This window comes from Amblyomma mixtum, chromosome 3 (assembly GCF_055824585.1).
Source record: "Amblyomma mixtum isolate Tamu chromosome 3, ASM5582458v1, whole genome shotgun sequence".
NCBI lineage: Eukaryota > Metazoa > Arthropoda > Arachnida > Ixodida > Ixodidae > Amblyomma > Amblyomma mixtum.
In genome coordinates this window covers 38,412,900-39,494,454 of record NC_143014.1, presented here as the reverse complement: position 1 = coordinate 39,494,454, position 1,081,555 = coordinate 38,412,900, and the positions used below count along the sequence as shown (strand labels likewise).

Sequence of the window (1,081,555 nt, the reverse complement as noted above, 5' to 3'; positions counted from 1 at the left end):
GGTCGGTTCGGTCGGTCGGTCGGTCGGTCGGTCGGTCGGTCGGTCGGTCGGTCGGTCGGTCGGTCGGTCGGTCGGTCGGTCGGTCGGTCGGTCGGTCGGTCGGTCGGTCGGTCGGTCGGTCGGTCGGTCGGTCGGTCGGTCGGTCGGTCGGTCGGTCGGTCTGAAGAAATGCGAATTGATCTGGTACTAAAATTAGCACGAAAAAATGGCCTTGGCCAAGCCACGTAATACACACAAAAAAAAGAACCCGTGGTCTCTAGCGTGACGACGCAGAAACCAACGGAACCAAAGTATAGTCGATGGCAGCAGAGGTTTAAGTGGAATAATCAGGTTTTAATTTTGACGCAGGGCAGTCGCGGCGTGCGCAACGCAGGAGTAATTAGAAGCCATTTTCAGAACTACGCATCTTTTTCCTGCCGTGCATGTAACCTGGATGATGATCACTATAATAACGACGACGATGAACATCACGCGACAACTTCTAAACCAATGCCCAAAAAATTGGTTGGATTATAAATATGTCGCAGCAACATTTAAGTGCACTATCTCCCGCGCGAAGGAGGAGTATATTACAAGTCATTATGATTTTCTTTCTCAGTCAGGAAATAAACGGGCCTTGTTTAATTTTATGAGGAGAAGGAAAGTGATTCCACCGGCTGTCAATATTGAATCCATCGTTCAATCCCCTCCTGACATCGCTAAGGCCTTAGAGGGAATTGCGAGTGGCCTAGAACGTCGATTTACATCTGCACTTCGTTCTCCACCTACATTCACATGCATCTCAAGTGATTTCATTGAGGTCACTATGCCTGACCTTTCGCAAATTGTTCTGCGCCTATCACCAGCGGTTCCTGGCCCCGATAAGGTCACTACATCTATGATTAAAATTTTGTTTACCGAATCTCCTGAAGACCTATTGGCTCTGGTCAACCATTCCCTTAAAGGTCCATGGATACCCCATGAGTGGCGTCTTGCGGAAATAGTTCCACTACTTAAAAAACAAGGGGAGGGTTGCACTTCTGGCAACATACGCCCGATTTCATTAACATCGAATTTAGTGTAATTGGTGGAACGGGTCCTGCTTCGTCGTATCATGTATTTCATTTCTACAAATGATATCTTGAATCCTTGTCAAATTGGTTTCAGGCCGGGCTGTTCGATTTGGTGTGCTCATACTGACCTTGAGAGCCGTATTAAATTGGCTCGCAGCACTAAATAGTTTGCCGCGCTTGTAACTCTGGATATCAGTAAAGCCTGCGACAGCGTCGAGTACTCGACGCTGTTACACAGACTACAGGACCTTAATTTCCCAAACTATTTCGTAGCCTGGAACTTTGCTTTCCTGGAAAACAGAGAATTTTATTGCTGCCGAAATGGTGTTTCTTCTAGGAAATTTCGACAGACAAGAGGTGTACCGCAAGGCTCAGTTCTTTTTCCTGTTCTTTTTAACATCTTTCTAAGCTCCATTCCATGCATCCATAATGTGACATCTTACGTGTACGCTGACGACATCGCATTTTTTGCTTCTGCAAAAGATATTCACTCTCTGTATCAAATATTGCAGGATTAACCTCAATATTCTTGACAACTGGTTAGGAAGTATTCATCTGTCCCTCAATGTGAACAAATGCGCCTTGTTGGTCTTCCTGGTTTCTCACCCTGTAAATATCTGCGTTGCTTATAGAAATCATATAATTCCTCAGGTTCAAACAGTGAAGTATCTTGGAGTGATATACGACTCTACTCTTTCCTGGCGGGCTCACATTGAGCAAGTTTCTGTAAAAGGAGTTCGGGCCATTGGCATCCTGCGTCGGCTTTGCAGCGCTAGGTCAGGGATGAGAAGGCACACACTTCTGCTGATCTATAAAATGTATGTCCGCCCAATTTTGGAGTTCGGATGTGTTTTATTCTGAGGAGCTCCTGCCTATAAACTCCGCCCGCTTGTGCTTTTGGAGCGTGAGGCGTTGCGCCTCTGTTTGGGACATCCAAATTATGTAGCTAATGTTGTCCTGCACCTTGAGGCGCGAATTCCATCTTTATTAGCCAGATTTCGCCTTTTAACAGTTCAAACCTTTTTAAATTTGTGCGACTCTCCTCTCCACACATCCAATGTAATATTTCTTAGTCAACCCGCAGTCTTTTTAAATGCCACCTGGTCTCGTTTGCATACTCCGCAGATATGTTTCGTGCAGTCTCTCCTCGATCCCTTAAACATTAAGCTCACAGATATCCACTGTATAACATCTCACCTTCAGTCAAGATTGCATTTGATGACATTTTCCCATCGCATGCCAAGCTCCAGCCCTTTCCCTCCTTCACGGTTTGTTGCAGGACCACCTAAGGTCCTTTCCTTGTCATATTCTCATTGCTACCGATGCCTCGCAGGATCGTGAAAAGGCAGGTGTGGGCATTTTTTCACCTGCATTGGGATGGTCCTTTTGTCTCCGTCTCCCTGACTTCCCTCCAATTTATCTGGCCGAATTATTAGCTGTAATTCTAGCCTTACGTAAATTAGATCCTGCCGTTTCCCAAGTCATGGTTATGACGGACTCTCTATCTATTTGCTCTTCATTATCATCACCCACTGAGTCTCGGGTATTACGCCTCTTTAAGCAGCTGATCCCGCTCCATCTAAATTCGTTGCGGTTGCTTTGGGTACCGGGTCACGTGGGTATTCAGTTAAATGAGGTTGCTGATTCATTAGCCAGGGCCTCTCTCTGTGGCCCAATAATTGCTGTCCTGCCAACCTGCGCATATACAGCTGTGGTGAGGTTTCGCAGTTACACAATATTTCAGGAATTTTCAGCCTCGGCGCTTACTTCATGTGCCGAATATCAGCACCTTCTGCACCCTTGGAGTAGCAAAGACTGGCGCTCGCGCAGACTGGAGGTCTCTTTCACGCGTTTGCGATGCTGAGTTCCTCTGCTGAATTTTTACCTTCACAAATCTGCGCTGGCGGTTTCTCCACTGTGCCCATTTTGTGCCGAGCCTGAGACAGTGAATCACTACCTGCTGTTCTGCCGCCGATTTGCTTCTTTGAGGAGGCGCCTATTAGAAATTCCGTTTCACCAGCTGGGTCTGCCTGTGTCCATTGAGGTTGTTCTTTCCTTTGGCGCTACTTCGCTTGGACGAAGTAACAGGAGTGCGCGCCGTGGAGTTCAAAAATTTCTTCTAGACACACAGCGACTCCCATGCTAATATTAATTTTATTTATTTATTTTTCTATTTGTTTTCATTTTTCTGATTATCAAACAGTTCATTTATGATTTATTTTTATTTTTTACTGTCTCTCTTTCTGTCAATACAAAATTGAACCATTCCATGTGTTGCATTCGAATTTGCACATAAAGCCGCCGTCCCAGCTTCGATCTCCCAGCTAACAGGACCCCTAGCGTTGCGTCGTCCAATCTGTCAGCCTATACCCTATTATTATTCCTTTTCCTCTAAAACTGCTAATCTTTCCAACAGTTAACCGCCTGGGTCTTGGCCACACCCCCGTAGTAGGTATGTGCCATTTTACTTGAGGCCAACCAACCAACCAACTTCTGGCTCACGGTGTCAAGCACACAATAAAGAAGAACTCACACTCTTCCAAGCAAAGCTAGCTGACATTTTACCGTATCTATGCATTATTTTTGCGCTCGGACACAAAGCTGTGGATGTAACGGACACCGAGGTCCACGAATAGACGCATTGAATGCGTTATAAGGCGTTATACATTATAAGGCGTATCTTGCTTCTCCCGATGCAACTCGCTCTGTGAAATGGCGAGCTCTGCCTCCTTGGATCTCGCGATATTGAACCTAAAGGCACACGCAATAGAAAAGAGAACAAGTGGCTTGTCACTTTTGCGTTTTGCAATCGGCATCGGCATACAGAAAAATGGGTGTGTCGATCCAATCAGCGAAACGTTCACGCCCTGCTCCACGGTGCAAAAGTGGTCCCGACATCCATCTCAGAAAGTGTGCACTCAAAGTACGAGCCAAGCCCGCCTGCATCACGTGACCTTACCGTCTCGAGAGCGCAAGCTTTTCGGATCGCCTATAGGCAAGTCTTCTCGGCCGGCAGGTCAGCGCGCGAATGTTTGGCTATGAATGTCCATCGTAGAGATACCATTCAAGAACGAAGCGGTGAATGCCCCTCAAAGCTGGCCCTCAAGTCGATGGCGTCGGCCGATCGTCGCGGCATCGTGCTTAATCCCCTTGCAGCTGTTTGCGAGACATCCCGGGAGCTTTCATAAGGAAGTTCTAGAAGTAGATGGTGTATACATATACATATAAAGCTTCACGAATCACACAAACACACAGGCGTAGGGGGGCAAACGCCGGCAGCAGAAATAACTCAGAACACGAAGGCACATAAAACTGAGCACGTGTGGGTCTCTCAACCGCATAACGAGCGTCGAAGTGAATGGCTCTGAAGGCAAAACATTTGGAAGACAAGTTTATCAAAGCTATGAGTGTATTGTGATCTTAGACACCTAAACTGGCAATGCCGTACTGCAGAGCACTGCAGAATCAACCGTAGATAGTGTCAGCAAGCGACAGTGCAGTAGTCATGTGAAAGTTAGGAACGTCCTTCCTCCACCTTCTCCGTTGTTCAGTTGTTGGTAGGAAATCGGTATCACAATCTTGAGCATGCGCAGTGGCGCCGTGGGCGCCACCACAGCGGCCGGAGTTCGAGAACATGGCAGGTCCATTTAGTCGGTCCAACCAGCCGCTTGTCGAACCACGACTCCGTGGTCAAGCAGGAGAGTGGGGGCCTTCTCTGCACGGAAAAAATGTCACCGGAACATGAGGGCGCGCAAGGAAAGGCGGAACGATAAAAGAGGTACAGTAAACAGAAGAAAAATGAAGCAAGATAAGAAAAAACGACATAAGCAAAGAATACACTCACGCTGGTACATATCGTGTGACCCACAGAAGGGTGGTGCGCCACCAGAGCTGGACGATGGGGGCACCGTCTGGTTCTGGAACACGTATCCACCACTCTTCTCGATCCGGCTCGACTCTGCAGCGGCCTTCCTCTGGTCGGCCAGCACGTTGACTTCCTGTGTGGACCACTGCTGCACGACGGACAGCGGGCCCGACGTCAGCGCACCAAACCACATAGGGTCCGTGTTCTGGATGCCTCGCATGACCTCCTTGGAGACCTGGTATTCGTTGACAGGGCGCTCCTCTTCGTCGAGGGACGTCGTGGTTGACTCCATACCATGCTCTGAATCCTTGATAGAGGTTGAGGATGACGGAAACGGCGCGCCACGAAATTCTCGCTGGACACTGCTGGCCCTGGTCGTCAGTGTCATCTTGGTCCGCATCGAACACATCTAACAGCCCGGCCTTCGTCTTCTACGCTCGCCTTCGCTCCGGCTGACGATGATGATGATGATGTCTTCATTTCGACGGTCGTCGTCTTCTTCCTCTCTCAGCCTGTGTCTCCGAATCCCCGAGGCGCGGCAAAATAAAGGCGCTCTCAGCTTGACCGCACAGCTACGTTCCTCGGCCTCGATAACCGAATTTCAGCAGGGATCGCACTTTTTCTTCGGCGGGGCGACGCGAGCGTGTTTTATGCGAAGCATATTACTAGAGGTACACTACAGCCCTTCGCCGTGGTTACGCGCCGTGCACACCACGTGGTACAGTGACGTAACACCACGTGACACATGACGTCACGACAGAGGAAGACGGAGGTACACTACAGCCCTTCGCCGTGGTTACGCGCCGTGCACACCACGTGGTACAGTGACGTCACACAACGTGACACATGACGTCACCACAGAGGAAGACGGAGGTACACTACAGCCCTTCGCCGTGGTTACACGCCGTGCACACCACGTGGTACAGTGACGTCACACCACGTGACACATGACGTCACGACAGAGGAAGACGGAGGTACACTACAGCCCTTCGCCGTGGTTACACGCCGTGCACACCACGTGGTACAGTGACGTCTCACCACGTGACATACCACGTGACACATGACGTCTCGACAGAGGAAGATAGGGGTCCACCTCGCGCCGTCGCTGTGGTTGCACGCCGTGCAGACCACGTGGTACAGTGACGGCACACCACGTGACATACCACGTGACACATGACGTCACGACAGATCGCCGTCACGCGCTGGGAGAGGGAGAACGATGCCATCGCACAGACACCGGAATGTCCTCGAGCGGCATTCCCGCGCATTTCGAACGCGCGTTCACACTCGGTGTAGGTGAAACGCTCGCTCCACCGGGCAGGCGGACGCGGCTTCCGTGGCAATCCAGGCGCCCACCCAACGCGCGTCTCGGGGTTAGTCGGCGTTCCGCTGTAGCCATGCCGTTGTCTTTCCCCACGACGAAGGCTTCTAGTGGTTGTATTAAAATGACCAAGTATTCAACCAAGGAAAGCCAAGTATTACCAAGCCTAGCCATCAATATGCTTCGCATGTGACCAGGGTTAACCAAGTTAAGCCTCAGCCATTTTTTTTATCCGTCTTTTTAGTAACGAATTTGACCTCTGAGGACGACAGATACGCGCGAGATGTTTGCTATCTTCCAAAGGTCACCTCAATCACAGTGTGCATGACTGTCCCTTGGACATCGCCGATGGATCTGCAGCGCTCAGAGCGGTGAACCGAGCCCAAGGGATCGCCGTGCAGTCAGGGCTCGGAGCCACCTGGCAAGCCTATAGACCCCCCCCCCCCCGCCCCCCTTATTACATGTTCCCTGAAACTTACTATGTCAAGCGACTGTATACAAAAGAATTTTACACCACGCGGTCACTGGCGAGTCATGGCCAGAAAACAAAACTATCCTTTAGCCGTTAACCTATTAAAAAAAAAGCTAAGCAGAATTAAATTCATTTAGCAGCAATCCACGGCAGTCTCTGCGTCAGAATTGGAGGACGGGGTAACGTTATAGAGCAATAGCCCAACTAATAGTGCAGTCGCAGAGTGCAATCTACACGCTAACGCAGCAGACACTGCATTCATGGTAAGTACAGCCCTGCAACGCAAAAATTACGCACGCACTGATGCAACTTTTGCCCAGTTCTATCGAACTTAGCACTCTTGCTGACTAGTTCAATGCGGCCCATTGCTTAGTGCAGAATACTGAAATGAGCTGTAGGTGGGCTGTTTCGTCCAAGGAACTTAAATGCTGCAAAGAAAAAACTGTGTGTTCCTAAAACATAAAGCTGCGTCGCATTCAAATACTCAAAGAGTGTCTCTTTGGTCATCTCGTGAGGATATTATGCATTCATAAGTGGATACAATTTACCTCTCGTAGGGTGTATTTTATATCAGTCTTTACTTCAACGCTGCGGTGCGTACGACCTTAACGTCAGAGTCCAGCAACGCTGTTATTGCTATTGTCACACTTATTCCGCGCTATTACATGAGCAAGTGCCTGGTCGGATAAGCTTCTATAACCTGAATACCCGTTGACATGGGGGGCATTGGGTGTATCTGTTGCTGTAGCACTCACTTGGGCTGACGTGGTTACTGCGACAAGACTATTTTTTTCAATATTTTATTTCGCACTTATTTCTTTCAACGGCCTTCCATCTGCACGCGGCAGTGATATTGACGTAGTTGGAGGTAGTCATTAGACATTTTTAATATACCCGAGACGAGTTAGCGAAGACGTATACCAATTTTACCGGACGCCTCCTGCGCGCGCACAGTGGCCCCGCCGAGCCCCATCCATGTGACTGCGCGTGCGTCCGGTAAAACTGCTATACGTCTACGCTAATACGTCTCAGGTATGGACTGACGAAGGCACAAAAATCTGTGGACAAAGAGATGTGAAAATGTAGCGCTAAAAACATTCCTGCATTAATAAAAGTACGCAATCACAAGGGAGCGGTGACATCGTTTTCATCGCTTTCCATGCGTTAAATTTCCCAGGGCCGCGGCGTCGAAAAGAATTTTGCGCGTGCGCAGATCGCTCCCATGAAACGCTTCTCGGTTACTTAAAGGGACCATGAAATGTTTTTGGTGGGCATATTCTAGTGCAACAGATCTGTACAGGTGGTCTTTGTGAGTACTTGAGTCAAATCTGAAAGCTCTCTGTTAATCCTACAATTTAGAATGAATTTTTAAAAATCGCAGCTCGCAGTAGCTCGCAACCGATTACGGCGACACACCTCACCGTCCATCCCCTACCCCGAAGACGTCAGTGGGCAGACGGAGCGAGCTTGAAGGCTTGCTCTTCTGACCACTGACGTCATCCGGGTGAGGTGTGTCGTCCTAATCGGTGGTGAGCTACTGCGAGCTGCGATTTTTAGAAATTCATTCTAAATTGTAGGATTAACAGAGAGCTTTCAGATTTGACTCAAGTACTCACAAAGACCACCTCTGCTGATGTGTTGAACTAGAATATGAACACCGAAATCATTTCAGGGTCCCTTTAAGCTCGGTCGCGCTCAGCGTTGTGACGACGAGGCTGCAGACAGAGGACAAGCGGATACATTCCTGTAGTGCAAAATATAACCTCACCAAGTATGTGAAAACTGACCTTAACAGGTACATGTACGCATATACACTTGCACAGACTGAATATATAGTCATAAAAACCGCCAATCAGTGGTCAGGATGGCCGAGCGGTCTAAGGCGCCAGATTTAAGCTCTGGTCCTCGAAAGAGGGCGTGGGTTCGAACCCCACTTCTGACAATGTATTTTTTTAGCATTTGCTTCTTTTGGCCCTACTGCGAACCCTGTACGTGTGCAAGGCTAATACACATTTTTATTAAGCAGCACAGTAGTGTTTATTTTTTTCTTCCCTCTGACTTTGCTGTTCGGCTCCTGATGCCATGGTCGCCAGTTTCCTTCGGGCCGCGCCGGCCCTGTTTCGACGGGGGCGGTACACAGGAACGCCCGCATGCCGTGCGATGTCAGCGCACATCAATGACACCCAGTTGGTGTAAATTAATCCGGACCCCTCCGCCATACGGTGTCCCTCACAGTCCACATGTGTCGCTTTGGGAAGTTAAACTACAAACTTTTACTCCTTCTCGCTCTCACCCACTCAATGGCGAGGGCAGACCATCGCTTTGGTGCCATTAGGAAACTCGCTCAGGGCGTCAGCACAAGCGACTACGGATATTTGAGCTCAGGTGAAAGGAACGACAAAAATGGAGGCCGCTTAACACTGCTTGCGTGCTTTGAATGCGTAAGCATTGTCTCATCATGAGCTCTGTAGCGAGGTTCAATAAAGATTCCCTCCTGAATAATGACACGGCTGCTAATTAGCTTGTCTCTGCTGTCTATGGCAGGGTAAGGGTCCTAATAAACAGTACAGTGTTAAAGGCACTTGAGTGAGTGATTCCATAAGATGTCCATAATGTGCACGCTCCTCAGCGTACGCTGGGTATTCGGACAAAATATGTTCCACTGTATCTGCTAAGCCGCAGTTGTCGCAACACGGACAGTTCGCTTGAACTAAACGGAAAGATCTGTCAGGCGTTTGTAAAAGCACTGTTTAGACGAAGTCGATGATAAAGATCTTCCAGATGGCGTGGACGTTTGAATGACAATCTTGATGTGAGGCATGGGTCGATGCAGTGCAGAAATTGGTGCAGCATTTTGAAGGCGGCAAAATGCAAAAGCGCCCGTACGCAGAGATTTATGTGCTTGTTAATGAAGGTCACGTGGTCGAAATTGATTCCGAGCTCTCCGTTGCAGCGTGTTCTATATCTCAGTGTTGCTGTGCCATGTAAAAGTCAGTCAGTCAGTAAGACAGACAGACAGACGGACGGACGGACGGAGACAGTCCGTCAGTCAGTCTGCAAATTCCAGTTGACCTGGTAAAGGTCAGTGCGCGACTGTTTGGCTATGAATGGCGCTCGTAGAGATACAATTCAAGAACGAAGCGACGAACGCCTTTAAAAGGTTGCCCTCAAGCAGATGGCGTCGGCCGATGGTCGCGCCGTCGTCCTTAATCCCCTTGCAGCTGTTTTCGAGACATCCCGGGAGCTTTCATAAGGAAGTTCTAGAAGTAGATGGGTATACATATGCATATAAAGCTTCACGAATCACAAACACACAAGCGTATGTGGGCAACCGCGGGCAGCAGAAATAACTCAGAACACGAAGGCACATAAAACTGAGCACGTGTGTTTCTCTCCACCGCATAACGTGCGTCGAAGTGAATGGCTCTGAAGGCAAAACATTTGGAGGACAAGTTTATCAAAGCTATGAGTGTATTGTGATTTTGGCAACTAAACTGTCAATGCCGTACTGCAGAGCACTGCAGAATCAACCGGAGATAGTGACAGCAAGAGACAGTGCAGTAGTCATATGACAGTTAGGAACGTTCTTCCTCTATCTTCTATGTTCTTCAGTTGTTGGAGGGAAATCGGTGCTACAATCTTGAGCATGCGCAGTGGCGCCGTGGGCGCCACCACATGGGCCGGAGTCCGCGAATGCGGCAGTTCCATTCAGTCAGTCCCGCTAGCCGCTTCTCAAACCGCGACTCGATGGTCAAGCATGAGTCCGGAGGCCTTATCTGCACGGAAAAAATGTCACGGGAACATGAGCGCGCGCAAGGAAAGGCGGTACGATAAAAGAGGTACAGTGAACAGAAGAATAATGAAGCAAGACAAGAAAAAGCGATATAAGCAAAGAATACACTCACGCTGGTAGATATCGTGTGACCCACAGAAGAGTGGTGCGCCACCAGAACTGGACGATGGGGGCACCGTCTGGTTCTGGAACACGTATCCACCACTCTTCTCGATCCGGCTCCACTCTGCAGCGGCCTTCCTCTGGTCGGCCAGCACGCTGACCTCCTGTGTGGACCACTGCTGCACGACGGACTGCGGGCCCGACATCAGCGCACCAAACCACATCGGGTCCGTGTTCTGGATGCCTCGCATGACCTCCGTGGAGACCTGGTATTCGTCGACAGGGCGCTCCTCTTCGTCGAGGGACGTCGTGATCGGCTCCATGCCTTGCTCTGACTTCTTAGTAGAGTTTAAGGATGACGGAAACGGCATGCCACGCAATTCTCGCCAGGTACTGCTGGCCCTGGTCGTCAGTCTCATCCTGGTGATGATGATGATGATGATGTCCTCGGGCTGAATGGCACATACCCACGGCGGGGGATTGGCCAGGGTGCATAGCGGATACAAACGCACTCATGTACAGGAAATGGAGTATAATTAAATCTAAAATTTGGGACACAGAGCTAGAATTTGTACAATACAAAAAATACTGAGAAAGAAAAGTTGTGAATTCACATTCTAGCAGAGGAATCTACCAGATGAAATTATCCTAACCGAACACATCTAACAGCCCGGCCGTCTTCTTCTATCGCTCGCCTACGGCTCCGGCCTTCGACGCTCGTCGTCGTCTTCCTCTACCGGCCTCTGTCTTCGGATCACCGAGGAGCGGAATAATAAAGGCGAGGCGAGAAATAAAGACGGGTTCCTGCTCTCAGCTTGACCGCACAGCTACGTTCCTCGGCCTCGATAAAGAGATTTCCGCAGGGGTCGCACTTTTTCCCTCGGTGGGGCGACGTGAGCGTGTTTTTGATCAGTCTCTTTAGAAACAAGTTTGACCTCTGAGAACGACACATACGCACGAGATGTTTTCTATCTTCCCAAGGTCACCTCAATCACATTCTTCATGCCTGTCCCTCGGACATTCTCCGGAGGAATCTGCAGCTCTCTGAGCGGTGCACCGAGCCCAAGGGGTCGCCGTGCGCCAAGGGCTCGTGGCCACCCCCCCCCCCCCCCCCCCCCTCCCTTTTATTCCACCAGAATTGATGAATAAAAATTGTTTCAATCTCTCTCTTCCCGTCTTGCTCGAAAGATCTTGTGTTTCTTGGCCGATTTCGCTCCTGATTTGCTGTCCCTTTCCCTACATGTCACCTTTTCGACTGCTTACATTTCCCGGGTTAAGCGAAATGAGATTTCACAGTAGGTCAGCGCTTGCCCTGCGTACCTTTTTTTTTTTTTTTTCATTCCTGTCATGTCGTTCGCGAAGCTCGTCACGGGATCAGGGTGGAAATTAAAATATCTTGCCTTCTATTGATAGAATCAGTATCCTGGTATGGCCAGTATAAACTGATAATTTTAACTTGATACTGAAACTCGCGTAAAACGGGATAAAACGATGCTCGGCAGTGGAACTCGATCGATGCCCTCGTACCCACCATGACCACATAGGGGTATGCATAGTCTAGCTATTGTTAAATGCATCAAGATTCTTAGAGTGGAAGAAAGGCAGCACTCTTAGCATGCCGGCGCGTTACGCATACGTGCGTAAAAGAGCGCAGAAGCGCGTAAACATTAGCACACAAGTAAGGTAACAGTCCTGCAACAACACTGGAAGAGTACAAGTGTCTCCGTTGATTAAGTTTTTATTTTATTTTTCTTGCAGTGTTTCTAACGCAGCCGCGCAGGATTTGGACACCAAGCTTCCTGTTTGTTGCAAACAAAAAAGTAGGTCCCTTAAAATCAGCTTTTGGTATGTTCAAGAACAGCTCCATTAGTTATAAAACCGGCATTGCTTGCCCCAGTACGAACAGAAAAATTCCGAGCGGCACAACCCACTCCCCGAAACGACTGATGTAATCTTTGAAAGGTGGGCATGCGCCTCAATAAACAAGCACAGTGATCGAGATCAAAACGTGCGGAGTAAATAAAGACCCTTCGTAAAGTCGTCAATGCGGCAAATCAACACTCCGTCTATGCGTACAGTGGCAAAAATGCTGTGGCAGAACAGCTCAGCTTCTTCGTAAGAGGACCTCCCTCAAGTGGATAGCGGTGAAAGTCTGCAGCTTCTCCGTCTCTAATGTTAGGCAATCCAGAAACACCTGCTACAAAAGGTGCGATTCCTAAGTTATGTTTACTTTACTAGTTTGAGAAGCATATAACGCCGACTCCCTTGCCAAGCGCCTCTCAAGCAACGCTCCTAGCTTTTCGTCAGAGGCCCATTTTATAGGCGCGTGTCAATACGCGAGATTTTTTAATAGCGAATCAAATACCCTTCTATTCGATTTGTCTAACGAATCAAATAACCATGGTCAACACTATTGAGAACGAATACAATTTGTTCTCATGTTTTGAAATGCTGTTCGGATAATCGGTGAATCGAAAGAGAAACAGTTTTTTCCGAAGACTGGTTTTAAAAAATGATACCCGATTTGCGTAGTTAGGCCAAGTGCGAATTAGGTTCGCTAGCAGCTCAGTTTTCACTTCGGTTCCGTTCACGGATGGTAGTTGTTCGGATATCGATGATGGGTTATTACCCATATATGCAGAATAGGTCATCCTCTACATTCATGGATCCCTATAGGAGTCTTCCTACCACTCCTGGCGCTGCGGTGCAGCAGTCAACCGATGCGCCCCTGCCCTTCTATTACAGGTGCTGTCATCGGTGGGACTTGGGTTGCTTGGGTTGGGTTACTATCCAGGTGGCTCTTCCCGAATAGCCTCTCACTATTTATTAATTGACCTGCTTACCCTCGCTGGGCAGGTGAGCAGCACAGGAATTTCCTCTTACTTTCGCAGGTGAACCCACGCCAGTGCCGCATTTCTGCCACAACGTTTTCAATACCGACGTAAACGGCGCACATCACTCTGTCACTGCCGCCACGCAGCTCAAAGCGCGACTGAGGTTCCCGCTGACCCAGAAAGCCAGTTATTCGCCTTCCCTTTCGCCACTCTCTCAGAGGCTTCGCGTAAGAATTGGTTTTTGAGGAAATGAAATGGCGCTGTAACTGTCTCCCATCTCGGTGGACAACCGCGCCGTAAGGGAAGGCATAAAGAAGGGAGTGAAAGAAGTCGGGAAGAAAGAGCTGCTGTACTGGAGAGCTCCGGAAAAATTTCGACAAACTGGGGATCTTTAACGTGCACTCGCATCGCACAGCACACGGTCGCCTTTTGCGTTTCGCCTCCATCGAAACGCGGCCGCCGCGGTCGGTCCCACTTTTGATTTTGCCCGGTAGGATGCTAACAGTGCTTTCCCACCAATAAAAACCAGAATAGCCGCATCTGCTCCTCTCCCTCGCCTTTCCTTCACGCCGTCGTTTAACTGTCCAGCCGGGGAGGTACCGCACGCCTTTCTTCGTAATTTAGCCTAACCTAACCTAACCTACATGGATTTAACACGAGTTTGGTGCCAAATGCGAAGGATAACGCCAACGGCGAGAACGAGTTATTACGATTTCCCGTGTAAGCATCCTAAGCTTAGTGCAGGAACTCGCCGTTCATGAATTTTTTTTTTTTTTTTTTTTTTTGGGGGGGATGAAATTTATGAGGGCTGTGGACGCGAAACTAGGCTGTAAGTCAGTCTATTAACCGATTAGATCATTAATTACCGATTACGTTCACTTGACCGCACGCAAAAAATCCGTATTCCATTGGCTGCCGGTTCTGCGATTAATGACCGATCCGAGGACTTCGCAAAGCGCCGCGCTAAGCGTTCCCTGTAACTTAATATGTCATGCGACTGTGCACAAAAGAATTTTACACCACGCAGTCACTGGCGAATCATGGCCAGGAAACAAAAGTATCCTTAAGCCTCTGGCCTACTTAAAACGAAAAGTTAAGCAGAATTAAATTCATTTAGCAGCACACCACGCCAGTCTCTGTGTCTGAATTGGAGGACGGGGGAACGTTATGGAGAAAGAGCCCAACTGATAGTGCAGTCACACAGTGCAATCTATGAATATAACGCAGCAAACACTGCATTCATGCTCAGTACAGCCCTGCAACGCAAAAATTTCGGACGCACTGATGCAACTTTTGCCCATTCGCATCGAACTTAGCACAACTGCTCCCTAGTTCAATGTTGAACATTGTTTAGGTACAGAATACTGAAATGAGCTGTAGGTGAGCTGTTTCGTCCAAGGAACTTAAATGCTACAAAGGAAAAAGTCGAACGTAGTTTTCCCAATAGAAAAATGGCACGAAAAATTTTGCACCGCATCACTGCTAGACACACGAGTGAGTGACAGCCTCTGTGCTCACTACTTTCAGCAGTGCAGTGACGGAAAAAAGTGTTTTTTCGGGAACTCCTGCTGAGGCGAAGTGCTTCGAGGTCCCATAGAAGCCCGAGTATTTCATATATCATTTTTACCAAGTAAAATTTACCTACAAAGGGATATACCGCAACCGGAAGCAAACCTCCTTGGCCATTTGGCGTTGGGTGTATCGATTTGTAATCACGCTCAACACTTCCGTAGCAATTCGACGCGGGGCACGCACCTATCTTCGCCGAAACTTATGCACGCGACCCGCTGAACAATGGAAATAGACTTTTTAGAATAGGAGACGCATATCGGTTAGGGGAATAGCGGTGCACCAGTGCGCATGCGCAAGACCATAACTCCAAAATTGGAGGAGATACTTGAGCTCCGCCTTTAGGGTATATACGGAATTGGTTACTCCCTACTTTAAATTCATATATATCCCTGGGAGTCCTCATTCCACTGCTGGTGCCGTGGTGCAGCGGTTAATTGCGATGCGCGACAGCCCTGCGATGACAGGTGTTGCCACCGGTGGGGCTTGTGCGACCGGGAAGAGCAACCTGTCTATTTATTTATTTATTCAAGTTACTCACAGGCTCCTTTACATTGGAGCATTGTGTGAGCGGGGCAGTACATAGAAGTTAGAGAACAGCGCAAAAAAAAACAACGACTGAAGAGAAACGTTATACAGTAGTTAGCAAGAGGCACTGAGTAGAATACAAATAAAGTAATACAATACGCAATAATTAGATAAGTTTCAAAATGTGGCAACATGGAAATGGAACACGATTTGACAGTGAGGCTAAAAAGTGCACAAGTTAGTTCACACTAAGCAGCAATAAAAGAGATTTTTCGCAAGAACATAGAGAAGTGAGACACTAGACGAGGATTGCGGTTATCTTATCACGAAAGGTAGCAGGATTTCTGGTATTAGTAGCATCGTCAGGAAGGCTGTTCCAATGGTTTATAGCACGTGGGAGAGCAGACATGTTGAATGCTTTTGTATGACCGCCCCACCGCGGTGGCTCAGTGGTTACGGCGCTCGGCTGCTGATTCGAAAGACGCGGGTTCGATCCCGGCTGCGGCGGCTGAATTTCGATGAAGGCGAAATTCTAGATGCCCGTGTACTGTGCGATGTCAGTGCACGTTAAACAACCCCAGGTGGTCGAAATTTCCGGAGCCTTTCACTACGGCGTCCCTCATAGCCTGAGCTGCTTTGGGACGTTAAACCCCAATAAACCAAACCTAAACCAAGCTTTTGTATGACCAAAAATACGCGTAACGCTGCTATGATTATGGAGGCGATGAGATGTGCGACAAGGCCGTGACAAAGGTAATGTGTGACTGTGAAGACTGAAAACTATTTTATGAAATAAGCAAAGAAGTGCTACTGTACGACGTGATTCTAAAGACTCAAGTGATAGCGATAACTTGATCTTAGTGACGCTGGAATGCCGGTTATAATCGCGAGCGATGAAGCGTGCAGCACGGTTCTGTATAGATTCGAGATTACGTGTTGCATACGCTTGGTCGCGACCAGTCAGGAATTTAACTGCCACCTGGTTGCCCAGGTGCCCACCGAATCCCGGCCCATATGTCGCTCACAGCGGCGACGCCATCGACGACGATGTCAGATTTTCTACAGAACGGGAGGTGTCGCGTTAAATAACACCCAAAGTGACCTGATCGCCCGGGCCAGCCAAACAGCTTCGGCAAACGGGGCCCTGGACTAATGGCTCCACCCTTTGGAAGCCTTCCTCCCTACCTTAGCTCATAAAAGTTTTTTTTTTCTCTTTCTCACCCTCGGGGGTTGCCTCGGCGCCCCTGTTCAACCTCCTCGCTGCACACGGTCCGCTGCGAGCATGCTACAACGCTCGGCAACGAAGACGCAATCACTAACGCCGACACCCGAGGTGTGAAATTTGGAACCAGAAAAAATATCTTTGTATTCGAACTACGTGAAAGACATTTTCGAATAGTTTTAATTTTGTTACCCATAAGTCAAAATTCTGACTGCCGGCCCGACACCGGCAGAACTAATTAACCTTGTTTGGACTCCGGCCCACGAGGGCCTCCGGGGAAACGAGACAGCGCACGCATTGGCCCGAGGACTCACACACCGGAACCCCAATGCGGTCTCGTCGAGCAGAGAGCCCCTTCAGACGAGCGAGGAGCTGAACACGTACCAAGATATTCTTAGCCATTACAGATTAGGAATACAGACATTACCTGGAGCATGCAAGGGCCTCAGCAAAAAGGAAGAGGTCATATGGAGAAAGTTACAGGCGGGAGTTTTTCCGAACCCACTAGCACTAAGCAGATGGCATCCGGCGATCCAAGACCCCAGGTGTAAACAGTGTAATGAAATAGCAGACATGATCCACATGGTGTGGACATGCCCTAGCCACAACGAACCAGACAGGAATATAGAGTCCTGGGAGGCTTTAATGGTCAGCCAGAAAGAAGAAGAACAAAAAGAAGTCATCCGTCTGGCCCTGGACACCGCTGAATCCCAAGGGATCCCAGCCTGCTGAAAGGGGAGGAAGATGACGGCGGTCAAGACTCGTCTTTTTCGCCCTCTGATTCCTTGACGGGTGCAAATAAAGTTATTTCATCATCATCATACCCATCAGTCTGACGAGCCCGTTTTTTACAAGACACTGCTGTCATGCAGTAAAGTAATACGGGTGGCGTGCTCGTGTGTCTTGTGGGGAAATTACTCGCGACGACATGCCTTCCTTCACAGTAGCTCTTATGCTTATCGGCTTCACCGTCCAGAAAACGGAGCTAAATATTGCGAATGGGCCTCTCCATGTCATCGACGACATTGCTCCAAGGCTCTTCTGGGCACTGAAAACGCCAGGCACGGAAAAAAAGGCCGTGCGCTAGCGAAGCTGCCATGCCATGCCCTGCGTTGCGACGCCGCCAGCCGCCATGCTTGGAGTGCACGTAGCAGACGAACTCCTGCTCCGAAGGCATGTCTTTCCCGCGTGTAGCATTGATACTGCCGCTTGGAATCCCCGTGCTTCGGAGATACGGCCGGTAGTCGTCGGGAGCGATAGCTGCACGAAACTACGTCGTAAACGAACGCCGCTCCGGATGGGCAGCTGCGCTGGTTAGCGCTGCTAAAGCCGACCTAGAAACGGGCGCAGCAACGAATGTTGGTGGTGGGTTGGGTTCCCCTCAACTCCAGGATCGAAGCTCAGACAGTGGTCAGTGACAGCAGCTTCTTCCGTGAAACTGGAGAGCCGCATGTGGTTCAGGGACATTCACGGGGACGACAGCGGCGACCCGACCACTTCATCGCGGCGGTGTTTTTTCATAACTGTAGACGGCGTATCTGCGCGGAACATTCGATTCCTGAGGTTTGGTTTGTATTGGTTCGGGTTTAGGAGGAGGATAAACTTTATTTCCGCCGACAAATGTAGCAGACGGTGTGGCGTTATAGCCCCATCAAGTGGCCATGAGCCCGTGGCGTTCGGCGACTTCTAAGGCTCTTGTCACAACCCGGATCTGTGTGTCCGAGTCGGAACTGAGCAATGCGGCCTCCCACTGGTCTGGATTCGAGAGCTGCAAGCCTCGAGGGGGGGGGGGGGGGGGGGGGGAGTCCCAAGGGCAAGCCCAGAGTATGTGGGATAGAGTGGCATGTTGGCCACATAGTTGACAGGAAGGTGAGTATAGACCCCAGAGTATATGCGGGCATACATCGCGGGGTTGGGCAAGGTGTTCGTTTGGAGTTGCCTCCACGCAACCTCTTGGGGTTTGGTGAGAGAATATGTGCGGGGGGGGGGGGGGGGGATATAGAAGTCTACCTAAGCGGTATTGCATGGTTATGTCATGAAATGTAACCATACGATTTCACGCCGTCCGCAGGACGGGCGACACCACATCCCGGTCGACGAATCCTCGGGCATAATCGTGGGCCGCCAGATCAATTGATCGGGCGGAGTTGGAGTTTGGTCGAGTGGAGGAGAGAGAGGGTGATAGGAGAGACCCGGCCTTTGGCGAAATTACGAATCGCAGATTTATAGTCGCTGAATATGGTTTCTGCAGAGGTGGAGACCATCGCCGAGGCTATGGCCGCCTCCTCGGCCTCTTCAGGCGATCTGAAGGGAATGGAGCACGAAACCAGCGGCCGTCCACAGTAGTTTACAACCGCGAGCGAAAAAGCTTCGCGGTCGGGGTATTCGGCGGCGTCGACATAGACTGCTGTCCGATCTGTTAAATATTTTTGTGCAGAGACTTCGCCCTGTCCTTGCGGCGAGCGACATGATACTCTGGGTGCATGTTTTTAGGAAGAGGGGTAACGAGATAAGGTTACTGTGGATATGTTGCGGAAGCTGGGTCTTGTCGGCGACAGTTGTTTCGAAGCGCATTCCGGTGGGGGAGATGAAGAGCCGCCTTGTATGCCTGTCTAATAAGGCAGTCAACGCGGTCCCGTTCCTGGCAGCTAAGGTAGAGGTAAGGGAGGGTATATGTGAGGCGACTGATAAACGCCTGAATGAGACGTCGGAGGTCAGCCTCTCGCATGCCTCTATGTTTATTAGCAATGCGACGAATTAGACGAATGGTCTGCGAGATAGTGACTGTAAGTTTAACCTCAGCATCGGTGTTTTTCCGATTGCTCTGGATGAGGAGGCCCAATACCCTAATGGTGGATACTTCGCGTATGGGCTGGCCACTAGCAGTATGCAGATGGGAGGATGGCGTGGAGGCCGGGTTGACCTCGGATGAGCAGCAGCTCGGACTTCTGAGGGGAGCACGAGAGGTCGGCTCCGGCTACATGGCGCTCAATGACATCGACTGCTTGTTGAAGTGCGGATTCAACCTCAGCATCGTTGCCTGTTGAAACCCAGAGGGTAACGTCGTCTGCGTATAAGGTATGGGATAGCCGGGGGATAGCGTCTAATTTATAAGGCAACTTGAGCAAGGCGACATTGAAAAGAAATGGGGAGAGAACGAATCCCTGGGGGGTTCCATTGCTACCGAGGGTTATAGGGTCTGAGAGGAGAGAGCCAAAGCTAAGTTCAGCTGTACGACCACAGAGGAAAGCGCGTATATACTCGTAGGTACGATGACCAAGATTTAGTAGGGAGAGGTTAGCGAGAATGACTCCGTGCGAGACGCTGTCAAATGCCATAGAATAGCCTTTGTCTTGCGTAGAGAGATTTGAGCGGAAGCCAATCATGGTGCGAGGTAGGAGATGGTTATGTTCAACGTAATGATTGAGACGGTTGAGAATGACGTGCTCCATCAGTTTCCCAGCGCAGGAAGTGAGGGAGATGAGCGGAGGTTTTCGAGAGCTAGTCGTTTGCCTGGCTTCAGTATGAAAATCACGCATGCATGTTACCATGCTGCGGGGATTTCACCCTCTTTCCAGCAATCATTCATAACGGCAGTGAGGGCCTAATGGATGGGTCATCTAAATTACGGAGAGTTTTGCTGGAAATGCCGTCCGGTCCCGGGACAGAGTTAGGGCGGAGCTGAGTGAGAGCGAATCTTACCTCAGCCTCCGAAATCTCCGCTCCGAGGGCGGGGTTGGCACCGCCCATGTAGTGGCGGAGAGGGTCCGGGGAGTAGTAGTATTGAGATAGCGGACGCGAAGTTCATCGAGAAGATCCTGGTCTGAGCCGGGGTGTTGATGGACTATGCGGGAAATACTGTCTCGTTGGGATGTTTTGCAACCCTCTGGGTCTAAAAGGTACCGGGAAGGTGCCAGGTGCGGGTTTAACGTCCCAAAGACCGTAGTGACCCGTAGTGAAGCGCTCCGTAGTGAAGTGACCCGTTTGCACCGTAGTGAAGGGCTCCGGAAATTTCGACCAAGTGGGGCTATTTAACATGCACTGACATCGCACATGGGCTTGTAGAATTTCGCCACCGTCGAAATTCGACAGCAGCGGCCGGGATCGAGCCCGCGTCTTTCGGGTCAGCGATTCCCGAGGTATACTACATATGTAACCTATAGATATGGTGCTTCAGACTTTAAACTTAGGATGACCTGCGAACGTTATGGACAAGGCGCATATACCGAATAAGCGCATGTTAATGAAAGGATGTGGCCTCGTCTTGGATCTGAAAATGAGTTCTTGCGCTCCGTTTTTCGGTGGAGTAGTGGCAACCCAGGTGGCGTTACACATGCACGCCCCCCTTGCTTCGACTTTGAGACTGCTGGCGTTTAAAAATTGCGGCACCTGCACGCGACCGAAAGTAAAGGTAGCCAATAAAAAGCGCCGGTTTTGCCACGTGATACCAAGCAGCCAATCACGAAGACGCGTCATTTTTTTTCTCGTCTTTGCAACGGCACATAGGGTACCGCTTGGGCGCTAAAGACAACCAGGGGCCGGATTCTTGCGTGGTTTGCTTCTCCCAACCAGTTGGCCTCTGCTCGCGCTTTTGGCCGCCGCGCCGGCCAAACGCGCAAGCAGAGGCCAACTGGTTGGGGAAAAGCCAACCACGCGAGAATCTGGCCCCAGATCTGCACTTTCAAACTACACTACACGGAACGCATTACCATACCTGGAATGACAAAAATAATGACCCGTCGGCAATTACATAGCAGATTTTTGTGCCTCATGTGACCTAAACACCAACTACGCGTCAGTCATCGTTCAACTGATGAAACCGAAACAGCATCAAGAGGAAATTCAATTTAAATTATTTAGCGGTCGTACACGAATACCACAGGTTGCTCCATGTATATGAATGTAATGCATCGTTCTGACATGCAAACAAAAATTTAGCATTGCTGCTGCCAGGTACTGGAAAGAACACAGCTGAACACAGAGTGCGTAGTTTTGAAAGCTTATGCGGTAGAAATATGGACGTTTTGAGACTAAACACATCAACACATGGGTACATTTGCATACAATTCTGGGCTTCGATGACGTTCCCCCCCTCCCCCAATGGTTTGGCTTATGGGGTTTAATGCCCCAAAGCAACTCTGGCTATGAGGGACACTGCAGTGGAGGGCTACAGATAATTTCAACTACCCCGGGTTCTTTAACGTGCATCAACATCACACAGTACACGAGTCTAACATTTCCCCTCCATCAAAATGCAACCACCGTGGCAGAGATCAAACCCGAGTCTTTTGGGTCAGCAGCTGAGCACCATAACCACTGAGCCACAGTGGTGGCTTCATCTACCCCAAATGTCTTAAAATTGTACACTTGAAGCCAATGCACAATCCAGAAATTCAAAACATTCGGAGCCACACAAGAGCCCAACCTTCACAAATGGAACAGTCATGCAGTGACAAAAATCTATTTGACTCTGCATATGTAATCATTGCTCAGCCCCCCCCACACTCCACAAAGCTGGCAAGGTATAAACAGCCTCACAAGTCCACTATCAGTAATGACTGAGGATAAGTACAGGATAAGAGCTTCAAGGAATATTACCTGTGAAAATAGCAGTCCTTTGCTCCAGCACTTCTGACAACAGCCGCACACCCCTAATGCACATTTCAAGCAGCGGTAACGCCATCAATGGCAGCAATGGTGTTACGATTCCAGAACGTAATGCAAAATCCACTCAGACTTTGAAGCCTACAATAGATACTCTTTCTGTATGGACAAAATTCCTTGAAATGCGAGAACACTTCAAAGAATGGCACAGCTGATGTAGAGAACTGACACTATTGTCAACATAAACAGAAGGCCAAAGCAAATACTATTCCCCCATTTTTATTGGCAAGGTAACCTGCATATTTTAAAAGTTAACAAAATACAGACAGTATTCCTCAAAATGTTGCGTAAAAAGAAGAGCATGAACCATTTTCACAATGCTTGTTGATCTTGATCCCATCATTCATGCCACAATAAATATTGGACAACTTTACTGCATGTGACACACAACCTTCATGGACTTGCACTTGGTGACTACAATGCATTTTACAACAAAGAAGAGAGTACGATTGCGGCAAGGCATCCTCTTTTAAGGCTCTGTGCAAGGCATGTGGCCATTGAATAAAATTGACATTGGCAGGTTATACACCAAAACAGAGTAAACAAAAGAAAAAGCTATTTGGCAAGAAAACAAGACTGTGCATAAAGTGACAGACTTGAATAAAACACGCAATTACAACAAGAGTCCATTAGCAACATCCACAAGAGTTTCCTTCTTCTAACTCTGCTTCAGTACCAAAGAAGTTGCACCAACTTCACTGTACGTGTTAGTCCAAACATAGCGATCAGTTCACACCTGTTACAGGCACATGGGCACTACAATCCTACGTCACACTGCCACTTCAAAGTAACACTGAAGCCCACCATTTTCTTTTCGCTCTGTAATGGTAAGAAGGCCCCCAACATTATCCCGTAATCAATAATTTATGTTGCACCACACCTGTGGTACGCTACCTTTAACATGAAAACAAAGTAAGCGAACTTGGATACATAGCCACCGCCTGCAAAACAAAAATGATCGCGAACCACATCTGATTACACGCAAAAACAATAATCAAATTGCCAAAGAACCAATGCGCAAAAGTGGTGGAGCCCAGGTCCAAAAGGAAATGCTCCAAGGTAAGGGGAAAACAAAATAGAAGCCAAGCAAGAACCCAGCTCCAAGGCAGGCAGACATGTGCAGTGGCAGTGTCAAAAGGAAGCCCACTTCAGGAGAAAGTCACTTCCCAAATCTTCACGTTACTGTCCTGGCCAGCCGACACAATTGTTGAATTGTCCAACCATGCTAGCCTGGTAATTTGGCTCTGGGGATGAGCCTCTGCAACAAATAAATGAGCAAGTCAGTATCAGGGCGAGAATGGTACAGAAGGGCAAGAAAAATTCACGTGGAAAAAAAGAATGGTGTGTAGGAAGCTACTCATTTTCAGATTCCCCCGACTACTCCTTTTCCCTGCATATTTCAGTCAAAACTCCCCGACTGCTGAAGATGCGGGAAAAACAGTGGCTGATAACAGTGTACATGATCTATTCAGAGCAAAAAATAATTTACTGAAACCACGAAAGCTGCACTGAAAACAGATTTGCTTTTCCTGTTTGAGGAGGCCAATTTCTCCTAACGAAAGCCAAGCTTCAAACTGACTTATAAAGCAATCATTGCTTCTTCACTTTCAGCTGTTTATTATGGGGCGGCTACCATTTTTCTCGTTCTTCCAAATTTCTGTTTCCACAAAGTGTGTGTGAATGCAAATTTTTCATTTTGAAATGGACAAGAGTAATAAAAATTCGCTGCACATACAACTGAATATTTTTGCACAGTTCAAATATCAAAACCCATAGTTGAAACCGATAGTTTCCACAAAATTCAAACGATGAAGAAACATAGTATTTCACAAAAATATTTCACTCCTCCTCACAATTTATCATATCCATATGACTATTGGGCATCACACAATGAATGAGGGGAAACCAAGCAAAATGGGTGCAGTTCATTCAATGCATAACTGTGTTCCGGGGGAAAAAGTCATGACAGCTTGACTTTGTAAGGCGTACTTCTTGCTAGTGGGACAAGTGAGGTCAACTTACAAGAGAAATGATGTGGCACATTGCTGAGAAACATACGATGAGGCACAAAATCAAAGAGCAGCAGCTTCAGCTACAACGAGAGTGAGACCTTTAGCGAGACAACCCCTTCCCTTGTGACACCTAACGGCACAGCTCCAATTGTGCAACGGCGCCCCAAACGTAGCATTCTTAATGGGGAATGGCTTGCTTAACCCTTGTGTATTGGTTTTGCCACACTGCGATGTCCGGCCGTAACAGGCCCATAAATGCTTTCATATTTCAAATAGGAATCAGCACATTGAAATTGCTTAACTGATCTGAGTTCTAAGATTTGGCAGTTTGTTAAAATTATCCTCACAAGTTTTTATGCTGCTTTAATGGTTCACAAAGACGGTTGATGGGGGTTTAATGCCCCAAAGCGACTCAGGCTATGAGGTACGCCGTAGTGAAGGGCTCCGGAAATTTCGACCACCTGGGGTTCTTTAACATGCACTGACATTGTACAGTACACGGGCCTCTAGAATTTCACCTCCAACAAAACTTGACTGCCGCAGTCGGGTCAGCAGCCGAGCACTATAACCACTGAGCCACCGCAACGGCGGGTCACAAGAGTGGAGGTCATATGCGATGGGTTTGGTTTGGTTTATTGGGGTTTAATGTGTCAAAGCAGCCTGGGCTATGAGGAATGCCGTAGTGGAGGGCTCCGGAAAATTTCGACCACCTGGGGTTCTTTAATGCGTACTGACATCGCACAGCAGATGGGCCTCTAGAATTTCACCTCTATCGAAATTCAACCACCGCGTACGGCGTACCTCTTTCGGGTCAGCAGCCGAGTGCCGTAACCACTGAGCCACTGTGGCAATGCCCGTATGTGATGGGGTTAAGCGTGCTTTGACAAGAGAAACAGACAGCTCCACTTTGAGAAACTTCTGGGAAATTATCTAAATGACACATGTATAGTGTGCTTAAAAGGGCTTCATATTCATCATACTGCCAGAGATTATTTCAGGCTTTCAACAAGGAACCCTTGAAGAAGAGGGCCCACAAAGGCTAGTTGGTTCATCATCAGCGAAAAAGCAGTTTTTCCCCGCCTTTACACTGAAGGCACCCTTTGCACACTCTGGCGCCCCTCTCGACAGCAGCAATGCCACGGGACAAGTGCAAGGTGATTTTCCCAAGTTTTTTTATGACCTCACACAGTCAACACAGCTCAAACCACAGAGCAACTGCCTATTTGTTTCTGCATGACCTACGAGGTCGACGCAGTCCAAACGTAAGCTTTCCAAACCTAGGCCGGCAAGTTTTCCAACGCTAGGACGGCGTGGTGCCTTGTATGAGAACACTGAAAGTGCATAGATTCCACACATTACTGGCTACGGTTTAGTCCACAAAAAAAGAATTCTGAACGTAGCTACATCTGTTAATCTGCACCAGCCAAAATTTACTGAGGAGTGTGGCAACCAGTACACGACCAACCGGTATATGCAGTATTCACTTCTTGGACTACAAGAAAAAGGCAGCGAAAACGGACAGGCTACCATGCCTTATACATGTTAGAAGCATAAAGATATCATGCCAGTTGGACTGGACCACGTGCTGGGCACTCACAGTACAGTAAAAATTCACAGCACATCATTGTGTTCTCTTCAGTCTGTCTTTTTCCCAGATTTGGCCACTTTTTTGGTGGCATTCCTGACAATTCCCCGATTTTTCCAGCAACACAAAACAGCCCTGACAATTCCCCGTTCTCCAGGTTTCCCATGTCACTAGACAAGAAACGGCTACAACAAAAGTATGCAGAGCTGACTACCACACACACCGATATCCGTCCATCAGCCTTTAGAAAACTGTTTCCTGGGGCATAAACTTCAAAATTATCCTTCTAATACTAAGGCTCTTAGCTATGTCTCTCTGATAAAAACAAAAATCAAATATGCACGCATAATTTTGGATAAATATATTAAATCACAAACAAAAAAAGCTTGAAAAATAAAAGAAAGCTGTCTGGTTTGTATACCCAAAGTGATTCCCTGCCCAAATTAATGCAAGCACACAATATTACCCTTTACTACTCAACCACATGCAGCGTCTTGGCCCGTCAATATATTCATTCCCACAGTCTGCAAGAAACACCTGACACTAACATACCTGTTTATTAGCATCCTACTTTACTCATACAGATTTGTGCAAGCTCTTGTTTTTCGTTCTCTCCACACCGTAACAGACGAACTGTTTCCTTAGGCCAAAACATCCTTTCACAAACCTACACCAATTTGCCTGATATGTATGTGCCATGCTTTATATGGCAACTGTATTTTTTTCGTTACTTTGCAAAGTGCCTTGCCTGCTTGGATCTAACCATGGTCTGCAGTATGCACAAAAAAAAATATATGTCATCACACTTAGTTAATATGCTCAACACATGAAATGCCAACCCTAACTGATAAAAAAAAAAACAATTCCGCACACAATTTCAGCACTGCTCCTCTGAAAGTGACTCAACAATGAATCTGTCTTCTACACTAACATCGGCAATTTTGATCAACAACACACAGGCAAAAAGAAAGATCAGCCCAAACCCCACACCCCCTTTTACAACCAATTAAAGTTTACACTTACTGTTTACAGCTAGATTAACGGCAGCAGAGAGCAGGCACTTGACGACAGACTACTAAACAGGATTCCCCAAAAACATGCCAAACATGCTCACTCTTGATGTTGATATGCTTTGTTGGCTGCTCAGTGCTCCAAACAATCACACCAGTGTCCAAACTACCAGTAGCAAGAAACTTTGAGTCGGGCGACCAGCCAACACAGTTCACTCGAGCCGTATGGAAGCACCAGTCCAGCTTGTGGGCCAGCTGAAAGCAAACAGCAGAGCATTAAATTGTTCGTTTGGTTGCAGCAGATGTCACTGCATATGGAAACAAGCTTGTACTGATGCAGAAATCCTAGCCTATTTATACCATGGAGGGCATGAGATATTTAGAGGTATTTCCAGGACAGAGTGAATAACTGTGTTTACATTGTGCTTGGTCACACAGCTGGTCCATGCCCCAAGCTTTCAGGATTGTGCTCGCTGCTACAGCGACAATACAGGTCAACAAAGTGACAAGTTGACACCTTTCCACTCTTCGTTCTTTCATCAAGTATTGTATTTGAAAATGGCTGAGGCTCAGATGAGAATCAGCTTCCTAAGTATGAGTTTAGCTTACCTGTCTTTTTACAATGGACGAAAACATAATGCAGCATATACTTTACAGCTTCTCTACAAAAATTCAATGTTTTAATCTGCCTAAAACAAAAACTCAATGCAAACACTGCAGGCAAAATGCTCTTAACTAAAGCCAGCATGGATGCCTAGTAAGAAAGTCAAGAACACTCCAGTCAATACTTGTCCCATACCTCATAGCTTGAGCTGAGGTAAAGACGAACCATCCTGTTTGCATCAGAGGCAGCCAAGTATTGGCCATCCGGTGAGTATCTGACATCTGTGATTGCTCCACTGTGGTCCATCACTTTCTTCTCAGTTAGGCTATGGCCTTTCAAGACGTACACATGAACCTTGTGATCCTAGACATGCACATAAAAACAATGTTACAAGAAACATACCACTCTCCAAAATGAAGGATAGCCTTAAAGGGGCCTGAGCCCCCCTTGGAGCTTGGCGAGTTGCCACATGCAATGACACACCGTGCCTCTGAACATTTCAGGCTTTCAGCCTATTGACATAGTCCTGTAGCACTCACAAAAACAGACAGCAAAAGAAAGGTTTTGTTCCCCTCCTGCAGCTTCTCCATTGTGTGGTCATGGTAGAACACTGCTGCCAACATTAAAGAGCAGTCTGCCTCCTAATTAAGTGGTGCTAGCACTCAAGATATTAGTCGGAGCTGAGCTGTCGGTCAATGGCAATAGCCACAGCCTTGGTAAATGGGGTGATGTGTGAAAGGCACATACTGAGAGAAAATGGAGCCCAGAGGAAACAGCCAAAGCCTAAAATTTAATTCTGCTGCTACTGTAGTGTGCTTCGAGAAAATTCTTCTGGGATAACACTGCTCATACAATATCCAAGGAACTTCTTGCGAGTGACAGATGAGTGGCTCAGAGCTCCTTTAAAGCGGCAGAACAATGAACCCAATAAAAACAACTGAACGATAAAGTTTTTTTTTAGTCTCCCATGTGGCTACCATAAACACTAGGCACAAGGTAAAATAGAACCTTGTTAATACGTTCATGGTTGCTGCACTTCTCTGGCAGCTATGTTGTGCGTGTGTGTAGACCTGAAACAAAGCCCACACTTCGCACTACTGTATTGTCACAACAGGTTGCCAATCTGAGGTGTTCTTGCATCTTACGTCGCCACATTTTCACTACATATGTTGTTGAGAAATACATATGGTGTTGAGAGAATACCCAGCATACTGCGAGAATGCTAACACAGTGAGTGTACACATTTCATTTACAAGAAAGCTAGCCTTTGAGCAGCACGACATGAAGGCATGGGCAAGTTGGTAGCTCCAAATAGGAATCCCGTAGCGTGTGCATGAAGTCAAAGGAAAAGCTACTCAACGTTAACTGCTGCCTGTTTACATTGGGGGCAGAAAGAAACATTGTCATTCTGGGCGTTGTTTATGCCTTGAACAGCAGGTTTGATGAGAAGCAGTTACGACAAAAATACAATGTACAATGAAAAGGACCAGACGGTGATGCATAGTGCTAGGTATGCACTATGAAACACCATGCATTACAGGAACACACTTCACCAGACAGAGTGCCTTCAGCAAGCGTAAAATGTAGCCAATGTGCCATATTTCTAAAGGTGTCAGCTAGAGTCCAAAAAAAACACTGCCTAGATCTTGCCCCATGTCCTGCCTAGAATACTGATATTACACATCAAAAGTTCATACTGTCCTGGCCTACACTGACGACGCTGGACAGAGAAGAGAGCACTGACTACCTCCTGAACAAATTTACCAAAAAACAGTAAGAAAGCGCAGGCATGTGCAGACCAAAACCAATTCATGTAGGAAAAACCAAACAGAAAACGAAAAACCATCAGCGAAACCATCTACACATGTATACAGAGAGATCTATCAGTAACACATCACATGTTACTGTCACAAAAAGCAAATTCTGCATCAAGCAAGGCCAGGAAAAGACTTGCTTGATGCTTGCTTGAGGCCCCAGAAAGCCTTTGCTGAGCACCGCGTCTGGTCACTATACACTGACCACCAATGGCATTGCAGTTAACATGTGCAGTTCTAATCTGTGAAAGCCCTGCTACCACCAGGTTGAAAGAGCCTTTGCAGAACAAGGGGTCAGACTCAAAAAAAGAAGCGGAAATGCTTGAGCATGTGTTAGCCACGGCTTCATGGAATATTCTAAAGAAAGCAAAACAAGCAGTGTTAAGTGCAATGCCATCGCCAAAGGAATGAGAACAGTCAAAGAAAAAGCTTTACATTCACTACCTCACTGCCTAAACAAAACGGTTGCAAAATGTATGTTAATGTGCTTTCTGCAAAGGGCATGTTGGGCAGGTTATGTAGTCATTGAAAGAGCTGGAGCAGTGCACAGCAAAGCTAACAGCTGCAGGGTGATGAAGTCCACTAATTACGTGCATTGTGTTTACAAGGTAGTGCACTGAACAAGTATAGTGTTTTTTCTAGCATCCCTCTACCAGATATGCACGTTGCTAAAAGAGATGTCAGCAGTATTTGGAAGATTAATGACCTGGCTAATGTGTGCACACCAGTGGCACAAGATAGCTTGAGCTCTACCTGTGCCATGAACCCGAAGTTGAGTTCCGGTTAAAAGAATCAAATAAATTGGCTGCAGTAATTACCCCCATTTTCTTTCATGTGCACAAAGATGCCTTTTTTTAACACTTTAAGGGGGGACACTGGTCTTGAAAAAAAATTTTTATTAATGAAGTCACAGTTACGAAATCTTCAGGGAATGTGTACTTTTGTGTGCTAATTCTAAATATGTCATTTAATTTCATGACAAACAGTTCCTCGAGCACTTATGCACTTTTTAAGCTAGTATTTTGCTGAGAGTTTTGAAGAAAATTTGCTGCGGGAAACTCGCTGAAATGTATGCCATTGGGTTCTCTTGACACCAAGGAATACAATAAGGTGAAATTGTCTTCCTGCCTATCATAGAATTTAAGTTATAGAGTTTTGAAGTTGTCGCTTCAGAAAAGAGAAGGAAAGTGTGTATTCCCGTTTCTGAAGTGGCAGCTTCAGTACCCTATAGCTCGAGTTCTATGAGAGCCAGGATGATAATTTTACCCTTATTGTATTCCTTGGTGTCAAGAGAACCCAATGGCATACATTTCAGAGAGTTTCCTGCAGCAAATTTTCTTCAAAACTCTCCGCAAAATACTAGCATAAAAAGTGCATAAGTCCTCAAGGAATTGTTTTACATGAAGTTAAATGACATATCTAGAACCAGCGCACAAAAATACATGTGCCCTGAAAATTTCATAACTGACTAAATTAATAAAATTTTCTTTTCAAGACCAGTGTCCCCCCTTAAATGAAATTACTACCTAATTCATTTACTTGACTTTACTTGAGCATGACTGCACCGAAAAACATTTCAGCTGGCCTCTGTTGTTTCACATGCTCTTCACTAAGTAAAATGAAGTAAACAAAAAATGTCGACAACTATATTGAAAATTTTACAAGCCTGAGCTGAAGCAGTAAAACAAATAACCAAATCAAAGTAGCAAACTAATTACTTCAGCACCGCGCACTTTAATTATGTACAGGTGCGAGTAAAAAAAGGTGAGCACAAGTGACATTACCAGAGCAGCAAAATCGCAACGCGCGGCTGGCACAGCGCCGTGGCTAGCGAACACAGATCGGGCCCGCTCGAGTGTCTGCAGCAGGGGAGGCGGCAGGACTTTTGTGACATGCACTGTGCCACTTTCCCAGCATTAGAGTGCCGTTACCGCGCCTCAGCACTGACCAGCCATTCGTAATTGAGCACACGGCCTTCTTGAATGCTCGCCTGCAATAGCAGCCTTATTTTAAAAAAAAAAAAGGAAGCAAGAGAGCAGGAGAAAATCTTTGCAAGACAATAATTGTCTGCAGAACCCCCCTAATAATGAAGAGAGGAAATGGACTGGCGCTTGTTATCTGCGTATTCATCGACCACAGTGCCGCGCGTCATCATCTGCTGCTCTTGTAGCCCGTCACTTGTGCTAATCTTTTTTGCTCGCACCTGTACTCATGTGCAAATATTTTTTCACACCAAAACCCGTCTTCAGCACACTTTTTGTTCAAGTGAAGCCCAGCATCCTCATCACATGCATCTTGTACAAGGCAATGATCTAGTCTCACATCTAAGACTGCTGTGAGAAATGGCTGGCTGTATTGGCAGAACCAAGGCACGAGACCTGTACTCACCCTGGCTCCCCCGACAGCAAGGTCCGGCTCTTGTGGGTGCACAGTGACACAGCTTGGCTCATAGTCCACAGGATGTGAAGCAACCTTCAGGTCATTCTCCACCAGAGAGATCTGGATTAGAAGCAACAGACGAGCATGAATGGTCATGCTGCCTAAGTGGGAGCAACAGCCAAGGAAGAATACACCATATAAAAAAAAACATTTACATCGCCAATGTCTGCCACAATGACCAGATTTCCATCCGCTGTGGCCATGCCACGCGGCTGGGAGTCCATCTTGACGCACAGGTTCCTTGAAAAAGAAGAATAGCACAGTATGAAAACAACGCTGTTGCCAATTAGCAACACACAAAGAATTTATGCAAAACATAAAACTTCCACTCAACACATTTAATCATTCCATGTTCAATTTTAATTTACAAAAATCTCGGAACACTACCGTATTTACTCACATAATTTGTGCCCCCCCCCCCCCCCCCCCACTTTTTACCCAAATTTTTGAAGAAAAAAAAAAAAGAAACATTCACTAGCATATTTTGTGCTCTCTGCTGTGCCAGACCACCAGCATGAAGGCGGGTGCACGCAAGGCAGGCTTGAGAAGATCGGTGCGGCCGCGTTGATGTGTGATGTTGCGAAAGGTGCGAGTGGCGAGGGCACAAACTGTCAAACTGTGCGCCGTATACCCAGCTCGCTCGTGCTGGCAGTTGCTTTCCCGGATGAACAGTTGCGTGCGCCCGAATTCGAAACTACTGAACCATTTACTGTTCGGTTTGCAGCTAGTAAGCCAGGCTGCATGCAGGCGCGCTGTTAATCACCTGTTACCTCTTTTGCCTCCCACTGCTGGCTTCCGAGATTGTATCCTTGCGTGTTTATTGCTTTGAGCTGCGCACGTGTCATCATGCCACCCCACGGGGAACTACCATACTGTAAGGCGGGGCAGTAGGGGGTATGAGTCTTATATTTGGAGTCAATTTTTTTTTTTTTTTAGCCCAGCGAGGGGTGAGACTTGGGGGGTCGAAGTATAGGCGGCAGTATACAGAAAATATCGCGTGTTATGACCTTTGTAGAGTATTTTTAGGACGCGTTCAGAAAATCTGCACCAATTTGCTCACCTACTTTTTGAAGCTTTAATTAAGAAAAAAAAAGTTCACAGATTGCGCGAGTATATACGGTATTTCACAAAAGCATTTGGCCCAAGGCAGGCCTCGAAGCAAACAACGTAACAAAGTTCATCTAATGACTTACGAGTATTGATTGGACAGCAAGCTTATGGACCGCACAGTGTCATCTAGGCCACAAGTGTAGATGGAGTCTGTGCCTGTGCACATGTCCTGAACTTGATTGCTGTGGCTGTTGCCAGCCACACGGTCCTGGTCTCCCGAAGCGGCATCCCAGAAACATGCACCGCTGTCAAGGAACATTGCTATGATGAGCATAACTGAAATAAGCTACCAGGAGACTGCCCAGACCCACGAACTGCAATCACTTATAAGGATACTGATGCAACCGTCGTGACTGCCAGTGTAAATCGTCTCCCTATTTGGGCTGACAGCAAGTGCTGTGATGGACTTGTGGTGGCCCTGCAAAACAAAGTCATTGGCTTCAAAAAACCATTTTTGCCTCTACACATATAAGTCTACACAAAGTACTTTCCCTGGAGGCTAAGAAAGGAGCACACACATCTACTGCATGCATGATAGCAGAATAGTCAGAACACTGCACAGCCTGTCTTCTTTCTCCCTGCCAAACAATCACTATCTAATTTCATCGTCCGAAGTTTTTCAGTGAATTTCACTTCACAATGAGAATCCCTTGCTAGTCTGAGCAAACAGGGCACTGAACACGACACCTCAAGAGAAAACCTATTTTGCATCTGTCTTCCAACATAAAAGCTGGATGTCTTGCTCCAAATAAGTGTGCTCAATCTTATGGCCTTAGCATGGGCTCGCCCAGTCTGTTTCGACAACTATGCTGTCTTCCGCTTCCTTGGACACAAGCGGCAATGACAGGGGAAGTACCCCACTTGTTCAGCTGCTGTGCACTACAGTAAATATGCCAGGCATTGCATCACACGCAGTCCAAAGCCTTATTTCGGTGCATCTATCCACAGTACCTCTGTTAAGGCCTGGAAGAGCACAGAGTGGCATGAGCAGCTTCAGTACTTGAGCACACTCACTTGAGCACACTCAATGCTGAAAGGATTCAAGCCCACCAGAATATGCTGCTCACATCTTAAATGAGTCCAATCACAGCACCTTAGGTACGATGCCCTCACCTTGATTACTCTTAGTGGCTTCTCAGGGTTGTTGATATCCAAGTAGTTGATGAAGCCAGAGAGGGACACTGAGAGCAAGTAGTCTCCTTGCCAGAGGCAGCTCACTTGCTGATCCATGACGTCTGATCCCATCACGAACTCACTGAACGAAAAAGGCACTTTTTACTTCCCGTCACAGAAGACTGAAGTAAATGTGTTCCGAGCTGTTCTTCTACACCTCACAATACGCACCATCTAGCTGAACATGTCACCTTAGCTTCACCAAGATTCCGGATTAAATTAGATAACACAAGCAGTGAGGCTTAGAAGCACTGTAATTTATGCAAATATTTGTTTCAATATAAGTTTCGACCATTTGTTCAAAAAGATTTTGGTTTATGTGGGTAACGTCCCGAAGCGACTCAAGGCTATGAGAGACGCCGTAGTGAAGGGCTCCGGAAATTTCAACCACCTGGGGTTCTTTAATGAGCACTGACATCGCACAGTACACGGGACTCTAGAATTTCGCCTCCATCGAAATTCGACCGCCCCGGTCGGGATCGAACCCGCGTATTTCGGGTCAGCAGCCAAACACCATAACCACTAGGCCACTGCGGCGGACTCATTTGTTCAAAATGAAAATTAAAAAGAAATGTGCAGAGATGTGTGGGATCAGCAAGCCATACGAAGAATAATAGTCAAGCCCACAATTAGATCTTCTTGAAACAAACTACAGGTCACGTCAGAGTGAGTTTTGCAAGATATTTTGAAGGAACAAAAAAAAAGCATAATGGTTACAAGCAGCCACATCTCACACTGGGGTTAGCAGCTTTCTGTAATGTTGACTATCACTAAAGAAAATAAATCCAGTCAACGCTGTCGATTCTACGCAAAGAAAACACTCACGTGACAACAGATAACGTGCTTGCATCCCAAATCTTGCAGGTTTTGTCCCCAGACGCAGTCAAAATCTTAGTGTTGTCAGGGCTCCAAGCAACCTTGAAAACCATGAACCACAAACATAAACACATCTGCTGAAAGGTAGATGTACAGGTATCTCCAATATGAAAGGGAACCACCAATTTGCACAAAAAATTTTTTGGTTACTTCTCTACAAAAGCTGAAAATAACTTTTGAATATTATAAGCCAACAGGAAAACTAGAAGACAGGAAAGAGTGTGGTGATCACAACATTGTGTAGTAATCATTATTTGAATGATAGAACTTAGTTCCCTTTCATACAGGAGGGACCTGTATATGCTTAGTTCTATAAATAAAAACACCAAGTGCTGCTTACAGCATAGATGCCACCACTATGCGCTGGAGACCCAAATTCACCGACTTTTTCATATGTGCTGGCATTGTAGAGGAACATCTGACAGAAAAACATGAAGTCATCAGCTCAAGTTGACACTCAGGGAAGCTTCTCAAAAACTATGAGTGCACTGCACCACATTAGAGAAACAAGACTGACCTTTCCATCAAAGCCTCCACTTGCAAAGAGTTCGCCATTCGGAGAGTAACGAACAGACTGGACAAAACGAGTGTGGTCCTGGAACAGAAAAAAAATTGATTGGACAAAGCCTCACGTAACTCTCTGGAAAAAAAAAAAAACTTTCAGCCAACTATCTAGCTATTCAAACCAATTCCTAATATAAATGCAAAGCCTCTTCACTGACCCGAAAGACACGGGTTCGACTGTGTGATGTCAGTGCACATCAAAGAACCCCAGGTGATCGATATTTCCGGAGCCCTTCACTAGGAGTCTATCATAGCCTGAGTCACTTTGGGATGTTAAACCTCATAAAACAACCAACCAAAACTTCTTCAATCTGCTTGATGTTCACCAAAGGAAGCTCAAAACATACAAGCTGCACTTACGCTTATTGTTAGCTTGTACTTGAAAGGAGGTCCCTCGTAGATGCCAACAGTGTTGTCTTCACTGCCAGTGATAATGCGAAAGGGTCGTGTGGGCCGGAAGTCGCAGGAATTGATCTGTTTGCTGTGGCCGCCAATCTCGCCAACCGAGGTGCCTGTCTCGGCCATGAACACATGGCCAAACCTGTGAAGATCCCAATTATTACGCACTTGTCAACCACTACCACACAAGGTGCACAAGTGCCACTGGTCACCTTTCACGACCTTCTCCCACAACCATGATCCTCTGACTATCTGGCGACCACGACACATCCTTGACGATGCCAACAAATGGCTGGAACTCATTCTTAAGGATGTGCTCCTTCTGGACTGTGTCCCAAATCCTGATTTTCCCAGTCTGATCTAGGGGAGAAAGAGAAAGTTGCAAAAATAAAGTGCCATATTTACAGTGAAGTTCGGCAGTAAAAATGTGACCGTATCAAATTCACAGACATACCAGCAGAGGCAATGTAAAATCCACTAGGTGAGTACTTGGCAACAGTTGTCATTTGGGAATGCTCCGTGTAAATATCGCATAATGAAGGGTTCTGAAAAGGCAAATGCAATGAGTACTATGACTTATTTGGCATTTATAAGATTTTAGACAGGCACAATATGGCCTTTTTCTTGAAAGACTTGAGAAAAGGTAGCTCAGTAAACGTTCGGACATGTGTTAGCACGGGCTAAATCATTTGGACCTATTGATGCAAACAGTGCCAGAGAAAGACTGGAAGCAGATGTGAGTACCAACTCCCTACGATTACCAGCAGCAGCCGAGCGGAATCTTCTCCAGAACTAAGTTTTTAGTGTTCCGTATTGGCAATAAATAAGCACGGTATAATGATGTTACGTATGCTCCTGATATTAGCCCCTACTTATGTAATCCACCCCTCACACAGTGCTCGGATCCTTGGAGCCTTTGAGGCAACTTGAATAAGTAAACCTCAAAAAAGAACTCTACTAGTGACTTTCCAACAATTCACGTTTAGCGCATGCTGCAGCCATGTTATTACTGCATATTACCTGCGCTCGTCACTCTACCTGAATTTTGCCTGCCTTTGGTCACATTTCCTATCTCTTAGTGCCCGCTCTAGTGCTCTAACAGACCAAAGCTTGTCAGTTCTGCACATTCTAGGTCCTGCACAGGTCCATTCTTTGAGATAAAATGCCTAGCAACTGAGAACTTTTTCTGGATATGCAATGTACAGGAAAGTGAGAAAAATTACGAAAATAAGCTAAAAAAAACCATACACTGCAAAAGTAATTGATACCCCAATAACCCTTTATGGCACCGTTGATCATTTCAATTCAAAATTAATATTTCTCTGCCTAAATAGTGTATCAAACGCTCAAGAAAACCATTTTGTAAGTTTTCCAATGCAGACCACAAGAATGATTAATTTTTTATACACATACAAAATTTTGTACAAAATCATAATGGCTGGAAATTGTAACATCTAAACGCTAGAAGTTGTGAAATAAATACACAAGGGACCTTGGAATCACTCTCTGTTGCAAAGATGCACACGACACTTAGAACTTGGGAGGAAAAAAAAAGATCACTGGAGGTGTAATCTGTCCGAATGACAAAAGTGACGACATGCTACCAAGCTCAATTTTTTTAGGAACATTATTTACTGCCTTTGGCAGTGGGTATTAAAGAACACCCTATTTGCAATATGAAGCATGCCAAAGAATAAAACAAGGAAATTCCTATTGGGTGTATGACACTCAGAAAAGGCTGAGAGTAGAAAAAGGCACTATGTACAAACTGTGTACATAGCGCCTTTGTGTACATAGCTCTTGTGTATGCAGCACCTGAAGGGTTGAGAGAGACATGGCAACGGTAGGCTACCTTGAAGGTACTGCTTTTGTTGGGCACGACAGAAGGCTTGAAGACACATAATGCAACCTCTTTTCAACATGAAAAGTCGAAACCTTTAGCTCTTCGTGTTCTTTTTTTAATTTTCCTGTGTTCATCCTTTTTGCAGTTAGCCCATGATGAGTTTTTTACCACTCATTCCAATATACTAAACGGTTCCCTAAATTATAAATTTGGAGCCCCCTTCCCCCCTATGGCCTCCCACATAGCCAATGTGTTGCTTCTGGATGTTAAACCCCACAATTTACAATTCACACACCAAATAAATTGCTAGCCAGTGATGCTGCCTTATCCTCTGTACTTGTTTCTCACACTGTTTACATTACCGACCAGCTCTAGTTAGCAGCTACTGCAACAAGAACAGATCACATTTCATACATCATACACTTCAAGGTGACTTACAACTGCATTTTCTAGGCTAAAGCAAGTTTTAACAACAGAAACAAATTCTACATACAAGACTCACAGGTTCAGGGGTGCCTAAAAAAATATGGCGAATTTAAGTCAGCTCACTTTATTCAATGTTGCAATTTATTCACTCCCCAAATTTATTAACTGCACTTAGGCAGACTGACTACCCACAGAGGTGACAAAGATGCGAAAGCCGAGCTTAGCGCACTAAAGCATGACTGCTTAAGCTGTTTCCAAAGACAACTCACCGCAATATCTCTAATGATCACACTGTTGCCATTGGTATAAAGAAAGTTCTTTCCTTTTGGGTCTCCGCCTAAGACCAGAGGCATGCCACGCTGAGTGCGTGGCAGTGTGGCAAACGTGCTCCCTGTAAATAAGCAGCCATTAGAAATGAATATTGTGAAGCATTCACAAACCCTAGTATAACACTGTCTGCAGGCTGCATTAACAGCGTCACTGTGGAAATTACGCATAGAATGCAGCTGATGGCTCCATGAGGATGAAGCCTTTGTCTGTAGTTTTGCATTTTTTACTACTGCTGAATGTTTATTTTTGTAGTTTTTATTTTTACAAAAATATGATGGAAAATAGAATAGGGTACTTCAAGATAAAAAAACGCCTATCACGCGCCACTCGGCTGAATGCGTCCCACACAAATGTAAGTGAAAACAGCAACGACAGCAAACTGTCGTCCTTCACTGGACGACAGTTTTCAAATCTAACCATTCTTGAGCATAACAACATGGGTGATAAAACTAAACTTCGGAGCACTTGGTCCGTGCCCTCATTTCACAGCTAACGGGTTCTAGACCACTCGCATAGCTTAGGTAGCATATACGAGTGCGGAAGCTAGCACAAAAAATACACCGCCATGCACCAGTGACACCACTGAAGGCCATGCTATGTGCCGATATAGTTCCCGATCGCTGGCCTACACGACATCACGGAGGTTGCAAACGGTTTGCACTCAAGGTACAATTCGTCGTGTGATAGAATGGCACGCAGTTCCTGCTTATTCGTTACAAGAAGTGCGCATTATAGCGCGAACGACACACAACTAAGTCGGCTTCCTCCCAAAGTAAGCAAGCGGATGCCGGCACGGTTCAATGATGATTCATAGCCTTGGTGTGGCAGGTATCACGGTCCGCTCTCATTCAGACTTCCCTCTTAAAGCAAAAAAACAAAAACGTTCAATGCTGCAACGCAGCTTTGCAACACATAATGTCCAAATAAAGACGGAAGCGCGACAGCCCCTTTACTAGTTGACCGCCTTCTGCTGACAATAACTCCGCGGCTGAACGGGAAAGCAAATATATAAACAAGCTATCTGCCATTGAAGGGCGTTCGTAACGAAGTGCACCAAGACAAAGTACGGACGCCGTAAAACACACGCCGAACTTAATGCTGCAGGTCTGGGAAGGCTCCGCTACAGCATAAACGGAAACACAGCTCTCAAATATCTGGTGCCGTTTTTGGCACTTCAGGACGCGCCGGCTCACGAAGGTGCCGGGACGACATAACTTTCTGGAGCGTCGTGGGCGGGATTCACTACGCCCCATCGTCTAGCAGCAGCCAGCCATACCATGTGCAACGTACCAAACACTCGTTTGAGAAGTTCGAAAAAACATGCACGTAAAACTTACTGTTTTTGTACGACATACTTCCACCCTGGAGCACTGTGTATGCAACACCTCCCCAAGCCGCTACAGCGGAACCGGAAATGCTGCACTCCACCTACTCCCGCGTCACTTCGCCTCTGGGGGAGGCAAGACGGTCTGCGGGGCGGTTTCGATTTCGCTGCCAACCCGAGTCCGCTTCACAGCGGCGCCTAAAATAGTTCCCACTCCGACCCCGAAGTCCAAAATTTCGCTACAAGTCAAGGTGTCTTCGCTTAAAAAGCCCTTGACACCCGCAGCACCCCCCCCCTCCCCCCTCTCTCTCTTTTTTTTTTGTGGGCAGGAATTAAGGCGCGTTGCCGAGTTTTTGTACGACTGACTTTGTTTTTATTCGCTTCTCGAAGGGAAGGGAGCACTTCAAAACCGAAGGGACGTTGCATGTCGAGTTTCCCTTATTTTTTCTCAACTCTGATGTCACTTTCCTTCCTCAAATGAGCGGCTGCACTAAGCTCCAGCACTATTATGAAGTTAGAATACATGGCACTCACAGCTCCAACCCATTTATTAGCATATCAAAATTCCAACAACTACTTCTGTACAATAACGGTAAACTTTAATTATTAACAAAATTTCTCAAAATTTTGGGTATCACGCCAATCGGTAAGTGCTCTCGGCACCGCTTTTGACAACTTTCCCATCCTTGATAAGTTTTTCCAGGTGATGTTCCACATTTCGTGCAGCAGCCGCATGAAGATGCTCAGGCGTCCCTTTGTACACTTCTTTGACAATGTCCATAGCTGACTTGTACTCTGTGATCGTATTCGACAGGCACTCAATAATCTGTTTTTCTCTTTGAAGTCGGTGCTCAATGTATTCCCTTATCTTCGGCTCCGGATCCGATATCACAGGTCCATGCCCTGGATATATGACTGACGGTTTGACCGCTAGAATGGTGTTCAGAGAACCCATATAAGAATAGAAATCTTCAAACACAGCTGACCCTTCGCCTAAAATGCAGTCTCCACTAAACAGTGCATTCTCTTCGTCCAGATAGAGCACGATGTGGTCCTGCGTATGGCCCGGAGTGGCGATTACCTTGAGCGACGCTCCTTCTGTCCGGATCCATTCACCATCTTTCAAGTACTCGAAAGAATGTTCTGTCCTGTCCCCATGAAAAGCGTACTTCTTCACCGTGCACCCAGGTTGGATCTGTCGAAGTATTTCGTCCACACCACCCACGTGATCCAAGTGCCAGTGGCTGACGATTATCTGCTGCAGAGATATTCCCCGTTCCAACAGGACGTCTTTTAACGTTGCAATGTACTCCGGGACATCAGGATTTCCAGTATCGAGTAAAATTCGCTCTTTTCCAGTTCCTATAATGTACGTATTTGTTCCCTGCAATGTCATCGGTCCTGGATTGCATCCCAAAACACGAATAATCCGGGACGTCAGCGTAGACACTTTCGGAATGAACGTCGCCATCGCTGGATAGGATTGGAGTGGATTAGGGCTTTCTCGTTTTGAACTATGCACACAACGTTGTCCATGCGCTTCCGTGACAGAACCGTCTGCCTGCTACATTTAGCAGCAGACAGTAACCAGCTCCACGAGCTCTCTTCAATGCCTCGATCGTGAGGCAGAAGGGGACTACGATGTTTCAAAAGAAAAGGCAAAGAAACGTTGTCACTACCACGGTCCACATCACGAAATAAAAAGAAAATGGCGCGGTACGTGTACAACGTTGAAGTTGCGGTGCTGAAGAGTGCAACGTGCAGCACGCGCTAGTGCCGCGCGACCTTTCATCGAGCTTCGTGGTATCTGCATCACGGTCCCAGTGTAGAACGAAGACGTGACTGCACGTCTTTGAGAAGACTCCTAGAATCAGGTAGGCCAAACATCTTACCGCGTCCTCTTGGTAATATCCGGCAGGTCAGCGACAGTGTGTTCTAAAGGTCGAGAAGGAGACGCGAAGGCGCCCGCAGCCTTCGAGCACGGGTGCTTTATATTTGTCTTTATTTCAGGGAAACCTCCGCAGCCCTATTACAGTCGGCCAACCCGCTACTGTCCACTCGCATTAGCACCACTTGCTCGCGTAAGCATCTCATTTCGTTTGGTCCTAGAAGACGAAATATCAAAGGCATGCATGCGCCAGCCGGCCTACTAATATACTAGCTTATGCTAACGGGTCAGTGAAACCGCGACACAGTACGTCTGCGTCAACTGCATGCGCCTTTTCACAACTGCTGTTAACTACTCGCAATGCGAAGCTCAACTTCTTAACTGGTCGACGCCACCTCGACGCGAGTAAAAAAAAAAATGCTCTGGACCGCACGCGCGGCACGTGCCTGCGGTCGCCTTCGCGACGAACGCTTCGCGAGGCCTCTGCACATGATACACGTGAAACCGAGCAGAGTTAATTCTGCCGAGCAGTGAAAGGTGCTAGGTTCATCTTCTATATATATATGTCATGCTGCTATCAGCCGTCAACTGGGACATGAAATGTCGGTCGACCAGCGTAGAAATTTACATATAGGCCGCTGCCGCGGTCCAAACAGGCCAAATGCCAGTCTGAAGAAAATTGGTTTTGAGGTAAGGAAATGCGCATTAAGTTTCTCGCTTCTCGGGCGGGCACCTCAACTGCGCCGCGAGGTAAGAGCGTTACTCTGGTAAAAATCTGCCGCCGCGGTGGCTCAATGGCTATGGTGCTCGGCTGCTGACCCAAAAGACGCGGGTTCGATCCCGGCCGCGGCGGCTAGAATTTCTTTGGAGGAGAAATTCTAGAGGCCCGTGTACTGTGCGATGTCAGTGCACGTTAAAGAACCCCAGGTGGTCGAAATTTCCGGAGCCCTCCACTACGGCGTCTCTCATAGCCTTAGTCGCTTTGGGACGTTAAACCCCACAAACCAAACCAATCTGGTAAAAATCTAACAGTCCAAATGCTTTATGGAATAATTCCCAGCAATTGGCTTCAGATGGAATCAGATGGCAATTAAATTGCTCCTAGATGGAACCAACTGGGTAATGTTTCATAAAACAGACCGGAGCCCTCCACTGCAGCATGCTAGTAGGCGCCGCAGTGGAGGGCTCCGGAATAATTTCGACCATCTGGGAATATTGAAATGACATCGCACAGCACATGAGCCCCATTTACGTTTCAGAAACGCGGCCACCGTAGCCGGGATTTGAACTCGGGTCCTCCGGCTCCAAGCCGCCGAGTGCTCAGCCACTGGGCCTAGCTCCGCCATACACCGTTCACGAATCTAGAAGTGCCGGAAGGTGCGACCGAGAATTGCAGCTAGTAACGGCAACAGTAACCAAACTGCAAAGCAGAATGCTATGGCGCGCGTCGCAGTGCGCACTCAGCCGCACGAACGTCGTTGATCGTAATAGTTAATTGGTTCCATCTCGCCTCCTTAGCGCATTACACGTTATACACACGTTGCACAGTACCGTCCCTCATAGCCTGAGTCGCTTTGGGACGTTAAACACCAATAAACCAAACCTTTCAACCGAACATTTTCATTCCATTACAGATTCCGGAGAACGAGTACCATCCTCAGACATGGTGGGCAAACCCTCATGCAACTTATCTGAGAGTTCTGATTGGCGTTTAGAAAAAGTCTTAACGCTGCCCCTAGCATATGTGTAAATACCGCGTTATTTGCCTTTTAACTTTCTTTTCTCTATTTTGTTTGTGTACCCTTCTGGCCTACAGATCTCAGCAAGTCACCTGAACAACAAAGCTGCAGAGGTTCATGCCAAAAAGTCGTGGCTAACCGACTGTGTACCACAAGTGTACAGAAACATGCGCAAGGATGAGGAGCAATGGCGGCCGTTTAGGGCTCTCTCACCTCTGCTCTCTTACAGGCGAAGCCTAGTCAGTTTCGTGATTGATGTTTGTGAGCACATGAATTTTGGTGTCCTTACACAGCATCTGGCGGTTCACCTTGTGGACCGTTTCATGGAAAGCCACGACATGAATGTTCACCAACTGGAGGAGATTGCGCTGGGCTGTATCATAATTGCGGGTAAGCATTTGTCCCCTGTACAGTTGCACCGCAATCTTGCAAAACCTAGATTTCTTAGCCAAATGAACAATGACTTTCTCGTGTATAATCAAGCATAAGGCTTGTTCTTTGTAATTTATAAATGAACAGAATGATTTAAGCTCCTGATTTAACCACGCTCCCTCCACCACATAACAGTGCCTCCTCTAAGGCCCGCATACATCACATGACCATGCTGGGCACACAGAGTTCCGATACATAGCTCACAACATTCCCGCTAGTCAGCTAATGGATGGAAAAAAAATTCCCATATAGGAATTTTGTAGCAGTGCGCTGCTACAAAAGTTACTGCAAAGCTGAATAGTTTAGAATGTCAGCAAATTTGTTATAGTTGCATACCAGAAAATACACTGACACTGAAGCATTTCCAATTTTGTTGCAAAATGTTAATTACAGAAAGTGCTCCATGCATCAGCCTACATGTGCGGGCATCCACAAAGGAGCCAACTATGCGTTGCAAGCATTCACATATTATGTGCATATGGAAGCTGCTGCTAAAACCTCCTGTACAGGTTTTCAGTTCTTTTTTTCCCACGTTACATGAAAATGCATGCATTTACTAAGCTGTTTTGAGTGTTTGACTTAAAGAAGATATTTTCAGTGCCTGTTTACTTCACAAAATCGGGGCAGAACAACAGTCTTCTCAACAACACACATAAAAAGTATATTTCCACTCCCTGAAGTTTTTTTTTCGCTACAGAAAAGTGCGACATTATGCAAATATTGACTTAGTTACTAAAGTTTTACTTGCATGAAGTGTGCCACGGCCACAGTATAAGAATATGTCTAGGTGCTGACACTGCACCCGGCGCTACCAGATCTTGTTCGCTACTCCTTGCGCTTCTCTCAAACACAGACAGATGGCACCATACGATGGGGGCTTGTCTAGTCGCCGAGCTGCAGCGGCCATAATGCAGCAGTTGCACGATCGTTCGGTACTGCTGCGTGTAGTATGTGCGCTTTAAGTGCGGCAAGGCACAGGAGGATTGAAACTGCTGTCGACAGCAAATTATTTTGGGTGACTTCGTGTTTTACTTGCTGGGACTGCATGAATGGGTGGAACAGCAGCGAGGACGCTGCACTGCAATCCTTCCGCACTCGTTATCAAAATACGTTCACTGCAAAGTTTTTTTTCATTCATCCGCACGAATGCTGGGAGCATAGTTAACTATACCACCGACTCTTAAATATAAAAGGTCAACCGCAACGCGCATGCTCCCGCATTTGGGCCAAAGAGCCTACGCATACATTCAGACATTGCTTGAGCACTGTAATGCACCGACGCTGTGAGATGATGCCTGTTGTGCAGAAAACATGGTTTACTTCGGCCAACTACGAATGCCGATGAAGACGGAGCTTCTAATTAAGTGAGGAGGTGCCTCCAAGTTTCATGGTGGTAGAAGGGCATGTTCCTTGGTCAGCCGACACGCATGATGCACTCCAGCCACGTGTGCCCAGTTTCTTTTGAGGGCTCCATGATGGATCGGCGTCTTTGTTTTTCAAAGCCCGTCGAGTGCAGTGCGGCAGCGGTGGGTGCGGACTGCTTGCTTGCCTGCTTGCCACGCATGGTTGCAGACTGTTGTTTTCTAGCAGGCTTTCTTGAAATTGCCCGATTGTGAGATATTTGCGACATCTGAGAAAAATACTGGGCACAGTATTCGTCAACAGCACCGGTTCCTTTGGTGCATCTAAAAGTGTGCTGCCACTGAACTTGCCGTAGTACGATTTTATATTGTACGCTCGGGAAAGTCCTTCACGCAGACGTGGTCGCTTGGATGCAATATCCTATCTACTCTGGGGATTGCCTTTCGCCAGAGTTTTAGGCGAGCAGGCTCCAACGCAGCTTTAAAAAGTGAAACTTGGTCCAGACAACTCTGGTAGCTTGATCTGCAGTTAAGTACGAAGCATAATCGCGTCTAGTCTGCTTTTGGGCCTGCATGGACCCCTCAGGTGTGTGCCACAGCAACAACCAACACATCACAGCCACTATGTACATAGGCCACGACGGCCGTCCACGGCGTCGGCCCGCACCACCACTTGCATTTGCACTACAATCACTGCGGCTGGTCCCAAACCGCGACACAAGAAGCTAGTTCTAGCAAACATTCTTTGTGCACGGTGCCTATCACAACGTGGAAGCCGAGGACCTAGCGTCCACACCTTGTGATGCACTCTGGCAGCGCAAAACACTGACAAACACAGCCTAAAACTACACCGAAAGCCCTGCCGGCGTCCGCCGCTTCGCAAGCGAGTGACCACTACTCCGAAACGGCGCGGGGCGCTGCGGTCGCCGCATGTGCTAGAGGGCGAACATGATCTGTGACGCTCTCCACCGCGGCAGGCGGTCAGTGTCGACATCTAAAATATTCTTACACCGTGGCCATGGCACAAGCCCATGCAAGAGCTCTTTATGAGGCTAGCACAATTTACCACCAAACTTCGTGAATTGTGATGAACTTTGCACATTTTATATATATATATAAAAAAAAAATTGGTTCAATATTCAAAGGAACCTTCTCAGTCAGTGTAGGTTTCAATTTAGGTGGTAATTACTCATTAGCTTTACTAATTACAGAAAGTAAATACTAGTTAGCAAGTAATCAATTACCTTGAAGCCATTGGCTGCACTCAGGGGATGCTGAGCAATTAATCCCAGAGTTAAACTCCAATATGACTATTTCTTCAAAGTTTTTAGATTAGGGAGTGATTTGCACGAGGTGACAGCCCTTGCTACTACTATACACTACCATACAAAAAGTTTCAGTATTTCAATATAATCTGTAATTTCCTGTTCTCCCGAACATAAGCTGTTAGTGACAGCTAGGTACACTCAGGAACTGCTTACAGCAGAGATATTGGTGAAAATGGCTGATCACTAGACGTCTTTGGTGCTTAGTCTTTCCTTTTCACCAAAAAGGATAACAATAAATAATAAAAGCCTAGTTACAGGTTGGCCTATACGCTAAAAAAAGCACAGTAAAAATGAAACTGCTTGTTTATCTTGTGCAGCTGTGACTGAAGCGTACCGTTTATTTGTCTACTTCCTCCCAGCTGACATAAGTCTGAAATGCTGCATTGCTGCTTTTGATACTGTATCTGGAGGTAAACACGAAGTCTGGTTCTATATAACCTGAAATTCTTGGCTGAATGAGAGCAGCTGGCAGAATGTAACCAAAATGCACATGTAAAAAATAAAATTAATTGGCTACAACCATGCCAGGGGCTGTCACTGCATGTACAACAAAAAAGTTCACCAAGGAATTAAATAGAGCCATTGTCATCTGAACTCCCCTTTCCATTGCTTTGGCCACAAGGGTAAAAAATTGGTAGGGTTTTAACGTAGTTAAACCGAGTAGATGTGCGAAAGCATGCGTTTAACCTGGTCGGCTCAAGGTTTTGCTTTGATGGGTCATGGGCACGTTTGGTGACAATATTAGATTCAGGTTATGCTCCGACTGAGGTTAAGCTGATCTGATCTGTTCGTGCCGCAGATGGCAGTTGATGAAGACTACGATGCACAGCGCGAGTGTGTGCTGCAGTTTCACACGAGGCGTGATCGACTGCGTCGCTAACCTAGTGCACTCGCGTAGCAGCCTGCAAAGATGATCTGTTCGCATCGCCACGAGTACGACTCGCAGTTGTGGATATTTATTTGATTTCTTTTTAACTTAACATGGCATCGCTGTTGCTAGGCAATGGCACAAGATTGAGACAAGATTCAAGGTCGGTGTTGGCGAGCGTACGAGCACTTTTGCACTAATAAACAAACAATTATTTTACAGGCAAGGTGGAAGAGAGTAGATCCGGTACTCCATTCGTATACGACATCTTGAAGCTACTGAAGAACCGCTACACTGACGAATACCTGGGGAGAGTAGAGCAAAAACTGCTGGTCTCTTTTGACTGGGATATTTTATACCCAACAGTAGCACACTTTTTGGACTTCTTTGGTGTCTTGGCTGTATTCCCAAGTGACCTCCATCCTGCATTAGGTGGACAACAAAGGGACCACCTCTACAAACAAATGCAGGACTACCTGAAGTATTTTCTTTCAACAACTCTCAAAGGTAAATGATTTTTCAGAAGTAACATTCTACCATGTAGCATGAATGCTTTATTATTAATCTGCTTGCAGCAAACTTGCTACAATTGTCTTTCAAATAGCTTACACACCAGATGTTGCTTTCAGCGTGTCAGTATGATCACTGCATTGCACACGAGGTAGCTGCCAGCTTGGCAGTTTTTGTAGATAGCAGCAGGAGTAAAATGTGTTTTACAACCACTGGATGAGATGTTTCAGAAGTCTAAGCATGTCTGCATTAGAACAAGGCTACTGCTGTGCAGGACAGCTATTTTGTTTACACGAGCTTGCATGTGCTACGTCTGGAAAATTTCTTCTTGTGACTGACAGTGGAATGGCATGGTTGTTTCCCCAGACTACACGTTCAAGTACACGCGGCCTTCTATGGTGGCAGCTGCCTGCGTTGTGGTGTCACGTGCATGCCTGAACCTTACCCCAGTCTGGTCACCAACTATGCAGATGATCACAAAGTACAGTTTGGAGGAGCTCTACTACTGTACTAACCACTTGCTAACGTGAGTCTCTCACTGCTTGCTGAAACAGGATACATTAATTAAGAGAAGTCACAAAGCACAGCTGAAAATAATTCATCTGCAACAAATACTCATTAAGGTGTTGCAAAAGTTTTTCACTGCTGTTCCTGCCCCTTAAACCATTTTGACAATCATAATCAAATGCATGAAATCAGTAGGTCCTTGTGAAAACTTGTGAATCACATTTAAGTGCTCTGTGTAGAGCCAATAATTTTTGAAGACAGCTGACCAAGGCACCACGACAATGCATGTTTTCACTTGTCCCTGCTGAACCGATGTCAGTCATGAGAGCAATAGAAATAGAGGGAAAAACAGAAATGAGAACCAAACTAATATCCAGACCAACACTACACTTGTGGCTCAGGGAGAGTGCTGTCTTGCTCCCATTACTACATGGGTTGCTTCAGGAATTCGCACATGACTGAGTAGTTCTATTCTTCCAATCTGTTCTTTGAAGAGCAAGTTATCTAAGCTATGTTGTGTGGACAGGAGTGCCGCTCTGAGGAGAAACTGGCCAGCTGGCAGGCTAAAACCTTCATGTCTTCATGTCACCTACACAACAAAATCTGCATGCTCTCACAGATGGGTCAGTCAACTGCAGGGACCATTCGATAAATGTGACAGTACAGACAACCTTCTCCTGGAACTGACCTGTGGCACTAATATTCTAGAACCCCTCTGCCTGCCTCATCTGGTGGGATCACCCTCGACAATTCGCCCAGACATTGCTAGATATGAAGGAACCCGCGTCCATACAGCCCTTCCTAAGAAGAAACTTATTACTGACAGGATTGTTTGAAACTGCAAGCATGGCAAAAGATTCAGGAAGACACACAGCTACAGCCAGCTCGAAAACTTGCACACCAGATGGTGCCACAGGGCCTACAGTGTGGAGTTGAGGAGAAAGGCTGGGTATAGAGAGCATGGTAAAATTTAATCACTAGTAGTTTCCTTGAAATAAGACACATAGGGAAAAAATTCACTGCATGAATGTCGCTTCCACTGTGCTTTTTGTTCTTACATCAGACCCCATGTTTGGACAAACACCACTTCAGGGCCCTTTTAAGTTATGCATGTGCCTGTCGCACAAGTATTCCAGGTTGGATGAATACAGTTTCAGGAACCCTTCAAGGTACTGCACACCTAAAACTGCTACAACCAATTTCTACTTGTTTCACATGTATAAGTTACTAGGCCGCAAGAGACAGAAGTAGTACGAGCACAATCTTTTATTACATTGCAAGTTTTGAAATCAATAACGTTCACCAGCTTCCAATGCCAAGCAGAGTCTTTAATAGTGACACTGTTTCTGCTTCCTCTTCAGGGCTAAAGACAGGGAAAAGGCTGGAACTGGAGTTTCATTGACGCCAGCTGAAACCATTGAAAATTGTGAAGCCATTGGATTTAGTGACCACCAGGCTATCATGGCTGCTGATGATGAAGCATTACGGAATGCCTGCAAAAAACGCTACTGATGCAGCCACACATACTTGTGCTGAACTGAACTGGGCTGTTCAACCTGACATAGCCAACACGCGATCTTGTGCTCTGCGCATGCGCGACGTACAGGGTCTGTCCTGAAAGTAATAAGACTAGTCGCAGTGTAGCGCGTGCGTGCTCTAGATCGGGAAACCGCTTTTGGGGGAAGGAGCGGGAACCTTCAGCTTCACAGTGCAAAGACCTCAGTTGGCTTTGAGCAGGTCAAGCGGGTGGACGTGCTCAAACGTGTACCCCTGTTTCGTCGCTGCGTCGAGGAAACCATGGAACAGCGCGATGCGGTGAAGCTTTGCAGTAAACTGAATAAATCACCGACCGAGACATTTGACAGCATGTGGTAATGATGCAATATCCGGATCGCAAGGGTTCCAATGGCACAGAGCATTTACAAATGGCCGTGAAGACGTTCAGGACCACACAGTCAATGTTACCGTCCGTAACCGTCATCGACAGGCACCTGGACCGCTGCTTGTTGTGAACGTCGTCACGACCGTTTTTAAATGCCTTGTGCCATTAGAACACACGACGCGGACATTGCATCGTTCCCAGTTGCTGTCTTGATCACGTTGATTGACTCGGTAGGTGACGCAGCGACGAAATATGGGTACACGCTCAAAGATGTCCACTTGCTTCGCCTGCTCGCAGCCAACTAAGTTCGTCGCACTGTGAAGCTGAAGGTTCCCACTCCTTCCCCCAAAACCGGTTTCCTGATCTAGCGCGAGCACGCGCCACGCCGCGACTAGTCTCATTACTTTCAGGACAGACCCTGTATAGTACACCTGTAATGGCTCCAAGCTCAAGAACAGACTTCAGCATCGCTCATGAAATCGTCTGAGAAAAATTCAAGTCATCAACGGCAGTACTACAAAACTGTAAAGACTGTGAATGTGCTTGTCTAGGCTTCACCTCAACAATGATACCTAAGTGTGGGACACCCAGTCTGTTTCACGGTGCTCCACTGAATGACGCTCATCTGTCATTTTGACTCAGGGTCCAGTTTCCCATCTTTCACAAAGCTCACAATGTAGTACTGGTAAAAAAAACCATTTCTCTCCTGTAAATAAAAATCGTGTTGTGTCAAAGGGTGTTTAACTATCTTCGCTCATCTACTCATGCTCTGCATCATTATAAGCACTAACTGAAACATGGTTCAGTGATGTTATTCCCACTAATACCACAGCAGGCGTAGTCCTGGTATGTAATTATTGGTTACCTACATATTAATTATTCTTTTCCTTCCAAATTTCATAGAATTCTTTGCAAAATATGTACCAGTTTTCCAAACTCTACTGTGCTCATATTTGGAGGCTTCAACTTCCCTAGCATAAACTGGTTCACACAACCCATCACAGCAAGTGAAACAACACGTTTCTTCAATCGTGCCTAGAATTTTCACTGTCACAGCTTATTAAATGACTGCATTTCAGATCATGACGTAATAACAGGTCACATTACCCACCTCTTTATTGAAAATTCAGGACCATTGCACCATGGTTTAATCATTAATTGCAATAAGAGAAAGTGATTGTACTACAGGCAGTAATAAATTGTCTTTTAAGCATGTGGGAAAAGTATAATAAATGCGACAAGGAATACCAGTCACTGCTCAAATTCTTTCGACATCACTTCAACCATGACTTGAGATTTCTGCTAACCAACAGCCCTCATAAACCTTGGCAAATTATAAATACCACCTTTCATCCAGATGTTTTGCTTGCTAACACTAACAGTGTCATAATGAATCTGAATGTGCTCAGATTTTTAATGACACCACCTCATCAGCATTTACCAACAAAAATAATGGCTTGTCATCTAGCTTAAAGGGGGACATGGCAGCTAAACTATTTTCGTTATTTATGCTTGAAATGCAACCACAATTGGTGCAAATATGTAGTACTGTATCAGATTTCATTATTTCATTTTATTTTCAGCAAGCTGTTACTGAGTAATAACAATTAACACTCTTGAAAAGTCATTCCTGGGGTGTCAAATCGTTCAGAAACTGCAGAAGTTTTTTTTTTCAACATGTTCACAAAGCCCTGTTCTGTGCAATAAAGCTACTGAGCTTTTGCTAGATTCCCACTGCTCATGAAAGTAAATAACTCCAGCATGAACATTTAAATGAAAACGTTTCTTATGAACACTACCAAATACTATAGCTCGTATCTACAGAAAAATCTAGAGCCTTACTGCACTTTTCAATGTCACAGGATTCATTCACAAAACCAGTCATTCTACAGTAATTTTTTATGTAATGACGAAGGGGTGAGTGATGGCAATTTCAGAAAATGTGAAAAAACAGAAAATCAACCTTAGTTATTCCCTCACTGATCACCTCAATTGCTTTCGCTTTTGGCCAGAGAAATGCAACGGATGGAAGCTGATTTCTCCTCCATAGGGACATTAAGACTGAGGTGCTAATGTACTAGGACCATCGGATGCATGGTTCACTCAGAATTTTCTATGAAATTGAATGAATTTCTGAAATTCCAACATATTCTGCAATAATTTTTGGTTGCAAATTGAGAAGTAAATTCTGACCAAATTGAACGTTTTATTTCCCAGTTTTTTAATATTTGAAATGTACTTAAATACATTCAATGACATTTGCATGCCTGAAATAATTTTTAATGAAGCAGGTATTTTAGACCTACAAACAATATTAACACTACTGGTAGTTTGGATCATGTCCGCTTTATAAATAATATACTTAAAATACACCACAATGCACAGTCTTGTCCCATTTGTTCTCACAGTCATTATCAAACAGACTAATTTTTAATGACTGGTGGATAGCCAATCTAACACCTCTATTCAAATCAGGTGATTATTCCTCCCCATTTAACAATCGACCCATATCATTAACCAGCACCATTTGCAAACTTCTTGAGTATTTAATTCATAGCAAAGTTATAAACTTTATTGATGATAACATTATTTTTAAATATCAGCTAGACTTCTGCAAGGGTTTTTCATGAGACACTCAACTTGCCGGCTTTACTAACGACTTGCACTGACCGCTTGATGCAGGCTTTCAGATTAACGTAGTATTTAATTTTTCAAAAGCATTCAACTGGGTCCCTCATCACAGATTTCTACTAAAGCTAGCACAGCTCAACAGCTCAATAATTACACTCTTTCTCTCATCCAAAATTCAGTTCACCTCAGTTAATTAACTCTTCAGTTCATGTCATATGTGACGCACCAAGGAAGCATACTTGATCCTTTGCTTTTTCTAATCTACATTAATGATTTACCGACCTGTGTAACACCTCGAGTTCCGACTTTTTGTTGATCACATAATTTATCGCAGCATTACTAGCGACACTGACCACCAGTCAGTACAATCAGACCTGGATGCAGCAAGTTCATGGTGCTCATCCTGGTTAATAACCTCAAACATATCTAAAACGAAACAAGTCTTTCACTCATCGTTAATCTCTTATTCCAACCATTTACATTCTTAATAACCATACTTCAGAACTAACGACTACATACAAGTACCTTGGGGTGCACCTTCAGTTTGACATAACATTGCCTCACCTTACTAGCCCCACCCTAGCATCTGCTAACCACTCACTTTGTCTTCTCAAATTTAACCTGAAACACACCACTATTCACATAAAAAAAACTTGCCTAAAATTGAATATGCCGTAGCCATTTGGGGTCCTGTTCAAACCTACGTCATCAGTAGCATCGAATCCTTGCAAAGCCATGCTGTTCGATTTATCTTTTCAAATTGCTCATCTTTTACACACATCTCAGCATTAAAAGAAAAGGCGGTCAACGCGACTGATGCAGCAGAAATGCATCATTAGCATTAAGCATATTCTCTTTGGATTCTGTTATATATGTTCTCTGGGTCGCAAACGAGTGAGGCAGAGATATTTATTAAAGGTCTCCCCCACAAACCACTCACTGCCCTCCCCCTTCTTGTTTTCCCTCTCCCCTGAAATAGGAAAAAGGGATTTCCCCATGTTACCACTTGTTGCCTCCCACCCTCTGTCTTCCATCCCCACTTCCCCTCTCCTCTGAAAGCAGAGATATTTCCCCTCTCCATTTTTCCACCTGCCAACCATGGCAAGTGGAGGGCTCAGAGAATACTGCCAACGAACACTTTTAATGCAATAGCATTAAAGGCCACATTCACCAGAAAATCCAGTGTCGGCGTTGAGAGTGAAAAATCATGGGCGTGGCTTTGGCTGGTGGTCCCCAGAGAGCAACCTAGGAGGCGAGTGGGCCTCCTAGGTCACGAGACCTTGCGACGTCATCACAACCTGCCCATCGGACAGTGAGCAAACTGCCCACAGTGACAGGTGATGGTTAAATTAATGATTAGTCACTTGGAAGAGCAAAATGGGCCACACAAGACCCACCACTGGGACCACCTGCCATCTCAAAGCAGTGGCGCATCGCTTAACCACTGCACCACTGCGCCAAAAGGGGTATGAGGATCCCGAATGATCAATGCATGTGAAGTAGAAAATGACCAATTCCTCATATATGAGCATTAACCCATTAACGCTCTCGCGTCATACCTTTAAAGTAGAGCTTAATTGTCCCCACCAACATTTTTTTTTTTTTTCTGAACTGCAGCTTCTAATGCAAACACATAAAAATCATGCCAAATTGAAAGACTTATCACACTGCTGAAAAGTTCCTTATTTAACACTTTTTCATAACCTCTTCACCATCTATCCTTTTGTGACGATTTTCAGTCACCTGAGGTCATCTTTCTTTCAACGTGTAAAGTGCCACTCATCATCTTATCCTAACATATTCATTCCTCATACCGTGATTAAGTGGAACAGCTTGTGATTGGACATCACTACTGAAATTGACATAAAAAAATTCCAAGTTCTCATTCACTCTGATGGAATGTGCAGTACTCATTTCTTTGCTGTTGTCATGTCATGTTTTAAATATGCATGGATATTTTTCATAGTTGAACTTGCTCTTGTATTGCGTTTATTAATGCAACTGTATTGCCCCCTCCTCTCCTTCCCTCCCCGTCTTCTGCAACACCCTCCCTGTGAGGGCTTTTAAGGGTATCATGAATAAATAAATAAATAAACTTCCAGTTTCGTCTCTGGGCTTATCTCAAAACCTTAATGGTGAATTTGTCTAGAAAACTCTCAAAATGCAACCGAAAAAGGTAATGCGCATCCCGAGGTGAATGGTAAATGATTTAATGGTAAATGGTAAATGAATGGCAAATGATGACCAGAAGACACGACCACTTGATGACACCGCCACAGCTAGAACCTACGGCCCCACCGACCTGACAAGCCGCCAACGTGTTTGAACACAGCCCCCTGCCCATGCTGTTCGGTGCGTTCATGGGCCTCGGCCATTGGCTCAAGGTGACCTATGGCTTGGAAGCTTCCTGGACCAGTGCTCACCTGATCATCATCTACTCAACTTTTATCGTGACAGCAAGTCCTACGTCTTCTCTTCTGTGTTCGTCCCTCCTGTCATGCCCATCGTCACGTCCTGCGTTTCACAGTCACTGCCCTTCTTCTAGTTATCGTTCAGTGGCCCCATTAGTGTCACAGACTAGAAAACGACAAAGTGGGCAGTGGCACGGCACGGAGCGCTCGCCCGCCTCCACTAAAATCATGCCATCGCCATCTGTCATGTCGTCCTTTTTTGATCGGCTTGCCATCACGTAACAATGTATAGCATTTATTAATAACTGCTTTGCCCCACCTCTCTCTACGGCTTCTGTAACACCCTCCCTGTACGGGGTAACGCAAATAAATAAGCTGGCAATTATGCCTCCCGGCTCATCTCAAAACACCTAAAAAATGTAACCTAAAAGATGATGCACATCCCAACGGAAATGGTAAATGATGTGTGTGCAGGCAATTGTTGAGAGTAAAAGATAAAAAAAAGGGCAGTGAAAAACTGATCCCAAGTGAGTGCTTTACATGGAGAGTTTGGCCCGAAAGCAACCTAGGAGGAATATGGTTACTAATTTACATGCCGTTAATGCTTCATTACAAAAAAAAAAAAGACAAGAAAAAAGTAGATTTGAACTTCTGCCTTTCCAAAGCAAAACGCCAATTCATTGCATCACAGGAGCAACTGAAATCGCAAGTTCTAATTGTGCTCTTACCCGTTCTCATGGATATGTTCCTATATTTTCGTGCATGCACAGAACAGAAGGTCGCGTGCTGGTGAACGTCTGGCAGCAGTTCGTGTCTACCACCACCTTTCAAGCTCCATCTCCACAAAGCTTTTTTTTTTTTTTTTCTAATAGTGCGTCAGTGCACAACAGTGTGTCAACACTGAGGTGTCAAAGCCAAAACATGCACACTAATTTTGGTAGTGATGGGAATAGCCACAATGGTTTTGGAGCATATTCTGTGGCAGGCAAACAGTAGCTATGCAGGAGCTTCCCCACAGAAGAAGGGCAGGTGCCCAATACTGAATATTGGCATACAACATAAAGATTCTTTCAAACATCAGCAAATTAGAATCACAACAGCCTTTGACAATAATGCTTAACCATTCTGCTACTGTTACTGAAGTTTTTCAGTATTTCGACCATTTTAAACAGACTGGTATTGTTTGCGGCAACCAGAGCAACATAGTTGGATGTATGTTAAAGGCTGGCGCTTTCCTGCCACCAGGGGTCATCCGATCCTTTCACTGTTGCAAATGTGATGTTAAGCTGGGTGAAACAACTCCTTGCTGCACCTGCGATACTGGGGTGTTAAAAGTCAACAAATGCATCCCCATCACAAACGTCAGCGAGGGAAGGCACCATGACAGCCCAGGCATCTCTGCATAGTGTAATTTGTCCCCTCAAAGATCTAGAACCACAACTTCTAGCTCCATATTTCGCATATGCAGCTGGCACAGATGGGCTGACTTGAGTCTTTCCAAATGGCGACAAGCTCGTAAACATTCCTCCCAACAGGCAAGCCAGCAGATGCACTAGTGCATGAGCACTCATGTTGTTCTCTAAGATGACTATACCTCACCCAAAAAGTAGAACCCCATACAAAACAACAAAAAAAGTGGTTAATTACAGCAAGGGGATTTCAACTGCCATCTGAAGAGCACAAAATGCAGTGCTAATTCACTACACCACAGCATACTGTCATAGAATGCTTTTTAGTCACTGGATGGTGCTGCTCAGCTAGAAGGGCCTCAAGCGCACATGAATCGAGGCGTCTAGGAAGTTAAGTGCAGTGCCTCTGAGAGCAGCACAACCACGTGTTCTGGCCTGGATTCAAAATTCAAGAACAATGAATTGCCTAGATGCCTTTACCAGGTCACTAAAAGCAAAGCTCACAGACCCATTAACACCAACATAGTAATGGATGCGGGGAACAGTCTGCAACCTGGCGGACATCAGATAAAGAGCTGCTAGGTCTGCCCGTTTGAAGAACTCTGCCACTGCAAACTTTTAACCTTCTCCATTTTGTATCAATTCGTCTCCCTCTTTCCTGGTGCACCACTTTGCCCAGAAAACATCCACACAAATCAGAATTACAACAGCACATGCTCTGCCATGCCAACAAACAACATGGCAGGACACATAACTGAACATACTGACATGCACAGTTGAACTTTACATGTGCTCAGTTTGACACATTGGTATCAACAAAATGTGACCATTAACTGAGACACGAAAAAGTTGAGAGGAAAGTGCAACAGGTCATAGCTGTACCTGAGCCACCAATGTGGGACAGTGAGTTGGCAACACACTTGGCAGTGCATATTGGGAAGATTAGCAGTGCGTTCAACATGGAGACATAGGAGTTACAAAAAACCTGAAACTGGCGTGTCCAAAGCATGACCCAGCAGCCAAAACACAACACTAAACAAAAAAAAGCTGAAATACAGAAGCAAGCAGACAAGGATTTAGCACAACGGCTGGCGGAATGAAATAGCAGCACAGAAATTGTGATGCTTGACAAAAAGCAGTGTTTAGAACAGGGAGCAACAAAATTATCAAAACCTCAGGGCAAAGCAGCACGAACAGGAAGCAGGAGTGGAAATTCAGCACACTCAAAAAGGCTGACGACTGGCCCCATTTTGTATCATTTCATTTTATTTTCGTTTCATTCGGTTTATGGTTTTAAGGGGTTTAACGTCCCAAAGTGACTCAGGCTATGAGGAACACCATAGTGGAGGGCTCCAGATAATTTCAACCACCTGGGGATCTTTAATGTGCACTGACATCGCACAGCATACGGGCCTCTAGCATTTCGCCTCCATTGAAATGCGACCGCCACGGCCGGGATTGAACCCGTGTCATTCGGGTCAGCAACCAAGCACCATAACCATTGACCCCACCGCAGCGGCTGTTAATTCATTTGGGTCGCTGCCCCCGGTGATATACGCCACGGGGACGACATCCCGCTGTCAGAAACAGTACCATGATTCAACTCGCATAAAGGCACCTCATGCCCGTGCCACAGTGGTGGACAAACGCCGACGAATGACTGAGCACGATGAGTCTGCTTGACATGCCTGGCAAGCTTCTTCAGTACAGTGATTGTGCAACAAACTGATGGAGCATGGTCCTGAAGACGTGGTCTTAGAGGATGCAGCAGGAGTATGGTGGCTTGCAGTGGCAATGCACCTGTACTGCTTGTCTGCCTCCCCATTTCCTGTATTTTTTCTCACAACTGACGTCTCAGCCAAATGAAAAAAGAATGAAATGAAATGTTACAAAATACGGCCCCTGGAGTGCAGAGCAGCAATACGGCCGTGCAATACAGCGAGAGGAGTTGTGTGAAGACAGCAGCCATATTACTGCAGTGTTTACATCGGCCCTTTAGCAAATGTTATTTCCTTCTTGCCTGCACATGTTATGTCCATTTTGGCTAATGTTGGCTCCATTAACGACCCAACATTAAGGCGACGCTGCAAAACCCATACACATCACATGATGGCCTCTAGTGTATATGGAGGTGTGCGCAAAATAGGTTCAATTCTGCTGCTTATCCTCCTCACTCTTTCCTTTAGTGATGAGGGTAACGTTTTCCTTTTTTTTTTTTTGCTACAGTAGGTTAAGCTCATCAGGCAAGGCAATGAACCAAGACTCCTGCTCATCAAACTAAGCCACGTTCACCAAAAACATACACCATGTACATATGGAGTCCGACTGAAACCAAACACGCCATGGACATACTAAGTCTTACTGAAACCAAAACCGGCAGCCATATGAACAGCACCATTACAAGATGCTCCACTGAATGTACAGGCTATTTGACAAGAAAAAAAAAAAAGCAGTTGGTCACATAAAATATCACATGCAATGCTTTAAGGTGGGTTTCCACATGCATCAAGTGAAAGACTGATATCCATTTTTTTCTTCGTTGTTTGGATACATGGTACTGGTTCCACACACCATGTGGTCGCCCAGTGCACAGTTCCAGTGACACCAATCAGATCAACCTTCCAGATGAACTCCCTGATGGTTGGTGAGCTAGGCTTCAACGATGCAGACGTCCAGCATGCAGAAGACAGACCTGCAGAGAACGAGAAGGTGAGAGGCATAACTAATAGACCTATACGGTGCGCAGTACCCCTCATTATACATGACTATATGCAATTACCCCATAATTTTACCTGCAAGTGACTGCAAATTGAAGAACAACAAAAACATCAATGAAAGAAAAAACAAAAATAAAACCTGATCCTGTGCAGTACACAAAAGCAGATGCTATTTTGGCACCACTTACTTTCCTTTGCGTAGGAATATTACAGTGGATAGAATTCATGCTGTTCGTTTGCACTTAAAAATAATTTTGAAAATGGCTTTCATTCATGTTCAAAAGCAAGTGTACATAGTGCAATGGATTCGGTTTACAGCAGCAGCTTACGCACAAATACAGCGGTGCTTGAGAGTTGCCTGATGGCCACTCTGACATTTAAATGACCATGTCCTCCTAAAACAGTTGTAAGCTACAGCTCACACCACAATCATGGACGCTATAAAATGAGAAGCGCTCAACATTTTTCTAGAGTGCTAGCACTTATCGTGGCCATCCTCCCACATTTAGTCGTCGTGTGTTTGTCTGTCTGTCTGAAGCCAGTTTTGTGAGAGGGTGCTCAACTGCTCAGGTATACTTATATATATACCTGGACAGGGTGCCCCAAGCTCAGTGGGCAGGTGAGCAGCCTGCCCAATATGTCAGGTGGCAGCTAATTAATAGTGAGAAGCTGCTCAGGAAGACCAAGCTGGATCACAACGCAACCCAAGCAACCCAAGTCCATGAATGTAGAGAATGACCAATTTTGTATAAGTGGACATTATCGCTACCTGAACAACTGCCATCCGTGAACACTGGATCTGAACACCGGAACCGAAGTGGAAACCGAGCTGCTAGCGCACCTAATTCGCACTTGACCTAACTACGAAAATCAACCATCATTTTCTTTTTATACTCCTTCTGCAACACAACCACGCTCACTGCTTCAGTTGATTTAGTTGTTACCACCTGAGAATGACTGTCATAGGGAAATACCAAGAACAAATTTTGTGCATATAATCAACAAACCAAACGAAACGGAAATTTTGAATAGTAAAATGGCAGCATGTTTCTGTTTGAAGTGATGTCAATGATGCCTCTTAGAGATGAACACCTATGGGCCACTCAAAAGGCAAAAGTAAGTACAAACAGGTAGTCAGCTTCTAGAAAATTCAAACTCAGTGGTTCCAGACACAGAGCTACAAGAAACCCAAAATGTTGCTGGATCTTTAATCTCTTTTTTGAACACAGCCTTACTTTGAGTACTTTTTGCAGCACCCTGAACAAAAAAAAAAAAAAAAAATCATGCCACTTGAGCACCTGCTTGCCTGCTTTGAATTGGCCACAAATGGCACAAACACTTGAAAATTGCCACTACCATGCTGCACCCAAGCTGACACAACCACAACCTATTAGCACGCACAAGCTGCGATAATTACTGCAAACACAAGCCACATACTTGAAATAAACTGGCTGTTTTGACGAGGCAACCAAGACGATGAGTTGCTGCATGGATGTACTAACCTTCATTAAATGAGACAGTGTGCACTTTCCAAAAAGCATTTGCGCATGTCGCAGCGTCTGAAGCTGAGCCACTAATTATGCAGTAAATGGGTCTGCACATCTCCTGCGCCCACTCACTCCAGTAGAGCAGCAGCACGTGTGCAGGGTGCATTAGAAATTCCCAAGCCACAAGACCTGCTTTTGAGCCATGTAGTGGGGCATTTACAACACCCCTTAACTTCAAAATCTATGCATGGGGTAGAATAAGTATCATCCTCATCTCCGAGAACCTCGTAGCTTCATAGGCTTCTCATATACCAAAATATACATTGCTCACAAGCAGACCCTGCGGCCTTGGAGCTTTTGACGCACCTTGTACATGGCAATGAACAATTTTTTCTTTTTTTTTGAACAAAACTGAAATTTTTGGCTACAATAATGTGAAGAAAAAAAAAACAGGAAAAAAAACTACGCTACTCCAGAGTTTTAACTCATTCCTTTTCTCAATACTCAAACATTTCAAATGAGTTTTGAGCAACACGCCACAAAGAGGCATATGCTTCTTAGCCTTCATATTTTACTAGACTGCCCTGCTGCAGAGTTACTGAGTGGCCTGTAGTGTCTTATGAAACCCAGCATCTGGTTAAAAATGTCTGATCCACACCATTGTCTGTTTCCAGATTACACAGCTCCTAACACATCAGAGGAATGCGTCTCTTAGCTATGCCTAGCAGCATTTGTCTCTGCTATGCAAGAAAGAGTTCTCATTTCAGATTTTACGAACACTATGTTGGAAATGAGGCAACTGGCAATTCACAAACTTGCTGAACTTGTATTTTGCAACAACAACTATCTGATAACAATCATGACCCAAAACCCATTTTGATCAATGAAGAAAAAAACAAGTCAGACCGGTAACCGTGTTTTGGCATTTCGCTTCCAAAGCACACTGTTCAAACTTGGCCTCAAATTAAGCACCTTCATAAATTAAAAGCATCAGAAGAGTATAAAATGATTAGTTACTGAAAACACCCCTCCGTAATAAGAACAAGCTGTCCACTAATTTTAGTGTGGTGGCTTCAGCTTTCTCATAAGAAAAACTATGTTCTTTGATAAAGACATTTTTGGGTATAAATTGGGTTATATCCAATTTTTAAGAAATCTGTTCAGAGTACAAGAATCCGGTAAAATTAGGTTTTACCTGAAAATGAAGGTTTAGCTACATATAACCATACAGCACTCTCACAGTAATGTGGCTAGGACACCTACATTTTGGCCATCATAGCCATACTGTGTTGCAAGTTCTTGTAAGCTATGTCCAAACTTAGGTGTGCACCTCTGGCCCTGCACATGCTCATTAGAAATACACAATGAAGCAAAATAATTGAGGAAACACACGTGGCAGTATGATCCCAATTTCCCGAAAGCTGCCACACTGAAAGTTTCTCCCTGCAAAGCATGACAGCTTGGCCGCAATGCAGACACTTTAGCGGCAACAGGGTCAAATAAAAATTGGCAGTGCAGCACTTTGGCTGAGCTGACCTGCAGGTGGGGCAGAAGCAGCGACTCCCCAGCCATGTCTCGGGGCGCGCCTGATCCTGGCGGCTGGCAAACCAGCGACCCATGCAGTCCAGGCACCACATTGGTCGACACAGGCAGCCCTGGCACTGTCCCACTAAAGCTTCATCACACAGCTTTTGCAGTTTCACATTGGCCGTTGTCTGCATGCAGCCAATGCATGGCTCCAGTTCCTGCACCAGGCAGACAGCAGGCATGTTCCCATCTTCTACCTAGGAAACCTACTCGACACTGAGCCAGGAGTGGTGCAAAGTTCCTTTGAGAGTGCGAGCAAGTATGAGAACACAACCTCACAAGACCATGCAGCAGAGGCTAGCTACAAGGAACCATTCATACACTGTCAAGTCTCATTACAGTGAACACTGCTTAGTCAAGTTTTATTTCAGTGGGTCTTGTAGTGCTACAATAGAGCACACATGATCCGGTTCTGTGTTCGTTACTGCAAGATGAAGTACTAACTACCGTATAATCTCGTGTAAGGGCTGTACCCATGCATGGGCCGCACACCGTTTTGGGCTAGATAATTCAGAAATAAATAAGGTTTTAATTCCTGTATGGGCTGCATCTTTGAAATTCACACCCGAATTTAAAACAAAAAAAAAATTTTGCTCTTAAATGAGTTTATACGGCAGTCCCTGTCTTTGCTCTTTGACTGCAAAACAGTTTGTTCACGTGCGGTCAGTATAGCACAACTAATAAAAACCGCCTTCCCAACGTTTCTTTTTTTCCCCTCCATTTTATTGATTATGTTTAACCCACTTTGCAGTTGTTTTGGTTTGGGAACTATAATGTGAATTTCAGATATCATGAGGGAACCCACTACTCTGTGTGCATGCATCTGTTTACTGGTTTTATTGGAGTTTAACGTCCTAAAGCGACTAAGGCTATGAGGGACACCGTAGTGAAGGGCTCCGGAAATTTAGTCCACCCGGGGTTCTTTAATGTGCACTGACATCGCACAGTAAACGGGCCTCTAGAATTTTGCCTCCATCGAAATGCGACTGCCACAGTCGGGATCGAACATCACACTCGTGTCTGCTAGTCGTTTTATGATAATTTCTGTGATATGCTGCACGGAAGCACTCAAAGTCTCTAGTGTAGAGTCCATGGTTTCATACATATCTTGCAAGCAAAGAATGTATGTCTCTTTTCTGCCCCATTTAGCTTTGATAAACCATCAGAACTCCTCCCTGTGTATGTATTGTGATGGAGGAACATAGAAATTGTCAATTCCATAAGGTTCAAATTCTGAAAATGTTGTCATGAAAGGCCGTGGTGCTCAAGTTAACTAGCGCACTGTGTGCTTCTCTCTTGGGGACGAGAAAAAGCAAATTGTGGGGTTTTATGCCCAAAAGCGACACATGGGCTCTGAGTGACGCTATAGTGGAGGGCTCCGGATTATTTTAGACTACCTGGGGCTCTTTGAAGAACAGCACACGCCTACACATTGCACTCCACCTACATTAAAACAATACGTCTACATAAACACATTGGTTGGAGCAGCCTCCACGAGATGGTGCCTACTGTCCAGGAAGGAGGAACTGGGAGTTCTGATACTGAATGAATACAAAATAACTTGGTGGATGCTGCCAGACACAGACTGGAGTGGCATGATCTCCAATGCTGGGTGGGGCCCAACTATTGACCACAAAGGGGTAATGGTCACTTGCCATCAAAAACAACTCACTCTGCAGGGAGGAAGCAGAAAGATCATGTCAAAATCATTGTTAAGACACATACCTATATGGCTATCACAAAAGATGGCTCAGAGTCATCGGACTATGACCTTTTCTTACAAGCTTGTGCAGAATCAAGAATGTGCAGGTAGCCTTCTGGTTGAACGAGAGAGCCTGCACACACTGAAACACTTAAAGGTCTGGCTTCACCCTTTGCTAAGCATAAAGGGCCACCAATCAGGCATCTTTTGCATGGGCCCGATTAGATACTTGGTCTGGATCAATTTTTGTACCTGTTATCACATCATATGTTGATAAGGGTATCCAAATATTGAAATTCTCTAATATGAATCAAATACGAAAAAATGCCTTCAAATATTGAAATGAATACCTAATATTTCTTCAGTATGAGAAACAGAAAAAAAAAAAGAAATAGGCAAGCGTTGTTCTCCTTACTTTTTTTTCAAAATAGTGCATGGTTTTGGGAAAAAAATTAAACAAACTAGGATCAATCAGCGTTAGACAAGAAAAAAAAGCTGACACGCACAGAAATATATACTGCTTGATTAGACAGTGTAACAGTATGCTGTAAAGTGGTCATGCAAAATGAGTAACAAAATGAAATCCATGAACTGACACAACTGCCAACTAAAAATAACATGAGAGGTAATAAAACGCCATTACTTTGGATTTCAATTGGGACCGAAAGAAATGCCACCATTTATCAAATGTCCCCTCCCGAAAAAAAAAAAAAAAAAATAAGATTGGTGAAAATGCGGAGCCTTGGGAGGAGGTTGCACAAACAGCGAACAACCCGTGAGAAGTGCAGTTTCGGCGTGCTCCATGAACAACGCGGACATTTCACCTGTGCTTGGTTTCTGATCCACATATACTGAAAAATGCAATCATGAAGTGAGGAAACACAGGCAATGGTTAGTGGAAAGTGAACAGTCCAGATCAAAACTGGGCATTGCCAGCCTGAGCCTGGCTATGGTGATACAAGGCCATGGAATCTTGATAGTGGCATTAGTATCATGCCCAACAAGACAAAGCGCAAGGCCAATACATATACTGCAACAAAAGCTTGAGAGAGTAGCTGAAATATAATGACTGGACCTTGAGGCTTGGAAAGAAGATGAAAGTGCACTGCCATTAATGAATCACAGTGGCAGCAGTGCAAGGCCCAGATAATGCAGGAACATAAGAGTAGCACAAGTGGAGGTCAAACAGGGGGAGCATGAAGTCCAGAAAAAGGTTCAATGGAATGCCACAGAATAAACAAACACAAAGCAGGTCAGCGAAAACAGCAGGCAAGAGCAAAAAGTTGTCACGCCCCAAAAAGCAGACCAGGTGTGGCATACATGACAGTGAGAGAAGCGACACAAATGAGAAAGCTACTGCATTATGCCTACTTGGAAAGTGGGTCTCTTAGGTAGCTGTTCATTATTTTTTGCTAGGGCATTAATTGGATGTTAAATGAACACACACCATATTGAAATGAGATTCTAGCTACAGTAATGGCTACACCATGGAGGCAAGAAGGCAAAACACACACATGCACCCTATCACTGTGTGCACTATCAGCATGTGGAAAGGTGCCCAAAAGTTAAGAGGGAGTGGATATTGTCGGTCATCTTAATCACCGTTTTCATAACATAGGGCATATTTTCAGCCTTGCGAAATGCCATTGACCTAGTATCTTGGCTTCCACCCCTTCCTACCTAACGTGCACGCAAAAAAGAGCATGAAGATGCATAACCCCTCAAAAAATGGCCAAATAAAATTAATACTGGCCTGCTGTACAGCAACACAGTCGGCTATAAGCAAATGCAGTTTGATTAGCCTTTAAATAAAGTGAGTAAAGGAAAGGCTGGACTTGAACGCGTGGATTAAGGTGTTTGGGGAACCCTCAAGAGAGCTAAAGAAAACCATGGGTTATGAACCCAGTTTGAGAACCGCTACCAATGGGCAAATTACCGCGTGCGTTACGCTCCTTGCATCAGGCAGTAGCCCTTGCTACTAAATGCAGTCTGGCTCACATCAATTGTTGCAACTCATTTTGACACACCATTTGTGCAATTTCACAAAAAGTGTCAAACTTGTGACAATACACGACATAGTACAAACTTGTGACATAGTGCAGTTTCAAGCAACTTGTGTACTATTTCTACCTCTATAACAGACTGGCTCAACTGTACTTGTATATTCTGCAGATTCAAAGCACACTTATCAAATAACAGCAATCTCTAAGAAAGAAAAACCAGGTTATACTCACCATGCCTGCTGGCAGCCTGTACTTGGCGTTCTGTTCAACATGGCTCCTGAAAGCATCAGTGAACCTGTCGCTTAGACTTCGGTGTATTACAATATTGCGAACATTGTCCAATGGAGCCTGCAGTTTTTCTTTCAGGTCATTGTACTCCATTGAGTTCACCCTGGAACCAATAGTCAAAAACTAAAGGGGTGTTGCATTACAGGAAACGACAATAAAGGTTTACAATATGAATGCTTGCACAGCTTATTATATCCCATTTTAGCAACTGGAGGGAATCCTGTTCTTAGTACCTCCCACAGCACCAGGAAAGGGTCCTCTGGGTATGCAAACATTACACCCGACACTTCACAACCACTGCAATTTTTGCAGCAAGCTCAACGCATGTGACCGGTATGTAGTCGAGGAAAAGTGTCAACAAACTGTGGTGTATTTGCAGCCAATTTATGCAGCAACCTCGCGATTTTCGGCGCACTGGCAAAAACTGCTCTAGTTTGGCTGTGAGCAAAAAAGGAAAAAGAAAAAGCACTTGAACTTTCGTGAAAACTAAAAAATTTCTGTTTCAAATTGCTTTGTAGGACCCATCTGCAACATAACAATGACTAAGGCCCCTGGTTTCCCGTGATTCCGGGAAAACTGCTAATTCGACCAATTTTCATGGAATGTGTGTTAGCAGCCACATTCTCTTTTTCTGGTGTTATTGGTTGCGAACATCAGTAGAAACAACAGATTGAATGGCATGCAATTAATTTAACCACTTAAACTGACTTGAACACCAGAATTTGGTAATGAACAAAGTTCTGCTGATGCCTTTGCTTGCTCCCTCATCTACTTGAGCAGGCAGGCAAGCAGACACGAACAAGTTCACACTCTTCTTTGGGAAGAGTGTCAAATGAACCCTTTGAAAGGAATAATAATAGCAGTGGCAAAAAATGTTCCTACAGTAGAACCTTTCTATGGCAAAGTAACTTGGACCAGCAAAAATCTTTACTATATCTGGATTTTACTATATATCAGTTGGTGATGTTATGGCCCTGAGGAAGCTCTCTGGTAATATTGGTAGAGTGTTGGTGTATAAAAAAAAACACTCAGAAATACCTTCCATACTGCTCTTATCATCGCTGTTTGCGATAATGATTTATTTTCAGTTATCATATTACATTTTATCATCTTTTCGATTTCATTTAAGTCTTGTGGAAGTACTGCATTTTGCACGAACACAAGACTGATTCCATATGAAAACCAAAGTTTTGCATGAACACGACATCGTCTTGCACAGCCTCAGCGTCACTGACGAGGCAATGGTTAAGAAATGCGCGCGACACAGTCAAGCGTGGTAAAACCATCCACGTAGTGCCGCCGCGTTTCCACTTCTTGTCGCTGCTTCCTCCGTGCTTTGCGCTGCCACGCTGCGAATGTTCGCCCTTTTCTTCCCTTCCCTATTTTACTGGCTTTCCTTTCTAAGTGGCCGGCGCCACCTTCTTTCTACGTTCAAAGCCGGCTTTAGCTTTTTTATCATGCTGCGCGCTTTTCCTCACAGCCCTAGAGCCCTCAAAAACTTGGTTTCTTCTCGCGGCTCTACAGCTTTGCGGTGAAGCCATCTTAAAGAGTGCCATTTTATTGTCTTCAGTATTCATTTGCCTCCAGATGTTGGCCTCGTGATCCTAGACTTCGCATGCGCCGCAACGCCATCACTCCGTAACGCCAACATGGCCAGCCGCTCTTTATAAACTATACCTGTTTCTTTGAAAAAAAAAAAATTGTACAGTTGACTATGGAAGGCGGAATGGCACCGCAGTTTCACTTTACTATATCCGAGTTAACTATAGCAATGTTCTAATGTAGTTTCGAATAATGCTTAGCATTCATTCTGGGAGCTTCTTGTTTTTGTACTAGCAGGCTATCAGAGAACGAAAAACGGGTGTCAGACGGGTGCCAAACTTTGGTACGGCTGCATCCCACTTGTGGGCCTGGTCAACACAGTTGGTGCGGAACTGTGAAGCCGGGCATCACCAGAGAGATCATTCAGTCACTTGGGGCACTGCACTAAAGAATCACCAATTTCCAAGTGAAGAGAATACCAAGCACTACCTGGTGACTGCTACAGCCACATTCGATGATGACTTATTTTCAGTTATCACATTTCATTTTATCACATTTTCGACTTCATTGACATCTTGTGGAAGTATTGCATTTTGCAAGAATACATGTCTGCCTTGTATTTGTAAGGTACATTTGGAGTATGTGAGGCATGCTTCAAAAATATAGATATGTGTTCATTTTATGCATGTTGTGTTTCTGCATAATATTGTAGGCTTTTTGTAATAGATTCCTGGAACTTAAAATAAATTAGGGGCTTTAACAATGACATCTATGCAACATGAAAGCCAAGCTACAACAAAGTCTCACAATAGAAGAAGCATTATTTTCTGCACATGAACTGCTACAAAAGCCTGCTTTCACATAAAGTGAGGGTAAAAATACCCACAAACATACAAAAAATTGTGCTCAGAGGGACACTGAGCACAAAGTGAAGTTGGTTTGGTTTATGGGGTTTAACGTCCCAAATCGACTCAGGCTATGAGAGACACCGTACTGAAGGGCTCCAGAAATGTCTTGTATCAATAGTCTCCCGCATTCTAATGACAAAGATGCTACTTTCACTGAAAATGGAGCTTTTATAACTTAGATAAGTCAAAAACGAAGTCAAAGGAAGGCTATCAGATTCATCTTTAGTAAATATAAAAGAGAGGATTCTCCGTCTTTAATAATGCTTGCAAATAAAATCAGTACGCTGGAAAACAGGCGGAAGATAAGTCGCCTCCAATTTTTACATAACATTATAAATGGAAAAAGCGCACTTCAGCGGCCTCACTGCGTAAAACCTCTAAGTTCACGCCAGACAAGACACAGACATAACCTTTCACTTACGCCAATATTTTCTAAAACAAAATCCCATATGAATAGTTTCTTTCCGCGTACTATACATGAATGGAATTCTATACCTGTCGAGGTATTGCAGTCACAAAACTTTGCAGAAGAGCTGGAAAAACATCTTTCTTCCATAAACTAACTGAAACAAAACCAGTGTTCACAATCTGTTATGTTTTCCTAACTCCTTCACTCTGTGATGCCTTTTTTTTTTTTCCCCAGAAACAGTTCTGTTGTTTTGAGTAAAAATTGCCCGCCTGTTTGTTATTTCACATGTGCCACTCTTCATGTTTTGTTAGTTATTGTGCTGGTGCCAGAATGTAGTCATTGAGTAACACTGCTACACCCAGCATTATTTTTCGTTAGTGTTTGTTGTTGTTTTGCATTGTCACACTTTTTACTGTATTTCCCCTCCTGCTAGGGCCAGTTTGTTGGCCTGCAGTATCAATAAAATAAAAAAAAAACGAAACACAGGAGTCGCCACTCTTGCTTGGTTTCACAAGCAAACTGCAGTGCATTGAGGCAGATTTATAGGTGCAGATACCTGAGGCTATGCAACACTGCTATTCACCTTCAAATTATGATCACGGAGTCCTTTTCACAGTATCGACATCCTGAGTTTAAATCAAGCTATGGGAAAATTTTTAAACCCAATTTTCCTGGCAATAAATGAATCTTTTGCTGCTGGACTAATGCCAACATAGCCAGTAAGAGCCATGAAATAGATATTTATGAAGAATGAAAGTTGGACAGAGTTGTCCTCTACGTCCTTTGAAAACAAACGTTGCGAAAACTGCCTAATACACTGGCAGCTTAAGGCACTGAACGAATCCTGTTACAAAAAGTTTTCTCCCTCTCTCTTTTTTTCTTTGATGCCCATCAGTATTAACTAGGCTAAAGGAGTTAGAAATTCACATACTTTTCATTTTCTTCCTCTGGACAGCACTCTCCCGTGTTGGTGTTTTCTAACTACCCCCAAAAGCAAAGCCATGATGCTGCTTTTCTGTGGCAGTTTTTACTGGCTCACAGCACCAACATGTGCGAAAATGCATGGGCACCAGAAAACTTAGCACCTTTTGTGAACTATTACTTCTCCAAACTAAATTAAAGGCAAACTAAAGACAACAAAAGGCTACAGAAGTCAATTTGATACATTGTCAATTACTTTCAAAAACAGGAGCTCAAAGCCTCTTAGACCCCAGTTACTACTTGTCACGCATGTTTAGACACAATTTTTCCTGAGAAACCATTTAATGAAACCATGCTTTCAGTAAATTCTAACCCTCTTCAGCAGAAATAAACACTTGACAACAGTGTGTAGTTGGGCTATTTGACGGAGATTCTAGAAGAAATGGTTGGTTTGTTTATGGGGTTTAACGTCCCAAAGCGACTAAGGCTATGAGAGACGCCGTAGTGGAGGGCTCCGGAAATTTCGACCACCTGGGGTTCTTTAACGTGCACTGACATCGCACAGTATGCGGGCCTCTAGAATTTCTCCTCCAAAGAAATTCAACCGCCGCGTGAGAAAGCGGTATGTTGACATACGACGCAAGATGAGGCAATACATCACAACAGCATCTGGTGTTGAGTCACCTATTTCAGTGTTCTGCATCACTGTGCTGTTTTCTCATTAGGAAATACAGCGCGAAATAGACTAAAGGTTATGCACTCCATTTAATTCCTTGACAATTGTACTTCAAGGAAATGCACAATTTGATATCTGGCAGAAACCAGCGACATGCACAATTAGTACTTAATAAGAGCAGTTGCTAAAATAACAAGTACTCTTGGCTGATGAGAGTTTCAAATTTCCAAAATATTGAGGAGAAGAAAATAATGAAGTGTACAGTGCAAATAAGTGCTGCTTCAGTCACTCTTAAGTGCAAGGTCACATTAGTAACCCATTTAAGTAGAAAAAAAAAGGATAATAATACTAATAATATGAAAGAAGAACAAGGAAGAAGAAGCAGTGCAAGAGATATGCACAGCACTCTCATGGCGCACTACCAAGTTTCCTTTGTGCCAGACAGGAGCTGGGAGACATACCTGATGGTGAAAGACGGGATTCCAGGCCTGCGACTCTTGACGAGAATGTCCAGATACTGTATGCCCATGCCGCTGACATGCGATACCGAGTGCTCAGCACTGCTCACCAGCTCCAATACTGCGTCTGTCTGCTGAATTAGGTGCAAGTTGTATGGTGTAGCCTTGATGATCCATGAATTTGTCACCACCGTACGTGTCAGTGATCCTGCACCACTAATGAACTTGTCTACCTGCTTGAAAAAACAAAACCACCAATGAAACACACGAAACATGCATCACCTTTATTTCTCTACAGACTACAGGCTTCTAAAAATAGACTCATGCTACAGTATGCTATTCCCAAAAGGGTGGTGCCAAAGTTAAACCACAATGCATCAGGTGCATATTAGAGCCTCACCCTCAGTTGCATGCACTCCTTGCATGGAGGGTGAGGATGGGGTCTAAAGAAACTGACTGAAGCCTCTGTCTCCCATGGCTATGCCTACTTATCAGGTAAAGATGGCTGAGAGATGCTATTCCAGCCAAATACAAGACGCTCTAGGTCAATAAAAATCTGCTTATCGGCCAAAAGCTGACTACATCACCTCTTTGTAGAACAGTCAGGGAGCAACTACAAGAGCCAAGCACCTGCCTGACAGACATGGTTGCAAGATGCAGCAAGGCGTCATGTTTACTGTTACCTCAGAATTGGTATGCCTGTGATTACCACACACGATGCACTGTAGTAGAATGCCAGACCTCAGCCCACCTGAGAAAACTCTACATTGATGCGCATGGCAATGAGGCGCCAGGGGCTGCCGTACTGGAGTAGCCGCTGGGTCACAGGGTGCCGGGACCAGTCGGCCATGGACCATGTGAAAGCCAGTACAATGCCAGCCGTGAATATCAGACAAGAGACAGCCAGGCCTGTTTGCCACAACAGCTTTGACTGCCACAGTTCCACAAGATTGTCATCCTCAATCAGGTTCGTGAAGCCAACGAAGTAACCTGGAACATACGGTACGAGGTCAGGTATGATTAAACCAGATCACACCAGGGTTTTCCAACATACACAAATTCTTTACACATCAATCCTCTTATTCATGAAAGAATGCTTCAGCCACTACACCATGGCTGTGCCATAAGAAACTGGATATGCAAGACAGTGTTTTCTTAACCGACAGGATGATTGGTTTATTGGGGTTTAACGTCCCAAAGCAACCCAGACTATGAGGAACGCCGTAGTGAAGGGCTCCGGAAATTTCGACCACCTGGGGTTTTTTAACGTGCACTGACATCGCACAGCACATGGGCCTCTAAAATTTCGCCTTCATCGAAATTCAGCCGCTGCAGCCAGGATCGAACCCGCGTCATTCGGGTCAGCAGCCGAGCGCCGTAACCACTGAGCCACCGCGGCAGGGCTAACTGACAGGATGAAGCTGAGGGCCCAGCAAACTATGCATGTCACCTATGAAGCATTAGAAGTGGTTTATTTTTTTTATTATTTTTTTTTTGCAGTGAAGTGGCAGGCTCACCAAGTCCACCCAGTTTTGCTAAAGCCCATTTTGGGCAGAAGCAGCAAAGTGGTCTATGTATGTTTTAGGATCTGCACATTTTGCTACACAATGCCACAGAAAAACAATAATTCAGGGTTACTTTTTTACACATATTCCCTTCATTTATGTTCAAAGGCAGCAGAATAATTTGAGGAAAATGAATCTGACAGTGCATAACAAGACACATTGAAGCACCAATGAATTGACCGAGAGGATTCCTTTTGTTTGTAACTTGTACACAATGATGTCCCATAAGTACTGAAAACTAGTACATATGTGGTGCTGTACTAGCACAGGCACCTCTGTAGACCACAAAATTGGTACATGGTGCTCCTAAATGCAGTCACAAATATGAGGGGGCAAGTTAAGCCAGCTAGCAGAGCAACAAAAGGGGGCTAGTTGGTGCTTTATGACCGGACTGAATTTAGCACGTAGTTTTTACAAAGAATACAAATGGACAAATAAAAAGGTCACTATCAGATGAAGCGGTTCATCTAATGTCATTCTTCATGTTGTTCATTTGTGAAATTAATTCCATCAAGTTAATCAGGAACTGTTTTTCACACTAATGCATACATGCTAAAGGATAAGACACTTTACTACACGTACGCCAACAGTGTTCCAATATGAATGCTGGACTCCGCGTCTAAAAGGTTCACATAAGCCAGTTATACTGTTGACACCCTTTAGAAAGACTGCAACGCATATTGGTATCCCATTAGAAACAAATGACGGCTGCTCCGAATACTCCATATCCATGATATATCACTCATACAAAACAGAAAATGGCCGCTTGCACTTCTCGTATGGATAATATGGCACGCAGAGCTTCGAAAAATATGTTGACGGCGATTTTCTAGAAGTCATTATGAAAACCGGGAGCACAGGATGCTACGCGCTTTGTTAAGCAGCGCTTCAAGCAGTACGCCGCAACTGCACGGTCAAAACCTGGCCTCTCTAACTGCAGTTTCGCTCACTGTCGTACCTCGCGAAAGCCCTCCTTGCACAGCCAGGCAGCTGGACAAATACCGCGCTATGCGCGACGCGACAACCGTTCGTGGAACAACGGTCACCGCACCCCTCGCCTGCATTCCATCTGACTTTTTTTACATGTTGCTCCCTGTGCGAAAAGTCAGCGGACTGCGCTAATGGAAAGAACCTGTTAGCTGAATGCACACGGCCTACCTGCGCAATTGCTTCGGCGTACTGATGACCACAGAATGTCGCGGAAGGGACACGTCACTTCTACGCAGGGACCACAACATTGGTTTGAAACGACACGAGAAATATGCGCCAGCAGGCGCTTTACGTTGGAAAGCTATATGCACGCGAAACAAAGCCGCGGCACTCGCTGCGAAACATATTAAGACACAAACATTACCTAGCGGCAGAAAGGTATGAACGATAACTGTCAAGAGAGTCCTTTGAATATGGTGCTCAACAAACTTCACGTCCTCTTTGTCGATGAACCTTCCGAAGAGATGTGTCAGCGTCAAGCCTGCTGTCACAAATTCAGTTGGCGGCGTAAGTATATAAACACATATCATAGCGTACACTACGCTAAACCAAACAGCCTCCGTCGCCATGTTTATTTACAGTCAGGCCTTGAAACCGGCTTGGCTAAGCTAGCCACCCTCGCTCAGCGCTAAGCCGTCCGTGCACAGATCGACCAACAACAACTGATAAAAAAAGGTTAACAATCACAGCAAAGGCAATAAGCGACGCACTGACAAAAATACAATTCATGCTTAATTGCCGTGTTAAAAATTAATTTATTAGCATTAGATAATTTTTGAGTACTAAAAAAATTTTTTATGTCATTTTCAAATTCTGCGGCGGTAAAAGCACATGCTCTTAGCAACTATGATCCACTAGTTGCAGCCAGAGCCGGATAATTTTTTTGCGCATTTTGGTCCATTGATAACGCAGCGTCGGACGTGTATGTAATTTAAGTTGATATTTGTGACAAACTGTCTGCGCAACACTGCTTGATCGGTAAGCTCTAACTTTCTGGCTGCACTTTGATATCGCTAGCGGAGCCTAATTTATTTCTGCTTTGCGCCTTGAGCTGGCTTGCGCATAATTTGACAGAATGCTCGGTTGCGATTTAATAAAAATGTAAATATTGCGAAAGAAAACAAAGTTAGCACCACGTTTAATCTCGCTGTACTGATGTTTGCGTACTTTGCGGAAAAGTCCGGGGCCTGTGATTTTAGGGACAAATGAGTTCTAATGGGTGGTTGCAGGCAGGCATGCCTCCCCTCTTGACAGTCAGGTTGTTTAGATATCGCATGACAGATGATCATCTAGTAAACCTTAGTTGTCGTTGTTTTTTCAGCCGTCTGCGCGTGTAACCATGGCATCAAGTCCGGAAAGTGAATATGCAGACGACATCAAGACTTGTACGTCAGCTGTGGAAGGTATGGCCGTGACAGAGGATTCCACTGAAATCTCCAAAGAAAAACTGCAGAGCACGGAACATCCGACAGACTCCGAGAACGTCGAGGATGACGAGGAAGAGGACTTGTATATTATCGACGAAGAGGAGCTCGAGAAACTTGACAAGTCAATGAACGATGAACAAAGAAAGGTATGACAATGTTCCTGCTTGTTTAATGTGAAGTGCTAGATAATGCTTCGATTCAAGCAGGGTTGACATAAGGGTTGCTTTGGCATTCGCTTTCACAGGACCGTCGCATGCTATTTCGGACATTTTAATAGCAGTGTAAAAATCATCACTGATGAATCGTCAGAAGTGCAGGTTAAAATCTTGTTGCGATGTGTGCATGATGTGGACTGAAGTTGCTGCTCTTTCTTGTAATATAGCAATATGCATAGCACTGCCTTCCAGGCCTGCTAGTAATGTGTAATGCAATTTTAATTGATTCAAGAAATGTAAGAGTACCATAGTTGGGCTCTTAATTATTATTTTCATCTGGCATTACCATAGGTTGTTACTCAGAAGCCACTCTAAAAACTTGAACTGTGTGTCTGTTTTCACAGTCCTGCAAAGAGCGTGCATTGAAGTTGAAAGCAGAGGGCAATGCTAGCTTCAAGACTGGCCAGTATGCTGATGCAGTGGAGTCCTACACAGAAGCCTTGAGGATATGCCCTCTCTCATCATCAGCAGAGCGCTCTATTCTGTACTCAAATCGAGGTGCTACATGGGCGAGGCTGGTGAGTAGCTCCTTTTAATGCGAAAGCATTAATGGCTCATAAAGCAGAAAAATCTGGTGTTGTCGTTGACCCCACAAGGTGGTCTGAAAACCCACATGACCTCATGATGTCATCTGCAGTGCCTGCATCATCAGGATAGAAAGAAAAATAAAATTTCTCCTGAAGTGGGTTTCAAACCGAGGCCGATGCGAACAGGTCAGCTTCGCTGACTTCTTCCTGAGAGCACTGCTCCATCACTGCAGCACAGCACCCCACACGCTAAGCTGCCAGTCTCTCATGCTGGGTTTGGGTATCGTCATCTTCATCAACTTCCATTGGAGCAGTCGGATCAGATTCGCTGGCCACTGCATTAGAGTAGTACACCACTACTGCAGCACAACACCCCACATGCTAAACTGCAAGCCTATCGTGCTGGGTTTGGGTATCGTCATTTTCATCAACTTCCATTTGGGCGGCGCAAACAGGGCAGCTTCGCTGGCCGCTGCATTTTGGTAGTACGCCATCGCCTCACTGCGTGCATGCTTTCACATTCAAAGCACATAAGTAGCCTTGAGTGCCCTCCGGAATTTTGTTACTGGGCATCGTAGTCACAGAAGAGGAGTTGGAACACTTGTCTTTGGATAGGATTCTCCCAAGTGTGTTGCAGTGCTTCGGGAAAGCTAATTATTCATGCTTTGCCCGATGCATCCAACTGATATCAAAGTTCCTGTGGCTGCCAAAGACCAGAAGTTTTCATCTGTGGACACCATGCTGAGTTGTTGAGATTCCGTATATTTGGCTACAGTAATAGTGGTGCGGCTCTTGACCAACTACAAGTTGTGCAAAGAAGTATGCAGGCTGGACAGGTTTCTGTCTACGTCCATCATTAACCTTCCAAGGTCTAAACTATTTTGAGAAGTATTGTGTCTGAGTTTTTATTTCTCTGTATTGTAATGCTGTGCCATCCAACTGTATGTACTAATTGTCCAAATTCTCTTAATTCACAAAAACTTCCTTGCTCTGAATGCCTCAATGAAGGCTGATTGGTAATAAAGTGCCAAATTTTTAATGTGTTGCTTTTCGTCTGCTAGCTGTGTGATCCTTTCTGCTGCCTTGTTTCTTATTTGGAAACTGATGTTGCTGCCAGTATGAAGCCCAGCTTGAGTAACGAAGCTTAGTGTGCTATAACAGTATCTTATGCAACAGGTATACCAATTGCCAAGACACAAATGCAACCTGCAAAAAAATTTTAGTGTCTTAAGCTGTTTGCGTTGTCATAATTTTTATTCATTTGGTGCTTGTTCAGGGCATGTAATTGTCTAAAAAAATTTAAAAATTTCATAAATCTTTACATGGTGTTTAATGGTGTTTACATGGTGTTTAACCATGTAAAAGAGCACTTGATAGCCTTGGAAAGGATGAGCTCTCGGTATTTGTGTGCAGTTAGAGGTATGATAAACTATTGTGAATTGCTCTGAATGATATAGATATGATCATAAGTGGCTGTTTGCTTTCTTCTTCTGTTGAATTTACTTTGCAGATTTATTGTCTGGCTTGTTTGTAATGTGGTAGATGTGTTGCAAAGTTACATACAGCTCTCACACCAAAACAGTACAAGGATACATGCACAATTGCTCAGCTGGTTGTTATAGAATATGTCCCAACAAAGAAAAGTGTGCTGTTTGCATGTGGTCCACTTTAAAAGGAAGCCATGCTGAATTATTTGTGGGCTGGATGTCTTGGCATACTAAAAAATTTTAATGTCAGCTTGTGTTTTTGTGTGTGTGACAGAAAAACGCTAATGTACAGGTGTGACATTTCACTCCTCGAATGGTATACGATTATCACCTTATAAATGCAGTGCTCTGTGAATCCATTTTGGCTGCTGAGCTAATGTGTTGTCCAGAAATTGTAACGTTGGCTTACTGTGCTTTTTTCATGGAGGTGGCACGCATACACTGCCACTACACCGCTGCGAAAATGTATTGTTATCAGTTGGTTGTGATTATTATTTTTTTTTCTGTCTGGTTCAAGTCTTCTGCCTCACTTTTTTTTTTAGGAAAAGAAGAAAGTAGCAATAAAGGATTGCACGAAAGGTGAGTAGTGGCTTCACGAATACATAGTAGTTAATAGAATAATTTGGTGTGCATTTGTCAAGAGCATGATGTGGCAGTCATTGTTAGCTTTATTAGTAGTGTTACAAAGGCACTGTGCAATTTGATTACTTTGCATCAGTCTACAGAGTTAGTCAGAATTAGTCAGATATGCTGTTCTAAAGCTGTGTCTGTCATGTAGGGGCTTAATTTTGATTCTTTTGCCTTCAGCCATAGAGCTGAACCCCGTCTATCTAAAGCCCGTTCTGAAGAGAGCACAGCTCTACAAGGAGGCAGAGAATCTGGATGAAGCACTAAAGGACTACCAGCGTGTCCTGGAACTAGACCCCAGTATTGGAGAGGCTCGGCATGCGTGCATGGTAAGTTTTGGTGAAATTTAATTTTGTCATAACCCCTGCCATCTGTGATGGTAGGATGGTAAACTGTGTGAAGTCATGTTAAATGCATATTCGCTCCATGGCCTCCATGCCTTCCTTTTTTTTTTTTTGTCAGCATACATTAGAGCCCATTTGTAACTGCCGCAGTTGTAATGAATCCTTGCTTATTACAAAAGAAGGCAGTGCTGTTGTCAATATATGTATTAGAGCATTGGCATACTATCTCTTTATCTCAACCTCTTCTGTGAGGCCGGCTGTGAGCTAGAGACCGCGATCTCCCAACCTTCTAGGTCTGTGAGGTTCCAGCGAGATGGTGGTTGGAGTTCTTGGCATATGAATAGTATGGGTTCGAAGTTTGCTCTCGGAGCCCCACAAACAGAGCATTCGGGTTTGTATTGACCCGGGTGTATTAGTGCCACATAGGCTGGTGAACGAAACATTCTTGAAAGGAGTTGCCTCCATATAGTCTGTTGTTCCTTCGTGAGGGTGTGGTGTGGTGGCGGATATGTGAGCCTTTCCTCTCTATAGTGTGGCGTGATTTCATTGTAGGTGATTAGTTTGTCCCTCGCGCAATCCCTCTTGACTGTTTGGCCTGCTTGGTTGACGTACGCTCAAGCAATAGAGTGCGCCTCCACGTTTCCAGGGTTGCCTGCATGGGCTGTCACCCAAACTAGTTGAATTGGTCTGGGGTCATGGGGGCTTGATTGGAGAATATTGTAGGTGACAGAATGGATCTCATTATGAGTGTGGCAGTGGAAGGTGCTATGGCTAATGCTATGGCCGTCGCTTCGGCTTCAAGGGAGGTGGTTGCCTTTATCGAGCGCGAGGCCTTGTGTTTGAGGTCGCGTTACACCACGCTTAGCGCATAGGCTGGGTTGCATTTATATTCTGCCGCATCTACGTAGACTGCGTCTTCGTTGTCCGCATGTTTTTTATACAGGGCTTTGGCACGTGCTTCGCGTCTTTCCCGGTTGTGGGTTGGGTGTACGTTCTTGGGTAGTGGGTGGACGATTAGTTTTTTTCTTGATTTGTTTAGGAATGTTGTGGATGTTGTCCAGAGGGAGACCTGTTGGTTGAATCTTTAATGCGGCTAGGATGTGTCTGCCCGTGTTTGCGGAGGATAGTCTGTCCAACTGTGATGTGCGGTGGGCTTCAGTCAGTTCTTGCAGAGTGTTGTGGACCCCCATGCGGAGTACAAAACTCCAGGAACCTGCTCCAAATCGGGTCTTCGCCTGCTACAAAGCCTGCTCTAAAATCCTCTTGGCTGTCCCCAACGCTGGCTATTTCATTACTCACAGTTATGAAACAGTGATAACACAGTCTGTAATTTGAGGTTGACCTAACCTTTTGTAAATGGTTTGTTATACTTTTACTGTTGTAATCTTGATGTGTTTGTTATTGCTCAGGTGATGTGATGTTGCAAAGTGGGTGTTCCTTATAGGAATTTTATCTGATTTGAAAGCCTCAGTAACAATTCTCATTTAAATGGCCACTAACTGGTATTTCCTTTTTGTGTTTAGTATGGAACAAATCTCATTCGTATGCTGCAGTCTCCACATTAGGGCATTTGCAGTTATGTGCTGAGATAAGTGGTGTGGTCATGAAACTGTGTGCATTTAAACTTCTTTCCTTCCTCCATGGCTAAGAAGTGGCACTGATAGCTTTACTTTCGACTTCACCACTTGGCTCATGTAATGAGAGCTGGCATACTCTCATTGACCAGCATTCTTATTTTACAGCTTGTAGGCCTGTATCACACCCATGGGTCAGGGGTGACTAATGGGGAATCGATGCTCTTTGTTACATCCATCTCATAATGCTGTGAACCCCTGGAGCGTTCCTCATACAGCTGTGCTGAAATGAGGCTCTGTAGTTTTTTCAGATTGCTAGGCATATCATTTGCGAGGCTGGCTGAACACATGATTCTTTGGAGCTTGATTTCAAGCATTTTTGGATTAAAAAATTAATGTTTCTTGCTTTCAACAGACACTACCTGATGAGATCAAAGAGAGAAATGAGAAATTGCAAGCTGAAATGTTAGGTAAGTGCCGTGTCTTTTTTTCTTTCTTTAAACCATGTTCCTACAATGGCACTTTGTTTACATTTTGAATGTCTGATGTTTTGGTTTGTTTCCCATAGGTAAACTGAAGGAGCTTGGAAACCTTGTTCTAAAACCATTTGGTATGTCGACTGATAACTTCAAGCTTGTTAAAGAGGGGGAAGGGGGTGGATATAAAATACAGTTTCAAAAGTGATTGTAAACTTGTGGTCGTAACAAATTAAATAAATTTTAGCTGTTACAGTTGGTTTCTGTTGTGCCTTTTTTGTTTTATCTTGGAGGGACCAATGCTTGCTGCAACTCTTAGTTTGTTCAGCTCTGCATTCACAAAGAGTGCACTGGTATACTGGAGGTTTGCAATGGCTGGTTTAAAGCAGAGTGAGGCTCTGCACAGATGCAGTATTTTTTTTATGCTGAGTGCCTCTTCAGACCTTAATTCATGCATAGAGTTCCACAGATTATAAAGAGAGCAAAAAAGTATCTTTTAATTACTTTTTTGATCCCTAATTCAGACTTTTATATGGCTGCCGTACTGTTTGTTCTTTTTGAAAGTAGCAGCATTGGCTGTTATATTTCTAATGGGCAATTAGTATTATTAATGCTGTCTTGAAATCCATTTCCTAGTATGAGCCATGCTTTGAAGCCTCGTATTAAAAAGAAAATCAGAAGCTGGTGGTACAAAGTTGTTATTAGTGGCTCTTTATTAATGAAATAAACACAAAGGTGCGATCTTGGGTTTTTTGAACATGGAAGTCTGTGCTTGCTGTGACCAGTGTCAGAGAAACTCTGTTGCAAATCACGATAGCACCCTCTTTTTGTTCCGAACTACATTTCAGCAGTATTCACTTGTTCCATTAAAGAGTTGCTTGGTAGCAGTGGCAGCGAGAAAGTGAGGAAGATAGCCTCATAACCGTGACTTGCTGAGAAGTCTTTCATCTTGCTGCTATCTTCATACTGATTGAATGTTTTGAGGTATATATTAGTGTAGCCTTCTGACTCCTGAGACCTGGAACTGGAAAATTTATTCAATATTTGCTGACTGAAAATTCGAACCTCTGTTCTTTGTCACACTGCAACAAGTTCTGTAGAGCCTATGTATAAGAGCACCTGAATTTTCGACACATTGCAACTGATTGCTCGATTTCTCAGAACTCATTGGCACTCGCCGCAGCACTGCCGCTAGTAGCCATGCCGCCATGTAATTAGTATGTTAGTGGAACGTCGTTAATTCTCACTTCAAGGAGGATCAAAAAGCTTGCAGACCTTCTTAAGCACATTCTTAAAAAAAGAAAATGCAATAGCATTTCGGTTGCCTGCTATGGTGTCTACAATTAGTGTCTAATGTTCTTGTGATTTTCCCACCAAAAGTCCGGTTGGAGCCGGTTCCAGTTCCCTTGTATGGTATACATGACTCACCACTTTCTAGAATGTTCAAGTACCTTCCATTGGATTATGATATGGGATTATACTAATCTGACTCACTAATCTACCCTAATTCATTTTCTGGGGCGGGCCTAATTCCAAAATTTTTGGGGTCCTTTGGAATTTTTTGAGTTGGGCCAACTTCTGAATTTTGGGGTTTCCCAGATTTGCAAATTTGGCGGTGCCCTATGATCTGTCCACTGGTGGTCATGTGGAATTGGTGATGTCACAATCCTCTCATTTGCATTCATAGATCTCGGGGAGTCTTCAATCCGCTACTGGTGCAGTGGTGCAGTGGTTAAGTAATGTGCCACTGCCCTGGGAAGTAGCTGTTTGGAACACAGCCACTGGTGGGGCTTGTGAGACCCAGGTTGCTCTTCCCAATCTCTCTTAAAGGGACACTGAGGAGAAATTGAAGTTGGCTTGTATCGACAGAATACCAGCTCATGATTACAAAAACGCCACTCATACTGACAACAGAGCTCTTGTAACGTAGAAAAGAGCAAGAACCAAAATACAGGTATCGCCGCCACAGGCCAAACTCGCAAGTACAAGCGTGTTGGCGTCATAGGACAAAGCAGTGTTGCTAGAACCAATGGTTCTAGCAACTCTAGGACCCGAGAAGCCACAAATCACTGAGGCGCAGCCAATGCATGCGCAAACCTCCTTGACGTCGCCAGATGGCGCCACGTACCCGGCAGCTATGCATGCGCCTGCAGCATCGGGACCAATCAGTGCCTGCTTTCCTTCGGTAGGCGGGCTCCCGGTATTCCGCTAGCGGTAACAAGGTGCACGGTATGCTAAAGGTGTCTATTTGCGAGAACTTCGTTGACGACTTTGAGAACTGGATCCATCGTAACACTGGCAAAACGCCAGCGCAAACGTAATCGAAGCAACTGTAGCGACAGCCGCAATAGCCGATAAATGCCTTCAACGTGCGGCCGGCGGTAGCTTTCTTTTCGGCTGCTGCTAGGCCGCACTGCTGGCCGCCAGAAATCACAGAGTCTGCATTACGTCATGTGCACGTCATGTTTCACGTCACTTAGTCCTGTGTCGTCATAGGAGAATCCCAAGTTTGAATCAGAGCGGCGGGAAAAACTTTTTCAACTTCGAATCCAAATTTCTTAGAAATAAGTGCATCTTTCGCTGCCGGCCAAGTGGCAACAAAGCCATGACATGCCGAACTATCGGATTTTGCTATAAAAAAAATATTAATAGTGCTCTCCTCACTGTCCCTTTAAGGCTTATGCACAGCTCCACAATGGGCAGGTTGTCACGCACCATGGTGGCCAGGTTGGGATGATGTCACAAGACCACATGACCCCTCTCGACCAATCAGGGAATTTCGTGGCAGAGAAGCTGGAAATTTGTTAGCTTGTTAGACAACAGCCTAAATGGTATGGCATCAATAAAGCAGAGTTCTAGTTTAAAAGAAGGGGAGCCTCTTAAATAGCGGGCTGATGTTCTCCACAGGTTGCCGCATTGGGCATGTATGGTATGAGCTCGTACCGTTTAACGTTGTCCACTGCACAAACTTGAATAGTGGCCACATAACTCACCTGTGCCAAGTCCTTTCATCCTGTCATCCTGAATATGTGAAGAGGCAGCAGAAAGCATGTGGGAGGCATACGGCTTCACAGAGATGGTTTCGCAGACTAAATGTATGTACTTTTCAGAGTGCATACCTGCATCTGCACCGCAGTGCTGACTGTTTTATCACAACGTGATGACAGGTGAAACGCCTCATTATATGCAAGCTATCACAAAGTGCATACAAAAACGTACGTCCGGTTCCGTGGTTGGTTTTTGGAAGGCCAGTGCTGATGGAGCGCTTGCTGTGCCTGTTTGTCGGTTATTTCTTATTTTTATCACCATCTTATCCTTTTCATTTTCGGCCCACCATACAGCGGGCGCAATGCAGTCCCCGCAGCGGAGGGTTCACTTTCACATCTGAACTTTGTCCTGACGTGTGCGTGTGTCTAAGTCATGCTGACAGCAGTAGTACAGCCATCGAACACCGAGCTCATAAGAGTGGTCATCACTTGTCATCTGTGTATACAACATGCAGCGAGATTGCAGTGGTGGAACTGCTGCGCCAATTGCGCCAAACTGCGCCAAATGGGAAATCCTGCTACATGCTGCTACAAAATCGGTTTTTTGCCTACTTTTGCGCCACGCCTGCGCCGAAATATCTCTGAATAACTCCAATAACTCTGCCGAGAACGAAACCGAAACTCATTTCCGTGAAACCAAAACTGATGTCTGCCGGCAACACTTCCGGCAACGTATCTGCCGGCAGCCACATCGCCATCGCTGCTTTGCAACCGAACACAACCGAAGGTGAACAAAGGGACCACTGTCAGCGCACTGCCTGTGTGAATGGACACTTCACGTCTTCGATGTCTTTGTCAAAGCTGAAAGGCAACAAAACTTATGACTAACTTATATCGGGCAGAAAATCCAGCTGCCATTCCTGTGACACAAGGATTAATCAGAGCGGTGAAAGGGTCGCGGAAGCGTCAGCTGCAACGGTTGGAGGCGGATGCAGGAGAAGAGACCCGTGCAAAACAAGCGAAACAAGACTGTGATGTACAGGACAAAGACACCCAGAAGAGAGGTCAGAATGAAGAGAAGGTACAAGGAGAGATCAGACTGGCCAGGAATATGATCACCAATGCTGAGCTGCTTTTCACAAAAGGTGTCAAGTCTAAACATTTTGCAGTCGTTGAGAGTGGACAAGCCCTTCTGAAGAATGGACAGGAAAAGCTCGCAGCGGCACTGTCTAAGCTGGAGTGATCAAGAAAAGGGAAGAAATAGTACCTGAAAGTTTGTTTTATGAACGGTATCATTTTTTATAGTTCTGTTGAGCATCTCGTTATGTCGCTCTTCTGAATAAAAACGGCAGTTTTTTTAGGAGAACCTCCTGTTTTGTTTATTTTCGGCTATATTTAAGGAACCAAGCACTTTAAGCTGCATTTGGGATTGAAGCTTGCTCTTGCATGGCTGTGGTTGCTAAAAACGTCTGAGCAAATGCCTGTTCCAGAAATACAACAAAGCTTCTTTATTTAAAATGACATTTTTTGGCATGAAATTTTGGTACGAAGCTTTTTTTTTTTTGTGCTACAAAAGCTCGAATTCTGCTACAAAATGCCATTTTTCCTGCTACAAAACTTAAAATTGCTGCTACAAACTGCGATTTCTTCTGCTACAAAAGCTGCTACAAGAAGCCAGTTGCCAGTTCCACCACTGAGATTGTCATATGAAGCTTTAGAATGTGCGCCAAACTTCTGACCCCTTCCTCCACCATGCTGGTGATCAAAAGTGAAGTGATTTTTAGTGCAAAAGCACTGCTTCACGGGTTCAAACCCAACCAAGAATCTTGTGGCATTCGTGACCTTGAGGGTGCAGAAATAGGTAAAATAAATATTGCCTCGACTGGGTTTCGAACCCACGGCGGCGCGTGCAGATCAGCTTCGCTGGCCACTGCGCGAGAGCACTATGCTATTACTGTAACCGGTCACGCCTCGTATTAAACTAAAACACTTGCCTGCACTGTGCATTGCAAATCATCATCATCAGCTTTCATCTGTGGCACGAACAGATCAGATCAGCTTAACCTCGATCAGGGCTTAACCTGAGTCTTATATCGTTGCCAGACGTGCTGGTGAGCCAGCAAAGCAATACCATGAGCCAGCCAATTTAAACACATGCTTTCGCATGTCAGCTCGGTTTTACTATGATAAAACCTTACCACTTTGTGAAATTAGATTTTTTAGACATTTTCAGGGTCCTTAGATAATCAAAAAAATCAGTCAACTGTATAATGGGCAACAGAATCCTAGGCGTGGCAGCCATGGAAAGAGGTCTAGTATTGTGAAAATAAATGTTTTATATCAAAAAACATTTTAATTTTTTCAAATTTCCGAAGTTTAAGCATGTATGGGTGAAAGAATTTTCTGTTCACCGTAGCATGCTTTTTTTTTTCATGGTGAGAAAATTGGCTCTACTTTTACTTGAGTGACCCTCATGGATGATCACCATAAAGTATTCATTTTCCAAGCATGTCAAGCTGCAGTGTACTTAAAAAAAAATGTAGGATGCCATGGATTTGGTGCAAGAAACTGGCAACATGAATTTTTTACACATTTCCCCCCAACCCCCCATTTATTTTTTTACTGCTAATTCTGCACTTTTTTTGTTACTTGTACTCTTATTTATGCCCATGGTGTTTTTATGGTAGGCATTTCATGGGCAGAATATGTTTCCTAAAAAAGTCCCATTCGGTCAATATCTGTCACAGCGCACGCTGTCATTTACGTTTACAGCTGCATTTTACAGCAATTTGGCAAATTTAATTGCTTCCTATGAAGTTTTAGATCCTACTAAAACTGAGGGCCTATCCACATTTTCCATGAAGTGGCGTACGCTGTGATGCAGTTTTGATGCGTTTTTTTTTCTCACCTAGCAGTACGTACCAATTGCTGTCGGGCTATGCAGCTTGCATTTTGCGCGTTAGGGTGTCGTGTGCAGGATGAGTAATTTGCAAGACAGGAACAGTCAAGATGCACTTTTATTTTTTTTTATTTTGTCCAAACGTGCATATACTGCATTCAAATGTGGGTTCTGCAAAAATAGTTTACCTTCACACATTATAGTTGGGTTAACCTTTATCACATTACTTTGGGTAACTTTCAGAAAAACCATTGCTGACAAATTGCCACAATTCTGAGTGCCATTTTAAAATTCGGCTTCAGTGATGTTTTTTTTTTTAACTAGTTACAATCATTTAAAAAGTACATAATGGTGCATTTCAAATGCACGTATGAGGTTTACTAAAAATCTGCTGCAAGAAAGAAGCTTTTTGTAATGTTATATTCGTGTTTCTGGTGTCCAAACAAGGTGCAGCTATGTGTGCATTTGTTGCAGGCTTCTGTTGCAGGACTCCCATACCCTGAGCCTTTTATTCTAACTCTTACAGAAAGAGCCATTGAATAAAACCAAACTGCTCACATCAATTGTGCTTGTCTGACAGACTGTGAATAACTTTTTGTGCCTACTTTTCACACATGTAAGTTTAGTTTTTTCTGGTAGGTGGCGTGGTCACAGCATTGTGCTATGTAATGTTATTTTGCCAAAATACGCAGTGATGTGCAATTTTAAAATATATCTTATTTAGAACACAAGCTTTTGTGAAGCTAAAAATCAATACATTTCAATCACAACAGTTTAACCCAAGTCAGCTTAGGTTAGCCAGATTCCAGGATATTGTTCAGGTTTAATTAGCCGCATACCGTTTCCTTCATGAGGTATTCTCCTTCTGCTTGCGGCTAGCAAGGCGCCGTGACCTGTAAAGTAGCTATTACTCGGTGTCAATGACTCGGCAAAGGTGCCCTCTGGTAATGGTGATTATTTTTCTGAGGCTTCTAGTGTTTGATAGAATCTTTGATGGAATCCTTGCCGGAGTACTCTTTGACAGCAACAACCTTGCTGTTGGGCTTGCGGTTTTTGTAGTAGCAGTACTCGATGGCCAGTGTGATGCAAGCCATGACAACTCCAATGAAGATGACAATGAACACGCCACCTGTTGGAGGAAGTAATGGGCATTTTCGTCATCAGTGGGTTATTGAATCGTGTTTAGTTGACCACAAGTCCAATGGTACTGACAGATTTCATGTTGGCTCACATAATCATTTGCTGCAGTTTTATTGAATTGGATAATGGTTGGCTAACTAAAAAAAATTCAGGGGGCACTTTAGCTCTCTAAAGTGCTGCAAGGCGAAAGCATTTCTTGGTGCACTGATTGTTTTTTTTTATCTTTTTACTTTCATTATTTATTTTTAATTTTATTTTTTATTTTTGTTTCTTTTCTTTTTTATTTTTCTTGTTTTATTTATGAAACCCATGCATTCACTAGATGCGCCTTTATTCATGCTGAAACCCTGAGCCTTCATGGCGGAGTGGTAGCGTCTCCACTTTAAATGCCAAAGGCCCTGGTTCGATTCCCAGCAACGACGCAGTTCTTTTTAGTAGTGACGCCAAAACGCGGACACATCTGCCGACATGGCTGCTAATGACAGTATAAGGCATTAAAGGCTTTCGCCTTAAAATTCATCCTGTGGACAGGGGAGCTGCTTTGGTTTTCCACAATCTCTGTGGAACTGAAAAAATTATTTAGCCATAGCGAAGGGTGGATGAAGAAGCTACAAGTAAGTAGCTAGAAAGTGTCTGGAGCCCTACGGACAAAAGGTACATCGGACAACAAAACAGAACAAAACGGGGACAGCACAAATCATGCAAACAGCAGAACATGTGGACGAGAAATTTCCATCGCTCTTTGGAAACATCTCATAAAAAGTGTGCACAGACACAAAGCAAAACTTCAGTGTAGCAAAAATTTCAACTAAAAAGGTGAAAATTAGCATCAAGGAAAGCCACTAAACTGACCACACAAAAGACCTTGAGAGAGAGCACAAATTTTACGGTTCAGCATGGCTAAGCACTGTGTATCGTGCTGTGGTAGTAGTTACGATGGGCACTTAAGGTCCTTACGGGCTAAAGGCATTTGACCTAAAGACCTTTACCCGGAAGGTGTTTACTATGAAGGCCTTCACCCTACAGGCCTGCCAGATGTACACACCTGGCAGGTTGCCCATAACTGACAGGGCAGGTGGGCTGCCTGCCACAAAGCGGGCTTAAAAAATGTACATACGCCGGAAATTGGAAAATGCGCCGTAAGTCGGATACAGCTTAAGTCTTGTTGTTCCTGTTACCTAAACAAGAAGCTACCCGCCGCGGTGGCTCAGTGGTTAAGGCGCTCGGCTGCTGACCCGAAAGACGCGGGTTCGATCCCGGCTGCGGCGGGTGAATTTCGGTGAAGGCGAAATTCTAGAGGCCCGTGTACTGTGCGATGTCAGTGCACGTTAAAGATCCCCAGGTGGTCGAAATTTCCGGAGCCCTTCACTACGGCGTCCCTCATAGCCTGAGTTGCTTCGGGACGTTAAACTCCAATAAACCAAACCTAAACAAGAAGCTAATCGCAGGAAAAAATTGCCAGCTATAAAATTTTGATGCCTCTGGCTTGTTTGACATAGTCGAACATTAAAAGTGAAGGGCTCCGGAAATTTCGACCACCTGGGTTCTTTAACGTGCGGTGACATCGCACAGTACACGGGCCTCTAGAATTTCGCCTCCATAGAAATTAGACCGCCGCGGCCGGGATCGAGCCCGCGTCTTTCGAGCACCATAACCACTGAGCTACCGCGGCGGCTGTTGCAAAGGCACGCCCAATTAGCGCCACAGTGGCTATCGCGCGCGCTAGCGGCCGTAACCTAGTGCACCCACGGCATTTTCGCACGAAAAAAAAATATATATGACAGAAGCCAACAGCCACAGAAACCAAGGGGCACAGGGGATTTTTTTTAATTAATTTATTTATTTTGTGGTGTTGATCAGTTTAGAATATTACTGAATATGTTATCGCTTAAAGCTAATTGATTAGAAAAGCAGAAGAAAAAACAACCACATGCCGCCGGTGGGATCCGAACCCACGACCTCCGAATTACGCGTCCGGTGCTCTACCTCTGAGCTACTGCGACGGCTGTCAATTCTGCTTTCGGGAGTATTTATGTTTACAAGTAACCTAACCTTGAGAATAGTCATCAGCGCCACCCAAGTTCATAAGCGGCGGACGTATAAATATATATATATATATATATATATATATATATATATATATATATATATATATATATATATATAAGCTGCCTTTTCAATAAATGCGCTTGGGTTTCTCTTGACGCTAGGCAAGTTTCGAAGCGCAAGTTATCTCATACGAGGAGTGGTTTACTTATTAACCTTAATTGATTGATGTGGCACTGGTTTATCACGACTTCCATTCCTCAGTGTGTTGTACATACCAATGTTCCGGATGCTGATGCCGTCGCTTTGCCGCTCGCTGTCGTCGCATGTCACTCGCGCGGGGTTCTTGTTCCACCAGGTTTCCTTGAGGCCTTCCAGGCGTCGTTGATTCAGCAACTTGAGGATTCTGTTGGTGTCCGCAAAAAAAAAAGGGAAGAGCAACAAAATAGAAAAAGAACCCGGAATCACAAATTACGAACAGCGGTTGCGCTGAGTCTGAAAGTGCGATATAGACCCCCGTGGAAGTGTGAGTGCAGGCCGACAGAAGTCTGCCTTTTCCACGGCTGCACAGAGCGCGGATATTTCTTGGTCTGGTCGACAAGAAGGGGCACAGTTCAGAAATCCTAACGTTACTTAGGGGCAGTGTGTGCTAAAGACGTGCGCGTTTTTGCAACTGTCTGCGCCTATACCCTTCCTCGCGGGACTACTGCTACTTCTTAGAAGCCCCAGTGTGTTACTGCACTAGTCTTTAATTGCGCTTTTCTTGCTTTGTGAATGGCATTTTACAAAGTCGAGTAGCTAAACAAGCGAAATATTAAATCCGATTGTTTTCTCTTATATGCGGTGTTGTTGTGGCAGCTATTGTCTAGGATTCTTTACAGCGAAGAGGTCTACTAATGTGCTTCGAGTCGCAGACATAAAATTAAGCCGAGTGATAAACATATATGCGAGCGACGATGCATACTCACGCGCTGGAAAGCTGGTCCTTCAGGGGCGAGTTCTGCTGAACTGCCAGTGCCAAGGGTTTTCTGCTGAATTCGCTGCCCACGGAGACGAGGTCACAGTTGGTCATGGTGGCATATTTCACTCGGGTCGAATCCGCTGCAATACAAACGCAGCCGCAAGTGAGAATGAAACTTCTTCCAACCTCTTTGCGCAGGCAAAAGGGAAATTCGACGAAGGGGGGAAGGTCGTAGGCGCGACCCGAGGCGTTTGACTCTTTACCGTATATACTAGCATCATGTGGGCATACTTGTCATGTGTATGTGGGCATACTTGTATGTATGCCCACATACACAAGGCCTTCCGGTCGGTAGGGTAACGTATCGTCTTTAAATACATATAAACGCTATTAATTCGCAACGTAATGCATGAAAAGTATACTTTTGTTGGTGGCTTTGTTTTGGAAACCGATCATTGAGAGGCAGTCCGCGAATGCCCGCTGCAGCAGCCTCATCGCGGCGAACTCACCGATGAATGCGAACCCTTCTTGCGAGCCTTTGGACTCCTTTACTCTCTGGACGCCCTCCTCGAACTCCGTAGGCATGTTGGCCTCTTGCATGGTCCACCAGATCTTGGTGTACTTATCGCTAACGGGGTAGTCCCACACCGCTAGCTTTGCGCGCTCCTCGTCGCTCAGGGTGTCGTCCAGCGACATGTTCTTCCAGATACTGAAAACAAAGGAGTTTGTTGTTAAGCCTATACATAGACATGTAAAGTTACGATCGCTACATGGTTCCTCATGTTTTATCTCTGCCTTGACATAGACATGGTCACCTGTGTTAGTCTCCTGATCAATGTATTCGTTAGCACTGGAAAATATGTGAAGCATATGCTTGGTATTCCTTTAAAGAGCGACCTCTCGTCGAGAACTATAAATCTGCTCAATTAGCCTCGTTTACTAGAGTGTTGTCTCTGCGACACTGGAGATGTCGGTCAGACAGTTCGCGTTCCATTACCGACTGCAGCCAATAAAACGGCGCGCAAACGCGCCGCTGATTTGCGTCTATCCTGTACAGTTCGTATCCAGCGGCTGTCGATTCGCATCCTGTTCTCTACCGCTATTTCCTCTTCCATTAACCAGCGCACGAGTCGCGCAAAGTGGTGAGGGCTCACTCGTAGAACTTGGACTCGATGTAGGCCATGCGCTCGAAGTAGGTCATGGACGAGGTGTCCTTCTGGGGCGCGTACTTGATCTTGTACTGCTTGGCGAGGTCGTCGAGCGACTCAATGGGCGAGTCGAGTCGCGACACGGTCAGGAAGGCGGCCAAGTTGGCCGTGTACGAGGCGATGATGATGAAGCCGAACAGCCACCAAGTGGCCGCCACCAGGCGCCCAGACAGGTTGCGCGGGGCCTCGCCGCCGCCTGCGCACACGAACGCGAGCTTTGAACGGCACCTCGAAGGAACAACCTCTTTCTGCGACGGTTTCTGTGGAGGCTGTATAGCTTTTTTTTTTTTGTGGCCGTATGGCTGAGCTCTGGTGGATGCTGATGAGTAGGACCCTCCCTTACTGGAGGTGACAGATAAGACGCCAGCTAATCATGCAGCGTTTCTTAAGTGCGAACAGCCAGGTCGGCCCCTGGTTATCTCATGGCAGCTTCGGAGCCCACAATGCTTGCGCGATTTCGCTGAAGCAGACCCCTTTTTAAAGAGACGAACAACGGACACAAAAGCTGGGATAGCCTTCCCCGCTGCCTGGGAGCAAGATGCCACCCCTGAGGAGGCTCTTGTGGGGCGATCAACTGCCGTATTGAAGAAAAGGCGACCGCTCAAGTGAACAAAAGGGCAAAACAAAAAGGCCATTCCACGCGTCCGTTTAAAAGCCGTGTTACAAACAGGACACCACGCCGTTTGAACTGTGGCAAGCGGCGTCGCACGTGCACCTATATGCTTCCAGGAAAATCAGTCCGCACGCACTACGGAAGTGGAAAGCGGAGCGCCGAAAGTCTATTGTGCCGTTTCCACAATGCGGCGCCAGGCATCGAGAGACTCCGCGTACTGAAACAGTGCAGTGACAGCCTGTGCTTCACTTGTGTCTTGTCCGATTGGCTACCGTCCTGTAGGAAGGAGCAGGACCCGAGGGGTTGTACTGTACGGACCATGCTGTGTGAGAGAAGATGTTCTGGGCCCTGTAGCCATACTCTCTTCGCAATCAACTCTTCGCTCTTCACTCTTAACATTTAAATATGTTCTCGTAACTGTTTTTTATTAAACCTTTCTGTTCCGTTTTCGAAATCAATCTTGCGTATTTACTCAGCCCGAAGACTCGGCCACGCTATCAAATGGAGCCTTGGTTCGAGCTAGCCTGAGCGTTAGCAAACTAGCGCTCAGGAAACTTGATTGCAGGGGATATGATTACTGAGGGGATATGATTGCTGCCATCTTTCATATCTGCCCTTTCTTACTGTGTCTTTCACTGGTTATTCAGATGCGATGAAGTAAACTCGCTTTCATGTATGCAAAATTTCGCGAAAGTGCAGTGTGCTCGCTGGAAAGAATTGGCGAACCTATTTTTGAGGCACTGAGTCAACCTAGGGCTTCAGCTCTTCTCTGACGAGAACGCGACGAAGAAAAAGCGGGGATTAACATGGTCAAGCTAAGGAGTGAATAAACTGATTGCTCTTGAGATCGAATCTTTAATGTACGCATTTCTAATTGACAATGGAAATAAGCCGTTAATTATTCTGTGATCAGCCGACTGCTCGAGGGCTGAGCAACGAGCGAAATGCATGGATAGACGCGGCGTCCGGAAGTCGACGCACGTGTAATCCTCTTCGGTCGGTCGGTTTTCTACTCGACTGCTAAATTACAGAACCAATACGATGAGCAAATGTGCTGTCACGTGATATGTATACGCTTGGCAACGGGAGTTGTACTGCATACTGACCCTGCGGTGTGAGCGATGTCATGCAGAACCAGAGGCATTCCTTCAGGTTGAAGTCTCGCTTCTCCTCGTCGTCTTTGTACTTCTCCTTGTTGTTTCGGTAGCTGTACGGGCTCAGCCGGTCGAAAAGGTACATGAGAAAGCTGCAAGCAAAGCATGTGGAGCGGTTGACTTGGGTAACTAGCATCCTTCTGCTTAATTCGGAGTATTGTAACTTTACGCCTTAGTGCTTCTTGTGCTTCTTGTCAATCACTTTTCACCTAGCTTAATGAGAAAATATTTCTCTGCTAGAATACACGCAAGCACCTAATTTTGGTGAAAAAAAAAATTGCAACGCAGTGCCGGAAAGTCTGGAGAGGACTGATGCCTGTATTTAATATATTATACGCCAGTGAAGGCGAATACACTTTTAAAGGGTAAACCTAGAATACTGCAGCAAGTGCGGGCACATTTACTTAGAAGAAACTAAATAAGTTCCAGTGCAGTGGATTCCTAATTAACGCGGTATTTTCCGTGTAATCCGGTGCTCGCTCGTGAGGTGTAACCGGCTGGAATTAGTCTTCGCAGTGTGCTTGTGCGACTACGAGGCTGCCGTGTGGAAAGTGCGGAAGTGTCACTATTGGCGGAGGACCTTGTGAAGAAGTATGCGGCGAGAATGCATCCCCAGACGTTCCCCTCGAGCACGGTGAGGAACTTGAAGAGCGACGACTTGACTTCGGGCTTCTTCATGAGGATCGAGATGCCCACCAGATCGTAGTAGGGCACCGTAAAGTCGACCACTGTCTCGCGCTCGGCCATGACCGATATTGGCCCCAGCGCGATGTCCGCGTTCTGCAAGGCACACAATCGGCCAAATAATTTGGCTGCTTCCTTGCGTAGAAAAACTAGCACAACTCTTTCGCTGTATTCACACGACGGAGAAATCTCTGAGAACGAAAAAAAAAAAAAAGTCAAGGCGCCACGACAATGTTTTGGTCAGGCAGTGCCCACTTGATCCAACAACGATCGTGAAAGAAATTAGTTTCATGGAGCATGTTTCTAGGCATACAGATTACGGATAACCTTTGGTCACACGACAGCCCATATGGCGTGTTTGATCGTTCGTATGCAAGTGCGTGCGTATAAGACCGTAGTGTCGGGCTTACCGTGAGCTCAGCTTTGTAAAGTGGCCTAGTGCGGAGGATGAAAGGTCACAAGGACCGAAAGGTATGAACTCAACTTTTCTACAGATTTATCTGCCGTATGAGCAGAAGTTTGGCTGCATGCATTTACTTAACAGTTCGCGCGCTGCCCTGTCCTACCGTGGGAGTAATCTCTTGGTGATAGCATCTTGGATGTTTCTGTCTACTAATCATCACTTGTTTGGCATCATTTCCCATGCCCAACTGTACGCGATATGCTTTGTCTAGTCAACGAGGGCTTACGCTTTACTCAGACCGCCTGAAATCGACTAACGGGATCTGAGTGGCACCGACATTTCTTAGTGTAGTTCTATCAGAAAAGCTTATCTGTGGAAGTAAACGAAACCGGTGAGCTTGAAATAGGCAGTGGGCTTTTTAAGCTGCTGGAAGCGCTTGTAGCCAGACACTGAATTAATTTCGCATTACCTGCCATGCCAACCGCACTGACTGCGACGCATCTGCGCCACACTTGCGCGTTAGGTTTCACGAGAAACTGCGGACGTATTTTCGTTCCTCGGCATTTCACGCCACATAAGTACACAGACACACGCACAAGAAATCATACTATTTATTTCTGTAGTGTTATTGTTAACAATTTTTGCACTGTTAGTTCCGAGGTTGCGATTAACAAGTCACTTGATAATAACTCACAGTGGACCTCCTGGAGCATCGGTTAGGATATAAAAACTAATGAGCTCCACTCATTTCCAGCGCCTATTACGGTAGCGTGAAAGAGTACGTTTTGCTAAGTTTATGGTATATAGCCTCTTTACTGAACGCTGGCGGACCAGGGTAAGCTTTGCTTTTTGGTGGAAATCGAAGCTTGTTATAGCTGCTTCACCGCATTGTTAGGCTATATGTGGAGGTGCACTCTTCACAGGCAGAGTATAAGGAAAGTTTTATCGGCACGCTCTTGCAAGTCGATAACGGCATGCCGTAGCTTTGACCGCATGGAGAACTCATTAACGTTGAATATATCAAAGATCCGTGCAAACAAGATGGTTTCGTTATGCGGTAAACCTATCATCTGTCCTTTTGAAGCGGAATGTAGCTGAAATATCCAGCAGCCATATCACTTTATTACTCTTATACTTCCAATTAAAGCTAATCCGTGAAATTCGTCCCGCACTTGCGCTGTTCGCTATTTTCCAAACATTAGATGCCACTTTGTTTTCGGCACATTTGTGCGCCATTCGCAGTTAGCATGACCAGTTCCCAAGCCACATTTTGAGGCAAGGTTTTATTAAGACAAGTTTAAATTATATATATATATATATATATATATATATATACGAGGGGGTACCCAAAACCCAAAAGAAACCGGACTTATTTTTGTTTGAACTTATTTTTTCACATTTTCAGCACAGACCTTCAATATCCTTCAAAGTACTCTCCACTTACAATGATACGTTTGTCGAATCTTTCATTACATTTTTCAAAACATTGTTTAAATTCATCTTTTGTGGTGCTTGACAGTCCCTCCGTCGTTTTTTTCTTCACCTCAGCAACATCAGCGAAACGCTTTCCATTCACCTGTCTTTTCATTCTACGAAACAAAGAAAGTAGCACGTGGCAAGGTCGGGTGAGTATGAGGGTTGAGGAACAGAGGTCATGCCATTTTGGTCCGAATTTGTCGTAGAGACAGGGCTGTGTGAGCAGGGGCATTGCCGTGGTGGAAAAACCAGTCACCCGTCTGCCACAAATCAGGCCGCTTCCACCGAACACTGTTGCCCAATCTTTTCAAAACATACAAGCAGAAAGCCTGGTTAACTGTCTGACCCTGCGGAAAAAATTCTGAATGGACGACTCCTCTTACGTCGAAAAAACAAATCAGCATTGTTTTGAGGTTTGATTTCACCTGACGAGCTTTCTTGAGGCGAGGTGAATTTGAAGTTTTGCATTGGCATGACTGTTGCTTTGATTCAGGATTTAATTCAGGAACACTTGAGTTGCCCCCATAGCATCGTCCTTGAACGTCTTTCTGAATATTTCAAGAGTTTCCGTTCCACTTTTGTCGAGAAAAAATCAGAATTTCACCGGCGCACGCTGTTCGCGAAAATCAGCCATTACAAAAACGACGCTCACACAAAACAGTCGTCACTCTAAAACTCTGCCTGAACTAGTCTGACCTCCTTCAGAGACGGAACTCGGCTTACCGACTCTGAAATGTTCGTTCTATGCACTCCTGGCGGAAAAACACGGTACCACAGAAGCTGTGCCGATTCAAAAAATTATTCCGGTTTCTTTTGGGTACCCCCTCGTATATATATATATATATATATATATATATATATATATATATATATATATATATATATATATATATATATATATTATTTCTTGGCAGCTGATTGATTAATATAAGATAAAGTCACCAGAAATTGAACAACATAAGATTTAATTCACGACATTTCGGCTGAAGGACCAGCCTTTTTCTCGAAAAAGGCTGGTCCTCCAGCCGAAACGTCGTGAATTAAATCTTGTTATGTTTTTCAATATCTGGTGACGTTATCTTTTATATATATATATATATATATATATATATATATATATATATATATATATATATATATATATATATATATATATATATATATATATATATATATATATATATATATATATATATATATATATATATATATATATATATATATATATATATATATATATATATATATATATATAGCGAAGTATACGCTTCGTTAAAGGAAACATATTTATTCAACTCGACGTTTCGATCGGAAGACCGATCTTCTTCAGGAGTGATTTTACATTGTGAATGCATCCCCTTTTATAGGGGCGGGCGCAGAACAGGTAAGTGGGAAACACAAAGCACATAGCAGAAAAATACGCAGAAAAATTATTAGAGGCAGTGCGACCCACACACACATACACACAAAAAAAAAAGAGTGCGAGGAACAGGTACTCAGTCAGAAAATACAACGTCCAGATGCGGCCTCTGCTTTGTTAAGCACCACAGGCTTGCTTATTGACAGTCTTGTCCAGCTGGGAGGTGCTCGACAGGTGCGTGGCTGTGCAACAACTTTCGTAGAAAAATGCGAAAACTTGTTCCTTCTCCTGGCCGCGAGAGCAAAAAAATAAAATATGACCCTCCAACAGAGGGAGCAGACAACAGAAAAAAAAAGGAAAATGAACAGAGCAAGGAAGAAACCTCGAAAAAAAAGTGAAATAGGTAAAAGAAAACCTTTAAAGTAGTGCTTTTTCTTCGCACCCAGCTATAGTGCACCCACCCCTGGTTGAGGGGAAGTATTGGAAGGAATGTAAAAAAAAAGAAAAAAATATAAGAAAAAAAAATGCGAGCTTACATAGTAAAATTAAAAAGGAAAAAATAAAAAAAAATAAAAAAAAGAAATTGTGCGGCATTCGCGTGACCAAAAGGTGAGCACACCCGGGGGGGGAAACGGCACAGGTGTGGCACAGGTGTGGCATGCAGAAAGGGGTATGACCTCAGACGACTTAGTCAGTGTTGCTTTGTTTAATTTCGTAGGCCCCTGACCTCGGAAGAGAGGTGAGGGTGCCGTAAGTTTCATTAATGCCATTTTGCACTGTGTTAAATTTAAAAATAAAATATGATTCTCGTTGGTCGCGCTCACGAGTGTTTTTGAAGCCACTCTGTAGTATTGTTACTTTAAGTTTGTCAAACTCGTGACTTTTCTCGCGGAGGTGTTTCGAAAGAGGGAGGTTGGGGAGGGATTGGGTATGTGAGCGGTGGTTATTAAATCTGAAACGGAAGGAATTGTCTGTTTGGCCTATGTATTGCATTCGACAGTCGCCACACTCGAGCATGTAAACCACGTTGCTGGAATCGCAATTCAGGTCTTCCCGGATAGAATGCTTGAAATTTGAATGGGTGCTTTTAAAGCCAGTGCCGTGGTTTCCATGTGTTTGCAGACTTGACATCGGCTTTTTTTGCATGGTGTGCAACCTACAGCTCTCGGTTTATTGACTGTCGAATGGACAACATGGTTTTGCAGATTTTTTGGTCTCCTATATGTTACTTGGGGGACCGTTGTGAAAATATTTGAAAGACGGTCACTCTGTTCTATGATATTAAAGTGTTTTTTTAGGATGTTGTTAATATTCGGGAGATTATTTGTGAAGGTTAGTATCAGATTACAGCGCTGTGATGATGGCTGAGATTCCTTAATGACATGATTAATATTAGTTGCTTCTGCCTTTTTAAGGGGATGCATTCACAATGTAAAATCACTCCTGAAGAAGATCGGTCTTCCGATCGAAACGTCGAGTTTAATAAATATGTTTCCTTTAACGAAGCGTATACTTCGCTATATATTCTTATAAGCAGTCTAGTACTTCACGCTTTCGCAACCTATATATATATATATATATATATATAAGCCAACAGCCACAGAAACCAAGAGACAGAGGGGATATTTAATTTATTTATTTTGTGGTGTTGATCAATTTAGGATATTACTATGTTATCGCTTAACCTAATTGATTAGAAAAGCAGAAGAAAAAACAACCACATGCCGCCGGTGGGATCCGAACTCACGACCTTTTCTAATCAATTAGCTTTAAGCGATAACATATTCAGTAATATTCTAAATTGATCAACACCACAAAATAAATAAATTAAAAATCCCCTCTGTCTCTTGGTTTCTGTGGCTGTTGGCTTCTCTCATACTTAAACGAGCCCCTCAATCCTCTTCCCTTGCTTGCTTATTGCTTAGCGAGGGCCTCGGTTCTGGCAGCCTCAATTGACGTCATAGGAGACATAAAAGGGTTCTCACAGCTTCCACCCTCGTCGTTCGATGACGTGCCACGTCACACCAGCGGTAACTAAGGACGTACTACGTCCGCCGCTTATGAACGTGGGTGGCGCTGATGAACACTCTCATGGTTAGGTCACATGTAAACATAAATACCCCCGAAAGCAGAAGATCGGACAGCCGTCGCCGTAGCTCAGTTGGTAGAGCACCGGACGCGTAATTCGGAGGTCGTGGGTTCGGATCCCACCGGCGGCATGTGGTTTTTCTTCTGCTTTCTAATCAATTAGCTTTAAGCGATAACATATTCAGTAATATTCTAAATTGATGAACACCACAAAATAAATAAATTAAATATCTCCTCTGTCTCTTGGTTTCTGTGGCTGTTGGCTTCTCTCATACTTAAACGAGCCCCTCAATCCCCTTCCCATATATATATATATATATATATATATATATATATATATATATATATGTATATATATATATATAAGGTTGATTAGTTAATTTTACTTAATGCTGTAATAAACATGTTTCATCACGTACATATTGCCCGCCTTCCTATAGAACTATACAATCTACCTGCACAGATCGACGTATCTCTCGGATGTTTAAAATTAAAATGTGATGAAATGTGGTCCCAAGTCGAAACGTCAGTAAACCATTATATATACGTATAAAGTACACCGACAAGCGCTTAATAGCATAACGAGGGTTTACTGGCGTTTAGAGTGGGGGCCAATCTTCATTAGAATTTTATTAACACAGGGGATTTTATGTACATTTATTTATTTTGTGGTGTTGATCAATGGTGAATATTACTGAATATGTTACCGCTTAAATATAATTGATTAGAAAAGCAGAAGAAAAAACAACCACATGCCGCCGGTGGGAACCGAACCCACGACCAGATTTTTATTATAAAGCCAGTGAGAGATACGACTGTGTGGTCTGTGCAGGTAGATTGTACAGCAAGGCGGACATTATTTACCATCGGGGGCAAAAGTAACAGACCCCCCTTCAAGTTCCGGCCCGTGCCACTCTTTGTGGGGATGCCACCTGACAAAACACTTCTGGTGTCAAGACCGGGGCACTGGGCCCGTTTCGACACCAGAAGTGCTTTGTAAGGTGGTGCCCCTACGCAGAGTGGCACGGGTCGGAACTTGTAGGTGGGGGGTGGGGGGGGGGGGGGGGGGTATGTTACCTTTGTTCTCGATGGTACGTGATGGAACATAAAGATTAGATTAGTAATTAACTAGGATTAACTAATCAACTTTTTATTCCTGATTTTAGGAGCATGACTATATTGGGAAATTTAAGGCCGTCAACTTCGAAGTTGAGTCTAGTTCCTTAATTTTCTTTATCGGAATGTAGTTCAAAATATTGAACGCCAGAAATGCGCATTTGAAAGCTCGTTGATTGGGCTTTCCCGCATTGCTTTACAAAATGATGCCGCTGCGCGTGGTATTGTCGCCAGATTCATGTTAATATTCTTCTATATAATCAAATACACAAACGGCGTATTTGGTGCATAAGAAATGCGAGCGACGCCATTTTATAAATATGCAAAGCGAGAAAATCAACGAGCTTTCATATGCGCATTTTTGACGTTCAAAACTACGAACCCCATTGCCGATTAAGAAAATTAAAAAAAGAGGCTCACCTTTGATGTTGCCGGCCTTCAATTTCGCAATATAATATTTCTGTTAAAATAAAAATAAACAAGCTGATTAGTTAATTAATTGTCTAGTCATTAAGCTATATCACGTACATTATGTCCGCCGTGCTGCACAACACACCTGCACAGGCGACGCAGATGTATCTCAGTTTCTAAGCGCGGGCGCGCGCGTGTGTGTGTGCGTGTGTGTGTGTGTGTGTGTGTGTGTGTGCGTGCGTGTGTGCGTGCGTGCGTGCGTGTGTGTGTGTGTGTGTGTGTGTGTGTGTGTGTGTGTGTGTGTGTGTGTGTGTGTGTGTGTGTGTGTGTGTGTGTGTGTGTGTGTGTGTGTGTGTGTGTGTGTGTGTGTGTGTGCGTGCGTGTGTGGGGGGGGGTGCGTGCGTGCGTGTGTATACACACTGTCTCTTCTCTCGTTTGAACTATTGTTGTGTATAATATCGCTAACCGAGCCCAAGCAAGACTTTTATTCACACATACACACGCACGCGCGCACGCACACATGCGCATACCCACACGCGCGCACACAAGCATGCATATTGCTATGGTGTTCTGAACGTTCCGGATATTCGTGAGGATTATGACCAAATTACTTTTCGTTTATAATAAGGGAGTAATTGCTTATTAGCGTACATCCAATCGCAGCCATACGGCTACAAGGGAAAGCTACGAGACTAACACCGTTCCCACTTGGAGTTATTAATTCGCTCTCGCCTTACCATCTTCTGGCCTTCCGAATTAGCTGTGTTGGTAGAGCGACTGTCTCGGACAGGCGGTGGTCTCGTGCTCGAACCTCGGACCAGGACGAGTTCTTTAACTACGGAGTCTGTGTAAAAGCTGGGTAGTTTTTTTTTTTTTGTAGGCGTATGGCTTCACTTGGGTGGACGTTAATGAGCATATACTCTCTTATTACAAATCTACTCCAACGGGGGGGGGGGGGGGGGGGGGGTGATTTCCCTAAAAACAATGGACTTTTCATATGATCCTAACGCCATGTGCCCTTTTTTTGCGTCTACGATGCAAAGGAAACAAATCGTCGAATATCTCACCTTGTCTACGAGTTCCCGGATCATTCCATTCCACTGCTTGGTGGTAGTGTTGATGGAGCCGAACATCTTGTCTTGCACTTCGTAGATCGTGTACTCGAACTTGAGTATCTTCTTAATCTCGTCGATCAGGTCAATGCAGTAGCCTTCGAACTGGTCCTCTCCGCCGCTTGTATTCTTCTTGACGATGAACGGGGGTTGCTGGACGCAGCGGTGGTGACACGAATGAATGGGACGCACCTGCTGCGACCTAGTCGACTAAGTGTAGCCTGTGTCATTGAGCCGTTGGGGTTAACTGCTGCATAACATTGCTTATTGATCCATTACGCGTGATGTAAAATAAGATGGCGAATGATAAAAACAGGCACTGTAACAGTGCCCATCTTGGCCGCTCTGCTGTTTTCTTGCTGTAGGTGACGTGCCACAGCCAATGCGAACAGTCAAGATCATCATCATCACACCAGATGATGATGATGATCTTTACCGTTCGCGTTGGTTGTGGCACGTCACCTAAAATAACAAAGCGGAGAATACTGCTGAAACCACTGCGTTCATTCTCGTTGAAGTGCGATAAAATTAATGGGCCCATCGGCGAGCTAACATTATAGCTGCACGGAGACGCAAGGGCTAGGCGCGCTGTGGCTCACCGAGAATACGGGTAGCGTTTTACAGTCCGCACTTTATAAAAAGACGCAGACCAAGCTGCCACTTTTTCATGCGTTTCGTGAGGCGTCTTGCATACTCCCTTTTTTTTGGCCCATGAAGCCATTGTCATTACGAGTATCCATATACCTTGGCCACCTTAAGACGCACCATTACGTCGTTGCGCACCACATCCTTATTGGTAAGCGTCAAAGAAACGTGTGCCAGACGTCGGCGTTGACCGTCTGCTGAAAGATTGTAACGCAAAACTAGGTCATGTGGAGAGAGCGGGTAGAGACAAGGTAAGGGAAATAAGAGGCCTCCTAGTGGCCATGTGACCTCAGAGTTTATCTGAGGACACGCTTAATTTTTTTGCGGAAGATTTCAAGCAATGGCATGGCGTTTATAAGTCGAGCGTTTCTAGTATAACTAAAGATTCAGAATGCTAAGCAAAAATTAAGTCCCTGGCATAGTGTGTCTATTTCACCTGTCCAACCGACGTTTTTGTGTTGAACGGAGATGAACGAGGACGGCATTTTACAGTGGTGCGTGGTTGTTTTTGTTGTCGAGTGCCGAAACATAGGACTACAGAGAGTAATAATCTGTGATTCACTTGGGCACGATAGAACTGAAAGAAATGAAATCGAACTCCTTAGTTGAACAATGAAATTCACGCAGGACGGGCTAGAGTTTCGCGTTTCTGCTGCCAAGCTTATTCGAATAACTCATTAACTGGTCGCATGCCCCCTACTCATCAAAAGTTATGTCAATACGCCTGACGAGAACAGAGGCACAAATTCAGGGCTGTGGGATGGGGATCCTGTTGCACCCTTTAACCTTGGAGACACTTGACCTAAACGGAGATTCTTCCTAGTGCGCAGAGCGACTGGAAACCAAAGGACGCTCTCCACTTGAACGGGCGACAACCCCGGTCATGCACGCGTGGGCTTTTAATAATGTTGGGACATACAGGGGCATACAAGACTTCTTGAACTGCTCATTTGTTTGCTAGAAAAGATGAGAGAAATTATCTCGTGGAAGCAAGAAATTAGGAGAATATTCGCAGTGGCTCCAGATCGTAATATGTTTATTCTCGCTTACTGATTCGGTGGGATAATGATAAAATGCGGGGATGTCCAAAATTTGCTAGTGTATGACTGCCGATAAAGACAATGTCAGGTGTAGTACGTGCCCTCTGAGCCAGTGGGGATGGCCAGAATGGATGGTTTATCACGCTACGCAGAAGGCTGCCTTGGACATTAGTGGAAGGTTTTGGCTGTTTTGTGCAGTTCTTTATTGCATCTATAGGGCACACAAAATTGTGTTGCTGGATAAAAGAAAACAACCCTTGCTTTCGCGGTTATGACCTGTGGTAGTGCAGGAAACCATATTCGCTTGTTTGAGGTGTTATTGCTAATACTACGTTAATAATACGTTAATAAGAATAGTTAATAATACGTGATATGTATTATTAACTTATCAATTAAACGGCCCTCAAGCATTTTTGATCGCCTCAATTTCACAAACTTAGTTTCTATGGTGTTTAGTCGTGAACACAACGGCCAAACGTCACGGTCATGACTGGGTGAATTGTCCAGAGATTAAAGTTTCGATGTTCTACTTGCGGCCGCAGTTCAATATTAAAACAGCTTCCTGACATCTCAAAACTCACTGCTGTGTTGGTCAGTTGTGTTTATGCCGTGAAGGTACGATATGGACGAGTGCTTTTTAAACTGGTTCGCCTACTCCGTTTTGCTTAATGTGTTCGTACGTCAAGGAGGCGCGTTGCCCAAGTGAATGCGCACATTTTCGGTGTGTAGAGGGTGTTAACGTGCATCTTCTCCATCCGCTCATGTGCGGTCGTTAGCCAGCGCAAAAAAAAAAAAAAAGGAAGGCGCTATGGGCATGCATGGAGCATATCTTGGCCCAATTCGTACGCGTTTTGCCGTCAGATCATCGCTCCTTCAGCCGACGGCCTGCGGTGTGTTGCAAGAGGATTCGCAAGCCATGTCTTGCGGTGGTCATTCTACAAGGCCAATTCTACGAAGGCTTCTCTGGACCCGTTTCTACTTACGACGATGGTGGTCACCCGAAACACCGTGACAGCCGCGTATTTTTTGAGATCTTCTCCAGTAGACACTGAAAGCGCACCATCGGGGTCCTTGTACGTCCAGTTCGCGACCTGTAACGGAGCGACATTCAAGGCGAATTCCCCGCGCACTCGTCTGCTTTTATGTCCCGTTTCCCGGTCATAGGAAACGAGACCATGCATTGGCAAGGAAAAAAAGAAATAAATCACTATCTTTCGTCACTTCTCTCCTGTAGCAATGCAAGTTTCTACAAATGTCTAATGACATGGCGTGAAAAGAGCGCGCTATAAGTGATATACATGGCGGAGGTGCCTTTTCAGGAGCTACTGATACAGCTTACTGCAAAATTTCAGTTTGTTTCGTATTGACCATTGGATGACAAATATTCGGTGCTGAAAATTCAAGCGCCCTCAGACATGTCTTATTTGCTCCAACTTTTTACGACCTATATGTTAGACTTCCACGCTGTTTCACGAGATAGGATTAAATATGCGGACTATTTAACTTGGGTACTCCTACCCTCGTGATATCTCTTTTCTGCTTCCGGATGTTGACTCGCTCCACGGCCATCCTTATCTCCTGATAGCCATTCTCCTTCTCCCGTATCACCACGGGCCCGAACGGCCCCTCATGCTCCATCTGAAATGAGACAGGAACATATCTGTTAGGAGGCTGCTTTTCTCTCTCTCTCCCTCTCTGCTACGCTGGTCACAGCTGTGTAGCCTTTGCAAGCAGGAGACAGGGAATAGCATCAAAGAAAAGTTGAGAAGTTTACGGCAGAGGACGACTTTAGGCTTGCTACTTCACAGTGAGTAGGGTGATAGCAGGTGATTTTTATGAGATGTGCATAGTCACCTATTCTGACAGCGCTGCATTTGCGGTGCGCAGGCACCGCAAATTTAGTTTTTTTCCTCGTGTTATTGAACGATGGAATTCTTTACCTGGTGATATACGCTCCCTGGAACCAAACCTATTTTTCAATGTTGTTGCAAATCTGTAATTAGCCTTTTGAATTACTTTTCTGTATTTTAATGGTGTTCACTTCTGAATATGTTGTCTCCCTCTGCCTTTTCTTTTCTTTTTTTCCTCCCACTCCTGCAATAGCCCCATCGGGCCTGCAGTATATGTAAATAAATAAAAATAAAATAAATAAATAAAGTATAAGATGGCGTGGGACTTCGGCGAACTGTAAACACGCAGTGGGCTTAAGGAATAGCACGGTGTTGTTACCGGTTCTTAGTCGTTGACGTGAGCAAGCGCATTGACGAAAAGCGCTCGGTCCTGAACTTTTAATGCTGCTGGAACGTAGCCAACGATGGGGTAGTCCTACACAAAAAACTCTGCTGTCTTGGGTGCAGCATGTCTACGCCGTCAACTAAGAACCGAATGTTGTTCAGCACGTTTGTGCACCTTCAACTTTCACTGACGTAGTCTCACGAGCGAGTCTACAGCATTCTTGACGCTGCAGCATTTAGTCTTCGGTGAAGTGAGCCTAATAGTTCCTTGTGGCAGGGTCGTTTTACGAACCACAATGTGGATGTTGCACTACGGTAATCACTCCTGCTGTCTGCTGTTCCGTTAGAGGCGCCGTGTTCAGCCGCACCGTATCTGAGTATGCCGCCAGTACCATGTCGTGAGCGTCATCTCTAACGCTGCACAAAAGCTGCTGCCGGCGTCCGAAGGGTCCAGTTCACTACTGCTCTTTTTTTTTCATTCGTGGATCTTTTTTTTTGTTATTTCTGTCGCGTCTTTTTGAACCTATCTTCTGCTCTTTCCAATTCGTTTTTCTTGCCTATTGAATGTTCTCAAACTCGTGTGACACTATTTTCTGCGGATTTATTTAATGGCGATATTATGAACTAATTTATTGAAACTTAACTAATGGCCAATAACCTATCTGGCGAGAAAACCACAATAGCTAGGATTACGAACCAGTTGAGGCTGCTACAGAGCACGCAGGATTTAGGCGTCAGAATACGTAAACAGATATTTCTCTATATGCCTCGTTTAGTGTGAGCCTGAAAGCTAGTGGGCTAAAAGGACAACGCGTAAAATAATTCATCACCAAGCACCAAAGGTCAGGATGAACTGCAGCACCGGCTGGACGAAACAAGCTTGGCGCTCACCTGCATCAGCGTCGTTCTCAGCGTGATGTTTCGGCGTGTCATGAGCATGGCGCTGGTGAGGTTCATGTTGGAGCACGACGGGTACTCCAGGTCGACGGGCAGCTTCCTGCTGGCCCTCTCCTCCGCCGCGGCTCTGATGATCATCCTCGTGACTTCAATGTAGAAGGACGCGTCCATCTGCGACGCGCAGCAGAGGCCGCGTGCGTGCGAGTGTCTGACATGTGCTTAAGACTTTCCTACATAATGCGGAATGCAAAGAAGGGACTGGAATAATGGCAACGCTGTTAATAGCGCTCGTCCTGTGTCTCTCTCATGTCCTTGCTTCTCTCGCGCTAAGACCCCCTGCAAAACCATGCCGTACCAACTAGCCCAAACTTCCACTTTGCTCAATAACAACGGCAGAAACGCTGGAAGTCGGCAATTGACTAGGTAAGCGAAGCTCGTTTATCCTGTTGGTAACGACTGTGTACTTCTTCGCCTGTAGTTAGGCAGCTGAAAACAGGACGAATCTAGGTCTGGCAGGTCCTTTCTTCAGTTGCCTGAGATTATTTTTGGAGGCGGCCGTCAAGGCTTAAACTGTTCAGTTTCTGTCAATTAAAAGCGAAAAATCTCCAAGAGAGGTAGAAATTCACTTCCGTACTTTGCGCGCAAAGTTCTAAAAAAAAACACGCTACTCGCGAAAACAAACGGTTGTTTTTGTGCTTGCTTGCGCGCGAAGAGAACAAAGCTCGAACGGAAATACCTGTAGTGACGTGCACAAAACGCTGCGGCAAAGATTTGGCATGGCGTCAGCAAACACCTGATGGCGACGAATGAATACGGCACAAAATCGGAAGGCAGCATCCCTTCCCTTACGGCGCGGTTCGGGTGTCCACCGAGACTGTTACTGGGTCGTTTCCTTTCCCCAAAACCAATTTTATTTTTTTTTAAGCTCTAGTGGACTTTTATGTCTTCATTCGCACCACTTCGGCAATGACATTTCAAAGCTACGTCTGGAACAGCAGCCCCCTGAAAGCAGAGCGCAAAGTTCCTCATTCATAGCTTGAATATATCTATAACTAGTTCACCAGCCTAGTAGCGATTCTTTCTGGGCTAGAATGGCTATCGAAATAGCATCAAGTCTGCCTTGCGTGGGCTTCATCAACCAGCCTTCCAGGAAAAAAGGATGAGAGCGGTTCCGGTTTGGTTTGGTTTATGGGGTTTAACGTCCCAAAGCGACTAAGGCTATGAGAGATGCCGTAGTGGAGGGCTCCGGAAATTTCGACCACCTGAGGTTCTTTAACGTGCACTGATATCGCACAGTACACGGGTCTCTAGAATTTCTCCTCCAAAGAAATTCAGCCGCCGCGGCCGGGATCGAACCCGCGTCTTTCGGGTCAGCAGCCGAGCACCATAACCACTGAGCCACCGCGGCGGCAGAGCGGTTCCTTTCGGTTGTATATTCCGGTCAGCATTGCTAGCGGATGCATTCGCAGGCTTTGTGCTGTTGTTTGACTTAGAAACGGAGACAAAAGTTGACATTTATCGATCCTGCCCGGCGTATAACTGCGGCTTTCTGTCCCTCCCTTTCTGAACTGCGTTACGAATAGCTACCCAACTGAAGGCAGTAACAACAACGAAAAGAGGGACGAGTGGTCTTCGGGAAGGGTCTGGCACGCACCTGTTCCCTGTGTTTGTCGAAGTCCTTGTCCTTCTTGGCCTCTGCCAGCTTATCGGGGTTGGCCGCCATGGGCGTGGTCATAATGGCCGTCACGTTGTTGCAGTCCGTGCACCTGGGATTGTAGTTCTCCTGCCGGAGAGACGAGCGTGAGAGAGAGGCCGTCAGTCTGCGCTTTACAAGCTTCGTCAGTCAAGATCTGTGCCATGCTGCTCCTCATTTTATCCGCCTGCTCCCGTTGGCACGCATACGGCTCACGCGGTGGCACGTATAAGTGCCGTGCTAACAGAGCTGCAATGCCTATTAATCTGCTGCACATTCGTCGACTGATGGCTGGACGCTGTGGCCCTCCTAATTAGGAGGGCCCTAAAGGCGAAGTGTCCGTCGGCGTCGGGGCCTGTGTGAGGCCTGCACTTGCTAGGTGGTGAATATGACTGAGAAGAAAATGACTCAGACAACAGCAGGACTTCATACAAAATATACAGCTTCCCCGAAGGACTGCCTATTGAAGCTTTCCGAAGCTACTCCTTCTAGCATTGCTTGGGACCTGCGTCTCAGAAACCCTACCGGTGGCTGTGGTAGAAACAGCCACCTGCCAGTGCAGTGGCACATCGCTTAACCGCTGCGCCACTGCGCCGGTAGGGCTATGAGGACTCGTCGCGATCTATGAATGTGGCCCATTTTTCGTAATTGCGGGGTCAGAATTGGAATAGATTGGGGTGTGAGAGATAGTGAACTCAGAATTGGAATACAATCAGAACTGGAATAGAATGCCGAGTGAAAGAAGGATGCTATCGCATTTCCTCGACATAAATCTAATTGATCGCCCCTAAATGTTTTGTGCGTATACGTGGTTTCAGATAACGCAACCGCTTAACATCGCGAGTGTGCAAGCCGACCTAAGTACTGCACATGCAAGGAGAGAAAAGGGGAGTGGGGGAGGGGGCGACGGCATTGAAATGAAGCGCGAAAAAGTGGGTGCCTTTTCCGGCAGGTCACCTGCTAAGCATCGTGGTAATCACCAGCCGTGGTTAAGCCCATGGACTGCAGGCCTCTCCCATTGATTTCGAATTGATCCTGTCACCTAATTTCGTCTACTCACGTGATTCTCTTCCGCCCCATGCCTACGTTTGCTTTCCACACTATAGGGGGGCCATCTGTTATCTGCTGCCTTCATTAAATGTTGAGCCTATTTCCTTTGATTCACCCACGCTGTCACCATGGAACTCGTGTTTGTTCCTTAACCTATATATCCCTCGTGCTGTCCCATGGCGTTGCCCTTGTTATTTTTTCTTTCTGTAGCACATTGCGCTCTCCTGAATTTCGCTGACCTTCAAGTTTAGGCCTCATCTGAGCACAGGCAGGGTAGAGCTATTATCTACTTTCCTCTTGAAGAATATTGGTGAACTGCGGTTGGTGACTGGGAGCGCACCAAATGCACTTCATCCCACTCTTATTCTCCGCTTATTTATCTCCCCTAGTCTGTGTTCATGGTCACTACTTGACCTAGATAGGTGTACAACCTTACCACTTACATAAATCACTGCCTAACGCTACTGTAGTTTCTTTCGTAATAATTTTTAATTCTTCCGATGTGCTTTGGTCGTTCAGGTCATAAGTCATGCGCAGCATGGCAGAGCACGAACTGGTAAACTTGAAGGAAATAAGCCATGAGCTTTCTCACCCTTGAGATCAGGAACCAGGCGAACTGCCAGTTGTTCCACTTGTTTCGGTGAGCCTGTTACAAAAGCACGAACAAGAAATCAACAAGGAACAAAGCGAATCCAGAAGCTTGGCGAGATGGAGAATCTCCTGTAACAGTGTTTGCTGGCATTACTGGCGTGCCTACGAGCTGAGGTAATTACATGCCTGCCTGCTCAAATAGCTCACAAAAGAGCCAGAAGTTTGTCTTGAGGTCGCTGTTTAGATTCTCAAGGCTGAGGCAGGCACAGTACCTTATTTTGACTAGTGCGCGGAGTGGCACCAGCATGTGGGCTCGTGGCGAATAGCCGTTCCACGCCGACTGCGTGGACGTAGTTCCTGTTTTTTTCTTTATTTCCTTATATGTTGCGCAAAACTTACAGCTTCTACGAAGAAATATATAGCTATTCATTGGCAAAAATGAACTAAAGCTTTTTTTTTCTTTCCTGCGTCTAGGTCAAATGTTTAGGGGAATCCCCCAAGGTGGAGTAGATTTGTAATAAGGGAGTAATTACTCATTGGCATCCACCCGAGCGCAGCCATACGGCTAGATAGGAAAGCTATACAGCTTTCTCAGAAACTTCGTAGTTAAAGAAAAATTCGTCCTCGTCCGGGGTTCGAACCCGGGACCACCGCTTCACTGGAGCAGTCGCTCTACCAATTGAGCTAACCGGGACGGCAAGCTTGCCGTATGGCTGCGTTCGGGTGGATGCCAATGAGTAATTACTCCCTCATTACAAATCTATTCCACCTTGGGGGATTCCCCTAAACATTTGACCAAAACTGTTCCCACTTCGAGTTATTGATCAATTCGCTCTCGCCCTACCATAAGCTTGCCGTCCCGGTTAGCTCAATTGGTAGAGCGACTGCTCCGGTGAAGCTGTGGTCCCGGGTTCGAACCCCGGACCAGGACGAATTTTTCTTTAACTACGAAGTTTCTGAGAAAGCTGTATATCTTTCCTTTTTAGCCGTATGGCTGCGCTCGGGTGGATGCCAATGAGGAATTACTCCCTTATTTCCTGCGTCTAGCACGTTAGTTAAGGATGGCCCCTAAATAACAAAACGCATGAAAGCTTTGTAATCTTTTTTAAAATTTTCTGGCGCGGTGCAAACCACATTGCCCATTACCAGTGGAGGCAAGCGGATGGACTGAAAAACAAGCTGTTTCTTTGGGAAAAGTGACTACAATTTATCCATTGGGTCGAAACGTGTGCCTTAAAATCTGGGCTCATCTGTTCGAAATAATGGTGATAATGGTTTAGTGTTTTGTAAAATTCGGTCAGCGTTGTATTTTTAGTAATCCGCAACAAATGTACAGCTCCAAAATTATAAACCTTTCGACGCCTAGGACAACAGTGTCTCCTTTCCAACTGCTGTGCCCTTGGCAGTCGTGGCAAGCCAGTGAGCTGCCGCTGGCTAGTTGCGAGTAAAACACTTAGCGAGGCGTGTCGTTACATAGCTTCTAGAATTCAAGTGCAACAAAGCACACAGAGTAGGAGAACGTTCTCCTATTTTGTGTGCTGTCTTCGTTGAACTTGAATTCTAGAAGCTAGTTGTGAGCCCGTCTCAAATACTGGAATTGCACATCAATTGTGCGTAGGTGGGATGAAAGCATAGTAGCACTTGCTTATATGTGGATACAACAAAAACATGTGTGTATAGGTCCCGTATTCTTCGCGAGTGCGTTCTCGGCTTCCACTAACTCAGCTGTTACTTTTGATCCAGGGCATGGGCCTTTGTAGGCCGTTTTTAAGACTCGGACGAAATATTTGTTTTTTTTTTCCTTTTAGGTTTGAAATTTGTCTTTTTTTATGTGTGGAAAACTTTCCAACAACTTGTCGTTGCTTTCGAACGCATATATTTAGTTACTGGCAATGAACGTGGGCCGTGCTAATCACTGGAAGCACTCTTTTGGTTGTACTGGTGAGCAACGAAGCTTTCTTGTACTTAGTTAGCCTAGCCATTACAGAAGTGTTTCCAGGACTGGTGTTTGCCTCTCGTCGTGGGTGTGCGACACATCGGGGGACCTCACCAGCCTCAAAGCTTCATTGAGCGTCTCTGCTCGACCGAGGATGAAGAAGTTGGAGACGTCCGTCGAGTGGATGAGCTCTGCTTTCTTCCTGAAGTCGTCCTCGGTGCCGTCCACCTCCCGCATGATGTGGCGCGTCGGTATGTTCTCCAGGAGTCGGGCGTACTTGTGGTCGATGACTGGTGTGAGAGAAGCGCAGTGTCGGCGTTATTCTCGGACAGCTTTGAATGCATCGGCGTAGGCCCTACTACACCACACACCATCTTGTCAGCGCGCAGCCATAGGGCGGAACGCATGGTAAGCAAAGTGGGAAGACGATGAGGAACACAAAACACGTGTTCGTCAAAAGGCACTGAGGTTGGCTCCAGTGCAGAGAGCCGACACTTACACACGAGTGTCTATATATTCATTAGGAGTATATCAATGTGCGGAAAAAATTCTGAATGCGCAGATTTTATGTTTTGGGGCAGAATTTCTTTGATTTAATGTTGCCAAAAGCAGGGGCTGCATTCTTCTTTCTCCAACCTGTGTAGAACAGCGCGAACACAGACAAGCACAAGTTACGAGGAAACAGGCGCACACACAGTGTTCGCCTGGATGCTTGACCAACTAGCCCGCCAAAACGTTCTAGCCCAATTTCTTTCTTCAAGCTTTGCAAGAATAAGGTGGTTGCTGGCCCCCATTCGGCAGCCGACTACATCTAGCTTCATTTATCTAGATGCAACCCAAGACAGAACGCGGAGTGAGGCTGGTAAAGAAAGAACATGGCCTCTTCCTGCACCACCACTGTACCGCAGAAGGTATACCCATGCCAATAGGAACTTCCGTCGACCAACCGCTCCTCCTGCTAGAAACTTACAATGGCAGTCGATGGCTCGTCCTATACTGTTTTGTGCCTGCTGACGACAGTGGCGGCTAGCCACTCTCATGGGAAATATATTCGCTTGTTAGAAACGTACTGCGCCTTCCAGAATTCCGCTAAAAACGTGGCATTCTTTTTTTTCCTCTCCCTCAAGAGAAATTTCCGCTGTAAGACACTTCAAGGTGGAGCTATTACTGATGACTGAATTTCACTTGCGAGCAGTATATGCTTGGATACGCCTGAGAACAAATGTACAGGAGAAATCATGCATAATTAGATTAGATCGGTACATAGCTCTACGTAATGAAAATCTAATTCGGCGAACTAATAAGGCCACAGTAGGTCAGGGAATTGTGCGCTTCGCCCTACTACTGCCTGCGTATTCTTCGTCATTGAGCGGCACATGTAGTCCGTATACACACAGAGATATGTGTCGAAATCGGTTGTGCTCTGCAGTGCTCGATTTCTTTAGAGTTCACACCTCTGTTTCGGTGTGCAGCCATACTCACTGACGCTGCTGTCGTAGATGATGCCGGCCGTGTTCAGGTCCATCACTTTGCAGAGGTCGCGGATCACCTGCGTGTAGATGTCCCCCGGCGGCGTGATGTGCACGAGGTACTCTCGCTCGAGCGCCGTGAGCCGGTCCCAGCCGCTGAGCGTGTAGTCGTTGTGCACGCCGTACGTGAGGCTCAGCGTGGGCAGCCCCATGCGGCGCGCCGTGTCGCGCACCGCCGTCGACAGCTTGTCCACCGTGCTGCCCGGGGTGCGCACCGCGTCGATGAGCACGTCGGGCCGCGGGTCGGCGAAGATGGCGTTGCACACTGCGTCCGCGCACACGCATATTAGCGTTTTCGTGGTATAGGGACAACACCGGCGTGTAATCTGGGTTTGTGAAGGCCGTGTAAACTCAGCTGGAAACCGAACGAGAAATGAGTGGATCATGTTCCCGCCTTTGCAACGGCGCCTGACGGCACTTCAGCCGCTCGAAAACATATTTACGCATTGATTTTCGCACAAAAATTTGCACATGAGGCTTAGATGGTGACGTGTACGCAGTATCAAGAAGAATGGTTTGGTTTGGTTTGGTTTGGTTTACTGGGGTTTAACGTCCCAAAGCAACTCAGGCTATGAGAGATGCCGTAGTGAAGGGCTCCGGAAATGTCGACCACCTGGGGTTCATCAACGTGCACTGACATCGCACAGTACACGGGCCTCTAGAATTTCGCCTTCATCGAAATTCAGCCGCCGCGGCCGGGATCGAACCCGCGTCTTTCGAGACAGCAGCCGAGCGCCGTAACCACTGAGCCACCGCGGCGGGGCTGAGAAGAATGATCATCTGCTTAGACAAGGGGACAAGTATTTATTGTGGCTCTGTCCAAGTGGTGCAATTCGGTCGTGGTTCGAATGCAGCTATGCGCGAGAGCTGTTAAAAGTAAAGGTTATAAACTGTCTCAATAGCTTCGGTGCGCTCATAACGACCACATCAAATGAGGGTCTACATAGTAAGACTAGAGAACGAGCGCCTCGTTCTACACCTTGTTAACATTCGTTTTGCATGAGCATTATAAGTACGTTGTATCGAGATACCCTGTTTGTTGCACTGCTTACATTTGGAAAATGATTTGGTTATTTGCTCATACATGTGAGGATTTGCATAGCCGAAAATTGCGCTACAGGTAGAATGGAATATTATACTGACACCTAATTTTCTGTGTGCGACAAAAATTTAAAAAGAAAATGTTGCAAAGTGTGGGGTTTAACGTCCCGAAGCGACACATGGGCAATGAGGGACGCCGGCCGTGGTGGAGGGCTCCGGATTCATTTTGGCCACCTGGGGTTCTCTCGGAGTTCTTTAATGGAGCATTGTTAAAAATTAATTAACCAGTTTACTACTTAAAACGAAAGTTAGGTGGGCGTATGAGATTAAGAAGTTTGTGGGATTACGATGGCTGCAGCTCGCAAATGAGAGGGTTAATGGAGAGACATAGGTGAGACCTTTGCCGTGCAGTGGGCGTAGACAGACTGATGATGATGATGATGATGACTTAAAACGATCCGCAGGTTTTCTGGTGTCCATCAACGCTGGTACTACTAAACTGAAAATACCATATTTTTACCCCAAAAAGCTTATTTTTGAGAATTTCTTAAAGTGTTCCCTGAAACATCAGGTATAGCCTTCATAAAATCATTTTATTCAATCGAAGCATCGGCAGTCATGCAAGTATTACGTAACCAGAGTGTGGAAGAAGGATATGTAAAGGTATTGGAGAATAGCTCCGTGGACTGCACAGCAGCCATATCCCTCCACAGTAAAAGTGATCAATACCAATCAGGAAGGCTACTCAGAGGGTTGCGATGGGAAGAAGAGGGTTGAAGAAATTCAGAACACCTCAGTAATCTTCGATTTGCTGATGACATTTCCTTGCTAAGCAACTCAGGCGACAAAATGCAGTACATGATTGATTAAGCACTGAAAGCTTAACGTGGGCACTAAAAACCAAAATGAAGAAAACCAAAGTGATGTTCAACAGTCTAGGAAAGGGTCAACCGTTTGCGATAGGTGGTGAAGTATTCGATGTGGTAAGGGAATATATCTAGGGCAAGTATATAGTGACCGCAGATCAGGACCATGGGAGGGAAATAGCAGAATAAGAATGGGGTAGAGTGGAGGTGCTCCGGAGTGGCTCCGGATAATATCGACCACCTTGGGTTCCTTAACGTGCACTGACATCGCACAGTACACGGGAATCTAGCATTTCGCCTCTATCGAAATGCGATCGCCGCAGCCGGGATTGAATCTGCGTATTTCGGGTTAGCAGCCGAGCGCTATAACCACTGCGCCAACGGGGCGGCTGGAATTCACGGTGATGCAACATAAGAGGCCAGTTTAGCATCAAGGACTGTAGCAATCCTCAGAATTTTAATTTCCCTTTTTTTTCTAATGCCGTTAATATTACGAGAACCGTTTCGGCCAGCAACACGTCGAGGTTGACACGAACGACGTACGCCAATCCCCGAAATCCTCCAGCATGGAAAAACTCGTACCGTCGGCAACGGTAGCTTCATCCGGGTCCAGCTCGACCAGGGCGTAAGTGACGGTCGCATCAGTGGCCTTCTTTAGCGTCTCAGTGATGAAGATCTTGGCCACGTCGTTCCTCTTCTCCACCACCACGACTGCGAACGAGGAACAAGCGGTTAGTGCAGAGTCCACTAATTGTTACTTGTTGACGCCTCTCCCTTCAGAGTTGGTCCTGACGTTAGCTTAATGACGGGCTCCAGGAAAATTATTGCCAAGGCGACACTGCAGTGAATGGTGTTTTAACTTTCTCCGCTTACCGGGGCCTTGCAGTGAAGATGACAGCTGTTGGCACGAAATAAAGTCGTGCCCCATTATTACGACCTCCGTTAATATGTTAAACTCGAATTATGGACAATTTTTCTGGGAACCAAACTTTTCCAATACATTTACGCCTCGTTATTGCAGAAACTCGCAGTCCGGACTACGTACAGAGAGAAAATGCAAAGAGCCCATTCGGGCCCATGTATTTTTGTCGCGTTACTACGGAACGAAATTTGAATAAACCTCGAATTCCCCAATCAGACATTTTTTTTCCTGTAAGTTGAGTCTAGGACATCAGCGGCAGGCAGTGAGAAAGCGCAGACGCCTGAGTGATAGCCTTTGTGTGTGTGTGCGTGTGTGTGTACGTGTGCGTGTGTGTGCGTGTGGGTGTGTGTGTGTGTGTGTACGTGTGCGTGTGTGTGTGTGTGTGTCTGTGTGTGTGCGTGTGTGTGCGTGTGTGTGTGTGTACGTGTGCGTATGTGTGCGCGTGTGTGTGCGTGTGTGTGTGTGTGTGTCTTTGTGTGCGTGTGGGTGTGTGTCTGTGTGTGTGTGTGTGTGTGTGTGTGTGTGTGTGTGTGTGTGTGTGTGTGTGTGTGTGTGTGTGTGTGTGTGCGCGCGCGCGTCGTGTGTGTGTGTGTGTGTGTGTGTGTGTGTGTGTGTGTGTGTGTGTGTGTGTGTGTGTGTGTGTGTGTGTGTGTGTGTGTGTGTGTGTGTGTGTGTGTGTGTGTGTGTGTGTGCGCGCGCGTCGTGTGTGTGTGCGTGCGCGCGCGTCGTGTGTGTGTGTGTGTGGTTTCATGCTTTACGCTGCCAAGGTGGCCAGTCAACACGCATCACCATTTGCCGTATTACACGAATGGTTGTGAAGAAAACGCTCGCAGCAGCTTGCGCTACCATTGATGGCGTGGGATGTGGATTGATGTTCGTGGGATGTGGAATATCGTGGTAGGTACGTCATCATGACATCAGACGCCATCACACGTTTCATGGACCACTAGATGATCCAGGCTGCACCACATTGTTTGGAAGTTAATGGTTACTAGGATAATACACTTGCTTGGAGCTACGAAGAATTTGTCTGATTTCAACTTCACTGCCGACTAGTACGCAGTCCTGCATACCTCAGTCATAATGCGCTTTTTCATCACATTTTTTCTTCACGATTCCTTATTACGGGTGACTCGCTTTATGAACAGTTCTGCACGGGAACCAAAGTGTCAGTATTAACGAGGCACATTTGCCCTGGCTGCGGGCGAAAAAAAAAATCACTGCCGGAAACAAAAGTTGGTCTTTCCAGCCGCGTTTGCACTCCAATCACGCTGTAGATGTTCTCTTTAAGATATAGTATTTCCTCAGTCCACATACAGCTCTAAGCAAGGAGCAACGATTGAGATTGTTACTCCTAAGGATAAAATTAGCAGTACAAGACCACATGGTGCTTCTATGCTCTCACTCTGTAGACGTACAGTTGCTCACATCTTTCGGAACCGGAATACATTGGAAGACTCAACTTCGTCAAGGCCTGGCGGCGCAGCGTATCGACGGGTTGCGCTGTCGTCATAGCCACCGTCATGTTGAAGACCAAGATTACAGCGTAAAGCTGCGCTTTCATCTAATCATGTTTCGGCAACCTCCTTTGACGTACGCCTATGCGTGGACCACCATCATAGCGCCTGCGACGTCGCGTGCTATGCATCTATAGATTAGAGGGAGTGATTGCAATAGGCTGCGCGCTCAAGTGCAGAGCTTCGCTCTATGCCTAAGCTGCGAGGAGGCTCCGAATGATTTTTTCTGTGAACTTTGGTGTTGGAGACACTTTTCTAAGGAGCTGCATACTTGCCGCACTGTGCTCCGCCCGACACGAAGCAGCGAATCACTTTTACCTGTTTTGCATGTCCACAAACACGCGTGTGAACGGGATACATAAGCCACTGCCCTTGCACGTCTTGACAACTGTCCGCTATGGACGTTACGTTAGTCCCGAGACCTAATTCTAAATCTGCTTGCTAAGTCAGCCGGGCTTTCCTCAGCTTATTCATGTAGCGTGGATCTTCACTATCAGTTGTGTATAGGCTCACGAGTAGCCAACCTTTGTTACAGACTCACACCCGTCTATTATGACCCTTTCTCTTCCCCTTTCCCAACCTCTCGTTTACGTGTATCAGGCTATAGTAGGATACAACTCAAGAACGAAGCGGTAAATGCCCTCAAAGGAGGCCCTCAAGCCAGTGAGGTTGGTCGACTGTGATAACGTCGTTGGTTGTCCGGTCAATCGGGTAATCCCCTTTTACCTACCAGCCCCCTACAATATCAGGCTAGCAGGTGCAAGGGGATTCACCACGACGTCTTAGCAGCCGGTCGACGCCTTTGGCTGGAGGGACTTTTTTGAGGAGCGTTCGCCGTTTCCCTCTTGAAATGTTTTTGACTATAGGGCAGTCTGCCTCCCGATAACCTCACTGTTTTTCCTGTCACAGAGTTCTCCATCTCAGACATGTTCTCCGTTACAGACAAACACCTTTCCCAACCTCCATTTCTACCACAAAATACATCCCACTCTATATGGAAGACCTGCTGCAGCTGACTGACCGGGCCTGCGCTCTGACCACGGCAACTGGACTCCTGCGCTGAGGAGTCTCCTCCCACTATGCTCGTCACCTTTCCAGTCAATAAATGTTTTTCCTCCTCCTCCTTCATCTCACATTTCCCTCTGCTCACACGTCATTGCTTGGTCAGGGACGCATGCCATTCAAGCGTTTTGTATATATTTTCGACCTGGCGCTGAAGTCATGGCATGTACTGTGCTGCTCTTTGCTGCTAACTGCTCTCGACGTTCGCACTATTGGCTGGCCGTGAAACGAGAGAACTGGTTCGCTTGCGAGCGAATTTTACGCAGATCGGGTTCAGTGCGCTTGCAACTAGCGACCTCGTTTGACCCGTTCGGTCCACTCTGTGATAGCCGCAACCCATGCGATTTGCTCCTTGTGATCAGCTCTACGAAGGAATCGTGACGCAATATCACGCCTGCTGATTTGGTTTGGTTTGGTTTGGTTTATGAGGTTTAACGTCCCAAAGCGACGTAGGCCCTGAGGTACGCCGTATTGGAGGGCTCCGGATTTTTAAAATTTTAGAAATTTGATTTTAACCGAAAAAGGCCAGCATCCATGGCATAGACACCACAGATGGCTTGATATTAAGTAGGAATTACCCAATAAAACGATGAAATTAATCATGTATTCCAGCCAGGGGCGTGCTGAGATGGTGGCACCTTTGAATTAAGCAGCGCAATCTTGCGTTTTGAGGTATGGTGCGCAATTTTGCACGTCCGTGCGTACAAAGAGGCTCAACGTACGTCCTCGCCAAGCATCGAATGCTAGAGTAGCGCTGTTCGCTGTCATTACCGTCCTAGGCCAGCTGCTTCATTAGGTAGGCTCCTCCACTGCATATAAGAACACTGACCCGAAACCGCGCATACATGTCACGGAAAGGTCTCATGTTCTGTATACCGTGACTGTTAAGCAACATTTCCATCTCTGTGCAATCAGCACACACACTAAGTGATGCCCCATTGTCCTACTGCTCAACCTAGTGCAACATTTCAACGCCAACATGACATCTCGCCTTTAGGAAGTGAAAATGCACTTAAGGTCTTGTCTGACGGTTGACTCATTTCATTATACCTTTACTTTCGACAATGGCGATAACATATCCCTGAACAAGCACAGCTTTAAACACAAACATTTATGTGTTAATTAATTCTAAATCGAATGCTCCAACTGGCAGAAAAGCTGAGATAAGCAAATAGGTGAATTTTGACTGTACTGGGATGCCGCATTATATCGCCGAAAAAAGCCAGTAATTCATCTGCAGGAAAATATAATCGTAAAAAAAAACGCATATTGCGTTCTGAAATAAAAAAAAAATGTCCGCCGATTTTTCCAAAAATAAAAACCGAAGACTCTAGCCCCTGCACCGCAGCGCCGCCGCTAGCGCTTCGCTGTATTCGCACGCTGTTTCGTTTTGTAGCAATATTCGCACAAGTAGCGAATATTCGTAAAAAGTCTCCATGCGTATTGAATTCGGTTCAATCACTATTATGTTCGTATTCGATTCGGTTTCTAGCTACACTATTCGATTTGGCCGCGAAGCTATACTAGTCGTATTGGGCGAATTCGATTTGGTTTTTAAAAAAGTACTATTCAGCCATTTCGGCGATTTCGGCCATTCTAGTTAGGCCTAATTATTTTTATTTTGTCTCAGCGTGCTTCAATGGGAAGTTTTAAACCATCCAAAGCCTCATTAACCTTAACATAATTCGAAGAAGCGTAAAAAATGACACATTCACGAAAGACGGGACAAGAGCTCGCTCACAACTGGATTTTTTTATTCACGATATGCGACATTTACATGTTCCGATAAGGCAGAATCAAAAGCTAAAGTTTTCGAGCTAAGAAGTGAAATGCATAGGCATCAGTGGGCACGCCCGCACAAACCCGTAAATCCAGTTCATACGGATATCATTCCACCTCTGTATAAGAGAGATTGACAGAAGGCTGGCTCACGCAGCATTTACTTCGGGGATCCGTTTTACCAAATAAAGTTTCACACCGGCACGTCTGTCAGTACCATGTAGGCATACCATGTAGGCATACAGACGTCTACTTGTTAGCTCGTTTTTTTTTTCGTTGCCATTAGCGTTTCCTGAGCGATTTCAAATGTATAACCTCTTCTGTCCAACTTTACATTGCACGAATAAAAAAAAAAAAAGAAGCTATCGTGAGTGAGCGCTTGTCCTTTCTTTCCTGACTGTGTCTTTTTCGCGCTCCTTTCTCATCTAGATTTCCAAGGCTGAGACGGCGCTTAATAAAAAAAAAGCTAATTGCTGAAGAACCCTGCATTGAGACATTGCAGCCCTTTAGTGGTCGAACGTTCCATAGATTACACGTGTCTCTCTCCTCTCAAAGGGTCACAGAGCACAAAATGGTGTGTGCAGGCAGTGAAAGTGCAATTTAATGTCTGACAATCAGATAAACGTTTTATTTGGACCGGTAATCAGTTTGATCAAACTCATATCCTTGGAACATCAACACTATGTCGCCATGGCAACCGGCAACACTGAGTCCGCAACACTTTTGCTCAGCCTATTGTGTCCCAGTGAAAGAACTTAACGCTAAGGACACCTCTTATTTCTTTCGCTAGCTGGCACATTTTCGAGGTCCTCTCCGTTTTTGCAGCTTCATTCATGGTTGTAAGTCCACAACAGACACAATGGCTTAACGGAATGAGTAATGTTGTAACCAGGGCTAGCTGGCTGACCATTTGTCAATGAAGAACAGTACACCGGAAACACGGGGCACTCTTTCATGTCCCTGTGTTTCCGGTGCGCTGTTCTTCTTTGACAAATTGGTTAACAGAACGTCCCAATCTTTAGACTGTTTGCTTTCGGTATGTGTCTTTCCGTATGCTTCGGTATGTTTATATGGAAAGAGTAGAAAGTCCCGTGGAGCTGAAATTCAGATTTTTTTTTTGTCTTACCGAAATGCACGGCGTCCTGAGCCGACACAAGCGTCAACGTGGCAGCCAAAAAGGCAGCAATCATTGCTGTTTGTCGGTTTGCCGCCAAGGTCATTTTGGCAGCGAGTCTGGCAACACCTGATGTCCTCCCAAGTCTGCCGGCGAAGGTGCCTGCATGGAACACAGAAATGATGTTAGAGGGCACGATCACGGGGTTGGTACTTTTCACCTGTTTCCTCTTTATTGAGTGTACCAAAGCTCTCATGTTCTTGTTTGTTTCTTTTTGCTCTTTGTCTTAACTGTATTCAGTAGCGCGTCACAAAACGTACATATCCTCTGGGACATACAGCGACGTACTACGTCTATAACCAAATTAAGTCAGTTTCGGTTAGAAAATTACGGCTATTTTGAACGAGCCCTTGGTAATAAGCTTCGAGTGCAGACGCTGCAAATGCTTGGTATACGTACCCCACGAGAGCAAAGGAGTCCTGCGTGCGGCTTAGTGTAGGCTTTAAATGCATTGTGCAGTCGTTAATGCGACTCCGGCTTCACATTCGAGTCCAGAAGTGGCACCTAATGCACTTCTCGAGCGTTCTCGATCCATTGCCACTCTCTTATGACGCATATACGCAGTGCGCGCCCATGCGAGGACAAGAGTGTAGTACGACGAGACGCAACGCTGCCCTCATTGCGTCTGCGTGTGCGCATTTTGAATCTTATGTCGCATCAACTAGCCCAAAGAAATGTGTTATCAACCCATGCTATGATAGCAGAAAGCGTTCTGCGCACAATAAGACTCTGAGGCCGCAGCCTTACTGTGAGCACTAGCCGTTACTTTTGATGATGGTTTTCCAGACATGAGCGCGGTGGCGGACATGTGTGCGGGCAAAAAAAGTGAACTCCAAAGCCACAAATTTGGCACATTTTCTTCGCATTTGAGATCAGACTTCTCCGCAGTAGTGACATCGGTTGAACCGCTAGCTTCAGTATATTTGTCGGCTCACAGGACAGACTTGCTTCTTCTCTTTTTCTTCGCTGCGTGTATTGTGGCAGTAGAGAAGCTTGTTTAAAGTGACAGTGCTCAGTCTTGCATGACAGTGCTGACTCTTCCACTTAATTTCCCAATACATTCACATAAAGAGGTAAACTCTTCACAACTGGTGAGTAAGACGAACGCGGTGCCTGTTTTTCAGCTCTACGGCGGCAGTCAAAGCTACGCATTGGGTCACTCAGAATAAGCGCACAAACTTTTTTCCTGCCGCAGTAAGAATCTTTTCCAGCGCGTGCAACTCATGAGCGAACTACTGCGCGCATTGCCATGCGGAAACTTCGGTTTGTTCCGGCTCTAAAAATTTCAGGTCACTCTGCTTAACTATGAGACACGGCCAGTTTTGTCTACAGTCATCTTACACTAACGCGCCTTCTTCCCTTCATTTTCTAGCTTCACAGTGCAGCTGCTCACCTGGCGGTTCGCACGGTGTTCCTGCCGCAGCGTCTTGCGCTGAGCGCTGAAAAGCTTGCTTGAAGACGTGTGCGCGACCGGCTGGCGCGGGCGGTTCGCCTCGCAGCCAATCAGCGGCAAGAGACAAAACGCGCTTTGTATGCGCCTGAATCGATGCGTGGGACAGAAGCGCGCCTTTCTTCCCCTCCTCCTTCTCTGCCCGCAATTTTTCCTTCCTTACCTTTCAGATATTCTTTCTCTCGGGGGCTGGCTTTTTGAAAGTCGCAGGTCTTTCCGCGGGGCACTCGAAAGTCAATCAATTGCTCTTCACTTCTTCTTGACCTCTTCTCCAGATGGCGCCCCCGTGCAGGCCGAGAAGCCATTGCTGTGCCGCGAATGGCTGCACAAAATGACAATTTTATGTAGACTTTGGGAGTTGCTGCTGCTTAAAGCGCAACGGAACCGCTGTGCTCAGGAAGACTGCCTTAGGAAACTGCACAGGCTGGGGTATACCTGAAAGCCCGGGCCCGGACTAGCCCGGCCCGGCACGATGAGATGTTTCGCCTGGCATGGGTCCGGTTTTGAAGCTGTAGTATCGGGCCTTGTTCGGGCTGCACATAGACATGCCTTTGTCGGGGCTTTTATTCCTTACTGTCTTGCGAAATACACTTGGTGTTCTAGCAGCAAAGGAAGCGACAAAGATGAAACAGTGCTCATGATGTGGACTATTAAAAAAAAAGTTGTGGCAGTTTACATATTTATTTCTTAGGTCTGATGGACGCTATACTTGCGGTACTTTATAGGGGAGCTGGGGGGAGCCCGAAAATATGCGTAATTTTTTTTTTTTTAGCCTGCCACTAGGAACGCTTTGGGACATGACAGAATACTCATCGAACCTGAAACTCGTCATGGGTTCTCTGTCGAAGCGAAAAGCTTTCGCATTTGTAAACTGAGTTTGTGCAGCGTCACTAGAAGTACAAAGTGTAAGTGTAGCCTGGATGCGCATGCTTGGCCGTGTTGAACGATAAAAAGGAACAAGTTTAACGGCGCTTATCAGTGCTTGAAGAGAAGCAGCCAAAAACCGGTCTCGTAGGTTCTAAAGCGCGAAATTAAACAGCTCATCTTGCGCTCTTGGGGCTGTCGGCATTTGGCATTACAGGAAGTTAGGCTTTTAGAGTGAATTTTGTTCTTCTCTCTGCCCTTCTTCTCTCTAACGAAGGCCGTTATAGTCATAACATCTTCGTTTTGTCAGTGGGCATTTCATCTAACTGCTCCCGCTAGTTTCATAAAAAATGGCGCCTTCTGCCGGCCTGCTTTGCGTTTAGTGATTTCTGCTCGCCTCCCTTTCCCCTTAAATTCGTCCATAGGTTTACTCCCTAAAGTTTTACGGCACCTAAACTAACCTGGTCTAGCCTAGCTAACTCACGCTGACCTAGGTAAATACCTAACCTTAGGTGGCATATCTTCGGTATCTACTCACACGTCATCTATCCTGTTACACATCAATTACCAGCTTGTGGGCGGGGAATATTCATTAGTAGCGACCTGCAGAAGAAACTGACGCTGAAGGTTTCACATTTCTTCAAAGAAAGCGATGCGGGATATCCGGATGACGTGCTGACTGCAGTTGGTGAGTCGATGCTGCAGAAGATTAAAAACCAGAACGCACGGGGGTCCGGAAGAGCTAGATTGGATGGGAGGAAAGCTGAAGTGGTGCCTTATCTTCACGGTGTGTCGCAAAACCTGAAGAAAGTGGCACAACGGCACGGCGGGACGGTAGTGTTCTCGGCACCTTGTAAGATGTCTGGTTTGTGTTCACGAATTACGAAGGCCAGTGAGGGGAAGAAGTCCAAGAACTGCACTATTAAGCATGCTAACAAGTTCGTTGCTTGTTCGACTCGGGTCGTTTACAAGATACCCCTGTCATGTGGTAGGGTGTACGCGGGCCAAACTGGCAGATGTGTTAATGACCGGGCACACGAACATAATAATTCCTTGAAAAATTCGTCAGATCAAAATACTCTCCCACGTCACTGCAGGAGTTGTAAAAAATGTGTTCCAGGTTTTAACAACATTTCTGTTATCGGAAAAGGGAAAAACAGGGAGGAGAAGGAAATCCTTGAGGCCTTTCATATTAGTCTGCAAGGCAGTGACACATGCGTGAGTGCACCGTCCTTGCATCTCACTAGCAAGGAAGTTAATTTCCTAAGCAAAAGTGTGCGTGTGCAAGATTGATAGACAAATTATCTGTATTTTGTTGTTTGCCAGTGTTGGAGCGTGTATCCACTCCTCGGTGATCTGTCACTTATGTATTTGTCTGTTTTGTTTAGTGTGTCGGATACGCATGCGTCTTCTGGTGACCTAGGTTGGCCGTTTCTCGATTAAACTTCAGTTGTTAGTCCAGCGTTGTCCTGTGTTCTTCTTCTCCTCGTGTCTCGTTCTTTCGCTGGTGAAGTTATGTCTTCAAAGAAACGTTAGGCGAAATTGTTTCGGTGACACAGCCTTCATTGCGAAATAAACTTCCTGGACTTGCGGCTCGATGGTCGACAATTAGAACTGCTGCCAGTGAGCTACACTGGCCCGGATGGCTTTTCCTCGCATGTAACACGATGTGCCAGGGGTGCTAGAAGCGAGCGCGCTTCTAGTTAGAAATCATACTTCTTGGACCAAGCCTTCTTGTCCTGCATCCATGCCGAACAAAAGAAGGGAGTTATTTGTTGAATGGTTTCCATGTTCTTCAAGGGTAGTGGGTATAGAGAAAACGGGGTGTGTAGCAGAGGTGCAGAGAGGTATTTAGAAATTGAGCAAAAATAAATTGCTGAAGTGAAGTCATGCTGAGAATTCAGCAAAATGCAACTTAAAAACAAGCCCATCAGATAGAAAGGACTGAGCATGGCTTTTATAAACTATGCTTACTTAAAGCTATATCGTTTTAATTAACTATCCGTTAGAAACTATAGTCGGATACAACTTAAAAAGGCAGCGACTTTTCCCCGTCAAAGGAACCCCCTCCTTCCAATGGCGTCGGCCGATTCTCATGACCCTGCTAGAGTGACAATGCAGGGAGCAGTGCCACAATGGAGAGAGGGGCCTATCCCCGACTATGGAGGGGGGAAACTATCCCTTTTCATCTGCCACTCCTTGCCTTGTCACGCTAGCACGACACTGAGAATCGGCCGACGCCATTGACTGGAGGGGTCCTTTGAGGGGGAGAAGCTTAGAGTAGATCTAGTAATGCTAAAAAATTAGGCATTTTCGAAAGCATATTGCTAGGACTATCAATTTCACAGTGTCCGACTTATGTGCTGCTTAAAAACCTTAAAGAGACACTGCCGGCAGACTGAAGTCGACCTGTATCGATATATTATCGGATTCTAAGGACCAAGACACTACTTTCACTGAAAATTGAGCTTTCATAAGCCAGGAAGAGCCAAAAAAATATACAGGAGTTGCCATCACCGTCCGATTACATAAATAAACTGCTTGCGTGTGCAAAATTTTTATGGTGCTGATCCCAGAGTAAGATACACCGCCGTGCACTTTAAAAGGGGCGGGAAAACATTTAACTCCAATTTTCTCGGCAATAAACGCGTCTTTTGCTACTGTCCTTTGCTACACTGTATACAAATTCAGTGGCACATATACTGCCTGTTTTTTACAACAAAAAGAAAAGAAAAGAAAAATTTGGAGCACACAACCTTCAACCACGACAATCAGAATTTGGTTGGTTGGTTGGTTGGTTTATGGGGTTTAACGTCCCAAAGCGACTGAGGCTATGAGAGACGCCGTAGTGGAGGGCTCCGGAAATTTCGACCACCTGGGGTTCTTTAACGTGCACTGGCATCGCACAGTACACGGGCCTCTAGAATTTCTCCTCCAAAGAAATTCTAGCCGCCGCGGCCGGGATCGAACTCGTGTCTTTCGAGACAGCAGCCGGGCACCATAACCACTGAGCCACCGCGGCGGCAATCAGAATTTCAGGCGTAGTGTATTTCAACAAAAAGAAAATATTATTTTATTTCACATCGAAATTACATGTAGAGGTTACGAATTGAAGATAGTGACCTAGAGGTATGTTGATCAGACAACGATGTATTTAAAAACGGAAGCAAAATTAACCTGTGCATCATGAACCCATAGTTAGTTCTCTTTTGGGGGATTGCTTGAGTCAAAGCTTCTAACCTCATAAGGCGATCGGCGGGGAATCTTTGTTAGAATATTATAAAAGTAGGTGCCATCTTTGGATATGGTTCGTTTAAGAAAATATGGAAACCTATATTCAAATGAATGTCTCAGGGGCACAATCCTGTTACCAGATAACATAGGCCCGGTTTGTGAGTCATATGGTACATTGGCAACAGCTGTTGATGCAAACAGCATGTCAAGATATTTTAAAATATTTACACATTTGGTCGGATCACAACCTAAATAAATTTAAGACGGATTCTTCAGCATGTGATTTCCGTTCGGGAAGAAATTAAGCATACAAGGGAAGGGACAAGAAGTGCTTCGGAAAGAAAAATAAGGCAGCAGCTTTTTCTGATTTAATTTTAAAGAATTATTGAGTGCCCATGTTTATAAGGCAGACGGGACCTGGTTAGCAGTGTGACTGAGCGATGGGATGCTTTCGGAGCTGAAGAGAACACTGGTAGGATCCGCATATGAAATGTATGTGGCTTTGTTTTTTTTTTTGCGTTAGGGATCTCGTTTGCATATATGTTAAAGAGCAAGGGTCCCAAGATACTCCCCTGAGGTACGCCTTTTGTTATAAGTAGTATGCCGGAGCAATAGCAGTCAATTTGTGCGCACTGAGATATCGAGCCTAGAAATAATAAGGTTTAGGGGTCGTCGGCGAATGCTGTAATCTTAAAGTTTTGCGAAGAGGATACGGTGGTTAATGTTATCAAACGCTTTGCTAAAACCGACAAGACTGCCGAAAGTCAACAGCTTTTTTTTTTTTAACAGCTGAATCTGTATTCCTTCTGCGCAAGCAGGGCGTTGTCGATCTAATGGGTATGAATCGATATCGATCATGTGTTATTAATGAATTCTTGTAAAGAAATTTTCGAAGCCTGTGAAGAATTATTTTAAATCTTTTGCAAAAACCGGAGAACCGTACAGGCCTGCAATTATCCAAGATGGTCGTACCGCCTTTCTTATAAATTGCCACTACTTTTCCTAATCGTATGTCTGCATGAAAGACGCCTGTCTGAAGGGTAGGTTATAATAATGCGTCAAACAGTGCACAATTTAGGAAAGATAAACACAATAGGCCTGCTTTGTACGTCATTAGCCTTGTGTATGTGTGCGTTTGGTAAAATATTATAAACGCAATAGATCTCAGGTTCGAATGCTTATGAGGAAACATCGGAACTGTCAATATCATCTGATTCAGAAAAATATTCATTGAAAGCATTAGCCAAACTTAGTCTTAAAATATCACAACCGTCAATTTCTAGACCTTTTGCGGCTTGGTGACGTGACACTTTATTTAAAAATGTATTTAGTGGCCTCTATTTTTCTTTGGAATCTTTAGTAATAGGATGACTGAAAAGGTTCGCACAGTGTTTATTTCTCGCAGACCTAATTTCTGTATTCACTTTATTGCGAAATGATTTGTGTCGTGCCAGTAAATAGTACACTTTTGGTTGAGATGAAATCTGCGTAAAGTTTGTATTTATCAGTAACAAGGCGAATATGACGCGCATTTGAGCTTGGTGTGACGTCAGTGCCGTTTGCACCCCGTGGGCTCATTACTACATGGGGCTTCCATACTAAGTTTCATATCAACGTATTCTCATTAGTCAGCGTTTTCTGGTCAAAATGTCTGGCGTCACTTTGAGCAAGTTGCATGAAGAAAAATTGGGCGCGAATTTGCGACTGCCAGCCGGCGTCCAATTCCTTGCCTGTCATTTTCTGAGCGATGTTGAGTGGAAAAAAGGAAGACATTTGTTGGATAAAGAAATTGTTTACTTTCTCGGGGCTTTCCAGTCGGTATGAGGCCTTCGATTCGCTCTTACACACGGCTCGGACAAACTGCACAAAATTAACCAAATTCTAAATGTTGTTAGTTGGCGACATGCCGTGTTCTCGAATACTAGCGACGCTAACAAAATTTTTATTTTGGCTTTTCAATCTGGGTACATTACCTAGCATAAAAAAATGCGGATAGCGCGGCCTTGAATCCAACCTGCAAAACCATTTTTTATTAAAGAAAGACATACTATTGGCACGGTGACAGAGAAATTTTATTTAGACATCGTGGGCCCAAAGAACAGTGCTGGTTTATAACTCGAAGGTAACGGAAAGGTGTTTATTACTGGTGCATGCAGCCCTTTTCATTTAGCTTTTGGAGCTTCGTAGCTACAGACTTTCCAGATAATTGTTAAAAAAAAAAAAAAAAACAAGCGAACTCGCCTCGTATTTGGTTGCTTCTGCGTTTCCAAAATAATTTGTTCAATCGTTACTACGATTTGAACTCCTTTCCCGGTCACTTATTTACTTGAGTAGTATGTCTCTGTACCTGCATACAGTTAGCCGTTTATCTCTTGCGCTGTTGCTGGGAACGGGCCCGGTCCGGGCCCTGGGCTAGGCCTCACATTATGCTTGGCGTACCGAGCCGGACACAGTAAAGTAGTAATTTAGCGGGCCCGGGCCAAGTCCGAGACTGAAGCCGCGGGCAGGAGCCGGGCTCGGGTTTGGAGCCTCGGGCATGGTCTGGGCCTCAGATTAAGTCCCACACCGTGCTCTGGATTGCCTTCAGGCTGTGCTGTCCTTTTTCAGTCATCATTTGTAGCCCCTGTTGCATTATTTGTTACGTTTTGTTTTCAGAATAGTGATGCCATCTAGTAACCAAAAATAAATGCGATCAAATGTCGCAACGCTACAATGTTGCCAAGAGGTAGATGAAAGCACCGACACCGATGGACACGGAACGCAGCACGACTTGTTTTCCAGCACCCCGTATGCTTCCTGGCTACCGCTACGGAGGCGGCATCCGCTTGTCCTCACCACGCAGGGACGTCGGGGGCGTGAGCAATCGAAGAGGATTCGGCGCCTCCGAGCCAGTCATTAGAGCAAATGTGCGGACCGCAAGGGGCCTTGTTGTGGATGCGGTTCTCGTCACGAAGCGAAAGACGCCCGTGACTCGTTGTCTTGCACGCACCTCTTGGATCGATGCGAGCCACCGTTCGCTCGCCTCGCATGAAGCCTGCGTGCTTCCTCGGCGAACCCCCCCTCGTCCGCGGCGGCTGATTAGTTTGGCGGCTTGCATCTCCTCGCCTCCCCCACTTGTGGGCGCCTTGCGGCCGTGTTTGTGCGTGCAGGCGGCTTTTGGTAACCGGTGACCGAGTGACACGCGAAAGGAAGATTGATGCGGCTCCTTTTTTATTTATTTACTTTGCCTTACATTCTAAAGGAGGAAGGTAATATATTAAATGCATGCAATACAGTAAATAATTAAATGCAATACATCAAATGCGTTTAATGCATGCGACACTTCCAGAGCTGAGAAAAAATAGAAACCTAATAATTGGTTGCTATTCAAAAGAAATTTATTAACACTTATCGATATATACGTTCCCCTTGTATGTATTCGAGGTGACGCAGGCAGACCATGGTTTTCTAATGCACTCAGAAAACTTTCAAGGAAAAAGAAACGCCTCTTCCGTGCAGCAAAGCACTCGGGCTGCCCACAACAGTGGAAAATGTATTTATCGTGTCTTCGCGAATACACTGAACTTCTTCGACAATCAAAAAAGAAATTTTATCATCGAGATCTGCTAAGCATAATTAACTCCAACCCCCCAAAATTCTGGAAACTTCTAACTCAAGATGACAGGTCATCCCGTTACTGTCACTGCCAACGGTACTGCAAATGTCATAGATAAGCTTAAGGTTTCAAGCGCCCCAGGACCTGATAATATACCTTCAAAGATACTGAAATGCACTAAGGATATCTCAAGCCAGTTTTTGCAAATAATATTCGAGCAATCGATTCCTACAGGTTCAATTCCAGATGACTGGAAGATGAGTAGACTACTTTCGGTTTTTAAAGCAGGTAAGCAGTCCGATCCTTCTAACTACCATCCCATTTCTTTAGCAAGCATTGCCTGCAAGCTACTAGAACACATTAAATATTCGCACATGGCCTCTCATCTAGATCACAGCTGCTTCTTCCCCCCCCCCCCCCCTCCTCAGCATGTTTTCAGATCCGGTTATTCACGCGAAACCCACCTTTTTCATTTCACTACCGATCTCAGCCTAAATTTAGATTTGTCATTTCAGACTGATGTCATATACCTGGACTTCTCGAACGCTTCTGATCGTGTACCCCATCAGCGCCTTCTAGCCAAACTTTCATGCTGATGCCTCGATCCTCTGGTTTTAGCATGGCTGCGTTGTTTTCTAACTGCTCGTTGTCAATACACTATTATCGATAATGATCAGTCGCCTGCAACTAAGGTTTTGTCCGGTGTCTCACAGGGCTCAGTGCTCGGTCCACTTCTATTTTTAGTTTTCATAAATGACCTTCCTGCAGGCATCTCATCGACCATTCGTCTTTTCGCAGACAACTGCGTCTGTACCGTCGCATAACCGCTAAAAAAACACCAGCTAATCCTTCAAAATGACTTAAGCAGAATTGAAGATTGGTGTTCCACATGGCTAATGCAGCTCAACGTTTCCAAGTGTAAGTACATGCAGGTAACACGCAAGCGTACCAATGTCAACTACGCATATTCATTGAACCAAACCACCCTTTCCAAGCTCGTTTCATACCGGTAACTCGGAATTCATATCCCCAACAACCTCACGTGGTCCGAGCACATTACGAAGCTGGCAGCTGGTGCTTCGAAATCACTCGGGTTTATCAGACGCACCTTGGTTCTTCCCCACCTTCTATCTGAAAACTAGCCTAGAATACTTTCGTCCGCACTAAACTAGAATATGCCTCCCCTATTTGGAACCCACACCAAGCTTACTTAATTGACACCATAGAAGCTATTCAAAACCGTGGAGCCCGCTTTATTTCATCCGACTATCACAGCCACTCTAGCGTTACAAATATAAAATATTCTCTCGACATAGAGCCTCTGGTGCACAGGCGGAAAATTGCCCGTTTGTCTTTGTTCCACAAACTATACCATTGTTTTACGTCACTTCGGGACTCCATTTTGCTTCTGCCTCTCAGAACTTCGCGTCGTCTCTTCAACTCCATGAGCATTCTGCTCGTGCACGGCTCCACTAACGAATTTAACAAGTGTTTTCTACCTGTTGCCATCGAAGAATGAAATTCATTACCCGAGTCCATTGTCATCGAACTTGATCGATGTAAGTTCCGCCAATTGCTGCTGTCACACTTAAAAACATGGTGTTGATTATTCTTCTCTTTGTGTTTGGCTATATATGTTTGGCCACTCTCTGTGGTGGGTTCATGCACATTTTTCTTTATATCCTACCAGTATATGTATATGGCACTGATTGTGACCTGGTGTATTATTGTGATGTAACCCCCCCCCCCCTCCCCTTATGTAATGGCCCACCACCCAGGGGTCTTTAAGGGTCAATAAATAATGATGATGAACCTTGATTAATACAAAGAAAATTTGTGCAATGAGAGAATAGTGCTACTAAGTGTATTGCTGAAATTTTAAACACTTTTTATGCGTCGTGTTCTTGCGTAGAAATCGTCCACATCATCACTGCAGTAGAAAGTCGTCTCCCAACTGATCTCCAATGAGCACTGTCCTGCAGCAATCATGCTATCCGAGCGAATTCGCTTATCTCGTCCGCCCACCTCACTCTCAGCCGCCCCCCCCCCCCCCCCCCCCCCCAACATGGCCTTCCACAGGAACCACTCTGTCACCATGAGAGGCCATAGGTCGTCTGTTATCTGCGTAAGCTCCATGTGCGCGAAAAAGAGAGCGAAGTGAGGAGACTACGCTGCGAGGACCGGCATCTTTCGCTCTGTCGCTTGGTGAGAAAACCTCGAACAAGCGAAGACGGCAGGCGACGTGCTCTAGCGGATATGTGCTTTCGTTCGGTGCCCGCGCACTACGGCTCAGTAAACACGCCCGTAACCTACCACCTCGGTCGCTTGTATCACCTCGGTCGCTCGGATGCCACGTGGTAGCGTGCTGTGATATCTAGCCCCGCTGCGTAAGCGCTCCCTCCTCAGTTTTTTTTCCCTCCATGCCCCCCCCCCCCCCCCCCCCCCCCATTCAAGTAGACCGGGTAGCAAAAAGCAAGAAAAAGATTCTTTTCAAGGCGGGGCCATGACGTAGACATGTGGCGCGCTCCACCAGAACCGCTAACATCAGAGGAAGAAGGGCGATTTTTCCTTGCGGGACCCTACTCGACGAGGCGCGCGAGAGAAAAATCTCGAGGAAGGAATGGAATGAGAGGAGCATGGAGAAGTAGCTTGATTGCGACGGCTGTACCTACGCTACTAATGAGTCTTTTCAAAAACTATTTGCAGCCGCACCTTCCGGGGACGATGCCTCGCTACCAGAGTGGTAGAAAATATTTTCGAGCAGAGGATGTTCCGTGGCCCTTTAAGCGCTCTCCGTTTTTGTCGTTCCCTTCACTTCGGCTCGAATGTCCGTGGTCGCTTGTGCTGACGCCCTCAGCGAGATTCCTAATGGTGCCAAAGCAATGGTCTACCGGCGTCATTGAGTGCGTGAGAACGTGAAGAAGTGAAAATTTGTGGTTTAACGTCCCAAAGGGACACATGTGGACTGTGAGGGACACCGTATAGCGGAGGGCTCCGGATTAATTTAGACCAACTGGGGTTCATTGATGTGCGCTCACATCGCACGGTACGCGGGCGTTTCTGCATTTCGCCCCTATCGAAATACGGCCGGCGCCGCCGGGATCGAGCCCGCGACCTTGGCATCAATAGCTGAACACCAAAGTCACTGAGCCACCGCTGCGGGCATGAAGTGTTTTTTCACCAGACGCCAAACCTAGGTGAAATCCAACGGCGGCATCACTGGAATCTGTCATGGTTGAAAGAAATGGGAAGATTTCACACCGTGCTCGCGAATTATTTTTGGTGGCAGTTGAGTCAGTGTGTTTGTGACGTATGACGGTATTACCAACGCGCGAAAAACAAACTATATAGTAGGCTACAACTCAAGAACGAAGCGGCAGATGCCCTTCAAAGGAGGCCCTCCAGCCAGTGGCGTCCACTGATTTTCATGACGTCGCGTTTAATCCCTGGTCACGCTTTAGCATGACAGGGGAGGGACAACAGATTATTTGCGACTTCGTGACAATCGGTCAGCGCCATTTGCTGGAGTAGAGCACCGCACAGGCCTAATCCTGAGGCGCCCGAGCCCAGCCCGGGTCCGCGACTTGAAGCCAGGGCCCGCTAAGTTATCACGTTACTGAACAGCCGACGCCGAGGGAATCACGAGCCCATTTTCCATGCCCGAGTTGCTTGCAGCAATAGATGAGGCCCGTCGGAAGACTGCACCCGGCCCGGACTCCATTCCGTACGAGGTGTACAAGATTATGAGTTCCGCTCTACTGCCTCAACTCCTCGCCACCATCAACATGGTATGGATAGAAGGCGTCGTACCAGAAACTTGGAAATCGGCTATTGTGATCCCCATCCAAAGCCAGGGAAGCCGCCGACAGACCTTGGTAATTTCCGGCCTATATCGCTTACGCCCACTTTGTGCAAGCTTACTGAAAAGATGCTTGCCACACGCCTGTCGTGGTGGCTTGAGCACCACGGTTTCTATCATCCCGCCCAAATCGGCTTTCGAACGTCCATAGGTACAGAAGATGGGTTGGCTGTCTTGGAGTCATCAGTTCTAGCATCAACACGCAGCCACAATGTGCGTACCGTACTGGCCATGGACGTTGAAAAGGCGTACGACAATATCAGTCATGCTGCTATCCTGGAATCACTTAACAGGCTGCATTTCCCCGTTAGAGTGCGCAATTTTGTAAAATCCTTTCTGGAAGGCCGACATTTTGCCATACGCCTCAGTGGTGAGGCTGTCGGATCCTTTGTGCCTCTTCGCGGCGTGCCCCAGGGATCGGTACTATCGCCAACATTATTTAATATTACTTTTATCCCCCTTCCTTGGCGCTTACATGAAGTGACTGATATTAAGTTTTTATTGTACGCTGATGACATCACTGTGTGGAGCACCCACCACGACCTGTTGACTCAAGCCTCCGCCCTACAGACAGCCCTAGATATAACGTCTACTTATGCCTCTTCAATTGGTCTTCAGCTTTCAGTGAGCAAAACTACGTATGTGTCTGTTGCCAACCGCTGGGGACGCCGTAAACTCGCTGCGACACCAATTCGTCTCCATCTATCCGGAACTCCACTTCAAGAAAGTTCGATAGTCAGAATATTGGGCTTGACGATTCACGAGTCAGGAACAGGGACTGCTTGGCTTTCTCGAGCTAGAAAGCAAGCGATTCAGGCGTTAGGTCTGATTAGACGAATTGCTCCTAAAACAGGCGGCGCCAGCTCTCATGTTGCAAGGCAGTTGGTGCGGGCGGTTGTGCAACCGCGCCTCGTGTACCAATCCCAATTCCAGCATTTGACGAGGGCTCAGTGGGATGGCCTTGAAGCCGTTAATCGAGAGGCAATGAGGGTCATCACTTGCCTTCCCCGCATCACCCCGATCGTGGCGCTCCAAGAACATGCGCAGCTGAATACTCTGGATGAGCTGGTGCAGCAAAGACGTGATGCTCGCCGGCTTAAGTCTAACCTTACACACGCAACGTGTGCACTCAGGGCGTATGCTTCCTCGCACTCCATTCGACAGCCGCCTCCGCCAGTTCTCCCTCCCTGGCATTTTGTGCAGCTAAGCGATAACAAACCAACTGATGTACGTCGGCCATCATCTACCCTCGCGGCGGCGTCGTATCGCGAACGAATTACACAAGAAGACGCCCATCTGCCGCATGGCTCCATCGTTTTATACGTTGACGCAGGCATCCAGGCTTGCGAAACCACTACTGCAATTTACTGCTCTTGCAAGCCGGCCCTCAACAAAACGTCCAGGTTTCGCTTCCCAGAACCTCTTTCCTCCTTCTGTGTGGAGTTGCTTGCCGTTCAAGAGGCACTCTGCTCAGTGGCCGCCGTTCCCCTACTACCTACGGCTCGCATTGTCATCCGCACCGACGCTCTTCAAGTCATACGCCTACTACGATGCGTCAGTCGCACCCCAGGCATTTGCCAGGACATCCATCGTCTCGCGGCACGCATCCCGCAGCCAATCCGAATTCAGTGGGTCCCACGAGACCTCCTGAGTTCGCAAAGCCGTGCAGATTCTGCGACCCACCTTGTGACCCCAACTTCGTCTTCGCCTCGAGTCCTAACACTGGATGACACCACCCTCCTTTTAACAAAAAAGGAACACCTCCGGCGCCGCACACGTGCTCTAATCCCTCCGTGTGCGGTAACCCTCCCCCGTGGTCTTACCCGTGCAGAGGAGGTTGCGCTTCGGAGGATCCGGGTCGGGGTTGCCCTAACTCCGGCCGTTACACGAAAGTGGCCGCAATTCGAAGGTGTATCTCCCCGCCCCGGGTGTCCAGTCTGCAAGAACAGAAATCTTGAGCCCGACATTCACCACCTGCTGTGGGTTTGCCCGGCGCTGAAGCCTACAAGAATTCGGCACCTGGCGGCAGCGGGTCTTTCGCCCGATAACAGTGCTTCATACACCGCTTGGACACATGGACCTCATCATCGTTCACTGCTCGATTTCATTAGATCAGCGAACCTCTACTCATTTATTTAGGCATCCTCATTTATCATTACATGCCGTTTTATGCCCTGAGGCAATCAACATCGCATTTAAAGAAAAAAAAAACTTGTGGTCCGGTCTACCAAGCTCAGAGTGGGCTCGGGCCCTTTGCCGCAGTAGCGCAAGAGGTAAATTGCTCACTGTATGGAAAGACGTTCGTATTATACGAAAGTTATAAAGTGGCCAGAAAAAGCGGTGAAATCGCTAAAACGCTTGCAGAAATTTCTTTGCTAATTATAAAAAGAAGTGAGGATGAGGCGGGTCCGCCCTTGCGGCTTTTTGAACAGTGATGTCACCTGTGAGTAGCTCGGGAATCCCGAGAGTTAAATGGAAAGGGTGGCATGCACGCGTAAAAATTAATTCGAGTTACCTTTGGGCTTTTTATCTGCAGTCATGTTTTACGGCGCGCGGTGTGTAAATATTAAAACGTCTTTGCTGCCGCGGTAACAACTTTTCTTTTCCTTTAATGAACAGGATTTCACAGGTAGAATTCATGGCCGTTTTTCAGTAGAGACGGAAAGCAAAACACCTGTTTAGTGCCCAGTATATGTTAAAAGACACGACGTGGGCTAAACCAGTATGCATTTCCTCAGTGGAGTTTCTCAAAGCCTGCAGGTGGTATTTTGGGAACACACATAACGATCTTGGGACAGACAACTGCAGAAGAATCGAACGAAGCTCCTTCCGAACCCGCCACTTCGAGCCCGACCAAGCCCTAGGCGCGACGGGTCAGCGAATTTTCCGTCCTGACACCGTGCTGTGCTCTGGGGTGCTTCATCTGAGGGGCATTTGCTGCTCAATTATTAAGTTGTATCCGACTGCAGGGAAAGAAAAAGAAAACATGACAGTGCTGCATAATAAAAATGTATATTAGCGTTGTGCACGTACAGCGTTCGCAGTAGGTCCAAAAGCAAAAAACTAAAAGAGTGACATTGTCAGAAGTGGGGTTCGAACCCACGCCCTCTTTCGAGGACCAGAGCTTAAATCTGGCGCCTTAGACCGCTCGGCCATCCTGACCACGATGTAGCGACTTTTATGACCATATATTCACTCTGTGCAGGTGTGCGTGCGTACATGTACCTGGCCAGCTGAGATTTCGCATACTTGGTGAGTTACATTGTGCACTGCAGGAATGAATCCGCCTGTCCTCTCCCTGTGGCCTCCTCCTCGTCGCAGCGCTGAGCGCGACCGAGCTTAAATGGACCCTGAAATTATTTCGAAGGGCATATTATAGTGCAACAGATCTTCAGAGATGGTCTTTGTGGGTATTTTCCCGCCGATGGAAAAAGCGCGAGCCCTGCGGAAATTTGGTTATCGAGGCCGAGGAACGCAGCTGTGTTGTCAAGCAGAGAGCAGGAACCCAGCTTAATTATTCGCCGCGCCTTTATTATTCCACGCCTCGGGGATTCGGAGACAGAGGCTGAAAGAGGAAGACGACTACCGTCGAAGCCCGGAGCCCAAGGCGAGCGTAGAAGAGGACGAAGGCCGGGCTGTTAGTTCTATGCGGACCAGGATGACACTGACGACCAGGGCCAGCAGTGTCCGGCGAGAATTGCGTGGCGTGCTGTTTCCGCCATCCTCTATGAAGGAGTCAGAGCATGGCATGGAGTGGACCACGACGTCCCCCGACGAAGAGGAGCGCCCTGTCGACGAATACCAGGTCTCCAAGGACGTCATGCGAGGCATCCAGAACACGGACCCGACGTGGTTTGGTGCGCTGTCGTCGGGCCCGCAGTCCGTCGTGCAGCAGACGTCCACACAGGAGGTCACCGTGCTGGCCGGCCCGAGGAAAGCCGCTGTAGAGTCGAGCCGTATCGAGAACTGTGGTGGAAACGTGTTCCAGAACCAGACGGTGCCCCCCTCGTACCGCTCTGGTGGCACATTCTTCTGTGGGCCATATGATATTTACCAGCGTGCGTATATTCTTTATTTATATCGTTTTTCTTTGTCTTGCTTCATTTTTATTCTGTTCGCTGAAGCTTTTTTAGCGTTCCGCCTTTCCTTGCGCGGGCTCATGTTCCGGTGCCATTTTTTCCATGCAGAGGAGGCCTCCACACTCCCGCTGGATCATGGAGTCCCGGTTCGACAAGCGGCTGGCGGGACGGACTAAATGGAACTGCAGCGTTCACGGACTCCGGCCCCTGTGGTGGCGTTCACGGCGCCACTGCGCATGCTCATTCAATGTAATATCGTTTGGAAATCGATTGATCGATTGACTAATGAAAACAATCTCCACGACGCTGACAATTATTTGTATGCTCTCTTTTTAATTTAGGAATTGCGTTCAGCGCTACATTTCACCTTTCTTTGCCTACAGACTTCTGTTCGTTCGTCAGTCCATACCTGAGACGTATTAGCGGAGACGTATACCGGTTTTACTGGAGGTGTTCTACGCACGCGGAGTGACTGGGCGGGGCCGCTGCATGTGCACAGGAGGCGTCCGGTAAAACTGGTATCATCATCATCATCATCATCATCAGCCTGACTACACCCACTGCAGGGCAAAGGCCTCTCCCATGTCTCTCCAATTAACCCTGTCCTTTGTCAGTTGCCGCCACTGTATCGCCGCAAACTTCTTAATCTCATCCGCACACCTAACTTTCTGCCGTCCCCTGCTACGTTTGCTTTCTCTTGGAATCCACTCCGTTACCCTTAAGGACCAGCGGTTATCTTGCCTTCGCATTGCATGCCCTGCCCAAGCCCATTTCTTCCTCTTGATTTCAACTAAGATGTCATTAACCCGCATTTGTTCCCTCACCCACTCCGCCCTCTTCCGATCTCTTAACGTTACACCTATCATTTTCCTTTCCATAGCTCGCTGCGTTGTTCTTAACTTAAGCTTAACCCTCTGTGTTAGCCTCCACGTTTCTGCCCCATAGGTGAGTACCGGTAGGATACAGCTGTTGTATACTTTTCTCTTCAGGGATATTGGTAAGCTACCATTCATGATCTGAGAGAACCTGCCATATGCGCTCCACCACATTCTTCTAGTTATTTCCCTCTCATGATCAGGATCTGCGGTCACTACCTGCCCTAAGTAAACATATTCTCTTACTACTTCCAGCACCTCGCTACCAATTGCGAACTGCTGTTCCCTTGCTAGGCTGTTGAACATTACTTTGGTTTTCTGCATGTTAATTCTTAGCCCCACCGTTCTGCTCTGCCTGTCTAACTGACTGATCATGCTTTGAAGTTCTTGTCCTGAGTGGCTTAGCAAGGCAATGTCATCAGCGAATCGCAAATTACTCAGGTATTCTCCATTAACTCTTATCCCCAACTGTTCCCATTCCAGTCCCCGTTATACCTCCTGTAAGCAGGCAGTGAAGAGCATTGGCGAGATCGTGTCTCCCTGCCTGACACCTTTCGGTATTGGAATTTTATTGCTGACTTTATGGAGAACTATAGTAGCTGTGCAATCGTTATAAATATCTTCGAATATTTTCACATAACACTCTTCTACACCCTGATTCCGCAATGCCTGCATGACAGCTGAGGTTTCCACTAGAGATGTAAAATTTCAAGAAATTTTGAATGGCGTGAAAAAAAAACATTTCTTTCGGGTTTTTTTCATGAAAAATTGGAAATTTTGCAAAACGTATCAAAAACAGATTTATTTGCAACAGCACGACGATCAATAATAATTCTCCGAAGTTCAGTCGAGTATGCAGTTATAGATGTCATATTGTTAAACGAACTTCTTCTTCTATTGCACCGAGAAGATAAATAATGATTTGCACTTCAGGCGAACATGGAGATATAGACGCTTTACAGCGGCGTATCATGGGAGCTGCCACCTTTGATCACGTGATCATGCCGCCATTACTCGCCTCCTGACCGCTCGGCGCGCGCCTCGTCGCGACGGCTGCTGCGTCTGATGGTTCGGTCCCGACAGGCAGTGTTTCGGCTGATACGGTTGTAAAGTAGCGGGAAGACGACACTGTGTTTGGTCCGAAGCTTAGAAGGACATGTGAGAACTCCAATATGATCACTTGAGGCGTGAAAACGTGATCGGGCTTCATGTCGCAAAGAGCCACTGAGCTCTCCGCCTGTTCGAGGCAACGGGTGGATGGCCTGAATGCCGCTGAAGGCTTTGCTTAATATTTTTGTATTGTTATTAACTAAAACGGCAAGGTTTATTGCTCCTTCGGCAGCACCGGCCGTTGTCGTATTGTGTACATCCATGCAGACACCGGTCTAAAACGCTCACATGCACTTCGTACTCATTTGTTCACAACCTGTTAAAGGTGCTTAGGAAGCCTGAAATATTTTCTGTTGGTTTGCTAAACAAAGGAAGGCGACAAAAATAAATAAACAAACAAATGTTACCAATCATGTAAGCAGTACCATGCATCAAGCAGCCTTCACAAGCTTGCATGCAATCGTTTACAAGGATTCCGCGATATAATTGTTATAACGCGCGCATGGCAGAGCGTTCACTACAAGAAGTTCACAATTATGTCAGCCTCACATAGTATAAAATTGTGGTACGCTCCATGCTCGATATGCGGACATGAAAATGCTCGAGGTCTCGTTGCTTGTAAGTAATCAGCCGGAGTCACTTCTAGTGACTGTCTCGCATGGATCGCGAGTGAGTGACAACCGCAGAGCACAGCAGCCGTAACACAAATGCTTTATTCCGATTGTGGTCCACGAAAACCGCGCTACTTGGAGCGAAGTTCAACAGTAGCACCAAGACGGTGTGTAACACACGAACTGACGGTAAGCGTTGTCCGCTCGCACGGCTGTGCAGTGTATAATAAATGGTAGCGGTATGTAAGAACGCGAGTCTTTTTTTTGTGTGACGTTTCGGTGGCAGGACAGCTTGTTCATGCGGCTATGTTGCGCACTTACCCTCGCAGATTTTCCAAGATCGAGACCTTTCTTTCTATATTCGCTGTCTTGCGCTGGCGAACATGTGTGTTGCGTTCGCCCATTCGGAAAGGGTGGATGCCCAACGGGCGCGAACAGGAGCAGTACGTCCTTGTGCAGTTCGGTTCCGTGAAGCTCACAAACGATCGCATCCCGCCCCTTTAACTGTTTGTCGCAATTCTTGCAATCCACAACAGAGCATGTATTTTTTCTTTCCACATTTCCACTGCTGCGTCGAGGCATACACGCCGGCGACTTACGAGGCAAGTAATGACGCCGTGTTCCGAGCGCACCTCTCGCGCCATCTGGTCTCAAACGGAAGAACTGCGCGCTTTAAACGGTCTATAACGGTGTAAACGGCCATGCGTAGCACGTGACAATATCATACTTGTGGAACGAACTTCTTGTTCTATTGCACCGAGAAAGGGAACATGAAAACTGATCTATAAGTCACTCCATATCGGACTCAAGAGTCACTGTGGCTGGATGCGGCGCTACGCACAGCAGCATGGCCTGAAGTTGTGTCCACAGCTAGGTTCGACTGCACGTACACAAGCTTTCGAACGCGTTCCCCTGAAAGCCTGTTGCGAATCCTTGTTGGCACGTTTCCGAAACGTGACCAGTTTCGTTCGCAGCTGGCGGTTGATTGTGGTATCTGCAGCAGTCGGCAAACCAGACGAGTTAGCGGCTCGTTGGTGCAAACGTCTTGCCACCAGCTAGATGGGGCCACGTGCATCGCTGTGTCCCAGACCCCTGTCCTGGATCAAATTCCTGCGGATGTCCTCCACTCGGCTACGTTGGAAATCAAGAAGCTAGGCTTGTATTTGGCTAAAACCGCTTACGCGCACAGCAGCCTATGTTATTTATGCCGTGTGTGCCGCGCTGTAGAATTTGCAGCCATTTTGTTCTGCTTGAGCCGTGAGCTCAAGTATTAGTGTGTTTTTAAGTCAAGCCTGGATCTTATATGTGACCTGGCCTTCAACCCGCGCTCTAGCAGCACGAACGTTTTAAAAGCCCTACCTGGCACCGGCGATGACGACTGCTCTCCAATCGTTCAACTATGCATACTGTAATAGTTTTCAAAGCAAAATCAAAAGCCTAAACTAAAAGCAAGCAATTATAAAACTTTAAATAAAATTGTGAAATTTTCAATGTTTTTTTTTTTTTCATTTTTCCTCCTCTGAAAAAAACGAAAAAAAAACGTTTTTTTTTCCAAAATTGCAGTGTTTCTTTCAGGCCTTCACATCTCTAGTTTCCACTGAGTCAAATGCTTTCTCGTAATCAATGAAGGCTATATATAGGGGTTGGTTATATTCTGCGCTATTCTCTATCACCTGATTGATAGTGTGAATGTGATCTACTGGTATACGTGTATGATAATACCTATCCGGCATGCTAAAAAATTCAGGGGGCACATTGACTGTCTAAAGTGCGTAAAGGAGAAAGCGTTTTCCGCACCACTTTGACTGCCTCTGTGGCACTGGTGACATCACCACTGGATGACGTCACACTCAGTGGATGACTAATTACTAAGCAATGACAAATTATTAATCAATGGCTAATTACTGAGCAGAATTGAAGATTGGTGTTCCACATAGCTAATGCAGCTCAACGTGTCCGTGTAAGTATGCAGATAACACGCAAGCGCACCAATATCAACTACGCATATTCATTGAACTCAACCACCCATTCCAAAGTCGTTTCATACCGGTATCTCGGAATTCATATTACCAACAACCTCACGTGGTCCGAGCGCATTACGAAGCTGGCAGCTGATGCTTCGAAATCACTGGGGTTTATCAGACGCACCTTGGTTCTCCCCACCCTCTATCTGAAAACTACCCTAGAATACTTTCGTCCGCACTAAACAAGAATATGCCTCCCCTGTTTGCAACCCACACCAAGCTTACTTAATTGACACCATAGAAGCTATTCAAAACCGTGCAGCCCGCTTTATTTCATCCGACTATCACATCCACTTTAGCGTTACAAATATAAAATTGTCTCTCGACATAGAGCCTCTGGTGCACAGCCCGTTTGTCTTTGTTCCACAAACTATACCATTGTTTTCCGTCATTTCTGGACTCCATTTTGCTTCCGCCCCTTAGAACTTCGCGCCGTCTCTTCAACTCCGCGAGCATTCTACGCGTGCACGGCTCCACTAACGCATTTAACAAGTCTCTTCTACCTGTTGCCATCGAAGGATGGAATTCATTACCCGAGTCCATTGTCATCGAACGCCATCGATGTAAGTTCCGCCAAATGCTGCTGTCACACTTAAAAACCTGATGTTGATTATTCTTCTCTTTGTGTTTTACTACCGTTTCATATATGTTTGGCCACTCTCTGTGATGTGTTCATGCACATTTTTTCTTTATATCCTGCCTGTATATGTATATGGCACTGATTGTGACCTGGTGTATTATTGTGATGCGACCCCCCCCCCCCCCCCCTTATGTAATGCCCCACCATCCAGGGGTCTTTAAGGGTCAATAAATGATTATGGTGAACCTTAATTAATACAAAGAAAAATTGCCGAATGAGAGAATAGTGCTACTAAGTGTGTTGATGAAATTTTTAACACTTTTTATGCGTCGTGTTCTTGCTCAGAAATCGTCCACATCATCACTGCAGTAGAAAGTCGTCTCCCAACTGATCTCCAATGAGCACTGTCCTGCAGCAATCATGCTATCCGAGCGAATTCGCTTATCTCGTCCGCCCACCTCACTCTCAGCCGCCCCCCCCCCCCCCCCCCCCCAATATGGCCTTCCACATGAACCACTCTGTCACCATGAGAGGCCATAGGTCGTCTGTTCTCTGCGTAAGCTACATGTGCGCGAAAAAGAGAGAGAAGTGAGGAGACTACGCGGGGAGGACCGGCATCTTTCACTCTGTCGCTTGTTGAGAAAACCTCGAACAAGCGAAGACGGCAGGCGACGTGCTCTAGCGGATATGTGCTTTCGTTCGGTGCCCGCGCACTCCGGCTCAGTAAACACGCCCGTAACCTATCACCTCGGTCGCTTGTATCACCTCGGTCGCTCGGATGCCACGTGCTAGCGTGCTGTGATATCTAGCCTCGCTGCGTACGCACTCCCCCCTCAGTTTTTTTTTTCCCTCCATGCCCCCCCCCCCCCCCCGCCCCCCATTCAAGTAGACCGGGTAGCAAAGAGCAAGAAAAAGATTCTTTTTCAAGGCGGGTCCATGACGTATACATGTGACGCGCTCCACCAGAACCGCTTACATTAGAGAAAGAAGGGCGATTTTCCCTTGCGGACCCTACTCGACGAGGCGCGCGAGAGAAAAATCTCGAGGAAGGAATGGAAGGAGAGGAGCATGGAGAAGTAGCTTGATTGCGGCGGCTGTAACTACGCTGCTAATGAGTCTTTTCAAAAAAAATTGTAGCCGCACCTTCCGGGGACGATGCCTCGCTACCAGAGAGGTAGGAAATGTTTTAGAACAGAGGGTGTTCCGTGGCCCTTTAAGCGCTCTCCGTTTTTGTCGTTCCCTTCACTTCGGCTCAAATGTCCGTGGTCGCTTGTGCTGACGCCCTCAGCGAGATTCCTAATGGTGCCAAAGCAATGGTTTTCCGGCGCCATTAAGTGGGTGAGAACGTGAAGGAGTGAAAATTTGTGGTTTATCGTTCCAAAGGGACACATGTGGACTGTGAGGGACACTGTATAGCGGAGGGCTCCGGATTAATTTAGACCAACTGGGGTTCATTGATGTGCGTTGACATCGAACGGTACGCGGGCGTTTTTGCATTTCGCCCCAATTGAAATACGGCCGGCGCGAGCTGGGATCGAGCCCGCGACCTTGGCATCAACAGCCGAACACTAAAGCCACTGAGCCACCGCTGCGGGCATAAAGTGTGGGAGGCGTGACGTACTTTCACCAGACGCCAAACCTAGTTGGAATCCAACGGCGGCATCACTGGAATCTGTCATGGTTGAAAGAAATGTGAAGATTCCACGCCGTGCTTGCGAATTATATTTGCCGACAGTTGAGCCAGTGTGTTCTTGACGTATGACGGTATCACCAACGCGCGAAAAACGGAAACTATACAGTAGGATACAACTCAAGAACGAAGCGGCAGATGCCCTTCAAGGGAGGCCCTCCAGCCAATGGCGTCGACTGATTTTCATGGCGTCGCAGTTAATCCCTGGTCACGCTTTATCATGACAGGGGATGGACAACAGATTAATTGCGACTTCGTGACAATCGCTCAGCGCCAATTGCTGGAGTAGAGCACCGCACAGGCCTAATCCTGAGGCCCGAGCCCGGCCCGGGTCCGCGACTTGAAGCCAGGGCCCGCTAAGTTATCACTTTACTGTACTTGTGGTCTGGTCCACCAAGCTCGGAGTGGGCTCGAGCCCGTTGCCGCAGTAGTGCAAGCGGTAAATTGCTCATTGTATGTTTAGGAGGTTAGGAGGTATGTATAAGGAGGTTCGTATTATACGAAAGTAATAAAGTGGCCAGAAAAAGGGGTAAAATCGCTAAAACGCTTGCAGAAATTTTTTTGCTAATTATGAAAAGAAGTGAGGATGAGGCGGGTCCGCCCTTACGACTTTTTGAACAATGATGTTGCCTGTGAGTAGCTCGGGAGTCCCGAGAGTTAAATGAAAAGGGTAGCATGCACGCGTAAAAATTACATCGAGTTACCTTTAGGCTTTTAATCTGCAGTCATATTTTACGGTGCGCGGTGTGTAAATATTAAAACGTCCATGCTGCTGCAGTAATCACTTTTGTTTTCTTTTAATGAACAGGATTTCACAGGTAGAATTCATGGCCGGTTTTCACTGGAGACGGAAAGCAAAACACCTGTTTAGTGCATAGTATATGTTAAAAGACACGACGTCGGCTAAACCAATATGCATGCTTTTCCTCAGTGGCGTTTCTCAAAGCCTGCAGGTGTGATTTTGGGAACACACACAACGATCTTGGAATCGACAATTGCCGAACAATCGAATGAAGCTCCTTCCGGACCCGCAACTTCAAGCCCGGCGCAGGCCTAGGCACGACGGGTCAGCGAATGTTTCGTCCTGATCCCGTGCTGTGCTCTGGGGTGCCTCATGTGAGGGGCATTTGGCGCTTTAGTTGTATCCGACTGCACGAAAAAAAAAAAAACAGGACTGTGCTGCTTAATACAAATGCGTATTAGCGCTGCGCAAGTAGAGCGTTCGCCTAAAAAGCAAAAACTAAAAAGAAACTTTGTCAGCAGTGGGGTTCGAACCCACGCCCTCTTGCGAGGACCAGAGCTTAAATCTGGCGCCTTAGACCGCTCGGCCATACTGACCACGATGTAGCGACTTTTATGACCATATATTCACTGTGTGCAGGTGTACGTGCGTACATGTACCTGTCCAGCTGAGATTTCACATACTTGGTGAGTTACATTGTGCACTGCAGGAATGAATCCGCCTGTCCTCTCCCTGTGGCCTCCTCCTCGTCGCAGCGCTGAGCGCGACCGAGCTTAAATGGACCCTGAAATTATTTCGAAGGGCATATCATAGTGCAACAGATCTTCAGAGATGGTCATTGTGGGTATTTTCCCGCCGAGGGAAAAAGTGCGATCCTTGCGGAAATTTGGTTATCGAGGCAGAGGAACGCAGCTGTGCTGTCAGGCAGAGAGCAGGAACCCAGCTTAATTATTCGCCTCGCCTTTATTATTCCACGCCTCGGGATTCCCGAGACAGAGGCTGAAAGAGGAAGACGACTACCGTCGAAGCCCAGAGCCCAAGGCGAGCGTAGAAGACGAAGGCCGGGCGGTTGGATGTGTTCGGTTAGGACCAGGATGAGACTGACGACCAGGGCCAGCAGTGTGAGGCGAGAATTGCGTGGCGCGCCGTTTACGCCATCCTCAACCTCTACGAAGGAGTCAGAGCGTGGCATGGAGTGGACCACGACGTCCCCCGACGAAGAGGAGCGCCCTGTGGACGAACACCAGGCCTCCAAGGAGGTCATGCGAGGCATCCAGGACACGGACCCGATGTGGTTTGGTGCGCTGACGTCGGGCCCGCAGTCCGTCGTGCAGGAGAGGTCCACACACGAGGTCAACTTGCTGGCCGACCAGAGGAAGGCCGCTGCAGAGTCGAGCCGGATCGAGAAGAGTGGCCGATACGTGTTCCAGAACCAGACGGTGCCCCCATCGTTCAGCTCTGGTCGCACATTCTTCTGTGGGCCACATGATATCTACCAGCGTGAGTGTATTCTTTATTTATATCGTTTTTCTTTGTCTTGCTTCATTTTTATTCTGTTCGCTGTAGCTTTTTTAGCTTTCCGCCTTTCCTTGCGCGGGCTCATGTTCCGATGACATTTTTTCCATGCAGAGAAGGCCTCCACACTCCCGCTGGACCATGGAGTAGCGGTTCCACAAGCGGCTGGCGGGACGGACTGAATGGAAATGCCGCGTTCACGGACTCCGGCCCTTGTAGTGGCGTTCACGGCGCCACTGCGCATGCTCATTCATTGTCGATTAAAAATCGATTGATCGATTGACTAATGCAAACAATCTGCACGACGCTTCCAAGTATTTGTCTGCTCTCTTTTTAATTTAGGAATTGCGTTCAGCGCAGCATTTCACTTTTCTTTGCCTACAGACTTCTCTCCGTTCGTCAGTCCATACCTGAGACGTATTAGCGGAGACGTATACCGGTTTTACTGGAGGTCTCCTACGCACGCGGAGTAACTGCGCGGGGCCGCTGCGCGTGCGCAGGAGGCATCCGGTAAAACTGGTATACGATAATGCCTATCCGGCATGCTAAAAAATTCAGGGGGCACTTTGACTGTCTAGAGTTTGTGGAGGCGAAAGCGTTTTCCGCACCACTTTGACTGCCTCTGTGGCACTGGTGACATCACCACTGGATGACGTCACGCTCAATAGATGATTAATTACTAATCAATGGCTAATTACTGAGCAGAATTGAAGATTGGTGTTCCACATGGCTAATGCAGCTCAACGTTTCCAAGTGTAAGTACATGCAGGTAACACGCAAGCGCACCAATGTCAACTACGCATATTCATTGAACTCAACCACCCTTTCCAAAGTCGTTTCATACCGGTATCTCGGAATTCATATCACCAACAACCTCACCTGGCCCGAGCGCATTACGAAGCTGGCAGCTGATGCTTCGAAATCACTCGGGTTTATCAGACGCACCTTGGCTCTTCCCCACCTTCTATCTGAAAACTAGCCTACAATACTTTCGTCCGCACTAAACTAGAATATGCCTCCCCTATTTGGAACCCACACCTAGCTTACTTAATTGACACCCTAGAAACTATTCAAAACCGTGCAGCCCACTTTATTTCATCCGACTGTCACACCAACGTTACAAATATAAAATTGTCTCTCGACATAGAGCCTCTGGTGCACAGGCGGAAAATTGCCCGTTTGTCTTTGTTCCACAAACTATACCATTGTTTTCCGTCACTTCGGGACTCCAGTTTGCTTCCGTTCCTCAGAACTTCGCGCCGTCGCTTCAACTCCATGAGCATTCTACGCGTGCACGGCCCCACTAACGAATTTAACAAGTATTTTCTACCTGTTGCCATCGAAGAATGGAATTCATTACCCGAGTGCATTGTCATCGAACGCGATCCATGTAAGTTCCGCCAATTGCTGCTGTCACACTTAAAAACCTGATGTTGATTATTCTTCTCTTTGTGTTTTACTACCGTTTCATATATGTTTGGCCACTCTCTGTGATGTGTTCATGCACATTTTTCTTTATATCCTGCCTGTATATGTATATGGCACTGATTGTGACCTGGTGTATTATTGTGATGCGACCCCCCCTCCCCTTATGTAATGGCCCACCACCCAGGGGTCTTTAAGGGTAAATAAATAATGATGATGAACCTTAATTAATACAAAGAAAATTTGTGCAATGAGAGAATAGTGCTACTAAGTGTGTTGCTGAAATTTTAAACACTTTTTATGCGTCGTGTTCTTGCGCAGAAATCATCCACATCATCACTGCAGTAGAAAGTCGTCTCCCAACTGATCTCCAATGAGCACTGTCCTGCAGCAATCATGCTATCCGAGCGAATTCACTTATCTCGTCCACCCACCTCACTCTCAGCCCCCCCCCACTCCCCCCCCCCCCCCCCCCCCCCCCCCCTAACTTGGCCTTCCACAGGAACCGCTCTTACCCCGAGAGGCTATCGGTCGTCTGTTCCCCGCGTGAGCTCCGTGAGCGCGCAAAAGAGAACGACGCGACGAGGCTGCGCGGCGAGGATCGCCGTCTTTCGCGGTGGGCAAACCTCGGGCAAGCGACGGCGGCAGGCGACGTGCACCACCGGATATGCGATTTCGTGTGGCGCCCGCGCACTCCGGCTTAGTAAACACGCCCGTAACCTATAACCTCGGTTGCTTGTAGATGGGCAATTTATGCAAGTGAACAGTTGCATTGCGAGTGATTCTGCGCCTGTGCCGACCGCTGAAGAGTAGCCGGCGTAGCGCCATTGGGGATCGAGCGCTCAACATGCATGTGACCCTGCAGTGCGCACGCCCGTAGCCCGCTGGAAATGTTGTTAGTATTTTATATGTTATTTGTATTTTGTATGTTACTATTTTGTTTGCTTTTTTTTTAATTTTGCGGGTCTGACTTCCAGCCAGGGCAAAAAGAAAATTTTATCTACAGCGTCAGTGAGGATAAGCTTCACCGCGGATCCCTGATGATAAACTACACCGGCATTCACTTCCTGACAGTGATCACAGAGTCTTTTCGGTGTACCTTTCCATGCTCACGCTCGGAACATTACTTCGCAACCTTACAATAACTCAGTTGAACATTTACCGTTCCCTGCTGCGCAGATCGAAGCTGTAATCAAGTCAATAGATCTGACGTCTTCTCCTGGCCCTGATCTTATTTCGTCTCGTTTTGTTGTTGCCTTGTTCAATGCTCATTCATTGTTTTTTTTTTAATTCTGCCTCGCATTTCGGTTACTTTCCTCGGACATGGAGAATTGGCAGGATTATTTTTATTCCCAAACCAAATAGACCAAAGCACCTTCTGAGTTCTTATCGATCGATATTCATTAATTCGTCTTTCGCTAAACTGCTCGAGCGTTTACTATATGGTAGGCTGTATTACTTCCTGTTCCAAAATAACCTCCTTCACAGAAATCAGTATAGCTTAACGCACGGCCGCAGTTCTGTTCAGGCTCTCTATAACTTGCCGGAGTTGTTACATAGTTATAAACAACAAATAATTCCTATTGTTCTAATTTCTCTGTACTTCAGAGGTGCATTTGATAGTGTTTGGCGCCCTTTGGTTTTATGTTTTTTTTTTTAAAGAAAACATCATTGTCCGCAAAATCTATATTCCCTTTTGGCCTCTCTCCTGCATAACCGCCATTTGACCTATCAATCGCCTTCGCGTATTCTTTCTGCGCCTTCTCTCCTCGGCAGTCCGCAAGGTCCGCCACTTTCACCACTACTATGGAACATTTTATTTTATGATCTCTTAAACCTTCCTGTCCCATCACCTATCCACATTCAGGCATACGCAGATGACACTATTCTACTTGTACCTTGTAAGACTAGCCGCGAGTTGTCAACGCCGGGTTCAAATGTTTTAACTTTAATCCAAAACTGGTAAGCCACGTATCGGGTTAAGTTAAACCCAGAAAGGTGTTCTTATGATTTATTTTTTAATGGAGTCCCGGCTTCACACAAACCTAGGCCAACTATTCGACTACACACAGTCTCAAATGTGAACTGAGTATTAAATTATTAGTTGTTTTTGACTCTCACCTAAGCTTTACTCCCACTGTTAATTATTTGCAAACGAAAATACTTGCGTCTACCACCAAGCTCCTTTATTAGCTCTATTTTCATGTTTCTCCTTCTCATACGGACTAAATTTATCATCAGGTTATTCTTCCCACAATCTTGCCACCCCTTCTTGGTGGTTTCACTGCCCCCTTTCCCGACGACGAGATCACGTCTGATCGCTTCAACGACTTCCACTTTTTTCTCTTACTGGTGCCTACAATGCTACGAGAATCGCTGCTCTTCATGTTCTTGCAAGCGTTCTTCTATTGCCTATTTATCTAGACCAGTTATGTGCAGAGTTCATGTTTTTCGCATTACGTCAATTCATAGTATAAGGTAATACATTTTACAACCCATCTGAAATTCAACCTTTACTTAATCCCTTGTCCAACCATCCCTCATTGAAATTTAAATTTTCTTTTGTTCAACTTAGCTTTCAGGCAACCTTATCCTTTTCTTGTCAGTGTGCACTGCATATTTACACTGATGGGTCTTTCACTCATCACTCAGCTTGTGCTGCTTTTGTTGTTCTTAGCTTAACACAAAATACTGTATACGTCCATCGGCTTTCTTTAGAACCACCCCCTTGTGCCTATGCCGCTGAGCTTGTAGCCTTTCATTCTGCTGTTGTTTACGCTAGTAATAACCCTCCCTCTACGCCCTTTCATTTTTACACTGATTCTCTATCTCTGACTTCTGCCCTCTCTTCAGTTACGTCTTATAACCCGACTATTATTGCCATTAAGAAAGGTCTCTATCGTTTGTCTTCTTTCGCCCCATTTCTTTTATTTCATATGCGGGGTCACTCCCGAATTTTCGGTAATGAGTTAGCCTACCAAGCTGCTGGTAGTGCCGCGCAATATGCCAGTTTACAGACTTCTACCCTTTCACGTCGTTGCGTGCGTTACCGTTTACATCGTTCTTCACTTCTTTTATGGCGCATTTTTTGGCACAAGAACAATGGCGGCACTGAATTATTCAACTGGATCCCTGATACACTTAATATTCCCCCCATTTGTCTACCTAGGAATTCTCTTATTTACTTACTGGACATGGTAGATTTCCTTTCTATTTAAAGAAAATTGGCCTGTCTTCATCCTCAACTTGTTCCTGTGGAATGTTATATGAAGACCTCCGTCGCTACTTCCGGGATTGTTCCCTTACTGCTCCTTTAGTTTCCCGCTTAAAATCTCTTTGCTCTTCAGACATTACACCATCTACTTGCCCCTCCATTCAGAGAGACCCTGCTGCTTGGGCTCTTCTTTTTCAAATGGTTCACCTCATAAGAAACCCAATTCTTAATTATACTCGTTGATTTCTTTCTTTCCTCTCATTTCTCTTCCACAAGCCCTGCACAGAGGAGGCCTCCGTGCTCCTTTGTTGGGCATGGGTGCCTTTAGTCGTGGCCTGCATACTGTGCTTTGACTGTGCGGATGTGACTAACTTTGGCTGTGTTGTGGCTTTGGATTTGTCTTATTTTGTTTTATGTTTTTACTTCCCTGATTTCCGTCATGGCCTGCACTCTGTGCGTTGTCTGTGATTGTTGCTGAGGCCTTGACTATACTGCGACTTTGGTTTTCTCATGTTTTTCCTTTTGGTCGTGCACTACACTCTGTGCATTATCTGCCTGCCTGTGACTTTGACATGGCCTGCACTCTGTGCGTTGTCTGTGATTGTTGCTGAGGCCTTGACTATACTGCGACTTTGGTTTTCTCATGTTTTTCCTTTTGGTCGTGCACTACACTCTGTACATTATCTGCCTGCCTGTGACTTTGACTGTGATGTGCCTTTTGTTTCCTTTTCTTTTCAGTTTTGTTTTTGTATTTTATGCTATGACTTTCTCTTTAAATATTTTTGTAGCATTTAACTCTTTTTCATTAATCTTGAACTGGCGTTAAGCTTGGCAAAGCGTTGCTGGTCCGGGGTCCCTCTCTCTTTCTCGTATGTTGTTTTTTTACATTTTCTGAGAGGAACAATAAAAGGATAAAAGGATGTACACATCACAAGTTTGAATCGAGTGGCGGGGGAAAAAAATTGAGAAACCCACCGTCAACATAGCCAGAAAGAGAAATTAATCAATTTTTACTCAGAAAAAAATTAGGTGGAGTTGTCCTCGCTGCCCCTTCAATCTATAGCTACGAAAGAAACCCGTTATATGTAAGGATAGAAAACAGTTAATTATGTAGGGGTTAATATTCAATACTCCGAGAATGTATAAAAGTACGGTGGTATCAGCTTTAACGAAATATGGAGAAGTTGGAAAAGTGCCATCAGAAACAAACCGAGAGCTCAGATGGCTATGAGTCTTTTACACAGAACAGCAGCTTGGGCTTGTTGGTTGTTCATCTTCACGATGAATAAGAACACACAACATACAAGAACACGCAACGAGCACTCGTTGTGTGTTCTTGTTCTATGTACTTAAAAATTAGACTTTTGTAGAATTGGGGGGGGGGGGGGGGGGGGTTCTGCCTTATATGAGAAAAGATATTGCGAAACCTACGCTGAAGAGTTCTGAAAAAATTGCTGGCTTGAAGATAACTCATTAAAAATGAAAAAAAAAAATACGACCCGTTATTTTTCAGTGCGGAGGTGTGAGTTATGTAGAGGTGAGAGTTGTGTAGGCGCCATTGATAATAATTATCAATGACGCCTTCTTTTTTAATTGGTATGAATGCACATGATTTTATTCGCGTGGGAATACTTTGTAGCTATGGGATAGGAAATGAATTCAGTTATGATAAAAGAGCATTCATGAAGTTATTTTGCAAGACCATATAGTCGACGCCAGCCATTTGGCAGAAAATTTTAAAGCGAAAGCTTTATTGGCCTAGTCAACCCAAGGTCATCGGCGCCGCTATCCTACCTTCAAGTAGAGGAACGGTGGAGGTGTGGCAGCCACGTGACATTTCTTCTCTCATTACCTCCTTTATCCCTTCTCATAAGGCGCGGTTCAGGTGTCCACCGAGATGTGAGACAGATACTGCACCATTTCCTTTCCTCAAAAACAAATTTTCAGTTTCCTCCTTCTTCCTTTCTTTTTTTCACGTCCTTCTTTATCTCTTCTCTTACGGCGTGGTTCGCGTGTGCCCACCAAGATGTGACAGCTACTGCGCCATTTTCTTTCCTCGAAAACCAAATGAAACAAAACAAGCAGGCCGCCGGCGTTATTGTGTTAATTGGTGTTGGCGTTAGCAACGTTGTAGAGTCCGTTGATTTTGACGAAAGGAAGGGCACACAACAGTCAGTGGACACCTCAATCTCGATTTCATGTACGTGGCGTTGGCGTCCACCTGCAAAAACTTGCTTTCGCTCAACATTCCGTGCTTAGCAATGCTAAACCACCAGCAATTTTTAATTTCGCTTCAAGTCTCTGGTAGTAGCTTTTGTGCTATTATCAGAAACACGAATTCAGAAAGAAGTGGCGGGTGCTTATTAGAAACAGCGACCAGAACAGACAAATATTGGATAGGCTGAAGAAAGACGAAGAAGATAATGACTTTTACGCTTGTGGATTCAAATATCAGGGAATTCCTACCGCTGTGCTAAGTGAGTTAAAGGTGCAGAAGCGAAAGGAATATGTCGAAGATGAGGAATGCTTCCAGAACGGATTGTTGATTGCAGTACTTTTTTTTTATTTGAAAACAGAAATGAATACAGCAAACTATGTACAATGGTACTGGACCCATAGCCAAGGCTAGTGTCGGGTCCAACACAATGATAAATTGCAAAAATGCAATTTATCATTGTGTATCAATACCGCGGGCAACGAGCACGGCCTCTCTAGTTGGTACTCTAAGTGACATGCTTTGATATTTCCCTTGAGCGGTTCTTTTAAGGAGCTCAGGATTCGTTTCTAGTGCTTTTTAAAAGGAGGAGCGAAACAACAGGAATTTCATTGTATTTGGAGCGATAATTGCTTTTTTTTAGATGATACGTGCACGCGCAAAGGAGTGGAACACAAGAAATATATTTTCCTTGTCACATAGACAGCCTAGGTGACGGTTGTACCAACGGATTTTACTATCCGATAGGGTCTGAAATTTTGTGTTTGTACGTGCTCCAGTTTTCATTAAGAAGTTTTTTCGTGGTATAATTCTGGGAAGGTGTTTTCAAGAAACCTAGTGTTGTCAGTCGCGAATAGTCGCCGTCATTGTAGTGCTTTATTGTCTTAGAAAGTTCCCGTGACTGCGACTGTATTAGATCAAGAGTAAAATAGAAGCCATTAGGTCATACTAACTCGACAAATGTGTTACCGGGGGTACGATATCGTCCTACGAATTTAGTACACGATCTGCTAGGGATGACTCGTTTGACGTATTATGGGTCATTATGGAAACACTGCGTGTGGTTGAGAGAGAAAGCAAAACACTGCAAATTGATTCTAATCGATGGGCGAGGGATTTTAAAAAGATACAGAGGGCACTTTAGTATATACTTACGCGCTTTGAATGCGAAATCACTGTTATTTTTTTATTTTGTTTGTTCTCTTCCTTTCTAATGATACACCTACTGATTAGCATACAGACGTTGGCAACGCATATACTAGGTTCATCCTTGTTCGCCAAGAAGCAAGGCGGTTTTGTGGCCTATACATGGGTTCCAGAACCCATAGGCCACAATGGCCTCGCAATGTCGGAGTACTGGGCTTAACTCCGCGCACCTTCGAAAACCATTTTATTTGTCTTTGCCAGCTAGGTCATATGGATTTTGGGACGCCACTTTTCCTGGACATTCCGTTCCGTTGCCATTGCCGATCAGCCACATAACGCTCTCGCATCATAATAACGTACGACACCAAATAGTATCAAGATAAATGAAGTAGTTGATTGGAATTATGGCAGTTCTTAGGCATCGAAGGATTATTTGGCTGGGGCAGTCGGCCAGGCGATCAGTAAATGACTCTGAGCATGAGCGTGTCCTGTAGCTAACGCCCACATCATTTTTTTTTGTTTATTGGGAACGAACCAAACTGGCTACTTTGGTTTCAGCAGCAATACGTAAGCACTGCGAACTCTCACGGTTATGAATAATACGCCTGCCCTAGTTTGTTTATTTCTCGCCCTGGAAAACAGTTTATTGGCATGAAACAGGCCAGTACTCGGCACTTCGTCTGTCAACCAAATATACCGGGAACTGCTGTGGCGTCTAAGCTGCAATCGTTATTTGACCAATTCATTTCGTGCAGGGTAGATACAAGGAATGTTAGAAAAAGAATCGATATATATATATATTTTTTTTTTTGCATTGGAGCCACCACTCCTCGCGTATTCTCGTTGAAATGGAGTCCTGACCATGGGACCGAAACTCACGGAATGAGGAATTGTCATTTCGATTTCACTGCAACATCATCTTAGCTACACAAATAGCCTTTACGATCGACTGTCATTTTTTATTTGTGTTGCGCAGCTTGAAAAGTTCCTCGAGTATTTTTTTTTTCTGCCTTGCATAAATTTCTTTCTGATTTTATTCGCTTACGTTTTGAAATTTTCGCTCATGTTTGCGTAGCCTTTCTTATTTCTGTGCGCTAAAACAGAACTAACCCCTGGTGTTTTATGCATCGCATGCGAATGAGATTCTCTGCGGTGTAATGGCTCATTCTGTGAGTGAATAAGTTTCAATACTAAAGGGCCTGCTTAAGTGAAATTCTTGATTCCGTGCCCTCATTTTGCCGTGCCTCCAGACCACATTGCACTGGAATTTGGCATGGAGCCTTGAGAATTCCAAACCATCTGTCGTGCCATTCATTGCAGGCGGCCGGCTTTCCGAAACGCTTGGGTAAAGCGAATACGCTGCACCAGAATGAATCGTGTGCTTTCTAGGGCCAACCCAGCATTCGCTGATGCTTTCATGTGTGGGCCGCGTTGTTGAGTCACGGCTAAGAGCAGCTGACGATTCATTAAAGTCGCGATCTCTCGGGTGCGGGTCTCCGGGGAAGGTTAGATTACTCTGTGTCCGCCAGTAGTGGACAGAAAGGAGCAAGCGTTAGGCAATGCGCTGTACGCGTTCGCACGCGTACAGGCTTAGGTAAGAGCTTCGGATATGCATTTTCGTCGTTCGCGCAGCAGCTATCGTTTCGACAAAGTCAATCTTGCCGTTCAACGAGTGAGATTAATTACGTGATTTACCGTGTCTCATCAATAATTTAACGCAGCTTCGAGAAAAAAACAATCGAAGAGGGTCGTTTACTCGCTATCGGTAAGGTGAGAAATGGCGTACGCCAGTCATATATACTGGCCGAAGAAACGTCGTTAGTCGTCATGGCGACAGCGACCGTCGATGTCTCGACGACCGAAAAGCGGCGACTTTTCCGTCCGCTTAGCTTCTGATAGCGATCGCGAGTCGATACACAGCGAAACGAAGCGTCGCTTTTTTGCGGGCCCGCTCTGAAATTGCGCGGGTGCCTCCTTTCTCCCCGCGGGAAGGGAAGGGAGAGGGGGCGCGCGGAGTCGTCTGTCGCGAGCGGATTTATGTGGGTCATTCCGATTGCATCTCGCGCCGCTGGTGGCGGGGGACGCTCGCGAGCCACCGTTTTGATTTTGTCCTCCACGGTCGAGCCGCTTGGTCGATGAGAGGTTTATTTTGATGAGCCGCCCAGCTGCAAGAAAACAAGCCGCGACGTCTCTCGGCGCCGTGCCCCTGAGCCCCGGAACAAGGTCGCCAAGCCTGGCACTGTCCGGTACCCGATGGCACCTGGCGGCGCGCGGACTCATTTGACGTGGCGCACAAATGCCGTCTCCTGTTATGCTCGTACGAACGCTCGATTTTCGGACGACTCGGCCGTTCAGGCGCCGAAAGCGGAGACAGCGCGAATAAAATTTTGTAGCACTCCTCATAATAGAACTGCGAACTATGCTGTACCGCTATATTTTGAAGTGGGCCGATTAGAATGTGGAGTTTCTCCTTCGCCCGCATACTCCTGCTTCGTCATTCGTAACCGTCGTCCGCGGCGAAAAAAGCAAACCGAAAGCTAATTGCTCTGCAGCAGGCCTTAAACTGACTGAACGCTTTGCACCTCAGATATTGGCTGTGGGTGCAGTGAATGCCGGTATTACCCAAAACAGGCGTTTCCCGTGGTAGGTCCTGAAACATGCAAATGATAGCTTTCACTCCTCGTACTCTCTTATAGCACCGATGACAATACAGGGTTTCAGCATAACGGATACGTAATAGTGTAGACGTACCATCGGGGACAAAATTTTGCGGGACGCCGGAGCGGCGTTTTCAAGCTGCCTCTGCGCCACTAGGCGGCGCAGTGGCCGCGTCGAGGCTGTGATGGCCGATGATTAGGCGCATGCGCGTCCTATATTGCCTGTCTGATAGCTCGTTTCGCGTGAGTAGCTGGTTTTTCTGGGCTTGGCCGCGGGCGGCCGCTTTTCGCCGCTTGCGCTCGCCAGCCGCCAATGGCCGCCGTACTCGGCGCGCTGCCCGGCGACACGATGACGGTGCACATTCACGGCGCCTGTCGCATTTATGTAACTTTTTTTTATCAGAATGCAGTTCTAGAGCAAGACAAACTGTCCGTCCTAACGACCGCTTCCTCCATACTACCCTCAACCGCCGCGGCAGCTGCCGAGATCTGTTATACCTGCGAAAGGACGATCTTTTCACCGTATACGTAACAAAATGAGACCCTCTCACTCAATAAAAGCCGGTGTGCTTAGCACGGGAATGTTCCTGGAAGAAATCTGATAAACGCTTTGGCGTTATAATGAGGAAAACTTTTGTTTGAACGGAAGAAGGAAGGGAGTTTGACTTCACAAAGCATCCTCCTAGCAGAGCGATTATGCATAATTTTTTTCTGTCTCTTTTGCTCACCTCTAGGCTTTGTTTGTTTCCGTTCTTTTGAATTTTAAGTTTTGTATTGCCGCTGCGTCAGCGGTCGAAAGTGTTTTAAAATACTATTGGCAAGAACTGAAACAGCTCACGCCATGGTTCGCAAGAAATGGCTGCTTCAAAATTCCTTTTACTTCTTGCTTTTTTGTACTCGAAGCACGCAAATAAATTCACGCTGGTCAAGCACTCTGCCAAGCCGGCCTGCCAAGAATGCCACGTTCTCTTAACAAATCAGACCCCCTGTGGTGTCTCAGTGGCTACGGCGTTCAGCTGAAGAGCCCCATGGATGCGATATATCGAATCCCGGCCCATTTCGATGGAGCGGAAAGGAAAAACGGCCGTGTGGTGTGCGTTGTCGGCGCACTTTGGAGAACCTCAGGGGGTCTAAATTAATCTGGAGGCCTCCACCCAGTGTCCCTCTATAGCCCGCATGGGCAGCTTTGGGACGTTAAACTCCATCTCAACTACCCAGATTGCGGAATAGGGGTGTTAAGCTATTTTCGAGAACTTCGTATTGTGCTCAGCTGTAATTGGCTCTACTGAATTCTCTATTGAAATGTGTTTCGGCACTTGCTCATTTCTGCGTTCCTTTGGCGACGATGATATTGGCTAGACATAAATATAGATCATACGCCGCTGACTTGGAGCTCCACATTAGGCGCAAATTGAAAAAAAAAAAAATGGGTGTTTCCTTAATGACTCTGGCAAAACGGTACCATGATTACTCAAATTTAATATGCTTAGTTTTTAACTGAACGGTAATTCCTGCCTTTAGAGAAGACTTTTATAGACTTTTTTTAGCATTCTTACCAAGCAAGAAGTATGTGTTGACATAAGAAACGTCATGCATTACTTTTTTTAAAATTAACTTTAACGTTGAATACTTACAGCTCCCTCCAATATGAAAGGGAACAAGGCGTGAGCATTCAGTTAGTGATTACTACATATACTTGAATCTTACAATCGCCTTTTTTTCTGTTTTCCAAGTAATTTTCCCTTCGCTTATAACATCCTAACTCGTTTTCAACTTTAATAGAGAAATAACCAAAAATTCGTCTTTTTGTCAAACAGCTTGTTCCCTTTCATACTGGAGGGAGAGACCTGCACACGTAATCGTAACAGGGAAAAAATTTTGGTAGTGAGCATTATCGATCTTTAATGGCAAAATTTCGCCGGTGACCTTGGGCCGTTTAAAGCCTGGCCCGCATGGAGCGCTTTTTGCGAAAACGCGGTCGTGCAACCAAACTTGCACAATCACGTTCGCAAAAAGCGGGCTCGATAAACGTCTCTTTTTTTATCGTCTAAACGTCGAAGTTTGGTTTTAATGTTTTGCTCTTTTTGTTTCATTCTGCTGCCTTGATGTACGTTTTAAATGTCGCAATTACGCTCTTTATTTTTGGTTTGTGCCGCAATCATTTGCAGCCTCTGAGAAGCTTCTCCTGCGGTAGAGGAGCAAGTGCGTTTTCCGCCAGTGGAGTAATAAAAATTCGCTACTGAAGGTTGGCAGATATGTGAAAAAAAATTTTGATTTTTTGCTTGAGAAATTTTTATAAATGCCTCGACGCCCCAAGCTAGCGCTGAGCACCCTATTTTCATCTTGGAATTCAAAAATTTCTACTTCGACTTGATGTTCTTGAAATGAATAAATCTGCCAACATTACCAGAAATTCGGGGCAACGCCCAGCCAGTGCTGCTACGCCTAGTGGCCTACAGCGCTTCAGTGGCAGCCACTCGGTCATTCTCTTTCTTTCTTAGCCCCGCCGCGGTGGCTCAGTGGCTACGGCACTCGGCTGCTGGCCCGAAAGACGCGGGTTCGATCCCGGCCGCGGCGGCTGAATTTCGATGAAGGCGAAATTCTAGAGGCCCGTGTGCTGTACGATGTCAGTGCACGTCAAAGAACCCCAGGTGGTCGAAATTTCCGGAGCCCTTCACTACGGCGTCCCTCATAGCCTCAGTTGCTTTGGGACGTTAAACCCCAATAAACCAAACCAAACCAAATCTTTCTTTCTTACGTCACGGATGACGTCAACGCGCCATTTTTTAACGTTCAAAGCCATGCCCCACGTGCTTGCAACCAAGGGAACTAGAGGCGCTTGCCCCCAATTCCTGGTAATCCTACGGGTCAATTTCTACTTGAACCCTGTTGCGCTTCTTTCAAGTGTGAATGTCGTTGAGCCAGACATATTAAAGAAAAAAAAAAGCTTGAACAAGCTCGCAAGGTTATTTGCCAGCAATGCAGACTCTGAGACACATTTTCAGATTTTATTTTGGTTTTATTGTCAACAACGCCAAAAACGCTTGCGCCACGCAACACATGTTGGATGTCGTATGTCACTGTTTATGTCGCAAAATCTAGGTAAAAAACCGATTCAAGATGGTGCCGAAGGCTGGAAATGGATTGGAGTAAGGGAAAACAGTCAAATGTAGCTGATTAAGGGGTAATAAAATAAAGCAACGTTTTAACAGTTATGCACGTGTGAAGCGTAACTCGCCCATTGGCAGTCTCTCTTTAAGAAAGCTGCTGAAATGCGATTTAAAACTACTTAATTAAGTCCAAAATTTTGAGCAATAGTGAAGCTTTGTTCTTTTTGAAAACGCAAAAGCAAGTTGTGTCTGTTCCTTTTTCGAAAGTCAGTGCATTAACAGTATGTAGCGCGAGCGCAATGCATTTCTACAGTAGGTAACTTTTCTCAGGAATGCAAGAGTTGACAGACGTGTCAACTCAACAAAAACGTGCTGATTGTCAAAGTGAGGCTCCCGAAATATCACACGTTCGCACGCGGCTTAACATGATTGTCTTTTTTTTTTTTTGTGGTAGTGGCCAGCGTACTCTCGACTAAGCTAGAATCAATTATTTACGTGCTTCAAACGTCAGGAAAACAGTGTGTTCTAACGCCTCCCGTGCTTCTCAATCGTTCTCTTTTTTTTTTGCGCTTCAGTGGTCAATTCTCACAAAACCGTGACCGGGAGACCAGCTGTGGTGCCAAATGTTCGCACTGCATTTTTGTGCTCACTGGAAGCAAGCAATCAAAGAAACAAACGCGAAGTGCAGTAACTCCACACATTACACTCAAAACTTCAACAAGCCAGCGAATTGCTCAGACAGCCTTTACAAAGCCGTATGTGTCTGGCATTCACCTTTATCACAGCTCTATCCTTTCGACTGAGAACAGCTTTTCTTCTCTCAAGTTATAGATGTAGCTGTAGATTTCTAAAAATATATATTTTTATCTTTTTTGCAGTACTGCCTAAATAGCACACCAGTTGAATCACCCATGCCAGACGTTGGGAGCTCTTTAGCTACCGGTTTTTTGGTGCATTTCAGAAATCTAATTTTGCTAGCCGGCGACATCACTACAAAATACGTCACGGCTGGTTCGAACTGTCGAGCTCTTCACAAACCGACGAAAGCGTAATGAGAAACTGGATGCTTGAAAGCTTGTGCATGCATGACTGTATGTGAACCGCGTGACTTCGTCATCTTGGCTTGCGAATTCGTCATTAGCGGAGGTGACGGGGCCTTGTCCGGATGCTTGCCAACACTGAAGCTGCTAATCAACGTGTAGCTATCAGCTAGCGAGGTCCCTACGCCGCGCATTCTTCAACCCGTACAAACAGCGCTTCATAGTCTAGCACAGCAGTCGGTTTGCTTATCAAGCTGCCTACACCGTGTCTCCGATGGACAAACACGCAAACAACGCAATTGTGCCTAATGATACAAAAAAGTGGTTACAAATTTTTGTCATTCCTTCATTCTTGAGACACACAAGAGTGGTTATAAGATTACTAGAGTTCAGTTGTTCAATTTGGTATTTGAACTGCTAGATTACCCCATCGAATAAGTTTCCGACCTTGAGAATTTGATGGTATCGAAACTGCAAATAGTACAGAAAAGAAAGGCGCTTCATGCGGCGGCTGATTTTCTCAGAGGCAATTTGACGTTACCACAGTTCAGACGAAGCGCTTTTATTTATTTGCCAAAACACCCATCGTCTAGCAGAGTGCATCCCGCATCCAGTTCGCATTGAGTGGATACCACGTGACCTCCTGAGCTGCCAAAACTGTGCAGATTCAGCGACACGCCAGGCCACACTAACCACGTCATTGCTTCGGCTCCTAAATCTGGATGATGCCACCCTCCTGCTAACGAGAAAGGAGCACCTTCGGCGCCGCACACGTGCTCTAACCTATCCGCGTGAGATAGCCCTCCCCCTCGGTCTTACCCGTGCAGAGGAGGTTGCGCTTCGGAGGATCCGGGTCGGGATAGCCCTCACTCGTGGCGTAACTCGAAAGTGGCTTCAATTTCGAAACTTTTATCCCCGCCCCGGGTGTCCAATCTGCAATTGCCGGAATACTGAGGCCGATATCCACCACCTGCTGAGGGTTTGCGCGGCGCTGAAGACGACAAGAACTCGGCACCTGGCTACAGCGGATCTCAATCCTTCGTCATATACCGCTTGGACGCAGGGACCGCATCATCACTCACTCCTCCACTTTATTTGAGCGGCCAACCTTTCTTTTAAATCATTTACCCATAATTTTTTTTAACCATCAATACATGTCCTTTACGCCCTGAGACAATAAATATCGCTTTAAAAAAGTGTTTTGATTCTTCAGCGCTTCATTTAATTTGCTTCGTTTTACGGCAGATTAGCGAAGAGCACGATGTGAAGACATATCCCCCATGCCCCCCGCCCCATCTTCGCAGCATGAAAGCGAGAACAACCGTCACCAAAGGTAGTGACTACTTCTGAATGCTGTTCCTCTTCGTCTTTCGTCATTGCAGGATGATAACAAAGGAGTAGAACTGGAAGCATACCGCTGAATTGTATTACGCCTGCCCATGAGACGGATTATAACTGCCAACATAACATGGTACCTTCCATGCCTAGCTCGTTTGAGCAAGATTCATTCAAGCGGCAGGGTGGCTGCATAAGTGTGCGACGCATTCCGAAGAGGAAAACGGGGGCTCCGAATCATTCAGGGCGGTGCGTGCGCCCTCGGTAAATGGGCAGTCCGCTTTTTATGATGGCGCGCTTTCTCTTCGCATGGGGGAGCTGGTAGGACGTGAAACAACTGCAAGAGGCTCACAAATGAGTCTTCAGGACCTAATGTTTGTTTGCGCCGATGTGTCTCGGCTGCTTCGACTTGCCTCATCGTTATCACGGCATAAAAACACATAACTAGTGCCTAGCAGTTTCGACGCAGACTTTGCCCGGTGTGTTTTCACCGCAAGCTAGCGAAACATACGATGCTGACGCGCCGTGTATTGTCGAGTGTTTTCTAAAAATAAGGGCATAAATTAGTTGTTGCAAGGAGGTGAGCGCCAACCGTTTGCGCGTGCGTTCTTAACCCTTACTGGAAACGCAACAGAGTGAATTTTCTGAAATATGTACATGCAGAAAAAAGGCATAACATAACGGGGACTTCAACGAAGGAAGCGGCTGTGATTGTCTATGCGTGCGCTAAGGGTGAGTGTCTCGAACGAAACGCGCTATTAGGTCTTCATTACATCGAAACGGACCAGCCTAGCGACAAGTCATGATAAACTGCATTTCACTCGTAATTTATCGACCATGCTGTCGCCCAAAACAGACAAACAGTGCCAGCAAGAAGCGGCGGAGCGGACTTAGTAGCGCCTGGCTGGGTAGTTGTAAGGGATGAGGTCGCTGCGGTTGTTGGGCTGCCCGTTGTAGCGGAACGGGCTGTTGGGCGGGCTGAAGGCGAATCCCGAGCTGTCGCGTATGCCGCGGCCCCCGTAGTCGGTGGCGAACCGGTCTCCCAGTCCGTCCTTGCCGCCGCCGCCACCGTACTCGGTGCGCGTGAAGAAGGGGCTCTTGGTGTGGATCACGGTGGGCGGCTTGTGGCCCGGCGGCGCCGTCAGCTCGCGCTTGCGGCGCACGAACTCGACGAAGAGCGCCGTGAAGGAGGAGGCGAAGCCGACTCCCAGCACCCAGAACGAGCCGGTCATGTGGTACAGCGTGATCTTTCGGATGTCGCCCGCCTGCGGCTTCGACTCGACCGTGCACTCGTTGTCCCGTGGCCAGTGCTTGCGCTTCCAGTGCATCACCAGGCCGGACTCGACCAGACGCCGGAGCCTGCGTGGCGCGGAGTGAAAGATGGCCCGGATCACTGTAGGGTTGCACTGGAGGGAGACACTTAGGCTCCGCCTTAAGGATATGACGCGATAGCTTAGTCGGATAATACCCACATATGCAGATTGTCATTCTCTACATTCATAGATCCCTGGGAATCCGTTACCCCTCCCGGCGCGGTGGTGCAGTGGTCAAGTGATGCGCCACTACCCTGCGATGACAGGTGCTGCCACCGGCGGGGCTTGTAAGACTCAGGTTGGTCTTCCGCAGCAACCTCTCGCGGCCAATCATTAATTTAACTGCCACCTGCCACGGTGCGCAGTTTGATCACAATCCGCTAGGCAGGTTGCGTGACGTCATAAGGTCACGTAACCAAGGTGGCCCAACTGCCACCTAGGTTGCTTCTCTGGGGATTCTTCGTGCATTTGTCGGTTCACAGCCAACGACACCGAAGCGGGCTTTTTTGCGGCACGAGACCCTTAATGCTATCGCGTTAAAAATTAAGGCGCGAGTTCTAGCTAAACAATCGTTGAGGTTTTTAATGAAGTTCCCTGTGCAAGTTGCACTGAGCACATCTGGAAGGTTTTCTTGAAAACCTGGCTACGTTTTGGTGTCAGTTATGCCACCATCGCGAAGGAACATTACTATACGAAAAGAGCCTACTAGATGTGTATACAATACTATATTACAGTGGAGAAGTATGCAAAAGTGGCATTAATGACGAACATGCAGTAAGCGTAACAGGAGCTCGAAGACAACGCAAGCTTGAACAGAGGTCGGGTGGGAAGCCTCAATTCACCGACAAACGTTTCAGCAAGAGGACTTGTTTTCGTCTCTGCAAGTCCTCCAGTCGAAACTTTGTTCAGCGCATTGAAGGTTTCCTCCCGCCTCTAGTTACAGTTTCTGCTGACAAGAATTCCTTCTTTTCTGCTCTCTATCTACCATAAGCTGGAAGATGAGTACAGCTTCACGGTCATGGGAGTACAGCTCACGCAACAGAAACAAGAACCATGCAGATAGATGGTACGGGACGAGCAACACGAAGCGCAGCGTGCTCACTCGTTGTTAAGACGGTCGAGGAACGGGAAGCCGACGCGCACGGCGAGAGATTTGACGTCCCGGATGACCTCGCCGCGGGCCACGGCGAAGTCGCACTTTCCAGTGCGGTTCAACTCGCGGCCCAGATAGTGGAACATGGTGACTTCGCTGCCAATGAGGGCCATGTATCCCATGCGCACTTGGTCCAGCACCCACATCTCGTGGTTTGGCTCGAACGTCATCATCCGGTCGGAGAGGACCTTCAGCGGCCCCCGCTCCTGGGTCTGCGAAAAGCAGGCAGCACCGGTCGAACCTCAGCGGGGAATTCTGCAGTGCTCTTCTGCTGGACAAACTACAGATGAGCATTAATCGAGCCATATATATAATTAGCAGATATACCGCTGACTGGATGCGGCATTAAACTATGCCACATCTCATTCTTTCAATGTAGCTTTCCGGGTCGTCAGGTGGACCAGATGAAGCTTAATAGCAGTGAGGCCACCTAATGCTACAAGCGGGGAAAACTTTATAAAAATAGGAAAAAAGCTTGTTCACTGGAGCGTTTGTGCTTACAGCAGGGAAGGTACCTAACAAAGGGGGCGGGGGAAGTTCTGTAGATAATACACGCTATCGATTCAGAAACATTTCATTAGAATGTGCGTAGACTAAACGAACGCTCGCACGAATCCTAACCGTCGTTCAACCTTGTTCTGCTTAGTGCATTCTTCAACGACAGTATTTATTTCCCTGAAAGCAAGCTTGCAGTTCGACAGGCTCGTCTCTGGCTGTGAGTTCTCAAACTGTTTTCTCCGCCTTCAACGCTCAAAAGATGCAGCACCAGCCGTCCCATACATGCGTTCTTGTGCCACTGACATTATACAGCACGCAACGGTCTCAAGTGGTAGTAAAACTCCTCCATGATAATATCGCTTGAAGAGACTATAAGCCCCACCCACCATTTCTTGAGTGCAGTCGAACATTGAAGGCCCTTGCAACTGCGTCCCCGTTCGTTCGGCGTGTAAAACTGGTTTTGCAATCCCAGAAACTCGCGACACATGAACAAATTCGTCTTTTGAGCCGCAACGGTTAAACTCGTGACACGAGAAGTGGTAACTATACGGCTTGGGCGGGGGTGATGTGAGAGATTACTAAGCCGACTTTTTGTGGCCGCACACAGCCTAGTTTTTTCAGGCTTTTCAGTGTTTTCAGGCTTTTGAGCTTTCTAATTCGTTGTCTAAACACTACTCTACGAATATCGCTCTAAGCAACAAAGTGTCTCATTTTGTAACTCTCTCAATTCTGTACAATTTCCAAGGCTCAGACAGTCAGCTTTCTCTTCGCAGAATGATGGTCATACTCTGATCAGAATAGTGATTGCTGAGCCTTCTCAAGTACGTGACATTTACAGCACGGAACTGCGTAAACCGTACGGAGGACAGAGGGAAGGAGATACACAAACAGCGTAGTGTATGTGCGTCTGTCGCTTTGTCCTGCATCCCTTTTGCACCGTGCATGCATATTATGAGCAGCTGCCAACTCGCCCAACTGTATGTTCGTTTTAATATTCACCATGTCTTCTGCTGTTTTTTTTTTTTTTCAAACCAGTCTCCGTTTTTGGTGTAACCTACGCATTTGAACCGCTCACTTCATATTTGGTATAAAGTCTATTCAGGGACATTTTGCAGAACAATAACACCCCTCGGGTTATTGTTCTGCGCCTGCGCACAGGCGCCCCACCATTCGCCTGTCCCCCAAACCGACAGGGTCCCCCTATTCTAAAACTTCCTTTTAAGTGTTGGCTGTATCGCCAGCCGAAGGCTATATAGAGGCATCGTACACGTGTGAGCTTTCAGGGCGGCGTCACCTTGAGCAGGTCGAAGACGGCCTGCCCCTTAAAGGCGCCCCAGCGCATGTACCCACGGTGGGCCACCAGGTTATCCACATTGTCCACGGGATTCCGGATCTTGGGGAAGGTCAGGTCGGCCACCAGGTTGCCGCTGTACGTGGTCAGCGTGACGATGACAAAGAGCCACCAGAAGCCCACCAGGATGCGGCCCGATATGGCGTCCGGCAGGTGGATGCCGCCTGCACGTGGCAAGCAGCGACCGCCGCAGGTCTACGCACCGGACAGGCTGCGAATGCAACCGTCTCCCACCGAATACGCTCCCTGTCTATCTTTGAACAGAGCAAGCCTTCGCTGGTGACAGAAAGGAGTTAAGGTGAGTACTCCTGATGGTCTTAACGTGCACCAGACACTCAGCAATGGGGAGGAATTTCAATTAAGTGGGATTGATTGACCCAGAACATCAACTTCTTCGTTAAACACTAAGCTAAGAAGGTATATGACAAGGGCGCAGAAAGAAGAAAAGCAAGCTGTGCGTCTCACGGCAATGAGCCAACCAACCTGTTATAAGATTTGGCGCTGAGTTGTGCACTAAACACAATTCAAAGCACGATATCAGTGGTACTTAGGCATTGGTTCAAGGTTTAAGCACTGACCGATAAGGAAAGTCTCCTGCGCACCTCACACTTGCCAAAAGACTGGACAACACACATCAAATCACCTCCCCCCCCCCCCCCTCTCAAAAACGCGCCCCTGCGAGCTTAAATGAAAAACGCACGCTGTTAACTGCGTTGTCCCACGCAACAGCGAGCGATGACAGCAAGCTTAGTCGCTCGCAATTCAATGAGCGCGTCCGCTGCGTACCTTGTTGGATGATGGCTCCGAAACAGTACCACTCGCAGTTTTGCAGTAGGAAAAGTCCTTTGTTGTTGCGGAGGCCATAGTAGTCGTAATAAGGGCTGGCGCAGTGGATCCCCCACAGGACGGGCCCAATCAGCAGGAGCGAAAACAGCACGGCCACCCACGTCTGCAAAATGACGCCACGCTCTAGGAGTAAACGCAACAGTACGGCGTATCTTAAACACTCCATCTCGCGTCATGCGGCAGCACGAACCCCGAATTCCTTGTGCCAATAACTCCTGCGCGTTTTTCAAACGTTCAGCCGCGGGGAATAATGTGAAAGGATGCTTTCCTTCTGAAACCCGACAGCACTGCTAAATCCAGAAACTAGCAACGAGTACTTGTGGACAGTATTTTTCTGGCGAAAAAAAAAAGAGACAATCTGGCACTCGTCGTATGTGATGAATCGACCCTTCTGGAAGGGAACATATCCACTCCAGTGTCAATGCGCTGTGCATGAACAACTGTTGACACACTTTTCGGACACACTTCATGCACAACTAAAGGAGAATGAGGTCCTACATATATATAACAGTCTTCTTAGTGTCCTTTACAGTGTCCTTTCGATCATTCATTTTCTTTTTTCTTTCGCACAAAAGGAGCACGTCAGTACGCAAGCGGGGTACTTACGTCCCAGGTGAACGGATCAAGAAATAGGTACTTGTAGTTTGCCCTCGGTTTTGGTACGAGGAACTTGTACGGTGCTTCGTCATACGCGGACGTGAAGTTCACCACTTCTGATCGTTCTTTCGTCACCGAAAACCCGTAAGCTCCGATATCAGCTTGCTGAAAAGGAAGAAAGTAAATAATGATAATCTTGTTCTTTGTTTTACAAAGCCCGCCCGCAGCAACCTTTCACCCCCAATCCCCTTCCCGTTCTCTCGTCCTCTTCGCCTCAAATTGCTAAATCCATTTTCAATACAAAATCCCTTTTTTTTTTTTTTAACTTGGAAAAATGACCGCGAAGAGACTCACTTGTATCATGGTGTGAATGCTGACCCCCTACGAGAATTCCACTGATGACTCGGTTAACCTTTTTTTTTTCTCATATCTTCGTTCGCTATGCGCCTTTTAAAGAGCAGGAGTGTGATACCCCGACAGCGAAGGACGGAAATTTTTGTGTGAGCAAGTAACTCGGGACTTCATGAGGCCGTACCTGTCTGTGAAGCATCCCAATCAAACCATTCCATGCGCCATTTTCGAACGACCCGGGAACTGCTTCTCTTGGCACCCGCCACTCGTACCTGAAATGAGGTAGCACAGAAAGTATGCCACTTGAATGCAAACAGAAAGAAAGTACGACTAAACCACTCCATCTGTAATTCCAAGCCCTGACTCTTTCTCTAAATGCCGCCCTATTTTGGAAGCTTATTTGCGAAATTACTTGTTTCCTCTAGTGATCTCGAATATACGTAGGCTGCCATATATACGTAGGCTGCTACTAGAAGTAGCAATCCTGATGTTTGTGACTATTTATAATTGCTGCGATAGCAGCCGTTAGAAATAAATCTGCTCCCAAGTTGCTCACTTTGCGTTTTTGTGCATTATCGCTATCTTTAGTGGCGTCGTAGTAATTCATACTAAAATAATTCAATCTACGAGTATATAAAGCAAAACTTGAGAACAAGACGCGAAGAGACAGATAACGTAAATTACAAAATGAAGCGGCACTGTGACGTCAGCACTATTTCACTAGCTCACAATTTTTTTTATCGTTATACAAGGCCCAGACAATCGTGCGCAAAGAGCTAGCAAAAATAGCTAAATACATTGCAGAAGAATAGAGAATTTTTATCTATCATCACTCACGTAAAGTTGAGTCCTCTGGCGAGTGCTTCCACCATTTCGGCCATCGTACCGGTGACGTTTCTTACAGTCTTTCCATCTGGAGACATTTCAACTACAGACATTGGTGGGTCCTGTCAAGAAAAATAGCAAGAAGCAGAAGAGAAAACTACTTTAACCGCCAACAAGGAAGGCCACTGAGTTATTCACAAGCGGCTGTTGCTAACCAACTTCTAACATTGAGCACGCAAGCAGAGGAGGAGGAGAGTGAAATCGGTGGTCAGTTTGGGTGCCGCGAAAAGCACTAGGCACGAAATGATTGAGAGAACCGCCATTGCTTGGTCAAGACGGAATGCTGAACTCTGTGTTGTGTGAATGTTCTCATTGTAGTTACCACTTCTTCACCGCTGCCTATTCGCGGGCGTACGCTAGTGTTTGTCCACCGTTATTTTCCTATTTCGACTGTATTATAAAAAGAAATAAATCAGCTAGCCGCGGCCAACACGTTATTTTTTTCCGCGTCCTTAGGGGAATATTGAAAATCCCCCGTCTGCATCGTTGAGTCAATGAGACCGAATTTTTCCATCTGCCGGCGTCGGCCCGTCGACAAAATGATTCCCGGGCTATATACCTGGTGATGCTAAGCACTGTGTTTTCCTCGGTGTCCTTTTCGTCGTGGCCGGTGTAATGGTTCGCGGGTTCATTAGATCACTGCGGTGGAGAAGGTTGCTGCAAAAAGATTTTTTCTGTATGTCCGTGGCGTGTTGTCGGATGCATGACGTCGGATGTATGACGTCGGATGTGAATTTGTCGTGTTCGAGCGGTTTCCGTTAGACTGTGGATTACACCGCTAGATCCGCTCGAAATGGCAACTTCGCAAAAGCGGCTGTGAGGAAGCTGCGCCCGACGGGAGACGCCGCAAGGTCTACTCTGTGTGCAGCTGTGTCGTGTCCCAGCCTGAAGGAGACGACGGCAAACATTTGTGCATCGTTGGCGCACAGCGAGATAACGATGAGGAAAAGTGCAGCGAAACCTACTAAACCCTCTGGTCTTTGCATTAAGGTGGGTTGTGCAAGCGTTCCACAAGTCATCGTTAACATGCCCAAGCGTTCAACTTTCGTGCTTACGTTTGCCGTCTTGACAGCACTGCCTTTTGATGTAGTGGCGCCAGCTCTTCGCAGAAGCTGGCGCACATTTGCGCGGCGACTTTACGCAGACTTCTGGGAAGTATTCTATTAAACAAGTTAGTTTGATCGTGCACGGCTGCAGCCCCTTCGCAACCTGGCATGCTGCGTGCAGGATGTTCTGGCGCAGCCAGAGGGTCGACGCTTTATTTCATATGGAGGGGTGCTGAAGTTTTCTCCGGCACTTTGTTTCATCTTCTGTAATAAGGCAGTATAACTCATTATCATCCACCTAAGCGCAGGCAACGGCTACAACGGAAAGCTACAGAGCTTTCACAGCAGCTTCGCTGAAGAAAAATGCGTCCTGGTCCGGAGTCTGGTCTAATCCGGGGTCCGGGGTCCTGGTCTACTCAACCTGGGGGATTCCCCTAAACATTGGACTAACACTGCCTCACTTTTTTCTTTTTTCAACCTCTTTTTTTTTCTTATCAGTCCCTTCAGAGCAGCCCGTTTTGCCGGCTGGGATGTTTTGGGCAGTGTTATTTGCTGTGGCATCAACCATACCGGTAACACTACCCGGTTGGTCCTCGAAAGTGTCACGCTTCGTACACAGCGTCAGTTCAGAAGGAGGAAGAAAAACTAAGGAATGCGCATTCTGAGGCGATTTGTGCGTTAAAAGTGCCTGAAAGTATTGAATTTGAGCTTATGCAGCACTGACAGCACTGATAATAACTTGAGAATTTAGCGGCTGAAGAAGGAAAGGAGTGAAAGTGGCCGACTGTCACAGGCTTAGTTCCTCTGTGAACTTAATTATATCCCTCGAGAGCACGTACTGGAGAGTCACTGATGGTAAGGGATTACAGCCCGGCGTTATCCGCGCCGACCTACCAGAGTGCCGTACAGACTGCTTCGGCGGCACAGCACTAACTGGGTGCACTGAGGCGGTAGGCACAAAGCACGCAGACGCGTGGCGAGAGGATGTGACATACATTGATGACGGCGATGATGAGCTTGATGCCGCCCAGGTCGCCGATGATTCCGGGGAAGAAGTCCTTGCGCTCCATGCGAATGCCGGTCACCAGCGTCCAGTGGCCGACGTCCAGCAGCACTTGCTCGCCGCGCAGCTTGGCCACCGTTTTTAGCGTGAAGCGCGAGCACTGGCCGCATTGGCTGCTTTCCAGCAGCAACGACTGCGCGCCACGCGTTAGGATGCAGTCAGGAGAGGCCTTGAAACGAGAAACTCAGCGCGGGCAGTCAGTCAGCTAACTGTCGCCTAAAAAGAGCTCATTTTTCGGTTCAACTAAAGAAGCGGCAGCAAGAAAATGAATATCGAAAATTAATATAGAACTGTAGAGCAATAATTGTTAAATAACGGGAAAGCGAAAAGGAGCGAACGTGCTTTGTATTTCACTTTTACTGTGATTTAGGTGGATCGCACTTGATGCACTGTTGTGCATGGACTACTATTAATTTTATGTGCAAGGTGCAGTACCTGACGTGAGCAAAAATTTAAAAAAATACACTGGTTTGTTATTACTCTTAGAGAGCACCCTGTTCACCCAGAATTTTTATTTCTTACTGAGATATCCATTCCTAAATTTAGAGAGACGAAAAAGTATTAAGCAGTTTTGTGCTGGTATGCACTATGATGGAAATAGCATTATTTCTACCTGAAATACAAAGTGCGGCCAGTTGAGTGTGGCTTTCACCCTCGGGCAGATCTTTGGCTTTCGCCGTGCTTAGGTACTTTGGACAAAGCGATGAGTGATGGTGTTCACCCACCTTTGACGTGTTCGCGAAAATGAACTTTGTGAACATGAACTCCGAGGTCCTGTAGGTACCCTTGGCAAGCTTGTCTCCGATGGTTTTGGCCACAGTTTCTACTGCTATTGGCAGCTGACAGTGATTCTCGACCTGCAGTAATATTAATTCGGAAACATCACTCCTGAGGCGGCATTCATGCAGGTCTGTGATCTATGAAACGAAGCAAGAAAAAAATCCGTAGAAATTGTGTTTTACAATGAACGGCAAGCTTACAGGGCAGTCCGTTTCTTCGACTTCAGCATAGGCAATGAGGACGTTGGCACCATCCGGGAATGTCTTCGTAAAAGTTTCGAATTCCTCACTAATTCTTTCCGTGATAATGCAGACGAAATCGCGGTGGAATGTCATCATATTAGCTTCCCTTATCTGCAAAAAAGTTTTTGTGAAGCTTTCCGCCACCTGATGCCAAAAAAAAATGTAAAAATAAACGGCCATCTTCTCACCCTTGTGAGTGTCTCTCGTACAAGCGTCAAGTTTCCAACGATGATGTAGTGGCGAACGTGAATCTCCTCGCTAAATTTGCCAATGATGCTGTTTATCGACGCGGTTCCGTGTTCACAAGGGTTTCCCAGGCAAACGCGGAATGTTGTCACCGCTGCGGGCTTTACTTTTGGCGACAATCCTCGGGCAGCCTTTACCATGTCTTCCACGTACACGGGATCTGTAAAATTAGACAAAGAAGAAATTATTTATGCTGTTCTGCGTGTTTACCAGCACTATGACTTCAGTAGAAGTCTGCTATTCCACTTCCGCCTTTCTTACTTCCTATCTCCAGCGGCGTTTTTTTGTGGTTGTCCTCTTGACTTTTATTCTCTCGCTGTAAACAGTCTTTGTAAAACAATGCGTTTTGGAAGTGTACGAAAATTGTGTGCTAGAAGAGCCAAGGAACATCGTATATGAGTAGTACAGAAGGCAAAAGAGCTTGACTCTGCGGCCGCACCTGAGGAATTTCGCCACCTACGACGACAGTGCGAGAGATCGCATCCTCTACTGCCTACTCCCGAGCACGGCATTTGAATTAACGGGGCAACTGATGCGTATTTGTCCTCTCCTTCCTCATTGTGCTGAATACACTGTTCCCACTTACTGTAGTCCGGGTCGTGTAGCATGATGATGCTCTTCCATTTGCTGAGGTCATGTGAGCTCCGCAGATCGGACAGCAGCGGTACGACGTCCAGCGGTCCGGAGGTGACGGGAAAGCCGAGCGCGAAGTTGTCTTCGAGGCGCGGACAGAAGCGGTCCATGATGGAAACCAAGAACGTCTTGGGCATGCGTTCCTTGACAATTTCGAAAGCATGCTGCGTCGCTGTGCAGTTCACCACAGTGAACGCCGCGTCCAGAAGGCTGCCTGCGAGAACCAGACACTTCCGTGGGCACATCCGGACGCCCTGTGGGCTGTGTGGGATCGCCTGCCGTCTAATCCACCCTTTTCTTTTCTTCCTCGAAAATGAATACTTTCGCCTCGAATGCGCTATGTGATGCAAGGCGCAATTCATCAAGCAGCAGAGAGAGGGAAAACAAGAGAATACGTTTCCTAGACGCTACGTGCACGGTAGAATTTAAGAGGAGCTCCTGTTCGCCTGTAGAAGACCTGGTCATCATGGCTCAGGCAGTTATCGTTTTAAAGTTTCTATAATATACTAACTCTCCCAATCCCACTTGAAAAATAAAATGTATGACTCGTGAAGGCGCCACAGTGCCGGCACTAGCATAATTTTTTTTTATGTTTCACATGAGGTTGAAAAATCTATTTCTGCAACTGGGAAAACGTGGTAGATTTTTAAGATTCAGACCTTTTACTTCAAAAGGGTATAGATGCTTAAATTCACCAGCTCGACTATGCGTCCACTTAAAAGGCTGCGTACTTAATACAGAAGGGTGCTGACCTTTGTAGGAAATTATGCGACCACGGCCAGCAAGTACTCCGCGGAAGAGCGCAGTACGTGGGTTAAAATAACTGGGTGTGTACAGATAGGGAAGGCCTGCTAGGTGCCATGGCCGTATATGCTCGAAATTAAATTTCATATGTCATGCGCAAATGTGTCAGCGCAAAGTAATAAGCCTTAGTTTTGAAAGAAACGTTGTAGTTTTCTAGAAAAGAATCGTTTATCAGAAATGGTGCAAAACGTAATTTTTGCGACTTCGCAGAATTGAAAATTTGGAGCCGTGCAAGACAAAACACATATAGTTTTTGTCCGTTCTAAATGTTTCTTCAGCAACTGTATGCAGACTTTTCTCTTGGAATCACCGGAAAAAATCTTACTCGTAGCGAAAAAATCCCAAACATTGCTCCAAAAGCTATCCTTTCTAAAAAAAGGCACTTTTCAGCCCAATCATGGGCAAGATAGAGGGTCAAACCGATGCGAATACTTTTTCTAGACGGGTAAGTTTTTTTTTAGGTGGGTCTTGAGAGCTACAGGATTCAAAAATTGCAAAAAAAAATGGCCGACTCTGCAAACTTTGATTCGCATTAAAAATAAAAACTATCATTGTCGATTTTCTTTAAAATTTCCATGAAACACGTGGCTTGTAATTCTAGGCATATTAATGTATTGTATTATTTTGTTTTAAGGACTCAATTCAAAAGCATAATGAAAGCGATAGTTCGTTCTCTTGTGGCTAGTAGATACTGTCCGTTAAAAAAGCAACGGCAGGGAGTTGAACTTCGAATTTGAACTTCGCACTGGCTCAGTGTGCTGGAATTTTATATCGGACAATGACAGAATGTGAGAAAATAATTTAGAAGCTTGTTTCCGCTTATTAGTATCAAGTTCGCTACTTCGCGTAGCTTCTAGAGGCCTGGCTAGCACAAGTCAGATTTTTGCCGCACTAGGAACCTCAAGATCTTGGGACGATTTTTTATAAAACGCTTAGATCCTGCTTTCGCAGTCTTTTGATCATATATAGCCGCTTTGATGAAACTTCGATTAAAATGTACGTAAGCTTTCAGTGTTTTGTGGTTGTGGTGTTCCAGAATGCGACAGAAATGCCCCTTAATTTTGGAAATACGCAGATTCTCAGAGTATAACAGGAAGCGCTGCCGAGCAGACAGAATTTTCATAACAAATAAAATTTAAGTTAGCGGCGAGCAGGAGGAGCGAATGACATCTAGGCAGTCGGATGAGATGGTCAGAATGGTGCGATGTCTTCATCATTACTAAGAGAACTTTGAAGGAGGTCAATAGGTACTCCCGACAACTACACAAGATTTGGATGAGCCAGATCTATACATAAAACGGCAAAAAAAACATAGACAAGAATATTAATTTGCAATTTCATTTCGCCGAGTATTGAATAGTTGGGTTTCTAGATGCACTAAAGCCCGCCATTGGCAGAAAAGAAGCATATCGATTTCACATGAAACCGCAGCGGTGGCCTAGTGGTCTGAGCAACCGCCCCGCATGCAGGAGATGCGGGGTTCGATCTCCAGTCTCGCCGGGTACCCATCAGTGATACAAGGGGCACAAGCTTTCTACTGGCCTGGGGCTCGGCTTACCTGGGGTGAAATGCTCGGAAAACGGTTCTTTGACCCCACCTTGTGTGGATCTTGTTTCACGCGAATTCGTAAGTGCGATAAGTTCCAGTGTAGGGAGAACTGCGCATTTGCTGAAGTTTGCGTTGCCTCTGCGCTTGCAACCGCTCTTTGGCAAGGCAGGACGTCAAGTGTTGCTCGCCCGTGTGGTGCGATACTAGTACGTGTTTGAGGAGGCTTTACGAGGTGAAGGGCACGACAGGCTAGAGGATGCTTGTAAAACATGCCTTCGGGTGAGACATCAAGGAAGGCTGGGAAACGTATTCAAGTGAGGAGAAGGCACTCTGCTGCGCAGCCTAGAGGGAGGCGGCAGCGGTATACTCACGGCCCATGATGGCCGGCAGCTGCTCGGCGTCCTCGGCATGGTCGGCCAGCACGCGGAACCTGTGGTCCTGTCCCAGCAGCTCGCTGTAGTTGGCCTGCAGCTCGAGGAATCGATCCTTGGCGCCTTCGCCCAGCAGCTGGATGCTGGGCGTGCTCACCATGGCTGCGAACAGAGAAGCAACGGCAAGGTGTTCCTCGCGCGGATACCAATTGTGACCCGCAGGGCAGCGCCGCAGATCAGGGCCATGCCACTATGCCGCGAGTGAAGCGCAATAGTATCACCCAATGTAGAAGAAATATGGCTAAGAAGTACTTGAAACTGGGCTTGTTGGTGCATATTCGTTGGTGCATATTGCGCTCTCATGACTTTCACGAATAGTATCACCCGTCGGGCTCCGGACCAAGATATCCTGCCTCGATCCATACTTGGGCCGCTGCACCTTGCTTTCATTATACACTGTACAACAAAGCCCAGCAGGTCTGCATATGGTCAACACACGCAGCGTTGCATGTGTGTGACCCCGGGACAGCAGTGCAGTCGGGTGGTACATTCGCCGTGGGTGCGGAAGTAGTGAAGCCCTGCTGCTGATTAAGCAAAAAAAAAATGCCCGTACATGAGCAAATACGTAGTAAAAGTTGTATTTGGAAAATCAGAACTAACGTTCGTGACAACAAATACGATAGCAATTCAGGGCTTAATGCCCTTCGTGAGAGCGTGCTTCCTGCCGTCGACAAATTACTATTTGGGCGCAGTACAAGCAAGTATGAATTTGATGCTTGCGTGTAGCATCACCCTGGCCTCACAGCATGCGATGACGCGCAGTACACGCATCGAGACGAGCTGTGAGTGCGTCTTGCAAGTTTTCGAAAACGTAGTCCCAGCTCATCTCGACGAATCGTCGCCAATGGCCACAGACGCCTGTTGTTTCCATCTGCCTGTGTGATAGCGCAGGATCGTCGTGCTTGCTTTAGAAAGCGGCAGCGGTGCACGAAGACTTTTTCCGGGGTCAAAGCCAGCGCTGCCCGCCTTCCACCCCCGGTCAAGGGAAATGCTATCTAACCTAAACCGTTCCAAGTTTGCTTCTGAGCTGCACATTGGAGCACTTACGGGAAGCACTCAAGACGAAAGGTCCCGAAAGGGGAGTGAGTGCTCCACTACGCGGCCCAGAAGCAGAGGATCGAAGGGGAAGAAGGCTGAATGGGAGTTCCCGATCCCTGGCTATGCGATCCGGTGGGGGGCGCTGCGGTACAGCCATCACCGTCATTTCTTCGGAAGCAGCAGAACAGTCCAGGAGCTGCGCTGTTTCGATAAGTGGCTGGCATAAGCCGCCGACAAATGAAGCTAGTCTTATTTTGGTTACATACGCTGCCTGCCACGCCTATTTAACACGTATAGCTTCTACCAAGGAATAAAAGCACAACGATATTTTCGGAAACACCGTAACTCGCAGAAACGTGATGCACTGGTCGGCTTCCAACAAGATCAATCGCCTTTTGCGCTAGAGTAGCTGCCGAAAGAAGGCTAACCCCACCTGTAGCTAACAACTGCCTCAACCTGTTAGGTGCTATACCATTCCCAACTTCTTCTGGCTTCTTCTCAGCAATGGAGCGAACTAGCATACAAAAAGGAGTGATGAGGTAGGTGTTGCATTCTTGAGTATATCGTGTGTTTCCGGGAAGACTAAGCAATTCTCAAAAATAGGTTTTTTGAGGTAAAAATATGGCCTTTTCACCATAGTTGTACCGGTGTTGGCGGACACCAGAAAACCGGTGAATCAATTTAATTAGTACGCTGGTTGACTCATTTTTGATAATTAACTTTTTAACTATTAGAGTTAGGCGCCTAGTTGCAATTAGAGATTTGCAGCCAGTCGTTAGTAATAGCCATATCAGTTTTTAGAATCTAGAAAACGTGATTACCCTTGGCGCTCTGGCTCGCAAAAATTTTTGCTTTTTTGACTAGTTACGTTTGCTGGAAAGGTTGTTTTGCCTGCATGCTTTTCGATAGCGCATGTATTTTGGCATGATGGAACCAAATTCTGTCGCGCCACAGCACCGAGAATAATCGGGTTTTCGAAATTCTAAAAACTGAAATGGCTGATACTAACGACCAGCTACAAATCTCTAAGTGCAACGAGCCGCCTAACTCTAATAGTTAAAAAGTTCATTATTAAAAATTATTTAACCAGCTTACTACTTAAGATGATTCACCAGTTTTCTGGCGCCCACCAAAACTAAAAACACTATGCCTCAAAAGACACAAAAAGCCTATTTCTGAGAATTACCTAAAATCTTCCCTGAAACACCCTCTATACTAGCGTAACATAAATAATGAGAGAGAATAGGGCTCTGTCACTGTGTATGTGCACAAGCCCGCGAAGCCAAAATTCTGTTTTGTTGGTGTCACATAATTTAAAAAGGAAAAGCGCCCAGGTATACTTATGCTCGCCAAAATACGTATAGGCTTTCTATAAAGACAGCGCATTAAGGTTTTTCTAACACTGCAAAAATTTTGGTGGCAGTTCTATACTCCGCAAGATCCTGACCACAGGCCACATTTGATCGAAAGCCTGATAGCAAAATAAACGCATCGGCCACAAGTAACCGCATTTCTGTGGCGTTGTGCACAGTGCGCGCGCGTTCCCGAGCCTCCTCTTTGTGATGTCTTGTAACATAGCGAATAGTTGTCCTACCCTAAGTTCTGAGAGCGGCAGTAGTGCGGGTATCATGGCTCAAAACCGCTATAAACTACGAGAATCATTATGTTTCTACACTCTTCGAAGACATCTTATCAATTAACTAATTTATGAATAGGAATTCCAGGAAAAATTTGTGAGGGAAACGGTATGGAGCATAGGGAAGTGGTTTCCGGTCATGCGAGATCTTGGCCGTGATGTAGAGCTTGCATTCGTTTCCAAGGAGCATCAACGTGTTCTTTTCCATTCCAACTCACAGCAAATTAAGTAAACGCCCCATAGTATAGACTGTTTAAAATTGCTGCTGCGTTCCAGAGCCTTGCGACACAAGCTCAGCGTATTCTTCGCCTCCCACTAAAACATGAACAGGCCAGGTGACAGTCAACCCCGTAAATATGTGTTGTCAGCAGCCGGTGTAGTACAAAATCTCACGTCTTTCAAGGTTTGACAAAATGCTACACTGTGATGGATGGGATTGCTGTATGCACGGAGACGCGTGGAAGTGGAGCCACAGCTGTCTGCTTACAAAGCATAAAACTGAGCAGAGGACGAGCTAGTTGCTTTTCCCCTGTGTCCTGTCGGCTGCTCAGTTTTAAGTTTTGTAACCATATCATACCAACTAGCTCCTCATAGCTCACTCTTGGAGTTGTCTGCTCACTCGACCATACATGCGTTCGCAAATGTTACGCACGCAACTTCACGTCTCATCCCCCCCTTCCCTCACAGTCACCTTCTCACTCACTCACTCACTCACTCACTCACTCACTCACTCACTCACTCACTCACTCACTCACTCAAGGTGGCAGGCTGTAACAACACGCGGAAAGGTAATATCAGGAGTGTGAAAGTGAAACATGGTGGTTCGACCAAAAAAGTTCCTCCTGTATGCAAGTATATCGTACCTTGCATGACATGCAGCAAGAGTGATTAAAAAAAATTCACAGACTATCTCATTGTCAAGGGTAGATGTAAGCATGAAATAATTCTTGTAAGAAAAGAACAGTAGCGCAACCAAGACGAACACAAGAGAGGACCACACAGGACTAGCGCTAAATGAAATAATTCACTGCAGGAAAGGCGTATCGTAATCTTGAGCAGCTCGTATATACTGATCGCCGCACACGAGTCTCTGGGAGCTTCCCTCATCAGCCACATTTCCTTTGTTTAGCTTTTCCTCACAAGCGACAGCGCGCCCGGCTTTCTTCGCCGCATTTAATGCAAAAACATTTCTTGTCCCATGAGTGGCGTGTACAGGGCCTGTTGGCAGAGCGTGTCTACAGATTGTGTCTGTAGCGATTGTGCACAGATTGTACAGATTGTGTTCTGTTGCGTGGAAATAGTGCCGAAAAGAAACACCTGAGTATGCATCACAGCGCGTCCACTTCGTTCCTCTAACATTCTCGAACCAACGACCCTTCGTGGCGCATGCTGGTGTTAGCATACGCCACGAAGGGTATTAGGTTTGAGCGTGTTGGTGGGGCACGAAGTGACCGCGTTGCGGTGTGTATGACGGTAGATTGTTTTGGGGATGTGTATTGATATTAGGCAACGATGACTTGCAAAAAAAGTTGCTGACTTCATCTGAGGGTCACATGATAAGTTCCCTGTGACAACGATGGCTTGCAAAAAAGCTGCTGACTTCATCCGAGCGTCACGTGATAAGTTCCGCGTGACAACGATGACTTCCAAAAAATTGCTGACTTCATCTGAGGGTCACGTGATAAGTGCCCCGTGACAACGATGACTTGCAAAAAAAGTTGCTGACTTCATCCGAGCGTCAGGTGATAAGTTCCGCGTGACAACGATGACTTGCAAAAAAAGTTACTGACTTCATCCGAGCGTCACGTGGTAAGTTCCGCGTGACAACGATGACTTGCAAAAAAGTTGCTGACTTCATCCGAGCGTCACGTGATAAGTTCCGCGCGACAACGATGACTTCCAAAAAATTGCTGACTTCATCTGAGGGTCACATGATAAGTTCCCTGTGACAACGATGGCTTGCAAAAAAAGCTGCTGACTTCATCCGAGCGTCACGTGATAAGTTCCGCGTGACAACGATGACTTCCAAAAAATTGCTGACTTCATCTGAGGGTCACATGATAAGTTCCCTGTGACAACGATGGCTTGCAAAAAAAGCTGCTGACTTCATCCGAGCGTCACGTGATAAGTTCCGCGTGACAACGATGACTTGCAAAAAAAGTTGCTGACTTCATCTGAGGGTCACGTGATAAGTTCCGCGTGACAACGATGACTTGCAAAAAAGTTGCTAACTTCATCTGAGGGTCACGTGATAAGTGCCCCGTGACAATGATGACTTGCAAAAAAAGCTGCTAACTTCATCCGAGCGTCACGTGATAAGTTCAGCGTGACAACGATGACTTGCAAAAAAAAGTTCCTGACTTCATCCGAGCATTACGTGATAAGTTCAGCGTGACAACGATGACTTGCAAAAAAAGTTGCTGACTTCATCCAAGCGTCAGGTGATAAGTTCCGCGTGACAACGATGACTTGCAAAAAAAGTTGCTAACTTCATCTGAGGGTCACGTGATAAGTTCCGCGTGACAACGATGACTTGCAAAAAAGTTGCTAACTTCACCTGAGGGTCACGTGATAAGTGCCCCGTGACAATGATGACTTGCAAAAAATTCTGCTAACTTCATCTGAGGGTCACGTGATAAGTGCCCCGTGACAATGATGACTTGCAAAAAAAGCTGCTAACTTCATCCGAGCGTCACGTGATAAGTTCAGCGTGACAACGATGACTTGCAAAAAAAGTTGCTGACTTCATCCGAGCGTCACGTGATAAGTTCAGCGTGACAACGATGACTTGCAAAAAAAAGGTTCCTGACTTCATCCGAGCATTACGTGACAAGTTCAGCGTGACAACGATGACTTGCAAAAAAAGTTGCTGACTTCATCCAAGCGTCAGGTGATAAGTTCCGCGTGACAACGATGACTTGCAAAAAAAGTTGCTGACTTCATCTGAGGGTCACGTGATATGTTCCGCGTGACAACGATGACTTGCAAAAAAGTTGCTAACTTCACCTGAGGGTCACGTGATAAGTGCCCCGTGACAATGATGACTTGCAAAAAATTCTGCTAACTTCATCTGAGGGTCACGTGATAAGTGCCCCGTGACAATGATGACTTGCAAAAAAAGCTGCTAACTTCATCCGAGCGTCACGTGATAAGTTCAGCGTGACAACGATGACTTGCAAAAAAAGTTGCTGACTTCATCCGAGCGTCACGTGATAAGTTCAGCGTGACAACGATGACTTGCAAAAAAAAGTTGCTGACTTCATCCGAGCATCACGTGATAAGTTCCGCGTGACAACGATGACTTGCAAAAAAAGTTGCTGACTTCATCTGAGGGTCACGTGATAAGTGCCCCGTGACAACGATGACTTGCAAAAAAAAGCTGCTAACTTCATCCGAGCGTCACGTGATGAGTTCCGCGTGACAACGATGACTTGCAAAAAAGTTGCTGACTTTATCTGAGTGTCCTGTGATAAGTGCCGCGTAACAACGATGACTTGCAAAAAAAGTGCTGACTTCATCCGAGCGTCACGTGATAAGTTCAGCGTGACAACGATGACTTGCAAAAAAAGTTGCTGACTTCATCCGAGCGTCAGGTGATAAGTTCCGCGTGACAACGATGACTTGCAAAAAAAGTTACTGACTTCATCCGAGCGTCACGTGATAAGTTCCGCGTGACAACGATGACTTGCAAAAAAAAATTGCTGACTTCATCTGAGGGTCACATGATAAGTTCCGCGTGACAACGATGACTTGCAAAAAAAGTTGCTGACTTCATCCGAGCGTCACGTGATAAGTTCAGCGTGACAACGATGACTTGCAAAAAAGTTGCTGACTTCATTCGAGCGTCACGTGATAAGTTCAGCGTGACAACGATGACTTGCAAAAAAAAGTTCCTGACTTCATCCGAGCATCACGTGATAAGTTCAGCGTGACAACGATGACTTGCAAGAAAAGTTGCTGACTTCATCCAAGCGTCAGGTGATAAGTTCCGCGTGACAACGATGACTTGCAAAAAAATTTGTTGACTTCATCTGAGGGTCACATGATAAGTTCCGCGTGACAACGATGACTTGCAAAAAAAGTTGCTGACTTCATCCAAGCGTCAGGTGATAAGTTCCGCGTGACAACAATGACTTGCAAAAAAAGTTGCTGACTTCATCTGAGGGTCACGTGATAAGTTCCGCGTGACAACGATGACTTGCAAAAAAGTTGCTAACTTCATCTGAGGGTCACGTGATAAGTGCCCCGTGACAATGATGACTTGCAAAAAAAGCTGCTAACTTCATCCGAGCGTCACGTGATAAGTTCAGCGTGACAACGATGATTTGCAAAAAAAGTAGCTGACTTCATCCGAGCGTCACGTGATAAGTTCAGCGTGACAACGATGACTTGCAAAAAAAGTTCCTGACTTCATCCGAGCATTACGTGATAAGTTCAGCGTGACAACGATGACTTGCAAAAAAAGTTGCTGACTTCATCCAAGCGTCACGTGATAAGTTCAGCGTGACAACGATGACTTGCAAAAAAAAGTTGCTGACTTCATCCGAGCATCACGTGATAAGTTCCGCGTGACAACGATGACTTGCAAAAAAAGTTGCTGACTTCATCTGAGGGTCACGTGATAAGTGCCCCGTGACAACGATGACTTGCAAAAAAGCTGCTAACTTCATCCGAGCGTCACGTGATGAGTTCCGCGTGACAACGATGACTTGCAAAAAAGTTGCTGACTTTATCTGAGTGTCCTGTGATAAGTGCCGCGTAACAACGATGACTTGCAAAAAAAGTGCTGACTTCATCCGAGCGTCACGTGATAAGTTCCGCGTTACAACGATGACTTGCAAAAAAAGTTGCTGACGTTCAAACTCAAATGCTTTCGTGTTTTTCCAATGCAGCAGACTGCAGTGCTCTCAAATTTTTATGTATGGCGATCGACGCTCGCCACGTGCCGAAGAAGAGGAGATGGTGCCGGCACGTGCTACAGAGAACGCTGGGACAATGGACGCCGCCGTCGCCGCCGACCACCTCGACTAAGAACAACAAATCAGTCTGGTTATTGGCCGTGCTGATAGCTGGCGCCAAGTGACCTGTGTTCTAGGGTTTGCGTGCATTACCTAATGACGGCAACTCACGCAGCGATGTTACCGAGCTTATCAAGTGCCACCAGGACTGCGCTTGAACCTCTCGGGCTGCAGGGCAAACCTTAGGCACTTCCGCGCCGCGCGATAGGTTCGCCCACCACGGGACCACGAAGGCGCTGTTACTGACGCGTGCGCAGCTCCGGCGGCAGCGCAGCCGTAGGTTCGCCGTAGGTTCGCTTCCGTATTTTCCTCCGTTCTGACGCCAAGGTCACCTTTCGGCGCGCCCACAACGAGAGCAAAAAGCATTTCATGCTTAAAACTTTGTTTCACCGCGCGTCTGCCACACTTGAGCAGCGTCCTACTTTACGACTTATTGCTGTCGGCGAAGGAGCATACATAAAATATCGCAAGTGAAATGGCTGATCCGTGTCTCTACAGCATAATGTAACAAAAATTTGCGAACCAAGTTCCTCCGCCAGTTGTAAAAACCGTGTTTAGCGTGACTCACACAGTGCTCCACCGTGTTTATTTAAAACGAACTGTCGCCTATCTACGAACATCACCAGCCGCCTCTCACTCTCCTGGCTTTGAAGGCGTCATCAGTGATGTACCACCGGACGCGTTTTCCTCGTTCAAAACCCGTAATATAACGGCTTTCTGCCATTTAAAAAAGAAGCAAGGAGTGCATCTCTTTTAGAAATTTAGTAACGACCAGGCGTTTTACTACGAAACAGGAACAGCGAAAATAAAAAGCTCTGGAATTCTAAAACTGAATCACAAGTGATTCGTAATCGCTCGCCGGCGCTTAATGGCACCTCCACGAGCACGTCCGCATCAGGATTTTAACTACGCCACCTGTAAATTTTCTAACTTTAAGAAATACTGAGAGCGGGTGCACATGCGAAATGTGGTACAGCATGGTGAGGGTGAAACTACTCAACGCATTTATTCCTCAAGAACAGTGCCGCGTACCCGAAAACACCGCGCAAACCGTGGCGAGCAAAACCGTGAAGCTGGTGGGGACCATCGATTGGAAATCCTACCGGCGCGCGTCTCGCGACGGCACCGCAAGAGACGAGGCAGAGATCGAAGACGGGGGCTGGGCGGAACGGACGCTCGCGCACTTCTTTGTGACCGTGGCTTTTGAAAGCGTCTCCACGTCGATGACGTGACAGGGTGGGAAAACAATTTTCGCCCTCTTCTATTCTGCCGTTCTGGGATATTTCATTATTTTTCTTTCTTCCCGTCCCCTTATTGTTTCGTGCCATTCCTTCGACGTTTCATGGACTTTCGGTCAGCCAATGCGCGGTTTATTTTTATTTTTTATTTGCCACCTGCGGCTCGAACACAAAAAGGTACACGCACACAAGGGTGAGCGCAGGCGTCTTTTCAGTATTTTGGTGTCGAGATACAAAGTGCGCCATGCCCGAAATGTGGCCGACACGTATTCCCGATATAGGCAGAATAATGATGATAAAAATAAAAACCACGTCATTTACGCCGTATTCAAGAGACCAACAATGAAACAACCGCAAAAAGGCGATGTAGTGAAACGACCTTCATAACTTGACCGAGAGCTAATAAAAAATGTGGCACATGTAGATGAGTCGAACCAACGGCATATTGTTTGTCGTCGTGTGGCGCAACTGAGAGTATTCTTTTTGTTCTAATTGATTAGCTAAGGTGAATTGTGCAAATTTGTAATATTCACTTTAGGCCTCGGAGCGTCTCGTCAGTATTGTAGACGGGGTTGAGGGAAAAGAGGATTCAGTCTTTTGTAGCGACTTACCTTCTGAGTGATCCTTTTTTTTTTGTTGGGGGGGGGGGGGGGGGGGGCTTTTAAACAGACCCCACGAAATATAAAAACAACCACATGACTGCACTCTTGCTTGTAAAGTATTGTAGTGGTCTCAACCGTGTTTTGAACGTACGGAGGGTGCGCGGTGAACCCATAGGTGAACGCGTCGAAGTGAGCGGCCGACGTTGCTGTCGCATCGGACTGAAAGTACGTCACCTCCTTCGTTGTGAACGTGGAAGGTGCGCCGCTGTTTCCGGTAAGTGATATATATATATATATATATATATATATAGCAGACAAGTGAAGGGGATGAGGGGCTCGTTATACATTGTAAGAGAAGCCAACAGCCACAGACACCAAGGAACACAGGGGATTTTTATTTATATTTATTTTATTTTGTGGTGTTGATCAATGAAGAATATTACTGAATATGTTATCGCTTAAAGATGACTAGAAAAGCAGTAGAAAAAACAACCCCATGCCGCCGGTGGGAACCGAACCCACGACATATATATATAGGGAGCCGCGGCCGTTCACTCACGCACGGTCAGCGTGTGCGCGCTTTCGTTCCCTTAAAACACTGTTGAGAGCACTACAATATCCATAATGTAAAAGCGCAGTCATGGTTTTTTTCCTCATATTTCGGAGCTTTCTTTGCATGCCGAAAAAAAAAAGGCCGCGCAGGAAGTACGTTAATACAAAAAGGCTGAATAGGCTGCTTTCAGACTCTCTCGACAACTTACTGAAACACTTTTGGGCGTAAAATTGATATTATGAAACCTGCATAATTAATATAATTTAATAAACTTATGAGATGGAATTTAAAAATATCGTGAGTTGCGCCACACGGCAGCAAACATTGCCGGTTGTACCCGTGTGCCGCGCACAACTTTTTCTACAGCTTCGCTCAAGTTACATGCAACGCCCTTTATAGGCTATGGCAGGGGAGTTGGACTTTTAGGTTTTTATTTTTAGGAAATTCGGCGGACTATTTTCAATGTTTATTTCAGAATACAGTTTTAGGGGGGGGGGGGGGGGTTGGAGGGGGTCGGCAAATATTATTTTACACGGATAAATTACAGGCGTTTTGCGGTGTGATACAACGTGAAATTTCTGTGCTGTTAAAAACTACTATTTAACGCTTATCTTATTTTGTATTTTTTTGTCTTCTTTTTTGCCGCCCTGAGCATTCGATTTACCTGTAATTAAAGCAGAAATGGTCGTTAAGTGGTAAAGCACTTAAAGCTTTGCTTGCAGAAGGAACTGCTACCGCCAATAAAAAAAAGTAGCGGAATTTCAATGACAGAACAGTTCAACAAAAAATTAGTGGTCTAATACGAGCTACGCCTAGATTACCCAATACAGGTATCATGCTTGCTAACACGCGTTTCCGCTTCCGAAGGCCCTCTTGCTCTCGCTCCTCTTCTGTGGTCAAAGATCTCGCCTGGCGCTTCCTTAGGCGATCGTGCTGTCGGTCCTCTTCCGCGTCGTTAAAGGTCTCGCGCGCCACTTCCGAAGGCGATCGCGTTCTCGGCGACTGGCAGCAGTACTTGTCCAAAGTTTCGCCGATGTCGACGCCATTGTGTTAGGTCATAGGAACCCAGTTAGCGTGCGAAATTTTCAAAGGTGAGCCAAATTTCGAGCGCCGGGTTATAGAGACTTTGGCGCCACCAATGCGCACCCGCTGATTTGTCCCCACGCAGCTGGCGTACGCCTACCTCGATAGGTTGCCTCGACGCGCGCGCCCTGCACCGGAGGGAGGGGGGAGGGGGGGGGGGCAGTTTTCAAAGCCCAGAGGCTTTGGCATAGCCTCCTATATTATCCATGCTGCGGTCATCCGCTGCAAATCCACTGTTCCACTTTTCTTATCTACCATTCTGTCAGTGCTTAAAATCAGGGGGGTCTCAGACCCCCCGCCAGTATTGACATGGGATCTGAGACCCCCTTAGCAGAATATAGTGACCGCATGAATTCGAAGCAGACAACCATTTGCTATGCTTCATGTTCGTGGTGATCTGAACATTTTTTCTCTATCGTTTCGAAAATGTCACTGTGATTTTTAGTGAACCATTGACATGTTTTCTAAAATCTCAGACAATACAAGAGCTCGGCGACGTTACGCAAAGGTTGGAAGAAAAGAGGAAGCCCGTCCGATACCACCGCATCCTTTAGGAGGGATCCCAAGCCTCCCCTTTCGCTGCAGACGTACGTCCGCTGTCGCGAGACCCAGCGGATCTCATGCATGCCAGTGGCCTACGCCATAGGAAGGACCACTAGCCCGCATTGAAAGCGTCAGTTTTCGTGTCCCTTACGCTCACGCGAGCTGTGTTCGCATACGTACACGTGAAGGAGACTAGCAGGGGTATTTATTTCCTTGGATCAAGCCAATGCTTTCGACAAGGTGGACCATCAGTACTTGTTTTCGGCCGTGTGCTGCTTCGGACTGCCTTCGAACTTTATCGAGCGCATCGCTCTTACGTATCGCGATCTCACTGCAGAGCCCAGTGATACGCGGCGTACGCCACAGATGCCCTCTCTCTCCGGCGTTGTTCGTCATTGGAGCAACTTTGTCGGCGCGCTGCCTCCAACTTAGCGCATCCGCTGCTTTCCAATGCCAGGGCAAGAAACGCTCGTTGTCTCGGCTTACGCCGATGACATTTCGATCTTCGTCCGGGACACCCGAGTATCAGAGTGTTCCTGTCCACGCTCGGTAATTATGCTGCACTGTCTGGTGCCCAGCTGAAGGCAGACAAAAGCCACCCCCTACGCTTCGGCTCTTTCGGCGATCCCTTTCCAATCCCTATTCCTTTCGTAGACTTCGATCGACTGTTGGGCGTCTTGTTTCACCAGAGCAGCGTGCCCTAACGGACAAGGGATGGATGGTCTCTGTGGGCGGCGACCGACACGGAAGCGCCTTGCCTCGTGGCATGTTATCCGGAATGGCCTCTGTCTTAACTGCGGTGAAACGGAAATTTAGCGCCATTATTATTTGATTGCTCTGTTGCACACGTTATGTGGCGTCTGGCTTATAGAATGTTATCTGTTCGCGTCGGACGGTGTGTCCGATGCTCGCGTGGTCTGTTCGTGAAATTGGTTTTTGCCTGTTCGATGTATACGTGTTGTGGCGCTGCCGCTGCCTGGCTCAAGCACGTAGCTGTGACGTTCCCGCCTGTCGGGGGTCAGTCACAATGCAACACAATATTTGTTGCTATCTGCGGGTTCTGCTGAAGCGAGGAGAAATGAGCCAACACACAACGCCTCCGAATCAACCTAATTTATTCTCACTCTGCCTGAAGGTGAAACTGGGAGTTCCGCTCACCGCTGTCTTCCGCTCATCGCTGTCACCGCTGCCTCACTCTCGGCTGCTCTGGCGGGGGTGGCGCTCTGCCTGGTGGCGGTCCCACGTTTCGGTGACTGTGACGGGTTGTGGCGTCAGGCTTCTTGGGCGTCTCGGCTGGCGGTACTCTGACGGGTTGTGGCGTCCGGCTTCTTGGGCGTCTCGGCTGGCGGTACTCTGACGGGTTGTGGCGTCCGGCTTCTTGGGCGTCTCGGCTGGCGGTCAGTTTGCAGCGGATGCCCTCGGGTCCGGCCTCACCGACTACAGACCAGCGCGATCTCCGTCCGTTTACTTCGCCGTCTCTGCTCGTTCTCTCCTTTGTCTCATCTGTCTCCAACGCCTCTCTCTGAGGACTCCCTTTCTTTCCTTCGGTGTCCTCCTCGCCTCCTCTGCTGGGAGCCCTCTTGGTGCTAACTTTCCGGCCTCCCCCGCCACCTCGAGCCATTAGTAAGGCCGTCGCGCTGCAAGACAATGCAGGCCAGTGGGCCCGCGAACTCCGGGAAGCTGTTTGTGCCGCGAGCGTTCCGGCCTACCCTCCGCGCCGCAGGGTGCCGGCCTCTTCGCGAACGCGGAGCTCATGTTCAGCCGAAGACGCACTCCTCTCGAAGTTGACATATTTATGAGGGTCACGGCTGTCCTCTCTCTTCTCGCATCGGAACCCGGGGTGGTCTCTTCCAAGAACCGCGGCTTGGACACGCGACCACGGCATTCGAAAACTTGGCCGTCAACGGACAAAGGGAGTCCTCCCTTAGCAGCGGAAGAGAGCAGCTGCCCGGGGAGACAGTCTGTTTTCCAAGGGCATGGGGCCCTCTTTTCTTTTGGGTTAACTTCCCTTAATAAAGACCCAACTCCTAGCCTTCTCCGAGTCCACAGCCCGTACCTCGCAACAAGGCCGTCTGCAGGCGTGCATGCGCGCACACCCAAACGCACAAACGTGCCTGTCTCTGCGCCAAAGGGAGGGGGGGGGGGGGGGGGGGGGGAGTTGGGGACGCGCTGCAAAACGGGCCGCAGGGATGCGTGTGGTCGCGCTGGGCGCCCCGCGCGGCCTCTCCTCTTTTGCCCTCTGGCTATTTCGCACGTCTCTGTGTTGCGCCCGCTGCATTCCACACAACCGCCTTCGCTGACGGGACAGGGCGATAATTTTGAGCCAGACACAGTGTCTCTGGTGTTAGTCGATGGAGAGAGTTCTTTTGGGCCATGCCTAGGCCTCCCGTACACAGTCCTTCACATAGCCAACCGGCGCGAGCAACGCATCCGGCGTTGCAGAACCTGCGGCTTCTCCTCTGCCAATACTTGTCTGGCCGACCTGATGCTGATGGGGAGGCGCAGTTTCTGCGACGCTGGAGCACCCGTTTCTATCTCGCAAGAGAGGGCAGACTAGCGATGCCGGCTCTGCACTACTAGAATGTCACCTCCCCCCCCCCCCCCCTTTTTTTTCTAACTGTACTGATGTGCCTGCTGCAAGAGGTATGTTTCCCTCTTGTTTCCTCCAGTTATAAGTGCTTTAAGGCCTCTCGCCGGCCCGAAGGTGTTAGCGACGCTATGGTCTCAGTTGTATAGCCCTGTCATGTATTTGCTGAGCTGTTTATTTTTTGTTATTGTTGTACTGGTCAGCACATTTAGGCTGCTTGATGTCGTTGGCCCATTAGTTTTTGGGCATTGAAGTGCCTTGTGTTTTTCTCTGTATTCGTTGTCATTGATTGAACTGAATGTGAATTAAATGTTTGCCCGGACACAATAAAGTTCTCTTCGTTCGTTAAATGCATTGCTGCATTAAAAACTCACAGTGAAAGTTAATTTCGAAAAGGTTGGTTGCCATGTTATCGCTGAGCAAGAGGGTAGGGCATCCGTTGTCTGAGTGTCGACGACAGCGACGGAGCTTCCGCTCTACCGTCGCGGTAGCCAGAACACGACTTCTTTCGTGACACTTATGCATGGTTTCGAGTGTCCTTACATGCAATGAAGAAACCTGCCTAACCGAGTAACTGCCACAAGCGAATGATCATAGTGAAGAGCGCTACGCTAGCGGACGACGTTTGGAGATGAGGCGGAGCCTCCCAGTGTGCAGAGACGTGTAAGAATGTTGAGCGATGAAACGCATCACCGTACCACTCAATCAAACGCACATCGCCTCACCACACCCTTGACTACCCTTGCTTGATCATCACCCTTGATTCAGTGCTTCTCCTGCTCGATAGCCAGCTATCTGCGACGCACATGCCAAGAATGCTGACCTTTTTTTGGTTAAAACAGAATTTCTAAAATTGAATAGGGCGTACTTTTGGCGTTTTTTTTTATGCGAAGCATACTACTTTAGTTACCACTTCAGCCCTTCACCGTGGTTATGCGCCTCCAAATCACGTGATACATGACGTCACACCACGTGACACGATGACGTCACGACAGTAGAGAAACGGGGGCCCACCTCGCGCCGTCGCTGTGGTTGTGCGCCTCCAAATCACGTGATACATGACGTCACACCACGTGACACGATGACGTCACGACAGTGGAGAAACGGGGGCCCACCTCGCGCCGTCGCTGTGGTTGTGCGCCTCAAAATCACGTGATACATGACGTCACACCACGTGACACGATGACGTCACGACAGTGGAGAAACGGGGGTCCACCTCGCGCCGTCGCTGTGGTTGTGCGCCTCCAAATTACGCGACACGATGATGCTTCGCCTTCTCCAGGCTTAGCCAAGTTAAGCCTCAGCCTTTTTTTCTGTTGAAACCGAAGAGTTCAACTCCTAGGAATAGCGTCCGCGGTGAACGGGCGTGAAAATTGGCTGTGTGCGCTTAGGTTAGCTAACCCCCAACGTTATGCTCCTTCAGCTGACGCCACAAATGTTGCGAGACGCAGTAACTACGAATAAGAAACGGGGGCATCAGTACACACTGCTAGAATCAGAAGTGAAACGTCACCTTTCGGCACTGACAATAGCACTGCCTTGAGTGGGCAAGGCAGCACCCGTGGGATGCAGTCGCAGCTAAACCCATTCGTCATTTTTATGCAGGTCCTTGCTTCGTGCATCGACCCTGTTTCTGTTCAGCTCGGCGGCGGCGAATGTGCTGCTTCTTGGAACGAACGATACCAGCATGTGCCAGTGACAGTCCTTTTCCCCGCCAACACCGGAATTTGCAACGACACCGACGGCCTTTGTTCTCAACTTTTGCGATGTCCGCACCGACTATCCCAAGGAACAGCGGCATCATCGGGTCCCTCGGGAACCGCCCCTGAGGTTTTCTTCGCCAGTGGGCAAGGCAGCACCCGTGGGATGCAGTCGCAGCTAAACCCGTTCGTCTTTTTTTATGCAGGTTAGTAGATATCGCTGCTCCTATGGATTTAAAAGTGATTCTCTTTGTTTGGTCGTGCTGCCTTGCCCAGGCATCTTGCTTAAAACATTTGCAGAGTGTTTTGACTCATTTTGTTTACTTGCACTTTTGCTTAGCGGTGACGTCGAGCTTAATCCAGGCCCAGAGGTAGCAAAGAAACTCGATGAAATTATCGAAAATCAAAAGGTTTCTTCGTGCGAACTACGGTCTCTAGGGTCAAAACTTGACTTGCATATATCGGAGACAAATCAGAGAGTTGCTTCAATTGAAAGCAAACTGGAAGTACTATCACAAACAGCTCAAAGGGTGGAAGCATGCGAGCACTCGTTGGCAGGATTGAACAGAGAAATAGTTTCGCTGAGAACAAAGGTGGGCTATCTTGAAAACTACTCTCGTCGAAACAACCTGCTTATTTACGGCATTAAAGAGTCAGAAACTGAAACAATAGACGACCTTAAGAAGCACGTTCTGGCGGAAATATTTGAAAGCAAACTTGAAATCAAAGTAGGGAGTTTGGTGAGGGTACAGCGCTTGGGGAAGAAAGCTGAAGACAAAAAGCGTCCCGTGGTTATGAGGTTTTTTTTATTTCAGTGAAAAGGAAGAGGCTCACCGGAATGCTTCAAAATTTAAGGGTTCCCAAACGTCCATTTCAGAGGACTTTTCGCCTAGGCTACGGAAAACGAGAAAGCTACTCTGGGCTACTGTTGAGGATGTTAAGAAGCCTGAGGATAAAGTGTGCCTAGAGTATGACAAATTAGTTGTTAATAAAGAGGTGTACGCGTGGGACGAAAAGAAGAACCAAAGGTATAAAGAAAGTGGTGCAGTTTCAGGTGACATCGGTCAAAACACTCCGAGTAATGAAGCAACCACCTCTGAATCAGTGAAAAATGCCGGGCGTCCGCGAAGGAAATGTGCTCACGCTTCTTCTACTTGACAAGCCAACCAGTTCAATTCGGTCTTCCTTCAACGCCCTCAGTACTGATCATCAAATTAAACAGATACCGTCATCTGCAGAGAATATCGTTAGAAATTCTTTTGGCAGTCGGACGAAACCACCACGTGAAAGTAGCCAACTACGTGTCATATCTTTGAACGCCAGAAGCATTGTGAATAAAATAGACAGCCTTGAGATACTGCTCTTTTCTTATGGTCCCCATCTATTGGTGATAACCGAGACATGGTTACACAGTGGTACTTCGACGAAGAAATTGTGCCACCGGGCTACGTCATATACACGCGTGATCGCGGTTCACGTGGCGAAGGGGTTGCTGCGATTGATCCTTCTTGATCAAACTGATCACCATGAAATCTTGTTCTTGCGCCTAATAACGCATGGCTTCACCTTTTACCTTTGTACTGTGTATCGTCCACCTGATGCAACGGATTATTTTATGTCTAGTATTTTCGATCGTTTAATACATTACCAGAATCGGAATTTATTCCTTACCGGTAATTTCAATCTCCCTGCCATCGATTGGGACAAACCGTCGTATGGCCTATGTGCCTCATGTGATGTTATTTTAGATCTGATGATTTCGTTAAACCTTAAGCAAGCTGTTCGTGAATACACCAGAGAGTCATCTGTTCTAGACTTATTCTTTGTTAGCCAAACCTTTTTCGATGGAGTGCTTGACGTTGAACCGGGAATCTCAGATCATTGTCTTTTATAATTTTGTTGTGCTTCGCCTGCTGCTTCCGGGATGCGTCCAGTTAAAATGATAAAGGACAATGCTCGTGTTGATGATAATACAGTTATCGACGCCTTACAATCGCTGTTAAGCAGCTCTTGCAAGAATGACGTTTATAGTTTATGGCATCACTTTAAGAATGCAGTGCAGTACTGTACCGAACATTTTATTCCACTTAGAAAAGTTCACATCAACCGTCGCAATCCTTGGATAAGTCGTGAAATTCAACTGAAACGCAAACTGAAGCGATGTAGGAAGAAAAAGGTATCTTCCTTACAACAGTTCCAACTACTGAAACAAAAACTTGCCTTAAAGCTAAAATCAGAGAAGTTTCATTATTTTAACACGACGCTCCCCAAATTCATCAGAATTAATCCCCAAAAATTTTGGAATTTTTTAGGTCGAAAGAATGAGCAGTTGAGTAGGAAGCAGGTTTTAAGTTGTACTTTCAGATAGTGTTTCTGACGGAGAGGGCAACCACAGCTATAATTCGAAGTGAAGATCCTGGTAACGTACCGGCTATTTCTGTGAATGGTGTTCTGTCCGTGTTGCGTAAACTTAATGATAAGAAATGTTCTGGTCCTGTTGGGCTTGCAAATGCTTTTCTTAAACGTTTTTCAACACAATTATCCGAGTTTTTAACGAAGATATTTCAAGTTTCTGTACTTTCTGGTGATGTGCCGGAGGACTGGAAAATGGCCCACGTTGTACCAATCCATAAAAAAGGAGATAAGCTAAGTACTTATAACTACAGACCAATTTCAACTTAGTAAACTTAAAAAGGTTACTACTCAATATTAGTTAACCATCCTATTAGTCAGCACGTCTTAGCTGCATTCTGGTGCGCTACACCGCTGACAATGCTATGCCAATAAAAGCGCTCTTCTAACTCAACAAGCCTATTTTTTTTTAAATTACAGGTCTTAGGTGAAACACCCGGTAAACAGGGTGATATTTTTTTTTTTACTTTTACAGATTTTTATTGCAAAAACTGTGAGAGGCGCGTCTGTGTGGTCTGTTGAGCTGGATTGTGCAGCATAGCGCACATAATGTACCTAACATGTATCAATAATTAAACGAATAATTAACTTAAAGTAACTAATAATCTTTCTTATTTTTAATTTTAGGGGGCAAGGTTATATTGCAAAATTGATTACGTCAGTATCGAAGTTGAGCCCAGTGTTTAAACTTTCTGAATCGGCAATATGTTTGGAAATACTGAACGTGAAAAATACACATTTGAAAGCTCGCTGAGGTGGCTTTCTCGGATTACAGATTTAAAAATGGCGTCTCTCGCACTTCTTATGCGTCAAATACAGGCGCAGTTGCTGTATTGGATGCTGTAGATGAAGTTAATTTGATTTAGGCGGCGATAGCACGCGCAGCGACGTCATTTTATCATTAGGTAATGCGAAAAAGCCGACTTCAAGGGCTTTCAGAAACTTATTTTTCGCGTTCGATATTTCGGATCACATTTCCGATAAAGAGAATTAAAAACATGGCTCACCTTTGATTCTGAAGGCCGTCAGTTTCGCAATACAACCTTGCCCCCTAAAATCACAATTTAAAAGGTTCATCAGTTAATTTAAGTCAATCAACAGTATAATTGTTGATTCATATGAGATGCATGAAGTCCGCTTTGCTGTACAATCCAGCTGAAAAGACTGCACCGATGTATCTTTCGCAGTTTTATTTAAATAAAAATCTGTAAAAGTTAAAAATCACCTTGTATATATGTACAGTCGGGGACAAAAGTCTCTGGGCCATGTGTTTCGTAAGCGAAGCCGAGAGCTCAATTATAAGCCGGCGGCCTAAGACCACACTTGTGGAGGTGAAAAGTCAAAATCATGTTCTGTCACCTCCACAACTGTAGTCGTCAGCCGGCGGCTAATACCAGAGATATCATCTTCCTTGGCGGAACACACGGTCCAGAGACTTTTGTTCCCGGTTGTACAGGTGCGGACATAAGTAAAAGGAGCACGCGACTCCGTTCTAAGTGCAATCACGCCTTCCCTATCGGAAATGAAGAAACATTGTTTTTCCATAAGAAAACTCGGTGGCGTCCCCTATACCCGCGTGCACACACCATGGCTGGTAATTTCAATCAGGCAACGCGTGAAAAATGCTAGATGGAAATAGCGTTCTCCGTTCACTTTTGTCCGCACCTGTACTTTTAGAATAACGCAGCAGCTTGCACAGTGATGTGGTTTCGGGTCAAAGATTGTGACTCCCCAAACTGTCGCACAAGTACGGGGTTGGTTGCGTTCGAATCTACATGGGATAGCACAGAATTGCTATTCGTAACGTGAGTGAGCCGTCAAACGGGAGTCGAAGCGTCGACCAACAAATGCCAGGGGGTCTATGGGAGCGGGTCAGCCCCATATCGCAAGCTCGTTGGCGGACGCAAAACGATGCTATCGCATTATCGCACGTAATCAGCGATTAAGTGTCCGCCTAAAATTTGCTTTGCTTGGGCCGGCGCATTGGATCTTCTCCGGCGGAAACTGGACGCTGTTCGGCCCAGGTCGAGACGCGAGACAAGTGCGTGACGCAATGGCGATAGAGAAGTACTTAATCGTCTTAGCTGTTGCTCGTGGACCCGCTGTACATCTTCGCCCAGCACATGACTCCTCCGTCCTCCCAAAGTACTGCACAGACTACCCTTTCTTTTACTTCTGGTGGATATATGATAAAAACAAGTGGTATCATGATATCTCCATGGGCTAAAGTAATAATCCAAAGAAAGATATACTCTTGATTCAGACTGGCGGCCGCCGTACTGCCGTGCTGAATGGACACAGGAGTGACGTTCATTCAGCGAACACTACTGATGAATGGAATGGTTCTCCTCATTTTCTCGCGGTGAAATCCGCGTTCTTATAGTTGATTAAACATTGTTCACCCCCGCGTGTGTGTTTATTGCTCTGTAATTTGAACAGGACGTTACCAACTTGCCACATTCACCGTTTCACTACATGATCGTCACAAAAAGCGTAAGTATCTTTTTCTTTTAAACACAATACAGACGCTCTTTAAATTGCAGGAAGACACTCGCCCGCGGTACAGCTGGCGCACATTGGCGGGTAAGCGAACTACGCGGAGAAAAACGGATGAAAAAGTAAGCGTGCATGACGGGCACATGCAGAGAAGTGACTTAATTTAAAAGAAAGCCAGAACGACATATGAATGCAACATTTACCGGCGGAGGACACAACACGTAATGAGGCAACAAAAAAGCATCACAGCACCACCCTTGTTGCCGCTGCTTCTTTGAACGCTGCTCTTGCTTCCCTTTTCGTTTTTTAGGCATCACTGGCCCTTTCCCTTTTTTTTGTTTGTTCGTTGGTTTTATATTAAATGTTGTTATTCCTGACTTTAAGCTTTCAATCAACTCTTCCTTTTGACACTGCGTTTGCCTTGCTGTGACTATGATTTTGCTTCCACATCTCCGTCTGCACCTGTCCTTGTTAGATTTTATCTTGTTTTCTCACTTTCAGCAATTCAAGCAAATTTTTATGCCCTGGCTGTCGTGCTTTTATTTTTTTTTTTTCATATCCTGTTTTGTCCTTCACCGGTGATAGCTGAATGTACATTTTAATTTGGCTTTTTTGAACAATTAAGCTTGTAGTTATGCTCATGTATTCGTTATGTATAAAGGTATTCTATTATGAAAGGGAACAAAGTTCGAGCAGTCAGTTAATGATTACACTATAATGACGTTTGACAAACACATCCTTCCTTGTTTTATACCTAGTTTTCTTCTTGTCGTATAATATACAAAATTCATCTTCAACTTTAGTGGAGAAATAATCAAAAAAGTTGTCTTTTTGTGCAAACTGGTTGTTCCCTTTCATATCGGAAGGCCCTGTACGTTTACTTCTTTGTTACTGCTCATTTCGCCTTGTTTCCTTGTCTGGCAAGACGTTATAGCAAAACCATTTTTGCAGTTCGATGTCAACTAAGGTTACAGCCAGGTAGCCATCTCTTGGAAGCATGTCACTGACGCCCTTCACGCTGCGCGCAAAGTACTGTGTCACTAATTAGCTTCAGTTCAACGACATGTTTCGACGTCGGGACATTTCAGAACAAGCGTTTGGACCTGTTTCATAATTGAAGAGCAGAAGAAAGACTAACGGACTCAGCCTAGACATGGGTCACAAACGGAAGGCACTTTTTGTCTTTTGTAGATGGTACAGCTCACTTCACCATTAAGATGGTCGAAATCTTGCCATAGCGTTGCGCAATATACCGACAACGTAGCGTTAAACAACGTAACAAGTGTTGTTGCAGTCAAAACACACTGTTTTAACATGTACACCTAGGACCTTCAAGGGCCAGCGCTTCTTCATCTTTAATTTCTAATTTCCTGCTCTGCATCGCAAAGTTAAAACCAACGAAAAAGGATGTCATAACCCGATTCACTGATATAAGGTCACTTTTCCGCATCTGAACGAATTGTGGTACGTGTTGTTTTGAATAGATGAGAATCTAACTAGCCTAGTCTGCGTAACCTCCCACAAAACTATTTCAAACTAATATTTGGTAAACAGGCTTTCCTAAGTTCTTGTGCATTTTGCAGTGTGTGGATTCTCTTTTGCCTTTTTTTATTCTTATTTGCTTCCGAATGTCTGAGAGTTTACCCGATACAGAACTCGAATTTTGTGCTCGTTTGCGCGCTGCCTCCACGCTGTCTCTTTCTTCCTTTTCTTGGTTTCTGAAGGACACACGTACCCTTTTCTTTAGCGTTTAGCATATGGCCTATTATGAGTGTGTATGCAATCAGAATAATAATATTCTTTATTTCCATTGAGATGATGGAGGAGGCTGTGGGTAAAAGCTGCTCGGAAACGGCAGCTTGACAAGGGCCCACAGCCCTTGCGAAGCTGCCACACGAAAGACTGTCACAACAACAACAAAAAGAAACAAGAAGCAATATGTCTACAATATGGTGTTTGGAATCTAAAGTCACGTTTTTCAGACAAAACACAATGTAACTCGGACATGGCGCGTTACATAACATAAAACAATACACAATGTTCCCTTTGTAACAGTATATATGGACTCTGGAGCTCCATAAGGAGAAGTTTGGGCTAGTTTGTGATGGCTCATGCGAAGTAACGTTCCGTCAGTCCTCTACTCTGCCTCGGCAGCGGCGCTACCAAAGTAGTGGTGGGAGCGCCGATGCCGTCGTTGGCGAGAAGAGTGATCCCTCGCACTGAAGTGTCTCCAATTCAGAGAAGCATCATCACTTACCGATGTTGATGTCCACGGCATTCGCCGGCCACACGAGGCCCAGGAACAAGAGGGGCAGCGCTAACGCCGCCATCCTTGCCGTGGGTCCCGGCTCGGGAATGACAGCAGCGGCCGCCAGTATCGACATCCGCGGCTCTCCTTCTCGCGACTGCTTCTTTTGCCCCTCCCCCACTCTTGCCGGTGACCGACACCCGCGGGAGAACTTGAAGGGGAAAAAAGAGTTGGACTAATTTTGATGTACCTTAAAAGTGGAGCAAAAGTCGCCAGCAATTCGATGAGAGTGGCAGAGGGTGGCGGGAGGGGGAAGGGCAAACTGACGCGCTCGTTTGCATCCGTCCTTTCAGGGACGATTTTTAAGGAGTGACGTCAACTAGACCACCGCCGACGAGCCAATAGCCGCGAGACAGCCCGTCAGTGGACGAGGAATGGGCGCCTCGGCTGCACCAATCAATAGGGAACATTCACTCGCTCACGTCCCCGTCGTCTTGCTTTCCTTTTTTCCCTTGCTTTCTTCGCCAGACACATGACAAACACGCGCTGGGCTGAATGAGAAAGCGCTGCGCAGAACGCTGCGATATCTTTTGTTGAGGGCACGAACAGTGTTCTGCCCTCTTTCTTTCGCACATGCGGTCCTTCGTGCCAGTCGCGCTCTTGACCAACTTTCCTTTCGCCAGCTCCTTTCCCCCTGAGAAGCGTGCTTCACGACATAACGACGTTGTTTGCGAGAAAGCCTAACGTTTGAGCAGAGCAGCGAGGAAGAAGCAAAGCGTTGTAAAACCGATATCGCCTTGCCCCACCAGACGGGCGTCCGAGATAAATGGTGTCCCTGCAGGTCACGTCTTTTCTGTAGCTACGCTCCTGACGTCCACGTTTGGAGCGCTTTGAAAAACACGCAAGTTTCGGAGCAACGTTTGCTCTTCGGAACCTAAGCGATACTGCTTTTAGGTGGCTCGTGACGCTACGTACCTGTTTGTCTCGTCGATTTCACTGCTATGCGTGGCGGCAGCTTTACGTTCAATCTTATTCGGACAGCTTGGACACCAACAAAGAATCTCAACTACTACACGAGCGATCAACCTCCGTCCTTAACAGCGGAGGCAATAAAAAAAAAAAACCACTCGAAACATCCTGGCTAGGCAAAGCCCCTCAAAGGCCCATCGAATCCTTGTGGTAAAAAGAGATACCTCGGTTCGCGGCACACTAGTGTCCCCATTCTCGAATCCATATGTGAAGGTAGATCGTTCACACGTACTTGCGCCAGTTTATTACACGGCCAGCAGAGGAAGTCGTTTGTTTCATCAAGCACCATCAGGAAAACGTCGACAGGACATGCAGCTATTTATCGGCCGAGGGAGCTGCAGTTTTCAATAGCATGCGTCGTGGGCTGGTGTTCTGTTTTTCTTTAGTTAAATGCGGCGACCTGTACCGATCTAGTAATGCAGAATATCATTCATATTCCCTCTACGCTCTTGCATTAACCAGTATGTACGGTGAACGCAAGATATAATCTAGAATCGAAGCCAGATTTTTTTTCTTGAAAGTCTGCCTCCCTCCAGGGTATGGAGCTGACAAGGGAAGGGAAAAGAGGGCGCGTTATGACATACATGACGAAAGCTAGCAGTAACCGAAACCAGGGAACAATCAATGGGAGGTTAATAGGGCAAATATTTTAAAGATAATTGATTAGAAAGCAGAAGAAAAAACAACCACATGCCGCTGGTGGGATACGAACCCACGACCTTCAATGAACACCACAAATTCTCCTAGCTCTTAGGTTTCGGTGACTGTTGACTTCCTTCATGTATGTCATCACGAGCCTCCTTTTTCCCTTCCCTTGTCTGCTCAAGAGCTAACGGGGGCCTCGATTAAGGCACTCTTGATTCCACAGGCAGCCTAACAGGGTTCTCGCACAGCATCCACCCTCACCGCTCGATCACGTTCTTACGTGGCACTCGCGGTAATACAGGACGCACTACGTCCGCCGCTATGGACGACGGCGGCGCTGGTGAACACTCTCAAGGTTCGATTACGCTGCATATAAATACCTCCGAAAGCAAAACATTGGACAGCCGTCACCTTAGCTGAGTTGGTAGAGCACCGGACGCGAATTTAGGAGGTCATCGGTTCGTATCCCCCAGCGGCATGTGGTTTTTTTTTCTTCTGCATTCTAATCAATTATTTTTTAAAAATTCGAGATCACTGCGGTAACCCGCATTGGAGTAATGTGAAAGCAATGACACCTCCTCATTTCAAGCTGCTTTCTTTAATTGGTTCCTATATTACCCATTTAATTCAAAAAACAAATTCATTTTAATTCACCTTAATTCACAGTTAATTTGCGATTAATTTGTAGTTAATTCACTTTAATTTACTCTTAATTCACCTTAATGTACCATTAATCCACATTTAAATCACACTAATTCTCCTTAATTCACTCTTGACACTTTCTATCATTAATTATTGGATATCGATTAACTGCACATTTCCCTCATTTTATGAATGAGTGAATGAACTTTATTTCCGCCATCGTGGGGCCTCACGGTCGGGGCGCAGCAATTAGGAGGGGGTGCCTCCCAGCCGGCTCTCAGCACCGGTCCCTCGTTTCACCTCAGTATTCATTCTGCACTTTCAAATTTGGCGCCACGCGTTGGCTCCGCCCACGCTTCCGGTCACGTGGTCCCACACTTCCGGCATTTTCAAATTTGGCGCCATTTTTGCTCTGGCCCCGCCCACTTTTTGAACATTTTTGGCTCTAATTAACTATTCATTCGATTTTAAAAATGTTTTCTTGCGCAGCATCCTCACATCAGCCTATTTCGATTACAACCATTCGTTTAAGGCTACCTCTTCTGAGTTGCCCACAACTGCTGCCGACACATTTTGCGGACATGACCCCGCCTACATAGCCTAGTAATGCTTTCTCATTAATAATTACCGCATTAATCTCCCATAGATAAACACCAGAATTTTTTTTTAAATCCCCTATGCTCTGTGGTTTCGGTGATTGTTGGCTTTCCGTCATGCTCCTCCAGGTTAGTAAATTTGTACACAAATCGGTCACTGCATCAAGGATGCACACACATAATCATGGTGCAGTCGCGTATTTTCACCAAGGTCACGACCCCTTCGGGAGCGTCATCGTGCCCGGGCCTGAGAACCGGGGAAACAGCACCAACGCCTACCAGTATTTCGCGCATGTAGCCCGTCACATTCTGCGGGCAAAGTAAAGGAAATTTTATTTATCGTCTTCCAACAGCGGGCTAAATTAGGTTAGTCAGGCAAAAATTACGGAGGACGCTTAAGGCTACTTGCATGTTTTGAAGGCGAAAGGATTTGTATTTTAACTTATATTTCTCCCTCCCTTTATGATCACTCATCTACTCATTACTATACAGTCGTAAGGCAACGCATGCACTAGGGTCACCTTTAATCGCAAGAGGCAGCGCGGGTCTGTGGATGATTGTTCATTGTATGCTCAGAATGCGTTCGAAACGGAGTGGCACTCTCTCTTAGTGCCGTGCTCTTCATTGCCTTTTTTCTAATGCTGGGTTGCTTAGGTGTGTCGTATTATGTATCTTGTTCATTTGCCACTGTTTTCCTCATGGTTAGTACATAGTTCATGTGCTTACATAGAACACTGCATCACTGTAATAAATACCATGTTGAAACAAAAAGTTTTGTGGCCTTAGGGTTGCGTGCTCTCCTCTCATTGTGAAGGCCCTTGGTTCAATTCCCCGCACCTTCGGAAAAAAAATTTAAAGCGGCAGCGTTAAAGGCGCCGTTCCCCAAAAAATCCGGCGTAGGCGCCGGCGCTGTGAGCGAAAAATCACTGGCATGGCTCTGGCAAGTGGTCCCCAAAGAGCAACCTAGGAGGCAGGTGGGCCACCTATAGGTCACGCGACCTTGGACGTCATCACAACCTTCCCAACCGGATAGTGAGCAAACTGCCCACCGTGGCAGGTGGCAGTTAAATTAACGATTTGTCTCTCGGGAAGAGCAACCTGGCCGCACAAAACCCACCGCTGGAAGCATCTGCCATCGCAAGGCAGTGGCGCATCCCTTAACCACTGCACCACTGCGCTAGGAATGGTAAGAGGGTAAGAGGACTTCTAGGGATCTATGAATGTAAAGTAGAGAATGACATTTTGCATATGTAGGAATTAACCCATTGCGTTATCATGTCGTACTCTTAAGGCGCAATTTTTTTTATTTGCTGGTGATGTCATCCGGGGTTTTCTGGACCATTTTGCTTGGAAGCCGACAACGACTCCGGCTTTCGTTGCTAATGGGCACTTTGCATTTTGACCTCATTATGGCATCATTTTACAGCTGCGAAGGTTTTTCTTAATTGAGGGAGTCATGGTCTTAGGCTGGCTCAGCAAACTGACACCGCACTTACACCCCTCGGCGACTACCAAGGAAGCAGGAGCATAGGAAGAGGGTACAAATACCATCTACGTATAGTCAGCCTCTTTCCTTGCAAGGTACCGAAAAGTGTTCCAGAAATCTGCATCCTGAGCTGGCGCGACGGCCAAGTTAACACGCGTCCTAAAATAGACTCGAACTAAGGAGAATCCAATAGGGGGAGCCACACTTGGCGCGGCGCAAAAAGCTTTCGCGCGGCTTGCCCCACGCCGGCAGTTTCTGATGTGTGCCGCGCGAGCGAGTAGTTAGCGACATGACGCTACGTGCGCGTAGCTTTGTATATACAGTGTATTTTCATGTTCTGTATATATGGGCAGTGGTCAATCGCGCGCGGTTATACTTCAGACAGTGCCTGGACATTCGCGCGCGAGCGACGCAAACTTGTTTAGCTTTAGTATTTCGTAAATAGTGTGCACATCCCTCCCCTGTCATTTGTCGCTATCGCTCTCCTGTACTTCTCCTCGCTATCTTATCCCTGTCCCTTTTATCTCCGCCGGCCGCAGCTCCGGTGCTTAAATATTAGATAGCAGTTGCCGCGGCCAGTAATATATTTTCCTTCTTTTTGCATTTTTGTTTTCAATCAACCACCACCACCCCTACTACTCATGGTGCCAAAGTCCCCGCGCAACTTAAGAAAAAGGGTATGGGGGGAGCCAGAGTTTTCGCGACGCCCAACCACACCACGGCCGATGTTTGAGATATGGTTCGGTACGGTGCTGTGGCGAGGCTGCGATGGTATAGTTATATAAGAAAAGCAGGTGGTTTCGCAGCGCGCCAACTGCATTTCCGTTAGTGCTATGGCCGAAGAGAAGCTCTCGACCGTCACCGCGCACAGCAGCGTGAAAGTCGTCGTCGTCACAGAGGAGGTGGCTTGCGTTTACTTCTCGCCAACTGCATCCGTCAAAGAGCCTGTGTGCTTCATCCGAGGCTATCTGCAGCAGTAAGTGAACGCCCCACTAGTGCCTGTGGGAGACTTTAACATACAAGCGACGCACGAGCGCTTCGTAGAAGAGATGCGTGACTTCGGCCTGCAGCTCGTTTCGGAGGCAGCGATATGCCAACGACAAACAAGAGATGTGTGTTTACTTAGTCTTTCAAACTCAGTGTTGTACGAGACATGGAGCTGATCAGTATACGCACTTTAGCGACCGCAAGGCTGCACTTGTGAGCTGTGAAAAGCAATAAAGAATAGGAAGAAGTTTCAAAATACGGAGTACTTGCCACAGCATAGCGCGCTGTCTTTACTACAGCTGTTCTGGGCTGTGAAAGCAAAAAGCCAAAGCAGCACAGCACGAGTAGCGCGCAGCAAACCAGGTCCAGCCTGAAATTTATGCGCTAAGCAACGAAGCTTAGCACTGCCTGTTTTTTGGTCTCTTTACATTTTGCTCGATTATGAACTACCATGTACGACGGCACGAGGCCGTAGTTGCTGGGGGCAACTTGAAGTTATGAAGAGAGTTTTTTTTCTTCAACCTAATAGATAGGCCGATGTAGACGTCCGCCAACCTTAAAGGGGCACTTTATTAGACTTTCCCATTGCAAATTAACAAGCGCAACGCAGTTCAGATCTTTTCAAAACACTAGAACCGTGCGTGCTGCGAAAGACAGCAGAAATTCAAGCCAAAGCCCGCTCGCTCCCTTCCTTTCGTTTTGTACTAGCTAAGATACGCCCAGGCACTTCAAGGCTAATGGCCGAAACCCCTCTAGAGTTGATCCCGCCGAATTTGAATCGTTTCTTAGCAGCATTCAACCCGGATGCGGTTTCACTTGTTTCTAAAAACGCGAGACACCCATCTGAATGGAGCACTCGTGACTGCAAGATGAACGCGCAGGAGTTTCGCCGTCGCCAAAGACTCAGTCTTCCGCTTCAATGCTCGAAAGCAGCGTCAATGTTGCCCGCCGCGCTCCCGCTTCTCCCCTTTTCTTTCAAGAATCTCCACCTCTTCTCAAGTCTTGAAGCCGCCAAAAAATTGTTGCGTAATGAATGAATGCCTAAAAATGGCGCAGCTAACGCTCAGTGGTTTAAAGCTTGTTGAAACCACTTTTAAAATTACGCGACATCATGTTCATCTCTGCAATTTCCTGCTTCTCAATAAAGTCACTAAACCGTATCGCGATATTCTGCACCTCAGTTTCGTAGGAACGGTAGGTAAATAAAAGGTCGTCAATCCGAACATCTGTCATGCACACTGATGAAGATGGGCAGGTTAGGACAAGGAACAAGACTGCAGCTGCGTGTATTCAAGCGCTTCACTTAATTCGTCGCTTCACCGGACGGATGAAAGCATCTGAGAGGCGAAAAGTCACAAAACTGCTTTAGTCATTTTCATTTTACGTCTCCTCTACGCTCTCTCGTATATGCGGCTCACTAGCAGTGAAATTTTGCTACTCGATAGCCGAAATGGAGTGAAGTGACGATGCAGCTAGTAGATTACGTACCTCTGCAAATGCACTTGCAATGGCCCGGCTGAGCTACAGTCGGGGACCTACCGGGTATGCTTAGTCTCCTTTAGCGGTGGGAGCGCGAACCTCGCAGCGTTAGGTTAATTCTTGTTTTCACCCTCCGCCGATGACACAGATCATACTTAGTAATGAGCCCTTTGACCTCAGTGGAGAATCAGCCCTGATTTTAAGTATGAACCCAATTCAAATTCTAAACGCTCAGAGGCCCGTTCCCCCGCAAGTTGAATTTCGGGACATCAAACAGAAGGCGTAGAGAGACATAGACGCTGCCACCGCTATGGCCTCTATATGGCACTGAAACCGAAGGGGTGCTGGTACGGCACGTCTCATGTGACGTATTGGTCGCCAGCCTAGAACTTCTGCAACGAACGGAAGAAATTAGCAGGTAACTAGAAAGGCAAACTACAAAACATGTGATCAGCACAAACTTGCCAGATGCCGGCAGGGCCTGCAAAGGTGACAGAGCCGCCTATTCTGCCCTTCTCCTAAATTGTTAAGTGCCGCTGGGCCTTTAGCAGCGCGGAACCCGGGAGCAATTCATGCTGAGATCACGCGCGATGAGACAGTACACGGTGCAGCGCGCGCTTTCTCCCGCATCTTGGTTCCGCAACCGTATAACCCTACTCTGTTGCTATATCCAACACTACCCAGCAAACCACAAACCTCCCATAGATGTCCAGATTAAGTCTGAACGTCTATGTACCAAAGCAAAATCTCTCAGACGTCTTATCTACCAACCTTTTTTCGTGGAAAAGCTGGAGACGTACCCACGACATTATATCTGCCTTAACCTAGACTCCTCGTAGATATTACTTGTCACGTCCTGGGTATGTAAGTGAGATATATAATTTAAGAATTCCATATTTTTCAATCGTTCGATATTTCGTGTTGCCTTACTGCATTTAAAGTTGGAAATCGCAGTTGACTACAAATTGGAGGCATAACCAGCGCTGCCTGTGTTTTTGTGTTTTTTCGTGCTCGCTTCACGGCAACATTATCCTACCTAGAAAGAAGAAAAATACGGGAAGTAGTAAAGACAAATCTGAATGCACACGCATCAGGTTTCTGACTCAACTGTACGCAGTTGGTTTTGAAATGCCAGTCACTTTGGTCAGGATTCGCATTGTTATTTCATTACTACTCTTACATTCAATTTATACCTTGTGCTACAGCCTGCAAGCTATCTCAACCACACTGAAAAGTGAGGACACACTAAAAAACTTTTTTATTATTTAGCAGCCAGGACTATATAATAACCATTTTTTCTGATTAAGCATGTTTTATTCAACTTATCCAACTATTTAAAGTACAAAAATTGGTTCAGTTCATTTTTTGGGAGTTATTTTTTCTCAAAAATGTGTTAAATCTGCTAATCGCGCTAGCAATGATAACTAACTATTGGAATGTTGAACTGAGGAAAGCTTAGGCATTTGTGTAACTGAATGTGTGACCTCATATTTCTTGAGAATAAACTTCTTGAGCGCTTTTTATCATCATGTCCACTGCAGGTCAAAAATTTCTCCAGTTAACCCTGTGCCAGCGGCGGCCCCCTTATCCCAGCAAACTTCCGAACCTCATCTGCCCACCTGCCCTGATCCTCTCTGCTGTGCTTGCATTCTCTCTGAATCCAGCCCGTTACCCTAATGATAACTGGTTATCTTGCCTTCATGCCACATGCGCTGCCCATATGCCTGTTCTGTGCCGCGGACAGGCGGCGGCGGGGAAAGCGCGGTGAATTGTCTACGCCGCCATCGCGTTGTAGTTCGTATCGTATTTTATCAATAATAGCGCAAACTGCGCATGGCGATTGCAGCTGTGAAAAAAGTAATATGCTACAATTTAAAAATTATTAACTTATTTTTCTTGCCACAGCAAGCCTGCTACTAAGTACAAAAAAGAGACGATACAAAATATGTCAGTTTCGCACACTCCGCACAAGGCTAGGTTCAGCCATGGCGGCAGTGGTAAAGCGCACGGCGTGTGCAATTTCTCATCGTGTTCCGTGGGAACGTTGTGTTTGAAGAACCTCGACACAGAATTAATTATTCCCTTATTATTGCTGGCGAGTTTGTTCAACCGTTCTTTCCTTGATGGAGCTGAAGGAAGACAGTTTGCTTGCTTTTACTACTCGGCGAAGTGGACCCGTCAGTACTAATTAGGACTACAAGTCGTTTTCACCGGCTGGAATCGTGAGCTTTCCTGGTGCGTACTCAGTCTCAGTTTGCTCATTGAAGTGTATTTTATGCTATTTTTGCGTTCGTAATGAAAAAATTCTAACGCATTTATCGGCACGTTATATTTTTACGCTCACTCGTTTGGCTGTTTTGCCAAACTCGCTGTGTATTGAAACAAAGGCTGGTGATGTATGCAACTGGCCTCTACTACCGAAATGTGGGCATGCGTTCGGATGGTGTGCCGAAGCGCGTGTGCAAGCACACTCCGCTCAGCACGACTGCCTTTTAGTGCTGCAAGGGCAACCTTTGACGCTTCATAAACTTACGTCGGTAAAAGTGGCGTAAATTACTGGGTTTGTTTGTTGTGGTTGCTGTGCTATTATCTTGTCACCTATAAAAGTGAACAATTATGCTTTCTTTTGCAGCAACCCTGACTTATTGGGCTCGGCAGAAGATTATTGATGCCACCGCAGCTGTAAACCTGACGATTATGCTCAACGAGAAGATTCAGTGAAAGCGCCGAGCGCAATAAAACACTGACGCACTCGGAAGTCATCTGCAGTATTTTGGGCTCCCGTGATGGCTATGTACTCGCTTACTCAACTGTATTTGAGCTAGCTGGAGTGCTTGGACGTCCCGACGACTCCATAGGGAAGTCTCTGGCTGGGATGCAGTAGGTCTCCGTTCCATCTGGAATTGTAACAGGTGTCAGCTGCATCTCGTATTGCAGCTGGTTCCAGTCGCAACTGGTTTAAGGAACAAATTTCCAGTTGCAACAACTGGAAAATTTTCACCTGGGTATTGATCTATGTATAGTCATATTCTCTTTATATAGACGTCTAGACTACGTAGACTGGGCGTACTTACATGTTCACAAATATCTGATAAATGTCGAGCGTGATGTCTGCAGTACGTACTTACAACGTGAACTGGACCCCAATTTTCATGTTGTAGGTACGTAGATTTTTCGTAAACGGTACTAAAATGGATGTCTAATGGAGGTGTCTAATGTCCAGCGCAAAAATCTCGCCGATGTCTATGTGACGTTTTATGGTTTACTGGGCATTCCTGCAATATATCCTTATATACAATATTTCACACTATCCCCAAGCGCTGACGACCCCGCACTTAGACACCTGACTGACTTTCAGTCGCGCAAAGGTTGCCGGCGCCCAAGACTCGCTACAGTCTGGCACAAACTGCTGGCGAATATTCCAAGCAGGGGCCGAACAAGACAATGTACCGTCTACTCTGCGACTGCCCATCCATTAGCCTAGTGCGGGTTCGGTGGGATAGACTTCTTGCGGCAATTTTAAATGCTGTGTTTTCAAGTACCCTCTTTGTTTAGTTTTTAAAGTTCTTGAATTCTTTCTGCCGCCTCTCATTGCGAATAAGCAAAACCGTTACGTTTTCTTTGTAGACTACTGAGCTATAGAAAGAGGAGAAAAGAAAACAGGTCTTCGTGTAGGGTGAGTATACAGGGCGGCACTCCTTTCTAGAACAAAGCACACAGCTGGCTAGAACAAGCCAGAAAGCGCACAGCTTTCGCACTCCCGAATGGCGACAGCAGGCTGCGAAAATAAAACGTACTTCTTTTTCCCTTTTTCGCACTCAGCCTGAGCACGTGTGTTCGTCCACATCACGACAAATGTTGCTGGAGAACCAGACTCTTCTGAGGCGAGCAGTGCTTGTGAATTAATAACGCGACGCCAGCTTAGGTGTATCCTCTAACGCCCCGCCGCCCAAGATTACTGGTTGCAAGCAAGCGGCCTCAAACGAAGCGAGTGTTATTTCTTTCAGCACTGCGTTTCTCCCCGATGGCGATCTTTTCGAAGGCGTGATTGCGGATGCGCCATCTGAGCGATACGGGCGTGCCACGGGGACCTCAGTTTCGAACAATCGAAATGGGAGTTGCGCGCTTTCATATCCTTTTAGGGTCACTTTTTGTACGTTTCTTGCAGCGGCGGTTTCGATTTGAACTTACTCGCGTTGTTTATAGCTGCTTCACTCAAATGAAAGCTTCATTGCTTACATTTTTCTGCATAATTCGAAATAAGAAGAAAAAAATGGCTGAGGCTTAACTTGGTTAAGCCTGGAGAATGCGAAGCATCATCGTGTCGCGTAATTTGGAGGCGCACAACCACAGCGACGGCGCGAGGTGGGCCCCCGTTTCTCCACTGTCGTGACGTCATCGTGTCACGTGGTGTGAAGTCATGTATCACGTGATTTGGAGGCGCACAACCACAGCGACGGCGCGAGGTGGGCCCCCGTTTCTCTACTGTCGTGACGTCATCGTGTCGCGTGGTGTGACGTCATGTATCACGTGATTTGGAGGTGCATAACCACGGTGAAGGGCTGAAGTGGTAGCTAAAGTAGTATGCTTCGCATAAAAAGAAAACATTTGGCGGCATCTATGACCGCTTGGCTTGGACGACTTCGAAATGGCAACAGTACTGATAGAATTAAAACATGCAGTGCCTTCAAACACTGGTGATATCTGTCCGCACCCGCTGGCTTCAGACCGCACTGCCTACGCAACTACTTTATATACCTCACCTGAAAAATGCATGATTTGTGCATGAATCCATGATAATAATTCAATTTTTTTAGAAATTCGCAACTCGCCTGCAGCGCCTTACAGAATTCTTTTCGTTTGTATATCATTCCGCGGTGGTGAATGCGATCACCATAGAACACAGCTTTTTTTTTTTTTAATAAAGGAGGGTGGTCGGCCTCACTTATGATTCTCTGGCATGCTATTCTGCACTTGGGAACAGGGGAGGAGAATAAAGAGCTAGGGTATGATGGGTGATGATGGGGACAGAAAGATTTGATAATATATGCAAGCCCGATCATCACCACATTGTCAGATCACAGCCGTCTACAAAATTGCCGTTCCATATGGTCACTGAGAATCAGTATCTCCCCCCCCCCCCCCCCCCCCCCTTTGACTTCGTCTCCATACAAATGCCGTTCCATGTGGTTGCAGAGAACAGAGAGTATGTATGCCTATCTCCTCGCACTGTCGGTGCCCTCTCCAAACGCCGTACGTCCTCGGAAAGCGGAGGTGTATTTTTTATAAATGCGACGTGCAAAAGGATCAAAGGTAGGCCTAGGTGATACGTGCTCACACTGGACACGACAGCTATATGTATACACACACAGACGGAAGGCGAAGCATCGTGGATGAAGTGAGAGAGCATTCACGATACTCACGACCAAGGGCGTCCGCAGAATTTTTTGCAGGGGGGGGCCCCGTTGGTGCCCCGGGGGGGGGGGGGGGGGGGGGGGGTATGTTCGTAGCAGAAAGGCGCTATTTGCGGAGTAAATTTATTTATTTATATATAAATAAAAATTAAACAAAATGCACACATGAAAGAAAAATTACAAACAGCAAATTAAAGCGCGGCTAGGAGAGGTACATTGGAGTTTATCAACGAAGAAACAACTAAAATTAATAAAAATGCAAAAAGATGCTATATCACTTCGTGGAGAAGAGTGCTCAGTCTTGCTGCATACGGGTTCTCGACTCACCCGGATTGATGACCAGCACACAGCACAATATGTTCACAAACACGCAACTACAGTCACTCAGTCAGTCTTCCTTGAACAGCAACTGTAGGCGCCTCGGATTTTTCTGGGCGAATTGCGTAATTACACGTGTGATAAATTCACTTCTGTGCTTCATTACACGCTCTCGGTGCACACTCATCATACACATTGATTGGAAAAACTGTTGAACGCGTACGTTGAAAACAAAAGATGACTATATATACAACGAAAACTTATTTACAAGATAAATGCACGCTCGCAGCTTCATACACCTCGCTCCATCTTGCTTGCGCATCCGCACAGTCGAGCAACCGCACACACACTGCTCTCCGCTCGTCGTTTTCTCGTCCGCTGTCCTGGTTGTTCTCAGCTTCGCTGACAACCGGCCACTAAAAACACCCAAGCACAAGCACAGAGGCGCGCACACGTGCAAGGGCTTACTTGCCGCAGTATCCCCGAATGCGCACTTTGGGGGTGAAAGGAACGCCGCGCAACTTCCGAGGGGAAGGGACACTCGCCACTCCAGTCGGAAAATTTGTTTTTGTGTTTTTATGGGGTTCAGAGCCCCAAAACGACTCAGGCTATGAGGGATGGAGTAGTACAGAGTTCCGGGTAATGTCGACCACCTGGGTCTCTTTACCATGCACTGACACGCACAGTACATGGGCGCTGTTGTGATTTGAGGCCCAGCCAGAGGTGACAGGCGAGCCAGGCAGGCGCCATCGGGCTGCGTTGACCAAAGGCGCTGGTTTTCGCAGAAGACGCAAAGAACGCTGGTGTGGGGGCGCCTCGGGAGACTGCGTCGCCGTGAACAAAAGCAGCTAATCCCCTTTGCCGGAGATTCTGAAAGCGGCGCTTCTACCGAACTGCGCTACCCGTGGATCGGAGGAGACAGCGAGCGGCGGCGGCGCCAACTCATCGCCCGCTTGCCCCTGAGCAGCCCGACAAAGCGGGAGTGGACACGGCTGATTTTACCTTCCCTCCTTAAGAATTCATCGGTGACCGGCGTAACGATAGGCGAAAACAAGATGCCCCGTGCACTGTCTGCCTCCGTGTCGCTATCTCTCTAGAGATCAAAGAAACAGACACCCATCTCAAGGCGGCTCGAAACACATGCTCGCCGGTGCCGCTGTATGTCTGGAACAGGTCGCCCTTCAGTAGAGCTAACGATGGCGTGGTTTGAAAACGGCGGAACGACGCACGCCCGGACGCGGCATTTCGCAGATGTGACCATGCGGGGCTGCTTTTACCCTTTTGACTGAGCGCACCACCGCCCCTGGCGTGCGGCCATCACTCACGGTTCGAGTGAGTGATTTTCCAGGGGGGTGCAGCCGCCCCCCCTTGCCCCCCCTCCGGACGCCCATGCTCACGACGCAACTCACTATGAGTACAACTGCGCAGTTATTTGATTTTGGGTAAACTTAATTCATGCATACTCTCGACATTGTTGTCCTCGTGGTTTGTTGAGACTAACGGTCTGTGTAAAGTGAAGTAGGAGACGCATTCGGAAGTCGTCGAGTCGACTTGCCTAGTCAAGACGTGGTCGATGACACTACCATGTCGTGTTGTCGGCACTAAGTATGTTGTGTTTAGTGTCACATTCAAGGCCTGTTTCATGACTGTAGGCACACCTCGGCACAACGAGAGGTGGCTCACTCCCACTCACGTTCACTCACACTCTTACGCTCACGTCCACTCACACTCACAACTATCCGCTCACACGCAGTCATTCCCTTCGCACTCACAGCCACTCACTGACACTTATAATCGCTCACTGGCACTCACACTCATATCCACTCGCACTCACAACCGCTCACTCACGCTCATGTCCTCAAATCCACTCACCCAGTGACAACACTGACGTCCTGTGGACATCCGTGCGATGTCGCAACAGGAGATGCGGATATCCCCAGCAGATCCCAAAATCATCTGGGGACATCCCTTACACATCACTTTGGCCACCTTTTCTGTATCCCACGGAGGTCCACAAAATATCCTTGGGGATATACAGGGGACTCGGCAGGGTCGTCGTGGCTATGGTTCATTTTGCTCTTTAACAGGTATTTCAAAGCGCTAAAACAGCACAGGTCAGTGTACAAATGAACACGTCCATGCAACATGACACTCACAGCGAAGCTTTCTGCTACCTGAAGTGTTTAGGGTGTTTGAAGTGTTATAATAGCAGCAAAATTGTCACATTTTTCTTGTTATATAGGCCCAACTCAATCAAAACTGAGACAAAAACACGAGAATGTGTCGTGCACTTCCATCTCAGTCTTTGTCATCTGCATTAGACCCAGCGTGACTTTAAACTGGCTAGCCCAACTTTCTTTGTTTTGTCAGCATTTAGACACTCACAGTATGCTTGAAGGGATGCACTGGAAGCCCATGGGAGGTGTCCAATAAATATGCAGCTGTATGTACCGACATAAACTGCACAGAGTAGCTCCAACATCAAGAAATTTATTTCACTGAATATAGCAATACAATAATGAGTACCTCCTCAGTTAATGCACCAAAAAGAACATTTTTAGAAAGAAACCGTACACAAACTATCTGCCACAAAACGAGTTACAGAAAACTACTGAACACTACTGCTGTTAAAATGAAGACAACACGCAAACTGCAACCCATCAAAACTTGTTACCAGTATGTTCAATGTGCAGAAGTGGAACATTCCACAGATTTCGTAAAACTTTTCATAGCAGTTTACAGTGTTTTACAATTTACGCTCTACACATTGAGAGAATTATGTTAAATGTTATAAATAGAGAAAGAAAATACTAAACACAACCGCATGGTCGAGCTGACCAGCAGTAGCCTTTGGCTGAATGCTAAAAATGTGTGAAATTAACCATACAGAAAAAAAAACCAGTCACACAAGACGACGGACGAGAAGAGTGTGTACACTCTTCTTGTCCATCGTCTTGTGTGACTGGTTTTTTCCGTTTACAATGTACCAACTGGCCCACATTTCAACCCTTCCGTAACCATACAGAAGCAGAACAAAGTATTTGGAAAATCTTGTTTGTACCTTACACCTACTAGAAATTGCATAATATGCACATGTTATAACCTAGACACCAGAAGTCACAGAAAAATAAAGAGTAAGGAAATATCAACTTGAAAAAGCTTGTACCATGTTCAGCATACACAAACCTTGCTTGTGCCCTGCAGTATACAAAACACATAATACGCCCACATTATACGCTATACAGGCTAGAGATCACAGAATAATACACTAAGGAAATTTCAAACTGCAAGAGCTTGCAGCATGTTCAATATACAGAAGTGGAACAAAGTTTATGCAAACCTTCCTTAAGCCTTGCACACAACACATTGCATAATATGAACACGTTATAATAGAGACTAGAGTTCACAAAAAAAATACGCACTGCAAGGAAATTTTTACTGAATGCTAGAAAAGCTTGTAGCATGTTCTGCCTACAGAAGTGAAACATATTTGCAAACCTTGCTTATGCGTTGCAGACTAGAACACATAATAGAATGCACACATTATAATACACAGACCAGGGAACCCAAAAAATACACACTGTAAGGAAATTTTGACTGAATGCTATAAAAGCTTGTAGCATATTCAGCATACTGACTTGGAACAGTTTTTTTCAAACAATGCTTGTGCTTCGCGGACTAGAAATGACGTAAGTGCACTTCATAACCTAACGAGAATACTGCACTCAACCTACCATGAATGGAACAATGATGATGAAAACAGAGCACGTGTCACTGGCATGGAGCTCTGGCAAATCCACCAGGCACAGCAAGAAAGCGCCCCAAAAGAGTACTGAGAGCGCATCTGATGTGTTACCCCAGAAGCAAGCCCATAGATAGCATGCCTGCTCTGACTACAAAGACCTTCAAAGGAAAGTTTTCATTCATAAAGTCCCTATTATGAAATTTTCACAAAGCATTTTGGTGTGCAGACTCCAAATACGTCATTTAATTTCATGTAAAAGTTCCTGTGCGCTTGTCTAAATTTAAATGCTATGCAAGTTCTTATCAAATTTTCAAGAAATTTTGCAGCAGGAAACTTGCTCAAATGCAGGCTATTTGTTTTTTCTTGACATCAGGGATTGAAATAAGGGTACAATTATCATCCTGCTTATCTATCACAAAAACCCTAAAATTCAAGTGCTGAAGGCAGGATGATGATGTTACCCTAACTGCTTTTCGTGCTGTCAAGAAAAATAAATGACAAGCATTTCAGCAAGTTCCTTACAGCAATATTTCTTGAAAACGCTCGACAAAAACCAGCACAACATATTACAGAAGTGCACAAGCACATTTTTCATGAGATTAACTGACATATTTAGGGCAGACACACAAAATTACGTTTCCTGAAGACTCCAGAATTGAAACTTCGTCAATAATAAATTTTGGTTGAAGGCTACCCCCCTCTTAAGCAAGTACCACAAACTTAAGTGCTACACGTCAGACTCATCTCCAGAATGGCAGAATGCAGGGGCTGCTGCCATAACTCTCGAGGCTGCCACCACAGTTTCAGAGGCTGCCGGATCAGCAGGCAGTGCCGATGTCTGTAGTTTCGTCCTGGAGTTGAATATCAGCTTTGTAACTGAAAGCCGAAAAAAAAACAGCTGTTGCAGTAAAGATTTTATGAAAACCGGGACAAGGCCACTTAATTTTGCATTCCGGTATGATACCTGACCTGAGTGCGCAATGTGAGAATCTGACATGACACCCGACCACTGCATTAATGCCGTTATATTTTAAATGGGATTAATACACCTGTCACATGGGCACTGCAAAGGCCTTAGAGAATCGGGGCCCTTCTGCTCAAAGGCACACGGTGCGCGTCTATGCAGCATGCGTAATGTGCCATCGCCTCAACGGGTCTTAGAAGCAAAGCTGGCCATCTGAGACCTTTGAAGCCAGCAGCATTCAAGAAGCTGCGATTGCAGCACCACCACGCTAGAAAACTAACCGCAAAGAGAAAACCTAAGCAGTTCAACAACTTTGAAAACATATCAGATATAAAAAAAGTGCCTAAATCTAGTTTTTGGATGCGTCCTATGTTATGCTAAGATCTCAAGACAGTAAAGATGCAGCAGCAACACCGAGTAAATGGTGCCCAGAGCGATAAACAAACCCTGCTGCTGCTGACGAGAGAAGCTATCACTATTTTTCATGAAGGAAATATCATGAAATAAATTTGTAATTTCTAAGCTCAAAGAATGAATAAAATGCTCCACTCCAGCTTTAAAGATATGCTTCTGCCGCTTTATGCAACTGCAACCGTAGGAGCACAAGTGCAGCTGTTCAACATTTTGAGGTGAATGATTACTTGCAGCGTCACTGCTCCTTTGGGGAAACGAGAAACTTTGGCTGGAAAGGCCTTTAAGGACTAACGTGTGACGGAGGTATAAGCATGCTTGCTTTTACTTGAAACCACCGCGATAGTCATCGCTCTCAACCGAACCACACGCCGGGGAAGAAGCATTGTCTGGTAGAGTATGACACAGCCTCGCCTCATCATCTGACGGCTCCGCAACAGTTTCAGAAACTGAGATTAGGTCTGCTTCTAATGATGCTGGGCATGGTTCACGGGACGCGGTAGCCGCTGCAATACTGCCCGAGACTGCCTCTTTTAACCGGCGCCGAAAAGTCCGCTTCGAGAGAGCAACGCCATACCCTGCGTATTAGCAAGGAACGTCAGCGCTTATAATAGCAAAGAAAACACGCTTACCTGAAGGCACACTCCTGTCCATGCTTGCTGAGAACACGGACAAAGGAAGTCCGAAATTGGCGCGAACAAACAACGCAACGGCGCTAAGGTCTCAACGGCAGCAACAGCGCATAACAGACACGCAAACGGCGCGAAAGGCGAAATAAACAAAGGCTCTATGGACCCAGGCAATGGACAAGCCGTGGCCGTGGCAGTGCAAGCAGCACAAAAAGTGAGAGGGCGCGACCAGCAGGCTAACTTTAGCGAGCTACTACAGCCAACGGCTACACGTCCGTGGCAGATGTGAAACAAATTTGCTCACATTTGAGTAGTGCATAGGCAAGTAACTACTTTTTTTGTACAATTTTTAAGAATCTGAATTTGATTTTGGACATTGCTCGAACACGGCGTAGTTTGAAGCCAAGGCAGAAGCCTTACAGAGCCAAAATGTGGCGACTGGCCGTGGGACTGGCGCTGTGCTTGCACTCAAAAGGGTACCAGACAGTTGTTGCAATCACGAAATTGTGCAGCATATTAATGTTCTGCTGCCTTCAGCTAATGTTGTTTCGGTAGAGCGATGCGGTACTCACGTTGAGTGCTTCGAGGTCGACACTGGAACGATATTTTGTTAATGCAGCCGTCTCCAGCGCGATACATACGTAGTTGATGCGCGCGGAGCCACGATATTTTATGAAACTGGATGCGACGCTAGAAGCTAGCGCATAATCCTGCCGAATAAACTGCAGTGTGAACCAGTGTTTTGTACCGCACGAACTATTGCGGCGATTTTTGCAAGTGGCTGCAAAGTATGTCTACTTGGTAGAATGAAGTGGTCTATTTAAAAGCGAACAAATCTGAAGGCCGTTGGTATGTATACCAAGCAGCTTAACTGCGCAATAAATGTTTGTTTAAAATGTGCTCTAGATAAGTCCAAATGCGGTGTCCAGCGGACGTCATCTGCGGGACATATAAAGCGAGGACATCCGACGTATATCCCAAGGAGGTACGACCAGGGACTAGGATATTCGGTCCTAATTCGGATATCCCTGGGATATGGTGTTTCACTGGGCACCCACAAAGCTCGCATTAACTAACTCACATTCACGTTCACTCACTGTGGAGTTTGCAGCGCATGTTTGTGTGTGGACGGCGCCCTTCTAGAGTTTTCTTTTTTCTTGTATGCTAACAACGGTGGGCATTGAAGGTTTACTGTCGCGACCGACGACGCTCGTACCCGCCCCCTCTCCCCCCCATCACAGATGGGGTGATGAGCCGCCCAGAGCTTTGTCGAGCTTTCTGGTCAATTTTAAGTTTCGCTGCTCGAAGGAAGTGGTCGCTTATCACGAGGCTTGCATTGCCAGAACCAATGTTCCGCACGTGTGCTCTCATCGATGAGTGTCTGTTTAGCGCAACAATAATGAGTTTGCCTTGACAGTGACGTACCCGCAAGTCTGCATGAACACATAGGGGGGCACGTGGCGACTACGAATACTTTTCGCGGCGTGGGGAACCGATAGTGTTTTTGAAAAGGAAGAGTGCGCTCTTCCATGGGAAGGGAAATGGCTGCAATGGGCCGCAAGTATAGATTTACCCCGTGGAAAAAGGGTGCAAGGGGGAGTGACCATTATCAATCCCTCTACAACACTATAGGGCTGGCTTCGTCTAGCCAGAGCAGGTATGCGTGACCGATCTGTTGACATGCCTACCATCCAGTACGCTCTGAAGGTGGCTTGAGAAACCATAGGAGCATAGGAGGTGATCATAGGAGGTGGGCATAGGAGGTGCTAACATCGCAACTAATTATTGTACTGTAGTCCGTCGCGTCGTTGGTCGAGGAAACGTCGTTCGTGGAAGAACGCGAGTGCAGCTAACTTGACAGCCATTTGGCAGTGTATGCCCTTAGGAAAAGATAGCGAAGAGGCTATGCGCTAGCGCAGGAGTTTACTGGATAAAGCCCATTCCAAAGTTGGAGGAAATTGTAGTTTCCAGTTCAAAGGTTTCCTTATGCTGTCCAGATATTAGTGCGGAAAGAATTGCTAAAGCAGGAGCATGCAAACAAAAGAATACGAGGGTCAAACCAAATCGCGTTTCAGCCCCGCCGCGGTGGCTCAGTGGTTATGGCACTCGGCTGCTGACCCGAAAGACGCTGGTTCGATCCCGGCCGCGGCGGCTGAATTTCGATGGAGGCAAAATTCTAGAGGCCCGTGTACTGTGCGATGTACGTGCACGTTAAAGAACCCCAGGTGGTCGAAATTTCCGGAGCCCTTCACTACGGCGCCCCTTATAGCCTGAGTCGCTTTGGGACGTTAAACCCTAATAAACTAAACCAAATCGCGTTTCACGCGCCAATTTCACTGGCCCGGTGCCGAAAATGGGGCGCCACAAATCATAACCGCGTTTTGCACACATGCAGCGGAAGCTTGCATGCAGTTGTTGATTTGCCAGGGGCGTCGTTCCGCATGCATGTTGTAAACAGGCGGGGTGCGACTGAAAGGTGGGACCATGCACAATAGGGGGAGTTTCCCTATTCCACCCCCGCCATGCACACCCCACCCTCAGTCTCCCGTTCTCTTCTCGCCACATTTTTTCGGTATGGTGTCCGTCGTACAGTTTTTCTTCGCTGCCTTCTCGGTATCGGCGGTTTAGCAGCAGCGCTCGCTTCCCCGATACGTTTAAAAGCGAAACGTAAATTGTCGCCCCTAGCTTGAATCTGATCAGATTTCAATTGGGGCCATTTCCCGAGTATAGAAGAATTCAGTTCAAACTGTACGCTCAACGAACCAGAAAGGGAGAAGCCAGTTTTGTCGCCACCTAATTTCCACTACCGAAAATCGCCACTGCATTTCGGCACCATTGGCTCGAAGCAAGCGTTTCTGGAGCAGACTAAAATATTAAATATTACCATTTCGGCAACCTCCTTGGGCGTCAAAACAATCACCATGCATGCTATGCATAAAAAAAGTAAACACCACGTGCTTGATTAGTGCGCAGGGCTCCTTCAAATGCATGATAGAAACAAGAACCTCTGGTGTTACCCAAAAGCGAGCTTGGTTTTCGCGCAGTTTCCGGGCTCAGTGATCCGAGCCTGTGTTGTCGGAGGCCAGGCCAAGTAGGTCAGTTTCCAAGGGCGGCCAATGGATGGCCCTGCCGGCTTCAGGCCCGGTTCAATCAAATGATTACGGCCAGTGTAAAGCTCTACTATGCACACAACTGGGCACAGAAAAAGCTAAGTGTTCACTGCAATACTATATAGATCCACCTTACGATAATTATAGTGCTGGTAAGTGGACAGTCGTTTCTGCAGCAAGCATTGGACCTCTGCGTACATGAGCTAGTGTAGGAGGCATAACAAGAGACAACCATCCTTCTGGCAGTGCAATGAGAAATTCGATCAAAGGCCCGACACAGCCCGTACCGGCTCATTGCGCCCGCGAAAGTAGCATACGCCTATGGCGAACAGGAACGAAAGGCTGCCGTTCCCGCGCTAGCGAAATCCTTTGCTTCGGTCGTCCGGAGACATCGTCATGATACCTTGCCCTCGCGCGCCCTCGGCAGTGAATATTTGCTCCCCTCAGCTGTCAACAATATAAAAAGAGCTAAGCAGGATCCAGTCGTCGCAAAACACATGCGACCAACTTCGCTGTCGCGCCTACCCACCGCTCACATACACTCACCCCTCATGTCCACCCACGCCCACTCACAACCACTCACGTGCACTCATCACTCATGTTCGTTCACATCCACTCACCACTCCTCTCTACTCACACTCACATATCCACTCTCACACGCAAGCATGTACTCATCTCCTCTCACACTCGTGACTACTCGCACTCAGACACACTCACTCGCAAACACACAGACGTGAGTGTGAGTGAGGCGATATGAGTGTACTCATGAGTGAGTGTGCCGACCTATGTATGACCTTTTCTGTGTTTGAAATATCCACATTGAAATCCCCCGTTATGATCACTGGCATCTCTCTATCCTTTGAGTCGTCGTAGACGGGCGTTACAGCATCAATACGGTTTCGGGAGGCTTTCCGTCGGTTCCCCGACAAAAAATGTTCTGATATCGTCCGAACTTCGTGCCATAGACGGCGGACAGCAGAGCCGGCTTTTGTGCTAATGGGACATCACTTTCGCATTAGAAAAAAAAAAGTGTTGCCCAGGCGAGTTCTCCAGCGCCAGGGCACTCGGGCATTTGGGGGCGTCCTGGGAATTGTAAAGGAAAAGTGGAATCCAGATATTACGAGGCACTCGCTTCATCGTGCGTAGATCACTTTTGCAATATGTTGTAAAGGTACATGTACAGAAAAAACGGTAAAAAAATTGCAGCCAGAAACCCGCAGCGCTGGTTCAGAGGTTACAGCATTCGGCTGCCGAGCACGAGGTCGAAGGTTCGAATCCCGGCAGCGGCGGCCGCACTTCGGAGGCGAAATGCAAAAGGTGCCCGTGTACTTTGCAATGTTCAGTGGACGTTAAAGCACCCTAGGTGATCAAAATTAATCCGGAGCCCTCCACTGCGGCGTCTCTTAACGCGTTACACTACGCCGTACCGCGCGCACGCGCGGCATGGCGACGTCACGTTGGCCAAAGCGCGACTTTCTACACTGAAGAGGCGCTCGACCGCCAAACACGGCAGACGTGGTACAGGCAAGGGGGCGAAGTGCACCATGCAGCACTAACAGCTCTTCGCCGCCTATGATCAGCTGTTGTTTATTCCATGCTGCTCTCGGGCAGTAAGTAATACGCAGGGCAGACTGACCGCTGTCATAGTAAAAGAATAACACAACACTGTTACAAAGTCTCAGATGTTATGCCTGGTCACCTCGGCATCAGCTGCAGAGAATGTGGACAAAAAGGAGAAATAACTGTGTGCCACGCTATAGCGATTTCGTAGTGGTTGCAAGGAATCGTGACAGATACGCGCGAGAAATAACTGCTGTCGGGAATCTCGGGATGGCATCGAAACGCCAGAACAAGAGCATTAGCTCAGGAGGCGCCTGGAATGAGACTGCCCGTGCCATGCTTGCACACACAGCACGCGACGCTCATATTTGTTTTTCTCATCTTTCAGAAGTCTCCGCCGGCACCAAGGCACCATTTGTGAGCGCCAGCCTTAGCGTCTTCGCGGTGTGGCGTAGGCGGGCGCTACAAAGCTTCGAAAATTACCCAGTGACAACACTAGGTCCCAGGGATTCTAAATAATAGCTAGATATTCGAACATACTTGCGAAGGGATGTCCGTGGCAAGTCCTTGTTTTAGATGTCCTGGCACGTTAACTGGTGGACATAGCCGGTGGATATCCCATTTGGTGGATTTTTACTTGAATCACGTCCCATTACGTGTGTATAATGTTCGCGACAAAGATGGCAGAGTTGACTCATGTGGACCCCAATGGAAAACACCTCATAAAAAAATGCACTTTCTCTCGTGGTCGAGAGTAGATGTGAGCATTGCAGTAATGACGTAGAGCAGCAATGGTGTAGAGGGAGCATCCACCTTGCGTACAAGAGGACCGAGGTTCGAATCACGGCGCCGCGCAATTCTTCACCGGATTAAAAGAAATACTCTGCGTGTCGATAAAATTGCATAACAATTGAGGCCTGAGGTGCGGCCTTACATCGGTGTCCAGAACCGGCAAAGTACTCACCAGAACAGGATTTGGCCACTCTGGTGTAGTACTTGGCCACAACCTCCTATATGAATAAACCAATTGAAAGAGGAAAGCCTTAGGAGCAATGTGAAAAGGGAAAGCAGCTGGTGAGGATCAGGTAACTGCAGATCTATTGAAAAACGGTGAGGAGACTGTGCAAGAAAGACTAGCCACTCTGTATACGCAATGCCTTGAGCGTGTTGGAATCTGGGCAGAACGCTATCATCATCTTAATCCACAAATCCATAGGAGAGGGGACGTCAAGGACTTAAAAAAATACAGATCCATTAGCTATACACTGTCCGCTGCTTACAAGATATTTACTAAAGTAATCGCTAATAAAATTAGGGCAACCACTTCAATCTACCAAATGACCAGGCAGACTTTCGTCAAGGCTACTCGACAATAGACAATATTCACACTATCAATCAAGTGATAGAAATAATGCGCAGAATCAGAATATAACCAACCCCTATAAACAGCCTCCATAGATTACGAGAAATCATTTGACTCAGTCGAAACCTCAGCAGTCATGCAAGTATTACGGAATCAGAGTAGAAAAGCCTTATATAGAACTACTGGAAGGTATCTATAACGGCTGCACAGCTATAAAGTCAGTAATAAAATTTCAATAAGAAAAGGTGTCAGCGTAGGGAGACGCGATCTCGCTAATGCTGTTCACTGCCTGTTTACAGGAGGTATTCGGAGGCCTGGATTGGGAGCAGTTGGGGATAACAGTTAATGGAGAATAACTGTCATCTTCGATTCGCTGATGACATTGCCTTGCCAAGTCACTCAGGAGATTAACTAAAAAGCATGATCAATGAGTTATACAGCAGAGCAGAATGGTAGGCCTAAGAATGAATATGCAGAAAACCAAAGTAATGTTCAGCAGTCTCGGAACGGAACAGTTTATAATTGGTAGCGAGGTGCTGGAAGTGGTAAGGGAATACGTCTACTTGGGGCAGGTATAGTGACCGCAGATCCGGGTCACTATAGAGAAATAACTAGAATAAGAATGGGGTACATACAGCCCATTTGGCAGGTTCTCTCAAATCATGAAGGGCAGCAGTATCCCTCAAGAGAAAAGTATATAAAAGTTGTACCTTACTGGCACTCACCTAAAGGGCAGAAACATGGAGGCTAACGATAAGGGGTTCAACCATGGAGGAAGGTTCAACCTAAATTGAAGATAACGCAGCGAGCTATTAAAGAAAAATTTCAAGTGACAGGAAGAGGGAAGAGTAGGTCAGGGATCAACGTGGGTTAACGACATCCTAGCCGAAGTCAAGAAGAAGTGGGCTTGAGCAGGGCATGTAATGTGAAGGTTTATTTATTGGGTTATTGGGGTTTTTAACGTCCCGAAGCAACTCAGGCTATGAGGGACGCCGTAGTGAAGGGCTCCGGAAATTTCGACCACCTGGGGTTCTTTAACGTGCACGGACATCGCACAGTACACGGGCCTCTAGAATTTCGCCTTCATCGAAATTCGGCCGCCACGGCAGGTATCGAACCCGCGTCTTTCGGGTCAGCAGCCGAGCGCCGTAGCCACTGAGCCACCGTGGCGGGGAGTAATGCAAAATATTAAGAGTAACGGAACGTCAAGAGAAGGCAAGCGTAGCAGGGGGCGACGGAAAGTTAGGTGGGCGGATGAGATTAAGAAGTTTGCGGGGATAGGGTGGTCTCAGCTAGCGCAGGACAATGTTAATTGGAGAGATATGAGAGGCCTTCGTACTGCAGTAGGCGTAGTTAGGCCCGTAGCATAGCACATTAGAGAGACAACCTCGTTGCAAGGTGTCTCCTCCAATACCAACCATCTGTCCACACCATTGCTCCGAAGCCCGCCACGCTCTCGCTTCGTTCACACAGTCACGAAGAGCTCGGAATGCAGGAGAGAGTCCCAGTGTCACTCTGGCGGCTCTGTGCAACGTCCAGGAACACTACGTTCTGCCGCCCTCACTGTTTACAACGGGCTCCGCGCCGAAGGATGGCGCCATAGCAGACGGAAAGTTTCGCCAAAGCTCGTTTAGGTTCGATTCTTCTGTTCTCCTTCCGTTCTGGCGCCAGTCACCGGCGGCGCGCTGACGACAGCTAAAAGCACTTCATGCTTTTAAAAATTGCGCGAGACGCTAAGTTGCACCTTCCGTAACTGAGGGCAGAAAAAGCCCTATAACACATTTCTCGCGCCTTTTTCGCGGCGCCATAGTTAAGAGTTAGGCACCAAATTCTACTAATTCATTCTGAGCGTTCTTTACTGTAGACCAACCGAGGCCAACGAAGATTTGTGCTCAGAGAGAACTCAGGACTGCAATGCAGACACCACATGCATTGCTACATTATAATTAAGACTAAATTATAATGTAGCAATGCATTTCGCATTTGCATTTGCATGTCAGTGAATGCTGGACGAGACTGCTACAGAAACAAGGCCCCTAACTAGAGGCTCAAATTAGCATTCAATAAAGTTTATTACTATACTGTATGTGCATTACTTCTCAAAACCTCCTTTTCGCAACGCTAAGCGCGACCAACCTCGAGTGCCCAAGTATGCAGTTAGCGCTTGAAAAGAACATGACCGTGTGCGTTGCTTATCAACCGGCCATGGCAAGACAGTTACCCTGCCTTTCCTTCTGTAATAACCGCCACCTCCTCACAATGCCTGTTACTCTGTGCCGAGGGACGGGGAAGACTGCAAGAAAGAGGTCTTTGGTGCATGGCAGCACGGGAGGAGGTTCGAATGTATACAAACACACCGTTGATGCGCCTGATCGGAGCCGAAGGCTAAGATCGATCCATGCTGCTTAGAAAGCAAACGAACGCCCTAACTGCCTACAGAGCTTTCCAAGCCTCTGAAAAAGCGCCTGGAATGAAGTCCTCCGATAAAAAAAAGAAATGCTGGCAGTTTAGCATATATTGCTAAGCAAGAAATATATTGCGCAAAAGTGCGGTTTTTGCAGGTGTACACCACCGCCACGTACCTCAAAGTGTGACTGAGGTGTCCACTTTCCCAGAGAGCCAGTTTTGCACGTTTCCTTTCCTCAATCTCAATGGTGTCTACAACGTTTCTAATGCCAATGAACCCAATGAACGCCAGTGGCCTATTGCTCCAGTGCCGTGTTTCTGCAATAACACTGTCAACGCCAATTCATGCAGCACACATCTCTCCGTCACCATCGCAACGTAGCTCGAAGTGCGATTGAGGTGTCCACTAACCCAGGGAGCCAGTTATGCGCCTTTACTCTTCACGTCCAGCTTTTGATTTTGCGAGGTAGGAGGCTAATACTACTTTCGCACCAAAAAAAAACCTGTCGTCAAAATGCACCACTGAAGTGATTACCACTCGTTCCCGCGCATACGTGGGGCACATCAAGATTGAGTGGCCCACAGTTTCATAGACAAGACAAGCAGAACAGTTGTTGGAGTCCCCTTGTCCACTAGAGGAACAGACTTGTGAAAGCCATGCCCAAAACCAGTATTTGTATCAGGTTTGTGCGGTCCCACTAAAGGTAATGCGCAATCTTAAACGTCATGTTTGGTTCCATCCTTTTAAAGCGGCAGTGCCAACATCCTGGTTGTGGCTACTGTCTCGCAGTAGCACTGAAAATAAATAAAAAAGGTAGGTGGCATATGGTCTTGAAAACTAAACTACGGTTTGCACACCATCACTATGGGCGCGGTCTTTGCTTGTGTGCCCGCACATTCGCACCCACGGAGTTCACATTGTCGCTAGGTCCATTGAAACACCGATATGGTGACACTCCTCTTGCTCAGCCCAGAGGTACTCAGAGACGTCCAGAGCCAAAAAATGGCAGGAGCCGTTTTGAACCCCACATTCCACGATCTGCAGCGCTGGCTTGGAGTTGCAAGAGACACACACTTGCAGTAATTCTCCGCAGATGCAGTGAATGGCTCCCCAGATTGCAACTGTTGAGGTGGTTTTGTGATCTTAAGTGCAGTGACAACTATTTGGTGAGTGAGTATACAAACCAACTGTTGACGAGATTGACGCTGCAGCCCTGTCTATATGAACATACATGTGGTTTCTGTACAGCAGGCCAGTTCTTTAACAGTATCACCTGAGTGTCAAACAAGTGGCCGTACAGCGCTCTGTGACAAAGCGGAGCAGCAAAATGGGACAAAAACGGCAAGGCACTTTGCGCGCATGTGCATATTCCCAGCTATTTCACTGCCTCACTTCATCACAGCTAGCCTACTGTATGGCCATCTGTCCAATACTTGGGTGATACCATTAAAGAATTGTACGGGTAAACTCGTATCAAATGTAGGTAAGAGCACTCTTTAGCTGATGCCTCACAATTCCGGAGTTTAATAGTCTGTTACAAGACAAGGGTTCACATGCAACTGATAAACATGATGAAAGTGGTATACAGACTACTAGTTCAATATGACGCACCAGTTAGCTTTGAAAGAGGACCAGTTTCAATTCATTGATTACTTGAAATTTACCTTGCAGTTATGTTATAGAGCAGGCTTTGTGGCTATTAGTTAGATGCAGAAGCAAGGATGCATTTAGTACTTTACAGCTGTGCACACCCTGACCTTATTTGTGCGCTGTGCACGTGCTGGGGTTGCGCATCTCTTTGATGAAAGTGCTTTGAATCAGGTAGCCTTGCAAACAACATTGCAAGAGTGATTTCACATACTCCTTTGGGTCATCTAAGGTATTGTCGTAGTGTTCCAAGTACACAAGCCATTCATGATTTGCCCAACAGCTTGCCAATACCTACCTCTCTGCACCTTGAGCTCAGCTACAGCACTGCTGCGAATGGATGCAAACTGTGAGTCCTCTAAGCAAAACAAGGCATGGTAAAATTGAAGAAGTGGCGTCTAGTCATGGCTATCACACATTGTATGCCGCGACAGTCACTGGTTTTCCTCAGTTCAACTGTCGCCCATGAGATGTAGCTGGTTCAGTGCTAGATTCAAAGTTAGTTCAACTCCACTCAATTCTGGTTTAACTGCATTTCACTTCAGCAGCAACTCTGAATAGCGACTACACCATTCACGATGATGGCTGCTTTGGAAAGTAAGCTGCATCAGAGTGGGCCAGACAAGAACAAAAGCCTTACCTAACGTTTAACTCTGACAGCTAATTTTACCACACAACAAATATTTGAAACTGCAAAAGCCTACAGAAAACTTGGACATATAGAACAAAATAACATGCATTTGCAAGATAGTGAAGTTTTAGTCCCCACTAAATTACTCAGGCAACTGGCTCTATAGAGCATTACTGGATGCTATGTATGTACACAATGTCGCACTCCTGGATGCCTTGTATATGAGCATCTACCTCCGGGAGGTGAAGCCGAAAAAAGTGAAAGCAAACTGTGATCAAAAGCAGCAGCCATTATACCATACATACAGAGAAATCATCCCTCCACACCAGACTACAAACTACAATAAATTTTATTAATAAACCAAATCTTAAGAGCACCTAACAAGATTGCAAAAAATGTTCAGTACAAAAGAAAATAACATCAGCGACAAGCCTAATAGAGGCAAAAATGTGCAACATGGGAAAATAAATAAAACTGTCTTCACCAAACTATCCAAAATATAGTCGCCACATTGAGGTTATACCCCATGGTATCCAACATGCCATTGTGCCACAAAAAATATGTCTTACTGCTTGTTGCCCAACTGTAATGCCACACTAAAAACACGGTCTGCCAACAGTTTAAACAATTAACTTCAATGCTCACAGTACATAATTTTTGCTCTTCTGCTCAATGTTGCATGTTTATGACCTCACAGAACTAAGTTTCCAATTCAATCAATATGCCATTGCAACACAAGCCACCACAAAAGTCAACCTAAAGAACAAACAAATAAGCTCCAATAAAAGATTGCTCCCTGCTAGCCCTGAGATTGGAGTCCACCACTCTAGGGTAGGTGCTGCTGAATACAATCCACAAATGCTCGGGACTACTGAATCACAAAGCCAGAAGAATTGCAGAACTCTAGTGGCTTCAACCCAGGCCGCAAACACAAGAAACAAAATTGGCACAAAAGACGCCTGCCAAGGGCCACCACAAAGCACTATCACAGAGAAGAAACGCAGGAGAAAACAGGCTGTAACAAACAACTCTTAAGTATTCATTTTAACCACCTATCCCATTAAATATATAACTATATACATATCCATCTTGCTAACTGCCAAAGCTGACTGACAAAAAAAAAAAAGCAGTACATATTGCTGAGGCAACATGAACATACAGGAAATGTGTTATTCAGGACGCTTACAACTAAACACCGAGAGGTTCTCAAAGCAACACCACAGACTGCTATAGCCTATGAGAACCACCAAGGGCATCTTGTGCGAAAGTATAAAAAAAGAAATGTGCGCATCAGATAGGACGGCCTCACATCACAATATGTATGCAATTGCAACCAGCACTTAAAAAAAGAGGCAACCAGAACAAAAAAAAAAAAAAGACAATTGCTTCAGCTTTGCCTCATGGCAAATGAGTGACGCTCAGTCTCACAACTACAGAGCTAGAAATTGTGCCAACGCAATAAGCCAGAAAAGGCTGACCTATGACGCCGTTGACAGTGACAGTTCTAACACTCTGCTTCAGGTTTTATGGATTGTCACCTCAATACATCTGTTGTGGAGCACATGTTCAGAGTAATGCAAAATGCATGTACTATCGTGCTCAGCATGAGCTAGCGCAGTGTAGCTCATACTGAGCATGACGTTACACACCTGCCACAGCTACGTGCCATGGGTAAAGCTGAGTATACTGGCAGGCATAGCGAACTACTCTGAAAGTGCGAACTGAAGTATCCGAACATTGTGCTTAAGCTTGTTATCAGTAAGTAATCCTGCAAGCTTCTACCAACATGTAAGTTTTTTAAGCTTTACTCTAGTAGCAGTATGAAATTAAATGAAAAAAAAAAAACATCAGCTGCACAAGTTTCTAATAATAGCTCAGAATCACGTCAATCAGGTGTGAACAGCTGAAGAGGTACCATTTCAAGAAATTAAGAATAAACTGCACAAGTATACAACCGAACATTTAAAATACTAAAACTCCATCATCTAGTGGTGCTTCTATTCAAGTTTCTGAACTGAAAGATTAAAAACATCGGTTCAGTTCGTGCATTCAGCTCAACATTTTTCAGCACTCTAAATGCAGAAAAAGAGTGAATGTTGAGTAAATTTAAAGTTTCTCAAATATGTTAACAATAAACCATGGCTTTTAAAAACAGCCTTCCTGGCTACATAAAATGCGACTGTGACAGCAGAAGACTCAAGGCTAAACTACGGACAAACATTATTTTTGCCAGGAGGAAAGATTCTAATGTATACCTAGTTAAATGCATTGTCTATGTTAACACATATTAAAACAAAAATCGACCCTTATTCTGAGTAAAGTTATTCAAACCCATGATGTTCTCCGATAAACGCAGCTTATAACAAGCCATCACCAATTTTTTTTTCCTTTCTGTGCTGTTCCTGTGTTTTACAATGAAGCTGGACTGCTTCTTGCAGTTTAATGATGCAGTTAAAAATATAAAATGAGGTCCGACTGATCCACATGATTTGTCATGACATAATTTACAACTGGATAATGAAACTGGATAAGTTTCATTGCTTCGGTACTGATTTCAGTACAAATTTTAAACATAATAGGGCTAAGGCCACCAGAACCATGATAGAAGATAATTGTAAGGAGGCACACCATCATTATCCAGTAGACCTTCCATGAGGAACAATAAGTGAACCAATAAGAATTTTTTCAGGACAGCCGGGCCCATAATAAAGCTGAGTGAAGCTAATAAAGGTATCTCATACTTCTAGTTGGCAGCATGACATATTTCCAGAAAGCAACACTTGACACAAGATGCCACAATTTGGAGAGAGAAAGGATTGTTCTCTGATCCCAATGCTTCAAAAAATTTAGCTTCAAGATAAAAGATGTGCTAAGCAAAAGACAACCAAGTTGGAAGATGGAAATAATATGGAACTGATAGAGCAAGGCAAGGCAGACTGTCCACTGAAGTTACATACTAACATGATCTTGCTGGATGTATTGAAAAATGATGTACAACCTTCACATTACACTCACATTCTGAAGCTGTTACTTGCCCAACAGTCAGTCTGGAGAACACCAACCTTCACAATTAGTCACCAAACACAATGTGACTGAGCGTTCCAAAAGACAAAGTTAAAAAACAAAATTGATTGGTGCTCTGCAAATGCAACACTTGGAATAAAAATGACAAGATTGTGCTTAGCCAAGGAAGGGGACCTGCCTTTCAGTTAGGCAGGCAAGGTATGTCGGAACATTTATGTAGATAAAAGTACAAAAGGCACGCTTCAAGTACAGACGTGCAATAGTTCCATCCTACAGGGTTGCAGAGTAAGATAAGTTATGTTAAGCACACTGAGTAAAAACTACTCACTGAGCTACTTTCAACATAATTTCAACAGCCACTTCTTGCGCGGTCACACTAAGCTAAGAGCACCTATAACAGGAAAAATGGAAAACCAAAACCAAAGTAATAAAGGTACACCGAGTGCCCAGGCCCCCAGCACAAGTGCAATGTCTCTGCCACAATGCACAAAACACAAGCAGGGTGGTTGTATTGCCTCACCAAAACAATCGCATGAAAAGGTGCAAACAACTACTTGGGCCAGCTTTCCAAGCTAATACAGAGGGTAATTTCCTACCACCTAGTACAGGCTGTGACTTTTGGGAATACTGCAATGCATTTCTTGACACACACTCACACATACATACACTTTCTAACTTTTGCTGTGGCGACAAACCAGCTTGGAAACATTCAGAAGAAAAGTGGAATATCACAAAAGCCAACAGCAAAGTGTTATCAAACTTGAAATGCTGAGTGGAAGTTCAGAGTAGGGTGACAGATGGTTCCAAAAACTTGGCTGACCTCATGAGTCGTTTCTGGCACATTGGCAGAAACAAACAAGATCTATGGTCCCTTGGGGACAACAACTGTTACCACAAGCCGCATATAAACCGTCTCAAACCAAGCCTGCCTGAACCTAGAGGACATCATGGAGGACATCAGTTTACTTAAAGCCCACATTAGGAACAGCACATTACCACAGAGTAGAAAGGCAGTAAAATTGGATGTCCAAGCCAGATTACACAATGCTGTCATGGTCCAATTTTTTTTTTTGTCCTTGTAAAAAAGAAATGAGCAAGAACATTGATCTCTTAGAAATTTTAGGCAAAGTGTAAACATGTACACCTTGATAGGAAGGCTGAGCTTGGCCGGAGTGCTGCTGTCAGTATGGCTTCAGAAGTCCAAGAGTGAGTCCTTTTTAAGCTTCCAAGTCCAATGGTTCTGGCCACCACACTTCAGGCCAACAGCTTGGGCTTTTCACCAATTCCACCAGCAAGTTCATACACCTTCATGCCAACTTCATAGGCAAGCTTGTTGGCTGCATCCTGAAACATTCCAAACAAAGTGACTCCTCAAATCCAAACATAAGTGCATCCTACATTGATCTGCAAAGCCCATATAACAAGTGCACACAAGCAAAAGAAACAAAGCAAGAAAAATGTGCAACACTTTGATCTTATTCATCTGTGATGCTTCTTGTGTTGCTCCTTCAGTGCTTACCTCGTAACTAGTTGATGCTATTAACATGCTAAAACCCGCATATAATACGAGGTTTTTTTCCCATAATTGGCGTCCTAAATTTCCGCCTCGTACTATTTACGGACCCGAAAAACATTTTCTAAGGTGCTCGAAGTTTTGGTTTCGTTATTGCGGCGTGGCTATGGCTTGGCTTTACTATTGGCGCGTGGCTACGGCTTGGCTCCGTTACTCCCGACAAACGACGTCACGATGTCGTTTCTTTGTTGTTGATCCGCTGGGTGTGCCGGGGTCGTTCATCCTTGTCCGTCCGTCCATCCATGCTTGTGCTGGATGTGTTTCATTGCCATTTGGCCGACTCGGTGAAGAGGCTGCTACGCGACTGCGGCACAGAGCTCGTGATGCCGGGTGGGATGACACCACAACTACAGCCCCTTGATGTTTGTGTAAACAAACCCTTCAAGGACGCAGTCAAGCGGGGCTACGCAGAGTGGATACGCTCAGGTGAGCCTGCAGTGACGCCAACCGGGCGGCTGAAGCAGGCTTCGCCAGCCATGCTGTGCAAATGGATCGTGGACGCGTGGGCGGCCATCCAAGATCTTCTGCGTCGTCTTTTAAGAAGTGTGGCATCTCGAACGCCCTCAAAGGCACAGAAGATGAGTACATTTGGAATGATCTGTCGGACAAAGAAATGTCCGAAGAAAGCACTGCTTGAAGAAGAAAGTGATTGAAGTGAAATGCGGGATGCGATTTCAATAAATGTCTTCTCTAAGCTTTCGTCACTCATATTATACGCGGGTAAAACTTTTTTTGTCCATTTCGCGTCTCTAAAACTTTATCCTCGTGTTATATTCGGGTTCGTATTATATGCGGGTTTTTACGGTATTATCCCACGTTTCAGGCCCTGGGTAATATATTTTTATGAGCCACAATCAAGGGAGTGCCAATTTGGTATACCACAGTGGAAGGTTCTGGATTAATTTCGACCAACTGGAATCTTTTAACAAGCACCAAAATCTCAAAACATAAGTGCTTTTGCACTTCACTCTCACTGAAATGTAGCCACCATGGCTGCAAATCAAGCTTGCAGCCTCATGATCAGCAGCAGGACGCCAGAGCCACCACAGTTGGCAAAACGCTAAAGCTGAAAGTTATATGTTCAAGGCTGCCTTCACAACCTCATCTGTGTTCACTCAAGTCAGACTACAGTGTAATTCCTTTCCACAAATGAAGCGTCATTCATTCATTCACTCATTCAATCACTTATTCAAACATTCATTAATTCACTCACCAATTCGTTTACAAGTACCACTAATATTCCGGACCCAGTTGAAAAATAAGGTCAGTAATCTGAGCGGGCCCCTGGAATTAATATCCAAAAACAGTTCAAACCTACCTGTGAGCTGGCCTCGGCATAAACACGAACAATGTCTTCGGTTCCAGATGGCCTACAGAGAGATAACATTCAGTACAGAAAAATGCAAATGTTGAAACCAAGGCTGTCTCTGTCACTTACAACACAGCTAGCAATACTGTCATAGCTACATGTCATATACAGGTTTATATGCACACCAGTAAGCAAAAGGAGAGCCTTTGTCTGCCATTTTGAACTCAATTACCATGCCGCATGATCATGCACCATGTGTTGATTGTTGTTCAGAAAGCCACTAGCACCACGGAATGTAAATGATATCATCCATATTCTTAGGTGGTGTTTATGAAATAAAGGAGGGATCTCTTACTACCGCTCACAGGTGTTCGGCTCTCCAAATCTTTAGCAATATCACATGAATGTCGAATAAGCGGTTATAAAGCACGGTACAACAAAGTTAAAAGCAGCAAAAAATGCAAGAATATGCGTATGTTGCTTACAGCTTGTTTCACCACTCTGCTCAGTCATAGGGCACTGTATGACCTAGACTCATGCAATATTGTTGAAAAAATAGAGAGCAGTACTTGAAAAAAAAAAATAATAAAAAATAACGGATGTCCTGGGTTTCTCTAGGGTGCAAAGCATGAAATTTATTGAATGTTTCAGCAGTGAGAGAATAGCAAAGTGCAGTCAGCACTACACATACTAGATTAACACCCTAGATGTTGGGAAACGTGACTGTCCACAATTTACACAATGCTGCCAAAGAGGCTTCTTTTCAAAGAGCTTGCATGCTGTCATGACCAGTGCCTGTAAAAACTACTTTCATGCATGATGCAAGGCTGAGCTTGCCAAAGAGTGATGGTTCCAGCAAGTTAAAAAAAGAAAAGGACATAATGCTTTCAGGGGAGCCCTTACCTTACAAAGGCCCTCCCATTGTGGCAGCCCTGAACTAGCTGATCTATCGCTGGCTGCAAGTCACTAGGTGACAGGCACCGGCGCTCAGCATTGGTGGTCGTAATTATGTTGCGGTTGGCAACCTGAAGGTAAGTGTGTCATGTTATTTCAAGGTGAGAGGCCATGGCAAAAGCTAGTAAGTGCACAACTTACATGAACTTTGAGTTGCCTGTTTGGAAGGTCAGTGTAAAGTGAGTTCCACTCAGGACCACAGATGCCCTTTGCATGAAGAACAGTCTCCACCAGAAGCATGTCCGAGATGGCATCACCCACAGTCTGCACAAGAAAATAAACCAAGCACCAACTTCCGTGTGTTTTACTGAACCCCATATCATGCGAGCATACATGCAGAAGGCAAAGTCTGGAGGCTAATGCAGTATAACAATGCACCTGTAATAGTTAAAACCTCAATTTAACAAAGCTGGTAAAATCCGTAGTTTACTTCGTAACACTGAAATTTCGCCGCATTGAAATTCGTCCCCTAGCATGGTAAGAACCCAACAAAAACATATTGTGGATCCCTCACAGGAAATACCCTTATTTGCTATGAGAGTGATCCTTTACTTTTGCCCTTTCTTCGCCATCGACACCAACACTACGCATCTTGCTCATGTGAGCTGCCTTGGCCCGTCTATCACACCGAGCACCTCATGGGTGATGAGCATGACCATATGCTCCATCACTGCCGCTGCCACAGTTGCAACCTCACGGGAAAGAGGTGGGGAAACGAAGAAAGAAAGGCCATTGACAGCGAGCCATTGACAGCGGGCCATGCTGTCTCCTCACCCCCTCCCCTTTTTCTTCGCCATGTTGGCGAGAGCAAGCGGAGTGTCCTCCAAACAACAACCAATGAAACGAAGTCAGGACCGTCCTACACCTTATGTTTTCCACAGCAAGCGCGAGTATTGTGCCTCTGTACCCATGCACGCATTGTCCAAGTGGGAAGTGAGGTTGTCAGGTGTGAAGCGCGACACAGACTTCAAAGCTGCGGGTGTGCCGACAGCACTACCTTGAGAATCTGTAAACGCAATAAATGCAGCATGCTGCCTTTAAAGGCGCCTGGAACACCCTCTGAGGAGAGTATTTAAACTTGCCCAATCACTACATTGTGCTGCCATGAACACTTGAGCCAAGTAATACACTCATACTAGCAGTAGAGAACCCACAATCGCACACAAAAGTTTGCGAGCCCTTCCAGGTGATTTTTCCATACTCATGCCTTCATCCGTTTCTCACTCCTGCATACATCAGTTAAGAGATGGCTACTAGTTAAGATTCTTTCAGACATCACGTAGGTACCATGGCTGTGGCCAGTCAGCAGCGTCGCTCCGGTGCCTCAGGAAGCTCCACCCCAAGGGGGGAGAGAGTAAACTTTGTATGCTCTAAAAAGTCTTGCAGAACTCCCGTGGTTAGATCCACATCCCAGGCCTCCCACGGCCTTTGCTGCCCAGCTAGCAAGCCAAAACTGGCCTTCCGATTCCCAGCTGGACGGCACAGCCTTCCACTGCTCCGGCGTGGCATCGTGGGTTATGGGTACTGCATCTATTTTCTGACAGGCCCATGTGGTGTCATAAAGTGTGGGTCTCTCTCCGCACAAGGGACACGTCCCTGTGTATGGTCGGGTGTATCTTGTTGTATAGAAAGAGACATAGATATGAATTTGTTTGTAGCTGCTGCCATGACAATGACTGCTCCCTGTTTAATGTCTTCTGGGGTAGGAGATACGGTCTTGTGGTCCCCCAGAAGTGCTCCAAAATGTCTCCGCAGGTACAGGTCACCACCTTGGTCTCTCTGGCTTCTGACCTCGCTTGGCTAGTGTAACCTCGAGCTATGAGATCAGCCTGGAGAATCCCGGTGATACCGCCGTGCCCCGTAGCCCAAAGTATGTGGTGTTTTTCTTCACTTTTGCCACCGGCCTTTAAAATGCCAGAAGCTTGTTTGACAATCCTACAGTTGGTGAACCCCCGGCAAGCGTCTTGAGAATCCGTGACAATTACTAGCGAATGCCCAGACCTGTTGCCCTCGGCAACTACTAGAGCAATGGCGGCCACCTTGGCGGCAGACACGGTGCAGTTCCTTGCCTTTAGCTGAGAGTCAATCACAGTCACCACTGCATCTCTTCTGCTTTCGTACATTGCCGTATCTATCTACATAGACGGTGTTTTTCTTGTTCTGGTGAGTCTTGGTCAAGGCTTCCACCATGGCCCTACACTTGCCTTGATGAACGACAGGACGCATGTGCTTGGGTAAGGACGCTACCATAAACGTAGATCTGATCTTGTCCAGTATGTCTGCCATCAGTTCAATCTCCTGTATGCTTTAACTTCCCAGGCATGCCGCAACTTTATTGAGAGCCTCTTTGAAAGCCCCTTTAAGCATAGGCACCCCACTGAGCACCACATTCAGCGTTGATTTTCGGCCAGATACCAAGAGCTGTGGGCTGGCCTGGCAGGCTGCCAAGGCTGTGCCGACGCTCATGCAAGCCTCGCCTTACAACCCTAAGTGGCGCGGCCAGCAATGCCCTCACCCCAGTCATCGTTATTGTACTTCGGTCTGCCTATTCGCTCCATATCTGAAAGCATGTCGACACCCACTCTCACCTACACCTTCGCTGAACCACTCGCGCCTGTGGTACAATTTTTCCTCAGGTTCGTCACCAGCCAGCAATGAAATTTTGTTACATTGAAAGTGGGGCAAAACCTACTTCATTATACAGAAGTAAAAATAAGCTCGTTAAGTAAGATCATTAAATTGAGGTTTAACTTAAAGGGGGAGCCTGGTCTTGAAAAGAAAATTTTGTCAATCTAGTCATAGTTATAAAATTTTCAGGGCACATGTATTTTTGTGTGCCGATTCTAAATATGTCATTTAATTTCATGTAAAACAGTTCCTGAGCACTTATGTAATTTTTATGCATGTATTTTGTGAAGTGCTTTTAAAAAAATTTCTTGCGGGGAAACTTGCTGAAATGTATGCCATTGGGTTCTCTTGATACCAAGGAATGCAATAAAGGTAAAATTGTCTTCCTGTCTATCATAGAACTTAAGCTATAGGGTTTTTAAGTTGTCGCTTCAGAAATGTGAAGAAAAGTGTGTATTCCTGTTCCTGAATCGGCAGCTTTGGTACCCTATAACTCATGTTCTGTGATAGCCTGGATGATAATTTTACCCTTATTGCCTTCCTTGGTATCAAGAAAACCCAATGGCATGCATTTCAGCGAGTTTCCAACAGCAAATTTTCTTCAAAACTCTTCGCAAAATACTTGCATGAAAATTGCATAAAGTGCCAAGGAATTGTTTTACATATTCTCTGAAGATTTCTTTACTGTGACTTCATTAATAAAATTTTCTTTTTCAAGACCAGGCTCCCCACTTAATGCACTAAAAAGAACAAAGCATGCTAAGTCACCAATCGCCCTCTTTCTCCAACACTGAGAGCTCAATATAAGAAAAATTCATCAGCCTTTCTTGATAATAGCAGATTTTTGAGCAGCCCTTCCTCATCCACACAAGTGGGACTCACTACACTCTGCTACTGTAACGGTGAGCTATACACAATGATGTCAACAAAACTTAAAAAGGGAACATCTTTTGGAGGTAACCAAACACGTTGGGTCCGCTTACGGATGAGTCCATGACAAAGTGTGACTGAAGGGATGAAAAAGTGTTTGTTTCTAACACCTCTTGCTTACGGTTTAACAGTAACTGAACAAGTAAATGATTATGCCTAGCCAGAAGCTCAGAACATGACTAGTGCACTCAGGGCTAAAAGCATTACATAGAGAAGAGGGTTACATAAAATGAAATGAAGAAAATGCAACAATACTGTCACAAAGTTAATACTGATTAATATTATTAATAATTTATAAAACGGAACTTACCTGGTTAATAAGGTCCATTGTGCAAAGAAGCTTCTTAGCAGCCTGCTGTCTCTCAGAGTATTGGCTGAAATTGATTACAAATTGCAGTATAACGACAATCCAAAAACACAATTACGAAATTGAAGCAAATAGCAACAAGTCTTACTTGCTGTCATTGGCCAAGTCGTGAATAGCCTGTTGTGCCTTCTCACTGAAAAGTACCTGTTTCAGAGGAAGCATATTTATCACAGGATGTCAAAAACACACAAGCTTACAACCATAAATTTGAAGAAAGATCTTGAAACAGTATGCTTGCGTACAGTGCCATGACCATTGGCTTCAAAGTAGATACCAATATCTGCCTTCTGGGCCTCCCTGTGCAGATGCTTAACGCCTGTAGGTACACACTTAACCGGTAGCTTCTGCAAAAAATCAGAGAGAGAGAGAGCAGAAGTTGCGGGACTCAAAGGCAGGGTACTTCGATTTGTGGACGAAACTGGTTCATATGCAATACTGATGGACTCAAGTTAACAACATCAATGACACACATTAAACAAAATTATGCTTTGCATGCTTCCAAAAGAATCATAAATTCACATTAAAAAAATGTCAATACAGCTTAAATCGACAATGAGTGCAGAAATCAACAACATCTATCCAAAAAACTGCCCGAAGCACATGGAGTAATGTGAGCAGCTTTTCCAGCTTCAGCTCTGTTTACAGTCGATGCCAGCAGTACAGCGATTAGCCTCGAGAGAGGGAGAGAGAAATTTTTATTTCTTTATAACTTTAAAATTTTAGGAAAACTTCAAACAACTTGGCTTAGTTAAATAACTGTCATATGAAGCTGCCAGCATTGCAGTGATACTACTTGTGTGCAACTTTGTACTCTTCTGTTCTTCTGAAGTGACAAACATAAAATGCACCAAAAAATGACCAAAGCTTAACTAAAACTGAATATTGAGGACTGTACCCTTTTGCACTAGGCAGGTTTTCAGAAATGCACCTGCATCTGCTTCGCAGCTTACTTTACTTACATAATGTTGCACGCTTATGCAGTAGAGCCTATGAGTGTTAAAGCTAGCACCTGGCTCTGCCAAGCTGATTTGCCCATGTGGGGGAAAGCATCTGCAGCCACTGCCAACACCCACTGCTCACTCAAAATCACAACTACTACATAAATTGGTAGGCAACCAAGTTCCCTATCCCTTCCTGAATTACCTTTCACACTACACAGCTCATGGCAATATTCCTACAACACCTACAAATGTATGATGATAACAATGTGAAGTTGGTCAAGTGCAAGCAAATTGGACAGGCACTGCATCCTTTATAACTGTTACATGGGCCTGGAACAGCCTTTACTGCCTCTGGGAATTTTCCTCCTCTCCTACTGGCACAGTGCCAGCATGCTGGAAGCTACACATGACAAGCTCTATGCAGCGCATGGAATGCACGCTAAGATTTGCTAATCATGTGCCAATGTGCATTACCATCCTCTTGAAGATAAAGTACAAATGCCATGCACAAAGTTGAGGCTTGCGCACAATGCCTGTGCTCTGCAGAAGCAGCAAACCTGCAAACTTTTGACCCACAGAGGCCACATACGTAACGCATGGAGTTTCCCAAGATAGAAAATTAAAACAAAAGAAAACAAATATCAAGAGTCGGTGTGCAGGTCACATGCTGGCAAATGCTATCTGTGAGGTGAACAAGCACATGTAGCCTGGCAGGAGGAACCTCAGATATTGCTGTGACCATATACCCTGGCTGGCCTCGAGAAGGTGTACTCAAAACTCCCACGCAGCAATAAAAGTGAATGGCAATGGAATTTAAATAGGCAACAGTAATAGCATTGTAAAATGGCGAACTGAATTCCTTGAGAACTCTCACCTCCTAAATCAACAAATCTGATTAACTACTTAATACTATACAAGTTCAAGCTTGAACATTTAGATTTACTGGGTGAAACTGTTAAACTGTTGCAAACATTTTCATGCCGGGCTCTGCAAGTTATCCTGGATCAAGTTCCAACTGAAACCGAGATATATTCAACATATTCAATTATCACAAACTATGTCATGTTCAAGACCTGACACTCACCACGAAAAGCAGTCGAAGTGATGTAAAGATCAGACTACCCTAAAAGACAATCACAATGCACAGCGGCTTACCAGCACATTGGTGATATAGTTTGTAGAGCTTCCATTGGCATATGCTGTCTGAACTATAACCACATTCAGTGAAAGCATGGCTGCATCAAGTAGCTCTTTCAGGTAGCTGGCCACCTGGAATAATGAAATGATTTAGTTGGTTCCACTAGAGCAGAAAAAAGGGCAGAGTATAATGACATACCAAAGTGGCAATTTTGTCGCCATCTAGAAGATGGAAGACGAAGTTCTCATCGTGATAAAAATAAATGACTCTGTCGGCATCACCATCAAACGACACACACCTCACTCCTACATCAAGTGGGATTCCTAAAAAATAATGTGAGAGAAGAGCAATCAGCTAAATGAACAATAAAAAGCCCAGATCGACAGCTCACCTTCAGGAGCTTTCTGGTAGACCTTCACAAAGTCTGCTCCACACTATAAGTAAGGAAAACTATTAGAACAGTGACAGGAAAAGCAAGCTCTATACGTCTAAAACAAACAAAAAAGCAAAATACCATATGGTTTAACCGCCCTTCAGTTCCATCATTGAATAATTCAACCTTCAGGAGATTAGCCAAGTGGGGAACAAGCATCTTGATCTTCATAGCCCCAACTCCGTTTGCACCATCGAGGCGAATGAAGGGGACATAGTTCCTCACAGCAGACCCCTGAAGTGACAAGTGTGCACACATTACACATTAGCAGAAAAAGGCTTCGTATCATCTGACATTGCATTATCTGACATGCAGCAAGACACTGCATAACACAGAGCTAGTAACAAAGTTTTCATAAAACAAACTCCTCTGCATAAAAGGATGCTGGCAGCCAAAGACATTTCTACAAACAACCAGGCTAGTGTAGTTGATATCTTGTCATACAGAAGACCTAGTATAAATTACAGGAGGTGCCAATGTCACTTCCACTATTCAGAGCTGCATAGGACAAGGAAGAGCTTCCCATATACTATGCAATGATATGCTACATTTAATCACGAGTCTGTCATTAAAGCATTTACTGTATCATGGATCTCCTGTATGCAAACTCTGTGGCAACAAATGCCGAGTCACACAATGAAGCCGTGGAATAGCTCTGGAAAGTTCAAAGAGCTCGAGAAAAACACCCATGCAAGGTCGCTATTGCCATCTGTTGGCGGCTAAAAGAAGCTCGTTTTACCAGTGGCTCATGGGTGGGTCATGTCATGCACAAGAAAATTTAAGGGTGGTCCACAAGTGGGCCATGATACACAGTGATTAAGACTTCAAATATTGTTCCTGCAGTGAGCCCATTAAACTAGTAAAAAAACAACAAAAACAATTGTTCAAAATGTTATTTCCAATAAAAACACCCAAATAAGATTACTTGAGCTTCTAACGACAGTTAACATAATGATATTGTTACGAAGAAGACGACGCTGGCAGTGGCGCGGGTCGGAGAGCTCGCGCTAGGCCAGCGGCCATTAAAATCATCTCTTATCCATCGTTCACCACACCTCATTCTTCGGCTGGCCGCCACGTTACAATATATTTACAGTAGTGAGGTATGGTTTGACCAATTAATAGTTGACCTAGATATGTTCATAAAATATTTTCAAGTAGTAACATAATCACTGCACATTTTACGATGTGCACGGGGCATAATGAACTGCAGTCGATACCTACTGTCTTTTCATATTTTTCCTATTCAATCAGTAATATTGCTTCTAAAGCTTCAAGAATGGTCGCATGCCAGACAGAATCAATAGGTCTATATGGGCCTAGCTTGAGTTAAAAGGTTTGCAGCTGCAAAAACCACTTCACAAATCATTTCACCATGCCAGGAGGAGGGAGCAATTTCTAACGTCTGTAATTAATTTTATTACTTTTCATTAAAAATAGGACAACAAATGCAGATTGTACAGCCCACCCTTCCCACAAACCTGGCCAATGAAATACAGTGTTTTGAAAAAAGTTACATCCAATTAGTTTCAGACTCAGTGTAACGATCTCTCCATCCTGCCCTGCGAGCTCCAGGGCCACTATATACTCAACTCAACCAACTAGGCCACTTCCTCTGCCAGGTGTATGGCGCCTACCCTAACGATATACACACACAATCCTGACAAAGTGCTGGTCAAATCACCATGCCACCTTCCTGCAACCTCCTCTCACAACATATTTCCTACTCTCAGAAGAGCTAGGTTGCTCCAGCTGCCGTGCTCCACCCAACATCATGGTTAAGGCCCTGAAGTTTCTGTGGCAGAAAATTAAAATTCCACAAACTGAGAACAAAGAATCCATGAAATTACATAGAAGACATCAAATATTGCTTCAGAATTCATTTCACGTTATATTCAGAACCAAGGTATAATACGAAAACTTTTTTTCCGAGCTTATCAAGGTAGCTAAAGTGACCTTCACCATCAGCCTGGAGAGCTGCTAGGAGAAGCATGCTCTTTAATGAGCTTGGGGCAAAGAGCAAGGCGTCCAAGTGCAAAGAAGAAAGTGGCTATGGATATGGAAAGATGGGCTGTGCAGGTCTTTGAGAAAGAGAAGGCACTGAAAGAGTTGAGTTGAGTATGGAAAGCAAAGTTTGTACCGTATTGTTCACTGCTACATAGAAAAACATGAATGGGTGCTACCATTACCTTGCTCTCCCCTTCCCCCTGACCATGTATACTGCAGAGCACGCTCGGCCATGGATGCAGGCGGCGTAGCAAATCCAAGAGCAAAGCGTGATGGCTGTCGTGCCAGCTAAGTGACTGATGCGTTCCGTTTTGCTCGCGCTCACCTAGCTTCTTCATCTTAGCTCGTGCTGGAAAGGTGGCACTACAAGGTGATGCAGGTGCTAACACACAATTCCGCAAAAAATACCTAAATCAGCTACTTTTCATGCAATCACAGGAAACTATGGGCTTAATCATGGCTCTTGGTGGCCCACATCAACTACATGCTCGACTTTCCCTCCTTAAAAAGTGCCAGCTGTGAAAAACATCTTAAACACAAAGCTGCCTGCACATCGCCAATCACATAGCACGTGCCACCAGCAGTGTGCGGCGGCACACGACCTGGATATTGGCGAAGTCGCAATCTCCAGTCGTGTGGTGTACGCACCGTGAGTAATAAGCGGTGGCGTGTGGCTTGCACATCGCTGACGTTGCGATCGACAGTCGCACGGTACGCACTGTGAGCAGCGAGCAGAGGTGCGCGACCGTAAATAAATCCTATCTGCCAAAAACAGATCTGCATCAATGCGTTTCCCATGCTTCTGCACACTGATTTTGTTCGTAGATGACATGAATTTCAGGTGATACGAATATTTTATACAAACCTATGGCATTCATATCATTGAGATTCTACTGTAGTAATATACTGAACTGTGGAACGCATCTATAGTGCAGCAAAGCTTTGTTGTTCATTTTTGGTTATACAGTACAACCCCGCTATAGTAAACTCAGATATGGTAAAAACTCATATAGTAAAGTGAAACTGCGGTCCCATTTTGCCTTCCATAGATGACTGTACATTTTTTTTTTTCCGTTTATAGTAAAGATTTTTTTAGAAAAAACGGCTATAGTAAAGAGACATACTTCACACAGAATGACGACATCACAGCACGTGCGACATCAAGGATCGCGAGGCCAACGTTCGGAGGCAAATATATACCGATGAGGATAAAACCGCACTTTTCTTGAGATGGCTTTACCACTAAGCTCAAGAGCACGAGGAGAAGCCATCTTTTCGAAGGCCTTGGGGCTGTGAGGAAAAGCGCGCGGCGCGCACGGAAAAAAAAATATATATAAAGCTGGCTATGAACGTAGAAAGAATGCGGCGCGGTTCGCTGAGAAAGGAACGCTAGTAAAAGTGCAGTGATGAGTAGAGAAGGGAAGAAAAGGGCGAAAGTTTGCAGCATGGCAGCGACGGAACTGCATGGATGTTTTTGCCGCGTAACTACTGCCTCTTGAATGGTGCTGAAGCTGTACTTTGCTAATCACCGCTTGTATGCGACTCATTACTTTGTTTGCTTTGCAAAGGCAATCCATCAATTGTATGCATGTTACATGGGAGCAGACCACTCTGGAAAGATTGTGACCAAACGCAACAGCTTCTACAATGTTCAGGACCATTCATGATATTGTGGACATGCTACCTGAAATGCTACAGTCATCTTTAAATTAAGCATGGCAAAGAGCAATGGTCATTCTGATCCCGACAACTAGGGACTGCACATCTTGCTATCACCACCACTGAGCTCGGTTTCATATTAAGGCCTAAGTACGCCCAAATAACTAATCTGTTTTTCACTACATTCGCATCCCTTATATTCAAGTGATTGCCATCACCATGACATCTGGTGGAGGTGCTACGGATCTGCTATGCCCTCGAGGATGAAGCCTGCCTCTCAGCCACTGACTTTTTTTTGTTCAGCCTTATCAGCCACCCCTTTCCAAGAAGATGCAGGAGAATGGCAAGACATTTTTAACCCCATGGCAACATTCAACTTAGGGATGACTCGGCGAAACTGAGGCACGCCTCCTTCGAACTGCAAGGATCAGCATGGACGTGGTACAATGATCACAAGACTCTCCTGTCGACCTGGGATGTATTTAAGACAGCTTCTGACAACATTTACCAGCATCATCGTCATGGACAGGGCAGAGCTAACTCTACAGTTAAGGTCACAAGGCTTGATGTCTCGATTCAAATCCTGTAGAGCAAAAGCGAAATTTGTTTACTTATTTGATGATTTCTCAGCTTAAAAAGAGTTTCCACACCAAACAGGCCAGGATGTTATTGTGAGGGACAAGACTATTCAGCTGCACTAAGGAAACTTATTTCCAAGAGATGCAGAGATAAATGAGTAGATTAAAAGCAGCTTCTTATTAGGAATTAAGTCCTGAAATTTTAAGAAGACTATCTTTGCCACGTTTCTAACATCAACCACACTCCAACTGTGCAAGATTTTCAAGATGACCTTGTGAAAACTCTTTCCATGTTCAGATTGAAAATATAATAAGAGAAATTAACACTGAGCTCATATAGACATCCTGAACTCACATTGGCTCTAATCTGCATAAAAGCTTTTGTTAGCTTCTTGAAGTAACCCTCTTCTGTGGGCTCCCCATAGGCAGGATCATTGCTGCAGCGCACAATGTAGTGCAGTTGTGGGGTGGTCAAGTGGCCTGCAAGAGAAGGATAACAAAACAGTCAGCTCATGTTCAGAGATAACTATAAAATGAGAAACTTGGGAAAGTTCCTTAATATGCAGTAGCAGAGAGCAGTAAACAAGACAAATGCACAAGCTGCCAAATAAGCTCCAGAAATAAATTACTATTTAGTAACATACCTTTCAATAGGCAATAAGAGGGCATTCACACAGGGGACGAACACTCCCTTTACTGCAGAAGGTGCACATCATGAATGTCGCACCTATGAGTGGCAGCACGGCTATGGCACCTTCTAGAGGGAAGTGAGGAGGTTTTGCTTGGCCAGCATAAACTGCAATGTCCCCATCTTAAGGGGGGTCCTTTAGCTGTTAGCAGCATTTCCTTTAGATGTGTGGCAACACTGCTGATAGTGCTCTGCAGGATGCAAGCAGCAGCATGAGAATAGCCTCTTTCTCTTTAGCTAGCAGTTCACCTGGTAACAATGCAATCCCCTTCAGCTCTCAACCACTGCCAGAGCAGAGGGGTTCCGCCACATGGTAACATCATCCACATCCATCCTTGATGGTTTCCTCCATGTGAATACCCCTTCAGAATTCCTCATGTATTTCATTTTAATACTATACTACTATAAGTAAAAGCTCTCAAATAGGCAGTCTGCCACCACCTGACAAAGAAAAAGTGATAAGAGTGTGAAGAGCTTTTGTCTAGTTTATCCTAGTTTGGTTCATTCAATTCAGTTTCAGTTCAATTAGTGTTCCAGTTCATTCTAGTTCAGAGCATTTAATCACAAAGTTAGTTAGTTCATGGAGCTTTAACGCCCCAAAACAACTCGGGCCATGAGGGACGCCGTAGTAAAGGGCTCCGGAAATTTCGACCGCCTGGAATTCTTTAACGTGCACTGACATTGCACAGTACATGGGCCTCTAGAATTTCGCCTCCATCGAAATTCGACCGCTGCGGCCGGGATCGAACCCGCATCTTTCGGGTCAGCAGTCGAGCGCCGTAACCACAGAGCCACCGCGGCGGCTACTTAATTACTAAGATATGGGCATACAAACAGTGAAGCTTGAGCTTGAATCAAATAGCACTGTGCAGCTACAAAAACAGTACATCTTGAAAAGCAAAAGTTTTACTTGTAAAATACTAAGAGTGAAAAAAAGGCATGTTACACTCTCAGAAATGCTCCCTTTTTCTTTTCCCAGTAGACGTGTGAGACAATCATCAAAACCAAAGTTTCACAGCTATCAAGTGGCCAGGTGGAAGACGGTGCATCTCAAAAACAAGATAAAAAAATTGCAGCACGCATGGCATTTCATTTCCTAGTTGCTACCATAGGTGCCTTCATTCAAATATTCTTCTGTGCTGTGCATACACCTACGCTTACACTGCACAGCCTGTTTGTTATGAACCACACACGCAGGAAGTAAATGCCTGTCCTGTCTTGTAAGCTACTCATGTTTTTGTCTGTCTTTTTCAAGCTGTGATTGCTCAAACCATAATGGACCATAACCAACTGGCCCAAACAACCGTACTATAAGTAAAATACTGCAGTATACACAAATTCGTGCCAAGGTTCCAACATGAAAGCATGACAAAACTGAGAAAGCATGAACAATGCATAGCTCCAGCATCTACAAGCAGCCACATTTGAAGTGGCAAGCGCATGGAGCACACTTTGCCCATGACCTTGATACAGTAAAAGTGGAACATCATGATAGGTATCTATGGCCCCGAAATTCCAGCAGAAGTTCAACTCCAAGTTTGCAAATACAGCAGTGTCTTTCAAAGTGTCACTTGCTTTAGGCCAATGTTCAGGTTTTCACCTTCCCTATTCCCACTGATTCACAAGATATACCAGATAACTGTAACCTGCCTATGTTTTTGAGTGTTTCCTGATCTTGCCACCCTTAAGCCAAGGAAGAATGCAACCTAGCTTCACTGCCATGATGGGAACAACTGTCAGAACTGGCTCTTTGTGCTGTATCCCTCCTGTGTGCATGCCAGCGGGGTATTTGTGATGAACCAACACAATGAAGCCACGCAAGTGTGACCTGGTTTTAAACAAATCATGTATGCCAATGCAAGGCATTGACTATGCTCAAATCTAGGGTGAAACATACTTTATGTGGTGGTGTTGCGGCCTTCAAATTTAGTGGAGAAAGCAGCACTGCTGATCACAAGGCCATGTTGGCATTATTAAGTGCTCAGTAAGTCAAACTGTTTAGATTTTATCCGTATCGTTCTGCATCAATAAAATAAAATTATTATTAATTTACATAGCTTTCGTACTGGCGTCTGATTTTTTATGTGACACTGCTGTGATGCAAGGAAGGCCCACTAGCTGGCATTTGCCCTGCCACCGGCGCATGCAGCAGTGCTTTGCGGGGAAGCCAACCTAACCCGCATTTGCCATTCAGTTTTTTGCAGCCCCTGCATTCCATTCGAGCAGCTTGGAAACAGTGCTAAGTAACGGAAAAGCTGTCTCCCAGTTGCCGTTCTTTCAGTGATAAAATTTTGCTTCTCCAGCGTGAGTTCTTGGTGAAATTTTATACTTCAAATTTTGGCTATATCTAACTATTTCACAATTTTTTACGTATTCGCTATAACGAGGTTTCACTATTACCTTTTTTTATCTCCATGTGAGTACATCATCATAAATGGTACGGCGGATATACTTTTTTCCACTTCTTCAAAAATGTTCTCAGCTCAAACTGTCGAAAAGTACATTTATCAAGCTATATTTTGAAACATCACATTTTACTTTGAAAGTTTTTTCCTCCAAGTGAAAAATTTACATCAAGGACCCTACATCTAATAACTTCCAGCATGAGACATTGCACATTCAATTGACTGAAACTAATGCATCAAGCCATCACCTGCTTCAAGGGTGCTCATCTTACAGAATACCTTGGAGGCTGAGTTCGTAAAGGTGACAGTTGAAATGCACTCCTCACGACAGCCAATGCTGAACTTATTTGCACATTTTCACCACAACACCAGGTATTTTCACACATTTGCACAAAAAGCATTTTAAATATCGCACACACAGCCAGAATTTAAAGTTTCGTTACGCTTACTACCCAGCACAGGCTTATAGCAGTTTATTAACGTCATTCAACAGCAACAAAAAAAAATAATGCTGAGTTTGTTAGCTTCACCTTGCGTCAAAGGCGAGGACATAAATGTGTTCATTTTCAAGAAGTGCAGAAATGCATGTCACAGGTTGACAGTGACAAAATAACAGGGCACTAGGAAGAGTGCAAGAAGTCTTGTTTAGGGCAACAAAAGTAATATGTTTCATTCTGAACACAAATTTACTTCCTTATAGTTTTAGAGCAAAAGTTCCCGCACCTATTCAATTCACTAAGCAAAAAAAAAAAAAAGTTGCATGCTGCTCACCAAATGTCCTGACGACTCCACCAATGGACTTGACACCATCACTCACAGCCTCTGCAAGTTGGGGGCTGCTCACTCGTGTGTCATGGGCTAGGTACACATTGGAGGGCTCCTGAAGATTGATGTTTGTCGCTGCCACTATTCGATCCAGCACTGATTCCAGAGAGCTGTCCCTGGTGGCACAAACCATAAGCAGCATCACACAGAGTGCAGCTGCCATTCAGAACCATTAAAAACACTGTACAACAAAGAGAGAAAAAATAAACTTCAGGCACTTTAAGAATATATGAAAGTTCCCTGGAACCTAATCTGAGGTTTCCTTTATCACAAGACTCGCTTTGAAATAGGTAGGGCATATCACACACACACACAGTGCAGTCCAGGAAGTATTTTTTTCAAGCATGTATAAACAAAAGTGGAAAATAAAAAGTGCAAGATTGAGCTTTTGCTAATTAGTTTCTGCAGTTCTTCTCAACTTGAATTCTGTCCCGTTTTTCAGCAATTTCCCATTCCAGAAACAATGCTCAGCCAATGCCATAGCTACAACAGGTTGCTAATGCCAATGGCAATGCAACCATCAGCACTACGTGCCACTGGAAGGGTTTTTTGTGGCGCGACACAACATGGAGCCAGTGTTTGTCTATAATGTATCATCTCTTCAGTCCTTACTGATCAGCCAGGTAGCCCAGTTAACCTGCCATGCAAGGTTCCTTGGATACTGCCTCAGGAAAGGCCTCACTCTATGTGAAGTAAATGCCTTGTTTGACACTGTCAAGACATAATTTGGCCATGCTAAGAGCATCAGCAGAACTTTTCTTGCGATCTGAGCTATGGCATACAGCTCTAGCAGGACGGGCTCCGGGTTGTGTGTGTAGCACTGTCCTGTATTCTGCCCTGTGTTGGCTCATTGTGCTACGAAGGACCCTTTTAGGAACATGAACTAACAAGCTCAACTAGTTAGTTTTGCTACCACATGCAAACTGCTCCATGGCAACATAATGGCAACTACAGACCAGCAACAGCACACTGTAAAAAGTGAAGAAGAGTTTACTTTGCGCTCCATTTGTGAGTGCTATGCATTACAGAGGACCATGCAACTTGGCTGAAATGTCTGTGCTAACATAATGTGCCTACTGAATGTGTTAACTCCCCATCACCAAGGGATGGTTTAAGGCCATTTCAAACAGGAAACTCAGTCCTTCAATGAGCTCACACGTGAGCTCAGAAAAGGCAAGCCATAGAAGGCATACCAATACAAAATGGACACTTCTCGACCACAACACAAACTTCCCTTATTGAGCTAGCTGCAAGGAGAGCCACCCATTATCCCCCAACCTTCTACACTGTCCAAGGCACTAATACTACAGGGGGACAAAAAACCTAACAACATCATGGATGTAACAAAACAGCACCGACAAATCATTCAACGCATGAACAATCAGATGCTCAATTTCCAAACCATAATGGTCAGTCAGATAGCCCAAATAAAGGAGCAAATGGAGACCAAAGACAAATAGCAGAGCTAACAAACTTGTGAAGCAACTTCAAGAAAGCGCATCTAACTAAGCAAATTAAACAGAAGCTTACAATAGGCCTGCCTTTAGCAGTAGCCGCAGCGATAGTGAAAGTTCCATCAGCACTAATCCAGATCTGCATAATGGCTGGACAATACCAGAAAACCAATAACACGGAAAAATTGGATATATGGCAGTGGAACTGCCGCAACTATAAACAAAAACGGAATAATCTACTACAGCACATAACAGGGAATTTCATCCCACCAGACATACACGCTCTCCAGGAGACTGGCTGCCTTTTTAAATTAAGGGGATATGAGCGGTATGCTAGTCAAACTGAGGGCAAGGTAGAAACCCTGATGAGCAAAAAGTTCACGGCCTTACAACACCACGTGGCTCACATATAAGTGGAGCATGTGTTCCTGGAAATACTCCCGCTCAAGAGGGAGTCTGTCTACAGTACACCCAGACTGAAGCACATAAATTTCCATGATCAATTTTGCCAAATCTCCCAGAAAGTCTAGCAACATGGTCTCCTGATTCTAGGAGACTTCAACCCCCCCCCCCCCCCCCCCCCCCCCCCCCCATAAGAGCCAGGGGTACGTAAAGAAAACAAAGGGCCTTGGCACAAGCTACAGCTGCCGTGGACTTGGAACTAATCACTGATCATACCAAAACCCGCACGTTTGGCAACAGCGTACCGAGAGAGAGCTGCCCCAACCTCGGTAAAAACATAACGGATATGAACTGGATATAACAGATATGAACATAATGGACATAAACTGACCTTATATCATACTACATGAGGCTACCAAAATATAACGGCAGCTCCCAAAACACATAATGCTACAACGAAGCAGTGGAAGGCAGTGTTGTCCAGCGAGAGCCTGGAAGAGCAGCGAAAGCTGATTGACTGGGGCAAGGATACCTCAGGAGCCGCAGGGGACCCTGGACTAAGGGCTCTGTGACTAAAATTGCCTTCTCACACTCTTAGTTCTTCCTACTTACTCATGATATATCACTCTTTTAGCAAGAGTCCAAGTGTATTTTGTCGTCAACCTGATTTTCCAATTATCACAGACCAAGCAGTCGCAACTGGTCCACTTCACAATTCCAGAATGAAAACTCTGGCACATGCCTCAGCTAGCAGTGCCTACAAAATTATGACCACCATATGGTAAATTTTTTTTTTTTTTTCCATCAGCAAACTTCATTTCTCCACCTTGATTCAGCAACATAAATGTCCCCGCAAATATCACATTCCCTCCTTTCTTAATCTCATCTTTCCACATACTGCCACGTCTGTCAATAAAGAGTTTTAGCATAATGCAGACATACTAGCATTACCGGACGCCAGCAGCGCACGTCCAGTGGCCCAACCCCTGCATGAGCACAAGTCCAGTATACATCTATGCTAGCATGTCCCCCTATGCAAAAACTCTCTATTGTTGAGTAAATGTACGCTGATGGCAGCAGCTTGTCCTTAAAATGAACAGCAAAACAATGAAACAATACAACAAAATAAATGACGCCTAAAGCAGAACACAATGCCTAGCTGACAGAGCACTGCTAAAACCAAAGGCCATGTAAATATCTCACAGTCTGATAAGATAGTATGTGAGCAATTATCCACTAGGAGCCAGACAGAGGCTTTTGAGTTCCTTGAGCATGCCCAAGCAGCACTGTCAGGACCTCTGTCCATGTCACTTGTAGTGAAGACAGATATAGTTTCTATGGGGAGGTTTGCCCACTATACATGTTGGCCCTCTGATTGTTAGGCAGCCTGCTCTGCTTTCCCCAAAGCAGACTTTTGGATTAATTTTTATATTTATACACTATAAGCAAGCCATGCACCACTCCAACAAAAAAAAAAAACATTGCAATTATATATGCTGCACAACAATTATCCCATTGCACGATGTATTTATCATCATAAGGCTAGCTGTACAAGATGGTTTATGTCTATCAGAATTACAGCGCGTTTCCTTGGTTAAAATGCAGTGTAGAGCAAGACAATAAATAAACTCTGCCACCTAACAACAAAAAATATGGTAACTTGTTTCATGATTGCATAAAATATCAGCGCAAGTAAACGGAACACAAGTGCTGTCTAATCTTTTTTGCATCCAGTTTACTTGTGCTGATATTTCCCATAAACACTGAATAATTTAAAAGAAAGCAAGACAGAGATATCAAACAACAAAAATATTGCAGCTCACGCAGCATTGGCCAATTCTGTTGCCAAAATTTCCCAGTCGGTCTCCATCATTTCACCCATTGGGTCGATAAGCTTGACACCATTGTCATCTTCTGGATTGTGGGATGCAGTTATCATGACACCAACTATGGCTGAAACAACATGCAAAAATGCACTGACAACCACTGCTGGATGCAATATGGCCAAAAATGAAAAACAGCACTCGTGCACTATTGTACTATCACGATCAAAAGTCCACAGGATGCGACTGTGCTGAAAACTTTTTACAGCGCAGCCACGTAATCCAGTCGCATGAAATGTGTCAAGGTATGAGTGGATGTGCATGCTCTATCTACTGGTAACACCACATGACCGGATCACGAGGTAGAGATGCAATAAACTTTTCTCTGAGAACATATGTCCCGTAATAGTACAATAACACAACTGCCCCCAAAGCCTCATCCCTAATGAGCTGTTTTTCTAATCAGATGTGGCTCACATTTTTTCCCGCTTGCCACAGAACAAGCCAGTAAATTACAGCAGCATACCAACAAGCTTTCAAATGATGATCAAGCGCCTGAAACTGACAGGCACAAGACAGCTGCACAAGATCTTCTCCTACGCAAGTTCAGATCATGCAATGAGCACTCCAACTGAGCAGTGGGTAAGGCAATAGCCAAATGTAAGTGCTGGTTTTATCAGGCTGTACATCATGATAAACAGGATACAATATCTGTTATCGGCTTTGCCAAGCAGATAAGATGTGGGCTTTGTATCACTCAGGATTGGAAGAGAATATATTTAGCAGACTGCACAAAAGGAATACTTGTGCAACTTCCACAAAAACAATAAATAGCACATAGCAGCCTTATTCTTCCAACAATCAAAGTTTAAAACTAGTCCAGCTTTCCTCCCTGCTTCAATTTAAAGAAATGAACTTTCATAAAATCACTTGCTTTCCTGTCCACTGGTTCTTGGTAGCACAGAAAGCAAATTGAGCAGGCAAGCACATATGAATGACTCCTCCAGCACTGACAATAACATAATACCTGAAGGCAGAGCTTAAAAAAAATGAGCTGCATACCTTTCTTGTATTTTGAGCGTAAAGCAGCAAGGATGCCCATGCGAAACATACATGATCCCAAAATTTCTCCCCTGCAAGAAGAAACAAGCACTTCAACAGAGTGCCCTCGTTTATATCTAAAAAAATATACATTATGGAGAGCACTGTCAAATTTTAAACACCGTTAGAGAAAATCACGACCGGCTTTTTAAAAGTGTTTGTTTTGTTTATGGGGTTTAACGTGCCAAAGCGACTCAGGCTATGAGGGCTCTGGAAATTTCGACCACCTAGGGTTCTTTAACGTGCACTGACATCGCACAGTACATACGCCTCATGAATTTAACCGCCATCGAAATGCGACCGGGATCGAACCCGCGTCTTTCGGATCAGCAGCTGAGTACCATATCTGCAAAGCCACCGCGGAGACTATTCTGAAACCGATCACACGGCGACTAACAAAAATGTAGCAAAAATCTCAAGAATATAACATTCACCCCTCAACTTTCCCGCGTATTAAGTGCCAACCATTCCAGTACCTTCCCACTGAGCTGTGTACGTCAGCTCCGCCATGCCAACCGAAAGCTAAATGTCCAGAAACCGTGCGACGAATAAAGCCTCAAATATCATGTCTGACATAATGTAAGATGATTACAAAATATGGTTCCTTGCATGCGCAATGAAATAATAGAAATCCAAAAAATCGAAATGATATGTCGGCTGACTTATCGGCCCCCGACCATGGCCCCGACTATAGTGCCTAGAGTATATTCTAAGCACTACACCCCGACTCTGACATCGCGCGCAGTGTGGCAGGATCGTCACTGTACTATTTTTATTTTAATGCTGAAGCTAGGAGGAACGACGGCAATGTAAGACACCAGTTTAGGCGTAAACCCACGAGTAAAAATCCAAACGAGATACCAATTCGCCCGCCTTTACAATGTTTACTGGCTAGTGACAGCACAATGACATCGGCGTTCGCAAACCAATGTAGGTCTAAAATACGGTCTAAACGAAAGCAACCTGAAAATTGTGCTAGCAAGTGACTTCCCTAGATACTGTTATCCTGGGGATATGGAACACGCTTACAAGATTAACCCAAGTAGGACAAATTTTTTCACAACGATGTATTACACCAACATTTTAGGGGCCAGAACATTTATTTGCACTTAAATTTATGCTTTGGCCGTTCCAGGCGCATATATTGCGGTGAAATCACCCACCGACGACAGAGCACTGCCACGTCTTTAAAGGGACCGGTTCTCAAGATCCACGACAGCATCTCTGCGCGGAACCCTCCTTTCACGAAGTTCCTGAAACGCCGAGCCCGGCGCCAGCACTTACTTGTCACGGATCCCGGCTGTTCCATAGTGAAGAGGCTTTACAGTGGATTTGGGGTAATTTTGGAAAGCAGTTTTGACAGCTTGCTCGAAGAAGAGCGCCATCTTGACGTCAACGTGATTCCCTAGCGGGAGAACGGGGAGAACCTCCGGGAGAACGAAACGAAACCGCCCGAGCATAGAGAGATGGGTGTCGCGGGCGCCGCGGATGGCGATATACAACAGATAATTAATTGCACTATTTGTCAACTAAAAATTTAAAACTGATTAAATCATTGAGATAAATGTTTAGCGTCTAAAATTGTGGAAGAGACGTCTCAAAATTAAGGGTTCATTGCATCCCAATGGGACGGCACTAGCAGACGACAGGACGAGCCTCGTCTGCTCTGCTCTGTGTCGTCCCGTTGCGCTAACGTCGCCAACTCTGCTCTTTACTGTTCCCGCGCTCAAGCCCAAGTTATGTTATCAATGAGGGATAAATTTAAGGAAGAATAAGTGGAAACCTTTACCAGGTAGCCGACTTTGCAGTGACCGCTTTACCGGATTATGTTTAGACCGAACTGGAGCGTGGGCGAGGGAGATGCCGGCGGTGTTCAGTTGGTTCACATTAGCGCTTCCAAAAGGTATGGTACTGCTTTTTCGATGGAATGTGTCGTGTACTGTTTCGTACTGTAGCAAGTTATGCCTCAATGGGCTTTTATACGTGATGCTTGGTGTACCGACCCACATGGAGCGATTTTCTCGCGAAAAACCTGCGAACGGCCGCCCTGCGGCGGCCACTTGGCCGCCGGCGGCCGTTCGCCGCCGACCACGGTGGAAGCTGCTGTTTCCTCCACCGTGCCGCCGACCAAGCCATGCTAGATATGTTCGCCTGGCGGCGGCATGCCTGGCGGTCAGCCGCTCACCGAAAGCGGCGAATGCGAGCTCTCCTCCCGCATCTAGCTTCCGCCCGCCGCTTTTGATTGCACGACCAACCGCAGTAAGCATGGCGTCCAAACAAGAGCTTTAGAATAATTTTAAACATCTTTTTTTGTTGCACTTTACTATGATTAAGGCCATGCCGTTGTTAGAAACTCTGAAATCAAGAAGGCTGCGGTCTGGCTACAGTGCTCTGGCGGCGGTCGCCTGTTTTTCGCCGTATGTGGTGCAGCACGGCGACCGCGCGTCGGCGTCCGCCGCGCCGCATGAAATTCGCAGCGTCTGTTTCGATGGAGGCGAAACGCAAGAGGCGCCCGTGTGCTGTGCGATGTCAGTGCACGTTAAAGATCCCCAGGTGGTCGAAATTATTCCGGAGACCTCCACTACGGCACCTCTTTCTCTCTTTCTTCTTTCACTCCCACCTTCCTCCCTTCCCTTACGGCGCGGTTCAGGTGTCCGCCGATATATGTGAGACAGTTACTGCGTTATTTCCTTTCCTCAAAAACCAATTTACATTTACATTTACCCACGGCAACAGCGCACGCGCGCTGCAGCATTCGTCTTTCTCGTCAGTCGTTTCTCTCGCGCTGAGCAGCAGAAACGTGGCAGCAGTGCTATGTAGTTAGGTTAAAAGTACGTCTGGAAAGTGATAGACACCCTAAATATTGCCCTAAAGCGATAAACCTCACCTGACATCGGTGAGAAGAGTCATCGTCCGCCACCAACTCGAAACTGAAACTGCGGGCTCTTCAAGTGTTAGGATTTCCGCGCCATCATGCGCCTTTTCTTTGCTACATGAAAATTCCGACCAGGTCGGAACAGTCGAGCAAGGCTGCCTCCCAGTCCTCCCGGGTGGGGTTGGGGTTTGGGGCGAGGTTCGGGGTTGACTGACGTGCACGCGCACCATGTGGAAGATGCCCAAAGACTTCTGCGCACAGTACGGGCACTTTCCCGCACACGCAGGATCAAATTTAAGTGCTTTAAAACTGCCGGGCACAGCAGTGTTTTCGCGAGTAACTGCCGCGTTCCTGTCACAACGTTGTCAATGCCAATGCATGCAGCGCACATCTGTCACTCTATACCGCCTTAAAGCACGACTGAGGTGTCTACTGTTCCGGGGGTCCAGGGGTGCGTTCCAATTCTCTAGACATCTGACAAGACGTCTAGTGTGACGTCTAGGAAGCCGTCTACATGTCTACATATTGGAACGTGTTAGAGTCACTGGAAAAAATTTCAGAGTACCGCATTTCTTTTCCCCGCGCCGCCGACGCGGTCATTGGCCCAACCGTACCACGTGGTCTTGGGGTGCCATATACCTTCCAAGCGCCGGTCGGGCCGGCTGAGAAGAGCGCAGGTTACCGACGTTTCTCGTGTTTGATACTGAAGAAATCATGCCTGGCTGCTGCGCCTTCGGATGCAGCAACCGAACCGAGTCCGGAAAGACTTTTTTTCTCGATTCCGACCGGGAAAAATGACCGAGAGCGTCGTTCTGCGTAGTTTCCCAGAATCGGCCGGGAGAACTTCCAAGTTTTCAAAAAAACACACGCTTGTGCGAGGTAAGTGCACCTTGCTTGTGCTTTTTGGTGCTGTTTTAGAAGGTATGTAAGCGCAGTGCACGCGGTGTTAGCGATAGGATACTAAGAAAATAGGTGTTCACAGCAAGACCGTCGCGCATGTCGTGCAGCGATCGTTCGCAGCTTGCCCGCTTGACGCGGGTACACGTGTACGCGCTTGTTACTCAACACACGCGGCTCTTCCGACTATTCCGTGCTTGTGGCACGCGAAGGCACATTTGTCGCGCGAGAATTCCACGTCCTAACGTGCACCAAGCACTCGCACGATCTTTCCGCGCCTCGAGTCATTCGAGCCATGGCACTTGTTTTTCGCGGACCGTGACGATCGCAGTCAATAAAAGCATGGTCGGGCATGTCTTACGTTGACGTAACGGCCGCTTTCTGTTCAGTTGTGTTGGGACTGGTAGAAAAATAGAAATGGGTCAAATGTTAGCAATCCTTGAAGCTGCGTGTTTGCGGCGACATGCGTGTTTACATCCCAAATAAGCTATTTTAAGTGTCACTGCGTAAACTTAGAAACCTTTAAAACGTATTCTTATTCTTCGCCTCTTTATTTGGCTGTTTCAGCTTATTATTACAGCTATATTCCATGTTTTTCTTGTTCCACATATTTGAAACAGGGCTTCACTCGAAAAAGCCCTGGGAGCCTCCTTGGGCAGCCCAGCGTTCGGGTGACCAGCATCACTCTTCTAACTGTACAATAAACATTTGCAGGACCACTTTTGCGCTGGACTTCGAGAAGCCTAGAGTGGATGGGAAGAAGAAGCTAATGTCAAGTAGTTTCGTCCTGCTTGAACGAGACGGCGCTCCCATGGCGGTCCACGATGCTCACTGCCCAAAAGCACGAGCTTGTCTCTTTGCTGCTCGGAGCGGCGAAATGTTTCCTTCGTAGCTTGCTCCGCGGAAGGGGAAAAAGAGGCGTACACAAGCTCCCGATAGCAGCGCTAAGATGCTGCTCACAATCATAGTACAGTTCCTGCAGTAAACGCAACCGCGGAGTAAAATAACCGCACGCTGCATTACTTCGCGCAAAATAACAATATTTTTTTCTCTTCTGAGTAACCATTGTCTCCGAGCACGAAGTATTTGCGCTTCAGTGAACACTCAACCCGATATGTCACCGAATATCAAGCTCTTTCAACACGACGACCTTCCTTCGACGCAGTCGGCTTGGAAGGTAAATGGCAGTGGCCGCTCAGTGTTGCCAGTCAAATTCCGACCTTTGCGGTACTCTGAAATTTTTTCCAGTGACTCTAGAACGTGTCTACTTCACGCGCCGCCTTGCGCATATAAACTGAACTAACATTTGCGAATAGTTGCACTCCTATGTTCTTAAAAAATCTTAATAAAACAAGTTAAAAACGCGCTGTTAGTAGTTTGCTAGTTCTTATTTTATTTTTTTTTCTGCAATAATGGTGCGTTCATCGCTACCGCCTCAGCAGACGATCTCACCCGCACGATTTCCTCTCGCGCGATTCACAAATATAATCGTAGGTCCACAAAGACGGCTTTATTTGCCGCTAGTTCCTATAAAAATCAACTTAACGGAATGACTGACACTTGAAAGATGGTGCGTCTCCGGGCTCCAGTGCCCGCGAAGATCACGGCTCACTCAGCTCTGACCAAAGTAACGTTGGCTCTGACTGCACCAACTGCTCCGCCATCTTTAGACAGGAAGTTAGCCTGCATCGATGTGGACTTCGGCGAAGCAGTCTTGTTGGACGGCTTCGTGAAAATTGGAACGCGTCTAAAAATGGCGGCTGTCCGGCAAGACGTCTAAGTAGACGTCTACTCGGGAGTATTGGAACGCAGCCCAGTTATGATCCTTTATTGCTTTCGAAGCTCCCGCTCTTCATCGGTTTCGTAGCGCGACTAAGTTGTCCACTGTCCCAGCTCCAGACAACACTGAAATATCCTGAGGACGTACTGAGGATATTTTTGAGGACATTCTTTATCCTCAGGATGTCCTCAAATGTTCCTCAAAATGTATTTAAAAGCTGGTGTGGGGCTGCTTCACCATTTTCGAGAATGTTGCATTTATGTTGTTTACATGTTTCATGAATGTTTGGGGAAGGTTATTCGAACGTTTATATGTAACATTACAAAAACATTAGAAGAAAAGGACACATTAAGGACATTGAAATAACATTTGAGCGTAACAAAAATGTAACATTATCGCAATGTTTCGGTGCTACCTGGGAGGCTTGCTGTCGTTAAGAAGAAAAAAAACTTTTGTATACATGTGAAAGGAAGAGGGACTGAGGGGTATTAGTTCAGACTCGAGAAGAGCGCCGCGCAGTACCTAGAACTTCATAGAACAATATATAGAATGCAAATTGCATGCATTATTTTACGGACGATTTTCATGCATGCGTACGTGTTCGCAGATATGTCCTCGAAGTGACAGGGCGTTCGGACGTTTGGGACATTTTCCTTTATGCAGTATCCTTTCTTTTGCTTTTTTTTTATAGCGATGGCCTAGCGTAGCGAAGCTTTCGCTTCAAAAAGGTAGGGTGGAAAAAACGGGAGAGGGAGCGGCTTCACGAGCCACGGCCTGTCTCGTGGGGGCGCGTGCTCCCACCTCGAGACCGGCTGGCCCTCCATGTAGAGTTACTGTATATGCCCTCCATGTAGCTGCACCTGACGCATTTTGTTTTCGTTTAGATTGTGCGACTGGGCATAGTCTGGACTATTGAGGTTCGCGCTCCAGTTACGTATGGCCTGAGTATTGCCCCGCACAAGCTGCGGTAAAGCGCTGAAGTTTCATCTGCAAAAGCGTTTCTCGCGCTAAAATTATTTTGCTGTACCATGGGCCGAAGTCGATCACGTTCACCGCTGAGGAGAGGTGAGCAAGTATGACGGTGAAATTTCAGTGAATTTGCCCGCCTAGCTTAATGCGGTCGGTGAATACCTGCTTTTCAGTAAAGCTGCGAATGCATCTAGTTGGTTTTCTCGTATTTGACTTCCTTAATACGGTGCTCTGGTAACGATAGCTGCGAGGGACAAAAAAAAAAAAAAATCGCACGGACAGGCAGAAGAGCGCAATGCCTGTCGTGTGGGTTCTTGCGTGCCTTTGTTGTGGCCGCAACCGAATGATATTGTTGTTTAGTGGGGTCGGCGACGGCTACGGTTTGTTTTTCAAACGGAAGCCTGCGTTACCTTGTGACATCAGCCTTTTTAGATTTACTTACTACGGCAGGTGAACGATGAAAGGCTGTTTTGCAGCTTCCTACTGAGCGGCAGTCCGCGCTTATGTTTATCACTGGAACGGTGCACTGAGGCTTGTATTCAAAGGAGTGCTAAGCGTGGTTGTGATGTTGTCATATGTGTTGGAATATCTGGAGCATGTTTCACCTGAAAACTTGAGTTCGACTTCAGGTAGCTGATCAATGCCATTCTTGACTGAAGTGGCCGATTTAATCTGTGCCTGTTTGCTTTCTACCTCTGTGCCCAGCAGATCGTGATAGGGGTAGGTCCAGGTCCCGTGAGCGAGATGCCCTTCGTGACCCGCAGCGCGATCGTGACCCACAGCGCGATCGTGATCTTGATCGAGACCGCAGGCTACCAAGAGGTATGTTTTATGGTGTTTCACATTGCAAGCCTCAAAATATTCTGGTGAAATTGTACATGGTTGGGCTGGTTGGTGTAGTGCTTTTTTGTTTACATCAATTAGCAGCATGCATCTCACGAACATAGGATGTCCGAAACACAGACACTAAGCTCCCTGTAATGTTGGTTCCGTTACTTCGCTGGTCAGGCTGTTATCATAACATGCGGCATGCGTACCATTTCAGCATCTTGCTCAAGTAAAACCTGATTGTGTGTCATCTAGGTCAAGGTGAAGATGGCTGCGACTTTCACAAAAAAACTGGCTGTTACGTACATACCTTGGCTGTTTTTTTTTTGTGTGCTGAAAGTCATTTGCTTTTAAACCCTTTTTTTTTTCCTTTCTTTTACTGACCATTGCGGCTTTAATTAATCAACATGGTACATTAGATGCTGCTCATTAGTGTCTGTCAGGCTCTGATGTCCTAACCCCTGCCTCTTGTTATTGATAAATGCAGCATGCTGCTCCTTCAAAATTTTTAACCTGCTTTTCAAGCCGCTTCGTCAATTCTTCCGTGTCTGTCTGCACTGCTGCTGTCAGGCACAACACAAGCATGCGAGAACGACTCATGCAGCTGCCAGTGTCATGATGTGTTAGCAGCAGTGTTGTAGGCGTTACCGAAAAAAAGTAACTAAATACGTTACTCGTTACCCTATAAAAAAAAGAACACGTTACCGCCCTACGTTACCTACAAAAAAAGGTAACGCATTACCGTTACCGTTACCGAAAAAAAAGTGTCGCACGTTACTTTGCCGTTACTCCATGCCCATAAATTTTAATCAGTGCGTCTTCGCTGTAACTGTAACCGGTAACTCGTCTTCTCTGCAAGGCTTGTTTTCCAGCCAAAAGATCTGAAACCCAGGCGACACGCTCATATTCTTCAAGCGAATGAAACCTCCGGATGGTCGCACTCTGCTTGCATGCAACAGAGTCTAGGCAGGAAAAGGAGGGAGACCGTCCTTTGTCACAGTGCTGTGGGGAGCGGGTTGTTCCTTGTTCTGGCTAGGGGAAAAGGGGGGGTATTACTTTGAAAGGGGAAGTTGGAGCGACAGTGTTGTTGAGCAGAAAATTTCTAGAAAGTTTAGTATGAGGTAGCTCACTACTGCCGGCACGGGAACAAAGGTCCTTTGCCTTCTTTTTTCCTCTACTTCGGTGCTACAGCCGGTTGACTGCAATCCCCTTTTCTGTGCTGTACCACCGTGCTCTTTCAACGTCTTTCTTGGGGTCATCTTGAAGTAAACTGGCGACATTCCCGAGTTCGCTCAGAAGAGGGAACTGCTTCCACAAAGAATGCGAGAGTGTCGCCTGGGACCGAGGCCTTTTGGTTCGAAAACAAGCTCACGGAGAAACTGACTTACAGATTTCTGCAAATGGTCCATTGGTGGCTCGGCATGCGTCCACTCTTTAGAGAGTTGTGTGAGTGGTTTGGGGGCGAAGACAAGTGTGTGAATGCGTGTTCGTGCTTTTTTTTTTAGTTGAGTGCGTCGTTAAGGAAAGGTGTTTTCTCGCATGCGAGCCGCAGCAAGGGTTGTCGAGAGCACCTGTAGATTTTGTTTATTTGCAACATCATTTTCGGCGGGTTTTTTTTCTGAAAAAGAGGCGAAGGGGGACAATTGGAATTAAAAGTAACTAGTAACGTGACACCTCATGTTCCCGGAAAATGTTAACATAAGTATGTTACCCGTTACAGTTCCGAAATGGTAACGAGTACGTTACTAAGTTACCAAAAAAAGTAACGCATTACCGGTAACGCAGTTACTTGTAACGCGTTACTGACAACACTGGTTAGCAGTGTAGTTTGAGATAGTAACACAGACTGGAATGTGGCACCTCTTGAAAGTTGGTGTCATTGCCACAACTGTGACATTGCTGTCCGTAGTTGGTTGGCAGTTGATTGGTAGTTACTGAATATGCTGCGGACAGGTGCCACATAGCTGGCCACGCTGCTGTCTGGAACCCAATGGCCTATACTTGTGGCACTGGCTACAGTGCAAGTCTTGAAACTTGCATGCCTCTTTCAGGGGCAGATTTATGGGTCACCCTTGGAGGAGGTGGTTGTGTGTGTGTGTGTGTGGGGGGGGGGGGGGGGGGTCCATTTGAAGCATTTTTTTTTTTTACTTTTTTGGTCCATAAAAATGGGCTTCAGCATAGTTTTCCCATGTCAGATTTTTCGCTTGTGGGGTGGCAGGGGAAGGCCCCTCTCTTAAATGAATTGGTGAATTGGTTTTTGAGGAAGGGAAATGGCGCAGTATCTGTCTCACATATACCGCGCCGTAAGGGAAGGAAGGTAGGAGTGAAAGAAGAAAGAGAGAAAGAGGTGCCGTAGTGGGGGTCTCCGGAATAATTTTGACCACCTGGGGATCTTTAACGTACACTGACATTGCACAGCACAGGCACATCTTGCTTTTCGCCTCCATCGAAACGCAGCCACCGTGGTCGGGTTCGAACCTGGGTACTCCGTCTCGGTAGACGGGCGCCTTACCACTGTTGGCGCTGCCACCAGTTGTTGGCACTGCCACCAGTTGTTGGCGATGATGGGTCGTTCGGTTCGGGGTCGTTGCCAGCTCGCTGCTGCTGCTCGCTGCTTGACGGGACCGCGGTCAAGCTTCGACACCCGTTCCCACCACCACCAGGACAGGAGTGCCGCCAAGTCAAAGAGTTAAGGTGATGGGAGGAAGATTACAAGAGGGTTTATTTACATCTTTTTACAACATGGTTAGAGACTGAAGTGAGGCTCCAAAAGAGGGTTGAAGTGAGCTTAAAATGAGGCGAAGTGAGCTGCTCTGCCGCATTCGTTCTCGACATTTATACTGTTCGCCTTCCCTAAATTCCCTAGGTTGAGGACGCCCACGCCGGGGTGGGAGGGGCCCAGATCACAAACAACACAAACTTGTGCGCACAAACACACCACTGTACTTAGGCCCACGCCCCCGTCACATGTGGAGTCTGAGGGAAAGAAGGTTGTCGTCGAGGTAGCGTTGACTGCGGTATGGCCTCCGGCCAGTCGAAGGTTTCTGCGGGTCACCGACATCTGCTCATAATCAAAGACACCCGCCGCTCGAGGCCGGAACAAAGAGGTCACGAAAAGGCCAGAAAGTGGTTCCTCGTGCTTGGGTCGGAGATGATGCCCGCCAGCTTGTCGCGGTGCTTGGCACAACAAAGAGCAGCCGGAGACAAGGCCCCTTGTTCCCTGGCACGGTCACGGCAAATGGGGAAGATAACGTTCGTCTCCCCGAGGCGGCGGCGGCGTTCTACACGTGCAGGCACTTAGGAAGGGGGTCTGGTTTTGGTCCTGTACTCCAATCGGGCAAACTCCGTAATTGAAGTCAGCTTTCACCTGGGTCCTCTCCGTGCGTGCGGTCCAAGGCGGCAGGCCCGAAAGTAATCACGCTGAAGTTGCCCGCAGCTATGCACAGTAGAAACAGGTGTGCTGGCGGCCACCCGGCGAGACTTGTTGACGTCGATCTTAATAGCTCCTCCGCGGCCCGGAAAATCTCGAATGGCCAGCGGTCCCCACCGCTGGGCAGGAAGAGATGGGCTCGCGTCCACGATGATATCTTGGCTTGCAACATCAACTTCCAAGGCAAACCCAAAACACCAAACCACCAACAAAGGAAAGCACAGATGGGACGTTCCAAACAACAAAGCACCGCTCCACGCGCAAGCGCTTGGAATTCACTCAAGACCCACCAGGCTTCCTTTTAGTGCCAAACAAAACCCTGCTCCAGAATACTGACCCCTCAATTTTGCCCGAATTTAGGGTTAAAGCGAGCGTCCGCGTCACATCTGAGGTCGCCAAAGACAGACTGCCACGTTGTACGATAAGCGGTGGTGTGTCAAAGCCTACAAATTTTGAATAGAAACTCCATTCCTTATCAATAAAGCTCTGATCCCCAATACCACCCGAATATAGAAAGTCTGCTTAAAATTTGGCCCACGCTCAGTTTAATTCCCTGGCTCTTCTCAAAGAACCTTGATCGCTCGAGACTGAGAATCAACTGCTCCAGTTAACCTCACAAAGATACGACTGCTCATCAGAATCCGTACTCATTCCAGTACTGGCGCAATACTTCTCTTATACTCATTGTGTCAGGCACCATAACCTGTACACAAGCTGCTACAAGCGTTCTCCACAAAATTCTTCAGCCACTTCATTTGGTTAATCTCCGAATACCGCAATCGGATAACTAACCACGCGCCAGGAAACACGAGTACGCAAATGAGCACAAATACACGCACTTTCTTTGCCTTCGCAAGGCATTAGCTACACTGCCGTTAATGTAGCAACAACCGCCAGGTACCTCAACCAAGTCTGACACGTGTGAGTCTACTATCGATACAAAAGAAACCTGTGCCAACCTTCAAACACAGCAAAACTTGAATGCTCTGAACGGTTCCAGCTATGCAAACAGCACATCGTCTACTCGGGAATCTTCGCTGCACTCGTGTAAGTGCCCCTATCACTTGGTAGCACGGCAAACTGCCACTAATTTCTAATTGACTTTAATCTTTTCAATTTTAAGAGAAAATACAGTAACGTCCGATCACTCTAAATCTTTAGCTCAAAACAAAGTAGCCTTTCCCCTCTCGATTTAGCCCACAAAAAAAAAGGAACAAAAAACCAGCTACTTCGAATGGCTACGCGGGGGGTGAAAGCTGACTCGCCTCCGCCGTGTCGAAGTGATTAGCCCTTCAGACGCGCCCGCTGGGGTCGCGCTCTGACTGATGACACTGTTGTCATTTCGCTACAAAAGGCCTCTGAAAAAAGCCATCTACGAGTCCATCTGTCGTCTCCGCGCCCCCTCGACACGCTCAGAAAGCCTTGGTAGCACCTGCAAAGTCGAGAACCGGCTCTTGGCGCCGCACAGCGACCAGCGCGGGAAGCTGTTCTTTGTTGTCGCCCCCAGCACGAAGCTCGGCTACCCTTTCGCCCTGCGCGCTTCCGGGAATCCAGTGCCGAAAGTGAAGGACGCATCCTTTTTTTCAACTGCGCGCGGTGAACATGCCTGCGTGCTGGGTCTCTGTTTCTCAATCCCTGTGCTCGCATGCGCTGACGGTCGCGCAACCTAGCGCTTCCCGGTCTCTCGGGCCGCTTTGCCTTTTCCCTTTCCGCCTTCTTGTCAGGTCGGAGTGGTCTGAGCTTTCTCGCAGGCCGATGCCCTTTGAAAAACCCCCCTCCTGCTCTGCTTGGAAGATGCGGTCTTCCCTTTCTGTTACTGCGGTCAGGTTTACAACAATCCACGCGTGTCGCCTGACCAGTAACTTTAGCCGCAAGCTTGCGAGCTCTAATGCGGGAAGGCTTCTCTTTCCCTTCTGCCGCATTTTCATCTGTGCTAACACTAGCACCTGTCCGCACACGTGAATTTAGGGCCTGACATTTCATCCGTTTCCTTTTTGTCCTCGCCCTCTTCCTTTTTCGCTTTGGACTTTCCGCGTGCACCGCATGAGCCAAGACTGTTTCCTCCAGCCCTTGACATGCATCGCGTGATCCTTCCTTAGTCACAAAATCGACCTCTTTGCCTTCGCAACAGATGGTCATCTCCACAGAGCTGACAGACGGACCTTCAGCTGCCCCGGAAATGAGCAGTTCGCTCCCCTGAAGGTAGTCCTCTGCAGCTGGCTTACCGCTCTCAGTGCTTTCCTCTGAAACGCACTGCTCATCTATAATCGGGCTCTCGTCCTTTGTCTCAGCATGGCGTTCAATACTGCGTTCTAACCCGACAGCAGCTTCACACTCTTTATACGCCAGCTTCGCCGAGGTAGCCATAACTTGTTAAACCTGGAAAGCGCATAAAAACAACGGACAACAGAAAGAGACAGACACACGAGCGCTTCCTTCCAACTGATCAGTTGGAAGGAAGCGCTCGTGTGTCTGTCTCTTTCTGTCATCAGTTGGAAGGAAGCGCTCGTGTGTCTGTCTCTTTCTGTTGTCCGTTGTTTTTATGCGCTTTCCAGGTTTAACATGTCTAACCAACTCGCCCAAACGCAGCCATTATTGTAGCCATAACACTGGCTTGTTCACTGGCACCGCAGTGACGCCTCAAATCGGAGTTGCCACGATTCACAATTCCTAAAGGGCTCCCCTTTGTTTCCCTTTTGAAACCTCTGCCTTTGGGGAAATTATCCCTTTCACACCCGTGCCGGTTAGTCGCCTGTACAGGCCCCTTTCTAGCGTCCTCGCGCTTAACCAAATCGGCCACGGTTCCTACTCTCACTGCACAGCCTCTCTTCGGAGCTCTCTCTTTTCTAAACCGCGGGTGCCGGTTAGACTCCGTTTCTTGGCCCTTAATCGCAGGTTTGCGACTATCTGACTGGGCAACGGTCTCGCTAGCTAGCCTCGGAGGTCTCTCTTGGCTCGGCTTTGTCCGACGCCATCCATGTCCTCTCCACACGTTTTCTGAACGAGATCTAGCGGAGTTACTCCTAGCTAACTCTGAAACCGTCTCTGTAGCCTCTCTACTTTGGCCGTGCTCTGTCTTGTACCATCCATGCCGATTGTGCGCCATTTCACAATCCACTCTTACGGCGTCGCGTCTCTCCAGCTCGGCGATGGACCGGAACGTTAAGGGCTCTGTCTGAACGGAGATAGCGTCACTCATTGCTACTTCGTTCCCATTAAGACCACTGAGCCTTGCGAGCCGCCTTTTCTCAGCTTCGAGTTTAAGCTCCTTTAGCTCCGCTGCTAGTTTCTCCATAGCCTCGTCCCGAGCTCTTTTACTCTCCTGTAGCTGCGCCTCTAGTTTCACTCTTTCCGCTTCCTCAGCTCTTTTACGCTCCTGAATTTCCATTTCTTCAGCTCTTTCACGCTCCTGTTCTTTTGCCCACCTGTGCGTATTATCCCAAGCAATTTCAAAATCATCTTCTTCTTCCGTTTCAAAACTTTTGATTGCCTGGATAATATCCGCATCTTTCGCTCTTTCCTCCACATCCACACTTAACTCGTCGCACAAGAACAACAGTTCTGTCCTCGACAACCTCGTCAGGTCCACGGTCGCTGCTTTTAAATATTGGTTTTGCTCGCTCATGGTGATTCTGTGCAACTACCTCTGTGCTACAGACACACAAACACCGATCAACCAGCAGTTCAAATTGTTAACCCAGAATTTGAAGCCTGGAGGACCCAAAGCAAAAACCAAACACTCACCCGCAGATGCAGCACCATGTCACCAGGTTCATCACACCGCTGCCAACCAGTTGTTGGCGCTGCCACCAGTTGTTGGCGCTGCCACCAGTTGTTGGCGATGATGGGTCGTTCGGTTCGGGGTCGTTGCCAGCGCGCTGCTGCTGCTCGCTGCTTGACGGGACCGCGGTCAAGCTTCGACACCCGTTCCCACCACCACCAGGACAGGAGTGCCGCCAAGTCAAAGAGTTAAGGTGATGGGAGGAAGATTACAAGAGGGTTTATTTACATCTTTTTACAACATGGTTAGAGACTGAAGTGAGGCTCCAAAAGAGGGTTGAAGTGAGCTTAAAATGAGGCGAAGTGAGCTGCTCTGCCGCATTCGTTCTCGACATTTATACTGTTCGCCTTCCCTAAATTCCCTAGGTTGAGGACGCCCACGCCGGGGTGGGAGGGGCCCAGATCACAAACAACACAAACTTGTGCGCACAAACACACCACTGCACTTATGCCCACGCCCCCGTCACATGTGGAGTCTGAGGGAAAGAAGGTTGTCGTCGAGGTAGCGTTGACTGCGGTATGGCCTCCGGCCAGTCGAAGGTTTCTGCGGGTCACCGACATCTGCTCATAATCAAAGACACCCGCCGCTCGAGGCCGGAACAAAGAGGTCACGAAAAGGCCAGAAAGTGGTTCCTCGTGCTTGGGTCGGAGATGATGCCCGCCAGCTTGTCGCGGTGCTTGGCACAACAAAGAGCAGCCGGAGACGAGGCCCCTTGTTCCCTGGCACGGTCATGGCAAATGGGGAAGATAACGTTCGTCTCCCCGAGGCGGCGGCGGCGTTCTACACGTGCAGGCACTTAGGAAGGGGGTCTGGTTTTGGTCCTGTACTCCAACCGGGCAAACTCCGTAATTGAAGTCAGCTTTCACCTGGGTCCTCTCCGTGCGTGCGGTCCAAGGCGGCAGGCCCGAAAGTAATCACGCTGAAGTTGCCCGCAGCTATGCACAGTAGAAACAGGTGTGCTGGCGGCCACCCGGCGAGACTTGTTGACGTCGATCTTAATACCACTGAGCCACCCAATCCATCCCTGGTTTGGTGCAGGTTAGACAATGGCAGCACAGCAGCCGAGCTGCTATTCTGACAGATCTTGGGATTTTTTATTTACAGGATACTGCCGGCCTCAGTTTGAGGCCTTAGGCAGGAGTGGGCATATCAATAATACATCAGAAAACTAACATAACAAAAAAAAAAAATCTTGGGACTAAAGTGCCTTGGGACACTTGATTTCTTGCTAACCATGCCTGTTAGCTTCCTTGTGGTATTCACATCATCTATAAGTCAATGATGGAACTGCTGCACCAGTTGTGCCAAACTCCTCCTAATCTCAAATCGTGTTGCATGCTGGTACAGAATCAAGTTTTGTGCCACACCTGTGCCTAAAGGTCGTTGAAAACGATGTAAAGAATGAAACCAAAACTGAAGCCGGCGCTTTCAAATGTTGGCTGCGCTCACCTTGTATGGAAATATTAGAAATTTTCAAATAGCTAGTGAATAGATTTTGCTGATCAATTTTAATTGTACCACATATTTCTGTTGGAAGTATTGAACGAATATCTGAAAAATCATGGGTTTTCCTGTTCTTCTGAACTGGTGATCAAAAACTCACTCATGTCACACAATAATGAACCTGTGTTTACCTTGTGTAGCCTATCACCAGGACGCGGCAAAAGCGCACGCACGATAGTGCCAGGCCTTGCTTGAAAGAAATTCGTTGATGGTCATCGCGAGAGCCGCCGCAGCCGCTCAGCGCTCGTGGATCAGAAAACGGAAGTGCAGCATCACGCGACACGTCAGTGCATAGTTGGCGTAGTGCCACGACCTGATAGTTGACCGTGAGCACAGTGACAAAGAATGTGAACAGGCACCAGTGCTCTTACCGTTTTCAATCCCAACCCTGTGCGGTGCGCTTTGATGCAGAGCTTAAAAGGACAGTGAGGAGAGCTCTATTAATATTTTTTTTTTATAGCAAAATCCGATAGTTCGGCATTTCATGGCTTTGTTGCCACTTGGCCGGAAGCGAAAGATTCATTTATTTCTAAGAAATTTTGATTCGAAGTTGAAAAGTTTTTCCTGCCGCTCTGAATCAAACTTGGGATTCTCCTATGACGACACAGGACTAAGTGACGTGAAACACGACGTGCACATGACGTAACGCAGACTCCGTGATTTCTGACGGCCAGCAGAGCAGCCTAGCAGCAGCCAAAAAGAAAGCTACCGCCGGCCGCACGTTGAAAGCATCTATCGGCTATTGCGGCCGTCCCTACCGTCGCTTCGTTTACGTTTGCAACGGCGTTTTGCCAGCGTTACGATGAATCCCGTTCTCGAAGTCGTCAACGAAGTTCACGCATACCGCATACCGTGTACCTTGTTACCGTTAGCGGAATACCAGGAGCCCGCCTAGCGTCGGTGAGCCGGCGCTGATTGGTCCCGATGCTGCAGGCGCGCGGGTAGCTGCCGGGCACGTGGCGCCATCTGACGTCGTCAAGGAGATTTGCGCATGCATTGGCTGCGCCTCAGTGATTCGTGGCTTCTCGTGTCCCAGTGTTACTAGAAGCCTTGGTTCTAGCAACACTGTTTTGTCCTATGACGTCATCACGCTTGTACTTGCGAGTTTGGCCTGTGGCGGCGATACCTGTATTTTGGTTCTTGCTCTTTTCTACGTTACAAGAGCTTTGTTTTCAGTATGAGTGGTGTTTTTGTAATCAGGATCTGGTATTCTGTCGACACAAGCGAACTTCAATTTCTCCTCAGTGTCCCTTTAAAGAGGATAGAGGGGCGGTCAAAGCTGTGGCATACGAGCACTCCAGTGGTGTATTCACGGTAACCACTTTCACACTGCACAAGTTTCATCAGTTAGAATGGTCTTTTAGGTATATGGAAAAGGAAAAAGGAGAAGACAAAAAAAAAATCCGCACAGCCAGCCCATGTAGGTGCATTTCGTAGAGCGCTGCTCGTACGCTCTCTCTCTCTCTCAGTATAGTTTCGTTTTTGTGCTTTCGGTTGCGGGCGCTCGCATCACTGCGGTGATGGAACATCAGCAGCAGCAGTAAAATTCACGTTGCGTGCAAGCATGGGGATCGTCATTTGAGAAATTATCTGAAGGTTTCTGAAACTGGCTGAGACTGCCATATCACATTTATTACAAACAGTGCATTGAGTAAACTACACTGGCGAGTTTTATAATGGGGGACCCTCTCAGTTATGGGGATAGGGAAATTGTGGGGCACCAGTAGGCATGCGCAGGACAATAACTCAGCCGCCGCGGTGGCTCAGTGGTTATGCTGCTTACTTGCCGACCCAGAAGACGCGAGTCAATCCCGGCAGCGGCGGTTGCATTTTGACGGAGGCGAAATGCTAGAGGCCTGTGTTCTGTGCACTGTCAGTGCATGTTAAAGAACCCCAGGTGGTCGAAATTATCTAGAGCCCTCCACTACAACGTCCCTCACAGCCAGAGTCACTTTGAGGCACTATTGTTTTGCGCATGCAAACTGGCACCCCGCTATTCCCGTATCCCTCTAACTGATAGGGACCCCCTATTCTTAAAGGAGCCCTAATATAGTTGCAGTATGTCTGTGATGTTGAAGGACAGCATTTCACGAATATCCTTCAGCAAGAATTTTTTTTACGTCCGCCACCCTCGCCCACAGCGGCGGACATAGCACATCTTGTATTACCACGAGCGTCATGTGATCAAACGGTTAGCGCGGAAGCTGTGCAAAAACCCTCTTATGCTACCTATACGGCATCAAGAATGTCAGAACCGAGGCTTTTGTTAAGCTATCGAGCAGGCAAGGGATTTGAAATTAGGGGCTTGTTTTGACACTCATATGAAAGAAGCCAACAATCAACGAAACCAGAGCATAGGGGGGATTTTTTTTATTTGTGGTATTTGTCGGATTAATATTTTAATTATCTTATTGCTGAAGAATAATTGATGAGAAAACAGCGGGAAAAACAACCGCATGCTGTCGTGGACAAGGGTGGCGGTGGTGGTGACTCTCGAGGTTAGGTTACATGCAACATAAATATCCCCGAAAGCAGAAGGATGGACTGCCGCCGCCGTAGCTTAGTTGGGTGAGCACCAGACTTGAAATTCGGAGGTCGTGGGTTCGGATCCCACCGGTGGCATGTGGCTGTTTTTTCGTCTGCTTTCTAATCAGTTATCTTGATTACACTATTACACAAATAATTATGCTAATAATCTCCCACTGATCAAAACCACAAATAAAAAATAAAACATTCCCCTATGCTTCTTGGTTTCATTGACTGTTATCTTCCCTTATGTGTGTCATAGTGAACCCCTAACTTCCGTTCCCTTGCCTGTTGAATTAAATGTTCCAGTATGACAGGGGTATAAGTTTTATTTTTTATCAGTATGGGGTTGCGTATGTTTCCAACCTAGTTCAGAAAGCAAGGCTTGTATCCATTTGAGAAATATGTGCGTGCGTGCATGCATGTGTGTGTGTGTGAAATTCAGAAACGCTTCATTTAGGTAAATATTTATATATCACTTGTGTTTCTTATGAAAAATAATAAAGGGTCGCTCTAGGGGGGGTACAGGGCTAATATCACAATTTTCACCAAAAAAAACTTTTGAAATTTGTGTTGTTTTGGATTCCTAATTTAATATAGAAACTTCTCACCAGGTTTGGTTGTTGTGTGCGCTATAGAAAAGAAGCAAATGAATTCTTTTTGCGAGACGGTGGTGCACGTTCGCCGTTGATGGCACTTATGAACGCTTTTTTCCAGACGTGGCCGCAGAGCAGGCAAGAAACCAATCGCGGAGTGAATGCCCTCTTTGGAAAGTTTGTTTTCGTGCTTTGTAGTCATGGAAAATCTGTCGAGAGGACACCCCACCACTAAGGAAATCTAAAAGAGAAAAGCATATTTTTGGCCATGGCAATTGTGGATTGGATCAAAACAGAAGCTTGGATTGGTAGAAACAGAGCACATGAACTTCCAGTGCTGTTTTTACGCCACTCGGGGTCTCGCTAAGCCAGGCCTCGTTTCGGCTGTGTTTGATGCTGGTTATTTATCTGTCCAACTGACCAAGCAACCAAATACTAAACCATTTCATGAGTGCAGACAAGGGCGCTGGACAGTTCTAAAGCTGTTAAAAAGAGAAAACTTGAAGCAGTTGGCACACGGCAGTGTCATGTTGAAAGAAGAGGGCCTAGCCTATGTAGCAGGGCAGTTTGATTAACTATTTTCAGCCATAAAACTAAATAGCGAGTACTGAAATCTTTGAACCTTTTTCTCTCAGTTTTTCTCTCTTATGTCATAATGTTGTCACTTTTTAGCATGATTGTTCCCATTTGCTTCTTCCTGTTTATTTTTATTCTTTAGTTATGTAATGGTGTAAATTTCATTTAGGGAGTTAGCAGTACTGTAAATAAACTGAAGCTGTCCTGCATTCTTTTGAAAGACTGCCACTCTTGCGAATGATCTAAGCATCGTGAAATTTTTCATGAGGAACTTTAGCTAACTGTCAAAGCAAAGTGCTGAGTTCAGTTGAGCATTGTTTATGGGCTGAGAAAAAAATATTATTGCTGCAGTCACTGCGATGATAATCGTTCGAAAGCAACAACGTTTATGAGCCCATCAGAGAGAGGGCTGAGCGCATGGGAACAGACACACGAACACTGAGCGAGTTACATATCGTCAAAAGAGCGACGTTTGGGCAGAATTCCTCTGCCAGCACTGCTTTCTAGGCATTGCAAGGGAACGTAGAAAGGATTGTGCTGCTCCCATTGATGCTTGAGCTGTCACTTCTCATTTGTTCAGCGAGCTGTCTCGTTGATTTCACCAGCAATGCATAACTTCCTGCCTCTTTAATAGCCACCTCTGATGTCATTTCGCCAGTGGCATTGTCGAAGCTAGAATCATTGAAAAAAGTCAAAATAATTTTGTGTAGTTTTTTATTATGTCTCGTTATTTTTCATCCTGAATAAAATTACACTGTTCAGCAAGATCTTTCATCCATTTACCCATTGTAGGGTTTTCCTTTCAAGAAGGAGCGCTTACAATGATGAAATTTGGGCGTAGAGCTTATGCTTTTTTTTTATTGTATGTACGCAATATTTTTTTTTACGAAAGCTAGAGCTTCTGCTACAAAATGTCATTTTGCCTGCTGCAAAAGCTGAAATTGCTGATACAAATGGCAAGTTATTCTGCTTCAAAAGCTGCTACAGGAAACCTGTTGTCAGTTCCACCACTGCTAACTAGTATTTTCTTGTGATGATTGTGAAATGTTCTCCTTCATTGTCTTTTCAGAACGACATAGGAGCCGGTCCCGCTCTTTGTCTCCGAGACTTCGCAATCGTTCACCACGCCGGCGGCGAAGCAGGTGCTGTGTTTCTACCATTAAGGGTTTTTGTTAATTAACTTGATTGATATCACTTAATTAGAACTTCTTCCTCTTTATTTGAACTGATGCTTTGGTCCCATCTGCATCCAGTGCAATTCATTAAAAAGGCTTCCCTTAATGTGAACTTAGTGTAATTTGAACAAATTTTCAGTCTCTTTCAAATTTCAATTGCCAACAGTTGGTTTAAATGCTGCAGACAGAAGGTAAGGGCAGCACTTAGTGCTCGCAGGTGCGATTGTGGCCCCTGCATTCGTATCAGCTGTAGTGGCACGGGATAGCTTTTGGAACATCCCGAGTTCCGCCCATTGTACATGGTCTGTCCCAAAAGTTTCCGGAATTTCTTGTTATAAATCATTTATTCAGTATCAGTTTACAATTTTTTTATAACTTTTCAAAGTATTCTCCCCCTGCTTCGATGCCCTGTTGCCAACGCTTCACCCAATCATTGAAGGCGCCATGGAAGTTGTCAGCGAGAGCCTTCTTCAGTGAGGTCGTCGCAGCTGCTTTTACCGCCTCCAGGATCCCATGCCTTGTTCTTTTCAGGGTTCTTTTGATCCTTGGGAACAAAAAGAAGTCCGGTGGTGCCAGATCGAGGCTGTACGGCGGCTGGGGTAGTGTTGCCACACCCATTTTGGCCAGCAACTCGGAGGCAATGAGCGCGGTGTGGCTTGACGCGTTGTCGTGGTGCATGATCCAATTCCCGCGAATTTCTTTTCAGACGCGTCGAACCCTGTTGTGCAACCGTTTGAGCACTTCACAGTAAAACTCCTTGTTGACTGTTTGTCCCTGTGGCACGAATTCACCGTGAACCACACCTTTTCTGTCAAAAAACTCAATGAGCATTACCTTGATTTGTGATTTACTCATCCTTGCTTTTTTCGGGCGAGGAGACTCCGTGGTTTACCACTCGCTGCCCGGACGCTTTGATTCGGGATCGTACTCAGCAATCCACGTCTCGTCCCCTGGGATCACTCTGTCCAAAAATTCTGGGTCTGTTTCGTTGCGTTCATGCAATTCCTGGCACCTCAAAAAACGCTCTTCCTTCATCTCACTCATCAGGACTTTTGGCACCATTTTCGCGCAGACTTTCCTCATTTAAAGATCCTCCGTTAAAAAGTGATGAACGATTGTTTTGGGTATTCCACACTCCTCTGCAATCATCCTAACACTTAATCACCAGTGCTTGTTCAAAACTTGACACACTTTTTGCACCGAGTCGTTCGTTTGTGATGTCGACGGGCGTATCGAGCGGTCGTTGTCGTTGACAGACTCCTGACCTTCCCGGAACCTCTTGTGCCACATGAAAGTTTGTCTTTGTTTCATCGCGTCGTCACCACAGGCTTTCCGAAGCATTTAGAGCGTCTCCGCCCCGTTTTTACCCAGTTTCACACAAAACTTGATTGCATAACGCTGCTCCAAAAATTGGTCCTTTTTTTTTTTTTTCGCCGAGGGTGCAGTAGATAGCTCTGCGTGGAGCGTGACCTGCCTCAACAACTGCCCGCAGGCAACTGAGGCCGGTCTCATTTCGAAGCTTAGATTCCCCACTAACCTCCCCGCCCGAAGCGCCGCCGCTGCCAGGCGGCGTAGCCGACTGCAAAACATTCTGGGAAGTTTTGGGACAGACTTGTACACAGTGCACTTTGGCCTATTTGGCCTGAGAATTTAACAAATTCATATCATCCGTGATTGTATCATTGAGATTCTACTGTAATATGTTTTTTTTTATACCTTTTGTGTTCTGTGGTTTCTCTATGATAAGTTGGAGTACAATTCAGTTATTTATCTAGTTGTGAACTGAACAATTAAATGACACTTAGATAGGTAATAGCACTACAGGAGTTTTAATTTATGAAATAATTTCCTTTGTGCAATTTTCTGGTCACTCCTTTTTTTTTTTTTCCGTGGCATTTTTGTGCCCCACATTGGTTGGCTGTGCATCATATGGGAAAATTGGGGTCGTGCAAGTGTTGAAAACTTTCAAAAGCATAAAAGAGTAATTGACTGTTGTCTACATGCTTGTTTGTGCACATTCTTCGCATATTGTTTAGCCCTGAGTTTGCTACCAAAGCGGCCACAGCAGTACAAGCAGGGATAGGCATGGTGAAGTTTCGGAAGGGTGCAATTCTGTCCATACAGAGGGAGCCTCCAAGATGCAGATTTTTTTTTCTCGAACATGCAGTTTTAAAGAACATGCTGAATTCAGTGAGAAATGCATTTTTGCTACCCATCTTGTCTTCTGCTTGAGTAATGCAAATATTTTGTTGTAAGGCAGATAAAAGGGGGAGGTGAGAAGGGATGTATTGCTCACATTTGTAGCAGGTGCTTTTTGAAAGCTTGGTTACTTGATGGCAAAATTGGACAGCTCGTGGACATGGTATATCTGTTTTCTAGTTTTCTAGCAATGACACGATCACATTGAACTGTTACAAGTGTTCTGTACCTTGTGGGGATTGAGCTTCTTGAGCTACCCGAGTGTGCGCCCGCTGCTGCCGTTTCGTTCGTTAGAGAGACCCCCCGTGGGGCGTCCGCGAGTGGAATGCGGGCGCCCGCACTGCTTGTCCTCTTGCAAGGGAAGCTCTTTTGAGAACCGCAGTAAATCACCCTCTCTGCCGTTCCTCCCGCTTCGACCTCGTGTCCCCATTGGGTCACTCCGAGTGACAGTAGGGGGGCGTTGTTTTGGCGAAAGGCCCCAAGCGGGAAATGAACGGGGAGATTGCCACCGACTCGGGCAGCAGAATGGTGCGTAGAGTTTGGCTCCTTGGTGCCCCGGCCTTTGCCGGGGGTCCAAGAGCGCGGGTGTCTTAACATGCGCACCTAGTATGTAGGCTTGAGTCCAGGCCCGAACCTCCGGAGTTGTGTTGCCCGCCTGTGCGGCATCGATGCGCTCCAGATTCGGGAGGGCCTGTCTGGCTGGTTCTCCGTCATCACCGGCCATTGCCAGGTGAAGACGTGCAATGAGCCATCGACATGCGACCTGTGTCGTCAAGATGTGCTCCGCGTATACCCCACCCTCCCTCATATTGCGTTGCGTGTGATTTAACCCTTTGGTTGGCTGCGCGGCATGCGATAGCCCTTAGCTGTGCCGTCACGCTCATAGGTAGTCTTTGCTTTGCGCGCGTGGCTCCGTGGGCCCACTTTCGGGTGCTGCGGCTGTGCTATGGGCTGTACTGGGTTCTAGGGATTAGTGCAGTGTTCTGTAATGGTATAATAAACACTTGTGCTCTTAAATAACTGCGCCGTCCTTCCTTCGGAGCAAGAGCGCAGGTGCGCAGGAAACGCTGGCAGTGCCCTCAGCTTGCTCTGGCCCGAACCTGCATTATTTGGGCGAAGTGCACCTAATAACACACTGTTACTGGGTTTTGGTGATCCCACATAATTGGCGCCCAACGTGGGGCAGTTCCTGCCTTTGTAGTTACTGCATTCAATTGTAAGCTTGAGGGCTAGTTAAGCCAGGTGGTACGCGCATGGGACTCCTTTCTATCCTCCGTTGCAGGTAGTTAGGATCTGTCAGCAAACTTTCGGATTTGTAACTTCGGGTCGATGGGTGCATGAGAGAGGAACCTTTATTCGGAAGTGAAGCAAGATGAATGCAGCCAGCTGTCTTTTGCGTAGATGCAATCGCTGACGCCGAAGGGGACTGCACGTTTGAGCATCCTCGCGCTGCGTCGAGGAGTGGCAGAGCAGAGGCCTGGCTTGGTAGGACGCTGTGTAAGGGCAGCAAAACTGGCCGGACTTCTTGGGAGCAGCTAGGATAATTTTCCAGCCTGAAGAGGTTTTCAGGGCCCAGCGTGGCAACTCCTATCGTGTTTAGAATTCGCGGTAGTGTCACGGAGACAATGCATTGGATTGTCGCTGGTATTGCGTTGCGCGCATGAGGCCGTGGGATTCTGTCTCTTGAGAGAGGCCTGGCGCCGTAGCACTAGCCTATATTGCAGCGTGCGCCGAGGGGCTGAAGCCAGACTGAACTGGCGTCCCCGGGGCTTGCCCTGATGGGTCACGACAGCTCATGCTGGAATATCGAGTCCACCCAACTGCATCGCAGCATCTCTTTCTAAATTAATCAAGTTCCTTCACGACCCACGGCTGTTGACGACGGTCAGTAAAGCAGATTGACCGCGAGAAGGCACTCGCTTTCGAGGTATCGAGAGCCGATCCACAGAGTCCTGCCCTAGCGATACCCGCTAACCTTTGTTCCACAGCAAGAGACAGGGTCGAAATGGCTCGAAAGGATCTTTCCTTTCTACGCGCAGTTTTTCTCTCATCTTGTTCGTGCCCTCTATAGCGCACAGAGAAGTCGGGCTATGCTGCCAACTTGATCGTTTACTCTTGTGAGCGAGATAGTGATATCACCTTTTGGCTAGCGGGCACGACTGAAACAAACGACCTCATGACACGACAAACGACCGGCAGCCATATTGCTTTTTTGCGTCATGGGCACCTGCCATTACATCACGGATAAGGCAGAAGTGATGACGTTGCACACCTAATTATGCACGCTCAAATTGACGTTTTTTTTGTGATCGCCTCGAGGCCGCTTGCGGACACCCCACGGGGGGGGTCTCTCTAACGAACGAAACAACAGCAGCGGGCGCGCACTCGGGTAGCTCAAGAAGCTCAATCCCCACATCCCCCTCTTCTTAAATGCCCCCGTCCCTCTGAAAGCAGAGTGCAGAGTGACGGTCATTATACACAGCACAAAACTGCTTGCGCTAGCATGAATGAGCTACCAGCCTTTCGCCATACCTCCGGCCCTTAAACACACCCACACAAGAAGATTACTGAGAATGCTTACTACAAAACATTACACTTGCGGCACTGTGAAAGAAGTGCTCAACCTCCAGGTCAACGGTCCTGATAAAAGCAGATGGCAGGCATTGTTGGCCAAACGCTGTCAAGCAACTGCTGGCAAGCAGTTGCATGGCTGGTGTGAAAGCCCGTCTTGTGCGTGGAAGGTGTTAAGAAAGCGTTCAAACATAGTAAAGGTTACATATGCTGAAGAAAAAAAATGGAGAGGTAGGAACACATTTGGAGAACTGATGTGCCAGCCCACACCCACAGATGTCTCACTGTAGTGATCCTTTGGCAGCTAAATGAAGTTGGGTTCTTTTTACAGCACATGTACCTCGGCTCTTGGAGCATTGTAGTAGCAAGCTAGTGTGTGGGTGCTTCCCTCTGCTCACGGGGTCAGTACATAGCCCAGGAGTGAGCTTCCTTGCATGTCCCAGGGCATGCGAAGAGAGAGACCCACTGCGTGGTTCGAGCACCAAGCCAAAAGGGGTCCGGTCTGCTCTTGCCGTGCTCATGCGCTCTCGGTTCAAGAGAAGTAGGACGTTTGCAGTACACATATTTATTGTGCTGGCAACTGCACTACAAATGCAAGCACTGTACTGCACTCCTTCAACTCGTGCGCACCTGGCGCCACCTGACAGCGGGCCGCAGCAGATGTGTGCACAGACACGGGTTGGCACGCACAGACCGGTATGGCGGGCAAACTCCAGTGAGAGCTGCGGTTGACTCAGGTCAGCGGCGGCGGTTACTCGGGTTTCGCCGGGCGCTCGCAGGTTCTGCGAGGGTGGGGCACGAGGCTCTTGGCTTGCAATGTTGGGGACCTGTAGGTACGCGAATGCCGTCGGCAAAGGCCTCGGGGACAGCAAATAACGGTCGCTCACGTATCTTGCCGCTTGCTGTGTTCCGCCCTCGTCGCACGCCTGTCTCTCACTTTTCCCTGCTCCCGCGACTGGTCCCGGAGCAAGCACAACTTTACGCCTACGACACACCCCCCCGCAGCCCAATCAGCAGACCACGTAGCACGATGCCATGGAGTGCAGCCGGGATCCCCGCGAGACCGGAGGGCCCAGTGGGTGGTCAGGCAGCGTCCAGAGCCGAACCATACCTCCGTTAGCACACAGGGTTTCACAGCAGTCGAAAAGGAGCGGCGCAGGCTGCCCTCAAGACAGCGCGAATCCCCACACACTAAGCAGGCCGTCTTTGTTTTCCTGTGCAGATCTCCCAGAAGACGGTCTCGCTCCCCAAGGCGGAGGTCTAGGAGCAGGTAAGATGTATTAAATTTTGCACTAGGGATTGGTGGGGGGAGGGGGCATATTATACGCCTCAGTCTTATCTCTCACTTGCTTCACTGTGCTAGAGTCTCTGTCAGTGCATGTTGGTAGGCAAAAGTAATATACACAGAAGTCAGTCTGGATCTAAGTGCAGGAATAAGGCTCCCTGTGAGGTAAGTTGCTTGTCACATTTAATAAATACACTCTGCATTCCATATTCAATTTATCCAATGCCTGCTGTCATGGCTCAGTGGCTTTGGCTTCACTTCAATTCACTTAGAACCGAAAAACCCCTATTGGCACAAGCCTGTTTTTTAAAAGCATCTTGGGTTTGGTAGCAGTATCATTAGAGCTGGAAGAAATCCTATAAGCGCTGATTTGAAATATTCTAGCTTACAGTTGTGCTAATAACACTTAAACAGGTGAGGCTCTCTGCCTGAATGTTTGATCATGCATACTGTTGAAATTGCCTCATATTGTTAATGTTTTGAGCGATCAAGGTTAAGTTCTGTTCCCTTTCTTGTTATAAAGCTCTTTGCATTAGGCCAATAATTTATAGCATGCACCCATCTTTCACTTCTCATTGCACTTTTACAGTTTCATATGGCATTCATATTTATTCAGTGAATTGAAAACAAGGATATTCGATTCGCTATTTGAAAATTCCGAATAGTTGCACACTCCTTTAAAAAGCCCTTTACTGACCATTGTGGTGCATTCAGGACGTACTGTATGCACACTGTACTCATTGCTACATGCAGCTTTGATAGAAAGTTTGATGTTGACATGTTTTCAGTCAGTAGCCAGTGATTTTCAAAATGTTTGATATCACTGTGAGCAAACTATGTGAAGAAAAAGGGGGTGCAAATTGTGGCTTCCAGCCAGCGTCCAACATTTCCTCGTCTCTCATTTTCTGTCAAAGGTTGCTGAAAAAAAGGGAAGACACTTATTGAATAAAACATTGTTTACTCTCTTTGGGCCTTCGAGTTGGCTCAAGGCCTTTGATTTGGTCTTCTGCACAACTTGGACTAACTGCATAAAGTGGATCCAATGCCAATTGTTGCTTACAGGCAAGGTGCAAATTTCTGAAATTTTAGTGGCGCTAACAAAGTTTTGATATCAGCTTTTTGAATGTGGGTACATTAGCTAGCATAATGTAGAGATGATTGTTTTATTTGATTCCTTCATAATTTGGGCATTAAAGGATTACACTGGGATGTATCCATGCCTACCAATGTCACATAGAGAATGAGTTTTGGCATGTTGATGGTTCATACTTAAAAAAATAATAGCACACAAAAGAAGATAGGACGAACGAGAAGACACGGACAAGTGTGAACTTTCAACTGGGGATTTATTGCATGATCAGGAGCATAGATATATATATACATGTCCATTAAATGCAAAAGAAAGAGAACGTTGACAACGTCATCGGAACACAGTACCCCTGCCAGCGCCAGCCGTTCACACCAAAAATTCAAGTTCCTTCCTAGATAAAGTTATCGATGGCCCACTGGCACACTCAATTTCAGTTTGCACAATCTCGGACCTTCAGCGATCTCTCTTGTTAGTTGGGCACGGTGATAATACAGAGCAACTGTACCCTTAAAAAGTGGTCGGTACGGTCGGTCACTGTCACAAGTTTTGCAGTGCAATGCCAAATGCCCCTCCACACCACCGCAGACTTTGTTCTTGTGCTCTTTTAGGTGTATATTTATACATCTGCCCGTTTACCTGATGTAGAACTTTCCACATGACAATGGAATCTTGTGTACCACTTCCTGCCGACTAGGGACATGGGTCTTCCTGTGTCTGATAGTAAAGCCGGGGTTTCGCCTCTTGACCGGGCAACTCATCCTGCAGAAGGTCACCAATCTTCCAGATGCAGTGAATTAAATTTTAATGGTGTGCACTGGGAAAACGGGCAGATGTATAAATGCACGCCTGAAAGAGCACAAGAACAAAGTCCACGGTGGCGTGGACGGGAATTTGGCGATGCATTGCAAAACATATGACAGTGACCCACCTTGCCAACTACTTTTTAAGGGCACATTTGTTATGTATTATCACTGTGATCAACTAATAAGAGAGATCATTGAAGCTTCAAAGATAGCGGGAACTAAAACTGGATGTGCCAGCGGGCCGTCGATGACTTTATCTACGAAGAAACTTGAATTTTTGGCATGAGCGGCTGGTGCAGGCACGGGTATATTGTGTTCTGATGACGTTGCCTTTGTTCTCTTTTTTTTTTGCATTTGTCGGACATGTATATATCTATGCGACCATGCAGTAAATCTCCCGTTGAAAGTTAGCACTTGTCTGTGTCTTCTCATTCGTCCTGTCTTCTTTTGTGCGCTATTATTTCTTCTTAGGAATGTCATGTAGGTGGTTCACTGCTTTTGTGATCACCGTTTTTATGGAGCACGAATGGTGATAGGTTTTTGTCTTTCATACACTAAGGGAACGCAAAGAAAAGGTGGAAACTCCTGGAGCACTCCCCAAATTCCTGTTGGAACGGCCACCTATCACAGGTAGCACTTGAGTTTTTTTTTCAGGTTCTGGTTGATTCTTAAAATGTGGGCACATTCTGTTCATGACCATGTTTCTGTTGAACTGTTCTGTAGCTAAGGACCTGGAGGGAAAAACCGAAGAGGAAAAAGAAATGATAAAGATGATGGGCTTCGCCACCTTCGACTCATCTAAGGTGTGTCTGTTTACTCTTGTGAATGGATTTAGCCCTGCAACTGTGTACGTCATTTTCCAAAAAATATGCAGGCCATTTTGTAGTAGCGGTATAGCAGCCATATATGCTTTGCGACTCCTGTGGTGGTCCAAAATTTTGGGTTGTGGGAAGATGTCGCCACTTTCTACATTTTTAAAAGTGTCACTGACATATCGGGAACTTGTTAGTTGGGTGTGAGAACTACTTGGGCAAGTCCTGAAATGGACCTGCTGCAATGGCCGAGTGGCTGTGGTGTGTAGCCGCTAAGACCAGGTTTGCAGGATCAGTCCTGGCTGCAGATGGAACTCTTCTACAGCGTGCTCCATAGCCAGCAGTGTTTCTTCAGCATGCAAAATACATCAAAATACAATCTGAAATGGCCTGCATATTTTGAAAAGGGTTTACAGTCTGCGTCACCTTTCAGAAAGAACTCAAGTGGCACACTGCCCTGCAAACAAAGCGACACATCGCCGCAGCTGCTAGGTTCTAAACACAATGCTTGCTCAGGGGTAGAATCATATAGATGTGCAAGCTAGGGGCCACAAGCAGTCTACCCAAAAATCATAGTCCGTCACGTATTCTTGGCTTCTGTTGTCTGGAGCGCTCTGATCTAGCATTCTACATAAGCGTGGTGCAGACTGTACATACCTCAAGTAATATGTTATGTGACATGGATTGTTTCGTGAGGTCCATAGAGCCACTGCTGTTGCCACTGTTTTTCTGTGTAGGCCACAGACTATTTTAGGTAAATAATTATCCTTTTATTACTTTGTGCTCGGTTTTTGAACTTTTATTGCTTAATTAAAAACACAAAAAAAGCAGTTGTTATTGTGTAATGTGTGGCACTTGCGGCACGCACATTTTTATCTTGGGTGAAACCAACTGTTGCACATTTGAAGTTGGTACGTGACATCAGTTAAAATCGAGAAGAAATGGGCTTGGGCAGGGCATGTAATGTGAAGGCAAGATAACCGATTGTCTTTAAAGGTGCACTGAAGAGGAATCTGAACTTGTCTTTTTGCCGCGGGAACTCGATCTGCACGCTCTGAGCATTCTTAGAAACTTCAATTTATTAACCTGTGTGGCCGATTTTCCTAATTAAATCGAATTAATGTCCGGCTCCCGCCTTTTTTTTTTTAATTCTTTCTCGTACGGTGGGCGGAGTCAACCAACGCGCAGAGTGCCTTTCACCCAGTCCCGTGGCGGCTTGCCGCTCTGCCATTGGCGGAGTAATACGTAGTAATCCGCAGAAGCAAATAGTCCGCGCGTATTTTTATTTCTGCGGGCTTATTTTGCGGCTATATTATCAGCGAATGAAACTATTTATTCACGGAAACCTAAAAAACAACATAAAGCGAAAGCAAAGTCTCCACGGAGCTGGCTGAAAGGCACTCCACGCGTTGGTCGACTCCGCCCACCATACGAGGGAGAATTCAAAAATAAAGGCGGGAGCCGGACGTTAATTCGATTTAATTAGAGAAATCGGCTACACAGGGCAATAAGTCGAAGTTTCTAAGAATGCTCGGAACGTGTAGATCGAGTTCCCGCGGCAAAAGGCAAGTTCAGATTCCTTTTCAGTGCACCTTTAAGGTTAACGAACTGGATTCCAATAAAAGGCAAGCATAGCAGGGGGCGGCAGGAAGTTAGGCGGGCAGATGAGATTAAAAAGTTTGCGGGGATAATGTGGCTGCGGCTGGCACAGGACAGGGTTAAATGGGGAGGTGTGGGAGAGGCCTTTGTCCTGCAGTGGGCGTTGTCAGGCTGATGATGATGATTGTGATGTGCTTATAAATAACTGGTTAGAAACATGGAGAGGAGAGAGACTTTAATGAATAATGGAGAGACATGATTACCTCATCATTCAATATGCAGGTAGCAAAGTGCAGCCCACTTACATTTACTAAAACTTCTAGCATTAATTCTCATAATGCAGAGCTGTGCTTGTTGGCTTTCATGCAATGGTTAACTTGGTAGCAGTCACAGCAACTCTTCAGGTGCTTCATTATTTTTAACTTTACTATTATTTTCTTGCTCGTCTTGGGCATTAGTAAACAAAAATGATTGAGTAGAAGTAACTTGCATGTGTTTTACAAGTAGTAGTGTGTACTGAGTCTATATGCATGCAATACAGATGTTCATTCATGAATGTTAGAAACCATGAGGTCACTGCCAAAGACATTGCACAGTAGCTGTGTCCTATCACTGGGCTTTTATATAAAGTCTTCAAGAAAGAGACCAATGAAGCATTTTGGGCACACCGGAGTGATGCACATATTGAGAGACCTTGGTACAATTGTTGCTGGATGTTCACATTTTCTTAAGCAGCCATGAGGGCATCTTCCCTTGTCAAGTCCAGGTAGCATCACCAAGGTGTCCTGTTAAAGAAAGGATTGTATTTTCACTTGGCATATAAAGCTCTAGAAAGATAACAGCAACTGTTTTCTGAGCGAACTTGTGTTTATAAGTAAAAAAAATGAGCAGTGTAGCTCTCAAGCACACTTCTTGATCTTATGGTTAAATTACACAGTGGTTTTGCCAAGCTCAGTATTAATTAATTTGTACCTGTTTCCAGGTAATTTACCGCCGCGGTGGCTCAGTGGTTATGGCACTTGGCTGCTAACCCGAAAGACGCGGGTTCGATCCCGGCCGCGGCGGTTGAATTTTGACGAAGGCGAAATTCTAGAGGCCCATGTACTGTGCGATGTCAGTGCACGTTAAAGAACCCCAGGTGGTCGAAATTTCCGGAGCTATTCACTGCGGCGTCCCTCATAGCCTTAGTCACTTCGGGACGTTAAACCCCAATAAACCAAACTAAACCAATCCAAGTAATCTAAATTAACTTATACATCACTGCCATTTTGGCATGTGCTCTGCAGTTATGATGGTTGAACAGTACGGTGGCATTTTGGGGAAGTCTGAAACAAAAGTATATTTATAGCAAGCGTCAGCAGTAACATGACTGTTTTTATCCCTCTTGCTTGAGTTGTCAAAAGCGCTGGCTCTTTTGATGGGCTAGGCATGTACGATTCATCAATGCATAATGCCATATTCAACTGCGTGCTGCCAATAGGCTCAATACAGCTTCCAAATTTTGTACAGCATTCTGTCACATTGCTTTCAGTGTTAAACTGTAGGGTAAACTATGCTAACCTGATGCATTGAAAAGGCAAAAATGGGAATGCATAAGTATTACTCATTCAGTGCAACTTTTTGCCGCTGAAAGAGGAAAAGCTCACCCTCACTTTTTGTTAAACATTTTCACTAACAAATGCCTGCATTATGATGATGGCTGTTTCATTTCACTTTTGCAATAATTCATTAATCTTTCAGTTTATTCCAGCCGAGGCGTTTTGTTAGTGTGTGTGGAGCCTCACAATAAATGCACTTGACGACACTGGCAGACATGTTGCCAGTTTTTTTAGTTGAAAGCAGCCGGATAAGTGAAATGTCATTTCATTATTTCTTACATTTTGAAGTGTAATTAACACATTCTTTTTCTGCACATTTTTTGGAACAAGTTTTTGTGTGCATAACATAGTGCTAAATGTTGTATGCATTTCCAGGGCAAGCATATACCTGGCAACAATGTAGGTGCTGTGCATGTCATTCACAAGCGGAAGTATCGGTGAGTGTTGCTGAGCTTTTGCTTTTTACTGTTATGGTTAATTTCTGATGTTTTTCTTTGTGTTCTTTTTCCTTGCAGTCAATATATGAACCGGAAAGGAGGTTTCAATCGTCCACTGGACTATGTCGTCTAGCCTGCCTCTCGCTCACATCTGTAATGTGTGAAGCACATACAATGCTGATTATGATCTGTGGTGATTTTTATACCTTCATTTTGATTTTGCATTTTTCAGTTCTGTGCCTGTACCTGATATCTTCATTTGTGCATGAACCTGCCACTGTGAGAAATAAACCTTTGCATGGCGTCTGAATTGCAAAGAAGGCGAAATGCAAAAACGGCCATTTTCCGTGAAGTCTGTGTGCATTAAAAAACCTAAGATGATCGAAATTAATCCGGAGCTCCTCACTACGGCAGCTATATCGGCCACATGGAGTTTCAGTATGTTAAGACCCAAATACCATATCATAATATGTGCTTGTTGACAAGTACCGTGAAAACCTCCGTATAATACGGACCTGCATATAATACGAGGTGTAATTTGGGGATAGGAAAAACGGAAAAAATAGCTGCGGTGCAACTACTGCTCAACCTGGTTAGAGAGTGAAAGCTGTGGCGTATTGGGCAACTGTACGTGGCTTGGCGTCTGTAACGTTGAGTGCGTTCTGGACACTGGATAGGCAGCGCACCCATCAGGTGGCAGTTAATGGTTGATCGCCAGAGTTTACTCGCCCAGTGAACACTGCGGCCTATTGCTGCAGTGCCGCATGCCTGCCACAATGTTGTCAGCGCTAACGCATGCAGCCCGCATCTCTCTTTCATCACCCCACGTACCTATAAGCGCGATTCAGGAGTCCACTGACCCAGGGAGCCAGTTATGCGCACTTCCTTTCCTTAAAATCATCTGAGTGTAAACGGCGACGGCCTATGGCTTCGGTGCTGCGTTTCTGCCACAACGTTGTCAATGCCAACGCATGCAGCGCACATCTGTCACTACCGCCACGTAGCTTAAAGCAAAACTGAAGTGTCCACTGTCCCAGGGGACCAGTTATGCGCCTTTCTTTTGCTTTCGAAGCTCCTGCTCTTCATTTTGTAGCTTAAAGCACGACTAAGGTGTCCACTGTCCCAGGGGGCCAGTTACATGCCTTTCCTTTCCTTTACTTTATCTGAAGGTCAAATGAAGGTGAAACCTCCAGACACGGTGACCCTGGCTTTACGTAGCATATGAAGCTTTCGCTTCAAAAAAGTTTTGATCCCCATACAATGCGAGTAAGCCAGTCAGCTCGAAGACGTTCCAGAAGTCACGAAAGCTCCGGTCATTTGTGTACGCCGGCACACTGGATACGACGCGTGTAGCGCGGGCGCCAAATATCTGGCAGATACAGATCAGGCGACACGCTCGCGCCTACTGGTGTCCTTTGCCGCGAGCATGCGCAGACCACCTTTGGCATATGCACGCGGGCGCGCGCTTCGCAAGTTGTCCGCAGTTGGTGGTTTAGTGATTATCGTCATCGGGTGTACTGTCTTTCGAAAAGCCTTGTCAGAGATATCTTTCCACTGAAAACCTCTTCGGTACCGTCGAGCATGTTTGATATCCCACAATTCTTAAAATTGCAACTGGTGAGTTCCTCGGGAATGCTAGCCCAAGCGTCAGCCATCAAACTGCACAGCGTGGCTGGAGAGGCCAGTGTCTGGCGGCAGTAACTGCAGGCTCTCCCTACCTCATCCAGACCATGTAGCAGTGCTTGATGCGGTACGGATGCTTTCGGCAGCTATGATTACTTTTCTTTTAAAAGCAGCGAGGGAGTGCTTTCGCGGTCCCGATACCATGGGAGGTGCAATCATCCTCGATGGCAAAGTCAGGTCAGCGCAGTGGCCTGGCACCGAAATCTAAACTACCAACCTACGCCACCACTAGATAGCACCTCCTCTCGCTTGAAGCGGGGTGATAACGGCGCTAGATAATAACGAAACCTGTACTAAGGATTTTGGCTGAAAATTCAGCACGCCAAAGTCTGGAAGAAAACCTTGCATTATATGCGAGTTTTTACGGTATATTTGCTTGTGATTGGTGTTGTAGTTGGCAATGTCTGCTGCTTGTCCTTGAGCACGATGATTGTGCACTTGCTGTGCTTTTTATTCCATGTTCTTAAATTAATAAATGATTCCTGTGCTTACTTAAATGAAATCAAAGGCAGAAACAAGCCTAAACTTTGTACTGTAAGTACGCCAGAGGGCAGCGCACTTCAGTTGTGTACAATTGTGCAAGTAAAACTCTGCTCCCATCTATGTGATCTGCGCAGCATGTTCTCGTCCCACATAGTTAAAAAATGGCGTTCTTCTGTGTGCTGTGTTCATTTTTCTGTCGGAGCATCTCGCCACTTATACTTTGCTGATAGCACAACAGTAAGCTGCCACAGAGTGCATAAAGCAGCACAAGCTCTGTCTGTCCCAGCACTTGCTAATTTGTTAACTCCAGCATGTTGCCAGAAGTCTTGTCTTGTGCATAGTCCGACTTTAGCTGAATGATGTATCTGTTGCCTATGCTACATAAACTTTCCTTAATAACTACACCTGCCACCTGGCACCCATCGCTGCCATGACTTAGCTGTAGCTGAGAGTTTCCTTCATGAATGTTTGTGTACAGTGGGCAGTAAAAGTTGCCAGGATGCTGGTTTGCGTAAAAGAAACTGTTAATGGTTGTGTTAGTTCGGGGCGTGGGAGCCCCGCATGCGAGGAACCTCTCAACACAGTTGCTGCGACTGGAGGTTTATTTCATTGAGGGGTAGAGAGAGGGGAGAGTGGGAATGCAGACGGTCATGGTAAGGGAATGGGGAATGCGTCAGTCGTCGGGGGAGACGCCTGCTGGCTTTTGTGGGAGTGACCGGCCCGCGCTTGTTTCTTGGCAGCGGCCGGCGAGTGTGCGCGGAGGAGGCAAGGGCTGCTGGAGTGGCCTTGCGTCGCAAAGGTCGACGAACATGACAGAAACTATTTCAGCGCAATCTCTCAAGTGAATCGCCTGAAATGACTGCATATATTAGGGGACGTGCGTGTCCCATCCAAACATGCACGTTCGGACCACGTGCAAATTGCACCATAGCGGACAGTTTAATGGTGGCAGCAAAGATCCTGTGGCTGTAGCACCATGATGGTGAGCACTGAAGTGACCTTGATGTCTACGGTTTGTAGAGGCAGGGGGGTAGCAAAGTATTCAGATTGCTTAAAAATAAGGGACGAAATGCGTGCTGCCCTCATTAATCTACCTTTGCTGTCATCTTTGTCGTCTTGGCCTTTCCTTTTGTGGTCTGTCGCAGATGCGCATGCGCTCACGGTCGTCTTATATGTTCTACGAAAAACGTGTTCAATAAACATAGTAGTTGGAGTCAGCGCCCGTCCTGTCATGTCCTATGTGTATTCGTCCTAAAAGTTAGCGCTGCTTAAATTTGAACGAAAGAAAATAGCAAAGTATAGATATGCTTTAAAAAAAAATGGTGAGGGTGAAAATCTTATTAATTAGGGAAAACTTGAACCTCTTGGATTTGTTGATGCATTTGTCACCCAGCAGTTTCAATCACCAAGGCCAGGTTTTTGGACTAACTTGCCAAGCTTTAGTACTGTTGCATTCTTCGCTATCTCTACAGAAATCCAGGTGAAGCAGGCCAATGGCAAGCAGGGTATACACAAATATTACTTTTATTCAGGCACACTGTGGCTGTGTCATATTTACATCATCAGCTTTTCTCTTGAGCTGTACAAGTACGGCAGAGCCTGAGCCGTAGCAAGTTCCCACATCTTGCAAGTCAGCAGTTTTTCCCAGAGACCAGCATCATCATCACACTCTGCAAATAAAATATACAGTCGACTGCTTCAGCTAAATACACACACAAATGGAATGAGCAACGCTTGAAGACTTACACGCAATATGTACACAATTTGTCAAAAGTAAAGAACCCAGGGGGCTGCATTCTGGGCCATGCTGTGCAGCTCGTGCATCGCCAAGCATTCCAAATTTCTTCTGTGTGAAAGGAACTCTCGTCGCCTTTAGAAAGCTTAGGACTTCCATGCGTGCTACTAGAGCTCCACTACACAGCTTAGAAGCATGTCCCTTGGGCTCTTAACTTTTGACAAATTCTGTACTTGGTCAAGTGGTGAGTACACAGAACCTGTGCTCTGAAAAAAAAAAAAAAGTATGACAGAATTTCGCACACTGCTGAGATGAGATAGAACATACACAGCTACAAATAAATGTTATGCTGCAGCACTGCTTCTGAAACTTGTGTAAACATGTCAACACATTGACAAAATTTTGGTGCTACAATTATGTGCTGACGCGGTGAAAACCCATCGCACAATACACAAATTAACTGCGCTCCCAAAACTGCACGCAATTGTTTCTGTATTTCTGCATGTGTCCACTATGAGGACAGAAGTGCCCAGGCTATGCGAGTGCCCACACAAAATGTATCGCTGGCAGCGCTATATTTTTGTACCACCATTTCCATTCCTGCTAGAAGGGGCGGTCATCCAAGAATGTCCCTGGAACAGTGTTCCAATCCTTTGGCTTGATACACAAAGCAGCCATCTGGCAACCCGCAGCAGCATACGCCAGGAAGGGCGCCAGCTGGTGTGGGCTGCTTATTGCACCAAGCCCAAGGGAAGCAAAGCAGACGCTTCCAGAGAGTGCCCCTTGGTGCGTGAAATGGGCGCGTCGTTCTCGGACCACTGACTGACTCTGGTGATGCAATGATGCATTTGAGCCAGCGGCCAAGCGTCCTGGGCACTTCTGCCCCAATAGTACTGCTCATATAAGGAGAACTTTAAAATGATCTATGGCAACATTCAAATAGAAGCACTTCTATAGAGTGCCTTTTCTTGTACTGCTTTCCTTGTTAGTATTTTACACTGAAATACAATCTTGAGAATGTGTAAACCAGTCATTTCCAATTCAGGCCAGGGAGAGACACTTTCACAAGGATGACGCCAAACTGTGTACTTTAGGCACTCTTAAATAAAAGTTCAAAATTCGAAAAAAAATTATCTACAAGCAGCTTGCAGAACAATCGAAAACAAGCTACCCTTACCTTTTTACCACTTGGACAACATCTTCATCATTTAGAACATGTTCCTTTCCCACTTTCTGTGGGTTGTGTTTCACCGAGGAACCCCACACCAAAGCACTATGGCACATAAAAAGGAAGGGGGAGCACAGTAAAGCTTCAATAAAAATAAGCTCTTTTCAAAATTGAAAGCAAGTAAGTAATCCTGCTCCTAGTTATTTAAACATATAAAAAAACAAAAAAAAAGCCTTGAACCCACCAACAGCCCAGTGGTCCTTTGCTGCAATTGCGCTGTTGGAAGCCACTTTATAGCAGCACTAAAGATCACTTAAGACCACAGGAAAGGTGTGCAAAAGTAAGGCAACCAAGAATATGTTTTACATCTTCAGCTGTGCACCGCATGTGCTTCATAGATGCACCGAAAATAATTTATGAAATAATCCACCCAATCACTTTGCCAGCTTATCCGTACCCCTTCTGCATTCAAAAAGTGGACTTATGAACACACTCCCTCCCATTGCACCTCTGCGTGCAGCCTATGCTTGTGAACAATTGCTTTTTGAATATGCAAGTCCCTTAATAGCCACAACTGAATTCATAAAACAGGCTTCAACAAATAGGCTTGACTCTGCAGAGTATTGTATTTAACCCCCCCCCCCCCCCCCCCTTTAGTGAAATAAGACATCTAAAAGTCACCATTTGAACTCCTTCATAATAGTGCGATGCAGCTTGTTGCAGAAGTCTTCCACCGTCCTCCTATCCTGGCTGAGAATAACTGGTGCCTCATAGTCTGGCAGCTGCCCCTTTGGCTTGGTGTATCTGCAAAGCAACACAGTTAGTGCAATTGTAACAGTCACAATTGCAAAGAGCATCAAAAAAGTTCTTGAAGCATGTCAGGTGGGACCAAGTTTTCGAAACTTCTCAGGCTTGGAAAAATACGAGAAGCCTTCAGAACTCTCAGGCAGCTAACATTTTTGATCAAACTGCATGCCAATACCATGGTTTGCTGAAATTGTACAGCACTACAGAAACCGCACAAGCTATCTGCTCATCAAGGGCTAAATCAAAATGGCATGAGTATGATGAACAGCTAATGACTGGCTGGCACATCATGACCACTGTTCGATTGTCTACTGAGATTTGTGAATGCATGGGCACCTGCTGATCACACATGCTCTTTACCAGTGTACAGCTCTGTGAATTGGGCCTCTGATTAGCTGTTGCCAGCTACAGCTTGGCTACAGCACTTAGCTTCCGTGAGGCAAAGTACAAATGTGATATGCAAGCAAGCATAAACCCTATGCTCTGGCTACTAACTTAGGCCTCTAATCTTAATGTCAGACCAGCCCATGGCAAGCTACTAATCTTGTATTCTTCTTCAAAGAACATGAGTTAGCTCAAAGGGAATTAAACTGTGTTGCGGGGCTACTTTCTACTCGTGATTCCATAAACAACGTGAAAAGGAGCACTGCGGGAAAAAAATAATAAAAAGTCTTGGTGTTCAAGTGTAGCCATATGAACAGCAGGTAGCTACACTAGAACCCAGTTAATATATCCCAGTTCACACAAATTCCTGGACAGCTAAAGCAGAATCTCATTTCTACAGTATTCCCGGTTCATATAATTTTCCAGTTTATATGCTCAAAACTGTGAGCAATAAAAATATCCCACACAGTAACACTGTCTTTCTTCGGGTTACTGCGGTCCCTGATTATGATTTCCCAGCAGAGGGTCAGGTAGGCAGCAGCTGGTGCTGGATAGGGTTTAATTTAAACCATAATGGTACGATGCAGCTCGTCACAGAAGTCTTCCACCATCCTCCTATCCAGGCTGAGAATAGTGCCTCATGTACAGGGATAATCCTGTACTGCACAACTGGGTTGAAGATGATGCCGAAGATCATAATGTCATCAAATTCTGATTGAACGATACATTTACTGACCAACAGGTGGTGCGCTAACATGCAAGCAGGCCGAGCCTGGGGGGCACAGAACGCAAAACATGCAGCAGTGGCAGTCGACTGCTAGAGTAACTTTTCCATAGCCCATGAGTGCAATGTGATCAAGCATTCAAAAATGACGATGGTGACAGCTTGCCTTTTCGTCGACAAAATCATGCAACACATCAGCTTTGAGACAAAATAAAGGCCCTCCTCCGTCCATGTTGGCCACCCTTTGGGTTCTTTCTACGGCAGCCTCCTTCCAACCTCTCCCTACTTTGCCACCTGCCAACCACTAGGGATGCCATCACCCCTTTGTCACACATGCAGAGCTTTGAGCACAGCTGCACATTCAAGGATTGCTTTTGAGTTATCACAGCTGATAAACAGAAGGGCAATGCTTTTTCCATTGCTCTCCCAAGCTGGCTGCCACACCGATATCTTAGTAGAGACAAAGAACAGGAGTATAATAAAAATAGAGCACACAAGACGTGCTACTCTACCTCCTGAAACTGGAAATCAGCAGATAATGCCATTGATGAACAGCCTGCACATTGTGCTGTGCACACATACTACTTGCAAACCAAACACATTACAAAATTATTTTTTTGCAACTCTGCCATGAACTGCTTAAATAGGTTTTCCATGACCACATTTGTTGTATGAATACATATCGTAATTTGGTTTAGTTCTTAGCTGCGACTGCATGACACTCTTAATCACCCCACAATCCAGTTTCATCAAGTACTGAGTACCTACCTATCAAGTGGCTAATTGATCCAGTAATCATGGCCTCAATAACTACAGTGCATGATAAATAATTAAATCTACTGTAATATGCTCGCTTGGTGGCCTGTGTGCTATGCCCTGGTCATCCTTGTGCCTTCCGCCATGAAACAATATGTCTATTATGGCCATTTGGGTTTCACAATGAGCAGCGCAAAGTAAACCATGATAATACCGGATGCCTGAGCTAACCAGCTATTGATCATATGGCTCACAAACCTAACCTAGCGTGAAAGAACTAGCTTCTCAAACAAGTGGCCAGGACTGAGTGTATCATACCAACACCAGTTGTTATCATCATCGGCCAGGTAAGTTCACAGCAAGAAAAAGGTCGCTCCCAATTATTTCTGATCAACCACCCAAGCCTAGCCACAGCCACTTTTTTCCACCAAACGTCTTGACGACATCACCCAATGAGTTCTCTGCTTCCCACGGCTGTATTTCCATCCACTTAGAACCTTGTTCACTATCCCAACAAACCACCAGTTACCTGATCTGCGAATTTTGCATCCAGCCTAACCTCATCTCCTCTCTTGATTTCAGATATATCATAAGCTTGACTGTATCATTTGCCTTTTATTTCCTTTCTGTGCTGTCTTTGGCCTCATTCAAAGCTTTTTCATTAGCCTCGCAACTTTCAGCCCATGGCGAGTAGACCAATTTTTTGGACTCCCAATAATTCGGACTAGCACGTTATTTCAGGCTTCGCTGAGGAACTGTTGCGCATCTCATAGGAATGTGTACATTTTCACGACCGATATTTCGGACTCTGTGGAATCCAAAAGTTCCAATTTTTGGACTAAAATAGATGCCGGCAATTCTATGTTAGCTGTGACAGCGAGTACGCATCGCTGCCACAACTAACTGGTTCTCCGCTGCCGTGGAAGGCGCCATCAATTGGAGGAGTCGTTTGTATAGGCTTGGCTATTGCGGCTTGGACGGCGCACATGTGCGTGTGTGTGTGTCTCTCTCTCTCTCTCCTTTCTGTCTTTCACACTGTGCTCCCCCAGATTCCACGATACCAACTGGCCCAGTTGTCTTTAATTCACAATTCTTACTTTCGCACTAATTTCTGATGGTCAGAATATGCCATGATTATTTGGCACAACCAGGCAGTGCAATTTGCTTCTCAGTCGTATAGTGCAGCACTTATGCCGCACCCCCAAGCTCTAAATCTGAGTAAGGTAAGGAAACCTTTCAACATCTTCTGATCTTTGGGGAAGCTCTAAAGAGTGGTAAGAAAACCATGCTGCCTGATAACTTCTGGCAAAGGAGGTACTTCCTCATTACTTCCAATACCTCAGTAACCTACTGTTACTTCGCCAGTTTACTTAACATTAGTTTCTCTCTCATTAATTCTGCTCCTGCCATTGTATTCTGCTTCTTCACGTCCTCAATCATACTGTTTCAAAGTCCAATCTGTAGCACTATGCCCACGTTGTGAGGTAGAATACTCTTGAATTAATCACATAATCACTCAAACTCTAAGATATAAACCATGTTCCAGGCTAATGCTTCGTAGAAAAAGTCATACACACACAAAGCAAGCCACACAGATATCTTGACCCCTGGAGAGTCGTCTGATGCAATGAACACAAGTTCCAGGCACTGGCATGTGGTTGTGTGCGAGTGCACCACCAACGTAAAATGCTCTCCTGCTGGTTACAAAATATGTGCAGTAACCACCTATTGCAGACTTCATCACAAAATTCTTTCTACAAGACACTACTATTAGAAAAATTTTTTAAAGGGATACTGAGGCGGTTTTCGAATCAGCTAATTTTTTAGGGTTTTGAAGTAGTGTCATTGCTGATCACATCTGTGAAATTATTTTTTCGATTTTGGCTAAAACAGTGGCGCAATCACCAATTAAAAACGCGATGTTCAAATCTCCCGCGCCCCGCGCGAGTGTAGGAGAGGAGAACAGCGGAGAGGGAAACCTCGTCCATGTCGGCCAACGTGACGTCACGTTGAGGAGCCGGGGATACTTCGGCGCACCCGAGCGAGCTTTCAGCGCGCGTTGTTTCTCGTGCTGCGTGCGTTGTGACGTACAAAGCGTGTCAGCCGACCTTGAGAATCAGATTCAACACGAGGTACTACTCTGCGTTCGTGTCCATGAACAAATACGGCCGAGGCTGTGTCGCCTTCCACTGTTTTTAGCAAGATCAAAAGCTCGCAGCCCAAGCGCTCGCTGCTGTGACGAAGAATTCAAGCTGACCAAAGCAAACCTACTCTGCTCGAAGCACTTTCGTAAGAGCAGCTACATGCAGAGCTTGTCCCTAATGTGACCTCTGGAGATTTCTGTCGAAAAGGCGCGGCTGAACCATGACACAGTTCCTTCGATTTTCTCGCGCACGAGAGGTGTGTCACCATTCCGAAGAAGCGCCTCTTTTAAAAGTAGAAATATGCTCACTTAGCCCCTGAAGAAACCTTATAGAGGCTCAAGCATGTGTCGCTCTCCTCAGCTTAAGTGCGGCCAGACCACCTGAGACGTGCTCAGCAAGGTTCGGTTAGTGATTTTATACTCGGTTCGACCTGTCCAAGCAAGCAAGCAAGCAAGCAAGCAAGCAAGCAAGCAGAACAAAGCACAATAAAGCAAAGCAAGCAAGCAAGCATCGAAGCTCTTCATATGCAGGCATCTCGTTTAATCGTAGCTAAGCAATTAAAATGAAAGCGTTCGACGTTGATTTCGGATGCAAATTTATGAGAGAAATGAATGCCAACCGAGTTTTTGCAAAAAAAACACCGCAACCTTACTCGGTTTCTTCAACAAGTTGTGGCAGCGGGCGAGTTGCAGCTAGCTTGGCTTTTAGACACAAACTACTTCACTGAACCTAAACTGCAAATCTAGGAAGTAGGAACGTTTCCGTGGCAGTGATTAATATTTTCTGGCATCTGCTGAACGCGCCACGAGTGAAGCAGCAGCCTTGTGCACGTATTTGGCTTGGTTTCCAGCGCACACTGATTGCGTCACTATGTTGTGGTCACGTGCCTCGCAGTGCTTGGCCATTGCGCTTCGCTAATTTTGACACCAACTTTGTGCTCCTTCATCGTTTCCTTGAAATACTTTCTTGCTCCAACCTGCAACGCCGGGTACTGAGAACAGGATTTTTTGTACACAGTGCTTTGGGCCTTTTCTTTAGGATGACGCTCTTCCGGGCGAGCCAGGAGGCGTCCGGTGGTGGCAATTGACTTGAGTATTGTTCGCACCCCTTCCTTTCCGAGAATACAAGCCGAGGTTGTGCTGGCACCTTTTATGCATGGTCTGCATCGCGTCTTTGACGCTGGCGCATGCTTGTGCTAGGGGTAGAAATTTTTGCTTGTCTTTTTTGGTTTCAGGCGATACGTGGAATGAGCAAACTATAGTATCCTTTTCTTCGGAGGTCAGTAAAAAAAATAGTCGCCATATTCGCTTTTACAACGACACGGAAAGCTGCGATCTTCACTCAACGCAGCGCCGGATCCGCATCGGCAGCTTCTCCAGTCCTCAAAGTGACATCACGACCTCTCTTGACCAATCACAGGCGGCGGCGCGCCGCGCGAAGTGCCCCGCGGCACAGGCCGCATATTTCGGCTAAAAAAGGCAATTCGCGCTTCTTTTTGCCTTAATTGGATGCGATATTCCAGTATACAGCATGAAAAACTATAGGATGCCGCTGCTAGCACGATTTTCAAAAAAAGTGCTTCAGTCTCCCTTTAAAGGCACTCAGTATTTTCGGAGTTAGCAGTGATGAAAAATTATCCCTGAGCCCTTTCAAGGCCTGCCCTCGCCTTTTTTCAATCCTACTTTCCTGCAGGCTGCACACTGTTGCTGGCACTGCAAGGTGCTTGTGATCTGCCGGTGACTGCACTTAATATCCTTTTTTTTTTTTGTCACACATGCAATTCAATTTCAGCCTGCTTGGGGCCATGGCTCAAAAGGCTCTCCCAGTCTGCCTCTGCCCCTCCACTCCCATCGTCACCCTATGATCCATGATGCCAAGAGTGCATCTAGCTAAGAGCTGCTATCTCTCAGTTGTGACATGGCAACAACGGATATGGCATCACACCAGGGTAAAAATGGCAGAAGCAGCAGGAAATGGACAAAAAGTTTTGGAGAAAGATTCGAGATTCTCCACTGCATGTAGAGCAGCTATATTTGGCTCAGATGTTTGTCAGCACACAACCTAACGATTGAGACAGTTTACTTATTATGTTATATGAGAGCTTCAGGACTTCCTTAAATTAACTGTTGGCAGCCCACAGTGGTTTAACACTAAGTGCACTAAACACAAAATTTTACATGGGGTAAAATATTAAGCCAAGGGTTTTCAGCCTAACACTATTTTACTCACATGCGTATTAGCTTGAGGTATGACCAAGCCTTTTCCAAAAGATCATCAAAATTCCACTTGTGATGAGCTGAGATTGGAACACAGTGTGGGATCTTGTAGATGATGTCCAGCTCCTGAAACATAATTCGACGTGGCATGAAAAAAAAGAAAATTTTTTTTTAAAAACGCTGCGTTTGCAGGCAGACTATTTTTACAAACATAAATACACAATCTAAGCACAAGCTCTTGCAAAGAATACAAAAGTGTGGTATATGAATAGGATAATTTTTCTTTCTTTGGGGAAGGGGGGGGGGGGGGGAGTATGTTACTAATTTTATACTTCATGCTTTCACCCATAATATCTACGTGAGTTTATTCTGTAATCATATCATAAAGTAATAATCTCCTGATAAATTATGCAGATTCCATGTGCATGGCAAACAAATTAATCTAAAAGTTCACTAAGCTCCTTGCAACTCATCCTGGTCGAAGTCTTCCACGATGCCATGTTATCCAGAATTTTAGGGGACCAAAAACTACCTAAAACTCCTAGTTAAGTCAGTCTAATTTTTTACAAACACTTGAATTTAAGCATTTTTATTTGGGGTAACAATCAGATTCACCACATCAGTTACATACACAGGAGAAATATATTCTCATGCTTATCATCAAAAGGCGACAATTTCTAGATGATTATGTTTTGGACAAAAAAGGGTGTTCAGCGCAAACTAAAGTAAGAAATTTTGTGTTGTGCTGCGTTGGGTTTTATGGCACATAGGCAACTAAGGCCATCATGCGCCAAATGCAAGGTAGAAATACGTCTTCTTGTGGAAGGGAGCTGACAGCTTTTTAAAACACTACAACTGGTTTATGAGCATTGCTTCTTTCAAGAAACCAAAAGCACAGGAGATTTCGACAAATGATTGTTCTCCTAGGAGCAAGCTTAGGTGCAAAGGGATCTGTTCACTGTAAAACTGAGTAAAATATTTTTTCTTTCACTCCTACAGTTTTACGCATGAGAGTAAGATGTGGTTTATTGTGAGCTCATCTACACACCCTACACATACATCTTGGGTGATCTTATTTCATGAGAAAGAAGTTGCGCATCATATATGTGCGTCCGATGCGAAGGCGGCATAAAAATGAAGCATTCTTGGTGACTACATGGTTTCCATTCTTCAACGATCAGCTTCACTAAGTGTAGTTGTAGAAGTGTAGAAGCCTGCCATTTTGCTTTCAGTTTTCTCTGTACAGATTTCAAACAATCCTTATGCGGCACATTAACTCGCCGCATTTTTGCATTACAGGCTGCAGCGGCACATGTATCGGCTCTCTCGTTGATACTTCACGGTGGTTGCAGCAGAAAGATTATGACGAGGACACAGAAAGGAATGAGCACACAGACATGGATGAAGCTGCGCTGTAAGCTGAATTCTTTATTGGAAAACCCAAGCTTTTTATGCCCCTGGAAGATAAAGGAAGCGATACTGGCAACGGAATAAAAAGCGGGGGTTTTCCAATAACGAATTCAGTTGACAGTGTAGCTTCGTCCACGTCTGTTCACTCGTTCCTTTCTGTGTCCTCATCATAGCTCTCCTGCATCAACCACCATGAAGTATGAACCAACTAGCTCAGTTGAACACCTTTTTAACTCTCTCGTTGTCAATGATTCCGAGGTGATTAGGTACCCGTACCCAGCAGAACTTTATTGTGTCTACTTCAGCTGTTACTACAGTACGTATGATATCTCCTATGAAGGGTACTATATTGCATTTCTGGAGTATAGTTCTGTGATTATACATTTTTAAATGTTCTTTATTATTTTTTCTACAGCCGCAGAAATGGGTAGCCTTCAGCAGTGAAAATTGACGTACACTGCGGCGACTTTATCATTTTCTCTCATTTGTCTTCTGACGTAATGTGCTGTTTTAGAAGCAGCTGTATAAAAAGCTGAGTAATCTTGATATTTTTTGTTTATCGCTAAGAACTCCTGTAATATGTGTTCATGTGATGTTTGCTTTTTGTGAAAGCGAGTTAGTGTATAATCACGTACACAGGGGAGGCTGTCCCAAGGTGGGAGATGATCAGGTCTCTGGGCAATATTGGGCAGTGTGTCTAATATTCCATACTCTTGGCATTTTTCTTCAAAGCAGAGCTGCAAAGGCCTAATCGATTGGGGTTTATTCCTGAACAGTGTTTTGGAACTGCACTTTGTAACTATGCGGTGACATAGATGTTTCGGTAGGATCTTATTTTCAGTATGTATGCACTTATGAGCATTGTTCTTCTGTCTGCTAAGGGTGGTTCATTTGTTTCTACATAAAGACTGTTTATGGGAGATGTTCAGTAGGTGCCAGTTGAGAGACACAAACTTGGTTATGCACTGGGTCCAGTCGTTTTAGGTAGGACAGTCTCGCAGACCCATACAGTATGCACCTATAACCTAGGCAAGAGCGTACATTAGAGTGATAAATTAAAGTATGGGGTGATTACATGCAATTTTAAAAAGATATTTTTTTGAATCACCTATTTACGAAGCATTCAAGGATGCACAAACATAAAATGGCTTGGTCCAAGAGATCAGACAGCACTTTTTTCAAGCATTTTGCCCCTGGGGAAGCAAAGCACAAGGCTAAGGGAACCTTCAGAAAAAGTGGTAGGCTCTTAGCAGCACAGGAGTTTTAACTATAGGTGCTCCCCATTTCAGGCAGGTGCTGTGCCACTCAGCTATCACTGTGGTTGCAAAAGTGGGGGCTCAGAAGATGGGACTTCATCGCAAAGAGTGGTCAGCAGTGTATGCATAGCATGATTTCACTTCACCTTAAACTCTATACCAAAGCCCAGGACTTGTGTTAGTCTACCCCCCTCACTGCCATAAAAACAGGTCTCGTCCCAATGTACACTGCAAATTAAATTTGAAAATGGCAATTACACAGTGCATGTCTGATGAAGGCATAACTGCAAAAAGGATCCAACTTACTTCAATAGAAATCTGGTCAATCTTGTTCAGCACATAGATGCATGGGATGTAAATGCGGTTCCCTTCAATCACGTCAATTAGGTCGTCTGAAGTGGCATCACACCGTAATGTGATATCAGCATTGTGTATCTTGTATTCAGACAGAATAGTCTTGACGGTGTCGAAGTCCAGCTCTGACTGAGGCACCTTTTTTGACATGATCGAAAAAATAAATGAGTGAGTGTGTTTCACAAAAGAGAAAAAATAATGCAGATGCTCTGTGAATTAATCTACACAAGAAACGTGCATTTGCGCTTTTTACAACCTACACAGTTTAGATGCAATATACACCTAGAATGACAGTTCAAAGAATGTTGATGTCCACACAAGCTCATATATAGCCAGTTAACATGCTTTGCTACATGCTCCTTTGCTGTTACGCGTCTGCATGTGAGATTCTGCATTTGACAGATTACTCTGAATGCAGTCTCACAAGCAGCAAGGACAGTGAACTAGACAGTAGCGGGCACCAAAAAGCATTCCCTATGGGAGACAAAACTATGACTAACTTCATTTCATAGCACTGAGAGTGTCTTGAGAGGTTCTCAAAAGTCCGAAGTGTTCAAAATGCAGTACCTGCCCTAACATTATCCGCACCTAGTGGAACTTCCAGCTATACAATGAGAAAAGAAACAGCTTTAAAAAATATGCACCCATCTCATCTGCCAACCAACACCAACTAAAATAGAGGTAATGCCCCTGGTAAAATCACTGAAGCAAAGCTACAGCAGACCTGGCTGACTTCAAGAAGGGAGTCCATGAGAAAGACATCAAAATACACCAAGTTATAGACCTTGGCATAACAGACATGTTAATTCTCTCATGCTCCCTTTCTAAGGGCCTTCTCAAACCTGCCAACCACCCATTTCTACGAACAAGCAAAACACACAGAAGCTTGAGCCCTTGTCTCACTGCTGGGCCAAAGAACGCAAGCAATTAACATGAATCGGTAGACACGTCCATTTTTCTATGTTTGGCCATGCCAGCAAATAGTATGAACCATGCTTTTTGAATGGGAGAACCACACTCACTGTGCATTGCATAACTATTTACATATCACTGTTACATTACACACCCAGGCAATAGTACATAACATATATTCCTATTCCATTTCATTTATTTGTATTCAAATCCAGAGCAACGGTACATGTGCCTTGCAAACATGACTATAAGCTCATTAACAGGAATCATCCCTTTGTAAACCCTGCCTAGTTTACACCGCATAGCTCTACAGCTGTGGGTACTACTATAATTCCACAGATATAATGAAAACTTTTACGGACCATCATCTGCAGATTGATGCCACCTTTGTCCTTCCTGCGAAGCGTGATGGCCGGGGGCTCTTTGTTTAGCCGGATGCCAAATCCTTCTACTTCTCGCTCTAAAATCCGCTTGTGCTGGAGTGGCTTCAGAACATCCAGCACAATGAAGATAAGGCTGCAAGTACGAGCCACTGCACGAGCATAGCCACAGAGAAATGTGGTCAGCATTACTAACCTTCATTTCATGTCACTTAAATACTAAGTTGTCAAAGCTATGCTTGAAACAACAGAGATGAGGCTTGAAATAACGCTGCATATATGCAGTAATCGCAGCTTGATTTATCTTTATAAAATCTGTCAAACACACCCAAGGCTCAATCCATGTAAATACCATAAAGAGTGGGCACATTTATTACACATTCATACAAGCACTAGATGAATGCTCGCCTCAAGCCATAATGTTCACATAACGATTTCAAGAGAACTTGCATGTAAATTCAAAATTATTGCTCCTGCCACACACAATTGCAAAATTGCAAAATTCGTGCAAATACGCTCCGGATATTTTTTTCACTATGCGTGTTGCTATATATGGCTAGACTGCAACAAGAACAGCCACTAAAAAATCGTTTTACGACCTCAGTACAGTGCAAATGAACACAGGTATGAGCATGTGTTATGCATACGACACTGAGTGCAAAAGTAAGAACCACAAAAAACAGGTGCTTGTAAGCAGGTGGACTGCACTTTTCTTCATTCTGACGTTCGATGTTCGACGTTCGTTCTGTATTGTCATGGTGCGTTCACCACGAGCTCTTTTCTTTCTTTGTTCAGCGGAGGGAGCTAATCTTCAACAACATCCTCATGAACCTTATGTAAAATTCTGCTACTGAGTTACCTTCCACAGCAAAAACCCCTTCATCTTTGTAGCCTGGCTTATTTTGAGGCAGGAAATAGGTGTAGCCCTGAAAAAGTGTACTGCAATCACGTCCAACACTCTTGGATAAAAATTTTGAATATTGAAAAATTGTAAGGTACTCTTATGGAAATGTTTAAAAGTAATCGTCCATTCTTCCTATGTGTAGCAAGCTCTTTCTTTTAAATTTTTTCCATTTCTCGCATCGAGCAGTTAAAACTACCACGGAAAACCAATGGGGAACGCTTTTGACGATAGCAAAAATGCACACCTGTCAATGGGAGACCTGCAGATGTAATGACTGTTATAGCGAAATCTTTCAATATATGAAAAAACTGCATTCATAAACTCTTTCCCGTACAAAAATGCTGTTGTCTTGAATTGTTGGGTATGACAGCCACAACAGTGGGATGAAGAGAAATGAGGACTTGTATGCAGGCTTTCTTACTCGCACAAAGAAAAGACGGAAGTAAAGGCAAAAGGAACCACCCCCCCATCCCCACCAATGTCCAACTTCCCCCTTCACCCCTCCGCACCCCTAGCTCGAACAAACAACCCCTGCCCCACAGTACACGGACAAAGGGCCGTCTCCTTCCCTTTCCTGCCTAGCCTCTGCTGCAGTGCCACAGAAAGTTGAAAGTGAGTACAAAAGATGACTGGCTTGAACGGTCTGAAGGAATTAAGTCAAGCACACTGCTACTGGCAGTTTAATGAACTCACAATTTAGTTGGTTTTGCCCTTTTCGCTTAGGTGACGCAAGCAGCAAAAACGTGCTAAGGAGTGTTTATGGGTGCAAATACTAATGAACACCATCATTTATGCCAATTATTTCCATTTTTTTTTTGCGCTATTACAATATTAGAAGGTAGAGGACTCAGACAGAGCTCACATCATTGGATATGAACGCGTGTTGACAGAGCATGGTGGCCATCTCCAGCAAATATCATATAGAAAAAAGATTGCCTTTAATATAGAAAAAAGATTGACTTTAAAGGCTCACTAATATTGTGCTGATTGTTAGGCCTGATTTAACTCCCATTGGGTTCTAGAACTACCATTCTAGTTTAGCCATGCGCAATTTCTAGGCTGTAGAATGAGCAGTTTACTAGTTCTGTGCACTAAATGTGAGGCAGTATTACGAAAATCTTCAAATTGGAAAGGCAATTAAAAACAAACTATTGAAGATAAGTAGATGAAACTTCACACACTGCATTAGTACATTGTCCGCCCCAAGTGGTGAAAATATTGCTACTTTGCACCCCGATACACAGCAGATATTCGTGTCCAAAATAGCCAAACTTTAATATACTTAAAAGGCCTCCGATCAAATAACATTCAGCAAATGCACATTGTGAGACCATTGGGTACTGTACTCCGTTTCACACATCAGGTGCAACACTGTGAAAGGAACAGAAGTAGTCCGCAATGAAAAAACAAAGGGAGGCGTGTTACTCCACTCTTGTTTCACGGCCAAATGGTCTAAGGTGCGAAAAAGCGACAGCGTGTCATCACCAATAAGAGCGCATTTAATCAAGCTCACAACAGGTGCATCTTGTAGTTAGCCTACAGGAAAAGCATTCATTATTTTTCGCTCAGCACAAGCAACTCACTACTTTTCGATTGTTGATGTAGCCAGCGCAAACAAGAGCACTAGCTTTGACAGTGTTGCACCTGATGTATGAAACGGTGTATAGATAAGCATTCATTCTACATGCAGGCCAAACAAAACTGTCCTAAGTGAAGTACTTTCTTCAAATTAGTTCTCTGAAGTAGGTCGTATCGACAAGGCTACCAATTTTATCATCTGCAATAGCACCTCTTATGGAGTTCCTAATGCAGCTACCTATAGTGGTATGCACTGATTAACAGTGTGTACATTAAACTTTCGATTGATGTATACATTGTGATGTTTGAACTAGAATAATGCGAAGAATGCTCGCGTGAACACAGCCTGAAACGAAGCATTCGTACTGCCACAGTGGTACACCCCGCCTTAAAATGGCAGCTATTTCTGCTTGGCTTGAGTGGTCAGGAGGTGCAGCACCCTAAGCTGCCTCTATAACTCCAAAACGCGTATCACATCCCACGAGACTTGTTCCAGAGCTTCATCTACAGCTGCATTAATTACTGTCCCCACCACATGAAAGCATGCAAAAACACATAACATCTATAGAAGTGAAGCCTAGGTTGTTTCAAGAGGGTGCCAGCAGTTATATTTTAGTCCTGATGATCAATTTTTTTCAGGAGCATGCAGCAGGTATAACCAAACTACAGCAAAGAGGCACTCCTGCCCTCAATTCATTAAACTCACAACTGTTACAGCCAACAGTAACTTCAATGAGCAATGATGTGCTCTTCTGCCCACTGTATCACACTACGAGCTTATGTAACTGGACATACATTTCCAGAGTACCTGACCTGCATCCAATTAACCACAGGTCCTATCATAAATCTAAAGATTAGAAATAAAGAAGTTGCTCTTTACATACCACACAGCTTTCTCCAATATTGAAGACAATGGGGTTACAAAACGCATGCTCCCTAAAAAGGGCAGCAAAAGAGGCACCACTAACCAGCAATGACCTGTCGCCCTCGACCTTTTCCATCCTTGGCTCCTTCAATAATTCCTGGCAGATCAAGCAGCTGGATCTTGGCCCCCTTGTACTTGATGACGCCAGGCACAGTGGTCAGCGTGGTGAACTCGTAAGCAGCCACCTCAGAGAAAACACCCGCCAGTGTGTTCATGAGTGTAGACTTGCCCACCGACGGAAATCCTGGGAGTGACAACAAGGGCGGCTAGCCTTGTAGTCGATGTGACTTTCCATGAATTTGGGAGTTTAATACTCGAAGGCTTTTTCGCTGAACGCAGTGATGTGCAGGAGTGGGGACTCCAGCTCTGGAATGCCTTTCTAGCATCACAAATGCCTCATGCAGCTTGAAGACAGCTACATATGGCCAGCATCTAGTGGCCAGAAAGAGTAAGCATACACACTTGTCAGATCTTTTTGTAAGCAATTAATGGTGCATGTAGCTAATGTCCCCAGGTACATGTAGAGGCAGTTTAGCAAATGCAAGTTTTTGCTATCACTTCTACAGCAAAGCACAGTGCCGGAAGTTAACATTCAGGGTCACTATGAGCTGCTGGTGCATAACATTTTTGGAGTCCGGATCAACCACGTAGAATTTTGAAGCTATCACGAAATGTTATAAACTTGATAAACTGTCATTCTTGACAAAAACTTGGAAAATGAAACACCAAGGCATGCTATTTCCAACAGGAAAGATAAAACAGTGTGCACTGTTTGTGGCTTTATGCAGCAAGATCCCAGATATTTACCTGCGACAGCTTAACCTGAAATTAACCTTCCACTACCTTAACCCTTTAAGGTACTCTGTACACGATTGTGTGCATTGCAAACTCGGGGCTTTTTTCTGGCAGTGTGCAACAACTAGAAACGATTCCTTAGCTTCAGATGAATTTAGCACGCTTTATGTCATCACAAGTGTTCTTTCTTGTGTGCAAAGTAAATAATATTGCACTAAACAATAAGCCTGCTGGCGTATCTATTTCTGAGCATACGTTTTGTCACCCATAATAACTCCATACTTTTCTGCATTTCGAGTTTTATGTTAGGACAGAAGCTTGGGCATGTTGGTTATTCATTTGTGACGGAACAGCGCAAAACATCGCTTGTCTCTTGTCCCGATGTTTTGCGCTGTTCCGTCACAAACGAGTTTTATGTGTACCTTCAAAATAAACAATATAAATCCCCCCCCCCGAATCCACCTCGAGTACTCATTAGACAAATACTGCTGTATCGATGTTACAATTCACAGCAATTATGACACTTTGTATTAAAATTTGTACATGTCCATGAAACAATTACTGTTTATGCAAACCAGACTGTCTTTCTTGAGGTCCACATAAGCTGTTTAAACGGAAAAATTAAAGTTCTGAAGAGAAATAGCAAGCTACATCTGTAAAGGCTAAGCAATACCCATAGTAGTATCAAATTTATTAGTCACTCTTTTCTCCTCACTGCCAACATCGCTAATAAAATCCAACAAAAAGCCAACATGCAACCTGCTGCCATGCAGAACACCCTCTGCTGTCTTGTGCAAATAACTGGGGCTAGAATCAAGGTTATAAGCAAGGCATTTCAACAGTCCTCTGTGAGATGCATTTGTAATCACCTAGCAAAATGAGGTCATCACTAACTACATGCCGCAGCGGTGGCTCAGTGGTTATGGCGCTTGGCTGCTGACCCGAAAGACGCGGGTTCGATTCTGGCCTCGGCGGTCTCATTTCGATGGAGGAGAGACGCTAGAGGCCCGTGTGCTGTGTGATTTCAGTGTACGCTGAAGAACCCCAGGTGTTCGAAATTTCCGGAGCCCTTCGCTACGGAGTCCCTCACAGCCCAAGTCACTTTGGGACGTTAAACCCCCATAAACCAAACCAAACCAAACTAACTATATGCAGAACTTGCCCATAGTAGTAACAAAATAAAGGACATAAGCTGTCCCTGACAGCCATGCATGTTCCAGTAAACAACACAAAACTGTTTCCAAAACTCACGAAGGTAGTTACAGAATCTCAACCTATACTTTACCTACAAATCCTATCCTGGCATCACCAGTCTTCGCAACATCAAAACCTTCACCAGGACCACCACCTCCACCCTTTGGTGTGATTAGCTCCCGCCGAAGCTTTGCCAGTCGAGCTTTAAGCAGACCCAGGTGGCCCATAGTTGCCTTGTTTCGTTGGGTCCTGGCCATCTGTAAAGGGAGGAGTGCATGATCTATTAGATGTCTTCTATTTTCAGCATTCCAAAGATGAATTTAATATGAAACCTGAAATCAAGGAGAAACTCTGTTTCATAGAATAAATGAATGAACACGCAAAATAATGTGATTAAAGTCTGGCTGTGCACTTACTACTACTGTGCCAACTCGGTGAAAGCAATGCAGAGGGACTGCCCATCCATGCCAATGAGGTGCCAACAGTTACACTCATGTCACAGAATGCAAGTTGGATTTGATTTCAATTGAACGAGTCTCATTCGAACAGAGCTCAAAGGCACCAAGGGTCGCAGGAGTACCAACCATGCATATGTCACCAGCCTCATGCCTCAATAACCGCATGTTGGAAATAAATTACAAATCTAAAGACATCATTCCAGACATCTTGTTAACCTACAATTCACTACCATCATAAGCTGAATGTGCTAAGTCCACTGCTGGACAACCACCTTTGCCCCTGTGAAGCACATGCGCAGTAGCACACTGTGTGTTTGGCCAAGTACGCGCATCTAAACTTCTGAGAAAAGGCTGTTCACCTTTCTAAGTTGAGAAATGTGCATGTTATTTTTTTTCTCCTTTTAGGTGATTTGCTGTTAATGATAGCTCTTTGAACATAGCAGGATGCGCTATGTGCACAATTGAAAAAAAAAGAGGTAAACTGCCAGTAGGGATTGCTAGCTTCATGCAGAGCCATTCAAACTGTAAGTACTTCATCAAGGTTTTTAACAAGCGTGTAGCGGCTGCGGCTTTGTTAGATGGTTAATATAGTATATGTCTGTTGTGTTGCATGTCTGCAGCAATGAGCAGTAAAGGTGAATCCAAGTTGGATATCTGCAACACAAGCAATTTTTCTGGAGTGGAAATGATACTTGACAGTGTGTGTGGCAGGTTCGATTGCACATGTTTGTGTGCCTTGGGTGATGTATGTTCTTTTTTCCTCGTCCTGCTTGTCATGTCACCTTGAGATCTACTCATTCTAATGAATCCATGTGAGGCAGGATGGAAAGTAGGGCTTGTTGGTACAAATTTATGACTGAAACATTACTGTAACATAACAAACGACTGGGAAAAAGAACAGAGGACGAGCACTGGTCATGTGTCCTCTTTCTTGGTCTTCATTTCACACTGCTGCTTCAATTATGAATGCATGCAAGGGTATGTAAGCAAATTGAGGAATTGAGGCGCCCAAGATAATCCAGTGCGCCTGAAGATCTAATCTAAACATATAATGTTATGACACAGTTTCAAAAGCAGACACCTACCACAGCAAGGTTAACGGGAGGAAGCCATGGTCCTCACGGCTTCCACCCAATGCCAAGGTGCCTCCAACAGCTACTACTATACTTCAACCACTAACAGCAAGGGGCACTAGCCTATTACTCACACCTATTCCACACTGCTGCACCATGAAAGTGACATCTCTCCAAATTTACTTTACATTTCAGGGACCTTAGCTGTTCACCTTCTGGGAATTGTTTCTCATAGCTTTGAAGTTCACATTTGGTAGTTGTTTTGCCCATCCATATTATTTTTCCATATGAAAGTGTGTGCAAGGCTCCCTGTTTCAAGAACCACAGGCTATAGTGCTTCAATGTGGCATCCACATTTCAGAATCATTTGTGTGAACCTCACTGTCTCTGAGAAGAGTAAAGAGGCAGGACCCAAAGCATCAGTTTTTTGTGCCGAGCCATGGCATGAGAACATGATGAGGGAGGAAGGGGGAGGAGGTGTACGCATTTTTTTTTAATGATCACTTTTCTGTCATGTCTTAGCAGTGAATATGCATATATTTCCTGTCTAACTGCTAGAACGGTGCCCTTGAGCATACCGTCTTCACATAACTTAAGTGCTGAGCAGGAAAGGCACTCGGGAACTTTTCAATGCCAGCGTGATGCCCTAGCAGAAATATCCAACAAAAAGACAATGTGTAGACAACATTCCACCACCCAAATACGAAATATTTGCGACAGTTGATCAACGCCACAGAGCAGGCCTGGAACATGAAGCACAATCATTCCTTTGGAAAGAAACATTAGCTTCACAGTATTTATATCTCTGAAGCATCCCATTAAGCTTTGTGTAAACAAGCAATAGCCAATAGCAATAGCTTGAAGTTTCATCAGAAAACAGCAATTTTTTTTTTTGTGCCCCTTAGGTATCAGCCTGCACCACAACGTAAAAATTACTTTAAAGAAATACAGCGTCTACTACTCATTCAAGTACGCATTTTCGAGACGTGGGAAATACCGAGCTACGTCTATGCAAATGGCGCTCTAGCCACAACTCGCATCTATGCGGCTCTAATGAGGTGAAGATACGTTAGTTATGAAAGCTTAGCACCTGTCAGTGAGTTACTGCACATACTTTCTCCCTCAGTTTGAATCTTACCGGCGACCACTGAGCGCGTGACCGCGAGTCAATCTATTCTCGCGCAAATACAGCAATAAAATATGCCACAACACGGCATGCATAATTTAAGGCGGTGGTATTTTGCTACCACGGCGCTCAACCGCGTGGTTACCCGAAACGCATGGACGCTTCTTACCCCCACCCACCCAGGCGACAAAAGCGAAAACCTGGCTATAACACCGTTCCTTATAGTCACAGTTTCTTCGTTCTGCGTACTTCCCCAACGTTTATTGTCCCGTTCATGCTAACAGCCAAAGTCCTGACAGACGTGACAACGCACGTCTACCAACAGTGAAGCACACAAACGCAACGCTCAGTACGAGGACTGTTCGAAACTCAACACATGGCGCACACAACAGCAACTAATGAGTGGAATGCACAGAGGCGTGCTTTATTAAAAGAATGCTTTTTTATCACGTTTAATATATGGAAGAACTTGACGGTGGTCCATCTAGTATGTCGCCAGCCCACTGTTGGTAGAGCTGTCGGGAGCGAAAAACAGCTTACCTCAGCCTCGATGGCCGCTATTTTTTCAAGTACTGTGCTCATCTTGAACGGTTAACTTGAATACACGCAACAAAGGTTCGAAATTCACACTACACACTCCACGGACCCTCCAGACAGGAACGAACGCCGTTGATGAGTGTGACCATGTGGCTGCTGAGGCCATGTGGCTCGCCTCGCACGGCCTGGCTCGACCGCCGCCGTCGCGTTAAGCTCGAGACGCCACAAGCTAAAAAATAATAGGTTTTTAAAAAGTTAATTTATGTCCTCTGAAGTTTTGTCACTGTACGAGGCGCGCTTTCGAAGTGAACGCAAAGGACCGTGGGGAAAATCGTCTGCCAGCTACTTCCGGTTTCAAATTTGAAATGAAAATGAAAATCACCGTAAGATCAGCGCGTACTGCGTATGAACGCGTCCCGAGCACAGCAATTGACAATAACGAAAGGTAAGAGTGTTTTGTCGTGGTTGTAATACATGCCAGGGTAGGCTGGCTATCACCAACCCAATAAAAAAAAAAAAACCATTGGAACCATTTCGATTTCCAACTGGTTCCAATTGGAATGGTGGTCCAAATGTACTAAGCAATTGGACAAGTTGGGTTTCCAATTGGTGAACCCAATTGGTCTTATATCCATTGCATCCAATTGATCCGCCCAACTGCACCTAATTTATCCAATGAATGTTTGCATATTCCACAAACAAGGTAGAACTAATGTGGTTCTTATAATAAGAGCTATCAGCAGCTTAACGTACTAAAATGTATTCATCATTTCTACCACCACTGCAGCTGAAATTAAAATAAATAACTGTGCTCAGTGGGCAAGCGCCACTGGCCCCAGCATGAGAGCCTCATAAATTGGGTATAAGTTGGTGCATAATTAAGTGTGTTCTCTGGATGTACAGTCTTTGTCAAAAGTAACAGATGCACGTTTTTCTTCTCAGTCGTGTACCGACTGTTGCGTAAATCAGAGAAAATCGAAAAAAAAAATTCTCTCGGCCTAATCGCACGTTTGTTCGGGCTCAAATTTCGCACAGGGGTTGCATTTGGCGGTCAGTTTTGTTTTATGCCAATTTAGGTGGGGTACTTGCCTGATTCGGTCAGAATTATTTGGAAATCCCCATTGTCTGCGGCGACGGAAAACCAGAACAGAACGGCTTCGCAGCACTGGTACCCGTGGCGCCATCTCGTACCAACCGGAGAAACGAGCCCTCTACCGGCACGGCCGTACTACCGGGGAGGGCGGCGTAGGAGGACTTGGACTCGCATCCAAATCACGGCCATGGCCTTCTCTTGATCGCTGTACGACTGCATTTTCGGTGATGTCTTGCGCTGCTTCGCAGCAGACAGCACCAAGTAAAGATGATTTGCTCACCAATTTAGGGCAGCTGGGTTTCTCCGGTTGGTACGAGATGGCGCTACGGGTACCACTGCTGAGAAGCCTTTCGGTTTTGGTTCCCCGTCGCCGCAGAAGATGGGGATTTCCAAATAATTCTGACTGAGTCAGGCCAGTACCCCACCTAAATGTGGTATAAAACAAAACTGACCGCCAAATGCAACCTCTGTGCGAAATTTGAGCCCGAACAACCGTGCGGTTAGGCCGAGAGAATTTTTTTTCGATTTTCTCTGATTTACGCAACACGCGATATTAAAGCTATTATGCCAGCCCTCAAGCTCTAAATACATGTATGGTAAGAAGAACCCCTGTTCTCACCTTCAAAGAACTTATTGATTTTAGGGAAGCCGTGAGGGCTCTGTTATACGAATGAGAAGCAAACCATACAGCATGGTTACTTTTGACAGACTGTACATTGAGCTACTAATGTGCAGTGTTGCTGTGAAATGTATGTGCGTCTGTTGGCTTTGATTTCCATAAAAGTATGTTAATTTGAATTCCGTAGAAAAATGTTGATTGGCACTAGCCACAGTGTGTCTCCCCGCAGTGCTCATAAATCAGTTTTCCTTCTGCACATTATAATATGTTAAGTTGTAGAAATATTTATCCAAGACCCTAGAGCATTAAACATTTAGCTACCTTTCTCAGAGAGCAGAACATGTTTTGTGAATATTTTTTGGGTGAAATAACTGCACGCCTGGTCCAATATTAGTTCCAATTGTAATGTTCAAATGGTTCCAGTATTCTTTTTTGTTTTTTTTTTACTGGGAAGTGTCAGCTACCAGGTACTCTCGTGTAGAATTTTGTCAACACGGCACACTGACTGCAAAAGTATCCAGCCTTATGAGTGGCCGTTGCGACATTCTACGACATGCATGTCCTAGCTTCTTTCCTCCATGTTCTACGACCAGCTTAGCGTGAAAAAAAAAAAAAAAAACGACTGCTCCAATTTGGTAACAAAGCTTTCGCTTTCAAAGTCTGGTGCTGTGCACGCGTTGTTTGTAGTGGACTCCCGCAGAATCGGCGCCTTTTCTCCGCGGAATTTACCCGGTGTCCTCATGCACCGCACACGCCGTAGATATACCCTCTCTTCCCCGTGAATGTACCTGAACTACATGAGGCTCTCCGGTTTGACGGAAGCCCTGCTGTCGCTGACCGCTATCCGAGCTTCGATTCCAGAATCTAAGGAAACCAAACCCGCGACCAACTTGTCGCTGCACCTGTTTCATCGCGGCTCGAGCAGCGCGCTAACAAAGCGCAAATGCCCAATCGAAGTGACGTTCATTTACGGCGTAGTGACATGCGGCCCGGCGACTACAGGCTGTATCTCCGATGCACATGGATTCCAGGCGGCAGTGAGCATGGCAGTGAGGCACACGAAGAGATATGCTGGCAGAGCAAGAGTTTGCTACATGGAGGAAGTTCTTTCCTTCCTCCTTGGTCTGCTACGTACACTTCAAGCATGGCGGCCAGCTGCGGCGCACAGCGCCGCGGCGCGGCTGTGCGCCAGTGCACATAACCTAAATCACGACCAATATAGTACAGTAGGTCGTGCCTAAAATGCTTCTCTCGGCTAAATCGCTTCCCCACAAACGAAACGACGTCGCTGCGCCATTGAACTGCAGCCAAATCGAAGAGACGTGTATAGCGACCTATATTCGCGCTGGAATTTGACGCAGAGACGACAGTCTTGCCTTTTTTAATACCAAGTTTGGATGATGCACTTTCCTGATTTGATCAGAATTAATTATTAATCTGCGTCGTCTACAGCATGCTCAAGCCCCAAAAGACCACGCAATTTTCCCAGAAGGCTATGTACCACATGGTGTGGGCCTGCCAAAACAACTCAGAAAGGAAATGCTGACCAGCTCAAACCCGAAAGTTCAGCAGGAGCTGGCCGAAAGGGCTAGAGCGGCTGAAAGATGCAATGGACTCTTGGAATGGGGGACCAGAGGAACCTACCCCCAATTTTAGTCCAAATTCGGATGTTTTCTTCAGCATCATCGTCTAATAGCCGCGCGAACAAGCGAACGACAAAAAAAAAAAAAATAGAACGTCTTATATGTCGACCTCTTGCTTATTTAATGCGCCTAGAGCGATATTGTTTATGACAGCTGGGCGTGGGTATAAAGGAGCCTAATTCAAATATGTGCTTGCAGGAGCCAGCCTAATTCAAATGTGTGCTTGCAGGAGCCCGAGGTGAAAACAAAAACAAAGTTCGCAGCAGCGGGAGCAGCAGCGGGAGCGGCTCGCGCCTCGCGCCTCGCGCTGCACGGTTATCTGGCTGGCGGGGCTGTGTTCTGCGACAGAGCCCTTCTCGTCTCTTCATTGCGGCAGCGAACGGTAGTTCAAAGCCTTAGTTGAGATGTTTGGTACCCAAACATTCCGTGCCACTTGTTTACTACTTTGAGCCGCTATCTATCCAAGTGAGTACAACCGTTTTTAAATAGCTTGGGCCTGCAACGTAACGTGCCTCCGCGCACGCGCTGCAAGCTTCAGCTGTAAACGCCATTAACATTTCCCGTTTAACGCAGAGAGCCAGCGCCACAGCGTTATATCGAAACTGCCTTTATTTCGCTTCCTTCGGTGCCGTTGTAATGCACCAGGGGCTGAATTCGCAGGACTGCCGTCTGCACTCGTACTTACCCTTGTGCAGGGATGGAAACCGGACGAACAAAAAAGGCGCCCGGTTCAGACGGCGTAGTTCGGAGCAATCTCCCTGGCAATAACGTAATTACGCAGCTTTTTTGTTACCTCGGCGCCCGGCTGCAGCAGATAGCGTAGGCCGTCGCAGTATCCTGGCTCGATCGCTGCAGTAATCGTCCGCGCTGTCTCGTTTCAGGATAACGGGATGGAAGTTGATAGCGGCACCACAGGTAAGATATTTTCTGGCTTCCTCAAGTTCGCGTGTGTATATGGTTTTCGCCGAAGAACAAAATCAGGATTGCTTGTTTTAGGCGCCCTTTAGGAGGGGTCTTATCGGTGTGGGCTGCACCGAGCGCAAGCGAACGTAAACTAACTTTAAACTTTCTTGTTTCAGTTCACAAGGTGCACTTTCAGGAGTCCTTGGACACGTTCGGTCATGACTCTGGCATCGTGGTCCAACCGATAAATGACGTTCTCATCAACGTTCACCTCGGATTTATCCAGGTACGGATGACAGGCCTTCGCGAATAAGAGGGTGGTTCTCTTAGCTTGCAGAAGAATGGTAAAACAGCACGGACTAGATAGCGCGAACGCGTATGCAAAGTGCCGAGGTACCCGCCAGTCTACGCGGTGTCAATTCCTGCAGTATGATGAATCGACCAGCCTAAGGAAGCACGCGCTTTTGGTGATCACTTGTATGGCTGGGTTTCGTGAGACGTACCCGCCGTCTGCTATCCCAGTGTTGCCATACTATAGTGTTGCCAGACTTGCACGACTCCCAGTGTTGCCAGTTTATAAGGTTGCCAGATTGTGAACTAAAACCCAGTGTGGCCAGACTATTTGTTCCCTCTCCCTTTTACATTCTCCTCCGCCTACAGCTACGCTGTCGCGCCGCAACCGCCCAGCTCGTTAGAGCAGCCTTGCCCGGAGTGGCCGCCGCCTGTTCGCCAAGCGAAAGAGCACGTCCGCGGCGGTTGTGAAATTGTTTTTTTAGTGACTTGTCGAGCAGACGGGTACCACAGACGAAATCTGCCGATGCGTGGCCCCAGTGAGCGTATTAAGAGGAGAGAAACGCGTGATTTTGTTGAAATAAGCGTGCTATGCTCAAATTCGCTTGTCGAGCAGACGGGTACGACAGACGAAATCTGCCGATGCGTGGCCCCGGTGAGCGTATTAAGACGAGAGAAACGCGTGATTTTGTTGAAATAAGCGTGCTGTGCTCAAATTCACTTGTCGAGCAGACGGGTACGACAGACGAAATCTGCCGATGCGTGGCCCCAGTGAGCGTATTAAGACGAGAGAAACGCGTGATTTTGTTGAAGTAAGCGTGCTGTGCTCAAATTCACTTGTCGAGCAGACGGGTACACCAGACGAAATCTGCCGATGCGTGGCCCCAGTGAGCGTATTAAGACGAGAGAAACGCGTGATTTTGTTGAAATAAGCGTGCTGTGCTCAAATTCACTTGTGGAGCAGACGGGTACGACAGACGAAATCTGCCGATGCGTGGCCCCAGTGAGCGTATAAAGACAAGAGAACCCCGTGATTTTGTTGGAATAAGCGTGCTGTGCTCAAATTCACTTGTGGAGCAGACGGGTACGACAGACGAAATCTGCCGATGCGTGGCCCCAGTGAGCGTATAAAGACAAGAGAACCCCGTGATTTTGTTGGAATAAGCGTGCTGTGCTCAAATTCACTTGTCGAGCAGACGGGTACACCAGACGAAATCTGCCGATGCGTGGCCCCAGTGAGCGTATTAAGACGAGAGAAACGCGTGATTTTGTTGAAATAAGCGTGCTGTGCTCAAATTCACTTGTGGAGCAGACGGGTACGACAGACGAAATCTGCCGATGCGTGGCCCCAGTGAGCGTATTAGGACGAGAGAAACGCGTCTTAATATCTGGGACATCATATTATCACTGCCTCCGAATCCGTTACATTTCTCGGCATCACGCTTGACTGCCATCTAAAATTTCATCTACACACGAAATCTATCAGTAAAAAAATTTCGTTTGGAATAAGGGTGTTAATAAAAACTAGACATTTCTTTCAACTCCATGTTCTCTTATCCCTGTTCTATGATTTCATTAACAGTCACCTTAATTATTGCCTGTCATCATGGGGAAATACCTATTCATGCCATGTGTCATGTATTTCTCATCTTCAAAGTCAAGCGCTTCGCATTTTATCTTTCAGCCCATACACAGCCTCTGCTTCACCTCTTTACTCTGACGTAAACATTCTGCCGTTGAAATGCCTCCTTAATCTTAGGTTGGGCCTTCTAATCTACCGCGCTCGCAATGATAATAATCAACTTCTCTGTTTTTCCGCATCTTTCCTTGCTAATAGCAATAACACTAGATTCTCTGAACAAAACAATATTCTTCTACCAAAAGTGAGTACAAATTATGGAAAACAAACTGCTTTTTTCTCCGCCATCAAAACCTGGAATTCATTACCACTAGCAATCAAATCCGCACGTTCGCAGCCCGCTTTCTACACTTTACTAAAAAAACATCTCTCATCAACCCATTAAGCCTCATTCCATGCTTAAGGTTGCCTTAATCTAATTTTCTGTTCCCCACTCTGACAGCAAACGGTCATTTGTTACTCATCTGGAACCTCTTGGTTTTTCCTCCGCCTATGTTTTATATCTGCATTTATTCAATGCCCATTGCTATCCGATGTCTTTTTGTGTTCTTTCTCTTGCTCTTATGCTTTGCTGTTTTATGCCTTTTTTGTTAAATTATGCCCGCTAACTATTGTCTGACTTATTCATTGGCGCAAATTACACCAATCGGTTTTAACTTAACTGTATACTTTTGTTCCAGCTCCCCTGCCAAACTTGTGCACTTTTCTTATGTATTCCTGATGGGAGGTCCCCCAGACAGTTTCCACTTTGGGACCTCCTACTGTACTAACTTTTTTATGAAACTTACAGCTCATTTATATTTCGTTTTAATATACCTTTTAAATCTGCGCAAAAAAAAAAAAACGTTCAAGAGGCGACATGTGGAGTCATGACACATCCGGTTCACAAAGGCGGCGATGAATAGGACTCCAGGAACGCTTCCCTCCTCGTGCGTTAGTGCACTGCGCCACGGGCTAACAAAGGCAGAGCGAAGGCAGCACCCACCCCTGAAGAAGGGACCAAGTTGGTCCCGAAACGGTGGGCAAAAAAATGAAAATATTGGTTGGCGTCAGTTTCCTCTCAACTATCTCAAAAACCCATAAAGACGGATTTCGGTCGAAGATGTTTTCGTTCCTACAATTACTGCTCTGAATGCGGCTTTCAACGCAGCACGAGCTCCAGAGCATTCTTAACTGCCAGAAGAAAAAAATATCCAGCCACTACGAAGTGCCTGGGCAATAATTGGATGCACGCACATGAAGTAATTATTTCTGCAAGGCTGCTTCTGAAGACGCCCGAATTTCGCACTTTTTTCGAAGCTCACCAAGCACAGCCTACAATTTCGTTGTTATCAGTTATTCAGTTCAACACTGCCTACCCCAATTAAAAGTGCCAATGTTGCGTGAATCTGAGCACGCGTCGTTGGTACCTGTAAGCTAGACGCCTACGGCGCCAGTAGGTTCCTTCCCCCTCTCGACGGTAACTACCGTGTCCATCGGAAGTCTAGAGGGGTTAGGAATGGTGACAGCGCGTCGCGCGCTTCGGACGCTCTCCAAGGCCGCGGGAAACGGGGACCAAGGGGCCGACGACCGTTTCCTATTAAAAAGAGATTAGCTCTCAAGTGGGTGGGGGTCAGTAAGGTCGGCGACTTCTGAAAACCCGGACTGTCTAGCTAAGCAGCGTACATTACTGGCGCCTCTAGAGTCGGGTTCTGGCGAGCACTGGGCGCCGCCCACTTGTGCCTACAGTGCCACTGCAGCAGTATTGATTGAAATTGCGCGAGAGCAGATTTAATAAAGCTCCGCCCAATTATCGAAGGTATTAAAACCAGCTGCAAACAAAGAAGAGGAGCGCGCCGAGTCCCAATCTCGGCCGCTTTTCTACAGACCTTTTTCAAACCGCCTTTTTTTTTAACCACCTTTTTCTCCTGTTGCCTTTATTTTTGTTTCCGTCTTCAAGAAAATAGTTTTGCTTCTCAAGAAGTTTGGAGTTGCTGCCCCAACCGGCAATGTGTCGCCGGACGAGTGGACGAAAGCAGTGTGCCACGCGCGAGATTAGTTCGAGACAGGACGCTACGTACAATTTGTCGTTTTCTGTAAATGATTGTGCACAGTGGCCGCTCGCGCGCTCTTGCTTTCGGACAGAGCCCGGACATTTGCGCGCGAGCGGCGCGAACTTGATTACTTTTTGTATTTTATAAATAGCATACAAAGCTCTTCCCTGTCCATTCTTGCCATCGCTCCCCGCTATACTTCTCCTCGCTATATTTTCCCTTTCACCTCCGCCGGCTGCAGCTCGCGTGCTACAGATGGCAATTGACGCGGCCGGCAACATTCCTTTCGTTCGCCTTTTTTTATTTTTTCTTTAAAATAAACCGCTACCACCTATCCCACCATGAGACGCAGCGACGCCAGCGTGGGGATCATCCCTTAGCATAGCATAGCACGCTTATTTCAACAAAATCACGCGTTTCTCTCGTCTTAATACGCTCACTGGGGCCACGCATCGGCAGATTTCGTCTGTCGTACCCGTCTGCTCGACAAGTGAATTTGAGCACAGCACGCTTATTTCAACAAAATCACGCGTTTCTCTCGTCTTAATACGCTCACTGGGGCCACGCATCGGCAGATTTCGTCTGTCGTACCCGTCTGCTCGACAAGTGAATTTGAGCACAGCACGCTTATTTCAACAAAATCACGCGTTTCTCTCGTCTTAATACGCTCACTGGGGCCACGCATCGGCAGATTTCGTCTGTCGTACCCGTCTGCTCGACAAGTGAATTTGAGCACAGCACGCTTACTTCAACAAAATCACGCGTTTCTCTCGTCTTAATACGCTCACTGGGGCCACGCATCGGCAGATTTCGTCTGTCGTACCCGTCTGCTCGACAAGTGAATTTGAGCACAGCACGCTTATTTCAACAAAATCACGCGTTTCTCTCGTCTTAATACGCTCACTGGGGCCACGCATCGGCAGATTTCGTCTGTCGTACCCGTCTGCTCGACAAGTGAATTTGAGCACAGCACGCTTATTTCAACAAAATCACGCGTTTCTCTCGTCTTAATACGCTCACTGGGGCCACGCATCGGCAGATTTCGTCTGTCGTACCCGTCTGCTCGACAAGTGAATTTGAGCACAGCACGCTTATTTCAACAAAATCACGCGTTTCTCTCGTCTTAATACGCTCACTGGGGCCACGCATCGGCAGATTTCGTCTGTCGTACCCGTCTGCTCGACAAGTGAATTTGAGCACAGCACGCTTATTTCAACAAAATCACGCGTTTCTCTCGTCTTAATACGCTCACTGGGGCCACGCATCGGCAGATTTCGTCTGTCGTACCCGTCTGCTCCACAAATGAATTTGAGCATAGCACGCTTATTTCAACAAAATCACGCGTTTCTCTCGTCTTAATACGCTCACTGGGGCCACGCATCGGCAGATTTCGTCTGTCGTACCCGTCTGCTCCACAAGTGAATTTGAGCATAGCACGCTTATTTCAACAAAATCACGCGTTTCTCTCGTCTTAATACGCTCACTGGGGCCACGCATCGGCAGATTTCGTCTGTCGTACCCGTCTGCTCCACAAGTGAATTTGAGCATAGCACGCTTATTTCAACAAAATCACGCGTTTCTCTCGTCTTAATACGCTCACTGGGGCCACGCATCGGCAGATTTCGTCTGTCGTACCCGTCTGCTCCACAAGTGAATTTGAGCATAGCACGCTTATTTCAACAAAATCACGCGTTTCTCTCGTCTTAATACGCTCACTGGGGCCACGCATCGGCAGATTTCGTCTGTCGTACCCGTCTGCTCCACAAGTGAATTTGAGCATAGCACGCTTATTTCAACAAAATCACGCGTTTCTCTCCTCTTAATACGCTCACTGGGGCCACGCATCGGCAGATTTCGTCTGTGGTACCCGTCTGCTCGACAAGTCACTAAAAAAACAATTTCACAACCGCCGCGGACGTGCTCTTTCGCTTGGCGAACAGGCGGCGGCCACTCCGGGCAAGGCTGCTCTAACGAGCTGGGCGGTTGCGGCGCGACAGCGTAGCTGTAGGCGGAGGAGAATGTAAAAGGGAGAGGGAACAAATAGTCTGGCCACACTGGGTTTTAGTTTACAATCTGGCAACCTTATAGCCTGGCAACACTGGAAGTCGCGCAAGTCTGGCAACACTATAGTATGGCAACACTGGGATAGCAGACGGCGGGTACGTCTCACGAAACTCTGCCCACTTGTATTTTCTGTGTCATGCTGTAGTAATATCAGTTTCTACTCTTTGCAGTGTAGGCTTTGCGTCGCATTTAACGATCTTGGAATACCCAGAATTGGATAAAATATTCCCCTCACTTCTGTTCTTATATATATACCAGTCGTCAGTGTTTATGACAGCAATTAGTGTGAAAGTCTGGATACGGCAGGCACTAGTCCACAGCCAGTGCATGGAGTTTTAAGCAAGGAATGAATTATTTCACAAATGGATGCGAACTGCTAACAAATTGCTCAACAAAAGAAGGAACCTAATAAGTGCAAGAAAATGTGCGTAAAAAAAAAAAATCCTAGCTCCTACCCAGACAATGCGAAACATAGCGAGGACATCTTCAGATGGTCCAAACGCCCTCATTCCAAATAGGATAGCCTCAGTATATTTTGAGTGCAGCATGACCCAACATCCCTCATAAGGATGCCTCCAGCTTTTATGTTCTCCGACACTGTGAAGATGAAAGTTACTCAAACATCCTACAAATTCGCATTTGAAGGACAGTATAGTGGCATTGAACTGATATCAAGTCAGCTAACATCTGCTAGTCTAAGTGCTCGTTTTTCCTTAATTTTTTTTAGGTTCTAGTGAATAGGAATTGTGGGAGGCTTGGTGAGAGCGTATTGTGGGCAGTGCAAGGAACAGAAAAGCCGCTGTCCGTGCATGCAGGAATTTTTGGTTCTATCGGAAGCCTATATATTTCGGTGTTCTGCAAATAAAAATTTCAGCTGATAGTCTGCAGTTGTGGTGTGTACATCTCTCTGCCTGTGTTTTTTATGCTGCTGAACATGAACTAGAACAAGTGTAGCCCTTTTACAGGTGTCAGGTCAGCTGTCTGTACTAGGCATACAAAGGAGTAAGGGAATCATTGCCATCGTGCTAGCAGCACTTGGCACATGTATCGAACCATTTTCTGTTGCTTTGGGCAAGGAGGAACTTGTCTTAAACAGTGGAGCATAGATTCCCTGTTTCTGTATGCAATAAATTTGCATGTTCAGTTATGCGCAGAAGTTGGTGCATTTGTTTCTACAACGTGTTTCTTGCATAACTGGCTTAAATGGCTCATAGTCTTGCTTGTGGCTCTTAGTTTGGCAGTTTTGATACTCATAACTGTTGGAGCAATGAAAATCACAAGTCCTTCAACTTTTCAGATCAATCACAGGTATGAGGTGCGCTTCGAGTTTGACAGCCCTCCCCATCTAGGCAGCCTTTCAGTACGAACTCAAGATCCTCCAAACCTGAACCTTAGGGTGCTGGAACTGAAGCCAGTGATTTCTACAGGTGAGGTGGTTTGGCAGCTGATCTACTCATCTAGCAGTGTGCTGTTAATGCATTTGCTATCCCCTGTGTACCTTTACTTGGAGCACCACATTTCTTGTGAATGCTGTCAGCAGGAGCTTAGAGCTTGTGGCAAGCGTGAGTTGATCACACATGCTTTCTATATCTAATGAGTCGCTGGCTCAGAAGTTCTGGACGCAGATACTGCTCAAAAACTGGTACTTGTGTGAACCTGCCCATTGTTGTAATGCTGTTTTAAACATGCTGTTGCTGCAATTCAGAGGTCACAAGATGAAATTACTGTTGTTTTTGTATCATGGCTATAACCATTCAGGTTTAGAGCAAGTTTTGGTTTTTACTGCAGAGAGTGATGTTAAAAAATGCTTTAATTTTTAGGATTTAAATGTAATGCAGTGCATACCTTATTTGGATGATAATTCATGTGGGTGGTAGAAATGTTTTCTTGGTTGTGCAATACGTGTGTGCATACAATGGGATGTGCATTTTTATTCTTTAGCAGGGGTGCTAAAGGGCACTTTTTCTATGAAAACCTGGTGTCGCCCAAAAGGTGGCACCACTACAAAACTCTGTTGTTCAAAACCGTGTAACGTCATCAAAGGCGGGAAAAGACGAAATGTTAATCAGCAATAGTCGGTACTAGTACTTACAACTGCACCAACTACAGAGGGATAGCATAGAATTATAATAGAATTGGACAGAATAGAATTGAATTGGAATTGAATTGGAATAGAATTGAATAGAATTGGAATAGAATTACAATGCTTTCACATTACCTGCACGTAAGTTCCTTAAGTGCACCGGGTAATTTTTTTTCCTTATCTAAAGGAAGGCCTTAAGTTTGAAATTCAGCAAAAATTTGTCATTTCTGCTCTGATTCAGCCATAAAAACTTAATATTAACCTGAACCGTTAATTTGACCAGATTTTGTAAAAATTGTGAAAACTTGTTTTCCACCGACGAGAATGTTCAGAAGCAGGTTGATTGAATTAAACATTCAGTGACGTCTGTTGTGCTAGTGGTAAAATGGCATCTTGGTAAGGATAGTGCAAATGCGGTGTGTATATGGATTTGTAGAATTTACTAATTGCACGGCCCTGAATTTCAGCTGCAGCTGAAATTCTTGTGTGACATAGTATAAGGAGATGGTAGTCATGCCACCCTAACATAACTGCAAGAGTGCTTCTCCTAAGCAGGTTGCAGCCAAGTTATTGCTTTAATAGCTTTGTACTGTTTCTGAAAAAAAGAATGTCAGTGTGTGTTAAAGCTGTGGCTGATAATTCCAAATTAGTTTGTACAAAATTCCGTTCAACTAGAACATTTTTGACGGTACCACCCCTTCAGAATTTACCAGATAATTCATAGGCATGGTTTTCCTACGTAGTGGAATGTTGCAGCAGTTCTGCACTGCCGCTGTTCTAATGCTGGGTTCGCAGGCTTGCACTGACGTTTCTGTTTCTGGTTTGCTCACTTGTGTTTACGTGCGTAGTGGATTTTTCTGGTTCAGATGCATCCATATCCCCACTTCATGAAGCCAGTTTTGCTCGCTTCCTTGTCTGCAGTGCAAGCACTCGTGTGCATGTTCTTTCTCTTAATGAAGGCTTTAAAAGCCTTGTGTGCTACGCTACAAAGAATGGTGCAGCACAGAAATCTTAACTTTGCATTCAAGGGCAGATTTAAAGGTGTGTTTAACTAGGAAGCCAAGCGGTGTTTTGAAATGCAAAAATTCCGAGTCCACGTTCTTCATTAAACTCTTCCCAGACGGCCGCATGGACTTGAGAAGGAGCGTTGCCAGTCATTGAGCTATATTGAGGGAGATGCACGAATATGTTGTGCAGACACTGAAACCAGTGTGACTGATATTCCGGTGATCAGTGATGATGGTGACCGTAATGAGTCTGCCTGAGCTCTCGCTTTAGCAACTGTTAATCACGAACATCGGCAGCAGTGGAGGCAGCTCCCAAGTGCTGTGTGCAGTGTAGGAACTTTTTGTGCTTGTTTCTTCTATTCTGTTTCCTTTTTGGGTAATTAGAAAATTATCTTATGATTTTTTCTGTGGTCTGGAAGAATTTGAATAAATGAGGTTCTTCTGGATGCTAGTTTGTTGCACAGCACAAAATGCAAACGTTAAATAATGTTGTGATTTGTCAAACCAACATCTTGTTTTTCATGCATAGATTCGAGCTAGTCTAGAATTGAAGCCTATGCAAAATGTTAGCAGCATAGAAATCCTGTCAGGAGCATACTTATATTTTTCCTTCTTTTCGAGTTTTGTTGCAGTATTGTTACTATTTCATATGTTAGATATTGTAATATTCATCTCAGAATTTTCACATCAGTCACTTGCTTAGATGCAGTGAAAATCTGATTTGGGCCACTTGTTCAGTAATCAGGTCGAAGAACAAGCAGCGTTCAGAGTGACCATTACCCAAACTAACTATGTCTAAGAGGGACATAATGTGGCTGTAATTGGGTTGCTAAAGCAGTACATACAGAGCTCTACAGGAGCGAGATAAGAGACCATACTCGCCATGATAGCTGAGTGGCTTTGGCGTTTAGCAGCTTATCCCTGGACCGCAGGTTTGATCCTGGTCGCAGCAGTGCCATTTTTATTGAAGTGAAATACAAAAATGCTTGTGTGCGGTGCGATATCAGCGCATATTAAGGCAGAAGCCTTTAATGCCTCATCGTTGTAAGCAGGAGTTGTTGACAGAAATGTCAAGCTTTTCAATTGGTCGAAACGGTCGTGACGTCACAGTGCGCGAATTTCAAACGGGGCCAATTCTACTTTGGCTAGTAACCATGCAACCAATTAAAGGGATCGTATAGTGATGCTCCAAGTAAGTGGAATGAGTTTAGTTAACTGCTTAATTACCCGATTAGCCTAATTAACATTTCTAGTCGAGTTCGGGGATCGAACCCCGGTCTCCGGAGTGCGAGACGAGCATGCTAACCACTCCGCCATGCCAGCTCGATGGTTTGGAATGAACAGAGGCGCGTCTAGTGAATACGGTGTCTTCGTTCACTCCCACCTTCCTCCCTTCCCGTTATGGCGAGGTTCAGGTGTCCACCGAGGTTTGCGAAACATATACATTTCCTTTCCTCAAAAACCAATTTACCGACGAGCAAGGCGTAGAACCCAACGGGCAATGGCGTTCTGTGGACTCCCTGGCAGCGTTGCAAGACGCTGTCGCGTTTCACTCTTATAGGCGAAGCTTAATATCTTAACAACACATCAGTGACACAAGCAGCAAGACCGCGCTTAAGGCTTTCACCTCACCGCACTTTAGGTCAACAAAGTGCCCCTGTGAATTTTTTTAACAACCCAGGTAGTATAAATTCAGAGCCCTTTACTACGGCATCCCTCATGGCTCATGTGTCGCTTCAGGACATTAAACCCCACAATTTGCTTTTTAGACGAAGATGATTAGAGGCAGAAGCAGGGGAAGATTTATGGGCAACTCTTGGATTTGGAAGGTGCACTGAAGAGGAATCTGAACTCATGTTTTTACCACGGGAACTCGATCTACGCATTCTGAGCATTCTTAGAAACTTCAAATTATTGTCCTGTGCGGCCGATTTTCCTAATTTAAATCGGATTAAACGTCCTGGCTCCTGCTTTTTTTTTAACTCACCGCTTACGGTAGGAGGAGTCAACTAACGCGCGGAGTGCCTTTCACGGAGTCGCGTGGCGGCTCTGCTTTCGCTTTTATTTTGTTTTTTAGGTTTATGTGAATAAATAGATTCAGTCAGAGACTACATAGCTGCGAATTAGGCTCATGGAAATAAAAATAAGCGTGGACCCTCTGCTTTCGTCGATCGCTATGTATCACTCCGCCGATGGCAGAGCGGCAAGCCGCAACGGGACTGGCTGAAAGGTGGGTTGACTCCTCCTACCATCAGCGGTGAGTTCAAAAAAGGTGGGAGCCAGGACAGTAATTCAGAGTTTCTAAGAATGCTTGGAAAGTGTAGATAGTGTTCTCGCGGTAAAAAGGCGAGTTGAGATTCTTCTTTAGTGCAACTTTAAATCAGTAACAATAAAATGGAGATGCACATTTTAGTCCCTAAAGCTTATTTTAAGGTTAGTAATATCATTTTAATTTTATGCCTAGTCTCTAAGTAGCTGTTTGGATGCAGGTGGCCTGTAATTGTGAACTTTGTTGGGCCAAACTTTCCATAAGGTCATGAATGTTTGTGCTCGTTCACTGCCACGTTGAGAAAGCCATCTTGAGAAGCATTTGCGAATGTAGTGCTTAATAAAATTTATCATAGCATTCTTTAGAAAGCTGTTTTGTTTTGTATGCTTACATTTTGCATTAAGCCTACTAACAGCAGTAGAGGAGTTAACTTTTCCAGGACTACTTTTCTCATCATGGTTGAACATCTTAATTTATTTAGAATTGCTGCTATTTATCTCAATGAGGACTGTGAATAAAGCAATTGTAATATTAACAAACCTTGGTCAATTTAAGAGAGTCGGTGGCTCTGTGGTAAGGCGCTCGTCTACCGAGCCGGAGTATCCGGGTTCGAACCTGACCGCGGTGGCCGGGTTTCGATGGAGGCGAAACGCAAGAGGCGCCCATGTGCTGTGCGATGTCGGTGCACGTTAAAGATCCCCAGATGGTCGAAATTATTCCGGAGACCTCCATTACAGCACCTCTTTCTCTGTTCTTTCTTTCACTCCTACCTTCCTCCCTTCCCTTACGGCGCGGTTCAAGTGTCCACCGATATATGTGAAACAGATACTGCACCATTTCCTTTCCTCAAAAACCAATTTACAATTTACGATGAGTGGCTAGTTGGTATGGCACGACCTGAAACATAAAATGTAAAAACCATCCTGTCTACGCTAGTCCTGTCTACTTCTGTCTCATCTCGTGGTTCAGCTTTATATTTTTACGTTTTAGATCTTGGCTGATTGTACAATGTAGAATGAGCATGATTAAAGCTGCTGCTAACCAATGTTCCTGGTGCGAATGCTAAAATTTGGAGACTTGCATATGTGTTAAAGAGTGTGAGTGGGAAAGCATCACAGACAAAGTATACTATTTTATTGCAAGTGTGGATAAATGGCATATCTTGCTGAATTTTACACTTCATGACATTTTTCTGGTTTAAAAGGACGGGTGGTTGTTGCCTAGCCGCCATGAAGCTTCCTGTCCTGGGACTTACTGGGAAAAAAAAAAAAAGGCCTTGTATGGCAGCGAATTCCAGCTGACTACGCAATTAATTTTTTTCTCTTTTTGCAGGACTGAAGTATGAAGTCGTTCTGGAATTGCTTGCCTACAAAGAGAAAATACTTCGGGAACAGCTTCTGCTGCAGTCCTGCAACAACCCTCTGCTCACTCTGACACTTGTGCTCAATGCCAGGGTCCTTGGTAAGGCGTTTTTATGTTAAAAAATATAGAATTGTGCTGAAAAAAGGCATAAGCATATAAGAAAATACTCGTCAGGCTATTGCTTAAAAAGGAAATACAATAGCCTATAGCACTTGAAGGAAAATTAGTGATGAGAAATCTTGTGTTCTAATTTATGTGCCACTGCGTTTTACTTCATCAGTACACCTTCTACTTGGTGTGCAATGCCTTCCTTTGTGAATGCCTTGTTTCTTTTTTTTGTTTTCTTTCTATCTTGGGTGTGTCATCAGTATAAATGCCTAGTTGAAAACCGGCATGTTGTCATCTTGTTCCTGTGTCCATGACAGTTCCCATGCCATTTAGAAATGGTTCTGTGCTGGTCCATTGTGGTAGTTGTTGTGGTCTTACTGCCTCACTGTATTACAACTTCTCTGCTGCTTCAGCTAGCATATGACAGAATATGTAATGTCTGTTTTTTACTGTGTATCTGAACTGTCTTCAACTTGTGCTACTGCTTTGTGCTGTCGTACATAAGAAAAAAGATCGTAGCGTGTCTCTCCAAGAGAAAACATGTCACCTGTAAAAAGAAAAAAAATAGCTAGCACATTTATGGGGTCATCTTTTGTATGCAATGCCTGGAACATGTGACCCACTATACTGAGTCCTGTGCACGACTTGCTCCCCTTGAATCGCCCGACCTTTGGTGGTTCAACTGGTAGGCTAATGTGAGTGACAAGGAGAATGAAAACCACGCATGGAACTGTATGGGGGTGTGCAGAAAGATAAAGGAAGTTTAGCAAAAAGAGGCAGTTATAACTTGTCAGAGTTTAGGATCCTTATTTCATTGCTGCTGCCAGGAACCTAAGCTATTCACTGATATATTTCTTTCAAGTGTAAAGTGCAAGCCGGGAGTGAACGTGGATAGTAATAAACCTTCTGGTAGTTCTCTGGTGAAACGTTCAATGCTGAGTGTACACAATTCAGGTTCAGTTAGATTTTTATCAGTGACTGATCCTGACCAATACATCCTGGCCCTTAGGGGTCAGGTTACCATGGTTTTACTAGCTGTGCAGCCTGACCTGCTCACCTCTTTAGTGGTGACTCTGCTGCACAGTGATGTGGTTGTGCTTCTCCTTCACTGCCATCTAGGAAAGGGAAAAGGCACACCATTTCTCAAAACTGGCATCCATTGCATCGGCGTCGAAATGGAGGAAGAATCGGACCAGAGTGACTGGCAAGGCTTTGACTAAGCCAGTGCCGGAGGTCCTCAACGCACATGAGCAGCTGCAAGACTCTTTCAAGCTGCTGACGTGATGTGACTGTGCAGTGAGCAAGACAGTGACTCACATGTCTGGTGATGTGACATTGCTCAGGCATTGGATGGCATTTGCACGTGTTGCTGAAAAAAATTGTGGCTAGTTGGCATTTGCAGGTTAGCTTAGCAAGCCACGCCACCATTTGTTCAAGTAATAACATGGCTGTAAATTCTGCTGGGCTTGAACAAGAACTGGCTGCTCTGTACTTGTCGTATGTGCGTTTCCTCTCATGCTCGTGTCTGCCCAGTCTGCACAGCAGCTACTGAAGAGATGGCTGGCCAGCAGCTTGCAGGGCTGTCCTCGTATGTAAAACTTTACCTCTGATATTACTACACCAGTGAATTGGCAATGTGTGCCGATTCTTATCCCAAGGAAAATGATGCTAGAAAAAAAGAAATGCAGAGGTTTTTCTTTGTTTTCTGGGGTTGCAGCTTTGCTTCTTCAGCTTAGTTTTTTATAACAGTGAATATAATTGCAACATGCTTTTTCCCGGTCGTACGGCTATTGCTTCAATAAGAAAGCAACGCAGTGACTGAAAAACGTGAGAATTGGCATGTTGCTAGGCATAATTGAGGAGCTCCTGCACTTTTCTGCTTGTCCAGTTGCTCAAAGATTTACGGTGCTTTGCAGCAAGTATTATAAAAATGCTGCTATAGCTAAGGTGTCTAAGCGCATGCAAAGATGCAGCTGGGTAGACTTATAGTTGATTGTGAGCCAAATGAAGCAGTTTGTAAAATATGCAGGAGAATTTTTGTTGGATGTAAATATGGGAGACAAGGAGAAGGTGGTGGTTATGAGGAAAGGAAAGGCGCAGTAACTGTTCTGCTCCCGAGTGCACACCTCAGTCATGCCGCATGCGAAGGGGTGAAAGGGGAAGAAAGTCGTATGAGAGAGAGCAGTGGGCTAGTTCCCCGATACTTAACGAAGCCCAAAAATGTTTACCTACTTTTTTATGTTGCCTTAACCGTACATCATTTGTGCCCAAACACGTACAATACCCTCTGCATTAATTCTGACACCTTTCAAAAATTTCTCAAATACTGCTGGTTTGTTTGCACTAGACTATTGTGTGGATATTGCATTTAGAGGTCTGCTTTGTATAGTGACACAGTTGGCGCTGGCAGTTGTATGGCCTGTGCTGGAGATATGGTAAACTGCTGTCACCTGCTAGACCAGCCCTCGAAAGAGTGTTTAGCTCCTTTAGGCACTGCGTGTACCGTATTTTCTGGACTGTAGTGGGCGGGCTATACATGCTTAAAAGCTGAAATTTCGCGTGGTGTGGACCATACATGACTGAATTTTTTAGATCATTTGTCATGCGCGAAGAAGCTTAGCGTGGCTGCCGCAGTACAGTCAAAACACGATATAACAAAACCCGATTTTACGAAGTTCCCGATCTGAAGAACAAATTTTGATTCCCCGGCAAGTAGCCATAGGGTTCATTGTTGTCAACCTGAAATAACGAAACACACATCCACTAAATCCGATTTAACAAAGTTTTTCTGGGAAGAAATTAGTAAGAAAAGAGGTGAGTTCTCTCTTATTTCGCCCACAATTTATAGCAGCTTGTTGACAGTGTGCTAGCAGTAACATCTAGGTGCCCAAGTTGCGGCCCTGGTTTAGTTTTGAAGGGACTGCAAGCTGCACCGCTGAACGGAACAATGGACTCTGCAGGTGGCACTTCCCAACTCGGCATGGAATCCATTTTACCAGATGGCGCTTTCATGCACAAGTGATTCGGGCTGCCTTCGCAGACTAATCATATGCGCAAGTGCAGGTCATCGCAGCTACGGTGCAGTTTGAAGTTAACTTCAACTTAACTTCAACACTAAAAACAAAACAGGGCTCGACTGTAGCTGTGACATTTTGCTGTGCTAAATCACACACTAAAATCCACCCCAATATGCAGTCAGCTTCAATATGCAAGCAAATGCTGCTGGCGGTACTCATAGTGGCTGCTTTTCAGTGCTTGGATTTGTGAGCGCACACGAAAAACCTCGATGAATAACACCAGATGCATCATAGTCCCCCTTGAAGAACAGTTGCGGTGGCTATGGAAAGAGGAAGAGCCTTCCTGGCAGCATTCGAGCTCAGTGAAGTGGAGCACGTGCAAGCAAGCCAAGTCTAACGGAGCAGGAGAGAAAATTTGACGTCGATCAAAAAATGCACAGATGTCCGCTGTTTCCCTGAAACACCTAAAGAACTGGCTTGCTTCCCTGAAGCATAAGCGACAATCTAAAACTTATTTTCAGCTGAAATTTGTCCCTGTGTGGACTAAGCAAAAACTTGTTTTAGGCCAAAATTTGCCCCTGAATACTATGCACTAGGTGCGGACTATAGTGCGAAAATTACGGTACATTTGCACATGTCCTGAATACTGTTAAATCCCCTATAGAAGACTCGTGCAGAAATGTGGGTACTGTAATAAAGTACCAAAATGTGCGAAATCAACTGTAGAAACATTTCAAGCAAGGTGTGCAAAAAGAACACACACACAAAAAAAATTGTTTTCAATGCGGCATCATTAGAGTTGTCACACCAAAACCCCAAAATCAGACATGCTGATTGGTGGAGAGAGGTCACATGCAACCTGCCTACCGCAGTGGGTGGAAATTAATATAGTCAATAGTGGTCACGTGACGTTACAGGTTGTGAGCAAAACCTAAATAATCAAAATCACTAAATGTCTGCACTACCACAGCATAGCGGGTGCAGTGAAAACTCGTCAATTCAAACCTCATTAATTTGAATTTCTGGATAATTCGAACTGTAGGACATGGTCCGTCCATGCTCCAGGAGTCTATGTAAAATGTAGCCCTCTAATTAGAACTATGCACCGCCCCGCATGAGCAAGCGGTGAACCCAGCAACACTACCGTGAGGCTGCGCCACCTCTTTGGAGGAGATGTGTAGAGGGCAAAATACGTATGCCAGGTGCAAGGCCAGTAAATGGGGAGAGGGGCTCTCTCTCCATAGAGCTTTAAGCATGAAATGCTTTTAGCCCCCGTTGTCAGCAGCACCGCGGGTAGCCCTAGCGCCAGAACGGAGCACACAGAGGCGAACCTAAACAAACTTAAATTGGTTTTAGAGCGCAGCTCTTTGGCACCCATTTCTGTGTTTCGCGGCATCGCCGTTGTCCCGCCGTAACCAGCAGTGGACACCTTAGTGGCGCAACAATGGAGCAGGAGCTTGGAAAGCAGAGGGAAGGCGCATAACTGCCCTTTTGGAACAGTGGACACCTCAGTTGTGCTTTAAGCTAAGTGGCAGTAGTGACAGATGTGCGCTGCATGCATTGGCATTGACAACGTTGTGCCAGAAACATGGCGCTGAAGCCATAGGCCATTGCTGTTCATTGGCATTGGCAAAGTTTTACTCCGATCATTTTAAGAAAAGGAAGTGCACATAACTGGCTCCCTGGGTCAGTGGACGCCTGAATCGCACTTATAGGTGTGTGGGGTGATGAGAGAGAAATGTTGGCTGCAGGTATTGACAACATTGTGCCAGAAACGTGGTGCTGAAGCCATAGGCCGTCGGCGTTCATTGTGCTCATTGCCATTGACGTTTTACACTCCGATCATTTTAAGGAAGGGAAGTGCATATAACTGACTCCCTGGCCCAGTGGATGCCTGAATCGCACTTGTAGGTGTGTGGGGTGATGAGAGAGAGATGTGGCGCTTTGCATCAAGCGGCCGTGGATGTGGGCTACAGGCATTGACAACACTGTGCCAGAAGGCGGCGCTGAAGCCATAGGCCGTTGGCGTTGACGTTTTAAGGAAAGGAAGTGCGCATAACTGACAACTGTGAGCGAACTCTCACAATTAACCGTTAGCTGCTACCTGCCAGGGTGGGCTGGGACTTCAATGTAGATATGAAGACAAACAGGAATTCCTTACCACTTATGCAGGAGAACATCCTGTTCCTCTTGCTCATAACACCTCCCACGGCTGTGAAAACCTCGTGAAATACTTGCATAGATCTCGTCTTTGAGTACCAGGCATTAGTGCAGCAAGTCGAGCATATATCCATCTATTTCACTGACCACAAAGCTTCCTTCATGACAATCAAGAACTGTTAGTGGAGTTTCTTGAAGAAGGAATATGTGTGAAAAATAACAAGTCTAATTGTACATACATGTCTTGCTTGAATTCTTTGCCTCAATCTATCAAAAAGCTGAAACAGCTGATTAGCTGCTCTCGAATTTCGCATTAGGAAGTAACGTAATCGTCGGCAATTTTTGAGGAACGGAAATATATCGGTGGACACCTGAACCGCGCTGTAAGGGAAGGGAGGAAGGTGGGAGTGAAAGAGAAAGAGGTGCCGTATTGGAGGTCTCCAGAATAATTTTGCCCACCGAGGGATCTTTAACGTGCACTGACATCGCACGTCACACGTGTGCCTTTTACGTTAAGCCACCATCGAAACGCGGCCGCCGCGGTCGGGTTCGAACCCGGGTACTCCGGCTCGGTAGACGAACGCCCGCGGCTTTGGCGAAGATTTCAGTCCGCCTGGTGCTACGTGCTGCGCTGCTGCCGGTGCAGCAGCATCGTGGTCACGTGATGGGCGAGCCTATCGCGCGGCGTGAAGGAGCCTAAGTTCTGCCCTGAAGCACGAAAGGCGCAAGCGCAGTCGGGGTGGCGCTTGCGCACTTGCTAGGCGACAGCGTCACGCGAGTTGACGTCATTGCGTAATGCACGCTAACCCTAGAACAGGGGTTGCATGGCGCCAGCCATCTGCACGGCCACTAACCAGCTCTAATTTGTTGGACGTGGTCGGCGGTACGTGCTGGCACCATCCCCTCTTCTTCGGCACGTGGCGAGCGCGGGTCGCCATTCATAAAAAGCGGCTAAGAAAGCCGATAGTGTAGTTGCTTGTGAAGAAAAGCTTAAGGAAGTAAAAGGGACCGTGAGGGACGCTCACCAAGACTGCAGCAATCAGTTAAGGTATGCCTTTCCTGCTATGCATTTCATGCTTGCTTCTACTCTACGACGAGATAGGCTGTGAATTGTTTTTTCCTTCTTGTCTCTGACTAAAGGCCCCCCCCCCCCCCCCCCTTTTTTTTGTTTTAGAGGAAGGCACAAGGCCACTGTGGGGGGATCGCATTAGCGGCGGCATGGCACATGACCTCCGAGATTTGTACAGGGCTGTTGCTTATGGCGCCGATCTCAAAGGCTTCAATAGCTGGCTGCGAGCAGCGGCGAGACACACAATCGCGAGCGATCGCCTGTTTTCCGAACTCGAAACCACGACACCAACGATTCGGAGCCTTCGCTGATAGTTTCTGCGTGTTTTTGTCGCAGTTTTCCGGTGCCCTTTGCGTCACATTCCGTGCGATTGGTTACACGATTGGTCGCACCCACAGCGGTCAAAGTATGCGGTGTGCCACGGCGTTGCAGTTCAGAAATGTCTGTTCGTGGTCATTGTCGTGCCAAAATGCTTTGACTGGTTCGGTTTGTTGGGGTTTAACGTCCCAAAGCGACTCGGGCTATGAGAGACGCCGTAGTGCAGGGCTCCGGAAATTTCGACCACCTGGGATTCTTTAACGTGCACTGACATACCACAGTACACGGGCCTCTAGAATTTCACCTCCATCGAAATTGAACGCCGCGGCCAGGATCGAACCCGCGTCTTTCGGGCGAGCAGCCGAGTGCCATAACCACTGAGCCACCGCGGCGGACTGAAGATTTAAACCATGCGTGAAGTCGACGCCGGTGCGTTATCGGAACAGGATATCACCAAGCATGCACATTGGTTTGACAGTTCGCGACCGGGTTGGACGGCTGGAAAATCGGTGCGGCCGTCTTGGAGACTTCCGCTTTTAGGCCTGAACGGTCTCGCAACCTCCGCGACTCGCAAGTGCGCATTTACGATTCGCGGAAGCTTCGCTATCGTTTTGGTCTAAAATCGGCAGTCGCGTGACGGTCGCATGCCCTTAGGGACTAAGGTGCGGCCCTATGCAGCGAGCTCGGACGCGCTGAACGCTGCCCGCCTCTTGTTCAGTTTTGAAGGTCCTTCCGCTAAGTTAGGGGTTAAGTTGCCTTCCAAAAAAAAAAAAAAAAGCAAAAGATGATGACTAAATATTTTAGAACAACAAAATATGGTAATCTTGCTACCTGACTGCTTCCTGGTCGCAGTGTGCCGCATATTCTGCTAACTTTTGTTACCTCTAATGAACTGCGTAGGAGTCCTTCCAATTAACAAGCATTTACTGTACCTGTTACTGCGGTTGATGGAGCGAAAATTGCAAAGACACCTACGCAAACACACACAAGTTGCAACAGAAGCTGCAACAATGTATCTCATTCAACTCTGAAGGTGACCTAAGCGTCCCCACAGTTATTTTTTTAAGATGGGCGCTTCTGCATTTTACAGTAGTTCTGGTATGGCAGCCGTCAGTGGAAATTTTCTTGTTTGTTTTGCAAGGATGAGTGCTTTAAAATACATAAAAGTACTTGTTTGTTTACATAAGTTCTTATGACAGGAATGAGTGAAAAGCAGCATAATTGAGACCCTGAAAGCAGTGTTGAGTGACAGTGTAGTTATGCATCTGGGAGGATGGAAATATTTTCGTACAGCATTGGCATGCTCCTCAAGGTATCTCAAAATTTTAACCCCCTCCCCCTGCCTTCCCTCTTGAATACTTTGCACTTGAAGGGGTTAGACAGGGGGCTGTATGGTGTTGTCATCTGCAGAAACAAAACAAATTGAGCAAATTTGTCTTCTTGAGACAGATGGCAACACGACTGCTCCCTCTTCCAGGTGATGGTGAAGTTTCCATTTCTACCTTACAAATCAGGCCAGTACCAGTGCCAAAGCAGTGCTGTGGCAAACAGACAACAAACAATAAAGAACCTCTGTGTGAAATTTTAGTAACGATAAACCAGAAGTATAGAATTCTTGAAAGGTGTCAAATCTGCAGCCCACTGTATTTTGCTGTAACCATGGTGGAAGTGTGCTACCATGTCCAACACGATAGCTAGGCGGGCGAGTTGCGATACATTTTTCAAGAAATAACCACGAAAAACGGGGACGAAAGGTAGAAAAACACACGACAGCGCTTGTCCTGTGTTTTTCTACCCTTCGTACCAGTTTTTCGTGCTGTTATTTCTTGGAAAATACCATGTCCAGAATGACGTAAGCATGCAGGTGTGTGCTAAGCCATGCATCGTGCTTTGCAGCGGTTGCAACAAGGCTTCACTGATAATGCAGAGCTCAGCACCCCATCTGTTACTGTTGCCCTTGCAGTGTTTTATGTTCAGCTGCAAAATGCTGTGTGCAAATAAGCGGTGCTCATGAGTGCACTGCTCTGCTACTGCTTCCGCATAACACGCAAAAGGAAGGAGGACAAAGGCAATATATGAACATGGGGAGTGCCATGCAAAGCAAGAATGGTAAAGCCTTCTCCTCATTACTGCTAAGTGTAGTGCGCTTTTATGCCCCAATACAGCTCGCCAGCACGATTAGCCTGACATATTGTACACAAATAAGTACCCCCTTTGCCAAAAGTGACCAAGCAACGAGGTTTGCTTCTCAGCCATATTTTGGAGCCCTTATGGCACTCCTACGAACCAAAAGGTGCCGAAAGGTGAGGACAGGGGGTTCCCCTTGCCTTACGCTGACTTAGAGCTTAAGGGCTGGCATAAGTGTCCTGCTACATGCCTGAGAAGCAAAACCCATTGATCAATGACTTTTGGCAAAGACTGTACATAGCTAGTAGTAAGAGAATATGTTCTTTGCTGAAAGGAGTTCAGATTCTGGGCTAATCTAGCCTGACCTCACTCTTGTGCCTAACATTTAATGCCTTGAACATGTGCTGTTGTAAGGGCCCAATAACTGTTTTGCATAAGCCCCCTTCAGAAAGTAGTTAAGATCTTTACATTCAAGACTTGGGCAATGCTGAAACTTGAGTGCAATGGTGCCATAAAAAATTCCATGAAATGAGAAGACACGTCAGTTCTGTTTTTCTTCAGTGTTGTTTTATATGCAAAGCATATATTGGCAAACCCTCTCTTATGCCTAGTTTCTGTGGCGCCCCTTTTTGAAGCCAAATGCTTGGTCATATGACTGGAAGAGACCTTTGGCATCATTTGTGAATTGGTGAGTCCACAGCCACTTCAGTAGTAGCCGACCGATATTTTGGACTCCAATAATGCGGACTTGCGTGATATTTCGGATTTCGGCAAAGAACCGTCACATACCTCATAGGACCCTGTACATTTTCACGACCAATATTTCGGACTCTGTTGAATCCAAAAGTTCAATTTTTCAGACTAAAATAGATGCCAACAATACTGTGGAGATCGCTTTTAAACCGCAAGTTCATTTTCTAGCCCTAATATAGATGCGAGCAGGCATCGCTGTCACAACCAACCCATTCCCCGCTGCCGTGTGAAAGGTGCTGTCTTGGTGCTGGCTTGTCTTGGATCGGACGGACTGGCTTGGGGAAAGAAGGGGGTGGGGGGGGGGGGGGGGTGCATTCAGAGGCGCTTGCATCTCCCCTTGGGTTACTTCTGTCTTCGTGAGCACGTCACACCATCTGGTATTGTGATATGGTGCAGACATGACGTAAGCATGGCTGGGGCTCCATTGAGGTTAGGTCCCGTATTTCTAGCAGGACATAGGGAGCAGCGAATTTTGCTATTTTTAAATCAGTTTTTCCGTGGAAAAGTTCTTTACCGATTTTTTGGACTGCTCGATTATTTGGACCATTTTCCAGGTCCCGCCAAGTCCGAAAAATTGGTCGGTGACTTTACTACTGCTTTTGCCTCCGTTTTCATATGAGCGAATGACAAATAGGCATAAGTTGAACGAATCAGGCATATGCGTCTTGCCCTTTAGAATGCTGTACTGTTTCCATCAGGCCACTAACAGGAGTTATTACAAACACAATGTACAGAGTTAGGGGGTTTATAAGGGATGCTGTAGCGAAGGGCTCCAGATTAAATATGACCACCTGGGATTCTTTAACTTGCGATGGCATCGCACAGCACACAGGCATTTTTGTATTCTGCATTCATCAAAATGCGGCCGCCGCGGCTGGGACCAACCACAGCAGCCCCTACATTCACGCAGTGTTAGTAATAAGACAGAGGATTACTTGGGCTGAATACTCTTTTTGAACTTGAGCCAATATATGCTTCGCATGCCCTGAGCAAACCAGACGGATCTTACATTTTTTTGCGTGTTGTATTGAACAAGTGTTGCGTCTATGAGCTGAGTGCTTTTGTGCAAGATATGTACAGGACATTACAGAAAAAAAGCCTGAGTTGCTTTCATGCACAAACAGCAATAAATTTTGCACTGCAAGTGCATAGCACATCTCAATGAAAAGTCAGGTGCTTTGAAATCTGCACCTGACAGTGTCATGTCCATCTTGACCATAGATTTAATGTCTCAAAAGGTACACCGGCGTAATGTCTAAGAGTTTTGTGCCGTATGCTTTACTAGACGCCTCCTAACTTGGATACTGCATGATGCTCACCTGCAGCCAGTGAACTGAAGTGCAGAAACTCACACCAACACTGCGTACACGGCACAATCATTGTGTGTGCTCCATACTGGATACATTTTATTACACATAAAGTAGTCATCACAGTTAAGTAAACTTGAATGAAATATAATGAGAAGTGACACTTAAATGCCAGCAATTACTGCACAGAGCCATTGTTCCTATCAGCATAACTTAAAATAAAAACAGCCTGCGCAAAAAAAGAATTGGAATGGTAGAAAAATAATCTGGACTAATTATGTTTCACTACTAGCTGCCTGCATTCATAATTAATAGCTAAATCTGGGTGCAAAGTTGAACCGTACATGGCTTGTGCATGTGTGACCAGAACACAACATGATCATCTGAAGCTGTTTCATTTGTACTCTAGTAAAGGATCACATTCTGGGCAGCAGCCCGATCCTGGTGTGCATTTCTCCAGCTTGTGAAGCTAAGCACAGATGATGTAGGCGACATTCAGCCGTTCTGGTCTAATCGTGCTGTGCGCTCTGCCACCAATAAGCGAGAATAAGTTAAACTAACTAGGCTAGACAGATTGTGCAATGCTTCAAAGTGCCAAAATAGGGCTACAGCCATGTGACAGTTGAAGAATTCTGCGTTTCGCTTCAGCTACAGTGCTTTGGCAGCTAGTGTCGGAAGGCATCTGCAAAGGCAGGATGTGAACATTGAAGTTGAGTTGTTTCAACTCATCCAAGCCAAGTGTAGCTGATATGTCCTCCACGGGTTTTGCTCCTGGCAGATCCTGAAAACCACAGTCAGAGGTTTAGATTCAGAGATACCTTTGGTTAAAAATGTTGAAACCAGCATGCTATCAACAACATGATATGGATACATGATGCAATTTACGCATCTGTGTTAAAAATGATCAGTAACAGTCAAGGCTGTTCTCAAACCTGTTATTTTTGTCGTCTGTTTTTCTTGACAAAGTGGCTGACAGTGAATTGCTGCAGTGCTCATAAAGTACAATGTACACCTGCAGTCATATCTTTTGTTTTTGGAAGGCAATATTAGCAAAACAAAAATTTAATTTCATCGCACTCTTTCGATGCATCATGGTGTAGATACCTGCAGCCCAATTTTAATTCCGTGACTTACACAGTGCACCATTAAATCTTAACCAGTACACTTTGGATGCAAAGAAAAATCTTGGCAGAGTCGCCTTCCATACACTTTTTATGGCACGTATACATGAGGCTGTACTTACCTGCTTATTGGCAAGCACAAGAATTGGAACATCCTTTAGGCGTTCGTCTTGTAGGATTCTTCGGAACTCGTGAGCAGCAGAACGAAGCCGTTCAGTATCGGCAGAGTTCACCATGTACACAAGGACACTGGTGTCATGAAGAAAGTTGGGCCAGTAAGGTCGCACAGTTTCAGAGCCACCCACTGAGGAAAGAGCAGGCAAATGGGCAAGTATTGGCAGTGCTTCTGATGGGAGGTTACTGAAATAACAGAGCTATTCATTCACCATTTGTGAGGCATAAATTTTATTACGTCTCATAAGCGCACAAATGGTAAAATTGCACTTAAAATGACTCTACAAATTGAATGACATCACTTGCATGCCATTTCAACCTTTGGTTTAGTAGAAAAAAAGTGGTACACATTTGTACTGCTGTCCTTTCGATGCATAGAAAATCTACATTAGAAGTGAAAATTACTTCAAGAGCTGTTATCAGGCAGCTGATTGATGGAAAAGCTAAAATTCACCGCATCAAACTGTACACGTGCTTGTAAAAAAACACTAAGGATGCTTTTTTTGCGAAAGATAAAAACACCCTGAATGGTTTGTGTGATAGTTCAGTAGCATTCAGTATACAAAAATAAGGTACATATGTGCACTGTTAGCCAGCATTTGAAGCAAGTGGTACACATGTACCTGTCCTCTGATCACAGATAAGTGTTCTAATCACAATGACGCTACTTTTAATGAAGACAGCTTTTACAAGCTTGAAAAAGACAAGCTAAGAAATACAAGTGTCATCACCGGCCGATTTCACCAGTAAACTGTGGTATGCTGACAGTTTTTTTTTTTTCCGTGGCTAGGCTACACCATCAATCACCTTGGCGCAGACTTCTCAAATTTCAACAGAGTGGTGGGAAAATTTTCAAGGCATAAGGCCACTTTGAGAACTCAATATCTTTGAAAAAAATATTACAAAATTTTGTCCAATCAAAATACCCATTCATTCCTGAAAGAACTGCAACAAAACTTGTTTCTCATTAGCACTGTTCCAAAGCTACAGCCGAAGTTGCAACCCTGTGCACATCTTGTGAAACCAAAACAAAGTTTTACATCAATATAATAACCAGAGTTTTGCAACACTTACAAAAATGATGCAAAGCATTTGTAATACATATGATGGCTTGAATTTTGGTTTGTATGATGCGTTTCAACAATGGCAACTCTGGCGACACTAGACATGCTGACGGGATCAAACCTGGTCTGCACACACTGAAAGCTTGCCTGACAGGTGACCAACAGTGCATCTCGAAATCTCCTGTTGGTCTACTGATGCTGCAAAAGACTCAAGAAAAAAAAGAGTGCGCGGCCACATGCGCAAAACCAAGAGAAACCAAGGAGCTGAGCTGCAATAATGGATTTTATCCCTTCTGCACATTGCTTTATGGAATTTGCAGTTATTCCAAATAATCTTTGTCATTCTTCTCGAAACTCACTTTTTTGCCATTCCTGCTTATATGAGCAATCCCAACTTAAAGATGCCTGTATGAAAACCGTTACTTTTGGTCATTCTACTATTATACAATGACATTTGATTTTATAATTATTTAGGTTCACTGCACAACTCATGTGTTTATGTGCATAACTGTGAAAGCAATTTGCCTCGCGATGAACTAATTTAAAGTTATGACTGCTGGCATGGGGTGCATACTGAGTACATTTTTCAAACAGATTTTTTTTCTTTTTGAGATAAAACATTATGGCTTTTAAGACTGAGCACTAATTCGCTGTTTGTGTCTAAAATTTTTTCCACAAAGTGGCCTCATACCTTAAATGCAACTTTCTCAGAAACGAGCCTTGCTGCAAGACAAACATGCCCAGAAAGATGGTTTATGGGGTTTAACATTCATTATTGGGGTTTAACGTCCCAAAGCTACTCAGGCTATGAGCGATGCCGTAGTGGAGGGCTCCAGGTAATTTCGACCGCCCGGGGTTCTTTAAAGTGCACTGACATCGCACAGTACACGGGCCTCTAGAATTTCACCTCCATCGAAATGCGACTGCCATGGCCAGGATCGAACCCGCATCTTTTGGGTCAGCAGCTGAGCACCATAGCCACTGAGCCACCACAGCGGCGCACATGCCTAGAAAGACCCACAGAATCAATGTTAATGTAGTTTCCGCGATGTATGTTTAAACCATAGCTTTTTCACTAGTAATAAAGCCTCGCATCCAAATGCAGCACCATATGTTACGAAGGCCATCCATGGAAGGACTCTGCATTAACTTGGGGTAGGAACCTAAATTGGAAGCAAACTGCCTGCAGTAGTTGAAAGACAACGTAGGAAGAAGAAGAAATGAGCCCAAACTTACATTCCCAAAAGTTTAACGATGAACCATTCTCGGAGTTGATGCAGACCACATTAAAGCCCTCAGTGGGAGAAGTGTGGGTCAATGCAGCGTCTGGTCTTGACAGGTGCAACAAGAGGCTGCTTTTTCCAGCATCGTCCAGTCCCAGGACAAGGATTCTTTTCCCTCCATCTGCACACTGTATATGTTTATTTGATGATGCATATTTTAACCTGAATTTACCGAGGAAAAAATATGCAGCTGCGATCTAGCTGGTGCCACCTGTTTTGTGCAGAAACCAGTAAGACTCACGCTAGGACCAGCAAAGCCTGAGCTGAGGTCCAATGAATTTTAGCTGTAGCAACATTGCAATAATTGCCCCAGACAAAAATGCAGAGATGAGGCACATATTGACAGAAAAAGTGCATGACTCAATGCAGTACATGTAAAGGAAAGCCAGTGCAAGGCACTCCTGTCATTCCTGCAGCAGACTCTCTAATAAGGAATATCTCGTGAGACCACACGGCTGTTTAATATGCAGTAATTGGCACTGATAGCAAACATATCTAGATGTGTTTACTCTTCAAACCTTTGTATATCAGAATTGTTGCGAGAAGTATTCATTTGTCACTATGTCGCACATTTGCAATGCATTCACAATGCAAGCTGCAGAGTGAACAAGTGGTTCTTTGAATACATATTTGAAACTTCATGCGTAAACCTTCAAATTTCTGCTGCTACAGGCTCAGAAATTACACTAGCTCTTACAGCGTAGTCAAATATATGGAGCATATGTACCCTCTCTGCGAAGTGCAATAATGTGATCTTATCTGGCAGATCGTGTTATGTAGCTTTGACTGCTTTAGCTGCTGCTTAAAAGCTTTGTAGTACAAACACGCCTGCTTGAGCAAGCTTGCTTGACGAATACATGCAGTGCAAGTGGACACAGCAAGTGCAGCCCAACTGCAAGCACTACAGTAAATTTAGGTAACATTTATGAGGTATGCATATTTACTTGATACCACGAGGAAACTTGGCACCGGCACCTAGCTACAGACAGTGTCATTTTTTTTCTTTTAAGATACTGTTAACCCTTGCGTGAGGGTTTTTACAGGGAGGGAATACAACACAACACAATTAAACTTGATATTTCATAGTGTCAGGTTAGATGCCCGCTACAGAATCTATCAATCGAGCATTCGAATTTCTGCGAATCTGCTTGATCAACATCAGGAAAAAAAATACCGAGGTACTACAGCTGGTGACAGTGCTGTTTACTAGCTTTAATTAGTAACCGCCACAACTATTATTTTTATTGGCTGCAGCTACAATTCCATCCAGACGGAACAGGAATTGCTGCTAGCGTTCTGTCCAGGCATAACAAAAATTGCTGTCATGTCCACAAGGAATAGTGACAGTCTCCTAATAACAGCGAAGCTAACCTGAAATAACAAAGCCACACAGTAGCAAATGCTGGTGTGCTCTGCGATGCTGCACATTGGTACACCTGGACAGAATTTTAGCACCAGTTACATTGATGTCACAGAAGACTGCAGAGTAGCAAACCTAACCTAAGATAGGTTTGAAACAAAGCCACGCAGCAGTATATCATCGTACATGTAGCGATGGTATGTATTGATGTTAGTCTGATCGAAATCTGACGGGACATTCAGCCCCGGAGGTTGGCCCTAGAGGGAGAATTAGGGGTCTGGTATGGATGGGTCTGTAGTGCCAGTAAATGCTTAGTTTGGATGAAACCCTAGCAGCAGCGACGTCGTTACGGAACGTTAGACATACTGATTTTATTTACGGTTACAAATATCCTAGAAACCAAAAAGGGGCTTGGAATTCGACAATAAACCAGCTTAGCTGGTTTCAACTTGAAGCCAACTGCGTGTGCACATGCAATGCTGAGCCTTCCACCTAAAAGCTATTTTTCAATGGCACAACCAAAGGTTTCGCAACCAACAGTTGCAATTTGAACGTTGCTAGGAAATGGAGACCAATTTAGTGGCAGTGTAGATATACACGAGATATTTTTCTTTTCGGAGACTGCGGGGTAAAAAATTTTCGCCCGCTGCATTCGTCAACAAGCAGCGAAAAAAAATGGGACAGCGAAAAAAATTGGGACGCAAGACCGGCCTGCAGAAAACAGTTCTCGCTTAGCAGTTGTAGCACTCGTTCCTAAAAGCCCCACTGGACAAAAAGTGAAAGTACAACAAAATTCATTCATTGGCACAGTTTTTGGGATGCACGCCTTTCGCTTACCGTTTCTTCCACGCTGCTGTAATACTTCCGAGACCTTCGTTTCCAATAGTAGCGCAACGTAAAGCACGTCGCTACACCTACAATAACGCAACTTCCTATGAGAAAAGATTTCCGCGGCACGCTTATGCTGCCAAGTTTGAATAAAACACTCATGATAACAGCTCGCGCGCAGTTACCGCTATCACAAAGCGTGCAATTACGCGCCGACTTTGGCAGAGCGGCCGAGCTTCAGCGGCAGTAGCAGCTCCTCAAGAAACCCAAAGGTGCCGCTGGCATCAATCTCGAGGGTGCCAAAATACTGCGGCTGCTTAAGCGCGCTAACAAAACTTTTTTTTTTATTTCCTGATAATTATTGCATCGTTTTGTTTGTAAAAATGTCCCAGTTTATTTACGTACATAAATGTGCGCTGTCGTTTATTTTTCTTAACACGGAAATAGATAAAAAGGTTGGTGCGCTTGGGTGCGCTTGCGTTCTTGGCGCATCATAAATTGCCATCGACAATCAAGAACATCTCTGAGTACTTCCTGGCTATGCTCTTCATAAAATTAATAAGAAGTCCTCGTCAAATCATGAAACCTTATCGGTAGTTAAGCATGCATTACTTCAATAACATCTCGGTAAGTACACGTAAAGTGTTGTTTGTTCCGCTGTTCGGTTGTGTGTGGTTGCAGGCGATATTTAATGTTCGCGTCGCGTAACCCTAATCTTCATATCGTTCATCCATTGATGTGAAAAGGGGTTTCCTGAATTCACCGATTCTCCTATTCATTCCATTGCTTGTCGTTGTGCGGGAAAGTATAGACATTTTCTCAGCAAGTGTAATGACAGCATGCGGTAGTGGCACACGTCATTGGAACAATAGCTTCAGCGATGTAGACGTATAGATGGTCAAATGACCGACATGGTTATATTACATCCGTTACCGACCCAAGGTATTCTACCTGTACGCTGTATTCACCAGTGCAGTCTAGCGCGTGCACTGGAGAGGACGTCTTTCGTCGCAGGGCAGTGTTAGGCTTCCTCAGTTAATTCCAAGGTGCGTAGTTTAGCGTCTGCATGTTGGCTACTTGTTCGCATTGCAAAGCGCGCCCCAAAGCGCGTCCCAAAAGCGTCTGCGCTTTCTAGAAGCAGTGTCAGCGTTCCGCCATCGGCGTAATAGTGGCAGGTGGCAGGCGGTTACCCTTAAACGTGTAGCACTACGCTTAAAGCTGACACGGAAGTTTGTAGGGAGTTTGCTTAGCTATTGGCTTAACCTTGCTCAAGGGCACGTTGACACCTGAGACGCTGGTGAACTGCATATTGTGCGTCCCCTGCTTGTAATATCTAGCGTCGCGTGCGTGCGCGCGCGGCGTTTGTTCGCTTGTCAATTCCTTGCAAAGCCTCTCCGGCGCAGGCGTCAGTTTTAACTGGCGTACATCGTGGCATTTCTTGGTCGCAGCTTTAACGGCACTACAAAGATGAGCACCGAGGCTGGCCAGCAGATTCCGGGCCGCAGGGCCCTGATGCCCGGCTGGATGAAGAGCCACATGGACAGGCTCAACACGGTGGCCAATCTGGACGACTTGTGCAGCTCTCCCCCTGAGACGGAGTCTGGCTTTCTTCGTGACATGCCACTTTCCCGCCTGACATCTGCGCATCCTTCGCAGGCCCCTTCCGGTGTGTACTGTGCATTGCCCCAATGGGCTACCTTTCGCTGTAAAGTTTGCCTCTTCAGTGAAGAGTGAAAGTGCTTTTGGCGCCTTTAGTGAGAAGCTGAAGCAAGGCAGTGCCATCGAGGCTTGCATTGACATGTATTTATTGGCCTGTTAAAGCAAGCTTTGTTGCCACTCATTTTCATCTGAGTCTCTTGAGTAAGGTTGGGCAAGTGGGTGTTCAGGGCAGTTAAGTTAGCATGAATTGATACACATGAAAAGTTGTTTTGCTCAGTTCTTTTACCGCAGCAGCTGTACAGCCGGCCAAAAACGTTTGCAAAGTTTTTTATGCTTCACTCAAACACTGATGTACAGTCATGAAATTTATGAGCGTGAACACGGCAGCGCGTGCCAGATAATCTTGAACACCACTCGTGGCGATACGCGGCGGCCGCCTTCATAAACAAAGTGGAAAGGGAAGTGTGTCTTTCGGCTTCCTGGAAGCTGGCAAAGCGGCATTACCCTTTCCACCACGTTGCTAAAAGCAGCCGCCGCGTATCGCCACAAGTAGGGCTTGAGGCTATCTGCCACGCGCTCTCGTGTTCACGCTCATAAATTTCATGACTGTACCGGTAGCCAACCTATCTGCATTTGTCATCGCCAGCACCCTAAAAAGTTGTGTAGGCAAAGACTACAAAGCAAAAAAGCAACGAACCGGAGATCTCCTTGTAGAAATAAACACAAAAGAACAGAGCACCAAACTGATGTCATTACAGAATCCTGGAGAAATGAGTGTACAGGTAACCCCGCACCGCACCCTGAACCACTCAAAGGGCGTCATATCTGAATATGAACTCCTACAGAGTACCGATGCGGAAATGGAAGAAGAACTAGCCGAACAAGGAGTAATAGCAGCCCGACGAATAACCATCCGGAGAAACAATGCTGAAATCAAGACCAAACACATTGTCCTAACTTTCAATAGCACAACTCTGCCTGACTCCATCCACTCCGCATACCTGCATTGTAAAGTCCGCCCATACATACCGAATCCGAGACGATGTTTCAAGTGCCAGCGCTTTGGACACAGCATGTTGGCTTGCCGGGGTAAACCGACTTGTGTCACATGCGCAGAAGACGCACATACAGAAGAAAGATTTTAACGCACACCAAAATGCATCAACTGCAATGGCGCACATGGCGCGTACTCCAGGTCGTGCCCAGTCTGGAAAACAGAAAAACAAATTATAACTTTGAAAACCACAGAAAACCTGTCGTACCTTGAGGCAAAAAAACGCGTCTCTTTCCAACAGAAAGGGACATACTCTGAAGCGGTGACGCGGGGACCGCAGCTGCCTTCAGCTTCTGTCGGCACACAGGTCTATCCGGTGGACCTGGTGTCGACACCCAAGTCCCCACCACAGAAGTCGGTGGTACAGTTCACAGGGCTGAAAATTTCGCGAGAAGACCACGCGATCCTCGCCGGAGGCCCTCAGGCCCCACTTTCAGCAGCGGCATCCTCGGCGACAGACACCCAGAACAGCTCTGCTGAACTGGACCTGTCGCCCCACCCCTCTAAGAAGGCACCTGCTGGCCCAAGAGACTCTGCCGCTGGAGCAGGGTCTGGTTCAGCGGTGCCAACAAAAAAGACGAATGCGAAGGCCACGGGCCATCGCAACCAAGAAGCATCCTCCACGTCCACCGTGGAGGATATGTATGTCAGCGAAAGTCCGCCGACATCTAAAACACACGCACCCGCGGCGTCTCCGCGCAAATCCAGCGCCACGAAAGTGGCGATGGATTCAACTCTTGGGTCGCCACCGCTGCAGCGGCGGCGAGACTCCCTAGAGAAGAAAGGGAAACCACGAATCACTGCTCCTGAGAATAAATAACTTTCCCCAATCCCCAGCTTATCACAATGGCGTATATAATACAATGGAACTGTAGAGGTCTACACAGAAACTACACAGACATAACCGAAATGCTGAAAACAATGGCACCTACAGCTGTGTGCCTGTAGGAAACAAACCTTGGGCCACAGCACACAAACATCTTTAAAAAATATAATATTTTCCGGAAAGACCGAGTGCAAGCTAGCCGATTAACCCGCCGCGGTGGCTGAGTGGTTATGGTGCTCGGCTGCTGGCCTGAAAGACGCGGGTTCGATCCCGGCCGCGGCGGCTGAATTTCTTTGGAGGAGAAATTCTAGAGGCCCATGTACTGTGCGATGCCAGTGCACGTTAAAGAACCCCAGGTGGTCGAAATTTCCGCAGCCCTTCACTACGGCGTCTCATAGCCTTAGTCGCTTTGGGACGTTAAACCACATAAACCAACCAACCAACCAAGCTAGCCGACTCTCGGGAGGCGTCGCTATCATTACGCAAAGCGATGTCCCTGCAAGAGAGATATCATTAAAGACAAACTTAGAAGCGGTCGCAGTAAACATCATTAGCCGTAAAACGATAACAATATGCTCTGTGTACACACCACCACACAACACAATTGCCATGCATGATCTAGAAGAACTTCCATACGTGATAATTGGGGATTTTAACGCACACTCCTCATTCTAGGGAATTGAGCATACTGATTCCAGGGGTCAGCTCATCAAGGATTTTATTCTTTTGAATAACATATGTTTAATCAATACGGGAAAAGCCACGTACTGTTGCCCCAGCTCTGGAAAAATGACCTGCCTCGATTTAGCATTTGCATCTCCATCGGTTTTTAATGATTTTATTTGGGATGTTTTAGACGACCCTCGGGGAAGTGATCACTTACCTACGGTTTTAAAGCTAACATCAGCTACAGTCATCCTCTCTACGAAGCCACGGCGATGGAAAATTCACCTCGCCGATTGGGCACTTTTCAGAACGAAGGCCACACTAGAAAAAGAATGCCGAAACCTTTACTGTAGAAGAAATAAATGAAAAATTTGTCACATGCTTAATATCTGCAGCAATAGAAGCCATCCCACAAACGTCTGAAATTGCACGAAAAACACAGTTTGGTGGTCAAATGAATGCTCATTGGCTAAAAAGCAGCAAAACAAGGCTTGGGGCAACCTTCGCAGATATCCCACTGCAGGAAACTTGCTCATCTTCAAAAGGGCTAGAGCCAAAGCACGATACATTAGATGCAACGCAGAAAGGGCATCATGGCAACAGTACATATCCTCCATAAACAGCTCAATATCATCAAAGAAAATGTGGGAGCAGGTGCGGAAATTCACAGGAAATTTTACTCCATTCACATTTCCAATGCTGACAACACCCGGAACTCAAACAACATTAGAAGAGCAGACCAACATATTGGTTGAGCGTTTTTCCACAGTTTCAAGCTCATCCAACTACACACACACATTTCAAAAGCACAAAACAATAGTAGAAAAACAAACTGCCCTTTGGAACATGCATACATGAAGACTACAATCAGCTTATTACATTGCAGGAACTAACCACAGTACTAACATCCGGTAAAATGACAGCACCAGGCCCAGACAATATACATTATGCCATGCTTGCTCACCTCTCTGAGGCTGCCATAGAGGCTCTCCTAAGATTTTTCAATAAAATATGGATGAGTGGAGAAATCCCCCAAGCATGGAAAGAAGCAATCATAGTACCCTTCCTAAAACCTGGGAAACCACCAACTAGTCCCACCAGTTACAGGCCAATAGCACTCAGTAACTGTATAGCAAAATCATTTGAAAGCATTCTAAACATCAGACTAACCTTCATACTTCAGTCCCAGCAACTTTTAGATATACACCAGTGCGGTTTTAAAAAGACATGTTCCACAACCGATCACCTCGTTCGCTTTGAGAACACAGTTCGGGAAGCGTTCATCCACAACCAACACTGTATCGGGGTCTTCTTCGACCTGGAGAAGGCTTACGATACCACGTGGAGGTTTGGTATCCTCCGTGACCTAGCGGACCTAGGTATCCGCGGCAGGATGCTGGGCTGTTTGAGCGACTTCCTAAGCAACCGTACATTCAGAGTCCGCCTAGGTGCAACCTTCTCCAACACTTTTATTCAAGAAACTGGCGTACCCCAGGGGTGCATCCTCAGCACGACCTTATTCATCATCAAAATGAACTCTATGGGAAAAGTAATCCCAAAATCCATAATGTACTCAGTTTACGTAGACGACCTCCAAATAGCATGCACGTCTTCCAACATACCTACCTGTGAGCAACAGATACAAATAACAATAAACTGGCTACCTGGGCAGATAGAAACGGATTTAGATTTTCCCCTCAGAAAACAGTAGCGGTTCTGTTCTCTTTGAGACGAGGTCTACAGGCCGACCCCACACTATATCTAAATCAAACCCCATTACCTGTCAAACAAGAGCATAAATTTCTAGGGATAACTTTCGTTAAAAAGCTCACTTTCTTGCCACATATAAACAGCTTAAAGAAAAAAGCTTCCCAGGCCCTCAATGTGCTAAAACTGTCAAGAAAACGCTGGGGGTCTGATAGGGCATGCCTATTATATATATATCGTTCTCTGGTTTGCTCTAAGTTAGACTATGGGTGCATAGTATATGGCTCAGCAAGACCGTCCTACATAAAACGACTGGATCCTATCCACAATCTTGGTTTAAGGTTGTCTTCCGGTGCTTACAGAACTTCACCAATAGCAAGTCTGTATGTGGAAACGAATGAACCTTCCTTAGAAGATCGAAGAACTGCACTAACTTGTACATACATCCTCAAAATCCTTCCTCAGCCCAAACATCTCTGTTACCCAATTGTCACGAAATGCCCATCCCGAATACTCTTCAACAATAAGTCTCACGCAGTTAAGCCGTTGCTCTTGCACTTCGAAGAAAAATGCCAAGCTCTGAACATACTAAATGAAATTAAAAATATTGCCCCAAGACACGAAGCGCTACCACCGTGGTACACTCTCCCCACAGTGTGTGACGTCACACTAACACGCCTCAGGAAAACCTGTACACCACATGACCATATAATGCAAGAATATCTAGCACTACAAGAAAAATAAAGAAATTATACTGCATTTTATACTGATGGGTCAAAAACTCGTGCTCATGTAGGAAGCGCAGTAATACAAGGAAAAAATAAAAATGCAGTACGACTGCCCTCGTGTGCTACAGTTTTCACCGCTGAGTGTTATGCCATTTGTGTTGCGGTACAGAAAATAACAAATGAAAACATCAAACAGCATCATTTATACAGATTCACTGAGCGTCCTTACAGCATTAAACTCCAAAAAATGCCACGGAGCCACTGATAGGAAGCATCATACACAATACAGTAAAGGTCACAACAAAAACATGTTATAAAATTCTGCTGGGTTCCCAGTCACGTTGGCATTAGGGATAATGAGAGAGCCAACATGTGTGCTGCACAAGCCAGAACCATGGAAATAAAACATGTGAATTTGCCTCCTTACATGGAGTTAGTGCATAGCAAACTAAGAGCCAAATGGCAAGCTCTTGGGAAAATGAAGGAAACAACAAGCTGCATACTGTAAAGCCCATTTTGAAAGAATGGAAATCATGCCGCCATAAAGAACGTTTTATCGAAGTAATTTTATGTCGTTTACGCATAGGCCACATACATATCACCCATAACTTCTTATTAACAAAAAAAGACAAACCTGTGTGTGAAATGTGTGGTGAGGAGCTCACAGTAAATCACTTTAATTTCTTGTTCGCATCTCGAAGAACTTCGAAAAAAATTTTTTTACGGTATTTTACAATGAACACATTCCATTTCATCCCGCATTGCTTTTAGGCGAGCAAACACTTGTCGAGTTTTCACTTATTTGTAAGTTTCTAAAGAAAGCCAATGTTTTAAATTTAATATAATGTAACCTCTATACACTTGACATAACATCATCTAACCTTGTGTTTGGCGTATGATAGCCATAGTTGCTTATGCGCCATAAAACCCCATATAACTAACTGAAGAGGAATGTGAACTCTTCTTTTTGATGCGGGAACTGAATCTACACGTTCCGAGCATTCTTAGAAACTTCGATTTATTGCCCTGTGTGGCAGATTTCCCTAATTAAATCAAATTAACATCCGGCTCCCGCCTTTTTTTTTTTAATTCTCCCTGTACGGTGGGCGGAGTCAACTAACGCATGGACTAACACGTCGACTAACTCTGGTCCCCCAACACCTAACTGATGAATGCTCAGTTGAGCACGTGTCTCTCATAGTTTAAAATGTAGTCTTTTTCATTGCAGCCCGGATGGTTGGTGACAGTAGCTTTCAAACTCAAAGTATTCTTTATTTTTAAACATACAAGGGAGTACATGAAAAAAAAAAAGTGCACAATGAAAAATTTCATTGCTACTAGCAGTTGAGGTGCATACTCTTCTTGGAATGTCTTAATACACATGTCTCAGTTGCCAGAATGTGGAACAGTGGTGTGTGGCCACGATACTGTTTATGTTATCATTTGACAGAGTGGGTCTGTTGGTGTTTTTGGAACATTTGGAGTCGCTTGACCTACTTGTTATCAGAATGTTTTCTCTGGTCATGTAGCTTCAACTTGAGACTTGGTCGCTGTTCATCGTAAAGGATATATCATGGTGTGAGATTGGATACTGGTAGATTTCTACTTGAATCAAGGTGTACAGCATTAGCCAATACGAGCAGACAGTTTGCGGAGCATGGTGTCACTGTACAAATTATACAATGTTTGTACTATGCTGTGTAAATTGTGAAACTCCGTGAAAGCTGGATACAGTTTACAGTGGGTACGATGCATCGTGCAGTGTATTTTGCACATTGTGGCTTCGCCTGATCTTCATCACTTGGTGATGCGCAATGCCATGTATCCCGAGACTGTCCAAGCACTTCTTCAACCTGCCTACTTCATGCCATCTTATACAAACCACTGGCATTGCAGCTACATATTAGCTGCTCACAAACTCATTAGTGCGTACACTGCAGTGTGACACCAACATTTTAACAGCAGATGCAGCTCTCCCTTCCCCTCGCCTAAATAAGGCTCACTGCAAAGCACCTGTAACTTGGCTCTCCTTCCTCAGCAGCTATATACCACTGTGGCCACATGGTATGTAAAGGGAGCGTGGGGGCCGCTCCACCCATCTCTACATATTCCACGCTCGGACTCCACTGCTTAGACTCGTGCGAGCGCAGCAGCGCAATCCACTGGGCGCACTGCTAACCCGTGTTGCATGCACTGCCCCCAGAGAGGTGTGGCTCTAAACAGTGTCTGTGGAGTGCATACGTGGTAGCCACACAAAGCTGAGAGAAATGGCTTTTACTGTAAAAGCTAGTCGCGGTTTCTCCTTTTGTCTTCGGCTGTACACTCTGGTACTATGCTTCTTCAGTAATTCAACATCTCGTCTCGGATACCGTAGAAACGGTACTGCAGTACATGGTATGCTAAAGCTCTCTTGTGACTGTTGTTCATGTGATCCATGGAGGGGTGGCCTGTCTGGGCCTTGCAGTGGGTGCCCTCTTAGGGAAGAGAGGCAGCAGCTTTTTTTGTTTTTCTTTAATTGAGCATCATTCAGTCGCCATTCATGCCAAAGGAACATATTGCCAGCGAGCTTCTGTCACGTGTCATCTGTAGGTAATTGTCACCTGCTTGCTTGTGTATTTCAGCGGCAGTATACTCAAGCAGCTGCTGTTGTGTGCATTTGTTCATTACAAATTGTTAGTAGGGAAAACAGTCGATATACCTTGAAAAGTTGTTGCAGGCCTAGGTGGTGTGTGTGATTGGGAAAACAATCATGTGCAGTCAAGTTCATGAGAAGGCCTATCTTTTGTTTGCTCTCATGTGCTTTTCTCTGTATTTTTTAAACTGTTTTGAGTTTTGAAAACTTCAGAGCTAGGAGAGTACAAGGGCCATCTTCTTGCCTTTTGTCAGGCCCACAAACCGTCCGGGCGAGTGACGTGAGCAAGTGTGAGCTGCCTCGACTGGCCTCGGAGGATGCCTTGCGGCACCAAGTGCTGAACCATCATGGACCCAGCCTGCAGAACTTTGGGCGCGGCGGTGGATCAGGCAGCGAGTCTGCCCACACTACACCCTCTGTCACGCCCCAGAGCTCTCCATCGCTGGTACGGCGAGTGGTGGAAGCAGACTTGACGGCAGTGGGTGTTCCCAAGGTGGACGGCAACCGGCTCAAGCCCAAGAAGAAGCCGCCTACACGCTTTGCTGTCACCAATTTCGATCTTAACGCGGTTAGCCCTACCTCTTGGTGAAGGCGCGCGGTTGCCAGAGTATGAATCCAGCCGGGGGTACAAGAATGAAAAGAAGCAGTGCTCACAGTCCAGGTGGCATAAGGTGACGTCACTAAGGCCAAATTAAACTGTTTTAGGCGTCTCAAGAAGCATTATAGCCAGCCTTCAGGCATGGTGTAGCATGGGATTAAGCTGTTGATTGGTCTTCAAACCCGGTGTCGGCACACTCTGACGTGCAGATTAATATTACCCCTCTGTACAGATCTGACTGGTTAAGTATTTTTAGATTTATGCCATTTTTATTTCCAGTTATGCGCAACAGAAGTTTGGAAAATTTGTCTTGTTCCTTTGCTTTGTCCAGTTGTGTGCAGTTTTGTGTGCATGTGTGTGTAATGCAACTTTGTAGCTGGCAGCTGACCCAGTGTCCAGCAGATTGTGGTTGAGGGTACTGTGAGATGCTTCTGTTTCATTCCTGTACCATGACCCGGACGCCTGGAGGATGTGGCCCGCCTCGGTCCAAGCAGTGGGTGGCAGCACTGCACTGTCCTTTGTTGGGCACCCCTGCGAGCTTTTTTTTTTTTTTCCTTGCCTCAACTTGCTTTTGCTTCTGTTCCTTCTAACCTGGCCCCAGTGTTTGAGTTCACTTGGTTGTCTTGCCTGCTAGCCCTGGCACCTTCAGTTACTAGCACTGCTTCTCTTGTGTTGGCTTTGACTGTGCTGCTAAGAAATTGCTGCATTCTTATTTGGCGAATAAACTGTTCACTTACTGCCCACTTTGTTCCTTCTTTGCTTGAATTGGAGCAGCGCTGAGTTGCTGCTGTGGAATATGTATCATTTAGCATGCATGCATTAAGTAGCGGTCTCCTTCTCCCAATGTTTATTTAAAGAGCCGCCCAAGTTTGTTTCACTTGTCCCCAAATTGAACGTGCTATTGCTTGCAAGGAATGTTTACCTTTTGGTGCTTCGCCTGATCACTTACCCTTTGGTTTGGCTTTGTTTGAGCTGTACAGTTTAATAAATTGCCGGCAGGCTATCTGCTGGGCTGGTTAAACTAGTAATTTGGGGAATTCAGCGTGACTTGCAGCAGTGAAATAACTAAGGGCGGGAAATGTAGCCCTGTGCAGTGTTTTGCCCCCCCCCTTTTTTTACAGTGGTAAAGTGAGGCTGTAAGGAATTTCATTTGACTAATTGCTAAAAACTAAGTTTACAACATGGTTGCATATAACAGTTAAGATGCTGTTTGTCTTTCAAGGCTTTCTCTAGAACTTGCAAGTTTTCTAGTAGAAAGGTGAAAACTAGGAACACCTGGTGGCTCCATTTACATTTGTGTGTGATGTAATGTCGTGCAATTTTGATAATGTTAGACTGGCCAGCGGTCAATGCAATTAGGCTGGCGTGACCAAGCTGAGTTGATCAAATGGCATGGCTCGCGAAATACTGCCTGCACTTGCCCATTGCTATTCTTGCTGGTGTACTGACTGGAAATACAAATTGACCACCAGCATTTGTTAGAAGTGAATGTTTTGCATTCAGCAAATGACATGCAAGGGTGAGTCTAGGGATGAAAATTTCTGGAAGCAATGTGACAGTCTATGAAATTATCGTTGCTGTCCTTTATTGAAGTTTTCTACCTGACCTCTTCCAGCTTGCCTGAATCTGGTGTTGCTAGAAGGCATCTCATGTTAAAGGGCTGTGATCGCATGAAACTTCAGAGCCAATGGTGTGCAAGTTTCGACTTGTTTCTATTGATTATATCTGCATTGGTAGCACAAGAAATGAAACGCATACCAGAGGTAAGAACGAACAGGATGTAGTATTGACCTCCGTTGTGTGTGCATTCTTTGCACAACGTACATATGTCAGCTAGCTCTGCTCCTTTTGCTGTGCCTGCCTATGTGACTGCAGTTTGCCCTGTAGTAGTTATTAACTGGATTAAGAGCAGTTCAGGCAACTAACGTAGCAGCACCAAGTAGCCACGGGAGTAACAAAAAAAAAAAGCAAGTACAAGTGCTACTGTTAAGGAAAGGCTAAAACTACACCCTACGACACACACTGCGATTTCTAGCAGCAGTCTTGAAAATGCAGCACTTGCGAAACTTAAGTGTTAAAGGGTCACTGAGGACAAATTGGAATTGGCTTGTATCAATGGATTACTGCTTTCTAACCTTAGACTGTTGTCATTGAAGAGTGAGCTTCTATTAGCTAGAAAAGACAAAAAAAAAAAAACACTGGTATCGCCACCATTGGCAGTTTTCAGAAGTACCCTGCAGTGACAAGGAATTTTTTTGCATGCGGTTTTCCGCGATTAGCTACATTGCCATCCACCCTGAGGCAGTGATCGCAGAGTCCTTTTCAGTTTTGATGTTGAGGGTTAAAATGGTGATGGGAAAATTTCTAAATCCGACTTGCTGCCAGACAGTTTTTATTGCGAATAAAAATTTGAGTAGTTCTTGGTGACCGTTTAATAAAATTGAACCAGTGTGCAGGTGAGGTCCGCTGATGTTCACAGTTATGAAAAAACTTGACCAGTTAGCATGGTTACCTCAGATTTCTCAGTGTACAGCTGCAAAGACTCTTCAGTGCTGGCAAGTCTGTGGGGCACAGTGTTTAACACTGCCGTTAGGTGATGCTGCTGCTGTGAAAAATGAAGTGCTATGAACACTGAAACCAGGTTCAACATTGAAGCAGTACTGTCATGGAATTTTTATTTCATTTCTCTTTTTTTAAATTTTATTTAATGCTGAGGTGAGCCTTGACAGCGTAACATCATCTAACAGCTTTGCGTTTTATCAGAGGTTCCATAATTCCAGGTTGCAAGAGAGAGTGTGTAGATAGTACATTGGTTTTTGAGGAAAGGAAATGGCGCAGTATCTGTCTCACATATACCGGCGAACACTTGAACCGCGCCGTAAGGGAAGGGAGGAAGGTGGGAGTGAAATAAGAAAGGAAGAAAGCGGGGCCGTAGTGGAGGTCTCCGGAATAATTTCGACCACCTGGGGATCTTTAACGTGCTTTGACATCGCACAGCACATGGGCGCCTCTTCCGTTTCGCCTCCATCGAAATGCGGCCACCGCGGTTGGGTTCGAACCCGGGTACTCGGGCTTGGTAGGCCTTACCACTGAGCCACCGCGGTGGGTGAGTGTGTAGATGGTATTAGTAAACTGGTAATGCAACAAAGACTGAATTCCCAAGGAAATGTGCAGAACTGCAGAAGTTTTCTAAGTCGACATTTACTTGTGGGGTTTTGCCTTTTCTGTGACTACTGATGACATGCCAGTAGTGCTAGTTTGCTTGAGACTGCAACATTCGTGGTCTTAAAAAAAGCTGACTATGCTTAAAAGAACAGTGTATGTCTCATTTTTTAGTGCAGAGCCATTTTCAATTCACCACAACCTGCCATGCTGAAGGAACGTCTGTGTGTAAAAGTGTTGTAATGTGCTCTTGCAGCACTACAAAGGTCTCCATGAGCCAGTGTGTGAAGGTTGCATGAGTGTGTCAACCAGATTAAATACCTTTTGCACTGTCGCTATGTGAAACTGGGTGTCGCCGAATAATTCACTTTAACAAATCCTCTGAAAATATTCACCAAGTAGCTATGGCTTGGCACTTCACTTCCTCCGGTCCACGGCAGCTAATTATATTGTCACCACCTGCAGCCATTTTCAGCTCTGATGAGCAGTGAATATTTTGCATCACTGTCCACCCAAAAAAACCACTGACATTTACTTCAGCTTGCAAATGTCTGATACTCCAATGTACACAGTAGGCCACTTGAAGCAGGCCAGTTTCCAATGTCAGAACTTTAAAGAACAGTTGGACATTGCAGAAACTTGCGCACCTTACTTAAACCCCATTTCATCATACTGGCATCTGTGTTGCGAGATGCTGCACTTTTGAGTCGTACCATCTATGATAACTGAAATGTTTTTGAGCCATGTGTGGTATTGACGTTTTGGTGAAAATATTTCAACTCTACACAGAAGTCAAGCACCATAGATATTTTGACCTGGAAACTTTGTGCACATATTCCTTAAAATTTATGAAATGAATTGGAATCTCTCAGTACAGACAGGCTTGCATCGATAGTAGAATTCCGTTATTGTTGGAAGATAGTGCTAGACCTTTAGGTCCCAGAACAGCTTTTGTGCCAGCTTTAGATTTTTGAAGAGACCAGTACCGTGTAGCTGTCTGTCTGAAAAACTTCATTCCATGTGTATGACAGGGAGGAAGTTTGAGCATCGTCACCGACTTTTGTGTGCAGCTTTTGGTGTGCCTTAATTTGTATGCCTTGTTTAGTGGATGCATTGCTTGCTGTTATGGTTCCTGTACTGTGCACTGTAGTGTGGATCATTAATTTATTATTTTTTGGACATTAAGCATAGCCGTATTATGAAGCTAGCTGAACTATTTTAATATTAAACTGCATCGCAAATGCATTCCTTGGACAGTATAAAGGTACGTGCATGCTGCAGTACAGTGGGAGGCCTTCATTGAATTTAAAGAAAAATTGTAAACAAATTTGATGTGAAATGATAATCAAGTGTGAATTGAAAGAATGGAATACTTGCCCTAGTATTCGATGTCATGAGTGGAGCAGTTTCGGAGAACAGGGGGCACTTGGTTTTATCACTGTCTGACCCTTGGACTTTTCTTCTGGTGCGAGTGCTGAATGTCACCACCTGCTATGGTGTTATTCAATCCCCTCTTCAGAAAATAGAAAAGTGGACCCTCTTCCGACAGCATTGCAGTGTAGCGAATGGAGGCATGCGCTTTTTGTCAGAATTCTTCTTGATGACATTTAAGCCACTTAAATAGTGGAATGTTGCTCCAGCAAGCATTCCAGCAAAGCCTATTTTTCTATTTGAACTAGTCACATGCTGAAACGCACAAAGAGTAAAGCCTTCTAAAACTTAGCATAGCAAAGGTTCGACGCTTATGTGAGGCATCACAGCATCTAAGTAGGCAAGAAACCCTTAGTATCTCCAGTCAGCATTAAAAGTTTCTGCTAAAACAGGCATCTAGTTCGAACAGGTGTAGAATTGCACTGATTTTTTTTAAATAAAGTTGCTGAAATTTACGTTATAAATAATGCCTGACAAGTGGACTCATTGCCCATTCTGTCAGATGTTTATGGCTTAAAAACACTTCTTTCTGAACCTTTTCATTAATTATACCTCGCAGCCAAATTGGGAGTTAAACTGCAAAAGGTTCTGTAGTGCAGTGGTTTAAGATGCATGTTCCTCTTTGCACGAAAAACAGATGTAGCCACATTGCAAACACTTCAGTTAAAGCACATAGTTGAATCAGCTGTTTATGTAGCAGTTGGCTACATATATTGCACATTAGCTTCAAGGTTGAGTACAAAATTTTGCCACGAGCAGTTTTTACCAAATTGTTTCTTTGTGGCATGGGTTGTTGCCTGTGGTATGTGAAGAAATAAAGCATTTAGCATCATTTTCACTTTTATCGAACTCCTTGAAGCATACAATACTGTGACTAGTACAAGACCATTTCAAGCTTTTTGTTCATGGCAGTCACCTCCACTTGCATTGTGTCTTCAATACTAAACAAATTCTGATCTTTGTAAGTAGACTTGGCTTACAGTGCGGTGTTTGGGGCTAGCTGGTTGAACATTGTTTCAGTTAGTTTGCTGTTATAGGAATGCAGAAACGGAGGTATTGGGAGAGGCAAGAAAACAGACGACAAAGACATTGCATTTTGGTTCCATGAACTAGTCTGGTTATTGATGTCTAGGATTTAAAAGGTTTGAATACATGCAGTGTCCTTGTCATCTCCACTTTTTTTTTTTGTCCCTCATTGTAGTGTTTCTGTAGTAAGGCACTAAAAAACGAGGACTCTACTACCGTGAGCCAAACACTGCACAAAGAAAAGGTCTTGCATTCGCATTCTATGGCGCATGATGGCGCAGTGTTTATTGCACACACACTCGGTGCAATTTAGCACAAGATCATGGCAGCCATGTGCATAAAACGTTTCTTGTAACAATGAAACAAGTAAATTTTAACATTCCAGCAACGTAATGAGCCTATTCCTATGTGACTGCACATCACAGAGGTTCTTGAAAAGGCGGATAAATGACGCGACATGGAAGTAGTCGCAATAAAACCATGCACGAATGTATAGCTGCAGAGGTTAATCTACAGTCTCTGGCGGAGGTCTTTCAAGGACTTCCAAGTACTGCACAGCCGAAAGTACCTTTTCACCACTAAAGAATGTGTGCTCCCTCCACGGAGGAAAAATACGCAATATAACACCGCAATCAAGCTTTTCGCTCTCAGCTAATTCCAAAGGAAGCATCAGGCACATCTTCGATGTGACGTTGCATGCAGTATCGACTTCACATGCACAGTAGGCAACGCCATAGATGCTCTCTACGGTAAGTACTCTTGCCGTTAAAGCCTCAGCAGCTTCTCGGCAAAGCATTTTGGGGAAGTTAGCGTTTTCCTTGTAAAAATTCCATAGTGTCAACTCAGAACTTTCCCTCTGCTTAGCGATCAAAAGGCGCTCTTCAAATCCATTTTTGACTGCACTCTGCCTCTGCTCTGGGCTTTCCCCGCCGCCGACATCGATATCATGTGCTGTGAAGACTGGCTGGCTCGAGTTTTCCATAGTTGGCAGTTGTGAGCCTACGCTACACATCCCGAGCGAACGTGGTGCCGTGCCAGCTGAGCAGTTTAATTCATCTTCGGTAACGTCGTCGATGGTCACACGAGCTGCAACGGACATACTCTTGTGATAAATGTCACCTGCGGAATCGTCGCTACTGCTTTCATCAATCGCGCACTGGTTCTCTTGTAAATGGCATGTCTTTCGCCTTTTGCGAGGCAATCGTCCACACGTACCGGTGTCTTGTGTCTTGTCAGGTACAAAGCGCGATAACCAGGAGTCTGTATCGAAGCCTGTGCTCCAAGACGTACTTGCCTGCGCTGACGTTGGTGTCAGATTTGGGGCTAAGTCTAGCATGCCGCTCTTCTGCTCGTCTGCTGTCGCAGGCTCGCACACCGGCAGTGGAAATTGTTGCCGTGACAACTGTGCTGGTACGGCGAAAGTTGGTTGAACTTGTTTTCTTTTTCTTTCCCCAGAAAGGCTAGAATTTGCAGGAGACGCATTAACAGCATCGGAATCCCCATCTTTGAATAAATGCAGCGATGGGCTGGAATACTCATCAAAATCGTTGATATCGACGGCAGTGTCGTCGTGATCCAGCATGCTCCAGTCAAGCAAGCCCTGGTCATCATGTTTCACGTCTCGAAACATGCCGAACACCGCAAGAAGACGACGAATAAACTGCATTTCACTTCCTGCCCTTCTGCCAACAGATCAACAATAACATTCAGACAAGGATTTTCCCTTGGGGTTCGCACAACTTGTTACTACCACAAACCACCCGCAATCAGACGATAAAACTCGCTCAAAGACAAGGATACAAGGACATCAACATATTTCGCGCTTCGCGCACTTCGCGCGCTGCCTGGCATTGCCTGCTGACGCTACAGGGTGCGTGAAAACGAGGAATTTCATAATACGGCTGTAAATAAACAAATAAAATCTTCGGTAACACAACGTGCCTAAAAAATTAAGGGTAAGCGTCTAATAGAGTAGCAGCACCTGCAACGCTGTTTTACCTACGGAGAAAAAAATTTCACGTTTTCCGCCCCCAAAAAACGGTACCGTAGGTTAAAACAAACAAAAAAAAAATATATTCCAGAAAAAAAGTGTGTTTATCAGCACTTCCTTTATTATTTGCTTGCGATAGTCCCTTAGCCAACAGTTTATTTATTTACTTTTTTTGTGCATGTTGGTCTGAAAAAGTCCTTTCAGCTGAAATGGGTACCCCTGGTTAAAGTCTGCCCATCTGGGTTAACACCTGAGATTTTTAGGATCTGCATGCTTGTCAGCTAGACAACTGGTCCCACACGTAACCGTTCTGCTCTGTAATTTCCATATCATAACCTTGACAGCAAATCTGCCACCCTTCGCGGTTGGGGAATGCGGCAAATCAAATGTCCAACTCTTCGATTCTCGATGTTTTCCTAACCCTCGGTTCTTCATTGTGAGCGATTCGCGCTTCTGGTGGTATTGCCATGAATTGGACAGATCAGATCAGAGCTTCCGCTGGTTGCGATGCCGCGTTTCTCTGACCAAAAGCATGCGAGGTGACAAATGAGGCGAACGAGGGAATAAACTCGAATTTTTTTCAGCTTTCACTTTTCGTGGTGTTGCTGAAACTCATCCCTGCAGCACTTCGTAACCAATGGCAGTTGAATGTTTGTTGCGCAATGACATTCAAGAATGCAATAAAACTCCTAATTTCTCTATATATGCCTGTTACAGTCTTCGAAACTGATTTTTGCAAAAAACAATTGTCATCTAAATATGCATGGTAAATAGTAACATTTTTTTAATTAGTAGCGTTTAAAAAAAACCACTAATAGCATTATTGCGCACAACAGACCTTTTCAAAGATGCATCCAAAGCTTGTGCACTTAATCCTTAATTCTTTAACACCCCATGGATGCTTTAAGAGAATGTTAATTGCAGTTACTCAACAACTATACGAGCTAGCTTAAATTAAAATGCAATTTTAAGCAGTATTAAAATATCGGTGCCAACTTTGGTTACATTTCAAGCATAAATAACGAAAATAGTTTTGATTTCCTCGTCCCCCCATAAACCACCAAGGCTGCTTGGATCTCAGATTTCCTCATTCATGAAAAAATGGGCTGGCGTGGTTCTTCATAATATTGGACATTTTCCATTCTTTGCCACTCTTGCATGCTCAGACAGCCGCCGACCTTTAGCTAGTTTCACCTTTTATCAAGTGCTCAAGTCTAGCCATTAAACATTTTACTTCATCATAAATGATTCAGAGATGTTTCTGGCAGTCACTATTGAATATCGAATTTCACCCCTATATTTCATTTTCTGCCTTCACAATAACACACCCCATTCTTCTCCATCCAGTTCCCACACTACAAGAATACGAGTACCTATAAGCCACTTCTCTGCATTGCTTTCCTGCGCACAATGTTGCAGAAGTGCATAGGCAAAATGTGAACCACAAGTCTGAGAACTGGCACACTTGGGTTGTAGAAAGACTAAATTTGCTGCTACCTTCATTGTTTATAGAATTGATCTTTCCTTTCAAAGGGCCACAAAAACCGCTTTACCATTCTGAACAAAAACTTCTACTTTTCATTTCGCCACCAGCACTTGTGCAAGGCCACCATATGACAATGCTTTTTGGGGCAGTTATGCCATGGTTATGCTCTGTAAAATGAAAACAAACTAAACACGCCCACAGACATGCAAAATCTCCATTTCATTGTTACCTGTACAAGCCTCCATTTAGTAGAAGTGCACTTCAGCAGATGATGGCTTTTGAGATGAATACAGAGAATAAGCACACTTTTTCTTTATTCAATCATGATGCGCACACACACACACACACACACACACACACACACGCAAAAAAACAAAAACAATTTCAACTAAATTTATTACACAGCACACGAACATTTCTTCTCCTCCCACTAGTCATCCAACACAGATGTACATCACACATGGTTGTCTACTTAGAGGTTGCTGAAATGCTTTCCGAAGCAGATGATGAGGTGCTTGGTCCTTGGAAAAAAAAAAAGAAATGCAATGCACACACACAATTACTTGAGATAGGAGACATCGGATTCACATAAAGTATGAAAGGTATGCCACCTGAATATGGAGATAGGCAATAAAGAAGAAAACAACATTAAAGTGTACATTATAAATGTGGAACAGGAGTGAGAATGTTACATTATATATGGAGTGATTAAACATGTTTAGGGGTGTGCAGATATTCGGAAATTTTGAATACCAAATCAAATATCCTCCTATTCGATTATTCAAATGAATAAAATCGTGTATGTTCAAAAAATATTCAAAACTAATCCATTATGTTTTCAAGTTTCTGAATATGCTTTGAATAATTGGCGCGAGGTTCGAATAAGGCCTGCCGTATATTTCTTCCAAGAGTATTCCAAAAACAGAGACCAAACACGCCATGTGTCATGCTGCCGTGATCGGCATGCGCGGGTGGACGGTGCGGCCCATTAGCGTGGCAGTGTTCATATCCTCATACATGACCTCAAAGACTGGACGATGTGGCAGGGCCCAGGAAGGTTCAGCAAACCTGGCCTTTATGCCCGACCTCTGAGGCCATGCCTCATACGTAGCTCTCGCATGTCTCATGCACTGAGATGTGCCGCTAGTTTATTATCTTCAATTATCAACAGCAAAAGTCACTTTTCCTGTATGCATAACATGCTAATGCACATGATAAGATGAGAATCACATGATAACATGACAATGAGTTAATGCAGTGACTGTGTTGCGAACACCTAAATGGAGATCAGTGTTGCGTTTTTTAACAGACACAGCTGTAACTGTGAAAGCAGCGCTTTGCCGTTTCTCAAGATTGCTCACTGAATATTCGGACAGGCAGCAAATATCCGTAAAAATATTCAATTCGTTTCTGATTTGGTAGCAAGGCTACAGTATTCGATTTGGTTTGGAAAAAGTACTATTTGCACAGCCCTAAACATGTTTGTTTAAACTTGAAAACACTGTCTCTGGTATGTGCTTTCCAATTAAAGATAAAAGTTACACACTCAAAAATGAATTGTGTCACTGAGCTGCCACTGACAGCTACCAGCAAAAATTCCACAATGCCTTTAAGCCCAGCAGCTCATGCATTAAGCAGTCGCACTGTTCACTCTTTAAAGGTGCACACACACTGGGAATATTCACTAAAATTTGAACTCTCAATTTACCATACATTACTATAATGTGCTCTTATTCAGCATAACATTTCAAAACTTACAATTTGCTAATTCACCTTCGTGTTTCAGCAATACCGACATATGACTATTCGGACAATGCTTCATGTCACATCCTAATAGAAATAACTACTCTGGGCTCCATTAAGGTATTACTGTATCAACTCCAACTTGAAACTAACATATAACATGACATTTCTTTCTGGTGCAAGCCCAACTAAATTACTCTGTCCTTATCAGGGCATGCTTTTGAAGTAGAAAAAAGAAATGCATCTAGAGGTAATGCAACACTGTATTTGCAAAACCCTAGTAGCCAGGAGTTGGACTTTGTTTCTTTTTTAAAGTTCAGCAGATTTTTTTCAATGATACAGCGCGGCATTTGTTTGTGGCCAAAAGTCACGTATAGTTCATCTTGCCCTTTCTGTCAGCCTGAGCATTCGATTTACAAGCAGTGCACAAATGGTCATATTTATAACTGTGCTTGTAGAAGGAAATGCCAACTCCATTAAAAGAGTAATGGAAGTTAAATGGTGGAACTGTCTGACAAAAACTGAAACGGAAGTTGACTGCCAAAACGCAGCCTGTCATACTATTGGGTTGTTGCACTGGGTTGAGTGAACAGACTGGGTATAATGTGGCAGCGATGGAACTGCTGCTTAAAGGGCCTGACCAGTGACCAAAATGTGTCATGAGATTACGGCCGAAATTAAAACATCGTGCCTCATATTATAAGAATCGCATTTATAACCTTAATTTCCCATTGAAAACTGCGGTGAAACCCTGCCATTATCACTGCATCCCACCATGTGACCACATCTCAGTAAAATACTGCTGGTTTGTTTTAAGTGCACATCGTGTTAATGCGATAGCATTAGGATCCGCATTCCACAAAAATGGCGATATGTGTCACAAAATTCACTGATTGGTTGAGAAAGGTCCCGTGACCTTGTAATGTGCAAGTGCGATCACGCTAGCTCATCATGGTTTCCAGCATCGTGAAACAAATAACGGGCGCATGCACTGATCGAAAAATGCTCGGTAAAAATTTTGTACAGATGTCTATAAAACCACTGCAAAATTGAGTGCCTTAGACTGCAAGGTTTCTGTTGTGCCAAAAAAAATTGGGTGCTTAAAATTCAGTGTTTTGTCCCTTTAACCGTCGTGGTAACCATAACATTTTTCATGACACTTATGCATGGTTTCGCATCACTGTCTTTAGATGCATAGGAGAAGCAAACTTAATCAAGTAACTGCCCAAGGTGGGTGATGACAGGGAACAGTGCTATGCTAGCAGATGATGTTTGATGAAGAGGTTGAGCGTCCTGGTCCCCAGGTACTTGTAACAGAGTGGAGGAGCGCCTCAAAATGCACGACAGTGCTACTTAATCCAACGGTACCACTGTCCCACCACACATCTTTCTTGCATACTGAAGTTAATTTTCTCCCAATCAGTGGTCAGCTAGCTCTTTCATAATGTAATGAATTACTGACATTTCCAACTAAATTCGAAAATTTATCACGGTGTAGTCTAGCTGTTTTTTTTTTTTGTTTACACCAAAAGTCTAACCCCTACTTACAGCTCTGCCTTATTTTCATTCACACAACCTTACATGCATAACACTACAGGTACAGATGTCAAGCCTGGCTGAAACAAGGAACATGCGCTGTAATAACGGCTCTATAAGATAAGTGAATGACAGACAAAACTAGATGAGACATGCTGAGGAAACTTGCAACTCATTATGTGAATAAATCAGTTGGAAGCTGACTCAGCCTGTCTCATCTGTACGTTCTTTAGTCTGCCACATCCAGTTTGTTATGTTGCTGGGCCTAGAACAAACCATGAAGGGCCAACTATACTCCATTTCACACTTAGGAGTGTAACGCTATGGACGCTGCACAAGTATTGTGCCAGCAAAAGCATGTCACTCCGCCGTGTACCACTTGTACGTCTCGATGCCTCAGTAAGCATTTTAATGAAAACATGGAGCGGTATGAAACGACATGCTTGCATTACAAATGATGGAGATAGCAGCCAGGCGTTCAGTTATTGAGCCCTCTGATTAGAATGTGCACAGAAGCGAACTATGTATGGGGCGTGGATGGATTCTGAGCGATCCAGCACATATGTCACTTTCACTTCTCAAAGCGTCAGTGAGGAGCAGGACAGAAACATGGTGAGAGGTAAAACAAAGTGCAGGACGTTGCCAGTGATTGTAACTGAGCTACGTCACAATGTGACTTTTTGACGCTTTTTCTTTCTTTCTTTTCCTTCCACAGAGAAAGTGGAGCAGGAGCGGTAGCAAACCTGACGTACAACGACAATGTGACAATGCATAGTGACAACAAAAGTAATGCTCAGCACAATGAGTACCTTCAAAGCATTAGTGCACTGTACTGGCAGGACCGACTTTGCGACAAACCGAGCTTTGCTTACAAATTTGTACATAACAAAAAAGCTTAACTGTTTTCGATAAGTTGGGCATAACAGAATGCAAATATAAACAATATCAAAACATAACTCATCCAGGTATATTATTTATGCATTTCAAATGCACATATCAGCACTTACTAAATATATGCCCATGTACTTTGGAAATATGGCTACTTCTTGGGCGCGGATGTAGCCAGCATGAAGATCCACGCTAGCTTTCATGCTATGTATGAATCAGAGTCTAATCGAAACTTTGATTATAGTGCTTTCAGCCTTTTGATGAAACCAGAAGCTGGTTCATGAGCTGGCTGTGAAATCTTCAGCACTTGTTGATACTAGGAAGACAAAAGACATCTGAACAAAGCATATGAACAAATGCCAGGGGTCTCACCAACAGCCTTCTTCAATGATGCATATTTTTCTCTCAACTGCATGATATCATCTGCAAATGCAGCCACATCCTCCTCAGACTCAGCAACACTGTTGAGCACTTCCTGTGAAAAAAAAAAAAAAAAGTGTCTAGCTTGAAAGGTCCCAGGGGTACCAAGGCTCCCCTTGGGTGTGTGCGTGTGTGCGTGTGTGTGTGTGTGGGGGGGGGGGGGGTGAGGGGTGCAAACTTGCTTAAAGGGACACTGAGGAGAAATTGAAGTTGGCTTGTATCGACAGAATACCAGCTCCTGATTACAAAAACGCCACTCATACTGACAACAAAGCTCTTGTAACGTAGAAAAGAGCAAGAACCAAATTACAGGTATCGCCGCCACAGGCCAAACTCGAAGTACAAGCGTGATGACGTCATAGGACAAAGCAGTGTTGCTAGAACCAATGGTTCTAGGAACTCTAGGACCCGATACGCCACAAATCCCTGAGGCGCAGCCAATGCATGCGCAAATGTCCTTGACGTCGCCAGATGGCGCCACGTGCCAGGCACCTACGCGCGCTCCTGAAGCATCGCGACCAATCAGCGCCTATTTTCCAGCGGTAGGCGGGCTCCCGGTATTCCGCTAGCGGTAACAAGGTACACGCTATGCTAAAGGTGTCTATTTGCGAGAACTTCGTTGACGACTTCGAGAACGAGATCCCTCGTAACGCTGGCAAAACGCCAGTGCAAACGTAATCGAAGCGACTGTAGCGACGGCCGCAATAGCCGATAGATGCCTTCAACGTGCGGCTGGCGGTAGCTTTCTTTTCGGCTGCTGCTAGGCCGCACTGCTGGCCGTCAGAAATCATGGAGTCTGCGGTTCGTCATGCGCACGTCATGTTTCACGTCTCTTAGTCCTGTGTCGTCATAGGAGAATCCCAAGTTTGAATCAGAGCGGCGGGAAAAACTTTTTCAACTTCGAATCCAAATTTCTTAGAAATAAATGCATCTTTGGTGCTGGCCAAGTGGCAACAAAGCCATGACATGCCGAACTATCGGATTTTACTACAAAAAAAATATTAATAGTGCTCTCCTCAGTGTCCCTTTAAGCAGGAACAAATTAGGGGGGAGGACAGGTGCTGCCAGAAAGTTTAGCTTGCTGTACTGGACAGTTGTACACACACCTATGACCTTGAGTATGAAATACGTCTGATAAAAGCAAGGTTACAACACTAAATAAAAGTGCTAAAAGACTCATCATTCAAACAATGTACACCTAGCATGTCACACAAAGATGGCTGAAAATGGCTGAAAACCGTGGCATCTGTCCTATTAATTTCACACAGTGACCGCTTGGACAGAGGTTACCCGTATTCACAATCCTTAACCTAGAAACTAGCACACGATACCCTCCTGTTTTTACATGGACACAAGTCAAAATTCTGCAGCAACACACCTCACACATTGGGCATGCAGCAGAAACATGCAAAACCTTACCCTTAATTTAGTGTGAAGCATATTATGCAGTCTGTGCATATGGTCAACCATTTCGAGTGATCCACTGCGTGGGAAGGAAGGGGAAAAACACACGAAAATTACACATCAAGAAAAAGGAAGCTACAGAGTCTGACTGCACACACAAGAACGAAGTGCTGTCTCACCATGGTGCATGCAACCAAAGAAAACTTTCAACAAGCACCCTAAAACCAGTTAATATGTATGTACTCCTTGTAGCTGAAGGCTGCAAAAGTAAACACTGTGAAGGCTGCAATTAACACCGTTTCTGCACTCCCAAAAACTCACGGTAGGCTTCTTACAAAGAGAGCACAGGTCAGAGTTTTGACCCCATCTTCATTCTTATCAGCTCTAACCACTTGTATCATACTGCAATGACATGTATTTATTATTGTTGAATATATTAACCCACCCCTTATGTAATACCCCCTGAAGGGGGTCTTTAAGGTGAATAAAGTGAAGAAGTGAAGGAAGGCACACCAGCATGTCAGCAACAAAAAGCTGGAGCCCAGGGCAATGCAAAAAAGGCACTTTATCCTCTTGCATGGGAGAATCTGACCACTGAGCCAATGAATGGAGACGCAACCCACTCCAAACACTTCTCACTTTCAAGTCGGAGTCAAGTCAGCCATGTTTTCTGAAGACTTACACTAGTCGCAATAAAACCAGGCTAAAGATACTTGAATTCCACACAGCTAACTGCCCAAAGTGACACCAGAATACTCCTAAAGAAAGTTAGCTGAAATGAACACATTTCTACCTACAGGGGAAGTGCTTTGATCACACCTCTGTCACTAACGCAGTGGTCCCAAGGCCATTTTCACAAAAGCAGATTTTTCATCACTATTTTTTTGTAACTGCATGATAATTTTAAAAAAGTTTAGCAAATAAGAAAGTGGACGGGACTCTTATCTAGCGTGAATGTTCAGCTCAGGACATAACTTACTCTGCAGACATAGAGTTGAGCACTTCGCAGAAGGCACCCTGGTGTATACTAGCGGCTGAACCAGGGTACATGCGGTAATCTGAGTGGCCTGGCTCTCCAAGGTTGACTATGCGCAGAGGAACTGCAGAATAATGCTTGAAGGCACTGTCAAAAAATGCAAGCAAATAAGTGGTGTACACCTAGCTTCATGCACATTCATGCACCTACCTAGCTTGAGACCACAGAATTTGAAAAACAACACGCACATCACACGCTCTGGAGGTCCCTCTGCAGTAAGTGTGCACAGCTGTGGCTTAGTGACATTGTGCCAGAACCAAATAAACGTAAGATAGGAGTCATGTCAGGCAAGCTATAACCCTACATGCTGTAGTTTGTATAAAATAAACGTTTTTTAATGGAATAAATATAAGGAAAAGCCTACACAAATATTCCCTCTCATTCTTCTCATCCACAAACTTCTCGCAGTTCCTACTTAGTCTTGTCTATCCTTTTACTATTCAGTTTTAGGTATGAAAGATATTCTGTACACAATCCTGAAGAACACTGCAGAAACTAAGCATGGGCAACCTTTTATAGTGATCACTAAGTGCTTTGCCCCACCTTTCCCCGGAACTAAGGAACTATGACACAGGAGATGATAGCAGGAAGCCATAAGCAAGATAATGAATGCTCATAACATGATGCAACTCAGCAGTGAGATAAGAGTTCACAGTGAACTGGCAAGTTCTTTTCGGCACACCTTTCTCAAGGATAAAGAATGATGACATAACAAGGGCAAGGGCTATTATGACACGACAATAAGCAAGATTTCGAATTCCTATAAGATATGACCATATTTTTTTTTGTGCAATGTCAGTGCATGTTAAAGTACCGCAGAGTTCTTCACTACGGCCTCTCCATAGCCTGAGTCTCTTTGGGACGTTAAACCCCCATAAACCAAACCATATTTTTGAGAGAGACGGAAAAGGCCTGGTGACCAAATTCACTTGACCATGGATGCAACTAAGAGGAAGAGCTGCTGATTTTCAAGACCATACGCACGGGTCAGTGGACCGTAAAAAGACATGCTCCATGGAGTGTGTTGCATCATTAGATGAGGTACAGCCTCGGAAAAGTGCCAGCAGGAAGTAGTTCCCATAGCCTTGTCCCAGCCTTCGGACCAACCGCTGGTGGAGCACTTGTTCCCGTAAAGAAGCTTGCAGGCTTGAGTTCCGTCTAAACCGATACCACCCGACCACCTCCTAGAAAAGAAGATGACTGTTCAGAACATTGGAAACAAGTGTGGCACACATGGCAAAAGGCTTGTCACATTATGATCACTGTAATACTGCAATGCTACATTTACAAAGCTATGAGATGCTACAAATGCGGGTTCTTTACAAAACTGCACACGAGCTTGTATTAGCTCCACAAAAGTTGGTTAGCATGCAGGAAATGTGATATCCTTAACAAAATAGCACACACACAAGCTTGTATTAGCTTCCGAACATTTGGCGACATGCAGGAACTGCAATGAACAGCATTAGAAGGCAGCTCCACATATAAATGAGGAGTTGTCAACGGTGTCTGGCCATCTGTCAAGATGTGTTGGAAAAAACGGAAGTTCAAAGAGGGAATACTTCCAATTAATTAGCATCCACCTGAATGTAAACACAGTTAAAAACAAAAACAATATAGCTTCCACAAATATTTGCAGTAGAAGAAACACATACACTTGTATAACAAAAACAGCATTTTCAACAACAAATATCTGAGAAAACTATATAACTTTCCTCTGTGCCTGTATGGGTGTGCTCAGGTTTATGTTAAATGTAATTATTTCTTGGGGGATTCCACTAAACACATCAAACTACATTTCGTTTCACAATAATGAAATATACATGCTTCTTGCAACAGGGACAGGTTTGAGTGCAGGAGTTGTTCAGACACTGAAAGGTGTACAAAAGGTTCTTATACCATGTAGCGGCCAAGCAGCAGTGAAGTGAGTTTGTTACAATGTTCGGTGACTCATCCAACAAAAACAGCACAAAGATGTAAGAATGATGAAGAAAGCAGTAACATTTCCTCTCCAACAGTAGTTGTCTTGCAGACTTTGAGAGTCTGTGACGCACTTTTAACCAGTGTGGCACTTCCTAAAGTGATACAAACAAGCAAAACAATGTTTCCTCCCCTTTGCCAAGACAACTGTGCACTTTACCTTTTGCTTGTCTCGGAGCAGTGCTGTTAACTTGTCAGCGACTATGTGGCATTTCTTGTCATAGAATTCGAACAGGTCGCACGAAATAATAGCACATATTTCTGAAAGCAGGAACTCCCGTGAATAATGCAGATGCAGTGCCAGCGATGAAAAACAGAATCGAAGCAACTTACTCAGGTTAGTCTCCTCTTTTTCTCCGTGTAATTGGGCATCACTGATTGTGTCCGTGATACGCCTAGTGATTTCTCCCAACAGAAACCCCTCCTATGAGATCAAGACAACTCATAAATTTAGGACATCTTGAATGAGGGATTGCAGGGCTTACCTGGTCACCAGGGCTGTTACAGTGCTCGTATATCAGCGTAGCCAGCAAAGGACCACTAATGGTGACCGTAACCGTGTCCATGAGTTAAGCTAGAAAAAAATGAAGGTCCAAGAATGAGCATCGAGTACCGATACGCTGACGCTCCCCATTTAAAAGGAACAAAAGCAAGTTAAGAGAAAAACAACTGGAAGTTCGAAAACATCACTGCAGCTAACAACTTCAGCCTTGTTTCCAATCGTGTGAAACCTTCCGAATATTACCCAAGGACGTGGTGGCCGCATCTCTATGGAGGAGAAATGTAAAAACGTCTATGTGCTGTCAGTGCACGTTGAAGAGTCTCGGGTGGTCGAAATTAATTCGGAGCCTTTCCACTACGGCGTCTTTCGCAGCCCTTGTGCAGATTTGGGACGCCGAACTCCACACATCATAGCATATCCACTTTATTTACCGAGTCCAGCAGCCAAAATACATTAATACAGTATTGATTCATATTGCAGCGAAGAAGCACGAACACAAGTAGAAGGAACACGCAAAAAACACGGACGAACGCTGCCGTGTTTTTTGCGCGTTCCTTCTACTTGTGTTCGTGCTTCTTCGCTGCAATATGAATCAAGAATGTTACCAACTTGCCCAAAAACGTGTTTTACTCAATTAATACAGTAGTTTGGTTTGTGAGGTTTACGTCCTGAAGCGACTCTAGCTGTGAGGGTTCAGCAGTTAAATGGAATATGACAATTACAAGCAAGAGTGTTGTGCATACATTCAGCAGATCGGTTCAAAACTAAGGTTTTGTAGTCACTGAGCTAAGAGAGAAACTTGGGAATGTGCACAACTCGTGTGCTACTTTGAAAAAACACGATACAAGCTTGCATACCTGCGCATCAATCCGATAGTGAGATAAACTTTACCCTGCCCAGGTCCTAACCGTCCTGAAAATGAGCGAACACGAGGGGAAAGATGGACACTTCGTCAATTATCGACACCAGCCGCCACTACGGCCCACGGTTACTCCGATCCATTCCGATCATAGCCATAGCCAACGAAATTGTACAGAAAGAAAATTGCATAGAAAAAAAGGCTCGCACGCTTCTTGGAAAACCGGAAAAACGTCACGTGAGGGCGTGCAAGCTTCATCCAATGGGAAACCGCTAACGTGACGTAAAGACGCACGCCCTCAGTCGTCATCACTCGCGTAGCTGAGGGAGCTAGTGGACCGGCCGTTCTCCGTGGGGTCGCAGTCAGAATTGAAAAGCCCGATCTCGGACGGTAGCAAATTCGGCGCATACAGAGTAAAGACCTGAAGTGTCTTGATTTTTCGAGTGCTACCCACCTCCAGAAAAGCCAGGCAAGATGATGTCCGAAAAGAGAAAGAAGGTAAGCCTTTCCCGTTAGCTACGATACAGCTGTCGATTGGACATAGCGCGCTTCATAGGATGCATAAATTCTCGCGGAATGCTTCAGAAGTCTGCCTTGGTTTGGTCCTTCACTTCACGCACATATCCATGCTTGTGGTGCTAAGCGAATTGTGTGTTGAGCAGCTATATGCTCTTTGTAGTAAATGGTCGTATTTATTTTTTTTGTACGTTCTGCCATTCATTGATACCTTAAACCGTTCCAACCGTTGGTACGCGTCCCTCAAATCGTTATACACAGCTGCGCCTCGTGTCTGTGTTAACCGTTCAGAAAGGTCTCATGATATATTCTCATACAGCGTCAAGTATTGTAGCAGCCACTTGCCTTAGGGTCACCTTCAGAGTTCCGTAGTCGCGTGCGGTATTGACCTCCCTTGCTCGTTCACTGCGTTTTGCAATCACTGTTAGCGCAAACCTGGCTTGTACCATAGTAGTATTCAGAGGTGAAGTCCCGAACGATTAATGTCGCATTTATCATTCACAGCTCAGGTTTGCTCACGTTGCTGTTCTGTTTTGCTTCTGTAGAGCGTTGACAGTTGTCTGTCAGGACCGAGCTTGCGTGTAAACTGCCGGGAGGGGATCGTTTAGGTTATTTTTTTTTTTTTTTGCCGCAGCTTTCCGTGTGTCACTGTTGCACTGGCGTTTCTGTTGCAGTGTGATGCGTGTGAGATGAAGGCGATTTTTAATCCCCCCCCCCCCCCCCCCCCCCTCCGGACGTCTCGTCGGCAGTAGCCGTGTTCGAGGAAAACCAATACCTAGAGTTGCGGTCGAGGCAATACATATTTATTGTACTGGCTCCGCCAATTTCTGGGAATCTCCGTCTTCGTTGCCCGCACTCGTTGCGGCTGACTGGCCGCTTGAAAAGCATGCTTTTGCTCGTTCCTCGCCTTTAAGGCCCCAGCGCCGGTGGAAAAAAAGGCACCCAGTGGAAAGATCGGGAGTGCTCTTGACGGCACTCCTCCGGGCCGGAGAGGGTGCCTGGGTTGTCTGGTGCAATCCCCCTTTCCGTGCGATCATGGGCTCTCTTGTGCCCGCTTTGGGTACCATTACCCGCAAGTGCTTCGAAGTTTTAATTTTTTTATGTACGCTCATGTTCACCGGAGGCAGATCGAATTTATGTCCTTAAGTGGGCGCGTATGTGGCGATTGTTCGTGTGCAAACCGGTCCACCTTGAAACCGCAGTCTTTCGTTCACTTATACGACCCCCCCCCCCCCCCCCCCCCCTTTTTTTTTCTGCGCTGGAATGCGGCCTTGCTATTTTTACGCTGCAAGTGTTTTTCTCGTCGAACCATTAGGCTTCGTGGCGTCAGAGCTGTGTGTAATTGGTCCTTCGACAACTGCCCAAGAAAGCTACCATCGGAAAAGTAACTTCCCAAGCAGCAGGCATAAGCACGATTTTGATGTATCGTTTTGGATCTCTGCTGTTCAAGTGGGTGCTGTCGCCGATACAGTACTGGCCTGGTACAGAGGACCGCAGATCTTTTTTTTTTTTTTCGGAGAAGTGTTGCCATGGTGGTGGTAAAACTTCATTTTCCAACAGGTATAGGACAGGTAGGAGTCAGCCTATCCTCGTAGACGGCGGCCTGGAATCCTTGGACCCGGCGGCGTGTTCGGCCAGTCGGATTAATCCTAGTTGTATCTCAGGGTTCGAGCTTGGTAGTAGACTCCCCAAAAATCCTCTGTTCTAGTTGCTTCATCTATATCCTGGATTTTTGGACAAGTCTATATGTATGAGATCTGCCCTATCCCGACACAGTCTGCATCTTTCCGAGAATTGTTCTGGGTACCACTGGCTAAGGGTAGCCGTATTCGGAAAGGTTCTTGTTTGTAAGCGCCTCCAGACGCTATCTTGGTTCTTAGTTGCGAAAAAATTTCCTTAGTAGCTGCTTGTAGAAGCCCGCGTGGAACCTTTAAATTCCTATTATGACATGATGTTCCGAAAAAGTATTGCGTTTTACGTCTACATTCGTAAGAAAGAAAATTGGGACGAAGGAGTTGTGCTACCACAACGCACACGTACCGCGATCACATTTCAGCGCGGTCTGACTTTTCAGACTCCATGGCCCCTGCATTAATTTCGCAACACTTCGGGGCGTCCTACCGACTCCGCCGCTTTCTCAGGTTTCATTTCGCTTGAAAAAAAAAAAAATAGAAAAGAGCGCCAGATAAATTTCCAGGTGATACTAAAGAACCACGATTGCTTTACTGAGAACGTAATGGTTCGCATGCGAATAGAGGATAGACATCGACAGGACTTTTGTCCGTTCTCTCTGTTCGTAGGTATAAGCAAGTGAAATCGACAGAACGAATCCATCGGGGCGCGCTGTACTGGCCCTTTTTCTTTTTTTTTTATGACGCTGCAGATGTGCCGTTATACCCGTCTGGGATAGAACGCTGCGAAGCGAAATCTGGCAGCAGCTGGGGTGAAGTGGGGGCTTGTCTCCGCGTGGCTGCACGAGCCCAGCGGCTACGCCGCTGTTTGCTCCGTGACGCACCGGAGGCGCGCCCTAGGCGGGTTATCAACCTTCAGACTTTAATTTTCAACCTTACCTTCTGCGTCCAGACCGTCTATGCCCGCGATGCGCGGTCTTTCCGCTCGTTCATTCAGCGGCGCCTCGTTTCAGATGAGCCGAGTGTGATGAGCTGCACAGTTTCTTCGCTCTTAGCCAGATGGGTCGCGAAGCGTCGGCAAAGGCGGGGGCAACGCTCTCGGCAGCCAAGTGAAAAGGGCGCCGCGCGCAACCCCTGGCTGCCGTGGCGAAATGTAGCAGGCGGCAGCAACTGCGCTAGCTTACGTCCGCGAGCGATAAAGGGTGGCTGCTGCTGAAAAGGCGGTGGTCTTCAGGCCTGCCTTTTCAGCCTCGCGTTGGCGCTGTCACGGCGAAAAGTGGGCCATTTCCGAGCACCCGTGCCAGACTAGCAAGGTGCCCTTGACGCCCCAACCCCGCTCACCCGCATGGTACGTGAGCCGGATTGTTCAGACTGACTGCTCGCAGCGTGGCCAAGTCTTGAAAGTCAACGAAGTTTGGGCCAGTTCTCTCGCTAAAAGCGCACGGGGGAAGTGCTCCCGAGAGTGAAGCCTCCATTGGAATAAACTCAAAATAAATTCGGAGGACAGCCCGCTCCCAAGAGGTGCCGTGGCGAGTTCAAGGCAATCAAAAATAAATAAAAGTGAGTGCAGAATTCAGAAGAAAAGCCAATTTGAAGAAAACTGAAAAAAGGGCACGATAACGGAGGCCTTCATAGCGAGCGCGAGGAGGGCGGTGGGCCCTCGCGGAACGCGATGAGCGTTTATTGACAACAAAGTATAAAGCAGGTAGATGTGACTGGATGCTTAGTGGTGATGGCTGGCCGGAGGCCGGTCAGGAGGCACTGAAGGAGACGAACACAAAGACAACGGACTTGTGGAACGAACTGAACCGAAGGCAGCTGTCATTGAGCCCAAACTCTGATTCCCCTCCGTAGCAACGCTTCGTTAACGTAGTGACGCATAGTTATACTGTAAAGCCTGCTAAGAACGAAGCGAACACAGCCCTTTGTTTAACATGTATCTTTGTACTTCGAATTTTAAGTTGTCGGCCTGCTATCGCCATTCATTGCCAGTCATAAAAAAACTGTTGAGCTAAGCGGATACTTCGTGTTCAGCGGAAGTTAACTTTTCAGCAGCTTCACTGAAGTCACCCACTGACATTTAGGAGGGCCGCGGCTTTCTCTTTCCTTCGGCTATCATTTGGCTGCTGTGGCAGCGTGCCGATAACTATGGAAAAACCCTACAACTGTCGCGAGGCTACTGAACTGCGTCTGTATGCTTTAAACAGTGTGGAGTGGAAAACCGGTTGCCTTTTCCCCCAGCGCAATCAGGCCGTACGCGAGGATGTGGAGCGTAGAGCTGCGTTTTGTTCTGAGAAGGAGCGCTGCTATTTTTCTTCATTCCGCGCATCTGCCGCGTGGCGTTTTAAGTGCCTCTTGACGTGGCGAGTCGGTGCTACGCTAAAGTGGTGCCGATGTTGGGCGCGCGGCAGTGCTTAGCTGATATTGAATTCCTCGTGGGAGATCTCGATAGCGTGCCATCTTGCGCTGCTGTCTGAAGGTACTCCGCGGTCTGCTGGGTTACATTGTTTCTTTCCGAAGTGCTCTAATCTGCGGTTGCCTGCCTCCGGTGTTTCAGGCTGTAACTGCTGCGGTCGCCTGTTCGTGCAGTGCAAGCAGCAGGTTGAGTCATGTAGCGTGAAGTCCCTGCACTCGAAGCAGAGCACATACTCCTGGCGCCAGCGATCGAGTGTTCAATTTTTTGACAAAAGAAAAGTTTGGCGTGTCTGTTTGTAGCGCGGCTGCATGTTGGTGGTGGTAGTGGTTTATTAAAAAAAAAGAAAATAGATGAAGGAAAAGAATGTTGCCGGTCGCGGCAATTGCTGTCTAATATCTTAAGCTCCCGAACTGCAGCCGGCGGAGCTGAAAGGGAAAGGTTAGCAGGGAGAGCGATAGCAAGAAAGGACGGGGGGAGAGCTTTGCACGCTATTTACAGAACACAAAAGTAATCAAGTTCGCGCCGCTCGCGCGCAAATGTCCAAGCTTTGTCCGAAAATAAGTGCGCGCGAGCGGCCATTGTGCACAATCACCGCTGCGTGTTCGTTTGTCAGAAAATAGAAAGTGGCTCTTTTTTTTCTCTCTCTCAATCGAGTGCTTGTACAACGGCCGCTTCTCATCATAGCAACGGGCACCAAAACTGTCGCGCTCAACTGGAATCTCTACCGAAGGAGTGCGGGCAAAGGGCAACTGGGCGCTGCTGGACGTCGTTTCCGGGGATGGGACAGCGCCGACCACCCGTTTTCTCCCCTGAGTGGCGGCGAAAGCGGGCAATCGCGGGGCAAGAGATAGCGTGCATTGCCAGCAGGGCAGGCACATTCCAGCGCGTGCCGTATGGTTCCGCGCGCAGACTAGTGTGCTTCCCTGCCTTGCTGCCCAGCAGGCAATGCTGCCCAGCATTGCACGAGATGCGGACAGATAGTAAAGGGGGGGGGGGGGGGGGGGGCTTTGTACGGTTGAGGTTTCAGTTCCTTGTCTGTGCGCACTTTCGGCCTGTGGATTGGTGGTGTGCTCCTTGTTTCCGCTGTTGGCAGATTACAGCAGTTTCGAAGCCTAGAGTGTTGTGCACACAAACCTTTTCGCAGTAGAGATTTACAGAGATTACCGTCATGGCACCCACCTGCGCATCGCGCTAGCGAAAGAAAGCACTGACCTCACCGTTTTGGTAACCAGGGGCCGAAGTGTCACTCTGCGCCTGACAGTGGCGGCTGCTGTCACTATACTCTCTTATCTTGCTTTGCAGCGGTATGCGCTATGCAGGTTCGAGTGTTTGCATGCGTGTGACTGGCCCTTTCGGAACGCGGAAGGTATTGCTTGACCCTGCTTGCGCCCCTGTCCTTTTCGCCCCCGTCCGCTTGTGCGGGCGCGGGGCTCTGGCCGGGCCTGCAAACGCCAGTGGTTTGAGCGACACTGGCTTTTGCGGGCCTGTGGCAAGCGGTCATGCATGCACGCAAATAAAGGAAAATATAGTTGGCTGTCGTGGGCGATGTGAAAGGCCGCTTGGCTCTCCTGCACGCACTGGGGCCTCCGGAGCCGCGCTTCATATACGGATCGCCTTTGGGAAAAGGCACTCATTGATGCGCGCACACCGAGATTCGCTTCATGTCTGACCTTGATGGCTAATGCTATGGAGCGACTAATAAAAAGACTGAAAGTAAGCGTCTCAGCCCGTGCCGCTAGTATGTTGGACCCTCATCACTCTGGAATAGGTCGTTGATGCGTTATAGTGCGCTGGCTTGGAAACTTCTGGGTTCCGAGGAAATCCCTCTGCGCAGCACCACTCGTGCGCGAATCGGTTCACGTATATTTGTGGCGAACCCGCCGCGGTGGCTCAGTGGTTACGGCGCTCGGCTGCTGACCCGAAAGACGCGGGTTCGATCCCGGCCGCGGCGGCCGAATTTCGATGGAGGCGAAATTCTAGAGGCCCGTGTGCTGTGCGATGTCAGTGCACGTCAAAGAACCCCAGGTGGTCGAAATTTCCGGAGCCCTTCACTACGGCGTCACTCATAGCCTGAGTTGCTTCGGGACGTTAAACCCCAATAAACCAAGTATATTGGTGGCGAACCCAGTGGCGTAACTGGTTGGTTTGGTTTATTGGGGTTTAACGTCTTGAAGCAACTCAGGCTATGAGGGACGCCGTGGTGAAGGGCTCCGGAGATTTCGACCACCTGGGGTTCTTTAACGTGCACTGACATCGCACAGTACACAGGCCGCAGCCGGGATCGAACCCGCGTCTTTCGGGTCAGCAGCCGAGCACCATAATCTCTGAGCCACCGCGGCGGGGCCCAGAGGCGTAACTCGCGCTGGTGACGGCTGCAGCGTGAACCTTTGGTGCACTAACTTCGACCCGATTTCGCCTCCTCTCCCGTCCCCTTGGAAATGAGGGAGCATGAGCTGAGATATCGTCAAGGGACGAGGAAGGTTAGACAAGACACGAGGAAGACGGCTGACCCGTGTCTAGTTGCCCTTCTTCATCCCTCCCGATGTTCCCCAATCTCAGCATGAGCCAGCTAGTTTAGTTTTTGTTCCCTTGTAACCCGCTCGCGGTTTCCCTAGGTAGATATTCCTGCCGCAGGACCTCCGCAGAAAATGACATTCATAGTGAGGCTAGTTCATGTCAAAATTCGTTGTGCTCTTCCTGTTCGCCGTGGCACCTGGCGTCGGTTCCTGGACGCTGGAAGCCTTTGTGTCAAAGGAGCGGGGAGCTGTGCTTCCTTCCAGAATTTGTCGCCGCCTAGTTGGCGACCAGCAGGGCTTTTCAGGCACCCATCTGCGTGCTCACTTCGCGCTTGGAGTGAGCTGGCAGCGTCGGCCGCCGTTCGCTAATTGCCGTCTTTGAAGGCGTATTCAATCAGTTGTGGTGGAGCTTTTGCGCATTTTGCATATTCTCTCTTCATTGTTTATCGCTGACAAGGCGCCGACAGGTTCTAAATAAAGCGTGGCGGAAGCGCTCCATTGCCAACAATCGAACCCACGCCCTTGGAACGGTGCGCGCAGTCTAGCAGCGCGCCCGTTCCCAGCTTTTTGACGGCGCGCTTGTGCGTTTGCCAGGGAAGGCGTCTGCGGGGTGTGATCGCTGTGTCAGGTTCCGCTGATGGTTCGGTGACTCTGGACGTCCCGCAGACGAGGCCGCAAAGGACTGCCGTCGAAATAGTTGTGTGGCGGCCAGTTGATGCTGCTTATTTGATTGGCAGTCCTTGGGCGACTGGACCGTTGTGGGTCTCGGCTTCAGTAGACGAAGCTTTGTCGTCCGTCAGTTTCTGAAAAGAAACTGAGTAGCCGCTTTTGTAACGTGTTTGCGGACGCAGTTGCCCGCCTGACGGCGCTCGTCGTTTTGCTTAGAAGACCGCGCGAAACGCGGGAGAAGGTCTCGGTTGGGCTTCGACCACCTTGTCCACGGCCCGTTCTGTCGTGCGCATGCTCCTGCCTCCGCGCGTTTCGAGGTGTTGCTGCCTTCCGACATTCCCTTTGCCCGTCCTCTTCTGAGTTATTTTGTGCGACAAGGGCTGCGCGCTCGTGATATGCAGCTGAGAAAAAGCGGGTCTCGATCGGCGTGCCTTACTGCTGGCAGTCACCACCCAAGGCGTGCGTGCATAGTAACGACAGGCAAGGAGAGTTTCCGATGGAAGCCTCGAGTTCGCGGCACCGTACCCCATTGGCTGGTATCGTCCGGACAGGAGACGCGGACTGCCGCCAACGCCGCTATCTCGGCTTCAGTGTTTTGCCGGGATCGGGTGGTGCGCCGCGGCTGTCGTCTCAGTTGACGGGCGTCACGTTTCGAGCTGCTGTGGCGTGCCTTGCCTACGCCGGCTGTCTCGTCTGGCCGCCTCCTGTGCGCACGGGCAACGTTTGGAGTCTAGAGCGCTCTGGTTGCACATGTAGTCGTTCTTGCTCAGGCACTGCAGTGCATGGAGGAGCAGCGGTACAGGTCCCGTCTAGTCCCATTTTAACACTTCCTCACTTCGCAGTGGAACAGGCCTGCCTCAGGCGCAGAAATGTTAGCGGCTTGCCTTCCGAATGACGTCGGCCTGCTGGGAATCGTGAGGGAAGACAAAAACGGACGATCGAGCGCGCTCGTTTTGCGTTGCAGTGCTCAGTTTGCGATCTGTTGTTGTATGTATGCTAAAATTTCTCAGGTTTTGTGTACTGCTCTATCGCGGCGGGAATTTCCGGTTTCAGCTGTGGCCCGTGCAATCTTTCTGCTCAACGGACTCCTTGCGAGGTTCTCCAGCGCGTGCTTCACTTAACCAGTTCTCGTCGGCACCCTCAGCTCACTCGGGGAGGCCCCCTCCGGCGGCGTGGATGCTCGGACGTCAAGAGGCGCGCGCGCTGCTGCCGTCACATTGGGCGCCGCAGCGCCGGCGGCGTTAAACGACCTCAACCGGTCTGCGGCGAGCGAGGCTATGCAAACCGTGCTGTCGGCAGCCCTCGGGGCTCATTTTATTTTCTGGTCGGTGGGTCTGCCCGGCATAACTGGGCACGCTTCCAGCGACCACCTGCGCCGCGGACCACTCGACATGGCGCGGCCGCCCCCGGCGCCCTTGAGCTGCAGTGCACCGGCTGCCTTGGGTCGCGCTCTCGCGGGCACGTCCGAGCGCCGCTCTTCGAATCCCCGATTGGGCCCTGTGCTCCCCTTGGGATCCGGCACATGGCTGGGGCACGTACGCCGGGGAACATATATATGGAAAGGACCGTGTCGCTCGGGGGTAACGGTAGCCATCTCGCGTACTGCGAAAGCCTGCATTACCGGAGTGTTGCTCGTTCTTTTACGAGCAAGACGCCGGCTCTCGCCTATAGTGCTGCGTGTGCGGAGTACGCTTCTTGCTTGTAAAAACTGTCCTCCTCTACGGTCAGAAAAAGTAAAGCTTTGCGTGCAACCTTTCGTATGCCTTCTTGCCAGGAATTGTGACGCCTGGAAATCTGTCGCTCGAGGGTCTCGTGCGTGTCTTTCCCATTGTCTGCGTGCGCATCCGTCAGCGTCCATAATTTGGAGAGCGCCCCATCGTTCGAGGAGCAAAAGAAGGCGATTTCGCGAGCCTGGCTGCCTGCCGTTTCCTCGTGCGCACGCAGGAAAGTAAAAAGGCGCGCCTCTTGACGTCACGCCGTTGGGTTTTCTTGTTGTTGGGAGCGCGGCCGCCGGCCCCGTTGCCGCCTTTTTCGTCGGCGCTGTAGGGAGCGGGAGAGAGGCCGATAGTTGCCGCCGCCGTCTTCGGAGACCTCGTCGAAGGATGTCCGACCGCGTAGCGATAAGCGTTTCCTTGGGGGGCACGCGCAATATCGGCGGCCGCCGCCAGCGCGCAGCTGGGCACTGCGGTTGCGTCAACCCCGTTCTCTCTGTGGGCCACCAAGTAGCTCAAGGGTGACGGGCGCGACGTTTCGGCTCCCTCTTGGTTGCTTTGCGACGACCGCGGGCCCGCCTTTACTGTTCGCGCTAGAAGACTGATATGGCGGCCAAGGTCGCGCTTAATCGGTCAAGAGCCGCGGTGCCATCGATCCTCGGGGCCAAGCCCTGTGAAGTCCGCCGCCTGTCCCGGAGAGAGGACCCGCCCGTGCTGCGGGTTAACGACACGCAGCTCCGCCGCGAGGCTGTCATTTGTCTCGCAGCGTGCGAACCAGTTTCTGGCTGACAGGGGGACGGAACACGGAACCCGGGACGGAGCGCTTCCAGAGAAAATATGATAGGCCGCGTAGCTTCGCGTCCGTCGGTTCCAATTTTCGGCTTGCCGGCCGTCGCGGCGTCATTCGGCCCCGGGGCGCGCGCGCGCGCACGCCGTTGCCTCGTCAGCCTTGGTGGGCTAATGACGGTGACGGCAGCCCAGTCCATTAACCGAGCCACCCGTTCGTGCCGCAATGTTGTGCCCCAAGCACGCGCCGCATGAGCTGGCGAGCTCAAAATGCTGGAGTCGTTCGCCTCGGCGGGGGAAAAAAAAAAGCCGCGACCGATCTTGTGACCGTCACCTAACGAGCCCAGCATATTCTGTGTGACTGTGGAAGCCGTATAGGGCTCTCTGGTTTGCTCGAGCCCGACGGTATCGATTGCATTGGGCTTCGTGGTTTAAGCGTTACTCGGATGACTGAATTTCCCATTTGTAGGCCGCTGCAAGGTAGGCGGTTATGGGGGGTCTCGAGTGTGGCAAGCTCAAAGCCGTCCTTAGTGTCGCCAATGCGGGCTGGTTAATCCTAGCCTCGTTTCCGGCCCGCCCGCGAGGTGTTTGAGGAAGCACCTTGGCAGCCGCGAGTCATTGAGGTGCAAAACAGCTTGTCCCCTAACGCGACTCGAAACTAGTGTTTCTCTTGGTGAGTTTTTCCAGCGGGGTCGTTTTCTTCCCGCCTGTTTTATGGTTTGTAGTGTTGGCGGAAACGTGCCACGGACAGGCACGCATACTTTGCGCCGTTCTGTGTTCATGGTCGTATAGTTGGGGGAGGTTATGTTGCACGAAGCGTGCAACGTCCGAGTACCCCCTGCAAGAGTCTCGGTACATGTAAAGGCATAACTTTATGGGACTTCAGACGGATATCGGCCGAAATACCACGCCTGACGGAGTGTGTTAAAAGGAAACTTTCCTCCCTCCATGAAACACCGTGCAACGATGGCTGAGGACTTGCGCATTGTTTCCTCCTCAGCGTTACGAAACGTTACCGTGTGCATCGGTGAATGCTGCTTATTTTCTCGAAAAACATCGTTGCTCAGGTTGTTCCGCATGCGCCTTTCTTTGTTGCGCATTGTGACGACGCCTACACGCAACGGTTCGAATGTTTTTTTTTTTTTTTTTTTTATGGCCGGCCTACACATTTCGAATAGCTTGTTGAGCCGACTGAAGAAATTCGGCCGTGAGGTTTTTCTCACTGTTTAATTTGAGCCAGAAATAGCGCGTCCCGTTTTTGACCGTGCGATCGCGGATCAGATTATTTGTTGCGCGGCCTTGAGGGACTCTTGATGACGGCAGGGGCTAATGAAAGAGAACACAAAACATCTCGACATTGGCGCGCAAGGCTGATCTGTCGCCGTAGTGGTTCCGGAGATGTGGTCTACGGTAATCTGGCTGTTTTTTTGGACGTAATACTGCAAATCCTGGCCTGGCGTTTGTTTCCTCTGCTGATTTAAGCGGTTACTTCACAATCGCTGCATATACGTCGGGAGCAGGCTTTTCATGTTCGCTTGTTTTCACTCGGGCAAATGGCTAAGGGCAGGCAGAGCGAGTTCGCAGCATCACACTTGTGACGCGGGGTGTTTTGAGCCGTTGTTGAGCGGATCCGCGAACGAAGTGCCTCGGCGGGTTGTCGCAGTGAATGGCACACAGCTGCTGGGGCCTGCTACGCGCTGGCGACGTTGCCTGGATTCCCTCAGAGTGGCTATTAGATGCCATGCTCTCCATGTTTTCTGTCGAAATGTCAACGCGTTTCTACCTCACGCAGTACTGTAAACCGTGTTGTTCAGCCACTGCGCTTGGTTTAGTGTGTTCGCGAAGCTTTTCTAGCGATACCTCGATGCTCTGCGACCTGAATCGCAGTCTGGCGATAGCGTAGGGTGAATGGATTTCGCCAGTGCGTCGCAACGTGTTGAACTGGTTTCGGGCGACTACCTGCGGCGCTGCAATAGCCTCTGAGGTATCGGCGCACCCTGGCGGTTGACGATGTTGCCTCTGGTCGTCCTTCGTTGCGATCTTGCCTCCGGTGATGCGGTCCATCTGTCTTGCTTTTCTCCGCGGGTGTGTCGTGCTTGGGAAGAAAGCCTCTCGGCGACACTGCGAAAATCTATTTGCTTTGAAGCCCGTGCCGGGCAAAAAAAAAAAAAGTGCACCGCAGAAGGAAATCTGTGTCCACTGCGAACGCGGGAGGGAGGTCTGTTCTGTCGAGTTGGCCTCGCCGATCTCGTTCGGATTGCATTGCGCACTGCGTCGCACGCGCCTACGAGCAAGCGGTGGAGGCTCGCGACACTTGCGTCCCCTGCAGCTCTCGCGTACAGGCAGGCAGGTCGGACCACGGCGCCAAATTTTGACGTTCTTCCTCTTCCCCTCGTCTATCTGGCGGTTTACGGTTCCACCTCCGTGAACGCGCTGCATCTGTCACGAGGCCGCGAGCGGCTAAAGCAACAGCTGCCGCCAAGCGCGCTTTTCCAGGCGACGCACAGGTGGCTCGCTGCCGCTGTGACCTTCACTTGACATTGGCGCCACTGCAGCGCGAAGAGCGCACGCGGGCCTGTCGCGCAGACACCGCGTCTCGCGACTCGGCGTCCGTCTTCTGTCGCTCTCGGCGCACGACGTGACTTGGCAGCTGCGCCGCGAAAGATAACAATGCCAGTGAGTGGCTGCGTCGACCGCTTGGCAGCTCGAGGGAACGCTGCACCCGTGCGCTGCCCGTGGGTGCGCTTTCCCGCCCAGCGCTTGCGCCACGCGCGAGCCCCGAAAAGCCGTTCGCGGCAGCGTTCCTTGACTCGGTGCGGGAGGACCCGACAAAGCCGCGCGATTCACGAGCCAAATAGTGGTGAAAACACCCTCGGGATGTCGCCCGCTTCTAGGATGACGTCATGGATCACCGAACGCTTGAAGCGAGCCTTGCCATTGTTCGGAGGTGACGGTAAAGCGGTTCGGCTGGGATGGTTGCGCATGTTCGGGGTGACGTCGCGTGGCTCTGCAGCGTCGAGTGGCAGACGCGGCTTATGCGTTCGTTGCCAGCCCCGCGCATCCGACACAGGGGAAGAGCCTGTATCCTGTTTCGCTCAGTTGCTTTGGGGCAAATAGGTCTCTCCAGCAGTATGATAGGATACCGTGCGGAAAACTGCTGAGCCACTCATTTGGCCGACTATTAGGTCCTCGTGATGTCGTCTGGCCGTGACTGTATTCAGGGGTCGGAAACTCTAGTTAATTTTGGTTTCAATTACTTCAGCGCATCTGGGGTACTGATTGAATCACACTTGCACATGCACGCAGCGCGAGAGGCTGCTGCGATGAGCGGATTTTCTGAGGCAGAGCAGCTTGTCGGCGGTGGTTCGAGTGCCGCTCGGGAGCCTTTTTTTTTTTTTTTTTTCTGCTGGATACGGTTGCAGTGACTACGATAGGACGGTGCAGTTGTCTTTACTCCGGCTACTATGGGTGGAATTGGCGCTTACGTATGGATTTGCTGGACAATGGATCATAAATGAAGCGTCCTACCCCTGAATGGACTTCCTTTGGTAGGGGACCATGCTTGCAGTGTCCGCCGCAGTGTCCAGCTGCTTCCTGTCGTGCGGAGAAAGCCTGAGCCTTTGCTCGCTTTACCGGGCAGCTGGGTGGCGCAGCGAAGGTCGAATGCCTGCCGCAAGTTACCGGCGCTTCACTGTGCAGCGGTAGTCTCGTGATCGGGAACACTCGCCGCTTAGTGCACTCACCCCCTTCTCCTCGCCCCTGCTTCCCCCGTCTGCTCGTACAGGGTACGGTCCAGCACACATTCCGTGAGTCGCCGACCCATCACCCTGCTTTACGCGAAGGGCTCAATTCTCCGCTGTCGTCACCAGGGCGCCCGGCACTCAAGGCTGTCACCGCCTGGGGACGAACCTCAATCGTTCGACCGCCTTGCGTCACGAGAGAGCGGAATCATAGGAGGAAAACGAAAGGCTGAGGGTGTTCGTGAATTCGCTTTGCGGGCCTGTAATGCGCCGCAGTTGTATCGCAATGTCGGCGGCCCGTCGACGTCAACGGAGAGGAGGCGGCATGCGCTTGTGGCGCCGTGTCGTCATTTCGCTCGCTCTGCGCTGCCCGGGAATAAATATCAATTGACCTGTGCGTCGCGCATCCGAAGGAAGCACTGCTGCAGCCGCGCCCCGCTAATGTTTACGTCGGATGGATGCCTTGGGGCGGCGCTGTCGCAAGTGCCGAGCGAGGCCGTTGCGTTCCACCGCGCGGCGATTTGCTTCCGCCACGGCACGTGCCGGTACCCCCCCCCCCCCTCTCTTTTCCGCTGAAGCGCGCAGAGCCGCTGTTGGCGGACATCCGGTTTTACACCCGAACTGTGATCGTCGCTAATCCCACGCCTTGTGGCGTTACCAGTCACGAGCGTGTGGTGGCATCGGCTCTAATGGCAGGTTTTTACGCTTTCGCGTGCCCCGAGGAATACGGCGCCTCTTGCAGCCTTGCTTGTCAGTATGGGGACAGTAAATGCGTATGATCACGCTTTAGTGCACGGAGCTTGCCTTTGATGAAATGGTTGGCTTGCAGTCGCCTTGTCTTAGTGAACACTAGCTTTGCAGCAATAACGACTGTCATGCACTGCGATGCGTGGCGCGTACTCGGCCCCCAGGTGCTTCGTAGGAATATTTGAAGCAGGTTTTTTCCACCGCCACCAAGGGCAGACAGTGCCAATGTCATGTGTTCTTTTGTAATAGACGTTGCTTTCAAGTATTTTATTTTTATAATACTGATCGCTCTGCTGATACCATGATACGTTCAGGACCGTAGTTCTGTGACGTGGTGCTAGCTTTGCCTCTAGAAAACGTGCCGAAGGCCGCTTTTTGTGCACTGGTTACTAAAATGTCTACTGCAGTCATCCTCGTTACTCTAGACTCCGTCTTGAGACTTGAGATACCTGTAGTGCTGTGGACCTGTTATTCCCCGCTATAGTACAGTGCACATTTATTAGCAGTGAATATGCGTGTCGGCGTCTTTTATGCCACCGCCTTTTAGACCTTTGCAATAAGGGCTCTTTGGGTGTCGCCACATTCCTCGATGGGCTCTTGTGTGCGCCCCACGCTAGCGCAGTGGAAGCGGCAGCGGAACCGGTTGCAACAGCCCAGAGAGGGGGCGTTTTGACATCCTCCTCTCCCAATGGAAAGGTCTATACACCACAAATTTTTATTTTTGCTAGTCCAAAAAGCTGGCTTTCCAGCAGGACTGTATGCTTTGTGGCAAAGCCTTGACATTCTTGCAGTAACACGCACTGACCCAACCACTATTCTGTGCACATTTCGTTTATCAGGTGGGGATAGAAAACAGTTTACAAAATTAAAAACTGTACTCACATTACCGTTATATTTTACAAACGCTGTTCCCATGTATTTTGTTATTGCTGCTAAACAGTGCAGCTTGTCTTGCTAGACCAGTCCTTGTACCTTTGTCATCAGAAGTTGTTGGTATTTGTGTACGCTTGTTTTGTGCTCTGGATGTTACAGGAAACAATTTTCTATAACGGCATTTCTTTTCCAATTCTCCTTTTGTAGGTTGAGGCCATGACCCGTGACCTCGAGCTCCCTAATGATGTATTGCAAAAAGTATCTGCTAAGCTTCTTGATGAATTCAACAAAGGCCTTGGAAAAGAAACCCACAAATCAGCAGAAGTTAAAATGTTTGTTACATATGTAAGGGATGTCCCCAACGGTTCTGGTGAGTGCGATTGAGCAGTCATGCTTGCTTGTAGACCTAGTGCCTGTGTGTGTGTAAGGATTGTTGTACTGACATGGGCTTTCCATAACATTCCAGAAGGTGGAACGTTCTTGGCCTTGGATCTAGGGGGCACGAACTTCAGGGTTCTACTCATTGACATCGATGGTGATCGATTTAGCATGCAGAATGAAATCTATGCTATTCCGCAAGAAGTCATGCTTGGAAGTGGGGAAGAGGTATGTTTTGTTGCTTCACATATTTCTACTTTAACCTATGTTCTCTTTCTTTATCATGTTATTGCACTTCAGTTATGGAATTGGCTACAGTTGCTCACCATGAGGCTTTATTTTTGACATTGTTATTGTTCGTGTGCAGCAGTTTTTGTATGTAGCAAACACATTACGTTGCCAATTTCTGCTGGATGCAAAGTCTATGTAATCTTGTGCATGTGTGTTGCAACTGTCATTTTGAAGCTTTTTCACATCTTCATGAGTCGACCTATTCTAATTAGTTAACAAATGAAAGTGTTTGTGAGTGCATTAAATGACTGCCTGAGATGGTACTGGATATCCTTTTTTTTTGTGTGAATTTGAGTAATGTATTTGCCTCTGTATTGGACAAGTGCATGGTTCATCATACAACCTGTTTTGTTGTGCGCTTCGAAGTGTGCTGAACTTTGCATCACTCTCTTTTCAGTTATTTGACCACATAGCTGACTGCCTGTCCAAGTTTATGGACAAGTACAAAGTAAAAAACAAGCGGCTTCCTTTGGGATTTACATTTAGCTTCCCCTGCCGGCAAGAGGGCCTCACAGTAGCCCGACTGGTTCACTGGACCAAAGGTTTCAAATGTAGTGGTGTTGAAAATGAAGATGTAGTAACTCTCCTCAGGAACGCAATTAAGAAGCGGAAGGTGGGTTACTTATTTTTTTTACATCTGTCTATGCATGACTGCTGTTAAGTGGCAGGTACCTAGCTGCATAGTTGTGGCTTGCATGTTTAGCTTCGTAACAGTACCATGCTTGTGTTCCATGTGACAACTTGAAGTTTTCAGTTTAAAATAGTTTATTTAGTCCAGCTTGCTGCCAGAGATTGGCACATTTGAAGATCTGCTGTATACATGAACAGCACTCTACTGCACAATCTGGGCAGTGTTTTATTGTTTGTTTCGAACCTGTACAGTCTTTGTCAAAAGTAACCAGGCTGCGTGGTTTGCTTCTAGCACGTACAGTGGAGCCCTTGTGGCTTTCCTAAAGATCAAAACGTGTTGGAAGGTAAGAAGACCCCCAGTCCTTACCTTTAAGGACCATTTCAGCTTCAGGGAAGCTGTAAGGGCTCCACTGTACGTGCTAGAAGCAAACCATGCAGCCTGGTTACTTTTGACAAAGACTGTACATTAGACCACAATTATTTGTAGTAACTTTTTGATGCAAATCTCTGTCAGAGCCTTGTCTGGGCCTTTATATCAAGTTCCAGTATGCGTTCCTTCTTTCAGGACATCGACATTGATGTAATGGCTGTTGTCAATGACACAACTGGAACTTTAATGTCATGTGCTCACAAAAACAAGCAATGCAGACTGGGGCTCATTGTTGGTAAGTTTTCACTGCAATTGCTTTTTTTTTTTTTTAGGCTGAATGTGCACATAATTTCTGGCATATTGGCTTGATCAGCTATATATTTGTTAGCTTATTAGTCTTTTTGTGATGGAAGATTGCTTTCTGCTTGTGTGCATTGTACTTGTTGCATGATATGGGGCGCTCAGTTAATTTTTCATCATTTTCTCAGGAACTGGAACAAATGCATGCTACATGGAGAAACTGGAGAATGTGGAACTTTGGGATGGAGATAATGAGGAGCCTCGACAGGTCATCATCAACACAGAGTGGGGTGCATTTGGGGACCATGGGTCCTTGGAATTTGTGCGTACCCGTTATGACAGGGAGATTGATTCGGCATCACTGAATCCTGGCAAGCAGTTGTGAGTAATGTTGAACAATATGCAACTTCCACTCAGTCTTATTTCGTAACTTAGCCATCGTTACTGAAAGCAGTCCTGCCTCCTCCTGTTTTGCTGCTCTTTAGGTTTGAAAAGATGATTTCTGGCATGTACATGGGCGAGCTGGTGCGGCGTGTATTGGTGCACTTGGCCGAAGAAAACTTGATGTTCAGCTCAAAGCTCTCTGAAAAAATGAAGACCCCCTACCTCTTCAAGACAAAGTACATTTCTCAAATTGAGAGGTAAGCGCTTTACCTCTTGTGCAGAGCCAAAGGTTAAGGGCTGTATCAATCACCTTGGAAAAGAGACTTGAGTAATTGTGACGGCATAATAAAGACATCAGCCAATCCAACGTTTGTTTTAATAGCATGTCATTTTTTACGATTTGACCCTCTCGATCCCACATTCATTTCTGGCCACTCGCATTATTGCTTACATGGTCACCAGAAGGTATCTTTCTGTGTTTATTTGTAATAATCCATTTCACTGGCAACCACTTCTTTTTTAGTGCATTCCTTATCATATAGTATAGGAACATAATCAGGATTTAAATGTGACAGGACCAGGGCATCATATGCTGTTGGGGTGTTATTTGATGGCAAATATTGCCAAGGTGCAGTGCAGAGACGTTAACTCGCTTCCTTTCATGTAGGGAAAACGTCAGTCGTTCATACCTGGTCCAGTGTTTTTACCACTTAATCTTTGTACTGGCTTGAGCAGAAAAGCAATAGGCTTCATTGGAAGCTTTCAAACTGCAGCAGCTTTTAAGCTTGCTGTGTGGCCTCTGATGAATGGGGGTCTGTTTGGGTGTAACGCACTTAGCTTTTCACTTTGGTGACTCCACTCTTGATGGACTTTTCATGAACATGTCATGTGTCTGTGCAGCGAACCCCGTGGTGTTTACGATGAGGCCCACAGTGTAATGGTGAAGATGGATATGGTTGGCACAGATGAAGACTGTGAATGTTTGAAGCTCATCTGTTCCCGTGTGTCATCACGTGCTGCCCACTTAGTGTCTGCAGCTGTGGCCACAATCCTCAACAAAATGAAGAGACCCCACACTACTGTGGGTGTTGATGGATCTGTCTACCGGTTCCACCCCCGATTCCACGCACTCATGGAGGCCAAAATTGCCGAACTTGCCAACCCACAGTATAAAGTAAGTTACTTTTTTCAGTCCTACGCACTTCTGCAAATGCTGGTTGCTGATAACACATTTCACGCACCGTATAATAATACTGGCTTCATGTTTAGTATAAATTCATTTGTACCTAGATTCTTCACCTTGGGTAGAGATTTGCAAATATTTTCACATCACATGTTGCGCTGTACTTGCCAGTGTGGCAGTGGTGCACTTGACGTACTAACTGTAAGGCCATTTGTACGTCAGTCAGCATCCTTACAGTTTCTATTCTTAGAAGCAATGCAACTACTTTAGGCTGTTATGCTCTGGAGCCATGGTCTATGAGTTGCTGCAGAAATATGGACAATCATTCAGCGTTCCTGATAAGAGCAGCTGGAATTGCTATGAAGCCTGGGTGTTCATTCAGGAGGAGGGGAGACGTGCCATTTGATCTGATACAATAAGCTGTGTTTATAAAGCAAGGTTAGCTGCAAATCACGTCTCTTTTTTTTGTTCATTGCAGTTTGACCTCATGCTTTCTGAAGATGGTAGCGGTCGTGGCGCCGCCCTGGTAGCAGCTGTTGCTGTGCGCACGGTGAAAGAGAAGGCTGCAAAAAAGTAGACCCTAAGGCATCGAGAACACTGAGCCTCTGTTGTGCTGCGGAGTCTGTTTGTTGTGACACGCTATTTATTGGACACCACATTAAAATTCACTGAAGGGCTTGGGCTTTTATGGCAATCCACCTTGAGCAGGAATTGCAGCCGAGGGTACTCATTTAAGCCTTTTAGTCTTTTTATGCAATGGAGCTGTTTATTGTAAGGAAGAAAGAGCAGGAGCATGCTATGTTGTATGTGATGCATGCAGACATTGGCTGCAGAAAACATGCAGGCTGGTGCCATGTTATATGTGGTATTAAAACAGGAATGAACCTGCAGCAATCACAGGTGCCTTGTACGGCTAAGGTGCTGGTTGCATCCGAGAGACCCTGTCCAATTCTGCCTGTTGGGTGGCAGCTACTGATCTCTTGGATGATTACTGCCCTATCAGCCCTGCACTTGGGAACGAATAATTATTGCCATGGCACATCTCATGTTGACACTCATGTCGTCACATTCACGTGCAATCTCATTGTCTCTTAGTGCAAATGTCTCCGGTATAATGTGCTGTATTTTCTGTCTGTAGCTTTTGCGTTAAGACCATCATGACAGGACAGCTTTTAGTTGCAAGTAAATTGTTAGTCCACTTGTGCATCCTGGAGCATTTCAAGTGTTGGCATATTATGCGGGCGAAGGGGGTTGACTAGTCATGAAGAGCATTTTACAAAATATGTCTCAACTGTGGCACATTGGTTTAAGAGGTGCTATCAAATGTGGAATGCCATTTTTAAGCACTTTTGTCTCCTCCAGTGCTTGATTTTAGTTGTTTTAAGTACTTTGCCACCAGATGTCTTGTCACTTGTACAGTTGATTTTAAGACTGCAGTTGTCATGTGGTAATCTCCTTGTGGTGTCCTGCACGTGGATCTTCTTGTGATATTTTTTTTATTGTGTGTGTATGTGTGTGTACCTGTGGTATGTGTATAGTTGTAGGTCTGCCAGTTGGTTCTAGGTTAGGAATGCTGTTGGAATTCACTTATTGCAGGACATTCCAGGAGCATTAATGTAGAGTAATCAAGCTTCAATTTCAGGTGTAGAGCAGTAACATAATAGTTGGAGCGCAAGTTAGCTGTTTGCATTATGCAGTTAAAGAACATACTTTTAAATATGAGTAAGATCTTGGTTCAGACGTTTATTGTTGTCATTTCATTTTGTTGCAGTATCACTTTTACTATTTTCTTTCCCGTGAGATCAGTACAGTCTAAACATTTTCTTGACGTGCCAAACTTCAACGGTTATGCGCATCCAGTTTGTTGCTGTGTTATGGGTGCTGTTAAGTACTGCATTTGTTTTGCACTTCTTGTAGTGCTGTACAGAGTTCCAGGTGCAACACTACAACATTTGTTTGTTTTAATAGTGGAAACCTCCGATTGTTTCTTCTGAGTTGGTGTTACTGTGGCATAATGTTGGCACAGGTCTTTTTATGCTTCTTTCCATTGTGATGTGCGCCCTTGAATTTGCATGTAGGTTGTGGCCTGTAAATAGCATTGTAGTTAACTGTAGTAGCATGCTTCATTTGTAGTAAGATCCCTACTGCTTATGCTTGTTTCTCATCCTTGTATGAAATGTTTTTTTGCAAAAATCAACTCTTGAGCCCTGCGCTGAAATGAAAAACGTTATTGAGATTTGGGGTTACAACTGCATTTGCTTTTATTATTTGTGCTGTGCAGATATTGATTAGTATGACCAGAATCTTTCAATAAATAGAGTACAAAGAATTTGTGTTTTGAAATGTTCGTGTGAGTTCATTTGGTGCACCAGTTATGTAGTGCAACAAGTATATCAAGCTGCTCGTGTTCTGCAGTGCTTTGCGAGTTGAATAATCCTACTGTATGAATGAATCTGTCAAACAAGAGAGATCACAACCTTAGTATACAAGGTCAGGTCCGACCTCAAGGAAGCACTGTGCATTTCTGAAGCACTTTCAACTGCTGGGACGTTTAATGGCTACTGAACGTAGCAAGTATCGGGAGAGAGAGAGAGAACTTAAGAACTGAACCCAAGATAAGTGGGTAGGTAGAGAGTTGCGCGCAGTATGATGGTTGCTGAACATGTGGGTGATGTGGCCTCCTAGAGTGGCCGTGGCATTGGGCTGAGCGTAGAAGGCTATTCCAAGCCGAAGCGGGGAGAAGAAAAGTAATCTAGGATATGGATGCAAAGACTGCGTGTATGTATAGGAGTCTGCTTTTTGATAGCAATTTCAGTTTCCTCCGTTTGGGGATTCTAACATGGCTTGAGGTTACGGTGTTGGTTTAGGAGCCCAGAATAGCTTCATACAGCGAAACGGCTGGCTGCTGGCATGTGCCAGGGAAGTGGCTAGCACCTGAAGCTGTTGAGCATGTGTCCAGTTCGATCAAACTATGCCCAAGTGTCTCGGGATTGTGGCAGTGGTAATCGGTGCTGGTCGTGAGGCCAATCAATGAAGTGTGCGTGGCGCCGCGTGAACGCAAACTCAAGGAGGATGATAAGCTCACGTGGATGAAAAAAAAATATGTCATCGTTAAAAGCCTGCAGGAGCCTCTGGTCGCGGTAGTTTGGACGCGGTGTTACGCGTGACCAGAGAAAGGGGTATGTGCACTCGGCTTGCAAGCAATAAAATGGGGAAACGTAGCAAGGGAAAATCTTGTGACTGCGGATCTGCTGAATGACAGGTTACCGGAGCATGGAACTACTAGAAAAATGCAGCTGCTCCGTAGGATAGGTAATCTGAGAAAGACCCAGAAAACTTTATAGACCATTTAGCTGTCTACTGCCTACATGACACTCACAAAATTATTCCCAGTTAACCCAAGCGGCACGCCAAGCGGAAGGGGGCACTCGTCAGTGACTCCGGAACAGAAAGCGGTGGGGTTTTCGATCATATCTGATTGCTGACAATTCTAGGTGAGTCTTACAGGCGTTTGAGTACCTAAACCGATCATGCCCAAACCGAAGTCATTGACTGACTGACCCTGTTCATAAGCATATGATTAGCATAATTGAGAGAGATTGTGCGCAAATTTTTTAATGCTATCGGTTACTTCTACTGTATGTGGGTTTAAAAGCTCCCGTGTCATAAGTTTTCTAGGCATGACACAAATATATCATAACTGTACAGAATAAAAAAAACAAATTGAACGAAAATATATAGCATTGAATAAATAAAAAAGAAAAGGCCTTGCTTGTGTCTGCTTATCATGCTGTTTGAAAGTTTCTTTTTGTGTAGAGTTTTCCAGGATGTCCAGCTTGAACGACTGTATTACTGAGCAAATGTAGCGCGCGCGGCAGTAGGCAGCCTGCGGGACTCCATGAGACGCTTGTGCGATTCCGGGAATCGCCCAGCGGAAACAGCGTTGCATACTTTGCAACATACTTGCATACTTTTCTCACAGCCTTCTTATGCGCTAGTCTTTTAATTAACTATGTCAAACCAACTAGCCCAGCTTTCCGCCTTGATTGCATTGATTTCTTCAAAAGACTCGCCAACTGTTAACGAAATGCTGCCTTCATGAAGTAGACTGTGAAATGAAAAAAAAAAATTACCCGGAAAGTTTTGCTGGGGTGTGTTTTTATGGGTTAAACTCACGCCCGGTACCTCCAGCGGAGAGTGACACCTGCGCACGCATCTCGGCGTTTCATATACACTGCCTTTGAAATGAGTTTCGAGCCTTTCAGTGTCAGTTCTAGGGAGCGCTCGGATTCTTTTTTTTTTTTTACGAAGGTAAGACATTTTAGGTGGATTGTGAAGTCATAAAACTGCTTTGAAAACAGTTGTTTACATGTATGTGTTCTTGTGGGGAGCCATTCCTCTCGGGACGCAAAACTGGCCGCTGGTGGCGCTGAATGGAGTGCCGACAGTGGAGGCGCCTGGCGGTGCCCGGCAGTGGCGGTGATTCTAGTACAGTATAGTACTGGTGGCAAAATCTCTATGCAATGAAATAGCGGAGGATATGCTACCACACTCACTTGTGTGAGAACTATAATTTGCTGTCTTCATCAATAGCTGTAAAAGCGCCCTATTTTCAACATTAACGATGTTAAACTTGCCTGAAACAAAGAAATCAGTGTCAGGCAGAGCGCACTGTCAGAAAAAGCTGTGAGTTCGCAATGTACACAAAAGGAACATCGATAAAAATCTTTATAAGGAAGCCCAAATGCTATACCTGCACCTGAAAAAAGTTTGGCTAAGGCTTAGCTTTTAAGTCTGGATATCTCGAAGCGAAAAGCTTCGTGGAGGTGCTCGTTTCATACATATGGTTACAATTTAAGTATAGCTTTCAAGCTTTTCCAAAACGTGTTGTCTTAGGTATATATATACAAAGCTTGTAAAATCGTTATACAAGGCTATTAAAATCTCTTCTCCTCTTGGGACGGCGGCGGCGAAGGGTAAAATGGTGGCGAGTAGGTGAAGTGGCGACGAAGCGCGCGACGTAGCGCGCAGCCTCTTTTATGGCCGACGCTGCCGCTCACGGGTTCTCGCAACGCATTGCGAAAGAACCTTCTCCTCTTGGGACGGCGGCGGCGACCGCGTGGCAGCGGCGAGGGGTAAATCGGTGGCGAGGAGGAAAAGTGGCGACGGAGCTCGCGCCGCGGCGGCGCCGAAGGGTTTTTTTTTCCTTTATTGCCTTCAAAGGCGTGGGAATACAGTGCATTACAACATATGTGACTATTTACATGGCTATTTACATGGCTACAGCACTCCTCGCTTCCAGCGACCATTCCAACTTCTTCAGTTGGGATAGATTCTGGAAAAGGGATACAATTTCTTCGTCAAAACCTCGGTCTTTTAACACATCGTAAATTTTCAGGACACTCTCAACAAAATATTGATACACAGATCTGGCTCCAGGATCACAAGGGCGATATGCCATGGCACTACGCCACACTGCATGCAAGCCAAGTAGAAAAATGGTGTCATATGGAGCTCCATCGTCTTCGACAGGCGGCTCACGCGAAGCGCGGTGTTGACGAGCCTAGTGAAGCTTTTCGCTTCAAGAATCTGAGGAACGTATGACGAGGTGGCCGAGTGGACGGCAATAAAGAAAAAAAAAAAAAAAAAAAAAAGAGGTGGCCGAGTGGTTAAGGCGATGGACTGCTAATCCATTGGGCTCTGCCCGCGTGGGTTCGAATCCCATCCTCGTCGGTTTTGGTCGCATTTTTTTTTAAACCTCATTAGCGCCACAGAAAGACGACAGATGTGACAGAAACACAAAGAGCAGAACTACGAACATACACCACTCGTGCTGGTCGTTTCACGCCTCTCTCCTTTCCCCGGTGCTAAATGGGTACAGTGAGCCTCAGTGGCTATGACGCTCGCCTGCTGACCCGAAAGACGCCAGTTCGATCCCGGCCGCGGCGGTGGAATTGCGATGGCGGCGAAGTTCAAGATTGGTCCCGCCGCGGTGGCTCTGTAGTTAAGGCGCTCGTCTACCGAGCAGGAGTACCCGGGTTCGAGCCCGACCGCGGTGGCCGCGTTTCGATGGAGGCGTAACGCTAAAAGGCGCCCGTGTGCTGTGCGATGGCAGTGCACGTTAAAGATCCCCAGGTAGTCGAAATTATTCCGGACACTTCCACTACGGCACCACGTTCTCTCTTTCCTCTTTCGCTCCCCCTTTCCTCCCTACCCTTACGGCGCGGTTCAGGTGTCCACCGAGATGTCCCTGTACACCCGGTTTTATCGTACAAGTATTTAGGCATTACCTTGTGTAGCGACTTGTCCTGGAGCACACACGTTACGAACATAATTTCATCTGCTAATAAAACACTTGGATTTTTAAGACGTCATCTCCGCCTAGCCCCTAAACATGTAAAGTTATTAGCATACAAATCTCTTGTTAGACCAAAATTAGAATATCCTTCACCCATTTGGGACCCGCACCAAGCTTACCTTATAAATACACTCGAATCAGTCCAAAAGAGAGCAGCCAGATTCATCCATTCATCGTATTCTTACAACATCAGTGTATCAGCGTTGAAAGCTGAATCCGACTTATTGCCCTTATCGCTTCGTCGCCGCATTGCCAGCCTTTGCTTGTTCCATAAATTTTTCCATAATTCACTAGGCCACGCACCCTACATCGTCCCTCCAGCCCGCATATCTCATCGCACTCGTCATCCTTTTCAAGTTTCCAGACCTCGTGCCCGTACTACCACCTTTGCCGCATCATTTTTTTCCCGTACTGCAGCAGACTGGAACGACCTACCCAACAAAATCGCAGCCATCATGTGCTCATCCAACTTTGCTAATAATGTTACCAGTCATGTTTCTTTGTTTTAACACTTGCTCACCAAAATATATGTACCCACCCCTTATGTAATACCCCTCGCGGGTCTTTAAGGTAATAAAATGAAATGAAATGAGATACCGCGCCATTTCCTTTTCCCAAATTTCCAATTCTTATTATGAGTTCTAGTGGCCCGTGTGCTGTGCGATGTCAGTGCACGTTAAAGATCCTCAGGTGGTCGAAATTATTCCAGACACCTCCATTACGGCACCTCGTTCTCTCTTTCCTCTTTCATTCCTACCTTCCTCCCTACAATTACGGCGTGGTTGAGGCGTCCACCGAGATGTGAGACATATACTGCGCCATTTCCTTTCGTCAATAACCAATTATTATTATAAGGTCTAGAGGCCCGTGTATAGTGCGATGTCAGTGCACGTTAAGGAACCTCATGTGGCCGAAATTTCCGCAGCCCTTCACTACGGCGTCCCTCACAGCCTGAGTCATTTTAGGACGTTAAACCACATAAACCAATCCAAGTTTCCACCTTTAATGAAGCCTGTCAGACCACTGACCGGCCCGTAACCCTAGCGGTCTCCCGAGGCTGCCCGGGGGTATCGTCGGCGCCGTCGTCTGCATTGCGCAGCTAGCTGGCGTTCCCTTATCATGTCGTTTGAGAATTCCTTTCTGTGTAGAGTTGTATAGGATGTTCAGAGTTTGTTCGAGTGTGTTTCTATGGGTCGAACTCACGCCCGGTACACCCAGTCAAGGGTGACACATTCGCACGCATCTCGGCGTTTTAAAGATACACTGCCTTTGAAATGAATTTTGAGCCTTTCAATATCTGTTCTAGAGAGCGGTGGGTGTGTTTTTTTGATTCCGAAAGTAATTAAGTAATAAGACATTATATTTGGACTGTGAAGTCATAAAACTGCTTAGAACACAGTTTACATGGGTTCCTGGGGGGGGGGAGCTGTTTTACTCGGGACGCAAAACTGGCCGCTGGAGGCGCTGAATGGAGTGCCGATGGTGGAGGCGCCTGGCAGTCGCTGGCGATGGCGGCGGCCGTGCTAGGATGCCTATAGTACTGGTTATATTTTAGTACAGTATAGTACTGCTGGAAAAAAATATATGCAATGAAATGGCGGAGGACATGCTACCGCACTCACTTTTGTGAGAAATATAATTTGCTGTTTTCATCAGTTGCTGTAAGAAGCGCCCTATTTTCAACATGAAGGACGTTAAACTTGCCTGAAACAAAGAAGTCAGTGTCAGGCAGAGCGCACTGTCAGAAAAAGCTGCGAGTCCGCAATGTACACAAAATAAACATCGATAAAAATCTTTATCTGTAAGCCCGCATGCTTTACTTGCACCTGAAAAATAGAACATATGTGTGACGAATAAAGACAAAAAAATAAGGCGAGGTGGCCGAGTGGTTAAGGCGATGGACTGCTAATCCATTGGGCTCTGCCCGCGTGGGTTCGAATCCCATCCTCGTCGTTTTTGGTCGCATTTTTTTTTTAAACCTCATTGGCACCCAAGGCTTCCTTTAGCGCCACAGAAAGACGACAGATGTGACAGAAACACGAAGCAGAACTACGAACATACACCACTCGCGCTGGTCGTTTCACGCCTCTCGCCTTTCCCCGGTGCTCAACGGGCACTGGGAGCCCCAGTGGCTATGGCTCTCGGCTGCTGACCGGAAATGCGCGAGTTCGATCCCAGCCGCGGCGGTGGAATTGCGATGACGGTGAAGTTCTAGATTGGTCCCGCGGCGTTGGCTCTGTAGTTAAGGCGCTCGTCTACCGAGCCGGAGTACCCGGGTTCGAGCCCGACCGCCGCGGCCGCGTTTCGATGGAGGCGTAACGCTAAAAGGCGCCCGTCTGCTGTGCGATGTCAGTGCACGTTAAAGATCCCCAGGTGGTCGAAATTATTCCGGACACCTCCACTACGGCACCTCGTTCTCTCTTTCCTCTTTCGCTCCCACCTTCCTCCCTACCCATACGTCGCGGTCCAGGTGTCCACCGAGAAGTGATACAGATACTGCGCCTTTTCCTACCCTCAATAACCAATTATTATTACAAGTTCTAGAGGTCCGTGTATTATGCGATGTCAGTGCACGTTAAGGAACCCCAGGTGATCGAAATTTCCAGAGCCCTTCACTACCGCGTCCCTCATAGGCTGAGTAGTTCTTGGACGTTAAACCCCCATAAACCAAAACAAGTGTCTACCTTGAATGAAACCTGCCATAAGGGTGCCGCGACCTAATAGGTTTAGCAGTGCATGCTGACAAACTCGCGCCTTACAGAACAGCCAGAAAGGAGTACCCAACACCACATAAATCCCTCAGTAAGTTAGAAGAGAACACCCTTAGGAGACTACAAACCAACACATACCCAACGCCAGCTAAGTTGCACCAGTGGTACCCTACCCTATACTCTCCTCAGTGCCCACACTGTGGAGAGGTAGCCAACCTCCACCATATGGTGTGGGCATGCCAACTTATTCCCTTAGTTGACTCCATTCCAAACACCTCAGAGGAGCAGTGGGAGGCTATTCTGCTCAGCGATGATCCTGACCATCAGCACTGGCTGGTGGGGAGGGCCAGCTCAGCAGCAGCAGCCAGTGGACTACCGGACTAGGCGGCCCACACACATGTTCTAAGAATATTGAGCAAATAAAGATGTTTTAAATCAATCAATCAATCAATAAATCAATCAATCAATGTCAGATCACTGACCGGCCCGTAACCCTAGCGGTCGCCGCAGGCTGCCCGTGGTATCGTCTGCGCCGTCGTCTGCATTGCGCAGCTAGCTGGCGGTCGCTTATCATGTCGCTTGAGAATTCCTTTCCATGTACAGTTTTCTAGGATGTTCAGGTTTTGTTCGAGCGTGTTTCTATGGGTCGAAATCGCGCCCGGTAAACACAACCGAGGGTCACACATGCGCACGCATCTCGGCGTTTTAAGGATACACTGCCTTTGAAATGAGTTTTGAGCCTTTGAATGTCTATTCTAGGGGGCGCTGGGTGTTTTTTTTATTACGAAAGAAAGACAGTATAGATGAACTGTCAAGTCATAAAACTGCTTTGAAAACAGTTGTTTAAATATATGTGTTCTTGTGTGGAGCCATTCCTCTCGGGACGCAAAACTGGCTGCTGGTGGCGCTGAATGGAGTGCCGACAGTGGAGGCGCCTGACGGTGCCCGGCAGTGGCGGTGATTCTAGTACAGTATAGTACTGGTGGCAAAATCTCTATGCAATGAAATGGCGGAGGATATGCTACCACACTCACTTGTGTGAGAACTATAATTTGCTGTCTTCATCAATAGCTGTAAAAGCGCCCTATTTTCAACATTAAGGATGTTAAACTTGCCTGAAACAAAGAAATCAGTGACAGGCAGAGCGCACTGTCAGAAAAAGCTGTGAGTTCGCAATGTACACAAAAGGAACATCGATAAAAATCTTTATAAGGAAGCCCAAATGCTATACTTACACCTGAAAAAAGTTTGGCTGAGGCTTAGCTTTTAAGCCTGGATATCTCGAAGCGAAAAGTTTCGTGGAGATGCTCGTTTCATACATATGGTTAAAATTTAAGTATAGCTTTCAAGCTTTTCCAAAACGTGTTGTCTTAGGTATATATATACAAAGCTTGTAAAATCGTTATACAAGGCTATTAAAATCTCTTCTCCTCTTGGGACGGCGGCGGCGAAGGGTAAAATGGTGGCGAGTAGGTGAAGTGGCGACGAAGCGCGCGACGTAGCGCGCAGCCTCTTTTATGGCCGACGCCGCCGCTCACGGGTTCTCGCAACGCCTTGCGGAAGAACCTTCTCCTCTTGGGACGGCGGCGGCGACCGCGTGGCAGCGGCGAGGGGTAAATCGGTGGCGAGGAGGAAAAGTGGCGACGGAGCTCGCGCCGCGGCGGCGCCGAGTGGTGGCTCACGCGAAGCGCGGTGTTGACGAGCCTAGTGAAGCTTTTCGCTTCAAGAATCAGAGGAACGTATGACGAGGTGGCCGAGTGGTTAAGGCGATGGACTGCTAATCCATTGGGCTCTGCCCGCGTGGGTTCGAATCCCATCCTCGTCGGTTTTGGTCGCATTTTTTTTTAAAACCTCATTAGCGCCACAGAAAGACGACAGATGTGACAGAAACACAAAGAGCAGAACTACGAACATACACCACTCGTGCTGGTCGTTTCACGCCTCTCTCCTTTCCCCGGTGCTAAATGGGTACAGTGAGCCTCAGTGGCTATGACGCTCGGCTGCTGACCCGAAAGACGCCAGTTCGATCCCAGCCGCGGCGGTGGAATTGCGATGGCGGCGAAGTTCAAGATTGGTCCCGCCGCGGTGGCTCTGTAGTTAAGGCGCTCGTCTACCGAGCAGGAGTACCCGGGTTCGAGCCCGACCGCGGCGGCCGCGTTTCGATGGAGGCGTAACGCTAAAAGGCGCCCGTGTGCTGTACGATGGCAGTGCACGTTAAAGATCCCCAGGTAGTCGAAATTATTCCGGACAGCTCCACTACGGCACCTCGTTCTCTCTTTCCTCTTTCGATCCCCCTTTCCTCCCTACCCTTACGGCGCGGTTCAGGTGTCCACCGAGACGTGAGACAGATACTGCGCCCTTTCCTTTCCTTAATATCCAATTCTTATTATGAGTTCTAGTGGCCCGTGTGCTGTGCGATGTCAGTGCACGTTAAAGATCCTCAGGTGGTCGAAATTATTCCAGACACCTCCACTACGGCACCTCGTTCTCTCTTTCCTCTTTCATTGCTACCTTCCTCCCTACAATTACTGCGTGGTTGAGGCGTCCACCGAGATGTGAGACATATACTGCGCCATTTCCTTTCGTCAATAACCAATTATTATTATAAGTTGTAGAGGCCCGTGTATTGTGCGATGTCAGTGCACGTTAAGGAACCTCAGGGGGCCGAAATTTCCGGAGCCCTTCACTACGTCGTCCCTCATAGCCTGGGTCATTTTAGGAATTTAAACCACATAAACCAAACCAAGTTTCCACCTTTAATGAAGCCTGTCAGACCATTGACCGGCCCGTAACCCTAGCGGTCGCCCGAGGCTGCCCGGGGGTATCGTCGGCGCCGTCGTCTGCATTGCGCAGCTAGCTGGCGTTCCCTTATCATGTCGTTTGAGAATTCCTTTCTGTGTAGAGTTGTATAGGATGTTCAGAGTTTGTTCGAGTGTGTTTCTATGGGTCGAACTCACGCCCGGTACACCCACTCGAGGGTGACACATTCGCACGCATCTCGGCGTTTTAAAGATACACTGACTTTGAAATGAATTTTGAGCCTTTCAATGTCTGTTCCAGAGGGCGGTGGGTGTGTTTTTTTGATTCCGAAAGAAAGACATTATATATGGTCTGTGAAGTCATAAAACTGCTTAGAACACAGTTTACACGTGTTCCTGGAAGGGGGGGGGGGAGCTGTTTCACTCGGGACGCAAAACTGGCCGCTGGAAACGCTGAATGGAGCGCCGATGGTGGAGGCGCCTGGCGGTCGCTAGCGGTGGCGGCGGCCGTGCTACGATGCCTATAGTACTGGTTATATTTTAGTACAGTATAGTACTGCTGGCAAAATATATATGCAATGAAATGGCGGAGGACATGCTACCGCACTCACTTTTGTGAGAAATATAATTTGCTGTTTTCATCAGTTGCTGTAAGAAGCGCCCTATTTTCAACATGAAGGACGTTAAACTTGCCTGAAACAAAGAAGTCAGTGTCAGGCAGAGCGCACTGTCAGAAAAAGCTGCGAGTCCGCAATGTACACAAAATAAACATCGATAAAAATCTTTATCTGTAAGCCCGCATGCTTTACTTGCACCTGAAAAATAGAACATATGTGTGACGAATAAAGACAAAAAAATAAGGCGAGGTGGCCGAGTGGTTAAGGCGATGGACTGCTAATCCTTTGGGCTCTGCCCGCGTGGGTTCGAATCCCATCCTCGTCGTTTTTGGTCGCATTTTTTTAAAACCTCATTGGCACCCAAGGCTTCCTTTAGCGCCACAGAAAGACGACAGATGTGACAGAAACACGAAGCAGAACTACGAACATACACCACTCGTGCTGGTCGTTTCACGCCTCTCGCCTTTCCCCGGTGCCAACGGGTACTGGGAGCCCTAGTGGCTATGGCTCTCGGCTGCTGACCGGAAATGCGCGAGTTCGATCCCAGCCGCGGCGGTGGAATTGCGATGACGGTGAAGTTCTAGATGGGTCCCGCCGCGTTGGCTCTGTAGTTAAGGCGCTCGTCTACCGAGCCGGAGTACCCGGGTTCGAGCCCGACCGCCGCGGCCGCGTTTCGATGGAGGCGTAACGCTAAAAGGCGCCCGTCTGCTGTGCGATGTCAGTGCACGTTAAAGATCCCCAGGTGGTCGAAATTATTCCGGACACCTCCACTACGGCACCTCGTTCTCTCTTTCCTCTTTCGCTCCCACCTTCCTCCCTACCCATACGGCGCGGTTCAGGTGTCCACCGAGAAGTGATACAGATACTGCGCCTTTTCCTACCCTCAATAACCAATTATTATTACAAGTTATAGAGGTCCGTGTATTATGCGATGTCAGTGCACGTTAAGGAACCCCAGGTGGTCGAAATTTCCAGAGCCCTTCACTACCGCGTCCCTCATAGCCTGAGTAGTTCTTGGACGTTAAACCCCCATAAACCAAACCAAGTTTCTACCTTGAATGAAACCTGCTACTTTCAAATTATCGAGGGGCTTTAGTGTGGGGACTGGGGTGAACCCACGGAGTGCGGGAAACGAGCGCGGGCAGTCGCCCGGTGGCCGGCACCATGGTTGGAGCTACGGCAGTGGAATAAATGTGTGTGTGCTGTTAACAAGGGTCGTCATTCCCTCGGTAACACGACATGGTGGCAGCGGTGCGTCAACGGTGAAGTGAACACGGAAGACGACCGAGTGGTGAGCGACCACGCATCAATAAGCCTTCAGCATGCCTGACGAGAGAGAAGACACCACACAAAGGGCCGCCGCAGCGCAGCATGGAAATGGCGGGAACTTCTTCAATCCCTTCGCCATCGAGCTTCCCGAAAAGCTGGACTTCCGCGACCCAGAGAATTGGAAACGCTGGATTGAAAGGTGGGAACGCTACCAACTCGTATCTTCGCTGCACCTCCGTGACGAAACAACGCAAGTAAACACCTTCTTGTACGCGATGGGGAAGGAAGCTGAAGATATTTGAGCGTCACTGAAGTTGACAGGCGCTCAAATGGCGAACTCTGCTACTGTTAAAAGCAAGTTTGACGAGCATTTCATGCTCTGCATGACATAATTTACGAGAGGGCAATGTTCAACCGTCTGGTTCAGCAGAGCAGTGAGTCGGCCGAGGCGTTCATTGCAGACTTACACAAACTTGCCGAGATGTGCGAATACGGCGAACTCAAGGATGAGCTCATTCGTGACCGCCTCATAGTACGCCTTTTGGACGTTGGACTCAGCGAGAGGATGCAACTCGATCCCAGGTTTCACTACGGCGTCCCTCATAGCCTGAGTAGTTCTTGGACGTTAAACCCCCATAAACCAAACCAGGTTTCTACCTTGAATGAAACCTGTCATAAGGGTTCCGCGACCTAATAGGTTTAGCAGTGCATGCTGACAAACTCGCGCCATACAGAACAGCCAGAAAGGAGTACCCAACAGCACATAAATCCCTCAGTAAGTTAGAAGAGAACACCCTTAGGAGACTACAAGCCAACACATACCCAACGCCAGCTAAGTTGCACCAGTGGTACCCTACCCTATACTCTCCTCAGTGCCCACACTGTGGAGAGGTAGCCAACCTCCACCATATGGTGTGGGCATGCCAACTTATTCCCTTAGTTGACTCCATTCCAAACACCTCAGAGGAGCAGTGGGAGGCTATTCTGCTTAGCGATGATCCTGACCATCAGCACTGGCTGGTGGGGAGGGCCAGCGCAGCAGCAGCAGCCAGTGGACTACCGGACTAGGCGGCCCACCCACATGCTCTAAGAATATTGAGCAAATAAAGATGTTTTCAATCAATCAATCAATCAATCAATCAATCAATCAATCAATCAATCAATCAATCAATCAATCAATCAATCAATCAATCAATCAATCAATCAATCAATGTCAGACCACTGACCGGCCCGTAACCCTACCGGTCGCCGGAGGCTGCCCGTGGGTATCGTCTGCGCCGTCATCTGCATTGCGCAGCTAGCTGGCGTTCGCTTATCATGTTGTTTGAGAATTCCTTTCCATGTACAGTTTTGTAGGATGTTCAGGTTTTGTTCGAGCGTGTTTCTATGGGTCGAAATCGCGCCCGGTAAACACAACCGAGGGTCACACATGCGCACGCATCTCGGCGTTTTAAGGATACACTGCCTTTGAAATGAGTTTTGAGCCTTTGAATGTCTATTCTAGGGGGCGCTGGGTGTTTTTTTTATTACGAAAGAAAGACACTATAGATGGACTGTGAAGTCATAAAACTGCTTTGAAAACAGTTGTTTACATGTATGTGTTCTTGTGGGGAGCCATTCCTCTCGGGACGCAAAACTGGCCGCTGGTGGCGCTTAATGGTGTGCCGACGGTGGAGGAGCCTGACGGTCGCTGGCGGTGGCGGTGACGCTGCTACGGTGCCTATAGTACTGGTTGTATTTTAGTACAGTATAGCACTGGTGGCAAAATCTGTATGCGATGAAATGGCGGAGGATATGCTACCTCATTCACTTCTGTGAGAAGTATAATTTGCTCTTTTCATCAGTTACTGTAAGAAGCGCCCTATATTCAATATGAAGGATGTTAAACTTGCCTGAAACAAAGAAATCAGTGTCAGGCAGAGCGCACTGTCAGAAAAAGCTGGGAGTTCGCAATGTACACAAAATAAACATCGATAAAAATATTTATCTGTAAGCCCGCGTGCTTTACTTGCACCTGTAAAATTGACGAAATGTGTGACGAGTGGCCGAGTGATCACGAAGGAAAAAGGCTGCTCCCCGGAATCACAGTGTCATCGTGTGAAAACATGTGTGGTGCTGTAAACGGATATTTGCGTGAGGTTGTCCTTTCCTTCAGGTTGTTGGAAGTGCGTTTTTCACTAGAATACCTGTATAACGTTCCCAAAAAGAAGCTGTATAAGGATCTGGTTGATATTATGCTGCCGCCACCTTTGTATCGTGCACCTTACTGTGGAGGCCCAGGGCAGGATATTTTAAAACGGGTGAAAAAGATGCCGGTCCGGCCGACAGTGAAAACATTCTTTTTCAAATTGCAGTCTAATACACTACCCGTTAAAACCTGGCTCCATGAAAATGGAATCTTTGTCCCATGGTCAACAAATTGCCTATTATGTAAGCAGCCGGAGACAATTGAACATGTTTTCCTAGACTGCTGGGACGCCATACTTTTCTGGGATGTCCTGCAGAGAACCATCAAGAAAGAACTACCACTGCACCCTTATGGTATCAGATTTCTACCAGTTGATCGCAAAGAGGTACCCTATGACTTATTAATGCTTCTTGGCCTCCACAGCTTGTGGAAAACGCGAATGCAAGTAAGGCATGCGGATATAAACACTCGTAGTACACGTGAGAACTTTGTTGAAAGTGCTGTTCATCTGCGGGAATGTTACCGGGCGCAGCGTGACCCACCCCAGTGGGTAACACTACTAGATGATCTAGCGAAACTTAAGAAATTTTAACTTCACCCGTATCAGCTCAAGTGTAGCTGAAGTGTTGTTATTGTTTTCATGTCAATCTCGAAAATAAAGACAAAAGAAAGACGAGGTGGCCGAGTGGTTAATGGACTGCTAATCCATTGGGCTCTGCCCGCGTGGGTTCGAATCCCATCCTCGTCGTTTTTGTTCGCTTTTCTTTTTAACCTCAATGGCACCCACGGCTTCCTTTAGCGCCACAGAAAGACGACATATGTGTAAGAAACACGAAGAGCAGAACGACGAACATACACCGCTTGTGCTGGTCGTTCTAAGGAGTCACGCCTCTCTCCTTTCCCCGGTGCTAAATGGGTACAGTGAGCCTCAGTGGCTATGGCGCTCGGCTGCTGACCCGAAAGGCTCGAGTTCGATCCCAGCCGCGGTGGTCGAATTTCGATGGAGGCGAAGTTTTAGATTGGTTCCGCCGCGGTGGCTCAGTGGTTAAGGCGCTCGTCTACCGAGGCGGAGTACTCGGGGTCGAGCCGGACCGCGGCCGGCGCGTTTCGATGGAGGCGTAACGCTAAAAGGCTCCTGTCTGCTGTGCGATGTCAGTGCACGTTAAAGATCCCCAGTTGGTCGAAATTATTCCGGACACCTCCACTACGGCACCTCTTTCTCTCTTACCTCTTATTGCGAAAGCAATACTACTTGCACTTTCATGCCTTTGCCGTGCCGCGGCGTTGACCACCATCGTGCCGCAGCCGTGACCACCATTGACCTTCATTTGACCTTGATTGCATTATATTGTATTAGATTGGATTAGATCAGATCGGATTGTATTGGATTAGATTAGATTACGTTAGATTACATTATATTAGAGTAGATTACATTGGATTGGATAGGAGTGGATTGGATTGGAATTGATTGGATTGGAATGGAATGGATTGGAGTGTATTGAATTGGATTATATTGGATTGGATTGCATTCGAATGGATTGGATTGGATTGTATAACCGATGCATCATTACAGGTCTAACCACAAGCACCACCACCAGCTACACTACCAGCTGTACCATGGCGTAGGTACGGATATTGCTTTCGCAATTACCGGGCTTAACCAAGCTAAGCCACAGCGAATTTTTTTCGCTCCCACCTTCCTCCCTACCCATACGGTGCGGTTCAGGTGTCCACCGAGATGTGAGACAGATACTGCGCCTTTTCCTACCCTCAATAACCAATTATTATTACAAGTTCTAGAGGTCCGTGTGTTATGCGATGTCAGTGCACATTAAGAAACCCCAAGTGGTCGAAATTTCCAGAGCCCTTCACTACGGCGTCCCTCATAGCCTGAGTAGTTCTTGGACGTTAAACCCCATAAACCAAACCAAGTTTCCACCTTTAATGAAGCGTGTCAGACCATTGACCGGCCCGTAAACCTAGCGGTCGCCCGAGGCTGCCCGGGGGTATCGTCGGCGCCGTCGTCTGCATTGCGCAGCTAGCTGGCGTTCCCTTATCATGTCGTTTGAGAATTCCTTTCTGTGTAGAGTCGTATAGGATGTTCAGAGTGTTCGAGCGTGTTTCTCTGGGTCGAACTCACGCCCGGTACACCCATCCGAGGGAGACACATGCGCACGCATCTCGGCGTTTTAAAGATACACTGCCTTTGAAATGAATTTTGAGCCTTTCAATGTCTGTTCTAGGGCGCGCTGGGCGTTTTTTTTTATTACGAAAGAAAGACATTATATGTGGACTGTGAAGTTATAAAACTTCTTTGGAAACAGCTGTTTACACGTGTTCCTGTGGGGAGCCATTCCACTCGTTACGCGAAACTGCCCGCTGGTGGCGCTGAATAGAGTGCCGACGGTGGAGGAGCCTGGCTGTCGCTGGCGGCGGTGGTGGTAGTTTAGTACAGTATAGTGTTGGTTGCAAAATCTGTATGCAGTGAAATGGTGGAGGATATGCTACTACATTCACTTTTGTGAGAAATATAATTTGCTGTTTTCATCAGTTGCTGTAAGAAGCGCCCTATTTTCAATATGAAGGATGTTAAACTTGCCTGAAACAAAGAAATCAGTATGGGGCAGAGCGCACTGTCAGAAAAAGCTGCGAGTTCGCAATGTACACAACAGAAACATCGATAAACACTCTTTATCTTGCAGCCCGCATGCTTTACTTGCACAATGGAAAATTGAAGAAATGTGTGACGAGGTGGCTGAGTGCATATGAAGGTGGCAAAAATCCTGTGTAGCTTCTGAATGTTCGCACGAGAGCAATGCAGAACCTGCATTACATACCCGAGATGCTAATAAAAAAAAGGTTGTGGACTGTAGCCCTGGCGAAAATTGAGAGGTTGGTGCCTTTCCATTTCCCAGCTCTGTCACTTGCGTCTTTAGTTTGCTCTTTCCAATACTCCTCGTTTTCGCGATAAGCATCGAGCGGAACGCGTGAATACTTGCCCGGGGTCGTCGCCCTCGGTACGTTGGCGAAATGGCCAGGGTGGGATGGTCACCATCCATGCCAGAGTTCAAGGCACTTAGACCAATTAACCCCTCTACCGGTGACTTGGCTGAACTCGCGTACGCACCCGGCAGCCTCACTTATGCTACCCTCATCAACAGGGAAAACTGCAACGTCATCTGCATAAGCTAGCAGCTAAACTCAAAGGAAACTGCAACGTCATCTGCATAAGCTAGCAGCTAAACTTCAGCTGCTTGTAACCTAAAACCAGTAATACTGTTGTTTTATATTATTTCCATACACAGCGAATGGGAACGTTGCAGCAGAACGAACCTGTTCTGGCGGGTAAAAGACGGGGAGCTGGGACTAGGGCACCTCTTTTTAAGGCAGCTGGTGAACAGTTTTTTTTTTTGTGCCGTAACAGACCCGTTCTTTTTCACCGAGTGCCAATTGAGGCTGCGGCGATTGCTACCGGAGTTTGTTGTATCCAAAGAAGAGCTCTCAGGTGGAATTTTTGGTTACTACAAAGCAATTGTAGCTAGTGTTAGGTTCATTTCTGCACGTTTTTCCAGCAATTATTTCTACAAAACTAAAAGGAAAGAGTTGTACCGTGACCTTTGTGATACTGTTTTCCCAGAGCCCATGTACAGGGCCTTGTACAGTGGGGGCCCGGGAAGTGATGTTTTAAAAAGGGTGTAGAAAATGCAGGTGCCACCAGAAGTAAAGACCTTTTTTTTAAAAAAAATTACACACTAGGACGCTACCAGCTAAACTGTTTTTAGAGGGACAGGATTTATTTTTATCGTGGGGAACGAACTGCTCAATTTGTAAACAGCCCGAAACAATAGACCATGTTTTTTTCATTGCTGGGGAGGAGTTTATTTTTGGGATATGTTACAAAAGAACTACCCCTTGACGCGTAGGGAATTCGTTATTTAAGCACTGATAATGAGGATGTTGTACCATTTGATCTCATAATGCTCTTGGGCTTCCACTGCATATGGCGCTCAAGAATGGCAGGCTATCGTTGTGATACAGATACACGACCTGCACGAATTTACTTTCGGGAAAGAATGGAGTAGTTTCTTGCCATCCAGAAAGACGCCGCGGAGCCTCCCGAGTGGATTTCAAGACTAGAGACGTTGCGTATGTTACAGGAATTTTAATCTGACGAAGCCAGACTCGCGCTGACTGACCACGACAGTGTCGTATGTACAGTCGTGAGCAAAAGTGGAGAGATCGGCGCTTCGGCGGCGGGAGCAGTTGCGGGGCCGCCCCACGGCGCTGCTATCTCGCCGTGCTCGCTCGCTGCGAGAGTGCCTCGAGTGACGACAAACTTCCCCCTCGCTCTCGCGCTGGTGTTTATCACGACTGACACCCGCGCGAGAGCGAGGGGGAAGTTTGTCGTCACTCGAGGCACTCTCGCAGCGAGCGAGCGCGGCGAGATAGCAGCGCCGTGGGGCGGCCCCGCAACTGCTCCCGCCGCCGAAGCGCCGATCTCTCCACTTTTGCTCACGACTGTACATAACGTTTGTGTGTTTTTTGGTTAAATGTTATGCGCCAAAGCCAGGCAATAAATAAAGAAAAACGAGGTGGCCGAGTGGTTAAGGCGATGGACTGCTAATCCACTGGGCTCAGCCCGCGTGGATTCAAATCCCATCCTCGTCGTTTCTGTTCGCGAATCACGTTTCGCCGTTGTCACACGGCTCGCTACCGTTCTCGGTTTCGGCATCCACCGGCCGGGTGCAACGAACGAAGTGACGCGATGATCGGCAGAGCGAAGCAGTAGTTGCAAATATCTTACAATGCAGTGTCTACAGTGCCGTCCGACGGCGCCGTCCGGTGGCAGCACTGTCTCCACTGCCGTAGTACATACATCGGCGTAGTACCTCCTGCAAGCCGTCCGCGCCAAGGCAACGCCTCTGCGACGGAGCCTTGACGGTCTGACAACCACGCGTCTGAGACGCGCCAGCGTCTGAAAGCCGTGCTAAGATTTCATGCTGTCGTAAATAACAAGCCCCGGGATAAGGGAGTGTCAAAAATGAATCCTCCTCGAGGATCGCTGATCTGTACCGAGTTGTACATCTCGATGCCGATGTACACAAAATAAACATCGATAAAAATCTTTATCTGTAAAGCCGTGTTCTTTACTTGCATCAGAAAAATTGATCAAACGTGTGACGAGGTGGCCGAGTGGTTAAGGCGATGGACTGCTAATCCATTGGGCTCTGCCCGCGTGGGTTCGAATCCCATCCTCGTCGTTTTTGTTCGCTTTCCTTTTTTAACCTCATTGACACCCATTGCTTCCTTTAGCGTCACAGAAAGACGACAGATGTGAAAGAAACACGAAGAGGAAAACGACGAGCATACACCGCTCGTGCTAGACGTTTCATTGAGTTAGGCCTATTGCCTTTTCCCGGTGCTAAATGGGTACAGTGAGCCTCAGCGGTGGCTCAGTGGTCGTGGTGCTCGACTGCTCACCCTAAACACGCGGGTTCGATCTCGGCCGCGGCGGTCGCATTTCGATGGAAGCGAAATGCTCGATGCCCAGGTGCTGTGCGATGTCAGGGTGGTGGTGGTTAACTTTTACTACCAGCGGATCCAGAGGAGCGAACCGAAGCCGCCCCTCGATTAAACGACGGTCGCTATCCCTTGGGCAGCGGCGGCGTCTTCAGCCAGCCGGAGGAGCTTGATCTGTGCCCCGGGCCGGGCTGAGCATTAGAGCCTCCCAATGATCAGAGTCGGTAGTGAAGTGACTCGCGGGTGAGGACTGCGGGCAGTTCCAGATCATATGATTATATCGGCTTTGCTATCACAATTTTCGGATTTGTCGGCGAAGAGGCCTTCAGAATAGAAGCTGCACAATTGGGATTCGGATAGGTGTTAGTCTGGAGTTTACGCCAGGCTTTGGCCTGCCGTTTGTAGAGCGTTTTATCTGCTGTGGGGAATCTGAGTCTTGCAAGCCTGTAGTGCTGCAGAATTTCTCTGTAAGAAAACAACCTGTCCTTGCCGGAATATAGAGTGGGCGGGCTGCACAACCCATCTCGGCGGGACAGTTCTAGAGCTAGGTTATGAGCCGCCTCATTACCATCAAGGGAGGCATGAGCAGACGTCCAGATTAGGCGAATGCGCAGTGTGGGCTGATAATTTTTTAGAATCCATGCTGCTTGTGGGGAGATTCTTCCCAAAGTGTAGTTGCGTATCGACAATTTTGAGTCGCTGACAATGGTTTCTGCCGAGGATCCCGCAATGGCTGTTTCTTCTCCAACATGTGTGTGCTGAGTGCGTATAGTGCCCCCAATTATGAGTGTACCATGTTCTGTGGTGACCACAGCTACCATTTGGTCAGCCGAGAAATCTGCTGCATCTACACATACTACAGAGGTATCATTAAGGAAACGTTTGCCCAAAGATTTGGCTTTCTCTGGGCGACTTTCAGCGTGGAAATCTGGGTGCATGTCCCCAGGTATCGGTGGGATGATCAGAAGCTATCGCATATGTTTGGGAAGGCCAGTTGTTGGTCCGCTTTGTCGTTCGTATGCTATACCTAGTGTATACAGAATGTGTCTGCCAGCTGGTGTGGCCGATAGCCGTCCGTATGACGAGATGGTAGGCGTTTCGATAATCTCACTTAGGGTGTTATGAAGACCGAGGCCTAACACTTTCTCAGTCGCTCTGTGGATTTGTAGCCCAACTGCTTGTATGACGCATTTTCTGATTATGGCCTCCACTTCCTCTTTTTCAGATGACTTGTGATGTGGATAAGTGCTTATGTAAACTATGCGGCTGATCACAAAGACTTGTACTAAACGGAGAGTACTGCTTTCCCTCATGCCCGAGTTGCAGTTACTAATGCTGCGAATGAGTCACATAATTTGCTGCGAGGTTCCCTAAAGCTTTTGAATTGCGTCACCTTTGAAGCCGTGTTCCTGTAGTATTAGACCCAAGATTTTAATTTTGGGCACTCGAGGAATGGGGACTCCGCGAATAGTGAGTTCGGTGGCCGGCGGGGGTTGCGCAAGGAATCTAGTTTTGCGGAATACGAGAAATTCAGATTTGGTCGGAAAGCACCGCAGCCCCCTGTGGTCTACATAGTTCCCCACGATATCGATGGCACGCTGGAGTCTCCTGGATTGGGCCATCACTGCCCTCGGCGGTCCACAAGGTGATATCGTCCGCATAGAGGCTGTGGCGGAGTTGAAGGTGAAAGATCTGCGCTAATCGGTGTGCAAGTTTCAGCATTGCAGCGTTGAAGAGAAAGGGTGAGAGGACCGATCCCAGCGGAGTGCCCTTGTTACCGAGTGGGAAGTCATCCGAGTGGAGACCTCGTACTTGAAAATAGGCCTTCCTACCCGAGAAAAAGTCGCGGATAAGTTGAAGGTGCGGGCTCCCACCCCGAGTTCATGAAGGTTCTCCAAGACCGCATCATGTCTGACATTATTAAAAGAGTTCTCCAGGTCGAGTCTGAGAATTACTCTGGTGCCCCGCGTTTTCGCCTCAATAATCTGATGTTTGAGCTGAAGCATTGCATCCTGCGTAGAAAGTTTTGGTCAGAATCCAATCATTGTGGGCAGGTACAGCTCATTCTGCTCCATAAATCGGTTAAGGCAGGTTTGAAGTACGTGCTCCATGAGCTTACCACAAGGCGTGAGCGAAATTGTCCTGGGGTTCTCAAGGCTGAGGGCCTTGCCTGGTTTTGAATGAGAATTATCTCAGCCGTTTTCCATGTTTGTGGGATTGAGCCCTCCGACCAGTATTTCTGCATGTACTCTGTTGGGGAGTATAGAGACTCTTCATTCAGGTTACGGAGGATCTTGTTGGTTACCGCATCTGGGCCAGAGGCAGATTCGCAGTTTAGCCTGGCAATTTCTGCCCTAACCTCATCCACAGTAATGGGGGAGTCGAGCTGCGTGTTTTCCGGACCGGTATAATCTGGGAAGGCTTGGCTAGGAGCACTGCCGATATATAGGTCTTTAAGTTCAAGGAAAAGGTCCTCTGATGTGCCTGCATACGCATGCACAAGATTTTGCAGGTTCTGCCTCTGAATGGTCGTGCTACCTGTAGGGTCCAGCAGATGACGGAGCAAGTTTCAAGTCTTAGAGACTCCCATATTGCGATCCATGTGGCTGCATGTGTCCTCCCTGTTTTGCTGTTTAAGTTTAGCTGCATGGTCCTTTAGCTCCTTGTTTAGCCTAGCTGTTCTTCTGCGCAGATTGCGCTTCCACCGCTGTCATGCGAGTCGTTTCTCGAGTACTCCTTTGCCTCCCGTAGGTGAAGAAGGCGGCTGTCCGCAATCTCCAGGTGGTCAGCCTGCTCTAACGCACAAGTGGCTGTCTTGACATCTTTACAAAGATCCTGTGCCCAGACATCTATGTATAATATGTCGGGGGCATCAGCTCCAGCTTCTCTGTCGGCTCTTTTAGTGCGGAATGTGTCCCAGTTTACAAGGGGGGGGGCTCCAGCGCTACGGGTCAGAAGTTTGCGTCCCTTTTCCCAGCGGATTTTGGTGACGATGTATGGAGTGCGGTAGATATCGCGTCATTTGTTGCTGCCAAGTTCATGGCCCTTACCGCATAAGGCACGCTTAGGCTCGCAGGTATGTTTCTCGGGAAGGTTGGCTATGGCGCATCTGCGACAGCGAGCGTTTTCCGGGTCCGGGCAAACGTCCCTGCGATGTCCGAGTTGTCCGCACAAGGAACACACCTCGAATTTTTTCTGTAGAGGAAGCAGCGAATCATGCCGCCGCCGAAGATGATTCAGCGAGGAACTCGCTCACCGTTGAAGAGAATGAGGACCGTCTGCGACAGCGCACCCATGAGCCGGACTCCACATATTGGGTGATTTCTGGGATGCTGGAGGTTGGCTAGGATCACAGCGTCCGATAGATGTTTGGGAACGCCTTGAATCACATCTTTACCACTGCCGTCCGGCGTGGCGACGTATACGAGGTGATGGTGATCTTGTCCTCGCCGTAAGCGAGCTCCTCGATGCTTAGGTAGCGTTCCACTCGTGCCAGAGAAGGGATGGCCTCAATAAGGCGTGTTGCTTGAAGTTCAGTAGCATGCAGTCTTCAGAGGATTCCGCTAAGGTGAGACCAGCGGCGTCATGAATGAGTTGAAGATGCCTAGTTGGCCATAGCTCCCGACTAGACGGAGGCCGCCCGCTGGCCGACTGTCGAGAAAGTCGTCGGCCAAGCCTTTTCTGAGATGGGTCGGCAGAGCGCCGCATGCCGCCCTGTTCCTGGACGCGATATGTTCCATTGTGTGCCGCTGGGTCATCCCTTTGGCGTTCGTGTCGCATCGATCCACCGACGGTGAACCAACCATATTGGTGAGAAACTTCTTCGGGGGCTATAGCGGTCCCCTCCACGGTGACTTCCATGCTCAAGGTTGCACCGGGCCCAGTGTTGGGCGAAAACCCCACACAGAATAATGGGCACAGCCCCGTCAAAGCGGGGTCGCTAGGCCTACCGTAGGCCTGGCGGGCCGCACGTACCGGCGAGAGCCGAAACGCAGAAAAGTCCGCAGAAACAGGCAAAAAGGGGACTTGCCGATGCGTCAGACGGCGGTATCCGAGGTTCAAAGACGAATTCCAGGCGAGAGCGGTATTGACCGTCGCTGAATTCAGCGGTGGGCATGGGTGAGCCGAGAGTGTCTCAGGGCACGTTAAGAATTCCAGGTGATCGAAATTATCCGGAGTCCTCCACTACGGCGTCCCTCATAGCCTGATGCGCTTTTGGACGTTAAACCACGTAAAAAAAAGGGTATAATTATTAACGCAACCAACTCATCCAGGCTCACTTTCGTAGGAAAGTACGTCTTGAGGTACGAAGAGTGCGCTTTGCAGGCGAGGAGCGCAAATTAAACTTCTGGTCACGGAAGCGCTCGCATGTGTATGTCACTGCCCACGGGCTCTGTATAGCGTCTTCAGCGGCCCAATATGCGGGCGCGCTGGTGGCAGGAATTTTACCAACAAATATGCGAAATTTGCTTAAAGGGCCACTGCCCAGGGTCCGGACATTTTTGAAAAACAAGCCCACTGCATAGATGAGGCATCGAAGATAACCTCTGCAAAATACTAGAGCCATGCGCGCCCCGAAAAGCTGCGAAAATTCAAATCAAAGCCCGTTCGTTCTTTCCTTCCTTCAAAAACGGGCCCGGCCCACTACTCTGCACCCCGCTGACGTCAAGGGGGGCTACTTTCGCTAAAGGCACTCCATTGGTGCATCGTTCTGACTGACGGGAGAAGGTTGGGCGTAGCCTTTGCGTCGCGTCGTCTGCACAAGGCTTTCCGCAGCGCCTTCTGTTCTGACTCATGCCTACAAACCCGCATGAAGGAACAAAAAAAAAACTGCGGAGGGAGCGTGCGGCGACAGCCTTGAACCCTAGCCATAAAAAGTAAAAAAACAGTAAAACTGAGGGAGTTGGTTCGACCCCCCCCCCCCCCCCCCCCCCGCCGTGATCACGTCACGAGACGCTCTGCGTGCGCGCTCCCTTCTCAGTTTCTTTTCTTCTATGCGAGCCCCCCAAAACAAGGTTTTAATTTGTAGTGCAGCAGAGCCTTTCCCTCGCTCGCCCACTTCACCGCTCCGCACACACACCGCTTATCTTTCGTGCATCTTGCGTACGCCTTGACTCCAATGAATGACATATGCTTTGGAGCGGAGAAAAGACACAAACAAACAGAACACAAACACGCATGGAGAAAAGCAAACGGGCGGTTGCCGGGTCCGCGCTTCGCCGTGTGTTTCGAACACAACCGACTTCCGCCCCTCCGCTCGTGAAACGGTGGGGAGGCCTAAAAGAAAATGAAAAGGTGGCTCGTTAACTGGGAATGACAAACAGATGTATGAAAGGATGCGCTCGCTAACAAGTCTAGGTGGTCGAGCCGATCGCGCCTCTCGATCGTTCAGTGTGCGGAGAAAATGCAAAAACCAAGAAAAGAATTCTATTGAAGACGGGGCCATGACGTCGCCCTGTGACGCACTCCACAGACACCACGCCTCCGGCTTACACCGGAGAAGGAAGGGGTGATTTTGCCTTGCCGAGCCTACTCGACGAGGAGCGGGAGAGAAGAATTTCGAGGAGGGAATGGAAGGAGAGGAGGCTCGCTCAAAGAGAGGTAGAGAGTGTCTGCTGCGCTGGGGTGGGCACAGGCCCTTTAAATGTGTGCTACTGCTTCATGTACCGAAAAATCTACTGATACTACCTTTCGATAAGCTTTGTGTATCGGTATCAGGTATCGCTTGCCAAAAATGAAAGTACCGGAGTATCGGTATCGATTCTGAGGCTGCTTCAAGTCAGACATATATGGCTGGCGGCACTCGCTCGGCCGGTAGCACACTGAAAAAAGAGAGGAATTAAGAAGAGACGATGACAATGGCGTTGGCCCGGTGAGTCGTATTTCTCCCTACGTTCGTTGTTTGGCAGACAGGTGACATATATGTTGCGCTTCTGCACACTCTGTGACAGAAGTGACAAGGAGACAGGCTCACCGACATTGTAGAAACAACACCCCTTTACGGCTACTTATAGTTGCGGTGGCTGCCACCAGAAATGGAAGACTGTCGCCTTCATGCTCAGGAGCTTACATAACATTTTTTGTTTACTTTGTAAGCACGGTAAAGGTCACGCACACGCGGGTCAATGGGGTCATCAGCACCGGCAGCGTAAAATGCCTCAGCTGACGCATTCCAGTGGTTCGAGTTCCGGTTCGTCCGTTTTTCTTTTCAGCGCAATTGTTCTTCTTTCTTTAGAGGCACAGCGTAATGATGGCGGAATGACGTCACGACCCAGTAGACCGATGAGAAATTCTGTTGTGACATCATCATTGTTGTACTGTATGATCGTTGTGTCGTTGTGGGGTCGTTCAATACCCTTGTGAGGTCATGTGTGCGTCACGACTGGCCCTTCACCAATCCTGATATATATATATATATATATATATATATATATATATATATATATATATATATATATATATATATATATATATATATTGAAAGGGGGTTTCTGCACAAATAGAACAGGGACGGAGTTCACGGCCGGCGACACAAAACGGCGAGCAGAACGGCGGGCAGCGCAGAAGACGGCCAGTCCAAACGAAGCGATCTCGTGCAGCGCGGCGGCACTTCGTCTTTCATCGGCGCTTCGTCAGTGATCTGCCTAGTCGGTATCAGGCGCCGCCGTCGTGGTTCGCTAAAATTGCCCCGGGAACGAAAAGGAGCCACGCTGGCGACTTATGGCGAGGGCAAGAGGAGCGGGTCGTAGTATGTCTTCAGGCGGCTGACGTGGACGGTTTCTTGGCCGCGATGGCGCAAGTCCGAAGATGGGTTGAGGGGCTCCACGATGTAATTGACCGGCGACGTTTGCTGGACAACGCGATAAAGCCCGTGGTATTCCGTGCGAAATTTTGACTACAATCCTGGTGGTGTGGCTGGAACCCAGAGCCAAACTAGGGATCCAACCGGAAAAACGTGTTGCCTGTTATCGTTATTGTGGCGATGCTTTTGGCGGCCTTGGGATTCGGAGGTAAAAGAGCGCGCTAACTGGCGGCATTCCTCTGCATGCTTTGCGACTTCGGAGAGGGGCGTCCACTCGCAGGCGTCAGGAGTATAAGGCAAGATGGTGTCCATCGTGGACGGCGGCTCATGCCCATACAGAAGGAAGAAAGGGGTAATGCCGGTGGTTGACTGCGTGGCGGTGTTGTACGCGTATGTCACGAAAGGAAGGACAGCGTCCCAGTTGGTCTGAGTGCTGTGACGTACATCGTGAGCATGCCTCCGAGAGTACGATTGAAGCGCTCGGTCAGCCCGTTAGTTTGAGGATGGTAGGCAGTGGTGGTCCGATGTACGATGCGGCATTCGGTAAGCAAAGCTTCAACGGCGTGTGAAAGGAAGGCGCGGCCTCTGTCACTGAGCAGCTCGCGTGGCGCGCCGTGACGAAGAACAAAATGATGGAGCAGGAACATAGCAACTGAGCAGCCAGTAGCAGCAGCAAGGGCGGCTATCTCGACATACCGGCTGAGGTGGTCGACGCCGACGATAATCCAGTGGTTCCCAGAGACCGTACAGGGAGGCGAGCCGTAAAGGTTGTGGGTTTCTAAGTGGACACAGGCCACCACCCACCGCGGGTTCGAGCTTCGCGCGAGCCAAGGGCCCCGATCAGCCGTCACCACACACACACTGGGACACCGATGCGGTGCACTCAACCTCCGCTGGGAGGAGAGCGATTCGCCGCAAAGAAATAAGCCTCCAAGTTCACAAAGGAGACGTTTATTCACGTCGTCCTGCAGCAGGTACACACGCACTCAATAGTCACCCCGTCCCGGGGGCGCGCGAGGAGCAAGGCTCCGCTGCGCGCACGAAGCGACTCGAGCAATGTGCGCCGCTAGCACGCCGCTGCAGGAGAATGTCCCCGCGGCAGTGCTGTGATCTCTCTCTCGTGTCGACCGTTGGGCCGGTTGCGAGAGAGAGTGGGCATTCAACGCAAGGTACGCCTGTCAGAGGTCGCTGGACCCCGCTGGACAGGCTCGAGCCGCTGCAGGTCAGAGGACACGTGCGGGCGAGCTCGAGTAAGCACTGGTCCGAGGGGCAAAGCCCGGCACGGACAAACAGTAACGTACGCACCTTACGCTGTCTCGGAGGGATCCCTCTCTCTGGGCCCCGCTCGGACGGTCGCGCAGTGCGCGGCCACCAAAGCGGGTCCCGGAATTCCCGCCAAAAGGCGCCAATGGCAAAGGCCATTGGGGAGCCGGGGCGGAGCTGAGGCCAAATGACAGTGATTAGTCACCTAGCCGCCTCTCCACCGCCTGAGGCGGGAGCAAGGGAAAGAGGAGAAACAACGCGGGAGGCCGGAACAGCCGCGCAAAGGCGACGGCGGAAAGCCAGGATTCCCACAAGGTCAATGTCAACGCGATCGAAAGGACGCGCCGAGCAAGGGAGTGGTTGCAAAGGGCCGGTCACACGAGGAGCGGATGTCTTCCTCCGCTGACGCAATGCAAGATCGGACGTATTTTCGAACACAGGCGTACCTGCAACGCTAATAGTAACGCTGAGAAATTCTTTTGAATGTTTTCAGCAAACCAGTGTGCGCACACTGAGGATTGGCGTGGTAAGAGGGGCAAATTTCAAATCGTAAATGTCGCGGAATCGCGAGAAGCCAGCGCCGACCATCAGGCATGTAGTTGCGGCGGCATAGAAGGCCGTCCCGGAGGGCAAAGTACGGAGCTTGACGCCGTAAAGTTCTACTAGAAGACGGAAAGTTTTGTGATGAAGACACGGCGTCTATGAGGGACGCAAGGCAGGGGTATTTCCGCTGCTCCGCAGGCATATAAGCGATAGTAAGAGACGAAAGTACGGGATTGGTCGCCGAGGAGCAGGCAGCGTCGCTGGGAAGGGGAGACCGAGACAAAGCATCGGCGTCCATGTGCTTACGGCCAGAACGGTAGATGACGCGGATGTCAAACTCTTGAAGGCGAAGAGCCCACCGAGCGAGGCGACCGGACGGATCTCTAATAGACGATAACCAGCAGAGCGCATGGTGGTCCGTGACGGCGTCAAACCGGCAGCCGTATAGATAGGGCCGGAATTTCGTTAGCAGGAACATAGCAACTGAGCAGCCAGTAGCAGCAGCAAGGGCGGCTATCTCGGCATACCGGGTGAGGTGGTAAGCACGCGACTCGCATACGCAACGACGTATTCTTCAAAACCATCTTTTCGCTGGGCCAAGACAGCTCCGAGGCCAACGCCACTCGCATCTGTATGGACCTCGGTAGGCGCTGTGGTTTGGTTTGGTTTGGTTTATGGGGTTTAACGTCCCAAAGCAACTAAGGCTATGAGAGACGCCGTAGTGGAGGGCTCCGGAAATTTCGACCACCTGGGGTTCTTTAACGTGCACTGACATCGCACAGTACACGGGCCTCGAATTTCTCCTCCAAAGAAATTCAGCCGCCGCGACCGGGATCGAACCCGCGTCTTTCGGGCCAGCAGCCGAGCACCATAGCCACTGAGCCACCGCGGCGGCTGGTAGGCGCTGTGGGGTCATAGTGTCGGAGTATTGGCGGCGAAGTCAAAAGATGGCGTAGGGTAGTGAACGCTTCGTCGCACTCGGCCGACCAGCCGTATATGTCATTGTTCCCGCCAAGTAGATTCGTCAGCGGCGCAATAATAGACGAAAAATTGCGTACGAGACGCCGGAAATAGGAACACAAACCTATGAAGCATCGAAGTTGCTTGAGCGAAACCGGTTTAGGAAATTGCGCCACAGCACGGAGCTTGGCCGGGTCAGAGAGAACGCCTTCCTTGGAGACGATGTGTCCCAAGATGGTCAACTGCCGAGCTCCGAAGTCGCACTTCTTGATATTCAGCTGCAGTCCAGCGTCAGTCAGGCAAGTCAAAACCTGCCTTAAGCGTGCGAGGTGTGTGGCGAAATCGGCGGAAAAGACAACAATGCCGTCCAGGTAGAAGAGGCAGGTCTGCCATTTCAACTTTCGCAAGATGTTGTCCATCATCCTTTCGAATGTGGCGGGTGCGTTGCACAAACCGAACGGCATCACGTTGAACTCGTAGAGGCCGTCGGGTGTAACAAATGCCGTCTTTTCTCTGTCAGGGGCAGCCATCGGCACTTGGCAGTAGCCGGAACGTAGGTCAAGGGACGAGAAGTACTCAGCGCCTTGGAGGCTATCAAAAGCGTCGTCGATGCGTGGAAGAGGGTAATTGCCCTTGTGCGTAATTCTGTTGAGGCGGCGGTAATCAACACAAAATCGGATTGAACCATCTTTCTTCTTGACAAGTACCACCGACGAAGACCAAGGGCTGTGAGACGGATGGATGACACCACGGTGCAGCATGCATCCTCAACTTGTTCGCTAATCACGCGGCGCTCTGCCGCCGACACACGATATGGCCGCTGTCGAAAAGGCGGGTGAGAACCGGTCTCAATGCGATGAGCGACGGTGGAAGTCCGGCCTAGAGGACTGTGGACGACGTCGAAAGCGGAGAGAAACGTGTGTTGAAGGGCGGAGAGCTGCGTCCCATGGGCGAAAGGAAGAGCGTTGTCGATGGCGGCATCGAAGAAGGCGTCGGGCAACGGATCAGGTGCCGAATCGGGATGTAGAGCATTGATGGAGGAACTTCGGGAGGTCACGGGGGCATCCAGGTCAGAGAGAAGGTGGGCAGGTTGAAATGAAACAGGAGACTCGCCACGTAGCAGGGCAAGCGAGCAGGGAGACGGATTGTGGATAAGCATCTTCGTAAGACCTCCGTGAACATCGAGAACAGCAGACAGCAGCGGCAGGTTTTTGCGATGGACAAAGGAAGAAGACGGCGTAAATAAAACGGTGACGGGAGGCGTGGAAGGACACGAGAGGGATACAAGCGCTGAAGCCTCCGTAGCGACGCCGACGTCTTCAGTTACGGTGAGCTTCTACGGACACAGGAAGTGGAGGTCGTCGTCCAGGTCGTCACACAATGCAGAAAATTCTACCCCAGCGCGGACGCGATCTACCACGGCGTTATTTTTTGACAGGAAGTCCCACCCGAGAATCACGTCGTGGGAACAAGACGGCAGGACCAAGAACTCGACACTGTACAAAATATATGCAATGACGACCCGCGCTGTGCATGCGGCCAAAGGTGCGACCCTCTCTGCAGTAGCAGTGCGAAGCGACAAACCAGAAAATGATGTCACTTGCGCGCAGTTCTTGCCTCTGGAACTGCGGAATTTAGTTTCCCTCGTCAGCAACGGCGCAGAGGTAACAGCGAACGGAGACGTGGGGACGGGGATCGACGGGTAGTATACGGACTCTCGTCTGTGGCGTAGGCTTCCGGAGGTGGGACAGAACGGAGCAGCTGAGGTGAGCAGGCAGAAGGCGCAACCGCTGGAGGGGCGACCATGCGGCGACGACAGAGGCGGGCCACATGACTGGGGAAACCGCACGAAAAGCATATAGGATGATTATCCTGTGTGCGCCAAGGGTTGTAATGTGGCGAAGGGGGAGGATGAAGCGTGGCAGCTGGTGGGACCTGTTCCGGGCGCAGGATAGGCTGACGGGGTGGTAACGCCGCAGGCCAAGGCCGCGCAGCCACGGCGGCGTATACGTCAAGGGCGCCGCGACAGGAGTGGATTGGCTATAATGGGCCGCGGCGCCGGCGTACGTCAAAGGAGGGACGGAAGGAACTTCTGGTAGAGTAGGAAGAGCTTCGGCCACTTGTTGGCGGATGACGCGCTGTGGCGAAGGCACCAGAGGAGGGGAAGCGGCAGTACCTGGGTGGACGACAGACAGCTGACGAGCAACTTCTTCGCGAAAAAACTGCTGTATCTGGGGCAGTAGTAGCGACTGGTCGGAGTCGGATGTCAAAGCAACCAGCGGCTCCGGGGGAGAGAGTGGAGAGCGAATGAGAAGACAGTGCTTACGGAGTTCATCGTAGCTCTGGCATTGCGCTATGACGTCGACGATGGTGGCTGGATTTTTGGCGAGAAGCATCTGAAACGTGTCGTCGTCAATGCCCCTCAGGATGTGGTCGATCTTGGCGCGCTCGGGCATCAAAGCATCCACACCCGTGTACAGATGCACCACGTCCTCAATATAACTGGTGAAATTTTCACCGGGCAGCTGCACGCAGGCGTTGCTAAGCGCGCAGCTTGCACACCGCAGGCCGGCCGAAGACCTCGGCGAAATGCCGCTTGAAGGCGGACCACGACGTGATGTCAGCCTCGTGGTTGCGGTACCACAGATTCGCAACATCCGTGAGATAGAAAATGATGTTGTTGAGTTTGAGAGAATCGTCTCATTTGTTATGCGTACTGACCCGCTCGTACGAAGCTAACCAGTCCTCGACGTCGTGGTCTTCGGTACCGCTGAAGACAGCAGGATCGCGCTGGCGCAAAGCTCCAGCGCAGAGGACTGTCGGCGGCTGTGCGGCAGGAGTTATCGGCAGGAGGGTCGGCGGCTGTGCGGAATCTTCAGGAATGGTGAATATCAGTAGCGTACGGGTTCTGAGCGCCAAGACATCAGCAAATCCGCACCTCCACCAAGTGAAAGGGGGTTTCTGCACAAGTAGAACAGGGACGGAGGTCACGGCCGGCGACACAAAACGGCAAGCAGAACGGCGGGCAGCGCAGAAGACGGCCAGTCCAAATGAAGCGATCTCGTGCAGCACGGTGGCACTTCGTCTTTCATCAGCGCTTCGTCAGTGATCTGCCTAGTCGGTATCAGGCGCGGCCGATATATATATATATATATATATATATATATATATATATATATATATATATATATATATATATATATGCGAGGTGTGTTAGAAAAGTATCCGACTTTATTTTTTTTTGCGAACACCTGATGGATATGAAACATGCGTGCTTGCATCAGGCGACCTTGAACCTTCATGCGCATGCACGAATTTTTTCCCGCCTGCCGATAGCGTCTGTCGCTGGGACGCAGCATTTGAGTGAGGCAGTGCGCAGTGCTCTCGTCGGTTTTTTATTGCAAGGAAAATGGCGGAGTGAAAGGAGCAGCGCTACTGCATCAAATTTTGCCATAAACTGGGCGACAGCCAAGTGGAAACCATTCGAAATATTCAGACGGCTTTCGGTGACGAGGCTATGAGCAGCACACAGATTAAGCAGTGGTGAAATTGATTTAAAGATGGCCGCCCATCGGTGGAGAACGAGCCACGCTCCAATCGGCCATCAACATGCCAAAATGACCAGGTCATTGCCGAACTGAACGCTATGGTGATGCGGGACCGTCGCGTGACTATCCGAGAAATTGAGGAAGAGGTGGACATGAGCAATTTCTCCGCTCATTCCATTATCACCGAAGATTTGGCCATGGAGAGAGTTGCGGCGAAATTCGTGCCGAAGCTGCTCACGGTGGAGCAAAAGCAGCTTCGTGTTGAAGTCTCACAGGACATGCTGGATTCCGCAAACAGTGACCCCGACTTCATCAACATCATAATCACTGGTGACGAGTCTTGGGTGTACAGGTACGACCCGGAAACCAGATCCCAGTCGTCACAGTGCAAACATTCCACGTCACCAAGACTTAAGAAGGCCCGCCAAGTGCGCAGCAATGTGAAAGTGATGCTGACCGCTTTCTTTGACCCCCTCTGTGTGGCAGACCACGAGTACGCACTCCACAGGGTCAAACAATGACCAAAGAGTACTACAGGGATGTCCTCTGTTGCCTACGTGATGCTGTGGAGCACAGGAATCCGGAGCTGAGGTCAACAGGAAATTGGCGCACCCATCGCGACAATGCTCCTGCACATTCCTCGCACTCGATTCAGATTTTTTGGCGAAAACTCAGACTCCTGTAGTTCAACAGACTCCTTACTGTCCTGATATGGCCCCTGCGACTTCTGGCTGGTTCCCAAAATTAAAAGGCCATTGAAAGGAGCGCGATTTCAGACAAGGAAGAACATTATGGCTGCAACGACAGCTGAGCTAAACTCCATTCCGAAAGGGGCCTTTTCGGAATACTTCGCACAATGGCAGCACCGCTGGGAGAAGTGCGTGGAGTCCCAAGTAGACTACTGTGAAGGTGACTAGGTTTGCAACGCTCCAGTTATGCAAGTTTTTTTGCTACGGCCAAAGGTCGGATACTTTTCTAACAGACCTCGTATATATATATATATATATATATATATATATATATATATATACAGGGTGTTTCACCTAAGACTTCCTGCAATTTTTAAAAATAAGCTATTTGAATTAGATGCGCTCTTTTTCTGGCATAGCATTGCCAGCGGTGTAGTACATCATAATGCAGCTAAGACGTGCTAACTAGCAGGCTTGTTAACTAATATTTAATAGTTAACTTTTAAACTATTACCGTTGGGCTCCTTAATTATTGAGAGGCATGCAGCCCACCGTAAGTAATGTCCATATCCGTTTTTAGAATTTCGAGAGCGCGATTATCCTCGGCGCTGTGGCCCAACAAATTTCGCCTATATCGCGCCAAAATACATGCGGTTTGAGAAGCTTGCAGGCAAAGTAACCTCTCCAGTGAACCTAACTCGTCGAAATAGCCAAAATTTGTCGGGCCACAGCGCCGAGGATAATCGCGTTCTCGAAATTCTAAAAACGGATATGGACATTACTTACGGTGGGCTGCATGCCTCTCAATAATTAAGGAGCCCAACGGTAATATTTAAAAAGTTAACTATTAAATATTGGTTAACAAGCCTGCTAGTTAGCACGTCTTAGCTGCATTATGATGTACTACACCACTGACAATGCTATGCCAGAAAAAGCGCGCATCTAATTCAAATAGCTTATTTTTAAAAATTGCAGAAAGTCTTAGGTGAAACACACTGTATATTATTGAAGAAGAGGTCCGCACGAACGAAAACGTTGATTTATTTCCGACGTTTCGGCCGGGGCCCGGTCTTCGTCTGGGAATGAGAAAATCATCCTACGCTTGTTTCTTAAATACCCGTACTGCGCATGGTCATGTGACCAGCCACTATCACCAATGTGAGCATAATAAAATCGTGATACGGCTTCCAGATGGGTTAATTTCATAGCCATGACACAGACACCTGGGACAAGTCACATCGTAATTGAATAAAAAAATAACAAAATGAATGCACGTGGTAAGATAGATCATACAAAAAGAAAGACAATGGTTACACTGGTTGACACGCTGATACTCAGATTACACTCGCATATAAGATTACATCGATTCTCTCGCCAAACATATACCTCGGAAACATCCATCTTACATGCGCGATACCAATCATTTCCTGAAAGAATTATCCAATGTTACCTTCCCTCAAGGCGCTTTTCTAGTTACTCTGGTAGAGGTGCCACTTTACAGCAACATTCCACATGACGACGGAATTCAGGGCATGGTCAGAGCGTATAAAATACAAAATTCTAAACTGCCCTAGCCTAAGTGTAATCGAGAAACTTGCCAATTTGGCCTTTAAACTTAACACTTTTGAATTCAACAACTCCTATTATAATCAAACTAGCGGCACAGCTATGTGCACAAAAATGACGCCAAATTACGCCAATATATTTATGAACAAAATTGAATCAGGCTTTTTCTCCTCATATCCAACCAAACCAGCTTTTTACAAACGCTTTCTGATTGACATATTCATAATTTAGACAGAAGCCGAGGAAGAACTCATCAAGCTTATTACCTCATTCAACAAAATACATCCTAATATCTCTTTCACACACACCTACTGAACCAATAAAATCAACTTCCTGGATGTTTCAGTTCCAATTGGAGGAAGTACAGTCGTGAGCAAAAGTGGTATACAACACGCAGCCGGCGGCGGAGCTCAGGAAAACTAGAGTTACTGCAAATGCTACCAAAGGTAGCATATACAGGAACTCTAAGGAAAACTGCATTGGAACGGCATCTAGCGACAGCTACATGGGATCGAGACAAACGTGGCGGTGCCCCATTTTATCGACAAGCATGTCAGATAGCTCGGCTTGATGTGTCGCGCTCCTTCTCGCCTAAACGCTTTGGCGCGATATCAGTCTCACTCCGGAGCAAGCGCCGGCCCTTCGTGGTATCTTGATCGCTGAAAAGAAAAAAATAAATAAAAAGGGTTTACGGTTCTGCTGTGGCACCGCTAGGCATTTCACCGAGCGGTAGCGCGACACACCGAAAGGATTCAACTTAAATGTCTGCAGATGAGATGGGTCCCCCTTGAGCTGCCGCGACCCCTGTCGCTGTGGCTAGATGGCATTTCGATGCAGTTTTCCCGAGCTCTGCCACCGGCTGCGTGTTGTATACCACTTTTGCTCACGACTGTACATTAATAACTAGCGTCTATAAAAACCCACAGACAGAACACAGTATCTTCTTTTCAACAGCTGCCACCCACGCCACTGGGAAACCACAATTCCATATACTGCGGTTTTGGATGTAGTGGAGAGCGGCCTGTCAGTCGGCGTAGATAATGTAGTTGTTTTCGGTGGAAATTAGCTTGAGCGTTTGAATGGCGTGCTCGATGGGCGTGATTTCCAGCGTGGTTGAGCTGGTAGGGTTGCTATATAACGTCCACACGTGAGGGGTACGGGGTCCGAGAGATGAGGGGAATGCATAACATACGCGCCCCTTGCCGGTGTCTGGGAAGCGTGAGGCGTCTGTGTATACGCCATCGTGTTAGTAGAGAAAGGAGGGTTATGGTGGGCAGCCTGGGCCTGAGGACGACCGTCGTGAAACCCCGGCTGAATGTGCCGGGGGATGGGTGCAATGCGGAGGTTAGAAGGTAGTGCTAAGGAGGTTATGTGGAGAGGGAGATCGATAGGAGGTTTTCCAGCCTCCCGCAGAATCCAGCCACACTGATGGGTGCCAGACAAGCGGGCAAGCTGGAGCTTCCGATGAAGTTTGGTGACAGCTGGGAGGTGCAGGAAAAGGCCCGTGTCATGGAGGCGTTGGTTGGACTTGTGATCAGAGAGATGTAGAACAGTAGGGTGTTGAGCGCGGAGCAAAATTTGACGAGGTGTCACTGTGTTAGTGTAAGGCAAGGTATATGCAATAAAGGATTTTGTTTAAGGCTAAGACATGTGCTGGTTGCGTGGCACGCGATTCATTTAGCCCAGCATAACGTCTGACTGCCCACCGAACCAAATGGGTGAGTTGGTGGCATGTATTGATCGCTTGTTGAGCGGAGGACATGTTATGTTTCGTGTGAAGGTGCATGCCAGGAGCCCGGCATGTGTTGACTCGTGGTATCAGTTGGTTATTGATGTGAAGGGAGATGAGTGACTGGATGTACCGTTGATATTGTGCATGCAGGAGGAGAAATGGTTCAGATTTTTATGGCGATGGTTGAAGTTCGGTCTGTCAAAGAAAGGAGGAGATGAGGACAAGACCTTGCTGCAGAGTGTTCTCTACATCTCCGGAGGACCCCCTGGTACACTGGAGTGTGATGACATCGGCGTAGAAAATATGATGCAGAGTGGGGATGGAGGCGAGCTGTCTAGCTAGGGCGGTCATACCGAGATTGAAGAGGGAGCGGGGCAACACTGAACCTTGAGGAGTGCCACGTGTTAGGCTAAAAGGGTCGGTGAGGGTATCATGTAGTCGAAATCGTTCTGCCCGGCTCCGGAGGAAGTTGCGGAGGTATGCATGTGTCGTGGGCACAGTGCGTGTGCTAGATGGAATCGTGCATGTGATCGTGGCTGATGCTGTCGAACACTTTGCGAACGTCAACTGTGACTAACGCGTGTGCCTGGGTGAGGAGGGGGGGAGTAGCTAGAGAAAGGTGCGTTTGAAGAAGAGGAAGAGATCTTGCGTGGAGCCGTGAGAACGGAACCCGATGCGGGTGTGAGGAAAGAAATTCTCACCCTTGATGGTCCAAACCTTCAGGAGGGGGAGAAGGACGCGAGTTCCTGTCACGTTCAAGAAATTTGGAATGCGGACGACACAAAACGAGTCGCACTTAATGGCCGAGTAGCAAGTCCTTTGAGCTGTATATTTTTGACAAAGACTGTACGTAGTGTCTGTAACGTAAGACACTGAAAACAATGCTACCCAATTATTGTTCTCTGTACAAAATTGATTCCCTGGTTCTTTTCAGCAATGTAGACGTCTGTCCAGCAGCAAAATACGTGAGAGAAAATTGGATTTAAAACTTTTCCCGCCAGCCAATTCAAACTCGTGACACCTTGTCGAAAAGGGCGGGTTGCCACTGTTTAGAGGTGCATCCCACAGTAGTCTACGGGGTCCGCACGCATAAATCGGTGTCGACGCACGTCTTGCGAAATCGGCCGCTGGCGGCGACACCTATATTTCGTCTTTTGATCTCAGCTTATAAAGCTCCGTTTTCAGTGAGAATTGTATGTTTGTGATTGTAATGCGGCCCACTTATGACGCAGGCCAACTGCCATTTGTTTTCAGTGTCCCTTGAATAGAGCGAGATACACGATTTAACACGACCGCAAGTGAGATACTTCCGGGCCGCACTGCACGCCCGAACGGCCTCGGTCTTTTGAAATTACGCGTTTGATCGCCGTGGCTACTGCAGACGGCCACACCATCGACCGGACAAATAACGTCACACCAAGGTGAGCTGCTGGCATTTACTCTGCCCTCTAAGCCAAGCGCCGTCTGAAAAAAACTTCCCGACATGCTATGACAACTAATAAGCTCTGGTTACAAAGACAGACCTTGTTAACTCTTTTTCGAGGGTTGTATTTTCGTGCATCGCATTAGACGTCGGACAACGGACAGCACCGTTTCGAGGACCAGTCATTGTAGCCGCGCAGAGTGTGCGTGAGTGCTTTTCTAATCTTGGACGATCAGTCAGTGCCTCCGCGTATCGGTCTGCAGGGGAGTGCGTTGTAAATCACTGCGTTGTATATACGTATACAGAGGCAGGCCTCAGGACGCCAATGCCATCAGCCGGCTTGGTTAGCCGGCGTATACCTTTGGTCAGCTTATTTTCTGCCCTGCCAAATGGTTAGGCGCCCCGTATTCAACGCTTTAAGGGCGGACCCCAGGACGGTCGGTTTGCGCTGGTTATCTTAGCTGGCCTTCCTGTATTGGCTGCGCGGGGCTCAAATGACCTCTCCAGCTGCCTCGCTTTGTCGGCGCCTCCAGAAAGCGAGCACTGTCGTGTGAAGTGAAGGAAAAGCAATGTTGCTGCGTAATTCATCACGGTGTTAAGTGAGAAAGGAAAAGCGTTGACCTACTTAGGGTGAAAGCAAAAAGGATACTGCAACGATCTCGGCGCTCCCTCCGGTGCGCACGTCTCGTCCTGCTTAGCACTCATCGTTTCTCTTGTCCTAAAACTTACCCCTATGGAGCGCGCGTAGGCTGCCAGGGCAGAAAATTACGCTTGTTCTCAAGAACGCCAAAGTTACTTTTATTGTTCCTCATATCTTGCCCAGGACAGGGACATCGTGACCGTTACGCCAATGTTTGCCACCTTCAGCACATAAAAGGAGGCGGAGAACACTTTTGACGCAAGCTGCACTGGACATTCCCGAAAAAGCAGTCGAAATAGACGGATTCAGCAGTAACGCACGCACGGTGGGTGAAATGCGGCCTCCATGAACAGTCATGTATGTATCCCGAAGAGTTCCTGTTCCTACTTTTCGTGACAACTCCCACTCGATGCCCTTGTTCCGATTAATCAGCACAGAAATAGGCAATTTCTTCGTTTTTGTTTTTGGTTGGTTTACGGGGTTTAACGTCCCAAAGCGACTCAGGCTATGAGGGACGGCGTATTAAAGGGGCTCCGGAAATTTCAACCACTTGGGGTTCTTTAACGTGCACTGACATCGCACAGCACATGAACCTCTAGAATTCCGCCTCCATCGAAATTCGACCTCCGCGGCCGGGATCGAACCCGCGTCTTTCGGGTCAGCAGTCGAGAGCCATAACATGGACTGAGCCACCGCGGCGGCTGTTTTTGATTTTTGATTTTATTACGCGCTTAGTTGGCACAGGTTACCCCTCCAGTGCATGCAACTTATAGCGGCAGAATTTGGGGGGGGGGGGGGGGGGGGGGGGTAAGGAAGCTTCTCATATCTCAAGCACCAAGCGTTCTACGAGAACTTCCCGACACATCCCAGCAGCAAGCCTCATGGCCTAGGAACTCTTGAAAAAGAGGTTGCGTCGTCCGCAGCGCAGCCGTTGTCTGTAAAGGGAGCGGAAATCTTTAAGCGCAGTATTCGTGTAGCGCCCGCCGTAACGCGCTTAGTTGTATACAGTTCACCGCGGGCGCGACACGAATACTGCGCTTTCCGCTCCCTTTACAGACAACGGCTGCGCTGCGGACGACGCAACCTCTTTTTCAAGAGTTCCTAGGCCATGAGGCTTGCTGCTGGGACGTGTCGGGAAGTACTCATAGCACGCTTGGTGCTTGAGATATGACACGACTTCTTTATCCTTGTGGATACTGGCGCTATAGGACGCTATACGAGTTACATGCACTGGACGAGTCAGGGGCGTAACCAGTGGGTGGGGGGCTCTGGGGCTTCAGCCTCCGCCCTTGAAATTTTTTCGAACTGTCACTGACCGCAGCATGGCCCAAGTACATATCGCGACTTCTGCTATCAAAGTTTTGTTCTTGCCTAGATGGTCTGTGTTTCCTTGTGTAAGGTTTACTATCTGTGATTGCGCAAGATGTTGTTTGCCTTGTTTGACGCATTATACCGGGTGTTTTTTTTAGAAGGTCCAAATTTTTTTAAAAAAGGTAAATTGCTTTAGATTTATTTTAGAACTGGGGCTATACTGGAGGCTACGGCGGGCGCCAGGCAAGAGGAAAACTGCTTTAATTAGTTCGCTGATTAACTAAATATGTTAATTAACTTTTCTAATTTTTGCTTTAGGGGATATGTTGTATTCGCAGAATTGGAGATCGTCCTCTAAACAGTCCAACCGAGAAAAAACAATTCTGGCGGCCTGCGCTATCGCTGCTTATCTCGCTTCGCTCCGCGGCCTCACGGAATGCCGCGCTGGAAGAAAAACGCATTGACACAAAGTGCAGGGCGGAGCGAGCTACGTCACAGGCGCTCACAGACGCTGCGTTACAGTGTGAAGCTGCCTACCAGGGTGACTTTTTCTCGCTTCGTTACGCGCGCAAAAAAATTTTTCATGAAAATCTTTTTTCTTGGCTGGACTGTTTGGAAGACGATCTCCAATTCTGCTAATACAACATATCCCCTAAAATAAAAATTATAAAAGTTAATTAACTTATTCAGTTAATCAGCGAACTAATTAAAGTAGTTTGCCTCTTACCTGGTGTCCGCCGTAGCCCTCAGTATAGCTCCAGGGTTAAAATAAATCTAAAGGAATTTACCTTTCTTTAAAAATTTTGGACCTTCTAAAAAAAACACCCTGTATAGAGTAACTTTTGCTTAGATACGTAGATTTATGGAGACATACGTGTATATAAATATCTTGTTGCCACGTTTTGTGTATACACACAGTGACTTTGTTTCCAGTGACACTTTTTCGTCCTTTATCAAGTTGTATCTTCGCACTTCTAATGTATATTTTTTAGAACTCCTCGTTTATACATGTGCTCGCTGTTGGGACTAAAATCTCGGTGCAATTACTCGCAATACATGACCGGTGACAGCTGCTGCTGCGCAGTACACTGGAACGAAGGACAGCGTCATTGAGATTTTTCCCTGGCCGTTGCATATGTACAAAAACGTAAGGTTCTCGAACAAAGGTTCATTAAAATATTTGTCCTCTACTTGCTCATTTCATTGCTTTTACGCTTTTCATATCAGCGGCATGCACTGCTTTGCTGGCTTCGGACTGATATAGTTCTAGACTTCGTGTGATATTTTCTTTACTTATTAAATGCGCAAAAACATGGAAGCATTGGTATCAATTATGTCTGCTACGATTTTTAATACATACGAATGCATTCTTTCATTAAAAAATACATTTTTCACTTGTCTAGACAATGCGTAGCGTTATCTAATACACAATGGCATTGTAAATGGCAGTGCAGTTGTTATTCTTGCGTGTGATCCCTCCACAAATTCTATGAGGAGGCCGCTGAGGACGGGCAAGGAAACATCATTACTCAAATTTCAAGACAGCAAAGAACACCAACAGTTTTGGATAACAATTTAAAAATGCAATACGCTCTTATATTTGTTATATGTATCCTTTACTATACGAATATTCATAAGCATTGTGAAATGTTTCATAATATTTATGGCAGGTATATCTAGTCTAATGCGACCACTCTGAAAGGGTCGACACGTTGTAGTTGTGAAGAAACCCCTTTTTCTGCAACAAATATGAAACGCCGGCATCTTTTTTTTTTTCTTAGGGGCAATTAACAGTTCAGTAAACGAACAACGTAATATGTGGAGCCCCCCAACTGGCGCAATAACTTAAAGCGCAGCCGTGACTTAGAGCCAAGGCTTGATTTCGCGTAATACATGTGAAGACATTGGCACCTCTGCCACGTAAAGCGCCGAACAACAGACATTTGAAGACAAGCTAGGAGGTTTTAACGCCTTGTATGAATAATAAGGAGCTTCCGCTTCGTGGTGAGATGCCCGTGGCGGTGGTAAGCTCCTCGCACCAAATTCCTGGCCCCCTATGCTTTTTGCGCTCGCGAACGATCCTCCTGTTAGCAACAAGGCACACACCGTGCTCTGACTACATATACAGAACTGCAACGATCTACCCTTTTTCAATGCTTGCGCATATTCATATAATAAACACAGAGCACCTAGACATAGCATAAAAATAATATTGAAAACGCTTTTTTTATTCACCGAAACCTTCGTTGCTGTCTTGAAGCTTGCGTAATATTTCCTCATCCGAACAAATAGTTTAAATAATAATTTATATTGTTTAATAGATATAGTTCGTGCAGAAGAAAACTAGCCATTGTTATAGTTACTTTCTTTCTTGAGATAGAGACCTACCAAATGTAGCAAAAAACTTTCTCTGATCAAATTTTGCTAAACATTTAGAAAAATAAAGTTAATAAAGGGACACGAATAATTGGATGCACTGTATAGGATGTAGAAACGTCCCCTACAAATTTTCACGCATTTCGTTGTAAGATATTTCATACTATGTTCATAAAAAAGTTGGCAAAAACCGCAATGTCCGCGAGAAAGGGTCTCTCTAGCCCTCTCATGCGTGAGGTCCTGGTATGAGGACACGTATTTAACCAAATATTCACCCGCCTCAGGTCATCCTTGTCAATAAAGATTTTATGAATGAAAGAATGAGCACATGATACGGCTATAGTTATACGCTCCAAGCGACCGGAAGAATTTTATACTAGATGAAATATGGTACTCATATGAGGCCCGCATGCATGAGTGCTGCTGTATCTACGTCATCACCAATATTATGCAACATTCTTTTAATGCTTATGACGATTCATATCTGGGCACAATTCAAAAAGCTATAATTTTTTTTTTAATCGCCACGCAAGAGGTGTCGTGGTTCCGTTTTTCTTCAAGTTTGTGCAATATTAATTCTTCCCCTATCCGTAAAAGATATGCCGAGGAATTTTAGTGTTTAGTAGATAGGTTTGTGTAGAACGAAGAGTTATATGCTTGTGGTTATAGCTTATTTCTTCTTTCGGATAAAGACCTCCAAAGATATAAAAAAGCTTTTCCTGTGCCAAGTTTGTGAAATTTCAGAGAAAATAATAAACTTTCAAAATTCGACAAATATAACTGGACGCAAGGGCGTCCGCAGAATTTTTTGCAGGGGGGGGGGGCCGTTGGTACCCCGGGGGGGGGGGGGGGGGGGGTATGTTCGTAGCAGAAAGGCGCTATTTGCGGAGTAAATTTATTTATTTATATATAAATAAAAATTAAACAAAATGCACACATGAAAGAAAAATTACAAACAGCAAATTAAAGCGCGGCTAGGAGAGGTACATTGGAGTTTATCAACGAAGAAACAACTAAAATTAATAAAAATGCAAAAAGATGCTATATCACTTCGTGGAGAAGAGTGCTCAGTCTTGCTGCATACGGGTTCTCGACTTACCCGGACTGATGACCAGCACACAGCACAATATGTTCACAAACACGCAACTACAGTCACTCAGTCAGTCTTCCTTGAACAGCAACTGTAGGCGCCTCGGATTTTTCTGGGCGAATTGCGTAATTACACGTGTGATAAATTCACTTCTGTGCTTCATTACACGCTCTCGGTGCACACTCATCATACACATTGATTGGAAAAACTGTTGAACGCGTACGTTGAAAACAAAAGATGACTATATATACAACGAAAACTTATTTACAAGATAAATGCACGCTCGCAGCTTCATACACCTCGCTCCATCTTGCTTGCGCATCCGCACAGTCGAGCAACCGCACACACACTGCTCTCCGCTCGTCGTTTTCTCGTCCGCTGTCTTGGTTGTTCTCAGCTTCGCTGACAACCGGCCACTAAAAACACCCAAGCACAAACACAGAGGCGCGCACACGTGCATGGGCTTACTTGCAGCAGTATCCCCGAATGCGCACTTTGGGGGTGAAAGGAACGCCGCGCAACTTCCGAGGGGAAGGGACACTCGCCACTCCAATCGGAAAATTTGTTTTTGTGTTTTTATGGGGTTCAGAGCCCCAAAACGACTCAGGCTATGAGGGATGGAGTAGTACAGAGTTCCGGGTAATGTCGACCACCTGGGTCTCTTTACCATGCACTGACACGCACAGTACAGCCGGCCAAATCTTTAGCTGGCGTGCGTTATGGCCGCTTTTTCTGCGCTCCTGCTCTTTACGACGAAGCAAACTTTCGGAAATCTCCTTATTAAGCACGGGCTTAGTGAGCCTGTGCTTAGAGTTGATATTTTCGCAAGTTTGCTCCGTCACAAGGGGCAGGAGCACGGAAAACGCGGCCATCGCGCACGCCAGCTAAAGATTTGGCCGGCTGTACATGGGCGCTGTTGTGATTTGAGGCCCAGCCAGAGGTGACAGGCGAGCCAGGCAGGCGCCATCGGGCTGCGTTGACCAAAGGCGCTGGTTTTCGCAGAAGACGCAAAGAACGCTGGTGTGGGGGCGCCTCGGGAGACTGCGTCGCCGTGAAAAAAAGCAGCTAATCCCCTTTGCCGGAGATTCTGAAAGCGGCGCTTCTACCGAACTGCGCTACCCGTGGATCGGAGGAGACAGCGAGCGGCGGCGGCGCCAACTCATCGCCCGCTTGCCCCTGAGCAGCCCGACAAAGCGGGGGTGGACACGGCTGATTTTACCTTCCCTCCTTAAGAATTCATCGGTGACCGGCGTAACGATAGGCGAAAACAAGATGCCCCGTGCACTGTCTGCCTCCGTGTCGCTATCTCTCTAGAGATCAAAGAAACAGACACCCATCTCAAGGCGGCTCGAAACACATGCTCGCCGGTGCCGCTGTATGTCTGGAACAGGTCGCCCTTCAGTAGAGCTAACGATGGCGTGGTTTGAAAACGGCGGAACGACGCACGCCCGGACGCGGCATTTCGCAGATGTGACCATGCGGGGCTGCTTTTACCCTTTTGACTGAGCGCACCACCGCCCCTGGCGTGCGGCCATCACTCACGGTTCGAGTGAGTGATTTTCCAGGGGGGTGCAGCCGCTCCCCCTTGCCCCCCCCCTCCGGACGCCCATGACTGGACGAACTCTAAGGTAAGGTTAAATTGGCTCCAAAATTTACGTTCATCTCCTCACTTCATATTTCCAGTTATTCGGAACCAAAGTTGCAACAATAGCAATAGTGCGCGTAAGAGCGGGAATTCGTCTTCATTATAAAGATTTTTTTGTGCTTCGAAATATTTTTCTGGATAAAAATAAACACAGATACCTTCTTTCCAAGCATCAGGCAATGACAGATAAAAATATCAGTTAAATCAAATACGTGTAGGCTGCCGCGTATGAGGGTGTTCTTTACTGCGATCGCTTTTTGACTCGTAAAATAGCACCAAAGAAGCTGTTGTTGAAATTCCGTACCGGCGCTCATTGTTTCCTTTTTTTTTGTTGCGTGTGTTTTCGTATGCTGTATTACCTTGCTAACATGTGCCCAATATCTTCTTTTCACATTATTTTGTATATAGTTAATCTCCCTACAATAATGCCTTATGGGCGCTGTTGTCACACGAAATAAATAAATAAATAAACTGGGCAGCACTACGAAATGATCGCTCGATATTTGCGTTTGTCTATCTCGTGCCACCCTTGTGAGGCTGGATGCCCTGCACTGTTCAGAGTAAACGTGCTGCGGATCACGCAAACATCTTCTGACCGGGTTTTAACCGCTCCACCTTGCCTCAGCGCGCTATAAGGACGGGTGACCTCAGCCGCGTTGCCCCGGCTGTGAGGCGTTCCGTGCGTGCGGGGGGCTCCACGCGTGTTTTGTTCCTCTTTTCCGCCTTGTTTTCTCTGAAGAGGGAGAAGCCCAGTTTGCATCTCGGTATCTAGCGAACTGTTGCAGCGCTTCCGAGCAATGCGCAGGAGAGGGCGCGCGTCGCACGTGACGGTGGTCGCGCGCGCGATCCGGCGCCCCTAGTCAGGACGGCGGCGCACCCCGTTCGCTTGGCACGCGCTGCTCGTCGGGTTCGCCCGCGGAGGGCGGGGCCCTCCTCCAGTCTCGACGGGGGAGGAGGGCTGCCATGTCGGTCACGTATGCGTGCCGCGCCGCTTTCTTCACTCTTCATTTTTTTTTCGTCTCCCCAGAGAAGCGGCGCCAGGCATTAATAGCAGTGTAGCGGAGTAACCATGACGCAAGGTTTCGTGGGACAAAATGAATTCGCAAGAGCTCAAAGAGAGACCGAAGGAGGGGGACGGGGTCGACATCTGGTCGATGCCGCGAATTTGGCGAGAGGTCCTCGCTTTCGTGAGGCTCCACTCGGTTTGATTGGCGTGGTTTGTACACGGCGTTGACGCCGCAGTGGTGGACGATGCTGAGTAGAGTAGATAGATAAGCGAAACATGAGAGCACCGGGCTGCGGAACCGACGTAGAACAAAGGGATAAGTCCAACAAGAATCACAGTGAGGCCGAGTGTGGCGGAGTAAGATGGGACACACTGAACCTGTACACGAAGCGCAAATTTCGACATTGCGTCGTCAAGCCTGAATCACAAAGGTTTTATAGGGGGGCCACGCCCACCCACTAAATAGAGCCTGCACTTTACTGTAGTACATGTATGACGCTGCGTACTCGCACGGTAAAATAGTTTTTGTTCCTTAGGCAAACAAAAAACGATAAGGACAAGTGCCCAGAAATCATCGAGGCATTATAAAATACCAGGTATTTCGTGGACCGATCTTAGTAACTACCGCAATTCACAGTAAATAACATATACCTACAACATGCGCGCAGTTTCAGCCCGTTCGGTGTTCTGACTCCATTTACCTACAGCAAGCTGCTGTGCACATTTACGGCGAGGTCGCTGATACTGCCACGCATGGGCAAGCGTTGACCTTCAGGTTTCGCTATAGGACGGGCATAAGCACAACAGCCGAACGCGCTCCTTGCACATATCTGTGCGTGCCAGTATACGTGCGCCGAAGAACGTAGTCGAGAACAAAGGCCAGTAAAATATAATCTGAATCTTTTATCCTTAACACTTTGCATTGCTCTTATCCATTACCTCACTTATCCATTACCTTATGCGATAAGCACCATAGAGAAATGATATCAATGTCGCTTCAATGCCATTTATGGACATCTTAGGAATAACCCTCGGAGGAACTGTTACCTCGGCCGTCTTACGAGTATTACTTTGCAGTCTGCTGAGGCATAAAATGGATCGGGAGCATTTCGCAAGCCTATCGGAAGTAACGTTTCCTCCGGGGGTGCCGGGATGCACAGGCAGGCGCCACGGACCTGGGTCGAGTAATATATTTTGTCTTTCTTTCAAAGTAGGGGCTGTCTTAAAGAACCCGAGTGACGCTACTTTTCTGTTGCAGTGTTTACAACAAAGAACGACAAGGAGCATACACTGAAGGAAATCTTGCTGTCGGGTGTTTCTCAACGGTGCCACTATTGAACTAGCATCTTAACGGCTCGATAAATTCGACAAATAAAGGCAATTAGTTTGAATCAATTATTTAGTTAGGCACATTGAAAAAAAAATACGCTCACAACTAGAGTACATAGTGAGCCATATTGTCTTAATTATGCATTCCGCAGAACTTTTTCCAGGGGGGTGCACCCGATGGCCGGGTATGGGGGAGGCGGTAGGTTAGCACCAAAAAGGAACTATGTGTGATCTAAACTGCGCACATGAAACAAAAATTACAAACAGGAAATTAGTGCAAACATTGGAATTTATTAATGAACAAAGAATTGAACTCAATAAGCAAAATCTGATAACTTAATATCACCTAAGCATGCTAATCAAGCTGTGTACTTGTTTTCTACTAGTGTATAAATAATATTCGTAATTCCAGGGGGGGGGGGGGGGCAACCGCCTTCCCTTCAGGACGCCCATGGTCCCTACTGAAAGAAGGAAAAAGTGGAAAACCCTGTGGTAAAAAGCTGTACCAGCATTAAGGTAGAAATATTCAGAACGAATCCTGTTTCTTTTTCCAATTCAGTTCAACTTATTTACTTTGGACCATGTTTACAAAAGCGGGTGACAAAAGCATCTGGTCCTTTTGCAAGTTGCTAGCTTGGGCCCACGCAACAAGTGCACAAAGTAGGCTAACCGGTGTAAGCTACTGTGAGCGATTGAAAGATCTTGAGAGAATGGGGATTTATTAAGTCGTATAGTCTGGTCAACAGTCAGAATTGTCCACCAAAAAGTTCGCCGAGACAGTAAAACAGCGAGAACGAATGCATTGTTTAGTCCCTTACCTGTAGCCTTGACAGCACCGGATGCAAGCCACGCACAGTGCAACCAGACACAAATATATACGAGTGAAAAGACAACCCACTAACTGGGCTTTTTTTTTCTTTTTCGCGCATCCAGGTTAGCTGTCAGCGTTGTCGGATGAGTGTAACTAGAAACATTGCCCTCTTGACAGGCGCGAATTCACTGCCACAAACGAACGGTTCAAAGACCGTTCCTCTCTGTCAGACAGATGAAGCTGTGCATGCTAATTAGACATATGGCTGTCAAGTTTCAATGCTCGCATCACTAATGCGTCTGCTTTTCTTTTTTTTTTTCGGTACGCAGTTCTCCGTTCCCTTACCTTTCGTTGTCCATGTTCGCCTCACCGTCAGTGCAGGGTGGTCAGTCAACGAATATCCTCGCTTGGTTAAACATTTCCAGTACTTCTCTCCGGTAAGCAGTGGAAGCAACAGTCCAGATACGTTATATATACACTTTATTTTCTCATACCAGTGGCGTAAACATTTATGTACAGTACAGAATTTACAATTCCGTGCAGTAGAATAGGCAACGCAAACCAACGACCACACGACAGCTTGTTGAACGCAGTGCAAGAAGGACAGAGAGACATCGAAAAACAATGGTCACGGCTTGTCTTCCTGTGTGTGTGTGTGTGTGTGCGCGTGTGCGTGTGTGTGCGCGCGCGCGTGTGTGTGTGTGTGTGTGTGTGTTTGTTTGTGTGTGTTTGTTTGTGTGTGTGTGTTTGTGTGTGTGTTTGTGTGTTTGTGTGTATGCGCGCGCGCGTGCGTACGTGCACAGCTTGTCGCGGAAAGTGGAAGTGACACACGAGAGTGTATTAGCACTGATAAACACATCTTCGGGCCACCGCCCAGGAAACACACACAGACACTGTAACCCGCTGTCGCCGCCAACGCCTCCGCGCGACACAACCAAGTGCCGGCCCCGCGTTGTTTGGGAGCCGGTCGACACAAACACTGACACCACCACTTGCAGAGTACAGAGCCTGATGACGTCGACCCAAGGCGGGCCGGGGTTCAGGAATGAACTGCCAGATGCAAAGGGGGAGACGTGGTGAGGGGATAAGGAGCTTGGATGGTGCCGCTTACAACCGGCTCAGAAGACGCCGCTACCGCGTGCCGCCGAGGCCCCTAGCTGTCTGACATGCGTGTCTCGAAACCTGGCAAAACGCCGCATTCTGTCCTGTTGCTCCGCGCACCTCGAATGTGCCAACCAGAGCGCCAGAGTGAAAGCTTCCAAAACCGCGAGCTCCTAAGTATAGTCCGCGTAACATGCGCAGAATTAGAATACCTCCACGACACCACGACACCCATTCATTCCGTGACTACGGGAGCAGTTTCGACTATATTCGTCCTGGCAGCAGTTAGCGTTGTGTAAACGAAAGATAAATGGAGAGAATCAAACTGGAGAGAAGCAAAAGAATCCTTAGTAACTTTTGCGGAAAGTATATGAGGGAGCGGCAAGCTGCCCAGAATGTAAATACTTTGTAGCGTATGCCGTTAAGGTATTAAAAATTGATATTAAGAAATTTCCGGGGTGCCTGTATACGTGCAACTGCAGCAACGGAGCTAATCATCACCAGAGCGATATACCCCCTTGGGAAGTTTTAAGAAACAGCCCCGGCGCTGCCCGGAAAGCAATCGACTTCGCAGTATCAGTGCGTTATTTATCAATAATTCAACGTTCAAAACGAAGCTAAATCAAGATGTGGCGTGAAAGGAATTGTAAGTGATGTATGTGACCTCTCAAGCGCGGCGATAAATCGACTCGTTGATCTGAAAGGACATCGCGTTTTTCGCTCCCTTATCACGGCGTGATCGCAGGAAGGGGCAATTATATGCTGAAGTGTTCTGAGCACACAACTCTGTTCCGTCCGTGTTGCGGTGCGGAGTGCTGGGGTCTGATTAACCCTGAGATGAAGATGGCAATATGTTTAGCTCGACTACAAGCCCACCAGACCTCACAGAGGTTGCCTTCGCGACGTGACTCACCGAGAAACCTCCTCCGTGTCGCCCGGGGTGCCAGCAGGTAGGAACAGCGACACGCCGAATGAATGAGAAAGCAGAGAACCCAGAGAGACACCGCCAAAGCAAGCCATAAAAAAAAAAGATACTGCTAAACTTTAAAAGATCGCAAATACTGGCAGGAATGAGGTATAAAAATGAAAAAAGACCACCGTCATCACTGTACGACAAAGCAAGGGAAAGAAAATAAGAAAAGGAATGCTTCCCAGCAGGTGAACAAGGCATGCCATGGCGAGGTAAGTATGGAATTCATAACGAGCCAGGCGGAATGTTATAACGTTTTAATTGGTCGGTACCATGCATTCCTGGAAGTCATATACGATCGGCGATAAATGACGACAACAAAGTCTGTCGGGTCAGTATGATGTAATTCAGTGGCCCAACGTAAAAAAAAGTAAACGAAGCAGAATGAATTCGTTGCCTTTAGTTTTGGCTCCTGCTTACTGCGATTTTTGAGCTCATTATTATTTATTGAGAGTAACATGCATTTAAATGGCGGCCGAAAACGCCCTTTTTTTTGCAAATAGACCGCTGGAACACTTGCAAAAGTTCTCTGGATTCAGGATGAGAGTTTGCGAGAGTATACGTTTAAATCTGTTCCTGATTTTATGCGTACCATAAATGGCGTAGTGTTAGAGAAACAGAGTACTCAGGTTACGAACGAAGGATGTAGACTATTGCCACTGAGGTCTGCTGAGCGGCGCATGCTGACAGTTGTCGGTTACTGTGATATATAGCATATATAGCCATAATGAGCTTTCTCACCCGGAAACTGCGAAGGTAAACTACAATGTCGAATAATTTTTTTTTTAATGAGCATGGTTTCGCAAATTTCTTGGAATTTATACCAGGCGGCTGCACTGACTGAGTTCACAGAAGGAGCGCACTTGCGACTGATTTCAAAAATTTGAAACCAGGAGGGTGCAACACAGGCCAGCGAAGAAAAACGACAACCAGCGAAACACAGAGGAAACCACGATCCTACAACCAGCACCTCCACTCTAATATCAATCGCAGTTGTGCATGCATTCCTGTCACTAAGGCAAAAACACACTAAAGTTGTCATTGAATACATTGAATTGTGGCGCCCACTGTTGCCCACCGACTCATGGGCCAGCTTTTGGCGCCAGAAAAACATTAATATAGGATGCATTTTGGATGGAATACAGAAACTCTTTAGCAGTGTCGCCGTTACTGGCTAAATTTAATCAGCCTAATCTTTTGGAGGAGCGCCGTTCTTTAAGGAACACCACCTTTGGCATTTAAACCATGACTAAATGCTAAAGGATGCCAGAAAAGGGCGAGTGGTGACAAAAGTTTTGAAGCGTGCCCTACAAAACTGGGTGTCACGGAGCATCTAGTGTGGCCCAGACTGTACTTTTGTCCGTCTACCATGCGCTTTGTGCGTAGGAAGACAAAACTGGGTGCCTAGTTGTGACGGAACAGGCAATGTCGCAGGTTGTGTTTTCGGTCCTTTATCCAACTCCTTTGAAAAAGGAAAAAAAGAAGAACGACTGTTTGGGCGCTTCCGACCGACTACGGACCATTGGCTTCATACAATTCCGAACAGCAATTAGCACCATCACGTGGTTTCAATGTCAACAAAATCTGCTACGAGTGGCGATCCGCCACCGATGCAGTGAAGGGTGCGGTCAACTCGGACGGGTATACAGAAGCTGGGGAGGGCTGACTGTACTATAGTAGGAAGCAACTTAGAACATAAAAAGCAGCAGTTGGTACCACTGGGCCTAGACCCGTGGCGTCCTGTATTACTCTACTAGCCAATCGAAACAGTGAATTAAATCAGCTTTTTAATATCTGACTGCATTAAACAAGCCAGGTATCAAAATTCTAGAGCTTATAATTTTTTCTTGTGGTTAGCTTCTTGTTTAGGTAAAGAGAAAAGTTTTAACGATGGACTACTTCTTCGTCGTGGAGGAATTCTGTACGCGGAGGCTGAATGCGGGCGGAGCGTCAGTGCAGACTTAAGTTGTATCCGACTGGAGCAGAAACCCACAGGGCGGCCCCGTGTCTCAGGAGGAGACCTTGCTAAATCCTGACGAATTTTGGCTTGAGACATCCATGGCCAGAGAGAACAACGCGGACGACACTACAGCCTTTGTGACCTTGCCAATGGATAGACGTAACAAACATCCAAACCACGCTGTTTTGGCCAGATTGGCGAAACATTCCGAATACAGCCGTGAAGTGAGCACTTATTGAGTTCCACTTGCCACCACCAACACCACTGGTGTGTGCTTAGCGCTCGAAGTTTAAAGGTTCCTGCGCTAGATGTGGCTGCTACGCTAGCGTCGTGGATGAGGTGATCACTGAACGAATGCGAACAAGCTAAGATGATGCTTTTTGCGGGGTGCACGAGGACAAACCAGACTAACGCGCAGTGCTGCGCTCTAAGCTCATGGGTGATGCACTTTGACCGCCACTAATGCACTGTGCGGATTTTTGGATTTTTATCGTGAAGCGGCTTCCGATACAGGGGGGAAATGCCCGTTTGAGAGACAGAGAGAGAGATAGAGAGAGAGAAAAAAAAGAAAGCATTTTTAAGGGTTGTGGAATGCATCAGCTACTGAGGCGCAGCTAATCCTTCCCGATACATTTGTACATCACAGTGCTCGGTTTAGTACTATATCAGGCTAAAGGCGTCTTGCGCCCAGAAAAATTGAAAAAAAAGTATAAATAATTGGGATGACAAAATGCCTGCCTTTGCTACTTCTCAGATTCCCCACTTTGCTGTGCATCTAGATCGCAATCGTGCACCCTTTTCTATCGGTGACCTATAGGAAACGCGTCGTTTTAGTACGTAGCGCTCGACTAGACTCTCGAAGAACAATAATACTCTGTGTTTCACGTAGTCGCACTTATAAACATAATGCAATGCTCCGGTACTAAGCGAAAGTACCGCCAAATACACAGTACTCAGACGCTCAACAAGTTTCTTTAGGCACTGGTCCATGGTACAAGTTCCCTTTGAGCCTTTGATTTCCCGCGTGGAATTTCTACGGTATTCTGGTGTCATAAAACTGTTGTACCACGCTTCACTTAATTTTTTGCTGTTTCTGACGGTCGATAACGCTTTTTTTTATCATTTCGTACGCTTTCATTTTACTAAACACGAGAAATAAAAATGAGGCGGAATCCCTAGGTCTGATCTGAAAGCGCATCTCTACACCGAAGAGAGATCGTCTCCAAACTAAGCTTGCTACTCAAGCCTGTGATTGCAAAAAATAATAATAATAATAATAAAAGATTCATGACAGCAAACGAATCTCCGCCCCCCCCCCCCCCCCCCCCCCTTCCCTTCACCGGGAAAAGAAAATTAAAGCGAATAGCACTGGTATCTACAAAGCTCAGCTATGTTGCCAACTTTCAAACAAGTATTGCTTTGGCATAGTAGGACATAAAGGAACTGTGGTGGGCCATCGCTTAGGGATATGTTCGTTTATCATCCATTTATAATTAGCACTGCCTTCGTTTAACGTTTGCTATCAGAGTGGCTTCTTTTGACCAGCCTCGTCGCACCGGCCCCATGCAGTAAGCTCACTTAGTTCATATCAATGTTCCTGAGGCTAGTTCGCGCTTTTAATCCTGGCGAGTTTTCCAATCATGCCATCATCACCACATGGGTTTAGCGAAGAACTCCGTCAAATAGGACAAGGCTGGCAGCAGTGCGAATTTTCAGAGCGTTAGATAGGGGCTATTTCAAAGAACAGCTTTCAAGCAATTAAACTTTTCTTGTTCTCAGTTGAAGGAAGCGTTTTGAACGCGTACACGAAACCTCCGTTAGTTTATTATATTCTTATTTGCTATGTCCTTGAGGAACATTTCCATGTAGTTTAACAAGGCGCCTCCCTCGAGCACTCTCGTTGGAGTGCTCTTTGTGACCGTCTTGACTCTGCATTGCACTCGCGATCCACATGGTCTCTCTTCAAATCCCTCCTTGGCACTAAGCCTGCCCTTGCTCCCACTCTAGCTAAAGCCCTCACTCAAGGAACTCCCTCCGATGTTTTTGATCAGCTCGCCTCTCTCTATCTCCCGCCCCCTCTGGCACCCTCCTACCCGGTGTACTGCGGTGGACCTAACCCCGATCTGGACCAATCCTTCACTCTCCGGGAGCTCGAATCGGCTCTGGCTGCTAATGCTACACGCTCGGCTCCCGGTGAGGATGCCATTACATACACCACACTTCGCAACCTTCCTGACTGCGCCAAAGAATTCCTCCTTAAAACCTACAATGATGCATGGGACAGCGGCTGCCTGCCCAGCTCCTGGACCTCCTCCCTCATTTCTATGATTCCAAAGCCGGGCAAGCCTCCCTCTCTCTCTAACCTCCGCCCAATCTCCCTGACATCATGTGTTGGTAAGACCCTTGAGCGAATGGCCCTGACTCGCCTCTCTAATTTTCTCGAGACGAGGGAGTTCTTCCCTCATTCTCTCATCGGCTTCCGACGCCACGTCTGTGCACAGGACATGTTTCTGGTTCTCCAGCACACGTTTCTGTCACCTACCCCCACTCAAATTCACGCACTTGTGACCGTCGATGTTCGCAAAGCCTTCGACGGTGTTTGCCACGACCACATCCTTTCCCAACTCGCCTCCCTAGACTGTGGCTCCCGCATGTACTGTTATATCCGCTCATTCCTCTCTAAACGTGTCGCTCGCTTTCGAGTCGACACCTATCTGTCCGACCCCCACAACCTCACCCGAGGCACTCCTCAAGGTGCGGTTCTCTCTCCTACCCTTTTCAATCTTGCTATGGCCCCTCTCGCCTCCCAGCTAGCTGAAATTCCCGACCTGCATCATATATTTTACGCCGATGACATCACTCTTTGGTGTTCATCTGGCTCTCCCGGTCACGTACAGGACACCCTGCAACGTGGCCTAGATCTCATCGACTCCTTTCTCACCACCGCTGGCCTCTCTCCTGCTCCTGAGAAATCCGAGCTTCTCCTTCTCAGCCATTCCTCCTACCAGCGCTCACACAACCACTTCGTCTCTCTCCACCTTTCTGGCTCTCCCATTCCTGTCGTCACACAGTGCAAAGTTCTTGGCTTCCCTTTGCATGCGGCTAAGAATGTGCAATCCCTTCACCGCGCTGTCACCACCTGCCACTCTGTAACTCACCTCCTGCGGCGCGTGGTCACTCGACGCTCAGGTCTCCACGAGGCTCACGCGTGCCGAGTTGACCACGCGCTGGCCCTCAACAAGGTCTTGTACTTTGCACCCTACGCTTCCTTCACTCAGACTCAACTTAACGCTCTCGAGACTGCTCTTGTGGGCCTCTACAAGGCAGCTCTCAACCTTCCTATCACTACCTCTACCACTAAGCTCTTTGCCACAGGCCTCTTCCATCCTCTTCGTTCTCTTCTCAGTCTCCATCGTGACTCGCAGCTTGCCCGGCTTTCCCTTACCCGTCAGGGTCAGTGGTTATTGACTCAAGCGGGTATCTCGCCCATTCCAATCTCCCCGTTTACCTCTCCTATTCCCACCCCCGCCCCCAATCTTCGTATCCTTCCCCTCCCGACCAACATGTCTCCCGTCCTGCACGCCGGACGTCGTCATGCGGCCGCACAGCACCATTCCCCTCTCTTTGATACCCAGGGTGTAGCTTACACGGATGCCTCCTTCGTGGCTCCTCGAGGTTCCTGCGGCTACGCCCTGTACCATCCACACCTCCCTGCTCCTGAAACCCACACCAGCGGGCCGTATCTACACCCTCCAGACGCATTGTCCCTCGAGGTCCTCGCCATTGCGCATGCCCTCCAGTCATTTTCCCTCCTTCCCTCTCTCCAAGAGTACACAGTCTATTCGGACTCACAAGCCGCTATACACCACATACAGAAACGCACCCTGACCCCTTCTCTCCAACAGGAGGTCGAACGAGCGGTCTCCGCACTGCAGCCTTCCATCGTTTTCCTCCGCTGGGTCCCTGGGCATTCAGGGATTGACGGCAATGAGCTGGCCCATCAGCTCGCCCGCGACACACTTTTCCGGGCACCGTTGATCCCCTGGCCCAAGCCCTCGGAGGACGGTGGGAGACTCACCCTTCGCCGCACCATAAAAGAGGTCTACCTCGAGCTCCGCCTCGACAAACGCCTTTACCCTCCCCCTCATCCATCACTCACGGTGCCGGAGTCTCGCCTTCTTCGGCACATTCAGATGAATGCAGTTATCACCCCGTCCCGCCTCTTCCTCTATCGCTATCGATCGGACCCTTCCTGTCCCAACTGCCCCTGTATCTATGCGGACCTGGCCCATTGCCTATTCTATTGCCCGGCTGCTCAGCAGTCGGGTTCCTTCCCCCCACCCTCTCTATCCATCACCACCTGGCTCGACTGGCTTGGCGCTGAAGGGGAAGAAGAACAGCGGCTTCTGGTCGCCCAGGCGGTCGAAATGCTCGGCCTGTAAATTATGGTTGATTAAAAGTCTTTTACTACTACTACTATATTTCATTATTTTTATGCATAAGTTGCTGATGATTATGCGCACTGTAGGACTTAATCGTATGACATGAATGGCGCGATTACTCTGCAAGAAAAGAGAAACGATATGAAAATAAATCAACCTGAACCGCGTTCTTCACACGTGCAGTGTCCTATCTACTTCCTGTTCATCCTCTGTACCGCCGTATTCACGCCTGCCATTACTCGGACCGACGTCTTTTTTTTTCTGCTAAACCATATTCATCTCTTCCTGACTTAAAAAGGGCTAACATAATAAACAGCATAATAAAGCATGGACCAATGCCTAGTTCATGTTTTTTCCCAGTCTGGTCCAGTATCACACGAGTGGCCAGTAGCTAAAACCCATCTTGCAATTTCACGGACGCCCATCAACGAGGATCTGTGGACCTAAGCACATTATTATGTATGCAAACTGTGGAGGGCACACAAATAGCTCCTGAACAGTAATTATGAGCGACCAGTAGAGACTAGAAGGCCAGTGTAAAATATCAGGACTCTGGTAGAAGGGACTGTTCACGTCCCTCCGTTAGCCTTATTAATACACGGTTTAAAAAAGTCTGTACGGTTGCCTTTCAAAATCATGGTGTTTCTCGACTTTGTGAGAACATTTTCCAACGCGTTCCTCACCACATGCTTTCACTGTGAATGACCTATTTCAGTGTACGTAGTTAGACGCAACCGAAAACAGTTCTGAGCCTTCTTTCGCGCATGTCGCGTGAAGCGATCTTCATCGTAGCGTGCTTGGTCCCCATGCATCTTCTGGTACCATGATTTGTGCAGGCTAGGCTGTCCACCAATAACTACAATATAATCAAGCGCTCCAAGTGCCACTGAGTTCCAAGCTCGTCAGACTGACCTGAATGTAATCATTCTCAGGCGCTATCAAAAATATAACGTAATCAGCACAGTTCCACCTGCATTCACGTATCCATTATTTATTTATTCGCCAACTATATTTAGCATTCTATTCTCGTGTCGTTCCGCATCGCTTGCGTTTTATAGCTTGCGCATTTCCTTTCTTAACATGCTGGAACCAGACCCGTGTAATGCGCCCGTACGGGGGACCTTTATGCGTGTCATGAATGAATAACGGATGACAGAACAGTGCTTCCTTCCAGCGTGCACTGACCGACAGACACGCGTTTGTTCGCCTGACACAACATATCCTGCCGGATTTTTTTAATTCTTTTTTTTGTCTTCGAGAGATGGTTACGCGTGAGGCTTGTGGGTTTCCAGCAGGAGGCCACGCGGAACGTTGCGGCACACGGCAGCGGCAAACTATGTACAGTGAGAAAGCCTAGCGCGGCGTACACCGACCAGACAGGTTCAGGAGGAGGAGCAGGGAGCTACAAATGCTCCGAGGAGGGTGACAGCAACGGCGACCACACGTGACGAGGATAAACACGCTCTGAAAGACTTGTTATTCAGTCAGGCCTTCGTCGAAAACACTGAGCTACAGGATGCCTTGACAGGTCGAGGTACTGCAAGTTGCGCAACTGAAGACGCGATATTCCCAGTCTCTTTCTCCGCTCCGTCCGCGGCGGCCGCCGACAGAGGGCGACGCATCGCCGCGGGCGGCCCTAACACCCTCTCCCTTTCCTCTTTCCAACACCCGAGACATAGAGCACGCGATCACAAGCGGAGACCGCTTGTACACCGGCTTTCCGAGCCCGAACAGCACTGCACACAGAAGCCTGCGAAACAAACAAAACGATGAACAAGTGACTGCACCGTAGCCAACTGGCTCGGCACGGACCGTTCCAAGTACAGGGTTACTGTCACTGTGGCGATGGGTCTTGGCAAACCGAAGGGCAAGTCCCCAAGAAGCTCGCTACGTCAAGAAATTTATATATATATATATGTATATATTTATAGGGAAGAGGACAAGACAAGCGCAGTGTATGATACAATTAAGTTAACAATCGGTGCAACAACACACCTGATAATGTCTGGATGGGAACAACTTGGGCAGCTTATTAGATACGGTCACGCGCGCACACGGACATAGGGACACAGAGGACCGCGGAGCCGGGGCTCTTCGGATCGCGGTGGAGGAAAAAAAATACTCTCTTGGTCTGACAAGGAGAGGCCCCTCGAGTGAGGAGAGGCCGAGGGCGGCGGCGCGCCGCATACTTTTGTTCTCCTACACTCGCCGACCCCCGGTCGCGCGGTGGGCAGCGCACGCGGCTCGGGCCGCGCGTGCGCCCAGTCAACAACGGAGAGGCGCGATAGAATGCGTCGTGTAAATATAGAATATGTATATGTACATACGGTCATCCTTAATATATATATTCATATAGATAGGCTCGCGGCTCTCTAGCAACAAGTGGCACGCGCATGTGACCAGAGGCAGCCAACAACGGGGCGCGGGGCGCCCCATGACTAGTGTGCGCGCGCTGGGCCGCGGTGGCCGGAGGAGCACCAAGCACTGGCGGCCGGCCCGGCAGCCGGCGCGCTTCGTCGGGGACTAGATTGTCCGGCCGAGAGGCCGCGCACCCGAGGAGATGAAGGCCGTTGAACACCCATGTGGTGGAGGCGGGGCTGGCGGCGCTCAGCCCGCGGCTCGAAATGCACGCGCGTCGCCGGGTCAGCGCCACACCTTGAGTTTGCGGAAGGAGATCTTGCGCAGCCGCGCAGCCATGGCGGCCGGCGGCGCGTCGTCGTCGGACAGCGTCTCGCCCTCGCTGTGCACCTGGCGCGGCTCGTGGGCCTCGTGGCTCGTGCACGGCTCGCGAGCGGACGCTCCGGCGCCGCCGCCGCCGCCGGCCACCGCCGATGTCCCCGCCGACGTCCCCGAGGCTCCGCGCCGGCCGTCCGGCGACTGCTTTGGCGACGGGCACGACTTGTCTCGCTCTGCGCGCACAACATCCCCAGCGCAGCACTCAAATTCCGAGCCTGAATACGCTGAAGGTCGGGACGCTGACGCGAAAGCATTGGCAAGTTCGGCATCCTTAGTGGCGTTGCCAGGTTCTGTGTGCGAAGCATTATGGCTATCTCGTACCGTGAACAGAGATGATACATAGTGTTAGTCTATTTTCTCATCCCACGTCTTGTTACTGCTGCTTCCTTTGCGTGCCATCCAGAATCCTCCCAATGCTACTGATAGGCCGCATCAGTGCCCGCATAAGGAAAGTAATGCACAGATGTGATTTCTAGGCATTTAATGCATGTCACAGTGAAGTGTGACGACAACAAAATAGCTGATTACGGCAATCACAACAAAACATCTGTGCGCTTTCGTTTCTGCTGTAGCTGTTTACGGTAGGACAACGCCTGCAGAAAGCGGCCGTGGCTACTAAGACGAATGGATAGCCTTGTAATGTTTCACTACATTGTATGCAATACGTACGCCCTTAACAGCAACTCTAAAACAAGACAATAATTTGCGCTCGAACGACCGCTTTCGCACCTGGCGGCGTCCGCGGCACTAAGAACCGCTGGGGCAGCTGCCGCAGTTAATTGTGTCCCTCTCGCCCGCTGCCTCCGCCCCGTCATACAGCACCTCTACTTCATTTCCTGTTCAACAGGTAGCGGCCAAATGACAACTAGTGTAGCTTCTCGATCTAGCTGCCAGTCCTTTTCTCCTGCTTCGCATTCGGTTCTCTTGCCAGCAAACTTGTTCGCTGCTTTGAAAGGTCCATTGTCAACCATGTTCAAAGTTTTAGTGCCAACCGTATTCGCTTCAAGTCTCCAACCATGACACGTTTAGGTTGTTTCATTCCTTTAAAGCGGCATATGCGCATTCCTTGGAGCCTTTCTCACCTTTGGATTTAATTGAGCTGCGAAGACGACTGAGGCGATAAAAGCTGGAGCTTTTAGGGGCGCTCGTCTTTCGCCTTTCACTCAAGCCCTGAAACGAGAAGAGGAACAGCACATGATACAATTTAGTTAGCCGACATCGACGAGCAAGCGATGCAAACAAGCGCTACATAGGAACGTCTCCGTTCAGCCGTTCAGCGCGGTGGCACCGTACAGCGGTAGAAAGCAGGTACTTTAAGTCTGATCCGTGCCTATTAACACCTTGCATCGGTGCTGTGGTGCAATGGATCAGGGCCGCGCATTGGACGTTGTAGACGCCAGTTTGAATCCCGCCATAGTGAAAAATGACTATGCCCCAGACGTATCTCGCATTTGGGACAGACGATTAGATATTGCTGGGAAGAATAAAAATCACCCTTTGGATGTCCCATGCACGACCGCTTAACAGATTGTCGCATGACCCAGGCACATCCCTTCCATCTTCGCACCGGACTTGTGTGGAATTTATCCTGTACATGATGACCGTCGGCGTATTGCAACAAATTTCCAAACGTTTCATTAGATATTCCACAAATAATATTCATAACAGAAGTATGCCTGCCCAAAAGCAACCACAAATACCAGCAGACTTATGCTCTGTAGAGCCACCGCAGCACAAATAATAAGGCAGATACATGATTAAATCGAGCAAGCAAGAATACGCGACACGTACACTCCAAGCACGAATACGCCTATATGGGAATAAAAAGGAGGTAGTCTGTCTTCTAGCGCACACTCTTTTATAAAAGGTAGTAACGCTAGAGGTCAGTTTACTCCCTTATAACTCATTTCTGCTTAGAGTCTACAAAGTTGAATGGACCAAAATCAAGATACGGCCACACAGCTTAATTACGTCTCATATATGCCAGCGCCCAATGCCGCTTAGCGGCTGAGCGAAGATGTCTCACTGAATTATACACCTGCAATCCACAAGTGGTAAACAGGAATTCTCGCATCCGACCCGAAATAGCATTTATCAGAAGCAGCATGTTATTTCAAGTCGTGCTGGACGGACGCTCCGTGAGAACCTATGAAAGGGCCCCTATAGTTCCCCAGCTATATTCACTGGGGCTAAGCGTCTTTGCATGCGTACATTGTGCCCAACGCAATTATACGTACAGTGACGGTTATAACTGCGCTTGCAGAATGCTGTTCAATGACAAAGTGAGAATTTTCTTTTTCTCAGCGTGCAGGGAGCAGCGGCAGAAAAACACAGCTGCTTGCGCAGCGTTTTATGGCTTTTTTCAGTCGGAAATTAAGCATCATCATAATAATCGTCGTTGTTTACTGGGCACGCGGTATAAAAAGCACCCCTTACGCCACCTCTCCATGCGCTCATGAGCCTACATCGGAGATTAACAAGCTGTGAGGATGCTGTGTAGGCGGGCAACGCTGCAAGCTCTGTATAGAACTTATCGCTGGCACAGCTGGTGCGGGAAATTTTCGTCGAGGAAACAAAAGATAAAAGACGCGTTATCTTAGACTTCTATCAGCTTAGTTCGAAAGATGGGAAGCACTGCTCTTGTATGGGAGCCGACCAATAATAATAATAGTAAAAATCATTTACACAGCTACTGTACAGCAACTGGAATTTCAACGAAAGCTTCTACTGGAGTTTTTCTTCTGCGGCTGCTGCGAGCCTCCCGCGTTGGTAAGCTGCAGTGGGAACAAGGAAGGTGGCTCGTGGACTTGCGGGTTGCGAGAGGGGCTGGCGACAAAATGGCGCGTATAGTACGTCGCCGTCAGGTGCGGCGCTGGAGGGCGCGAGCAGCGCCTAGGCAGCGGCACTCGCCTCGTTTCGCTCCCTCAGTTCGAACCAGCCTCGGGCCTTCCACTGGGCCTGCACCTCGTAGACGTTCTCGTCGTCGAAGAGGGTGCGTCGGCCGCGGCTGAGGCCCCGGCGTCGCACCGACGAGCCGGCCGCCGGGGCGCTCTCGGTCAGCGGGGACGGGTACTCCATCTGCTCCACGAGCACGAAGTTGATCGGGTCCTCCGCGCGCCGAGCCTTCACCAGAGCCTGCGAGTTCAGCGCCCGGCGGTGGTCAGAGCCGCGTCCACTCTTGAAGCCGACAACGGGTGTCTCACATCGTCGGCGTTGAGAGCTCAAATGTACCCAAACGCAAAATGTTATCTTTTAGAGCGCCAGCACAAAACCCCTAATCTCAGATTTCGCCAGTGTTTGTCCGAAGCCTCTGGCAGGTGGCCCACCTGCAACCAGACTTTATGGCCAACTTCGCGAAACACTTTTCCGGCAAAACACTCTATGGCCGCGAGTGGATTTCGAACGCGCAGCGGCGCGATTAGACGAGCTTCGCTGGCCACTGTATTGACCACTACGTCATCGCAGCACCAGAGCGTCCCGCGCCGGTCTCTCGCGCTCTGCTTTGGACGTTGTCGTCTCCATCAACTTCCATCCGTGCACAATAGATCCAGAACACACCACTATCGCATTGTCTTTTTAAACCGAACTTCGAACCGAAACCGAAGTGAAAAGAGAAGTGCGAGCGCACCTAATTCGGATTTGGCCTAAGCACGCTAAATCGTCCGTCAATTTTTTAAATAATAATAATAATAAAAGGTTGCGCATGAGGCTACTGCCCCGGAAAAGCGTGGAAGAACGATACTGCGCGAGGGAAAAAAGAAGGTTTAGTGCAAGAGTATTGCTGTGGCCCTGGGATGAGAACGGCTTAATCGGGAGGACGGCTAAGTGGTGTTTTGAGATGTGATTGAGGTGTTTTGAGATTGAGATGTGAGAAGAAATAATGATTGTAAAGTTTTAAGTGAGTTATTCACGACGGAAGTCAATTAACTTACTCATCTAGTAATTCCCCATGCCCCCATGGCCAAGGGGTATAACGGAGTGAGGACGAAATATGTCTGCGCCAGAAAACAACTTTCAACGCGCGAGACGAAACGGCTCCCTCGAGCCGGATGCGCACCTGAGCAATAATATCCTGAGCAGTGCTGCTTATGGGAGCCTTCAGAATCGCGTACGGCTGGTCGGCGGACACGTTGTAGACGCAGACCAAGTAGGTCTCCTCGCCGTCGCTCCACTCTGAGAGGCCGCCGCTCGCGCCGGACTCCGCTTTCCGGCGCTCCTTGTTGCTCGACGATTTGATGGTCGTCATCCAGGCGCGCGTGCTCGGGTCCTGCAGGGTGCGCGCCAAGCGTGCAGTCTCTCTCTCAGTACACGAGCCAGCCGCAACTGGCATTGGGAAAGTAAAACATCATTGCTGCCGATAGCTTCCCATTACGTGGTCAGAGCGGAGAGAGTTTACGACTGCATCGCTGAAAACGACGAAGAAGACGGGCATGACGTCATACAACTAACTGGTAGCGCATAAAGAATCTTGCATGAGCAAAACTTGGGGTGTGGCCCTGCAGCTTCCAGCAAGCTGTAGCGGTGCTGACAGGATAACCTCAAAGACTGAAAAGCGGCTGCTTTGGGTTAGAGGCCAGGGACCCTTTAAGGAAGCTGAAAGAGTATACACCGAAGGGCTGAGCGCTAGCGTGTACTTCACATATCGTATATCCCTTTAGCAGACCACGCATTCATTTACGCGCTAAGAGGAGGTGCACGTAACCGCACGTTCGCACACCCTGAACGTTCGGCCTTGAAAGAGTGGCACTCGGCTGTCTCATAGCCAAAGCCTTCCAGATGCATCAGTGCAGATGCCAAGGTCTCATGTGGTGGCCGACGTGCAGGAACACGTTGATGTACGCCACTCCTATATTAAGTAATACATTTACGCTTCAGCATAGGCTATAGCTTGAGCTAAAATCCGGCACTGGCTGTTATACTTGTGGTTAGGATGAAAACGCCGCTGTCCTGCCATCAACACACTGGTGGGCGGGAGATTGTTATCAGCCAAGCAAGAGCGTGCTTAGAGCGCAGCAGGGCGAGTAGATGCAAGGAAAAGGATACGAAAAAAAAAAATCGTTTCGTTGCCAAGAGTGCAGTTGTAGATGCGGGGTGTAGTTTTATACTTTTGATGCCACAGCATTTAAGCTGAAGGTTTCTTTTCTCATCCGGCCACTAGACACTCCGAGAGCTTTGGAGGCTGCTCCACTGTTGCTTATTGTTTTTAGCACATACACAGAGCACCACGGCGAGCCAGCTGTATACAGGGTGTTTCACGTAACTTGAACCAATGATTTAAAAAAAAGCGGTAAACCGCAGCCCGCTGAAACCAACGATACATTGTTTGCTATCATGTGGCGCTCCTCAGAATATTTTTATTGCGCTTAATTAGTTAATTAACTAAGATGAATTATGCAAATTTTCAAATATTCATTTTAGTGCCAAGACCGTTACGTTAGGTTGTAGAGCAGGTTTATAAACAACCGATCCAGTTTATTGTAGCATCGTATCTCCTACGGGGTCCTTTTTTCCGGCATCTAAAGAAAGCCCACGAAATATGAAAAAATACCACGTGACTACGCTGATGCGCTACCAAATTGCAGCGCTGTCAACGGCGCTTAGAGCAAACGGAGCGTGCCCGCTGACCGTGGCGAAGTGAACGGCCGCCGCGCCGCTGCGGAAAGTGTTGACGCACTGTCAAGCCGCTGCTAAGAGTCACGTGGTATTTTTTCATATTTCGTGGGCTTTCTTTAGATGCCGGAAAAAAGGACCCCGTAGGAGATACGATGCTACAATAAACTGGATCGGTTGTTTATAAACCTGCTCTACAACCTAACGTAACGGTCTTGGCACTAAAATGAATATTTGAAAATTTGCATAATTCATCTTAGTTAATTAACTAGTTAAGCGGAATACAAAAAATATTCTGAGGAGCGCCACATGATGGCGAACAATGTATCGTTGGTTTCAGCGGGGCTGCGGTTTACCGCTTTTTTAAAATCCTTGGTTCAAGTTACGTGAAACACCCTGTACTCTCAATGAACTGGTGAATTGCATGCGCTCTACCTTGTTAGTGTAATCGTTAAAGGAAGTGCAAAACAGACTCTGGAGAGGGGTTTCCTTCCGCGAAGGACAGGCACCAGAACTGTAGTGTGCGAAAAACTCGCAATCATAAGGAGCGCCACGAGCTCTCCTCTCGGCTTTCTGCGTGCGAAGTCCAACCAGAAGCGTCCACGAGAGAAAACTACAGCTGAAGTATGTATACCACGATGCGCGAACACAACATTTCGTTATTCAGTGGTGATGCCTACTGCTATGTTTACTCTTCGTTATAACCACTCCATGCGAGACACTGCAGTTTATTCATCGACTCTTTTATTTTCTTCAATACTCTGTTGGTTCTGGCAGTGTACAAGGACAAGGACGGACAGAAGTGGAGATGGACTACTGGAGTTTTACATTTAATCTTGTTTTTGTTCGGCACGTGTCTTTTGACGTTTGACTTGAACTGCATCACATGCATCACATGCATCACATGCATCACATGCTCCTTATGCACGATTCAGCCTTCTGAATAAAGTTTAGTAGCAAGTCAGTGCTGTATGCGTCTCCACTACTAATAGCCCTTGTCTTGTGCGCTGCCGGAACCAACAATGCAGTACCAACTAGCCCAAAGACGGTTCAGTGCTCGCCCGACTGTTCCTTGTCAAGCATAGTACCGATGTTTCATATACAGGTGGCCCCTGAGAATGTCTCGACGAAACTTTCCTGACTCAAGGGTGGCGCGTTCCTCATGACTTGCAAGTTGGGATTCTCGGCGTGGATGGCAGTGGTTGCTGAACGTGCACCTCTTTGGCGAGTGCTTGGACGAACGTAGCGACATTCTACTGGGCGTACCTGTTCTGGAAATGCAAGCATAAGAAAGGAAGAGGGAAACACTCACATCGGCCAGTTTCTTGAGTATGAAACGGCTCTCCGTGTTGGCCCCGGTAGTCTGGGACAGCAGCGGGCATTCGTCAGGGTCTAGGATTCTCTGCGTGGTACTTTTTTCCTGGGTGATTCTGTCCCAATTTTTCTGCGTCTCCTCCATGAGGACGTAGTCGTCGAGACTGTCGTTCGGCTTGTTGGCCTTCTGGAGCGCCTGCAGCCGGAGAGAACGACACGGCGTGCGTGATATGCAGCAGTGTCTTCAAAGATTAACCCACTTGTACCTGTCAAGGCTGCATATACACCCCGGATTATGAGCGACGCCTAATTAATCCCGCCTAATCAAGCCTGAGTCGAGGGGCGCCTTCGCGTTCCACCGAAATGCGGTCGCCTTGGCCAGGAATTGAAATTTGCGCTTTGAGCAGTCACAGCCCGCCCCACCAGCGCGGCCATCGCAACGCTCTCAGCCCCGAAACCGCGTAGAGCTGCGCATGCGCTCAGCAAGCTTATTCCCCAGGCACGCCTCGTTGGTGTTTTCTTCATCCTGCGCTCTCGCATTCCTGTAGGTGACGCACGGTGGGTAAGGAGTTCTCCAGACGTGGGTTCGGGTGTTGCCTGCGTCGGTCTGATTTCAGTGGTGCGCCGCTAATTTGAACCTTGTTAGATCATCTGAAGAGACGATGTCAACTGTACTTATTGAAATGAATTTGGAAGTGTATGTTAAAGTGTTTTTCGTGTACCACACGCCGTATTCGAAGCAAATAAAGAAAGGAAATGCTTTCCGACATCCTTTCTGCTCCTTTTTTTTTTATTGCTGCCGTGTTCTCACTATTCCGTGATTTGTGGATGAAGGCCCAGGGGTGAAAGTACCGTCATGTCAAGGTGTAGGCTGCTGCTATATTAAGTTGTGTGGTGTTCGGAAAGAGCGTCGACCACAGAAGCTTGACGAAGTTTTTGGCCCATACGAGTCAGAAAACACTTGCGGACGAAATTATAAGAAGAAATGTAGACGACTCGGCTGCTGGCAGAGGCACTTGACGCCTGTTTCTCATCCGTCTCGTCACGAAACTGTCATTTAGCAGTATCCTCGGCCTATAGTAAAATATGCGAAGCGCATATACCTGCACTAAACTAAAACACACTAACAGAGTGCCGCGGCCCTCCACAGTGCAAGTTAAAACCTCTGGATAGACACTTTTTTATTTAGCATATTACAAACATTAAGTTACGTCTGCTAATTAAGTTTAGTTCAAATTCCAGAAACCGTTCATTCCACGCTATGTCACCCTGCGAAGCCTTCGCGAGAAGCGCATACTTACTTGAGCAATGACTTCTCGCGAGGTGGTGTCCTCTGTTATCTTCAGTATCGTTTTCGGCTCGTCGGGCATTACGCCGTGTACCACCAGGAAAAACATCCGTCGCTTGAGACCTTGACTGCCGGCGACGAGGTTCTGGGAGAGAAGGATGCGGCAAGAGGTCACCTTTGCGCGACGACGAGCAACACAGTGTGTGGCAATTTGTTTTTTACCGTCCCGATTAACGCGTCCGGTGTTCAGATGGTGAAATGTGCTTACCGCTTCATCATTTCACTCAATTTATCGTAACCTGACTTCAACATTAGAAAAGTCCTTCAATACTGCTTTATGATTGTGAAACTTCCCCCAACTCTATGGGAGAGCTTGCTGCGCTGCCCAAAACACCAGCACGGCGGCGCTGGCGTCAACCGAGGAGCACGTTTTGGCGCGCAGCGGAGCGGGAGACTGTTTAACTGAGTAGAAAACAGTGGTTTGCGGTATGCCTTTTTATTGTACTGGCATTTTATCAGGCGGATTATTGAAGTAAATGAATGTGTGTGCTTTTGTGAACCAGTAAGTGCTGTCTGTGAACGACTCCTTCACCTTGTGAGACAGGCTGCCGCGGCGGCTACACGAGCAACGACGAAAAGACCTCACTTTTTCGTTTCCAAACTGACGCCTAACTGCGAGGGAAGTGGACATATGCCGTGCCGTGACAAGAAGTTGTTGGCTTCTCTTTCGATTGGACACGTTTGTGAGAAGCATTTCGATTCACACAGACATCGTTCAGCACAGCGTGTTCGCAGTCAATGGGGACGTTGCGTCGTTGCGGTGCGAGCTTCCCAAACTGAAACTTGACGCTGTCCCTCAGCCATTCGAAGCAATACTTACTCAAGCCCAAACCACGTTCTCGGTTGTCAACAAACCGACGCATTATCGCATCAGATGCCTGCACAGTAGCAGGCATTTCGGAACTGGTGCCTGAACTACCCGGGTCATCGATAACGATAAGCAGCTAATTATAGTGAGCCTCAGTGTCAACACAGATCGCGACTGTACGTGAGACTGTGCGTGCACAATTCCCAGCCAGTGGAGGAAAAAAAGTCTAGCCACTCACAGCCGCTATACTAATATTTCTCTTCGAGCTCTGCGTAGTACGTGCGAATAAAGTGTTCATTCTATAAAACACACTAGCTTTCTGATTTTGTGAATGCACGCTGAGGAAGACGGCGACGGGCAAGCTGCGAAAGTAATTGACATGGCTATGCTAAAGAAGTCTTCGGTACACTGCTTTAATGGGTGCCAAGCATTTTGGAATTGAGAACGGCGTTATTCGATAGGGATAAGGGCAGTTAGTGGCGTCGTTGCCGCAGCATTGTCGCTTTAGAAATAGCAGCACCCTGCCGATAAAACGGCCAAGCTATGCCTGCAGAAGTCTACCATTTATAAGTTCGAAAGATGAACGAGTGAAAGAACGCTCTGCAGCGCAAGTATCACGAGCGAATCTAATGCGCTGCACTTCCGAAATGCACTGCGCTTCCGAATGAATGGCGTTTCCGCGCATAGCAACATTATAACCCCCATAATTCCAAGCCGGCTAGTGCTCAGCATACAGCATTATAATGCAACGTAATGTTAAACCTGCAGTCGTGTCCTCTGATGCTGGGTGAATGACAGCTCGGCACAAATGCAGTGAGTGCAGCCTGCTAACGCAACCTTTGCATTATCGTGCGCTGCTTTGAGGTCACGTGTATATTGTAGGTTAATGGTCAATTAAATAGTTAAGCATGACATGTCTCCGATTCAGGAACCAGCCAATCGCAGGTAAAGAGCCAGCCATGGCACTGTAAGCAGCGCTCTTTCACCATACAAGATTCAAGCGGGCTAGGATTACGGAACTGTGGTCGTTACAGGACCTCCCCTTCAGTTTCGCGTAATATATTAAAAAAGACGAGATAATAGCACGAAAGCTTGAAGTTTTAGGCCGGCATGTCTCAAACGGCTGCGTCTCATTTTTTGTCCGTCGCTACATCAAAATCGTTCGCAGTTTTTGTGCGCAACTAAATCTATCGGGGTCTTGGTACACTCTAAACACGAATTAGCCCATACGGGAGTAAAATAGAGAGTAAGCCGTCCTCTAGAGCACTCTTACAGAGGCAGGCTATTCTGCACATGCCCTGGGGTAGATTTTCATCACTAAAAATACGGAATGCTTAGGTTGGCAAGGGAAATAAATTCCCTCTTCAAAACATCCGAATTTCTATCAGCTATGAAGGACTTAAATGATCTGCTAACCTCAATAATTCCGATGCCGCGTTTAAAAGTCTCTTCCCATTGCTAACAGCATCAAATTACTCTAATTTGCGGTAGGAATATGCGTCCTCTGCAAACAGTAAGAATTCCATGCGTTTAGTGATCAAAATCTACCCCCGGACTTGGTCAGCATACCCTGTTTCTACAGATGAGTGCGTTAGAGGACAGCATGCTTATTTTTTGCTCCCATATAGGCTAATTCGTGTTTAGAGTCTATGTCGGAAATAATTGGAAAGCACACGAGGAAAGAAATCAAGTGGTAGAGGATTCATGTTCAATGCTGTAAGGTTAGGCGATACACGAGCTATTTGAGGACCCTAGTATAGAGATATCCGCCAACGGCGCCTGGAGATTCCTTATATGGCCCACTCCGCGCCGGCAGCCGTCGGCGTTGCGCTGGCGGGAAAATCAGTCAGCGCATTAGGCTAGGCCAGATGGTAATGACTTACTAGCGGGTGTCCTGTCTTATTATGTGTAGTGTGTGCGCCTGCATGTTCGCTATAGAAAAGGTGAATTTAGGGCAAATCTAGATCGTGTAGTATACGTAGACCAAGGACGGCGGCCGGGGCGCTGTGTGGTCGCATACCGCGTCATAAAGCACAGGAAACATGCTAATTTGGTAATGTGTTTCGTGTAAGGTATGCCTGCCGCAGTTCCACTCGATTCAGTAAACGAAGTAGTGCAACTCTTTTCCACCAGGTTGGTTCTACCGTTACTCAAGCCAGTTCGCTTCCCTCACTTTACAAGTCAAGTTTAAATTTAGACGTTATTGAGAAACAAAAACAAAATTAGGTTACCCCCAAACCACTTAACTTCGCCGCAGGAACATATTGCGCAGCGTTGAAATTGCTTCTCCGGCTCTCAATTCGGTTTATAACGCAAGGCACGCGCCACAACCGCGAAAAGAGCAGCTCAGGTCCGGCGTTATCATTGAAGTTCACGCACGACTCCATAGGCGAGCATCGTCAACATCACGCCGCCATCCCAGCTACCGTCGTTCCACTCGCGTACAGAACGCAAAAAGCAAACTTGCAAACGCGTCAGTTACTTTTTTTTTTTTTTTCAAATTACTGCGTGGCAAGCGACTGCATATAGAATTCTTATCACCAGCGTCGGCAGCGGAAACGAGCAAACGAGCTGGGCAGCGTGAGAGGCCTGCAGATAGGCACGGTTACAGGCTCCTCTCATCGCGGCAGCTTCCGCCCTTCTCTCGATGTTGCTTCTGGCGCAACTGCAGCCTGCTTTGATAAGGGGAATGCAGAAGGGGAAAACGAGGCTGGGCGTCAGCCACCGGTCCGTGGTCGTATCGGCGTGATTGAGATCGCACTTAGCAGCTAAAGTATGGCTTACTTACCTCTTCGAATCTGTTTTCGAGTGCTAGATGGGTGAGGTATATACCCACTGTGGGGCTCCTAGCGGTGCTACTGCTTTCTTATTACTGCCACGGAATGCTTAAAAAAGAAGATAGGAATGTAGGATACAGAACGTGCCTTCGCGCTTGCATTGACTGATGCCCGGTCTTTCTTGCCGGCACACCATCTAAATCTAAACTGAGCATATTAAGATCAACACTGTATGTGTTGGCGCGGGCAGCTACAAGGAATAAGAAAACAGTGCAGGCGAGTTGATATTGTGACGCAAAGGCCCTCGGATATAAAAACGACGTCTTATTTTCAACTCTGCGCCCGGGCAAAGCTTGCTAATAGAGATGCCCTGGAAAAGAGTGCGCGAAATACGACGTGTTCGCTAGGCGCCGCTCCGAAAGGAGTTTTGTGCGAATCCACTGCGGCAAACACCGAGTGGACAGAACGAGGCCGTAGGTATGGAGCTGTTACCTCACCACTGGAGTAGATCGGTATAGCAAGTCAGCAAAAAAGGTAGTCTGGACGACATGAGCTTCGCACGATGGCCCGTGTCCGGTTCAGCAGCTGGTGCTTAACGCTGGCGTCCTCCCCATCCCCACAATTGTTGTTTTCGTGCCCTCAGGTCACGCTGACCTCCACCGCCCCGGATGAAATGACGGGGCCTGTCTGCGCACGCGTGGTATCGCCGTGCCGCAGTACTTACGTCTCTGCCGTCGTAGCGAACGCTTTCCGCCGTGGAGAGTTCCTTGGCCTTTCCCTTGGCCTTCTTGGGGATGGCGCCTTCGAGCAGGTCTCCGTTCTGCTGGACCACTTCCAGTCCTTCTTCCTCGAACTCGGAGTACACGAACAGCGACGACAGGGGAAGCGGCTGGTTCTGAGGGCTACGCAAGCGCACGTGCCTGTAACCTGCAACGGCACCACGCAGCAGCCGCCCGGTCAGAACGCTGCCGCGTCTCCATTCTATCCCCACTCCCCTCGCCTCGCTTTGCAGCTCACGCCAGCGAGCCTTTGGCAGTGCTAAGGGCCAAACGTTTTTCTTTTTTTTTTTCCAGCAATGACGTGCCAAAGACAACAGACGTGCTGCACCTTCTGCTTATTGCCTTCACATCCAAAACACGTGCTAAAATACTAACAATAAAAATCCGTAGGTTGTGGCAACACTGTCAACCACATAGCGGCAAGGAGAAAGCGCGCACTTTTTTGAAGCAAGCCAAGACGCGCTCAAATAAGCAGGCTACGTAGCGTCTCTGCTTAGTTCTCAGTCTAGTAGCGGCATGCTGCATGTGGAGCATTTGTGGCAACTCCAAAGAACAAGAGGCCTTGAAAAGTGACGAGGGTTCTCGCCATACAGGCATTTAGATCTTCAAAGGCACCGCAAGCGACCCACTACGCGGCTGAATAGCAAACCATGTGTGACCTGGACACATTTTCTCAATGGCGTATATTAGCGATTGACACGAATGCCACTGTTTTATGTCTTAAGATGCACCTTAATTTAGATACCTATCTGACACCTATCAAGACTTTTCGAAACTTGACTTTCTTCGTGTCTCGATTGTCCGTGATACCCCTTGTATGTTTCGCCCTTGCCGAGAGGCGGTTTATTCTCACCGCAGCTCGTGCTGGTGCGTGTTGCCCGTGAGTGATATGAGATGGCAGGTGCGGGGTACGTTGGCGTGAAAACCGATGCCTTTTTGGCCCTGGCCGCAACAAAACAGACTGCGAGGGATGGCGGGTTTGTGGAGTACACTTACCTTGCTTCAGGCTCTTGACGGGAATAACTCTTTGAGAAAGTATGTGATTGGTCATCACATCTAAAACAGAGAAGCGTAGAAATGCCAATTCTGCAAAAGCGATCTGAAATAAAAAAGAATTGAACAGAAAAGTACAAGTTAGTTGAGAAAATTGCCAGCATAAAAATTACTCTTCCGTATTCAAATTGTTCTAAGTCGGGCAAAACCGCGAGAAAAGAAACTTAGCTACAGCATGTTTTGTTAGGCAGGGTTCACATGCCGTAGAGCGTATCGTATATTGATATTTGTATCCGGACATTGTAGATTGCCGCTGTACGTTGACACTGTCAGCATTGTGCCATCGTGCGCATTGTACATTCCCTTATAAGTGAAGCCAGTTAGCGACACCTCGATCGCCAGACATTCGCGAATGGATGTTAACTGCGACAGTTTCAGACAACGCGCGCCACAGCTTTGATAGAATGCGGCCTTAGGCGGAGGGAGATAAGATCGTGCTGTCATGTGCGCCGAAAAGTCAACCACATACTGCTGCAAAAACTCAATCCAGCACTTTAGAGCGACTATTGGCGGCCGAACGGCACAAACATTTCCCGTCATTTGCATTCCTCCCGCATGGCGTTAAAAAGATGCACCCCCCCCCCCCCTCACACTCTCGTCAGTAGTGTTTGCTATGCTTCTCTCTCTCTCCTCCTTTTTTCCTCCTTTCCACATGCCTCATGGCACACTTCAGGTGTCAGCCCAGAGTGAGACAGTTACTGCGCCTTACATTTCTTCACCCTTTCATCACCACCCGAAATTATTGGTAGATATAGCGAGGACAAATTTAATTAAAGTAAAGGTCCGAGGTAAACTGCTTTAGCCTGCTACTCTGCAATAGGGGGGGGGGGGGGGAAGTGGGAGAGAAAGTGCAATAGCGGCTGGGAAGCTTGGAAGCACGCCCCGTAGATTTAAGGCCCACAAGCATATCGGCAGTAACGTGGAGCCATCGCCGAAACCGATCGAAGATCCAAGCCGCGGGCGCGTGGCCCGTCGGGAAACAATACAATCTGTAGTCCACACAAACGAAGCAGGCAACGCCTCGCCGCGCTGCCGGCAGGGTGGATAGGAAGAAGGCGTACCCGGAAGCAGAAGCTGTCCTGCCAGATGGGGTTGAGCGAGTTGCGCTGCACAATCTTGGTTTTCTGGCGGCTGCAGTCAAGCGGCACGCCCACCACTTCGACCTCAACCTGAGGGCTGCAGGCGTACGTGTTCTGACACACGTACTGGCCGGAGATCACCTGCAGCCGAAAGGGAGAAGCACGGTCAAGGGAGCGCAGAGAAAGAAACGAAGGACTCTGCACCATTTGCACCCTCACATGGGGTTAATTACGGCGGCGGCAGTGATTCAGGTGGGAGTGTGAGGTCAGAGGATTTGCTGGGACAGGTAACCAGGCTGATGATAATGCTGATGACAAAGTTACGCCTGCAGCATGCTGGAATAGAGATGCGTCTAGCGTCTCGGCACGCATGCTGAGACTGGATAGGACAAGACGTGCTGGATGAAAGCGCCACAGGCGGGCCACGGATAAGGGTGATCCAGGAGCTTGCTCACAGTGATATGAAGGTTGAGGGGGTGGATTCCGTCGAACTCCTTGTCCCACGGGTTGTACTGGCCGTGCATGATGTTGTTCTTGTCCCACATGGCGCTGGGCTTGAGCACGTAGCCGCAACTGCCGTTCTGCTCGAACATGGCAGTGTTGATGTGCAGGCCGGCATCTGCACGAGACACCGAGGTGGCGCGGTGACCAAGCGCAAGGTTAAATTGCAGCGGGAGAGAAAAGCGCTTGGCATACAAATCAGAAAACAAGAAGAAAAAAGGCAAGGGGGAGTTTAGTACACGTAGATTTAACTTATCACCAAGGCGCAGTCCTTCCGCCCTCCCAGAGAATCAAAAGAAAAATGGAAGTAGACAATCCAAAAGTAGATTGAGGCTGGCCGGTAGACCGACACAAAGAGGATAGCGAGATATGGCTTACACATCCATCGCAGCCCTCATGAAAAGGGCGCTGCACAATCCGCGCTTAGTAGAAGCTTTGAACTACCCTCCCCCCGCTATTTAAAAAGAATCTGGGGCTATATCTAGAAAGCCGTTCGCAGGCAAGCTGGGTTCATGGCTGGATGAATCCTTGGCTTTTGTTTCATTGGCTGTTGAAGACGATCAGCGCATGAGCGACGACCGATCGCAAATCAAACTCGCGAACAGCTTTATGAATCAAGCCCCGGTTTGGCATCAAGCCTCTACAAAACTCAGGGGCTGCTGTTTCCTAAACTTTGCTGGCTGGAAGGAGAAAGAAAAAGTTGGCTGTGTTTCTCAGCGGTTATCCAGCAACTGGAAAGCACGGGTGGCAGCGATATGGGAATCAAACACGTTTTATTCCCTAACAAAATACAGGGTTCAGATAGCGTCAAGAATAAACATATCGTAGCTAGGGCTTCGAGTATCTCGTTGCTTATACAGTATGAAGTCCTGACCGATTACCTGTTAAATCATAAGTGGGCAGTGGAAGCGCCAGGATGCTGCAGAAAACTGAAGCTGACCATCTCCTTACCCACGCCTGATCCCAACAAAGGGTGCTTATTTCCCACATCTAGAAAAGCAAGTGCGATGCGAAGCTGAAACGCACCTAACTAATAGAGCGCGCCATGACTGCTTTGGATTATGAAGAAACAAAAAGCTGAATCCGATGACGACTCTTGGGTCTTGTGTTTGCTCATCTTTCTGTGGTTCACATGCAGATGCAGCCGTGCTTATGCGCAAGCCCTGTCTTTGAAACACAGCAGAGCAGAGAGACTTGGCCTTGTCGGCTCCGTAGTGAAACGCTGGCAGCATTTTTCAGACTAGCTTAATTGGCTCGCTTCGTTAAGGTAACGAGAAAAATGCTAAAAATGACAGGGCGTTACGGCGCTTGACGAACTGGTTTCTCCATGGGCCGCTGCCAAGGCAATCCACGACTTACCTTCGGTCTGATAGTTGAGGGCGACCATTTGCAGTCCGAAGGCCCAGAATGTCACCGGGTTGAAGTTGGACGAGTCTATTCTCATGCCGGCAGGATATGTGCGCATCAGTTGGTTCTCGCAATGCGTGCAGGAGGCCGTCAAGGATGCACAACATGAACGATGGGAACGGCAGATAGACGAGGCATCGCGCAGTGCACTGCCCCAATGCAAGAAATGACAGCTTCTAAGCCATCCATCAGAGGCGGTGGTTTGGGCACCCAAAAGGAAGGAATAAATAAAGAAAGGTATGCGCCGGTGTGCGAGTTCAGCAGCCGTACGCCACAGCCGCTGAGCCACCTCGAGGGGTGAAGAACGCGCGCAGTACAAGATTTCAACAATTGTTTCGCGCCCGCAGTGTTCAGTGCGAGGGAACGAAAAGAAAATGAAAAGTGCCGTGGCAGCAGGAACAGTTACCAGAAATACGTCACCTTTCGCAAGGCTGTCATGCCTGCTGACATGGAGTCATATCAGCAGGTTCAATCCGCGGGCTTAACTTTTATGCCCCACGAAGGCTACACGACAGCTGTTTCCAGATGGCCCGAGATTTTCATCTGCGAGTCACTCTGTCAAAGTCAACGGCGACACGGTTGCAAGAGAAATACTTACAGCCCGACATTTATCATCGAAATAAAGACCTTCAATTAAAAAAAAGTATTAACAGAACACACGCGTCTGCTGTTGCGAAACACCAAGTAATCGAATCGTGGCCAAATAGAGAAACAAATGGTTGCTGTCTGCAGGATCTCTGCCGCTGCGAATTCATTTATACTCCTTCCGCGGCTATGATGATTTATCACTCGACTCCGTTCGGCGATTAATTATTTCGACCGTACAGCTGGCGCGACTGACACGATGTCAGACGAGGCGTTGTCAGCAAGAAAAAACAAAGAGGATATTAAGTGATGCACTATCCCAGCAGACATATAACCAGCTCATTCCGAATTCCATCTCAAAAGGCGCAGCGGCGGCCCCGGAACTCATATTAACGTCGGTTTTTACAGCATCCCGCGGGACTGTCAATCAGTCTCAGCTTTCTGTTAAAGCAAAAAAAAAAAAAAAGAAAAGAAAGGAAAGCGAAGGAAAAAGGGGCACCCTTGGCTTCCAGATAGTTAGGGTTGCGCCAGCTGCGACAGCGAGGGTTAGCTAATCCGAAGGCTTACTCGCAAGGCGGCTCGCTCATCGGGACACTCTTGCGACTGGCTGGCTCCGTGGCTACCGCATTAGTGTGTGTCGTGATTGGCCGTCACGCGAACATCGGCTAATCGCAAATCATTCACGCGGAAGGGCAGGACCGGAACAATATTAAACTTTTGTTCCAGTATTATGCCGATCCCGTTCCAATTCAGTTCAGTTACATTCTAACTCTATTCTAATGACACCCCGCGTATTCTTTTGCTTTTCGTCGTTGGCTAAGCGGCACTACGCCTCCGCTATAACCAGAATGCGCCCGTAGGCGTGGCGGACGATGAGGACAGAACAGAATTTAAGGAAAATGGTCGCCATATATTCCGGCTCAGCCCGCTAAAGAGTGGAGACTACGACGCTGTACTCGAGCGTGCCACGTGTGTGGAAACGGACAGCGGAAGCCGGGAACTCGGCGAATGCGCGAAAGACTGTGGAATCAGTAGTCGATGAGAATGGAGCACTCACGTGGCACATTCTCATAGACCAGTCATGTTTCCGCGCTGATCTTTTTTACCGACCGAAGCTACCCGCAAGGACCAACGTTGCATGCATTACCTACTATTGCTCTTGCGACTTTAGTATGGAAAAGGTATTAACTCGTTTTAACTGAGCGCTCTTTGCTGGAGAACTGAATTTACGCTTTCTAACTGCGCAAGGCTCCACACAGTTACAGTTTTTGGTCAAGAAATATGTGTGGCGTGTCAAAATTTTCACAAAGAAAAGCTATCTCTGAGAGGGACAAGACGGCTTTAGATTATAGGTTGCATGTGGCGTGTGCCCGCGTTTATTAGTAATGCTTTTCCAACCAAAGCAGGCCCTGCCCTAACTAACGTCTCACGTGCAAAATATCTGACAGCAGTAAGCGTACCCTTGAAATAGAGCATACGGGGAAAAAAAATAAAGTGCCGCAGCGTCTCCTTGCCTTGTCGCTTAAAGGCGTGCACTATTTCAGGCATGCGCAAATTGTGTGCACAGATCAAGTGTCCAAAGATGCTCACTAGGAGGCGGCGATTTCTCTTTGTTTAATTCAGTCGTCTCAACTCCGTTTGCGCTTTGTGAATAAACGTTTAATTCAAGAATTTCTCGTCGTTAGCATGAACGAAACTTCAGTTCAGCGAAGCGAACTTTCTCTGCCCTGTCATTCACGTGTGAGCAGAACTCAAACTGCCACGTTCATAAAAGGATATGTGATGAGGGCGAGCGGATGCCGCTTGCAGAGTCGTTTGGCAGCACTTTCGTTCATGGAAGACACCTGGAAGCACACTGAATTGGAGCAGTGGCGTTTCGTCGACGAGGGAGCCGATATTGTCCCCGAGGCAGTTGACGCCGTCGGGGTGTCGTGCTTGGGCTCTGTGGACGGAGAAGGCGCGGGGTTTATGAACGACACGCGAACACACTCTCCTCCGATGCAACGACACTTCGAGGCCTCTGCGGAAAGCGTGCAGAGAAATGAGCACGGCATCCTACCCCCTTGCTGACTGCTGCGGACATGCGTACTTTTTCGTGCAACACGAAGTTTCTCGAAAGTTGTTACTTCACTCGTGCCGCTGAAGGCTGAGGTGCTGGGCCAGTAATTTTGAAAATATTTAACGACGCGAAGAAAAGGCGACAGACACGAACTCTGGTGAATCAGCCGAGCAATTTGGACTTAGTTTGCGAATGCGCAGTCAGCTGCGAAGTTCTGACAGCCTTCACTGCTATAATATGTTTTTGTTCTCATGCAAAAAAAAGTAAGTAGACAGAAAGACTACAGGCCAATACAAAATTCACTGTTCATTAAAACAATGCCATAAAACTGTCGTCTGTGACGAAGTGGTGGCTGTGACCTTCTTAAGGACTTTACATTAGTTTTGATCTTGGACTCGGTGTTATACACATAATTGGACACACTCCAGAACGCAGCACCTTATTATGGATATCTTTTTTAGGGCCATTAAAAGTTTACGAGATGTGAACAATACTGGCGTTTCTATATAGCCGCAGATGTTGCGCTATGGTACAAGCACTTGGGGCTGAGAAAAAAGCCATAATGTCTGAGTCGAGAAACTTAAGCTCTTTAATAAAGGTGATTGTAAATGTTGTTAGAAGTTGTCGGGGGTTATACGCAGTTTTACTTCTTACCGCATGAGTGCGGGTACTAAGAACAAATTTATTAGCAAAGTACATTTATTATTGAGAGCCACAACATGACAACAACATGGCAGTTTTATCTTGCCTTTAATTCCCTATATAGCCAGGCACATCGCCGTGCGTATCGGAATTCAGCAGCACAAAGACGGGGATAATAAATAAACGGCATGATATAAAAGAAAAGAGAGAGAGGGAGACGAAACGAAGTGGCGGCTGCAACTCAGTCATTCGTGCGTCACGTTCTCAACCCTTACGATGCCAGCTGCGCGGCGTGTACAACGAACGCTGCGGGGGAAGCATCCTTTCTGAAGCTGTCAATCGCACGCACGGGTCAGGAAGCCCCGCTTGTGCGGCGGCCAGCGATGAGGAGGAGGAGGAGGAACGAGGCGAGCCCCCACCTGACGTCTGCAGGGGCGTGGTGGCGCCCAGCGGCGAGCCAGCCGAAGCGAGCACGTTCTTCTTGCTGCTCACTTTCTTCACCTTCACCGAGTTGGTCGGCGAAGGACAGGTGACGAAACCTGCGCCGACACACAAACCCACCGGTGAGCGCGACGCGTGGCACTGCGCCGCCGCGGAGAACGAGCCGGCTCGACGAAGAAGTGGAGAGTGTTCGCACCGCGAGCTTTACGCGTTAGAGAACGAACTGCTCGCACAACTCTCCCAGGAAATTATTTCTGCCTCTTATCGGCGACTGTTTGTTGCTGAGGTTATCGTACCTTGTTAACACGTTTAATGAGTGACAGTTCTAGGCGTTCCACCATTTTTCTTCCAAGTCGAAGAGAAAAGTTCAACATGCTCTTCAATTCGCTTAGATAAAGGTATGTATTCACAGAATGCAGTTCTTAAATCAGAAATAAAGCATAAAGGACGGGGGGCTGAAGAGGCTTCAAAGATAAGAAATGCATGCTGTTAGAAAGATAAACCTTATAATCACTTCATTCGGGCCCTCCTTGAGAACAACATTCCTTCTTGCACGTAGCAACTGATCGCAGTGTTTTCTTGACAATTCACGCTTCGGATTACAGCCACCGAGCCCTGTCCTCATGATTCCGAGCTGTCAGGCTTCATGAGCCAAGACTACGCACGCGCGACGCGCAGACGAGGGAGGAAGAAGGGGAGCGGCACCTCTGAACTTTATGGCCTGGCAGTAGGTGACCAGGTCGGAGAGCTCCGGCGCGATCTGCGAGCTGGACTTGCGCTGCTTGTATCCGTCGTCGTCGCTGTGCAGGTGCTCGGCGTCCGCTGGGTTGCGCGGCCGAGGGTGCGCCGCGCCGGGGCTCAGCGTGCCCGGGTGCCTCATGGCCTCCTTGCACGACCCTTCCTGGCTCGACAGGGACTCTGCGCCACAACACGGTCATCAACGGCGCTTCAGATTCAAGAAAGAAGCGTAGCTGAGGGTATACGTCGAACGGTTGACAAATTCTTTTCCGGTCTAATTATTGAATCAGGATGCGAGGTTGCCGAAACGGCTGCATCGAATCTTTACACCTCTGAATCTACTTGCATGCAGGGTGTCGAACCGGAATTTTTTCGGGTTCGGTTCGGTTTCGGTCCGGTTTCGGGTTCTGTTCCGGGTTAGGCTCCGGAGCGACATTCCGTTTTGGTTCGACCCTGTTCGACCAGGTTCAAACGGGTTCAAATGGGTTCGGGAACGAAAAAAAATTATTGAATGAGGATTTGATGGGCCAGAAACTACTACGTGCACGGCGTTTCGTCTGCCAACGGCATGCAGCGACTGGTGAAGCTGATAACCGCTTCCCTTTGACTTTCAGCCATCGAAGCTAGTGGCAAAAAAGCCCTGCGCAACAGCTGCGTCACACGAGTTTGCCGTCGACTTCCGGCACCCTGCATGCCTAATTACGCGGAATCAGTGGAAACTTCGAAAGCGAATATTGCCGAATACCCGTGCTCTAGAAGAATTGTACCAAATGAAGCAGTCTAGTAATTCGACAGCCTCTTTGTTTCCAAGATCAACATTAACGCTAGCCGCAGTGCCTAAAAAGTTTATTAATACATTTTAGTAATTAAGCACCTAATAATGTAATTATAATCTCACTCTGTGTCCCCGTGCCCGCACTTTGTGTTCCCGTGACGGGAAGGCCGGAAGTAAGATAAAATCATGCTGTCTAATCAGAAAAGGGAGTACTAAAAATAAAAAAAAACTTATAGGCTGAGTTCCTTACTGTTCCTTCCTTAGATTGAATGTTCAAAGATAATCTCTAAAGGAATAAGACAAACATCACACTTAAATAGCCAGAGCAACAAGTTGGTTTTTAGAAAGGATACTCGACAACAGCTCCTATTCATATCATCAATCAGATGACAGAGCAATGTTCAAAATATAAAAAGTCCCTTACACAGTAATAAGGGAATAATTACTCTTCAGCATCCACCAAACCTCACCCGTATGGCTACAGGGGAAAGATATACAGCTTTAACAAAAAACACCGTAGTTAAGGGAAGTTGGTTAGTTTAATTGGTGGAGCGGCTGCCGCGGACAAGCGGTGGCCCCGTGTTCGAACCCCACATGAGGATAAATAATAGCTACCGACCCAGGTCTCTGAATACCTCCTGTACACAGGCGGTGAATAACATTAGAGAGATAGCGTCTCCGTGCCTGACACCCTTCCTTATTTGATTTTTTTTTTTTTGCAGTTGGGCTTCATTGCTTATTGGACAATGGTGGCTGTGCAGCCGTTATAGATACAGCCAAACCCAGATATATCGCGCTACAAGGGGATCGCGAAACAGTTCCATATATCGATAATTCTATATATAACAAATGAGCCCTAGATAAGCTTCTCTGCAATATAGCAGCAAGGATAAATTGCACCCACGCTAGTGACACGCTCCTTGCATTGACGTGCCGCCTACCGGCGCACTGGTGTTCCTAGGCCTCACTTGCTTCGCATCGAAGCCGCAGCGTACGTTTCTTTAGATCTAGCCTCCGACTATTATAATGTGCCTAAACCTACCACCAGTGCACTATAAATATAATAATCACTTATTAACATTGAGGTGCAGATGGTTTCCGCAACGCCATCGCCAGCGAAGCACGCCAGGCAAGATGTACGTTCGTTAGGCTTTAGTTAGTAAAGTTGACTTCACCGCAGAAATGAAGTGTAGCGTGGAAAAGGAGCGCAACAGATCAAGAACTACTACCCCCAAGCACACCCTACGTCTACCTTGTCGCACGGTTTCGCAGCATTAGCGCTGCCGGTTCGACACCCTGCTTGCATGTGACCCTTAGGGGCATTCTATCTTCCTTAAGGATTTCACTGTAGAAGTATCTGACGCTAGTGCGGGAACGCCTTAGACTTTAGTCAGACCTTAGTAAGCTGCACTATCTGAATATTTCGATTTTTTTTTTCTCTCCGTGACGGTCTTGGAGATAATCGGGGCCATATGTGACGGCAAGCAAAAATAACTCAGTTGTGCGTTCGTCCAGCGTGGATCACATCAACGGGTAACACTAATTGCTGAACGAACTTGAAAAAGAAGAGGGTTGGACCCTCTTTCGGCAAAGTTTCGGCAAAGAGGCTTCTCTTCGTCCATGCGAAGAAAGCCCCTTGGTCGAGATGTTGATAAGCGGACTCAGGCTTTCCTTCCTCTCATTGTTTAGGTTTACGCAGCGAAGAACCGTCTCCATTCCTCTTTCTAGCATGAATTCTGATGCACGTGACATGTGCCGCAAGAACCCCGTTACGTGCAGACGACTTGCTGCATCATGGAGACAGCTGAGTCGCCCCAGCACACTGCATGTACTTTAGGCAAAATATAGAATACCAAAGGATGCCAAACGGTACTTTTGGTGAAGATTTAACAGTAAGGATCTTTAGTGTTGGAACGTATCGGTCCCCGTTATCTCGCCGCCGTCGTTACGTAGGCGAAACGGGTAGGTGGCTCAGTGATGTGATTGCAAAAACACTTTTCCTCCCTTAAACAGCCCTTGAAGCACCTTTTCATTGTCGTATTGCAAGAAAATTTCAGAGCAGTACCGTGGGATGAGTTACGAAAGTGTGCAGCCCGAAGTGTTGACAGCCCACCTTCGAGATTATCGTCCTCCTCATCGTAATCCTCGTAATCCTCTTCATCCTCGTCGTTGAGTGACCCTGTGCTCGCCGTGGAGATGATGCTGTTGGTCCGGCCGGGTGCAATCTTCCCTTGCGGGACGCCCTGCACACAAAGGGAGAGCACGTTTGCTCACGTTTTCCGAAAGAGGCTACGCTGCACCCTGTCCCGGCGCCGTGCAGATAGAATATGCGCACTCAGAAAGTCTCAGATATGACAACTAGCACGCGAAAAACACAAATGACTATAAAAAATGGAGGGGTGGGGGGTGGGGACACTTAAGCTCCGCCTTAGCGTTAATTGGACACGGAGGTGACTTCACTTGATCTAATTAGCACATTACTAGATCACGTGCGCTACAAATGTTACCAGATCACATTATACACCAGTGTCACGTGATACAAACATGCAGTCGTTCGCGTACACTCACCCTTCACCGACATGCACTGTGCTACTCGCTGAATAACTACTCCCTTAATTAGTTCCTCTCTAATCACACACATACTCATTAAAATACAGTCGTAAAATACAGTTGCCGGTGCAGTGAGAAAGCGCCTACGTGGCCTAGGGGCAGCGTGTCTGACGTTCGATTCCTCAATAATCACTCCAATTTTCTTTTCAGCGGAATTCATCTCCTTTATATGCTTGCATGTCGTAACGACGTTTGAGTCATGCTGCGACCTTGTAATCACAGTTTATGTAATTTTGAATCACTCTTCCATTCCGCCGCTACACGTGTGACGTCAAACCTTTTCGACCAATCCGGAGTTTAGCGACCCAACGCCGGACGCCGCATTTTCCGCTGAACGGGAGTTTAAAACTACTGCATATTATACAGCACAATGTTCTGTGAAGTACTTTTTCCTGCCATTTCTGCTTTTCGCGCGCAAGTTATCACGTCTGCATCTAATACGGCCACGCATAGCGGATACGAAGGAACACGCTGGAACAGCAGTTTTCACGGCGGGAGCCATGGCAGGGTTGGCTTGCAAGAAGAAAGTCCGGTCTATCTCGTCGTCGAGAGTAGGTGTAAGCAAGAAATGCATTGCAGGAAAGGTGTAGCACATTTTAGGACGACTAGTAGACAATGGTAGCTGCACTCGGGCACTGGCCAGGTTCTTCTCCTGTCGTACGGGCCTTCGCGCGTTTACTGCTCTGTGACGCAGGCTGCGCGCATGGCCTTTCTGGCTGCTTTCGGGGCTTGAAGAGCCGCCGCCATCCGCCGCTTCTTTGTCAGGTGAACAGAGCGACGTTTACGCTGACATTTGGAAGCACAGAAGCAACGGATGAAAGAGATACAGCAGGTTAGAACACGCGGCGCGAGAAGCTGCTGGGATGGCCGAACGGTCTATGGCACTGGAAACGAAGCTGCTATGTTTGTGCTGGCATGGGTTCGAATCCCGCTCGGGGCTAAAGCGGTGTTCTACTGGATATCAATCAGATTTCGCAAGTTTTCGGATAAGTTCAGCTTCGTGTTCGTCCTTAGGAACGTCGCAGTTTTCAGACGATGTTCGCCTGAGTACGCAAAGAATGGGAGCTACAAGCATTTCATGCTTAATAAATCGGCCATACCGTGCCCCATACCGATCACAAGTGCATAGCATTGGCTTCCGTCAGAATTCACTTCGCTTGCATGGCAAGAGCTCTCAACTTCTCGCGAGAGCTTCCGCCAGTGAGCGAAAAAATTCAGTGGTGTTTAGAAAGCCCTGAGCTGTCCGTAGAAGTCCACTGCGAAGTGTCAGACGTCTTGAAGGGCGTGTATGTGTGCTTGTGTGTGTGTGATTTCATAGCGAAGTTTTTTTTTACCGAACCTGAGAACGACGTTTGAAAGTGGTATATATAGTGTGGGTGGGTAAAAAAAAAAAGAGCAAGATAGTAGCAAGTACCTTAGCAGACTTCAGAGGCAAGGCTGGCGTCAGAGGTGGCCTGAGTTTCTTGTTCTTGATCAGAACCTTGTAGCGTAGCTGGTTAGGCGACGGCAGGCGGGCCTCGTCGCAGACGTCGTTGGAGAACAGGAACTGAGTCTGGAGTCTGTCCCCGAAGACGTTCTGCACGAAGATATGCAGTGGACAGTCTCAGACATCGCCGTTGTTGTGGGCAAAGAGGAGCAAATCCCCTGGGAGTTGTTTTACTCAGCACGACATTGAAATCGTGCTTTACCATTCAAAAATTTCCTTAAGAGAAGAAAAAACGAGGTAGCTTGCGTTTGGTTCAGAGTCTCTTGCGTGCGTGGAAAATTTAAGACGCATAGGCGGAGGTTAGCGCTACTGGGAGGAACACATGCACCTCGTGGTCTCAACCGGATTTGCTATGCATGTTCTTGGCAAGGCTTCCAGCTCGAAGCGATTCCCCAACTGAGAGTTTTCAGTGACTCGTAGCAAAAGGGCAATTCTGGTGCTTTGGGGGAATATTTTGCTCGCTGGTTTACTGAACACATCTGAGGTAAATTTTTTTCTGTGAGAATATTTGGGCGCTGGCGCCAGCAACTTTACACGAAAATACAGTAATGCACGGAAACCGCAACTACAGACGCTATAGTGCCGAGCGCCTTTCATCGATACTCCAAGGCTGGGCATGGCAACTGCAGCCATTGTTCTACCGGAACACCTCAGCGCCGGCAAAGACTTAGCAGCATTAAAGTTTCACTTCCGAAGCACGTGCGGAAGTGAAAGGTTGACAATATTTTAATGAATAAAACTGAGAAATAAATCACTGAATGCATCTTAGTTATGTGAAACTGAAATTTTTAACTATTTCGGAGGAACATTTCTTCTTTCCGGACTGACAGCCCTGAATAAGCTTCTGCAGTGGACTGCGAAGTGCCGACAAACCTCCTCTTGCAAAACAAAAATAAATCGTATCAAACCGTAGGCACGAAGTTGCATCACTCACCGTAAATATCTGGGCCATTTTCGCTTGCTGCGGTAATGAGCAGTGGTTCTCGATGGACAAAATGATCGGGAAAGGCGAAGTGGCGAACGAGCTCTTGTGGATCGCTTCCACAACGCTCTGCAAGAGGAACATGTTGAGCAGGGTGCGTCACGAGACCAAAGATCATGTTTAATAATGATCAGCACTTGTCAAGGGAGGAAGAGATGGCACCTGTCAAGTATGGAACTGTGACGTGGACGAAAAAGATGAATGGGAAAGTACAAACACGGTGCAACAAAAGCCGAGGTCGCTCTCACCTTGAACGGAATTTTCGAAGTAAGTGTGTGGCCGTGGTAGATGACAGGTATGCCGTCGTCACCGTCCCAACAATCGAGCTCTACGCATCGACATCCTCTCAGTAGTACCTGAAGAATAGTAACATGAGAGCAAGTTAGCTTCTTAAAAGTGTTCACTACCTCTCAGTGCCAAAGCGCAGAAATAAACGAGAACGACGGCTCTGCCCGTCAGATGCCCACCTCACTGTAGAGTTCTACAGACGACTCTCCTTTGAGCTGGTGGCCGGTCAAGTAGGTGTTATGAGATGAGGCAATGTAGTAGTGAGAAAGTGGCTTGTCCATGTTCTGCGATATAAAAACATGACTCAGTACCGGTCAAATGAAAGCGCACCGTCACATTGTTACATTGTCATGATGCGAACTGCAGAAACGTATACAGCTGAGCCTCACCGTGTTTGCACCGGGCGGAATTATCTCCGGCACGAAAGCGTAGTTGTCCTTGTCCAGTAGGTACCTTGCAAAGCCTTCGAAAGATAGGAGGTTCTTCTCTCTGAGGACGTTATCAGGCTCATGTCGCTAGAGTAATGAAGCAAGAGAGAAACAATTAGAAACTGCAACGAATATTTACAGGAACGTGACCCAGTGTAGCCCTATATTATCTAGTTGCTTGACATGCGATATCTGTTCTTTTAGAAGTGTCTGTGCCAAAGAAACAGACTTTTAAACGCCTATCCTTAGACCGTCTCTCATAGAAATTGACGGCTGCTAGCTACTGCCATCTACTAACGTTCAGTGGCGGCATCTGAGCAACTTAACGGAACACTATCTGTGACGACCAATAGCAGGAAAAGTGTTGGACTTCGGACAGCTTTAAAGTTCGCGGTTTATTTTTGCGGATTAAGCTTTGTCTGTAAACCTACGTATATCATTCATCAGTTATACTATGTTTCAAAAATGTTTGACATGGCTGCATATCGGCGAGGCACACTGAATTAGTCTTCCAGCTTCGGCGTAATATTAAAACACGCAACTAACTTCCTGCAAAGAAACACAGTTATCAATAAGGCAGACAATTCGGCGGGAAATTTGAGTTCTCAGAATAGTGCGGCACATGCCAGCAACAGCGTCAGCAGATGACTTCTCTGCAGGAATATTTTACTATGCTTTGCTTTCCCGTTAATTCTTTTGCTCCCCTGTGATTGGCAGCAGCTGTACCACCTATGACGTCAAAGCTAGTAGTTAGTGTGTCATGTCAGACGCCGGCTCCGTTATCAAAGGAGGACCGTGCCAATGACAAAGAAGCAAAATACGGTCTCGGAACTGCTGCACAGAGCACGCACGACGTGCACCCGGCGCAAAAAAAAAAAAAAAAAAAAAAATTACGGACTACGTGGGTCGCGAAAAAAAAAACAACTTTCCTCGCCACCACGAAAGGCAGCCCGAAGTCGACACGTGCAGTTGGTGCTCACGTCGCACGATCAGCCCGAGAGATATTTAGTATTATCTTTCTCTCGTATCCGCCGCCTCTAAACATTTGACGCCAGGCGCACACCACGCAGTGAACCGGGAGAAGTAAGGTTCGACAAGGTTCGATTCACCTGAATAAGTCTGATAACTTCTTCCTCGGTCAAATCTTCCTTCTGGCGAGTCGCCAAAAACTTTTTGAAGTCGGCACACTCCAGGACGAGCCTCTTCGAGCTGTCAACCCCGGCACAGTTGGAAACAATGCTGGCAGTGGCGATGGCGTCGCAAATCTTTTTCTGTTCGGGGTCCACGTACTCGTACTTGCTGCTTCGGGTCAACAGTCCTGCGGGGAGTGAACCAGGAAGGTTATTGAATTTCTGCTGACTGCCAGCAGAAGGGCAATTACAGTCAATGGAGTTTTCTTCCAGAGCTCGTAGAGAACTGGCGTTACGAAGGAGACAGGGAAACATGGGCAATGCGGTGCAGGAGATGACACAGGCGTGTCAATACATTGTCTGTCGGAGACCGGTTCGGCATGGGGCTACGCCTAGCGTTGCACGCCAGGAATTCCGTCTTGGACCCAATGATTGTCCACGACGATGTTCGTTTTAGTGCGAAAGCACTACTTCACAAAGTCTAACCGGCCCACCGAGTTTCTGTGCAGCTTGATCTTGAGGGCGACCTTGGCAAAACCTAGCACAGCAACGGCCCATGCAGAGATGAGACAAATATTGTCATGACTCGGATTCAAACCCACGGCGACGCGAGCAGATCAACTTCGCTGCCCGCTGCACGAGGTTACTACGCAACCGCCGCAGCCGGTCACGCCTTGGGTTAGGATGCAACACATTATCACTCTGTGCACTGCACATCATCGTCTTCGTCAACCTCCATCTGCGGCATGACAAGATCAGATCAGCTTAACCTCGAGCAGAGCTTAACTTCAGTCTAATATCGTCGCCAGACGTGCCGACGACCCAGCAAAGCAAAACCGCAAGCCAACCAGGCTAAACACATGCTTTCGCACATCTACTCAAGTTTAGCTGCGTTAAAACCCTACCACTTTTTTCGGCAGTTTCACCGAATGCGAAATGCGCAAGATAACGGGGGAGTCGACTGTGATCTCTGCTAGTCTCTGCAAAGCGATAATGCCCTTTTGTGGCGCTTCAAGAACGACGTTCTATGTTAACTGGACGGGCGGTTCTGCCTGCTTCAAAACAGACGTGAAATAGCCTTTTTACATTCTTGTACACCAATACAAACAAATGCGTTCATGAAACGCAAAATGTATTCTACGGGCTTTTCTTCTTGCATCTCGGAGGAGGTCGCCTTTTGTGTTACCCCACGCTTGAATAAAGCGCGGGATCCCTGAATGTACTTTTTGCACACCTTTTCAGAGCACCTTTTGGCACAACGTCAACTTTCACTGCAGTGAGGACCTTGCTCATAAACGGCTTCGAGAGCTTTCATCTTCATAGCATCTTTCATAGCATCTTCGGGCGCATAGAAAACACCCATGTAACGTGCGTTTTTTCTTTCGTATGTCCGGACCAGCCTAGACAAAGGGACGCACGTACTTTCAGCCTCAAATGAAACGCGAACAAGACAGTTCCAACAGGAACAACAAAACGAGATTTTCACTTCAGTGACAAGAGCACCTCCGCGTTGAAATGTTATTGGACCTCGCTTGCATTTCTACTCTAGCAGCTATTATTGTTGCGTTCTTGTTCTCGCGTTTCAGTTGCCCTCTTCGTGTTCCATTTCACGCTTACGGTACATCTAACATGCAAAAGCAAAAGTATACAGAAGCAGGGGAGAAAGCGATAACACATGGCGGACACGGCATGTAAGCCGCGTTATTCACTGGAGCTCTCTCTCTCTCTCTTTGCCATCCTGGCAGACACAACCGAAGAAAGAGAAAAGGAGAATATATTTAGTCCTAGTTTTTTTTTTTGGTCTCAGGGCTGTTCATGCTTACATAAACGAACGCTTGAGGATAAAGCGAGGTCTAAATTTTTTTTGTTCATCAAGTACGTGCACTACGTGCACTACAACAATTTCCAGACAAATCCCATTCAGGTTGCAGCACTCGCCCGAGCCATCCCAACAGAATTATAAAGCTCTCCTGAAGCCCCAAACGCTTCACCCTAGTGAAGACCCTCTTTTTGCTGCATTGGTAAAACGGCTGCGGAGTGCAACGAACACTACTTGAGTGCTATGGCGACGCTCGGTTACAGTTCCAAATTCACCCTAAGTGATGCACAAACCCTTGAAGAGCACTGACTGCGACCAGACTGCGCTCATAAGCCCCCCTTGCGCACTCACCGAGAACTTTCGGCCTTGTCCGAGCCGATTTTGGCGAAGCCGTCTCCTCCGCAGCGAGTTCGCCAGCTGACACCTTGGAGTTGGTTGCCACGCTTTCAAATACGTCCTTCAGGTCCTTGCGACAGCGCACCATAAAAGAGCGGAACAGCTCCGCGAACTCTAGGAAGTTCATCTGGCTGGAGTGGGTGATGGCTGGTCGGCTCAGGAGAGACGACGCTTTCGACGTGCTCGGCGCCACCTGGCAAGACCGTTCCCTGCAGGGCAAAGGATAAGGTGGCAAACACCGCTGCAAACAAGGACAACAGCGCAGTGCTTTAGGCTTAAAACGCATATGCGCAGAAGCGCAAATGTATAACAGCTTTATTTTTTAAAAGTAGTGCTAATTCTACCTCTATGGAGTGCGCAACTTTCTTCGTTGTTTTCTCATTTGCGTCACTACTTTCATAATATTAGCATCCATTGCAGAGGGTTTCGTCTCTAGGACAAGGTTGCGTAATTTTTATCCGTCATGCCGCTCATGTTAAGGCCTATACAATAAGCGCTCTACATGTGCGTTTCCTATGTCATCAGCGCTGGGCAAAACCACCCTGAAGAACCTCCGAACTCTCACATATGGCAGCGGGACGAAGCAACAGCCGTGAAAAGCAACTGCGCTTAGCAGGTGTAGATCTAAAACGTTCTTCACCGGATTCCGTCAAAACGCCTGAGGCCCGGCGTGGTGACTTTCACTGCAACATGGCGTTGGCTAGGATAGATAACCGGTGTAGTGGGACCGGCAATATCAAATCAACTTAAACACCTTGTGTGTTTCCGTACCACCAAGATATATCGAAGATCATTTTATTGCGGCATACCCGGAATGAGAACATCGAAGTAGATTGATTTTCTTTAAGAGTGGTATCTCGATGAATTAAAGGTGAGTAGAGAGGAGGCTTAGGTGAGCACAACAAAACGGCTGCACAATTCAGACCACGTGCTGCCGCTGACAAAGCTACGACGGCGATAAGAAAGCGAATACTACTTCATACCGTATCGTTACGCAATGTCTGCATGACTGCTGATGTTTCAACTGAATCAAACGCGTTTTCGCAATCTGTGAAGACTATACACAGGGACTGCCATGTTCTGCACGTCGTCTATGATCGGAACAAGGACGCCAAGGCCGTGGCAGAATACCCTTTCCGGAAACCCACCTGTTCTGTTGGCTAGTTTAGTCCATACGATTACGCGGGAGAGTCAACGCAAACAGAACGGGCATCTACAAACACGTATGAGAAATATGAAAAAAAAAATGGCGGTGTAGAAACAATCAGAATTTTACAACGTCCTTCATGGCCGGAGTCTGGAACGTTAAACCCCATAAAAGCAACCAATATTTTACAGAAATGCGGATCTTCACCGTATCGGTGCAGGGTGCGTGCATGCGCGAGAAGGAGAGCCGCTTACTTGTATCCCGTGGCCAGAGGCGTCGGGTGGATGATGGGGATGCCGCCTTCGGTGCGGTTGAGGTTCTCGCAGGACGAAGAGCTGCGCGACACGCTCGTCCGCTGTGGGCTGGACTCCTGGGACCGAAGTTGTGGCGGTGACTTGACCGTGGCCCGACGTTTCTTGATCGTCGGACTCTGTTTCCTCGTCGAGACGCCGTCGTCCACCTCCGGCAGGCACTTGGGGCCCACGTCCTGCGGCGCAGAACGCGAGAAGGGCACGGTTACTTGGCTGAATCGAACATGCTGGCAAAAATGTCTTTCCAAACTTGTCTGTTAGTCGCGGAACCTCTTAAGTAATGCTATAGAAAATCTCTGTACGCCACGTAGAACGATCGCACTGCCAAGTTTACCAGAGGGCGCAGCCATCTATTTCGAGAGAAATCGGCACCTTTTATACGTTCATGACCTCAGAAATAACTGACTTCTTGTTGTCCTGTACAACACGCGGAAAAGCGCTACAGAAGTGAATACGTTGTATGTGAATAAAGAATTCTTGCGCGAAACTGATGCTTTATTCCCAACACTGCAATCTGTCTCAATGTGAAAGAACTTTTTCTCGGTAGAACGGCAGCTGGCTGCACTTCAATCGGCGCTGCTGCCTCTCGTAGCGGCTGGTTGTGTCCGTGTACGAAGCTTCGAGCGTTTTTTCATAGCCTGGAAAGTGTCAAATGACCCTGATGCTACTGAATGAAAGCGGCGTGTCAGTCGAAGAACCGGTAGAGAGGCTTACTGTGCTGAATCTATTGCCTTTATGTGACAGATGTAAAATATAACTTATGAGTAACACAGTCAATATCTGTTGCCCTGGCCGCATACGTACAATAGCTTGCCTCCCAAAAGGGAGTTACTACTCAGCGAAACAGCTGCTAATAACAGTATGGGTGCTCTCTGCAACAGACGTGTATTGATTTCACTGCTGCGATTGTTCCACAATACACGACAGCGACGCCTCACTATTCTGACCAGAGATAAAGGGAACAAGCGAGCAGATAGCATTCAATGTTATGATCCATCTCTGATTTATCCCTGAAGAATCCGTGCAGAGCATGTGCCCACTGTGGAGGCTCCCGGACCTCCTCATCCCTATAAGAATATTTGAGAACGCTGTATGGCTTTTCTTTGTGTCCACGCTACAGGTGCACTCAAGAGGATACTACCTAGAAATGCGGCCTTCGCTAAAATGCACTCTCCATTGGGAGGGTTGCGCAAACATATGTTTCATTTCTTCGTTCTGCCGCGCTACTCAGTAAAACATGCCGAGATCCCTAAAGTATAAATGCTTCAATCCATCACTTTGTGCATTTACCTTACTTTTGTTAGATGCTTTAAATGTCCAGTCGTCGCGGTACGACCAGAATATGGTCGTAGTTCACTTTTCGCTTTTCCCACAATGGCGTCAGTTTTTTATGAGCAGTTTGCTATTTGTCAACAGTGTCCCATTGCGAATGCTCGCAGCGTCAGTTGCAATAACTTACCCGGACAGTTGCTAGTGACGAGGAGGATTTCTTTTTCCGGAGCTTGGTTGTGCTCATTCCAAAGCTCGAAGCCCTCTTGAATGCCGAAGATGTCGATTCGACTGAGGAGCTGCTTCCCAAGGAATTCAGCGTCCATTTTCTCCCACCGAAGACCTAGATGAAGAACGAGATGTAACAGATAACTTCTCGCTACTGGAATGTGAATTAAAAACATTAATATTTAGTAATAGGCTCGCTGTGTCATGCATAGCAGCGAACGCAAGGTACTCGTACATTACGCTACAGAGCTTCATAAGCTGCGATACCAACAGCGTTCCGCAAATTAACTTGAAGCGACAACTCATCCAAGGAAAGCAAACTGAAAATAACTAACACAGCGGGAAATAAGCAAAACCACATTTTCAGTTCCTTGAGTATGTTGCTCGTTTATAACCTCTCGAATTTAATTCGAACGCAGTATAATATGGATGGCAGTGATTTCCGAGTGACGCCAGTGCTGCTTTGATGTTCCTCATTCCGACACCCTGATCGGGTCAAGGTTTAAGACACGTTTTAATTAAAACCTTCCAATTCAATATACGAAGACAGCTACAAAAGTTACACAGAAATCTTATCTGGCGAGCACATTTCCGGATATCCTCATGATTATATATGCAGCCGATTCCAAATATATCAAGCCCGGATGTATCGAATTATTGTTAATATCAAACAGCCCAAACCCCCTCTAGAAAATTGCATACAAAAGTATAGCATTATTGTTAGCGTGTATCGAAATCCCGCACAGCACAACATTCGATATATCGAACACTGCACTTGCCCCTGCAAGTGGCGCTCCTCCCTATGGCACTTCCGCAGAGTGCAGTTGCGGTTAGCTTTCGGTCTGGCGCACCTATTTTCCACGCGACACTACTGTAATGCGCAAAAGCCAACGTTCAAAACATCACTTGTAATGCGGTGAAGCCAACCTAGCTGACCGAATAATAGCGGCGCTGCTTCGCTGACGAAGCTATTGCGAAAAGCAATTGTAACTAAATTTTAATGGTTGTTCTGTTTGTCGTGCCCCACTAGAGGGGTTATACCTCTCATGGTATACGGCGGTTGTTTCCAAGCTCCGTCCGCTGCAGTTTCGATGTGAAGCAGTCTCGCGATACACCAACGAGAGGCGCGCTGCCAATACGCCTCTGGGTAGCACGCGCTACTCGAAACACGCCCATAGCGTGCGTGCACCGTAATCCTGCTCCCAGGCTGCAGATAAGCTTATCTACTGCCACTGTATTATGTACCGAATGACTGATATATCGAACTTTTTCGCGAACCCCTTCGAGTTCAATATATCCGAGATCGACTTTCCATCACTGGCACACCGTGTTACATTAAACATATTGCCACTAAGTTATCCACTTTCGCTATCTCACAGTTTGCTCACAATGAAGTTTAGGGTGCAGTTGAAGACATAAAATCAGTGGTCGCATTCTTTAAACTGTCCGCGTGAAAGGACGGTGCGCCAGAGCGATGGGTACAAGCCGATTGCGAAAAAGCTCTTACGTACTAATCGCTCTGAGGTTGCGGCCCAACTGTACTTCCACTGCTGCGCCAACAGATGGTTAGAAAAAGCACAGGCTCGGGATCAAACTGGTGGTGTTTGCTATTAGGTCAGTTGAATCCTGTTCAGTGTTTTATGCATAATTAAAATTCCACACGCCTGTCGTGCTTCACCTTATATTAGTGCCTAGGGTTCGGAACAAGCCTATCGGAGAGAATACACGGAGTGGCTGTGCGGGCAACGCTACGGTGAAAGCTCTGTTGGTGTTCGTTTCGGGCCAGTAATGGGAGGGGCATAGCTTAGCTACTGCAGGATAGAGAAAAGAGCGGTGCGCACCTTGATAGCCTCGGCGGGCGTGGGGCCGATGCAGCTCTGCTCGCGGAAGTAAAGCTGCAGGTACGTCTCCTTGAGCCAGTGGATGCGGCCGTCGCAGAGTTGGCGCTGCTGCTTGAGCATGGACACCAACCGGCGCAGGCTGTCGTACCAGATTACGGACAGGAAGTTGGGCAGGATGAACTCCAGCACGCGGTTCTCGGACAGACCCGCGCCAAACTTGAACCGAAGCAGGTTTTGGTCGCTGAAGGAGTCTTCGAGGCCGTGACGCTTGGCCACGGCGGCCACCTCGATCGAGCTGCGACACAGCACTATCTCCTTGACCACGTTGAGGTCAAGGAAGCCCTCTTCGAGACCTGCCAGGTAGGACTCGCCAGTGTCGTACTTCTGACTCAGCCCGACCGGCACGTTCTCCTCGATGTTGACGCTGAGCGCGTAGTCCTGCGGTCCGGAGCCCCTGAGCGCGCTCCACGCCGGCTTGCACCAAGTGATGGTGGCGTTGCTGCGCTCCAGGCGCACGTAGCAGAGCGACGAGCGAGAGCCGTCCTCTTCCCAGTGGACCATGGTGCAGCCGTGGTGCAGGATCTGCAGCTGGTGGAAGTCCACGCGGTCCACGGTGAGCGGAACCATGCTGATGTGGTGGTCGTTGGCCAGCTCCTGGATGGGGATGTAGGCCTCCGGGTCTTGAATGTACAGGCTGTCGTCTTCCCTGCAGTTGGTCTCCTCCCGCCTGCAAACGCGGCCCCCGCTCAGTGAGTGGAGCGCTCCCGCCGGAGAAGGCGATGCCCGGCGTTGATCTGAATGCGTTCAGATCGCATGCGGCGATAAAACACGGAAGACCTAGAGGGCCCTGACTTGAAGCTCTGGATAGCGCAAAGGGTTGGACCCACTCGTTGAGCACAAAAGCGGCGGGTCCACAATTGCTGCGATCGTATAAGTTGTGGAACGTCGCGACTTGCGAGCCTCGCCCCAAGTTTCTACAGAAAGATGGTAGCCACACTTACGTATAATCCCTAAGCGTGAACATTCGTTGCTATAATTGCGAATGAAAAACGTAACAGTGCTTTGGAAGCAGTCGAATGATATAGTTTAGCACGTTCGCGACCTTTTGTCCGGTTGTTGTTGCACAAACAAATTCAGCGCTCTGGACAGGTTCAAGGTGCTTGAACTAGCGTACCTACGAACACAGTCACAGGCAACCACCATTTCTTGCAGCCTGGGACATTTTCTGAACGATTTCTTAAGAATTAATAATCAATAACGAGAGAGCTGCAATAAATTTGGGGTCGGTTGCGTGCGAATAGCTAAGGTGAGTTCGACAACAGCAATGGAATCTGAATTCGAGCGTAGTCGTTGAGGCACTTGGCATTTTAAACTCCAGTCTCCAGTGTTTTTATTTGCCTGTAAACCACCCATCTTGAAGGAGACTTTTAGCGAGCACTACTCATACTAGGACGTGCTTTTCAATGGAAGCGATCTCCGCACTGCCTGTGGCCTGCCCGTCTGGCCAAATGTGTGTACGCTGAAGACTTCGACCAGATATGACTGAAACAAAATTACCGAGCACCAGGCACACGAGTAAGATGGCGAAACTATTTAAATTAAACTTTTCTCAAATACAGGCTTGTAAACTCGCACATACTGTCGAAGTGTCTTTCGCAAGGATGTGGGAAACACTTAGAGCTGCCTGCTTCCCGTATAGCTCATAGCGCGTGATAATACAGCCTACAGCATTTATGCGTAAAAAAGTTATTTCTGCAGGCTTTTAGGTACCTCCACAATAAACAAACACGAAAGGAATAAAAAGGAAGTAAGCTGTCTTGAAGCATACTCTCTTTAAGGGGCAGGTCATGCTGCACAAGCCCTGGGATAGGTTTCCACCACAAAAAATTCCGAATACTTACGGTTGGCAATGGAAATAAATTTCATCTTCAAAACATGTGTGAAGTTGTAGCAGTTATGGGGATTTTGACCGAGGTTTCTACCTCCTAGATTTGCTAACTTCCTGACCTCCAGAGCCACGTTTAAAAGCCTCCTCCCTTTTTCTAACTGCATCAGGTTACTATACAGGGTGTTTCACCTAAGACTTTCTGCAATTTTTAAAAATAAGCTATTTGAATTAGATGCGCGCTTTTTCTGGCATAGCATTGTCAGTGGTGTAGTACATCATAATTCAACTGAGACGTGCTAACTAGCAGGCTTGTTAACCAATATTTAATAGTTAACTTTTAAACTATTGCCGTTGGGTTCCTTAATTATTTAGAGGCATGCAGCCCACCGTAAGTAATGTCCATATCCGTTTTTAGAATTTCGAGAACGCGATTATCCTCGGCGCTGTGGCCCAACAAATTTCGCCTACATCGCGCCAAAATACATGCGGTTTGAGAAGCTTGCAGGCAAAGCAACCTCTCCAGTGAACCTAACTCGTCGAAATAGCCAAAATTTGTTGGGCCACAGCGCCGAGGATAATCACGTCCTCGAAATTCTAAAAACGGATATGGCCATTACTTACGGTGGGCTACATGCCTCTGAATAATTAAGGAGCCCAAAGGTAATAGTTTAAAAGTTAACTATTAAATATTGGTTAACAAGCCTGCTAGTTAGCACGTCTTAGCTGCATTATGATGTACTACACCACTGACAATGCTATGCCAGAAAAATCGCGCATCTAATTCAAATAGCTTATTTTAAAAATTGCAGAAAGTCTTAGGTGAAACACCCTGTATATGCTTTGCAGTGGGAATATACCTACCTCCATTGCCCAGAGTAAGCATTCCGTATATAGTTAGTGATCGAAATCTGCTCCGGGACTTGGGCAGCATACCCTGTCCCTAAAAGGGAGTACGCTATAGAGAACAGCTTACTCCCTCTTTACTCCCAAATAGGCTTATTCGTATTTAAATTGTATGAAAAGCGCATTCCTGAAAAAAAAAATCCCACTTGCGTGCAGAGTAACGCTGCTGCTTTGTTATACAGAGGAAGCGTAAACCACTACGACGTTAGCTCTGCGTTATGCGGTTTGCTTCTGGCTTGGCATCTCTTGGGTACGTATTAAGTGTTACGTGCACCCAGCGCCAAAAGTTTACGGGGCACGTGAGATTCCTCCGCGGTCGTAACAAGCAGCCCGACGTTGAAAGGTGTGGCCTGCGTTTAGACGCATGGACACCACTGTGAGCCTCTCATTTGCAGTCTACGTCCATGTATGTGCGTTGAGACTTTCGCCCGTGCAAAGTCGGCATGATAGGACGCTGTAAACTTAGCACGTGCAAAGGGAGCACATCTGTGTCTGATAACCATCCCCCTTGTGTCACGTCTGAGGATTGCTTAGTCCTGTCAAGTGTAATTAAGATAGCACCCCCCCCCCCCCTTCTCTCCCCCCCCCCCCCCCTCGTCAGGCAACAAAGTAGGCTGACGTACCTTACTTCTTTACTGTTGATGGCCACCTGTGCGAGGGCGTGCTCCCTGCACTTGTAGTGATGATGGAATGCTTTGATGTCGTCGAGGACGCGGTGTGCTTGGTGAATCTTCTCGACGTTGATGATGCCCCCCACCCCGATGCGGGTCATGAAATGATCTTCGCCGTGGAAATCGGACACAAACTGAAAGTGACAACAAAAAGTATTACAAACCACGCAAACACAGCAACCTTTCCGTAGCTTCGCGCTGCTTTCTCGCCACCCCATGAATTGGATCTCTGAATAGCGACCTGACGAAACGGGTCACACTTTGCATACACACCACACGCGAGAAAGAAAAATGCTATGGAAGCATCGATGTCGACAAAGTCCCAACGGCAGTTAGTGTATAGGTATGCACATAACAATACTGCTACCATTACAGACGACAGAGCCAGTCATTGCTTAAATGACACGTTCTAGACATGCAGTATTTGCAGTGTCGACAAGGACTGACGTCACTGTACTGGTCACCGGCAGAAGCGAGTCAAAACTTCAGGTAGGAAATGAATGCCTACCTCCAAGAACAGTACACGAGAGAAGCCGATATAGGCATATGGCCTGTGTGTTAGGTCACCACGCCCAGGAGCACATGCCTTTCGGTTTTTGACAAAAAGCTCGCTAACGTACAACCGAGGTCAAAAGTCTTCAGGCCACATGGTTTTCTCTTGAGCCATGTAGCGGACGAGCACATACAACACCCTTATTAAAGGGACACTGAGCATATGTGTTCTCAGTAAAAATCGATTGTGGGGCGATGTTTGGCGGGCATTTATTGGTGAAAGAAAATCTGAAAATTTCTCCGGCATTAGATTCAAACTAGTGGAGACTACGCCGAAATCGTTTAGAAGCGAATTCCGGTGTAGCCTGGCCGCTGGGGTACGCGTGAAAAATTGTGTCGACGCCCCGTGCGTACTTGCGCAATTGGCCGATAATGGCGACATCTGTATTTTGCTTTCTTTTTTTGTGCGTGTGTTTTCAAGCTCATAAAACTCCGCTTTCAGTGAGTGCAATGGCTTTTTCGTTAGAACGCGGTAACCTACGGAAACGGGCCTACTTCAATTTCTCCTCAGTGTCCCTTTAAAGATGAAGAGGTCTCGAAAGGTGAGGATGAGGCTTCTCTTCACCTTATAGAGACTTAGAGGTCGAGGTGTTGCGCAAGTGCTCTACCACTGCGCTGAAAAGGAAACCCTGTGACCTGAAGACTTTTGACTCTTTTGACCAAGGGCGCACACTGTTGCCTTTACTCGCACGCGTCCTTTCCTTTTGAAAGACTGCTCAGATAATTGGCGTTACGAAACAACTTGGGCTTTTAGTGCACGTGAGTGCACAGCTTCTCCAACCGCGCGGCTGCAGGCTTCGCGCCTTCGCGAGTGAGAGGCGATATGGTGACGATGCGCCGGGTCGGGGCATCGGCGGCGGACATGCTCGATTGCGCGGCCGACGCATACACTGGAACCTGCGTGCCCCGGCGAACACGGCTCGTAACGGCACCGGGAAGAAGTGCGTTTCGCCGAAGCCATCATGCGTCGCCCGCCGCGACGCCAGCCAAGGCGACGGAACGACACGGCCAACCACGCCTGGCCAGACGCCGCCAGTGGCGCGCTACAGCAACACGCTTACGGAAGGCGAACGGGGCTCGCCAAACAACAAGCCGGTAGGAAGGAAACAAATCAGCGCGCGGAGAAAACAAACAAAACAAAGAAGTGAAGCGTGTGAAAAAAAACGTATAAACTGACGTGTCAACGAGCAACCAAGCCTCTATGCAGCAAGCCAACAATAGAATAAGCCACTGCATTGATTGATTTATGGACCGTTACGGGCTGAAGCAACGGTTTGGCTACAACGCTGTGGTGAGGGGCTCCGCAGTAATTTCAACCACCTTTGGTTCTTTAACCTGCCCCGAGATCTGAATACATGGGCATCCAAATGCAACTGCCACGAGCGGCATCGATCCTTGACCGAGGGCTCATCAGCCGAACGCCGTAGCCACTGAGCCACTGTGGCGGGTACAAAAACGTATGTGATAAGAATGTAATCACACAGATAACAAGATAATTAAAGGAGACAACACGGAAACGGCGCTGCGCGGGCACAGGCAGAAAATCAATACAAAGACTGGCTGCAGAGACTCCAGCATGCAAACATTTATTGTGGACAACAAGGCGAGCAAAAAGCGAACATAAGAGCAGAGAAAACGGAAGCGGAGTCCATTTACGGCGACGCTTAAGGGAAACGACGCCTCGTCAACGCATCTGGCGAAGGCAGGCTCATAGAGAACGCACCACAACGACCCTAGCACATTTTTCCTTGCTATTTTTTTTCGATTCGCTTTCTGTTTTCTGCAGGGACGTCCCAAACAGGCGTACAACTTCCTTTGGCGCGCCGTCGGCCGCCGTTAGAGAACAGAGTGCATCCTGTACATCTGCGAACCATGACGCGAGAGGCGTTTCGTCACATTGCACTAATCGGCCTGCAGTCTAGACAACGCGGAACTATTAAGCATTGCAGCACTTGAGCAGCTCCCTGCTGCTCCCAATCGGGCGCAACAAGGGGTGCAACAAGGGACGCAGGTGCGAATCAAACAAGAGATCTGAATCAGCAGCCCATCCACGCTCAGCCACCGCACAGGGTTCCCGAGATGACTGCGAGAAGCCAATGACGAGAAGCGAGAAAGAAAATATCAGGATGCAATAGGTACGGCATCATTCTATCCTGCTCTTGCTGCGAGGAGCTGAACGTTTTTTTTTTGCCCGCGATGAGCTGACTCCGTGTTGAGACACTGACGAAGAGCCGCACGCGTAGGCGTCGGAAGTTGCGCGAAGCGCCACCCTTTGTTTCCGCGCGTGCCTACCGAGTAACGCACCGGTGTTGCGCGGGCAGCCGCTGTGCGCCGCGGTGCCCGTCCGCTTTCTGCCGACAGGGTCCGATGCGCTCGTGTCAAGCGTGCAAGGGCGATCACCGCGATAGGCAGCACCTAATTAGCAAGCAGTACGAGGGTTGAGGCCTCATCGCAAAAGTGACTCAGTGCCCACAGCACGCCTCCTGGGTGTTGTCTACTACGTCTGCGATTGTTAGTCTCTGAGTTGACGGGTTATTCAGTGCTTTCGAATCTCTGAGCGCAGTGTTGTAGCTCAGAAGGGAACTACACTCTTCCTCGCAGCGTCTTCTCGACACTGAAAAAGCATGTGGTTCTTTTCTTTGTTGCACGCTTTCTTTCTGAACGCTTTCATTTCTTTCTTTTTCTAATTTATTGCCGGTTTCTATCAGAAACTAGCTTTGTGCAAACAATTTTGTTTCTTGAATAAATGTGTACCCGCTCACTGGAATATATCAGTGAAAATTCTTGCGTGAGCGACAGTAGAATGTGGAGCCGCTGGTGTTTAATGACCCCGCTTTTCATTCTGTTGAGTATGGCACGCAGGAAGTTGGAGGCATTCGCAATGATTCGCACGCGCCGTGAATCACAACATGCCAGAAGAAAACAGTACTGCATAGTTGTTGTTACGAGACTTTACGTCCATATGACCCTGTGGGACCCGATGGACCTTCGAAATATACTTTCACACAATAAGCACCAAGATGCTCCCAAACAGGGCAACTCACGTTCAAGCGACAGGTTTTCTCTAAGTCTCCAGATCACTGCGTGCTGAGCTAAGCATTGGATAACACACCAAGTTATCTTGCGACGATGGTCGAGAGGTTTATACGCATACACACTCTTCATTCAACGGTCTGAGTGGCCATTTTTTGCAGTATTAAGAGATGGCATGCGGCCTGGTTGCGTGACATCTTATTTTTCGACAACAGTCCGGTGTGCCCCTTTCCAGGTGATATACTACTTAATGCGTAATGGCTGGCTAGTTGGTTGTACATACTGAGGTCTACAGCGCAATAACAACATGCGCCTGTGTTTTCGTCCTTTCCTTGTCTCGTCCATGTTGCTACTGCGCTGTAGTCCTCAGTAATATATTACACTGGATACGTAGACATGCAGTCCGACTTGGTCCAGGTTACTCAGCGAGGAGAGCACTTGCTTAATTACTGCCCAGAAATATAAAGAAATAAAACCAAGAAGCCGAGGAAAACAACACTAGCGTCGAGCATTTGCGAAGCAAGTAGAAGGTGGAACGGCGCGCCGCACTTGCCTCGATTTTCTTGGCCTTTTCCGAGGGCAACACGACGAGGCTGGGCATGCCTTGGAGAATAGCGCGCAGGTCTCGGAGAAAAGTGCCGAAGAAAGGAATGACCTTGGAATGCGGGATGTTGAGCGCTCTCTCCACGGCAGCCCGGTACTCTTCCGAGGGTTCCGGATTCAGCAAAGCCTGGCTGAGGAACTCCAGCACCGGAAGCTGGTCCTTGTCGGACAGCGACAGCCAGAAGGGCTTCAGCTTCTCGGACCTGCGCGCGCCGCCCTGCGCCGTCAGCTGGGCCGATCAAAGGGCCCGCGTGACGCAACGCGCGTGACGCAACCAGTCCGCGCACAGATGCGCGGGCCGCACTGTATGAACCGGACAGGGAGGTCCATACCTGACGGGGTGATTGGCTTCCCGTCTCAGCCCTTTCTCACAGGCTGTCCGTTGAAGAAGAAAGCAAGAGAACAACTTTCCCTCTCTTGTCTTTGCTTTTGCTAAGACCACGTTCTCATCCGTGCACGGAGGAATGAATTGAGCACGCTACGCTGGCGCAGTGTGCTTGCATTCATTTGTGAACCAGGAACCGGATTCACAAAACTCGCCGTTGGCAAATTTTCGCCGTTGGCAGAGGTGCGTTGGCAAATTTTCTAGCATAATCCCTCGTTTCAGATTTGCTGCTCTGGTTGGGGAGCCCCAAACAGCCGATCAATCAAACCAAACCTCATTGCCGGGTCTCATGCAATAGCGAAGGCAGTCTAACGATTACGCACCTGACGTTGTTAACCCCTGGGGCGTAAAAGACAGCATTACATTGCGACGTTGGTGCCTTTTGGCGTCAGAGATGGGGTTGAAGGTGTCATGTCTAACATTTGTGGACCAAAATTTTGAATATCAGAAAACTGTAAGGTACTGTTATGGAAATATTGAAGGCAATGGCCCATTCTTCCGATGCGTTACAAAATATTTCTTTTACAGTTTCCATCGCTCCCATCGAGCAGTTAAGACTGCCATGGAAAACCAATGGGGAACGCTTTTGACGATAGCAAAAACGTTAATAGAAAAAAAATCAAGCCCGCCGACGGGAGATCTGCGGATATATTGACTGTTGTAGTGAAATCTTACAATATATGCAAAAACTGCGCTCATAAACTCTTTCCCGTTCAAAAATGCATTTGTTCGGAATTGTTGGGAAGCAGACACCGGCAGCAGGGAAAGCAGTTCACCTTGGACAACATGTGCCGTAATAAGCAACTGGTAATCGGTCGACGCTTTTCCCAGGATTCTTCTCCTGGCAGGTATGCCAGTTGGCCGCGGTGATATGCGTTCTCCTATGCCGGCGTGATTCTCCTGCGCCGCAGTGCCCAGAAATTCTGGACAAGCGCATTTTTCAAGAAAAAATAGTTTATGAACGCAATTTTTTATATATCGTAGGATCTCACTATAACAATCAACATACCCGCAGATCTCTCCTCGACAGGCCTACATTCTTTTCGCTATTAACGTTTTTTATTTGGTCAAAAACATAGCCTTTTGGTTTTCTATGGCAGTCATAAGTACTCGATGCAAGCGATGGACAAACTTTAAAAGAAAGATTTTGCTACGCATAGGAAGAATAGACTATTGACTTCAATGTTTCTATAGCATTACCTTAAAATATTCCACAGCTGCCTGACAATTGAAATTGATGTCGAAAAATCCTGTACTTGTAAAAACACCGGGCACTACATACGATCGCACAAATACTGCTCAGCAGGTGGTAACGTCAGGGAGTGAGAGGTAGCCATACGTCATCGCTACCGGCGACGTTTAACAAGTGGTGATCATGTCGTGTGATCACTGCAGCTGCGCATACTACGTCTTTAGTTCGGCCCTCTGGCGCGAGGCCCGTGCAATGGGAAACGACGCGTGCAGCTTCAAGTCGAAGAACCGCAACAGTACGCTCTCTCGTCACAATTCTACGCGGAACAGATGCGCGGGCATCGTGAGTTCGCAGTAACGAGTGAAACGTTCACTTGTGCACAAAAAAGAAGTTGTTTTGTTTGCGACTCACGCCACTCGAGCACGTTCTTCTCAACTATTCCGTGTAGGATATGAATTTGTCACAATCGGCGTTTCGACGCCGAGCTTTTCCGACTAGGCCAGGGACATCCTACATAACTTTAGGCATCACGATAACTAAAAAATTGCAAATAAATATACTTTTAGCCCTGTATATCTTAAAATAAATTTAAAGCCCACGTAAACATAATTACACACTTGTCATCGGGAAAGAAGCTCTTTACAGTGAACATGTTACTTGGAGCTCTTACAGCCTTGAAAACATGACTATGACAAGTTCGTTTTACTGTACTCAGTATGCTTGCTTACAAACCCCTGCTCGGACTCCGCCGCGCAAATCGCGGATAATAAAGAAAAAAATAAAAGAGCAGTCAATGCGTCACTTCCAGAGCTTCACTTGTATCCATTCTCATTCCTTATCTCCAAGGACGGTGCTCTCAAAAGTAAAATGGAAAACGCCAGCTGACATGGTGACATTGGGCACCTACGTATCGAAACGATTCCCCGCGTACCCTAGCTCAGGTGGCGCAATGAGCTAGTGAACGAGGTTGTGTAGGTTCCAAAGTGACTCGGCTTGCAGTTCTGCAGCGTATACAGAAATTAAGGTCACTTTGCAAGATTTATAGGTTTGTGCGAGATTTCTATGAGCCGTCTGCAAGATATCAGATGGTTCGAAACCTTCACAGAATGGTGGCTTGAAAGAATTTCGAGTTTTACTCCAAGCGCCTTTTTGTCCACGAAATGAGAACGAGCGGGATAAAAAAAGTTAGATAAATGACTTTGGCAGAAAAATCATGCGATCCACTTGCTTTAGTCCAGCCAAAACTTCCATCGCCGTGTTGAAGTTTCCGATGTTCCAGCAGCACATCGCAATTCGCAGAATGCACGACAACACAGCTTTGCGGTCTTCGTGCGTTGGTTGCGATATGATGATGTGCGTCACCCAAGAACTCACCTGCGAGCCGAAAAGACAAAAACAGGCAAACAGTGCTTTATGCGCGCCAGTACAAGAACATGAATCGGTGTTGATAAGCGAAGATGTCACTGTTGACGTAAAGATTCTGAGCCTGCTTATGCTTATGTCAGTGTTGTGTATGGAAATAAAAATAGTACAACTGATGACTAAAGGACATTAATGATAATCCAGAGCGAGCAGTTGAAGTTTGTGAAAGTTTAAATGACTCATACACACAGATAACAGCTTCTTTCCACATTAACGTCCGTTATTGATTTGGTTTGGTTTGCTTTATGGGTTTAACGTCCCAAAGCGACTCAGGCTATGAGGACACAGTAGTAGAGGGTTGATAATTTCGACCACCTTGGGTTCTTTAACGTGCACTGACGTCACACATCTGTACACAGGCCTCTAGAATTTTGCCTCCATCGAAACTGCCGCGCGCCTGGGATCAAACCTACGTCTTGCGGGTCAGCAGCCGAGCACCATACCCATTGGGCCACCGCGGCGACTGTGCGCGATTGGCAGTACATTATGAAAGCATAAAAACAAATCGCGACGTAGTAGAAAACTGTTTGGCTAAATTAAAGGCGCAGTAAAGAAGGCAAAACCACCCGCCCTCCTTTCACCCTCCCTCCCTCCCATCACTCACTCGCTCCCTCCCTCCCTCCCTCCCTCACTCACTCACTCACTCACTCACCCACCCACCCACCCCCCACCCACTCACTCACTCACCCACCCACCCACCCCCCACCCACCCACTCACTCACTCACCCCCCACTCACTCACTCACTCACCCACCCCCCACCCACCCCCCCACCCACCCACTCACTCACTCACTCACCCCCCACTCACTCACTCACTCACTCACTCACTCACTCACTCACTCACTCGCATGCACACACACAAACATATCAAAGGGCAACCTGTCAGGCTCCACCATGGCGGCCTGCGAGGAGCGGAAGACTCACTTCGTTGAAGCGCTTGATCAGTGTCTGCACGGTCCGGTCCTTGTCGCCCGCGTTGAAGGTGGCCGCCTTTCCGCTGAGGTCGACGGTCACCTGGCGAATGTAGTGGACCGGGCTGACACTGTAGAAGAGCTCGTACTCGACATCGGTAAGCCGCACAGCCACCTCTTCGGGAAAATGCAGTAGGCCCTGCAGCCTCTCCAGCTCTTCCTTGTAGATGGTGGCTCGCTCCAGACCGTGCACCGAAACCATGTTGCGGTGGCTTTCTGCGGATTGCAAAGTTGCAGCATCATCACCGAACAGGCTCCTTACCACCGCCTGTTATTCAAACCAGCGGTTCACTGCTGTTCTACCTTGGCTCGGCGGCTTCTACCAGAAGCTGCCAAGGGCATCTCATAAGTGGATATCTGGGAGGCAACGAGGCGTGTTGCATGAAAAACAACGTCGCCGCATTTCCCGCCAAAAACCAGCGGCTGATGCGCACAGCCGACTACCAACCAGTACATCAGGAACAACCAGAGTCCAAGACTCAGTCGCCGCAGTACGGCGTTCGCCTTAGAAGCGCTGCAGTTTGAACCAAGGTCGTCGCGTTTGCTAGCTTAGGGCGTCAGCGACTGAATAAATGGACGCCCTGCAGACTTCTTAAAAACGTGGTGCTGTCATTCTGTCCCGTGAAGTAACTGCATGACATTGTTCCCATATAAAAGAACAGTAACAGTCCCTGGCCACCAGCACCCTCGGCGATAACTGTGGCCGGAACTATAACATACGGCGCCATGCCCTCGCCACTGTGCGGGACGCACCTATGTATTTTGCAAGGGGCAGTTGTTTCCTCCTTCTCCATATTTCCCTCTGAATGTTGCCCACTACTTGGCACCGAGGCGTAAGCAAGGCCAGTGGGAATTGCCGGACGGTTTTGCGCATAGGCAAGGCTCCGTCCACTCGCTCTAGCAACTCCGCGGACAACCTGAAACAAACTTCTCAGTTTCGCGGTCAGCCTACAATCGGCGGAAAAGAAAATGGCCCCGCAAACTATGCTGCACTGCTACGCAAGGGTCATGAGGGCGTACATGCTTTGACGCAGTTCACTTCTTTAGAAGATCTGTTCGCAAGTTCTCGCGTTATGGCAACGTCTCTCATAAGCGGTTCTAGAACAAGGAAGAATTAATGCTTATCTTAGGCTTTATTGACATGTGCATACGTATCGCTAAAGCATAGCCTGTTTTAATCACCTTTTGACGAGCATTCATCAAAATGGCTGGTAAGGCCACCTTCATATCGGATTCTTTCTGCTACTTTCAGATCCATGGCAGTGAATAAAACGGCTCATCATGGCCCTCTCGAACACGCTGTTGATATCATTTGGCCGCAAGAGTTTATGTGGAACTAGGTGAAACGAAGACGTAATCTATAGCACTGTATGGTAGCGAACCTATGCAGTAAGTGCGCTCATATGGCGATATTTAGTGCGTGCTGGTTTCTCCGAATCGTCGAACGGAACCAAACCCCAAAACAACGAGCTCACACACGCTAACAACTATTGTGGTGTGTATTACGTGCGACCCTGTGCAGCGTCAAACCGCAAGTAAGCATCGGATCTCGGAAATGTGCACCTTCGGAAGCGTACGCGTGCTACTTTTGGGTGTTCCAAGCCTGAGAGGTATTGCGCATGGGTGCGAAAGCGACGCAAAGAAGAACGCGGAGAGGTTACATAATGCACAACCCTCCCGGCATTACCTGTGACAAAGTGAAAAAAATTAATCTCTCATTTTTTTTTGCACGCTTCAACCATCCTTCTCTTCTTTTTTAAAATTATGAGTGGATGAAAGGAATGTGTTTTGTGTGTAGGTCTGCGAATAAACCAGTGGGTAGCTCGGTGTCAATCTTTGCCTCACGCCACCTGTCCTCGTCTTTCTTGCGGTGCTTTCGTGTACTCATTAGCGGTGAACCAACTCTCCCAAATAATGATCTTGGATGGGAGAAACTTGAACGTGATTGAATGACGCAAGTAAAGTTTACAGAACTCCCTATTTGAGATTAGAACTTACATTTTGCACCGTCTACGCCTACATTCCAGCGTGTACAGAGCCCCGGCGAGGGAAAATGCGACAGGTGTAGGCTTGCAGATAATAGCGGTGCACGAGTATGTTGCGAGGCTCCTGCTAATAAGGAGAGTTCTATTCGCCCCCTGAAAGCATCGCGTGCTCGGCCATAAAACATATGATACTCTGAATATTTTAACACTGCACCAGACCTGAATCATAATCGCATATTAGGGAGAAATGACGCCAGACGTTAACTAAGACCTAAACGCAAGTTTTCGAGTCTTTCCTTGCAGCCACACTGCGCCCACGTGGAACAGAGGCAGCCATTTGTTGGATGATGAGACTTTAAGAAAGAAGCCGTTCCAAAAATCAGCATGACCACGGGTCGCAAAGCTCATGCATAAAAGAGAGAGGCATTCGACTGGATCGACCAGCGGCCGTTTGTCAAAAGCGACTGACTCGAATTACCGCCATTAAGCTCCCTTATGCGCTGCACCGAGTGAATAGATGAACCACGGATATATTTATGAAAAGACGAAAAAAAAAAAAGAAATAACACGCTTTGGCGTCGCGCTAGAGCTTGTTAGTTCGGAGCGGCCTCGGGGCAAATGAATTATGCACTGCGTGGGGCCTCGGCGTTTAAGTTGACGACTCTGGACGGCCCAAAGCTGATTAAACAGATGCACGCGTGGGTCGGGACCTGGACGCCGGGTGCGCAATCGTATCGCCGGTGACGCGCGTAAACAAACCTCCTTGCAGGTACTACATGACGACCGCGGCAGCAGCTCACGCTGGAGCCAGCGAGGTCAGGGATGATTCAGGAAACGCAGGTTTTGTCCGCATGCATGCGTGCCATGCAGCAATGATGCGTCAGACGCGGCAGAAGTTAAGACAGCAGTTTCCGGGGTGGCTCACGCCTGTAGCCCGGATTGGCGAAATCCCTTCACCCAGCGTCTGTTATGAGATAGCTTAATGCGCATATCGTGAGGTCACATCGTAAAGAATGGCTGGCTCGAATGGCTGAACTTCGATGGTTGCATGTTGCACCTAGAGATCAGGATAAATTGGTAAGGTTTATATTTGAAACACAACCATTCATAAACTACCCCAGCTTGAAAAGAAATAAAAGATGCAATTCGAATAATTAGCAGCGCGTATTGGTATTACACTATAGGCGAGGGCAAATTCACTTCCTCGGAAGCACCTGTTAACTGGCCAAACAAAAACATGCATGGAAAGTTGCTTTTTTTTTTCGTTTTTCATAGCAACCGGCCGCATTTGGCAACGATTCGTTACCAGATTCGTTCCTGTTGTCGCGCCGGTTTAGGTATAATAGAGACGGTGACACACAGTTGCTTACTAGCTATCAGCCACTGACGGCAGCGACCACCAATCGCCGGGTGATTGAATGAATCGGATACAAGAATCGTTACAAAGTACGACTCCTGAAAAAGGACTTGCTATAGATACCTAGCGATATAGCACGTAACCCTTACCGCCACTTCCATGCTGAATGTCCAAGCTTAGCCCCGCACTGCAAGTGCTTCAGCAGTCAGCGGCTGGGATCAACATTGACGGCAGCACAGCAGGCTTTAATTTCTTCCAATAGCTCCCATCAGTCTTTACGTAAGCAAGTCCTGTACGTGACCTACTACCGACCGTTCGCCGGCCAGTCATGGAAACTGACGAGGCAATACACGCACCAAGAGTGTAGATTCCCATGTCCATACGAAGGACGCGACCCGACATCATTTTGCCTATATCGACGAGATACGTGCACCGGAGAGGTTGCTTTGCCTGAAAGCTTCTCGAATGCGCATGCATTTTGGCGCGATGTAGCCAAAATTTGTTGGCCCACAGCACCGAAGATAAGAGCGTTTTCGAAATTCTAAAAACTGATATATTACTTATCGTGGGCTATACGCCTCTTAGTAATTAAGGAGCCTAGCAGTAACAGTTAAAGAGTTAACTATTCAATATTAGTTAACCAGCCGGCTAGTTAGCGCGTCTTGGCTGTATTCTGACGCGCTACATTGCTGACTATGCTATGCCGAAAAAAGCGCTCTTCTCACTCAAAAAGCCTATTTTTAGAAATTGTGGAAAGACCTAGGTGAAACACCTTCCCCGTTCAGCGATATTTGCCACTTGTTGATCACTTTGCTTTCGCGCCGGGGGGTACGCGAACTTCGTCGAAAAGATCGTTGCATGCAACGCACAGTTATTGGGAGTCGCAAGCTGAACTCCATACAGCCGAAATCAGCGAAATCAGAAATTAAGGGGCAGAAAAATCCCGCCGAAATGTAAGCTTTGCATTTCTCAGCAGCTAAGTGTAAAGTGGAAGTCCGAAGCATTCAGACGCGAAAGTGCGTAAGATTACAGCTCCCCCCCCCCGTAAAACATTGACGCGTTTCGTAATTTACTCCAAGCGCTGCCTGCTGTGCGGCGGGAAGCAGGTATGACTTCCAAGAGAAAAAAAAAGACAAAAGAGAAACCCGAAGACTGCTGCATGCCTTAGAAAATGGCGTTCTTTTCGCGTCCGGTCTCATTTTTTTTTTTCATTTTTTATCTTCGCGTGACAAGCATTGCTGCACGGTCAGAAATTGAGCTTTCTAAACGCGAAATTTGTTTTCCTTCAGGAGGCGTGGGTGCGTTGAACCTTTCCGTCTTTCCATTTTGACACACACACACAGACAGAGTGCCAAGCAAGAAGTCCGCGAAGTTAACAAAGAAAACAGGGGCCTCGCTAAGAAAATCCTGCCCTTAACGAACGAAACCAAACGCAATATAGGCAGACGCGCTCCGGCGCCTTAATCTCCCACGCTAAAATTAAAGCGGAATGAGCCATTTCGCTCGGGGTTCATCTTGCGCAAGGTTCCCGGGAACATTGCGCAAGATTCTTGCAAACCTCGCGCGAGATTCACCTGCGATCCAAACTCGCGCTGTTCAAAGTCGCCGAGGATGGTTTCGCAAGAAACAGAGGCGATTCGGAGCTGCAGGGAGGAGGCTGGCCGGGGTCTCCGTTCTCTGCGGCATTCCTTTTCTTCTTTTTTTTTTTTGCGGAATTCTCCGGAGCGTACGCAAAGGCTTCGTTTTTCTTCCGGCAGACTTGCCCTATTACCTTCACGAGCACATCGCTAAACGTTGCGGGCTGCGAACGCCGCACTCCGCAACGTTGAAGTTGCGCCTATTTAAAGGAGGATATCCAAGTGTGTTTTTATATTCTCCATTTCATTCTTAAGGGGACACCTTACGTGTAACGCCAGCCTAGGGTGCAAAGAAAAAGCTACACGCTGTGGAAACGATAACTGTGCACTGCACGTACAGCTTGCCTGTCGCATTGAGCAAGCGAGAGCAGGCTTTACCTCGTACTGATCAAATTAATTACCCAAGACCAAATATTGAATTTTTAACAGCCAGAAAAACTCGGAAGATATTGAACCGCAAAGCTGTAAAGGGCAAAAAAAAAAAAACATTGTGCGATTTATGAGAGAAAAAAAAGCTTTACTGTGAGCGTTTTTTTTTTAACGCTCGGAAAAAAAAATAAACGCACGAAACCCCAGGACACGGCTGGTGTAATGTAAAAATTAGTTTCATTTAGTTTGACTGAAGAAGGCGAAAATAATAAAAGTAAGACAGTCGATGACTGATAGATATTTATGTGTCAGTCTGCGGCTTGACATTACCTGGGAGGCACTTCCTGAGTAAGGGATGGATGTTGTTGTTGTTATTGTTGTTGTTGTTATTGTTGTTGTTGTTATTGTTGTTGTTGTTATTGTTCACCTCTTAGAAGTTTGCGCTTTGCCAGATTTTAGGAAATTGGCTTAGCACGCGCCAAAACACTGGTTATTTGCATCAAGTCATCGTCAAGAATAAAAAAAAAAAAGAAATCTACAGGCGATGGTAGGTACGTGGAACCTTCGTCGTGAGAGTGAGCTGATGTGTGTGGACAGGTAAATAAGCGCTCTTGTACGGTTCAAAATGCCACGCTTTTTTTTTCTGGCATTGCGATGAAACCAGAAAAAAAATTTGCGAGTCATTTCTTTGGCAGACTGCACAGTAATTTATTTGTTTCTTGCCTGAAGCTGTTTATTTGAATGGAAGACCACATTAATTGCGAATGCCACTGAGAATGCGAACATGCACAATGGTTTATTAAGCACGGTTTCAAGTCTTATTCCCGAGGAATCACTTGAAATGTATCCAGTTCAGTAATATACGGAGGCTTCAGTAACTCCTACGCTGAGTTCAGCGGTCGAGCCAATATGCAGCTTCCGCTGCACAAAGAAGCACTCAAAATATAAACCGTTTTTAGTTGATTTGGTTCAATTTCGTCACTTCAAGCCAGACGGAGTGAAGACCATCGCTTTGCGCTGGCGGCAGTATGCTTGTAACCGAATTTGGGCGCTTTAACTTATGCCCGACCTACAGCGCGATTCAAGACGTCGCTGAGAATGTGCAGGACTGCGAAGACATGTTAAACCACGTAGATACGCTTGGGGGCAGCGATGAAGGCGTTTGCGCATGCCACTGCGTTGGTATTAGCCTTGGGCGCTATGGGCGATTTCCTTGTTCGCCTGCGGCCGTTTTCCGAGCCAACCGCAGATGGTGCTGCATTTGCACATTGTAATGTGGGTGCAATGTTATTATGCTAGGCATAAAAAGGCGTTCTCTTAAAACCTTGCCACGTGAGCTGTACAATATTATTCTGTCGGGCTGTTTTGAGATTTTTCTTTTTTAGGTAGATTGCAGCGCAGAACCTACAATAAGAAATTACAGTCGTATTGACAGCTGCGAGATAGCAACGGTACCACGCATTCAGCTGAATGTGTAAAGCTCTTTGTATGCAAGTTTGCTAAGTGGCCAGTTACACCCTACGCGCTGTGCAGTATCTAACGGCAAAGGAAATGATAGCTGAGGCACCGACCACCGATATTTTGCGCAAAAATATTTCCGAAACTAGCACTAGATTCCAGTACGATGACACTAGTATCGTTCTACTAAAAGAGAAACCGACATCTTTCTTGATTTTCGGACCAGGGTCATTAATGGATAATATGCGTGAAATAAAAGCAAAACCACTGCATTTACATCACTGCGATAACTGCAGTGCATACTTTTGACAGACAAGAAAAAAAATAATGTGCAATCGTTCTCTACCTGCTGTAATTGCTAGCGTGTCTACAGCTTGTTCAATTAAATCTGCGTATTTTCGCAGTGTCTCCGCGGCTTGATGACGTGTTGCAGAGGCCGCGGCGCCCAATTCGAATCGTCTGTGATAATTTCCCCGACTACAGGAGCTTCGACGCTCAGATTAAACTGCGGGCGGCGTTACCTTTTCCTTCCTTTTTTTTTATTCGAGATGTTTGGCATTAGGCATAATGAGGTTTGTCACGCCACCGATGACGCACAGAGGGAATCAGGGCCGCTCCTGCCTTGCTCGATTCTTACAGCTCTGAAAAGCGCAGCCTGCAGTTTTGTTTTTCTTTGTCTCCGCCACTTTTGATGTCACTATCAGACGGGCTATAGATGCGAGGCGTTGTCATCTGTTCAGGTTTAGTTTCTGTTCGTGTATGATCTGACCCATGTTATTTGTTTTTACTCATGTATTCACCCACTTCTGCTATGTCTCTCCTCAGAGACAGCAGTATTTATAAATAAATAAAATCTCTGCGTGTTAGGAAGTGTATTCAACAATTAAAATTTTCATCCGCGAAGAAAGGAGAGCTTGCACGGCAGTGATTGTGGGCTAATAGGAACTGTTCTCACGGACTGTAGTGCAGTTTCACAAAAAGCGCGTACGTTGGCCTTTGAAGTTCTTGTTTTTCAGTGTCTGGGTCTCAAGTTAAGTGTTCGGATGTGTCGCCTTACCCATGAAAAGACCAAAAATTCAACGCCGCAGCGCGAATATCGGAGAATGACCGCGCCAGCGTAACTCCAATATGTTGCCGAGAAAGTTGACTTTTTGATCGCTTATGTGAGCGCGCAAAAGAACGCGGAGCTGTCATCCAGACTGTATGCTGCCCAACATCCTGGCCGTCGCGTGCCGACCCGTCCCACATTTATATCGACATTGGGTCAATTTAGGACCACTTGATCAATCCATATTCAGAAAAGGAAGCGACCAGCCAGTGCTAGCGATGATATTGATATCGATGTCCTGGCGTACAAGCAAGAGTGAGGGAAAATATGGAGCCAGCTAATACCTTCTCTTCTAGGCCTTCAGTTTGGAGGTCACTTTCAAGACACAGCTACCACCCATATCATGTGTGCCTTCACCAGGACCTAAGACAAAATGGCTTTCATAAACGGCTCGGTTTTTGCAACCGGTACCTGATTGAATGCTACGAAGAACTGGAATTTCGCCACAGAGTGCTTTGGACTGAGGAGGCCCAATTTTGCAGGGATTCGATTGTCACTACGCACAATTCCCATTATTGGTGCGACCAGGACCCACACTGGCTAAGTGAGCATACGCACAAGGTAAGATGCTATGTAAATGTTTGTTGTGGCATTTATAACCGCCGTAGTGTTCGTCCTTGCTTCATTAACGGAAACCTTACTTTAAAGAAGTTCACAGACTGCGATCTAAAGGGCACTGTCTTTGAACTTGCCTCAGAGTTGCCACTGGGTGTGTTGAAAAAAGAACTGAAACATTAAAATATACAAGTTTTATTAATTCATGTTTGTTCTACAACTTCGATTTGCTTAACACCTGTGGTCAAAATTTCCTAACCGTGGGCTACCACTTCTTAGAACAAATGAGACGCTTCAGCTTCCGCACGAGGCAACAGAATTGAGGTATCTGGTAGGAAGCAACGTCGCGCTACAACGCCAAAATATTTTCAGCCACCGAGCCATTCTCGTTTATTGTATTGTCAAACTCATTGAATGCAAAACAAATAAACGCTTAACAGAAATTACACCATGTATGTCAATAAAACGGCACCGCTAAACAGAAATCTGCACGCTGTCACAGAAGCGTAGCTCTATGCCTTTAACGAAGCTAGCGTGATGCGAAAGAAAGAAAAATGAAAAAAAAAGCCTGCTTCTCGGGGTAACTGCACAGGCAGGGCGCAAGGACAGCACCTATCAGGGTTCTCAAATTCGACGACCGCGTAGTTGGCGATGGGCAGCCTTTTTCTTGCGCCGAGCGACGAAGCAAGAGATATTAACACCGGCCGCGGTCTAAGCTCAGCGTTGAGTATTCCTAGCCAGAGAGAGTAGCGCATCAATTCCGAATTGGCCGCCGCAGTCATGGCAACACGTCACCAGCAGACGCTGCGTTTGCACTACGCTTCCGGCGCTCTTTACGCGCCGAGTTTCGGGTTGTTGCGGAAAAAAAAAACGCCATTACAGGGCTTTAGAAAATGACTTTTGCTTTTCTCTAAAAACTGATATGGCATCGTCTTCCACCTGGCAACAAACTCCTCATCGGCAATAAAGACCGAACGTCGTTAATTAAAATGTTAATTAGCGAGGTTTAGTTAATTAGCTGGCTAAGTATGACGTTTTTTTACAATTAATGACGTCCACCGCAACCGAGAGTTACCTCCTGTACAGATTTTCTTTTTTTTTTCTCGGAAAGTCTGTTTTGAAGAATTTTAGAAAGTGTTCGTTGAAGCACCCGGTATATTGGCAGTTGGCTTACGTAACGCGGCACAGAGGTAATAAATAGTCTAATTCTTTCCTCAACGCACCTATTAAAATCGTTCAATTTGAAAGATGGCTCCAAACGGCCCATTTTGCGCGATACGGGCTCCTTCTGGACAAGTAACGCCATTCACTATGTGGCAAGAGAACTGTACTTCAATTTCTGATTTGTTTTCTTTTTTTTTTTTGATCAGGGATATAAGGGAGTATTTTTAAGCTTCTCGCAAAACCTGTCAACATGCAGCGATCATGGCGAGCATGGCGGTCAAAATGGTGTCCTCATCTCGCACCGACCCTGCTGAGCTATGGCGGCGTTCTCGCGATTCCACTCTTTGTGTGAAGTTATGGCGTCCATTCTTGAGATTTTAGTTCCGGCTGAGATGTGTGCTCCGCCCAGCCCGCGGTCTATCGACAGAGTGCCCGTCTCGAACTTTCGTTTCCGCCGTTGCCGAAGACATTCGCTGCTTTCTGGGCCTCTCTGAAGGTACCGGGCATGACTGAACTATTCCCTGCCACCAGTAGTGTAGTGGATGGAGTTTTCTCCAAGACGCTCCGGAGTCGACCTTACCGCACTGCCAAGTAGCCCATAGCGATTTGCGGAAGCAATTGTTTTTTTTTTACTTATCAGGAAGTGCAGCATGAATTCTGTAACTTTGAACATCATTTCTGACAATGTAATGCGTAAAATCCATATGCACCAATTTTTGTGTTCTATTTTCGGACTAAATATATTTAATATTTTTGTGAACTTTTTGCGAGTCTCTCAAATTTTGCCAATAAAAGATTTTTAATTCCTAAGCAACACATATACTGTTTTTTTTATGCAGTTGAAAATAGAGCCCTATTAGCAATACTATCTTGTGCTGCAATAAAGCAAAACTTCATGGGTGAACAAGCTTATACGCACACCAGACCTAGATTGCCTGTTTTCCTCCGGTAAGAATGAGTTAAACCTGCAAAACGGAACAGGATCATGGGCATAATAATAGGGAAATAGAAGCACTCGGGGAAATTATTGGCAAATAAGACGATACTGTCAGCAGTAATGTAAATATTTTCAATGACGAGCTATTAGTAATGAATGCACTCAGGCTGTTCCATTCTCTAGTTACTAGTGGGGAAAAATGAATATTCTTCCATCAGTATGAAATCAGTATGGAAATAATACTCACTTCACGCATGCGAATGTTTATGACGCGTTCGTCTATTTTCGGAAGGGGAAATATATTTCGTATTGTCCACTTTTAGGTGGCGATGGATAAACCGATACACGTGTTTCAGCCGCGTGAGTTAGGCACATGTCTGCAATGATTGCATTTCTCCTGGTGTCATTATTTCGGTTGACGAATCAGTTATCTTGTATTTGTGAAATATACATCTGATTGCTCTTCTCTGAACTGCTTCGAGTTTGGTTATATCTCATTTAGTATAAAGAAAGCATAATGAAGAACAGATCTAACCAAAGCCCTGTAGGTAGATAGCTTAGTTTGATGACGGTCTCATCTGAAGCGTCGTCTAATAAAACAGTCGTTTTAGAGCTGCTGAGCTCATTCCACCCACGTGAACGTTCCATATGAGGTCATACGTTATCAGTAGGCCAACATATTTATGTCTAGTGACGTCAGTGAGCAGTATGTCATTAATAGCGTATTGAAAATCGGATTTATGCTTCACCCCAGATATCGTCGTAAGAGGAGATTTAAGGGCGTCAGGTGTCGCCTGCCCGTCGGGGCACCATTTACATACAGTTTCTAGTGCGCTGTTATTTCCCGATAAATGATGCAGTGGTCGGCGAAAAGTCGTACGTTAACGTTGAGATCAGCCGCTATATCACAGATAAAAATTAGGAAGACAAAAGGCACCAAGACGCAACCCTAAGGCACACCAGACACAACATATACTTTTTGGGAAACTTAATGCTTAATTTCTTCTAAGTGTGTTCTTACTGATAAGCAGTTGCTAATCCAAATAACTATAGAGCCATGACCTAGTGTTGACTATATAGTTTATTAATTAGTTTAATCTGTGTAACCTGATGAAATGCCTTTGAAAAATCTAGTAGTATTTGGTCTGTGTTCCTGGGTGTCTATGCTCTGGGATAAGTTGTGTACTGATTCTAAAGGGTTACTCCAATGACGGTAAAGTATCTAATGTTAGTAAGGTCAACCTATTTCTGTTACAGAGAACACAGAGGAACCTGCGTATGCATTCTGATATATTGAAAACATTCTTAATCCTACAGCGCTGGACTGTCCGCGGTAAAATTTCGGCTGATAGCGCGTTTTGAGACCCTGGAAAAATGGGAAACTAAAGCTCGTTGCGAGAACGCCCTTGAAGAAAGCGAGTTCAGCTTATCCAGCCGACTCCGGACCAGGACAATTTTTTTTTTCAACTACGAAGTTTCTGTGAAAACTGTATAGCTTTCCTTTGCAGCCGCATGGCTCTGCTTAAGTGGACGCTAATGAGTAATTACTCCTTTAGTCCCCTAAACATTAGACCAACACCACTCCCTCTTTGAGTTGTTAATCAATTCGCTCTCGTCCTATTATGTGCTAGCCGTCCTGGTTAGCTCAGTTGGTAGAACGGCTGCTCCGGCGAGACGGTGGTCCCGGGTTCGAATCCCGGACCGGGAAGAATTTTTCTTCAACCGCGAGGCTTCTGTGAGAGCTATACAGTTTTTCTCTGTAGCCGTATGGCTCGATTAGGTGGTTGCTAAAAAGTGATTGCTCCTTTATTCGTGGGCGGGTGTCGCCGTCTGTCGGGACAGGAAAAGACCCACAAGGATCCCTGCCCACGTTTGTTTGTTCCACATTCCCGCTAGATGGCCTGATCATCTTGGGGTGCCTAACTCAGTATAGTCACGTACGATATATTATCAGTTTGCACTGCCAGAACAGGACGCAGACGGACGTTCGCCTGTTCATCCCACACACACGCACGAATGGAGCCACCTTCCAAGATTGATCGCTGAAAATGCTAACTCAAATGCTGTTAATAATGACCTTCCTTCCTACACAGCATGTTTTTTTTTTTTTAGAATACTGTCTCTTGCGTCGCTTCCCAGAAGTAATACATTATTTTTTTTTGTGTTAACATACTTCGTTTAGAGCTATGTGTGTTCTTTTGCTGCAATTATTTCCTCACTGTCCTCAAACAGTCCCCCTCCCCATCTTCCCTCCCCCTGTCCGTGAAAGCCCGCTTGAGTATTGGACTAAGTAAAATTGAAAAAAGAAAGAGAGAGCCAAGTACATTTCAGTCTTACTTTTTTTTGCTCAACTCATCCATTACTGAACCGCGAGATTCATTCACGAAGCTATTCCGTTCCTGCCTTTCACGAAGTTCAATTCATGATTGGCCGATTCACCGGCCCGTTGAATATCGTCTCGCTGAATATCCCAACTCACAAGCTCACAAAGAGCTTACATAGCTCAAGGGGCAGACTCAAGGCCACGATCTGTCTGGGGATACGCCACGTTAAGCAGCTGGTTACGTGCTCCGATACTTCATCGATAGCTGGCGCTAACCACGGATAACCGTCGCATTACTGTGCGCAGCAGTTTGCGTATCACACTGTCCCTATGCGTCGTCGATGCTCCGCAAGCAAGCAGGAGATACTGAGCCTATAGGGAGTATTCACACGCGTTACAGCGCCCATAATTTTGTGATGCTAGCGCCATTTGGTGGTTTGAACCCTAGGTATAGTGGCGAGTAAAACAGATGAGCAGAAGTGACCGATAACCAGAGTGGCGGAATGGCGATGCGCGGCGCTGATTTCAGCCAGCCGAGCCGCCCCCCTCCCCCTTTTCTTTTCTTTCTCTCCCCCCCCCCCCCCCTCTTTCTTTTTGCAACCCAACTCCCTTGTACTATACTTTTTTACTCGCCACTGTATGCAAACAGCCACGGTGCCGGGCCTCGTTCGAGCGAAGAGAATGCAATTTCTTGGAGCGCAGTTCTGCAAACTTCGACTGCTGGGATATCGCTCTCAGTGGCCTCAGACGAAGGAGCCAAAGATTGAAAGCGACAACCATTTTGATAATCCTGCAAATAGCGCTAGCACGAGCTCGCATGGCCAGACATATTATCCTACGGTTGTGGCAACGGCACCAACTATGCCTCCCTTTGCACCAGTGTGCCGGTCCAGATAGGCTGGTGACGTCGCATGAATATCCCATATAGCATGAGCTTCGAACACGCGACCCGCAAGGGCCTTCATGTGGGGTCCACTCCCTGAAGATTTCAACATTGCATGGGAAGCGCCGTGCCCTTGAAATATTGTTTTTTTTACGCCTGTACAGTACCTGTCTATCGCTGTTCACAGTTTTACACCGGCTCGTTGCTAACCGAGTATTACGAGGCATATGCGTACTCTCCACTGCCAATTAATAAATAATAACCACTCCTCAGACATCTTCACACTACGAATTTGAGTCACCCTAGACATTTGCTGCGTCGAAGACGGCAGAAAAATTAATCATAGATGGCAAGGGGAGAGCGCATTCCTCCCTCTTTCACCCTTCCTTCCTCTCCCTTCTAGTTACTGGCACGCGGGAGACAAGTCTGCCAATGCGGACCGCGTACAGCAGTGAGTTTGAGATCCCTGCCGTATAGGCTACTCCGCACAGCTGCACGTGAACACGTGACTCTGCGCGGGCCGCTTTCTCGACGTTTGCGCGAAAGTTGCACATCGCGTGAACGTGGCAGCCGTTATCGGCGCTATCGGGCGTGCTCTTCCCTAGGGCTTTCTATTTTTCGCCGTGGGATTTAGCGGCAATTGTTCGCAAAAGTGGGCGTGTGCTCAGCCGCTATCTTCATGCCTCTTACGTCATTCGTCTCAAATGACGTGCACAGACATACGTCATGAGATTGATTGGCAGTTCTGTGAACTGCATTGCAGTATGCGAACGTCCAATGGCTGATGCCGGGACTCTCCTTTTTTTTCTTGCGCAGTTGAGTGTGTGGAGAAGTGGATGGGGGATTGCTACTGTCGACAGAACAGTATCAAAAACGAAAAAGAGAAATAAGATTAGAACGCTACACTTAAAAGCACACCGGTCAGAAATTAGAACGTTACAAATCGCAGTGCAAATCCCGCCATAGCAAAACTAATTCTTGCGGGACGTACTTTCGCTATGGGAGTTGTTGGCGCTTCAGGGGTTCAAGTTTAAGACAACGCTGGTCATGAAATTAATTATTACGCTTTCATTTGGTTCGTTGATTTGTTGCAACGGGTTGCATTACATAAATCTGAGTGGGCACTCAAGAAAGGAATAAAAATAATATTGCGCACCCCTATCAAGAATTTATTTTAAACCACTACGCTAACGACGCGCACATGCATCCACACTCGCCATACGCACGCACGAATGCACGCGCATGCACCATGAATCTAACAGCGATTGCGGAGTGCCACTAGTTGGCAGTTTTGTGTACACAGGCGTTTCGTAGGTCACTGCAGCTTCCGAACGTAGCGGGTGTCTTACAAAGACGGTGCAATGCGTCTTCAGTGAAGGAGCCGAGTGTGCGCCAGCAATGCTTGGCAGACCACACCAACCGCTGTCATCGCTTTAAGCGTGGCTTCCCATCATAACAACAAGTGATTACGCTTTCGCGTGTGTTCTGCTGGGCTAGAATGTGCGTTGCTCATCTCGAAGCTTAAAAAGGATGCCCACAATGAGCATGCTCCGTTTCGTTTAATGCCTCCTGACTAAGTGCGCATCTGCCTCGGGATTTTTATTCGTGCACAGCTTCTACGTGACCGGACACGGCTACTTCCTGCGCTCACAGCTGCCTTATTAACTATAACCAAGAACTGCGAGAGCCGCAACCCGCAATCGCTATTTTTGTGTACTGCTTGTACCAGCCACGATCTGTGACAGGTACAATGTGATATATGGTACTGATATAGTGATGCACCCTTTTTTGTTGCGTCAGATTAGTCTCTGCAGCCAAGGTGAACCCACTTAAGCAACCAACCAGTATTCTGCGCGGGCGCACGCGCTAGCCACTACATGGTATGCGTACAGAAGGTAACGGTGTGCGCCGCGAACTGTGCTGCACAAAAATTGCGCAGCTAATGCTTTGCTCTCGGGGGAGCAAGAGTCGCACTAAACGAATGATTAGAATGTAACTGTCGACTACAGAGGAAAGATCCAAGCGCGAGGAAAAGTCACATGGTCTCCCGCGATTATTTCGATTGTGACACTGATGGGTCATGCACTGTTGTGGACACATTTCTTGAGGAGATGTCATCGAAACGAACACTTGCTCAGTTTACCGCTGGGCAGGTACGTAATCACCAGTAGAACGTTCCTGTCGGCTATCTGGTTCATTTCACAAAAGGTAGGACTTCACGAAAAGGCAGGACTGCGGTGTCGTTTTCGTTCCTATGTATACTGTCCTTTTCTTTTTCATGCAGTCTCACCTTTTGTGTAATCATCAGCTAGAAGCTACTAAATTTCTCTCTGTAATAATCTTGTATGCTGCTGTGCTTTTCGCATATTTTTTCCCTTGGGGAGTGACTTACAGTAGACACTGCTCTGGAACAGACTAGAAATACTGGAAGAAAGGCAACCTGAAAAGGGAGATCTCTGCCCGTAGGAGCTGAACGAATTCGCACCGCGATGCAGGCCTGCAAAGTGGAGCTGGGCTCTATAAACTTGAAAAGTGGTCTGCACTACCCAGCCATTCGTGGCAGGTCCAGATGAAGGTATACCACGACGGTGCCACTGAACACGTATGCTTCCACGAGCCCTCACCAAAGAGAATCGTTTATGGTCAACAAGCTCGCGGTGAAAGCTCGTCAGAAGGTGCAGAAGGATCTCGTACCATTTAAGGACGGTAAGAAAGCACGACATCACCATGCTGGGTTTCTGGCGGCTAGAAGTGGCCTGTTCACACCTGCGACTGCATGCGTGGGCAACAGGAGGAACGCTGCAGGCCGCGTCTAGCCGCCAGAAAGGACGCTACGGGGTTTGGGGTCGCTCGCTGACCTTTGTCGAGCTCTTCGCGCGTGGTGATGAGCTGCTCATCCAGGAAGCGCGCGTCCAGGTCCTGCATGATCTCCCAGAGCACCGAGCTGATGGAGCGCAGCGACTGGGCCGCCACGAAGGACCACTTGGTGCCGCGGAACTCGAGCACCAGTCGGTCGTGCGAGCGGCCCCCGCCGGCGCGCCACTGCTGCAGCTCGCTCGTGTGCTGCGACTTGGCCAGCACCAGCGTCTTGCTGTCCAGCAGAACCACGTGCTCGATGCCGATGCCCAGGACGCGGTGCGCCTGCGACGACGACACCAGCCGCTCAGCTCGCCGCGCGTGAAAGGCGATAATTAGACGCGGATGAAGGGCTCCTCGGCGCGTCATTAGCGGAGCCGCCAAGGCCAACGGTACGCGCCTCGGAACGGCCTGCACGTGACCTCCGGCATCTCGACGCGCGGTCATGCGCGCTCCCCGAAGGGTGCGTCCCGCGGGAGAGGCGGAAAACACCGCGGGATGAGGAGGCGCCCGTACGTATACCGAGAAAAAATCTGCTCGCGTGCAGCGCAGCGCGCCCAACTGAACAGCAGAGCACTTACAGTAACGCTGCTGCTAAGACACGGCTCAGTTACAGTCCTGAGCGTTGGCCAGCTCTCCTTGGACAGCGTCAATGGGCGAGGCCCATTTGTGTCACCTCACCGACCACAGAAAGATGGGCCGCCACGAATGAGGCGCGCTATAAGGCGCTTTCCGAAATCCCTGTGGTCTAGCTCGCGACGGGGTGGGGGCCTCAGCTTCGGCGTCACTGCACAGTTCTAGTGATGCAGAGACATAGCACGAGGGCCGCTATCTCTGGCGATATTGCTGATACGCTGCGCTACTCCCTGCAATCAGCGAATAAAAGCTGGCGAGAGCATTTATTGAGGAACATACGCAAACTAAAACCCGCTTCCTTCAGGTTATGCTGTAGACTCCTTTGGGGCGGTTTAGCAAATTGGAGTTTCAAAACAATACACTTCTGCACAATTAACATCTGTAGTCTCAAAAGTTACAGGCAGCCCCCAGGGACATGGAGTGCTGATATGAAAAGATTACACCTTTCACCACTCCGATGAGCAGGTTCATTGTTTGAATTACTGAGGATCGTGGATCCGTACGGAGCCGCATTGGTATGTTTCTGTGCGTTTTTATAATCTGCCGGCCATCCTGGTCTGTTGCACGGTCCATGTCGCCAGTACGTTTCGAAACCGCCTTAGCCGGTGTCAAGCCTGTGGTGAGATCACTGCGGTGCTGCTTATGTTAGTCACTCGTGAAAATCTGCGGCTAAGCTCTGAATAAATATTAACGTTGAAGGGCGACGCAGGAAAAAAGCCCAATTGTGGCTTCGCTGGGACTGTGCATACTTGGACATGGAAGGTGCGGCACACAGGTCAAATTTTATGATAGCAACATAAGCAAATACGAAACACGTTACCAACAAAATAAGCATTATGTATCCATCACATTTAATGACCAGTGTAGGCATATGCGATGCCACTTTCTACGCCATCCAAAATTTCAAACATCCGCACAATAACGCTGCACCAAGGTGCTACCAAAAATACCCATATTACAATGCAGGGCCAACTAGACGAAGACTGTAATAAACAATAGAGAACAACGCGGTAGCAAAACTGTATCATATAACAAATGCAATTAAAATGCATTCGTTACGGCCCGCGCACAGTTAATAGGCTTCAGCGGGCACTCGGGCCACGGAGGCGCGAAGCGATCGCGATTCGTCGGCGCCATTGGCTGTCGGTGCAGCGTGGCTTTGGAGGCGGTGCACTCACCCGCTTCTTTGTCTTGCCTCGGAGCAGCTCTTTCACCTGGAATACGTGGCAGCCGTAGGAAGGCAGCCGCTTGCATGTCTGGATGTAGAGTCTCTTGAGGTGGATCTCGCTCTCGTAGAGCGGTGAGTGGAACAGCTTGCGCTTCTGCTCCTGCGTGGCCGACGAGAGAGATACCGCGCGCGAGAGCTTTTGCGGCCGTGCCTGTTTCATCATGTTTATACTATACACCACTTGCGAACTCTCCGCAAGCATCGCGATTCAGATCACAGCACCCCAACTGGCGCGAAATTTGGAAGCTATACAGACCGCTGAATCGGCTTTGCCGATGAAAACTGTCGCTGCTCACAAGGGTGGATCTAAAGGAAAGGAGAACCGGGGAGAGTGGGCAACCGCCCTAGCGGCAAAATTTTCTGTTTAAGAACTACGCCAGCCCTCTTTTCCCACCACGAATAAAGTAAAAAAAAAAATGCATTGTGAATGTGGACCCCACCTTCCCCTTTGTCCTCATCTCTTCCCCAGCCTCCCGCTCCAACACCTGTCCATAGCCACTGCTCAGGACAGTTCAAACATTGCAGCATGTCTGTGGCTGCTGTAGGACCGGAGTTTCACTTCAAAACGTCCCGCAAGCGCATAGTGTAAAACCAAGAGAAGAAAAGAACAAAAATAAAATGAAGAAAATAACAACACAAAAGAAGATAAAAGGGAAAATTAAAATTCGGCATGTGGTGGCGAGCCGAGTGCTGTTTTGTGCGCATGCGCGCAAGGATTGAACGAAGCCGTGCGCTTGTGTCGAAGAGAAAAAATACAGAGCGTCAGTTGTAGTGTACAGGCAGCACGTTACGATGTTTGTGGCAGCTCTTTGATGGTAGCGACAACACGAGCTACCTCCTTTAGGCGCCTGCGTGAATGGCAGCGAAAGTCCCCGACGCTTGCGAAAGTGAGTTCCAAGAACGCGTTCGTGACGACACCAAGGAGAACTAAATATGGAAAGAGTACAGTGCACTGCTGGTGAGTTTGGTCTCCTTCGGAGTCAGGGCATGTCGTGAGACTTCTGCGACGGGGGGAAAGTGGCCACAAAAAGGTCGCGGTAACGTAGCCGTCAAACAAGCAAACGCTCATCTCCCTTTACGGGTACGGGAAAATGCGAGGTGAAAATAAAAATAAAAAAGGCAAAACGTTCCTCAAACCCGTTTTTATTTCTTTGGCTTTCGCGGGATAAGAACACTTTTTCGGTCGGCGGATAATGACGCTGGAATCCCTGCCTCGCGTGCCTGGACCCAATAGAGCTGGCGACATTTTCGGCAGGGTGACTGTCGCGCCTCCCGCTTTCTTCGGATCAGGCAGCTGTATCGCTAATGGAGGCTTCGCAGTGGGCGAGATTCCAGGGAAGACAGAATAACCTAACTGGGGCTGCTAGCGATGCCCAATGACAAAGAGGACAGTCTTCACTCATGCCACTGGTCAGGGATTGCGCTATGTTTACAAAAACGCGAGGAAATCTGCTGGGAGACGCGTTCGCGGAGGAATTCAAAACAGAGGAGAAATGCGACTCCTGACCTGCATACATCGACATTTTATGCTAGATACAAAAGCAAAGGTGAGATGCTGTATAGTTTTCCGAGTAATAATTTGCCTGCTCAAAAGGTCACGCAGTCAAAGCAATTTCAGTGGGTATTTTTTATTTATTTTGAAGCGAAGGGTTGAAAATAGAAAACTTGGGTTCTTTGTTAAGCTCCGCGCTGCAGTGAAGGCTATAACATTTCATATTTCACTGCATATTCAAAATAGACCCAATTCACAGTACCTGAAATATGCCTTTAATACAAAGGTTGAGTGGGAGGCTTCTGGCGTCAGTTTTGACTGAGCACTGCCAGTTACTTGCGACTGCCGCGGATTTAAATTGCCGCATTATATAGTCGTGGGTCGTGACCGACATGTTAATACGTACGCTATTAAATACCCGCCCCACTGGAATTTCATCTGGATCCGAATTCAGCATTGGTTGCGATTTACTTTCCTAACGGCATAACTTTCCTGTCTGGAAAACTGCGCGAGTGGTACTGAGACAAAAACACGGTTCCGATGCAGCAAGGAGACAAATAAAAAAAATGCACTGCGATCACTAATCAGTGTCTGTACGTGGGTATATACGGGCGGCTCTGTGCACTTTTTGTTAAAGGTGCACTGAAGAGGAATTTGAACTCACAATTTTGCCGCTAGAACTCAATCTATACGTTCCGAGCGTTCTTGGAAACTTCAAATTATTGATCTGCGCGGCCGATTTCCCTAATTTAAATCGGATTAACTTCGGGCTCCTGCTTTTTTTTTTTAAATTTCCCGCAAACGGTGGGAGGAGTCGACAAACCTTTCAGCCAGTCCCGTGGCGGCTTGCCGTTCTGCCATTGGCGGAGTGATACGTAGTGATCGGCGAAAGCAGAGAGTCCACGCGCATTTTTATTTCTTTGGGCCTAATTTGCAGCTGTGTAGTCTCTGAGTATACCCATTCATTCACGGAAACCTAAAAGAAACAAAATAAAAGCGAAAGCAAAGTCGCCACGCGACTGCCTGAAAGGCACTCCATGCGTTGGTCGACTCCTCCCACCGTATGCGGGGAATTAAAAAAAAAAGAGGCGGGAGCCGGACGTTATTCCAAATAAATCAGGGAAATCGGCCGCACAGGGCAATAAATCGAAGTTTCTAAGCATGCTCGGAAAGTGTAGGTCGAGTTCCCGCGGCAAAAAGACGAGTTAAGATTCCTCTTCAGTGCACCTTTAAGAGCAAACAACAGACGCTTTGTGGAGGGTTTTGCGCTGCTTCTGGCGTTACGAACCTCCAGGTGCTTCAAGGACAGTTCCGAGCATGCAGCAGCAGCCACTTGGGAAGTGGTATGAGCACCTTTGACAAGCGTTTGCCCCTTCAGTGCATCAGAGTATAGAAAACGTGTTGCCGTCAACGTTATTGTATCGTTCTGTCTTTACGACGCACTCATAGGGGCCCTTCTCCTCCTCTCACCAGACTGTTTTGTCTCCTTAACGCTGTCAAGCTGCAGCGCTTTGATGCCGTGACAACAGAGGCGACGGACGCTTGTGGAAAGTACCGCAGGATACCGTTACCTAGGTGGCACGGCCGCCGTAATGACACTCAGATGTTTACTTTCTACTTCAAGGTAAGACGCAGAGGGGAGCTGTGCGCGGTTTAGTGGCCATTCGTACCATTTCAGGAAGAATAAGTCACCACAAACTCTGCACGTGCGCACGTGCGTATTAGACACGACACAAGTCCTCCTGCCGCCTGTTCCGCTGCGACAGAAAAGCGGTTCACGGTCATAATCTGTAGCTAGGGACAGGTCGGTGTGGAGAACCCGAAAAGTTTGCACACGTGTTTGGTTCAGGGCCCTGAACCAAATATCGTCTAGAAACAGAATACTTCTGCGCCACTCTTTGTGTTCTGCAGTTATTCAAATCAAATCAGTTTATTTTGCCACCTAGAAATTTCCACATGGATGGGAGCTGCAAGAAAAAGCTGTCCATTGACAGTTGGACTGGCCCGCAGCACCCAGTTTGGCACAGCGGCAGCATCCGTTACCATCACACAGACACGTAAACAGAAAGATAACTCATGTACAGTACAACATTACAGTACAATAAGGTCAGTCATCATTGGAAACTTCAAGCGAGAAGAATCATATTTAAATAACATTGCAAAGAGAGCAAAAGAGGAAATAAATAAGAAAGAAACGCAGACACACACGCTCACCGAAAAAACATTCGTGTCACAAATAAAATAAAAAAAACAGCAAGTATTCATGGATATGTTACAGCACTCATGGAGTGCACCGGTAACAATGCTCAAAATATTAGTTATACTGCAATGTGTACGTAGACAGCACGAAGCTCCTTATACGTGCATGAAAATAAATCAAAGCCATTCAATTAATACTCGTTTAGTAAAGACGGAAGTAGATAACAGATTCCTTCTTTAAACAAATTTAGGTGAGGAGTGGGCACGAGCCAGGTCTCCTTATGTCTTGTTTTATAAGCGCAGTCTCTTGTTTGCATATTGGCGATCCTATGCAAGTTGCCGATATTGTATCTTGTTTCTCTTTTAACTCTCAAGCTTAACCGATATTTATAAAGGTTGAAGATTTTAATTATTCTTGAAGTACGGAAAAGGTTCGCACTGGGCGCTGCATAAGGGGCATCGTATATTTGACGTATGTATTTCTTTTACAGTAGGTAAATCGTCTGCAGGGCAGAACGTGGTGCCGTTCCCCAGACTAAATATCAGTAGTTAAGATGAGAGCAAAACAGTGCGTTGTATAATAACAGTTTCACCTGTACACGGAGTAGGGATAGCATGCGACCTGTAATTCCCGGTAAACTGAGCTAGCTTTTGTGATACATGACTGACATGACCATCCCAGGGCATATTGAATGAAAACACCACCCGAAGGCATTTAAAATGTTCGACAATATCAAATGTACGGTTATTGAACAGAATATTTAGGTTTGGAGGCTGCGCTTCACTATCGCTTCACTATCGCTTCACTATCGCTTCACTATCGCTTCACTGTCCCGAACACATGCAGGTCCTGCGTGCAGATCATGCATGCAGGACTACAGTTCCTTTCTTTTCGAAAACTTTAAGGCGGCCATCGATCAATTTTTTTGGCGCTGGAAGAGAAAGTGGACGTCCCTACGACTTTTATTACATGTCACTGGATATCCGTCATTTAATACGTCTGAGCTGGAGCCTTTCGGCAGCTGCGCGACGATAACTGCTGACGGGGTAGCGAAGCTAGCAGAGCCAAAAGACGAATGCTGTGCGAAGCACCCCTCCGCGATCAAGGCAGTCTTGACGCCTAACACCGCGACGCCATAGCGATACTGGATCATAATGGCTCAGCAGCTGTGGTTCTCTGCTACTAAGCACCAAAACATACCTAACAATTCTCGGACAAAAGCATTTTTGAACGGGAAACAGTTTATGAACGCATTTTTTTCATACATTGCTAGATTTCACTATAAAAATCAATATGGCTGCAGACCTTCCGTCGGCAGGCTTGCATTTTGTTTTGCTATTATTAACGTCCTGCTGTCGTGAAAAGAGTTTCTTATTGGTTTTCTATGGCAAACCCAAGTGGTAGATGCGAGCGATGGAAACACTGTAAAAGAAAGATTTTGCTACACAGCGGAAGAGTGGACCCTTCCTTCAATATTTCCGCAACAGTATCATACACTATTCCAATATTCGAAATTTTTGAATATTGGAAAAGTGTTGGACATGCACTTGTACTCTCGACCGCCTCGATCCTCGCCCATTAAGAGAGGATAAGATCCTGGGGCCGTGGACACAACAATCGACTGCCTCGAGGCCTACAAGGCGCTGTTTTGCTTCTGACAGCTACTGGTTTACGAGACCAATTGTGACTGTGCCCCTCGCCCTTTATTTTTTTCCCTTCTCAATCTCGTCATCCCTATTTCTTCTCCAATGCAGGTTAGCCAACCAGAACACCCCTTTGGTTAACATCCTTGCCTTCCCTCTTCCTCCTTAAAGCACGCGGTTCCTTGGTGTGGATTCCCTGCTGTGGATTCTGCATTCCGATGCGGGCAAGACGCAGAAAGTGTCCGAGTGTTCTGGGGCTTCGGGTTGAAACTCATATACGGTAAAAATTATTGCGGGGCCCACCTTGACAGTGTTTCTCACGGCCTAAGGCGTAGGTTTGAGACATAATTACCGGATGCGGCAGACAGCTCGAAGAGGCATACCTTAATGGTCTTGCCGATGTTCTTGGCGGTGTGGTAGCAGGGAGGCAGGCACTCCTTGAGGCTGACCGCGTTGTGTAGCCCGGTGGGCGATCGGTTGCCGTTGGAGCCGATCCACTGGCGCAGGATGAGCGAGCGCCGCTTGGGCACCGCGCGCAGGAAGCTGCCCGACGAGCGGCTCGTGGGTGTGGCCGGCTCGCCGGCCCCATCCGAGGACTCGGCGGGGCTGTCGTCAGCCTCCGCCGACGACATCCTGCTGCTGCACTCGCCGGGGCCCGGCGGCTCGGGGATCAGGCCTTCCTGCAGGGCCACACGCAGAGAAGAGGAGCATGAGGCCCCATTCGAACAGTCACCGCTGATCACGGATCACATTCTGGCTGGCATGCATATACTTCAACTAAGGCGTCGTTCCCACTTTGAATAAGGGTAAGGCGCTAAATCTTAACGAACTAGATTGGGGGGAGCAGTTGGTCAGACATACTTTTCGAAGGACGAAAATAGCGCTAAAATGACACGAAGAAGAGACGAGTTCAAGACAAGCCCTACATGTCCGGCCTTCGTTTCTTCAGTGTGTCGTTTTAGCGTTCTTTTAATCTGGCTGTGGCACCGGCACGACTGGGGATGGACCACAAAGATGCGCTTTGTCGGTGCATTTGTTATCGAAAATTATCCAATCTATAATATTGTTTCGCCAGTTTCTTTGTTCAAAGACTTCTAATAACTGGCAGTAGCAGCATAGCGAACAGGCATGCTCCAGCCTGAATGACACACGTACTCTTTTAGCTGTAGTCTTTTTCCTGGCCGGTATCAGTATATTTATGGTACAGTGAGCACCAAACATCTCAGATAGTAGACGATGATGGTGATGCTTTTAGGAACATCATTATCATTGTCAGCCTAATTACGTTAATTGCAAGAAAAAGGCCTCCCCATACCCCTTCAATTAACCCTGTCCTCTGCCAGCTGCGGCCACCGTAACCCCGCAAACTTCCTAATCACATTCGCCACCTGACTTTCTGCCGCCTTCTGCTGCGCTTGCCCTCTCTTGGAGTCTACTCTGTTACCCTTAATGACGGTATTGAAACATTACAGCTGCGGCGGAAAATTCAAAGACTGAAACTACTTTTCTTACTAAAAAACCATAAACTGTCTATGAATGCAGACCCCTTCCTCAAACCTAACACTACGCGCCAAACACGAAATCATCATACACAATCATTAACCCCTTACAGTGCTAGGATTAACGCCTTTAAATACTCATTTTTTCCACGCACCATTGAGGAGTGGAACAGGTGTCCGCCAGATCTCTTAACCAGAGCTGATTCTTTTGACTCTATGTTTTCTTCACTGCATTTAATTTGAGAGCCATTTATTTCTACGTTTACTTTTTGTATTTTGCATCTGAGCCTTGTATTTATTGCTGTATTTTGTGTTACAACTTGTATTTAACATTTTTCAATTTTGCTAAACCTGTTCTTTTTTTCATATATTATGTATTCGCCCCTCCTGCTTGGGCCTACTGTAGGCCTGCAGTATGTTCTAAATAAAATAAATAAATCGTTTATCTGGCCTTCGCATTTGCCCTTCCCATGCCCATGTCTTCTTGATTTTTTATTTATGGGGTTTAACATCCCAAAGTGATCGGGCTATGAGAGACACCGTAGTGAACGGCTTGGAATAACTTCGACCACCTGGGGTTCTTTAACGTGCACTGATATCGACACTATATGTGCCTGCAGCATTTCGCCTCCATCGAAATGCGACCGCTGTGGCCGGGGTCGAACCCGCGTCTTTCGGGTCAGCAGCCGAGCGCCATAGCCACTGAGCCACCGCGGCGGCTCTTGTTGGTTTCGACTATACTCGGATCCAACTTAAAAACGAAGTGGCAAATGCCTGTGAAAGGAGGACCTCCAGCCATTGGCGTCGACCTATTTTTGTGAAGTCACGGTTAATACGTTGTTAATCCCTCGACACACTGGCGTTACGGATGATTAACATACCTTGACTTGGGATTAACAACAGATTAACAGCGACGTCATGGCATTAGGTCCACGCCATTGGCTGAAGGTCTTCCTTTGAGGGCATATTAATGATATTCCGTCTAATATTAACCCACCTGTAAAAATTAAACTATTCGCCGATGATTGTTTAATTTACACGCATGTAGCCTGCACGGAAGATCAGATCAAACTAAATAAATGCCTACAATCATTAAACTCGTGGTGCCAAAGATGGGGCATGGTAATTAACTACAATAAATCTACATACACTCACGTAACTAAAAAACAGAACGTTATCAGATTTGAATATAATATTGGAGAAAATACCTTGGTCGAGGTGCAGAGTTTCCGGTACTTAGGGGTGACAGTGACGCATAATCTAGACTGGCGTATTCATATTGAGAATATCTATTCAAAAGCGTACCATAAGCTTTGCTTTCTTAGGAGAAAACTTCCAAACGCAACTAGAGAAATTAAGTTAGTCGCCTACAAAACGTTTATACGACCAGTTCTGGAATATGCGAATGCTGTGTGGAGCCCTCACCACAAATGCTTAAAAAAGAAGGTAGAAAGAGTACAGCGGATTTCAGCACGTTTTATATGTTCAAAGTATCGCCGTACTGACTCGGTTACAAAGATGATGCAGCAGTGTGAATTGGAAACGCTGGAAATTAGAAGAATAAAACATAGACTCAAACTTTTTTTCCAGATAATGCAAGGGACATTAAAAATAAATAAAGAACATTATGTGAAAGCGCCTCTAAAACGTGGTTCCCGGAAAAACCACAGCAGGGTACTACAGCCTATTAACACACGTACGGATGTGTACCGGTATTCTTTCTTCCCTGATGTAATTGAAATGTGGAACAAATTGCCAAGTGATGTTGTGGAGAGTATGAACGTGCAACAATATGAGCTAGGTGTTGATATATTTTTGAGAAATGGTGTACAAATTTTGAACTCTGACTCATGATTGCTCATTTATGTATTTGTTTTTGTTCCCTCCCTGTAACGACCCTCATTTGAGGGTTAACAGTATGACCAAATAAATAAAAAAAATAAATTTGCCGCTTCGCTCTTGAGCTGTGTCCGGCTATACGATGTGATTAACTCTAGTTTGTTCCCTGACCCATTCTGCTCTCTACCCGTCTCTTAACGTTACACCTATCCTTTTCCTTTCCATTGCTCGCTGCGTTGTTCTTAATTTAAGTTGAACCCTCTTCGTTACCTTCCACTTTTCTAATCCATGGGTGAGTACTGGTAAGACACAACTGTTATATACTTTCTTCGTGAGAGATACTGGTAAACTGCTATAAATAAACTGAGTGTGCCTGCCAAATGCTCCCTACCCCATCCTTATTCTTCTACTTATTTCACTCTCGTAGTCCGGAGATGAGTTGAGTTGAGAGGCTGTAAGCTACAGGTGGGGTTAGCCTTGCGGCTTCTGCTGGCAAATCTCCACCGTAGCGACGCCTACAATAACTAAATATCACAATCCGGCACCGAACTCACAAACACAAATAATAGTCACTCATGCTGTCACCATGTGGAGACTAGGCCCATGTCCAGTAAGTACTTTAAAAGAAGACGTGAAGCCTCCTTTCTACAGAATTGGTTCCCGCGCGGGAAAACAATGTCCTGAAGGGAGCTGTGAGGGAGTCCTGCCCTCTTGAGGGAACCGAACAACACGCACCTTTCCGCGTTGTAAAGAGTACCGAACATTAAGTAATGTCCTATATCACCGCACACACCCCACGTTGAACATGATGGGGACGACGCCAGGCCCGCGTTATACATCCACGCAGGTGTACGAGCAGAGCCCGTGCGTATGCGGTACAGTAAAGTTGCTTGGAATCTTTGAAGACCCTTGGTCAGACATGGCTTTTTGGGTGAGCTCCACAAACAAGTGAAGTGTCTCAGCACTGTCTCTCTGAAGATTCTCTTGTCATCTTCGGGAACTTTTCTCGAAGGGTTACCAGACAGCGCCCTATGGGCGAGGCTGTCCGCGCTCTCGTTGCCTATGATACCTATATTTGAGGACACCCATTGGAAGCGTAAGGAGAAGCCTCTGCTGCTCAGATTATGCAACAAACGTAGAGAGCTAAGACACAAAGCATTAGTAGGGAACCCACGCTCTAGCCTTTGAAGGGCAGATTTTGAATCCGAAAGGATAACAACAGGTTGAGCCGTATAAAACCCTACCTTCTTCTGAGCCGCCTGAATGGCAACTCTTTCGGCCGTTGTGGAGGACACGACTTCAGTAAAGCGAACAGACCAGGTACACTTCAAAGATTGAATGTGAAAGGCAGCAGAACTAGCTCCTCTGGCCTTGTCCACAGAGCCATCAGTAAAAATTCGAAGATGACGAGCATATTCGGACTCAATGTGTTCCAATACGAGCGAGCGTGTTCCGGATGCGCAGTCGCTACCTGCTTTAAGTAGATGTATTCCCTTACCACTTTCAAAGCTTCGCTGCCTATCGTAGACTGCTGTCACCTTCTGAGACTGTTGAACATTAATTTTAATTTCTGAGTATTAATTTTTCGACCCAGCGTTCTGCTTTCCCTGCCTAGTTCGTCAATCAGGCCTTTCAATTCGTTTCCTGAGTTACTTAGCAGGACTGGCAGCTTCCCCATGACAGCTTCGCTTAGGGACCTCCCACTGTACCGATTTACCAAAACACTTATTTCTGTAACACATTTCTCTCAATAAAAAAACGTAAACTATGTCATCAGCGAACGCAGATTACTGAGGTATTCTCCATTAACGCTTATCCCCAACTATTCCCAATAAACTTCTCTGAATATCTCCTGTAAACATGCGGTGAATAGCACCGGAAAGATTGTGCCTCCCGCGCTGACACATTTCCTTATGGGGATTTTATTACTTTTACACTTGTACTTTTACATATGTCTCTTCTACACCCTGGCGACGCAAAGCCTGCGTGACTGCATAGGTTTGGAATGAGTCAAATGCTTTCTCGTAGGCTATGAAGGCTATACAGGGTGTTTCACCTAAGACTTCATACAATTTTCCAAAATAGGCTTCCTGAGTTAGAAAAGCCCTTGTTTCGGCATAGCACTGCTAGCGGTGTAGTACATCAGAATACCGCTGAGACGTGCTAACTAGCAGGCTAGACAACTAGTATTCAATAGTTAACTATTAACTATTGCCGTTAGGCTCCTTAATTATTGAGAGGCGTGTGACCCACCATAATTAATATCAATATCAGTTTTTAGAATTTCGAAAACAGTTACGCTCAGCGCTGTGGCCCAACAAATTTTGGCTACATCGCGAAAAAATACATGCGCTTATGAAATGCTTCCAGTCAAAGCAACCTCTCCAGAGCACGTAACTCCTCGAAATAGCCAAAATTTGGTGGGCCACAAAGCCGACGGCAACCGCGTTTTCTAAATTCTAAAAACTGATATGGATATTAATTACGGCGGGCTACGCGCCCCTAAATAATTAAGGACCCTAACCGTAATAGTTAAAAGTTAACTACTTATTATTAGCTAAATAGCCTGATAGTTAGCACGTCTTAGCCTTATTCTGATGTGCTACACTGCTGACTATGCTATGCCGAAGAAAGCGCTCTTCTAACTCAGAAAAGCCTATTTCTTTTAATTGTGTAAAATATTAGGTGAACAACCCTATATAGATGTTGGTTATATTCTGCGCAGTTCCCTATCACCTGATTGATAGTGTGATTATGGTTCATTGTCGAATAGCCTTTACGAAAGCCATCATGGTTCTTTGGTTAACACTGTTCTAATTATATTAGCGATTACCTTAGAAAATATCTTGCAAACAACGGATAGTAAGCTGATCGTTCTGTAATTTTTCAAGTCCTTGACGTCCCCGTTCTCATGGATAAAGGTGATGTCAGCGTTTTTCCAAGATTCTTGTACGCGCGAGGTCACGAGGCACTGCGTATACAAGGTGGCAGGTTTTTCTAGCACAATGTCTTCACTGTGCTTCAACAAATCTGCAGATACTTGACCCACACCAGCCACTTTCATCCTTTGCATTGCTTGTAAGGCTGTCTTTACTTCCTCTTTCTTTACAGACGGGATGCCGAATTCTAGCACATGGCTGGCTCCATTACCATCCTGATTACTTCGGCTACCGTAGAGATCTGTAGGATTCTTAAGCTATTTTAATTACCTTATTCATATCGGTAATGACACTGTCCACCTTGTTTCCAAGGGCGTACATCTGATTTTTTCCAATGACTAATTTACTCTTTACCGCTTTTAGGCTCCCTCCCCTCTTTAAAACCTGCTCGATCCTCTCCATATTACATTTCCTTATGTCGTTTACCTAATGCTTATTGATAAGCTTTAACTGTTCTGCCGGCTGTGTTATAGGCGTGGGTTAGAAGTTTTCATGATTTGGCGTTTCTTGATCAGGTCTTTCGTCTCCTGAGAGAGCTTGCCAGCATCTTGCCTAGCTAGCCTACCTCCTACTTCTATTGCGTACTCCGCAGTGATAATTGTGAGATTATCCTTTATTTCCCGAATACTATAAGGTCATGATCCTTCATTAAAGCGGAATATCTGTTCTCCAGCGAGACCCTGAATTCATCTACTAGTTTCCTACGTTCCCTGTTCGAATCTAGGCTAATTCGATGCCTCAGGATTACATGGTCACACCATCTCGCCTTGTCGAGCCCCTCCACATCCTGCGCTACGCCAGCATTCGCGCACAATAGGAAGTATGCTTCAATTTTAGTGACGCAGTACTGGTACTTCGAAGTAGTGCACTGCACGGCCTCGGGCCGGGCCGGGACATGATCTGTTTTGCCGGGCCTGGGCCGGGCCCGGGCCTGAAGTTGCGGGCCCGGACCGGGCTCGGGCTTAAACCTGCGAACCCGAGCCGGGCTTCGGTCCGTATAGAAACGGCTGGTGTCCGACTATTCATTCACTATTGCAGAATGAAGTACACAATTGCGGCGTTGGAGCAGCGGCACAGGTGAGCTATGGGTTATAGTACGCGCTGAGAAATGAACTAAGCTTTATTGATTGACTTATTTATTTCCTTGTTTCCGCACCGCGGTGGCTTAGTGGATAAGGTGTTGATTACTGAGCCGGGGAACCAGGATTTGCTCCTAGCCTCGGCGGCCGCATTTCTATTTCGGAGGCAAGCATGACAGCCATGTACTTTGTATTATCATTGCTATTTGAAGAAACCTATGTGGTCGAAATGATCCGGAGCTCTCTGCTTCGCTGTCTCTCACAGCCTGACTCCCCTTGGGCCCTTAAGCCCCAAAAACATCGCTTTCATTTGATAGCTATATTTTTCTCGTGTGAGAAAATTCACAAACTAAAGCGCGTTTGGTTTTCTTTTTGATCAGCTGACCGGAACGTCTCGTAAATGAAATAGTCACAAAAGCTCGCGAGAGTTTGTAAATCTCATCTGATAACCACATCTATCCCTCCTTGCTTCTTCAGCCTGGTTGACATGACAAGTGTTTTGCCCTGTAAGTTATCACGTGGTTCGCGCGTTATCTTCTGCTCCACCAACGAGAGTAAAATTTAACCGGTCTTAATCGCCCATTGATCGTTCGTCATCCCAAAACATACCTATACACTATTAGAATTGCATTCGGGAAGGACATATTAGTTTAGGACGCTTATAGTCTTCAAAACACACACCGTGAAATACTCAAGCCTTTTAGCTTTTCGTTTCTGCTGAAAAGCGACTAGTTCGGCTAAGAGTTAAACCTTTGAGATCGCGTTCACTAAAAAAATGTCACCCCACTGCTGGCTAGGCAGCTTTAATGTTTATACTTCGCGGGCGGCAAAATATAACTGATTAAAATCATAGGGGAATGCAAAGTAGTCTATTACGCGCGTATGCAGCCCTTTTTATTTGGTTCTCGGAACTTCCGAGTTTACCTTTGCGCACGTACACGAGATCAGTGTCCAGAAGAGGGCCTGGCGAGCACTACTCTTAATCACTTCCTTCTGGGTCAAAAAGAACCAAGTTTCTGCAAGCCAAACTCAGAACCTTTGTCGGCCAGTTTCTTATCGGTCTAGTAGCAGTCTACTTGCTCAGAGTGAGCAGTATACCTCAAGCGGTACTGTGAAGCGGGCCGGGCCGGGCCCGGGCTGGGCTTCACTCCGGGATTCACGGGCCGGGCCGGGCTCACTAGAGCGATAATTTAGCGGGCCTGGGCCGGGCCCGGGCTTGAAGCCGCGGGCCTGGGCCGGGCTCGGGCTTCAGGTCGCGGGCCCGGGCCGGGCTCGGGCCTCAAATTCAGGCCCGTGCAGTGCTCTACTTCGAAGTCCACTTGTGGTTCTCCCATTTGCGGGAGAAGGCGTTCATGATCCGTAAATTATTTCGCTGTTTGGCATTGAAGCTGCCCATCAATACAGTGTACTGTGTTTTTACTTAACTCATTGCCTATTCCACGTATTCATAGAATTTTTCGAAAATTTTGTCATCATGAGATGATGTAGGTGCGTAGGCTTCTACCACCTTGATTTTGTACCTCTTATTAAGCTTTGCCACGATGACTGCCACCCTCTTGTGAATGCTGTAGAATTTCTGTGTGCTGCCAGCTATGTCTTTATTGACCAGGAATCCAACATCTAGCTCTCGCCGGTCCGCTAGACCCCGACAGCAAGTACGTGTCCGCTCTTTAACACTGTATATGCCCCATCCGTCCTCCTAACTTCATTATGACCTATGGTCTTCCATTCAATACCAGCTAGTTCATCAAACATGACGTTCCACCGTTAAACATTGCTAGGTTCAGTTTCCAATGGCGGCCAGTCCTGAGCCAGACACTCTTAGCATCCTCCGCTGCGTAACACGTCTGACCACCACCTTGGTCAGTTGACCACCGCCTTGGTCAGGCGCGCGGTTTTTGAATGGCGCGAGAAAAGACCCAAATTAGATTAGGATAATCTAATCTAATAGGAGGATAATCCCGTTTTCGGAACTCTAAAAGCTGATATGGCTATTACTAACGGCCGGCTACAAATCTCTAATTGCAACCAGGCGCCTAATCGATAATAGGTAGAAAGTTAACTATTGGAATTTAGTTAATCACTTTACTAGTTAACATGACTCATCTGTTTTTTGACGTCCGCCAACACTGGTATAATTATGCCACAAAAAGCTTCTCCTTACCTCAAAAACCCTATTTTTAAAAATTATTGGCTGGCTTCTCTGAAACTCCTGGTATAACTTAAACCATTGCAGTGTATAACTCATAACATCAGTGCTTATCAAATCGCGTTGATCACATCGGATACATGCAAATCTCCTCCCGCATATGCGAACACAAGCATCGCCACTCTTGGATATTTGGCAAAGGGTAGCCGCAAGCCTTTGTGCACAATTTTTGCGAATATCGTTTAGAGGGCTCCCGCGCATCTGATGTTGCCATAAAGGTTTGCGAAAGAAATGGGCACCGAGCTGATATACAACAAATATTAACAAAACAGCACAGAGTGCGAAAAAACCGCAGTGGTGCGGCCGAGAAAAAAACTTCCACTAAAAATGACGACAGGAAGCTTACCTTAACTGCGATCCACTTCATCATAGCACAGCACGCGTTAGGCAAGCGCCCTTCGCGAGCGCAACCGTCCACGCGAGCGTGCATTTCTCTATGCGAAACTACGCAAGGTTCACCTATTCAAGCCTCTTCAGTCCTGATACACTACAATCACTGGACAAGCAAGCCACCGACCGCCCGTAACAGATTCCGCAGCTTGGGCAACGCTGCGCGGGGCTGAAAGAAGCTTTGTTGCGGCCGTATACAAGCATGCATCACGGGCTCCAGCCCCCGGACATTTATATCCCCGCACGACGTCATAGGGGCAACCAGCAGTGCTCGGGAATGCTCGGTGTCGGCAAGAGGGCAAACAATAAAGAGAAGGGCGCGAAGGTTCACCGGCTCCGCTGACGCCTTCGAGCGTCCATGCAAAAATATCGCCGGCCCAGGTGTTGCACCTATTCTCGTGCCCCGTAGGCAGTCGCGTGAGCTAGAAACGCGCACGATTCACTAACGCTAATCAAGTGAAGTAGTCAGCGGTACAAAATAAAAAGCGCCCATTGTGGAAGCAACGGCGGCATTTTTGCTGGCACCGCGCATTTTCTTTTTCGGTTGTGTTTTGCCTGTTCTGCACTTTCGTTTTGATGGAAACGATGATCTAGTCGGGCGAACAGCCCATATATTTGAACACGACGCCTGATTAGAACAAAGGAGGCCTACAGTAACGTTTCTGCTGCCCAACAAGAAACGCAGTGCCAAATGGGTGTCAAGGGGCGGGGTGGAAAAAGTCTCTTCGTGTGCGTAAGTGATTGATCGGAGCCTCGCCCACTGTAGTCACCGTCGGCCATTGAGAGAGCGGTCCAAGGCAGTAAAACGTCCGACCTCAGGCCAAGCACATATCAGCGCCAAAGTTTTCCCCTGTTCCGACAGTTGTTCCGCCTTGGCGAAACCCATGCACATATAGGCTGCTTCTTTGGTTAGATCCCGTGTTGGAAAAAAATGTCTACCGAAAAAAAAAATGCAACGAAAGAGCGACGGTGAATGCAATCAATTTTAGTATTTTTTTCCCAGGCCCACTGCATCGGTGACCAATTTACACTACGATAATGTGCAGTATATGTTTGGAGTGCATGCCTGCAGCGAAACGCTCACAGGAAGCGTGGAAAAGGCGTCGGTTATATTTGCTTTCTTCTCTAAGCGATCGCTATAGCCCAGGGTGTAATGAGCAAATAGGCGACGCCCAGATGCGCCCGGGCCAGCCATATATACTTCAAACATTCAAGCTAAACCTTCTTTACTGAATATGCCAAAAAGAAAGCTTCTCCACCACAGGCTAGTATTCATAGCTAAGTATAGATGAAATGAGAAGTCGCATGCTTCAGAAAGCTCGCCGAAAAGAAACTGCACCGAGAGATGTTTCTCTGTAATTGCTAACTATTTGTGGTGAGGCGGCGCCGCCGCATGGCGCCGCAGTCGTGCAGTCGTTAAGAGCACACAGTGAACGATCCGCTGGATCCACGGTGCCCTCCCTGCGCATGTTTTGAGCCACACATGCGACCGCTATGCGCAAATTCACATCAATGAAATCCGCCTTCAGTTGGCCTTGCTGTCTTGAGAGGTTCTGATTGCATCCGCGCCTCTTGTTAAGGTGGGAGTGCGGCTGCGATATCAAAGAAGGCGGCAACACAAACAAGTTTCGCTGGCTTTGTCCGTTACAGCTTCGTAAGCAGGCTACTACGGCGAAGAAAGTTACAGATAAGTCGACGTCGCGATCAGTTCTCTTGAGTTCGCGAAAACGTTCCCGCATAGAGAACAGATGAATACCGGTATAAACGTCTGACCATCAGTGGTGAGTTTAGTTTGCTGGCGATAGGTGAAAGTTACCCCTTATATAAGACCTCCTGGAGACTTGAATGAGACCGAATATTTAAAGTTTAATCGAGCAACAAAGCAAAATTGAAGGCTGGGCAGAACGCGATCGCGCAATCTTACGACGAATTCAGAGCATCACTCCTAAATAACAGCGGTAAGGCGCGGGGAGCGCCGATACGCCTCTCACCTCGTACAGTGCCACGTCCGTACACCGCTATCCGCTGTAATCCCTGCTATCCGCGGGAATAGCTGCGCTTCTCCAAGTGGGTCTAATGGGCGTTTGGCGGGCCGGTAGTCAGGCGGCGGCGCGCAGACCGGTAGCAGATCTCAGCGCACGCTACTTGCTCCCGCGAGCGGCCCATTACAACTCTCGGGCCAATCGGTATTTCATTACGCGAGACCCGCAGGGAAGGGAGGGAAACGATGCGCACCCTCGCGAGCACCACTCAATGCGCGCTTCACCCCCTTGTATCGGAGGTACCATCTTGTCGCGATTTCTATGGGCCTCACGTCAGGCAGGCGACGGCTGAGTCAAGCCCGGTCGCGCGAGCGGTTCCGATCGCCGCGGCCGCGCTGGCGGTCACGTTTTCGCGCCGCCCCGCGCGCGGCGGCCGCTGACCCACGGGTCGACGCTGGCCGCCAACGTGACCTTGTCCACGCATCTCACTGCTGCCGAGATGTGGCACAGCCAGGGCCTACCGAACACCCGCAATCATTGCGCACCATCAGCGGCGACCGTTTCGGGCCGTCACGGGTGGGATGCTATATTGCCCACTTCGGGGTGTTGGTCGCGAACGCTGCTCGTCAGGAGTCGTTGTCCCCCTTGCGACCACCGGCTGTTGTTTTGCCCGCGCCCCTGGCGATGGAGCATCGATGACAGTTGTCTCTAGCTGGCTGTGCGAGCGAGGCGTGGTACGAGGATAAAGGTCGAGAAATGGCAGCATCCCCAGCAACTTTGAACAAGCGCATTTTTTCAACGGGAAGTTCCTTATGAACGCAATTTTTTGGCATTCGTAAAACTGCTCCGCAACAGTCAATATATACGCAGATCCCCCCTCGGGACGCTTGTAGGTATTCGCTATTTATTGTCACAAAACGCACTCCACTGGCTTTCTATGGCAGTCTTATAAGACTCGGCGCGAGCGCAGGAGAAACTTTAAAAGCGAGATTTTCGACGCGTCTAAAGGCTAGACATTTCCCATCAACATGAATACCCAACAGCTTCTTACAATATTCCAGAGTTGCCGCAATTATTGTCCGAAACGCACCTTTTTGGTTTTCTATGGTAGGCATAACTACTCGGTGCGAAAGCACGACAAACTTTAAAACCGAGATTTTGCTAAGAAGCGGAAGGTTAGACCTTTACCACAAATATGTACATGAGAGAAGCCAACAGCCACAGAAACCAAGGGGCACAGGGAATTTTTAATTAATTTATTTATTTTGTGGTGTTGATAAATTTATGATATTACTGAATATATTATCGCTTAAAGCTCATTGATTAGAAAAGCAGAAGAAAAAAACAACCACATGCCGCCGGTGGGATCCGAACCCACGACCTCCGAATTACGCGTCCGGTGCTCTACCTCTGAGCTACGGCGACGGCTGTCAAACTTTCTGCTTTCGGGGGTATTTATGTTTACAAATAACCGAACCTTGGGAGTGTTCACCAGCGCCACCCACGTTCTTAAGCGGCGGACGTAGCACGTCCTGAGTTACCGCTGATGTGAAGTGGAACGTCATCGAACGGCGAGGGTGGAAGCTGTGTGAGAACCATCTTATGCTTCCTAAGGCATCAAGGCTGCCAGAACCGAGGCCCTCATTAAGCAATTAAGCAGACAAGGAAAGGGGAATGAGGGGCTCGTATAAATATGAGAGAAGCCAACAGCCACAGAAACCAAGGGGCACAGGGGATTTTTAATTCATTTATTTATTTTGTGGTGTTGATCAATTTATAATATTACTGATTTACTGATATTACTGATTTTAATTAATAAATTAATTAAAAATCCCATGTGCCCCTTGGTTTCTGTGGCTGTTGGCTTCACAAATATGTACAGTCGTCTTCAAAAATACACGGCCCACGACACCGGCGGCAGGAGCGGCTGCGGGACGATGATGATGATGTGGGGAGGGGTGGGTGTAGGGGTGTAGGAAAGGGAGGGGAGGGGTGTAGGTAAAACAACGGGCCTCCGTCGGGCCGGTAATACCGTAGCAGGGCTGAGCTTGGCCGCACCGAGGTGCTGCTATCTCCGTCGGGGGTTCGCTACGAGGGTGCGCCGATTGACGCCAAACTTTAACCTCACTCTCGCGCGGGCACATAAAGCCCTTCCTAAATTTCATGTGCGGCGTTCCTCCGTTGCGCCGTTGACGCTAACTACGAAGGAGCAGTTGCTTTGCCGTGCTCTTTTTAAGAACGCCTAAGGCCGCGCAGCGTCAAGACGTGAAGTGGTGACCCCCCCCCCCCCCCCCCCCCATTTTTTTTTCTTTTTGATAGCCGCTTTGTATCTGTGGTTACGAAAAAAGCATGGTTTATACTTTTTGCGTTGGCTTCTTGACAAGCGACCGCCGCACATCATTGCGAATATAGTTGAACGTATAATTTAGGGAACATCAAGACCAGGAATGTGGGCATGCAACAAACTTAATTGAGAAATTCGTTGCGCAGACTTTAACCTGTTTGGCAAAAGACGCTCGCGTTGGAGGATACCTCTGCATACCTTCTGTATTGTTTTATTGGTACAGCACTGCCAAATGTGCTGGCCAGTGTTAAGCCGCAGTTATCAGATTAATTTAAGACCCTCACATCCACTCCGCGACAGAGCCATTTTTCTGTGCATAATTTCATCTTCCTTTTGTCTTCAACTCAGCATCACTTGCCAGATTGCAGCTAGAGATTCGGCCTCAGATTTTTCCCGATCTGACGTACTCCCCATCAGCAGCATGCGCATCATGAGTAGGCTTTTAGTCCGAACCGCTGTCGCTAAGACAGCTAGCTGTCTTCTCTACCGTCTCTGCATGGCACCCTTATTGTATTAAAAGCTTTCGGGTCTATCTAGAAATATAAAGTTCCTGTTAGCTAATGAATAACATGATTTCTTCATGTTGCATACCAATTCTGGTAGCATAAAAACTGCCACGAAACGATCCCTTATAGCTAGCTGATGCTAAAACGCTACAAACATTTCTCAATGTAATTGAGCCACCTATATTAAATTACCACTTTTTTTAGAAAAAAAAGTTGTTATCTATAAGCAAATGAACTGAAACTCATTTCTATTACAACTCATTACCTTACCACATTTCTCAGATGACTATGAAAGTGAACGACAAAGAACGCGGCTCACCCAGCGTTTCCACTGTGTAAAAACGGCGAGTAGAACTCAGTTTATTAGGTTGAGATTGCTATGCGGTGTTGTGTGGCTGCCGGACACCAATGAATACTGTCGGAAATCAGCACATCGTTGTTTGTGCGTTTCGGCCCGATGCAGGAGCTCAGAAACGCTGTCCATCACCTTCAGTTCATTAATTCTTCGCCAAACACAGTCCATTTCAATTTCAGTGCTAAAACGCCACTTAACACGATCAAACCCCACCAAGAATCTTGTGTGAAGCCTCGGAGTAACTCGGGTAAGCTCGGGTTTGTTCGGAGGAGCGTCGCGGCAGCTGTAGCCAATCAGCGGAGGGCGTCGCGCCAGCTGCCGTCTTGTGGGGAGAGGGTGTGAATATGAAGAGCTAGAAACGCGGTAGCGTGCACATGGCAGAAGGAAGAGGCGAGGAATGAACACATGCTTTCGCACGCCCACTCGGGCTAATACGATAAAGCCGTACCACTTTTTTATATAAATATTATTTAACTCCTTTCCTGGTCTTCATGTTCCATAGATTATCCGTCTAAATAAAGGAGCAATGGTGTCCAAAGGGCGCTTGTTAAACAGTGAAAGTAAAAAAAAAAATATAAACCGTGCTTTTTCCGTAACCAGAGATACAAAGCGGACATAAAAAGACAAAAAAAAAACAAGGCTTCCCCACTTCACAGAGTGGTGGCTTGGGGCTGCGCGGCCCTATAGGCATGCAGCTACAGCGGGACTACACCTGACCCTGGCGCATTTTCGGGCGCCTCGGTGTAAACGTGATTGGCGCGAACTTGATTACTCTTGTGTTTTTATAAATAGTGTACAAAGCTCTCCCCTGTCCTTTCTTGCTGTCGCTCTCTATACTCTCCTCGCTATCCTCTCCCTTTCCTTGTGACGTCCACCGGCAGCAGCTCGGGTGCTTAAGATGTTAGATAGCGATTGCAACGACCGGCAACGTTCTTTTCCTTCACTTTTTTTTTCTTTGAAATAAACCCCTATCACCCCCATTACCCCGCGTCACGTGCCGTGCGCCTCCGGCGCGTAAAGACGCGCATAGAGTCACTGGAAAATTAAGTTATTCCGGTTACTCTAGAAGCGCAAGCATCCAGGCGCCCTCTTTCCTAGTGAGCGTCAGCGGCGCAAAGGAAGAACGCGGCACGTGAAATTTATGAAGGGCTTTATGTGCCCGCGCGAGAGTGAGGGTGAAGTCTGGCGTCACTCGGCGCACCCTTGAAGAGAGCCCCCGAAGGAGATAGCAGCATGCACCGCGGTGCGGCCCGGGAGCCACTCCTGCTGCCGCAGCCGTGGGCCGTATATTTTTGACAACGACTGTACTTAACAGCATCGTACAATATTCCACTTTTGCCTCACAATTGAAAGTGACATCCAGGAAAGCTGAACTTGCCATTGACGACAGGTTAAAAGCAAGATAAGTGGCTGTTTACTTTCGTGCGAACCGCGAAGACTGCTGCACCTTACCCTTGTCTTTCCGCCGCTCTCGATACTCAACATTTATCTCTGCAAGCTTATTTACTTTAGCAGTGTCGCAACACACCCACTACGTAAAAAAAAAAAACAAACAAACAAACACTTGTCACTCGCGCTGCAAATGGCGTTAATCAGCTTTCGTTCAGATCACGTGACATTGGAATGTGACAAGAAATGCTACTTTCTCTCCTGGCTGCGTTATTTTCTCCTGGGCTAAGACTGTATCAAACGCATTGCTAACACTGCGCCTCTCATTAAGGTTGCAGGTGGCACTGTGAGATGTGGGTTTAAATAACGGAGAAAACTTCCAAGAGGTAGCCTCCTCTTTTACACCTGGAAGTCCAGCGTATATCTCATTGCACAGGCACACTCGGGTTTTAAGTAGGGGTGTGCGAATATTCGAAATTTTCGAATATAATTCGAATATTGCATTTTTAGTATTCGAATTCGATTCGAAATCCAAGTATTCGTGTTGTCTCGAATATTCGACCCGACGCGAATTATCGTATCAAGCCGAATATTCATTGTGAGCACCGGCGTTCATTTCAGTCCGCAAGCCCTATTGACAGAGACATAACAACAAGGCGGCGCCCAGAGGAATGCGCATTCCTTCCTCCAAGGGCCATGCCGTAGCTTACTGCGCTGGTGAGCTTCTTTGTGGCTATACCTGCGAAGCTGGTATAGTCAGAGCTGTGCGCAAAATACCTCGCAATACGAGCCAGTTCAGTGCCAATTGAGAGGGCATTTTCTATGGCTGGAGAAGTCGTTTCAGCTAGAAGGGAACTACTTAATTCTGCCTGACCATGTGGAGCAGCCTGTTTTCCTTCACGACAATCCTTTATGTTCATCCCAGCAACGCGTTTTTGTGCTTATGGCAAGCTAGCCTTGATCAATGCCGTGTACCAGCCATCTTTTATGATATTTCCACTCTTCTAAAAACAATGTTCGAGACTTTGATACTTTTTGTGCAGCCACACACACCTTTTGTGCTCATTTCATCACTGATAGTTGAACTGTGATGTTCTTGGGTGCTCAAAAAAAGGTTTTGTAGTGGTTAAATGTGTCTACCCTTGATTATTCGATATTCGATTCGATATTCGGAGCCAAGTATTCGTATTCGATTCGTATTCGAAGAATTTGATATTCGCACACCCCTAGTTTTAAGCGATGCAGTACGTCACGTGCACGGTGGCAGATATGTGCTCACGACGTGTGTCACGTGAATGCACTAGCCCATAGAACATGCAAGAACGCATCCAAGCACATACAGGAGTCACATCAGCACGATAAATGTTCCATAAGTATTTGTGGAACTGTATACTGTGCACGCAGTCAGCCCCAGTAACAACTGTCGCTTTCAGACAAGCATTCCGTCCATAAAATGTGTTCATATATTACTCATAGTAGCTTAATTTACTAGCTATTACGCGACCATCTTGTCGAACCAGGTGCATTCCGACATGCCTTCTAGCCACTTGGCTTTTGTGAATGATGTAGGCTGTGCCCACGTCTCGAAACACTCTTTTTTCCTCTCTCTGAGTGAGTTGCCTTCTCGAACCATACGATATATGGACAGAAATGCAAGAAAGAAGACGACAGCTGCAAGCACGAAACTTGGACCTTCACGACTTCTGGTCACGAGTTCACGCACGGCATGTCTCGCCGACCAGGCTGCAGTGCCTCGATGCTGACGCAGTACTACACTGCCCGTGAACGGAAAACTAAAGAGGAAAAATGGCTGAAAATAATGCGACGTGCTGATCGCTGTTACTGTTTCAGTCCGACTGGAAAAAGTCAGAGACCAGACGCGGTCGCTAACAATCACCTGCTCAGTGTCCCAGGGCCGAAGGTAGCCAAGGTGTATACTCACATTTGCCGCCTTGTGTGGGCCACCGCAAAGGAAAAGAAAGGCGAACAATGGCGCGTTGCGGAGCGCAGCCGCGCGACTCGATAGCAGGTTATGGAGCAGGAAGTTTGCCCGTTTCTGCGGAACTGTTACGCGTATGCGCAGCGCTGGGTTGGCATCGGGGCGGACAAAGGTTGCCGACCGTGCACGTTGGCGCTGCATGGGAAAGTAGTCAGCGTTCGCGTATTCGGTTGGAGCGCTTCTCTCTTTTCTAGGTCAGACCCACTGAAGGATGACCGCATCTATTAGGCCAATAGGAACGGGCGCACCCGCTGCGTTTGCCTCCCATGATGAGCCTTTCACGCCGATCAGTTTTGCTACGTGAAGGCGCGTCCTTTGTTTCTCCTGTATTTGCTAGGAGCTTCTCAGAGATTAGAACCGAAATTCTCCAGGAATGCAAGGCTACGAGTGTCCTAGGTTCGCACTAACACGGCCTTATTACAGGTGTTGTGCAAAACATTCCAACATGAAGTATTGAAATATTACGTTTCACTGCATCCTATTTCAACACGTCAAAAGTCTCAGCTTAACTCCTTCTACCTTGCTTTACACAGCCTCACGTCGCAATAATACCAGGGGATAGCTTGTTTTTATTAAGTGCTCACAGTTCGACACCATACCTTTTCAGACATCCCTGCGACAAGACGTTTCCATCCCTAAGTTGTAAAGGCTGAAGCAATATATTAAAGGGGAAGATTTATTCGACTGGCGCAAGCAATTACCCCTCAAGTATGAGGTGGCAAGTAGCCTTTGCGTTTGTTTATTTTTCTAGGCACTTTTTTCTCTTCGCGCATGGTCACTTTAATACTGTTTCAAGTTTGATAAAGAAAGAACTAAGGAAAAAAAATTACCTTTGGAGCGCTAGCCAATTTTTCCCTTTAGTTTAATGCTCGTGCCTGTGTAATTAGGTACACACTCCCTACCACCGGTAAAAACGGATGGTTTGCTCATCAGGAGTGCAATAAAACCGCTCAATAGTCAATAGCATGGTCAAATGTATAGGGTAATCCCCCAAGGTGGAGTAGATTTCTATTAACGAAGTAATTACTCATTGACATCCAGCCGAGCGCAGCCTTGGGGGATTCCCCTAAACATTTGACCAACACAGTTCCCACTTCGAGTTATTGATTAATTCGCTCTCTCCCCACCATATCTTGCCAGTGATTTGATATCGACCCTCTTCCCGCCCCCACTGTATCGTTCTGTCTACTTTGGGCTCATGGGTGATGATGTTTTAAAGCCAGTGCGTAAAATGCCAATTTCTCGCTGCACCAAAATATTTTTCTATAAATTACACACCGAAACTCTACCTGTCAACACGTGGCTTGATACGAAAGACATTTTTGTGTCTTCTGTAAAATGTCGCTCGTGCAATGTGCCTGAAACAATTGAACATTGTTTTATAGACTGCAAAGACGCGATTTTGTTTTGGGATGTGCTGCAGAGGACGCTACAGAAAGATTTTCTCCTAAATTCCTACAGTGTGCGCTACCTTGTTGTTTCCCAACCTGACTCGAAACCCTATGATATGATTCTTCTGATTGGACTTCATTGCCTTTGGAAAACGCGCATGCAAGACCGCAACGTTGAACCTGTTGTTTCACCCAGAACTCATTTTAGCCGAATGTTGCTGCAGGTAACGGACATTTACAAAGAATGGGACTTTTTACCGGATTGGTTTCCTCTGCTGATGCGCTGTATATTCTTACCGGCCTTTTAGTTCTAATATGTTTACTGTCATGTTTGTGCCACGTAGCGCCTCTCCAGGTGCTCTGTAAATAGTTGTTTTTGTGTGTGTGTATACACACACACATATGTATATATACCCCTTCTGTACAAAACCGTGTAAATAAATACTATGAAAGAAAAAAAAATCCCGGTTAGCTCAATTGGCAAAGCGACTGCTCCGGGGAAGCGGTGGTCCCGGGTTCGAATCCCGGACCAGGACGAAGCTGCATAGCTTTCCTTTGTAGCCGTTGGCTGCGCTCGGGTGGATGTCAATGAGTAATTACTCCCTTATTACAAGTCAATAGAAAGGTGCAGCTCTAGGATGTACGAATGAACCAGTTTAATGTGACGCGAGTAATTTCTTTTCTTCTTCCAGTGGCAACAGGTACCCACGCAGAGGCTCGAGCGTGATGCAACGGGTTGCCGGGGCGAACGCAACCTGAGCGAGCGAGAGAAAAAAAAAAACGAACGAAAGGAAAGGAGGAAACTCCGTCGCGCGGGTGCAACGATGCGAGTCGCACCATAGCGGATCGGAATCACACTACCTGAGACAGAGACGGCACCTGGCGGCTGGCAGTGACAGTGGAACAGAGATCCGTTGTGGAAACCGGTTGGTGACATCATACTCTGCCGTCGTGATCCCGTTGCAAGGCGGCATCGCCTTTCGCGAGGCAGACGAGAACCTGCGGCGGACTCCGCTGCCGGCGTCATTTTTACCGAAGGAAACCGGATTCACGGCGTTGAGGTACAGCGAAAGTATTTTCCCTTTTTTTTTTTTTTGCGGCATGCTGATGGCACAAGTTCTTCGACCGGCGATCGCGTCTCGAGGAAGTTGTAAAACTGATTTCGATCACAGTCACACCTCCACTGCAGCGGCCTAGGGTGGCTTTGGGCGGTGTCAGTACAGTCATGGCAGTGTTTTGCGCACTTCGTTGAAACCTAAGCTTATCTGGGGGAACATCGATGAAGCCTAGTATTAGCACTGAACAGCTTTTCCTGTTCTTCGCTTCCCGTTGTCAGGAAAACCCACGTATGGGAGCCGAAACGTCGTAGTTTTGTTTTAGCTGGCTTGCTTCACTGTCCCCAGTGCTTTGCTTCGTCTTGTAAGAATGCCATTAAAGCAGCTCAGGTGACCTACGGTTTCTGGATGGTTCGCTTACGAAATGCGTTTTCTTTTTTTCAAGGCTCCCATTCAGCGTGGTGCAGTGAAAATGTGGTGCAAATTTTGCCTCTAGACACCGAAGAAGGAGCTACCATAGCTTATATTGCACCTTATTATACGAAATATCTGTGGTGGCTGTCGTGAGAACGTTCTTGCTCCGCGCTCGTGGCTGATGTCGGAAACTGATTTATTGAGCTCCAGCGTAAGACAAGGAGCGACACCTCCTATGAACTATCGGAACTCTGGAATGTCAACAGTGATTGCGTATTATGCCGCACTGCTATTCGCTGAACCTGGACGTGGTTTGAAATCTTCGACAAAGAAAAAAAAAGGTGGGTGGGAGGAGTACCGGTTGTTCTGACTTGAACTCGGATGCTTTAGATGTGGAGGCCGAAATAAGTCGAAGAAAAAGAACAAGAGAGGGAACGCGACTCGAGCTATAAATCCTGAATACAGGAATAGCCGTACATGAACACCAACTTCGGATGCTGCAGCAGCGCGTTACTGGCTTTACGTGTCAATGGAGGGTCACCTTGCGATGAGGTCAATATCGGTTTGACCCGCAGAGAGGAGAAAGGGTGTGGACGTCGAAATGAACAGATCTACATATGAGTCTTCTACACATACAAAGCAATCGCTCGAAGAGAAGTAACATGTCGAAAAAAGAAGCGACCAGGCTTTTGTAAAGGGCGCAGACGCAGGGGACGCAGGAACGTTGCATTGCAGTATGAGAGGAAAGATGGTAGCCCTATTAGCAAGAAAGGGTAAAGGGCCTGCCAGAGAATGGAAAATACCCATTGAAACAACGCGGTGTTATGAACAGCACCCCGTACCTCATGCCCCCCACGGGCTGGTGGTAGCCGCTTTCTATGGGAAGAAGCGGCAGGACGTTGCTTATTTTCTGACGAATAAATGCTCTGTCCCCGTCAATGCCACTCTACTGCCCCGTATGACGGTCGCCGCTAAATCTGACCCATCGTGGCGCTGAGAGCAAAGAAAGGAAGTTCCCTTTTTGGCAACAGTACGCGATCTCTAATGGGCGGATCAGGCAGTTTCGTCGGCGAGGTCGTTACCGATTACGCCGCAATGACCTGGCAGCCCTTGAGAAATGACGCGCCCTCTGTCTAGGACGCCGATTACTCTCGAATGTCATGCCGCAGGAATTATGGCCGGCTCTGAGTGCCGTGCCTTAGAGCCGCTAACTATGGCTGTTCTTTGTGGTGCCCTTGCCCGACACGGTTAATCGTAAGTATAGCAGTATTTGTTCCCGTCGCTGTCGTCAGGCGAGGAACTTTACGCCTGAGTCTGACAATCGGTGCCGGTATGTCGGCGCCTGTGCAGGAATCCCTGAAGATCGCCAAAAAGCTAAAGTGTGCGATACACCGTAAGAGAAATATATTGCTGTGCAGGGTATAGCAAAGTCGTTACTCTATCTCGCCACAGAAGAAGCAACATGCGAAGAAGTGATTCCATTTAATGCACTTAAGATAAAGAACAAAAATGCCTTTGTTATTTAAATTCCATCCTCTTTATCTCTACAGATGTATGCGATTCCGAAATGAGAACATGGGCAAAAGAGCCGCTTAACTAAGCCATGTCATCCAATGTACAGGGCCGTTTAATATGAAAGGGAACAGCCAGCTTGCACAAAAAGAATTTTTGTTTGGTTCTCTCTCTGCTGAAGATGTAAATGACTTTTAGATATTATATGCTAAGAGGAGAACTAGTCAGAAGACGGAAACCAGTGTGCCTGTCCCATAATTATGGAGCAATCATTAGCTGAATGCACTTTCTTTGTTCCCTCTAATATTGGAGGGACCTGTACAAACGGTGCTGGTTTTGACGTGTTTGGTGCAGAAGAGATGAGAGATAGGCTGTAGAAAAAAAAAAACAAAACACAGCCTCCGAGAAACAATTAGTAATCAAATATTGATAGTTATGCACGATGCACAGTGAAGACAATGCGCCCACTTCTCGTAACTACAAAACAAAAACTACAAAAAAATCTCCACTATTAGCTAAAACGATAAGACCAAATCGACAGCAGGAAAATAGATAAAGTTGACAACTTCAGCGTAACACTTCGAATAGGTAATATCAGGATTATTGTTGATAGAGGCAATCGCAGACTATATATCACCGCTGCAGTCGTCATTTCTTTACTGGACTGTGTTTCTGAAGAGCTAAAGAGCAAAATTAGATTTGCGCTTGGTGCGAGAGTCTGTGTGCAATGCAGCAGGTAGCGTGCAGAACTCCAGACGGTCAAGTTCGGAACTCTTAGACATCAATTCTGGATATTCCGATATTCTGAGGCGCAGCTAGAGAAATATTTAAGGTAACGGTCCCTTCCTACGAGGCGTAGCGAAATCTTTCTTTTAAAGTTTGTTCATCGTTCGCATCGAGTAGTTAAGACTGCCATACATAACCAATGGGGAACATTTTTGCCGATAGCAAAAACGTGATTAACAAAAATATTCACGCCTGCCGAGGGAAGGTCTGTGGATATATGGATTGTTATAGCGAAATCTTGGGATATATGAAAATATTTCCCATTGAAAAATGAGCTTGTCCAGAATTTCTGGGTATATTCCCGCTTTAAGAGCGCCAGTAGAACGGGACCTGTGAATAGGTTGCCGTAAAACTACGCCGACCGGTTCGTGGCAAGAAGCAAAGTGAGTCAGGATGGGTCACGAGGCATCCCCGGTGGGCCTCGGTGTGGACAGGCCCTTCTTGGAACTGCACCCCGTTCCTGCTGCGCGATACTGTGCGCGAAACGTTGGCAGGCAGCTAATGTGTTCAACGCCTGCAGCCATGCAACAAGGCATATGAGTGCCGCTATATAAGGGCGAGCTTGCCCTATTTTGGAATTTCCCCCTTTATCGAAGGTTGACATTTCTACGAGAGAATACTTCCCGGTGAAACTGGTATTGACAAAAGTATCTACATGAAGGCCCTACACTTCGTTTCTGCTAAAACCGAAACCGCAAAAACAAAAAAAAAAGGAAAGGTTGGAGAGTTTACCTGGCGCAAGAATGTTTCAGCTCACTCCTTTCATTTCGCCATACATGAGTGGAATCGCTTGGATAAGAGAATTATGCCAGCGCACCTTCTGCCATGGTCTCTTCAGCCTTGCATGAGGTCAGTTATTTCGGAGCAATAGCGCTAACAGGACAAGAGAGCAAGAACAAGTAGACACACACAGCGCTAACTTCCAACAGCTTTATTAGGAACAAAAGCACAAGAATTTATACATGCATTTTTGCCGTGTCATGCCAAAGCATGCGCAAATTCACTGCGAGCGTAAGTAAACAATTTCTTTTTTTGAGAGTTTGACAGAAGGAGTGTTTACACTCCTTCTGTCATCATTGTCTACTTGTTCTTGGTCTCTTGTCCTGTTTGCGCTATTGCTCCGAAGTATGAACCAACAAGCCCGAATTTCGACGTTGTTAAGGTCAGTTATCTTTGAGTAATACTCTCTATGGCTTATCTTATGTTTGCATCGTAATTTTGTCGATGTATCTGTGATACATCATTGTTGTAACACACACGCAATGGTGCACCACAGAGCGATGCAGGTATATGCGCGAATAAATAAATAAATAAATAAATAAATAAATAAATAAATAAATAAATAAATAAATAAATAAATAAATAAATAAATAAATAAATAAGTGGCACATCGGTGGCGACAGCGGGCAATTAATCAATCGAGACCGACCCGGACCATCGACCAAACACAATGGTACTCTCTGTGCGGCGTTGTGCGCATTAGCCGCTGCGGGGCGCACAGAGGCGATATTATATTCCCCGGCCGGATGCGTGCAGAAACTGGAATCGCCCGGCTATGGCGGCGGCGGCACAGCGTGCGACACAGGCAGCCGTTGACGCCCCCTCACGTCTCGCGCATTCGGTGCGCGCAGCCACAAAGAACGCGCGAATCCCGTCCCCGGAACAAAAGAAGCGGGTACTATTCCATTCGCCGACAGTCGGCTGTGTAAATGGAGAAACGTCGTTTCTGCGCACGCGCAGAGCGAACTGTAGCCGCAATCACGAGGCGGCTGAAACCCCCGCGGATCGGTTACAATGGCGGCCGATTGGTCGGCGGCATCACTCTGCCAATAGGATCGCCTTTCCACGCATGCTGCGGAAGAAAAAGAAAAGAACAAGACGAACCCTCTACGTTTCCCGTGGGAAACAAAGGTCGGCGCATGGAAAATTACGCTGGAGGCTTGCTGGGCACGATGTCGCACTTAGGCATAGAAATATGTCTTGGAAAGTATTCAGCTCACTGCCGCCATGTCTCTAGCTCCTGTGTGCGTGCACAGTCAGAGTGCGATTCGTGGCATCATTGACAGAGGAGGGTTAGCTACACTGCGCCATCGTCACAGCGAGTGGAGGTGGCTATAAAAGCCTGTACGGTCACGCGCGCCATAACCATCTTCCGAGAGCAATCTATTGACCGAATACGCACGCCCATTTGTGGAAGCTTGAAACAACGAAGCTTATTAAGCCACGAAATGCCCACAGCGCTTGTTGTCTGTATTTTGACGCACGACCTCGCACTTTTCGCATATTCAAAGGTGCCACAAGCGCCTGTTGCTGTGGTGCCATCTATGTGCCACTGGCCAGTGCATGCGATCTCTGCTATAAGGCTTGATACATGCAGCGACAGGAGCCCATTTTCTTCTTGGAAGGGCGTAATGTGAAGATTTACGGCGCTAGAATGTCTGTGCTAGACGATTATCGGTTCGTTCACCATTATTAACAGGAATTTATCGCTTCAGAAGCTGCCAAGGACGAACTGATTTCATTACTTCGTGTCCATAAGTTAAGATGCGAAAAATGGAATCTGAATAGAAAGGGAAAGGCTGGTCACGTAATCACCGCACGGCCTGCATGCAAACATTATGCTTCCCTATTCAGTGCGTGTGTGCTTACTGGCGTTGTACCGACAGGGATGATTAAAAACAGATGTGATGCCGCGCATTAACAAAGTGCCAGGCTCCGTCTGAGTTCTGGTCGTATCAGTCGCTTTGCCAGTGCAGCAATTTCGAGCGTTGTGCGGCACACTGCCAGTGGAACTCGTTAAGGCCCGATATGACGCGGCCAACGTAGTTATACGCTGCTTCTCGAGAGCAGCATGTTGGCTCCGGATGTATTGCTAGATTCCTCCGTTAGTCAAAGCAGACCTGCCACGGTTAACAAGAAAAAGACTACCTTGAAAGACGGAGTGTAGGGCAGCTGTACGTGACCGCGCTCAGCAGGGTCTATTTGAGACGGCAGAATAAAAGAAGGTATGATGCAGGATTTGACGGCGACGCACATGGTGAGATTGCCGCTTCGTGATTGCTCAGGTTCGCAACGATTAGGGTCCGGCAGGGGCTTTCTTGGCGTGCTGTGGGTATTCGGAATCGACCGCTATGGAATCCCTCCAACGAAATAACAAGCTCGTAACTTGTAACAACCTAAAAATCAGTGGACTGATCAGCTCACTGTTTGTTGTCTGCAAGGCGCTTAGTAAGGCAAATATTGGTAGATTTTCCTGAAAGAAGGAAAGACACTGCTTCTGTAGAGCAACCTACAATATATCATATCCATACCATCAATCAGGCTACACAGAAACGAGTAAACTATTACTGGTTCCTAAGTACGCGTCCCACAAATTAAAGAAAACATTTTAATTAGTATTAACATTAGCAGCCACGAAGGGACTCCATAACCAAGACGTGAAGAAAGCGTACATAAACATTCTAAAAAACGTCTACAAGGACTGCAAAGCGATAGTAGTCTTACATATGTGGAGGGAAAAAATTTCATTCAGAAAAGGTGTGAGGGAGGCGGACGCACTTTCACCGTAGCTATTCAAGCAGCTCTGCAGAAAATATTGAGGGCGTTGGATTGTAAAGAATTGAAAAGCCAAATATTGCTCGTAACATCACCCAGATAAGTAGCTCGGGCAAGGAATTAAGGCGAAGACAGCGAAGGGTTGAAAACAGTTTGGCAAAACAGCAACAGTTTAAGACGGGTAATAACTATCTGAAGTAGACTCGGAGGGCACATATCTAAGCGAAGTTGCTTCGGAGGGTCGGGACCGTGGAAAGGAATTTACCAGGAGAATAAGAATGGCGAGAGTACATTCGTCCAGCACTCGAAAGTTAAGACCATGCAATTTACAGTACGCCTCGAAAGAGAACTGCGTCACCGACATATCCTAACAGTACTCATCGTTGAGACCTATATCTGGAAGCTAGGGCGTAAGCGCGGAGTGAGGAGAAGGACAGCTCAGCTTGCGATGTAACGGGGCATGATAGGTGTAACGTTAAGGGGCAGCAAAAATATATTTTGATGGAATTTAGAGGGGTAAACAGACTGAGTCAGGACATGCAAAACTCAGAAACAACAACCCATGGCCTCCCAGAGTGGCAAGGTTGGCCAATATTGGAACGAAGCTGTGATGATGGACGTCTAAAACAAAGGAATGCATTTCCTTGTTTACCACGCATGGAAATGTGGCCAAAAAAGAAAAAAAAATACATATTTCACCATTAACTTCTTTGAACGCTTGTTCCATAGATGTTACCGAATCTCAGCTATACCTCGCATCAAGCCAGGCCATTCGGCAGCAGGGCGTGAAAGTGTTTCGGGGAAACAAGGATGCAGAGCGCGCGTTACGAAACCGATTCTGCTCCTGTTCAAACAGAACTGTTGAGCGTTCAGGTCACGATGCATGGCAGGCAGCACTTCCCGTTGGTTGCAATAACAAAAGGAAGCGGTTACACACGGGAACGCAAGTGGCCCGCGAACAAAACGCGCCTGTTTTTAGCAACTGGCAGAGCGGCGTGTCTTTCTTGAGAATGCGTGCGCTCCAAGTCGCTGGGGTATCGCTTCTTCGCGGCGCCAGCCGCCTGCATTGCCGAATGATCCCGCGCGTCGCTTGGGGCCCGCGACTCTGCCCATGGGTGCAATGTCGCGCCGTTTGAGGGAGGGAAAGGCCACTTACTGCCGGATATCGCGCAGGTTCCAAGACTTGCAACAGGTTCACGTGAAACCCTTCACTACAGGATGGTCGGGCGTCTCGAGCGCGCGTGGTTACCGCAGAGGACGCCCACACCAACAAACTAGCGCGGTAGGCTATACTAAGCTGAGCGACCAGTGCGAGGAGGTGAGGTCACGATTGAGCGTTCAGACACTTGCGGTCGTGCCCACAACTTGGCATTCTCTGCTTCAAGGGGAGAGGACTCGCTGGCCGAGCTTACAAGCGCCCAAACATTGGCGCACGATCTGCGCAGAAGCACTGGTCCGCGGAGAGGACTGACGCGCCGCCAGCAACCGGAACAAAAACACCACGCCAGTAATGAACACGTCACAGGCCCTTCCTAAACAAACACGTGACCTGCGCCACTTACGAATACGTTACATAATCTTCCACACCCGCTTAATAGACGCATGCCCCTCGTTCCTACCAAAGCTTGTCTCTTCTTAATCTCATGATATGTCACGCAGCTGCAGCCATCTGTAAAGCCCACACTTGTCAGACACCTGGCTGCGATTACGTAGAGCTGCCATATACGAGGTCTGTTAGAAAAGTATCCGACCTTTGGCCCAAGAAAAAAAACTGGCATAGCTGGAGCGTTAGAAACCTAATAACCTTCAAAGTAGTCTCCTTGGGGCTCCATATACATCTCCCAGCGGTGCTGCCATTGTTGGAAGTATTCCGAAAAGGCCCTTTTCGGAATGGAATTTAGCTCTGCTGTCGTTGCAGCCATAATGTCGTTTCTTTTCTGAAATCGCTCTCCTTTCAATGGCCTCTTGATTTTAGTAAACAGCCAGAAGTCGTAGGGGGACATATCAGGAGAGTAAGGAGCCTGTTGAACTACAGGAGTCTGGTTTTTCGCCAGAAAAGTCTGAATCAAATGCGAGGAATGTGCAGGAGCAATGCCGCGAGGGATGCGCCAATTTCTTGTTGACCTCAATTCCGGTCTCTTGCGCCGCACAGCACCACGTAGGCGATGGAGGACATCCCTGTAGTACTCTTTAGTCATTCTTTGATCCTGTGGGGTGCCTACTCGTGGTGTGCCACACAGAGGGAGTCAAAAAAGCAGTCAGCATCACTTTGACATTGCTGCGCACTTGGCGGGCCTTCTTTGGTCTTGGTGACGTGGAATGCGTCCTCTGTGACGACTGGGATTTGGTTTCCGGGTCGTACCCGTACACCCAAGACTCGTCACTAGTGATTACGGCGTCGGTGAAGTCAGGGTAACTGTTTGTGGAATCCAGCATCTCCTGTGAGACTTCAACACGAAGCTGCTTTTTCTCCACCGTCAGCAGCTTCGGCACGAATTTCTCCGCAACTCTCTCCATGGCCAAATCTTCGGTGATAATGGAATGTGTAGAAAAATTGCTGATGTACACCTCTTCCGCAATTTCTCGGATAGTCACACAACAGTCCCGCATCACCACAGCGTTCACTTCGGCAATTACCTGGTAATTTCGGCATGTTGATGGCCGACCGGAGCGTGGCTCTCTCTCCACAGATGTGCGGCCGTCTTTAAACCAGTTGCACCACTGCTTAATCTGTGTGCTGCTCATAGCATCATCACCGAAAGGCGTCTGAACATTTTCAATGGTTTCCACTTGGCTATCGCCAAGTTTCTGGCAAAATTTGAGGTAGTAGCGCTGCTCCTCTCGCTCCGCCATTTTCCTTGCAACAAAAAACCGACGAGAGCACTGCGCACTGCCTCACTCAAACGCTGCTTCCCAGCGACTGACGTTATCGGCAGGCGGAAAAAAAAAATAGCGCATGCGCACGAGGGTTTAAGGTCGGCTGCTGTAAGAGCGCTTGTTTCATATCCATCAGGTGTTCGCAAAAAAAAAAAAATAAAGTCGGATACTTTTCTAACAGACCTCGTATACACAACCCCCCCCCCCCCCCCCCCCCCCCATTTTCATCTCGCTGTTTACGAACAGAAACTGCTTGTATTAGGGGCGCTGACTAGAAGGTGATCTCAATGCCCCGCTAAGACACCAGAACAATACCGTGACGATATAAACATAGTGCTGCGGCTTATGACAAACACAGTTTCGATCGACTAGTTTGCACATCCACGCATGGCTGCAGTCGAGTACAGATTCATGCCATGCATGGAACAAACGAACACGTTACAAGATTTAACGCTTCTAACGGCGCTGATCAATAGGCTCAACATTAAAAAAATTACGAGCAAGCACTTTCCTCGCTTGGAAGCTGTTAACGGCCCCGTCTCTTTGCAGGGAGTTTGAATATGTCGAGCGAGGGAGCCCCCTCCTTTGCACCGTACGCCGTGAACGCTGGCTCCATCACAGGGACACTGCGCAGACGCTACAGAGCATTCGTGCGCTGACTATTACATTACGGGTGGTTGCAAACTCGGCGGCACCGTTAGCTGGCCAGCGACACGAACAAAACGCCCTGAAAGATCCAGAGAAACAGTTCAGCATTCAACACATGGAGCGGCATGTGCGACTGCGTGATGCACCCTTGCTTATAGTCTATGCAGGTTCTCCTTCGTGAAGAATGGTTCTGATATCGGACGTAAGGTTGGAGTGACTCATATGTGATTTTTCTAAGGCTTCACCCGCCATAGTAGTTCGATGGTTTTGGGGCCCGGCTGCTGGTACCTGGTCAAGATAGTTTTTGATGGAGGCGAAATGCGAAAACGCCCGTTTGTTGCACATTATAAGTAACCCGAGATGGTCTAAATTAACCCGGGACCTTCCACTGCGCTATCCGTCGTAAGACATGTTGCTTTGGGGCGTTAAACCCGATATACCACTCATCTTTCTCGGGCTTCCACCCGCGGCCGCTGTGAGCCTCCTCGCCATCTGTTCGCATTTTGTATTTTTTGAGGCTTAGTTTTCCTTGGATAGTTATTACGAATGAAGACAACGCGGCTCGGAGCAGGAACAACGAGGAGACGAGAGGTGTTCATGCTCCGAGTCGCACTGCCGACATATTCTAAGGGTGACAAAAGTCCCCGTACGGAAGAGTTCGGAGAAACGATCCAGGCGCATGTTCGCCATCGATAGCCACATTTTGACTAACTCCCATTAAGCCACTTGAGTCCAGATGATTAACAGAATTATTGGCTTTTGCTGCTGTTGGCACGTCCTGGAGGCTGTTGTCCCTGAGAGCACATTTTATATGCCTCGAGAAAAAAAAAACAGCCAGCTAATCAGCTTGCGTAGTGCTTAATTATACGCCGCTGAGCTGACTTTCAACTGCGGCCCTGCCTGTGGGTCTCTCGCTGTATACGCGTCCACCCGATTTGCTTAGCTGGGCGCCCGAGCTATCAGCACGACAGGGTGACTGACCTTGGCATCCTCGGTGATGGGGACGAGCTTGCCGAGCTGCTCGGAGCCGAGGACATGGCGCGTGCGCGCGTTGCTGGGCCAGGTTTCCTCGATGCGGAGCTGGACGCCCGCTAGCACGGCCGCCTCCTCCTTGGAGCACAGCAGGTCGCCGTTCACCACCAGGTCCCTCAGCTGCGCACCAGAGAAGACGCGTCGCTCTATTCGCTCACGCTTGCGCGCAAACAAACGCATGCGCTCTAAGCCGAACCCCTTCGCTCCCGAACGCGTGAAAAAAAAAAAAGGGTTGAAGGAGAAAATCTCTCCCTCCTCGCTCGAAGCGCGCAGAGAAGTAAAAAAAAAAGAGAAAGTATAAAAAAAATGTCAGTGTAGTCATCTGCGAGCTCTGGATGTTGGTCAGTTCTAATCAGAAGTCGCCGTTTTCTTCCAGGACTAAATTTCTCGAGCCTCAAGCATAAACACAAGCAAAACAATATATTTCTATTTGCACCTTGGTCGCGCGGAAACAGGTGCCTTAGAAAGCAGCGGGGCAAATCACGTTGGCCTTTCCGGAAGTTCCCGTCCCTCGAGGCTCGACCGTGCTCGGCGTACAGCACAGAAAGCGTCTTGTCGCCGGCGACCTTGACATCCTCGGCAAGGGTTGCGGGAAGAGACGCCAACAGCGGCGCGCTAAGTGTCGTGCGAGAAAAAGTTGTTCCCGCAGTTAAGCCGTCGCGGGTGCCCCTCGAAGCCGGCCTCATTACGAGGAGCGGGCCTCAACGGGGCACAGGTGCCCGCTGTCGAGTGCAGCCGCCGATTAGAGTGCACCGCTGGGTAATCGCCGGCACGGCAGCAATTAAGAATGGCCGCCGGACCTCAAATAACACTCGGAGCCAACCCGCCGACGGGCTCCGCTGGGAGCCCGGACTCGCACCTGCGGCACGTCCGAGCTGCCGGTCGGCACGCTGGCATTGACCTTCGGCCGGAGTGTGCTCCAATTTGGAGCGCCGTCGGACCGCGGCCCCAGCTGTGCGGCGTTCCTTAATCATCGCCCGGAAAAAAAGCGGCTCCCCTTCTTGTTCACCGGACGGCTGCCGCGGGCCAAGGGGGAACAAACGGACTGCGAACGCGTCGTGCCTGAGGCTTAGCCTGCCAGGATCCCGCGGCGCACGTGAGGCGCGCTGGAATTGGGCCAACAAAAGCGCACCTCCGTCTGTACGGACCCTCGGAGCCCATCCGAGCGGAGGGCTCGGGAGTGCTGTCACAACAAACACGAGTGGGTACGTTTTTGCCGAAGCTGTATATGGTGTTACTAATTACGACCGGTTAGGCCGCTGTAGTCAGCCGGGCCTCTTGAGTTGCATTCGGTACTTTCGTGGACATTTAGCTGCCAGTGGTCATGAACAGCAAATGGGCTTTTTGTTATGTGACACTTTTGTAAACAGGAAGCTGTCGCTGAAGCGGTATCCGTAGCATCGTGGCCCTCTTATGTTGCTTCTTCGTGGTCACGGTCATCGGATAACCTTGGCCACCGATCCTGAGACCAGCGCGATGTGACGCGCGGTATGTACGCAGAAAACAAGTGTTGTAAGCAAAGACAGGGCCATAGCTGCCATGCGGATTTGGCAACGTCGATGTGCTACGTGGCACGATATTCAGAGCACAGCGAAACAAAGCAGAGTTGGTACCGTCTTTGCCAAAAGCAACCAGGCAACGGAGTTTGATTCTAAGCCGTACAGTGGAGCTGTTACAACACCCTGAAAGACCATAAGGTCTCGAAAAGTCAGGAAAAGGGTTCACGTTACCTTACACAGATTGCCATAAATGCTCTGCTGCACGGCTAAGGAACAAGCCTCGGTGTTCAGTTACTTTTGGCAGCGACTGTACATTGAGAATAAAAATCACCACGCCGACCGAAGGCCCTCGCTGGCCAGCAGCTGGTTGCATGCGACTCCCAGGCATCCACTCTTTCGGTCACATCGCAACGCAATCATCAAACACTTGCCTATAACGCGTGACAACAGGAACACGTGATCAGGTTTTCGCGCATGAGGCGCATAGTTGACTCTGTTGTACAAACGGCCAAAATGCTTTCGAAAAGGCCAGAGGGATGCTGCCACGTTTGACGCGCGCCAGTGCGAATAATTCTGGCGCAAGCAAAGCCAGTGGACGTAGCTCAGCCGCAGTGCAGGCAGAGAGAGCTAAAAATATTTCGCAGGCATCGGAAATGTCTATATGCTAGGGCCACAGCGTAATACTCGCATGTCGCCAGCGACAGGAACAACAGTGGCCAACTTTGAAAATAATTACGACTGGGCAGTTATAAAACCTTCTCGAACGCTCCAAGTATCAGATTTGGAAGCCTATGTTTTGCAACAAAATCATCGCAGAAAGCAACGACAACTCATAATTACAGAAATTAAAATCTTGTAGCGAGAATAATAACCATCTTTTAATCATCAACAACAGAATCTCGACAAAGCTTTCACGCGAGGCCAAAGTTTCGCTCCTGAGATTAACAATTCCGTGCCTGACTTTTCCAAAGCGCAAGCATACAACAATGCATCGGCTATTGTTGATTTTTGTGATCACAATATACGATCAAAGAAAATACGCAGATATGCCAACCAAAGGAGAGTCTTTGTTTTGCAATCAAATGAAGGCCTAGGATCATGAAAATTTTAATAACGAAGGCGCAACACTGCTGTAATATTTAGCACTCTTTAAATAGTGCTCACTTAACAAGTCGCCGTTAAAGCGCTTTGCAGTGCGTGCTTCTTTTACCCCCCCCCCACACACACACACACACGCACATTTCACTTTGCAAGCCAGAGTCGTGCCAGCCTCCAGCGTAATAATAAACTCAAACGCAATCCATACCCACTCCATCTTCTCAACAGGCTTCGGCTGATCGTATTATATGAAATAAGCGGCAACAACTGCTGCGCGCAAGCCTGCCGGTCACTCCGCTACCAGGATTACATGTGCGGCACACAGATAATCCGGGTACTCTGTACGGAGTTGGCGAGCCAGCACGCCAGCGACGCCTTTATCGTCTTAGCGTTAGGGTATCGCCTCGGCGACAGCGGCCCGTGGGCCCCTCCGCGTGCTTGCGTGACAGCCCAGACTCACGCAGCGAGCGTCGCCGTCGGGCAGCGGATGCAGCGCTAAGGCTGCCGGCCACTCACCAGCCGACGCCGGCGCTGCAGCGGGGACGTCGCATTTGCGCAGAAAGAAAAAAGGCGGGCCGGGGGGACGTCGGCCGATTACGGCCCCAGAGGCGCGCACCGGGCGCGAACGGGGCCTCCGCGCGGCGTGCGACACGCGAGCGTGCGCCCGTACATCGCGGATGGGCAATGAGCCGTGCCCAGCGGCGCGCCCGGGTCCGCCTAACAATAGGCTTCCGGAGAAGGGAACTGCGCTCGGCGGCCGGTGGGAAAAGCCGCGGCAGCTGCTGGCCCTCCGCCGCGGACGTCGGCACGGGGCCAGATCGATCAAGGTGGCCCAGCTGATGGCTGCTGCGCACTGCTCGAAGTCTTTCTGCTTCGGCGGACGAGTGTTGGCTGGCATTGCCCGAACGCGGCCACTGTTCGAGGAGAGGGTTCCGTGAGAGCAAACAGAGCCTAACACATGATGCGATGCTTGTCGCTCGGAGAAGAGGTGGGGCAACTAATGTCCGCACAAAACGGTCGGCAACGCCTACGCGAAACTTGCTCCGTGGGCGCAAAAATGTAAGGTTGCAGGCAGATTGCAGATTGCAGCCAAATATGTATGAAATCTATCTCGTCGTCGAGAGAAGACGTAAACATTCTTGAAGGCTATAGTGTGCATAGTTTTGCCGGACTGTTAGCGCATAATGACAGGGAAAACATAAATAAAGCAGACAGTACATGGGAGAAAGACGGGACAAGATGTCCCGTCTCCTTCGTTTCTTTGCCTGTCATTATACGCTAATTAACAGTCCGGCAAAAGTGAAGACGTAAGCGTGAAATGCATTGCACGGAGGGCGTAGAGCATTTTAGGTTGTCTCCTGGATGTTGGTAGCCACACTCCAGTCTTGATGAGCGTCCGTCATCAGTCCCTTTTCTGAGCGTTTTATACATTATCAAAGGCCACCCTCAACGTTCCCATGCACACGTCCACTGAGCGCCTATATTACACGGGGCTCTTCGTACCTCTGGGAGGCAACAGCATCGAGACCGGCGGATGACCCGTCTTTCCAGCACCAAACAGGGGCACTGTATCTTTCAACAAGCTGCTCTTAATCTCATCGATCCCCCTCCCCGTCATAACGCCCCCTTCTCCGCTCCCAAATAACCTACGATTCCGTCCCTATCCCAAAACACGTTGCGGCCGATTCCAACCCGGGCAGACACGCTGATCGTATTACCCAACACACTCATCCCCTCGATTCGACCACTGTCCACACAGACGCTTCACGAGCTCAGGGCCGGACCTGCTGCTTACTCCGTTGCGCACGACAGCCAGACCGTGACACACACCCGGGATTCTTGCACCGATCAGCCTCCTACCGCGACCCTAGAGACCTTCCCGATAGTCAACAGTAGATGAGAACTCTCCGAAGCACCCCCCTAACTCTTCCGCCTACATACGATATACACCGATTGAATGCAAGCCATGCGCGCAACTCATATGGGTCGCATTCCTGCACAACTCAGAGATGATCTGCAAGAGGCTCTCAACGAATATTTATACATTTTACGCTTAAAAGTGCAATAATACTGAGTGCGAAAAAACAACTGTATTAAGCACTGATGGGCTTTCTAGCTATCAGCAGCTCCCGAGGTGAGCCCTCCGGTTCATACCTGGTGTAAGTGTCACGCGCATATATTTGCAGCACTGGACGCGCTCAGTTGTACATGATCCAAGCATAAGTACAGGATGGCATAATTTAACATTTTCTTCACATTGAGGGAAGTATAGCGTATACTGCTGCGTCGATGTTAATAGCGAGCCTTTCTCTATTCTCAGAAAGTGCACACTCCACTCTTTTCTTGCAAGCACTACTGGTTTCACGGCCTATTCAAACGCGTTCTTATATGTACGACGAAGCCACTGCCAGAACAGTGCCCTTTCTTGCTCTCCTATTTCGACTCCGTATGCAGGAGGCCTTACGATTTCTACATCGCAGTGGAGCAAGTAACATCATTCTCCCAACAAAAAAGAGAATTCACGCAATTTTTGTCCACGAAGGAAGCTTGCTTAGACCAAAGAAGCACTGAGTCCCACTATGAAGTGCTTTCGGGAATATCAGAAAAAAAAAAAAAAATCTGCAACCAAGATCTATTTAATTACATAGCATGCTAGCAGTGTTACGTATGGCAACTGGCAATATATCGGAGTGCTGAAGTCTCATAAGGCGTGAGCATTTACTCTGTCGTCATTTTCTGAGGCGCAAAGTTGAAATTGCAGGAAGGTTTGAGCAAAACTGTGACAACCCTCCACATTCCCAACGCTGGCAAGGTTGGTTAATGAATCGTTCAAGGTGCCCCAGAAGCCGTAGTGACCGGCGGTCAGAAACAGTATGGACGGAATGTGAGCTCAGGCAGAGTTTCGTGTGGACGCTCAGTGCGCGCAGGGATAATGAACAACGCTGTCAGCGAGGCGAGGCTGCCACGTGCGAGTTTGACCATGGCACCACAAGGTTTTAGTGCTGCGAACCGGATGCAGCACACGTGCAAGGCATGGAAACAAGCGCCGAATGGACGCCGACAAATTAGAGGCGCTGGCAAAGAGCGCTTTGTCGCTGTGAGCACCGAGGCGTATGGAGTATGAGACATCTTCGTGCTTTTTGTTGCTCTTTCCGGTACTGCGCCGGGGTTTGTCGCATTGCTACAACGGAATTTCCTCTTTGTTTCTCGGCTACCTGCTCGCGGAGAATGTTCTGAACAATGAACAATTTTATAGGCATGCCACACAATCCAGCAGACCCGTGTTTCGGTACTTACTGTGTGTGGACCTATCTCCCGAGTCTCTAAAACACGGCATGATTTAGCGCGCTGAGATAGGATTCAGCGCTATAAACTTTTGGCTATGCTGGAAAATTCGCATGCTGAAAATTATACAGGCCGGATTAACACTGAAGAGTTCAGCGTGTCACATTTTCTTCACAGCTTCTAAAGGCAACCCAAGCCGCATGCAGTATATAATGCGTCTATATATACAGTGTGCGCTGTGATCGCCTATCCCGGATCAGCTCTTGTTCCTTCAAGAACGGCTGAATGGCTCGCAAGGCAGCCGTTGCACGAAGCAGGTATTTTATATACAGTACATCCTATGCATATTACCGATAGGGAAGACACAAAGAAGCTCTCTGTTCTTCGCGTGAAAAACTATTTTCAGTGCACCCTTTGCGTGTGCTAAAAATGGGGACCAGAACGAAACGTCAGGCTGACTCTGGTGCAAAAAACAAGTACTTAATTCCTTGCTTCCCACGACCACGATTCCTCTGTTGGAAGATGTACTAGGACAATAAAAATGGAGGACTTGATTTCGCACCTGCTGAAAGTTAATACTGAGCAAATTTAAGGCACCTGGCAAAGCTCGGATATAATACAGCACAATTTGCCGCGCGAAATAGAAATACGATCTTATGCCGACATTATAAATGCGGAGCACTTAGCCCGCTCTCGTCCTGTAGATTTTAATGGACAGAATCGTTTAAACACGAGCAAGTGCGCCCCTTTTTATTCAGCGAACTTTACTGTCCACTCTTTATGCAGCCTCGCGCAGCTGTGTCTTTATTTTTTTCCTTTCCGCACGGGCCAAGGTTTTGAGGTCAGAAGACTCGGGGGCTGCCCTTAGCGGTTCGCTCGGAACTTGGTCAACAGGTGGGAATTGAATTGCCGCTCGCACCCGGGGCCAATTGCATCTGCCGAGGCGAGACGGCCGCTCCTCCTTCGCTACACGCTTATTGGAGTTAAATGGACGGACGCGGTGTTCGGACGACTCCGCTGACTTTTGTTCGCCGCTCGCTCGACGAGCGCCGCGCTCCCTCGCGGTCCGGAATCAAGAACGCGTGTCGGGCTGGAAATAGCCGCGCAGAGCACTACTCTAAAGTGCCTCCCACGGGCCCCTGCCAATCTGCTCTCGAGAAAAGACACCCCGCGGAGTCAATATTGTCGCAGTCACGGCGGCAGCCTCTTCCGCAGTTCTCCCGCTTCTTGACCAAGGAGCGTGCGTTTGACTCGCCCGCCGTTCTTTTCTTTCGGGGCCCTTTCAAGCCCAATTTAACGAACTGTATATTTATCTTTAGCTCTGCGCAGATATTCGCGAGGAATTCCGCAAAACTTGAGTGACGCCCTCCTCTCTTTTCCCCGTTCCGTCGCCATTTATTTTCTTCTGCGCATATAAACTCTGCACTCGCTGGTCCTCTGGGCGCCATGTTTCGTGTTCTCGACATTTTCCCTGGGCCGCGTTCTTTCAACTTCTATTAACTGATTTCTTTAACATTTGCTCAAGCCAGTGCCAAATGAGTTATGGATACCGTTTTTGATGTGCCGGAGACCACATTCCTTTCGTGAAAGCAAACTGAAATAGCTGCGCGTAGCGGGTAGCTGCGAAAATTGATGAAACCTTCCTCAAATACCGCTAATTGCGATTCCAAAACTGTGAGGAACTCGCCGCAGCGCCACATCGGAGGGGCAATTTGATCCAGCTGTATACGCTACAGAAACATGCTGTCTACGTAAAATTAAAATGGCGACGAAAGGGATTGATTTATTTACAAGATGAACGGGTAAATGGGAGAAACCGGTGAAGGGCCAGCGTCAGACTGGCAGCAGCGCGAGTCCTCGTAATTCGACCTCCTTTTCTTCAACTTCCAGCGCAGCGCGGCGCAGCGTAGCTTTTGTCCCCAGGCCTTGTCCCGAAGCTCGGCCTCGAGCGAGTTAACAGGACCTACGATGACAGCGTCTCAGTCGACCCCATGCATGAGCGGCCTGGGTCGTCCTTGCGCGGAGATTCACAGAGGTCACTTTCGCGATGACGTAGAATAATCAGAAATTTTGGACAAGCGAATTGCTTCAACGCGAAGTTGTTTATGAACGCAATTTTTTCTCATATCGTCAGATTGCACCATAATAATCAATATATCCGCAGGTCTCTCCTCAACACGCTTGTAATTTTATGCTACTTATTGTCAAAAACTGATCCCATTTGTTTTGTATGGCAGTCTTAACCGCTTTGTGCGGGCGCAGGACAAACTTTAGAAGCAAGATTTTGCTAGGCACCGGAAGATTAGCCCATTCCCATCAATATGCTCATAACTGCGTCTTACAATATTTCCCAATGGCCTCACAATTATTTTTAGAAGAGCACCCCATTGTTTTTATATGGTGATCTTTACTCGGCGTGGGCACAGGACAAACTTTAAAAGAAAGATTTCCTTCAAGTGGGAAGGTCAGACCATACCCTCAATATGTTTTCATGCTTTAGCATTACGCCTCCATCGGAATGTGGTCGGCGTCGATGTTACGTAGATCGTCGCTTTCGGAGCACGGGGTTGGACCATGAAGCCTCCAGGTGGAGCTTCGAGGCGCTCAGTGCCTGAAAGTGCTCAGACGCACAAGGGATGTGGGCGGAACTTTTTGCCCCCATGTCGAACGACGAAGACGATTGCAGCAGCTAGCTGGACATCCTGTAATGGTGCCCCAACGTGTGCATCATAGGCACATCCCGCTGGTGAAACTAATTCAGCTAAAGGGATATTAACCGCATGGACGAGAAAGACGGCGATCAAGCAGCGCTGAGTTCACTGGGACTCCGTGATAGTGGAAGTCGAAAGCTGTCCTGTAGCACACTCCCTTTTATAAAATGGAGTGCGCTATAGAGAACAGCTTACTCCCTCTTTAATCCCGTATAGGCTTATTCGCGTTGAGAGTGTAGATGCATCCCCCCAATTTCTTTCTTCAGCGCGTCAAGTATTCGGCAATAGAGAATTTCCTTCTCCACCCCGTCAGACATTTGAAGAGCCAGAAGTTCTGTTCTGATCTATCAGCCGAAAATTCTGTCCCCTGGAAACGTTCGCAGAGAACATCCCACAGAAAGGTGTAGCATAATGCGCTTGACGCGAAACTACAAAGCGTCGAAATAGGAAATCGTTGGTCAGTAACTGTACACGCAACTCGCAACTGTTATCGCACGTATCCGTGCTTAATATCGCTTATCAGGTTTGGTTCGGTGGTTACTAGGTTAGACACTTTTTTTTCTATTCTCGCTTTCTGAAGTACTTTCTGGCTCTCTGAATAAAAGTCACATCGTCTGTTTTTAATACTTCTGACTGGCAAGCGCAACCGGTACGAGTACACGTTGTGGAAAAGCGCCTTTTGTACACCATGTCAACCTCAAAGCAGCTGCACCACCCAGCCAACATCAATGAGGTGTGGCGTGCATAATTACAGCTATCTAGGAACGATTACACAAGAGTAATGCAGACGCATATTTTGAAGCAGTTGGGTAGTATACGCGGGAGAGCCGCAGCGTATCAGGCATGGCTTATGGCGTGGCAATGCTTCCGCGTATTCCACTGATGCACTGCGCTCTTTTCCAAGCGATAAAAAACACACATTAAAAGCGAGCTAGCGGAATGCAGTGTGCACAACAACAAAAGAGGTGACGGCAAAGTGCCAAAGTAGCGATAGTAAACATAAGAAAGCACGATTGGGTGGGCTCTGCGCTGTCGTCACTGGGTCAGCCGGGTTTCGTCAAGAGGAAGAGCAAGGCTCTTTCGGTGTTCGTCGGAAAACCCGGCCATTGCTAGCGCGCGCGCTTCATCGTCACCTCGCCAGCGACTCGCCCATATTCGCCGCACAGCTGACGGCCGCCGCCGTGCCCGGAACGCGGGATGCGTCGGCCCACACGACGACCCGGAAATTGTTCCTGCGAGCGCAGAAACGACTTTGCCAGAACGCGCGTCCGCCTTATACGCAGCGCGGGCAAGCCCCGCGCCGAGAAGCGCGCGGTCCGCCGCATGGCCGGAGCGCTGCCACCGGAACCACTTTCGCGGGTCGCCGGAAGAACTCGGCCGCGAACGGTGCACCCGCCCAGGGGGCAGCGTTCGCCGGGCACGGCGCGACAACAGGAAGGACAGGGCGCTCTTGAAGGCCCCATTATCGCGCCTCCGCGCGAAGGCGTGCCGCGTTTGTCGACGGCCCGTCGATGCAATCGTGGCCCCTCCCGGTGAAGGGCGTCGGGCAGCCCGCGCTGTGACAGCTGCTCTTTTTCTCTTTTCTTGCATCCGAAGCAGCGCAAGTTGTGGTAATTAACGGCGGGATAATTTCGCCAGTGAGGAATTCACGAGCTGGAACAGACGACTGAACGGAGGCGGACTAGTGAATGCGGACGAGGGCGGTTTTTACCCGGGAGGAACCCTCCGCATTCTACAGTTATCGCAATTATTAATGAAAAAGGATTATATGGTTCATGCGAACGAAAAGCCGCCACCGGAAGTTGTCCGCAGAGCTTGTCCGCAGAATGTGTCCGCAGGAAGTGGCACCTGTCACGCGCCACAAATCAATAATAATAAGGAATAAATGAAGAAAAGTGCACGGGCCTGCCCACCGGCTCGAAGTGCGTCAGAAGAGAGTGGAAAGAGATGTGATGGGAATGAGTGAAAGAAGAGGCACGCAGCGAGAAGCCACGTCCGCCGAAGCGACGACGCTGCTTTCGGCAACAGATACCCGACGTGCAGATGAAATCCCAGCGATGGCGCCATTGGTTGACCTCAATGTGGTGGCAACATTCCCGACTACATTCGCACCAAAATTCTGAGTAACCACTCGTCGTGCAGCGCTCCGATTGGTGTCACAGCATCTCTCTTTGCACACAGCTTACATGTTTTAGTCAAGTTGGAAGATAGCTTGCGACAGGGGTTCGTACCGATGACATATGCACCTCAATTGCATGCTTTCTGAGGCTTTACCTTTTTCCCTTAAGGCGCGGTTGAGGCGTCCACAGAGATGTCGAGATGTGAGTGTTAATGCGCCCTTTCCTTTCCTCAAAACCAATTTTCGTATTAAAATTGTGGCGCAACGATTCTTCATGTCGTAGTATGTCGTAACCAAAAGTCGGATATAACGAACAAGAACGGATAAAACGAAGTGTCGTAGTATGTCGTAACCGGAAATTGCCGAAGTGGTATAGTAGTCAAACGCAGCAGTAGCAGCAAAAACGCAATGCTTTCGCATTTCTCCACTTGAGCAGACTTCAGTGCCTTCGTAATTTTTTATTCATTTAGAGTGGTGCTTCATTGTAGGCATTCGGAGACCCCGGCGCCGATTAACCCACACCGATGTTATCCTAGCGCACAGTGGCTTCGAGCGCTCCCAAGTGACGCGGAGAGCAGAAGCGAGGGTGTATCCACGGCTCACGCACTTAACCGTCCTTTCTTAGAGATCCACGGTCACCTTGTTCACTATCCCACCCGACGGGTCAACCGGGGCATTCTTCAATCGATTTATAAGCACTACGTCTTTGTACTGCGAGCCTCAACTCTTGAATCATTGGATACTCACCAAAAGTGAGCTCCGGCATTTTCTCCTATCACGATAACTAAATCCTGTCCGGCGCGCAGTAAGGCCCATCGTGGCGGGTCTGCCGCAGTGGTCTTCCGCAGCGCTAGGTCTGGGTCATCGACAGCCTGGACGAGCGAGAGGGGAGGCCCAGCAGCAGCAGCAGCAGCAGAGCTCGAACGAAGACGAGAGCTCGAGATCTGCAGCCGAACTCGTACACGCGCTCGATCAGCGCTGCCTGTGTTCGCGCTTTCGAAAGAGGCCGATCGAAGAGACAAGGCGATCGACGCCAGCTCTTTGCCGCGCGGAAGGCAAAAACCGCCGGCAAATTGGATGCCCGCTCAAAAGTCTTTCCAGGGACCCGAGCTAATTACGTTTTCGCTCCCGCGGCCAGGGGGTATATGGCCCGAGCAAACATGCCACGGGGCCTCCGAACGCGGCGGCGACGACAACTCGGGAACGCTAATTTCCGCGAGTCAACATACTCGGCGCCCGTCTTGATTTTGCCGAGTCACGCCCGCGCACAGCTGCTTCCGAAAAGCGGCCCCGCTGAGATGGCTGGGTGAGCCACGCGTTGTTCGTCTCGCCAATGGCCTCGCGTACGCGCGCCGCCGCTGCACAGACTTGAGCAGCGACCAGGCAGTCGAGCGAGTCCCTGGGAGGGGTTTGTTTTAGAAAGCAGCCAAAGCGGGGCAAAACGCGCAAGAAAGTTATCACTGGACCATGTCATTTGCTAGATATGAAAAGTTGACAACGCTCCTCTGGATTTTCTGTACCTAAAGGCCTTTTCCAGTGTTAGCTTGATTGAGCGCGCGTGCGTGTTGGATTGTGCTGCGCATGTGCAGTAGATGCCTGTATGAAATCCACCAATCAGAACGCTGATGGCATAGTCCAGTGGTAATATGGTTGCGCTCAAAAAGGACAATGTGAAAACGTCAATGCGATCCGTATTTCGCCGCCGCAAAATGCAAGCTGCGCCAGGACAACAAGAACGAAAGCGCCGCCCAGCGGCACGGAGCAGAGACTCCGTTGTCATTGGTGAGCCGATGAGAGCAGATACGTACTGCATAACGGTGTGAAGTGCTTTTGAGCTCGTCGAGGCTTGACACTACTATTAAATCTAGCGGAACTTGTACGAAAAGTGACGTTACCATGCGTCTTGGCAAACGGAAACTCGCTGATCAACGCTCCTTGGGGCAGTTGTGCACCATGTAGTCCACCGTTGGAGTAGGAGATAGATAGCTTTACCTCCCCCCCCCCCCCCCCCCCCCCCCAACAGTTAACAGTAGCAGCAAGAGCTTCGCTCGCACAATTTGTAAAAAAAAAAAAAATGCCCAGGCTTAGCTTGGTTAAGCCAAGAATGCGTTGCATATTGCGCGGTCTTTTTGCGCGAGGTATTGCTTGGCGGCACTCGATTTTCTCAGCAGCTTTTCCTCCGTGACGTATGGATGGATGGATGGACAGAAGCGCCCCCTTTGAAACGGGGCGGTGGCAACCGCCACCATGCTCAGCCGTCCTTTTTTTCCTTTTTTTTTCCTTTTCCTGTTTTTTTTTCTTTTCCTTTTTTTTTCTTTTTTCTCTTTCTTTAAGTGGTTTGGTGACTTCACCAAACCACGTGACGTCACGTCACGTGGTTTGGTGGCTGCCCGGCCGCGCCCAAGGGCTGAACTGAGTGATTGCAATACGCTACGCATAAAAAGTAAAAAAAATTGCAACATCGGCTAAGCTACTGCTTAGCTCGAGCATTTCAGCGAAGAGCTGCCTCCGCGGCAGCGTTCGCGCCATTGTTTGACTTTGCGAGCACGCTGCTCATCCTACGGTACACGTGCGGCGGTCCCGTCGACGGTTCTGTACGGCTGATGCGGCAGCTATAGTCCGAATGTTTCCTGCTCGCTAACATAGGCTGCGTTCGTTCATGGCGACGACGTTCGGCCGAAGGCACGTGTTGAAGCCTATAGCGGCTTTTGCGTTCCGCCTCGCGTATACAGCTGGATTTTGCCGTGGCCGACACTTCTCCTCTCGTGACGAGCACACCGAATCTCGGCTGCTGATTGCGGCTGATCCGACGCACCCGCGGCTCCCATGGCGAAGGCGCCCCGTGCGGCCTCCGCTCTGGGCCGCAAAGAAAACGGGGTGGCACAGGCGCGTGAGGTGCGCTCGTGCTGCGTTTTAGCTGTGCTTGGGGACTGCTGATGAAGACCATCGCGGATGAACTCCCTACAAAAGTTTTTCTGTGTAAAAAAAAAAAGAAGAAAGCGATCTAATGAACTGATGTAATGATCTTATGACCTGACGTTCATTATAAGAGATTGGCTAGAATTGTCGGCAAGGCGTCTTCGGTTCACGGCACAGGCAGCCAGCTCTCCGCAAGCACTGCGGGTCGTTGTCCGCCGCTAGGGAAGGACTGGATATTTTAGAATCAAGCAGCACGGTTTAGACACTCGGAGGCTTTGACAGCTGAGCGTTGACGTCAGCGCGTGCATAGCGAACCAGGGCCCGCCGCGACGCAGCGCGCACAAACACGAGCGTTTTCCCGATCCCGAGTGGCCCACTAGCCCGAAATTACGCTCCCCGAGAAGGATTCCATCGCTGCTGGTGGAGAGCGGGCGATAGGGCCGCGACTCCATCCATCAGAGCGCGGCACGTCCCGTGCGCGCGTCTTTCGGGGGCCGCCCGAAGGGAGGGGCCGTCGCTGGACACTGGCGGTCATTTTTATTTGCCGCATCTGGCGTCGTCACGACACGGCGGGATCGATCCCGCAGGCCCCGATCGCCGGTGGCCCCCGCGCGGGTGGCACGTCCCTGGACGGCGCCTGACGTCGGTGTCGTCGTCGTCGCCGCTGACACGGGATTTTTCTGCGCGCACGGGGGACGGCCCCCTTATTAAAACATCATCGGCCGCTGCAGGCACTCCGCCTGATTGAAGCGAGGGGCATCCCGCGCGCTGCGTCTGACCGCGGGGCTCGGGCCTCGCGCCGCGCGCGTGTGCACAAGGTTTCACAGCTTCCGAAAGGTTCTCTTTACGGGAGAGTGCGCTGCGCCGCTCCACCAAAGGACCTTCGTCTCGTTCTCTGGCCTCACTTGGAACATGTAGCCCATGCCCTATACACTCCACAACTACCGTCGCGTCCTGTCAGCTGAGCGTGAATGTGGTGCGACGCGATCACAACTTCCTTTGAAATTGTGGTCAGTGGACGCCGCGTGAGACCTGTGTCTTTTATTTATAGCGCCCTAAAGAGCGAATGACAATTTATCACCCGAACATACAGCGGGACGTATATTTCCCGGGAAAAAAAGAAAAGAGTTCGAAAATAGGTTTTTTGGGATAAAAATATAGCTTTTGCGGCACAGTATTACCACTGCTGGCAGACACCAGAAAGCCGGTGAATTGTCGTAAGTAGTAAGCTGGTTAACTAATTTCTGATAAGTAAATTAACTGTCACAGCTAGGCAACTGGTTGCAATCAGAAATTTGTAGCCGGTCGGTAGTAACAGTCATGTAAGTTTTTAGAGTTTGGAAAACGCGACTATCCTGGGCGTTCTGGCTGGACAAAATTTGGCTGCATCGTGCCAAAATACATAAGCTTTCGAAAAGCATGCAGGCAAAGCAACCTTTCCAGTGCACGTCAAGAAAGCCAACCTTTGTCGAGCCACAGCGCCAAGGGTAATCGCGCTTTCTAAATTATAAAAACTGATATGACTATTACTAATGACCGGCTGCAAATCTCTAATTCCAACTAGGCGCCTAACTCTAATAGTTAAAAAGGTAATTATTAGAAATTAGTTAACCAGCTTACTACTTAAAGCGATTCACCGGTTTTCTGGTGTCCGCCAACACTGGCAATACTGTGCTGAAAGAGCGATAGTGTTTTACCTAAAAAGAAAACCTATTTTTGAGAGTTACTTAAAGTCTTCCCTGAAACACCTGGTACATATACACGGACACCTGGGCAGGTTCCCCGCACCCGGCGGGTAGGTGGACAGCCTTTCACAAAAGAGGCTTCAGACAAACAAACACACAAAGGCTAAATGCGGGGAATGGCTACCGTAAGTGTTAGCGCACTAGAATGGAGTCCACCATTTTTTGCTGGGCTTTGAAAAATAACGTGGACAGTAGCTAACACTTCCCAAGGTTCTTGACCTTCTGTGAATACACCACAGCAATGGCTTAGTATGAGTTTGACTATTCGCATTGTATGCGGCAACTGTTGAGGTTCGATCCTCCATACCCATCGGTTTTCAGATGGATCCTCGACCCCACCTCGTCCAAATGCGTCAGCCACAGTGATATTTGGCAGAGCTTCCCTTGCGCTACAAAGATAATCATCATCTAGTGAAATAACAGAACGCGCTCAACAGAGATGCCGCGAAGCCTGACACATCTGGGCCCTCTTTGAGCAAAAAAAAAAAAAGGCATCTTGCAGGCCATTCTTCGACTCTCTTTGAACACGTGTATGACAAGCGGCGCATGACAACTGGAACAGAACAGCAAACATTGAACAGATGCTGCTCTAGTTGTACAAGAGAGATATCAGAATTTGTGTTGCTAACGTTCTTAAAAGGTTTAGTCAAGGATAGTGACAGAGATGTAGAACCGATCTCCTTGAACTAGCTTCGGAGTCCTGTAGCATTATGACTTGTCTGAACTGTCAGCTTCGAATGCTTTGAATTGCTTTTGAGGAAAGAACATGCGTAGAAACTGCCTGGCTTCTCGGTGGACACCTCTGCCGCGTCGTGAGAGAATGGATGAAGGAAGGGGTGAAGGAAAGTCACCTTCAGCATGCACTGACATCGCACAGCACACGTCTCTCGGACGCTCTTTGTGCATCTGCGTGATGGTTATAAGTAGTTAGCAGAAAATGCGAGGTAGCAGCCTTACACCAGGATCGCAACGTGAAGGAGGAGATTAAGGAACGGATGAAATGGAGAAATATTAATAATGCGAAAAGAGACGTTTACGTTTGCTCTTCGAAAAAGCGCATTCACGCTTAAAATGTCGCCATAATGCATTTCTGCATCACTAGACGTCCAACGCAGGGGAAACCTGCTGTCTTTTTTTTTTATTGTTACAGGCTTCACCTATGTTTCGAATTATTTGTGTGCTTTCGCATTTATTTGTGTCTTTTTCCGCCATATTTTCTTGACCATTGCAGCAGGCGCTGTACTTCAAGAGCCCAGAAAATATTTCACGCCGCATCATAGTATGCTGTCTCTGAATATTTTAGTTATTTTGGCCAATAGTGCTGAGCGGATGGTTCCATGCATTCCGTGGCAGAAAGTCACTTAGAAGCTAAGGCACACAGATAGGCCAATTCGTATGGATAGCTTGGCGCAAATAACAGAAATTTGCCAAAACAAGTTTCTTCAAAATTTGAAAAAAATTCTTTGTGAGGGTGTGCAAATAGTATTTTTCTAAACCAAACCGAATACGAATAGTGTCGCTTTGTTATCGAATTGAGTATGAATCGAATGCTGAGAGAACCGAATCGAATATGACTCCAATAATTTGACCAGCATTCGCTACTTGCGCGAATGTTCTTACAAGATTCAGGGGGGCACTTTGTTGACCTAAAGTACAGTGAGGCGGAAGCCTTAAGCGCGATGTTGCTGCATGTGTCACTGACGTGTGGTTAAGATGTTAAGCTTCGCGTGAAACACGACAGCCTCTTGCAACGCTCCCAGGGAGTCCACAGAACGCCATCGCCCATTCGGCTCTACGCCTTGCTCATCAGTAAATTGGTTTTTGAGGAAAGGTAATGTATCTGTCTCGCATGTCTCGGTGGACACCTGAACCTCGCTGTGACGGGAAGGGAGTGAAATGGGAGCGAACGATGAAACCGTATTCACTAGACGCGCCTCAAGTTCATTCCAAACCATCGATCTGGCATGGCGGAGTGGCTATCGTGCTCGTCTCACACTCCGGAGACCCGGGTTCGATTCCCCAACTTTACTCCTCGGTTTTATTTATTTATCTGGTCTCACTATAAAGGTTAATTACGCTAATTGGTTAATTAAGCAATTAACTAAACTCAGTCCCACTTGGAGCATCACTATACGATCCCTTTAATTGGTTGCATGGTTACTAGCCAAAGTACAATTGGCCCCGTTTGAAATTCACGCACTGTGACGTCACGACCATTTGGACCAATTGAAAAGCGTGACATTTCTGTCGACAACTTCTGCTTAGAACGATGAGGCATTAAAGGCTTCCGCCTTAAAAACAAGCAATCGTGCGAAATAGCGAAGCGTTAGCGGCGCCGCTGTGGTACCCTGCTATAACTTATGGAATCATAGCAGCAGCTGTAAAGAGGGTCAACTCTAATATGCCCTTATATCACTCTAATCTTCACTAATAAATTATAACCATCATGTTATATTTATAGGAAAATTACCTTTCGCTACTGATGACGACAGAGAATGAAATAGCGCCGCGTCTAAGGACGTGAGAGGGGCGAGAGCCACATGTCAGGCATGGCCTCCGAGATCGGTATTCAAGGCAGGGTTTGCTGAGCCTGCCTGAGCCTTATCGCATCGACCGAGCTCGGAGGCCATGTAGGAGCATTATGATCGTCGCCACTCGACTGGACCGCGTCGTGGCGCTAGGTCGTCCATCCCGCGCTCACCAATCGCGGCAGACTGTTACGCATCGTTGGTGTGGGCCCTGTTTTTAGTGCGAAAACACTAATCCGGACGAAAAAAAAAAAGAGGCAGGAAAAGGAATCGCATCAGTGTCCACGACTGGGAGTCGGACCCGTGGCGGCGCGATCAGATCAGCTTCAAAGGCCGCTGCGCGAGACCACTAGGCTATCACTGTAGTTTATTTCTCTATTGCATGGAAATCAATCCCGCTGAGCTACCAAATGCTTTACGCGCATACATACAATTCCGCAGCCTTTTCTAGCACCCTCCTTCCACCTTTACTCCCCTATTGCCTCCCCTACGCAGAGTAGCGTGTCAGCGAGTATTCGCGCCGGCTATAATATCTGTTTTTCATGAAAGAGCTATCTCTCTCTTTGCACCACACTCTCGCGCTGGGCATTACAGAGCGTCGTCTTCATCAACTTCCATCTAGTACGTCCCTCGGCACTGCTCGCTCATCGTCGTCTTCTACGTAGCAACAATCCGTGCTTTCGCATTGATGCAAGTGTACAATAGTAAACATTCCCTGTAGATTTTGGAACAGCTGGCTTTATTCGAACTCTGCGCCAATTTTTCAAAAAAGTATTAGAAAACTTAAGACGATATTCGGTTCGTTTCGAATAATTTTGAACGTGCACTACTTGATTCGTTCAACGATTCGGATAGGAGGAATACAGATTTGCTATACAAAAATTTTGCATATTAGCACATTTCTATTTATCGCACCTTTTATTATCTATCTTCAACTGAATACGCTGCTTTCCGATGACGTCACCACACGTCACCCACGCGGCTGAGGTTCACCTATGCCGCGCCTGCTCTATTCTTCGCGACCACGGGCCGCCCTAAACACTTCTCATAAATATCACTCCAAACATTTTTTGCTGCTCAGCTTCCCTTTGAAATATCAATTTTCTTTTAATTTATTTCTATTTCTAATGGTGCCAGTCTACGCTACTGACGACGAGGGTTATCGCAGGGTTATATCCCCGCTATGAACGGCACAGTGCGCCTTCTTATATTGAGGCAGCGTTGCAGATTTCAATAAGGGAAACAATTTTGTGAAGCTAGCTCGCCCGCAATGAACTACTTTTGGTAACTGCCGTATTGCTCTTAGAGGCATTGTGCTTTCTTTTCACTCTTGGCTCGTCTTTTTTCGGCATTTAAGTGCCCACCATAAACGCAAAAATTTAATGACATCAGTAAAAAGCCCTGTTCTTTCCGTAATAAGCACACAAATATCGCGTGTTTCACTCAAGATGTTCTGCAGTTTTTAAAAATAAGCTTTTTGATATAGAAGAGCGCTTTATTCGGAATAGCACTGTCAGCGATGTAGTAATTCAGGCGAAACGTGCTAACTAGTAGGCTGGTTGACTAATATTGAATAGTAAACTTATTAACTATAATTATTAGTCTACTTTTTATTGAGAGGTTTGTAGCCCACCGTAAGTAATATCCATTGCAGTTTTTAGGATTTCGAAAACGCGCAATTACTCTTGGAACTGTGGGCTAACAAATTTTGCAGACATCGCACCGAAACACATGCCTTCTCGAGAAGCCTGCAGGCAAAGAAACCCGTTCAGTGCCCGACACCCGCCGTGCCTATTTATTTTGGGCCACAACGCCGAGGGCAACTGTGTTTTCAAAAAATCTAAAAACTGATATGGATATTACTTACGGTGGGCTACACACCTCTCAATAAATAAAGAAACTAACATATGCTAGAAGGGGCAAGAAAGAGGAGAAAAAATAAAAAGTGCCCAGCCCGCGGTAGCAGTTAAAAGTTTTCTATTCATTATTAGCTAACCAGCCTACTAGTTAGCACATCTTAGCTGTATTCTGGTGCGCTACACCACTGAGAATGCTTTGCCGAAAAAATCGGTCTTCTAACTCGAAAAAAATATTTTCGAAAATGGCAGAACATCCCAGGTGAAACACCCAGTATTAAGTAACGCGTCGCCATCCCATGAAATCAGCCATATCGCGTCCGCCGCAGGCGCAGGCCTCTCCAAGCACTCTCCAATTACCCCTGTCTTCCCCCAGCCGGGACGGCGCTATCACAGCACACTGCCCTAATCCCATCTCCTCGACTGCCGTCGCCAACCCCCCCCTCCCGTTCGCCATGGTGCTGAAAAATGCAGTTACTCTCGCTTCAACGTAAAATTATTTCGCGATTAAATAATCAAATAATCGGCGAAATCCGTACGAGTGTGCTTGAAGGAGTAAAGCAATTCTAAGAATATATTCACTCAATATTGGCTGCTCCAGTTGACCTCGCTTTAAGCTTTCATTTGTCGGCCGACTTAGGTCGATGCATTTCCGGCCAAAGGGAATGAAGACCGCTCTCGACCAGAGGCTGCGGGATCGCACAGATGAGATGCGGGCGACGGTGGCCTAAGTGTGACGTCAACGCCGCCGTCAGCGCTGACGTAAGCGTTGAGCCAGCGATGCCCAACGAGCGTCATTTTGAAGCTCAAATAAAAACGCCATTCTAACATCGTACTCAATTTAGAGAAGTTTTGTTTCTCTATAGTGCCCGAATGCGATGTAAATTTTGTTACAGAAGGTGCATTAGAATGAAATTTACGATTCCCTATGTTCCCTTCTCGTTTAACATAGTATACTGGAAAGCGTGGCTTTAACATTCGCTTTGTCACTGGGCCAGTTAGTTTACTAGATCGATCGGAAGAAGTTACACTTTGTAAGTTACAACATGACAAAGGGCGGGGACGTATAGACGCTATTCACTAACCGATCTGGCGGGCGGCAGGAGGCTCCTTCTGAACACATCGTGATGTGGAGGGGCAGTGCTCCCCGCTTTTAAATAGGTGTATCCAAGGACCCTGAGAAGAGTCCCCCCCCGCCGCCGCGCCTTGGGGCGGAGTCATTGTCGGATCTGAATTTGCCGTACAACATGACTGTGTCGCTCGTGTGACTGCGACGTGATACGACCGCCATCTTGTTGCGTGCCACGGTTGCCTGTGCAGACTCAGGCACAGCGCACCCTCGACTGAAGCCCTTGCTAAGCGTGGAAGTGCTTCACTGTTCCCTATGAAACATGCCACAGAAAAACGTGCCACAGAAACAGTTGGGAAGTAAGCCGAACAGGTACCGAGATATATCGAAAAATTGCTTGTTTGACTTTTTATAAAGGAAGGGAAAGTAGTTAGTCTTCTGGTGTGGTTTGAGCCAGCGTCTTGGTGGTACGCTCGCCTAGCGCTAACGGACAACCACACTACTAATTTGCGAAAGAAAGTAAATTTACAGTCACTGAACGTTAAAAGAGTAGAAAACTGAGCTAGTTGGTTCATACTTCTTGGTGGGAACAGCCGAAATAATAAAACGCAGACACAGAAAGGAACACATAAAACGTAGACGAAGCAGCTTCGTCTACGTTTTATGTGTTCCTTTCTGTGTCTGCGTTTTATTATTTCGGCTGTTCCCACCAAGAAGTTACAGTCACTGACCAAGTGAAAAGATGAAAGACGTTTCAACCGTACGGGTTCGTTGATCGCAATCATGGGACAATTCCGAAAAGTCTTTATTCATTTCATTTGATACGTAAATCTTATTAAAAAAATCATATTCAGTGCCTGACCAAAGGAATTTAGATCGAGTTCTTGGCTACACTAATCACAGGAGCAAATGTGTCATTTTATGCATCAACTACATAACTTGGACAGGTAGGTGTTTTCTGGTATCTAAAAAGCGCCGCAAGCGCGGGACAAGTTGGTAAGACAGAAGCGGTGACAGCATGCGGGGAAAGACGCCTCTTCCCAGAGTCACTGTTGTGCTCTGAGCCTGCCCTGTGTTGCACGTGGAAGTCATTCATTCGTTCGTATAGGTTCTGCGAGGTGCTCCTAACAATACACCTGCGATATGCCTGCGATGGGGTGAAGCATCGCGCGGTTCTCCTTCGTTTTTCACTTCACTGTTCGATCCTGTTATTAGTCGTGTGCGAAGAGAAGCAGTGGACTGAATTTACACGAAAATTATGAATCCTCGAGCTCACTCACGGCCATGGTGCTCAGAGCGGCTGGTGAAAGGACCACCAATTAACTGCATGAGCTTAATTTCGCCACACACGAATTATGCATGCAAACTTTGCTGCTAAAATAGAAGAAAAAGCGCTTCACCCGCACAAACACCTTCGTATGTACGAGACGGGAAGCTGACTTTTTTCTTAGACTTTAACGAGACCCTCACTACACGCCTCTCTTTACATGCAAGCTCAGACGTGAAATGAGTTATCACCTGAATCCTGAGATTTTCATCACGCAGTTTTTGCTGAGACGAGAAAGACGAAGGCGAACAAAGCCGCTGCTTGCCTATCACCGCCTGGGTGACGTGGTGGAATTATGATGCTGCTCTACGGAAGGGAGGATAATACGGAAGGGAGCTCAGAAATTTCTCGTTTTCGGGCACCTTTGACGGGTGAACTCCGGATGCGCGCGACTCGGCGGAAATGCAGCCTGCCCATGTGCAACCACAGAAGTGACACGCTCATGCGTGTGGACACAGCGCGCCTTCCAAGGTCTACGAGGTCGCGTCGATGCGCTCAGATGCCGCGCTTCTTTCCTTTCGGTTGGATCGGCACTTTGATCTTGTTTCGGGACAGTGCTTTCACTGCGGCCTGACTTTACCCAATTTATCTTTGGCGACGAGCAGATACCACCGAAACACTTTTCCATCCTTAAGGTTGTGAATACGTTTTAGGCGTATTGAAGCGTATACGCTTGAAGCGTGAATACGCTTGAAGCGCTTGAATGCGCTTGAAACGTACAAGACGCATCGAAGGTGCAGCGCATGCCAGCGAGCGCAGGTGTGTGCGGCGCAGCATGAAGCACACTGGGCTCATCTATGTGGGCGTTAGCGACTGTTGGTCTGCTTTACTCGCCGACTATAAAGCCGACATTAAATAACTGCTGGCAATATAGCTGGAGAATGAATTCAGTGTCCTCGAGGTTTATAACTATGCTTTACGCAGGTTGGACGGCGCTACAAGAAAGTGCGGAGAATACGATTACTGTCGTGATGACATTGAGGTGAAAGCAGCAAACTCTTACAGAAGGCAGTGGACCTGATTCCTAACTATCTGAATATGAAAATAAGGTGAAACCAAAGCCAAGGCTGAATTATAAAAATTGACCAATAAAAGAAAGGCAAGTGACATCCGAGGTATGTCATGCAGAGGACTGAGGAAACTCCAAAGCACGGAGGGAACCTATAGCAGCAAGGAGGCAGCTATACAGCTCTGGGAGAACCCAGATGTACAGGGTGGAAGACAAACATGGCAATGATATCAACATAAGGCACAGGTAGACGGCAGAAGAGTAGTTTACCGGGTTGTAGTGCAGTCGACCCTAACATACGCCTATACCAGTCATTACTAGCACCGAAGCTCAATTAGCTAAAATGCCGGTTGTAGCTAACGAAGGAGCGAAGACAGCAATACAAAAAATGAAGGGGGGAAAAACAGCGGGTGAAGGGGCGGTTCGCGGGAAAACCAAATGTGAGGTCAGGATACTTTAGGTGAGATTAAAAAAAAAATATCAGGAAATGGACCTGAACAGGACGTGTAATGCGCAGAGCTGGTAACTTATGGTATACTAAAAGGTCAGAGTGACACCAAGAGAGAAAACGCAATCAGGGGCGGCCGATAATCGGATGAGGCGACACGCTTCGGATATTCGCTGGAATAAATGGGCCGCGGCTGGCACAGGGCTGATTGGAGGTCATCGGGAGAGGCCTTTGTCCTGCTCGACTTGTGTGATGATGACGATGATGGCTATCTTAGTCGCGAATTTAAATTGCTGAAGGATAGTTGTTGCTTTTCTAGAGCCCTTCTCTGCGTCTGAGTGTTTCAGTGAGGTAAATGCTACGCAGAAGCTTGGCGTTCAGAATCATTATTTACGTATGAAATAAATATGTACAGCATATCATACAGAAGGAAGTCCTGAAGTCAGTGACTGTATTGGGACCTCCTAATTAAATACAGCTTATGAAACATGTGACAGCTTACGCGGCATTTCAAATATATAAATGGAAACTGAGTGAATACTGATTATATATAATATTGCAGAAACACAGAAAGAAAGTAAAAAAGAGTGATACAGAGATAATGTACTAATATACGCACACATGTAGTTGAAATAATGCCATGATGAAATTTGAAAAGGCGACCAGGCGATAGGAAGCTGTATATAACACAAAAAAGGGAAAATAAGAGAAAAAAATACACACAAATCACACTGAGGGATCTTCGCGAAGTTCAATCGCTTAAACTTCGTCTTTTAAGGGGCTCTGAAAGGAGCTCTAATAAAGTTGCGGTATGCCTGGGATGTTAGAGCACGCCGCTTCACGAATATCCTCCAGCAAGAATTTTTTGATGCGCTTCGTCGAAGCTGTGTTTTCTGTAGTTAAAATTTGCATTTCAGTATCTTCGCACCTATCCCTCTCCTCTCGACACTTTTTGCACGCTGGAAGGTTGGTGCTCCTCCGCCGGCCCCACCGCCGGGAGAGGGGGGGGGGTCTCCACAGCCTCACCAGCGGGGGCGCTTCCTGACCCGCCGGAACTACTCCGCTAACTGGCCGCGGCCATGGTGGCTACCTGACGGCTGAAAGAATCTAACCAATAGCCATCTCTCAACTTGTGTACGCAATAGCGTATGACGGAGGAGGGTACGAGCATGAAAAAGTCGCCGGAAAGGGCTCGCCAACTTTCGCGCGTGATTGTGGCTTCTCTGCTGCATGTAGAAGTGTAATGTTTGGCTCAGGCGTTCATCACAGCACAATGAAGTGATTGAGCCAGTTGATGTGCTCTCATAAGGTGTTGCAGAGCGTCTTTAAGTTGCTCAAGGAATTAGCATTTCTTTAGTTCATTTGGTGAAGTTTACCAACAGCAACGGATGAGAAATGAACTTCACTGTTTTCAGTAATTAGTTCGTACTTTAGGCGGGACAAGATTGTTGTTAAGCGTAAACCGGGTTGTGCTGGCGTTTACAAGACAATACTGCGGAATGAGAGGGAGTGAGGCATGATTGTTGACGAGCTTTTACATTAGAATGCCAAGAAAATGTTACAAGTTGTGAGACTGAGAGGATGTCATGTATGTGAAGAAGAAACGCAGCACATGTGTGAAAAGAACTGTAGGTAAGTATCCGAATGGTTTGATTTCGTACTTTTTGCAGTGATCCGAGATGAGTATTATCGTGGTTCCTATTAGGCGCACTATACAGTAACTTATATGTGGGTGTATAAATGCTTAATACAGGGTTATTTCCACGGATCTTTGAGCAGTTTGCGCTCAAAGCTGCCGGCACTCGGCTTTATCATTTGCTTGTGACGTGAGACGCGTGCAGACTTATCTCGAATGATCGCAGTCACGCGCAACTGCTTCCACTTTGTTCCAGATTGTTGTAGTTGCTTTTGGCGCCTTACCTCGATGGTTCCTCGCCAGCTTTTAATTGAGCGTGGCCGAGGGCGGCAGCGATTCTCTTCGACGACCGCCAAGCACGCTTGTAGCTGTCGCCGCCGCCAAGTCATTCAGTTTCATTTAGAAGCCCTTTTTGCTGTCTTCCTGACTGCAATCACCACCACGTGACAATATCAGAGTAGATCTGATTGCAATAATATGTAATCTAAGAACTCAGGTTCTTGGAAGCAAGCGGTTCTATAGCCTTGGAAATTAGTGTCACGGAACTTGCCACTGCATATCATGGGCCACTGAGGAATATCCCTGGCATCTGTAATACTAATATGCTGTTGGTGTTTGTTCCAGTTTGTGTAGACTTGCGCCGTAATTTTATACTTGCGAAGCTACATGCGCGATGGAACGGGAAAGGCAAGATGAAGAGTAACGTGCAGAAATCGAAAACAGCAAGAAAAAAAGAAATACGTGGGCAGACACCACAGGAAGCGCGGAGTGCGTGCTGAGAGCGCGTTGCACCTTTGCAGCGGTTCACCGCGTGGACTCTGGAAGCGACCCTGAATTATATATTGCGTGACAGCATCGAGAGGAGTTGGCACTTCAAGGTGCCGTGATAATAATGTATACTAAAGCACGAGAGGAGCCGACGGCCTAACCGGTTTTGTACGTGCCCCACGATGCTGCTTAAGCTTTGCCTACGCCGAGACACCGAGAGAATACAGCCCAGGCGGAGAAAAAGGACAAATGGAAGCCAGGATGAGTGCTGATAAGACGAGACGGAGCGCTGCCGAGCGTCATCATCGCTTTTTCGCTCGGTGCAAAAAGAAAATGAAGACATTTGGATTCGATATTCATGTCGGTTAAATTAAATTGAATAAAGATACGAGCTTTAACATGAATGACGAAGAAAGAAACTTACTTCAAATTAGGAACATGAGCATTCATAATTTCATACGATGCAAAAAATATAAAGAATGTAAAGGAATACATTTGCATAGAAGAATATTATGGTTACAGATATATTTATGAGAGAGGAAATTCGTATTATCAGTATTTATTTCTTCAAGTGATAATTAAATGAAGCAATGCGAGAAAAAAATTATTATTTTAAATTCCTCGTGAAAAGAGCGAAATATTTAGCATGCTTTTAGCTGTGGCAATAAGAAGGCGAGGAGTTTGACGCTAACCTGAGATATTCAGAAACAAGGGCGAGGTGAAATTTTCCGTGGCCGGAAACGCACGCTGCTTCTTCAACAACAGTACTTTCGTTGACTCGCGGTCACATGGCGACGGTGTCGCAAACTGCAACAGACATACTTCAAGATGGAAATGTTCGGAGGAAACACCTATGGTTTCCTGCGAACACTTCGTCGAAAGTGACAGCTTCGCCGCCAAACTCGTCGCGCGCCCAGAAAAGAGACGGAGGACACGTCAGTGTCTCGAAACGCGTGCCACTAGCGAATATCGCCGTGCATGTAGGTGCAAAACGAGGGCCGTGTAGCGGTGCGTCGCCGTCTCGCTTAAAGTAAGCGGAATAGAACGCGGCGTTCCCTCGAGCGTTTCACCACCACCACGGCAGCATCTCACTCACTACAGGTGGCGTTGGGTCCGTGTCATCCTCTCTTTTCCTTGGCGCGCAAGTGGGCAGTGCGATAAGAACGGACACGCGCTCGCTTATTCACCCGAGAGCGGCGCCGGGCAACTCACCGTCGGAGGAGGCTCATGGGGGGGTTGGCGGCTGCCGAGGCGCGTCGGCGCAGGTGAGGGCCGGCAGGAACGCACGCGGCAGAGCGGGCCACGCGCGAGGATACGTCGGGAGCGCGCCTATGGCCGCGGTGACCGCCGAGCGGAGGAACTCGCCGCTCAAGGCGCGCGGCGAACGACGCGAGCGCCGCCGCGGCAACTCGCGCGCGCCAAGCTCCTTGCCCCCACCGCGCGTTTGTTCGCACCTCGGCGCACCCTCCCCCTCCCCTCGGTACTCTCCGAAACTCAAACACCGAAGTGACCGCCCCGCGCGCGACGCCACCGCGCTCCTTCCGAGCTGGGTTCTCTCGATCGCGGTGGACGCCTCGGTGCACGCTCTTCCCGCCAGAAACACGCTCCGGTGGAAAGCGTCCCGAAAACTCATCGTCATGCTACCAATACAGCTGCCACCAGTGCAGTCACTAGCGTAGCTTCAGTTGTAGCGGTTTAGGCACCGAATCCTGCTGGTGGGGGGCGCTAATTTCCCCTTAATTTCACAACGAGCCATGAAGAGATAGCTTCCGCTCTTCACTCTCGGTGTTTATGTCGTTGCTTCAGCTTGACCCGCTAAGTACACGTTAAAGTTCTCAAGGAACGTGTAGCTACCACCATGGAGTCGTCAATAACACCTTCAAAGGAGGGCAAAAAAAAGTACATGTATATGTAAGGGCCAAGCACCAGAAAAGCCCGGCAATATTGCTTAATTCTTGGTCACCTAGTCAACTTATTGTGATGAATAAATCTATACTATAGTTGGTTTCGCACGTGCGTTTGTTGCGACCCATCCGCGTTGTCAACAAAGCTGCCGCGATTCAAACTACAATTCACACAAGAGTCCGTACTTGCAGACACGTTCCTAGTTGCTCCTGCACCCAAAGAACTAGAGAACAGTTGTACGTGTGTGCAGTGAAATACAGAAACAGAAGACAGCAATATTGCTGCGACAACTGCTAGAGCGCGGACTGCCCAGACGAGGCGTCGTAGGGCGTCCACAGAGAGGAGGAGGGTAGGTTACGAAATACTACGGCGCCGACAGCGAAATCGTGTACAAAGAACCGTTTACACCGCGGGAAAACGAACACTAAGGCCATAAATTTATGAAATAAATATGAAAGCAATGAAGAGAAGCAGGGTAAGTGCTTCAAAGAAACAATGTTATCGCTTCGCGCGGGTGCCGGCGCCAGTAGCGCTGCTTAGGAGTATATTTGTATTATTCTTTCTTTGTTAACGCTGCTTGCTCCGCTAATCCCCTGGATGAGTTAAAATAAATACGAGGTTCGCAAGTCCCATAGACTCCGTGGTTGCCGTTGTCAGAAGGGAAGGGGACTTGGCGTCGTCCGAAATCACCTTGTCCCAGGATGACACGTAACCCATCAGAACTCCGTGGTTCATGCTGGGCTGGTAACAAACCACTTGCGCCAATCGTCCTTTTGCACGCCCTCTTAGTGAAATCGTGGTCTCAGCACCGCGGCGGTACTCCCTTTCCTAGGCAGCTCTCGGGGGTTTCATTAGTTCGCTGGGATCCCCCGCCAGCTTATAGAGAAACGCTTATTCGAAGCCCCCACCACCTTGAATGGCTTCATTTGGGGTGCAGCCGGGCCCGGAGAGGGGGGAGCGCCCGTGTGCTGGCCTTGGAAAGGTGCGCGCGCTCAGCCGGCCGCCGCGGCTGATTAAAGACTGTTTCGCAACGGCTGCGACGGGCCACCCGACCTCAGCGCGACTGACAGGCGCAACTGACAAGCGGGCCCAGTGCCACCGCCGTGTCCGCGTAATATCGGCGCAAAGGACGCGTCACACGCACTGACACAACGCCGAGCCTCCAAGACGGGGGCTGGGCTGTTCCCGGGAGGACGCTCGCCCCACGAACGTCGACAGAGGGAGAGAAGGGCTCGGGCATGCAAAACAGCTGCCGGGAAACAAAGCGCGGGGTCGGCGGGAGTGCATGCTTGGCTTACGCGCGCTGTGCCGAGCCACGAATCTCCAACCAACAGCGCGATTGGCGAGGAGCAAGAAGTGCAGGGCGAGCCACTGAAGTGCTCTTCTCTTCGCGCGTGAAGAGTTGTGGCTCTGCAAGGAAAAATCAAGAGTCTCGAAAGAGGCGTGGTCAACATAAAAATAAGGCTGCACGAAAAATACCCATCTTAGTCTAATGCCGTGGCTTTGCCCTGCGTAAAGTGCATGAGAGTAACTGGAAACGGCAAAACAATTTTAAAGAAAACATTCAATAGTCAGTTGCAACTGAAGATTGCTGCGGCGAATGCACCTCAAAGAAGGCCCTCCCCAGCCAATTGCGCCGACCGATTATGAGGCAGAGACTAGGCAAGAAAGGGAAGGAGAAGGGACCCACTTTCCCCTGAGCCGCGGGAAGTGGGTTGTCCGTTGTTCAGGCTACAGGTGGGTGGAGGGGTGATGGGGAAAGTAACCCGACATTCAACCCGACATTCAACCCGACATTCACCCGAATTTGGGCTCGAAAACTATCGCCCGTTTTTTTACGCCCTGAACTGCGGGGAAAATAAAAGTCGAAAACGAAGGGCACTATTTGCAGATGGTGCTCACGCAGTACTGCCTATAGATCCAAACTTTCTGCTTCTTATCTTCAAAGGAGTATGGACAACACGTTTCTGCTTGCGTGTTTTCTTTACTCAGATGATACGTTATGCATTATTACAGTATGCATGGATCCCTGCATGGTATTCCCTTACGACAGCTAAACAATATTTAACTGAATATCTTCTTGATGCTGTTTCGGTTTTTTCAACCGAACGATGAGTGACGTTTAAGAAGTGTTTATGTGAGGCATGAGAAAAACTGCAATAAAATCGCTGATACGTAGTTTTAATTCACTACAACGCTTAACACAGCCTGTTTCAAGAGCTGGAATGACAACAAACGCCGTATTAATGGTTATATTGCAGATTTTTTTTTTCACGCCGCACGTGACATACATAACCTCTTGTTACACGTCGCAGCCATCGTTCTGTTCATAAAACCAAAACCGAATCAGCCTGAGAGAAGAAATTCAATTCTGAATTATTTAGCACTGATAGGCGAAAACTGCGTGGTGATACATGCATTATCACAGAGGAGAAAACACGCAACTAAGGTCAGATGTCTACAGTCCTATACGCTTACTTTCTTTCATATCCTCTCTTCAAAGGCAGGCGAGGTTGTGAGGGCAGTTCCCTTCAGTGATGGAGAGTACAGAGCGAGAGAAGGCTCTATGAACGGCGACATGGACGCCCCTAGGCTTTTAGACGCGAGTTGCAAGAAATAACGTGGCTCTATTGCAAGGTTACAGCCGTAGGCAATGCCAAGGACCGTATTAGAACGAGGTCAAATTTTAGTGCCCTTAACAAAATAACACCGACTAGGCTGCGCGTCTGCTAAACTCATCTTAGCCTCTGCCATTTCATTCGCGCTCTCCGCTTCTCGCCTCTCGTCCCGTCTTAAGTAGGCCCGAGTGAAAGCGCTGGAAACAGCGAAAGTCTCACTTCTCCACGGCTCTCCCGATCGACGCGGCGCGCCGCCCTGTCACGTTAATTGCTCCGCACGCGCCGGCGGTTTTTCAATTTCCACGGCGGAGATTCTCGGTGGCTCGAGGGCCGGCGCGACGTGCGTTAGCTCGGCGTCTCCGCTGGCGCGCCGCTCTCGCGCTGCGAACGGGAGGGATTATTTGACGATAAGGTGGGATGTACTGCGCCAGGCGTCTGGGACCTGGGGTGCTCCCAGTGCGGCACTAATGGAATGCCGCTGGGAGAGGGAGGTTGGGGGAGCGGAGGGAAGGGGCGCTTGATGAGTGACCCGCACAAATGACTCTGGCCGTAGATGGCACGCCTCTTCATCTGGACTGAAGACCCGGTCTAACTCGACGAAAGCGGCACTAACCCCACGCGAGGGGCCATGCGATTCACTGCTCCGTAGTCCTGTCAGACAGACGGCTTGGAAGACGCGTTCTGCAAAGCCTGCAGCATCATACCGTGTGTATGACGGGGGACGTCTGCAGCCTTCCTTTCCTACATAAATTCTGCGGCGTTATTGCCCCAACTTCCGTTATTTACCGGGGCGCCTCTACAAATCATCCGCAACGTGCACAGAGAACACCTGGAAAAATGAAGAGATAAATTAAGCTGCAATAAAGACTGAATTTTTCGCCGCGGCAGCTCGAGTAACAAAAACTAACAGGAACATCCATCCTATCCACATTCATTATGTAGGCCTCGCGATAAAAGCCAATTAAGGCAGGTATTCCTGGATGAATGAAACGCGCCCGCGGTTAAGCGAAGAACGAGGCGGCTAAACAGACGCAATCACGTCGCAGCTCTGCCACCGCCTGATCCCGAGGGCGAGTCACTTAGTAAACAACCGCCCCCACCGGAGTGTCGCGGAACGTGTGCGACGCCAGTTAATGCGGGGCCGCCTTTCTCGTGACGAGTGGCCGGCAGACCCGATCCACGCGAGCCTCGCACGCGGTGCGGATGTGTCAACATCGCGGCGGCTACGCTTCCCGCCCTTACGCCGCCGCCGGGGCGTTGTTTACGCACCGCCAAAAAAGGCAACTCGATCTACGGAGATGCCGAAAGTCAGGGTCGCGGCAGCCGGTTTCCCGCCGCGAGCCTCTTCCGATGAGGGTCCGGCCTCTCTCCTCCTCCTCCTCCTCCTCCTCAGTTCTTTTCTCTTTGCTCTTTTGTCCGGCGCTGCTCATTTTCCGCGCTGCCACGCGACCTTGTCATCACGGCGTGGGCGTTGGCACGAGCCGATTGCGCTCGCCCGCATTAGAAAACGCGCAAGACGAAAGGCCACATCCCAGTGGAGCGTCCCGCTGTCCTAGTGCTGCCGCACGTGCAAGATCAGCGGTATCGGCTTCAGAGCAGCCACTGATGCGGCAAGGCCTTCTTCCATTAAAAGAAAAAAAAATATTTAAGCGATGTGCGAGCCTCATGCTCTGTGAGCGCTAAGAGTGCTGGAGAAGAAAAGACGGGGTCCATTTCTCATACAAAGGGCCCTCTTGCATATGATGTTGCCGCGTAGTCTTCTGTCCGTCCTTCTTTTTGTCCTGTCAGTGGCGCTGTAACCGCGGGGTCCATAAAGTCAAATCGTTTATTATAGGTGGAGAAAACCCGGCTTCGGGCTAAAGCGAACGGGGGGGGGGGGGGGGGGGGGGGGGGGGTATGTCGTCCCGCGCAAGGCGGCCGTTGTTTTCGCCTATAGCGCACCGAGGGCGAGGCGCGACCGCCCCGCTGCCTGGCGCGAGAGCCGAGGAGCGGAAACTCGAGCCTACGCGCGGGGGGCGAGCCCTGAGCGAGCCTTGGCGTGTCCCGCCGTAATCAGGGAAAGTCCGCGGGGAGCCGCCGTCCTTCTCGCGGCGCGGTCGCGAAAAAGCTGCCTCGAAAGTTACGGAGCACAACGCCTCGCCCCTCGGCGTTGCGACAGCGCTGACGGTGTCGATGCGCGACCTCTGTATACGAAATGCTTCCTGTGCGCCGGAGGTGCACTGAGGTCGAAATAGCCGCTCCCGAGGATCTCGTGCCAATCATGCGCCGCCGCCCCTACACGTCCTTTTCACTGGTTGGTTTCTTTTTCTTGAGCTATTTTGGAGAAATGCGCTCCGACATCTCCGCGGACGACGTGGTGCCTGCCCTATATTCACCGGCGCAGCATGATGCACGTGTTCGGCGACCGACAACTCGCGAAGCACTGTACGACCCAACCGAGGCCTCCACGCTGAACGCCTGCCTATACTGAGCACGCGGAATGTGCGCCCTCGGATGACGGTTTAGTGTTACAGGTCTACACGCCCCGTCGAATAATAAAAAGGAAAAATGAAAGTAATTTACTCAAACTGATCTTTAAAGAGGGAGAAACTTGCTGGATTAAAAACTAAAAGACAGGTTTATCACTAGCACTTTCGGCAAAAAACAAAACCAATATGGAGAAGGAAAACTGTAACCGGTGAACCGCGTAACTCCGCCGATATGAATAATATTTAGATCATAGATAACCTTGCGCCACAGAACTCGATGAATTTACGATTTTTTTTTCTTTACCGCTCCTCCAATAGGTTTCAGGTGACACAAAGAATAAATTAATGGGTGCATGCACATGCATCGTGCAAAGTTTCCTCTAAGTGCTGCGGGACGTGAACTTAAGCAGCAGGCCGATAAATCCAACCACGTTCTCTTTTTTTTTCCTTCAAATGTCAGCCCACTACCACGAGAAGGTTATGACCACTATCTGCCTGCCTACCAAAGTTGGAAGTCGACGTAGGAAATAAAACGCACACGGTCCTCCACGTTCCTAATAACGCCACCAGTATATACCAATGTATTTATCGATGAAGACTGCGAGCACCGTTAATTGGGCGATGTTGTGATACCCGTACGCGCATCAGACACGCATATTCGCTACCTAGAGCGCCACTCCTTCCTATTAAACTATTATTCATTTAGTTTGGTTTATGGTTTGTGGGGGTTTAAAGTCCCAAAGCGACTCAGGCTATGAGGGACACCGTAGTGAAGGGCTCCGGAAATTTTGACCACCTGGGGTTCTTTAACGTGCACTGACATCGCACAGTACACAGGCCTCTAGAATTTCACCTCCATCGAAATTCGACCGCCGCGACCGGGATCGAACCCACGTCTTTCTGGTCAGCAGCCGAGCGCCATAACCACTGAGCCACCGCGGCGGCTAATTATTTACTTAGTGTATACAATCCGTTAACCTATAATTACCTTATCAGTCAAGCTTGTTTATAACCGGTTTGGTAATACACATTCGACAAAATGTAGGCGCGTGTTTGCAGTCCCCCCCTTTTAAAGTTTCAAATAATATGGACAAGTTTGCTTGCCGCCAATTGCTGGCGATAAGAAAGGCCCCAGTGCCTCGAATATACTGCGCCTGATCTTGTGTTACGAAATGTACCGCGCTTAGCCTTCCCGCAGAAATGCTTTGCTCCAGGCGCCGTTATTTTTTTTTGAAAGGGTGATGTAAATTGAGCAAAGAATTTGTCCCCTATTAACCATCAGTGAGGCTTATTTCCTTATTTCTAAGGTGTCGCGAACATTGAAGCGATGAATTTTAGCGCAGCTGTACTAATGAAAATCACCTATCCGCATATATCGTCGTCATAACCACCGCCAGGCACTCCCCGCAATTTTTTTAACCTTACCTCCCCAATCCCTCTCTGCCTTCTCCCGCTACACGGATACATACGTATGTCACTGAATGGCCGGCAAAGGGCCGCCTTGCATATTATCTGCGGGCAGCCTACAGTGACGGGGGACAGAGTACAAGCATCAATCATAACACTGCCTCAATACGTGGAAATCAATCCAACGTGTGTTATACCCTGGAGGCTGAGGGACAGTGTACAGAGCCCGTGACTTGACAAAAAAGATGAGAAAAACAAACAAACAAACAAAAAAAAACAAAACAAACAAACAAACAGCATGTGCCTGACTCTCATTTCACGCCGCAGGCAGGAAGGATATGATGCGCTCCACGTGCGACGTCATGCGCGAAGAGGGAAAGGCAGCCAGGCGCGTCGCGAGGCGCCCGCTCACCTGATCTCGGAGTCCGCGCGGGGCCCGGGAGCAGGCGACTTATGTATAGCAACATGGCGTGCATCTCCACGCGAGGCCCGGAGCCTTCAACGCTCCACGGCGAGCGACCTTCAGTATGCACGGAGGAGGGAGTCCGAGACCGGCGCAGCTATGGGCGAGATTCATTACCTGTCGGAGCACGTTCGTGGCTTGAGCAAAGCCTCAGACTTGAGAAAAAGGGAGCGGGGGCTCTCAGATGGGGACTCGCAAATTGCCCACCACCGACGGCCTTGGGAGCGCATATTACACACTGGACCGCAGTTTAGAGCAAGCTGGAAAGAGACGGATCGCTTTTCGCAAGGTTGCAAGGGACTCTAGTGCGGTGGGCGAAAGTGTGCGCGGCTTAAAACTCTCGAGCGCCGTGGACCTGACAGCGGAGCCCGCGTCGTCTGGAATGTTGCTGAGGCGCCGGAGCGTTGCAACAAGATGTATTCTGCTTTCAGTTAGTCTTGAGCGGCCCCACAGCCAAGCAAATTAAAGTTTCTTCTGCTACAAATGAAAACGCAGCAGCCCCGAAGTGCCCCTTAGAGAGTACACCTCTAAACCACGCTCGAAGATGATCGAAAAGGTTTCTCAGGTGAGGGAAACATGAAATGTCAGCGGAACACGTGCTATATCACCGGTAAACTATCGGCATCTGCGGCTGAAATCCACTGGCGGTGGGCAGGAACTGACGTCAAGCGCCACCGGAGTTTCACTTTCCGGTGCGTCCCAGACGAACGTGTGCAGCACTGCCACAGGGCTTTCGCTTTATGGGCCCTCTTTTCAGCCGCGGCCTTAAAGCCTCCCCGAAATAGCGATGGCCATTACGACTTTCGAGCGGGGCTTTCGACTGCGAGCTTTCATTCGATAAATACGGTCTTTGATAGTTCAGTCACATCAACTCATTTAAGACGGATGTTGACCGGCGCACCAGCGCACAGCACTAAGCTCAATGCGGACGTTCGCAGCACGCAGAGTAAGCAAAGCTTGGTTTTGCGCGAAGGTGCTAAGCGACTGAATGAATGCTAAGCGAATGAATGAAAATTTGGAGATGACTGATGCGCCACTTTTGTCATTCGCCATCGAAATGACCCACTCGGTGTGCTCAAAATGTGGAGAAAGAAACGCTTCGGTTCCGGTTTCGGTTTATTGGGGTTTAACGTCCCAAAACGACTCAGGCTGATATGAGGGACGCCGTAGTGATGGACTCCGGAAATTTCGACCACCTGGGGATCTTTAACGTGCACTGACATCGCACAGTGCACGAGCCTCCAGAATTTCGACTCCATCGAAACTCGGCCACCGCGGCCGGGACCGAACCCGCGTCTTTCGGGTCAGCAGCCGAGCGCCGTAACCGCTGAGCCACCGCGACGGGTGGAGAAAGAAACGCTTGAGACCACTTGAGAGAACGAATACATGCAACTTGTGTTCGCTGCAAGAACAGGTAAGGTCCCAGCGGAGTGAACATTCGCCACCTAAGTGGAGAGGGCAGCGAGCTGTAGCTGTGTTGATTCAGCACTATCCATGATCTCTTCAAACAGAAGTGCCTGCGCGCCAAGACCACCCGTTGGCCTGCTGAAGCATCTTCGAAGATGGCGGCTGGGGTGGAAAGCGGGACTGGCGCATCCATTGAACTGCTGAAAGATGCTTGGATGCTCGATATCGCAACACGTCGCCGCTGTTGGTTTGAGTCATCGAAGGTTGTGACTCATCGGTGGTATTGGCTCGGCGTGCTTTATTCACTTCAGAGGAACGCTGCTTAGCCAAAGCTCGTGGCTCTGTGATCCATTGGTGGAACAGGCTCTCGGAGGATGGGCCTACGGTAACCTTCTTGGACGCCTGTATTTCGCATGACACCCTCAAGAACTAGCGCCCCTTGCGTCCAAAACCGCCAACAAGACAAAGAGGAGGAAGAGAAAAACATGCGGCGTGCGGGCTCGAGCGGCATGAGAAGAAGGCACGAGAGGAGGAGAGCGGGCGGGCTTGCGGATCATCGGCTCCTGTGGACCCGGGTGACCAGGCTTGGGAAGCCGTCGCCGCCCGGTGTAGCAGAGCCGGGGGCCTGCCTTCTCCCTCCTGCTGTCGCGGACGGTGGGCGCCGTACTGGGCACCACTTGCCGCTGCCTGCTCGGGGATCCTGCCGGCGCCGCCGGCTCTTTGTGCCTGCCGTCCCGTTTCAGGGCCAGCTGCTGGTTAAGGTGTTTTTCCTCCGTGCCCGGGTGACCGGACATGGACGGCCGTTTCTTCCATGGCGCATCTACACTTGAGAGATGCCTGAACTACCACTGCGGTGACACCGCACCTGGCATCCTGACCGCTGTTAGGCCTGCGGCGGTGCTTGGCCCCGCCGCATCTATACGGCATCAGACATCGACTACCGAGTGAGATACCAGTCTGCCGCGCGGACCACTTGGATCATTCGCCCGCACCTCACGTCTTACTGCGGAACTGACCGCGACAGACCGGTAAATTCTTCTCACGCTACTCATTTCCTGCGTGTTATTTTTCCTCTTTTCTTAGAAAGTGTGAGTGCTGCGTCCTCTACATTACAACTATTTTTTTTCTCTATGAGGCTCGGTCTCGGTCTGGTGCAGCTAACTTTATCGTAACAATATCTGCCCATTGGATTTTTTCCCCTTAGACACACAATAACGTGGGACTAGCTATAGGGCACCGCCGGAACGCGTCATTTGCCGGTTTCAGCCAAAAAGTCGATATCATTAAGAGCTTACCTCTTGAGCGTGCCTTAAAATTCGAGAGGTACGATATCCCACCTTTCGCTCATGAGACATCCGTCTCGCCACGACCTACGCAATTTCCACGACTGCGCTAGCCGAAATATCGGTCGGCACAGTATTCCTTTGATGAGGGCAAGGTTAGGGGAAGTATTCTGCCCGCAACAGCCCGGCAGCTTTGAAAGATATATTTTATGAGGATTAATATACGCAGTAAGTTGTTTAACGGGACTTCCTTTAAGGTCCTCAAGATGTACACTGACTGTTCCGATCCCGTATACTTGGATTCTGCTTGAATATTCCTTGGAGGGAACTGAAACTTTGTTCTGTTGAGCACTTTTCAGAAAGTATGCCGAAATTTCAAGACGTGATTTTATTTAGCAAGCACAAGGCGCTCGTGGCGAAGGCGAAAAAATTCAGGGGGGCACTTTGTTGACCTAAAGTGCGGTGAGGCGAAAGCCCTTGCGTTTGGGAGGCATCGGTCTGATTCGACGCCTTTCTGCAAACACTTTCCAGCGTCCTAGACAAGAACTAAGGATGGAAGGATGGAAGAACTGCGGAACGGAAGGATGGTGGTTCGAATCCCATCGTGCACAAAGATTTTTTTTTCTAGTCTGACTAGAAGAGCGTGACACCTCTGCTGACAACCTTCTGTCGACAACGATGAGGCATTAAAGGCTTTCACCTTAATAAATAAAATGTGGTAGGCAGCGGTGGCCCTTTTATTTTATTAATATTTTGCACTGGGAATGTATGCGCCACTGAAAGTGGGGACCCTGGTAGCTGACACGATGCCCAGATCTGTCTCCTAAGCGCAAGTTTACATCGACTGTGACGCGACCTTATTCGATGAGGCCTATTTAGCACCAGATAATTAACGTAACGTTCGCGTGGTTTATGCTTTTCTCATTCTGCATGTGTGGAAAAATATTGAAATGCTGATCATGCTGCTGCTTTCGGCGTTATTCGTCTCGCTTACTCGGGACACAGAGCTTGTGCGCTAGCTTTGTTATTACGGCTAATCGTGACTCAGTTACTTGGTGAACGTTGTAGTATGCGAGTAGTACTAAGTGCTAGCGGTAATGAGTTGAAGGAGGATAAGCATAAAAGCCCTGCAGCAGCTCCAAGCATGCTTTCTTGATATACGCAAGCATAAGCATGAGGCTGGTACACCGAAATTCTATCCGACGTGGCAGATCGGTGGCTGTGGCGTTCGACAGCTGAGATTAGAGTCACAAGGTCAAATACCGGCCGCGACGGTCGCCATTCCAAGGCTGCAATATGCGATACATGCGCGTGTGTTGTGCGATGCCAGCGCACGTTAACCCCAGGGGGTCGAAATTGACCCGTATGCCCCACTACGGCATCCCTAATGCACGTGCAGCTTTGGGACGTTAAACCTCACGGACCGCATACCGGACCACAAATCGCAGCGTTTGAAAACAACGCCACATGATATACAGAAGGCAGAGTTTTTCTTGTAAAGTCAGTCCGTTCTAACTAGTCGTCGCATGAACTCTCTTTCATACCACCCATGTAGGCGATTTCTTATGAGTGCTACGGGGAGGCATTGCAATGCTCTGAGTCAGAGGACGTTCGGGTGATACGAGCTGCTTGGAGCCCTTTCATCATGCAATTTTGCTTTCTTCAGTGGGCATAGGTTTATTTCTAGTTCAGTTCAGCGGACTTCAGCTAGTACAGTGTTTCGAATATTTCAAGAACCTAATCATGACAAATATATAAAACCATCCAACGTCGCTTTCACAGCTTCGTTTATTCGAAGGCTTCGTTTAACCAAACTTTCCTTACTAGTCCGGAGTTGATGGTACCTCTTAGCTGACCGAGCGTTCTGCCGTAAACAGCTGGCTCCGTAATGATATGAATAGTATCATGACAGTCGGGCCTGGGCGGTCCGATATGTTGAGTGTTGGGCGGTCCGATATTCGGAGTGTCGGGCGAGAGCATTGGAGTTTTCACATCGTTGCATTGTTCTTTTAGGCGACTTTCAAAATCAACACTCTTGCTAATGTAGGCGCCGTCACAGCCGGAACGAGGAAACTGCGACGGGCGCTGGTTAACGTAAAAGACGTTCTTCCCAAGGAAATGTACACTGGCGTAGTTTACGGCGTTCCGTGTTCCGGTCATAACGGCGTCTACGTTGGCGAGACTGGTGATTTAGAGAGGCGCCTAAAAGGTCACTGTAACGATGTTTTGAAAAACAAAAAGTGAACTTCAGTGCTATCGCCAAACACCCCGTATCAACCGGCCACGACATCGACAGGGGTGGGAACACGTGCTGGGAACTGAAAATTTTTACGTCGCCTTCACCTCGAATCACTGTTCATTCAGACGACTAGTCACGCCCTCAGCCGCAACGCTGCAAATCTAACTCCTGTATACGCAAATTTCCTGTGGCCTCTTTACAAGGTATTTAATCCAGATCCACCGCCTCTGTAACCTCATCGTGAGCAAGGCTCCCGTACGGGAGCCGAAACGTCGTTATTTGCTTATCCCGTTGGGTTGACGTCTTTTTAACTCCTACACAACCAGCGCCCCAAAAACTGGATAGATTATAAGTTCATTGCTGCCACATTTAAACGCACCGTATCTCTTGCAAAGAACAAGTACGACACTCGAAACCACGAATTTCTCTCTAAATCAGCAAATTGACTAGCTTTATTTAATTACCTGAAAGCAAGGAAAATGATCTAAACTGCAACGATCACAGTCTCCCTAGTTCAAACTCCTACTTAAATTGCTATGTGTTTAGAACAGATAAGCAGAGGTCTAGGCGTCGCTTTACAGCTCTCCCTTCCTCGAAAATGGTCAGCACATTGGACGATTTCTAGGAGGTCAGCCTCAGTTTACTGTGTTCCGCCATGCAGCCCCTGGCCCTGATGGTGTCACTTCTGCCACGGTTTGGTTTATGGGGTTTAACGTCCCAAAGCGACTAAGGCTATGAGAGACGCTGTAGTGGAGGGCTCCGGAAATTTCGACCACCTGGGGTTCTTTAACGTGCACTGACATCTGCCACGATTGAAATTTTGTTGGAGGAATCTCCCGAGGACTTACTGGCGCTTAAAAGTATTCTGTAAGCGCCGTGGATTCCGAATGAGTGGCGTCTAGCGAAGATTGTCGCTTTGCTTAAAAACTACGGTGAAGGTTACGCTTTAGAGTATACAGTCAACTTCGAACCGAGTCAAGTTGATTTAAATGGTGTTGCAAGGCCGGATTATGTCAATCATTTGAAACAATGGATTGTTGAATCCATGCCAAATAGGTTTCAGTCCAGAGTGCTCTACAGGGTGTTCGAGTTAGCCATTCATGATTTTTAAATCAAATACAGAGAGCACTGCACAAAAGTTATTGAAAAAAAAATTCAGCCCGATCCCTCTAATTACGCATGCAAGAGAAAGCTCCTCCCTGGTGTGATGCAGCTGTTGGCACGACGCTCCGTCTGACGAGAATGTGGACCGACACGCGACGGTGATTACTTTTCGCTCTTAGCCAGCGAAACCGAAGAATGACTGTGCGGGCAACGTTAGACGAGCACTGCCTCTTTAGGCGATTGCTATCAGAGTGGGTGATGCGACGTGTTGCCGCTTTAGACTTCGTATGCAGCCATACCGCACTGCTGGCCATGAGTGAAAAGTAATCACCGTCGCCTGTCGCTCCACAGCTGCGTCACACCAGGTAGGAGCTTCATGCCGAGTGCCGCTGTCTCACATGCGTAATTAGACGCAATGTCCTGAAATTTAGACACGCGTATCTCAGGCCGCAGGAGCGTTACTACAGTTGTCCAAAATCGAATAGCCATCAAATGCCACTATCTCCAAGTTTTCAATATAAGCACGCATGCTAACTGCAGTGAATAAAGTTAATTATTGCATTTAGTTAATTACTCACATCCCGATGACATTTAGCCTCAAAGTTTGCATCCGCCTGGCCGCATATTTCATGTAAAAACAAATTTTGTGTAGAGCTCTTTGTATATTTGAACAAAAAAATCCTGAAAGACTAACTTTGAACACCCAGTATATGGTGCGCTCATGCCGACCTCGAGAACCGCATACAATTAGCAATACCGAAAGTTGGGCGAGTTGGTGTACGTTCATGATGCAAAATAGCGCAAAGGGAATACGAAGGACGGATAGGACGACGCATACAAACGCTTATCTGAGTCGTCCTCTCCGTCCTTAGTGTTCCCTTCGCGCTATGTTTCATCACGAGCATACAATCAGGTCGTCGCCGAAAGCAAATCGCCACGCTTGTTACTTTAGATGTGCCTAACGCATATGACAGCGTTGAGCACTGGACTCTTGCAAATGCTACAGGGTACAGGACTTCGAAGTTACTTTGTGGCTTGGATTTGTGTATTTCTGGCTGACAGAGAATTCTTAACTTTCGAGAACAGCGTTTCCTCTGGCAGATTTCGACAGGCAAGAGGAGTGCCTCAAGGTGTTGTCCCCTGCCCTGTTCTTTTCAACACCTTGCTTAGCATCTCTCCCCTCCAGTAAAATGATAAAAACATATGTGTGTGGAGATGACACCTCCTTTCTTGCTTCTTAGAATGACATATACTATCTAAGTCATTACAGTCTAATACCAGTGCCACACGGGAAAATTAAGTGCTATTAAATGCTTACAACCTTAGACTTTAATGGCATTCGCGCGGTGCCACACGCATATATTTATGGCATTAGCCTTACTGCCATTCGCGACCTACTGAGTACGCTATAACTTATTCGCCCGAGCAACGCGTGTACTTTCGTACCCATTCCACACGCAGAAAAGCATGCAAGTTTGTTAGTAACAACTTCAAACAAGTAGTAAATTGTTAATTCCTAACTTTCAGTCAGATGAGGCTTCTCTACCGCATTTTTGACGCGAAGGGCGCCGTATTAACAGCATTTCTGATAGATACTCTTGGCTTTAGTCCTGACACGCGAATTTATAAACTTTTTGGACTTGTCAAGCAAGAACAGCACTGTTTTCTGCAAAATAATTTTTATTTTACATATGAACGACACTCCCGTGATATTGTGCTCATTAGTACAGTTTATATCGGGTTAAATTTTTGACTGCCTTGCAAGCGTTATTATCATGGTGACTGCCGTATAATTACGTTATATACGGACGTGTAGGGCGAAATCCGAAAATAATGGCATTAACAAAACTACAGCCTTACAATTTACTGCCATTTCTTGTGCGCATGTGTCACGGGTATTACCTAACTATCCTGGACCAATGGCTAGCTGAAATTAAGCTCTCTCTCAGTGTAAATGAATGCGATTATTGGTTATCCCGCTCTCTTTTTCCCGCTCTGTCACGTATTATGAGTACGTCATGACACTGCTGGTGTGCTCACTGCAGGTGCACCCGTTCAGCGAAACGGGTGATCTACCTGTGGCTCTGTATCAAGTCGCAACCAGTCGCTCAACGGCAAGCAGGATCCTGTCCGCTGGCACGGACAAGCAGCTGGAGCAGAGTACCATTGAGACTGGGACTCACTGGCGACCCCGTGGCTACAATGTACCGACTGAAAAACACAAGGTGAACCTGTACGTCGCGACTCCTCGGCGTGCTCACTGTGGAGGCGCTCGTGGCGCGTAATTAAGGTGATCTATCAGGGCGTCTCGATTAGGCATGGCCAAAATGGAGCAGAAGAGCACACTTGGCACTGGCGCATATTGATGGCCCTATGACCGCAACACATCGACTCAAGGACACAAGATTAACCGCTGCGGCTCGAGTCGCCCGTCATGCTTTGTGTAAATGCATCTTCGCAGCGAAACGGTAGCGATCCATCAGTTTCTTCAAAACGGCTCGGAGACAGTAGCTCAAATGGACACACGGCCTCCATCGGGGGCGCGGCGATGGACCCTCTGGATCGCGTCGTAGAAAGTCGCTAGAATGGCGCAGGGCCCTTTTAGGGAGAACGGCAAAGTAGCTGCTGGAGAAGGGAACCCTTGAGATTGGCACATAATGGTGGCACCGTGGTCACGAAGCACCGACTCAAGAACAAAAGGTTAAGCAGTGCTTGACGACTCGCCCGGTATTCTCACTGTTTGCGGTGGTGCAGCGAACCTGAGGCGATCTGTCAGTAGTGCCTTTCTGGGTCCGATCGTAGACGATCGCTCAAATGGACGCACGGCCCCGTCCGCGGGAACGGCCAAGAAGCAGCAGCTGGAGGGGAGCACCCTTGGGACTGCCACTTATTGGTAGCCCCGCGGCTACAACGCACCAACGCAACTACGCAAGGTTAACGTGTGCCTCTCGGATTGCCGTACAGTCATGAGCAATAGGAACAAGAACACGGCAGCGCATGGCAGATAGCCTCAAACCCTCCTTTTGGCGACGCACGGCGGCCGCTTTTCGCAACATTGTGGAAAGGGTTCTGCTGTGTTGCCTGCTTTTGAGAAATGGAAGAACACAGCTCCCTTTCCACTTTGTTCCTGAAAACGGCCGCCACGTATCGCTGCGAGTAGGGTTCGAGGCTAGCGGTCACGCGCTCGTGTGTTCCTCTTCATATTGCTCATGTTAGTACATGCTCACTATGGCTGGGCACGTTCAGCAAAACTGAGGTGATCTATCAGTGCCTCTGGATCGGGTAGTGAACGCATGCTCAATAGATGCACGGCACAATCCAGCGGCACTGCCAGGAAATCGAGAGGCAGCTTGACCTCCCTCTCTCCCCCTCCACCCCATTCTCTTGTCCCTCTACTAAATTTTCGGCCGCGTTCCCTCGTACTTCAACGCTTTGCACTCCGTCCTTCGCCTTCCTATACATGACGTGCAGCTCTAGTCCTTAGGCGCCTGTATGCTCACCGTGGACATAACCAGCGCGGTTCCCTGGCTACCCGCACTTTGTTTCCCTTCACGACTTCCTTCCTTCTATATCCTGCCATCGGCCCCCTGCGCTGCTCATTCGCATTGGCGTTGGTGTTTATTTCCTTCCACCCGTCTATCGTGTTAATTCCTGCCCGATGGTTCGCAGGCCTACCTGCCATGAGCTTCCCAGATGTCTCATGCGGTCGGGGGCACCAAATGGCCAATTTTGGTGGGCCGCGGCCCTGCCCCTGCCGCACGGACATGTGGGCCTTATACTGTTTGCTCGCGCTGCGTACACAAGCAGTCGTTTTGTTTAGTCTTTTTTCTTCTTGGTTGCTTTCATTTTTATTATTTTCTTCTCTTGGATGTTAGCGTTGAAATATTTTCTTTGGTGTTTTTCTTTTTCATGTGGTTTCTGCTATGATTCTTTTCTGTTTTTTTAACTTCTGTAGTTTTTTCATTTCACTTGTTCCGTATCTTTTCCTGTGTCTATCTTTTAACGCCATAGCGTTAAGGGCCTCGTGTCGCAGAAAAGCCGGTGTCGTCCTCGGCGTCGGCGGCGTTGGCCGTGCGGCTACCGCGTTCGCCGGGTGCCTCTGCTAGTTTCTAAGCATACACATACCACGTGTCAACGCGATATTGAGCGACAGCTGTTAATGCGATATGTTGTGGTCGTAGCTTGGATCAGTCTACAAGGTTTTAACTCATCTAGAGTATTGACTAACAGGACCTCCTATCGTATACAAAATTTATCATGCAGGCTTTCGTCGGTACGGAAGTGCGGCTACCGCGTTCGCCGGGTGCCTCTGCAAATTTCTAAGCATACACATGGGGGGAAAAAGCGATACAAGCACACATCCGAACAAACTTGACACAAAAAACAGCGATGCAAGCCCCCAACCGTAAAAACTTCACACCAAAAAAAGCGATTCAAGCACCCAACCGTAAAAACTTCACACCAAAAAAAGCGATTCAAGCACGCAGCCAAACAAACTGCACACCAAAAAAATGCGATTCAAGCACCCAACCGTACAAGCTTCACACCAAAAAAAAGCGATTCAAGCACGCAGCCAAACAAACTGCGCACCAAAAAAATGCGATTCAAGCATCCAACCGTACAAACTTCACACCAAAAAAAGCGATTCAAGCACGCAGCCAAACAAACTGCGCACCAAAAAAATGCGATTAAAGCATCCAACCGTACAAACTTCACACCAAAAAAAGCGATTCAAGCACGCAGCCAAACAAACTGCGCACCAAAAAAATGCGATTCAAGCACCCAACCGTACAAACTTCACACCAAAAAAAGCGATTCAAGCACGCAGCCAAACAAACTTAACACCAAAAAAAGCGATTCAAGCACGCAACCGTACACACTTAACACCAAAAAAGCGATTCAGTACGCAACCGTACAAATTTAACACAAAAGCGATTCAAGCACGCAGCCAAACTTCCCACCAAAAAAGCGATTCAAGCACGCAGCCAAACAAACTTCACACCAAAAAAAAGCGCTTCAAGCACGCAGCTGTACAAACTTGACACCAAAAAAGCGATTCAAGCACGCAACCGTGCAAACTTCACACCAAAAAAAAACCGATTCAAGCACGCAGACTTGACGCAAAAAAAGCGATTCAAGCACGCAGCTGTACAAACTTGACACCAAAAAAAGCGATTCAAGCACGTAACCGTGCAAACTTCACACACAAAAAAAGCGATTCAAGCACGCAGCCAAACAAACTTCGCATCAAACAAAAAGTGATTCAAGCACGCAACCATACAAACTTCACACAAAAAAAGCGATTCAAGCACCCAACCATACAAACTTCCCACAAAAAAAAGCAATTCAAGCACCCAACCCTACAAACTTCACACAAAAAAGCGATTCAAGCACCCAACCATACAAACTTCACACAAAAAAAGCGATTCAAGCATGCAGCCAAACAAACTTCGCACCAAAAATAAAAGCGATTCAAGCACCCAACCTTACAAACTTCAGACAGAAAAAGCGATTCAAGCACCCAACCATACAAACCTCACACAAAAAAAAGCGATTCAAGCACGCAGCCAAACAAACTTCGCCCCCAAAAAAGCGATTCAAGCATCCAACCATACAAACTTCACACAAAAAAAGCGATTCAAGCACGCAGCCAACCAAACTTCGCACCAAAAAAAAACAATTCAAGCACCCAACCCTACAAAATTCACACCAAAAAAATGCGATTCAAGCACGCAGCAAAACAAACTTCACACCAAAAAAAAGCGATTCAAGCACGCAGCGAAACAAACTCCACACCGAAAAAAAGTGATTCAAGCACGCAACCATACAAACTTAACACCAAAAAAAGCGATTCAAGCACGCAACCGTACAAACTTAACACCAAAAAAAAGCGATTCAAGCACGCAGCCCTACAAACTTCACACCGAAAAAAAAGCGATTCAAGCACGCAGCCGTACAAACGTAACACCAAAAAAAGGGATTCAAGCACGCAGCCATACAAACGTAACACCAAAAAAAAGCGATTCAAGCGCGCAGCCATACAAACGTAACACCAAAAAAAAGCGATTCAAGCACGCAGCCATACAAACGTAACACCAAAAAAAGCGGTTCAAGCGCGCAGCCATACAAACGTAACACCGAAAAAGCGATTCAAGCACGCAGCCATACAAACGTAACACCAAAAAAGCGATTCAAGCACGCAGCCATACAAACGTAACACCAAAAAAGCGATTCAAGCACGCAGCCATACAAACGTAACACCAAAAAAAAGCGATTCAAGAGCGCAGCCATACAAGCGTAACACCAAAAAAAAGGGATTGAAGCACGCAGCCATACAAACGTAACACCAAAAAAAGCGATTCAAGCACGCAACCGCACAAACTTCACACCGAAAAAAAAGCGATTCAAGCACGCAGCTATACAAACGTAACACAAAAAAAGCGATTCAAGCACGCAGCCATACAAACGTAACACAAAAAAAAGCGATTCAAGCACGCAGCCGTACAAACGTAACACCAAAATAAAGCGATTCAAGCACGCAGCCGTACAAACATAACACCAAAAAAAGCGATTCAATCACGCAGCCGTACAAACGTAACAAAAAAAGCGATTTAAGCACGCAACCGCACAAACTTCGCACCAAAAAAAGGCGAATCAAGCACGCAACCGCACAAACTTCACACCGAAAAAAAGAGATTCCAGCACGCAACCGCACAAACCACACCAAAAAAAAGCGATTCAAGCACGCAGCCGTACAAACATAACACCAAAAAAAGCGGTTCAAGCGCGCAGCCATACAAACGTAACACCAAAAAAGCGATTCAAGCACGCAGCCATACAAACGTAACACCAAAAAAAGCGATTCAAGCACGCAGCCATACAAACGTAACACAAAAAAAGTGATTCAAGCACGCAGCTATACAAACGTAACACCAAAAAAAGCGATTCAAGGACGCAGCCATACAAACATAACACCAAAAAAAAAGCGATTCAAGCACGCGGCCATACAAACGTAACACAAAAAAAGCGATTCAAGAGCGCATCCATACAAACATACCACCAAAAAAAGCGATTCAAGCACACAGCCATACAAACGTAACACCAAAAAAAGCGATTCAAGCACGCAGCCATACAAACGTAACACAAAAAAAGCGATTCAAGAACGCAGCCGTACAAACGTAACACCAAAATAAAGCGATTCAAGCACGCAGCCGTACAAACATAACACCAAAAAAAGCGATTCAATCACGCAGCCGTACAAACGTAACAAAAAAAAAGCGATTTAAGCACGCAACCGCACAAACTTCGCACCAAAAAAAGGCGAATCAAGCACGCAACCGCACAAACTTCACACCGAAAAAAAAGAGATTCCAGCACGCAACCGCACAAACTTCACACCAAAAAAAAGCGATTCAAGCACGCAGCCGTACAAACATAACACCAAAAAAAGCGATTCAAGCACGCAACCGCACAAACTTAACACCAAAAAAAAGCGATGCAAGCACACAACCGAACAAACTCGACACACTGCTGCTTCAACCAGTTGCTTTCATATACTGGCGCCCCTGCACCATCATGTGTAAAGCACGCGTGAGTGCACCGGCCATCTTTTAATTTCTACCTCCACTGCTCATCTGCATCCTTGCGCCCGAAGGCTAGAACTCCACGTTCGCGTGTGATGCCTCACAACCCGCATAGATCTTACTCTGGGGTTTAGGTTAAAAAAACAACAAATGACCTGATGGTCACCACGTGTCAACGCGATATTGAGCGACAGCTGTTAATGCGATATGTTGTGGTTGAGAATATGAGCGCGACTTCTTATCTGTGTAGTTCTATGATGCTCTTTTAAGTATCCCACACATAGTCGTTCACGCACCAGCGTATACAGCTCGCTCGGTCGAAGAGCCGTCGGCGTCGTAGTTGTAGCTGCCGGCACCATGCGTCGGAGAAAAGTATCATGCCAACCGTTCGCCGCAGAATGTTCCAGATGGTGTAATACCATTGAGCGTTTCGAGCAGCGTAAACTCGCTAGTTATAGAGCTTGCGGCAGGAATTCGAAACGGCGACCTATAATCGGGGCTGCGGGTGTCCACCGAGATGTGTGAGACAGTTACTGTAACTTCTTTTCCCGAAATCCAATTTTCGTTTCCTTTATTACGGCACCTCCTTCCTACGTCCCTTTCCTTACGGCGGGGTTCAGGTGTCCAACGAGATGTGAGACAATTACTGATTTCCTCTCCTCAATGCGTTGCGTTCACAGCTGTTTCCAACGGGCAAGGCGTAGAGCCGAACGGGCGATGGCGGTCTGTGGACTCCCTGGCAGCGCTGCAACACGCTGTCACATTTCACTTTTAAAGGCGAAGCTTAAGCTTCTTCCAATTTTTTTTCCTTATTTATTCTGGTTCACTTTTCTGTTTCCTTCAGTTTTTTATATACCCTTTCCGCTTTCTGCGGCCCGTTCATCTGTTCTTTCCTCGTCTTTTCTCGGTTTTTCTTTCCTTCCACAGCTCCACGCACCTTCCCTCCTCCTAGTCATTTGCGATCATAACTGCAGCTCCTGGGCATGCTGGATACAGCCATGTTTCTTTTCTTACATCTTAATTGTTAAACCATTTGGTGTCTCTGCCTTACAAACTAAACCACCTTTTCCCGGCCATCATTTGTGTCACTTTTTTCTTCCAGTTGGGTGTGCCTAAATTTTCTCTTGGGCGTTTGCACCTTTTCTTTTATTTTCAATTGATTTTGCCTGCAATAACCTCCGGTTCGGTGCAGGCGTCCTCTGACATTTATTGGAGCTTTTTGTGTATTTCTTCAGTTTTACTGTTATGGGCCCGAGGCTACAAGAACGCAAGGTGAACCTGTAAACATATGCTCAAATGGACGCACGGCCCCCTCCGAGGGCATTACCAACAAGAAGCTGGAGAAGAGGACCTTTGGCACTGCCGCGCATTGCTAGCCTCGTGGCAACAAGCAGTGACTAAGCATAAGTCTAACCAGTGTTTCACGGCTTGTCCGGAATTCTCACTGTGATCTATCGGTACTTAGATCTGTGCATCGGGTCGCAGGCAGTCGCTGAGATAGACCCATAACTCGTTCGTGGGCACGGTCAAGAGGCTGGCACATTCTGGCTGCCCCGTGGCTACAACGCACCGACTCAACAACACAGAGCTAACCAGTCCTTCACGAATTTCCTGATATGCTCAGTGTGGATTCGCCCATGCAGCCAAATAGAGCTGATCTATCGATATATTAGGATCACGCTGAAAGCATATACATTAATGGACGATGGGACCCGGCGCTGGACATGGCCACGAAAAAAACGACGATTACGTTACTTCCTAATGCGAAATTTGAGCGCAGCTCATCAGCTGTTTCAGCTTTTCGATAGATTGAGGCAAAGAATTCGAGCAAGACATGTGCGTACAATTACAGACAACTTGTTATTTTTCACACATATTCCTTCTTCAGGAAACACTCCACTAACAGTTTTTGATTGTCAAAAAGGAAGCTTTGTGGACGGAGAAATGGATATATGCTCGACTTGCTGCACCAATGCCTGTTCTCAAAGACGAAGTCTGCGCAAGTATTTCGCGAGGTTGTCGCAGCTGTGGGAGCCGTTACGAGCGAGAAGAACGGGTTGTTCTCCCGCATAAGTGGAAAGAAATTCCCGCTTGTCTTTATATCTACATTAAAGTCCCCACCCACCATGCCACCCTGGCAGGTGGCAACGTTTCTGGAACAACCTTGCCAATGCCAAAGCATGCAGCGCACATCTGTCACTACCGCCACGTAGCTTAAAGCATGATTGAGGTGTCCACTGTTCCAAGAGTGCAGTTATATGCCTTCCCTCTGGTTCAGGTGTCCCCCGAGATGTGTGACAGATACTGCGCATTTCCTTTCCTAAAAAAATACCTAAGACGCTTTGAAAATTATAAAGTGTGCTTGGCGAAAGCGTTGTGTCAACCCACTGCCAGTTCCCCGAACCGCTTGGCGCGGAATCACTGGGCCGCTTCGGAGCCACGCGTCTCACTCACTCGACTGCAACGAGACGTCTGGCGAAGAAGCGGCGGGCAGCTGCCACCACCGACGCGCGCGCGCTCGTTCTACCGCTGTGTGACGTCACGGTTGCTATGCATAGCTTCGCCCCCCAGTGGCGCGCCGGTTGCCAAGGAGGGGAGGAGGTTGCGCTTTTAGCCTTTCCTTTCCAAGCTCCCGCTCCTTTGCTTTCGCAGCTTAAAGGGTGTCCACTGCTGGTTACAACGGACAACGGCGACGGCAATGGCGACGGCGACGCCGCGAAAAGCAGAAACGGTAGCCAAATGGCTTTCTCCGTGGCCACAACACACAGACTCGAAGAACACAAGGTTAACCAGTGCTTTACGACTTGTCCAGCTGACTGCATTTCTCTCATTTCTCAACACTCATTTCGAGTTGCGGAAAGTACAACTTTCCATGGTTATCCAGAATTATGCCTGTTCTGCTTCAAAGTGGGGCTCGTTCTGTACAATATGACAACTCGGTAAAACATGACGTTTAAGCTCTGCTTATTCGGTATATTTTGGCTGTTTTTATAATAAAAAGCAAAAAAAATCAAGTGCGTGGTGCTTTCTACTTTTTTTGTACGTAAAGGAGCACAAACTAAATTTCTTGGCGTCATATTTCACGAACATCTCGACTGGTCCCCTCACATTGAAAAAGTTCGCACAGGTATCTCTAGGTCCATTGGTATCATGTATAAATTAAAGGACCTTTTGCCTATGTGGCTAAAGAAACAACTATACTACACACTGGTACATTCGCGTTTCCACTATTGTCTTCTTGTTTGGGGCACAGCACCTAAAACAAGCATAGAAAACATATACTTATTACAAAAGAAATTTCTGCGACTAATGGATAATGCACCATACCTTAGCCACACTGCCCCATTGTTTAGGAAACACCAATTGCTTACACTGTGGAATGTTATAAACAAAAAGATAGCGTTAGCCACTTACCAACAAATGCATTCTGATCCTGCCGCCTTTTGTCATAAGTATCTCACGAAACCACACAGCTACAACATACGGCACATAAGTTATAATAAGGAAAAAATACGTACTAACTACGGCGCCCAGAAACTTAGCTACAGAATTTCCAGTTTTTTAAACGATCACCATCCTGCTGTAAACATTATTCAAGAAAGCAAATCATTGAAAGCTTTCAAAAATTGCATCACCATGTATCTGTTGTCACTCCAGGCATAACCACTTCTTTTTTTCTTTTTTATTCTGTTGTCTCTCATAGTACTTCTCCAACTGTAGATAAATGTTTAAGATGAAATTACTTCAGTTCACTGTTAACCAATACTTTCTGTATTTCCATTTCGTTTTTATGTCTATTTTACTCGCTGAATGTCTTGTGCTCTCGAATGGGAGCAAGAAGGGCGTGGACTCTTTGTCAGGCATCCTTTTGCCTTTTAGTCTGCGCCCTAGGCAACTGTACCATTGAGTTGTCTAAATAAACACTTTGACTTTGACTTTGAAACGAAGAAATAGTAAAATGAAAAAAAAACGTTTCGTGATCGTGGCCAACTGCCTGGATTGGTACTCAGGAAATCTCGTCTGAAGACGTGAAAACGCTTGTGTCGCCATGTGTAGGAATGCTTTTCTAGCAAATCGCGTGAAACTGAGGACAAGCGCGTTTTGATCGTCGCCCGAACGATTTCAAGCCCAAAGGTTCGAGTGACAGGTGCAGCTACCCTGCCGCGGGCCACCACCTCCCCGCATTGTGGCGGCTGCTAACCCTCTCAGAGCTGCGCCTGCCTCTGGTTCCTTTAGCAGAATGCGATAAAACCGCAAAGGAAAGCTACTGCGAGCGAATCTAATGCCATTCAAAGCGCGAGGGAAAGCGGGCTGTCGCGAAGGCCTACAGCTAAGATGGCGGCTTGGTCGCTCCGGTAAGCGCGCACATGCGCAGTGCGCTCTGTGCAATTAGTTTGACATTTCGTTTATAAAGCGAGTGGTTCAAAATCTAGATACGTAGCTTTAACTGCTGAATTAACAAGGCAGTCTTACAAAAAAAAATGGGATAGCGTAATGGGTTAATTCCCTTATTCTGCAGGAGGTTATTCTCTACATTCCTAGACCCCTGGGACTCCTCGTGCCACTTCTGGCGCAGTGGTGCAGCGGTCAAGCGATGCGCCACTGCCCCGGGATGGCAGGTGCTGCCACCGGTGGGCCTTGTGCGACCCAAATTGGAGCGACCAACCATTAATTCAACTTCCACCTGCCACTCTGGGCAGTTTGCCCACCATCCGGGGGGCAGGTTGTGATGATGTCACGAGGTCACGTGACCTAGGTGGCCAACCTGCCTCCTGGGTTGCTATCTGGGCACCACCTGCCAGTCATATGCTCGTGATTTTTCGCGCACAACGCCGACACCAGATTTTCTGGACAACTGGGCCTTCAACGCTATCGCGGTAAGACGCTGCAGTTTTTGAAAAAATGGTTTAAACCTTTTAGCTGGGACACCAAATATAAGGTAAGAGTTGCTAAATCACACAGTGTTCAATCCCTGGTGTCTATTCAACCACACAGATGCGGGTTTGGCCCCAGAGCAACATCTGTCCTTTAATTTGTGCCGGGAAGCTGAAGCGCGCAAACGACGTTGAAGATTGTGACCCTCTCCATGATTACGACTTCCCTATGACTGGTCGATGGCCGGTGAGGGTAGTCATATGAGATTGTCGAGATCGAAGTTGTCAGGGCGACTCTCAGTGCACAGTGGAACACGTGGGAGCATCTTCGCCCATTGAACTTCGTAAGCAGCGCTAATACGCAGCTGCCACGTCAGCGTGGAACTCAGTATGCGAATACGCTGTAATAGCGTAGAAACTGCAGAGTAAAGCAGTTTCTATGGACAGAAAAAAATTTGAGCAGTTGGATGCAGTTGTGTGAACAAGTGAGAAAATGAGATGGTCACTTCTACGAGACGGGAACGCAAATAAGGTATTGATTTTGAACTTGTTACATACCCCGTGTACTCCACACATAACCCGTAGCTAAAAAGGCAACCGCACCATGGCACACAGTAAAGAGCAAACAAATAAAACAAAACACCGGTGTAATTTCTTCTTGCGCCCTCATACATGCGTTCTGTTTTTCTCGGGTACGCACCAGCCGGCTTCAATCTCTCTGCAACCCTTGGAGTTGCAGAGAGATAAATACTTAAGGGGCGACGCGGCTTTGAAATCCTAAAAGATCTCCTTTTTTTTTTTACACTTGTTGCATCCGCTTATACGCTCCGTTTTTTATGCTTACCCCAAGTTTCATAGCTGAAATCGAACAAGAATACTATAAGAAAGAATTGTTTCATGGACCGCGGCGGTTCTGCATTGTGGAGAAGCTCTCGAACAATGGACAGTTTTCTTCGTTGCGGTTTTCTGCCTAGATACTCACCTTGCGGAGAAGATTTCTTCCAGATTGTTTTATCTATTTTGATCCCGTTTGTTTTGCTGTACTCCTATCATCACAGTGCAGGCTAAGGCATTCTATATTTATCAAAGTAATTATTTTCAATTCCTTGCATAAAATTTTGTTCTCCAAATATGCCAATGAATATTGCATTTCAAAATTGTGTGCTTCGCGAAAAAAAAATCTAAGAAAGTCTTGACCAGTAGCATGCTAGTAGGAAAGCACAAGCCTTCTGCCACATTTTGTTAACTCTGCAGCATTTTAAAAAGATTTAGAGAAAAAATATTTATTATAAAACAATTTTCCGGAGTTATAACACTTAAACTTTGTGAGAGTAGTCAGGAAATTATTTCTAATGTGCCAGAAAAATTTTATACAAATACATCACAAAATGAAAAAAAGATGCCCAGGCTTAGCTTGGTTAAGCCAAGAATGCGTTGCATATTGCGCGGTCTTTTTGCGCGAGGTATTGCTTGGCGGCACTCGATTTTCTCAGCAGCTTTTCCTCCGTGACGTATGGATGGATGGATGGATGGATAGGAGCGCCCCCTTTGAAACGGGGCGGTGGCAACCGCCACTACGCTCAGCCGTTTCCTTTTCTTTTCTTTTCTTTTCTTTTCTTTTCTTTTCTTTTTTTCACGTGGTTTGGCGACGTGACGTCACCACGTGACGTCACGTCACGTGGTTTGGTGGCTGCCCGGCCGCGTCCAAGGGCTGAACTGAGTGATTGCAATATGCTACGCATTAAAAATGTTTGTTGAAAGCCGCGTCTACCCTTAAACGCTTCAGATTCGAGAGGGATCCCTTCGCGGAGCGATGGGTTTCACTGGTGTCATCAGTTTTTTTATAATTGTCCAGTAGCGTGGGTGAGGACTGAAGACTTGGTCAAATGCCTAGTAGTAGTAGTGCCCCAAGATGGAGTATATTTGTAATTAGGGAGTAATTGCTCATTGTAATAAGGGAGTAATTACTCAATTGCGAGAGTGACCGCTCGGGTGAAGTGATGGTCCCTGGTTCGAACCCCGGACCAGGACGAATTTTTCTTTAACTACGAAGTTTCTGTGAAAGCTGCATAGCTTTCCCTTGTAGCCTTATGGCTGTACTTGGGTGGACGCCAACGATTAATTCCTCCCTTATTACGAATTGGGACTCAAGGTCGCCCGGCTATCACTGGGTCGTTGTCGGCTGCGGTAACAACTATAGAAAGCGGAAAAAGTTATCTACACCATGCGAAGTGCATCGAGAGCCGCGGCGTAGGTTTGCCGACGCAGGCTGTTTCAGATGCACCGCCTCACGTCGGAAGAAGACGAGGGGCGTCTTTGAATCGCACGCATCAATCGAAAGGGTATCATCCTATCGGCAGCATCTCACGCGTGCACCAAACGCTTAGTTGGTGGAGAATGTGCAGTCAAAATTGTAATACTCATGCTTAAGCTTGGCTATGAGTGGAAGGTACTATTGGCGGCAAAAGTCACCGGGATGCAGGTGAGTGGGGAAACATTTTTTTTTTATTGCGGCGCAGTCACGTGAACGCACCGCCTGAAATTTGCGGTGATATGAGAGGACTTGCATGCTCCGCCGGTGGCAATAATACAAGGCAACATTGTCGCGAGCGTTGTATAACCCTATTACGCGGCGCTTCATTGAGATTAGGAGGTATATGAAATATCCCTGCTGTCAGTGATCACTGGTGCTGTTTCAAGTTGGCACAAAATGTTTCTCGATTCCTGCTGAGGAGTGCGTAATTGCGCTTGGAACGCATGCGCGTTTACTTGCGTGCGCACCAGTACAGGCTGCAGCACGTAAAGGCGCCACCCCTAAAAATATAATGCCCGTGGAAGCGGCACGGTGACAGCAAGGCCAGAAAAGAATCCGTCGACAGCGTGGCGATCAAGTAAACGAAACAGATCGAAACTCACCTTGCTGTACTCATCGTGGATGGCTTCCAGATCGTCAGGTTTGACGTCGTCCTTCTCCAGCTCCTGGATGGAAGAATACAAATGGAACTCAGTGATGTTTTATTCTGCGCGCTGAGTTACGACACGCGCTTTTTTCAGCTTGAATATTTACTTTTTTTGCGCACTTTATGCAAGCAGTGCAATACATCGTGAGTTAAAAACGCACTTATGAATATGTCTGTATCTTCCCCACTAAAGGTTCTTTTTCATTTCTTATGAAACGGTCGAGAAGCGATGTCTCACTTCCGGGAAACTTAACGCCACGAAACGACACAAGAGCTATTAGGAACGCCGTAATGGAGGGCTCCGGATTAATTTATGCAGGTCACTTGGGGCTATTTATCGTGGGATTACATAGCCCAACATCGGAGAACTTGTGTCTTTCGCCTTCATCGAAATGCATCCGCCGAAGTCGGGATCGAACCCGCGACCTTCAGATCAGTAGTCGAACACCAAAGCCACAGAGCCACCGCGTCGGGTAGGAATCCGAAGTGCATTATCCGCTGAATGTGAAATAACCTCGACACTATCGCTTTAATACTTCTCTTTTCTAAACGTCGAACCTGGAAAAAACGATAACCAAGCATAAGGTCTATTTTGAATGACGTAAGATTTATGACAAAAGAAAGAAATGGAATTATTTAGTTTCAAAGTCGGCTGGAAATTTGAAGCACACTTTAGCGTGCGCGGAAAAGTGTTGAATTTCCCAGGGGTATCGACTCTTAAAAGGATGGACGCGTATAAGCATTCCCGTTTCGGTCACACTCGTTGGACACTTGCTCGGAGTAGACTTCTCCGTTCGCAGCGCTGACAGGCTTCGATCGAGCGTCGACTGGCTGACATTCCGTGATCACGCAGTTGGCGAGACGGCGCCGCTCCAGCGCCTGCCTTTCCTGTGCGTTACTGTGAGCCAGCTGGTGTGAGACGCAGTCTGTGCGTACATCTCGTCAGGAGAAGAAATCAAGAGGAAAAAAGCATCTAAGACCAGTGGTGGCTCCGGCCAGTTCCTCGAGATTGACGCGGCACAGGGCGCTCCCCGCTCCAATGGACCGCACCTAATGTAGAACACTTGTGCAGCTCTGCGACTCCTCTAGCAGTGTCAACAGGGATTCTGACCCCTCGGCGCAGTGCAATGCCCGGGTTCCAAGCAACCACTTTCTAGGTGACAGCTTGACCGCTGACACCACCCTGTATAGCGCTGTTGTGGAATTTTCTGCGTGCGTTTACGAAGACTAGAGAGCCGTCTGCATCGAGTGGAGTATTGACAGAGGACAAGATGGGTAGTCTTACCCACTGTTCAGAGGCTGCTGCTCGTTTAACTGGCGGGAATACTCGTTGAATGCGCACCAATTAATGTTGAATTCCCTGACAAGGCGATGCGTTAAATATTAGCACTGGCACGATAATCACTGTTCGCATTACATCATCATTTTCTGGGCGAATGCGACTGCATTAGGCAGTTGTGATGATTGGGAAACCAAGAACCATAAACTAGAGTTTGCATCTATATGGGGAAACGCCTGCGTCCCATGACACGCGGGACTTCTTACAACTATGGTAGGGAGAGAGAAACTGAATAAGAGAAAAAAAAACGATCAAAACAAGCAAATCATAGCTGATGTATTAAAACAGCTGATATGCTGCTACCTTTTGCTGGTGAGGGGATTTAGGGAGGAAAACACGGTTGCAGAAGGAAGTAGAAACAGCTGAAAAGAAGGAAGTGCGCAAAAACATGTGGTTACATTTCCCGGGATGGGGGGGAGGAGGGGGGGGGGTAAGAAAGATTCTAAAGTTTGTCCATAAGCCCAACGTGTTTGGTTTATGCAAACAAAAAGTCAAATGCACATTGCTGCTGCAAACGGCAGAACAACGAATCTAAAACAGACTTCAATGCGAGGGGATTTACGTTAGGTTCTCAATTTTAAGCGCGTAACAATATATAAAGTGAGCGTTCAACAAAATGTGCAGCATATAGTTTTCACTGAGCCACAGTTGCCACAGTTGAGACGGATGGATTGTCCCAAGCGACACTCATAGCTGTTCTTGAATGCGGCTCTCACTGAAGAGGCACTGGATGGCATAGACATTGCAGATGCAGGAAGTCGGAAGTCGGCAGGAAGTCGGCGCGGGAGTCCTGATTTTACGTGTGCGTCAGATCGTTATAGGCGCTGATGGGAAGGAGTAAGCACGTACTGAAGCACAGAAAGCAAGCGGTGCCTTGACGACACAACAAAGGCGCTACCGTCCATTTAAACAATTACGATTAAAACATATATTGTCGCCAGGAATATTCGCTGCGTTATGCAGAACATGAGAACACCCCTCAACCATGCCTGAATGAGCTCATTAGAAATGCAATCACTAAAGTGGTTTGGATAGACAAGAGAGGGAAAAAGTCACCCAAACAAGAAAAAAATAGCAGAGTACATAATCAGGACTGAAAAAAAAAACATCGTCGAAATTTGAGTGCTTTCGCTGCAGTACCAAAACGTTCAAAGCTAAAGGGCACTTTTTTTTTTCGTCCGCGAGCATCGACCACAGTGGCAGCTGCGTAAGTGAGATCTCACGCACTCTGAGCAGCCGACTCTAAGCGCGCATTTGTGATGACGTCTGCCTGGCAAGCTTTATATTATTTCATATTATGATTCAATTGGAAATGCAATTTTTTGGCCAAAGTGAGTTCGCTTTACTAGGTCTCAAAGGCAGAGCGAAGCGCAAAGGCACGTCGTAAAGCCGCGTACACGTACCCGGCGACCGAAATTGATTTCGGGCCTTTCCCCTCCGCCATCACTTCCCGTTTTACGTGCGCTGAAGCTAAAACCCACGGGGGCAATAAATCTCCTACCCTTGCCTTCCCTGCCTTTCCGCGACGACATATTGTTTGTTATAGCTCATTTTATTTCATTGTCATGCCCTTTTTAATCACTTTTTGGTCGTTAATGCCTGAGAATTTGTTGACGACCACCGTCAATGCTTCCTATAACCTTGGAGCACAGTGAGGAAAATTAATATAACAAAAGACACTCAATAAAAAGAAATAGATAGAAATAAGCTATTGCGAAGAATGATGTCAGAGAGGAAATCAATATTTTATGGGCTGTCGACTCAGCTATAGGCACCGGGCATGAATTTGGAAGCCGAAATTAATACCTGCGAATTAGCAGTTGTACCCGGTCGCGGCGGGTTTATTGAACGGATGTACGATGCATAGAAACAGCGCGACAGCGTCCTCTGCAGCTACCCAGAATTCTGCGCCGCTATAGATCGTTGTCAAGCAACACAGCGTCGCCTGATGCCAGCCGTGCATCGGTCGCCTTTGCTATTTCATTTTAAGGCGGAAACTTGGGCTAGTTGGAAGGCATTCGAAATTATATTTGCTAGCGCATATTTGGATACAAGAGTCAAAAGAACACATACGCACAGGTAGGACGCTCGTCTTCAACTGCCGTTTATTGGGGAAAAAAATTGGAATATAACTCTTCTCAAGTTGCTGAAAATCTCACATCCGCAGTAGTGGTGCCACGCTTAAGGTACGATATCTCTTTTTTTAGATAGACTGACAGATAGAGTGGTGATCACAGTTTTATGCTTCTTTATCTACACACAAGGCTCAAAAATTTGTAGTTCTCATTGCGTTTTCATCGTGGCTAGTACGCACGTTTCCTGAAAGATAGGTGAACAGGGTATAGGGTCAGGGTCGCCAGGTAATAGGGTGAGGGAATATAACTGATCACAGCAAACGACGTTTTATCGAACGATAACCTCACGACCCTGACCCTATACCTTATTCACCTATCTTTCAGGAGACATGCGTACTAGCCACGATGAAAACGCAATCAGAAGGATAAATTTTTGAAGCCTTGTGTCCATATAAAGAAGGACAAAACTGTGTCAGCTCTCCATCTGCCAGTCTATGTAAAAAAGAGATATCGTACCTTAAGCGTGATACCACTACTGCGCGCGTGTGATTTTCAGCCCCTTGAGAAGAGTTATATTCCATGCTTTCTTTTTTTCAATAAACGGCATTTGAAGACTAGCGTCTGTCCTGTGCGTATGTGTTCTTTTGTCCCTTGCGTCTAAGTAAGCGCTATAAAATGTGATTTTGTTATTTCGGTTGTGTGGGACGCAGCGCTCGGCTACAAGTCGCTAAGGCCAGCAGCATCCTCAGTAATGGGCTCATTAAGGCGGTTCAACTCTCGGAACGTCTAAGGTGTGCATTGGGCTGCACTCTAAGACTTTCTCGATTAATTGCGCCGATCTCATCTTGAAAATACTCCAATCACTTACAATGGCCGAGCGCTTCACAGGATACTCATGAGTTTAAAAGAAAATAAAGAAGAAAACGATACTCCAATTACCGCAATTGTTGCAATTAATCTGCCCATCTGCAAAAGTGGGCTGCAGTGGTAGACCCGCCCTTAGAGATTATTTGCTTACCAGCCGTAACGAGAGAAACTGTAGAAGTGAGAGCACCGTCTGGGAAAAAAAATAGCCAATGAACACGGCCGAAACTTACAGACTAATGGAAAAAGTGCAGCGCATCTTGGGAAAACTTCGTTTCGTTCTTCATTTTTCTTCCCTGCGCAGGTCGCAGATGTGAGGCCGGCTGAAGCCTTTCACTTTCGCGCCTTGTTTTCACAGAGGTGGCGTCAACTGCCCGCCGTGTGAGGCAACACCGTGCCGGGAACGTGACGCAAGCTGTGTGCCCGGTGAAACCATGCGCTCAGGTCTTCTCGAAAGACGCTCGCTTTAAGACCGCAGGGGCTCAGAGGTCAAGGCCGTGTGCAGGCCTGACGGCCATTTGTCACGCGGGCGGCGCTCAAGACCGCGAGAGAAACCTCCAAGCTGCGGCCTCTGTCGCTAAATGGAAGAAGCAAAAACATCTCACAAGCACGGTCGGTTTCGAGCGACGTGACCACGGTCTCCAGCCGCGCCGTGAGTCGAGCGCGGTCGCTGAATGACCCCGCATCGGTCATCTTCGCGGAAACGGGGTGTCCGTTCACCAGTGAACGCGGCCTGGCTGACGCAGAAAGATGGTGCGAATCACCCCGAAAACTCAGCTGTTCTTTTCTTTCAGATACGCCGGGTCATTCTAGCTTAATGCGAATGAACGCATCAACGGCTTCTACGTGCAGTGACGCCATCGATGGCATCGGCGTCGAAGGCTTTTTGACGGTACGCTGCAGTGAAGCCGGGCATAAGCACCGCACGCTTGCGATTGCTGCAGGTCATCTCCCAGTACCGAGTGTGACGAGTGATTTTCTTCATTTCTGTCTCATGGTGACCGTTCGTGCGCGCTGCAGAGGCCAGTCTCTGAGTGAAAGACGCAATTTACAACATTATCGTGATAAAATAATAAATTTGGAAGACTTAAAGACATGAAAGCCTCGAGCTGAAAAGTTCCAACTGCCAGTAGTTTATTCTCAGGTAATTATTTCGTCCTGGAAGACGATGATTGGCTCTACCTTCTCAATAGTTGTTTGTCTAAAACTGGCAACACATGCTGGCTTTCTTCTTATGTTACTTGTTACGGTCGACTAAACTCTGTCCTGCTCCCTTTTCTTTCACTTAGCTTCAACAGCAGACACATCATGTATTGAGAGATTGGTGCAAGCAAAAGCAGACTGCTAGAACTCAGTCGAGAATAGGAGTGTTAATCATCACTGCATGCTCTAATTGTTCTCGCCAAGCACGTACTGAAGCCTCTTTTGTTTCTGCACGTGTGTAGTGCCCGCAGTTATCTAGCGCTCTTGTGGCCGCGATGCTGGATGATGACAGTTCAGTAACGGTAATGTGGCAGTGAAAACATTGAGACTGAGAACAGTTGCCGCAGGCGGGTTGGGTCGTCAGTCTAGGGCTCATGTGCTGACGGCCGCTGCCCTTGCTTGTTCCACTGGGCGACGCTGGTCCCATGCTTGGTCCCATAGCCTAGCTGTCTGAAGAAGATATGAGCTTGGGCAGGGCATGCAGTGCGAAGGCAAGATAACCAATTGTCATTAAGGGTAACGGACTCGATTCCAATAGAAGGCAAGCGTAGCAGGGGGAGGCAGAAAGATAGGTGGGATGAGATTAAGAAGTTTGCTGGGATAGGGTAGCCGCAGCTGGCACAGGACAGCATTAATTGGAGAGATAGGGGAGAGGCCTTTGCTCTGCTGTAGCGGCAGTCAGGCTGAGGTGCTGGTAGTGGTGGTGTGGTGATTTTAGCCCGTGTTTGCGGCCCGTGATGCGTCCCACCATGCGCATAATCTGGGTGATCATGGTCTCGAGGTGCTGGAGATTGAAACACGTGACTAAACGGCCTCTCATAAATTCTGTCCTTCCTCCATGGCGGCAAAATAGAAGCGAACTGGAGCGTCGTGCAGTCGTAATGGCAACGGTATCCAGCATAAAAAACTTCATCTCCGAGCGGAATTCCAACCACCACCGGGGGAAAATCGAGCAGTTTCGATAGGCGGGGCCTCAGACAATGCAACCACCGTCGCAGCTTCTCGCGCTGCCTGCATGCGCAGGAATCGTTGCATCACTCCTCCAGTCGCCAGGTGCACTGAAATAGTTGAAACTGGAACTAACCGGAGTTTCATAGGGCTGATGACGTAGCTTCTTCCTGTTTTCTTATTCATTCTTGTTGTCTGCCTCCTTGCTTCTGTGAAATGATCCGAAATTTAAAAAAGCCTCCGCTTTGCTGCGGTTCTTTCGTAGCCTCGATGGCGGGGTTTCGAAGTCACGACCGTTTCATCGACCAAGTCATCGACCTGGTAACTACACGACATCGTGGAATTATCGGCCTGGTCTTTGCAAACTCGCTAAGAGGAGGCCGTCTAAGAGGACGTACTTGCGTTTGGAAAAAGTACACGCCAATAGCTTGGGTCAACGCTCATTCGACCGTGCAATTCGCAGTGAGTAATTACTCCCTTATTACAAACCTACTCCACCTTGGGGGATTCCTCTAAACATTTGATCAACGTCATATAAATTTCTATTGATGCGAAAACATTAGACGGCTCACTCTCAAGGTCATGTCCGCAAGAAAAGACACCATGTGACGCTAAGAGTCGACGAGTCACGTGATGAAGATGATGGAGTCACACAACTAATTAAAGTTAACACGCCTAATTAGTACTAATTAATATGATTAAGTAACGCAGAGACAAATTAGTATAATCACTGATTACATCATATGAGTATGACGTCATTCCAAGTCACGTGACTAGGATGTAGGTAACATCATACCAAGTCACGTGACAACGGTTTAACGTGACCTCATGCCAGGTCACTTGACAACGGTGTAATGTGACGTCACATCAAGTCTCGTGACAGCGATCTAATGTGACGTCATACCAAGTTCCCACCCACCTCCCTACACCCAAACCCTAATCCATGAAGGGTAGATCAAATCTCAGCGATGTCATCACTGGTTGACCTCAATGTGGTGGCAGCATTGCCGACTACATTCGCATCAAATTTTGAGCAACCGTCCGTCGTACAGCGTTCCGGTTGGTGTAATAGCATATCTCTTTGCATATAGCTTACATGTTTTAGTCAAGTTGGGGGCTAGCTTGCGACAGGGGTTCGGACCGATTACATATGCACCTTCAGTTGCATGCTTTAAGGTGCAGTTGAGGTGTGAGAGCTACTGCGCCTTTTCCTTTCCTGAAAAAAAACATGATTTAGCATTCCTCCACATAAGCAGACTTAAGTGCCCTCAGACGTTTTTCTTTTTTATCTGAAGTGTGCGCTGCACACACGTTAACTTTTAAAAACGGAGCTTGTAAGAGATCAGGGACCATATTGCATAAGCTTCCATTTTAAAATGGACAGTTCACGTCTGTCTCGTCCTCTGTGGTTGGTCAATCAGATATACCCGCGCCTTCAAACGTCTGTGGAAAGCGACCCAGCCATTGGGTAGTTTGAGACCGGACCTCATCGTTGGCTGCATATCACAGCCATTGGCAGCCAGTGGGGAGGTCCAGTCGACTGCTGTTTCAGAGCGCTGCCATGCACCGCACCAGTGGCTGCATGTCACAGTCAATGCCAGCCAATGTTGAAATCCGGTTGGGTCGCTTCCCACAGACGCCTGAAAGCCGCGGGTGTATCTGAGTGACCACTGACAGAGGACCAGACGGACGCAAAATGACCATTTTAAAATGGACAGCTTATAGAATAAAGCCCCTGGATGCGTTAGACTGTTAAAGGCACTTCCACATCAAATTGCCTAAAACGCTGCCGGGAGGCAAGTCCGTGTCCAGTGAACTCGTCAAAAAGGCCACGAACTGTTGGCTAATGTGGTGGGGTCGCTTTTCGCATCAAAAATCCTCCGCACTGGAAGCGTGATGCGGTTGTCATCGTAAAACGTCTATTGATGTGGCCATTTTTGCTTCCAAAGTAACGAAATGAATTAAATGAGGAACGTTGCTGTGAATTTCATTTTATAGCAGCTTAAGTGGTGTCACATAAAATAGTCATAGTAATCCTAACCACATCGCATTACCGAATTTCATAGCATCAGCTGATGCTGAAACTTGTGCCACATTCAGCGAACGTTGCTGTAAATTCTTTTTAAAGGCTCTTGTGGGTAAAAAGGGTGCTTCTCGGGTATAGTAGCGCCACCAGTAGCGGTGTTACTCATTTGGCGATGTAGGCCGCGGGTGGGAGCGGCGAGACGATTTTCTGCGTCTGCAACCGCGCCGCCATGGGGGTGATTATAACGACTGCTTGAGCTCACATGATCCGCCGCCCGCTGCGTATTACCTCCACGGGGCAGCAAAAGACGCCGACCTGCTGCTCCGCTCCAGTCCAGGGGAGACAGAAGCGTGCACGTGGCACGAATGTCAACGAGCGAGCACGCATGCTGGGGACTGTGTCTCCACGTGTGCTCTTCGATCGCTCGGTTCTGGTTTAACACGCCATAAGGAACACAATTATTCCTGATGAAGTGCCGTGGAGAATCATGTTTTCAAAGTTCTAAAAGACGATATGCCCATTGCAAACGGTCAGCTACACTAATACCATGATGGCGCAATTGTAATAGTTCAAAGGTTAACAGGGACATTTTGAATAAACAATTCGCGAATTAAAACGACTCGCCTGCCTGCCTTCTGACAACCCCCACTAAAGGCGTACGACATAACGGAGATGATATGAATTTGCTCCAAAAGCGCATTTTTGAATGCTGCTGACAGTAATCTCTGAAAATGACCCCTGACGTAAGACAGACAAACATCAAACCTGGTTCCATATAGCCTCCAGACGGCACTCAATCACTTGACTAGAAATGCGGGGGCCTCGCCTGTTATATCGCGAAAATATGCAATATTTGCTTGGTAAGAGTTGGCAAGTAAAATATAGACAAGAAATATACACAAGGCAAGATCCTCTAATTGGAGTATCCACCTGCGTAATCTTGGTTTTCGGTAATTCACGAGGCAGCAACCAGGCGCATAAATAGAACTGGGAAACTAGTGGCTTGCTTCACTTTGAAGGCAAAGGAGTATCAACCGTATAACCGTACGCTGAGGTCAATGCAGTTTAACTCTTTAATCGCTGAACTAGAAAATGTTTACATCTTCCCATTCCTGCGCCCCTCTTTTCTGTTAAATCATCTGCTTTTAAAATGCCACTAATCGCATCTCTCTCTGAAGCCTCTAAGAACGAGCGGTCGCTCACCTTGAGGTCAGCGATCCTGCGCAGCTCATCGGCCCACTCCTTGTAGGCGTCGCCCATGCACGCGAGCCTGTTGACGAAGTCTCGGAACTCTCGAATGCGCAGGTCGCCGGGGCAAATGCAGGTCCACTCGTAGAGCAGCTTCAGGATGATCAGGTGCGCGCCAGGCAGCTCGCACAGGGGACCGTGTGCCGGAGCCACCGCCTCGCACGCTGCGCACCCGCAAGCCCAGGCGTGCAATCGACAATGGGTTGCGCGAAATCGCACTAAGGTAAGGTGCGTTGTAAGACGCGCATTTGTCTCAATGGGCCCTGCAGTCCAACAGCGTAAGGTGCCGAGGCTTACCTAACGATGTGCCCCCCGCCGACGCGTGTGGGCTGAGAACGAGGCTACGAAAGCCTTCTTTCATAACTATTATGGCCACGTTACTCACTTCAAGTGTGTTGACGCTCCCTGTAGGGTGTATTGAGGTGCACCGGCACGTAGAATTTATAACAGCGTGCAGAAAGCACATTCGATTCTTTCCCCTTTTGTTTTACAAACTACAAACGACGAAGGTGATGATTTTAACAGTGCAAGGGAAGGTTGCAAAAAACCGAAGTGTGCGTGCAGTTTGTTTTTCCCGTTGCACGTGAAAAAGAAAACGTGGGGGCGCACCCGACAAAAGGGACTGCTGGACGGGCTGCGGGACGGAGACGGTGGGCGGAGGCGCGGCGGCTGCGGCGGGCTTGCTCGCCGATGAACCCGTGTAGGCCCCCTCCGTGGTGGCGCTGCGGATGAGCGGGCCGTGTCCGTGGGGCAGCTGCAGCGAGGCCGCCTCGAAGGTGACGCGCGGCACAGAGCAGGAGCGCGGCCGCGCGTAGCCTGCCCCGTCCAGCCCGCCGGCACCGCCGTCCGGGAAGGCGTCGCTGGAGCCCGCCTGCGCCCGACGACGTCAGGAACCTCCCATGTACGACAGTGTTTTCAGAGTACGGCAGAGGAGAGAGGACGCGAAGCATTCGCCTTGGGTTCGGCGTCAAGAGTTTGGGAAGGTTGGAAGCAGATGTTGCGAGTGTTGTGCAGACAAAAGGAAATGTTTACTGCACGTTTTTTGGAACATGCATCTCACCGTTCTGCCGCTAATTTCGGCAAAGTAATTCGTAAGGCGGTATTTCTGCACAGCGGAGTATTTCGATCACGCTACAAATTGTTATGGTCATCGCCATCTTATTGACTAGATAAAGGAGAAGAAAATCACGAACGTAGACCATTCAACGTTGTTAAGAAGGATAGGTTTCAAAGATAGCGACACATACACACGTGCCTCCCTCAACCTTTCTTTTTTTTTTTGTATAAACCGTCAGCTGTGACATATTGCACGCATTCTGGCTCTTACACTTTAACAATATAGTTTCTACATTTTAAAGGAATTCAAACCCACAGTCGCCGTGAGGGCGTTGCTGTTCGAGCCAGATTGACGAATCATTACTCGGGCAGGAACAAAGACCTAACAAGGCAGTAATTACTGGTTAGCATCCACCCAAGCGCAGCCATACGGCTACAAGGAAAGCCTGACAGCTTTCACAGAAGCTTCGAAGTTGAAAAACAACAATTCACTTCTCCACCTTGGCATATTCTTCTAAACATATTAGAGGAACAAAGATGGGGGAACGCTGACCAGCGTCTCGAAGTTTGGCAGATTCTGTAGCTCCTTCTGGAAAGCCGCAATGTCGGCCTCGCTGGTCGTCCGCGAGGGCTGGTCCTGGCTGGCGGTCGGCGCCTTGCTCGCGCGCTTCTTGAGGCTCGAGAACTTGAAGGTCCGCCGCCCGGCCGGAGAAGAAGCCGGCGAGGGCTCGGGGCCGCCGTCCGGAGCCACCACTGTCACCTGCAGGGGAGGGCGCGCCTGAAAATGCACCCGCGGCGTATGTGTGGCGCTGGGCAAGTGCACATATTGGCCGCAGTGTGCGAACGGCAACCTGGATCATGACTTATAGCACGGAGGAGACCAGAGCGAAATAATCAGTTAACTGATTGAAGGGTGAGGCACTACGCCTTAAACTATTACTATTTCATACATTTTTGATGCGCATACATGCGATGACAAAATTTCAGCAGCGTTTGCTTGGGGGCTAGTCAGTTCATGTTTTCAAGGCGGAAATCTTTTTAGCGCAACACATACAGGGGGCAAGACAGGCGCTTGTCCTGTCTCAAGACACAGTTAGTTTGTTAATTAGTTTGTTTGTTTTGTTGAGGTTTAACGTCCCAAAGCAACTCAGGCTATGAGAGCCGCCGTAGTGAAGGGCTCCGGAAATTTCGACCACCTGGGGTTCTTGAACTCGTTGGTAATTAATGAGTGCACTAACGGTATTGGTACTATCTAAATGATACTAGGTATGAGTAGATATACGATACTAGGTAATGAGCAGCCACGTACGATTTTATTAGTTAACTATTACAATTAATAGACTATTAATAAACTATCATAATTAATGAACTGTTAAAATTCTTAGCCTTGGGGCACAATAATATACTGAGAAATAGGAGGCCTTCAACATCGTAGGTGAACTCATTTTTTTTTAAATTTCTAACTCGGCATTGTGTTTTGAGATATCGAACATGGAATTACGCACGCGAGACGACTTAGTAACAAAACAGACGCGCGACATGTGCCGAAAGTTTTATAGCCCCAGTGCAAGCTGGGAGGCTCTCAGTCACGAAAAAAAAAAAAAAACGCCCGCATTCTCAGTCAAGAGACGCGCACCTGACTCGTAGCGTTTCTTGTCAGGGGCTAGCGATTAGTCCATTTGAAACGCCGTAGTCATGCAGACGCACGCTACATAGGACGTTTGCTGCGTTCCTGGTTGGCGATTTGGCGACTGGTGACTCCTGGTTGGCGACTCGCAGGTTGGCGATTTGCTCCCAGCAAAGCAGATGGGGAAGTCTCGCGTCAGACCCACGCCCAAGAAACGCTGCTTCATTCTTTTGCCGTTTTTTTGTATCCCACGGCGTTAAATGCAGCTATGCTAATTTCCGGCGCAATTTGCGCGTTTTTTGCGGTGCGGGCTCATTTTTCGCGCATAAATTCCACGTTAGACATCTTGAACCACAATGCTGATATAGAAATTTCAAAATAAACTGGGTCAGCCTACGATCTCAAATACCTCCGATTCCGCCGTATAAAATTGTGCCTTAAAGACAAAAAATAAAAGCTCGACTAGTTAATAGTAATTAGCTAATCAGTAAACTGCCTATCACCCTGTATATAATGTCCGCAATTCCGTACAAGGTACACGCACAGAACGCATTGTAGTTTTTTTTATGACTATTAATAAAATTCTGTAGAGAAAAAAAAATAGTATACGTTTTGTATAGACGTCAGATGATCGTTGGAAACATGGAAAATAGATATCAGAGGGGATCCTCACACTTCGTATCTCCGTAGAGCACTCGCATGTGGTACGTTGAACTATTTGTTCATAAGAAGAAACATAACCGGACAGAAAAAATAATCATCCTAGTTCATGAAAGACTGCAAATGCACAGCAATCACACGTAGACGTTAGCATAGGCGGCTGCGGAGAGGGCGGTGCGTTCGACATGTCGGTATTTTGTACCAGAATTTTGATAACACGTTACAACAATTGTGCATGTCTCCAAAATGACCTCCAGCATTGTTATCTCCACTTTGCTGGCTAGCGGTGTAATCCTTCACCTTATCTGTGCTGCTGATGGATTTTGGATGATGTACAATAAGGAACTTCTCGTAGTTTTCAGTTATACAGAGTCGAACTGCATGTGCTTGAGACACACAGAAGTTGCGCCAATTTCTTACCCCATGGGCACAATAGAGATACATAGCAGAAGTGCAGTTATTTGCGTCATCTCACGTTTGAAGAATACAGTGGTGATGAGCAGGTCATGTGTCAAGTTAGTGAAGTACTGCTCTTAATGTGCCCGTGTGAAACTCACTTCTAATCCTTCTAAGCTTACATTACGTCAGTGCAACTAACATTTTGGTGCTTATCATAAAATACAAATATTGACTGCTTTGCCACTTGCGCTAAAGAAGGTGGCAGCACGTCCATGGGCTTATATCCTAGAAATATGGCAAAAATAAAAGAAAAAAAATGAACAGTGACGCAAAATTAGTTGATGATTGCATGTGTTTCCGGCACTGCGTCGCACCAAGCCTGGCGGGCTCTGTGGTCTCATGTCCACAGTGCGACAGAGCAGACGGTAAGCCGCAGCGATAAAGAAACTATGCGGAACGCTGAAGATCATTTCAGTGCTCCTTGTGCATAAAACCAACATGTCACCGGTATCCCTCCTTAGATAATAACCTCTTTCTCTCAAATGAATGTAAAAAAACTCCTCCTCGTCCCGTCCCCTTTGTTGCAAGGATACCTATTAAATACCGTTAAATACCGTATTAAATACCGTACTGCGCATAATAACGGGCGTTCTGGTCTAATACTTGTTTCGCGGAAGTTTGCGCGGCTGGAAATTCGTCTACTTCGCTCCACTTCAGCTTCGTGGTGACGCTGGACCTGTGTGCGTGCGGGGTGCTATCGCACCTGCTTGATGTCGGCGTGCCGGATGGACTCCCGGCGCTCCTCGACGGACGATGCTCGCGTCCAGGAGGGCGGACCAGGGGGCGCACAGTTGACGGTGAGCGCGATGTGGCGCCGCTCGCGCAGCGACTCCTCGGTGTCGGCCGACGAGCCCGCGCGGCTCCGGTTCTCGGAGGCAATGCTGGCGCGCGACGGGGCCCCGCGGCGCACCGCGTGCGCGGTGCCCAGCAGCCGGTGCTGGAGCAGCCGCACCACGATCACCGGCGGCAGCACCATCTGCAGCGCCGACAGGTGGAAGTGCACGCCGCTCGCCTCCTGCGAGTACGAACCTGCGGGGGAAAAGAGAGGAAGGGAATGGCGGAAGCACCTTCTACGCATTTGCCTCATCGTGCTGAACTCGGGAAGGTGTTGCGATGATCGGCTGATTCGGAGGCCAGCGGAAAACGCACAACATTAAGACGCTGCGCATATTGAGAGTACAGTGAGCACAAAATTTAGGGAGAATTTTTCAATACCTTAACTTTGTTTTTGTTTACAGTAGGTAACGTTTTGGCAAGAAGTTGTGCACTGCTGCGCGAGCGTTACATTCCAGTCAAGTATTACCTTCTTTCTCCTGCAACAGCTACTGAGATTATAAGCCACTTTAACCTCGCCTTTTCTTTTCAACCACACTATTGTGCATAACGGCAACCTGAGGGGCTGTCTGTGTCCTGAGGGGCTTGTCTGTGTTCACTTAATCTTTTATTCCCAGGCATTTCCGTCAGAGAAGACAGCCCCACCCCTAATGTAATACCCTCTAACGAGGGTCTTTAAGGTAATAAAGTGAAGTGAAGTGAAATGTTATTGGCGCCTTAGTGTTCTACTCTCCTGTCTGGAGCAGTACACATTGACGCAAAGGCTATGAAAAGAAAAACAGGACTGTATGTTCGCAATTTCATTAGAGTGAGAGCAACATGAAGATCGCCGTGAGTGCACAATGTGAAGGAGTTAAAAAAAAAACAACTCTTACAAAGTTTACGGTAGTAAAAAAGCTAACAAATCATACGTGCCCGCAGTTATGAGCTGCATGCGACATAACCGTTTAGTCGTGCATGACACACAGCCGCGACGTCAGAAAAGGAGGCGCATTGGTAACAAAAACCTTTGCGGAGTCAGGTTTCTGTAACCTAAAGCTTGCTTTTCCACATAATAAAGTTTATTGAGGAGAAGCCAGCTCTGCAAACCCTTTGTTGTTCGCTGTAGTTACCGTTTTATAGCCTTAAACAATAGGTATCATATGAAATATCAACAAAAGCATTGCCTGTAGGATACGAAAGGTATTTATGTATAATGCTCAAAGGTAATGGTATCCATCAATACAACGCCAGTCCTGGAAACCAATGCAATTACAACGACGTTAAGAGGCACTCAAATATCCTTCTGCACCATCCTCTCAAACACTGCATCGTGTGTCTCACGTTGTGAGCAGAAGAAAGAATAGTTGCGATGCTAAGATTTTAGCTGAATAAATTCTAGGCTGCCGTGAATTAACGGTTTAGGAGCGAACCAAGCGAAGTTCTTGCCTACTGGCGCAAGTCGTATAAACTGATGTTTGATCACGTAGGAGTAATATTGAAAGCTTATTGTGAGCTTATATAATTTCTTCAAATATCTGGAACACTGTAGCACTTTTCCAGTTACTTTTGAGTTGGCTCCTATAAGACACGAATGCATGAAGAGAAAAAGAGGCCGCCCCAGAGAAGCTGTGCCACTGCACACTCAAGCTGTTTGTCCTGCAGACAAGCATCTCTTGAATCGCTATATGAAATCGGAGAGTGGCTGTGAACAATCTGACGAATGAATTGCAGTCATTTGAGTTGCGCTACCAGTCAAAGCAATCGTAGTGATTATTATGCGCGCCACCTGCAAGTGATCAACGGGTTGACATTCGCGTTATCCTTTTGATTGTTTCCGCCCATCACTATTGCCCTGCTACATTAAAGATAATTTTTACGTTTTTATGACACATATACGCTAACACTTATTTTTGCTACCTTAAACTGCAAAACTTTGCGAATTCCGACTCCCAGGTTTGAAAGTTAAGCTTTCTCTAGATATCAACCAATTCTATCAACTTAGCTATTCAAGCTTTTCTTCTCTATTTTTAGTCGACGACATAGTGTTGATTAGTCACATTTTGCTGGTATATCGACACATTGAGCGAGTAGTGCGTGGCGTACAGTGTGTGGTACCTTCTGTTATGTCATCGTCCTGAACCTGAGTGGCGACACTGCTGGCGTTAAGTTACGGAACCATCGTCCTTTTTTTTTCGGAGTCTTTGTATTGCTGGCATTTTTTTTGCACTCCCACTCTTCTCTGCGTTTCGTTGCAGCCCCCTTCCGTCGCCTTTTGCCTTTCAGCTTTCGCAACACAAGACTCGAGCGCCATCTAACGAGCTTAGGACGAAACGACAGAAACCGCGTGTGCAAACCGAGCATTGATTTTTTTCCTCTAGGCACCTGTGCCGCTGGCGCTGAGGGAGTCGTAGCGGCGCCCAGCGCAAACCGGCTCGAAGGTGCGCCTCGCAGATCGTGCTTGCCGGCACCCACAGAGGGCGCCCGCTGCGTCCCAGGCGCTTTTGAGGCCGTAACCAGCGCGCTTTACTGTCGTTTGGTGAGGCGACGGCTTCGGGACACTTTCGTTCGCACAACGCCGCGAAGGGCTTTTTAGGCGAACGGCTCCGTGTTTTTATTGGCTTGCTTCGCGCAGCAGTCCCGGCGACTGTGAGCCAGCGCTGAAGGTGAGCGATGGCCCATAAAAGCCCGGTGGAGCGGCGCCCCAGCCGGGGCTCAGCTCCCCGTTTCTGCATTAAGGAGCTAGGTGGCCCAAGACCGAGTTTGCCATCGCCACAAGTTTTCTTTCTTTCTTCCCTTCGCTCTCTTTCTTTGCAGTTTCCATCCCTATTTCCCTCGGGCTAGGCTTAGAGAACGTTCATGTTCTTCTCTCAGCTTTTAAGGCGCATTCACCTGAAGACCACCTGATTGATCTTTTTTCTTTTAAGAGGTACTGCAGACATTACACCCCAAAATTAGCCTATCCGCTCCCACTGACGGAAATGAAGATTCTCGGCCACTGGCCGCGGCGATCGTCGGTGGTGAAGGCCTCCGAGGCACTGCTCCGCTTCTTGCGAACTTCTGGCCTGCAAGATAGGCTGTGACTTTAACGAAAGCTGACTTTTCATAGTGACTTTGATTTTCTGCTACTCTCTTTTTTCTTTCATTTTTTTTTATCCCCTCACTCATTTCCCCCCGTGTAGGGTAGCAAATCGATTATTCTTTCCGTTAACCTCCCTGCCTTTCCTCTTCTTCCTCCTCCTCCTCAAAATTAGCCTCGTTGCGGAGAGGGAGACTGAAAGCGTGCCTATTTAATGAGCAACATATTATAGTTGGTGTGTGAAAAGCGCTGACACTTTGGGGAGAGGATTTGGGAGAGAAGGGCAGTAGGAAAAGGGCTCAGACATTTTTAAATAAAAGAAAAAATATGCAGTCATTGAATTGGGCAGATTGCACATCGATGGGGGAATGTAAGAAGGTTTTAAAGTTAGTGAAAATGACCTATGTCTGCCAGATCGGCAGATCAGCACCTCTATTTTTTCAATGCTAGCCGGACACGGCTGACCTGACTATTCAATTGAATTCCTCTGCATTCGTCCTTTCCTGCTCTTCCCGGTCGGCCAAATTTCGCACCAGCTCTAGGGCTGTGAAGAAGAGTTCTCTTTTGGTGGCGTCCTTCGACGGAACACGGATGAAGTGAAGGAGCCGCAAGCAGCCGCATGTAGCTTCTGAGAGCGGTACAATCAGCCGATCCTAGTCACTCGAGTAACTTCAGACACTCCACCTGGCTAGCGCCGCGTCACGGAAACTAACTGAACTTAGGCGTCGGAAAGCTCCTATTGAGAAGCGAACGATGCGGCTGGCATTGAAAAAATAAAGGAGGCGCTGTGTAGAGAAATGTTGCAGCGCAGGATGAATACATAGCAAGGGGGAACAATAAAGTTTCAAAGTTGATCAGTCAGTCCAACGCGGAAATATACCTCGCTGCTGCCGCTTGACAAAATTGTTTGTGATGCGACTCGGTTATTTGTGCGATTGTCGATTAGCCATTAGTTTTCTACGCTTCTCAGCAGTATATGTTAAGTACCTCACTGTTGCCGCATTATCATGCGTATAGACTGAAGCTTTTGTGGATTGCCTCGGCTTGATATGACAGCGTGCTGTTCGACGCTTACCTTTATCTCAAGGTGCACACACACGTCCCAAGCCAGTTCACAAACATGCTCAGCCTCCGCAGTGACAGACGTTCACAATTGCAGATCTTCGGTGCATGTAAGCCACCACCGCGGTTGCCAATGGCCACTGCGGCTCTAATAAAGATACCGTTAAAGACTCAAACTTCTGCCGTCTATGCGGCCTCCCTTAGAAAAACATTTTCAAACCGAGTAGCGGGCGTCAGCGGGAACTGTTCCATGTCCATCTGTGCAAACTCTTGCTGTGGACACAGAGGCCTCGAGCAATTGATGGTACATGTTTGGATCCCACGGCGCAATAGGCTTATTGCGACCAATGAGCGGATGCTTATCAGCTAAATAGCCGTTCATATAGGCGGTTTCTTAATATTTTAAGATCAATTTGTGTGTTTTTGTTTTAAGCCGGAAATAAGCACGATGAATTTACAAGAATTAAAAAAAAAGCCCTTTAGTGATACTGCAAGGCAGGCTCACAGAGCGCAGCGCCTTGCACTGTTAGGACGTGGCCACTGCCTACCGTATAACGAAATCAAGGCCTATTTGTTGATCAGCGAAACGTCTTCGCGAGTACACGCTATTCGACGGATTTTGTCGTGACGATTATCCTACAAAGATGATTTCAAAAAAAACGAAAAAAAAGCGCGCAGAAGCAAAAGGAAAGAAAGAAACACATATGGAAGAGGCCCCCCGCGAGTTCTGCCACATGTCGACGAAGTAATATCCACATAAAGCCTCGACTGTCAGTACGACTTTTAAGCTGGATATCTAAGACCTCTTTACCCGTGGTAATAACACACCGACACATCACCAAGCTCAACGCGTGGGAGACCTCGCTGACTGCGCTCGTTTAGTCGTTACTAACCACCTGCGACACTGACGCGAAGCGAGAAACCAAGGCAGTCGCAGCGAGCCGCCGTTATTAGAGCTGCTGGTAAGCAAGTAAAGGCATTCGTGGCAATGCCGAACGCATCGAAGACATGCGTATAGGCAAGCTTTAAGTACTTTTCAAAAGCCACTAAACATCGAAAACAGTCAGCATCAAATCGTATGTTTCACAATATTTTAAGAAAAAAACACGATAGGAGGAACTGTGACACCTCTACGTGCAATTCACCCCCCTCTATGCGCCTGTGTGTTTGGTGGTAGAAGGTGTTCAGAAAACACTTTAGCGAAATGTTTCTAGCCTGAGAGCTAAGGAATTGGGAAAGTTAATTGACGCGAAATAGGCCACGCAGTTAAGCCTGTTCATATCAAAACAAATTTCTGAGGCAAAGTTTAAATCCTGTTTGCTGCACTATACTAATCCCATACTTGGAAACTATGAGCGCCGCGTTACATTGAAGAGGCGCTGACGCATCGAATGAGCTATAGAGGAAATTTCTAAAATATTTTAAAAAGCAGCGCCCCTCTCCAGAGGAGGCTGCGATGCATAATCAAAAGTACGATAAAGACACAATTATTCGTTTACTTACTGACTGGGTCAAGACAGAAGTCAAGGAAAGATTTTTGTTGTGGTGGTGCGGCCTTCTTCCCAACTGCACAGGTGAGACTCTGGAAAGATGAAAAAACATATGCATCAAAACGTGTGTTTAACTTCAGTGTACTGAGAGTAGCATTCTGTGCGCCACTTGGCTTCTTTTATTCCGTGTTGCGCCCTGGTGCCAGGCAGACGAGGTGAAAAGGAGCGCAGCAGTACTGTATATATGATCAGGTCTATGCCAACGGATAATTTATACAGTTCACGCCTAGAAACAAACATTCCTGTTGAACACGTCTTGTCTAATTAGGAGACAGCTTGTTACAAGCGAAGTCCTCTGATTTCCTGCCATCACGGAGTTACCCACGACATGATGAAGTGTCGCCAGGGCTTTGGTTTGCTCTTTTTTGTAAATGGTGTGAAAAGGCACATACACTGTTTTCTGCATGAATACAACATAATTAGTGCCACTAAAACGCGAAAAAAACAATCTTCATTCCGCCACTCACATCAATATTTCATGTTCTCATTCGTCAAACTTCACGAACGCAGCTCATTAACCCGTTACCAACGTGAAAACGCCCCAAAGCACAGTAAGGGGCACCGGAAAGAGTGAGATGAAGTCGTCACACCACGATTAAGTCGTCAAGTTAGTCCTTCTAGCCGGAAGTAACGTTTACAGTGCGCATGCACAAGCGATCGCCATTGCCGCAAGTGGCGGTTCATATTCCAAGCACGCCGCGATGCCGCTCATTACGGCGGCTTCACTGGCGTGCGTATGCACCCGACGGTGCGCATGCGCGCCGTGTTGTCCCTGCCTGTGACTTTCGCACGCGTGTGTTTGCTGGTTGATTAATGCTTTTGCTTCCTTTGCAGCAGTACACGCTGGCAACGAAGAAGACGGGGAGGCCCCGAGCACAATAAACAGCGCGTGCGCTCAGCCAGCGGGGAAATCTAGCGGCGGGCTGGGCAGCGAGACACAAGCGTGACTGTCGGTGCGCGCGCGGTCGCGGCAAAGATTAACTGCCGCTCTCCCCGCGGCCGCGAAAATAATAACCACGAAGCACGGAGAATCGCGCACAAAGGCACCGGCGCGCACGTGCTATATAGTGGCCGCGTTATTAAGCAGGTCATTAACGCCGCCCATGTGAGCGAATTTCCTTTGCGCCACGCCAGCGGGGAAGGGGCGCTAGCGTTTGAGGGCTGAACAGGCAGCGGATTGAGAGAGGGAGGCTAGCACGTGGTTGACGGCGCAGTGCGCGGCTGGTTCCTGCCTTGCGTGGCTCGCCACAGCCGTTGAAGGCCGCGACCCTGACAGCACTGGGTGCGGGGAGGCGTCAGAATAAGACCGCATCGTTCGGTTATACGACCTGCTGAATCATTTCATCCCGAAGCAAGAGATGCTGGCGCGAAGTTCTAGATGGTTAGTGCCTGAATCCTACGCTTCGGACCATTTGTGTGGGGTTGAATTCGCGGGCGATACATCTAGAAGCGAAGAGCAGGACCGAAAAATAAACAAGAATTTGTTACTTCGTAGTGTCTTTTTTCTCTCTATATATACGTAAAGGTGTACCCAAAATGCACTGTTCGAGAAGTGCACAAGACTGATTCGGGATATAAAGCAAGCAGAGTTGGGCCGTCCTGAGTTTTGCCGCATAGTCATCAGAAATGTAAACGCTTCTCGCAAACGACGAAATAGAAGACCGAACGCAAATGCTGAACTGCTGGAACACCAAGCTCGAAATGTCCCGTACTAGAAAAAGAATAAACAGCACAAAAGAAACACTTGTTGGGACTGTTGTGTGCAATTAACATTACACACGTTGTGTAAAAGTTTCTTACCGAAGTGAATTTGAAGTGTTCGTTAGGGTTTTGCAGACGTTAGACTAACGAATAATACCACGACAGTGCAACTAGCACTGTTGCACAGATGCTCAAGAAAGAGGTCGTCAAGAACAAAACGAGAAATAACGTTTTTTTTTAAGCAGGAATTGGTATATGTGATTAATTTGTATACGCGATTATTTTAAAAATGGCAAGCCGGATATGCGTTAAAGACAAAGAAGCGGCGCGCACGACGTGGAACGGCTGATAACTGGCGTTATTAAGGTGGGGTGAGACGTAGCAATGGTATAATCAGAGCCACGCTAATGGAACTTGGCGCAATAAATTTACAGAGGCTGGAGTTACAAAAAAAAAGTTTTAAATGAAACAAAAGCTTTTTACGATTCATTCATTTGTATTTATACATTTTTACAGAGTTGTACTCCTTTCTCATAAACGGCCTGAAAGGCCTGCTGAAATTAGCAGCGCGGGAAGGCACATGTAAGCGTGCAAGTAAAACTATATTTTCTTGAACTTGTTCTTTGTTTTTTGAGTGAATTTATTCAATGAGAACAAAAAATTCTAGAGAATGTCGTTTCACTTCCAGGCTTATTTGTGTCTTTCTGCGCTGCTGGTTTCAGCACAGCGTTTCGGGCCGTTTATGAGAAAGAAGTAGAAGTGTGTAAAAGAAAATTAAATAAATCGTAAATGTTTTCAACTTTTTTGTTGTAAGGGGTGCTTAAGTGCATTATACGCGTTGTTTCATTAACGTAGCTTTAATTACGCCATTGCTACGGAATGTTTTATTGCCATTATTCCAAATTCTCACCCACCCTAACCCTTCACTGTGTTGAACAGCTACATATGAACTTTTTATCAGGCAGTATTAAACAAAAGTAAACAAAGCAAAAGCAAAGCAGCTCACTTAGCTTTGTAGCAAAAACAACCGACCTTGAGGCAGCATCAGCGTTTATGACGCGCGGTTTGTCAGTGAGATGTTCGCGTACTGTCAAGACGTTGACATTTGAAGTAGACACTCACTGCCCATTTTCGTGAGCATTTTCACAACGCCCCTAGGCAACAATGGCAAGCGTTATACAGACACGACAGTGAACAGACCATAGGAGCCACTCTGCGCAGTTGGGAATGCGATTCGCTCTTGCGTTTTGCATACCATTACATAACGTTTTTTGGAACTGCGCTTGTGTATCATAAACACAGCCACAATTGCGAAAAATGTTTCAGGCTGCATTCAGTATGCTCTCCTGCCGAGCGTTCGTGATTTGAGTTGCGCTCTCCACGCTGTTGTCGCCTCTCGTGGGAATTCATGCGGCAAACTGCAATTCCCGCGACACCGCGTTTACGCTCGCGCCCGTGCACGCGAAGATACATCTGTAAGCAGCTCGGTCTTCTTGTAAGCGGTGCGTAACACGAAAAAAGAACCACCACTGTTTACTGTTTGAGAAGTCAAATGCTAATTCGCTCACTACCCACATTACCCTTAAGAAGGAAGAATGAAAACGCGACACCTGACGCGGATATGCTCGTGTGAATGCATATTTCATGGAACACGCGCTCACTGCTGACAGCATGCAGAAACAAGACACTGGCCATTTCTTTCTGTATTAGGCATGTTACATCATGGAAAAGACTAAAATAAGGTGGCAACACAAAGTATGAAGACTATGGACTGAGGATACGGTTTTCACCAATGGCATCGCAGACGCCTTGAAATTTCTTTTCGAGATATACACGGTGAATAAATGGCAGCCCGAAAAGGAAGAAATTCTTTTGTCGTTATCAGGAATATATATAGTCCCGAATAGTAGTAGTAGTAGTAGTAGTAGTAGTAAAAGACTTTTATTCGACCAAAATTTATAGGCCGAGCATTTCGACCGCCTGGGCGACCAGAAGCCGCTGTTCTTCCCCTTCAGCGCCAAGCCAGTCGAGCCAGGTGGTGATGGATAGAGAGGGTGGGGGGAAGGAACCCGACTGCTGAGCAGCCGGGCAATAGAAGAGGCAATGGGCCAGGTCCGCATAGATACAGGGGCAGTTGGGACAGGAAGGGTCCGATCGATAGCGATAGAGGAAGAGGCGGGACGGGGTGATAACTGCATTCATCTGAATGTGCCGAAGAACCCGAATAAAACCGTAACAAAGGGGAAGGCTTCCCATAAAGAAGAGAAGCATACTTCTCTGATTTAGACAGCAAAAATAACTTGTAGGCTAAGCGACTTGGGCTGGAGTCAGAAGGAACCGCGAAGCAGCTGCCTAATTTTTCTGAAGGTTTCTGAGGTTCGCCATGCCTCGAGCAGCAGGTTAATGCCACGTAGCATGGCGATGGCTGAAAGGATAGCGGAGCTCGTAATAACGGTCGCGAGTACCTTCAGAGGCCCAAGTGGCGCAGCCTCGCGGAAGTCGAGTGACACGAAACACTGTCGCGCTCAAGCGAGTGAGGTGAGCCACAGCGGGTGCTCGAGCGCGTGCAGCGCATGCGCGGGACTGCTGGGCGCCGCTCACCTCGGCGCTCTTGAGCATGTCCAGGACGAAGGTCTCCACGGACATGCCGACGAGTCGGTGGGCAGAGTCGTATACGGCGCAGGGGGGCAGCGACGTGTCCACGATGTAGCCGTCTTCACCGCTGTCCAGCATGGGCGTCGACGGGGCCGCCTGGTCCTCTGCGCAAGCGTGGGGAGAGGAGTCCCTTCAGCTAAACAGGTTCACTCAGCGCGACCGCACAACCGCGCTAGTCTGAAGGCGCATCGCGTAGCTACAGTGCTGCTGTGACGAGGGTTAAGAGACGTTCAGACGCGCCAGGAATACACAGAGTGCAAGTGAACGTTTCAGTGAAGTAAAATCGCATTCATCTGCACAGTAAGAGGGCGAACAGGAACATGAAGATACTTTTGGAAAAAGCGCAAGCGAAAATAAGCGCCCTTTTGAATTCGCGCTTTTTACGTGTTCAAATCAAAATTACAGCTTTTTAGCCTATGGTATATGGTACCCGGTATACGGTATTCGGTACATGGCATGTGGTGTATTGTCACGACGGCAGTACAGCGGTCAGGAAGACACCAACCAGTCTTGGAAACGAAGCTCTTTATTTGGGCTGACTTGCGCCCGCAAAAGAACTGAATCACTCGGCGGCGGCGTAAGTAACAAACGTGCTCGTCAGTCGTCGAACTACGACTGCCCGCCGCTCGCGGCATCGCTCAATTTAAAGCCACCAAGGAAACTTCGAGATAACAGGTCAAGATCATCTACAGTAATCTAGAAAAACGTGGATGCAGCTCTTGATGGCTGTGATCAATCGAGATTAGTCTGGTCGCTTCTCGCGTCACAAACAAAAATGATAGCACCCCTTTCTTGCGGCCTTGAGCGCGAACAAACGGACACTAAAATGATACGTGGCAATATGATACATGATATACGGGGTTTAACATCCCAAAGCGACATAGCCTATGAGAGACGCCGTACTGGAAGCCTCAGGTTTAATTTCTACCCCCTGGCGTTCTTTAACCTGGACTGACATCACACATTAACAGGCGACTCGCGTTTCACCTTCGTCGAAACACGGCCGGAATCCAACCCGCGTCATCGGAGTCAGCAGTTGAGCGCCCTAATTACTGACCCACAGTGGCGGGGCCAGAAAAAATTGGCGGGGGCTTAGCTTTGGTTAAGCCTGGTAGGTTGCGAAAGCGAGCGCAGCGCCTCTAACGGAAGGAACGCGGCGCGCCGCGAGGAACGCAGTGCGTCGCGTCCACAGGTCACGCGGGGCTACCGGCCGCCGCTGCGCGACGAGCCGAGTTGGTAGCCCCTCTCTCGCTCCTGTTATGACGTCACGCTGTGACGTCACTAGGCATGACATAAATGTCACGCGTGTCTACCGGCCGCCGCTACGCGAAAGGCCGTTCATGAGCGTAGTATTGCTTTCGCAATAAGAAAGGTTTTTGTTTGAAGCTTGCTTTAAGAATAAGCTGCACTCCGTTTCCATCATTAATTTTCACTGCTGGCCACTTCCTTGCACCGGCTTGAATTTTTATGTTTAAAAGAGTAACCCATAAGTGAGCGTACAGAGGCTGATAGAGTGATATTTTGAGACCTCACGCATGCTCCCACTCACAGGCGCAACGACTCCCGAAGGCTTATATGAAAAAGTCAGGCAACATTGATGAAACGTTTATGTATTATGTGTGATCCTGGCAGATGTACGTACTATTGTAAACACTAATGCTTCATTAGTGAATCAAACATATAGGAATACAAAACGAGACCACAAGAAAATAAAACACAATACAGGAACAAAAGGGAACAAGATTAGCTGGCGAGACTGATTTAATATCAGTCACATGCCCAACAATTCTGGACAAAAGCACCTTTGAACGGGAAAAGAGTCTATGAAAGCAATTTTTGCATATATTGTAAGATTTCACTATGAAAATCATTATATCCACAGATCTCCAGTCGACAGGCTTGCATTTTTTTGTCGATTAACGTTTTTGCTATCGTCAAAAGCGTTCCCCATTGGTTTTCCATGGCAGTCTTAACTGCTCGATGGGAGCGATGTAAAAAAATTTAAAAGAAAGATTTTGCCACACATCGGAAGAATGGACCATTACCTTCAATATTTCTGTAACGGTACCTTACAATTTTCCAATATTCAAAATTTTTTGCCAAGAATGCCGGACATGAAAAGAGACCTTTAAGTCATGGCGGAAAGTTAAAGACATCATTATTTAACGAGTCTCAATCAAAATAATTTGAAGTTCATGTTCCATCCGAAGTCTTGCCATTTAAGCTGTCCTTAGGCATCAGATAAATAATAACACGTGAGCACTGACACAAAAGTAAAGAGAGAGAGAGAGAGGGAAAGGCAGGGATGTTAACCAGAAAGGATTCCGGTTGGCTACCCACTTACTTTTTTTTTTAGTGTTGGACACAAAAGTAAGTTTCCAATATAACTGCACGCTTCAACTGCTACCCACCCTAATCAAGACTAGCCTCATTATTCAGAAAAACTATCTGCTCCCCCAACCAACCCGCCGCTCCGGTTTATACGTAACTTTTTCACTTTTACTGCTGCTGCAGTAGCTCTTCAATGAGATAATTTTGAACTGCCGTCTATTTATTTAGTCCAGTCGAAGGTGGAAAATAACATGATTTGTCGATACAAGAATAGCAACCACGCGAGAGACAAAGGTACAGTCTGTCATGCGTTTTAGGAGATACTTCTTGCGCAGAAACGAAGTGCGCTACGCCTAGTAGCATGGGCGGAGACGTTTATTTTCATTTGTCTTTCTTTCCCACCACTGTATTTGGGGAGAAACGAAATTCAAAAATGACATATCATCGACCGACAATTCGCCGCTGCACAACCCAAATGATCTAGCCCGGTGTTCCTGCTAGCCACTACCTCAGCAAAGCCGCGTTTATTTAAGCCACGCTTTAAATTGAACGCTCAATTTTTCCGCATTTCTAGATATTGCAAAAAAAAAAAGAAAATGCCGTGACGAGGTTCGCGAAGCTATTGCATCGATTCGTGATTGTTCGGTGTCGTGTCAGACAAAGCAAGCGGTGTTCGCGTGCCGTTGCGATTCCTTTCGTAGGCACGGTAAAGTGAGCTGTGTTTACTCGATCACATGCGTCGACGCCAAACCACACAACAGTTGCTGCATGTTTGGGTGAGAATGTGGTGCCTGTTCAGTAGGCATGTTTGAGCAGCCAAATAGAGCTTAATAATGTGATATGGCACAGTAGCGCTACCAAAACAACCACAAACCCGAATTGCACGTAAAACGTCTGCAGAGTAGTGCCTGTCGCTGTCATCCCGACGTATGGAGATTCTATACTTTTCTTCTCTTCACGAACAAGAACGACCTAGCCTAGCAACTTGGCCGCTCCCTTGACGTCACAAAAATAGAGGATTCTTAGCACTGCCGCCGAATAAACGTACAGGCGACAGCTCTGCTGACGGGTTTAGACAAGGTGTTGATCGAAGTGCACTGTATCTGTGTTTGCACTCAGTGAGACCACAGTCTGCACTGGTGGGTTATGCTGCTTTTAAATACATGTGCCCTACGGTCACTACCTCGCCTCATGAACTCCTCCACCTCCACACAACGCTAGGTGCGACCAAGCTCGATCGCGCGAGTGCGCAGTTACCGCGCCTTTCCCCTCCACATAACCTCCTCTTTCTAGCAGCGCACAGCGCCAGCTAGACAGACCGCTCGAGTATACCTCTCGACTTTCTCACGACTACAAACAGTTAGAGAGGTAGCTCTTCTTGACATTTTCCTCAGTTTTGCACCGTTGTCGGCGCCGTCCGCTGACTACCAGCTACAACGGCGACCTTGGCAGCCTGCCAAGATGCTGCGGCGCCAGCAGTTGCACAGCACGTTTCTGTTTTTTTTTCTTTTCACCCCACAGCTAACGCTCAAGCATTCGCGTTACACACTCGAAGCAGTTCTGAGAGTTTTTTCACTTCGACTGGAGTCCTGATAAATGGCTCTTATCAGATATATGTTTGCGAAGCGCTCGGACGTGGCCATTAAGGGATAGCACCAAAGGCAATGTATTTTCGCCAAAGTTCCTTTTCTTTCGCCTTCTGCGTGTATACTCATATTTTTATGTAACGTCCAGCTAAAGATTAGCCGCCCGAGAGGGGGTCAGTGTACCTGCATTCCTTTTCCCCATTGTCATGGCTAAAACCAACCTCTCCGAGTGGTTGGCGCAGCTGCAATAGAAGTTACTCTCGGCATCATTCTTTACGAAATCCGTTGTCGTTGTAAGCTGCGAGGCATCGTTAGAGACAACAATACGGAGGAACGAGAAAAAGCGCGCAGGAATATGTCGCGTCCAGCAGGCCTAAAATCCACACGACCTTCACGTGAAAACTGGGCAGGCGAACATGAGATCCGTTCAGGCGTGAATGGCTGTGCCTCCCAATCTTGATGAAAATTGATTTTAAGAGCGCTGGCTAAACAACATAACAATTTGTTCTCCACTCTAAAATGCACACCAGTCGGGCTTCGCTTCATCGCTTCGATTTATGTAGCTTGATCCGAGCTTATTCCCGCTGACTCTTCGCGGGCATTTCCGGCGACAGCGCTGTCAACTAGCCCAATGTTTTTCCGAGGGAGTAAGCGATATCTCTGGGCGTATAGGCTCTCTAAAGCAGCCGCGGCGCGCTTGAACGCGACGCGATCGCTAAAAAAAGAGCCGACAATTTGTCAGAAGTGCTGGAGCACTTTTCCTCCTTCCAGCGCCTATTCACTGGCCTCGGTTATCTCCGGCGCTTCTCTTTCTGGCCGTTATTTGTTCGCCGCGAACAACTGTTGCGCTTCGAGCGACGTCTCCCGCCGAGAGCGGCCTTAGAGGAGCGCGCGCATCCGGAGCCCGGCTCGCATTTCGCGCGCGCGCGTCATCCATCACCGCGCGCGCGACGCCGGCGCGGAGCCCCGCGGGGGAGTGCCGACACGGCGACGCGCCCTCTCCCGCGTCGCGCGCCGGTGTTGCGTGTCGCAGGTCCGAAAGAAGTGAAGGGAAGAAAACCAACCTAGCGCGAGTCACTGGGGAGCTTTTCGTTCGTGTAGGCTGAATTCAGCGCCCCTATGATACCGCCTGCTTCCACCCTGACGGAAATTTAGAAATTCAGGACCCGCATTCACTAACGATTCTCTTCGCGAATCATTCTTAGGCTTCCTAACGCCACTGGCGAGAGCCACATTCGATATCACAACTGCCCAATGACACCCCTTCTTTTGCTTCGGATCGCAACTATGACGCCACAGATCGCGGCTACCAAAGGGAATTGGGAAAAAAGATGGAAACAAAATGTCGACTTCCAAAACTACTCGCACCTTACCGTTCCTGTGTGAGATAAATTCGCGAACGAACGAGGGTCGGTCACCGACCAATCACATTCGCTAGCAATACGATAGCCAAGGCACTGGCCAATCGCGAGAATGCTCTTATGGGAGCAGATGTGCGAATAGTTTCCTAGATATGGCCTCAGGTCATTTTCTGAGAGAGAGGAAGTGTGATGAAAAAGGTTTGGTTAGTTTTATAGCGTTTAATCTCCCAAAGCGACTCAGAAACGCCATTGTGGAGTGCTTCGGACAATTTTGACTACCTGGGGTTCTTTGACATGCACTGACATCACACAGTACACGGTCCTCTTGCGTTTTGCTTCCACCGAAATGCGACCCCGGCGGGTGCAATCGAACCAGCATCTTTCGGTTCCACAGCCGAGCACCCTCATAACTACTGAGCCACCGCGGCGGCTTTATGAGAAAAGAAGCACTCACCACGTTTAACTAAAATGGGATGCACTTTTTACTTAGCGCAGATACACTGCGGACAACGCGATACATTTCACAGTGGAGGGCGCTTTATTTATTTCGAACACCTGACGAGCATAGCAATCCCAATAGGTGCACGTTGCCGAACCGCGCTGCTCACTTAAATGCGGGAGCCTCGGAGAGTGTCAGATCTACCTCGTCTGAAGCTGGACAAGATGCCACGGTCGCTGACTGAACTCGTCGAGCTCGCGCATTGTATGACGTGTGTGTGCGAAGAGCCCACGGAATCAAAAAAAAAAAAAAAACAGGGCCGTCGAAGAGAGTCTTGCCGTTCGCCTAAGAACACCAGCTCTGTCACTTGGAACGCGCTGTTCCTCGGGGCTCGAATCTGCTGCAGTGAGACGTACTCTGGATCGCACGGTAGCAGTTTGTTTGGGAGTCTTCAAAAGAGCGTTTCATACTTCCGAGAACAAGGCATTGCTGGTGATGCACCCAGAATTTTTTATGCTGCTTGTGATGCGACTTCACGAGCTAAGGTGGGAACACCAGCAAAAGCATTGCCAAGGAAAGAAAGAAAATAGAAATCAAGTAAAGCTGAAGTGCGACATCCCAGAGTCCACATTAGGACTGATTCTGGGGTCTCCGAGAGACTTGCTTGACAAAAAAAAAAAAAAACTGGCTTAAGACTAATTAACAAAATGAAGCAGTACGAAAATGAGTGCAGAAGCGATTCCGATGCTAGACGTCAGGAGCTTGAAGGCAGCTTAGTTGCTCATATGGACTCTATAAAGGATTCCGGAAAGGCAGTTTGCACCTCATTTCTGCAAGAACAATGCCTAGACGGACTTAGGCTACGAAGGCATAAAAAGTTGTTAAGCGCCAATTATATGAGACGCAAATTTTGGAGCGCCACGTGATCAGAGGAAGCACGGCAAAGTTGTACTTATACTTCGTGTACTGTGTGATGTCAGTGCACGTTAAAGAACCCCAGGTGGTCGAAATTTCCGGAGCCCTCCACTACGGCGTCTCTCATAGCCTTAGTCGCTTTGGGACGTTAAACCCCATAAACTAACCAACCAACTTCGCTTAAACGTCACCTACAAAAAATCACGATGCCGAAACGCAGGTCGTCTCTGTATGCGACGTCGCTGAGGACACTGAGCATGCTTCTTCCATGTGCCGTCTCTTTCATCCGTGTCGAGATTCCTTCAAAAAGTGCATTAGGATTGCGTCGCCATTCCCGAGCCTAAACAAGACATATCGGTCAGACATATTTTGAGGGCCGTCACGCTGTGCCGTGCCATAGTCTCGTCCGTCCTCTCTTAGCGACACTGCTCTCGATCGAAATCGAAAAACAGCCCTTGTCGTGTTTTTGATTGCGCACGTGTGTTTGCGCCCCTCTCATAAAAACCTCACGTTCCGCTCTTACCACCGGGAACAGCAGCAAAGTCATCAGCAAGGTTGACATTTCCACTCACCGCTAAGGCAGCTCACTTTCTCTTCCTGTCGACAGAACGGTAGGTGCAAAAATCATTGTTTTTTTTTTTTGAGAGCCATGATAAAATGCTGCATCCCCTACACCTCCCACACCCGCACAAATATAGGGCTTTCAAACAGCGGAACGAAACCACTTAACAATCGATGTACGTAAATAAGGGACGACAAAAAGTGCAGCAGCGTTGTTCAAAGAGAACCCGGCAGGTGTAGACTAAGGAAGAAAGAGGGCTCTGCCCACGTTGCGCATCAGAATATTTGTCAGGGGGCTCCCCTTGAATACTTTGTCTTAAAGAGCTCCCCAGCAAATGCACATATGCACAGTACCAGGCATTCCAGAAAAGAATGCGTTGTTGCGATTAGGGCTTTAACGTGTGCAAAAAAAAAAAAAACACAGGGCGGTTGCCGCATGTGACGCGATTTAGGTGATAGCAGATAGAACAAATGTGTTTTTCCCGAATTTTCTAGCAAAGGTAGTCGTTGCTCCTTCGGTTTTTGCTTGACTCCGTTCCCGGGTCACACGCTCCTCAATATTCGCGCCTACATCGTTGCGTCTTGCTTGCCATGCTGCAGAGTCTTGCCGCCGAACCTGACGAAGAGAAAGATGAAGACGCTAGCCCACGCATAGCGCCGACCAATAGGCAGCGCGTGTGCCCTTCGCCACCTCCCTCTCCCCACGCGCACATTCCCTCGCACTTTCCCTCTCTCTGCGGACGCAGCACAGCGACCACGCCGCAATCTCAGGAGACGAGGCACTGACAGCTGTCGCTGTAAAACAACGCGAGTGGCCAGAGGGAGGGAAGCCGCAGTCACGAAGCTATTCGCGCGTGTGAGCTCGGTTCGTTAGCAACAGCTGCGTTGACTGCCGTCCCACTGACTATTCTCGTTAGCCGGCGCCCGGTCGCGAGCATAGAACTAATCCTTCGAAGTAAACACGCTTGTGAATCCAAGTTTACAAAGTAGGTCATAGTACATTTGCAGAAGGTACATTCTTAAAATTCTACGCTCCACGTTTTCGCAGGCCGCCAAAACTCAACGCGACGAAGACCGTTTCAATCAGCGACCTAAACCGAAACACTTTAAGAGCTCTGTTCGCACTGGTGCACAGTAGCGGTATGCACCAAATCCCAGAAGACAGGAAGTTCACAGGGCAGAAACGGCGAACAAACTATCATGACTGGTGACGCCCGTTTCTTGCGAAAATAAATAACCGGAATGATTTAGGACCATTCTTGAACTCGAAATGCACCAAAAAGATCAATGTGACTGACAGTAAAACCAGAGCCAGTGCTAAAGGTGGCTGCCGGATATTACCAATCAGGTGCTTTTCGCACTCACTGAGAAACGCACATCCCACGAAGCAGGAAGATGGAACAGGAAGTATCGGCTCCTGAACGCCGCGAAAACGCAACACTGACACGCCTGTGCTGATCAATGTGCTGGTGCCGCACCGCACAAATGTATGGTCTTCTGAGTAATTCTAGTTTAATATTACATAAGAACTTTCGCTATCCTAGCTTTTGGCATAGTGGAAGTGCGTGATATGCGAACACAACAACTCACTTGTTCGCCGAATGAGCCAATATTTTTTCCAGGTCCCAGATTTCTCGCAAGGGGTCTGGTTTCACATTTGCTACTGCTTTGCATGGTATACAAAGAATACAACGACGTTCAACATTTTCTTAGTTTTGTTAGCCAATGTGCCCGAGGGTGCACATTGTTTTTGTTTACTTTAACGTGTTTGGCGTCGACTTCTTGCACTTCGCTGTTTTCATTGACGTTTTCGTTCGCAGGTTTCAGCGTTTACAGCAAACGCCTAGTTTTTCGCGAGCTCAGTGTCTGGCGAACTCGGGCAAACTCGTAAGATCGGAATATTGTGCGAGTGGAAAATCTCCCGAGGCAGAGGTGATAGGCCATTAAGTGCTGCTTTTGCCCAAATTCATCGCGGGACTAATTTTCCGCGAGATCTATGTGACTCGCGAAGAACGCGAAAATTGGTTGCTCGCGAAAATTCAGTCGTCTACAGTATTTCACTACGCTGTTCGTCTTTCAATGACAAGCAACTAGCATTCATATGTTTCAAGCTGCTACTGTTCGTTATAATGATGAGCAATTGGTCATGTGCTTTTGAAATTATAAAGCCAAAATAAGGAGTGAGTCTCGCCATCGGAAATGATGAAAAGTATGTCTTTTACTCACGATGCTGAAAGAAAAAAAGAAACAAGACTAATGCCACTTACAAAAAAAATAATTCATCAGAGACACTTAAAACTGATTACGTCTAGGAATGCGAAAGCATTATTGTCTCTGGGTGCACTGACAACCCCCTCCCCCCCCCCCCCCACACACACACACACACGCGCGTATGACACCACCCGGAACGCTGTAAGACGCAACGGTTGCATCACAATTTTTATACGAAAATTGGTTTCGATGAAAGCAAATGGCGCAGTAAATCTCTCACATCTCGGTGGACACCTAAGCCACGCCTTAAGGGGAGGGATAAAGAGTCTGGGAAAATATACAAACGAAGATGCGTATGTCGTCGGTTCGAATCCCTGTCGCAAGCTAGCTTCCAACTGATTAGCACATGTAAGCTATATTCAACGAGAAATCGTATGACCCCAGCCTGAACGCTGTACGACAAATTGTTGCGACACAATTTTGGTAGGAATGCTGTCGGGAAAACTGGCGCCACATTCAGGTGAGCCAGTGGGGACTATATACGATAAAAGAAGGACATGTATGAGATTGTCTGAAATGGCGGTGCTCGGTTTCCTGTGAGCTTCATACGGCCGCCTGATGACTTGACCCCATTTTTCTTGCCATCGCAGATATTGTCTGTACCATCTGCAAGTACGCAGACACACATACACACGCTGCCAGCTTTTCTCGTAATGGGAACAGTAATGATTTCGTATTGAAATTTCCCGTTAAGGTTTCACAATGCAACGTGATCAAAATCGCCTTGAACAATTTTCGAAACCTGTCTGAAAAAAACAAGCGGGCCGACATGCCTTTGAAGCGAAGCAGGGACAAGTGGCATCAAGGTCGGTCCTGCTATATTGTGCTTCGTTCCTCGGCGCACCGGCGTGGGTGATGCGATGAGCGCCGCTGCACTGCAATCAAACACTGATGAACGCAACGATACTTTGAACGCTATTCGTTGAGTCTTAGATGCGACAGCTACGGATAGCCTCCTTTTTAACGTGAACCCATTCGCCATAGCCCCTCACACCGGAACCTGGCTCATGCAATCAAATGCTCCCATCAACGTAGTGAAAGGCGCGAGGAACCCGGCGCCTTTTTAAACTTCCACACCGAGTATCTGCATCAACGTCCTCCAGGGTAATACGTAGAAAAAATACTCAACGTAACCCGTGAACCCCCACCTGTCTCACGATTATACCTCGCTTGGTCTTTCCACGAAAAATCCCGCCGCTGCAGAGCCAAAGGAAAAAAAAAGAGAAAAAGAAGAAGGCACGTATCTGCCTCCACTAACCTGTTCAACCAGGAACTGCCTGGATTCGGGAAGCCGGAAAGCACACTGATTGTGACAAGAATAAACGATGGCTGAAAAGCGAGACATTTAATGTTCCAAAGCCGACTGAAGAAAAAGGAAAGGGTTAGAATAAAAACAGCGGAGGGAGGGAAGTTGTGAGCCGAGAAGCAAGCCGGCGGCCACTTGACGGCGGCACGCGCCGAAGGTTTTTCCTTCGCTATCGCGGCCGGCGCGCACGCGGGGACGCGTAGGGAGCGATCCCGCGATCAATCAGCGTCCAGGCAGCCTGCGAGCTGGGGCCCTCGCGGCAGCAGGGCGCCCAGACGTGATGTTGCAACGGGGCACTGGATGAACAGCCGCGCCGCCCGCCCACCTCAACTTCCAGGCGTACAGCGCGCCACGTACTGCGTGTGTGTGTGTGTGCGCGCACGTGGGAAGGCTTGTCCCCATGAGCGTCGCCCGTGCGAGCAGCGCTGTCAAAGCGTCTCGTTCCCGACAGTCTGACACTGCGCAAGAATAACGGGCGGCGGACAATGCACGGGAACAATGCTTACACAACTTCCGTCATATTACGCGGCAGCTACGCTACTGAAACGAGGTCGCCGCGCGCCGTTTTATTGCGGATGCCGGAATAATCGAGCTGCCAGTTTGGCGTCTCTAAGCTGCGCTCCTATGTTGCTCCGCGACGGAGCACTTCCGAGGGGAAAACGATTCAAACGCCAGGATTTCAGAGCTGTTCGCGTTCATAATCCGTAGAGAGAGAGAGCTCTTTAATGAAAAACAGATTTTAGCCGGCGTGAATATTCGCTGACATGCTGCTCTGCGTAGGGGAGGGGATAGGGGAGTAAAGGTGGAAGAAGGGTGGTAGAAAAGAGCGCGGTCATTGAAGGGGATTGATAGCATAGCGCATGGATGTCTTCTAAAAAATTGTCGGAAACTGTGCCTCCTAGGAACGTGAACGTAAGTAGGAGGGATAAGTTTTTTTCAACCTCCGGTGAAGCCAAAAATAGAAACTATTGAGAATATCAACAAGTGTTTTCTCACATATGAAGATCAGAAGAGGAGGAATGAACATTACTTACTCAAAAAAAAAAAAAAGTGTAGCTTCGAAAAGTGCAGTGTAGGAAAAAAAAAGTGTGAACCTCTGGCCTTCGCTTCGAGCACCAAAGACGGGGGGAAGCAATGACGTAAGTTCCTCTGGAATTCCTCCAGGGTTGGGCATGCTGAATGACAGGAGAGGGGAGAGTCCTGCTGCCCCAAGTGTATTGGCCATCACTTCCGGCAGCATTTCGATGGGGGCGAAATGCCAATACGGCCTCTCTCGTAGTCCCAGTGCAGTGTCGGATCCTTAAGGCCTAGACTTACGCTCCTCCCAAAAGCAATCGGGATAGATCTGTACTGGGTAAATTAATCAATTAGATGCTCTTCAGGAAGCCTTCGGAGGAACAGACTACTGTGGTGCAATATTATTTTAGTACTTGTCACGAGATTTTATATTCTTAAGGTACGCAATCGACTCGTAAAAGTAACTACCGAGAAGACTAGAGCGGGCCCGAATGTCACACCTCCTGGCGGCACAGGGAGGAAGCCACGAGCTGCCTACAGGAATTATCGCGGTGCCGACGCGGAAGTGATTGAGAAACAAAAAAAAAAAACAGACTTGAAGGGAAAACAGCATCAGGTAAAGAAACGTCAAGATACGGAAAACCAAGCTCTGAGCCAGTAGACACACAAGCGAAACCATCTGGCGCACGCGCTTTCCGCTAATGAGTGAATCTCACAATGTGCGCAACACACACGTACCGGGCCGTCTCCTTCCTCGAAGGAAACAAAAAGGAGGCTCTCCCGCGAGCCTTCCAAGTGAAGCCGTCCGTGTTCCCTACCGGTGCCACTAACGCGGCTAGACTCGCCCTGTCGATACTCGTTTCCAGCGAACGGCCGCGCAGCTTCGCCAAACGAGGAAGAAGAGAGGAACAGCCCGACTGATCTGCCCCTCCCGCTCGATGCTCTTCCTCGGCCAGCGGCTGGCGCTTGCGGCTCGCGCAGCCCGCTCGCGTCCACGAGGCAACAAGCAAAGACGCCAGGCTGTTGGCTCTGCGGCAGAGAATGCGAGCCAAAACAGACTCTGCGTCCTCCTCCCCGTTCCCACTTGCTTCTCTCTCCCCGCTCATTCCTTCCAAGAAGCGACGAGAGAAAAGCTAGGGCAAAAAGTCTGCGTAGGGCCTGGCCAACGTCTTTCTTTCTTTCTTTTCTCTCCGGCAACAGCAGTGCCCGAATGACCAACGATCGAGAGTTACGTACGCGGCCGACGGCAAAGCTTCCGAGACTGCTTTTCCCTCCGGCGGTCGGATACTGCGCAGCCTGTCGGCCCTTTTGTCTTTAACCTTTCTCCCAGAGAAAAGCCTGGAGCTTGGAGCGCAGGAAAGCCGCCGTAAGTCTGGCGCTTTTTAAACATAACTTTTCCTTTCTTTTACCGCTGCGAAATGAATTGCGACTTTATGGACTGTTTCGACTGCGTGAAGTCGCTTTTTTTTTTTTTTTCAGCGCTGTAAAGCAGGGTCGTCTCCTTCGATCCCTCCGCCCCCTCTACCTCGCTCTTTCGGCTCTGCAAAATATTTATCGGTGCGTTCCTCGTCTTTCTTCGTTTCTTGTAACTCAGCCGATACAAACAGCCTGGGCGGAAACGTTGCGGCGTGAAATGCATCGCTCTTCCTCTCTTTCATTTCTTTTTTTACTCCTCTTCGCTATACTTGGTTCAACAGCGAATGTCACAGAGCTTATCGTTAATCGGTCTGGAAGTGCACTACGAGAGCTAAAAAATTCAGCGCCAGAAGAAAACAGCACACAGACACAAAGTCGAAAAGGTTACAATCCTTCAACTGATAAAAGAAAGCTGAAGGCGCGTCTTTTTTTCTCACATTTTGCAGCACCCAGATTGCTCACCTTTGCTCTTCGACCCTCTTGCGGTCCCCCCGCACCCCACCTTTTTCGTAAAGCTTCAAAATCTCATCTATTTCTCTTCTGGACGAGAAAATGAGCAGGTACTGAAGGACTGGGAATGGCTATACCTACAGGCTTGTCCAGTCCCGCGACCTTGTCACTGCTGCAAAGCCTTTTCCAAGTCCAGATGTCTTTGGTGCCTACGTCATGGAGTGTTTTATGGCGCTTATGCAATGCGACGCTGCAAAAACTGTCAAAGGCTAAAATTTGAATTGGTTAAAAACATTTTCTTGCGGTAGCCGTCAGGAATTGCCTTTATTCCCGCACGAAAAAAAATTCGGCGGACATTTAAGCTCTTCTTTAAGAACATGATGCGATAGCGTTAATGGGCTCCTTCAGCCGCCTGGGGCCATCTTCGCATATCACTTCGCAGACACAAGCACTGTTCTTTATTTTATCTTTTTAACTTTGTTTATTATGTTTATTTTTGCCACAAGACACCAAAGGCTTCCCTTTAATCAAGTCGAACGAATATTTCTCAGCGGTCGAGCGGTAGCGCGCCCGGCTCACGAAGTAATGGGCAGCGGCTCGAGTCCCGGCTCGATCGCTGTTCTTTTCAGAATAATTGCTTTCCTTTCTACAGGGGCACTACGTAATGGTTGTGGAATGACGTCACGACCCTGTAGAGAAATGAGGAATTGTGTAGTGACGTCATCACTTTTGTACTGTGGATCGTTGGGGGGTATTTGCATTACCCGCGCTAAGTCATGTTGTTGTGACGTCATAACCCTCTCGACCAATCACGATTTTACTGGACACGCTAACGCTAACGACTGCGGCGGTTTCTCCGCCGAACATAACATTTAAAGCTAGCTCGTTAAAATATTGCACTACTCGACGTTAGGTATGACGGACTGGCGCTGCTTTTGATGTACTTTTTCTAGAGCAACACTAAGCTGCTAACAGACTTAGCAACAACTTTGGGATCATGCAGGGCCGTACCGTATTTGAGAAATGTAATCAAGGGATGGGGTTTGTTGCTCAGCCTAAATCTGTGCCCGGTAAGGATTTCGAAACATTTCGGTCTTTCGGGTTGCCGTAAGGGCTTTGCTATACGGTTGAGAAGCAAACTCCTTTGCCCGAATACCGTTGGCAGAGACGGTACGTATTCTTGCAAAGCGGCAAAACGGGACCCTGATTGCTTTTGCAGTGCATTTTCTGTATTCATAAATGTCTATCTTTTATTTTACTGTAGAATGTGATATCGGCTGGGATGACATTATTTTAGTGCATTATCATGCTGTCGGCTCTTCGCCACTAGCTGAAGGAATGCTACACGACTGTTATATTACAAATCTGCTCATCCGCCGTGCGATATAGATGAAATATAATCGAACAAAAGGAACCGTCATATCGTACCTGTGCGTTTTGTTGTTTATTTTATTAATCCCTGGGGCCACTGTAGCGCGAAATGCATGAATTTACTTTTCTGTATTAATGCCTTTGAGTCGTGATGTAGCTACAGGAAGCTTTGGTTTGGTTTTGTTTGGTTTGCTTTGCTTTATGAGGTTAAACGTCCCAAAGGGGCTCAGGCTATGAGGGACGCCGTAGTAGAGGGCTCCGGATAATTTTGACCACCTGGGATTTTTTAACGTGCAGTGTCATCGCGCAGTACACGGTCTTCTAGCATTTCGTCCCCATCGAAATGCGACCGCCACGGCCAGGATCGAACCCGCCTCTTTCGGGCGGGCAGCCGAGCACATCTAATGACCACTTAGTCACCGCGGCGGATAGCTACAGAAAGATTACTGCGCTATTTACTTAGAACTGTACAGTTATTTGTTACCTACCACAGTGTTAGAGGCTGGACCAAGAGCCTAAAACCAGTAAAAAGCTTTTCTGGAAAATAGATATGCACTGAAATCACTCGCGAGGAGCCATAACGATGTACGAGGCCCCAAAGTGAAAACTTGCTATTGTTCTACAAATAATTGCGCTTTCGACACTACTGGCGTTTTTATGGGCTTTATTCAGAATCAACAACGTCGCATAGCTATTTCAAACGGCCCTTTGTATTATTGTGGCAAGCTTTGAGCGCCTATGAGGCGGGGTTGCGCTTTCTTGTTGCCTCTGTTCCAACGGGGACAGCACCACAGCCACGTAGGACAAGAATGGAACTTCCTTCATTCCAGGATAAACGCCACCTTCGGCCAATGAACCACTGAAAGCATGTGCTCTGTGAATGGCGGTTCAGTTCCAAAGAAAGCTTATCGCGGAACACTGACGCTACGAAACACGTGAAATGTAGCATAGTTTGTAACGTAAACGAGGACAACACAGCCCGTTCTTTCGCATTCTATTCCCCGTTGGAAACTGCGAGTGGCTGCCGGCGTGCATCACCGTTCTCGACAATGCGTAAGCAACGCCCGCGTCGAAAAAGAGCGAAGCGCACGCTGTGTTGACACAGCACGGCTACACGACACGTTTGAGAGATTCACTTCCGCAAACTTAGCTGTGGAAATCGTATTCTCAGCGATGCCGTATACCGGTTGTCTTGTCAGAAGCAGGAGCTACTCCAGTACCCAGCGCACTTTTCCTACCAACATCCGAAACGGAGGATTATGGCATCGAACTTAGCGCATTCGTTCGATTTCGTTGGCAGCTGAGCAGCGGCGACACGCTTTTCGACGCGCTTATTTACCCCACTATGAAAGGGGCGATGAGTTGTGTGCCACTGCGTCAACATAACACTCCGCCAGGTGAATCAATAAACACAGTCGAGAATTTTTTTTTTCCTGACCCGAGAGCGAGCATAGCGAGTGAAGTGCTTCCTTCGTAAAAAGCATGCCTGAAGCAAACCTCGAGCAATTTCTCAGCGAAATCAGTACACACTTTTCATGCTGCAATGTACGAAGCGCTGTTACTATGGGAACGGGACTACGTTGGTCAAAAGCAGTGCAATGGTAACCTTCCGCTCGAACTGTCATAAATCTGCTACTCACTGCGCAGAGTTGTTGGCGGAAGCAGAAAAACGCTATGGCATCTGGGGTTTAACGTTCCAAAGAGGCCCATGGGGGGCTATGAGATACGCCGTAATAGAGGGCTCTGGATTCATTTAGACTACCTAGGGTTCTTCAACGTGCATGGACATTTTTTGGCACCGAAGTTTTTGCGTTTTGGCTCCGCTAAAATTGCAGCCGGCACGGCTAGGATTCCATCCTGCGTCCTTGGGCTCATAAGCCGAAGGCCATAAAAACTGACCCATGACGGCAGGTCGTAGCAGACCTAGGACCACAGCGGAAACTACACAAGCCTAGCGGACTAGACGGCCTGGCAAATGCGCGAATATTCCTTCGATACTCGTACCGCGAGATATCATATGGCAAATATTAAGCACAGCGTGCCACGAATGGACGCAAGCGCTAGATATGATGGCGTTTTTGTTCTTTTATGGCCCAGTAGGTCCTTACGTACTTTGTCACGGCCGTTGCTATTACGTATGTATAGGGAGCAGACCTCAGCTTGCTCTTTATTTTTCTTGTGGCTCTTTTTTTTTTTGTATTCGGATAGCCAGCAACACTTTTGCAAAGTCTAAAGTAAAGGCGCCAAAAACCACACACACACACACAAGACAAGAGAACGGGACAAAGCTACTGCCCCAAAGTGCTCGCGGAAAGAAAGAGAAGCGAGACATATGAACAAGTGCGCTTGTACTCTGCCGGCCCTCTTCTAGCTTAGTTGGGTTTCGCACTTCTTCAGAGGTGGTTATCCTACCAATGCGCCGAGTACTAAGTGCCCCACCAAATTGCTCCGCGTTTGTTTACTCGTGTTTTTTTTTCTGTCTTTACCGTCCCCATTTAAATGACACAGGCGCAAGTATTTTTGATCCGTCACAGTAGGTCGCGCCTAGTGTCCTTCGTTTTAACAAGAGCGAGGTGCTTAAGTGGCCTAACCGCTTATGACAGAAGCCAGGATCAGATAAAACGGCACTCGCTTGCCAGATTTCTTCCTTGATCGGCCTCCCCTTTATAAACACCTAAGTAATAAGAAATAAGCTTCAGACAAGGAAGCCAGCAAAACGGTGGCATTTGCATGGAGTGTAAGTTACAGAGCGAAGAGTGCGTCGATGCGCATAACTTTTTCAAAAAGCGCTGTCGCTAAACTGACACTGCGTCAGAGCTTCTTCCAATCACTAACTGCAAAGCGGGACTTCTGCAGCACGCTTAGTTATCCTTTCGCATAGAAAATTTAAAGGTAGGCGCGCGCAGCGGCGCGTAGCAACGACTTTCCTGACACATTTTGGCTCTTTGGAATGACAGAGCGAGTGCAGAGACACACTGAAAGAATGCACTGCATTGGCGACGCACATACTCTTGTCTAGACGAAAGAGAGAAAACTGAAGGGCAAGAAAAGAAAGGAAAACTACAACGAGTAGCGTCAACACAGCAGCACTAGCTGTTGCAACATTCGACACTAACCGAGCGCTCAACTTGTGCGAAACAGCACCGCCTGTAAGCGCAAGGAGATAGCGGGCAGAAGGCTTTGCAGGAAAAAAAATATAGAAGTAGCGAATCAGCGCTAGCTTAAAAAATAATGAGCGTGGATAAAACTCGCAATTTCTCTATTTTACTCAGCTCCTTTTTTTTTTTCGAAAATTTTAGTTCCGCAGTTATTAACAGCCCGTAAGGAGAAGTGCAGGGGGTGTGTCTTCCCGTACGCACGAAGAATCCCATCCGGCAAGTCCATCTAATTCCGCGAACTAATTAACGGTATACAGGCCAGCCACGTGCTCATTGCGCTTAACTTGAACGTTTGAAGAAATCCATTGTCTTGCTTTCTCACTCACCTGTGTTTAATTTCCGTCTGCCTCAGCGCTCCAATCGCTCCCTGGCTGAACGCAGGACTGCTGTTTCCACCTAAGCAACACTATTCATATCAATATATCTCTACTCTATATGCTGTCCGAGAGAAGAAAAAAAAATGCCTTCTGCAAGTTTCAAGAAAACACTCCGCGTGCGATCGTACCTGCAGAGCCGCAGTGGAAATCTTCAGCAGAACACGGCTCGAACCAAGGACAAGCAGGAATAATGACGGCGAAGTGTTGCGAAGGAAAAAACAAACTGATCCGGATTAAAGTTGAGCCCGACGAAAAAGAGTAAAAAAACGTAGATGGCAATCAAAGGAAACAAAACGCACCAAAGGAAATAGCAGCGCAACAGCATGTGCGGCAGCAGGAGTGGCACGATTCTTTTCGGTTCGTATTCGTTCGGCGGATTTATTTAAAAAGTCCCAAGAAACAGCGTTGGGGCGAGAAAACTTGGAAAAATGGCAGCTAATTAACAAGGTACCCGTCCAACAAACTAGTGCAACTTTGAAAACGGAACCGAAGAAAGCAAATCCACACTTAAAATCCCTACCCCACCACGGCTGCATAACATCGAGCTACACAAATCTCTCTTTTTTTTTATTTCTATATTGCACACGCACACGCTTTAAACTCATGTACCCATTCAGTGCTCACTCCTGTTCCTGGTACGGGCCGGGACACCTGTGAGACGAGTTGCTGCGCGAAGAGTGCTCCGTATACAAGACGACGATCCCCACCTCGTGCGTCCATTTCAGCGATTGCTCCCGGAGACGAAGGGCGAGACTCTTTTCAGTGAAAAAATCCGCACGGCCAGACAGAAACCAGGCTCGTCGTCGTCGCCAGTGCGCGCGGGTGCATAAAGCCGCTCCGGGGACGGCGCCTCATCATCGGCCGCAATATGAAAGCCTGCCGGCGTGTCTCTGCGGACATAAATGAAACGCCGGCCGGCCGAGTCTGTTTTATGCGGCCGTCGGCGGCGCAGCACTGCATTCGAGCCCTTCGCGTCGGCGACGTGCGTTGCCATTTGGTTGCCGTTGTGGGCGCACGAAACGCGGATGCGAAGTGCGCCCGGGCGTGCCTCACGGTCGTTTTCTCATTAAAAGCCACCTCTTGTTGTTGTCGTTTTAAAAATTTTGCGGCTCGTTTTTGAAACTTTTTCGGAGATTAATTAGGTGCGAGTGGGAAGCAGTCTGTCAGCGGTTCTCTGCGCACTCTCTTCATCAGCTGAAGCGAAAGCGAGAGGCCGGCTAGTAACTACTCGCAGAGATTAGGCGGCCAGCGTAATTAAGGTATGACTGCAGCGGTGGGCCAGCTTTATCAAGCTTTCGAAAACATGAACTAGAAGAAAAGCGGATACCGTTTCCTTCGACTATCTGTCTTGTTCTAAACATATTTTCTAAACGTTTAACCCGTTAACGCCCAAATGATGAAGGAATCAAAGAAATGAAACAATACTTTCGCATTATGTATGCTAATAGCCGAAAAGAAAAAGTTAACAGCAAGATTTTGTTAGCGCCGCTTAAATTCGAGAAATCGGTGTGTCGCCGATTAGCAACAACCAGTATTTGGTTCGTTTTGCGCATAGAGTCCAAATTGTTTCAAAGACCAAAACGACGGGCCCGAACAAACTTGACGTAGAGAGTAAACATTTTTTTGTCTAACAATTGTCTTCCTATTATTCCCCAAAAAGTTTTCAGAAAATGAGAGACCAGGAATTGTTGGACGCTGGCTGGAAGCCGCGCGTTAGCGCCCCCTCTGCACACAGTTCGCTCGCATTGACGCCAAACATTTTGACCGGAAAGGCCTGGCTTTTGAGAACATGGCATCAAACCTTGTATGCGAGCTCCATATGGCAACGAGTAAACGGCGTGAGAACGGTCTGTCGCGAATTCACGACACCCGACAGTAAATGACTAAAACAAATTCGAAACTCCACGTTAGTCTGTTGAGTGTTTCAGTTTACTATTGTTATTATTATCTTTCTTCATTTCTTCTTCTTATTATTATGATCTACATCAATTAAGCCCCGTGAAAAATACTTATCACGCCGTCTTAGACCTTCGCTTATCCAGCACAGAAACCGATCCTGTTGCCAAGAGCAACTTTGAGTTATAGCCCTTAGCCGCACCCCAGCCAAACCAGTCTGCAATTAAAACTGCCTATCTCAGTTCTCCGTATCCACAATGTAAACATTTGCGTAATTTCGGAGCGTTAGAGTGGTTGCCCCTGTCCACATATCTGGATCCAAAACCGACGTGAAAAATTACAGATCGATATCATTTCTCTGTTCTGCTTCCAAGGTTTTTGAGACTGTCATACACATGTTAAATCTCAAGTAGCGGCAATGCAGCTCTCCGATCAAAACAGCATGGGTTTATCGCAGGCTGCGCAACGACCACAAATCTCGTTAGTTTCATGTGGCACGCCTCTATTACGGTTGAAAAAAAAAGAATCCAATTTGACACAATCGATTGTGACCTTAGTAAAGCCTTTGATGTAGTTTGTCATCAGTTGCTCTATCAGAAACTTTCAGATGCAGCCCTCCTTGAGACATTATTGGCACTGCTCTGAGACTACCCTACAAACCGTAAATGCTATGGGACGTCTGGAGGCAGACCTCGAAAATGTACTCGGCCGCAAGTGGTGTGCCCTAGGGTTTTGCTCGGACCACTTCTGTTTTGGTTATTCGTAAACAACATTACCGCTACTTTCCAATATTCATAATTGCTATTTAGTGCCGACGGCGTCAAATATTTAAAGAAGCTTGTACAATAAATTACTGCACCCTGCTGCAACAAGATATATCTCTTCGCCCTTTGGTGTGCTGCCAACAAATTCTGAATCAGCAGCACAAAGACTAGAGTTGTTTCGTACACGCGAAAAACTGGCGGCATAATTTTCCCGTATCGGATTTCTGGTGAACTTATTCTCGCGAGAAAGAAATACGCGGGCTCGGCATTGTTTCTGACTATTCGCTTACTTTCTCTGCGCACACAAACCGAATGACTAGAAACGCCATACGAACCCCGGGTACAGTGAGTCATGTCTCGAGGGAATTTAGAAGTCCAGGGACCTCTGTCACATTGAGCAGAACTTGTCAGTCTTAAAAGATCACATAGAACGAATTCAGTCGAAGTTCCTCTCCATAGCTAAACATCGGTGTTCTAGAAAGACGAACGTCATACTTGCTGTCTCCTACTTTCTCAGCTTATCTGTAGTGGAATCATTTGACCCTAGACGCACAAAAGCCGACTGGAATGTCTTTTTAAGGAACTCCGTGTTGCTACTGCTCTTCTGAGCTGCATTAAATTTCGTACCCCACAAAAGCTCGCAAGAATATCTAAGCCTTTCCTGTGACTCGAGGCTTCAACACAAAATCGCATGCATTCTGAAAGCATGCAATGCCCATTCAGAGCACCTAGATACATTTCACTGCTCGCTATATGTCTTTTTTTTTCAGACTTGGACCTATCTTTTAAGGTACGATTGCACATATCTCGAGGCGCCGTGCTAGAAACCCGTAGGCGGTCTTCTCATGTCCGACGACCGAGAAAATTTCCTGACGGTAGTTATTTGGGTGAAACTGCTTTTAAGTCTTGCATTATACCCTTTCTGGACATGCCGAATCATATGATATCTTATCATATTCTTGTCTTTTATTATACATTCTGTTTAAATCAGCTAGGTATACTCGTCGACGCTGTTGCTTTGCAATTGTTTCAGCTTCTCTAACATGTCATGTTTCTGTGCATGCTTGCTACAGAATTTCTAAACTACATTCTGAATTTTAAATTCCGTTTATGTGTTGATGCCGGTATTTTCATTTATGCTGTATACAGTCGTAATGCATCCATTGCCTGTGTTTCATATCGCTGTTTTGTTATTAGTGCGCCAGCACCAAGACCGTCAGGTTGTTCCTGGGCACTCTAGTAAACACTGATTGATTGATCAATTGACTGACTGTCTTATTATTTGATTATCGTTAGTTCGCGTTCGTGAAAAATAGATCAGCGCACTTTAAGGCTACAACTTCATATACACTGCAAAAGAACGGATACCCTCAAGGGCATATACCGATATATCGTACACTACAGTTACAACACTTGTATTTTATCCAAAAGGTTGACGTAACGCCCATCCCTGTGTATTTTTTTAATGCGAAAGCATTACTTGGCTCATTGTGCGAAACCTCCACAGTTATCAGAAAACCGTGGCCGAAACGCGGCACCCAAATAAGGTCGTCAGCCCTCCTGGAGCAATAGGCCGCCGGCGTCCCCCACCACCACGCACCTCGAAGCACGATTGAGGTGTCCACTTACCCAAGGAGCCAGTGATGCGCCTTTCCGTTCCTAAGAATCAACGGAGTCTAAACCTTCCGCTCGTTTTGAGGAAAGAGAAGACGTATAACTGTCTCAATTTGTAGGTGGACGCCACCGGCTACTCACAGCGCGGTTGAGGTGTCCACTGACCCAGTGAGTCAGTTGCACTTGTTCTCGCATTTGTACATCATAAGAATTGCTTAAGTGCCCCCATAATTTTTTTCCGGCGTTAAATGGGTTTATCCGCAGCAAATATGCCCTTGCAGACTTCTGGGGTGTAATGTGTTTTGAACCTTCCTCAGGAACCCCTCATGCTGCGTGTATATAATATGGCATGAGTTAACATTTTCTATTGGTAACCGACGTTTACAGCTTAATATTCAAAGTTATACTCACTGTTTGTGTCATCAGAAGGTACAGCCGGCCAAATCTTTAGCTGGCGTGCGCGACGGCCGCTTTTTCTGCGCTCCTGCGCTTTGCGACGAAGCAAACTTGGGGAAAGCTCAACATTAAGCAGGGGTTTAGTGAGCATATGCTTAGATTTCATATCTTAGCAAGTTTGCGCCGTCATAAGCTGCAGGAGCACGGAAAACGCGGCCGTCACGCACGCCAGCTTAAGATTTCTCCGGCTGTACCTTTGTACAATAGCTTAGCGCCACTGGCTATAGCTGAGAGCACACCTATGTGGCGTGCACCATATTTAGTCTCGTTATGTACGCGCTCGCATAATGAACACCCTCCATAAATTGGCTGTCAAACTGCCGAATTTTGTTCCCCCTCGTGCAACAAACACCCCCCATCTTTTGGCATGCAGTGTGCTGCTGATGACAGCGAATTTTAGAAGGCTCGCTATTTGGAGCGCCGAAACAACTAAAGAATAATATGAAGTGCAATCGGTCGAATGACAAGACTTCTATATCTCACCCTACAAGACGAACGGCTAACAAACATGTTCCACGAAGAATCCGAGAAACAAAAGAAAACATGACTGGTCACAAAGGGCTTCTCTGGTCGAGCTGTCATATTAAGGATTGTAAAAACATGTTGCGGTTTGGTTTCTAGCAGATTGCTGAGAGTTGTGTAGACCGAAGTGCAGATAGTTGCTTTCTCTTTAGACAATATTACAGGTTACTGCGCAGATTGTACATGCGTATTTGAGATAAATGTTGTTGATTATGCTCTCTTTTTGGCTTTTAGCTTTTTTAGTGGCGCGGGTAACGGTACTTGTTGCTTCCACACGAATGATATTGATTTGTTCAAAGACCCTTTTAACCCTTTGAAGGACAATGAGACACATAAGTGCCACTTTGTTTTTTAGATTACAATGTGCACTTGCTTTGAAGATTTGAGGTTACTGGTGTAAAAGAACAGTACTTTTTTTAGCCATTCTAAAAATAGTTCGACATTTAGCTAAGCCTACGACTGAATTATGAGGAAATTGTGTAATTTTCAAACATCATTTGTGTAGTTTGTTATTGGGATCCAAATCATCAATGGCCGTATACATTCAGAACCACCAGCAGCAAGAAGGCTTTCCTAATGAACATGGGGGCTAAAAAAATGGCCAAAAATGGTTGGTGTGTCGGATGAAGTTCGGCTCATAGGGAGAGAACACAAACCTCTGAAAGTTAAACAAATGCGTAGATGCCGTTGGTGTTCCTTAACGGTAAAACTAATGTGAACAAGTTCAATAACAGGCCAACAAGTACTAACAAGTTAATGAAGTGCTTAGTGGAAACTGAGTGTGGAAACCCATGCAGGTCAATGGGACAAATAAGTCCCGCTTTCTATGTCACTATGTAGTGCGAATGGGACAAATATGTACCACTTTTTTTGACGAAGTATTCGTACTAAAACTGAATTTTTTGAGACCCGTTTTCGTGCACTTCTTCTGCCCAAGCAATAAAAAAGATGTCATAATTTTTGCGTAAAAACTATTTTCTCATCCACAAAGGGTTAAAAAATGGATGTACGGTTCGCATAACATGCATATTGTACGCTGTTTGACTGCGGATAAATGCCCTGCTTCAGAAGTGTAAGTGTGTGGGTTATTGGCGCTGGAAAACAGCTCGAGCGGGGTAAAATGGTTAACAGTGAACTTTTTGACAGTAGCAGCAGCCACCATGCTGGCACTGCTTTGGATAAACGTTTTCAGGCTATTATTTAGCCTATGCGCTGCACATACCGTACAAACGGAACCATTCTGAAGGCTTCTCTTGCCTATTTGAGCCTGTCGCTGTCCAGAGAAACAATACAAACTGAGGCTTATGTGATGTTTTCTTTAGTAGATTTTATATTTCGGAGCAAAACACTGAACGGTCCTTCATCTGTAATTACAACCACATTCACGGCAAGACGCAGTAGCTGTAAAAATGTCAAGGCGTCGCAAGGAACGTTAGAGACGAAAAACACGAAAAGAAGGGCTTCAGAGAAGTAACAGCTAACCGTTCCGAAAAGAACGTTCTGCTCACACTTTTCCGCGGCCCGGCTCTAAGGCCTACGACACCGCAGAGGTTTCGTGAGGAGCAAGTGCAGCTATTATAAGAGACCGGATCCTAAAATATGCTCAGTAAGCTCTGCCTAACATTCAAGCAGTTCCTTGGAGAGACATCCCCAGTGTATACCAATGCTACGAAAAATAAAGAAGTGCTCCCTTATGCTATACTAAAGGAAACATCATTGTCATGCGGCTTTTCGCAGTCGTTCCCACCGCAAGTCAGTAGATGTGAAGGACCCCAGTGTGATCGATTTTCGTGTTTCGACGATTAGTTGGCAACGTCGAAATATTCCGAGAAAGTAAGCATGCAATCTGTCTAGCACACTGCTATTCAGACACGGGTACCGTGTGCTGCATAAGTCTGAGTCTGACATCCACCAGCATGGAAAACGTTGTTTCCGTTGGCCCTCACTGCGGCTCGAGGATTGTGCTGGCACATCAGTGTTTAGAACAGCACTGTTGACAAGTATCGAGGCATTTTCTGCACCAAAAGTGCCATAAAAGCGACACAGAACAAAAAAAAAACCTAATCAGTTTGCCTTTTCTCCTGAAGAAGTAGTGACAGGACTAGCTTTGCCGCATCCCCCCCGCCACAGTGCCCGCCTCCAAGCGTATAGTACAGGTGACCAGAGCTCGACCTGGATGGCATCATCGCTTGTTAGCCGGTGATGCCACACAGGATCACCACTGGCAGTTTTCAACTAAGATACGCGATGCCTATCAAGAACAAAGTATCTGTAAGAAAGATGTGGTATTCTGGACCATAAAAGTCTATAACAGCCGTTTGTATGGCATCGGTGGTAGATATAGGCACTTGTGGGAACCTTCAAGTAGCTGTGACGATTTTGTTATACCCTAATTCGTGTTCATAATTCAAAAGGGCGCAGTAGGGACACACAGAAAGAAATCGGCACTCGTCCATAATCTGGTCTCTCACCATCACAAAGTTGCGCGCTGCCGTTTGAGGGCTCCGGGATTGCCCCACTATGAGTGTCCTCCATGCCGAGTGGTCCTTCATAAAGGCGTACCGCAGGCCAATTTTCGGATCTCTTTGAGGGGGGAATATCGGCGGAAAAAGGAACCACCAGCGAAGAAGGGGGCTCTCCCCTCGCTCGTATTTTTCAGCCTCGCTGGCCCCGGTGTGCCGGCGAGCCTGCTGCAGCGACGGGGAAGACGTCGCGCGGAAGAGATCGCGTGGCCCGGATGTGGCGCGAGCGCGGCGCCCGACCGCGATGGTCCCAGGCATCTCGCGAACTGCTCGAGAATCGGATAGCCGCAGCAACTCAACCTCCCCGTATCGACCGCACACGCCTCACACACACCCCGAATCCTAGACGGTGGATGCACCCTCCCCATCCTACCCTGCCTGCTGCGCTCCTTTGGAGGGTCGACAATTGGATAGCCACAAACAAGGCCGCCGTCTTAGAGGTCCCCTTTGCCCTCTCGTTTAATCCTTCTTTTCCGCCTGAGTGAGACGCTGCACCAAATGTGCCAGACGGAGCAAAGCGGCACAACGTCGGATTCAACGTGCAGGGTGTCCTGAGCGATCAGTGTGTAGGGTTAACTGGAACGCCTTGTTGCGCTATGCGAAACGCTGCGGAGTTGAAAGAAAACGGAGCGAATAAAAAAACGCGTGTACGCTGGAAAGCGCTGACCGTGGGGCTCGAGGCGGCTTGCGCTACTTACGCGCGAATGCGTGGCTGATTGGGCTCTCTTCAGTGTGCAGTGCCGCATTAATTTATGAAGTCGGGAGAGACAGAGAGAAGTGATGCTTTTTACCGAATTTTTATGGAGCCTCTACATACTTTCTCATCTCTTGGTCTTGGGACTTGTTTCTCAAATTAAGCTTTCGCTATCCACTAACTCACAAGCGTCTGATTGAAGATTAGACTAAGCAGTGAATTTTTGCGCACCAGTACATAACTCTGGCCTATGCGTCAGGTCGAAGTGAAGGATTGCACAATACGTTCGAACGCCTGGGATCCTGAGCACGCACCGAAGTCTGAGTACACGGGCATTTCCACAACTTTCCTCTCTGTCGAACGGGGCCGCCGCAGCGACCAGAATTCCTCCCGCGAACTTCTGCTCATCAACAGAACACCAGAGCCAGTGAGTCGCCGGGGTGAGTCACTGACTTGCACGTTACGGAGGAGCTGTTAGTACCCACTCTTGCACATTTCAAAAATTCATAATAGGAGAAGAAATAGAAGAAAGGGACGGAAAGCGCATTCGCGACAGATCGCATTAAGTTCCGTTTGGGCAGAAGTGACGCGATCGCAACCACGCGAAACATTGTGACGCCTCAAGAAGAAGGAGCTCACCTCTGACGAACAAGTTACACTGTGCAAGGTGGCCCACCTGAGGAGCACCAAGAGCACAGAAGAAATGAAAAAACAATCTCGCGACGGGCGCATGACCACCGTCTAAGCGGTTCGCTTAGACGAGATACCGCGTTGTGTGTAAGGTCTGCGCCGTGACGTCATCTTCATCATAGCGGCGCAGGCGACGTCAGTTCGGCTCCAGTACAGAAACCAGTCATTGTTTTCGCTGAGGGGTTGAAACTTAGAACGGCTGCAGCGCCACGAACCCTCTACCAGAACTCAGCCCGCCGTCGTAGACTTGCTTGAGCGTCATCTCGGGATAACGCTGGACGTATGAATCGGTCATTGCCAAGATCGTCCAACTTTGGTTTGCGGCACCGCGCCACCAGCACGAAATTCACGTGCGGTCACGACGGCTGGCGCCAACAGTATACGTGTTTGGAAATGATAGGGCCATAAACATACAGTCGCATTTTCCCCTACGTACCCTCAGGACGGAGCTCTGAAGACGGTAGCTGTGAAGATGTATAGTTGAAGCTTTCGGCGTGAGTAATTAACCACGGGGTAATAAAAAACATACGAAGGGTTAAGCTAGCGAAGTAGACTGCGCGCAGTCAGTTTGAGGGAATTAAAACGTTTTATTGTGGGTAACGTGACAAAAAATTACAACCGTTTTATAATGTATTCTTAGATAAGAACCTGCTCATTTTGCGCACTCTGCACCTAAACTATCATAAAAACTTCGTTGCATGACGCCACGAGGACCTATGTGGGTCCCCAGCGATCGCACGCATGCTACCTTGCAGCAATGAACCCAGGTGCAAGCCACACCCCTATATAAGGACTTATAGTACGTGCCAATGACTTACTGTCAGTAACAATGTTTTCTGAGCAATTCTACCTTGAAGCAACTCTTACAAACATATCAAGACATCACATGATCCTCCCACTCGAAAAGTCCCTGCCTGCCGGCATCCCCGCTAAAATGGCCTCCACGAAGGGTATAGCTCCAGTGGGTGCCGGCTCACTCTGGGAATCCAGGAAACGAGGCTGCCAATAAAATGGGCCGAGGTTTGATTTGCAGGACGGCCTCGATCCAGGTTTCTCGAGAGAACGGGCGCACACCTTTGCACAGCTCACGCAAATTCCCCGCTTGGACCGTCGGACTTACCCTCCTCCGCACCCCTCCCTTACCCATGCCCAACAGATCCTTTGGAGACGCCTCCAGACCCGCTCTCTCTCATCCCCTCAGCTGCTATCTCTCTACTGTGGCACCTCCCCTGCATGCACCCTGCGCGGCGACCCTCACGCCACACTCTCCCACATCCTTTTCGGCTGCCCTGCTGATCCTCCCCCGCAGGGACAGCCCGCGTTATCAAGTTGGGAGGACTGAGTGAGAGGTCGTGCTCTCGTCTCTGGGCCCGCCATCGCAGCTTGCTGCGGTGCTTCGGGGTGCCGACGTCATGACAAAACACCACATGAACGTTCCGACGTAGAGTGGGACCGTGCGGTGGTCCAGGGACCCAAGGGGGGTCTAACACACTTGTCATAATAAAGTTTTTCTCTCTCTCTCTATACAGGCTTATGGCCCATAAAAGAAATGCTTGTGCGTTCTGAGCTGATGAAGAAAGCGCTGCGCTGTTCCCGATCGTCTCGTTGAACTAGCATTACCTTTTATTTTGTAGACAGGTAAACACTGCGTTTGGACGAAGCACGCTTTTCAATTAGCAGACAGTGCACTTACTAAACTACAGGGTGCCAAATGAGGCGTCCTATGGCTCGGTTTGAGAAAGCTATCCTTACACTGCGCATTTTTAATATTAAAATAAAATGCACGGGAAAGGCATGACATTTGGCAATTTGAGCGGCTCGTCGTGAAATAATCTACATATCGCTCTTTGGTCGCCGCCGAACCGCCATACAGCACCAGCCAACCAGCCGCAGTAGCCTTCTCTTATGACAAGGCTAGCACCTCGCAAATAGCGCCGCCCCTAACGATTTAAGAATCTTCGATTAAAATACTGATGCTACTCAGGTGAATGGTTGCAATGTTTGTTAACTGGTCTGATTCATTGTTTAAAGGCGTCACAAAAATTAAAGATGGCCCAGTTTGCGTCGGTCAACCTTCAACAAAAGTGCAGCTGTTTCACCTTAGTCCAAAATGTCACTCTCTCAAGCAAGTAGTTTAGTTAGGTTAAACTTTCCGTTCACTTCAACTCGCTGCGTTTGCTTAGTGACTTTGGCATTCAGGTGCTGAGTCACGGGATCGAATCCTGGCCGCGGCGGCCGCATCTCGATGGAGGCGAAATGAAATATCTCCCGTGCGCTCTAAAGAGAGCGCGTTAAAGGACCCCATGTGGTCTCAATTAATCCGAAGCCCTCAACTACGGTATCTCCCATAGCCCTCGTGTCGTTTGGGAACGTTAAACATACCACATGCCACCATTATTCTTCATTTTACGTGGAACACCATTAGTGCTCAATATTTTCGCAGTTCCAGAACACGGAAAGGCATGATCGCTATGGGATGCTAATGAGGAATAGGAAACAAGTATTTCTCACTTTTCTTTTCACAGCAAAGTGCGAAAAACAAAATCAGCAGCAGAGAGAGCGAGAACAAAGCGCGGTGGCTCACGAGAGGCCAGCGATTGTGACACATGCGAAAGAACGAAGGGCCACTTATTTAGCGAATAGCTGCGATATGCTCACCTGCACCCAATTTAACCATTGCACTGTGGAAGATAAGAACGGATGACGCTACAGTTGTTTTCGACGTGCAACGTTAATTTCTAGAAAGGAGCCGGAACATCAGTCGCTAAATTGCGGCCCGACCGCGTTCTGAGTGCCGCGAGCCGACGCCACGTCAGCACTAGGCGAAGACGTCGGCTGTGAAAACAAGGCGGTAAATAAGCCGAGAGTGATGACGTGGAAGACATCGTCGGCGTAGCAAACGTAGGAGGCTGGTCAGCGTTGACGTGGTTTGTTGAGACTAGGTTTCGACCCGTCAGTCGGCTGCTCCTCGATAGCCCGCACTGACAAGGCTAACCAACAATGAGTATTGCTAAGCTTAACCTGGAATGAGACACCCGAAGAGCATAATAATTGAACTGAAGTATGCTAGCAAACAGCGAAGGCCTACGCTTGAGCAAGACCACAGCGCGAGATTTCCTTCAGCAGTTTGAAAAGTACGTTCTTGAGCAATAAAGCAAAGGACGAAACACATACGACAAGTACAGAGCGCAGACAGGCAGCGCTCTGTACTTGTCGTATACGTTTTGTCCTTTGACTTATCGCGCAAGAATGTACCTTTCGAACTATAAACCAACGTGCCCAAACGAAATTACTAAGTCCAGCAGTTGTGCTCACAAATATTTTTTTTTCCTCTTGCTTGCAGCTTTTTTGCCCAGGGCATGTTTCCTGCCTGTTAAAGTTTTGCCCTGGGCCATAAGTAGAAGAGTTCGTTGAAAACTGCAGGATTTATTCTCCTCATTTTTCTGACAAACGATTGTTTTCTGATTCTTCCTGCCATTCTTCCGCTTCTCTGCCTGAAGCAGTGCCTACCTTTGACTACAGTACTGATGGACAAGCATCGTCATTTGTCGGCTCTGGCATCAAAGTAGAGACTGACCAATAGCAAAGAGGCAAAAATACGTACTAGAATAAAAATCTCTACAAATACGGCCCACGCAAAAGCTCGAACATTAACCAGTTTGTTTTTAAGGTTGGTTTATGGCGGTTGGCGTTCCACAGCAACTCAGGCTATGAGGGACGCCGTAGTGGAGGCCTCCGGATAATTTAGACCACCTAGCGTGCATTAAAGCGCGCTGACTACGCACAGTACACGGGCATCTGGCATTTCGACGTCATCGCGGCGCCGGGATTGAACCCGCGTCTTTCAGGTCAGCAGCCGAGCACCAGAACCACTGAGCCACCGCGGCGGCTCAGTTTGTTGTTATGGTGTTAAAATGTATTCTGTTTCAGGATTCTCACCACTTTCCTTTCTGCTTCGGCAGTGGAACTCTTTAATGCTTACCCCCCCCCCCCCTCTTTTCTCCTGTTCAATTTTTTTTCTTTTACTTGTGCATCGAACAAGACTGATACATGATGGACGCGTTTTTACACAACACGAGGTAGTCCATACTTCGAGAGAGAAAAAGGATGACGGTCACTCTGGAATGCAATACGTTTCTCTGTCCGCACTTCGCAGGAGAACACCGATTCCCCAGGTCGCAGCCATCCGCGTGCCTATGTTCGAAGAAAAGCCGCTCACCGATGAGGTCGAAGAGGTAGACTTTGTTGCGCAGCCGCTGCTCCATGCCCAGGTAGACGAGCACCCTGGCGGCGTGATGCTTCACGTAGCGCGCGTACTTGGTGCTGTGGTTGGTGTAGTACCACTCGTCCGAGGGCAGCACCAGCTGCGTCAGGCTGTCCGGCAGCTCGGCGTCCGTCAGCGCCGTGTGGTGGTCGGGCACCAGCGCCAGCGTCGCCACGATTTGCAGCACCAGACACAGAAGTTGCTGCGTGCACGCGGTTTCTCGTCAGAGCGGCTGAGGAAAATTCCCAACTGTGGCAGCTGTTGACTACACACAGCAAGGATCAGCCTATCCGGAAATCTTTAACTAGTAACAAAGCGAAATCAATTAGTTTCCACAAGTGATAAATTCAAAAAGCGAAAAAATACATCACACACACAAGAGGAAAAACAAGAAAAAAAATATGGCCAGCACCCACCGTAAGAAACAGCTACGCTGTGGACGCTTATTATGCATATATGTACTGCGTTACAAAAAAAAAGTGCTCTACACTGTGTTTAGCAAGCACGTGCTGGGGAAGAAGCGCAGCCAAAGCCTAGCTCTCGTCGTTGTACCAGCTATCTGACGCCTAGAATAACAGAAAGAAAGGAAGAGGCACGTTTCATAAAAGTTAGGGGACGCTTAAGATTCGCCTTTAAGAGTGGAACGCGACAGCGTGTCGCAGTTGGTGGTAGTGTTTCAATTGTTTCAGTTCATGAATTGATCAATGACACCCTCTAAATTTTTTAATTAGCATCATCAAGTGTCGCCTTTTCATTCTGAGGATTTGGCGCCTTTGAACACCCCTTTTTCAAATTTGTTCATTTCTTTAATCAATCAATTAATTATAATGATTTAATTAACTAGTGATCGCCTATCACACACCATTCAATCATCAATCATTATAACCGCAAATTACCATGATACGATTTTTTTTACGCAGCCCCCGATTATTTCCGACACGTGGTGACGACAACTACGCCGAACGGACTCTATACGCTGTCGCGTAATAAGCAGTTCTGGCTGCGGAGAATTCGCCTTTCATTTGCACAGCGGTGAGGACAACTGAGGGCTTCAGCTGGAAAGCCTTCTGCGACAAGCGGAACTTTGATTATTTCCAGCGCTCCAAACACCCCAGCTAACAATTAAGACAGTCGGTATTTGTTGCATATATCACGGTAACCTTCTCTGCAAGCCGATTTCTTTGTTGATTCAGTCAACCAAATCGTCCGCTGGATTGCTAGATTCCATCACCTCTTTCAGCGCTACTTGTCGAGCAAGTGAGTTACTGATTAGTTGCTTCAGCTTTTTATTCCGCAATAAGTCGCATGATTATCAGCATCATTGCCTCGTGCGAAGTATAAATAGTCTAGCGAGTGCGTTATTTTACTGACTGGCTTCTACAGTCCCTGATGAAATGATTGATTCAACTCCTTACTTCTTCCTCATAACCTGTTCTTGTGACGTATGCCAAGAAGCGTCAAAAGCAAGTCTAAAGCGATGCCAAGGGTTCCACTCACAGGGTCATGGGTCGAATCCAGCGCGTTCACCAGTATCTTAAGGTGGGCCTCTTCGACCAGCTTGTTCTGCACTTCGGTGTTCTGGCTCATGAAGAGGACGGCTCGAGCACTCAGAATCTGCAGGCAGTGGTAGCTGCAATGCCGCCACCTGAAACGACCACGCAAGAGCCGATGCAGCGGGACAAGGGAAGGAGGCAGCGCTCACGGCGTCCAGGGGCCCTCAATCAGCGCTGCCAGCAAAGCATAACCACAGGACCAGCGATTAAGGCAAATTTGTGACGAAATGCCTATGTACACAAAGGCAGTGTCAAGAGGAAGCAGACGACAAGTGGGCGCGGGTGCGGCGAATAAAATCGAAGGTGTAGAATGAGTGCGTTATTCTACCTTGTCTGATGCTAATTTAGAGATTCGCATCAAATACAACACTGCAATAACAGGTGTAGAGTAAGGCACACGCGCGAAAAAAGTACAGACACCCAAAGCACGCGTGCTATACTTCCCTGTGTCTTTATGTTCTGTAGCAAAAGTTCTTCGTTCGCCGGTCAAAGCATTGCGTTGCATGTGGTCGGCTATGAGTTGCATCGGTCGCGAGCTTCTGGGCCGATCAGTCTTAAGCACTGTGTATAAATAAATGGCCATATCGGAAGAGCAACCTGTCTATGCGAAATATCTTTTCAATCTCCCACTCCGAGTGCTGCTGATCTCCGGACACGAATGCCGCTCAAAAGCAGTGCGCTTTCAGTTGCCCCACACTCCGGCATATTCAATAAAAAAAAAAAGCTGGTTCTAGCAGTTCCCCTAATTTTTTTAATACGTGTACTAATGTACGATCTTTGTGCAGCCTGATCGAGGCTCATGAGCCTTGTTACGCGATGAAACGTTACAATTCGTGCCACGCGTCCTTGGGCTGCACAAATATTTGAGGAGACGGCAAAGATAAAACACTAGCCGAAATTGTTATCACAGGCACAAGCTGGAAACAAAGCTGTCTATTTGTCTGGACAAAAAGGGGGGAGGGGATCTGAACGAAATGTTGGTCAAAGTTTGTTTCTGACGTCAGCGGAAATGTGAGAGAATAAGTGATTGCGAACACTCCAGCTTACTAAGAGAAGAGTAGCATAATCTACGCGTTACGGAATGCACAATGCTGCGTTTAGCTTATTGCAAAATACCGCTGAGTGTCGCAAAGGCCGCAACCGTATATACCTCACCAATCCTGGAACGTTGCATTCTTTTTTATTTTTTTCAGTGATGAAAGCTTTTGTGCTTACTTAAGGGCCTGAGTTTACGTTCTTTAGAAAAAGATGCACGTGGGAATCGAATCCTGCTTGCTTAAGAGAAACGGCGTTTCTGTCTTTGTCAGCGTGCAAAAGGAAGCAAAACGATTTTTTGCTTCGAAGCAAAGGTGTCATGTAGAGCTTCACGGCCTCTTTTGATTTAGTATGCAAATTTACACAGCGCTTGGACACGGTGTATCCGAAGTGCGCAGCACCTCAATCTTTCCACAGCGCTCAGTTTTAAGCAGAACAGAACAAGTCTCGACAAAGAGGAACAAGCGCTGGTCCTCAGATTACGTGCACCCGCTCTACTTTTCTAACGCGCCGTGAGAAAGCAAGAAGGAAAGAGATATATGAGTGCTTTTTTTTCCCTCTCAGGAAGCACGTTAACCATTACGGATGGTCTCGAATGCTCCAGGGAGAGGAGATTTTTTCTTTTTTATTTCTAAGGCGCGGTGTGACACCAGATCTCGAACAAATCTTTAAACGGGACACTCAGGTACGAGTCTGGCATGGCGTTGTGGTTTCGCCCTTTATGCGAGTAGACGCTGTCGTGGAACCTTCAGCCGCTATTTGCGCAGAGCAGTTGCGAACAGCAGGTTGTCAGACAGAGCGAGCACTTCCGAATAACGCGGAGGTCACTCAACGATGCGCTTCGCGCTCTCATTGCCAGATCCATAAGGCGAACGCACGAGCTTCTTCAAAGAGGTGAGAGAGAGGGAGATGATAAGAGAGGAGAAGAAAAAAAAACACAGGCAGCAGCATCGGCGAAATTAGACGGCTTAAGGAGTTTCCCCGGCCTTGCGAGGCGCGCCCGGAGACCGTCTGAAGGCGGTGATGTACGGCCACGTTGTTTCCTCCGCTTCATTTCGTTTCCCGAACGTGCCCTCGGCTGATTTCATTTCGTTCAGCGATCGCGAAACAAGAAAAGGGGGACGAATTTAGGCCCTTCTTCGCCTCCGATAAATCTCGCCCGTCGGGCGCGGATGTCGGCGCCTCTTGGCGGCGGCCGGGGCGCGAATGGAACGCGACGTAAAGCTTTGACGCTCTCGCAGGTTCAGCGCGGAGCGATCAATGACAGCGGCCCGGCGTGTGCGACCCAGAGGCGCGGCATTCGGTTCACGCGCCCAGACCGGCGCTCTCGTGCTCCGAGTCACGTATGACTGACGGCGGATGGCCTTTGATGGATGAGAAGACAATTGCGGCCGAAAGACGCGCCAGCCGTCGGCGTGCGCGCGAGCCTGGGAAATCCCGAATCTCGGCCCCTTATTTCCTTTCTTTGCTTTCACTCCTGCCTGCCTCCTTCCTTTCCTTTATTCCCGGGTCGAGAGACAGCACTGAGACGGCTGGAGTGCAATGGCACTTACGAGATGCAACGTCATCGAGGAATTGCTCTTTCGAGAAGGGCAAAGAAAACGGCGCTCATCGTGGTGCAGACCGGCCGGAACGAAAGCTGCACATGCGTGGGAAGGCCGCTGGAAACCGCACTCCAGTCGGAAAAGGAAAATAGATGGCCGTTGAATACTTGAGTCCATATTGATGCTGCAGAGCTGAGGTTAGAGGAGGAACACGGCAAATTATAAGCCTGATAACTAACAAACGTGACAAGGAGATATTACCAGGGATTCCCTGCCGCGCGACGGTCTTTCGCTGAGCTGCCCCACAAATTACGCGCCCGCTCAACTGTAGGTTGTGGTAGAAGAACGTACGTGCGCTTGAAAAGAGAGAATGTACTCCGTGTTGTGACCTGAAAGAAAGGCATCGCGAAATTCGATACATATTGAGTGGTCTGCATTGTGACATCCAGAAGAGCACCAAACAAGTTCTACATTCCAGTGCTGGTAGCCGTGGGTCACAGTGTCCGAAACGTACGGTTGAGCTTGATTCGTGCATGGGCAGAAGAGCGGATACTAGGCCAATGCAGTCAATTTTCCGCATTTGACAGGACACTAGTTCATGCTTTCTGCCCAAGAGGAAGGGGCGGGAGAAGAGCTGCAGATGCAAAGTTGGGGAAATTGGTACGGATCCATGATGCAGCTGGAATCAAAAAGCGTCACTGATGCGTCACTGAATCAAAAAGCTTTTCTAGTGTTGTCGGTCGTATACTGTTGAAACAGGGCTGAGTTCTCTATACAACGAGAGTGAAAAGAAAAACGAAGCGACGGTTGTAACTCGTAATCGTGAAGTTTCCGAGAACCAGCTGGGGATACTCTAAGCCATGAGACATGTATTTTGAGCAATTCGCTTTTCAAGAGGGCCGCATCATGGAAGCCGCGATTATGCTGCGCCAGCAACCCGAAACGAGCTGTAAAATGCCTGCCGCGAAAGCTTTCAAGCGGCAAGTCATTCTGCCACGCAACTAATGGGTCGCAGGGCCACTTCCGACGGATAGCCGCGTGCCGAGGGACGCCGGGACGGACGCACGGACGGACGGACGGGTGGATCGATGTATGTACTTAAACAAGAGACGGAGAACGCCCCTCTTGGCCTTTAGTGCGAGCCATTCCACGGCCTACTTCACAAAGGGATGAAATTTCACTCTTGCTTTGGTTTTAGCCATCAATCAGATCATGGGTGTTTAGTTATTTCTACCCATTTAATATCCATTTTTTTCTACCATCATTAAGCCCAAATGCTTTAATAAATCAGCCCCGTTGCTTTTAACTGTAAGCTGAGGCTCTTTGCGGAAACGTAATATCTGTCCAGCTCTTTCCCCCTACAATAACGTGTCAATCTCTTGGTACTTCACTCACTACGTCTTAGTCCGCAATACTCCCGTCCTGGCTTCCAGCAGCGAAAAGCTTTCCCTAGAATTATCGTAGACATTTTCTTCGGAAATTTCCTGCTTTAATCTTCTGTATGTTCCGAGTGCTGATTTCGTCTGCATCCTTGTTTTCCACAGACCTCTCTCAGTTTCTTTAACAATTTTCTGAGCCGATAATCCTGGTTTGCCCTTCTCCCACTGCTCTCCAGACATTTGACTGGCGATTTGTCTGGCTTTTGGGGAGCGTTTGTGCTGCCACGTCTTGGCTCCTACCAAAGTTACATTCCACAAGCAGGGGCTCCAACCGGTTTGGCATGGACAGACCTTTCACGTGATTTGCGCGGCGACATTTCCTCCGTGCTCTTTGCCGCCGGTATGGCCGTCCCTTTCACGGCCCGCGTTGTGCGCCCAGAGGCATGCCGCGGTTTTAGTACGCTAGCATTACCGGAAACAACCACGAATTTTGCCGGGGTCTGTCCATAGCCGCACAATGACTTTGAAGAGCGAGGGATAAGCAGGTTGCGACGCGCGCGTCACGCAGCTTAGCCAATGAGGAGGCGGCGCGGCCGCACAGCTCCAGCCAACGAAAGAGCGGCTGTATAACAGCTGCGGCCGTGTAGCACGCGTCAGCGCGTGCTCAGGGGCCGTATTCTATAAGCTGTCCATTTTCTGTTGTCCATTTCACGTCCATTCTGTCCTCCATCATTGGTCACTCAAGATATACCCGCGGCTTTCAAACGACTGGGGCAAGAGATTTAGCCATTGGGGTGTTTGACGATCGGACCTCACCATTGGCTGAAATTGGATGCAATATGCAGGCAATGGTGAGGTGCATCGAAGCGCTGCGTCCGCAGCAGGCGACCGGACCTGACCATTGGTTGCAATATGCAGCCAATGGTAAGGCACGGTCGCCGACCACCCAATGGCCGGGTCGCTTGCTACAGACGCTCGAAAGCCGCGGGTATATCTGAGTGACCACTGACCGAGGACCGAATGGGCGCGAAATGGACAAGGGAAAATGAACAGCATATAGAATACGGCCTCAGCAGATGGTTGTAGGATTCTCGCTGGGGACTCCGAATGGAGCGGACGTGTGTCACTCGCGCTCCCTTAAGCAGTGCTAGCGCACGTACTTCGCACTTGACTAATGTCGCAAATCGGCTGTCACTATTTCCGCTGGTGTGTTCTGCGCAGCGCCGGTTCGTACGCACAGAGAAAAAGCTAGAGTCTCAAGGGAGGTCTGCTCCGCGTACTGCCCTAGCGAAAGCTGTTCGCCATCTATGCACGGGAGTGAACACGCGCATTTATAGTTTACATTATCACTGAATTTTCGTGGGCTTCGTTTACACGGTACAATATTTCCCTATTCAGGAATGATCCGTCCAAGCGGTTTCTCAGCTCCACTTGGCGAATTTGCGAAGGCCAAGCAAACTGGATTTAAAATCTAGAGACAGGATGCACAGGTCCCTCCAATATAAATGGGAACAAGGTTTGAGGATTCAATTGATGATCCCTCTATGATCATATCTGACAAGCGCATTTTTTCCTGTCTTCATACTAGTAATACTTTTATCTTATAATATGCAAACGTCCTTTTGAACTTTAGTAGAGAGATAACAAAAATATTTATCTCTTTGTGAAAATTGGTTCTGCCCTTTCACTAGGGACCTGCAAATTGGTTCTGCCCTTTCACTAGGGATCTGACACAATGGCGTACCGGTGCGAGGGAGTGCAGTGGTGACGGGTGCCGACGACGCGCTTGTGGAGAGTGATGGCGTTGTTGAGCATGTTGAGCAGGAAGTCAACGCCCTCGTCAGCCAGGATAGCCAGGAAGCTGGGTCTAGTGGCGCGGGACGGGGGCTCGGCATCGGCCGCAGGGTCGCGGCCGCCTGACCGCCACGCCCACCACCAACGACCCGGAGGCGGGTCTGGCGCCTTGGGCACCTTCCAGGGGAACACCTGCGCCGCAACCTCCGTCTCACGACACCCACTCGCCTTGAGACTGCTCACCATGCAGGATATACACACATCCGTGCAGACTACTCATATACAAGCGGTCCCTAGTGATGCGTGGATATTACACTATGAGCTAAAAATGGCACTAACTGCGCCCCTTAGGCCTCGTGAGGGACATGTCTTTCAGGAGATCAACTGTAACTGATGTCCTTGTTTAGGCTATCTCTAACGGAATAACGATTGCTCTTTAAGGGACTAATGGTTAGGGTGAAGCACTTAGTCCTCAAGGAAATAGTACCTGTATCACTTTTTGTCTTTTCTAGTGCGCGGTCCAGAAATCAGGGGACCATCTTTCACTATCACGGCTTACTCGTGCCAGCCACTCACCTTAAGTACGAATGAGCCATTTTAATTTAAAGCAGCCCAGCATACGCGGAAATGGGGCAACACATACAGAGCGAGATCCCTGAACCTGACAGCATAGCAAGCCCGGCAGAGCTGTAAGAACCAAATTCCACAATCGGACAGTGCGATTGACTTTCTGAGCAAGAGATCCGGCGAGCACCCCATAGAATGGGGTGCCTAAGACTGACCACCAGCGCGCAGTGGGCGCTCGTCGATAGCTCATGTCGCAGTGCACGTACCGAGGGCAGCGGCTGGAAGGCGTGGTTCTCCTTGAGGCTCGAGGACTGGTGCCACAGCGCGGCCAGCCTGTGCGCCGAGCAGCGGGCCGTGGCGCGGCCCCGGCTGGGCCTCAGCGCCAGGCCCCGAGCGACGCCAAGGTCCACCAGCTTGTTTATGAGCAGCAGTGCGGTGAACTGCAGCGCCTGGCCCCCGCGCAGGCTGCTGAGCGCCACACGCAGGAGCTGGCACATGTGCGCCGCCACGGTGTCGTCGTCGACCGCCGGGTCGCCAGATTCGCTCTGCTCGGAGGTCACAGTCTGCGAGGCGAGTAAGAGCTGACGTGAACGAGAGCCTGCACGGGCTACCGCTCCTCGTGAAATGAGGTGTTAACGATGCGAGCACGCCGCTCTAGTAATGTAAGCTAAAATGCGCCTAAATGCTTCTGGGGGTGAGAGAAGTCAGTGACGTCGCGGGTGTCAAAAACTTTAAGACGGTTAGGCTAGACCGATTTCACTGCAAGGGTCATCACGCCAGTGCTGCTGTAGAGAATGTCGGTAGTTGTGGTCCTCAGTGGATGTTGCACGGCAGCTATGCTTGGAGGAGGAGGATATGTGGTGAGGAAATTCGCAGTAGCACATGCAGATATGGTTTAGAACGCAGGTTTGCAAGCTGCGACTTGTTGCCGGCCCGAAATGAGTTTATTCGGATGTTTATTCGGATGGAAGCTAGAAATATCAGCAAAATGAATTAGGCCTGGCGTCTTTTCTCTTATCTCATTGCCGAAACATAGTTTATCTAACATCTAAAATTTACAGAGATAATTTTATAACTCGCAACATTTCGAATTGTTTCCCACTGAGTACGCTCAAAATAACACCAACGGGAGATACCCTCTACCATTAGCCACAATGACTGTAGACTTTGTACTTGTCTCAAGGTTCCCTCAAGCTTAGGGCCAGCGGTAAAGCAATGACGACAACAAGCACCATGGCCGCTAGTGAAGTTAATCATTTGAAAGTGTCGACATCGGAACTCGTGTTCTAAAGCGAGGCCTTTCGATCGGCCACTTTCGAATTTGATGACAAAAAAAAATTGAAGAGAAAACAGTAGCGCAACAGAACACTACGGAAGAAATGAGACACTTGTCTTTGACTTTGTCCGTCATCTGCTGTTGCGCTACAGCTTTTTTTTTTGTTTTCATGAACCGTGCACCAACAATCCCTGCAAGCCACGCATCGAATTCTATTCGAGTATCACTTTAGCTCTCTAGTAGCTTTAAGGCAGAGTTACAAATGTTCTTGTGTAACGACCATGCATTCGTTCGGGAGGTGAAAGTAAGGCCGGGACTATGCTTTCAGAGAGCAAAAAATGCGCAACTAAGGATTAGCCACATTCACCACGGCTTTCGTACGCGACGAGTACCATCTGGATGGGGCGCAGTTCGATGCCAGACGTAGCTTGACACTTTAAGGCGGTTTACGGCACAGAACGGGTACAAGCCAACAGCCGCTTATTTGAAGCGTAGCACGGTCAAATCCTTCGCCAGTTCTTCTCTGGGTTAAATCTTTTGCCTCCTTGTGTTTACAGGCCTAATGTGATTGGAATGCGCCACTGTAATGATATGTATTGTGCGACTGGGAGTTCCTGGTTTTTCATAAAATTGCGCACTCCCAGCAACTATCTGCTTTGTAATAAATCAATAAAAAATAACAGTAAGCCTACTCTGTTCTTTGTCGGCTCAGTCCAAGCGCGCACTATGTAGCGCAGTGATGTTGTTTACAGCAAATCTGTGGCTCGTCAAGACGCTTGGCTGAACAATGTGAGATCAAATCAAAGCCCATTTGTAAGCGGCACGAGAGTCACTGTGAACAGTGAATAATTGTCTTTCGGATTTAACTTCGCTTACTTGTCCACCCCTGATACAGGCAAAAACCTGCTGTGTTTCTTTATGTAAAGATTGCCACAGTCGTCCTCTTGACAGCCCTTAGGCCAAGAACAAAATCGTGAGACAGAAGTAAAACATGCAAATGCAGCAAGACGGATAAAGAGAGCATTACGGCGCCGATAATTTGCGTGCCTGTTCTTCCATCTCGTTTCCATGTCAGTGAGCTGATGTAACTCATTCAATCAATGCCGGAAAACAGGGGCCGCATTTCGGAGGGAATTTTTTGCAGATCTATTCACTGCCTTTATACCGTTGGGCCGCCCTCCCTGTGATACGAGAACCGGCGACTGACACTGCTTGGCAGTTAGCCACGATGGTAAAACTACCAGCGACAAAAAGAGCAAGAATGAATGGGAAAATGTACCGTTACAAAATGCGGCCCGTGTGACGACGTTCTTGTTATAAGGGAGTAATTACTCATTGACATCCACTCGACTGCAGCCATACGGCTACAAAGGAAAGCTATACAGCTTTCTCAGAAACTTTCTGTTTTTAAAGAAAAATTCGCCCTGGTCCGGGGTTCGAACCCGGAACCACCACTTCACCGGAGCAGTCGCTCTACCAATAGAGCTAACCGGGACGGCAAGCTTATGGTAGGGCGAGAGCGTATTGATCAATAACTCGAAGTGGGAACAGTGTTGGTCAAATGTTTAGGGGAATCCCCAAAGGTGGAGTAGATTTGTAATAAGGGAGCGATTACTCACTGACATCCACCCGAGCGCAGCCATACGGCTACAAAGGAAAGCTATTTCTGAGAAGTTTCTGAGTAAGCTGGATAGCTTTCCTTTGTAGCCGTATGGCTGCGCTCGGGTGGATGTCAATGAGTAATTACTCCCTTATTACAAATCTATTCCACCTTGTGGGATTTCCCTTAACATCTGACCGACTGACGACATTATTCTTGGCTGTTGCAAGATGGGCTTGCACACTTTGCACCTTCCTCAGTACGCCATGCGGTCTTCTGAAACGACAACACTGCCCTTCACTCGGCTCAAACGGACCGCAGCGGTGGCCTAGTGGTCTGAGCATCCGCCTCGTATGCGGGAGGAGCGTGGTTCGATCCCCAGTGCCCCCGGGTACCCACCTGTGATACAACGGGTACAAGCTTTCCCCTTGGCCTGGTGCTCGGCTTCCTTAGGGTGAAAGAGGGTAGGGTTCAGGGTAGAGGTTTACTCAAGGTGGGGTCTCTGGCCCCACCTTAAGTAAACTAAAATACTTTGGCCGCAGATGCCTTTGCGCCATAAAAATTCATCATCATCATCGAACGCTGACTATCTGTTCCCATCAATGAGCACATTTTTATGATTAAAGGAGGCGACATCTGCATCATTTGATGGTGATGCACCACTTGATACTTAAGACTAAGAGGTTATCATGGCCATCATCGGACTAGGCTACAGCTCTTCAAAGCATCTGAGCTTGAGGACACGGCCAAGAACGGCCTTATGGCAATAGAGGAGTTACTGCCGACCGTCCCAAACTTTCCTCCGAGATGGAAACAGCCGAACGGTTACAAGGCATGACCCGGAAATAGGCAGCCGAACGACAGTGGCGGTTCAGTGTTCGTAACTGATACGTATACGCGACACGGAACGTGCGAGCTTGTCGAGTCGTGGAAGAAGAAGAAAATGAAACGTGACCAAGAACAAGGAATTAAATAATGTGGCGTCCGGGTGCTTGAATCTGCTTCTTGTTGTCTCGGTTATTGTGTATGCGCGGGGGGCACAGGTTTGTCTCTTAAGAAGTCGGCCACTCACTGCATCTACGGACAGCATGCAACAGGCTTCAATCAGCTCACACCTCAGATTATCCTGGGGTCGAAGGAGGACTGTGGTTTTATAAAACATTGCTTTGCACTCCTCTCACTTCGAGCTATGTTGCGCAAGGTTTCCCTGAGCGGTTAACAAGCCGCAGGACCTGTGATGCTCTCGAAGCCTTTCATTCACGCAGCGTCCCATCTAGCCGACGTATGCCTGGCCACATGACAGCGCAATTTTGTGTAAAATTCCGGAAAAGCAAGGCCTGCGATCTTGCCTTACATGTATGCCGTATAACATAGGCTAAAGTAGCCGAACAGCATGAGGTCGCAGTGGAGTTTTCTGCACCAAAGTTAAAGGCTTATGCGCAAAGGTAAACATACAAAACCCAGGAGCAGTGTGAGTACGTGTGAGTTAACGCACGCGAAAAAGTTCGCGTCTTGCTTGTTCGGAACGATATATACAATACCACTGGCATGTGGTCAAGCGTATATCACCCTTACGCGACGTTACCTGAACGAAAGGCTCCGGGAGCATCACAAGTCATCTTGTTAACCGCACAAGGAAACCTTACGGCACATTTCTCTAAGTGACAGGAGTGCCAACCATTTGCTGATAACACCACTCACCTTTCGGCTCCGGGATAAGCTGAAAAGTGAGCTGGTTGAAGCCTTTTACATGCTGTCCGCAAATGAAGGCACGTGCGTAAGTGACCCGTCAGTCATGTTGACGAAGCGAGAGGTCGACTTTTCCGAAAATCACAAACCTGTACCCTCCGCGCATGCGGAGAGACGAGAGGAAGCGGATTCAAGCACCCCGAGACCACCATTATTTTTTCCTTGGTTTGTATCCTGTTGCTGCATTTTTTTCGTGTGTTGGTTTTTCAACAGCTCACATAAAACGAATTTCCGCGCAAAAAAAAAAAAAAAATCTGGTGATAGTTTGCCCTCTCTTCATCTGCGTGTTTTTTTCGTCCCACGTTGCTAATGGAAGTCAAGCATAAAAAAAAAAAAACTAACTAGGCCGATTCACAGCTTTACTAACCCTTCATGATCTGTCTCGCGATTTGAGGTAAGCGCAGAGCATGAAAGTATTTTTCTGTCCCTCCCCTTTCCCGTATTCACCCTCTGTAGAAGGCGTAATGCTTAGCAAAATGCTGTCGCTCATGCTTTCGCCGTGCATTAATTGCGTGGGAGAAGACTCGCGGCACTTCCGCGTACACCGCAGCTAGCTGAGTTCGCAACTAAGCAACCTCTATATCCGAGCTCTTTCCATCTACGCGACTATGATTGGGATTTAGCGTCGCCTGGGGCGCTAAATTGACGTCGCCCTCGCTATTTGCTGATTCTGGCGACTATGCCCACCGGAAACAGGCCACCGACATAAATCAGGACTACTGGTGGCGGCTACGCGCTGTCGCACGGCAAGGGTTTGAGAGCTCTGCGAAATAACCGTAAGCTCGAACGATCTGCAGGACACCGCAAGAACTGCGTGCGCTGCGAAGACGCATAGCACAGCTGGCGGAGTTGTTGCTGTTCAACTTAGACCGAATATTTCCCTAACGTCCAGGTGATTTTTTTATTTGTTGGATAGTTTACGCGTGATAAGGTGAAAAAAATAGCTCGAAAGTCAAAAAAGCAAAATGTTTCCTCTACAGAGGTCTCTTCGCCTCACAGTACGCACGTCTGCTGGAGCTGTCTATGTCTCACAGCGCAGTATTTGAACCATAGCAGCGCGCTTCGCTGTGTTGTCCCGGAGGAGTATAAGCGCAGCGAATGAACTATTCGTCAGGAAACGTGTGCGCTAGAGTGTGCATGAGTCTGAGCGATACAGCGTATTCAAGAAGGAGCATGTAACGGCGCTCAACACTTGGTGATGGATAGCAATGATGCGCTGCCTAACGTGCACGCCATTGGCACCCAAGTTAGTCGTGGCCCACGTGCAAACCTTAAATCGACACTGAGGACATATTGAACTTGAACTGCATCGATAGGCTACGGCATTCTAATGACAAATAGACAACTCTCACCGTAGACGCAGCTTTTATGAAATATAGAAAAGATCAACAAAGAAAATCCAGTTGTCGCCATCTCCGGCCGTTTCGCAAGTAAAATGCGCGCGTGGACACCGAATTTTCGCTATGGATCCCAGAGGCTATGCTACACTGCCATTCACTTGAAAACGGTGGCAAGCAGTCTTCCACGCTGCGGACGTACCGAATTTGAATCGAGCGACGGGAAAATGTTTAAAATTTTATCTTCTCAATCATAAATACGTATTTTGCTACCGAACAAGCGCAAACATACCCACACAGGGCCAGGGTGTCAATTTTTACTCAGAACAATAATTCGATGGAGTTCTCTGCCTCACGTCTGCGGCGAAAATGCGACAATATAAAATGTGCGACATGACACGAATAGGACAAAATTATCTTCTTTAGCGGACAAGCATGTCTCACCGGCCAAGCGGACCACAAACCTTCCGTCTTCTTGCCTCTAGGTACGAGTAACACGCTATAGGCTGACCAGATCGATATGACGACAATCGACAAAGGTGCACACGCTCCCAGGGAAAGTTCACTCATAACTGCTGAGCGGTTAGAAAATCAAGCGTGACTCGAAGTGTCTCGGACGCGAATGTGTGCCCAGAGTAAAGAATGCGCCAGCGTATGTTCAATTAGGCTCAGCACGACAGCCCTGATTTGATTAAAGCGAGAGGACTCAGTTGCAGCACAGCATCGGCACGCTTTATTAGCTGCTGGCATGAAGCGATCGATGCCGCCTGCGATGCAGTCGTCCTGTCGAGTGCGAACCGGGGGCGCCGCCGACTTCGTAAATGCCAATTCGCATGCGCAGGCGGAAGGCCCAGGCCATCCATTCATGCTCAAGAATTAGAGCGCGCTTCCGACTCGTCAGAAACCTACCGTGCGTGTTTCGATTGATCGATCGATCAATTGATGGACTGATCGATTGATGGATTGACTGATTGACGGATTGATCGATTGACGGATTGATCAATCGACGGATAGACAGATTGATTGATCAATCGAAGGATAGTCTAATTGATTGATTGAATTGACGGATAGACAAATTGATTGATTGATTGATTGATCGATTGACGGATTGATCAATTGACGTATAGACGGACTAGTTGATTGATTGATTGGTTGGTTGATTGATTGATTGATTACCTGGAAAAGTAAGATTGTGCGCTCTAATGCTTCTTGTACTGCACGATTCCCAATTAATTTATACCCACCCCCTGGGCTTTTTTAAGGTGCACCTAAATCAGACCGGGCAAAGGGTATTTTATCAGGCACTTTACCGCCATCGCAATGGATTCGCTACGGACAGAATCGAAACTTCAGCAGCCGAGCGCCTTAGCCACTTAGCCATCGAGGTAGGTGCTTCAATTCACTTGAAGGTCGTAAAAGAAACAAAATTAATGGGCCGTTGAAGAAATGACCGTCACTAAAGTTTTCACCGATGGTACATATAACGCCGTGCTACTGAATTTAAATGGAATTCGTAGCTTATATACATGCGCGCCCTTCGCAATTTCATTATTCCTGACTTTTCGAAAGCTCTGAACAACGGCACCATGCTCTGTGGTACATATAGAACGGAGTGTGTACGTTTTTGTGGGCCGAACCAATTCAATTTCAAATTCGAACAGCGGCTTTCGGTAAGAGAGAGAGAGAGGAGGAAATTCATCTTCGGGGATAAAAGCGGGCTGCCAACAAAGCAGGAGCGGGCAAAGTTACTGCTGGTAATCCTCCTTGAGCATAAGCTCAAGCTGGCATGAGCCGCTGTAGGCCAAAGCATGCCAGGCGCTTTCTTAATTTCATGACGTTCTAAATTTGGCCTCGGAACGAAACGCGCGCCGAGACCTACGTCTCCCACTCTCTCGCGACAAAGACGATTGGAGGCGCCCTTCAACTAAACTTCGCGAACTTTTTCCGCTTCCGGCAAAGAAAAACGGAGGAAAGAGCTACCATTCTTCTAAGTTGGCCTGTTCACTCGCTTTTCTGAATATTCCGGCTGTTTTTTTTCTTTCTTCAGCCGGCCCGAAGCGCAGTCTCGCAGAGAGAAGAAATAAATGAGTTGGGGCCAAAATGTAGACGGTTCCTTTAATGAATGACAATAAGCCAAAAAGCCTAGCGTCTCGAAATGAACGAGCTTTCAGAGCCTCTCTCATGAATGCTACGAAGCCACTTCTACCTGGCACACTTGCTTCTTTAGTCATTCGTTACGGTGGGCGATAAGAATAAATAAGAAATACAGTGCCCTGCCCGCACCGTGCTTCTTTAGCCAGTTGGAATGGAGAGGAACCCCTGCCCGGAGGTTGTCTGTGCGCGCAAACTCCATTAAGAAAGTTTTTCGGAAGACGCTTTGGCTTCGCCGTAGGTGCCGGCAGCTTTCCGTCCAGATATGCACGGCTTTTAGCGGAAAGTGATGGTTGGGAGGATAGACCATTCTCTGAAGCTAATACGAGACCTGCTGCTATGGGCGACAAGTTAGGGATGGCGGAAGGTATGCCCGAGAAGGAGCCAGAATGAGAGTCAGGTGGTTGCTGCTGAGAGCTCGTCCTTTCGTCACAGCCTTCGGGAAGTCTTCCGATATGCTTTCTCCCAACCGGTCGAGCGCACTAATGCAGGTGCTCGTGAAACATAGGGAGCCAGGTGCGCATACTGCGGCAGGCACCAGTACCAATACCTCCCTTCCCGGTTTTTCCAATCTGCTCACCCAAAGCAGTTGCAACGCATGACAGCTAAGGGCCGGGTGGCACGGGCCATAGCGGTCGGCATCAAATGTATTTTTTGCAAGCTCTTAAAGAAATAAGGATTTTATTGTCGAGTACACGATTCATGAATGGAACCAACGATTAAAATAGGTGGCTTAAGCGTTATTCTGTTTTTGTAGCAATGTTTGCAGCAAAACCATTTGATTTTCACAGCGATTCAATCGCGCGAGTGGACTGGTTTGGTTTATGGGTTTATGAGGTTTAACGTCCCAAAGCGACTCAAACTATGAGAGACGCCGTAGTGAAGGGCTCCGGAAATTTCGACCACCTGGGGTTCTTTAACGTGCACTGACATCGCACAGTACACGGGCCTCTAGAATTTTTCCTCCATAGAAATTCGACCGCCGCGGCCGGGATCGAACCCGCGTCTTTCGGGTCAGCAGCCGAGCACCATAACCATGCACTGAGCCACCGCGGCGGCTGTGAGTGGACTATACACGCTAAAATTTCCCTAAGCGCAGTTGTTCATGTTATGACGATAGGACAGAACTTTCTCGAATTACGTGTTTATTCGGCTGTCTCGAAGATACATCGATGATAGAGTTGCGAATTTTTTAATTTGTTTTTCCATTGTAAACAAATATCATTCCATATATAACCTCTTGCCACCGGAATACGGTATCTTTGTTTGAAGCAGCTAATGTCCCCCTTCCTTATTCTCAGAGCAACTTATAAGCTGTTTCCAGCTTTCTGTTAATTTCAAGGCATTTACAACATTGGCAAAAATATACAGCATAAGGTGTTTGCTTCTGGGTATTGCAGCAGCGCTTATTTTACATTGTAAGAGGTCAAAATCGCTGGAAGGTGAGAGGGACTGCCATCGTCACCTTTTCTAGAGCTCATGACTACCTAGAGATACTACAGAGCGTCACTATACGGCTTAGGAGCAAACTCCTTGGGCCGTATATTTTTTACAAAGGCTGTACGTCTTAAACGCCTGCATCTTTTATTGTCCTGAGCGTTTTGAGCAAAATCATTTGCCAAATCCATCCACACGTATTGACGTGACCGAGCCTAGAAACAAAGTCGCCGCGGTGGCTCAGAGGTTATGGCGCTCTACTGCTCACCCGAAAGACGCGGGTTCAATCCCGGCCGCGGTGGTCGCATTTCGATGGAAGCGAAATGCTAGAGGCTCGTGTGCTATGCGATGTCCGTGCATGTTAAAGAATTCCAGGTGGTCGAAATAATCTGGAGCCCTTTACTATGACGCTCCTCATAGTATAGGCGCTTTGGGGCGTTAAACCCCATAAATCAAACCAAGCACAAACCAAACAGAAATTAGAAATAAGTTACATAACTGAAAACTACAACACATCAGGAATCGATAGCAGTTACGTAGTTATCCATTGAATGAATGACATGGAGCCACGCGCGAAGTTTGAAAGAACGAACGTAGAGCGTTATACGATACCATATATCGCGCTGCCAGAAAGGTGGCTCTGTCGGCGGTCTTGTCCAGCGCCGTCGCCAGTAGCTGAAACTTTCCCTTTTTCCCTCTCTAACGACCACCTGTCAGAAAACGTCGACCGGCAACAAGCTTTTGGCAGAGGGCCAGCTCTGGCGCCAGCGCGGCCTCCCTTCTTTTACAGCTTGCTGCAGTTTTTTTTTTGTTCTTGCTTCCTTTTGGACTTGCACGGGATCCCGTTCTCTCTCTCGGCTGGGTCGCGTCTTTTAGGTGATTATCGACTGTGGTCCGACAGGTCAAAGATCTGTGCTTTTTCTGCTCACAGCCTCCGTGACGCGTCCTTAGCTCGTCATGCACAGCGTAAACGCTGAATGTGTTGGACACTCTTTTACGGAAGACCGTAAAACGAAAAGGGGAGAAAAGGCAGTGAAGAAAAACGCGTTTCGGTTTTTCGGACACTGTATTCGAGAGTTCGCATTGGATTCTTGCAGAAGCCTTACAAAACTTTTAAGCGGGTCAGTAATATTGCAACGGATAGCTTAAACGGGTAATATCGCTCTCTCACGACGTGCATAAATGTACAATGAGGCGCGGTTAAACATCCATGTAATGAAGCTGGTGAACACTGGTCTACGAATGTAGAGATCAAGACCTATTCCGAGCTATACGATAACGGTATTACGCCTGTTGAGGTTATAATTGTCCTTGTCATTTTTAACTGAGAAGATAGGGAGTCTTCCTCAGATTCATTGGCGTTGGTTATTCTCGGTTACCACTGTCGTGTCTCAGTAGAAACGGCAATGCTCTACAACTGCCGTGCGTACCGAACGCCCGTTACATGCGTGTGCTTGGGCGCAAAGACAGTCTGGTTTATGTGAACTCCCTGGAGCACTGAAAAATACTTTCATGTTCCCAGAGCCTGTATCATCCACATCAAATTAAGTAGAAGCCCCCGAGTAAAGGACGACCTTTGTTGGTTTTTGTTCAATCCGTTGGGGTAAAAACCTCCATGACCCTCATCTGTACTTTTCTTCTCAAAACTGTGTCGAGCATACTGTTTCAGAACGCGTAAAATTGAGCGGCAGTGGCGACATTCACGTTGACGAACCTTGGGATGCATGTCAGATTGTGTGCAGGCTGTTGACGACGGTTCTGCTCGGCGCGTCTTACTTTCAGCAGTCTCCGTGTTAAGATTATTTCAACGCTCTCCGGAGACTTCGAAGACAATATCGCCTATCATACAAATACAGCAGGCAGCAAAGTTTCTCCAGACGATGCCATTGGTCGATGCTTCGAATCCGAACTTTTCGCAGCTTTTGAGCATTCAAATGCTCATCACCCACAGAAGATGCTACCCCTGTGGCCTCGAAAATGTATACCTTCACCAGCAGTTTAATAAGGAGACCATAGATACGTGCTCCCACGACGCCGCATCATACGAGAACCATACGAGAACTTCCTCTGCGATCGGGTGTGACCAGCTCAAGCCCCGTAAACCTGGACAAACGCCTCTAGTTTGCACAGCTGCCACCACGTGCTGCTGAACAGTAAAAATCACCACAGGAACTTCCAGTGTTCGGTACATCCTACTAATCTTTTATGGCTGTCGCGAACTCTTGACGTGGGCGCGGTTAGCACTTTATAGGTTCGGTTTTGCATCAAGAGTTAGCCATGGCAATCATCGTGTTCGGGCAGAATCTCACAGGACTGTCCAGTTATTTAAAAATTGCAAGTTTAAAACACCCCGACTGAGTTACGCTTTGTTCGCTACTGGTGACCAGCAGATGACGCTAGTTGCTAAGGTCCAGCAAAGCTGGGCATGTCCCTGTCGTTGAGCTCAGCCGGCGTCTCGCGAATTCGTATGATACATCGCTGCCTGAAAAAGCATCCACCGCATCCTGTAACGTATTATGGCCGGATTTTCCTAAAAGTTGGTGTAGTTCCGGCGTGAGGCTAAACCGTTATTGTGTCGTTGGGATTAGTCTGTACTGAAATTTTGCTGCACAAGTTTTGCCGAAATTCGGAAAGCATGTGTTGTATGCGGTTTGACTTTAGACAACTACCAACGTGCATTCTTCTGCAGAACCTACAAGCGAACTGCTGGGTGGCGGTAGCAGCTCAGCGGGCAAGTTGCCACGATTCTTTGTCAGCGGCCGCCGCGGTGGCTGAGTGGTTATGGTGCTCGGCTGCTAACCCAAAAGACGCGGGTTCGATCCCGGCCGCGGCGGCTGGAATTTCTTTGGAGGAGAAATTCTAGAGGCCCGTGTACTGTGCGATGTCAGTGCACGTTAAAGAACCCCAGGTGGTCGAAATTTCCGGAGCCCTCCACTACGGCGTCTCTCATAGCCTTAGTCGCTTTGGGACGTAAAACCCCCATAAACCATAAACCAATCTTTGTCAGCGGTTTCTCAGCATTTTCTCGGACGCTAAAGAGTCTGCCCATAACCTCAGCGTCCTTGAGAGAAAGCAGCGCACGCTTTGGCAGTGACGAGAACCGCACTTCTGTACCCCGCCGGAGAACTTTCCCGCAATGCGTGAATTCAGTTATCGCAACGGCAGCATGTTTCATGCGCCATGATTAGTGCTCACGAAGAACTGGTAGCCATGAGACGGCGGCTGCGTGATTACTGCAAACAGATGGAAAGGTCAAAACTTTCTAAACGAAATGATTGTTCTGGACCTATTGGGGCTGTCGTATGTTTTCATTTTTGTGATAGGTATATTGTTATACGTTTTATTTCTACCTTTGTACTTGTGTATTTGAAGCTTCCTTGGTATTGCCGCAAATTCTGCGGTGAGTTTAATGTATAATGATGTTTGAGTACGGTTGCCTACTGCACTACTTTCCAGCTGTTGACGATTGTTTTTCTCTCCCTAACATATTGTAACCAGGAGGTCGTCATGACAGACTAGTTTTGGGGCCTCCTTCTCCACTAACATATATACATTTGCATGGTATGCATATTGTATGCAATATCTGGAATCAGTTCTGATCGAATAAGGCCAAACTAGAAGCCTAGTGTCTTGATGTTGCCCTCCTCAAGCTGCTTTGGTGAGTCAGGTGATGGCAGCTGTAGAGCAGCCAACGCTTGCGGCGATAGTAACGACAGAGAGCGCATCTAACAAATCAGAAAGCGCACCTAAGTTGCGTACAAATAATAACGCGTTTTGGCTCAACTACTATGGCAAATTCTTAGGCAGTAATTGACGGCTGTCAGGCTTCCTGGGAATTTCTGGTCCATTTCTCATGCGGGTAAGCCGAATGAGTTAAAAGACACTGTAGTAGGACTGGACGGACCGTAGGGTACCTACGAGATTGAGAATGTAGAGAGGTCGTATTAAGTAAACATGCACAAGGCAGTTCCGGCAATCTTGTTGTAGCCGTATTGCTTAGCGCCTGGATAAATAGGTACCGCCGACAGCTTTTTCCTTTTAAAATTTCTGGCCTCCCAACCATTCTTCCTTCGCTGCTCCTTTCTCTTTCTGGAGGAATTCATTTCTTCTTTATAAATATGAGCGGGGAAATGCAGGGGGTGTTTCGACGCCACCGGAGACTCCATTCTCGGTGGCTACGCCGAGCAGCTCGGTTCCACATCTATGCAAAGCACCAAGAGGACACCACGTCCGCAAAGAGTGTCTCATATCGGCCGCGACATTCTCAAAAGATGCGACTCCCGACGTCATCGCATATGCGGCCAACCCGAGCGGAAACCACACGAGGATGCTCGAAATAAAGTGAGGCCGGGAGGAAACTGGGAGACCGGGAGACAAGGAGCAGCCGGATATAATGCCCGGCATCAGTCGCCGGCTCAAGGGATTTGCCCCGCGCTTCATCGGGATGCAAGCAGCGCACTTTTGTAAATAGGGGGCGGCCAAATTGAAAGAGACCTCCCAACCTTGTTCCGCGGCGCTTTATTTTATTTTTTTTGCTTCTCTTCCTTTTGTCTCTGCACTTTCTGTCATACGGGGATTCTTGCCGCGGCAGCAGTGCGCTGATCGCTCTCCGCGTCAGCGACGGCCTCAGCTCGGTGCTTCAGCCGTGCGTCGATAGAAAGCCTCAGCCTCCAGCTGGCTGTTCTCGGAAGAGACGCGCAGAATTGAGACACTGCTGCCTCCTGGCAATGCTGGCCATTTCATTTCTGACATGTGTGCCTCGCTCCTTGCCTTTGCTTTTTTCTCGTTATTTTTTTACCTTTCTCGTCCGAGAACTGTTTCAACAAAACGAAACGATGAAAGACAAGGCCGGGCGCGCATCATGCACGCGCTGTTGGGACGTAATTGAACGTAAAGGGGAACGTTTTGCTCTCCAGTCATCGATGTGGTCTTGCTCCTGGCCTCTGCGGCGATGGGATCCCGTTACGCCTGCCCCACTGAGTTGGAGCGCTCTCCAGCATTCGCATTCGCACTTGATTTCTGCGCTAGCCTTCTACGCACGAAGAGACGGGCGCAGCGAAAGGTAAAGAAAGAAATAAATCCAAACAGCCACGGCCACGGAGCAGACCCTCAGCCCTTCCCACCGGTGTTTTTTTTTTTCTTTTGCGACGCCTCACCTCATTTTAGCGTTAATTCTGGGCTGGTTCTCCCAAGGGGAATAAAATTTCTAGCCTTGTAACAGAAAACGGCGACAAAAACAACACCGCAAAGGTTTTCCGAAGGAGGCTTGCGGAAACAGACCCGGTTGACGTCCGCAGCATTGTTTGAGAAAGCTCGATATGCTTACCAAGCTAATCGAAACGGGGTAGGAAGCGAAACGTGCGATTGGAGGCAAGTCGCAGGGGGTCACTGGGGCAGCAATCTGCGCGCACAAAGGCGACCGATGCTACCTTGCAAAAGCCTTCGAAGGAAACAGACAACCAACACGCACAAGTGTAGGCAAGCAGCAGTTTCATGCGACAAAAATCGTTCAATGCTTTGCTACAGAACTGAGGCATCCTTTTCAAGCTCAGCCGCAGCGTCGAAGCGGTGGGGTTTCCGAGTCCTCGCACACAGGACCCCTTTCAGGGACGGGAAAGAAGTACGAGCCGAAGCTAAGGAAGAATCACGACGGGCCAACTTTGATGGTCCCCTCGGAAACCGCCCTCGGAGCACAGCGGAGAGCAGGGGAGGGAGCCGGTCCGTTATACTCCGGCCGCCGCGAAATGGCCGGACATTTATTTGTCTTCCTGCGCTCCGGTTGTCCGCCGCGCTCATTCTTTAGCGCGCAGGGCGGCCGACCGCAGGAAGCGGCCCGCGGGCCAGCGACCCTGGCAACGGAGCCCCAATGCGACCCAGGAGGACCATCATGACGCCGCCACTTCTGGCGCGCCCGCTGCGGCTGTTCCTCCCCCTCCTCCTCCTCCACACAGATATGCGCCTCGCAAGTTCTCCCTCGCCCGCTCGTTCGGTTCGCATCTGCGGCTGTGGCCGGGTCGGCCGCCGGGAGCCGTGTCACCGGACACGGCTCTCTTTCTGCAAATGGTCGCCAGCCCCGGTTTCAGCGAATCGCTTCTGCCAGCGTCGCATAGTGGCTCGGTGGCCGCCTCGAGCCACTATGCGACCGCGAGTGGATTGCTTGCTTTCTCCGAGGCATCGGACTGGGTGGCCGCCACCGCGACACTCCTGATGGTTGTACGATGTAATTATATTGATCTAATTGAATATAGTCTTGTAAAAAATCCGAAAGCCGTCAGCATTCTTTCATAGCATGCATGATTATTACAGTCTAGCGAATGCCATTTTGCAGCAAAATGATGACGTGAGACGCGTTCGGAGATGGCGAGCTGCGCGTCTAGACATGCGCCGTATTGTGCGCCATCTCACATGTTGCAGCCAAGTGAGCCGAGCTGCTGCTCGTGGGAGGTGCACTGTAGCTGCTAACGGCAGGGAAAAGAAGAAAACAGCGCGACATAGGCAACTGTGACCGCTTACAGGACCTAGCAGCACGATTGCCACGGGTAAAGTTGTGCATTCGTCAGCCGATGAAGGTTTGCGCAGTCTGTGTGGACCACGTTGCGTCGACCCGAGTACTGCCTTCTTATTCGCTTTGGTTTATTGGGGTTTCACGTCCCAAAACGACTCAGGCTATGAGGGACGCCGTAGTAAAGGGCTCCTCAAATTTCGACCACCTGGGGTTCTTTAATCTACACTGACATCGCACAGTACACGGGCCTCTAAAATTTTGCCTCCATCGAAATTCGACCGCCACGGCCGCGATCGAACCCGCGTCTTTCAGGTCCGCAGCCGAGCGCCACAACCACTGAGGCACCGCGGTGGCTGCCTTCTTATTCCTTCACTACATAAGTTGCATCTTTTGCTCATCTTGAAATTTTGCCTGAATCAGTGAAACAATCAAAGAAATCCATCTAAGTTAATGCCCGCAGCCGCCTAGCATAACGCGAGATAAGAGAATAAGAAATACCTGCAGACAGGTGCACAGTGGAATCCACTGGGAGCGCATCGCCGAGCTCACGTCCTGGTCGAGGCGACAGAGGCCAGTCATATACGTCAAGAATTTGTTCTTGGTTTATATATACAGGGTGTTTCATCTAAGACTACACAATTTTTTAAATAGGCTTCTTGGCATTAGAAGAGCGCTTTTTTCGGCATATCATTGTCAGCGTGCTGTAGTACATCAGAATGCGGCTAAGACGTGCTAACTAGCAGGCTGGATAACTAATACTGAATAGTTAAATCCTTAACTATTAATGTTAAGCTCCTTAATTACTGATAGGCATGTAGCCCACCGTAAGTAACAGCCATGTCAGTTTTTATAATTTCAAAAAAGCGGTTACCTTCAGCTGTGTGGCCCAACAAATTTTGGCTACTTCGACGAGTTACGTGCACTGGAGAGGTTTTTTTGCCTGTAAGCTCCTCGAAAGCGCATGTATTTTGGCACGATGTAGCCAAAAATTGTTCGGCCAGAGCGCCGAGAGCAACCGCGTTTTCGAAATTCTAAAAACTGATATGTAGATTACTTACGGTGGGCTACACGCCTCTCAGCAGTTAAAGAGCATAACGGTGATAGGTAAGATGTTAGCTATTCAATAATAGTTAACCAGCCTACTAGTTAGCACATCTTAGTTTAAGCCTAATGTACTACACCATTGACAATGCTATGCCGAAAAAGCGCTCTTCTAAATAAAAAAAATACCCTATTTTTAAATATTGTGTAAAGTCTTAGGTGACACACCCTGCGTATTTACACGAAGGAAAAACACGTGGTGAAGAAAAACTACTTTTGTTGACGTTTCGGCGGGGGATCGGCCTTCGTCTGAAACGTCCGAAACGTCAAGTACAGTGTTTCCTCACAACGTCTGGCTTCAAGTGTATTGCCAAAGCCCTAGTAACTTGTTTTGCTGCTGGTGCTATATATATATATATATATATATATATATATATATATATATATATATATATATATATATATATATATATATATATATATATAGGTTGCGAGAGCATGAAGTACTTCACTGCTTACAGGAGTTATAGCGAAGTATACGCTTCGTTAAAGGAAGCATATTTATTCGAATCGACATTTCGATCGGAAGACCGATCTTCTTCAGGTGTTCCGATCGAAACGTCGAGTCGAATAAATATGTATTCTTTAACGAAGCGTACACTTCGCTATATATATATATATATATATATATATATATATATATATATATATATATATATATATATATATATATATATATATATATATATATATATATATATATATATATATATAGCAGTCATCTCATCCCGGATGGTCCACCGGCCGAAGCCATCGGAAAGATAGCCCATGCGTACCAGTACTGACCTTCTCGTTCTGCAAGTATTCCCTGTCCCATTGAGCAACACAAATTGCTTATATATATAAGCAGTCTGTGTTGCCATCCATTTAGTGTTAGTGTTGTTTTTTCGCCCTTTCCTTATTTTTTATTGCACTGTCATGCATTGTATTGTATTGTCACGTATCTTTGCCTCCTTTTTTTTGCCCTCTTTTTATATATATCAGTTTTGATATATATATATATATATATATATATATATATATATATATCAAAACTGATTTCTTGGCTGGTGATGGATCAAAATCAGATAGTCACCAGAAATTGAAAAGCATAACAGGATTTAATTCACGACGTTTCGGCTGGAGGACCAGCCTTTTTCGAGTGTACTACAGCATTTGAAACCCGAAGCTTTTAAAGCACGCGCTAGATATGTGCGTGTAAAACACTTCACTACATCCAAACTAGAATTATATCAGAAAAGTAGCCTAATTATTAAGACAGCTTAGAAACCACGTTTCTAGGATGATTACTGTCGTCGGTTTTCCGGCCGCCATTGATACCGGTTTGTCGAAAATGCTCTTGAAAGCTTTCGAATGTAACTGCCAATGTCCCATACAGTTTTATCGTTGAAGTGCTTTTGGATAAAAGCTGCGTGTTATCTGGCGCTCCAACACAGTAAGCACCTTAGAACATCTGATTGAGGAGCTTCAGAACACCTGACTTAGAGGACTCTAAGACAAGAACAAGCAGCCGACACGCAGTAGAAATTTTGTGGCGTGCAAAAAATATGGACAACTTCAATTCGAAGAAAGTTTGGCTCGTACAGAAGCATATCGAGAGAGCTTCTCGAGAGCTGAGTACTGAGCTTGCACTCCGAGTGGCGTGTAAAGCCTCGGCTGCACGTTCAGCTGCAGTCAGGACGCGGGCCTTCCAGCGAGCATTGACGCAGAGTGAAAGCGATTATTTGCATGGAAGACTGCCATTCTTAAGACCCGCCGTGTATCATCATATGAGGACACGTTTTAGGTGAGCTTTAAACCGGGCTAGCCTATTCGACGCGGCAAAATAACTGCAGCACTGCAGAGGTTTTTAAAATGCGATGGCCTCATTGAATCAAGAAACAAATCGACGTGTTAGATCGCTGACTACAAAGTCTTGTTAGAGAAGAAAAAGTAAGCGATTCAAGCGCACAAAATAAACGATTACAAAATCTTCACAATATCAAGTTTATTTTCGTCACCGAAAACAGTCACCGTTAGGCATAAATCTCAGTTCCTCTTTTGTACATCGCAAACCTCTGCCCCGCAACAGTTATTTTCCGTTGGTAGCACTATTTGAGCATATATACAGTTTCCGAGGTATTCTACTTATATGAGCAGTTCCTCGCAGTTTTTAAGCCACCCAGGAAAGCTTATTAATGACTCCCGACACTAAGGTCAGCTGTGCTCGTCCGTATCAGTTCCAAGTCCCATCGAGAGCGAATTGAGTTTAAGAAAGAAAAATCAAACGAGCAAAAAATAAAGACGACAAGAAGCATATCTAGTAAGTCCGACAGCGACTGGATTGAGTGCCTCCGTTTCCACTTGTAAGATCCCAATTAAGAGTCGTTAAACGGAAACAGGAAGAAAAAAAATTGGGGGTTCATGGTGCCTATGCGAGCGCGGTGGGACCATACATGCGAGGTCTAGGCAGCATAATTCTAAATTTATCGATTCTCCCTGGGATGTAGACGGGGCCGGTACCATTTTCGGCCGCCACACGCGGCCCATGGCAGCGAGCGAACGAGGCTCTTCGCCGCCAAAGAGACACGCCGTATCGATCACGAGACCATTTTCATCTCGCTGTGGCGGCAGCCTCCGCAGCTCTGGGGACCACGGCCGTGTCACGAGCAATTTGTTCATTCCGGGGCTGCGGCGACCGCCCCACCCGCTGCCACCCGTGGCCCCCTCGCCGTTTTCCCGCAAGCGGTATTCTCAAGTAAGTTGAGTTAGGCTACCCAATTCGTCGCCTAGTGGCACGAACAAAGCAAATTAATTCAGGCGGATTATATAATACAGAGCGCGCGGATTGCGCAACGCTCTCTGCTGTAAAACTGACGCTTAGCCTGGATGCCTTGAATGAAGCTAAGTAGGAAGCCTATATATTTTCAAAGAAAGGCGCAGATGTGGAAATGAGCTATGGTTAGGCGTGAGCACCGGCACAGATTCGCTCTCCTGTCTGATGCTGTTATTCCCTCCAACTCGAGCGTCTCGGCCGTTAACGTTGCCAGTTTCAGCGTACGCTCAACCGCCTCATTCTCCAGTAACATTATATAGTGAGGCAGGATTGAGCGATTATCTGTCGTTGAAATTCGAAGCCTCTTCGGTGGCTGCCTGGCAATTTCTTTTCCTTCTACGTACTCCAGTTTTCATCACACTTTCTCGGCTGTTCCTCCGGAGCGCACCGTTTAACTTGTCGCCTGAGGCCAGAGAAGCGTTGCGCGAATACCGCAGCAAACATTGCCTCCCGAGCCAATGCGTAAAGCGCGGCGAAAGGATGATCGTAGTTAATGATTTTCATGCAAGGTTGATCATCCCGCCTGACGGCGCCGCAGGCATACGTTAATCCGGAATATGTCCGGGCTAACAGCGCGGCTCCATCTGCTCATGTGCAATGGCTAGGTGGGGACGTTCACTGGCGCTAATGCGCACACGCTACTTCCACCCGACTGGTCCGGTTTACGTCCATGATAGTGCGCCTCCGCTATCGTAAAACTATCGATTAACCTTCGATTTCGCACCGTGTCGTACCTGATAGAACTCGCAAAAAGGAATCAAGGAAACAGGAGCAACTCCTTCACCCCTGCCTTTCTTTTTTGACGCACAAAGAGAGACAGGCTAGTTGCTCTTTCGACATCACCGCCCTCCACGACGTACAGCCCTGTTGAATGCTTCGAGGTGATGCCAGGCATCCCGCTTGCTCTGAAGCCACACTGGCAGGAAAGCTCAGCATGTCAGTGCATTTTAGCTTCACATCTGCAGCGTGAAAAATTTTGTGGATGGTCAGAAAATTCTTACGAAACGCATCCACTATGCACTAGAAGAAAAGGAAAAAATTTTCCCCAGGTTAGTAACCGAACTACGAGCTACCTCGGGCAGGCCGGGCGGTGCAGGCTGTCGACGAGCTAACCATTGAGCTTTAGCCTCAATGGTACTGCTTCGGAGTGCGAAAGCTGCTTCAAAAGGCCACAGCTAATCTAACATATTTTATTGTTGTTTTGCATGCATTTTCAGCCGTTATTAATATTGGTGAGAGTGCATACAACTGCTTCAAGAAAGAAAGAGGAAATGAAGGGCGTCAGGAAAGCGGTACTCATACTTGTCTGGGTACGTTAAGGTCAAGCCAGGCGCGTGTCTTGTTTATAGGCGTGTCGAGTCAGTCGTCTTTAGTGACCGAAGAAATAAAACGGCGCAGAGGACGAGGGCAAGTGAGGCAAGCACATAAGAAAGACGAGCTCCCTGCGTATAGGAAGAAAGGTCTTCCGCGTTTGCCTCACTTGCCTTTGTCATTCATCGTAATGGACCTATACATAAGCACTCCGGCCGATATTCTTGGGCTGCAGATACCGCCACGTGCCCTGCACTAAAGAGGAGACGCGTGGCAGGGTTCCTCACCAGCAGAATGCGGTTGAAGAGCGCAGCCAGAGGCCTCTGCAGCCGCTCGCCGTCCACGAGCAGCGTCAGCTCAATGATGGCGCCGAGGTGGCGCTGCAAGCCGGCCAGAATGCTGTCCAGGCACTCGGGGTTGTGCGCCATGCGCGTGAGCGCTGCCAGGCTGGCGTCCACCTTCTGGCTGGGGTCCACCTTCTGGCTGGCCGGCTCCACTTCCTCTGCGGGACACGGAAACCACATTACGCTCCCGTAATTCACATGCCACCAGGAAATGCACGTGAAATCGGGAGTGAAGTGCGCATCCTTTCGTCGCGTTCGGCCTCATCGCTTGTCGCTCTCTCCCCATATTGCGTTTTCGAGCATCCTTGACGAAGCTCCCTCGCCCAACCATGAGGCTGCGCGCTACACGCCACTGGTATATTCGAATGACTATGCAATGGGTGACAAGAAAACAGCATGCGAACGCCGCTGATGAGTTCGCAGCCTAAGCAAGGATTGTGCAAAACGGGATCGTCTGAAACACTTCCCCCTTGATGAAGGGTTATTGCGTGTTAAGCACGACTGTGATTGGTTGATGCCATTTTGCAGTTAGCCTCTAAGGGGGATGTGGTTGATCTTTCTAGGACTTACGGTCGTGGCAACGCAGTTAGTGCCCATACCTCTTTCGGGCCTTTGAGGCCTATAGTGTAACCAGTGCATCGAGCACCACAAAATCCACCGCCTGGCAACACGTCGACATCGCGCCGCAAGGCAAATGCTCTCTGAAATGCTGATGTCGTATTTATACCGGCCGCAATTGTTCTCTCGCCGTGAAAGATCTTTTTTTCTCCCTCTAAGAAAGTGGACGCTAATTGTGCAAGCTTGTTTACGCGGGCCACAAACAGCCTATGAAGTAGAAAAGAATTCGCGGATAAGAACGAAAATTTCCATAACAACACGGACGACCTGCTTCCCTCATGATGAGGCTGTCTTGTTTATTCCGTGCCGTGTCTATTTAAGCCTCGTCTTCAATATTTTCATCCAAATGTTACGCAGAGTATGCCATATGTTCGTTAGTGTATCTATATCCAGTGTGATAAACTTCATCACGGGCATGATTGGTCTTCCACGTGCCCTATAGGAGACGTCGACTGTGGTACGCCATGCTGAGGGATCCGTGGTGTGGAACAACAAAAGCTTTCTGCTTTTCAATTTCAATGAAATATTCATTGAAGGGATCTCCATAAATATTTCGACAAAGCCATTTTTATTGACTGCCGGAGGTTCTTCTCATGTTTCATTATTCCATTTCCGTTTTCCAAATGCCTTGGAGGTAATATATGAGCCGTGGATTTTCTTTAGAGAGCCGATGAAATCAGCAGAGGAAGAGATGAGTTTCTTCCCCATTATTGCTGCGCTTGTTGGCACGTGTCGGAACGGACGTCAATGAGGATGGATTTCGGATGCCGAACCTCCAGCACGTGACTTAATTCTAAGGGCGGAATTAGAAAAATTTTAGAGAGCAAATAGGAGGCCCAAACTAAGTAGGGCCCCTTATATGCGTTGCACACGGCGGCCTGCGAACAAATCAATTTGAGAATGGGGATGGGAACACATTTGGAGCCGCTCACAGCGCCATTTCGGCCCCAAAATGAAAAGTTTAATTACAAACTTCGCAAGTTTTTCTTTATTCAAAACAGCATTAACAAAATTAACAACAAATAATAAATACAAGCTTACTACAATAAACTCAGTTACTTGTGAGCCGTTTTAGCCAGAAAAATTTACGTGTTTGAATATCTAACGCTGTCTCTGACGTGTCCTCTCTATGGCGACCATATGGCGACCAAATAGCGCCTCTCGCTAAACCTAGCAATTGTCGAAATTCAGAAGGAACCTTACAATATTCCACGTTTTACCACTGGATCTGTGTGGCAGACACAACGGAGGACTGGGCGAAAGCTTTGTGCACCATCAATTCCCCGCTAACTTGATACATGCAATGAATGCCTTTGCGAAAAGCCCCCTGCAACGAGGTTTGTTTCTTTACCCTATTGTGAACAACTTATGGCACCCCTTAGGTTCTAAACCAGTGTAAGGCAAGGCGAACGCTTGCCCTTACCTTTCGAAACCATTCATATTTCGGGGCGCCGTAAGGGCGCCGTAAGGGCTCTGCTATACGGCTGAGAAGCAAGCCCCGTGGGCTGGTTACTTTTGGCGAAGACGTACAGAGACTTCCAAGTCGCTTTACGTTATCGGCGTTACGTACGCACGGTTATTTAAAGCCTGAAATCGCCCATTACCGGCAAATTCCGCCGAACATTAAGCCGAACGTAACTAAAAATTTGCACAATTTTCTTTTAGAACGGTAGCGAGAAGAAAAAAAAAAACAGCCTTGAGCGGGATTTGAACCAACGGCGGCGTCAACAGATCAGCTTCGTTATCTGATCCTTAGACCGCACGGACAACCCCGCAGCCTCTCAAGCAGAGTGTTCTATTTACTAGCCTCGCGCGCTGCGTGTGACCTTCCACATCTTTCATCTGTTCCTTCTGCGCTTCTAAGCGCTTGGAGCCAGTCATTACCTTGAATTTGGAACAAGCGGCTCTAGTTTCCTCGGTTGCCACCACGTGGAGCATGGCTTTGAACATTAAAAAAATTTACAGACGATTACGAAAGTCGGTAATGCGAAATTTGAGCGCAGCTCTTCACCCGCCACCTGCCACAGGTGGCGTGCTACTCTGCTAGCCACCCTCCCGGATCTTCCTGTGGCACCCACCTACCGGTCATCCATTCCTCCGCTCTCGCCGTGGCAGGTGGCGTTTAAATCTGCTACTACATGCCAACACAGGTGGCGTATTACGCCGACGACACCGACGCTGACTACGACGCGGAACGCATGAACGGGCACCTAAGAGCTGTGCTCTAAAATAGTACGCTGACATCATACGAGACGTAAGAGAGAAAGAGAACGAACGAGTGGCTGCAGAACGGAACGTGATAGGCCGCTAGGCTTAGTGGCACTGGCTGCGCATTTTCCCGCATTCGCGGTAATGAGTGCTGCCGCCGTGGCTCTGCAGTGGAGCCGGTTAGGTCAACAGATAGAAAGGCTGTACGGAGCCGCACACGAAGGTGAGAAGGTGGCCAAGGCTGCCAACGCATCGCTAAGGCCGAAGAAGAGTAAGAGGGCGCTGTGGCGCGTCAAACACTGAAAGCAGCGAGAGACAGCGCGCTGCTCATCACAAAAAGCAGAAGCGGCTGAATGCGACAGGACATGAATTACCAAAAGTGGCCAAGGAAGCCGAAAACGCCATCTATAGTCAAGATGATCAGCTGATGGCGGGGGTTGCTGAAGAAGCGAAATCAGATCATGCACGCTGCGTAGCTCGAGGAACAGAAGCAGCCAGAGCACATGGCATATACCCGAGTGCGACTGCCACCATCTATGAGCCATCCTAAAATGTGTTATGCCTTTCCTTCACTGTATTCTATATTTACATGTACTCTCGAAAGCGAGATACACTTCAATGCTTTTCGAACTGGTAGAGTTTCCGTGGAATGAAAAACCTAAGACTCAATTTCATTGGGTCCCCTAAGCAATATGGTCTCCACCCTAAGCTACGCTTATTACGATTGTTAAAGTGTCCCACAGGCTACGCGCTGCCTTTCAATCTCCAAACCTAAATGGATATTTAATTTTTGTTTTTACAGCTGCCTCGGCTGGTAATCTGCTAGAATAATTTGTGAGACAGCCGAAAACGGCATTTTTGCAAATGCCGTCTTGTACCCTTCCAGAAAAATGTTGGGGAAAACACAGCGCACTCCTAAGACAAGGACGAAGAAAGACAAGACGATCGTCTTGTCGTACCGTCTGTATCGTCTTGCCTTTCTTCGTCCTTGTCTTAGGAGTGAGCTGTGTTTTCCCCAAGATGAACTACCAATTCAGGAGAGCAAGCTGCCGGGCTAGTTGGTGAAGCATGTTAAATTGAATTCAGCGCAAAAAAAAACAGACAAGGGACAAAGAGAGACACACTGAGACTCTCTTTGTCCCTTGTCTGTTTTTTTTGCGCTGAATTCAATTTAACATGAACTACCAACTATCCCGCTCTTCCACCTTTGCAGAAAAATGTTCGTAGCTAAGAATAACAATTTCTAATAGGGAGTAATTACCCGCCGCGGTGGCTCAGTGGTTACGGCGCTCGGCTGCTGACTCGAAAGACGTGGGTTCGATCCCGGCCGCGGCGGCCGAATTTCGATGGAGGCGAAATTCTAGAGGTCCGTGTGCTGTGCCATGTCAGTGCACGTTAAAGAACCTCAGGTGGTCGAAATTTCCGGAGCCCTTCACTACGGCGTCCCTCATAGTCTGAGTTGCTTCGGGACGTTAAACCCCAATAAAGCAATAAACCAACCAACCAACTCATTGACATCCACCCGAGCGCAGCCATACGGCTACAAAGGAAAGCCAAACAGCTTTCTCAGAAACTTCGTAGTTAAATAAAAATTTGTCCTGGTCCGGGGTTCGAACCCGGGACCACCGCTTCACCGGAGCAGTCGCTCTACCAACGGAGTGGTCTGGGACGGCAAGCTTATGGCAGGGCGAGAGCGAATTGATCAATAACTCGAAGTGGCAACAGTGTTGGTCAAATAATTAGGAGAATTCCCCAATGAGTAATGAGTAATTACTCCCTTATTACAAATCTACGCCACCTTGGGGGATTCCCCTAAACATATGACCAACACTGTTACCACTTCGAGTTTTTGATCGATTCACTCTCGCCCTACCATAAGCTTGCCGTGCTGGTTAGCTCAGTTGGTAGAGCGACTGCTCTGGTGAAGCGGTGGTCCCTTGTTCGAACCCCGGACCCACACGAATTTTTTTTAAACTGCGAAGTTTCTGAGAAAGCTGTACAGCTTTCCTTTGTAGACGAATGGCTGCGCTCGGGTGGATGTCAACTCCCTTATTACAAATCTACTCCCCCTTAGGTTAATTAAGGCTGCGATTTGGGCTATTTGGTAATGATTCATGGTGAAAACAGCGCGGGAAAAACGAACGGACGACGAAAGACAGTTGTGTCTTTCGTCGCCCGTTCGTTTTTCCCGCGCTGTTTCCCCCTTAGGGAATTCCCCTAAACATTTGACCAACACTGTTGCCACTTCGAGTTATTGATCCATTCGCTCTCACCCTATTGATCCATTCGCTCTCACCCTACCGTAAGCTTGCCGTGCCGGTTAGCTCAGTTGTTAGAGTGACTGCTCTGGTCAATCTGTGGTCCGGGTTCGAACCCCGGACCAGGACGCATTTTTCTTTAACTACGAAGGTTCTGAGAAAGCTGTTTAGCTTTCCGTATGGCTGCGCTCGGGTGGATGTCAATGAGTAATTACTCCCTTGTTACATAACAATTCCTATTTTAATGTTTGTATTGCTACAAAGCGATTGTCCCATTTCAAGCAACCTTGGCTTCAAGTGCACAGTTGGTTTGAAATTAAAGGGAGGAAAAAAAATAAAACGTTGACACGGCGAAGTTTGCGGTATTTGGCAGTTAATGAATGTCCTTGAAGACGATTCGGAAACACTGACGAGCCAAGTTCCTAAGCATCCTACCTCCGCTCCCGAACTGGAGCTACAGACCACCAACATACACATTAACACTCTGTACGCCGGAAACGATGCTGTCGCAATGTCGCCTGTAGAGCGTCTCGCGTTCGCGCAGATAGACGCTCAGGGCAAAGAGACAACGTTCGCAGTGGTCGCATCAGTTCTATACAGAATGCGCCTCAGGAACTACGCAAGAAATATTGGACGGAGACGTGAAGGAAACGAGAAGTAACAGGGCGCGGCCTTCAATTTTCTGCACAACTTTCAGCTGAAATATAGCCAGGCTTATAAAAACGTGCGCAGAGCTGTGCAGGTCAACGCGTAAAATAAGTAAACACATCGTCATTTTCTCTATCATTGCGTTGACCAGCCACGATAGCGTGTGCCACTCATCCAACCGAGATGAGCGCAGGGGAGCGTGGCAGAGAATACTCACCTACGGAAGGCGTGTTGCACTTCGCTTTGAGCCTGCCATCGTCGCCGCTTTTTCGCCGGTTCAGCTTGGAGCACTGGGGTTCCGCACTAGGGACCTACGAGAATAGGAGAAAAGTTATTACCTCTGAAATTTAGCCCAGGGAGTAGCGCAGTTTTTGCGCACTCTCGGCAAATAAGAATAAGACAGAGAAAAGTAGCACGCTTTTCAACTGGACACGTTTTCCGGAAATTAATAGATCCGTTTAAAAGATATCGCGCACAAGCCATAGAGTCATGGCATATACAGATGTACGGATAATGTACACACACCAAAGCCAATTCATGGTGACACCTGGTTGTCAGGGGCTATACACGCACCAAAATACACACACCGAGCCAGTTCGTGGTAACAGGGCTCCCTTACAAATGTACAGTCAGGCCGGAATGAAACGCGAACAGAGCATGTCAACAAAACAAAATATTTTACCTGCCTATTTGCAGCTGAAGTGTACAACTAGCGTGATTCATGTGTCTGGGTAAATTGCCTACTGAAATGCAAAATCGAAAATAGGTTGTAAAGGAATATCTCGCTGCAAAGTAGAAATGTATGACATATGCGTGTTCGCGTTTCATTCCGGCCTGACTGTACAGATCACATTTACACTTGTTCCGCTCCAGATCATTTCGGCACACAGCTGCACATAAATAAGTCCACATATATGATCTGCGAACGAAGGAGCTATAATATTCTTTCGAAATATTGGACGCCTACAGAAAGTCTACTAAAACACGTATTGGGAGTAGTTGCATGCATTTGTTGGCCAAGGACCCAGGATTTTCGCGAGAAAAGTGGGCGTTTCAGTAATGTGCTCCGAGTATCATGCAGCGTTTGCCCATGGTTTACATATACACTTGCGGCAGTGTAAAAGTAAGAGCCTAGTGACTCCTTCGGGCCATCCGCAGGAGCAAGTCGCACTATCAGCTCGGCCTATTCCGCACAAAAACCTGCGAATGAACGCGGTGCCCAGGCGTGTTCAGTGGATACTTATTTCTGTAGAGCAGGTGGCATTGATTGCGAATCGACATAGAATATTTCAGTCGATACGAAGCCGTGTAGAGTTCTTCCTAATGTTTTCAGACCAGGCGTCCTGGAGGTTCGAAGCAGGTATCTTGCAAACTGCATTACGCGCATCACAAAGTGAGAGGGGATGGTTTGGTTGGTTTATTGGGGTTTAACGTCCGAAAGCAACTAAGGCTATGAGAGACGCCGTAGTAGAGGGCTCCGGAAATTTCGACCACCTGGGGTTATTTAACGTGCACTGACATCGCACAGTACACGGGCCTCTAGAATTTCGCCTTCATCGAAATTCAGCCGCCGCAGCCGGGATCGAACCCGCGTCTTTCGGGACAGCAGCCGAGCGCCGTAACCACTTAGCCGCCGCGGCGGGATAAAAGTGAGAGGGGAATTAGGCATGTCTCACAGCATGGTCAGCCGCGTGCGCTAGAGAATCAACTGCTATGTTTCCAGTGATGTTCCGATGTCTGAGAACCCACTGAAATAACTTTACGTGAAGTTTTTTACTGTTGTGCAAGCTTTTTGAACCCCATACGCCTATGAAGTTATAGTTTTTATGCGAAGCATATTACTAGAGCTACACTACAGCCCGTCGAGCGCGGCGGTGGAGCTACCATTGACCTTAAGCGTGACCACGTGACACCACGTGACAACATGACGTCACAGCAGAGGAGAGATGGGCTGCCGGCTCGCGCGGTCGGCCGCGGCGGTGGAGGCTCCACATCAGAGGCGCGGCGGCTGACCACGTGACAACATGACGTCACAGCAGAGGATAGATGGGCTGCCGGCTCGCGCGGTCGGCCGCGGCGGTGGAGGCTCCACATCAGAGGCGCTGCAGCTGACCACGTGACGCTACAGCAGCGGTATAAAGCTGAGCTTGCCTCGCTCTCCGGGCACTTACGAGGCGGCCAGGTGTTGGGATGCCGCCTAGAAGCAGGACTGATTTGAACGAGAAGCGAAAGCTTCAGCGTGACACAGAGACCGATGAAGAGAGGGATGATCGTCTGGCTAAGCGGCGTGCTGAATATGCGGCTCGGCGACAGCGTTTTACAACAACTGAAGAACAAAGCGAGGAACTTTACCAAGCCTAGCCATCAATATGCTTCGCATCTGACTAGGCTTAACCTTAGCTAAGCCTCAGCCATTTTTTGTCCTGACCAAAGGCTTCCACTTTCAGGAGTGATGCCAGAGAAAAGGTAAAAATCGCCGACATCAAAATACATGGAACTAAGCATACAAACTCGAAGCAGACATTAAGGCGTGCATTTTTGCCATCTCCGAGGTCGTAACATGAGAAAAGTTGGATGACTTTCGTTTTTCCAGATGCGGCATATAAAAGACGGATGTGGAACATTCAGCTTGGCAACAACTATCCGGGCATGCATGCGTTATTGACAACTAATTGCAGCGATTTCTGGTGGCGCCATCATACGCTGAACTCCTGAAACTTTCCAAGCGCGGGATATGACCTTTTTTTTTGTTAGCACTTTCGTAGGTGGTGTGATTGTTCCGCCAGACCAGCGCGCGTTTCCCTTTGATTCGGCGGTCCGTAACTGGCGCGAAGAACCCGGGGTCTGCCAGACCCGCACGCATTTTGCGCATCTTGGCTGCCGCCCTGTTTCAGGAGCTGCATCGAGCACGAGCATGCGGGCGAGTTTGCTTTACGGTTGGCTGGAAACGCTCGCAACGCGAGCGCAACCACGTGAGAAATACGCGGGAACAAGAGGCTTTATCGGGCTTGCAATGCTACCATTATTGCCCTTCACGCTTTTAAACAAAAGGCGAGCTTTATATCTCCCCAATAAACATTACAATAACGACCGAGTGAAAACTTTCTGGCAGCAATAGAGATCCGTAACAGGCTAATCATGCTACATATTAAAAAAAAAAAAAACGCCGAGCAAAGGAAGAAACTGCACGAGAATGTACTAAACTAAGTTACGGTATGGCTCTTTGCTGCGCACTAAGACTGCCCCACAAATCGACGGTCTTTACTCTTTGCGTGCTCGGCGAAGAGCCCGGTGCTCTGGTGCAGTGAACGGTTCGCTCCCCGAACACTATTTAAAGGAAGATAAAAAGCAAGGGCGCTCAAGGATTCGAGGGCTGCTCCAATTCAATCAATTCAAATGTCATTTCCCGGGGATCAGGTGCGCAGTAAACCAGTGAAACAGCGTAATGAGTGGCTTGTCCAAACAAAAAGGCCCTCGCCATCGATTGAGCGCCGCAAATGAGACTGCAAGCGCAGACAAAGCAGCCAGAAAGAAAGGAAAGAGCGAGAATCCTTCAGCCCGACTGTTGCAGTGTAACGCGCGTAATCGCACCGGGAGAAATTGGCGCGAGCGGGGAAGGCATGCTCCCTCTTGAACCTGCTCTCCTTCCTTCGCCCGAGGCCGAATCAAGAGGACGTTTTTCTCCGCCGCTGTTGCGAGGCCCTCGTTCGCCGCGCACGACTCTTCCTTGATTGCGAACAAGGAGGGGAAAGCCGGCGATGGCCCGACGAGCGCCGTATACGGACCAGCCTCAGTGGTTTAAGCTCGCCAGTTTACGACTGCAGCGGGCGTAAAACCTGGTCAACTCCCGTCGCTTAGTTCCTTTCTTCTTTCCCTGCCCCCTGCCCTCCTCCACGCTTCGACAAGTCCTTGTGCAACGCGATCGGACGCCGTCGGCTCCCAGGGCTCGTTTGACGCGGCCACGAAGGAATCCACCGGTGTTTCACAGGCAGCCAGGTAAATAAAGCAGGAGAGGCCGCCCAGACGGCGGGCCTCGAATCGCCGGCTGGCTCCAGTGGGCGGCGCGCCGGTCTTTGGCGCGGCTCTGGTCATCAACTATTTAGGCCCGCCTTTCGGCGGCGGGGTCCCCGCCGTATACTTTATACCTGGCGGCCCACGCGCTGGCCTAGCTGCCAACGTGATGAAAAAAATAATAATAATAAACCACAGCGTGCCTCGGCCCGCGGCGTGTATTATGTACGGTGTCTCGTCTCCCATTGTTGCGTCGCTGCTGCCAGCAGGGGTCTGGCACGCGCAGCCTCCGTGGCCCGTGACACGCTCCCGAAGGAAAAATGCATGCCGCGATTTTCCCTCCACGCGCGCAAAAAAAAAAAAAAAAATGGACGGCCGAAAACAACACGCACCGTTTTGCGCGCTGCATTTGATTCAATTCGCTCGATTTTTGGACGTTTCCCGCTTCCTTTCTTCCCTGTCGTCGTTGGTGCTTATTTTAAGCGCGAATGTCTCCAGCCCAATTTCCGGTATGAAAGTCCGACAAGGTAGGGACAGCTCCTGAAAGTCGTGCGTGGAGGCAAGCACTTTATCGAAAGAAATCAGGACGGCGGGATCAGGAGGAAGAGTAGTTACAAAATTCGCACAGGATAAATGTAAAAGAAAAAAAAAATGCTAGCAAATGTGCCACCCCAGCAAACCAAAATATAATGAGTCAACACTCACCTCCCACCCAGAAAGAAAAACAAAAGCAACCTGGATGTTCTTTAAACTAGACAGTAAAAATCGTGGATTATTAGGTGCAGCTGTAGCGAAGTAAAAAAATTGATTTTATACTTTCATGTTTCAGAGAACGCGTAATGCAAAATAATGCTACCTCTCTTTTTTTTTCTTATCCTCGTTCTGCAGTTAGGCCCTTTTGATCGTCGCAGACCGGCTGAAGACTGTGCTAGATGTATCGGATGTCTTTTTCATAAAATCCGGAGGCATTTCGTCCCAAGTCACGCATCAGCCTAAACTGCACATTTGCAGCTGGGAATAATCGATGAGCGAGCAGAACGTGTAAGAACAATTTCAAAATTAAGTTTACTAATTGATGCAGCCGGTTGAACAGCTTTAACAGAACTCAAGCTATTTAAAAAAAATTCTTTTTCCTTAATGCAAGAAAATGAAAGAATGGCGAAGACGGCAAGAGCACACACGAATATGATTGATATCCTCAAAACACGCAGTGCACTACACTTCAGGTGTAGTGACTGCTGAAATCATTCCGAAAGGAAACCTACCCCAGTTTCTCGAAATCAGCCCAACTCACTTTACGATGACATTACCTTAATCTCCATGTACTTGTCGCATTGTGCCTCGAAAATTCGGCTAGAAAGAAGGCCCCCGAGAAGCTGAATATCGAATCTCAAAACCGATTACGAATTAAATGACACTCTAGACTTTCACCCTCAAATATACGAAATCTTGCATACTTGCCCATCCCTACAGAGTGGTAGATTTTACCGATTCAAATTTGAATTAATGACTTTAATCCTATTCGCAAAAATTAGCCTTAAAGCGACTCCTTTCTCTCTGGTTATTGCAGAGGTAGGGCAGCCTACACTTCAAGCCTTGCGAGCAAATGGGACTTGCCGACACCTTTTCCATCTTATGTCCCAACATAAAATACACTCGTTAGTTTCCACGCTACAGGGTCGTTATGAACTAGACGGAAGTAGAACACAATGCAAGGTTCATTTGCTGTGCTCTGCCTCCGTCCAGTGTCTTTTGAGGTTAATTGTCCCTATTATGAGTCACCAACTGGCCTACACCAATACCCTCTTAAATTTAATCCATCCGTGTGTAGCATACAGGCCAAACACCGTTTTTAAAAACAGAGGGGGCTCTCGCAGACGCTGCAGGCGGCCTGTGATATCATCTGCGCCGTTGCCTTCTACAGTTCGCGGCTTCACTCAGCAGACTATTTTAGAGCTCTCATCCATCTAGAGCTGTCTACGCTGCCTAGTTTGAACTACTGCATTTGCAGAAAACGTAGCACATGCAGGAGCATATGCGAACACCACGCGAAGCTTGTGCGATTCGGAGAAACACCCAGCTCTTTGAGCGCGCAAGCACTGTAGCAACGTCCACTAACAAAACACACATTTATCGCTGCATTTTAAAAATATATGAGCTTCTAAATTACGTAGCATTCTTTTTCGTGTACTTTTTATAAGTGCTCGCCAGCGGTTAACGAACGGCCGACTTCAGGGGTGCATTGTAAAATCAAATAATAATTTTGGAAGCTTGTGTTTACATCCGTTCCTATGGGCCGCGCTTCCAGCCGGTACCTCCACCCTGGGTAACTCCTGCACGCACATATTGAGGTATTTTAAAAATACACGAACTTTGGAACTACACTGCATACTTCGCACATTCAGCTCGGGGATGCGCTCGGATTTTGTTAACGAAGATGTGACCTTACAGCTGTAGTGTGAAATCTGAAAACAACATCGAAAACTTTGGTTTTCATGCATTGCTGTAAACCGTATACCTCCAGCTGTTACCCCCGCCCGGCGACAGGAGCGCCACCGTATTTTGCTTACATCACACACCGGTGTTGGTCTATACCGCGTGGACAATATAAAATATTTTAGTTTGTTAATGGCGCCGAGAAAACATCGATCCCTTCGGATATTCTCTCGAAGCTTGGTTATATTTTCTGCAATACCATTTATAATCACTGACCCGCGCCCTTATCACTTCATTTCGCACGCGAGGCCTAGTTATTGATCGTAAGCTTTCTACAGTGCCCGCTCCTGTGGTGGCGGGCTCCCAACGCAAAAGCGAGAGGCATGCAAGAAATACCTGCAGAAAACACTCAATTTTGTTACCAAGCGATGCAACTGTGGACTAAATAACTAGACAAAAAGAGCTGCAGGTGCAGCTTTAAAAAAAAATAAATAAAGGGGAACTATGAGTTCGATGGCAGCGTCTAATCATCTTCTATAACAAATGCTTACACTGGTTGTGTACACCAGCACATGTTATTTGCAATGATAAAAGTTTGGCTGCGCACAAACCTGTGTGGTGCGAGTTCATCTGCAAGCGAATTACACCTCGGCGCATTGCCGAACAGCAATGTTGCTAACACGTCGGTGTACGCAAACATCAAAAACAAGCCCTCGACCCAAATTCCGCGGTGAGAAAACTACTTCCCAAAGCTCAATATAAGTATCCACCGGCAGAAAGAAGATAAAGTGGTGGCTGACTTCTTGGGGGCTCCATTATTCCTGTCGATTACTGGGTGCACTCTCTTTCAGTTGGTACGAAATGGCTGTTTCCGTTGCGTTTGCTGTTTAATTGGCACACCGGCTCAGACGTCGCTCCTCCTCTCATATTTGGTGGCATCTTATGCCTCGCAAAGTAGTGATGGAGGGATGCTGACTTGCGCTGGCTGCATTGCATACGCTGATTACGTCAGGAAGCATGCCCCATGTTCAACTTTCAAAAACAAAAAGAAGATCGAATTATTAGCGGTGTCTTAGCACACACTAAATCGACAAGGTTGATGTTATTTCGAATACTTTGGTAAATAGAGCATCGTTTGCAGAACGAGGTGCTGCTCCTTCGTGAGAACAATAAACGTAGACGGGAATAGTGACAATGATATAAATCATCGCTTGCGTTATTCATTCTTCGAAGAAGTCAGGGAGGTAACGGGAAAGCTGAAAACTTAGTTTGAGGACAGTTTGCATGCTCCAGCCACACTTCAGTTTTCCTTACGCAAGTTGTAGCGCTGAATGACATGCAAGAAAAGTTTGCGAGCAGCAAAACAACATTAACATATGTTGGAGTTCGGTTGAAGTTGGAGCCTGCATAATATACAAGCGATAAAGTGATCACACAAAATGCACGTGGTTTGCCCTACATCGTCGCCACCAACAACCGCATTTTCCGCATTTGCAGCTGAACACAGTTGAACATCAGAGAGCCGAGAGAACTACGGCGCCACGTGTCGCTCAGTGTCAGCTGTACTTTCACGGGAAACTAGGTCACCCGCTGTTTCTGTGTGGAACGTGTTCGCTCCTACGCATACATGCACGGACTGCCGAGTAAAAAGCATAACGTGATGCGACACGGTACGGCCGACACGAAGAGGCGTTTGGGTATCAGTAAGGAATCTTGTTCCCCCCTCATTGTCTCATATTATTTGTTTTTTGTTTTTTTCGTTTTGCTCGGGAACACCTGGCAGCTGCTGGCTTCGGAAGCAAATCTCGACGATACACGAATATCGCATAAGACGGCCCACGTGAAATCCACCGGGGCGTAGCGAGAGCGGCGCCTTCTCGAGGAAACTCGATAATTCGACCGATAGCCAGCCGTGATCATCTGAGCGGAGAAGAAAAAAGAAAAAAAGAAAGAATGAGTGAATGAAACGGTGCTCAGCAGCAACCTTGACAACGCCGCAGCGTGTTTGTTTACGCCGCGACGCCCGGCAGTGACAGGAGTGAGCGCAGTTTTGACGTCCCTAAATGCAGGTGCGCCCATGTTTGTACCCACTCGTGGAGAGAAGGGAAAAAGAGGACAGGGAAGGACACGCGCGAGAAGCCAGCGAGCAGCGATGCGGAACGAAGAAAAGTAGGACAGGAGGGAACGCCGGGCGCTCGGGGAAAGTGGGTGACTCCGAGACGCGTGCCGAGCCTCGCCGAGCAACTCCGGCGCGTGCCGCAGCCTCTTCCCGCCGGACCGAGGAGTTGTGGGGCGCGCGCACGAGCCTCGAAGGCCGCGGGAGATGCGCAAAGCATGTCCCCCGCCGCCCGTCCGGCCGCGCGTTCTTCGGGTCAGCCCTAATTCAGCGCTTATTCGATGCGGGTACAACCTTCGCGGAGGGATAACAGTCCTTGAGCGCTGCTGCCGGGACGTCAGCCACGGGCCAGTGAGTTATGCTCCGTTTAGGAAACAGGGATGGGGGAGAGAGAGAGAGAGGTGCACAGCACGCAGACACACATGCACGCGCGCAGAGGAGAGTGGCGCGCGATAAGGATGCATCGCCGATATCGAACGCGGCGACAGGCGCCGGCCTCGGCAGCGCGAAGAGCACCAAGGGCAGCCCCCTCCTTCGGTTATTTTTTCTAACGAAGCGCCGCTTTGTTCCGGGGCTATCACAAGTTTATGACCTTAAAACGACCGAGCCGCGTCGTCGGCCAGCCGGGCGTGCGCATAAAGTTGCGCCGGACATGCATTAGAATAAATTACGCCCGCGCGCCTTTCGGCGCTACAAGGGACGCGGCTACGCCGGCGTCAAGGATTCTTACGAAAGGCGCTAGCGCGCTTCCGTCCGGCGCTGCGCCGCCGAGGACGAGCGGTGTGCGGTGGCGGTGTTGCAACCGAGAAGCGGCGCGTGGAGTCGGGTGGGGGTGTGGCTGCGCGCATAACGTAATACGCGAGCACAGAGCGTGATCATGTCAACGGCGCCATTCGTTTGCTTTCGCCCCCCCCCCCCCCCCCCCCCCCTCCACCCTCATTTTCTTTTCTTTCTCTTTTGCGCCCAGTAACGTCTTGTCGTGGAAAACTAAATGGCGCGTTGTGTACACCATGTACGCGCGGAATGAGCGAGGCGCAACGGGCGCCTTTTACGGTGACCGAGCTTCAGACGACGTAAAGATTTCGACAAGAGCTCTTCAAGCTCCCAGAGGAGCTTCTCATTTCGGAACATTTTGCTGCTGTTTCCTGTACTCCTCATATTTTATCTAGTTTTTTTTTTTCATTACTATTCATCGGGTGCTGCTCTCTTAGTTCACCAGAAAGTAACACCACCCATTACTTCGAGGATCGTTAGTTCCCGGAGTGCATTACGCGGGAGCGATGACCTGACATGAAAAACACGAGACAAAAAAAAACTGTTCTTCTGTACGCATAACTCGGTCCCCATTAAGCAGCCTCAGGTGCTAAGTAAGCGTTGAGCTTCTCAGTGCTCGGTTTCTCGACGCTTACAATCCCCCAGGCTGGCATGCTTCTTTTTTGCCATTATTTATGCAAAAGTGCTGTGCAAAGGGCTTGGAATTAATTTCGACCGCCAGGAATTCCTAACCGTGTACTGAAGTTCTAGTAGACGGTCCTGTTCGCATTCCGCCTTCAGACAAATGCGGCCACAGCAGTCAGGTTCTAACCTCTTCCTCGTGCTCAGTCAACCTCAACGCCACATGCACTGAGCCACCGTGGCGGGCCCTGCAAGCGACAGGCCTTCTTCTTAAATGTGCTCCGCTATTTGCGGGGCTGGTAGGCGGGTGGGAAGGCAGGGGTACACCGTAATGGGTCATACATTCATCCGGTAGTTTCTTCAAGCAGCGCAAAGCGCGTTCTCACTGATTCTTGCATCCGACAAATGCACACGCAATCGAACACACTCGATAAACAGGACGACAGAACACGTTAGCCCGAAACTCGCCAGTGGGACGAGCGATGCTCTCTTTCATTTGTCTGATTATACCCCTTATGTAGGTAATGATCCTTCGAAAGCAGAAAAGAAGTTTTACAAAGAGGCGCGCTCAGACCGCATGTGCTTAGAAAAATTTAAGGCGCCGCGGAGTAAGCAATGACAGTTCGCGACTCATAAGATAGATTGGTGCTTTCTTTGACCTTTCAATGCTCAGTTTATAGACTGCGTCGTCCTCTGTCATTGCCTTCTTACCTGTGATTGGCTCTGGTCACTACTTAGTACAGCCAATTTTAGAGAAGCATGTAAAATGAGCGACTACTCGACTACAATGACGGGACAGAGATCCTCGACGTAGGTTCTCCCGTAACGCCAACAGTGAAATTGTTTTCCTTTTGCTTGTCTCTACAGAATAATATTAGCTATTCATACAGATCCGCTTTTCAACAAAATGTGCCTTGCAGGTATACCCATCCGTTACAGCCAGTGCTGGTTCCTCAACCGCTGTTTACGAACTTCCCGACAGTGTACACGTCTGCGAGCTGCATTCTAGACAGGCTGACCCTCCAAATAGTGCCAAGTAGAAACTAAAGAGGCCATGAAAACCCCATTACTGACAGAACAGGCTCATCGCCTTTGGGACACGCGAAGGACCTGCGACAAGGAGCGCTGCCGGGACAGTCGTCAGGGTGAGTTGACAGGTTCGGATAAGACGCAGCTAACCCGCAATTCCGCTGTACACCAGGTCACATCACGACAGCCGAACCCGAAGAATCACCCGAGGTGATCTCAAACGGCCATCACTTTAATGCGCGGTAGCGCAGGAACCTAACAACGTTAATTTATTTGCACATAGCATGCAGGTAGGTGGACAAACAGTGTACAAGATCAGCCTTAAATAACGCTCACATGAGGGAGCTTTTTCACTTGGAAAGAATTTGCTGATGAGGCATTATTAACTGCTTTCGGCACGAGTGTCACTCTTAATTCTCAATCTTCTCAGCGCGTATGCTTCCATGCACAAGCAAACGATAGGTTTCCTTTAGTGCTGTCTTTCTATCTGCTTTAGCGTTTCCGTCTTCACAAGCTCTCACGCGCCGATTGAGGCTCGATATTAAGCAGATTAGTGTATCTGGAATATGGAAGTGACCGCGGGAGACGAGAGAAAATGATGGGAAAGGTATACCTTTTTTTCATCCTTCCTTTACTTCTTTTTGTCTTTGCCCAGTACCGCAGCTGCTTAGCAGTACCTTTATCAAGTCTAGCGATCGTCGGCATTGCTTCGTATGGTCTAGAAGTGGTGCATACTATTTCACTTTCCACATAGCGCTAAAAAGACACGGAAACAAGGGAGACACACCCGTCCTGTCTGTCTCTCTTGTGTCCGTGTCTTTTTAGCGCTATGTGGCAAGTGAACCATCACCAACTCGCCCAAGCTTCTACTCTGCATACTATTTAATTCTGACAAACCATGAATTATCGGGCACAGAATTCTCCAGGACGCTTGAGCGGAAACAGAAGCCGTTATCTCTGTTATTAGTCGGTAGCTAGGTATCAATGTGCTGTAATGGCAGGTGATGGCTGTAAAACGCGACACCTATGCTTTCATATTGTTTTTCGCACCTCCTGGAGTCCTTTGTTCCCGATAGTAATTTCGCTATGCCACAGGAAACTCCTCTGCCTTTAGGGATTATGGAAGAGTACGTTTCACTTCGTTCATTTCGCCGCCGCGGTGGTTCAGTGGTTATGGTGCTGGGTTGCTGACCCGAAACACGCGAGTTTGATCCCGGCCGCGGCGGTGGAATTTCTTCAGAGGAGAAATTCTAGAGGCCCGCGTACTGTGCGATGTCAGTGCACGTTAAAGAACACCAGGTGGTCGAAATTTCCGGCGCCCTTCACTACAGCGTCTCTCATAGCCTGAGTCGCTTTGGGACGTTAAACCCCATGAACCAAACCAAACTAATTAGAGATGGCATAGACGGTTACGGTGTGATGACATGGAACAGTACATTTCCAGGAAGCGTGCATAATTAGAATGAAGCGTGGAAAAACGAAAACGAAACAAAAAGGTAGACTTGCGAGTGATTTCGCACAGGTACTGCTTTTTTTACGAAGAAAACAAAAGAAGGGCGTTCAAAATGAGACTTTTTTTAAACCACACGACGAGCAGATAGTACGTAAAAAAAAGTTTTCCTTTTTTGTATCTCGTAAATAGTACTGTGTAATTAACTCAATTAGTGTGCATATTAGTATTGGGAAGTTAGGGGTGGCCGTATTCCTAGACTTCTCCATTTGAGAGGATTCCCCCAGCACCAACATTGTTCTGAGATACTCCGTTCCTAATTTTCACCTCAATCCACGTCCTTATGCATGCAAGGCGGTGGCGATCCACGCGAAACTCCTCCTTAATGTGACGCAGCTGTTGCGCATGGCGTTTCGTCAATTTCGCTGGCCGACATTGAAAGGGGAACACTCATCAGTTTTAGCTATTGTTCTATGCCATTTGCTCACGAAATGTCAAACGCAACAGGTGCGTCCCGCCTACCATCACTGCCTTGCATGCGTAATTAATTAGGTGGATTGTGTGGAATATTCCACTGAATTCTACAGAATGGAGTCGTCTAGGAATGCGACCGCCTCTCAGTGGTCAATAAAAACCTGCACGCTAGCTACAATCGTTGAAAGGTTTATCAACTGATTTAAGCTAATTAGGTGATTTGCGATGCACGTTATCCGCTCATATTATCCGCACAATCTGAGTTCGAAAACAACTGTCGCGTACTGTCCATTGTGCACTTTGAAATAAATCGAGAAAGCATAATTTTGAGCGCTATATTTTTTCGTAATAAAGAAATAATAGCGCGAAAGCGTTCATACATCTTTACTTTTCTCTCGTCCCCGTCTGGTCGCGCTCGAGTCTATTAACGCCCGCACTTCAACTCGCCTCCCATTCTCACAGGAAGTGTTTTTATTTATATTTAAAACGTTATTAAAGAGAGGTTTCGGTTCTGCGTCCGGTAGAAAAAATGAAAAAAGTTACACCATGTCAGCTCTGCGCATGGAGGCTACACTGCTGGAGCGACAACTTCTGAAGAGATGATGTGGCAGTACGATTGCTCAGCGGTATAATGCACATAGCGGAAACGCTGCCACCACTCTCATCGCGGGCGGCGTGGGATTAAAACCGTGTCAAGGTTGCGTCTACAGGACGTTCCCGCCCTATACTCCACTTTTCACGTCCCTGCAAGAAAGAAAACAGCGCGGACGCCCGCCCCCTTTTCGACAAAAGGACTGCCGGGACAGCGGTGACCCTCTCTCAAGTGCCCATTAGGGACGCCCCATAAATGGGCCAGATCAATAACCCATCGCCGACATATGAGAGAAAGCAAGGAATCAAGAAAAGCTGATGAAGGCTGCAAGAGCGGGGGCGAGAACGCAGGGGCGGTGGCGTCCACAAAGACAAGCAGCGCCAGCGAAGCAGCGGAACCTACACGCTCGCATGGCTCCCCCCTTTCAAGCGGCGCGAAGGTGCCTAAAAGAAAAGGCACACAAAAGGGGCAGCAGACGGCGGCACCGATCTATGGCGTGCTATCTCCCTATTGTTTAGAGTCGCGATCCTTCCTCTGGTGTGGATTCGTTGTCGAGGGGCAATCGCGATCGATGCCGCCATTCATCAGACGCGCTGCGCTTTCTGTCTTGCCAGCACTGTTTTTTTTTTCTATTGTTGTTTTTGTTTTTTCCGGCAAGCCGCCAGCGCTGGCGACGACGTCAAGCCCCCGGACAGCGCGCGACAACAAAGAGAGTGTGCTCCCCTGTAACCGCTGCAATTCGAGCGCGGCTGGACCGGGCGACAACAATTGCTGCGCCGCGTCTGTTCCTGCCGAACAGGTGTTTTGGGCCGCCAGTGCGAAAGGAGCAGGAAAGACAACTATGAAAGGTGCCGCGCCGTCTGCGAGATATTTTACGAAAATTTTACATTTAGGTGCCGAATGAAAGAGCCCGCAGTCAGATTTTGCCTTCGGCAAGCGGCAAGCTTGGTACTAGTTAAAAAAGTAGTAATACATTTTTAGAACTACGGAGGGTATCTCTCAAGGAACACAGTGTACAGTGCCTTCTCCGGTTTTGCAAGACGGTTTAGGCCAGGTGCCGAACCTGATGCACACGGAAACCCGGAAAAGAAATCACAGAAAGAAAGAAAGAAAGAAAGGAAGAAAGAAAGAAAGAAGGAAAGGAAGAAAGAAAGGAAGAAAGAAAGAAAGAAAGAAAGGAAAGAAGGAAGGAAGGAAGGAAGAGAGAGAGAAAGAAAGAAGGAAGGAAAGGAAGAAGGAAATAAAGAAAGAAGGGAAGAAAGAAAGAAAGAAAGAAAGAAGGAAAGAAAGAAAGAAAGGAAGAAAGAAAGAAAGGAACAGAACGAAAGTAGAGAAGAAAAGAGAGGAAAGTTGACAAAACAGACGAGGGGAAGAGAAAGCGGGAGAGAGAAGAATGAAGAAGGAAACAAATGAATAAATAAAAAGAAGGAGAGAAGAAATGAACAAACGACCGAAGGAGGGGAAGAAAGAAGGGAACTGAGGAAGAAGGAAGGAAGGACGGGTAGTCCGAAAGAAGAAAAGTAAGAAATAAAAGATATAAGAAAACATGGATGTTCGCGGGAATCGTGGTTGAAACGTAGTGCTTCCGCAGCGTTTGACGGAAGTCAAACTGTTATGGGAATTTAGTGATTTCCGATCTGACCACCTGGTCTTCACACCAATCCCAGCGCTGGATGTATCTTTGTCTGCCCGCGGATGAATCTTGTTGCGACAGCGCGGTGCCTAAGCGCGACGGAATCTGCATTCTTTCATTCAACTCACGGGCTAGCGGCAGCTGAGAAGACTTCGCGATTGAGTGCCTTGCTGAACTGAAAAAACGCAGCCAGTAGCCAGCATGACTGTTGGCCACTTTCGCTTCTCTCCTAGACCAGATAACAGCGTCGGCTTGCGCGGTAAGCAGAACAAACGAAGCTTAAATGGATTGTATTTAAAGGAGACAAAAATATGCCGATTTGAGCCACCCCTTCGTCATACCCAAGTTGAAATGAAGCTGGACCACTTCTTGCCTGGGCGCGAAGAAGATCTGGAGAGGAAGCTGTACGGTTTAGGGGCCGGGCGCCAAGTCTGTGGAGGAGAATCACGAGACAGGCGATAAGGAGAGATTTTATTAAGCCAGATTTCCTCCAAACGGGGAGCATCTTTTCATGTTTACGTCGTGGATACCAGCCTGTGGCGTAGATAGCCAACAGCCATCGTTAAGAAATTCGGGCAAGCTACGGATGTAAAGAGCGCTCGAAAACTTCACGCTACCTCGATCATATAAGAGCAAAACCCTGACGAAATGTGTACTATGTTTGAACGGCTACTCACTACGGAAACGAAAGTTGCCTTTCCAGCATCCCATTTTGCATTTCTAATGAACCTGCCTAACGACAACCCATTTTTCTAGATTATAGCTGTGCAGTCCGTTTTTATCTGCTTTTCAATACGATCACAGAGTGCAACTAGGGTAAATAAATGACGAATTCGAGGATAAATTTGAAAAATTTAAGGAGGGAGCTATTTGATAGATAATAGCTACTCTTTCGTACTGGTGGATGTTTTTTTTTTTTTTTATTGCCACCTCTGGTGGAACGCAATAAGGAAAAGCGTCAGGAACAAAACGAGAAGGCTTAATTGCAGCCTACATTCCGTTATTATCCGAGAAGAACGAAAACAACCATCACTGAACGTCCCAGCCTAGATGAAGACTAACTTGAGCCCGGCTCGAACTCGAACCCAAGGAGCGTTCGCTCACAGTGACCGCTGTTTTCGACAACGCCGAGTTCGTGACGTCGCGAAGCTATGCACTGCGCTATACCTTGATGCGATACACAGTGAGACACAGTCACAAACTTCGGGCGTATGTGCAGGTTAAGACGTTGAGTGCTAGGCTGCTGATAATGTTTTTTTTTTACGCCTCAATACAATGTCTGACATTTAGGGCAGGGTATTCTGAACGTTTGAAACGACGCTGAACTGCGTACTGGGAAGTGGTTTTGATGCTTCTGTGCAAAAGTGGTACTGGCATTAGGTTACAACACTGCTAAGTCCCGACTTTCACCCTACAGGGCTTGCATGAACCTGCCTGTGACCCACCTTTGGGCTTCTCTTTTTTGTACACAAAACAGCACGCCAGAAACAATCCTCCCTCTGAGTGTGTCCATCCCCCCTCTCCTGCCACAATGCCGCCTTTGCTGCTACTAAATATTGTTTTTTTTTTGTGCTTTTCGATCTCTTTCACATCGAAGTCTACGGTGTAGCCTTGTAGCGTGCGTACAGTTTACGCATGTTATATACCTCTTTAAGGACTCACCTCCGCGGAGAGGCTGCGCTCTTTGAGATGAGAAAACCATACATCAGTTCAATCACAGGCCCACAGCGCTTGGCTCGTTCGCGCGATCGCTGGAATCAGTTTCGGCTGCAGCCCGTCTAAGTGCTCTCATGGGGGCATCGCGAGCAGGAAAGGAAAATAATGAAAAGAGGGGATTCTCAGTCTGCTAGCCAAGAGGACTTGCCTTCGTCTGAGCAAGCGCGGTCGTGGTTGGCAAGGGTTAAATAGGACATCTCTCCTCGAAGCGAAGACCCTATTTAACCCTCGACCAGAGGAAGACAAATCTTCATGTCTAAACGCTGGATAACGGACTGAGGCTCCCGTCCCATCCGTAGTTCCTCTTGTTTTGTGCTGGCAAGAATCCCATTATTCCCCTCTTCCCTCTATCAATAATTACGGAGGGCACTTAGGACTACGTATGTGCTTTGAATGCGAAAACATCATTCCTTATTTCCTTTCACTTTATATATATTTATTTTCCCCCGTCTTTTCTGATGACACAACTACTTATTAGCATACAGTCGAAAGGAAACGCATACACTGGGTCCCCCTTCGTTCGCCCAAGAAGCAACGCGTTTTTTTTTTACCTATATCTGTCAAAACAGGCAATAAAGACAAAACAAGCGATTTGTGACCTATATGGGTTGCGTTCTCACCTCGCAATCTGAAGGTCCTGCGTTCAATTCCCCGAACCTTCGAAAGAATTACGAGCAACTTTAGCGGCTAAAGTGGTGAAAGGCGAAAGCCTGAGTGCTGCATTCTGCTACGCGATTGTTCACTGCACACTTTGTTGGTGCATTAATTAACTGCCAATTACTGACGCTTAAGCTTCGCCTTTAGGAGTGGAACGAGACAGCGTGTTGTCGCGCTGCCACGGAGTCCAAGGAACGCCACCACCAGTTCCGCGCGATGCGTTGTCCTTTGAACGCAACGCTTTTTCAGGAAAGGAAATGGGGCTGTAATTCTCTGTCATCTCGGTGGACACCTGAGCCGCACCGTACAGGAAGGGAGGAAGTGTGAGTGAAAGAAGAAAGAGGGGCCGTAATGAAGAAAATGAAAATTGTATTTGAAGAAAGGAAATTACGCAGTAACTGTCTCACATATCTCAGTAGACACTAGTCGAAAATTGTATTTGAGGAAAGAAAGTTGCGCAGTAACTGCCTCACATATTTCGGTGGACACCCGTCAAAATTCGCGCGCGGTGACGTCACGACAATTTGGACCAATCTGAAACGCGGACAAATACGCCTAATTGGTTTTTGAGGAAAGGAAATGTGTCTGTCTCTCATATCTCGGTGGGCACCTAAACCTCGCCGTAACGGGAAGGGAGAAAGATGGGAGTGAACGAAGACACCGTATTCACTAGACGCACCTTTGTTCATTCCAAACCGTCGCGCTGGCATGGCGGAGTGGTAGCGTGCTCGACTCGCACTCTGGAGACCGGGGTTCGATTCCCAAGCTCGGCTAATTTCCTACTCGGTTTTTTTATTTATCTGGTCTGACTAGAAAGGTTAATTAGGCTAATTGGTTAAGTGAGCAATTAACTAAACTCAGTCAAACTTACTTAGAGCATCACTATACGATCCCATTAATTGGTTGCATGGTTACTAGCCAAAGTACAATTGGCCCCGTTTGAAATTCGCGCTACTATAGTTCTCCATAAAGTCAGCAGTAAAATTCCAATACGGAAAGGTGTCAGGCAGGGAGACACGATCTCGCCAATGCTCTTCACTGCCTGCTTAAGGCCGATTCACACGACGGACCGTTCGCCCGCGGCCCGCGCACTACGTGTGCATACGTCAGCACTTTGAGAGGCGCGCTGGATGCATGGATGGATGGCGGCCGACAGCGCGCCCCTCAAAGTGCTGACGTATGCACACGTAGTGCGCGGGCCGCGGGCGAACGGTCCGTCGTGTGAATCGGCCTTTACAGGAGGTATTCCGGAGACTGGAATGGGAACAGTTGGGGATAAGAGTTAATGGAGAATACCTGAGTAATTTGCGATTTGCTGATGATATTGCCTTGCTAAGCCACTCAGGGCAAGAACTGCAAAGCATGATCAATCAGTTATACAGGCAGAGCAGAACTGTGGGGTAAGAATTAACATGCAGAAAACCAAAGTAATGTTCAACAGCCTAGCAAGGGAACAGCATTTCGCCATTGGTAGCGAGGTGCTGGAAGTAGTAAGAGAATATGTCTACTTAGGGCAGGTAGTGACCGCAGATCCGGATCATGAGAGGGAAATAACTAGAAGAATAAGAATGGGGTGGAGCGCATATGGCAGATTCTCTCAGATCATGAATGGTAGCTTACCAATATCCCTGAAGAGAAAAGTATACAACAGCTGTATCCTGCCGGTACTCACCTATGGGGCAGAAACGTGGAGGCTAACAAAGAGGGTTCAGCTTAAGTTAAGAACAACGCAGCGAGCTATGGAAAGGAAAATGATAGGTGTAACGTTAAGAGATCGAAAGCGGGCGGAGTGGGTGAGGGAACAAACGCGGGTTAATGACATCATAGTTGAAATCAAGAGGAAGAAATGGGCTTGGGCAGGGCATGTAATGCGAAGGCAAGATAACCGCTGGTCCTTAAGGGTAACGGAGTGGATTCCAAGAGAAAGCAAACGTAGCAGGGGCCGGCAGAAAGTTAGGTGGGCGGATGAGATTAAGAAGTTTGCGGGGATACAGTGGCGGCAACTGACAAAGGACAGGGTTAATTGAAGAGACATGGGAGAGGCCTTTGCCCTGCAGTGGGTGTAGTCAGGCTGATGATGATGATGATGAAATTCGCGCACTGTGACGTCACGACCGTTTCAACCAATTGAAAAGCGTGACATTTCTGTCGACAGCTCCTGCTTACAACGATGAGGCATTAAAGGCTTCCGCCTTAATATATTTTATTTTTGTCAGCCGGGTTGCGTGGGTTTTGGGACGCCACTTTTTCTGTAGATCGGGATTCGTTGCTTTTGCATTAATAATAAATGGTGTGATTTCTGGCACCGACTACGAGCACACTGAGCTAGGTACATTGGGAGAAGCAACTTTGTAAAGTCCCTAGCTGCGCCAGGTGAAAGGGTGCTTTGTAACCGCGAATACCATCTACGAGTACCTGCCCGTATCAGGTGACTGCGCGACAGTGTTAGGCTGTAAACGAGGCAGATCCTGACGGTGTGTTTTCCCCTCGCGCACCTGCGCTGAGTGGCTTCGCGAAGTCCCGGAGCCCCGCTTTGTGCCCAGCCAGCCGAGTTTGCCCAGAAGGGTCGCCGAGAGCCCCAAGGGCCCCCCGCGAGGCTCCAGCGCGGCCGTCCGGCGACCCCTTGAATTACCGGGCTCCCTCTTTCAGGAGGGCCGAGCCACTTTTTAATTAGGAGTCCGGCGGCAAGCGCTCATTCACTGGCCGGCCCACACGCCCCTTCACGCTGTGGGCTGACAGCCAGACTGGATTGAATTAGGAAAGAATCGATGCTTGCTGCACGGACATGCTGAGAAAGAAAATAAGAGGAAAAACACGCTGCCAAAAAAATGAAAAAAGGAAGAAATTACTACCCAGCACCGGTGATACGGCCGAGAGAAATCCTCGTGCCGAACTTTTTCCGCATTTTAGTTAGAAGAAGCGCGCTAATGACAAAAGTAAAAGCCCAGGAGTTGAATACTGTACAAATATTGAGCAACGCTTCAGCAATAAAGAAGTTCGTGGTTCTGTTTTTTTTTTTTTTTTTTACGATGTGACCAAATCTTACGTATATATATGCTTGGGAATAGTTTCGAGACGCCCGCATCCATGCCGCAGTAGTTTCTTAAGCCCCCCTTCCAAAGCTTAAACCTTAAAAACGTCTAACCTCGCTGCACAGCTGCCGTATTTAGTCTTGAAGATTAAAGAATAATTATGCAGAAGAGGGCAAGGCAGACTCGCTTCTCAATCGAACTGATATGAAGCTGGCTTAGATTATGATACCATGAGCATAATAGCCAAGAAGAGGAAATGCAGTCGCGCTGTTGCAAACTGGTAATGCGCTGCACAACTCGAAGCGCATCTCCATGTATACGTCAGGTTAACACTTAAAAAAAAAAGGAAGTATGTTGTCCGGTGACAAAGGCTTTTTTGGTTAGCATATCGAATTAAGACTGAGGAAAACGTCATGGTCCATCGTCGAAACTCTGCTGATGGTCACGGCCTAGCCAGCGCTCCAAAACTGACTTTGTCCGAAAATTCGTTGAAATATACATCCAACTACACCGCAGTGCTTACGGCCTAAGCTGCACGGGTCGCTCCATTACTTCCACCTAACTTGGCATCGATGTCTGTACACACCGCAGCCTCTACCGGACTCAGCTAAAGGAGCATTTGCCTTTGCCTTTGAGATCTTGGCGCCGCATTCCTCTCCTCATAATCTGCCTATTTTTCCGACAGCTTTGTAGATACGTCGCACATTTGAATGAGTCACGCTCTCTATACTGTCGGCGCGATGAAAATACGCGAATAATTGCGCGGATGAGCGTGCTGGCACGACCGCATATGATCGAGTGGAGATCCTCTGCGAATCACCAACTCATATTCAAGAATAATCAAAATGCAGCACCGAATAATTCCTTCTACTTATTGATCTCCAAGAGTCATAATGCCATGTTATAAAGTTGCTTCGAAAGAGAAAAAAATTCGCTCGTCAAGACCTTGGAAAAAACGTGGCGTAAATTTCACGGCTACCTCCCGCAGTTAACGCGGATGCTCCGAACGAAATACCCGCATTAGTCGCACCGAAAAAGATTTGAGAAAACAGCCTTGGCTCCTACACCAGTAAATAATGGTGAGTTCTTCAACTCGCTGCGTTGTCTGCGGTTTCCAAAGCGACTCTGCGATTTCCAAATCGGTACGCGAGCGAGTGCAATTAGTCAACTACTTTACCTGCGTGTACGCAAGTGCCTGTGTTCAAAGACACAGCGTTGCGTTGCAGACCTCTGCGCCCATATCGTGGCACAGAACGTGCCATGCTGCCCAAACGGCACACTGTGATTCCTGTGATGGCATCCCCGTACCTATTTGTGGAACGGACTCTCATATCTCAGCCGTTCCGTGGCGTCTCCTGCATTCGCTCTCTGGCCTGATGCGGGCCGCTAATAGCGACTTTTTCGCGCTCTGGAGCCTAATGTGACTTTCGTATGCCGCGTGGCCTCGGCAGACGTGAGCAGCAAGCGTTTCCCGAATTAGACCGGATGCCCTACGCAGTTAACGACTCCAAAGGTGTGGGCAAAACGCTGAGCACCCATTTTGTTTGAACAGAGTTGCAATGTGAAGGCAGCAGAAGTCCATTCTTTCACCCTTTCACCCCAACTAACAAAGTTTGGTTTTAGTTTCATGGCATTTAACGTCCGAAAGCGACCAGGCTATGGGGGACGCCGTAGAGCAGGGCAGCGGATAATTTTGATCACCTGATGTTCTTTAACGTGCACTGACAACGCACAGTATACGGGGCCTCCAGCATTTCGCCTCCAACGAAATGCAACTGCCGCGGTAGGGACTGAACCAGCGTCTTTCGGGTCAGCAGCCGGGCACCATATAACCACTGAGCCACCGCGGCGACTTCAACTGACAAACCAAGCGTACGACAGGGCTTCATTTAAAAGCGAGTACTAGCATAGCGTGTAATGTCTTCCGTCGCCGCTCACCGCGGTCTCCAGCCACCTTTGCGTATGCCTCGGGGTCTATCTGCGCATGCGCGTTGGCGGCTGGCGGCCACGGTGAGCGCTGACAGTGGACGGTATACACGCTATTCTAAAGCTTTCTAAAGTCAACAGCTACAATAGGCTGTCCCGCTGAGCAGGTGTCACTGTCCCAGGGAAACGTAATGTACAGGGCGTTTTTACTTTATTAAATACAGGTTTTTGATTAAAGCGCTACAATAGCTATAGAGCCCCGCTTTTAAATTTGGGTTCTTTGCATAATTTGCAAATAATAATTGAATGATTGACTAACATGTTCCGATTAACTCTTCAATTTCTTTTTTGAGGCCAATTATTGATGCAGTAGAACGACACCGCTGACCTGGGCATAGAAAAGGCCGCACTAAGGAAACGAGGGGTGCTCGTTCTGTGTTAGAAAGTACACAGTTTTTTTTTTCTCTATACGCCGCGTGGCGACTGCTTGATGAGAGTTGGGCACCCATCTTTCCTGGCAAACTCGAGGCCTCTTCACTCCTCTTCTGCTTCACTTCTCGCCTGCGGAACAGCAAAAACCTGCGCGGCGTCTCTCCACGCTCGAATGAGCATACCCTTCTACCCTGGCCCTCGTTGCTCTTCTCTCCGCATGCGCCGCTGGAAAATAAACGGCCGCGCTTTGAGAGGGGGATTGCGTTCGGGTTGTCGGTTCAACGACTCGAGTTGTTCTCCCAGGCCATTAGGGCGACGGTTGTCGCGAGAGCTGTAGCCCCGGCGAAAAGAAGAGCGCGTGCGGCGAGCCAGCTTTCGCGCGGCGTTAGGCTCGATGTTCTCTTCGCGGGTTTCGGGGAGGAAAGAGCGCGGAAACCGACAAAGTGAACGGGGAGGGAAGTGGGGCGAAAACTACGCATCCCTTTCCTTCAGACAGCCATGCACCAATGGGGTCGGTGGAGCGTGGGCAGGTGCGAATGGCGACACTGTCGCTTATTCCGCCCCTCCTTCACCCTCACCTCTCTGCCTGCCTTCTGCTTGCGCGCGTGGTTTTTGCGCTACGATACAAGCTGAAGAGCGCAGACGATAGGACTGCGGGGGAAAAGGGGCAGGGTTAGCGAGTGAACACGTGAGCAGAAGGTGAGTCAGTGTCAAAGAGAGCAGTAATTTGCGCTCATTAAAGCGCGGTACTTGGCTTCTGCACACCAAATCTTGACGGAGAAGAAAAGCGCCGGGCAGTATTCTCTATTCATTGTTTGTCGCGCCGAGGCTGTAGCTCAAAACATTCTTTCTTAGCCGCCAGAAGCCAGTGGAAATGGAGGCATCGTTACATGTCCTACACCTCTTTGGAACAAAATATATCTTTAGAATTGGGCGCAGATCTCTCATTTTGTCCGGACAGGAACGCAAAACAGATATTACAAGGGACGCGATTAGGAAGGCGACTGCTTACCAACAGCCCGTATGTTGTATCACCGCAACTAGCCCAGTCAGGTATACAGGGGGAATTAAAAGGACAGACGGAAAAGAGGCGAGGTGCCCTCACTCGCCCCGGTGGCCACAGCGGAGGCCAAACTGCTGTGGCGCATACAACTATAACATGTTAATCGCGGCCATTTAAGCCTCAACCCCGTCTCATAACTTGCTCGTTCGCAGTAGTGTGGAAGCAACAAGGGAAGGCTTCCACAGCGTGCTGTTCTCATCGGCTCGCGAGCCAACAACGCGGGCCTGGAAGCCATCCTGCGCTCGTAAGTGCGCACTTTAATGCGAACAAGCTTCGAGGCGCAAGAATGTTCTCGTGGTCCCCGCCGTCGTGTCCATGGGACTGCGCGCACCGCACGTTTCTCCCACGTTTCTAGTGCTCTTCTATACAAGCGCCGCTTTCTGCACAGTTCTCTCAGTTATTCGCCTGCTTGAGTCAAGAGTTTTCGGAATCGAATGCCGTCCGCTAAGTGCCTATATCCGATCAATTTCTCCTTTTTTAATGAGCGGCAAGTCGCTATGTTGTTCACGAAGTGAGCCTTCGAATTCACGCTGTCATGCATGCTGTCATGAGCATTTCAGTATAGACGAGCACGGCGTTTTCTCAGAAGAGCCATCCGACCATTAATGCCATTAGAGAGCATCGCCTTAGTCTCAACAAAGCCTGTTCGAGGGATGCTTATTCCACAGGTGCAGGATTTAAGCTCAGCCTGTGCGCTCTGTAGAGAGCGCAGTGCCGGCGCAGATGTCCAACACGTAGAGTAGTACCGGTACTGTAAGCCGTTTACACGGCATGTGCTGGCGAGTGCTGCAAAAGCACGAAAGCAGTCTCCCATATCCCTTCCAACGCAAAGCAAATAAAAAATGGTTTCGCTCTCTTTGCCTGCCTGGCTGTTCAGTGGGCGAACACGAACGCAGGCGCAGAAGAAATGCAACCGCGAACGTACGCGCTTAAAGAAGATACAGCCTATTTTCCAACGCCTACAGAAGAAAAGAAAGTTCTATGACACGTGTGATGCAACGATATATACGAGCGCGGCGGCCCCCTTCAAACCCCGATATTTTATTCTTCTTGTAGCTACACTGTATAAAGTTACGCCTTGCAGCGAATACAGAAAATATGATTTGGACGGTTCTTTTTTTTTTCGCTCTGCATTCTTTCGGAGCGCAAGCAGAGACAGTCGGAGAGAAGCATCGAGGCGGGGCCAGACCGAACGAGTGCCGGCGAAGCGATCATGCACCGAGGCTGCCGAGTTTCGAGAGGCGAAAAGCACAACAAGAGAAGGCGGTTAAGGGCCCCCAAGGGGCGTCCTCGAGCGAGGTTTTACAAAGCCTCCATCGTGCCGATCATGGTTTTGCGAGATGCATATAAAAATCAATACGCCCTCAAATCTGCGAACGGCGCGCTCTGCCAGGCATGCAGTGCCCTGTATGAAGGAAAAAATAAAAATAAAACATCCGTTCTTGCCCCTTTTTTTCCACTCGCGCGTTGCCGGCGGCGTTGTGTCTACAATGACAGAACCGCTTAAGGGAATCTGTGCCTTCTCGTTTTCGGGAGCAACGCAAGCTGAAACTTGACGGCCCGTTTACCGTGCTCCCGTTTACTCGCTTGTACCGTCTCTTCTCTCTCTCTTTCTTTTTTTTTTTGGCATTATTCTTTTTGAGGGAAGAAAAAAAGGCGAAGTAAAAATTTTATTTCGTGTACTTGCGGCGTACCGGACTGCTCGTGTTGAGGGCGCAAATGTAAAATTAAAAACAAATATCGCAATTCCAGTGCGGTCTTTAAACAAGAATAAAGTGATGCAACGATGATTTGATTCTGTTCCATTTTTATTCCATTGGCTATACTTTTGGCCTCGGCAACTACACCCGCCGGTGCGCTGCCGCTGTTTAGCGTCGATGGGCCACGCGTTGCGGTGTATGCGGCAATGCAGTAGAATTGAAGTAATTGAATCGTTCAATTCAGATCGGTTAAATGTTGATTTATTATCTAAGCAAGAACAAGCAAGTAGTTGGTAAACGTGCAGAGTTTTCCCCGACAGCTCTCGTTAAGCAGTTCATCAGCAACGCCTTAGAACATGGGCTCACTAACACCACGAATATGAGGCTTTCGTATTCTTTCATATTTAAGACAAGGAATATCAACACAATATTGCATATCAGCAGAAGATATGTACGTGCTGCAGGTATGAAGTCCACAGCAGCATCGCAGTCGCTGCGCGAAACAACGAAGTCAGGGTACTCGTAAGCAGCCTCGCCCACTTACTAGCACGCTGAGATGCCTCTGCTGCTCCTATACGGCATCTCACAACATGTAGGCAGCGAAGTGGAAACCACAAGCGTGAGGCGACGCCTTCCGGACCTGAATGGTTGGCTCGCCAGCGCTTGAGAACAGCAGACTTGAGGACCAAGTCACTTCGCGCTCGTTGTCCTTTCCAATATGTTGCCACAAGTTAAACAAGGTGGAATGCAAACGTCCGAAGCCGCGTACATGGCGTGCTGTGGATAGCCCAGGAAGCCGGCATATATTGCAACTACGTGCAAGAACATTCCCAAGACTGACTTCGTGTTCTTTAGAAGCGATGGAAACACTGCTTTAGAGACACCTCCTGCGCATGACTATGCGAATGGAGTAGAAAAGTGAAAAAGCAAAAAAAAAAAAAGCTCCTAGGCTTTCCACTCTTCTCCGGCGCGAAAAAGTGTCACCGATTTGCATACGCTCCCTTCCCTTGCTTTTTTTCACTCTTGATGAGAGCGCTCGCACGAATATCTAGCTGAGGAGAATTTCATGTGACAGCGGGCGAAACACGAGAGTTTTCAGTTTCGACTAAAAAACGGTGAACGGTGGTCAAGCTGATTATCTTGATAAAGTCCCTGATGCAGATGTAAATGTAAAATCGCTGCGAAGAAACCCACAGGAGGGGTACTACCCTGTAACACGAGTTTGAGAGAGACATGCGTATATGTACAGTCATAAAGCATTCTTTTTCAGATTTCCATACATACTCGCTCTTCGACTAGCGCTCTTCTCCAGTACGCCGTTCTAGGCGCGCGGCGTTGCTACCGCTGTCCCTCCTCGGGTGGAGTGTTTCGCAGCAGCCTCTGCAGACGGACTGTGCTACATGCGCCCGCTCTCGCCATACCTTCCTCCTCCTTCCACGGTAGCAAATCTACGGGCAGTTCCCATGGCAACCCCTCTCTGGCTGCGCAATATTCCGCTATCACCATACCCATCTCCTTCCACGGTAACCGCCCTCCCGCTGGTTCCCCTGGCGAACACCCACACCCTCCGGGAGCGCATTCCTCTGCTCTCGACATAACTTCCTCTTTCCACGGTAACCACCCTCCAAATGGGAGCTGGAGCTTTGTCAAGCTGCTCTTGAGCGGCTTTTACTCCCATACACCTCAAACATGTATGCAAACATGCTTGTTTGAAATAAACTCATACTCATACTCAAATAGAATCGATCGGATCGGATAGGATGGAATGAATGGAATGGAATGGAGCGGAATGAATAGGATGGAATGGGATGGGATGGGATGGGATGGGATGGGATGGGATGGGATGGGATGGGATGGGATGGGACGGGACGGGATGGGATGGGATGGAACGGAATGGAACGAATTTAATAGAATGGAATAGAACGGATGCAATGGAACGGATAGAGTGGAATGGAATTGATGCGATGGAATAGATGGAATGGAAGGGAACGCATGCAATAGACTGGATGGAATGGAACGGAGGCACCTTCATAGAACACGGGTACGTGCTTGGGTGCTCCAATATAGAGTCTTTTTTTTTTTTTTCATTTGCTTCGCTTATAGCACAGCCGCATCACGGTGGCCTTTCGGGCCGGTGGTTTGAGTAAGTGCTGTTACTTAGTACCGCGGTCCCACCCTTCCACGATAACCAGCTTATGGGAGGTTCGTATGGCACCCCTTGTTTGGTTGTGCATTCTCTCGCTATCGCCATACCCTCCTCCTAGCACGGCAACTGCCCTAAAGGTCAAAACTCAAAACTCAAACGTCAAAACTTGTGCACGATTGGTGCACTGCCTCGTAAACGACGGGACACCCTTCCGCAACTGTCAGGTTAAGTTTGCACCAGAGTACAGTCACATCGTCCTACCTCCCTACAAGCCAGGTGGGAATGAGCACGTGACGTGACGCGCGTTAAATGCGGTCTCATTTCGCTTTTATTGTGTGCTGCATGCTACTTGAGTGTTCTGCACAAGTTTAGTAGGCAATAGTGCGTACAGTATCTTGAAGGTCTACAAAGTGAGCTCTAAACTGCGCAGTACTTGTGGCTGTTGGTATACCCCGACATTGCTAGAGGGAAGCTTAGCACCATTTTTAATGCGGCATCCAAGCAAGGCTCATTTCCCTTGGGCGATTTTGGCTGCAGGCGGCGTCCAAACGACCATGTTCGTGTTTTCGTTGGCAATGAGAAGAGATGGTGACGACAGAACGACACGGGATTGCGGCGGAAGCGCACTTTTGAGTCACGCACGCAGGCACACAAGTGCGAGCACATTTGCGCACAGAGAGAAACGAGAAAATAAGGAGCAGACCGACGGACTCTAGGGAGCAAGAAGGATTGGTTTCCAGAATGCACGAAATGAACAATGCGATTCACGTCGGACAACAGATGTGCAACATGCAACAAACAAGTAAAGTGAGCGCGTAGGAGGAGAGCCGCCGAGCTTTGGGTTGGGGTTCGCAGTCCCCAGCCAAACCAGCCGCCTCTCGACTTCCATTCTCGACATACGTTTTCCTCGTCATGCTATTCTGGTCCCAGTTTTCTCCGGGCTGTCGCCGGAGTCTGTGCTCTTCCATATTCCCCACGCCGCAGCGAAGCCTAAAACCCGACCACCTTCCTCCCGCCATGACAGAACCCCCGTTACGTGCATTGTTGAGCTTGACTGTATATTACTAGGATTTCCGAAAGGCACATGATCGTGTTGACTATTCCTTGGGGATGCACAGGACAAGGTTAATTGGAGAGATAAGGCAGAGGCCTTTGTCCTGTAGCTGGCGTAGTCAGGTTGATGATGATTCCTGACAGCACTGTTGCGATGCTGGGCGCTAGTGTGTGCCCAAGAAGCGTGATGGTAAGGCTGCTTGAGCAGACTGAACGTGAACTATTTATGCAGTGGCGCCCCTGCAGTTCAGCAGCAACCAGAAAATGGAATCTTTTCTCGCTTTGCTGCCGAACGCGCGGTGTTCGCAATCAAGTTAAAAGCTGCGTGAGGTGCGTTAAACCAGCGACGCCCAGCAGAGCAGCGAGACAACAAGCGCCAACCTCCGAGGGAGGGACAAGCTGGAGGACTCACCCGCTCCTGCGGCTTGTCTTCGTCGGGCGCTGCGGTGAGCACGCCTGGACTGCGCTGGCGTCCGGGCGCACCGTCGGGAGACGGGGCCAGTTCGTCGGGGGGCTCCTTCTTGCGGGCCGAGCCACGGTGGGTCTGTCCCGGCCGCGAGTCCTGGAGGCGGCGCAGGATGTTGGAGCGTGGCGCGTGTGCCCCCTCCTCTGGGGGCGGCTTGGCGGGCGGCGCGGCGGGCGCCGTCGAGGTTGCCGCGGCGGGAACGGCGCTAGCTGCTCCCGGTCCGGGGCTGGCCGTCTGCAGCGCGGCAGCCGCAGCGGTCGCGGCGGCCTGCGCGCCATCGAACGCGGCCTCGACCAGCGATATCTGCACGGCGCTGAGGTCGGTCTCGGCCAGGTCGCAGGGCGTGGCTCCGCGCTGGCTGGCCACGTGGATGCGTGCGCCCGCCTCAAGCAGCAGGCGCAGGCAGGGCCAGGCAGGCTGGGGCTGACAGGCGGCCAGATGCAGCGGCGTCACGCCGTTCTTGTCGCGGGGGCTGGCGGCGGCGCCGTACTTGAGCAATAGCCGCACCGCGGCCGTACGGCCCAGCGCGGCGGCCAGGAAGAGTGGCGGCAGGCTGTAGAGGAAGTCGCGCGTGTACTCCTCCTCGAAGGTGATCTCGCGGCCGTCGGCCGAGTGGCGCACCACGCGCAGCGAGGCCGCCAGCTCGGGCCGCAGTGGCACGTACTTGCGGCGCCGCAGCAGCTCGGGCGACGGCTGCTGCTCGGGGCCGCCCCCGCGTGGGCTGAGCGTGGCGCGGCGCAGCGAGCCGCTGGCCTCGGACGTGGCCGAGCTGCCGCGGCGCAGGCTGCCCAGCGGCACCCCGGCCTCGTTGGGCTCGACGCCGTACTTGAGCAGGAGGCTGACCACGTCGAGCGCCTGGTGCTCGACGGCCAGGTGCAGGGCCGAGGCGAACACGGCCGGCACGGGCTCCAGGTCGGTGGAGACCGAGTCGCCGCGCCCGAAGCGGTCGATGAGCGTCTGGCTCTTGCGCAGCAGGATCTCCATGTCCTGGCTGGCGGAGCCAGCACTGCTCTTGTCCAGCAGGCTCCCGTGCAGGTTGACCGAGAAGCGGCCGTGGTGCAGCTCCAGGAGGCGGCGCGTGGCGGCCACGTCGTTGGCGCGGATGGCGCGCTCCAGCTGCTCGGCCTCGAGCGTCAGGTCGTTGATGGAGGAGCCCAGGCTGCTGCCCGTCGTGGCGGCCGTCAGCGAGTGGCACGAGGCGCTGAGTGGCAGGCTGCCGCCCCCGCTAGGCAGGTGGTCCTCGCTCGGAGGCGGCGTCGGCGTCGACTGCACGGCCACCAGCGGCGCCGGAGAGCGCTGCGGCCCGCCGCTGCCCGAAGCCGGCTCGCCTCCGGCCTCCGGGTAGAGCTGCACGGGGGCGCCATCGGTTACGCAGTGTTCAGGGCCAGGGGCCAAACACGGCCCGCAGCTGGCAGCCCTGTGTGTTCGAAACCAGCTAGTCCCTTAGCGAAAAAAGGCTGTGCTAAAAATGCATTCCGAACATACTGCATCAATTTCATAATAATTTTGTGTTATATTTCTTTACACTTAAATACCAAAATGAATGCTTTTCTGAGTATGCTACGAGTAATATTGTGAACATCCTTACAAATATGCAAAAATACAACTTTTGCCCGCTTTGTATACAGGGTGTTTCACCTAAGACTTTCTGCAATTTTTAAAAATAAGATATTTGAATTAGATGCGCGCTTTTTCTGGCATAGCATTGTCAGTGCTGTAGTACATCATAATTAAACTAAGACGTGCTAACTACCAGGCTTGTTAATCAATTTTTAATAGTTAACTTTTAAACTATTACCGTTGGGCTCCTTAATTATTTAGAGGCATGCAGCCCACCGTAAGTAATGTCCATATCCGTTTTTAGAATTTCCAGAACGCGATTATCCTCGGCGCTGTGGCCCAACAAATTTCGCCTACATCGCGCCAAAATACATGCGGTTTGAGAAGCTTGCAGGCAAAGCAACCTCTCAAGTGAACCAAACTCGTCGAAATAGCCAAAATTTGTTCGGCCACAGCGCCGAGGATAATCGCGTTCTCGAAATTCTAAAAACGGATATGGACATTACTTACGGTGGGCTACATTCCTCTCAATAATTAAGGAGCCCAACGGTAATAGTTTAAAAGTTAACTATTAAATATTGGTTAACAAGCCTGCTAGTTAGCAGGTCTTAGCTGCATTATGATGTACTACACTACTGACAATGCTATGCCAGAAAAAGCGCGCATCTAATTCAAATAGCTTATTTTTAAAAATTGCAGAAAGTCGTAGGTGAAACACCCTGTATATATTAAACATTACAAATACACAAAAATATACATTAAATACATTTCATTACATTAAAATACATTCAGTTCGGCTAAAAAAAGGGTTACCCGCCGCGGTGGCTCTGTGGTTACCGCGCTCGGCTGATGACCCGAAAGACACGGATTCGATCCCGGCCGCGGCGGCCGAATTTCGATGGAGGCGAAATTCTAGAGGCCCGTGTACAGTGCGATCTCAGTGCACGTTAAAGAACCCCAGGTGGTTGAAATTTCCGGAGCCCTTTACTACGGCGTCCCTCGTAGCCTAAGTCGCTTTGGGACGTTAAACCCCATAAGCCAACCGGTCGGCTTTAACAGACGAGACGGATAAAAGCAGTTCAACGGCAGAACTAATCACTGACCCGCCGACACAACTGTCTGCTAGACGACCCTTTCAGTGCGATTAGCATAAGGAGCCCCATCCCATGGCGCTGGTCCTGTCGTGTTTGTCTCTTTTGCCCACGTTTTTTTTGCGCCGTTTTCCTCCTGCATCATGAACCAACTAGCCCAAACTAGAGTTCTCCGTGAGAAAACGCGGCGTTGTCATCAATAAAGAAGTCGATGACATTTCAAGGTCACGTTGCGCCACTTAAACGTGAAATACGTTGTTGCCATGCCGCAAATGCCGACAGAAAGTGACGTCAGCAAGCTGGAAGTGTTCCGATAAACGCAATACTTGGCTGATCTTATATATACCCCCCGAGAGACGAAACACTCTTGCCCGGTGAAGCGTTTCTGGCGCCAAGACTGTGGGCCCCTGTCGTACAAGTGCGGACTGGTCGCGTTCGAATGTGCGAGTGATCCGGAACCGAATCGCCAGCCGCTACTTGCGTCAGGCATCGGTCAGGAGTAGAACTGTCAACAAACAAATACATGGGCGTCTATGGGAGCCGGTCGGATTTGCGAGTCGGTAGCCTTTTCGCTGGTAGGTTCGGGCCCGGAGGTGCCCGAGGCGCACTTGCCGGTCTAATGTTATGACGTTGTCTACGCGTAATGTTATTAAGTGGTGGTTGTCTCCCAGCTAGAAGCCACGATAAATGAAAGATCTACAGATAAGGAAGAGTTTTGACTTCCCGGAATGTGATTTCGAGCACTAGATTGTTCCGCGGCAGCTTGAAGTGTGTTGTAAATATGTTTTCGAGGACTGCCCATTTGTTAGAATTCAAATGCACTTTGGACGAATTCATTTCACATTTACGAAAGTACACGTCTAATACATCGCCAACATAGAAATGGGATTCCCCGAAACACGATTTCGAGCACTAGAGTGCTTAGAGGCAGCATGAAGTGTGCTGAAGATATGTTTACGAGCAGGTACTAGTAGCGCACAGAGACAAGTCTGTCCTTGTCTGTGGGCGCTACTAGTACTTGCTTCAATGGATTACCAACTAGCCCAACAGCGGTCTATTCTAATGTTTACAAGGACTGGCCACTTGTTGAATTGAAGTATACTTTGGACGAATTAATCTCATATTTACTTTTAACACATTGAAAAGATGCTAAAACCTTATATATATATATTTTCATGAGTTTAAAATGTGCTCGAAGCGTGCTTTAGGTCAGGTATTTAAGACAAATTTTAAGAATATATTTCGAATACCGCGCATGAAATTCCAGGAACCTATTTCCTGAATATCTTTAGTGCATCCATGAATAAATACCTTGTTTAAAATACAATGTAAATATTTCGACCTATATGTAAAACGTATTAATATTCGATAAGGGGCGAGCCGTGCATCGCGATACGAACATATCACATGGCAGCAAAACTAGCTTGTCTGACAACCTTGGTGCATATAAGCTTGACCCATTCCAAATGGGCTCCTGTAAGCGCCACAAAGCCCAATTTGAGATGCGATATAAGGGAATAAAGTTTTCAGGCATTTACTAAACCATGTAAAATATCATTTAATTGCCTTTTAAGTATGCAATGTCAGTGCAATGATAAGGCCTAGAACAGACGAACAAGTATGCCGTCTTTCAAAAAGTAACTATGCCTGACCGTATCGTTGGAATCCCTTTTCACTAATTTCCCCTTTAAAAACGAAAGATGACGTCTGATTGCATGAATTCATCCATAAAATGCAAATTTTCACATATCTACCCCGTGTTGCGTCGCTCAGAGAAAATCGAAAGAAAATCATCTCGTCTAAGTCATTGGGTTGTTCTCGCTAAAATCTCACACCGAGGTGACAATATTTAGTGGTCATTTTTATAAAAGTTTGGGTGCGGCAGTTGCTTGAACAGGTGAAAATTGATTTAAAGTCCACATTCTATTCGGCAATGCTGGACCAAAAAACGGTTTCGCAACAGTTGCGCCGGTAGTGCCATCTCTCGGCCCCGAAAGCTTGAGGAGCGCTTTTCGTTTGGCGTCTCGCTTTCGTTTTGTGATTTTGCCACCGACAAGAGCTGGCGCTGCTGGTGCAGTTGTTGCTAAACCGTATTTTTTGGTTCGGCATTGCCGCAAACAATTCTCAACGATTCAGGCAGCTGCCGGAACCAAACTTCTCAACGATTCAGGCAGCTGCCGGAACCAAACTAGTATCAAAACAAAGTACCGCTTAGTGAGAAATTTGAGCGTGAACAAGCCAGGGCTTTAGCCGGAAGAGTTTTTCTTCCAATTTTTTTTTTTTGAGCGACGCAAGCTCACCATGTCTGCTAATGTCTCATAAGCATGCCGGATGTCTAATAAGCATGCTGCTCGGAAATACCGACAATAATAATGTAAATTGAAGGATTGGGATTTTAAACCTTTCTGTTGAACAAAACGATACGAAAGGCGTCATTTGCGAGTTGTGCCTGTGGTTCAAAAACTGCAACATAAAAAAAAAATAATGCTACTATTTATCATCAAGCCGCTTACCTTCGAAGATAAAACTGTGGCGCATGCTTGGAGTGCTTACTCTTTTTCGTAAGACACTTTTGATATTCTCTATTGCAAAAATCTTTAATTAGGTTTTGAACACATAGAAACGAGGATGCGGTGGTGGTCACATTACTCTGTGAAAGGAACAATAAAAATGTCCATATTGTCAGGAGTGACAGATAGTTAACCGGCTCTGCCTTGCCGCTTATTTTGTTTTGCGCCTCTTTAAAAATCAATTTCAGTGTAAACATGAAGCCTTATTAATTTTCCCGTCATTGTTACGCGGTTTAATGTACCAAAGCTGTGCGCGGGCTATTATAGTGCCTCAGATCGACAGTCTGAATTAGCCAAATTACTCCTTCGGGCTTGCCTCCATAAAAGATCGGTCGGGACACTTCAGATGGCGAGAGGTGTAGCAGATGCGGTAACCCCTCTAGCACTCGCGTAGCCTAGCGGGGAACAAGAACCAAGTTGTTGATAAGGACGGAAAACTGGGCGAGTTGGTGGGGATTCATACTTTTAACTGCGCAAAAAAAAAAAAAAAACACGGACACAAGGTAGAAGGCCCAGAAAACTCTAAAGGAGTTTTCTGCGCTCGTGTCGTGCCTTCTACCTTGTGTCCGTGTTTTTTTTTTTTTTTTTGCGCAGTTAAAAGTATGAACCAAGTGGCCCGAAATTATGGGAGTCCCGAAAGCATTTAGCCTCGTTTAACGCCCACAGGACAAGTTGCGTGGCGGTGTCGCTACGCCGAAGTAATCTAGAGGGGATCTCTCTGTGCAAGCGCCAGGACGCTACACTTAATGCTCTTGTACTCAGCACGCATTGAGGCAAAATAGCTGTTAGCGTGGGTGTTCCCTCCGACACCTTTCGAGTTTTCCGGGACCACTGAGAACGCGCGGAAAGGGTGCGCAGGTGCAAACAGCGTGTGCAGGGCTCACAAGTGTCTACCACTCTCACGCCATAAGAAATAAACTCTTTGGCGACCCTCGGTGGATCGTTTGAATAAGCGAGCTGCCAAACGTTCGCTACATCCGAGGTCCAGACGTTCGTACGCCCGAGGTGGCATGCATCAGCTCGTTATAGCGGAGATAACACACGAAAGGTCGGTATATCCGGGGTTAACACTCGAATGTTTGTTATATCCGAGGTGGCGTACTAAGGATCGTTATATCCGAGGTAGTATAACGCCCACAGGACAAGTGCAAATTTTCACATATCTACCCCGTGTTCCTTTCACAGAGTAATGTGACCACCACCACATCCTCGTTTCTATGTGTTCAAAAGGTCGTATAGGTAGCAAACTAAGTTCACTCGTAGCCCGATGGACAGGTCGCCACCTCCCACTGACTACTGACAGACGGCGGTCGCCAGTTCCGCTTGTACAGACACTTGTAATGCTAATGCATTAATGAAATTACACCAGCCGTCAACAAGCGAGAGCACCCTCTTCAACTAATTGCGTTTCTCATCACCTTCGGATAAGTCCTACTGCCAATAGACTAGTGTCCATGGCATTCAATTACTGAGAACAAGTTTACGGGCTGAATAGAGAGATTCGGTGGTTGATCGGGAAGATGATCGGGAGTACCTTTGGCTGAGGGAATTGCAAGGGCCTGCCCCCTGCCTGGTGTTTTGACGTGAAAGGGGGTATTCTGATATTCTCTTCACCATGTTTTTTTTTTCGCATTTATTATTTTCTTATTCCTATTCGTCCCGTTTCTTCAGTCTCTTTCTAGCGCCCCTATATCGACAACCGGTTGCCCGCTCCGTTTGCCTCCTTTCATTTCTGCGTAAAAGAGCGGAAGACCAAGCAAGCCTACAGGCGGAAGGGATCTAGAGCATAATTTTCATTAAACGCCGCAATACCAATGTTCCTGTTCACACTTGGGTCTTTTGGTGAGCGATTAGGCCCAGAATCCTGCTTTTAAATTTTAGAATATCTCTTGGTTACAAACTTTTCATGTTTCTCTAAATATTATGTGAGAGACAAAGTTCAAGACTTGCTAAAAAAAGACAAAAAGTAGCGCCATTATAATGAGGCCGCAAAAAATCCCCGGAAGCCGTTAAGCTGCGTACCTCTCCCGGCGTTTATTTTTGGGCCATGGCGTAAAGTGACACCTACTGAAATAAGGAAGCAAAGAAAAAAAAATGTGGCTGATAGACTCATTAGTTAACCGGTAAAGAACAGCCCGCGAGTGCTGCCGCGAAAGCATTTTTACTTGTTCCATCACCTGAAGGCTTGGCTGGCGCGAACCTAGGCGACGGGGGGAGAGTCGGCTGAGAAAGCTGTCTAGACTCATTAAGTGCCGAAATGTTCGCACCTAGCCCAGCGCTTTACAAGCTGTCGTCCTCCGTTAAGGGAGGCCTTCTTAAGCTCAGAAAAGGAAAAGAAAACCTGCCCCACACAAAAGAAAAAAAAAACAACGAGCAGCAGTGCGGCGCGAACTATAAAGCATGCGCGTAGCGTTATCACCGGTGCTTTGACATTTTTATTCCGCTCCTTTTTTCCCCCTTGTCTGGCCCGACGGGACAGGTGTAATTGTCACCAGAGCGTAGCGTCTAGATGTCAGCTTCCAACATTATTTTTTTTTCTTGCCAGCTATAAAAGGTACATCTGTCGCGTGGTTAATTAGTCGTGTTAAAGGTACGCGCGCGCCATTACGAGCGAACTAATTTTTGCCCGTGTTCATCTCGAGCAAGGAAAAGGAGTAGTAAACAAGAAAGAAAGACAAGATCGTGTAGTGCTGAAAGAGGACACGTGAGCGCAATCATCATCGCACTTTTTCTTACTCTCGCACTCAGAAAACGAGAGTGGTGCATTAATTTCTGCATACAACCCTCGTTCGTACGAAAAGACGAGGCGCTATAGCTGGCCTGAAAGCTTGCCTACGCGTCGCGTACCTCAGTATTCCTCTCGAGAGAGCTAGGGCTTTTGCATGAGTCGTAACGCGTCAGATACGTAGTATAGCAACATTTAGCGTAGTATCTACCAGGCCTTGCGAACAAAAGAGATAACGCTATGATCAGTTGTAAGAGCTGTAACCAGAACTTTCGCGTGTACAAGCCTTATTTTGTGACACTTGAGACGCTTCGGTTGCAGCGTACGGGCGTATCTACCTGTCGTCAGCTTTCAGTTGGTAGCTTATCTGCAATAATTCGCGGTGCTTTTCTACAATGTACTGTCCTTTTGTTTAGCCCTCTGAACAGGTATGGGAAGAAGGACTCTTGGAAGTCACCGTTTTTGGTACAGCATTATTAGATAGAAACTGTACTTTAGCGCTAAATACATATTGAAATGGTGGTAATAAATTAATCGAAGATAAGTACTAAAGGGGCCTCACAATGCTGCATTACTACCAGCCGCGCCTTGTAAAGGTTCAAGTGTAGGCCGATATTAAAAAGGAGAAAAGCGTTCGAACCATGGATTCACCACATGAACGATCGCATATCTGGCGACGTTCACCTTATTGATTGCATAGTAATGCAGTTTACGGTAGAGGTGCAGCATTATACTAAATTTTATAGGTTAAATTTCTAATGAATGAGGGTCAATTATGAAAACCACTTTTATCTCTTCAGTTGCGCCTCCCGACTACCTTTAACTTGAGCGCAAATTTCTTAACGTTGCCATTGAAAGCGCCAAGCTTTTACTCTTGCACTGTCGAGCGACTGAGCCCTGCATATCTTCCGCACAATATCTTTGTTTGGCTACAGGTGTACCTGTTGAAAGGACACCTCTAAGCGACGACAGTCGGAATTGCTCACGTCTCCAAAGAAGTCCCCACAGGACGACGTCTCTGACTGCCAGGCTACCTGCGGACTGAGCGGCTCGACAGACGCACGGAATCTTCCCCTTCCGTGCAGTTAAGCCCGCATTGAGCCTTTAACGCCAATGCGGGTGCTTGCGTGACGGCTCCCAAGCCCGTTCGGCGGAGGCACGCCGCGTTCCTGCAGACACGGCGTCAAGAAGCGAGCAGCAGAGCGCAGCTTTCGCGGGACGGACAGCAGCAGCGGCAGCAGAGAAGAAAGTAAACAACAAGAAGAAGATTCGGGGACGCCAGGGAAGTGAGGCACGCGGCAGAGCTGCAACCGCCATTGCGGAGCACGCCTTGCACGCAAATCGTGCATGTGTTTTCACTGCCCCACTTATCGCGACGGCGCAGGCTTTGCGCGCGCACGGGAAACCGCTGCCAGCCGTGCGTGCAACGACGCCAGCGATCTATCGTGGAGCGCGAAGAGAGTCACGAAAGCGGCTGGCATGCCTGCCTGCTGCCCCCGAGGAAATGGCGCCCCGACGGAAGCTCTTCGACCGAGGCGGCCGGGATGACAATTTGCCCGTCGGCGCCCATCACGCTGGCTTTGTTGTTCTTTCTTTGCTCGGTGCATCCAACATCATTAAAACATTCCAAAGTGCGGCATTGAATTTTTCGTGCCACAGGAACGAAACACGCAAGCAAACGCTTACACGAACCTGTTATGTTTGAACTTTTGCATTATAAGGACTCGTTCACACGACGCCTTCCTGTTCCAAGAAATAGAAAGCTGCTTTTCTGGTTATGCGCTTACTTTTAGGCGGAGGACGGTATGAATTTCAGTGCGAATGGTAATAATGATTTAATCCGCAAATGAACGAAATACATCGCTTGATGCACTCCCGAAACTAATACGCGAGGCCCCGTGCAAGGATAAAAGGCTCGCACAGCGAAAAGCGCTTCAATCTCGACAAATGTGTTCCTACTATTAGTTAAATGTCGCACTAATTTTAGTGCATTTTAGTGCATATTCTGCACACTAACCATATCGCCACTCTGTAACAGTCTGTCCCCCACTGTCAGACTGCTAACGCGCCCTTTCTTTCTTGCAACTAATCATAACCATTACGCGAACGCTTACTTCGTGTGGCTTCGACAGAACGAGGATGTTCGTGCCTACAACTACGCTACGAATGAAGTGTGACGGCGCGCCACGGCACTGTCCAAGGTAATACTAAATGCTATCTCCGAAAACCGTTATAGGTATTTTGTAAAGCGTGCTCTTCTGTTGTACAGTACTGCACTGCAACAAAGCAAAAAAAAAATCACTTGGGTGACAGTATACAGCAGACAAGGGAGGGGAAATGAGAGGCTCGTTAGAACATGCATATAAAGAAATGCAACAGTCACAGCAACCAAGGAAAGAATGGGAGGAAATTTCTCTTATTTATTTATTTTTATTTGTGGGCTTGATCAAAGAAAAATTAATCGTGTAATTATTTCATTGCAGAAAGGTAACTAATTAGAAAACGGAAGAAAAAACAACCCCATGCGCCCGCGATGGCATCCAAACCCCCGACCTCCGAATTTCCCTTACGGTGTCCTGCCACTTGAGCTGCGGCGGCGGTCACCCAATCTTAAACTTCCGAGAGTAACCGCAGCGGTGGCCTAGTCGTTCGAGCATACGCCTCGCACGCGGGAGGTGCGGAGTTCGATCCCCAGTGTCGCCGGGCACCCACCGGTGAAAGATGAGTGCGAGCTTTCCCCTGCCTGGTTCACGGCTTCTTTATGGCGAAATGCATGGAAAACGGTCTTCGATCCCACTTCGAGTAGAAGAAAAACCTTGTGCCATGGCGGTCTTTGGCCAGAGATGCCCTCGCGCCATAAAAATTCGTCATCATCATCATCAACTTTCGGGAGTATTATGTTGCATGTAACCTAACCTTGAGAGTGTTCACCAGCGCCACCCTCGTCCATAGCGGCGGATATCACATGGGACGTAGTCGAACGGCGAGGGCGGAAGCTGTGCGAGAACACTCTTATGCTACATATGGCATCAAGACTTCCAGAACTGAGGGCCTCGTCAAGCTATTGAGCAGAGAAAGATGGGAAAATAAGGGCATCGTTATTATATACATATGAAGGAAGATAATCAGTTATTCTTCAGCTATATGATAATCGCACTATTAAATTCCCACAGCTCAACCCCTGCAAATTAAAAATATTTCAAAAAGAACATAAAAATTACCCTCTGCTTTTCTTTGTTTCGGTGACTATTGGCTTCCTTCGGCACCGCATTTTAGTCACGTTGGAAGTTCACACGCCTTGCAGGTACGTGCAGGCCTCAAAGACATCTGTGAAGAATGTTTTTATTGCTACACTATATTTCCTATTATGTCAATCACAATGACTTCCGAAAACGCGTTGAGATTTACTGACATTTCACGCTAAACCTAGTTAAGTTTTATGAAATCTATAATTGTGAATAACTGGCTGCCTACAGAAATAAGTGATCAGTACTATAAAACTAAAGAAAGCCGTGCTCTGCGTATGCTAATGTTTCTGCCCTGAATGATAAAGGCCAGCTCTGCCCGCTCCATCGCCGACCAATTCCTTAGGCACAGCCGTTGACAGAAACAGCGCGGGGCCAGGCGGCCGAAAGCTGACAAAGCTGCTTTTTGTACCCTGCAAGGCAGCGAACAACCTGGGCGCATAGACTCGCTTGTCAGCGACCTGACACAGGCTCCCGAGAACCTCGCTGCGTCTGATGACAGGCGGGTCACAAGGCAACAATGTACAAATCCGGGAGCACAAAAAATAAAGCAATGTCTCGGCGAACGTGAGGGGGACGGTGACCGCGGGGAGCCCTTTTGTCACTGTCACGGAGGAGGCAGGTGGTGCCACGGCGTCTCTTGGAGCCGGCCCGCGGGACTGGCGCCCAGCTGATTGATACCAGCCAGGCGACACCTCTCGACGCGCTGGCGTCTCGCGAGCGCGGCGCGTCCGCACGCCAGCGCCATCCGGGCGTTTTATTTGCTTCCGCGCTTTCCGCAGACGCAGGCTTGCGGCCGTCCCAGGGCGACACTTTCGATCAGAGAGTGCCCGTGCGGAAAGGCGTGTCATTAGCCCCTTTTTTCCAATTGGACGAGCTTGCGCGGGAGCGGCCGTGCGGCCCAAGCGGGCGTCGCGAAGTTGCTGGCAGGCCGCTCTCCTCCCGCGCCGCTTGTCGCCAGCAAGCCGCCCGCCGGGTCCGTGCTGCCAGTCATCGGGCGAAATAGAACCGCTGACTGGCGCTCCCTATCGGAACTTTCTGGCGGCAGGAGGGAAGCCGCGAACTGGGGACGCGTTCTTGTACTGACACCGCACTTGGAAGTTCTTCGGGTTGCCCGCATGCAAACTATTCATTCGGGAAAAGGGGGAAGGGGTGGGGCTGCTGGCAGGGCTCAGCTTCAGAAAAAAAAAAGGAAATACTATACGGCCTGACAGAACGGAGCTCTGTGTCGCCTTTTGCAATCTGCTCAGATTTTTCAGGTAGATTATGGCAAGAACACAACTCGATGAAGGAGGCGAAAAATGGGTGCCATTAAACGAGCACATCGTTTTGGGCGCCGATGTTTCAGCACCTTCTTCGAGAGCTCCGCGCGGTTCCCTACGATGAGCAAGCTTCGCGACCGACGGAAAATAAATTAAGGAAAACCCCTCCCCTGACCACCGCACTTATTCGAAAAAATGACGACCCTCATGCCTCAATGGCAAACGGGCCATCTTGTTTAGATATGAAAATTTCACTCGAACCAATGAAAGATTTGGTCAGTTAGAAAAAAGGATGACCAATATATTTTTTTTTTTTTCAAATTAAACAATTCTGCACTTTGCGTATTGCAGAGTTCAACTCGGATACCAGATTTTGAGTGTTAAATATTGTCACTGCTCTTATTGTGCAAGTGGACATCTGTGAACTTGCGCTGGATCAGATATCGATTTCTGTTGCAGCTCCTCAAGTAAAGAAGCGAATTGACCTTTTCCCGAGCTGTGTTTTTGTACTGAGTTGTTTATGCCTTGTTGGCTGCCAATGAACTGCGCATTTTGAATCCCATTTTTTACAAACTGTTTTTAGAGTCCTCGCGTGAACACACTGCGCTCTCTGTCTGCTTTATTTTTTAGGGCCGAAGTGATTATGGTTCTCCTTCTCGGTAAACTCAGACGAACATCATCTGGGAACCACGGAGAAACAGGCCGAACATGAAGGCAAAATTTTCTGAAAGAATCCGAACTTTTCCGCCCGAATGGTATGCAGCTTTACCGTGTCACACCATAAGCCCTGAAGGACTGGAACCAGCGATGACGCAAGCAGAGAAGGTTCGTTTCCTGTTGCCTTTGACCATTTGGCTATCGCCGCGGCCCAACGACGGAAAACAGCAGGCGAAGTGTCGAGCAATTCGGTCACAGCGCTACAAAAAAAAAAAATGACATTGAGCCTACTACACTCGGAAACCTTTCCCTGTGCGCATATGCGTGAGTTATTTGTGAGTGCCCCACCTTGACTACCGTCTTATGGAGTGGCCTGCCAGGTAGGCAGTCAGGCTGGCATCTCCCTGAAGAAATGCCCGACTCGATGCCTGCCCAATGCTTCCCGTTTCTTTCATACACAGTTCAAGGAATCACTTTGCAGAACTTCAAGAACTTCGCCGTCCATCCACGGTTTCTACAACGAATGCCTTTTTGTTAAAGAAGAACCTTAGAGTATGTGATTCTAATTTGTGTCAAATGCACACTTAATTCTCGACAAACGACAACAGGCAGTCTCTTGGCATCTTGACTCGTGTTTTACACAGACATGGCTACCTGGTTAACGGGTAGGAAAGAAGCGGATAAAGGCGATCATTTACATTAAACAGCACAAGCACTACCAAAAATTAAGGATCGCACAATTCTAAGCGCTTAATTTTGTTTCATTAGCGAAACTCCAGTATACGCAATTAGCAGGTTTCGACTACGCCGGCGAATACAAGAGTGTTCTTAAATACGCAAAAATTACGGCGCAGATAAAAAAAAAAGTACACGCCCTCATGGTCTCTGTGATGATGAGCTTCCTCGGAAGCGGCGTTTAAATGAGGAAGCCAAGTATTATGGAATCCGCTCAAATATTTTATACCGCAATGCAAAATAGCGCAGCAAAAATTATTACTGAGCTTGCTATAATGAAGTCACGAAACTGCTTACACAAGCTTTGACCCATTTCTTTTTTGCGGAGCCGCAGTAGCGTTTTCAAGCCCAGTCGCTATATTGTTAAGCCTGTAGTCACACGCGGGGCAGGACCTGCCCAAGAAGTTGCATAATTAATAATTGGTTTCGAACCATCGTCATTTGCAGGCAAGTGAGCCGGTACGCGGGTAACTTTTTATCAAACGGAATTATTTATTTTATCCTTACGGCTTACAACTTAGCACTATAGACTGAAGGAAAAAATAACAAAATAAAAAGCTACCGCACTCCCAGAGCATATTCAAGCACCCTATATGGAAAGAACAGAAAAAGGAGAGAATACGTAGATTGCAATACGTCTATTATTATTATGCCTAGTAATCGAATGCTGTAGTCATATGAGGCAGTAAACTAAACATTAATCTTTACTGCACTCCATACAGACTTTTAATCACATTACATGCAAAATGAAAAAAAAAATTACACTGGGAAAAAGCAGGAGAGCACGAGAAAGCGTCGAAAAAGGCAAGCTCTTGACGAAGTAAGTACCTTCATTGGTTCTCACGCGAAGGTGACTTTAAGCGAATAAAAGCTTCTGATATTCTAGGCATAACTCGCGATGAACATATTACTACAGCAGCGCGCTTGTGAGCGGGCCTCGCTCTTCACATCTGGTCCAGGTATTAGCCACGCTGACGACATCCCTGGCCCTGCTGCCTCCGCTTTCTCCCCTAGGGGTGCGACGTGCTCGGGCTCCTTTCATCGTCATGATCGGCGGTCGGTTTTGCCACTCGCATCGCTGCCGCTCTGTCTGCGCAGCACTAAGTGCTCGATTCCCAATGGGCGACTCTCTGCGGCCGGTAGACAGTCCTCCTCTTTCTAATCCCGTGCAGTGGCGCGAGAGCTGGCAGGGCGCGCTCTCTTCTTCCTGCGTACACCACTGCCGCGGCACGAGGGCTGGAAGGATGCAAACGACTCCGCATTACTGCCTACGGACGAAACAAAGCGAAGTGGACGAGAACTCTTCGCTGCGCTGCTCCTTTTCTCTGCTCGCGTACACTCGGTGCAAACAGACTCGGCGCTGCCCGTAATTAGCGCAGCAGGGAGTCGGAAGAGCTGACTCGGCGAAAACATTCGCGGCGGCGGACGACTGCATTTCTATGCGTGTGTATCGTTGTTTCGCTCGGCGCGTGCTGGCACAAGAACGAAACAAAGCAAGGAAAGAAAGCCACAGGCACGCCCATCTAAAGCCCGACGCAAAAGCGTCACGTGTGCGCTGCGGTGAGAAGGGTGGCGGCGCATGGCAAGGCGCGCTGCCCCAGCGCCCGTCCCGATTATCCGAAGCCGGAGAGAAGCCGACCCCAGTGCATCATCCGCGGCCGTCTGAGAGGTGCGAAGAGTCGCCCTCGATTCTAGGCACGCCGCGCATGAGTCGCATTTCACATTCGTGCCCTCCGTCTGGTACCCTACTATATGGTTTTCCTTTGGCTCTACCGCTCCATCGTATCACTGAAGGATGAAAAAAAAAATATTGCTGAGGCTCAGCTTGGCTAAGCCTGGGGAATGCGAAGCATATTAGTGGCTAGGCTTGGTAATACATGGCTTTCCTTGGTTGAATACTTGGTCATTTTAATACAACCACTAGAAGCCTTCGTCGTGGGGGAAGACAACGGCATGGCTACAGCGGAACGCCGACTAACCCCGAGACGCGCGTTGGGTGAGCGCCTGGATTGCCACGGAAGCCTGCGTTCAAAGGGCAAGGCATCGCGCCGAACGGGTGGTGCCGTTCCTCCCTTCCTTTACGGTGCGGTTCGGGTGTCCACCGAGATGGCAGAGAATTACTGCGCCATTTCCTTTCCTCAAGAAACCTTGGGTTCAAATGGCAAGGCATCGCGCTGAACGGGTGGTGGCGTTCCTCCCTTCCTGTACGATGCGGTTCGGGTGTCCTCCGAGATGACATTAGGCCCGTAAACATTTCATGCTTACTGTACTCTCGGTTACGGGAGAGGCAGAGATTTTTGTCCTGATCGTTTGGAAGTCAATAAACTTCTCTTTATAGTATGAGACACAAGGACATTCAAGTGGTTGTATTAGAAACAACGCTCTTCCAGCCGGTACTCTCGTTCTTCGGAGGATTCCATGGCGCGCCTTTGTCGTCTATAGGCATTCCGACGCTCCAAACGAGTCGACATACTACTACACTCACTACCGTCCACACTGATTGAAGCACAGTTTAACTCTTGCACCAGAGTCGATACACCACTGTCCGCACTGGTTGAAACACAGTTCGACGACGCGCGGTGGAGGCCGGCTCTCTCATCCGATGTTACGTGGTGTGACGGCTAGGGGTCCCGCGGCGACGGCGCGAGGTGGAGGCCGGCTCTCTCATCCGATGTCACGTGGTGTGACGTCACGGTGCCACGTGGTATGACGTCACGGTGTCACGTGGTGTGACGTCACGGTGTCACGTGGTGTGACGTCATGGTGTCACGTGGTGTGACGTCACGGTGTCACGTGGTGTGACGTCACGGTGTCACGGGGGGGGTCCCACGGCGATGGCGTGAGTGGTAGCTCTAGCAATATGCTTCGCATAAAAAATGAATATAGAGAGAGGCTGATCTCGCATCTGCGCAGAGCAGCGCGTCTGAATCCCTCCTTATGCCACCCATCGGTGTCCACCATTCTTTGCTCTGCACGTTATTCCTTAACGAAAAAGTCGCCGAGGCAAGCCTTTGCAGTAATGAGGGAAACGCCCTTTGGTCAGTGATACCACGATAAAATATTCGCCATCGTTTTCCACAGGACTGTACAAAAGTTTAGAAGAGTTGCCCGGATGGAAAAGAGACGGATGCTAAACGCCGAAAATGCACTCAGTTCTTCTTTTTTCTTTTTATAAAAAATTCGAAATATGTTAAGTATTGCACTCAGTGAACCTTGTCAGTGTCAAAATACGTTCAGAGAGTGAAACCGAACTAGCCACCTGGAATATCTACGTGTTTAAGCATTAGAAAAGGTAAATAGAACGCAAACTTGAGAAAAGAAAAATGTGCTGGAGCAAGGAAAGAGCAGATGAACAGTGCTGAAGGCACTTAAGAGGTAATAAAAAATGTGCGGTTAGGATACTGGAGATAATAAGCTGGTTCAAATTTGCATCAAATAATCCCGTACCTTCTGCAAACAAGTCGCATCGTGCTAACGTGGCGTTCTTGCAGTGAAGATTGCGGCGTCCTGGGGCTCCGACAAACGAGTCCCTGCATATCGTATCCGTTGTCGTTTACACAGCAGCTAACAACGATTTTTCTGGTTTGGTTTATGGGGGCTTAACCTCTCAACGCGACTCAGCCTATGAGGGACGCCGTAGTACAGGGCTGCTGATATTTTCGGCCACCTGGGGCTCGCCGGCGCTGTTGCTTTTATGGTCAACAGACATCGCCCCAGCTCTTCCTAGGGATTTTCAATGGAATTGAGGTCAGGTGACTGGATCGGCCACTCCAAGACGTCGATCCTTCTCCTCTTAAATCATTTCTCAACCTGACTGGAGGAGTGCTTCAGGTCATTGCCCTGTTAGAAGACGTAACCATGGCAAAAGTTTCTGCTGGTCTATAGAAGCATCACGTTCTGAAGAATTTCACCTTACACCTCTTTTGGCATCGTACCTATAGTTTTATGAAGCGGACTAACGCCGCGAGCGGAGAAGCTGCTCCATACCAGGACGTTTCCTCCTCCATGTTCTACAGCTGGAATCTGCTATTGCCGATGGAACCTGGTGCATTTTGGGCCCCATACCTCGTGAATGCCATCACTGCCGAACAACAAGAATTTGGATTCGTCCCACTCTTTTCCACCCCTCGTGTGCCCAGCCCTGTCTTGCCTACCTTACCCTGGCATCCCGACTTTTGTGTTGACCTCTCGGTATTGAGTCCAGAAGATCGTAGGCTACGTATAACAGTCCATGAGTCCAGGCTGGAGCTGGATACCAGAGAAGAAGCCTTCGATATGTCAACTGCAGAGGTGGAGGGTTTTTATTGCGCGCCCGAACAGTGCCTTTGTTGGCGACAGCGGATGTCGACTTGTGCCATCCCTGTGAACATCGCGTGAAGATGCCTGCTCTGGCTTTGATCCTCTTCAAAACGACTGAAATCGTCGACAGTGTAACGCAGAACTCCTTCAAAAGCTGATGCTGTGTCCTTCCGTGGACTGGTAGTCACCGCGAAAAGCCATTTGAACTGCCCTTGTTAAATTACGTGCAGACTGCATTCTACCAATTTTCAACAAATATATCATAAATACGCATACCTTCGAAATGAAAATAAGAGTCACCTAGTTGTAATTCAGAACACAGAAAGAAAGGGATACGAAGCTGCTTTGATTGGAAAAACGCGAAAAATGAAACTGAAAGAAAAGAGTGACGTCCCCACGGACTTCTGGTGGCAGAAAAGTGCATTAATAAAGAAAACTATATCTAAAGCATACCATTTGCAATATAATACGTCGAAAATTTTCAATTTTAAGGCGAAAAAATAAGTATCTCATCTTTTCCTTCACTATAGTCGCATGCGAAAAGACAGGCGATGGGGGAAAAGACACTTAAAACCGCCTACTCACGCGTAACGAATATGTTGCTACGAACACGAAAACGACGGAACGGGCAGTGGCGCGGGACGGTGCGCTCGAGCTAGACCATTGAAGCGTATTTATTTCTGTCATCATATCGTCCTGCAGTTTCGCTTGCCACCGCGTAACAATACCGTGGGAGAACCAAATACAATTTTCAGTGCCACAAATACCGATGCCAGTTTTCTACCTACAAATAGCAATTAGAGTAGGCTACATAAAACCATCCCTTCTGTTTAAGATGGCATGCCCTCTGCCAATTCGGTTAGACTCCTATCGATGTGCAGGATGACTGCAGCGCATTTTGAAATGGCATCTTTATTTTTTACCCGACAACGTCAACATTGTTTTTGCTATTGCACGTTCCCTTCGCACGCTTGCCTTGTAGTATTTTAATGTCTATGCCCTTTCTGATGGAATGCTGAAACCCATAATTTAATGTCCTACAGGTGAACAAAGTCGCGTATAGAAATAATAATTGGAGGCGCGCAAGTTGAAAATCAATTTTTCGTGCCGCTAATCTACGCGACGTTGTTGCGGGAAGATTTAAGCAAAGCGCCACGACGCCGTAGCAGTGTAAAACTGTTTTATTACCACGAATCACATGCCACAATAATTCCCTCGGGTGGCAATGCTGAATTTCGGGTTCGCTGTAAAGCTCCCTAGTTCGAGGAAATTGAGTCGGTGCAATAATATTTACGAAACCTCATCCACAGCGGGATTGGCAAAGTACGTAAAAAAGAGCCGAATAAGGCCACTAGTGACAAAAATGTGCTGCGAAATGCATCGTATTCCAAAGTTTATCAGATTTCGCGGGCTGTAAAAAATGCGTCACGTTCATTTTGCGGAAATCATTACAGCGTCGCCAAGTCTTGGTGGCAATATTCGCAGCAGAAATTCAAGCTCCGTTCTCATAACAAACCAGGCACAAAAACTTCCTGAACTGTCCCAAGTGGCTTCATTTTTCAAGCTTGAAATGTCACCTAATTGTTCGATACACCATTAATTTTCGCACGAAGAAGTTGGCGCAAACCAAGCAGCTAAATTCCAGTTCCAACTTCACGAATTCATGATAAGCGCTTTCCCCCTTGATTGCCAAAGCTATTAATTTCCGCGAAAAGTCTTGCCATCGACCTGTTTACATTATCTATTTTCAGAAAGGCGCTCTTCCAAATAACTGAGAGCTCATACCGAAATAAAACAAGTAAAGTTGCGAACGGTGTGCGAGGGTTCACATCACACCTGCACGCCCTACACTTCCAGAAGACAATTTCGTCTTCCGAGTAAAGCACGGATGAAAAAATTTAAGAGAGCCGGCCGAAACTGTCGCGCGATTTCCTCCTCTGTAGAGAGGAGGTGACGGCCTCTACACGCACTTGTCGAAGTCTTTTTACAGCTCGACCACGCAAAACGAGCTAGGAACGGTACATCTAAGCAACTAGCCCGAGAGCTTCCGCTGATAATTATGCTCGTTCATTTGCTTCACTTGCTGACAGATTTGCTTTTATTAAAACAACAGTTGTTCACAGGGATGCCGCAACTGATAGTACCGGTCCTCACGAGCCGGACAACCAGAATCTTGTCCACGTGGCCAGACCAGTGAGCGCGCCGGAAAATGTGGTCACATGGCTCACGTGATACAGGCCAGCCTCACTAATGGGGTCCTAATTCGGAGAGTGCGCTTTCGAAGTGTACGAGCAGTGGTCAAGCTTCCGCCACCAGCCCTTTCTTCCCGAGGGAATACGAAGATTCTGGGAGCTCCCTTTCTTTTTCAGGAAACAAAAAATTATACGGTATCTATCTATGTCATATCAAAATTATCTTCCCGAATATCGAGACGATGCACTACAGAGGCGTTTGTAAGAAGTCTTATAAAAGTACGAGCTAGCTGAGGCACTAAGGCAATAATGCTCAGTGGTCTAGTGGAAAGCGCCGTTTGTTACACACGATAATTGATGTGGCTGGGTTTTATACTACATCATCAGAAGTACTTTGCGGAGTCTCTTGCGCACATTTCCGTTCGTTTCAAGAGTGAAAATCGTTCCGAATAAGAGTAGCAGACCATAGAGACATGTGACGTAGTAGTCTACGCGGATTCATTTACACTGAACAAAGAGCGCTAAAAGAGCATTAAACATTATTAGAAATAATATATGGAGCCACAAAAAAAGAAAAAGAAACTGACTTCTGCACACACAGAGCCCCAAAACTTTTGCTGCCGCTAATACCAACTAGCCCAGCAAAAAGCCCTTATAAGCGTTAACGTATCCGTACCACCTATAGACCTTTTTCAGTTTTAGCCTCGCTCCCAGCGCGCCGAACACCGCCATGTTGCTTTCCTCCTCTCTGGCTGGTTCGGAAAGGCGGTGTCCGTGCGTCCCGTGCGTTCTCTGCGGTTCTCCGTGTTTACTGTGTGTGGTTGCTTAGCTGTAGCAGCCCGATTTGGGTGTATGTGCGATTAAAGCTGAAACGAGGGCTTCGGGAAACCACTGCGCAATCGTCTGCGGTTCAAACAACTACAGGAAGCGAAGGCGGCTTGAAGCGGAGCAGTGTGAAGAACACAGAGAGCCACGGCGGCAGTGCGGTTGCGGGCTGTTTCAGCTACACATACCTTACGCGCGAGCACCTACTACTGATCTCGCTAAGATATGTGTCGTCTGTGACCCTTGCAAAATCAAAACATAAGTAATAATTAGGGCAAATGATGCAGCAGCACTGCGGGTTACGTGAAACATTTCTGTTATAACTGCCGGCACTGGCGACTGATTATTAACGACAACGGCACTGTAAACTTAGCTATTTGACAGTACTTGAAAGCCATGATGCATTGCACAAATGCCACAGCTGTTTGCTTGCAGTAAATATCAATAAACCAGCAGGACTTAAAAAACTGAAGGCCGCAGCTTTGACGTGTCCACCTTGCATCGTGACACCTCATGCTTTGACCAAATACTATTTTCAACTGACGTCATAATGCAAAGTGCCGATAGTTTAAAAAAAAAATGTGCCTATTAGAGACGTGCAATCAGCAGGCGCGCAGTGCGCACCCGACCACACGCACGCGCTTTTTCGCTCTTTCGGCATAAATCAGAGGCCGCACTCGAGACGGACCAAGCAGATACGCCCCTCAGGAACTGTCGCAGCAGGTGCACCAGTTTCGAGTGTATAAACTACATCGCGTTCGAAGGCCACATGCCTCTCTACTACATCTTTTTCCGAGTTTAACGAAATGTCAGACGACGCGAAGCTTCAAATCCAGTTTCCTCTGTTCCTGCGGCACTTTGCTTCGACGCGCGCGGCGCCGACGGATGCAATGGCGCTCCGAAGAGCGCGGCCACACACTCGCATGTTCACCCTGTAAGAGTGGACCACCCTACATTTGCACGCTTCACCAGTTATTTTACGGTTAGAACGAAGTAATCAAGAAATTTATGCAAAGCCAAAAGCCGCAACAGAATTCTGTGCGCTTATGCGCTCCAGCGGTGCCTTCTCCATGTAGCACTATACAGAAAGTACCATTTTTTAGGACAGTGCAGAGGGAAAATGTAGTGAAAGACGCGGTCGAACGCAGTTTTAATCTGTTCGTGTCACCGGCGCAACGCAGAGCAGACCACTTGAGCGCTTGACAGCAACACTGCTGTGAGCTCGGACCGGAGCGGTTTTTCTTTTATAATTATAACTACAACATAAAAGCGCTCAGCAAGTTTCGTGCTCGCATTGATAAATGTCTTCATTATAGATACCAGAAAGTCGTTAAATTAATTGCGCACACTGGCGTAGCAGCGGGCCTCCAATGTCGATTTTCAGCACAACTTGCAGGGAAAAATCCGCGTCGCCGCTCGCCGAAGCACGGGCCATTTTGTTCACAGCTGCTCAGTGCATACAGTGTAACACTTTTCAGGTCAAAATCATGCAAAAATCAACACTCAGATTAGGCTGAACAGCGCGGCGAGTACTCGCTGCCTGTATTGCAGCGGCGGCCACCAAAGCCAACATGGCGGAGAAATCGGCCAGACGCAAGGCGGCGCTGCTGTCGAAAGATGGCCGCGCGCACCTGAAAAAGGTCTATAGGCGAGGTCAATCCGATCAACGTCTCACAATCCTCGCAAACTGTAAGGTCGTGGGTTCAAATCCTGCAAGTGGATTGTGGTTGTTTTTTCTTATACTATCTAATTAATTATCTTCCAGGAATAAAATAACAACACTATTAATGTCCATTGACCAACACCACAAATTAAAAAAAGAAAATGCAAGAACATTGCCGAATCCTTTCCTTGATTTTGATGACTGTCGGTTTCCTTCATTTGTATATCATAAGGAGCCACTCATTCTCCTACCCTTGTCTGCTTCTGCTCGACAGTCGGTGTAAGGTTAGTGTCAACAGTCAATGTGAAGCTAGCCAACCTGTGGCATGTATAATTTACCCTAAATGCTTATATACTTTTAAGCCAAAATTTTGTGGGGGACATTATTTCTCGCCGGGAAAACTCGAATAGACTCACTGCCTATATGTGAATCGCAAAGAATATCAGGGCATAAGTATTTTCTCAAGCCCCATGTGGTCTGTGCATTAGGTGTGTGAGGAGGAATGGACTGATGAACTGTATTCGTTAGTGAGACTCAAAGTACAGTTACGAATGACACCCATCAAACATTGTTTGCCTCCTGTTGCAACTTCGCCCAAAAACATGTACTTGGACATTATTTGTACATTTCTTGTTTAAGCTGTGGCGCTCTCTTCGAAACATGCCAGTAAAATGACACAAAAGGAAAGATTGTAGGGAAAAGGACATGAGGCGATGAGTGAAAACCTGTCAGAAGTGCTGCCCGGGTTCCACGGCTGTGCCATCGCTCGCATTCGGCCGGGCGCAGTTAATCATGCGCCAACAAAGCGTGTCCCTTTGTCGGCTTAATTGTGGCGCGAGCGTTGGTTTGTTTGGCCCGCGTCGTCAGGTGGCAACGACCGCGCGCGACCGGTCGCGCTGGGCCCTAACTGCGCGCCCGCACCGACACCGCGCCAGTCACAAGTCCCAGAACCGCAGCTGCTCGAACGTGAGCTTTGTTCGTAATTGGTGGGAGTCCCTGCCAAAGTGTTCGCCGATCACAAAGTTATCGGGAGGCAGTGTGCATCCGGCACCAGGTCTCAACACGACTCGCACGGTGTTCGGAGGAAACTGGAAGACATAAGGCGCTCGCGGAAAGCTGTTTTATCGACTAATGCGCGAAAAGGTCGGTCTTAATCAAGCGCCTCATTCTATGCGTTCCGAGGAAACTATTGTCGAAAGCCACAGTCGGGAAAGGTCATCGCGGAGGCGAGCACAATGGACAGCGTCTTTGTCGGCAATGTCTGGGCTAAAAAAACTCCAAAACACAGGTAGAACGCCTGTCTCAAGCAAAAGGGAAGTACAGGGTTTTCTTCTTCATTTTTGTTTGACGCCGTAAATTATTAGACACATGTGTTCTGTCCATTCACTTATAGTTGCGCGCTGTGTTCGAGTCCGTCACAAACCGCTCTGGCTGTCGCCGCCATCGCCAATTCTTCTCTGAACTTCCTCCTTTCCCACCGCCCCGCTACGCTTTGCAAGAGCGAGCCCTTCACCCACGGCGTACAGCGGGACCTTTTCCCGCAGGCTTCGACGCATTCGGCGGAGTAAATAAACCGGCGTTGTTGTCCACCAGTGACACGTGCGCGTCTCAACCGAGAGCTGGCTAGCGAACAAAAAAAAAAGGTCGTTTTCGTATTTTCTGCCGTGATGGCCATTTATCCCTGTTTGCGCGTGCATAGATCGATTTCGTCGCGGCAAATGCCACGAACCAGGCAATGGTCGGTCGTTATTTTTCACGCCGGCTTTGCAGTCTCGGAGCTGCCGAGCCTGATTTTGTCGCTTCCCCCATGGCAACGGTTGCGATGGGCGCATTGTTGTGAGGCTTTGGCCATTTATTATTTCTAGCCTTGCACTCCTCTGCAGAAGAAATCTGCGCTTACTTGTAATGAATGCTAAATGAAGGTTGGAAGGCTCTGTTTTGAGCCCAAAGTTGTTTGCGCTGGCAGAACTTTGAGAGTCGATGCCCAGAGAGCGGCTGTGAGGAGCGGAGTACTCTCGACTTACTTCAGCCACCATGAGGAGAGGAGGGAAGGGAAAAGACGGTCTCGTTATGACGCACATGACGGCAGCCAACAGTCTCCGAAACCAAGGAGCAAAGGGGATGTTTTTTTTTTATTTGTGGTGTTCATCACTTTGAGATCAATAGGGTAAATAGTCAAAGATAATTGATTGGAAAGCAGAAGAAAAATAACCACATGCCGCCGGTGGGATCTATACTCACTGCCCCCCAATTTTGAGTCCGGTGGTTTACCATCCGAGCTACGGCGACGGTTGTCCAGTTTACTGCTTTCGGGGGTATTTATGTGTACTATAACTTAACCTTGAGAGTGTTCACCAGCGCCCCCTTTGTCCATCGGGGTTTATTTAACGGGCACCAAGACATCGGTTAGCGACAGCTTTTGTATCTTGAGTCGCCAGAACTGCCACCGTCAATTTTGCGCCGAGTGGTAGAACGCCGCGGGCGTTTTCACACACCGATGGAGGCACTCGGTGTGGCGCAGAGCAGTGCTGGTGTTCTTACGACGTTGTCGACGTGTTCTCGCGCTTTCAGTCGACAACGCTCGCAGCTGAGGCTGGTAGCGCGACAGCGTCGGCATTGCGCCCTGGAGATGAATTATACAAAATAATTCATTATAGCTTGCTAAAAAGAAAAGAACAAAACAAATACAAATAAAAACAACCACTCTGAGTCAGTGCAGCCACCATTGCGCTCCGCCCCGACTTTGCCACTGTGTGAAGCGAGCAATTAAGCGCCCTAGGCTCTTCGCGAGGCAAGCACCTCGCAGCCCATGGTTGCCGGCACAGCTCCAGGCGGGAACGAGACTCGGCGACAAGCTGAGGAGGTTCATTTATTTATTCCGTCTAAGGCTACAGGCATGCGGCATTTCATGATTGGTGGGTACGTGCCATTAGCGAACAGTTGTCCTAACAGAATTCGTGCAGGTGGCTGGCACGGTGACATCTAACGCGCGCGCAAAACAACAAAGTAAAAACCTGTAGGGTATGTAGTGGACTGCGCTGCAAGAGCCTAGACGGCCTTCTCTGCAGTCAGCAGCGTGGTGGTTGTTGATGTGGCTGATTCTCTAGCGGTATAATTTACGAAGCAGAGATAGTGAACGCATTTTACGTTAGTTTTTGAGATCAGGAAGATTAACCTTGCTTTTTCAAATTGAGACACTTGTGTAATGAGCATTATTATCACATTTGAATTGAACAGCTCAATTCTGTATACCGATGCGTAAAGTGTCAGAGAGACAGCGGTGTGGGCCACGCACCGCAAAGGAATAATTGAGCTTGCGGTAGAAAAACGCCCAAAAATCTGCCAATTTTATAGGAGTGCCGGCTTCTATTAATTCATTGCGCCATATAATGGCCACAAAATTCGCGCAGTGGACGCCAGAAAGGTGTCAAGTTTTTTTTTTCTTAAGTTCATGCGGTAACAGTCTTGCTGAGCAGCGCGGCTGTCGCTTGACGTCCGCTTCTACAACCCTGCAGCCATAAACGCAGGTGAATTTGGCTGTCATGAGAGTGCTCGCTAAAATGGCTAGCCAGTTACGTTAGAAAAAATGGCTGTGGCTTAGCTTGGTTAAGTCCGTTAATTGCAAAAGCAATATCCGTAGCTACGCCATGGTTCAGCTGGTAGTGTAGCTGGTGGTGGTGCTTGTGGTTAGACTTGTGGTGAGGCATCGGTTATACAATCCAATCTAATCCAATCCAATCCAATCTAATCCAATCCAATCCAATCCAATCCAATCCGCCCCGCGCGCGGCGGGCGCAGGAGTTAGGCAGCAGCTACCAAGCGCGGCCTCGCCTCGCGACGGCACAAGTAGGAGCCCTGCTCTTGCAGCTGTGACGTCACACCGCTAGGCGCGCCGCGCGCGGCGGGCGTAGGAGTTAGGCAGCAGCCACCACGCACGGCCTCGCCTCGCGACGGCACAAGTTGGAACCCTGCTCTTGCAGCTGTGACGTCACACCGCTAGGCGCGCCGCGCGCGGCGGGCGCAGGAGTTAGGCAGCAGCCACCACGCACGGCCTCGCCTCGCGACGGCACAAGTTGGAACCCTGGTCTTTGCGGCAGATGGTATGACGTCATAGCAGAGGTCAAGCTAAAGGTCAATGGTAGCTACCGCGGCCTCGCCGCGCGAGGAGCTGAAAGTGAAAGTAGTATTGCTTTCGCAATAAAATACGTCTTACTAGTTTTGGGTGTTAGCTTTTCAGGACGGGCTCGTTTCTCCGTACGACGGCATGGATGAGCGGTGGATTTACTCTCCTGGTCCTGAAACTACTCCTTAGGATAAACCTCTTTCTACGCAGGCTAACTTCTCGTGTCAGCGTTTTTCTGACCGACGACTGTCGTACCTGGACTGGAAAGAAAACCTATATCGCGGGAAGTGCTCCGGGAAAAATCGAAGGCAGCGCACCGCGGAACGCTCGAAACGCGGAGGGCAAACTTGCACTGCGATCTTTCGCCTCTTAATTGGATCCTCAAACCTGCGCCGTATTTGTTTTGCGCTGCAAAAGCGGTGCCATTCTCCGCCGAACTCCCACCCTCGCTGCTATATCAGTGTGGATGTTGACAAGAAGTCAGTGGAGAAGCGCACAAGAACCGGATCACGTTATTAGCCTGGCAGCGGCTGCGAAGAAGGATGAGGAAGAGCAGCCATAAAGCGAAGGGAAAACTGCAACGGCGCAACGAAAGCAGCAGGGGACGTGGAGCGAGCGAAAAAAAAAGCGCCAAAAAAAAACAACCTTCAAAACTTTGTGCTGAACGAATGGGCCTACACGAATTGAAAAGGGTAAAAAACGCGCGGTGGGTTCTTCTCAGCCAGCAAAAAGAAAACGAAATCAATGTTGCGCCAATGGAGAAAATGGGGCAAATAATGTATGAATTCTCGCCAAGTTCTTTGGCACCCCTTGAAACAATACGGATAAAAGCGATGACGAAGAACTCAGTGCATACGGTGGAGTTACAATTATGAAAGCGTCTGGTTGAAGTGAGCGCCCTCTCGGTGATTTTTAACTTGACCTCCCGAGAGACCGCGCCTGATGCAATGGCGCCCAAAGACTGCGAATACACACATATAAAAAAACGAACTGGGTGTTACAAGCGTGCAAAACGAATGCTCGAGCGTTAGCTGTGGTGTGAGAGCACATAATTTTTATTGTGTTTTGATCTGAACTACCAGGCTCCTCTTCGATGCTCGAGTGCACGTACTCCAACGCGTGTCGCCTTGTGCACCATGCCCCTCCGTGCAGTCTCATCGGTTTTCTTATCACAAATGCAAAGGCGCAGCCTGCCGCAGCAGCGTCTTGCGCGCTGTCAACTTCACCCAGCGTACAACCGCAGCCGGCGCTCTCATCAAATCATATATGCGTCAGGCGGTTGCTGGCGCGTAGCATCTTGGCGCGATGCCGAGGTCTGCGCTGCGGACGGCGCCGAAGACGACGGCGCGAATCTCAGGAACCAGCTAAGAAAAGCTAAAGATCTAAAAATACCATTTTCTTTGAAACACCATTTACTGATGGTGCAGAGAGGACAAAACCTCGGAGCAGCAAAGACATACTGAGCAGGAACTACAAACGGAAGCCGACAGCTCAAGCACGAGACTCGTGCGCAGGGGATCAGTGATGACGAAGACGTGCGGCTGGCACTTCGTCTTCATCGTTACCCCTACTATGTGTTGCGGAGGGCGCCGATGCCGCCGGCGGCGCGAAGCTGAACAACGAGCTAAGAAGAGCTAACGCACAAAAAATTCTGAGCCCCGCCACAAAAAATATATGTGAAAAGTATTCCCCCCTCAATTACACCCGCCCTGCCACAGGAAAAGTACTGTGCATTCTATTTCCTGGCGTGACTGATGAAAATGTTTGTGGGCTCTTCGCTGTAAAGTACCAAGGTTGTAAACACTGCACTGAATACATTGGGACGCCCATGCTTATTAAAAATAGATATTGAAACAAAAAATGGCTGAGGCTTAACTTGGTTAACCCTGGTCAGATGCGAAGCATATTGATGGCTAGGCTTGTTAATACATGGCTTTCCTTGGTTGAATACTTGATGATTTTAATACAACCACTAGAAGCCTTCGTCGTGGGGGAAGACAACGGCATGGCTACAGCGGAACGCCGACTAACCCCGAGACGCGCGTTGGGTGGGCGCCTGGATTGCAACGGAAGCCGCGTCCGCCTGCCCGGTGGAGCGAGCGTTTCACCTACACCGAGTGTGAACGCGCGTTCGAAATGCGCGGGAATGCCGCTCGAGGACATTCCGGTGTCTGGGCGATGGCATCGTTCTCCCTCTCCCAGCGCGTGACGGCGATCTGTCGTGACGTCATGTGTCACGTGGTATGTCACGTGGTGTGTCGTCACTGTACCACGTGGTCTGCACGGCGTGCAACCACAGCGACGGCGCGAGGTGGACCCTCATCTTCCTCTGTCGTGACGTCATATGTCACGTGGTGCGCACGGCGCGTAACCACGGCGAAGGGCTGTAGTGTACCTCTAGTAGTATGCTTCGCATAAAATGGCCAAAGCGTCCAGGGCCACTGGCTGAACCTCGGAGGTGACTTTAAGTTTTGCTAAGCTGCAAGCAGACAACGAAGATTCTCATGTTCATGTATGCCATCATGGTACTGACTCCCTCTGGGTGACCAAATAAGCGGCTATTCACGAATTCACTTAAAGGGCAGCTGAACCGTTTTTGAGAATTCCACGATATTCAAGTTTTTGCATCTATGAAGCCTGCACGTAGAGCCTGCTAAGTTTTTTTGAGGCAGCATTTGAAGTGAGGACGTAATCATCGATCACATGTCAGGCCTCTCGTCCCAGCTCATGAGTACTGCGGAGATGCGCTTCAAATCTCCTCTGGACTAGCGCGCACCCGGCAGTGCATCGTCGGAGGCCGCCGAACAACGCTCCGCGGGCTTTGAGGGTGCGTGGGCTCACTTTCATCCGTGCAATCGCAGATGACGCCATCACGCGCCCCCTATACCACGCTGTGCGCTGCAGAGAAGCTTGAAAGCTGTCACAGTTTTCATCAATGATTACGTGACCGTTTGAAATGCTAGCCCAAAAAGACTTCGCATGCTTCAGCTGACAGTTTCGCACATACGACCTCTTTGAGCTTGTCGAATTCTAAAACGTCTTCACTTGTGCTTACACGTCTCGCTACAAAAGCGAAATTTTTGTCCGCCGGTCCACAGTACTACACTTTAGAAAATAAAATACACCTGAAGCAACACAGGCTTTTTGAATACCGGAGAAGTACTAGCGTAAAAGTATGCCGGTTTACCAGACGCCTCCTGAGCACGCGCTGTGGCATGGATGGGGCCAGACGCGTCCACTGCGCATGAGCATCCGGCGTCCGATAAACGAGTATACGTTAACGCTAATACGTCTCCGGTGTGCTCAAAGCCTCTACTATTAGGTCTTACTTTCGAACCTACGCCACTTCAGGGGAAAACCGGAAGCATGTGCGACGCATTAAGCACCTCGGCTATCGCTCGAATACACACACGTACTCTTTCTTGGATGCATTTACACTAGCAAAAAGTGTTCGCCACGTTGAGCACTGAGAAGCGGCGGCTTCGCAGCGGAAATTCAGAGCGCAGAAACGAGAAACAAAGCCGAGATAAACAAATGCAGAATGGGTGCCACAAGGATCACGCCGGGTCGATGGAAGCACGAGAAGAGGGTAAAAGAGGGTTGTGGGTAGATTTCACCGGACTGCAAGGTACAACAGGATCGCCTTAGTCGCAAGCAGCGTACAAGAAAAGATCTCATACAGTGGCATCTGCCGCACGTAGTCCAGCCGAGCCCATTTGTCGCGGAAGAAGTTATACCGGTGGACGAAACACAAGGGAAACGAAGCGAGTGCACAAAGGCTTACTGACAACGCTCGGTGTGCATGCACGGCAACAAAATGTGGCGTGAAGTAGGGCAGGTGTTTCACGCATTAGAACGCAAAACTTTTATCCTTATCAAAATTTTAAAAAATTCACGACGAGTACAAATCTGTAACAATGCGAGCGATGACGTCCAGGATGTTTTCCACTGTGCTTCTGCGATTTATGCTTTCGGGACTGCGACGCCACCCAGTCACAGCATAGCTCGAGAACGAACATCCTTGCTCTGCGTCCAATCGCCTTGAAGCAACCAGGTACTACGTTTAAACTACAGTGTGCGCGGCTGCGTCTAGGTTGTTAGTACAGTTATAAGGAATGAATGCCGCGGTAGACTATGTGGGCAGTGAACTACGGCGTGCAGGAATAAGGGACGCCTCGAAAGGGGCAGGCCATGATGCAGAACGACTCTAGAAAACAAGCGTACGTTCGACTCGATGCACGACGTTCGCGCACGTTCACGTACGTTCGACTCGATGGTGGCCACGTTTCGATGGAGGCGTAACGAACAAAGCCGCTCTTGTGCTGTACAGCGTCGATGCATGCTATAAACCCCAGGTGGTAGAAACTTAGGAGCCCTCCAATCGGGCGCCTCTTTTGCTCCCCCTTCTTTCACTACCTCTTTCGTCGCTCCTTTAGAGGAGCTGTTTACGTTTCCACCATGCAGTGAGACAGTTACTGAGTCTTTCCTTTTCTCAAGAACCAATGTGAGGACGTTTCACGCTGACAGTCACGACAACGCATAGGCCGGGGACCTTGGCGCTCGAAAAAGGATTCGCCTCCAAAAAATTCTACTAAACAGGTTTTTTTTTTTTTTCATTTCAGTAAATGGCAATATGCGGTATCTAAAGCACAAAAAACGTCATAAATGTTTTTTTTTTTTTAGTACAACAACAACAATCATTATTTGGTCGGCAAAACTAAAAGCGACGATTCACGAGCACTACTCGCCTTAAACCGGACACAGATTGCCATAAAATGATGACGTGAGCTGGTCTCGTAACAAGCCAGAAATGACCGCAAGATTATGACGAGGGTAGCTCGTTGGACAGTAGGCAATTCTGTCCAGCATTTCAGGAAGAAACAGCCCCCTCAACCTAATCGAACAGAAAGGTTTCTAATTAGACAAACGTTTAAAAAACCACAAATTTTATGAATAACTATCTTCCTCCTCACTCGTCACCAACTGCTGGGTCTCCCTGCACCTAAGTGGCAGGGTTATTGTTTGAACTACAGAGCAAATCAGCTGGACGCAATCTTTCTGCAGTTACGCTTTGTCAATAGTCGAATTTTAACAGCGTATTTTCTGGCGCGGAAAAGGACATTGAAATACGCTGTTCGCAGCGCACAGAAATCACAATGCATGCTTGACGGCAAAGGACAACAGGCGCTTGCTTTTTTTATAGGTACAGCCTTTATCAAAAGTTTGAAGCCCAGGGGGTTTGCTTCTGAGCCACACTGTGTGGTTCGTAATGCATTTCCAGCGCTCCAGATTTCCTGAAGGTAAAAAGATTTCTGGTCCTGTCTTCTCCAATGGGTAGGGCTGCCCCGAATGCTTCAGGAGTCCCACAAGAAGGCTTAGAAGCAAACACCATGGGCTCTAAACTTTTGACAAAGACTGTACGTCTCCAACCACGTGCAACACCTCGCGCTAGATTTCGAAAGAACCCAGTCCTAACTACAGCCTTACTTAAGTGCCGTGAGATAAAAACTACGCCGGGCGACAAATCTTTCGTCGGGCATCCCTTCTTCTGGAAACCCTTGCCACATGACGACGAAAAGGAAGAAAGTGGAAATGACGAAGGCAAGCGGAGGACAGCCTGAAGACGCATCTTTAGCGGCATAGCTTTCCACGGTGAGGGTTGAGAAAATCGGGGGAGAAAATAAAATAGAGGACACGTCGGGAGAGCTGGCGAGCTGAGCAAGCAGAAGCCGAGGAACGTGTCCCCAGCTGCCTACCTCGACGACGTGCCACCACGGGTGCCGGAACAAAGACGTGCAATATGAATGACGGGGGCGAGATTAATGACGCGCGTAAAGCTCGGCGTACCGCCACCGCCACGGGGCTCTCCGCTCGCCGGCGACGACCCGGCACGTAGTAGCTCGTCGTCTGCGCCGCCGGAGATTGGCTCCCGAGCCGGGGACCCAACGATTTTCCCCCTCGTCGCGGTCCCGTTACTCTTCGCGACGGATTAGGGGAGTCGGCTTAGTGCCGGAATGGACCTCTTTGAAGGAGGAGAAAAATAAAGAAACCAGACTCTATAGTCGCCACTCGCTAGCTCTGCTGCGCACATTGGTGTACGTGTGTGGCTCTCAACAAAGCCGCCACCTCGGGCGAGTTTCGTGTGCCTACTGCCACGGGTCGGCGGAGACAGCCGATAAGTGTTGCGGTGGCAGTCTCGAACATCCAAGTCAGTTATCGCGGCGTCGAAGCCCGCCGTTGGAAAGAACAGGACGGCCGACGAAGCAGGACGGCATGGCCACTGAGCGAACGTCGTTTTAATGCGATATCGTTCAGGAGCTCGTGTTGCAGAAGACTGGCTTCGTTGACCCTGAGTGTTTTGAAAAATCCTCAATCAATCACCAGAGAAGGAACCTGGAGTGGGGGGAAGGTGACAAGGTCACATGACCTTGTGATGTCATCATAACCTGCCCACCGGATGATGCGCAAACTGCCCACCGTGGCAGGCGGCAGTTAATTATTGGTCGCGAGATGTTGTTCGGGAAGTGTCTTCAAAACCGAGCCGATCATTTACAATGTATTTTAAAAATTCGCGCTTCAACGCCTCGGGGGGACCATCGGTGCCGGGCTTTCGCTCGAATCCGCGCGTAACGCGTCATGCAGCGCTCGTAACGTCAACAAGAGAGGTGTATCATTGGTTCGCCGTGCCAACTCTTTCTGACGTCACGCAACTACCATGGCCGCGGCAGGAAGCTCCGCCCCCGGGAAACTACCGCGCGCGTCGGCAGCCGGCGGAGGGGCGAGTGGGTGGGGCTGGCTGGGGAGCGCCGACATCTCAGTGCGCAAAACAGACGTGAGGAGAGAGAAAGGCCCGAAAACGCGGAAGTTCAAATTTTAACTAGAGATAACTCAGCTTCGATAAAACGCATTAAAAATAATTCTTACTGGAGGATATTTGCGTGGCGGCGGCCTTTAACATCTTAGGCATACCACAATATTATTGCGAGCTCTTTTCAGAGCCCCTTTAAGAGTAAGATGGTTGGTTGGTTGGTTTGGTTTATGGGGTTTAACGTCCCAAAGCGACTAAGGCTATGAGAGACGCCGTAGTGGAGGGCTCCGGAAATTTCGACCACCTGGGGTTCTTTAACGTGCACTGAAATCGCACAGTACACGGGCCTCTAGAATTTCTCCTCCAAAGAAATTCCAGCCGCCGCGGCCGGGATCGAACCCGCGTCTTTTGGGTCAGCAGCCGAGCACCATAGCCACTGAGCCACCGCGGCGGCCTTTAAGAGTAAGAGAAAAAGACAAAGTAACATAGCACGATATTACGAAGAGAAGCTTCGTGCTTCTGACAGAGGTCTCGAGCTTAAATGGAGAGATATCTTCAACAGCCGATCAGAGGAAAGTTGAGCCACAGGGCAAGAAGGGATTGGAAAGCAGACGGTAAGTTGTCAAATAGTGGTATGCGTAATAGTTAAGCAGCATTCGTGCAATGGACATTGTTCCCAGTTGCTTGAGGTTTGGTTTTAGTTTGTTCTCGGAAATGAACGGTGCACCGATTTTTCGCTGGAAACTTTCACAACGTTCCTGCCCTGCCAATTTGGTGGCCGTGCGCGACAGTGCTTGCATTTCTCTCGTTTGATAATGCCTTAATTTCCACTATACCACAATTTTCGGTACACAGACCGCACCGGGTATATAGAATCACGGAGAGCATTTCATGCTCTACTGGACGATGTTGAAAAAGATGCTGTGTAGTATACGCCTGTAGATGGTCCGCAAAGCTCCCAACGTTAGCTTTTTAACGTGTATGGCAACAGGGCTGTGCATAGGAATAAACAAATCTTGCCGTAAAACACTGCCACAAACGATTCCTTTGGATGAAAGCCCAATGTTTCATCTGTGTATTAGAGCGCATTCACAAAGCCTTGAGGCGACATCACTGACGTTTCTTTGAATCCACCGGAAACTTTCGCCATTATTCGTATTTCTTTGGGCAGTGTGAGGTTTCACACAATCGAGGGTACCTCATTTTATTCCCCCTCTAAACCAGACGCTGATAGCGCTGTGACACCGTGAAACTAAGCAAAAACAGACCCATATACTGTACTCTGATACCTTTAGGGTAAAACGTGAGCACATGACGCTCCTAATCCTCCCAGTAACGTCTCAGTTGCCGGCGCTGTGGGAGACTCTGAAAGACTTAGAAAAATCGGTTTGTTCGAACGCAATTCTTTTCTTCGCTTCTTCCGGATTTAAATATACATCGTTCGTGTCCTTTTACTGTTATTTAAGAAGGAAACAGTCCATACGTTCTCCGGGGATGAAACCTCCTTTAGCCCGCTTACAGCAGCCTGCCCCGTTCTCATGCAATCTCGTGCAGCGAGCTCAAAGTCCGCCATCTGCTGACGCGGGCCATCAGCCCCCGAGTTCAGCGGCAGACACGCCCATGAAGCCGCGCGCTTTTGTGGCGCTCTTCTCCGGCGCTCTTGGAGTGGCGCGCCCGAGACAGCTCGCCGCAGTAGCGGTCAATATCTCAATCTTATCGCGCACGCACCTCTCTCGATTCCTCTCTCCCAGGCGTCGTCCCAGCCGCGGCTCGGTCGAAAGGAGAAAGCTCTTCATCATCTGGCCGGGGAAACAACGAGCCGGTCTCTACGGAGGCCCAGATAAGCGCCGGCCGCCCAAGGAGGAGGCGCGAAGGCGGCCCGAGGGGGATACACTGTTTGCCAAGCTATCCGGTAGCTTAGAGCCTCCCCGTCCGCCCCCGCCGCCGGACTAACGTGCGCCGGGAGCATATAAGGTCTGCGCTGGCTGAGCAGCTCGGTGCCGCGTGCGAACAAGGTTGACCAGCTTATGACGAGGAAGCCCAGGATAGGACGGCATCGCTGGAGCAGTTCGCCGAAACGAGTTGTCCTATTCTGCTCAGAAGCGCAGCTAATTTCACGCCCTTTCGGGTTACCTGCTCACTCTTCCTAGACGTACAGCAACGCAGAGTTGGTTGAAAATTTATTTTGTTATATATTTATTCACGCAGATCTTTTTTCTCTACCGTAGCGGGCAATCAATGTTTTGTGATTGCGTATGTTTAAATTCGTTTTTTTTTTTGTTTTCTGAGTGAATTTCGCAACGCCCTCCTTTCATTTTGTGCCAGCAATTTCGATCAATCAAAACGTGATTGCCACGCACAAGTTTTGTGGCATTTTGGAGCAGCTGGTTTGGTTTTGCGTTCAGCTTGCCCTTTCGCTTGTCTTATGCGCTCATTTGGCTTCTACTTTCTGGAAAAAATGAGTAGTTGAAAATGAAACCTCCTCTGTACTAGTACGATATAGTGTTTGCCTCTCTTCATCATTTTTAACTGTCACAAGCTATGGCTATTAAGTCAAGCCTAACGATAGAAGAAGACCTATTTAAAGGCGCTAGCAATTGCACGCGCACCAGCCGGACGGAGAGCGCCATGATGCAAGCGAGGCCAGAGGGCGCCTAAACATTGCGCATTAATAATGTTCATGCCCACAACATGTGCGTGTACTGTCGAGATCAAAAGTTTACGGGACGCGAACGTGCGGGAAAGCATTTATTTCTACGGAGTCACGTAATCCACTCGCCTGAAATGTGTCGGGTTATGAGAGAACGTGCATGCTCTATCCGGTGGTGACAATGCCACACTACTCTGTGGCGAGGCAGAGCTGCAATAAAGTTTTTCCCGAAAACCAGCGTCCCGCAATATTTTGATCGTGATAGTACATTAGGGTAAGCATAGAGGGTGGAGGAATGCCATAAATATTAGTTGATTTGAGCTGAGGTCTAGGACAACACGTGCTCCGATAATTAAAAAAAAATGTCGTTAACATTTCAGAGCAATTCTGCCGGAAATCATCCCCGTTCTCATCGGTTCAGCAGCAAAGGGTTCAAATCGTACAGGGAGTTGCGAAAACCGAGAAACACTTGGACAGTTCTATAACTATGTAGACTGAAAAGGGGGCAGGACCTCTGTCAAGCTTTCGATTTTTTAGTCCTGTGTCCTTCTCTAATATAGAGAAAATAAAAGGCTGATTGATTGAAACAGAAGTCTTCCGCGAGAAGACCACCGATGCGTCTCATGTGCTTTTTTTCTTTTTTTTTTTTTTTTTCAGACCAAACGTTTCAGCCTTGAGCGCTTCGCACGAATGGCAAGAATAGTCTTATATGGATAGTCGTATGCTGAAATATTTCAGCAAGTTATATCGATGTAATTTTGACGAGATAAGCTTACAGTTAAAAAAGTTACAAGCACGTTGGTGCAGGAAACAGCAATTTATGCCAGTAGTCTGCAGCTAAGAGTAGTAAACTTTTTCCTTCCAAAGCTGCATGCAATATCGAGAGAACTGTGATGCAGGGTTCCGGATCAATTCTAACCACCACCTGAGGTGCTTAAGGTCAAAACACGGCAGCCGCATGCGGCCATGCATCGAACCTGAGGCCTCATTTCAGTGGCGGAACGCCATGGCCACAGTGCTTCCGCGCCACGGGTAGTCCATCCGCTACAGTGTAATCAGTCCAATCACAAGTGAGCTAAGAACGGATCCGATCTGCGGCTCCGATGCCACGGGCCCCCGGGGATGGGAGGGCCGGGCACAATCGCAGCCGAATAGGAGTGCGTGCGGAGCAGCCCATGTTGAAGCGGGGGTCGACACGCGTCCTCACTCAGCCTGGAGACGAACGCACACAGCCGTCGGTCCTAATCGAATTTGTGCGGACGACACGCGCGTGCCAGCAGGCAACCTGGCTGTGCCTCGGGGCCGCACTCCAGATTTCTTCCACCGCGTGGCGCACCGCAGAGCCCCGGCGGCTGCCTCGTTACACAAATAAGCCGCTGCCGCGAGGAAGGGAGCGCATAATCTCGTTCGGAGAACAACTCTTGCGCAGTCACGTTTGATTCCGCGACGTCGGGCTGCACCGATGCCTGACGCCGTGCGCGTTTCAGCGCGTTTAGCGACCTGTGTCGACTTGAACCGCTTTAGGTTAGCACATTGAAATACTGGCTTTTCTCCACACCATTTTTCCTTTGTAAAAAGCTTCTAGTCTTTCGCTTTTCAGGCAAAAGGAAAAGATCAGTAGTGCTTCCTACAACAGGTTGGGAGTGATTTGCGGTAGCATTCAGCAAAATTACCTCTTCCTCAAGTATAACAGGAATAACCGCGTTCGTTAGGCCAGCAGCCAGTAAACCTGTCCGCATCGAAATTGCATACGCGACATAATTAGCTGAGGTTAAAGAACTCCCAAGAACTGATACGATTTAGTCCCATCCAAGGTAGGCTAATTACGCAACATGCAGTCACCTAGGTATCCGGCAAAGACATTCCTTCCCTTTTCCACAACAATTGATTGATTAATTGATTGAATGGATGATTGATTGATTGATTGATTGATTGATTGATTGATTGATTGATTGATTGATTGATTGATTGATTGATTGATTGATTGATTGATTGATTGATTGATTGATTGATTGATTGATTGATTGATTGATTGAAGAGTGTGTGCAATTAAGTACGCCGCGTCGATGGCTCTGGGCTAATAATGCTGACCACATGAGGCTCTTTACTGTGCACCTAAAACACACGAACGTTTCCGCAATTCACCTCCAACAAAAGACAACAGCTGCTGTCTCCGCTACAGGACAGGACCAGCGACCTTGGGCACATTTACACGTCAAAAACGCATCGTCTACGGCACTGCTAGCGAAATCGGCTGTTTGCGGCCAGCCTCAGGGCGCCTTGATTTCGGCGCCCGTGCCCTGCGCTCAGCGAGGAGAGGAGGCGGGATGCTCACCTTGGGCGGCTTGGCGGTGAAGTTGCCGAGGTCATTGTGCAGCCCGAAGCGGTACTGGTGCGACGCGTGCAGTGGAGACGCCGACGAGCCTGCCGAGCTGCTGCACTCGGGCGGCGGTTCGGGTTCGCGCGGCGGCGAGTCCGAGCCGGACATGGCCGCCCACGACGTCATGGAGGCATCACACGGCGGCCGCCTGCGTGGAACACGAACGAGGCACCAGTAAGCGCGCGATTCAGTGTTGCCAAATGACGCCGATGCCACAAGAAAGGCGGCCACAACGCAGCGATCATGTTCACGTAGGCGTTACTGTTGTTTGTATTTGCGCACGCGCTGCGGGAAATAATGAATCACCGTGCATTTCGGGCACATGTGTATTGTCGAGAGGGAAAGATTATGGCATGCGACCGAGTCTCCTGGTACCATATAATACCAGCAGATCCATAGAGGATGCACTTTCCCTCATACCTGCATATACATGTATTTCAGGTCATTTGATTGCGGGACTGCTCCGATCTAAATATTTATTTCCGCCCACCTGCACCTCGCAAATTTTTGCCGCTGTCTGTACGTTCCCACGGCCTAAACATGTACGCGCACTTGTCACCTTTCCTCCCTATGCAGTATTCAGGTGGCACTGCCTGCATCGGAATGATCTGATGTAACAAGCCTCTTGCTTTGCAACCTGCGTCCAGATATCTGATTACACGGCAGGAGGAGTGCCCGCTGTCACGCTAAGCAAAATAGAAGTCAGACTGATTTTGATAGATAGCCTGGTAAAAAAAAGAAAACTCACTTTCGAGGCGTGGAACCAGTGTCATTCAAGCTTCGGAACACACATTGTAAGAGGCGTTACAAGGATAGGGGGGATCAACTTCCCATGAACAAGGCTCCGCGCAGCGCCCGCGGAAACTCATGGGAGCAGAGTGCGCGAAGGGCGATGTCGCCAGCCCGTGGTCCGATACGGCGCGCCGCATTGCCGTGAAGCACGTCATACGAAGCCGCCGTCTGCTTCACACCAGTCGCAATAGCTTGTTACGCGTTGAGGCGCTTCTTCAGTTCTGTAGCTCATCGTTACTGGACATCAGCCAGCGCCTACCAATCGGAAGCTAGCAGAGATAAGCTAATGAGTGCAACCTATTTTTGCAAAGTCATTACGCAACTAATCTACACGCTCGTCAAGGGATCACGTCTGGGTGGAAGTCCTGTATGACGCAAGTGCTACTGAAGATGAGTACGCAATTCTGGAATTCATTCCGCCGACACTGCCGGGGATGTCGCCGCCAGCGTAGGCGCGTCCATGACGAGACACCTCAATGAAAGGCTCAAAGCGAGTGATGTGTTATAGCGTGGGTGGGTGGGTGGTTTTAACTTTATCTGCGATCTTTCTGGCCTTGGCCTTATGTCTTAAGCGAGGTCTCTTGTGCTTTATGGACTTTTCTATCTCTCTTTGTAATTTTTAAACTTTTTTTTCATAACAAAATATCGACCGGTTGTCGGTGGGGACAAGAATTTCCCCTTACCATTAAAATTTTTTTTTCTTTCCACAAAGCGTCAAAAAAAAATAAAAGGAGCGCCGCATTTCTTTGTAACATCAATCGACAGTCATTCTGGATTCTTTTACTGCACAGTGACAGCACTGCAACTACCTTTGTAGGTGGTGGGAGAGACTCAGTGATTATGAGCTACAGTTCTGAATAAGCATCTCGCGTAACAAGCTTATTGGGGTCGGTGTGAAGCAGACGGCGGCTTCTCATGACACGCATCAGATAAATTCGCGCTGTCTTCGCCTACGCGAATTGCCGTCGGCGTCTGCAGTGGGCGCTGCGCCGAGCGCGGACGCGGAGCCTCGTATATAGAGCCGTGCTCGCTCTTAAAAAGCGTGGTTTACCCTGGACAATGCTTTGCACACATTTCTGCAGCGCCAAAACGGTGCGCTACACAGTGGGGTAGCTTTATATTGCAGTTTCCGAGCTCTGCAAACAGGAGGTGGCGACGAGCGTGGCAAACACACAATGAAGCTCCCTGTTCGAGCGCTACAGACACGTGCATTCAGCCCTACGTAGAGCCCTGTTTCTTCTTATATACCAAACATGTATCTGGAGATATGAAAATAAACCCTATAGAGTGAGCCCCCTTCGACCAGAGGTGAAGAAACAGCGCGCATACTTTGTCTCTAACCTACCACATTGCACACCAACCTCTGCTGTTACTGGGACGACTTCATAACAAGCTTTACGCAGAACGTTCCCGCTAATGCCTTTTAAATCAACGTTAATATTTTATCAAACGGCACTCTTTAGGGTATGCATAGAGTTATCCGACGTTTTCGACCCACCGCACCGGATGATCCTTTCTTTCAGATATTTTTTTTTCCTTCGTGAAATAGCAGATTCGTTTAGTGTCATTGATGGAAAAAGCATAGAAAATACATCGTAATCTAATAAAACAAAGCAACAGAAGGTCTAAAAACTTTTCATCAACGAGACCAGAGCAAGTGAGTAACGGTCAGCTGTGAATAACATTTTCGTGGAGTGTATCACCCTTTTAGGGCGGACTTTAGCTCCCTAAAAGCCTTCACCGTGTTGGTTGCTGACGGCTAACGTTAGAGTTTTTACAGGTTAAGGCAGGTTAGTTGAAGCCTGCTCAAACTAAATTGATCAGGAGCTTACAGAAGGCTCCTGCTGTTTTCCTCAGTACTCACTAAGCTTTTTCCGAATTTTCCCTGAACGGCCCATCTTGCTTAACGCAGAGGGGTGCGCCACGCATGCATCTTTATATATTGCTTTATTAATGAAATGAAATTATTTGGTTTTTGAGGAAATGAAAAGCGCAGTAACTGCCTCACCAATCGGCGGACACCTTAACCGCGATGTGAGGAAAGGGAGAAAGCTGGGAGTGAAAGAAGAGACGAAGAGACGCCGTAGTAGAGGGCTTCGAAGCGGCGAAAGAGACCACATACATGCGGCCTTACTTCGAGGCTGTGTAAAAAAACAGCAGCACGCATTTGTTGCATCTCGAAGCGGGAGCATAGGGGCCGCGTGTAACTGCATGCGCGGTGGCGCCAAGCCGCGGGCCACTCGGTGTTCCGGCACCGTGATGCACCAAACTAGATTCCGCTTTGCACACAGACTGCACCAGCATTGCGATTCCAAGGGCATAAAGATGCACTGTAGGAGTCAGTCGTATTCTTAAACACCCAAGATCTCCCTGCTGTTCACAAATGTCATGGCATCTCTCGGTCTCGCATATTTCTCCGGTTTCCATGACAATATAGTGAGACCGGGTTTCACCCAGTTTGCCGCTGACGCGGTGCATGCTTAGCAGAAAAGTTTTGCGCGTAAGCTTTGCCCAAAATGGCACAAAGCTATCCTTTCATGAACTAAAGGCAGCGTGCAGGCTTCTTAATTTAAATGCCCCCCCCCCCCCCAAAAAAAAAAAAAAAACATACGTTCGTGCATTTATTGCGTCAGTATAGTCGTCCCATACTCCGTAGTTGTCTGCCGGTGGTCGCAACGCAGCCAAATCTCGATCGGCTCGTGTCGTTGTACAAATAATCACAGCCCGGCACTGCAACAGATGACCAACTGTCGCGGGTATCACAATTCCCATATGACGAAGTACATTACTGCATTCCATAACGCATTGTAGAAAGTGCGTGCGTGACAAACGCTTTGCAAGAAAGTTTGGTGAGGCGCGAAAAAAAAAAACGCTCTCTGTAGGAAAGCAAGCCGCAAGGAAGACATCATAGGTGTCGCAGTGTTATATATCCGGGATATCGTTGCTGCGCTCTTCAGATCGTAACCCTAGTCCACCTCTTCGAGTCACGGGGGACATGATCGCAGATGCACTCCCAGATACCGTATCCTTCAGCACTGCCGCGCCGGACGCTCACACGATTTTCTGTCCAAGGTATTTTACTCCAGAAAGAAACCGCCTGAAAAGCTCGTTTGCCTTTGCAGGAAGTGTAGAGCCACTATGGCGTTAACGGAGCTTCAGTCGACACCGGTAAATCCCGTGAGCGCGGCACTTTTCTGTCCAGCTAGTGTCGGTGCCCGCTCGTGTGTGTGGCTGCAAATTGCAGGCGTAAAAGGAGCGCGCCTGTAAATACCGACACTCGAGAAATCCCCCCCCCCCCCCCCCCCTTCTCTGGATGCAGAAGACGCGCCCTTGCGCGCGCGGTCTTTCACGACAAGCGAAGCGCGCTCAAAGCGCCTATGGCAAACAGCTTAAGCAAACACGATCCGTCTCGGAGCGACTTCATCGTTTCGACACGACTGCCTTCGCAAATTCAAAAAAAAGAAGGGAAAAAAAAGCGAGAAAGAGCACCCTCGACGGTTCCCCTGTGTCTGTTATGCTCAGCTCCCACGCGAAGCAACGTAAATTGCCAAGCGTGAGATAAAGGACCTTTCAAGGAGTGTTTTTTATTGCTGCGTTTGTGTTTTTTATTTTGCCCTGAACAAAGAAGAAATACAAGCGAGAGGGCGTATGGTACGGGGCCGTGAGCCTTAAGGAGAGTCAATTAAGGGCATGGCTGGCGTCGTGGAGAAGGGGAATGAATGAAAGCATAAAACAACGGTTCGTGCCTTTCGCTGTGCACCTGACGATGTCGGTTACTTTCCTCCCTCGCCAAAAAACACCTGCTCTTCTCAGTGTTTTCGAAGGTGAAGGAGGCAGCTTTTCATAAGACAGTCGTCGCCGAGGTTTTTATACAAAACCAGAAACCGTGTTCTGCAAAGGGCCGCCCCTTAATGAGAGCCAATGCAGCATTTGCCGCTAAGTCTGAAAAGAAAGGCTCCCAATGCGGAGTGGATTTCCTCGTTCTGAAATGAAGCCGAGCGAAAGGCTAAGAATAAAACGCGCTCACAATAGCTGAGCAAGTTCTAAAGGCGCCGAAAATCTCTAACTACATCTTAAGCGATAATAAAAATATCGGCATTTCCAACATGGTGGGAAAAACAGGGATAGAAACACAGGAACGCCTACGACTACAAAAACGCATCTCTCCAGTTTACTTTTTTTTTTCAGAAAGAAATGAGCGAAACATAAAAAGTGTACGTACACATGTTACGATTCCACAGGGTGTACCAAAAATGACTTCTGAAACCCTGCGTCTGACCCAGTCCGAGTAAAAAAAAAAAAAAAAGAAACTGCGAATATTTATTTTTTTATGTATTTCGTGCTAAAGGCCCCTATTATGTAATCTGCTCGGCAAAACATTACATAGCACTGTGGAAATAAATTGCAGCATCATAGCCCGCTTTATTGGTTCACTGAGTCATCAAAAAGTGCACCTTTCTTGTGGGCATCTAATAAACCTAACTATTCCAAATGTCACGATGTTGTACATACCACGTGTTTATTGAGATTAAATGGATTACCCAGATCGACGCCCGTTGATTTCCTGCATATAACGTTATGGAGCATGTATTTCTAGTATTACATACAGAAAAATCGCCTTACAGCTTGGTGGCCACAGTAATTGAATATATTCTGCATTTTTTTAATGTGAACTCGACGGTTCACTCGGTTACGTCACAACGCGGATACAGGCTCTAAGGAACGAGAGCAATACTGCGAACTGTTGTTCTTTTGGTCATCTTTGCCATGTTTTTTGTTTTTTCGATACCATTTCTTGAATGGTTTCTTTTATATAATATTAGCTCATACCAGCCACGTTTTCTTTTATTTTTAATATTGGCCTTCCTGTTACTTCGCGTGAATCCGTCGCAGTTTTCGATCGTGACCTTTCGAAGCGGCAGTTGTTTTTGGTAGGGCACCTGCAGTGGATACACGCGCCCCTCAGAACACAGCCGCCGACCAAGCGTATATAGCTCTCCACCCGCGGTCAGGCAGTGCCTCCCACACAGTGCAGCCTTCGTTCTCGTCGACACAGGTGGTGTTGGGGTTGTAAGCAGTTAAAAGGGTAGCGCTCGAATGGATGGGTGGACACCTGAACCGTGCCACCAAAGAAAGGATGAAGGAAGGGGGCAGGGATTCTCAAAAACGCAGCATTTGTGCGATGGTTGTCGCTTGCGTTAAGCGACTTGCGCAGCATATCGGAAGCGTAGCAAAATTCATTTTCCTTCTCCTGAAAGGTTGGCCTTGCGCGCATGGAGCAAATAGCAGGCGATTTTAGTGACTTACGAGCGCGTAGCCTTTCACTCCTCGTGTTCTTCTTCATTATTCTTCTCGCTGTAAAGCTCCCACGCAGAAGTAACACCAAAGCTTGGCTTTGGCTGCGAGCGCACTCGCACGTAGTGCGTTGCAATTTGCTGAAATCCGTATCGAGTTGCGCCCGCTTCCTGCCACCTCCATTCAGCGAAGGCATTGATCGCAAGCGCTCCTTCCGCATCTCGCGGAAGTAGCAGCTCTGGCTGCGCACAACGCGATGAGTGCCGAGATATCGTGGCGTGCCCGGTTCACTGCCAGGGCTGACTCAGCTGCGCGGCCAGAGCGACACGGGCATCCATCAGGCGCTATATCGTTAGATGGGAACCGCGAGTTGTCCGTCGAGCGGCCAGTGGAAAAAACACGTCCGAAGCACGTGGGCGCCAGCGGGCGAGCAGTCTGGAGGATGCGGTAAAGCGCCCAGTGAAAGCAGCGTGGGTGTCTCGAACGGGCTCGGCGAACATTCTTGGCGCTCGAGGCGGGGGCGGGCCAGTCAAAGTCAGCCGGCGCAGCCCTCCCCAGGGCCGCTCTCTCTCGGGGCACCACCGGCGCGCTCCTTCCGCATTCCAGTTGGCCGAGGCTACGGGACGCCGACCTGGAGAGCTCATCAATGCAGCCCGATCGCCTCGCCGCGGGCATAGCGCGCATACCTCCATGCTGCGGCTGGCCAGAGCGCTCCACCGCTCTCCGAGCTCCGTCCAAGTGGCGCATATTGATGGCGCGGCGTTGTGTACGCGGCGAAATCGCATCTCTTCGTATGCGCGAGCTCAGCGTGACCACTTGGCCCAGACGACCGGGTCGTAATCTGGGGACGGGGTCGCCGACACTAACTACTACTCTCTCTCCCACCCTGCGAGACACCATTCGTCACCTTCCCGACAGCCGTCGGACCAAATGGGAGTTGGGTCAGTCACGGTGAGGGCGCTTCTTGCTTAGAGTAAACAGTGAACTAGAAATTCGGTAGAAGTGCTGCTGCATATGGTTTTCGATTAGAATACTCCGCTGACTGGAATAAAATTGAAATAATGGCGCCCTCCAAGTTTTTTTTTTACTAGCATTCCTGCATGCACCCATCACTGAAATGTAAGAGCTGTGAAAACTAAATTTAAAAGCCAAAATTAAAGAAAAAAAATGAGTTAGAATGGTAGGAACATGAAATAAGTTTCACAGCAGCCTGAAGAATGAAGTTGCCAAATTTCTCTTTCCAGGCATCATAATACATTGTGACGATGTCCGCGTGCGATCTTACAGGGGCTCTGTAAGGGGCTGTCAATAACGGTGCGGTATTCCTGGGATGTTAAAGGACGCCGCTTCGCAAATATCCTCCAGCAAGAATTTTTTTCATGCCTTTTGTAGAAGCTGAGTTATTTGTATTGAAAATTTGAATTTAAGCGTCTTCGCGCCTCTCCCTATCCTCTCGTCTCTTTTTGCACGCTCAAAGGTAGGCGCGGGAATTCCCACGGGGGGAGGGGGGTGGAACCTCCTTACCCACCGGAGCGGTTGACTGGCCGCGGCCGTGGTAGCTGCGTGAGGTCTTAAAGAGGATAACCAACAGCCATCTCAACAGAATTACGCAGGTGCGGGAGATGGAGGAGGACGCCAGAAGTGTATTGTTTGGCTCAGGTGTTCATGACGAGAGAGTGCAGTCATTCAGCGAGTTTATGAACTCTGCTCTGAAGGTGTTGCAGGGACCCTTTAAGCTATTTTGACTGGCACTGACTGGGCAAAATGTTGCTTTCCTTTCCCACGTCTTAGTTTCGCACACTCATTATTGTTACCTAAACATAACGGTTAGCTATTTTTTCTTATAGAAATTAGCGTTTATGAAGCAAAGCCACGATCTAAATGTACTGCTAAAGAAGGAAGGCTGGTGTTAAAGGAAACGCAGGAGACAAAATGTGCTCATGAGATTACAAGCGAGTTTCCTGCAGACGCACCCTTGTTCGACGCAACGTTTTATGCTGTCATCCGTTACGTCAAGTATAGGAACCTGTAGCGGAGAAATTGCAGCTGCCTGCTAGCTGTGATGAGTAATGATGGGAATGCCGCTGTTTTTGCTCAAATCTTCGGCTAACGCTCGCCAGCCTTATCCCTGCAACTGTTCCCGCGCGTGGTCTCGTTGCGGGTAAAACGCAAAGGGCCACGCTTTTACTGGGCGCCCAGCAGTGACTGTGGCACATGAGCACGTCAAAAGCAGCCAAGCAAAATCCGAGTAATGGGAGCGGGAAGCATCTGGGTGTGACAGGTCTCTCAAGGCAAGTATATATCGTTCTCAGAAGCGCGCTGCGCATGTGCCCGGTAACGGCGCTTTCAGCCACAGCAACTTCCGTCAGCAGCGAGGAAGAGCAGAGAAAACTAGATGAGCAGAAAACTCCTCTAGCCAAGGAATGGGAGAGGGAGAGCGTGTTTGCAGAAAGTATTCGAGCCCTCAACAAAAGGAACAGCAGCGTCGGTGAAGCTTAAGTCACGTATCGACTGCGACACTCGTATTAGCCTTCCTTCCCCAAGTGCCCCACTACCTTTCCACGCTGACAGGATTTAGCCTCGACCAGGCAACGCCCGTTTCCTGTTTTGTGCATGTTAGTTTTTAGCCGTCGTCGCCAAGATAATTATGGAGTGGAAGTCATTAGCGGAACGTTTTGGTAAGCACACGGTAACAAATTAACTCGCTAGGAATCCGGCTCGATCGATCGGAACGCGTACCATCTAACTGCCCTCGTCCCTTCATCTACCAGTTCAAGATGATCGTGGAGACTTCCAAGTGGCTTGCTGAAAGAGCCTAAAGAGACACGCGAAGGTTACTGCTTCCAGGGAAGAACACCGTTTGTGCGCTTGGTTTCATCTCGCAAGTAAATCCACAAGCTGAGAAGATCTGCGTGGGGTTTCGGAGGTTGCTCGGCAATAATTAAAACTTTGGAGCGTTAGGGAACAGTACCCGTCTGCAACCTCAGCACGTGCTAGGTCCTTTACTTTTCAGCAGCGCCTCGTAGACACCATGTAAGTTTGAAGGGCTGAGCGTTCTTATTTTGCCGCAGTGTACTCCGGGAAAAAAACGGCGTGGAAAAAGCTCTATCGACAGCTGTTGGCTTTCTCCTTACATTTCGATATTCGCGGCAGGACGATATAGGGCGCAGAAGAAAGAAAGAAAACTGCATTCCAAGGAAAGTAAACAAAAAGGCTGCAGTGCAAGCATCGGCAAGGCTGAAGGGTTTGTGCCGCACTTGGGGGCTTTTGTTTGTTTTCTGCCAGAAAAGTCTGTGCGGAGCGGTCCCGGAGACTTGGGCAAGCCAGGGCCCGCATTTGCATGGGTGAAATTAGCCCCCCTCCTCGGACCACTGCGCGGCCGTCGGGACAGGCAGGACGTGCTGCTCGCCGGGATCGATATCGCCGAGAGGAGAGCATCGCCGATATGGCAACACCGTAGCGGCCGCCTTGTCACAAGCGCCGCGAGGGCTACCAGACGCGGCGGCGGCGCGCGTGGATCCATAATGCGCGCACGTGAGGCGACGTCAACCTGTTTACGGCCGGCTGGCGTCCGCGTCGTCGAAAGCCGTTCGGTCGCAGCGGCGGAAACGAGCGGCTGAGCGCATCGTCGCTTCCATTCGGCGAAAAAGTCGACGACTTTCACCCGCGGCGTTCACATTTGCTCACCCCTCGCGCCAGCTTTTGTCGATGGTCATCGTGAAAGACGCATATATGATGGTCGCCCCCTATAGGTGCTGCGTGAGGCAAGTTATTTTTTTTCTTCGGGAACACTTTCTTACTAATATGTTAGTAGATCGTGCTTTTTTTTTATTTTCTACTGGGAAACCAACGCCCTTCAGGTGTTCGTCACTGTAGGATTGATATAGAAGCACACGTGAAAAAAAAAAAAAAAAAAAAACCCTTTGAACTTGCATGCAAGATCCTGCTCAAGTTGCTGCTGGTGTTGTCACACTTGTGAAGATTTTGTGCGTTCGGGCTGTTTGGGTGCGTAATGTACGCTGATTGTAATGTATTTATTCTTAACTTTTTCCTGGCGAAAATAGGACGCCCTGAGTTCGTGCTTTAAAAGTGCGGAAAACGAAACGACTGTTCCTATTACCGCCGAATTATTAATGCTCTCTTCAAGAAGGCAGGAAGCATTCGGCCGTGGGTAGAGTGGAGCTTTAAAATATTTACACTGCAACAGCGTTGCGAGAAGCAGATAAGCCCTCGAGGTGGGGCAACAGTGAAACGGAGAGAGGCTGAGCAACGCGGCCATAATGGCGAGCGATGGTACTTCTGCGAATAGCCAAGCAATATCAAGTAGGCCACAGCGGGGAGGCGCGGAAACAGGGCCGAGGCCGGGCGACATTACACAGCGGGTGCGATCGCCAAGCGAGAGAATTAAAACTGAAATTTCGGCCCCCACATTGTCCCAGAAAGCAGCGTGCCGCGGTAGTAGACAGCCCAGCAGCGCGGGACGAGGCTGTGGGGGCAAGCGCTCTTGCGAAGGAGCGAGAGGCCAAGAGGGAGCCCGGCTCGTTCCACGCTGCCGTAGGCGGTGGCGCGCCTTGTTAGCGAGCCGCTCGCGGAGAGCGGAAACTTAATGAGCCATTAAATTTAATGCAGCACCTTCGCCCAACGACAGCCGAAATGACGTGTGCGAGCTCAAAATGAGCAACCCCCCTCCATCTACCGCCTGCTCGACGCGCCTCCGATTAATGATAAACAGAAAAAGAGGCGCGAAAAGAAAGAGGGAGAGGCGAGGGGTATAAGGGCTACAGGTCGCGCGCTCCTGGCTCGTCGAAGAGAGCCAGGCCGAGTACTTTCCGTTGATGGTCCCGAGGCGTGTCCTCGGAGACGGGCACGCGTTCCGGCCTCCACTGAATCGCCGAATGGCTTTAGTGCAGTGCCGAAAGAAGACGCCGAACCCCTGGCAGGCGCGCCGTGGGGAATGGACGCTGGTGTACGCTGCTCCTCGAGAAGGCCTCGCCGCCTCTTCGCCGGCTGAAGGCGCTCCTCGCGAGATGCAGTGGAGACGTCACAAATAAACGCAGAACGACGATCACGCACGCAGGGGCTTCCCAGGGGTGACGTAACACTATTGCTTTGCGACCTTCGAGAACCCTGAGGCGGTCACGCGTAAATGGAAGAGGAAAAAGAAAGGGACTGACAACCACAAGAGACACAGCGCCAGCATGCTCCAGAAAGGAGAGATAAAAGAAGGGGTGAAGAAACAGCAGATACAAGGAGAGATAAGACGCAATGCGACGACACTCGCACAACTAGAAAACGCCAGAAAACCAGGCGCAAAGAGCAAAAGTAAAAGCATCAAAGTGGGAAAAAAAGTACGCAAAGTGCAGAAATCCTAGTACACAGCAGGTGTACTGCCGTTCGATGTGTGCCGCGTGTGCTGTTCGGTGTGCCGTTCGATGACGTTCTACGTCACACCAGCGGTAACTCAGGACGTACTACGTCCTCCGCTTACTAGCGTGGGTGGCGCTGATGAACACTCTCAAGGTTAGGTTCTTTGTAAACATAAATACCCCCGAAAGCAGAAGAAAATACAGCCGTCGCCGTAGCTCAGCGGTAGAGCACCGGACGCGTAATTCGGAGGTCGCGGGTTCGGATCCCACCGGCGGCATGTGGTTGTTTTTTCTTGCTTTTCTAATCAATTAGCTTTAAGCGATGACATATTCAGTAATGTTCTAAATTGATCATATATAGATATATGGTGTGTTTCATGTAACATGAAGCAGGGATTTAAAAAAGTCTTTCTTGTCGTGTGCCGCTCCTCAGAGTATTTTTTTTAAATTCTGCTTAACAAGGTATTTAGGTAAGATGAATTATGTCAGTTTCTTATTATTCACTTTAGGGTCACATGCGTTCCCTTAAGTTTGGGAGGGGGGGTAAGAAAGAACCGATCCAGCTTTTTGCAGCAACGTAGCCCCTGCGTGGTCCTTTTTCTTTCCGGCATTTAAAGAAAGCCCGCGAAATATTAATTACGAGCAGTAATTTCTTTCTAGAATTTTTTTCTTCAGCTTAAGTTTTGGCAGCCATTTTGCCAAACGGCACGCAGCAGTTGTACCCGTCCGTCTGTGTTCAATGAGCAGCTGACAAGCTTTAGAACCCTTGCTCCGGTCGACATCGCAAAGTTCTTTAACGTCTCCCGTTTGAAGTATCGTTTTATGTTGCCCACGCGGCTTGCCAAGGGTGTTTTTACGAGAGTGTTTATTCTACGTGGCTTCGTGGAAAACGGCGGCCGAGAGTTTCGACCGCTCGCTTTATATCTCCGGCGACAATTTGCAAAATGGTCCCCGTGTCGAAACCCTTCCCCGGTGCGTCCAAAACCGGCCGTCGCACTCGCGGTGTTTCACAACCAGCTGACTGCGGCGGCGTCGGTCAGCTAATTAATGAATCCCCGTAGCCGGTGTCGCAGAAGTTCGCCAAGGCGTCGACAAATGTCGTCCCTAGCAAACGTGAGTGCAAGCGTAAGGGCAACACTGGGGCCAGTCGCAATAGGGCTGTTTCGATCGCCCGCGGCAACCAGAAAAAAATCAAAAAAGGCCAGTCACAAACTCTGGTGACCTCCGGTAGTGAAGACAGCAGGGAGCCTCGTCAAACCTCTTAACGTACATCCACGCTGCGGCGGAAACGGGGACGTTTCCACTTTTAAGAAGGAAATCATTTGAACGCAAGGCTCGGAACCTTGGCGCGTCGGACGCTCGTTCAGTTGCTTCAGTCGCCAACGTGATGGAGTAGCTCAGGACTCCTTCTAATGACGTGAAGCCGTTGGCCTGAAAGTCCGATAATGAGCGGCACTAGCGAATATCGCCATACGCGCATTACCAAGACGTGGTGGCGACCGCGGTGTGTCTCTAGCGAACGCCGTCAAAGATGGGGAATTAAACAAAAATAAATTGAATCTAGGGCGGTTCAGAAAACCATAGCCTGTCATGGCGGCCCGCCTTGCTCCGCACAACACATGGAAGGCGCTCATTGTTTCCACAGCGCTCGAGGAATATTACCACGCACAATCATCACGGCGAAAAAGCGTATCACCCCAATTTCCGCGTCATCACTTTTTTTTCTAGTTTCAACCACACCGTTACCTCCGTGTCAAGTTTCCATTAGTACAGTAGACTTTTCGTGCGAAATCTGATGTCTCGAATACACTCGCAGTGCCTCGTAACGCAAAAAAAGCAATTAGTTGGCCCCCAATTAGCGCACATAGACTGCAGCGGCTCAACCGCGACTGTGTGCAACAATGCCAGTGAATTAGCGTTGAAGAGCCCGTTATGAACCTAAATAGTTTGCGCACTTAGCGCAGCCAAAGACAGACACCCGAACTATACCTTCCCTACATGCTTGTTGCATCAGGTACATGGTACCAGTGGTATGACACCAAATCTCTGCACATCATGCACTGAGTGAGCTTCTGTGGAACCTGTGGGAATGTGGTGCATTAATAAAGCATTGGAGACGACTGAACCTTACATGATACTGCATGACTGAAAAACCTCTAAGGTGTGCCGACTTTCTTTCTGTTTTCCGCTTAACAGTTTATGGGAATTCACAGTTTCTTCCAAAGGAAGAGCCGAACAAACGCAACGGAACAACGAGATAAAATGCAACGTGTACGATGAAACGCAAATATTAGCATTGCTGCCCTTTAAAATTTGTTAATATTTTCAAGCTCCCACGTCGTAGCCGGCTGGCAACGATTATGTACACTTGGTTCTCAGGTAAGCGGATTCACATGAAAAGTAGAAATCAGCGAAGTCATATCACCAGGTTATTTGCTTCGTCTCGCAGCTGAGGAATGATTACGATTGCACCCCTGGTAAAGGCCACCAGAATTAACTTCATCACGCTGTTACACTTAAAAAAAAAAGTCCCCAAACTTATGGCGCTGCGCCCAATACGTTAAAAAACATAGGCAGTAAAAAAAAGAAAGAACGCGCCCAATGCTACATAGGATGAGAACAATCCGGCAGACACGACGACCAAGGCAGAAAACGCACGTGTGGAGTCTGCAGGTTGGGAAAACGCCGCACAGCCTTCCTGGCCTTTCAAAAGGCGCTCTTTTCTTTTCGCTCCAAAGAGCCGGAGCTGGCCTCCATTTTGATAACGTGGAAGGCGGGGCAGAGCACTGCAGTCTAGGCCGGCAACACTGGCCGCTCGGCGGTTAATGCGATTTTTGTCCCTTTAGCAGCGACGGTTGCGTGCTCCTTCTCGCGAGGGCGTCTCTTCCTTGCTTCGCAAGTATTGTTACGTCCCGTTTCCATTCTCGCTTCTTTTCCGCAGAAGTGGGGAAGCGGCGAACAGTAGCTTTCGACCGGCAGCGGCCTTTGTAGCTGCTTTTCCTACTTTCCGCCGGACGCCTCGCCGAAGGTCTCGTTTCTTGCGCCGTTCGTTGCTGCTCTCAGGCACTCGTGCATTGACTTTTAGTTGGCGCTTCGAGCGGCCACTCGCTCTGCCCTCCGGTTCCGGCCTCCCCCTCTCGGGGGGGGGGGGGGGAGGACGAGCGCCACCGGCAAATGGTCACCGGCGGGTACACGGCGCACGGGCGCGTGCTTCGTCTTCTCGAATGCAGAGCGCCGCGCGGACCGCGTATACGTGTCTCTCTGGCCCAACGCGAAACATGGCGGGCGGGCCTCGACGACGCTCTCGTCACGTCCCTCGCAACGCATCGCCCCGCCGGGGCGTTCGATGCTGCACTTGTGCAGACCCGCTCGGACGCCACTGAAGCCTCTCGGCTCACCCGCCGGTCCGCGGTAAAAGAACGCAGGCTGAATAATACACACCGGGATAGTGGCTCTCCGTCCCGGAGACGTTTCCATGCGGCGTCTCTTACCGAACGCGCGCTTCTCTCCCCTGCCGCCGACGTAACGCGAAGGGCCGCCGTGCCGCAAACTCCAAGCCTCGAATATAAATTTCTTGCTGCATAACTACACCTCGCTCAACTTTCGAGCATCCCCTTTCTCTCTTCTCTTTCTCCCATCTCTGCTGAGGCGGTGGAAAACACTCTGTCTGCATTGGTCCCTCGCACCCCTGTCTCTACCCTAATCTTATTATCTTTATTTCCACCATTTACCTCGCAAGGTAAGGTGCGACTTAGCCGTACCTCCGTTTTTCCTTGAGTCGAAGGTTTTCGTACTGCCGCTCACGGTTACGAGTGCACGGGGTTTTCTGTGCAGGATGAGAACTTGCAACTCTAAATTGAGGTCTTGTTGTTTCGTTTTTCGAAGCTGCGTGCGCGCATATGATGATATTGTATTTTGTACTCGTTTCGACATATGAGACACCAGCGAAAGTTGCGTTAACAAGCGCTTCGTATTCTGTATTCGCAGTATACGTTGGCAGCTTGTATACCGGGTGTTTCACCTAAGACTTTCTGCAATTTTTAAAAATAAGCTACTTGAATTAGATCAGTAGCGTGGCTTTTTGGGCTTGTTGGTACATTCTTCTAATACACTGTAGCGCAGCAAAAGACGAGGACACAAGCGCTCGTGGTGTTCGTCTCTCGTCTCTTGTGTCCTCGTCTTTTGCTGCGCTACAGTGTATTAGTTGAATTAGATGCGCGCTTTTTCTGTCATAGCATTGTCAGTGGTGTAGTACATCATAATGCAGCTAAGACATGCTAACTAGCAGGCTTGTTAACCAATATTTAATAGTTAACTTTTAAACTATTACCGTTGGGCTCCTTAATTATTGAGAGGCATGCAGCCCATCGAAAGTAATGTCCATAACCGTTTTTAGAATTTCTTGAACGCGATTATCCTCGGCGCTGTGGCCCAACAAATTTCGCCTACATCGCGCCAAAACACATGCGGTTTGAGAAGCTTGCAGGCAAAACAACCTCTCCAGTGAACCTAACTCGTCGAAATAGCCAAAATTTGTTGGGCCACAGCGCCGAGGATAATCGCTTTCTCGAAATTATAAAAACGGATATGGACATTACTTACGGTGGGCTACATGCCTCTCAATAATTAAGGAGCCCAACGGTAATAGTTTAAAAGTTAACTATTAAATATTGGTTAACAAGCCTGCTAGTTAGCACGTCTTAGCTGCACTATGATGTACTACACCACTGACAATGCTATGCCAGAAAAAGCGCGCATCTAATTCAAATAGCTTATTTTTAAAAATTGCAGAAAGTCTTAGGTGAAACACCCTGTATAATTTGCGTGCGTCGCGGCCTAAAAACACAGGCGTCCCGATGTATTAATGAGTGTTACCGCGCGTTTCAACCAACCCTAAGGACTCAGAATATTAGCGCATGGTGCACTGAACAGAAGAGTTACTGCTATATCAGAAGTGCTTGAAGTTATTGCAAACTTTTCGACGTCTCTGAAGCGGGAATTGATAATAGCTATTTCATGTCTAACTTTCCAAGTAGTAATAAAACTCAATTCTTTCCGTTATCAAGGCCTTAATGCTTAATGTCATTCGCAGAGACTTAAGAACTGGAAAGAATGTTTTTTGATAAAAAAAGAGACAGACAATATTTGTCAAACGCAAAGTAAATATGAACACTCACTCTCGTGCCCACCGTGAAGCTCAACAAGAGAGGCAAATCCGTCAAAATACGATCAACGTCACCACCTCTCTCCCCCCCCCCCTCCCCCCCTTACCAGAAAACATGCCCTCTTAATCAAACATTTAGCCCTCAAACGTCCGAACCACGGCTGATGCTCTCAGACATCGGCAAATTTTACCGATATCTGAGATCGTCATGTGACATCGATCCGTGGTATGATAACCTCATTCCGTGGTATGGTGACCTCATGAGACTCTCCGGTTTGGTGGCGCAGCACTTAACAGTACTCAGCTGTAAGACTTGGTCCATAAACACAGCTCTATTTGGCTCACGGTTCATTGGGGATAGAGAACGCTACAAGCTGCATCATGTAATTGGGTCTGAATTCTCAAGCACGTTAGTTCCGTCTAGAATACGTCGAATACTAGAGGGAAAACATCATAAAGTAAGTTATCCAGGAGCGTAAAAGCGTGACTTCTGCATTAAGTTGCATGGCCTTTGCAGAGCTATTAAATGAAGAAATCGCAAATTAAAATGTGCATGAAAAGAGATGCGCAGGAGCGACCTGCTGAATGGCTCTCGAACAACCAACCATACAAAGCGCATGTTCGTGGGATCGTTGTCTGTTATAAATTATGCTCAATGTCACGAGAGAAATTTCTGGTGTTAAAAATTATTTTCTGACTGAAAAAATCAATAGCAAAGTATATGAGGGGATACTTAAGCTCTCTCTTAAGGGTATGACGCGGTAGTGTTAGTGATCTGGTGTCCTCTTTGCGTAACAGTTAGCAGAAACGGGCACTGTTCTTTTTTTCAACAAGACATAACGATTGAACTAGCATTAATAGTACAGCGCGGTAGCATTAGAGGTCCCTTCCACTCAAGTACTCCGTCCCTGACACCTAGGTTCTGCCAACATGCCCATACACGCGAAATTGGTCATCCTCTACTTTACATTCATAAACTGCGGGCAGTCCTCGTTAGTACGACCCCTGACGCATTGGTACAGCGGTTGAGCGTTGGGCCACTGCCCCAGCAAGTGGCTGCTTCAAAAGCAGCCACAGGTGGGGCTTGTGAGTCACCTGCCACGTTGGACATTTTGCACACAGTCCGTTGGGCAGGTTGTGATCACATCTCAGGGTCACGTGACCTAAGCAATAGATGGGCCACCTTCTTTCTCGACACGCCGCCGACGCTATGGTTCAGGATCCTTAACGCTATCACGCAAAAATTAACTTGCGAATCCTGGCGCCATTTCACGCATAGTATCGAATCGATAGATTCGACCCATGCCCAGCGAGCAGTTTGTGCGCCATGTTGGGCGCTTCATCCCCATCATGGAGCGGTTTGTGCGAAAGTCAACAATCTTATAGTTTCTTCTCGAATTCACTCACTACTTTCAAGGGACCCGTTCAGCGGATTGACCGACCGACCGACCGACCGACTGGCTGACTGACTGACTGAAAACATCTTTATTGGCACGATGTTCGGTGAACATGTGGATGGACAGCTTAGTCCGTCAGTCGATCACTAGGTCATCCCTGAGCAGAATGGCCTCCCACAGCTCCTGCGCGGGGTATGAAATGGGGTCAACTATGTGATTTAATTTGGCAGGCCCAAACCATGTGGTGTAGTTTAGCTACCTCTCCACAGTCCTAAGGGTGTTCTCTTCCGACTTATGAAGGGATTTATGTGGCATTGGGCACATTCGCCTGACAATTCTGTGTGGCGCAAGATAGTCAGGATACGTTGTTGAAGCTCCTGCATGGTCGTCGGCTACCTGTTCGTTCCAGGTAGCCAGGGAACGAGATGATTGAGGCATGGCTGGGTGGATGCTTAGTAAGCAATGCCATCCCTCATTTGTGAATGAACCCCTTACTGATGTTGCGACAGGCGTTCTGTGACTCCGTGAACACAACGGATTTGGGGTTAGAAGCTATAGCCAAGGCAGTAGCTGTCTCCTCTGCGTGGTGTTTGAAATTTTCACCGAGACGCAGTTGACCAGCGATCCTGAAGCGGTTGAGATCACGATGGTCACCACTCCCTTCTTTGTTCCTGTTGCGTCCACGTGCAGGGTGCTGGGTTTCCCCTCCTATGCCTTTTGCAGAGCCGTTCCTCTTGCTTGCCTCCTTTCAACACTATATAAGGAATGCATGTACAGGGTCGTCCAAAAGTTCAAAGGCTGCAGGGTCTGCTTTAGAGCGCTATAGTTGGGCAGCTACGACACCCCTGGACCCAAAAATCTCTGTAGAGGATAGTAGAAGTACTATTCTCACCTCTGAGAACCTTGATGTCTTTGATGCTATCGTAAGTGGCAGTATACGCCGCTTGAAAGCAGACCCTGTTGCCTGGGAACTTTTGACGGACCCTGTACCTCGCAATTGGGTACACGTTGATGCGTCTCCTGACATCGCCTAGTATATCTTCTCTTGTCGACCGTATACGGCAGACTAACGTGGTCTTTCTCGAGTAGGTTTCTGCCCGGTTTTTTGACGGTGAGTCTGTTGAGCTGCGAGAGACGTGCTTCCCACACCTCTATGAAGTTATTATGCACTACCAGTGCAATGAGCTTTGTCGTGGACATGGACACGAGAAGAGCAACCTGGGTCTCACAATCTACACCGGTGCCTGTGTTTGAAACAGCCACCTACCACGGAGTGGGGCACCGCTTAACCGCTGCGCCACTGCGCCACCAGTGGTCTGAGGACTCCCAGCAATCTATGAATGCAAAGTAAAGAATGAGTTCCGCGTACATGGGCATTAAGCCAATAATGCTACCGCGTCATACCCTTGAGACAGAGCTTAAGTGCCGCTTCCAGTTTTTTGCCAGAAGAACTGTTCACAACAGGCGCAATGGAAAGGCCACGAGTTTGCTCGTATGTAAAAAAAACAAAGCAGTGTAAGCAGCAGTTCATTCTACGAACCTCGAAAACGATCCTCGAAAACGATCCTCGAGATACGAGACTAATTGTTTCCAATCCCCGTCCAGTTAACGGCTCACCCTTGCGGACATAGAGAAACTTTCATGTCAGAAAAGGTGCAAAGCTCAGCAGAAATGATTTCAAAAGATGCACAGCTTGTCCATAGGACAGGCAGCGCTATTTATGCGCACAGTTTTGATGGGCAAATTAAGCAATTGCAAACTTATCATAAGCATAAATATAAGGAAGCGTTATACAGCCGGCGGCTTCTAGAAGTAACACCCTCCCCCTTGCCCTTCTAAGCTGGCCTCCGCTGTCTCCGACCTCACATGCTGCAGATTCATCGCGAACCAGCAGCTACCGGGCGGTTCCTTAAAGGATTACCAGAGTTGTACTGAAAGCGTCCACAGAGAGCCTCTACATGGAACACCGCACCAAAGCACGTGCAACCCTGATTTGCTCGTCCTCATCTATTCCGAAGAACGCCTCGTGACCGAGGGGAGAAGATTAAAAAAAAAACAGAACGACGCAAATGACAGGGACAATAATGTTTTCGAAGAGATGGGAGCGAACAAAGAGGGAGGTCGAATGCGGCCCGGGCCAGCGAGATTAAAACTGAACGATGAGTGGATCAATAAGAAGCGGCTGGGGCCGTCCTTCGGCTCCACCGTTGTCTGAGTCTGCAGCCCAGATATATGTCGGCGAACGACCAGCGTGGCCTTGGGCCACCGGCCGCGCTGGCGCCGCTGCTGCTGCCGGTGCCGACAGTGGCCAGGACCCGGCCACCTGGTACGCAGGGCGCGTGGTGCAGCATTTAAAGTCGATGCGAACCGATTGGTCGTCTTGTTCCTCAGCTGCCCCTACTTAGCGCGAGCTGTTTCCACGCACGACGTCCGGCCGCGTACCGCCCAAGCTTCCGCCACAATGGAATTTATATCCGAAGCGCCGAAACCTAGCAAGGATATGCGCGCACCGGCAAGCAGCGCTCCTGGTATTCATATAGGTTGTCGCAAACTGCAACCGGCATTCTGGGGGACTGCTCGCAGTGGCGTTAGCATTGCCACCCTCAAAAGAAAATAGGACGGTTATTGAGTTAACTACCAATGAAAAGAGACCTCGCAGCAAGCAAATCCCATGAATATATGCACAAATAGCGCTGGCGTCATACAACACATTCTTGTAATATATATGCGCCGCGGGTACTGAATACCGTGCTGCGCTCGTCATTCCATCGAGGCTGGCGAAACGGCAGAGAATGAGTTCAGCTTTTATTCCTACCAGCCCACGATGCAGAATAAAGTTTAGGCTGCCGTCTTAATCTTCAAATCTCCTTGAGAATCAGTTAGGTACCCTTAAAACAGACAAAACCATAAAGAGGTGATTGACAGTCGTTAGTGAGATTAAACTCCATATAAACTACTGGTCGCAACACGATGCGCCCAAACAAGTGGCCTGGTCAAGATTTCATTAATATAGGGCATTTCTAATGCTCTTTGGAAGAGGAAAATGTATGTCCTGTGCTAGGGGCACATCCCTCGCACATTCAGCCAAAGCAAGGGAAGCGGCAACGGAAAAAGAAGGGAACAGGGGCGAATTCATTCGAAGCCGGCCGCTCTCAGCGTACAAGCCGATGTCGTCACGCCCTGTGGCCCCGGTGAGAATAGGAAAAAATATCGGCGCAGCGGTATTTCCCCTCCCCCGCGGCCTGCCATCGCTTTGCCTCCGAGGTTCGGACGCAGTCGCCGGGAGCGCTGAATCGGGTCCGCGCGGCACCGCTTCCGACCCAGTCATATCGGGGGCGAAGCCCGCATTTTACGGGAGCTCCTAATTTGCCCAGCGCCAGGAGCGAGGCAGCCGTGCGTATACGGACGCACGCGTCAACGCCGCGAAAGAAATTGTGTACGCCTTTCCGCTGGAGATGGTCTCGGGAGTACCGTTAGGCCGCGAATCGATACGCGGGTGCAGCATTCGGCCGTCGATGTTCGCCGCCGCTCGCCAGCGTGGCAACAAAGCGGCCGAACGGGCCGGCCGGCGCGGGCGCCGCGCATGGGCCGGCGAAGGGTGTCGCGCTGCACGACGCTAGCTGCGAGCCTGCCCTGGGCGCCGCTGTCAAATTCTCGCGCGTGGAAACGTTGGGAGATGCTGAGCACAGTGCGTTCAGGGTACGCTGCTGGCACTGCGCTATTTTGAAGGCCGATCGCGCGGGCACTTCTCTCGGCGTCCCAACCAAAAACAACTAGTGTCCCGCATTCGCAGTGCCCCTCCTACGTCACAGCGTCTTCTGGTTGTGTTCCGCGCGACAGGCCGCGCCAACGAGACAGCCCATTCCGGATGGCAACCCCAAAACGCACTTGCACGAAGGAAGGTGGAGGGATGGGTGATGGAATTTTTCACAGCTCCAACTTGAACAACGGCCGGGAGAGAGCGAGAGGAACTCCTCTAATCGAAATGATGGTTGGCGGAATCATGCTTCCCTTCTTACAGTTTGTAGAGCAACTAAAACGAAGGGAGCTGTATGACTCTCGCCCCTCGTACGGGGTAGAAAAGCGTGAGCAGTTTAACATTCGCTAGTGCGCAACAAACGCAGCGGCAAAAGCGAAAGCTCAGAAAGGCGCAAGAGAGGGACGTTCGAAATGCTGTCGACATGGAGGTTGTGATGCCCTGAAACTGCTTTACCGGGAGCGCAGTCGGTTTCCTTTCAATTATGTTGATGTCCTGTGCAGACTATTGATTTAAATAGGCCGTTACAGCATCGTGTTGCTAAAGGTATTTAGGCCAGGCCCCAAAACATACCTGTGTTAAAAGAAAAAAACAAAAAAATATGCAAAGTACTGTCTTTGTTAAAGGTAACCAGGCAACGAGGTGTGCTTCTCATCCGTTTAGTGGAACCGTCTCGGGAACCCTAAAGACCGAAAGGTCTCGACAGGTGAGGACAAGGGTTCTCTGGAATGCTTTAAACAAATTTAGAGCGTAGAGAGTGTCATACGTGCTCTCCTACACAGCTAAGAAACAAATCCATTGCTTAGTCACTTTTACCAAAGACGGTACCTGTTATGTACAACAACATTAGTTAAATCGCACATACGAGTTGACTATACGCTATGCATTATACAAACAACCATTTTTTGCTGAAAATGATTATCATAATCATCAACCAAATTGCGTCCACTTGATGACAGACGTCTCTCCGGTAGCCGGTCAGTCCTCCCTTGCGCTAGCGGTGGCTTCACGCCTGACTATGAGCTGCCCCCGGCAACTTAAAAACAGTGCAAATACTAATGCGCTAGATGGTTGGCTCTGGCACCGCTATGCGCCTCCACTAAGCGTGAAGCCGCGGAAGCCATTGCTGTAACCTGGCGGCAAAGCCAGTTGCGCATCGTCCTACGTGCACAGCGGATGCGGCTTGAGCTCGGCGGATGGGAATGCCGCGCTCTCCGCGCGCGACGGTGTGTTACGCGTCATTGTCCGACGGCCAACAGCCGGCCGCCGCTCAACTGTGCAAGTCGCGCGGCTCGCGGCTACGTGCGCCCGATCGATTATACGCGCTCGGGACTAATCAGGGAGTCGCCACTTTGGCGCTATTCACCGCTGTCCGCGGTGCGCCCGCTCTGAACTGATCCACAGCCGTGACGGCCGCAAAAGTTGTTGGGCTCCGCTCTTCGAAGGGTGTGGCAGGCGAGGGCGGGCAATTATCCCAAATGAGTGTAGTTAGCCGGGTGCCGCTAGACCTGGACGAGCGGTATTTAAACAAGCACATGTTTCCGGCCCTCTGTGTCAACTTCGGGCTTTCCTTCAAAAAAAGAAAAAGAAACGAACTGTTAAAGACAAAGTTGGAACGCCGGGAGCTTTTTTCAGCAATGTTACGTGTTCGTATATATTGCGGTGGAGCTCTTCCATCAGCAAGTGGAAGAGCGCCTGGTTTTTGAAGGTAATAAAAAATACCCCATTAAGAGTGTGATAAGCGTTAGAGCTCACTTGTTTTTGTTCTGTTGTGAAGGTGAGCGCAAATATTATACGTTCAGGGTCGCATTTATGGGAAGCTATTGAATCAGGTGGTTGGGGGCGTTTCTGTTTTCACAGTGTATTACCTGGCTCTTTCCTTGTCAATACTATTGGGGCCAATGTGTTATTTATTCCCACGGGAAATTTCTCGCTCGCAAAAAAAAAAAAAGGGGGGGGGGGGGGAGAGACAGTCGACCGCGCTGTTGCACTGATAAAAGAAAAATAAAGCGAAGCCTTTACTCTCCTCAAGGCGTACTGCATGACCGCTTGAGTGGCGACGGTGTGAGACTGCGTGCCCCTGATTAAATTTAAGCTCCTCTTCTCCTAGTGTCAAGCAGTGTTAAGTTTGAGAGCCCTTTGTAGTGCTCTTCGTTCTCCCCATCACAAGTCACTTCAGGAGTTTGCATTTTGCTGTCATGCCCTGCAAACGCAATACTATGTGATGAACAGCGTTGAGGTTCGCCTGGCGGCTCAGTGTCGCGGTTGATGACCTTTCTAGGCGCGGCAGTCGGCGACTGAACTCTTTCTGTTATTCACGTGTTTGGGAAGCCAAAAGTTAACGTCTGGCTTTTTCTTTCCCAGGCTTATGTCTTCTTCTGTAAGCAAACCCATTGCTCATTAACCCTCCCGTTCTCGCCGCTTACTTTGTGAGGATATTCTTTGGGCCAATTATAGCAGTGATTATGTTTCGTGCAATAAAAAGCGGGATGTCTCAGTCGTTTAAGGGGCCGACGTTGAGGCAGATATGCAGGGAACAAAAAAAAACATTCAATCTAAGCTACGTCATCAAAAAAAGCACCAACACTAGGCGGCCGGAACAATCGAACGGCGAGTTAAACGACGCAGTCAACGGTGGGACTGTCCAGCAGTTACCGCATATAAGTGGCTGAACCTTACCAAAAGGTAAAAAAAAAGGTAAAAAAAATCATGTCAATTAATTTTAAGGATTGGAACTTAAGAGGCACAAGATTTACACTAATTCTTGTTGTTTTTATTTCTTCACGAAGAAAATCCCAGTTCACAGCTCTGATGGACGCCGCATCGGAGCGCTCCGGGATTATTTCGACCGCCTGGGGGTTCTGAAACACCTTCCTAAAAGAGCACATCAACCCGCTCAATCACTGCACTGTGCTTCCATGAAAACCTGAGCCAAATAACGCACTTCTACACGCAGCAGAGAACCCACAACCACGCGCGAAAGATGGCGAGCCCTTTCCGGCGACTTTTCCATGCTCGCACCCTATTCCGTCGTTCGCACCTGCGTACACAAGTTGAGAGATGGCTATTGGTTAGATTATTTCAGACGTCAGGCAGCTACCATGGCCGCGACCAATAAGCCGCCGAGCTCTGGAGGGTCAGGAAGCTCCGCCTCCGGAGGTGGGGCCGGCGGAGGAGCGCCGGCCTTCCAGCTTGCAAAAAGCGACGAGAGGAGAGAGGAAGGCGCGAAGACGCTGAAATTCAAATTTTGACTGCAGATAACTCAGCTTCTACAAAGCGCAATAAAAAATTCTTGCTAGACAATATTCTTGAACCGGCATGCTTTAACATCCCAGGCATACTGCAACTTTCGCATTTCCCTGCCATCGAAGCAAGAAAATTTTTAACCGACAGGGAACTTCCGTATTCTCAATATTATGCTCATATTACAAAATGTTGCTTCAATTTCGGTCACGCCTTCTTCAAATTGACGAACCGTTTAGTTCCTTGCGGCGCCTCTACAGAATACGGAGTCGATTTCTCTGTCAATTTAAAACACTCTGTTGAGTCATGTAGCTCAGTAATCGATTAACAAATCTGTGCCTTCTCATAAAAGTTGGAGGCAAAGCCCGATTGAAACAAAAAAGTCCAAACAAAAGAAACGAAAGGCTTAAGTAGACCTGTCGCTACAAAAGAGACCTCTATAGCGAACCTAACATTGTGACAAAGCGCTACCAGCTGCTACTTTCAAGAGTGGCGGGCACTAGGCGCCAAAAGAAGAGAGGAAAGAGAGTTGTAAAACTAAAAGAGAACCCAACAAGCTGCGAAAAAGACAAAATACAAACTTGTACGATGCATTGTGGCAAAACTGTTATAGGAGGTTTCGATGCCGAGATGATAAAGCCTTTCTTCCTCCTTCGACTCTCCTTCGACATCACTCTTCACTTAAAAAACAAAACAAAAAAAGACAGAAGAGCGGCGCCAGGCATGCGATCGACCCCTGCAAAAATAAACCATTTGGAAGAGGAAGAAGCCCGCAGGATGAGAGAAATCAACAACCGTCCGTTGTGGATCGAAGTTGATGGCGCGCTCCTTCCGCGTGCGCTCTCGAAAGAAACATCTCGCTCCTGGCGTTCCTCTCTTTTTTTTTTTGCCCACTTTTGCTTCATCGTCGAAGCCGACGGCCGTCAGAAAAGCAGCAGAAATCGAGCGTAAACAGCGAGAATGCTCGATATATGCGGTACACGTCCAGCGCACGGCGTCCGCGGCTGGAGAGGGGCGGAAGAGGTAAGAGATATTTTTGCAAAAAGAAAACTTTGCCAGGCTACAGGCAAAAAGTGGAGGCCGCTCTCGGGAACGCGGCGGCGGTGTGTCGTCGTTATCGGGGCTGAAATAGGGCCCGGGCACGCGACGGCTCGGGTCCCAGGCGAGCGGCCATTACTCGTCCGCTTGACGGGCCAGCCGCCGCCGCGAGGAAGGGGGGAGGCCGCCCCGAGGCATTGGCCCCGTTCCAGGGGCGCACCCGGCCGCCGCGAGCGCTGACACCTCGCGCGCCGGCTCGCTTAATCCCCGCGATGCTTGATACTGCGCGGCAGTCGCTGATTTAGGGCCTTCGCTATTCGGGACGCCGCTGTGAGGGCTTCCTTGGGCCGCCCTGACGCGCTGTCGTCTGTGTCCTGCCGCGCTCCCAACAAGGACAGCCGTCAGAGTGAAAAAAAAGGGAGGGGGAGTTGGTCGACCGACGCGCCATTCTTGCATGACGCTGGGAGACGCGCGAGTGGTTGGCTTTTTGGGCTGCAAAAAGAGCAGAACGAACAAGGAGGAGGCGAGAGAGGATTAGCCGCGATAAACGAGGCAGAAAATTAAGAGACAAAGAAAGGAGGTATGAGATGAGCCGACCTTGTCACCGCAAAACTGCGCTGCCCAACGCTAGCATTTTGCGCCGGCCCAAATAAGCGGAACTGAACTATCTCAATTATCTTGACAGTTCTGGCACTGAAGGCAGTTTCAATAAAGAAGTTCGATAAAGCAAGCGCAACAATTAGAAGTCGGCAAGAAATAGCGTTGTCGCCCTTCTGCGCCGGCGCTAAACGCCGTTACTTTTTTCATAACTTCCAGCAATCCTCAAACAATGTAAGCAAAACGTGGTCCATGGCAAATAATCGCAGGGGGGTGGGTTCCAGTAAACGTTCTGTTTTTGATTCACTCCGTCAGCCTCCGCCAGCAGTGGCAGATGCTTTCAGCGGGCATTTTGAAAGAACATCCTAAAGTGCTGTTTTCCCAACCACAAACGCTCAGTCTTTAACGCAATCCATATCTGCGTCAGCTTTTCTTCCTACAATTTCGAAGAGTGAACTCGAAGGAATACTTTTCAGCTTCGCTTCGAACAAGTCCACTGGATGCGATGGACTATCATTATACACCTTCGAAGGAATTTTATTGCTCGGTCACATATTATCCTTCCCATCCTGAATGTTTTACTGCGGGCTGGCGAACTTCCTGAACACCGAAAATCTGCACTCGCTTTACCATTGCACAAGTCAGGGAAGAAAGATATGATCGAAAACTACCGACCAATTTCTATCTTGCCTGTAATTGCTGAGGTCTTGGAAAAATTTATTTTCCATACTGTGTCTTCTTTTCTTAACAAATTTTATGTTCTGTCAGATCGCCAGTTTGTCTTTGTTTCTGGGCGTGGAACTGTGGCAGCCCTTGAGGAATTTTCACGTGAACTTTTCTCAGCATTCGACCAGAATCTTTTCACGCCTGCGCTCTTCTTAGATGCAGCGAGAGCATTTGACACAGTGAAACATCAAATTTTATTACGCAAACTGTACTTCTGGGGATTCCGTGGGCCTTATTACATCATTCTCGAAAACTATTTGAGTAATCGATTTCAAGTGGTCGTTACCGATGAAAAGGGCGTTATCAGTTGTAAAATGTATCTTCTGGCGGGCTAGTTGGTCTGAATCGTTCATATTTAAAACTGCGCGAACAAAACAAGGTACGAGCACACTGCGCTTGTGTGTGTTACTGTGTTCTTGCTCGATCCTTGTTTTGTTCGCGCAGTTTTAAATATGAACGATCACTTGTAAGTTACCACTGAATGCTGGTGTACCTCAGGGGTCAATTTAATCGCCAATGTTGTTTAATATTTTCGTTAATGACTTGCCTGTGGCAGTTTCCAAATGTTTGGTGTTCCACTATGCGGACGACACTGTGTTTTGTACAAACATCTTTTGTACAAAGCGGCCACTGGTATGTTGCCAAATGACGTGTACAATGCAATGCGTTTATTCACTGACAATTGAATTATAAATACCAAGAAATTACAACATGTCTGTTTTTGCTCTCGACTCAAAAGTACGACAATTAACATGCATCTTTACTTACATAAGTCTGACTGTATTTCCTCTAAATGTGGGCCTATTGGATATCTGGATTGTGTTAAATACCTTGGGGTATCGATATCTTGGAGTATATTGGAGTATCTTTGATATCTTAGAATATCCTGGAGTATTTTTCGAACTTGTCTTGGCAGCACCACTTATCGTATGTCTTTGCAAAACTGCGGTCAGTAGCATAGTTATTGTTTGTCATCAAAATTTGCGTGCCCCTGTCAGCAAAGAAAATGATCGTACATGCTTTTGTTGACGTATGCCATTACTGTCTTTGGCTTCTGTTCCGGTCGTTGGAGATGTGTCGACAGCGTGTAGAAAAATATTATTTAAAATGTTGCCTGAAGTTCCCCAATATTAACATCTGCAAATATCTTCCTCGAACTTTGTTTAACGAATTTTTAACCCTGCCACACCAAAACTGTTGTCGTTAAACATTTTGGGAATTCCGCATTTAAACAAGAAAATGCCGCTAAACGGGATCTCCGGAAACGCTTTCGTTGTGTTGTTGCCCATAAAGCGACAAGGTATGGTGCGGCCAGACGCAGTGCATATTTTTTCAACAAATTACCTGATGAAACCTTTCCACGACATCTGGAAGAGATCTGAAAGAGCTATTAATGAATAAAGGGTAAAACTGTTGTTAACGCTTAGAGAATTTTTTCTCAGTGTGGTTATACGCGTGATTTACAGTTCTGCTCAGTTTGTTTGGTTAGGCCTACCCATTTGTATTGTGTTCTCCATTCCTCGTAATTATTATGTTTCTTTTATTTTGTTTGGTTTGTCCATATGCTCATGGATATTTTATATCAATCAATCAATAAAGATTGATTGATTGATTGATTGATTGATTGATTGATTGATTGATTGATTTTAATACGAAAGCATTACTAGTCTCATTGCGAGCAGGCGGAGTGTGTTAGTGCGTTATTGTACTCGCAGTTGGTAGAGAAAATCCCAGCGATGGCAAGGAAACTAGGGTGGCGTCATCAAGCGGCCGTAGGACGCATGCACCAGGCCGAGCACCGCCATTTCAGACAATCATATACATGTCGTTCAACAGTCTATATATACTCCACACTGGAAGACCTCTATGTGGCGCCACTATTACCGACTAAATTCGGAAAAAATTGTGACGCAACCGATTCGTGTTCTGGGAGGTGTTATACGATTTCTCATTGCATATATCTTGCATGTGGTAATCTCTTGCTACACGGATTCTAACTGACAGCATATGCACCTTCAATGCACCTTCAACCCTCTTTACCCCTTCTCTTAAGGTGCGGTGGAGGTGTCCACCTAGACACGAGACAGTTAATGCGCCATTTGCTTTCTTCAAAAAACCAATCTTAGTAACAAAATTGTGATTCAGCCGTTCTTCGTACACCGTTGGGTGTGGTGTCATACCATGTCTCGTTGCATATAGCCTACGTCACCTCTTAGTCAGGCTGTAGGCTAGCTCGCGACAGCGATCCTAACTGACTGTCCGAGTGTTTCACTCACCCCTTTGTGAATTCTGCGTTTGTAGAATCAGTGCTCGGAGACGCGTCTCCGTTTCATTTTTCAGTGCGCAACCTGCCTCGAGGTCGAACGCTCACGCTGGCACCATAATGCGTTCGCCTTCACAGCACCTAAGCAGCGTTAGGTGCGCCCTCTGACTGTTTTATTGACTGAGTAGTCATTTTAGCAACTTTATTTATTTATCATTTTATTATTTTGCGTTTATTTTAGATTGATCGATTATTATGGTAGTTAGAAAAAGAATATCACAGAAATGTGTTTTGACCACGCACTACAAAGATTACGCCTGCCGTGCATTCCCGCAGACTGTGCTTGAAATGCTAAAATAACTCCTAATCAGTTTGAACCCCAAACTGCGGACACGATGTGCGGCTGTCACCCTGCGGGAGGCGCACAGAGATTGCGCCCGTGCGCGTCCTCTGGGGTTCGGCCGCCGACGCCGCGATAGCCTGGCGGCGACACCGAAATTCCCGCCAGAATTTGTACGTGCCAGAACGCGGACCCAACCAAACCCAGGCGCGGAAACGACGGGCTCATATCCCCTCTGCGAGCGAGGGCCGCCGCACCACTGGGCGCCGATCTTTCTTTCGCTCGCTTTACGAGCTGACGCCGTCGTAACGCCTCCTGACTCGCGCTGGCGCGCCCTCGTTATCTCGGCTTGGCGGCGGCAGCGCCAGCTTGGCGCCCGCTTTCGGTATGCTACGTGCGTGCGCCCCAGGCGACAGCCGCCCCCCCCCCCCCGCACCACTGCCGCCGCCGTCCGAGGCCGCACCGCTGGCAGAGATTTGGGCCAACCGCCGCACAGCTACTGCTTCACTTTCCGCACGAGCACTGCTCGCAAAGAGAGGCGCAGTGATAGGGGCCGGGCTCCACACTCGCTGGAGAGTGCTGCTGTTGCTGCCAGGAGGAACGAGGTGGAGTAAAACCTCATCTCCGACTCGCAGGTGACTTCAGAACACAACCAGGCGTCGCTGGCAGACCTCACGTACCACGCAGGTCTGCAAAGCAGTAGGCGCCATGTCGCACGTTAACAGATTTTGTTAACTAACCGTAATGATCAAACTGAAAGAAAGCTGGTGGCTATCACAGTGGTTGTATTTAATGGTCTCCTGCAGCGGTATATTATGTTCGCACGACGGGCTCGGATGCGTGCACGCCTTTCCTTGATAGCCGCATAAAGGACGGAGCTCCGATTAGGCTCTTCACGGTGCTTTTACAGCGGCAGCTCCTCAGGCCGCGTTTCCCGTTTTATGATGGCTCGGTGTCGTTGGCGGGACACAAGGGCTGCAAGACACCACGCTGCTTGGTTAGATTAGGCGACGTCGCGCATGACTCTTTGAAAATACACCTCGATGATTGGCAAGTATGCCAATTCCTGATCGGTCCGAACACGATGGCGTCACTCATGAGGTGAATGTTTTTCATATCAGTGAATCCATATGGATGAATATATGGATAAGTAACCGTGACTGACCGCGTCTATTTAGCAGCTCGAGTTTATAAACACTGCAACTGGCACAGGCACATAACATGACCCTAGATTTCTCTGAAAGTCGCATTGCCACAAGGATAACCATGCGGTCGTATTTTTTATTTTTTTTTTTTTTGGGGGGGGGGGGGGGGTGAGGGGGAGGCGCAAAGCCCAACGTTAGATGTTTTTCTTTTCAAAAGTGCGTGATTGTAGAATCGCTCGGTCAAGCATCACCGCAAAAAAAAAAAAAAAACTTTTTATCCAGATCTTTCGCAGCCGGATAAAAACAAAAATGTGGGCCTATGTTACTATTGCCGTCTCACATCTTAAGCTGTGATAACAAAATAACCATCATTATCGTCATCAGCCTGACTATGCCTTCTGCAGGCTAAATGCCTCTCCCATGTCTCTCTAATTAACCCTGCCCTTTGCCACTGCACCCACCGAATCCCCGCAAACTTAACTTCTTAATATCATTCAGCCACCTAACTTTCTGCCGCCCCCTGCTACGCTTGCCTTCTCTTGGAATCCACTCCGTTACCCTTAAGGACCAGCCTTATCGTGCCTTCGCATTACATGCCCTGCCCAAGCCCATTTCTTCGCCTTAATTTCGACTAGGATGTCACTGACTTCCGTTTGTTCCCTCACCCACTTTGCCCGCTTCCGGGATCTTAACGTTACACATATAATTTTTCTTTCTATAGCTTGCTGCGTGCCCCTCAGCTTAAGCTGCATCATTTTCGTTAGCTTCCAAATTTCTTCCCCTTAGGTGAGTACCGTTAAAATACAGCTGTTGTATACTTTTTCTTTGAGGGATATTGGTAAACTGCCACTCATTATCTGAGAGAACCTACCATATGCGCTAAACCCCACACTTATTTTTTTTAGTTATTTTTCTCTTATGATCCGGATCAGCGGTCAATAGCTCCCTGAAGTAGACGCTTCATGCACCTCGCTACCAATTGTGAACTGCTGTTTCCGTCCGAGGCTGTTGAACGCTACTTTGGTTTTCTGAATGTTAATTTTAAGACCTACCGTTCTCCTCTGCCTGTCTAACTCATTTATCATGTTTCACAGCTCACCTCCTGAGTGACTTAACAAGGCAATGTCATCAGCGAATCGCAAATCACTTAGGTATTCTCCATTAACTCTTATTCCCAAATCCAAGCCAGGCCTCGGAAAACCTCCTGTAAACAGGCGGTGAATACCATCGGCGAGATCGTGCCTCCCTGCCTGACACCCTTCCTGAATTTTATTGCTGACTTTAAGAAGACAGCTGTGCAGTTGTTATAGATACCTTCTGGACAGATAGAGAACCATGTATAGTAACCAAAAGGCAAAATAGCCAAAGCACAGCCGCCCTTTGTGCGGACTGCGATCCTGCCAGCGTCCGCCACGGGAAGGAGACTCGTAATTCGTAGCCGATGGGAGTTCCAGGAATGTCTCAACCGGAGGACGATGATGCGCAAGCCGAGGTCTAGGACCGGGATGCTTCGTTCTGGTTTTTTTAGCGGGCGCCAGCTGCTTCGTCCAGTACACTGCATTTGTGCGCTTAACCGAGGAAGTGTTTCTGAGCGGCAAGTGCCGGAGTGCTGGCCGCGATGTTGCGCAACATTTACGAATGCCGCGCACCAAATGTGAGATAAGAGTTGATGTGACCTAGTAAAATCATTGAACTTGTTTACAAACCACAACACGTATGTCTTGTGAGTAAGAACAAAAATAGAGGCACGCTGCTTTCAAATCTCACAGAAAACAGCGAATGAAAACCGCATTTTTCTCGTTTCCCGACCCGTTCTGTACGCTGTAAAAACATAACTGTAACCGTCATGCACACATTACTTTCTTCAATTTTGTGTACTGAACGTGTACAGTCCTTTTCAAAAGGTTTCTTGGTTCCAAGTGTGCTTCTAAGGAACAGATTGCTAAGGTACTTGCAAAGAAGGGGCGGTGGATAAGCGAACAAACGCCATCTTGGAAACTGGAACAGATAGAGGATGCAAGGTGTTTGGAGTGACAGAGCCGAGCCATTACTTGGACATACCGTATATGTAGTGGGACCTTTTCCGAGAATTAGGACACCTTTTACTGAAGCGCGCTGGCGAATTGAGTGAAGAGGGAGAAAACACACGCGCGCTCGTGAAGATGTTTTCGCCATAAAAACATTTCTGCGGGCGAGCGTCTTCCTTTCCCGCATTTTCCTTCCATTTTTAGAGCCTGGACATCTCGAGATCTGTTTTACCTCTCACGACGGGAACGGTCCAAGGGAGAAGAAAGCCCTGTTTCTCGGGATCCCTTTCAGTTGCAAGCAGCCAGTGTCCGACAATGCTCGACTGAGGGGCCCCTCTCGTGCTGCCCACAGGATGGCTCGGCTGGCCCCTGGCGCGGGCTCTCTCGACTGACGCGAGCAGCTGACAAGACGATTGCGCCTCGGTCCCCTTCCTCTCCCTCCGCCCTCTTCGTTCCTGCTGCCCGACCCATCGAGCTGTGGCGCCTGCCTCCCACCGCCCCCGGGTGCTTCGATTTTGCGGGTCGTCTCCACTCCGCGGACAGGGCGGATAACGGGAAGAGACGTAAGTCCGCGGGCAGAAAATAGGCTCCTTCGTCACGGGGCTCAGACCGATTTCAGAGCGTCGGCACGACACGTGCCAGACGACGAGATCACCCGGCACCATCTATCCGGCTGGCCGCGGTCGGAGTGTGGCACGACGTGGAAGGGGCCCGATAACGACACACTGCCCTCCTCGCTGTCCGGCGAAGAAGAGCAAAATCGTCGTCGCTGCTGCTGCTGTAGGTGACACGGCAGTCTCGAACTGAGGCCTTCTGCCGCAGCGCGAAAACAAGATGATTGAATCAATTCAATTTCCTTCCAGTTGGTAATTCATGAAATGATTTTATTTCAAGAAGAATGCGAGGAAGAATTCTTTGCCACGTTTCAGTTTTTTTTTCTTCTGTGGATCGGCATCAGTCTATTTTGGCGAGTAGATAAAATATTGCGACGGCGGCCATAAAACAAACGCCTAACGATCTACTTCAGAAGACAGGAGAGCTGTAGTAATGTAACAATACTCTTTCAACTTTTTTTTCCTTCTTCCTTACAAGCTCAAGCGCCGCTAAGCTCCTGCTATAGCCAGCATCGGCCACTTCGAACGGCAAGATGATCAGCATGAAGCGAGAAGGGCAGAAAATCATTACTGCATCTTAAAGGGCCGAAGGCCTCATCTCTCAAGTCTTTTTTATTTGTGTATTTGACCCTTTACTATTTGCAGCTACCACCTTCAACGCCGGCGCTCGCGACTAACAAGGGATGTCAGTTTCCGGCATTTCTATCAAAACCGGAGGTGGTCAGTTCAAACAAAAGATAAAACAATTAACACAGAAATAAAGCGCTGCTAACACATGGCCCTAAGCCGACAATATAAGAGAGTTCTGTTTGCATGTGACACGTTGAGTTCTATTTCTTTCTTTAGAAAGGAAGAAGGAAAGAAAGAAAGGAAGAAAGAAAGAAAGAAAGAAAGAAAGAGAGAAAGAAAGAGAGAAAGAAAGAAAAAAGAAAGAAAGAAAGAAAGAAAGAAAGGAAGAAGGAAAGAAAGAAAGAAAGAAGGAAGGAAGGAAAGAAAGAAAGAAAAAAAGAAAGAAGGAAGGAAGGAAGGAAGGAAGGAAGGAAGGAAGGAAGGAAGGAAGGAAGGAAGGAAGGAAGGAAGGAAGGAAGGAAGGAAGGAAGGAAGGAAGGAAGGAAGGAAGGAAGGAAGGAAGGAAGGAAGGCTCCAACTAGTGCTTTACACAGGAATGACAATTTAAAAATTCCGTCCGAAGTGATCGAGCACGTGGCACACGACACCGTAATCACGGTTAAACAAAGGCGCACTGCAGTTCTTCCTCGACCGTCCTATTTTGCCTTATTCCTAATCCCTTCTATTCCTTGTCTAGTAATTTTATTTTTGCCTTTGGTCGCTGTCTCAAGTGACGCCATTGCCTCCTACCATTGGGATCCTCCCACTCGGTGCGGCCCAGCATAGAATCAGAGTAGAATGGAAGAAAAAGAATCTGTTATGACATACATGCTCTGGTAGAGTGCCCACATGCTATTGGAATTCGCACAGTCCTCTCGTCGCTGCTGCTTTGTGGTGACGGCTTGGCCTCAAGACATGTCACCTTCGCTCTTCCTCTTCACGCATGTTTTGTTCCATACGGGCCGTTGCATGTTAAAAATATGGTATGCAACGAGTTTAATTTCTGGACACTTTTATAAAGTTTCCAGCAATTTTTTTTTTAGTTTTGTGAATATTGGCCATTGTCATCAGTAATTCGGCATTTAGACGTTCCTTCATAGTGAGTTGCCGAGCTGTCGTATATGTTCTTTAGAGATTTAGAGCATGGTTTTTCTGACTATGTGATCATAATTTATTCATATTGTTAGCCCAGAATAGGGCAGCTACCTGATGGATTCGTTTTTACGTGATTATAGTGTGCACACTCCAAACATGAACGGAATGAACTATAGGGGAGAGATATGCATGCTAAGGCACTATACAATATGCATCAGTGTAAATACCTTATTAATACACTATCAGTATTGCAGAAAATTAAGATGTTGCGCATTAATGAAGTGCATAATACACAAACAATGGTTGCAATGCATTGTAAAGTGGATGCCATATTCCGGTCGATTTCCTTTTGTTACATCGCATTTATTTTTTTCCTTCAGTTGTTATTGAACTCTAATTAGTTTATTAGAATACTAATAGAATTCATGGAGTTTTACATTTTGCATTAATTAACAGGGCAGGGGGGTGGGGTGAGGGTAGGGGTTAAGGTGCCTGCCTATGATTTAAAATTTTTTGTTGTTTTACATTTATATATTATTTGAAACGGTGTAGCTTTTTCCCCAAATCAAAGAATAGAGAATTTCAGACTACATAAAAATAAACAGCGCTCTAAATAACTTCACCACACATATATCCTTTAATCAAAAGTAAGTGTTTGACAGTATTATAATTATCTTGCCAAGAGCTGGGTATCTGGGATACTTTCACTGCGAACAGGGAAGCGAACAGGACTGCTATAGAAATCGACGCGTAACTCGGAGGTCAAGAATTTTTTTTCTCTGTTCTCTGACCTCATAAATTTTTGGAACGAAAAACGCAAAAGCAGGCGTTTGTGTGTGTGTGTGTGTGTGTGTGTGTGTGTGTGTGTGTGTGTGTGTGTGTGTGTGTGTGTGTGTGTGTGTGTGTGTGTGTGTGTGCGTGTGCGTGTGTGCGTGTGTGCGTGTGTGCGTGTGTGCGTGTGTGTGTGTGTGTGTGTGTGTGTGTGTGTGTGCGTGCGCGCGCGCGCGCGTCCTGTTGCTGACTCATGCTGTAAAGACAGAGAAGAGAAAAACAAACTAAAAAGCCTTTAGTAGCAGCTAATGGAAGCAGGTTTTTATTTTCTTCTTCTGAGACCTTAAAAATAATTATTTCTTATTTACGGCTGCTTTTCGGCTGGTACACGGTAAATATACAAGCTGCGCTTTTTCCAATTAACTTTCCCGCGCTTAAAAAGAAACCGTCATTAAGAACGCTTTCTTTAGTGCGCTTCTCTCTGCGTACCATTTTGTCCTCTCTTGCAGGAAACTTTTTGTATTTTGCATGAACAGGCGAGTTTTAATTGCTGGGAGGCATGCTCTCACAGCTGACCTGCTTTATGGTCGTCGTCTCTTCTAAAGACGCTGTTTGAATTACTGCTCAGGCAAGCAGTGATTTGTTTCGGTGGTAATTAAACGCTCATTTGCTCCTCAAATGCAGGAACGCGCCCGGGAACTGTGTGCTGTTGCCGTTTTGTTCTTTTCTTTTGTCTCCAATACAGGCTATGGCGGACAACATGCAACAAGAATGAAATTACGGTGTGGCCGTTGTACGAAGGCGAATATGATGACCCTCGATGGCGAAAACGGCGCCTTGGAATCGCTGCATCGCAACCAACAACGAGTAACCAGAGCTCTTACATTTGTACGACGAAAGTTATGAAAGGTACCTGTCTGAGGAATTCATGAGCAATTATCATGACAGTAAAAATCCCGGCTATCTTGAAAGCGAAATCTGGTAATAAAAAGAAGAGCAGAATAGTCGACGGGAGTGGAACGTGCGGCAAGTGGGCGGTAAAGTAGGCTGCTTCTGGCGCTTCTCTGTTCGGCAGGCAAAGCACGCTTCGCAGGGACGCCCGCTGCAGATAGCTCTCTCCCAGCTGTATACAAGCATATGCCGGTACCATGACGCGGCAGGCCGGCCGAGCGACGCCGACGTCTCAGTGCCCGACCTCGCCATACGCATGAATAAAGAGGTTCGCTCCACTCTTCTTTCACCGCATCTCCTCTTACATTCCTTATTGCTCGCCTTTCAGTTTTTTTTATTCTTTTTTCAATAGTCGACAACGCCGTGGCGTTGTCGACTACTGAAATTTGTTGCGCGCTCGTAAACGCTTCCGACGTAGACGAGAAGACCGTGCGCAGCGAAGAAAGAAGCAGAGCGTCTTCCGCTTCCCCTTCCGGTCGTCCTCGCTGCTTTCAGCGTGCGGTAATTAAAAGACAGAGACTCCTGCGCATCCGCGTCCAGTTCCTTTCTTTTCCCCTTTGTTCTCCCGTACACCTCCGAGCCTCGCGAGCGGTGCTGTGGCTCCGAGGCAGGGGCGGCCTGGAGGTTCATCTCTGCGGCAGCGCGTGCGCGCAATGGACGAGTAGGCGGCGTCGCTCCGCTCCGATGCGCCGGCAAATGATGATTGAACTCATGCGTGGGGAGGTGCCTTTGAAGCCCTCGGTTCGCAGCGGCCGTCGGCTCTGATATCGCTTTCGCTCGATATTGCCTTCTCCCGAGAAGCATGCCGGAACGCGGTCCCACCCACAATGCTTACAGTGCTTCTTTTCGCGACCCTCGGATTGATATCGCGCCCTTCCCAAAAGCATGCGTGCTGAGCAGACGAGCCGAGATGTGCCTGCCCCCGCAGAAAATGTCAGGCCGAGCTGTGTTTGCTTCCGCGTAAGCGAACGCCTGACTCGGCTGTTAGCGCAGCAATGGCGACAATGAGTTCCTCCTCGCTTGCGCACGTTACAAGACAAATGGAGGCTCCGCGTGAGACTTGTTGCGCGCGCTTGCTTCGCCATTGCTGCGCTCTGATGCTCTATTCAAGCCTTCGACACTTGGGTGCTTGTACGTCCCGGCCCCCAAGTGCAGTCGACGGCAGTTTAAGCTAAACTTAGTGCGGTGCGTTTATCTACTTTAGTAAAGTTACTTTAGAAGCCGCCATTTCTTCAGTAACGTATAATCTCGGAGACTGGCAATGCCATTATAGAAAGTTAGGACTTAGGCGGTGTTTAATGTTTCTTAAAATCTACACACAACTCTTATTTTGTTGTAAGCACATCAAAAAATTTGCTGATGCCTGTGAGCCACGAAGCTGCACCGAGACGGTATTAGTGAGGATGGCAGTTGAGGAAGAGCGAATTCATTTCTGGCGCGTATGTGACCTTCCCTCGACATGACCAATAAATGAATCATTTGCCGAAAAAAAGGACACTAAACTAAAAAATATAGAGTAGACAGCATATACGCTCATTAATGTCAGTCCGAAGAGAGTTCAATAAAATGATTCTCAGAAGCTGAAGCGTGAGTGCTCTTAAACTTAATATCAAAAGGGTGCTTCAAAAAAAAAAAAAGACGGTGACGGCAGAGTATCTTGAGCCATGGCGCGCGCGCGTGCGTGTGTGTGTGTGTGGGGGGGGGGGGGGGGGGAGGGGGGGATGCGTGCGTGCGTGGGTGTGTGTGTGGACGAGGTTGGCGCTGGTGAACACTCTCAAGGTTTACGTTACATGCAAAATAAATACCCCTGAAAGCAGATCAGACAGCCGTCACCATAGCTCCGTTGGTAGAGAACCGGACGCGAAATGCGGAGGCCGTGGGATCAGATCCCACCGGCGACATGTGGTTGCTTTTTCAGCTTTCTAATTAATAACCTTTAGGCATTTGAACATTTACACTATCAATTACCCATTGATCTACATCACAAATTTACAAAAAAAGAAACAACCTGTGGCACTTGGTTTCGGTGACTCTTGCCGTCTTTCATGTATGTCATAACGAGCCCCTCTTTTCCCTTCCCTTGTCTTCTAAATATATATACAGATATAAGGAGACAGAAATACGAAACTGCTGAATGAGACGATAAATGTCTCGCTGAAAATTGCCTGCTTTCTTCAGCTTTCCCCCAGCGAAAGCCAACGGAATTTACCTTTGTGAATCATACATAAATGCATGCGAAGCGCAGCCAAAAGCAGCGCTGTCTGTGGAGTGGATGGCAAAGCTAGCAAGCACGCGGCCAGGAGTGCCATCAGAAAATTTCGCCTGGAAGAGCAACAAACAAGGTATTCCAAGAAACCTTGTGCCCACTCTGCAGACAACACAAGCCTTGTGTTCTTTCAGCGCTTGCATTTTCACGGTCACTTTTCATTACAAATCGAGTATTGTCGTCGTAGTAGCCTAACGTTTGCTGAAGTATAAAATATGGGAGCCATTAGCCGCGTTGATGGCTTTTGCTTTTGGTATGCAAAAATGTGATGGGAGCCCTACCTGTCCAGAAACTGTTTGCAGAGAATAGAGTTAATGCACAAAGTGAATCAACGTCGCTGCAATTTATACAAAATTTACATTCAAACCTCAAGATCTCAAACCAATAAAACGAAGCTAGTGAGACGGGAAAACGCCGCGAGGCAGTCAACGATGACAAATGATTCAACGCATTCTCGAGGTTTTTTTCAAATCCAACTATTCGGCAAGGGTTGGCCACCACTTACCGTGCCTTACAGATTGCGCGCCCTGTTGAAGGTCTCATTCAGGACCAAGTTCTGTTTCCTACCCGAAAACTGCGCCTCTCTCGAGCCCTGTCTCCGGCCGGCAAGCTCCTTTTCTGCGGTAATACGAGTGCTTATTTCCTCTTTGCCTTCATTTTCTTGCGCCCTCAGAAACGGTCGCGCTTTTATTCACTTTCACCGTGCCCCCCTCGAACTCGCTCTCTCTTGTCACAAAGGGCGCAAAAGCGAGAAATAAATTCTCAGTCCAACTCGGAGTGAAAAGCAAGAGTGCCTCCGCCAAAACAGCCATAAATAAACAGCGCGACCGCTCCGTGAACGACAAGATAATGCAGCGCCCTCCTCCTGCCTCTCGGAGCCCCCGTCTAGAACGGAGCTGTGTACACTCCTCGAGCGCCGCTGCGGACCACAGGGCTTCCTCGGCGTCGCCTTTGTTCGTCCGGGGTGCCGGCGACGATCGCAGTGAGGCGTGGAACACGACGCCCGGGCGGCGGCAGCTCGCGAGCATCCACGGACGCCCGGCTCGCCTTATCGACTTGAAATGACGCGCGCGCTTTTTGGGTGTCGCTTTTTTTCTCCCCTGCGTAACCGAACGAGCGTGGCTCGCCGAGTGCTCTGGTTACCTTTTGAGAACGCGATGCCGGCCGCTCTTTCGGGACGCGGCTATAGCGTTTCTGATGGAGCCCGAATGACGGGGAGCAGCGAGGGAGGGTGGCACTTACGAGGGCTCGGTGGCCGGATCTCGCCGCAGGAGGGATTAGGGCCCATCCACACCGTCGAGGGTGTGTGGCGTAGCTCTGGGTTCGGGTCTGTTAGCTACGCTCCCGTGCTCGCGGACGTGCGAGGAGAAAAGAAGCGCTCTCGAAATGGAGGCTGCCGTGAGCTCTGCGGTCGCCTTCTTCTGAATAAAGATTTTCGTTTGAGGAACGCGCAGAATAACGTGCAGCGGCTGCGTACGTGAGCTCTTACGCACGAAGACCCCGGGGACTTTAGTATAGTGTTCTTTTGCGACGAAACTAAACGCCAGCGTATGCCGGTTGCAGCTTCCCTGTACTAAAGTTACTCACTCCAAACTTTACCGGCACTTAAAGAGGGCGGACTTTTTTGTTTTCTCCTCAACACAGCTTTTTTAGCTTCTTGTAGAACGTACTTCATGAATATTATGCGAAAAAGGTAAGTTTTCTAACGACCATTTCATACGGCTCAGCGCTGAAATGTCAGCAAAAAAATGCGTATAGACAGGCATAAAAATGGCCAGATAGGAAAATAAAGGTAGGGTTAGTGCTCACTGCTCATAATTTAGGCGAGACTGCGCGTATCGAATGAGTGACTTATGCAGCACTGATTGCGAATGAACACGCCGAGCAGTGCAACAAACCCGACAGATTTCTTCTGAAGTTAACGATATTGATACGTGGTGGCAAGCCAAGGAACAGAGCGACATGATGACCGATGAAATATGATTTTTTTAATGGCTGCTGGCCTAGCGCGAGCGCTCCGTCCCGCGCCACTGCCCGCTTCTTCGTCATCTGCTTCGTAACAATATTGCCTTCAAAGGGCCTCGCTGCCATGACAACGCAATTCTCTTCGAATTTAAACAAGATGTAAAGTGGTCGTCCGCGCCCAGTTGATGTAGTCGCATACAACTCGAGAACGAAGCGGCCAATTCCCCTCAAAAAAGCATCTCCAGCCAATGGCGTCGATCGATAATCCCCCTTGACTAATCTGCCTTTTCTCCCCCTTTACAGATCATCTGGGACCTGAAATCTTTTTGACGTTGGGACCGCTTTCCGGTGAGATTTAGCGTTTAGATCAGCAGTAGACAGTCGTTTTGATATATTAATAAGAGCGTATGCTTGACATAACTAAAGCAGCGCGAGTGAAGCTATGGTCTGAAGAAACTACTTTATTGACCCATAGAGTGTGACGTTATATTTGGCGCCTACACGGGTGCGGCCCTTACCCGTAATATGCGGTATGTGTATTTATTGCGAGTTGATCTTATAGGCCACTCTATCAGCAGAGTACGTTGGTCATATTAGCGGTAATAGAATAGGCAATGTATTCTGTTGTTTGAAGCGGCAGCCAAAGGGTAATTTCAGCTTAATAGAACAGCCGAAATAAGCGCTCTAAATGTGTTTTCGACTTGCAGAGGAAAAGCGCCGCAATTGAGTTAACAGACAACAGTGATCAAGAGAGGTGTACGGTTATTCAGCCACTTTCGTATAACATCCCAGAAACTAAGATACAACTGCGAAACTCTTGCCACTCATATTGCCATTTCGCAACCACGATGTGGCCAAAAAGCCGTACAGATGTTTAATCTAGACCTGAATCGACCGAAGCTGCATGACAGCCGTAACGAACAGCTGCAAAGCCGTGAAATGTTTAGGCAATGAAGGATGTGTCGCATGTGTGGTTATCTTTCTGGGGCTGTCATACTTGCGCCGCCGATGTCTTGCATCATGCTCCAACTCGCCGAACAACCTGTTATTCTGAACGAAAAATCTTTTTCTCCAAATGTCCGCCACAAAATAACGCCAATATACTTAACGTCGTGGTGTAACTGCAATTCGCTGCAATGTATTCAAGACGCGGTGCATGTCGTCAACAAAGTACGCCGCTGAGAAACACAGCGGCCATAGGGCTGAGAAGCCTTACCAGCCTGTACAATGCACTTAATGATTGCTTTTCGCACTTTTTACTCGGTGGCAGGAACAAAATGTTTGGTTTTTCGAACGTTTCTCGACTCGTACATTGTGGAATAGCAAAATATCCTCAATAGTGACGCGCACCTCCACGCTCTACACCACTGCGGTCACCCGCGCAGTGAAGAACGATCACCGGCTCGCTGCTTCAGGAAGAGGCCGCGTGGCGTCGCCACCGTCGCTGGAACGACCGCACTGGGGCACTTTACGCACTACATACAGTGCTCCAGTTGATCGACTCTCCGGTACGTGCGCACGGTGCCTCCTGGCCCTCTCGCACTACGGTGTGGCGCCTCTACATGTACAGGCGCCACACAGCTAGGCACTCACTAAGTTTCGACAACTTCAGCATGGCGTCCAGAAAATGAGCGCAAACATGAACGGAACAGGGTGGGTGATCTCGAAGGCGAGCAGAACAAGCTTGCGAAGTTCGCCAGGTTCAAGAGGACCTTCATTCGACGGAGCATGCACACTTCATGTAGCGAAGTGTAGGGTATGTCCTCCCTCAAAAAAAAAAAAAAAAAAAAAAAATTCAGAAGGAAGTTTTAGAAAACAAGTCATCAGAAGCTGCTGTTTTCGTAGCTCGTTGCTTTTATCTGTTTTACAGCTTTTTGTGGTCGGAGCGCGATTCACACAAAGGTGTTCCGTCCAAAAAAAAAAAAAAACAGGTTCCTATAACAAAATGGCGCACTACCAAAAGCCGAATATTTGAACAGAAATCAAAATATATCCCTGCTGGGTTGCTTTGTAGTGATACAAATGACAGCAGTTGGTTAGCGTAATCAATTAAATTATAAAATGAATTAACGCGCATAATGCCTCGAAAAATCCCCTCTAAGAACCCTTGGAGCTAGTTACAGTAGAAGAAAAAAACCAGCACTTAGTAACAGTGGGCTCCGGTCCGCAGCATCCTGTATTACTCCACTGGCCAGTAAGAACAGTCAACAAAATCAACTTTTTCATGCTTGACTGTTTCAAACAAGCCAGAGGCATAATTTCGTTTCATGATTAGCGCTTTGTTTAGGTAACAAAAAAAAGTTAATAACGGTCTACTTTTTGGCACGGAGGAAGTTTGTTCGGCGGTCTTGAATGCGAGCGGAGCTTCAGTGTAGACTTGAGTTGTATCCGCCTAAAGTAGGTTTGACGTATCCTCTATGCCATTTGCGACGTGCCATTTTGTGGCTCTGAGAGGCAGCGCGCAGCGCGCAGTACCAGGAAGTAGGAGCTTCTAAACTGAGTTCCGAGCGCATTCAGAAGACAAATGCACCTCGAACCCAGATCTTGCGTTGGGCCTCGCACCCTCTACGTTAAACAAAAGCGAATTCTCCACATTGAAGACCTATGAACAGCTCAAAACAAACATTCCGGCTTCCGATCCTACCGTAGCAAAGTGGCGAGCAGCGTGGTGTCAGGCGCGCCATTAACGCGGCTCTTAATTAAGCGTCCCTCGAATATGTTAAGGCGGGATTAAGCGTGTCGCTCAGAGAACACGCTAGCGTGCGTGCTGCCCACCGTTGTGCCGCAAAGAACTGCCAGCTCCGCCAACGTCTCACGACCTTGTTATGTGCGCCACAAAGGGTCACACCACAACTGCACTGTCGTCACTCTGGCGCCGTCACACTCTAAACATTAATACGCCTATACGAGAGTAAAAGTATAGTAAGCTGTCCTCTAACACACTCCCTTTTATAAAAGGGTGTACACTAGAGAACAGCTCATTCCCTTTTTGCTCATTTCGGTTTAGAGAGCCCGGTCGCGCACGGTTCTTGCACCCTGAAAGCACCGCCACTCATTTCTGTGCAGTAGAAATTCACCGCAACGTTCTCGCTGTCTGGTGGCATAATTAAGGTCTGTTTAGAGATGGCTTCTTTTGCACGCCTTGCTCGTATACGTTAACGGAGCTAATTCAGTGATTACGAATGCTTCAAAGATCTCGCCATGTTTGGTCGAAACGCGCCAGCGGACAGTCTACCCTACATGAAGTCCCGTCTACCGATCACCCCTTCTGTAAATAGAGTAGTTATTTTCGCAAGCTGAGCCGCGCTTGCTTGCGCCACCCATGGCGACAGACATCGAACGGAATTCGCGGCTGCCTAGTGAACAGTAACAGACGGTCCCATCTTGGTCGTCGATAAGCGCAGTCATATTGCGAGTGGCGCAACACGAAGCAGCCGCTTTCGGCGAAATGTCGGATAAAAAAACCGCGCTAAAAACAAAGCTCCGTTCTCGGTCGACTGAAGAAAGCCTGAGTGTTTCCGAAAAAAAAACAAAAAAAAAACGGAAACTCGGTGTGGACACTGGCAGCGGGGTAAAGAAGGGAAAATATATTTAGTGTGAGAAGCAACTGTTTCAAGGCACCAAAACTTGAAGGGACAACACGGCAGTCAGAGCGAACTTTCAGGTTCTTGCTTTATTATAATTGCCACAATTACATTATTATTGTTGTTATTTATTGTTGTTATTACATGGTTATTTACGCCGATGATACTACCATATTTTTTACTTCACCTACTCCGATGGGCTTATTCGACCGAGCAAACCTTACATTGTTAAAATTGCACAAATGGAGCGCTGTAAACTCATTAACAATCAACACTAATAAAACCAAAGCTATTCTCTTCAGGGCAAAAAATCAGGACATGTCCGTTACTGGTAATATAATGATCGGAACATCAGTCATTGACATCGTCCATTCCTTCAAAAGTCTTGGGGTCATATTCGAGGAGCATTTATCTTGGAATTCACATGTCGACATGGTGGCTAACAAAATTGCCAAATTAGTTGGAGTACTAACCAAATTACGTTCCTTTTTACCGACCAGAACAAAATTAGTTATTTATAACTCACTCATCCTTTCGCACATTAGCTATTGTCATCTGATTTGGGGAACTACCACTGCCACTAACATGAACAAGCTGTTGTCACCCCAGAAAAAGTCAGTGCGCGTCATTTCGGACTCCTCATATGATGCTCGTACAGAACCCCTCTTTGAAAATCTGAAAATCCGTCCAGTTCACTTCCTGTATAATGACACATTACTCAACCGATACTTTAAAACAAGAAACCAAAGAAATAATTTCATTGCAACATCATCGAACCTGATGAAAAATGATAATGTTTATGAAACACGACACCATGAAATCTGGCACATTCCATCAGTGCGCACCAACTATGGAACTCAATCATTACGCGTGAGATTGCCGTCCCTATTGAATATTCGCAATCTATAAAAAAAAAATTCTGTTAGCTAAAAGCAAACCTAGAAGAAAGTCTACGTCTTTTCCCACACATTTTAAACTTTCATCAACGTGTCACTTTCTCTTGTTTTTCCTAACGTTCTTATCGCTCGCTTTGTTATCCTGTATTCACCAGTGCTTTCGTGCTGTCGTCCTCTGTTTGTTTTGCTTAGCTATTATCCATGTATCTGCCTTGTCTCAATACCAAGAATGTTTGTACTAGTACATTGTGAATTGTTTGTCTTATTAATAACAGAATTGTTAATTTAGTTTTCAGTCATGAATTTTATGTTCTGAATTACAAATTTGCAACTGACGATGCCAAATATCATTTCTACATGTCAGTACGCGCATAAATTGTTAAGGGGCACAGACCCCGTCAAGCTGTCTTCTTCAGCTTTTTGTCTGTGCTTCAGACCTCTGTAAAGATGTCGAATAAAGATGAATGAATGAAAGATGAATGAATTATTACAGTCACATATGTTTCATGACGCGCGAAAGATGGGATACCATGGCCTACACAAGCCTATTCTTTTGCGCTTAGTTCCTGATCTTTTCAATTTGAGTTTTTTTTTACGATCGGCAGTATAGGCACGAATGCAGCCCAACAGCCGCTCTAAATCCCGGCCAAGCAGCACTTTCCTTTGCGGCAAAACGACTCTCTCAAACCCGGGCACGCGCCATGCGGTGGAAAATGGGGAGACGGGCGGAGGAACGAGGCAGGCGAGATGGCTAACTGGGCGTCCAAGCCGGCAACAATACCCTCGGAACGGCCTCGGCATTCACCTTTTTCGATGGAGTCGGCGCAGCCATTGTGCACGCGCGGATCGTTCCGCTGGATGGGACGATCAAGGGCGGGACTTCGCGTTCCGCTTCTGCGGTTGCCTGCGCTCCGACAGCCGAGCGCCCGCCGCAGTGGACGCGACAGAATGCGACAAATGCAGCGGTTTTCGTTTCGGGGTGAGGAGATAAATCTGCGGAACAAAGAATGTGTTCAGTTACGATTCGCGTCGTTGTTCCGGCATGCAACTATATTCGCGAAGCTCGAGAGCGACAACGCGATTTGATATTTCGTCGTAAACACTCGGTGGCAACTTCCATCAGCGGGCGGGAAACAAGGGCTACCGAAAGAGAACCGGAGGCGGGGCGGCCGGGAGGAAAAGACGCGTTTATCGGCACCCGACTCACTCCGAAGGCGCGCCTGACGCCGTCTTCAGTTTCGGCTGAACCGGACCAGAAGAACCTCGCGTAAAGTAAGAACGACAAACAGGTCGCGACCTGAGTCTTTGCAGCAGTGGAAATAATCCGTAAAATGAACACACAAATCGCGATCCAGCATGTTCATTTTACGGATTATTTCCACTGCTGCTAAAACTCTCCGATGCATACTACGGCTTTCTTTTATTTTTTGTTGCAAGAAAAGCTGGTACTTTCTTTTTGCAAAATTTACAGCGTCTTCTCGTAATAATGGTAGTAGGAGCAACACTACTGGCGGAGACGACGGAGATGGTAGTAGTAGTGGAAGTAGTAGTAGTAGTAGTGGAAGTAGTAGTAGTAGTAGTAGTAGTAGTAGTAGTAGTAGTAGTAGTAGTAGTAGTAGTAGTAGTAGTAGTAGTAGTAGTAGTAGCAGTGGTAGTAATAGTAGTAGTAGCAGTAGTAGTAGTGGTAGTAGTAGTAGTAGTAGTAGTAGAGTAGTAGTAGTGGAAGTATTATTATTATTATTATTATTATTATTATTATTAGTAGTAGTAGTAGTAGTAGTAGTAGTAGTAGTAGTAGTAGTAGTAGTAGTAGTAGTAGTAGTAGTAGTGGAAGTAGTAGTAGTAGTAGTAATAGTAGTATTATTAGTAGAAGTAGTGGTAGTAGTAGTAGTAGTAGTAGTAGTAGTGGTAGTAGTAGTAGGAGGAGGAGCTATTGTTATTGTACTAGTAGGGGTGGTAGTAGCAGCAGCAGCTGTAGTAGTTGTTGTAAAAGCAGTGATATTAATAATACTGGTATTAATAGTAGTAACAGTAGAAATAGCATTAGTCGCAGTGGTGGTAGTAGCAGTACCAGAAACGGTAATTGTTAAACCAGTGATAGTAATAGTACAGGCATTAATAGTAGTAGCAGTAGTATGGCTGACAGAGGAACGACTGTCGTCATACCTTCGGCCTAACGTGATAACTTATTGGCCCGTGTAAATACAGCAATGCTACGACCACCTGTCGGCCAACGAGACTACCGCGTGCAGTCACGTGGTGCAGGACTGCGGCATAGTGTACTAGAAGAGACAGTGTACTGCGCGCGAAACACTGCCCACGGCGCGCTTGTCCACGCCAATGGCAAACAAAGCGGCGGCGCTGCAGTCGCCCTCTCTTGAACGTGTTCCAATGGCGTCCCGAGCTCGTCTGCAAACAGAATCAGTTACTTGTGTTTCGTCTTTTGCCTGGTGCATGAAGCAATAAAATGTTCATTTTCGGTTGCATACCCAGCACTCCGGCAGTACTTTCCTGCAATGCATTTCACGCTATACACCCACTCTTGACGTTGAGATAGACTGCAGTTTTTCTTTTTCTCTTGCTCAGTCTATTCGAAAGCTTTTCCTAGTTTGTTTTTGCATCAAATATTATATTTAATTTTATTTTCCTTGGCAACCTTTTGCTGCAGCTTTTGCGAGACAGTAACGACAACCTCCGTTTTTGAACTCCAAGTTATTCTGTATAGAGAACAATATTCAAAAAACAAAATTTCATAAGAAGATAAGGCGTTCTAATTCTCAAAGCGATCGAACAAGAGACAGATGCAGTCTTAACATACAGACGGCGCAAGTTTCAATGTAGTGCTTGTGTGTTTTGCCCCGAAGGCGCCGGTTTCTAGAATACAGACTAACCTCCAATGTCGCCACATGTTGAAGCAAAGTAAAATATCAGCCGCTAAAGGTAAGCTGTGCTATTAAAAGGTGGGTGCGAAAAAAGACTGCTGAAAGAAGAGAGGTGCTTATTTTATTCTATCCCATGCGACAAAATTACTGTTATTTTCCGATTACACGGCAGAAGCAAAAAAAGAAATCAGAATTTTTATATGCGTCCGTGGTTAGCTAGCCTCATGACTATGTACACGTGCATCCCTTCTTTGAATAAGATCTCCGGAAAGAGACTGCCGTCTGCAGCGAAATCACTGCTCAAGAATAGAAAATATTAGCACTTACTTTTGCGATTGGCCGGGATGTCATTGGGTCGTATTTTTGTGTTATTTACTCCGGCTTTTCGATAAAACGCTGCAAACCGTCTAATGGACGTGCGGGACAGATATTTCTTCGTTCAATAAGCTCCGGCGCCGGTGTTTTTCTCTAAAAACGCAAAAGCAAAGGCGCTCACTCAAGCGCATGTGGTTGTTAAGCCGCAGTGCGCGTTTATCGACTAGAGAATGATAAGTGATGGCGGGCATAAGAAAACTAACTTGTGCGTAGTTTTATGGCCAAGAGACAATTAGGACCATTATTAGTCACTGCCGAGAAACAAAAGGCTAGAGAGAAGAAGAAAAAATTGGGTTAATGGCAAGAACTGTACGACGGAGTGCGGTACATGGCCGAACACATCCTCGTCTTTTCACTTGCTGCTGACGTCCAGTCTTTGTTCTGCCTTGCTCTCTTGTTCAACATTATCACTAATTGTTCAAAAGAGGTGCGCGTAGATAGAAAAGCGATTGTTCTCCGGATACACTGAGCTTTTAGACACTAGGTGAAAGTCGGATAAATAAAGCACATGGTTAACTGGCGAAGCAGCGCTGATGTGCCGAATACCCCGTTCTTCATATTTTTGCCTGACACAGCTCCGTATTTATTCATCATAATCTACGTCCTTCGCCAACGCATGCATAGAATATGATAAGAGAGCTCTACTGAGGCTGATGCCGATCACAGAGGAGGCGGTAAAACAATTTTTGCTTTTACTTTTACTTCGTCGATTGATTGATTGATTGATTGATTGATTGATTGATTGATTGATTGATTGATTGATTGATTGATTGATTGATTGATTGATTGATTGATTGATTGATTGATTGATTGATTGATTGGAAAAGTTATTCTAAAAAAGAGGAGCATGTCATTTTCACAGAGCTCATTCGAAATTCCAGAGAAGGGTATGGTCCGGCCATGGGTCGCAGCAAAAAGTGGTTTGCAGCAACTCGTCACACACAAATTTTGACCCATGTTGTGTGCCTCCGTTTCTAATACCGGATAGCCTCCTTATCAGGAGCTGTAAGTACGTATTGTCAGAAAAGCATCGCATTAGTGTCCAACGTGTGCGTCTGGCCAGTTCTTGATCCAAAAAGCAAATGTGATTGTTCATTAGTAGCACAGGGAAAGTTTGTGGCGCGCTCTCAGCTCGGCAAATATTGCCACAATGGTCCAATCTAATATTTACATGTAGTACAGAAAAGAGCCGATTGTGCTTATTAGTATGTTAGTTCCTATATGCGTTGTCGTAATTAGCAGTGCCAAACAAAGTTTGTAAGAAACTTTACACTTGAGAAACCACATATGTACAAGCTTTGAATAGTAATCAAGATGCGCAATATGATGTGAGCTTTTACAGCCAATAGGAGTTCTTAGAAAGACAGCAATTAATGGTACCGCGACAGCATTTCCCAGGGGTGATGGTAGGTAAAACGAAGTCACGACTTCTCCGAAGATAAATTGCGTACACGTCCGTCAGCATGGTTTTGTTCACTTGCGGTGTGGCCCTGCCGCAGTGGACTCTCGACTGAGCGTCGCCTGTGCCGGGCAGCTGCGTTGCGCGTTGACAGGCGTAGTGCCCGCGGCACGCTGACTTGGTGACAGTTTTACGACGACGATTGCGTAGAGATACTCACAGCTGGCGGTGTCACACACGTTTTGAGACAGCCCAAATGCCCCATAAAATTTTCTGCTATATTCTGCTGGAAGCGTTGTGTCAGTCTGTTTGCAGGGAAAGACTGTTCCCTCTTTATCAGCCTCCTTTTCCGCTCAATATTATCTGGCATTTATCCCAGTGCATTGCATACTCAGACGCTATGACACTCAGCTGCTGAGCACGAGTTCGCACATTCGATCCCGTTGGCGGTGGCTGCATTTCGAAGGGACCAATGGCAAAAATGTCCTCGTAGAAGAGATTTCGATGCAGCTTGAAAATCCCCAAGTAGCCCAAGTCTGTCCCGTGCCCTTCACTATGGTGTTGCTCGGTGCCCGCAGTATTCCTCTAGAGAGCAAAAATGAATAAACCGGTCAGCCATTTTCTTACAATGGTCACCATTCGGTGCCGACCGAGCAAAAGAACAGAAAAACAAATAAATAAGATAAATAAGATCCCCAACTCTAGGCTGTGCACAGGTAGACAGGAAGGACCTGCTCGTCTGCTCTGAAAGCGTCTGTCACGTCCTACGCCATTCAGAAGAAAACACGCCGACCACCGGCGGCTGACAAACACCGTTAAAATAGCAGCCGCTGTTTACGACGCCGTCCCGCGTTACTGGAGACCTCTTCCTATCTGGCCCTCCCACCGGTCTGCTGCCCCGCAGCACTCGCAAGGGCACTCGGCGACCGAAAACGAGCAGCCCGTTCGGGAAGTCGCGCCTGGCAGACGGCTCTGTCCGGACACGCCGCCAGCTCTTCTCGTGGCCAGCGCTCGAAGCCGTTCAGCCAGAAACAATCGCTCCGAATCCTAGATTCGCCGACGGCCGCTGCGTTCGTTGCTCGAGATCCAATTATGGGTCTGCGTCGCTGTGGACGTCTTCGTTAACGAACTGCTTGAATGGTTTTGTTGTCTGGAGTGGCAACTAAAAAGACGAAAAAAAACACACGCGGGTTAGGGAAGGCGTTTGTAATCTTTGGGGCGTCTTAGGCTAGCAGGCAGCGCAGGCCAACGGCACGAGGTGGAGGGGGCCAAGCAAGACCATTAGCGGCTGCAGAGTCTTAATTGAAAGCTGCGTTTGGAGACAATGGTCAGTCGCGATTGCGCTGTCGGTGGCGGCTGCCGGCTTGTCTGCGAGACGTGTCCTCCCTGCCCGACTCGAGAACAGTGATCGGCATGTCGACGGTGCGGCCCGAAAGCGCGCCGCTCTGTCTCCGTCTCGTCCTCCGGTCCACTCTGTCCCCGACGCAGGACGGCAGCCGAAAGAAAAGGTAGGCAGAAAGTAAAAAGGCGACGCGGTCCACGGATCCCCGATAGCGATTCGGCGACAGGCAAGACTGTTTGGAAACACTGCGTGCCGATGTCAACAAGACGAGAGGAGAATGAAAAACAAAACTATAGGCGATGGCCGACGTGAAAGAGGCGACAAAGAAGTTGCCTTAAATCTCGAGTAGGGAAAACAAGGGGCATGTTTACCGGTCGGATAACGGCCGGAGAGATTCAATGAAAATACGTACGCCCAACGCAGAACATAGATCTCCGTGCATGCTCGGCGAAGACCTTGAACAAGCCTTGTGACAGCGCGCCGGTTGTACTTTGGATCGTTGTTTTCACAAGGGCTGTAGCAATGGTGGAGAGATTAAAGCCATGGCGAACATCTGCTCGACAGGGTCATAGGCGTCAATCGCGCGCAATAAGCGCGTGTATAATTAGGCGAGAGTATTTATTAACCAAGAATTTTATGCAAGAATATTTCCTGCGCCTTTTTTTTTTTAAATACTTGCATATAATAAAGCTAAAACACAGCCCGGTGTGTTTTATCTGGCATATAATCCGCTTGTAAAGGTGGGACTTGTATCGCCAATTTTACCTGCCATTATCATGAAGCTTCTGTGGTGGGTGTTGCTATTGCTTCCTGAAATTAGCATCAGCCCACATTGTCGACAGCGCAATTTATTATGCACCGAGCACGTTTCATCGATGCACAGTCGTACGTGTGTACTGTGTCACACTCGGGGCGCAAGAGACCCGTTCGGAGCAGCAGAATCTACAGCTAGGCGTTAAAAATTACGCTTTAATGATTTAAAAAAGAAACCAAGGGCAGTACACAAAGTCATTACAGTAAATCGCTTATGCGGCCAGGCAGACACAAACAATCAGAAAACTTGTCATCGTAACCTAAGTAATAACCGAAAATTTATTAATCAACTTTCTACGAACTGCAATTAGGTTGAATGTTTACACTGAAAACTTTCGTAGCTTCGGCAGGCTCGAATTTGTATAAACTAGTTGAAATAAACATTATTATAACAATAACTATTATTATTACTATTCACTTCGCTCCCGTATGTTCGAAGCTTCGTAAGTTTCATGGTTACTTTTTAATATGAAATCTTTCGCGCCTTTGGCCGTGAAAAAACTTATTACGCATGCGTTCGCGTATAGTGGCCTTAGGTATGGCATCACTGTTTATGCTTCGTGTCCTTCCCGTAGGCACGACTGTGTGAATACGGTCTTGAAAAGCATGTTGAACTCCATTGCATATAATTCCCCTCTTCCATCCGGCGCTAACGTTTTCCAATGCCTTAGTCTTCCATCATTTCGCTCTTTATTTCTGCAAACAGTCGTTCGTCGCCAGTTTTGGAATTCCAACTTTTTAGTGCTGAATGTTCGGAGTAGAAAGTTGCGGAAGTCGACTGGTTACTTTGTGCCGCGGAGTTCAACGCGATATGGATGATCGAGACGCTGCGCTTATGTGCCTAAAATCTTTCATGAATTGCCTGATGAACGTTTTGAAGTGACCTCTTCGCGAAACATGAAGATACATTTGAACGCTCTATGTTGACCGCGGTCGCTCTTTGTTTACCGCGAAAATGCATGTGATTCTGTTTTGTTCTCTTTCCTTTTTGCATTGTCCTTAATTTTGAGCTCTATTGGTGAATTCTGTAATAATTTAGCTTTAGTGTTCTTTGTAGCGATTAGTGTTTTCTATTGATCTTCTGCCATTTTGTCGCTTTGCTCTGACTGCCGGGCCCAGTCCGGCAAGCCTCTTGTTGGCTTTGACGGGCCTGAACCTCATGTGTACTGTATACAAAGTGGCAATAAAGATTATTATTATTATTATTATTATTATTATTATTATTATTATTATTATTATTATTATTATTATTATTATTATTATTATTATTATTATTATTATTATTATTATTATTATTATTATTATTATTATCTTTCTACAGACTGTAGTGGTACGGCATTTCTGGGACAGCAATTTCAAAGTGCATCCTGTAGCTTCCCGAAGCCTACGTAGTACCATTCGTTTTAAGGTACCGCGCTCCTCAACAAGGTATGGGGAAGCCAGGCGCTGTGTTTATGTTCCCCAAATTTTTAATGATTTACCAGAGGAGGTGCTTTCCGCAACATCAAAAAAAGCATTAAAAATCATGGTTCAGTCATTCTAACACGGTTCTTATTTATCTAAATTTTCATGATCAGGCACGAAGTGTTAAATTACTATTGTGTTAACGTAGGCTCTTGCAGTTTATTTTTATCTCTTGTTGATGTCACTTGCCTGAACTGTTACACCTTGGTCACTACTGATTTCGTGTTATTGTTTTGATATGTTGTGTTAATATTATGCTCATATTTCATGTTTGTATTGCACGTCCACCTGCCGACTTTGCCGGGCCTAGTCCCTCAAGCCACTAGAGGCTTTGACAGGCCCGTTTCTTTATTCTGTATATACTATGTGCAATAAAAGATATTATTATTATTATTATTATTATTATTATTATTATTATTATTATTATTATTATTATTATTATTATTATTATTATTATTATTATTATTATTATTATTATTATTATTATTATTATTATTATTATTATTATTATTATTATTATTATTATTATTAAAGGCAGTGGCATTCAAAGACTAATCTATTTCTTACAATTCTAGTAACGCGCATGTGTCCTGACATATGCACGTCTTATTACCCACTCGAGTAGCAATCGCTTAAAGAAACAGCTCTCGCCCCCTCACCGTCGGCACAATGATTCTTCGGTTTCGTTGGCCAAGATCGAAAGGCTATCACCACCGCCTGTAAATCCACAGCCTTGTTAGTCGAAGCGCCACTCGCAACAGCTGCGTCACGCCAGGGAGGAGTCTCCTGCTGAGTGCCGCAGCCTCACATAGCGCGTTTCTAAATTTGTAAGAAAAAAAGCAGAATAATCATTGAATGCCATTGCATCTAAATTTCAAATATAAACGTGCACTCTAACTGCAGTGAATGAAAAGTTAGTTAATGAATACTAGTTATATAAATTACTTAGATTACGATGACAATTTTTCTTATTGTGCCCGCCTGGCCGCATAACCGATTTACGGTGACGTCTTTTGTGTACTGCTCTCTGTATTCTCTTTAAAGGCATAAAGCTTAATTTTGAACACCCTGCATATAGTTTTAAAAAGCGAGGTTCGTGTTTCGCTGCGTGTGTACCTTTTCCAGTATGTTCCCGCAACGAGGGATGCCAAAGCGTGGTCTATTCCATTCGTCCTACACGCTAGCAGGTCGAGGCTATTGTGAAGACTGCACGCTTTTTGAAACAAGAAGCAGCAGAGTGTGACATCACTCCTGCAAAGCATTCCTTAGAGATTGGATGCTGGCATCACCGGACGGTCTTTGACGCAACCCGACTATACGCTTTGCCTGCGGTGGAGTTGGCACATGTCGCGGTCGTAACGGGGTGAAAACTGAAGGGTGCCTGCGACGTCGTTACCTCCTCCGTTGGACATGCCAAGCCGCCGAGGAAGACTCCCCGGAGCTTCCGGTCCCGACTCTATGGGTCACGCAGCGCCGGAAATCAATCACCGGCCAGCAGCGCTGCAACACACCACTCCTTCTCCTCTCCCTAGCTTCCTCTACGCTCGACAGAGATACGCACACACACGCACAAACATCTCTGCGCACTGACGCGTGTGCAATGCCACTTCCGACGCCCCGTTGTCTCATAGCCCCAGATTGTGACCGTTTGTGCACCCTTTTATTTGCTCTCTCCTTGTATCTGGCAGCCGCAATCAGTCTGGTGCTAGCAGCGACACCGCACCTAGTTATCGCTCAACGACCTGTATACGTAGCCTCTCTAGTTTAGTGCAGCGCAAGGGGACCAGCTACAATGAGAAAGAGTGCAACCACGGTAGATGCAATACGTAAGCTGAGCCCGGTGCAAGCACCCAGTGGAATCGGCGACAGCGCCCACACCCTGGTTGGGATTTCTGCTGCAGCGCGCTTCACGGTGTCCCTCCGGTTTAAAGGCAATAGTAACCATAACGCTTTAAGGCAGAAAACCATGCAGCGCCCAAAAAAAGGAAGGCGCTGAGACTGAAATGGGCTGATGGCGTGTTTGCCGGTCGTGAAAAATATCAGTGGACGGGCATTTATTATATGCTCTGCTTTGCCTAGCTTACTTGAACGGACTAAAGACCCTAAAGGATATGACGCTCGCAGTCCCTGTTGAAAAAGGCTTGGCGAGCGTTTCTCAAAATCGGACGTTCCGCGTGCCAGCGAAGACTACGGCGATTTGACGAGGACGACCGCGTGTAGGGGACGAGACTTACTCCTCCCACGCTGCACCAAACTGCCGGAGGTTGGGAGCGCAGTGCAAATACGCGGAGGGTCCCGCCGGCTGCTTGGTGTGCGAAGCACGGAGAGCACTCATCAGGACACTGGCACGAATTGCTGCGTGCGGGGCAGCGCGAGGCGCGCATCGCACACTCGCGCAAGTGTGTGCGCTGGCTCACACACTCTGCACTCTGTTTACTCTCGGCGCGGCCGCGCTCCCGACACCGAAGCGTTTGATTGTGCTGCGAGAGCTGCGAGCCACGTGTGAATCAGTATCGACGTGTGAACAAAATGAGTGACGCTCGTTACGAGCGGAGACGTGGCTGGCAGGGGATGGACGCCACGCCTCGCGGCACAGTCGGCGTCCAAGAAACGTCCAAAGCAGCACATTAATAGGCCCAATATTGAAAATGCATTGGCAAGAACAGTTCCTACAAAGGACCAGAGTCAAACCATCTATTTGAAATATTGAGCCAATTATATGTGCTGCTTGGGGTGCCGTTAGCTCGCCTCAAAGTTCTCTCCGAACAGGAGACAAAGGCCGGAGGCGCTCATTTTTACGTGCAATTAAGAACCGTTTGGCCGTGCATGAGCATTGTGTAGTTGCTAACGCTAGTGCATTTTTAGGAAACAAATTACTAACTACGTTGCGTTTTTTTTTTCCACTGTTTATTCATCAGTGTAACGTAATGTTGTAACATATTTAAAGACAGTCATTAAAGAACACAAGATATTACGACCTAAGTCAGCATTTATTTCCTTTGTCTTTCCGCTCCAAACGCGACGGCAGTCGACTCCGCCTTCCAGGTCCGCGCTGTATTGCTCCAGTAAGAAATTCAGTCCGCCAACAAATTTCCGGACGATGAAAGGTAATGTCCAAGCTACCGAACGGCACGACGGGCTGTCACCCGCGAGGACAAAGAAAAGCCAGAAAATCAGTTAACAGGAGCCGGCCCCGAGAACTGATACTCTAAGCCTCAACCCAGGCATCACGCTATGTTTTTTTTCTTAACCTCTCAGTGCTAGCTCGGGGAGGAGATCCGAAGAATTGGAAGAATTTCGCGAGCTTCGTATCAGGCCGCAAAATGTTCAATTCATGGCGAATTTCATGCGTCAGCTGCCATTCACGGCATAGTAGGTCGGACGAACCCGGGACAGCGTTTCATCATTTCCTGTCGAGAATGCAGCTAGACAAAAGAAACGGAAAAAGAGAGGGCTGACTCGAGAGCCGTCTCGGACCCTCATTGTGATTGCTTTTCGATTGCTACCCCTGGCACCAATCAATATATGGCACTGCAGGTTCGCGGAAACGAAGAACCTGACTCTCCAGCGAGCGCCTGCCCTAGTTTCCTGCTATGACCGTTACGTTAGGCAACAGAAAGTATCCTGCGGTACAAAGACTCCTCCGCGATTTGAAGGACATCGCTGCCATCATTTTTACATATTCTTTCGGGTGCGTCTAAGCAAAGTTTTGATGGCCGGCGCCGCTTGAGTAAAGTGAGAAGGCAGCAACGCATGAAACGTTGTTACCTGCGCCAGAGGTACCACCTATTGTGAAAGCTCCTAGGCTGGCATGTCCGTGGCCAGAGGGGGGTCGGGAGCAATATTTCGGCGAAACGACTGCGCTAGTTCTTTAAGTAGCGCAATGATACACGGACCCAGAGGAGAAGGAAAGAGCACACGCTATTCGTGATGCCTCAAACAACGCATCAACTAGCCCAAATAAGTGTTTAGTGCTAGTTTGTTCGCGCAGGATCGACTGCAGTAGCGCGATTCGTCCCTGGCATCTTAATCGCAAAGCCATCCAGTATAATCGATCACTGCGCATCTATTACGCGCTCGGTCGAATAAGTGCAATTTGGAGAATCCGAGTATGTCGAGGAAGATTTTAACCACAGGAGACGAAGCAGAGTATATCTATCCCAGTTGGGAGAGATATTTCACCGAAATCCTCGCCACGCCCTTGACACAAAATGCTCGTGGTTGGCACGAGAAGTTTTCACATACAACTAGTAAAACTTTAAAAGTGCAGGCAATGAGAAACCGCCCCTCCGCGATAACAGAGTGTTCCTGTATTTAGGCGCATATGCTGGTTAGAAATCAGGTTTTTTGGAGAAGCCCGCTTCTTATCTTTTGATTAGGCTTTTTGAGACCGCTTCTGCGGCAAAGTATTAGCAGCGATGGCGGACACCAGAAAACAGGTCGATCATGTTAACTATCGTAAGCTGGTTAACCCATTTCTCATAGTTAAATTTTTAACTACTACCATTAGAAATTAGTAGCCGGCCGTCAGTAAATTCTGAAAACAGATATGGTTATTACTAACGACCTGCTACAAATCTCTCATTACAATAGTTATAAAGTTAATGAAAAATTAGTTAGCCTGAGTACTATAATAAGACGACTGACCTGTTTTCTGGCGCCCGCCATCCCTGCGAATAGTTTGCCGCAGACGCGACCTTTATGTCTCAGTAAGCGTATTTAAAAAAAAAATTGTGGCGGGTTTCCCTGACAGAGTCGGCAGTTTCCAACTCGCATGAACGCTTATATACAGAGGCGCCCAGTTATCGCGAACGGGCGGTTCGTCGTAGCGTCCCCCCATTAAAGTTTTATTAGTTGTCTCTTAAAACTTGTCCTGCACGCCACGAGCATTCTAGTGCGTAAGCGCCGTTAAGATGACCGGGAATATGGAAAACTGTGTAGCTCTAACCTGGCTTGATTTTTCTTCCCTTGGCACGGCGTATAACCTTGAAACGCGTTAAAACGATCAAGTCACCTTGAGAAAGCATCCGACTCGGCTTTTCAATGTATCAAGACGGAAAATTTGAAGCATGCCAAGCGAACTATGCGTGACTCGCAAAAAGTGACCACTACAGTTAATTCAGACGATGCTGCTACGGTCTGCGCACCAAAGATCAAATGATTGACTGGTACCGAGCCATAGTACAGCAAACAAATTACCTATGCACAGGCAACATATAGATTTTCAAGCAAGCGTACAAGCAGACTATACCAAAGCGTGCCTAAGCTAGCGACGATTTTCCCATTTACGCTTAATACAAAGGCGCTGAGTGCCGGCTGACCCAACGTCTATGCTCATAGAAAAGAGACATCCTGCAAGTCTATGCTCGTAAAGCGCTCTTCAAAGGATCCCGGATCCGCTCTTATTCAACCGGCGGAGTTGCCAAGCCGTTTTGTGGGTCTTCTATGTCGTTTCGTTACTTGCGCTCCGAGTGCGTGAGACAAAGAGAGGACGGCCCGGCTTTTTTTTTTTTTTTTGCGAACTGTCTCGAACTCCAGAAGTCCAACTGGAGCCCAGAACACGGTTTGGCGACTTTGATGGTCGCTAGTGAGGTCGGTCTTTTTTTTTTTGTCTTTTTTTGAAGAACGCGGTACCTTTGTCTGACAGTAATTACTACTATCGCAGGCTCGGTGAGTCGCGGACACACGCGCACCACTGTCGCCCTGGCCCTGCAAAGCCAGCCTCGCACGTTCGACGCGAGACGCAGCCCCCGCAGTGAACCAGCCTTTTGCTCCCCGCGTGCAGGAAAGCCGCGCCACCGGGCGCCAAAGTCTCCGCCGGCAGTGCGCGGCCGAACCGCGGAGGGCCAATTAGGCGCTCGTTAGGAGTCTAATCAAAGCCGTGACTGCCGCGTCCGAAACGGCCCCGCGCGTCGCCGTGACGCGAGCTTAGCATTTCGTCACGCCGTTGGGCCGCTCGTGCCGACTGCCATCAGTGTCTCCGCGAGGTGCGCGAGCCAACGGCAATTAATCGAAGAACAACGCGTGAAACAAACGCGGTCGATGGGCGCCGGGAAAGCAGTTCAACACGTTTCTTTCCTTTTTTTTTTGTGGCGCAACGTGGAGTCGCGTACGACAACGTTGCGCAGTTTCTGAATGCCCTCTTCGTATGCGCGCAATGATCGGCGCTGAGACCAGCCGACAGGAACAAGGCACGCAGCGAGGTTCGGAGCACATCGGAGCCCAAGCGCACCACGCAGCGGAGCGCTCCGCTCTGTAGTTCATCCATGCAGGCGAGGCGGGAGTCTGCGGTCGACACTCGGCGACTTTTTCCTGGCGCACAGGGAGGGGGGCCACGAGCCAGAACCTTTTGCGCGCCCTCTGACAGCTCGCAGCGCCGCAGCGAGCCGAGTTAACAGAGGCACGCCCACGGAAGGCAGTAATGAAGCGCGTGCTGAATTATCTTGGGCCTTTGCGGAGATGCCGGAACGCGCACGCGCGAGGCAAACTGAGGTGGCTGCTCATTTCGACCCAGTTCGTGTCAGTACGTTGCAGTTGTAGGCTGGTGAAGCCAGCTCAGTCGGGATAACATGGACGTGTGGATATAATGGGTATAATGACATATCCTAAATATGCTATTCTGATTTCTTTTGCTTCCTACATCTTGCCAAGCAGGACTGCACAAATGAAGATGGACCATGCTTAGGTTATCCAGTTTTATATATCTGATGTTCTTAGATAAACAATTGATGCCAACTGAGCCACAGTGTTGCTGTTAAGCCCACCCTTCCCTTGGCCCTCGTCAAAAGCGGAGAAGATGTGGCCGTATGTCTGCATTATTTACAAAAGCTTTAGCTATGAAAAAAGACCAAATGTGAATAAAATTTTGAGTTTTACTTTCCCCCGCTGACCTGTGCAAGGTATTAGCAGAATTCCTATGTCTACTCATCAGATGGCAGCATCGTTTACTCAAGGTGTCGTGTAGTTGCCAGTACGCGAGCCAGTCTGTAGCTTGAATTCGCCGGAATGCGGTGTCTCGGCTTTGTGCGGCTCTGGGCTAGGGCCCATGAAAATACCAGCCGTCAACATCAGACATCTGCGGTTGGTTCGCTCCCAAAAACCATAATTGTGGAAGTCGTCGCCTCACCTTCGTAGCTTCCACTGCGCATATAGTGGTCCCCACGTGTAAAATCCAATATGAAAGCTGCAAGTCAAGCACAAGGAGTCCTGGATCATGTTCGTACTGGGGCAGGTTCGCTTGCGGGAAGCAGGGAGGCACCCCGCTGACTGCACAACTACTTCACAAGCACCGGGCGTTCTCTTGGATACTTGCACTTGCCTGCACATTTAGACAGACTGAGGGTGCGGTTGCTCACAAAGTGACGCTTCTATGAGCTCAGTACCCATGCTGCCATGGGCTCAAGATTGTCATCGCAGCGTAAGGTGCGAAACAACCGTAGACTGCGTACCTGCTCTAGGGTCTCAGCATGAGAAACCGGTTTGTTTTTCGGCTCCTAAGGGTAAAGTCCTAGACTTGACTAGAAGACGCAGAACTACTGCACTGATGGTCGCGAAAACGAACTCCTTTGCCGCGCTTTGCCGAAGAAAACAAGATCGAAGCACCGTGCGCACCTTGTTACGCGCTAGAGCTGCGCTGAATGAGACAGGCGGAATAGAGAGGCTCCGCCGCGCATCGGGTGCTTCCGGCGCCGGAAGAACCGCAGGCCGGATAAAACACTGACACCATCCCCCACCTTCCCTCCCCCATTTCTTTCTCCCTCTTGCGGCGCACGCGAGCATTCGTAGCCGGCGGCTGTGCGCGAGAAAGGGCGCTCCTTTTTCCTTAAAAGCCGTATAGCAGTTTGGGCTGCGAGACGAAAGAAGGCAGGCACGAAAATCGATGCGCTGCACATAAGATCCCCGAGAATGGGATCGAGCGTCAACCCGTTCGCCCGAGGCTCCTCGGAGGAGCAACGGCCGCCACGACTTCCTTCGCTTATTAACCGCGCGACCCCCACCGCCAGAGAGTCTTACTCCACCAACTCATTTCGGGCCACCTCCTGAGCGTCACAGGCAGCTCGACGAGGCTGCACTAATTTTCGGTGCCAACAAAAAGCATAAAAAGTAAATGGAAAAGCAAGTCAGTTTGCTGGATGCAAATTACAGTTAGTTTCCTTCATTCCTTCTTCCTTTCTTTCTCTTCATTTCGTTCTTTCCGTCTCTCTTTCTTCCTTCCTTTCTTTCTTTCTTTCTTTCTTTCTTTCTTTCTTTCTTTCTTTCTTTCTTTCTTTCTTTCTTTCTTTCTTTCTTTCTTTCTTTCTTTCTTTCTTTCTTCCTTTCTTCCTTTCTTTCTTTCTCTCTTTCTTCCTTTCTTTCTTTCTTTCTTTCCTTCCTTCTTTCTTTCTTTCTTTCTTTCTCTCTGAGAAAACCTGATGTATACTTTCGTTTGGGCGAGTTGATTTCATTATTAAAAGTACTTACTTGGCAGAAGATACGTACAAGCGAGGACCACATGTCATAAGAAAAAAAATTGGCTGAGGCTTAGCTAAGGTTAAGCCTAGTCAGATGCGAAGCATATTGATGGCTAGGCTTGGTAATACATGGCTTTCCTTGGTTGAATACTTGGTCATTTTAATACAACCACTAGAAGTGTAGCAAGGATTGCCGTGGCAGCTATATACGGGATCATCGGTGAATTCAATGCAGAGTGTACAACCGCTGCCCCAGCACCGGCTACAACAGCTTTCGCTTCTCGTTCAAATCAGCCCTGCTTCTAGGCGGCATCCCAACACCTGGCCGCCTCGTAAGTGTCCGGAGAGCGAGGCAAGCTCAGCTTTATACCGCTGCTGTAGCGTCACGTGGTGAGCTGCAGCGCCTCTGATGTGGAGCCTCCACCGACGCGGCCGACCGCGCGAGCCGGCAGCCCATCTCTCCTCTGCTGTGACGTCATGTTGCCACGTGGTCAGCCGCCGCGCCTCTGATGTGGAGCCTCCACCGCCGCGGCCGACCGCGCGAGCCGGCAGCCCATCTCTCCTCTGCTGTGACGTCATGTTGTCACGTGGTGTCATGTGGTCACGCTAAAGGTCAATGGTAGCTCCACCGCGGCGCTCGACGGGCTGTAGTGTAGCTCTAGTAATATTCTTCGCATAAGAAACTGACGGTCTATTTGCGTAGTCAGGCCAAATGAGCATTAGGCGTGCTAGCACTTCGGTTTGCAAACCACCTCCGGTGTTTGGATCCATTGTTCACGGATGGAAGTTGTTCAGATAAATGCCAATACATGCGGAATTGGTGATTCTCTACTTCAAATTCAGAGATCCCTGAGACAGAGCCATACCACTCCTGGCGAAGTGGTGCCGCGGTTAAGAGATGTGCCACTGCCCTGCGATCGCAGGTGCTGCGACCAGTGAGGCTTGCGAGACCCAGGTTGCTTTTCCCGAGATACCTTTCGAGACCAGTCATTTAATTGAACTGCCACCTGCTATGGTGGGCAGGTGGTTCTAAGCTACAAACGTCTTCGTATATATATATATATATATATATATATATATATATATACGCGATCGGTCGCGTAATTCGGAGGTCGTGGGTTCGGATCCCACCGGCGGCATGTGGTTGTCTTTTTTTCTGCTTTTCTAATCAATCAGCTTTAAGCGATAACATATTCCGTAATACTCTAAATTGATCAACAACACAAAGTAAATAAATAAATTAAAAAATCCCCCGTGTCCCTTGGTTTCTGTGGTTGTTGCCTTGCCTTCTTTCATATATATATATAGGTTGCGAAAGCGTGAAGTACTAGACTGCTTATAAGAATATATAGCGAAGTATACGCTTCGTTAAAGGAAACATATTTATTCAACTCGACGTTTCGATCGGAAGACCGATCTTCTTCAGGAGTGGACTCCTGAAGAAGATCGGTCTTCACGCTATATATATATATATATATATATATATATATATATATATATATATATATATATATATATATATATATGAAAGAAGCCAACAGCCACAGAAACCAAGGGGCACAGGGCATTTTTTTTTTAAATTAATTTATTTATTTTGTGGTGTTGATCAATTTATAATATTACTGAATATGTTATCGCTTAAAGCTAATTGATTAGAAAAGCAGAAGAAAAAACAACCACATGCCGCCGGTGGGATCCGAACCCACGACCTCCGAATTACGCGTCCGGTGCTCTACCTCTGAGCTACGGCGACGGCTGTCAAATCTTCTGCTTTCGGGGGTATTTATGTTTACAAGTAACCTAACCTTGAGAGTGTTCATCAGCGCCACCCACGTTCATAAGCGGTGGACGTGGAACGTCCTGAGTTGCCGCAGGTGTGACGTAGAACGTCATCGAACGGAGAGGGTGGAAGCTGCGTGAGAACCCTCTTATGCTTCCTATGGCGTCAAGGCTGCCAGAACCGAGGCCCTCGCTAAGCAATTAAGCAAACAAGGGAAGGGGAATGAGGGGCTCGTTATAAATATGAAAGAAGCCAACAGCCACAGAAACCAAGGGGCACAGGGCATTTTTTTTAAATTAATTTATTTATTTTGTGGTGTTGATCAATTTATAATATTACTGAATATGTTATCGCTTAAAGCTAATTGATTAGAAAAGCAGAAGAAAAAACAACCACATGCCGCCGGTGGGATGTCGCCGTAGCTCAGAGGTCGCCGTAGCTCAGAGGTCGCTCATGTCGCCGTAGCTCAGAGGTAGAGCACCGGACGCGTAATTCGGAGGTCGTGGGTTCGGATCCCACCGGCGGCATGTGGTTGTTTTTTCTTCTGCTTTTCTAATCAATTAGCTTTAAGCGATAACATATTCAGTAATATTATAAATTGATCAACACCACAAAATAAATAAATTAATTTAAAAAAAAATGCCCTGTGCCCCTTGGTTTCTGTGGCTGTTGGCTTCTTTCATATTTATAACGAGCCCCTCATTCCCCTTCCCTTGTTTGCTTAATTGCTTAGCGAGGGCCTCGGTTCTGGCAGCCTTGACGCCATAGGAAGCATAAGAGGGTTCTCACGCAGCTTCCACCCTCTCCGTTCGATGACGTTCTACGTCACACCTGCGGCAACTCAGGACGTTCCACGTCCACCGCTTATGAACGTGGGTGGCGCTGATGAACACTCTCAAGGTTAGGTTACTTGTAAACATAAATACCCCCGAAAGCAGAAGATTTGACAGCCGTCGCCGTAGCTCAGAGGTAGAGCACCGGACGCGTAATTCGGAGGTCGTGGGTTCGGATCCCACCGGCGGCATGTGGTTGTTTTTTCTTCTGCTTTTCTAATCAATTAGCTTTAAGCGATAACATATTCAGTAATATTATAAATTGATCAACACCACAAAATAAATAAATTAATTTAAAAAAAAATGCCCTGTGCCCCTTGGTTTCTGTGGCTGTTGGCTTCTTTCATATTTATAACGAGCCCCTCATTCCCCTTCCCTTGTTTGCTTAATTGCTTAGCGAGGGCCTCGGTTCTGGCAGCCTTGACGCCATAGGAAGCATAAGAGGGTTCTCACGCAGCTTCCACCCTCTCCGTTCGATGACGTTCTACGTCACACCTGCGGCAACTCAGGACGTTCCACGTCCACCGCTTATGAACGTGGGTGGCGCTGATGAACACTCTCAAGGTTAGGTTACTTGTAAACATAAATACCCCCGAAAGCAGAAGATTTGACAGCCGTCGCCGTAGCTCAGAGGTAGAGCACCGGACGCGTAATTCGGAGGTCGTGGGTTCGGATCCCACCGGCGGCATGTGGTTGTTTTTTCTTCTGCTTTTCTAATCAATTAGCTTTAAGCGATAACATATTCAGTAATATTATAAATTGATCAACACCACAAAATAAATAAATTAATTTAAAAAAAAATGCCCTGTGCCCCTTGGTTTCTGTGGCTGTTGGCTTCTTTCATATTTATAACGAGCCCCTCATTCCCCTTCCCTTGTTTGCTTAATTGCTTAGCGAGGGCCTCGGTTCTGGCAGCCTTGACGCCATAGGAAGCATAAGAGGGTTCTCACGCAGCTTCCACCCTCTCCGTTCGATGACGTTCTACGTCACACCTGCGGCAACTCAGGACGTTCCACGTCCACCGCTTATGAACGTGGGTGGCGCTGATGAACACTCTCAAGGTTAGGTTACTTGTAAACATAAATACCCCCGAAAGCAGAAGATTTGACAGCCGTCGCCGTAGCTCAGAGGTAGAGCACCGGACGCGTAATTCGGAGGTCGTGGGTTCGGATCCCACCGGCGGCATGTGGTTGTTTTTTCTTCTGCTTTTCTAATCAATTAGCTTTAAGCGATAACATATTCAGTAATATTATAAATTGATCAACACCACAAAATAAATAAATTAATTTAAAAAAAATGCCCTGTGCCCCTTGGTTTCTGTGGCTGTTGGCTTCTTTCATATTTATAACGAGCCCCTCATTCCCCTTCCCTTGTTTGCTTAATTGCTTAGCGAGGGCCTCGGTTCTGGCAGCCTTGACGCCATAGGAAGCATAAGAGGGTTCTCACGCAGCTTCCACCCTCTCCGTTCGATGACGTTCTACGTCACACCTGCGGCAACTCAGGACGTTCCACGTCCACCGCTTATGAACGTGGGTGGCGCTGATGAACACTCTCAAGGTTAGGTTACTTGTAAACATAAATACCCCCGAAAGCAGAAGATTTGACAGCCGTCGCCGTAGCTCAGAGGTAGAGCACCGGACGCGTAATTCGGAGGTCGTGGGTTCGGATCCCACCGGCGGCATGTGGTTGTTTTTTCTTCTGCTTTTCTAATCAATTAGCTTTAAGCGATAACATATTCAGTAATATTATAAATTGATCAACACCACAAAATAAATAAATTAATTTAAAAAAAAATGCCCTGTGCCCCTTGGTTTCTGTGGCTGTTGGCTTCTTTCATATTTATAACGAGCCCCTCATTCCCCTTCCCTTGTTTGCTTAATTGCTTAGCGAGGGCCTCGGTTCTGGCAGCCTTGACGCCATAGGAAGCATAAGAGGGTTCTCACGCAGCTTCCACCCTCTCCGTTCGATGACGTTCTACGTCACACCTGCGGCAACTCAGGACGTTCCACGTCCACCGCTTATGAACGTGGGTGGCGCTGATGAACACTCTCAAGGTTAGGTTACTTGTAAACATAAATACCCCCGAAAGCAGAAGATTTGACAGCCGTCGCCGTAGCTCAGAGGTAGAGCACCGGACGCGTAATTCGGAGGTCGTGGGTTCGGATCCCACCGGCGGCATGTGGTTGTTTTTTCTTCTGCTTTTCTAATCAATTAGCTTTAAGCGATAACATATTCAGTAATATTATAAATTGATCAACACCACAAAATAAATAAATTAATTTAAAAAAAATGCCCTGTGCCCCTTGGTTTCTGTGGCTGTTGGCTTCTTTCATATTTATAACGAGCCCCTCATTCCCCTTCCCTTGTTTGCTTAATTGCTTAGCGAGGGCCTCGGTTCTGGCAGCCTTGACGCCATAGGAAGCATAAGAGGGTTCTCACGCAGCTTCCACCCTCTCCGTTCGATGACGTTCTACGTCACACCTGCGGCAACTCAGGACGTTCCACGTCCACCGCTTATGAACGTGGGTGGCGCTGATGAACACTCTCAAGGTTAGGTTACTTGTAAACATAAATACCCCCGAAAGCAGAAGATTTGACAGCCGTCGCCGTAGCTCAGAGGTAGAGCACCGGACGCGTAATTCGGAGGTCGTGGGTTCGGATCCCACCGGCGGCATGTGGTTGTTTTTTCTTCTGCTTTTCTAATCAATTAGCTTTAAGCGATAACATATTCAGTAATATTATAAATTGATCAACACCACAAAATAAATAAATTAATTTTAAAAAAAATGCCCTGTGCCCCTTGGTTTCTGTGGCTGTTGGCTTCTTTCATATTTATAACGAGCCCCTCATTCCCCTTCCCTTGTTTGCTTAATTGCTTAGCGAGGGCCTCGGTTCTGGCAGCCTTGACGCCATAGGAAGCATAAGAGGGTTCTCACGCAGCTTCCACCCTCTCCGTTCGATGACGTTCTACGTCACACCTGCGGCAACTCAGGACGTTCCACGTCCACCGCTTATGAACGTGGGTGGCGCTGATGAACACTCTCAAGGTTAGGTTACTTGTAAACATAAATACCCCCGAAAGCAGAAGATTTGACAGCCGTCGCCGTAGCTCAGAGGTAGAGCACCGGACGCGTAATTCGGAGGTCGTGGGTTCGGATCCCACCGGCGGCATGTGGTTGTTTTTTCTTCTGCTTTTCTAATCAATTAGCTTTAAGCGATAACATATTCAGTAATATTATAAATTGATCAACACCACAAAATAAATAAATTAATTTAAAAAAAATGCCCTGTGCCCCTTGGTTTCTGTGGCTGTTGGCTTCTTTCATATATATATATATATATATATATATATATATATATATATATATATATATATATATATATATATATATATCGGCAGACCGATCTTCTTCAAGAGTGGTTTGTCTTTGCTGGTGTTTTCCCTTTTATAGGAGTTGGGCACAAAACAGGTCAGCGAGGAAATAAGTAGATAGAAGAAAAAATACAAGTAAAAAACAAATATTTCAGCATGGATAGAAAAAAGGGGAGTGGGACCCAGACGAAGAAATGGAGAATGCGCAGAACCCGTAAGCAGTAGGAAAATACGAAGTCCTGATGCGGCCTCTGCTTTATTAAGCACCGCAGGCTTGCTGCGGTGCTTAACTCATCATCCGCTCACCTACCTTTCTGCCGCCCCCTGCTACTCTTGCTTTTACCTCTTGGAATCCACTCCGTTATCCTTAACGAACATCGATTATCGTGCCTTTGAATTACATACCCCATCAGAGCCCATTCCTTCTTGATTTCGACTAGGATATCATTAACTCGCGCTTGTTCACTGACCCACTTTGCCCTCTCCCCGTCTCTTGACGTTGCACCTATAATTTTTCGTTCCATAGCTCGCTGCGTTGCCCATAACTTAAACTGAAACCCGTTGGTCATCTTCCACGTTTCTGCTCCATATATGTGAGTACCGATAAGATACAGCTGTTATATACTTTTCTCTTGAGGGGTATTAACAAACTGCCATTCATGATCTCAGAGAAGCTGCCAAATGCGCTCCACCTGATTGTTATTTTTCTAGTTATTTTACTTACTCTCGTGATATGGATCTTCGGTCACTACATGCCCAAAGTAGACATATTCCTTTACCACTCCCAGCACCTCGATGCCAATTGTAGACTGCTGTTCCGTTCTGAGACTGTTCAACGTTCATGATTTTGTTCACAGCGCAACAAGAACGGGAAAGACGAAAGAGTGACACAAACAAGCGCTGACTATCAACTAGTTTTTATTGAAGAACAGAAGGGGTATATAGAGGAACACACACACACACACACACACACACACACACACACACACACACACACACACACACACACACACACACACGCACACGCACACGCACACGCACACGCACGCACACACACACACACACACACACACACACGCACACGCACACGCACGCGCACGCGCGCACACACACACACACACACACACTCACACACACACACACACACACACACACATATATATATAAACTAGTTGATAGTCAGCGCTTGTTTGTGTCACTCTTTTGTCTTTCGTCTTTCCCGTTCTTGTTGCGCTGTGAACAAAATCATGAATACTTACCAACTCGCCCAAATTTCTGCCTTGCTGGACTGTTCAACGTTACTTTGGTTTTCTGCATATTAATTTTTAGACTCTCCATTCTGCTCTGCCTGTCTAAATCATTGTTCACGTTTTGCAGTTCATCTACGGAGTGACTTAGGAAAGCAATGTCGTCAGCGAATCGCGGACTACTGAGGAATTCTCCATTAACTCTTATCCCCAATTGTTCCCAATACAGGCCTCTGAATGCCTCCTGTAAACAGGCGGTGAACATCATTGGCGAGATCGTGTCTCCCTGCCTGACACGCTTCCTCATTGGAATTTTATTGCTGACTTTATAGAAGACCATGGTAGCCGTGCAGCCGTTATGGTATGTTCCAGTATTTTTGCATAAGGCTCTTCAAACACCCGGATTCCGCAATGCCAACATAACTGTTGAGGTTTCCACTGAGTCAAATGTTTTCTCGTAATGTAACCACAAAAGTGCATCTAAAGGAGGGACACTATCTTCCACGAACTAAAAGAAAGAAAAGAAAGCGCGTTTGTTTTCCTGCTATTATGCCCAGTGAAAGAAATCTGGAAGACTGCAAAGAACGCTTGGTGGCTGCTATTTGTTTTCTGAGCATCTAATGGCAGCCGTGACAGATTACAGACCTGCCCCATCTGCTCATTCTGAGACCTCATTTTTGGCACCGCCCAAAGCAGGCCTGCTCTTCTTGCTCGTCCGATGTCTGGTACACGCGTACGACCTTCGATACAAGCTCCGGTCGGTTTTACATGCGTTCATCCAGGCTCAGAAGAAGCCTGCAGCTCTACAATACGCCGAGTAAGTGACAAGCCACAGCTCATTTCGACTGCAGTGGCTATCGACCTATGTCCGCCCGGAGTTTCGATGCGAACAGCCGCTGTTTCGCCTTGTAACACTCGTTTACGCTTCCTTCCCTTTCGCCCCCCCCCCCCCCCAACGTGTTTCTTCGCCGACATACTTTTTCTCCCAGCTTTTATCGCGAGAAATAGGTGGTCGCACCATTTTGCGAACGCATGCTGCCCTCAATACGCGCAAACACAGGAATCTTGTCGAGGCAGCGTAGCTTGCTCCACGTGAGCGAGCCAAGCGACGCGGTTTGAACACTCTAAACACGCATGCGCCTATACGGGAGTAGAAATGAGGTAAGCTGTCATTTATAGCGCACTCCATTTTATAAAAGGGAGTGTGCTACAGGACAGCTTTACTCCCTTTTTGCGCCTTCCTGTTTAGAGTACAGTCACGGGCTGCTTTGCCGCCAGCCAGGTGGTGGCCGCGCGGAGGCAGCAGTTCGCGCTTGAGCGCACGTCATCCCTAAAGAAATGGGGCTTAATCACGCGTTACTAAGGGCACTTGAGCAGGGAGGCCGTAAATTGGGCGCCCGGTCACGTGGCTTGCACGCCACCTCTCTCTCACTGCTCATCGCCGGCGCCAAATTGCGCGTGTGATCTTTTCTTCTCCGAGCCACCGTGACCCGAAAGACCTCTTGCCCGACTAAAAGGACGCAAAAGTAAGAGAAGGCCAGCGCATGAGAAGAACTCACGAAGCATCGATGGCGGCTGAAGCGAGGAGACGAAAGTGTTTCCTCGGTTGCTCACGGCTACGGCTATTTGTTGTTTCGTTCTTGTGTGCAGCCGTAGTCATGATGCATCCGAAAACACAAAGAATGTTGACCTCACGAAACCTAACGAAAAAAGGCCTAGATTTCTTAATCCTTTATACTGTGTTTTGTTCAGTACAGAAGGTACTCTCAGCCCTCTCAGTGGCTTGCTCAGTCTACTGCTAGTACACGTTGTGTTTCTCATTTCCCAGTTGAAACTCATTAAATAATTGTGGTGTCGAAATTATACCAAGCCTTTGAGCGCATGTAAGCAAAATTGACGAGTATTCAGTCTGAACGGGATGTACGCAGTCACTTTCAGGCACATATGATCGTTTATATTCCTCCACTTTCTGCACCTGATTTCACTTTTACAAACACCGACACCATAGCTGCATTCGCATTACCATCTTTTGAGAGTAAACGAAGAAGCGCAGCTGGAGCGCTGTATCCTTTCGAAAATTACGCAGTTTTTTTCGTATCCATTTTCCCATTTTCCGAACGAAGAGCTAGCACGGCATTAGGCGCGCAATATATCAAATTTCCTCCTCCAGCTGAGTCCCGCTGCCGCTTCTGGCGAGTGCAACAGCGCCAAACGAACCGGACCAGCATCATGCGTCACATTTTATTCTTCTCTTTCCATAAATACGGTCCACAAAGGCAGCTGCCAGAGGCGGATTGCCAAAGCTGGAAAACTGCGCCACCGCGCGAGACAAAGAAAACTAGCGGAGCTGGAACCATGCCGCCACCGATGCCCCGTTCTGATTGATGCTCCCAACCCGGCGCTATCTCTTGCAGCCGCGGCCCGGGAAATGAAGAACCGAATAAGAAGCGGTTCCCGGTCGTCGCAGAAGAAAACCGAGCGGAAGGTTTCACTTTTGGAAAAAAAAAAAGGAGAAGCACCGCGCTCCGATTGACGAGGCGAGAGCGCAGCGCCGCAGATACGCGTCCGCACTGTGGTGAAGGCGAGGAGGTCGCTTGGGCAACGCTCATCGAAAGGGAGACGGAATTGGTCGTCGTCCGACGTGTACGGAGGAACGGCGCTCGAGATGGCAGCGTCGCGGTCTCTCGTTATATACGGCCCGTTCAAACTGAGCGGGCCCCGCTCCACTTTACAGCCAGCTCCTCGTCCTGCAGGAGCACGCAAAAAAAGAAAAATAAACGCTGCTCTCCTTCGGCGCCCGAGATAGCATCGCTTAGAACGGAACAGGTCGCCTTCTCCACTAGAGGGCGACAATGTAACACACGCGATCGCTTCGACCTCCTCAAGGCTACAAGGTCAATTCCAAGCCGCTGGGGGAAGAATTCCACAGCGGGGTAGCGTCTGAGACTAACGGTAAGAGTGAGTGTGCAGGGGGGGGGGAGTAAACTGCTACGGCCTTAATTCTTAAATGTGCTTACGCGCTGCCTCTCGGAAAGTCGGGGGTCATGTGCCTGCGGGTATGTAGGGCTCCTATGGCTCCGCATTAGCGAACAACGTTTCCTGACCTCGGCCAGGACAGGCGTAAATTGCCTTTGGAACGCATGAACGTGTTCCATTTACTTTTATCTACCCCTATGCTCACCCTGAAATCTTGAATGTGTATGGTTAGCATTTCTCTACGCAGACTCTGTAGTAAAACTAAAGTGACATTAAGAACAGTTCCATCCAATTATTGCTCTAAAAATATTAATAATGATAATAACAATAATTCTCCCCAGGTATTACAAATAAAATGGACAAGAGATGGGAGAACCTCAGGCTCCTTAGCCAACGTTTCGGCAAGAGGACCTGTCTTTGCCTGGGCCCAGACGAAGACAGGTCCCTTTGCCGAAACGTTGGCTAAGGAACCTGAGGTTCCTCTTGTCGTAGCGTTGTTTAAGGAGCCTCAGGCTGCCCAGTCCATCGTTCACTTTGTTTGCGTTGTCAAGAAACCAATCTTCCTTTCCTCTTCCAACAAAAACTTCCATGCGTAAAACAGGTAATCTATAGGCCATAAAGGTAGCTAGCAGAGCGCACTCCGAGGGCAAGGAAAGAGAGCAGGTGGTAGCAAACAGTTATGTGGGTAGATGAGTCCAACAAATTTACTGGGATAGGGTAAACGTGGCTGGCTTAGGATAGGGCTCTGTTCCTCAGTGGACGCAACCCGGCTGAAGGTGAATATGGCGGCGATGGCGACGATGATGGAGCCTATACAGCCCTCTCTGCTGTGCACCTAATGGGGGGAGCCAGCATTATTCATTCAGTTACAGCCCATTTACGATCATGAGGCCAAGGAGACAAACCCTAGAGCTGCGGAAAGGGCATTCCGGTATTTTTTATAGCAAATTACGGTACACACAATAAATTCCAGCCGGTTCGCCAGTAATTGAGCGTGGGAGCGCTTCATACGAAGACACCAGCCAGAACAAGAACGTACTCACCATCGCAGACCACTAAATGTTTCACTTAAATCTTACTGCAGCCCTCGTGCACCATTCTTAACGATTTAAACGCCATCTGTGAGCTACAAACTACTGTTATTGGCTATACTATACTAAGTGTCCCTTAACATGTCAAATGAAGTTGTTTAAATAAGAAAACCATGACATCTACGCAAGCGCTGCCTCTCAAGCTATGCCGTACGGTCGAGCGGGCACTAAATACAGTAGTCACTGCCATTTTAATTTAATAGCTTAAATAAGTTGAACTGTTGGGAAATTTTATTGTGAAGCGGACCACTATCATGACTGCCGCAACACATTTTTCCTCTTCCTATTGTTTCGAATCAATGAAGTTCAACATAATTTAATTTTCTCAAGCTTTCTATGCCTCGTCAATACTGGGTCGCATAAAATTAACAAGCGTTTAACCTGTCACATAAGCTCTCCGTGCTGCCGTCAGCAAAAGTCGTAGTTGTTTTGAACACCAGCCATGGTAGAGAACTTTATTTATTTGCAGCGAGACTTTCCTTCGTGAGGCTTCACGATCTAGCCTGCGACCCTTCCATGACGCACTCTCGTTGCATCGCGACCATGTTCGCATTTCAAAGCAACCAGTGTGATTACACGGTTGATTGATGTGGATCGTAATTGACCTGCGCTGGAGAAGCATTCGAAACACACACGCACAACGGTGCCTGGAGAACAGCCACCGAAGCGTCCAAGTGAAATATGCACGGTAAAATTTTGGGCCGCGCAAAGTCTCTGCATAGACCATCGCACAAGCACAACCACAGGTAAATACATGCAAGAAGCCCGAGAGGAAGCGCCCAGTGTGTTTGGCCACTTCCGCCACGAAGCTCCGATCATCGGCTCAGGCCGTAATCCAATGCCAGAGTCCAGCGGAGAAAGGAAGCCATTTCGGCGCGCAGAAGTAGCGGTGAACCTCTTCAAGGAAATCACCTCGCCACCGACGACTACGAGCCACTGGTGCTCACAGGAAAAGACCTCGAGCAGACAAAAAAAAAAAAAGAATCGACAAGCATAAAACCGGGGCGTCGCAATGCCGGCCAAGAATGGGGGCAGCGCAGTGAGACGCACAGTATACGGCCGGACAGCGGACGAAAAGAGAGGTGCCGGGTATCGGAGCTTATCATCGGATGCCAGCGCAGGAAAGGCGTCGTCGTCGACAGCGAAAGACGCTTCCCTTCTTCCGGGCCACGAAGGTCCGAGGGTCTAGGACACATGTGGCTTATCGCCTCATGGCTTTCTAAAACTTCTTCCGCCAACACTGGTCGGCTCGCCGGCAGCGTTCGATCGGGCGCCGCGCATGCTGCCCGCCGCCCTCGAGCGAGCCACAGCTCCCCCCCCCCCCCCCCCCCCCCCCCCCCGGGACCCCTTCCGCTCCCGGCGGAAGTCTGCCACTGAGTTCACGCACTGCTTCCATTACCGGCACTGCAGAAGGACCCCGCAGTCCCTTCTCCTCCGAGGCCGCGACGGCTGACAAGTTGTTTTCCTTGTGCTGTGGCAGAGCTGCTCGAGTACTGCGCCGTCCGTGAATAGTAGAAATGCCAATTCTGACACTGTCGATCGGCGCAGTGAGGCGAAAGAAGGGCGATGCTTCGGCGAGTTTTTCGCAGTTACTGCAGATCAAGGAGCTCAAATTTTGTTACACTTTAGTGCAGGTGTACGGCGCTTTTGAGCAGTAAAAGTGCAGTTCCGCGCTATCAAGTTCAGTTAGTGTAGCGCTGTGTTCTGGATGCCGAAGGCTGTGAAATTATTGACTTAAAGAAACAAAGCAAAGCAACGGTCTGAAGGAAAATTCATCTACTGCTTTATTTTTTTCTCTTACCGTAGACAACTACAACAAACGATACGCACAAGTCATGTACTTACATCTGAAACATTTTACAGGCTGCCAGATGTCGTCCTGTTTTTTTTTTTTTACTCATTTCCTGCGCGGCCGCGAAGCCAGGAACGAAGCCTGATTTTGTGCTGCTCCGTCGGCTGGAAAACATCGCACTGCGGAAAGCTCCGTAGCCTCCAAGAGCTATCACCAAAATTAAGTGCACCTCACATCGAACGAAAAATGAGTTTAGCCTTCTTTCTTTTTCTTTTTTTCGTGCAACAAAATCTTCAGCTTTTGTACGGTTTGTACGCGTAGGCTTCAGGAAGCGGCGTGTTACCGACACCAGTACTGACATTTACGAAATTGGAGCGAGAGCTTGCTCAGCTTTACTTCTTCACTCCCGTCCTGCGCGTCGTTTTAGCTTGATTACTGGAGTGAACGAAACGAAGGAAAAAAAAGATCGCCGGCTCGCCAGCGGTCTAGGTGTCAGCCAAAGACAAAGGGAAAAAAAAACCACTTTGTAGCACTCACCAGGCACCAAGCAGGTTACAGTTTTTGAGCTCTATACGTAATAACTTTTTTTTTTCTTTTCGCGGATCTGAACAAAACACGCTTGTCGTATCTCCGCGAAACAAACAAAAAATTAATAACTCTGCGCTGAAAACGAAGGCAGCTGCACTCCTGCCAAATTATCTTTATTTATCCGGCAGCTCTGGACAGTACGCCTGCGCGTAATACAACAATTATATCATCATCATCAGCCTGAGTACGCCCACTGCAGGGCAAACACCTCTCCCATGACTCTCTAATTAACTCAGTGTTTGCCAGCTGCGACCACCGTATTCTCGCAAACTTCTAAATCTCATCCGCCCACCTAATTTTCTGCCGCCCCTTGCTACGCTTTCCTTCTCTTGCAATCTACTCCGTTACCCTTAAGGACCAGCGGTTATCTTCGCTTCGTATTACATGCCCTGCCCAAGCCCATTTCTTCCTCTTGATTTCGACTAGGATGTCATTGATCCGTGTTTGTTTCCTCACCCGCTCTGCCCGCTTCCGGTCTCTTAACGTTGCATCTATCATTTTTCTTTCCACAGCTTGCTGCGTCGTCCTCAACTTAAACTGAACCCTCTTTGTTAGCCTCCAGGTTTCTGCCCCATAAGTGATTATCAGTACGATGCAGCTATTGTATATTTTTCTATTGAGGGTTATTGGTAAGCTGCCATTCATCATCTGAGAGAACCTGTCATATGCGCTCCACCCCATTCTTATTCATCTAGTTATTTCCCTTTCATGATCAGGATGAGCGGCCATCACCTGCCCTATATAGACGTATTCCCTTGCCACTTCCAGCACTTCGCTACCAATTGTGGATTGCTGTCCCCTTGAGAGACTGTTGAACGCTACTTTGGTTTTCTGAATGTTAATTTTAAGACCTACCGTTCTGCTCTGCCTGTCTAACTCATTTATCATGTTTTGCAGCTTATCTCCTGAGTGACTTATCAAGGCAATATCATCAGCGAATCGCAAATTGCTTAGGCATTCTCCATTAACTGTTATCCCCAACTGTTCCGAATCCGGGCCTCGGTACACCTCCAGTAAGCAGGCGGTGCATAGCATTGGCGAGATCGTGTTTCCCTGCCTGGCACTCTTCCTTATTGGAATCTTATTGCTCACTTTATGGAGGACTAGGGTAGCTTTGCAGTCGTTATAGATATCTTCCAAGATTTTCACATAACACTCTTCTACACCCCAATTCCACAACGCCTTTATGACTGCTAAATTAAGTTTCCACTGAGTCAAATCCTTTCTCGTAATCAATGAAAGCTATGTATGGGGGTTGGTTATAATCTGCGAATTTCACTATCGCCTGATTGACAGTGCGAATATGGTCTATTGTCGAGCATCCTTTACGCAATCCTGCCTGATCATTTGGTTGATCGATCATTTGATTGTCCTTACTCTATTAGCGATTGAGTACCTTAGTTAATAGATTATAGGCAACGGACAGTAGCTGATGGGTCTTTAATGTTTCAAGTCCTTGACGTTTCCTTTCTTATGAATTAAGATAATATTAGCGTTCTTCCAAGCGTCTGGTACGCTCGAGGTCATAAAGCATTGCGTATGCAGGGTGGCTAGTTTTTCTAGCACAATCTCCCCTCAATCCTTGAAGAGATCTGCTGTCACCTGATCCTCACCAGCTGCTTTGCCCCTTTGCAATGCTACTAAGGCTTTTTTTTACTTCCTCTGTCGTTATTGGCGGGATGTCCCATTGCTGTGCGCTACTGCCTCTCTCATTAACGTTCTGATTACACTGACTACCGTATATATTTGCGTATAACTGTTCGGCTACTTTAATTATCTTATTCATATTGCTTATTACATTGCCCTCCTGTCTCTTAATGCATACGTCTGGTTTTTACCTATGCCTAGTTCTCTCTCCACTGCTTTTAGGCTACTTCCGTTCTTTAGAGCATGCTAAATTCTCTCCATATTACCTGATGTGGACTACCTCGCGCTTATTTATTAGCTTTGATAGCTCTTCAAATTCTGTTCTATCTGCAGACACTTTCATGCTTTGGCGCTTCTTAATCAGATATTTCATCTCCTGAGATAGCTTGCCGGTATCCTTTACAGCCATCCTACCGCCTACCTCTACTGCGTACTCCGTAATGATTGCTGTGAGATTACCGTTCACTGTTTGACAATTAAGATCGTCTTCCTACTGCCTGATCTCCAGCCTGCTTTTTCCCTATCTTGGTATTGAAGTCCCCCATCAGTACAGTGCATTGTGATTTTTCTTTGTTCATTGCCGATTCCATGCCCTCATAGAAGCTTTCAACGATCTGGTCATCATGGTAGGATGGTCATCATGGACAGCAATTACATACGACGTTTTATAAGTAAAGGCCAGGCTGTTGGCACTCATCAGGTCGTACTGGAAGATTCTTAGTGCATCTGGCGCATTTGGATCTTTTAATGGAACATTAAGCCTTCAGTGAACGGCTGGTGTCGCGCTTTCTCCTACCAGTATTCTGCCGCTGCGACCAATAATGAACATGAATATCCAAATGTGCGGCGATTCCTTGTGATTGGCATCAATCACCTTTTCGACCTTCATGAGAGCCCTCTATCAGCGTTTCTTAATTGCACGTGCGTTTTCACTCGTGTCTCGACAGATCGATAAGTGACAGAGTTTCCGACAGTAAAGTTTGAGCTAGATGCACTGAGTGGACAGCATTTAATGCGAGCACGTTAGTCGCCCGCAGCTACGCAGTCGCATGTTTCCGGGGTCTACCCTGCAGAACACCGGTCGTGCGGTCCCGTCCGTGCCGTCGTCACTGCATTTGTGACTGCGAATGCTAGATTTCAAAGATACAGTACTGTCGTTCCCTTTAGTGTATTTGAAGGCAGCTCCACGCATGCCTATCATATGTTCACTTCGGCATCAGTCACTCCCAAGGCTAGGGCAGGGGTCTAGAACCCAGATGAAAATAACAGCTCGTAGCAAGAGTTCTTTCAGACAAGTGCGGGCATGGGAACGAAAACTCATATCCGCACCAGGCTCGTGCGTTAAAGACACAAACAGGTCAGGCAAGATAGTGAGAAGAAGACCTCGGCACTGAGCCCGAACGGACCTGATCGAGATGGAAGCAAAGGTGAGCTACTGAGGCTGTACGCTTTCAGGATGCAATCTGAGATATTAGGCACTCATGTTGCCGCTTGCTTTTTAGTACACATGAAGGAAATCCCCAAAACGGATGCCGTTACTCCACATCGCTAACTCACTTCAATGCCACGGCCCAAGAGCGGCCTATCTCCTGACGCGCGTCTAGAGTGGGGCATTAGCCCTTCTGGCATGTGTCCTCTTTTTGGTTTCTTTCTGTCATGAAGGAACTATCTGACTACGGACCGTTCGGACGTGCAGCCAAACTTCACCCACTCTCACGCACGTTTAGCCTCCGAGGAACCTCCTTCCCTTTCATGTGTTTATTCACTTATCCTTCAGAGCTCTCTCAGCGCACTGCTTGTTTCTCCCAGGTTCGTCTCGTGTAACTAAAGGCAGGCGCGGATTCGATGCGCAACCATCGTCGCGTTGCGCGAACTCTCTCTCTTCCTCTAGCAGAGGACCCAGAGCCAATAAGGCTTTCAACTGCCACCACTAGCCCCGTGGACGGCGGCGATTTCTCGGCGCGTACAGTGACGGGCTGGCCTTAAGACCCGGCCCGCAGGGAAAGCGCAGGTAAACAGGAGCTCCCTTTGCTTCTCCCCGACACTCCGTGACTCCTTAGGCGAGGAGCGCGGCAAATGGGTTCTCGCTGGCTGCTCCAAAGGCCGAAATCCCGCCCTTCTCTGGGCCAAACGAGATTAACTCCCTAAGAGCCAGGAGGGTGTTTTCTTCTTTATCTTGTGTTTGCGACGCCTTTCCCTCTCTCGCTTTCTCTCGGCGCCTTTTTTTTGTTTTTCTCGCCCATTTGCTCAGCCTCTGTCTTTTCACTTGTTACGGCGGGCGTGCCGCTGCCCCAGGCCGCACATTTGGGCGCGTCGGCCCCTGCCCCTCACCACCTGGCGATGGACGAGGCACCGGCGTGCTCGACTGCGAACTCCTGGGGCCGATCTGGCTAATCCCGTGACGCACAACTGTTACTTAGACTCCCACACGTCGCGCAGTGCTGTAAGCCACACTCTTCGTTGGCTTCGCTGTGCCTCGCCTGTTTATTTATTTACCAACGGAACTAAAGAGGATCAGGAAGCCAGTGCACTGCACACGCCCGCTGCGATGAAAATGGCCGTCGTTCTCCCTCCGAAAAGCCCGAAGGGGAGGTGCGGCAAATTAATTCGATCGAGGTGTTGTTGGGTTCAAGGACAACGAATTATAGACTGTAATGCAACTGCTACGTTAAACAGGAATCGAACACAAGGTGGCCGCCTTTACATGCCAAATAACGCAGCTGCATCATAGTACTCGCGAAAAAAAATTTTGACTGTCAAAGAAAAGGTGAAAATTATTACGAAAAAAAATGCTGTTATTTGACCCTGGTCCTTTACTTCAACAACGAAACAAAGAGTAACAGTAAAGCAAAGAGTGCAACAGATGGGTTGTTCAAAAACGCTCTGCAATGTAGGCTCATGTTTGTGCATTCCATCGATGCTGTAGATGGTTATTGTAATCTTGAAGTGAATACAGCATGGCTCTCATTATTTTATATTTTTGAAGAGAATATGAAAGGGTTCCATGTCAAACTTTTTCTCCAGCAAATGCAAGCAATACCATTTATTTCAGCATTATTTGACTGTTTTCCTTTTTTTTCTTGCATATATGATGCATATATGTACCCACCCCTTATGTAATATCCTTCGTGGGTCTTTAAGGTAATAAAATGAAATGAAATGAGGCTGTCAAGCCACTGAGTGTCCCAGCGCACGGTGAAGGTATGCTAACAGCACCAAAGTTCCGTTTCAAAAAGTCTTCCGCGAAAAATTTCCTGTTTATGTCAAGGCTGAAAAGGGCGAAAATTCTGAAGTGAAATTCAACCTCAACCAAAATGCGCTCGTGTCATAGGTTTAGGGTCAGTACGCGCCTTTACTTTAGCCATGAAGAAAATAAAATCTGCCTTCCTCGAGCGTTACCCCTTTTTTAGAAACTCGTCTCCTAATGCTAAGCATATGAGCACCTTTCGTGGAACAGCATTCAAATTCTGATCGGCAGCTGTACAGGCAACTTGCTTTCATTCGTTGCGATACAGGCTGTTCTATTTTATTCTATCGTGGTGTACAAGCCAATAGAGAGAGAGAAGACGCCCGGCATCAGCTCCTATTGACTTTTTAGGATTTTTCGTCTTGTGTTGTTTCTAGAGCTGATCCTCGCCCGTGTAACCATGTCCTGAGAAGTGATACCTCGCTTCTGGGCGCTCTAAGCAACAGAATAACTGTGGTCAGACAATCCTCACGGACAATGGCAATAATCATCCAGCGCGTGGAATGCCTGCAAGCGGTTCTGGCGAAGAGTAGCAAAGCTTGCCAAGCGTGCATTAAAGTCGAGTAAGACAAAATTTTGGGTCCAAGTGAAGCGCAGCAGTCGTGCTGGAGACGTTGGTAAAAGAGAAACAAAAAGAGATACAGCCTACGCGAAAGCTAAACGAAATAATTCGAGTAAATGAACGAAAAATGAAAAATTCGTGATACCACGTGTGGCGTCGAACTACTGCCGCATCGGGCCAGTGTAGCAACATTGATTGCCGCCATGCGCCACACATGCCGCACCAAAGATACCTGATGCGCAGTGAGTGTTTTGCGACGGTTCGCGCAGCAACAAAGAAAAACTCTTTTCGGCGAATGTACCCTATAAGATGGAATCACCTCGCCATGTGTGAACATGGGCTGGACGCGTGACGAACGAAAACGCACGCAAACTGGAAAGAAAAAAAAAAAAGCTCCGCGCAAAATCCGCGCCCCACGCATCGTGGGCAAAATGCCAGCCCGCACAAAACGAGAGCGCCACGCGACAGCGGCGCGGGGAGCGACGCCGACGCTGTTGCCGAGCGGGCGATCGCCAATAATGGCCACTTGAAGGATAGCGCCTCCGTCAAAGTCATCTTCCCCTCCCCGTCCCGATGTGCCGTCGCGAAGAATCTTTAATTATATCCAGTGTCTGCATGGCGCGGCTGACAAAAGGCTGCCCGTAACTCTATGCGCGCAGTGACGCCGTCTTTTCAGGCTTACACGCGACGACGCTATTAGCGCGCGCCGAATTTTGAGGAGAACCGAGAGGAATTCTTTCCGCTCGCGTGCCTCGAGCAAAACGCGCCGGGAAAAGGAAGATAAAAAAAAAGGGCGGAGAGGCCGGATTTTTCGCGCCGAAGGGGCGAGCTCCCGCGGGCCCTGTCATGGTCCTCGACAGTCGAATCAACGCGGCCGGCCGTCAAATATAGAAGCAGCTATTGAACGCTGCTGGCTTGCACGAGAGTAATCATCCACGTTCCTTCTCGTCGGAGTCACCCATTTCTAGATTATGGTACGCGTTAACGTTTCTTATGTAATAATACCAATGGCCCTAACGCTAACGGGAACGGTAGGAGTACAGCCACAAATGCCGACGAACTTGAATTTATTTCATAACCGCTGTAGAAAAAAAGCCCGCAAATTTCCAACTACTTTTCTTAAACATTTGTTCAGCTGACAGTTTCCTACGTGAGAAAACGTAGGCCTATTTTTTTCCCCAGCGCTTCCTAGTACATCTCTTAACCGTGATAAACGGGTTGATGCGCACTAAGACCTGCCAGTTTTAGCAGCTTGTTATTGCACAGTGCAACATTTCTATTGAGTAAGTCTAGAGTTATTTGTAATTCTCATAACCTCCAAATTAAACTCATTGGCTGATTGATTTATCCTCAGCAATTGTATCAGTTGTTTTTTTTTTCTTTTTTTATGGGGGTTTAACGTCCCAAAGCGACTCAGGCTATGAGGGACGCCGTAGTGGAGGGCTCCGGAAATTTCGACCACCTGGGGTTCTTTATATTGCACTGACATCGCACAGTACACGGGCCTCTAGAATTCGCCCTCAATCGAAATTCGACTGCCGTGGCAGGGATCGAACCCGCATCTTCGGGTCAGCGGCCGAGAGCCATAAGCAATGAGCCACCACGGCGGCTAGTTCTATCAGTGATTCAGGTATATGGGCGAATAACTTTACTATACTCGTAAGTACTAGACAGCTGTGGTGCTTGCGACAGCTTCTAACCGCCGGCATCCTTAAAGCTCACTAGACCAGAGCACTTTTCTTCGTTTACTTCCATTAATACCTCGTCGTGGTCTCAAGAGAGTAAAGGTTGAGCTGTGCGAGTGGAAGCCATCGCCACAGGTATACAGCGGCGCGGAGTACTAATCGCATTATCTCCCTAGTGTCTGCACGCTTAGAAAATGCAATAGCAGCCAGCACATTTGCCGAAAAGTAACTTGAATGACGAGGCGAGAAGCATATATCGGTAAATATTGTCAGCGTCGCAGAGCTGGCGCCGACAGTCCAGTGTAAAAAGGTATAAAAACATGCGTTCGTGAAAAACTCCTCTTCTTTACGCCCTCTATAGCGAATGCACCCCGCGCAGAATCGCTTAAAGAAACTTGCGGACAGCCTATACAGCGAGTAGTAACGACAAACCTGAGACCCAGACACGAACCGTACCCTAATAAAACCCTCATTAGCTGAGTGGCCATCTGCGCGACTGTAACGGTCAACCTGGGCGGAAGCAATGGTCGAGCCGCCTGATGACTTTAATGGAAAAGTTTATGGCACGTTTTGAAGTGGTGTGCCGTTCAACTTCCGAGCCCTGCACTGGGGTCCTTATAGTGTGACAAGTGTGCTACTAGCATACGCCGCAGTGAACGGACACCGGGGAAAAAAAAGAGGAAGGCAGATCGGGTCAGCCTTCTAATGCTGAGTAATCCTCACTGCGACTGCGCTCACGTCACGCCAAAACGTGAAAGGCTGTGTAAGACATACAGGACAAGGCGAAAACTTCGGGAAGTTTATCTGTCATCGTAACCGGTAATTAACCCCGCGCAACGACTGATTAGATTGCTCTGCGCGCAATCCCAGGCCCAGGTGATCGTGCGGATTTTTGTGTAGGTCTGTTTATCTGTATTACATTGGCCTTGTGCCGCGGTTTAAGATGAGCTTCTGGGAGTATTAGGGAATCGCGACTCGCGGCGAGCGGCCGTTGTGCCAGCTATGCTCGCAGACGAAAGCGCTGTCATTCTTTTTGAAAATTAGTAGACCGGATACCGACATCTCCATTAAGGTGCTGTTTTTTTTATTCTTTGAAAGTTTTTGTCGTGATTTTTGCCTCATTTTGCAGCGAATATAAATGCCAAATTATAATGCACTTTAGGCCAATTCCACCAGAGCATCGAACAAACGGCAGTAAGCGCTCTGTTAAGTAGCGCCACGGTACAAAAGGCTGCAAACAACACGCACTTTGCGCGCGTGGGCGCATTCTTGTCCGATTCACCGCCTTGCTTTGGCCGCTAGCTCGAATCTTTCGTTAGTTGCTTCGTTCGTTGCCTTCGCGCTCTCGAACACATATATCTCGAATCGTAAAGGCATCCTTCAACCGTCGTGGTGTATAGGCATCTTTAGGGGAAAACTGAGCTCATATCAGCAGTATTATCTTTACATGCCACCTAACAAGTCGAGGTTACGAAAATTTGATGTTTGCTAGCAAACGCTTGTCAAACATGTTGGCCGATGCTACACGCCGTCTGAAATTACTGTTCATACACACACGTTACAGCGCAAAAAAGTAACTGCTCTTTCCAGTAGTCGAAACCGAAAATCATGGGCCCTGAGCAAGCACTTAGCACTAAGCACGGAATGATTGGCACGCAAAGTAAGCTAAAAAGAGCTAGAGCAGGCTGAGATACATACGCGCTTAGTAAACGTCACTGTGCGAACCTACTTCGCAGCCATAGTTGACAAGCTTGTATCACGTTGACAAAAATCAGCACAAAGCATCCCCGTCCTTACACAAAGGAAGCATTTTCATGCAACAACCACTAAATAAAGCGTTAGAGCCCTTCCCCACCATGGTTGTAGCTATACCGCGAAATGATGTTTAACAATTGCGTATTTTCGTCTCCTCCTGGCTCTGCTCGGGCGCGAGACCCGAGGGAAGGCGACCCTTACAGAGAAGGTCACAGCCGGGAACAAACTAATCAAGGTTGCCCCAGTTTCCTTCTTTACGAAGCTTTTTTTTTTCCTGCACCCTAACCTGCATACCGCGCTGGCGAAAGTCTGAAGCTCACGTCGCAAATTGCATCAGCCTGTTCGCGCAATTCAATATGCGCTCGACGTTGGCTTTCCTTCATTACATTTTCGTTTTTCTTTCGAGTTGTTGTCGAGGAAAATAATAGGCGTAAGCGAAACAGACCAACACAGCAGGGCCGAAAGAATGCGTAAATATGCAAACCAAAATGATTGCGACGAAAAAGAAGCAGTCTGAATATTGGCCCTCCGTGACGAGCATTAATACGGGACTTTTTATCTTCGTCGCTGTTGGTAGTGAGTTAAGCAAACTGGGCGGAAATAAGAAAAGCGAGAAAACTAAAAAGAATGTCTTCGGGCGACGTCGGAACATTATAAAGTACATATTACTCCTCCCTGGTTCATGCGTACACGTTCTTTCAGCAAAAAAAAAAAAAGAAAGAAAAGAAAATTGCGCATAGAGCTACTTTTGCTGCCTGAAAGACCAGTGGCTTCCTTCACATTGCTTGGTTCAGCTACAGGAAACGAGATACTCTGCCAGTATCATACTCTGGGACCATTTACACAAAGCAGAGTTTCCTTAATCTGTCCACAAATCTCTCTACATGGCACTTCCTTCGCTCATCGAAATTCAGCTGACGTGGTTGCGAAATGAAGCAGAGAACTCGAGAATAACTAAGTTGCAAGGTGTCATTCTCCTTTGAACTACGTAGGAACAGAGCTCGGAGTCCCCTTCTAGCGCTCAGACAGTCGGGCGGCGGTCTGAATAATTCGTTAGTTCTTGGCATAAAATTTTCGCGCAAAAAAAAAAGCAAGAACAAATAAATAGAAAAGATATACAGATATCACAGCACGAGTGTATCGCTTCGCTTCAGGAACCACAGAGAACTCGAGCTCTGAGGCGACGGGATGGCGGTGGGGTTTCAGGTCACATTTTTTTTTCCCCCCCAAAAAAAACAAAGCAGATGACATTAGACATACTCGTTAACAGAAAAGTTCGTGTGACACTCAGCACATATAAAGCCAACAGAGGAATTTATATGTGGTGAGTGGACGTTACACGTCGCTTGCTGCCCTAAGGCCTCCACAAAGTCAGATGCTCTATGATAACTCCATCAGCTCAACCAGTGACAGTCACAAGCGCAGTTGCCTGCAGACGCCAGCACAAGGCAGAAACAAAACGGGTACGTCTACCGTTTTCTCCTTCTTTTTCCCTGTGGTCAGCTAACCCTGCATTTCCCACTTTCTCTTCGCCACGTCTGGCAGAGAATCAGAAGGAATAAACGGGCACGGGCCCCCAGCGTCACGGGCAATCCGCACGATCGGGGATTATTTCCTTCCTCCCTCGCGCCCTTCCTTCCACACTGAGCTCGGCGGCGAGTCAATACCGCGCCGATAAGTGTATGCATCGAGGCTGAGTAAACGAAGGACTCTCCAGGAGGGCTGCCTGCCGCGAACACGCTCGACAGGTCCTCGCGACACGGCGTCGTAACGGGTCTAAACTTAGTATTCGACTACGTTTCAAGAAAAGCCCGCGGTGGCGACGGCGGTGGGAGATCGATGCGCCTCTGCCCTCCCCGCCGCGCTCGCTTCCCCCCGTAGTAGGCCACGCCGGTGTCCGGTGGCATTTGCGCGCTAGACGGGCCAGTTGGCAGCCGGTGTTGACTTTCTTGAGAAAACAGGGCGGCCCCAGAGCACACTCGGCGAGCGCATTCCGAAGAAAGGCGCTAGGACGACGCGGCCGCGCTGTAAGTAGTCTCGCGTTGCGCGAAGACCCCCGCGTGCCAGATCTGGCCTTATGAAGTGGGTGTGCACTGAATGACGCAGCAAACGCCAGGTCGCGACCACAACGGCATGGTCTCAACTATAGCTCATTCACGACATATTGGCTCAAGGACAGTATGTTTAGATTTAAAAAAAGAAAAATAGATATCACTGCGGCGATCCGCATTGGGAGAATATGAAAGCATTGACGCCTCCTCGGTACTCGTCGCCTCTCTCTATCATTTTGCTTTTGTTTCTTAATTAATTTAACTACTGAATTAGCGTAATTATCGTCTGCTTTAATTAAATATCGATTTATTTACACTGACCATACCTTCTTTTATCTCAATCAACCATTATGTTTTTTTTTTTTTTCAAATTTGGCGCCGTGATTGCTATAGCGTCCACTTGCTATATCCCCGTCCAGCCTATTCAACGGTCCAATGGTTTTTTCGGATAATTAATTAACTAATCAATCTACGTCAATAAAACTTTTTCTTCGAATAATTATCACGCATCAAATACATTTAATTTCAAACTTTATTTTCACTCTTTTGCCTATTTTTCCACTACTTTCCCGTCCAGGCTGTTTTCCCGTCCACTCACTTTATCGACGTCCACGCTATTTCGACGTTTTTTTTCGAAATTTTTGGCTCCAATTAATTAACTAATAATCCTATTGACATTTCATTTTTTTTTTTCCACAGCATCCTCACATCTCCTCTTTCGATTACAAGCACACGTTTGATACCTCTTCTGACAACGACACAACTGCTGCGGACATGTTTTGCGGACATGTTTTGGTGACACGACCACGCCGACATAGCCTAGAAATGCTTTCGCATTAATAACGAGGCCTCTGGAGCTTATGCAGAAGGAACCCAAAGCCTTTTCAATTACTGCAAATGTTGTTTCTGCAGCGCTGCAGTGAGCAGGAACTGTGACAAAAGCTTCGCCCAGACAGACACTGACCTTCTAACAGCAGCTTCACGAATTGCTACGCAAAGAAAACTCGGTAATTTTAGCTCTTATAAAGAATCATTAAACTACTCGTAGTATACAGCCATCCCATTTCTCTTCTTCTAAGGCTGGAACATAGAAGACACCAGCTCATTTATCCGTAATGGCCCTCAAGCAAGGCTTAACAGTATCAACAAATAAAGCAGAATAAATCTTTTATATCCTGAAACCTTCTGCAGCTCACCTGTACCGTCCATCCGGCCCAAGCTTCCGCCATGGGACACCCATTTGCCGAAATTTTCTCCGCGCTGTATTAACCCGACAAGGCACCCGGTGCGCGGGGATGGCAAGCGCCTTACCGCAACCATGCATCCACCGGACAAAATTATTATACTTATTACTCGAACCTCAGCCATATATAGCATACAGCAGCCACCGCAGATGCGAAAGAAGGCGGCACTGAATCTGGCGAACAGCTAGAGCTTTTTGCCATTAAGAATATATTATCCTTCCCTCAACATCATCTGAGAGTTTGGTCATATATACGGACATACAGCCAGCTACCTTCTGAGCCAATCGTCGCATCATTCTCCCCTCCACCAAGGCACAGTACTCAAACAGCACTTCAAGCCTCATTTACCCACCAGCCCCCCCCCCCCCCCCCCCCCCCCCCCGTGCAATGTACTCTAAGCAACTGCGATTTCAGATAACTGACTGGCACATTTCATCATCTGCGGCACTATACCACGTCAATCCTCTCGAGGCACAGCGGATGTGAGCCTCAAACACAACGCCGCCTTTTTCGAGGTCAGGGCAAGATCACCAATCGAGAGCTGCGGCTTACTGAAGCGCACCTCAACCCTTATCCCCTGCACCACGACTGCACGTACTGGAGAGGTACTGAACTTGGGTTCCTTCGTCGCTAAGCGCAATGCCCGCCACACCCGGGATACCACCCGATCAACCCCGCTACAAGAGCTGAAAGGAGCACCCTGATTATTTAAATGCCTTCTGGGAGTACTCACATGTCGAAACCAATCTCGCCCAATGCCTCTCACAAATTTCAGCTTGAAACCACCGCCTCACTACCACCGCACATAGGAGGAAGTTGCGGTCAGGAGCGTCAAAGCCATCCGGATTTCTTGGCACGGGACTTAATGCACCAGTAAGGGTGCGCGCTCCCTCTTCAATGTTACAGCTTCGGTTCTAGCATCCACAAGCAAATATGACTAACAGAACAGCTGACGGTGTCCGCCTGCTCATTCGCATTCTGTAGGTTCATTTACTTTTTTTTTGGCTTTGCGAATAATGAGAGAACGAAATAATAAATTATGTGAAAGACAGCTGAGTCTGACGACCACTTGTAGCTTGTCGGGGTGCATACACATGGCGACATCTGTTTTCTCGAATGCGTAATGTTCCTGCGGCTTCGACACGACGAGAGCCTTCCACCGTCAAGAAAAGAGCTCCTCATGGGCAGGCTCCGAGCGCCAAGAGCCAAGCCGGGATGGAAACAGTGGCTTGTTTTCACTTCCAATGTCCTGCCCTGGCGAAATGTTTTCTGCCAGCGCGCTGCGCCCGCCTCACGCGCCCTCTGTTTTATTCCCCCCGGGGCCAACGCACCCTCTGACGACAAAAAGTAAAGATCAAGTATCCATCGGAACACGGGGCCTCACTCTGATCAGGCGCGGACCCCCGAGATGCTGGGCCTGCTCGGGTGCAGAACAGCGCTTCCCCCTCGGAGTCCGCGGCCCGGTTCCTTCCTCTCTGCCTCGTGCCTCGAAGCGTGACGCTGCAGCGGGCTCGGAAGCGGTAGTGCCCCGTGCAACCAAAGTTTGTTCAGTGCGAATGAGGCTGAGGGGCGCGCAGTCTGCGGGAAATGCGCGCAACGTGGAAAAGGCAGACGAAAAACAAGCGCATCCGCGATTTCGCGTCTCCCTTTTTTTTTTTCTTTCCCCCATCCTTTGTCTTGATTTTCATTTGCTTTGGCCGGCGCCGAGTTCGCGAGGACGGGGCCGGAACGGCAAATCTCGCTTCCGCCGCTGCCTTCCCGCCACCGTTTGGGCGGCGGGTGGCCCACCTCCGCCATGCCCCGTATTTTCTCGGAGGTCGCAGCCAGCCCGTTCCGCGCCGACGACCGCGGAAAAGAACTTGGGCGTCGGCTCTGGGGTCCACCGCTGTTTCACTTCGCTGCCATCGCGTTGCTCAGGTCGGTTTCCTTCCGTGGTGCTACTCACCCTCACCCTGAAGAAGTAAAAGTGCTTCCCCCACGTTAGTGCGAGAGGGATTATTTTCGCGCGTGCAACCTCTGTCACAACGAAGGCCATCCAGCACGCATCATTTCCGATACCAAAACACCACGCACTGCACATCTTGGCGCCAGAATGGAGCAAAGTTCACCACGGCGCACCCTTGGGGCTTCGTCCCTTTTCCCTTTTGGAAAATGGGAAAGCATTCCTACCTGCTGTGTGCGCCTCCCGTCTTGAGTGATTATTTTTTTACTCTTCGCTTCTTTTCACTTTCTGAGGATGGCTAGAGAGAAGCAATGAGGCAGACGGAAGAAAAAAAATCCTGCCACATTCGGCCTGCACTGTGTTCAGAAAAGAAAGTTCAAATTGAGTACCGCCTAATACTCGGAAATAGATCGTGCGCTATGAGCGCGATCATAATCACTCAAGGCGTCATGCAGGTCATCCGCAGGCTTTTTGTCCTTCAACTTACCAAGATGTTGTGAAGACGTGGCAATGCAATGAAAAAATTTACTTCTCAAAAGGGCGAGACAAACTGCTTTGCGCATGATTTTTAGCGGCAGAAAGCAGTGCACTTTTGCTGTCATTTGTGAAAATTTGGCAATTTCTCATCTATGGCGAATATTGCTACTGGTCGAAAATGTTCCAGCAAGCGAAGTAATTCAAAGGCCAAATTGTTAAGACAGAAATTGCGGATATTCCTTAGTGCCACGCAAATACAACAAAACATTTTCGGTACATGCCAGCTATATAAACGCTTAATTGCTTCGCAATTTAAGCATGCAGAAAAGAACTCAAGTTCGTGCTGTGCACTTTGCAGCCTGACCATGACACCGCAGAAATTGCCGTCAGGCAGCGCTTCGAGGCAGTGCGGAAATTTTCCGGCAGCTGTACGCCAGTCATAACGCCCTGTGAAGCGTACATTCACATCGCGGGCATGAGTCATGCGTAAAACCTGTTTATAGCATAAACATATGATGTTTTTCTCCTTCGGCGTTCTCTTTTAAGTTACAAGATACGAATACGAGTACTAGGTTGAGGCATTCCTTAAAAGAAACAAGAATAATGTCTCTCTGCGTGTGCAGCGTACGAATACCAAGAGTATGCTGGGACAGTTAAACAATGGAAAATAAAAGCGCCCAGCTCGTGGCACTAGGTATAACGGACTCAGTGCACGAATAGACCACAGTGCGAACGACAGATCGCCGTTTAACGAAATGAATGTCATGTTTCGAAGCAGCAGATAAGCGGTGCATTGCTTGGACGCGAGACGGTGATGATAGCGTTATCAAAAACTTCGGCTGTGGTACGAACAGATGATGAATTGATGAAAGAGTACTGCCATTTCTGCGTTAAAAACGCAGATTATGCAACATTAGTTCACTGACTGCAGTCCAAAGCATGTGCCAACCTGTAATTAGTTTCATGGGTTTTTTTTTTTTTCCTTCTTCAGCCTACGGTAGGTACCACCGACAATGAGGGATAAAAAAAGAACATAGCATTTTCGTTTACTCGTTCTTAACCCCCAGTGAATACTTCGACGAATTCTGGCACTGAAACTCATGTACTCTAAATAAAGAACATTTCATACATAGCCTTAGCTTCTTCCAGACGTAGAATGAGAAAAATTGTTGGTTCAGTGACCTCGCGAGAGAAAATCTTCCATTCATCGCGAAACGCCTTCTCGGGAGCATTTGCTCCGAAGCCCTCTTTTGGGCCGTCCGGCGGCCTTCGCCATCGAAGCAATATTTCCTCCCCGTCGCAGGCGTGCGGCACAGAACGGGGAAGAAACTCCACTCTTAGTGGGGTGCTCGAGCGTTGATCCTACTTGAAATGCACCGCTTTCGCACTCTGCGCCTCGTCTTTCCGCCATACGGCTTCGTCGCTCCGCTCGCAGTGAGAGGCTGCGCACTGCGCCGCCGACCGAAGCGCGCGTGGCGGTCACCGGGAGCGCGACGCGGGACCTCGCCGACGCCGCTCGTCTCCGGCGACGACCGCCGATGCTCCGGCGGCCACTCGCGCGTCATCCATCAAGCATATAAGCCCGGGTGGCGTTTCACTGGGCCCAGAACCAGCCGGACTATCCCTGCACCGAAACACGCGACGCCAAATTAGAGGATTTGGTCCGCGCGCCGCTGCCCGATAGCTCCCGTCGCGATCCGACGCACCAGCCCTCGCCTGCTCGTCGCGGAAAGGCTCCGCCAAAGACGGAAACAACAGTGCGCAGGAGCGGCGTGGGGAGAGCTTTCGGCCATGTTCGCAATAAGCGGATGGGATCTCAAATCGGGAAAGTGGCAAGACATCATCACGGCCGCCGACGCCGCTATGTAAATCAAGTTAAGAGACGAGGTCTGGCCGGCGCGGCCTCCGTCGACGTAGACGCCGGAAAAATAGAGGGGCTCTCAGGCGTGCGCTCGCGCAGTTGCCCAATCTGCGAGCCGCGTCGCCAGCGAGCACCGAAGTAAAATAACGCACGCCACTCATTCTTGCTGCTGCAGTGGGGACCGACGCTGGCCTCCCACGCCGCGGCGCCGAGCGGTGGGGTTGCGAAAGCCTTTAGAAAGTGCCCGACGAGGATTTGAGCAGCGAGCGGCCGGCCGGCTGGAGACGCCGCGTGGTTGCGATATGCGTGGCGCTGGCGTTAGCGCTGCTCTTTAACTGAAGCACGCACGCGGGACGGCGAGCGGGAAGGCCGGACGCACTCCTTTGGTGCGCTCATTACTCTTGCAGTCGACGAAAAGAGGCAGCGAGTTGATGCGCGTTAATCAGGGCAGTAATTAAGCACCCAGGGGTGATGCCCGTGGTTGCCGCTTTTCTCCACTCGCCGAGCCTGGAGAAATAAAGCGAAGACACACAAAAAACGTCACAAGACATTACTGGGAGGAACGTGGCGCCATGTTGCGGAGTCACATTTAATGACATCGAAAATCGCGCTGATTCGCGATGGCGGCGCGCTCTTCGTTAGTCGCTGTCGCTCGCGACCCACTTTCATACCCGCGGAAAGTCACCTTTATCAGCGGCAGTCGTCATAAACCGAAGTTTTCACAGCCCGCACATTCGTACAAAAATCCCTCGCTGAGAGACGTCTTGCCAAGAGGCCTACCTCATATACGTATACGCCTTTCATTTACTTTCCATCACGCACGCGAGCCGAACGGAGAAGAGTCCATCAAAAATCGCCCCTGAATTGGCGCTCGCGGAGCGGCTCAAAAGAGAGAAAGTGGGTGAGATATGGCGACACTGACTTGGGAAGCACGCTCGCCGGCGAGCTTGTTCGTAACACAAGCGCACATTTTAGCCTCCAGAGGACCGCCGTGACACAGCAAAACGCGCAACAACAAAAAAGCAAAACATCCATCGGTGCGGTGCCTCAGAAGTCGGTTTCCCGACCGCGCCAAGGACCCTCGCTCGCTACCGTCCACCCGCGCGCTCCGCCGCCGCCGGCATCATTTCGGGCGCTAATCTCCTTTAGGCGCGCAGGCCGCGTGGTCACAGTCCTACATCTGTTTGCGCGCGCCCGCGGCGCAGGGCTTCGGCGGCCGATCGATCAGAATCGGCGGGTGGCCGCCCCTTTGAGTCGGTGCGTCGCCGCCGATCTCGCTTCTCATGCTAATCACCTCCGCGGCGCGCTGAGCGGGAGAAGCGCCGCCACCGGAGCCCGTCGGCTTCTCTCTATCGCCGCTGCTCACTCCAAGCCGGAATTATAATTGCAAGTTGGAGAAACCCAATTACTCCGGTCCTCCGAGAGAAGACGGGCCACGTGGACTCGAGGTTAGCGCCGCGGTCGAGATGTGGTCGCCCGGTGTTCGAGGCAGTGGGCGCGCCGCTCTCCCCTGCGAAGGAGGCCGCCAGGCAGAGCACGGAACCACTCTCTAAACTTCTAGCGCAAAATGAGCCAGCTTGGAGCTAGAGGGTCTTGTCCTTCTGTCCACAAAGGACCATAATGAGCACTTGCTCTGCGCGCAACCGGGACTCTGTTAGGTAACAAGTCGGCAAGCGAATGCTGTAATTAAGAATTGTAGCGTAGGATTAAAATTTCCATCGGAGAAGAGAGCATTTCAACTACGGGATCGGCGGGAAAATAAAAAACGTTTGTTTATGGAAAAACTGGATTTGCGCTGTCACCATGACCTTTCATAAGATCACTAAACTTTTTCCAAAAAGATAAATACAGAACTGCTCTCCGGACAGAAGGGAGCGTGTACTTCACCTAAAAAGAAAAAAAAAAACTCATTCGGGGCTTCGTGCCCACGCTTGAATCGTAAGAATACACGCTTCAGTTTAAAGCAAAACAGAAAGTACTGTATAATTATTTCACTTGATTTCCTTGTTCTTGCCAAGTCCAGCTTTATCGGACGTTACTTTTAATTGTGAGGCAACTGTGGAATATTCGCAAGATACTATGATGAACAAATTGATGAGAATGGTCAAACCTTCGATGAGTAAAAAAAACATGCTTTTAAAGTTTGCTCTGCGCTCGTATTGAGTACTTAAGCCTGCCACAAAAAACCGATGGGGTGCGTTTTTGACAGCATAAAACTACAAGCGTCGCGAGGACGGATAAGAGGATATATTGGCTATTATCGCGTTATCTTACGGATATGCGGAAGAATTTTGTTCATAAACAACTTCTCGTTGAAAAGGTGAGCTTGTCCAGAATTTCTGGGTATGTTTTTCAGAAGATTTCAGCAAAAGAGCCTTGCCACTTAATTCGCAGTCTTCATACGTAACTTCGGAAGACCAAGGCCAAAGTTGCACTCTTCTTTTTGAAGTTATAATACCTCGTACATCCAGTGGGAACAAATCAACAAACAGGTACGGTTTCTCAAACTCTAATTCCGCCTCCAAAAGCGCAGTAATTAAAATGAAACTTGTAAAAAACTATCTAGATAGTGACGAAAACATTCTTTGAGACGGAAATAAGTGGCCCGGAACGGCTAGATTGCACAGTCGTGACCAAAACTCCGTAGCCCGGAGGTGTACTCTCAAGTTGTGCGGTTCCAGCCTTCATGTAGCTCCACCTATCGGGAGGTTGAGAAGAATTCATCTGCCGGAGCTTTTGATCTTCAGAAGTGCTGTGGATGCCTTATGGCAGCAAATAAGTGACCTGGGGACTCTTCGTCATGACTGTACATATCGAGCCAGCAAACATATCGTCTCAAAAGCACGGGCCGTGCAGCACAGAGCGATCGAGGTTAGCCATTCTCAAAAAAAGGATTTGAGAGTCTCCAGAAGGAGGTACAATAAAAAAGCCCTCCAAGCATTTACTTCGAAGGTCATCTGGGCGAGGTTACTCGCGAACGCCCTCCAAGAAAACACGCCCCGCCACTGTTTTAGAGCGCAGAAATTATAGATAAGCTGCGCCAGTATCGGGCAGATGTCGCGAAGGCTTTGGCCAAAGCTGCTAGTGTACGATCTGGGGAAAAGTGTTCAGCCGCCACCCAGGAAGAGTAAGCTATATCCGAAGGTAGCGGCTGAAACGGCCTGCATTCTTGCGTTCCATAGAGCCGCTGCGCTGTCTCATCGCCGTTTCTCTGGCTTATTAGTTCGCAGAATGGAAATGGTTCGGGCAAAGCAGAGGAGCAGCGGTGGCAACATTTTCAAGAGTCAAGATAAGAAGTGGAACAACTCTATGCTGCTCTCCTCCCTTACGATTAGTGAAAGATGTCAGGCGAATTGTACCAACAAACTTCTTTAGAGGGTGTTGATTGTACAATGCCGCGAGAGGAGAAGAAAATACCCACGCCGAAAAGTGCACCTCTCGCGCGCCCATCGTGTGCATTCCACTTCACTTTCAGCTCTCAATTAGCATGAATAACAGGTGCGCCCCTGCGCGCTTTCCAAGCAGAACGAACGGCGGGAGCAACGAGCGATGCATGCAAGGACGGGTGCAGCACAGGCGGGAGCGGGAGGCCGCGAAAGGCGAAGCACGACGGGGCGAGCAAAAGCGGGTTTGGGCTGCACGGAGAGTCGCCCCAATGACGGATGGCGAGCGCTGACGGACGAAGCATATCTCCGGCGAAAAGCTCTGGGTATCCACTTATCGTGCGAAAGGCGTTCGCTACTATGGCGGTCGTTGTTGTCCCGGGACGTCTTTGTAACCCCCTGGGCAGCGCCGGCCACCACAGGACGGGCCCACGACCGGTGGGCCAAATTGAGTCGTTACGCAAGCGCCGTTGTCGCCACTCTGGCGACGACAACCCGCGGGACGGCCGGCCACGTTTCGGTGAGGACGCTGTTACGCGCGCCCAGAGTGTCTCGCCAGCTCTGCACATTTTTTCTTTCTTCGTTGCTTTTCACAACGAAACTCTGATGAGTTTTCGCCTCTCTGTTATGTAGGGAGGAGAGCGAGGACGCCAGTGAGATAAAGCGAGTCGATGTAATTACTTTCCATAACGCGTAGGGATCGAAAGACGTAGTGGCGCACTTGCGGCCTTGTTTAGTTCCTCTTCAGCCCAGTGTTCTCCTGTAACTTGAAGCAAGAACAAGTAAAAGAAAAGGAGCAATACGCTGGACAAGGCCTTCTGCCGTGCATGGTCGCCTGCATCTCCGTAAGCGTGGCACTGCAGGGGAACAGATGATAAAATATGCGGTACATGTGTCTCAAATATCCCAGTAAGCGGACTGCATAAACAAAGCATTGGTGCCAGACTGAAGAATGCGTGACGCGGCTTTTCTTTTCGCATCCCTGAAGAAAAAAAAAGTAATTACCTCTGAGTGCGTTGATGGAAGATCAAAGTGATTCTAGGTAGGACGGAAGGAGAACAGTGGATAGAAAGGCGAGTACGACAATTACGAGAGGGGGTTCCCGTTGACCCCGCTCTACGGTGGGAAAAGGAGAGGTGAAACAGGGAAGAGGAAAGTAACGCGCGCACACGAGAGGAATGCAATTGTCGTAAGGGAAAAAGCACGGATTCCCTCTGTGCCCGTGCCTTCAAAAAGATCAGCTTATTTTGTTGTTGTTACTGCTCGAGCGTAACCTATAGCGCCTCATCGTTCCTTTCATATGCATTCTGCTCACGTAGAAAGGAAGAACCGAACAGTGCTTCCGCACTTTGTCTCATCATGTTAACAGGCTCCCGGCAAAATATCTCGCCCACGTTATGCTTCGACATCACCTGCATCACTGAATTTCGGCAGCACGAAGCGTAACCCGAAAAAGAACATCTCATGAAAAAGAACATCTCATTGATTTAATGGAATGTTACACATTGATATGTTCTCTATCTATCCATCTTTGGCCTATATGACCTGCAAGATAGCGGATGATTGCAGCAGCAGTTGCGTGATTGTGCGTGTGGTGCGGCCTAAATGATACACTTCATGCGAGCATACAATGGCGCTATCTTCATTTTTGGTTACCGTCTTAGACTCCGTTTCAGTGCACATTGGTCTGTGCGAGCGGTTGATATCTCCGCACAATGCTCATTACTTGCACCATTCCAGACGCTTGCACATCACTGACTCATTTAAGGCTCCCTGCGACGGACGCAGCCAGTTTGGTGGCGGGCTAATTTTGCCCCCCCCCCCCCCCCCCCCGCCCCGCTTCACCCCGCCAATCCAGCAGCGTTCGCGTTCCCTTTGCGGCATAAGCAAACCACACTAAAAGGGTCGAAGGGAGGATAGACACAAAGGCGGCATCGGGAGCCACCGAACAAAACCTGGACTTGGCAGCACCGACCTTCCTTAGCGCCGCAGGCGGGGACGCCGCCACACACACACACATGCACAAACACACACATAGAGACGGTAAAGTAAACAAGGCCTGCCACAAAAGCGGCAACCGGCGCCTAGGCAGCCGGAGCCAGGTGAGCGCGGCAGCCGAAGGCACTCCGCCCTGCGGCGCCGCTGGCGAAAGGCTGGGGGCCGCTGCGCCCGGGCGTCACTCGGCGGCCCATGTTCCCGCGGGCAGCTGGGGATAGACGGGGAAAAACCAGACAAACGGGCGCTAACGCTTCGGGAAACACCGCGCTCCGAGCGGCCGGGAAAGAATGTGTTGGGTAAACCGTGCACTGTGTGCTGTTGTTTAACACGTCGTGCGCCGCCCTATTTGATGAATAAATATTCACGCACTCGCTTGAGCCGAGAGCGGTGGCGCTTTTCTCTTCCCCTTCCTATCCAGCCTTCCACGCGCCGAAAGCGCTGTTCCTCGCGCTGTGAATAATAGGCAGCCGAGGGAGGGACGTTGCTGCGACATGTCGGCCGAACGTTCATTTGCCTAACCAAAGACAGAGCCTCTTCGGGAGGAGCTGCGAAAATCCCCTCCACACCGCCGTTAACGAACGCGTGGGTACGGTCCCCGCCAATCTCCTCGATGTGCACTGGTCGGAGAGCTAGCGCCCGGCACTCGCGGCATAGCAGCGCCTTTAAACGCGAGCTGCCCGCCGCGGGCAGGTAAGTGCCGACGGTACCTGCCATCCTCTTGCAAACGCTGAGATGACAGCAGCAGGCTATACGGCGGTCCTCTGTCGAAAATGAACGCTGCATATTTGACCCCCGCGAGCTGTGGCCTCGTTGGTCTCTAGATCAAAACGGCAAAAGCCTAGTCACTGAAATTCTGGCTCGCGTTAAGAAATCTCCTCCGCGTTTCGTGCTAAAGCTTGTCTGTCTCCTGGCCGAGGCCTTCAAACTTCTACACCTATTCTTCTCGGAGTCCCCGAACGACGAATACATGTCTCACCGATACTGAAGAAAAGGCAAACATGGCGCTGTCACTTTCTGAGCTGTTCACGAAAGAGATTAGCGAGTAGAACGTCGATGAAGTGGCGCTCGCAACGCGGCCTGCCTACCTCTATCTGTGCTGAGCTCTGTTGCTTCGCTAAGCTTACGGCGTGAAAACGCTAATCCTCCAGGGCTTACCCGGTCGGATTTCGCTCGACAGCCCTCGTCGGTACAAGCGCCCCAGTTGAAGTAGATTCCGGCGCTAGAGGCGGTTCCGCATTATACTGAGCTAGGTTAAGCTCTCCTACCACCGCGTTTGTCTCGGCTTTTGCACTGTGGAAAGATCGACGACTGCTGCCAAGAGCGCAAGATTGAATGCTTCCATTCCCTAAATCAATCTGCGCAAGTTTTCTGATAGCTTAACCAGTACTTTTTCCCGGTGAACAGCGAACCGCGTGTCCGTATTAAGTGACGGTGTTGCGTTTATTGAAAAGGGGGGCTAGTTCATGGATCACTCTGCAGAAACTGGGAGACAGAAAACTTTCATTTGGCCTAAATGAGGTACATATTTTATTCGGAACGATATGACAACATAAACAAACGAAAAACGGGAACACAATTCATCTCTTTCGCTTTAAGAAGTCGCTACCGGTGCGCCCGGCATGGTTCCCACGCCTTTTTTGCATAACCGGGCTAGCCTTTCAGCGGTCATTAATTAAAGAGTGTCTCCTGCTCCTCCTCCCTTTCGGCAGGCTCCATTCCTTTTACGCTGAAGGTGGACGAGGACCTATTAACATGATATCGCAACTCTGGCTCAGTCGTCTCCTCTAAAGTGGCGACTTTTAACAACAATCCAGGTGTTCATCTTGCTCTTTCGAGGTGGGCAACCGGAAGTGAAGAAAACCTATCGTATGATAAACGCTGTGCAATACAGCTTGCGCTCTCAACAAGGTAGAGATGAGAATATTTAATTTGCTGACCCTAGTTATGTTTAATTTACGAAAAGTGATAATTGTTTTCGCGGACAGAGCAATAGGTGAAAGTTTTAGTGCAGCAGCGATGCCGTTTTTTTTTTTAACATAGCGAATGAGGAAAAAGAATGCTTGCACGCACGAAGGCATATGCATTGTGGAAAAGTACACAGAAATAACAAGAGGCAAGCGGGAAAAAACTTACTTAATGAGGGTGATATTTATTTATTTAATTCATAGTTAACTTCGACCGCGTACAATGGTAATTGCCGCAGGGGATTAATTACACAAAGTAAAAGGATACACGCCCAGAACATGAAACCCTTTACAAAGAAAACGATACGAGCAATGTCTGTTATCTCGACAGAATTGCGTGTGTATGTGGGGGGGCACAGTGTAAAGAAAAGAACCAGGCATCCAAGGAGACAAAAGCTGTTGCAAAACGAACAGTAGTACAGCAAGTGTAAATATTATCTAAAACACATGCTTCCAGTGACGCTATCAATGACCGCTGAAAATATGTGCATTTGGTTGCTTTAGGGGCGATTGTTATATTTTTATTATCGCCAGTAGTCGCAGTTCCTCTACACAATATGGGGAGGGAGTGGGCATTCATTGACATCGCAGCCCCCGCTATTTTGTGGCGCTAGCTAGAGCCGCTCGCTGCGTTAGACCCGCAGTAGAAGTAAACCATGGACCCGGGCCTGGTTGGCGCGCCAAGAAAACGTCATGCATGGGGACGCAGCTCCCGATAACTTCAAGCATCGTGCTGCTGTTCACAACCCTATCCATTCTCAGACAAAAAGAAAAAAAAAATAAACTCCTAAAGTGCACTTGGATAACTGCGCGTGGTCAGACAAATTTTCCGGCCGTCACTGCGGCAACGCGCTCTTACACCAGTCTTCTTCACCAGAAATTGCTGTCCACCAGCCGCGGTGGCTGAGTGGATATAGCGCTCGGATGCTGACCCGAAAGACGCGGCTTCAACCCCGGCCGCGGCGGACGAATTTCGATGGAGGCGAATTTGTAGAGGCCCGTGTACTGTGCGATGTAAGTGCACGTTAAAGAACCCCAAGTGGTCGAATTTTCCGTAGCCTTTTGCTACGGCGTCCTTCATAGCCTGAGTCGCTATGGCACGTTAAAGCACACAAAAATCATAAACAACATGCTTTCCAAGTGAGGCTGGTGACGTCACATGAATACTCCCTTCACCTAAGCGAGCCAAGAATCGAACCTGCTCGCCCTTCGCGGCCTGGTCTATAGGCTACGACGCAGGCTGCAAAGTTCCTCGCTCGGCCCAATCCTCGTCATGACAAATTCGGCGCAGATACGAGCCAGCGAAACGCGAACATTGAGTGAACCCGCCCTGAGTTACGCGCAGTGGCCGCCTAGTGCTTGTGCGCCAGCTGAGACCAGCAGATTGATTCAACAGCCGCTGTTTGTTTGGCTACCCGCTTTTCTCCCGGCCTGTGAACGTGGGAGCTCTTCTTCCCACGCACTCGATTCTGCACAAAGCCGCCTGTGAGTCACCAACGTGTGGCGTCGCCTAACCATCGCAATGACCTGCAGAAACTGCGCTTTGTGTTGATGCATAACACTTGCTTTACGCCACTCCATGCGACGGACATTTTGGGGCCGCGATCTCGGTCGTTGAACTGCGGGGCGCGGTGTAGCGTACGGTACGCGCGTCAGCGTCCGTGACAAGCTAATCTCTCACCAAATAATCTCTCATCATATATAATGTATTCTAGTGGTTTGATTGTTGGCAGGAAGACGCTACTAGGATGGTAGCGCTGCAAGTGGTAAGCGGCGGTTCCTAACGTCCCGAAGCTGCAGGTTGGTTACGAGCAAGGTCGTATCTTTAACATCCACTGACAACGCACAGCGGGCAGAAGCTTTTGTATTTCGCAATGCGGCAGCCGTGACCGGTATCCGATCCGGCGACCTTGCGCTCAGAAATGAACGCCGAAGCTACCGAGTCAGCCAAGAGAGCTGCTATTAGGATGCTATTCCAGGTGGGACGGAAATGAGAGCATTGCATTCGTAGCCAAAGTAGAAGTACTGCGTTTACTAGTTTGTAGTTGTCTGTTACAACGATGACTATGGAAGATAAAACGGGTGAATACTGAACTGTCATGCGCAGGCATAGAACGCACAAAAAGACGGTTAATTTTGAAGGCCGTATTAAGAAATGTTGGGGCCCATGGGATAATGAAGGCGAGAAGCACCTCTGTCAAGCGGAGGAGCAAGTTTTGAGTAAGGGAAAGGAGTGGTTATCTTATCGTTTAGTATGCCGCGCCTGCGCGGTGACGCACTGCGGCGAAACGCACGCCGCAAAATCACGAAAGCTCCGTTGGTAAAACTATCGTTGCAGAGCATTACGCTATTGCCTCGGTTCCTAACTGCCCACAGCGCGTCGGTAACGCGTTCACCCCCCCCCCCCCCCCCCCCTCCTCCACCCTGGTGCTCGCCGCAGGCGCGGAGAATATGGGTCATCGGAAAGGCGCGCTTGGCTCTACATATGCCGAACGAAGCGCGCAGGAGGGCGCACGTCGCGGCTCCCCCATCCTCCCTTTCCCCCTCTCTGATCGCCTTTTGGGAGAGGCGTCAGGTCGCGCGTGCGGCGGGCCAAGGGGAGCTGCCAATTAAACGGGAGCACTGCATGGGTGCCGACCGGTGCTAAAAGTCGGAGGCGCGAATACGGGGAACTGCCCCTCCCCTCGTCTCTCGCCCGGAGAGCTGCTCCACGCGCGGAGTCGCGCTGATTAACGACACGCCTAGCGTTTCCCCTCGCGACGACGAGCATGATCGGCGAGCAACGGCTGGCCGCCGGCCGTTAGCGATTCATCGAACGTCAGCTACGGGCTAATCTCTTCCGCTGGACCCGCGCGCACTCAGCAGGCGCTTTCGGCGACGAGCTCCCCCCTCGCTCTCCGAGTTCTGCCTCAGCGCCTGTTCTGGCTCGATGCTCTTTTTTGTTGCTTCCTCTTTGTTGACTCCATCTTTTGTTCTCCTGGCCGACAACCGTCTTAGGGCACTCAAGCGCGAAACGGCCGATCCTCTCCCTAGGAGGCAAATTAGCCTGCACCGCGCGACTGCGAGAAGCGCCGCTTCTTTGCGTAATTCTCTCCAACGAAGCTGTGACTGAACAGAAAGCGCTGAGAAATTTTTTAACTTTCTGCGCAAGACAGAGGAACGCCATGGCGGACTTCGAAGGAAAAGAAAAGAACGCTCTCACGCGCCACTCCGTACGCGACACGCGATAGGTGTATCGATTGCCGCCTTGCGCGTGCAAGGGCAGAGCTGCCAGGGGCTAATTACGAGGGAAGGGAGATTAACGGCAAAATCCCTTAATTAGCGATTGAAGCCCAGAACAAAGACACCAATTATCCAATGAAAATTATGATCTATGGTCTCGTTCTCCTACACCTTCGATGGATATCTCGAAGAGCATGCAAGTGACAGGCTTCAGGCTCAAGGCGTTCGCAGACTTCATGACCAAGCCCTTGTCGTGCGACCCCCTTCCTTTTTTCCCCCGAGCACATAAATGCGCCGTCTCCTTCTTGCGTGCTTAGTAGCTGCCCGCTCGTGTCTCGTACTTACAAGGCCGTTAGTGGAGCGGCCCGCGCTCAGACAGTGATACAGCATATAGAGGTCGCAATGTGCTGACAGCTCCCTTCCGCGAAGCGACACCCTCTTTTTTTTGCGTTTTTAAACTGCCCACTTTGCAGCGGTAGCTCGCGTTTCCGTTTCCTACTATCTCATTATTGTTGCGTTACTGAATTTGGCCACTCAACCCTATCGTCCATTAAATAAAACGTTCAGATTCCTCCTTTCCCCAGCTTCTTTCGCATTTTGAATGGAGCGACGATGTGACAGCCTAATTCCCCACTCTTAAACAATCAGTGCAAATCGGCTCGGCGAGGCGTTCTCCAGGAATTTCCAACACGATGTTCAGATCTCAAGCACGCCGTTCTTTCTCCGCTCTTGTGGGCATTTTAACTCCAAGCGGTAGCCCTTTTCTGCTCCGCGAATATGCACGCTGTCGCCGCAATTCGGCTGCGCTCCTCGTGGATTCAAAACGCCCTCGCATTAAACAAGGCGTCCCGGACGAAACCGACGCCTCGCAGCAAAATTCGCCCCCGTGTGCAAATGAGAGCCCGGCCAATCATGTTCCCGCATAAGGGAGCTCTCTTCAAACGTTTGGCAAAGCACAGAGGCTCCGAGAGAGCGGCGGCTCATCTCCGCCTTTCGCGCGATACGAGCGGTATACACTCGCATACATACGAGGCATTCACACGCGGCCGCCTTCGCTCTCGATGCTCCGCCACCCATTCTCCTTTAACTGAATTTCCGAGGCGCATTCATTTCGGCTCTGCATCGCAAAAAGTGATTTCACAAAGGCCTTGAAGGAGCCCCGTAAGAGAGACCGCAGCAATAGCAAGTGATCTAGTTTCGATGCTGGCTTCACCCGCATGATAGCCGCGCAACGCCTTGCCACTCCTCCATCGTCGTCGATTGTTTTCCTGATGCAAAGTTGCCGCGCAACGTAACGCATGACTGCCCGATGTATTTCGTGTGTTGCAAGCGTGTTGGCTTAAAGAAGAGCCCGCAGCTGACTGTAGCGCAAAGAATGCCATAGAAATGCCATTTGTTCAAGATTCCCTTATGAGTTTGCCAAGCCCGATGGTGCTCTCCTGCTAAGAATGGCAATGCACGAAAAACTCTGGATGAAAAGCAGCGTTCATTAACTAACGGCACGCGCTTTTTCATTCCTAACACGTGGTCCCTCTTTTTTTTTCCTTCAAGACCACGCTAGTACGGAACTCCAAGTCGACGGTAGATTAGCTAACGGCTGAAGCAAATTATGAAGAATTGTAATGGAGTATCCCTATTAAGTATTGTTTAAATACTTTCTAAGGAAGCACAGCTGGCTATGAGGTAAGGCGTAATAGAGAGCACCGAATTGATTGGAACCACCACTTGGCTTTCCAGCAAAAACCGAAATCACCGTATACGAGAATGTGAGTACTACAATCATCTTCCATCGGAATGCGGCCACCTCGACTAGGCATCGACCGAACCCGCGAATTAAGTGGACTGGAAAATATCCCGCACATAAGGACGGATGCACAATGGAGAAGAATTACCCACGCCGAGGTATGTACAGGGTCAATCACACTTAGAGTGAACACGGCTCCGCGTGGCCATGTACCTGCGGAGTGCCATTGCATCTAACCCGTTCATGAATCAATGCACAGTGGCGCACAAAAAGAGAGACCTCGACGTGGTGCTTCTTGTCATCTGCCCCTTTGCACAGGTTTGCTACCGACTTAGTCACAATGGTGATCTGCGTGTGCGCAGCCACGCGGAGCCGTGTTCCCTCTAAGTGTGATTGACCCTGTACAAGGCAGCTCTTTGTCTCGGGTATTTCTTTTGTCTATTATCCACTAGCCTTTCGGCGTCGCTCACTTTAGATATGAAATTCGACCCCTTTCGATTCTGCTGCTCTTAACCCGAGCCTAGCAGCCGGAAGCCCCTCAGAGTGACGGTAGCGTGTAAGTCCTTGCATTTCGCTAGAATCACTCAGCCAGAATTACTGACGTGTCGTTCTTGCAGTAAATCGGCGAAAACCTGGATCGCAAAGTACAGAGCGAAGGTCACAAAACACAGGATGACGAGACTACGTGTACAAGCCACGAATGTGTCCGTGCGAAATGGTGGGTCTCGAGGCTCACGGCCGCCGCCTGTCGGCTCCGTCAAGCTTTCCTTCGTCCAGCACGACAAGGTGTCACGGGGTGATGCGAAGCGAGACAGCAGCCTCAAAGAAAGATGGGGAAGCAACGTACTCGCCATACGCCGGCAGAAGAGATTGGTGGCGTTCTGATTTTTCCAGTCCACGCGTTCAGCCTGTACAGCGGTGATTATTTCCTTTACGTTGGTCGATTACACAGAAAACGTAAAACCTGTCTTACGATCTCACAAGACGTGCTGACGGGGACACCGGTGGCTTCTCGTGGAGAGATACGCTCCTCAAGATCGCGTGAGCATGCTACGTCAGCTTCATTCATTCACTAATTATTTTTTGCTTACTTAAAGACATTTTAATGCAGCAATGCCTCAGGGGGTGAAGCAAAAAGCAGGACTGTGTGCTTGGTAAGAACAAGCGCCCCAAGCTGCGGCGGATGCACACGGGTATACTTGGCTGAGAAAGCAAGCGATTCATAGCAAGCTTTCTTCTTGAACAAGCTTTGCTTCGGAGTAAAATAAAACAAAAAAAAGCCGCGCTGCTTGAGTAGAGTTCGTCTATTTCACTCATCGTTTCCCGCTGTCTGCGAGATCAAAGGCGAGGGTGCCCTCCTTTCTCAACAAGCTTCCTTTTTTTTTCATGTTACCTTTGTCCTTCTCCAAACTTTCTAGGAGCGAATCCTCGAAAGTTGAAGCTGACCTCCGAGCCCGTCTATAGGCAACAGCAGTGCTGTCGCGCACCGGGGAGCAAAGTGGACGCAGGAGTTGTGAGCGGGCTTCTCCTTCAAATCAGGTGGCTCGTCACTTCTCGCATCAGGGCGGCGAGGGCGGCGCTTTAGCGCAACGACGTTTCTTTTGGCTCCGACGAGAAGCCGTGCAGGCAAGGAAAGAGAAAACGCCGTCGCTGAATAAGGAGCTGCCTCAGCCGTGGCCCTTTGTATACGAGCTCTCGCGTGCGCATGCCATACCGCGCTCTCGATGCAAATCGATAGTTGGCCGGCGCATTCTCAATTCAAACGGCTCTTCGCACGGCGGCCATTCTATGCAAAAGAAACTTCCCAGCAACGCAACAAGCGAAGACTGCGGCGCAGCGCCAAGACGCTGAAAGGCGGTCACGGCGTGACCCATATCGACATATTTCCGCGTTAGGAGCCGTCCCTTTCAGGACCGCCGCCATCTTCGAAGCTGGGAACCGCGCGGCACAACAGCCCCTCGCCAGCCGTAAAAACAAAGCCGGCCGGCGATATGGGAGACACACAGTGCAACACGCTGTCGCGGAACAACAAACAATAGGCGCGGGCATAAAAGCAGGGCCGGCGGTCCTCCAGGAGGTTTTCCCTGCCGCGTGGAGAGAAAAGTGAGCAGTAAATAAATAAGTAAAACGAAAAGAAACAAAAGCGCAGCGAGGGAGCGGAAGTCCGGAGGTGCACGAACCGAAGCGAGATACTTTCGATACTCTGTTTGCGCTGGCGGCGGAAGGGGAGGGGCTGCGAAGGGGCTTAAGTATTTTCCTCCTGCCGACTGCGACAGGTAGAGTGAGGGCGGGATAAAAGCTCCGTTGCCCTGCTCATGCTGTGGTGTTGAGCGCAGCTGAAATGGTTGTGCTACTGCTTCTCGAGAGAGCGCTTTTGAACAAAGAGCAAATTTTCTCCCTATCTCGCGAATGACGCGAAAGCAGGGAGCAAGTGTCTCTCGCTCATTTCCGGGCTCGAGGGTACAATGCTTCATAAAAAGAAAGAAGACTTCGCTTTTGTTCCTATCGTTAAGTTTTTGTTCTTCGGCGGCATTTATAAACGATCAATATGATGCCAAAAGTACATTCGGTCAGCTAAAGTTCGGATTTATGTCCAGAGATGTCTATTATCTAAGTACGAGGTGGTACCTTATATCATACGTATACGTATCTAATATCTGCGCATCCATTTAATAGATAACTTCTCTCTACTATCAAACTTTCGCTATCAATTTTGCACAACCACAGCACGTTTAAAGGGGCTCTGAAACACCTTCCGAGGAGAGCACATCAACTCGCTTAATCACTTCATTGTGTTGCCGTGAACACCTGAGCCAAGTAATACACCTCTACACGCAGCAGAGAACCCACAATCACGCGCGAAAGTTGGCAAGCTCTTCCCGGCACCTTTTCTTTTATGTTCGTACTCTCCTCCATAGCTCGCACCTGCGTATACAAGTTGAGAGATGTCTATTGGCCAGATTCTTGGTCAGGCGACTGACTGTAACAGTTCAAAAAGAACCATACCCAGAAATTCTAGAGAAGCGCATTTTTCAACGAGAAATTGCTTATGAACGGAGTTTTTTCATGTATATAAGATTCCACTGTAACAATCAATACATCCACAGATCTTCACATGGTGGGCTTGAATTTGTTCGCTGTTAACGTTTTTATTATCTTCAAAAATGGTCCCCACTGGTTTTCTATGGCAGTCTTAACTACTCGATGCGAGCGACGGAAACACTTTGCTGATGGAAACCAGAAAGATTTTGCTACGCATCTGAAGAATGGACCATTCAATATTTCTATAACCGTGCCTTACAATATTCTACAGCTGCCGCAATTAAAATTGGTGTCCAAGAACCCTGGACTTGATTATAAATTAGTTAAGCAGCAAAATAGGTTATCAAGACGATTCCCCTTTCTTTGGTGATGTCTGCCACCACTGGTATTACTATACTGGAAAAGTCATCCCCTCCACCGCAAAAAAAAAATAACCTATTTTTAAAAATCACTGGCAAGCTTCCATCAAACACCTGGAAAACGAAGCGCCTGCAAAGCAGCCCAACGAAAGGTTGTTGTTATTCTTTTGAGAATAAAATTAGTAGCTGCCACACCTGCCATTAAACTAAAGGGATATAAACCTGTCACGCGCCCAGCCTCCAAGTGCGCAAGTTTAACTTGGCATCCGTACAAATAGTGTCATATCTACAAGCTTGACCGCAATGGTATATTAGGCACAAGATTTATTTTTTCCTTCTGCAAAAAAAAAATAATCACTGTCTCTGACACTCATACTTGCACAGGCAGATTTGCATCCTCTTACCGCGTGAAGAAAGTCTGGTTGTATTTATAGTATCAACTTACGAACAATAAACTTTACTTCGATCCAGCCCAATATCTGACCTAATTAGGAAGAATTTCACATCCACAAACCACCGTCACTCTTCAGTGCTCCATAATTCATGATTCGACATGTTTAAACGTCAAGCTCTCTAAAAACCAACAGCTGAATAGAATAATCTTAACCCGGAAATTTTTGTTAAATATGCTGATTCAGTGACAACTTATCAACGGAACTGAAACATTGTTTTAATACTGACTTACAGTGTTGAAATATATAGATGTGCAATACCGTTTCGATTGCATCATAAATCACAGCCTCTGATCAAGTCACGCCTCCGGATTCTCTTACGTAATTTCCAGTGCTAGCGAAGATTACCGAGGCAGTGTAAAAGCCGCGAGTGGAAACACGAGGTTGATAGCTTTTAGCCGTTACTTTAACTACGTCATTGAAACACGGCAATATGCTGAACCGTAGTCTTTGCAAGAATAACCAAGTAATGCGACTGCTCAGTCACCTAAATAAAGCCAAAACAAATGTGCCTCTCTAGCATCCGACACTACGGCAGCATCCTCACAATGCATTTTCCCCATCGTCGCGCACTGATTCCCAGCGCGATGTTTTCCTTATATTTGATCACTTTTTCTTCGTTTCTGGCGCCCAGACAGCGCGCAGACGCGGCGTAATAGGCACAAGCCGTGAGCTTCTTCTCGTCATGACTAATGCAGAAAGCAATCACTTTACCTTCCAAGAAACCTGCGTGCCTTTTTCTCCCGTCTTCTCTTTTCATTTCTTGAAAGTTGCGAAAAGCAAAGAACGGGCCGTGCTCCAACAATTCCCGAGGAAGGCGTCTTGAAGATGCGGGCCTTTTTCTCCGATATTGATTGGAATTACTCTTGCTTTCTTATTTCCAACTTGTTGCTCCGCTGGTTTGGACGCAGCGTGCAATCTCGTCCTGGCACGTTCCGTCCAATGCATTCTTTAAAGCAGACGTGTTGGCACTGCTCTGCCTGAATCTCGGAGCCCATGTTTGGAAGAGAAGAGAAGGAACGCTGTCTGGCGCGTTTGCAGGTCACGGAGGCGCAGGAAAGCAGAGCGCTTCATTGTGCGAGCGCACAGGAGGCGTGCTGGATCGATGGCGAAGTCCGTAATCTTCAAGGTCGACCGTGACTGCTGGGAGTAGTAATGCGACTTTTGTTGCGCCTAACACATCGCACGTAGTCTTCGTTACAGGATCTACGTGCAACAGACATATCTTACGCCCAGCGACAAAGGCTGCAATCTCGCGAGCCCTCGAAAAGCATAATGCAATCGAGACCTGCACAGGGGGGGTAGCATGATAAGAGGTGAACGAAGCACCGTTCACTTGTGTGCGTTCGTTGGTTGCGACTGAATTCAGCTTTTTCCAGGAATCCCGCGCCCCGCAGGATTTGGTGACTGAGTGTGCATAAGCACATACTCGCCTGGGGTACATGCACGAAGCCAACACTGATGCGCCAATATGCTACGAAAGAGTTTCGCAAATAGCAAAAATGAAGCCTGAAACCCGAGTAACGTTGGCTCGATTCCGCCGCCGCAAAAACTTTTTTTTGTCCTAAACTCGGCAGTACTGTTCGTCTTTCCTTGCATAACTTGAACAAAAACAATGGAAACTTCAACCTTGAAAAGAGCTACGCAATAGGGTTATCAATACCAGTGTTTCGAAACCGATGTTCTCTGTGGTGATTTAAAATAAAGTCCCCAAAAATCTACTCGGTGTGCGTTTCTAGTGACGGGCGAACAGAGTGTGCGGTTCTAGGTGGGCGGAAAGTTCTGAGAAACGTGGACAAATCCGTTAGGACCAAGGGTCGATTATCATCCGCAGGCGCAGAACAATGCGTCTTTCATGAGGGGTGGCCTAAATAAAACTCGCAGAACACGCGCTCTCTAACATCAGCAAGAGAGAGGCACCACACGTCAGCGAAAGGCTCGCCAAGTGCGCAGCGCGTCTTTTATGTCAGCCGGCAAAGTTTCTCGTCTCAAATTATGCTTCCACGTTTGCAGCGCACGCCTTCCTTTGTGCACCGCCTCGAAGCGGACCGAGCGCGAGGCCCGCCTGAACGACGGCGAAGCATGAGCGCAGAAAAAGTGCGCGCAGGAACAATAAAACGTGGAACACGCGCGCAACATACATGCGCCTCCCCTAGCCCTCGGGCTAAGATTGCTTTCGAAAAAGCAAACTAAAGTAAAATAAAGCCGCAGCAGCCTCCGCCAGTGTTCCCCATTCTTTGCACTGCGGAGCCTCGTACGCCGTCCCGTGATAGAAAAGTTTATTTCCTTATCTTTCTTTTTTTTCCTTTTCGACCCCCTCCCTGCCTTCTCCTTTCCGTTGGTATGTTCGGCCGAGGCTAAATGTCGGGAGCGCCTAATGCGTTCTGGGAGACTTCTTTTTAGCGTGCGCATTGAGACGTGGAACATCCATTTTTGTGCACCCATCGATCGGTTTCGCGTGCGGACCGGCGCGCCGTCACAGAAGATGTGCCCTGAGGAACGCGAACGACTTGAAAAAGCACACTGAGCATGGGGCACCGTCGATAGCGGTCCGCCGCGCCGCCCGACCCCGACGACCGACGGAGGTGCGCACGGGGGAAGGCCTGCGCGACTCCCGTAACCCTTCTATTCCGCCCCCCCCCCCCCTCCCCCCTCTCCTTCCCTTTTCTCTACTGAGCTCCTTTTCCTAGTGTCTCGCATTGAGAAGGGCACCGCGGCGACGACGTGTCCGTGTAGACCTGCGGCACATGTGGCGAGACCAGCGACGCGAGTTGATGGATGGCGCGGAAGCTAACAGAGTCTTGCGTCGCCGCGCCGGACTCGCAGAGGCAAGCCTGATTTTCGTGGGATTCAGATCTATCGCTGCTTAATACAGCGAGAGAGGGCGGTGTATTTCCCGGCCGGGTAATCTGTGGCCGTGACGGGTCGGAGAGCCCGCGAGGGGTGCGAAACGCTACCCCCGCCTTCTCCAATCGCCTCCTCCCTACACATTTCAGCTCGAGGTGAACGAAACGGGGAACAAAGCGGCTGCAGAAAGACCGCTGCAGCGATGCGGAAAAGAAAGATGGGGCGTGTTATGACAGTAGGCCTCTTTCGACCGTTTTAATCACGAAAAGTGCATTCAAACACGTAAACTGCAGAAATTGTGAACATCAGGCATAGTTTTCCTGAACTAAGATATGATGGATAAATGAATAGTTGCGCACGGAAAGTGAATTCGAGACGGTTAAAAAGTAGAAAAGTTTAGCTATTACCACGAAATAGAGAGGCCACACCAATAATAACTATCAGGCGAATTGTAAGGCTGGCGGGAACAATATTACGATAATTTATCTTAAGCCGGAGCCATTCGCTATTCACACCACTAAATCAACAGTTTCCAACACCGACAAAGTGTATACTTAGATATGTGAGCAAAATGGGGACTGTGTGCCGCCGTCCGCTTGAACATGTTTCTGGAAATCGGGGCGACGTGCAGCCTCGAGCAATATGTTTTTGGGAGGTTGAAAGCAAAACTGAATTTTTTTTCTTTAAAGCTGTTTCTCTTAGTGCATCGCAGTTTAACAGAAAAGTATGCTTTACAGTAACGTACAAAACGTCGTTGCTGTCAAACGGTTAGTATTCAGCGGAAAATCAAGCATCTGCTCAGATATCGGATTTCGGAAATTTCTTTGTATCGCGCTATTCTCTATGTATTTAACAAATTACCGTGCAATGGTGGATAATTAGTCAGTTGGCTGCGTATATTATGCGATTTTCTCTGCCTTCGTGCAGATGGATCATTTTACACTTATTACGCCGTGCCCTTACCACGCTTCCACAGTGTTTGACCTTACAAGCAGTGAGTCTACGAGGGTTGCGTGTACCAGGGAAGTAGCTCCCCCAAGAAAGACAGCACAGAACTCTGAGGGAGTGATTGTTTCATGAATGTTCGCAAGCCCTACTAAAAGCTTATCTGCGTGCTATACAGTGTGCCCAAATTTCACAAGAATTAAAAAAAATCAATTAACTTAACAGATAGAACAAGCAGAAAATCAGGGTTTATGGCAACGAGTGAGTCAACAAAGAAAATGTACGTCTATTGAGACGTCAACGCGTTTAAACACCGCGAACAGAATCACGTATTGTTTTCGAGGGCCTTTATGTCCTGCGCTGATGCCATTTTGCTCCCTGGAAATCAAAAGCAGGCGGAGTTGTTGCGTCATCCAGTGTTCTTTTCAAAAGCACGACTTTTATTAGGTCTCAGAAGAGCAGGGCAAAAGAACAAAGTAAGAGGGATTTAATGCCGTAGAAGTCTTTCTCAACATTTGCGAGCGCTCTTTCCATTAGAAAGTTGGTCAATGCGCATTTATTCTAAGCCTTCTGGAGCAAATGATGTAAAAATTATGATAAAGAAGCAGTGCACTTTTTTTTCTTCTTTTTACACAGATAAAGAAAACCTGGAATGGATAAAGTAACGCGGAACAATAGCTCAGAGCAGAGCCTATAAAGTGGCACGCTGACATTCGAGCAGACCGCGCCTGACGCAGAGAGACGACGGCGAAGAGGGGCGCAGCACCGGGATTCCTGCGATGCGCACAATTAGTCTCGACTGGAGCGAATAATCAATCTCACCGAGAACAAGAGACAGAGAGCGAGAGCAGGGGAGAAAGGGGAGAGAGCGTGAGAAAGAGCGCAAGCGAAACCGTGTATAACCGCCATGCGTCAAAACAATAGCGGCGCCGGGAGAAAAAGTTTCGCTTTCACAGCACGGATGAATCGCCTGGATCGGGCTACCGATTTGCGTTCATTTCCTCTCGCTCTTTTCCCGCCCTCTCCTATCAGCCCGGAGCCTCTTCTTTCGCGACCAGCGTTGCATTCAGCCTTGTTCGCGCGCTGGCGTCAGAGGGAGTGGACGAACGGATCCCGAAGAGAGCAGGGCGCTGGTCGACGACAAAGCAACACAGCCTGGTTGCTGCCCGACACTTCTCTTTCTGCCCGCCGGTACGGCCACATAGACAAAGCAGCCCTCTCGCGAAAAGAAGGCCGGACGATGAGCGCCCAGAAACAGCAGGCTCCTTTGTGCAAGTTTCTCCGCGGCCGCAACTGCCGGGGCCAGACACGAGGGCACGCACCCAAGGTACGCGTCCGCGCACCGCCGAGTGGCCCGAGGGAAAACGGCGCCGCCTATGCCGCTCCCTCGAAGCACGAGCGTGCTTTATTGGCACGCCGGGCAAAGAAAGACGCCCCTGCCTCATCCATCCCGAAGCTGCCGGCCTCTTCCGACGCGCGTGCGCTAATCTTATACACAACGAGGCTGGCGGTGAGCACGGTTGTGCAAAAGACCAAATGCCTGACGTCAAGGTTTTTGAAACTTGAAGAACCTGTGGAACAGAGGACACGTGACACATTCACAGGAACAATAGCTGAACACGAACATTTGAACGCAACTATCACCTAATACCAGTTAATATTAGAAAACGCAAAGAGACAAATGTCTACGTGCCATGTCCTCTTTGCTTAGTGTTTCCCAAGATATGCAAGCCTCAAATGTGCCAACTAGCCAGCGTGCAACCGCTGCTCGACTTTACGACTGCACAGTTTCGCACGGACGTGCGCGAATTTTCAATTCGGAGAAATCTGGAGGCAGGCCGGCGCACTCGAAAGCGACAACCTGCAGACAGTGACGCAGGTAACAAGCCAGGAGTTTGGAAAAAAGGCATTAGCGTTACCTGACATCTACAACGCTTGGCGGCGCATCGGTGTCGGCAGCATGAAGAAAGAAGGCAAGAGGACAGACCACAAGCGGATCAGTGATGACAGATGCGTCCACTGCACGCACGGGTGTCCTATCTGGTTGGATCCGCAGAACCACACGCGTGGGCGCGGTCCCACAGCCGAAAAAAAAAAGAAAAAGGAGGGGGGATATTCACGGCGCAGTCTCGCTGTGGATGACAAACGACCAGCCAGATCCCCGAGAGTTCACGGTACGTGAAAAACAAATGACAGCAAAGAGGCAGGAGGCGGTGGCCGCCATCTTGTTTGCCCGTACCTCGTCTACTGGCGCTGCGGGCAGCGCTAAAAGACCGCGTATATTCTCTGCGTCTTATGGTAGGCCGGAGAACTTTCATAAACACCATAAGATTCGCTGGCAACCACTGCCAAGGTGGCAGGCAAAAGAAGCAGCTAAGCCCGGCTGCCAAAAATCCGCACTGAACACGTGAAATCACAGCGTCAATCGCTTCACCAGCTAGGCGGTGAAAAACTGCGGAAAACTTACTGCCACCCCACGCTTTCCAAGATACTGCGAGCAAGACTGCCGACACCAGCGACGTCTACGTTACTAACTTACACAAAAACTGCCATGCGCGTTGGCGAACTTTGCGGATGTAGCCCTTTTTGCAAGTGAGACGACGAAGCGGCGTCTGCTGCCCCAGTACACAAGGAAGGATGGGCATGCGCATACATCCAGTAGGAAAGGTCGCGAAGGCATAGTCTAATACCAGGCTGTGGGAGGTTCAACGCAGTTTGCCTTCAAAAGTGAAGCAAGCTTTGAAAGTGCAAAGTTAAAGTGCGGAACAGAAAGGTACTAAAAAGCAGGGGGAAACGTATGCCCAACACTGAAGCGTACAATCAGCAAGTCCCCGTCTCCAACATGGAAGAAACAGCGCATGCGCGGACCTCCAAGGATAGAACTGAAATAGTGTTCGTACGCAAAAATGGTCTTCGGTTTGCTGGCGGCCTGTTGTCGTTTCGCTTGTCATTGTGACCGGGCGCTGCGCAGCGAATCTTGAGCCGCGTACTTTGTGTATATTTGTGCATCGTTTTGTAAGGCTGTTCTCAGAAAACTTGGTGCTAGATCATAGAGCGCAGGCAGCCTCGATGTGCAGGGCAACGGTGCCCATGAACCAATATTTCAAGACGCCTCATGAACGGCCGGCTCTTTGAAATGAGAAGATCAATACCTACTCACGCATACCGATGTGCTTAATTGGGAGCGGGGCGCCTTAGAAATTAACCGCTCAAATTTCAACGGTATGCACTGAACAATAAAGTCATCTGTGCACTCGGCCCTCACCAAGATTAAGAGAGTGTTTCTAAAAATTAAATGAGAAATCAGTGAGGTAAAATGTCCCCGACTTATAAAAAAAAGAAAAATGTTTCCGCATTATCAACGAAATGTCATAAACGGAATTCAGCGCCATATCGCGACACACAGTTCGTGTGGGTGAAAAGATGAAAACCAGGACATCTGTACTTCTTGTTTATTTATAGTTATTATGCTTTGAGCATAAAGGCATGCCTATACGGTCACACTTGTTAACATGCGAAATAGTTTCCTCGTTTCCTTCTGTTTTTTCTGTTTATTTTTTTTTTGCAGCTAGGACGGACTGAACGATTTGATTACGCCCCCCGGCTCGTTACTGGCAGGTGTGAACAGATCGTGAATAAAGGACTAAAGGTTCAGCCATAAAATTTAAGTGCCGGCAAGGCTTACCGAAATACAACCCTAAACGGCCCGTTTAATGACCGCTTTTACTGCCCGATGAAACGTAATGCTTCATAGCGATGCATCCTGGCATTAATTATAGCAAAAAGGGTCGGGAGCTCACGAAATGATACATTAAAGTGTTCTGCCTTCGTTTAAGTTATGAACAACCGTCTCCACGGAATCTGCGAGGCTCACAGATAAGTTGCCCAGAATTTGCAAAGTCACTTAACATTTGTTGCCTTTAAAGGTTAAAAGAAGTCTTCCCTCATAATACATTCTGCAAGTAACCAAATATATTTCCGGGTGCGTTCTACGGGAAGGGGAAAATCATCGCGTAGTTATAACTTCTCCTGCCGTAGGATGTTTTATTGGCGATAGGTAGGTAATAGTAGGTTAGTACTATTACACAGCAGGTTACTATTACGTAGTAGTTTAGGTAATAGGACACCGTCAAATTTGAAAATATGAGGACCCCAGAAATTTAGAAGCCGGCCCACCATCTCCAAATTTCTGAGGACCCCCAAAATTTTTGAAGTAGGCGCTCCCTAAAAAATTGATTAATGTGGATTTGCAGTAATTACTTGGTGGATCAACGCGGATTAGTGGATAGGATTAGTATAATTACATATAATAATCCAACTGAAGTTTACTTAAGCAAGAGAAATGCTAAAAAAAAAGACATGAACGAGAAGAGCACGAGAACGGGCGCATCCTATCCTTGTGCCCTTCCTTGTGCTATTCTCTTCCGTGTCTTTTTTTTTTTTTTGCGAATTTCTCTTGCTTAAGTACGTACGACCGACTCATCCAACAGCGTGCACTCCTGAATCCGATTGAAGATACTAGAACATTCTAGAGTGTGAATACTCATGCATACCATATAAGGGCAATGGAACCGGTTGCAACCGGAGTTTTGGCGGGAAAATCGCAAGAACATTAAACACTCACTGTAGACACCATAGCAGGCCACCTAAATGCTGTTATATTTATCTGCTATTTTGAAATTTACAAGCGAAACAACTTTCATTTACACACACACACGTCTCTCTCGCTGCACACGGCTCGGCAATCCAAGTGAAACCCTTTGGAGTTCGCCGCTACTAAACACGAGCCGCGTCGCGCAGTCGTACAGGACGCATGCCAGGGAGAAGTTGCTCAGAGGAACGAGCGCGGCGTCTCTGCAGCCCGCCATATGTTCACTACAAATGAGCTCAATGCGACCCGAATGGCCCTTTCCAAGCAGAGAAAAAATTTTTCGAAGTAGGCCTTGGTGTGACGAGAAAACGATCGAGAAAGCGTGAAGGCAAATGCTTAGTTATTGCAAATGGTTACTGGCCTTAACTTCTGCAAAGTTTAAGAACTTTCGCGCTTTGCGTAATGAAGTTATAAATATTTTAGCAGCAGGCTGCATGTGGTGCAAAACGCGACGTTTTGATGTTCTGGCGGGAATAAAGTAAATTTAAGAGTTTAAATGCTTGCTCTAAAGCTCTACGCTTGTTTTGCTGTTCTCTATGATAGCCTGAACGAACAAAAGAAAGACAATGACTGCCGACCGTACACCGCAGAAAACATGAAGAAAGCTCTGGAGAGATGCAAGCGGCGCCGGTGCCACCAAGCATTTTATTTACTTAATTATAGATACATACTGAAGCCCCTATATCATTGCAGGAGAGGGGTAGGCAAATAAATAGACTTATTACGCAAACAATAAAAACAAAAATAACGTAAAGTGCGGTACAGCACAAGAAATGAACATGATATGATAGCAGAAAATATCAAAGTTGCAGTACCATGAAATAAATCGAAAAAGTACACTGTAAGCACAACAATTGCGTAAGATCATGTGGCATTAATTTTTATTACAAACGAGTTTAATGGAAGAGACCTTATTATTCCAGGGATTAAGTTCAATTAGTATTAGTAAAATATATTAGTACAAGCGAAGTATGGTTTAAGGTTAAAGATATGATGATTCCTGCTTGATCGCAGAATATCTGGAAAGATATACAGACTACGTGAGACACGATGGGAAGAATTGACGATGCAATGCAGGAACTTCCGTGACTCGATGTTACAGCGCACGGATAGAGTGGTTAGCTTCATAGGAGACAAAACACGAGAGGATGACAAAAGTCGATAATTGCGATGATGTACGAACCTCACTGATTTTCTTTGAATGCTCTCATGAGGTTGATGTCGCAGTATTTATGAGGGTTCCAGACAGGAGGAGATGCATAACCTATAGTACGGGAAGAATTAAAAATTTATGCATTAATAGCTTCGCCTCTTTTGGAGCATTAGTGAAGTTGCGCCTCAAGTACCCAAACTTTGCGCTTTAGTGCAAAAGAGATTATTATGTCCGACCAAGACATATAAGAGGTAAATATGACGCCAAGCAACTTATATTTCAAAACCCTGCGCAGTGATGAGTCACTGAAACAGTAAATAAACTGTAAGGAAAATCGATGTTAGTGAAAGATATAAACTCAATTTTCGTAAAATTTAGTTTCATACACTAGACATTACACGAGGTACAAAACCTAGCAAAAGAGGCCCTTAGTTACAGGTGATAATCTGGTGTTTAAATTATCTGATATAATACGCAGTCGTCCGCATAGAGGCGAATGTGTGAAGTTACATTATGAAGTAAGTCATTAATGTATCTTAAAAATAATAACGGACCAAGCATCGCGACCCTTGAGATACGCCAGATGACACGTTGACAGAAAAAGAGTTAGCTGAATTAAAACATAGAACTTGTGATCGGTCTGAAAGAAAACTAGCAATCCAACTAACCAAGTGAGCATTTTTCAAATTGGCGTTACATGTCCAACATTCCGGGACAAAAATTTTCAAAATTGGAAAATTGTAAGATACTGTTATGGAAATATTAAGGTAATGGTCCATTCTTCAAGCTTTTATTTTAAATGGTCTCCATCCATTGCGTCTAACAGTTAATGCTGCCATAGAAGACCAATGGGGAACGCTTTTGACGATAGCAAAAACGTTAATAGAAAAACAAAAATGCGACTGGCGTTGGGTGATATACGGATATATTGATTTTTATAATGAAATATCACATTATATGAAAAAAAATGTGTTCATAAACGGTTTCCCGCTATTAAAAACTCATGACCAGAATTGTTGGGCATGAGTTTGCATAAGAGATGATTACACTGTCGAAAGCCTTCGCTGGGATTTATTGTCTGATATCTGCGAACGAAAAAAATAATGCCTACGGTTTGAAAAGTCGTGGCGCGTTTTTCCCAATCCCCTTCTAAGCCATACAGCAGTGCCATCGTGAATGACTCCTCAGAGGTGTCATACGTGATGTACTAAACATGGAAGCAGACGATTTATTGTCCTGCTCATCTCATCTGTCTCCGCAAGGGTGACAAAAACGCCAGCCTACGCAGCGTGACGATAACGTGCGCCTATAAAAAGTGGGTTGAAATCTAGAGCATCTTTTAGTCTGCAAGAAAACAGAAAGACGCATTAAGTCTCGAAGCCAGCACAACGTGATCAACGGTCATTCCATTCTCAGTTGGTGCGATAACCAGAAAGCAGGTGAGAACAAGGTTGAAAAGAAAGCTGTATTTGATTTCGGTATACTAATTTCCGAGCCGCTCGATCTACAACGATAATCAACACGACGCACTTCACTTACCTTCCATTGTTAAAAAGCGTAGCGAGTGTCACTTGGTGAAAACATCTCTCGTTGAAAATTCCTTTCGCACTCGAAACGAACCGCCTGAAGAAGCACAACAGCCAAAAATTAATAGGCAGTACCCGGTCGTCCGAAATCAACTCCGGCAGAAAGTATAAATCCAGGTCAGTTTAACCAGGCAACAAAAACTAACACAAAATTTTAGTGACGGCATACGGATTCAGTGCAGCACGCGTTCGTTTATCGTCGCCACAAGGCAGACCTCAGAGGCCACGCTCGCTACTGGTGGTCCGTTCGGCGCAGCCGTTCAGCAACACGCTGCAGCTACACGCACTCCGTGGCTCGTTGTCGACGTGCCGAAAACGTGAGTAGCCTGCCTGCACAGCCGGAGAGAAAGGAGATCGCATTCTTCCCAGTGTCCGCGTCTTTCCGAGCGTTTCCCATCGTCTCCTCTCTCGATGTCTTTCAGCGCCCCGTCAAATTCAACGAGGCCGCTCACTTTTCCGCTGTCTCTTCTTTCGACGCTGCCCCCCTACTCGCGAGGGCACCGTCTCCTTCGCTCGGCCGTCTGTGCAGCATCTCCCGCGCTCCTTCCTCTTCACCCACTGTTAAATGGATGCGACTCTTTTTCTTTTTGCTTTTTAAAAAGCGCCAGTTTCCGAGAAACGACTCGTGAATAACAGAGGAGGCCCTCGGCGGCGGTCAATCTCGCGCGCGGGAGACGACACAGGTGGGGTGCCCCCCCGCAATGAGCGCCTGAGATGGACTCATCAGCTAGAGTGCAAAGCGTCCAAAGCGGTCCTTTCGCGGCCGCCACCAGACGGCCCTCAATAATGGACCCGCGGCGGCCGGCGCCGAAGGTAACGCCGCCGCGCGAGCTGCTGAAATATGCAGCGCGGGTTGCGTGGCCGGCGGCGCGTGGCGCACACTTCCTGTTTGTCGCTCTCCACTCGAGACGGCGGTGGCCAGAACAAAGGCGACAACGTGAGCGGCCGCCTATGACCTGCCTGTGGCACAGGACCGGCGCAGCCGGGATCCAGATACTCGCGTTTGTACAACCCTACGCTACGGCCGGACAACGGTTGAAAGCGGACTAATTGATGTGACACCTGCTGAAGCTGTTTGAAAAGCACGCTACTGACCTCAACTCACTCTTAGAGATGAAAGACGATGACGATGATAATGATGATTTGAATTCAATGCGCAAGGACAGCTTAGGCAGAGAAAGAGGTAGGCAAACAAGCCCAACTCCATCGATAGAGAAAGACAAACAGGTCATTCTTACACAAATGTTCCACACATTTCAGAGACTGCGGTCGCTAGTGTCCACATCTTGTGTTCTCTGCGTTCAGTACCGCGCAATGTCTTCGAGTGACAGTCAGCTTGGGGTTGGACGGTGTCTGCCAAGTGGCTATTCAGCACAGCGGACGAGTCATCGCCAAGCCTACCACAGACCGTGCGAGCAGTTTCGTACCCCCGGTCCCATGCTTTGCCTCGCCATAAAGACGTGCAACCCTGCGAAAGCTATACAGCTGGCGAAGGCTATAGTCGCGAGACAAATTCGCAATCCAACTCCCGAATGAGCAAAGCCAGTGACTGTCAAGCACCTTGACTATTGCATCCGTTCAAGTTTGAGTTCTTGGTTTACTGAGCTTCATGCATTAAGTCAGAAATGAATTCGCATTCTGTGAGGTTCCACAGCTAAAAGCTACTAACTGGATAAACTAAAGCGAAGTAGGGCCTATTCAACGTAATAATAATCATCTACTATTGGTCGCAGTCTATTGCAATTCGCTATAGCGCATACGCGCCGGCCAAGCACGAATCCTGCGTACGTGGTTAGAGCGTTGTAGCTACGGCCGGTAGTTGCCTGACACTAGCTGAGGCTTTCGTGGACCTGAACGTTTTGGGCAGAAAGTATAAAACACTGAAATAAAAGCGGCGCTGGAGGTACTCATTTTACGAGCGGTTCGGTTAAAAATACACGTATTCTCTACTGCAAAAAAATGCTCACACGCACTTCGGTCTAAGCCTGCTTTTTGGGTCGCGTCAACGCAAAAGTGTTAACAACGATCGCAGAAGCACGGCGTGCAGGGCGTAGCGGAGGGTTTTTTTTTAAATTGATTCGCATCTCAAGGAATTCCTCACGTGCCACAGCACTGCTTGTTTCTATTTTATTGATTCTGTTGGCCGCGGTGAAGGAACGAGAAATTCCAGGAATCAATCCAACGAACTTGACTGTGTCAGAAGCGCAATGACGCGCATATTGATCGCAGCGAACTTTCCTTCATTTCTAGCCTAGCGAAGCCCAGCTCTGGGACAGCGCCCGCCGTAGAAGCAAGCATGACAATCTCAGTCGCCCACTGGTCTCAACGGAAATCAGCGCAAGAGGAAACGAAGACTGTGTTGCGCTTTGATGGCATCAGGCTTGAGTGACCTTGTTCTAACACCGCGATATGGGGCGCTTCAATTTTAACATACATTACAATATCCCAAATCTTTTTCTTTTTAGAGAGAACAAAACTGGCAGTCCGACCAAAGCCTCATGACACAACCGACGTTTCGGCGACAGCTCGGCACGTTCTTCGGGGTTGACTGGGTGGAAGCAAGAGACGCACTTATCACCTGTATGCTCATTTCTACGGTCCATTAGATGATAATTTTCCTAAATGGGTGGTTTAGGACAAATATGCGAACTTGGAAAAATGGACTCATATTTATGACACATCAATTTTACTTCAGGAGCCGATACTAAATTAGGCTTCAAAATTGATGTTTCGTTAAAGATTTGCTTTAAAAGCTTTAAGATTTTACAATGTCAAAATTTTATTTTCTGCACAGTTCGTTACAACTTATGTTCCGTGTTATATTACACAACTTTTTTAAAAATACAAATGGAGTAATAGCTGCAGAACATCGCTTTTGAGGCTGCATTACTCGGCCAGGAGGAGACGTCCATCGTATGAGGTTAATTTTAATATCAATTGATTATTAATATTCACGAAAATACCTATGAACATATTCTGAGTAACTTTCTAATTAACCTGTGGTGATCATTGAGTATTGAAGACAATTTAACACAGTTTATTCCGGCGCGCACTTCTTGTGTATTTTAGAAATAAAGAAAAACGGCCATCCCAACCAAGGTATCCACTCCCCGAACAGTTCCTGTCGAGCTCTATTAGAACACTTCGAAAGATGCGCTCGCTAACAGTTTTGCAAGACGTTCGTCACCAGCGCTTAAGTAAACTCCAGTGTCCACTCTTCAGACAAAACGAAGCTTAGTAGGCAGGTTGTTGAAGGGATGGTGAATCAATTGCATTTATAATCCAGGAAAGCGTTTGTCATGGCAAAAAATCAATATTCTGCCTCGCCAAGTCTCCTAACAATGTCATTCACGAGTAGCGGCACTTGCTGTGTGAACCTTCGAAGTACTGCGCGTATGCAAAAAGAAAAAAAAAAGCAGGCAGGAAATAGCAGCGCACACATTTACTTTCCAAGACCTGTTATTACCCTGTACATCTGCTCCTTTAGCGCGAATCTCGCATAGTCACCTCCAAAGGTCAGTTCTAAATCACCACGTCTGATGCCGTTCCTTTCATCCCAACGGACGCCATTATCGCCATTTATTCTCTTCTGAAGGAACGCGAGCACTGAGCGGTAGAAGCACTGCGATAGATGCAGTCCCTTCGTATCCCTCTTTTCCTTGCCTGCAAAAATTAATATCTTCAGAGAAAGCAATAATAAAAAACGGTGACCCGTCGCGATGCCTGTCTGAATGGTACCTTGCTGCGCAGCTTACGATGGCGAGCTTAATACCCAGCTTCTCCGCCTTGAATTGTTATGGAGGCGGAATACCCTTGCACACTGAGGCCTCGGAGTACCTCAAAAAAACACCAGGCGGCTGAAATTAATCAGCAATCCTCTTCCATGAGGCGGCACTGGTAGCCTAGCTGTATAGCTTTGGGACGCAAGCGTTCGTTATCTATTCCTTTTTGAGTCGAGAGCGAGATAACAGGTTCGTTAATGAAGCGGCAAGCTGGCAGCAACGGTTGATTCCGCGCAGCGGTCGCCCTGCGACAGTTTTAAGCGCCACTGCGCTCGCATCCGGGGACGGCAGGATCGGATGGGTCAAGATTGATTGGCGCGCTGGCAGGTTCGACCGGCCACCGCGCAAGGACGTGTCCGCGGTCGGATTAAGCCCGGGGCCTCCAGAAGGAGCGGGCGTCCGATTGCGCGCCGCCTTCTGTCGGGGCTGCCGTAACTCGATCAGCGCTCGCCAACTGCGAGGGAAGCACAGCACCGGCCGCGCGGTACAAAACAGCGCAAAAGGAAACGCCCATTTCCGGAGTGCGGGTTGCGTAGCTAATACAGGCGGACCTCCGCTTGCGAGGCTGCAGCGGCAACATTTCCGAATACTGTTTCCCGTATAGGACACCGCTCAGGAGCCCGTTTCGTCGCTAGCGCTTGTTAATTACTTTTCTTGTTCTTTCGGCCTAATTAGGCATTGCAGTTGGTCCCTCTTCGAAGTCGAACTGTCCGACGATCTCCGCTCGAAGAAAGGCCATCAAACGCACGAGACGACCCTAACCAGACCTAAACGCTCATTTCCTTCACCTCGCCTAATTTCCTTTCCGGTAGCCGTGCGCGCCGAACCCACGCATTGGTCGAATCGACCCGGCGCTGCCTAATGGCTGCTGGCTCTGTTTCGTGCCGACGGTGACCAAGGCTGACCGGAGCCCCACGCACGCGAGAAACTCGCTCAAGCTACGCTCGCCGTGCGTCGCTGCAGACACCAAACCTGCGCGCCCCAAGCCGCGGGGGCTGTCTGCATATTTGGATCACTATTACGTACGCAGGGTATTTTGACAACTCGTCACGAAACGCGTCTGTCAGAGAGCACATCCTACTATTAAAAGATGAATCGGCACCACTCAATACACCGATAGCCTCTTGCTGTCCTGTAAACTCAAGCAAAAACACTATAGACGAGTAAAATCTGCGTCCGAATTGTGGCGTTCCTCTGTCAAAAACAAATGAACAAGCTGAACTGCTCACTTATTTGAACTGACGGCTGACGTTTATTTATTACTCCTATATGACTTTGTGAACCGAGCCATCTTCCTTTATGCCGAACGATTTTTTTATGGCAGAGCGACACCTTCCCAGCCTCCGATCGACGCTGGCACGTGTTGTGGCGCCTGGTTATGTCACTGTGTGAATCTTCGGCGGAAGTTTGATAACCAGTTGTCCAAAACAAAAACCCCTGGCCCGTATCTGAAGCCATTAATCTTGGGCTTGCAAACCGTCATTTTTTTTTTGTTATTTGCGGAAAAGTGCCAAACTGCGTTTATCCTTTGGCTGCTCCGCTCTGATCAGAAGGAAAACATATTCCCCTTGATTCTTGCATTACGGTGGGCCTTAGCGAGACGTAATGTTTACTGCACGAAGGTATACAATATTAGCCGTGGATGTCGTTCGTGTGCAGGGAGCAGTGCCTTCGAGCGAATGTCTTCCCCGAGGCGAAGGCGTGGAGTAAGAGTCAGTGGCACAGTTGCACCCTCGCCGTTCCGAAAGCGGTTGAAGATGGTTTGAAAATGTTGTCTCATCAAAATGGCGATGATAACCCAAGAAAGTATCAAGTGAAGAGCAATCTATGGACCCTCGCTCAAAGCTCACTGAAAAAAAAAAGAAGAGAAAGCTCACGCCTTATGTGCTTCCCAAGTTAGCAGCCCATCACAGCAGTAGTTTTGATCGTTGTGACATTTTTACTGCTGCTTCTTATAATTCGTCTCTATCCGGGGCTTTATATACAGCACTGTCTAACCAAAAATTGAAATTTTGAATTTATGAATTAATTAAGCCTCGAGCCAAAGAATTCAGGCGATGAGTGCGTCACAGAGGCAAAGACGATCGTACTACTCTTGCGTTAAAATATACAGATACAGAAAGATACAGAAGAACTGCTCAGGAACACTGGCGGTGTACTCTGTACGTTTGTTCGAAAGATCACTGAATGAGGGAACTTCGTCCACTGACTGAAAGCTGGCATTCGATATATAAAAACGGTCTACGAAATTCTGTCGAATACTATAGGCTGGTTTCGTTAACTAGTATTCTCTGTAAAATTATAGAGCCCGTACTATAAAGTGTATAATGAAATACCTTGAAAAACACAACGTCCAACCCCCAAGCCAAAATGGGTTTCGGCGTGGCTTTTCCTGTACTCCACAGTTAGTTCAAGTTATTCACGATGTCGCCCACGTAATTGACGAGCAATTAATAATGGATTGTGTAATCTTATACTTCCGCAAGGCATTCTATACAGTTCGACACGGTATTCTACTATTAAAACTGCGGGGTTGTAACTTGGACGATGATGTCATAATTGGATTTCCGATTACTTGTTGCTAAGAAAACAGTGTGCTGTGTTGAACGGTGATTCATCGAGATATGTTCAAGTTACTTCTGGCGGGCCTCAGGGTTCCGAGTTGGGTCCACTTCTTTTGTTTTGTATATCAACGACATCACATCTGGTATCCTTTCATCGTTTCGCATGTTCGCGGATGACTGCATTGCGTACACGCTTATCACTGACAAGAGTGGTATTGCATCCCTGCAAACCGATTTAAACATTGTACCCTACTGAAAGCTTCCATATGACAAGTTCCATAATTCCATACGTCTCTATAAGAAATTTAATGGAGTCAATGGAGCGTATGGAGTCAGAATGGACTATATGGAAGCACGTATGGAATCTTACGGACTCCATATGAGGTCATGTACACTGTACAGAAGTCATGCGGACGTTACGTGGAATGCTTATGGACTCCGTACAGACAAGATATAGATTTACATATAATATTATACATGTTATGGATTCCATATTCCCATAAATCCATACGAGCAGCTCATATAGAACGTTTCATAAGGGTAGCAGCTTGGTGCTCGCGTTGGGGAATGGCGCTGAATATTTACAAAAAAATGCATGCATTTGGCTTTTACACCAAAGAAGACCAATCAACCCACAGAATACACGGTAAACAATGTTGTTCGACATGAAGTGACAGCGGTTAAATACTTGGGTGTATTGCTAACGGCAGACCTACGATGGACCAGACACTGCAAGTAAAGCTGCATTTACTCTCGGTTTCCTAAGGCGCAACTTCAAATTGTTCCCACGTGACCTGAAAAAAAGTACTACTTTATATATGTACGATCAGTGCTTGAATATCCGTACGTTTGCTAGGGCCCATATACAAAGGAACATGCTAGTATCTTCGAAAAACTTCAAAGTAAGGCAGTTTGCTTTGTAACAGTTATTATGACAGGTGCGTAGGTATGACTACTACTAAACAATCGCTCGGATGGCCTAATAAAGAGGATCGTGGATTGAATCTTCCCCTCAAGTTTTATTTCATTGCCAAACTTTCGTAGATCAAGATGAGGACATCAAACTACCCACATATATTTCACAGAGAAAGGACCCCGTCATCAAGGACAAGGAGCATTCATTTCAGAGTGACGCTTCTAGTCATTCTTTTTTTGTTTCAACAATTCGTCAATGGAATGCTTTATCGCCTAAAATTCTCTCAATATCGTCAAACGAAGCATTTTACCAAACGTTGAGTGCTTAATTTAGTAATATAGCAATCTCTGTATGCATCTTTTTGCAGGTGTATCATGCTCATTGTACACTCAAGTGTTTAAGCGTTTGACCCCCTGCTGTTATACCATGTAGGCGGTGCGGGTACTAAATGAATAAATAAATACATAAATACAAGCACAGATCAATAAGACCGTTCACTCTGGTTACAGATCCGTGCGCCTGGGCGTCACGCACTTCGATGTCAAACGAGAAATTTGCGAGGAGGCTGAAGGCGTAGAACAGGAGGCTACGAAAAAGGAGCGAATGTGAAGTTACACTGCACAACTTTGTTTATGCTCCAGTGTCGCTTTGATGCCTGCTTGTTTCTGAATTTTTTATTGTTTGCTTGCTCTGTTTGTTTGTTCTTGTTCGTTCGTTGGTAGATTTGTTTGTTCTTGTTCGTTCGTCGGTCGATTTGTTTATATGTATGTATGTATGTACGTATGTATGTATGTATGTATGTATGTATGTATGTATGTATGTATGTATGTATGTATGTATGTATGTATGTATGTATGTATGTATGTATGTATGTATGTATGTATGTATGTATGTATGTATGTATGTATGTATGTATGTATGTATGTATGTATGTATGTACGCATGTGTGTACGCATGTATGTATGTAGTATGTATGTATGTACGTACGTACGTATGTTTACATGTAGGTAGGTAGTAGTGTGAAGCCTAAGAAGAGACACATCGCTCATGCCACTAAAGAATCCAGGTAGCGAAATAGCGTGCAATCACGAACATCCGCCCTGTCGCCCAGTGCGCTACATGCTAACGTCCCGCACTTAGCGTACGCTGAGTAGTAGTTGGAGTTATAAGTGCGCGGCAAGGAGAAAATAATAGGACCGGGAGCCCTGCCTCGGAGAAGAAAGTCGACGTGAAGAGAGAAAGAGACGGGTTCTCCTCGATCGTCGTTTCCGGAGCGACAGCGTGCATCGCGTCGCATCCGCAAGCAGACGCGACGGCAGCTTGCAGTTTCCGGCAACAAGGCGCGCTACGCGCCGCCGTCGGGTGAATCAAAATCGTGGATGAAGCCAGGGCTGGGTCGCGACGCCCTTTCTGACAGGGGGCCCACCGCGGAGCGCGTTTTCGAGCACCCGGAAGCGGTTCACGCCGAGCCACGCTGGAACGGGAAATCGCGAGGCGACGGCGGCGGCCCACACACACGTACACACATATTGGATGCGAAGCCCATAGCAAATCCCTGGTGCCTGGTGTTCTCGGCAGCAATTCCTTCATGCATCTCCAGTGTTGCGAGGGTGCTCTCAATGTAGAGAGAGACCGGAGGTTTTGTTCTGTCTTTATATATATATATATATTTATGCCCCGCCGCGGTGGCTCAGTGGTTACGGCGCTCGGCTGCTGGCCCGAAAGACGCGGGGTCGATCCCGGCCGCGGCGGTCGAATTTCGATGGAGGCGAAATTCTAGAGGCCCGTGTACTGTGCGATGTCAGTGCCCGTTAAAGAACACCAGGTGGTCGAAATTTCCGGAGCCCTTCACTACGGCGTCCCTCATAGCCTGAGTCGCTTATATATATATATATATATATATATATATATATATATATATATATATATCTGTGAAGATCATGCACCTGTAGCTATATTTTTCATAATTTGTCAACGCTGAGAGCTTCATGCCTAACGCCGTCGAAAACGCGCTCGTGAAATGCGCAGTAGGTCGCCTCGGGACACCCGTCTTCGGTGCCTCGCTAAGGTGCGCCTGCGCGCTGCACAGCTCCACGATCAGGCGAGCACTTATTGGAAACAAGCGCCAGCTGCCGCCGCGGGTGGCGAGCCTTGCGTTTCGAAACCGTCAACGCGCCACCCCCGGCACACGCGCACCCCCCGAGGCGACGGCGTTGCCAGTTGGGTCAATACGGGCAGCAGGAGCGGAATAAAGTAATCGTTCCTTAGATGGGGCAAAAAAGTCACGTGGCGCGATTTCGTGCTCACGAGAGTCGAGATTCGTTTCAGACGCTTGGCGTGGAAGCAAAAACGTAGCGCGGGTGTCGTTGTGCATATCTCGCCGTTCAGAGAGAGCCGGCAGGGATGTTGGATCCAGCAGCCTTGTTCACCTCTGGTTGGCAATGCTCGCTAACTATAAAATTAGAGATTAGACTGAGTGACATGCATACTAATGGTTCGCTGCTGGGAAAATACAGCTCAGAAGGGTAGCGGTTCGGGCTAGTTGGTGCAGATTTGACATTTTTGAAGCGCTAAAACAACAAGGACGCAGAGGGAACAGTCAGGGACGAGCGCTCGTCCCTGTCTGTTCCCTCTGCGTCCTTGTTGTTTTAGCGCTTCAAAAAATGTCAAGAAAATACAGCTGTTGCAGCTGCGGCATCGAGCGCTGCTCGTATGGCACATTTCGATTTGTACAAGCTTTGAGGTAAAGCGGACAGGAAACAAAATTAAGGCGTTAGACAGCCGCACACACACTCTACGTAAGATGTCAGCAACTCCCATTATTTTGGCCAACGAAAGGTGTCCGTGTGAATCCGCACTACATGTTGCCGCCTTTACGCAAGCATGTATAGCTCCTGACGTCTGCGACGGAAACTCACCTCTCCCCACCTTCACCATAGGCGTCAAGGAAAAGAGGCCATTGAGCAAAACAAATTTTCGGCGATTGCTCTGGGTAATTGTCCCCGGACCTAGGGTCGCATTGCCATATATAGCCCGTTCTCATTGGCGAGCAAGCGAGCACGTGATGAAAATGCTCTTTCCTCAATGTTCCGAAGGTGTTCACTTGATCCCGCAGCGGTTAAGTTATTTAGAACTTTATAAGTTACTACAGAAATACTACAACCACGACGACGACTCCTGAAAACCTCCCCGATTAATCCAAAAAGAAGGGAGGAAATACAGCGAGGCGCAAGAAGCCCCAAGAGTGATCCGCAACAGGCTCAGCGCGGCCGGGTCCTGTTGCGAAATCGATATGGCCAGTTACGGACTGGCTGTTACCGCGCTATGCCAACATTTGTTCCCAGGCACAAGGCGCGAGGCAACCGAAGCCCGTTACATACAGGCCCCGCGCAACTGCACGCGCGTGCCCGCAGAGGCGCACGAGGGAGCGCTCAGGGTGGCGATGGGAAAGAAGGGCGAGAAAGGAAAGAGAAGGGACGGCGGCCGTCACATTCTCAATTTGAGAAATTAAGCCCCGCGCTGAACGCGTCCCCCCATTCCTTCCCGGAACAGAGATACGCGCGTTGCGCTAGATTGAAGCGCTGTTGGAAAGTGGTTTACGAACGTGCGTCGACGTGCGGCCGAGACTTCAGCAGGGTTTCAGAGCATTCCTTTTCACCCGCCGCTTTCCCCGGCCCTCCACACCACCACCCCCTCCTCGCCGCTTGTCTGCCTCCTTTCGCGATCCTCTTCAGCGCGTGCTGCGTGAGTGAGCGGCGCAGCGCGCATGCCGACTTTGGCGCTTCAAAGCCGCTTCCCTCTTTGCGTTCTTTGCTGCTCCTCGTTGTTCGCGAGGCGTCGTCACGAAAAATAAGGAAAGCCAGTTAGCGCAAAGCCCTCCTCCCCTCCGTGCTCTGGTTCTAATTTTACACCTTCGCCCTTCCTTTGGTTATGTTTTGAGTTAGTGCGAAGCCCAGCGCCGCGTGCTATGCGACGTCGGGCGGCTAGAGCAAAAGTTCTGAAGTCGCTCACTGCTTGTTTTGTTCCATTAGGAGCTGCGCTATTATTGCGCCAGAGATCGCCACGGTAATGATTACTAATTCAACAGTGATAAAGGTGAAGCGGAAATGACGTAACACTTTAGTTCTGACAGGATGGGTAATGGTGCGTTTGAAAGCCCTGGCAAAGCTCGCACTCTACTTTATTGTTTTTTACGCGAATCCATAAATAACTTTGGGTATGGAAAAAGCTCGTACCGGTGCTGGGTAATGCAATGACTACTAAGAATAGTGGAACTATTAGGCAAGCGCCAAAGCTTCTTTATTTTAGTATTAAAGCTCTTGATGGTATTCCGTTGCATGGGCTCAGGTTGTATTCAGGACTTTCTAAATAGCAACTTGTTATACACATTTATGCTCTCCATTTGCTTGGTGTTCAATCAGAAAAGGCACTTCCTGGGAGAAAGAAATATCATCTTGGATATTACGTTTCAAGACTCGCTGACACACTGTCGTTTTGCTGCAGTTCATGTCACTACACCCCAGTTGAAAGCAATTTCATAACCCGCATGCATGCAAAAGTTGATAATTTCTGGAAAACAAATGCTTTTTGGGCGTGTGGACTAGGCAGCAGGCACTGCAAGGCAAGCAGGACGTGCATATAGTTTAGGGCTTCTTAAATGTTTGCCCGATATCAGTGTTGAAGATCAATGGAAGGATGAGAGATGAACTCAACCTGACAGCTAACACGTTGTACGTTATATTTAAAGCGCGAAACAAACCCCTTCGACGAAAATCCCATGCCTTCCGCTATTTGATCGTACAGAGTGTCGAAACAGCAATACCAAATACAATTTCCGTCTGTGCGTTCATCTTTAGAGAACACCTGTCATATTGGTGGTGAATATGGTGCTACTCGGAATTACAGCCGAGCCAAACGTGCAAGTGCATGCGCGAGTCACACTGGAGCTGAATACAGCAGCGGTTTCAAGTGGATCATTTTCAAGAGGTCCTGGCTGCATGAGCAGCTATAAAGCTCCGTGCATGCCCCATTCTGCAAGGACGCTGATGACGCCCACCTCTCTACACACAGCGACGGCTCCGTAGCCGGCTTCTGCACTTCGGATGTAGACCCACATTAACACAGAAATAGACAACGGCTAACGGAAGTAGGGAACAGCTTCCCAGCTCAGAGGCATAAGAAACGATCCACGGCTACGCTCCTTTGCAAACAGCAGCGAACAGCGATGGCTAAGGGTGTCTCGACGGCACCTTGCATCGAGGCACCCTCAGCACTCCTCACACTCAAACTCGCCTTGCTGTCGCTCCCGACACTACGCTCGAGGGAGTACGGCTTTCATTCGTCGCTGCTAGGACGGCCGAGGCTCGCAAATGCGACTTGCTTTTTTTTACAGTGCTCCACAATTGAATTTGCGACGGCAGTAGTGAAAAGGCCGCGGCCTTGTACCAGAGTGGACACTTTCTCGCCGTTGCAGCTCTGTCGGTGCCATTTGAGAGAACGCCGTCCGCATATGCGCCAAAGCCCACCTACAAAGTGGTGTTGGGTTCCGCTAGTTTCCCTTTACCGGCTGGTCAGTCACTTCATCACTTGCGAGTAAGACTCGTGCACACTCGACTCGCAGCGGTGTTGGGCCCCATGGCACAAAATGCCACTGGGCCCCTTAATATAATTATCCAGGCTATATTCAGGCTCTCGTGAGTATCGCTTCATCGCTAGATTTCGCGAAAACTGCGCAGTTAAAATGCTTACGGGAGAGTGGATGGGGCAAAACGCAACATTTCGCTGCTTACTCTGAACCCCCTAACTTTTTTATAAGTTCAATAATATTAACATATGGCATGACCATCTGCACGTCCACAGCAACTGAGTGTAAGACTGATGAGGTTGGCTTCATCTAAGCAGAGAAAAAATAATCGCAAAGTGAGACTTGGCGAAAGTGGAAGCAGGAGAAACGGCGCGAAATTCTGCTCACATTTTCCAAAAATGTGCAGTTCAGCTTTCCGGTCGTCTTGGATTAACGCAAGTTCTTTATTGTTGCAACTGGTTACTTGTCGTATCATAAGCACTTTAAGATTTTTTGCCTCTCGCGTTCTGAAGACAGAATCAATTAGGCAGCAGTGGGGTAGCCTAACAGACAACTCTATCAGTTTGGCCGCAAATGCTCACAGCCGATCTGTCTTGAATCAGGCTTTATAGTTAGATGTCGGGCGCGTACAGCGGGCAGTTCGGGCGTTCTAGACAAGCCTTTTGCCCTCTGTACGCAGTCGCGTGATGAAGTACATGGCGTGGCCGTCTCCCAGCTACCATAACGGCTGTCCGAATCCAGCACTCCTATAGCCCTTTTTTAAGCAAAAGAACGGAGGTTCGGCGCTCTGTGGCGATTTCTCGCGTTTACGCCATGATACGAGGGGGTACCCAAAAGAAACCGGACTAAATTTTTTGGTCGGCAAAGCTTCTGTGGTACCGCGTTTTGCCACTAGGAGTGCATAGAACGAACATTCCAGAGTCAGTAAGCCGAGTGCCGTCGTTGAAGGAGGTCAGACTAGTTTAGGCAGAGTTTTAGAGTGACGACTGTTTTGTGTGAATGTCGTTTTTGCAATGGCTGATTTTCGTGAACAGCGTGCGCCGGTGAAATTCTGATTTTTGCTCGCAAAAACTTGAATTAAAACTCTTGAAATATTAAGGAAGATGTACAAGGACGATGCTATGGGGACAACTCAAGTGTTCCTGAATCGAATCCTGAATCAAAGCAACAATCATGCCAATGAAAAACTTCAAATTCACCTCGCCTCAAGAAAGCTCGTCAGGTGAAACCAAACCTCAAAACAATGCTGATTTGTTTTTTCGACGTGAGAGGAGTCGTCCATTGAGAATTTGATCCGCAGTGTCAGACAGTTAGCCAGGCTTTCTCCTTGGATGTTTTGAAAAGATTGGGCAACAGTGTGTGGTGGAAGCGGCCAGATTTGTGGCGGTCCGGTGACTGCTTTTTCCATCATGGCGATGCCCCTGCTCACACAGCCCTGTCTCTACGACAATTTTGGACCAAAAATGGCATGGCCCCTATTCCTCAACCCTCATACTCTCCCGACCTTGCCCCGTGCTACTTTCTTTGTTTCCTAGAACGAAAAAATAGGTGAATGGAAAGCGTTTCGCTGATGTTGCTGAGGTGAAGAAAAAAACGACGGAGGCACTGTCAAGCATCACAAAAGATGAATTTTAACAATGTTTTGAAAAATGGTATGAAAGATTCGACAAGCGTGTCATTGCAAGTGGGGAATACTTCGAAGGAGATTGAAGGTCTGTGCTTAAAATGTGAACAAATAAGTTCAAACAAAAATAAGTCCGGTTTCTTTTGGGTACCCCCTCGTACGGCGGCGCTAACCACATGCAAAGAGGATTTCATGTGACGTCACTGCTGACGTAGCATGACGTAAGCTGTGGTCGCAGAAACAAGCAGCCGGCAAAGAGTGTGTTCTGGCAAAAGCAGCTGCCGTTCCTCGTGCGCCTCCTTCAGCGCAGTGACAAAGCCGGCTGCCGAACCTCGGCAGTGCGCGTGAATAGACGAGCGCCGAGGGCGCGCTAGCTCCGCTTTGTCCCCCGGACGTCCGCAGCAGGAATGTGATTCGGTGCTACGACAGTGTAATTTGCCGACCACCCTCTTTCTCGAGCTCGTACCCGCGGGCGTCTTCCTTTCGCGCCGACAATCGAAAGCTAACCAGAAAGTCGATTTTTGGGTTCCTAGCCGTCTCGGCGGTGATATTAATTGGCTTTATAGCTAAAAGAAGCGGCTGCCCCCCCCCCCCCCCCCCCTACCTCCCCCCCACGCGAGCCGCAGGTTGACGCGCGTCGCAGCGGCGGCTGCTCGGAGAAGCCTTGGGGTGCGGTAGCTCCGGGAAGAAAAGAATGCGGCGGTTCTTCCGTCGCGAGCAAGTCCGAGGAGCGGCGGACGAAGCGCTAAGCTTAATGCGAGTAACGGCCGACAAATTTCGACCGCTTTCAAGGAGCCCAAGAACATCTAGCCGCCGCTCATATCGCATCGCTCCCCCTCTCTCTATTTCCACTACCTTATTCCTTGCCAGACTTGTTCTTTCGTATTCCTGGCGGCTGCCGCCGTGGCGAACTGTTGCGTGAGCAAATTACTCGCAGTGCGCCCACCTCTCTCTCTCGGCGCTTGGAAGGCGCCACAGTCGTTCTGCGTTTTCAATTAGTCCCCATGCCATTATTCCCGTTCGCACTGAATTCGCCGCTCCGCTGCACGTAGAGTCGGCGCCGTGCCTCCGGACGCGGCTGCGCGCTCGGGGCCGACAGGCTGGCTCGGCTGAAAGTGAGTGGATAGTCCTGGCGTGCGTAATTGCGTTAAGACAATCGATGCTGCCCTCTGCACTTCGCCTCCCGCTGGATGAGACGGGCCGGAAGACGGCGGGCGTGCGTCCCGCGTTGCGAGAGCTAACACTCAACTGCGCGGCGAGAGTTCTCAACAGAGTGCCGCTCAACTTCGGCCCGGACGTGTAGCGAAGCTCGGTCTTCCATCCATCCTTTGGTGTGCCTGGCGCAGATAGCCGCCTTTAATCAGGGCCGGAAACTTAATCTCTAATTTTACAATGCATCTCTCGGAGTTGAAATATCATTAATCTGTACGCTTGAGGAGGAGCGCAAGCTAGGCACGCTAGCGCAAGCTAGGCAAGCTAATGAGAAGAAAGGCTCTTCATGGTTTCTTTTTCCACCATTCTGTAGTTTAACAGGCGACTTAAACTAAAAAACAAACCGCTTCAGGAAGAGCCAGAACGACAAGAAAAGAAACAGAGACATGAAAAAAAATTCAGGCCCATCGAGAGCGCGGAATGCCGTACTGCCCGGTTACTTATATGCAAAAAAACCTGAAATAGAGTGGACAAAGTACGTTACCTACTCCCCCTCTCTCCCCCCCCCCCCAAAAAAAAAAAAAAAAACTACGAAACACTACGACTGAGCGCCGAAAAACATGCTTCCGTGCGACGCGACTATATACGCCCCTGCCTACAACAGCAGCGCAGCATATACGCACCTATGAAACCACTGGGCCAGGGTTCCGCGTTCATTGCCATTTGGCCCGAGGACGAAACGCGTCGTATTTTGCCTCAAACACCGGCTGAGGGGCTTCTGGGACGTCTAGAAGCTAGGGCGAACCCTAAAGCCATTCGTTCAGAAAGTTCTTGCAGCCTGCCCACTGAGGCAGCGTTCCGAAGGCTGTGCGCGGCAGTAGAACGCCTAGAATTTTGAGCTTAGCCCTCCCCCCTTCCCTCTTTTCACATGTGCTGCTGCCCTCCAAGTGCATAGTTAGTTTCTCCGAGTCTCCACGGCAGGCTTAAAGGCCCCATAGTTCTTTAGTGCTTGCGTCGCAATGTTGGCGCGGTGTCACTGGAGTCCTAGTAAAAATTGGCCGTAATTTTACAAAGATCAGAGGTCCTCCTTAGGAAAGAAAGGTAGCGAGAGGAAAGTGTTTCAAAATCGTGTGTGTTTTTCGTGGTCTTTTTGTTCTCCTCATTGTTGACTAGCGCTACGGACACATTTCTTGATGCCTCTCGCAGTCTTGCGCAAAGGTCACACGAAATAACGATAAGATCATAGGAAATCTTGGCAATCTCACGATAACAGATGAGATCCGTCAAACGATTTGTATGAACGTCATCTATATCGTTATACAGTGGCAAGTGTCTGGAGAGCCTTCGGGGTGAGCTTTTACATCGCTATATGTGACTGATATTTGATATTTAAGTCCCTCATTTACGGGCGATGAGAAGTAAAGTACACATCTAAGCACCTCTTACTGTTAGCCAACCATCAATCATAGTCCCCTTTCACGTTTTTATTTAAACAGAAGGGGAGGATGAAAGGTGGTTTCTTACTAGGTTTTACTGAGCGCAGACGCTAGCCTTGCAACTCACAGCTTAGGTATGCCTTGAGATTTCAAGCGACAAAATACCTAGCCTGAAATAGCTAGAGCCCACACACGCAAAAACAAACTGGGTCCGCAACATAGGAGAATATCCGCCACACAAATGGCGGCGATTCTAAAAACAGGGCTACACGACCGACCGACCGACCGACCGACCGACCGACCGACCGACCGACCGACCGACCGACCGACCGACCGACCGACCGACCGACCGACCGACCGACCGACCGACCGACCGACCGACCGACCGACCGACCGACCGACCGACCGACCGACCGACCGACCGACCGACCGACCGACCGACCGACCGACCGACCGACCGACCGACCGACCGACCGACCGACCGACCGACCGACCGACCGACCGACCGACCGACCGACCGACCGACCGACCGACCGACCGACCGACCGACCGACCGACCGACCGACCGACCGACCGACCGACCGACCGACCGACCGACCGACCGACCGACCGACCGACCGACCGACCGACCGACCGACCGACCGACCGACCGACCGACCGACCGACCGACCGACCGACCGACCGACCGACCGACCGACCGACCGACCGACCGACCGACCGACCGACCGACCGACCGACCGACCGACCGACCGACCGACCGACCGACCGACCGACCGACCGACCGACCGACCGACCGACCGACCGACCGACCGACCGACCGACCGACCGACCGACCGACCGACCGACCGACCGACCGACCGACCGACCGACCGACCGACCGACCGACCGACCGACCGACCGACCGACCGACCGACCGACCGACCGACCGACCGACCGACCGACCGACCGACCGACCGACCGACCGACCGACCGACCGACCGACCGACCGACCGACCGACCGACCGACCGACCGACCGACCGACCGACCGACCGACCGACCGACCGACCGACCGACCGACCGACCGACCGACCGACCGACCGACCGACCGACCGACCGACCGACCGACCGACCGACCGACCGACCGACCGACCGACCGACCGACCGACCGACCGACCGACCGACCGACCGACCGACCGACCGACCGACCGACCGACCGACCGACCGACCGACCGACCGACCGACCGACCGACCGACCGACCGACCGACCGACCGACCGACCGACCGACCGACCGACCGACCGACCGACCGACCGACCGACCGACCGACCGACCGACCGACCGACCGACCGACCGACCGACCGACCGACCGACCGACCGACCGACCGACCGACCGACCGACCGACCGACCGACCGACCGACCGACCGACCGACCGACCGACCGACCGACCGACCGACCGACCGACCGACCGACCGACCGACCGACCGACCGACCGACCGACCGACCGACCGACCGACCGACCGACCGACCGACCGGTCGTTGAAATGTGCCGTGTAGCACGGCATCCCTTGCAGCTGCTGCGACGCCATATTAGGTGGTTGTGCACAAGATAGTTCGTTATCACGCATACCGGGACAAAACTGCCACGGTCGTAAACTGCGTTCTTGCTCGCGGTGTTTGCCTTACCGTCTCAGCGGCGCCATATTGTCCGGCTGAGAACAGTGCCCCGGGGGAGTTAGTGTGCCTTAATTGTCCCCTCATCGCCCGGTAAGGACTACGAACGGCGCATGGGGAGCGGTACTTTCTCCGCGCCTCACCGCAAAAATCGTGCATAAGTCATGAACGACGCACCGCTCGAGCAGCTCCGGGCTGCACCTGCGAATATGGGCTGCGCTGCAGCCGTCAGAGTAAATTTGTGCTGCCTCGGTGACCGAATTAAGCGATTTCAGATGACACAGCCACTTGATTTCGTGTCAAGAAGCCTTCGCAACGCTTCTTTACGCCTGACCCTTGTATCGGACGCTCTAATATTAAATGCTCCTCAGAAGCTGGCGCGAGGTTCTCGGAAGTTCTCGAGAGCGGGCGAGGCTGGTATAATGATGCGCGCAAATAATATTGTATTCATGAAAAAGGATGCAAGGTGCGCCAAGGGATGCGAGCGTGCTGTGATTGTTAAGCACTAAATTACGGGTTAGCTCAACGATTGTCCCTTCCTGCGCCTTAGTGCACAGCCATTGTCTATAAGGGGCTAAAAGCGAGCCTCAAAGCATGAAAACGGTTCAGAGCAAATTGCATCCTTAAATGCAACCAGCTTTCACTATGACCAGAAATAAAGGCAGCTTACTGAGGACACTTTTTAAGCACAGATCCATTTAGCGCTTGTCAGTGGTTGAAGACACACTGGCAAACATAATTGCAGCAGGTACTATAAAACTAACGCGCGCTGTTCGACCCCATTAGAGGGCCAGCAGACAATATGTACTTTTGGGACAAAACGGGAACGATGTTCAGAAGAAACAAGATGGAAGCACTTAGTGCCATTTCAAATCTGTCTTTGAGGACATATCAAAAGCTTTTTTTTTCTTTTTCTTGTCATTCCCACTTTCATGTTTATGTTATTTTGTTCTCCATCTTTTCTTTTTAACGCTGAAAATATCACAAAAATAAATCACGACCGAGAGCGCAAAAAGGATTTTAAATCCATATTTTCCCTGCCTGCTCGCGACCCATTTAATCAGGCTATTTCATCAGTTCGTCCACAGGACCAGCCTCTACACTATCAGCCATCATAGCGCAGAATGAACTTAAGTGCTTGGCAAGCTGCTTGAAGAACATCACGATAAAAGTGTCCCCACCTATGACTCCTAGCGACCGCTGCCGACAAAGAGCAGAGCCGGCCGGGACGCCGCCATTTGTCACGGGAGTCGGGACCTATCGGCGAACAGCGACCGAGACTCATTTCGCGAAAGCAGCCGGGCGAGCCGCGGAGGCCGAAGAAGATGGCATATCTGCCCGGCCCGGCCTCATTTCGCAGGGCGATGCGGGGGAGTGCGTGCTGCATTCCATCGATCCCGTTTTAGGTGGCCCTTCATTGCACCTGTATGAAAGATGGCAATCAGTGCAAGCGAGGTCCCGGTCACCGTAATTGCTCGGCCAAATAATGGACGACAGCCGCCCGCTTCAAGCCCCGGGAGGAACCCGAGAGCCCCTGCGGGCCAAGGGCAAGGCGAGGGCCCTTGGGCTGCGCTGCCTGCTCCGTGCCCATCGCCACGCGCAAATGCAGGTATGCGACAGTTAGGATATGCCCTGCCTGTAGCAGCCGCTGCGCGAGCTCCTTGCTCTTTATTTTTCTTTTTTTTTTGCGGGACAGTTCACCTTATTCGCGATAAGTATACAATCTGTATTCTTGTATTTGACGCGATGCAAGTACTCAGGCATTTCTTATTGAAACACCCGAAGAAGAAACACTTTTCCCAAGATGAGATGGCAGGGCTATAAGAAAATGGTGCGCACTTTAGTCGCCGACGATCCCCGCAATTTGGAGCAAATTTTGCAGGACTTTCTTCTTTTTCAGCAGAAAAGCTTCTCCCACAACAAGAACTACGCTGTAGGTTGCTCTGCAGCAAGCGTGCCCATAAGCAACCGGGGAAAAAAAAATCCTCAAACAGCGTTGAAAGAAACCTTCCAGCTCGTCACAAACGGTGTGCAGTCAGCAAACAGCGCAATGTTGAGATATTTACCAGCGTCGACAAGTCTTCGCCCCTCCCTCCCCTACATTCTTCTGACGCTGTGCTGTATACCTGCTCCGTTTTAACCACCGGATGTAAGCCTCGGTGGGGCTTGGATTCGTCAGCGGCCAGCGCTCAAACAGGAACGAAACACGACGCCCCACACGCGCTGCACAACCCTAACCAACACCTAAATCAAATCGCAGCCTCCGGCCAACCGCGCCTTTTTGAGCCCGGTACTCGCGAGCATCCAGCGAGAGCGGAGGCTGCTCTAGGGGCACGTCTGCGGCCGGGACGCAGCATTCCTGGCGGCCGTCTGTAGTTAGAGGCCAGCAGTGTTTATTTGCCCGCCGGGTACCATGATTCAAGTGCGCCTATTCTTCTCCCCCGGAGCGCTAAACTCTAGGAACCCCCGGGGCTCGCTCATCGCCAAGGAGAGCACCCTGCGCTAAGCGTTGTTTATCGGCAGACCACTTGAACGACTAGAAGAAAGAAAGGCATTTACGATATTCCGCACTGGTTGCGCTTGGGACACGCACCGAGCTTGGACGGTGGCAACAGAGCTCGCTGGTCGTATCAGAACGGCTCTTTACCGATGGCTGCACGTGAATCAACAATAGCATAGGCACGCCTTCCAGCGCTGCTGCAAGGCTGCATATAGGAGCGATGCGTTCGTGGAACTCAACTTGAGCGATGCACCGTTGGCGGCCGTGACATCGCCATTTGGTGGCCCGGACTAATCGCGCTCGCTTTGCGCGCACGCCGGCGAGAATGTGGACGACGCATCGGCAGCTGAGGCCGGCTTGACCAAAACACGCGGGGAGACAGCGCTTCCTTCAGCGCTTCGAAGCCAAACAAAGCTGGGACGTCTGGGCGCTGAAACAAACTTGCTTTTCCTCGGAAAAGCGCTTCGGCTAGGAAAGAAACGCGGCGCGCGGGCCCCAGCCGGCGTTCCTATTTGCAAACTTAGCGAGCGCGCATCCGCGGTCGTCGAGTAAAGAAGCCGTACCGGGGACGAGCGCTCTTCACGCCAGGCATTTTTTTTTTTTTTTTTGCTCTCGAGCCTCTAGCAGCTTGACGCATCACTTTCCCTCCGCTGCATCCCCTTGCTTTGCTTTCCCGGCTCTCAAGTCAGGTTAAATAAAGCAAAACCAAGTAGAAGGAGGGAAGTACGGCTATGCAATGGGTTAATCAAACACTGACGCTTACAGCTAACCGACGTAACGCGAGGCGCATCACTGAGTCTAGTGCCTAGCGCGGGCTAGTGTAATGTGGTGCGGCGAGACAGCGCCACATTTCAGCACTCGCCGTACCGAAGCTAGCTGCACGGCAGGACCGCTCCCCTCTGCGAGAACGGCCGTGTTGGGTGATCTTGGTCGAGATGCATGCTAGCACGCCATCAAGTGCTGGTCGAGGTGGGCGCTAGTCATGCAACAAACAAGTGACGTCAATTTATGCCTCGTGAACAGACGTAAACAGGCTGCGAAAAAAGACCGCTTTGAGGGGCTCAACCCCCCAAAGCAGCACGTGGCCTGTGAGGGTCGTCGTAGTGGCTAGCCGAGCATAAATTTCGACCACCACGCGCACTGACATCGCGTAGCACTCGGGCCTTTTTCTGCATTTTAGTACCACTGAAATGTAGCCTCCGGTGGCCCGGATTCGATACTCGGGTTGAGGAAAATAAGTTACCAATCTCGCTCTGTCGCGACTGCGAAGCCTTACATCCGTACCTTACGTACCTTAGCTGCTCCGAAATTCGCAACCACCGCCTCTCCGCAAACCACAGTGGTACAGGGAAGATAGAATTTCGGTCGGGCTGTGTCCACTCACTGTTGCCGTTGCGACGCGGGCAAATATTTATGCGCTCTGAATTTTTCCAAGATTTTTTCTCCTTCTCTCTACCGGGCACCAGAAATGCTTTTGTTATACCTGAGTCTGCGGCCATTGTTCTGCGAGCTTTGTTTTTTTAAAAATGAATGCCAAAAAAATATATATTGCGTAATGAGAGAAAAAAACAGAGTGGAAGCTTCGGGCTAGCTTTCGGACAGCCTAAGTGCGTACAATTTACCGCTACCCGTACTAAATTGCAAGCAAGTAGCCACATAAGCGCTCCTGTTGCAAGTTCAGCTGTCTATATACCAGTCTTTTGAACGGTGCCTTTCTCGTCGTCTTTCGTGAAGCCTATATAAATTCTAATATTTCATTGAAGAAAGAAAAAAAAAGAGGTCATTACAACTTTGAAAACAAAGCAAAGGCGTGCGTTTTTGGAACGCGAGAAAACTCATACGCCTTGCCCACCATGGAAAGCAAAGGTCGGCAGAAGAGCGCACTTACAAAAGGACATTTCGCCAATAAGAATGGTCTCGCATTAACACGCAAAAACAGTATTCGATAAAAACAAAAGCAACTGCTGTTATGTCTCTCTGTCTCACGTGCGCGCAATATTCGTGCGATTTTCGCTCGACTGCGCCGTGCTATAGGCACAGCGAGCGGTGGCCAACTATGTGATCCTCTACTGCCACGCAGTCACTTAGGGTTCTCATGAAGAGCAGGTTACAAGCTCATTCTCATCGTCAGGAAGGCTGAGTGAGCTCTGTCACCCCAGCCACGGCACAGCTGCTGTTTGTGTCTCATTGCATGCCTCTTCAGCCCAGTACATGTGGACTTCGCCCGTTATCGACGCCTCGGCTCAAGCATTTGTTTTCAATTTCATTTACTTCCCGACAGTGCCACGCGTTCCAGGTGAGGTCTGCCGGGCGGATGCGAGAAACGGGGACGCTATGGCTTCAGCACAAGCATATCATAACCATTTTATGCACGCGACGACCAAACCAAACACAGAAAAACTGCCGGCACACACGAAGAGGACAAATGCGGACACTGCGAACGGATGCGAGCGTGGATAAGAGCACGCTCGAAGGAAGCTACGAAGGCGTACTCAAACGGAAGAGAGAACGCATCACAAAGAAAAACACTGTGCGTTTCAAAAAGATAACATGCTGCAATGTTTTCGAGGAGTCTCTGTTTGGTCCTCTGGTGAGGATATTGTGCGTTCCCAAGCGGATAAAATTTATCTCACGTAAGGAGCCTTCTTTCACCTTGCGCTTCGCTGCGTACGAAATTAGCGCCAGTTTTTTGCAACGGCGTTGTTCACGTCGCCCTAATTGCATGTTAACTATTACATGAGCAAGCAACATTTGCATACGTTTCTACGACCTCCATGCCAGGTAAAAGCAGCAGCAGCAGCGCCGTCTGCTCACGTCGGCGCAAATGGCCTCAGCGCTCCGTGTGGCCATTACTCGTACTGCCACCTAAAAGGCGTGGGTTCGAATCCACTTCAAACCTATATCTTCCTGCGCGTGTTTTATTTTGTCGGCTTTTCTCGCGGTGTGCGTGGAAGGACGGACGAACAAAAATCCGGGGACAAAGAGAGGTGATAACGTAGCCGTCAAACGCGTGCCCCTATTAAACAAAGCGACGAAAATATTGGCTCCTGAAGAGGAAGCACAGGCAAAGCCCACTAACACTTCGGCGCATTGAGCTTCACTCCATCGAAGAGTAAATCTAGTATGCTTGTTTTTGAAGCGAGATCTTCACTACGGGACCTCGGGCTTAATCGCGGATTATGTATAATTGACCTTCAACTGAGTTAGAGTTCAAACCATGAAAAAGAGATTGAATCGATATCCGTGACTGGGAGTCGAACCCGTGGCTGCGCGAACAGATCTCCTTTAAGGGCCGCTCAGCGAGACCACTAGGCTATATTTTTTTTTCATGGTATTTATTCTACATAACCAACACGCCTCGTGTTAAATTGCACCACATTCTCGAGCTGTTCATTGGAGAGCGTCGCCTTCATCAACTTCCATCTGCTCCGTCCCGCGGCACTGCCTGCTCACCGTCGTATTCTACGTAGTATAAAAATCCGTGCTTTCGCTCCGATTCGAATGTCGTAAACATTCTCTGTAGTGTTATGTTTTCCTTGTAGCTGTCTTGTTGTCGTTTCGTTTGACGCTGATGATACATGCGGCGAGAAGGAATAGCGCCCAAAAGAATCTGCGGTACATTTCTACGCTGAAAGCACAATTTTGCGCGAAACGCTTACCCCGACTGAACAACACTCAGTCACTGCCCAGATAAATGCTTGAAACAGCATACAAAGCACTGGATAACTGCTCAGAGCAGATTTTACCACCTTTTATCCCACTGCCCTTGGATGCGGCGTGAAACAGCCGTCCGTTCCAGCTTGGTTTTAACCATCGAGATAATCAACGCCTCTGCTTTCGAAGGCAGTGATCCTAGCGTTGAACATGTCACCAAGTCTTGTTCTACTGTATTTATCAGGACCACCTCTTCACTCTGTCGTTCCGAATCCGTGCCGCTGTGGCCACATTTCGATCTAGGCGAAGTGGAAAAACACTCCTGACCACAGGTTCTTGTTCAAAACAACCAGGAGCCCACGCCATCCCCCATAGCCCATGTCTGTACAAGTGCCCCTAATGTTTTTGGAACACCAAAATCCCGAAAAATCGAAATTTATTTGCTCCCTAGGCGCGCATCCAGGCATTGGGGATGGATTAGGCAGGCCACACAGGTAAGTGTAGAGGACACCATTAAGGTCATTGCGCCGCCGCGGTGGCTCAGCGGTTATGGTGCTCGGCTGCTGACCCAAAAGACGTGGGTTCGATCCCGGCCGCGGCGGCTAGAATTTCTTTGGAGGAGAAATTCTAGAGGCCCGTGTACTGTGCGATGTCAGTGCACGTTAAAGAACCCCAGGTGGTCGAAATTTCCGGAGCCCTCCACTACGGCGTCTCTCATAGCCTTAGTCGCTTTGGGACGTTAAACCCCATAAACCAAACCAAAACCTAAGGTCATTGCAGCATGCTTAGAATGTATAGAAATTCATCTTTGTTCTAATTTTCGTGTTGCGAAAACTTTTGTGGACCCTGTTCAGGCAGCTTTGGTACGACCACACCAATGCAGCGCGAGAGTGTGTTGCAGTTTAGCACGATGCGTGGTCGGCTGCGGCGATAGCCTAGTGCTGTTGCGCAGCGGCCAGCGAAGCTGATTCGAACCCGCCGCGGCGGGTTCGAAACGCAGTCGCGGCAATATTTGCTCTATCGTGCAGGTATCTGAAAGGTTTCAGACAGATATCGGCTTCTCCAGGATTGCTAGTGAAGTAGTGTTGTCGCACTGAAAGTGCCCACAACTCCGACCTTCACCTGCTGCCGAGGCACAAGGCGAACAGGTCAGGGTTAAGCAACTGAGGACATGTGGAGCGAAGAAAGAGCCCTCCAGGCAATCTCTCACTCCCGGTGACGTGGTCCGCCACGCAAGTCGGCTTTGGAGCGGGTGCAGTCATCAGACGAAGTGGTGAAAAGTGAGGCATTTAAGACGAGGTGGTATTAGCAAAAATGCCCTTTTTGAGCCACTTTATAAAATTAATCATCTCGGGTGACGGGTGCTCGCTCCTTCACGCGCTATGACCGATGAACTCACGAGAAGGCGTTCATCTCTGCAGCAGATAGAGTCAGCGGCAGCGAATGAGACTGCAATTTTTTTTTTCCATCCGAGCGTAAGCCATGGCTCCCAGCTTTGGAATCTTCCACCGAGGGGGGTGAGGGGGGGGGGGGGCCGAGTGTGAGAGGAGAAAGCGGGAGGTTATAGTCCCCGTCTCGTTTCAGATGACCGGTTGAAGGCCGTCCGTAGCCAGGGGTTGGAGCAGAGCCGACCCCGAAGCGGGACAAGTACGCCGCAACGTCTCCAGCGGAAGCAGACGGACCACCGAGACCCGGAACCACACTTCCGGCGCCGCCGATTGCAACCGCATTTCTCGGGGTTGACTGCGTCGCCCGCGCCGACGACGGACGCCACAGCGGGCGCCGGAAAAAGCGCCGCGGCACCGCAGGGCTTCGCAGCTGCGTTGCCGGTGAAACGCCGCCGGCCAACGGCGCGCTTGGCCGCCGCTCGCGCGAGTCGGTCGCCGCACCCACTTGAAGACGATCTGGGCCTTGGCCCTGGAAACCTTCCCAAAGGCACGAAAATGCAAATTACAGCTGTGACTCCAAATTATTCAGTTTGTTGTCCAAAAACACGACCATGCAAGAAAAAAAATAATAAAGGAGATGAAATCTGGACAGGCAAATATGAACGCTAGTCCCAACTGGGCCTTCTAGCAGTGGCCGCGACGCACAGAGTGGACACAATCGGCAATAGTGAGAAATAGCAAGAAACACGACACCTTTAATCTTACATTGAATACCATGCATGATACACGCTACAATTGTGAATAGTTTTCGTCACCGCAGCGGTGGCCTTGTGCAATAAAGAAAAAAAAATAGTCAGTGGTGCCCTAGTAGTTTGAGAAACTGCCTTATACGCGGGAGGTGCGGCGTTCGATCCTCTGTGCCACCGGGTATACCCACCCGTAATACAATGGGTACAAGCTTTCCCCTGACATGGTGCTCGGTTTCTCTGCAGTGAAATGCTTGGGAAATGGGTCTTCGACCCCAAGTTCTGTAGACAAAAAATTGCGCCATTAAAAGTCATTATCACCATCATCATGAATAGTTTTCCTTTATTTTCGCAAAAGCACAGCAAATCCCAACAGTGCACGCTCCAGGATACAGTTCCCAAGATATTTCTCATAGAAAGATCAAGGTGTCATCTGCTATGGGTGCAGAAGGCGTGCTGTGAGGTCATTTACCGAAAAAAACTAACCACCGGCAGAGAAACCTAGGATTTCATCGGGCGTACTACTACAGTAACCGTAGCTGAAACCAATTTTAATTTCGCTGTTCTTTTATTATATGTATACGGGAGGATGCGCGGGAAGTTATACCATTTTTCCGCGTAAAGAAATTAGCCTCATTACATCATTTTAGCTCCAAAGTTATCTTCTTTTCGTATATTTACCACCCTTTTAGATGTATAGAATGTAGGGGCCAGTATAAAAACGAAATACTGGCCGGTTACAACGTTTACCCCACATTTTAATTTTTTCGCATTATAGAATGCACGTTAAAGAACCCGAGGTGGTCGAAATTTGCGGAGCCCTTCTCCACGGCTTTCCTCATAGCCTGAGTCGCTTTGAGACGATTAAACCCCAATAAACCAAACCAAACCAAACACGTGCCAAGCGGCGCAAGAAGTATTGGCAGTTATATTCTGAGCAAACATTGGGCCATGCACTCTGTAACCCGGAAAACCAGGCTTTTATTTCATGTTTGATGTATTTGGCGTTTTGTATTGTAACTATTGCACTATATTGCGTTGTATTATTTCCCGACACTATCATTATTGACTCTTTGCAGTTTCCCATCCTTCCTGGACCATATATGAGGTCCGCAGTATTGTGTAAATAATAATAAATTAGCCCAGTACGGACATCGACCGCCGACACCAACTGCACCGGTGGATTGGAAGCTTTCATTGCGTAGTGGATGACGAGAAAGGCGCAGATAGCGAGCATCCGACCATTAATACAGCCGCAACTCTGCAACTTCCGTTACGCAGCCTGCGCTTTTGCGAACGCTTCTTTTTCGCGGAGGCGCTTTTTAAGCATGAGTGGGTAGAGGGGGCTCGATGCTTGAGGCAGTGGCGCGCGCTCTCGCCGGTGATGCTCAGGTGGTCGTGGCAACAACGGCCGTGTTTCGCTGAGATACCTCTATCGCCAGAAAAAAGACGCTGTTTTCCTCCAGCGCACCACGCTGAGAAGGAAAACAACCCGGATCTCCCTCGGATGCGCTGCGTGCCCGGATTAAAGAGAGTGTGTGTGTGTGTGTGTAAGGAGAGGGGGGGTCGCTGTTAACGGCAGTCGAGCACGCCGGGCGCCGTCGTGAGCGGCAAGAACGGCTCAGACCCCGACGTTGATGACTCGGCTCTTTTTCGCGACACGCGAAGGAAAAGACTATATCGACGCGTGAAGGCTGTCCGTCTAAAACACATACGTAAAAAAAAAAAAAGAAGAAAGAGCGTCATGAGAGATAATGCGTTGTTGTGATACGATAGCAGCAAGAACCGTCAACCGCACACTTATTAAGTGGGCCCCAGCCCAGTGTTGTCAGTTCTCTACTTTATTTATTTCAATCCTGCTCCACTCTTGATAGTGGCATTAGCCTGCTTGCCACACAACGTCGCGAAAGTAAAGCCCCACCTCCATTTGCCGGCTTCCTTGAACGGAACGAAAAGTGAGGGATCTCACAGCGGTTATCTCAAGGAAACAAGTGAAATTTTACGAAGAAAAGGAAAGGACAAGGTATAAGTTGAAGGTTACGATATTTAAAATGGTAGCTTCGACAACAGGTGGTTTCGGGCGGCTTGAAACCATAAACACTGCGTTAAACACGTTTCAGTTCCTCCTGCCAGCGGCGACCGAATAATCCGGAGAAACTTTGGTTGTCATGTTATGCGACAGGTCCATCCAAACACCACTAACACTTAATGTCCACAATCTGTGTTTCTAGCTGTTATAAGCGCTGTCTTATGTGTTCCAGCATGCAGCTATACACGTGCGTAAAACTTCAACGAAATGACTGACGTCGACGCGCAAAGCGTTAAAGAGGTCAAACGCGACCAATTAGTGGATTTTTACTCGCCAGAAAGCACTGTCAGATACTAGGCGAGGCCTATAGTAGAGGGGCGCGTATTAATTTCAACAGCTTGGTGTTCTTTAACGCGTATCAAAATTTACCCGCCTCGGTTGAGACCGAACCCGCGGCCTCCAGCTCATCAGCCTAACTTAGCCATTGAGAAACCGCGGCGGGGTCGATTCCAGCCGGGATTGAGGACGGTTATTGCACAGTAAATACCACACAATGGCGTTTTCCTTCACCAGAACGCACCCTGTATGTCCATATCTAGCTACTTACAGTCGCCGAGAGGCACTGCGCCGTGCTGTTGAAGTTGAAGCTGCCACCAGCTGATTGACGGCCGAATTCAGAAGCCACTTTGAGCATGAAAATTGTCTGTGGTCTCCCGGGATAATTCACACCGCTCACGAGCTCAGGGAGTAACTCGTGACGGGACGGCAAGTCAGCGGACCCTCCGTCGGCTGAAAAGCACTCGCAGGATGGACGAACACAGCGGACCAACAGCACCATCAGCACGTACGAAGAGTAGCTCTTGTTTCTGATATTTTAAGCTCGGTCTCATGCGCTCGGGCCGGGAACAAGAGGAGAACAGAAAGAAAAAAAAGAGGGAGAACCTTGACTGCTAGAGGTCCGGCTGTCTTTTTTACGAAATTCATGCTTCGTTCGTCGCTAAAAGAAAGATGTTGGCTTCGTCCGTCCGCATGGATCGCGAACGTGAATCGGTTGCCCCGAATCCGTCACCTGGCGTCACGTGTCCCACCATCCGCGGGCCAAACAAGTGCTTCGGTTCGTGGAGTGAATCGCCCTTTGTCGCCGGGCAGCGGCCGAAACACGTCGGAAATAAATAAATCGCCGTTTTCGTTTGTGCGGCCCTCTTCCATCCTATATATATATATATATATATATATATATATATATATATATATATATATATATATATATATATATATATATATATATATATACACACACACACAGTCATGAAATAGATTTCAACAAGGGGAGAGGCGTGGAAAATCCTTAGTCCCCTGACCAGCGTGCCGACAACAAGACTTGCCTTCGTCTGCGGAAGTCCTCTTGTCGGCACGCTGGGTGGGCAAGCGATTGAGGCGCCACCTTCCCTTGTTCTAGTTGTTGTTGTTGCCTCTGAAGCAATGGCACGTACACATGGTGGGAGAAAGGCCAGAGTTTGGTGCATGACCATCTTCCTTCTCCTCTTCTGCTCTTCTGCAGCTGTTCTTGCTGGCTAGTGTGCTTCTGCATCGCGGCAATGCGTAGCGCGTTATTTCTGGGGAAGGGGTAGCACACCATAGCCATCGCAGCCATAGCCATATCCAGGCGCCTTTTCGTGCGTGTCGTGTCCGCAGAGGCAGCGATGACAACTGGGATCGATTTGATAACCACGCGTTCACACTTAAATTGCGCCGAAGCCAGTAAAATAAAAATAAAGAATGCATCAGATGTTGAAAACGTTCAGTTGCCCTCAACAGAACTCTTTCAAGCTTGCGAGCTGAGCTGCACAGCGGGTGAATTTGATTTTCGGGATAATACAGGCAATACTTAATACTGATGCCCACATGGCCAGCAAAATCATTCCGATAATATTACCTACTCACGAGCTGTAGGCGTTGAAAAAAAAAGCTGTATTACTGCTAAAATTTCTTTTATTATCTTATTAAATTGGTCGGCACTCCAGTAAGTGTAAAATTGTCGTCGAAAACTTGTTTCCAGGCGCCCGTAGTGGTCAGTGTATTATTCTTTATTTTTTTTTCAAAAGAATGAAAAAAGTGCGAAGACAGTCAGGTTCTGCCATACTAATTTCGTCGAATGAGGAAGAAAACGAACGCGTCCAGCGGAAGGTAAGTGGACATAACCAAAAGGGCTGTTACAGACACATGTCGAAACAGGCTGCCGACCCAGACTGACATTCCGGCCATTGCTCGCTGCGGTGTCGAAAGCACATCACATAACACGCCTTGCGTCTTCAATTAGCGCTGGTCGGGGAAACATTTCGAAGACGAAAACGCCGCAACTTCCTTCGAATCGAGTGCGCGGAATCCTTCAAAAACAAACAAGGTAACGCGAAGAATGGGTAAAAAGAAAAGAAAAAACGAAAAAAAAGGGTGCTTCGCTTCTTTTGTCGTGACTTACCTGGCGTCAGGCGCCCAGCCGAAATGAAGAGCGCCGCATGTGATGTGAAGATTGTCGTCAGTGCTCAGCAGCGTCGATATGGGCTGCCCCATTACTTATTGCTATTTCTGCGCCGCGCGCGTCCCATCTCCAGTGAGAAGAATGCCGTGGGTGCGCGCTCACGCCGCAACAATTGAGCGCCGTGCGTCTGTGTGTGCGTGGCGAGGGCGAAACCCTCATTCCGCCGCATTGCACCTCCTCCCCCGAGCGGCGGCGCTCATTTCAATCGAGATTCTTAGAGCGCCGGACATCTCTGGCGCCGGTGTTCAATTTCTTTCCAGCCCTGCTCGCCCGCGGTGTGGCCACAGGCGCGCAACACCAGCCCGCCCCGCCAGTCCTCTGCTGCTCCGCAACCTTTCCTTCCCTCCCGCAGCGCACCGCGCTTTTTACAGACTTTGCGCCTATATATATATATATATATATATATATATATATATATATATATATATATATATATATATATATATATATATATGTATATATATATATATATATATATATATATATATATATATATATATATATATATATATATATATATTGTTGTTGGAAGACATTGCTGGAAGCGATGCGCCGTCTTTTATTTTGAGCCGTAAAATGTCCGGTGACACGCTTTTCTTGTCGTCGCTCTTGCTTATTTGTTTGACGCGTAGCGTGCACCGCATCTGTTCCCGTAGATGCTTCCTCGTCGACAGCCAAACTTCGCCATTTAACCAGGATTTTGTTTCTGTTCGACAGTGTCCATCAACGAGCTTGACTGTACCTAATATATAAGCACACCTGCGATTAAATTTATAACTACGACAAAGCTAACTGTACAGCATTTGCAACAGCACGTGACAAAGTTGTGTGTGCGTGATTTGAATATTATTCAAGGTGTGCCTTAGGAAGTAAATTGCGGTAACCCGCCGCAGCGGCTTAGTGGCTACGCCGTCCGGCTGCCGTCGCGGGATGACATGAGGCGAAAAGGAAAAAAAAACACCCATGTGCTGTGCGATGCCAGTGGACGTTAAAGAACCGAAGGAGGTAAAAATTAAACCATAATCCGCCACTACGGCGTCCCTAGGAAATGTGCAGCTTTGGGACGTTAAAATCGTCATACTGTACCAGTAAATTACAGTATTTGCAGGCAATAAAAGACATAATAGCATTAGCAGTACGGCCGAAAACGCAGTTGCGTACGAAATAGTGCACCCGTTTCTTCTTTTAGGATATTTTTCCATTAATCGACATCCCGGTCTCCTTCCAGTTATTCATAAGTATCCCCGGGTCCAACCTCACTTTGCTTGAGCTACCTAGTATGTGCACAACTGAGCGTAAATGACCACCTTCTTTTGTCGTAAGTGTTTCTCTCGAAGTAGAAGGCTCTTTAGCCTAGCCTAGCCGCAACCCAACTTGGCGACAGCGAAGACCATCGCAGCGACAGCCGCAGGACAGCTACAGCTTAGCACGTGCAATAAAAAGTGTATGATCGGGACCGTGCAATGAAGAATTTTATGTTTATATATACTGTACTCGTTCACTTTCCGCGAGCACATTGCTTTGTCTACTGTGGCGTTGGCCGCAAAGAGTAAAAAAGTCATCAGGTTTATCGGCAATTTGTTCAAAGGTTTCACGAATGTGGGGCTTGGCGTGACGAAAGGGGGGGGGGGGGGGGGGGGGCGGCTTTGCGGCTCAGCGGGAGGAGGGAAGCCACGAAGTGCGAGACGCGCAGTGGCACCTGCGGCGCCGGGCAGCCGGACAACCGGGCGCCCCAATCGATGGCCAGCGCTATGGCCAGAAACCCCATTCCCAGCCACGCCCAGGAGTCGCGGTTCAATTCAAGAAATATTAGCTGATCGATTGGGGCGACTGGCCGGCGCTCCCTTTGCGTCCGGAGCCCGGAAGCCGCCGGAAGGTCCTGGACCCCGACCCAAGAGCCCCGCGTTCCTCCTCGCTGCCCGGAGGCTGCTTTCGCCGCCCTGGCCATTTCTCCGGCGATGCTCATCTTGCCCTGGGCGCGGCTCTTTCATTTGGACAGGCCGGCGGGCGCGACTCGCGGGGCAGCGGTCACTGTCCCCCGGAGGAAGGAGTGCGCAGTCAGCGCTGCGGCTCGCACTTCGTGTGGATGCAGCATCTTCCGTGTGGCCACCGAAACGGCGGATCCGAGTCAATGTAGAAGCGCCTACGGCAATGTGCACAGTACGCTTATTCGCACAAGACGTGGTGTGCGCTGAGAGAATAATTATTAGCACGAGTAAACACGTCGGCTCGCGCACGCACTGTATGCCAAATTATAGCGCTCACTTGTTTCGCTCTCCTCTTCTGCGCAGTTTTTATGTTTTAAATCGTGCTGCACCAAATGTGCCCTCATCGCACGCTCCGCAAACCATGATTGCTTGCACTGCGCTCCAGGGGCGAGCAAGCCATTCTGAAGGCGATTTATTGTGCTTCACAGCGAGCGCGACGTGCACACTTCGTGTGACCATTCAGCGGAATGATCAGGCACTTATGCCGGTGGCTGGACGCTACCGAGCAGAATTAGCGAGCTCAAAGGTGCTTAGAAATACGAAAAGATTGGTTTTAAATGGATTTCAACGCTTGCTGAGGCAGTGAGCTGTTGATTTTGTGTATCTCTTTATGCGAGCATTCTTGGCAGTACCACTGGTACCACGTTGGCGCCGCAGAGGGTATAGCCCAAACTCCTCTCCGCGCTTTTCCCCTCCCCATCCTCCTCCTCCTCTGCAGGAATGCCCCTGGCGACATGGAAGCAGCGGCCGCGCCGGGCGCCGGACGCGTGGCCGCATCCATCAAGCGCGCTCGATCAGCGCGTCACCCGCGCACGGTGCTCAGCGTCCGGAGATTGAGCGCGCGCCCGCCGGGCCAACCGCTCACGTATATTTTGGCGTGGAATTTGCTCCTCCTTTGTCCCATTGTTGTCCCGTGCTTGTTTCCTTTTTTTTCGACCATTTTGTTTGATATTGCAGGGGTGGGGGTACGCGGTCTGCAATTCTAGCGAATCGAAAGAAAAAAAAATGGCACTCCGAGCAGCCAAGTAGGAAGTGGATGAGTTAGTGGAGGATCAGGTCGTGTCATGCGCGATGAGAGAGTCAGAAAACATGGTGAGAGGCAATCTAGCCTGACCTATTTCAGTGTCTCGTGCACTGACCTCAGCGCTGATTAATACCGACGGTTTAGGACAGAGAACGATTCTTGAGAATAGAGATGTACCCCTATTTTTGCTGTTTTTTCTTCACCTTCAAATCCTTGCGCCTTTGTCACTCTCCTCCTTGTTTCGACATATCTGCTGGCCCTCCCTTCGCTGCTCTTTTCGACACGTTGTCACAGTCAGATGGTGAAAAATGGGCGCCACCCCGACGCCCTCCCCTCACTTTCAGGAGTCCAGCGTTTGCGTTAGTGTTCCATACTGCCAACATGTTCCGACATTGCTGAGCCGTAAATCTATGAACGAAAGAACTTCGACCTGGTCTTGCGAAGCTTTAACTTGTGATGCGGTAAAAGCTTATGCACACAGGAGCAGCGGAAAACCCAGCCATATTACTTGGTTCATAGATGTCGCGAACTACTCACGTCCCATTCGATTGATTGAGCATTAGGAAAACTTACAAACTGCCCAGCACGCTTATTTGCTGCGGAAATCAGTCTCCCTTTGTCACCGCAAGAGGATGAGAGGGGGGGGGGAAGAGAGAGAGAGCTGCTATCAAAGGAATTTTCTTCCAGCATACAACTGCCAGGAAAAGAAAGGACAATGAAAACAAGAGTAGTCCGTGCCACACGGCCTGTAAAATGTTGGTAGGCATCCTGGCGTTAAATTACTATGGCAACACGCTTTGCGTGATCTGGGCACTTCGCAGGGAGACGAAGAAACTGCGTTTCAAATAAATACTCGATGCATCCCTCACGCTGGTACATAATCCTAAATGATTTTCACAACTCGTGCTGCTCAGAACTGGCTGCAATAACATTCAGCGGTCTTGATTCTCATCAAAGGAAGTGTACAGGTTAATTAGGGCGAGTGAACATGGAAATTGAATTGAACTGAATTGATTTATTTTCATGTAATACACATACATGAGGAGATGGGAGAGAAAGCCGCTATAATGCAGCTTGACTAGGCTCCCATCCCCTATACAAGAGCAGAGCATCAGCAACTAATATACATGTCAATGAGGCAAACAAATACATGGTTCAACTGCAACCAGTAAAAGAGAAAGAAAACAGTTAAAAAAATAAAAAAGGGTATTACCAAATGCCCATAGTCAAATTGTAAAAAAATAAATAAATGAAAAAAAACTAAGTTTGCAATGAAAAAAAAAAAACACAGGTAATATCAAATGCACACCACATTTGTCATGTTGGAGGATTTACATAATTTTATGGATGTGGAGAGATACATGACAGAAACAAACAATTTAGTGCTTTTAATGACAGATTCTCTATGATGATTCCCTTTTTCGAAAATCACATTAAAAAAATAAAAACGGGTTACACATAACGTGACGTGTAAGATTCCTTTTCTGCAAACGATTTTCAAGGTGGCATAAGCGCTGAGACTGCTTTTCCCGAAAATGCCTGCAAATTAATATTTCGATATTGTAAACGTAGCGACAGGATGATGCGGAACTTGGAACGCCTTGCCAGCCTGCATTGACGCCTGGAAGAAGTAAAAACATGCTGTGCATGCGCCGCACACGTACTGATTCAAATTGTCGTGTTCGCCTCCCATAGTCCCTGTAGTCAACACCAGATGATTTTAACACAACGGCACAATCACCAGAAGCAACTCAGAAAACAACTTTTCCTTTACACTTTAGTAGCGAACACGACAGTTTGTTTTTCTGTCTAAAACACTCTCCGGGGCATGTTGGTTCATAGCTGGCAAGAATAAAAGCGCAACAAGACGACACAAAGAGGACAGGCTCTAACTTGCAACACTTTACTGTGAACTTGCAACACAGTAAAGTGTTGCAAGTTAGCGCCTGTCCTGTCGTTTTTCCTCCTTATTTGTGTCGTCTTGTTGCGCTTTTATTCTTGTTTTTCTCTGTGCACCTGGATGTGGTATATTGCCTGCACACTGGGTTTAAATTTCAGAATGTCTTCGTTATACTAACAATGTTTTAAACGTTTCTGCTTCTTTATAGTTTCTTGGTGGCGTTGCACAGGATTATCTCTGCTAGCCCACTCCCCTGCTGTAAACCTACGAGGCTGCAGTGCCCGCTGTGAAGAGATAAATGAACAATTATCGGTGGCAACTATGGCCAGTAAGCCTAAAACTGTACAAGTCGAAGAGCTATCGAGATGGCAGAGACTGGACTGAACAAATGATGCATGTAAAAGACCAGCGGTCACAGTACAGGAAATGTTGCAGCACAGAGGAGCATTTGTTCGCTGTTGAAGGCTGCACGGGCCGTCGTGGGTCTGCTTGTTCTCTATCGCTTCGGGATGCTGTCAAAAGCAGCCGGGAGTATTCGTTCCAGTGCCCAAATTCGTCTTATGCCAATGCACTAACGGTACAGATCTGTCCCTACGCCGCCCATTCAAGGGATTCCCAAACGATTTGCAGTTAAGCGCATCATAACCTCCCTATAGCGCCAAACTGAGGTGACGCCACAAGTCGCGCCTCCGTCCGGAATGCGTCGATGTCACCCTAGTTGTTCTTCCTATTCGATGGCGATCAGAGTAATGGACGAACAGACATACCTCAAAGCTAATTTTAACTTACATATACGAGCAGTTGCCTTTGAAATGAGGCAGCATAGTTGCGCCAGTACCGTTAGTGTTCGGTGAGACGGCCAAGCAGTAGGGATCGCTTTGAAGTTGGCGCTATTGCAAAGAGAGTTGTTGCTTTTGAGGTTTCAGTCCATGCCGGCTTACCGCCACGATCGCCTCTCCGACGAGCCGAAGCATACAAAGGCGCGCCATGGCTCACTCCTTATACTTCGTGTAGCCACGTAGACACAGGGTTCGCCGAATACAACGGCTTGCATCGCCCGCTTTTCCCCGCGCACATAGTTCTCAAAATTTCACCCTTTCAGTCACACTCGCCCACAAATTAAGTCTAAGGACCGCTTCTCTGGGTGAAACCGAGTTCTACCGGTCATAAAAATGGAATGCACTCTTTTAGCAGGGGGTGGGGAGAAAGGGGAGGTTCAGCGAAGAGTTGACGACAGCGGGCACTCACATATGGCCTCACTCGGCGCATCTTCCCGCTGCCGCCTTTGTTTCTGGGGGTGAATGAGTCGGGGACGTGCTGTTAAATGCGAGGTATGGAGGCAGCGCGAGCCGGAGCTGCCAAGAGAACGCGGCACAAGAGGCAAAGGCATCCGCGGGCAGCACGGTGCTAGGGACGGACAGAAGAGCAAAACACGCCACCTTCCCCGTCTCCAGAGCGCCCTGGCTCCCCAAATGACATCAGGCGCCATTAAGACCCAAGTTGGGGAAGAACAGAAGGACGAGGGAGCGGCGCACGCTGTTGTGGCTATGCGCCGCGCTTCTCCTCCGCTCCGGCAGCGTGCGCAGACTAACTCGCGCGCATTTCCCCTTTGGCGTGAAAGTGCGCGAAAAATTCGCCGCGCCCGTGAGAGAGTTGGCCGCGCACATGTATAGTATATAGATAGGAGTCCGCGCACCTTCTATATATTCTGGGGCCTCGGAGCTGAAAAACAGGCGGCGTAGGAGGGAATGTGAGAATAACGCCGGGTGCACTTTCGTTTCCTTCTTTTCTCTCTCTTTTTTTGTCTTTTGTTTTACCGACAGGGCTCCGGAAGTTTCGCCGCGTCTTAGGAGTTTCGCCACGGCGCAAAACGACGCTATAGGTGTGCATGCATATGGCGTTGCCGGTCCCTTCAAAGAGGCCCATCGCGCTGGCCTCAAATAAAGACAGCTGAGCACGACCGGGGATAGGCTCATGAATTTCTCGGATCGTAACTTTTTCTGCGTATCTTTGTTAGTTTCCTTCTCTGAAAGAGTATATGCAAAGAAGAGCAGCTTTTAAAGGTAGCTGGCTTTTTGAAGGTCGGAAAAGCGCACGTGTCGCCGAACGAAATGTTACGCTCTGCCACAGAGCTTTTTGATTTCCAAGGCAGATCCTTGTGTCGATATCCTACAGACAATGCAGTGAATTCTTTAGATAACTCCACCAACTGTCATAAATGAGGGAAGATATAGACAAAGATATGTTTAGTTCTAGTTCTCAGAATAACGAACAGAAAGGCAAATTTCATTTTATTCGTTTTTGTCTCAGTTACGTCAGCATGGATTGGCCTTCCAGGCAGATAAATGCCTGGCTCGCCGTCAGTATCAAGTGAGCAGTTTATGTTGACTGACAAACATAGCTGAAGTTGTCCGCTGGGACAACTTGTTCTACGGGTCCCAACCAGCAGAACAATTTGTTCTCTGGGGCTCCAGGTCCACGCATTATGGAGGCAGTAAGCCGCTCTCCTCATATATCACGACACGCGCTGAATTATAGAAGTATAGCGAAGCCGCACATGCCTCGATTTGTGAGTGCGGCACCTGCAGCTCCCTGTGGATATAGCGCACTGCGTAATGAACTGCGTGCACTGTCAGCAGCAAGATTTAACGCGATGCGGGTGTGCAGCAACACATTGCAGTGCGCTATAGAACTAAAACACCTAAATCTCAGATTTCGCTTACAGATCTCGTTCTCAGCAAGCTCAAGTAAACACGGAGGCGAACCAGAACGAGAACATGAAGGGAGCTTTCGGAAACTTTCTGTCCGGGCGGTTATCAGTCTGGCGTACCCTAATGGAACCGGCGCGCTGGGACCGGAAGCGCGCTCTGAGGGATTTTGAGGGATTTGTGGTGTTACAAATTCCATCTCCGCATCGCTCGTTAGCCGCGACGCCCGCCGTTCTCCAAGGTTGCGTTTGTGTGCGGCCCAGCTTGGGGCTACACAAAGAACAGAGGTGCGGCGTCCATAAATAAAAAAGCGTGGCATAAAAAGGCGGTCCGCCGCCGTGGTGGCTCAGTGGTTATGGCGATCGGTTGCTGACCCGAAAGACGTGGGTTCGATCCCGGCCGCGGCGATCGAATTTCGATGGGGGCGAAATGCTAGAGGCCCGTGTACTGTTCGATGTCAGTGCACGTTAAAGAACCCCCGGCGGTCGAAATTTCCGGAGCCCTTTACTACGGCGTCCCTCATAGCCTGAGTCGCTGTGGGACGTTAAACCCCCCTAAAACAAACCAAAAGGGTGGCCCAGGGCGCGCGCTCTCCTTCCCGAGAGGCGCCGCGAATGTTACGGTTGTGTTTAGTGACAGGCCTGTGTCATTAAGTCGTGAGCGCATGCCTCTCTGGCTCGTTCTGCGTTTCAACGAGGTCGACGGCCGAAATATTTTGTGTTGTGGTATAAACGAACCTGGAAGAAACTCATCTCAAAACGCGGCTTGCGCCATCTATGACACATCCTAAACAGTGTGTTACGCCGGTACTGTATGCTTACACGTACTCTCGACGACGAGAGAGAGTGCAATTTTTTCTTACTGTCGCTATGTTCACGATTTAAAGAGTTTAGATATTTTCGCACGCTCCCCGCTTCAGCAGCGGCGCGGCAGCCGTCACTTGCGCGCTGATAATAATATCGAGAAATAATTTTAAGAAAAAATGACTTGAAAGAAGTCAGAAAAGTCTGGCAACAAGGTGCACTGAGCTCCTGCCCCAGGTCTGAACGCATGTTTCACCATGCTTTGGCGCAGGCTGCTAGATAGCATGAGGCTCGCTGCGTAGAAAGAAAATGCGGACGTTTTCTGGCGCTATGCACACTAAGGATTACCTCCGTTTCATCTTCTTGCTGTCCCTCATATTTTCGTTTCACATCCCTATCTTTTCCCCTACACCTTTTATTTTCGCCGGCTGCTGATTAAACAAGTTTCCGCGGTCGACACCCATCTTTCCTCTCCCCTTTTTTATATGATTAAACCAACACCACTGCTATTACTACTGCTACTACTACTACTACAAATACTACTACCACTACTATGAAGAGCACTGCTCGGTCCCCTCGTCCTTGCCGCGTCCTTGCCGTGTGACGACCAAGGCCCGAACGAGCGCTTCATTTCTTGCAACCCACGCCTCGCTTGACCTCGGCCATAACAACAGTTGTCCTTGCGTGTATAATGTTGCGGAGTTCCCACAGCTCGCAGCCATTTGTTCCGTTGAGACTACTGCGAGAGTCGACCTAAGGGATAGCGTTGACGTAGCGAGACGTGGGACATTTCAAATGGGAGTCTGACGACGGTAGGTGGTCGCTGAGGAATAGGCAGGCCGCGGAAGAGAGAACTTCACGGTTTCAATGAGTTAGTACTAGAACGGTTATGTAAGCGAAGACCTGGCGTCCAATGTGCGTCTAACAAAGCGTGGAACAGAAAAAAAAACTTACCATACTTACGGACTCGAGTGAAAATCGAACCCCCAGAGCATCAACTTTCATCTGTGAGCGATCCAGTCCAAAACGCAACAGCATGCGGCCCCTTGCACCTGACAGCTCAAGTTTGAACGCGTGTCCGGTTTGAAGCCTACACTTGATGGCACATGATCAAACGCCTGATCCAACTTGTGATCTCATTTCCATAAACTGGACAATATCCCAAATGATGTTAAAAAATTGGAAAACATGACATACAGCCTTCTTAAACTGCCAGCCTATTGCATTTTGCGCACGCGCTAGTTCGCGCGACTGCACAGAGAGGGCGCCACGAATCAATGCGCTCACGAAATCGGAGCTGTCTTGCTAACGCATTCCCCTCCACATAAGGTGCATTTATCACCCGTTTTTTTTTTTTTTTATTCTCAGGGCAGAAATAAAAATAGAAGCTCTCTATACGAGACACAAAACGCGTTTTTATGCATTCTCACGGCGCCTATGGAAGTTCATATTTCCCTAGGGGAAAACGTTCGACATATCGCAAAATTCAGGTCGCCGATCGTCGCAACATATTCGACGTACTACTGTTACGTGGCCTGCCATGCGGTCGCCTCGTGGACTGATAGCTGAAATGGTCTGATAGCTGCAATTCCAGTTGCCTAAAGCAGGCAGTTTGTCCAATTTTCCCACTGCACTAATGACCGGGCGAACCTCTTCTTGCGAAACATAACAGTAACAAACGGCTCCCCTAAAGAGCTTCTCTACGGACTGTGAGCAAACTTTTAAATATCCCCGAAATTTTAGAAGTAGGCACACCCTAAAAAATTGCGTAAGGTGGATTTGCGGAGATTACTTTTTGCATTAACATGGATTAGTGGGTCGGATGAGCATAATTCTACATTATAATCAAATGGAAGGTACTCGAACATTCTAGGCGATTACCCATGCATACCATATAAGGGCAATGGAAGCAGTTTCAACCGGAGCATTGGCGGAAAAATCGCAAGAACGTTAGGCACTCATTGTAGACAGCACAGTACTGTAGACACTATGCTATTGCATTTTCATTTTCAAGAATCTGGCCAAGAAGCCTTCCAAGTTTGTTTTGTTTTGTTTTGAAGCCATTACGCGCAGCCCGAGATAGTGATGAGTGACCTTACAAGTACCTCACGAATAATATGCACCATAACTGCAATTATAACCGCGCTTCAAAGATGCTGCAGGGACCAAGCTTTCGCTGATCGAGAGCAGTCGCCACAGTTTCCTAGAGATGCCGGAATTCAGAACGTGTGGGCGCCCGCGCCGTCTCGCACACCAGCCCGTGCCGCAACCGCGCTGCTCCTCGGCTGTTGCGCAGTCGACCGGCTTTATGTCGTCAAACCCGATTGCAGCTGACGGCCACATCTTCTGGCCGGTGACGACAGAGGCCAAGCGGCTCTTGAGAGAGCAGCGGCAGCCTGAAGATTACTCTCCAGAGAAGCTTCCCTGTCCGGCGCCAGCTTCTTATACGCGCGAAAGTCTGCCCGCAGCGGCGGTGGCGGCGGACACAGCAGCAGCAGCAGCATCGGCGGGCAGGATCGTCCCAGGCGGGCGCAATTAGGCCGCTCGGCCAATTAGAGCCCGCCGCCGCGTCTGGGACGGACGGACACCAGGGCCCGGACCGCAGCCACGGTCACCGCCGGGAGGAGAGGGGTCCGTGACAAATGGCCCCTGCGGCGGGATTAATGGCGGCCCTCCTCGGCCGCCGCTGCTGGCGTTTATTTATGCGAGCGCCTTTCGGACCGGCCGCGGGAAGAAGGCGCCTTCTTTTTCCCGCGAACGGCGGCGCGCAGCGCGCGCCTATCCTCGACGCCGCGCTGAGCGGCCTTCTTGAAATAGGACCGCAGACGAGCATTCGTCAATCTTAGCCGGGGTTCCGCCCCGAGCGTTTGGCGCCGGCCGGCGCGCCCGAGCCAGCGGCAGCTTGTTGCGCGGACTGGGTCCGCGGCTCGGACAGCGCCGCCCGCGCGTGTTTGATTCGTGCCTGGCGCAAGTGGCGGTCGCCCGCACGGGGGCCACGCCGAGAAGGCGCCAAGTCTCGTAAATCAGCAATGCCCGCGAGCCTGCAACCCCCGCGGCTATTCTCTTTTCTTCCTCTCTTTCGCTGTCAAAGTAGACGTTGTAGAGCCTCGTCCCTCATAGAAGCTCGCAGCTCGTCATTTTTCGCCTTATGGTATGTGCATGAAGCTAGTCGGGAAATTTCGCGCTGATAAAGTGAGAGAAACCCACGCGCGAAAGGCACCGCTCCTGTGTGCACTCTCGTGCCCGCCCATTGAAATGTGCGTGCGCAGTGTCCAAGGCACGCATTACTAAGATATAAAATTATGTAACCTCCTTTCTGTGTTCGCTTTTCGCCAGCGGCACTACCACGGGTGCACGCGTTCTGGCGTTGGGTGTACGCAAGCAATAAATATCTTACGCCGCGCAGTGAGGTATCAAGGTCTTGTACTAATAAGTACAAAAAAAAAAGAAAGCATGACAATCGACCGACTAAATGTATTCGATATAATAGCGTACGGACACCCTCCTGTCTTCCTACGACGTCTGACCTACAGCGTAGACAGTTGTATACGATGGAGATCGCGCGTACATTGTACCGTGAAAAACAACTGCCTTAAGCGGAAAGCTGTTTGCCGGATTCTTTAAAAACACGCGCCCGCGTTGTAAACCCGCTCCTAGACCGGTGAAGAGAGTTGCGACACTTGTACGCTCACTCTATTTAAGTGTTACTGTTCCACCTTGTTTTCCTCTACAGGAAAGCAGATTGCAGTGCTCCACCGTTGGCGGCGTTTCATTTATCCTCGGACGTTGCAACAGCCCCTGTTCGTGCGATCATCCTCCTGGGGCGGCTGAGACCACAGAGTCAACAGAAAAAAAAGCGCGCCAGTCAACAAGGCGTACGCGAGCTACACGAAGAAAACAAGAATGCCCGCAGCGCGCGGCGAAGGAAATGTGTCCGGGGGGAGGAGAGGACAGTCGCGGCGCACACTCCTTCTCTGCCCTGATTTTCTGCTGAGTGCCCGTAAAAAAGGAAAAAAGAAGTTCAAAAAAGAGAGTAGACGAGCACGGGTGTATAACAGTGGACGAAGAGGGCAGGCACGGGTGGCAAATACCCGCTTCGTCTTCGAGGAGGGGAGCGTGGTCCTTTTCCTCCCCTCGGGGGCATTGCGCCACACACCGCCGCGGGGAAAAGACGGGCCCCTTTCGCAACGCCGCGCTCGTGGGCGTCGTCCGGTCTTCAATGGCGCCTCGTTACCGGCGCCTCGCGGACCTGAACCCCGCGCGGCGGCAGGCTGTTTTCAAGGGCCCCGTGAAAGGGCAGCGTGTCGTCGACGGAGAGGACGATATCGCGCTTCATCGCCGCCAGCGGCCGACGCTGCTGGCGGCGATGGAGTGCGACGGCCATTGTCTCGGCGCCCACGGGACACCGTGGTCGGTCGAGGGCAGCGCCGGCTAGCCCCTCCCTCCCTCCCCACCCCCCTCCTTCCGCGCTAGGGGCACCCCGAAATGGCGCCTGTAACAGGCTCAATTAGCGACGCTCTTGGAAGCCACAAGGATGAGCGGCGGCGCAACGAGGCGCGATCGGAAGACGCAGATTTGCTCTCTCAAGTTTTTTTTTTTGTTTTGTTTTGTTTGTTTCCCCTTCTTCCGCATTTTCCCTTCTATAGCCCTGTTTACATGAACCCGACAGGACCAGGCAGAGTCAGCGTCGGGTTCGGTGACTCGCTCCTGACTCGCCCTGCTTGGTGTCTACATGAACTCGGTTCAAGCCCGTAAGTAACGCAGCGGCGCCTAGCGTGAAGGTTTTTAAAAAGGCAGGTCAAGCGAGTTAACCTGCTTCCTGCAGGAGAGTTGACTCGACTCGCTCTGCCGCTTATTTTACTCGATCTGACTGCGCTTACATGAACCCGACAACTGGTTTTTTACCCGACAAGCAAACTCGACTTGACTCGGTCGAGTTCATGTAAGCAGGCTTTATTGTGGCAAAAAAAAAAAAAAAAACTGAGCTGCTCACTTGGCTCGTATTGATTGAACCTTACAGTATACGGCTGCAGATGGGCAAACACCGTGAGACGCACTTGGCCGCCTTGACGATTACCCGCTGACAGAGAACAAGGTCCGCCAACGCTGGGCTCACCTACTTTAAAGGGTTCGCATGCATGGCACCGCGTCCAGAAGATGTTACGTTCGCGCGACAAGTTGTGAGAGCGCGGCGGTGTACTTGCTCCTACCCTTGTGTTTTACCCCGTTCCCTTGCTTTTTCCCCCTCTCACCCATTCTTGCCCTTTCCGCGCGTGCACTGAAGCAAAGCGAAATTCTCTGCCGTCCTTACCCTCTCGCCTTTTCTTTCCCTTTTGTCGCTCCCTTCATACAGGAGGCTGTATAGATTAAAGACAATTGATGCTCTGCGAAGTTAAATAAAAATGCTTGCTGCAAGCCAATACACCTGCCACTGAAGCTATGACCGAGTGCTTTGGACGGAAGGAGCTGTAGTAGTGCGCAAGCAGTAATAAATATGATCGTATACTTTTCAATATTAACGCATCTCCAACCTCTCAATAACACTGATCATGCGTTCTCTTATCCCGAAAGAACAGACAAAACTGTAGACGCTTCTAGAAATGATGGTGGCGCAGTCACATTCTGCACCTCTGAAGCCTGCTCCGCAGCCTGTCCCTAGAGCGTGATTCACCGCGACGATGTACTGAAGAGCCGTTTTCATTAGTCTATCGAGCGTCGAGTTGCTGCTTTGGAAAGAAGTTGGCGGAAACAGAGAACGAATCAGCTAACAGGGCACGGCCACAAGCCGTACTAATAGTTTCGCCAGAACACACATATGGAAACACGGTAACCTCTCATGCTCAAAAACAAGCTGAGAGAAACACCAGTAACGTCAACTATGAAGACAGTTATCAAAGACGCAAATGTTAACCAATCGTACTCGGATGTACACAGAGATAAAGATGTATCGCTGACTTATACAGTCTCTTACCTTTTTCCTTGCATAGGAGGCTTCGTGGGCCGCGCACGTTGATTTCCACTCTCTCCGAGAATCGCCGTCTCCTCAGAACATGTCGCACAATTTCAGGCATCAAAGGTACACCGAGGAGTAATTGAAGTTAACCTGTGTCGACCAGTCATAGCGTTCCAACGACACTACTTTCCAACACTAGCATTCCAATGACACTACTTTCGCTGAAAACGGGGGAGCTCATGTAAGGTAGAAAAGACAAAAAAAAATTAAACACAGGTGACGCCACAACCGGCCGGTTCGGCATGTGAACAATGCGCGCGTCTACACGGTTTAAGACGGGAATCCCGGAGGCAAGGCTACACCACCAGCCGTTTCCAAACGGTGATCTCAGAGTCGTTTTTGGTGAAACGATCACGAGCTTCGATGGAGATGGGGGGCAGCTAATTTTTAAACGCAAATTTCTTGGGAATAAATACGTCTTCCGCTGCCCGGCAAACATCAGCTTACTAAGGAAGAGCCAAATAATCGATTTTCGCTGAGAAAAAAAATTAGATGGAGCTGTCCTTCACGTCTCTTCAATGTGGAGGACAAAATGCGCTCCTTTCTGAATGTTCTTTTTGCTTATTTTTGGTTCACGCTTCCAGCACCAACTGTCCCAAACTAAACTTCTACAGTCGAGTGACTCATCGGCACCGAATTGCACCGTGCACTAGCACGCCGAAGGCGAGCCACTCGCGACGCGATTCATCGCCGCCAGCGACATGCTCGGCCCGTGAAAGAAAACACAGCTTCGGTTGATCGTCGCGTGAATGTGCGCTGAACGTCGGCCGCGCGGCCACGCTTTGGCGTGTGAACCGCGCGCAAACTTGTCACGCTATAATGGCCGTGATCGGCATAAGTAAGCGCGCCTGCTCCACCCGAATAGAAAAGACCGCTCGCCACAATCCGCGCCACGATCCGCTCGCCAGTCCGTTCCTTCCCGCATCGCTACTTCTCGCCTCGCTGTTCGAGCACCGCGGGGCGTTCCGAGTCGGGGTGCCGAGCACAGAGCGGACAAATAAGCGCGCGCGTGGGAGGCGCCCGTGGTTTATTGTCAGCAAAAGAAAACAAGGCAGGCCGCACTCATTTCGGCAGCGGTCAGCGTGTCACGCTACTCGGCTGCTGCAATTTCCGGAGCGTCCGGCCGCCGCGCGGCTGAATTGCGACACGTGCGCCAACCTGACAGGAGGAGGCTCCGGTCGGCCCCTGGGCACGTTCTGCGCCTGGGCGGCCGCCCCGAGACGTCCATCCATTTTTAGGCACAGCGCAGAACTCTCTCCCCGTCGTGATTGGAGAGCGCCTAAAATATTAGGGCAGAGGATCAGATGCGGCAGCGTCGCAAGTTACTCTACACTTTTACAGAGAACTCTGCCCCACCCCCCTCCCTTTACTTACCCCCCAAAAAATGGCGCGGTAGAATTTGTAACATTACATTGTAAAGAAGAGCCGGGTAGGCCGGAGAGGGCGAGGGTAAAAGCACTTTCACGTTTTGTAGCTTAAAACAAAAAAATATATATAATAAAGTTGTCAGTTGCCAGTCACCTGGGAGTGCAGCTCAGGAAGAGCACTGAAGATCGTCCGCAGAGAACAGATTTCTAGACATTCTAGACAGTCAGCCCAATGTGGCCAAAACACAGTCAGAAAGAAAACAACAACTGTCAGTGATGAATTCAGTGCCTCTTACCCCTTAAAAATTAACATCGACATCAACCAAGTTGTGCTAAACTTATCGAAAATCAAATAAATGAAAAAGGTAGCAATGATAATTAGTGCGGTTAGACTCACGCCCAAATCTCAACTGGTGGCCGGTGCATGTGGTTCACTGACTGTGATGTGGCCACAGTTGGTGTCGCCCAAGACTGGTATAAAAAATGGGCTATTTATTTTGGGAGGCAAGAAACCTAGTGCTGGAATCCTTATGTTGCAGAAAAATTTGACGCGACGAAAGCAACCTCATCAGTCGAATTTCGGTAATTGCTGCATACGCAAGAGGCGTGTGTTTGCCCGAAGTTGGGCATCACCTTTGATACACCTCCAATGAGGTGAAGCCGACGTCACTCAGTAAATGCCTGTCAGTAAAACTATCCTTTCATTGGGCTTTTTTTTTTTTTTCTTTCAGGTTTCACCTGCCACAAGGGCGAACCAAGAACTTCTAGCCAGTGACGGACAACAATCGGAATAGCATAAGAATGGTGTAGTTGTGTTATCCCAGTTCAGTATATATTACCTGAGGCAGCGGTTAAAAAAAGTAGGCGTTGCTGTACTAATAGCTCAGAAACATTGCTGGCGGTCACCTCGAAAGTAGGACTGTTTTGTCTATATGGATACAACTATATATTTGATTCGCAAAATACTGGCACAACAGGTGGAAAAACACTAATAATACGCGAAAAGCGTGAATAAGGGGGCTGGGGAGCGCCAAAACAAAGCATAAATGACGTTCATTTCATTACATTAGTTGTGCGGAACTGTTTCCTCGCTTCGAACAAGCAGTGTAAAATTTTAAATATACATGGCACAGGCACCTTTGCAACACAGCCGAGCGCCTACCATAGCACCCCATTGTCGTTCTTGTCACGCCTATAGATTTTTTTCTTTTTCTTCAGCGCATAGCTCGTGCCTTCATGTTCTGGTCAGAGTTCCTCGCGTGGTATACGGCTGAGCGTGGCGAGGCTATATTGCTGCGCTTCCAGCCTTTGGTAATGTGCAATCGTCTCGTTGGGCAACATGCCGGTCTAATGTTGCGCCTTTCTCCTCTGAGCTCTCGTTCTTCCATCTATGCTGGCGCGACCAGCTTGCTTTCTTCCTTCAGTGAACTGGATCTCTACGCTAATGGAGACGGCTAAATTGCCTTCTTTCCTCACAGGCACTTTTCTCGTTTTCCTACGCTCCCTCGTTCTAACAGAAGAAAGGGCGAAGAAAAAAAAGTAATACAGTGGGGCACAGAAACGCTGTTCAAAAGAGAAAAAACAGTAAAAAAAAGTGTTCACTTTCGACTTCAGTCTGGGCCTCTCAATTGGTTCGTCGGAATCACAGTCCGCACTAACTAGCGGAAATAACAAGATCTACATCTCGAAAGTGCCTCGGAAAGTGTAACCGTTGTTTTTTTTCTCTAAGTGTTATTTTTCTTTGCAAAAAGAATGACAATAAAACTGGCCATGGGTGAAATAACGATTTTCTTTCTCGAGCGAAAAGAGGCCGTGGTCGACCGTGGCAACGGAGTTCTTCTCGGGGAGCAAAAGAGAAGGTCACAATATTTTACCGATGCACCGCACATGTTACTCCTATTCGCGACGAGATTGAGCAATGTCGCTCGACCCTGCTCCGCATACACGAGTGCCAGCGTGAAGAACGAAAGCCAGACCAAGCCGAAGCAAACCCTGCAGCGACGTGGGCTGCCCGCTTCGGTAAACACAGTGTATAATTCAATAAACGATTCCTTTCCAGGCGCTAGTTTTCGTGCGTTTCACAGTTCAGCCGAAAGCGACGCGAGGCGTCGAAGCAGCAGCGTAAAATGAGGCTCACGGCACAAGTGAAAGCGAACAGAGTTCTTCTGTTTCGGTTACTTTGTTCGCTCAGTGGCTCAGAGGCAGCCACGGAATAAGGCACGCATCACTCGACTTGCGTTTGCAAAGTGGAGGCGCAGTTTGAACAGTGGCACGTTCCGCAGGAAAGCCCGTTTCGCGTACCGTCAGGTATTGGAAAGGAAAAGATCAAATCAAGCCTTATTTACCGTCACCTTCTTCGACTCTCGTTTCTCAAAGGACGCGGGAAGTGACGGCGCTGGAAACTTTCTTCGACAAAATCACTGCACCCCAGCTGAGTGTTGCTTAAGACGAAAATGCTTGAGTATCTGAAGATCCGTACAGCAAACGGCCAAACATTTAACAGTCTTAAACAAAATGTTTCTAGTTTTTTTCGACAATGTACAGCAAGGTTCCCATCAACAATCACCATGCCGTCATAGGGGCTTCTTAAAAGCTAGCATGCGCAACCAGACTTCCGTAGTCGAGATCATACACCTACACCATATCAAATAGTTTGCCCCGCGATTCATTCCGTTTTCGTGTTTTATTTTCGGCTTTGCGCAGTGCTAACAAATTCGAGCCGCGAGACGTGCGCGAACATCTCGAAAATCGGCGTCATGCGGCGGAAAACGGCGTAGCGTACACATGCGTCTGCTGCTCAAGCAGTGATTATCGCCATCTACTATGCAAGCTCGAAGCAAGTCACGGTTTTAAGGAGGCCACGCCTCTCAACATCATCACCGTTTCGCTACAGCGTCCAGACTGCCATAGTAAAGCGAAAGGAGACAGGAGCAGAGGGTGACCGCTGGAGGAAGCAGCATGGGGAACGATGGAGCGCGTAGAAATGGATTAAAAATTAAACGCTCGCGCGCATGGAGGTTCCCAGGAGATGACCTTCCCAAATCCCCGCCTAAAGTGCTAGCTAACACTCGGCCCTTCGGGGCGACCGCCTCCTTCTTCGAGGGCAGTTAACGGGCAATTAAAAATTTAGAAAATTAACGCTCACGCGGCGACTGCGCCGTATGCCCTCGAGAGACGCTCCGAAAGTCACAGTTTGAAACGCAACACTTACCTCCGCGCAGCCGGCCCCGGCAGCAATTAACGGACAGCGGGCGAGCGACACTGGCTCCGGCACACGGGCTTCTTCGCTGCCAATAATTTCCCTGATGGAAAAGGGGCCGCCCAGGGCGCCAGCCGGCGTCGGCGAGAGCGCCGGCATCCATTAAATTCGCTCGTGCTTGAATTTAAACGAGACAGAAAAATAAACAGTTAAGCAGTACGACAGCGCGGTGCTGCATGGCTTTGCCTCCTTTCCGCAACATCGGCTGCCCCTTCCGTCCACTTGTGTATTTTTTCTTTTATTCTCTTCCATTGTCCCCAGCTTGCGGCCTTATTTTCCTGTACACCCCAGCTTCGCTCGACTTCGTACCGGTCGTGTGTGCGGCACTCCTTTGGTCTTTCTGGATTGCTGTCGCTGTTGCCTGCCGTACACAAACTAATTAAAGGCGAACCGAAAATAAACGAGAGCCTGCGAGAGACAAGCCGCCGCAGCAGCAGGGCCTGCTAGACGTCGAAAGCTTCTGGCTCGATCTGGGCACTGTCGCGCATTTAATGCGTTAAAGTTGCCCCCGAGGTAGCTCGCGAGCGCAAAACAAAAGAGCGGATAGGGAGAAGAAGGGAAGCTTCCGGGTTCGCGCGTTTCCAGGCTGCATCGGGGAGGATCGCGTGGCGCCTTCGGTTTTTTAATGGAGCGCCGCACGAGGGCGCTTCTTATGCGGCCACGGGCGGCGCAGTCCAGCGCGTGCGGTGTACGTCGGCGCGATACTAAGGAGTTTACTCAGCTGCTGCATCCAAAGTTGGAAAGGCGAATCCGTGTACATCCTGCCAAGCTCGATGCCCCAAATAAGCACGTTTTTTTTTTTTCATATACGTTCTTTTGAGATGTTATTATGCGCTGAGAGAGGAAATGAGCTTCAGGAGTGGCATGACTGCCAGAGTCAAAGCCGAGGATGCTTTAAGTGCCCGAGCGCATAGTGAATGAGTGTCCGGCGCATCAAGGGCACAGAAGGAAAGTTCGTCTGCAAGACGTGTTTATATTCTCCTCTTTTTTCAAATTTTCCTGCATGTTTCCGCGTAAATTAGCCTGCACCACATCATGTGTTTTTTTCGCTCTTGGGCCTTTCAGAACGCGCGTCCTCTAAGGAAATGCGGAAGTTTGCATATTGTTTGTCCTCGCGCCACCGGCAGTGACCATATTTGCAAGGGCTGATAAAACCAATCACGAAACCCAATACTCGGTCCCACGCAAAAGAACCCTTTCAGGGATTGCACAGGCAGGCAACCCTTGCCCCACTTATAGGCGGCATTCAAGTCCTAACTTCAGAAAAAGGAAGACTGCTGTAAGCCTATCGCTCGTGTTTTGCGGCATCTCTCAAATCACTGCCTCAAAAGGAATGAAAGACGAGCCTCACGGCGAACAGAGCACCGGCCATCGCAGCAAACATCCGGACGGTACTTCCTGCCACAATTTCCATTCTTCAAGCACTGAATCTGCCTTTGATATTGAAGCATAACTTCAGCCAAGATTACCTGCACTTAACGAAATACAACACGCCCTGCGGTGTATGCCCGAAATTGTTCCCAACAGCGACATGTGAGATGCTTCAGCGGGAAACGGCAAAAAAACCGATGACGTCAGAGCGCACTCGCAATTCAGAACTTCGGGCGGCTTCGAATTCGGCTGCGAAGAATGAAAGAGCACCGGTGGCTATTCTATTTACACACGCGTCGAGCTAGCAGAAAATATATGCCCTGAAAAGGGCGGCTTATGCCTGCTTCTGTCGTGAGTTTTGGCGCAGAGGCAAAAAAAAAACAAAAAAAACTTGGTAGTAGCAGTAGTAGTATAGATAGTAGCAGGAAAGTTAGAAACGCAGCAGTCCACAAAATGACTTGCGCTATTTCTGACTGCGCTCTTTTAACTACACAACATACGCGATTGAGAGTTCTCGCATTACTTTAGAAGTAGTCTTAATCGGAGCTTGCACCACCCGCCTGCCCGCACAGTTGGTCATGCACAAATCGTTCCAAGCTGATACATATGTGCGCGCGCGTGCTCACTCACACGCACACGGGCACGCACACGAGCACGTACGCACACACACACACACAGACACAGACACACATCTCTCTAAGATGTTCTTCCTTCCAAGTACAGGTCTGAGATCACGACACCATTCCAGGCCACTGCACACGATACGCCAGATCCTGGTGATTATTTAATGAACTCACATTTAAATCCGACACCGCCAGTATCGCGCATTGTTCCAACTACGTTGATTTGCCTTCTTGCTAGGCGTCACTGCTACGAAAGGTAGAAAAATGACAAATCTCCAAGGCAGAGTTGATGCCTTTTAACCCATTTCAAAAACCGAAACAGCTTCACGCAAAAAAAAAAAAACACTGGAAGACAAGAGAAATTGCACAAATTCGAATGCGCTTCGCAGGTATGTGCTCAATCGTATCCGAACCTGTGTTGGTTGCCAGCCATTGCGATTTCTTTGCTCCAAAGAACTCTTCAAGGAACGCTATCTTCGTGAAGACGGTGCTGGATGTCCTCGCCACGAAGCGCCGCATACAAACCGCGAATTATTTCATGTTCTTGGCTACGTATCAGCTAAGCTGAGCAACTGCCGCGTCCGAACTTTACCGTGTCAAGCACGCCCGTGGCAAGGCTCACATGCGGGGCCTGAACATGTCTGTTCGCAAAGGCATACGAAGGTATTCAGCACAAACGCCACAAGTTCCACGCTGCCCTGCTACAATCAAGTCACGCTGTATTCGTTATTTCGAGACTTATCGATGTGACCGAGCGGTGTCTCTTCCACTCACTGCCTATAGGAGCAGCACCGTCGCACCACGTCTCATTATAATCCGTTCACCTATTTAGGGTACGTGCCTTTTTTTTTTTCGCTATTTTTAATCCAACCAAAATTAAGGGAACGTGAGGAGGAGCAGTGCCGTGCGTCACGTGTCACGTCAGGATAATCGCGCTTAAGTTCTTTTTCTTTTTTTTCTTAACAACCTACCCCTGCATCTGGATTAGGCCGCTACAATGAAGGAAACGAAATCATCGTTGTTCGATCACTACGCCGCCAGCGCTCAACTTGGGTACGGTAAGTTGGTGTTGGTTTATTAGCTTTGCGCAGGGGGGGGGGGGGGGGGGGAGCTGCCTGTTTAGCCCCCACTATTTGTTGCTACCGCAGAAGCGGCTGCTTCTGCCGAGCATGATGGGCTTGAGCAGTAATCCCGCCTCTAATAGAATATCAAATGTTACCCGAAATAGATGCCAGCGGGATGCGCACACTTGTCCTTTTTCTTTCTAAAGTTTTAATGCTAGCGGGTAGATACACGTGTTTGCATCAGACGAATAAGCGAGAAAAATGAAGATGAAAAAATTGACGCACAGCCTGGGAGCGTGTACTCCACTGAGAAACCCCAGAGATGACTGGAATGGGAGCATATCAACCAACAGCGAAACTTTTATTTTATATTGTTCACAAAAACATATATTAGGATGTAGCAGATGATTGAAGTCTTCAAAATTATGTTCAGTACAAATTAATCTCACGTACAATGTAGACTAACGAAAAGTGGAAAAAAAAAAGAAAACTAGTATGCCTTCTATATAACCTAAATTCCACAAAATATTTCCGCCGCTACCTTGCTCAACTGGTTATCGGTCTAAACTACCGAATATACATCGACATCCACGTGGCCGCACAAACCCCTCCGATATTTACACGTTTTAGCTAAAGCAAACACAAATGTTGTGTTCTGTAAGGAAGCAAACTCGGCTCTTTGATGTGCATACCTGCGTGCTGCAGCAGGTTCATTGAATACACAGGGTGTTTTACCTAAGAATTTGCACAATATTTAAAAACAGACTTTTTCAGTTAGAAGAGCGTTTTTTTCGGGACAGCATTGTCAGCGATGCAGTAGACCAGAATGCAGCTGAGACGTGCTAACTAGCAGGATGGTTAACTAATACTGAATATCTACCTTTATAACTATTACCGTTAGGCTCTTTGTTGAAAGTCGTGCAGCCCATCGTGAGTAATATCCATATCAGCTTTTAAAATTTCAAAAACGTAGTCGCCCTCTGCGCTGCGGCTCAATAAATTATGGCTATATCGACGTGTTACGTGCACTGCAGATGTGCTCTGCCTGCAAGCTTCTCGAAGCCTCATGTATTTAGGCACGATGTAGGCAAAATTTGTTAGTCCACAGCGCCGAGGATAACCACGTTTTCTAATTCTAGAAACTGATATGGATATTGCTTACGGTGGGCTACACGTCTCTCGATAATTAAGGAGACTAACAGTAATAGTTAAAAAGCTAACTGTTCAATACTAGTTAAACAGCCTCGTAGTTATTATCTGTATTCTGATGTACTTCACAGCTTAGAATCCGAAGTCGAAAAAAGCACTCTTCTAACTCAAAAATCCTATTTTTAAAAACTTGTGTAAAACCTTAGGTGAAACAACAAGTATAGTTACCAGTCCGACAAGCACGCTGTTAGGAAGCAGGTACGAAAATCTGGCTGCAATAAAATGCACTAAGGCATAAGGACGGTGCGCCACACTTGTAAATACCACCTTTAGAAAATTACATTATACAACCTGACCGGCATGCTCGACGGCGAGACATCTATAGCTGCTCATTGATGTGGCGCGCTCACTATCTTTACGTATGAGCAACTTCTAGCTGCTGAAGATCTCATATGACGGGTGTGCCGGCGCTCAGTGCTTTCTTCGACTGTTACGGTGACAATGACTTTGCAGTGACTTGGGTTTTCTCTTCTTTTTTTTTACTATTATTTATTCCGCGGACTGCACGCTGTGCTTTGGCTATCTGCCTGTGTCTTTCATTGTCACGAGACTTTTGTTTTCTTTTGAGTTTTTTTTTAATGCTCTGTTTTTCGCTTAACTTTTTTTTTCTTCTTTGGAACATTTAGTGATTTTTTATTTATTTTGAATTGGCGTTAAGCCTGGCAAAGCATGCTGGTCCAGGCATCCTCTCTCTTTCTTTTATGTTTTTTTACCTCTTTTTTGAGAGGACCAATAAAAGGGTAAAAGGGTGTGCTCGAAGGTAGTGCTGTCTGGAGATAATGTCTGAGGCCTCATAAGCCAGTACTAGCGCATCCCGGGCTCTAAAGTTTTTACAACGGCTGTACTTACTCTTGCCTGTGCAATTTCCACCCCACCTGTTTCTTGTATAAACGTACAGCCAAAAACATACACATTCAGTGGTGTCTTTCTAAGACGCGCAGTGGGGATCTTGCAGTACCAGTGGAGATCCTGACGTTCGAAAAGGTGAGGACGAGGATCCCTTTCACCTTCCAGAAATTCAAAACGCTGACAATGAGGCACTCTGCACGGACTGAATATTTTTTTGACACAGGGTGCACTTTTTTTACTTGAGGCCGCACAGGGATGGCTTTTGGCAAATAAAAAATCCAGCAGAGTGTCGCCCGGAAATAGCAAACATGCTTCTGTATTACACACGTTCAAACCATCGCCACTTCATGCAGCGCCATTCAGTGCAACAGCAGTGGCATGCAGGCCCTTTGTCGACAGCTGCAACGTATATATGATGCCTGCAACAGCCCCGTCGGACGCATTTTATGTTTCTTACCAAGGTAGCCTCGTTACCGTGACTTACGCGCTTAGTGGTGCCGCTAACGAAGTGCGTAGCTTGCGTACTGGACTTCCAGAGCTACGTGCGGGACCGACCAGTCCCGTCTCGAAAGAGGCACTCGCCTCCCCGGGTCCTCTGCGAAGAGGCCAAGCGAGATGTTCAAGCTGGAGGGGCTTCTGACAGAGAGGGAGGCCGAGTGGCGCATCGCTCCAGGATGTCTTCGAGCGGCTCACTTGCGAGAGCCTCATGCACAGTAACTTTTCTAAAAAGAAAAATAAAAGACAGTAGAGAAATGACTCTTCACTAAAAAAAAAATAGGGGAGCGAAGACCTGAGCAGCACGACCATGCCACCCAAAAAGAAAACCACCGATGCGTAATGTGGTAGAGTGAGTTCATAAAGCGCCAAAAGCAAAGCAAGCGAAATATAGCAGACAGTGAGAGAGGGAAAAAAACGGCACGACAACCGCTATCGTAATGTGGTAGAGTGAGTTCATAAAGCGCCAAAAGCAAAGCAAGCGAAATATAGCAGACAGTGAGAGAGGGAAAAAAACGGCACGACAACCGCTATAGAAGAAAACGAAAACGAAGCAAAGCAATAAATCCAGCATGTCATAATGCACTCACTGTGACGTGTACAAGATCCTACATACAACAAAATCGGTGAAAAAGGCGGAGAGCGATGAGAGCATTACGATGCGGCGAAGGGCTCAGCAAGGACGCCTGCAGTCATAATTCTAATGTAATGATTAAATGAAAAATTCGTTAGTGCTCAGACTTGTTCGGACATACTTAATCTCACTTTAGATGGTTTTCAGCCTGAATAAGTTTACCCCATGCAGTGTACGTACCCATACATTCTCTCTACTTCTCTGCGTGTGCTTGTTTTTCTGTTGACCTGCCAGATGGCATCCGGATGGCTGCGTCACAAGGCCTAAACGAGTCCCACACAAAGGAAGCGGGCAAACAAAGCGCGGGGACAGCTGATTTGCCGGTCTCGGCGCAGTTACAAGTGCGTCTGTCGCATTAGTCCAGCGTTAAGTGCGCAATCACAAGCAAAGCGACCATTGATACCAGCTACCCTGATTGTCCCGGGCTAATTTTCTCTCCCGACAAGAAGAAAGAGAAGAAGTTGAGGGGGGGGGGGGGGGAAGAAAAATAAGCGAAAAAAAAAGGAATGGACGTGGTTTTCTAAGAGAGACAGCTGGAACTGAGACTGCAATTCAATTAACGTTGCCCAGAGCAAGACCAAAGTCTATTGCCGTCCCGCTTCTTGAGCCGTACAGGAGACGCACAGAAAGAGCCGAAAAACCGTCGGGCACCACTCTCGCTTCCGCAGAAACAAAGGCAGCAAGCAAAGATATAACGTCCCGGGACTGGTGGCCTGGTCGAAGGGGAACATTGGCGGTGGTTGGTTGCGGGGAAGAAAGGGGGTTAGCCCCGGTCGGTCGGGGGAGTATTGACCCTTCGTCCAAGCATCGATCTCCGCCCGCAGTGTGGCGGCACCCACATTCAGGACTGTGCCACGCGGCTGGGGCGCACAATTATACTCGGCCGCGGCGCCAGCAAATGTCCCGGCGCTGGAGACTTTCCAGGAGGTGTGCTAGATGCTGCGCCCACAAAACTTCGGGAAAAGCAAAGGCGTAAATCGCCGCTCGTACCAATGCTGCGGGTTCAATCGCCGGGGTCCCATGATAACTGCGTTAGGTGCGGACTCTCTCCATTTTTGCTTGTCCCTTCCCTTTTCTCGTCGCAGGTCCCCAAACACGAGGCGACTTTCACGTCGTCGAAATGTTGAAATGAGTCCGCGACGCCTCCTAATACAACACCTCCCGTCGCGGTCACGATGCGTGCAAGTATGATTACCCCAATACGAGTCCCTTTTAACGCATAAGTGCCTTCCAGATATTGCAAGCCAGATTTTCACTCAGACATGCGTTCGCATTGCAGAGCAGGCCTAGATCGAAGTGAGAACAACATGGCCGCCTAGGCAAGAGGCTTGGTTATCCATGTTATCCAGGTGAACTTTGAAGAATAGCAAGGTGAAGTTCAGTAAGAAGTAGTAGACAAAGAAAACCGCCTCCGGAAAACGGAATGCTGAGGAAAAGCTCGGTAATCCACTGTCAATCAACCGCAAGCGCAATCGGTGAGAATGCATATCTGAAAGAGCTGCGCCCAACGTTCCGCGGGTTATATCTGCAAATCTTTCTTACGCAGAGAAATCGCAGCGAGCCTATAGTTTCACCGGACCTCGTGTCACGTGTCGAGATGAAGTCTCCCGATATAAATTAGAACTGCGCGTTGCTTTTGCGGCTTCCCGCTTCGCATCACTTCCGCGTGCTGATACGGTCCCAAAAAAAGCAGCCGCCAAAGCCAGGGCGGCGTGGGCGGCACGCGCAGTCGCCTCCAGTCAGCGGCTGGCCTTGAGGATCGGAGGCGGAAACAGGAAAGCCGCTCGCGGATACTGAGACCCTGGTCCGTTGTTCCCCAATCCAGCTTAACTCCGAGAAGGCAAACATGCGCTGAACGTGGCGATACAAACCTTGGAGAGACAAGGAAGAATAAAGAGACGTCGTCCGCTTAAAATAAGATGGAGAACCACAGCAAGCAGCCACAACAGCGCAAGGCTGCCATTGCCAAGTCCAGTTGCACGCTGTTTGCGCACTGTTGTAGGCTATGTACACCTTTTTCTTTATTATCGCTATTAACATCGTATCGGGCATCGCAAAAAGCACACACAGCCACACGCCGAAAAAGAAAAAAAAGAGCAACCAACCTAAAGAACACCTACTGAAACACCCAATAGTGCCGTGTTCTGGAATCGAAACTTTATAAGTTGTTCATTCCCATTCACGAACTCCAAATATATAACTTGCATGAAAAAAATTAGCGGTGACAGAGGTTAAATTGGAGATGCCTACGTAAGTCGCCGGGTGATTTTTGATTATGCAAAAGAAACAAAAAGAAGAACGATGACTGACTCAATATTGGCTAACTGCTAGGGGGCATCCTTGCCAAACATCAAACTAATAAGAGAAATAAAAATAAACTTCATTTCACGCACACCGCTCTCGTGCCTCTCTTGCAGGAGTCCTGATAAAATAAAAATTGGACAATCGCATCGTTCAGGTTTCAGGGTAAACAACAACGAAAAAAAAAACGAAAGATACGAGAAGCCTCATTAAGCTGTACTTAACAACACGTCCCACAAAAAAACACAGGATACTCATCGTCGTCTGCATACTTCGGCAGGACAAAAAATAAATATTTTTTCCGCGACAAATTAAGTGCCTATTTGATATTTACTATGTGTTATTTTATTGTGTTGAGCATGTCAGTGCCTGTATGCATTTTGCTTACATTATACTGTTTGGGCACCTTCCGATTATTTTAATGGTCAAGAACCGCACTGCGCGTTATCGGCGTTCGGAGAGTCACCCGCATTTCTGAAAATCAGTCATCAACACGACTTTAGAAAAATGTACGTCCGATAGTCTTCTTACAGTGCTATCTTGCTGCCATGTATTCGACGATGAAAGCCACTAGAAAAAAATGCTACAAAAAAACAAAAGCCAGTAAAACAAAGAAATACCTGAAAGAGAAAACGAAAGCGGGCGGGGCCCAAGCACGACGTTGGCGCCGACTTCTGCGGGAAAGGGCGGGTTCTGCGCAGCCAATTTCCTGGCGGCTGCTTTTGTTGGCGACGGTCTCTGCATGCCGCAAAGCACGAGCCCGTGCAGCGATTTCGAACGCGCCTATACCGCCACCAGGGCTCTTTTAATCAAGGACTGTGCGAAATGATGCACAGGCCAAGAGCTCCACGAAGTGGCACGCTTACGAGACAAAAATTTTGGTATTCGCAGACTTTGATCCATCAATGAATTGTTAAAAAGCTCCGGAGTTCTTCGGAGCAAATTGTCCATCACACGCTATGCACATTCGGGCCAGCACAGATGCACAGAATCTCCGACGATTCAAGAACTCTGCCAACCACGGCGAGGAAATGCGTCAGCGTGTTTGTTTAAGGGCTTTATTAACGAGTGTTGTCTATATTAGCAACGCTTAGAGCAAGAATGTGCCCGTTGTATACGCGAGCCCTAGGCGTGCACGCCTAGGTTCCGAGAAGATTCTTGTGCACGTAAAGAGAGCAGCAGTTCGAGGACGCTCTCTTTAGTTCTGCAGATGGTAAAGCTTTCCAACGTCCTTCACAGTTCTGTTATCACAGCTCCTTCTTTAATATTGGAAAAGGCACAGCCAGGTTGGAGAGCGGTGCGCCAGCGCCAGCGCCTGAGACAGAATTTTTGAGACATCACTAGTCGGGCATGGGTTCTGAAGTAGTGCTGCATTGATGTTGATCGTGGTGATACTGGTATCGACAGCGATATACTGCTTGGCATGTTTTGGTGCAAATAGCGGCCAGCTTTCGCAGATAATGCTAGCTAACCATGCAGGTCGATGTTTGTGACTGCTACTGGTTGCCCGAGTCACCTGATAGCATAAAAGCAAACAGTAAGAATTATTTACAGCCGTCAAACACGCCGAATCCGCTAAGTGCTTTAGCCGGCTGATCGTAAATACTCGGCGAACGCCATTTGCCCTGACAGTCTTTTGGGCTATGGGAACTACCCGCTCTCGTGTGGTATGGGGCATAGTTATCGCAATCACTTGTTCGCCTCGAGAGATGGCAAAAACCCTGGAAGCTTTTCTTTGCGTGTTGGCTTGTTTCGTTTTCAATGAAATCGCTATAAACCAGCGGTACCGCAGTAAGATTTCTCTGACTATTTCATTTTTCGTGGTTCAGCGAAAACGGCCGCGGACAGAGACACATCTGCGCCTGCCTGCCGTGTGCGTCGCCTTCGTGATCCGTGCCCGTTTCGCGATGTTTGAACGTCTTGCTAATATTGTCGCCTGACTGACCCTCATTTGCTGTAACTTAAAGCAAGGTTGAGCTTTGCATTTTTTTGAGACACGCGTGCGTCATCTTGATGTCTAGAACGACACAAACCATAGTGCTAATCGGCAGCATGGCTTAAGTGATTACGTAAGGAACAAGGCCTGCATTGCAACACGAACTCTCAGCGCGTAGTGAGCGGCCTCAGCTTGAACCTCTATAAATAACTCTCGTTGCGACACGCGTATTAAAATATCTGGTTTCACGGCAACCATGGCCGTTAATGCGACAAACTGGGACGGTTAATTCCCCTTACGTAAGCATAAGCCTGGCTGCATGTTTACAAGACAAATTTAGAGCGCTGTCTAGGAAAGAACTCGGTATAAGGGTTCAACCGAGAACACAAAAGTAACCTCCAATTTTCAGATCACATTGTCCAGCTAAGTAGCACACGGAATCAATTGCAGCGCACGGCTAAGGACACAAACAGGGGGGGAGGGGGGGGGGGGGGTGCAGCGGTAGCCTTCGAAAAACTAATATCAAGAAAACTGAAGGAGCACTCAACGGTCTGGAACTGCAGCTTACGATAAGTAGTGAGGTATAGTTTAGCGGAAAGGAAAACCACCAATCTGAGCCGAATAGTCACCCACGAGAAAGGAATTACCAAGTGAATAGCAGCACAGTTCGTTAGGCCAGCTGAACTACTGAACAGGAATGGGTTGGATTGCACTTGACAGGCATTCTCAAGTTGGGAACAGGAGCTTACAAATGCTACTCAAAACGAGGGTGAATAGTCATTTCATTCATTTAGTAATACTGCAGGCCAATACTTTTTCCAAGCAGGAGGGGCATATCACAAACAAAAATGAAAGCTCAGAAAATCGTATACAATGTAACATAAATTGAACATAATGCACAAAAAGAAGCACAAATCAAAACGTCAACACTGCTAACTTGCACAAAAATGATTTTGCAATGCAGCCATGAAATCATTAGACTGAAATACAGTAATGGGAAGCGAATTCCACTCGTTCACCGTTCGAGGGAAAAAGTGTACTTGTAAGCGTTTGTTTTCGTGAAGATTGGTGCAAGCAAATACTCATGACCGTGTCGTGTTCTCCTCGTAGAAGGTCGACATACGAAAGCTGGTAGCGTCATACTATTTTTTCCAGAAAGAGTGTTATGTAGTAGAACAAGACGATTAATTTTTCTGCGTATTTCGAGTGTCTGTATTATATTTTGTAACATTATTGAGGACGGCGAATCCTTCCTGGTATATTTTCCGTATATAAATCTCACTGCTTTTCTCTGGACTCGCTCGAGTTCTTTAGTGTCTTTCATGGTATGCGGGTCCCAGAGTTCGGAAGCATATTCTAACTTCGATCTCACTATTGCATTGTAGGCTAACATTTTAGTCCTTACAGGCGCGTTTTTAAGCTTTCTCTTTATGAACCACAATTTTTTTAGCGCAGCTGAGCAAACATCCGAGATACGTGTTGACCATGTGAGCTTACTGTTAAGAGTAACGCCAAGGTATTTATATTTGTCGACTTCGAGGACAGTTCTATTTCCAAGTTGGTACGGAAAAATGCTAGCAGATTTTTTTCTCGTTATGCGTAAGAGTACAGTTTTTTCCGCATTGAGCTCCATTCCCCAATTGGAACACCAGTGAGTAATTTCTGCAAGGTCGGTGCAATGCTGCACCTCTGGCTCCGAAACTTGGTGGCTAGTGAGAAAGCTTGAGGCTAGCTTGAAGACAGTCCAGTGAGCTATCGGAAGGAAAACAGGCCACCTTGAGAGACAGGAATAGTAGCTTGTATCAATTAAAGAAGAAACTCGCGTTGATGACGTCTATAGCTGAAATGAAAGATATAAAATGGGCTCGGAGAGGAGCAGCAATGTGGAGAACAGATAACTATTCGTCACTTAGGACAACGGAGAGTATTCATCATCATCATCATCATCATTAGCCTGACTACGCCCACTCCAGGGCAAAGGCATCTCCGATGTCTCTCCAATTAGCCCTGTCATTTGCCAGCAGCGCCAACCGTATCCCCGCAAACTTCTTAATCTCATCACACCACTTAACTTTCTGTCGCCCCTCGCTACGCTTGCCTTCTCTTGGAATCCACTCCGTTACCCCTAAGGACCGGCGGTCATCTCGCCTTCGCATTACACGCCCTGAGCAACCCTATTTCTTCCTCTTGATTGCGACTAGGATGTCATTAACCCGCGTTTGTTCCCTCACCCACTCCGCCCGCTTCCGATCTCTTAACGTTACACCTATCATTTTTCTTTCCATAGCTCGCTGCGTTGTCCTTAACGGAGCGGATTACAGAAGACTTTGTCCAGCAGAAGGCGTAGCCGAGCTGGTGTGTAAGCTAGGGAAACGCGCAAACGAAACATTTTTTTTTTGTTGCGCCAATTTGGTTTCTTTTAAAAACAAACACAATGCTATTTTTTTTTTTTTTATGGAAGTGAATGCAGTCAGCGAAAGTCCGGTGTAACCATCCTGAAGTTTTGATTCTCGCCCTATCACCGGCACGGGCAAAGTCGGGCTGCTTCCATCAGTGTACTTCCGGGGCGCTTTTAATGTTTCGTTAAAGGATTTATCGCGTTGGTCTTTGGTGGCTTGCCTTTTGTGCTTCGTCAAAAATGCGACCATTTTCAGAATGAGTGCTCGCGTGCCCGCCGTGGGTTCGCGCTTCACTTCGCGGTGATTATTCAACCACCGAATCATGGCGTGCCAGCGAAAAATATTTGCATGAAGCATTAAAAGAGCCCCTAACTAACACTGCTAGAATCAGCGCGGTTTCGCCCGTGCTGGCAATAAAGCGAGCATCAAAACTGCAGGATGGGTCCTCCGGACCCTCGATTACTGCATTCGCTTCTGCTGCTATAGAGCGCGCTGGGAGCCAAATTGTCCACCGCTCGCGTGCTCCGTTGCACTCGCCGGGCATCTGTACATAATTAAAGCACGTGTTTGGAGAGCACCTTGAACCAAATAATAATTTAGTAGTACAGTTAGGTGGGCGAGTTGGGAACGACTCATATTGGTAAACAGCGCAAAGGACGAAATACTGGACGAAAGACTAGAAGGACGTCCTGTGGACTCCTCTTTCTAGTATTCCGTGATCTGCTCTGTTTACCACTCTACAAAAATGACAACATGCCAGAAGCATAACGCCAGAACATTAGTTGATTCGGCGTCGTCGTTACGGGGCCGAACCTAAATGGATCAGTCGGGGAAGCGCATAAATGATAGACTGGAAGAGCACTGCGAAAGCACAGGCAAGACAGCAGCGTCTCGACATGTTAACCTGAGTTCCCACAGTTTTGAGGTTCTGAAATGATCGGCAAGAGGTGGAAAGGGAACAGAGAGGGGGGGAGGGGGGTTGGGGTGGGGGGGGGGGGGGCGACTGCGGATTCTCGAGTACACCCGAAAGACTGTCGAGGCTTTGAAGAAAATAGACGGCTGCCCAGTTACTCCGTTGGTTGTGCAACCAAAACGAAAACCGAAGACGAGCTGTATTCTCTCGCAGCGACCTTGCGAAGCGGTCTAATACTCGCTGGCCATATAGTACCTCCATTTAATGGGCTCCTTGTCCTTCAACGTACATGACTTATGTTCCATGCAGCCGTGCCTCCAAGAATCAGTAGCACACAACTACTGAGGCAACGTCGCATCTCTTGGTCTCTCCCGGTCGGTCTTTGAGCGCCATACTGTCATCAGGTTAATGCGGACTTAGTGACGGCGACAGCTGTTGCAGACTGCTAGCTTAACGACTTCTGGGCTGATGAATTTGACCAAATATTTTTAAGACAAGAAACACTGCACTGCGGTCCGGGATATTCCAGCCTTCCGGTTCCTGGTTGGATGAGTACCCCGCCAAAAGCGTAGTCCCTCAAGGTAGACAGGCCTAGGTTATTCTCGCGACCCTGTAGTGGGTGTATGCGACGAGGCATAGTGAGTGCCATTTTTTTTTTTTTCACGCTTGCAAAAACTGGCTGTTCAAAGCCTCCAACAATACAGAAACTTCACGCGCCGCTTCTAGCGAGAAAACGCGGCGCAACTGCATGTTGCACTCTCCTCGGTGCTCTGCGCTGGCCTTGGTGCCTAACTCTCGTTCTTCTTACACGGTAAACTCCCTTTTCTTCCCTTCTTGCCATTTGACGATGCTAAAGGCGCGTTGTGGGACGCTCCCTCACTGCGAAAAAAAAAACACAAACGCTTTTGATTGCCTTGTTTCATTTGCTCTTATATGTTCGAACCTTATTTGGTTGTAGTTCCTCAATTCTTTGTCTTTTCAGCCGCCAGTAACAGATCTACGTGGTGAAGGAGGTAGCGGCGCGCGTCCGCAGGGCGGATGTCGCGTACGCGGGAAAACGAAAGAAAGGAGGAGCACGCGGCCGACGGGCGAGACCCGGCCGACGCGCCGCGCGCTCGCACCGGCTGCGCGCTAGAATCGCAGCTCGAGAGTGACCCGCGCCTCTGCATAATTAAAAAGGTGCGCGGGGCGGCCGGCGTTGATTTCCTTCCACGAATTAGTCGCGGCGAGCCGCCGAGCCTGGCGCGTTCCCTTTCGGCGGCCGTGCGACTCTCAAGTGCGGCGCAGCTGCCTTACCGACGGGGACTGGCCGCGGCAGCCGCATGCGGTGACAAACAGAGCACTCACTGACGTCACCGGATCCTTTGCTCGATCTGCCGCCTTCGTTGCCTGTACTCGTTCTCTGTCCTCTACCCGCCGCGGAGGCACAGCGGTCAAGGCTTTCGGCTCCTGGGCACGAGGTCGTAAGATGGAATCCCGGCCGCGGCAGCAGCATTTCTATACAGGCCGAAGGCAAAATCCAGTGCACGTTAAACAACCGCAGGTGGCCGATATTAACCCGGAGCCTTCCACTACGAGACAGAGAGAGAAGGCTCTGTAATAAAGAAATAGAAACTTTAGCAGCACATAGATGCCGCTGACATTATGATCCACGTTAGGGAAGGGGTTTCGGGAGAATAAGGCGCTAACGGAAGGGTTCCAAAAATAGCTTTTTAAACAAAGTTACTACGGCACCTCTTTCCTTATGCCTCCTTTCACTCCCTCCAAGATCCTTTCTAGACCAGAGGAATCCAGTCGGGTAGGATAGAAATGGGAGACTGAGGCACGCCGCAAGGCTCCGTCCCGTTACCCTTTCTCTTCGACCCATCACTCATAGCGCTGCCTAGCAAGCTAAACGCTATAGAGGACTTACTTCATGAACTCTACGCGGACGATGTTACCTTACTGGTGGCTAAAGGCCCCGATGCTCGCATAGAAGAAACGCTTCAGAAAGCGGCAGAAGTTGTCCAGGAGCACGCGAGCAGCATGGGACTCAAATGTTCTCCACCCATGTCTGAACTCGTCCTAGTTAGACAGGACAGAAGAAACAGACACAGACATAACGCACCATAGAGGTGAAATTCCAAGGTCTCCCGACAGAGGAAGCCGAAACCATTCAGGTATTAGGCCTCATCATTCAAAAGAATCGAAAGAGAAACGTTACTGTCGGCCGTCTGGAAACAACGGTCAACCAGATAGTCAGGTCCATAGAGATAATCACTGCTAAAAAGAAAGGCATGAAGGAAGCAGTCATCTGTCGACTTATACATGCATTCGTCCTTAGCAGATTCACCAACTTTCTTTCATACCTAAAACTATTTAAGGTGGACACCGAAAGATTAGACAGGTTCGTCAGACAAGCTTATAAAGCGGGTCTAGGCCTTTCTAGAAATACGCCCATGGACAGATTCTTACCCATTGGTATACAAAACACTGTAGAAGAACTCATCACCACGCACAAGGCAATGCAATCTAAAAATTGTTCAACACTGGAGCAAGAAGAGAGATTCTAGACCGCATAGGCGTAAACGCGGAACCGATGTCTAACCGACCAGGCCCCCTCTCACGAGGAGTGCACGACAAACTAGTGACCAAACCCCTCCCCAAAAATATGCAACCCTGCTTCCACGATGGAAGAAGACAAGCCAGAGCACGAGCCCTGTATAGAAAGTACCTCAACCATCCTGGAGTAGTATACACCGATGCAGCCGATTATAATTTCAACGAAGGGGCCTTCGCCATCTGCAGATAGAAATTCATAAGAGGAAGGAGCGATTGCATGTCTGCGGCCTCGGTCGCGGTCAAGTATTCGGATCAAGCCAATGAAGCGGCCATAGCCTTAGCCATAGCCAATGCTGACGCTAACATCATCCTCAGCGAATCAAAGACTGCAGTACGCAATTTCTCGCGAGATAGATTATCCTTGGCTACTATAAATATTCTAAAGAATATAAGACTATACAGAGAGACAGAATTGGTATGGACTCCCGCCCATTCAGGGAAACCAGGTAACGAATGGGCCCACCAGCACGCCCGAGGTTTTGTCGGCCGAGCGGTGGGCTCTCGTCCCGGGGAACCTGATATGGAGGGAATGATTTTGTACAACGAAATTGATAGACACTCTCGAAGAATCTATCCTCCCCCGCACAAGTCACTCTCCAAACTCCAAGAGGTGGCTTGGAGAAGAATCAAAACCTATTCCTACTCGAACCCGTACATTTACGGCCACGTCTACCCCGACCTCATAGACCCCACCTGCATCCACTGCGGTGGCACTGCCAATCTAGTTCATATGCTATGGGACTGCCCGGAGGATCCTCTTCCGGAAGCTCTTGTAGAAACTCCCTGACCAGAATCCTGGGAAGAAGTGCCTCGGACCCCACCGTCCAGACGGGAGCCATCGAGTGCGCTGAAGAGGTCGCCGCCGGCTATCAGCTAAGAGCCACCTGCCCCTTTTGTTGAGAAGACCCAGCAGTTCTTCTTTTCCGACCAGTACAGGCGCGGTAATTGTGGCACCAAGAGTGTGACAATTACCGCGCCTTTTCGTTCGTCATGAAACGTTTTTATTTTGCTGCCCCCTAAACTGCCGGAGCCCTTACTGCGCTAAAGTTTAAGTACATTCAATCGCTGAATATTTTTTTCTTTCTTCTGCAGCACGTCCGAGAATGTGTGCAATTTTTTCTATGTGTTTTAGAAATGCAGCATAATCGCAAAAGTGACCTCGCCTCGACTAACTTTGCAAAACGCGTCCAGTCGATTCAAAGCCAGAGAGCGCAGCGCTTGCGATTTCGGACTACCCAATCAATCCCCAGTCATAATCCTTCAAAGGAAGTTACCTGTAATTTTCTTTGAAGTGATACCACCATGGCTTCAAGTCATGTCAAAAGCAATATCGGCTGAATGCAGCCGCTATCTGGGGTGCGGCTTGTGGTGTGGATCCGTTAAAGAGAGAGAGAGATAAACGGAAAGTAATTGGAGATCGAAGATAGCGGACGAGACGGTTTACCACCCTCGCTTCGTTTTTCTTCGACATAAAAAACGAAAACATTTTACGCTTCGTCGCCTTAGTGCAATTATATTTTAACCATACGGCAAAGTAAAATGAAATTAATGAAAGCCTGTGAACACCATTAAGCTCGATGTCAACAAATGGAGGCTCCGAGTGGGTCGGAGGCAAGGCGAATCATTCTGAACGGGCAGTGGTAACGGGGACTCTATAGAATTCCGAATGCGTCAATATTATCGCGGGAAAGTGCACGGCAGAAACCCGAAACTTGAACGCTGTTGCAGTTCAAAGCATTTGAACTCAATTTCGTTTGTCTCGATTAAGCCGGAACGCAGCGCGGAGAGCCCAACCCGATCGTGCCTCGCCAGCCGGGAGCACGCGAGCTCACTGCGGGCGTGGGAATCGATGAGCATCGCAGCACCTGCTCTCATGCAAGTCTCAGTGGCCGCCGACGCGTTTTAGGGGCCATAAATGGCCATTTGAAGTCTATCTAGATCGATATATCATAATGCGAGGATGTCAAATGGGCCGATTTCACCACCAACAGAAAGCGTGGTTAAGAGAAAGAGGAAAAAAAAACACAATGAGAACGTCTATTAGTTGTGGTGGCTATAGCCATACACTCTTCCACATTAGTGGTAATGAAGATTTGGAGACGATCTAGTCGGTTGGCTGCATCTCACATTTTTTGATGAAAAGACCAGCTACTTTATGTCTTGGAAAGGCTCTTGACACACGAACGCAGCAATGGATGCCGTAAAGAGCATACAAAAAAAATTGGGGGGTCATTTAAGCTCCATCTCAAGGGTATGGAGCTATAGCTTAACGGGTTAATGCCTGTATATGCAGAACTGGTGTTTCTCTGCTTAACACTCATAAATTCCTGTGTGTCTTCACACCACTCTGGGCGCAGTGGTGCAGCGGTTAACCGCCACTGCCTTGCGATGGCAGGAGCTCCCAGCGGTGGGCCTTGTGCGGCCCAAGTTGCCCTTCCCGAGAGGCTAATCATTAATTCAACCTCCACCTGCCACGATGGCCAGTTTGCTCACAATTCGGTGGGCAGGTTGTGATGACTCCGCAAGTTCAAGTGACCTCGGCGGCCTACCTGCCCCCTAGGTTGCTTGTCTTGGGATTTTTCGTGGATTTTTCGCTTGCGGTTAACGGCGAGACTGGACTCTCTGCGACACGATAGCATTAATACAGAAAAGGAGACCGTTTTCGCCGTAGTCCACTACAGCGGGTTTTTCACCCTCCCTCCTCCCACCCCTGCTTTTCTCCCTTTCGTCGGGTTTCCCCTGTGGGACTCTTACTACCCTCTCTCATCTATTTCTCGCGGGGGTCGTCAGCACGTGGGCGGCATGCAAATTCGGACGGCGCCGGGACGCAGATCTACTTTACTTTGAATCCAAACTTTATTTCAAAAATGTGCACATTCTTTAGAATGAACCACAGGCCAAAAGCTAAAGAAAATAGCTTGAAAATGCCTGTGGCTCATCTAAGAGCCATTACAACATAATAAATAAGATAAACACATTCATACAACGGTGGCAGGTCGCATACGAGCACACTATAGAAAGAATTAATATTTACAATTGAACGGATTGCTGCAAAGAGATGTAGTTTGAAACTAGAAAAAACAATTAAAACTGAACAAGATGCATTTGAAAGTTACGCACACTGCTGGGTTGATGACAAATGGGAAAAGGACACCGATACATACACAAACTACAATATATGATAAGAAGAATATATGATCACTGGTGCGCGTCACTCGGTTCACCTCCATTCGAGCGCTTGCCTTTCCCTGCCTTTCCCCCCTCTCTGTATCTATCTGTCTATCTTAAGAAACCATAACGAAACTTACCCGCTGTACGGGAAATCGCCGCTACAAGCTGACGGAGCGTGGCTAAGGGGAAGAGTAAGGGTGAGGGAACCGCAGGAATTGCGCAAAAGGCTCGAACGCAGCGCAGGAAAAGTAGCGGTTGACCATCAGTAAAATGTGAAGAAACCGAATTCCTCCGTCACGCTGCGAGAGTAATAACCAGGCGAAGAAAAGAGTGATCATATTCTTTTTTCCTTTTCAGTGATACCCGTATGTGGGGTGCCTTCTCCACTGCCCAGAGAGAGTGCTGTCCAGGGGGCGCTGAGCCGTACGAGACTCGTGGATCAGGGAGTGAGCTCTTTGTAGAGTATAGCAGCTGCGGTCACATGGTTCAGGCGCGCCTGGAAGCGAGTGCATTTAGTGGGGCTGGATGCAGCCATGGCGGCAAAACTACCACTGCCACGTTTACACACCTTATGGTCTAAACCAAGTCCAGGAGCTCTTTAGTGCGCTAGAACTATGACTCCCAATCTCGAATTTCGCCTGTTCGTCGGAAGCCTCTTCCTAGGTGGCCCCCCTAGGTGGGAAGTGGGCCACCTAGGTCCCGTGAACTTGTGGCTTCGACGTATGCAATTAATAATTGGTCGCGAGAGGTTGCTCGAAAATAGCCACCTGAGCTGGACAAGCCCCGTCGGTGGCGCCGCCTGGCATCGCAGGGCAGTGGCGCATCACTTAACCGCTGCACAACTGCGCCAGGAAGGGTGTGAGGGCTCCCAAGGATCGATGAATTCTACATATACCGGAAATAACCGACCACGCTATCGCGTCATACTCTTAAGGCGGAGGTCAAGTGTCTCCGCCAATTTTTGCTGTGGCGATGTGTAATGCAGTGCTTTTAGTGTGCAGACATTATAATGACACCAGTGGAGCCGCGTACTTCTGTGAAACGGAGTATATGACTTCAAGGGACCAGTTTTAGTAGGTTTCTTCCCAATAGGTCTGTCGTCTTCATGCCGGCGGGCGGACGGGGGCATTCCATATTGGCGTTTTCGCCTCCTTCCCTGCTCGCAACAGGCATGACGCCCGCTCTCGTGGAACTCCATCGCTTTTCGTGCAGCTTCAGTACCGCTGAGCTGTTTTCGTGGGTGACCGTCCTTGGACGTACCTTCACCGCGGCCCTGCCTGCAGCGACTCCTTCAGCGGCCCTGCGCCGCGCTGGTACACAACTCCGTGGCGGCCACGATGATCGCCTCTGTGTGCCCGCTAAGCTGCAGCCTCCCTCGTTCGTTCGTCCGGCCGGGCTGGTTGGTCCTGCGAAGACCCTAGCTAGCAAGCGCTAAGCAAGGTGTAATCGATGTATACTTTTGGCGCCTATGCAAAGTTTGGGCGCCTGGGCTGGTAGAGCCTAATGCAGCTGCTAGTTTAAACTCTTATACGTGGAGCAAGTTAGCTCTCAACGTTGCAACGCCATGTGTGGAGGGCCCAACCTCCTTTCAGAATTGATGACAGAGAGAGACAGCTCTTTAATGAAAAACAGAGATTTTAGCCGGTGTGAATAATCGCTGACATGCTACTCTGCGTAGAGGAGGGAATAAGGGAGTAAAGATGGAAGAAGGGAGCTAGAAAAGATGGTTTAGGTTTATGGCGTTTAACGTCCCAAAGCGACTCAGGCTATGAAAGACGCCGTAGTGGAGGGCTCCGGAAATTTCGACCACCTGGGGTTCTTTAACGTGCACTGACATCGCACAGTACACGGGCCTCGAATTTCTCCTCCAAAGAAATTCAACCGCCGCGGCCGGGATCGAACCCGCGTCTTTCGGGCCAGCAGCCGAGCACCATAGCCACTGAGCCACCGCGGCGGCGCCGAAGGAGCTAGAAAAGAGTGCGGTCATTGAAGAGGGTTGCAATGCAATAGTTCACTGCATAATGTCATCTTTGGTTGAGACCGAAGTCAAGTTCTGTGCATGTACAGCGGGGTAATCAAGTGTTCGGGGCAACTTCGAGTTTGTCTAAAACACCAATAGCGTCTACAATAGCGTCTACAATAGCAGCCTAAAGGACTTAACATGGAGTTCACTGTGAGTAGCACTTGGGTGACGGACTGCATTCATTATTCATAGTGCGCACGTTCGTCGGTGTACGCTGGACATTCCAAGAGAATATGAAGTATAGTCTCCATTCAGCCGCAGTGTCCACAATACGGACTATCTTCTTGCTTGAAACGGTATCGTAGACTGTTCGTAAATGCAGCACTAAGACAGAGGCGATGATAAATTGTTTCTAGACGACGCGGAAGCCCGAGTGGTAGTCTTGATTTGATCTGTGGGTCGATGGAATGGAGAAAGAGGTAATGATGATGAGGGCAAGTTGCAGAGGCGGTTCTTTACATCCTGGGTACATCGTTTGGCGAGTTCGACGCATCTGATTTTGTGAAGATGCGCTTATAGTTACGACGCTGTGGACCTTTGCGGATCGCTTCGTCAGCTCTTTCGTTGGCCAGGATGCCGCAGCGAGCTGGAACGCTTTGAAAAGTTATACAGCAGCCTTCAGCAAGAGATAACACTTCAACCTCGGTACGTAGGCGGCGCGCGTTTGATCTCTTACGAGGTAACCTGCCCTCTTCTGTCTTGCCGATCTCTGGCTAAGAAGCTTCGAATTCCAGAAAGCGCGTAGCTTCTAAGCCGCCTAGGTGCTTGCGGCACGCTGTATTAGTTTCAGAAGGCAGAATCCTGAGACGTGTGTCACCAACACAGGCAGGCGAACATCACGGCTATCCCTTTTTACGAAAAAAGAGCACAACTAGGCGCTTGAAGACTGCTGCACGGGTGCCAGTTATTACCGCGCTCAGACTTGAACAACGAATGGATTTTTCTAACTTTTTATTTCAGCTTATAAGTAAATAACCCGGGACCATCCGAGCAAAACGCTCCATTCAGTCGGCTGGCTGCAGTTACTTTTCTGTTCAGTGGAGCTGGTGTCCACTTCTTTCTTTTTTCCTTCTTCTTCATGATAAGCAGAGTTTTTTGCATCCTTCCTCCACTGCCTCGGCGCGACAAGAGAGAGCGCAGCTAAGTCCACCCACCACGAGGAGGCCGCAATAAATTTGGAACGTCCGAGTAGACCGCGGGAGCGCGGTTCGGCGAAACGGCCGAGCAGGAGACGCGCGGCGGCGTCCTCGTATGCGGCCCAAGGAGCGGTGGAGCGAAGAGAAAGCATGCCTCGGCGCGCGACTGTGTGTCTGGGCCAACTCTCGCGGCGCAGACACGGCCGTCCCGGCAGCGCTCTCTCCTCCGCGCGCAAGAAGGGGGGGATTCGATTATTCGACCGGCAGGGCCTCCAAGAGCGGCGCTCGGAAATCAAGTTGGAAATCCCCGCGGGAACGCAGTCTACTGGACCCCCCCCCCCCCCCTTCCTGTCGTCCTCTCGACGAAGCAGCGCCGTCACCCGAACAAAAACGCTCGGCGGGGCACCTGCCAATCGATGGAACCGCGGTGCCAAAAGGGGGCCGCGCGCGGGCACCAAGCGACCCCGTCTGTGCGCCGCCGCCCCACGACCGCCCTGCTGGTGCAGAGTGCACCACGGAGCGCCGGCCAACCCGCGAGAGAATCTGACCGTCCTTCACAAAAAGCCTTTTCGGCGACGGCAGACGCGGTAGCAGTGAGTCTATAACGGGACTAAAGGCTCCCTCCGAATGCTCTCCAGTCACCTCTGTCCTCCGCCCACGTGACCCGCGATACATTAGTGGTGCGGGAGAGTCCCAACCTAGGGTCTCAATCTACTCTGCCTCTGTTCCCACTCAGCACGCGCGAAATGCAGACCGGAGGAAACTGTCGGACGTCTACTCTGCAACTGACCCCGCTCCGACACCCGCAGAGTATCTCTTGAGGAGGAGGCGGTGTACCGACTCAGATCGCATCTCCTTCCGGAGGCCAACAGTTTAGGAGGGCGGCAAAAGTGCACCGAGGCGCCCATTCGAAGTTTGAAAACTAACACCTTGAGCGGCCGCCGATAGACGCAAAGTGGGCGTCCCTTTTTTTTTCTTCTTTATCGACCACAACGAATCCCTGGCCGTGGACATGACGGAATAACAGGCAATAAAAATAACATATTAGAGTTATTAAAATATGTCCCGGTAGACGAAAATTCCCTATCAAACGGCCTCAGCCTCACGAATCAGACACGTGGCTAAACCAAAACAGTCGGCATCGCTTTCATTTCAAAGGAACTACGATGATCGCACCGGAGCAAACATTTGTGGCGTAAACGTTGCTGACTTTCGCCTGAAGACGATAAAACGTCCTATAAATCTAATGTGCTTTACGTAGGCTGCCCCTGCCAGACGGTTGCGTCGATGGCGAAAAAATTCAGTGGAAAAATATGAGGCTGGACGAAGCAACGCTAACAGACAAAGAATGAATTAAAAGAGAAAGATTGTTTTATGAGCTATAAACATTATTTTTATTCTGGAGGCTACGACTGCTTGAGGGCAAAACGCTACAGGCGAAAGTATGACAACGTAGGGAGGTATCTGCAAAGAAAAAGAAAAAGAAGTGTCTCATTCTGATGCATCGTGAAGGTCCCCCGCTTTAAACAGGCGACGGATTGACCGAAATTCTGGAAGCTTCGAGCTTTAAACACGGGCAGTATGTGGCTTACTTTGAGAGAGTAGGGATGAGCGTAGAACGGGAGGACGTTAGAGGATTGACGGAGGCGGACAACGAACCGGCTGAGCAAAAAGTGAGCAAAACGGTGGGGGGAAGCGGCAAGTTTGGGACTCATGTTTACTGCCAAGTTGACAGCTGTCAACCCTCCGTTAAGAACGGAAAGCTTTTAAACGTCTACCCACGAGGAACACAAGTGAACGCCATTCGCGCCCACGCGTTGTCGTAGAACGGGGCACTCGCGAGGCACTTCCTAAATGGCACCCCTGGCGTGCCACGTGCATGGCCGGTCGTCGTCACTGCGCAACGTCAGTAACCTGTCATCGGAGTAGCGGTCGAGATTGCTTTGAAGAGAAAGCAAGCGACGCTTTAGACGTACTCCCAAATACCAGACACAAGCTACCGGGCTGGCTTGGTCACATTCGCAGAGCTTGTTGCGCGCGCATTTTCCATTAAAATTAGGTAGGAAGAGGATGCTTTGAAAAAAAAAAAAAAAAAGCGTCCAGTGAGAGAATTCTGTTCCGACCGTGCATAAAATCATGAAACTCTTTAAGACTTGAGAATGCAGGAGGCGCTGCATTTTATCATTGTTCTCATTATGTTGGCCTTCACAACTCATTTGATTTTGCGTTAGAGAGTGGTAGGTCAGTACAACCGGAACGATGCAGGTAGTTACGAATTATAATGACTTATTCCAACAGATTAGAAGACGGCAGGCCGGTAGGTGGCAAAGGCACGGCTGTTGTTAGGAATGAAGTCAATGACGCAAATAAAATAAAAAGACAATAGAAGCAAGGGTATATTCGGACAGGTAGCTCATAATTGATCCGTCTAACGTCCTACCAAACTGTCGACATGATTAGGCCCTTCGCGAAAGTGCAGACGCAAAATACAGCGCATTTGTTCACGCTAGGCTATTGAAAACCGCTCATTGTGACAGTCTTCCCCCCCGATTAAGGTAAGAAATACCGGATTACCATACCATGTATAATCTTAGCTCTTATAGATTCAAAAAGGAGTTAGTCGAGCATGAACCTTCCGCCACACTTCATTTCGCTGATGTAACGAAAAAAAAAAAAACCTGGTGTTTCTGCGGCACGTTACCTTCCATATTATCGACAGCCAGTATCGAGAAAATTACAGCTCTCGAGTAACGCATCGACCCGCAAGCGAGGGGCTGCGGCGTCCTGTCGTCTATTTTCTACGTGTTGGCATTGTGACTGGTGCGATCGGAGCTGTATCGACCGGTAATGGCGACGTGTCTCCCGCAGGCTCAGCGCGTCCGAGGGGGAGAACTGCTCCATAACGACTCAAAAGGCGGGTTGAGCAAGAAATCTTTGGCGTCGCGCTTTCAGCGCTATTTTCTCCCTTTTTGTTTATATTATTTTCTTTTTTTTCTCCCCCCAGACGTCACGCCTTTCCTTTAGATAGTTCCGCGAGAGACACCGACCATTTTCTGCTGGGATTCACGCAACCCTTACGCAACCACAGCGGCTGGTGTAAGTGTGGACGTCGAGCAAAAACAGGAACGCTCAAAAGTGACGGGAGGTTCGACGGTTGGCATCGCGAGAAATATTCCAAAAGTTATTTTGTTTTCTTTTTCGCAGAAATGGGATGTGCATTTTTTTTTTACTTATAACAAAGCTCGTTTGAACGGGTTGCGCCGGATTTCGGTTTCGTTTTAGCTGTACCCCAAAGACAACCCCCCCCCCCCCCCCCCCCCCCCCCCCCCCCAGCTTTCTCACGATCGGTAATGTTATCAAAGTGCATCAAGATTTAAATTAGAATAAACGGAGTGGCTCGAATGCGAGGTTCTGATTTCACACCAATTGCGATATCGCCAACAATCGCCATTCTTATCAGCTAAGGCAGCTAGAACGTGGCTTTGCAAAGTGGACGCTGAGAAGGCAGATCACAGGGGCCGGCCAGTGGAATCGTTCCCACTGTGAAACCGGGTTGCCTCCCAAAAATATCTCTTTTCAGAGTGCATTGCTCGAGCGAATCACTCCTCGCGATTGTCTGGAAAGAGCGACTGCTCCCTCATCGCGGTATTTGAGTCGCCAGGAAGTGCAGCGTTTGGTTGTGACAGTTGCACATGCCACTGAAATTATGTTCCCACCCAAAATTTCCTTCTGAGCTGAGAGGCACGCGTTAATAGAGGGCTGCGGATTAATTTTCACCCAATGAGGTTTTCTAACCCTCATGCCAGTCTCAGCAAGAAGGCGTTTCCGCATATCGCCTTTGGCGAAAATGCGGGCTCAGCAGATCGGAGCTTGCAATTTCGTGTTAATTAGCAGAAAGCCATTACCGCAGAATGTCAGCGCAGCACACTACTTTGTGTATAAGAAAGAGAGAGGAATATAATCGTTTTCGTGGCGTAACGGTGAGTGAAAAAGAAAAACTAAAAACACTCGCAGCCACTGCCATTCACGTAATGTAAAGTTTGGCGGAAGCCAATGCCTCGAACTTGACTGGCTTCCTCGTTGCACAGAAGTTGCACGGACGGCTCGCTATGACGTCTTTTGAATCGGATGAAAAGAAATTAATTCGGCGGTGTGCCAAACTGAAACTGCTGCTACAGTACCTCCCGCTTATACCTGTATAATCCCTGTGTTCTTTTCCGGGGAGAATGGTTTAGAAATCTATGCTTAAAGCTACAGCGCCCGCACCGGCATACTGTGATATGAGCCCGACTGCTTACGGCTCCACAGTCACGCACAGACCAATTTCTACTTTGAATGGACAGGTATAATTAATAAAAAAAAAAATTCTGAAATTAGCAAAGCGCTCGATGCGCACGTTGCAAATCAAACAACACCTCTGTCTCCCATTCTAAATCAAATATCGCATCTACATAATGATCATAATCTGTCCATGTTTTCCTTCGTATGTGTCGACAGCCTACGCCTGTGCTCACTTCTGCAAGGTTTCAAATAGCAATGGAGTCAATTTCATCTCAAAATACTGCCATAAAAAAGCGGCGTGCTCCGTTAAAACAGCAGTGAAATCTTTCAAACGTTACCTCCACCACACGTATTCTAGTGCAAGTGACTCTAATAATCGATATATTTTCTTAAATTCATATCCAGCGCTCCGAGTGAGACTCGATCACTATATGTCCGCGTAGGTAGGATGGGATAGGTTATCAATGTTACTATGGTAAGTTGGGAAGAATGACATGAAGGCATCCTCGATATAATACGCGAGTTGACACGGGCACTCGGTGGGGGCGCATTTCCACAGCAGTTGCACCCAGCGTTTCGCGTGTTTTTCCCCCTTTCTCCCTTCGGAATGCACCCGTCCCGGCGGAGCTGTTTGTTTCCTCCTCGGTGTGCGCAGCGGCGCCCGCGCCACCAGCGCCGGGCGCCCCCGACAGCCGAGGTCAGACGCCGTCTGGGGCGCCCGCACGGCTGGCCAGCGCCCAAGCCGCGCCCCCGCTGCCTTCTTCGGGCGCAGCCAGCCGAGACGATGACTCCACCGGAAAGCGCGATGACCGCCAGGCCGATGGGCGGCGCCAGCGTTGACGGCAGCGGGCCAACAGTCGAGCACTGTGGCTTCCGCCATTCTCGTCACCCCCATGCGAGGCAGTTACGGTTACAACAGTGCTGAGCGAAGGTTTTCAAACTACCGGCGGGTCTCTTTCTCTTGTCTTTTGGGAGCCAACAAACGCTGCGGATTTCTTTTCAAGGGAGCAAGTGGAGGAAGGTCACACAGTTTGCGGAACTGTGTGGCGCCAGTTTTGTCGCTGCTGTGCTTAAGGTTAAATTAGCATGGCGACGTACTATCGGGAAGTGGTGCGCACCACGCCAGCTTCATACTGCACTGCCACATCACTTTCGACAGCACCTGCAGTAGAGACAAGCGAGGAGGTGAGCGCAAAGGAATCCCCAAGACCAGAGTGGCTGAGCTTTCTATACACGACTATAACCGAACCGAACCCTCCCAGAAGACTCAGCGGCCCCGGAGCCGGACCCACAACAGTAGAATGAGATCCTTACCTATACCACAAGCTAAAGTGGCGAATCAACAACCCCCCCCCCCCCCCCCCCCCCCCCTTCCCAAAAAAAATAAAACACCACCACAAACAAACGCAACAAGCTTACGCGGGAAGAAGCCTATAGGAGGCAGCTGCAGGCGAACGCGTACTCACACCTCAGCCTCTTACGCCACATACACACCTCATTACACCCAAATGCATGTCCGTTATGCGGAGAACACCCACAATGTATCACATTACAAGGGTTTGCCAAAGCGTGCAAGCTTCCCAGAAAATCCCAAACCCCCAGCCTGAGCAGTGGGAGGCCATGCCAACTCGGGCCCAAAGGACCAAAGACAGCTGGTGAAGCGGGCGCAACAATCAGCTAAGGGCGTAAAAACCTTGGCCCTCACAGTTCGGGGGGCGCAAAGCTCTATAATGAATGAAATTCATACCACCACTTGCACACCACTACCACATGCGTGCAAGTGAAACGCAGTTATTCGTGCTCTGCCTCGACTGTAATGCCAGAATAGGGGCTTAAAACAGGCGGCAGGCGCGTCGAGTCGTTTAAAGGGCGTTTCATTTAAGACTCTTGGCAATATTTGAAAATCGGTTTTTTGAGTTAAAAGAGCGCTCTCATCGGCACAGCATTGTAAGCAGTGGTATGCATAAGAAAACAGCTAAGACGTGTTAACTAGCAGGCTGGTAAGCTAACCCAGAATTTTTTACTTGTTATTACTTGAATAGTAACAGTCCTCGTCAATTATTGAGAGCTTTGTAGCCCATCGTGAGCAATATCCATATGAGTTCTTTTTAGGTTTTTTTGACAAACCGTTCTCGTTGCCTCTGCAACGCAAGGAAATTTACAGTCGCACACAGGCGAAATCAAAACCGCGGGGCCGGAGAGAGCGTTAGCCACGCCTATAAGCGCATCATTCAGCAGCGCACCTGTCACGTGCTCTGGCCGTTCGCCGCTCTGGCCGCTCCCACCCGGGACGTGTGCTCGGTGGGGGGGCTGCGCTTCGGTTTCACCCGTGCGCGGGCCAAAAATTGCTTGCGCAGCAGCGGCGACGAGAAGGTTCTTTTCAAAACCCAAAAACGGATATAGGCATTACTAACGGTGGGCTATACAGCACTCAGTAAATGTGAAGCTCTACAGCAATAGTTAAGAAGTTCACTATTCAGTGTTTCCTAGTCACCCTGCTTAACACGTCTTAGCTGCACACTTACGCACACCCCCGCTCACAGTTCTATGCCGAAGAGAACGCTTTTTTAATTAAAAAAGCCTATCTTTAAATATTGCCAACGGATTAGGCGAAACATCCTGTATGCTGCCCAGTATTCAGTGGTCAGTCGGAACAGCGCGCGAGCTGCTTGCGGTGGTTCGACGTCGCCAGGCCAGGCGGCGCTGGCGGCGGCGCGCACGGCGAGCCCGAGCGCATTCCACGGCGAGGGGAAACGCCGCGGCTCGCGTGCGATGCGAATCCGGCGCCGGGGCTCGCAATCTTGACCCCCGCGCGGCCGCGGCGTTGGCCTGTTTTCGCCGCCCACATAAATACGTGTCCGCGCGGCCAGTATCAACACGCGCCGCCGAGAAGCCGTGACGCGGCGTCCGCGCTGTTTTTCTCTCCTCCCTCCCGCGTGCTGGCCTGTTTTGCCAGCGCCGCGCGCGCAAGTGGCCTGCTCTGCCGGAACATGTTTCCCCCTGTGCAAACAAACACAGCGCCGCGGCCCTGGTGCAAAAACACTGCGCCCACCAAGGACGCACCTCCGCGGCGGCGTCGCGAACCTACCAGTACCGCGCGCGATCTCTACGTCTGGCTGTGCCCCGCGCGCCGGCGAGGTCGCGGGTGACCCCTGAGAGACAGGCCGCGATTGGGGGACGCCAGTCGAGGGCATGCCTGAGGTTGTGACCTGATTTCGGCGACCACTTATCCCTTGCACGGTTGTCTTTGTCTCGTTGGTTCCGAGGGATCAGAATCGCATTCTCCCCCAGAGGTAGTGGTAGGATTTCCTCGCAAGTTCAACGTGGCCGGAGATAAGGGGAAGCTGAAATATGCCATCTCTAACGGTGTAACGCGCGAACTCCGCTAGAAATTTTTGCTTGTCAGGGACTGAACCTCAACGGACGGGGTTTCGTAAGCGCGGAAGAATGCTAACACGACCCTGAACAAAAATTGAAATATGACTTCCTTGATGTTACAAAAAAGAAAGGAAAAAAAGACAGTCAAACCCAGATGTAGCAATATTCGCAGACCTCAAGCAGTGAACAAAACGTGCACCCCGCGCGATGTTTATGTAGGTCAGCAACGTTCGTCAGCTGATCTACGCCCGTTCCGAGAATGTCCACTCAGACAGAGCACTCTACTTTCGCTTTGCGGGGCTTTAAATCGAGCCACAACTACCGCAGAGATTGCCATGCAGCGACATCATTCGGCTTCCGGTATCGTTTCATTTCCTGCAACGAAGAGCAGTACACCCTGAGCGCGATCGCGGCGCATACTGCCCGACCTTCGAAGCGGGGAGCTGGCAGGGCACATGCGAGATGGGACTAGGAGGTCACAAAGTAACGCTCGATGATTAAACTCTATTCACTCAGTGAGTCATCCTTTCTACAAACAACGATGCGCTGAAATGAAGCCAGCTTCCCGAGCGACGGCACGGACGGAACACTGTTGTCTCTATAGTTCTTCCCCCCCTCTCGTTTTTTCTTTCGAATGAGCATTCGATCGGGCTATAGTGTACAAACAGCCGTCAGCGGTCCTGAGTGATATTTGCGCCGAACGAGGGACGGATATGTCGCTCGGTTCCTCGTTCCGTTTTTTTTTGTTTATTTGTTTTTAAGCCGGCCCACTCTTTTTAGTAATGCCCCATCACGCCGTCCTTTTTTCATTCGCGTTTGCTACGCTGATAGCGAGGAAAATAAAGTTCGATAAGGAACTCCGGCAGAAAGCGAAAATTAAAAGCGGACGGGGGGTGGAAGAGAGTTCCCGGCACACGCGAAGGGAAAAGGCTGCAAATGCGAACGGGGCGGAGGAAACTGCTGCGCGGCCGACTTCGAATCCCCGACGTACCGGCGACGCGATAATTCGCGACGTATGCCGCTCTCCCCCCACTCGATATGCAACCGTGTCTGACGAAACGGCCCGGCAGGTAATTAAGTCGAGCACCCAATTAAGACATATGATACAGCGCCGGCCATCTCGAAGAAAGGCCGCTAACGCATCCTCCCCGCCCCTCCCCCTTCTTTGTCTCTCGATCACGTGAAGCGCTGAACAGAGACGCGCCGTGCCGCCGCTCCTGCGCTACATAGGTGCTCGCAAGAGTAGAGCCTGTAGCAGCCGGAACGGTGCCGGAGAAAGAGGCCGTTCTTTGGTGGCCGCTGCAAAGAACCGTCCATTACCGCAGTAAGAGCCTTCCGGCGGGGCCTCGCGAATCAACGAAAACTGATCTTACTAGCAGTATTCCTTTCCGCACTGAGCCTTAGCTGGCACTCGGAAACGTCCGGCTAACCAGAGGGATTACGCGCAAGGAGTAAAGTAATCAACGACTTCCGCGTAGAGTGGAAAGGCGCTGGGAGCCAACGTGACAAACGTCCGAGCTGCATGCCGCGTGTAAAAAATATTACATATCATGACAGAAGTGTGCTATATCTTCGGCAAGTTGCACTACTGAGCTGCTGCCAAGTTTATACGTCTTTATTTTTAATTTACGGCAAGAATGGTTAATAAAACTGCCGCGCAGAGAGTGTAACACGATCAAGCGAAACTGCGATCATGTCGTAGCCAGACATCGCACACGCGCAGCAAGCATGCGCAATGTCCGTCTTGTCTTTTTCAGCTGTCAGAGTCCTCAGCTGCGCTATATTTCTGAACTCCCCTCATACCAACTCTCCAAAACAATCATATTAATCGACCGGCGCAGCCCAAGCTACCTTCATGCAACCTTGGTGCATCTATAGTGAAAATAGGTAACAAGTTTCCCAAATACTTCCAAAGCGCCTATTTTAGGGAAATTTAATACGTCATCAGCAGTCATCTCTTGATCAAAATGAAATGTCCCTTCTAAACAAACATCACCAGCTACCATGTATGCCATGTGCTTCAATCCATGACGCCTAACATACGACCGCGCACTGCCTTCTGCTCACGGCTTCCGATGTTGCAAGCTCTCTGGTCGCATACGCACGAGCGCGGACGCATCCATATGAGCGTACTCGGAACGCACGGCTGCGGATAAAGAGTACCCCAGCCAGGGTTGGGGCCGAAGCACTTTGAATACCCTCATACATGTACGCATAGTTTGCCAAGCACGCTCGAGTGTCCGAGATACGTTTGCAGGGAGCACCACAGCGAGGTGAGGCAGGACCAACGGAAAGCCGCTGGCTGTCGGAAGAGCTCTGCGGGTTGATCGACTGAAACAATGGAATATTTCTGCTTACTCGCGTGAAAAGATGACTTCCGCGTGCTCGGAGCCTGTTAAGAGCTGGCGCCGCAAGGTGGATGACAGAATGCTTCAGTAGGCGGCGAGACTCGGCCCACTGTCTCCTTCCGCGAAAATGGGGCGTACTGGAGTGGCCGGAAGAGTCGCGCTGACTAACCTGCCCGATCGCCTGCTTGATTTCAATGCGAGCCAGATCAGCCGACGTCGTCAGTCTCCCGCAACCCATTATTTCGCTCTCTCATCCGCTAACCTTCGTGCCTGCTTCGCGCATGTAGCGATAGGGAGATAGTGGCGACGTAACTGGAAATACGCTAAAATTATTTTTTTTTCATCGCGCGGAGACGCGTTATAGTGGAGCATTCTAAGGATGTGACTCAGCCTGCCAATCGCAATTAGTAGCGAACCATCGCGACCAGTGAAGCAGCAGACACGTCCAAAGGGGCCCCACTGCGAAGCGAGTGACAGGGGAGGTGTTAGCCCAACCAGCCCGTACAAGCTGTGACATTACCGATATCGAGAGAAGCCAATCCAAACCTCACATGTCTGGCTGCGCGCGACCTTATGCGAGCGGAATTAACCGAACTCTGCTCCATAACGTGAGTGCGTTATGTCGTTTCTGCAGCTCCGGCGATTAACTATCTTCTTCCGATGCTAACCAAATCTCCTCCATCACCGCTTGCTCGGAACACCCCGTAATCATAAAATTGGCGGACAGCTGCGTGCGACATTTTCGGATGTCTTTTTGCATCTCACAGATGATCGCTTTTCAGCACGCAAGGCATGCAGGCAGCGACGCTGTGATGACGAACGCGAGATTAGAATACACTTCCCGCCTTAAGTTGTCATTGGTCCGCGAAGCAGCAAAGGCGTTTAAAAGGCCCCGATCGGCTCTGCTCTGCGAACGGGCTCTCTGGCGCATTACGCACTCCGTTTGTTAGTGCAGAAATGCATTCTTTGCCTCCATCTCGTATTTCTCGCGTTCGCGTCCAGGTCCTGGGCCTAGCCGCGTGTTGACTGCTGCCACGCTGCCGACGTCGCTTTTAAATTTTGACTTGAAATACAAATTAAATCCCTGGCAGCGCTATTTAACGGTTTCATGCCTGAAATATTCAAATATAGGCAAGTTCGGCTTTCCATGGACGCACACCAAAAATAATTAGTATTGCTAAATTGAACCTCTGAAATATAATGGCGCTTTAGCTACCACTCTATTTTCTTCCGATTTTCTCTGACTCTGCTTGGTAACATAACTGCTTAAAAAGCAACAGTTTTGACAGGTGTCCAATACTGTTTTAAGGAAGGAAGTTATGGCGCGACGTCGTGGAAAAGACAGCCGATGGATGGGTGGAAGTGAATTCTGTTATGAGTATTGCGTAAATAGGGAATTACTACTATGTGCATATGAGCCACCTACTATAAAATACACGCCTGCAATGCCTTTGACCATTAACAAATTGCTGATAATTGTACCATTTTACAAGCTAAAGGTGCGATGCCCAATAGTGGAGGGCTAGCTAGAAATTCCAGCCCCCTTGGGTTCTTAGAAATACACTGCAATTTCAGAGTACGGCAGTTTCTGCATTACGTATATAGCGTTCGAAACCCAGCTGCCGCTCCCCAGAGCGTAACAGTGGAGCCGACGAGGGTCGTTCGATCCATTCGACAGACGTCTTGAACTTCTTCGACTCATGACGAGAATAAGAAGAAAGAAACGCGAAGCTGCGTACGCTGCAAAAGATCGCGTTGCGTTAGAGCCGCTCGCTAAAGACGTGAGAGGCGCTCGTGCTTGAGGCCGAGACGCCGGGACGTTGCGCAACCACTTGATGCAAGAAAGCGCACGGCCGCCCACCGCTGGTGGCGTGTCGGTCGCTCGTGGCGCAGGCAGTCTCGATTACCCTCGTTGCATCACGGCGACAGCGGTGCGTATGACAATCGCGCAGTGCAGACCGCTTTTCCCCCGCCTTTTCTCCCCTCGATCCGCGTCTGCGCCCTGATAAAAGACTTGGTGTTTTCGCTTGTTTGTTCGCGGGGCCGCTTAGTTCATTTTGCTTCGTTTATTGCTTGCTTCTGTCTGCTTGCTCATTCGATTATTTTCGATCACGCACTCAATCCCTTCTTGTGCCACTAAGACAGCTCCATGGATATGGCGGCACGTAACAGAAATGGCTACAGAAGGCTGCTCGCACTCCACTTGCTGCTTTCCTTTCAACGGTTTATCAGGGATCATGATGGCGGTGGTCCCTATTGCAAATCAAATGAAGAGTAAGTTTGTCCAGCTCCGCCGAAGTAGCCCGGCAGTCGCAATGAAATCGTTTGAGAAATTAAGCATAGAATAATTGAGTACAATAATAATAGCCGTAACAATGCTGACGAGAACACTTCGAAGAAAGCCCGCCTTAACAATTTCGACCGTATCTCACTGCTCCCCACGGTAGTATTCGCCGCAAGTGGGAGTGAATAACTAAAACGATGCTCAATTTGGCGCTCCCAGCTTCAGGTGCTGGTGTGGTGGAAAAAGAGAAAAAAAAATCATGAAGAAAATTGAACGATACTGAATCTTCATGATCCCAAAGCTTCGGCGATATTAAGAAAATTACAAAAAAAAAAGAGAAAAAGAAACGTGGCTGCATGAAGAACAGGCGGAGACGAAACCGTCTGCGCCATTTAAAGAAATGACAGCCGCATCGACCCGCCGACATCTGGCCTCAATTCGTGTGGATGAAGAAAGAAATGACGGGAGGCGCAGGCATCCCACGTTATACATTTACATGCTGCACGAGTTCTGAGCGGACAGACGGCAAAAGAGAAGAAAGGAATTCCAGACCAATGAAATCTGACCCCGCTGTCTTGGGAGCAGAACAAAGGACGCCGACGCTTGAGAAATATCGAGCTGAGGAAACAAAGCTTTACGTAAGCTTCGCATTCTGCTACCTGTCGGGTTCTCATGTAGGAGAACGAGCCTGCTGTCTAGGAGCTTTTTTTTTTTTTTTTTTGGGGGGGGGGGGGGGGGGGGGAAGGGGTACTTGAAGATCCTCTGTAAAGGAGCCTGTGCAAAACACGGTCAACATAAACCAGAGGGAACAGAGACAGGCCTGAAATATTCCCCTGTACTGATGATTAGAAACGAGGTACAGGAGCTGTTGCCACCCGGAGCCCATCATAAGAAAGGACCGCGGAGAATTAAAGGAGAGCGTATTTACAATTTATGCGCTTCCTTTCCAGTGAATACGTGCACCTGCATATGCGGTCGCTTCCGCGTATACTTCCCCAGTGAAAAGCGATCTTCGGATCGGGCCGTAAAAGTGACGATCAACGCGTCATGTACGTGCTCGCACATAGAGCAGCAATGACTATGCTAACGAATATTGGAAATTCTAGTTATTAGATGATTTGTTTTTAATTTTTTTTCAGTGATTCACTACAGGGTTAATTCCGCCTTCGCTGTTATCACACCCAGTTCTTGAAGACTAAAGAGGTGGTATACGCACGAATTAATACTGATGTCAGTGGACAAAAACATATATGCGGAGTTCGAAAAATATTTCGTATCTTTTTTTTTCATCTAGGGCCCTCTGCGCCTCAACAAGGTATTCAGGCAAAAATCTGAACGCCACGAGGCGGCACGATAACCTATCTCGAAGAGTTTCAAAGTAGCCGAGTTAGTGAGGAAGAAGTGATAAAAGCTTCGAGTATACTCTGCGCGTCTACGCGCGAAGGGCGAGACAAATATTTCCGATTGCTCAAAGCCGAGTCCTTCTTGAGTTCGTATAATTTGCATCCACGCAAAAAAAAGAATGAGAAAAGAGAAATAAAGTGAGAGTGACAGTTCGAGCCCGAAAGGAACGGAAATGCTACGTGTTGTATGCAAAGACCGATTAATCTCCATTTTCCCGGCAAACATCCCTTCGCTCGCCCACAATTTACGGCATGCCACAGCGCAACATCGTCTGTTTCCTTCTTTCCGTTTAGTTTTTTTTTTTTCTCACCGTTACGCTCTCCAGTCGTCCCGAACTCACGAGGGAATAAAAGCGAATTTAAAGACGCATGATTTGACCGCAGAAATATAAGAAAAAAAGTCGCACAGAAAGAGCAGCAGCAGCAGCCGGAGCGCTCTGCTTTCTTCTCTTTAGGCCGCCGAAATACGCGCGCACGCGAGAAAAATACCCGCACATTTCTCTTTCCGCTTTCGGTCGCCCAATCCGAGAGTTGGAATGGAGAAAAAATATATGCAGCGCAGTCCAAAGGTCCGGTCCTCGCGCTTCGCACGCAAAGGTAAACAAACTGTGTGCAGCTCCAATGCGCCGCCTCCTCCTCTCCACTATCCTCTCCGCGCTGGAAACCCAGCCTTATCTCATTAAGGCAAGGAAGGGCGGAAAGTGCGCCGCCTACAGACCAAGCTCAAAATCACGAAATGCGCTTGCGGCTGAGTTTCCATTTTTTCCGACTCACTCATTCCCCCCTTTTCTCTCGTGCGGGCGCCCCCTTTTATGTTACTTTTCTTTTTCAGGCCTCTTCGACGCCCCCCGTTTATACACGGGGAAATATTTGTTTTAGAGTTCTAAGCCGCGGAATCCGTCGCGCTGTCAGAAGCTTTGCGGCAAGAAGGAAACGTCGCGAATACACTTAACGTGCGCGGAATGCTTCTCTCAAAATGCAGCGTGTTTCGGCGCAGAACGCAAACGAACGCCCCGAAAAATCGTCGCTGAGGTCGTCTGTTGAATTTCTTCACTCTCTGCACATCGCGGCCACCAGCATAGCGCATCATCGCGAGAGCCTGCTTCCATTGCGCTCTAATGCACTCCTCTTCGAGCTACGTACAGCGGTCACAGTACTCCCGCACTTTGAAGCACTTCTGCTGCGACGCACTACACTACAGGATCTCGCTATTTCGGCGAATCTTTTGTTTTCAATCCACTATTTCCCGTGGCATCAAAGTGGCGATCGCAACAGAGGTTTCAACACATTGGACAGCATGTCAGGCGGAGCAAACGAAGCAACGGCGTTAAAAAAGGGGGGGGGGGGGGGGGGACTAAAATGCGAGCGAGCTAGCAAATTAAGCCCTCAAAGCGGCAATGAGACGTGCTGCGGCGACGAAGGGACTGCGAATTCATCCCGACGCGCCGAAAGCCCTAACGAGCGACGAGAAATTGCGCGCGAATGTTTTCGCGCATTTAACCGCCACAAAAGAGAGGCTGCGCTGGGCCTGTGATTTAAATGGCAGCCCCTCAAACAGCGACTCAGTTGAAACGCTAATCAGGCGCCACCACCGGAGTATGCAGGTCAGCCGCTGCAGGGCTGAAATTGTCCCCGCGGATAAGACCCCGTCCGGGGAGTCTACGCAAACATGGCCTGACGAGAATACAAGGACACCTACAGAAAGGACCTCTTGACTGGGGCCTCCAACAGATTACCTTAATCCCTTGGCTAAGTATGCGCCTCGGAGCGTAAGTCTTCCGCGGTGGACAAAATTGGGGATAAAGACGCATGGAAGAGATAAGAGAAATGTATTGAGAGCGTAATAGTCTTGCTCTTGTTTTGGACATGCGCCTTGATGCATTGTTTAAGCGCGCTTCAACTCTTCGCTTAATCTTTGCGTTCAGAGAGATTTCAGACTGATCGGTCGATCGATTGATTGACTGATTTGTTCATTGCTTGCAAAGAGCAGCAGTTGGTGCTCATGGAACAAGCCATCAACAAGATAAGGGATAAGATACACACAGGCGTCAAGAGCGAAGTCTTTTGGCTGATATCTTGGGTAACATAGTAGTCAAGTCGCGCAAAGCTGCAGCGCCACGATACGAAGGCAATGAAAAAATAAAGAAGCGCAGCTTTGATGTATCCCTAGGGTGATCAAAATTAAGAATTAAAGCAGACGCCGAGAGCTACGTGAAATGCACCTGTGCAAATAAGTTGTGCAGCTAGAGGGAATAAACTGACCCACGCAGGAGCATTGCCTGTTACCACTGAACTGAAGCATTTAAATCAAGTTCAAGAAATTCAATAGCCATTAGCATGAATTAGTAATTACTTTTAACCAGTTATTGTGTTATCGGAAGCAAAAGTTAAAGGGGACGCGTGCTCACAAAAAAAAAAAAATAATAATACCGCAGCGCTGCCTCGCGACACGGTGACCTGGTAGTGTTAGCGGCGTACAGAGAATGCATGCCCCCTCATACCTTCACATCACATCTCATCACTTTATTTGAAAGACCCCAGACGGGGCGCTACGGACATTTCAGGCGACTGGCTTGCGTGACTGCGCCATTTTTTTTTTTCCTGCACACCCGCATCCGGCCCGCAAGGTTTGTATCCGGCAATACCCCCCAATTTTCGACTAAAAAGTTGTACAGCTTCACAAAGATCCCTCGGGTGCTTTCGATGCAGCGCAGCAGCGGGTGGTTTAGCGCGCCTTGTACAATGTGCTTGAAAAAAAAAATGCTCAGCATCAACCTACGTTTCCGGAATTGACGCGTTTTATTGTTTTATTGCTGCGTTGTTGTTGTTGTTGGAACTCTGCAACTTTGTAATTTTTTTTTACTTTTCACATAGCTCCTGCGCTAGTAAGGTAAGTAATAAGTCTGGAATAAATAATTAACTAATTATTAGACAACACTCCTGGATAAACAGATTACCGCCATGAACGCTACATGAGTTTTATTTCCGCGACGTGGGCCAGTCGGTTCTAAAAAGTTCTTTCATTGTCAAAACACCTTGCATAGAAATGGTTTGGTTCTTTCTCTGAACTCCAGCAAGCAAAAAGAAACCAAACGGGAACACGATGCCAAGGATAAAAAAGAGGAATAGTCCAAAGTAAGATAAAACACAGCTGGAGTCTTCGGCGTTATAAATTAACGGTTCTTTTTTTTTTTTCATCTCGAAAAGCTCGCAGCTAGCCAGCCAAAACTATAACCAACGACTTCGCTCGGCTGAAATTACACAACTTTCTTGTGTCCGCGTGTTCAAGTTTTCCGTTTTATTCCTTGCATTCTCCCAAACCTAAACTCGTCTCCAAAATAAGCATTTCTCGGCCACTCCTAATTGAAAGGGCGCTGAAAAAACTCGGCCTATTATGCCCCAGTAGCCCGGGATAGGCGGAATCGCGAATTGCTTCCTCTTCCCTCGGACTCCGGCCGGAGTCGCTTTCAATAAGGCTGGAGATTCGGCGAGAGCCCATGGGCCGTTCCGGGTGACCGATTCTTAATTAAGCCCGAGCGACACGCCCCACCACTTAAACTGGGACCGCGGGTTTTTTTCTGTTTTTGTTTTCCTGTTTTGTTCACCCCCTCCCCCGCACCCCCTTTCCCCGTTCAGTTTCTTCTCTCGGCACCAACGGCTCGCGGTGAAATCGGCGACTCCAACTGGCCGAGAGCTGGACCTTACCCCCCCCCCCCCCCTCCCCCTCTGCTATCGACTCAAGTGCAGAACGCACAGACGTTGGGCCAGACGGCGATCGTACCGAGCATACGTCTCCGTCGGCGCAAAAACTCGGAGAGAGGGGGGGGGGGGGGGGGGGTATAACGGTTTTCCTTACTCATGCGCTCGTTGCAGCCGACTCTGCTGCGACATCTCGTCGATTTTTGCACAATTTCATTCAATCTGCTGCTACATCTTTCACTGCCCCGTTTCAGTTGGTCCCATTTTTTTTCTCTTCATTTCTTTTCTCCCCCGCTAGTAAGTAACACAACGTATATTTCAGCAATTTCAGCTTTACCATTGCCACATTTTTGTGCCAAGCCTGAATTGTTCGCCGCGCTTTCTACTCCAATCTTGAGGAAAAAGACCAGGCTCTATTGCCAGAGGCAAACAAAAGCACATTTCACTGTGCTAACTTGTTACGGTGATCACTTTACATTCTATTTATAGTATTTTCTGCAACGCTGAAGATAAGACAAAAATACCAAGCTAATATGAGAATGAAGTTTAATGAATAACGGCCTCCCGTATTTTCCCAATTCCTTTCCACTAATTGGGCTTTAGGACACCGTAGGAACTGCGCAACATTACTTTTCGATGCACAATAACCTACGAAATTAGCCCAAGTCTTCTGGGCACGTAGCGTTCAAATACATTGGCCTTTATTTAATTCAATGTGGTTGGCAAAGAAAAATCTGCCTTAAATAATTATAACCGACCGAACCCACGATGGCCATCTCACCTCGTTACCGTAAAGCGTGGTTCTTCCGAGTGCAGTGATTTCATAAACCCGAGTCTCGAGTTTAATCTTGCCCAGCTTGTTTACAAACCCACGCGCACTACGTTTCGCTTCTCTAACACACTGGCTTTTAGCTTTACCTTCGCTAACATACATTTCGTCGCGGCTTGTTTGCAGAAATAGCCGATTTGCCCGAAAAAAAAACTTGACCTTCCCGCTCGAATGGCGCTGTGCAGTGAGGCTAAGTGGGTGATCATATGAAGCAATGTTATCAGGCTTTTTTTTTTTCAACGGATGCAATACCATTTAAATCAACAGGAATATGTATGTCTGGATGCTCATCCTGAGAACACAACCCTGAGCTAAAGCTGATGGTCCGCAAGAAAGATTGCAAGTGCAGAGGAGCGCCATATGATGCCTTGCTCATCTTCGACGGCTGCATATCCACTAAAGTAATCAAGATGATTTTCTGTTCGTTTTTCTTTCTAGATTAATGCCCACAAGGAAATTTACCACTGTTCCGTGCTTGTTGCATGCCTGTATGTCTGTCTATGTGTGTGTGTGTCATAACACGGTAAGGAGCTGTTCCGTGCAGTGACACGCTAGCCTAGGTTAGTCACGGTTTTCTTTGTAGCTGAAAACATTATTGCTGCGCAACTGTATTTTTATGCGTAAGCTTTACTCACTTTACTTCGAAATGTTTTGTGCACCTGACACATAGTGGCGCGACCACCACGTGACAATATTACCCAATTTATTTATTTCATGGCTTTCACATAACTTTCGAAGTCATGTTGTCTGTCATCTTCACACAGTTTCTATGATTTACAATTTTTGTCGTGAATTACAACTCCTCATTTAATATTTAGGTGTCTGTCATCCAGAAGAAGATTCATATTAGCTGATGTGTTCGTGCTTTCAAGCATTTTCGATTTAAAATTTTGAGATCCAAAGAATAGCTGCTTTCCGTGAGGCAGAAGGAATTTTTCTTCGCTCGCTGTATTTGTCAGTCAGAGCATTGAACTGCCAGGTGGTTTTTTGAAATGAAACAAGCAACTTTTTGTGTACTTAAAACCTCCAGTGTCTTTTGAGTAATAAGCTTAAAGCTATGAATTTTTGCCGCAATTTTCTACAATCTTTGTTTCGGACAAGTAAGATTTCTCAGTAGTGTCCAATATTACTACCCCCAATGCACCCTACCATATAGAACAAGAATTCAGCTTCGTTTGATATGCTGCGAGTTAATGCAACTAATATTTGATCACCCACCAAAACAATGAAGTGAACGTATTAAATAAGGCCCATCTTTCCAACAGTAAGGAAAGAGTTAAATGGATCTGCTTGCTGGTGAATTTACTGCCAGTTTATTGCCAACGAACGATCTTCAGAAACTTAGCTCTTTGCAGTGAAAGACTTGTATTTAATTGGTCGCTACGTAGCACAACATTTAGAGCATTCTAACCCCAGTTTGTCATGGCTTAACGTTGAGTTAGGTCATAATCATAATGGTCATGATCATCATCACTATAAAGCAAGTTTAGTCCACTGCAACACAGGCCTCTTGTAATGACCTCCAGTTACTCCATTTTTGCAACCCCTGGTGCCACGTTTTTCCAGTAAATTTCCTTAGCTCGTCACTCCATTTTAAACTCCTGGCCGTCCAGGACTACGTTTTCCTCCTCTTGGCATGTGCAGAATTAAGCCATGTAAAGAAAGGTAAAAAAAAGTACCTTTTTCATTCCTTGAAACACTTAACCGTAGTTCAACTTGTTAAATGCTAGGACTACATGAATCCAACTCCCTTGCCAAAGCGAAGCACACGTTTTCCGATACAACACTACCTTCGTGTTTAAAACGTAGTGCACGTTAATTTGTGAGAGTGAAAAGTGGTAATACAAATAAGTTAGTGAAATCAATCTATTCTAATATTTCTATTCACTCTGGTGGCATTGTGCAATCATCCATTATTTCTTTACCTCGGTCTTCCATAAAGCTTCTTCCTATTCTAATGCCATTGCAAATAATCTTTATTTCCCATCGATAGACATCGTTGGTAAACGGTATTAGGCTGAGCCTGGATTAAAAAGTCATTTAGCAATTTTAAATCTTTTTCATCCTTGGGTTCAGACAGCTTTAAATCAATAGTACTGAAGACTGCCAAACTGTGTTAATATGCTTTCCTTTCATGAGCTTTAACCATAGAGTTTCTTACTATTACCTAGAGGGAAAGCTGGCAGCCCGTCTATGGGAGTTTGCATGGCGACCCCTCGAGACCACTTCAGCCACCATGGGCGCTCAAAGCATCATGGGGCGGTGAGCTACTTGTTGCGGAACTGCAACTTTTGGCCAAAAAATAATAGAAAAATAAAGCTCTTTGATAACTACAAACATCTTAACATTCAATATCTGGTCTAATGATTGCAACAAACGAGCAGAAAAGCATTTAAGTGCAAAGTTTGCCCAAAATAAGAGACGACTCTCTCTCCTATTGGCCAAGTAAAGGACACTATAAAAACTAATATTTCGTAATTAACAAGCGCATTTTTAAAAGTAAATATGTTTTCAAAAAAAATGTTGTTGCTTAGATACTTTAAGACGTTTTTTAATAGCATTTCGGAAAAGTGAAACCTTTTATTGGCGTCGTGTGTCTAAGCGTTTTCACTACTATGGGTTTTGCACACTGCGTTCGCGCGAAAGTCGGCTGCGCACACACGAACAACGTTTTCGGAATGAAACGTCTTAGTAGTGCCACTCCGTGTTTCCGAAAAACTACGACTGTTCCGCAACAAGTGGCTCACCGCCCCATGATGCTTTGAGCGTCCATGGTGGCTTAAGTGCAGCGTCGCCAGCTTTCCCTCTAGGTAATAGTAAGAAACTCTATGGCTTTAACAGCATTCTCTGAAGTGTTACATCTTACCTCGCAACAGCAAGAGGGGCGAGGTGGTTACCGTTTACGAGTCAAGGAACATGCATTTCTCTGAGAACTATCATCCCATTTCATTCGCCACAATTCTGAGTAAAATTTCAGAACAAGCCGTGCGTTGGCACATAACTGATTTTATGAGGTATTTCTTTAAATTCCTGTCAGCACAGCTTAGGCACATGCTTTAAGGCAAAACTCAATTTTATGTATCAGTACTAATTTTTTAGTGAACGAGTGCATTGTTATTGACACTGGCTGGACATTTTTTTACTTTTCCAGGGCATTTGATGCACTGCCGCATAATGTAATAACCATGAAGCTCGGGCGGCATAATAATGATCGAAATGAAGCCTTTGGGCGGACAATTTTCTTTCTAACCACGCTCATTGCTAACGACTTCTGAACCCTTTCTCCCGTCCCACCGGGCACACAGCCGTTATCCGTCACTTTTCCTTGCATGCATTAAGTACGTCTCTGACTGCATCTGCTTCTCCACGATAAGGCTCGTCGCTGTCAACTGAGTAACGTTCGTAAAATTTCAAGCTGAAATTACTTTCACGACGTACTCATACTAACTACTTATCTAATAATGCTAACCCCACACTCGGTTACTACATTGAAATTTTTCATCATCGTCTACCTTCTTCAAAACAACGGTTCACATACCGTAATAATGTCAAACTTCCATACGCATGCGCCATTCGGGATCTTTCTCACGGAACCCTTATCTTAGCCCCTGAATCAATTTAGAATCCTGTAGGCCGTTTCAGCCTATCTCACTAACCTTGTAATTCCATCATACCATCAATGAAAAAAAAACTGACTTACCGTATCTTTCACTGCGCCGTAAACTTTCTCGCCTTGCTTCTTTTTCTTATATTTTCCAGGACAATTCCATTTTAAAGGAAAATATATCCACTCGCCCTTCTTGCATTTCTTCTTGCTGCATTCGATATAGTAGAAGCAACCAGCATCATGAATGTTTTGGTGCACTGACTAGCAGCGACCGGAACCACCTTCCCACCACCATCGCAGTCACCACCGATGGCACTCATTTCTAGACCGCCATACATTCAGCCTTTTGAGCGTATTCTAATACTGCTTTGCAAATATTTGCATATTTGTAACCCCGCTGCTTCCTCTAGTGGCTTGGGGCCTGGAAAGTATACAACTAAGTAAATGAGAGCATGGCTACAGGTAGACAATTTATCGAACAGCTCAAAAACAAGAAACGCGCTATGTCGTTTTTTTTTTCTAGGGGGGGGGGGGGGGGGTCTAAAATAAGGATTTTCCCCTTCAATAAAAATAAAGTAGGCCTAATGAAATAAAATGCCAGGACGCATTTGTAGACGGGACAGCCTCCCTTGGAACTGTTCTGTCTTCACACCTCCTCTCCTTTTTTTAAAAAATACTTGGTACGCCGTCAACATTCGACTTGCAAATTATGTTACTCATTAACCGAGAAGCTGAGTGGGATTTCGTCACTTCAAAGCTAGGTTTTTGTTCTTCTGTAGCTCGATCAGGGATAAGTGCGAAATCCTACTAAAGAAATTGCAGTTTAGCGCAAAGGGAGAAAGGTTCGTTTTCTGTTTTATTTGGTGCCTTGTTCAATGCCGGCCCCTATGCAAAGGCCTAACGGAAGCGCTTGCTTTTTCGTTAATTGCTCCTGTTTTCGTTGTTTTACATTTAAATTTCAGCCGCTCGTAAAAAAAAAAAAACCTGCGCCCACCTGCCTTGAGTCGCATGCGGCGCTGCTGTAGAAAAAGAGTACGAGAAAATTTACACCAGGAAACCGGCGAAATTTTCACGCAAGCACAAGCGCACAGCAAAAACACACGCGCGCACTTACATGTATCACTGAAAAGACAACGTTTGCTTTCCGTTTTCATCTCGATAACATCACCCTGATTTCCGCGAAGAATACCTATTTTGTCCCGAAATTCAGTCAGTGCGACGAACATAAATTGGAGGGTGAATTCTCTCAAAGTCATCAAGCTGACGGTTATTATGATGGATATATCATTCTCAGAGCCTTATTGCCTTTAAAGCTCTCTGAAACGGGATTTAGCGTGTTAAGTAAACACGCGCGTGTATATAGAACATGATCATTTCTGGCGAACACTGCTTCTCTGAGTTTCGCAGCGAGCCTTCGTGTCTCGACCAGAGACGGCGTGCTCGCTTCGGTGAGGGCTTGTCGGCGTGTGCCGTCAATACTTTCTTCATGACCTGCGTGGCGCGAGGACGCTGCCATTGCTAGCAAGAAACTTCAAGACAGCTGACGACGACGGTGAGCGCATGGCGCATTGAACTGTGAAGGCCATTAACGTAAATAATTTATTGGCAAGAAATTTACCGCACCGCCATGTGTTTGATAGCCCATGGCCTCGACAGGAGCACGACTGTGTCCTGTAAGCCGTTGACCTTTTCATTCTCCTGCTCCTTGTAATCATCGAGACCAACTGTGGTACGAAGGAGGCCTCCCCCCCTGACCTCCGATTGCCCCTGCCTTCCTCTAGCCGGAGTCACGTTACACAAGCAAATACTCTGAGCTCCTCTCTTCACCGGGCTCTCGGCCGACCCCCCTTAGGTTACCCAACATTCATCATCATCATCCTTAGCCTGACTACTCCAACTCCAGGGCAAAGGCCTCTCCGATGTCTCTCCAATTAAACATGTCTTTTGCCAGCTGCGCCCACCGTATCTCCGTAAACTTCTTAATCTAATCCGCCCGCCTAACTTTCTGCCGCCCCCTGCCACGCTTGTCTTCTCTTGGAATCCACTCCGTTACCCTTAAGGACCAGCGGCTATCTCGCCTTCGCATTACATGCCCTGCGCAAGCTCATTTCTTCCTCTTGGTTTCGACAAGAATGTCATTAACCCGCATTTGTTCCCTCACCCACTCCGCCCACCCCCGGTCTCTTAACGTTACTGGCTGCGTTGTCCTTAACTTAAGCTAAACCCTTTTCGTTGGCGTCCACGTTTCTGCCTCAAAGGTGAGTACCGGTAAGATACAAGTGTTGTATGCTTTTTTCTTGAGGGATATTAGTCAACTACCATTCATGATCTGAGAGAATCTGTCATATGCGCTCCACCCCATTCTTATTATTCTAATTATTTCCCTCTTACGATCCGGATCAGCGGTCACTACCTTCCCTAAGTAGACGGGTTACCCAACATTAAGAGTACCCAACTCTCACACTCTCATAGACCACTGTGCATTACACATGCTGCGCAGTGTCTATTTCCACTTTTTCATCTTCACTAAAATATCCTAAAAGAGGGCTTTCCCTTTTCTCCTAATGTTACGCATATCGCTTTCCTTTCTCCCGCTCGTTGTGGCAGTCTCGGCCCCATTTCTAGCCTATTTGTTAGCCTCCATGTTTCGATCTCACAGGCGAGTACAGAAGAAATACAGCTGTTACATCTGTCTCTTCAGACACGGGTATGAAATGTCACACAATGAAAAAACCCGACGTCAGCAAAAAATGTAAAAAAGAAATAATGAACAAACGCAAGATAGCTTACAGCACTTAAGTTTCGAAAGATAGGCAGGGGTATGTATAGCATGGAGCTGGTTTACAAGTACTCTTTAATTAGCTATGACTACCGACCGCAATTGCGACTCGTGTTGACCAGGATCTAATTTAGAGTTCTTGTAGAGGCATTACATCAGTTGATATTGGCGTTATAGTTACATGTCTACGCCCGCTTTTATTAAGGTTTTTGAAATTTTCTTTCTATTCGATTACTTTTCTCTAGTTTGGTTTGGTTTATTGGGGTTTAACGTCCCAAAGCGAATCAGGCTATGAGAGACGCCGTAGTGAAGGGCTCCGGAGATTTCGACCACCTGGGGTTCTTTAACGTGAACTGACATGGCACAGTACACGGGCCTCTAGAATTTCGCCTCCATCGAAATTCGACCGCCGCGGCCGAGATCGAACCCGCGTCTTTCGGGTCAGCAGCCGAGCGCCGTAACCACTGAGCCACCGCGGCGGCTTGATTGCTTTTCTCTAGACATTGCGGTTGTAACATTCAGCAAATGTTTAAAGTGAACGTAAGCTTCTGTATTAAGTTCCGCCTTTGATAAACTGAAACTTCGCTGTTTTTGCTAGGAAAAGGTTTTGCAAGCTCTAGTTATCAAATGATCAGATATATTTCTTGTTCTTATCATTCGCACCCTCGTGCCACATTAGCCGCGTGCGTGATCGTTCGAGCCGTAAATGACACACTTCGTTCGTTAGCATTGTTTAGAAATACGTGCTACTGCAAAAGTCTTGTTTGATGACCAAAACATAATCTGGTCCAGCCGTCAAGCCATCTTGATGCGTAAAAATATGCGAGGGCGAAGTTAAGACAAACTTTGTAAAGAACCTTTCAAGTTAGAACGTCGTAGTCGACCCGAGGATAACCGTCCTTGAGCACGCCTTATTTTTGGATTCCGTCAATCGCCCCTCGATTAAATGGTTCAGCATTGCGAAAACCAACTGTGATTTCACTCAGTCCACAATCTTCGAAAGTCATATGTTTCTTCTCCGAAACTCAATAGACACACACTCGGAAACGACCTTGGCAGGCGCAAGCAAACATGCTGAGTGCAGCCATTCAGTTGTTGTTCCGCGCATATCGATAGTCGTCGACCACTGCTCATGCTTCCGCCCCGCATCGTGCCGAAACCGTTCTCAGAAAAGAGCCAACAAGATGAAGTACATCCTATCGCCTGAACTTGTTCCCTGCCCTCAAGATGAGATGGTATAGAGAACGTACATGTGCGTTATCATACCCAGGAATTCTGAGCAAGCGAATTTTTCAACGGAAGTTTGGTTAGGAACTCAATTTTTTCATATATCGCAAGATTCCACTAAAACAGTCAATTCATCAGCAAATCTCCCCTAGGCAGGCTTTCTTTTTTTTGCTATTAACGTTTTTGCTATCATCAAAAACGTTCCCGATTGGTTTTCTATCGCAGTCTTAACTACTCGATGCGAGCAATGGACAAACTTTAAAAGATTTTGCTACGCATCAAAAGAGTGGACCATTACCTCCAATATTTCCACAGCAGTACCTTACAATATCACGCAGTTGCCGCACAATTAAAATTGATGTCCAAGAATCCTGGACTGGAGATCGCTATGTATTTTTGCACCTACGCGCGCTCGCGCGGACAACTACAAGTGAGGACAGAGAAGAGGTGTCGTCAGCAGCTGCTGGATGGCACGAGGGCGCCACGGAGATGAGACGCTCTTCTCGAATGCGCGAGCGAGGTATAAGCGCTCTCAGCAAAATGCTAGCGGCGGAAACGAATTTCAAAAAAAAGGAACTGGCCAAACCATGACCCTCCACTTTCTTCATTTCTTTCTCTTTCTTTCTCCCTCCTATTTTTTCTTCGTTCTCTTCCTGTTCTTCTCTCTCTTCGCTTGTCTTCTTTCTTCTCTTCTTTTTCTGTCTTCTTTTCGTCTTCCGGTTCTCTTTCTTGTCTTGGCTTGATTTCCCTTGTGGATTTTTGCGATAACTACTACAAGGGACTTCAGTTACACGACCACTCAGAGTGGGGTCCCAGTAACTTCTCTCGCCGTCAAAAATTGGAGGGAAGGAGATCACATCCAAGAATGGACAGTTGACGAGAAGATCTGGTCGGAGCCCTTTAACCACACCATTGCGAAGCTCTCCACAGGGTTCATATATCGAAACCCGCCGCTCTCGTTGGGCCATATTTTGGACCAATCACCTGACTCGCAGCATCCAGATGAGCTAACTGGCCTGGCATGATAAAAAAAATGGAGGTGATGCAGAAAAGTATAGTCGATCAGTGCGATTTATGCGGCAGAGTGTGCGTTAATATTATTGTTCCCCCTAGACGGAGCAACAGCTACAGCTACCACGGGTTGAGACCGTGCGAGCGGGTAGCGTGATCCAATCCGCCAGTCACCATGTGAAATGCCGTACCCCAACTCCGCTCTCCAGATTCAATGCAGCCACCTCAGTGTGGAACGGCGTAGCCCCTCTCGATCCTCCCCCAACCAATACCTGTAGTGTCACATCACTTCTTCGTATTCCCGCTCCCCCTCTCTCCTGAAAGTGAAGATAAGGATTTCCCTCTCCTCACTTTCGCACGTGCCACCCATCACCTCCCACCCTCTCTGCTCCTTTCCTTTCCCTCCATGTCTCCGAAATTAGAGGGGAGATTTCCATCTCTCCATTTTGCCACCTGCCAACCGACGCTTTAGACGGACGGACGGACGGATTTTTGCGACATGGGGGTTCTAATGCTTACGCAGTAAAGGAACTGGGTGTCACCAGTACCTGGCGGCCAAGTTTACAGTCGACCCGATCACCTGCTATCGCTCGAACTTTGGCCAGAGGGTATGGCTGCACTTTGATTCTTAACTTTGTAACTTGCAGGATGAAGAAACTCCCCGCGAAACACTTTGGATAAATACAAACGGCCTTCTTAACGTACGCAACCAAAATCGGCCAGCAGACGCCTTAACCCGCTCAGCTCCCGCAAGGCTGCGCCTGTCAGGGCATACACTGAGAGACAAATATGTTTAGTTTTTGTTTCCTTTTCTGCAACTTCCCCGAGCTCTCAAGCTCCCGCTGTGTCTGTCAAAGTCACAAAGCTTCGCGCCGTCTGTGCCTGATGACGCACGCTAGCGAGGCACCATTGATTTTTCGCTCCACCCGGAAAATGTAGCGACGTATAAGGGAAAGAGGACCTGCAGGAGCACGCGAGAGAAAGGGACAAGGCGCGGGAGATTGGAGACAAATTTTCCCCAATGCATGCACGCGACGCTGCTATCACCCCTACCGGCGCCCGTCGTTTTTTCATCATTACTCGGAGCGTTCCCCATCCACATAACTAACGAGCCATCCCCGTTGCAGCCGTAAGGCCAAAAGGGCTGGTGAGGTCTGGAACACGCGCACACTTGCTTTACTGTCGCATTTCTTATCTTGAAACAGAGCGCAGTGGCTACAGTTTCGTGTGTTGTAGTCTTTTCGACGAAAAAATAAAATGCTAGCGAAGAGAAAGTACGAGAAAACAGCTATATGCGCCGTGGCAGAATTAAGCGAGCGACGTTTCGTTACTTTTACAAGCGGTCAGCTCTACTGCCTAGTATGTGCGCCGCCACCCAATATGTCGCTCCCTCGCATGAAGTATGTAGTCGAGGGCCTTGGTGTTAAATAGACCGCAGCCATATGTCGTAAAACGCTGAGCTGGCGACTAACCACCGCCACTCGCCAGAAACGCAGAGGCGGCTTCTTACTCGGTCGGATGGCCGAACTTAGAGGTATAGTAACTGACAGGATGTGCACCTGCAGAGTTGAAGAGTTGAATTAAATGTAGCGCACATCTGACGTGCGTGAAAATTGGCCATCGTCCTCCCAGTTCTCCGCATTACAAAAATTGAGGCTTGTTGCCGCTGAAAGAGCTTCGACAGTTTGACACTTCACCCAGATATATAATTAGAGCTTGTTGCCGGGCTAGTTGGAAGGGTTTTTGATCATAAGAAGGTGCAGCATAAAACTACATTTTCATTCCGTTTTCCTCCCGTGAGATACCATTCTTTCATGTTACTTTGCCCCTCGACACCACGAGTCATCTTTGTGGTTTCTTTTTTAGATTCATTGGTCAGTTTTATCGCTTTTAGATACCTTTTGCTAAACGTGTTTTCTCTCATCGTTTTTACGGCCCCTTACCTAATGCTGACGTCTACAGCCGCTGATAGGTGTTGTGGCGATGTGCCTAATATTATGCATGTCTTCCAATAAAAGAATGAATTACCAGTAGCGCGTTTTGTGTTGCGCCTTCTTATGACCAAAACACTCATATGTACTTTATAGATTTTGAGTATAAAGACTGAATTTCAAATCTGCGCGCAAGTCGGAAAACTCCCATCAGCCGCAGAGCGCAAGCACTTGCGCGTATGAAATTGCTGCTAGCTTTCGGCCGGAGTACCTCGCCGTCTTTTTAGCTGTCCACCGCAATGTCCCTGCTGCAGACATTGAACTATTCATTCGGATATAGCAACCCCGGCACGCTACACAAAGTTCAGAACAACCTGAGATCACTATGAAACCATTAAGTAATCTAAGAAAATAACTATGAACATCGCCGTGACGACATAAGAAAATATCCCCGTACCACCTCTGTCACTGGCATATTTCTCATCACACCCTGGATACGTGCCCTTCGCCGCATCCACCTCAGTGCTCTCCTCCCCGTTACCCGTTTTGTATTATACCGTCTCTAACCCTTCCCTGCATGCCCCGATAGCCCCGAACCCAGCATTCCCTTTCCCCTTGCCCCGTTGCCATTAAGTTTCTACATTATACTCTTCTCCTCACACGTGCCAGGCTTGGCTGACCTCTGACCAGTTGACGGCACATCTTGCTGACACCTAGTGTTGGGTTTGGTTACAGCTTACTCACTCTCCCTCTATTCCTTTCGCTCCCTTGGCTACGGCTTCAATGAGCAGCCTCCTGCGGGTACTTGGCATGCCGTAACTCGTTTCAAATAGTAAGGGGCTTCGACGACGCTTGCTGCGTTAAATATTCACCTGATGTTTGAAAACTCCTTAAAGGTGGGCGCTCATTCAAGCAAAGCGCATGCTCGGCACACTGTGGTTATCCATCGGGCGTCGCTGCCACGTGATCGTGCTTTCGCAGAGGCTTACTTTCGCCTCGTCAACAATCAACGCATCTTCAGCAGCACCAAATGCCCCGTTTATAGGCCGCAGAAGCTCCGTTACGGCCTTGGGCAAGGACTCTATTCAGTCGCCGCCAGACGAGGATCGGGGGGCGTTTGTAATGGTACGTGAAACGTCTGCTCACTCAAACGAGTCCAAGCATTGCAAGACAGACAGACAGAAGAGAACACCACTTCTTTTCACGCGGCCGCATACGGTTCTCCGCTCCTGAAGTTATCCGTGCCGGGCTCCGTTAGTTTCGTCGCCCGTGTACGCTTCCCTCGCTTGCATTAATCAAAAGTCTGCGGCGTGATCCTCTGCCGCGCCTATTCTTCCTTTCTATCTATATTTTCCTTTCCGCTTTTCTGGCGCAGGAGGTTTGTCTTTATTCTGTCTCCGCCCACTGGCGAGCATCAATTGTTGCGCGCGCCGTTCCCGGCGTAGCTTCTGCGAGCGCTAATTACTCCGGCCGGCTTTTCTTCGTCGAGCTCTTTTCACAGCGGCGTCTCTCCTCAGCGAGTCGGTACGAGCGAAACGCCGCTTCCTCGCTCGTCTTTTGTGGCCCTCCGTCACCGATCCCCGCAAAGACGCCGACGGCGGGCGTCTTCGTATAGCCACCGTTTCCACTAGCAACACGCGCAGTCGGCTACGCACCGCTCTCACCCTTCCTTTCCCCGCTCCGTTGGTGGAACCGCACCGCCCCGTGCGGCCATTTTTGGTTCAGAATTAACACTAACGATCTAGCGGCAAAACGTATGTTTGATGGCCTTTTTATTTCGTATGCATTGGTTACGGAAAGCAACCTTTGTCCCTCGTGCTGGTGCCTAGGTATAACTACGGACGTTAGCAGGCTATGAAATGTTCTACTTCGCCCTTTACTGCCCAGTAACGAGAATTCGCCACATACGGCTTAAACGCCATATGCCCATTACTGCGTGGAGCTCGTACAGTAAGTGTGATTTCAACATGTTCTCAGTAACCAACGCCTTCCGATCAAAACATTTGGCGTCACTGGGAGCAAGCTGTGAAAAGTGTGGTTTCTTCTCTTTTTTTTTATGTTTTGTTCCATTTGCACTGTTTTCCACAGTTGTGAGAAGAAAAGGGGGAAGCGAACATAAGACTTCCAGCCAGAGTCGAACAATTCCTCATTTCTCGTTTCCTCGCATTTTTTTTAGAAAAAAAAAACAGCAAGACATTTGTTGGATCAAAAAATGTTTACTGCTTCGGGGCTTTTGAATTGGTTTGAGACCCTCGTTTTGATCTTTCAAATTTCTCGGACTAGCTGCTCAAAATGAACCTAATCCTATCTGTTGGTAGTCGGCGGCATACCCGTTTCTCAAATTTAGCAACGCTAAGAAAATTCTGATATTGGGTTGTGAACGTGGTTACATTAACGAATCTAATGTAAAACTAGTGATTTTACACATTGACTCCTTCGTAATTTGGGCATTAAAGGGTAAAATTAAAGAACGTGTAGCTGTTAATTTCTATCTCTTACTTTTGCATCCACTTCAAAACTCCGAGCTGTATGTGCAGGACTTTTGGTCCGGCTTATAATTCTGTCACCAGTCAAGCCTCCTTCCAACGGCAGTTCACAAGTACCGCGTTCTGAGCGGTATGGTTTCAAGGGTAAACGTGCATTCAATTCTAAATATGTAAATAACTGAAGTGATTGTCATCCTATATGTGGTCTAAATGCAATCATTACTGCAATTTAGCGCACTAGAACAGAATTGATGCCGTACGTGAGCCATTCTGCGAACTACATTGTTCAGAGCAGCACGAGTGCCAATTAAGCATCTTGAAAAGGAAACTGCTTCGACACAAGGCATATGGACGATAAACAGATGGTATTGAACAGGCAGTAGTGAACAAAAAGATGTATTTTCATTTTTTGTTCCGTACAAATTCAAAATACCACAAATATAAAAGACCTATTCGCTGTTTCTGAGTATATTATGATGTAATAATGCCCGCTTCTTCCGTATGAAGTTTTTGGGGGCGTAACTGTTTGGCTTCAGTTCGTTTTCCATTTTTGTCCTGTCATGGGCACTTCTCACTGTGTTAATTTTCCGTCTGTTCTAAATTATTATTGACTTGCTTTCACACTCAGGTGACATTCTGCGGTTACATGCATTACTGCATATTTTTATAAGCAATGGGCGGAGTGTGAGGTTAACATAACGTCATTAAGAATGCTCAGATAAAAATTATCCGCAGCCACAACTATTAGATAAAACACCATCAGCTTCCACCGGATTTTAGAACACTGCAGTCCACGCCTCCGCAAGTTTTGAAGAGATATAGGTTCAGATGAGGTTTGGTTTCTCGATATTCGCAGGAGACAAGCCAGATCGACCAACTAAGTTGCCGATAAAGACATTGTACGCTCGAGCCTAAAAAACTCTAGGCTGACTGTTATCGACATTTCAGAAGAATTCACCCTGTTATCAGGCTCTACAGAAACTCCATGGACTGTGAGACGCCGTGCGCAATGTGCTGACCTAAACGACAGGAGCCCAGCTAAAAATCCGAACATCAGTGAAAAGAATTGGGGTCTAAGAATGATGTAGGTAAAGGAACAGGTGGTGTGGATAGGCGACGAATAGAAAAGAGTACTTTCAGTACAAGAATCGAATTTCTTGTCGTGTGGAAATGATGGGATTCGTTGTATACGTCGCCTCAAACACAATGTATATAGAACTCGTCATCACCTTCCCGCGTGAAACAACACAAGCGGGAGCGTATCGGAATGGGGCTGCTTCTACGCTCATGAAGTCTGTCTTCTTGAGTGAATTCAAAGTACCATGATCGCAAAGGTTTATTACGGCATTCTTGAAAAGGCTGTGCTTCCATAAACACGCAAAAATCTGCGTTCTGGACGTGCGTTTCAACAGAATTACTACCCGAAGCACTCTTTTATGTTTGTGAAAAGTTGGATGAAGAAGGCGATGGACCTTACGGAGTGGCGAAGCCAGTCTGCTGAGATAAATTTCAAGTGGACATTTGGATGAGCGTCGCACGTCGTCCGAGGGACAAAAAGTCATCATCGCCGAGCAGAAAGTCGACCAGCGGCTGAAAGACGGGCGAAACAAAGAATAGACATTCATTGTCAGCTTCCCGGACTCCATGTTTTGGCACTGTCAAGCTGTGATCGACGGAAAAGGCTTGCGTGCGAATTACTGACGGCATTAGGTTACTGTGGAAACGTATTCTTTAAATCGTTACCTTATTTTGTAACAAACCAAATATAATCACCGATACCTTCACGCAGCGCAGAAACCAGTTCCCCAATAAACTTGCTGTGGGAACAAAATGTCGTCTAATGTGATGACGAACGTTGGTTGTCCCACCAACGTCGCGCGGAAAACTAAATTCGAAACACTGAAATATCGCATCTTTTTGTACACTACTGTATAATCAGAACGAAAATACAGGAAAAGTGGTCAGGTGTCAGCTATAGCACTTCCGGTCATTAACCGCATAGTAGTGAGCTTAAAATATATCTGCCGAATTGGAGAAATGAGGCGTGATGACGCATACCTATCAGGTCAGCCAACAAGCGCTTTGTGCTTAGGCTGACCAGCAGATTTATGTGTATGAAAAAGTGGTGAATAAATTGTGTTGTATTGTAACTGTATTGTAAATGTAATAAAAAAAAACTGAGGTATTTTAGGTGCACACTCGGCAACTTTGATGCGTCTCCAAAGAGAAAATAATGGGGCTCAAAACCTCGTGTGAAGTCCAAAACTCGACCGGCTCGATCACGCGTTGCACTGATATGCGCATATATCGTCCAAAGCGCACATTTCATCTCGTTTCAATTTCTCACCCTAAAAACTGAAACGAGCATTAGTTGCGGGGAAGGCATCACAAAAACATGATAAAAGCACCAACACAGTGGCATCACAATTTAAAAATAATAGTTACTTAAAATAAATAAAAAGAATACAAGGATAATTTCTTTATTATCACCAACTCGGAAAAAAAGAAACAGTAAGCGCGGTGCACACAAGAAACAAACAGTGGTAGCCCACTCCCTTTTTATAAAATGAAAGACAGCCAGAGGACAGCTTACTCTCTCTTTGCTGTTTTCTGTTGAGAGTGGACGCATGTAAGAGTGTAACAATAAACATAAAAACAACGGCTATTTTATGATATGGCCCTTAAGTGAAAGCTATGGTATCTTTTTTTTTTCCAGTGACATGAGGCATTTAGTGCAGAACTCGAACCATATCAACCATCAGGGCACCAAGCGTTGATGTCGTACAATAGCATTGCACTATGCCAAGGAAAAAACGTTGAATAAAAGGACAAGAGAGTACACACTGGACTTCGAGCAAAAACTCGTGCCTTTCTGTTGCAGCTAAGGCAAGCTCCTAAGATAACACCTAGCTTCAACAGTCACAGAGGGTTTCAAGTATACAAGATAGCACCAATTCTCTTGGGTTTGCGGCACTACCTATGGACATCGAACTAAACATTTATAGCTTTCACGTGCAACCACCGTGTACGGTTGACGGGCGTACTCTTAGTGAGGGAACACGTGAAACTGGTAGTCAGGCGTTAGGTGGACGTATAATTAATATTAACGGCCAGTCACCAAGAATTCTGCACAGCGGTCTTGTTCCCTCATTTTTCCACCGTGTGGCGCATGACAAGAAACTATCGGCTGCATTGCTATCTAAAAAAAAATGCGCGGCGATACTAAGGTTTGATTTAAAAACCTATTTATCTGCGCGGCGTAGCGTACGGCCTCTCAAATACGGCGCGACGTATGCGTGTGTGTAGTAGACACCGTGACATATCACTACAACGTGAAATCTCAGTTTTTGAACAATTTCCCTGTTTCGACATCTCTGCGGACCTGGCCGGACATCTATGCGGACATCTATGCGGACGTCTATGCGCACCTGTATCTATGCGGACCTGGCCCATTGCCTCTTCTATTGCCCGGCAGGCTCAGCAGTCGGGTTCCTACCCCCCACCTTCTTTATCCATCACCACCTGGCTCGACTGGCTTGGCGCTGAAGGGGAAGAAGAACAGCGACTTCTGGTCGCCCAGGCGGTCGACATGCTCGGCCTATAAATTATGGTCGAATAAAGGTCTTTTACTACTACTACTATGAAAAACCCAGTCCTTAGTATATTTGAAACCCATTGGGAAGAAAACGATTGAAGCCCTACATACTTCAAAACTCGCTCTTTTGTCACCTGAAGAAGTCTAAATTTTGGTCGTTTCCGTAGACGGCCATTGTTCAAAGTTTGAATCGTTTTGAAACAAACGTTAAGTGAGGTATCGAGACGCCGGCCCGTTCTCTGTACGAATAGTTATATTCGTCATATTTCCCACTGAGGCAAAATGGGCCTCTAGACTAGCAGCGCTAACTAAGACCTTATTGTAAATTGTGAGGTATTTTTTGCCCAAAAAAAGCTGCAAACCAAACTGCCTCCTATCGCCCCTCAGGAAGGAGCCGAGCCGGTTTTGGCTAAAGACATTTCACAATGTACTACAAGTTATTCACAACCGTACAGGCAATTCTGTAAAAATTTTTCCCTTTTATCTAGGAGTTGCCTATCTTGGAGTTGTCCCAAGTTCCTAACAACGGGTATGTACAAGTACTAGCACAAACTATAAACAAAGAATTTACGAAAATTGTGCGTCCCCTGTTAATGTTTTTCACCACTGTATGTAGTCGAAACCTCGTTTTCAACCCGCACGCAAATTTACTGTGTTTTTTTCTTCACCAATAGATCTGTGTTCATAAGGACGACGCAAACATATCCCTATTAAATGTGAAGGCCTTGGATTCGTCTCAAGCGTGCGTCAAACCTAACTTTGCAAGTAAACAGCAGCCAACATAACAATGCGCACCATTTGATCATCTCGTGGTAACAGCAAGAGTCAGGTTCTCGCATACAAAAAATAAAAGCAAACCTGTGACAGGTACGAGCAAAAATTCTTTATCGCAAGGATAACCGCAAGGGAGCACGAAGATACCTTACACTGCTCTGAACCGCCTGCGACTTCCACTTTTCTCAAAGTAGCAGGAAGCATACATTGTAATAACGTGTTTCTACAACTGAAAAAAAAATAGCCTCCGTGGATGGGTCCGTGATATTGCTCAGTTTGGTTCCAAGCCTTTTTTTTTTTTTTACACCCTCCTGTGCGGTAAAGCTCTTGCCAAATACCTATGATCATGGTACCCGTAGTCGTCATGTTTCCTACACGCAGCTCCGAAGTGCTGTCTGGGTTGTGCAAATGTACTATCAGCGTCAATTGAAACGCGAACAAGCCAATTGAAACGCGAACAGCACAACTCGCAGATATTATACTAGGGAGGCAAAATACAGGAGCAGTTGATTTTGACATCGAAGCCGAAAAGACCGCTCTTCTGAAAGGTTAATAGGCCACCCCTGTATTTCATTTCCAGCCTCTAATATGCTTGATTTTTCGTGCTCGCGTTTCAGGTGTTTTGTTCGCGTTTCATTTGACGCTGATAGTACACATCTGTGAGCATTATAGTGGTCTCATTTTGTCTGCAATACCTTTTTTTTTTCTTTTTTCGCTGCGGACGAAACATATGCCACCAACAGTGGAGGCTTCCCTCCACCTGTAGTCCTTTTATGTGTCGATTATTAATTCAGAGCATAAAGTGAACGGATTACATGTACGGTAACATGTGTGCCGAATTAATGCCTCAGATCTCTTCTCTCTCATCCGTCATCATCCTTGTCATAGGCGATATGCCCCAGCGCGAAAAGTCGGGTGACAGCCTGCCACAAAAGATTAATTCTGAACGCGCCTTTCGGGAGAGCAGAAATTAATTTCGGTGAACTTTAACATCGAAAGAAGAAATCAGGAACGAACGCCTTATCTGCCCAGACGCCAAGTGACGCTGATTCGAGCGTCACCTTTATAGGGCAGCGCTGTCACTTTCATTCAGACAGCGTACTGTCATATTGCGAAGGGTTGATAATTAGATCGATAATAACCTTCAAATCAGCTAACTGATACTTTAATAGTCATTATTTTTTTCTTCTAGCAGTCAGTCGCTTAAAATCACACACCAGCCCACGAAAGCCGAGCTTGTCCGCTTAAAATTCTGCACACACTTGTGGAACAAGGAATCAGTCTTCTACAGCAGCCATCTTCCGTCATAGCAGGCCTTTAAAAAATGCAATGGTGAAAAAGCCAGCCTGCGCTGTTCGAGAAGAGAGACGAGAACGCGGCTGTGTTGTAAAAACACCGTCACAGAGGTCGTCCTTTCGATGACTTAAAATGTGAAACCATGCGTCAAAAGTGACAGCTCAATAATCAGCAAAATGCTTAGTTCCATTTTTATTTGTTCTGCATACAAGTCAGCAAGACCGATTAATGACGTAAAGGCTGGCGAAGAATCGGGTTAAACATTTTCGTTCCTGATATTTAGAGGATTTTTTTTTACAATTTCAAATTGCAGCAAGCACTTACTTTTAAATGGACTCAAATCTATACGCAATGCCGTATACGAAAAAAAAAGGCAATCATACTGTTCATCTCCGTAGCGCGTAAGAGACGCTGACTCATGAGCGCTGCCGAAAACCATGTGCTGAACAGTGTCTGCATCAAATCCAATACGTTTTGCAATATCGTCTGGCTTTTTTCTGTCGCTGCGGAACGATCAGGCAACGACCTCTTGCAAGAAATGGCGCAGCTAAGGGCACAGTTTCTTTCGCATAACTCAGCTGGTGTGGCAAAGCATGCATAAATGCCGGCAAACTTGAGCAGCTTCTCAAAATCCGACTGCCGTATTATACGCCTGAGACGTGCTGGAGTTGTAGCCGGCCTTCGTTGAAGCGTCTTAACATAGAACTACCCTCACTTGATTTAGCATGTACGGAGCTCACTGCGCCTGACACGGACGTGCATGAAACTCTGAACACTCCTGCGCGGCAGATATCAATTTTAAATAAACCCTACGCTGAGTGGGGATGGAGGCGATACATCTTTGGAATAAGTGCGGTGCTGCCGCCTGAAAATTTAAGCTTCAACGGCTGGCGAAGCAAAGAGATGCTCAGCTTGTCAGATTTAATAATGACCACACATGTAGGCCGTCGCCTCGCTCTTTGTTGAGAACTGTCAGAGGGAAAACGTTAGTCGGCCTACGGTACCACTTCCTCGTATTTATTTGCAATATATTTAGAGAATTCTGTGGGACTTTTTTAAAAAAGGCGATAGTGATACGGTCTAGAAAACGCAGGGCACCGCATCACGGCTCTGACAGACAGCTGTCTTCGATTTGTTCAGGAGAAGCTAATGAAGACAAATTGTGCTTCTACTTGTATGTTGCCTCGCTCTTCTCGAGCGTCAATCGTTTCTACTTCGATCAGCAGGTGCCAGCATTATACGGGAGATTTTGTTACGCCGCAACAATTACCGCAAGAGTCCATCTTTTCTTGACGCTCATTGTAGCGCAGCGACAGTATGACCACTGCTTCATGTACCAAGGAACTTGGTGAATGGTTCTTCTGGAAAACTGGCTTTGAACACGGAACAGTTGCGCTGGAATTTAATACCTGCGCTTGTTTTCCTAATTCTTCCTTCTTTACTCTTTCCTTCTTACCTTCTGCTGCTCTGTAAGCAAAGTGCCACTTCGAACGTAGCAGCCCTACAGTAGTCAGCTTTTTGGGAGGTTCTGCTGACATTTACAAAGACTATCTCAGTTTCTCTCCCCTTGCCTATGTACGACTTGTGATTTGATGTCACGGGAGACTGACCGCGGGTGCCGTCTGCTCGAAATACAGAGTGACCTGGGAACGGGCGAAAAGGCAGCCCAGTGAGCGGCGAAATGTAACACGCTTAGAGAGAGGGCTGCCGAACGCTTCTTGTGCGAGGAAGGTTAGCAGACGATTGAAGAAGAAGCGGATCGAACAGAAAAGCGGACAGACAACAAACTACAACGTCCCGCAACGCTGTTGCGAAACTGCCCCTTTCCTGGCCTCGACCCGCGTCATTAATTTCAAACGTCCAATGGTCCGTAACTTTTCCGTAGGTGAGCAGGGCTAAGCCGTGATGTAAGTTAGGAAAGACTTCGAGCAGAGCGGCCCCAGCTTTTTTCGACCCGTCGCCCGGCGTTGTCAAGCTTCGGCCGGCCTGTCCCGCGCTCGGTGGGCCAGTACCCGGACACGGCGCAGACGACACTCTCGGTGTTGGGCGCGAGAGGAGGAGGAGGGGCACCCGACTGGCGCTCTCGCGGCCCTGAGTCCGTGCGAAGCCGGCGGAGTCAGGGCCCGAGTGCGGGTCGCTTCGGTGCCGGCACACTCACCCGGCGGCGGGGGGCCTGGGCGAGCCGTGTGGTGTCCGGTGTGAGCGTCCGCTCTCAAGCCATCCATGGAGGAGCGGCGCCTCGGGCCGCTAGTCCATGGCCGCTGGTTCTTCTCCCAGTGGTCGCCGGTGCGCGTCTTCCTCCTGGCGAGGAAAGGTGCCGTCGAAGAAAGCGTTCGGGGAGCCGCCGCGTGCGCGAGCGCGCGCAGAGTTCAAAAATCCGCTCGAGCCGGCGCGGCGCTGGGCTCTGCGCGATTCGGGGTTCCGCGCGCCGGGCGCTATTCGGTGCTCGCGGAGCGCCCCCACCGGCGCCGAGACGCCCGCGGCCGCCGAGCGGAGGCGCCACGAGGTGGGGTACGCCCACGCACCTCTCGAGATGACCGCTGGCCGCGTGGATTTTGCGCGCGAACATCACTCATCACGCGCGGGAGAGGGGTGCAAACCCTGATACCAGGCTCCACGGTATAGTGCATAGCGCGGCCTCGGGACGAGGGCACGGAGACACCTGGGAAAACTTCAAGAGGGTGTTCAAAGTTGCAAGCGCGGAGCGCGATCTGAAGCGAAAACTAAGTGCACGCGCAGTGACAGGTATAGTGCACCCACGTCTGATGCGAACCTAAGAAATTGGCCTCAAACGCGACCACGCACTGTGTGACCTCGGCGCTCGTTTCCTGCGGTGCATTCGTCCGACGCAAACTGAGAGTGAAAGCTGTTTAAAAATGTGCCCGAGGGAGCTTAAAGAACATTCAGATTTATCCAGTATCAGCATTTCATGCTGACCGAAAGGTCGCTGGTATCCTGCACGAACGACGCAAATGAATCTTAGTGAACTACAGTCGGCGCAGTCGTTGTAAAACGTGGGCGAATTTGTTACGCAAAATAAAAAGCCTGAAATAAAAGAAAAGAATGTTGCAGGTCTTTCAGAGCGGTGAAAAAGCTGCAACTTGCAGGCCTCCTTCACTGGGAGAGCGGGTGCTGTGACACTGCGAGTGAGCAGCAAGACAACACTCTTAATTTCTATCCAGGCAACTTTTGTCCCATGCCACTACGTTGTATATTTCACACAATGCATCGCCATTGACGTGGACGGAGTCTGCAGAACGAAGGCAGCAATGTCAGAAGAAGGAGCCCGCTGCGGGGCGCGGCTGTTTGAAAAGGCAAAAAAAAAAATTTGTAGGTGATGAAAGATGAGGAAGACGAGCATATACAACACGGAACGCGAGAGGCTACCAGGCTTATCACACCATACGTAGACAGAATTTTACCTGAGAAAAATTATACAATTCCTTCTGATATTTTCATGTGGTATTTTATAACCGAAGCGTGGCCTTGTAACCGAAGCGTGGCCTTGTGGTAGAGCATCCGCCTCGCATTCGGGAGGTGCTGGGTTCGATCCCCAGTGCCGCCGGGTACCCGCCGGTTTCTTTAATGGGTACAAGGTTTCCCCTGGCCTGGTGCTCGGCTCTTCTAGGGTGAAATGCTTGGGAAAAGGGTCTTAGACCAAACAGTTGCCTTGACGGATGAGTGATAAGTTCCCCCGGCAAGCAACCATAAGTCCGCCTCGTGCGGCATAAGCCCAATTTGTGGCCCTTTTTTCATGTGGATGAAAATATCCGATCTGTTGAAGAGCCATGTGCTGGACCGACATGCCGAGCTCCAGTGACCGACGAAGACTCTGTCCCGAGAGCAGTGTGCTTTGGTGCGGGCAGTACTGTCTAGCGCGATTTCAAGGTTATCATGTTCGTTCCAGGTGAAAATGACGAACAAATTTTCCGTGGCGTCATGGTCACTTAGTCCGCGACAAGCATGACAGTGAGGATAGCGGAGCCCTTCGGCTAGCTGAACTCAAGCACTGGTTGCAGGCTTCTTGCGAAAATAAGCGATGCTAGATTAATTTATTCGAAGGCTAACCCTGAAATGATCAGCTTCAAATCGCGTTAGACTTTACATATTGCTCAGAAACAAGCCTGTGACTGACTGGCCATTCTTGACGCGTGTGCAAGCCTCCCAGAATTTTGAATCGAATGCTGTCCGGGGGCATTCACTGTGGTTTGGCATTATACCCCCCCCCCCCCCCCCCCTTCCAGCTGAGACAAAAGAGGATGAGCGACAACGTTTAAATAGTGTGTGAAACGGATTAGTCTGGCTGCCAATCTTCTCCACGATTCTCCTGTATTGTATGCACCCGTATAAGCCTGTGCAGCTCTTCAAAACCTCGTCATCAAGGTACACATCAGGATATCACAGCGGAGTAATCTTCGCTGTTGACCAAGCGACATCGCTGAGAGGGAATTCCTCGCCAGCAATTACGGACCGTACATAACGTTATCATGGTTCTAATTATATCTACGTACCGTATTTGTCAAACGTAACCAGGCTGCATGGTTTGCTTCTAGCTTGTATAGTGGAGCCCTTGTGGCTTTGCTAAAGAACAAAAGGTGTTGGAAGGTAAGAAAACCCACAGTCCTTACCTTTAACAACCATTTCAGCTTCAGGGAAGCTCTAAGGGCTCCACTGTACGAGCTAGAAGCAAACCATGCAGCCTGGTTACTTTTGACACAGACTGTACATTCCTCCATAGAACACGTGCGAAAACCACAACCGAAACAAACGGGATAGCCATCAGAACTAAGAGGCGCGATGCTGCAGCGATGCTTGCAACGCTCCACGCAAATCAAGCAGCTGCGGGTGCTGCTGTTCACAAAACTATTAGCGGGAGTGATAACCGTGTAGTGCCAGATGTGGTTAGGCTCATCCCCATGCCACCGTCGGGGCCTGTACCTTTCTCCCCACCTCCCCTTCTTTCCACACCCGTCATCCCTTCTCTTACAGTGCGGTTCCACCGAGGGTGATGTGGTTACCGCGCCTTTCGTTTCTGCATAGCGGCTTCTCCATCCGGCATTCTCATGTTTTGAGAATGGATTAATTCGTGACGAGGAGAACACTGACCACCATGCGAAGCATACACAAAAAAAAAATGCCCCCTTCAACTAAAAGAACTGGCAATGAATCTTTAACATTTTCCGTCGAGCGAATCAAGTTATCCAACGTTTATTTCTTGGCAACGCTTATTTCTTGAAGCACAAAATGTTCACAAATACGAACACGTTACAGTGAGCAGACCTTCAAGAATGTTCTCTCCGTATGCTCGCGGAATGGTGTCCAACGCAGGCAGCTATGTTTGTCGAATGCCATACGTAGATCTAGAACGTACAGCCGGAGGGGTTTGTCTTAATTTCTTTAGGTACCGACTTTGCCAAAAGTAACCAGGCTCCCATGGCAGCGGACGCAGTGGTCCCGTCGCGGAGCAGCGGTAGTCAGCGCCGCTCACTGGCTGCGAAGATAATCTGGGTGACGTAAGCCTGCACCCTACACTTCGTCTCACAAGATGTTTGCAGCACTACGGAAGGCAGAGCTCTCTCGTCGAATCAGGGCTGCAAGAACACAAAAAATAGTCCCTCAAATATTTGAGCATTGTAGGCCTATTAATCAAACAACAAGCACAGCAATCGAAAACATAGTTTGCACTGGTAGATTTGGAACGGTAGAGAGTGCTTCAAGCACTGGTGAAATTAGCCGACAAAGCCCGTACGGACACAGCTCTGCGGAGGCGTACTGCGAGATAGTGATCCGTCGCCATTTTCCAACATGGCGTCGGCCGAGTCGGCTGTGTCGCCTATGCGCTCTACACCGACAGTGCGCTGTTTTCGCAAGCAGGGGATCGCAGTTGCCTTCTTGAAGTGCTTCGCGTCGAGAGCGGGGGCAGTTCAAGTAAGAATGCTCTCATCAAAAGGTCGGCAAAGCTCACCCAGGTGAGCGAGCGAACGCTTTACCAGTGGGCAACGCAGACGTTGAATGTTCTCCACGGAGAAGGCGGTAGCGTTAGAGTGATGGACAACGCGCCATCTCATTCTGTGAGGCAGGATAAAGTGCGGCTGATGAGTAGCCTAAAAAAAAAGACATACACACTCGGCTGTCCAGAAAAGGTGTCGCGTGGAGAAGCGACATGGTGAAGGCCGAGCTCATGAAGCCTGCCAGAAACGTGAACACAGGTGGGGACTGATACCGTCTGGACTGCATCGCCGAAGCAGCTGGCCACCTCGTTGTGCGCCTGCCACCCTACCACTGCCAGCTGAACCCGATAGAGCTTGTTTGGAGCGATGCCAAGGGTTTCGCGGCCAGTCAAAACAAGACGTCTAAGCTCCAAGACGTGGAGCCTCTGGTTTGGCAAGGCATCATGCAAGTGACTGCTGAGAAATGGAAGAATTACGTGCAGCATGGCACTAGTGAGGAGGAAGATGTGATGAGGAAACTGGACCACATCTTCGACGATGTTGTTGACCAAGGAACGACTATTGCCAACCTGGAGGCCGACGCAACCAGCAGTGCTGAATGGAGTTGTGATGAGGACGATGAGATGAGCCCCATTAACGTGCTAACGTGCGCGGAAAAGTCTAGAAAATTCAGTACTTGTTTCACCACCACCGACATTCGGCTGCCCCGGCCTCCATTCGACCCAGTTTAATAGCGTAGTGGCCACTCTGGAAAAATAATTTTATATACACATGACAGCAACATTGAAAATAACGGACTTGACAAGAGAGGAACGAATACTAACAGGCGGCGACAAAAACGTCATTTATGGCTTGAAGGATCGCCTCGCGGGATATGTTGTCGAAGGTGCCCTTTGAATCCAAGGCCAAGATAAGATGATCTTGACCTGCGGGGATGTCGATAAGCACTTCTTCTTGCAGAGCAGGAAGGCGTCTTCGGCCGAAAGGCCTGGCCGAAACTTAACCATAGTAGGGGGAAGAGATAATTGTCTTCAAAATAATTTTGGACGCAGCTGTGGATGACCCGTTCATAGAGTTTTTCTAAACAGGATGGTAGGAGACGGGCCGGAGGGAATCAAGTGACGTCGCTTGCCGGGCTTGGGAATGATGATAATTTCAGCATGTCGCCAATCCTGAGGTACCATACCCATCTCCCAGAGTTCATTATTGAGGCAGTCAGTGATGGCTTTGATATGCACTTGACTGAGGTTACGAATAACAGCGTTTGCGATTTTATCCGCTCCAGAAGCGGTGTAGCGCTGCGAGGCACGGACTGCGGCGTGATCCTCGGTTATTAGGACATCGAGTGTGCGGGTTGGAAGATCGTTGTAAGTGGTTAGACAAAGTGGCATTGGAGTGTCGCCAATGAAACGCGTCCACAAACCGTGCGTGAGTTCTTTGCTGGGCCCATGGAAATGGTCAGCTATTGCTTGGAGTGTACGATTTGTGGTCGATTTGGCTTTGTCGGGTTCAATGAGAATGCGGAGGATGGACCAGGTTTAATGAGTACTCAGGGTTCCTTTCAAAGCGGCACAAAACTCTACCCAGTTCTGTTGGTCAAGTTGGGTGGAATATTGCTGAGATTCCTCAGTGATGGAGGCAATGCGCAGGCAGAGTTCTTTGAGTCCCTGCTGTTTTCAACGTCTTATGAGTGGCCTTCTCGTCTCCCACAACTGTAGAAGGTGTCTATCGACTTCCTGAGTGCCGGCCGTGCGTTTTATGGTTTGAGTAGCGGAAGCATGAGTATCTCGTATGTTTTGTAACCACTCTTATATTCGTGATCCTTCCTTCGGGCGGGGGGCTTTTACGAAACGTTTCCCAAGTAGTGATCTTCGTATCCCTAATGATGCGTCTGAGCATGGGAGTGCAGATTGCTCACCAACCTCGGTCAGACTCTAGGTAGTGATCATTACCCCACAAAATCTTTAAGCGTATCCCACACGCTGTCATATAGCGAAGTACACAAAGCACGTGATAGCCTCTCACGTGAACGCCAATGGTGCACACGCGCACATCGAAACGCGATGGACGACATTTGCCAGCGTCAGGCATTAAGAGAAAGAGAGAAAATTTTTATTCTTTGAAAGGAATTCGGGGCACACGCCTGTGTCCCAGCACGACCACATTAAACTCAAGCGTTTATGCTCCTAAGGTCCATAACACTGGCAGCCCGTGAGCATGACCTGCTGGTGGCCAGTAACATACACCAACGTCAAGGGCAAGGCCACGGCATGAACAGCCGAGACATATGTGGACGTCGTCTGTGGCACATACGCGCGGTCAAGCCTGCTCGCCGATGAACCAGGGCGCCATGTCCAGCAGAACCGCGAGCCATGTTTGAGCTCGTGCGCGCCGAGACGCGCAAACTGCTCAACAAGGCGCCGCAGCTCCTGTGCGTTCCGCGTAGAACGGCCCCGGCCGGGGCCCTGCAAGTCAGAAGAAGAGTCTAATACGCAGTTAAAACTGCCCGCTGCTATACATGGTCGCCATCTGGGTGTTTTACATCCAAACTCCGAAAGAAATTATTGCTGTGGTTGGCGTCATAAATGCACAAAATACGCAATCTGAGTTTAGAAAAGACGCAATCGAACACCCACACGCCCGAAGCCGTCATATAAGAAATGATTGTGGCGGTGAAGGGGTCTATTGAACACCACAATTCTCATGCCACCTAAGCGCGAAGTGACGAAAGAAAAGCAGCATTCCAATAGTAACGAGCGTTTAAATAATAATACATCCGAAAGGGTTGTAAAACTTGTCTCCTGGAACCGAAAAAAAAATCACACTGGACTCTTAAAGCAAAATATTTAAGTGTGCTTCTGTCGGCTACGAAAGTCCTGTGCATTGAAGGAGAGAATTTTAAGGCCTGATGCCATATCGAGTACAAACTTTTGAAGCCCGGTAAGGAAGATATGCGGCCAGAGACGGCACCACTAAGGTGCCGAGCACTCACATTAAGTGGGACTTTGCGGTGCTTAAGAAAAAGGCCAGGACTGTTTAGGAGGTTGCTCCTTCGGGCGACCATCTTGTGCTCTATTAAAACTAGAGGCCGTAGGTTAAACCCAATGCCTCACATTTCGCACAAGCCCCATCCCTACATCGCACTGACTAATTTCCGTCACTGTCGGGGAATTTTCTTCACCAAGGCTGAAAGAGAAACCGTGCGACCAGCAGCGAACACAGAGAGAGCAGCAACAGGCTCAGGTGGACCAGCCGCAGACTTTACGACCGCCTTGTCATTGCACGCCGTTCCGTTAGCGCCCGCACAAGGAGCCGAACGCGGCAGTTTGCTTGACGAGGGCCCTTCCACCGAGTCCATTTATGCCTCCTCTCGGTTCGTTGTTGCCCCCAGCCAGCTGTTCGGAGGGGTCCGGTACAAACGCCGCCGCTGGTGCCAGCGGTGGGAAGGCGCCAGTGAGTGCGTCTGGATATGAACGACGCAGAGGACTCGGCACAGTAGGGTGGTCAACACCTCAACGTCGGCAGAGCTTGGCACAGCCTTCGCTCGGGTGGCCGTGGACTCCGCATCGACCGCAGAAATGCGCCGAGCATTGCGCCCACTAGTGGTCCAAGGAGCCACACCTCCGGCAAACGTGCTGCATACCTTGGTAGTCAAACGTCCGATGACCAGTGACGCGCAGGTAATTGGGGACTAGTGACGTGGCAGTCATCTCCATGCGCACACACCGCATCTCAGTCAGAACTCCCCTGCGAGAGCCCATCTGCCCGCGGTGACGAACAGGACTTTGCCATGTTCGCTGAGGACCTGGACAAGGTTTTCGTTGGTGATGTAGGACAGCACGTCAACGATTTGGGACATGGAAGCTGTGCTCTTCACAGTAACCTGGAATGATTAGGCGCCCATATGCTGGAAACAGTAGGCTTCGCGTAAACCCACGATTGAAGCAGGGGACACATGTGCGAAAACTACGTCAGTGCGCTATACCAGTCGCCTCTTGCGAACTGTCGCCCCGCTGCAAGCAGGGACACGTGGAGCGGCAAGCATCGCTGCGCCGCTCTACCCAAGCTCTGCCCATAGCCGGTGTCACACTTCGCCACCGCGCAGCAGTACTTGAGCGCTGCTTGGCGTGGTGTTCAAATCTCAGAAGAAAAGACGAGATAGCGTTGTTATCAGGAAGACTGCCAGCTATACTCGAGCAGCGACAAAGCATACCTGCTTATGTTGCGAGCTTCCGCCTACCGAATCTACCAAAATTGCATACGGGATACGGACCCCGCACACCGTTACCTTATATGGGCCCCTGCTCATCAGGGGTTGGCAGGAAACGAGGCAGCAGACGCAGCCGCCCGCGCGCTCTCTCACCGGGCTGTTTTCGCCTCCCCATCCGATCAAGAACCCGATTTTAATCCGGTCTATGCATTCAAAGAAATTACAGCATATTATCAAAATTGTCATCGCCTTTACCCTAGCCCCTGTAAAGGCCTGAAGAAGGCGGATGAGCGGCTCCTTCTCCGCCTTCTCACCAATACATTGCTGTGCCCGGCAGCGCTAAAATATTTTGACCCCTCCTTTAGCGGCAGCTGCCCACACTGTCGTGCAGTGTCTTCTGACACCTATCACATGGTGTGGGCCTGCCCCTCCAACCCCGCTATTTCCCCCATCCCCAACCCAACCCGGGAGGACTGGGAGGCGACCCTGCTCGGCTGCCACGACTTACAGGCCCAACAAGCCTTAGTCGGGCGCGCCCGGGCGGCGGCCACCGCCACTGGGGTTTGGTTTGGTTTGGTTTATGGGGTTTAACGTCCCAAAGCGGCTAAGGCTATGAGAGACGCCGTAGTGGAGGGCTCCGGAAATTTCGACCACCTGGGGTTCTTTAACGTGCACTGACATCGCACAGTACACGGGCCTCTAGAATTCCTCCTCCAAAGAAATTCTAGCCGCCGCGGCCGGGATCGAACCCGCGTCTTTTGGGTCAGCAGCCGAGCACCATAGCCGCTGAGCCACCGCGGCGGCCCACTGGGGTTCCATTCTAGGGACCTCCACCTAGTGTATGTAAGGATCGGTCCCTTACGGGCTGATCCAAACATACCTCCTGTTCATTCTTAATAAATGTTTTCACCACCACCACCACCTAGCTGGCCTGATCGTCGCTAGGCCTATAGCCTGTTTCGCATCGAAGCCACAGCGCAAGGCGCTTTGGAAGTCACCTGCGCTACAATAAAAGGCCTACTCTTCACATCGCTTTACTGTCAACAGCATCATCTCACAAAAAAATTGGTGAGGTTTAACTGCTGCTGAACCTTGCTAGCTATGGCGTATCGGGCAACTATACCCGGCTTGGCGACTGTAACGTGGAGTGCGTTCCTGACCCTGGTGATATGCTTGGGGATCGAGTCCGAGGCCTTCACCGCATGAGGATGAAGTAGGCAGACTACGAAGGGAAGCCTTGAGGAGAATCAGCAAACTTGAAGGTTTATTCCACAGATTTACAAAATAACAAGAAGACCAAAAGTCAGACACGAGGCGCGCTGACAGATGCGGCTTAAATACTGTTGGCAGTACCCAGGCACCTAGCTAGGGAATACCATAGCTGCTCGAGCGTCCAATGGGCCTCCAGCCTCTTCATAGGCTTCGCTCTCACCATGCGACCGCGCACACCCCACAGAAACCCGCATAGGCAAGGAGGAACCTTGGCGCTTTGCAATCGCGAACTGTGGTTTCCCGCGGGCCGACTTGGCAAGGGTCGTGGCTTCTCTGCGGCGATCCTAACCGTGGGCTACACGAGATCTGACAGCTCGCACCGGTGAACTCTTCAGGAGGGAAGGACGAATTAGCCATGTCCACTCCCCCCCCCCCCCCCCCCCCCCCTCGTCGGGCTGCTCAGGGGCAAGCGGGCGATGTGTTGGCGCCGCCGTCGCCGCCGCCGCCGCTCGGTGTCTCGTCCGCCGGTCCACGGGAGAGCGCAGAGCGGAAGGAGCACCGCGTTCGCCATCACCGACGAAGAGGATTAGATGCCTTCGTTCACGGGGACGCCGTCGATAGAAGGCGCCCCGACTGCAGCGTTTTTTGCGTCCTCTCCGAAACAACCGCGCCTTTGGTCCAGGTAGCTGGGCGGCCTCTTTACAGTTTTACTATTTTCAGGGTCTTTCCGTCTTTTAAAGGACCCTGCTACTCCATATGCAATGATCATAAGGAATGATGCGCTGCTGCTCTCCTTTTTTTCATTTAATTTACTCCCCTGTTGCCTTTTTATGATATCAGACTGGAATTTTGCGAAAGTGGAAACTTGAACCGGGCAACGAAACACTGAACTGTTCGCATAAAGGAGTCAAAATGCGGGCTCTTTGTATGTTGCGAACACGGGCAGGACACTCGTTCCACCATTTGTTCTGAGCGTGCCACCCGTGCACACAGCTGTCCAACACACAACACTCCAACAGGGAATATGGCACCCAGGGAGCGGTTTTTGCGAAGAGCTGCAGCAAAACCACGCGAGTAATTGGACGAGTGGGTATTCGCTCATTTCAGAAGACTGCACCGCACTCTAGCGCATACTAATTCAACTATTTGTTTTTTGCAAACGACACTTATATAAAAGGCTGCAATAAAATAAGATGGACAAGCTAAGATATCTAAACGCTGCAAGAAGTAACTAGAGAAAAAAAGTGAAAGAGCCTCAAGTGCTAAGTGCAGTGGGTAAGGTTTGCACAGTGATGTTCCATTCAGCAAATTTTTCGCTTTTCGGGGAATTTTTGGCATAAATTTGGGCCAAAAGGCAAAAGGAGATCTTCTCAAGTTTTTATGAAAAGTCAAGAGTTATTAGGGAAATGAGAGAATTTTTTTTAACCAAATAATATTACAAGCTGGTTAGTTAAATTACTGCTGTTGATGTACGACATCGGTGCACTGAGGACGTTTAGGTTGTCTTCCGAACACTAATAGAGAGAAAAGATGGCCGCCCCTTCTCGCTTCTCCCATCCGGTTTTCTACGCTCGTCTTTCCGCCTAGCACAAACATAGCTTTCATTTGCGCTGTTGCATCAGCGATATGTGATGTACTGTGCCGGTCATCGCATGTTGGCGGCTCAGGGCTTTCTTTAGGCCTCCTGTACTACATGGACACCCCAATTCTTTTTTTGTTTCCCGAATCACGAAGTCAGCCAGTACGATGGGTCGATCAGTCTTTTAGTAAATACGAAACTCGTGTTGAGCCGACAGTAGCCTGAAGTGTAACGTACGAGATGCGAATTCGGGCTCGTCCTGTACGTGCATGTTTTCCTTGTCTCCACCAAGAAGTAGTGCGGAATAAAAACGACAAACACACATAACGAGTGAAACAGCGAGGATTTATGAAAAAGATGCTGTCACAAACGGCCGGAAAAATGCAGAGATTTTCGACAGCACTGCAGGAAAAAATTCCCAAATAGAGCGCTTTGGTTAAAGCATAATTTTTGGTTAAAGCATAAAGCTTGGAATTTTTGCCGAGGGAGACTACTCATATATAACACCTTCATTCACCCCAGTACATGCGCCCTACTTCTTGAAAAGTATCTCCGGCGTCACAGAAACAGCCGTAACGCCACCTCTGCATGCTGCTTCGAAACCGGCATGTCCTCTGCGTGCTTGCAGAGCAGTGATAGACGCCCTCAGATAGCGTCGCAGTGTGCGTTACGAACAGTCCCTTGTCTGCCTTCTGTCTCCATCCTGTTCTCACTGCACCCGTCTTAGAAAACTTTGTCTCAGCAGTATAACCACGGGCTCAGCGAACAGAAAGGTGTCGTAAAGCGCCAATGGTGTAAATATAATTGTCGTACGAACTGTGCAGCTTAAAGATATGTCAGTGTTAAGTGTGCCAACCGTTTTAGAAAAAATCGTGTTGCTCAATGAAAATTGAGAAAATAGGAATTGTGTTTATTCTCACCACATTTGCGCATCTTACGACACCGGATGTCATCCGCAACCTCCATGCACATAACCCGCTTGCATTCTAGGGCTATACAAAGGTTTTGCGACTGCGAAAAGTCGGTGTTGTGATCTCGCACGCAGGGCTTCGTTATATCTGTTACTATTTCCTTTCAGCAGACGTGTTGCAGTTAAGACAAAAGGTAGCACTGAGCTCAGAGGCCTGTGGAACCCTGATCCCGCATGAGGCTTCTCGTGTAGAGCCAAGAAAAGGCGACGATCGGCAGGAAACAACGGACGGAAGAAACTCGCTCGTAAGATCGAATGCTTTGCCGCACAACGCGTGTCTCGCGCTCGTTGTAACGCTTCTGCTTCGTGCGCGTCGGGTTGTTGCCGCTTTTCCACTGGAAGAGGTACGTCAAGACTCCCAAAGCCATCGGTAACAGTTGATGATGATGGATTTTTTTGGCACACGGGCATCTGTGGCCAAAGAGCGCCATGGCACAAGGCATTTTTTGTCTACTCAAGGCGAGGTGAAAGACCCATTTCTCAAGCAATTCACCCTAAAAAAGCCGAGTATCAGGTCTCGGAAAAGCGTGTATTCATTGTGTGTGCCGACTGTCCCGCTTCGGGCGCTACTGTTGCGGTGGCCTGCGCGGCGTGCAGGCGCGCGGGACGGGAGTGTCCTCCTCACAGGGCCGGGGCAAGGGAGTGCCACATCCTTGCGGAGCGCATCGCGAGGATGAGGTTACGCACGGACTATGCTTAACACTCCCGCATGCGAAGCGGATGATTAAACCACTGGGCCACCGCTGCGGTATACCATCAGTAACTACTGCAGGGACCTTCGCGTCGTGCACCCTGCAGTTAATACGTTTGTGTTCGAAATGATGAGCGTTGTCCAAATCTGCGATGCGACGGTTGTTTTTCGTCTCAGCTACAAATATTCCCTTGACGGAACAGCGCTTAAGACGGTACAAAGGGAACGAGACACACACTTGCATCTTAAGCGCTGTTACATCTTCTCCGTCAGCATGTACTATCAGCGTCAAGCCAATTGAAACGTGAACAGCACAACTCGCAGATATTGTACTAGGGAGGCAAAATACATGAGCAGTTGATTTTCCCACCGAAGCCGAAAAGACCGCTCTTCTGAAATGTTAATAGCCCACGCCTGTATTTCACCTCCAGCCTCTAATATGCTTGATTTTTTGTGCTCGCGTTTCAGGTGTTTTGTTCGCGTTTCATTTGACGCTGATAGTACCAACCAGCCCACGTCAGCCCTCTTCAGGAAATCTTCCTTTGCCTCCTGAAGCAGTGGGGACCCGATAGGGCACACTCGTCATAACAGCAAAGAATTATGCAGAAAAGTATATCAAGGCAGCAGACTTCGTAAAGATATTGCAGGCGACATCTGCTGCCGCAAAGTGGCTGCATACACTGCAACCAGCGACGCTCTTCTCAGTGAATTAGCTTTACTGTATCGAGAAGTGGGGATTTATTTCGAGCGCTAACGCACAACTAGAAACCGCGATACTTGATCTAGAGGCACAGTTTGAAATTTTGGACTCTGCTGCAGAGGAGACGGATGGCATGGCAAAAATAAAAGCTTCGCAAGTGGCTTAATGAAAATTCAGACATACAGTGGCTGCGTTCACCGAGAAATCAAAATGGAGCTTATGACATGGCTGCAAAACAAGCACTCAGATTTCTTCCTATTCTCTCCGTAGAACTGAAGTGATTAGTTTTCTGACTTCAAGAATATATCAATGGAGAAAGGACGCAGCCTAAGCAAGGAGACCCTAGCGTTGTTCCTGGCTGTTTCCATCAACTCACAAAACTAAAACCTGTGCTTTGGGCTTAAAACACCATCAAAACACTATGTCCTCTGATTTAGCAATAGACATTCACGTTGTCCGGAAAGGTGTCCAGATTTCTTACTGTTTTCTCTCCCGATTATGACCAGATTTCTACTTGTCCAGGTAATCCCATTTCTACACAGAAAGTTCAACAGTCTCCCAAGAGAACAGCAGTTCACAATTGGTAGCGAGGTTGTGGAAGTAGTAAGGGAGTCCATCTACTTAGGGCAGGTAGTGGCCGCTGATGCAGATCATGAGATGGAAATGAACTACAAGAATAAGAATGGGGTGGAGCGCATATGGCAGATTCTCGCAGATCATGAATGGCAGTTAACAAATATCACTCAAGAGAAAAGTATACACCAGCGGTATCCTGCCGGTACTCACCTATGGGGCGGAAACATGGAGGCGAGCTATGGAAAGAAAAATGATAGGTGTAAAGAGGCCGGAAGCGGGCAGAGTGGGTGAGGGAACAAACGTGGGTTAGTGACATCCTAGTCGAAATCAAGAGGGAAAAATGGGCTTGGGCAGGGCATGTAATGCGAAGGCAGGATATCCACTGGTGCTTAAGGGTAACAGAGTGGATTCCAAGTGAAGACAAGCGTAGCCGCAGGGGGTGGTAGAAATTCAGATGGGCGGATGAGATTAAGTTTGCGGGGATACGGTGGCCGCAGCTGGCAAAGGACAGGGTTAATGGAAGAGTCATTTTCCCTGCAGTGGGCGTAGTCAGGCTGATGATGATGATGATGATGATGATGATGATGATGATGATGATGATGATGATACAAAAATATGATCTCACACGGTGCATTAGGAGTTCGAGTACTTTCAATAAAATGTCTTCAAGTAGGTGAAAGGGACATGCTCTAATACACTCAAGATTTCAATCGCCCTGCTGCAAAATGTTTACAGATCGGCGAACGCGCATTTTGGAAGCGCAAAGCTTCCTAAATGTCACTGTACTATACTTTTGTTATCTCATGAACTAGATCCCTTTTAGCACTACCTCGCACAGGTCTTGGCGGGAGTCTGCGCAGTTAGGCCGCTGAAGTCGCCAAAAAAAAGAAAACAGTACGCCAGATTTCAACAAGAGAGGGATGAACCATGCCCCGAACCAGTTCCTTGAAATTCGTTTCAGTTGGGGTCAATTCGAAAATGGGAACAAAGAAATGAGTTCGCTTTGCTTCTGGTGCCGAACAAAAATACGGCTTCACCTTGTGCTTCTGAACGGAACGGTGGTGTGAATGTTGATTCAGCTTCGGAATTACTACTTCAAAGCTTGGCTAGCACATGTAAGTCACGTATTCATTAAGTCTACAAAAAGAAGTTTCTGGCAATCCGTCGATTTGCTAAATACAGTGAGCAAGTCTGGTTACCAGTATAGCCTAAAACCTTCAAATTTTGCATTTCTTTGCAAGGTTTTCGCGGCGGAGACAAATCTGACCGCACAGGCAACGTTTCAACTCGTTCCTGAGAGCACCAAAAGTGGGCGGCCGGGATTGAGCGGTAGAGGAAAATGCATCAGAAAGGGCAAAAGCGTTTTGACACTGATACTTTCCGTCTGCTTCCTATGTTTCTAGCACGCATTTGTTCTAGCGGTCAGAAGCGGCTGGACGGAAGAGGAGGCGATGCTGGACAGTACATTAAATTTTCGCGGGCATTTTCCCATTTTATTTTGCCGACTCTCTGGAGACGCAGAAAAACACTTCCTTGTCGATTGCTTTGAGCGATAGGAACACTGGAATTCAGTGCAGGGTTTTCTGGCTGAAAACGAAACGCTCTTGAGCTTCACGGTGCTGGCCTGAGAGCAGTGGAGTAGCGCGTTTTGCAGCGCGCAGTGCCCTTGCACGCTCCGGAGACGTGAAAAGGCACGTCACTCTTGCTATCGGGGGACATTTCACTGCGGGAGCTGTTTCCGCTAGGGGATACACGCGTGGCTGGCTCGCGTGCAAAGCAGGGAATACCCGTGGGCTCGCAACACAGTCGCGGCACCCCTAGCGGGCGCACTGCACGGAATACGGGTTCGCGGAGCGCCTGAGGAGTGCCGGAGTGGCGCTTATAGCGCTCGCGACGGAGTCAGCGGCGGTGTCGGCGCATGGTTACGTAACGAGTTCCTCCACACACCATTTCCCCCTTTCACAACAGAACCACTTTCTCCACAAAGTATCGCGTGGGTGAGGAGGCGCCGGCGGCATCTTCGCAGCCAAGTAGAGTATGACGTTACGTACAAAGCCCTTTTCCGAAGCATTTCACCCCAGAAAAGCCGAGCCCCAGGCCAAGGGAATGCTTGTAGCCATTGGAAAACCGATGGGTACCCAGCGGCACTTGGAGATTAAATCCGGCACTTCCCGTACCGAGGCGCATGCTCAAATCACTATAGGCCACCGTTGCGGATAACAAGGGTCACAATCCACACGAGGCGGATTTAGGTCGCTCGAGGGTGGATGATCTATCGAGGGGGCAGGCGAAAGACCCTTTTCCGAAGAATTTCACCCAAGAAAAGCAGAACACCAGGAAAGGGGAAATCATGTACGCATTAGGAACCAGTGGGTACCCGGCGGCACTGGGGATCGAACGTAGCATCTCCCGAATGCGAGGCAGATGCACTAACCACTATGCACAACGGGAGGAGTGTAGCTCGCAACAGTACCAGCGTCAGTTTTTCGCCTCGCGATATGGCCGAAGCTGGGTCTCACGGCGCAGGGGCTTAGCGCGTTCGGATCTGGGAGGCCATGCAAAGGGCACGCACTGGCCCAGCGCTACGGAGCGACAGTACTCTCACAGGTAACAGCGAGACCCCGATGTACGTGTGCGATGGGCCGCAGAGTAACGAGAATGTCGCAAGCGAAAACGTGAGGGAAAGGCTGCACAGCTCCCACTGAGTTTTGCGTATTACTCAACATAGCGTAAATATTGCCTAACTTTTTTTCCCCATAGGAGGAGAGCTAGGGTGTAGGCTTACGTCACCCAGATTATCTTCGCAGCCGGTGAGCGGCGCTGCTCCGCGACGGGACCACTGCGTCCGCTGCCATGGGAGCCTGGTTACTTTTGGCAAAGTCGGTACCTAACGAAAGTAAGACAACCCCCCCCCCCCCCCCCCCCCCCCCTAGCTGTGCTTTTAGATCCACGTATGGCATTCGAGATGCATAGCTGCCTGTGTTGGACACTGTTCCGTGAGCATACGGAGAAAACATTCTTGAAGGTCTGCGCACTCTAACGTGTTCGTATTTGTGAACATTTTGTGCTTATAGAACTAAAAGTTGCCAAGAAATAAACGTTGGATAACTTAATTCGCTCGACGGAAAATGTTAGTAAAGATTCACTGCCAGTTCTTTTAGTTGCGGGGGCATTTTTTTTTTTTTTTTGGTGTATGCTCGGCATGGTGGTCAGTGTTCTCATCGTCACCAATTAATCCATTCTCAAAACATGAGAATGCCGGAGGAAGAAGCCGCTATGCAGAAACGAAAGGCGCGGTAACCACATCACCCTCGGTGGAACCGCACTGTGAGAGAAGGGATGACGTGTGTGAAAAGAAGGGTAGGTGGGGAGAAAGGTACAGGCCCCGACGGTGGCATGGGTGGATGAGTCCAACCGCATCTGGCACTCGACGGTTATCATTCCCGCTAATAGTTTTGTGAACAGCAGCACCCGCAGCTGCTTGATTTGCGTGGAGCGTTGCAGGCGTCGCTGCAGCATCTCGCCTCTGGATTCGGATGGCTATCCCGTTTGTTTCCGTTGTGGTTTTCGCATGCGTTCTATGGAGGAATGTATGTAGATATGGTTAGAATCATGATAACATGATGCACGCTCCGTAATTGCTGGCGAGGATTTCCTTCTCTGCGTTGTCGGCAGGTCTATAGCGAAGATTACTCCGCTGTGATATCCTCATACGTGCCTTGATGACGAGATTTGGAAGAGCTCTACAGGCTTATACGAGTGTATACAAGACAGGACAATCACGGCAAAGATTGCCAGCCCGACTAATCCGTTTCACACACTATTTAAACGTTGTCGCTCTGCCTCTTCTGTCTCAGCTGGAAGGGGGAGGGGGGTTTAATAACAAACCGCAGTGAATACCCCCGCACAGCATTCGATTAAAAAATCTGGGAGGCTCTCAGACGCGTCAAGAATGGCCAGTCAGTCACAGGCTTGTTCCTGAGCAGCATGTAAAGTCCAACGCGATTTAAAGGTGATCACTTCAGGGTTAGCCTTGGAATAAATTGCTCTAGAATGGCTTATTTTCGCAAGAAGCCTACAACCAGTACATGGCATCAGTTAGCGGAAGGATTCCGCTGTCCTCACTGTTGAGCTTGTTGCGGACCAAGTGACCATGACCCCACGGAAAATTTCTTCGTCATCTTCAGCCGGTACGAACACGATAGCGATGTAGCAGCAGCGCCACTCGTTGCCCACAACACCTCATGCACACGGACGGAGCCGCGAACGCGTAAGCGCTGAAGCCAGCATGCCAGAAAACAACTGAACCAACCAGTCCCAACGAAATCCAGAAAGGAACAGCATCCCACCTGTCTGTCTCGCATGCGCAATACATGACAACCTACCCAAAGAGCTTTTCGTAACCATCACCGGATCATGACCGGATAACCACATCCGCACTATTTAATTCTTTACGGTGAACTGTGCGCAGATTCTACTCACGTGATTTCAGCCACTTCCGTATCTTCCAGGCCTTGTCTTGCTTCCCGGCTTCCTTTCTGGAATTGTCCTCAGAATGAATGTGCTCAAACCCGGCGGCGCAGTGGGAGTCAGAACTTTCTTCAGCCCCATTTCTTGAACTGTCATCGCTCTTGTAAACAGTCCGATCGGTCATTGCTTGTGTCGCGGTATCAGGCAGGTATTCATCATCACCGTCATTCAGGTCACCAAAATCACTGTCGTATCCACTGGCCATCTCATCCAGCAGATTCCGGATTTTTCGAGCTGCAAAACGCGCAATTAATTTAGCGGATGTGGTGGCAGCGCCACTGGTTGCCACAACATCTGACACCAACGGACGGAGCCGTGAACGCGTAAGCGTTAGAGCCAGCATGCCCGAAAACAACTGAACCAAACAATCCCAACGAAAACCAGAAAGGAACAACATTCCACGTCTCTGTCTCGAATGCGTTATACATGGCAAACTACCCAAAGAGCTTTTCGTAACCACGACCGGACTAAAGGAAGAGATGTGTGCTCGAGAGCGATCCGCCTCCTTTACCCCAGGAACACGAATATCCACTGTAGGATATATGATACACACAAAGCATGCGCATGTGGAACAGGCGGCAACCGCGAACGCTAAGCACTTTTAAAGTGATCACAGAGTCTTCCTGCCAACGACATGAACACAGAAATGTCATTCTCACCTCCGCTTTTAGAGGCACGGCCGTAAAGCGTTCGCCATGCCGCTGGTGCCGGGCGCTGCTATCTTGAAAAAACGCTTTCCCACCACCTGCCGTGCTACAGCTGCACTACGCAAACCGGAAAACGTTGGCAAGGTACACAGGGAACGTTTGAATGCATTTCTGAAGGTTTATCGCGGAAGCCAGCACTGTTATTTTCATTGAAATCATGTGTATCACATACAGTACACCGGATATCAGAAGATTGACAAATGAGCAGATATTTTCCCAATACCGATCAAGGAAATCGTACAGCATTAGCCTCGCCTGCCAAGCCTAGCAGAAAATTCGCACAATGTGCGCAGGCCATTGAGAGCCATTAATGAAAGTTTTCGAAGCTATTTCGTCAGAAAACTGTCATACAAAAAAAATCTTGACTGATCACGTCACAATTCACGGTTCCTTAATACAAGAGCCCGCAAACAAGGCAAAGCGCACTTGAGACTATTGGTGAAGTGCCCAGAAAATGTGTGTTCTTTCCTAATGGCAACACACTCTACCAAGGTAGCCAGCACAGTGTCTTGAGACCTAGACAGTCAGTCCTAATGGGCAAGCGTTTGTGCATCGCTCGTTTCCCAGCAACCGTGACGCCAAGCGGCAGAAATCTGACCCGGGTGGCCCTCAAAATTTGACCTTGGCCGATTTGGTCGAAAATCGATGCCCAGCCTGAGTCGGGCGCGCCCGGGCGGCGGCCACCGCCACTGGGGTCCCATACTAGGGACCTCCACCTAGTGTTTGTAAGGACTGATCCAAACATACCTCCTGTCCCTTTTTAATAAATGTTTTCACACACCTATCACATGGTGTGGGCCTGCTCCTCCAACCCCGCTATTCCCCCCAACCTAATCCGGGAGGACTGGGAGGCGACACTGCTCCGCTGCCACGACCAGCCGATGTAAAGGACTGAAGAAGGCGGATGAGCGGCTCCTTCTCCGCCTTCTCACCAATACATTGCTGTGCCCGGCAGCGCTAAAACATTTTGACCCCTCCTTTAGCGGCAGCTGCCCACACTGTAGTGCAGTGTCTTCTGACACCTATCACATGGTGTGGGCCTGCCCCTCCAACCCCGCTATTCCCCAAATCCCCAACCCAGCCCGGGAGGACTGGGAGGCGACCCTGCTCGGCTGCCACGACTTACAGGCCCAACAAGCCTTAGTCGGGCGCGCCCGGGCGGCGGCAACCGCCACTGGGGTCCCACACTAAGGACCTCCACCTAGTGTTTGTAAGGATCGGTCCCTTAAGGCTGATCCAAACATACCTCCGGTTCATTCTTAATACCGTATTTTCCGGTGTATAAGACGCACCCTTGTATAAGACGCACCCGCCATATATGAATGCTCTCATTGAAAAAGTTGGTATATAAGACGCACCCGTGTATAAGACGCACCCCATTTACCCACTTAGTCTAGTGAGGGTTAATTAAACACGCTTGCTCGACCATCGCGAAATGAACCATGGATGTACTCATCTGATCGCATAAAAGCTCCGTAGGCCCGCAGCCCGATTTCCGTTTTCGGTAGCATACTCGACCACAGATAATTTGAACTTTGCGGTGTAGCTCTTGCGCAACTTCGGTGGCATACTGTAGTAAGACCGAGCACGACAGGTGTAGGTAGTGGAAAACACACGCCGAAGTCACCAACACAGACGTAATACGTACACGGTTGCGAAGTTGCAAAGAATGACTAAAAAAGAACGCCGGCTTGGCTTGTTTTGACAATGGCGAGAAGCGCGACTGTCGCCATCTTTTGGAATTTCACATTACTTTTGCTTGCGCCTCCGAAACGACCGCGTGTTTGATATTCTGGAAGTCATCATCCCCACCGTTTCATGATAAAGTTCACCTAAAAAAAGTTGCGCACGGCGGCCCCCGTATTGAAGTATTAACCGTGTTACTACCGCATCATTGGTAGTGATATTTTTTTCGGTGAAAAAAGCTTGAGCATGAACCTGAGTAACTTCTGAACTCGCAAAAAAAAACCGAAAAATTCGCATATAAGACGCACCCTTGTATAGGACGCACCAGCAAGATTTTTGACAAAAAACCGCGTCTTATACACCGGAAAATACGGTAAATGTTTTCACAACCACCACGACTTACAGGCCCAACAAGCCTCAGTCGGGCGCGCCCGGGCGGCGGCCACCGCCACTGGGGTCCCATACTAGGGACCTCCACCTAGTGTTTGTTAGGATCGGTCCCTTACGAGCTGATCCAAACATACCTCCTGTTCATTCTTAATAAATGTTTTCACCACCACCACCACCCCCTCCAAATTCGGCTCAGGCAACCCCCGAAATTTGATTTCGGCCGATTTGGACCAAAATCGATGTCCAGCCATAATTGAGCCTGTCCAACAGGACGGTGACCTCCAAGTTTGGCCCGGGTCACTTCCAAAAATTTGGCCCGGTCGACCCCCGAAGATTGACCTCGGGCGATTTGGACCGAATCGACGTCCAGCCATAACTGAGCCTGTCCAACACGACGGTGACCTCCAAGTTTGGCCCGGGTCACTTCCAAAAAATTGGCCCGGTCGACCCCCTAAATTTTACCTCGGCCGGTTTGAACCAAAATCGATGTCCAGCCATAATTGAGCCTGTCGAAGACGATGTTGACCTCCAAGTTTGGCCCGGGTCATTTATAAAAAATTGACCCCGTCGGCCCCCGAAATTTGAACTCGGCCGATTTGGACCAAAATCGATGTCTAGCCATAACTGAGCCTGTCCAACACGACGGTGACCTCCAGGTTTGGACCGGGTCATTTCCAAAAAATTGACCCGGTCGACCCCCGAAATTTGAACTCGGCCGATTTGGACCAAAATGGACGTCTAGCCATAATTGAGCCTGTTCAACACGACGGTGACCTTCAGGTTTGGCCCAGGTCATTTCCAAAAATTTGGCCCGGGAGACTCCCGAAATTTGACCCTGACCGATTTGGACCAAAATCGATGTCTAACCATAATTGAGCACTCCCAGCACGATGGTGACCTCCAAATTTGGGCGAAGTAATTTCCGAAAATTGGCCCGGGCGACCCCGCAAATTTGACCTTGGGTGATTTTGACCAAAAAGAAATGCCCAACCGTAAATGTCACTGTAAATTATTAAAACGAGGTTTGTACAGTGAATTAACGGTCATGGCATGTCTCTAATGACTCAGCTTTGTAAAGTAATTCATTTGGCATAATTATAACTTCAAGAATTTTAGGCGGGGCACGAACCCACGATCCTTCGGTTGCGAGCCTGACATAGTACCAACAAGGACACACAAGGCTAGCTTGAACGGCTTGGGAACGAGCGGGAGTTCGCATGCAAGTCGTGCAGTCTTTCAGGTAAAGTGGCACCTTAAGACTGTATGCTAAAGAGTATGTTTGTGTTTAGAGAGTACCACACCCGCTATCGTGTAATACCTTCAAAGAGCAGCTTATGTCTACCCCTAAATGTTTCTTTCTTCTTTTCCGCCCTCCTCCACAGGGTACTCCCAATCAGACAATCTGGCCATTACATTCAAACAAATCACCGATTAATACAAGGAGGAGCACCGGCGCTACCCGGCCCCTTGTAAGGGTCTGTATCGCGCTGACGAGCGCCTCCTCATCAAAATACTCACTAACACTGTACTGTGCCCCGCGGTGCTTAAACATTTCAATACATCCTTTGATGGCACGTGCCCGTTCTGTGGGGAGGTGTCTGACACCTTCCATATGGTTTGGGCGTGTCAATCTAACCCAGCTATCCCCCCCAACCCCAACCACACCAGAGAGGACTGGGAGGCGGCCCTGCTCGGCTGTCAAGACCTAAAGAGCCAAAAAGCCTTGGTTCAACGGACGCGGGCGGCGTTCCTTGCCAATGGGGCCCCGGAATAGGGGCTCCACCTAGTACTGTGAGGGGAAAGGGCCAATAGGGTCCTACCCCAATCACTTTTCTGTAAAAAATTTAATTGCCCATAAATGTTTTTCACCTCGTGAAAAACATTACTCGCCGTAACTGTTGGCCCCTAGACTAGGCACCACGTGACGTCCTATTTGTGATCTGTGTGGTTTACTCTTGTTCAACAATGTCCGCAAACTAGCATGCGGAATAAGCTTGAGCATGTCTAATGAGATTAACCCCATGTGCAAAGGTGAAGATCCGAGGGGGGGTGATAATCAAATTAGACCCAAGTGATGCATAATGTTGCTTCAACGTTAAGGGATTGCTACAAATTGTTAGCAACATTAAATAACAAAGGACTTACTTTGCTGTAACTGTAAAAGAAGAAAGTTGACTTCATAAAAAATGTTTTCACCATGTTGCTAGCCACATGACAGGGTAACAATTAATAAATGCATTAAATAAAGAATTTAGAAATGCAGCATAATGAGGTCGAGAGTTAAAAAAACATTTAGACACAGACAATGGTTAGACAACTTCTCCAAACTGAAACTGAACAACAGCTTAAAATACATTACAAACATGATGAAAGTCCACAAGCTGAAAGCCGAATTTCCGTCTGCCGTTTGATAAGGAAACGAACCACTGAGAAAGCCAAAAGCATGGGCAAACAAATTTGTGAACGCAGTGCAATGTAGCAGTCACATCTTTGCTACACAAACATCAATCAAAAACGCTAACTCCTTCCCGGATAACAAAAGCACAGGCACAACAAAATATTGCTCATTGCAATGTTTAATTTATTAGGTACCTATAGCCGGCCATTCATGTCTGAACCAACGAATCCCTACGAAAAGCAGAAAGGAACAACTTCCCACGTCTCTGTCTTGCATGCGTTATACATGACAAACTACCCAAAGAGCTTTTCGTAACCATGACCGGACTAGAGGAGATCTGTGCTCGAGAGCGACCCGCCTCCTTTACCCCGAGAACACGAATATCCACTATAGGATATATACACACAAAGAATGCGCTTGTAAAACAGGTTTTATGCGACAACCGCGAAAGCTAAGCACTTTTAAAGTGATCACCGAGTCTTCCTGCCAACGACATGAACACAGAAATGTCATTCTCAGCTCCGCTTTTAGAGGCACGGCCGTAAAGCGTTCGCCATGCCGCTGATGCCGGGCGCTGCCATCTTGAAAAAACACTTTCCCGCCACCTGCCGTGCTACAGCTGCACTACGCAAACCGGAAAACGTTGGCGAAGTACGGCGGGAACGTTTGAATGCGTTTCTGAAGGATAATCGCGGAAGCCAGCACTGCTTTTTTCATTGAAATCATGTGTATCACATACAGTACACGCGGCATCAGAAAATTGACAAATGAGCAGAGATTTTCCCAACACCGCTGAAGGAAATCGTACAGGATCAGCTTCGCCTGCCAAGCCTAGCTGAAAAGTCGCACAATGTGCGCAGGCCATTGAGAGCCATTACTGAAAGTTTCCCGAGCTATTTCGTCAAAAAACTGTCATACAAAGGAAATCTTGACTGATCACGACACATTTCACGGTTCTTTAATTCAAAAGCCCGCAAGCAAGGCAAACCGCACTTGACACTATTGGTGAAGTGCCAAGAAAATGTGTGTTCTCTACCGAATGGCCATACACTCTACCAAGGTAGCCAGCACGGTGTCTTGAGCCCCAAGACGTTCAGAACTAACGTGCAAGCGTTTGTGCATCGCTCGTTGCGAAGCAACCGTGACGCCAAGCTGCGAAAATCTGACCGGGGCGACTCTGAAAATTTCACCTTGGCCGATTTGGATGAAAATCGATGTACAGCCATAACTGAGCGTGCCCGACATGATGGTGAGCTCCAAATTAGGCCCGGGCGAACCCGAAATTTGACCTCGGCCCGTTTGGACCAAAATGGATGTCCAGCCATAACTGATCCTGCCCGACACGACGGTGAGCTTCAAGTTTGGCCCGAGCCATTTCCAAAATTTGGCCCGAGCGACCCCCGAAATTTGACCTCGGATGATTTTGACCAGAAAGCGATGTCCAACCATAAATGTCACTGTAAATTATTAAAACGAGGTTGGTACAGCGAATTAACGGTCATGGCATGTCTCTAATGATTGACCTTTGTAGAATAATTCATTTGGCATAATTATCATTTTAAAAATTTTAGGCGGGCCACGAACCGGCGATCCATCGGTTGCGAGCCAGCCATAGTACCGTCTAGGACACACAAGGCTTGCTTGGACGGCTTGGCAACAAGCGGGAGTTCATAAGCAAGTCGTAGAGCATGTCACGTATACTGTACGTGTACTGTATGTATATTGTACTGTATGTAACGTATACTGTACGTACTGTACGTATACTGTACGTATACGTACAGTATCTTACGACTGTATACTAAGCATGTTTTTATTTAGACCCACAGCCGCTACCGCGTAATACCTTTCAAGGCGGAGCTTGTCTCCCCCTAAATTTTTCTTCTTTCGCGCTCTCCTCCATCCCTTCCTTCCCTCGCGGCGCGGTTGAGGTGCCCACCGAGAAGTGAGACAATTACTGAGTCTTTCCTTTCCTCAAAAGCAATTATCTTTTCTTTCTCTGACCCACCGCGGTGGCCCAGGGTTCGTTGTTCGGCTGCCGAGGAACATCGCACATAATCACCGACTCGCGAGGGGCCTGTCGGAACGTCGAACAAGGCTGCACTCCCTTCCTACCCTATCGAATATACCAAAATTGCATACGGGATACGGACCCCGCACACCGTTATCTCATATGGGCCCCTGCTCATCAGGGGTTGGCAGGAAACGAGGCAGCAGACGCAGCCGCCCGCGCGCTCTCTCACCGGGCTGTTTCCTCCTCCCCATCCGATCAGGAACTCGATTTTAATCCGGTATATACAGTCAAAGATATTACAACTTATTATCAAAATTGTCATCGCCTTTACCCTAGCCCATGTAAAGGCCTGAAGAAGGCGGATGAGCGGCTCCTTCTCCGCCTGCTCAGCAATACATTGCTGTGCCCGGCAGCGCTAAAACATTTTGACCCCTCCTTTAGCGGCAGCTGCCCACACTGTAGTGCAGTGTCTTCTGACACCTATCACATGGTGTGGGCCTGCCCCTCCAACCCCGCTATTCCCCCCATCCCCAACCCAACCCGGGAGGACTGGGAGTCGACCCTGCTCGGCTGCCACGACTTACAGGCCAAACAAGCCTTAGTCGGGCGCGCCCGGGCGGCGGCAACCGCCACTGGGGTCCCATACTAGGCACCTCCACCTAGTGTTTGTAAGGATCGGTCCCTTACGGGCTGATCCAAACATACCTCCTGTTCATTCGTAATAAATGTTTTCACCACCACCACAGGGTCGAGTCTGGGCAGCGTCGGCAGGGCTTTCATGCAGAAAAACTGGTTTTTGAGGAAAGGAAATGGCGCGGGAATTCTCTCGCATCTCGGTGGACGCCCCAACCGCGCCTTAAGGCAAGGGAGGAAGGTGGGATTGAAAGACGAAAGGCAAAGAGGTGGCGTGGCAAAGAGGTGGCAAAGAGGCCCGGTCGACCCCCTAAATTTGAACTCGGCCGATTTGGACCAAAATCTATGTCTAGCCATAACTGAGCCTGTCCAACACGACGGTGACCTCCAGGTTTGGCCCGGGTCATTTCCAAAAAATTGACCCGGTTGAACCCCGAAATTTGAACTCGGCCGATTTGGACCAAAATCGATGTCTATCCATAATTGAGCCTGTCCATTACGACGGTGACCTCCAGATTTGGCCCAGGTCATTTCCGAAAATTTGGTCTGGGCGACCCCCGAAAGTTGACCCCGGCCGATTTGGACCAAAATCTATGTCTAACCATAATTGAGGGTTCCCAGCACGATGGCGACCTCCAAATTTGGCCCAAGTAATTTCCGAAAATTGGCCCGGGCGACCCACTAAATTTGACCTTGGGTGATTTTGACTAAAAACCAATGCCCAACCGTAAATGTCACTGTAAATTATTAAAACGAGGTTTGTACAGTGAATTAACAGTCATGGCATGTCTCTAATGACTCGGCTTTGTAAAGTAATTCATTTGGCATGATTTTAATTTCAAGAATTTTAGGCGGTGCACGAACCCACGATCCTTTTGTTGCGAAACTCACATAGTACCAACTAGGACACACAAGGCTCGCTTGAACGGCTTGGGAACGAGCGGGAGTTCGCATGCAAGTCGTGCAGTCTTTCAGGCAAAGTGGCATCTTAAGACTGTATGCTAAAGAGTATGTTTGTATTTAGACAGGACCACACCCGCTATCGATCAGGTGTCCAACGACAAGTTAGGGAATTACTGAGCTTTTCCTTTACTTAAAAGCAATTGTCTTTTTATTGCGAAAGCAATACTGCTTGCACTTTTCTGCCATCGATGGAGGTCCATCCTTCGCTTCGGCGGAGCTGCGGCACGCTACCACGTGACCGCGTGACGTCAAAACAACAGGAGAGCTGGGGGCCCAACTCGTCTCATCGATGGAGGTTCATCCTTCGCTCCGGCAGAGCTGCGGCGCGCTTGGCTAGTAACCATGCGACCAATTAAAGGGATCGTCTAGTGATGCTCCAAGTACACTGCAAAAAAATTCCGTGAATGTTACGTACAAATTCTCCATAACACAACAAACACTTGCTCTGTTGCATCTAAAATGGAGGGACCATCCGTAACACATTCGTGACGGTGGCTAGCCGTATTATGCATTTTCTGAAACGTATTACTCGCCGTAACTGTTGGCCGCCAGACTAGGCACCACGGGACGTCCGATTTGGGATCTGTGTGGTTTACTCTTGTTCAACAATGTCCGCAAACTAGCATGGCGAATAAGCTTGAGCATGTCTTGTGAGATTAACCCCATGTGCCGAGGTGAAGATCCGAGGGGGGGGGTGATAATCAAATTAAACCCAAGTGACGCATAATGTTGCTTCAACGTTGAGGGATTGCTACAAATTGTTAGCAACAATAAATAACAAAGGACTTACTTTGCCGTAACTTTAAAAGAAGAATGTTGACTTCAAAAAAAATTTTTTCACCACGTTGCTAGCCACATGACAGGGTAACAATTAATAAATGCATTTAATAAAGAATTTAGAAATGCAGCGTAATGAGGTCAAGAGTTAAAAAAACATTTAGACACAGACAATGGTTAGACAACATCTCCAAACTGAAACTCAACACCAGCTGAAAATACATTACAAACATGATGAAAGTCCACAAGCTGAAAGCCGAATTTCCGTCTGCCATTTGATAAGGAAACGAACCACTGAGAAAGCCAAAAGCATGGGCAAACAAATTTTTGAACGCAGTGCAATGTAGCAGTCACATCTTTGCTACACAATCATCAATAAAAAAAACGCTAACTCCTTCCCGGATAACAAAAGCACAGGCACAACAAAATATTGCTCATTGCAATGTTTAATTTATTAGGTACCTATAGCCGGCCATTCACGTCTGAAACAACGAATCGCAACGAAAAGCAGAAAGGAACAACTTCCCACGTCTCTGTCTTGCATGCGTTATACATGACAAACTACCCAAAGAGCTTTTCGTAACCATGACCGGACTAGACGAGATCTGTGCTGGAGAGCGACCCGCCTCCTTTACCCCGAGAACACGAATATCCACTGTAGGATATATGATACACACAAAGAATGCGCTTGTAAAACAGGTATTATGCGACAACCGCGAACGCTAAGCACTTTTAAAGTGATCACAGAGTCTTCCTGCCAACGACATGAACACAGAAATGTCATTCTCACCTCCGCTTTTAAAGGCACGGCCGTAAAGCGTTCGCCATGCCGCTGGTGCCGGGCGCTGCCATATTGAAAAAACGCTTTCCCGCCAGCTGCCGTGCTACAGCTGCACTACGCAAACCGGAAAACTTTGGCGAAGTACGGAGGGAACGTTTGAATGGGTTTCTGAAGGATAATCGCGGAAGCCAGCACTGCTTTTTTCATTGAAATCATATGTATCACATACAGTACACGCGGCATCAGAAAATTGACAAATGAGCAGAGATTTTCCCAACACCGCTGAAGGAATTCGTACAGCATCAGCTTCGCCTGCCAAGCCTAGCTGAAAAGTCGCACAATGTGCGCAGGCCATTGAGAGCCATTACTGAAAGTTTCCCGAGCTATTTCGTCAAAAAACGGTCATACAAAGGAAATCTTGACTGATCACGACACATTTCACGGTTCTTTAATTCAAGAGCCCGCAAGCAAGGCAAAGCGCACTTGACACTATTAGTGAAGTGCCAAGAAAATGCGTGTTCTCTACCGAATGGCCATACACTCTACCAAGGTATCCAGCACGGTGTCTTGAGCCCCTAGACGGTCAGAACTAACGTGCAAGCGTTTGTGCATCGCTCGTTGCGAAGTAACCGTGACGCCAAGCTGCGAAAATCTGACCGGGGCGACTCTGAAAATTTGACCTTGGCCGATTTGGATGAAAATCGATGTACAGCCATAATTGAGCGTGGCCGACATGATGGTGACCTCCAAATTAGGCCCGGGCGAACCCGAAATTTGACCTCGGCCCGTTTGGACCAAAATGGATGTCCAGCCATAACTGAGCCTGCCCGACACGACGGTGACCTTCAAGTTTGGCCCGAGTCATTTCCAAAATTGGGCCCGGGCGACCCCCGAAATTTGACCTTGGACGATTTTGACGGAAATCGATGTCGAACCATAACTGAACGTGCCCAGCACGATGGCAACCTCCAAATTTGGCCCCAGTAATTTGCGAAAACTAGCCCGGGCGACCCCATAAATTGACCTCGGATGATTTTCACCAGCAAGCGATGTCCAACCATAAATGTCACTGTAAATTATAAAACGAGGTTTGTACAGCGAATTAACGGTCATGGAATGTCTCTAATGACTCAGCTTTGTAAAGTAATTCATTTGGCATAATTATTATATCAAGAATTTTAGGCGGGGCACGAACCCACGATCCTTCAGTTGCGAGCCTGACAAAGTACCAACTAGGACACACAAGGCTCGCTTGAACGGCTTGGGAACGAGCGGGAGTTCGCATGCAAGTCGTGCAGTCTTTCATGTAAAGTGGCATCTTAAGACTGTATGCTAAAGAGTATGTTTTTTATTTAGACAGGACCACACCCGCTATCGTGGAATACCTTGAAGGAGGAGCTTATGTCTACCCCTAAATTTTTCTTTCTTCTTTTGCGCCTTCCTCCACCCCTTCACTCAAGGCTCAGTTGAGGTGTCCACCGAGAAGTGAGAGAATTACTGAGCTTTTTCTTTCCTTAAAAGCAATTGTCTTTTTATTGCGAAAGCAATACTGCTTGCACTTTTTTGCCATCAATGGAGGTTCATCCTTCGCTCCGGCGGAGCTGCGGCACGCTACCACGTGACCTCATGACGTCAAAACAACAGGAGAGCTGGGGGCCCAACTCGTCTCATCGATGGAGGTTCATCCTTCGCTCCGGCGGAGCTGCGGCGCGCTTGGCTAGCAACCATGCGACCAATTAAAGGGATCGTCTAGTGATGCTCCATGTACACTGCAAAAAAAATCTGTGAATGTTACGTACAAACTCTTCATAACACAACAAACGCTTGCTCTGTTGCATCTAAAATGGAGGGACCATCCGTAACACATTCGCGACGGTGGCTGGCCGTATTATGCATTTTCTGAAACGTAATACTCGCCGTAACTGTTGGCCCCCAGACTAGGCACCACGTGACGTCCCATTTGTGATCTGTGTGGTTTACTCTTGTTCAACAATGTCCGCAAACTAGCATGGCGAATAAGCTTGAGCATGTCTAATGAGATTAACCCCATGTGCAAAGGTGAAGCTCCGAGGGGGGTGATAATGAAACTCGACCCAAGTGACGCATAATGTTGCTTCAACGTTGAGGGATTGCTACAAATTGTTAGCAACATTAAATAACAAAGGACTTACTTTGCTGTAGCTTTAAAAGAAGAACGTTGACTTCATAAAAAATGTTTTCACCACGTTGCTAGCCACATGACAGGGTAACAATTAATAAATGCATTTAATAAAGAATTTAGAAATGCAGCATAATGAGGTCGAGAGTTAAAAAAACATTTAGACACACACAATGGTTAGACAACTTCTCCAAACTGAAACTGAACACCAGCTGAAAATACATTACAAATATGAAAGTGCACAAGCTGAAAGCCGAATTTCCGTCTGCCATTTGACAAGGAAACGAACCTCTGAGAAAGCCAAAAGCATGGGCAAACAAATTTGTGAACGCAGTGCAATGTAGCAGTCACATCTTTGCTACACAATCATCAATCAAAAACGCTAACTCCTTCCCGGATAACAAAAGCACAGGCACAACAAAATATTGCTCATTGCAATGTTTAATTTATTAGGTACCTATAGCCGGCCATTCACGTCTGAAACAACGAATCCCAACGAAAAGCAGAAAGGAACAACTTCCCACGTCTCTGTCTTGCATGCGTTATACATGACAAACTACCCAAAGAGCTTTTCGTAACCATGACCGGACTAGACGAGATCTGTGCTGGAGAGCGACCCGCCTCCTTAGTTGTGGGTCGTATTACATCCCTGTGCAGCTGGAGAAGGACATCCTGTGCAGACATGTGAGGGCGAAACCCGAACATGGTGACTGCAAAGAAGCCCTTATTCTCCAGGTATGGAGAGAGGCGATCCCGTACCATCGTCTCCATAAGCTTGCCCGCACATGAGGTCAGTGATATGGGCCTCAGGTTGTCCGTATTCACGGCCTTACCTGTTTTAGGGATAAACGTCACAAGTGACGTTTTCCACTCGGGAGGGAGTGGACGCCCGTCCCAGATCTGGTTGATGTATTCTAATAAATGAAGGTAGGCTGAGTCCGGTAGGTTCGCCAACAGGTTCACTGTTATGTGGTCCCGTCCCGGAGCCGTACCCCGGCACATTTTTGCTAAGGCCGCCTTAAGGTCGTGCAACTCAAAAGGGGCATCGAGTGTTTCATTAGGCCTGCCAGAGTACATGTACTGTGGACCAGGCGGGTCCTCCATACGACAGAGATATCTGTCGCACAGAGTGTCCGCAAGTTGCGCCGTCGTACCTTGGAACCCTTGCAGAGCCCGCCGGAGCTGCTTTTGCGTCTCCCCTCTCGTTTGGGAGGGGTCGATTAGACTGCGAAAGAGACGCCACGTCCCCTTCGAGCTGATCTGATGAGCGGCGGCGTCGCAGCGTGCTGTCCAATTTGAATCTGAGAGCTCGGCAGCATACGCTGCAGCCTGCTCTGTGAGTTTGGCTATGCGGTCGCGTAATTTGCGATTAGTTTTCTGCTTTTTCCACCGTTTAGTTAAGCTCCGGCGCGCCTCCCACAAATGCAGGAGGTGGGTGTCCACTGCGGGGATCTCTTCGGTGGTTTGTAGTGTTGTGACGTGTTGTTTCTGAATCTTGTATATGTGGTTAGCCCATTCCGCGTAGCCGCCGGAAAATAGTACGGGAGGGGTAGTGTGATTCCGGAATTTGTGCCAATCGGTCAGCTTGGCCTGACCCCATTTTTTGCGCGCTGCCTTTGCCTCGAGTGTAATCCGGAGAAGGAGGTGATCGCTGCCTATAGAATCTCCCAAGTTCTCCCATGCAGCCGCTCTAGCATTTTTAACGAGAGAAAGGTCTGGACACGTGTCGCGGGTTACCGAATTCCCCACTCGAGTGGGATACGCCGGGTCCGTGAGCAACGTGAGGCTGAGGGTGGAGATGAGCTCCGCCAGCTTGCGTCCTCTTGCCTGTTCGAAGTGGTAGCCCCAATGAAGGCTGGGAGCATTGAAGTCTCCAACGATCACTAGAGGCTCTTTGGCTGCCAATTTTATCGCGCGAAGGAAGATTTCATTGAAAGTTACGCGCGGCTTACGCGGAGGGCAGTATATGTTGAGGATATGTATTGACGGGTCGCGGCGTCTGAGAGGCAGTACTCGGACCATTGTATATTCGTGCTCCGTACTCAAGTCTAAGTCGACCTGAACCACGGTGTAAGCCTTATTCACCAGGATGCACGTAGAGGGGCCCCCCTGAAAGGTGCTGTAGCCTGATAATTTAGCGTCTATGCCGGGCTCCTGTAGGGCAATGAGCGCCGGCATGTCACCTAGGGACTGCAGGTAAAGCTGGAGGTGTGACCGCTTTTTCCAAGATCTGAAACCCCTGCAGTTCCATTGGATGATCTGGAACTTTTCAAAGTTTTTAGCATTCCTATTACATCTGCTAGCCATCTTGTCGTATTTATTTAAGGGTGATCGGAATAGCTCTGGCCGGGAGCCGGCGCAACCCCAGTGAGGGGCCGCACCGACCCACCAGCTGCCGAGCCTGAACCATGTTCCTCCGCTGCCTGACGGAAGGCTGTCTTACGTTTCAGGTGAGGGGATTCGCAGCTTGTGGCGTTCTTAATTTGGGTGCTGACCCAGGGCTGCACGGCTTTAAGGACCGAGTCAGTGACCTGGGCCATAAGGTCGGGAAGTGCTTGCGTTAAAGCTGCCTTGAACATGTCCTGGAAGGACTCGCGGACTGCTGACATGATTTGGTTCGGGAGGGCCGCCACTTGCTCCTCCAGTTGCTCGGTTTGGCGCTGCAGTGCCTCTAGGCCGGCGGCGCGACCAGCTGATCCAACTACCGTGTCCCCGCTCTGCCGCGAGACGCTAGTGAGGCAAGATGTTACGGATGATCCGTCATCCTCGTCGTCTGGCTCAGCTTCTTGCATTGGTTCAGATGACCCGGCCTGTTTGGCCTCTAATTCCTGAATTTTGCGCGCTAGAATTTGGTTCTGGCGCCTGAGCTCCTCTACCTGCTGCTGTAGGGCGGTTTCGGTAGGGGAGGGACGGGTAGGGGAGGGACGGGTAGGGGAGGGACGGGTAGGGGGCCCGGAGACTGCCCTACTCCAACTGCTCACCTGTGGTTGGACGGGTGCCAAGGGCGGGAAGTCCCTGGCGTTGAGGACCGGGGGCGTCGCCTGGGTCGGGGACTTGACAGGTTTCGATGGCCCGGTTTTGGCCTTGGTTTCCTGATCGGCTGACGCTTTCTTGGCCTTGGGCGGAGGAGCCTGCTTGGGCCCCGTCTTTGTCTTCGGTTTGGATCCTGATGGGGAGCTGGGTTTGATGGGTTTCCGGAACCGCCCGGCACAGCCAGGAGCTCCGGTAGGGTGGCCGCCTCCGCAGATGAGGCAGCTCGGAACGCAGTCATGTTCCGCCGGGCCGTCAGGACTGGCATCGGGAACGTGGACTCCGCAGCGTTTGCAGCGCCCCGGCTGCGGTCGCGGGCACGCATCGGCCCGATGGCCCACTGTGCCACAGCGGTGGCATGCAGGCACTGTTTTCTTGTACAGGCGAACAGGGAGCCGTTCGTAGCTGTACAACACCGTCCGTGGCACCTTAGTCCCCGCGAAGGTGATCACCGCAACCGGGGTTCCCCCCAGCTTGCGCACAGACACCACATTTGGTTCCGCACAGAGTTTTCTTTTAACGGGTTCAGACGTTTCGTCTGGCGAAACACTCACGACGCCGCGACAGAACGCACCGGAGAGTTTGGGGTGTCCCCGGAACGGTAGCTCGCGTTCCCCAACCCGCAGCACAACATCCCGGAGTAGCTTCTCCGCGGCAAAGCCATCCTCGCCCTTGATCTGAAAGGGGCTTTCGACAATGTGAAACACGGAAGCATCCTGGCCAACTTGAGTTCTACCGATTGTGGGGCTAGGACCTACGCGTATGTAAGAGATTTCTTGTCTAATCGCCAGGCCTTTCTTCGGATTGAGGGCGAGGAATACGGCCCTTACATGATGGGAACACGGGGTACCCCTCAGGGAGCAGTGTTATCACCGCTCCTGTTCAACATTGCTATGATGCGCCTCCCAAGCCAATTGGCCCGGGTGGAAGGCATTCAACACGCGTTATATGCAGATGATATTACAATTTGGACCACTCAGGGGAGCCTTGGGGACATGGAGGACCGCCTTCAGCAGGCTGCTTCCATAGTCGATGCGTATGCTAATGACTGTGGGCTCCAATATGCTCCAGCGAAATCAGAGCTTCTGCACGTCAGAGCGAACCCAAAGGATAGGACAGCAATACACATCTCTCTGTCAGGAGGTCCTATTATAGAGGTGGAGGAGCTCCGTATTCTGGGCCTTTTCATTCACCAGAGACTCAGACCGGACTCCACTATTGCGAAACTCAAGAGAGTAGGCGAACAGGTAGGGCGCATGATCCGCCGCGTTTCCAACAAGCGGGGTGGTCTGCGGGGCAGGGACGCGCTTCGGCTCGTCTATGCCTTCGTGACTAGCCGGATCCTCTACGCCGTGCCATACCTCCGCACTACTAAGCAAGACGAGCCGCGAATAGAAGCCACCATCCGCAAGGCAACTAAGCGAGCCCTGGATCTCCCGGTGGCTACCTCTAATGCCAAACTCAAGGCATTGGGGGTGCTAAACTCCTACCAGGAGCTGCGGGAGGCCCACCTCGTGAACCAATACACGCGGCTCACGCAGACGGCTCCTGGGCGCCGCCTGCTAAACCCCTTACACATCCAACACGACTGCACTCCAGAGGAGGCGGAGCGTATCCCAGTACTATGGCGCCATATGCTCTGGGTCTCCCCGCTCCCCCGTAACATGGACACCGACATGCATGAAAACAGACGACAAGCGCGGGCTCGGGCTCTTGAGAGACAACACGGCTCCCGACCCGGTGTATATTATGTAGACGTAGCAGGGCCATCGCCCACGGGATTTTACTCGGCCCCTGTCGTTCACCAGGAAATGCACGTTGATGGACTCTCCTTTCGAGCCCCGAATTCAATGCGGGCCGAGGAAGTAGCGATAGCGCTTGCTGCCGCCCACGCCAATTCGAGAATAATCATCACGGACTCCCGAAAAGCATGTGAACATTACTTGGCAGGGGAGATCTCCCCCTTAGCTGCTTGTATTCTACGACGGACTGCCACTGATCCAACACCCAAACGAATCATTTGGGCTCCTGGCCACCAGGGCTTACGAGGTAATGAGGCCGCTGACGCGTCTGCCCGAGCGCTTACTCACCGGGCTCCTCATCCCAGCTCTTCTGGCTCGGAGACTGACCAGCCGCTGCTGCGATTCAGGGAAATATTAACACATTATAGCGACAACCACCGCCTTTTCCCGGCCCCTGCAAAAGGGCTGAGTAAGACGGAGGAGCGAACTTTAAGGCGCCTGCAGACAGGTACTCTACTCTGTCCTGCAATAATAAAACATTACGATCCTAACACGGATGGGCGATGCCCACACTGTGGGGAGACCTGTGATATCTTCCACATGGTGTGGGCATGTACTCAAAATCCCCACCTCCCCCCTTCCCCTACCCCTTCCAGAGAGGCATGGGAGACTGCCCTCCTCAACTGCTCCTCGCTTGAGTCCCAAAGGGCTCTGGTGAAACGGGCGAGAGACGGGGCCTCGTCGTGCGGTGTCCCGGACTAGGGACTCCGACCATGTAGCGGGGCCACTCTGTGGCTCCCAAACACTTTTTCATAAAATAAAAGTTTTCACCACCACCACCACCACCCGCCTCCTTTACCCCGAGAACACGAATATCGACTGTAGGATATATGATACACACAAAGAATGCGCTTGTAAAACAGGTATTATGCGACAACCGCGAACGCTAAGCACTTTTAAAGTGATCACAGAATCTTCCTGCCAACGACATGAACACAGAAATGTCATTCTCACCTCCGCTTTTAAAGGCACGGCCGTAAAGCGTTCGCCATGCCGCTGGTGCCGGGCGCTGCCATCTTGAAAAAACGCTTTCCCGCCACCTGCCGTGCTACAGCTGCACTACGCAAACCGTAAAACTTTGGCGAAGTACGGCGGGAACGTTTGAATGGGTTTCTGAAGGATAATCGCGGAAGCCAGCACTGCTTTTTTCATTGAAATCATGTGTATCACATACAGTACACGCGGCATCAGACAAATGAGCAGAGATTTTCCCAACACCGCTGAAGGAACTCGTACAGCATCAGCTTCGCCTGCCAAGCCTAGCTGAAAAGTCGCACAATGTGCGCAGGCCATTGAGAGCCATTACTGAAAGTTTCCCGAGCTATTTCGTCAAAAAACTGTCATACAAAGGAAATCTTGACTGATCACGACACATTTCATGGTTCTTTAATTCAAGAGCCCGCAAGCAAGACAAAGCGCACTTGACACTATTGGTGAAGTGCCAAGAAAATGTGTGTTCTCCACCGAATGGCCATACACTCTACCAAGGTAGTCAGCACGGTGTCTTGAGCCCCTAGACGGTTAGAACTAACGTGCAAGCGTTTGTGCATCGCTCGTTGCGAAGCAACCGTGACGCCATGCTGCGAAAATCTGACCGGGGCGACTCTGAAAATTTGACCTTGGCCGATTTGGATGAAAATCGATGTACAGCCATAATTGAGCGTGCCCGACATGATGGTGACCTCCAAATTAGGCCCGGGCGAACCCGAAATTTGACCTCGGCCCGTTTGGACCATAATGGATGTCCAGCCATAATTGAGCCTGCCCAACACGACGGTGACCTTCAAGTTTGGCCCGAGCCATTTCCAAAATTGGGCCCGGGCGACCTCCGAAATTTGGCCTTGGACGATTTTGACGGAAATCGATGTCGAACCATAACTGAACGTGCCCAGCACGATGGCGACCTCCAAATTTGGTCCTAGTAATTTGCGAAAACTAGCCCGGGCGACCCCTTAAATTTGACCTCGGATGATTTTGACCAGCAAGCGATGTCCAACCATAAATGTAACTGTAAATTATTAAAACGAGGTTTGTACAGCGAATTAACGGTCATGGCATGTCTCTAATGACTCAGCTTTGTAAAGTAGTTCATTTGGCATAATTATTATTTCAAGAATTTTAGGCGGGGCACGAACCCACGATCCTTCAGTTGCGAGCCTAACAAAGTACCAACTAGGACACACAAGGCTCGCTTGAACGGCTTGGGAACGAGCGGGAGTTCGCATGCAAGTCGTGCAGTCTTTCATGTAAAGTGGCATCTTAAGACTGTATGCTAAAGAGTATGTTTGTATTTAGACAGGACCACACCCGCTATCGTGGAATACCTTGAAGGAGGAGCTTATGTCTACCCCTAAATTTTTCTTTCTTCTTTTGCGCCTTCATCCACCCCTTCATCCATCCTCATCCGGCCTAAGAACCACCGCTGTCCCCGCTCCCCCATTGCCATTGAATTGAATGGTTACCCGGCACCTGAGGTTGGCACGCTCCGTGTATTGGGCTTGCACATCCAGAACGATGGCAAAAACACCACTACCCTCAAGAAACTCAAGCAGGTTGCAGGCGCGATATCGCACCTCATCCGCAGGGTTTCGGGACATCATAGAGGCATGAAGGAGCGCGACCTATGTCGCCTCATTCATGCCTTTGTCCTCAGCCGTGTACTGTACACTACCCCATACTTACAACTATCCAAACATGACATAAACGCTTTGGATGCTTTGATTCGCAAGGCATTCAAGGTAGCACTTCATCTTCCCCTCAACACACCCACAAACAGATTACTAGGCCTGGGCCTCCACAACACGATCGGGGAACTGGTGGAGGCCCACCGACAGGCCCAATACATCAGGCTCACAAAAACTTCCACAGGTCGGTATATCCTGGACTCCCTGGGAATCAAAATACCGGCCAACGACCCAACCCTTCTCGCCATCCCACGATCCCTTCACCGAGAGCTTCTCATCAGGCCGCTCCCGAGGAATATGCACCCGTCCCACCATGAGCAGCGCCGCAGAGCCCGTGCGAAGGCACTCCATCGAGCGTACGGCCCCCAGCCGGACGCCGTATGGGTGGACGCTGCCTGCACGGGTGATGAAGCGACAGCAGCTGCGGTGGACTCCTCTTCATCCACCCTCCTCACACTACCTCTCCCTCCAGATACGTCCCCAGAGGCTGCAGAGGAAGCCGCCATTGCACTTGCTATAACCCGCACGGAAGCCCGGCATATTTTAACTGACTCTAAAACTGCGATCCTAAATTTTGCTCGAGGCCGAGTTCATGTCCCTGCTTTTGGCATACTGGACTCGCCCGATGCACCCCCGCCCCGCCAAGTGGAGCTGATATGGGTGCCTGCGCACTCCGGGAATCCCGGAAACGAGGCCGCCAACCTTTTAGCCCGAGGTTCTTTAAACCGGGCTCAGGTGGCCTCGGATCGGGGATTCACGAAGGATCGCATGCACTCATTCAGTGAGCTGACCCAGGCATACAGAGCCTCTCGCCAGCTCTACCCCCCGCCCCACCCCTCCCTAGATAACAGACACGCAACACTCTGGCGCAGATTACAAACACATACTCTCCCCTCGCCCCTTACCCTAACCCACTATCATCCCTCCTTCCCCACTCCTGCTTGCGCCCTATGCCCAGAACCCTTCGCTTCTTCCCTCCACATCCTTTCCCTCTGCCCGGCGGACCCTCCCCCGCGGGACCTAGAGAACCTCAAGACCTGGGAGGACTGGGAGACCCTGCTGCATTCGGAGGACCCGGCCGTGCAGACCATCGCCACCGGCCGTGCTGCCAGTGTTATGGACCTCAGGAACATAAACACTTGAGTGCAGTGGGGTCGTGCGGGGACCCTGGGGCGTGCCCCGAATTCCTTTGTAAATAAAGTTTTCTCTCTCTCTCTCTCCACCCCTTCTCTCAAGGCGCAGTTGAGGTGTCCACCGAGAAGTGAGAGAATTACTGAGCTTTTCCTTTCCTTAAAAGCAATTGTCTTTTTATTGCGAAAGCAATACTGCTTGCACTTTTCTGCCATCAATGGAGGTTCATCCTTCGCTCCGGCGGAGCTGCGGCACGCTACCACGTGACCGCGTGACGTCAAAACAACAGGAGAGCTGGGGGCCAACTCGTCTCATCGATGGAGGTTCATCCTTCGCTCCGGCGGAGCTGCGGCGCGCTTGGCTAGCAACCATGCGACCAATTAAAGGCATCGTCTAGTGATGCTCCATGTACACTGCAAAAAAATTCCGTGAATGTTACGTTCAAACTCTTCATAACACAACAAACGCTTGCTCTGTTGCATCTAAAATGGAGGGACCATCCGTAACACATTCGTGACGGTGGCTAGCCGTATTATGCATTTTCTGAAACGTATTACTCGCCGTAACTGTTGGCCCCCAGACTAGGCACCACGTGACGTCCCATTTGTGATCTGTGTGGTTTACTCTTGTTCAACAACGTCCGCAAACTAGCATAGCGAATAAGCTTGAGCATGTCTAATGAGATTAACCCCATGTGCAAAGGTGAAGATCCGAGGGGGGTGATAATGAAATTAGACCCAAGTGACGCATATTGTTGCTTCAACGTTGAGGGATTGCTACAAATTGTTAGCAACATTAAATAACAAAGGACTTACTTTGCTGTAACTTTAAAAGAAGAACGTTGACTTCATAAAAAAATGTTTTCACCACGTTGCTAGCCACATGACAGGGTAACAATTAATAAATGCATTTAATAAAGAATTTAGAAATGCAGCATAATGAGGTCGAGAGTTAAAAAAACATTTAGACACAGACAATGGTTAGACAACTTCTCCAAACTGAAACTGAACACCACCTGAAAATACATTACAAACATGATGAAAGTGCACAAGCTGAAAGCCGAATTTCCATCTGCCATTTGATAAGGAAACGAACCACTGAGAAAGCCAAAAGCATGGGCAAACAAATTTGTGAACGCAGTGCAATGTAGCAGTCACATATTTGCTACACAATCATCAATAAAAAACGGTAACTCCTTCCCGGATAACAAAAGCACAGGCACAACAAAATATTGCTCATTGCAATGTTTAATTTATTAGGTACCTATAGCCGGCCATTCACGTCTGAAACAACGAATCGCAAAGAAAAGCAGAAAGGAACAACTTCCCACGTCTCTGTCTTGCATGCGTTATACATGACAAACTACCCAAAGAGCTTTTCGTAACCATGACCGGACTAGACGAGATCTGTGCTGGAGAGCGACCCGCCTCCTTTACCCCGAGAACACGAATATCGACTGTAGGATATATGATACACACAAAGAATGCGCTTGTAAAACAGGTATTATGCGACAACCGCGAACGCTAAGCACTTTTAAAGTGATCACAGAGTCTTCCTGCCAACGACATGAACACAGAAATGTCATTCTCACCTCCGCTTTTAAAGGCACGGCCGTAAAGCGTTCGCCATGCCGCTGGTGCCGGGCGCTGCCATATTGAAAAAACGCTTTCCCGCCACCTGCCGTGCTACAGCTGCACTACGCAAAACGGAAAACTTTGGCGAAGTACGGCAGGAACGTTTGAATGGGTTTCTGAAGGATAATCGCGGAAGCCAGCACTGCTTTTTTCATTGAAATCATGTGTATCACATACAGTACACGCGGCATCAGAAAAGACAAATGAGCAGAGATTTTCCCAACACCGCTGAAGGAATTCGTACAGCAGCAGCTTCGCCTGCCAAGCCTAGCTGAAAAGTCGCACAATGTGCGCAGGCCATTGAGAGCCGTTACTGAAAGTTTCCCGAGCTATTTCGTCAAAAAACTGTCATACAAAGGAAATCTTGACTGATCACGACACATTTCACGGTTCTTTAATTCAAGAGCCCGCAAGCAAGACAAAGCGCATTGACACTATTGGTGAAGTGCCAAGAAAATGTGTGTTCTCTACCGAATGGCCATACACTCTACCAAGGTAGCCAGCACGGTGTCTTGAGCCCCTAGACGGTTAGAACTAACCTGCAAGCGTTTGTGCATCGCTCGTTGCGAAGCAACCGTGACGCCAAGCTGCGAAAATCTGACCGGGGCGACTCTGAAAATTTGACCTTGGCCGATTTGGATGAAAATCGATGTACAGCCATAATTGAGCGTGCCCGACATGATGGTGACCTCCAAATTAGGCCCGGGCGAACCCGAAATTTGATCTCGGCCCGTTTGGACCATAATGGATGTCCAGCCATAACTGAGCCTGCCCGACACGACGGTAACCTTCAAGTTTGGCCCGAGCCATTTCTAAAATTGGGCCCGGGCGACCTCCGAAATTTGACCTTGGACGATTTTGACGGAAATCGATGTCGAACCATAACTGAACGTGCCCAGCACAATGGCGACCTCCAAATTTGGGTCTAGTAATTTGCGAAAACTAGCCCGGGCGACCCCTTAAATTTGACCTCGGATGATTCTGACCAGCAAGCGATGTCCAACCATAAATGTAACTGTAAATTATTAAAACGAGGTTTGTACAGCGAATTAACGGTCATGGCATGTCTCTAATGACTCAGCTTTGTAAAGTAGTTCATTTGGCATAATTATTATTTCAAGAATTTTAGGCGGGGCACGAACCCACGATCCTTCAGTTGCGAGCCTAACAAAGTACCAACTAGGACACACAAGGCTGGCTTGAACGGCATGGGAACGAGCGGGAGTTCGCATGCAAGTCGTGCAGTCTTTCATGTAAAGTGGCATCTTAAGACTGTATGCTAAAGAGTATGTTTGTATTTAGAAGGGACCACACCCGCTATCGTGGAATACCTTGAAGGAGGAGCTTATGTCTACCCCTAAATTTTTCTTTCTTCTTTTGCGCCTTCCTCCACCCCTTCTCTCAAGGCGCAGTTGAGGTGTCCACCGAGAAGTGAGAGAATTACTGAGCTTTTCCTTTCCTTAAAAGCAATTGTCTTTTTATTGCGAAAGCAATACTGCTTGCACTTTTCTGCCATCAATGGAGGTTCATCCTTCGCTCCGGCGGAGCTGCGGCACGCTACCACGTGACCGCGTGACGTCAAAACAACAGGAGAGCTGGGGGCCAACTCGTCTCATCGATGGAGGTTCATCCTTCGCTCCGGCGGAGCTGCGGCGCGCTTGGCTAGCAACCATGCGACCAATTAAAGGGATCGGCTAGTGATGCTCCATGTACACTGAAAAAATTCCGTGAATGTTACGTTCAAACTCTTCATAACACAACAAACGCTTGCTCTGTTGCATCTAAAATGGAGGGACCATCCGTAACACATTCGTGACGGTGGCCAGCCGTATTATGCATTTTCTGAAACGTATTACTAGCCGTAACTGTTGGCCCCCAGACTAGGCACCACGTGACGTCCCATTTGTGATCTGTGTGGTTTACTCTTGTTCAACAACGTCCGCAAACTAGCATAGCGAATAAGCTTGAGCATGTCTAATGAGATTAACCCCATGTGCAAAGGTGAAGATCCGAGGGGGTGATAATGAAATTAGACCCAAGTGACGCATAATGTTGCTTCAACGTTGAGGGATTGCTACAAATTGTTAGCAACATTAAATAACAAAGGACTTACTTTGCTGTAACTTAAAAAGAAGAACGTTGACTTCATAAAAAAATGTTTTCACCACGTTGCGAGCCACATGACAGGGTAACAATTAATAAATGCATTTAATAAAGAATTTAGAAATGCACCATAATGAGGTCGAGAGTTAAAAAAACATTTAGACACAGACAATGGTTAGACAACTTCTCCAAACTGAAACTGAACACCAGCTGAAAATACATTACAAACATGATGAAAGTGCACAAGCTGAAAGCCGAATTTCCATCTGCCATTTGATAAGGAAACGAACCACTGAGAAAGCCAAAAGCATGGGCAAACAAATTTGTGAACGCAGTGCATTGTAGCAGTCACATCTTTGCTACACAATCATCAATAAAAAAAACGCTAACTCCTTCCCGGATAACAAAAGCACAAGCACAACAAAATATTGCTCATTGCAATGTTTAATTTATTAGGTACCTATAGCCGGCCATTCACGTCTGAAACAACGAATCGCAACGAAAAGCAGAAAGGAACAACTTCCCACGTCTCTGTTTTGCATGCGTTATACATGACAAACTACCCAAAGAGCTTTTCGTAACCATGACCGGACTAGACGAGATCTGTGCTGGAGAGCGACCCGCCTCCTTTACCCCGAGAACACGAATATCCACTGTAGGATATATGATACACACAAAGAATGCGCTTGTAAAACAGGTATTATGCGACAACCGCGAACGCTAAGCACTTTTAAAGTGATCACAGAATCTTCCTGCCAACGACATGAACACAGAAATGTCATTCTCACCTCCGCTTTTAAAGGCACGGCCGTAAAGCGTTCGCCATGCCGCTGGTGCCGGGCGCTGCCATCTTGAAAAAACGCTTTCCCGCCACCTGCCGTGCTACAGCTGCACTACGCAAACCGTAAAACTTTGGCGAAGTACGGCGGGAACGTTTGAATGGGTTTCTGAAGGATAATCGCGGAAGCCAGCACTGCTTTTTTCATTGAAATCATGTGTATCACATACAGTACACGCGGCATCAGAAAATTGACAAATGTTGTGTTTAGAAAAAATTTATTTACATATGTACACATGCCAAGGTTACAAGATACATTCACATTAACAAAAACACATGACATTAAGCATGTAAGGTGAGCCAATTAAAGAGGTACCATAAACATTTCTAAGTAACTAACAGCAATGGGCAATGTAAAATAAGAATGCATATATACCGATGAACAGAAGAGCGAAAAGTCGATAATTAGTCATTGAAACATTGAAAAAGAGACCTTAGCGCCAGTTTGGCCTAAAAACCAAGACAAGACGACCGTTATTAACAGAAATAAATGGGCATGACCATTGTCTGAGAAACTCTTCCTCACCCAAGAAAAAGAGTTCCTCGGACAAAAAACTAATCAGCTCCCGTCGGAGACGGCCGAGAATTGGCCACACAGCGCGGCGTCGAAAGCCACTAGCGACCGCGGCGCATCGACTGCGCCATAAACTAAAAAGACCTGCAACTATTAACAGGCGAGCAAAACGGCCGCTGGGGAAGCGGCCGCGGGAGACGAAGCACGAAATGCCCTGCCCACGAAATCCCGCATGAACCGCGCGCCAAAAGACACGCGCTACAACACAGGTGACTGTAGCGTGGCGATTAGATTCCGGGAGCGGACAATTCGGACAGGTACTGGAGCGTAACACACCCCACCGCTCTAACCGATCACAAGTAGGGAGCACTGCCCAGCCAAGTTTCCAGACAAAGTCACGTAGATGATCTGGGAGAGGTGTCGATGCTAAACGCGCCCACTGAACGCGGCGCATAGGTGAGCGGCGAGACGCCGGCACAACAGGTAACTATAGTGTGCCCATAGTGTCCACCACACGGTCTGCAACGATGTTGACAGCAGGTGCTACTGCTCTTACATGCCTGTAAAAGGCCACTGATGAAGCGTAGAAAGCGGTAGGTTGCTCTGACTGGGGTCCATGATTAACAGGGGCCGCCGGATCCAAAAAGCGTAAAGAAGGGCCCAAAAAGTACCGAGCCAGGATTCGCGCCGGAGACGCGTTTCCTAGCAGGATACGCAAAATACTCTTCAACGCTAACAGCGAGGACGTGACGGACAAGTTTGGAAACGCAAACCCTCCTCTCTCCCGTGGTTGTCCAAGAACAGCACGGGCTACAAGCTCGGTTCCGCCTGACCAAAAGAACGAAAAAACTGTAGTCTGCACTCGCCTTATGACACGGAGGGGTGGTTTAACAGTGTAGCAGAGGTACCAGAAGGCACCAAGTATGACGGACTGAACCAGGTAGCGCCTCTCAAGCAGAGGCAACTCGAATGTCTGCGCCCTTCGCACACGAGCTGTAATGTCTTCGACGACCGAAGACCACACACCATTCCATATTCCAGCACAGTCGTAGGTCACACCTAAAATGCGCATCTGCGCGCACCACTGCAAAGGTATTGAAGATGTAATACGAGTCTGGGAAGACCCCACAAAAAAGTAACAACTCTTCGAGTAATTAAGAGCAGCCCCAGACAAGGAGGCGTACTCACGGAAAACATTTAAAGTTTCAAGCAGGCTGCGTTCATCAGCTAAGTACAGAGTGATGTCGTCTGCATAAGCAGTGACGCGTACCGCTTCGCTGCCTGGCAAAGCCAGACCTCTAATAGAGGAGTGGCGATTGACTGCCAAGAGGAAAGGCTCTAATGCTAAGACAAACAAAAGGGCGGAGAGCGGACAACCTTGACGGACGCCGCGGCGAACATCAAATGCGGTACTTTCCCGGCCATCGAGGAACAGAGTGCTTGAAATATCTCTGTACATCTCTTTAATGAGAAGCACGAAAGAAGGTGGGAAGCCGAAAGCATCCAGCATCCCGTAAATGTACTCGTGCTCTAAGAAGTCGAACGCCTTTTCCTGATCAAGGGAAACAAGAAGACCCTGTGCGCGCCGTCGTAAAGTATACGCTAGGATGTCTCGCGTTACAGAAGATAAGCTATGTATTTCACGGCCTGGGATGGCGCAAACCTGGTGGCAGGAAATAAGTGACGGAAGGAGAGCTCGTAGACGACGAACGAGTAATTTTGCTAATACTTTGTAAACTAAATTTAGCAGGGTGATAGGGCGCCAATCTACCGGACATGTCGACATAGGAGACTTTTTAGGAATAAGGACAATGCGGCCTCTTTTGAATGATTCAGGAAATACGTGCTCAGTAAAGCATATTTTTAATACTTCCGAGAAAATAGGGCCCACAATATCCCAAAATTCTAAATAGAACTCCACAGGAAGTCCGTCTGGACCAGGCGCTGAGCCTCGTTTCATGGAGTCCAACGCCTCCTTGATTTCATCTGTTGTTGGCACAGCCATAAGGCCGTCATGGAGTTCAGTGGAAACCTGCGGCAAGCCTGCTAAAAATGGGGCTGCGGAAACGACATTGCGATCGACTAGAATGACCGACTGAGCAATACTCCTGAAATGGCTAAAAAACGCACTGAAATTCCTGCCACCTGGTTGGGACGTAGCCCCGGCGGAAGATGTAAACGCAGGGGCACCTTGAGTGTACAACAGCTCTTGGCGGGCCAACCGAAGCACCTCGGGATGAGCAGTTGGACTGCGTCGACAACGCCATGCAGCCGCTGTCAAAGAGGAGGCGCGTAAAAGACGCTGTAGGCGCTCCGAAAGCTCCTCTTTCCATGCGCACATAAGCGACGAAGGCGACGGGGTGCGTTGAGCAATACGCAGCTTCGCCGTCACCACACGCACCTCATATGACACGCGAGCCCTAAGGGCTCGACCAGATGCAGCGCAATGGTGACGCCACTGCTCCTTCAGACGGTCCCAGTCACCAGGCACCGCCCCAACAACCGAAAAACGCAAGACCCGTGTGAGCCCGTCTTTAGTGCTGGCGTCGTGGAATTGACAAATGAGCAGAGATTTTCCCAACACCGCTGAAGGAATTAGTACAGCATCAGCTTCGCCTGCCAAGCCTAGCTGAAAAGTCGCACAATGTGCGCAGGCCATTGAGAGCCATTACTGAAAGTTTCCCGAGCTATTTCGTCAGAAAACTGTCATACAAAGGAAATCTTGACTGATCACGACACATTTCACGGTTCTTTAATTCAAGAGCCCGCAAGCAAGACAAAGCGCACTTGACACTATTGGTGAAGTGCCAAGAAAATGTGTGTTCTCTACCGAATGGCCATACACTCTACCAAGGTAGCCAGCACGGTGTCTTGAGCCCCTAGACGGTTAGAACTAACGTGCAAGCGTTTGTGCATCGCTCGTTGCGAAGCAACCGTGACGCCAAGCTGCGAAAATCTGACCGGGGCGACTCTGAAAATTTGACCTTGGCCGATTTGGATGAAAATCGATGTACAGCCATAATTGAGCGTGCCCGACATGATGGTGACCTCCAAATTAGGCCCGGGCGAACCCGAAATTTGACCTCGGCCCGTTTGGACCATAATGGATGTCCAGCCATAACTGAGCCGGCCCGACACGACGGTGACCTTCAAGTTTGGCCCGAGCCATTTCCAAAATTGGGCCCGGGCGACCTCCGAAATTTGACCTTGGACGATTTTGACGGAAATCGATGTCGAACCATAACTGAACGTGCCCAGCACGATGGCGACCTTCAAATTTGGTCCTAGTAATTTGCGAAAACTAGCCCGGGCGACCCCTTAAATTTGACCTCGGATGATTTTGACCAGCAAGCGATGTCCAACCATAAATGTAACTGTAAATTATTAAAACGAGGTTTGTACAGCGAATTAACGGTCATGGCATGTCTCTAATGACTCAGCTTTGTAAAGTAGTTCATTTGGCATAATTATTATTTCAAGAATTTTAGGCGGGGCACGAACCCACGATCCTTCAGTTGAGAGCCTAACAAAGTACCAACTAGGACACACAAGGCTCGCTTGAACGGCTTGGGAACGAGCGGGAGTTCGCATGCAAGTCGTGCAGTCTTTCATGTAAAGTGGCATCTTAAGACTGTATGCTAAAGAGTATGTTTGTATTTAGACACGACCACACCCGCTATAGTGGAATACCTTGAAGGAGGAGCTTATGTCTACCCCTAAATTTTTCTTTCTTCTTTTGCGCCTTCATCCACCCCTTCCCTCAAGGCGCAGTTGAGGTGTCCACCGAGAAGTGAGAGAATTACTGAGCTTTTCCTTTCCTTAAAAGCAATTGTCTTTTTATTGCGAAAGCAATACTGCTTGCACTTTTCTGCCATCAATGGAGGTTTATCCTTCGCTCCGGCGGACCTGCGGCACGCTACCACGTGACCGCGTGACGTCAAAACAACAGGAGAGCTGGGGGCCAACTCGTCTCCTCGATGGAGGTTCATCCTTCGCTCCGGCGGAGCTGCGGCGCGCTTGGCTAGCAACCATGCGACCAATTAAAGGGATCGTCTAGTGATGCTCCATGTACACTGCAAAAAAATTCCGTGAATGTTACGTTCAAACTCTTCATAACACAACAAACGCTTGCTCTGTTGCATCTAAAATGGAGGGACCATCCGTAACACATTCGTGACGGTGGCTATCCGTATTATGCATTTTCTGAAACGTATTACTCGCCGTAACTGTTGGCCCCCAGACTAGGCACCACGTGACGTCCCATTTGTGATCTGTGTGGTTTACTCTTGTTCAACAACGTCCGCAAACTAGCATAGCGAATAAGCTTGAGCATGTCTAATGAGATTAACCCCATGTGCAAAGGTGAAGATCCGAGGGGGGTGATAATGAAATTAGACCTAAGTGACGCATATTGTTGCTTCAACGTTGAGGGATTGCTACAAATTGTTGGCAACATTAAATAACAAACGACTTACTTTGCTGTAACTTTAAAAGAAGAACGTTGACTTCATAAAAAATGTTTTCACCACGTTGCTAGCCACATGACAGGGTAACAATTAATAAATGCATTTAATAAAGAATTTAGAAATGCAGCATAATGAGGTCGAGAGTTAAAAAAACATTTAGACACAGACAATGGTTAGACAACTTCTCCAAACTGAAACTGAACACCAGCTGAAAATACATTACAAACATGATGAAAGTGCACAAGCTGAAAGCCGAATTTCCATCTGCCATTTGATAAGGAAACGAACCACTGAGAAAGCCAAAAGCATGGGCAAACACATTTGTGAACGCAGTGCAATGTAGCAGTCACATCTTTGCTACACAATCATCAATAAAAAAACGCTAACTCCTTCCCGGATAACAAAAGCACAGGCACAACAAAATATTGCTCATTGCAATGTTTTATTTATTAGGTACCTATAGCCGGCCATTCACGTCTGAAACAACGAATCGCAACGAAAAGCAGAAAGGAACAACTTCCCACGTCTCTGTCTTGCATGCGTTATACATGACAAACTACCCAAAGAGCTTTTCGTAACTATAACCGGACTAGACGAGATCTGTGCTGGAGAGCGACCCGCCTCCTTTACCCCGAGAACACGAATATCCACTGTAGGATATATGATACACACAAAGAATGCGCTTGTAAAACAGGTATTATGCGACAACCGCGAACGCTAAGCACTTTTAAAGTGATCACAGAGTCTTCCTGCCAACGACATGAACACAGAAATGTCATTCTCACCTCCGCTTTTAAAGGCACGGCCGTAAAGCGTTCGCCATGCCGCTGGTGCCGGGCGCTGCCATATTGAAAAAACGCTTTCGCGCCACCTGCCGTGCTACAGCTGCACTACGCAAACCGGAAAACTTTGGCGAAGTACGGAGGGAACGTTTGAATGGGTTTCTGAAGGATAATCGCGGAAGCCAGCACTGCTTTTTTCATTGAAATCATGTGTATCACATACAGTACACGCGGCATCAGAAAATTGACAAATGAGCAGAGATTTTCCCAACACCGCTGAAGGAATTCGTACAGCATCAGCTTCGCCTGCCAAGCCTAGCTGAAAAGTCTCACAATGTGCGCAGGCCATTGAGAGCCATTACTGAAAGTTTCCCGAGCTATTTCGTCAAAAAACTGTCATACAAAGGAAATCTTGACTGATCACGACACATTTCACGGTTCTTTATTTCAAGAGCCCGCAAGCAAGACAAAGCGCACTTGACACTATTGGTGAAGTGCCAAGAAAATGTGTGTTCTCTACCGAATGGCCATACACTCTACCAAGGTAGCCAGCACGGTGTCTTGAGCCCCTAGACGGTTAGAACTAACGTGCAAGCGTTTGTGCATCGCTCGTTGCGAAGCAACCGTGACGCCAAGCTGCGAAAATCTGACCGGGGCGACTCTGAAAATTTGACCTTGGCCGATTTGGATGAAAATCGATGTACAGCCATAATTGAGCGTGCCCGACATGATGGTGACCTCCAAATTAGGCCCGGGCGAACCCGAAATTTGATCTCGGCCCGTTTGGACCATAATGGATGTCCAGCCATAACTGAGCCTGCCCGACACGACGGTGACCTTCAAGTTTGGCCCGAGCCATTTCCAAAATTGGGCCCGGGCGACCTCCGAAATTTGACCTTGGACGATTTTGACGGAAATCGATGTCGAGCCATAACTGAACGTGCCCAGCACAATGGCGACCTCCAAATTTGGTCCTAGTAATTTGCGAAAACTAGCCCGGGCGACCCCTTAAATTTGTCCTCGGATGATTCTGACCAGCAAGGGATGTCCAACCATAAATGTAACTGTAAATTATTAAAACGAGGTTTGTACAGCGAATTAACGGTCATGGCATGTCTCTAATGACTCAGCTTTGTAAAGTAGTTCATTTGGCATAATTATTATTTCAAGAATTTTAGGCGGGGCACGAACCCACGATCCTTCAGTTGCGAGCCTAACAAAGTACCAACTAGGACACACAAGGCTCGCTTGAACGGCTTGGGAACGAGCGGGAGTTCGCATGCAAGTCGTGCAGTCGTTCATGTAAAGTGGCATCTTAAGACTGTATGCTAAAGAGTATGTTTGTATTTAGGCAGGACCACACCCGCTATCGTGGAATACCTTGAAGGAGGAGCTTATGTCTACCCCTAAATTTTTCTTTCTTCTTTTGCGCCTTCATCCACCCCTTCCCTCAAGGCGCAGTTGAGGTGTCCACCGAGAAGTGAGAGAATTACTGAGCTTTTCCTTTCCTTAAAAGCAATTGTCTTTTTATTGCGAAAGCAATACTGCTTGCACTTTTCTGCCATCAATGGAGGTTCATCCTTCGCTCCGGCGGAGCTGCGGCACGCTACCACGTGACCGCGTGACGTCAAAAGAACAGGAGAGCTGGGGGCCAACTCGTCTCATCGATGGAGGTTCATCCTTCGCTCCGGCGGAGCTGCGGCGCGCTTGGCTAGCAACCATGCGACCAATTAAAGGGATCGTCTAGTGATGCTCCATGTACACTGCAAAAAAATTCCGTGAATGTTACGTTCAAACTCTTCATAACACAACAAACGCTTGCTCTGTTGCATCTAAAATGGAGGGACCATCCGTAACACATTCGTGACGGTGGCCAGCCGTATTATGCATTTTCTGAAACGTATTACTCGCCGTAACTGTTGGCCCCCAGACTACGCACCACGTGACGTCCCATTTGTGATCTGTGTGGTTTACTCTTGTTCAACAACGTCCGCAAACTAGCATAGCGAATAAGCTTGAGCATGTCTAATGAGATTAACCCCATGTGCAAAGGTGAAGATCCGAGGGGGTGATAATGAAATTAGACCCAAGTGACGCATAATGTTGCTTCAACGTTGAGGGATTGCTACAAATTGTTAGCAACATTAAATAACAAAGGACTTACTTTGCTGTAACTTTAAAAGAAGAACGTTGACTTCATAAAAAAATGTTTTCACCACGTTGCGAGCCACATGACAGGGTAACAATTAATAAATCCATTTAATAAAGAATTTAGAAATGCAGCATAATGAGGTCGAGAGTTAAAAAAACATTTAGACACAGACAATGGTTAGACAACTTCTCCAAACTGAAACTGAACACCAGCTGAAAATACATTACAAACATGATGAAAGTGCACAAGCTGAAAGCCGAATTTCCATCTGCCATTTGATAAGGAAACGAACCACTCAGAAAGCCAAAAGCATGGGCAAACAAATTTGTGAACGCAGTGCAATGTAGCAGTCACATCTTTGCTACACAATCATCAATAAAAAAAACGCTAACTCCTTCCCGGATAACAAAAGCACAGGCACAACAAAATATTGCTAATTGCAATGTTTAATTTATTAGGTACCTATAGCCGGCCATTCACGTCTGAAACAACGAATCGCAACGAAAAGCAGAAAGGAACAACTTCCCACGTCTCTGTCTTGCATGCGTTATACATGACAAACTACCCAAAGAGCTTTTCGTAACCATGACCGGACTAGACGAGATCTGTGCTGGAGAGCGACCCGCCTCCTTTACCCCGAGAACACGAATATCCACTGTAGGATATATGATACACACAAAGAATGCGCTTGTAAAACAGGTATTATGCGACAACCGCGAACGCTAAGCACTTTTAAAGTGATCAGAGTCTTCCTGCCAACGACATGAACACAGAAATGTCATTCTCACCTCCGCTTTTAAAGGCACGGCCGTAAAGCGTTCGCCATGCCGCTGGTGCCGGGCGCTGCCATATTGAAAAAACGCTTTCGCGCCACCTGCCGTGCTACAGCTGCACTACGCAAACCGGAAAACTTTGGCGAAGTACGGCGGGAACGTTTGAATGGGTTTCTGAAGGATAATCGCGGAAGCCAGCACTGCTTTTTTCATTGAAATCATGTGTATCACATACAGTACACGCGGCATCAGAAAATTGACAAATGAGCAGAAATTTTCCCAACACCGCTGAAGGAATTCGTACAGCATCAGCTTCGCCTGCCAAGCCTAGCTGAAAAGTCGCACAATGTGCGCAGGCCATTGAGAGCCATTACTGAAAGTTTCCCGAGCTATTTCGTCAAAAAACTGTCAAAGGAAATCTTGACTGATCACGACACATTTCACGGTTCTTTAATTCAAGAGCCCGCAAGCAAGACAAAGCGCACTTGACACTATTGGTGAAGTGCCAATAAAATGTGTGTTCTCTACCGAATGGCCATACACTCTACCAAGGTAGCCAGCATGGTGTCTTGAGCCCCTAGACGGTTAGAACTAACGTGCAAGCGTTTGTGCATCGCTCGTTGCGAAGCAACCGTGACGCCAAGCTGCGAAAATCTGACCGGGGCGACTCTGAAAATTTGACCTTGGCCGATTTGGATGAAAATCGATGTACAGCCATAATTGAGCGTGCCCGACATGATGGTGACCTCCAAATTAGGCCCGGGCGAACCCGAAATTTGATCTCGGCCCGTTTGGACCATAATGGATGTCCAGCCATAACTGAGCCTGCCCGACACGACGGTGACCTTCAAGTTTGGCCCGAGCCATTTCCAAAATTGGGCCCGGGCGACCTCCGAAATTTGACCTTGGACGATTTTGACGGAAATCGATGTCGAGCCATAACTGAACGTGCCCAGCACAATGGCGACCTCCAAATTTGGTCCTAGTAATTTGCGAAAACTAGCCCGGGCGACCCCTTAAATTTGTCCTCGGATGATTCTGACCAGCAAGCGATGTCCAACCATAAATGTAACTGTAAATTATTAAAACGAGGTTTGTACAGCTAATTAACGGTCATGGCATGTCTCTAATGACTCAGCTTTGTAAAGTAGTTCATTTGGCATAATTATTATTTAGAGAATTTTAGGCGGGGCTCGAACCCACGATCCTTCAGTTGCGAGCCTAACAAAGTACCAACTAGGACACACAAGGCTCGCTTGAACGGCTTGGGAACGAGCGGGAGTTCGCATGCAAGTCGTGCAGTCTTTCATGTAAAGTGGCATCTTAAGACTGTATGCTAAAGAGTATGTTTGTATTTAGGCAGGACCACACCCGCTATCGTGGAATACCTTGAAGGAGGAGCTTATGTCTACCCCTAAATTTTTCTTTCTTCTTTTGCGCCTTCATCCACCCCTTCCCTCAAGGCGCAGTTGAGGTGTCCACCGAGAAGTGAGAGAATTACTGAGCTTTTCCTTTCCTTAAAAGCAATTGTCTTTTTATTGCGAAAGCAATACTGCTTGCACTTTTCTGCCATCAATGGAGGTTCATCCTTCGCTCCGGCGGAGCTGCGGCACGCTACCACGTGACCGCGTGACGTCAAAAGAACAGGAGAGCTGGGGGCCAACTCGTCTCATCGATGGAGGTTCATCCTTCGCTCCGGCGGAGCTGCGGCGCGCTTGGCTAGCAACCATGCGACCAATTAAAGGGATCGTCTAGTGATGCTCCATGTACACTGCAAAAAAATTCCGTGAATGTTACGTTCAAACTCTTCATAACACAACAAACGCTTGCTCTGTTGCATCTAAAATGGAGGGACCATCCGTAACACATTCGTGACGGTGGCCAGCCGTATTATGCATTTTCTGAAACGTATTACTCGCCGTAACTGTTGGCCCCCAGACTAGGCACCACGTGACGTCCCATTTGTGATCTGTGTGGTTTACTCTTGTTCAACAACGTCCGCAAACTAGCATAGCGAATAAGCTTGAGCATGTCTAATGAGATTAACCCCATGTGCAAAGGTGAAGATCCGAGGGGGGTGATAATGAAATTAGACCCAAGTGACGCATAATGTTGCTTCAACGTTGAGGGATTGCTACAAATTGTTAGCAACATTAAATAACAAAGGACTTACTTTGCTGTAACTTTAAAAGAAGAACGTTGACTTCATAAAAAAATGTTTTCACCACGTTGCGAGCCACATGACAGGGTAACAATTAATAAATGCATTTAATAAAGAATTTAGAAATGCAGCATAATGAGGTCGAGAGTTAAAAAAACATTTAGACACAGACAATGGTTAGACAACTTCTCCAAACTGAAACTGAACACCAGCTGAAAATACATTACAAACATGATGAAAGTGCACAAGCTGAAAGCCGAATTTCCATCTGCCATTTGATAAGGAAACGAACCACTCAGAAAGCCAAAAGCATGGGCAAACAAATTTGTGAACGCAGTGCAATGTAGCAGTCACATCTTTGCTACACAATCATCAATAAAAAAAACGCTAACTCCTTCCCGGATAACAAAAGCACAGGCACAACAAAGTATTGCTAATTGCAATGTTTAATTTATTAGGTACCTATAGCCGGCCATTCACGTCTGAAACAACGAATTGCAACGAAAAGCAGAAAGGAACAACTTCCCACGTCTCTGTCTTGCATGCGTTATACATGACAAACTACCCAAAGAGCTTTTCGTAACCATGACCGGACTAGACGAGATCTGTGCTGGAGAGCGACCCGCCTCCTTTACCCCGAGAACACGAATATCCACTGTAGGATATATGATACACACAAAGAATGCGCTTGTAAAACAGGTATTATGCGACAACCGCGAACGCTAAGCACTTTTAAAGTGATCAGAGTCTTCCTGCCAACGACATGAACACAGAAATGTCATTCTCACCTCCGCTTTTAAAGGCACGGCCGTAAAGCGTTCGCCATGCCGCTGGTGCCGGGCGCTGCCATATTGAAAAAACGCTTTCGCGCCACCTGCCGTGCTACAGCTGCACTACGCAAACCGGAAAACTTTGGCGAAGTACGGCGGGAACGTTTGAATGGGTTTCTGAAGGATAATCGCGGAAGCCAGCACTGCTTTTTTCATTGAAATCATGTGTATCACATACAGTACACGCGGCATCAGAAAATTGACAAATGAGCAGAAATTTTCCCAACACCGCTGAAGGAATTCGTACAGCATCAGCTTCGCCTGCCAAGCCTAGCTGAAAAGTCGCACAATGTGCGCAGGCCATTGAGAGCCATTACTGAAAGTTTCCCGAGCTATTTCGTCAAAAAACTGTCATACAAAGGAAATCTTGACTGATCACGACACATTTCACGGTTCTTTAATTCAAGAGCCCGCAAGCAAGACAAAGCGCACTTGACACTATTGGTGAAGTGCCAAGAAAATGTGTGTTCTCTACCGAATGGCCATACACTCTACCAAGGTAGCCAGCATGGTGTCTTGAGCCCCTAGACGGTTAGAACTAACGTGCAAGCGTTTGTGCATCGCTCGTTGCGAAGCAACCGTGACGCCAAGCTGCGAAAATCTGACCGGGGCGACTCTGAAAATTTGACCTTGGCCGATTTGGATGAAAATCGATGTACAGCCATAATTGAGCGTGCCCGACATGATGGTGACCTCCAAATTAGGCCCGGGCGAACCCGAAATTTGATCTCGGCCCGTTTGGACCATAATGGATGTCCAGCCATAACTGAGCCTGCCCGACACGACGGTGACCTTCAAGTTTGGCCCGAGCCATTTCCAAAATTGGGCCCGGGCGACCTCCGAAATTTGACCTTGGACGATTTTGACGGAAATCGATGTCGAACCATAACTGAAAGTGCCCAGCACAATGGCGACCTCCAAATTTGGTCCTAGTAATTTGCGAAAACTAGCCCGGGCGACCCCTTAAATTTGACCTCGGATGATTCTGACCAGCAAGCGATGTCCAACCATAAATGTAACTGTAAATTATTAAAACGAGGTTTGTACAGCGAATTAGCGGTCATGGCATGTCTCTAATGACTCAGCTTTGTAAAGTAGTTCATTTGGCATAATTATTATTTCAAGAATTTTAGGCGGGGCACGAACCCACGATCCTTCAGTTGCGAGCCTAACAAAGTACCAACTAGGACACACAAGGCTCGCTTGAACGGCTTGGGAACGAGCGGGAGTTCGCATGCAAGTCGTGCAGTCTTTCATGTAAAGTGGCATCTTAAGACTGTATGCTAAAGAGTATGTTTGTATTTAGACAGGACCACACCCGCTATCGTGGAATACCTTGAAGGAGGAGCTTATGTCTACCCCTAAATTTTTCTTTCTTCTTTTGCGCCTTCCTCCACCCCTTCTCTCAAGGCGCAGTTGATGTGTCCACCGAGAAGTGAGAGAATTACTGAGCTTTTCCTTTCCTTAAAAGCAATTGTCTTTTTATTGCGAAAGCAATACTGCTTGCACTTTTCTGCCATCAATGGAGGTTCATCCTTCGCTCCGGCGGAGCTGCGGCACGCTACACCGTGACCGCGTGACGTCAAAACAACAGGAGAGCTGGGGGCCAACTCGTCTCATCGATGGAGGTTCATCCTTCGCTCCGGCGGAGCTGCGGCGCGCTTGGCTAGCAACCATGCGACCAATTAAAGGGATCGTCTAGTGATGCTCCATGTACACTGCAAAAAAATTCCGTGAATGTTACGTTCAAACTCTTCATAACACAACAAACGCTTGCTCTGTTGCATCTAAAATTTAGGGACCATCCGTAACACATTCGTGACGGTGGCCAGCCGTATTATGCATTTTCTGAAACGTATTACTCGCCGTAACTGTTGGCCCCCAGACTAGGCACCACGTTACGTCCCATTTGTGATCTGTGTGGTTTACTCTTGTTCAACAACGTCCGCAAACTTGCATAGCGAATAAGCTTGAGCATGTCTAATGAGATTAACCCCATGTGCAAAGGTGAAGATCCGAGGGGGGTGATAATGAAATTAGACCCAAGTGACGCATAATGTTGCTTCAACGTTGAGGGATTGCTACAAATTGTTAGCAACATTAAATAACAAAGGACTTACTTTGCTGTAACTTTAAAAGAAGAACGTTGACTTCATAAAAAAATGTTTTCACCACGTTGCGAGCCACATGACAGGGTAACAATTAATAAATGCATTTAATAAAGAATTTAGAAATGCAGCATAATGAGGTCGAGAGTTAAAAAAACATTTAGACACAGACAATGGTTAGACAACTTCTCCAAACTGAAACTGAACACCAGCTGAAAATACATTACAAACATGATGAAAGTGCACAAGCTGAAAGCCGAATTTCCATCTGCCATTTGATAAGGAAACGAACCACTGAGAAAGCCAAAAGCATGGGCAAACAAATTTGTGAACGCAGTGCAATGTAGCAGTCACATCTTTGCTACACAATCATCAATAAAAAAACGCTAACTCCTTCCCGGATAACAAAAGCACAGGCACAACAAAATATTGCTCATTGCAATGTTTAATTTATTAGGTACCTATAGCCGGCCATTCACGTCTGAAACAACGAATCGCAACGAAAAGCAGAAAGGAACAACTTCCCACGTCTCTGTCTTGCATGCGTTATACATGACAAACTACCCAAAGAGCTTTTCGTAACCATGACCGGACTAGACGAGATCTGTGCTGGAGAGCGACCCGCCTCCTTTACCCCGAGAACACGAATATCCACTGTAGGATATATGATACACACAAAGAATGCGCTTGTAAAACAGGTATTATGCGACAACCGCGAACGCTAAGCACTTTTAAAGTGATCAGAGACTTCCTGCCAACGACATGAACACAGAAATGTCATTCTCACCTCCGCTTTTAAAGGCACGGCCGTAAAGCGTTCGCCATGCCGCTGGTGCCGGGCGCTGCCATATTGAAAAAACGCTTTCGCGCCACCTGCCGTGCTACAGCTGCACTACGCAAACCGGAAAACTTTGGCGAAGTACGGCGGGAACGTTTGAATGGGTTTCTGAAGGATAATCGCGGAAGCCAGCACTGCTTTTTTCATTGAAATCATGTGTATCACATACAGTACACGCGGCATCAGAAAATTGACATGTTTAGAAAAAATTTATTTACATATGTACACATGCCAAGGTGACAAGATACAATCACATTAACAAAAACACATGACATTAAGCATGTAAGGTGAGCCAATTAAACAGGTACCGTAAACATTTCTAAGTAACTAACAGGAATGGGCAATGTAAAATAAGAATGCACATATACCGATTGACAGAAGAGTGAAAAGTCGATAATTAGTCATTGACAAATGAGCAGAAATTTTCCCAACACCGCTGAAGGAATTCGTACAGCATCATCTTCGCCTGCCAAGCCTAGCTGAAAAGTCGCACAATGTGCGCAGGCCATTGAGAGCCATTACTGAAAGTTTCCCGAGCTATTTCGTCAAAAAACTGTCATACAAAGGAAATCTTGACTGATCACGACACATTTCACGGTTCTTTAATTCAAGAGCCCGCAAGCAAGACAAAGCGCACTTGACACTATTGGTGAAGTGCCAAGAAAATGTGTGTTCTCTACCGAATGGCCATACACTCTACCAAGGTAGCCAGCATGGTGTCTTGAGCCCCTAGACGGTTAGAACTAACGTGCAAGCGTTTGTGCATCGCTCGTTGCGAAGCAACCGTGACGCCAAGCTGCGAAAATCTGACCGGGGCGACTCTGAAAATTTGACCTTGGCCGATTTGGATGAAAATCGATGTACAGCCATAATTGAGCGTGCCCGACATGATGGTGACCTCCAAATTAGGCCCGGGCGAACCCGAAATTTGATCTCGGCCCGTTTGGACCATAATGGATGTCCAGCCATAACTGAGCCTGCCCGACACGACGGTGACCTTCAAGTTTGGCCCGAGCCATTTCCAAAATTGGGCCCGGGCGACCTCCGAAATTTGACCTTGGACGATTTTGACGGAAGTCGATGTCGAACCATAACTGAAAGTGCCCAGCACAATGGCGACCTCCAAATTTGGTCCTAGTAATTTGCGAAAACTAGCCCGGGCGACCCCTTAAATTTGACCTCGGATGATTCTGACCAGCAAGCGATGTCCAACCATAAATGTAACTGTAAATTATTAAAACGAGGTTTGTACAGCGAATTAACGGTCATGGCATGTCTCTAATGACTCAGCTTTGTAAAGTAGTTCATTTGGCATAATTATTATTTCAAGAATATTAGGCGGGGCACGAACCCACGATCCTTCAGTTGCGAGCCTAACAAAGTACCACTAGGACACACAAGGCTCGCTTGAACGGCTTGGGAACGAGCGGGAGTTCGCATGCAAGTCGTGCAGTCTTTCATGTAAAGTGGCATCTTAAGACTGTATGCTAAAGAGTATGTTTGTATTTAGACAGGACCACACCCGCTATCGTGGAATACCTTGAAGGAGGAGCTTATGTCTACCCCTAAATTTTTCTTTCTTCTTTTGCGCCTTCATCCACCCCTTCCCTCAAGGCGCAGTTGAGGTGTCCACCGAGAAGTGAGAGAATTACTGAGCTTTTCCTTTCCTTAAAAGCAATTGTCTTTTTATTGCGAAAGCAATACTGCTTGCACTTTTCTGCCATCAATGGAGGTTCATCCTTCGCTCCGGCGGAGCTGCGGCACGCTACCACGTGACCGCGTGACGTCAAAACAACAGGAGAGCTGGGGGCCAACTCGTCTCATCGATGGAGGTTCATCCTTCGCTCCGGCGGAGCTGCGGCGCGCTTGGCTAGCAACCATGCGACCAATTAAAGGGATCGTCTAGTGATGCTCCATGTACACTGCAAAAAAATTCCGTGAATGTTACGTTCAAACTCTTCATAACACAACAAACGCTTGCTCTGTTGCATCTAAAATGGAGGGACCATCCGTAACACATTCGTGACGGTGGCCAGCCGTATTATGCATTTTCTGAAACGTATTACTCGCCGTAACTGTTGGCCCCCAGACTAGGCACCACGTGACGTCCCATTTGTGATCTGTGTGGTTTACTCTTGTTCAACAACGTCCGCAAACTAGCATAGCGAATAAGCTTGAGCATGTCTAATGAGATTAACCCCATGTGCAAAGGTGAAGATCCGAGGGGGGTGATAATGAAATTAGACCCAAGTGACGCATAATGTTGCTTCAACATTGAGGGATTGCTACAAATTGTTAGCAACATTAAATAACAAAGGACTTACTTTGCTGTAACTTTAAAAGAAGAACGTTGACTTCATAAAAAAATGTTTTCACCACGTTGCGAGCCACATGACAGGGTAACAATTAATAAATGCATTTAATAAAGAATTTAGAAATGCAGCATAATGAGGTCGAGAGTTAAAAAAACATTTAGACACAGACAATGGTTAGACAACTTCTCCAAACTGAAACTGAACACCAGCTGAAAATACATTACAAACATGATGAAAGTGCACAAGCTGAAAGCCGAATTTCCATCTGCCATTTGATAAGGAAACGAACCACTGAGAAAGCCAAACGCATGGGCAAACAAATTTGTGAACGCAGTGCAATGTAGCAGTCACATCTTTGCTACACAATCATCAATAAAAAAAACGCTAACTCCTTCCCGGATAACAAAAGCACAGGCACAACAAAATATTGCTCATTGCAATGTTTAATTTATTAGGTACCTATAGCCGGCCATTCACGTCTGAAACAACGAATCGCAACGAAAAGCAGAAAGGAACAACTTCCCACGTCTCTGTCTTGCATGCGTTATACATGACAAACTACCCAAAGAGCTTTTCGTAACCATGACCGGACTAGACGAGATCTGTGCTGGAGAGCGACCCGCCTCCTTACCCCGAGAACACGAATATCCACAGTAGGATATATGATACACACAAAGAACGCGCTTGTAAAACAGGTATTATGCGACAACCGCGAACGCTAAGCACTTTTAAAGTGATCACAGAGTCTTCCTGCCAACGACATGAACACAGAAATGTCATTCTCACCTCCGCTTTTAAAGGCACGGCCGTAAAGCGTTCGCCATGCCGCTGGTGCCGGGCGCTGCCATATTGAAAAAACGCTTTCGCGCCACCTGCCGTGCTACAGCTGCACTACGCAAACCGGAAAACTTTGGCGAAGTACGGCGGGAACGTTTGAATGGGTTTCTGAAGGATAATCGCGGAAGCCAGCACTGCTTTTTTCATTGAAATCATGTGTATCACATACAGTACACGCGGCATCAGAAAATTGACAAATGAGCAGAGATTTTCCCAACACCGCTGAAGGAATTCGTACAGCATCAGCTTCGCCTGCCAAGCCTAGCTGAAAAGTCGCACAATGTGCGCAGGCCATTGAGAGCCATTACTGAAAGTTTCCAGAGCTATTTCGTCAAAAAACTGTCATACAAAGGAAATCTTGACTGATCACGACACATTTCACGGTTCTTTATTTCAAGAGCCCGCAAGCAAGACAAAGCGCACTTGACACTATTGGTGAAGTGCCAAGAAAATGTGTGTTCTCTACCGAATGGCCATACACTCTACCAAGGTAGCCAGCACGGTGTCTTGAGCCCCTAGACGGTTAGAACTAACGTGCAAGCGTTTGTGCATCGCTCGTTGCGAAGCAACCGTGACGCCAAGCTGCGAAAATCTGACCGGGGCGACTCTGAAAATTTGACCTTGGCCGATTTGGATGAAAATCGATGTACAGCCATAATTGAGCGTGCCCGACATGATGGTGACCTCCAAATTAGGCCCGGGCGAACCCGAAATTTGATCTCGGCCCGTCTGGACCATAATGGATGTCCAGCCATAACTGAGCCTGCCCGACACGACGGTGACCTTCAAGTTTGGCCCGAGCCATTTCCAAAATTGGGCCCGGGCGACCTCCGAAATTTGACCTTGGACGATTTTGACGGAAATCGATGTCGAGCCATAACTGAACGTGCCCAGCACAATGGCGACCTCCAAATTTGGTCCTAGTAATTTGCGAAAACTAGCCCGGGCGACCCCTTAAATTTGTCCTCGGATGATTCTGACCAGCAAGCGATGTCCAACCATAAATGTAACTGTAAATTATTAAAACAAGGTTTGTACAGCGAATTAACGGTCATGGCATGTCTCTAATGACTCAGCTTTGTAAAGTAGTTCATTTGGCATAATTATTATTTCAAGAATTTTAGGCGGGGCACGAACCCACGATCCTTCAGTTGCGAGCCTAACAAAGTACCAACTAGGACACACAAGGCTCGCTTGAACGGCTTGGGAACGAGCGGGAGTTCGCATGCAAGTCGTGCAGTCTTTCATGTAAAGTGGCATCTTAAGACTGTATGCTAAAGAGTATGTTTGTATTTAGGCAGGACCACACCCGCTATCGTGGAATACCTTGAAGGAGGAGCTTATGTCTACCCCTAAATTTTTCTTTCTTCTTTTGCGCCTTCATCCACCCCTTCCCTCAAGGCGCAGTTGAGGTGTCCTCCGAGAAGTGAGAGAATTACTGAGCTTTTCCTTTCCTTAAAAGCAATTGTCTTTTTATTGCGAAAGCAATACTGCTTGCACTTTTCTGCCATCAATGGAGGTTCATCCTTCGCTCCGGCGGAGCTGCGGCACGCTACCACGTGACCGCGTGACGTCAAAACAACAGGAGAGCTGGGGGCCAACTCGTCTCATCGATGGAGGTTCATCCTTCGCTCCGGCGGAGCTGCGGCGCGCTTGGCTAGCAACCATGCGACCAATTAAAGGGATCGTCTAGTGATGCTCCATGTACACTGCAAAAAAATTCCGTGAATGTTACGTTCAAACTCTTCATAACACAACAAACGCTTGCTCTGTTGCATCTAAAATGGAGGGACCATCCGTAACACATTCGTGACGGTGGCCAGCCGTATTATGCATTTTCTGAAACGTATTACTCGCCGTAACTGTTGGCCCCCAGACTAGGCACCACGTGACGTCCCATTTGTGATCTGTGTGGTTTACTCTTGTTCAACAACGTCCGCAAACTAGCATAGCGAATAAGCTTGAGCATGTCTAATGAGATTAACCCCATGTGCAAAGGTGAAGATCCGAGGGGGGTGATAATGAAATTAGACCCAAGTGACGCATAATGTTGCTTCAACGTTGAGGGATTGCTACAAATTGTTAGCAACATTAAATAACAAAGGACTTACTTTGCTGTAACTTTAAAAGAAGAACGTTGACTTCATAAAAAAATGTTTTCACCACGTTGAGAGCCACATGACAGGGTAACAATTAATAAATGCATTTAATAAAGAATTTAGAAATGCAGCATAATGAGGTCGAGAGTTAAAAAAACATTTAGACACAGACAATGGTTAGACAACTTCTCCAAACTGAAACTGAACACCAGCTGAAAATACATTACAAACATGATGAAAGTGCACAAGCTGAAAGCCGAATTTCCATCTGCCATTTGATAAGGAAACGAACCACTGAGAAAGCCAAAAGCATGGGCAAACAAATTTGTGAACGCAGTGCAATGTAGCAGTCACATCTTTGCTACACAATCATCAATAAAAAAAACGCTAACTCCTTCCCGGATAACAAAAGCACAGGCACAACAAAATATTGCTCATTGCAATGTTTAATTTATTAGGTACCTATAGCCGGCCAATCACGTCTGAAACAACGAATCGCAACGAAAAGCAGAAAGGAACAACTTCCCACGTCTCTGTCTTGCATGCGTTATACATGACAAACTACCCAAAGAGCTTTTCATAACCATGACCGGACTAGACGAGATCTGTGCTGGAGAGCGACCCGCCTCCTTTACCCCGAGAACACGAATATCCACTGTAGGATATATGATACACACAAAGAATGCGCTTGTAAAACAGGTATTATGCGACAACCGCGAACGCTAAGCACTTTTAAAGTGATCACAGAGTCTTCCTGCCAACGACATGAACACAGAAATGTCATTCTCACCTCCGCTTTTAAAGGCACGGCCGTAAAGCGTTCGCCATGCCGCTGGTGCCGGGCGCTGCCATATTGAAAAAACGCTTTCGCGCCACCTGCCGTGCTACAGCTGCACTACGCAAACCGGAAAACTTTGGCGAAGTACGGCGGGAACGTTTGAATGGGTTTCTGAAGGATAATCGCGGAAGCCAGCACTGCTTTTTTCATTGAAATCATGTGTATCACATACAGTACACGCGGCATCAGAAAATTGACAAATGAGCAGAGATTTTCCCAACACCGCTGAAGGAATTCGTACAGCATCAGCTTCGCCTGCCAAGCCTAGCTGAAAAGTCGCACAATGTGCGCAGGCCATTGAGAGCCATTACTGAAAGTTTCCAGAGCTATTTCGTCAAAAAACTGTCATACAAAGGAAATCTTGACTGATCACGACACATTTCACGGTTCTTTATTTCAAGAGCCCGAGAGCAAGGCAAAGCGCACTTGAGACTATTGGTGAAGTGCCAAGAAAATGTGTGTTCTCTACCGAATGGCCATGCACTCTACCAAGGTAGCCACCACGGTTCTTGAGCCCTAGACGGTCAGAACTAACGTGCAAGTGTTTGTGCATCACCCGTTGCGAAGCAACCGTGACGCCAAGCTGCCAAAATCTGACCCGGGCGACTCTGAAAATTTGACCTTGGCCGATTTGGATGAAAATCGATGTACAGCCATAATTTAGCGTGCCCGACATGACGGTGACCTCCAAATTAGGCCCGGGCGAACCAGAAATTTGACCTCGGCCCATTTAGACCAAAATGGATGTCCAGCCATAACAGATCCTGCCCGACACGACGGTCACCTTCAAGTTTGGCCCGAGCCATTTCCAAACTTTGGCCCGGGCGACCCCCGAAATTTGACCTTGGACGATTTTGACGAAAATCGATCTCTAACCATAATTGAACGTGCCCAGCACGATGGCGACCTCCAAATTTGGCCCTAGCAATTTCCGAAAACTAGCCCGGGCGACCCCCTAAATTTGACCTCGGATGATTTTGACCAGAAAGCGAAGTCCAACCACAAATGTCATTGTAAATTATTAAAACGAGGTTGGTACAGCGAATTAACGGTCATGGCATGTCTCTAATGATTGAGCTTTGTAGAGTAATTCATTTGGCATAATTATCATTTTAAAAATTTTAGGCGGGGCACGAACCCTCGATCCATCGGTATCGAGCCAGACATAGTACCGACTAGGACACACAAGGCTCGCTTGGAGGGCTTGGCAACAAGCGGGAGTTCATATGCAAGTCGTACAGCATGTCACGTAAAGTGGCATCTTGCGACTGTATACAAAGCATGTTTTTATTTAGACCCACAGCCGCTATCGCGTAATACCTTTCAAGGCGGAGCTTGTCTCCCCCTAAGTTTTTCTTCTTTCGGACTCTCCTCCATCCCTTCCTTCCCTCACGGCGCGATTGAGGTGTCCACCGAGAAGTGAGACAATTACTGAGTCTTTCCTTTCCTTCTTCCCTCCACATCCTTTCCCTCTGCCCGGCGGACCCTCCCACGCGAGACCTAGAGAACCTCAAGACCTGGGAGGACTGGGAGACCCTGCTGCGCTCGGAGGACCCTGCCGTGCAGACCATCGCCACCGGCCGTGCTGCCAGTGTTATGGACCTCAGGAACATAAACACTTGAGTGCAGTGGGGTCGTGCGGGGACCCTGGGGCGCGCCCCGAATTCCTTTGTAAATAAAGTTTTCTCTCTCTCTCTCTCTCTCTCTCTCCTTTCCTCAAAAGCAATTATCTTTTCTTTATCTGACCCGCCGCGGTGGCCCAGGGTTCGCTGCTCGGCTGCCGAGGAACATCGCACACGGTCGAGTCTGGGCAGCGTCGGCAGGGCTTTCATGCAGAAAAACTGGTTTTTGAGGAAAGGAAATGGCGCAGGAATTCTCTCGCATCTCGGTGGACGCCCCAACCGCGCCTTAAGGCAAGGGAGGAAGGTGGGATTGAAAGACGAAAGGCAAAGAGGTGCAAAGGAGAAAAAGCCCGGCGGAGGAGAAAACGGCCCTGCTCGGCTGTCAAGACCTAAAGAGCCAAAAGAAATTGGTTAAACAGACGCGGGCGGCGTTGCTTGCCAATGGGGCACCGGAATAGGGGCTCCACCCAGTATTGTAAGGGGAAAGGGCCAATAGTGTCCTACCCCAATCACCTTTCTGTAAAAAAACTTAATTTCCCATAAATGTTTTTCACCACCACCAAGTTGTGAAAACATGTCACATGAAGACCATAATGGTCGGCGCCTGGCACGAGCGGAAGCGCTAGCCCGATATTATGGCAACAAAACAGGTGTATACTACGTGGACGCCTCCGGCCCTCACCACGGGGGATGGTACACGGCCGCGGTAGTTCACAACAGCAACACAGTTAACGGCCTAACTTTCAGAGCCCGCAGTGCAACACAAGCAGAAGAGGTCGCGATTGCTCTCGCGGCCTCACATTCCAATTCAAAATACCTAATCACCGACTCGCGAGGGGCCTGTCGGAACGTCGAACAAGGCTGCACTCCCTTCCTAGCCTATCGAATATACCAAAATTGCATACGGGATACGGACCCCGCACACAGTTACCTCATATAGGCCCCTGCTCATCAGGGGTTGGCAGGAAACGAGGCAGCAGACGCAGCCGCCCGCGCGCTCTCTCACCGGGCTCTTTTCTCCTCCCCGTCCGATCAGGAGCCCGATTTTAATCCGGTCTATACATTCAAAGATATTACAACATATTATCAAAATTGTCATCGTCTTTACCCTAGCCCATGTAAAGGCCTGAAGAAAGCGGATGAGCGGCTCCTTCTCCGCCTTCTCACCAATACATTGCTGTGCCCGGCAGCGCTAAAACATTGTGACCCCTCCTTTAGCGGCAGCTGCCCACACTGTAGTGCAGTGTCTTCTAACACTTATCACATGGTGTGGGCCTGCCCCTCCAACCCCGCTATTCCCCCCATCCCCAACCCAACCCGGGAGGACTGGGAGGCGACCCTGCTCGGCTGCCACGACTTAAAGGCCCAACAAGCCTTAGTCGGGCGCGCCCGGGCGGCGGCAACCGCCACTGGGGTGCCATACTAGGGACCTCCACCTAGTGTTTGTAAGGATCGGTCCCATACGGGATGATCCAAACATACCTCCTGCTCATTCGTAATAAATGTTTTCAACACCACCACCACCACCACCAAGTTTGGCTCGGTCATTTACAAAAAATTGGCCCGGTCGGCCCCCTAATTTGACCTCGGCCGATTTGGACCAAAATCGATGTCCAGCCATAACTGAGCCTGTCCAACACGACGGTGACCTCCAATTTTCGCCCGGGTCACTTGCAAAAAATTGGCCCGGTCGACCCCCGAAATTTGACCTCGGCCGATTTGGACCAAAATCGATGTCCAGCCATAACTGAGCCTGTCCAACACGACGCGGCGACCTCCAAGTTTGGCCCGGGTCACTTTCAAAAAATTGGCCCGGTCGACCCCTAAATTTGACCTCGGCCGGTTTAAACCAAAACTGATGTCTAGCCATAACTGAGCCTGTCCAACACGACGATGACCTCCAGGTTGGCCCGGGTCATTTCCAAAAATCAGACCCGGGTGACCCTCGAAACTTGACCTTGGCCGATTTGGTCGAAAATCGATGTCCAGCCATAACTGAGCGTGCCCGAAATGAAGGTGACCTCTAAATTAGGCCCAGGCGACCGCCGAAATTTGACCTCGGCCGATTTGGACCAAAATCGATGTCCAGCCATAACTGAGCCTGCCCGACACGACGGTGACCTTCAAGTTTGGCCCGAGCCATTTGCAAAATTTGGCCCGGGCGACTCCCGAAATTTGACCTTGGACGATTTTGACGAAGATCGATGTCTAACCATAACTGAACGTGCCCAGCACGATGGCGACCTCCAAATTTGGCCCTAGTAATTTCCAGAAGCTAGCCCGGGCGACCCCCTAAATTTGACCTCGGATGGTTTTGACCAGAAAGCGAAGTCCAACCACAAATGTCACTGTAAATTATTAAAACGAGGTTTGTAGAGCGAATTAACGGTCATGGCATGTCTCTAATGACTCTGCTTTGTAAAGTAATTCATTTGGCATAATTATAATTTCAAGAATTTCAGGCGGGGCACGAACCCACGATCCTTTGGTTGCGAACCTGACATAGTACCAACTAGGACACACAAGGCTCGCTTGAATGGCTTGGGAACGAGCGGGAGTTCGCATGCAAGCCGTGCAGTCTTTCACGTAAAGTGGCATCTTAAGACTGTATACTAAAGAGTATGTTTGTATTTAGACAGGACCACACCTGTTATCGTGTAATACCTGTATATATCTGTATGTATGTACCTGTATGTATGTACCTGTATGTATACCTGTATGTGTAATGTATCTGTTTGTCTTGTTTTGTGTGTCTGATACGCATGCGTCTTCTGGTGACCTAGGTTCGCCGTTTCTCGATTAAACTTCAGTTGTTAGTCAAGCGTTGTCCTGTGTTCTTCTCCTCGTGTCTCGTTCTTTCGCTGGTGAAGTTATGTATATGTAGGTGTAATACCTTCAAGGAGGAGCTTATGTCTACCGCTAAATTTTTCTTTCTTCTTTTGCGCCTTGCTCCACCCCTTCTCTCAAGGCAAAGTTGAGGTGTCCACCGAGAAGTGAGAGAATTACTGAGCTTTTCCTTTCCTCAAAAGCAATTGTCTTTTTATTGCGAAAGCAATACTGCTTGCACTTTTCTGCCATCGATGGAGGTTCATCCTTCGCTCCGGCGGAGCTGCAGCGCGCTACCACGTGACCGCGAGACGTCACGACAAGAGGAGAGCTGGGGTCCCAACTCATCTCATCGATGGAGGTTCATCCTTCGCTCCGGCGGAGCTGCGGCGCGTTTGGCTAGTAACCATGCGACCAATTAAAGGGATCGTATAGTGATGCTCCAAGTACACTGCAAAAAAAATCCGTGAATGTTACGTACAAACTCTCCATAATACAACAAACGCTTGCTCTGTTGCATCTAAAATGGAGGGACCATCCGTAACACATTCGTGACGGTGGCTGGCCGTATTATGCATTTTCTGAAACGTATTACTCGCCGTAACTGTTGGCCCCCAGACTATAGGCACCACGTGACGTCCCATTTGTGATCTGTGTGGTTTACTCTTGTTCAACAACGTCCGCAAACTAGCATGGCGAATAAGCTTGAGCATGTCTAATGAGATTAACCCCATGTGCAAATGTGAAGAACCGAGGGGGGGTGATAATCAAATTAGACCGAAGTGACGCATAATGCTGCTTCAACGTTGAGGGACTGCTACAAATTGTTAGCAACATTAAATAACAAAGGACTTACTTTGCGGTAACTTTAAAAGAAGAACATTGACTTCATAAAAAATGTTTTCACCACGTTGCTAGCCACATGACAGGGTAACAATCAATAAATGCATTTAATAAATAATCTAGAAACCCAGCGTAATGAGGCCAAGAGTCACAAAAACATTTAGACACAGACAATGGTTAGACAACTTCTCCAAATTGAAACTTAACAGCAGCTGAAAATACATTACAAACATGATGAAAGTGCACAAGCTGAAAGCCGAATTACCGTCTGCCGTTTGATAAGGAAACGAACCACTGAGAAAGCCAAAAGCATGGCCAAACAAATTTGTGAACGCAGTGCAATGTAGCACTCACATCTTTGCTACATAACCATCAATCAAAAACGCTAACTCCTTCCCGGATAACAAAAGCACAGGGATTGGGGATGGGAGGCTGCTTTACGGACGGCTCAGCCCGCCGGCCAGAAATGGCTAGTGGATCGGGCTTTACGTGAAGCGCAAGCCCATGGACTCCTGGACCAGTATGGGACCATCCTGGAAGATTTTTTATTTTTTTGGTGTAATAAAGTTGTTTCCATCCATCCATCCGAAAGCACAGGCACAACAAAATATTGCTCCTTGCAATGTTTAATTTATTAGGTACCGATAGCTGGCCATTCATGTCTGAACCAACGAATCCCAACGAAAACCAGAAAAGAACATCTTCACACATCTCTGTCTTCCATGCGTTATGCATGAAAAACCACCCAAAGAGCTTTTCGTAACCATGACCGGACTAGAGATCTGTGCTCGAGAGCGACCCGCCTCCTTTACCCCGAGAACACGAAAATCCACTGTAGGATATATGATACAGACAAAGCATGCCCATGTGGAACGGGTATTTTGCGACAACCGAGAATGCTAAAGGCGCGTTCACACTAGGCCGACGAGACCCCGATGCCGACGC

General features: G+C 47.8%; 20 protein-coding genes, 1 long non-coding RNA gene and 11 other non-coding genes across 50 annotated transcripts; 16 read left to right on the top strand and 16 right to left on the bottom strand.

Annotated features, from left to right (window-relative positions):
- Window positions 1-4,623: 4,623 nt before the first annotated feature.
- Window positions 4,624-5,305, bottom strand: LOC149349762 (importin-7-like). Its single transcript, XM_089575479.1, has 2 exons — window positions 4,893-5,305; window positions 4,624-4,762 (listed from the first exon to the last, which is right to left on the bottom strand). The coding sequence occupies exons 1-2, from the start codon at window positions 5,303-5,305 to the stop codon at window positions 4,624-4,626; spliced, it is 552 nt and encodes a 183-aa protein (XP_089431605.1).
- A 3,263-nt stretch (window positions 5,306-8,568) lies between these two features.
- Window positions 8,569-8,652, top strand: TRNAL-UAA (transfer RNA leucine (anticodon UAA)). The gene has a single exon. It is a non-coding gene; the product is annotated as a tRNA-Leu (tRNA).
- A 1,690-nt stretch (window positions 8,653-10,342) lies between these two features.
- LOC149349760 (importin-7-like) lies at window positions 10,343-11,024 on the bottom strand. Its single transcript, XM_089575478.1, has 2 exons — window positions 10,612-11,024; window positions 10,343-10,481 (listed from the first exon to the last, which is right to left on the bottom strand). The coding sequence occupies exons 1-2, from the start codon at window positions 11,022-11,024 to the stop codon at window positions 10,343-10,345; spliced, it is 552 nt and encodes a 183-aa protein (XP_089431604.1).
- An 11,601-nt stretch (window positions 11,025-22,625) lies between these two features.
- On the bottom strand, window positions 22,626-41,043 carry flr (actin-interacting protein 1 flr). Of its 2 annotated transcripts, none has more exons than XM_089578796.1 (16): window positions 41,013-41,043; window positions 38,547-38,668; window positions 36,463-36,553; window positions 36,221-36,368; window positions 35,970-36,150; window positions 35,563-35,640; window positions 35,386-35,463; window positions 34,995-35,086; window positions 34,110-34,251; window positions 33,333-33,414; window positions 33,080-33,233; window positions 32,042-32,126; window positions 31,836-31,946; window positions 27,829-27,996; window positions 27,134-27,284; window positions 22,626-23,680 (listed from the first exon to the last, which is right to left on the bottom strand). In XM_089578796.1, the coding sequence occupies exons 1-16, from the start codon at window positions 41,041-41,043 to the stop codon at window positions 23,571-23,573; spliced, it is 1,824 nt and encodes a 607-aa protein (XP_089434922.1). In that variant the 3' UTR covers window positions 22,626-23,570. The 2 variants fall into 2 exon arrangements, with proteins under 2 accessions (XP_089434922.1, XP_089434923.1); XM_089578797.1 differs by lacking the exon at window positions 41,013-41,043 and adding an exon at window positions 39,945-40,091.
- On the top strand, window positions 40,251-50,223 carry CycJ (Cyclin J). Of its 4 annotated transcripts, none has more exons than XM_089578800.1 (7): window positions 40,266-41,805; window positions 41,942-42,012; window positions 43,454-43,485; window positions 43,636-43,948; window positions 47,980-48,054; window positions 48,424-48,583; window positions 49,926-50,223. In XM_089578800.1, exons 3-7 carry the CDS (start codon window positions 43,483-43,485, stop codon window positions 50,074-50,076), a joined length of 702 nt encoding a protein of 233 aa, XP_089434926.1. In that variant the 5' UTR covers window positions 40,266-41,805; window positions 41,942-42,012; window positions 43,454-43,482; the 3' UTR covers window positions 50,077-50,223. The 4 variants fall into 4 exon arrangements, with proteins under 4 accessions (XP_089434927.1, XP_089434926.1, XP_089434924.1 ...); XM_089578798.1 differs by having other exon boundaries at window positions 40,283-41,805; window positions 47,770-48,054; XM_089578801.1 differs by lacking the exon at window positions 48,424-48,583 and having other exon boundaries at window positions 40,251-41,805; window positions 47,770-48,054; window positions 49,926-50,111.
- Window positions 40,462-41,407, bottom strand: LOC149349758 (endoribonuclease LACTB2). Its single transcript, XM_089578802.1, has one exon. The coding sequence runs from the start codon at window positions 41,400-41,402 to the stop codon at window positions 40,566-40,568; it is 837 nt and encodes a 278-aa protein (XP_089434928.1). The 5' UTR covers window positions 41,403-41,407; the 3' UTR covers window positions 40,462-40,565.
- Window positions 50,224-51,544: 1,321 nt separating the features above from the next.
- LOC149349756 (E3 ubiquitin-protein ligase TM129) lies at window positions 51,545-74,719 on the bottom strand. 4 transcript variants are annotated; one of them, XR_016290160.1, is made up of 7 exons: window positions 74,515-74,719; window positions 72,347-72,585; window positions 71,599-71,828; window positions 66,625-66,784; window positions 62,638-62,846; window positions 58,991-59,589; window positions 51,545-58,743 (listed from the first exon to the last, which is right to left on the bottom strand). XR_016290160.1 is itself a non-coding variant. In XM_089578793.1 (6 exons), the coding sequence occupies exons 1-6, from the start codon at window positions 74,717-74,719 to the stop codon at window positions 59,547-59,549; spliced, it is 1,086 nt and encodes a 361-aa protein (XP_089434919.1). In that variant the 3' UTR covers window positions 51,545-59,546. The 4 variants fall into 4 exon arrangements, 3 of the variants coding, with proteins under 3 accessions (XP_089434919.1, XP_089434921.1, XP_089434920.1); XM_089578793.1 differs by having other exon boundaries at window positions 51,545-59,589; XM_089578795.1 differs by lacking the exons at window positions 51,545-58,743; window positions 58,991-59,589 and having other exon boundaries at window positions 62,736-62,929.
- A 263-nt stretch (window positions 74,720-74,982) lies between these two features.
- Window positions 74,983-81,089, top strand: LOC149349755 (tetratricopeptide repeat protein 1-like). Its single transcript, XM_089578792.1, has 7 exons — window positions 74,983-75,128; window positions 75,472-75,723; window positions 76,137-76,310; window positions 78,349-78,385; window positions 78,614-78,762; window positions 80,767-80,821; window positions 80,920-81,089. The coding sequence occupies exons 2-7, from the start codon at window positions 75,490-75,492 to the stop codon at window positions 81,033-81,035; spliced, it is 765 nt and encodes a 254-aa protein (XP_089434918.1). The 5' UTR covers window positions 74,983-75,128; window positions 75,472-75,489; the 3' UTR covers window positions 81,036-81,089.
- Window positions 81,090-86,855: 5,766 nt separating this feature from the next.
- On the bottom strand, window positions 86,856-123,974 carry Ir25a (ionotropic receptor 25a). The gene is made up of 18 exons (XM_089576822.1): window positions 123,855-123,974; window positions 122,414-122,563; window positions 116,590-116,718; window positions 114,054-114,365; window positions 112,686-112,861; window positions 110,637-110,690; window positions 108,956-109,084; window positions 107,296-107,472; window positions 105,689-105,808; window positions 105,154-105,261; window positions 102,441-102,638; window positions 94,416-94,615; window positions 93,788-93,927; window positions 92,015-92,264; window positions 91,370-91,569; window positions 90,868-91,000; window positions 90,178-90,305; window positions 86,856-87,842 (listed from the first exon to the last, which is right to left on the bottom strand). The coding sequence occupies exons 2-18, from the start codon at window positions 122,505-122,507 to the stop codon at window positions 87,685-87,687; spliced, it is 2,706 nt and encodes a 901-aa protein (XP_089432948.1). The 5' UTR covers window positions 122,508-122,563; window positions 123,855-123,974; the 3' UTR covers window positions 86,856-87,684.
- TRNAT-CGU (transfer RNA threonine (anticodon CGU)) lies at window positions 99,905-99,977 on the top strand. Its single transcript has one exon. It is a non-coding gene; the product is annotated as a tRNA-Thr (tRNA).
- A 14,567-nt stretch (window positions 123,975-138,541) lies between the features above and the next one.
- TRNAL-UAA (transfer RNA leucine (anticodon UAA)) lies at window positions 138,542-138,625 on the bottom strand. Its single transcript has one exon. It is a non-coding gene; the product is annotated as a tRNA-Leu (tRNA).
- Window positions 138,626-147,686: 9,061 nt separating this feature from the next.
- Window positions 147,687-147,770, bottom strand: TRNAL-UAA (transfer RNA leucine (anticodon UAA)). Its single transcript has one exon. It is a non-coding gene; the product is annotated as a tRNA-Leu (tRNA).
- A 498-nt stretch (window positions 147,771-148,268) lies between these two features.
- On the top strand, window positions 148,269-148,871 carry LOC149349750 (importin-7-like). Its single transcript, XM_089575477.1, has 2 exons — window positions 148,269-148,674; window positions 148,804-148,871. Exons 1-2 carry the CDS (start codon window positions 148,269-148,271, stop codon window positions 148,869-148,871), a joined length of 474 nt encoding a protein of 157 aa, XP_089431603.1.
- A 13,557-nt stretch (window positions 148,872-162,428) lies between these two features.
- LOC149349749 (ionotropic receptor 93a-like) lies at window positions 162,429-201,973 on the bottom strand. Its single transcript, XM_089578790.1, has 14 exons — window positions 201,782-201,973; window positions 178,559-178,720; window positions 175,789-176,049; window positions 175,145-175,362; window positions 174,915-175,067; window positions 174,660-174,791; window positions 173,867-174,067; window positions 171,778-171,887; window positions 171,125-171,212; window positions 170,599-170,754; window positions 169,933-170,095; window positions 169,090-169,310; window positions 167,247-167,509; window positions 162,429-166,190 (listed from the first exon to the last, which is right to left on the bottom strand). The coding sequence occupies exons 1-14, from the start codon at window positions 201,906-201,908 to the stop codon at window positions 165,722-165,724; spliced, it is 2,724 nt and encodes a 907-aa protein (XP_089434916.1). The 5' UTR covers window positions 201,909-201,973; the 3' UTR covers window positions 162,429-165,721.
- A 15,354-nt stretch (window positions 201,974-217,327) lies between these two features.
- On the bottom strand, window positions 217,328-220,293 carry LOC149349748 (uncharacterized). The gene is made up of 2 exons (XR_016290159.1): window positions 220,121-220,293; window positions 217,328-218,989 (listed from the first exon to the last, which is right to left on the bottom strand). It is a non-coding gene; the product is annotated as an uncharacterized LOC149349748 (long non-coding RNA).
- Window positions 220,294-231,166: 10,873 nt separating this feature from the next.
- On the bottom strand, window positions 231,167-258,490 carry nst (phosphoglucomutase 3-like protein nst). Of its 2 annotated transcripts, XM_089578788.1 has the most exons (16): window positions 258,359-258,490; window positions 257,036-257,106; window positions 255,974-256,103; window positions 252,241-252,410; window positions 248,732-248,856; window positions 244,214-244,366; window positions 244,091-244,133; window positions 243,898-244,022; window positions 243,717-243,830; window positions 241,863-241,964; window positions 241,709-241,764; window positions 241,564-241,627; window positions 237,837-237,959; window positions 237,645-237,766; window positions 236,751-236,802; window positions 231,167-235,203 (listed from the first exon to the last, which is right to left on the bottom strand). In XM_089578788.1, exons 1-16 carry the CDS (start codon window positions 258,457-258,459, stop codon window positions 235,114-235,116), a joined length of 1,641 nt encoding a protein of 546 aa, XP_089434914.1. In that variant the 5' UTR covers window positions 258,460-258,490; the 3' UTR covers window positions 231,167-235,113. The 2 variants fall into 2 exon arrangements, with proteins under 2 accessions (XP_089434914.1, XP_089434915.1); XM_089578789.1 differs by lacking the exons at window positions 257,036-257,106; window positions 258,359-258,490 and having other exon boundaries at window positions 252,241-252,450; window positions 255,974-256,105.
- A 4,918-nt stretch (window positions 258,491-263,408) lies between these two features.
- Window positions 263,409-290,745, top strand: LOC149349745 (uncharacterized). 2 transcript variants are annotated; one of them, XM_089578784.1, is made up of 8 exons: window positions 263,409-263,691; window positions 264,301-264,417; window positions 277,905-277,977; window positions 284,003-284,050; window positions 286,518-286,588; window positions 286,682-286,761; window positions 290,343-290,404; window positions 290,483-290,745. In XM_089578784.1, the coding sequence occupies exons 1-8, from the start codon at window positions 263,655-263,657 to the stop codon at window positions 290,535-290,537; spliced, it is 543 nt and encodes a 180-aa protein (XP_089434910.1). In that variant the 5' UTR covers window positions 263,409-263,654; the 3' UTR covers window positions 290,538-290,745. The 2 variants fall into 2 exon arrangements, with proteins under 2 accessions (XP_089434910.1, XP_089434911.1); XM_089578785.1 differs by having other exon boundaries at window positions 263,429-263,691; window positions 264,304-264,417.
- Window positions 275,687-275,759, top strand: TRNAS-UGA (transfer RNA serine (anticodon UGA)). Its single transcript has one exon. It is a non-coding gene; the product is annotated as a tRNA-Ser (tRNA).
- Window positions 289,026-338,115, bottom strand: LOC149349743 (guanylate binding protein 128up-like). Of its 4 annotated transcripts, XR_016290158.1 has the most exons (10): window positions 315,410-315,538; window positions 312,304-312,469; window positions 310,267-310,467; window positions 306,799-306,968; window positions 305,477-305,662; window positions 302,518-302,630; window positions 296,155-296,277; window positions 295,483-295,578; window positions 294,129-294,240; window positions 289,026-289,154 (listed from the first exon to the last, which is right to left on the bottom strand). XR_016290158.1 is itself a non-coding variant. In XM_089578778.1 (9 exons), the coding sequence occupies exons 2-9, from the start codon at window positions 312,467-312,469 to the stop codon at window positions 294,234-294,236; spliced, it is 1,062 nt and encodes a 353-aa protein (XP_089434904.1). In that variant the 5' UTR covers window positions 337,699-338,115; the 3' UTR covers window positions 294,077-294,233. The 4 variants fall into 4 exon arrangements, 3 of the variants coding, with proteins under 3 accessions (XP_089434904.1, XP_089434902.1, XP_089434903.1); XM_089578778.1 differs by lacking the exons at window positions 289,026-289,154; window positions 315,410-315,538 and adding an exon at window positions 337,699-338,115 and having other exon boundaries at window positions 294,077-294,240; XM_089578776.1 differs by lacking the exon at window positions 289,026-289,154 and having other exon boundaries at window positions 294,077-294,240.
- LOC149349744 (adipose-secreted signaling protein) lies at window positions 318,494-334,011 on the top strand. 4 transcript variants are annotated; one of them, XM_089578781.1, is made up of 7 exons: window positions 318,494-319,226; window positions 319,422-319,530; window positions 319,643-319,676; window positions 319,841-319,950; window positions 326,989-327,118; window positions 332,383-332,511; window positions 333,640-334,011. In XM_089578781.1, exons 2-7 carry the CDS (start codon window positions 319,459-319,461, stop codon window positions 333,738-333,740), a joined length of 576 nt encoding a protein of 191 aa, XP_089434907.1. In that variant the 5' UTR covers window positions 318,494-319,226; window positions 319,422-319,458; the 3' UTR covers window positions 333,741-334,011. The 4 variants fall into 4 exon arrangements, with proteins under 4 accessions (XP_089434907.1, XP_089434908.1, XP_089434906.1 ...); XM_089578782.1 differs by having other exon boundaries at window positions 319,407-319,530; XM_089578780.1 differs by having other exon boundaries at window positions 319,335-319,530.
- A 379-nt stretch (window positions 338,116-338,494) lies between the features above and the next one.
- LOC149349741 (uncharacterized) lies at window positions 338,495-359,714 on the top strand. 2 transcript variants are annotated; one of them, XM_089578787.1, is made up of 3 exons: window positions 338,495-338,745; window positions 350,550-350,767; window positions 358,628-359,714. In XM_089578787.1, the coding sequence occupies exons 2-3, from the start codon at window positions 350,569-350,571 to the stop codon at window positions 358,960-358,962; spliced, it is 534 nt and encodes a 177-aa protein (XP_089434913.1). In that variant the 5' UTR covers window positions 338,495-338,745; window positions 350,550-350,568; the 3' UTR covers window positions 358,963-359,714. The 2 variants fall into 2 exon arrangements, with proteins under 2 accessions (XP_089434913.1, XP_089434912.1); XM_089578786.1 differs by lacking the exon at window positions 338,495-338,745 and adding an exon at window positions 349,569-349,728.
- On the bottom strand, window positions 343,329-349,389 carry LOC149349742 (uncharacterized). The gene is made up of 4 exons (XM_089578779.1): window positions 349,111-349,389; window positions 346,867-347,041; window positions 344,515-344,696; window positions 343,329-344,052 (listed from the first exon to the last, which is right to left on the bottom strand). The coding sequence occupies exons 1-4, from the start codon at window positions 349,261-349,263 to the stop codon at window positions 343,858-343,860; spliced, it is 705 nt and encodes a 234-aa protein (XP_089434905.1). The 5' UTR covers window positions 349,264-349,389; the 3' UTR covers window positions 343,329-343,857.
- A 5,128-nt stretch (window positions 359,715-364,842) lies between the features above and the next one.
- On the bottom strand, window positions 364,843-367,296 carry LOC149349740 (uncharacterized). Its single transcript, XM_089578775.1, has one exon. It carries the CDS (start codon window positions 366,254-366,256, stop codon window positions 365,096-365,098), a length of 1,161 nt encoding a protein of 386 aa, XP_089434901.1. The 5' UTR covers window positions 366,257-367,296; the 3' UTR covers window positions 364,843-365,095.
- A 1,147-nt stretch (window positions 367,297-368,443) lies between these two features.
- LOC149349739 (BRISC complex subunit Abraxas 2-like) lies at window positions 368,444-378,621 on the bottom strand. 3 transcript variants are annotated; one of them, XM_089578773.1, is made up of 9 exons: window positions 378,467-378,621; window positions 377,559-377,647; window positions 377,407-377,497; window positions 377,234-377,334; window positions 376,078-376,277; window positions 375,037-375,180; window positions 374,073-374,136; window positions 372,606-372,708; window positions 368,444-368,587 (listed from the first exon to the last, which is right to left on the bottom strand). In XM_089578773.1, exons 2-9 carry the CDS (start codon window positions 377,637-377,639, stop codon window positions 368,535-368,537), a joined length of 837 nt encoding a protein of 278 aa, XP_089434899.1. In that variant the 5' UTR covers window positions 377,640-377,647; window positions 378,467-378,621; the 3' UTR covers window positions 368,444-368,534. The 3 variants fall into 3 exon arrangements, with proteins under 3 accessions (XP_089434899.1, XP_089434898.1, XP_089434900.1); XM_089578772.1 differs by having other exon boundaries at window positions 378,433-378,613; XM_089578774.1 differs by lacking the exon at window positions 375,037-375,180 and having other exon boundaries at window positions 378,433-378,621.
- A 123-nt stretch (window positions 378,622-378,744) lies between these two features.
- Hex-A (Hexokinase A) lies at window positions 378,745-399,905 on the top strand. Its single transcript, XM_089578771.1, has 9 exons — window positions 378,745-378,932; window positions 394,248-394,410; window positions 394,507-394,646; window positions 395,107-395,322; window positions 395,905-396,004; window positions 396,198-396,390; window positions 396,495-396,650; window positions 397,294-397,567; window positions 398,055-399,905. The coding sequence occupies exons 1-9, from the start codon at window positions 378,909-378,911 to the stop codon at window positions 398,151-398,153; spliced, it is 1,365 nt and encodes a 454-aa protein (XP_089434897.1). The 5' UTR covers window positions 378,745-378,908; the 3' UTR covers window positions 398,154-399,905.
- A 3,322-nt stretch (window positions 399,906-403,227) lies between these two features.
- TRNAS-GCU (transfer RNA serine (anticodon GCU)) lies at window positions 403,228-403,309 on the top strand. The gene has a single exon. It is a non-coding gene; the product is annotated as a tRNA-Ser (tRNA).
- Window positions 403,310-405,805: 2,496 nt separating this feature from the next.
- TRNAS-GCU (transfer RNA serine (anticodon GCU)) lies at window positions 405,806-405,887 on the top strand. The gene has a single exon. It is a non-coding gene; the product is annotated as a tRNA-Ser (tRNA).
- Window positions 405,888-408,388: 2,501 nt separating this feature from the next.
- Window positions 408,389-408,470, top strand: TRNAS-GCU (transfer RNA serine (anticodon GCU)). The gene has a single exon. It is a non-coding gene; the product is annotated as a tRNA-Ser (tRNA).
- Window positions 408,471-410,264: 1,794 nt separating this feature from the next.
- On the top strand, window positions 410,265-410,346 carry TRNAS-GCU (transfer RNA serine (anticodon GCU)). The gene has a single exon. It is a non-coding gene; the product is annotated as a tRNA-Ser (tRNA).
- Window positions 410,347-418,064: 7,718 nt separating this feature from the next.
- TRNAS-GCU (transfer RNA serine (anticodon GCU)) lies at window positions 418,065-418,146 on the top strand. Its single transcript has one exon. It is a non-coding gene; the product is annotated as a tRNA-Ser (tRNA).
- Window positions 418,147-418,657: 511 nt separating this feature from the next.
- On the top strand, window positions 418,658-418,739 carry TRNAS-GCU (transfer RNA serine (anticodon GCU)). Its single transcript has one exon. It is a non-coding gene; the product is annotated as a tRNA-Ser (tRNA).
- A 36,868-nt stretch (window positions 418,740-455,607) lies between these two features.
- Window positions 455,608-1,010,848, bottom strand: LOC149349731 (uncharacterized). The gene is made up of 49 exons (XM_089578770.1): window positions 1,010,620-1,010,848; window positions 778,014-778,206; window positions 739,220-740,620; window positions 710,164-710,257; window positions 704,158-704,372; window positions 682,855-683,151; window positions 681,972-682,213; window positions 676,214-676,361; window positions 674,672-674,918; window positions 642,682-642,839; window positions 638,333-638,411; window positions 632,579-632,904; window positions 629,683-629,889; window positions 628,683-628,944; window positions 628,029-628,237; window positions 618,327-618,389; window positions 561,992-562,162; window positions 530,626-530,922; window positions 524,858-525,007; window positions 523,046-523,328; window positions 506,365-506,627; window positions 505,248-505,393; window positions 502,393-502,645; window positions 498,207-498,388; window positions 494,793-495,519; window positions 492,914-493,066; window positions 491,398-491,630; window positions 489,952-490,205; window positions 487,761-487,969; window positions 486,613-486,738; window positions 486,403-486,507; window positions 486,184-486,291; window positions 485,888-486,004; window positions 484,882-485,043; window positions 482,971-483,100; window positions 480,050-480,262; window positions 479,323-479,442; window positions 477,985-478,144; window positions 475,570-475,697; window positions 474,165-474,328; window positions 473,692-473,850; window positions 472,574-472,676; window positions 471,523-471,725; window positions 467,167-467,298; window positions 465,864-466,061; window positions 462,999-463,208; window positions 461,852-462,076; window positions 460,024-460,111; window positions 455,608-459,114 (listed from the first exon to the last, which is right to left on the bottom strand). Exons 2-49 carry the CDS (start codon window positions 778,182-778,184, stop codon window positions 458,849-458,851), a joined length of 10,557 nt encoding a protein of 3,518 aa, XP_089434896.1. The 5' UTR covers window positions 778,185-778,206; window positions 1,010,620-1,010,848; the 3' UTR covers window positions 455,608-458,848.
- Window positions 1,010,849-1,081,555: the final 70,707 nt, after the last annotated feature.

Coding starts and splice junctions, on each gene's coding strand:
- LOC149349762 (XM_089575479.1), bottom strand. CDS start 5,305: ATGACACTGACGACCAGGGCCAGCAGTGTCCAGCGAGAATTTCGTGGC. Junction 4,763..4,892: donor CACGATATGTACCAGCGTGA/GTGTATTCTTTG, acceptor CGTGCAGAGAAG/GCCCCCACTCTCCTGCTTGA.
- LOC149349760 (XM_089575478.1), bottom strand. CDS start 11,024: ATGAGACTGACGACCAGGGCCAGCAGTACCTGGCGAGAATTGCGTGGC. Junction 10,482..10,611: donor CACGATATCTACCAGCGTGA/GTGTATTCTTTG, acceptor CGTGCAGATAAG/GCCTCCGGACTCATGCTTGA.
- flr (XM_089578796.1), bottom strand. CDS start 41,043: ATGGATCCGGACAGAAGGAGCGTCGCTCAAG. Junction 36,554..38,546: donor TGATCATTAGAGATATTGCG/GTGAGTTGTCTT, acceptor TTGCCTTTTCAG/AACCCTTCATTATGCGATAT. Junction 35,464..35,562: donor GTGGAGGCTTTGATGGAAAG/GTCAGTCTTGTT, acceptor TTTTTCTGTCAG/ATGTTCCTCTACAATGCCAG.
- LOC149349758 (XM_089578802.1), bottom strand. CDS start 41,402: ATGGCGACGTTCATTCCGAAAGTGTCTACGCTGACGTCCCGGATTATT.
- CycJ (XM_089578798.1), top strand. Junction 43,949..47,769: donor GGGCTGTATCATAATTGCGG/GTAAGCATTTGT, acceptor ATTATTTTACAG/GCAAGGTGGAAGAGAGTAGA. Junction 48,055..48,423: donor TCTTTCAACAACTCTCAAAG/GTAAATGATTTT, acceptor TTGTTTCCCCAG/ACTACACGTTCAAGTACACG.
- LOC149349756 (XM_089578793.1), bottom strand. CDS start 74,719: ATGGCGACGGAGGCTGTTTGGTTTAGCGTAGTGTACGCTATGATATGT. Junction 66,785..71,598: donor ATCCCGTCTTTCACCATCAG/GTATGTCTCCCA, acceptor TATTGGTTCCAG/GGTGAACTCAATGGAGTACA. Junction 62,847..66,624: donor ACAGGCTGCCAGCAGGCATG/GTGAGTATAACC, acceptor TGCCTGGTGCAG/GAACTGGAGCCATGCATTGG.
- LOC149349755 (XM_089578792.1), top strand. CDS start 75,490: ATGGCATCAAGTCCGGAAAGTGAATATGCAGACGACATCAAGACTTGT. Junction 76,311..78,348: donor GTGCTACATGGGCGAGGCTG/GTGAGTAGCTCC, acceptor TTTTTTTTTTAG/GAAAAGAAGAAAGTAGCAAT. Junction 78,386..78,613: donor AATAAAGGATTGCACGAAAG/GTGAGTAGTGGC, acceptor TTTTGCCTTCAG/CCATAGAGCTGAACCCCGTC.
- Ir25a (XM_089576822.1), bottom strand. CDS start 122,507: ATGACCTTGGCGGCAAACCGACAAACAGCAATGATTGCTGCCTTTTTG. Junction 105,262..105,688: donor AGAAAAGAGATATCACGAGG/GTAGGAGTACCC, acceptor GCTCCGTTACAG/GTCGCGAACTGGACGTACAA. Junction 93,928..94,415: donor GCCGCATACTTCTTCACAAG/GTCCTCCGCCAA, acceptor CTTTGCTTGCAG/CTTTCTCATGTACCTTTTCG.
- LOC149349750 (XM_089575477.1), top strand. CDS start 148,269: ATGAGACTGACGACCAGGGCCAGCAGTGTGAGGCGAGAATTGCGTGGC. Junction 148,675..148,803: donor GCCACATGATATCTACCAGC/GTGAGTGTATTC, acceptor TTTTCCATGCAG/AGAAGGCCTCCACACTCCCG.
- LOC149349749 (XM_089578790.1), bottom strand. CDS start 201,908: ATGTCGATACTGGCGGCCGCTGCTGTCATTCCCGAGCCGGGACCCACG. Junction 178,721..201,781: donor TGCCGTGGACATCAACATCG/GTAAGTGATGAT, acceptor CTCTGTTCGCAG/CCATGGTGAGCACGCCCAGC. Junction 170,096..170,598: donor TTGATCCGTTCACCTGGGAC/GTAAGTACCCCG, acceptor GTCATTTTGCAG/ACGTGGGTGGCCGTGCTGTT.
- nst (XM_089578788.1), bottom strand. CDS start 258,459: ATGGCGCTCTTCTTCGAGCAAGCTGTCAAAACTGCTTTCCAAAATTAC. Junction 243,831..243,897: donor GCGACAAAATTGCCACTTTG/GTATGTCATTAT, acceptor TCATTATTCCAG/GTGGCCAGCTACCTGAAAGA. Junction 241,965..243,716: donor ACTATATCACCAATGTGCTG/GTAAGCCGCTGT, acceptor GATTTTTTGCAG/AAGCTACCGGTTAAGTGTGT.
- LOC149349745 (XM_089578784.1), top strand. CDS start 263,655: ATGGGCCGAAGTCGATCACGTTCACCGCTGAGGAGAG. Junction 263,692..264,300: donor ACGTTCACCGCTGAGGAGAG/GTGAGCAAGTAT, acceptor CTCTGTGCCCAG/CAGATCGTGATAGGGGTAGG. Junction 286,762..290,342: donor CCACCTTCGACTCATCTAAG/GTGTGTCTGTTT, acceptor ATGCATTTCCAG/GGCAAGCATATACCTGGCAA.
- LOC149349743 (XM_089578776.1), bottom strand. CDS start 315,451: ATGAGCACAGTACTTGAAAAAATAGCGGCCATCGAGGCTGAG. Junction 310,468..312,303: donor TGCCAGGATAGGATTTGTAG/GTAAAGTATAGG, acceptor TGTCACTCCCAG/GATTTCCGTCGGTGGGCAAG. Junction 302,631..305,476: donor TTGACCAGATTTCTATTGAA/GTAAGTTGGATC, acceptor ATTATGTTTCAG/GAGCTGGACATCATCTACAA.
- LOC149349744 (XM_089578781.1), top strand. CDS start 319,459: ATGGAAACCGGACGAACAAAAAAGGCGCCCGGTTCAGACGGCGTAGTT. Junction 319,531..319,642: donor GCAATCTCCCTGGCAATAAC/GTAATTACGCAG, acceptor GTCTCGTTTCAG/GATAACGGGATGGAAGTTGA. Junction 332,512..333,639: donor GCTCAATGCCAGGGTCCTTG/GTAAGGCGTTTT, acceptor ACTGCCATCTAG/GAAAGGGAAAAGGCACACCA.
- LOC149349742 (XM_089578779.1), bottom strand. CDS start 349,263: ATGAGTGTTTTATTCAAACTTGGCAGCATAAGCGTGCCGCGGAAATCT. Junction 344,697..346,866: donor ATCGTTAAACTTTTGGGAAT/GTAAGTTTGGGC, acceptor CTCTTTCCTCAG/TGGGTGGCTCTGAAACTGTG. Junction 344,053..344,514: donor TTGTGCTTGCCAATAAGCAG/GTAAGTACAGCC, acceptor TGTGGTTTTCAG/GATCTGCCAGGAGCAAAACC.
- LOC149349741 (XM_089578787.1), top strand. CDS start 350,569: ATGAGCACCGAGGCTGGCCAGCAGATTCCGGGCCGCAGGGCCCTGATG. Junction 350,768..358,627: donor TCCTTCGCAGGCCCCTTCCG/GTGTGTACTGTG, acceptor GCCTTTTGTCAG/GCCCACAAACCGTCCGGGCG.
- LOC149349740 (XM_089578775.1), bottom strand. CDS start 366,256: ATGCAGTTTATTCGTCGTCTTCTTGCGGTGTTCGGCATGTTTCGAGAC.
- LOC149349739 (XM_089578773.1), bottom strand. CDS start 377,639: ATGGACACGGTTACGGTCACCATTAGTGGTCCTTTGCTGGCTACGCTG. Junction 375,181..376,077: donor TTTTTACGGTCCACTGACCC/GTGCGTATGGTC, acceptor ATTTTTTGACAG/TGCCTTCAAGCATTATTCTG. Junction 372,709..374,072: donor TGCTTCACACTAAATTAAGG/GTAAGGTTTTGC, acceptor TTTTTTTCACAG/GAAGTGCTCAACAGTGTTGC.
- Hex-A (XM_089578771.1), top strand. CDS start 378,909: ATGATGTCCGAAAAGAGAAAGAAG. Junction 378,933..394,247: donor TGTCCGAAAAGAGAAAGAAG/GTAAGCCTTTCC, acceptor CTCCTTTTGTAG/GTTGAGGCCATGACCCGTGA. Junction 396,651..397,293: donor TACATTTCTCAAATTGAGAG/GTAAGCGCTTTA, acceptor GTGTCTGTGCAG/CGAACCCCGTGGTGTTTACG.
- LOC149349731 (XM_089578770.1), bottom strand. CDS start 778,184: ATGACGTCGTGGGCGGCCATGTCCGGCTCGGACTCGCCGCCGCGCGAA. Junction 491,631..492,913: donor CGTCACTAGCAACTGTCCGG/GTAAGTTATTGC, acceptor TCTGCGCCGCAG/GACGTGGGCCCCAAGTGCCT. Junction 463,209..465,863: donor TACTCAAGAAACTGGCCGAT/GTGAGTGTTTCC, acceptor CGCACCCTGCAG/GACCCGAGCACGCGCGCCTG.